This window comes from Talpa europaea (assembly GCF_964194135.1).
Source record: "Talpa europaea genome assembly, chromosome: 4".
Classification (NCBI taxonomy): Eukaryota; Metazoa; Chordata; class Mammalia; order Eulipotyphla; family Talpidae; genus Talpa; species Talpa europaea.
In genome coordinates this window covers 27,906,425-28,910,109 of record NC_140070.1, presented here as the reverse complement: position 1 = coordinate 28,910,109, position 1,003,685 = coordinate 27,906,425, and the positions used below count along the sequence as shown (strand labels likewise).

Genomic DNA, 1,003,685 nt, shown 5'->3' with positions numbered 1-1,003,685 from the left:
TATGAAATTCAGTTTTTTAAGATCTTGTTGAGGATGTTTGTATCTGTGTTCATCATGGATACTGGTTTTCTTTGTTTGACTGCCTTACCTGCTTTGGTATCAGAGTAAATATGTTTGGAAGCATTCTCTCATCTTCAATTTTTCGCAAGAATTTGAGAAGGCTAGTTCATCTTTGAAGGTTTGGTAGAACTCATTGGGCTTTCATATTTGAGAGACTTTTGATTACTGTTTCAATTTCCTTGCTTGTAAATGGTCAGTTCAGGTTTTTGTTTCTTCCTGATTCTGTCTCAATAGGTTGTATACTTCTAAGACTTTTTCTTTTCCCTAGATTATTTAAATTATGGGCGTAAAGATGTTCATAGTACTCTCTTATGATCCTCTGTATTTCTGAGGTGTCTGTTGTAACTTCTCTTTTGTTTCTGATTTTTTATATTAGAGTTTCTCCCTTTTTTATATTATTATAATAGAGTTTTCTCCCTTTTTTTCCTTAGTGAGTCTAGCTAGAGGCTTGTCTATTTTCTTAATTTTTTCAAAGAACTAGCTTTTGGTTTCACTGATTTTTGGACCATCTTTTTGATTTCTAGTTCCTTTATTTCTGCTCTAATGTTTCTTATTTCCTTCCTTTTGTTGGGTTTGGTTGTGTTCATTCTTCATTTTCTAGTTCCTAAAGATATAAGGTTAGATTATTTATTTGAAGTCTTTCTTATTTCTTATTTATGAACAACTGTTTACTTTCCTCTTGGTACTGCTTTTGCTCTGTTCTGTAGATTCTGATAGTGTGTGTCTTCATTTTCTTGGTATCCACCTTTTTAAAAATTTTGCCTTTGATTTCCTTGTTAATCCAATAATCATTTAGTAGTATGTTGTTCAGTTTCCACATATTAAACATTTTTATCACTTTCTTTTAGTGGTTGATTTCTAGTTTGATACCATTGTGATCAGAGAAGATATTTAATGTAATTTCAGTCTTCGTGAATTTACTGAACCTTGTTTTTTTGACCCAATGTGTGGTTTATCCTCAAGAATATTCCATGTGTACTTGAGAAGAATGTGTACTCAGCTTTTGGAGGGTGCAGTGCCCTATAATTATCTACTAGACCCATGTGGTTTAACTCTTCATAAGGCTATTGTTTTTTTGTTAATTTTCTGTCTGATCATCTCTCCATTGATGTAGGTAGAGTGTTGAAGTCCTCTACTACTATTGTATTGTTTTCAGTGTCTCTTTAGATTGTTAATAATTGCTTTATATAGTTTGATATTCCTTTATTGGTTTATGTATATCAATTAGAGTCATGTCTTCTTGATGATTGATCCCTCAATTACTATTTAAAGTCCATCCCTTTCTTTTGTTACCTTTTTTAGCTGGAAGTCCATTTTATCAGATTTAAGTATGGTTCTCCTTGCCTTTTTAAGGATCCATTTGCTTATGATAGTCTTCCAACCATTTATTTTGAACCTTTGTCTTGGAGCCTCCAGAATCTATGTATAAATCTATGTATAGGGCCTCCCTGGTGGCGCAGCGGTTGAGCGCTGGGTTGCTAAGCTGCTCACAGCCTCTGCAGCGCCAGTTCGATCCCCGGCTGCTCCCAGGCCACTGGAGGAGGGTTCCACATGGTGCGCAGACCTCTCCTGCCGCCCGTTGCTCCCCTCAGCAGTGTACTTCGGTCCTTCTGCCTGTTCTGCTCCCTGCTCTGCCTCTGGTGAATTCTCTCATCCTCCCGCGCTTCTGACTGTACCCAGTGCTTGTATAAATAAATAAATAAATCTTAAAAATAAATAAATAAATAAATCTATGTATAGTCTTGAAACAGAGCATTAATCTTTCAATTTCCCTCCAAATTATTAATATATAGATTTTGTATCTTCAGTGTTGAGGCACTGACTTCGGCATCATTCATTTAGTTCTCATCTGCTATTTATGAAATACAAAATATAACTTAGTTATATAAATAGATAGCTATTAATTAGGTTATAAAGTTTAATGGCTATTAGCTTTTTCTATGACTCAAAATGGAAAAAGCATTTTGTCAGACCTTTATTATTATTGTCACAATATTTTTTCCCCAAGAAAAATCCATTGCTTTCATTTTTTAATTTTTCATGCCTTCCGTAAAGCCCTTTATTCTATTGGTTTGTCACACTCTCCTCTTTTTATTAATTATTTTTTTCTTAGATTGTTGCAGTCCCCATTAGTTCTCCTGCCACCATATCACCCGTGAACCATCACCATATTCTCTTGTGTTCGTCCCTTCCCTGTTTTGACTCTCCTCCTCTTCCTCCATTTCTTAAGCCTCAGATCTATGGTCAGCTTGCTAGTTTTAACTTTTTCTTCATCTTTTTTTTGGTTTCTCTGTATTCCATATGTAAGTGAGACCACCCGATATTTATCTTTTTCCTTCTGACTTATTTCAGCTATCATAATCCCATCCCACCCCATCCATGTTGCAGCAAATGACATGAATTTCCTTTTTGATCATTGAGTAGTATTCCATTGTGTAAATATACCACATCTTTTTGATTCATTTGTCTATTTTTGGGACATTGGGGTTTTTTCCATATCTTGGCTATTGTAAATAATGCTGCAATAAACATAGGCGTGCAGGTTTCTTTTCCAACTTGTGTTTTTGTGTCCTTTGGGTAGATTTCTAAGAGTGGATTGCTGAATTATATGGTAGATCCATTGTTAGTGTTCTGAGGCCTATCCACACAGCTTTCCATGGTGGCTGGACAAATTTACATTCCCACCAGCAGTGTAAGAGGGTTCCTTTATCTCCACATTATCTCCAGCATTTGTTGTTTCCATTTTATTTTCATGTGGGCCATTATTACTGGAGTGAAGTATTTTAACAGTATTTTTAACTTATACTAACAACTCAAGGATCTAAGTATTTAGTTAAATATTGAGCAGAATAAATTCACTGTAGACTTAACAAAAATCATCAAGATGGTAGACTCACTTATATTGTTTATTCATTTGAATTTTATTTGTGACTTTAGTGAATTTTTAAATAAACATTTACCATACATTCTATAGTACTCACAAAAAAGAAATGAAACCCAGATCTCTGTTCAATAGAATACAAGTTAGTTAAACAGACTAATAAATAGTAATTGTGATTCGCTGTTAGCAGGGCTTAATAATAATGTATAAAATGTTTTAGAGCACAAGTAAGGTGTATGATAATTAGCTGGTCAGGAAAAAGTTATCATGTTTGATATGGACCTGGAAAAATAAATAGGAATTTGCAAATTAGATAAGATAGGGAGTGATGCTCTATAGTGAGTGAACAATATAAGGCCATTGGTCCCACTCTTTCACCCCAAATTTTACTGTTCATGGAGGCTAACACAAATAATGCTTATAATCTATTTTATTTCTCATTATAGGGCACTTGAATTGGCTGTAAAATACAAAACACATGTTGATACAGTTCTTGCTTACCGTCAAAAGTTTTTGGAGACATTTGGTAAACAAGAAACTAATAAACGATATTTACAGTATGCAGAAGGTGTAAGTATTATACAGTATTTTATAATAATGTATATGTTTTATAAATATAATCATCTTTTGAATTACAATTTGAATGATTCATATCATAATCTCTGAAACATTACTTTTGCATTATTTTGACTACATAATTGTATTGCTAATTTTTTTTCTGGAATCTTACAGCATATTTTTATTACATTAAGTTTGTTTTAATAATTCTCAATTTGTATTAAGGTTGGTTGCTAATTAATATTTTTAAATAAACCATATCAATGCCTGAGATAAATGCTTCTAATAACTGAATTTTGTCTTTTACCAGTGCCTCTTCTGTTTCAGGGGAAATACATAACCACAGAAGGTACTGACCAGAAAATACGTATTTTGTCACTTTGCAGAAATCTAGGAAGCTATGTTCTACCTCGTGAGATGCCCAGCCTAGTATACTTCATTGCCTAGAACTAAAGTAGACTAAACTGTTGCCTATCATTCCTACCAGAATCTCAGGTTTTATGATTCCAATTAAAAGGAAATCATTCCAGAACATATCAGCCTACAAGGAGATCCAGAATAAGGGAGGTTGGGAAATTTGCCACAGTGCCTAGAGCAGAACTGATTGTGGCCACCTGCCTAGATCCTTCCAATTCAGAGTCCAGAAATGGAGTTCATCTCTAGCCATGCAAATCTAAGAGACTTGAAATCCTAAGACAGGTTCAGTCTGCTTCCAGCTATGTGAACCAGTTGATTTCCTGGCTTTTCATTCATTCATTTATTTAAAAGGAGTGCTAGGTGATGAATCAGTTATGGCTTCTCTTCATGGAATTTATAGACTTTGTGTGAGTGTTTTTCCATGGAGTTGATTAAATGCATGTTTTGATCCATCTTAGGGGGCAGAGGAACCTTGGAAAGAAGTAGTATGGTAGGGAGGAAGCACCTACCATTCACCATATTTAGAATACTGAATTTCATGATCTGTTTTTTTTTTTTTTTGTAAGCTTAGAAAAGTTTTTTATGGTAGTGAAACCTATTGGACCATTCTTAGTGTTCTGCAATGCAACTTTTAACACCTGAATCTGGGATAGATACAAGTTGTTGGTTTCTTGGTAGAAATAGGCATATTTTATAGAAACTCAAGAAACTTTTTTGTTTTGAAATTTGTTTAGTCACTAAAATGAGTCCTCTGACAGTTTGGGCTCTGAAGGCTTTCTCTACAACTAGAATATATCAGGGCTCCTGGAGCCTCTGGGGGTCCCACTGTAATGCATGGAATATGTGCAGCCACACACTGCAGTGCCAGGGAGTTCCAAGAGTCACCTGCTCATTTGGTTATTTTTGTCACATACTTTTGCTTCATAAATGTGATGTTAAAATTGAGCACCCACTTTAATTTTACTTCATTGTACAATTTTTAAGCAGATTATTACCACTCTGCTTCCTCTTTTTTATCATTATCATCATTGGTAGTTTTTCCAGTATTTTTACATTTTGTGATTTTGATGACATAGAAAATATATTTTTATACTCATGGAAATTTTATTTTTGATAGCAAAAACTTAATAATCTTATCTTGCTCTCACAAATTTATTCAACCGACAGCAAATATAATACTTCCAATCACATGAGTAGCAGAAATGTTCAAAGTGGGATAACCAGAATGACATGGCTTTTTTTAAGGTATTTTCATTTGAATCTGAAAGTATATAGGTTACTTTAACTCCCTATGGCACCATGTTCTAGTTTCCTACTTTCCTTCTTTAAAAATATAATTTGGAAATTAACTAGAAATCATAAAGCAGTATCTTAAGAAGAAAATTACCTTTGACTTAAAAATTCCCCGCCATTTATCTTAGGCAAAATAATGATTATGTAAACCCTTTATTTCAGAACTAAAAATTGAATAGAAAAAGATAATTAAGAAACATTCATTTTATATATTTGGTGAAGTTAGGGGGCTCACAATACATAATGTGAAAGATTATAGGAGTGAAAAGCTTGATATACATTCCATGTATGAGCCCTGAAATATTACTTGGGCATTTCTAATTTAAAGTACGGAAACTTGGAACTCAAAAAGGATATGTTACCTTCTTGGAACCCCATGAGTCATTATACTTGGTCTACAATGTTGTTCAATGAGTATTTGTAAAATACTTTCTAAGTCTGGTAAATAAAATCAACTTGAGGAATATGTTCCATGTACTGAATAAATACTCTGTTCAATAAGTGAAGTAGAAGAACCAGGAACCATTTAAAACATTATGCTAGGAGAAGGAGAAACAGTGGCAAACCAACAAACACCTCATGAGCAGAATTTCAGAAAGTAGAGAATTTTGATGCCGATAGAGAAGTCAGTACTGTGGTTCAGACAAACCACTTCAGGCAAAGCTACGTAACTGGAGCTGCCTTGCTGGTTTTATTGCCTTATAATCTTGTGAGGTCCTGAGTTACAAAGCTCAGGAGGAAAAAATGTGAGAGATTGTTAACCGATAGTGCATTTGCTGGGTATTTAGTTACCTTTTATTCATGGCATATTTATAAAGCACCTCCTGCAGACAGAGTACTCTCCTTGGTACTGGGATATAATCATAAACTTGGCAGACACTGATGCTGAGCTCATGAAGTGTCTATTCAAATAGAGGCAATAGTTAGTATATAGCTAATTGTTCATTTCAATTATAACTGCTTTGAAGGTGGTGTACATGATGCTGTAAGACTTCCTTTTCAGCTGAACTGTAAAGGAAGAGTAGCAGAAGTTGACTGGGGTTTGGGCAAGAAATGACATGTTCTACGCAAAGGGAAGGCTCTGAGTAGAAAAGAATAAAGAGCAAAGGGAGATTGACTTGAGGGTTTCATAAGGCAAATTAAAGATAATGGACTTTATCTAAAGATTAATGTGAAACTATTGAAAGGAGGTAGCAGGATCACTTTTCCCTTTTAAAGTCCCAATTAAAAGTAAATGGAAATTTAGAATTGTCTACAAAATGTCAGATTTAGTCAGTCAATCAAAGAATATAAGAACAAATGTGTGGGTTGTGAAACAAGGGAAAGGAATAGGGTGACTCCTCCAGGTCCTAGGTCCTGGGTGTTTGGATTGTTGGTTGGAACCAGATATTAAAGATCTTAACATCATACTGATAGACTTTATAATGAAGGCAATGAGAAGACTTAGAAGTTTGTAATGAGTAGAATGACTTGAAAGATAACTTCTGATGTGGAAGATGAATTAGAGATAAGGGTAGTGACTAGGAGCCCAGTTAGGTGGTTACTATAATTGTCCCACAGGAGATGAAAAGAGTAAGATTAATGAAAGAAAAAAAAAAAAAACACCCTAACAGTAATATCAAGAGAATATTGTGGCTGAGAGTGGGAGGTGGTGAAGTAAGGCAAGGTATTTGAGAATGAGTTCAGTAACTCTAGCGTGGGGACCAATAGATGGGATGCCATTAATCCTGATAAGAACATGAGAATATACATGCTTTAGACTTTTAAAGTTTGAATACATGAAATACATAATTATTTAAGCTTGAATTCCCTGTGGGGTATCCAGGTGGACATATAGTAGGCAATTGGAAACATAAATGTGGTCATTGAGGGATATTGACAAAGGAAGATTTGGAGCTGGAGACATACATGGTCATGACCATCTAGGCATAGTTGAAGCGATGTGAGTTGATTTATCTTAGTGAAAGTATGGAAAAGCTGTGGTTGAAACTCTGGTGATACTCATAGCTAAGAGAAAAAGTCTTGCCTAGGGAAGGGAAATTGAAAAAAGTAAAAGCAAAAAAAAAAAAAAAAGACTGAGAAGGACATTTAGAAAGGAGAGCAGAACCCCAAGGGGATAGTATTGTGTAGTCTGATAGGAGAGATTTTTCAAAGAGCAGTGCGCAATAAGGCCCAGGGAATGCTCCTACTTGAGGATTTTTTTCTTCCCGCTGTCAGTGTGCTCTTGCCCAGATAGCTCCATGGACTCACTCACTCATCCTCTTCACTTCTTCAAACCAGCTTCTCAGGGAGCCTTCTCTGATTACTATATTTGACATATAGCACCCACCTGTACAGCTCCACCCTGGCATTTATTGCTTCCTGTCATTATTTTTAAAACCCTCACCACTTCTGATATACTGCAGATATATATATATATATAATATATTTGTCTTGTCCACTGTCATCTGTCCTTGTTTATACTGCCATGAAAATTGATTTTTTACTTTTTATTCACTGATGAATCCTTATGCTTAAAAGAATCATTGGTATATGTATACAATAAGTGCTATTTGTTGAATGAGTAACTGAATCATAAGAGAAGGTATGTAGCCTGAGGAAAGAAAACACTTGATGGTGGTCTTAGTGAGCAGTATGTTGGGAACACAGTCATACAGTCATGGTCTGGGGAGCGAATGAGGCTCAGGAATGGGAAGAATAATGAGGGTGGTAGCTTGCAGGGAGAAAGAACAGAGAAGGATGATGAGCAACCAGTGAAGAAAAGGAAATTGAATTTGTCAGTGATAATTGAAGCAAGTATCCTAGAGTTGTTGAAGAAGATGGGACCAGGGATTTTACGTGAAGAGGCTGGCCTGAGACAGAAAGGAAAGAGGTGAGATGAATGCAGATATAGGTCAGTTTGTGAGTGCAAGGAAGGAAATTAAGTAAATCCATCCCTGGTGCCACTCTATTCCCTGTAGAGTGGGAAGCTGATTTTCAGCTGAAGGTGAAGAGAGGATAGGGTAGAGGATGGAACGTCATTTTGAAATAGCTTCTGTGTGACTAAGAACTGACTAGGGACTAGAATAGAAAATGCCCAAGAATATTAACACCCCTTGTAATAGAAAAGGATGTATTTCCGTGTGGAAGTCATTTGACAGCTGTCATGAATACATTCTTGCCTAAAACCCACCGTTAAAAATCTTCTCTACCAAGGACTAAATTATCAGAGCACTGTTCTAAAACTGGATGCATGCCAAAGCGAAAGTGAACATGTATTTTCAGTGGGACAGCTATGAACTGACACCCTCATTTGTACTATAACAAGTAACTAATATAGATGTCATTCGTTTACTTGATGGACTTCTGGTGCCACAAAGAAACAGTTGTTCCATGTGCTGTCAATATATGGTTTTATTGTGATTGATTTGAGAAACATGTATAAGTCAATTTCAGACTGGAAGAAGGCCAAGGCATCCATCAATTTTGTCTTTCTCTTTGCAAATGTTTTTTAGAACTAGAACCAAGTATTTTGCCATTTAAAACAATCAAGTTCTGGCCTGATTGAAAAATGAGTCTTTTAAATAATCTAACATTTGCTGTGCCTTTCAATGAGCACCTTAACAGAGAGGTTCATTTTCTATGATTAAGGATACTTTAAAGTCATCTTTTAAAAAAAATACATATTAGCAAATACATGACATTATCTTAAAAACCTTTTTGAAAAAGCAACCAAAAATACCCACAAATTACTTCATAGATACTTAGATAAATGATATTGGACTGGAAAAGAATGAAATATTTAATTCCATCAACTTCCAGCACAAAATAAGAGTCTTAAAGTCCTGATAAGATTAAATCCATCTTTCAGTTAAGATAAATCTGCTCAGGGCTCCCCTGGTGGCACAGGCACTTGAGCACAGCACCGTGAAGCTGCCCACAGCCTCTGCAGCGCTGGTTCTATCCCTGCTGGCTGGCGAGGGTCCCACATGGCATGACCACTCCTGTCTCACCTGCTGCTCCCCTCAGCAGTGTATTTTGTCAGTCTGCCTATTCTGTTCCCCGCTCTGTCTCTGGTGAATCCTCTCACCCTCCCGTGCATCTGGCCTGTACCCCAGTTCATGTATAAATAAATAAATCTTTTTTTTTTTAAAAAAAGAGATAAATCTGCTCAAGCCGAAGCAGTAGTTCAGTGTGGTTCAATACCACTTACTCCCCTTAACTTCCCTGCTGAGGTGGGGAGGGGTGAAAGTCTAGCCATTTCTGGCTCAATCTCAGCGTTTTGGGTTTGGGTAAATCAGAGGTAGTTTAATATGGGGCCAAATTTTTCCCATGTCTTGCCTCATAGAAAGCACATGTTCCTAATTAGTGATCTCCAGACTCTTTTTTTTTTTTAAGGATTTATTTATTTATTTATTTATACAAGCACTGGGTACAGTCAGAAGCGCGGGAGGGTGAGAGAATTCACCAGAGCCAGAGGGGAGAGCAGAGCAGGCAGACTGATGAAATACACTGCTGAGGGGAGCAGTGGGCAAGACAGGAAAGATCTGTCGCGCCATGTGGGACCCTCGCCCACCGGCCGGGGATCGAACCGGCACTGCAGAGGCTGCGGGCAGCTTCGCAACCCAGCACTCAACTGCTGCGCCACCGGAGAGGCCTGATCTCCAAACTTTTTAAAGAAAGTGTAATGCTTTTTCTTAGAGAAATTGTTCATAGAACTCAGGGGCAGAGTCCATTCCTAACCCCAGTGACCTTAGTTAGAGAAGGTTCAGCTGGACTTGGAGAGGGCCACTGCATCAAGGACCAAGAGGAAGCAGACAGAGAAAATTGTTGACTTTCTTCAGGGATGCTTTTCATGTGTGTCCCACTTTCCTTTCCCCTACTTCCTCTAATATGTTTCCATTGTGGTTTTCACCACCATGTCTTTAGATTCCTCTAAGAGCTGTTGCAAATGAACCACTTTTGTAGAATATGCTCAGGGGAGGCTACTTCTGTCCCATCATCGTTCCTCCCAACTGGACTTGTAATGAAACCTCAGTGTGTAAGCAGTTAAGAGCTGACCCTTTGAAATGTGCCTGATGGCCAGAGTCTGGTCCACTTTCCCTCTTGCTTGGAGAACAGTCTCCTTCTCCCCTTCCCTGTCCCAGCATCTCTGCAGAATCCTGAAACCCCCAGGGTTTAGAAATGACTACTATTAAAAAAAAAAGAAATGCCTACTATCAATAGCTATAGTTAAATTTTGGTCTTTGCTTTTTATTGTGGCAATTTTCTCTGTTTGGCCTTATTTTAAAAGCAATTTCATTTTGGGGAAACATTTTCTTCTTATCTTTTTTCTCCATACTCTCTTTTTCTCTAATTTTTGAAGCTATTCTTTCTATTTTTGTTTACTTTTGATTTAACAAAAAAGTCTTATGCTATATGAGATGTCTCTTCTTCTATTGCAGCTGCAAATAGACTGGGAGAAAATCAAAGCCAAAATTGAGATGGAAATTACTAAAGAACGAGAGCGATCATCAAGTAGTCAATCCAGCAAGAATACTGGTCTGAAGTACTAAATGTCATACTCACATTTAGGAAGCCTTATCTTTTGAAGCTAATTCTCATAAACATGTTTTTGTTTCTAAGGAAAAAGGCAGAATCTTTAAATATAGGTACTTGCCATGTATTTAATACATTCAGAAGATTGAGCACAAAATAATTGATGTAATTTCATCTTTTGCATTTTTCTAGTCCATTAGTTTAAGTCTTCCCATATAGTTCTGATACTTCCCCATAGTTTTGCTTATATTACAGCTTTGTGTATATTATTTTACCTCTGAATATTTAGCAAAAATATTAATGCTGATAATAAAACATTGGACTCATCAAAATATAAGCTATCATTAATATCTATTTGATCTCTAAATCAAAAATAACCTGAAAGGTTTATTTAAACAATAAAGCTACATGAGAATGGGTTTATGAAAATGTGTATATCAATGCATATACCTGTACACCAATGTTTATAATAATAATCATTATTCCCATTAACAAAAAAAGGTGGACAGGGGCCTCCCTGGTGGCGCAAGGGGTTAAAATACAGTGCTGTGAAGCTCTCTGCAGCCACTGTAGCACAAGTTTGATCCCTGGCCAGGGAAGTGACCCACGTGGCGCAGCAGACTTCTCCTGCCTCTCCCGCTGCTCCCCTCAGCAGTGTATTTCAGTAGATCTGCCTGTTCTGTTCCCCACTCTGTCTCTAGGGAATCCTCTCACCCCCTGCATCTCTGGCCTGCATCCCAGCTCTTGCATGCATGCATAAATATATCTTTTAAAAAAAAAATGTGAACAAGAATCTTCATCAACAGGTGGGTAGATAAACAAAATGTGGGACATACATGCAGTAGAATATTATATCTTATGGACCTTTCAACTGGAAGATGGAGAGGAAAACAGGGAAGAATGGCAGAGACCAATGTCAACGTGGATGGCTCGGCACGCCCCTCGGTAGCCCAGCTGACTGGGAGGTTTAGGGAGCAGGCAGCTACTGCAAAGGAGACACCAGCCAGTAAACCAACAAGAAGGAAACCGCCCTGCTCTCTCCCCGTTTCCCCCCAAGATAGAGCTGGGCCAGAATGGTGAGGAGAAATCACCACCCAATGCGAGTCACCCTCCTAAAGTCAAGGTGAAGAGTTCGCCTCTGATTGAAAAGCTTCAGGCAAACTTAGTTTTCAACCCCGGGGCCCTGCTGCCCGGGGCCTCACCCAAGAGTCCTGGACTCAAGGCCGTGGTGTCCCCGTTTCACAGCCCGCCTTCCACACCCAGCAGCCCTGGAGTGCAGTCTCGGGCCAGCGAGCCAGAGGAAGTGCCCGCCAGCTTCGACCAGCCACCTGAGGGCAGCCACCTGCCCTGTTACAATAAGGTGCGGACCAGAGGCTCAATAAAAAGGCGCCCTCCCTCCAGGCGATTCCGAAGGTCTCAGTCAGACTATGGGGAGCTGGGAAATTTCACGGCCCCTGAGCCATCCCAGGAGAATGGGGCCAAGGAAGAGAATGGGGATGAAGTTTTCCTGTCCAAGAGCAAATCCCCGGGGTCCCCTCCACCCTGTGAGGGGGCGACAGAGCAGGAAGCAAGGAGGAAACTGGGGAGGACGCCCAGCAGGACGGAGAAGCCAGAAGAGAAGGTCACGGCCATGGAGAAAGCTCAGCATCCCGAGAAGGTCACGGGGGATTCCAGAGAGGAGGCCAGTCAGAGTCCAGGCGGGGAGGAGGCCTCAGAAACCCCCCAAACTTCCAGTCCAGAGGCAGAGAATGAGTGTGGATGCCCCAGAGAGGGAAACCCGGCTGGAGAACAGATGGAAAAAGCTACAGAGGGGAAGGAGGAGCGTGTGGAAAATGAAGAAGAAAAGGCACCAGCACAAAAGAACCCAGAGGAGGAAGCTGCCAGGAAGGAGGCCCCCGAGATGTCCCCTGGAGAAGTGGGAGACAACCACAACCCTGAGCAGGGGCCAGGCAAGGGAAAGCAAGAAGGGGAGGCAGCTCTGGAGCCAAGCGGCAGGTCTGGGGCCAGCCACACCCAGCCAGAGCCCAACAGCGAGGTCCCTGAGACACAGAATGATGCCCCTCCCCAGGACACTAAAATATGAAGAGTTCATTGTGCCTAATAATGAAGCTGCTAGAAGTATCTCTTTGGAAGCAGCAGCAGCAATAGTAGCAGCAGCAAATGAAACCCTGGTAGAGCAGAGTGCTTGGTGGGCCTGGAATCTGCCTCAAGACAGGTTTCCTGGCTGCAACACCATCGCAGGTGGAGATTGGATCAGAAGGCAGTGGACTTTCATCAGCTCAAGTTTGTGTCACTCGATAAACTTGGTTTAAAAAAAAAAAAAAACAACTTATTTAGAACAGTCTACTGTAATGACAACTCCCCAGGGATCCTTGTCAGCCTGTGAGTCCTGAGCACCATCCATACCACCCTGACCTTGGGAGGAACTGGACTCTGATTTACCTTGTCATATTTCATCTAACATGATAGACTTTTTACTGTGTTAAAGTTTTTATGGTTCTCAGATATAAGTAAAACTAGTTTGAAGTAGCCAGAGACAAAAGGAAATCATACTGTTGAAAATATAAATCCTCTAAATTACAAAGACCTTAAGTTATATTCAAACACCTGAGACAACCTTACAGCTTGGCTCAAAATTTCAACTGGTCAACCCATTTTAAAATATTAGCCTAGAAGCAATTAACGATTACAACATTAAAAAATATCAGATCTAGGCCCTCCCTGGTGGCGCAGGCAGTTGAGTACAGCGCTGTGAAGCTGTCTGTAGCCTCTGCAGCGTGGGTTCCATCCAGGATGGCCAGGGAGATACCCACATAGAGCGGCAGACCTCTCCTGTCTCACCTGCTGCTCCCCTCAGCAGTGTATTTCAGTCAGTCTGCCCTTTCTGTTCCCCACTCTATCTCTGGTGAATCTTTTCACCCTTCCGCACATCTGGCCTGTACCCCGGCTCTTATATGCATGAATAAATAAATCTTACAAGAAAGGAAAAAAAAAAAGAATATTATATCTTAAAAAGGAATGTAATGCTATTAGCATGGATGAACCTTGAATATGCTGAGTGAAATAATATGGATACAGTAGTTTGATATTGTATGATCCCACTTATATGAGAGCCCTAGAGTCTGCAAATTCATTGAGTCAGAAAGAGAACAGTGGTTACGAAGGGCTGCAGGGAGGTGAAAATGGGGATAGAAATTTCTGTTTGGGTTGAACAAGTTCTGGAATTTGTGATAGTTGTACAACATTGTGAATGTATTTAATGCCACTGAATTGTGCAGTTAAAATGGTAACTCTTCTAATGTATATTTTGCCATAATTTTTAAAAAGTATCTAGAATGGCCAAGAAATACTCTTCTCATTCCTCTTCTTACTTGGGAATGCCTGACTTCTCAAGGTAGTAGGTACTGGAGTCTGAATTTGTGAATATCTCCTTAAATGATCAACCTGATGACTAGCCTTAACTCAATATATCTCAAAATTATTACCACAGAGTCTATTAACACTAACACAAATACTCCTTAAAAAGTTGTCCATGAGGGCCTCCCCGGTGGCGCAGTGGTTGAGCGCTGGGTTGCGAAGCTGCCCGCAGCCTCTGCAGCGCGGGTTCGATCTCCGGCTGCTCCTCTGCCACCGGGGAGGGTCCCACATGGCGCGCAGACCTCTCCTGCCGCCCGCTGCTCCCCTCAGCAGTGTACTTCGGTCCTTCTGCCTGCTCTGCTCCCCGCTCTGGCTCTGGTGAATTCTCTCACCCTCCCGCGCTTCTGACTGTACCCAGTGCTTGTATAAATAAATAAATAAATCTTAAAGAATTGCTTGTACTCTAAAAAAAAAAAAAAAAAAAAAAGTTGTCCATGAGCCCATTTTTTAGAAATGGCAAATTAAAGTGGATGGCTACATACTTATGCATGGGAAAAGGCCTACCCTCTAAACCCCATGTTCACTAGCATATCTAGGTTTCTTTTATAAAAATGTCCCATTCTTTTCAACAGGAATGTTGGAATATTCTGTTTGTTGCAGGCCACCAGGATATGTTCAGTTTGTGAAATATGATTGAGCAATTACTTGTAAGTTGTATTTATAAGTCCATTTGTATATGTTTTCTATATTATATTTCAATAAAAAGTTTTAAAAGAATGATTAAAGTATAAAATTTATATTATTTTGCTATAATTTAAAAAGTAAAAAATTATGATATGTCTACATTCTAATAACACTCCACTGATGCCAATGAGGTGTCTTAGAATTTAATTTAAACTCGATTGATTCTATTTCAGCTGCCAGCATAAGTAGGAACCCCCGCATACCCACATTTCTAACTTTCTTGGGTTCAAATTTGGGAATTCCCACCACTCTCAGGTTTGATGATTCATTAAATAAGTAACCAAACTCACTGAAACACTTTCTATTACAGTTTTGTTATAAAGGAATAGCCAAATGGAGGAGATGCATAGAGGAAGGTCTAGGAGAAAGAAGAGATTTGGGGGAAGTGGGAACATAGAACTTCCATGGCCTTTAGACACATCATCCGCCCAGCACACTCACATGTCCACAACCAGGAAGCTCCTTTTAGCCTTGGCAGCCTGAGTTTTTTTAATCAGGGTTTCATTATGCAGGCGGGATTGGTTAAATCACAGTTGCGTAATTGAGCTCAATATCCACCCCTTCTTGTTTTAGGTGACTGAAAGGTCTAGCCCTCTGTTCACCTGGCTGGCTTTTTTGGGTAATCAGTCCCACCCTGGAGCTATCACCACCCCCAACACACATGCTTCATTAGCATAACAAACACTTCTATCAGGAAATTCCAAGGATTTTGGAAGCTTTGTGCCAGCCCCTAGCCCTCCTAGACCAGATAGGTTTTTTATTGTATCATAGGTGACCCCTAGTCTTTAACCACAGGATCTTTTATAGCAAAAGAAATATACCTAATAGAGTAAGTATAACAGATTTGGAGGAGTCAATGTGGATAAGGATAGGAAGCATAAACTCAATTTCCCAATGTACTCAGTTACCATTATCAGTATTATAATCTTTCCAATAATAATACTGTTATAGCATATTGCAGTATGATAGATATAATCTGAAAAATAAAAGATGCTGTCATACTATTGATACCGGAATTGTCAGGCCTAGTCTCCCAGCCAGGATCGGATTTCAGGCTGCAGGGCAGCGCTGAGCCCCAGCCGCTAGACCCCCACGGGTTGGTGTCTCACGAAGCCGCAGCAGGAACTTCGCAGACGCTCAGGCAAGCAAGCGAGAAGAGGCAGGTTTGTTTAGAAGAAAAAGTTTATTGAGGAGAAAAAGAGCAGAAATAAAGTGGGACTCCCAGGCCAGGGAACCAGGCCTGGGAGGGGCAAGGAAGCCAAAGTAGAGTCGTGTCTTAGGGAATATATACCTTTTTTTCCCTCATTATTCTAAAACTTCACCAGTCTCTTTGTGATTGGTTAGTTCTCGGCTGTCTTACTTAATTTGCTACTGAGTGCGGGATCTTCACATTCCTTATCTAACAGCTTTCTCTTTCCCCATTAGTTGCATCTTTAAATTTATGGCCCAGTCCTCTGGATGGGCATCCCTGCATTGAAGTTAAACAGCTGCCCTTCTAATGTGTCCATAAATTAAACCACTCTCCATTTTTCCAGTCTCCACCTCCCTTTATCACCTAAAGAAAACCAGGACCATCATTAACAGTATTAATATTATTCGTGGTCCTGGGGTGTTTGTTTTCCTAATGGAATTGGTTATATTTCTTTGGTTGTCCTTATCTCTGAAGCCTCCCTAAATTCTTCAGAGGTCCCTTCCTGCACTGTCCCTAAAAACTGCCTAATAACCCTAGCTTGCCCTGTCTCACTATTACGCTCCTATCCAGTCTCTCTCAGCCAGTCTAGTCCATCATCTTATGGTAAGACAGTGTCTATTCCTATAATATATTCAGGTAAGAGTCCTAGCCAGTTCGCATAAACCTTGTTGTATCAGTTTTTGTGCAGATTATCCCCCTTTTTCCCACCAACTCTGCATTTCTATATCTTCTCAATGTGTTCATAGTTCTAAAAACATTACCAGCAGATTTTAGTAAGACAGTGCATAGAACTTCCCTGTTAAAATGACCCAGAAACATCTCTGTCTTCTGACCTTTTTACTTACCTACGTACTTAAGAGTTTTGGTCCCCAGTGAAGGACTGAGGCAGGCCACTCTGGCCCTTTGTTTATCCTTACTGTGATTACTTACTCTCCCTGACTGCAGTTGCAGGTATTTTCAGTATGGGTTTCTCATGATCTTTGCCTTCTAGCTTTTTTAATTTCTCCAATTTTACTAACATGGACTTTTGGAAAGATTTTCAATATTAAAAGTCCAGCAGGGGGTCCTCCCAATTTTCAGGGATGCTGGTATTGAAACTTTGCTTCAACCTCATTAATGCCCATTCTATTCATCCAATAACTTAATAACTAAAGATTTCCTTCCCACTGGGGCAAGCTCATTGATACTCCATCTCTCCTCATTTTCTTGTTACTTTTAATGTTCTTGGTATCTGTAAGATCTATACGAAGAAGCTGAGGGAGCATATCAGATTAAGTCTCAGACAATTGTTCAACTTTACAATGGTAAGATCATAGGGGGTATCCATAGAAAAGGGGCCCCCTTAATCACAGTATTTACCATTACCTGGGTAAAAAGACATATTTGGTGGATGAATATCTCTATTGCCCTAAAGCTAATCCCACATCATTTGCATACAAAGCATATTAGCTGCTTGAGCTGGGGATTTCCATTTGGCATTTATAGGGTGTGTTGGAAAGTCCTTCTCAGTGTAAATACACTTCATTAGGTTGGCTGTTCCTTTGGGAATAACCCACTGTGTGTTTGCACAAAACTGGATAAAAGACTTGGCTAGAAGACCTGAAACCATACATGCATAGGAGAAAACCTAGACAAAACATCCATGACATTGGCTTCAGAGATGTTTTTGTGGATTTGTCTCCAACAGCCAAAGAAACAAAAGGTAATAACTCCACGGAGAAATGTGAATCAGCTGAACTTCTGACAACAATCATGAAATGTCTGAGAATTTCTATGGAAAGACAGAATCCAGAGAAGACCTACAGATATCAAATACAAAATTCCTCAAGAAAAGGGGAACCAAGTGGAAGATTTGACCAGTGTCAAGAATTTCATGGCCATTCCAAAGAAGAGATGTGAATTACAGGCAATCCTACTTGTCTTCTGATAACTCTTAAAGTACATCCTGTAGAGGCCCGACAGACACTCCAATACTGATGGCAACTCCAAAGCCCAAAAACTTGCTTATTGGGACCCTATATATTAGAGATATATACCAGATAGATCAGAAAAAAAAAAATAGAAAATCTATGGCTCAAAACATTTAAAATAAGAGAGGTGAAAAATACAGAAGAAAACCAAACAATAGAAAAAAATATTAGAAAACACACAGGGTACACACATGTTTTAATCAAAAGAAAGTGTTAAAGATCATAATATAAAACTTTTTTAAAACAAAAGAAAATCTTGAGTTATCAGTAAATTTATTGTAGCTGAAGAAAAAAAAAGAAAATATAGTCCAAGATTTCTTGGAATGCAAACATTTTTTGGTGAATCCAAACAGGAAACACTAAGTTTAGATGTTGACTCTATTGGATTTGAAGAAATATTTGGTTAAGTGACCCATAATCAGGATGAACCAGGAATCTCAGGAAACTCCTCTATAATCCTTATGAATATGAATCCAAAATGAAAGCCTCTGAAAATTGAAGATGTGGCCAAAGAAATGCAATACAGAGTAAGACTGAGGATAGATCTACCTTAGAAAACAAAATAGATTCCCAAGAATCTACACATTTGCCTAGTCAAACAGATGATATGCAAATAAAGGTGAACATAATAATATGAGCTTAATTTTCTTTTTTTTTTAAAGATTTATTTATGCATACAAGAACTGGGGTGCAGGCCGGATATGTGGGAGGGTGAGAGGATTCACCAGAGACAGAGTGGGGAACAGAACAGGCAGATTGACTGAAATACACTGCTAAGGGGAGCAGCAGGCGAGACAGGACAGATCTGCTTCGCCATGTGGGTATCTCCCCAGCTGGCAAGGATCGAACCTGTGCTGCAGAGGCTGCACAGCTTCACAGCACACAGCTTCACAGTGCTCAGCTGCCTGTGCCACCAGGGAGGTCCTGATCTTTATTTTCAAGAAAAGCTGAGTTGGGGAAATTTCCTACATTTCAGTAGGGACACAGATCCAGAACTGATGCAGAACTAAAGGGTCTCAGTTACTTACTTCAAGGGAAAAGAATCAAAGAAATATCAAAAAGAATATTGTGAAGAGCTTCTAGAAGAAAAACTCAGAAGATGGAGTTACAAAACAAAAGCCAGGGACTACAATATCAAGAGAAGAAAGTAAAATTTTTATAAAATCTATAGGAATCTGATGGCGTGGCTAATTTGACAGTTTATACACATGGAGAAAGGTAATGAATTAATGACGATGTTGCAAGAAAAATTTGTCTACAAATGAAGAGAAAATCATGTTCCGACCTAAGGAAAAAATCAAAATTAATTTCATCTGATAAAATCTTTGGTCAATATAGAATATTCACACAAACCAAAATGAAAACGAGTAAATCTAGAACATACCAATCCTTTGTCTGATGAAACAGCTGTAGCCAATCAAGAGGCAGAAGCTAAAACTCTTGACAGTTGCCCAGTAAAATCTAGAACAATGCAGTGGGGATTCTAGATCATTTAGAAGCAGTTGTGAAAAAATTGTAAAGTTAGAGATATCTAACTGGAAGAAAATCCACCCAATGAAAGAGCAACCATATACAGCAGTTGAAGAGGAGTCTGTGTAGAAAATTCATGAGTATGTAAACAGCACACTGTCAATGCTAAATCAAATTCTCTTTTATAAGTTCTCCCTGCTCAAATAAGGTCTTCCTCACAAAGATAGAAGGATATGGTCTTTTTTCTAGTAAGATAGAAGGTCTATGAGCAAGAACAAAGGGAAAACAAAGAAGCATTCCTCAGACAAAATGACACAGAGAGAGGAAATCACAAAGATACACCTATGAGAAAAATCCAGAAGCAGGAAGACATAGCAGTCAGTGGAAAAATATGTCTTATGGTTTGGTCTCTGTCATGACTAAAATGCAAGTTCTAATTGTTTGCCCTAATACAGCAGAGGACACATTGTTAAGGAAGAGACAGGGAGAAAAATGGTGACAGTCCTTCCAGAAAAATCCAGGTGAAGAAGCAGAAAGATAAAGAGCTAAATCAAGAGTATTGTTTTAGATCATGAAAAATCAAAATCCTTGTTACAGAGATGTGAAGATTTGATCATTTGCCCAGTATGACAGAGAAAACAAAGACAAGCTATTTATTATGGTCCTTTGGTGGGTAAAAAGGAAAAGAGATCTGGTTCAAACTGACAACCTAGAGAAGTCAGCTGAGGCAGAAAACAAAGGAAACACTTTGAAAAATCCTGTTTTACCAAAGAAACTGTACAAAAGACCCAGCCATAACCAGAGTGATATCAATCACAGTCACTCGGAATTCTAAGAGATGTGTTTCTTTGCAAACACCACCTGAAAGTCCAAAGCAGGGTAGGAACAATATACAAAGAAAGACATATAAGATAGCAAGACAATGAAGATGCTCAGCTAAGATGAGGGCACAAAGGTGAGAATATTTAGTTGATGAAATTTAGTCTATTTAGTTTAGAGGAAAGTTGATGGCAAGCGTAAGTATCCTCTGATTTTTTGCCATGAAATGAACAGTGAATTGTGTGAGTAAAAAAGTAAAGACATTGTAGGTTCTGTATGTATTTAAGTATAATCAAAGTGCTTTAACATTTGACATTTGATTATTTTGTAGACAAAATTTTAGAATTAAGACATTCTCTTCATATGGAAGAAAGGATGTCTTAATTTCTTGCACTTAACTGATTGCTAATTCATTCTATGTTGATAAAAATGCCTTCCTTTAGCCAATCAGTTTTTAGCCTTTCACCAATGGCTGGACAGGAGAGTGAATGAAATAATAAGTTATAAACTAGTGAGGTCAGATATAAACTTGGCAAATATTCTGTGATTAATTGGGTAAAAATTAAACCGGGTCCTTAAAATAAAACAACTCATTGTTTCTCTCGACACAGAATTCCAAATTAGTTTTGATTTTTGAAATTTTTACAACAGCCAATGCAGGATATTACATAAATCTGAACACTAAAGTCATGTTTTTAACTTATCAGTTTCAGCTCTAAATTGTTTCCCTTATTAATTCCACTTGAGAGAAACAGTATGAAGTACAACATTAAGGTACTTAGCATAATGCTTTTTATACTGTTGATGCCATTTCCTTAATATTCCCTTTGGCCTTTACAATTGAATCTTATTTTCCTTATATAGTACACCTCCTGCCCTTTGGCACAATTGCCAATGCCTTTTCCATGCTGGAAGCACATTTACATTTGCACAATGTGGCAATTAATGGCCTCTCAAAACTATCATTCTATCTCCAGAAGACAGTTCCCCCTTGGTTATGTTATTGAACTTCAATAACAAATTGCTTTTAAGCAACTGGTGAATATATATATGATTTAGAAAATCAATCATGTTTTTTTACATTCCAGCTGGTTTCTTATCATATTCAGGATCATTATTCATAAGAAGTCAGTGAAAGTAAAATACGCTGAAATGTTTTAGTATGTGAATTGCTTTAATAACTGAAAACCTGGAGCAAAAGTTAGCACTGGAGAGCTTGGCATTCCCAGGTGGGTTTGGTTAAGGAAAGTATATATGTAGCAGCCTTGTAAAAACTATCAGTCACGTTTCTCTCTCTCTCTGTCACCACCCCCCAAAGCTGTGTTCTATGAGTAGATATATAATATTAAAACTAAGTTACCATCACATCATGAATTATTTTAAGGTAATAGAATAACTATTTTCTACATAAATTAACTCATGTAATTGCATATAACCGTTCTATATAATATAACTTCAGGTGAAATCTTAAAACAAAACACACACTGCCCTTACTGCCCTTAGTGCTTCAAAAATGTTTCTACCCTTATTCTAGCATCATGATTATATTGGCTCTATTATTAACATGGCATATTATATGTGTGTGTTACCATGAGACATGTTCACTTACATTAATAACAATAGTTTTTAAAGATTGTTTCTACATTATGTCTGGACAAAATTATTCTTGGTAAATCAATGAATTGCAAGGAAAAAACCAAAGTAGACTAAAACTGATTTTTATTGAACTGAGGGATATGAATTAAGCATGGGTGATGTGTACCAAAAAAACTGTAAAACTTGTAATTTTAAAATCCACTAGGACCTCACTGCATGATTGATGTTACCTTATAAACATTCTGAATTTTAGGGGGAGAAATATTGATACAATAGTTAATACCGGGGGAATATACTTGATGGATATTATAAGTGTATCTTTAAAGATTTTGTTGCAAAGCTCAAGATGTAAATAGTAACAACGTATGCAATATACCTCATGTACTGGTTCTTGGAGATTTAGGTTGATGTTTCAAATATGGGTGAGTTTTATGAAGTGTTTAGAACAGTGTGCCTTCAAAGGTAAATCATTTAAAAGAATATGAGAACAATCTAGTTTGAGTGGTCAGTGCTATTGATAGTCATATGCAACTAAAATTTACAATGTTTGACTAGCACTAATATACATTCTCAATATGGTTTCAACCCCTATGCTTTTGCCAATTCACAACTTAATACTGCTTTTAAATGGCAAAGGAACACATTTCATATTTTAATATCCTACCACCTAGTCACACATCTGATACAATTTGTACAGAGAAAGATTTTCATGTTTTTCTAGGTTTTAATGCACTTCAAATGATTTTTCTTTAATGACAGGGTTGTTAGCTTTTAGTTTAGGCCAAGCCATTCTATTACAATTCAGACACTTCAAGATTCTGAGAACTGTCAGCCTTCTTCAATCAGCTTTCAAAAGTTTAAAGCCATCAAATCATTTTCTTCTAAAACAATTCAGACACTTTAAGATTTCTCAGGATTGTCACTTTTTTGATCAAAAGAATAATGCTTCCAGAGGCATGTGTGAGGTCAAAGTGTGTAATCATTCTTAATACTCATCCTTCCTCAAGCATAGAAAGCTCCTTTGCTTTCATGACAACCATAAACTGTGTTAATTATAATGGTATGTAATATGCATTTTGTACACAGAGGACGTGGCAACGTACAGTATACACAAAGCATTTTAAGATATTTCATACCACCATTCCCTTAAAAGACAATTCATAGAATGGCAGAACTGATACAATGACTTTTTTTTTTAAAGATAGGTTGACTGACTCCTGTAGTACATCAAAGCACAGTTACGGCTTTAAACAAAAGTTACAGGTCACATCAAGTTCTTATGTTTTGTATCATGTGGCGGAATGGATTCCAAAGGCATAATGAAGGGGGAAGTGCATGACATCATGCTTCATGTAGATGCATACATATATCAATCACTTTTTACATATAATATGTGATGAATGATATAATGAAGACCCAGATTACACCATGTATAGTTAATATAAAAAGTTATATATTATGCCACAGTACTAAAAATAAAATATATTCTTCTCAAATAGTGAAAATAAGATATCCTTCATGTTTTTTATGTCACATGTTTTCTCGTTTGACCATGCCTCTTTTTTCCCCCATTTTAAATAAAATAATGTCCAGCATTTCATTTAATTATAACAAGAAAGTGTAGAGGATTTCCTGGCCATTAAGACCTAAATGAAGGTGATAAGATTATCTTGTCATCAGTCGCAGAAATACTATCCTGAAGCGTTCAATGCATGGTAGAACTATAAAAATAAAAGCCAAATAAATATAAATATCTTCTCAGTTACTGAAAAATCAAAAGTTCAATTGTACCTTGTCATAAACACCGTCTTGGAGATACGTAATTGCTTATCTTGAGTAGGTACAGCAACTACAGGAAACCACGGTATCACCCACCAAGTGTGAGCCCTCAGCTGTGACTGTGCATGACTAGGTAGACAACAAAGGGTTTTGGGGCTTCCCTCAAAGAGGGGATTCGGTGCTCCCAGGCCCCGCCGCAGTCTCCAGGTGCGCTTGCCGGGTGGCTCCGCCGGCCCCCCTAACCCCTAGAAAATCCTGACTTGTCCAGGGGAGAAGTAACCGAGAGGTATAGCTTCCCGCTCCCTCCTTCCAAGCACTCAAGGCTCAAGCGTTCTGATTCGGGACGCCGGCACTTGGAGTGAGCACAATCATAGGCCAGACAGGGAGGGGGTAGGTATCCTACGGGGGTGCGCTCCGCTGGTCCGCTGCTGTCCCCACACCCACCGCGCGAGCCCAGCGTCTTCTTGAACCTAATAAAATAAGGTCAAACTTCAGATCCCGCGGAAGAGCAGGGTGGATGGAGGGTGATCCCAATCCAGGTCGCCCGCCACAGGCGATTAGGCCGGTGTGCCGGGCTGGTTCTAGGCAGTTGGTGTCCGCTGCAGGCGCCGGACTTAAGGTCTCGCCCGCAGCCCACAGCCCGCGCGGTCCTCGAACGCCCAGCAGCTCAAATGAGCGGGAATCGGCCTTCGCCGTCGGGTTCCCGGGCGCCCAGCACCGAAACGGGTAGCACGACCTCCCCGGGGCTGAGCTGCTGCAGCCTCATGGACTCCTCGTAGGTGGGCAGGTACTTCACCTCCTCGTAGCTGGGCAGCTGCAGGAACACCGGCGAGACTACTCGCAGCTCGTGTTCCGAGGCGCTGGAGGGGGCCGCGCGCGCGCCACCCCGGCCCCGGCCCCCGCTGTCCAGCAGCGAGTCCTGCGAGCCCGCGGCCCCCTCGTCCCGCAGCAGAGCCGGCGCGTCGTCGTCGTGGGGCGGCCCCGCGGCCCCCGCCTGCCCCGGGCGCGCCTGACCGCGCGGGTACCTGCGTGGGCTGGGGCAGATGATGCGCTGCAGGAAGTAGCCGATGGCGAAGAGCACCAGCAGGATAAGCAGCCCCGAGAGCTTGCGGACGAACCAGCCCACGTTGTCGAGGAAGGCGTGCAGCGGCAGCTTGCAGCAGCGCACAGCCGTGGCGTTGGCTGCGTCGCAGCAGCGCTCCCGCTCGCCGCATGCCAGCTCCGCGCAGCTCCCGCCGCCCCGCGAGGGCGCCACCAGCGCCACCAGCGCGAGCAGCAGCGCGGGTGCCACCGGCAGGCCCTCGGCCGTGACCCCCGGTCCCCACATGGCCCGCGCGCTCGCCGCTCCTTTTCCGGGCGGGGGGCTAGGGTATCCGTCCGTCCCAGGGCCCGCGCCCCTCTACCCAGGCGCTCGGCTCGGTCCCGCGCGCTTCCCGCGCCTCCACCACCTGCGACCCGAGCAGCCCCAGCTCGGCCTAGCTCCGGCGGAAGGAGGAGCCCGGGCGCGCCGAGGCAGCGGGAGGCGGCCGCCCCTCGCCGCTGCAGCGGCCACGCGAGCTGCTGAAGTCAACCCCTTGCGCCCAACCCGCCGGGCGCGGCGCGCGCCGTCCCGAGCCGCCCAGATGGCAGAAGCCGCCTGCGCGGGGCCGCAGCGGGCATTGTGGCCGTGCTGGCCGCGCTCTTCCCCCCCACCGTCACCTCTGGGGCTGGAAGGGTTAACGCTCCGCGCTCAGCCCCGGAGCCCCCTAGCCGGATGAATCCCGCGGTCCTGCTGTTCCCCGCCGGACGGGCGGGGGCTTTCTCTCGCGTGGGTGACTCAGTTTGAAGTGATTGGATTTCCCCAGGAATGTTATTTAAATTGACTTGCGACTGGGATTCGCTTACCATCCTGCTTGTGATCTTTCTGATTAAAAATGGATGATGGCCATTAATGGCTAGCACAGCCCCGCACGATCGCAGAGCTTGGGGGCGGGGACCGCGGGAAGATTCTGCTTTCAGGCAGATCCAAGGGGTGGGAGCTCCGCACTCGCGGGAGACCTCCGGAATAGAAAGAAGGCCCCGGGGAAACTCTGGTCAGGGCACCACAGGAGAGTCCCCAGAGAGGCTTGGAAAGATTCTGCCAAGGTGACCCCAGTTTAACAAGAAGACAAGAGGGGGTGCCTGGCTACCGAGCCGCTCATGCCACAAGCTTCCCAAACCCCCTGAGGCGTGAGGCAGAAATTTGGGCTTCAGGGCAGAAAGCTGCCGCTCCTCCAGCGTAAATAACACATCTGTGAAATGTCAAAGGGGAGTCGTAAGTGGTTGGCAACGTACCTGAGCATTGATCTGCGTTCTTCAAGGTTATTCTTGTTTGCAAAGTTTACCTTTAAGGGGAGTTTGTGCCCCCACTTAGCACATGGGGCAAAGTACCTTCTTTGAAGTCACCTCTTCCTGGGGAAGCCCCTGAGCCCACAGGAAGGGAAGGCAGTTTCTTGATTCTGACCCCAGGCACACATCATCTTGGTGGCCAAGTTAACAGCGTTTTAGAGCAACACCAGGGAGAAGCCAGGAGCTTGAGTTTTTTATGTAGGCACACTGAAATAAAAAATTATCTTTTTAGGATTAGGATTTATTCATTCCTTCACCCCTGAAACACAAGCATTCCTTTATAGAGAAACCAAATGCGAAATCCCACAGTCATTGCAAGAAAAAAGCAAAAACAAAGGAATCTGTAGTTGATCTACAGATTCAACTGTAGATCAGATAAAAACAAAGATTTCTTTAAAAGTAAGTCACTGGGCCTCCCCGGTGGCGCAGCGGTTGAGCGCTGGGTTGCGAAGCTGCCCGTGGCCTCTGCAGTGCCTGTTCGATCCCCGGCTGCTCCCCGGCCACCAGAGGAGGGTCCCGCATGGCGCACAGACCTCTCCTGTGCCCGCTGCTCCCCTCAGCAGTGTACTTCGGTCCTTCTGCCTGCTCTGCTCCCCGCTCTGGCTCTGGTGAATTCTCTCACCCTCCCGCGCTTCTGACTGTACCCAGTGCATGTATAAACAAAACAAAACAAAATAAATAAATAAAAACATGCCTCTATTAAAAAATAAAATAAAATAAAAGTAAGTCACACTCTTCCTTATAGATATGAGCAAGAATTTAGTGGTGGTGGTTTGATTGGGATCAATCACTGCTTCACCTGAATGAAAACATTTAAATGTTTCTGCTGCTGGGAACACTTTATTTTGCACAGACAATTGCTTCGTGTGGAAAGACTCCAAAGTGTCACTCAGACAAGATATTTTCAAGTGGTTCTTCTTCAGCAAAGGTCCTAATTTCTAAATTTCCCCAAAGTCAACATTTTTCAGGCCATGATCTCCTTCTCTTAAATCTAATTCAAACTAGTAAGACAAAGGAAAGGAAATGCTTCACTTTAAAACATGAAAACAATGAACATTGTATTACTTTTTCATTCACCCATTCTTTTGCCAAATACACTTTGAAAATTTTCTATGTGATAAGGGACTCAGCTAGATACTCATTGTTACAGAGAAAAAAATTACTCCTCCCCAGCCTGGCCTGAACCCAGGTCTGCATTCCCAGCTGCTACTAAGTGAAATAAAGGAGAGATTCCACAGAGGGCAAGAAATAGCAGTTTCCCCTCTGATCACGACTTGCTCTTCCTCGCCCAAAGGACAAATAAAATTAATGAGTTTTCAAAAATATCAAGGATGAAGGCAGTTCATAACTTGAGATGGATTTGAGTATGAAAGTGAAAAATATATGGATCTCTTTGGGTTTTTATAATCTGACCTTTTAGGATTTCTCCTCGTAGTAGGAAGAGCTATGCAAAAGTAAAAGGGTAGTTGGATGACTGATGATACACAGGAGAAAGCGCCCTGCTTATTGTTATTATGAAATTATCAAACAGCATTTAAACAGCATTTAAATTTTTAAACTTTCTGTCTGCTTTTAAGGACTTTAGAATTTGCAGACTATTAGGATATACAGGAACCACAATGATTTTACATAAAATAAAACATTGGCACATTGGCACAATTATATGAAGGCAAAGGAAAGGACATCTTAAATGTACAGAATGTATTTTTACTTGATTCTTTTCTTTCCAAATTAATAGCTTCAAAGCACTTTCCATTAAAGGCCCCATTTAAAAAAAAAAAACAGCACCTCTTTCTTCTCTGCTCTCTGTCTCACTTAATTCATTTTTACTGCAGTATAATTTATTGTGCACAACATTTTGAAGGAAGGAAAAGAAGCTGTATAGCTTTAGATGTCCCAGAGAAGACGTAATCTTCATTCCTCAGCTTCCTTATTTTTTAAAAATTTTTATTTTTCCTATATTTAGCAATAGAACTTCATTCCTTTTTTTAAAAGTTAATTTATTTATTTATTTATACAAGAACCAGGGTACAGGCCAGATGTGCGGGAGGGTGAGAGAATTCATCAGAGCCAGAGCGGGGAACAGAACAGGCAGACTGATGAAATACACTGCTGAGGGGAGCAGCGGGCTAGACAAGAGAGGTCTGTTGCGCCATTTGGGACCCTCGCCGGCAGGCCTGGATCCAACTGGCACTGCAGAGGCTGCGGACAGCTTCACAGCGCCATGCTCAACCGCCTGAGCCACCAGGGGAAGCCCAGATTCCTTATTTTTTATCACACAAAAGAATGGAGTAAACTTAGCTCCCAGAAAATCATAGATCCACATCACTTAGTGAGGAAGATTGAATTTAATTTTATGTTTCATAGAATATTTGAAAGATAAATGAAGGTCACAATGTAAAAATGAAAAAGAAACCCCATTTTGTTGGAAATTGGCACTGAACTGTGAATAAGTTCGTGCAAGAGAAGAGAGCAGATAGAAGGCAGGTGGTCTTTCTCCAGAGGCATGGCCCTTCGGAGTCTGGCTTGACAAGATGAAGAACATTAACTGCATTGTTTTGTTGAAGTGCTTGTACTTTTAAACATTTTTTTCTTCCTCATTTTTTTAAAGATGCATTTCATTTTTATGCATACAAAAACTGAGGTACAGGGCCTCCCCGGTGGCACAGCGGTTGAGCGCTGGTTTGCGAAGGTGCTCGCAGCCTCTGCAGTGCCGGTTCGATCCCTGGCCACCGGGTGAGGGTCCCACATGGCGCGCAGACCTCTCCTGTGGCCTGCTGCTCCCCTCAGCAGTGTACTTCGGTCCTTCTGCCTGCTCTGCTCCCTGCTCTGGCTCTGCTGAATTCTCTCACCCTCCCGCGCTTCTGACTGTGCCCAGTGCTTGTATAAATAAATAAATAAATCTTAAAAATAAAAAAGAAAACAACAACTGGGGTACAGGCTAGAGGTGTGGGGGTGGGGTGAGAGGATTCACCAGAGACAGAGTGGGGAACAGAACAGGCAGATTGACTGAAATATACTGAGTCAGGAGAGGTCTGCTGCTGCCATGTGGGTTACTCCCTGGCGGGGGATCGAACTCCTGCTTGTAGTGGCTGTGGTTAGCTTCATAGGTTGCATCTTAACCCCTTGCGCCACCATGGGGGCCCCATTTCTTCCTCATTTATTTGCAATCATCTGAATGAATGCCAAATCAGCCTTCTTTTCAACTTTTTAGAAGGAAGAAAGTGATCAGGATACAACAAGCTGACTTGTCCTGTTTTGGCCTGTGCTCCTGGCATCTGCCCAGGAACCTGAGAAGGACTGGGAGGCCCACCTTGTAGCTCTCTGTTCTATCACACGGTCCCTGGTCCAGAAGTTTTCTCTGAGGTCTTCTGATTGTAGGCTGTAGCCTCAAGCCTGGGAAGTGACAGCTTTGCCCTTTCCACAGCCAGTCTTCAAAACGTGTAAACATGGGCAGTCGGGACTTCATAAACCACACAGTTCGTAAGGACCCCTTGATCAGAAGGTGCAGCTATTTCCTTGTCACTAAATTGTTATTAAAATTAATGTCTTAACGTCCTCATTTTCTGGTTTCCCCTCTATTGGCAATATATCCTCCCTGAGTATCAGTAAATTAAGGGTTTTATTGTAAATAGCATAGATTTGCATAAATGTGATTATCTAAAAATGATTTGTGATCTGAAATAATCTGCTTTAAAGTTTTTGGCAGATCCTATTTCTGCCATCATTCACTTAATATTTAATCAGGGCCTCTCTGAGCCAGGCATCCTGTGCTGTGCCGGGGATACAATGAAAGCTCCTTGTCCTCAGGGAGCTTATTGGGGGGCAGAGGAAAGAGAACAGACACCAATCAAACAACCAAAAGAAAGAATCAGTCACCCCAAACAGTCATCAGTGTTTGTGAAGGAGAAGTATAGGTGCTCTGGGTTTTTACATTAGCTGTGTTCCAGAGTCGGGTGGTGGTGGAGAGGTAACCCCTGCAAAGATGTCCCTAAGAAAGGACAAGGAAAAAGGGAAGGTGTGTCCAGTCAGAGGAAACTTCTGGGGGACCAGTTCTTGACATGGGGAAGTCCTTCACATGTCATTTCTTATGTTGGGGGCAAAACCTGTGTAATTTCTGCCGCAATAGTTGAGACTCTACTTCTAGTTTAGCTTTAATTTGCATCAAGTCAGCCCCTGTTCAATTTTAAACCAAACTGGTCTCTGCAGTGTCTGTATCAGGTGAGGCGATTGCAGGACCTTTATTAGTGCTCTCAGTTTCCGATGGAGAACAGGAAAGTTCCATCAGCGTTTCCTGTTCTATCTCCACACTCCTATTTAGAGCTGAGTTTGGATTTCTTTTCAGTTTCTGGAGCTGGCGGCTGGCCAGCAGAAGGCTTCTTCAAGTCAAAAGCTGGAAGTAGGGAAAAGTCAGTGAGATGCTTTGTATCTTTTGTTCAAATTAGGTGCAAAAAGAAATGGTGCTCGTTCCCGCAAGCTTCAAGTTATAAACAAAAGACCGAATACTTTTAGACCTTTAGGAAAATAATATCATCTCCATTTGCATTTGGTCTTCCAGTTTTTTCCAAAAGCCCTTCTACAGCATTGTTTTCTTTCCTTCTTGCTGCATTCCTGTCAGATGGTGTTGAAGTTATTATTATTCCTTATTCCAAGTGGAAAGAGGCTAAAATACCCAATGACAGAGCAAATTGGTGGCAGTGCTGAAACAGGAATCCAAGCTTATGGATTCAGGTTGAACTACAGAGAGTGGGCAAAACGCCTCACTTGCTCCGTGAGTGGGGCTGGACCAGAGGGCCGTGTCCTCCCTCGGACAACCCCTGATGAGTGAAGAGGCCAATTATGAGAAAAACGGCTGATGGTTGAGCTGAACTCCCCTCTAGTCCATGAATACCAAATTCTGAGGAAACAGCTTTTATTTTTGACCGCTTTTGGTAACTCATTAATAATGGTTTAGGTAATAAAGTGTCAGGCCAGCTATTTTTGTATGCATTTCTGCTAATAAAAAAATACATTCCTCTCCTTTACATTGCTTTCTTTATATACTAAGCTGTCTAATGCTCATCCATATGCTAATGCTATGAGCTCGGGAAGTAAGGCTATATTGGGTTCTGAAACACAGAAAATGAATATATAATATTATTTATCAATGATGTAACCTCCTATATTTAAGTTTTGCTTCTTGACAATTTACTGGTTAATTTCTCATGCCAAGCTTTCTATTTATTGCAGGAGATATAGAAACCAAGCCATAAGTATGAAATAAATTTAGTGAGGCCAAGACGATCTGAAATTAGAATTCTAGTTATATCAGCAGAATGAATTTCTTTCTCGCTCATGCTTTCTAAACGGTCAGATTGTTGAAGTTAGAATATACTTGTCAGTAGGTTGATGTACAAATGCTCACATTGGCAGAAAAATCATTTAAGATGGAGTTATTTCATAACTCCATTTTTAATGCTCTGTTATCTTAATTCGAAAGTAGTAACTTACTCTTTGCCTCTCTTTCATTACAAGGAAAAATTGATTGCCAATATCTACTTCCAAATACTCTCTATAAACCCAGATGGAGCTTGAGGTGCCTGTTCCTGCTCAGTAACCTGCCCGTGACGTTGTGGTTATAGGGCAGGCCGGGTTGTGGTCCAGCTACCCAGCACCCCACTTTGTCAAATGGCATGGAACAACTGTCTTCCAAGACACTGCCCATACAAGATTGTAAACATAAGCCAAATGTCCAACGTTTCTTTTAACAATTTGCATTGTAGATTTATCCAAGTGTGAATTTTAAAAGGGTCTTTTGGGTGTAATCTTAATTTTCCTTGCTCTCTTCATTTTCCCTTTCCTTTTCTGCGCCCTTTGCATCAATAATTGACTACCTGATACACTGCTAAGCCTTCCTTTAGAGACATTGTCCCTTCCCTTTTGCTCTGTTCTCCACAAGGAGGTCGGTAGGTCAAAACCATATAAGACACAGACAGCTCCAGTGTTACCTCTTCTCCATAATCTTATATTACTCACCCCAAATCCACCTCCCCCAGCTAGAAGTCATCTCTTTCTCTCTTCATGTGTTCCCTTTACCCCATCCTCATTTGTCACAATTCTCCTTTTCCACCTCCTGCTGTGTGATTATCTTACTCTTAGAGTCTCTAGAAATAAACTCCTGCAGTAGACTTTGCTCTGTACCCTGTGGAGCTGTGGTGTTCCTTCCTTCTGTTCACTGGCACCCTTTGACTTCTTTGGGAGACTCATCTGAGTTTACCCCGGCCGCATGTTCCTCCCTATTCATTTTGTGTTGTTGGTTGACGCAGCTCCTCCCTGCCTGCCTGTGTGCTATTAGAAATTCATGAGGCAACGTTCTCAAATGTTCCTGTCAGTGCGCCATCTTTCTATAGCCTGATTCACTGTTAGGTCACTTTTCTTATCTCCTGCAGCAAGGTTTATCCTGCTGAACAAGGTCTCAGGACCTGCTCTGCTCATCCTTCCAGGCAACAAGCATCACCGACTACCTGTGATGCTCAGCTAGAACAAAACGAGCCCATGAGAATTGGGAGTGGACAGGACCACACTTTGCCATGTTGGAGCCTCTGCCTTGGCAACCTGTTCATGATAGGTACTGAAGGCATTTTTATAGAATCGATTGACACAAATTTATGAATGTGTTTATATTTTCAACATGAACTTTTGTGAATAACAATCCCACAGTTTTGCTACCTTGAGAATGAAGTATTTTACCAACAAAGTCTTTCAAGCCTAAAGAAGATTTCCCCCTTGTGAGAGTGACCAGGGATTTAGAGAACAAGCCCTTAATTACCTGCTCCAGCTACTGGAAAACAGAATTTTCACATTAATAGTGTGGTCTGGGTCAGTCTTGGGTGTTTTTGCTTTTAGATTTATTCCTCAACCTGTACAGCTCCTCCCTATATCACAGGAGGGCTGACCCCTAGGGGGTGCCTTTCATCATTATTGGGATTCTGGCAGGATTCCAGAGTGGGAGATTGCAGGGGGATAAAGCAGTGGGTTTGGAAAGCCTTCCCTGGCTCCATGGATGGTGTGCTGGGGGTAACCCCAGCCCCAAAGCTCCCAGAGAACCACTTTTCCTTCCCATTATTGTTAACCTCCTGACTGCATCACCGTCTCTAGGGGAGTGTTAGCTTTTTCTGTATAACCCCGTGTTGTTAGATTTTGATAGACACATTCCCCATGAACCACTTTCTGTAGCTCTAGGGTGCAAAGATAACCAATTGTGTGATTCTTCTGATTCTACAGATTAAAGGGAATAGTATTCTGCTCTCCATTGGCTAAGACTAGTCCCATCTTTCCCACCCATCCACTTTGGAAAGTTGGCTTCAATTGGGAGTCAATAAATAGTATTAGTATTGCTTTGTGACCTCCAGCACTAAACCTCTGGCTCTGCATGTCCTCATCTGTAAAATAAAGGGAATGTAGAGTACTTTCCTCTTGAGTTGCTGTGAGGATTAAATGACAAATAGTATAGGGTGCTTAGAACACACTTAGCAGGTATTGAGAACTATGTGTTAACCATTATTGTTTAACTAAAGAGAGTGCATTGTCTTTTCTTGCCTATTAGTTTGATTCTAAAAATGGTAAAGCACTAAGTTAATTTGTCTTAGGGTTATCATAACTTTATTAGATTGTAACTTGTTCTTTTGAAGCAGCCAAAGACAAATGGAACCCATTAACTTTGTAAAATTTAATATTTGGCCCTGAGCTTTATCATTGGCAATGCTATAAGAAATTAGACACATGAATTTCTTACTACTTTTGGAAAGTGGTTGGAAGCATTATGTCTCCTATGAAATTTTCCCTTTTGAATTATTTCCTTTAAAATTCAATCTAATAAAGAGGTTGGTTTTCCTTATGAAACTATTAAAGCATTCTTCTTTTTCATCTGGGTAATTATGTAAATAGCTATGAATCCCTTTTTGCTTTGGTTGCTGGGAAGCTCAGAATTAAATTTTAAGTTAGCATATCTGTGCTGTGTCCTTCCTTTTTCATATTTACATTTCTACTTTAATAGTCTTGATTTTCTAATTCAGTTTATCTTTTGTTTGATTTCCTTTACATGTTTTGCCATTTATACTCATGTTATAAGTTTTGGCAAATTCTTTGTGGAGTAATACAGGATATAAGTGAATAACAGTACATTTGTAGAGTCTTTTAGAGTGTACTAGTGAGTTTCCCATCAATGTATAATTCTGCATCGTTACATTCCTCTTAGAATATAATCTCAATGTAAAAAATCATACTCTTAGGAAATATAAATACTTTTCTCTGGAGATGTTCAAGTGGCTTGTCACATGCCTTAGCCATTTTTAGTTCAGAATCAATGATAATAACTTTTACCAAGGTCTCACAGAGCATGATTTCTATAGATTGTGATTGTCTGGAAAAATGGTTTTGTGGTCAAGTAAGTTTGTAAGTGCCCAGTTATAGAACATTACATGAACTTTGCTACCTCAGGATCTTTTGGCACCTTTAATTTGTGAAGGTATGTTGTGGTTCTCTAAAAGGGAACAATTTAAGGGAGCATTTTCCCAACTTACGTCACCAAGGAACTCCCTCCAGGCTCCTCTGCAGCCATTTTTTTTCTTAACTAACACTCCATTTCATATTTTAGGAACTGGGGCTCACCAGTACAGGCTATAGACTGGGTTCTATTGACTGGGTTTTGCCTATGTAATATAGGCAGGTACCACTTTTTCAATAAGTCTACAAGAAAATCTGAAAGGGTTGTTACCATCAACCAAAACCTCCTTAGAATCAGGAATCACAAAGATATGTTAATTTTAAAAATTATCTTATTGTAATAATAAAACCAGGTTTGTTGGAATAATAAAAACCAATTTTTAATGCTGAATCCATACTGCTTTTGCTTAAAGTTTCTACTAGTGTGAACAGAAATATAAAATCAATGACATATTACTAATTTAACATTTAAGCTGTTCAATGTCATGAAGCCGCAATTTAGTTTTAGAGCCAGTCAGATTACAAATGAGTCTAAGAATAGAGCTTAAGGCATCAAGCTATGAATATAAGAATTTTTTAAGTGGTGTGCTTGGGAAATAAAAGTAATTACTTCTGAGCACTTTTCCATATATAAACCTTGAATATGAGGCATGATTTTATTAAGACTGACAAGGCTAATCTATAATTAAAGCAGTTGGGAAAGACATTTAACCATGATTTACCTTTTTTTGTTTGTTTGTTTAAAGCTCAATAAAATGTATACTGTGAAGTAGAACCATCTAATAATAAACACAGCATTCTGGTTTCTGTCTGGGTTTGCTTCCAGAATTCTAGATTTCAGTTCAGTTTTCCTGGCATAACCAGAATCATAACAGCTAACATTTATTTTATGATTAACATTTAAAAAATCATTGCACATGTATCATCCTGTTTGTTATAACAACAGGATGGAACAGAAAAGTTTTAGTAGGCATAGCTATGCATGTGCTTAAGAGCTCAAGCCTTCTTGGAATCTGGCAAACCTGGGCTTAAATTTGATTCTATCACTCTTTGTATAAGCTGAGGTTGGTCTTTATCAACTTCAAGCTTCAGTTTCCTGCTCCACATAATGAAAGCAATAGTAGAATTGAATTTATAAGGCTATGTGAGGATTAAATGAGATAATTCAAAGTCCTTGGTGAATGGTAAATATTCGATAATAATTGTTTTAGATAATGTAGAATAAAATTAATTTTGAGAAGAATGATTTGCTCAACATTGCTACAAAAAAGGAAGAGCCAGGGATTGAATCTTGGTCTTGTCATTTCTAGCAGGGCTACCATAAGAACCCTCTGTGGGGGTTGTAACTGCTTACCTGCTGACTTGTGGGACCTGTCTCTAGCCATGACCTATGATGGCATCAGTAGCATGGAGTGGCCAGAAGTGCAGGGGTTGCAGAATTTGGTAAATATGTGTTCAAATCTAAATGTTGCCACTTTTTAGCTCTGCACAACAGGGAAACTGATACCTCTCTTCAGGATGGTGATGATAATTCATTGAGAGAGTATATATAAAGTAGTCAGTATGTAGCAGACTCTCAATTGATACTGGTCATTGTAGAGGACCACATGAAGTAAGGGGCCGCTGGATCAATCTGGAGAGGAAATGAAATGGTCCCAAGCCTCACCCAGTGGGGTAGAGGCTTAGACACAGTACATTTTATTCCTTCTACTGATATATAAAGGAAGAGAGAGAAAGGCTTTCTCATATCCATTATTTTTTAACAACCTTGTTTATAAACTTTATCTGCATAATCCAAAATAAAATATTAAAGCTCCTTAATAGGATCTTAGAAGTAACATTTTGGCAAGCTCTTCCGAGCATGTTTACTGAATTTTGAGCTTGTAGTTACAGTAAGTCAATATATACTTCAGATATAATTTGAAGTTTACACTTAAATATTGGACACTTAAAAGAACATCAGAGAGTGAAGTAGTCAAATAAAGTTCCACTGATGTTTGATGTTTGATATTAACGGCTGTTGATTGGGGAGTAACATAAACACGTAGGTGTTTAAAAAATAGCATTTTGAATTCTGTGAGCCTGGCAAGCAGAGCAAGATGCAGAAGCAAGAGCAGCTCCCTTGGGGATGAAGGAACAGCTCTTCCAAGAAGGGGAAATGTAAGCAGAAGCTTGAAGGAGGAATTGGGACAGGAAAAAAAGCAGTAACTGTGGGTCATTATGATATAAAGCATGGACAAAAGATCTTATAGTCTAAAGAATAAATGCAAGTGAATGGACTGAATGTTTGGTCATCCCCAAACCCATAGATTGCTGTCCTAATCTTCAAGGTGATGGCATTAGGAGATGGAGGGTCTCTGGGTGGTGGTTATGTCATCCGGGTGGAGCCCGGATCTCACAAATGGGATTATTGCCCTCATAAAAGTGACCTCAGAGAGCCTTGCTTGCCTTTTTTCTGCCAGAGGAGAATACAAGAACATGGTCCTCAGCAGAATCTTATCATGCTGGCACCCTGATCTCAGACTTTAAGCTTCCAGAATTGAGACATAACTTTCTGCTGTTTCTAAATCACTCAGTCCATTGTACTTTGTGACAACAGCCTGAACTAAGACAGCAAGGGCTTGAGAATCCTTATAAATACACGTTTATGGTTATTTATGGCAATAACCATAGTCCTGTTGCTTGCCTTCTCCTTGTCCCGCCCCTGGGTCTAAAACAAAGTATTCAAATTTCTTTAACACTGTGGCAATTTGTATTTTCCGATGATAAACATCCATATATATTCCATCTCAAAAGCTCTTACAATGTGGCATTAACATGTCTCTACGGGGAGCTGGGATGCTTGGTGTCCCCTGTTCCTATCCCTTGAACCAATAGAAGGCAGCAATGGTGACTTGGGGTGACATCCAGTGCCAGTTCATAAGAGGTATGTATCCCCAGCTAACAGTCCCACCAGCGTGGCTCCAGACAACAGCCAAGTTAACCACCAGATGTGTGAGTGAATGAGCTGTCAGAGGATTCCAGCTCCCTGCCTTCCAGTCTTCCAGCTGAGACCCCAGGCATCAAGAAGCAGAGCCAAGGCAGACTTGCTGTGCCCACTTGGATTCCTGACCATGGGGCAATAAATATACTTATGACCATAGCATATACTTATTTATGTTCTAAGTCTTTTAGTTTTGGGGTGATTTTCTACAGAACCACAGTAATCAGAGCAAATGTCTCTCTCCAGTTATTTCTGGGATTCCTGGGGGTGTTTCAAATGTGTCTCATGAACAGGCTTCTCCTGTAGTTCAGGTTTTTTTCTTGTGTGATGGTGGTCGCTCTGGAAGCCCTTGATACCATCACTGCAACTAGGGGACGCTGTGTTAAGGAAAACAGGTTAGGCCTGTTTGGGGAACTTCATTTGGAGCTGGGAATCTTGATTAGTTGTTTGGAATAAGCTGGCAAGAAGCTGAAAGACCATTACCTGAAAGAGGGCTATGAGGTGCCACGGTGTGGGCAGGGGTATGGAGTGCTTTCTGTGTCCCTTTGTGCTCCTGGTTGTGGCTGGAGGTAAGATGTGAGGTTCAGTTGCGGGGATGGAGGTTGGGGGAGGCTGTGGAGTTCCATTTAGTGGTAGGAACTATAGGCTATGTTAGCTTTTCAGCTGGTACCATTCAGTCACAAGGGCTCAGCCTGCACCTCCACAGTCACTGTTCTCAAGGAACTCTTCAGGGAAATTCTAGAGTTTGTGGTATGAGGCACAAGAGGAACAACAGAATCTAGTAGTAGGTTGGTTTACAGGAAACATTGAGAATCTTATTTGACTGCAAGTAACAAGAAACCTGTAGAAATGGGGACTTAAACAAATTAGCAGTGTCAATGCTAAGGGGTGGGGTTTTCACATGAAGGAAACCCAGCAAGAAGCAGCATAGAGCGGCCTTGAGTTTTATCATTTCATCTTGTTGCCTCATGGTTATAATATAGCAACTTCACCTCAGGCCATCACATCAGACTTCCAGGCAGGGGGGAGAAAGAAATGCTAACTGTTCAAACAATCTATCAATCATGTGGGTTTGGTATTTCTGAGTGTGGCATGTTTCTAGGACAAATTTTAGAGAGGGTATCTGGTAAAGTAGAAAAAACATCAGCTTTAGAGTCTAAAATGCCAGGTAGTATTGTGTGACATTGGGTTATATTTCCCCAACTATAACGAGTTACATTAATTTTGAAAGTACACTTCAATGTCCAGTACAGCACCTGGACATAGGACAGTTGCAGAAAAAAAAAAAAAGTTCCTCTTCCTTACACGAGTCACCAAAGGATCTTATCTAGGACCTTCAGAATTCAGACCTATTAGATTCTCCAATGGCTCCCAACTCTGCATAAGCAGGGACTAAACCTCCCAATCCAGTCTCAGCCAGAATGCGGACCCTGGGGAATCTGAACCACTCGATGCCAAGAGAGACAAACAAGTCCCACAGCAGGATTGTGGGCATTGGACTCTGACCCATGTGGAACCCCTATCCTAAAGAAGTCCAGTCGCGTGTAGGCATATAAGGGTGTGTAATGCACAGTGCTTGGTCTGAAGAGGTGCTTAACTTAGAGGGTTAGCATTCTGCCTTGTCACAGGCTGTGGGCTGCATGGAATACAGGGCAAGAGCTGTCAGTTGGGTGCAGGCTTGAGGCCTCACTTTTTGTGACAAAGGACATCATTTGCAGTATGGTATGACTGGATGGGTATTGAGGGGTGTGAAGCAGAGGGAGCCAGTCAAAAGCTGGTGTGATTTCCATAGACCGGGTACCCCCAAGCTAGAGCGGAGGCTATGGCATTATTTAGGTTTAGGTAAGGCTCAAACAGACAGACTCTCAAAAGTCTCAGTGGAATTGTGAGCACAAGTTTATTTTAGCCCTTAGAAATTTCCAAACAGGAAGTTTAGGGCAGTACCTGTTGGCTAGAAAAATGTCTATTCTTGCCTTTTGCACATTTTTCAATTGGATTTTTGAGTTGTATGAGTTCTTTACATATTTTGAATAATAACCTCTCATCATATGATTTGCAACAATTTTCTCCTATTAGAGGTTGCCTTTCCATTTTGGCAATGATTTCCTTTGCTGTGCAGAAGCTTTTTGATTTGATATACTGTCATTTGTTTACTTTTGCCTTTGTTATTTAATCCAAAAAAATCACCATCAAGACCAATATCTAGAAATGTACCCCCTATGTTTTCTCCTAGAAGTTTCATTGTTTCAGGTCTTACATTCAAGTCTTTAATCTGTTTAAGTGAACATTTGTGTAAGGTATATGGTAGTGGTGCTACTTAGGCTTTTACCTGTTTAGTCTTTTACCCACTTGTGTTATACAAGTGGTTCTGATCTCCGGACCAGCAACAGCAGGCTCAGTTGAGATTATATTAGAAATGCAAATTCTCAGACCCCCTCCCAGATCTACTGAGTGAGAATTTCCATGGTAAGCACCCAGCAATCTGTGTTTTCTCAAGCCCTTCAGTGGTTCTAATAATTGAAATTTGAGAACTACTGCTTTAGAATATGTCACTTTGCAGATTTTTAAAAGATGTTCAGCTCTTTAAGGCATCCTAGATTGTGAAGGTTTCACCCATTTCCCCTCCTATTTATTCCAATATTGTAAGAGTATTTCATAGTCAAGTTTCAATAGGATCTAAAACATAATGAAATCACCTAAAGTTATATAGACTGTGTTCTCAATAGTTTTTCAAAGTATTTGTTATTAGTATGATAGTTTGGGGATAATGAAAAAGTACATTAATTCTGAAGACCAGCACGTCATTGCACAGTTGATCCTTGATGGTGTTTTACACTTGCTATTTCATTTTGGAACTGGACTTTTTACAAGCTATGCACACAGATTCCTCACTATACCCAAAATGCTTTCAGGGATAACCAACCATTCATTGCTTTCCAGTCACTATTTGAGGACTGAAGTGTGCATTTCTACAGGGGGCTTCACTGCACATCACACCCTCCCCCAAGTTCATTGTCAGAGTAGAGGTTGAAATGCAGTGACATGAGGGAGTGCTGGACCTTCAGAAGGGATTGCCAGTGGTGAAGCTGAATTACAGGAAGTAACACCTTTTCTGAAAGGCAAAGCGGGGAGAACCTTGCTTCTCCATGCCACCTTTGCCACCACTAACTCAGACCTTGTTGGTTTCAGTTTCTGTAAAATGGAGAGATCTGGGCTTGCTCTGTGGATCTTAACTTCTTTGGATTCGTGGTCCCTCTGGGAATCTGTCCCTGAACTGTGTACAGGTACACTATGTCCCCACACCCATGGGCAAGTCCTTCATTAGATGTTGCTCTGACCCATTCTAGTCCTGTTCTTGTTGAAAGTTCTGACGCTTCTATGAAATACTTGGAAAGGAAAGTTTATTACTTCATTTCTGGAGAGGGAATTAAGAAATGCTGTGATTCTTCAACACTCGGATGTGTAAGTTGCAAACTGTAAAGAGTAACTTTATTCTAGTTTAATTAAGCTATTTAATAACATTGATTTGGTAAATCGTTGGTCTCAGGGTCGAGAGACTGGATAACTCTTAGTCTCTAGGTGGGAAAAAGGCCAAGCGGTCATATCTTATTTACAAAGTAAAAAATAAAAGATTTTTATTTTTCATTTTCAACAATGTTAGGAAGTAGTCAATCAGGACTCTGGAACAATTTGATAGTAATTATCCTTCAACTGCTAATTTCTAAGCAGGAAAAATATAATTAAAATGAGTTTCCGCACAGCTGTTGATTAGGCATAATGGCAAAGTAGTCATCATAAAGCTAATGATCAGAGCAGAGCTAAAATTTAGAAAGTTATTGTTGAGTAACCAGAGGCTCAGAAAGCCAAAACCAACATCCAACTAACTAGAAAATTACACCTCCCCACACATTTTTTTTGTCTGCAATTCAACATCAATTAAACAGAGAAAACTAAATCCAGTTAATTACATCAATTTGAGGTCAACTTCCAACAGTTCAAGCCTCCATGAGAAACAAACCACAATATTGAAAGCTTTAAAAAAATCAATAAATAAACAGCCATCCTACTAGGAAAAAGCTGCAGTGTGTTCAGCAACACATCAGTGTATTCTAAATAAGCCTTGACTTTGATTAGCTCAAACCCCCTGTTGCCTGCCCTGCCTGCTCCCATAAAGCATTCCCATTCCACTTAGGCAAGTGTGTTGTGGGCCTGGTGGTGCTGCCGTTATCACAAACGTCTGCTGAGTAGTTCTTTATAATTGTATAGCTCCCACTGGAAAACAGAGATTAATGAGCTCACGAATGGGACAGCACATAATTTCAGATCTTGGTGATGATAACAAGGAGATATTCAGGAAGCTGGATCACAGAATAACTTTCTTACCTTTATCATCCAGAGGTCTAAAGTCATTGGCATTGATGGAAAATGGGCTAATGTAGAGGTACTCCAAATAACAAGAGCCCCAAATGTGGTTCTTGGCTTGTCTTTCATTATGATCCTGATTGAACACCACCAATGGACAAGATCTATTAGGATTCTAACCACAATCCATCGGAAATCATTGGAAAGTCCAGGGTAAATATGATGAATATAACCTAGGGAGGGGTGGTTCGATGCCCAGTGGAAGAGACAATTGTGATCCCAGGGCAAACATACTTGGGATCTCAATGACCTTAGTTGCTTTCTTTCAATTTTTGCCTTCTCTTACCTTCTTTTTTCTTTTTATACATTTAAATTCTGCTACCCTGGGTAGCAGCATTGGATTTCCTCTACCAAATAAACTAGGAATTTCCATGATATCAGGTCACTCTAGGCAACTTTTCTCAACATAAACCATCTTTTTAATTTTTCTGTTAAAAAAGTGTGTACTTTCAAAAGCCAGTGAGTCCTCATGCTCTGGCTGACCACTGCTTTGAGAACATCCAGATACTGATACATGAATTTATATTTGATAGAAGAAGGATGACTTTTTATCTATCTATCTATCTATCTATCTATCTATCTATCTATCTATCTATCTATCTAATCTTTTTAATCTTTCCCATCATAAGAACACGACAACTCATTAATATTAATTCCTCAGTAAAGAGCAGGATTCAATTGTGGGTAAAATTCCATACTGGTAAAACCAGGGCTTTATAGTAATCACCACAAGACTGCTTTCTGGGCAACTCCAAATTTCCAGGGCTATAGGTGTTGGTTACTTGATGGGAGAAGAGGGATGGTTAAATATTTTTTCCCATGGGGACATTTTCTGAGAGGAATCCTGCCTGCAGTGCTGCGTAAGAGCTCATTTATTTCCTGCACCAGGGAGTCTGAAGCAGGCAGCAGGCCAGACACCTCAGGTCATGGGGACTCCAAAGAGACAGACCCCCCTCTTCTTGCTCTACAATCTTTAGGTTAGTACTTGGTTCTTGTCCACTTAATTGCCATGTGGCTGCTGTAGCTTCGGGCATGCAGAAGGAAAAAAGAAATGGCAAGCAGCTGAGGGATATGCCAGGCAAGTCAGCCTTCTTCAAAAAAGCCTTCCCAGATGTGATGTGGGGCCTCTTCCCAGAGAATTCCACGTGCATCTCATTGATCAGAAATGTGCTCTTAGCTGCGAGAGAATCTGGGGAGGAAAGCATTTTAGTTTTCTAGTCTTTTTATAAGGGACATAAAAGACAAGGGAAAATTGGGCTGTGTGTGACTTTGGATTTCTAGTAGTGTTTGCCACACAACCCATGTAGCTTTCTCCATGAAGCAAGAGTTCTCAGCCTGGAGCTCCATTAGAATCTCTGGGGAACTTTTAAAACCAAAACCCAGACTCCCTTAGAACAATTAAGTCAAGATCTCTGGAGGGACCAAACATCAGTGGCCATTAAAGCTCCCCAGGTGACTGCAGTGTGCAGCCAAGGGCTGGGTCTACCACCACAGTGCACCTCTGCTGCTCTGCAGGCTGCCCAGAGCCTTGGTTTTGACCTGGTTCTTGTAAAGCGTTAGAGATGGGTAGGGCCTTCATCATCATGGAACAGATTTGCTCAAAGCCAAAGTGATGTGGTGAGTGAAGAGTTGGGAGGAGACCCACGCCCCCAACTCCCATCGCCAGCACCACCTGTAGCCCTACTCGGGTTTCCTATTCTATCCAGTCAAATGCATTGTGTACAGTATTTCTGTTGGGAGAATTCAGCCTTTATTCAATTGCCCTGTAGGTGGAGAAGAACATGTAAGCTTAGGGCTGCACTTATCTCTCCAGTAATGATGCGCAGCCTGAAATCCAATTTGGGATGAGTGTGTAATTTAAATGTTTATTTAATCCAGAATCACTTCTCAGTATAAAGTACGCTTAGAGGCTTACATTTCTAAGGCTCTCTTACTAATCTGCTCCCAGCACTTTTCATATATGTGCAACTGCCAGAAAGCCCAGCAGGAAATACCCCTGGTTCATCTGAAGTTTCTGTCTTCTGAAGTCAAACGGTTTGTCTGAATCGCTGGTGATATGAGAAAGATGGGTTTTCCAACTATTAGCTTTGGAGGCATCCTGACAGGTCACCCAGCGGAACCACAGGCCAGAGCCAAGCTCACCCAACTTGTTAGTTGCAGTGTTGCGACAATAACACCAGTTTTTAGGTTAAATTGATTAGATGTTTTTAAACAGCAGAAATCTAAAAATGTGACCAATGAGACATTGGTGCCTAAATTATTGCCCTTCAACTTTTGATCATATATCTTTAAATAATTCAGGACCCAAAACAAATCCATCTTGCAGGAACAACTCAAATTGCAATTGGGGTATTGTAGAAGGGGGGACAAAGACATATTTCTGTGTACATTTCCTGAAATGACTTTGGCCATAAAACACTTACCAGTCCACACAGGCCTTGCAGCTGTGTGTGTTCAGACTTTCTGTGAGGTTCAACTTCCCTCTTCATGGAAACTTCCCCAGCTGCCACTGGAGAAGTCTGGTGCATGAGCTCAGTGCTCAGCAGTGCTGGAAGCCCCTCCCAACACCCAGCATGTTCTCTGGAAGCTTGTTGGTCTGAAATGGTCCCTACCCATAATTTAGGACACCTTTGCTAGACTTTATTACTAGCTATAACATTTGGAACAAAGCAACAAGAAATCAGATATCTTTGGGACTTATGTGAAAAAGACTTATGGTAGCTAGAAGTCCTACATAGAATGAGGAATGTTTTATGTAATATGCTCTCAAGTTCAATTTCTTAAGTTCTCTAGGTGACTTAAAATGATTGATTCTGAAAATGAACGCTGAAGAAATAAATTGATTCCTTTCAAGTAAGTGGGCCATTAATTCTTGACCTTAAAATCTCTAAAATGTTCTAAAAGAAGTTGACTTAGCAGTTACTGCATTTTATGGAATTAACTCTTTTGTCTTCTTTCGTTAATATATTTCTTACTGGGACTTACCACAAGCGTCACAGTTTTTAGAAAAATAGGATGGAGCATGGCATCCACCATAATGTTCTTTAATGCCTTACTTTAAACACGCATGTATTAGTCGCTGAAGGCAAAGCAGGGAGAATTATGATAAATCCATGGAGAAGTTCAAGGCTGCCTTTCTAGGCCACTTTAGGAGATGGTCATTTTGGCTACAGTTCTAATTTGATCTTTAGTGAGGCTGATTCTGTCCTCTAGCAATCCCCAAGGCAGCCTGGTAGGCCCTGTCTGGCACAAGCCCTCACTTGGGGTGCATATGTTCGGACTGAGTGTGAGGTTCAATCTTCTGCTTCATGGAAGCATCCCTGGCTGCCACGGGAGACCCCCAGTGTATGGGCTCAGACTTTTTCCTTACTCATTCACACATTTATTTCATTAATGTTTAGCGGTTGTCTGCTATGTGCTAGCAGACTTGCCTAATATTTGCTATGCTCTGGGCTAGAAAATAATTAGTTATGCATTGAAACCCATATCCATGTGTGATTTATATTTCAGTGGGGCAGTGACAGTAGCCAAGTACCGCACAAATACCTTTAAGACTCCAACAGTCATAAGTGCAAGGAAGGACAAGTGAGCCTCTGAAGGGATTTTACATGGAGTGGAGGACCAGGAAAGACACTCCACTGAGATGGAATAAAGGGTACTGGCAAAAGGTGGGAGGCCACAGAACGTATCTAAATTTTAAGTTGTAGGTCAAATTGACCAAGTGTTTAGCAATACATCTTCATAACAACCTGGAGGTCCAAGTTCAAATGTGGAGTTCTGCATTAAAACTCAGTGTCATGAAGAAAGGTCCCCCCAAGCCTCCAAGCCCTTAGCTGGGGTAGCACTCCCTTCCTCCCCATCACCTCATCTCCATCCAGGTACTGAGGCACCTCAGTTGGGTACATGGCCTCTTGGCCATCCCCAGGTCTCAGGGCCTCACAGTGGTAGTGTGACCTGCCTTCTGGAAGATGAGGCCCACTTCAGCGCTGGGAGTGGGTTTAGGACCACGTGGTGGAGCTGGAAGAGAGCCCTGCTAGTCGAGCTCAGCAGAGGCCACACCATACAGGGCCTAGAGGAGAGAGAAATAGCCTGAGGCTTGGAAAAATGGTTGAGGCTTAAGTTCTCCCTGTACTAACTGGCCATTCCTGAGCAAAGGATGTCCCTTGGCCTCAGTGGCCTCATCTGTAACTTTGAGATGTCTCAAAACCTCCTGTACCCCTTGTTCCCTGTAGGAGGACCAGATGAGATGCTGCTGCCCAGTTATTAGTGATGAGTAACTGAGCAGAGACGAGCAGACGCAAACCCCCAGAGCTGTTCCGGAAGCTGTTGCTGGGAAATGTTAGTCGTCACAGGAGTGTCTCATTGCAACTTAAATGGGGGATTATTTTTAGGGTAGACTCAAGGTCATCCATCCCCCATTTCCATTCTCAGATGGACTTTGAAGCCCATCTCATGTCCTAGGGGAGAGAAGAGGGTGTACAGCAGCCCACAGCGCCCATGTAGTCTGGACAAAGTGCCCAGTAAGTGGGGATTGAACTGTAGGTTGATCTGCCCCTAGATTTGAACCTCTTATTACATGCACTAAACTGCTGAGATGAGGGGGTCCTCATATTCCAATGCCTGGAGTCAGAAAACATGGCTGGGGGCACAAGAGTCATTTTCATCGGCTCCTTCCTGCCTGGATGTACTGTGCATGGCTCGAGCAGCTTGGGTACCCACAATGCTGTGGTCATCACCCAGACTCTTCTTATGGTGGGAGTTTTAGCAAGTGTTTGAAGGACACTTCAGTAACTGAACAATTAACAAGTGACTGAAGGACAGATGATGGGATAAGAAAGGAAAAAGCCTAGGAGCTGAACAATCCACAGATTGGATAATTAATTGACTAAGTCAGAATTGATGCTGCTTGAGACTACCTGGCTGGTCGCGTGGTTACAAAATACAGAAGTGAGAAGTGGACCCAAAAGATGAGTGGCTGATTTTTAATCAATTCTAGTCCTTGGGCAAAATCATTAAAAAAATTTTTCCAAAAGGAAAAGACAAACCTAGCACTTTTCCCAGCAAATTTGAACAATTTGGATCATATAGCTGAAGATTTTAGTCCGTTAATAATAGAAACAATACCCATATTCTATTTTACCTAAAATGGTAGCTGTTATGAGAGGCATGGACATAGTCTCGATTCACAGTTCAGATTCTGTGGATGAGATGTCCCTAGTGAGTTACGCAGTGAAACCCACATCCACGTGTGATTTATATTTCAGTGGGGCAGTGACAGTAGCCAAGTACCACACAAACACCTTTAAAACTCCAACAGTCATAAGTGCAAGGAAGGACAAGTGAGACTCTGAAGGGACCTTACATGGAGTGGAGGACCAGGAAAGACACTCCACTGAGATGGAATAAAGGGTATTGGCAAAAGGTGGGAAGAGAATGCAAACAGGCTGGGACCATGTTTGCAAGGGCCCTGAAATATGGAAGTTGGGGTTCAAAGGGCAGAGTGAAGGGAGCAAAGTGGCAAAGGACAGAAGGTGAGTGAGCGCTGTTTAGGGCAGGTGAAGTATTTTAAATCTAAGTCTAACAGTAGAGCCGCAGAGTAGGGATTCATGTCAGCAGCGAGATGCCTTTGTGTGAATCATGTGCAAAGGCAAAGAGGGTGAGGTCTGGAGAGACTGGGAGGTCTCCAGTGCTCTTGCCTTAACTCTCCCTCCTGCCAGTGTCCCAGAAGTCCATCACTAATGGCACAATTCCCTGTTAATACACAGAAAACACCCCAAGACTCCTGGGGCCAGGGAAGGCGGTCAGTGCTGAGGTGATCTAACTGTGACTGCGAGGGCCTCGAGAGCAGACCTGTGGTGCTTGGCGGAGGGAGGGTGCTTGGTCTAAGTGTGTGGGGAGCTGAACAGCTGCGTGAGGCAGGGCCCTGGGCCTATTGCATTCCCCAGGGCCGTCCTGACTGACATCTGCACTAATTGTGGATTACGCTGCTGATACATTATCCATATGGCTGAATTGATAATGTTTTGGCAGCTAAATGTTTTTATGAATAAAGACTCCCAAGGTGAAGGCAACCAATTAGGAAACATGATGGAGAATCTGTGGGAGCTTTGGCTCTCTGTGAGTAAGACTGTGGGATTGTGTGTCTGCCCAGGCCCCTGCTCTCAGCCTTGCTGAAACCCCTCCCAGGCAGCTCCCACCTTAGCTCCCACCTGCCTCCCCTCAGGGATCTTTCTGTGGAGTTTCTCTCCCAGCCTGTACCTCAACACCTCAGGTTCTGCCTTAAAAGCACTGCCAGCTCCAACTAGATGGCTTTATTTGCCTAAAACCCTTTTTTGCTAAAAATATTATATATCCTTGTGGTAGTGTCTAAAAGTCAATTGTGGCATTAGACTGTCACTTGTTTATTTTAGAAAACAGCATTCATTAAATGCCCTACTCTATCTACTAAATCTAAACAGACACATATCCCTAGACCCAATCTGAACCTCCCCTTTCTATGGGTATCACACCATTATACCTTTGTCTTCACTCCTGGGTATTTACTCAAGAGCAGTGAATACACATATTTATAAAAACACATGATAAAGATGCTTGCAGCAACTTTATTCACAATTGTCAAAAATTGGAAATAACATCAAACGATTTTCAGTGTGAACAGCGACACAAATGGTAATGGAGTCTTAACAATGGAATACTACTGAGCAATGAAAAGGAACTGGCTTCTGATCCAATCAGCAATGTGGATGAATCCCAAAGACATTCTGGTGAGCAGAATAAGCCCGACACTAAAGACTACGTACAATCTGCATCTTTATGTAAGAGATTCTGAAAAAGGTGAAACAGTCTTTGGTGTTAAATGTCAGAACACTGTTCAGCCCTGAGAATGAGCAGAGGGAAGCTTTTGGGGGTGATGTAATTTAAAAATCTTCAGGCAGGGTGTGGTTGTGTGGGTGTACACACAGGTAAACATTCATCAGGCTGCACACTTGAGAGTCATACACACAGGCTTTGGCTTGAAAAAATGTGCACTAGCAGGGAGCTGTGCCACTGAGTGGGCCCTGTGCAGACATTGCTGAGAAAAGTCAGTGTAGGTGGATGGAAGAGGATCTGGAGTGAGGGTCCTAGGGTGGCAACACTCACTCAGGGTTGAAGGGAAAGAGAAAAAGTTGAGGCAGAAGGAAGGTGCTTCTGGAGGTCACTGCTGAGGACCTGGGAGGGCAACCAGTGTATGGGAAGGAGGGTCTAGATGTGGGGGTCAGCAAAGAAAAACAGTCCAGTGGGGGAACACAGTGGGTGTTGGCAGAGGAGGAGGGCTGGGAGGGCCCCAGGAGACATAGAAGCCCTCTCCACCGGCGGTCAGGGACCTGGGAACTGGGAGGGCCATGGGCGGGTGAGGAGGCAGTGATCCAGGGAACTGGGGTGAGGGAGACCTTCTCACCAGGCACACGGCACATGCAAGAGCAAAAAGCAACTCCTTTTTATTTTTGATGTCTACAGACTTTCTCTCATAATTTGACACTCCTAACTGTGACACAGAATGCGGTAGGCTTGACATGATCCCTGAAGCTCACGGGGCTGGTGAGCACACGTAAGTGTGTGACTGGCTTGGTCACTGATTAGTCACCCTTGGGGGGGGGGATACACGGAATGACTTTCTTTTTGTGATATCTGCCCCCCTACATCTGCTCTCCTGCTGGGTTGAGAGTTCTCTTAATGTCATCTCCACCCAACTCTGTAATTCTGTGTCTTTCATTATGAAATATTGTGACCCAGTTATTAAAACTCACTCCCAAACTCATAGTTAATTAAAATCTTTTCCCCCTTTCTCAGTTCAAATGAAGCTCTTAGCTCTAGGTTAAACTCTGGAGAGTGGGAAGGGAAGCTCTGCCCCCACCCCCACCTCCTTTTCCAGTGCCATAAGTTAGAGCCAGCATTGAGGTATGACCCCCCTTTTCTAAGATTGTCACCACTCACCCACTGCCACCATCAGCAATGCCCCTGCACTGCTTCATGGCCTCGGTGGTACCTGTGAGACCTGCCACCCCTTGCTCCTCTGGGGGACACCTTTATGCCAAGCTCAGCTATCAGTTAACTCTGCAGTCCCAATCTCCTTTTCCTTCCCTAGCCTCCAATCCGGCCCAGGGTTTGGGATCTCTCTGAGACCTGGAAACATTATCCTCACCCCTCTCCCTGCTCCATCCACTGTGGCGTGTGCCACCTCTCTGGGTGCACGTGGCCTAATCACAAGTGCCCAGGCAGCCCATCAGTCTTCCCCTCTGGAATAAAACCCAACCTTTCTGGGCCTTCCCGGTGGTGGTGCAGTGGTTGAGCCCTGGGCTGCGAAGCTGCCCACAGCCTCTGCAGGGCTGACTCGATCCTGAGGGTCCCACTTGGCACGCAGACCTCTCCTGCTGTGCCGGCTGCTCCCCTCAGCAGTGTACTTCGGTCCTTCTGCCTGCTCTGCTCCCCGCTCTGGCTCTGGTGAATTCTCTCACCCTCCCGTGCTTCTGACTGTACCCAGTGCATGTATAAATAAATAAATAAATCTTTAAAAAACCAAAAACCCAACCTTTCTGAGAAACTCTTTTTGGGATTTTCTTCTTACCTTCAATGTTTAACCAGAAGTTTCTGAAGAACTGTCAAAAACCAGGCTCCCTCCCTCCTCTTCTAGGGGAAGAAATGGCTCATTCTCAGGGTTACTGCCTTTTCTTCAAAGACAGCCTCTGCCTCGAGTTGCTCCTCCGGTGTCTTCATTCTAAAGGCCCCAAGTTCATCCAACCGCAGGGTGTCTCCTGCCTATAAGGAGGCCTTCTTTGAGCTACGAATTCACTAATTTTGCTATCTGAGGGGTTATCACTGAACTATTAAGGAAATTCTCAGGGTAGGAAAGGATTTCAGTCCCAACTCACCAAATCACAGTCACATATTGGCCACTGGAAGCTCTCAATCTCGAGCCCAGGCTTGAGTGGGCTACTTCCTCTTGGGGCACTGTCCATGCTGCTTTGCTTAGGAAGGTCAACATTCCCTGAGGTTTATTGTAGCAGAAAAAATCCTTCCAAACACCCACCCCACCTTGGGCAGTGGCTGACCAAATTAATCAAGGTGTGGACAATGGCACTTGCTGTTCAGGAACTGACGCAGGGAGGGAGGACGGGAAAGGCACCATACCTGGTATAGGAATCTGCACGTTCACACAGAGCAGAGGCTGCACGTACACACTGCATGACTGATGATCTGTTTTCTTTAAAATAAAACTCTTGCTTTAAACTGAGATTCCTGCCCCAAAGATCGCAAAAGAGTTCCGGATATTGACACCATCAGATGTAGCAGGGTCAAGATAACCAGGAGGCTGATGACAAGTTCTGGGGGCTGAATGTGATGAATACTGAGAATATCAACTCTGACGGGCTGTTCTGATAAGCGAACTCAATTATGACTAACTGCTTTTGTTCAACTCGCTATAGAACAGCCAGCTAGAGATGACATGCTAGAGAATAGCCTCTTCAGGGTGATATGCCCACCATTCTCAGATTGTGGGCCAGCTCTCTAAATAAAAGCACTTAGAGATTCAATTCCTGTCTCTGTTCATTGGCTTTCTGCAGTGACAAGCACCAGGACCTGGCATTTCCAGCAAGAGAACTACAGATAGGACTTGCTGTTTTGTTACTCATTTCTTGGGACTTATGGAACAATAATTGGGGGAACTATTATTCCAAACCTAGTTGCACAAAACAATCATTTTATGTTCCCAAGTCTGTAGGCCAAGAATGTGAAACAGGCACAGTGGGGACAGATTTCTGTTTCACGTGTCTGCGTCTTCAGCTGAGAAGACAAAGGCCAGGGTGACTTGGAGCTCCCACTCACCTCTGGTGCCTGGGTGGGAGGACTTGAAGGATCTAACTACCTAGATTGCCTCGCTCTGTTGACTTTTGTGTCCTCAAAGTGAAGGACTAGATTCAGAAATCTCCATGCTTTCTCTTAGATCTAACTCCCACAGATGCTGATGAAAATAGATACAAACTTGATTTTTCCCTGTTTCAAGCTGATCCCTGGGCATCTGGCATATTTTGACATCAATAAACTCCAGTGATTATGTGTTGCAATCTACTCTGGTTTGCAAAGTACAGCTCTTTCTTCAAGCTGAGACAGTAGTTTGGGGGCAAGCAATAACCAAAGAGTCTTGAGATGAGACAATCTTTGGATCAGATGCAGGGTTCCATCTCGAAGGCTCTATTCTGACAATCCTGCTTCTGTGCTGCCTTTCCTCCTGACAGTTGGTATTTATGCTCTCACGTGACCTGGATTTGGGAACTTCTCCCACTTAAGGATTTTTGCATGATGGATTTGTTCTGCTCCTCTCCTCCCCCAACTCCTTCCCCACTTTTCTGATACCTCTCCCTTTTCTTTACACAGGCGTGGTGACAGCTGGAAGCAACGGTATCCTCCACAGATGAGCCAAAGTTGGGGATCTGCAAATGCTCCCTTAGCTTCCCCATATAGTTAGTATTAGGAGCACGGATCCTCATTTGTCAGTGAGTCAGCATCCCTGCCCTCCCCAGGTTCTCAGAGAGGGTGAGCCATCTGCAACTGATCTTTTAAGCAGCTGCCTTATAGTCATCCAGCAGCCAAGACAAGTAACTTCCAGTGGTGCTTCCTGTGGACTTTGATACTCAAGTTCCATCAGGCACATGAAAGAGTTCAGCATAGTGGTAACATTTCTACAGCAACCCCCACAGGCTCACCAAGTCAAGTAAGTACCCTGCATCTTGGCTTCAGCTTTGCGGTGTGGGGTGATGTATTTCTCCCCACTTTTTCTTTTTTACCCACATCCCTATGTTTATTGCAGCACTATCTACAATTGGTAAGATACAAAACAACCCAAATGCCCCAAAACAGATGACTGGACCAAGAAGATGTGGCCCTCTCCCCACTTCTAAACAGTTATCTGTTCCCATCATCTTTCGATCTGCCCATCTGTTACTAGTCTTGGAGGAACACTGAGCACAGGAAGTCACAGGGCAGCCATAGTGTGTAACTCAATTTATCATGTTAACAAAATTCACTTCAGTGATCATAAGTCTACACAGCTGTCAAAGGATCAGACACTTTGAGTGGGAGTTTTTCCATCTTCTTGGGGCATGTATGGGAGGCCTGGCCTCAGGATCGGGTCTCTAGTGCCTGACCTGGTCACCCAGGCTGTGGCTCATATAAACCTGCCCTGGTTTCTGGACCTTTGGTGCCTGACTCAACAGTGCCTGACTTCCCTTTAAACTATGGCCCAACTGCCTAGATTTCTGATCTCTTGTGTTATCTGGCCTTTAACACACACTTTGGTGTTTTCACTCTGACCTGTTGTATGATGAGGCTCTGATCAGTTATATTTTCATACTATTGTTAGAGGAAGAGTGAGCAGCAAACTCTGAGCCCGTGAATGAGGTCCTGAGTGAATTCCACCTCCTGACATTTTTATGGACTCCACCCCTTCTCCATGCTGAAGAGATCTCAGGTGCCTCGGATTAGAACTCACAGCGAGTCATGAACTGGACTTTCTGAGTGGGGGAGCTCCTGGGAACTAGGGGCTGAGCTGAGTGGCTAGGTGAAGCTACAGAGCATGGAAGGCAGGTGGGCTTTTGCTATTCCTGCTTTGACTTGCACGCTGGGACTTGGGGAAGAGCCATGTAGAGACACTTGGAAAAGACATGTGTGAGAGACTGCTCTGAGTCCTTGGCAGTGGCAGTGGCAGCCATTATCTTGATTTGTACTTTGATTTTGCATTTTCTTTCTCTTCTTTTGTCCCAGTTTTCTGGACTATGACTTACCCCTTTCTTGCTGCTTCCTGCCAGAAGTTACCTTAGACTTGTGGAAAGCTTTTAGAGCTCAGCAGCCCCACTTTAGGCTGATCCTGTTTGGCTAGGCACTTGCCCATGAGGAAATAGGTAATTCTGAGGCCTTTAAACTGTTATTTAAGGTTTTGGAAACTGTTATCAAGAATACCTTTTTTTTTCTCTCCTTAATGCATATTAAGTCTATTAAATAACTTTCACACTAAAAAAATTGTTTCCTTTGCCTAGGTGCAGTGGATGGAAGAATCCCTTCTGGAGTGTACACCCCTTAATTGTTTAGGGTCCTGGATGCCCCTTGGTTGTGTGCTAAGACTACCCAATGCCCAGGTTATATACATATCAATGCACATATATAAATGTGTACATGTAAATGTTCAGTAACAGGCTAACATCACAGAGATTGGTTACCATTTCAGAATACAATGTCAAACACACCCAATTAGCCTTCTTTTGACTCAGATTAACTAAATCAGTATTGAAGTATAGAAAACAAGACCAGAAGTGCATTCACACTTTATTGTGTCCACAGCATTTTCAGAACATCTGTACATAAGAGGCAGAAGTTATTTATTAATGCTGTGCATGATTATTAGAATAGCTCCTGCAGAGTCTTCAAATGGATGGTTAAGTCTTGCTAAATATATCTCATGGAAACAAGCTGGCTTTGCCTTCACATTCTAAAAAGGCACACATTCAAAGACAAGGGGATTGTCTTTCTGGCTTGGAAACCATTTTAGAAGCAAGATGACTCTGCAGGTTGGAACCAAACAAAAGGGACATGAAGCCTGCTGTGAGTGAGGATTTCTCTTCAAGCTCTGCAGCAAGGCTGGTTCACGCTCACGCAAGTTGGTGCAACTGAGACCTCCGCGGATGAGCATATTTCTTCTGTTAACAATTTAGATAATGTCCAAAGCAAACTAAATTACTTAACTTCATTAAACCTTGAAAAGCACTGACAAAATCACCTCCATGCATGGATGTTTTCAGAGCTGCCAGATTCTCCTTCTGGGCTTGCTACTTAATGTCTTTAAAATGAGTGTAGAAGAAAAATAATGATGATAATATGAAGAACAGCCAGTTCACGTTTAAAATAAACATGTCCTCACACCTGGCTGCAAAAGAAGTGAAAATCCACCTCAAACTAGAACAACACACCAAATGATATCGTGAGTGGTGCTTCCTTATACTTATGAAATCACTGAAATATGTAAAACCAATGATTACATTTGTAAGCCTGCAAAAATTCAGGACAATGAGCTGGTGTAATAATAATAAAAAGTGATTGTTTTACAATGAGCAGGTTTTCCAAACCACATTTTAACTAGTCACGTTTTCCAGGCAGCCATAATGCTATTGCCATGGATTTTCCAGAGAGCATTTCATGTCACTGATATTTATAGCTTAGCTCAGCCTCTTTTTATTATTTATATTTAAATATAGAAAGAACTCTTTCCCCATTCCTCTTTCTTTGGGTTTTCTTTTTTCAGCACCCACACAAACCATGAGTCATAAATGGGATTACGAAAGTGAAAGCTGCCGTGTCAGGGACGCCCCAGCTCTGGTGTGGGCGTCATCATCGCCAAGGTAAGTTCAAACTACAAATGAAACGTCTATGTGAATCCCATTCAGAAAATCCAGACATAATGAAGTTGCACATTGTCTATCTGAAACCACAATTTCTATAGACAAACACACCCATTTTGAGCTGTCACATACATACTGTAAAACACGTATAACTGGGTGCAATGGGTTAGTGGGAACCCTGTTGAGGTCTCAGCCCTGGGCTTCCTGAGGGGACGATTTAACTCTGACCATCTGTGAAGCAGACATAATGTCTGTCTTGCCTCCCCTACGGGGTTGGCAAAGTGATAAAATATGTAAGTGTTTTGTGAATTGTAATGTGCCATCAGAATTTTAAGATGTGTTTATTACTGTTTCTTTCGCTAAATTAATTGTACAGGCAGAAGACTGGCTAGGCAGCAGAAAGAATTGACAGGCAGATTATGAATTTGTCTGCTTCCGCAAACATATTTAATGCTAAACTTAGTCCCCAAAGATCTGATAATGAATTTGGTCCTGTAATACAAAAAGACATAACTCATCACCGTAAGTCAAGTCCAATTGACCCTGAATGATCAGATTATGAGTAAGTAGCATATGTCCACTGTACAGAGATCTATTGCTTTTGCAGCTGAACTCAGTTTACTTATATCCAAGGGTGAGCTGCTCCTGCAAAACTCCATTTCAATAATTCTGCAGCTTACAAAATCTTACCAGTATTATTCCATCAACTTGAGAAGTTGAGAAATTAGAATTTTAAATACTCTTTTTATTAAGCTATATCTTCAATTTGATCAGAGTTTTTATTATATATATCATCATTTTATTTAGAGAAAAGAATATTTGAATTACTTTTTTTTTACTTATGAACTAAGATATGTTTTACCAAATGTAAGGTTAAAGATGTAACACGAGACGTTTTCAATGGATGATGATATACACAGCAAACATTCCAAAAATATTAGAGAATATATACAGAAAGCTTAGCACTCATATTGGGACAAGCCCCCAAGTACTGTTATCTTCCCTGTAAGAATATTCTCTTAGCAAACTGATGTATCAATGCTTACATACTTAAGCATTTATATCATTTATGTTTATATTCTTTTAAATACAAAATAGAAAAGGTAGCATAATATATATGCTACCCCATATATTTTTTATTTAACAATATATCTTGGAGGTAATTCCACACTAATTCTTATTTTGCTCCATATTTTTTAATAGTTTCATAGTTATTTATTCATGTTTAGTTATATAATTATTTATTTATTTATTTATTTATTTTTAAAATTTTATTTATTTATTTTTTATAGAGGCATGTTTTATTTATTTATTTGTTTGTTTCTTTGTTTATACATGCACTGGGTACAGTCAGAAGCGTGGGAGGGTGAGAGAATTCACCAGAGCCAGAGCAGGGAGCAGAGCAGGCAGAAGGACCAAAGTACACTGCTGAGGGGAGCAGCGGGCGGCAGGAGAGGTCTGTGCGCCATGTGGTACCCTCCTCTGGTGGCCGGGGAGCAGCCGGGGATGGAACGGCGCAGCAGAGGTCGCAGGCAGCTTCGCAACCCAGCGCTCAACCGCTGCGCCACCGGGGAGGCCCTAGTTATATAATTATTTAACCAGTTTTCTATTTATGAAAATGTTTTGCTGAAACAAGAAGATTGAAATCCTTGTATATACCTCCATCTGCATAATATTTAAAAATTAAATACTAAACATTTAATATAAATATTCAAAAAACTGGTGGCCTAGGGGTTAAGTCTCAGTGCTGTAAGCGCTATGGCCTGAGTTTGATCCCTGGCCAGGGAGCTAACACATATGGAGCAGCAGACCTCTGCTCTCTCACCAGCTGCTCTCCTCAGCAGTGTATTTCAGTCAATCTGCCCATTCTGCCCCCCACTCTGTCTCTGGTGAATACTCTTAACCCCTGCCCCTCTGGTCTATCCCCCAGTTCTTCCATGCAAAAAATGAAAAAAATTTAAAATAAAATTAAAAAAGGAAAGAATGAATTGATGCTTTTAGATTTCAAGAAATAGAAAGACATTACAAAGGCAACTATAAATCAGAGACATTCTGCAGGGGAGGAGAGGGATTAAAAGAGGAGAGGGAAGAACACAAGGGACTATGGTGATTGTGCACGGGTGAATTGGTGGTGGGAATTCTATGGTGACTATATCTGAGAGGAAAAAGCAAACATTGTACAAAAATGAACAACGATGTAAAAAATATATAAATAAATAAACTATATTATACAAAAAAAATACAAGTAGAAAAAAAAGACTATCCATGATTTTTTAAGACTGGAAAAAACCTCTGAAATCCTTTTAGTGAAATGAGAAAATCAGGATTGAGTGCCATGGTTCAAATAAATCTGACCTCTACTGATTAACATTTGTAGAGCTGACCATCCAAAAGTAAATTATTCTGCCGCAGATTTCAAGTCAAACTCTAGAGTTCAGTCAATAGCAAATTTCCCATAAAAAGTAAACAAACCAAATTCACCCTCAGCAAACAGACTGGAAATATGGAACAGAGCAATAGAGAGCTTTGCTAAATGAAAAACAAAATGGAATTTTCTATTTGGACTTACTTTTGAGGGTCTTTTATGCACGTCACAGGACATAATGTAATCAAACATTAGCAGGAAAGTGAAGTAAAGTCTGGCAACCTCAGACTTGCTGGAAAATTTTGCATCAGTTAAAAAGCAACTTTATTGAGATATAACACCACAAAATTCACCCACTTCCAGTGTACATTTCAATGACTTCTAGTAAACTTAGGGGGGCATATAACCATCAACACAATGCAACTTTAGTATATTTTTGTCACCTCAGTGAGATCTCTTGTGCCAATTACGTAATGTCCACTCCACTTACATAAATCTCATTTCCTCCCCAGCCCCAGGCAGTGACTGATCTACTTCTGGCCTTTAGAGATTTGCCCATTCTAAACATTTAATATAAATTAGATCATACAGATGTGACTTTTTTGTGACCAAATTCTTTCACTTATCAATGTTTTTGAAGTTGATTTGTGTTGGAGTATTATCAGTATTTGGGTTCCTCTTTATTGCAGAATAGTATTCCATTTTATCAGCATACACGTGCACTTTTTGATCCATGGTTCTTGCCCTATTAAGGAAGGAATAGTAAATTTTACTGGGGAGGAGTCTGGTCCTAGACCATAAAGACAGCTTGATAGCATCTGTTTTCAGGCAGTCCCATTTGTTAGTGAAAAGAAAACATTAAGAAAACTCAGGTTCAGTTTGGAGAAATAGATTCAGAATAATTTTCTTTCCTATTGTCAAACTGCCTGTCCATTTTTTAAAGTCTAAATTAGGGATATTGACCAGGGAGAGGTCTTCCTCTATAAATGGCCCACCAAAGACTGAGAAAAAAAAATGTTTTTTTTTTTTAATGTATGAAAATGTTTATTATAACATTTTTTATTTTTAAATTTATTTTATTTTATATAATTCTTACATCATTTTTCATTTTTTGCACAATGTATGCATTTTCAGAAAACCTAAATAAGGGACCAGGAAAAAGACTAATTGTAATAAAGTAAAAATCAAAATCAACAAGCAACTATAGACCAGAGACACATGGGGGGAGGGGGAGGTGAAGGGGAAGGGAAGAGGGATTAGGGTCAGAATAAGGGGGGTGGGAATTGTATGGGGAATTTAACCAAAAAGAAAATATTTTTTAAAGCTAAAGTTTTGTGTTTATAATACATCAACTCTATTGGAACAGTGTTGTCTGAAAATATGACACTCGTATATTTTTGGAATCAATTTATATCATCTCTTTCTCTATTTTAGTTTATTAATCCATTATTCCCTTTCCTTTCTTTGACTTAATAGAATAATGAACTTGGCTCAATGCGAGAGTAAAAAGGAAGCAAGGGTGGTCAATTAGAGAACACTGGAAGCTTTGTGCTTGCATATAAAATGAGAATTAAAATGAAGGGTGGACTGGTCTCAAGTCCTCACTCCTTGCTCTTTTGAAGTCTGGAACTGAAGTTGGAGTGGAGAAAAGGTGGACTAAATTCTTGGTTTTTGTCACTCAGTTAATATGTGGAATTTAAATGATTTGCATCTTAATTCTTGCCTTTGTGAAACAAACTGGCTATCTCAGAGGGCTGGGGGGGGGGGGGGGTGTGACTTCTTGGCTTGCAGAGGAGGAGATTTAGTCCTTAAGTGAGGTTGCGGGGATAGGGCTGCTTTCCCACACTCTCCTTCCCTCACTACACATAGGGGCCTCTGTGGTTGGGGTACAGCTGATGGGGAGGCAGAATGGAGGGAGCAGACCCTGTGACTGTAGTGACCAATCCCCCGGCATATGGTCACCACACTTGTCATCTGGGGAAGCCAGGTTGAGCGGGCATTCCCTAATTTATGCCTTCATTCCTGGCTTCAGTTTCTGTATTTTCCCGGACAGAAATCTTTGTGTTTTCTGCATTGTCCTTTTCTGATGGATACATTGTTTATGTAGCTTTTGGTAAGAGTCATTATTCCAATTAATTACAGGAATATCCTTTGCTTGTGGGCTGTACCACAAACTTAACAATGGACTCTTCTGAAAAACCTGTTTCCTAGAGTTTTTGGAAGAGGCAGACATACAATGTGGTGGATAAGGAATGTGAAAGACTTTGAAATTTGTGGATCACTATAAAAATGTCAGCTATCTTAGTGATTATTTCTCTTTTCTCTGTTGCTTTTATGACTATGGAGGTTCTGAGGCCTGATGGGAAGAACAAATTCTCTAGAGATGAATTGCATTTAACATGTCTTTTTTCCACAGCCAAGCCAGTATAATTTCATAATGAACTTAATTCCTTTCTCTGCTTGATGGCTACATTTCCTACCATGGATAGAGACTAGGGAGAAGTATTTTTTTTTAATGGATTTTCCCCTTTGGTCATATTTCCAAGTTACAATGCCTCTTACACTTTAGTTAGAGTTCTCCCAAGGAAGATTTCTAATGTCTTTGTTTGCTAATGTCCAGTTGGCAGTGGGGAGCTCTGAGAGCCAACCAGTCATAAATCCCCTGCTAGGAGAGGAGCAAGCAGTAGCCAACTGGGGTGAACGCCCTCTTCAGGCTGTGTCTCTCTGGCTCCAATTCTGACAGGCCTTGCCTCTTTTTCTGACTAAACAACAGAGCTTTTTTTTCTTTCTGGTATCAGCAGTGAATAAGTGCTTGTAAATAATTCACGTGATCCAGAAATGTATAATTTAGGAAGTCAAAAGCCATGGTAGTCTTTCCTCACAACTACTGCTGAGGGTTTTATTGTTTCTCTAGGCTTTTTCCCCATGCATGTACTAACATGCAGCGATTTTCGAAAGTGACTCAAATTAGACACACAGTTCTGCATCTTGCCTTCTCATTTAACATTACAGATGAGATTTTTTTCCTCATCTTTAGGTCTATCTCATTTTTTGTTAAAAGCTGCATGATATTGAAGGGGTGTACCACACTTTAATTAGACTGCTACTGAAGGATATTTGGGTTGTTTCTAATATTTCAATATTATAAAAAGTATACAGCATTAATATTTTTGTTGCAAATTCTTTGCAGGCTTGTGCAAGTGTTTTGCTGTGGTAAGTTCTTAGATGCTTCTGTTTATTTAATGATGGTAGATTTGGGGCTGCAAAATATGTTGCATTTTATTATTAGGGTGATGAACAATGAGTAAAGGAAGTGGGTCAAACCAAAGAAACCATGTTAATAAAACTTGTGGATCAGTTTTCATGCCTTTTGTTGCTCCCATGTTTGTGGAGACATAACAATTCCTAACTCCCCTGTTATACTTCCTGGATTCCATGTTAATCAGGGAAATGGGTCTAAGATAACAGATCAAGCTGGTCTGGATCTGGTGGGTTCCATTCATTATTAGAGTCAGCACAACTCAGACAAGGGGCAGCCCTGCCCCGTCATCTCACATTCTAGGTTTCACTTGTTCCTTAGTGTTCTCACTCGTGCAACTAGAGGTGATGATGATGGCCTTTCTTGCGAGGTGAGCTGGAAATTCAGTAAATCAATACTCTAATAATTGAGCACTTAGAGCTGTCCTGGGCCCATAAGTATTCCATACCTACAACCATCTATATGATCGGCACCCAAATGGCTCTCCATGAGTTGAACACTTACTTTGTAACATGCTTGGAGGCGGGATGGCACACAGCTTGACTACCTTGATCCTCTTAACATTCTACACAATGGGCATTGCCATCCCTTGCAGATGAGAAAAATTAAGACTTGGAAAAGTTTAAATATCTGCTGAGTTTCTCTCCACCAGTCAGTGGAGTAGCTGGGAGATGAGAACACTCCCGGTATGTAGTGTGATCAAGAAATTCATAACTTGCACATGGGAGTAGCAAGAAGAGGATTCTTGTGAACTTCTCCAGTCTAACCAATGATGCAGTCAGAGGTAGGACAGAAACATGTTGTTAATCCGGCAACTGTTTTGTTTTTTTTTTTAAAGATGTATTTACTTATGCATATAAGAACTGGGGTACAGGCCAGACATGTGTGGGGACGGTGAAAGGATTCACCAGAGACAGAGCAGGAAACAGAAGAGGCAGATTGACTGAAATACACTGCTGAGGGGAGCAGCAGGGGAGCCAGGTCTGCTGCACCATGTGGATCACCTCCCTGGCCAGGGATGGAACTTGTGCTGCAGTAGCTGCAGATAGCTTCATAGTGCTGTGTCTTAACCCCTTGCACCACCAGGGAGGCCCAATTCAGCAACTGTTGATTAAAAGCACTATCTATAAATGCTACCCTGATGTTTGTAAGGAACCCCCACCTGTGTACTAACCTGGCAGGGGAGAGACTGTGATCAAGACAACCCTGTTTATGGGTGATGTTGATTGCAGTGAAAATAAGAATTTTATGAAATGGAAGTACAGGTCATATACTTCATCCTCCCTGCTTTTGTTCAAGTTACTTCCTCAGGCTGGAGTGATATCCTTTCTCTCCTCAGACTCTTCCCTTCACTTTCTCAGCTTTGACTCTTTTGCAGATGACACCCAGTCTGGGAAGCCTTACCACTGGGGGTGTGCTACTTTTCCCTCAAAGTTCTTATGCTTTCACATGGTGAAATATATGCAGGTGTGTTAAAAACTGTGCATTAGTCAGAAATTATCTAAAATTGTTTCATCCAGGGTATAGGAGTAAGTGAAATGGAGAGAAAGGGGCTGGGAATAAGGTGCCCCTAAGCATACTTTTTTGTTATGGTTGTAACTTGTGAATGTTAACTTCTAAATGTTTTATATAATTAAAAAATACACTTAAAGATATAATAAATCCTAAGATAAAGTAAAAACAGAAACAAACGAATCTTATTATATATCAAATCGAGAATTTGGGAAAGAAAAAATAAACTCAGTGGTCTGCATGTTCCTTGTTGGGCATATTCTCAGAACAAAAATATGGTAATGAAATTTTGGATTTTGTAGTGGTTTTATGGTTAGTAGTGGAATTGGTCATGTAAATCTGAAACAATTTTGTGCATATTATATAATAGATCAAGTTAATAAATATATTAGTGTTTTTATGAGGCAGAGTGTTCACTATGGGGAGAGAGATATAGACACAGAAAGGGGGAAGGTGTAGGGTAAATTAATTAATCAGGTTTTTGCACCACTAGCCTCTGTGGCTATCACCTGCAGCCTTGATGGTGATCAGGCATGCGCCCCACACACTCATGCTCCCAAGTGCCTTCTGCCTAAGACTACGTAAAAACAGAAGCAAATGAATCTAATTATATATCACTTGGGAAGAAGGCAGAAGGCACTTGGGAGCGTGAGTGTGGGGCGCGCATACCTGATTGCGGACACCTGGAGCATGGGTGCACAAGCATGCGTAAGTGTGCACACCTGAGCTTAGAGGGCAGGGATGTAAAGGCAGCGTCACTCAGTGACAGAGAACTGCCGCAAGAGGATGAGCTGTATGATTGCAGATGAGGCAAGATCACCAAAGAATGCCATAGAAAACCCAGATAAAGAGTGTATAGAGGGGGGCTGCCTGCCTCTCAGCTTCCCCATGTCTGTCAAGCCCCTGGCCCTCCTGCCTGCCCTGCGCCTGGTTGCCCCACTAGAGAAGGCCAGGGTGGATGCTATGCTGCTGGATTTGAACTGAAGTTATTAAATGTCTGTGTGTCTATGTGTGTGTGTCTGTCTGTCTGTCTCCAAGTATGTACATGGAAAAGGTTAAAAACCAGGGACACAGACCTATAAAAGTGAGAAGAACCAGAACCCAGATCTTGGTTTCTGAATATCAATCCCCACTAAAAAAAAGCAGGGTTCTTTTTTTTTTTAATTTTTATTTATTTATACAAGCACTGGGTACAGTCAGAAGCGCGGGAGGGTGAGAGAATTCACCAGAGCCAGAGCGGGGAGCAGAGCCGGCAGAAGGACCGAAGTACACTGCTAGGGGAGCAGCGGGCGGCAGGAGAGGTCTGCGCGCCATGCGGGACACTTGCCAGAGGGCCGGGGATCGAACCGGAGCTGCAGAGGCTGCGGGCAGCCTCGCAGCCCAGCGCTCTACCGCTGCGCCACTGGGGAGGCCCAAAAGCTGGGTTCTTTGGGGAAATGGCTGACTCCATGTCAAAGGCAGAGAAAATACTAGGTAAGCCTGGAAAACTCATTGGTGTCAGAAAGTAAGAAAATGTTCAAAGGCTAATGGGGTCATTTCTAAAAGCGCAGTTTTAAGGAGCTCTCACAGGTCAAAGCTGGACAGTATGAACATCAAAAAGGATAATGATAGCAATGGATCATAACGTGGAATAAAAAATTTATGAGATTGTATGAGAATAAATAAGAACGAGAAAGGGGAAAAAGGAGATGTTTTCTTTACAGTAGAATGTCAACTAATAAGTCAGAACCAACTGAATTAGATCATCATTTTGTAACCTCCCATTTAACTGTTTGAAAGGCTATTTGGAAGCAGACGATCCACATAGTTTCACTGTATCAACACAGATTACATTTTGATCCCAAAGGAGAAAAGTATCTTTTCAGAATGATCTGGCCCTCAGTCTCAACCAGGCACGTGAGTCCACAAGTGAGCAACCAGCAGTGTGTTATTCCTGAGCCATGCAATGACAGGCACACAATGTTACCCTATAGGAGGTTTTTTCAGACACAATGAATGTAACCAAGAGAGAAAACCAGAATAATTCACAACTTGAGACCTGCTGCAAGACCACACACATAGACCATGACATTGACTCCCAACATTGGCAACTAGGTGTACCTGAATGTTCACATTGCAGATTATGAATTTTCATAGAATTACTAAATAATATTTCATTGGCTCTTCAAGAAATTAAGTTCTATTTAATTTAATATAAAGATATTATTTAAAAATTGACATTTGTTAACTATAACTTGTGTTTGGTAGATAATTAATATCAGAATAACTTTTATAACAATATGAAATTTTTTAATTTACATTTTAATGAATATATTCAAATATTTACCATTTTGAATATAAATACATTTTATTAACCCATTAAATGATTACTGTTGATGGGATATAAGTTATATGAACTATTTAGTATAAAGACATGATTAGTGATTTTGCTAAAATGAAAGCAAAAATACAATTTGTGGGATAAACAAATAACACTTTATCAGCTGCTTAGCTCTATTTTATCCTTCCAAATATTGCTGGCACATACATAGAGCATCCACACTGATGCAATAATAACGAAATTCTGTGATCTTTGATATTTTGCCAACTTTTAGTCATATTAAAACCATAGCTCTGGGCCTCCCCCGTGGCGCAGCGGTTGAGCGCTGGGTTAGCGAAGCTGCCCGCAGCCTCTACAGCGCCGGTTCGATCCCCGGCTGCTTCCCGGCCACCGGAGGAGGGTCCCACATGGCGCGCAGACCTCTCCTGCCGCCCGCTGCTCCCCTCAGCAGTGTACTTCGGTTCTTCTGCCTGCTCTGCTCCCCTCCCTGGCTCTGGTGAATTCTCTCACCCTCCCGCGCTTCTGACTGTACCCAGTGCTTGTATAAATAAATAAATAAATCTTAAAAAAAAAAAAGAATCTTTAAAAAAAAAACAAAAAAACCCCATAGCTTTATGCATATTTAAAGTTTAGTCATTATGGCATTTCATTTGTCAAGATACGTTGATAGAAAAAAAAGATAAGTTGATAGAATATATTTTATTCTAAGGTTGCTCATAGTGAATTATAAGTTTTTTTTTAAACTTTTATGGTTTTTATCTTTTTTAGATTTATTTATTTATTGATACAAGCACTGAGTACAGTCAGAAGCGCAGGGAGGGTGAGAGGATTCACCAGAGCCAGAGCGGGGAGCAGAACAGGCAGAAGGACCAAAGTACACTGCTGAGGGGAGCAGCGGGCGGCAGGAGAGGTCTGCGCCATGTAGGATCCTGCTCCGGTGGCTGGGGAGCAGCCGGGGATCGAACCAGCGCTGCAGAGGCTGAGGGCAGCTTTGCAACCCAGCGCTCAACCGCTGCGCCACCGGGGAGGCCCTAGTGAATTATAAGTTTTGATTATTCAGACATGATATATAGACTTTCATTTGTAATATTGACCCATGCTCCATAATTTTTAGGGGCAGGCCTGAGGTGGGGAACACCTTGCATCCCTTTGACTCCAGGAGAACAAAGAATAAAGAGCATTAACCCAGTGGGGCAGTGATTTTGCTAACATGAAATCTGTGTATGTTATGTACTGTGACGAGTTAGAATTTTTGCCTGAAGTATATTCTGAGAAGGTTAAGATCTTTAAGGAATTCCATTGTTAACCGCCAAAGGTTTTTGCAAATCTCTCCACCCTCTAAACTTTAACCATGAGCTTCTGATGACCATATGCTTATAAAACATGTTTGTTATAGAAGATGGTGTTTATTAGCATGTGTTTATTATACTCCACTGTTGCTTGCCTGAGCTAGCCATGAGCTCACTACTGTGCTCTGTTACTCTGTGGTGTGTTACCTGACAGCGGGAGCATAAGAGGAGGCAGAGGCTTGTGGGTGGACAGGTGGAGAAGGCAAAGTGAATCTACATTGTGTTTTTTGAGCTTTAGGGTGTATGAAAGCACAATAGCTAGTGGCCAGTCTTGAATTTAGGAGAAGAATCTGAGCTGGATTTAGATTTAGGCTTCATTTGCATTCAAGAGGTAAAGGGAGAATTTTATGCCTGAAGAGGATATACACCCCTGAGGGAAAAGGAGAGGCTCAGTACTAGGAGGTGAGGAGTGGGAAGGAGAAAGGAACCACCAGTGAGGCCAAGAAGGAGAGAGGAACCCAGGGGAAGGGGGGCTGGCAGAGCCAGAGTGATGGTGTCATTTCAGCTGATCAGTATGCGTGCCTAGGGAGTGGGGCACGTATTTGGTGAAATGGAGGTGATACCGGAATTGTAGGTTTTCAGGCCTAGTCTCCCAGCCAGGAACAGATCCCAGGCTGCAGGAGCAGCTCTGAGCCCCAGCCACTAGACCCCCACGGGTTGGTGTCTCACGAAGCCGCAGGGAACTTCGTAGACGCTCAGGCAAGCAAGCGAGAAGAGGCAGGTTTGTTTAGAGAAAGAAAAAGTATATTGAGGAGAAAAGGAACAGAAATAAAGTGGGACTCCCAGGCCATGGAACCAGGCCAGGGAGGGGCAAGGAAGCCAAAGTGGAGTCGTACTGTTGTAGAGCAACCCCGATACAAAACAGGGTGCCTGACTGGGGGTCCTCACCCGCACGCTTAAAAGGACTTATCAATGCTCTACTGCAGGCTCACGTGAAAGGTTAATAAAAGGTTTATTTACAAGGGAGGGGGAAATGAGGAAATGTACAGCTCTGGGAGAAAAGTGGGAGACAAAGTTTTAAATGAGTCCTACCCGATCCGCCGATCAGGAATCCCAAAATGGCGCTCTGAGAGCTGGCCGCCAGCCAGGAGCCGTGAAGCTGGGAGGCGAGCGATCGAGAGCCAGAGAGCCCAAGGCCCACGTGTTTGGTTTTTTATATCCAACCTGGCTGCCCAACTCCACCCTCAGGTCCCAGCCACCCTCCCTTGGTGGTGATGGGATTTGTCTTTCCCAGAGTCTTGATGGCTTTAGTCTGGAGTGGGGGTGGAGTCCACAAAGCCTGTATGGGATTAACTCAGGACATCACTTCCCCGGAATTAACTCAGGACATCACTTCCCCCTAACAGTTTTATGAAAAATCTTTCATATTATTGGACATGCTGTTTCCTTTGCCTTTGTGTGAGCAGGAGGCCAAACCTCTCAGAGTATGAACTTTTTTTTTTTTAAGATTCATTATTTTTTAATACAAGAACTGGGGTACAGGCCAGATGTGCGGGAGGGTGAGAGAATGCACTAGAGACAGAGCAGGGAACAGAACAGGCAGACTGACAAAATACACTGCTAAGGGGAGCAGCGGGGGCAACAGGTGAGGTCTGCTGCGCCATGTGGGACCATCGCCGGCCAACTGGGATTGAACCGGCGCTGCAGAGGCTGCAGACAGCTTCACAGTGCGGCACTCAACTCCCTGCGCCACCAGGGGAGGCCCCACAGTATGAACTTTTAACAGCTTGGGGACCCTGGGTGCCCCAGTCATGTGCTAACACTGTGTAACTACTACTTCAGAGAAAGGCTGAAAGGGGTGGATATAGACAAACAAGGCTCCTTTTGTTAGTACGTAACACTAACACTTAATGGTCTGGACCAGGCTTATGACACCTGTCTCATTCTCTATCTAGGTTATTTTCATGATAGAGAGGGACCAGATAACTTATTTTAAATTGCAGTTTAAAAACCACAGATGCGTATTTTTAAACTTCTTACTCTAAAGTAAATTTAAAAACACCCAAAAAGAACCCAAAAGAATACAGTTGGCCAGAAGGAAGCATCTTACTAAAATTAAACAAATATTTACCTAAGAACTCACGGATGCCTGAGCATAACTAAGAGGAGAAAATGGAAAGAAATGTTTAGACAATATTATCATCACCCTGCATAGTCCTGATTTCTTTCACAGTTCACAGAAACCAAAATAAAATAAAATCTCCACCATCCAAGTTATACCAAAATATCAAAGAACAGTATTATGATACCCACATTACATTAAATTGTACATTTTCTTAAAAGATGATTTATTTCTCTTTCTGACTACTGATTTTTAAAAAAGCATTCAGCCACAAGCAAATCATCAAAAATGAATCTTTAAAGGTCACTAGATTTGGTGGGTCAGGGTTTTATTTTGTCCAATCAGTAAACTTAATTTTTATTGGTAGGGCAGAGGGAGGAAAAAAGTTTTTTATTGGTTAAAAGGATTTGTCACTTGTGCTTTTAAAGTGACTTTTAACACTCTAAGTCACTTTTCTTTCCCAATGATGTCATAGAATATTAGATTCACGTTTGCCTTTTTCCCCTCTAGAAAGGACTGTCACAGTATATTATATCCCCGCATATAATTTAGTGGTACCGGCATTAAGAATCCTGAAGATGAATATTTAAATACCCTGTTATCATGCTGATGTTTCCTTAATCAAACTATCCTGTTGATGAGATAGTGCTACTCAATGTGTCCGCAGTAACAGATTCTGTATCACCTGAGATCAGGTTAGAAATGCAGATTAATGGCCCCACTACATTCCACTTAATCTGACTCTCTAGCAATCCTCAGTAGTATCATAGACCCTAAGCAGATGCATGGACTAGCTCCAAACAGATGCATGGGTGGGCCCTATTCTGAAGTGTAAAAGGAGCTACTGGCCCCCACAAATCTCAGAGGCTCCATGCTGGCACATGCTTAGAGCCTCCTTAAAGTGTACAACCACTTGCCTCTGGATATAAATACCTCAAATTGTGACTTTTGTCCCAGTCCCAGCCTCTGCCAGGGATATGGAAAATCTACATGCTCACCATCAACCTGGTGTGCTATGTAGAAATGACCGGGAATGAGAATACATTGGTTAATGTTCCAGAATATCATTCCCCTTTGGGTCTGTCCCCTTCAGCTGTGGGTGTGTTGAAGGACAGGTACATACAATCAAAAACGGGGAGCTGGGGTCCGACCTCATGGGACTGAGTGGCTTGCTGCCTCATTTGTTAACAGGCAGGTACTTACAAGATATTAATTGTGAAAAAGCATTGTCTGAAGTCTCTGGAGAGATAAACATCTAAAAGACTGAATACATTACCTGTGATGGTTCCTAATGGAGCAAGGTATTCATGTGGGCCAGCCGGAGTTCTTAGAGTCAAAGGAATTTATGGCCAGACCACATGATTGGCCTTTTGCCAAATCACACCTCAGGCAGGGATTCCATATTCCAGAAGATACCACTTTGCTAAGGTCACCTGTTTCAGTAAAATGCAGGAAAAGGATGTGGCTGCAACCTGCAACAACCTCATCTTATGAAGTCAGGTTTACATCCCTGACAGGGAAAGGAAAATATTGTTCTTGCAGCTGTAGCTGATTTAAAAAAAATAAATGGAAAGGGGGTGATTGATGTCATGTTTTTATTTACCTACTGAGCTCCACTCCCTCTTCTGGGGGCACCACCTCTGTTTCCTCTCTGGACACTCGCTCTTCTGAGCATGTCTTCAGGTCCTCAGAGACACTGTCCCCCCGAGCCAGGGGTGAGGTGGGGAGCAGTGAGTCTGGTCCGCTCTCCTTTGTCCATGCTGTGGAAAAATACACTGAGAGAATGATTTAAACTAACCTCCCTGAGATTTAAAACTTGCCCGAGACCTGCTCCCCAGCCCCTAGTCTCCACATCTCTGTGCATAGCATCTCCATTCTTTCAGCTGTGTGTGGGCAAAAACAATCAAACAAAGGTGAAGAGCAAATTGGAATAACCCCTCTCATCACAACACAGCACACACCCAACACTTTCTAGGTCTCTTTTCCTCAGAAATATATTCAGAATCTGGGGCCTCCACGGTGGCGCAGCAGGTTGAGTGCAGCGCTGTGAAGCTGTCTGCAGCCTCTGCAGCACAGGTTCAATTCCTGGCGGGCCAGTGAGCTACCCACATGGCACAGCAGACCTCGCCTGTCTCGCCCACTGCTCCTCTCAGCAGTATCTTTGGTCTGTCTGCCTGTTCTGCTCCCTGCTCTGTCTCTGGTGAATCCTCTCACCCTCCCGAGCATCTGACTGTACCCCTGTTCTTATATAAATAAATCTTTAAAAATATATATATATATATATTCAGAATCAGGTCATCCTTAGTCTCTGCACAGCTCTCAGAATCCCCTCACTCCTCAAACCACCACCATCTCTTGCCTGGATTATGGAAAAGCCTCCTCAATGGCCTCCCTGGTGCTGCCCCTGCTCCTTGAAGTTGATCCTCTCACAGCGGGAGTAACTTCTTCAAACATAAGTCTGTGAGGTCACTCAACAGGAGGTGGATAGTCTCCCTCCTATCCAAGGGATAGCAAGGCCCTCTTTACCAGGTTCTACAAAACCCCAAGTGCCTGCTCACTCTGCAAGCACCTCTTTAGTCAGGCTCCCCTGGGCTCATTCCTTGGTGCCTGGTCTTTTTCTATTCTTCAGTGTGTCTGCCTGCTCATGCCTCAGGATCTTTGCACATATTGTGCCTGGCTTCTGGAATATTCTTTCCCCAGAAATCATACAATTGCTTGCTGAATTCTGTGAAGTCTTCTGTGTTTTCACCAGACTCCTTCAGCTATGCAGGCAAGGACAGAGTAGGTGTTGAGATTGACCCTGGAATTCAAACTGGGAAAGAGACATGAAGGTAAGAGAAGGCAGACGGCCAAGTAAAAGGTAACAGAGTAGTTATCAGTCTAGTTCCAGAGGTTCCAGAGGTGCTGGAAAGAGTGAGATGGAAAGTGAGGATGGTCTCAGACAGCAGTCCAGGCCGGCTATGAGTGTTGCTAATGGTGAGAGTGGAAAAGGCTCTGAGTGTGAGTAGCCAAGGCAGTGGATGACTGGACCACCGATAAGAAAGGAGCTGAGAGGGGTCTTGGGAGGACTGAATGACGGGGTGTTGGAGAGAGGAACAGTGAGCCAGGAGCTACAATCTTTAAGGCCTGTGGTTGTGTTGGAGCTGGGGATAACTATGATCAAGAGAGGTTTGGGATGTCCTGAAAGATGACCTGAGATTCCAAAATGCAGAGATGTATTGAACACAGAATGCTAATGTTCTGGAGTTTAAAAAAAAAAAAAAGAATAGGAGGCCTACCATGGGCTTTCCAAATTACAGCTGTCCAATAGGATAGTGGCTCTATCCCAGGTTCTTCTGTACTAAATGAGAATGCAGGCACAATACCAGAGTAAACCTGGAACTCAGCAGAGGTGGTCCTGTCCATGACTGACTTTACTTCCAGTTTTGTTTTTTTGATTCTTTACTGATGCATACTTGTTAACTGCATTTGTGTTGTTAAAAAAATGAACTCTTGGGGGCCTCCCTGGTGGCGCAAGGGGTTAAGATGCAACCAATGAAGCTATCTGCAGTCACTGCAGCATAAGTTCCATCCCTGGCCAGGGAGCTACCCACATGGTGCAGCAGACCTCTCCTGTCTCACCTGCTGCTCCCCTCAGCAGTGTATTTCAGTAGATCCGCTTGTTCTGCTCCCCACTCTGTCTCTGGTGAATCCTCTCACTCCCCCCACCCCCTGCACCTCTGGCCTATACCCCAGTTCTTGTATGCATAAATAAGTAGATCTTTTAAAAAAAATGAACTCTTTCCAATATTGCAAAATATAGAACAGATTTAATGTGTAACTATGCACACACCACTGGGATTAAATACATGGAAATGTTTGCCAGAATCACTTTAAACAACTTTCCTGGGTCTACAGAGGATTGGCTACAAATTATTTTGAGAAGTGGGGACTTCTCTATTCAGTTTTCTCTTATCCGGTGTCTATAGTTGCTCTAAGCTCTGTCCTGTTGCTCCTTAGCTCAGGAAAACTGTGCTTTTCTGTCAGAATTTTAGTAACCACATGCCACTGACTTCAGCCTGAATGCAGGTTAAAAGTCATAAAAACACATACTTTTTATTTCTCTTCTTTCAACTTCTAACTTTCCTCCAGAATAAAGTGCCCTCAGATCAGTGTGCGTGTGAGTTTGAGTATGTGTAGTGTGTGTACTTTGAGAATGAGTATATGAGTGTGCATGTGTGTTTTCCTCTGAGTTCATACCTGTCCAGAGTAGCCTCCCTTGCTTACTTAGGTTATCCTGGAAACAGAAGTTCCCATTCTTTTAATTTGCATTTTTAGGTTAGAATATAGTGGTGCATCTTTTTACATATTTATTTACATTTGTACTACTTTTCAGAATGAATTCTCCTTGTACATCTTTTGACATCTTTCTAATATTTTGAAATTTTTTTGCCTCTTTTGATCTGGGAGAGCTCTTATTTAATAAGAATTGTGACTATCTTTCATATACTTGCCGCCATTATTTTCCCTAGATTGTTACTTTCTTTGACTGCTTGTTTTTTCCCATGAGAAAGTGTGAACTTTGTGTGTAGTCCAATTTATCAGCCCTATTGTTTTGTGGCTTCTGAAATTTTGGGTCAAACTCAGAAATTTCTTCTTCAACAAAGAAATGTTCATAGACAAACATATTATTAACAATCAACTGTTTATAAATTATTGTAAGGATTCAGGAAATGAATGAGGTATTTTTCCAAATATGTAACCAATTGTCCCAATTTTACTTAGATTATTCATCTTTTCCGTACTAATTTTGCAATGTCAGCTAAAACATTCTTTTCTTTTCTTTTTTTTTTTTTTGGTCTTTTGAAGAGACTCCTCTGTCCAGTCCCAGAGAAATATGAAAATTAACCAAACATTATAACACGTTTGTGTGCTCTTCATACAATGACCAGACTCTTCATAACTTGGTTTCTATCATTCTGATTACTTCATTTGAGTCATCTTTTGATTTTTGGAATTCCATCGTCAAGTAGTTCTTTTCAAAGACTTCATGGGTATATTTATCTTATATATTTGAGAATGTCTCTTTTTCATTTTTTTGGCTCTTTTCTATAAATAACATGGGTTGTTTAAAATTCTTAGATCACCTTTACACTCAAAATTCTGTAAACATTCCTTCATTGTCTTCAGTTTTGCACATGGTGATACAGTGTTGAGAAGTCTGGTCAGCTTGACTTAACCTCATTTTGGATGACTTATTTTTTTCTTCCTGAATATCTGTGAGATTTTTATTTTTCTTTAATTCACATAATTTCTTGCTTATATCTCTATCATTCTCCTGTAATTTAATAATGTTCTCTTTTTAAAAACCTTTTTCTTGACTGCTTCCAGCAGTGTCTATTCTTTTTTCCTTTTGCCTTTCATTTTTAAAATGTTTACATCTTCATTTTTCTTTTCTTTCCCTAACCTTACTTTTCAACTAATTTTGTTGTCTTATCAGACCTTGTTTGCTCTCTGTATTTCTTTTTAGCTTCATTTTCCTGAGAGTCCATGTCACCTCCAATTTCTCTGAGAATGTGAAGAAGTATCTGTCAGATATTTTCTTCTGTTGCTGAAGTGATTCTTCTTCTGTGACCCCCTACCTTGTGTTTTGCTTGTCTGTTTCTTTGATGGAGAATTTTGTTATTATATTCCTTCCTCTCGCACCCACCAGATTCAGACATAGCTATTTGCCTGCGACAATGGCAGGCTCTAATAGGATAAAGAGAATATGGACTCGAGCCACAGGCTGGGGTGAGATCCCAGTGCTGACACATACCAGCCCTGCTACTTTGCACAACTAAATTGATGTGATACCTACTCATAGGGCTGCTGGTAAGATTGAAGTGCTTAAAGTGGCTGGTGCATAGTACTCAGTAAATATTAAAGAAAGACATTTTTGGTTATTACGTCAGCAAGGGAGTGGTGAGTAAGGGAGTCTTGTTTCCTTTGATGTTATTTAAGGAATATCAGGCCTCATAATACTGTTACCAAAAAAGTTCACCTAATTCATCCTAGTAAATTTGAAGACCTAATTGGCTTTATTAAGTAATTCATGAGTCACTTCACATCCCATCTAACAAATAGAAGGGAGTTTTAGGAGCAGCACAAGATGGAAGGTTTCAAAGGCAGAATGAGGAGGTTATTAACAAAAGAAAAGAAAAGGTGTTTCAGGCAAGATTACTTTATTGGTATTGATCAGGAAAACTAGACTAATGGGTTTAAAATTCTCCACCTGGAAAGCCTGAAACCACAATTAGGTTAGGTATTAAGTCTGATGGGTTGGCATAAATGACTGAAATTTAGGCCTGTTACCTCATTATCTTCCCAGGCAAGGGAGGCCCCACTAGCCCAGTGGGAGTTCATATATGAATCCACCCTGGCCTCCACTTGGGAATCAAGTAACTACAGTTCTCTTTTCCGTTAATCTTAGAAAGTTACGAAATAGGTTTTTTGTAATGTGTTTTTATCAACCAATATAGAACTATCCCCATCTGCTGGCCACACTCAGGAATTAAAAGTAAAGTGCTGTCCTGAAGACACCACAAAACTATGAGAAAAGATCTGGTGGACAGAAAGACAGTGAACTGAGAACAAGGGGCTTTGGGGTGGAGGGAGGGCAGGATGGAGGGGATAGAGAGGCATTGAGTTGTTGATGGGGAGATATGTTTGTTGAGTAAATACTACATTTTGTAGCTACTGTGGATTGAGCAATCTTTTCATCAGGGAGCGCCCCAATTTTCTCTCTTATGCAAACTATCCACTCACTGAGTGCAACTCAGTGATTGACAAGTTAATCATTGACAAGTTTATTTAGTGGAGGTAAACATTTCTTTTCAGTTTGGAATTCAGATTTCTCTTTGATGCAGCTAGACAGGTTGTCTTCTTGCTGGTTTCATTCTTTAATAGGCGCAGTCTTCCAAATCTTGAATCTTTGCCCCACACAAGACTGCACCTCATGTTTTTCTTTTTCCCTTTGTAAGCTTTCCTCCACCTCCAACCACCATCACCATCAAACAGGAAAGACAATGTCTTGAATGACCCTTGTGTTTTTTATTTGGTTGTAAGGTAAACTGGTGGAGCTGCTAGGGAGAGCTCTGGTTGAGTGCGGTTGGGAACAATAATTGCAGATAGACTCACAAAGACTGAGCTAGGTCTGGGCCTGAGTCTTGAACCTCTGACATCAGCATTTCATCAGAACCTTCCTTGGGGTACAGGGAAGTGGAAATTCAGACAAATTTAGGGAGTGTCCATTGCTTTGAGCTTCAGTACTTCAGGGCAGATGCAGGAGGCACCAGCGCTGATGCTGAGACAGGCCCATGATGCTGCGTGGCATTTCTGTACAGCTGGTGGCAGCCTGTCTGCCCCCTCAGCCTTCTTCCTGATATCATGGCAACACTGGAATGATTCTGAACCTGCTGATGGGTGACTCTCCCCTACCTTCCAGGAAACTAACACATCCCACCCCACTTTCACTGTGTGCCAGGAACTCCTTCCTGAGTCTGCAACTTGACAAAGGGGCTCTCTTGTCCTCATTCCAAGGGACAAGGACTCACTTTCACCCTCCATCCCTAATCACAGCATTCTGCTGCCTACAGACCCTCTCCAGTTTCTCCCAAATCCCTCTGCTTTCTTCCCTTGCCAACCCAAGGCCTCGCTCTCCTCTATACTGCCCTCTGTGCCCTCCAAGCCCCATTGTTCTTAGTTGACATGTCTTTCTGTCCATGGGCTCTTTTCCAAGCTTTTATAACGTCAGTAGGATGCATTTTGTCCCTTATGACACATCCTAACTTTTTATTACGTCTTCTCCCATAATACCTACTTCTATATATTCTAACATAGTCCTCATCATAACATCTGGTCATTTAATTGGATCCTTTGAGTTCAGATTGAGCCTTATAGGTGGTGAACTATCTTCCTCACTGTATCCTTGGTTCCCAGTCAAACCCCTGCCTTGAGCAGACACACTATATGTTGAATAAATATTTTTTCCTTGTTACTTCACATTTACATTTGTTGATCAAGTTTGCTCCAATGTATATGCTCCCCTGATTTCATGTTACCTAAAGAATATTTTAACCTTAATTTTGAAGATTTTTCAGACTTTAAAACAAATTCTAGAAATAATACAAAAGTTCCCGTACACCCTTCAATCATTTTCCCCAAATGCAAACATCTTATATAACTACATTATGATGATCAAAACCAGGAAATAAACATAGAAACAATGCAATTAATCTGCAGATCATATTCAAATTTTGTCAGTTGTCCCATTTGTGTCCATTTTCTTGACCAAGGTCCAAATCCAAGGTCTTATTTGATGCCAGGCAGCCCTGGTAGCCTTTAATCTGGGACAGTTCCTCAATCTTTTGTCTTTCATAACTTTGCAATTTTGAGTGGCATCAGCCAGTTTGGCAGAATGCTCTTCAGACTGGGTCTGTGTAAGGTTTCCTCCTGACTATGTTCAGGTTTCACATTTTTGCCAGCATGTCCTTTTCCGGCTTCACATGAGAGGGTCCACACTGTCTATGTTGTTGATGGCACATTGATGACCAACCTTGTTGATCGCCTGGCTAAGCAGGGCCTTCTAAGAAAATGTAAATCTGCTGGTTGTCCTCATTCTTCAGTCCACTCATTTTAGTCTCCTTTGATGATTCTGAACTACAGTGATTATTATTGTGGTATTTTCCAAGTGGTGGATTTTCTATGACCAAAGTTTTAAATGGGGCTGGGGAAACAATTTGCCCATGGTGAATCGTCTGGGACCCAACCTCAGACATGACTCTAAAGCTTTCTCTATACGAGGCTTGAGAGTTAATACAGCACTTGGGGACACAGTACTCTCTAAACATTTCAGTCCATGGTCTGCTCCCTTCTCTTTTCTCTGCCATCCCCTATATCTCCTATTTGTGGATACAAAAAGCTCTTCTGGTGGGTGGTGGTGTTCCTGATGAGACACCGAAAAGGGCTATCACAAGAAAATTGATCACAACTTAATTATTAATTCATGCCCCTAAAGTACATACTGGGGAGATTAATGCTCAAGCCAAAGATCCTTGGCTTACATTTTTAGAACTGCTGTCTTAAAGGACTGCTGTGTAGGCTCTGAGGCTCTGAACAATGTGGCACGTGATAAACTAAGACCCACCCACTCTGAGCTAGGTCATGGCATTGATCACCTGGGGATCTTTCTAAAGCATTCCAGCAGAGTTACTGAATTTAGGCTCAAGGTGGAGGGTGTGTGAAGTCAAGAAGTGCTAACACTGTGGATGTTCACAGTGTGGCTGGTAGGTGCCATTAGCCCCTGCAATAGAATGTTTAGAAGTATTTTCAGATCCATAGACAGTGTGTCTGAGAAAAGAAAGTCTTATAAAAATGTTTGCAATAGCTAGTTTTTAGTGTGATCAAATTTAGGTGGTTAGAAGCTGTGTGCTTTTGCGGGTGCTGCAGAGTAGGCCCCCCACATTCCTGACTATGCAAGGATTCCTTGGGATGAACAGGCAAGTGAGTGTTGGGATTTATAGTCAGGACGAAGATGAAGGAAAATAATGACTGTCTGGGGCCTGAGGTCCCTCTGTGGCTGAGCAGAGTGGAGGCCTCTGTTGGAGCAGGAGACATACATACGGTCATTTCTGGAGTTAGATTCAGTGTTGGAGAAGGACCTTCTCAGCTAAGCTCCGCCCTCCCCCCCCCAAGTCGGGGGATGACTCGGGGGGATAACCAGACCAAATGGGCAGAGTTTAGGTGGGACACATACAGCATGTATATTTTTTTCTGTGGAGACTCTTGGCAGCATGAGGGCAGTGTGGGTGGTAGCCCCAGGGTGACAGCAATGGAGGCAGGAAGAGTTGGGGGTCATTAGCAAATGGGGTGTGGGCTGGGAATCCCTTCCTGCTGTAATTAGAACTCAATTCTGTGATTGCTCTTCCACAAACTGGTATAGTTCAGGAAGACAAAGCTTCCATTCATGAATAGATTAAAAGCAAGAACTATATCCTTTTTGGAATTTCTTAATACTGATTATATTATCTTTTAAAATCTGTAAGAAATAATAATTGCCCCTAGGGTGGGAACAGGGAAATCTTTATATTAAAGTGGTTTTCCCAAGTGAACCCTCCAAAATGAATCCTCTAAAATTCTGCACAAAAAGCCCTTTGTTGTGAGAATCGAGTTCGACAGACACAGTGGCCTCAGGGGCACAGCGCTGAGCTCTGTCTCTGGTAGCTCACACATCTTTGGTCAGCAGCTGAAGAGGCCCTTTCTGAGGGTCGCTCTGCTAAGGCACAGTGCTATCTAAGACTTCTTTTCATTGCCCAGTAGGGCCTCTGGGACAAAGGTCTCTTTTTGCAGCTCAGAGATCCATGCTGACAGGGTCCCTAAAGACTTCACGTCACCCAGCTGGTTCCTTTGAAAATGGCCACCGGGGATGTCACTATGGGCATAGTGAACTTGAGGACCAGATGGGGCCCTCGGTGGCACATGTCATGGAGGAGAACACGTAATTCCTATCTTGCTCATCACTGACACGGTAGACTGGCATAAGTGCAGCACAAAATACATGTCTTGGTGCATTTATTGGCTGATTCTCACAGAGCTATAGGGAAATGCTCTGCTCAGGAACTTTCCATTGGAGCTGTCTGTGACCTTGGCCTCCCAGGGCGTGATTTATTTGGAAAGGCCCTTGGAGGTGACCACAGGCCTAGGGGGACCCAGTTTAGAGGGGGTTGGTCAAGGCTTGTCAATGTCATTTTTATTAGTGATAATAATGATTGATTCCTAGGTAGGAACTGTTATTTAGATAACAGTTCTGGGGTGCCCAGGAAGAAAAGATCGGGCAAAATAGACTTATCACTAAATCCATTCATTCAGTTAATTGTTCAATGACTATTTCCTGAGAATCTAGTTAGGTGGCAGGCACTTAGTTGGGTGAATAATAATGGCAGTGAACAAGAGAAGTGGGGATCCTTATACTTGGGAGCTTTTAATAAGATGCATGCTAGATATTAAGGATTACAGGGGAGATAATATAGGTTAAGGGAATAGAAATGCTGAGGGGGACTGCTTTAGCCAGGACAGGTTTCACTGATTTTTTTTTTTTTTTTTTTTTTTTTTTTTGTGGGACCCTCGCCAGCCCCCGGGGAGCGAACCGGTGCTGCAGAGGCTGTGAGCAGCCTCACAGCCCAGTGCTCAACCGCTGCGCCACCAGGGGAGGCCCAGGTTTCACTGATCTTAAACGGCAGGCTTGGGCCTGTTACATGAAGACCTGAGGAGTGAGAATTCCTGGAAGCAGAACAATGTCCTGGAAAACTCATATGGCGGGAGTGAGTATGCAGCGGTGGAGAGAAGGTTGTAGGGCAGAGCTCAGAGATCAGAGGTAGGGAGGGCTGGGAGATGGGGGTGACATGATAAATCTAAGCAAATTTGGAGGGGCAGGCCATGGGGGTCAGGGAGACCCTGCAGAGCATGCAAGAACAGTTCTGTTTTCCCATGTCACCCAGAACCATCTTTAAAAAATGCTTTCCCAAACAACTGTTTCATCCAAAGTCCAAGGGAGTCACAGGCTAGCAGGGCCTCATTTCATATCAGTGTTCTTTCCTCCCTATATCTTCCTTTACATGTGCAAATTCTGAATGTGATTTAGCCTCTTAAAGTTTTTGAAGTGGTAGAAGAAAGATGGCCAGAAATCCCTTCAGGTCCCATCAAGAAGTGGAGATTATTTAGCCTACTCTTGAAATGGAACTGGTCCTGTGAAGGTTTTAAAATAGTATGTGGCAGGGGTATTGCTGCACCCCTCTTTGAGGGTACACAGCTTCCACCTTTCCTTCATACAAAACTGCACCATCTAAGAACTTCCCTCTCTGTTGAGGAGACTGCATGCAGGAGCCCAGAGACAGGCACGAGGAGACCCTGGCACCGACAGAAGCCCTCTGTTGGACTGCTGCAGCCAGTCCCCACATTCTGAGACATGCAGACATGACACTCTGTCTCCTGCAGACAAGCTTGGAGGAGAGACCAGTACCTCCTGTCTGCCTTGTGGCTCCAGAATTGTGTTCAAAATGAACTGTGCAGATTAGAAGTCACTTGGAGGGGCCACTGCCCCTTCCCTGGTGGAGCCCGGGTGAAGTCACAGTGTAGGCAGTAGCAGGAGAGGTAGGGACCCAAACTAACTGGTGATTTTCTTATGTGTTAACATGTTAGCTGGATGCAGTATCTCACAACATTGAATTAATATTGAGAATATTTTTTCCTTTTCAATTCTCTTTCAGTCTTTCTGAGACAATCAAAATGTGTTACTATAGTTCTAACCCCTCTCTAACATTTGCTAATCTACCTCCCTTCCCTTTCATCTTACCAGAGAACTTAATGAAACACATGAAGTGTTTGGCAGGCAATAGTATTTAGATTACTGTGGTTTGATGCTATTATTTAGTTTTCATTGTATGTATTTTTATTTTTTTGCCCACTACTAGTTTCCTTTTCTGACACAAAGACTTCCTTGAAAATGAATGAAGAACAGTGAGCAGTTTAAGTGGGAAATTAGATAATAAACTACACGTGGCAGACACTGCAATGCAGATGGAAATAGTGCTTCTTGAAATGTCCCCACATTCTGTGGGCCCTACCTTGGGTTGACACAAGCAAGAAAAGCTGATAGACCCATGAGCTGATGTCTCCCTCTGTGTCAGGGAAGTCCACGCACACCACAGCTTCCTGAACCCAGAAGGATCAGCCACCTGGCTGGGGAGGCTGATAGACTGATGACTGACCTCTGACACAATTTGTTCCTGGAGTTTGATTTCTAAGTCCTTTTCAGAGTCATGCTGGCCCCTGAGCCACTGCTTCTACCCTGGGCCTCCTGTCCAGGTAGTTTTGTCTGCTCAGTTCTTGCTGACCTTCTCCTGTCTGCAACTTTGGCCGCTCTAGTGCGCTCAGCACTTTTGGCTGTTCTGTGATAGTCTCAAAGGGCATGGAGACAAGTGCTTTGCTGAAAATGTGCATCTTCTGCAGAAAAGGGCCAGGAACACTCAGAGAGGAAAAGGACAGAAAGATCAAAGTGGTTTTGGAACAGCAGAGGGAAAGAGGGACTATAAAATTTGAATGAAGGGCCCGGAACAAAGAAACAGGAGAGGGAGCTGCTCTGTTCAGTAGTTAGAGCTAAAGAGATAAGAACTAGAGCTAGAGCGGTAAGAGCAGAGTGTGAGCCTTTTAAACAAAGGGCTCTTCCGGCAAAATATTAGCATCATTCTCATCAAAGCATCGCAATGTAGGTTTCCAGCAGTGAATGTGATGTAGCATTTGTCCACAACCGGTGTTTCAATACGACAGCTCCTTGTCCTCCAAGAATCCTGGTTCATGTCATCTCCTCAGTAAACATTCCAGGATCCCTACCTAAACAATGCGCACCCCTCACCCATCCAATGCTTTTTCTCAGCACACTTTGCCACAGTACATGAAATTTTATTTGATAATTCATTGACTGCCATTCACTCTTCATTGTATGGGAACTCCATGCAGGCAGGGACATTGCTTATCACCGCCACTCCTGGCACAGAGGAGGTACCCAATGAATACATGTTGGGAGAATGGATTCAACTAATGAGGGCTTATGAAGGCCCTAATAAGTGCAAGGAATGAAAGATCAGTCAGATATGAATTCTGCCCTGGAGAAAATGTCTAGTAATTATAACAATCACTGCAAATTTTAGAGGGTTTGGTATCTCTAATGTTTACTTTAGAGGACTTGGACACACTGGGTACCTTACAAATACTGCATTGATTTATCTTTGATAAACTGAGGGGGGATATTAATGTGAACATATTTAACAATAGGTATTGCAGAAGTATCAGGATGATTTACTAGCACTCCAATATGAAATAATGCCCCCAAGATCTGAGAAAAGAAAATGGGGGAGCCACGATTTAAATTAAGGTGTGGGCCTCCCCGGTGGTGCAGCGGTTGAGCGCTGGGTTGCGAAGCTGCCCGCTGCCTCTGCAGCGCCAGTTCGATCCCTGGCTTCTCCCCGGCCACTGGAGGAGGGTCCCACATGGTGCACAGACCTCTCCTGCCGCCCGCTGCTCCCCTCAGCAGTGTACTTCGGTCTTCTGCCTGCTCTGCTCCCTGCTCTGGCTCTGGTGAATCCTCTCACCCTCCCGCGTTTCTGACTGTACCCAGTGCTTGTATAAAAAATAAATAAATAAATCTTTAAAAAAATTTATTTAAATTAAGGTGTGACTGTTCCAACATACAGCCTCCTAATTCCACCAGAGGAGCATCTATTGCCTTACTTGTAAATGTGTACAGACTGCCTGTTGTGTGTGTGGAAATGACCTATCAGAGAACTGTAGGTTTGGTGAGGGGCTGAGGAGAGAACCAGATAAGAGCATCTCATTCTGGGAAACAAATGCAATGTCATGAGCAGGAGGCCCAAAGAATTCCAAATAAAAGAATATGACACACACACACACACCCCAAGACACGTAATAAAAGTGTTGCAAGCCAATGACAAGGAAATAATACTAAAAACATAAAGAGAAATAGGGTAGCCTCTAAGGGAACAACAATTAGGCTGTCAGTAGGCTTTTCAGTAGAAACACCACAAGCAAGAAAGGAATGGCAAAGATATTTAAAGTATTTAAAGAAAAAGATTTCCAGCCTAGAGTCTTGACCCTGTGATTTTAACACTAAATACAGAAGGAAGGGTAAGGAACTTCACTGAAAAACAAAAACCACCAAAAAAAAAAAAAAAATCGTCAATTCACACATGAAGGAAATCTTAAACAATCTAATATAAAGCAACAAAACAACACATATAGAGGTAAACAGATACCTAAATTAGCTAACCTGGAGGACAGGGAGCATAACAATGTGGTCCATTAGAATGAGTTTGCGACCAGGCTTGTCAAAACAAAAACCCAGAACCAAATAGTTTCACAAATGAATTTTATCAAAACTTCAAAGGAAAACTAATGTCCAGCTTGCTCAAATTATTATTATTATTTTTTGCCTGTTCTGCTCCCCACCCTGTCTCCAGTGAATCCTCTCATCCCCCCACACCTCACCTCTGGCCTGTACCCCAATTCCTGCATGCACAAACAAATCGTTTTTTTCTTTTTTCTTTTTAAGATTTTTTTCATCATTGTTTATTTTTAAGCAGTATTTGCTTCCCCCATCCCTCAGGTGTAGTCCCCATAGTTTCCTTCCCCAGTGCTCCCGTGCACCATCACCTCAGTCCCCTGTGCTCCTCCCTGCCTCCCTCTGATCCCTCTCCTGCCTCCTCCCCTGCAGTATGTCTCTGATTTATAATTGTCCATTTTTGTTTTGTTGTGTTTTGTACTGTTATTATTTCTACACTGATGTCTTATTGGGTTTCCCTATATTCCTGCTATAAGTGAAACCATCCAATATTTTTCTTTTTCCTTCTGGCTTATTTCACTGAGCATAATTCCTTCTAGTTCCATCCATGTTGCTGTGAATGGGATGAGTTTCTCTTTTTTGATTGTTGAATAATATTCCAGTGTGTATATATGCTACCTCTTCTTGATCCAGTCATCTTATTTTTGGGCATTTGGGTTGTTTCCAGGTCTCACCTATTGTAAATAGTGCTGCAATAAACATAGGGGTACAGGTGTTCTTTTGAATCGATGTTTCGGTGTCCTTTGGGTAGATCCCTAGGAGTGGAATTGCTGGGTCGTATGGTAGCTCCATTTTTAGTAGACTGAGGAACCTCCAGACAGCTTTCCACAGTGGTTGGACCAGTTTGCACTCCCACCCAACTTGCTCAAATTATTTTTAAAAATACAAGAAGGAATATTACCTAATACACATCACAGTGTCAACATTACTCTATTACCAGAAAATTATATACCAATAACCCTGATGAAATGTGATGCAAAAATTTTCAGCAAAATATTAGCAAATCAAATTCAACAATATACACAAGATTATACATCATGATCAAATAGGATTTATACCTGGTGGAGGAGTCTGGTCTTGATTAAAGGCAGAGCAGGCCCATAGACATGAAAAGAAAGGAAACAGGAGAGGAAAGAGATAATCTTAGGAAAGTTTTCGACATGGTGAGTTGTATTTAAAAATGGAATTGATCTGGGGGCCTCTCTGGTGACCTAGGGGTTAAGTCTCAGCACTAGCACCACTACAACCTGAGTTTGATTCCCCACATATGGCACCACAGACCTCTCCTGTCTCACTGATCCCCTCAGCACTGTATTTCAGTAAATCTGCCTGTTCTGCTCCCCACTCTGTCTCTGGTGAGTTCTCTCACCCACCTCACCCATGGCCTACACCCGAGATCCTCTATGAAAAAAAAAAAAAAAGACATTGATCTGACAGCTGCTCAGAGAATATAAAGATCTAGAGGACACCCCATGGTTACTTGTTCCCTTCCTGACCAGTAGTCACCCCTCCAATAACTTCCTTCTCCTAACATTGGATGAAAAGCATGTATTTGTGTTCTATTTAGATTTGGTGGACTGAAGAATCAAAACCAGCTGTTTTCTGGCCAATTGTTCCAAATCACTTAACTCTGTTACTTCATCTGTGTTAGTCTGACTGGACCAGCAATCTGCTGGTCAGCCTCTGTGATCATGAGCTCTTAATTTATGTCCACACCACCCTACTTTTCATAAAGTCATTTTGCTCCTTTTTTTTCCCCTGGAGGATATCTTGGGGTATGTGATTTCCTTTTGGGGTCCTCAGTTAGAAGGGAGCATAGCATCTCACCTGCCTTCTGTGGGCCTGCCTATGTCGGTTTTGGTCCTAGTCACTTGTCTCAGGGAGGCAGAGCCATCAGAAGTGGCACGTGAGGATTATATCTGAGGACCCAGCCGACATAAATGGTGAAAAAACACCTCTTTGGCTATACACTAAAATATTGAGGTTGAAATGGAGAGAGGGAGACATATGAATGAAATCAGACTAACCATGACCTGGTCACTCTTGAAGCTGGGTGATGATATGTGGGTTTCATTAAACTATCATGACTACTTTTGTATACAGTTAACATTTTTCCACAACAGAGTTTAAAAAAACACACACATGCTTTTTTTGTTTGTTTGTTTCATGCTGCAGCAGCCAGTCAGCCAAACTGTGGAATATTCCAAAACAAACAGGAAAAAAACAAACACTGGAAACAGAAAAAATGGGATTGATGCACCAAAGTAGCTGAGCTGCAGGTGGGTCTCTGAGGACGCTGGCCTGGGGTGACGTTGGCAGGACCATCTCCCTTTCCTGTGAGTTGTTATTTTCCTGCCTCCTTTCTGACTCCACCTTCCACTTCTTCTTCCCCTTCCGTTTCTTTGTTTGCTAGTTAACTTCCACAAAGCAGAGAGCAGCTCTCTCAGGAATCATCAGGAAGGATGGCAGAGCCCTCTAGAGCAATGGTTTCCTGTCTTTTTTCTTTTTAAGCCACATCTCAGAGTAAGAAATAAACTTATCACACACGAACACATTTGAAGTGTAAGTTTCACAAAATCACACCCTTACGCAGCAGGCTGTGTCCTATATTCTGATATTTTCTGCCCTACTCTGTTCTAAACTAGTCTACTTGATTCCAATATTATAAAAGGCTATTGTAACCCACTAAAGTGATTTCAGGATCTCCAATGAGTTGTAGTTTTAAAAACACTTGGTTAATAAAAAGTTACACTGGGTGGGAAACTTAACATTTAAAACATCTGGCCTGGGTTAAAGTTACAGCAGCTGGATGCTGTGTGCAGCTGGATCCTGTGTGCATTTGGCAGGGAAAGTCCAGCATATTTCCTTAAGGGGGTAGAAGTCAGAGCTGTGATGCTGGCCAAGGACTGGCTGCAGCATCAATGTCAGCAACGTGTTTACTGATGTGCCGTGAATAGGGAGTGATCGCTTCAGTTTACTGGGCCGGCCACATGCCCATGTGGTTCCATGGCTTCTCACCCACTCTGCTTTTGCTCAGAGTAGACCCTGGAAATGGGGTGTGCTTTGGCACCAATCAGACCTGTATGTGGACCCCATAAACTCCTAACCATGTGAGTTTGAACAAATCATGTAATCTCTCTGATTCTCACTTTTCCTCTTCAAAAAGGGAGAATAATATTGAATTAAAGAATACTGTATTAAGTGATAAAATATAGTATGCAGTCACAGCCTGACACAAAGGCAGGCCCTTACTTCCACAGGCTGCTAACCTCTTCTCCCTGCACAGAGGCTGTGGGAAGGTCTTGTAATGCCTGCTCAACTACTGTGGCAGGTCTGTTAGCTCTGCTCTGCAGAGCTTTGCTGGAGGCAAGATAGCACAACACTAAAACAGAATAAGCATGAAGGGCTAACTTGCCTGAAGAAGCCACATTTTCAGGTTGAGGGATCATGACAAGTTCACCCACCAGCTTTGGGTCTCCAGTTCCTTCCCTGGAGTGAAGGGGAAACACTATGTTCTTCCAAAGCTTGTGTTTCTTTCTTTTTTTGGGGGGGTATGTGATTTGGAATCTACCTGGAATCTCATTATTTCTGAAGCCTGGTCTTATACAGGCAGACAGTCCAAAAGCACTGCTGAGGGGAGTAGCGGGGGAGACAGGAGAAGTCTGCTGCACCATGTGGGAATCTCCCTGGCTGGCCGGGAATTGAACCCGTGCTCCAGAAGCTGCAGACAGCTTCACAGTGCTGTGTTCAACCTCTGCTCCACTGGGGAGGCCCAGCTTGTGTTTCTTTCCTTTTTTCTTTTTTTTTTAAAGATTTATTTTTATTTTATTTATACAAGAACCAGGGACAGGCCAGATGTGCAGGAGGGTGAGAAGATTCACCAGAGACAGAGTGGAGAACAGAACAGGCAGACTGACTGAAATACATTTTTGCGAGGAGCCGCGGGTAAGACAGGAGAGGTCTGCTGTGCCATGCCATGTGGGTTGCTCTGTGGCTGGCAGGGATCGAACTGGCATTGCAGAGGCTGCAGACAGCTTCACAGATATGCGCTCAACCTGCTGTGCCACTGGGGAGGCCCCCAGCTTGTATTTCTTAAAGACACTTAGCTTCCCGGGTACCAACTCTGACCCACAGAATCATAACCATCCCAACCCATATCCAGTAATCACCAAGTCCTTTTTAAAATTTTTTTTTATTTCATATATTTTTTACATCATTTTTCATTTTTGCACAATGTATGCATTTTCATCTTGGTTATAGTCCCCGTAAAATTCCCACCACCCTTGCTTTGATCCTACTCCCTTGTCCCCCCCTGTAGTGTGTCTCTGGTTTATAGCTGCCTATTGATTTTGATTTTTACTTTATTGTAATTAATCTTTTTCCCGATCCCTTATTTGGGTTTTCTAAATTACTGAGGCAAAACATTAATTCAAAAGGATACCTGCACCCCTATGATTATAGCAACACTATTTACAATAGCTAAGCTTTGGAAACAACCCAAATGCCCAAAAATAGATGACTGGATCAAGAAGATATGGTACATATACACCATGGAATATTACTCAGCAATCAAAAAAGATAAACTCATGCCATTTGCAGCAACATGGTTGGAGCAGGAAGGGATCATGCTCAGTGAAATAAGCCAGAAAGAAAAAGAAAAATACCGGATGGTCTCACTCATAGCAGGCATTTAGAAAACCAAGTCCTTTCGAGTCTGCTTCCTGCTTACATCTTCCAGCCCTTTCATGTCACCTTCTCCCTGCCTTAGCCCTGGCCTGTGGGCACACTTCTGTCTTTCATTCTTGCTTGTTCTCCATCCATCCTTACCTCTGACACCTGAGAGAGTTTTACAACACAAAAATGACATGAGGACTGCATTGCAAAACTCCCAGTGATTTCTCTGTGCCCTTGGACAAAGTTCAGACCCCTGGTGAGTCTGTGCTAAGGTTGATCTTGACCTTTCCATCTTCTTTTATAACCACCTGCCCCATCCCCTGGATCCCAACTCAGGATAGGGAGGTGTCTCTCTTGCTTGCGATGTTGGTCAGCATCAATGTGCATGGCTTGGGCAGAGCAGGCACTACATGAAACGGTTACTGAGAGCCAATGAAACCAAGTGCCAAGTGGCCCATGTTCTGGGCATAATAACTTCCATGTCCTCTGGCAAATTGTCTCTATAAAGTCCCCATTATGTTTTCTGCTGCTTGTTTAGGAATTAAATTGTACTATAATTTCCATTATTTTATATCTTGGTAGTGGAGTATGTCAAAGAATTTTTTTGTAGTTTGCAAAACAAATATCATTTGGGTGTCTTTCTCAGACTCCTCAAACCATTCTACCTGGAATCTCATTATTTCTGAGGCCTGGTCTTATACAGAATTAATGGTTGATTTCCCTTTGAATACAAACATACAAATACAGAAATACAAAATACAGATCGTGTTTCTATTATAATCTGTATAATCTTAATTTTGCACATTATGGTTTTCACATCCTTTTAACTAGTTTAAGTATTTTAAGTGCTTTGTGCCCTGAGTAGAGGCGTCTGTATATGAAGTTCTTCTTGAAGTTGTGGGTAGTCCAATGTAATTGAATTGAATAATGTTCTATAATTAAGGCAAAACCACTTCACTTAAATAATTAGCTTGAAGTGGTTACAGCAGCAGAGTTAATAGATTTGCTTTTATTTCACGGCGTTACCGGTGTTACCTATAACAGGAGTCTGGTGGCATTTTAGGGTTTTGGCCACCCTAGTACTGCCCGTTGCCTCCTCAGAAGCACCTAAGAGGGTGAAAAATAGTAATCCCTGCATCACATTTTCCCCCATGGTTAGTTAAAAACAGACAAAGAAACAAATGAAAAAAAAAAAACACATTCAGATCAGAGGATCCTGGAGAGAATGTGAACAATATCCCCAAGTGCAGTGGCACACACTGGAAGAGGTCTCATTAACAGAATTTTCTGGAATAATGATGCCCATGTCTCACTGACTCAGGATGCTATGAAATCCCTGAGGCCTATATAGGTGAGACTCGCCAACCCAGCAATCAGTGAAGGCTAAGGAGGCGCTGGTCACCCATTTGATAAGCCGGTAATGGAAGCCAATTTGTTCAGGCAAATTTACAATGACTAAGACAAAATTTCCCCACATGATTAAATATGCAGAAGTAGGTGGTTGTCTGCATTGGTTCAGGTCAGAGATGACATGTAGGCCCCTGGCACTTTCTCTTTCCAGTGGGTTGTCAGTATAGATTGGTTTCTTCCCTTGGTCTGCTACCTCGTGATTGTAGCTGCAATTCCAATGAAGTGTCAGCATCCCAGGTTATAAAAAGAGAGAGGAGGCAGGTAAGCCACATCTGTCCCTCTTTATAAAGACTGTCCTCCCCCAGACCCCCCCCAAATTTTCTCAGCACAACTGCATAGTTCTCACTGGCTAGAATGGGTGCATGCCACCGAGAGGGCTGGGACTGTGGAGGGCAGGACTTGCATACTTGTCCCCAACTCTACTACCAGAACAAATCTCATCCTTGCTTCCATCCTTCCTAAGGAAAAAAAATTTTTGGCCAATAAATAATAAATGCTTTATATTTTTATATTAAACTGTCAATGAGGTGATGTTGGTTTACACGATGATATGATTTAGAGGCAGGGTTTGTTTTGGTTTAGTTTTTTCTGTTCCTTTGCTTTGTTTCTTTATACTCTACATGTGAGTGAAATCATCTGGTATTTGGCTTGTTTTGTTCTGTTGACCCATTTGCTTGTTTCTTTATCTTCCACATTTAAGTGAGATCATGCACTATTTGTCTTTTTCCATTTGAGTGATTTTTTTTAGCATAATCTCTTCTAGTTCCATCTATGTTGTCACAGATGGCAAGCTTTCATTTTTAAAAAATAACTGAGTAGAATTTCATTGTGGGCGTTGTCAAAATTTCTTTACTCTCTTGTCTGTCATTGGGCACTTGGTTGTTTCTATAACTTGGCTATTATATACCATCCAGCAATGAACATAGCCATGCTTAAATCCTTTTAAATTAATGTTTTTGTTTTCTTTGATTAAATACCAAGGAAAGGAATTGCTGGATTATATGGCTATTCAGTATTTAATATTTTGAAAAAAATCTAATGTTTTGAGAAACCTCCATACACTTTTTCCCCAGGGGTTGGGCCAGTCTACATTTTGCCAACAGAAGACAAGGGTTCTTAAAAAAAAATATTTTGGAATGCTCCTTGATCTTGAAAAGTTATCCATAGATCATAAAACCCATCTATAGACATAATTTCAAAATAATTCTAATATGATAAAATGTTATGCATTTTAATGCATAATTCCAAAAGAGATGATGTCATAGCCAGATGTACCTGTTGATAAGGATTAGTTTGAGAAGTAAAAGAAACAAGGAGGGAGATAGTCCACATAAGAGAAAAATAGGGCCTCCCTGGTGGCACAGCGGTTGAGCGCTCGGTTGTGAAGCTGCCCACGGCCTCTGCAGCGCTGGTTCGATCCCCAGCTGCTCCCCGGCCACTGGAGGAGGGTCCCACATGGCATGCATACTTCTCCTGCCACCCACTGCTCCCCTTAGCAGTGTACTTCGGTCCTTCTGCCTGCTCTGCTCCCTGCTCTGGCTCTGGTGAATTCTCTCACCCTCCCGCACTTCTAACTGTACCCAGTGCTTGTATAAATAAATAAAGATAAATCTTAAATAAAATAAAATAAAATAAAATAAAATAAAATAAAATAAAATAAAAAAACCTGCAGTACCATATACCTCATTAACTCAATAAAAATAATTTAAAAAAAAAAAGAGAGCGAAAAATAGCAAAGTGAAGGAACAGACTCAAGCCTGCACTTGAGAAAAAATACTTGTTTGCATATAACACAAAAGAGAGAAAAACCTCAGTCATTAAAAATTGTAGGCTGTTGAAATGAAGGCTGATGATCTCTCTAGTTAACTGAACCTAAGAGTCCAGAACACTAAGAATGTCCTTAATGGTTCTTTCTATTATGACATGAGATAGGGAACTGCAGAAAATACCATAGAAAGCCTGTCTCCTATCACCCTGTGTCAAGATAGTTAGTTTTGAGAACCTTAAAACCCTTAGAGGCCTTGTGTTCAAAAAGCAATGGAATAGCAAATGTTTGAGAAAAAAATCATAATAAACGAGGCTGTAGAGAAGGTGTTCAGTGTAATTCTGGCAAGAGAATCAAAGAAGGTTAAAAATATTGGCAACCCCCAAATAAATAAAAGTCATAATGCTCATAACAAGATTCTTAATCATTTTGCTAAACTTAATTTTTAAAATATGAATGATAAACATGAAATTATTTTGAAATGACTCAATAATAAATTTAACTCAGACTCCTGTGTTATCATGCACCTCCCCTTATTTAATAATATTTGATCTAAATCTGTTTGGGAGGGACTCAATTCCCCACAGTCGCATCACTTCAAGTAACAGCTGCGAAAGCAGACTGGAGTTGGGGTGTGGTATCGTCAACTCAAACACAAGGAGTGTCACTCCTAGTGATGTCATTTTCTGTACCAATGAACAGCTTTTAGTAAATTTCAAAATATAGCACACATATATCAAAACATAACACAGTCTCTCCTTCATTTATTTAATATCTGAACAATGAATACATAGTGTTTATATGTAAAATGGAGTCAGAAGGGCAGGTGATAGTTTTTTCATTTATGGGAATTTTCAGATGGTGTGAGAAGGATGTACAGGGCTGATCTCTGTGCACAGAACTCTCCTACACATGGTGAGCTTCCAGCATTGCCCCTCCCCCACTGTCGAGCTCCCCACAATCTCTGTGACATTTACACCCTCTTCCCCCCACCCCCATATTTCCAAAGTACCCTATGGTGTAGTTGACACCTTCCTGGAGACCCTCTAGCTTAGGTGAATCTTGGGTTGTACAAAATGGCCCAGGGAAGGAAATCAGGGAGGAAGGGGAACAGGGCAAGTGATAATGATGTCATGTGTGCTATAGGCACTGGTGGAAGGGTGCCCAAACCCGTCCCTCTAAACCCTGGAGAGGTGAGGGCAGCCTGAGCAAGTGTGAAGCTCAGCCCCAGCAGGACCAGAACCCTGCACACACAGTGCTCACTCCTCCAGCTCCCAGGGGAGGGATGGAGTCCTGTTATGAAGCAGGTTCCCAGGGAGGCCTGTGGTGGCCAAGAAGGGGAAGATGGTTGCTTGTTGGTTTTGATTTTTACTTTATTAGAATTAGGTTTTTTCCTGGTCCCTAATTTAGGTTTTCTAAATTCCTGCTATGAGTGAGACCATCCAGTATTTTTCTTTTTCTGAGCCTCAGGCCACACAGCAAACTCAGAAAAGGAACTTTTGCGCTGGCAGTCTGGCTGCAAAGTAGCTCCAATTGTTAGGCCCACCCACTTTCCACTTCTAATCTGGAAAGGCAAAACTACAGAAAACCCCAATTGTTTCCTCTCTCGGTCTGTGCGATTTAACCAGGGATCCATGTGGTTGCTGCTAGAATCTGGCTCATATCCCTGTACTGGACACATGGAGACATTCTATATGGAGAAAAGCCACCGGACATATTCAAGAGGTTTTTAAAGAAGATAAAAACAAGACTCAAAGAGCAAGAAATCAGATTTGCAGTTACCAAAGATAGAGGGTGTGGGGAGGGGATAGGAAGAAGGCAGTCAAAGGCACAAGCTTTCAGTTACAAGATAACTATTCCGGGAGTGTCATAAACAGCACGGTGACTACAGCTAACACTGCTGTGTGCATGCTGTACAGCAAAGTTGTTAAGAGAATAGATCCTAAGCATTCTTATCACGAGAAGAAATAATATACAGATAGTATCTTATGAGATGATGGATATTAATTAAAATTGTGGTCATCATTTCATGATATTTGCAAGTCAAATCATTATGCTGTGCAACCTAAACTTATACAGTGTTGTATGTCAATTACTTCACAACACTGGGAAAAAAAGATTTTTTTAAGAGAAAAGAGAGACCTAATGTAAGAAATCAGAATATAAGTGTTTTCTTCTCAAAGTACACTTCAAGCACGTTAGGAAGGCTACAACCCCCTCTAATTTGTATCTTCGGAGTCCCAGGGAAACAGTTTAAGTGGTCGAGGAGGGCAGGAAGATTATTCACAGACAAAAGGTTATTCACAGCAGTCTTCTAGTTTAGGAAGGCCATAGAGGCAGGGAACAGGCTGATGCCTAATTTGGGAAGAAGACAAGAAGGCATGTCCCCATAGTTGGATGGAAAAGAGAGAAGCTATGCTGTACAAACCCAGGGAATCCAAATGTGTGAAGTAGAGGCTTCCAGAATAAGAATGAAGAGTAGATACAGGGCCTCCCCAGTGGCGCAGCGGTTGAGTGCTGGGTTGCTAAGCTGCCCGCGGCCTCTGCAGCGCCGGTTCGATCCCCGGCTGCTCCCCGGCCACCAGAGGAGGGTCCCGCATGGCGCGCAGACCTCTCCTGCCTCCCGATGCTCCCCTCAGCAGTGTACTTCGGTCCTTCTGCCTGCTCTGCTCTCCGCTCTGGCTCTGGTGAATTCCCTCACCCTCCCCCGCTTCTGACTGTACCCAGTGCATGTATAAACAAAACAAACAAACAAACAAACAAAAAGAGTAGATACAGTGATAAGGGTATTATTATTTCTTTTCTTTTTTTTTTTAAGATTGATTTATTTATGCAAGAACTGGGGTACAGGCCAGATGCAGGGAGGGTGAGAGGATTCACTAGAGACAGAGCAGGGAAAAAAACAGGCAGACTGACTAAATACACTGCTGAGGGGAGTAGCGGGCAAGACAGGAGAGGTTTGCCTCACCATGTGGGATTCTCGCCAGCCGCTGGGGATCAAACCTGCTCGGTAGAGGCTGCGGGCAGCTTCACGGCGCTGTGCTCAACCCGCTGTGCCACCAGGGAGGCCTCAGTATGATTATTTCTTCCTCATCCTTTTTACTTTCCTTTCCTTCCATGGCACATGTTAATTATAAACTACGAAAAACATAGACTACAAAAGCACACAATTCAGACATGTAAATCTGTGTAGAGGTCCTGTTTTCATCTTTGGAAGAGAAAATCTTACAGAGCTAATGGGGAGGATCCTGGCTGAAGGCCAAAAATGCTCGAGCATGACTATAATTTTCAACCACAGGTGAGCATTTGTTTACACCTTTGTTCCAGTTCCCCTTCACTGGACTCACATAGGTCCTTTCCTGCCTCACTGGCACCCAGCCAGAGGGGATCTAACCTTGTGAAGTTTAATTTGAGAGCCTTCTTGCATAACCGTGACTGTGGTGAGGTGGGGTGAGTCAGGCCTTTCTATCCAGGAAGCTCCAGACTCTGTTCCAGGGAAGCCCTGGCTTCAGTGACTGGTCATCTGGGATCAGGTCACATCAGGGACTGGGTTCATGTGTGGTCCCTGCAACTCCCACATGCTCTGTCAATGGCATAAACTGAAGGTAGAGTCCCTGGCTGCAGGGGCTTTCTAGTAGTCCACAGTTTTCTTTCAAGAATAAATGGCTCAGGGCCTCCCCGGTGGCGCAGCGGTTGAGCGCTGGGTTGCGAAGCTGCCCGCGGCCTCTGCGGCGCCGGTTCGATCCCCGGCTGCTCCCCGGCCACCGGAGGCGGGTCCCACATGGCGCGCAGACCTCTCCTGCCGCCCGCTGCTCCCCTCAGCAGTGTATTTCGGTCCTTCTGCCTGCTCTGCTCCCCGCTCTGGCTCTGGTGAATCCTCTCACCCTCCCGCGCTTCTGACTGTACCCAGTGCATGTATAAAAAAAAAAAAACAAAAAAAAACAAATAAATAAATAAAACATGCCTCTATAAAAAAAAAAAAAAGAATAAATGGCTCAGATTATTTTCCCACATTTACCAATAAAAAACAGTATTGCACATGTAAGTGCTCCCTTGTATTCCCCATTGAGTATTTGTGGTGGGTGGCCCCTTAGAGGAAGCAGAAGCATTGGGGTTTTAATTTATTTTTTATTAATTAATTAAATTTTTCTCTTACATTGTTATAGCCCCCTCAGTTCTTCCACCCCCATATCACCCATGAACCATCACCATAGTTCCTGTTTTCTTCCCTCCTTCTGTGTTAGCCCCCTCCATGCCTTTCCTTTGCTGTATGCCTCAGGCCTATGGTCACTTGCTAGTATTGACTTTTTCTTGACCTTTTGTTTGGTTCCTCTAGCATTGATATTTTAAGGTGCGTACCATGGGCTATGTTTTCCATACTAAGATATGAAATGAATGAAACCTGTGGTTAATCAGTTCCTTCTTTTTCTTCAGCATATCTTTCCCTCCCCTCCCCCCGCCCCCACTGGTAGGGATTTATTTATTTGTTTATTTATTAAATTTTATTTTTATATTCCCCATACAATTGCAGCTCCCTTATTTTGACCCCAATCCCTCCTTTCCCCACCCCTGCTCCCCATAGAGTGTCTCTGGTTCATAGTTGTCTTGTTGATTTTGCTTTTTTCTTTCTTATACTTATTCTTTTTCCTGGTCCCTTATTTAGGTTTTCTAGATTCCTGCTATGAGTGAGACCATCCGGTATTTTTCTTTTTCTTTTTGGCTTATTTCACTGAGCATGATCCCTTCCAGCTCCATCCATGTTGCTGCAAATTGCATGTGTTTATCTTTTTTGAATGCTGAGTAATATTCCATGGTGTATATGTACCACATCTTCTCGATCCAGTCATCTATTTTTGGGCATTTGGGTTGTTTCCAAAGCTTAGCTGATGTAAATCTTTTTTTTTTTTTTTTTGAAGATTTATTTATTTATTTAAACAAGAACCGGGGTACAGGCCAAATTCGTGGGAAGGTGAGAGGATTCACCAGAGACAGAGCCGGGAACAGAACAGGCAGACTGATGAAATACACTGCTGAGGGGAGCAGTGGGTGAGACAGAAGAGGTCTGCTTTGCCATGTGGGATTCTCGCCAGCCAGCCAAGATTGAACCGGCGCGCAGAGGCTGCGGACAGCCTCACAGCGCTATGCTCAACAGCCTGCGCCATCAGGGGAGGCCCTCTTCAGCATATCTTAATGGGGTTGCAAGTTCTGCATGTTGCAAATCCTAAAGATCTTTATTCTGTCCTGAGCTCTCATGATGATTCAGCTGAGTACAGAATTCTGTTCATCACCTGAGAAATGAACTTTAAAAATGTGGTATATCTATAAAATGGAATGTGGATTAGAATGAGGAATATCCAAAATGGAATATCGTTCATCAATAAAAAGAAATAAAGTACTGATATGTGCAATACTATTGGGTCAACCTTGAAAAGATGGTAAGTGAAAGAAGCCATTCACAATCTCATTGTATGCCTACATTTGCTGGCATGTCCAGAGTAGGTAATCTAGAGAGACAGGGAAGAGGTTGGTGTTTACCTAGAGATGAGGGTGGTGGGGGGAGATTGGGAAGTGACAGCTCAGGAGTGTGAGTTATCTTCTAGGCTAAGGAAATGTTCTGAAATTGTGATGGTGCATATGCATGTGAACGCTAGAAGTTATTTTATTGAGCTGCAACCTTTAAATAGTTAGATCGTATATGAATTATACCTCAATTAAGAAGTTTATTTTATTTTTTTTAAGTCAGCTACAGATGGCTCCCTTTGCTAGGTGAGAGCTTCCATTTAGGACACTGTGTATTTCTTCTCTGGCTTTCAGGTTCCTGGCTTCATATTTCTGCTGCTGATGCCTCGCTTTTGGAAACTCCTTTTGCTTTATTCTGCTTTTCATTTGGCTCTCAGCATTGCTTGCTCTCTTAATTTTGCCGAGTTTGCCAACCTTGGGTGAGAAACCCCTTTCCTTTCTCCCAGAGCTCATCTGTGACTTGCACGATCTTGCGTGACAGATGGGAATTCCAGCAGGCAGGCATGAGATTCCTTCTAGGTGGCTTCTTCTCAACAGACAGTCGCAGGAGGTTGTTATCACTGCTGCCCCTCTGTGGGACCCTGCCCCCAACTGCTGCTTGTTCATCCTGCAGGCCTGTGAAGTAGACACTGTGAGTGTTAGTATTCTCAATTTGCAGATGAGAAAACCTGGCTCAGGGAGGTCAGCTGACTTGCTCCAGGTCACAACTGGGCCCTAAAACTTGGACCCGGTTCTCATTCCATTTTTTTTTTTTCCCACTGATTCAGGACTCCCCAGAGGAGATGCTACTTCAGGCTGAATCCTTTTACTCTAAATAAATTGGCTTCTTTGTTCTCTGCTCTGTCACTGCATTTATTGAGCAACTATCTGTGTCAGACATGACACATTTAAGAAAAGATGGGGTCTCAGACCTACTGGGGGGAGGTGTGTGCATCTACCTCCTCCCTTTTGGTCAGATGGTGTTTCTTCTGCCCCACCCCTGACACATCTTGGCAACGACTATCCAACCTGAATGCTCCCTCTTAGGATAACATCGCTTCCTGAACAAAACACTCTTTTCCTACTGTTATTTACCGGTTTAAGGGAGGCAGCCATGAGCTGAGTTCTTCTCTCCCACCACACTTAGAAAAGGGAAGATAAATTTTCCTCCAAACCCAAAAAGGCTCAGAGATGTGTAGTCACCCTACAGAGACAAAGTAGCTCCCAGGAAGCCCAATTGCTGAATACTTGACCAAATGTACTAAATTATCTAAAGATGGAAACATGGGACCTCCCCTGGTGGCACAGCAGTTGAGCGCTGGGCTGCAAAGCTGCCCGCAGCCTCTGCAGCACCGGTTCGATTCCCAGCCACCGGCAAGGGTCCCACATGGTGCACAGACCTCTCCTGTCGTGCCTGCTGCTCCCATCAGCAGTGTGCATTGTCGATCTGCCTGTTCTGTTCCCCACTCTGGCGCTGGTGAATTCTCTCACCCTCCCGTGCTTCTGACTGTACCCAGTGCTTGTATAAATAAATAAATCAATCTTAAAAAAAAAAAAAAGGAAACATGATTAATGGGAGATCCATCAGCCAGAGAGAGGACAGTGGCTGCAGTAATGCTACGGGTGTTCACTCACAGACCACCCAGCGAAGGCTGTGCCAGGCCATCACAGGAATAATGCTTGCTGAGAAGATTCAGTGGGCCACCCAAACTGACCCACAGAGCTCCAGCCTCTGGCTCTGGTGATGGCCTGGCCACACAACCACTAGCCAAAACAGTTCCCCTCACCTCTGGGGAGGATGGGCTGCTGGAGCTGGCACATGTGGGGTCCCAACAGAACTGTTTCTAAATGAGCATGTGGCTTTCCATTAGCTTCCTGTGACTGAGAGCCAGCCTTCAGCTGAATCCTGGACTCTCTGAAGGCTGAGAGTCTCACCCACTGAGGTTGAGGCCGGGACCCCAGATCACAGAAAATCACTGAGGAAAGTGGGACTGAGTGATAGACACTCAGGCCCTTTCAAACCCTGAACCTGACAGCAAATGCTCCTTGTGGAGGCAGTACCCTGGGGGGAGGAGTCAGAGAAAAATCAGGTTTTGCTCTTTCTTGCCAGAGGCTGAAGCACATCTGTTACTTTAGTTGTTGCTGCTACCATTGTCTTGGTGAAAGCAAATGGCTAAGGCTGTGACACTGGAGACTGGGAATGACAGTCATGTGAACAGACACCGTTTTCCTATTTGATGACTAATGTCTGTTCTTAGTACTTGGGATTTTCAAAATCTGGTCTTCCCAAATTCATTTTTAAACTCTAGCTACTGGAATCCCGACAATAGACCACCTGCAGAAGCGGATGACCCACAGAAGCCCCTGCTTTCCTGTCGTGTTCACCTGGGCAGGCTAGGAGAAAGCTGCTTTATTTTTCAGCAGAGGGTTTTGTGGTGATTTATCAGAATTTAATCGCTAATTTGACCTTGTATGTTTTGCAAAAGTTTATCGGAACTATGCAACCTCATGGAGGAAAAAAATTCCCTATTTTAATCTGTGGAGACTGCCATAGGTCACCTTGAACAAAATATAGACCTTCTGATAACAAGGCTCTGTGCAGATGCAGAAAGGTACACACTTGTGGGTGGGGTTAGTGATAAATAAAGAGCTGCTTACATTAAGGTTTTTCCTAGTTTAAGAAAGAATAATCAAATTTGGTAACAAAATCATATAGGGTTATCTATGTTTTCAGACAAAATTAGAAAGAACTGTGAAGATTAGAGGAAACGTTAGAATTTTCTATAATGTATAATGTGGTCTAGGAGGAAAAAATAGTATCAGGTTGAGGTAAATTAGCTTAATTCTGTTATCTAGAATGTGTTCATGGGTAGAAGCTTCCTTCCATTTGATGACTAATTGAATATAAATCCCATTAAAGGGTATTGGTGCATTTTTCATTTGAATGAAGCAGCTCAATTTCTTACCAGAACTGGCCTGCTGAGAAAACCTAACTCAGATCTAGTGCTCAAATGTGCAATTGGAACTCCAGGAGATGCCAGCTCTTAGGGCCTGGTCACAAACACACACACACACCCTTCAATTTTGAAATATTAACATTATGAAATAAATTAGTTGCTAGACCTTTGCTATTAGCTTACGGTGAATTGCAAACCCTCAAACAGGAAATTCTAACTTCAGAGCTTCCTTTTTCTTCCCAGCAAGTGGTTTAGGCTTATGAAGGAAGTGCTAAGGAAATGCACCATCTAAGATACGGTTATTAGATTTCAAATAGCTAGGGCTGTTTGGTGCAAAAAAAAAAAAAAAGAGATTAAAAAGGTATCAAAACCTAGCAACTGGAAGCGTGGGCTTTTCATTGGGCATGTATTTGAACAGGTAAAATCACAATGTAAACATTGGTAAACTTGGATTTGAGTATGAATCAAACCCTTATGGAATCACACCATCACTTGCTGCCTATGATGCTTAATGATCTATTTTTAAGTTAAGATTGATATTATAGCAAAGGGAGAAATGGGCTTGGTTCCTCCATTCTCCCATGAAAGTTAAATGGCTATCTTTTTACAAAACATCTGTCACAAAAATGTCTGAGTAGAGCACATGATTATCTGGGACTCTCCCCTGTGTGAGGTCCTGCCAGAGTTCCCTGTTGACCAAATTAAAGAGCTTCTGGTTTGCACTGCTTGGTTGGGTTCCTTTGCCACCCCACACCCGTTCTGTACTTTGCTTTTGGTTGAGTTGTTCAAGTCAGGGCGTTTGCTGTGAAGAATCTCTGTGGATCTGTACACAGCAACATGGCAGAATCGCAGAATTTAGCTTGGTCTGGATGGTTTTACCCATGTCCTGGCCCTAGTTGTTGGGAAGCTGGTCTTTTCACCTGAGGGTTGAGCAGCAGCTTCTGGTCCAAATGTCTGCCCCAGCTTGACCTTACACTCCCTCTGGCTAAGGTCTTTGCCCTCCCTGCTCCCCTTTATCTCAGCTTCACAAATGAGGTCTTGGGAGCCAGGCTGTATGTGTAAATGGGGAAGAGAGATTAGATCCCTTTGGATTCAGAAAACACTTTTTTCTCCTGTTCTTCTAGAAGAGGAGGTTTGTTAGGAGCCAGGAAATACATTGGGAAGGAATTACATTGGGAAAAGTGAAGACATTATAAAAGTGAGTGTCCTCTTTGGAAACTTGGCAAAGGATCATGGGAGATTGCTCTTCGGTGGGGAGTTTGGGGTGGCGTCTCTGACTTGTTCAGAGGCTTTACCTGTGTTACATAATAAAACAAAAAAATCCAATTGAGTTAATTTAAAAAATTGAATGGACATTATTAAATGGCTTATGAAGTGGGCAGCATCCCATGAAGCAAGTAGAAAGGCTCTGGTGCAGGGGTTAAAGTCTCAGCACTATCACCAGCCACTGTGGCATGAGTTTGATTCCCAGAGAGGGAGCTACCCACATGGCGCAGCAGACCTCTCCTGTCTTGCCTGCTGCTTCCCTCAGCAGTGTATTTCAGTCAGTCTGCCTGTTCTGTTCCCTGCTCTGTCTCCAGTGAATCCTCTCACCCCCACACCTCTGGCTTACACCCCAGTTCTTGTATGCATAAATAAATAAAATAATTTTTTTTAAAGGAAGGCTTTATAGTTAGAAAGAAAGAGGATGGCACAAGGTTATTAGCCAAAATAAATAAATAAATAAAAAGAGGAATGACTATTTGAGTCAAAGCCACCATCCCCCTCTTCCAGGGGAGGGTGGGGGTGTCTTTTCATGCAGATGACCTCACTGGTGCTGACCTGGAAACCCTTCATTGATAAAATTTCTACTTTGGGGAGAGACTGAAATTGTAGTGGGTTAGGTGTTAAGTCTTGGTGGGACCCTGCATGGACACTTCATTGTGGGCCTTCTTATTACCCCTCCTCATTACCCAGCACCCTTGGGGGCTCCCCAGCAGTGAACCGAGCCCTCCAAATCTCCGATCTGCAAGGGTCCACCTGACCCTTCACTTTCTCTGATTTATATTCTTGCTTACATGATTGCAGTAACCAGCCTAAAAGTCTGACGCTTCCTTTCATTTGGGCTTGCTGCTTTCCTCAGCCTGCTGACGCCTGGCAGCTCAGCTCTCCTGCTCAGTGGGGCCCCTCACAACTCCAGTCCATGAACAAATTCCCCCAAAACCATGGGTCATCCTTCCCTCTGATCAGTCTTCATACCCACCTGGTCCTTCTTCCTCTTACTGTGTAGTAAGACTCTGCAGGAAACCCCAGCAGCCAGGGAGCCTCTCCCCTTGCACCACTGCCTGCTCACATTTACAACTCCCTGGAGGAGTCATGTCGGCTGTATCCCCCACTGGGAAAGTGGTAAGAGTGCCGATGATGGGCCACAGCATTAGGGGGAGGACTGCGGTGCTCCCTGCCATGGCCTTCCTGCATTAGAACGCTATAGGCTAGGACTTCAGGGGATTTTCCTATTTGATTCAACATTATGTGAGGCCACTTCAGAGTAAATACCGTTGCAAGTGACTTGTCTCTGAATTATAATGCAAAGGCTATGTCTGTTTGGCTGATAAGCTGCTCAGTGACAGACATTCTGACACACTCTGACAGACACACAGAGTGTCTGTCACCTTTCTAGTCCCCGTGCCAGGTGTGACTCAGCACTGCATGCCGACTCTGTGAAGCAAGCCTGGGCACCTGAAAAACAGGACTCTGTAGAGAGGAACTTAATTTCTCCCACCACATCTCTAAGAATTTATCCGGGAGGACTACCTCTTCTCTAGCCCTTGTATAAAAAGTCTGGGGAGTCCTGTAACTTCTCTCTCCACTTCTTACATCATACACCCAGTCTCAGATTCTGTATTTAATACGTCTAGGCCCGGGCTGGGTGGAGGGAACACACAACTTCAACATGACATAGTCGGGCTGCCCCTGGGTATGGCCTCCAGGCCAGATGCAGGCAGAAGGTTTTTGGGAAGAGAAATTTCTCTTGCCCCTCCCCTACGTGCCTGCTGTGGTTTGTGGTCTCCCCAGGGACTGAGGGTCACGGGTTCTGTTTTCACTGGCTGAGGGCTTTCTGGGACTGGCAGGTGTGAAACTAGATGCTTCCTCTCATGATATTTTTGTGGTTCTTTGGAGAACTCTTCCCCCTCTATTCCAACCCCCACTCCAAAAGAAAACATAGATTATCTTACTTGTGACTCTCTTCTCTGGTGAATTCAGCTCTATTTCGCTAGCCTAGCATACCAATCCCTGGAAACCCAGCCAGACCTTCACCTCCCCTCAGCTCTGTTTGCCTGGGTAGATTTCTGGGGCAGACCTCAGGTGACATGGTGACAGCTTGTGTTGTGACTTACATTGGGTGCACAGGAAGTGCTCTTAGCTTGATAAGGTCTGTGAGTAACGTTTGGGTTCGTCCACCACGCCAACCAACAAAAACTCTAGATTAACCGCACCCCTCAACACTTAGATCACTATCCAGGACAGAGCTAACCAAAGACTACTGTGACCCCACTATAGAGACTCCACTGGGCTTTCCCGAGACTCCTAGTATCATGTTTGAGATGGGAGCAATCCTTGCCCCTTGTCTGGGATCAGACTTCTAGTGAACCAATAAGACTTGTCCAAAAATCTGCATTGCCACCTCGTTCTTGTCAATTTTATGTACCCCTGATGCAGGTGGAGAGTTCATGCATCTCTGCACACTTTCCCATAAATCCTTTGGGATGCAGTATCTATTTTGCCTCTGGAACTGGAGTAGTTATACTTACATCTAAGAAACTGGGGTGTAAATCCATTAATCTTAAGGTAAAGAATTTGCCTGCTTGATGGGATGAGAACTGATCGAGGAAGGTCACCAAACACCCCAGAGGATATTCATATGAGTTCTGACAGCTTCAGGGTGAGATGGCCCCACAAACATAAGGCCAAGCTCATTGTAGATGGACAATCAGAAGGGGCTCCTCCTAGGGGAGCTGGTAGTGGCAACCTTGTGAGAACAGCTGGCGTGATTGAGTGGCCCCACAGCCCCTTCTACATCCACAGTCACAGGGGCCTGGGGTCATTGATGGGGGGCTCCCTAAAGCCCCTGTGGCTGTAATACTCACACTGAATGAACTTTAAAAGTCCAAGAGAAACCATTCTCGGGGAGTCAGGGTGAGAGGACTTGGAGATATTGGGGCTACCTTTAGGAACATCTCACCTGAAATCAACTTCTCTCTGCCTACGCAAGATCCTTGGGGCCTTCTCCTGTGTTCACAGCAGTGCCAACTGGGATGGGACACCAACAGACACACTGACATTGTGGGCAAAGCATGGGATTGTGGGTGGTGACAGTCGCTTGGGACAATGCTGGGGAGTGTCTGCTGATGGAACTTTGTTTGGAGCACTGCTCCACTGAAAGTTGGGAAAAGCCAAAGGGGATTTAGGAACAGAATTAATAACTTTACTGCTGATGGGGTTCAGCGCGCACTACCTCAAATTATGGCACTTGGCATTTTGAGTATTTCAAACAGCAAAGGTCTGAGAAAATGACAGAAGCAGGAAGGTCACACTGACCTCCTCCTGAACCAAGTCATTCAACCCTCATATAAGAGGTGCCCTTCCTATTTCGGCAAGAAAGGATCATTTTTATCTCCACAGACCAAAGGCCATGGAGATGGTCCCTATAGACAGGTCTGCCTGGGAGGTCTCCTCCACAAGTCTCTCCGCTCTCTATGCCTCCTCCAAGTCTTCCAAGTCCTTCCATGTTCTCTCTCTAGTTTCTCAGTCTCCTTGACTCTCAGCTCCTCCCTTCCTTAGGTGGGGCTGGGAACATGGAAGTTTCCCCTTTTTATGGCGACTACACTGTTACACATAGACCACTGAGACCTGTCCCCTCTTAAAAATCAACTTGATTGAAGTATAATTTATACACAATAAACTGCATTTATTTAAATTGCACAATTGAATTTTGACAGATTACAAACCTGTGAGAGACCGGCAGTCAAGGTCACTTCCCCACCTCCCAAACCCCCCCTGAGCCCCTGTGCTGTCTGTCCTCCCTCGACTCCTGTGTCTGACAACCACTGTCTTCCTGTCACTGTATATTAGTTTGCATTGTTTAGAACTGCATATAATTAAAATTATATAGCATGTAGACCTCGGCATCTCACTTCTTTCATTCAGTCAAGTGATTTTGAGGTTCATCCTTGTAGCATCAGTAGTTCGTCCTTTTTTCCCTGAGCTGTTGGTGTGGATAAGCCACATTTTGTTTGTCCATTCACCTGCTGATGGCATTTCGGTTGCTCATAGTTTGTGGCTATTGTTAAGAACATTTGTGCATGAGTCTTTGTGTATACATTTGTTTTGTTGCTCTTGATAAAAACTTAGAAGTTGAATGACTGGGTCAGGTGGGAATGTGTTTCTTAAGAATCTGCCAAACTCTCTTCCCAAGTAGCTGTCATTTTTCATCTCTACTGATAAATCTGAGTTCTAGTTGGTGTACAATTTTGTCCGCACTTAAAATTGTCAATTTCGTCCACACTTAAAATTGTCACACTTAAAAAATTATACTAGTAATTAACAATTATTAGGACACGCAAGTAATTATACAGTTGTATCTCATTATGTTTTTTTACTTGCAGGTCCTGATGACTAATGATACTGGACATCTTTTTCCTGTGTTTTTTTGGCTTTTGGCATATCTTCTTTTCTGAAGTGTTTGCTTACCCATAATATTTTAATTTAAAAATATGCTCTGAACAGAAACCAACAACTAAAAAATCCCTTCTCCTCCAAATCACTGACGAGGCTCTCTTGTGTATGCTACTTTTATAGGCCCATTGTACAGCACCGCCAACCCTCCCTTACCTCTCCACGCTCCAGTCATTCCACTCATTAGTCAGCATGTTCCTTCCACACCTCTATGTTGAATTAACCTGCCTACTAATGAAATAGTACTTAGTCGTATTAATTTCTCAGATGGGTTGCACACCTATTTTCTTCAAATAGGGAATTAGCGCAAAGCAGAAGCTTTGGACCCTGGGTTTCAAAGACTCTGCTTAAAGTTCAGAGATATTATAACTAGATTTTCTTTTTGTCTGTAGAGAGGGAGGTTATAGATGGAATGGAAGGAATTGAGAAAGGCAGGAAATGATTACAAAAACATTTCCTTTGTTTGACATGATAGTTTTGTGCTCAGAGGTCTCCTGTTAATTCTTGGAACAGTTTTTGCTGAAGAATTGGGTGCAATTACTCATTACTATGCTCTGAAGGAAAACCAAACAGTCAAGGGGTTGAGAATAGCTACAAAAAGAGAGACACATGTTCAGGCAGATGATAGCAGCCAGGCAGGGTCCCTGAAGAATCAGGGGAGGAGCAGGAAAATTGAGGAATCATCGGGAAAACAATCAGCAAGACAGAAAAAATGGAGGGGCTTACCAAGACAAATTATCAAGAGAGAAAAGTATGAGCTATGCAAATAGCAGGAACGTGATGAATGTAACTGAAGTGGGAAGAAATTGTTCTGCTAATGATGATGTATAACCAACCAAGCCTTGGCGAGATTATGCATTCCGATTAGTTACAGATTAACATTTCAGAGGGGAAAGGAGTGTTTATCACAATTTTGTGTGCATAGACATAGGGCTGACAAAATTAAGCACCAGAAAATGTAAGAGGAATATCAGAGAAGGAAAGCACTTTCCAAATCTCTTAGGGTTTGCCCTGCCTTCCAAGGGTACAGTGGTGAAGGCTCTGGGATTCCAGTTGCAAGAACCATACAGTTTCTTGGGCCACTGGTGAAAGGGTGACTGATGGCAATTGCCCTAAGCTGCTCCTGGTGACTGAGTAGAGCTAGGGGGCATCTAGTGCTTCAGTCTGCCTGGCATCCAGGGTTTCCCTCAGTGACCCACCCCTATCCCCAAACATACAATCTGCAGCACTGTTAATCATGTCTCTGCATTACCACCAAATGGTATGTGTGTGGGGGACTTACTTCTAGATCAGTCAGACTCCTGGCCATGCTTTTTGCTGCAGAAATCATGCTTAGCACATGCTTTTTGCTGCAGAAATCATTCTTAGGGCTTCATATACATTAACACATTCAGTCTTCAGAACACCTCTATGAGGCAGGCACCTTTCACAGTTGAACAAAGGAAGGTAAACAGAGGTTAAGTGACTCCTTCAAGGTCACACAGCAGGAAAGAAGCAGAGCAGATTTTTAACCTCAGCAGTCTGGTTCCTGCTGGGAGTCAGGGAAGAGAGGGAAAGAGGTTATCTCAGCTTTTCCAGGCTCTAAATTAGAGGCTGGCAAGGAAAGCGAGTTTGGGGGCTGCTGAATGAGTCATATACAATGTCTGCCAACTCTGTCTGGTCAGTTTTCGCTTTCTCTGTTATTAGGCATTTCCTCCCCCTGCAGTGGCTCTGTACATGATTCAAACTATTCTCCAATGTCAGATTTAATACCTCACAAATCTACATCTATTACAAGACTTGCAATTTCATTTTGCAATTGATTTTACTGTGGTCTTCGTCATTGTAGATGTCATCTGACAATGGTAGATATATTGCTGTTTCTCATGGCCATGGAGAGAATGACCACAGTCTTTGGTTGACAGCTGGATACTAGTGTGCTGAGAGGGGTGATTTAAATGAGTGAGCATCCCAGGAGGGTATTTTAACATTAGAAGATACTTGCTTTCTTAGATAACCTAGTATCCCAGATTCTTGCAGAATGAGTACTTGGATCCTCAGAAAACTCCTTGAAAATAGTATAAGGTAGCCTAACCCTTGATTCCCTCCACAGCCTTTTCGTCCCACATCTCCCTTAAGGGCTATCTTAAAAAAAAAAAAAAAAAAAAAGTGAGTAACAAGGAAAATCTCTAGGTCTGAGCCCCACTGAGCTCCCAGATTCAGCCATTCCTCCCTCTGCCTCTACCCTGTCCACAGCTGGGTCTGGTGTCCATCAATGTCCTTCAGGGATAGCAGAAGACATGGCTCTCCTCTACCCACGGAGCTGTCTGGGGTTCTTCTGAGGCTACAGCTCCATTTCCCACTGATTTGTTAACAAAGAAACAGAACAAGAAATGGCAGGCTCAACATGGAGTCATTCATGCCAGACCCAACAAGACTCAACATTTAACCTAATTATGGTCTCAGCTACACCCCAAAATGGAAATTTAAATCAACCAATTGGTTTCTTAGCCAGCACTAGTGAGGTCATCTGCACAGGATGCTTTACCCTAATGGAAGCTGGCATTGTCTGTAGTCATCCTTCCTTTCTTTTGCTGAAAACTTTATCCCACCCTTTCTATGGCTATGAAACCCCTCCATTTTGTACAGCTTCTCCTTGCTAGATGGGCTGCTGCCTGATCTCTGATTCATTTAATAAAGCTAATTAGAGGTTTAAAATTAATTCCTCTGGATTTTTGTTATTTAACACTGTTGATGTTGACAAAGAGGAGTTAGTTGGGTGTTTGTCTGCTCTCTAAGTGAGGAAGAATTCCTCCACTAAAGACTCACAGCTCTCTTCAAATCCTGAAGTAATGACATTTCTCCCTTGGTCTCCTGCAGCTCTTAGAGGCTGAGACAAGTTCTCTGGGTAGATTTGGAAGAAATTTGTATGGAATCAGATAGTGTCTTCCATTTATTAAAAGGTAATTAAAATTAAATCGTGACATGTATAACTGTATATCATATTTCATTCTGCTTCTTAGTCAATGAAGGGACCAGACAGGGATTATAATTCAAAGAACAGACATATTTATAGATATAAATATTGAAAAAAATGTGTAAATGGAAGCAAACTCTTTTCCACAAGGGCTAAGGAAATCATTTGGACCTCTTCCAGACAGGACATATATCTGTCTTGTACATCTATAGAAATCATTTTCCATTATCATCAATTACTTATAATGAAACAGGTAGTAAACTAGTGCAAAGATAATGAAAGATTAGAATCAGATATCTTTACGGACTCCTTGATGGCCTTGCCCCCCAAAATGCACACACAGCCTCTGTTCCCTTAATAGCCAAGCAAGTTTGGAACCCATTCACCTTGAGGCAGCCTTAATACCAGAGTTCCTGGGGTTAACATTAACTCCAAATTTCCTTTTTCTTTGTTTTTCCCAGGGCCCCTGGAGGTCTGCCATTGTTAGCCAACATTCCAATATCAGGCAAGGAGACCCGGAACCCTCTGAGAACTTTGCTATATTGACAAATGCTTGATTTAACTTGATATACTGGGCAGGCAGAAGGGTGTTGTGGATAACTGGGAAAAGTCTCAGGGAAGGACAGGGTAGGATGAAGTTGTAAGTTTCTTCTCTGCCATACTCAGGATTTTGGCCTTGACCCCAGCGGTGGTGACAAACAACTGTCCTTACTCTTTTGAATAGGTCAGTGACATAATCAGGGATGAATTTTAATTAGAAAATAAGAAGTAGCTTGAAGGTCAAACCACAGTGGGGCAACTGAAGATGTTTCTAGGGGTGAGAGAAGGAGGTGAATTAGAGAGAAGGCAAGTCTTGGTTTGCTTAATCATCTTGAGTAAATAAAAAAAAAGTCATTTTAGATAATTTTCTGCCCATTACAAAGAGACACCTTTTACTCTTCAAAATGTCTTCAGCTTTATCCTGTCCCCCTATCCTTCTTCCTTGGGGCTTCTCTTTGCCCCACAGCCCCGAGGCTAGGAGAGCATTCGGCAGCCAACCTCTGCCTAACACTATGCTCTCTGCAAAGACACTACACAGTCTTCAGAAACCATGTGTCAAAAAGAAACTAAATAAATAAGGAAATTGATTTTATTCAGCATGTTGCAATAGGAAGAGCCCTCCCAGATGTCAAGGTAGGTGATTTCAACTTAGCCTTAAGAGGGAGAAATAGGCAAGTTATAGGTGTGGCAATCTTACAGCTGCTTGTCATCCAGGAAATCCCAGTCAGCTGAACAAGAAATATTTATCTCTGTGTCTAGTCTAGCTAATTGTTTTTATGGGACAGGGGGAGGTCAATTCAGCTAATAGTTTTTGAGAAAAAGAATAGGAATTTGTAGGTAAACAAGGGTATTTTGTGTGTTATCAAAACCCAATGGGGGAAGGGTGGGTCCTTATAGGTTTTTCAAGTGACACCAAAAAAGTGGAAGATTTCAGAAAACAAAAAGCTGGGAGGATTAATCCTCCATTTGGAGAAGTACAAGACTCAGTAAAATTCAACATTGTCAGGGATTGTGGTTGTGGATTTATAAAGAAATTGAAGTTCCACAAGAAATGATACAGTGGAGAGAAGCAGGTCTAAGATGATGGAATAGAGAAAACTTGTACTTAGTTCCTCCTGCAAGATGTAGATTACAATAAATTGGCACTTAAATGTGGACTACTCTACATTGAAGCTGACCTAGAACCTGGATAAACAGAGCTTCCCAAATAAAGGATAAAAAGGCTGCACCCAGGGCCTCCCTGGGGGCACAGGCAGTTGAGCACAGCACTGTGAAGCTGCCTGCAGCCTCTGCAGCATGGGTTTTATCCTGGGCCAGTGTGGAGATACCCACGTGGTGCAGCAGACCTCTCCTGGCTCGCCCACTGCTCCCCTCAGCAGTGTATTCCAGTCAGTTTGCCTGTTCTGTTCCCCACTCTGTCTCTAGTGAATCCTCTCACCCTCCTGCACATCTGGCCTATACCCTGGTTCTTGTATAAAAATAAATAAAATCTTTAAAAAAAAAAAAAAAGCAGCACCCAGACAGGTAGGAGAGACATAGCTATGTTCTCTCCAAGGAAGGTGTCCTATCACAGGGGAACATGCACGAAGGGGAAGATATAGCTCTATGGTGCGGAACGTTTCCCGAGGAGCTGGGCAGAGTGGGTGGGGGGACACTGCGCCTAACACTCAGCTCCTCTACCCTATGATCCATCATAGCAGAGACAAGTTCCTGGAACCTCAGCTTTGAGGGCCAGAGAGAAGTGAGCATGGGAAATCCAAGGGAAAAGCAGAGACTAAGACCCAGTCTTTAATAAGCATGACAGTAGATTCACTTGCCCTGAGTCTCAAATAACACAGGTCTGAACAGTGCACAACCTGTAGGCGAAGGAATCCCAGATACCATCTTTGCATGATTTTGTGTAAGTCCTTGCCACATTCTACTGGGAATGTTCTCTATGCTCCCTCCCTGTCCTTTCTGAGCAGGCTGCTGAGCCTGAGACAGTTTCCCAGGAGGATGTTCCAACTCACAGTCAGTCTCTTTGCCTATTCTACTTCCCCAAGAAACTCAATGCATCAGCTTTCTAGTCTACGAGCTAACCTCTAGAAAATCTGAAACCTTAGAAAGTTTTTAGAAAGCTAACCTCTAGCTAGTCTCTAGAAGTGACTAGCTCACACCTATCAAATGTGGTTTTTAAACTAACGAGGCTGGGGAAGCTTCTCCCAGGAGAACCAGAAGACAGGAAGGCTCTGACGGAGGGTAGCGATGCCACAGGGAGCGGCATTGAACACCAGCAAGTTTGAGGTAAAGGTACTATTGTACCCTCTAGAATACACATGAGGGAGCTGAATTGTAAGGAAAGTAGTTGCCACAGTAGGAACCAATGTGAAGTTCCCAGCTATAGTCCCACATACAGTTAATATTACCTCGCTTGTTTGTAGGGAAGAAAAAACTTTCCTCTATTTTCTTAGGTTCTGTAGGTAGGGCCTGTGAATTAAACTGACTAGAGACAGATTAGCAGGAGAAAAGGCAAACAGATTTTATTCATCCTTTCGTGTACATAGGGGGACTTCACAGAGGAAAAGTGAAAGCTCAAAGAAGCGACTACCATGTTAATGAAGGGGGAAAAATTGTGGAGAAGTAATTAGATAAGGAAGAGGGGTTGGGCTCCTGGAGAGTACAGAGGTAATAGTGGAGGGCGATGAGGAATGAATGGTAGATAAGGGTTGTTTTGAGATATTTATTTTATGATTCCAGGTGGCTCCCTGTGACTGAACCAGCTCCCCGCCCCTGGTATGAGGAGGGTCATACCTGTAGAAGGGAAATTCATTCTCTGTTTTCCAGCAGAAAGCAGACAGAGCTTTTCGTGTATTTGCTGTTTCTCAAGTGGCTCTAGTTCAAAGTAATAACAATAAACCTATGCCAAGTGGCATATTTGCAGTGACAGATTTGGATCCCCTTCAGTTCCTACAACACTTCAAGACAGGTCTGATTAGCTTCATATTAGAGACGAGGAAACAAAAACTAAGAGTTGCCCAAGGTTACAAGGTTAACAAAGAGAAACTGGATAATAAACCTCTCTCTGATTTCAAAGTCACTAGTATGTGTGCTACATAAACAGAATTTTATAAGTAAACTTTTAATTTTAGGGCAGTTTTAGATTTACCAAAAAATGCTGAGATGGTATGGAGAGTTCTCATACACTCTGCACTCAGCTGTCCTGTTGTGTCTTATATTAGTGTCTTTTTTTTGGTTTTGTTTTCTGGCACAGGATCCCACCTGGGATGCCACGTTATATTTAGTCATCACTTCTCCTTAGGATCCTGTGGGCTGTGACAGTTTCTCAGACTTTCCTTGTTTGTGAAAACCTGACAATTTGAGGAAGACTGTTCAGGTGTTTTGTAGATTGTCCTTTGATTGGTATTTGTCTGACTTTCTTCTTAGATTGGGGTGATGGGTTTTGGGAGGAAGGCCACAGAGGTAAAGTGTCATTCTCATCACGTGAAGGGCATGTTACTGGGCAAAGGGTCTAAAAGCTGTCACTGAATCAGAACCTCTCTCATCATTTCTGGGTCTGGCCACCACCACCACAAATGTAATCAAAAAGGTCTTTGGAGCCTCCCTGGTGGTGCAAGGGGTTAAGCACAGCACTGTGAAGCTATCTGAAGCCTCTGCAGCATGAGTTTGATCCCTGGCCGGCCAGGGAGCTACCCATATGGCGCGGCAGACCTCTTCTGTCTCTCCCGCTGTTCCCCTCAGCAGTGTATTTCATTCAGTCTGTCTGTTCTGTTCCCCACTTGTCTCTGGTGAGTCCTCTCCCCCCCGCCACCTCTGGCTTGTACCCCAGTTCTTGTATGTATAAATAAATAAATCTTTAAAAAAAAAAAAGTCTTTTGTGCAGCAACATAAACAATTTTTTTTTTTTTAACCAACAAGACGAAGGGAGAGGGAAAACTAGCAGGATAGAGGAAGAAAGTCCAGTTACCAAACAGATGGTGTGAAGTGGAGCTGCAGGTACAGGAGCTGGCAGGGTGCTGCAAAGGTCTGCTGCTGCTGAGTTTGCCCCCCCAAAATCCCTCACCTAGGGGCAAAGATCTCACAGAGCACCTGCCATCTACAGCCGCTCCAAGGACAAAGAGCATGAGCCCACATGCATGGCTCCCTTTTAAAGGCTTCCAAAATGACCACACTGCTCCATCCCCTTCCCAGCAGCCCCCTCGCTCAGAACTTCAGGGATGGAGTTCAGACCACAGCACTGTGAAGGTGTTATTAGATTTTAGGGAGCAGAGCTTGACCCCTCATCCTGGTGGGGAAAGTGGCTTTGCATGCAGCCCGGGAGGTCCACTGGCTGCCCCAAGGACCCAGGAATACAGAACTCATCTGCCTTGGGCCACTACAACAGATATATGCTGCCAGAATGACCTGTCATTGGTGTGACCTTGAGCATCTGGCTGAGGGATTGCTTGTCAGTCTTCTCCACTGTATATAAACAGAATTTTTTTGTCTGACTTTGATCTCCTTGGTAATATTTCATGCTCACATTCCTATATAACATCAGTCTCTGCTGCTGGGCTTTTATAGTAACCCACATCTTCCCATTGTGTACCATATTGTAACTGTCATTCTGCTATTTAGGTAAGGGATTAGTTCTTGTTTTTGTCCTCTATGGGTGAGGTTTTGTGTGTGCATGTGTGTGTATGTGTGTGAATGTTTGTGTATGAAAGTTGGTAGGTGACTTCTTGTGGGTTGTTAATTCTATCTAAGGATTCTGTGTGTAGGGTGCTGCAGACCAGCACTGGAGCCATAGCAGGCAGAGGTACTTGGCAGTGAGCAGACTGTTTAGAAGAAACTTCTTGGCCTCAGTTTTCCCAGTGATAAAATAATAAAGCAGAAGAGCTGGATTCCATGAATTCTAAGGTGTCTTCTCACTCTGAAACCATGGATCTGGGGCCCAAAATTTGAAAAATAAGGTTGCTCTCTTCCTGCATTAACTTTATAACTTGAGTAGTTCATTACCAGCTAAAACATTAAAAAGAACCCTGATTCTTAGTCCCAGAGGCGCATCTTTGGCTGGAGTCTCTGATTTAATGAAGATAAAAACATTTCTTGTGGGAAGATTCCAGCAAGATGCATTGCCCACACTTGTGTCAGACAAAATCTCTGTCCTGTTACTGTGTCTGTTCTTTCCACAACTCTCGCTCCTTTGCATCCAGCTGTGGTGAGAGAATTTCTAATGTTTATTGAGCATAAATCCATGTGGACACTCCCCTAGTATACAATCTCCTTTTGGGCCACAGATGTCTGATTTCTTCTTTTATTTTTTATTTTTTTAAAGATTGATTTATTTATTTATACAAGCACTGGGTACAGTCAGAAGCGCTGGAGGGTGAGAGAATTCACCAGAGCCAGAGTGGAGAGCAGAACAGGCAGACTGATGAAGTGCACCGCTGAGGGGAGTAGTGGGCTGCAGGAGAGGTCTGCGCGCCATGTGGGACCCTCCTCTGGTGGCTGGGGAGCAGCTGGGGATCGAACCGGCACTGAAGAGGCTGTGGGCAGCTTTGCAACCCAGCGCTCAATCGCTGCGCCACCGGGGAGGCCCAGCAATTTCTTCTTTTATTTTAGGGTAAAATCAGAGTCTGAACATTTTCCTTCCTGCATTGTAATCCTGAGAAAAATCATGGTTTATTTTTTGTATACTTAGTCATTTGCCACAAAATAAAACTTTGTAAAATTTGTGACTGCTGGTACTTCTACTTTTTAATTTCTTTAATTAAATCCTATGTGAAAATTCAATCCTACTAAATATGGTAGCCTGTTGCAATATTTCCTTTTTGACAAAGTGCCCTGACATGCATCCATGTAGCAATTAACTTGTGAATTAGTGGCTTGCCCTTTTGTGATAGCCACTGGATTATGCTAATGATTGCCTTCAGAAGAAAGAATCTTGAAAAATATCATGCTCCAATTTGTCTCACCCTCCTTAGAAAAGGAAAATTCAGCTTATTCTTTGTAATTTTTCCTTGTTTTTCTGTGAGTCCCACTTAAGAGAAAAAACTTTCACTTTGTGTGTTTGTCAATTCCTCTGGGTTCACTTACATCAACTTTGGCTGGGTTGATGTTTAAAACATTTTCAGAAGAGTAAATAATTTATTTGAAAGCTAGTTGAGAAAGGCACTTTTAAAAACTAAGCCAAGTGAGTGAATTTGAAAGAAAAATGTTACTGGGAACCAAAAATATGACTTGAAGAGGAGGGAGAAATCTCCACGTCAAAACAAAAGTAAATATCATTTTTTCATTAATCTTGTTGGGGTGTGTCAGTAGGATGTGACCCTACTTGAATAAGTAAATATGCTTTTAAAATATTGACTTACAGAAATTTGAGTTTGTCTTGTGGCTTGTGTAATACCACATTACGATTGTGAAAAGATTCACTAGCACTTTAAATAATTAAATATCATAAATGCCCAATTTACACGAGTTCTCTGGGATTTTGAAAACATATCCTGGACTTTTCTGACTGTTTTTATTCTAGACTCATCATAATTTACTTTATCCTGACAATATCTAGGACTGATTCTGTTATACTTAATATGGTTTTCCATTTTCTAGGAACTTTCATTCAGGGGTGTCGAGCCTTAAAATTTCTTTTGGCTTTGCCAGAAAAAATTTGAGACCTCTGTCTGGAAGGAGAGGAAATTTCCCCTACCCCTCTGGGTTCTTTTCCGGTTGGTCACACAGTGAAATATCAGCCAGATTAGAAGAGGAAAGAAGAAATTTAATTATACACTGGTCATGGAGGAGAAATGAAGGTATTCATTCTGAGTTAAGGAATGAGATGGGGGCTTGGGGTTTCCAGGAGAGAGGGGGGGACCTAACGTGACAAGGAGAGGGGCGCTTAGTGATGAAGACCAGATGCTCTGTAATTCAATGTTTGCCCTGACATATTGATAGTTTTCTCCAATAGAATGGTTTATTCTGGTAAAAATCCTAATTCTGGATATTAACCCTAATCTTCATTCCTCTAGGTAGATGCAGGTGTGGGAAAAATTTCTCATGAGACTGCAGGGCCTTGATTAACTTTATTCTTTAATATTTTTGTATGTAAAAGAGCTGGGGTATAGGCCAGAGGTATAGGGGGTGAAAGAATTCTCACCAGGGGCAGAGTGGGGTGCATAACAGGTGGATCTGCTGAAATACACTGCTAAGGGGAGCAGTGGGTGAGACAGGAGAGGTCTGCTGCGCCATGTGGGTTAGCTCTCTGGGTGGGGATTGAACTCAGGCCTTAGCAGTGATAGCACTGAGACTTAACCCCTCGGCCACAAGGGAGGCCCCCCCTTGATTGACTTTAGCTCCAAATAACCCGTATGGCAGAGTGGCATGACTTGGGAGGCCTGTTTTGATTTCTTGGAGAGGTTGTTTTGGATATCTTGGGGATGCCATCCTTTTCTCTGCATGATGTGTCCCAGTACACACACAGGAAGAGCTAGAAATCAAAACTAGGGTGCTTGTGGGGCTTATCAGAGTGACCCTCTAGTGGCCACCAGCAGGACCTCAGTATGCACAATGGCATGGGTAATACAGCAGGAGATCTGCACTTGCCCTTGGGAGCTTACAGTTTAGTGTTTTGCTTCTCATTTTAATGTCATGGTTTTTGCATATATTACTTATTTGGAAAAAAATCCCAAGACCAATCTGCAGTGGGAGAGGTGGTCTGTGGTTTTCCTTCCTATCTGTGCACCCCACAGGATGATTAAGCCCCTTCCTTCCTCTTCCCAGCGGTAGCTAAATCTGTCCTGCACCCTCAGATACTAAAGTATCAATGGCTGGAGGGGAATTGCTTGATATTTCACAGATGCAAAACGTGCGATACAGCCCTTGGGGGAGGCGTTTTAAAATGAGACTTTGACCTCTCCCCTCTAGGAGGTTCTGTGTTTGATCCCCTGGGTGGGTCCTGGAAATCCATATATGGAAAAGTCCCTTGGATGACTCTGATGCACAGCCTGGTTTAAGGAGCAGTGTTCCAAGGGACATTGCATATAGCTCTCAAAGGGATGGAGTGAAGAGCATACCTGCCATTTCCCAGGGATCCAGGAGGAGCAGGGAAGGCATCTGCAGTTCATGTAGCCGGAGTACATTTCTATGATTGCAAAGTAAGTTTTTGTAATAATAACATATCCACCTGCTTTAAAAGAAATATGGATTAAAAAATGAGAAGTAACGCAATGCCCACTGTTTCCTCCCCTCAGCCCCCATGTGGCCTTTTAGGAACTTTCTCTTCTGCACAGGACAGGGGTTCTCATTGCTGACTGCAGTCCATGGGGATCTGGAACAGTGAAGTAGAGCTACTGAATCACAGTGCCCAGGAATACTGGCAGCTGCATTTTTAAAACTCTGTAGGGGATTTTTGGCTATCTAGACTTGCGATCAATGGTTTGTATACTCCTTTGTGCTATCATTTATTTATAAGGTTATCAGCTTACTTGGGTTTTGCTGGGAGGCTTTATTTTTATCCTAAGAGCCCTCAAAATTCTGGGCTTTCATCTTGGCATCTAGGGGAATCCACACAAATCTGGGCAAGAACCTACTTGCTCCACAACTGTTTATGTACAGTGCTGGATCTCTTGGCTCTAGAGAAAGCGTCGTGCAGGAAATATTTGTGAGAATGGTTGTGAAATCATGGTAATAGTAGCAACATTAACATAAATCAGAAGAGAAGGGAAAAAAAAAACGCTTAAGTCCCCCCCACCCGTTTCAATAAATCAAACCAATTTCTGTTTTTCTCATGACTTTCCCTATCTCTGTAAGCACAGATAAATAAACAATGGAAAAGCTGATTCAGTGCTCCAGTGTATGTTTGCATCTCTCTGAGAGCAGAACAAAATAATGAGAGTTGGTATTTCCAGAAGCTTAAGTAATTACCCCAACTTATTGGCTTTGCACTTCCTAAAGGAATGAAAAAAAAAAAAACTCCAAACTTTTCAAATATCTTCCACAAAGAAGCTAAATGAGAATGTTTGATTTCAACACAGCTATTTAAAATTTCCAAAGAACGTATTTTAATGTTCTCTCAACTCATGTTTTACAAAGGTTTCAAATCCATCTTTTCTCTTTCCTTTGTCAGAAGTGGATGGGTATCTAAACAGTCAGAACATACTGGGAGCTCTGTCTGAGAGTATGCAGTTCTGGGTTTGGATTTTTTTAGACACATTTTCAAATCTGAATATTTCTTTAAGGTCAGAGCAGGCAAAAGTGACAATAAATATTTCAAAAACCCAGAATTTAATTTTTTTTAAATTGTTGGAGAGACTCAGGACTACTCTTAGTTGGATCTTGCCCAGTAGATAGTTTATGATGTTGGGACACGTGACCAAGCAACTTGACCAAACCCATGGCTTCTGTATAAGGGGTCCCTCTGCCCCCAGGTGCTTTTTGGGACCATCAATATTTCATTGTTTACTATTTGCGTCATGATTGGAAGGGCTTCCAGACTCTGCCCAGCCCAAAAAAACTCTAGTCCAAGCAACAGTTCCAGGAAAGTAGGGGGCAAGTTGGTAGAGGTATTAGAAAATGGGGGTGTGAGGGGAAGACAGGAGTCTAAACCTGTAATGGGGTGAATCTTTTTGAATCTGTGGCTATGAAAAGGAATTTGGGAGTTGGAGTTGAAACACAGGAGACCATGCATTTTATGAAAGGAATATTTTCTGGTTCACACAGAATTTCTGTTTCTCACGTAAAACTGTGACCCTCAGAAAAACCTAACTGCCCACCAATATGTTTAAGAACTTGTAGGAGTATTCTTGACACAGATGCTAAAGACAATAAGTGGGTTTAATTGCATCCTGGCTTTATAAACTTAGAGCATACGTTTCCTTGATTACTTGCCCATAGAAATGTCTTTAATTATCGGTGACTTGGATGGCTTTTGTCACTACGAGCTACACAGTGGCCTTTCTAGGGCTATCTTTCATGCCAGTAATAAGAAAACTCTCATCATCTTTTGATGAGAACTGCTCTTCATCAGAATGCTACTTTGCTAGTTAAAAAAAGTATGAAATAGTGCTTTTTGGGTGTTCAGGTGATTATGCTAAGTGAAATAAGTCATAAAGTGAAGAAAGTTATTGGATGGTTTCACTCATTTGTGGAATATAAATAACCAAGGAAAACAAACTGGCAAAGCAAAGCAAAAGTAATTCCTAGACTATGAAAAATACACTGAAGGAATGGGGGAGCTTGGGTGGATAAGAGAAGGAATCAGAGAGCATAGGAGGTTAGCACAGGTGTTTTGGTGGAAGGTAACTGAAGCACATGCAGATATGGAGGTGTGAAATTGAATCCCCCCCCAAATTATGTAATTATGCACATGACTAATGATTTAATAAAATTTGACAATCTCCCCTCAAAAAAACCCCAAAGTCCAAGCAAACTCAACTTGTCCCCTCATGCCTGCACTGGCACCTCCTCCCTGGCTCCTGTCCTGCCTGTGGGCCAGGGCTCTTGCGCCAACTACACCTGGTTTTGTTTGTGCTTCAAAGGCCCGGGTGCAATTAGGATACATTTTGTATGAAGAATGTGGGGTCCCCATGCCAGGGTGAGATAGGTGCTAGTTGCTACTAAATGTGGGTTCTTCTAGGTGTACCCTCAGACCTCCCACAGTCTTCAACCCTCAGTGTGGCTGTTTCTGGGAAATTGGATCCACCGCATGATGCCTGCTGCTTTATTCCTATCCGGAACTTGTCATCCTTCCCTTTTCCGTTCAATAGCTTTCCATCCACAAAAACAAGGGTGATGTGCATCTGTGCATTGTGGCCTGGGCAAGCTGCTGCTGTATTTAACCATTATGACGGAGACCTTCCCACGCATTCCATCACTGAGGTTTTTTGTTACACAGTAATCAGTCAGCCAGAAGCATTGCCTGATGTGGTTAAGTGGTCCAGTAGGACCAAGTTCCCGGAAATTCCGAACTTAATGATATCTTTGCAATAGATGTAACCTGAAAAATAAGAGCAGAAGATATTAGGACATTGCAAGTGTTCTTACTTAGCATCAACAATTGCAAATGTTCTTACTTAGCATTAACAGGCAGCAGTTCATCACTGTAGCTGATGACTCAATGCCTCCCAGAGCAATGTGACTCGGGTTTTCAGATTTCCACTTGACCATGTCAAGTTCCAAAAGCAGAGGTGGTCTTGGTAAACACGTGGCTGTACTTGTAGGCATCTGCTATCATTGTGCTAAGAGACAGCATCCTTCTGTTGCTCTGAGTCACGCTGAGGCACCGATGCAATGTTGCAGTTCTCTGTTACATAATCCATATTTTTTCTTTACTCCTTTTTGGCATGTGTCATTCATTTTCACCTGAACTTCTCACCATTAAAGGGCACATTAGGTTAGGCCACTATGCTGGTTCAGACTGCTGTTGTATATCTGAAACCTGTATAATGTTAAAACCAATGTTCAATTAAAACGAACAAACAAACAAAAAAAACTTTAGGTCTCACTGGCAGGACCTGGGAATTCCTCTTTGCCCGTCCAAAACCATTACAGCTTTGGCCTTGGCCACTAGCCTGAGGCTTTGCTTGGTAGAACCTTCTCTAGCTCCAGGGTAGCACCTTATGATACAAGAGGTTACACTGTGAAAGGTAGGAGTGGTCACACTGTGGATGGTGGTCCTTGAAGCACCACCAGTGGAACAGCCCCCCTCCCACCTTGGAATATATAGAACAAAGAGGCCTCCAGATACATTAATATAAAACCATCAGGTATCACACCTTGTTGCAGGTGCTCAACATGCTATTTTATTTAAAGCTCTTAAAACCCAAATATAAAGAATGGAGCAGAATTTAGAGGCAACTTGCTTGTGGGAAGCAAAAAGTGTTTGGCCATGAACCTGCATAGGGATGCGCTACAATAATTATGAATTGACCGTGGGCAAACTTTTCAGTCTCTCTGTCCCTCAGTTCCCTTAACTGTAAAATGGGAGTGGTGATAGCATGTGAAAGAGCTTAGCACTATTGTCAGTTACATTGTAAAAGTTAGCGATGATGATGATGAGAATAACTTAGTTGTATAATCAACTGTATAATGTTGAAAATATTGTCAATATGTTGATAGTACCAAAGAGGATTTGAAATAATATATTTTAAATGCTCAGCTTAAAATTCTTTGCATATAATAGGCATGTCATAATTGGCAGTTATTGGCAATACCATGAAATTCAAGTAGAAAAGGACCTCTCTCCCTATATTCACATTCATATAAGTGAATGTGAATAAAGATATTTCAGTTTAGATGAATGGTGTTGGTATTTATCATCACAGATTTGCAGAACAGGAGCTTTATAACGGGAAAAAAAGATAAATATCTTTCTCCATTGCTGAGAACTTGTTTCCTTGGCAGGCTTTGCCAAAGACATTTGACCTTGAGAACTTATCCAATTTAAAATCCTGTTGAAAAGTCATCCTGATATAACATCAATGAGAAAGATGAACCAGAGTTGGTGGAATTCATAACAGATGATAGCTACTGCTAAAATAGAGATAAGAGGAAACTATTGTGTCTTTCTATAGGAAAAAAATAAAATAGAAGGAATTCATTTTAGATAACCAAAGTAAAAATTGCCTTTGATTCTGAATTCTGGTCTTATTGCCCTGATCTATTACCTACTTTTAACCTCCTAGAACTGGACATATGACCTTGTAGTATAACTTGTAAAGTATGAGAACAAATAAGAAGCCATTTCGAAATAGTTCAAAAGAAACATTTAAGATTTTCTCAGTTACTTTCTGCCGAAGACTTAACAATGAAACAATTTTAATTTGATCATTTCCTTCCATCTGGGTTTCTGTGGTCCTCCTTTATTGCTCATTAATAAGCACCTTACCACTGATAATAACTATTAATGTTTCCTGGCAATTGGTTTACCATTCCACAAGGATGGGAAGCAGGCTTCTGATTCTGGGTTCAACATCTTGGTGAGTGACTTGATTAAGTTAGATGCATACCAGTGGGGCTTACAAGAGCATTCAGGGACTTCTTTGATTGGAATAAAAACCTTATAGCTTTCAATTTCTGTTCATATATGTTAACTCACTTCCCTGGTTCCAGGGTTCCTGCTCTCAGGCTGGACTCTGAGGCTCTTCTCCAGTCTGTAAAATGGAGATAACACTACTTTCTTTATCTCACAGGGTGTTCTACAGTTCAAATGACAACACATGCATGAGCATGCTTTGCAAACCATAAAGCTCTGTGGAAATAGAAACTGTCCTATTAAAATAACATGAAAGATGAGTTAACAGAGGCTGCGAGATATTCCTGGCCTTCTAAGGCAACCAGACAGGCAACACAGACTTGGATTCCACCATTTCTCCAAAAGAACTGGGTAAGAAATGAAGATCTGTCATTCTTTTTGGTTTCCAGCAGCTGTACTCCCTGACCTGTATTTTGAATACTCTCTCCCAAGCCAACCAACATCCACCCCTCTTGGAAGCTCTCCCCACCTCTCATTTCTTAAACTGAAAATGCTACCCCCTCTTCTGGCTTCTCCTGTGAAGAGGAGTGGGCTGTGACCTGAGCCCTAGCAGTCTTCTGCCTGGTGCCTGGGACCACAAGCCAGAGAAATGAAGAGGCTGATTGATCCAAGTGGCTGCAGGGGTGAAGTCTGCCACCCAGTGTTATGGTGTGGCACTGAGACCCTCTGTGGAGCAGTTTGGGTGTTGTTCCAGATGTCAATATCCCATCCTGGCTCTTTGAACCCCTGGGGAGTCTGTGAATCACCCAGTGCTTCTCAAGCTGCAATGCTCGTACAAATCACCAGGACATTAAATTAAATCTAGGTTGAGACTCAGTGGGTCTGAGTGGGCTGAGATCCTGATTTCTGACAAGCTCCAGGGTGATGCTGATGCTGCAGACCTATGGACCCCACTTTGTGAAGTAAGGCTTCACTCAATTTGTTTTCAGTTTAAACTAACACTCTGAATTATGTTTATGGATTTTTATCATTAAAAAAATCAGGAGATAGGCCCTGTACATAAAAATATACCAAACACACTCAAAGGAAATTTTGTAATTTTTCTGAAATTATATGTGAGTTAAACTTGTGCTGAGGGATATTTTATTGTTCTGTAACAGCTATGGAGTTAACGAAGACAGAGTTGACATATCGTGAAACTGGATTTGGAAATTCCTCTATGAGGCAGTTACAGGTGCATAGTTAGAGGGGGTGCAGAAGGGTGAAAGAGTCAGGAATAACTTCTGTCTAGATTACTCCCCTGGAGGCGTCCCTGATGGCATGAGGGGCTAAGTTTCAGCACAATGAAGCTATCTGTAGCCACTGCAGCAAAGTTTGATCCCCGGCCAGGGAGTTACCACATGGCTCAGCAGACCTCCCCTGTCTTACCCACTCCTCCCCTCAGCAGCGTATTTCAGTCAATCTGCCTGTTCTGCTCCCCACTCTGTCTTTGGTGAATCCTCTTACTCTCCCTGCACCTCTGGCCTCCACCCCAGCTCTTGTATGCATAAATAAATAAATCTTTAAAAAATAAATTACTTCCCTGGAATTTCTTCCATTTACACTCCTTGTTGCTTTAAATAATTGAAGCAAAGAGACAAAGTCTAGCTAAAGGCAGACACAGAGTGCTCCTCCCCAAACTGTGGCAATAGATGAGTGTGCTGGCTCCAGCTGCCATAGCAAAACATCACAGATCTGGGGCTTAGACACAGACATGCACTCCTCACAGTGCTGGAGGCTGGGAAGTCTGAGATCCAGCACACTCGGTCTGAATGCCAGCAGTTCTTGGTGAGGGCCTCCTCTTCCTGGCCACCTTCTTGCTCTTTCCTCACACAGTAGAAGAGGGCTCTAGTGTCTCATCCTCCTCTCAGAAGGACCCTAATCCTATTGAGGGCCCCATCACCATCACTTTACTGAAACCTCATCACTTCCTGATGGCCCCACCTCCTAACACCATCACATTGGGTTCAAGCTAAGGATTTTGGGAGGACACATACATCCAGTCCATTATGACTAGATAAATATGCTCCGAGAGGCACCCTTTAGCTTCAGTGTGGGTAGTCTGGCCAGAGTTCACTTCTGCGAGTGCTGCTAGTCACTACAAATGTGCCCACGGTGACAACTGGAAGCTGGACGATGACACACTTTGTCAGTTAGAGAAGCAGGGGCATGGCAAGCGCTACGATGCCATGGAAAGTACCTTAGACAAAAATTGGGTGCCCTCGCTCCAGAAAACAAACACAGGAAGTTCAAAGGTAGCTCATAACCCAAGAGAATAAAGCAAATGCCTTTATGGAGGACCCAAGAACCCAAGAGTGGCTTGAACACATCACTACAGATTTCCTCTGGGCGATGACGGCATCTAGAGACTTTGGTGTTGCTTTCTTGGCTGCACCTGCCTTTCCACTCAGTTCCACCCTTCCTTAGGTGGAAAGGAAGCATGGAGATTTTTATGGAGATTAATTTTCTTTTATGGAGATTACATTCCTTTTATGGAGATTACATTGTGTAACAGGACCTCTCATCTCCCAGCTGCAGGCTCCATCTGCAGTCCTCTAAATGCTGCCCCCTGGCCTCCCCCTTGGCCTGCTTGCACTCCAGAGAGAATGTTCCACCCTTGATAAGTTGGACCTGGGGAAAGGTCTGTGCATGCCCCAGAAATGGGCTCAAGGCCATGTGGAAGGAGAATTTGGGATCTCTTGGCCCTGAGTGTGGTCTAGAAGTGGGGGTTGGGTAGGCACAGTGTGGGGCAGGGGGCCTCACTGACTCTTGGTCCATGGGTGGTGTGGCTGAAGGAGGCCATGGTGGGCATTTGGGGCTGCAGGGGTCCTAGGGCTGTCTCCCCCTGTGATGGCCTAAGGCCAGTACTGTTCTTGGTTTGGGGAGTTCTGGGCTCCAGTCCTGGTGAGTTAAGGGATTTCAAGGGTCATTGTAACTACATTCCATATAGAATGCAAGTGTGGGAACAAATCTACGATTGGTCTCACTTGTCCCACTTTATACGAAAAATGGATGTTGAAAACTATGAGTAGCACAGTCCGCATCTCGACTTCCTCCTCTGTGGGAAATGCCCCAGGCAGACCCTCTACCTCACTTTATGAGGTAACCGCAGAATCACCTACCTATAAACTGCTCTCCCTTTTGCAGAGAAAGTGTGATTGAATAAACCAAAGTTAAAAGTGCGAATGTGATGCCACTGTGCTAACTGTAGGATCTTGTTTCCTGTCTGGGTCATTATCTATTGGCTACATAGCAAATTCCCTGCCAGTCCAGCAGCTTAAACACAATGACTATTTTGCAGCTGTGGGGCAGGAACCTAAAGGTGGTTCTGCTGGGCTGTTGGCTCAAATTCTCTCATGAGGCTGAGGTCAAGATGTGCACCAAGATGGCAAGTCCTCAAGAGGCTCTATAGGATGGTAGGATCCCCCCAAGTCATCCATATGTTGTCTTCAGGCCTCACTTCCCACTGGTTGTTGGATGGAGTCTTAGTTGATCATGGCCTCCATGTAGACCCCTCCATAGGGCTGTTCTTAGCAGGGGGTTACCCCAGAGTGGGTGATAGAGAGAGGAGTAGAAAGTGGTAGGAGGGAGCAGGGGAATCAAGGAAACCAGTCTAGAGGGAATTGGTCTTTTGTAGGCCAATTGTACAAGTTATAAGTTATTCCTGCTGCTGTGTTCTAGTCATTGGAAGCAACACACAAGGTCTGTGTTTATCCTTAAGTGGAGAGGATTACAAAAGGCATGAATACAAGAGACAGAGATCCCTGGGGACCATTTTTAGAGGCATGTGGAACCCACTATATTATCCCATAGAAACGAGGATTAGAGCATCTGACACCCACTCTCACAGCGTGGACTGGCTGGTGCATCCATTCGTCATCCACTCACACCTACAGAGCAAACACTGCTTGGGTATTTATGGACAGCAAGGATGCAGCTGACAGGTAAGGCGCCCTTTTGAGGATTCACACTCCAGTGGGAGACCCCTGAAAATAACATTCTTGACATCAAGGGCAATGGCAGAAGGAAGCATAACAGCCTGGGGAAAGTTTTTCAGAGGAGATGTTGTCAGAGGTGGAGAACCCCATAGAAACCTAGGGTGTGCTCTGGGCAGAGGGGAGAGCTGGACAAGGCCTGTAGACCGAGGTGTGTCCTGCACTCTGCAGAGAGGGCCTGCTGCCTGGATGGCTGGCTGAAGGGAAAGTGTGGGAGGAAGTGGGGTGGGTGTACATAGGGGTACAGTTAGGAGCTTATGCTCCGTTAGGAGATGCCAAGGCCAGGTGAGTGCCAGCAGCTCTCCCTTGGACCGGTCTAGCACAGGGTTGGTGTACTCACCCAGCCACCAGCGCTGGACCTTTGTCACAGCGAGGCAGGCTGGGGCGTTCTGGGGCTGAGACACTGGGAGGAATCTGAAGGACACCTGTCCTTTCAGGCCACACTGACCTGTCTCTTCTCAGTCCAGGCACTCCATGAGGTCATATCCCTGAAGTCAGGGGTATTCCAGCCTAAGGAAAACTTCAGATAGGCAAAGGGGGAGTCCATCCCAGCCTCTGCCCTTGCCTCCTTTCTGTGGTTAATGAGTAGTGAGTACCTAATGTGTGCCAGACCTGGGCTAGATGCTCTGGCACTCACCACCTCCTGGAAAAGCCACACAAGGGAGCAACCATGCTGACAGTGGGGTAAAAGAAATCAATGCCAAGGGTCACTGATCTGATCCCACTCCACAGATTTTTAATTTATCAAGATACCATTTGGGTTGTTGATGATTTAATGCGCAGTATTGGAAAATGTAGGCATAATCCACCACCCTTACAGTGGGGTCCCTTCCGGCACACACTTGCAGTTAGACGTGAAACCTGGCACGGAACACCAGCGAGTTTACTGATCCTAAGAAAAGAGTCAGGGGAGTGGGGGAGGTGGCTGGTGGTGCCCTGTGAAAATCCTCACATGCAAGAGTATCCGGTCCTGATCAGGTGTCATAAACTCTCCTGAGCTGTCTCCTCCAGAATGGCGCTGATCCTTCCCAGCCGCCGCGGAGCTAGTGTCACGACGCCGAGCTTCCCCGGGGAGAGGGTGCTGACCAGCAGCCACATGCAGCGGGGTGCACAAGCGAGGCGCGCGCTAGTTTGTCCCTTGGTGCGGTAGCGAGTTTGCACGCCAGAGTGCTCACGTGGGCGAGTGTGCAGCGGTGTGCACGCGCAGGGCCGCCGGTAAGCCGCGTTTCCGTTAGGGGAACCCTGGCCGCCACCCTCGCGGCTGCAGACTCGCGCCCGCGCCCCCTCCCTCCTCCGTCCCCTCCCCGGTGGCTCCGCTCGACCCCTCCCGCCCAGTCCCCTCCCCCGAGGCTCTCACTCGCCTCCTCCCTCCCTCCCGGTGCGTGGCCGCCTCCGGGAGCTCCGCGCTGCGCTCCGCGCGCGATCTCCTCCAGCGGCCGCCTCCGCGCGGGCAGAGCGCGGGGCACCCCCCAGCCCCCGGCGACGATGAGCCACTGCGCGGGGGTAGCGGAGAGCAGGTGAGCGGGGTCGGGGCTGGGGGTGGGGAGGGCGAGGGGTCGAGCTGGGCGGGCGGCCGGGCCCGACGTGGCCGCGGCGAGGAGAGGCTCTGCCCCTCCAGCACCCCCACCCCGGCTCTGCCCGTGCCCTGTCTGGGCGCGGAGGGCTTCGCCGCCGTGCGGTTCCCCTTCCAGGCCGCTCAAACAAAGCGCTTTCTGCGGCGGCGAGTGTCGGCGCGCGCTGGGCCGCCCGCGCCCCCCGCCCCCCGCGCCCCGCGGCGGCACCTGGGCGGGCGGGGCGGCGGCGCGGGGCCGCGCGCAGGTGCCCGGGCGGAGGCGGGGGCGCGCGGCTCCGAGGCCCCGCGCGCCGGCCCGGGAGGCGCGGCGGGAGGCGGCGCTGTTGCCTCGGGCTCGCGCTTCCCCGCCACTTCCGCCGCGGCCGCGCTACCCGCGCCCGCCCCGTGCCCGCGGCTCTCCCCTCGCCCGCGCTCGGGCCGGAGTCCCGGAGGCCCCGGGCCCTGCCCGGCCGGAGCGGCCCCCGCGCCTTGCCCCGTCCGCGCTCCCCGCGCCTGCAGGTGGCGGGACCGGGCCGCGTGGGCTGCGCTGGTCCCCTGGCCCGGAGCCGCGGGCGCGGAGGGGGGCGGCGCGCGCCCTGGCGTCCGGCGGCGCCTGGGGCCGCGAATACCCGCCTAGCTGTCCTCACGCGCCCGGAGCCCCCGGGTCTGAGCGCTCGGGAGCCCCCGCGCGCAGTGGACTTGCAGGGTTGCCCCTGGGGTTTGCTGGACAGGGTCTGCGATCTGTTAGGCCCGCCAGTTGGTGGTGTGTGCAGGGGAGGTGTATTTCCATTAATCACTGTCTTTGCCAACGCAAGGACCCTCCCCTCCCCCCAGAGTGGCACTGGCACAGTGCCTTAAGCAATGCAAGAGTGAAATCATCTTTGCTTGTAACCAAGGCCTCTGACATAACTGCCCATAGACCTTTAAAAGGAGCTGCCTTTTACAAGGACTGTTTATTAAGAGCGGCTTTGGGATGCTTTAACGGCCAGGTGGAATCCCTGTCAACTGCAAAAGGGGCCTGTTGGCCTCTGCGTGTGGTGTTTCATCAAAAGACCCACGGTGGAGGTTTGTGAAACTATCCTTTACCCTCTTGCAGAAAGTTAACCTAAAGTGCAGAAATGCTCAGCAGAGCCTCAGACTGCTGAGAAAGGAGTTCTGGGACAGCCACCGCTGCCAAACAGTTTTCTGCAGGAACTAGAGGGAGCTTGCCAAGGTTTCAAGCCTTCATGACTTCAGTTTTTTTGTGGATCTTTAGACATTGGGCCCAGCTTCTCTCAGGAGGGAGGGAGGATTTATTTTTTCCTGTCCATTAGGAAAACACTGTTGCAATCAGGAAGATAGCCTAGAAAAGCCTGCGCGATTTCGTGCCTTAGGAGGGTCAAGATAACCACTCCAAGTGTTATAGGACAGGGAGAGGGGCAGCCCAAACCCCCGCAAACCTGCCTATTCTAAATGGGTTCTGCCATCTGCCGCATCAACACAAAACATAGGAGACTTTAATGGGAAGGAACTTTAATAAAACTAGGAAACAATACAGGTAAGGCAAAGAGTCTAGTTTCTAAGTGAAGCACCCAAAGTTACCCGTCCCCTCGTGGGTAAAAGTCCATCCAAATGGGATTGGCCCAGAGCAAGGCTCCAAAGCCTGCCACAAGACTAAAGCATCTTCCAGTGGGGACCCACAGAAAAGGGTCACAAACAACCGGACAAGCCCGGAAGGAAAAGAGCAAAATCAACATCAAGATAAAAGCTGCCATTGTCACCTCCCCACGGGTCTCACCCACATCTGTGTCACCCAGTCCACGACCAAAAGACAAGCACAGTTTCTTCACGTGTCTCTAGGCTCCATGCGCCTCCTCCAGGTCTCCTGCCTCCATCCTGCTTCCTACCTCAGTCTCCTCTGCAGCTTCTCCTCTTCCTGCTCAGCTCCACCCTCCCTTGGGAGGGGCAGGGAACCTCCCCCTTTCCTGGGGACCACCCTGTTGCACAAGGACATAAACTGACTCCACTTCGAGTATCAAAAACCTTTCTTTAGAGGCATTCACTCAACAGCAAGACCTGTGAATGAATCATCTTATAGCTATGAGATAACCTGAATCATCTTATAGCTAAAAGTTCCCCCCCAAAAAAAACCAGAGAGGAAATGAATTGTCAATGCATCGGTGAAGTTAGGGTTTGCTTACATCAACTTTGCTAACTGAACTTCTCCACTTAGAGCCAGGACAACTGACCCTCCAGGTGTTACTAAGATGTGAGCCCTGCCCCCACCCCCACCCCCCACCCCTCCCCATCAGAATTTGCTAGTCTGCCCTCTGATCACTGGCCCATTTGAGGAGTAGTTGCTAGTGTGGCAGCTCTGGGTCAGAGAAGGTGCATTCTCAGTAACCTAAGCACCACACGTTTCCTGCTGTTGCTTGTGATTTTTAGCAGCTGCATAAGTAGGCCACCCTGATACTTAGGTAGTTTCACTTTTTTTTTTTTTTTTGCCGTTTAAACTTTATTTTTGATGCTGAGGGATAGGATCTTTACTTTCTGTGTAACTAGCATGTTTCATCAGTCATTTATGTGTCCACTGAATGTTTTTTTCCTGTGCAAACTACCAAACAATGCCTTGGATGTCGGGGATGTGGACTCCTTAGTCCCTTTCTCATACTCTCTTTTTAGTTCCCAGCGCTGCCCCGATTTGTAAGCAAAACATAGCAGAGCAGTGCAGTTAGTCCAGTTATCCAGGTGTCTGTCAGACATCGTTGGCTCAGGCTGGGAGGAGAGAAGGAATCCGTTCTACCGGGCTGAGCCATGGGAGTCTCCCTTACCCTATACATTGCCAGGCCAGAGAGCTCGCCATTTCACCCCTGCTGTCCCTTCCCTGCTGGAAATGTTCCAGCTGCCTCCCTCTTCCCTGCCAATCTAGCTCCAGCCTTCTCAGTCCTGGCCCCATCCTCTTTGGAGCCCATTACACAGAGATGTCATTGACAGTTACAAAAAGTAAGAGGAGTGAACCCAGAAACTGTCCCTCTAATTCCTGCCACCTCATAGCTGCCTTTAGGCTGCACCCTCACCATACCTCTTCACTTGCCTCCTGACACCCAGGTCATTCTCCATTCACAATGCAGCCTGCAAAGCTAAAGCTCTAATAATTTCCTTTTCCTTTCCTGTGATGCTGAAAACCCTTTGGGTGTGTGGACACAATCATATAGAAAACACAAGCATCTTCCATGTGTCCAACTTGAGAGATCATTGCAAAGTGAACACATCTCTGTGACCACCATCCTTACTATCACATCCCTCTCCCCCAGAGGAACCAGAGATTGGCTTTCCTGTTTGTAAACTTTCTAAGAGTGGACTCAAATAGCGAATGGTTTTTGTGTCTTGCTTCTCTTGTGGAATGTTATATTTGTGAGCTGGAGCCTCATGATTGTGTGCATGCGGTTCATTGGTTCTCCTTGCCACGGCACTCTGTTGTCTCTGTCTCTGACTCAGACTCATTTTATTCATCCATTTGACTTTTGATGAGTCTGGTAGTTGTTTCCAGTTTTTGCTTCTTACAAATCTGGTGCAGTGACTCTTTTGATACTTAAAGACCTACCTGTTTCACTGTTATTTTTCCTGCTATTGTAATTGACAGAAGGAGAGGCTCAGGGGTGGGTCAGCTCAGTGGATTTCCCATCTGTGACAGTGCTGAGCACCTCCAGAAGCGCTGAAGACTGTGCTTCATCCAGAGACCTGGAAGTAGAAGACAAAAGCCAGGGGATGAATTCTGTGACGGGTACACTGATTGGAAGCTGTGGTCTTTGGAGAATGTAGAAAAAAGCTATTGGGTGATGATGGGAAACCAGCCAGACTCAGGAAATGTCCCCTGGTGGGGCAGGATGCCCACTTCTCTCCCTTCACCTCTCCCCACCTTCCCCTTGAGTCCTGATCACCCAGGACCTGGTCCTAGAGGGCTGGCTGCTGTGGAGGGGTGCAGTGGCCAGCTTCCAGCTTGGTTCTGAATGAGGCAGCAGTTTCCTTGGAAGTTGCCCTAAAGTCACCGAGCCTCCAGAGGCTATTTCTCATCTAGTGCTACAACTTTTTTTTTTTTTTAAGATTTATTTATTCATTTACACAAGAACCGGGGTACACACCAGATGTGTGGAAGGGTGAGAGGATTCACCAGAGACAGAGCGGGGAACAGAACAGGCAGACTGACCAAAATACACTGCTGAGGGGAGCAGCGGGCAAGACAGGAGAGGTCTGCCGCGCCATGTGGGACCCTCATGGGATCAAACTGGCGCTGCAGAGGCTGCGGGCAGCTTCACAGCGCTGTGCTCAACGGCCTGCGCCACCAGAGGAGGCCCTAGTGCTACAACTTCTTTTTGTGTGTGGCCACAGATATATATTTTTTTTGTTGTGGGACCCTCGCTGGCAGCCGGGGAAGGAACCCGCGCTGCAGAGGCTGTGGGCAGCCTCCCAGCCCAGTGCTCAACCGCTGCGCCACCAGGGGAGGCACCACAGATTTTTTTTTTTCATTTTTCTTACATTATTCATTTTTGTTCAGTATTTGATTTCTCCCCTCATGTATAGTCCCCATAATTCCCCCACCACCCAGGCACCCATGAACTGTCACCACAGTTCCTTGTGCTCTTCCCTCCCCTGTTTTGACCCCTCTCATTCCGCCTCCCCTGCTATATGCCTCAGCTCTATGGTTTGCCTGCAAGTTTTATCTTTTTCCTGATCCTTTGTTTGGTTTCCTTATATTCTTCTTGTAAGTGAGGCCAGCCGATATTTTTCTTTTTCCTCTGACTTATTTCGCTCAGCATAATCCCTTCCAGCTCCATCCATGTTGCTGCAAATGGCATGAGTTTATCTTTTTTGATCGCTAAGCAGGATTCCATTGTCCAGCACTACAACTTCTGGAGCTTGCCACTTTGTGGCAAAGCCAGTTGCCCCATATCCCTGCCCCCCTCCTCGCCCCTGTACTACACATGCCTCCTGCCCTTCCTGGACCTTGATCACCTCCTTCCTGCTTTAGACAGAAGCAAGCCTCTCTCCGCCCCAGCTTCTTCCTCTCTTGGCCATTCCTGCTTGTTCTTTGTGGTTCAGCTTCAGTCCCACTTCCCGGGAGGCCTTCCCAATTCCTCAGTCTCAGCTCTCTTGTCTCACAGCCCTTCCTTTCCACCAAAGTTCTCGGTCTGAGAGGCACAGAAAGAAGCCTGCGGTTGCTTCCTTCTGTCAGCATGCCTAGCACGTGATGCACACGCGTCTGGTAAATGGATGAACGGAGGAGACACCTAGGGGCCTGAAACTAGCTGTAAGTTTGTGTCAGCTTTATCACTTGCTCTGTGACCTTGGGTGCTTGTTCACGGAACCGCTCCTAGAACCCCAGCTGCCCCTCTGTAAATGATGCATCTGACTCGCAGACCTTGAGGTTTCCTTTCAGTTTCAACTTTTGGAGTCTGGCGGCTAGAGATCCTGTTTGGGGGAGGGAGGCGCTTTGAAAATGCAAGATGGCTCTAGCATTGTGTTTAACCAGCCAAGTAGACTTATTGAGACAATTAAATGAGAGAATAAAGCTCTTAAACACCCCAAAGAGAAATAACAGGAGTGTTGTTTTCTTCCTGTCTTTTCATTAATTCGTCAAAGACTCTGACTCAGTGGATCAGAAAAACTGATCTTGGAGCGCACCCCATATTGTTCTAGCGGTCCCCAGACTGTCCCTTGGGACGAGCTGTGCTTAATGGGTAGTAAAGGTTTGGGTGCCAATGGGGAGGACAGTGCCATCACTCTCCGTTCTCTGCCTTGCACACCCAGTTCCAAGGGGTGCCCCAACATAATAGTACTTGTCCATGGGACACCCAGAATTGGGGTGCATAACCTGCAAGGCCACACACAGCGACCCCACGGCAACCCAGGGAGTGGGGTGTGTGCTTGATATGCAGGGTGTGCTTGGACACTGCAGATCTTTCATGCTGGGGGGGCGTGCTGGGTGGGAGGCAGCGCAGGGTCCTAAGGAAGCAGGCTTCAGACAGGAAGCAGAGAGAAGCCATGGAAGGGTCAAAATGTGGTCAGACCACACTGATAGTCACATGAGGGGGACGCAAGAGGGTGAGGCTGCAGACAAGTACAGTGACTGAGGCGGTGACAACCACCCAGCCAGGTGAGAGCTGGTAAGCACGGTTGGTGAGCATGGGGCGAAGGACAGTAGGAGTGCTTAGGAGGACTCGGATCAGCTGCTTGAAGAGGAGGAGAGAACAAGAGCTGGTGATGACCTGGGGGCTCCAGGGGAGTGACCCATGAGGGCGCCTGCCAAGGTGGGTCAGGAAGTGTAGGATGTATGAAGTGGGAGAGCTGTAATTAAGTGGAACTTGGGAAGAGCCGTGGGGAGGAGGTCAAGATGTAGGATCTGAAGACTTGACCTGGAGGCCAGCAACAGGGCCGTGGGGGGAGCGGGGAGGGTGATCCTGGTCAAGTGCCATCCAGGAGGCTGGGTATGGAGCCCTGGGAGAGAGGAGGGGTCCTTGTGTGTGTGGGGGGGGAAGGACGCCAGGAGTAGACCAGGTAAGCGGGGTACCTGGGACCTATGGGGCGTGTCACCTGCGTCATCTGGAGAGAGGGCTGAAGTGGCCACTGGGTCTGCAGGCAGGAGACTGTGGCTCCAGCTAGAGAGGTTTGGTGACAGGAGAGCAGAAGCTAAGTGGCTTTTAGTCTAGGAGAGCGTGGGGGTGGGACGGTGGGGACTAGTAGTAGAGCTGCTTGCGCCAGAAGGGCAGCGAGTTGAGGGTAGAACAGGCAGGTCCAGGGAAGCCCTGTCTATGCATTGGGGACTGGGAAGTGAGAGCTTTTCATTTCCAAGTCTGCTGCTCTCCCCCTGACATTTTAGGATGGGGTACTTTCTGGAAAAATTACCCTTTGGCGATTTTGCCTTTTTTTTTTTTAAAGGTTTATTTATTTTTATACAAGAGCTGGGGTGTAGGCCAGAGGTGTGGGGGTGGTGAGAGGATTCACCAGAGACAGAGTGGGGAGTAGAACAGGTAGACGACTGAAGTACACTGCTGAGGGGAGCAGCGGGCACGATAGGGGAGGTCTGCCGCACCTTGTGGGTATCTCTCTGGCCGGCTGGGAATCGAAACGTGCTGCAGAGGCTGTGGACAGCTTCCCAGCACTATACTCAACCTGCTGCACCACCAGGGAGGCCCCGATTTTGCCTTTGTGCCATATAGCATGTACACTGAAGCAGACCTAGCTGGTGGAGCCCGATTCTCATGCAGGCCGCACAGGGACCTCCATCACACTTGCCCTGCTGGTGACTGTAGCTGAGGGAGGAGGCCACAGGGCAGCAGTGAGAGGCGGTGGCAGGGGCTGAGGGCTTACAGGGAAGTGGCGGGGGACCTCGAAGACTGAGGCCAGTGATGCAGGTGTTGATTTGATGTGACTCAGGACTTGGCTGCCTGGGGGCTGCTGTGAGTCAGCGGTGCTCCTGGGTGTGACTAGCAAGAAGGAAACCCTATTTATCAGAGTGGTTTGGAGTCAGGCCACAGGTGGAGGGGGCCATTATGGAGGAGAAGCTTCTCTAACCTGCTGGAGAAACATAGTGTGATCATTTTTGGAGCTGTTCATAGTTTTTTGTATAAAATTAGTATCAGCTTATAAAACATTTTTTCTTTTCTTGTTCTAGCGATGATCACAATGCCTCCTCGGAAGAAAAAGGTATAGTAATACTGAGTTATTGAAAAGTTTAACCTATATATTTGCATTTTTTGAAAATGTTTTCTTCATTTATTGACTTAATAGCTTTGTCAGATTTATGCCTTTGCAGACTTACAGAAATAGAAATGTAACTAATATAACTAATCGCTAGTTTAGGATAATGAGATAGTGCAAATTTTTAAATTTTCCTTGAGATTATTTTGCAGCAGATTTTCAGAAAAGTAAATTGTAAAGAATTTGGGGCTTTGTAGCTTTTTACCGTGTGAGAGTAGAAAATAAATGCAGCTACGTCTTATTCCTTTTAAACACTAGGTCTAATCTTTTTAGTCATAGTTAAAATTCAGTACAGGCACACCTTGGAGATATTTCAGGTTTGGTCCCAGACCACCCGTGAAGCAAATATCACAATAATGTAATTCACCCCAAGTTTTTGGGTTCCCAGTGCCATGGAGAAGTTATGTCTATACAGCGCTATGTCTGTCACGTGTGCATTCGCACTATGTATGAAACAGCAATGTTCACACCTTAATTAAATGTGATGTGGACACCACCACATACCATGGAAGAACTGTGCCATCACACTTGCTCGCATAGGCTTGCCATGAACCTTCACTTTGTGAAAAATGCATTATCTTTGAAATATGAAAGAAGCGAAGCACAATAAAATTTTCCTGCAAATGTAAAGATTATAGGCGCATCCTCAACGGAGTTCTACAGACTTTGCATATGCATTAACTATTTTCTTTAATACTGAAATGTTGTCAATTTTAGATGCTTAATGAAAATAGCAACATAGCCTTTCTCCATTCCCCACTCCACACCCCCCCCACCCCCCGCCCTTGTACCCTCCAGTAACATATAATTCTATCCCTGAAACTGGGTCAAATAAAAGCTTTCATTGAAGAAATAAATCAGGTCTTGGTCAGGGGTTTGTGTGGACTGCTGAGGGTTAAATTTCCCTTTGGGACTTTGTTATTTGTTACTAATATACATATTTCCTTCTCTCTTTGTCATTCTGTGGCTGAGAGCCCCTCTGGAGGGTGGTTCTGGGGGCTACTTTCAATTTAGGTGTTAACCTTGTCACTTGGCTTAGAAAGCCCTTAGCTCATTCTTGGGCTGCTGTCTTTTGCACTCTGGGACCTTTTCATAGTTTAATTTTCCATGCAGAACAATAATCGCCCTGCAAAGGTATGATGATGAAAATCTAGTCAAGGTTTCTGTAGTTTGACTGGAGCATGGAGTTGTGGGATTTCATGTATCTGTCTAGAATCGGTGGGCTCTTCTGTTTTCACAGTGCTGAGCTGAGCCTCACTGCCAGTAAACACACTCCTTTCTTTGCTTTTGACTCTACTTCTGTCTGCCAGAAATCTGAAATGCCTCTCCCTACTGTAACCTCTGGGACTTGTTTCAGTGCTGTTCAGCTGGACTAGATGTGCTGGATCCCTCGCCTTCAGGGGGTGGTCTCAATTTCTCTCTGAGACCAGCAAAATGCAACCTTCTTTTGTATTGTCATGATTTTGTGTAATTGTTACGGGAGGGGGGCATCCCAGACCCTGCAAACCTGCCTGCTCTAAATAGGTTCTGCCATCCGCCGCATCAACACAAAACATGTAAGACTTTAATGGGAAGGAACTTTAATAAAACTAGGAAACAATACAGGTAAGGCAAAGAGTCTAGTTTCTAAATGAAGCACCCAAAGTTACCCGTCTCCTCGTGGGTAAAAGTCCATCCATATGGGATCGGCCCAGAGCAAGGCCCCAAAACCTGTCACAAGTCTAAAGCATCTTCCAGTAGGGACCCACAGAAAAGGGTCAGAAACAACCAGACAAGCCCGGAAGGAAAAGAGCAAAATCAAAATCAAGGTAAAAGCTGCCATTGTCACCTCCCCACGGGTCTCACCCACATCTGTGTCACCCAGTCCACAACCAAAAGGCAAGTGTAGTTTCTTCACGTGTCTCTCGGCTCCATGTGCCTCCTCCAGGTCTCCTTCTGGCTCTCCATCCTGCTTCCTTCCTTTTCAATCTTCTCTGCAGCTTTTTCTTCTCCCTGCTCAGCTCCACCCCACTTTGGGTGGGGCAGGGAACCTGGAACTTTCCGCTTTCCTGGGGACCATCCTGTTACATAATGATTTGTCTAATGCACAGCTACTCCCTGCTCCCCCCTCCCCCATTGCATTGACTCTTTAGCTGTTTCCTGGGGTGTGGATTTTTCTCCTAATTTCTGCGGAGTGCCCATCATAGAGTGGACACTAAGTCGGTGCTGGTTAAATTGAAGGGACAGCAGTCTCTGTCTGAGCCCAAGAGCATTAGTCAATCAGAACTTGACACTGTTGTTTACCAGCTGAGTGTGGGTTGCTGTCCCTGTACAGGCGAAATGGAAGGCCATGTCCTGCTCTCTGGGGTGTTCTGATTGAGCATGCCATTCGTACAGACGAAGGGCGTGATAGACTGGAGCAATCCTTCCCTTGTGGATGTTATTTGACATTGTTGGTAGCTCCGGTCCCTCTCCACCCTCTCCTTTATCTGTCACATCCCATCTACTGTATGTTCTTTGCCGGCCACCCACTCCACATAGACTCTCAACATGTGTATGTCTGATTGCTGCAGTAGCCTTTCGTATCACACCTTCTGCGTCTAACCCATCCTGAATGCCAGCCCCTCCGCTGTCCCCCTGAATCCTGGGGACATCAAGTCCAGTCCAGCTGGAAGCCCTCATGGAATTCTGTGACTCCCCTGTGGAAGAACCATCTGGATTCCTAATTGCCTTCCCTGGTCCCACCTTAAATGACCTTCTTCAAATCCTTATCTTCAACCCGTTGTCCTCAGTCATTCCATTGCTGCCTGAATTGCCTTTTAATTGTGGGAGAACGTTGACTCTTTGGTATAGCAACTCCATTGTCTGCCCTTCATTTGCAAAATGTAAATCCAGGTGCTTTTTCTCCTTTCTGGTGTCAAGTTACTTATTGCCAGGAATGGTTTTAGGGAACTGCTGAGCTGATCAAACAAAGAAACAATAAAGTTCCTTTGGCACAATAATGAGAGATTACCTGGGAACCAACCAAATGTAATTATACAGTTTATGGCTTTCTGTCGTCTCTCTGTGAGAATAGCTCTATGCCCCTCCCGACATGGCCTCATTTGCCACAGTAGCTGTTATGTAGCGTGAACACTCGAGGTTGTTTGGGTCTAAGGAGGGGATTTGATTTATAGAAGAGGGAACTTACGTAATTAGTGACTTTCACAAAAATCAGTACATTTTATTTTATTCTTATATTTATGCTGTTAAACTTTCTTTCTTTCTCAAAATTTAGATTGCCCTAGCCCCATCCTAGACACTTCAAAGGACTCTAAATCAGGTAAGGGTTGTGATTAATATTGATAAATGCCCAAAATAAAATTTTGATGAAATAACCAAATTATGGCAAGAGACAATCTAGTTATATTTCTGTTTAACATCAAATAGTTTGAGTGAAAGGTATGGACTTTCATCTTCTATTTGAAAGAGTCAAATACATTTCAAAGTTTTATTATTATCTTGCTTTGTGAAATCGGTAACTTTAAAGTTTGGTGATAAAACTGTACCTGGTGAAGCTGGAACAGCAATTAGGCCATTTTGTGGACTGACCGCACTGACCTGATACAGAATCCCCCTCATAGTGGTGGACTCGTGGCTGGGATAGTCATGGGAGGCTTCCTTGAGAAGTCATGGTAAATGAACTTGGAAGGATGAATTGGGGGTAACAGGGCAAAGGAGGGGAAAAGAGCAGTCCTAGTCCATGAGACTGGCAGGTGCCAGGCCCTGTGGTGGGAAAGCTTTCTTCAGAGGTGGAGCTGTTCCCACGCCTGGAGTCAGAGTGCGGGAAAAGCAGACCAGGCCCTGGTGTGTTTGTAGAGACGGACAGGGGCTGGAGTCCAGAGATGTGCAAATGGCCAATAATTGCTTCATACTCATGAGGATGGTTATAATAAAAATGAGGTTGGATATTGGTTTTGTAAGATGAAGATTAGAATGGTTGTGCAGGAACAGCCCTCCCAGCTGCCTTCCCGGCTGTCTGTGCCCTTGACACCTCAGGCAGTGTCTGAGTGGAGATGATGTAGTTTTGCAGAGTGAGTGCGGGGTTCTTGGGTTCACTCTGGGAAAAGTGTCACCAGAGCTCCCGTTTCAGTGGCGCGCGGCGAGTTCCCCAGGCACGTTTCTCCACTAGATAGAGACGTTAGTCGTATTTAAAGAGCAGGTTTATTAGGGAAAGGAAAAAGGGACAGGTTTTGCTAAGAGAGGCCTGTATGGTTGCAGGTAGGCGGCCTTGACAGGTTACTGGCAGACAGGAAGCTGCTGCCCTGCGGAGGGAGAGAGTTGGTGAAAAGAAGCACCTGCATAGTCACAGGTGGGCACAGGGAGTGCTGCCCTGAGCCTGCGCAGAGACTGCACTGATATAGTCCTTTTCTCTTTGGGAGGGGTCACTCCTCCGTGGAGTGGCCTGCTTGTTGCCTATGTTGGGTAACAGGCAAAACTAGAAAGTCACCAGAGATTCCAGGGTGGGCCCAATCTCCATATCTTTACCCTCAGGCCTGTGCTCCACTCCCTGTAGCATCTGATCCTGCTTGTGATAAGGCACTGGCGTCTGAGGGTCATGACCGCTACAGCTGGGTTAATGGTCACGTTATTCCCCTCGACCCCCACCTCCTTGTGTGAGTCAGGTTTTAGTCTTGTGAGGCCTCCTTTCCAGTTTTTCTATTCTTGTCCTCCATCATTCAGAACTCTGCCCAGCAGAGTTCTGCAAAGTGTCACTCAGATGCTCCGATGAGGTTAGGGGAGAGTGGGGTGGGGTCTGTTTGGTAGATCATGTGGGACTGGATTTGTCAAGGACTATGGGTAGATCTTGCGAACTGAGGACTGAGCTGATGTGGCAGGAGGGGTAGAGGGCAAGGCAGGGAGGCCCAGAGGAGGGTGGGAACAACCCTTGACATTAGCCTCAGGGAAGGAGAGTGCTGGGCAGGCTTGTGGCTCTGCCTGGCTGTCAGGTCTCTGTCCAGCTGTGGACACAAGGAGGAGGCTAAGGTCTGCACCCCCCTTCCCTCCCCTGCCAATCTGCTTGTGCTCAGCTCAGCCCAGCCCCGGTTGAGAGAGGTGTGGGGTCTCTCCAAGTGAGGAAGGCTGGTATGCTGTGCTCCCTCCCATTCAGCATGCTACTTTCAGATTCCCTCTCTTCCTGTCTCATCTTTGCTTTTAAAAAGTCTGCTTTGAAAAGTTTAAGCTTTTCTAGTTGAACTAAAGGGATCAAAAGAAGGAGTTAGAATTTTTGCTGGCGCCGAAGGACAGCAAGCAGGTGGGACAAGAGAAAGTCCCTCTGGGAGCTGTTTGCATGTGGCTTCCCCGGAGCAGAGGTTACGCCATCACAGGGTTCACTCACAGCGTCACAGGCAGGGTCAGTGCTTCATAAGCAGGGTTGTCCAGTGGCTGCTGGGAATTTAGGAGTGAGAGTGACCTGTTAGTAAAGACAACCACCACTTAATTAGCACCGACAGTGTGTCAGGCCCAGGGCTCCTCACAGATATCTTATTTAAATGCTTCCCAAATTTGTGCTGTGGGGCAGAAAAATGATCCCATTTAGAGGGGTTGCAGGATGGGGCAGGGGGAGAACCTGGAGTCAAGGACCAGGTAACTGTGAAGGTGAACTGAAGTGGTGGCCCCAGTCTCCCCCCTTTTCATGCTGCTGGGGTCTCCATAACAGCCTCTAAGTATAAAAACTAAAATCATTCATCAGAAAAAAAAAATCCCAGAAGTCTGAGCTGCAGATGGGACCTCAGCTGGGGTTGGTCCAGGCACGGTCACGTGCTGCAAAGGCCCCAGACTCCTAGAGGGAGCGCTCAGAGTACTGAGCGCTTCGTATATTCCTTTGTTGAGCATTGTGTGTGGGAGAATCAAGCTCACCTCATGGGCAGTTGTGAGGACTAGTGCATAAATGAGCAAATTTATGGAAAGGAGTAAATAACACAAAATAATTGCTATTAGCAGTTACTATTACTGTTCTCATTATTTGCAAATCCTTTCCTTCCTCCATGTAACTTTCGCTAATCTTTGGTTCTGGTGTGCGTAGGGGGCTTTCTTGGTCTGCTCACCCAATCCTAGTCTGAGTGGAGGGTGGGAAAATAGATTTCACAGAAAATAGAAGCAGCGGTGGCAGTGGGAGTGGAGGGACGGCCTTGGCTGGTGGAGTGTGTGTGGGGTGTTTCTGTGGTCAACCCGGGGAGGTCTGGGTGCCCCAGGAGGTGGAGTAGGATACACAGATTTGGGAGTGGGTGGAATGACCTCGTGGGGCTATCCAAGTGGAAAGAATGCAGGGAACAGAAAGTGGCATCTGGGGCATTAGTAGTGGGAGTGAGGTGAGGAGGAGGCAGGAGGCAAGTGAGGGCAAGGGAGGTAGGAGAACCAGCCAGACACCCCAAGAGAGTGGGTCGTGCAGGGAGGAGGGAGTGGCGGGGCCCTCCTTGTGGGAGATGTGGGTGCAGGCTTTAGCAGCGGGCCTTTGCAGAAGGGAAAGGGTTTCCTCACTGGCTGTGGAGTGGAGGTCGGATCACAGTAGACTGAGGTGCTGAGTTGGGGTGAGGTGGGAGGGCACGTTCTTGGGGACCACCCTTTCCAGAGTAGATGAAGAATGTGGATGTCTGTCCTGTGCATCAGAGGAATGGCATCTGCATCCAAGAATTCTGCCCTGTCGTGCCCATGAGCTCGTGCCCATGAACCTCCTGGATTCACGAGTGCAGGGGCAGGACCGGGCAGCTCTCAAAGTGGTTATGCAGCCCACGGATTTAGATGATCAGAGTGTATCACCCGTTTCCAGAGAAGAATCGGCTCCCTTTTAGGCAAATCAGACAAGCTGTGGGCTCAGTGAGAGCTGATTGAAAGAAGCTGGTAGCAGAGCTGGCTCTGTTGTACAGCATTTTGATTTCTGTTCACTTGTGTGCTTGTTCAGGAGAGGACAGTGCTTCTGAGAGCAGCTCTGAAAGCGAATCTGGTAAGTGAAGCATTTCTTTACTGGTAGAATTCCAGTTAAACACACAGAACTTTGTTTTTATTTTAAAATAATGGGCCCATCACTTACATTGCTCGAGGACATGAATTATGCTAGCATGGTTTTGTAGAGTGCTGAAAAGGTACTTACATGGTAAGTCATTTCTGGTTGGCAAGCAAAGTGGCATAACAGGATGGGTTGAAGAAGAGACAGGAAATGGTTGCCATTGGTGAAAGGCAAACATTTCACCTCTTCTGCCTGTTTCCCCTTAGTGGTCATATGAATCTGATTTAGACTCTTTTTTCTTTTCTTTTTTTTTGTAGATGATGAGGAGCCAAAACCAGAAAAAACAAGTGGGTATATCCTTCCTCTGAATTTTCCTTTTTTGTTGTTGAAAAGAAGGTGAAGGATGGCCTTTAGGATTTTTAAAGTGGCAAGATACTTATTCATTGTTGTTTCCTGTGCAAAACTGAATTAAACATTACAAAACTCCTAAGCATTTTGGGAAGCTGAGCTCAGCACACTTGGGACACGAGGGCCGTGATGCTGTGACTGCTTGTGTGGTTCTGCATGTCCAGTGCCCCGAGGACAGGAGAAGGAGAGCCGGATGGCACCTGCAGTGTGGCCGCGGCTCACAGATTATCACCACGTGATAAGCTTTTGCTGCTGAAACGTACCATTTGTGGTTTAAAGTTCCTAGCTTGCTATTTTGGCTATTTGTGAACAACTTGAGTATGAAACCAATTTAAGGACGGATTCTAAGTAGAAAATGTGGTATGTGTGTACAGTTTTGTGGGTGACTAAGCTTATATTTTAACCTATTTTATTTTAGTGTAGGATCCCCCTACACCCACTCAAACACTGTGATCTGCCCATGATCACTAATACCATAGCATGACATAAGCAGGGTCCTCTGTAATCCTTTAATGTAATCCCTACACTCACCTGTCCGTCCACATTTAATCTGATCCTCTCTGCGGTTCCCCTGTGGGAGCACATGAAGATGATTGTGAACTCCTTGAAGCATATTGTGTATGGATAAGAACCCGTGATTACCTTGCTGTCTTGGAGTTGGTGTCATTTTCTGATGCCCATAAGGAAAACATGTGTACCACCCCTCCTACTCCCAATCCTCTTGATTCATCATGGATTATGTCATCCTTGAAAATTTCCATCCAAAGTGCAGACTCCATATATTGTATGAAGAGAGAAATGAAATTAGAAAGCTGTGTATTAGCATCAGGTCTTTGTTGCTCTTGGCTAATAATGGGATAAACTCCATAGGGACACAGAGTAGAGAGTCAGCACTGGCCAGGGCCTCACCAGGGCAGGCTGTCCCAATGTACAGCGTTTGGAGTCCTCGAGGTCTCACTTGGGTAGGAGTCTGGGATCAGACAGGGCATTTGTGGGGCAGGAGGTGGCTGGTCCCAGGGCTTGGCTGAGTTAGCCATGTGTTCCTTGACAGTGGAAGTGCCCTGGTGCCTTGTGTGGGTAGGCTGAGGATGCTTGTCCTTGGATCTAGCTCCACCCTAGCAGCCTGGACTTCCCCTATGGTCATCTCTCTGTTGAAAGGCCTGGTGTCCTCCACATTTGGGGGAGACAGGAGAGGCATCCTCCTATTACCTCCACTTTAACAACAGATAGAATGACCAGGTCAGCTGCCCTGGTCATTTGTAGGCTGGCTGTCCAGCCTACATGTCTTCTACTCTGAAGTCACCTGCCTCATGTATTGAAGAGAAGTTGTGGTTTATAAATTGGGGAGCACTGCAGTACTGGGAGACCTAGAGAACTGCTGCCTGTGCTGGTCAGTTAGGATTCTGTAACCTTCTTTCCTTTTTCTGCTCCCAAGGCAAAAAGCAAGACAGAAGCAAGTCGGGTGTGGATGAAATACTATGTAGCTGTGCAGCCAGATATATTGTATCAGTTAGAATTTTATGACCCTTTATCAGACAGAGATGAGGAAACCTGATTGGAGGGATTGTATGGTGCAATACTTGGGTCAGTATTTTAGAACCTTCAGATCTATAGTATTATGAGCCCAGAACTCTCAACACTTTTAGTCTCTATTTGCCATTTCCGCTTAATGCTGTTTTTTTTTTTTTTTTTTTTTTTTTATAGAGGCATGCTTTATTTATTTGCTTTGCTGGTTTTTGTTTTGTTTGTTTTTGTTTATACATGCACTGGGTACAGTCAGAAGCGCGGGAGGGTGAGAGAATTCACCAGAGCCAGAGCGGGGAGCAGAGCAGGCAGAAGGACTGAAGTACACTGCTGAGGGGAGCAGCGGGCGGCAGGAGAGGTCTGCACGCCATGTGGGACCCTCCTCCGGTGGCCGGGGAGCAGCCGGGGATCGAACCGGCGCCGCAGAGGCCGTGCGCAGCTTCGCAACCCAGCGCTCAACCGCTGCGCCACCGGGGAGGCCCCTGTTTTTTTTTTTTTTTTTTTTTTTAAGATTTATTTATTTATGCATACAAGAACTGGGGTACAGGCCAGAGGTGTGGGGATGAGAGGATTCACCAGAGACGGAGTGGGGAGCAGAACAGGCAGACTGAGTGAAATACACTGCTGAGGGGAGCAGTGGGTGAGCAGGAGAGGTCTGTTGCGCCATGTGGGTTGCTCCCTCGTCAGCCAGAATCGAACTCGTGCTGCAGACAGCTTCATAGTTTGCATCTTAACCCCTTGTGCCACCAGGGAGGCCCTTAATGCTGTTTTTTAAAGATGGTTTTTCTCTTGCATCCCTGGGCGCTGGACACAGCCCAGGTGCCTGAGATCAGGCAGCTGTGTAGCTGGGCAGGAACACTGTCTCCAACCTGCACGTGTGGGCAGTGCCCATCTTACTCGTGGGATCACCCTCCTGGAGGTTGTTCAGCTTTTAAGATATGAGCCCAGGTATTTGGCACATTAGATCTTCCCCCAAGGGAAGGGTAGTGGTTGTCTACTTTAGAATTCTTGGATTTCTTAATGATCGCTACCATTGCCTTAGGAAAATAATGTTTACTATAACAGCTAACACAGAAGGCTTGCTGAATGAGTGCCAGGCACAACCCCTGATTTAATTTTATAACTTTGTGGGGGCAGTCTTATTCTAACCCCCATTTAACCAGCTAGGAACATGAGACAGGGACGTAATGACATCAGTAGACAGCCAGAGTCATTCAGCTGGTGACCACTGTGTAAAAGGAAAATCCATCTCTGTTCCCTTTCATAATACATTATGTACCTTGGAATTCTAGTGTTCAGAGAGTAGTCTTCCCAGGCCCGAGGGATCCAGTCCTTATGATGCTTGCTTTTGGTGGGAGAGACAGGAGCAGGCATGCTGAAGTGTGTGCTGTGCCAGGTGGGGTGGGGGCTCTGGAGGGAGAATGAGCATCCAGCGGGCCCTGCCCTAGGGGTAACAGGAAAGCCTCCCTGAAAAGGTGGCATTTGAGCAGCAACAAAGCTGTGCGGCAGCAGCAGCAGAAATACTTATGGGAGGAATGGAGAGGACAGAGGCCCCAACTGCTGTGCCCTGGTGTCAGATGGGGCATATAATGGTGTTTGGAAATGGAGGCTGGTAGGGGATAAAGGGATAGGGCTTACCTTCTAGGGCCTGGAGCCACATTTAGGGAGTTTGCATGCTAAGACAGAGCCCCTTACAGTAGTTCTAGTTTAAAGGTGCATAAAGCCAGATGTTCCTGTTTTGCTTCCAAGTTAATCTCTAACTCTGCTCACCTGGAGGGTGATCCCAGCGAGCATCATCCCGGGAAATGACTCCAGCTCGGGGTGACTGAGCTGCTTGCCGGGGTGAAGATAACTAATGACAGGGTCGTCGGTGATCGCTGGTACCCTGACTCTTCTTGTCTTCACAGATGGGGAGCTAGGAGAGTCTTCTCCGGAGGAGGCACCTACTCAGGGTAAGATTGAGGCCGTGTGCCTTGTTTTCTCTGCCATGTAAAAGATCAGATAAAGAGGGACATGCTGAATGAGTGATTTGAAACCTTAGAGTCACCTTCAGATTTAATTTTGTGCATGGTGGTGGGATTCACAGACATGAGGACGTGCCATTGAATCCACTCTGGAGATATTTAAAATATCTTTAAAGTTCCTGCTGGTTGAGAAGTGGAGGGGCTACTTAAGGTAGTGCAGAACTTGCCCTGTGGTTGACTTGTGCTAACCTGTGTGTGACTGTCTCACAGCTGACGAGTGGGCGGATGAAGAATTGCCTGCAGATCACTTAAGCTCAAGTACGAACTTACATTTCCCGAAGTATTCTTTTAAGTGTCATTATTGCTGAGGGGAATGTTCCTTTGACTTATATACCACATAAAAAATTTCATTTGAAAATGCCAATTACATTCACATAAGTAAGACTTCTTTTCTCTCATTTAGAACTTACTAAAATCCAGCCTCACTGTGAACACTGTAATGTTGATGGCGTAAGTACCTTTTAATTATAAAATGTGATTTTCTAATTTGCATTATTTAAAAAAACATTGTCCTTATACATTATTTACAGATACATATGTGCTTTTTCTCCAGAAACACAGTGAACAAGTGACCCCCAGACTCCTTTCCCGGGGGCAGTTTTTGTAAGTAATTGTGAATGTGGAAGACTCCATGTCATCAATAATTTAATTTTGCACATAAAAATTACCCCAAGTAGGAGAAACGCAGAACAGCATAACTAACTTCACACATTTTGTATAATTAACTGGGTGGTTTTCTTAGGTAATGATGTTTTCTTCAAAATGCTATGGACTTCCCTTGGTGTTTTTGAATAAAATTTAAAAAAAAAACGACCTATCTTAAAAAAAAAAAAGCCTTCTAACCAAACATTAGGACTAAACCAGTGTTCTTGTCTGACCAATGCAGACTGAAGGTGGACATGGAGGGAATTTACCAGTGCACGGAAACTGGTCTGATATTTGAGGTTAACAGAAAAGTCGACATCAAGTATTGCGTTTTGTCCTGGAGCAAATATGCAGACCTGGTTGTTAAGCCCTGGCTTGTTGGTGGGCCCCTCTTTGATGTTAAATGTGACCCCGCCTGCCTTACCTCCATTCAGTTTCCACATTCCCTCTGCTTGGGTCGTAAGTACTTGTTCACTCAATGTCTCTTTAGTGTGTGCACGTGGAGAGTGTGTGTCCCCCGCACTGATCCTCCTTCATGTTTTCACAGACCTTGGCTCCAATATGATGTTCAAGGTCTTCCATGTTAAAAGCTCTGGAGCCTCATTAGAATACACTGTGGAGCATTCTGCAACCCATGTGAAGTGGAACGTGAGCTCTCTTTCTCCCGTGGGACCCGTCATTCAAAGTGAAGAAACTGTGTACCACCACGGGGCTGTGATTCTGTACAAAGCCATTGACCATGATCGATCCTTATCCTTCCGTGTCTACGTAGCCACCAACAATGAGTCCTTCATCAAGGTAAACCCCAAAAAGATGAATAATAAATGCTGGACACTTGATAATTAAACATTATACCACACTGAGGTGGGTTCTAGCTTTGCTGAACGTGCCTCCTCAGACTGGGTCTAATTTGACTCTCACCTACAGAGGTTATAAAGTCAGCACCTAGGTAGGTGCCAGACCTTGAATCCATGAGGTGTGGTGCTTATATCTCACAGCAGACAGTGGGAGTCCGAGGGGGACAGGACCAAAGAGTGGCCTGGCCTTGGGGAGGGCCACCTGATGTACTGAAAACAGCTGATCTTGTAGTCTTGCTGCATAATGTAGTTTGAGAACGACGGAACCTGTAGCACTGGCATCAGTTGGGAGCTTGTTAATTTGCACATTCTCAAACCCCTGACCCCAGAATCGAGCCTGCAGAAGCAAGATGCTCAGCTGGCCCTTGTACATGAAGGCTGAGAAGTCCCCACTCTGGACACTGGGGCCACTTGAGGTCAGTTTAGGTTCTCCTTGGCCCCAAGCTCCTCAAATAAGATGAACCTGCCAGGTGAACTCATTGCAGAGCAATTTTTTTTTTAAAGATTTATTTATTTATGCATACCAGAGCTGGGGTACAGGCCAGAGTCAGAGTGGGGAACAGAACAGGCAGAATGACTGAAATACACTGCTGAAGGGAGCAGCGGGCGAGACAGGAGAGGTCTGCTGCACCATGTGGGTTGCACCCTGGCCAGGGATTGAACTCGTGCTGCAGAGGCTGCGGATTACTTCATAGTGCGGTGCTTAACCCCATGCGCCACCAGGGAGGCCCCTGCAGAGCAATTTTTTGGCTAAAAATTGACCTAAGGTTCTTGGCTTCAACATTCTGGTTGAGGATCCTAAAGGATCCTCAAGGATCCTTAAGGCAGCAAGGCTGAGGGGAGGGCGTTTGGATGCTTGTAGTGGAACCAGAATTCAGAATGAGGCTGTGCTTGTGGAGCCCATTTTCTGAACTCTTACGTAAGTCTGAACTTATGTAACTTATTCCAGCTAATGGAATCTCCTTTCATACCTTTTGTTGTTGTCGGTACAGGTGTAATGGGTTGAGGGAGTGAAGTACTGAAATAAACAAAGGAGACAAGTGACACCGTGACTCAAGTCAAGGCTTGACAGAGGTTACAAAATAAACATTAGCTCTATAATGAAGAATGCTAACTGATGAATTGGCTACTCCCAATATTTTTAGGCTGTGGTACTTGTAGCTTTAAAAATAAGTTATTCTGATTATACTTAACAATATATGCTAATCTTAAAAGCCTTTATCAAGTAATAGGTATTTAGTTTACTCCTAAGATAAAGTATGCTTCCTATATTCTCATTAAAGGCAATCCTTTCAATTGGGAAACTAGTCTTCAAAATGGTATAAAAAAATCCCATCTAAGGTGTATTTAGCATCGATTTGGATAAGTACTATTGTTTAATGAACATTATGTTTTTAAAAGTAAATTCACTGGGCCTCCTCTGTGGCGCAGTGGTTGAGCGCTGGGTTGCAAAGCTGCCCGCAGCCTCTGCAGCGCCGGTTCGATCCCTGGCCGCTGAGTGAGGGTCCCACATGGCGCGCAGACCTCTCCTGCCGCCCGCTGCTCCCCTCAGCAGTGTACTTCAGTCCTTCTGCCTGCTCTGCTCCCCGCTCTGGCTCTGGTGAATTCTCTCACCCTCCCGCGCTTCTGACTGTACCCAGTGCTTGTATAAATAAATAAATTAATTAAAAAAACAAAAACAATTTATTAAAAAAAAAAAGTAAATTCACTGTAAGGCTCTCTCCATAGTCCCCAGGAAGCTGGGGCACAGAGCTGACGCAGCAGCAGAGGTAGAGGAGGCGCTGCCTGAATGGCAGGAGCCGCAGGGTTAAGGCAGGATGCTCTTCCTGGCTGATGTTTTATTTTTACACCTTTCTTCTTGGGTTGATTTTTTTTCCCCCTATGTGGGATAAGATTACCATGAGTTCTTGCTTCAGGAAACTTAAATTTCTTGTCCAGCTGTGTAGCTGCTTAACCAAGTGGGTTTGGGCCCAGGGTTACATTAGCCTCTTGGGGCACTCAGACAGTCCACATAGAGTCAATGTCCCCTGTAGGGCTGTGCCAAGGGGATCCTTGTGAAATGGTTTGGAAACATGTCAAGCACAGGGGAGAAACAAGCTAAGTAAACGGTACAGTAACTGCTCTCTGTCCTCGCCAGGTGTGTGACTCACTCGGGGGCATAGCGCTAGTGCTGGTTCAGTTTTCTCAGCTGATTCAGACGTGAGCTGTTGGTGCCACACGGGGTCTGTCGTTGCTTCTGTCAGTCATACGTATGTGCAGAGGTGCTTGGAGATCAGGAGCCCGAAGTGTGCAGCCAGCCGGCTCGGACCCATGGAGTCCTGTTGGGGACACTGGGAGCCGGCCCCTGCGGGCATCCTGGGGGAGGGGAGGAGAGGAGATGCTGCAGCCTGCCACGCTCTGCTGGGACTCACCTGCTTACAGTTGTAGCTGATGAATTTCAAAACCGAAACCTGTTTCTGCCTTTAGGATATTTCCAAGTCTGTAAAGCACTCCTCTAAGAAGTTCATGAAAATCGACAAGCCTCCTGTTTGCCAGAAGTTACTGCAGAATGGGAAGAAATACAAACTGGTCAGTGTGCCGGAAGCTGAAATCACCCCTGAGGTACAGACATGTTTTGAAAACCACTCGGAGTAGCCGTGGGGATGGATATTTCTTGGTTCTCGGTTTTTTTTCTTTATCTATAAGAAAGCAATTGTTTTGCTAAGCTTGTAGCTTACTTCAAAGATGCTGTTGAATTTCAAGATTAGCCTGTGATCATTGCAAAATAATTTCCCCTTTAAAAATTTTATTTTTTTTTTTACTTTTTAATAAAATTTTTCAGTGTTAGCTTCAAAGGAATGAAAATTTTAGGTTTAACTTTGCACAGTGCTTTGAAGGTTAACACAACAGAATTGCTAATGAGGGATCTTGGGTTTTTCTTACCGGAAGGCATTTGAAAAATAGTCTTGGGAATAGCTTGTTATTAGAGTTACTCCTGTTCATTGTACATGCTTGGCATTTGTAAATGATTTTGGTTTTTCATGAATGACCAAGTTACATTTAAATTTTATTTGCTTTATGTGCTCTGACTTACCTCTAGTGGGAATTGCTCTTCTACAGCTTTTTGTTTGTATTATAGTTTATGAAAAGTTGAAAGCTTGTTTCGATTCCATTAAGTTAAAATGCAAGGCAGGAAAGAGCTGTGACTGTCCACATTGCATATTTTGTTCTGTTACTGGCATAGTACCCTGTGGAAGTGACCAGATGTCTTCTGTGACCCTGACCATTGCAGCCTTACAGCAGTGCAGCTGGAGGAGCAGGTGTGCTGAGCAGGCAGGGAGGCGTCACGCTCCCCGTGGTGGGAGAGCCGGCTCTGAGCCCATCTACTGGGCCTCCTAGAGTCCTGCTGCGGATTCAAGAAGCTGAGTCTCAGCCCTTCCGAACTGAGCAGGCCAGGCAGAGGCATGAGCCAGACAACCACACAAAGCAAATGCCACTCTATCTGGGATCTAGTTTGAAGGATTTGCTAGAACAGTGATTCTTGGCTTTTGCTACATAAAGTCATGCCCTGGGGAGCTTTACAAAATTCTGTGGTGTGGGTTCCACTTATACTATATACTGACCTAACTAGTCTGCGATGGTCTGGACACTGCTTGTTGAAGATGAGAAGGTGATTCTTATGTGCTGCCAAGATTGAGACCCACTGTGGGGAGAACAGTTTGAAGCAAGGGGGCATCTATCCTGGAGGACATGGATAGTCCCGAGTTCTTTCTGACAAGGGATGTTAGTAGTTGGAGGACTCTAAGTGGCCTGGTGCTGTCACTGATTATGTGCTTTTTTTTTTTTTTAACCAATTTCGGGGCTATAAAATGATGATTATTTCCCAGATTGCTCTAAGGATCATACACAGTGATGATTGGAGACCCTCTGGAAGTTGTAAAGCTCTGTGTAAATATAAGATGTTCCTACTAGTTTTATACCACTAATAATTTATTTAACTGACATTTATCAAAAGTGACTATTTTAAGTCAGCCTGGGGTAAGAGCTAAGAATTAACAAACAACAACAGCAATCCTTTCCCTCAGAAGATGCCAGTGTAGTGGGAGAAGTACCAGGTCATGCAAAGAAAGGATTTGAGTGTGATGTAGTGTTATCATGGAGATGGTACAAAGTAAGGTGGTTTGGGGCAGCTTCTCATGTTTGTGGGGGAGAGATGGGCTGGCAGTGCTCCCGGAGGAGGGAGCTGCAGGTGTCTAAATGTGGGGATGAGCGTGTGAATCTGGATAGCTCCAGGGGCCTGGGTGTGGAGAGCTTCGGAGCCGTGGAGGGCCTTCTGGACTTTGCAGGCCCTGATGTGCCTTTGAGGATTATGAGGATGATACTAGTGGTTTGGATGGAAGGGGAGAGGGGTAGGTTCATTAAGGTGATGCCAGCACAGTGCAGTGATTCTTAGAGAGGAGAGGTGAGGTTAGAGAGGAGAAAGGAGTTGGAAGGCAGGAGGCAGTCAGCGGTGGGCTCACGCTTTGGAGTTAGGTATGGATTCAAATTCATTTCCACTACTTCCTATGCATGAAATTGGACACATTGATTGGCTTCTCTGAGATTCTTTATCCATAAAATAGCGATAGAAGGGCCTCCCCGGTGGCGCAGCGGTTGAGCGCTGGGTTGCGAGGCTGCCTGCAGCCTCTGAGCGCCGGTTCGATCCCCGGCTGCTCCCCGGCCACCGGAGGAGGGTCCCACATGGCGCGCAGACCTCTCCTGCTGCCCGCTGCTCCCCTCAGCTGTGTGCTTCAGTCCTTCTGCCTGCTCTGCTCCCCGCTCTGGCTCTGGTGGGTTCTCTCGCCCTCCCGCGCTTCTGACTGTACCCAGTGCTTGCATAAATAAATAAATCTTAAAAAAAAAAAAAAAAAGAACAATTAAAAAAATAGCGATAGAAGGATTTTGGGGGGAAGGTGGCATTGGGTGGAGAGAATGTGGAGGAATACTCAGCATAGTTCTGTGCCTGCTGTTGAATGGATTCCAGTGATAGAATGATCTAAGTGAAAGATGCAGATGATGTTGACAAGCACTAATGGGAGGGTAGCTGAAGGGTCAGTGCACCTTCCAATTTGAGAACATGAAATTCTGAAGTCACAAAAGGACTGAAAAGTTACACATTGAAAAAACTGGGTCAAGGGACTGACAACCTCTGTGAGGGAGCAGAGCAGCTTGGCTGAGGAGGAGTTAGAATTAGGAGAGAAAGGTGCGTGGTTAAAGGTGAGATTTCCAAGATCAGAATTTCACTGAACATTCAAACAAGCAACTGCCTTTTAAGTTGTCATGGTCCTTATTTGACCTTTTGTGTTCTCAATTAATGCAAGTTTTAAATTAGAAAAATCACCTTTTTTTTTTTTAAATAGGAATTTGAATTTGTTGATGGTTCACTTTTGAAATTGAAAAGTTATATTGAAGTTTATTTGGCGCAACCAGAGGAGTTTAAATTAGTTTTGACTGAAATGGATTCCGAGGAAATTGTATGGAAAGCAAAACTGAGAGAATGTAAGTGTTTTGTAAGTTGAATGAAAACCCTGGTTTGTGGGGTAGTGGGTGGGAAAGCTAACAGCGCTTGCCCCAGCTCGGGCACCCACATCCCAACCCTGGAGTTCAGCGGTGGTGATTCAGCGAGTTGGGGAGGCTCAAACAGCGAGTTGGGGTGGACTCAGCCACTGGAGCTTAGTGTTTTCCTACTGCTGTGAGGTGTGAATTGGGGGCATCAGACACAGTCTCTTCTGTGACCCAGGCGAGTGCATTTTGGCTGATCACACGTTTGATTTGCCTGGCTCTGCCTCACGACTGTCAGCTGAGAGCTCCCGCTCTGTGATCACAACTCCACTGTCCACACCACAGCCCCGCTTAATATTTTGGGAAACCCTCTTGTAACCATCCCTTAAAAATCCTCCTCTGCCCCAGGAGGAGTCGGAGAGGGCTGCAGCCTGTGGACCGATTCTGGGAAGGAGAGATGGGGCCGGGGTGGGGGTACTCCTCCTCCTCAGGCAGGGCTGAACTTGAACTCTGTTCTATTTGGAGGAATTTTTACAATAGTTATTAGAATAATGGTTCTAACAGTGTATGGTGACTATTTTGGCGCCAAAAGAGGCAGAAGCAGTGGATTGGGAGTGAGGTATGCTTTTAATTCCAGCCCTAGAATTAGCCAGCTCTCTGTGGGCATGTGGGCATGTGGGCACCTCTGCCCGCTCGGAACTGCAGTATCCTCACCTGCAGATGGCGCCCAGGTCCCTGCAGTTGGTACCACAGGTCTGCGGTGGGATTATTTTTGCATCATTTGTGTTTTGGATTATGATACCTTAGCTTTTCCCCAGCACCATGTGCCCAGTGGGGACTACAGTGTGGTTCCGAACCCAGCCCAAGTGCCTAGTGCCGGAAGCTGGACATTGAAGCCGTTTTAACTGGCTCCTATATTCCCCTTGCTCCCCAAAACTTTATTTTGCTGCACAAATGTAGTAACGCCAAAGATCTGACAAGCATTCTGTAAACCTTTTTACTATCTGAACAGCGTTGGAATCTTTCTCAGCTCTTTTCTCTTGTATCCATTGGGTGTTGTGTGGGCAGATGGATTTGCTGGTGATGCCTCGTGCCGGTCATAAATTTTTGTCTCTCCATGACACAGATGTTATGTTCACTAGTGCCCTGGGTTTCATTTCTCGAGTATAAAGATAAGATAGGAAATACAGTCTAATCATTGTGGAATTTTCACTCATAGTTTAAAAGAAGCCTTTTTTTGCAGATATGATTGATTTTTATTCTCAGATTATACCTTAAAATAGGCCCCTTTGTCCAAGCTAAAATTAATTGCCAGAAAAGGGGCCTTCTTGGGTTTCTCAGTGTTGGGGATTATATTGTTTTCTTGGTATTCATTAATTTGTTCAAATAAAGGACCCTGAAAGATGTTTTCTTTTAATCACAAGGTAATAGAATATTTAATCATAGTAAATAGTATTTAATACTGAGTACTGGGATAGCAGGTATTCTTGGTAATTTTAAAGACATATTATAAGACCTCTTGGTATTTAACATCTTTTTTTTTTTTAAATTTTTTTTTGCCTTTTGGCAAATCGTTTTTTTTTTTTTTAAAGATTTATTTATGCATACAAGAGCTGGGGTACAGGCCAGAGGTGTGGGGGTGAGGGGTGAGAGGATTCACCAGAGACAGAGTGGGGAACAGAACAGGCAGATTGACCGAAGTACACTGCTGAGGGGAGCAGTGGGCGAGCCAGGAGAGGTCTGCTGCGCCATGTGGGTTGCTCTCTGGCCGGCCGGGATCGAACTCGTGCTGCAGAGACTGCAGATTGCTTCATAGTGCGGTACTTAACCCCTTGCGCCACCAGGGAGGCCCTCTTTAACATCTTAATAATAGGCTGCAGTGTAAGATGTTTGTAATCTCTATGGGGGTGGGGGGAGCTTAAGCTAATTAATAGTTAATTGAGGTTGGTCATCACTATTCAGGCATTTTCACTAATGGGACCTACAGAAGCCATACATGGCATCTGTTGGGGGATAAATTTAAAACAGGTGATTTCAGATCCCAACGAAGTGTCCAGGAAGAGCTCCCCGACTGCTGTGTTTACCAAAGTACAGAATGTGGACAGATGAAACAGGTTTTGGAGGAGTATATATAAATACATTTAAAATAAAAAAATGTTTATTTTTATTGCTTCCTTTTCCACATGGCAAGTCACACCAGTGTTCTCTTTGCAGTAGATATAGATATAAGATATTAAGTGAGTAGCATTTCACCTGGCACACAAGTGTGGCAGAAATCATGACAGTGGTATGTAGCTGACGTAAGAGGGGGAACATTTGCCTTGCAAGATGTGTTAGAGGGAGTACTTGTCATTTATTGCAAAAATTCAAGGCCACAGTGCATTTGTGTGCCTACCAAGTTAAATCCTAAACTTGTATTTGAACTTTAGAGAGATTAACAAAACCCTAGAACTTTATGCACTTTCTCAAATTGATTTCTTTAATTCAAACTTTACACCACTTTCCCCCAATGGTGCTTATATGTTAACAGGTGACTGGGCTCAATGTGACCAGAATCGGAACATCTCAAAAAGAAGCACAAGTGGTAAGTGCTTGTGGCTGGATGTTAAAATTTTACCTGTGATTCTATTCCTCCCATTTACTAGAATTATTTTGCCCCACAAATGTTGGAACTAAGGATCACTAAGGATCTGTTAAGTATGTGATAGCTCTTAAGCATCTGAACAGCCTTTGAATCCATATTCGTTTTGCTTCTACCTGAATGATGAATTAAAAAAAAATTGCAGATTGAAGGCAGGCATAAGATAAGAAATAAAAGGAAAGCCAATATGTTGATTTTTTTTTTTTTTAAGGTAACAGACGCCGAAAAATGAGTAGCAGCTTACCTGACGAGGAGATCTATGATAAAAGGATAAAGCAGATGGACAGTTCAGGTTTGTAAAAGTGCCATAGGTGCCTATAGATTTTCTCCAACCCCTGCCATTGACATTCATCCAACACATGTGCTGTTGGCTCAGTATTCCCAGAGCCTCATCCCAGATATATCTGCCCCATATGATGTCCCAGTCTTCCAGCTCCTCAGGCCTAGAGGGGGATGCTCCTTGGTGGGCTCGGCCTACTTTTCCACTTGACTTCCCTCCTCCCCTTCCGATAGACTGAGCAGAGTGGGTGCGGCCACTGGCCTGACCCAATGTCATCCTTACAGTCCTAACACATGGGGACACAGGCTGCCCATCTTTGCATTTCCCAGAGCCCTGAACTTGGAGTCGTTCACATAGAAGAAGTAGTGAATGAAACTGTGAATATCCTTGTGTGTTCCATTAGCTTCACAGTTACTAGTTACTTCTGGAATGGAAAGAACCACATCTCATTTTTTTTTCCCCAATAAATGGCTGAGACCAAAGCTCAATAGTTGTGAAAATGCAAGAGATTTAAAATGTTTAACATCATTCAAGGAGCCCAAAATTTAAGGCCAGCTAGGACTCACAAATAAGTTTCAAAATTCAGACTCACATTATATGAAACAAAGTCTTAAGTCTTGAGGGACCTCATGCAACTCCCCAAGTTAACCCTTTCACCAAAAATGTCCTAATGCTATGTCTCCTCCTGTTATTATGAGTTATGACGCTCTAATAGCAGATCAACTTTCTCTATAAAGTGAAATAAGATACTGTCCACTTTTTAGAGCCAGAGGTTATAAGGAGGACGTATGTATGATTTCACTAAATATCACTGGAAATATTTACTGTTATTTTGAAGTGAGCATCAAAAAAAGTGAGGTTCTAGAATTATTTTTAAAATCTAATTAAATCGGAATACATTTTTTCCAGTTTTATTGATGACTTGATATATGTCTACATTGTGAAAAATTTACCAATCCACTTAATGAACACATCCATCACCACACATAGTTACATTTTTTTTGGTTGGGGATGCTTAACATTACTCTCTATTCAAATGTTAAGTGTGTAATATAGTATTATTAATCGTAGTCACCAAACTGCTCATTAGCTCTCCAGAACTGAACCATTTTAAAATGGAGTGGGATACAATTTCATATTAAATTGGTTTATAGAATAAGTTTCCTGGCTGCATGCATTTATTTGCTTATTTACAATTGGCTCCTAGAATAAGTAACTGGACATAGAATTAAATTATCAAATACTATCTTGAAGATGAAGTATTCCTAACCTTTTTGGATTTAAAAATGTGATATCTAAATACATTAGTAAAGCTTTACTTTTGTTTAGGTATTTTTTCAACATTCTTTGAGATATGGAGTCACTAGCCTGAATTTCAGGCTCGGCATATCACTGTGCTGTTATTGAAAATCTCATTAGCGCTCAGCAGAATCACTTTGAAATTTTTCTTAAAATTTAGGTTCAGAGTCTGATGTTAGTTAGACTCTAACTATCTCAGGGGATAGTCCTGAGAACTTTACTTATTTTCATAAGTTCCCTGAGATTTACCCTGAGCAGTTGACCACACATCAGGAGGCCACTAGAGGGCGTGGGTATCCTTTAGAATTTGTGTCATAATGTAGAAGTTGGAGGGTGCTGAGGTGGGGATGGGCCAAGTGCAGATGCTAGCTGCATGTTAACGTTTGGCAGTAGGTGAGGGAGGTGTTGCATCCTGGAGGAGGGACAGGGGGTCATGTTCTCTCTCGCTCCCTGCTAATCTCACCTCCAGTATATATAATGCCTTGAGGAGTCTTTTCCCAGACTGCTACCAGTCAGCTTTACTGCATCTTAGCACCATCAGCTAAGACTTGGAAAGTAGGAATTGAGCCTAATGATAGGGCTGATGTTTTTATGGGGCAGTGGAGGCCACTGGCCAATATATACCCTTCCAAGATTATGGTGCTGTTTCCTAGAGATCAACAAATATTACAAACACTTTTCTGTGGATGTGCGTTTCCCCATCATGCCAGGAGGTGGCATAAGGGAGACCAGTTCAGATCTCTTACTGTCCTTTTAGTGACCACTAAGGTAGTTACCTGTGTGTGACACTGACATTTGGACAGAAACACAGAGGTGGGCAAGGGAAAAACTTTATATTTTTCTTTTTGAGCCACATAACATTTTTGTTGTCTTTTTTTTAATTCTGCTCTAATTTATGCTGCTTTGTAAAACAATATCTTTACCCGAATTATTGAACTGCCACTGTGAACATTATACTCCATAATTTGACATAATTCCCTTCAGTCATTATTGGAAAGCAGGAATTTAGGGGCACTTAGGTATATTTTAAAATCAGTTAAAGTTACAGATCAATGTGCCCCCTTTTTTTTAATCTAAGAATAATTTCTCACTGTGAATTGCTATAAATGATTGAAGAGTCAAGAGAAGCTAGTAAATTCTCATCTGCTTGTAGATGGAGTGAAGACCAGACCGCAGTTAACAGATGTGCAGCTGATAACCCTTGCTGGGAAGTTGGGGGAGGAGTGGGTAGAAATTGCAATTGCCAACCTGAAGCTGGAGATGAGAGATATTGATGAGATCCAGGGGAAGAAAGAAGATGTTACCATCTGTAAATTTAGGATGTTGAAGAAGTGGCAAGAAAAGGAGCAGAGCAACGCCACGGCCCAGGCCTTGTATAACTGCTTGAAGAGTGTGGTTTCTGCTGAAGCCCGGGATTTGTTGGAAGGTGAGTGGGAAGCTTCCCTCAGTGGTGGTTTCATATTTGGAAGCCACCTGTGTCTATGAACAGCACACTGCAATAGGAAGTGTTGCTTGGTTATCCATAGGTCTGGGTTCAGACAGACGTGCCTTGCAGTATGCAGGCTGCTGTCATCTCAGTAAAGGTGACTTGTGACCATGGAGTCTGAGGAAGGGTCCAGGCCTTGCTCAAGTGCTAGCTAGTTAAACCCTCTGCTCCCTCTGTCAAATGGATGCACACCACCCCCTAGCCCCGCCTCTCCCCAGGCAAGTGGGGAGTTCCAGTAAGGGGCAGAAGTGAGCATGATCATGTGCTTGAGACAGGACTGATTGTGTGGGGTCCCTAGGCCCTTGGGGTGCTGATGCAGTGCTGGGGGCACTGAGTGGCCCTGGGAGCATCCGGTGGCAAAGAGGGATGGGATGAAGCAGAGCCCACAGAGGGCAAAAGGAGTCATTCTGGGCTCTATCTAGAAAGCCACTGGCTGCTTCCTCTGTTTTTAAACACTTCTTATTTTGTACCTGGAGTTAGCATATTGTTATACCCAGGGTCAAACCAATTCAAAAGTTTATTATTATGTATGGTTACCATAGCTAAAAAATGGGGTGTTACTTCTCAGAAGCCTCAATGAGTGACAGAGGTTTTATTTGGAATTCTACTTAGATTTTTTTTTAGTCCTTTAAAGGGTGTGGAAGGGTGTAAATGCATGAAATGTAGCAGCACAGAGTGGTCTCCCGGGCACTGGCAGCAGGCTGGTGGAAAAGCTCTCCGAGTCTCACCTTGGTCTGTGTATGAGGAAGCGTCAGGCAGATAGAGTAGCTGGCTCCAGTACTGAGTTTTTCATTCATGCTCTTGGGTGTATTGAAATAATGTAAACTGCTGAGCCCGCCTGTGGGAATCTGCTATTTGACACGGGCACTTCTGCCTGTTGACAGGAGGGTAGAGGTGCTGCTGTCAGAGGAAGGCCTAGAAATCTTTCTCTCAGATGGTCCAGAGGGTCGGTTTGTTTTCTGTTTTCGTCTGCTCCTCACCTCAATGGTCACATGACTTGTTGATGCATTCAGGCTATAAAAGGGTTTGTGACAGCGTTTAGTAGGGACAGGGATTTAAAAAGCTTACTAGTTCAATTCCCTCATTAAATAGGAAAAAAAAAATCTATGAGAGAAACAACCCTCTTTACTGATATTTTATGCCCTTGTGTAGCCAAAATATCAGGCTAATTGGCTGACTTTTGTATTTTCATTAGAATTTTTTTTTTTAATTTATTTATACAAGCACTGGGTACAGTCAGAAGCATGGGAGGGTGAGAGAATTCACCAGAGCCAAAGCGGGGAACAGAACAGGTAGACTGACGAAATACACTGCTGAGGGGAGTAGCGGGTGCAGCAGGAGAGGTCTGCATGCCATGTGGGACCCTCGCCGGCGGCCGGGATCGAACCGGCGCTGCAGAGGCTGCGGGCAGCCTCGCAACCCAGTGCCCAACCACTGCACCACCGGGGAGGTCCTAGAATTTTTTAAATGTCACCACAGCCTTTAAGTTGCAGGACCTACCGGTGACTCAGGAAGCCATGGTCGCCAGTTCCTTTTTGAACCAGATGAGGATTTTCAGTGACAGCATGTCCCTGACCACCACCCCCTAACCACCCCCCTACCCTGCCGCTCACCACCTATGAATCCCTAAATTTGTTTGATTCTCTCTCTCTTTTTTTTTTTGTGGTTAGGTTTCTTACAGGAAACATGAAGCTTGAAGATGAGCGCAGAAAAGGAAACCTCGGGAAACTGGCCAGGGGCTCACATTGTCCAGAGGTGAAGGGAATGCAAAACACTTGGAAACTTTTGGAAAGAAAAAACCTCTTTATCCAGATACTTTGCACCTCCTGCTCACACCATTCCCCCCTACCTCCGGTGCACAAATCTTTTTACAGAGGTGCTTCAGATGACTCAGCTTCCTTAGGTGAGAAATGGGTCATTTTCCTTTTGGAAACTATGAAATTTGTATCAAATGCTTGAGACATTTTTAGCAGCTCGGTGGTGGTGTGCCCTGGGGAGGTGAGCTCTTCTACCTTTGTCTCGAATGAGGGAAAGTTCCTGTTTTGGTTGATCCCACAGAGATGCTACAGCTGTGGTTTCTGTGTCTCTCATGACTCATCTGTCCGGCTGGAGGACTGTGTTAGACCCTGAAAACAATCATGTTACCTGGACTGGAGTGATTAGAATGGCATGCAGCCCCATCAAAGATAGTGCACGCTTGGAGGTGGGTCCATATAGAGCCCCACCAAGTTCCATTTTGGGGGCAAAATTGTCAGCCAAGAACTACATTCTTTGACTTCTATGCTGGGATCATTTACTCTGTGGGGTGGGGGGAAGCTACCCAGAAATATGCTTAGCAGGAAGAGGAAACCTGCATCTCTTTTTGGAGAAGACTTGCCCCAGAGGATTGGGCCACATTGGCTCCTGGTAATGGGTGAATTTTTCTTTGTACTCAGATATTATCACTCTCCCAGAATCATGCTGGTATTGATTAGCCTTTTGGATATATTTTGTTAACTTATTTGAAGAATAAGTTATAAAGTATCATTAATCTTATGTAGACATTAGCTGAAGAGTAAAATAAATCTCCATGAATTAATCCAAGAAACAGATTAACTACAGCTTTGTCTGTGAAGAACAAATTCACTTTATGGGGAAGAATGTATTTTTAATTATCAGGGATCCTGTGGAATTAAGCCTGTCACTTTATGAGTTTTTTTTTTTTTAATTGTACTATATTTTAGGAAACGTGAGTTTTTAACATTTAGAGATATAAAAATAGTTAAAAGACTTGAATTTTTTTAAATGTTTATTATTTTATATACATTGTTTTCCAAAGAACAGTGCAATTTCAGAGATGCTTTGTATATAAGCTTGTTTCCTAACAATTTTCAACCTTTTTCATACTATGGATGGAGGGGAAAAAATAAATCTGCATTTGTACAGTGCTAATGTGTCTCCTTTGTATTATTTACTTACAAATGACTTTAAATCATTGTATCCCTTGATCGATGTTATCTTGGCTGTTTGGGCATTAGTTTTGTTCCTAGCTCTGGGGTTCTGGGCTGAGACTGTGGGGCATCGCTGGTAAACTAACTCACCAGGCTCAGGTGGAGACCTGCACTGCCCTAACCTTCTCACTCCAGGGGCTGAGTTTCCTCTTCCCCCACCGTGATGGGAAGGTGTGTGTTTATTTTTGTTTTATTTTATTTTTTCACGTCAGAAGGGTAATGTGCTGACGTCGTAACAAGGTTTAAGAGAGGCACATTTCACACAGCTGTGGGAATACCCAATCATCATGCTTTTGAACCGGAAAAGGATCAGGTGTATGTTTATTTTAAGCCTGGTGGAGTCTCACTATTTCCTTACCTGTGCAGCTCTCTGATACCGTTAACTTCAGGTTTTCAGGCCTAGTCTCCCAACCAGGAATGGATCCCAGGCTGCAGTGGCAGCTCTGTCCCAGCCACTAGACCACCACGGACGGGTTGGTGTCTCACGAAGCCGCAGCACTATGAAACTATCCACAGCCACTGCAGCACGAGTTCAATCCCCGGCCAGCAAGGTGACCCATATGGAGCAGCAGACCTCTCCTGACTCACCTGCTGCTCCCCTCAGCAGTGTATTTCATTACCTCTGCCTGTTCTGTTCCCCCCTCTGTCTCTGGTGAATCCTCTCATCCCCATACCTCTGGCCTGAACCCCAGTTCTTACATGCATAAATAAATAAATCTTTTAAAAAATGATAAGAATAGATTTAAGATAGAGATACCGATTGTAGCTTTAGTTTTTCTTAGGGCAGGAATTTCAACTTATTGGGTTGTAAAGGAATTTATCCCATACACCAGGGTTCTTCACAGGCTGGTGAATAACTAAACAAGCATTAGCTAGATTGATAAAGGCAAGAAAAAAATCAGAGACTTAATTCCATATACATTTTCTGTACACATGTGTGAGTCTCAGTAACTCATCCAAGTGGCTTTAGATGCCATCTTGAATATTTTGGCTAGGACAAGGGGAAGAAAGAAGTCAATTAGGGCCTTTACCTAGGGAACCAAGGTACTTCTTCAAGGGGAAGAGATAAGTGTATTAGTCTTTCTATAAAAAGTTCTTTACAGGAGAGAAATTTAGCTAAAAACATTAACAAATTCATCTTTGTTAACATAGATCAGGTTAATTACTCTTTCTTGCCAACTATCATGAGCTTCCTTTTTAAAGTAAATACATTTAAACATAAAGTATTAGTACACATCCTGTGAGAACATACTTAGAAATCAGTCAACATAGAGGCCTAGTTAGAAGATGGAGTAAAAACATACTTCCAGGTGAAAATGCAGGGGAGAATTTCTCCTCTAAAGCAATACAACAAAATAACAAAAAAATGAGTCCCAAATGTACATAAATCCCATTAGAGATGAGTCATAGGGCAAGCGGAAAGCTCCTAGGATCAGAATAGAATAGAAAAAGCCTCAGAGGAATAAGGAGGGCTCGAGAGATGAGGGTAACTTCACAGGGGGCTCATCAAACACCCCAGGATTAGGAGCCACAAGACCTTATGAAACAAGGATGATAAAGAAAAAGGACTCTAAAATAAGGGCTGGGACACAGAGATTTAATTCTGGGCACAAAAACACTAAGGCAGAGTAAGTGAGACCACTGAGAACTAACCAATCACAGAGAGACTGATGGGAATTTAGAATAATTAGGCAAAGAAGGTGTATATTCCCTTAGACACGACTGCATTTTGGCTTCCTTGCCCCTCCCTGGCCTGGTTCCACCTTCCTGGGAGTCCCACTTTATTTCTGTTCCTTGTCAAAGAAATAGATCTATTCTTAAAAATCTTTGTCACTCTGTGACTTTAGTCAACAAATTTTCCTTATTAATCTTAGTAAAACCTTAGTTTTATAAGAGATTTGGCCACCAGGAAGGCCCTTATCATTATTTAAATGGTGGCCAAATCTCGTATAAAACTAAGGTTTTACTAAGATTAATAAGGAAAATTTGTTGACTAAAGTCACTATTTAAAATTACTGAGATTTCAGGTTCACTTTTTGCTTCTTATTGTAAGGAAACTAAAATTTAATGTCATATCACCCAAAGAAAATTGAAGCATGTGTTTACATGTGAGTCATCCAGTCCAAAGGAATGACAGTGATGGGGTTCAGATGGTAGGGTTTTGTGCATGGGGTTCTTGGGTCCCTCTGAGAAAGAATCCAGCAGATGTTCCCATTCATCAACACATGGCAAGTTTATAGAGGAGAGGAGAGCAAGGAAAGAGATAGGCCTGCATACACAGAGGTGGGCAGTCTTAAAAGGCAAGAGCTGCATTTTGCCAGGGCAAGGAGTGTTCTTTTAAAATGTTCTTTGATGGAATTATTGTGGAAAGTACCCTTTTGGGGTCAGATTGAGTTGATTTTCTAAGACTGATAATCCTCTCTGCCCCTAGCTCTGGCTGACATTCTTTTCTGACCCCACCTTAGATTCCTAGAAACTTCCATAGGCAGGTTTAGTCCAAGATTCATTAATGATCTGTACCCCCATCTCTTGTATCTGTCCTTGTGAGACCGTCCGTCCTAAAATTTTCTACTCTCAGATTCCATCAGTAGCATAATAGCTATTACAATGTCTTACAATCTAGAGATTAAAAACTAGGATATAATAACTGAATACAAGTAAAGTGAGGTGTGTGTTGAAAAACAAAAATGTATTTAAAATGAATATCTTAAAAGTCTGGGAAAGAATTTAGTGTTGAAATAAAATGATTATCTTATAAAAATAGAAAAGCAAAGTATGAAAAGAGGGTATCTTAGGGAAAGAAATTTTATGTGCTTGAATGACTTGCTATAATAATATTTAAGTTTAATATCAGTAGTGCCCTTATATAAAATCAAACTAGTTATTTTTGCCTGTGAAAAATTATTTTAAAATTTCTTTCTCTAGGTTTTCATAGCAAATTGAAGACTGTTTAGGTAATCTGAAAATTTTGATGTTCTTTTACCCTTAGGTTAACTGAGAGAAATATTCTGTCAGCATTGCTGAGCCTTGTCAAAGAAATAGATCTATTCTTAAAAATCTTTGTCACTCTGGGTAATTAAGCATTTTATAAAAATCTGTATGTTTGTTAATCCTATGATAACTTCCCTGATATCACACATTCTAAAATATTAATGTATTTATCTTAAAAGGACTCCTAAAACAGTGTTTTCATTAAGTTACTCAGAGAACCCTAACGTCCTGCATTATTTCAGGCTAGATTTGCTGAGGCTATGCAAAAGTATTCTAATCTAGACCCAGAAAGTGTAGACGGACAAGCTATTCCAGTGATGTACTTCATTAGCCACTCTCGCCCTGCCATCAGGTGTAAGCTCCAGACTCTGGATCAGGGCCTCAGACTCCTTCTGTCCACACTTTTGGCTGTGGCCTTCAAGGTCTACAGTAACAGGGAAGAGAATAGCCAGTCTGGAAAAAAAAAGGGAGAGGGCCTCCCTGGTGGCGCAGCGGTTGAGCGCTGGGTTGCGAAGCTGCCCGCAGCCTGTGCGGTGCCGGTTCAATCCCCGGCTGCTCCCCGGCCACCAGAGGGTCCCACATGGCGCGCAGACCTCTCCTGCCGCCCGCTGCTCCCCTCAGCAGTGTACTTCCGTCCTCTGCCTGCTCTGCTCCCCGCTCTGGCCCTGGTGAATTCTCTCACCCTCCTGTGCTTCTGACTGTACCCAGTGCTTGTATAAATAAATAAATAAATAAATCTTTAAAAAAAAAAAAAAAAGGGAGAGGGGAGGTTAAGAGAAAGACTCATATGGCAGCTGCCACTGCCAGCGCCCTGCCACCTCAGAGTCACCCAAGACCCCGTGCACCCCCATGGCATTTGGACCTCAACCTCATAAAGGTCCACCAGCTTGCTTCCACTGCCAGCAACAGGGACACCTCAGCCTTGAGTGTTGGAAGAAGCTGCCCCCTCAGGACTATGCCCTCTGCGCCACTGGACCAGGCACTGGAAGAGGGACTGTTCCACTCTCCAAGAGAGGGAGGCAGCCAGCCCAAACCACAGGCCAAGATGACTGTCAGCTGCCTCTGACTATGAAGAATCCAGGGTAGGAAAAGAAAACCTCCTTTTCTGAAGAAGCCCAGAGGTGGAACAGGTTCCCCTATTTACCATCTCTCTGGAAAAGTCTAAGGTGATCCTAAAAGTGGCAGAGGAAGAGATCACCTTCTTGTTGATACAAGGGCCACTTACTCTGCCTTGCTCCAATTCTCCGGAATGACTTACTGGTCGAATGTCCTCCTCACTGATAAGCCAGGATGCTTTATAGCTTTGCTGTCAAGCTTACTACAAGGTCAAATGTTTACACATTTTTTTTTAATCTTGCCTTCCTGCCCCATTCATGTTAGGACAGGACACCATGACCAAACTCGAAGCCAGTTTCCAATTTGCAGACAGAAACCTTGGGATGTACTGACTTCGCCATTTTGGCCACAGTACCTCCAGGCATCTGGGACACTACAATGCCAGGCCGAGCTCTCTTTGCCACCCCTGTTACTGTGATATTAAAGGACCCTCATATCTTCCCGATGGATCCGTAATATCTCCTCAAGTCAAAAGTCTGAAGGGGATTATAACCTCTTATACAAAATTTCTTCCAGTTGGGTCTTTTAAGACCCTGCATTCATGAACTTTATGTTTAGTTTTCTTTTGTTTACAGACAGTCAAACTATAGCTTCCAGTCAGCGTAAAGGTCATGGAGTTACAAGACTTAAGACACAAACGGCTGCAGAATACAGGGACATAGACACTTGGGCAGCCCATTTTGGAAAACCAGCACCACGTGCAGCCCTTCAAAACAACATGTAACAGCTAAAATTGACCAAAATGTGGTCAAAAGTGTGGCCACTTCATTCTGTTTCACACCCTATTTACTCTGTCCTGAGACGACAGTAAGCTAGGTAGGCCAGGGCTCTGCCCCAAAATTCAGCCTGAAGAAGCTACAGAAGAAGCTAGACCTACACCCATCTCTAAAGATTTGTCATGCTCCTCTCTGGAGAGGGCAAAATATCAGGGAATCATTTCATGCGGTTATAACTAAGCCCCCACCTCTTGCCCAGCAGGAAGTTTGGGGAGGTTTGAATAGAAAAAGGGAATTGATAAGCTTCCTATGGGAACCTGATCACTTTGACCCTGAACTCAGAAGCAGGGCCAGGACACATTATATGTCCAAGGTCATCACCCAAGACCAGACATCCCACCACTAATTGGCCCAAACTGACTCCCCAGTCATGAAAAACCCATGAAAACTGGTCATGAAACGGAGCCCCAAACCCTTCACGCGCGGACCTCTCCTGTCTCGCCCGCTGCTTCTCTTAGCAGTGTATTTCAATAACCCCCCTTTTCTGTTCTCCACTCTGTCTCTGGTGAATTCTCTCACCCCTGCACCTCCGGCCTCACCCTGATCCTCTCCGCACAACCTCTTCTGGTGGGGTCCCGTAGGAAAGGGGCAGAAGGAGCCAGGCAAGTGTGGAAGGAAGGCCGCCACTGTTGGGCTCCCCACAAGTCTGTCACCCACGTCTCTTCAAGTCTCTTTCCAGGTCCTCTGAGTCCCGCTACAGCCCCAGGCTGAGAGACAGCACAGCTTCTTCACGTCTCTCTGCTCCGTGTCCTCCTGCGGGTCTGCTCCTTGTCCTCTCTCCTTTCTAAGGAGATCACAGCCCAGGACAACCTGACGAAGAAAGAAATTTCTTATCAAAGTCAGATGGCTCTTATATGGAGGAAAACATTGAAGACTAGGATATGCCACCCCAAACATGCCACTTTGGCATCAGGATTAATCTGAACTGAACATACTTGAGAAGCAGACACGACTCTCTGCCATCTCATCTAGCTTCCAACAAATATCACATCAATATAACAAATCCTTGCAGAAATTGTGAAAGAAAACGTTCAATGTAGTTTCTCGAGGATACTGCATGGGATGGGGGTGGGGTTGGGCTGGCAGGAGCCCCCGGCTGGTTCACTTCAGTTTTTTTTTTTTGAAACAAGTTTTATCTGCTGCCACCTACTGCTCACAAATCAGAAAGCAGGTAAATTATGGAACTAATTTCTAAAGGCAATGTATTGTCTCGAACGAGGGAACTTCAAATTATTTAATTATTTGTGTTTTTATTTCTTGACTAAAGTTGAATATAATAGAAGCAGGTTATCTAACTTGGAACTCAATAGAGTGAATACTCTGCTACGAATATGCAAAAGGAAGTTGACTTAATGATTTTGGCATGTTCATAAAATGAAATATTATGCAACAATAAAAATGAACTATCTGCAATCATAGGTACCTGCATAAGCCAATTTTACAAACGTATTAAAACCAAGCAAACTTGGGGGTAGGTAGAAGGCGATGAGTAATTGTTGGGTTCTCATCCTCATGCTTATAATTGCAGGATACAACTCAAAAACAGATACACAGGGAGAAGCAACAACAAGTGTTATTTATAGGGAGGCAAAAATAGGGAGAGCTGAGAGAGATAAATTTTATAGGCAGGCACGCGGCCAGTGCAGTCTGTCCTATAGCAGGTAGTGTCTGTGCTGTAGAGCCCAAGCCGAAAGCTGCATGGAAAATGGCTGCAGTTTCCTCAATGAGAGTCTGAAATGGCTGCACATGGGGAGGACAAAATTGAATCCCTCTGATCAGAAGTGGTGAGCTGGAACCTCCAGCTGCCACCGTAGTTGGATCCTGGCCCACTGCTTACCAGTGTACAAGCAGCTCCAGGCTCTCATCGAATGGACGGAGCCAGCGTACACAAGCCGTCTTTGTTTTGGACTCCTGGACACTACGGACACTATCTGGGGTGAGGCAGTCCCCACTTGTTGCCTTAGAATCTCGTTTCTTTTTCCCAGTATCCCCCTGTTAACAAACCCTGTTGTTGTTGCACCCTGAGCTTGAGTGGTCTTGCAATTATCATTGCATGGGTGACAATCCACAGTGACCGGCCCCCTACTTTGCACTATTTTAGTAGCAGTACTTGGTAAAATGTTGCCCCAGGCAGCTGCAGGTCCAGGTCCCAGATGAGGTAAGCCTTGCCAACCCCGCCAGCTCCTACAGCTTCAGCTCTACTTCACACCACCTTGGGTAACTGGACCTCCTTCTCCCGTGCTAGTTCTCCTTCTATTAGTGAAAAAAATTTTTTTTCACCAAAGTCCCTTTTGTTTGTATTTGTGGTCATGGAGGGACAGATGCAGAACTGGTGAGAAAAGTTTTGCCCCATGGCAGTTTTCAGACCCTACATGCAGTAATGTAGTTAGGAGAGGATTATGATTCAAATTGATATATCTGGGGCTACTATGATGGTGTCAGAAGTTGCGTCATTATATTGTACACGTTTTTTAACTTTATCTCTCACAATACGAGATGTTTAAAACTCAGAACAAACCACCTATTGTAAAAAAGCAGACTATATTTATTGAAGTAAAATAACCTTGCACAGACTGTATTCAAACAATCAAGTCTGAAAATAGCAGCTCTAGCTTTGCCCTGAGCCCCCAGAATGATATCAGTGGGAGCCTCTGGGAGCCAGTTCATTCCCCAGAGAAGGGATGTGAGATTGCGTGTGTGCTTTCTTTTGGTCCCAGGGGTTGGCCAGCCTCACCTGTAGACACACAACCTTCCTGCCTTAAGCCACGGCCCCAGCTTTGCCGGTACCGGAGGAGGCCTCAGTCCGTGGCAGGCATACACTAGTCGCACGACCTCCATCTTATTCTTCTGTGAGGAATCCATGAAGGTTTGCCACTCTGCCGGGTAAAAACATTTACAGATGTTGATCTTATTCTGAATTTGTTTGGGGGTATTCTCATCTTGCACTGTAGCCTTACAGACCTTCCCCGGTTCTGCACCACGTAGCAGATGTAGTCAATGAGGCCCGAGACATTTTCTTTATTTTCTTTATTTTCTGGAGACTGGCTTCTGCCTCAAGGTCATTTAGCACATACGGCTCCCATACAAGTGCCTTAGGTCCCTTCTTTAAGTCCACCACCATGGACTTCACTATTCTCTGACAGAGGGGTACCATGTTGTTGGGGTCTATGGCCAACCCCATTTCAGCCAGGTTCTGCTGCACAGATTTGACCTGGTCCCAAGCATGTAGACGTGGAACCACTTGATCCACTGTGTGGTCTTTCATTGAGCCTACCAGTTCATCTGCTTCAGGTTAACACTGTAACTGGACTCTGCCCCGGGTCTTCCCCTTGGCCTTGGGCATTGCACTGACAACAGCTCCAGGGACTCGGCCTCTCATTCATAGCACCTCCTGTTGCAGACCCCTTCTGGCCATGTGCCCGTGGCTTGCAAGGCTTTCTCTAAAGCTGACTTTTTAAAATTGCATGGCAGAATAAGATAAAGTACCTCAGTTATTGACATAAATAGTAATGGATTAAACCTCTATACTAAAAAGACTCAAGTTGCATGAAAAATAAAATTTTTAAAAAAGATTTATTTATTTATACAAGCACTGGGGTACAGGCCAGAGGCGCAGGAGGGTGAGAGAATTCACCAGAGACAGAGAAGGGAGCAGAACAGGCAGAAGGACCGAAGTACACTGCTGAGGGGAGCAGCGGTCGAGATAGGAGAGGACTGCTGCGCCATGTGGGTATCTCCCTGGCCGACCGGGAATCGAACTGGCACTGTAGAGGCTGCTGACAGCTTCACAGTGCTGTGCTCAACCAACTTCACCACCAGGGAGGCCCTGAAAAATAAAAATTCTTAAGAGACACACAAAATTAATGGAAAACATCCACCACCTATGCATTTTAAAAGTAAAGCAAGGATTACAATTAAAAACCAAAACACAGCCATACTTTGGGTGATGAGGCCTGTGTCAGGGTCCATAGGGCTGAGGAATGTGAGAAAAGGCCTATGTTGAAAAGGTCCGTGGGACAGATGCCAGGATAGCACCCACGATGGCCAGACAGCATTAGGAGCTCTGGTCCTTCTGGATGGATCCAGGCAGGGACATGGGATGGCTGAGGGCTGGGGAGCAACATGCAGCTGCTGAGTTCCTGGACACCTTCCCAGCACCGCCAGCACCCCCAGGGCAGAGAGTAGGGTTGCCATCCCACACCTCCTCCAAGGCTTGGCCTCAGCCTCCTGGCCACACAGGCCCAAATGCCTATCATGGTCATGCGATTCCTGTGGCCCTTCCGGGGCCCTCACAGCAGCTACGGTGACACCTGTGTGGCTGCAGCTGGCGATCCATCCTAGTGACTCCGGCTCCACTGCAATGCAGCTGTGCAGTGGGTGTGCTTCCAGCTCCTCTGCCTGCAGTACCCACAAACAAAGACCAAGGATGCAGGCGTCAGGACTTGGAGAGGGGAAGGGAAATACGTAGGAAAGTGGAGGGGGAGTTTTTCTTGTCTGCTTTTCCTCAGAAATCTTCAGTTCAGATTAATCCAGATACCCAAGTGGCATGCTCTGGGGTGGAATATCCTAATCTTCAATATTTTCCTCAAGATAAGAGCCATCTGACTTTGATAAGAAATTTCTTTCCTCGCCATGATGTCCCTGGGCTGGTTGACAGCTCCATCGCCATCAGTGAGTGAGACTCCTTCACCTCATTGTTCATGCTCACTCCTGAGCCCTCCCTGTGATTGCCACATTCTGACCCAGCAGGGAGAAGGAAGGCTGAAGGAAAGCGCAGCAGCTGTGTCTAAAACGTCATCAGCTGTTTCAAGGAAAACTACAGGTCTGGCACACTGGATTCCTGTTGCAAAGCGGGAGGTTTCTCACTTTCCACCTTATGTCGAATATTTTCTCTAGGGTTTCTGGGCTGCAACAGCGCTAAGCACAGGGCTACAGAGGGCTAGCGCAGGGCTGGAGCCTCCAAAGGATGGTCACCAGGGGGAGCACAGGTTACCGTCTATGAATTCTTCAACTGTATGCACAGTTGCAACACCATATAGGGAAAAACAAATATGGCTTTTCTTCTTTTTTGGTCAAATATGGCTTTTAATTAACAAACAAGGAGGGCAAAGAGTTTCTAAGGCCAGAAGGATCCAGCGATGTGATCCTAAATAATGTCCACAGTGTCTAAAAGTTCCAAACCAAAGTCCACATGTTCAAAATGGTAATATGCTATCAACCAGGACCCTGAGCACCTGACAGACTTGCAAACAGTGGGCCAGGATCCAACTTCCAACAGGTGCACAGAGATGCGAAGAGCGTGAAGGTCACGCTGGACAGCACTGACAGCTGGAACAGCACAGAGAGGTGGCGCAGAATGCACGGAGTTAACAGCTCTCTAAATGAGTCAGCTGGGCCTCCCAGTGGGTGCAGCGGTTGAGCGCTGGGTTGCGAAGCTGCCAGCAGCCTCTGCGGCGCCGGTTCAATCCCCGGCTGCTCCCTGGCCCCTGGAGGAGGGGCCCACATGACGCGCAGACCTCTCCTGCCGCCCGCTGCTCCCCTCAGCAGTGTACTTCGGTCCTTCTGCCTGTTCTGCTCCCCGCTCTGGCTCTGGTGAATTCTCTCACCCTCCCGCGCTTCTGACTGTACCCAGTGCTTGTATAAATAAATAAATAAATACATCTTAAAAAGAAAAAAAATGAGCCAGCTAAGAAGTTAAGGCTAATGGGATCTCTGCAGCCAAGGGAACACCCACACAGCCAAGCTGGGGTTCCAGAAATGGTAAGCAGCCGACCAGGATCCAACTCAAAATGGCTGCAAGTGTTCACAGGTGGGGCAGAGAGAGGAGCCCACAGCAATAGACTGAAAATCGGGCCTGACAGCACCCTATGCAGTACCACAAATGAGCAGTAGGTGGCAGCAGATACAACCCGTAAAAAGCTGAGTGAACCCGCCCCTGGGGTCCGAGTGGGGCCTCCCCCGCCGCCAGGGGGAGCCCCTACCCGGGCCCAGGCTGAGATTCACGGAGAACTAAATTGTGAGCTCCATTGGGTTCGCCCTGATGTAATCATTATACATGACGCTCAGGTAGATTTCAATTGTGAGGTCAATTGGCATTTGTCTTGGTCTCATCATTGCTCATGATCTCAAGCGAACTCAGTTGTGCGTTGAGTCAGTGTTCACTCCGATGTGATTATTACATATGGTGTGCATGTAGAACTCAATTGTGAGTTCACTTAGCTTTTGCTCTGTTGTATTCACTGAGTAAGGTCTCATGTAGAAGGCAAATTGCTCAATTTGCCTTTGCTCCCTGCCATTAATGCACTCGATGCTCACGTGTAACGCTATTGTGCGCTCATTTAACCGTCACTCTGTGATTTTTGCACATGCTCTCATGTCGAACTCAATTGTGAGCTCAAATTGTGTCCTCTTTTAATCATTGCACAAGGGGCTCATGTAGAATTCAGTTGTGAGCTCACTTAGGGTTTTCCCAATGTAATTATTACACATGGTGCTTGTGTAAAACTTAATTTTGAGTTGAATTAGTGTTTGCTCTGTTGTCATATTGCTGAAGTCTCATGCAGAACTTTTGACTCTAACTTTTAAATCAGTTTTGAAAACAACATGTGTGAGTGCTCCAGCTATATTGTTTGTTTCTCAAAATTGTTTTGCCTTCTTGGACTTCCTTGAGATTCAGTTTGAATTTTATTGGTTTTTCTACTTCGTTGAAATTAAGACCTTGATAGTCTAAATTCACAGTTGTAGGGTAAAGAAAATATCAGGCTTTTCTGCCCTTCCGCCATCAGGATAGATGATGGATCCTTGTCCTGAATGCATGCCTGATGGCGGGCACCTGGAATAGGGTGTGGGCATAGGTAGATGGGATTCACCTGGGCTAAGACTGGGCTTTTTAAGGGCGGCGTCATGGGGACGCCAGCAGCAGCAGCAGTAGAAGCCGAAGCAGAAGCCGAAAGAGAAGAAGCCCGAAGCAGAAGCAGAGAACGCCAGAGAACCCAGATAGAGTGCAGACTTGCTGGGGGCTGGGAGGCCTCCCAGCCCCCCAGCCAGCACCCCTGCCTGCCATATGCCTGGTGAACCCCAATAAAAGACCTGCAAAAACCACTGAGGACTCTGACTCCTCCTTTACCCGGTCTGCATGGGATCAGAAAACCTGCACTGTGTCCAGTCCTGCCCCTACAACAGTTCTCTGCAGAAGGATAGTACAAATTTCTTTGGAATGAATGAGAGTACATATTTCACCTCACTTTTGCCAACATTTCGCTCTCTCTTTCAAGGGTTTTGATGCAAAATTTGCACTAGAAACATACATAGAGTTTTAAAGTGTCCAGGAAACAGTTCACGACTTTAGACCCTCAAAAATAAGCAGCATTAGCTCAGAAGTACTAATGAATGAAAAATAAAAACACCCCCGTATTTTAGGAGGTAAAACGGAAAGTAAAGGAATGAAACGGGAGCAGAATAACCAGATGCTGTCCAAACACATGTTCTCTTCCGACCGCACAATGAGATTCCATTAAGTGGGCTCCATTGCATCTGGGTGCATAATGGAGTTCTAGCTTCCTGAATGGGGTCCTAAGAGAAGTGTGCTGATAAAACCTCCTTCCACATCCTGCTTTCTCCTTCCCCACCCTTTGGCAGCATGCAGAGGAGGGACACAATCACCTAATGAAGAGCCTTCCTTTGTAAATGATCACATGGAATGCCACCAGCCAGAAGGACACTGAGAGAAGGACAGATTTTATAGGATGAAACATCTGGAATTCCAGGTTTCATATGTTATAGCGGCTGGGTTCATTTACTGTAACTACTACAAGTTATTTCTTGAATAATAACTAGACACCTTGTGTTGTGTAACCATTCCTGGCCAGATAGGTCACCATCAGTTCAGGCAGCTTAAAAGAGAACCTTGGAGACCTTGGCATCATCCTCACAGGTTTTTTAATAGTAGGCAGAGGAAGCAGCCAGAAGGGAGACAACAACTTAGGCCTCCCTGCAAATCTCTATACGCTTTCTCCTCTGGCTTTCTCTGCGGTGTCTCGTGGTCTCTTCCTCTTGTAGCTGTCACTATCCTCTCCTAGCTATTCTCTGCTTCCATTCTTATATCTTTGACCTCCTCGGAGCATGTGTGCACACATACACATGCCCACACCCTATTCCAGGAGTCCACCATTAGGCATGCGTGCTCCAAGCCCACATCGCAAGCACCTCCTTCAGTAACACAGTCAGGGCCTCAGGTGATAGCCACAGAGGCCAGCAGCGTAAAATCCCGAGCATTCTTCATTTGCCCTACACCTTGTTAAATGTGTTTTCTTTGTTTATTTATTCCATACACCCATTCTTACTAATACCATCTTAGAGAAATTTGTTTGTTCAACATGTAAATTCTTCCTGAACCGAGATTACTGCGCTCTATAGAGCTAATTCTCAATAATAACTGCTGTCTGAAACTTCTTGAAGTTCTTGTGAACCTGAGAACTCTACGTGGCTCTAAACAACAACCCCAGTTTCACTGTTACCATCCTTTTTCTTAAACAAGAAGAAATGAAAACACAGGACCTAGGGCTTCTGCAGGCTGTTCTGTTTATGTTTGTCGTGCGGTGTTCTGCTTGGTGGTGAATGCATTCGTTATCTAAATGAGAAAGCAAATTATATTTGAAAAAAAAGTACCTCAATCTATTCCTTCTCAGTGTAACAGTGTGATCGCCTTTGAAAGGAGAGAGGACGAGGAGCAGACCCGCAGGACACGGAGCAGAGAGACGTGAAGAAACTGTGCTGTCTCTCAGCCTGGGGCTGTAGCAGGGACTCAGAGGACCTGGAAAGAGACTAGAAAGAGACAGAGACATGGGTGAGAGACCTGTGGGGAGCCCGACAGTGGCGGCCTTTCTTGACTTGGATTTTGCTCTTTTCCTTCCACACTTGCCTGGCTCCTTCTGCCCCTTTCCTACGGGACCCCACCAGAAGAGGTTGTGCGGAGAGGATCAGGGTGAGGCCGGAGGTGCAGGGGTGAGAGAATTCACCAGAGACAGAGTGGAGAACAGAAAAGGGGGCTTATTGAAATACACTAAGAGAAGCAGCGGGCGAAACAGGAGAGGTCTGCGTGTGAAGGATTTGGGGCTTCCTTTTATAATCTGTTTTCACGGTTTTTCATGACTGGGGAGTCAGTTTGGGCCAATTAGTGGTGGGATGTCTGGTCTTGGGTGTTGACCTTGGACACAGAATGTGTCCTGGCCCTGCTTCTGCATTCAGGGTCAAAGTGATCAGGTTCCCATAGGAAGCTTATCAACTCCCTTTTTCTATTCAAGCCTCCCCAAACTTCCTGCTGGGCAAGGGGTGGGGGCTTAGTTTTAACCTATTAAATTATTTCCCCAAAGAAGTTGCCTTAGAGTTGTGGCAAGCAATCGGGTCTCATTCACCCTGCTTGGCCAACTCTGAGTGGGCATTTTACCCTGAGAGAGGTAACTTTGGATGCTTCATATTCAATCTCTTTATTGCACATTCTATTAATTGAAGTGTGCAGTTTGTTTCTAGTCATTCGTTTAGAGGATGGATTTTGTAGAAATTTTTCGATAGCATGTTACACAAAGATATCCCACGTGAAACCACAATGGTAGGTCAGAGCTAGAATTGACCCCCAAATGGCATTTGAGTCTCACGGTGGGCTCTTGGGACCTAAGTAAGCAGTTTTACTCAAAAGATGCTGTGACTTTGGATAGAAGCAAGGAGAAGATTCTTTTTAAAATTTAACTGCTAATATTTTCATTTTACTGTTTCAGCTTCTGTACAGAATACCCCGTTATTGTTTAGAAAATGATTTTGTGCTTTCTGGTGGTGTTACAGAGCAGGGTTTGGGGCACCTGAGAACCCTCAAACCTTCCTGCTCTAAATAGGTTCTGCCACCCACTGCATCGAGACAAAACATACCCTAGTGCATAAGACCTTTATTTATTTATTTTTTAAAAATCTTTATTTAGTATGTTTATTTTATTTTTTTTAATAATAAATTTTATTTTTATATTCCCCATACAGTTGCAACCCCCCTTTCTGATCCCAATCCCTCCCTTCCCACCCCCCCCCAAAAGTGTCTCTGTTTCATAGTTTTTTGTTGATTCTGATTTTCACTTTCTTATAGTTATTCATTTTCCTGGTCCCTTATTTAAGTTTTCTAGATTCCTGCTATGAGTGAGACCATCCGGTATTTTTCTTTTTCTTTTTGGCTTATTTCGCTGAGCATGATCCCTTCCAGCGCCATCCATGTTGCTGCAAATTGCATGTGCTTATCTTTTTTGAATGCTGAGTAATATTCCATGGTGTATATATACCACATCTTCTTGATCCAGTCATCTATTTTTGGGCATTTGGGCTGTTTCTAAAGCTTAGCTATTGTAAACAGTGCTTCTATAAACATAGGGGTGCAGGTGTTCTTTGGAATTGATGTTTCTGTGTCCTTTGGGTAAATAATACCTAGGAGTGGAATTGCTGGATCATATGGAAGCTCTATGTTTAGTAGGTCCAGAAATCTCCACACAGCTCTCCATAGTGGTTGGACCAGTTTGCACTCCCACCAACAGTGCAGAAGAGTTCCTTTTTTCTCCACACCCTCGCCAACATTTGTTGTTGCAGTTTTTTTAATATGTGCCATTCTCACTGGTGTTAGATGGTATCTCATGGTAGTTTTGATTTGCATTTCCCTGATTACAAGTGATGTTGAACATTTTTTCATATGCCTGTTGGCCATTTGCATTTCCTCTTCAGAGAAGTTTCTTTTTAGCTCTTCTGCCCATTTTTTAACTGGATTATTTTCTTTGTTTTTGTTGAGTCTCATCAGCTCTTTGCAGATTTTTGTGATCAGTCCTTTATCATTAGTGTTGGGTGCAAAAATGTTCTCCCAGTTGGTGGGGTTTCTCTTTGTTTTTGTTATTGTCTCTTTTGCTGTGCAGAAGCTCTTTAATTTGATGTAGTCCCAGCTGTTGATCTTTGCCTTCACTATCACTGCTTTGGGTGATGTGTCTGTAAAGATGTCTTTGATGTGCAAATCACGTAGTGTTTTGCCTATATTTCCTTCTATATATTTTATGGTTTCAGGTCTTATGTCTAGTTCTTTAATCCATTTTGAGTTGATTTTCGTGTATGGTGTGAGGTAGTGGTCAAGCTTCATTCTTTTGCATGTAGCAACCCAATTTTCCCAGCACCATTTATTGAACAAACTTTCTTTGCTCCAATGCATAGTCTTTGCTCCTTTGTCAAAGATTAGTTGACCATAGATCTGTGGGTTTATTTCTGGATTTTCTATTCGATTCCATTGGTCTGTATGTCTGTTCTTGTTCCAATACCATGCAGTTTTGATGATTATGGCTTTGTAGTATAGTTTGAAATCTGGGAGTGTGATGCCTCCATTCCCTTCTTTTTTTTTAAGGAGAGCTTTGGCTATTCGGGGTTTTTTGTGATTCCATATGAATTTCATCAATAATTGTTCTATTTCTTTGAAGAATGACATTGAAATTTTGATTGGAATAGCATTGAATCTGTATATTGCTTTTGGTAGAATGGCCATTTTAATAATGTTTATTCTTCCAATCCATGAGCAGGGGATGTCTTTCCATTTCTTTGTGTCTTCTTCTATTTCTTTTAACAGTGTTTTATAGTTTTCTTTGTATAGGTCCTTTACCTCTTTTGTTAGATTTATTCCCAAATATTTGATTTTTTTGTTTCAATAATAAAAGGGATGGTTTTTTTGATTTCTTCTTCTTCAGATTTATTGTTTGTGTATAGGAAGGCTACTGACTTTTGCGTGTTGATTTTGTATCCTGCCACTTTACTGAACTGATTGATTAGTTGAATTAGTTTTTCTGTGGAGTTTTTGGGGTTCTCTACGTATATTATCATATCATCTGAAAATGGTGATAGTTTGACTTTTTCTTTTCCTATGTGGATTCCTTGTATGTCTTTCTCTTGTCTTATTGCTCTGGCTAGGACTTCCAGTATTATATTGAAAAGCAGTGGTGACAGTGGACATCCTTGTCTTGTTCCAGATCTTAATGGAAATGCTTTCAGCTTTTCACCATTGAGAATGATACTGGCTGTTGGCTTGTCATAGATGGCCTTTATGATGTTGAGGTATGTTCCTTGTATCCCAAGAATTTCAAGGGCTTTTATCATGAATGGGTGTTAGTGCATAAGACCTTTAACAGAAAGGAGTTTTAATGCAATAACTAGAAGAGAAGGGAAAGAATGGAGGATAGTTTTCACACAAAATACCCAAAATTACCACCCCTTGTGGGTAAATGCCTAACTAACCAGGGTTAACCCAAAGAAGGACCACTTTGCTACAAGTCTAGGGTAACTTCTGGTGGGTACCCATAGGAAAGGGACAGAAGAGGCCCAGCACATCTGGGACAGAGGGAGCAAAATCAAAATCAAGATGAGGGCCTCCCTGGTGCTAAGTCTCAGCACTATGAAGCTATCAGCAGCCACTGCAGCATGAATTTGATCACCAGCCAGGGAGCTGACTCATATGGCACAGCGGACCTCTCCTGTCTCATCCACTGCTCCCCTCAGCAGTGTATTTTAGTCAGTCTGCCTGTTGTGCTCCCCACTCTGTCTCTGGTGAATCCTCTTACCACCACCCCCAACCCCCGCCACACCTCTGGTCTAACCCCAGTTCTTATGTGCATAAATAAATAAAATAAATCTTGAAAAAAAAATCCAAAATCAAGATGAAAGCTGTCATTGTTAACCTCCCCATGGGTCTCTCACCCACATCTGTTTCAATCAGTCCAAGGCCAAGAAGCACCTGCAGCTTCTTCACATGTTTCTATGTTCCATGTTACTTCCTCTTGATCACCTCCTTGCTCTCCACCCTCTTCCCTCCTTTTCCAGGCTCCTCTCAAGCTTCTCCTCTTTCCTTCTCAGCTCCACCCTTCCTTGGGTGGGGCAGGGAACCTGGAACCTCCCCTTTTCCTGGGGATGACCCTGTTACAATTGTGTATGTGCTGTGTGCCAGGCACAATCTGAGTGCTTTGCATGAATTGTTCCATTTGGCTCTTGGTCAGATCCTTGGAGGTAGATTCTGCATTATCTTCATTTCTTTGAAGAGTAAACAGGTAGGCAACAGTTAAAACAACCTGTTCATGTTACACAACTTGCAAACTACTGACCCAAGCTTAAAAGAAAAACATGGGAAACTAACCACATAGTGAAGGATGGAATTAGTTGTGAAGATGCCTCTTGGGTCATTTGTGTTTGTAAAGTATTTGTCATGGTAATTTCTAGATGCAAAGTAACCCTGTCTTGCTCATTAAGAAACTGTCTTGGAACAGATGACTAACTTGCCTCCTTGTTTCTGGGTGCAGAGGGTGGCAGTACCGTCTCCATGTGAACAGTGGCAGCAACCAAATCCCCAGTCTCCCCATGGCCTCAAGCCCACTTCTCACAGTCAAAGCCTGCACCCCCAACCCCAACTCTCACAAGGCAAGAAACTTGCCTGTGAATTACTTACAGGTCATCCAAGCTTGCTGAGAAAGGATGGGATCCGGCTCCTGATGATTTCTATCTAAATGCATATTAAGTGGGGTGAAAATCTGAAAAAATGAGTAAGATTGCCTCACTGGTGACCTGGGGTGCACACCTCCCCTCACAGTTCACAGGCATGAGAGCTGGGGTCTGGTGGGGCAAGTCACCTGCGGGAATGGGGACACGTTACATGCTTATTCTTTTATAGCCTTTTTATCTCAAGAAGGAATATGATATCAGAGTGCTAACATTACATGGTATACTGTCAGGTGGATCTTTTAAAAATCACACGGTTTTGTGAATTAAAAAGATGTAGTTTAATATCTGGGTCACTAAGAGCATATCTCTTCAGCCAAAGCAGGGCAATTATCCATGTTGTTCAGGCAGACATTCTATCCAATTTAAAGCAAATGGAGGGTTTTTCTCATTGTAATTTAGAAACAGCTTCCCCCTGAGAGCCCAAAGGGTCACAAAATTAGAATAATTTAACTAGGAGGCCTCTTGATGATGTTTTTCACAGCTGGAGAATACTATTATACATTTGCCTAATGCACAACATGTTATGGGGTTGTGGTTAATAGGGAAACACATTTTTTTTTGTATATTAGAGTCAGATGTTGGACAAAATAATAACATATTCTCAAAAAAGGTAAGTCATTGGCCTCAGTATTAAGACTTATCTAGTTCTACTAGGGTCTCCTTAAAATATGAGATTAAAGGAACAAGGAAATGGGTAAGAACATTGTGATTTTTCCCCAAAGTATGTTTAAACTTCATCAGTTTTCCCACAATATTTTATCCTTTAAAGTATTCCAGTTACAGGGCCTCCCCGGTGGTACAGCGGTTGAGCACTGGGTTGCGAAGCTGCCCGTAGCCTCTGCAGTGCCGGTTCAATCCCCGGCCACCAGGCGAGGGTCCCACATGGCGCGCAGACCTCTCCTGCCGCCTGCTGCTCTCCTCAGCAGCATACTTTGTCAGTCTGCCTGTTCTGTTCCCCGCTCTGACTCTGGTAAATTCTTTCACCTTCCCGCACTTCTGACTGTACCCAGTGCTTGTATAAATAAATAAATCTTTAAAAAAAAAAGTATTCCAGTTACATTAGAAAAATATGAGAATTTCTTTATTTCATTTTATTTTTAGAACAAAGTATTTCTGAAATCCATTTGGTAATAAATATTTTAATAAATATAAATAAATATAGCTTAGTTCACATGCTTTCATGAACACAGACTATATAAATAAATATTTAAAAATATACTATGCCTGAGTGTTTGTTTCTACAAACACTTTGGTACAGAAATAGCTTATAAATTTTTGCTCTTCTATTAAAAAGAAAAGCATTTAGGGAGGACATTTTCCCTCTTTAGCAAATTTCTCATGAAAATCTAAAAACAATTTATCCATAGCAAATGTGAACTACATGTAATCAAAGGTATTATGTGGATATAACTGCCACACTCTTCAATTTTGGGTGGTAACAAATGTAAACAGTAGGAGAATTATTGTACTAGCTTAAGCAAGACCACTCTAGCCACCTCCTCCCCAGTTCCCAACCTATATCCTGTTACAGTTTCTTTGGTTCAAATTTTCATAAAAATGACTTTAAAGCTGGGTGTGACCTCAGCTTTTTAGGAAGACATATAGCTCATCATTCTATTAATAGTGACTGCACGGATTCTGAAAGCATGCAGAAGTATGCAGAGCTTGATTTTGGCTCTATAAAAATCTGGTTCTTCATCGGAGGGTTTTTGTTCCAGTTCAGGGGGCTCACTGCTGAAGTTCAGGGCCTAGGAAAATAAATATTGAGCATGACATATATGGTATTCCAACATTAAAATGCTCATCTGAAAAGAAGGGTAAAGCCAATCATGTCTCTGAACCCCCAACCCACTCCTTCATTATACCCCCTAAGCCCCAACCCAGATCTACTCCCCACTAGCTGGCTGTGCAGAATCTGAGAGAAGAAACACTTATTATCCAAGCACAGGCAACTTCTGTGAGCTCTGAAAAGACCCCTTAGAAAGTCATCTGTGGGAGTTGCGTGTTAGAAAGGAACAGTTCTGCAAAGATGGCATCTGCTGCTATTCCTAATTAATTTTTATGATACATTAAGAATCTCAGTCCTTTTTGGAACAGAGAGGTGATAGATTGCTACTGATCAGAACTCTATCAGAACATATTTAATAAAGTTACTGACATAATAAACCTGACAATGGATTTCCCAGCTTTAGCACTTGAATTTGAGAACACAATGCAAGTTGCATAATGATTGCAAGTTGCAATCAGTAGCAATCTACTGATTGCTAGTAGAATTGAATCTAGTGATCGTATCAACAACTCTTGGTCCTGGAAATGAAGTATCATCTACAACTTTCTAGATTTTTTGATAGTTGCATGATGTTCACCACCTTTCAAACAGGCCATATGCCACCAGAAACTAAGAGTAAAAGAATGAAATAAATAATTCCTTCCTGAACAATGGTTTGTGACATCAATTTTTACTCCAGGCCCTGCTCACCAATCATCCACCCTGCTCTCCTTACATGTGCTACCGTGATTCAGAAAATCACAGCAAGTTCCTATAAGTAACACTCGTGTTCTCAGGTGATGGGACAGCACTCATATTTTAGCCCACATGGGTCAACTACCCAGGCAGAAACCCCGCCTGTTCTTTTCAGCAATATCGGCAGGTAGGTACAGTCTGGTACAGCCTGGAGCCATTCTTCAGGGTAGAATGAGAAGGTAAGTCAGTGGCATCCCTTTGGAGGGGATTTCAGATCCTGGCCCTGCCTTATATGCTCTGTGACTCCAGACAAATGGCCAAGTTCCTAAGCTTCAGTTTTCTTCCTTTTCAAAGGCTTGTTTATTTATGCATAGAAGAACTGGGGTATAGGGAAGAGGTCGGGGGTGGGGGGGCGTGTAGGTGAGAGGATTCACCAGAGACAAACTGAGGAGCAGTTTAGGCAGATATACTGAAATACACTGCTGAGGGGAGATATACTGAAATACACTGCTGAGGGGAGATATACTGAAATACACTGCTGAGGGGAGCAGCCGGCGAGACAGGAGAGATCTGCTGCACCATATGTGGGTCAGCTCCCTGGCTGGGGATCGAACTCAGGCTGTAGTGGCGATGGTGCAGAGACTTAACCCCTTTGCCATTAGGGAGGCCCAGTTTTTCTCCTCTGTTGAACAGAAAATGTATGAACATGGCAGAGAGCCTGGGGCATGCCACATGGTCGGTAGGTGGCAGTCTGCGTTTCTTAGTGTGGTTGATGCACATCTGCTTTGTCTCTAGAGGCACACTTGAGGCTAGCTTCTCTGGGGATTTTGAAGGTTTTATGCCTACTGGCTGTCAGCCTAAGGAAGTCTTACCTGCATCATTTCCTCAATAGCTGCCAAAAGGTTTTGATCTAGAACGATCTGCCCGTTAGGATCCATCGAAAGCGTTTCATTCACAGCCTGGAACTCCATCTGGTACATTTTCAGGTCCTCATAGATACTCCTACGGCATCGGGTCTGGGATGACACAATGGGTCAGGGGCCACGGAGATGGACTGAAAAACATTTCCTCCCATTTTGTCTGAGGAGAGTTTTGTGTCTTACCATGATAAAAGAGGCGTTTCTGGAAGGCAGGCAACTCTCAATCTAGAAGGAAAAATAACCAGGCATCAGATGTGAATTCACCATATGGGCTGATTGGTTTTGTGACTTAGAGTTATGACAGTGTTCTCTCTGCTCGCCTTGCACTTCTCATTCCAGAAAAATCAGGTATCAAAAATATTAACTCTTATTATAAATTTTTCTGATTTTTTTCTTCTCAAATATTTTTTTCTTAATTGTGGTAAAAAGGCATCATACAATTGTCATCTTAACTATTTTTTAATGTACAGTTCAGTAGTAATTCATTATATTCACACTGTTGTAAAAAAGCATCTGTTTTTATAATTTTTCTTCCAAACCTAACTTCTGAAGTAGGACCTGTTAAAGTCCTATGATGACAAGAAACTTGCACATCCCTGGAAGAAGCTGAGATGTGGTGGAGAGGCCTTCACTTTATCACAAGCTTTGGAAAGAAAAGCATTTATACCGAGGTCAGCTCCGGCGGCAGGCAGGCCTCCACTGTGCCTGTTTTATCTTTTGTGATATCTACATAATCAATTTCTTCAGTGGTGCAGGAGTAATTTTCTAGGGTTTTTCTGGCCTGTAAAAGACAGGAGGAGAAAGTGGTTTATAATATTAATGAGGGACCTGGCTCCTCATGGGGCTGGCACTTTTGGCCTAGGAATGTTGGCTGCTCCCACCTCTCTGACCTGCAGGCTTTTCATAAGGCAGAGGAAATAGGTCATTTACATCCCCCATCTCCCTCTGCTGAGGATGGTTCTCTGGATGATACATTCTCCATTATGTAAACACTATAAATCATTTCAACAGCCTGTGCTAATCAGTTTCTACACCACGCTGCGACACTTGCTTCTGGTGAAACAGCTTTCTTCTTTTGCCAAAGTGCCTGCATTTTATGAATATCTACTTCAAGTATAACTTCTTAAGGGGGGGCCTGTTAAGGTCACAAATTGATGGATATAACACCCTAAAGAAAAGAGGATATTTAATCTGCATATAACACACACACACTCACACACACACACACAGAGTCATCTTACAGGCACATTGGAAAGCACAGCTAAATATAATTATAAAATGTATCCTAAAGAGTCAATCAATGGCAGTTTGGTTAAGATCACTATCCTTTTCCCATTCAACAGCCTAGGCTTGCAGGCACCATACTCTGTGTTAAGAAACATGACAGAGAAGAGGACTGTCTATGTCTCCAGGGTTCCAAGTTCAGCTGTGGAGATAGGCAGGCAAGACCTAGTGCCTAGGAGACACATCAGCAGGTGAAAGTTCTGAAAATGGAGGCTCTGGGAAGAGGGTGGGAGAAAAAGGCTTCATGGAGATAGGACAGGTAAAGAAAGAGGGAGAATTTCAGGCACAGAGAACTGCATGAGCCATGAATCAAGACTTGACAGCACAGAAGATGTTTGGGAATAATTACAAAATCCCTGCCTGAGGGAGGCAGAATAATGCCCTCTTACCTTGCCCCCGCCCCCCAAAAAAGATATATACCCCCCAATTCTTAGAACTAGTGACTATGTCTTTATTGGCAAAGGGAAATTAGGGTGTAAACAAAACAAAGGTTGACCTTAAAGTGGAGACATGAGCTTCGATTATCTAGGATTATCTAGGTTGGTCGAATGTAATCACTGAGGCCTTGTAAGTAAGTAGGGAGGGAGCAGGACAGTAGACAGACTGTTGTAGAGTGAGAAAGACTCAACCAGCCACTGCAAGTTTGAAGACTGGAAGGGGCCACAAGTCAAGGAATGTGGGTGCTTCTAGAAGCTGGAAAAGGCAAGAAAATGGATTCTCCCCTAGGGCTGGGCTCTGTTGTCACCTTGGTTTATGTCCAGGGAGAACCATCTTAGATTTCTGCCCTCCAGAAGGGGAGAAAAATACACGTTCTTTGTTGAAAGCCTCTAGCTTTGTGGTAATTTGTTACAGCAGCATAGAAAACAAATTTGCTGCTCCTCGAGATGTCCAAGCAGTCATGGCAGTCACTCTCTTGAATGTGGGCCCAGTATTGTAGTTCCTGGGGTCTTTTCAAGAGAAGCTGGAAATTTGAATTCTTAAGTGAAAGGTCCACTTTTTCAATGGCATCAAACTCAACAATCGAAATAAAATACAAATCATGGGCCAAATGCTACAAATCTGTGAGCCAGATATGGCCTGGGAATGGTGTGCCTCTGCCCCCCTGTTTCTGCAATAGCCAGTTGGTTTGATCTGGCAAGTCTGCCAATGCAATGGTAAAAAAAAAACTTGAAAAGGGAGTTCTGCAATCTTTTGACCTTTAGTGCTGCATTTGGTAGTCAGAGTCAGCTTTTTCACATAAAATATGCACTTAAATCAGAGCTCCTGAATTTTACCCATATTGAATCTTTCTTCAGGAATCCAAGCCCTTATCTCTGCTATTTTCACCTGGTGAGCCATAGTTTTAATTAAGATTGATTGAATTGTAAGGAGGAATTGGCAGCCCATTACAAAAGATTAGAAAAGAAAAAGTTCTTTAAGAAGGACTTGTGGCATTGAGTTTAAGATTTTCATAAAACAACAAGCTAGAAAACATTCAAGAAAGATTTACTAGAGATCAGGAAGGCAAAAGGACACTTTGTGAAACGTTAGTCTTTGGCTGTTGCAGCAAAAGCAATGGCTGTGGAGCACTTTTATAGGAAAAAATCTGCATTCAAATATGAAACCTTAAAAAAATGAATGAAGTTGTAAATTAAGTTTAGGTTTCAAGCATGAAACCAAAAAAAAAAAAAAAAAAAGGAATGAAGCTGTCAATAAAGTTAAATAACGCTCTCCCTAGAAAATAAAGACTGGACACGCACTCACAGGTCCCCTGAATTTGATTCCAACTGTGCACTGCAGGGAGAGGCAGGTCTAATTCTTATCTGCCCCCAGAGCAGATTCTGCACTAACTGTCTCCTGGATTGATAAGTGTGTCAGAGAAACAGTGTGGGCCTGACACCATTCCATCTCTGCTGGCAGGCTACAGGGACACTGTAAATATCCACTATCCTCTGTGTAGACACAGCCCAAACACATGCCATTATAATTTATTACCACTCTTTCTTCCTCTGGAGACACAATTTCATTGAGACAATTTAGCCAATAGTTGGGCCATTTGTAAAGTTCCTTCTCTCTCTCTTGACAGCTCCTGAGTAACCCCCACGATTTCCCTGCAGTTTCTTCAGCAGAAGCCCCTTCCCCAGAAAGGATGCAAAGTGGGAAAGACTCACCTCCCGAAGCATGTCGCTGACTGCCTGCAGCAGACTTTGGGACAGGGTGAGGCACCGGGTAGTTCCTGGTTTTGTGGTAGTGGTGGGGATGCTCCTGGCCAGACTGGCATGGACCAGGGAGCTTAGGAGGGCCACAAGGAGGAGGTCTGGAGGGGAGTGAGGGACAGTTTGAATTCCATTTGGCCTCCTTGCCTTCCATCTGTGCCCCCCACCATCGCCCCATCCACCTTTTCTGGCATCCCCCAGCCCCCCTTTTCCAGCCTCCCTGCAGCACCTAAGAGATGGATGGAGTTCTTGGAAGTCATCTTGGTTCTCTGGCTAGGTGCCAGAGGGCTTTGAGGAACCCCTAATGAGTTCAGAGCACACTCATTAAAAGCCTCCATTTTACCAGCAGGGAAACTGAGGTCAGGAGGTGAAATGGTTGACTCAGATTCACATCCCACCCTCCCGGTGTTTTGGAAACAGTGGGTGCGACAGACCCACACTCAGAAGCCGGTGGTGTCTCCCCTCGCAGCTGAAGCTCAGGGAGCCCGGGGTGGTTCTCTCTGTGAAAAGGCCTATTTCCAGATTAAGAGAAAATGTCCTATTTAGCGCAAAGCAAACTCGCGCAACAGGTCTTCCCTCCTCTGCAGGAGATTGCAGATCGCCTCCCAGCCTCCCAGGCAGCCGCCCTGCGACACCCCCCCCCCCCCCCCCGGAGATCCGGGCGCGCCACGCTACTCACTGCGCGGCGGGCACATGCTGAGCGGTCGTCGCTCGGTGGTGACAGTCCGTGGACACTGCCGGGCGCTGGGCGGCCGGGGCTGGACTCCCACCGTGCGGGGCGCGGGGCTCGGTTCACTGCTGCAGGCCCCTGCGGCTGGACCAGGACCGCAAGGCAGCAGGTGAGGGCGGTGGCTGGCCGGCCCGCTCAGAGTCACATTTTTATAACTGCCCCCGGGGGCCAGGACTTTCCCTGATGCTGGCCTCCTGCTTCTCTCTGCGCATCAGCTGTCAGGGACACGTGGGGTCTGGTCGTTGGCGCGCTTTCGGCTTCACCCAGTGCCCGCAGCAATTCCGGGACGTGACCGCCTGTTCCCCAACCCGCTCCCCCTCCCCCAGCTGCCAAAAGCGAAATTAGCTCAGAGTCTGCTCCGTGCGCGCGGGGTCCTGGGCTCGGGAACCCTGCCTGACACCTAGGCCCCCACCCCGCTGCTTCCCCAATCGCAGCTTACGTGCCCCATCTCCAGCCTCTAACCTTGGCCTCCGCCTCGACCCACCCTTGGCAGTGCCAAGCGCGTTCTTTCTACATGGTCCTGGTCGTGACCTCCTGCCTGATTGAGAGGGGATGAGCGAATCATTCATTCGCGCATCACTTACATCAGGCGGCCCACTTGCAGGAGACCCTGCAGAGAACAGGCTCCTTGGGTGCCCCAGTGGGAGTTAGTGTGTTGCTGTGTAGATCTCACACTTGAAACAGGATTAAACCAGCCTGGCTCTGCGATACCTGCTGTCTTAGAGAACCAGCGTCTCAGCATGTCCAGGAGGGAACCTTTGGAATTTAGTGGGATGGGTGCAGAGTCCCTGAAGGAGGGGGGTAGGGTTGGGATGGAGGGGGCAGGGAGAGAGGAGGGGAGAGAGAGAGAGAGAGCGCGCGCGCGAGCCCCTCAGGAGGATCAGTAGGGCCCAGGAGACCTCGGCTGAGGGCCCCAGGAACAGGATCCCGATTGCTGCATACTGAGGCATGAGAGGAGTTAGACACTCCAATGGGATGTGACATAGGCATGCAGGGAGAAGGAGAGGCAGTGGACGGGGACCTGCACTTTCTGCTCTCAAAGGTGAGGTATGTGGGCAGTGCCATGAGGACATAGATGCCAAGTTAATCAGTGTGTCTTCTGCTCTGAGGCTTATAGGCAGGAAAACATGGTTGGATTTGAAAGAGGGGAAGACCCCTTCAATAGTAGAATGAGAAACCAGGGGTCTGGAGTGGGGCAGAGGTGGCCAAGAACCTACTCAATATGGAGAAAAGAGGTGAACAGGCGGGGCCAAGACTTGGTATCTCCTAGGGCATGAGGGATGAAGACACAGACAATAGGTGAGTGGTGGTTGTTCTGGTTTCTGCACCAGGGTTACTGTAAGAAGGGAGTGAATCTGGAAGACACCGTGAGAATTTCCACTTGGATGTGCTGGGTTTGAGTTCCTGTGGGACTTTTCAGTTCAGTTATTTCTCCCACAAGTGTTAGTCACCCTGGGTGAGTGGAGGGAGGAGCCTGCTTTGTCACCCACTCAGAGCTTCCCATGGGTCTGGCTGCTCTAGGGTTTAGGACCTTCACGGAGGAGCTGCGAGGCCCACCCTTGTGCAGGTGTAGCTGTCCTGGGTGGGAAATTCTTTGGGGACACTGGAGGAGAGTGGCACTTCCTCCTTCTCTCTCTAAGTCCCCATTGAAGTCCGGATGGGTGAGGTTGCTGTTACACTCTGAACACCAGGCAGGGCTGACTTCAACTGGAGATGGGATGATGAAGCAGGGAAAACTCTGTTGGCCCCCACTGAGATTCGTGCTCGCCTGGGCTGTTGGCATCAGCTCTCCAAGGTGAATCATCTGCTCCAGGATGTAAGGCACCCACCATAAGGATTTTCAGATGTATGTAAAATGTGGATCTCTTAGGCGCCTTGCAGTGCTGTTGTCTGTGAATTCCTCTGGCAACAGAGACCCATGCATCATTAGAAACAATTGCGTTTGGCAGATTGTGAGAAGCAAAGGACAGGTGCAGGGCTGTGTGATTGCCATAGGTGTCCAGGATGGCTTTTCATGTACTTAAAGTCAGAGTGAAGTCAAATTTATCACAACAGAGCTGTCGCTCCCTTGGAAGACTGTTTCCTATGGAATAGTACTTTTTGTGACATACAGAAGCACAAGTCCTCTGGTCAGAATGGATTCTTGGCCACTAGACACAGTTTCTAACTAACACTTCTCTGATGTAAGGCACACCCTGTAGTCAAGATAAAATGAAAAGCTTCTGGGGTAATGTTACTTTTCTGTAAGATAACTTCTTTTTCCATAATCACTACTACATAGTGTCTAGCATTGCCGTGGAGGTCTTGGACAGTGCTATCAGCACAGAAAAAGAAATGAGATATTTAAAAATTGGAAAGGAAGGGCCTCCCTGGTGGCGCAGTGGTTGAGCACTGGGTTGCGAAGCTGCCCGCAGCCTCTGCAGTGCCGGTTCGATCCCTGGTTGCCGGGTGAGGGTCCCACATGGCTCGCAGACCTCTCCTGCCGCCCGCTGCTCCCCTCAGCAGTGTATTCATCAGTCTGCCTGTTCTCCCCGCTCTGGCTCTGGTGAATTCTCTCACCCTCCCACACTTCTGACTGTACCCAGTGCTTGTATGAATGAATAAAATAAATCTTTAAAAAAAAAAAACAAAAAAGAATATTTAAAAAAAATTGGAAAGGAAAAGGCAAAGTTGCTCTTATTTTTGTTATTTATTATTTATTTATTTATTTATTTTAAATAATAAATTTTATTTTTATATTCCCCCATACAATTGCAAACGCCCCATTCTGACCCCAATCCTTCCCCTCCTGCCCCCCACCCCCCAAAAAGTGTCCCTGGTTCATAGTTTTCTGTTGATTTTGATTTTCACTTTCTTATAGTTAATCATTTTCCTGGTCTCTTATTTAAGTTCTCTAGATTCCTGCTATGAGTGAGACCATCCGATATTTTTCTTTTTCTTTTTGGCTTATTTCGCTGAGCATGATCCCTTCCAGCGCCATCCATGTTGCTGCAAATTGCATGTGTTTATCTTTTTTGAATGCTGAGTAATATTCCATGGTGTATATGTACCACATCTTCTTGATCCAGTCATCTATTTTTGGGCATTTGGGTTGTTTCCAAAGCTTAGCTATTGTAAACAGTGCTGCTATAAATGCTCTTATTTTTATTTAATGTACAAGCAATAATAACAGGAACAACAGACCAAGTACCAGAAATAATAAGAGAATTCAGCAACATTACTGGATAAAAATACTGCCTGTTCTGTTCTCCACTCCATCTCTGGTGAATCCTCTCACTCCCCACGTCTCTGGCCTATACCTCAGTTCTTGTATGTGTAAATAAATAAATCTTTAAAAAAAAAAAAAAAGAGCGCAGACTACACTATTTGTATCCAGGTTCTGTTATTTTCTTGCTGTGTGTTCTTGGCTAAGTTACTTATTTCTCTGGGTTCAGTTTCCTTATCTGGAAAATGATGATAATGAAAGTACCCATAATAGGGTGGTTATGATTATTAAGCAAGCTAGTTTTTGTAAAAAAAAGTTAAAGGTCTAATCAAGAACATGGAATGACTTAATTTAAATTGAGACACATTTCATACCCTTAGGTGGAAGAACTTCATATAAAAAGAACTCAGGACTCTTCTAATCAATTCATATATTCAATGTAATCCCATTGCAAATTACAAATATTCTGAAGAATTTAATAATAAACCTACTCTAAAATGTTTATGTCAGATTTAAAGTCCATGAATATCTAAGTTACTTGTATACTAAAGTAGGGGAGTAGCCCTACTAGATATAGACATAGTTCAAAGGGATGGCAATAAAAATGGTTGGCTGGCAAAAAAAAAAAAAAAAATACCAAAAATACAACAACAACAAAAACCCAGTCAGGTAGGCCACTAAAACTCAATAGAGAAATTAGAGACAGACTTATATTAGTGGGTGTGAAAAGTAAAATCATTACAGTAGTAGAAGAAAATGTGAGACTATCTCTATCATTAAGAATGGGAAGGAATCCAGACAGACATCAAAACCTCAAGCCATAAGGTAAAAATACTGATTCATTGATTATAAAAATGAAGACTTTGGGGCCTCCCTTGGTGGAGCAGTGGTTGAGAGCTGGGCTGCGAGGCTGCCCGCGGCCTCTGCAGCACCGGCGAGGGTCCCACAAAAAAAAAAAAAAAAAAGAGTTTGTGTAGAATGAATTCCTGTTAACCATGATAAAGTTAACAGATTGCGAAAAGACATTTTGCAATGTTAAAAGCCAATAGGAGAGTATACTAGGAACTCCTGCCAGTCAACAAGACAAAGCCAGAAACCCTAATGAAAATGGGCAAAGCTCATGAATGGGCAGGTTACAGAAAAGAAGCTCCAAAGGCTAACCAGCATCATGAGATGCTCAGATATTGCAACCAGAAAAATGCAAATGAGAGCAAAAATGAGACATTACTTTATATTGGTTAGATTGGCAAAAATCAGGACTTTGCTTGCTGACAAGTGCTGGGAAATGTGACACTCCAGGATGCTTCTTACAATGGAAGTGGACTGGTTTGACTGTCATGGAGGCTTTCTGGCATTGCTTGGTCAGATTAAATATGGGCGCACCTGGTGTCCCAGGGTTCTATCTTGGGTGTGCACCCCAGAGAGTTTTTGATACTGGCCCATAAAGGGATATGTGTCAATGTTTATTAAAGTCATTGTTTGAAGCATTGGGGAGTTGGAGGCAATGTACCTGGCCCACCGCTGGGGGGCGTATGGTCAAAGTGTGCTGGCTCCACTGCGTATTCATGGCCCTTGGAAAAAATGGATTGGAAGTACATGCAGCAACATGGATAGATATTAAACATAATACTAGGTAGCAATATAACAATAAAAATTGAACAAGATTTGTATGTACTACTAGAGGTAGATAATTAAACTCCTTGGAGTCAGATTTATTTTGGAATTAAAAATATTTGCATTTTAGAAAGGAAAGAGGCAGCATACCATGATTGAACATAATATTTCTGTAGCAAAATGAAGAGATAATCACACTAAGGGGGTAAAGACTAGAAATAACCTCATGTGCTCAGAGTCAGATTTTACTACTGAGTTTAAGAAATGGCTTCTGGTATCCAGAGCTGTGTAGGTTTCTGAATTATGGATAGGGGATTGTGGACCCCTACTTACTTAAATGAGAATATACTCAAAATGGTACATGTTACACAGAGTTCTTACAAATAAAGGGATGTATGTGAATTTTATTAGGAGAGGTCCAATTGAGGAGTAAGGGGGATGAGAATGAGGGATGGGGAAAAAGAAAATATGTAAAGATGTTAAACACACCTATTAGAAAAGAAACTAATGATGTCATGGATTACACAATGTGATCAACCCAATCCTCCTCATCTGAAATCTTCCCAGACTGTAGATGAGGAAAGATACTCTTTCTAAGCAGATAACTTGAGATGACTGCAAACTTCAAGTGTAGTTTGGTACATAGAGATAGTTTCTCTGTTAATCATTCCTTTTCCATTCAATTTGAGCAAAGGGCCAATCTGGGATCTCACATAGTTGTTCCATCAATGGAAATGGAGGGTCTTTTCAAGAATTTGGCAGAATATATTACGAGTTAGAATAAATTAGGAATAAATTAGAATATATGGTTAAAATCAGTGATTTTAATTATAGGTGATCTTGCTTCCAGGAGACTTTTGGCAATATGTGGCAATACTTCTGCTTATCACTGGGGTGACAACTGGCATCTAGGGGGTAAAGGAAGGCTGCTAGGTAAATGTTTTCGAACACCCTAAGTACACAGCCACTCCACCCACCAAAGAGCCACACAATCCACAATATCAGTAGTGCTAGGTTGAAATACTGACTGATAGGAGCAGGTAGCTCAAGCAATTGTCTCCCTATTACTCTTCTTGACAAGTAGACAGTAGTATGGGTTCAGAAGAGAAGATTTTGGGATGTATCTTTGTTGCCATAATTTGGAGGGCAGTTCATCCTTGGAAGAAGTGATATCCCAAAGAGGTTTGTGATCAGCTGAGACTGTAAATCTGATTCTGAAGGTCAGTGTTAGGATGCCAGTATCCTTCATAACATAGCAAGGATTATGCTGTCAGCTTTCCTGTAATCCCATGATCACTGAGCATAAAGCAGCTGCCATCCAACAGCCTGGAATCTAATCCCAACAATCTAATCATGAAGTGACCCAACGGTGGTTTTGACCAGAGCCTTATGTTCCTACTTGTAGACCAACCCCAAGCCTGATATGCTGGTAAGGCTGGGTCCAGGGTACAATCTGCTTTGGTGATGAAGTGTTTCAGCAGTAAGGAGAGAAAGAGTGGGCACAACTGGAAAGACTAAGGTAGACTTGAAGAAACTTTGGCCTTGAGATCAGAAGATTCTTCCTGCTGCTTGATAGCTATGCGAACTTGGGCAAACCATTGCCTTTCCTCATCTCTGTATCTACAAAATGGAGATGGTAGTCCCTAGTTGTCTAGCTTTGTCATGTGGATCAGATTATGTAATGAACAGCTAAGAATTGGCTAATGGGACAGAGTTTCATAACTATGAGCAATCACTGCAATGAGAAATGGGGTTTTTGTTATTATCCTTGGATACAGACACAAACACACACACAGACACACACACACCAGTGTCCTCCACAACTGTCTCTTGAACTCTGTGGCAACTTTCCAGTGAGGTGGGGAGGGGAGCCCAAAAGAATGTGATACAGACCAAGAGTTGCAATCTTATGAATAAGATCACCTAGTGCTTAGACATTGTAAAACTAAGATTGGTAAAATCTTTTTGAACAAAAAGAACAATTCTTTTTATTCTTCAATATAAAAATTGAACATATCTACAAGAAAAAATACCATAAACAGCACTGAAAGACAAACGATAAGTTAGAAAAAAATAAACATTTGCAACAGCATATGACAAACCAAGGGCGAATGGCCTCAGTATGTACATATGGCTATCAATAAGAAAGCAGCTAATAATCCAATGCAAAAAGGCAAAAGACAATTCAAATCTCTTGAAATAAATTATGAAGATGAAAAATATTCAGCTGCAAATTAGTAAAATACAAATTAAGAACACTAGATAAGATTTTTTTACCTCTAATTTGTGAAGCTAGAGAGTTCAATGGCTTATAGACAGTGTAAGTGAATGTGGAAACAGGTTGCCATATTCTGTTGGAAAGAGTGTAATCTAGAACATTCTACTTGGACGATTAGTTGGCAATAGCTATCAAAATTAAAAATACACATGTGCTTTGGCTCTGCTCTAAGAATTTATCCTGTCAACTATTTTCATATATGTACAAAGACTGATTTCTATTAAAATCATTATTTTTAATATCAAAAGACAAGGCAAGCTAAATGTCTATTAATAGGGAACTGTTTAAACAAAACATGATTGAATATTTCAATGGGCTACTATGCAGCTCTTAAAAAGATGGAGTTAGATTTGTGTGTGATAGAAACAATCTTCATTATGTGACAAATCGTGAAAAGGGCTTCCTTTTGTGCAAGGAAAAATTATGTATATACATATATACACATACATAGAAGTGGGTATAGAATGATACGAATCTAGACTCACAAGAACATGGAAAATCAATGACTAGTCTCCGATGGAGGAGGTTGGATCTTGGAAGTAGGCAGCAATCTGCTTTTTATTGAATACTGTCTGCACTACTGCGTTATTTAACATGCAAATATATTACAGCTTTATTTATGCTTGTTTTGCTTTGTTTTATATGCACTTTAGAGCACCTAATGGCAGGTGAGTGAACTGCTAAGACAGCTGCTGTTCCAACAGCTTCTGAACAGAGAATTTCCTGCTGGATTTATCATACAAACATTGAATCTGTGAGTGGATTAACTCTGCTGCCAAAGTGGGGCTTTTGTGTCTGACTCCATCGTCCATCCATCCACACACCCACCCATCAATCGATCGATCTAGCCTCTCTCCCTCCTTTCCAATCATCAATTTTCACATTCTCTATTGAAGAATATTCTGTAGATGTGTTAGACACATTTTATCTTCTCTTTTAAACTTTGTTACGTGTGCTAATGCTATTTCACTGGCTAGAGCCTTTTCAGCTGAAGGCCTGGAAGATTGGAAATATAGACAGTCGTGGGCAGTCATGAGTTAAAATCCAGCCTCCATCACTTTGAAATCCTTGGGCAATATCCTTGACTTTTCTGCACTGTAAATAGGGAGAAAATACCTACCTTAGGAGGTTACAGGGAGGATTTCGTGGGATAATGTGTGTGGTGTGGGACGGAGGGAGGTTTGCTGTACAGCGCATCACTGTGATGAGGCAACCAGGTGCAGGGCAGGCAGGGGTCAGGGATCCAGGAAGCTGACAGCCCTGCATGCTTTTCTCTTTGGGCTCTCTCTGGTGCCCTCTTGTAATCCTGCCTCTCTGTGGTCACTCAGCCTCTTGTATCCCTGCTGTTGCCATCGCCATTCTCCTGTCTCTGAGTGACGCTGCCCTGGTAGCCTCAGCCTCTGGGCTCAAGTGCACACACATACGCATGCCCACACCATACTCAAGGTGTCCGCGCACCATTCTCAAGGTGCATGCCCTGCACCCACGCTCCCAAGTGCCTTCTGCATTCGAGGCCGCAGGTGATAGCCACGGAAGCTAACAGAGTAAAAGCCTGAGCATCGTCATTTACGCTACAATCACCCTTAGCATTTTGCTTATTTCCCTCAGTGGCACTGATCTCTTAACAGTGACTGACAAGGCTTTAAATAACTCAAGAACTAGTCACACACCCTGTTCTTCAATGAGGAGAAGGGTCAGGGTTAGTGTTAAGATGATGTGTGGCCCGCAATGTAAAGGAAAGAGAATATTCTAAATCAAAAAAATCCTTTCGTCTCTTTAAGAAACAATGACATCTTTCAACATAAGAGACCTCAAAGGCAGGCTGGCCAGCACTAGCTTTGTAAAGTCCCTAAACAGCTATTTTTATTGTTCATATATTTGAGTTTCCAGTGTTTTCCATTCTTTCCACATTTACTTGCTCTCCTATAAGAAAGATTTTTTCTTCTCAGTGCAGAACTCCTTTTAGATATTTTTGAAAAAATAACACAGCTCTGCTGTCACCAGATTTTCTCACCTTTTGTTTATGTTTGAATGTCTTTATTTTGGGTTAATTTTTGAAATCTATTTTTGCTTGGCAGTGACAGGCATATGTTGCTTAATGACTGGGTTTGTTTAGAGGAATGATGTCGTTGGGGGCTTTTGTATTGTTATTCTCCCAGCAGCATTTCTCTGGCATAGGAATTCAGGAGGGCATCTTGGCAGAGGAGCTGGGTCATCCGTGACTTCTGATTGCTTCTGAAGGACACTGGCAGTGGGTGCTGTGGTGTCACCAGGCAACAGAGATTTTGGGGCCATTGTTGTACATACGTCTGTCTTGACTAAAACATCATTATGTGTCAGGTGATTGTATTTCTTTCAGCACTTCAAAGACATCATTCCAACATCTTCTGTTTTTCACTGTTACTGTTTCTAAGTTGCTGTCTCATTACTGTTCCTTTGAAGGCATTTTATTTGGGAAGATAGCATGACTGCTTTTAGGATTTTCTTGTTCATTTGTTTCTCTTCTATATAATTTGGTTATATAAGCATTCTTAGTTATGTTTTTCCTTGTATTTATCCTGCTTGAGGTTTGTAGTACTTTTTGAATCTAAATCTTTTTTTTTTTTTTTAAGATTTATTTATTTGTTTATACAAGCACTGGGTACAGTCAGAGGCGCGGGAGGGTGACAGAATTCACCAGAGCCAGAGGGGAGAGCAGAGCAGGCAGACTGACGAAGTACACTGCTGAGGGGAGCAGTGGGCGGCAGGAGAGGTCTGCGCGCCATGTGGGAACCCTCGCCGGCGCCGGGGTTCGAACCCGCGCTGCAGAGGCTGCTGGCAGCTTCGCAACCCAGCGCTCAGTCGCTGCGCCACGGGGGAGGCCCTGAATCTAAATCTTGATCCTTTAAGTTTGTTTTGGAAAATTCTCAGTCATTATTTCTCCAAATATTACTTTCATTGTTCTCAGCTCATTCTTTTCTGGACTCCTTCTGGAACTTGAATTATACATGTTACAGCTTTTCACAATACCACATATATTTTTTTATGCTATTTTCTGTATTTTTCTTTCTTTCTTTCTTTCTTTTTTTTTCTCTGGCTGTTTCTATCTGGATATTTTTTATTAACCAATCTTCTAGACCATTAATACTTTCTTCACCAGTGTCTAAGCTATTATTAAATTCATGTATTAAACTTTTAATTTGAATTATTGTATTTTATAGTTTTAGAAGTTCACTTGGTTTTTAATTTTTCTATACATAGATTTCAGTTCTCTGATGAAATCCTTCATCTTGTCATGTATTTTATTGAACATATTAATCACACTTATTTTATATTCTATGTCTGATAATTCCAGGGTCTAGATCATTTCTGTGTCTGTTCCTATTGGATGCTTTGTTCTCTTTGTAGGCCTGGTGATTTTTGACTGGATGCCAGACATTGCATTTGAAAAGTTGTAGAGCATCTCAATGTTGTTTGTAGTGATGAGATTAAAAGCTGAACACCTTAAATCAATCAAGGAATTAGCTCAGTTGAGGCTTGATTTCAATCCTTACAAATCTGGTGTATATCTAGAAATCCTTATTTCTAGAGTTCAGTCCCATGGGATCCACCTGAAAGCTGAATGTGTTTATTAAAGCTGCCCTGTTTTGGGACTCTGAGCACTAATGTTTATTTTTCCAGCACTGTGGGACTGTCATTAGCTCTGTTTAGGTTCTTAGCAGCCACTTTTTGTTCTGTCTTTCTAACTCTTGGTCTGTTTTGCTTACAAGTTGGCAAATTTGTAGAGGCAAAAAAGCAGTTTATTCTGCTGGGATAACTTCTCTACACTCTTTCCCTCTAAGATCTTGGATCAAGTCCTGGTTGCTTTGGTGACCCTGACTCAATTTTTGTCTCACCAGTGATTCTGCCAAAACCTCTGCTCACCTTTTGCTCTACTTAACAGTCACTTTCTGCTGGGCTCCTTCCCACTAAAGTCATTGGTGTGAGTCAAGAAGAGACTCAGTTGGGATATGGAGTGCAGGCTCATCTCAGTGGAGGTTTCTTTCTTTGGCTGCCTTGGTGGCTCTTTAATGCTATCAGGCATTTTGGGGGGAGGAATTTTATTTGGATTTCCTAATTGTTCTGATGAGAGATCTCCCCACTACAAGTTAGTCTTCATGATTGGAAATCAAACAGCCATTTTATTTTTATTTATTTATTTTTTTAAAGATTTATTTATTTATGCATACCAGAACTGGGGTAAAGGCCAGAGATGTGGGGGCTGAGAGGATTCACCAGAGACAGAGTGGGGAACAGAACAGGCAGACTGACTGAAATACACTGCTGAGGGGAGCAGCGGGCGAGACAAGGGAGGTCTGCTGCGCCATGTGGGTTGCTCCCTGGCCAGCCGGGGATCGAACTCGTGCTGCAGAGGCTTCAGATTGCTTCATAGTGGGGTGCTCAACCCCTTACACTACCAGGGAGACCCCAAATAACCATTTTAAATACAGGTGTACTTCAGGTTGCAAAATTGAGGTTCAATTTCAGAGGGAGTATAAGAACTGATGGCCTCTTCCTTTTAAAAAGACTGTGTTTTCCTTGGCTCTCCAAGAGCTGTGATAGAGAGTAACATTGAGAACCTATAAGGTAGGTATTACTACATCATCTCTATTTTTAGAGATGAGTCTAAGTCAGTTACTGAAAGTCATGTACTAGTAAGTCACAGAGCTGGGGTCTAAAGCCACATGGTTTACTCTTTTTTTTTTTTTTTTTTTAGATTTATTTTTTTACGCATGCAGGAACTGGGGTGTAAGCCAGAAGTGCAAGGGTGAGAGGATTCACCAGAGACAGGGGGAGCAGAGCAGACAGATCTACTGAAATACACTGCTGAGGGGAGCTGCAAGTTTGGCAGGAGAGGTCTGATGCACCATGTGGGTTTCTCCCTGGCCCATCAGGGATCGAACTCCTGCTGCAGTGGCTGGTGATAGCTTGATAGTGCTGTCTGTAACCCCTGTGCCACCAGGGAGGCCCACACACGGTTTACTTTTGATGTCACTCTTAACAGGAAGATAGACCTTCAAACAAATTCTTGCTGTTGAAAAGCCACATGACAACTTTTCTATGCCCCTACCCCAAAATCTCAATGAGCAATATACAAAAAGGCCTTCATGCCATTGCATTCCCAGGGATGCATGGCCTCCTTGTCCACTGGTGTCCCCTGTGGGCTCCGCACAGGACTCGATGCCACAGATTTACAATAAAAACATTTTGACTCCTGGATTAGAGCTGAGGTCTCAAGTTAATTTTTCATTTGTCACTGCTGCTTTTATGGTGTTACTCTAGGAACTCAGCAACATATTTGTAAAAATCAAATTTAGGATTGCATAGTGCAATTGTGTAGGCCAAAGTCATAGTTTGGGACAAAGTCTAGCCTGAGATTTGTGCTTGTGATGCTGTGATCCCACCACAGTGTGGTGAAAGCAGTGCCTTCTTCAGGACCTGGGCAACTCTAGGTCAGAATTTTTCCCTAATCTATCTCAGGGGGAATCGCCATCATTTTTGTTTTGGTCAAAATAATTGGACAGGAAGAACTGTTTGCTATCATATACCTCTGTTTATGTGGTGACCCACCACATGAGAAATTTACAGGGTCTGATAACACTGATTGCAGGGGAAGTAGGGCAGAGTAACACTGGGCATACTTGTGCTTCAGAAAGGGAAGAGTTGAATCAGTTTTCTTTTCCCAAATGCTACCTTTGGCATCAGACCAGAGCTTTTATTTAATAGATTTCCAGAAAAGGAACTTCAGGTGAAAGTAGCAACCAGGATCTTTCTGATATCCTACAATTTCATTTCCTCTGTTGATTTTACAGCGTGAAATGCTCCACCCTGTCTCTCCTAAATAATGATACAGATTTATTCTGTGTCAAGGAACTCTAAAAAATTTAGGAGAGTGTGTTCTGTATATTTTGCCCACTGGCAATAATATCCTTCTAGACAATGGACACACAACAGCTTTGAGTGGCTTCTCTTTAGAAGCTGAACACTTATGTTCTCTGGAACTTGATGAGGCAGTGTTAACATTATCACTTCATTTAATCCTTGTAACAACCATGTGTGCCAGATACTATCACTCTCCTCATTTTATGGAGGAGGAATCTGAGCTTTAGTGAGGTTAAATAACTTTACTAGAGTCCCAACAGAGCTGGGATTTGAATTCCCCTATCTTTGTTTTGCTCTTAAAATACTGTAACAGGGTGGTCCCCAGGAAAGGGGGAGGTTCCAGGTTCCCTGCCCCACCCAAATGGAGGGTGGAGCTGAGCAGGAAGAGAAGAGGCTGCAGAGGAGACTGAGGAAGGAAGGAAGCAGGATGGAGCCAGAAGGAGACCTGGTGGAGGCACATGGAGCCTAGAGACACATGAAGAAACTGTGCTTGCCTTTTGGTCGTGGACTGGGTGACACAGATGTGGGTGAGACCCATGGGGAGGTGACAATGGCAGCTTTTATCTTGATTTTGATTTTGCTCTTTTCCTTCCGGGCTTGTCTGGTTGTTTCTGACCCTTCTCTGTGGGTCCCCACTGGAAGATGCTTTAGACTTGTGGCAGGCTTTGGGGCCTTGTTCTGGGCCAATCCCATATGGATGGACTTTTACCCACGAGGGGATGGGTAACTTTGGGTGCTTCATTTAGAAACTAGACTCTTTGCCTTACCTGTATTGTTTCCTAGTTTTATTAAAGTTCCTTCCCATTCAAGTCTCATATGTTTTGTGTTGATGCTGCGGATGGCAGAACCCATTTAGAATAGGCAGATCTGCAGGGTTTGGGCTGCCCCTCTCCCTGCCCTGTACCAATACTACGGGGGAAAAAAGGAGTGTTTAGAGATAGTAGGAGGGGAGTGTAAATTAATATGAATTTTTGGAAAGCAGTTTTGAAATACTTAACAAAAACCTCTAAAAATGGGATAATTTTTCACTAAAAATTCTACTTCCAAGGCTCTAGTTTAGGACATTGATCAGCGATGTGAACAATGGTTATGTATCAGGAAGTTCACAGCTTCACCACTTATAAGAGTTTACAATTTAAGTTGAAAACAACTAATTGTAACAGGTGCATAATATAAATTATGACAGAGACATATGTGTCTTTTGGTAATAGTAAGGTTAAAGCTCATATTTTTTGGAAAATGATAAGAATTTTTTGTGGTAGTTGTCAGACAGCAGCAGGACCGGTCCTGCCTTCCTAGAATGATATGAAGGAATAGTGGTGTGGGGGAACACATTTTGACTAAGCAATGAAAAGAATGATTGATGGTGTAAAGTGAGGAGAACCAGGAGCTATGTCAGTGCAGAGGTGAGCACCCAGACTGTGATGGGGAGAGAATAATTTGTCTTATTAAACTCCTTCCTGAATAACATATCCACGGAAGTCCATTAGAAGGAGAATTATTTTTCTGGATTGCAGTGATCCCAAGAAAGTTACACTAGAGGCCAAAGAATCAAGTCCATTTAATGGGATCTAATTACAGCTGTGTCTTGAGTGTCTGCTGCAGACAAGGTTAGGTTAGACACTGTGGGGGCTGCAGAACTTAATCAGAGATGCCTCTCATCTTGAGTAGCTCATACTTCAGTGCAGGGGAGAGCATTAGGACTGTGGCCATATGTGATTGTCCCCAGAGTGGATATGATGTGGTTTTTTGGAGTTTAGAGTGCGGGGTCCTTGGGTTCACTCTGGGAAAGGTTTTGTTACAGGGCAACCGTGATATGAAATGAGTTGCCTGACTGTGGGTCCTCACCCACAAGCTTAAAAGGGACTTACTTATTCATACTCAACTGCAGGCACACACAAAAGGTTAATAAAGGGTTTATTTACAAAAGAAAGGGAAATGAATATCTCAGGGAGAAAAAGAGGGAGATAAATTCGTGAATGTGTCCTACTAGTTCCCGATGACCTGGAATCCCAATGGCACGCTGAGAACTGGCGAAAAGCCGTGAGGCTAAGAGAGAGACCCCCCAAGGCCCACGTCTGGTTTTATACCAAACCTGGCTGCTTAACTCCACCCTCAGGTCCCAGCAGCCCTCCCTTTGGTGATGATGAGATTTGTCATTTTGTTATAGGGCAGCCCCGATACAAAACGGGGTGCCTGACTGTGGGTCCTCACCCGCGCGCTTAAAAGGACTTATCAATGCTCTACTGCAGGCACATGTGAAAGGTTAATAAAAGGTTTATTTACAAGGGAAGGGGAAATGAGGAAATGTACAGCTCAGGGAGAAAAGTGGGAGACAAAGTTTTAAATGAGTCCTACCCGATCCGCCGATCTGAAATCCCAAATGGCGCTCTGAGAGCTGCCGCCAGCCAGGAGCCGTGAAGCCAGGAGGCGAGCGACAGTGAGCCAGCCCAAGGCCCACGTGTTTGGTTTTTATATCCAACCTGGCTGCCCAACTCCACCCTCTGGTCCGAGCCACCCTCCCTTTGGTGGTGACGGGATTTGTCTTTCCCAATGTCTTGATGGCTTTAGTCTGGAGTGGGGGTGGGGTCCACAAAGCCTGTATGGGATTAGCTCAGGACATCATTTCCCCCTAACAATTTCTTGATGGCTTTGGTGGGGAGTGGGGATGGAGTCCACAAAACCTGTATGGAGTTTGCTCAGGACCATCCTTTCCCCCTAACAGTTTTACCAGAGCTCCCCTTTCAGTGTCAGGTGGCGAGTTTCCCAGGTCAGCTTCCCCTCGAGACAGAGATGTGAGTTAAATTTAAAAGGCAGGTTTTTTAGGGAAAGGGACAGAAGAATAAAAGACACTTGCATAGACACAAGCAGGCAGGAAGAGCTGCCCCGAAAGGGACAGGTTTGCTGAGAGGCCTGCATGGTTGCAGGCGGGCGGCCTTGAGGAGAGTGGTCTTCACTAAGGGAGGTCAGTGAAGAGAAGCCCGGGCATGGTGCAGGTCATGGGCAGGCAGGATGCTGCTGCCCTGCAGAGGGAGAGAGTTGGTGAAAGCACTTGCATAGTCACAGGTGGGCAGAGGGAGTGCCGCATTGAGACAGTGCAGAGGCTGCCCTCATATAGTCCTTTTCTCTTTGGGAGGGCTCACTCCTTTGTGGAGTGGCCTGTTTGTTATTGATTTTGGATAACAAGGAGAATCTGAAAGGGGCTGGAGATTCTAGGAAGGGCCCAGTCTCCATATCTTTACCCTCACTCAGGTCTGTGCTCCAAGCCTTATGGCAGTCTGATCCTTCTTGGGTCTTAGGCCTTGTGATAAGGTACTGATGCCTAAGGGTCTTGGTTTCTATAGCCCAGTTAGGGTTAATGGGATGTTAATCCCCTCTACCCCTGCCTCCTTGTGTGAGTCAAGTTCTGCTCTTGCGGGCACCTCCTTTCCAGTTATTTCACTCTTGTCCTCCATCAGATATGTCCACAAAACCCAAAGGGAAAGAAGACGAATTTTAATTGGTTAGGTCTCAGAACCTTGGGGAGAACTTGCCAGTTGACTGAGTGTTTAAATGTATGATGGGGCGGAGGGACTCTTCAGAGCTGGAGCAGAAGGTAGAAAGCGCAGTGTTGTTTAAGGACTGACTTTTTGTTAGATGTAGCTGATGAGATGATGGGGACAGAGGGGTGACTCCAGGGCCTTGCCTGATAGATTGTTCTGGAAAGGCAGGTATAGATAAGGAGATTGCAATACTAAGGACTTCCTTTTGTGGCCATCCTTTTGATTTAATTATCAGTTGATCTCTGCTTTTGAAAGGTCACTGTGGTGAGAGGGAATCTAAAGGCAAGGAAATTAGAGAGGAAGCTTTACAAACTGGCTGGACAAAGAAGATCACGGAGAGGTGAGGAGGCATCTTTAGGTTGAGCCTCCAACTGAATGCGTGCGGGGGGGTGTGTGGGAAGGAGAAGCACAGTAGTGAAACGAATTGAATGGCTGGGGTGTGAGGGAAGAGAATGACTTCAGTGGCTCTGGGAAAAAAAGGAAGGCAGCGGTGGTGTACAGAGCCTGAGTGACTACCCTTAGCTACATTGCTGCTGGTCTCTCAGCCCTGATTTTCTGAATTGTCCCAAGCTGTCCCTAACCCCTGAGGGCTGTCTCTACTGGTGGAGCCAATCAGCTTAAGGCTTTCCCGGCTGACTGTTTTGGTCCGGGGTAGGCGTGATACAGTTACAAATGACCAGTCTCTTAGGTAGACATTACCAAATTTGTCTTTTCCTTATTTCCTGACAGGTTTGTCTTTGATGGGCATTACCAAGATTAACAGTTTGTCTTTCCCCCATTTGTTGCAATTTCCCCCTTGTCTGATAGACTTGTTTTTATGACCTGGCTCCCAGATGAGCACCCCTGCATTTCAAGGAAGAGAAAGTTAAACATCAGCTATTGAAGGAAAACAAGCTGGCGCCCACCGTCTCAGTGCCGACCCCTGCCCCCACCCCTTTGCAGACCCCTGTCCATCTCCACTTTTTTCCCTTTGTATAAATACCCCTGCCCTCTGCCAAAGAGCAGGACGGTTGTCTTTCAGACGTGAGTCTGCTGCCTCCTCATTTCTCCACAAATTAAACCACTTTCCTTTCCCTCAAACTCTGTTTCCTTTTATTGGCTGAGGGAAACAGGCTGGCATTCGGTAACAGGCCCGACATGTAAACTGGTCTCTCACACTGAGTGTGTTTCCTGCTTGGGACTGCACACTCCGCACTGTGGCAGGCATGCGGCCGAGCAGGGAACAGAACATCCAGACTGGAGAGGGAAGCCCAGGAAATGAGAAGTATCAGGAGATCATGGAGAGGAGTTCAGGAAATCAACCTGGAGGCTTTATGGACTCTTGGGCCCACACTGACCTGCAAAGAATGGAGATCAGACCGGAAATAGAGTAACAAAGACCAGGAGAACTGAACTGTGGACCAGACCCCATGCCAGGCCCACACTCGTCCCTGGGGGTGGGGTGGAGGGGTGGGGTGGGTGGGTACTCACAGGTACAGATCCAAATAGCCCTATAGAAACTTCTTTGAGAACTGGATTGTCCCTAGAACTGAAACCCACAGAAGGTTGCTAGGGAAGTGTGGCCTGGACCCAACCAAGTCAATTGCCTGCTAAAACAAACATGTTAAAACTCACCACAGGATTTAAATCAGACCAGGAATCTCCTAACACAACATTCAGAATGTCGAAGGTACAATCCAGGATCAGCCATCCTGTGATGAAACAGATAAATGTCAACTCACATCAGAAAAGACAAGCAACAGGTGCCAGTGCTGAGCTGATGCCCATTTTGGAATTGTGGCTTTAAGTACCTGTTGTAGAAATGTACCAAGAAGTAAGGGAAGCAGTTTTGGAATGACTGGAAAGGCAGAAAATATCACCACAGAAATGGAACAAGTGGGAATTTTAGAACTGAGAAATACAATAAAAAGATCTCCAGGTGGCCTCCCTGGTGGCGCAAGGGGTTAAATCTCAGCGCGATGAAGCTATTGGCAGCCACTGCAGCACGAGTTCCATCCCTGGCCAGGGAGCTGACACACATGGTGCAGCAGACCTCTCCTGCCTCACCCACTGCTCCCCTCAGCAGTGTATTTCAGTGGATCTGCCTGTTCTGCTCCCCACTCTGTCTGGTGGATCCTCTTACCTCTCCCCTCCGCCCCACCTCTGGCCTACACCCCAGCTCTTGTATGCATGAATAAATAAATCTTTAAAAAAAAGATCTCCAGATGCATTGGAGAACAGACTAGAGATAAAAGAAGAGTCAGTATCCTTGAAGACAAATCAATAGAAATTATCCAGTCTGGAATAAGAAAAAATAATTTGCAGGGGTAGGAGGAACAGAGCCCTCTCCCCTGAGAAAAAAACAAAGTGAGAGTTATCAGAGTCACAGAGGAAGAGTAGAAGGATGAACTTCAGAAAAAGAAGTTGAAAAAGAAGATAAAAATGTCCCTAATTTTAAAAATGAGCGACAGAGATATAGGGTAGGTATAAGGAACAAGGCAAACCAAATGTGCTAGTAGACAACCAGAGATTAAATGCTTTTGAGGCATATGAATGCCCTAAACTGCCTCTGGCTTATGGCATCACCATGAAGGATTTTATTTACTGTTCTGAATTTCTGTTTCCTCATCTGTAATGGTGAATAAAATCTACCTAAAACCAGGTCACCATGAAGATTGAATGAAATGATCTAAATAATGCACGTGGCACAATTCCTGAATCACAAGACTGCTGAATAAAAAACAGAGTTTAAGAAACTCTATTTTAAGAAAGGAGAAGAAATGTGGCCAGCAAAGTTATCAAGTGTGGAGAGGATGGAGAAGAGACTACTTGGTGTGTTGCAGCCATGGCTGGAGCTGGGGCCACTCTGAACTGAGGAGGAAACCAGAGGAGAAGATGCAGAGGAAGTCAGCCTGAGCCTTTTTACAAAGTTGAGTGGTGAGAAGGTGAGAGAGAATATACTCGCTTGAGAATACAAACCTTATGGAACAGTCTCCCTTTTTCAAGATAGGGAAGTTTTAGAGGTTGTTTTAGAAGTTGAAGGGAAGCAGCAGAAAGGGGAAGAGATACATAGTTCAGGCATGGCTGATGGCGAGGGCCCTTGGAGAGGACTGTACGTGATCGGATCAACCCCATAGGTGTTTGTGTTTGTTTTTGTGGAAGTTCTTATGGAACAATGTCTTAAAGAAGAAATAAAAAGCCTATTTATTGAAGAGGGCACAAGGCGATCACAACTTGCAGATGATAGAATTACTGTCCTAGAATTGACTCCCAGTCCTTTTACATGATGGCACATGAAGAAAAGATAATATCTGTAAGATATATTAATGTAGATCATGGGGGATTTGAAGGCACTTTGCTGTGACTTGGTGAAAAAAATAATCATGTTTTATATTATATAATTCTGATCATAAAAGTAAAACATAAAGTATTAAAGAAGACATTAAATGTTGAATTTATATAAAACTCCCAAGTATAAAGTTTTTAAATTATTTACTTAAAAATTCAGGCTTACTTCTGTGGAAATAACTTTAAAACGAGATTATGTGCTTGAAAGAGTTATAAACATTTGGTGTTGATTTTTGGATGATCATCTCTTGCAAGTCATCATGAGTGAGAAAAATTGTTCTTATGTATAAGTTGCTAATTTAAAATATTTCATTTTTTGAGCTTTAAAATTTATAATGGGTTTTTTATAAGGGTATCTAACAATTCTTTCATTCTTTCATAGACAATGGTGATAATGAAATTTGTTGTGAAGATGCAAAGATTTTTCAAAGCAATAGAATGTCTTCATATGGTGACCAACGCAAGAAAAATTACTTTGGGCTGGTCAACCACGGGTGAAGCTTGGAAACCACATTGGGTGCGAAACTGTTATAGGGCAACCCCGATATAAAACTGGTTGCCTGGCTGTCGGTCCTCAACCGCGTGCTTAAAAGGGACTTATTAATACTCCACTGCAGGCACACACAAAAGGTTAATACAAGGTTTATTTACAAGAGAAAAGGAAATAAGGAAAATGTACAACTCAGGGAGAAAATAGGGAAATAAAGTCTTTAATGCGTCCTACCCATCCGCCGACCCGGAAACCCAAAGTCACTCTCAGAGCTGGCAAAAGGCTGCGAGCTGGCGGAGAGCCAAAAATGGGGGATCCTCCAAAGCCCACGTGTCTGCCTTTTCTATCCACCTGGCTGCTTAACCCCACCCTCAGGTCCCAGCCGCCTTCCCTTTGGTGGTGATGGGATTTGGAGTTCCCAGTGTCTTTGGCTTTGGCCTGGGGTGGGGGTGGAGTTCACAAAGCCTGTATGGAATTAGCTTTAGGACATCCTGTTCCCCCTAATAATATCACAGATTTTAGAGTAGTGAGGAAGATTTATGTGAAAAAAAAGTTATTGGAGCAATCTCCTTGCCAGTAGCTGGAATATGACTGAAAGAACACAATAGACAAAAAAGGAGTAGCAGTATCTGTTGTGAAGAAACAGTATCTGTTGTGTAGATACTACTACTATTATTATTATTATTATTATTTTCTTACATCATTGTTCATTTTTGTACAATAGTGGATTTCTCCCCTTAGGTGTAGTCCCCATAATTCTCCTGCGCCCGTGGCGCCTGTGACCATCACCATAGTCCCCTGTGCTCTTCCCTCCCTTGCTCGGGCACTGAAGGAACAATTCAACCTGTCACCTGGGGAAATGCCTGCCCAGACCCCACTCATACGTGGGCCACCACTCCAGCAGCGCCATGGTCACGACCACAGAAAGGCCTCTGCAGCTGGCACTGTGGGGACTGCTGGCTGCTGAGAGCCCAGCTGTGTTTAATGATTATCATGAAGCAGGGCTTTCGGCTGTGACTGAATGTGACATCACTGAGAGTGACCGCACTCTGTCAGTGATACTCCAATGGAGGCTTCAAGGAGCTTTGTGACTGTGGGTCACTGGTGGCCATGCCAGGCCGTCCTTGGCTTGTATGGTCAGGACCTCAGAATCCTTGCTGTGAGGACACCGGTGGATGCATATGCAAAGCCGACTGGAAAGCTCCATCTAGAAAAAGCATTGATAGTAATAAAAGATTGGAAAGAATGACTTAATAATGTATGAAAGGCACATAAAGATAAATATCTGAAAATTACTGGATCTTTTATACTCCGATTATAATCACTGAGGAAACAAAATGGAAAAAAATGTATTGCATTCCCAATAACCACAAAAGAAATGAAATACCTAGGAATAACTTAGCAAGAAATATGAAAGGTTTATGTGACTAAATGACAAGATTTTACTATAAGATATAAAAGAAAACCTCAATAAACAAGCATGCCATGCTCTTGGATGGGAGAGCTGAATATTACAAAGATGTCAATTTATACAAATTAGTTTTTAGTGATACTATAGATCCAATCAAACTCCCAACAGGGTTATTTTTGGAATATGAGAAAATCATTCTAAAGGACTTCTAAAATTTTCTCCCAATTGGTGGGGTGTCTCTTTGTTTTGGTTACTGTCTCTTTTGCTGTACAGAAGCTCTTTAATTTGATATAGTCCCAGCTGTTTATCTTTGCCTTCACTATCACTGCTTTGGGTGATGTGTCTGTAAAGATGTTTTTGAGGAGTATGTCATGTAGTGTTTCACCTATATATCCCTCTATATATTTTATGGTTTCAGGTCTTATGTCTAGTTCTTTAATCCATTTTGTGTTGATTTTTGTGTATGGTGAGAGGTAGTGGTCAAGCTTCATTCTTTTGCATGTAGCGACCCAGTTTTCCCAGCACCATTTATTGAACAAACTTTCTTTGCTCCAGTGCATATTCTTTGCTCCTTTGTCAAAGATTAGTTGACTGTAAATCTGTGGGTTTATTTCTGGATTTTCTGGAGGACAGCAGGCACTACTAGCAGGTAGCAGAAACTGTTTTTCTGAGTGTGTTTCTATGTACAGGGTCTCTAACCAGAGTCCATAAACTCTCCCTTTCTCCTTCCCAGGGCAGGAGTCGGGGACTAGCTGAGGATGAGTTTATTCATTTATTTTTTAAAATTAATTAATTTATTTTTTACATCATTGTTTATTTTTAAACAATATTTGTTTCCCCCCCCACCCCCTCAGGTGTAGTCCCCATAGAGTTTCCTTCACCAATGCACCCGTGCACCATCACCTCAGTCCCCTGTGCTCCTCCCTCCCTCCCTCTGATCCCTCTCCCTCCTCCTCCCCTGCAGGATGTCTCTGATTTATAATTGTCCGTTTTTGCTTTGTTGTGTTTTGTACTGTTATTATTTCTTTCACTGATGTCTTATTTGATTCCCCTATATTCCTGCTGTAAGTGAAACCATCTGATATTTTTCTTTTTCCTTCTGACTTATTTCACTGAGCATAATTTAAGGATGAGTTTAGAAGGAGAATCAAAGTGTATGTGGCTCAAACTTCCTGCCTGGAATCTGCCACAGACACCCACAGCGAAGTTGGAGGCTGTGGTGTGCTCTGCTCTGTAGTCCCTTCATGAGGAAGTTCTTGCTCCCACCCTTAGGGGAGTTGAAGTCCAGCAAGCCTAAGTTTGGGAGGGTGAGGCAGCTTCATCCAGGGATGAGGTGTATTAGAAGGGTTTTGACTGTTTATTTAAGTTACATATTCTAATTGGCTTTACTTAGAAATAAAGAAGCAAAATTAGCCCATATTGTGCTTTGTCTTTTAGCTGACTTCAAGCTCAGGAGGAGGAAAGGGTGGAATTGGTTGGCTCAGGTAAAACTCTAAAACTGGAATAAAATTGGTTGACTATTTAGGGGGAAATTTATGCCACTATATGAAGAATAACTTTCATGAATATCAAACTATTAAAAACAAAAACATTTCTGGATCAAGGAAGACTCTGGAAAGTTAGAAGCATGTTCAAATGTCCCAAAGGCAGGATATGTAGCTCTAGTGAGATTTTAAAAAGCAAAAATGAATGAACATGCAATTACTGAACTGAAACTTTTTTCTAGTAGGTATTATGCCTAATTACAATACTAAATTTATCAGGAACACAGCCAAAATGATCAAAAACACTCATACTCCCAATAGATGAATGGGGAAAACACTAATAGGCAACTCACAAAAAGAAAGGCACAAAGAGCTTACGAATATGTGAGAAACGATATATACATGAATGATCAAAGAGATGCAGTTATAATGGTATGCCGTTAAAGAAAATGATAACTTGAGAATACCTAGTCCTGGAGATCACTGTGACTGGTAGAACTTTTCTGGAAAAAAAATTTGGCAAAAATCTATCACAAGTCTTAAAATGCTTCTACCTTTTGACCCAACAAACCTAGGATTTTACCATAAAGAATAAGCAGAAATGCAAAAATATTTATGTTCCTAGACTTTTATAACAAAATAAGTGGGAAAATATGTTTCCAACTTTAGTAAAGACTAAGCACATTATCTTACAATGGAATAGTATGCAGTTGTTAAAATCAAACTATAAAGGACTTTCTAAAATCATCTGAGGACATTAAATCTACATGTAGGGCCTCCCCGGTGGCGCAGCGGTTGAGCGCTGGGTTTCGAAGCTGCCCGCGGCCTCCGCGACGCAGGTTCGATCCCCGGCTGCTCCCCGGCCACCAGAGGAGGGTCCCACATGGCGCGCAGACCTCTCCTGCCGCCCGCTGCTCCCCTCAGCAGTGTACTTCGGTCCTTCTGCCTGCTCTGCTCCCCACTCTGCCTCTGGTGAATTCTCTCACCCTCCCGCGCTTCTGACTGTACCCAGTGCATGTATAAACAAACAAACAAACAAATAAATAAATAAAACATGCCTCTATTTAAAAAAAAAAATCTTTAAAAAAAAATAAATAAATCTACATGTAACCCTCTCTATTCAAACAAAATTATTGAAGGCTGCTTATGAATAAATTTTAAATTCAGAAAGATGGCCTAATTTAGAGATGAGGGAAAGAGGCCAACAAGAACAGAAATAGAATAAAAGCTAGAAAGAACCAAAAAAGAACAAATTACAGAGATGAAAATAATTGCTGAATGTTGGCTAGGGGAGGGCCACAGATCTGACTTTACGTAAATTCAAAAAGGAAAGGAGTTTCCAAACAACTGTGTGGTTGTTAGGGAGGCAACATGAGATCAACAGCTTGTTAGGCCTGATTGAAGGCACATGTGAGGGTTAGCCATGTGCTTTTGCAGTGAATCCATTCAGTAGCTGAGGTTTTCTCTAGCCACTTTCAGCAGCCTGGAAATAGCAGAACCCACAGCAACAGAGACTGAGAAAAATGATTGTTGGGTATATTTAGGTTTGGAAATTGACACATGGAGGTGGGAGAAAGGGTAATAGCATCTGAATGCTTGCTTGAGCAGTTAATTATTCATTCAGTACAATGTATTATATGCCATGCACGGTGCTAAACATTCTTGGGCTGCAATAGTGAACATAACTAAGATCCTGAATTTGGGGGTTGGTTGGGGAGGAGTCACAGGAAAGATAATAAATATACAATTAAAATGTGTAATTAGGAACAAAAGACATGATCGCGCAGGGAAGGGATTGGGAACGTGGTTTGACGTGTGCGTGGGGGTGGTGACTGCACTGTAGAGTCTCAAGCAGGTAAAAGGTGGGTCAGGAAGGTTGGAGACGCAGGTCAGGGAAGCGGGATCTGGACCACCTGGATCTACAAGGGCGAAAGAAAGGTGTCAGACGGAGAGATTAGAGAGGATGTGGGTACAGTTCACAAGGGAAAGAGGAATCAGGAAGCCATTCCAAGAATGGGGAATTCCCGAGCTTGAAATCTTTGTTCCCAAATTTGGTCTAAAACTCACTCGTTTTCCTCTCAGAACCGTTATAAAATTATCCAGTCACTTATGTCTTCAGAACTGCAACCTTTTCCCTGTCTTGATTCTAAAGCAAGTGTGATGTGGGTGGAGTGAAAATTAGAATTTTAAAGGAGAGAGCTCATTGACAAAAAATGTACAAAGGATTCAGTGACTTACACTTTCAAAGATGCCTTCTTCAGAGATTTAAAAATAAAGATAGAATTGTAGGGCACATAATTGTACAAGCATGATGATCACAACTTTGTCAGATGACACCGTCTAAAATCACATGCATAGAAAAAAAAAGAAGATGGAAAAAATACCATAATATCTACTGTGACTGATTATTTTGGGTGATGGGACTAAGTGAGTTCTTTTATTTGCTTGTTTTTTCTTGTTTTACTTTTATAATAACTGGAGAATCTTTTATTTAAAATAGGTTAGGGTTTTGTCCACAGTGGCTTAAGTATAGTCCTGCTAGAAAGGATGGAAGTGCCATTGACCAAGGACACAAAAAGATAATTAACATAGAAAATAAAAATAGTAAAGATATGAAAAGACACTCTGCATCACTCTTCATCAGTAATCTAAGAAGTGAAAATTGAAATTTGAAAAAAATTACCTTTTTGCTCATCTTTTTGGCAATTAAAAAATTTTAAATGGGAAAATGCAAAAAAAAAAAAAAAACAAACACCTGGAGAGAAAGAAAAAAAAAATCAATGAAATTATTTAATGAAATGTCCTATGATGAAAGGAAAAAGAAAGGACCCATAGATCCTTACACAGATGTATACTTACGTCAAGGCTTAGTCTCATAAAATTTCACAACACAGGGACATGGATAAAATCCTACATGTTTCTAGAGAGAAACAGTTTATGTAAAAAAGGATCATGATTCAGTACAGTTCTTTTTCAATAGTGAAGTTGGAAACTGAAAGTAGAAGAATGTTCTCAAATATGTCAGAAATAAAATGTTTGTAACTAGTAATTGTATACCCACCAGATCTGTCAGTCTAATGAAGATGAGATAAAGACATGTTCAGGATCTTATAAATTTACCTCTGATTCATTTTTCCTTCAGGAAGCTGCAGGGGTGTGTGCACTACAAAAACCAAGGAATGAACCAAGCCAGAGACTACTGAGGTGATATTAAAGGATGGCAGAGCCTCTGTGAGAAAACTCTTCAGGAGTGTGATTTGATAAATATCTGATGTTGCCAAGCATCTTGACAGGAATTGAGATGATTTTTGGAGACTTTGCTGTTGGACAAACAAGTAAGTATAACTGGGTAAAAAAAATGTTAAATATAAACATTAGGAATATAAATCATGGTATAACTTTTGACTCAGTTCTGAATAATGTCTAAATGTTATCAGAATGTAAACAATAAATAGCTCTCATAAAAATTGTGAAATGACTCTATTGGGAGGCTGGGGAAAGTGGAGGGGGGTGGCTATGTAGGATAGGAGAAGAAAGCTCAACTTAGTTCTTTCATAGAACTTAAAAAATTATGCCAAGTCAGGCCCAGCTTCTCCCTTTGGATACTCAAGTCTTCAAAGGAAGTCATCGGAAAACAGATGGTCTGAGGGTGAAGTTAATGCTGAGCTGCTCAACTTGGAAAGATGGCGTCTGGTCTGTGGGGACCCAGCACTGACTCTCCAGTCCTGGGATGACTTACAAGCTACTTAGTATACAGGCCTTAGTGTGACTGATGTCCCTGGAATCCACATTCAAGTACTTTGCACAATGTCCCCATAAATTGGCATACATTCTATGTAAGGCATATAAAGCTCTAAAAGCAAAGAGAAAGTGAAGGTTAGAGACAAGATACATTGTCTTAGGTGCTGGCAATGTGCCAGACCCTCTGCCTACTTGAAAATGGAGGAGGTTCCTTTCTGACTGTGAATGATGAGGTTATGGTCTTTAATATTTGTACCTACAGAATTATTTGAAAGAAAAAAAAATGACTTCCATGAAAATAGGCCTAATGTTTAATATTAAGAAGTTTATACTTTTAAGGAATAATGGTAACTACACTTTCCCATCCTAAAGAAACATTGTTGTGTGTTAGCTACTTCAGGAATGCTAAAGAAATGAGTAAGAACATGTACATTTCTACAAGAGCGTTCAAATATATAAAATATGAAAGACTTCTTTTGTCCTTAACTTCACAGAATAAAAAAAAAAAGATAGGTGGATTTTAAAAATGTCATGAAACTCACCTTTAAAATAAACACAGGCCTCCCCAGTGGTGCAGCAGGTTGAGCGCAGCGCTGTGAAGCTGTCCGCAGCCTCTGCAGTGGTGGTTCGATTCCCGGCCAGCCAGGGAGAGTCCCACATGGCGCGGCAGATCTCTCCTGTCATGCCCACTGCTCCCCTCAGCAGTGTATTTTGGTTATCTGCCTGTTCTGTTCCCTGCTCTGTATCTGGTGAATCCTCTCACCCTCCCGTGTCTCTGGCTTGTACCCCAGTGCTTGCATAAATAAATAAATCTTTAAAAATAAATAAAATAAACACAATCACAAAGTGTTAAAATACTCTTAGCATTATGCTTACCAGTATTGGTGGAGATTCATCCTCCAAAGATATTTCATTTGCTTGCCAAGGAATCGGTATGAAATGGCTTGTGAACAATGTGCCAGCATGTTCTTGACAGACCCTGAGATGGGACTGGAATGCATGAAACAGGATTGTATTGTTAATAAATGATATGTAAGAACACTGGCATAGAGAGCTTTTATGTCTGTCTCCATTATTTAATCTCTGCTGGTTTAGACACACATCTCTCCTGCCTGGTGCTGATATACACTCATGGCTGAGAAGAAGTGGGCTGATGCTGTCTCTTGGAGGTGCCCAGGGAGTGCAGAAACTAGAAATGGGGAAATGCCATTCATCACAATAGCCATTGATTAAAACTAGACAATACCACCAGGGCTGGCGTCGTCCCATAGCCCTTCTGGTTGTTACAGTGTTTTTTTAAAATAGGTTAAATAATGTGCAAAGGCAGCAGTGCAGGCTGTCTTTGAAGATGCTCTTTGAAGCAGGATGCCCTCTAAAGCTCAATTCTCCCAAATTTCACTTTTATGAAGGTATTAGGAATATGGGTATCCCATATTGGAAGGGACCTTACGAACCATTGAGCCCATCCTTTTGTTCTATAGAAGAGGAAATAGAGCCCACAGAGAGGAGGCAGCTTGCAGAGGTCAAGATGATGGTTTAGTTGGTGCTCAGAGCAGAGCTCAGGCCTCAGTGCTCCCTGGAGTCCCTTCCACTTCATTAGTAAAACACCTTGTGATCTATTATTACTCATGGGCAAGGAACTTCTCACATGGGGCAGATGAACACCCCCTGTAGGCATGGGAACACAACCATCTCTTGGAAGACAGCGCCACCCTTTCTCTCAGGCACCAGTCTCCTTAGGTGGGCTTTGAAGTCTAGCTTTACCTTAGCCTCAGGTCAGAGTCCCTCGGTATTTATGCCCTATCTCCTGGCATTCCTGTGACAAGCTGCCTCTTCAGGAGACGGCATTCTCCTCTTACAGTATCATGTGTATTACTGAAATGAGCTCCCAGGACACCACCTTTAGGGTGTTAGGCTGTTTGCCTCACTTCACATTCTGGCCACTTCTCATGGCCTTGAATTCTCCTTCCTTGGTGCCTCACAGCTGGGATCTCGCTGTTGCCATTTCAGTTCTGGGAATGGCCTCCAGAACTATCTTCTCATCTTCAGTCTCTCCTAACTGTATTACAACCCAATGCCCAACTAATCTAGTGAAAACAACTATTTCCCTGTTCAACAACCTCCAGTGGTTGCCCAAAATTTTTATGCAATATCCCAAGACCTTTGATCTGACACTTCTAACTTAGTGTGGCATTGAATTAGGAGATAAACAGGCAGCTGTAGGAAAAAGACCCTGAGCTTGGTGGGATAAACAAGATGGAGGTTTATTTTTTCTCATGAAAAAATCTGAGTGGACAATCCAGAGCTGATAAGGTGACTTGATAGTCAGAGGGACCACAGCAGCTTGACTTCCAGAAGACACCCCTGTAGTGGCAAGTCTGTACAGGGCAGATTTTCTATCAATTTGGGCAGACAGATAAAGGAGAGTCCTGGAGCCCTCAGTGGCTTTTTCTGGCTTTAATGCTTTTTCTATGCCAATTTTTATGGGGCAAGCCCACAGGCTGGCAAACCAGGGAGGCAGGGGAGGCGGGGTAGGAGGCTGCAGGCCTCCCAGCCCCCAGACAATATCTTTACTCTTTCTCTAGGCTTTCTCCGGCAATCTCTAGTGGTCTGTCCCTCTTGTAGCCCTTGCTCATCCTCTCATAGCTGTTTCACCATAGCCATAGTCATCTTTTTCTCAGAGTGATGCTGCCCTCAGTGAGCCTCAGCCTCCAGTCTCAGGTGTGCCCACTTACACATGCCCACAACATGCTTCAAGTGTCCACGGTCAGGCATATGTGTCCCGAGCCCATGCTCCCGAGAGAGACTTCTTCATTCAAGGCCAGCTGTGTAAAAGCCTGAACATCTTCACTTACCCTACATGCCCTCCCCCCCAATTCCTGCTTCCTTGTAGTATACTCTGTGTAGTCCCCTCCCACCCTATAGCACAGAAAATACATGGCAACAGTATTTTTATTATACTGTATATATAAAAAAACTGAGACCCAAAGAAGTTAAGCGACTTGATTAACTGAGTTATGGATGGAAAAGACAAGAATCTGGGGTTACCTGACAACAAACACAAGCCGGTTCATCTCATGATTCTTTTCCTTCGAAGGAGAGGACATGGAATGTATGAAGGCAAATATTTTCCACTCATTCAAATGGTTGTTTACAGGGAAGAGCGGTGCCCAGTGGTGGACCGACACATATTTACCCTTAGGAGTTCTTTTCAAATACAGTAATAAGTGATGGGTAACATAAAGAGGGTTGTGTACACACCCCCATTTGCCTTTATCTTTCTAATTAATCAACCCCCTTTTCTGTTGACTCAGAGATGGAAAGATCTGCATAATATCCTGGTTGCCAAGGCTGATAATGTCCTCTTTGTTAGTTAACTCTTAGAGGAGGAATCGTATAAAAGTCTGTAAATGACCAGATGAATTATGCATGAGCAACTCAACTTCAGTCATGCATATAGAATGGGCATTAAGAACACAACCTGGACTCTTACTCCTTAGCAAAGAGCCCCACACAGGACTTGCTAGCCTGATCTCCAGCCATCTGGTAGCACAAAATGGAGTGTGATAGATTTATTTGAGTGACTTTACAGAATGGAGATTACTAAGAAAGAAAATCAAGTTGTGTAAACACAGTTGGTACCGGGTGAATTATAATAATATGCCTTTTCAAATTTCGGTGTCCTTTGTAGAACATGTTATAATCTTATGCACATACAGTTATAGAATCTAATCCCTTCTCCCATCTGGTTTAGACTGATGAGGGACCCGGGGAAGAGGAAGAGAGTCCTACTCAGATCCTAGCTGCTGTTCTCCAACCTTTTTTTCTATGGCGCATTTGAGGACTAAACTGAGTCATTATGGGAAACCCTACGCTGGAGGGACAGATTTAGGGGCAGTTTCCCCTGCTCTTCATTACCATGTCCAGACTCCTTTTCAACTTTCCCATCCCAGCCGTTCAAACCCATTTTCTCACTAAATCCTCAGGCTGTTAGAGCTTCAAAAACATTTCTGATGGGAGATTTTTGGTTTGTCTTTTTGTCTGAGACTGTAACTAAACCCCAATATGACCTGTTGGAAAAGAGAATCCCTACATGTTTGCTTTAATCTTACTTCTTTGTTTTTTAACTACATATTTCTTAAGAACAGCTTGCTGCTGCTTTTCCATGGTGGCATGGGGGTGGGGGGAAACCAAGGTTTGCTTGTTTGGCATGCATGCCTAGCCAAAGGCATCCTCACCTCTTCCGGATACCACCAGCGCCCTGAGGTGATCTCGCAGCCTCTCCCCTCACCCCGTACAACCCAGTGTCCATGCAGCACCTGGGTCCACTATGGCTTCTTATCACTAGGAATAAAGTCCAGGCATCTTACCTGGTCTCCCAAGCTTTCCATGACTAATTTTGTACCTCCCTTCTCTCACCCAACGCATCCCAGACCTGTTTTCTTCAGTTTGTTAAGCATCCCTTAGCGTTTGCAATCGTTCCTTTTGCTAGAATGATCCCACTACCCTGTCTTTGCCTTTCCTGCTTGTTCCTTTATGTTATTTACATTTATCATCAAATGTCACTTCCCCAGAGAATTCTTCTCTGACCACTCAGTCTAAATTAGTAATTCTAGAGTGTAACTTGGTTTTATTTTCATTTTGTGGCTGCCTGATATTTTCTTGTTTATTTAATCTGTTTTATTATCTGTCTTTTTCTAACCAAACTCTAAGTTCCAAAGGTGGGAGCTTCCATGACCTCTTCTCCCCGTCTCTCTAACACGGAGACATTGATGCCCTAACAGGTACTCGGCTTGTGGAAAGACAAATGGATGAACAAATGCCTTTGTTTCAACTTGGATCAGTCACATTAGAAAAATGTCATTCTTTTTTTTTTTTTTTTACCATTTGAATCGACTCAGTCATCTTATAAAATTGAGCCTTTACCAGGTATGCATCCAGGTTAAATGAAAATGAAGATGGGAGCCAGCCCAAGCTTCAGTGAGCTCATCGTGTGACCCTCACACCACAATTCAGATCCCCAACTCAGACCTGAAAATGCCATTCCAGTTACAAGTGCTGGTTCTTTCCCTGGGCTCCAAGGACCCAGAATCAGTGCCGTGTGCTCGCCAAGCATGCTGTGCCAGCCCTCCACAGGCCTGCTCTCCTTCCCACCCTTCTGAAGCACTTGGCAATCCACCCACCTCTCAGCCCAGAAACATTGTGTAACATCGTATCAGTTCTGGCCTGATTTTGCAGGTGGGTGACTAAATCTGCAATCTGTTGGGGATCTGATATTAGTCCCTGGCTCTGTCTTGGATACTTTTTGCAGCTTTTGTGCAATGGATATTCCAGCCCATAGATTCAACTTTGGGGACTCTTTTCCAGTTCCATTTATTTCAAAACGAGAGTCTTCGCCTACTGGCCTTGGTTTGGCCCCGGTTTGGTCTGGTGCTGATTTTGGCCAGGGTCAGCTGGGACTCTTCCCAGTAGGTGCAGGCTACTTCCCCTTTTCCTAGCCGTGAGATCACCCAGTGAAGTCATTCTTAGCCAGAAATGGGATGTAAAAAGGCAAGAACTAGATCCCTTTAGCTCCCATAATAGCTTTCCACTAAAGAGGGAGGTCCTGCCAGCTGAGATAAAGTCTAATTTTAGCTGCTGCTGCTGGATAGAACCACAACATCCCCATCTATTGCAGTAACTATCAGAATCTATTTACTAGATAAAAGATGCTTTAGCAACAGAACCCTGACACCTTCTTCCCCTTACAGGGGCTTGAGACTTGGGAGAAATCATGTCCTTTGAGTCAAAATATGATAAACATCGTACTGGTCTCAGCAGCAGACAATCTACAGCTCTCCATAGAGAACTACTTTGTGACCTTTTTGGGTAAAACAGCGTGAAGATGGGCTTCTGAGTTATGATTTTGGTCCCTCAGACTGCCCTTCTCAGGAAGGTGAATTCTGATGATTGAAAAGTTCTAGAAAATTTCCTGCCCCCAAATGTCTCCCACTGGTAAGGAGTTTCTGCTCCAGGGATCAATCCTTTTTGACTTGAAAGTCTTTCTGCCCTTTTATTAAAACATGACTATCTTAGCAGGGAGTAAATTCCCAGGCACTCATCATGTGGTGGATGGGTAATGTAACCGCCACTAATATAGAATCTACCCTGTGGCTTTTTTCATATCTGTGACCCACCACTTGGATGGGACCCCAGAGAGCAGACAATTTATGGCAAATACCTTTCCCTTCCTCTACCGCAGCCCATCAGAGGGCTGGTCCTTAAAAAATATCTCTGGATGGAGATCAGCATTGCTAGATGCTCCTAGAGCCGCTTCATGGGGACATGAGAATTCTCACCGTGTAAATGCATTGCTCTCTGTCCACTGCCAAGTCATGGCCCTCCTCTGTGACTGATGTTCCACCTCTTCACTAACTGGCAATGTGCTTTCCTTCTAGAGAATTCTAGAGAGAGAACTGGAGTTGCCCCTTCAAAGAACTGAGGGAGTGGATACAGGCTGCAGGTGACTGTACCTGTGGTGACAGAAGTTTGTTTTCTTGGCTCAGCATCCACCCCCCAACCTCCCCGGGGAAGAAGAAATTCAGTTCCTTGCCACGTGCTGGCTGGCGGCAGGGACCAGGGTCTGCAAGGCTGCAGACCAGGCTCCCACTACGTGCTGTGCTGGAGCAGGCATCCACCCTGGGGATCCTGGGGTAGGTTGTAGTCGGCAGGACCAGGGCTGGGCAAGAATCCCCAGTGGGTGGTTGGGCAGTAGGATGCATCTGCAAAAGCTTCCGGCAGACTGTGCATGTTTGTCACCGAGTTAGCAGATTGCTTTTGCGCTTTGTAGGAGGTATTCTGCCTTCTGTCCACTTTTAGTGACAACAGTTAAGGACACCTAATCCTTATTAAGCAGTTACTTTGTGCTAAGAATATTTCTAAGTGATCACATTAGTCTAACCAATCCTTATACTGGACCTTGGGACAACTACTATCACATCCCCGTTTTACATAAAGCAGCTGTGTAAACAGGCACAGTCCTCTTTCCATCTGAGATGTTTATAAAAGGCCTCCATTTTTGGGTTTCCCAGCTCTGAGGGTCTTCTGCCCAATTTTCTCTGATCTGCCTCCCTCATCTTCCTTCACCACATCGACCCTTTGTGTGTCTGGAATTGGTTCTGACCTCAGTTTGTCTGACCGCCCACACTGAAGGCTGGCCCTGCTTCACCCTGAGGCCTAGCTGGGCTTTGGATCCCCCGCCTGGGGTCAGAGGGGCCAGATGGTGGTTTCCTGAGTTATGGGGCCTGGGAGTGCAGTGTGTGGTTGGATGGAAAAACCGGGTCCACTTGAGAAAGCAGAAACTTAGTTCCAGGCAGGTCTCCATTTGTGGAGACAGGAAGTGAATTAACAGCTTTTTCTTGGGGTGTGGGGGTGGGAGGGCTCTTCATGTTCTGAAAGTTCAGAGTCTAAAATCAAGTCCATAATCGTAAAGTTTCTTCTTTGAAAATCCTCCAAAATATCACTCAGAATTCAGCATTTCTAAGACATCTTCACTTGAATTCCCCAAGATGACTCTTCTCCATCCCATTCTGTACCTTTTATCCTTTATCTTCTATTTCGCCGCCACCACTCAACCCCTTGCCTTCTCATACCCTGTCTCACCAGCCAACCCACCCCTGCCCTCAGCCACACATGTCAGCAACCCATCGCCTCCTGGGCTGGACTGCTTATCCTCCGTGTTCTCTTAAGATTCCAGAAGTTACCCACAACCTCTGTATTCCCAGGGTCCGGACCATGACTGGGCTGAGAACAGCGGCTCAGAAACACTCGTATGAGCTCTGCTGCATGGGCACCCAGGCCTCTGGTGTTGGCCCCCATTACTCAGAACCGTTGTTGCCACCATGACTGTCTGCCTCTCTCCTGTACAGTCTATAAATCTAGACTAATCTACTTCTTAGATTTTATTCTTAGAGAAGTTTTAGGTGTTTTAAGGATGTTTAAAAGAGCAACTTTAGATTTAGTGCAAAATTGAGTAGGAAGTAGAGTTCCCATATACCCCCTTTTCCCCGCACATTGCCTCCCCCACCAGTAGCAGCCTCACCAGATGGTATATTTGTTACACCTGATGGACACTGGCACATCATGATCACCCGGGGTTCAAGTCCACAGTGGACATTCAATCACTCTTGGTGGGCATTCTATATTTGCACAAATGTAGAGTGACATGTAGCCATTAACAAGGATACAGAGTATTTCCACTCCCTTAAAAATCCTCTGGGCTTCACATATTTATCTCTCACTTGTCCCCAACTCCTGGTGGTTACTGATGTTTTTGTTGTTGCTATAATTTTGCCTTTTCTAGAAGTTTGTAGAGTTGGTAACACGATATATAGACTTCTTAGTTTAACCTGCGACTATTCATCTTTCTATCACCTCCTTTGTGGACTCTACCAGCACAGGGTTTGGGTCCTGGACATCTGGGTAGTCACATAGTGAGCACAGGTTCTTGGGCGTACACACAGAGAGGAAGGCCAAGGAAGATGAGTGCACTTCTAGGGATCCCCAAGGGCCAGAAATCCCCCTCCTACTCTCTATGATGGTGGGGCTGCCCTCGGTTAAGCTGTTGAAGTTCCCAGTTCAAACAAAAGCATAATACTTGGAAGGAATGACACATAATTGAACATTAACATGCTGACTCAGACCCCATCAACAACTAAGGATAAAATGAGTCTGGGGAAGGTGCCCCCAGGTTGGATTTCTGAGAGCCCATGAGCAGAAGGAGGGGGTCCCTAGTATATTAGTTATCTATTTTTGTGTAGCAAATTACTCCCAAAATGCAGTGGTTTAAAGCAACAAATATTTATTACCTCAAGGTTTCTTTCTCAGGAATCTGAAGGCAGCTCAGCTGACCCCTGACTGGTGGTTAATCCCCTTCCTGTGGCTCACCCCCAGGCTGCTGGAGGAGTGCCCTGTCCTCCGTTGGCTCTTGGAGCGCCTCTGTTCACTCTCTAGGGCTCCAGTGCCCTCAAACATAGCAGCCTCCCCCAGGATGCAAGATCCACAAGGGCAGGAGGAGGCCATGAGGTTTCTCACGGTCATCACTGCAAGGTCATTTCCACCATATCCCATCTCCCTGAAGTGTGTCACCAGGGCTAGTTCAAGGTGAAGGGACGAGGGATGGGTTCTATGTTTTGCCATTTTTAAAGGAGGTCTTTTAAAGATTGTGTGGACATTTGGAAACCACCATACCTATGTTGTGTGTACTTGTGCAGCGTGATACAGGGAAGAGTGGAAAGAGAGTGTGGCTCGTGTGAAGAATAACCTACTTGGCATCAGAGTGCCTAGCTTGGGTGCTGTTCTTCTACCCACAGCTCCTAGAAAGTCACAAATGCTCTTAGTGTCTGTCCATTATCAGAATTATACAGACAATACACCATTTCTACAAACTGCAGGGGGCCTTCCAGAGGGCTAAAGCTGATGTTTGTCCAAGCCTGTTAGTATGTTGCAAAATGCTATGTGGGCCGCAGCTACTTTTTTATTTGGGCTGACTTTAAGTGAGGTGGAGAACCTTACCCTGTGTTGCCATTTTCCTGTGGCCAGAGCCCACACCTTCCCCCTTTCCTCACAATTACACGGTCTCAGAGCTCCACCCAGTTTTATCGCAGGACCAAGGAAGAACTCACAGGGTTAGGCCTCATTATTATAGATCCTTTCTGGAGTCCCTCTGGGAGAAACATTCTCTATAGGCTGTCACCCCATTTCCTGTAGAAACAAGTCGAAGACGTGCTAATTAAGGCCAGATAGACTCCAGTTTAGAGAGCACAGCCTGTGTTTTTGTGCCAACAGGACAGCCTTTGCTCTCTGTGGCTAAGCCATGCTTGATTTTCCATTTTGTTTACTTACTGGTGGCAAATTTTCAGATGGGACATTGAAATGATATACACACAGATCTGTGTCTTGATGATGCTGTAAATTTTCTTTAAACTCATTTCCATTGGAGATTGCATTTCAGGTCTCTTCAAAGAATTCTTTGTGATGGAGTGATCAAGGACTGAAAATGTATACCTTAGAGGCTTGTACTGAGAAGTTCAAATATGTTTGTTCCAAGGTTTCTACCTCCACCCACATAACTATTTTCCATGTTGGAAGTGATCTTAGAAATATAAAAGAGAGAGAGTCAAATGTTAGGGAGTAGCCAGTGAGATCAGTGTCTGCAGTGTAGCCGTCTGAGTATGTATTATCTGAAAAAGTCTCTAGATGTACACTTAAGAGGGAAGAGAGTACACCTTGCAAACTGGAATTGGGTTTCTGCAAAGTCATTATAACCATATTTCTCACCTCAGCCTGAACCACCAGGAGGCCTTGCATGGCTTTCTGTGGTGTGAAGCCCGAACATGACACTAGTTTTTAGGTTCTTAGTCTACCCAGCATTTCCACTTTTTTGGAGAAAGAAGGACCATACTAGATTGACCCAGATTATCTTCAGGATAAATCTCCCTTTGCAGCACAGGGAATCCTGTAGTCTCAGGGTATTCAAAACTTTTACAGAAAAATCAGTTTAAATCCACTAGAAAATATTTAATAATAGATGATAAATATTTGTTTTTTAAAGTTTGGGGGAAAGTAGAGGAAGTAAGAGAGATGAGCATGGCTCCAAACTGGAAATAATTCATTTTCTACCTCATTCCCTTTCTTTTCTGCGGCAAAGATTTTCCTTTAGCATCAGAGTGCTTCTTTTATTCTCTAGGATCTGGAGAAATAGGCTTTGTTTTTCAGCTGGACACAAGGTCACCCAGTGTCTCTGCAGCTGTGTATGTCATGACTAATATCTGGATGGTGGTATAGGAGTAGAAATAGTATCTATATCTTCTCTAATATTTCCTTGAAAGGAAGTATCTGCTCTTCTCTCTTTTTCCTTTTCCTGATGACTGGGATGCAGATGTGATGCTGGAGCTGAAGCAGCCATCTTGGGCAGGAGATGATGTGGGAGTGGAAACCACACACATAAGAGCTGCAGGGTGAAGGAGCGTGGGCCAACACCAGAGATTGTTCAGCCCCAGCCTGTTCTCAGCCTACACATTCACTGAGAGGTAGTCCAGGGCCCTCTTCTTCTACCATACTGCCTCTCAGTGTTGTGATCACAGGATCATTGTCAATTTCAAAATACAAGCTCTTAAATTCAGGTGATTTGGGGTTGAAATTCTGGCTTCACCATTTACTTACCAGCTGAAATACTGGGAAAATTGACTTCTCTGTTATGAGCACATGCTGCCATGTAATCCATCCATCTCATTTTGTATACTTGTAAATTCTAGGATCATAAGTTTAGGACAATTTGTTGCTTCTGTGCCATGATGCCTGGGCATTAGCTGGAGACTCAGAGACTGCGGGTCATTTGACAGCAGGGGCTGAAGTTGTCTGAAGACTACTCACCCACTGATGTCTCTCAGTGGGACCTGGGCTGGAACTGTGGGCCAGAGCACCCACATGTGGCCTTTTTGGCTCGGGTGTCTTCCATGTCTTGGTTATGTTCCCAAAGTGAGTGTCCTGTGAGACACCCAGGTGGAAATGGATCACTTTTGCTAAGCTGGCCCAGAAGTCACACAGCATCCCTCTTGCCATGTTCTGTTCATCAAGGCAGCTACACAGTCTCACTCCTGTTCTGAGGGAGGGGAAATGAGTACAAATATTTCTATCACTAATCTTCTGGCTCTTCATCCTCAAAAGACCGTAACCATGTTCACCCCATAAACAGGAGTAAATGTTTAGTTGTGAGTATATCATGTGTACTGGCCAGTTACCTGCATTAACACTGGAGTCCCCAGGGGAGGCAAAGCAGGTTTGGGGAGGGGTGTGCATGAGAGGAAGGGGCTGTCAGAGGAAAATGAGTGTACACTAACCAGGAGAGAGTTTGTTCACAACCTACTGGCTGAATGTCAGCTTTGCTCACAAGATCATTTGAGGACTAAGACTTTGCATACAAAGCACTTGGCACATGTTAGATGCAGAATAAACCACAGCTATTACTATTACTGTTAGAGAGTTCTTTTTGGTACTTTTCCATTCTAACTGAAGCTAGAAGTTAAAAATTAGAAAACATGGTGCCTCTAATGTTCTTTCTTTGAATGTGAGAACACCCTGTTTCTACTTCCCCACTACCTTATACACAATCTGAGCACAGTAAATACGTGGGTGACCTTTCAATGGATAGATTGTTCCAAAGAACAGGAGTCTGGGCTTTCCCTTGCAGTGGAAACCACAAGTGAATGACAGCATTGCTCTAAGTTACCTCAACAGCTGCACAAAGTCTGAAAATTTCCTAGATGTTTTGGTACATGTCAGTGAATTGATGTGCTAATGGAATGGAAGGAAGAGTATTACCGGCTGTAATTTCAGAAGGGTGGTTTCAGGTGGTTTCACAGAGAAGCGTGCTCTGTACCATGGAAACCACATCCTGAAGTCAACAATGGCTGGGAGGGGCAGTGTGCTCCCATGGTGGCTGAGAACTCTCACAGCCACCAATTATAAGATGGGAACACCAGTCTCTCTGATCCTTGACAGTAATTTGGAGACCTTCACTTGACTCTGATAATCAGAAGAAGATGAATTTTAATTGGGTTTAAAGCCAGGCAATTATTATGCCAGCGAGTCTCATTAAGCCATTGCTAACACAAGGCCTGAACCACAGTAAATGTGGTCTTCACCCGGTTGATCTCAGCGGATAGCACACTCACTCATTTGTGAAGTGCGTGCCACTCTGGGAACATTGGGTTGTGGGGACACAGTGACATAACTCACAGCTCCAGATGCCAGGGCTCACGGAGTGGTGAGGCACCAATGAAGAAACTGTGCTGAGTGTGGCAACTGGCTTCCGGGGCAGCAGGGGTTGCTCTGTCCATGTGGTGCCCTGGATGTCTATGTCCAAACTCAGTGCCAACCCAAGAAATGATGAGACATTTAAGACAGTTTGAAGTCTTAGGGGAAAAGGGCTCAGGAAGTTGTCACTGGTGTGTCTTCCCTGCCTCTGACTATCCACACTAGTGATTTAACAGAAAACTACTGACTCTAAAAAGCACAGTTCTAGATAAAACCAGAAGTCTTGATGCCAGCCACCCCTCTAAGTGGCTGAATCGCTGTCATCAGACACCACCATCTTCAGCCCATTGGTGTGGCATATGGTGTGGTTTATGCCCTGAGGTCAGACAGGCCTTGAAATAGACTGAGCCTTGGTTGGCTTATCTGTTCAAAGGAGGTCATAGCAGCCCTGCTTGCCTGGGGGTGTTTTGAGGATGGCATGGCTGTGTGTGGTCACCCCACAGAACCACTCCAGCTCAGGTTGCAGTCCTGCCCATGGCTCTGTGAGGCTCACCTGATCCTGCTTCAGTTCCTCTGGTGACTGCCCTCATTGTTGAAAGACAGGAGAGCACTTGACGAAGATGGGAAAAAAGGAAGGCTCTCTGCTTTTCAGAAGGACATGCAAACAAAGGTGCCAGGTTCAAACTTCCCATAAATATTTGTATTTGAATTTTTTCCTAATTTAGATTTCTAGCCAGTTTTGTTATAAGCATTAGGAAAATCTCAATCTTAATTTTGATCCTCTAATTGGAAATCTTAACTTTCAAGTTAAAAAAAATCCCATTTTAACTGACATTGAAAGACTTCAGGTATCCAATATCAATAACCCAGATAGAAGAGAAAAAATTATATTCAGAACAAATTATAGGCACATATATTGCAAACCAACCCATTAAGTTTCAAATTAGTTCCAAATAACCAAAATTACCCCAGAGGCTCCTAGAAGCACTTATGCCGGTTCCCATTATATTTCTGAGCTCAAAATTTCTATAGGGGCTGTCTATTGTCTAGAGGCCAGAGCAATTAGACTCAAAGGGGAAGACAGACATACAAAATAATCACATAAGTACCTGCAAAAATAGTCTGCAAAGAGACAAACAGGAAAAAATCAAATACAGGCCCATAAACTAACAAAAAGTTTACAAAAATCAACATTTTTAAAATAAAAAATTAGAAAGAAAAACCAAAATCAAAATCAAATTTTGTCTATAGAGACAAAAATCACATTCCTAGAGCTGGAGAGAAAGGTCACATGGTTCCAGATGTCATCCTACACGTCCTAGGCTTTGGAAATGGGTGGGGGTGGAATTTCAGTTAAAGAGATTATCCAGGGACACTCATGACCTTACTTACCATCTCAGGGTGTCCAGTGTTCATCTGGCCTGGGGCATACCGCAACAGAAACTAAAAGCCAAAACAAAAATCAAAGTACAAATGAACGCCCCTGGATGACAGCAGAGGAATCAAAACCTGGGATAACTGCCTCATGCCAAAATGACACAAGGTTCATAAGGATTAATGTATGCTGCTTTCTTCCACTACCACCTCTTTTACTTTCTCTCTTTAGGGGTGGCCAGAACATAGAGTTCTGGGGCCAGAAGATGCAGAGAAGCAGAAAAGTGCAGATAATGAGTTTCTCATATTCTGGGGGTGGACTTACTGCAGCTTTAAAGACAGGGGTCTGAACTTCAGAATCTCCCACCTCCTCCTACACTCACACCGGGGACACAGTGGAATCTCCACTCTTTCCCCTCACGGCTCCCCCCCACCCACTGTAATGACTTGCCTGACATTTGCATTTTGCAGCCCCTCCCAAAGAGCTCACAGCATATTATCTCCTTTGAAACAGACAGTAGTCCTGGTTCTGTGCTTTATTTTTACAGATGAGGCAAATGCAGCCCAGACCTGGCCCCTTTGCTGAACCAGCCCACCTCACTCGCCTAGGAAGCTGGTATTCTTCTCTCTAGAGCAAGACACATACGTTTGTATGTGTAGAAATGGGCCACTTTTTTAAAAAATAAACAAAACAGGCTTCGTTTTTTTCCTAGCGCCATAGAAACTAAAATGCTTGTGCTTGCCTTTATATGCAAAAATAACCACACAATAAAGAGAAATAAAGTCAATCCAAGAAACAAAGCTCCCAGGGCAGATGCCCCTCAAAATAAAATTACTGCATAAATACCATACTGCTATTAAAAACTGTGATGACTAATTTTATTTCATTATGTATTTTTGGCCAGAAAATAACAATAAATCACCAAAAACCTCACCGGTTTGGAATCTGATCAATCAGTCAAGAACTTTAATGCATGTGGCTCTTCTCAAAGACCAAAAAGTTTTTCCTGTGGTACTGTTTTGGGGAACTACACGAAAAACAGATTGCACAGGTAGCATGCTCTTTCGTGATTTTGAAAAAACATGCTTTATTAAAATTATTGTTGTTTATTATTGTTATTTTAAGTAGTTTTGCAGAAAAGATACACTGGCTGGCTAAGCATAGTGGATAAATCATGTTGGAGGGAAAAGAGAACTCCCTCTGTATTCCACATACTGAGTTCCTTGGGATGTTAGCTGGCATTTGTGAGAAATGAGATGGATTCCTTGAGCAAGTTTCAAGCAAATGATCACCCTTTTAGAGATTTGTATCACACAGCAGCATATCAAACTTTCTGAGAAGTTCTGAAGATATATATTTCATTCATGTGTTCTATCAACAAAACTTACTGTTGACTTATTACATGCCTGGTACTGTTCTAGACAGAAGGATAGAGTGATCATTTACACCAGCACCCCCACTTACCTGACCGTGGACCCTGACTTGAGTGTGACCTGACGTGGCTTGGGGGCAGTGTGCCGCCTATGAGATGCTGGTTGGATGTGAATGTTTCAGTCGCGGTTCTCATGGGCTCCTCCAGAAACAGGGGACCTTCCTCAGGGAGTTGTGTTGGAATTGATGGCTAATGTTGGATGGGATTTGCCCATAGGCTGAAAATAAGAAATTGAAGATAAGACAACAAATGAACTAGGGCTGGAAGAAAAAGCAGAACAAATGCTTCAGGACACTGGAGTTATTGATCAAAAGCTCTGTTAGGCTCCAGGTTTGGGACAACAAAGGCATCGTAGATTAGACCTTAGGGAGAGGACTTGGATCCAAGCGTGGTGTGGGAGAGGCCCAGAGTTCCTGTAACCCCTGGGGTCTGTTCATCATTTCTATAAGGTACTAGAGAACTTGGCCATAGGCAGCAAGGGGATTCTGGGGTGAAGTGATGGCTCAGAGCCTGGGTCTACTCTTTACTAATGGCCCTGTGTTCTGTTAAACAGTGGTCATAATTGATTCTCACTTATTCTGAAAAAATGGCAGATCCAGAGATAAAACCATATAACATGTTAGGAGCATCTGTGGTCTCAGAACACAAGCCCTCAAAATGACTTTTGGAGCTGATGATAGTTGAGGTGAGGGGTATGAAAAAATGGGCCATGACTGAGAGGCTCATGAAGTGCATTTTCTCATTTTCTGTGTGGGTTTGCAAAGATCTTGCTCACCCTCTTTCACATATCTTTTCATATATCTGACGAAGCTCTCCTCCCCAGAGCCCTTTAAGCTTCTGCAAGCATCTCTTTTTCGACCTATTTGTCCAGTCCAAAAAACTAACTCAATTTCTAAAACTTTCCTGCATAATGATAAACTTCCATTTGTCATTTCATTGATCACCAATGGTTTAAGGACATGTATTTTTAGAAGCCAGACGTAGGCAAAGCCATTCCAGGTGAGTCTCACAGGTATCACCAACACTGTCCTCCATTAGCCCAGAGCTCAGATTGACAGCAGCTGGGTACTTGGCCATAGTGTTAGAAGAAAGATGATTTTTATTTTTTACACATCTGTAAAATACAAGTTTCTTACTTGTCATTCAAGACATGGTTAAATATCACATTTAGTCACATTTATCAAGTTTTCATCAATCTTTCAACATGGCTTTTCAGGGGTAAAGACTACAGGGAACATCTGAGCACCAGGCCTCATCTCTCCTTGGGGCCTCTGAGGAGGACCTGACATCGGCAGATGCAGTGTGTGTGGTGAATCATTGCTTTCTGTCTTGTCTAGGGAGCTGTCTCATGAAACCCTTGTTCCTGAACAGCAGGAGGAAACTCCGTTCACACTTGTGGGATTTTCAGCTTCCCCCTTTGAGAGGGGACCTGCTTTCTTCTACCCAGCTCTGTGTTAATGCCTCCTTTTTATTTGACTTCCAGATGTGTGGGCCCTGTCCCACAGAGAGGTTTTGGATCCTGCTGAGGTAGCAGGTCTTCCTGCTCTCACTTCTCCCCAAGTCTTAAAGTCCTGTGGGGTTTTAAAACACTGGCACTGGCTATGAGGATATGGGGAGAGGGAATGGTTGCTTGTGAAAGTAATGCTGGTTCTGGTGAAAAACCTCCATGTTATGGTGTCGCTGACCTGAGATCATGAGAAATTAAAGTTCCTGTTTACTCCTTTATGTGAAAGGCCCCACTCTCTTCAAACTAGCCAGCACTAGCCTCTCTTAAGCCCCTGTGTCCAGAGAAACTGGGCAGGACTCTGCTGCTGTTCATGTGACTCACCTTTGCTTTCAAGCTATCCATTGTCCCATATTGACTAAGGGTACTATGTGCCAGGCTTGTGCTCAATGCCAGAGATTAAGTGGCAATTGAGGCAGCTATGTTTTTTTTCCTGCCCTCAAGAAACTTCTGGCCCATGAGGACACAGCCCATCACCACAAAGACTAACAAGTACAGGTCTAGGGCCAGACCTTGTGGAGCTGGTTTGCATGATAAGCCTGATGGCTTTAGTTTTCTGAGAGGTGAGCCTGAATGAGACCTGTGAATCCCTTCAGAATTCTGGTCAGCCAGATTTTAGAACTTGCCTATCACGGCTCTGGTCAACCAAAATTCCAGACTTCATTCCCCTCAGGCTTTGTCCTACTCTTGATGTAGGGAAGGCCTTTCTGAGGAGGGGACATGACTTAAAGGGTGGGTCACCTTGACTTACATAGGGGCTGTGGTGCAGTGGGGATCATCCTGACACGCTCCTGCTTACACAAAACCCAGTGTATCTCCTATCTTCATAAACCCAACTCCTGACTGACTTGGTCTTTAAGCCCTTTGTGGTCTCGCCAGGCTTTTTTTCCCACATCCCACCATCATCCTGCCCTATGTTCTTCACAACCTCGTTCTTTGAAAGCAAGGGTTTTTTTTCAAGACCTCTGCTTATATTCCTCTTGATCTTGAATACACACTTACTTCCTCTTCCTTCGTTCTGTTTGCTTAAGCTCTACTAAAAATTCTTCAGATCCCAGATTAGATGACCCTTCCTCCAGAAAGCCTTCCCTGACCACCCATGCCAAGCTAGGTTCCCTAGACCTGTACTTGTTAGTCCTTGTGGTGATGGACTGTGTCCTCACGGGCCAGAAGTTTCTTGAGGGCAGGAAAAAAAACATAGCTGCCTCAATTGCCATTTGGTCTCTGGCATTGAGCACAAGCCTGGCACATAGTACCCTCAGTCAATATGGGACAATGGATAGCTTGAAAGCAACGGTGAGTCACATGAGCAGCAGCAGAGTCTTTCCTGGCCAGTTTCTGTGGACACAGGGACATGAGAGGCTAGTACTGACGCAGGCAGGACCTGGAAACGTCAGTGCAGAGGAGACCAGAATCTGTTCTCTGGCTGCAGGAAGCAGCTGCAAAACTAAGGGGAAGAAGAGAGTGTCTCCAGCAAAATTCAGGGCTGGTGCTCAAGGCCCTGTCCAGATTCTACACTTACCTTGCCCAGGGCCAGCTGGAAAGCATTGCCTGAGAGCACCTAGAGGGACATCGACACCACATCTCATGAGCCCCTGGATCCAGTCAGCAGATCGGTCTCAACCCATCTGCAGCAGTTTCTCCACTCAAATGTCAGCCCTAATTGGAGATTGATGATTTGTTCCCTCAAGGTCAGGCAAAGGGCAAAGGAGGCCGAGCGGCTGAGCAGACTCAGCTGGAGGATGGGTTGTTTGCTTGGTTCCTCATCGTGTCTGGGGGGCTTTTCTATGTGACTGGGAGATGCTGGCAAACCAGCCTCTTAGGCTGAATAACGACTGGAAAAAAACCTGCAGACAAGAAGCTCCCATCTTGTTAGTCCATGGGAAATGTGTCCCCGCTCAGGCATGGGCCTGTCTGCCTGCCTGCTGATGACAGGGGCCCTGCAGCAATGGGGGTCTGGAGAGGGGCTAGCAGCCTGGCCCCCAGGCATCTAATCCTGCCCCTCCTTGCTAGGAGGTTGGTGTAGTGGCAGGAAGACATAGAGCAGGATCTCTATGATCTGAGCGGACAGGGTAAGGAGAAGAGAGTCCTGGAGCCCTCGGTGGCTTTTTCAGGCCTTTATTGGGATTTACCACGTATACGGCAGGCAGGCCTCCCAGCCCCTGGTGAGTCTTCACTCTTCCTGGGCTCTCTGGCATTCTCTCATGGCCTCTGCTTCTCTCTTTTGCTCTTTCACTCTGCTCTTCCGCTGGCATCCTCGTGACGCTGTCTTATAAGTCCATTCTCTCAGCCCAGGTGAATCCATCTACATACATACGCCCACATCCTACACCAGGTGCCTGCCATCAGACATGCATTCAGAACCACAGGGATCCATCAGTCCTAATGGTGGAGGGCAGAAAAGCCTGATACTTTACTTTACCCTACAGTTGGCAATGTGGGTGCTGAGGCTAGATATCAGGGTGAAGTGCAAGCAGGCACAGGGCAGGTGCTCCATAGATTTGGGCAGATGGATAAAGGAGAATCCTGGAGCCTTCAGTGGCTTTTTCAGGCTTTACTGCTCTTTATACGCCATTGTTGTGGGGCAAACCTGTGGGCTGGCAAGGCAGGGGCCAGCAGGCCTCCCAGCCCACAGCCAGTCTCTACTCTTTCTCTTTGGGCTCTCTGCACTCTCTCGTGGTCTCTTCCTCTCATAACCATCACTTGTCCTCTCGTAGCCCTTCCACCGTAACAGCCTTTCGGTCTGAGTGACGCTGCCCTTATATCCTCAGCCTCCAGGCTCCAGTGAGCCCGCTTATACATGCCCACACCATATTCCAGGTGTCTGCCATCAGGCATGCGTACTCTATGCCCACACACCCTTCAGCATTCAAGGCCACAGGTGATAGCCACAGAGGCCAGCAACGTAAAAGCCTGATCATCGCTTACCCTACACTGGGTTTGACTGTAAGCCCTGCCATTTTTGCCTGGTGCATGACCTTAGCGAGTCCCTTAAAATTAAAAAGTCCTTTGGGCCTCCCCGGTGGCGCGCAAGTTGAGTGCAGCGCTGTAAAGCTGTCCGCAGCCTCTGCAGCATGGGTTCGATTCCCGGCTGGCCATGGAGATTCCCACATGGCACTGCAGACCTCTCCTGTTGTGCCCGCTGCTCCCCTCAGCATTGTATTTTGGTTGTCTGCCTGTTCTGTTCCCTGCTCTGTTTCTGGTGAATCTTCTCACCCTCCTGTGCATCTGGCCTGTACCCCAGCTCTTGTATAAAAATAAATTAAAAAAAAATTTAAAAACTCCTTCGTCTCCATTATTTCTCTTGTGCCTATCACACATTTTAAAATCCTTAGAATGGAATGCAGCCTGGTACCTAGAAATGCTGAAGCAACATTTTTGCTTGTAAAGTGGGAGAATTGGACCCGCAAACTCTGACAATTCTTTCAATATAAAATCTGAAGTCACCTTGGTCAAGTCCCACCTCCTTTACTGACCTGCTGGGAATTCTGTTCAGGGATTGACTGTGCTGGACACACTCTGTACCCCAAGGGCCTGGAGAGTGCCTGCCACCACCCACCCTTCCATAGGAGGCGCTTAGGAAATCAGATGGTTGCTTGATGAGGATGTTGTGAGGAGGCAGGAAGGCTATCATGAAGCAGCTAACACTGCTGATGCCAGTTGTACCTAGTCCAGGTGCCACAGCCTTGAGGAAGCAGGCAAGGCCTCTTCTGCACGAACAGACAAACGTCGTCTAACTTGGTCAACTCTATACCCCCAGTGAAAGAGAGACCAGAGAGAAAGGGGGGGCAACCATGATTTAGGTGACTCAGAGTAGAGGGTTATGTGGGGGTGCCCACATACCCTGGAGCAGGGAGATCAGCTCCCAGCTGTCCAGCAGCAGGAGAATCTAGAGGACTCGGAGCCCCGAGCCCAGCCCAGCTTTTCTTTCCAGTGTGCCTTCAAGCACAGCGTATCAGATAATCACTTTTAATAAAGTAGGGGGCAGATTTTATAGGGGTGAGATTTTAAAGCACTTATAATAATTTTAAAGCACTTCTCAAAATTGAAGGAATGGATGGCTAGGAACACTGCTAAATTTAGCATTCTCTCTTCCTTTCTTAGGCTGTCAAAGATTAGGAGCTTTTCATGGAGATTTTTAATTTTCAAAATGCTTTAAACATACTTCCATACCCAGGACACCCCAGGGCAGGACTCTTCCCGATGCACATTTTAGAGATTTGGTTCAAAGAGATGCTAAGACCACGGACCTGGTCGAACCCAGATTTGCCTGCTGCTAGTCTTGCTCTTTCTCCCCTTGCTCCCTCCCAGGGTGCTGCTCAAGTCCCCGGACTAACATGAGGTCTGTCATGGTGCTGGAGAAGGGAGAAGTTTAGAGAGCCTGTGTGTGGGCAAGGCGACTGTGACTCAGACACAGAGGTGGTGCCACCACTCCTGGGTGCAGGAGACAGAAAATGGGCAATCCAGCTTCTATGGCTGAGGGCATCCAGCTTGCTCAGGGCTGAGGTGAACTGGAGGACATGGAGAACTTGGTTCCAGAGCCAAGGTAGCGGAAGCAGGAAAATTCTTCTAAAGAAGGAAAAGCACTAGTTATTTGGACCACTGCATAATCCTGATATTTAATGTGTCAATAATGAAAAAAAATAAGAAAAGATGGATTACTATATCACAAAGTTGTTTTTACAATATTCCCAAGTGTATTTTCATATAGTTCTTTGGTAATGCTATGTATTTTATTTTCTGTATTTAAAATCCTATAGCTTTGACCAGACCATGATATAGCACTAAATAGATCAAGAACCCTGGAGCTAGAGGCAGGTTTATGTGAAGCAAATAGAGTGTGAACTTGCAGGTGCCTCACTTTCACTGGGCCCTGCCACGACTCTGTTCCTGAATTTGTATTTGTTTATATCCTTTTTCTCAAAGATCCCAGCATTTGTATACATTTCACACCATAATGAAAAACTTGGAGCCATCAAAATATTTTGCTGGGCACTGGACACCTAGTAGATTTTCAATGATTTACTTTTTTTTTTCTTCAATTCTCCTGTTTTTTTTTTTTCCCTTAAGATTTATTTTTTATTTATACAAGAACTGGGGTACAGGCCAGAGGCATGGGAGGGTGAGAGGATTCACCAGAGACAGAGTGGGGAGCAGAACAGGCAGATGGACTGAAGACACTGTTGAAGGGAGCAGCAGGCGAGACAGGAGAGGTCTGCCACGCCATATGGGTAGCTCCCTGGCTGGCCGGGAATCGAACCCACACTGCAGAGACCACAGACAGCTTCACAGCACAGCGCTCAACCTGCTGTGCCACCGGGCAGGCCTCACTGATTAACTTTTGGTTGACAGGTTCTGGGAAATGTGAATGATCCTTGAAGCATTTGTGAAATCTGCAGACCACTTCTTAGCCTCCTCCCCACCTCTCTATGATGATGAGGTGAGGTCACTAAGCTAGGGAGGCAGGAAGGATGGGAGGAAGTGGGGGCAGTGCAGGAAAACAAATGCACTTGCTGGTAGCTGCCAGCAGCATTTGACAGGCATCCCTGAAGTGTCCTCTTGATTTAAATTTATTTCTATTTTTTGAGGTTATAATGTTCTCTTATAGTTTTAAGATTTTCTACTGCACTTGTGCTTATGTCTTCCCCTTCATTCCTAAGGGGAATGTACCTAATTCATGCCTTTTCTCTTTGTTCTTTGTTAATATAGCCAAGAGCTTAGAGATTGTCTATTCAAAGAACTGGATTTTAGCTTTATTGATCATCATTAATTTCTGTTTTTGTACTTATTTTTTCTTACTTTCCTTGAGTATACTTTGAGTCAAATGCTTCCTGGGTAATTTGTTTATCTTAGATTTTTTTAAAAAGATTTATTTATTTATGCATATAAGAACAGGGGTACAGGCCAGAGGTGTGGGGGGTGAGAGGAATCACCAGAGACAGAGTGGGGAACAGAAAAGGCAGATTGACAGAAATACACAACTGAGGGGAGCAGCAGGCCAGCCAGGAGAGGTCTGCTGTGCCATGTGGGTAGCTCCCTCGCCGGGGATCGAACTTGTGCTGCAGTGGCTGTGGATAGTTTCATAGGTTGCGTCTTAACCCCTTGCATCTCCAGGGAGGCCCCTTAGAATGTTTTAATATATGAGATAACCCAAGCACCCAGAAAAGCAAAACAAAACAAAAAACATATCTCTATATAAGCAACAAACACCTATGTAACTATTACCCAGTAATGGTTCTGCACCCAATTATGCTATGTGGAGGGAGGTTTTCCACACCCAGACAATTTTCCAACACCACCTTGTTGTCCTCATATTGAATGTAGTTCTGACACCACCAACCTGGAGGCAGCATCAGATCCCACATGTCCAGGGCCCAGGCCAAAAGAACTGCTATCCTCCCACCCACCCTCGCTTCACACACCAGTCGCAATTCCAGGTTGACACCCATTAGTTATAAATCAGAATTTCCCACAACCCCTTTTTGGGTTCAATTAATTTGCCAGAGCAACTCACAGATAACTCAGAGAGATATTTTACTTACTGGATTACTGGCTTATTAGAGAAGAATATAATCCAGGAATAGTTAGATGGAAGATAGCCCTATGGCAAGGTATGGGGAAAGGTAGAGCTCTCATGCCCTCCCCAAGTGCACCTCTCTTCCCCAATTCTCACGTGTTCACCAACCTGGGACCTCTCTAAATCTCCTTCTGGGTTTTCTGGAGGCTTCATTACATAACCATGGTTGGTTAAATTTTGGTGATTGATGATTGATTCAGTCTGTCTCCTCTTCCTGGAGATTGGAGATGAACTGAAAGTTCTAACTCTCCAATCCCTGGGTTGTTTCCCTTGGCAATCACCCCATCCTTGGGTTCCTAGAGTGACCTCACCAACCTAATAAAAGATACCTTAATTGCTCTCCTCACATAGGAAAGTCCAAGGGTTTTAGGAACTCCATGCCAGAAATAGAGATGAATACCAAATATATACCTGTTATAAATAACAATGCCACCACCAGATTTAAAAAATCACATTAGGGCCTCCCTGGTGGCGCAGGCAGTTGAGTGCAGCATTGTGAAGTTGTCCGCAGCCTCTGCTGTGCCGGTTTGATCCCCGCTGGTTGTGGAGCAACCCACATGGCGCAGCAGACCTCTGCTGTCTCGCCCTCTGCTCCCCTCAGCAGTGTATTTCTGTCGTTCTACCTGTTCTGTTCCCCGCTCTGTCTCTGGTGAATTCTCTCCCCATCCTCCCCCCACCTCTGGCCTGTACCCCTGTTCTTGTATGCATAAATAAATAAATCTTTCATAAAAATAAAAAATCACATTTTCAATATTTTTCATTTACTAAAGATTTATTTGCTAGTAAATGCATTTAAGATTACACCTCTCTGTATAAATAATAGATACAACATTCAATGTATCTTAGAATTCTTGATTTGCAGAGCTTCACTTGATGCCTTTAAAATGTATTTTCTGCTATCACCTCATATTGATTTCTAATTTTATTGTCCTGTGGACAGAGAATATTAAATCTATTCTTTTAGATTATTTGATACTTCTTTCATTGATTTGTAAAGATGCTCTTGACATATTGTCAGAGCATGTGTATGAGAAAATGTCAGAGAATGTGTATGATTGTTGGGAGAAAAGATGAAGGGGGATAGAGCCAAATATTTATCTGCCAAATAATTATCACCAAAATGAGAAGAGAACATAGAAGGTTTCTTCAAATTTTATTTTGATTGAGTGTTTAATAAGTTCTTCAATGACCAGGTATTCTCTTTTAAAATGAAAAATTAGTATACAATTTTTAAAAATATCTTTCCTTGTAAAAATAATCGATGCCCACTCAAAATATGTCAAACAATATACAAATAGATACTATAGAAAGTTGTTAATCAAATTCTAGACATACAAAACATACATTTATTAATTTCCAGTGGTAATTTATATAATTAGATATATAGTTATATACATATACTATATATACATCTAGTAAACATTTCTATAGCTTGCTTTTATTCCCTAAATTGTATTACACAGGCTTTTTTAAATTAATGAATGTGTTAATAATATATCTAATGTAGCAGACTTATACACCAATTGCCTTCAAATTTCATTGAAATGGCAGCACAGATATACCCTCCAAGAGACCGGATTATGAAAACAAATTCTGAAAACGTTACCAAAAATAGAATATTCAAATAAAACTTATAAAAGAGAAAATCCCTGTCAAGTCTCTGGATATGGTGGTAGGGCATAAACCTCAAGCGTTTGAGGACACTGACCTCCCATCCCTTCTTGGTCCCCATCAGGAGTTAATTCTTGTAGAAACATGGACCTTGGACCAGGGACCCTCTTGGGGGCCTGTACATTTTTGACATATTATAAGTAAAAGAAACAAGTGTGGTGGAACAACACAGCTGAGTTAATGCTGTGTATGCTAGCAAACAAAACCAAGCCTATGTATACAGGTATTAATGTGAAAGTATAGAAAAGCAATAGAATGATATACAAAACTTAAGTGACACTGAGTTCCCAAGACTTGGTGCTGGGCACTTCTCTAAATCTTCAACTCACGTGATCTTTTTTGTTTTGGGGGGGCTTAAAATGCTACCTTCATGATGAAAACTCCCAAATTTTTGTCTCCTGTGGATTCTAACTCTGGCTGAGGCTGAGCCAGGCATAGCATTTCATCCTGTGGCCTCTGTGAGTGGGGCAGGCGTATGACTCTTTAGAGCCAGAGGACTTGGGGCAGACACCGTTCCAACTGGCTTTGAACTTGCTATAGGCTCTACCAGCTCACACCACCACCAAGCTGTTACTAATCCTGGGTATTATCAGTTATGGTTATCTTTGTCAATGTGTTAGGAGTAAAGTAATTTAATTTACATTTTGCTTATTATTAGAATATTTTCATGTTATATAGCCACTTGTATTTATTTGATAATTTGTCTTTTCATTCTCATTCATAATTTATAAATTGTTCATTTGTTCCTAATTGAGTCATAAAATTAAGATATTGTAAATATTATACTTTTGTTACGTGTGTTAAAAATATATTTAGCATGCTTATTTAAATAACAATTTTCTAATTATTTTAATGATGTTGAATGTTTTCTGGGGCAATCAGTAATCTGCCGTACCTAAAATTCACATGGGAATAAAAAAGTGTAGCACTCTCTTTCTAAGTGCTTATTCTCCTAGCATCCTCGCCAATATTGCCTTAGTGTGTATGGATAAAATATGAAAATTCTCCTCCACAAGTTGTTAAAATGATAAAAACAGACTACATTCTTATTAAAAATTTCATTGAAAAGAGTGAAACATTTTGGATCAATGGGCTAGAATTGAGATCCCAGAAATACATCCACACATACAGCAACACCTAATTTATGACAAAGGAGCCATGATCAGTCATTGAAGACAGGAAAATTCTCTCAACAAATGGTGTTGGAGAAACTGGATAGGAACATGTAAAAGAATGAAACTGGATTACAGGAAATAAATACAAAAATACAGAAAAATAAATTTAGAATTGGTAAAAGAACTTGAATGTAGGACCTGAAATCAATGACATCAGTGATATTGTCTTTGGAGACATGATTCCAGTGGCAAAGGAAATGAAAGCAAAAAATAAATTAGTATTATATAAAATTTAATTTTTTTTGCAAAGTAAATGAAAATAATAGTAGACTAAATAAATGAGAGAAGATACTGGCACATCATGCATCTGATAAAGGGATATAAAGAACTCATTCAATTTAACACAACAACAAAAAAATCAACTCTATTATAAAATGGGCATAAGATCTGAATAGACAGAGGACATGCAGATGACCAACAGCAGGAGCAAAGTGACCAATGGGTCATGCTGAGTGGCTTTGGGCACAATTCTTCATCTGAATTCAGCACAATTTTTTTTTTGTGAAACTAAAGTAACATTACATTATAGTATTATATCAGCTTCAGGTGTGCATCGTTGAAGATCAACCAGTGTACATACAATGTTATGTTCACCACTAAATGCTCATACTATGCTTCACCATACAACTGACCCCTTTCACCTGATTTACTCTCTCTCCTACCCTCTGGGAACCACCAGTTGGTCATATAGTATGAAAGTTTATTTTGGTTTTATTTAGGTCATCCATTTTGTTTTTCTCTATATACCATATATGAATGAAATCATATGGCATTTGTTTTTCTCTTTCTGGCTTATTTTACCAAGTATAATATCCTGTAAGTCCATCCATGTTGTTGGAAATGGCAGGATTTCATCCTTTGTTTATAGCTGAATAGTATTCCATTGTGTGTACATATACCACATCTTCTTTATCATCAGCAGATAGGCACTTAGTTTGTTTCCTGCTCTTGGCTGTTGTAAATCTGCTGCAATAAACATGGGGAGTGTGTATAACTTTTTAAATTAGTGTTTTTGTATTTGGAGGGGTAAATAGCAAGATGTAGAATAACTAGATCATATGGAATTTCTATTTTTAATATTTTGAGGAATCTTCATATTGTTCTCCATAATGGCTACACCAATTTACATTGCCATTAACAATGTTCAAGTTTCTTCTCTCTATATCCTCTCTAACACTTATCTTTTGGAAGTAGCCATTCTTGTGATTATTTTTTTTTTTTTTTGAAGATTTATTTATTTATTTATACAAACACTGGGTACAGTCAGAAGTGCGGGAGAGTAAGAGAATTCACCAGAGCCAGAGCAGGGAGCAGAACAGGCAGAAGGACCGAGGTACACTGCTGAAGGGAGCAGCGGGTGGAGCAGGAGAGGTCTGCGCGCCATGTGGGACCCTCGCCAGGTGGCCGGGGATTGAACCGGCGCTGCAGAGGCTGCAGGGAGCTTTGCAGCCCAGACCTCAACCGCTGCGCCACTGGGGAGGCCCTCTTGTGATTCTTTAATCACAACTTCCACTCCCCTGCTCTGTCCAGGCCTGGTAAGAAGAGCTTATGATCAAAATCTTCTTATGAAGGGTATCCTGGGGAACCCTTAAATAATGATGATTGACTATCACACAATGGGTTGGCTGTCATGCTAACACGTTCCACATACACCAGTCCACTAGGTAGGTGTTATTATAGCATCTCAACCCCATTTTATAGATGTGGTGATGAGACATAGGGCCTTTGAAAATTGTCAGAGGGGTAGAGTGTTCAGGCTGATGTCATTGGCTCCCGGCACACTGATGTTATGCCTTGGTGTGTTAGTAAAGGGATGAGTCACTCCAGACACAGGAGGGGCATTGACTCTGTGGCCCTGCTTAGAACAAAATGTCCATCTCCAAACAATCATCTCTTTCAGCCCAACAGCTCTCTCCCCACTACAGCACACTCTACTGTGGTGTTGTCACTTGTCCAGAGGCCTTCACATCCAGGTTTTCTTGGGTTGGAGAAGGGTTCAGATCTCAGCTTTTAAGCCACAAGAGAAGGTATTATGTATTCTGTGGTAACCTATTACACATTTTTTTTTTTTACTCCTGCTTATCTTATTCTTTGGGTTCATTTTACCCTCCAAATTGCCCCTGCAGAAGCAAGACAAGCTATATGCTGAGAAAAGCCTGGCCACCTCCACCTAATAGGTCTGGTGAGGGAATTTGGGCCCAGCTCTCCCTCCAAGGCATCGTCACTTACAGGAAAATGAGCACATTGGAGGTCCTGGGTCAAAGGGCTGGACTCCAAGAAAGCTGGCCAAGGGGAGTGCCCATCTCAAAGCCCAAGATCCAACCAGCCAAAGGTGCAGTGAGCAAGTCAGCAGCCCATTTCCATAGAAAATTGTGAGAAAACTGGACAATGTTCATTTCAGGATGCTGGGATGTGACAGAGAAGCCTTTTTCTTTCTGATAAGCTGCTATTCTGTGAGAGAGGAGGTCTATGGCGCTCTTACCTGGACTGCTTCCATCCAGCCCTTTTGCCAGGGCTAAGTTGCCCACAGGACAGGCCGCTTTCCTGCTGGAGGGAGCTCAGCTGAGCTTGAACACAAGGTGGAAGCTCACACCCAGCTGTGATTTGTTAAATCAACAGCCTGGTGGTGGGTGGGCAGGGATGGCTGAACTCTACAGCCTGGTGTTGCCATGGGGTTGGAGAAAACAGCATGATGGCTGACAGGTCATAAATTTAATTGGGGGGGCGTTCCTAGAATGAGACAGCTGTGAGTGGGGCCTGAGAAATTGGCTGCACATGCTGGTTGCCTCTGAGCTTGTGCAGCTGGCACCAGGCAGGACCTGAGCACCACACGCCTGCTGACTGACGGGTGCTCACAGGGGCAATGTGGACACGAGTGCTGGAGTCAATGTTCTAAAACTGGATGGTGGAGAGGTTTGCACGACTCTAGAAATTCCAAATCACCGGTTTTATACTCAAAATTGATATATGAAGTTATATTCCAATAAAGCTGTTAAAAACATTTAAGTTCTAATAAATGACTCTCAAAATGTTGTTTGGAAAATATTTTTTTGGTGCGTTATGTACCCCAAATCAGCTCTGTCGGAAAATAAACTATTTTTGGTAATGCGTATTGTTCATCTTCAATGGTCCTTTATGTTCTGCGTAAGAGCTTAGAAGTCTTTACATTTCTAAGGCCAACAATAATCAGACTCACTTGAATACTACAAATTTAAAGAAAAGGATGTGCGCTCCTGGGCATCATGAATCAATAGTTTTTGAGTCAGAGGGAGGAGGGGCCGCTATGTAAATGTAACTGCCTCCGGGGGCTTACAGAGTGCAGTATTAAGCTGACTAAGAGTGACTCATCAAAGTCAGATATAATATTACTACTACTGGGGTGGAATTGGTGAAAAATGAGATGCTGCCAACCATACCTGGTATATTATAAAATATCTATTGCATTCCTTATTGTATTCATTTAGTCCTCACAGACCTTGTGGGTATTGCCAAAGGACAGGGCCACAGAGACTCAGAGCCATTCAGCTACTTGCTCAAGATCACATGCCAAAGCTGAGAATTCAATCTATCTTGCTGTTCTCAAACAAATGTTGGTGAAGGCCTGGGATCACAGATGCGTGGTTAGTAGGGGGCATAAAAGGGTACACTTTCCATGGAAGAGAGCTTTGCAATGTTTATCAAATGAAAACTGCATTTATGCTTTGTCTTAGGAACTCCACTTCTATGATGTTTATAATACAGTAGAAATGACCACAAATAAGGACTTCATGAAAGAGAGCTCTCCTGTAAAATGGGATACTGTGCAGCCACCACAGGGCCGTGGTGGAGTATATGGATGTAGTGTGGTCTGCAAGATAGATGAACTTAAAAAAAAGCTGTTCCCCACACTTTTTTATGTTGTTTTAAATGGGTTAGTCTACCTAAAGAGAGATGGAATTGTGGATATTATCGTAAAGCCAGTTACACAATTTTTAACTGAGGTCTGTGGTTAATTTTTATTTATTTATTTATTTTTTTTTTTTAAAGATTTTTTTTTTTTTTTTAAATAGAGGCATGTTTTATTTATTTATTTATTTGTTTGTTTGTTTATACAAGCACTGGGTACAGTCAGAAGCACGGGAGGGTGAGAGAATTCACCAGAGCCAGAGCGAGGAGCAGAGCAGGCAGAAGGACCGAAGTACACTGCTGAGGGGAGCAGCGGGCGGCAGGAGAGGTCTGCGCGCCATGTGGGACCCTCCTCCGGTGGCCGGGGAGCAGCCGGGGATCGAACCAGCGCTGCAGAGGCCGCGGGCAGCTTCACAACCCAGCGCTCAACCGCTGCGCCACCGGGGAGGCCCTGTGGTTAATTTTTAACTGGCGTCTGTGGTTCCCCTATTTGCTAGTAGCAAAGTAGTGAGCCATTGACTAGGATGCGGGACTGCCTGTGATACAGAAGTCAGTATACATATAGTATTAGTTAGAAGAGTTACTTCCTGATGTTTCTTGCTATATTCTGGAAACTTTCCAACTATCTAAATCTTTGGTTGCAGGGAAACTTAGATATTACAGTTCAGTATCTAGTCACAGCCTCCCAGTGAGTCCTGAAATCAAGTCTCTGGGTCACAACCAGTATTATTTCATTCATTAAAAATTTAAAAATTAAATAAGAGAGAGCATAGTCTACAAGGTATCTGCCACGTTGGGAAACTTTGTGCTTTGCAATATGATTTCTATGTACATATGTGTGTCTATGTAGTGTGTGTTTATATATGTTCCTGTACATGTGGGCGGTCTGTATGTACAAGTACTTGCTTTTGTGTATACTGTGTGTTTATGCATATTTGTTTATGTGTTGTGATTTAAATGTATTTCTTACTGCTGGTCCTCACTAACAAGTTTTAAATTCAATATTATAGCTCAGATTACCTTATTGTATGGATAGGGAAAAAGGGGGTTCATAGAGGTGAGGACTCACCCAAGCAGCAGGGCTGGAGCACCCCGACAGGGGTCCAGACTTGCAGGTCACCTTCTGTTTATTCCTGTTCCATAACTGTCACAGTGCCACTGAGGCCTCTAAGGGGTGGAAAGGGAGGTGACTGGACTTTCTTTTTTGAAGAGTACGAGGAGCAATGTGTAGGAAGGAAGGAGGGGATCTGAGCAGGGAGTCTGAGAGTTTTATATCAGCCTTGGTGAGAACTGACTGCTCCACTGAGGCATTGACCCTGGGCCTACTGAGGAAAAAAGTGGAATTTATGAAAGCAAGAGTGACAAGACCCAGTGAAGACTGAATTTGGAGTGTTTGAAGAAGGCATCAAGAAATTCCAAGTTTCAGACTTGGATACCTTGATAAACTGGCTCCTGAACAGGAGGAAAAGGAGAAGTTATGTTATGGGGTCAAAGCTAACAAGAAAAGTTTTTGGAACTTTCAAAAAGAGACTTCTAGAGAAGAGCGAAAAATCCAGCTTAGAATGCAAAAGAGAGCTCAGGGATCGAGTAGGCTCCGGTGTTGCCTGTGGGGGTTAGAAGAGAGCTGTGAATGATCTCTTCTTTTGGGTCTCCTTGGTTCCCACCCTGAGTGTGATTTCCAGGGTTTCTTATTCGAATGCCATGAGCAGAAACTTGTCACGGCACATTACTGCAACCAAATGCCACAGAAATGCAAAGTGAAACCACTGGGGACAGTCTCAGAAACCAAACCAACAAATTCTCCTCCTAGAGGCTCTTTATTTACTCGTTTGGTTTCCATTTGTACCACCGTAATTAAACAGCTCTTTCTTTTACTTGGAACCTCTTGATTTGTCCACTGGGGACTTCCCTCTGCTTGGGGCAGCGGCCCCTCCAAGGATTTACCCCAGAGATCTCAGAACAGAAGTGACTGCATTTCTACTTGAACTTATTTTTCTGTGAAGGAATTTTCCTGATCAATGATTCTGCTAACCCTTTATGGGAAATTCAGCCTCTGGGCTCCATGATGGATAGTAAATTCACAGTGAAACCGAGGAAGACTCCCATTCATTAAAAATTCCATCCATTCGCCTTAATCTGAAAGCAAGAAGTAACATTTTGGGTTGTAAATGTAGCTACTCTAAAAGACCTAAATGACCAGTTATTTATTATACATGTGCTTCCTGTGAATTCCAAGGGAATTCATGAGATAGAGGGAAAAACACTTTCTTATTTCAATTTTATACAGATGCTAAGGCTATGTGGGGAGATGAGATGGGTGTGGGGGCAGGGACATTTCTCCTTGGCAGCTTTCAAACCAGGGCTACATTGATGGACCATAGATACATAAAATGCCTGAACTGCAGTTATTTAAAAATTTCCCACTGGCCACAAACACAGGTTCTGTCACTGGCTACATTCTGGACCTTGAAAATTCATTTCAGTTTTCCAGGCTTCATTTTATTTCTTCAAGAAAGGAGAAAGGGATCAGGTGGCCACTATGTCTCTCTCTCTCTCACTCTCTCAACATTTTTTTTTTTAAAGATTTATTTATTTATACGTACAAGAGCTGGGGTACAGGCCAGAGATACGGGGGGTGAGAGGATTCACCAGAGACAGAGTAGGGAACAGAACAGGCAGATTGACTGAAATACACTGCTGAGGGGAGCAGCAGGCGAGACAGGAGAGGTCTGCCTTGCCATGTGGGTTGCTCCCTAACTCATGCTGCAGAGGCTGTGAATTGCTTCATAGTGCTGTGCTTAACCCCTTGTGCCACCAGGGAGGCCCTCTTTTAGCATTTTAAAAGGACGGATTTATTAGGAAAAGGAGAAAGAAAAAGAGAAGCACCTGCTCAGTCACAGGTGGGCAGGAGACTCAACTACATTTCTGTCTGGATGAAAAATGCAATGACTTTGTGAATGACCTTGCCATAGTCCTCATTTAAAGGGCGATTGTATCAGACACTTTGGAAAGACTTCTTTGACTTGCAACTTCACCCAATTAATTAGAAAATGTGTATGGAGATCCTATCACATGGCTGGTCCCTGCTTGGTTCTGGGGAAGCTAAGGACCAAGGTGATGGTACCTGCCCTCACAGCTAGCTGTGTTCCAGGACGAGTGAAGCCCGAGCTTCCTGTGCTGAATCTGTTCCATATTAGTTTGTTCAGTGTGGAGTCAAATCCTGATACTTTATTGTCTATCTCCCCCACTAACTTGGAGCACAGGAGTTTTGTCTCTTTTATTTGCTATTGTATATCCAGAGATTGGAGGAATGCCCAAGACCTGGCTGGAGATTCATGAACAAAGTGTAGTGACGGGGCACAAGTCTGAAGATATATTTAAAGGTAGTGGAAGAATGGGCTAATATAATGGTCTTCAAACTGCAGTTTAATTATCCCAAAAGAGTTTCCAAAGCTTTTCCAAGGGATATATGGGTATGGATTGCTTTAAGGGAATTGATTTCTAGATCCTCACCACCCATGTGAACCATTTCTCAAAGCTGATCTGCCTGAGAGCACACTGAGAGCTGTCCTGTTGGCTTCTGTCCAGGCTTCCCTTTCATAATCATTCTTCTCTTACTTCATGAATGAATGGGTTTTCTCTCCACTTACGCTGACATGCATTACCCCATGTGATAAACAGCACCTGAGGAGAAATCCTTGGAGGTTTAAGGACAGGTTTGAGATAGTAAATAGTTCTAATGACTGACTAATGAATTTTTTTTTGCAACTCAACTGGTTTTCAACTAGTTTCTGTCAACAAAATCCAACTAGAACCAAATAGTTTCATCAAAATGATTTTTATGATGGATCACAATGATTTTGGCATATGATTCAAGGGCAATCAGGGAATTGACATTTCTATGTATATAATAAGATACCTTCCATTCCCACCTAGTTACTTATGAACATATTTCTCAAGGTTTATGTCTATAACTACAAATAATGGGAAACAGAAACAATGGAAAATGCTCTCATTGTTAGTAATATTCACTGGCAGATATCTGAATGAATTGGAAAAGTATAAAACTTCTTTAAATAAAAAGGCATATTTACAATACATTTCCCTTTTTAGTCTATACAATACTCCCCCCTTCTTTACGTGATACCTTTCAAGAGCCCCCCCCCCCCCCAGTGGATGCCTGAAACCATGGGTAGTACTGTGTGGGGCAACTAGGCATGGGCAGGCAGGAGGGCTGGGAAGCCTGGAAGGCAACCAAGCCTCCCAGCCTCCTGGCGCTCTCTTCCTTGGCTCTCTCTGGCATTCTCTTGCTGTCTCAACTCTCCTGTACTCATTACTCCTGCAGCTGTCTCCTGAATGGCTCTGCCCTCGTATATCCAACCTCTGGGGTCAGACTTATGCGTGCGTGCACACCCATGCTCCAGGTGTCCACAATCAGGCACATGTGCCCTGAGCCCAAGCTCCCAAGAGCCTTCTGCATTAACATGATCAAGGCCACAGTGATAGCCAGAGGCTAATGGCATATAAATCCTGATCCATTCACTTACCCTACAAGTACCAATCCCTGTACATACTTTGTTTTTTCCTATAGTAGACAGGTAGCTTGATAAACCATAACTTAAAAATTAGGTACAAGAAGAGATTAACAAAAATAACATAATAAAATGGAACAACTATAACAGTACACTGTAATAAAAGCCATGTGACTATACTGACTTGCTCTGAAAATATGTAATTGTATATCATATTTTCAGACCAGGGCCTTGAGAAATAAATTGCAGAAATCGAAACTATGTATAAGAGGGGGACTAGTATAATTGCTCATTTTATATATAACTTATCATATATAGTTTTATATATTTTTTCTATTGTATTTAAATGGTCACATTATTGATCAAATATTTGTTGTTTCAATCAATTGATTAATGATGATATTTATAACAGTAAATCAATATAGAAAAATATTGTTCCTTAGAGTCTTATTGTCACAGGAAACTTTTAAAGATTTAAATTGATATTTACATATATATTTTTGTTTAAAGAAGTTTGATAGGGTAATCAACAAAATATTTCTAAAAATGAAATGAAATTACATTTAATTAATTAAATTCTGAGGGGGGAGAAGTGGAATGGGAATATAAGTTCAACAATAAATAAAAGATAAAATTTCTAATGGTTAATGAAAAGCATGCTTATTTATTTATTTTTAATGGATGGTGATAACCAAATTGTTTTGGTATTTAAATTCTACTGGATACATTTAAAAGATGTACTTCATTGGTTGTATCATGTTTGTTTTGACAATATTTCTATTTACAAAGTTCTGCAAATAATATTCTTTGCAATTCTTTAAAAAATTTTTGAGTTCAACTTAAAAATGCATGAGATGTATATAGTTTCAAGCATCTCTCTTGGGGGCTATACAAGAAGCAATGCTTGAAGACCACAGGGCTAATAATACACATGTGACTTTCTGACCACTGCACAACTGCCATCAAGCCTTGGGAAATGCCCTTCTTAACCTCTCTGTGTGTGTTTCTCTTTCTGCAAAATAAAAAGCATACCTGTTTGCTTTCCCTCATTTTCAAGAAAAGTCTGAGATCATATGCATAATGAAGTAATGTGGAAAGGTCGAAATTATTTCCTGGGGGTAAGTTGGCCTCCTCTGGGAAGTTTCAGTAACTTTTTCAGGCTAACAGGATACTGGTTAGTTCCCCAGAAAGTATAAATAGAAGGTATTCTTATTACTACCTCTGCTTTACTGTGACTACCCATCTCCCCAGCCTCTCAGCTGTTGGAACTTCACAAAAACAATCAAATAGTGCAGGCTTGCTTTCTGTTTTTTTTTTTTTTTTCTTGCCTTTTTTTTTTTTTTTTTTTTTTTTTTAGCATCATAGGGTGAGCAGCTAATTTCTGGGGTTAGCTTCTGGTTCCACCCTGATGTTCAGTAGGTTATATATCCACCCTACCTGATGTTCAGCGGGTATATATACAACAGGAAACCCAATAAGCCTGAGCACCCTCTGAGATGGCTGAGGAGTACTTGTGCCTGTCTAAAGAATGCTCACTGAGCTCTGGCACTGGTTTCTTTAGTACCTGCTGAGGTAACTGAGGATGTTAGTCCACACCACAGGCCCCCTCAGCTTGGTGCATCATTCAATTTCTCTTAAAAGTGCTTGTAATTTTGTAAACAATTAATGGAAGTTTAGATCCTGAGCCTCTTATCTCAGTTCATAAAACCATTGGGTTGCCTAGCAGGCCTAATGTGCTTCAAAATTGGCTTTTGCCTCAGAGATTTTTGTGAGAATATTGAATCTTAAATGAGGAGTTTTAAGACACCTGTGGTCTTGATGGGACATGGTCTTTTCAGTTGTTATGAAAATGGCGAGGAGCTGAATATGAGAAGTGAAGCTAATAAAGCAAAGGATTTTTCTGTGAACAGTATTGAACTTTCATTCACTCACTCATTCAACATGTATTTACTTAGTTCCTATTAAGTGCCACTTGTTGGGCGGGGCATGAAGACACTGATGAATATGCTCTGAGGGAACAGATGCTCTGGTTGTAGAGAGGCAAAAGCAATGACAATACTATCCAACTACTGTAATGAAGACATGTGGGAACAAAGGAAAATTAAGAACAAATTCTATCTAAGGAAGCAAAGGGAGATGGCATTTCAGATCCAAGCAGGGAGGACTTTTCAGGAATAAAGTGTGTTCTGTACAAAGGTGTGGGAGCCAGGGAGAACTTGAGATCAACAGAAGCTCACATTGGAGATGTGAGATTATTGGATGGGGAGATGAGGGGCAGATTGTAGCTGATCTTGAACATCACGTAGAGAGTTACATTTTATCCTGTGGGCAACAGATTTTTTGGACATTGAGAAACATCTCAAGATCACTTAATTGTATGGAAGGTGCATTGAGGTGCTAGGGACAAGGCCACAGGATTAGGTGGACAAGAATACAGACAGTACTCCTCCATTCTGACAGAAATTCCAAGTAAATAAATATGGAATGCAATTGGCTGCATTAACAAAACTCTCCAGGGGAAGGACTAGCTCAGACTGAATACAAGGGCAGGTGACATCAGGGCCTTTCTCTCCTCCTCACTGTCTCCCTATGGCTCTCTGACTTCTGATGAAAACTGTGCCTGTACATGGTAGATGTACAGGGGAGCTATAAACTGGGGGCTCTTTCCCCCCCAGTTTAACTATTTCTTAGCTATGTGAGGTAAGCTTCTGATTAAACCTGTTGGTGTTTAATACACCCCTCATCAAGGTGGGGATGGACATTCTGATTAACTTACCTGGGTCTCTCTTGGTAGAGGGGGCAGGGCACGAAATCTGACAGCCACAGCAGCAATACAAGATTTGGGAAAGAGATCCCAGCAGTCACCAAAAGAATGGGAATGTGCACTGGGATGTAAAGACAGTAGCTGTCTCGAATTATAATAGCAGAATGTGATACAATATGATAACGGAAATGTGGAAGAGAGGGCAGGCAAAAGCTCTGGGAATAGAGTTGATTTCAGGATTACAAATCCTGAAATCCAGGAGTTCACCCAGCACCCCTCTTTTTTATTCATTTGATCTTTTAAAATAAAATAATTTCTGCTTTTGGCAGTTACTTGAATCCAAGTAGAAGATTCCAGGCATTAATAGCCAGAGAGGGCTATTATTTAGAGATATTATTATTTAGAGATACTATATTTATTTATAGAGATAAAGATATATATATATATATATATATATAGAGAGAGAGAGAGAGAGAGAGAGAGAGACATATCTATTTACTTATGATACCCTGACACTCCCCAAAAATTTGAGACAACTTATTGGGATAGTATGTTGAATTAAGAGTCATGTTACCCAGGCTCTTACCCAATTTGTCATGGTGGGTTGCAAATTTAGTGTTTGGCTTCATGGAAGCCAATGCAAAAAAGCAATGTCAGAACATTTACAACAATCATCAGAAAAACATGGCTGCTGGTCCTGGTACCTGGAAGGGAAGTCCCTCCAGGTGCTCATGAAGCCACTCTCAGTAAACATAACAACACGTTTTGTAGCACTCTGTAATAGAAGGATGTCCAATGGTGGCTATGTCACATAACTAAAATATTTATTAATAAAAGTAATGCACTTTGCATAAGTCCAGACTTTTTTAAAGCTCATAGGGAATTGTAAATTTTTTTTGTTGCTAAGGTAACATTGGTTTCCAATACTGTATATGATACAGAAATACAGAGTGTTTTGAAATCTTGGAAAAGTCTGTCAGCCCAGCAGACAGATTAATTGTTGGTATTTGCTTGGCCAAATTCTTGACTAAAGAGTTACTATGAACCTCTTTAATCAGGGTCCGTGCCACATTATTCATTGTTGTCTGACACCCAACTTGTTTCAGTTGCTTGTATTATAAGTCTGGACCCTAAATGCATTTCTGGAAGAGCAGTACCAAATCAGAGGACCAACTCCTTCCCCTCTACATATCTTAGCTTGCATATCAATATCTCTTGGTGTCAGAATTTGTTCCCTTTCCCAGCTGCCTCTGATACCAATTTTGTCAAATGTTGCTTCCATTCTCCTCCAGCTTTCTTTGGGCAAATCTCACACTCACTCCCTTCTTTCTTGGTTCAGGACTTGGAAGGTGAGGCTGCTTTTCCTCAGCACCCAGCACCCCTCTTTTTTGTGTAGAAGAACTGGGGTGTATGTCAAAGGTGCAGGGGATAGGAGGATTCACCAGAGACAGAGTGAGAAGCAGAACAGGTAGATTTACTGAAATATACTGCTGAGGGGAGCAGCAGGTGAGACAGGAGAGGTCTGCTGCGCCATATGGGTTGGCTCTGTGGTCAGAGATCAAACTCAGGCTGCAGTGGTGATAGTGCTGAGACTCACCCTCCTAAGTCGCCAGGGAGGCGCCCCAGCTCTCCTCTTCCAGAGCGCTGAGACTGGCCCATGTTCGTGGATGGTTTGCATGACTGGCCTGGAAACTGAAGCCAAAGGAATTCCCAGCGAAAATGCTTTCATCTTGAGCCAAGAAACCTGAGTAACTTTGAGTTGAGAATGGCCATAAGTACTTGTGTTAGAAGTTTGAAGTAGCCCTTAATTTGGCTTTCATTTTCTGCTTGATGTAAAAGCAATGCTGCTCACCCAAATAACTAGTAGTAGAGGAAAATCCATGCAAGCACCTGAAATGAGAGTTGTTATGTGTGAACTTCCTGTTTTCTTTGAAATTCAAAGTTCTAAGTAGAGAGTGTTGAGCAATATAGTAGAGACTCCCCCACTCTGAAGTCAAGGCAACAGTCATGTCTTTTTTTTTTTTTTTTGAACCAGGGTATAGGCCAGATGGGCGGGAGGGTGAGAGGATTCACCAGAGACAGAGCAGGGAACAGAACAGGCAGACTGAAGAAATACACTGCTGAGGGGAGCAGTGGGCATGACAGGAGAGGTCTGCCTCGCCATGTGGGATTCTCGCTGGCTGGCCCGGATCGAACCCACACTGCAGAGGCTTCAGACAGCTTCACAGTGTGGCGCTCAACCACCTGCGCCACAAGGGAGGCCCAACAGTCATGTCTTAATAGAGCAGTTAGCTGCCTCAGATACAAACCGGCTCTTGGATGGTTTTATTGTCCAAACTTCTTTCCAGTGAGTGTAATTTAGGAAGTGATACATATTTGTGTACTTTTAAAAAGAGGAAGTGGGCATTTAGAGTTTTTATTTCGCTGGATAGGGGAGGGCACTGCTAGTACTGTATTGGCACACTATGCAAATCAGGGAATTGGGCTGATTATAAAAGAAAAAGAGAGAGAAAATAAGACTTGAAATGCACTAGATTTCCAAGCCAAGATAATTTGCTAGGACTCTTATAAAAAACAAATGGCCAACAAACTTCAAGTGCAGCCAAAGAGGTGTAATTCAAAATGGTGTTACATTTTTTATTGTTGGATTTGTCCCTTCTATCCCAATCATGTAATTTATATTTCCAGATGATTCTTGCCTAAGTTTTGGGGGTGGTATCCCCAAGATCAGCTTGGGAAGTACTCAAGGTATGTTTCACTGTTGACATATCGCCAACAGAATTCATAAAACCACATTAACTCAGCCCCTTCAAAGTTGCCTTTGACAAATCCTGCTCAGGCCCAGCCCTGGTGGTGGCCTAATATTGAACTCTGCTGGGTTCTGCTTTGGTGGCTCTGGTTTGTGGTGGTGACCCCGACGGGCCTCTGCTTGGTAGATGGACTCCGGGTCCCAAAATGCATGGGAGAAAGTGGTCGTGGCAAGGCACCAGGGCCTGCAGAACATCCTGTCCCCCACCCCAGGCCTCACCAAGCAGCACTTCCACTTGTCTCGTGCTCTGCTCTTGTTCCCACTCATGGCTTCAGGTCTGGGAAGTGAAAGCTGTGGTCTCCCAAGGACCCAGCACATTTATCTGCAAAGGGGAGACTGCCCTGGGAACTCCGAAAGTCTCTGTTCTTTTTCTTTCACACTCTGGGTTTAGTCAGAACTGCCAAATATGTGCTCACACCTATCTTTCATGCCAACCACACATCCCCACACTTAATTTCTCTTCCTGAGACTTTTATTACTTCCCTGAGAATACCACTCATGCAACTGCCTGGCGGTTGAGTCTCAGCCTGATTTGCAACTGAGACAAGACATGGTGCTTTAGGATCAGCTTGAACAGCAGGGACCGGGGTCTTCACATCACTGGAAAGAGGAAATGTTGCTTTGCGATGCCTTAATAACATCCTTTCTCCTCATTACCCATAAGAGTCAACACCTTTGACCCCCTCATCAAAATATTCCTAAGATGAGGTTTGGGATCCTGCTGTTTTTCAAATTCCATTTCTCACACACAAGGACACTCTAATACCAAAAAAGTCCCTCACAAGGTGAGATATGTCATTACAGACTGTAATTTCCACTAAGAAAGAACAGACACTTGAAAGGAAGTAACTTTATGAGGCAGAAAATTAAAGCACTCACTTCCAGCTCTGCCTATACTTTACCAGAGTCAGGGCACATGCTACTACTTCCTACAAAGCCAAAAAGCAAAGAAGGTATTGATTGACTATAAATGAAAAGAGACTGGTAGTAAATAATCCCCAAGAAAATTTGAGTGCCTCATTCGGAGGGTGAAAGTAAAATCTCTTTCCCCATAGTATCTCTTTTCAACCCTGTGCTTTTGTATAATGATGCAGGAAAGTAGATTCAATGGTTTTTTTTAAAAAAGAGTTGTGTTACAATCACGGGCAGAGCCTTGTTCTAGAACTGACATAGGCAGAGAAGTATGCTATGGGAAAGAATTTCTTAGAACCAATTAGTCCTCATGAATTGCTTTCTACCCAAGCTGCCCAATGAAAGACTTGGAGTCTCACTCAAAAATTAGAACACTTTCATTTTGCACAAACCATTAATTCATAAGTTATTTAATATAATATTAATTTATACTGACAACTGACTGTAAACCTCAATTAAAATATCCTGAAAAACTCATTAGCCATCAACCCAGCTCATAATGAATATGTCATGTCTTATTTAGAGCAAATAAATTGATGCAGTGCTGAAGGTAATTGCATTTTGAAGAATCAGGATTTAGCTAGGTGGTAATAATCAAGTGTGGTCTTAAGGACTGAGGATACCCAAGAGTCTTCCAGATGGACACCAGATAAATCTCCTGTTGTCACTTGACAAATATTTGTGTTTCTGGCATCATAATAAAATCCATATTCATGAATAGGCATGAATTAATTGCTTGTTCATGACAAGTCTCGTTTGATTCAGTTCTGATTTCTAATCAATGACTAAAGGAAAACATAAAATGAGGGGCAGGATTTAAACTGGACTCAAGAGACCGATAAACTGAGATTTTTAGAGGAAAGGCAAGACCTGCAGAAGTTATCAGCACAGTGACTAAGAATACGGGACTCTTCTGTAGAGACCTGGGTTTGTTTACTGCTTTCTTGAAGGGGTGGTTGTCCTTGTTAAGGACTTGCATTAGCTAGGGCAACACTAGCTGTTGTAACAAAGAGATCCTAGGCATTATAGTGGCTCAAACGTAATTCTAGTTTCTCACTCTTGAAACCATACGAGGCAGCTCCTACTGGAGACAGGTTCTGCTTGTGCAGTGACTCAGGGGCCCAGACTCCTTCTGTGTGTGGATCTGCCATCATGCTGGTCTGAAAGATGTAGCTGGTACAAGGAGAAAGAAAAAGCATGAAGAAGGCAGCTCTTTCAAACCCTTGGCTGGATGAGCACACTTCAAACCCACTCACATCCCACTGGTGAAATCAGTCAAGGGGGCAGTGAACAGTGTGGTCCCTGTTTAGCTGCTTCCCAGGAACAGCTCTGTGAGCAGCGAAGTGGGTATGGACTCTGGATAGATGGCCAGTTCTATCTGCCCTGCAGAGACAGCATTCTGTAGAAAGAACATCTCCAGATCATAGACCAGAAATTTGTGAAGGTGAGGACTTATGTCATGGAGGACTAAGCTTGAGAGCAATGAGATTCAGCCCTCATGAAAGCCAAGCAAGGGTCTCCCTCAGCAAAGAAGAAAGGGATTGACTTCAGGCGGAGCAGAACACCCTTGTTAATGGAAGTGTCACAGAGGCAGGTCCTAAGGATCTGAGAGCTTCTCTTCAGGAGAGGACTCTGCTTGGTTCCCTGCTGGGGTTATTACAATGGTGGCTGAGGTTTGACTCTGCCCTTCAACAGGAAAAGAGAAACATCTGTTTCAGGGGCAAGGATTCCTGGGAGGAGGGGGGAGAGGGGGAAAAGGAGAGAGAGGGAAAGAGAGAAAAAGAGAGGGAGGGAGAGAGGGAGAGAGGGAGAGAGTGAGAGAGATGGGTGGGAGTGACAACCATGCTCTTTAAAGATGAGAATGAATTGGTATTGGGGCCTCCCTGGCGGCGCAGCGGTTGAGCACTGGGCTGTGAATCTGCTCGCAGCCTCTGCAGCCGGCGAGGGTCCCACATGGCGCGACAGACCTCTCCAGCTGCGCCCGCTGCTCCCCTCAGCAGTGTGTTTCGTCAGTCTGCCTGTTCTGTTCCCCGCTCTGGCTCTGGTGAATCCTCTCACCCTCCTGTGCATCTGACTGTACCCAGTGCTTGTATAAATAAATAAATCTTAAAAAAAAAAAGAAAAAAAAAGAAAAAAAAAGAAAAAAAAAGAAAAAAAAAGAAAAAAAAAGAAAAAAAAAGAAAAAAAAAAGAAAAAAAAAGAAAAAAAAAGAATGAATTGGTATTTGTCAAACAAGAGTGGGCTGGTTCGATTTTGTTGCAAGGAATTGAACTACTCTAAGATGGCCTTGCCTGCTAGTCCTACCTTAATTAGCTCTTTGTTCTCTGAAGTATCTAAACATAATACCCAGCAATGATTAAAGGGGAAAAATGAGTCAGTCATAGAATAAAAGCACAAGATGATGTAAGTACAAGTATGGCACTAAAAGCATGCACAATGCTGCTTTTAGTGAAAGAAATCTGGAAAGATTCTTAATGTCCATCATTAAAGGAACTGGCTGAATGGAGCACACCACCATCCTCTGGTCACTATGCAGCTGTTGAAGAGATTGCCATGATCTACATGTGCTGACCTCGAGGGCACCCAAGGGTGAAGCATGTTGAAAGCATGGTGTATTACGTGATCCCACCTTGGCATAAAGACACTGAAATACAAATCTCCCAAAGCCTATGCTTCCTTAATGACTAATAAGCAAGAAAAAAAAAAAAACAAAAAACACAAGCATGGACCATCTCCGAAACTAGTAAAATATAGAGTATCTCCACCACCAACCCTGATCATTCAATTCACTTCTCCTGCCAATAATCTTATTTCAGGTGATGAAATAAGACACCAAGAGCTCTAGTGAATTGTTCAAGGAGGAACGACTAGGCGGTGGGCGCCATGCTGGTCCCTTCTGTGCTCTCCCCTGCACTGTGCTGTCTTCTTAAAATGGAGAAGTGCTGGTCCTATTTTCCCAGGTCAGTGTTCTAAATAAGTTGGGATGATGAGGAAGGGTCCTAGTGTATGTCTGGAAGCGTAACCTGGTGGAGGCAAGAATCCCGGTGGGACTAATCTCTGGACTTTCAGAAAAACCTAAGCACGAGGACTGAAACAGCCCAATCTTAAAAGAATCCCCTGGTTGTGTGGTGACAGAGTGAAAGTGGACACAGATCATGGCTCTCTCTCCTTCGAGGGTCGCGGTGATGGGAAGAACTGCTCTACTTTTTAGCTGGTTTTGACCTCAAAGGTGTTTGGGGGCCCCATCTGGGTGTAACACCACTTTCTTCCTTCTTGAGTTAGGGCACTTTACTTAGGATGACTGGCTTCAAACAACTTAAAGATTTAGAGGTCTTGGATTTCTTCAGAACCCATATTTCTAGCCAGAGAGATTGCCTTGCTTAAGATGCAGAGCAAACTCCTATCTAAATTGTTATTGGAATTGGCGATTCAAAAAATTAGTCTTTTTTGGTGGGTTTTCAGTGTTGGGACTCCAACATCCAGTGGTGGATGTCACTGTAGTAAGCTAGGTCCTGCCACATTTTACTTGGGGAGTTTTCATAGCACTTCCTAGGTTGGCTTTCCCCAACAGTTTCAAATTAATAGGGATATATTTTAATTATGAAAAATAACCTGGGTACTTGAAAAAGCTAAAAAGAATAACCACCGTCAAGGCAGTGGTTCTCAATATCAGTATCACCAAGTAACCATTAAAAAGCCCCAATAGCCAGGCCATCCCCAGGAACTGTATCAGTGGGGGTGGGACTCAAGCCCCAGAGGTTTCCAAGGTTCCCCAGTGATTCCACTGTGTGGCTGTGATGAGACCCACTGGATTATTAACCAGCCCTCCTCTTGCCAGAGGGTCAAGAGACTAGCAGCTGTGCAGGATCCTCAGGCTGGGATCCCCCAGGAGGTCACTGGGCTATTGATGAATTCTCAGGGGGGACCCCAGATCACCAGGCTGGTGTAGGACTTGGGCTAAGAGGTTTTTGGGCAGAGAGGACTTTGAGCTCCACCCTTTAACTCAATGTTCTGCAGCAAGCTCACAAAAAACAAATGTATTTAGTGGCTGCATTGTTTTTTATTCTAAATGAAAATAGCCTTACCTAGGTCCATAAGAACAATTAGTGTTAAACCATAAGATTACTTATATTGCTAAGTAGAAGACTATTTATGGTATTTGACAACTCTTTAATTAAGGTACTACCTGGGTATTTTTGAGAAGGGAAAACATAGACAGCTGCTAAACTTCTACTTCAGATTACATCACGGAACTTGCAGTGAAACCAGATAGATTGTAGGCGGTTCTGGCATGTTCTCGACTTTAGTTCATGGTTTTCCAATCCCTGCATGGACATTTACTAACTGAATTTATTTTCTGACACTCTCTACTTATTGGGGAATGACTGGTGAATGACTTTGACTTGATATTTTTATTCATGAGACAGGTTAAAAATCGAAAAATGGCAACAACCAGTCTTGGGAAAGAGTAAAGGCAGCGTCCTATTTCCATGTGGCAAAGTGGTCAATGGAGCTTTGATGCAGGAACAGGCTCCAGCAAGACCAGCAGCTGTAACACGGGAAAGTGTGACAATTCCCCAGATGCATAACTGTCAGCAATAACAGAAATGCTGGTTCTGATGTTGCCTTCTTTGGATCTCTCTCTTGCACACACCCTCTCACAGTACAGACACTTCATACACACACTCTCTCATTCACTCACACATCTGCACAATCTTCCTGGCAATTCACTGCATTGCCTGTTCTCTGCAGCACTTTGTGATGAAAGCTTCCTGGTGGTCAATTTAGTTGCAGACATGTGAGGAGGGAAGACAAATTGCCAAAATAGGACTTGCTATTGAGCAAAAGGACATATCATATGAAACAAAGTTTTAATTTTTATTTTACATATTTATACATAAAACTTTCAAGGAACCTTCTGAATCCAACAGAATGTTAATAGCACATCTAAAAATGAACTTCAGGTAGTCAACATTCACAAAATGTTGAAAACTGATTAAAATATACATGTTACCGAGAGCTACAAGTTCACTACGAGGCAGGCATGTATTTCTGACTTGGATAGCACCGTCATTTACAGTCCTTAAAACTACAGTGAAGAATGAAAGTAGTCAATGCAAAATACTGCTCCAACTTAAAATCCCTAAACAAATAAAAATAAAGTTAAAACTACCTTCTCTGATTAACCATGATTTGTGATGGTGTAAGTACTGTACATTTTTTGTAACAATATTTTATTAAAATGCCTGATATTTAGTGGCACAGTAAAAAATTAAAATAAATTAAGAAGCAAAGGCCAATCACTGGACGTTAAGCTTCAGACATCATCAATGACTAACACTGATATTTGTTTCTGCGCCACCTTTAGCAACAGCATTTTTACAGTCACAGAAGCAAAATAAATTCCAGCTCGCCCTCTGGTTGGATGGCTTCCCTTCATTTTGCAGGCATTTTCTCTGCCATGTGCTTTTGCTGGCTTTCAGCATGTCTGTAAAATGAATAATACAATATTTAGTGCAAAAAAGGTCCCAATTGCTTTCCAATCAACAGCTAAAATATCCTCCAAATGGAGATACAGAGTTATTCACAGTGAACTCAGAACATTGGGAAACAGCACTTTGTTCAAATAGATTTGCCCTCTTCAGTGATTATGTTCTATGTATGATTCTTTTGATTAATACACTATTGGGGTGACCTGAGACTTGTAGGCAACATTACCTTTAAGAAGAAAAGTGCTATGATTAAAAATGAAGAGGTAAGTGTTTGGGATAATTTATTCAACAAATATTTTATATGTGCCAGGCACTGTTCTGGGCACTGGGGCTTGGGGGTGAGAGACAATGAAGGCTTTGTTCTTGAGCATATATTCCATCAGAAACAGACAGGATGGGAATAAGTAGAAAATAAGGCGACTGAAGATGGAAAATAAGTGCTAAGGAAAAAGTCAAACTAGGCATTGTGATGGTAACAGTGTGGCTGCTTTATCTAAATACACAACGATAAATCATACATCTGACAAGTGGCTTTCCAATCAACAGCTAAGAATCTATAAAGATCACATACAATCCAACAAAAAGAAAACAAAGAACCCAATTAAAAAAATGGGTAGTAGAGCTAAGTAGACACTTCTTCATAAAAAAAACATACAGATGGTCAACAGGCACATGGAAAAGTGCACATCATCACTTATCATCAGGAAAATGCAAACGAAAACCACAATGCGATACCACTTCACGTGTGAGAGTGACTAGTGTCAAAAAACCCAGAAACAAAAAATGTTGGCAAGGATAGAGAGAGAAAAGGAATCTTCATATTCTGTTGGTGAGAATGTAGACTGGTTCAATCCCTATGGAAAACATTATGAAGATTCTTCAAAATATTAAAAACAGGTATTTCATATGCTCCAGCATTTCCACTCAAGCTCCACAAGGACTCCTTTTCATTAACAATCATTCTTGAGGACCTACTATGTGCAGGGTAGGCCCTGTCTTAGGCTCTGGGACACAGTGATGAGTGAAAATGGCATTGTCTCTGCTCTGGGGAGTGGGATGGTTACAATGGGTCTGGGGGCGACAGCAGACAAATATAACATAATGTGATTAGATTCATCTTGCCAGGAATACAGACAAGAGGGGGCATACCCCAAACTTGGGGGTGGGGTGTCAGGGAGTACTTCTCTAAGGAGGCATCATCTAAACCAGAGGTTCTTAAAATACCACTGTGCATTGGAATCACCTGGTGGGCTTTAAAAAGCCCTGATGTCCAGGCCACCCCACAGGATAATTACAACAGTGACTCGAGTGGGTCCCAGAATCAACAGTTTGTAAAGCTCCTCAGGTGGTCCTACTATGCAGGCAAAATGGGATACCACAGATTTGCACTGAGTGGGAGCTGGATAGATTAAACAGAATTTCCCAGCATTCCTTGGAGCCTGATCTCATGCTTCTGGGTTCTGGCTGCAAACCTCTGGGGCTGCTACTTTAGGTACATTTAAGTATCTTCTGATTCCCTCATCAGCAAAGTGACATTTTCCAGCTAGGAATTCATGCAGAAACTTCTCTTCACCAGATGAAAAGCTTTGCAGGCAGGCTGTGTCCCTGCTCGTGGTGGGACAGCTCCAATTTAAAGGCGTCCTCCAACATTTTTGAATTCGTGACACCTCTCCTTTTAACCTCATGGTTCTGCCTGCTTGTTTCTTATGATTACCCACTGAAAGGTACAAAAAAACTCACTGCAAGCCTGAGCAACAGACCCACACTGAGAGAGGGTCTTTGTAAGAGGTGCTAAGAGGATTTCCACTACCTTTGCAAGCTTCTGGGATGGATCTGGGTCACATGGTTAATTTCTTAGGTTATTACAACAGCAGTTTCTTTCTGTCTTCAGGGAGCCTTCTACTCGCTAAATGCCATTTCTGGGATTAATAATAAGTGTTCCCTCCTGGTTTAAAGACTTTGTATGAACTATATGAGAAAATATGCCACAGTAGGTATTAAGTGATAGGATTCACCAAATTTCATGCATCCAAGATAGCTTTTCTATAAGGAAAATTACTAAGAAGTGCAAGATCTGATCAGCATTAGCCTGTTCCCAATGCCTAAGAATGGAAACAAGCTTCTCCTCTTAATGAGAGGTGGTTGGAGTCAGGCCAAGCTAGAAAACGGGACTGAGAGCTTCCTCTGGTGAGAATAATCAGGGTGACCAAGAGTTGGGCCCCCGAACAGCCAGAGCCACTCTGTGGCTCCACCATGGGGCTGATCACATGGAAACACACCAGAAAGGAGTGGGGCTTAAAACCAACTTCCCGAGGCCAATTCTTCAGGTGACAGTCCCCATGCAGAATGACTGGGGGTCAGTACTTCTTATGCATTGATGTCCCTGATAAGGGACGATGGCTATGAAAATTTGGGAAGCAGCAGTTTGGCCACTTCCCTTCCATGTAGGCTGCTGACACTAGTAGAGACAAGGTGAGTCACTCCGGGACGGAAGGGAAGGCATTCTCCAGAGCCAGCTCCTGCCCTAGTTCTAGACCTGAGACTACGGATTTCCTTCCCTCTTGGGGAAGCGGAGCCCACTGACCTGGTCAAGTCCTCAATGTCCACCAGCATGGCATCCTGCTCTGTGTGCAGCTCGTCCCGGACGAGGAGCAGCTGCACCAGCTCCTCATTCAGGCCTGAGGAAAAGATTGGGCAGCACTTAAAGACAGGTAAGATTGCACGCCAGTAAGAATATGTAGCTTACTTATGGACTATTATATATGCAACATATATCTAAAACAAAAGTGAATTTTGCTAAAATTTAGAATTCTTATATTAGCCTCTCACAAGCTTGAGAACATGACTAGTTTGCATGACTACAGAGTGCTGGAAAAAGAGGAGTAAAGTATGCAGTATTTCCAATTACATTCATCTTAAAGTGGGAAAAGAAACTGTTGGCTGTTAGGAAAATAACTTCTTAGGAAAAGCAAGATTTTTGTCTTGAAGACATGTGAACAAAATGCCTGCAGCACAGTAAGGTTTGGCCACTCATCTTTAGGACACTCCTCCCACACTGAGGTTGGGGTCCCGACACTTGACATCACATGCCCCCTACCCCAACCCCACCCCAAATACCAGAGCTCTGGGGAAGGGGTGGCAGGTTGTTCCAGGTAAATGTGTTATCTAAAAATACTGGAAAGTCATATTTGTGAATGTAAAGACACAACCCCTGAAATCTCTGGACAATGGGTGCTGGGGAAAATGTTCCCCAGGACTTACATGGGGAATAAAATACAGAGATGGAATATTTTTAATCCTCTTCCTCCTGAAATCAAGGGCTCTGAATTAATCTGGCTTTTGCCCTTGAAAATTACCAACAAGCACAGACTCCCTTTTGCTTTTCCCCACAAAAGGATAGGATTAAAGCTTCCAGGTCTGGGCACATGGGGAAGAGCCTTCATTTAGCAAGAGTCCGGGGCCCAGGAACAAAAGAAGGGAAGGGGGTGTTCTGCTGGGACCCCTTTGGAAATACTCTTCAAATAATGCATTGAACTGCCTTTAGTTCAGACTAGTTTCCAATGTAAAAGAGAAAAAAGAATCATACAGGGAGGTCTAAAATTCCATGTACTCATGAAAAGGACCAGAGGCAATTTTATTACTTAAGCCTAAGGATGATGTTTCATTGGTAAAATATCAGAAAGTCTTTTAAAGAATAGCAATTGTAATTTACAGTGAGTTAAAATTAAAATATAGTGGTAGAATAAAAATGTCCTGTGAATGTATGGTTTCATAATTAAAATGTTAAATTTTTTTTTTTTAATTTAAAACAATACTGAACATGTTAACTTGCATCGAATACACTCAACTCTATTTTCCTACTGTCTTCTTGGGGTACCTTTTATTATTACTGTTAGCATTCAGCAGAGTGCCCACATATGTAACCCCTTAGTGCACAGGATCTTTTCTTTTTCATATGAAGTATTTGATTTTTTTTTTTTTAAAGATTTATTTATTTATTTATACAAGCACTGGGTACAGTCAGAAGCGCGGGAGGGTGAGAGAATTCACGAGAGCCAGAGCAGGGAGCAGAGCAGGCAGACTGACAAAGTACACTGCTGAGGGGAGCAGCGGGCAGCAGGAGAGGTCTGCGCACCATGTGGGACCCTCCTCCGGTGGCCGGGGAGCAGCCAGGGATTGAACCAGCACTGCAGAGAATGCGGACAGCTTCGCAACCCAGCGCTCAACTGCTGCGCCACCGGGGAGGCCCAAGTATTTGACTGTTACCAAAGCAGAGAGAATAGTCCAATCAACTAAGCCTACAGCCAACTTTACCAATAACTAGCTCATGGTTAATCCTGACTCATCTATCTTCCCGTCTCCAATTAATTATTTTAAAGTGAATTCCATCCATCATATTATTTCATCAACAAACACTTCAGTATGTATCTCTAAAAGACAGGGACTTTTTAATAAAACCATAACACTTTTATCGTAACTAAATAATTAACCATTAATAAAACATGCAGCCAGTATTTAGATTTCCCCACTTGCTTCCCACATGTGTTTTTATTGTTGGTTTGTCTGAATGCAGCTATCTGGCATGTGTCCTTGATTTTTAATCTGCAAGTCCACAGGACTTAATATAGATTCACACAGCTCTATAAACTAGCACATTCTCTTCCATGGGCTCATCAACTACCAATTCTTTGCGTGGCCAGCCACCCCAAGTGAATACCACTCACTCACCACCCCTCAGTATGCTGCGTTAGAGGTCCTCTTTATGCTGGGGAAGAAAGACCCATAGTTTGTGACCCGGTAATTTTCACTTACTAGTCACATATCTTCCCACTACCTGGAGCTCCACAAAATAAATTGAATTTAATTTGATAATGATGATACCTCAAAAAAAGTATATATAAATGAAGCTGATGGTAGATGGTATAAGAAATGACCTGTCATTACTCAGTTATATTCTAGAGATAAATATTGTGAGCCAGATCTATGTCAGGCATTGTGTGAGGAGCTGGGGATTAAAAATGAAGAGGGGCCTCCCCTGGTGGTGCAGGCAGTTGAGTGCAGTGCTGTGAGGCTGTCCGCAGCCTCTGCAGCGCCGGTTCAATCCCAGCCGGCCGGCGAGGGTCTCACATGGCGTGGCAGACCTCTCCTGTCTCGCCTGCTGCTCCCCTCAGCAGTGTATTTTGTCAGTCTGCCTGTTCTGTTCCCCACTCTGTCTCTGGTGAATCCTCTCACTCTCTTGCGCATCTGGCCTGTTCCCTGGGTCTTGCATAAATAAGTAAATAAATAAATCTTTAAAAAAAAATAAAATGAATAAAGAGGACCCATAACCTCTGTGAATCCCAGAAAACTCTTAAAGGTCTTGACATCTTACAGTAATAAAATAAAAACAAAAACAGCCTGTGTTCCTCTTCCTCTCCCTGTGAGCACATGGGAGCGAGCACATCCTATTACAGGTGACACTGACCATCCCATTTCAAGCACATTTACACTTACTTTCTATCTGGGAATGGAGGTCATTGACTATCACCTGTAGCTGCCCGATGGTCATGTCTCTCAGGTCGGCAGGCTTTAAACTCCTTTTCATCAAGCACTCACTTATATGAGGCATGTGTGGCAGCTGAAGACACAAAGGGAAGAAACAAAGGTGTCAACAGGGCAGTAAGCACTCCGAACACAAGACCAGCTTTTTCCTAACAGATCCACCCTCATTCCCCCACTCCATTCAGGTTCTGCGCTTGGAGGTTTTCCCTGTTTCACCTTATCACATGCCACATTGTCGAAGATGCTATTGACATCAAAACGTTACACTTTCAACTTAAAAGCTTTTGGGTTGGTCTTTAACCCAGGCTGTGACAGCTGTTATTTTTATGAGTAAAATGCTGGGGAGCCCAAGTAGTATCAATGACACATATAAAATTACTAATGTTGGCTATCTATTAATCCATCCCATGCTACAGGGACTTCTCTTTGTGCTTGGAATCGGCTCACCGACTTCTCATAAGTATCTCACCTGACACAGGTGGTATTATTATGCCCATGCTATTGATGGGCATAATGTAAAAAGCTGAGTAACGAGGTCAATGCAGAGTGAGACTTAAACTCCAAAGTCCAGGTCTCTCCTGACCTCTGCCATACTGTGGTCACTGCTAGCTGGGCATGAGCGCTAAAGCAGAAGTGAGTGCGGCAACTAACAGGTTCTTAAACTGAGATTGTTTTGAGGGCATCAGAACATGCCCATATAGCTAAGAAACAGTAGACAAGAATCAAGGGCAAAGTTTACTTTTGTGAAATCTATTGCTTATGTCTCTTTCCATGATACATAGGAAGGAAAGGGAAACAAAATGAAATATTTCTCAATGGCAGTACTTTTAACAAACTGCCTGGAGAAACCCCAGTTTGCATAATTGTGGGACAGGACTGGGATAAGCGTCAACCACGTGCAGCCACCACATGCTTGTTGCATTTCAGCGCCAGCTACTTACTAGATCAGCGACGGGAGACTTCTTTCTGTTCTGTTTTTCCACTTCTACTTGCATTTTGGCCATTGGCTTGGCCATGGCAAGGGCCATTTTGGCTTCAGCTTGCAATTTCTTTTGCCTTGTGAGAAAATCCATATCATCCAGGGATTCGGATTCTTCTTCAGTAGTGTCTCTATCGGAATAGGAAGAACTCTGTTTGCTCTGTGAAGGGAAAAAGAGCAGCCCTGAGCTTTCTGTCTTGGTGCCACCTTTGGAGAGGGGACATGGACTTCTGATCCCCGAAGAGTGACTGGACCGCTCCTCAGCTACTCCACTCACCACTAGGTGTGACATTAAAGAGCAGCTTATCCCTCCAGTGTCAATAATAGACTGGTTTTAGTATAAAGAGTAACATAATTAATAATAGGTAGCATGCATTTAGGACAAATTTGAGAGATTTCTTTAATTATTGGTTTCAAAACTTCCCTGAAGTGACCAGACACAGGGAAATATCTAATCCAGAGCTAAGGCAGTATTTTTCTTTTCTTTTCTTTTTTGAAGATTTATTTATTTATGCATACAAGAGCAGGGGCGCAGGCCAGAGATGAGGCGGGTGAGAGGATTCACCAGAGACAGAGCTGGGAACAGAACAGGCAGACAACCGAAATATACTGCTGAGGGGAGCAGCAGACGAGACAGGAGAGGTCTGCCTATCCTTGTGGGTTGCTCCCTGGCTGGTCGGGGATCGAACTCATGCTGCTGAGGCTGTGGATTGCCTCACAGTGCAGTGCTTTAACCCCTTGCACCACCAGGGAGGCCTCTAAGGCAGTATTTTTCTTCGTAGGTCAACAAGATCTCAGGAATCCACCCAAGCTCTGACCTTATATGATGCTCAAAGTCCATGACAATGTCCTATCTAACAGGAGAGGTGGTGGACAGACCTCACAGAAAAGAAGGGAATCTAGCCACAAGCATCCTGGAGCAGTAAGCACTTCATATTTGGCTGTTTCTCTGAGCAATGTTGGTGTGCCAGCCTCGCTACCCCGTCTTTAAAATGTGAGTCTGCTCATATTTCCAAGCCCCAGAGGAAGGACAGGCATGTAGTCACTCTTGATTCCTAACTGCTTAGGGCTAATCTGGCTTAATACAAAAGTAGCCGCTAACTTTAACAGAATGTGTTACCCTAATTATATCATAACTGATTTTCCAATCACTGCCAAACCATGTCAAGAAATGACAAGGAAGACTTCTGTCTGCAATGTTGTTCTTGACAAACAACAAAGAAGCTAGCAAACAGGAAAGCATGCACATCACCCACAGTGGCAGCGTGGACTCACCATGGGAGACAGCGGGGTGTCCAAGCTGGTTTCGGTCTTGCTGTCGTCAGCATCACTGTCCTTGTCACTGCCGCTATCATTGACGAAGCAGATCTGCAGGTTCATCCCACTCTGCAGGCTGTGAGAAAGCAAACAGGACGTCACTCCACTCGGTTCCTTGTCACCTGGCAATAGGTAGCACAACTGCCTGGTCTCAAAAGAAAGTTGTCTTATGTGTTCCTCACATGGAGAGGTTAAGATGGCGATACTACTCCCAAGTTACAGATGACAACTTTGGCTAGAGGTTAATAATCGTGACGATTTATTTATAACATACATAACAAAATGATACCTTTTACTAATCTTGTATCAGTTTTATTCCACACCAATTTCATGTTCTGTGAGAAATAATTTAAGGTCACATAATATAACATTTAGTACAATACCAAACACATTGATGGTATGTGCGTGTGCACATGTGAAAATACACACACACACACACACACAGAGTCACTGGGTTTACATTCCTGTCACTAAGGATCCCCATGTCTCTCCCATGGCAACAACCCAAAGCAGATCACTGGAGCCAGCACCCAGGCCTCAGACTCTCTGGAGAAAGACTCCTTCCCCCCAAAATAGAATAAGGTCATGTGAAAGAAAAGTTTATTTAAGGCAGTTGCTCAAAAGTTAACCAAGGCAGTTCATTTACGTCATGATAAAAAGAAAACCCCACAGGTCTACCCTAGAGAAAAGAAGCCAACTTTAGCCTCGTCAGGAAGGCTGTCCAGTCTTGCCTGCACATACGTGGAGACTCTGGCTTCTCTGGAGCTTGTCCTGACCCTGTCGAGTCCTGACACTCCAGGGGAGATGTTGCTGGGAATGTGGTCACTGGCCGTGTATCTGCTACACACTCTGTCTTTTCATTTGAAGTCAAACATATTTAATGCTATTTTGCAATAAAGTGTTAAATAAATCATTTTCTCAGCAGTCCTAGTAGCAGCTCTTTCTGCATGTAAAGTGTAAGGAGAAAGAACAGGCCAAGGTGGCTCCTGGGCAGCAGGGCTGTGGTTGGGTTTAGGGTCTTGGATGCTAAACCTGCTTTGGCATTGGCACAAAGGGACAAAGCAAAGCAACTAGTCTGCAATTTGTCATTTTTGTTTTTATTTTTTTTCCCCTAGTGGATAGGAAAGTTTGATCCAAACTATTCATATGACTCATGTAAAGTGCTTGTATGGTTAAAAAAAAAAAAATACAGACCCCAGAAAAAGAAAATCCGATGGAACTCAAGATATATGTATGTACTGCCACCTATTGTTAACTCCTATAATTACTGGAAGCCCTGCTCACTTCCCTAGGAAGGAAATGAGTGTTTCCCTCAGCTGGCCTAGCTCTGTTCCCCTCCTGCCCTGGAGATGGCAAGGAGAGAGACCCAAGGTGTGGAAGGTAAAGGTCCACTGTGGTCAGTTCAGGGGAGTTTGGCATCATCGGACCAAAGCTCTGAACCCCCCCACTTCTTTATCCAGGCACATGGCTTAACCTCAATGATCCTCAGTTTCCTCATCTGTAAAATGGGGTGAATAATACCCAACTCAGTGTTTTGAAGGAAAGATGGGAAGCTAGCTCAGAGCTGGCAAGGAGCAGGTGCTCCACACAGGCTCCTTATCCTCCTTTCTCTGGCTACTGAAAGCCTCCATGAAAGAAAACAATTTCAGACATGACGACACGTGACCTGGTCACAGATTGCCAAAGGGCAGTCAGCCCTGAGACAGCATTCTCCAGCTGTCTGTAACTATCAGGCATCCTGGGCTCTACTGAGCTGGAATTTATCTCCTCTTAATTTCCTTCCATTGGAAATGGAGTAATCTAATATGTTCAGTTTATCCTTTGATCCTACATAAGCTAAGTTTAAAATTTATTATAGAAGTTGGTTAAAAAAAACAAATCCTAATCAAACCATTTTTAACAATAAAATTCAAGATCTATGGGTTGGGAGATGGTGAAAATAAAACTTCAAATTAAAAACAGACATATTTTAAATGAACTCTAACTGGAATCCAGGCGTATGTAGCATTTTCTATTTACTGAAGGACTTAAGTCTTGATAAGAAGTGTCTGCCCACTGGAATCACAGGCTACACAAATATAAAATAACCCAATATCATTAGAAAATAAGGCTTATGATGTCCAAAGATACGCTTTATTCTGAAGACAGTCTGATCATAAATTCTGTTGTTCTGTCCCTAAACTGATCTTTGTGCTGAGGATTAACTCAGACCTAAATCAACTCTCTCATACAGTGTTTCTAACTCAGCAAAGGCAAAGAATAAAAAGGTGGTGGAGGGAGGGGGGGCGGACTTAGAGATCAGAGTGAAATGAAAAAACACCTCAGGTAGAAATTCAGAAAATCGCCTTAGTGCCACATTATCACCGTGGGAACCTGCACAGACCTTCTTACAGGGTGAGACTTCTAATTCCTTACAGTGACGATCCCCAGGAATGCTGCTCTCAGGAAAAGGAAATTATAGGACTTAACAGCTAATGGTTCAGAGGGTATTTTAGTAAAGATATCTTAAAGCGGACACGGGCTTCCAGATGGATTTGTGTGCCTTTAGCCTTTAAGCAGGTTTGAAGATGAAGCAGCTTTGGGGAGACTCAGTTGTATTCCCACGGCAGCCTGACAGTGGGGCACTCGAGGCCACCTGGGGTCACATGTATCAGAGTCACAGACTGGACCCCTGCTCCGGTTCCTTCCCACTCAAGGGTCTGGTTGCTCTGAGACTCATACAGAAACCCAGACCCCGGGTTCTGGCCCCACACTGTGAGGCGCCGGCCCCACCGACAGCCTGCTGCACACACAGTCTGCACAAGTGCCAGCTGCCAGCTGCCAGGCCTCCAGTGCCCAGACCGCTCCAGCACAGGCTGAGGTGAAAACAACCACCAGTCTCCTCTTGTTGATTAATGACATAATTGATGCTATCCAAGGTCACTCAGCATTTCGAGTGGCATTTACCAGAGTCTTGAGTGCAAGAGGCTGCTTGTGGCTGGCTGCCTGTCGGTTTCATTTGGAAAGGTCTACATGCCTGGTTGCCTGGGACGTTTCCTCTCATTGCCAGGCGGTGAGGAGAACCACACTGCTGTCCAGAGCGCCGGCAGGGGGCATGAGGGCCTGGAGGAGGGTGTCCTGGATGAAGAATGCTGGGAACGCCAGGAGATAAAGATGAGGTGTCCTCTGACTTTGGGTGTGAGCAGAAATAGCTCTGAGCATGGCAGGGATGCATTCAGAAGCTGTTCAGCACCAGCATCTGCTTGGCTTTTCGGCAGAGGAAGCTTTTTCTTAGCAAACATTCATGCTACCTTCCAACCACCATCACTAGGGGCATTATTAGAACATGCCCCCGACCTGGGATGATGGAGAGATGAAAGTTCTAAAACTGAGAGGATGGCTCAAAAACCTAGCCTGGTTTTATGATATGGTACAAAAGATACATTTTTCATCGTTCAACATAAAGGGTTAAGATCAGTTTATTCCCCAAGAGAATGGGAAGGCCCTAAAGTTCTGATGGTGGCGGGGGTGGGGGGGAGCTGCAGTCACTGTGAACCAGACCACTGACCTGAGCCTGGGGTGCAGTGACTGAATTGGACCATCTGAGTCTGATTCTGAATCCCAGACTATCTGGTGTTTCCTGATTTATTTATTTTTTTAACATTTAATTATTTGTTTGTTTATTTATTTATACAAGAACCGGGGTACAGGCTAGATGTGTGGGAGGGTAAAAGGATTCACCAGAGACAGAGCGGGGAACAGAACAGGCAGACTGACGAAATACACTGCTGAGGGGAGCAGTGGGCGTGACAGGAGAGGTCTGCCGTGCCATGTGGGACCCTCACTGACCGGCCAGGATTGAACCGGCGCTGCAGAGGCTGCGGACAGCTTCACAGCACTGTGCTCAACTGCCTGCGCCACCAGGGGAGGCCCTGTTTCCTGATTTTAGAAAAAACAGATGTCCCAGGGTAGACCACCAGCAACTACATACAAATGTTAAGATTCTTTGGGGCTTACCCCTGCACTGCCCCTTGGCTAGCACTTCAACTGATACACAGAATTTTAGTTTGAAAGTATATTCACTGCATTCTCCCCTCAGGCTGAACACCTGTGGATTACAGGTGAGACAGTCACTGAGAGAAGTCACCTGTGACAGATCCTGATTCTCCCCTTCCCCCATCTGCTCCTCTGCATGTGACTGCAGATTTTCCACCCCAAGACGAGTCAGTTTCCTCATCTTGGATGGGTGTCATGGTGTTTTGGCCAACAGAACGAAGAGGAAGTGGCTGTGGTCTAGCTCTGAGTCTCCCAATGAGCCTGCCCTGCCCTCAGCATCAGTCCAGGACAGTCTGGTGTCAGCCTGCTGGTGACTTCACAGCAACGAGCTCAACTGGCATTTGTCCCAGCTGAAGCTTCAGACACGAGAGCTCAGCCAGGAGCATGAAGGAGCCTTCTCCCATGGCCATTGTGGACCCACGTGGCCTGCCTAGTGCACAGCCCCAGAATTGCTCATCTGACCAATGGGCTCCTCAGCAGAAACTAATGCTTATCACTGTGCCCGGATGCATGTGGTATTTACTATGCATCGTCATTGTGGCAACAGGTACCTGGTTCAACATCACACCATGACACTCTAGTGGGACTTCTGGTTTTGGATCCAGTGGCCTTTCTCCCATCCTAAACTTACCCTCAGGTTTCGCCTTATTAGCTCCTGCCTGTGTCTGGAAGTACATCTTAAGTACTGTATGTGTCCTGTAGGTGCTCATAATTTCAGGGCAACTGTATGGTTTCCTTAAGAAACAGAGCAAGATGGAACTCTCCATATGTCGTATGCCTGTGATGTCAATCATGCTTTGCTCATTATGACTCTAACCGGGTGTGTGTAGGAGCCACTGCCTTCTGCACCATTTGTCACTCAATAGCCCTGACTAATTTTTGGCCAATGTTTAAATGCATTATTTCCGTTTATTTTAATGATCTTTGATGCATTATTCAAAGGTTTTATACATAATGAATAATCACTCATATTTTCAATGCCATATACTTTGCTGTTTCATGAGAATTTTAAAGGGGATAGAATATATTATGGGTTGTATTATGGGGTGACAATAAACATTTTATTTTTTTAGGGATTTGTTGTGAAGAAAGAAGGTGGGACACTTGCAGTTTGGGTTACTTGTAGATCTTCTGTGTAGTGCCTCTATAGAGAGTACAAAAGTAGATTAAAATGAGGTGCTATTGTTCCTTGGTAAATTCAACCCCCCAAGTCCTGCTCCTTCTTTTCCTTTTTCCCACTTACTGTTCCATATTGACATTTACCACAAGTTATAGCAGTTCCTATTACTATTTTTTTTTTAAAGAGGAAAGGCAAAGTTTCTGCTTCCCAGCATTCATTATGAAAATGTAATGATATTTTTTACCTTACTTTAGTGGGGCTGTATTTACTTTCTTCTGGTGAGGGGTGTGTAATGCATGGGATGATAATTTATTAAAACTTTAAAAATGGTAATAATATTGCTTGCCCAACATATGCTATCACACACACACAAAGGATTATAAACAACTTTTAAATTCATAATAGAAAAGAGATGTTTAACTGTTCACTCCATTCATTCACTCGATGAATCAGGTAAGAACATCTCTGTGAACTACATGAACTGCTGTCCTGTTAGGCAAGGGCACATACTTTCTTGTTAGCTGCAGCTACTTCCTATTGCCCTTTTATTTGGGCTACTTCACTCATTTATGCTTCTTACTAGCTGCTTCATGACCCCTGTATTAAGTGGATGCAGAGTTACTGAATCAGGAACAGAAACTAGATCTAACAGGCACTAAGTTACTTAGATCATTAAATCAAACACAAATAGAAATATGAAATAAGTAGAACTCAAAGAGACTTAGCAGACACACCTATCTAAATATGAAAAAGAGATACTTTTACTACCTGAACATCAGCAAGTAAGGTGCTAACCAAAAAGAATGAATGAGCATGAAACTGCAGAAGAAAAGAGCTCTTGGTGAAGTGGGCGGGGGTGGGGGGGGAAGGGAAGGTGGGGGATAAATGCAGGAGATGGCAGAGATATCTCTCTGGCAGTTGTGCCCAGAAAAGATAAGGGCAGTTTCAAAATATATGCTAAAGAGGGATTGGCAGGAGTGGGGAGCTCCATGTCTCCTTATGTCCTATGCTGATCTCCTATCTTGTAGGACTCAGGCATCTGGCCTTCTCTGGGTTTTCCTCTCCTAATCCTGCACATTCTCTCTTTTCTGCACCCTTTTCTAAAGCTAGTTCCACCTGTACCTGTTCACATGATGGTTGTAAAAACATGTCACAGGATCATCTCACTGCTCGGGAAGCTAACAGGAAAGGGATCCAGCATCTTTGATGATGCTCAGCCCTGTATCCTAACCTAGGATTCTCTGGAGGGACGAGGCTTCTCTAGAATTGTCTGAGTGTTGCTCAGATAGCTGTTGGTTCTCATTCCACACCCGAGTTCAGTTGCTCTACCAACAACCACTTGAATGTAACTAGATTTCAAATGATAGGATCTTAATGTTAGGAAGATGCATTTTTCACCAGAAATATTCTCTGGCATGAATTGAAGAGGGAAGGCCTCTTCTGCAACTAGACTAAAAGGGCTATTTTTCCAAGGTACCGAACATGGTCTACTTTCAACTAAAGTCAAATGACTCTCAAGCAATCTACATTTTGAAATAGTCATCATTTGTGAGCATCTACTATGCACTGCTACTGTCTCTAATCTTCAGATACACTTAGAGTAGTACAACCCTCTTTTACACAGAGAAACTAAGACTCAGAGGTTAAATTATATAAGGTCACAAAGCTGGTATTTCATTATTGTAGAGTCTGTCTTGAGTGTCTAGGGTACCTTAACAGACAGAATGAATCGTAGAAGAAAGAAAAAAAAGAAAAAAGCCAAACAATAACAAAACAAAACACTGGAACAGCTCCACTGTCTAACAAGAGATTGAGTACATGATGGCTAAATAGATGATGGCCTGTTATGTAGCTATTAAAAAATAGGATAGAAGAACAGTTACAAGTATGAGCAAATGTTCCTGAAGTATCACTAAATGAAAAAAGTGAACCAGTCTACAAAGTGTAGGGATAGTATAATTCCAACTTTGTAAATAAAAATGTGGAGACATACACAGAGAACAAAATGACATGAAATATACTTATTTTTTTTTTTTTGTGGAAGAAATTCAGTTGATTTTGAATGTTTCTCCTTTGAGCTCCTCTGAGCTGCCATGTGTGGGCATTTAGCAGGAATTAAAAAGAGGGAGAGAAGATGGGCGAGCGGCAGTGTGCCTGTTGCTGGAGAGAAGGTGAGTAGGACTAGCACCTGACACACGGAGAGCTGAGCAGGGATCCTGACTCACGTATGAGTCAGGCTTTTGTTTCTGGCGGAGGGCTGGGGTGGTGGAGAGCCTTTGGAGAGGCAGCAAGGAACATGTTTTCATGTAAGTGAACTTTTCTGTAGCTGTACTCTCTGATTCAATCGTTGGCTTCCTTTCCCAGCCCGTTCTTAATTCCTTCTCCTCCTTGGATCTGCAGTAGATTGTAGACTCTAAAGCAATTGGTATGCACTGAACATTTGTATTTGTAAGCCAACCTGCCCACTTGTTCCGCTCAGCCCAAGCAGAGTTTAAACTTGTGTCTGCCTGGCCAGCTGATACATTTCAACTGTGGAGCTGAGCGGCGCGTGTCTACCTTCTGGGGTAAAACATGGCAGTTGAAGAGTTAGGAGTATGACTGGATTATGTGAAAATCTTAGTTGCAAATTCTTTCACTCTCTTGAACAGTGAATCATTGCTTTCACCAGTTTTCATTAAAAAATATAGCTTATATTTAAAAAAAAAAACCAAACAAGCCATTTTGGCTTGGTTCCAGAGCAAGTAACTAGTGGTCATTTGAATTCTATGCAGTCATTAAAAAGAACACTACAGAGCTCCTGAACTGTACTGACTTTGTGAAGTGTAATTATTCATAGTTTGCCTTCTTTGCAGTTGAGATGTTTCACAAAATGGCCACCCAGGTAGGTGGTGGCCTGACTGCTCCCCAGAGCTGTGACCCTGCCAGCCACAAACCAGGTGAGAACCAGGGCAGCCCTGTGGCAGGCCAGCAGGCTTCTGCTAAGAAGGACAAGGTTCCAGCATTACAATTTGCAGCACAGGGGACAGCAGCTTGAAGGACGATGCACAAAAGGTAACACTGAGGGGAAAAGCAAAGATCTATGACTCCAAGGGAAAGTGGTTCAGAGGAAGGTTGGATTTCGATTGTGAAACGGATTTAGGAATGCCTCAACCAATGTAATTCACCTTTCCTCCTTCTTTCTGTATGCATAAGACGTGTGATAAAAATGTATATCTAAATAAATCTAAAAGGACTTTTTTCAATAACTAAAATAAAAACATTCCAAGTGTTAAGGAGGCATGTGTTACCGTTTGACAGTGGGTTTTTTCGAACCCTACCACAGGTTTAATTGTGTGATCATCTGAATGAGGGCAATCTGAGAGGCACAGAAAATTTTACAAGACTGGACAACAGGGCTGAGTTAAACCTCCAGGAGAAATAGCTCACCTGGCCAGTGGGGTGTTTTCTAGTAGCAGTGACTGCCTCTGCAGTCTCTCAAAGGAGCCAGTCCCCATATGAGCTGTGTGTGTCACCCACAGGTGGGGCCACTGCAAATTGCAGTAATAGAGTCATAACTTGTCAAAAGATGATGCACCAATGAAAAATCATTCCTAGAAGCTCTTTTAATTAAACATCCAGCTGTCCACTGGAGCCATTTTTAAATGTAAAATGCAGCCCTGTGGCCTTTTTCTCCCTGCCTCCCACCCTTTTGCAATAGCTCTGACAATTGAATTCTCATTGGTGATAAAAAAAAAATTCATAAGACAGGGTACAGCTGGTTATGCCTCCAGCAAGATGTCAAATTTCACTTGCACAAAATTAATTGCACCTAATTAAACTGGGGTCATTGGCATTATTGTAAAGTGAGGCTATTTATTAGACAAAGAAAATTTCACAAATACTAATTTGCTTTTCTTTCAGGTCTGTGAAAGAGAAGAATTGCTTACATAATTAAATTTGTTTTGCCATTTTAATCTCATTAGTCCTCAAAAAAATCCTTTTCAAATCTTGTTTCACTTTTAAAATTGTGTAATATTTTAGAATAGTAGAAGTAATTCTTGAAGGGGATATAAAAAACGAGAAGGTTCTGTAGATTACCCAGCGGATTTTCAGATAGTATAAAATAGGGATTTGTAAGGTCTCATTTGCCATGAATCACACCTTGGTATTACTTAATAGAAAGTATTTTTTAAAGCAAAGTATTATTACACACATGAGATTTATATGAAGTTTAAAAGATATGCTGTATGTTTTGAGTAGATTGCTATTGTATGTACCTACTACTGCAGGAAGATGCCACAGAAAGCAAATTTCACTGCACTGAAATAGGACAACCTTCCCTAACTCAAGATGAGTACAAATGATGGCTCTGCTACTTCTTCCAGGAAATTATGCAAAATTTTTATTATTAGAGACAAGAAAATGACTCATGTTTCTGGCAAAGAGATGCTGGTTCAACCTGTAATTCCTATGGTAGATGATGTACACAGATTCTCATATGCAAAGCACCTGCAAATCTGATCTCCTTTGAGACTCTTTCTGTTACTTGTCCCCTGGCTACAACTCCCTGGGCTGTGGTGCCCCCAAGCCCCCAAGTACAAAAGGAAGGTATCTGGTACTGGTTTTGACTCAGTCATTCACCAACAAACCTGTAAGAATAAGAAAGAAAGGAGCTTTGGTTTGGGAACTTGGAATGGTTGAGAAAAGTAAACAGTGATCATTATTCAAACCAGCTGCTGGAGAGGTCTCTGGGGATCCCTGTTTCTCACAATGTTCAGAGTGTTTAGAGAGGAGGCAGAGCCATCCTAGTTATAGCATTCCCAATGCACATTTTGTAAAAAAGACTGTATGAGGCTGGATTTATATTTACATATATGTAAATAAAATTGATTTTGGGATAAGGTAAGAAAAGAAGTGAGAATCAGAAAGATTTTGTGGTTACTCTGAGATAAGGAGGATGGAGCAGGGGGAGAAAGTTTTCTCCCCAAAGTCAGATGAGACCGTAATGTTTCAAAATAGAAAGATTTCCTAGATGTCTAAAAAGAGCACTCTGTCTTATATTTTCAGGATAGCTAAGCCCGTTTCATGCCTTTAATAACACTAAATGTAAACTCAGAATCTGAAATATCATACTTATTTAAAATTAATTTGGTCAATGGGAAAATGTTTTATAGGAAAGTATTTCACTAATAATAGAAGAAATACTTATTTTTCTCAAGAACTTAAGGAAATTGAATATTTCTTAGAAACATATTTCAAAAATAGGTAATTCATTTTCCTGTAAGCTTCTAAAAGCTTTAAACTGAAACATTTTTTCAATAGAAAAAAAGACAAAAAGGTCATATAGTCTCAGTTTGAAAAGGTTGACTATGTGGATTAACAGATTTTGAAGGACAAAAATGGTGCTTCCTGTATTTGCCACATATCAGTGTAAGTCACTTTAATTAGTTGAGTTATAAAGCAATATCAACAATTCTTTTGCTGTAGTATTGGGCATGAAATGTCTTCATGGGGTTATTGGAAGCCCAGGTTACATTTAACAGCTTGTCACTCTTTTAAAGAGTGCCTTAGGAGCTAGTACCAATTAGAAACAGTGGGTTTGAAGCCCAAATGTGACTAAGCAGGACTGACATTCACAGGAACAGCTTAAATACTTCCCAGAACCTCATGCTTCTTCATCATTTCTCACATAGTGAAGCTAATTTTTACAAATAAATGCACATCCTCAAAAATACACAAATAAAAGTTACTTCATCATTTTGCCAAAGATCCCACTTAGCTGGGTTAGTTCTGCCTTAAAAGCAAGCTCAGCATCTTACAGCTTAATTTTAAATCCTTAACTTCATTTAAAATTGAGTACTAAGCCCTTCATAGTAGTAAATTCATGTAAGATTGTGGTTCTGATTATGTGACTATATAACACGTGTTGCTGGTGCATTTGGAGCACATGTAAGTGACCTGAACATGCTATCATCCCAAAATTACCTTTGTAAGAGGTAAGGTGTTTTAAGTTCAATGAAGAATCCAGAGATCACAACACATCAGAAACAAGTTAATCTCCTAGGGATGGGAACTATGGGTTACACCATTGCAAATGCGGATTTTTTTCTACATTGTTGCTAACAAGGGAGAAGGACAGCAGCCTTCGCAGATTTTAAATTTACAGAGATAAAGTGACATTTCTTAGAAACATTAAGTCTCATTATTCATTATCCTAAGGGAATTCAGAAAGTCACTGTGTTCTCAAAGATGATCTCATCCCAGAATTTGAAGATGAAAGCATCAGAAAAAACAGGATATAAATACTCTTCCTTATGGTGAGCCAACAGTGGAGCTTGCTATGCTACTGTGAAATACACATGTGTTTTATAGCTATGTCTCCCAAGGGGGCAGATGACTCAGTGTTTTTCACATTTTGCTCTGTCAGAAGAGTTTCAGGTGGGCTTTGGGGGCTAGTACGGATGGGCAGAAAGGGGCACTGAAGGGAAATGATAAGCAGGCATTTTCTGGGCAGCGGTATCCCGTGTTCTCTCCTCAGTCCTGAACCACAGGACAATTGCTTTGTTTTACACACTGAGTCCTGCACAGGATTTTATTTGAAGAGATTACTTCTGCTATTAAAATTAATGTAAACCTTCCTGCAACGTCTACTTAAACATGACACGTTGAGCACAGGTACTTTTCTATGCTTTCTTCTGAAATTTTACTGAAACTAAAGGAAGACAGCAAGTATAAATAGAAAATGGAAAAGGAGAAAACAGCATTGATGCTGGTGTGAGTGTGTGTGTGCGAGGATGTGGGTAATTTAGCTCTTGAACCACCACAGGTTCTTGTCCCACGAAGCTATAAAAAGGAATTTGTAGGCATTTTAGATAAGTAAGCAGAGAGAAACAAACTTTAAGAAAGTAAAGTTTATTTAAAGGAAGAAAGTACTTGGGAGGGGCAAGGAAGCTGTTGTGGGCCTATGTTTAGGGGTATTTAAACCTTTTCCTCCCTCCATTCTAAAATCTCACCACACTATTTTTTGATTGGCTCTTCCTCCTAGTGACTATACTCCGGGCAGATGTGCCCATTTTCTTTCTTTTTTTTTGGGGGGGACCCTCACTGGTGGGTGGCTGGGGATCAAACCGGTGCTGCAGAGGCTGCGGGCAGCCTCTCAACCCAGCGCTCAACCGCTGCGCCACACCAGGGAAGATGTGCCCATTTTCCCAGCTCTTATCTTAGAGTTTCTCTTTTTTACTTTCCCTGTCCAAGATCTCCTAAAGTTTACTGTCCCAATTAACCTCAAATTTTAGCCTTAAAATTTATTGCTCTCAGGGCCTCCCCGGTGGCGCAGCGGTAGAGCGCTGGGTTGCGAAGCTGCCCGCGGCCTCTGCGGCACCGGTTCAATCCCCGGCTGCTCCCCGGCCACCAGAGGAGGGTCCCACATGGCGCGCAGACCTCTCCTGCCGCCCGCTGCTCCCCTCAGCAGTGTGCTTCGGTCCTTCTGCCTGCTCTGCTCCCCGCTCTGGCTCTGGTGAATTCTCTCACCCTCCTGCGCTTCTGACTGTACCCAGTGCATGTATAAACAAAACAAACAAATAAGGAAAAACATGCCTCTAAAAAAAAAAAAAAAAAAATTTATTGCTCTCATTAGCCCTCCTGAATTTCTCTGCCTTTATCTCAGAGGCCTCCCTTAGCTCTCTCAAAGCCCCTGCCTACACTGTCCCTGAAGGTGACTACTTAACCCTAACTTACCCTGGGACTCAGCTCCATGAGAAATTAAAAAAAAAAAAAAACTCAAGTAGCCCTTTGCTGGGTGCCCATAGGGGAGCAGGTAGATGAAGCACCTGCACATGTACAACAGACCCTGGAATTGCACAGGGAGCCACAAAGGCAGGGTTGGGTAAGTGCAGGCACAGAGCACTGACTGGTACGGGTGGAATGGTCTAGGCCTCTACCTGCTCTGCCTGCCTGTGGTCTAGCAGGACGAGGACATACTATCTTGAGATGATGAATGAGGAGCCTGTCCTGGGGAGCAGTAGGCACAGCTGAAGAGGCAATGGGTGTCCACTGAAATTAAGGGGATTCTGTGGAAGCTTAAACGCTGAAACTTCCATCATCCCCTTGCCTTAAGACAGGCTGAACCCCCCCCCCCCCCAGATGGAGTTTCAGAGTAGTTCTGTGGCAGTTTATTGTCTACGATAAAAGTGTTTTAGAGATTTTAATTGGCTGCAGCCTCATTAAACAGTTGTTTTAATCTGACTATTTTCAAGGGAAGCGCACCATTCATTGATTCAACAAATACTTACTGACAATGCATTAGGCAGTGTTTCAGGCAAGAGTTACATGGTGTTCACAACAGACTGCTCTCCGGGAGTTTATATTTTAGTGCAAGAGAAATACAAATAATGGGTTGAAAATAGGTAATACAATGCCAGGTAGTGACAAGGCCCACAAAGAAAAGTAAACCAGCTAAGAGGACAAGCAGGGTAAGAGGAAAGAGAGCGGTAGGTATGTTGGGTATTTGCTTTTTAATCAGGTGTCAGTGAAAGTATCTTTGAACTGACAGTAGATGTCAACCAGTCCCAACAGAACTTACAAGCAGCTTTTACTGTTTTACACTCAATTACTAATGGACAGATATCAAAATGAACAAAATATAAAAGAACAAAAAAAAATCATGGACAATATAGAGGTCAGAAGAAAACATTTAAAATAATTCAACTAAAATTAATATACTTAGTGAAATGGGAAAGAGTCATGCCCAATTTTTTTTTAAAACTTAAACAAAATGGACAAATTCATAGGAAAATACAATTCACTGGAACTTACTCAACTAGAAACAGAAAGCATAAAACCTTATAATCATTTAGGAAATGAAAGCAGTTAAAATAAATGTAAACACCAGACACAGATTGTTGTAAAAGTGAGAAACATCATCCCATGCAGACTTTTCTTATATAATGTGAAGAATGGCAGCTAACTGACACTTGGAGTAGCATAACCCTGGTATCAAACTAGAAAAAATTATAAGAAAAGAATACAACAGAACTATGTCACACATGAACATAAATGTAACAGTCCTAAACTATTATAAATAAAACATTATACCATAGGTATTATAAATATTTATAATTATATATTATAAACAAATCCAATAAAGAAATGTTATAAATAAGAGTAATATTATAAAGAAAATCTGATCATGTTAAAAATATATCCCTATTTACCTCTTCCCTTTACAGCTTATTGACCAATGGCAGTTCTTTTCTGTTTTAGTTAGAATAAATAAATGGATATTTAAAAAAAGTCATGTAGGTGTTTTGGCTGTACTCTAATTGGAAATGAGTCGATTTCAGTTTTTCTAGCATTGAAACATTTTCTAGGTGATGGAAAACTTAAATTATATTTGTATTGACTAGTAGCAGTACTCTTCATGAATTCTGTGCCAAGTTGAAGTATATTTTTCACAAAGATAGAGTGTGATAGCAAAACTAAACACTGTGCACAAAAGTATATGAATTATTCAGTCTTTAATGTCTTATAGATGTTTAATAAATGTGACGTGGTCTTGATAAAAATGCTACATATTTAAAAATTAAAGAACCATTTCTATTGACAAAAATTCTTCATTTAAAAATAATGTTACCATATGATATAAATGATTATTTGCATAGTTTTCCTACAATATCAGTTCAGGATATATGTCTTATTACTGAGGCAAATGTGAACATTTTATAGAAGTTTTTGTGAAATCATATCCTTTCATACCATGTTAATATTCCCTTAAAGCTAATGTATGTCATCAATTTGTCTAATAATATATGTGTTAATTTTTGTAAAAATACTTAGTCATTTTATTATATTTACATCTGCTATGATACAGATGCACTTGTATTTTAATGTGTCCACAAAAATGGTTATATTTAAATAAATGTGAATTAAAATGAAAAAAAAAATATATCCCTAACTGGGCCTCCCCTGCCTGCAGCCTCTGTAGCGCTGGTTTAATCCCCAGTCACCGGTGAGGGTCCCACATGGCGCGCAGATCTCTCCTGCCGCGCCCGCTACTCCCCTCAGCAGTGTACTTTGGTCCTTCTGCCTGTTCTGCTCCCCACTTTGGCTTTGGCGAATTCTCTCACTCTCCTGCGCTTCTAACTGTACCCAGTGCTTGTATAATAAATCTTAAAAAAATATATATATCCCTAACCAATTTTGGTTTGTATGCTAGGTATACAAGGATTACTCAATATTTTTGAAGTATTCATTCATTAATAGTTAATGGAAAAAAATCATATAATCATCTCAACAGATACAGACAAAGCATGTGATAAAGTTAAATACTCATGATAATTACTTGTAAATTATGAAAAAGGAAACACTATTAATTTCATAGAGAGAAACATTAAAGAAAACATAAAACTAACATCATCTTAAATGGGGGAAACATTAGAAGCGATCCATTTAATATAAGAAATGAGCTAAGGATTCCAAATACTACCATTTTTAATCCTAATGTGCTTGCCTACTTACCTAGTGCAATAAAATAAAGAAAGAAACCAGAAGCCCGAGGACTGGAAAGGAATAAATGAAGCTGCTGTTTTTTTATAGATGATATTTGTTTAAAAATCCCAAAGAAACTATAGACTTTATTAGAAATAAAGGAGAGATGTAGCAGAACAGTAATAACAAAGCGACTAAGTAAAGATTAATAAAGAAGGTTGTTTTTCTGTTTACAAGCAGCAAACAACAAAGCATTATCAAAGAGAATTTAAGATGACAGAATATCAAGAATAAAAAAAGACATATAATACCTCTAAATGGAAAATTACAAAATTTTATTAGGAAATATTAAATTAGAACTAAATAGAGGGGGAAAAGGCCATATTCATGCATTAAAATGAATGAATGGATGAATGGATTAACACTATGAAAATATAATTCTTCCCTAAATTAATCTGTAGATCCAAATCAATACCAGTCAAAATTCCAAGGAGGTATTTTGCTGAATTTGATGATTTAAAATGTATCTAAATGTATTTTTTAAATTATTTATCGATGAATTTAAAATATATTTAAAATGTATACAGAATAAAAAAGCCAGAACAGGCAGTGTACTTGTGAAGTGAGAACTTCCCTGGGTAGAAAGCAGGGTTTGACTTTGAAGCTTTGGTAAGTCAGACTGTTATGGTACAGGTGCAGGGATAGGAATTGAATAAATAGAAGGGAATTCACGTATAGTACATAAGAAGTGCCTGTAAGATCAGTGACCAAGAGTGGGATTGTTGAATAAATATGATGGAAAAATGGCCACGTACATGGAAAAAGATGAGATTGGCCTTCTCTATAGCAACTCCAGAAACTAACTCCAGTTGAATACAGAATTTTAAAGAAAGCCAATACTTTTTCTTATGTTTAATTCTTTTTAAAAGGATTTATTTATTTATGTGTACAAGAGCTGGGGTAAAGGCCAGAGATGCAGGGGGGTGAGGATTCACCAGAGACAGAGCGGGGAACAGAACAGGCAGACTGACTGAAATGCTCTGCTGAGGGGAGCAGTGGGCAAGAAGGGAGAGGTCTGCTGCGCCATGTGGGTTGCTCCCTGGCCAGCTGGGGATCGAACTCATGCTGCAGAGGCTGTGGATTTCTTCATGGTGCGGTGCTTAATCCCTTGTGCCACCAGTGAGGCCCCAAAAGGGCAATCCTTTCAACTCTTGCTAAGTCTGCAGATTGCCTAGGACCTCACTAATCAAAGTTATGGCCAATTGACAGGCAGCAAGGACATCAGCTGGGAGATTGTTAGAAGTGCAGAATCTTGAGGCCCACCTGGGCCTACAGAATCAGAACTAGCATTTCAACAAAATCCCCAGATGATTCATATGCACATTAAAATTTGAGAAGCTCTGGTCTATGCCCTGTTTTCTAGATAAAATTACAATTTTTCATACATTTTTATTGGAATTAGAAACTATGCAAACGACCAATTATATCCTGAAATAAATGATGATAAATGAGCAATGAGACCCTGAAATTAATTAGGATAGGGAAACAAACACCTGGAAGACAGCTTAAGCACAGTTTAATAAACACCCCTGATTAAGCAGGAATTACATTTCCCAGTTCCCCCTATTTACTGCAGTGGAATGTACCAGAGGGTGATGCTGATGCTTTTGGGGCTGCTTCAGGGGCCACCTGTGCTGTGCCACGCTACTCTAATCATCAGCCACATAGCTTAAGTATGGCCTGATCCCCCAGTCAAAAATCAGTATTGTGTCTAGCAACAAAATTCAATCTAGAAATCTGATCAAGAGGCTAGGCAAGTGAGCCAAAAAACCGAAAAACTAAAACCTGAAAAACAGACTCAATAGACAGGTGGGGAGGGATACCCAAATAAATGCAGTAGACCATGGCAAAAAATACGCAAGGATTGAAAGGCTATCTTTTATTAAACACAGATGACAAAATCCATTAGGTACATATCAGGAAATCAACTCAGAAGAGCACTCACCGAGAGGAAAGACTTGGTTTCCCGCTTTTGCTACAGCTTGTATAAATTCCTGGGCCATCATCAAAGAAGCTTCCAAGCGCCAACTTCTGTCGGATAGATTCTCTCTCATTTTTCTGTGCCTAAAATTACAAGAAAATAAAAAATGCTGATCAGCAGACAGACACCTCACCACCATAGGCAGCTTAACCACTAAGTTTCTTAGAACTATAACATTAGATTAAAAATAAACATGCCACAGCACAAGGACATCTGTATGAAGAGCAGAAGCTAAACCAGACCCTCCTGGTTCCACCTCCAAGAGCAATTTCGATTCTTCAGTGCCCTCTGTGATCACTGGGTCTAGGAAATTGCCACGGTGGAACAAAATGATTTCACCAGGAAGGACCTAGGTTATTTGGTACTGTAATCTTTTGTCTTCTTAGCTGCTAGCTATGCTAATAAAGTCCTGGAGGGCAAACACTTGGCCCTAAATTTAATTGCTTTTGTTCCAAATGTCTTTCCCTTCCTTATTTTGTCCCTTTGGCCAGCCATCTTTATGGAAAGCACATCAAAGCATTCATCCAACATGCACCAAAGCTCTGAGGTGGTAGCTCCCCCATCCCCAACCTGGGGCTACCAGAGCAGGATGGACAGACAGCCCTGACTCCCTAGGTTTACAATCTTAATGGGGTCTGCTGCTTCTCTTCAAGAGTTATCCAGATCTCACCGGGTTTAGGATGTGGGAAACCCTAACACAGGATCTGAATAGCTGGAGAATTCCAGTTGGGCCCATCTGTTTCATATATTGAAGGGAGTGAGGGTGGTGTGCCGAAAGGGATTGGTAAACAACATGACTGTGATAATTTGGATCTGTTTACAACACTTGGCTTCCCATCAAAGTCCCATAAAAACTCACTATGCTGAACCTTTAAACTCTTCAAGCAACAGGAGAGAAGATTAGACATGATTTCCTTAGTCAAAAATAACACAACTACAAACACAAACACAATGAGTTAGTTATCCCTGGGTGCAAATGCAACTTTGGTGTTCTGCTCCGTGAGATGATGAAGGCTGAGAGGTGCACCATTTTATGTTCTGAGACTCTGCTGAGAAATTACATTACAAATCCAGGACACAGGATTGAGGGGACAGCTGAAGGCATGCTGGCCCCTTCTGTCTCCCAGTGGGAGGCTGTGGGTGCTGCAGCAACACCTGGAAGTAGACATGAAAGCGGAGATTTCCGAAGAGCCTACATGTCACAGGCCTGTGGGAAGGTAAGTAGATGCAAGGCTTCCTTTCATTCCAAGTGAAGGGTGGCACCTAACAGGTTCAGCTTGCTCCATCTAACACTGCAGCCCCTTAGTCACATGTAGCTATATATGTTTAAATTTAAAAGTAATTAATAAAAATTAAAATCCAGTTCTCAGTCACACTGGCTACATTGCAAGAGCTTTGCAGCCACAGGTAGGCAGTGGATATGGCACCAGACAAAGCAGAGCAAAACATTCACAGCACAGGGCCACTAAGACAGGGCTTACAGCTGCCAGCTGAATAGGCACAGCGGAATCTGCTGTAGTCTTTAAGATAATGTTCCCATCGCTTCTTGGCCTTCTGTGTAAATCAAGTGTAAGATACACACCACCAGGATCCACCTCCACCTATTGGGTTTCAATAGGTTTGAGAGCTTCCCATTTAAGGAAGCTCATCTCTATTCTCCTTGTGTCTAAAAATTGTTAGATATAGGCATTCTCTCAACTTTGACATAATGATGCTATCAATCTGTGTACCCTCCTACCTTCCTAACTATCCATTATCCATCCAGCTATGATTCCATTCATTCATCCATCCGTCCCCCATTTTTGGCATGCACCCATGGAACTAATACACTACAAGTTATGGAGTGTGTGCTCATGTGCAATACAACCACAAAGCGAAAAACTGCTTTTATTCAGTGATAGAGGTGAAACTGATTGCATATTATTTACTGGGCTTGCATAGCACTGAATCCTGAGAAAGGAACCTTCAGGTGGTAAAGGGAAGTAAGCACTTGCAATTGTGCTGCTGGGAACTCAGATTAAAGCAGTCAACCCTTCCAAATATACAGGGTTGGGGCTTGTGATGATCCTGCCAAAATAGCACCATCTTGATATATCTTCATTTAAAACAAATTCATTTCAAAATCCCCAAATCTGCCAGGCAGATTAAGTGCATTCAGTGAATGTATTTCTCAATCCATATAACAGACAAAGGAGATTCTCACCCAATATGTCCTATAGTCACAAAACTGTTGCGTGCAACTGAACGTCCACATATAAAATCAGCAGATGTCAATGTAAGCGTTAATGACTAAAGTCCAACAACATATGGTACCCAATGGTCTGAAAAAGGATTCACTGAAGGAAAACACCCGCTCCAGGTGTGACTGTGCAAAGCCTTGAGTCCATGTCTATCTTGCCTGATTTGCTGATACACTAAAGCTGTAGATACTTGAGAAGGCCTCACAGCAATTCTATTTGCATTAATTACTATTCTTTGCACCCAAATATGTCATTGACAGTTCAGAGAAGATTGCTGTATAATGTACAAGCTTCCTCCTTCCCCCTTTTCCTCCTTCTTCCTCTGGATCCACTGAATAAATAAAAAAAGTATGGTAACTACAAACACCATCCATAATCGATCACTTAGATGTGGATCAGTGGTGATGTGTTGGTATAGTTCTTCCTAGTTTTTCATCTTATGTGTGTACTTTTTTTCTTTTTATGAAACCAAACCTCGGAATTACTTATTCCTGCCTTTTAAATTTTTTTTATGACGGTCTGTGAGTTTGAAAATTTTATATTAAGACCTTTTGAGTTTTAATATGTGTTATGTAGTTAAGTCAGTATTGCTTCATGTTACTGTTTCAAAGGCTTTGTGCTCAGAAAGCCCATGCAGTCCAGAGATAAAGGTTCATACTTGATGTTGGAGGATTAAAGAAGAACTGATGTAAATTGCTTAACAGCAGTACCTGACTGATGATGTCAATCTGCAGTCAAGGGCAGCTGTCACAGTTAACCCTCAGCAATTCCTGCCTTGACAATGCGGGTGGTCAGAGGTTGCCTTACTGTTCTGAGAGAGCCTGGAGGCCAAGCCCATTCTGTCCAGGGCCAGCTCTGTCTGCCTTCCACCTTACTCTTCCACATGGACAGTGAGGTCCAGGCAAATAATGGCAGACACCTTGTTGGGGATCCAAAACAAAATGTCGTGATCTACTTCTTTCCTGGGGTAGATGTGATAAATTCTCAGAAATGGAGAAAATACTGGGCTGCAGTAACATGGAACGCCAATACACACAAGTGTCTTCTCATAAGTGGTGTGGACAGTTCTGCTCTGGCTTCTTTTGAACAATTACGATTCCTAAAATTTCTAAAAACAATGACTGAATTGACTAACAGAAAAATGGGCTTTCTCTTAAAGTGTGACCATTGGAACCTAATTTCCTTTTCCACATGTCAAAAGTGTGTGTCATTTCAAAATTCTTCAGTTGTCTAAGGGGAACTTAGTTGGCTAAGAGAGTTGCCCACCTGTCTACCTGCAGGGGAATTGTATCCTCCAATTCTCTTAAAGTCCTGGATGCCCCAGGGCGAGGAGGGTGAAGGGACATGAGGGAGGGGATGAATGGACTCAGATCCACACTGTGCTGATGGCGGGCAGAGCCATGTCCTCTCCTGAGAAAGCCCTGGAAATGCCCTCGGAAAACAAAAGTCAAACCTCTAAAATTGACAGTGCTAGCAAAAAGCAGAAGGGCAACTAACAAACAGCAGCTCATCACCTGCTTTTTATTTACTCTAATTGCTTTCCTCTGAATTACTCCACCCTTTTTAATTTTTTTTTAATTTTTACTCCTAACTTTAAAAAATTTCTTGTGTTGGTGAATCCCCTGCTGCCACCTCCCTGTGCTGGGCAGGTGAGGGTCCATGACTTTTGAGGGGCCATGTGACCACATTCTAGAACACGGACCACCAAACACACCCTGCTCCGCCTTTCCCACCACACAACATTCTGCTCAGTTCTCAAATCTGACAAATATTCTGAGCGGGCAGAGAGTGCCCAAATCCAAATCTAGTGTATCCCCAAGTTCTTTCCAAACTTTCTTTTGGATGAGGGGTGTCCCCATCTAAGAGACCGTTCCCAGTCCTCTCCACAGGCCCTGCCTCCACCCCCGGACCCCCCTCTCCCAGCCAGCAGCATGGTGACATCTCTGGTCTCGGAAGCAGGGGCCACCTCGCCTTTCACATGCTAATCTGCACATAAATTGACTTAGCAGAAAATTGGGTATTTCTCCATTTCTAAAATGCATATAATTGACCAACTGTATTTTTGTGGGAGCAGCTGTGGGGCCACTAGAATTCTCAGGGATACACTCGGGGAAATGACATCCTAAACCAAAACTTAAAGCCAGCTGGTGCTCAGGACCCTCAAACAGCTGCTTCCCCTGACTCCTGACAGGGGGTGGAGGGAACCCAAGTAGCAGGAGAGGCCCGCTGGCAAGAGGAGGGGCTCCTTCAACTCCCAGAGGAGTCGTCTATTTAAAGAAGCACCAATTAATGAGAATGGCACGGCGGGGCAGTGGAGTAGATGCAGAGGTAAGCTTTGGAGCAGCAATAATCGGGCCTGGATGGGACTCAGTTATGCGGAAGGGGAAAGAGAAGAAAGGAAAACATTTTCTGCTACCATCTCCTCCCCCACTGATCTCCTGCTCCTCTCAGCTTTATCTGGTTCTTACTTTTACCTGTTCACCAAGGGAACTGAAATCACTCTTACTATTAAATAGGCTTGGTTTAGGGGCCTCCCCGCGGCGCAGTGGTTGAGCGCTGAGCTGCGAAGCTGCCCACAGCCCCTGCAGTGCTGGTTTGATCCCCGGCCACCTGGCGAGGGTCCCACATGGTTCACAGACCCCTGTCCCACATGGCTCACAGACCCCTCCTGCCACCCGCTGCTCCCCTCAGCAGTGTATTTCGTCGGTCTGCCAGTTCTGTTCCCCGCTCTGGCTCTGACTCTGGTGAATTCTCTCACCCTCCGTGCTTCTGACTGTACCCAGTGCTTGTATAAATAAATAAATAAATCTTAAAAAAAAATAGGCTTGGTTTAAAAGGTCCACTGCCCCAGGACTCGTCATGGGCAGTATGCTCCCAATACCCTCCTTTCTGCATTACTCAGGGCTTCACACACTCCAGGTGCATGAGAGTCACCTGTGGGTCTGGTTAACTAGCGGACTGGGATTCACAGGCAGGCTGAGGTCTCCCTAAGAGGCCCCCTGAGGCTCAAGGGGTTAGACAGCTCAAGGAGGCCCCCCTAAGTTGAAGATGCTTTGTGGGCTTAAAAGCTCTTTCTCCTTCCACATGGGGTGTGAACAGGCCTCAGGAAGTGCTTATTAAAAAGCAATGAAGCAACACTTTCCAGCCACAGGAATAGGAAAGAAGGTGCCACTGAGGAGAAATTTCCTGAGGGAGGGCGCAGGTTATTCCAGAAGCTGAAGAACACCCTGGTCCCCCTGGTCCCTGAAGGAAGGCAGGATGCCCAGAGGCTCCCATGCCCCTGTTTACTGAGAGAAGTGCACCGGCTGCCACACCCACACTGAGAGGCCCTTTCTTTAGCATATGTTTCTAAAGCCAGTAGTTCTTCAATTTGATTATGCAGGAGAATCAACTGGAGAGCTTGTGGAAAGAAGCTATTTTTCAATTCAGGAAGTCTGGGCAGGGCTGAGAAAGTGCATTTCTCGCAAGATCCCAGATGAACCAGGCTCCTGGTTCAGACACAGAACCAGGCCTTCCACAGTGGACAGATCAATCAGCTAAATGAAACAAACTTGGCTCTTTAATGGAGCACAAATCTGTTGCATGCTGCATGTCCCGGCTCTGGATCCACGTGGATTTCATTTGTACTCTCTGGCCACTGCCCAGGCCTTGCAGGAAGCCTGTTTTTAAGCAATTAGCAATCCCTTGCCTCAGTGCAGTCTATTGCCTAGTGATATCCGGCATCATCACCATTAGCAGCAACCACCAGGGAGCTGGGATGGGCTCTGGAGCTCCTGGTGGAAAGCATTCTTCCTAAGGAAAGAGGAGTCACTCTTGTTTCTCTCCCCAGCTTGTAAAAAAGGCTTTAGTCTAAGTTTTATAGGCAGTTCTCCTTGGCGGGGGCCAAGTCTTTCAAACGTGAGCAACTGGAAGTCCAGGACTTATTTATTCATTAGGCAAATTTTATTAGTTGTCACTAACACAAGCATACGGATGTGCTTTGTAATTATTTTCTCACCATAACTGCCATGGCTTTGTTATAAGATTGATATAGGAAAGCAACATTATGTAACCAGGAGGTTATTTCGTTCTTGCATCTTATTTTATCCACTTAGAAGAGTGGAAATATGAGTTAAGTTGCTAGTAGCTTGCTGTTGGTTGTTGCCCAAACACTCTTTTTAGTTTGTATTTGATGTTTTTTCCATTTCAAACATGTAACCGAAAAGGTCCAGAAAGGTGATGATGAGACACCAAATACAGATACCCTGAAATGCTGTCACATCTCTTATCTTTGCCTCCTTGCACAGATCTGCCTAAACAAATTCCCCAGATGACATGTCAGCCCAGGTCGTTGGGCAGTATTGAGGCCTGGGTCTGGCTTGACCAGTGGCAGAACTCACAGGAGAGCTGCCAAGTCCAGATGGGCCGCCAAGGAGAAGGACTCTGGGGTCCAGTGACACCTGTTTTCTTTTTACTGGAGAAATGGCCAACTTCAAAAGTGCTGGGATGCCTGTCCAGGGGGTGGGCAATGAATGCCTGAGGATGGTTGTACCCACAGACTGCATGTGCACTGTGTTACAGGGAGGGGATTTAAGCAGAAGCAGGTAGACACAGTGCTGCTGTGCACTGTCCCCAATACCCCAATTGTCAATTATCATGAAAGACTTGAGTTGTTTAACAAACGACTAGGGCTGAAGATCAGTAGTCATTTACTGGTCAAGTGGAAATCTGGGAGGTCAAGGTGGGAGCCACAGAGGTGGCCACAGCAGTAGAAACATTTCAACATTAAATCCCACAGTGGGAATGACATGTTTTTTCTTCCACATTTGTAGCACATCTCATCCAAACAAACTGCTGGGGCGTCAGGCTCTCTTAGAACTTCGCCCACAGAGCTCGACACAGGGTGGTGTTATCCAGGGATTCTATTTTTATCAGGTGCCATTTCAGGAGTCTGTGAAACCACCCCAGCTGTTCACTATCACCGTTGGAACATAGCCACCTCACACCTACTGCAGGGCTATGAAACAGCTGAACTTCAGTCAACCTCCAAGAAGCAGGGGTCCCAACCTTAAGATCTGGAAGAGCCGCCACAGGTGTGGGGCCAGAAAGATGTGCAGGGGGTTGTAACAGTGATTTGGAGTCAAGAAGACCCAAGTTATCATCCAACTATCACACTTAGTGCAAGTTACTGAAACTTCAAGCCCTACTTTCCTTTTCTGATAAAAGATAATGAAACTGATCTTTGAGGTTGTTTTAAGGATTAAATGCAATACTATATAGAAAGCACAGGCACTGGATCGGGCCCAGAATAAGTGGCAGCAGCTAATATAGAAGAAGGGATGGGTAAGTCAGTGAGAAGGATGGGGAGACAGCAGCAATGTCCAAAACGGCAAACCCATAATGGTTGCGGGGTTGTGGGGAGATTGGGAATAACTGCCAATGGAATCGGGGTTTCCTTTCGGGAGAGATGAAAATATTATGAAATTAGATGGCAGTGATTCACACAACTGAATGAGAATATTAAAAACCATCAAAGTGTATACTGTAACAGTGAATTTTGTGGTATGAGAATTATCTCAATAAAACAAAATAAAAATACAACTTATATCTGGAAAATCTACTTCCCTGAAACAGCCTGTTCCCAGACTGCTGGCTAATAAGGCAGGTCAATGGGTGAAATTATGAAAATAACCCTGAACTAGGAGCCAAGAGCTGCATATCCACAATGTCCAAGATGAACCATGCCAATTCCTCCCATGAAGGAAGGGAGACCCTGGCTGGAGGCAGGAGAGACTGTCCCTGGGTGGCTGAGGTGGGACAGGCTCCAGGGCTCAGTGATGTATCAGAGTTCTCCAGGCGCTTTAAGCCTTTACAGATGGAAGACGTGAGGTTAATGGGGGTGACCAAGGCTTTTCCTTCGTAATCGTGGGGGGCGGGCGGGCTCCTGTCTACAGTGGCAGCTGGCACTCTGTTCCTGTTTATTGCAGTTTATCGCAAGCAGTCATTTCCATTCACCTTTAAAACGCACAAGGCGCAGCTGTGGCTTCACTTTAAATATTGTTCCTTCCAGCCTTTTAATTTTTCACGGGCGCCTCCCTATCTTTCACCATAATTGGATGCACAACACTGGAGACAGCCCCTGGGGGACAAAGCAGCTCTCCCAGCATCCACTGCAGGCCTGTCGCAGCAGAAGGCACACAGCTCCCTGCCTGGGACAGCTAGGGGCTGGTCTTTGGTCTATTCTAGGCAGGATCTTCTTGGTTTCCTTGCTTCCCTATGGGTGAAGCTGATCTTCCAGGCCTGAGATGTCACAGGCTACACCCGCTGCCCAAGTTGCTCTCAGAATGTTTCTCCAGATAACAATTCCAGGCAGCTTACTTTGTGTGGCATGTGCACCTCTGTGTCAGGGGTGTAAGCTCCTTGAGGGGAAGCCAGGGCTTCTGCTGTGGTCCCGGCCAGCACACAACGCCAGGAACCAGCAGGGCACTTGGTGATCAATGGCTGAAGGAGTCAGGACAGTGGACACATGTGTGTGCCACCATGGTCCTGGGGACAGGTGAGTGTGGGTCACACTCGGAAGACTGCTCGGAGACTCGGAAGCTGCTCTGAGCAAGGCAGGCAGCAGTGGGTGAATGCACACTCCCTGGGTTCTGCCAAGCTGCAGTCCTTCCTAAGCACTAAGATCTGCTTTCTGTTGGTGAAGTTTTACATCATCCCTGAATATACCAGAGGTCCTTACAAAACATTGCTCTTACCATCAGGACCTCCCTCAGGAAAAGCAGCAGATGGCATACATGCATGCTCTTCCTTCCTCCCTGGAATCTAATTTTAGTCTCCGGGAAGTGACCTTTCCCCTGAAGGCCATTTGCCTGACTCTGAAACGACCTTGTAAAATAATCCCTAGGCACGTAGTATAGATTAGTGCAACTTGCAAGGAAATTCTATGGTACTGAGGCAGAGATATACCGATTTTCTGTTAATGACAATGAATTTCAAGGTGAAAGGAAGTGACGTAAGAAATTATTAAAACTTTTTCTTTCATTTTATTATTTACAAATATCTTTTTGCATGCATGTTTATGATAGGTAATATATTTGTCAGTATATATGTGTACAACTTATGAATCAAATATAGGCATGGGCTCGAATACATTTTACCTATACAAGGTCCAGAAAGCCTGTGAACCACTGCTTGATGTCATCGAATTAAATTATCTACTTAGCCAACCAAACAGCAACAACATTAGAGGAAAAAATACGTTAAAAAGAATATTCTAATTAGGAAAAGTGATTTTTAGGCTAGGCAGCTCTTCTTCACATTTTAAAGAAAGTATAGGTTGCCCTATCTCATTAGATGTGCTTAATAAAATCATTGTGGTGTTTTTATCGCATGAAGAAGCCTTCATAACCACCAAGACAGGCATAAATTTGAAAGCACTCTGCCTGAGAAAGGTAGTTAAAAAGCTGAAGCGACAAGAGAACGCCCCTATGTTGAGAGCCTAACGGGAGACACCGAGCATCTCACACAGGAGAAGCTTCATCTCCTGGTCTTTTGGAACAACCCTCCAGGTACTTTGTCCCTGAAGCAGCACGTGTTGTTCTGCTGCCTTAGTTGATAAGGATTATACAAGGGACTCTGTTTTGCTGGGGGTGGTGTTTGGAAGCTACTTGAGCCTGCGTGTTTGTGGCTTCACTGGGTGCTGTATCGGGTTGCGCCTACCAATGCTCACTCCTTCCTGGCATCTGCGCTCCTGCTCCGTTTCTAAGTCGGTGAAACTCCAGTGGCCATTACGTTATTGTTATTGCATTAGCAATGGAATGCACTTTTTCCCTAAGTGCAACTGAAGTACACTTTTCTATCTGAGAAACAGCTTGACAAAGAAAGCCGTGAGGGGTGGCCTGGCCCACAGCACCTGCACTTGTCTTGCAGGGCTGGGGAGGGAGCGCCTGCTTGCCAGGGAGTCCCAGCCTCTCTGGCACAGCTGTGTCCACAGGAGGGGACAGCTGAGAAGGGAGGGCTTTAGCCTCTGAGCATGTCCCACCCTGGGTGTGCGTCCCCTTCTTGGGGCGCACAAGGGACAAAGCAGTGTGGGTTATTTGAGCCTGATTTACATATTTAAGTTTTAACTTCTGGAGAAAGCACATCAACTATGGTGAACTACTCTAAGAAAGTGCATACTTAAAACATCTACACTCAGCCATGTTTTACACTATTACCCCTAAGATCCATCGTGATGGAAGCTTCTTTAACCATCTTTAACCCCAAGGTAAAGGCTGGTATCCACGTAAGAAAGTTAGGAACAGTTTGATCAACTTAAAAATTTAGCAGCAAGTTTTACTGCTGTAGGTGGTGTATTAACTTATAGTAACTATGCCTCTGAGGGAAAAGAGGTCATGCTCTCCAGGTCTGTGAAGGAAGAGCCCTTATTTTTCATGCTGTGCTGTGACCTACCCTTGACTTATGGAAAATAATAAGGGGGAAGGACACAGTGTGTGTTTAGCCTTCTGTAGACAGACAACCACACACCGTTCGTTTAGTTTTATGACCTCACCCATATAACTAAAGCCTTTTTTACTTGGGCCTGTTATTACCAGACAATTACCATACAAAAATTGCCAAAAATACATTTACTGACTTTCAAAAGAAAAAGCAAGCAAAGAAACTGCCAATGTCCTATCAATTTAAAAAGCCCCAAACTTCTTAGTGAAATTTTGTATTTTTCATCATTAAAAACGTCAAACTTAGTAAGATAGGTTAAACTTTTTTGTAATCATGCATTGTAGACAAATTGTCAACCTATCGATAATTAAAAAAAAATTACTCCTTTACATAAAAAGCCTGCCTTGCAATTTAAATGCATAGTGGCATTTTTTTTTCAACTTCAGAACAACAACATGCATATTCCCGCTACAGCTACTATATATTAATGCGAATGTAAACTGGAAAGAACAGAAAGACCTCTCCTAGCTCAATGCACTCAATTCTGTGCATTTAGCTTTCTTGAATATATTATGGCAATGGCCACTGAGTGTGGAATTTGGCCACTCCTCAAGGGTGCTCTTTCTCCCAGTTAGAAAAATGGTCTAATTGTTTACAAACAAAAGAGCTCTCCCCCCCTTACCTTTTTATAATTCCCCTCCATATCCAATGGGGATTCTTGCCTGATGATGTCATCCATTCCATCACTGTCCAAATTCATCCTTTAAGTCTTTAGAATTTCACTGAAAAATAACCTCCCATGAATTCTGAAAGGCTGATGTGCCAACTGCCCAGTGCCCTGGCTACTGCTCATGCCGGCATGAGAGGCAGGGAAGGCTGTGCCTGGCCAAGCATATCCTGGCCCCTTGTCCCGGGGACACTGCCCCGCCCAGCTGCCCTGGCTCTGGCTCGGCGGCTGCCTGTCTCTGAGGTTCATCTGCCTGACACTGCAGCCTTCCCACCCACTCCCCACTATGTCACCTCCCCCTCACAATCCTGCCTGGGTCCCGTCCACCTTTCCTGCTCTCAGTTCAAGGCTGAGTGTGGACGGGAGCTTTATGAGGCTCCAGCTCTTTCACTCCACCAGGGTGGGGTGTGGGGGGATAAAAATAGATGTAAGGACCCAGGCTGGCAGGCTGCACGAGGACTCAAAGCCCTGGTATCCCATAACAAAATGAAAACAGTATAATTTAAAGGTTGATCTGAAAGACAGAAGTTTGCTTTTTTTTTTTCCTCCCCTCTTTTTTTTCTCATACCAATCATTTCTTACAATCAGATGTGAAGTCTCAACTCCTGGTAGAAGCCCCAGCACAAGGCTGAAATTCACTCCCAGCACAGAGGAGGGCCCCTCTGCCCCCACCGGCGCTTTGTTCTATTAATATAGGCAAGAAAAAAGGACCCATCAACTTTTCTTTAAATTCAGCCAGTGGCGGACTTTTTTACAAAAGAGAACCTTCTTTTCCGCTGCTCTCTCTCCCCTTTTCCCAGGCCTTTTGGTTTTGTTGACTGCTCCCATACACAGAAGGAAAAGCCCACAGCTGGAGGATGTTTTGGTACAAGAAGCAGACAAACAGAAATAACCCACAAACACATGCTTGCTGACATCAAGTCACTACTGCTACGAACCAAAAAACATGCCCACTATTTATTAAAAATAAAATTAAAAAAAAGGTGGTGTTGGCAGGAGAAATGAGCCAGAGAAGAATTCAAAGGCCAAGTAAGTCTCCTGTAGCAGCACCATCTTATACTCTGACAAACTTGGCGAGAGAGCAGCGAATATATTAGTCAGTACATTCTCCAATACCAATTCTGGACAAACCCATGACTGCCAAGAATAGGATTCTGAAGCCAACTTGCCTCTCATTTGGGCATTTGAATCTCTGCCCACATGCTCACCTTCAGTTGTCCACTTTTTTTCTCTGTACAAGTGATTTTGAAACTTCAATTTGTGGAAGATTTGTGACCTAAATGTCTCAGTATAGTTTCCTGTGGCCCTACTTCTATAAAGCAAACACTGTCCTCTGCAACCACTGGCCCTAATCCAACCTCACTTCCACCCACTTCCCTCAGGATCATGCCTGCACTTGGACAGAGGCTCTCTCAGAGAACCCCTAGTCTCCCTCCTCACCAGGACCCTCACCCTACACACAGGCTGTATCTCATGACCACACTGAGGCAGGACACTCCCTGGAGAGACTCCTCTAGTTTCCTCCCCACCCCCCATGACACCTAAAGGAGCATCCCACTACTTATTGCAGAAGCCAGGACATCTCCGACATGCTAAGTAAGCGCTGGGGTTAAAATGAAGGCCACTGCGCATGCTAGAGAAGGGGAGTTAAAGGGAAGGATGCCTGCATGTTACAACATGGCATATATTAACATCAGAAAAACAGTTATGCTTTATCCTGGGTTGCTATGTGCCAAGCACTTCATGCTGGCCTCTTACCCATCTTTAATCCTTCACAGTAACCCTCTGGAGCAGTTACTACTATCAATTGCGCTTTAGGTTGAATGAGAGCTCCGTGAGCTTAAGTAACTGGTTGTAGCTCGTCAACAGTCAGGCAGAACTTGAACCTGGGCCCTGCTTCTGTAGCCCACACTGTAAGTGTGCATGCTCCATTGCCTCCCACTGGCCATCTTAGTAAGGAAAAACTGCACATAATAAAGTAATCAAGCATAGCTTTTAAAAATTACGGTTTAATACAGAGAGAACCCTGGAAGCACTCTTATACAATGTGCTGTAATGTTTTGTAAATGTATTGCTGCCCCACAATGAGATCTCAAGAAATGAAGTAAAAGACCCTTCTTAATGGTCAGGCTCTACCATGTTAAGTGAATTTCTCTTTCTTGTTTACCATAGGTTTTTTTTGTTTTTTGTTTTTTAGCATCAAATAGGTTTCTTTCCAACAGTTGTTATGGTTTCCAGCCTTTTCAAAGGAGGGAGGGATTTCTGCTAATTCATCTTATTTTCCCCACAGCATCTTGACACTGCCTTACACATGTTAAATGCACAGGGAGAAGCTTGAATATTCATGATGAATAAATACATGACTAGAAACGTATATGTCACTTAAATGCTATCCATGGGAGCAATCATGAAGAGTTCACTTAACACTTTTCAATGGAAAACTTCTGCAGAATCCACATGTATTCCAAAAGTAACAATAGGTCTGCTCTGGATGAAGGCAGGGGTAACCGACAATTTCATGAATTTCAGTCTCTTCCCTAGGTCAGCATCCTAGCCCGCTAGGCAATCTATGATCAAGAACTAACAGGGATGAAATTTTAAAATTTGGAGATAACAAGTATGATACATAAAAATATAAGCCTAATTACTAACATCTTTTTACTTTAATATTAACTGACTTAAATATACAGTTAAAATGACTGAAGTCTCATTATGAATGACTCATATATATAAATTCAAATGAATATATAAGATAATAATATATTGATTATACCCATACATATATATGCAGACGCACATACATTACTAACATATGATCTTCAAAATCCAAGACATTACCTTTCCAGACAAATAACAACAATAAGGATTAGAACTAAGAGAGGACAAAAGACCGCTCCCCATCTCACCCTCCTACCCCCATTCTCTTGTCATAAGGGGCTCTCTCTAATGAACACTATATAGAGACGGGTGAAAGACTCTCTTGTCACATGAATACAGCGTTCACAGGAGACCGCGGCTGGAGTTCACTTAACACTCTTCTCAGCAAGAGCTCAGCTCACAGGCTCAGGTCCAGTTGCCTCACATTGCTTTCTAGATGGACTGTCGGCTTCAAGTAGTTGATCTTTTCCTATCACATAGACAGATCTTTGATTTTTCTAGAGCTTTCCTACTCAGTGTTCTCTGACCAGAGTATCCTCACTGTCTGGGAGCTAACTGGCCCTGTATAGTCTAGGTTCTAAACCCAGACTCACTGCATCATGAAGTGCCTTTTAAAAAGAGCTTTAGGATTTTTGAATGCACCTTAAATTTCTGAAGCACAGCCCCCCCCCCCCCAGACCTTGAAAAAAATTAATTATAAGCCATTCTTCTTTTTCAGATCATATTTTCTGGCATGTTGGTAAGATCCTCACTTCAGATATTTGGGATCAAACAGTGTCATTTCATTTTCAAATGAATAGAAAAAAAGGGAAAAAAGCCCCCTCAGAAGAGGTGAGTGAGATGTTTGGAAGCAAATAAGGAGATCACAGCTGCTAGGTTATTCCTTCAGAGAATATTCTCCGGTTTCCACCCTTCTTGCTTGTTGAAGTGAATTGTGCAGGCATAATAAGGGCCTGGTACTTTTTCTCAGGAAATGACACGTGCCACTTTCAGTCCCTGAGGTTGAAAGGCCTCTCCCCATCCTCTTGCCCTGAAATTCAAGGATGTGAATGGACAGTTTCAGCCTCTGTCAAGCTGTGATCTTGAACTGCAAGCATACCAGTCACGTGAGCTAATGCTTTTAGATGATCATTATCGGCCACTACTGGAAATTATTGACTTTGAGAACACTGCCCACATTACTGGGAAATCACTTTTGCATTATCACCGATGAAAATTCAAGTTCATCCTGATTAACCCCTTCGGTCTCCACTGCCTTCCCTTCAGCCTCAACACCCCTAGTCCATGTGCTATCCAAACTGAGATCTGACTTAAGACTCTCTTCAAATAAATTTTTTTCTGTGCAAAGTTCATCTGTATTTGGTTTGCTTTTCAATGAAAATATTCTGAAAGCTAGATAAGCCATGAGAGTTTTTAGGCGCTTTTTAACGGGACTTTTCAGTGGCAATTAACAGTGTGGGATGCAGGAGGTGGAAGTGTTGAGAACAGACAGAGAACCAATTTTTTTTTGTATCCCAGAAGCCCGAGGACCACAGATGGAAACCTTTTTATCCAACTGAAAACCCAAAAACAAGAAACTAGCATGGTCACTGAAATGCCATAGCGTTATTTCAGGGCAGGGATGGGCACTAAGTAATAATAAATCCCCTTATGTTTTCTGTGTTCTCAATGCCTCTCCCCAGTTATGGTTCATCTATGCTTATAGTCACTGGGGCTTTCTGATGGTTATTTTCTGCTGAATTCAAGCAGTTTTGTCCAAGTACTTTCAGGAAGCTGATGCTTCTACAAAACATATTGGGGATATGAAATCACAGAGATTTTACTGCCCCCTGGTAGAGATGATATAAATAAATAATGAGTTATGGCTCTATTGTGACATGGCTCTATTAATGTATGGTGCTTCTTACGTGAAATTGTGATTAGTTACCTGAGACCAAGTGTGGGTGGGTGGGGGTTCTCTGCAATAATCCTTGGCTGCAGTGATAAGTATATCACCTTCCCCCATCACTACCCCCTTTCTAGAACATAAATACTAGATGTCTAGCGTAAATATGTGTTGCATATTTATTTCTTAAAAACACTTGATATTCTTGCCTCTCTGGTGGTGAAAGGGGTTAAGTCTCAGCGCTATCAAGCTATCGCCAGCCACTGCAGCGTGAGTTTGATCCCTGGCCAGGGAGCTACCCACATGGTGCAGGAGACCTCTCCTGTCTTGCCCACTGCTCCCCTCAGCAGTGTATTTCAGTAGATCCACATGTTCTGCTCCCTACTGTGTGTCTCTGGTGAATCCTCTCACCCTTTGCACCTCTGACCTACACCCCAATTCATGTATGCATAAATAAAATAAAAATAAATCTTAAAAAAAAAAACCACTGATATTCGTACCATAGTATTTGAGGCCCTCAGAACTACTTTAATAGGAATGAGGTGCTCATCCTGAATCAGGTCCATATAAAGCCCTGTTGAGATGATATTTTTTAAATCTGGGTACTTATCTCTGTAATTCAGTTTCTAGTAAAACATACACATTAGATCTTCAGATTCTTGGCTAAAAACAAGTGCAATGGATTTGCATTCAGAATTATCTTCTTAACTTTAAAGGTGATACATTGATTACCACCTCTTCAGCAAAACAAGCAAACCAGGCCAATACTCTAAGCAACTAACTCAAAACAATGAAGACAAAGAATCCTTCAGCAATATTACCTATGGGAAAATTATTTTTCCCCAATCAAAAAAAAATCCTATAGAACAAGACAAAATTGTTCATTGAACTTACATTGAAAAGCCTGTCATATAAAATATTTTGAAATTCCCTTTTCCATTAAGTTAATGTATTTTTCCCTGCTGTGGATGCAACCGGGCTGAAATTGGACAGAATCTTAAATGAACTCAAATTTGATACCTTGTTTTCTCATTCACAGGAAGGATTAGGAAATGAGCTTCTCATCTGGCATGGTGTCAACAGGGATGGGAGAGATTTCCTTTCCTTTGTTAACCATTAAGTAACCCACTAGAATCAGGACTGGCTACTGATGCCTTCTCCAGCAAGATTTTAAAGCTATCTTGATGTGCTATTTATATCATTTGAGACCACAAGAGGGTATCTTGTATTTTATGTGTTGGATAGGATACTTGAATTGGGCTGAAACATTGTTTTTTTAAAGATTTATTTATGCATACAAGAACTGGGGTACAGGCCAGAGGTGTGGGGGGCAGGTGAGAGGATTCACCAGAGACAGAGTGGGGAACAGAACAGGCAGACTGACTGAAATACACTGCTGAGGGGAGCAGTGGGTGAGCCAGGAGAGGTCTGCTGCACCATGTGGGCAGCAACCTGGCCAGGGATCGAACTCGTGCTGCAGAGGCTGCGGGTAGCTTCACTGTGCTGTGCTTAACCCCTTGTGCCACCAGGGAGGCTCTGGGCTGAAACATTTGCCCAAGAAAAGTTTGGTTTTTAGGAGGCAATAAAACTATCCCTTTGGGAAAAAGATTTGTTAAAACTTTGCAAAATTCAGTATATTAAAAGAGGTGGTTTGGGGATGAACACTTGTCTCAACTGACCACAGGTATTTTGAAAAAGTGTTAGAGGCTAGACCATGAGGTTCACCTGGAGCAAACTTCCTGGATGAGAAGTGGGTGTGGAGGTATGAATGTTCTGAAGATGTTATCATTGAAAAGGTTGGGGTATCATTCATTCTGTTCCTTGCACTGTTCCGCCATTTTGGCACACAGGATATTTGAAATGCTTTCAAGCCTGGTACACGGACTGGTGGGTCCGCTTCCCCAAGGTGCAACACAGAGACCTGAGCTGCTTTCTGGCATTATTGTTGGATTCTATGTCCGGTGACTCAGAACAGCACCAAAGTCAGAAGAAGCAATTCAGTGCGCTGAATACATGCTCGTGTGGGCAGGAAATGAAAATAAGACCCTTGTGTCAAGAAATCTGTTGTCTAATGGGGGAGATAGACATATATATATATATATATATATATATATATATATATATAACTCGCTGGGAATAGGTTTGGTAAAACCAAAGTACAAGAAGGAGAAACGTTGATGGGGGACGAGAAGGGACCTTTTCTGAAGGAAGTGGCACTGAGCCTTGAAAGCTGCATGGCTTGTCCCGGGTAGAAGCAGGGGGTGTGGGGGTGGAAGAGAAGGAACAGATGGCTGTGTGGGCAGGCATGGGGTTCAGAGGGAGGAGAGCTTCTGCTTGGTTCAGGTCACGGCCAGGGTTCTGATGCCACACAAGGACCTGGAACTTATCAGAAGGAAAACAGGGGAGCTTTCAGATTTTTATCCTTTCTTCCATCCAAGTATGTGCTTGTGTTTGTGCTCCTGAGGGAGGAAAAAGGTCAGTCATTCACACTCCATTTTCCCCTTTGCAAGTCTCCATCCCATCATAGGTAGAAGGTGAGGGAGGAGGGGCGCTCAGTTGAGGTGATGGTAAAGGAATTTGAACAATAGAAAGAAAGGGATGAAAACACATCATTGTTTTTATGTACACATTTATCCCAAAAACCAACCGCAGGGAAGGAGGAGAAAATATTTGGGAGCTTTTAAGCAAAATGGACCCTTAGACCCAAACTTGTGCTTTCAGGTTAACAGCATTTCAAAAGCTTTCTATCAGAAACCGGTTAGAATTTGACCTCTTGAAGGCTGCCAGGCCTGAAGCTGTGGCATGGTTCTTTCCTGAAGAGATTGGCTTCCTCCCAAGACTGGAAAATGGAGGTTGATAGCTCTCCTCTTAACACGGCTACAACTGGAAAGGACAGCTCTCACCTCAGTAAGCTTCACTAATGTAAATCCCAGGAGGGAGAAAAGTACTGATGTCCAAATACCTTTAAAAACAAAACCACCATGGAAATTCTGCCTGAGAATTTCTCTCTGATCATGGAGATTATGGACATCCAAACACTTCAAGCAGAGGCCTTCAAACCTCTTAGTAGTAGTGAAACCCTATTTTTCAAAACCACCACTTCTTCCTAAAAGTAATCCATGACAGCCAATTTCACCTCTATATATTAGCAACAGGTACTGGGAAATGGTTGCAGATGGCCTGCTTTACACCCTCCAGGAGCTCCCAAGTGCTCCAGAAGGAGGCTCAGTCACAGTAATGGGCATGTTTGTGTAGAAAGGAGGCCTACGGCAGGGCCTCTCTATGCTCATGCCAAGATGCTAACTAGGAACAGTCCGACTTCACAGATGTGCAAAGTGTTGAGAGAGAAAGAGTGCTCTGACTGAAAGACAATGAAAACAGTGAAGGTTAATGGTGGGGTGGGGAGATAGGAGGTAGGGCTGACAGTCATCCCAGGGGTTATCAAACAGGAGAAGCCAGGATGCTGTAGCATGTTTGCCATTCCTTTTTCCCCTTATCAATTGTATACACAGTGGGCATATCCATCCATATTAGTCAAGGGCTTTTTCTAAATGCTGGGAAAGCAGATGGGTGCAAATTAAAATTTCCTGTCCTCATGGAGCTTACATGGAGTGAGGGACAGAAAAAAGTAAAGAATTAGTCTGATAGACATGTAAGAGAAATATTGGGGTATAATTGGGGAGCTGAAAGGTGACACAGTCAGCCCAGAGAAGGCTCCCCAAGAAGGTGACAATGATCATGGACCTGATGAAAGTGGAGAGTAAGCCCTGGGGGTTATTGCAGAAAAATTACAGGACTCCCTGTTGAATTTGAATTTCAGATAAACAATGGATACTTTCAGTGTACGCATATCCCTAATGGTATAGGGGGTTCTAGGGAGACACATGCCAGGCATCAGGATGGCTAGGGCAGGGTCAGGTGTTGGGTGGGGAGTGGCTGATGTGAGGTCTGTGGGTCAGGGAGGACTAGGCTTTTACTCAGAGAATTTTGAGATGGGTTTTCAAAAGATCATTCTGAATACTATGCTGAAACTAGACCACAGAAGAGGGACAAGGGCAGGAGGAAGATGGGAGGAGGCCATTACTGCTGGAGATGGTGATGATAACAGCAGTAATAATAGTATACATCTACACATACGCCCTAAAACATGCATATTTGGGGGGGGGATGGCACCTGAAGCTTCATTCACATTAAGAAGCCTTGGTATATATTCATAAGGAAAGGAATTAGTTCTACAAATAAATTCTATTTACTCACCAAATATACTAACCCAAGGAATTTGCTTTAGCCAATGCTTTGCTTTATCATCCTTAAAAAATAAATGCCTGCCTGCATGTATGTATGTATGTGTGAAGGAAAAAACCCTTATTAAAAAGGGGGGAGGGATGTTTCTAGAAAACATCAGGTATCACCAGTGATGATGACATCAAGCCAAGGACTTAGAGAAACCACCTTTTCTGAATCTACTGTGTGTGCTACCAGCGGGGCTCTAAAATGAAGGTTTGTAAGTGGGATTAGGTCTTGGCTTCAAGATGAATGTTTTGGTTTTGTGGAGTTATGAATAAAAGGAGAGTATTTCAAAAGAACAACACAGGAAAGGAGTTCTTCTATACAACCCCATGGAGGGGTAGAATCTATTGACCATAATTATCTGCCACACACCTAATTTTATTGTGAAAATAAGAGGTAACTCCTTCAAACCTATTAGATGCAAACGACAGTATTGTATATTGTAGTTCACACAGAATAAAATCAATTTGTCTTCCTCTCTTCAGAAGGCTAATAAAATCCTTCCTCCCAGATGAAATTGCTGATATCTGACCAATTTTTGACCTATAAAAACAGTGATTTCATGTTCAACCTAATGACTAGATAGGGAATAATCTTAGAGTGGTTTGCCTTCCAAAAATTTAATTTTGCCTCTCTGCAAAGAGAAGAAAAATGGTTATAATTATTAGAGTCATTTAACCACCTGGAGCCAAGCCGAAGTAGGTTAGTTTCTCCACAGACGTTTGGTATTTTCTACTCCTGAACTCTGGGAGTGAAGTTTTATTGTTTCCTTGGCATCCTGACCCCTTTCTCATGAAAAGAATTCCTGCGGCACAAGTCTCAATATTTAGGATCCGTGAACCTAAATGTACTATACAATGAAAATGCTATAGAAGAAGCCTACAACTACAAGATTCCAATGATTCCAGAGAAAAAAGTGTGGCTATTTCATACAGGCTCACTTTACCCAGCTGAGAAGTACCCTTTTGTGCGATGGCCGCTGCTGCCTGCCTGCACTCATCACCCTGAGAAATCTGACCTCTGAGAAACAGGTGCTGTGGCAGGTAGCCTATCTCACACTGGAAAAGGCTTTGTTAAGTCAGAGAAGTGGTCACATAGAGCCTCTAAACTCCACCACTGAGTGATCCCCCCGTGTTGACACTACAGGACTTGGGTTAGTCCTGCCTGGCTGCTGCAAAGGGCAATTTCTCTGAGAATACCGTGCTGTCTGTTTACAAGGAGATACCTTCAACATTCCTCCATGTCACAGGAAGGAGTTACTAACACTTAAGCGCTGGCCTTTTGAAATTATCTGTGTGCTTAATTCAAACCCCCAGCAATTTACACATAGATGTTACATATTATTAAACATTTTCTACTCAGAGTACTGTTTTTTTAATGAATGCTAGCACTTGAATTCCTATTTACTAACCATTTTAAACAACACACTAGTAAAAATAAGTTCAGCAAGGCATGCAAGTACAACTTGAAATGTCAAGTGCATCCTGATTTTTGAAAATTTCTCAGATCAATTCCTACTTCCTACTTACATAATTTCCTTAAAGATAAACCTAAAAACTGGATGTGAAGCAACTCACATCTTATGCAATGAGCAAAAATCATATTTTTTGATCTTATCTATGGAAATTCTGGCCAGGCATTTTTCCTCTGAAGCCCATAAAATTCAATTACAGTTCAAAGCAGTTCCTCTTATTTGCACAGACACACAGAATGTGCAAAGCCCAGATCACCACAGTGGATTCCACAGACGCTTTAAAGGCCAAGGAAGCGGTGTTTTCTGCCCCATTACTCCCCAGAAAACCTAATTACAATTCAGATACTGTATGCAATGAAGGCCAGGAGTGGAGGATGACAAAATCCGTTGAAAATCCGAATGAGGCAACCTGCTGCTTTGGAAGGGGAAGGCCTCTTCTCCCGAAGGATGTCGGCCTCCCAACAGCTAAATGCTACCTGGTGAGCACCTTCACCATCAGTTTTAAATCCTACCTGGTACGAGCAGTTCTCCTGATGCACCATCTCAGAACATCCTAGGGCGGGGGCCCCCGCAGCAGGACCGCTCAGCGAGACTGCGCCGGGAGGGCGCGGAGCACCCGCGGCGGGCGCGCACTGGAGGCAGTGCCGGCGGGTGGAAATGCGCACTGAAGGCAGGGCCCGCCGGTGGGGAAGACGCACTCGAGGCAGGGCCCGCGGGTGGAAATGCGCACGGGAGGCAGGGCCGGCGGATGGAAATGGATGCTGCGCGCTTGCCGCCCTGCGCAGTGGCACCGCCTGTGCCGGGGGCGCGCAGCGAGCTGCTCCCGAACCAGGCGAGGCTCCAAACATGGAGTGGGGCCGGGCGGGGGAGGGCGCCCATCACCGGCACAATCAGCCAATTATATTGTAGCACAAAGGGAAGGCTCAGGCTGGGGCTGGTGTGACCTTCTGGTGCTTTATGAAGGCAGTTAACTGATGTGGAAACATTCTCCATCTCATTAAAGGGAAAGGCCAGGGAGGGAGCGGAGAGGGACAGTCACACATCGGCACAGCAGTTGAACATTTCTAACCTCGGTGTCCTCCTGCCTGCCCACAGATGCCAGGATGGGCTTTATAAAAGACAGGCCTGAAGGATCATTGCAGAACTTTTGACATGCCAAAGGGGCAACAATCTGTTCTGAATATTGACACCAACAGGGGGATTCTGTGTAGTTTTGGAAGTGTTTGTCATCTTTATAACTAAAAGAAGGGCCTTTGTTTTTTTTGAAGAACATTATTTTGTAATTCTTCAGATACATACTTATTTTTGGCTCAGTGGCTTTTTAAGTCAATAGAAATAAAATAATTATTCCTATAATTTTTAGGGAAAGCTTACTAAAGTACTAAAAGTAAGCATAATTCATTCATTCCATGAAAATGAAACTAAACTACAAGGTTTTTGGGAAAGTAAGGCTACTTATTGCTGTGACTTGTTAGTGTAGCAGTGTGATGACTAAAATCAGACGATTCTACCAGAAATTGTACAGGGAAGAATTCTGGGCTAGCAGATAGTAATCAAAGGAAATACAAGTTGGAGTGGGGTGGATCAATTTAGAAGGTGCTTCAGTGCTGTTCTTGGATTTGAGGATGTTTAAAAGGAACAATTAGGCCTGCAAATATTTGAAGCTAATTTAATGAAATTAAGAAAAAGTTAAGGAAAAAAACCACAGTAAAACAAAATTTCCTTATCTCTATTCCTTAATTGCCACAGGCAATTCACCTTGTTTTATAATAAAATAGCCCCAGCACATAAATGGTTCTCACTATAAATTTAAATGAATTTGAACCACCAAAAGTTTTAAAACTTCAAAAGGAATATTATTTTTAAGCTATGTTAATGTCTATCCTAATCTGCCTTAAAACTCTTACTAATAACCACACAGGCTTTATTATGTTGGGATAGAAAAAAAATAGTATTCTTTGCCTGAGGAATGAAATCAACATGTTTGACAAGTTTTCATATCAAGCTCTATCTTAAGGAATGGTGAGAGTTTGTGTTAGAATTATTTGGTAATATATTTTAAATTTTATAACAGCTTCTGTTTCTTGGAAAAAGAAAAACCTATTTTTATAAATATTCTTAATTTTTACTACTTGAGATTCAAATAGGAGGAAGGTTTAACCACCCCAGTCATCTGCACAACTCACTCCCACTTAGGGCTTCAGCCCTCCCCCTTAGGGCACAAAGGCAGCTAAGGAGACAGAACCTGCAGTCCCACAGGCTCACCTTTTGATACAGGACTCAGTGAGTGCAATGCAAAACACTCTGGAGATGTGCCCTGATGGAGCTCTACCCTGGAATGTGGAAGAGACAGCTGGACTTCCTTGCTGTTCATTGACACTAATGCTGGGTTAGTTCTGGGTTAGATATAAAAGAAAGAGGAATGAAATATTTCAGGTAAAGGAAATGATATGCAACAGTCCCCATCCTGAATGCCATCCTTCCCTGCTGCTGAGTGATCTGCACAGGACAGACACAGAGACCTTTGTGTGGAGGTCTTTGAAATATAATCACCTAAAGAAGGTTCTAGAATGCCAAGTACATGCAAGTAAAAGTAGGCCAAAGTAAAGTTCCTTTTGCAAGGTAGCAAATAAGATGAAATGGAAATTTTACACCAAATATTGCAGGCATAAGCTCAACTTGCCAAGACAGAACAACTTCAGCTGCAGACCTGTTCATTTCACTCAAGTTGCAAGTCGCTACTTGGAAGACCTATGGCCTTAAGACTCAGGAATCGCCTTTCAAGCTACACCAGGTCTAAAAAGTTGCTTCCTGGACTCTGTTCCCTTCTGAAACTGAAGGCCCCAGGATATATTACATAAGCTCCTGAAGACATTTATCATGTGTTGTTTAAAAAAAGTCTAAACATGATCCCACTCTTCACAGTTGCTGTTCCATAAATAGTGGAAATGACTCAGAGGTGGCTCTGGGGAGAACAGATTACTGACAATTGTATCCCAAAATCCTGTCAAAAATCTCCTCTCAAGTGGTACAAACCAGATGAGAGAGAGAATATATCAAGCAGGTGTCCCTTCTCAGTCATTCATTGGAGAGGACTTTGGGTTACAAATTAAACTGTGATTTGCTGGTACGAGAAGCCGTTCAACAAACTGTTTCAAGAACATATAATTTAAAATAACTTACCAAACTCCTAAAATGTGTTATTTTTGGATTTTAAAATATCGACAAACTGTTTAATTATGGTCTAGGTAGCACTGGGATTCTTTTTTCTTCTCAGGTCTTTACAACTTTTCTTTCCATAATAAATATTGGGTCTCAGATTTAGGTGGGATGTCAAGAAATGATTGAATCTAGCACTGATTTTCCAGATATGGAAACTGAGATGGAAATCATGATATAGCCAAGACCATAAATCTTACAACAACAACAAAGTAAGAAAAAAAGCTTCATGATATTCTGGGTTCATACCACGTCAGTCACCTCATGCAACACTGCTAAGTGAGTATCCACCAGATTTAGAGAAATGAATCCTTCTCACTGAGCAAATGTAGACTGGCCTACACCAACGTCTCATAAGAGTGAGGTGGTGATGAGCTCCACCTAAATCCAAATCTAAGGTATATTTTATTTATTTATTTTTTAAAGATTCATTTATTTATCCAAGCACTGGGGTACAGGCCAGAGGGGCGGGAGGGTGAGAGAATTCACCAGAGACAGAGCAGGGAGCAGAACAGGCAGAAGGACCAAAAACACTGCTGAGGGGAGCAGCAGGCAAGACAGGAGAGGTCTGTGGATATCTCCCTGGCTGGACGGGAATTGAACCCACGCTGCAGAGGCTGCAGACAGCTTCACAGCGCTGCGCTCAACCAGCTGTGCACCGGGGAGTCCCTAAGGTATGTTTTAAAGGGAGAGAAATTAGACTAGTTGGAATGAAGTTATTGTTCCTGTTTCTGCCACCAAGCAAACTATTGTCTTTAAATTCAGAAAAGTATTTTTTCATTTGTGGCCATTAAAAGCAACATAATGGACTGTAAATAGAGTGGTAAAAGGCAGTGCCTGCAGATCCTCTGAACCTAATCTCAGAATTGAATCACTGGTGTCTGAACTGGAAGGTCAAGGGAAATTTCTGGCACATGCTTTCTGGCTTGTGAAGAGTTTGGCTCACACCTTTGAACTCCCTGAATAATGCACTTAATATTTGTACATTTAATTGCATGTAAAATTTACCTCAAAAGAATTTAAAAAGAATTTAAAAAGAATTTAAAAAGCTCTAGTCAACAGCTCTCTCTAGTCAACAGCTCTCATTAATGATATATAGGCAGTTTTAGTTGTTTAGCCTATGTCTGTAATTTACTTTGAAGGGCATCTAATATATGAGATGGATAGAGGGATGGGGTTGATGAAAAACTGTGACAAAGCAAGTTTAATAAGACATTAATTGTAGGATCTGGATGGAGCATAATGAGTGGCCTAAAATTTTTCATCTTGAAAATATTTATAATGAAATCTGGAGGAAAAATGAAGTTCTTGGCATGAGGGGGGTGAGCAAGGAACTCATCCTTTTAAGCAATGACTTTTAAGCTTTTCTTTAGGAATTTGGGGAAAATGGGAAGGCATTTTACAGAGCTTTAACTTGTACTTCTTTATAGGGTTTTGTCAGAAGAAGAGGAATTGAAGAAAATTAACCCTGTCTACAAGAAGAAAATCCAGGCCACCTGTAACAACACACCTTAGAAAATGGTTGCACAGTTTACACAGTATTTTCCCCAATGTCTTCCTTGATACTTAGAACCTTATGGTTGAAACAAACTCCTGCTGTATACCATGGGAAGGAGTATTTCAACTCCTCAAGGAGTTTGGTAAGGGAAGTAAGCAACATACAAATGACTGTTTAATGATGAATGAGTTAAGGACCTCCCAAGAAATTTTGTTCTTTGCTCATTAGGAATTCCGGAGACAAGAGACTTAGCCAGGGTAATCCAGGAGACAGTAACAATCTTATTTGTTCATTCTTTTCTATTTCTAGATTCTATTTCTATTCCCTTAGAACTTAGATCTTAGTTGGTTTATTCCATGCCATTATCTCCTGCATCTGAAACAGTAACTGGCATATTGTAGACAATAAATATCATTAATGAAAGAATAAACGATTATGACTTCAGAAAGTTACCTCATTTCTCTTAGTCTCAGTTTCCTCATTTATAAGCTAAGGATGTTGATTGTTTGCTGGGCTGATGACTGGATGAGATGCAAATAACATGTCAAACAGATCTAAGGTACTCAGGAAAGGAAAAGAAAGGACTTTGCCCTTTCCTAAAGAAAAGGCAATAACACTCCAAGGAATACAGGGAGGCCTGAAGGATGGGAGTGATAATGGGGTGAGGAATGTGGCAATAACAAAGTCTGATTTTTTACCATAAGATTTTGTGTTGAAGACCACTATGGAAAGCTGTATGGAGGTTCCTCAATTTCTAAAAATGGAGCTACCACATGACCCAGCAATTCCACTCCTAGGGATCTACCCAAAGGACACAAAAACATAGACTCAAAAGAACACCTGCACCCTTATGTTTATTGTAGCACTATTTACAATAGGTAAAACCTGGAAACAACCCCAATGCCCAAAAATAGATGACTGGATCAGGAAGATGTGGTATATATACACAATGGGATATTACTCAGCAATCAAAAAAGATAAACTCATGCCATTCGCAGCAACATGGATGGAACTAGAAGGAATTATGCTCAGTGAAATAAGCCAGAAGGAAAAAGAAAAATATCGGATGGTTTCACTTATAGCAGGAATATAGGGGAACCAAATAAGATATCAGTGTAAAAATATAATAACAGTACAAAACACAACAAAGCAAAAACAGACAATTATAAATCAGAGACATCCTGCAGGGGAGGAGGGAGAGAGGGAGAAACACAGGGGACTGAGATGATGGTGCACGGGTGCATTGGTGAAGGAAACTCTATGGGGACTACACCTGAGGGAGTGGGGGAAGCAAATATTGCTTAAAAATGAACAATGATGTAAAAAATAAAAAAATTAATATTAAAAAAAGATTTTGTTTTGAAGGTCCAGGAGGCAACTGGAGCATAAGAGGGAAGTTGGGCCAACAGGTATAACATGGGGGTCTTTTGCAGGAAGAGGGTGTTGAAGTTGTGGAAATGAATTAGCTTCAAGAGAAAATGCAGAGAACGATTTAATGATTTAATGAAAAGCAAAGGCAGCACTGTACTAGGCACAATAATAACCCTCCCTCCGCATTCTGCCTCCCTCCACACACACCCCCCACCTGGAAAAGGGGAATGGAGGGTGCTGATCAGCTGCCGTTCAGATGCGGAGAGTACCCAGGTGGGCCCAGTGCAATCACAAGGGTCCTTAAGAGACAGAAGAGAAAGACCCAGAGAAATTCAGCCCAATGCTGTTGGCTTTAAAGACAAAAGAAGGCATCACAAGCCAAGGGATGTGAGAAGCCTCTAGAACATGGAAAAGTAAAGGACTACAGCCCCCAAGGATTGAAGCTCTGTTGACACCTTGGTTTTTGTCCCGTGAGACTTCTGACTGCAGAATTACAATAAATTGGTATTGACTTAAGTCACTAAGTTTGGGGTAACTGTTTATAGCAACAATAGAAAATTTCCCCTTGAGTGAAAACCCACATTTGTAGGGCAAGAGGAAGCAAAAGGGGTGTGGTTAAAAAGATGAGAGGAAAACTAATATCAATGTAATGAGAGGTCAAGGGCTCTATGGTTTCAAACACTGCTGGGCAGCAGAAAAGGCAATGGGATGAAAGTGAAGTAACCAAAAGTCCTTACTTTTGACTATTAGGAAGTCATCTGTTACCCCTGAGTGAAGAACTTCAATAGCAATGTGTTGGGGTGGATGTCAGGTTACACATACATGATTAAGAAGATGAAAGACTGAGTAGAGGACAGTTTATAAATACATTTGTTGGTAAATTACAGGATCAGGGAAGTAGCTTGGTGTATAAATAAATCAAAAGGTGGATGTTATGGCTGTTTTTAAGATGACAAGATTCAAATTAGCAGGAAGAAGCCAGTGCTAGGAAGGAGAAACTGACAATGTTGGGTGGAAGTAACTGCAGGCCAGATTGGGAGAGTCAGGTCAGGTGCACGGTAGATATTCTTTCAGCTTTGGAACTGAGCACACAGTGAATAAGTCACAATGTAGTGCTGGGTTAGGAGGAGGTCCTGGTGGGGTTGGGAAGGTCAAGGGCACCATTGGGACTGCGGTGAGTGAGACCCGGGCAGGAGGGCAGCCAGAGTGGGTCAGAGAGGCAGACTGGTGAGGAAGGAGCTTTCCAAGGGTGTTTGTAGGCCTATAGATGTATTCCTTAAGAATATTCAATTGATACTGTAGAAGATCAAGAAAAACAAATGGAATGGATGAAACGTACAAGATATGTTAAGTGAGCGTGTGGTAATTTGTCCAAGCTGAACAGTATGCGTAAGATGTGTGAGAAAGCAAGTGGAGGCAGAATCCATGAGCTGTATTCAGTACTAATAAACAAGTCAGTGGTCTGGATGTGCAAGCCCTATACTGCGGATCCCAGAAGGGGTGAAAGTACTACAGAAACACAAATAGTACTCCTGTACTGTGAGATGCAGAAATGGGAAGTGAAATAATATAGACAAAGCTTATCATTTTTTTATCCTTATAGTCAAGAAATAAGAAACCTGGGCCTCCCTGATGGTGCAGGCGGTTGAGTGCAGTGCTGTGAAGCTGTCCACAGCCTCTTCAGTGCCGGTTCTATCCCCGCAGGTCTCGGAGCAACCACATAGGGAGCAGACATCTCCAGTCTCGCCCGTTGCTCCCCTCAGCAGTGTATTTCGTCAGTCTGCCTGTTCTGGTCCCCACTCTGTCTCTGGTGAAACCTCTCACCCTCCCGCACATCTGGCCTGTACCCTGGCTCTTGTATAAATAAAATAAATCTTTAAAAAAAGAAAAAGAAATAAGAATCCTACCTGAGAGTCTCATAAGCTATATGAACTAATTTACTCTGAAGTTTTGACAATTCTAACACTTTCTCTTTTCTTCTTTTAATTACTAGAATATGCTTTAAAAATATAAACCAATATACAAAAAAGTATTTTTAAGTAATGATAAAGCTATTTGCTCATATTTGAGATTTTTATCTATTAAGCCTTCAGTGGGTAAATGAGGCTATTATGTTAAACCCAAACATCTGAAAATAGAATTTACAGATGTCAGTTGTAGTCTTATTCCAATTGCGTTTTTACATCTACTTCTATATTTTGTTTGTGCCACATTAAAAGAATCCAATTTCACAGAGATTAAATCGTTAGAAATGTTAGAGCTTTTAAATAAATGTTTCAGTCCTTTTTAATATATTATGCTGAAATCTCTAGCTATTCTTCAGTATACATGTCCAGAAGCTTGAAAGCAAAGTAACAGGATATTTATTTCAAAATTGACTTACTAACTATATAAAGCAATTATTTCTTACTATAAACAAGAGAAGACAGAGCACCCACACTCACAATTGGTTATCATCTAGAACCTTCTCCTTTGATATACTGCCATTCACTCATCAGTTTACAAACCATCTACTAGGCTAGATGAGAGAATGTGCCAAGCAGGTGTGCCTAGCCCTCACCTGGCCCTGAACCTTCCTGGGCCTCTTGGACAGCTCAGATCAAGTGCCCTGCTAGCACATGCATAGACAGGAATATTCAGAAAGGCCAGTATAGAACTACCACTTTCACAATGGCACAAGAACAAGTTCAATTTTGAGGACTACTTAACCTGGCAGGATAAATTAATATGCTGATGTCAAAAAAGGGGGTGGAAAGAAATACTTTGCATAGCTGTGAGGGCATGAATCACTACAATTTGGGTTGAAACTGTTACACTGCTCTTACAGGACAAACTTGCTCCAAAAGTCCAAAAGCCACACAATCTCATCTGTGTCTATATCTTGAATTATTTTCACATTCCAGAATTCCTTAATTTTCAATTCGATTTTTTTTGGGGGGGACTGAGGATGAGGTGTTTAGCAGTTCATATTATAGGTGCAAATGAAGCTCCAAAAATACCTCCTGCAGCCCTGCGCTTCCACAGAAATGGCTTGAAACCTAATGCATCAGGCAGAGCTATAGCAGGCAGCCTCCCTTTCCCTCTGGAAGAATGAGATGGTTTCTATTTCAATAGAATCTGCCGAAGTGCTTGTTTATTGGACATAGTCCTAGTCCTCTCCTACAGTACTTTCTGGCCAATGCTGACTGAAATTCGCACCCTGTAGAAATAGTAACTGACTCATGGATAAATTTGGGTGAAGTCTATATGGTTTCATCCCAAATTTACGTCATTGTTTAAAGACCCTTTTTTTAAAGTCTCTGTTTCTCAGCCTTTGGAGTCAGAAAAGGCAATGGTGAAAAGAGTGAAGGGTAGCGCAAACCTGACAGGGCTAGTGCAAGACTTTCCAGATAAAAATAAGTTGGTCTGTCAAAGAGACCAAGCCAGAACTAGCACCAAGTGTGAGTGTGTGTGTGAGCAGCTGAGAGAGTGTGTGTGGGAGATACACCTCCCCTTCCTCCCTCCAGGTTTTTTTTTTAGTAGACCAGATTGTCTTACCCACCAACAGAAGTGTGTTTACCTTGAGCAATATGTGCGATCCCTGATAACAAAAAGGTTGTTCACTTCTCCTGCGTGGTGGCTGGTTTAAAAACCGGCTACCAGAGTATTAGGACAGGGACTGACCCACATCTTGAAGAAAGATGACCTCTAGTGGACAACAGTGTTTTTCAACCCATTCAAGCTACGAAGAGGATTGTAAAACAAAATGTTGAAAAATGTTCCATTGTTCTATTGAGATTTCAGTGATTTTTTTTTCTTTTCTTTTTTTTTTTTTTAAAGATTTATTTATTTATTTATTTATTTATACAAGCACTGGGTACAGTCAGAAGCGCGGGAGGGTGAGAGAATTCACCAGAGCTAGAGCGGGAAACAGAACAGGTAGACTAACGAAATACACAGCTGAGGGGAGCAGCGGGCGCGGCAGGAGAGGTCTGTTGCTCCATATGGGACCCTCGCAGGTGGCCCGGGATTGAACTGGCACTGCAGAGGCTGCGGGCAGCTTTGCAGCCCTGCGCTCAACCGCTGGGCTACCAGGGGAGGTCCGGTCCGATTTCAGTGATGTTTTAAATACCAAACATAAATAGAAATACATAAGTCTTCAGTTACGTTGTAAAAGAGGATAAAGGTTACAGTAATGCCAATACATCCCACATTACCACTTAGGTCACTTTTGATTCTGGACTTGATGGAGTAGTGAACTGGGAGTTAAAGACTTGGGTTCCTAGCTCAGCTGTACCTCTTACTGGTTGTGTTCTCTGGGGCAGCTTCCAATTAGAACCTATATTTCCCAATCTATAAAATGGGTAGTCTCACAAATTCTCATTTCTCTGTGTCTCCTGCCCCCAGACCACTTCCAGGTAGTCAGATGGCTATCTTTTAAAATTAAGTTTATTTTATATCATGAGATTTCCAAATCAGTCACAACAACAAAAAATTAATACTAATTTTATAATTAATAGAAATATACTAGCATTTGGCAAATTAGCAAAAAACTCTTGGATTTCAATTCAAGGTCATCTATAAGTGTGATGAAGGTAAAGCACTGACTTTTTTTCTTTTTCTTTTGACTGGAAAACAATTTCAAAACTAAACATATATCATTGCCTTTTATCATGAAGTTTTAGTTTATTATGAAATCTAGAACTACTATTCTAGAGGTTTGTTTGATAAAATAGAGCTTCATAATGATGAAAAGAAGGGAAACAATTTACATAGTACTTCTTTTCTGAAATCTTCTCATCAGCTGATATATTTTCCTAGTTGTCACTGAATACAGAATAGTGGTATAATAACTTATGATGAACTCTATTAACATAATATCTAAGTAAGTATTAAAAATTTTAGTGGTCCTTAAATCTTTTTTTTTTAGTATCAGAATAGTGTTGAAATGCTATTAGCTATAATGGGATTTAGTCCTTAAGAACGTCCTCGATGGTCTCTAATCAGGGCCAGTTAAGCAGCGATATGAACTCGGTTTATAATCTTTCTCTCACCCCTCAAAAGAGGGGTTCAAGTCATTTTAGTTGCTAATGGGCAAGTGAACCAACAATGACCTGAAAAGTTATCTGAAATATAATAAAAGTGCCAGAATAACATTAAATGATTTCATTAACTTGCTTTATCTTGAAGCTATTGCATGAGGAAAATTTCCCATCTTTTAGAGTCAAAATCTTTCAGACTATAAAGGGACAAGTTAGGGAGTTATGCTGCTCCGAGCCGTGGACGAGGTGAGCCTCACAGAGAACAGGATTAAATGAGTCATAGATTCTTCACAAGCTGGGGTGCTAATCCCGATGCTTCTCAAACTAATTTAAACCAGCTTTCTTTTGTGAACAGCTAAGAGCCTCTTTCAGACACATAAGCTGGGCCAACAAAATGTTCACTTACTGCAAGTGCTCTATTTCTTTCATTGTTTCATTTTCTACTAAGATGCAAGATAGAAACACCCTGCTGTTCAGATACCTGTCCATCCCCATCCCATACTTCTCCCCACAGCCCCCAGTCTGAGAGACTCCAAGGGCTAGGGGAGGTAGCTTGTCGGTATTCTGACATTCCATCAAAGCAAAACAACAAACCCTAATGAAACAAAAACCTAGAAAAACAGACAAATCCAGTGTGTGCCAACCCCAGTACTTCCTCTTAGCCTCCAACTTCCGGCACAATTTTGAGAACCTTTTGAATCAATGTTTTTGTGTCCTTTGGGTAGATCCCTAGTAGTGGAATTGCCAAGTCATATGGTAGCTCAATTTTTAGCAGGTTGAGGAATCTCCACACAGCTTTCCATAGTGGTTGGACCAGTTTGCACCTAAAACATTGATTCAAAAGAACACCTGTACACCTATGTTTATTGCAGCACTATTTACAATAGGTAAAACCTGGAAACAATCCAAATGCCCAAAAATAGATGACTGGATCAAGAAGATGCAGCATATATACACAGTGGAATATTATTCAGCAATTAAAAAGATATACTCATGCCATTCGCAGCAATGTGGATAAAACTAGAAGGAATTATGCTCGGTGAAATAAGCCAGAAGGAAAAAGAAAAATATCGGATGGTTTTACTTATAGCAGGAACATAGGGGAATCCAATAAGACATCAGTGTAAAAAAATAATAACAGTACAAAACACAACAAAGCAAAAAAGGACAATCATAAATCAGAGACACACTGCAGGGGAGGAGGCAGGAGAGGGATCAGAGGGAGGGAGTGAGGAGCACAGGGGACTGAGGTGATGGTGCACGGGTGCATTGGTGAAGGAAACTCTATGGGGACTACACCTGAGGGGGTGGGGAAGCAAATATTGTTTAAAAATGAACAATGATGTAAAAAATTAAAATAATAATAATTTTGAGAAGCTGCAGTCAGTGCAAAAAGCAGTGGGCCCTTCTATGCATGCTTTAAGCTACTTGTGTTTTGAGTGTTTAAAATCAAATTCATTTCCCAAAGGACAGAATTTCTTCAGCAGAGTTGTCACTATCACTGAGATATTAGACTTTTCACCCTAATTTTCCATGACATAGATTTATAAGACAACACTTTAAAAGAAATTAAGAAATTTCGCCCCATTACTCACTCAGCTGCTCCTGAATCGTGAAGAGTGTGACGGCTACAGCACTGGCCCTGCTGAAGCTGGAAAGCCCGTGGATCTCGTTCAACACCAGTCAGCAAAATTGACTCTCTCAGATGAATCGTTGTAGGGACTTTGCTTTTCTGAGCTGGTGAGTGGGATGAGGCGGGTTTGCATCTACCCCCAAACACACGAGGGTTCCATGTGGTACCTATGCCTGCCCTGCCCTGCCCTGCCCGAGTTCTTTTCTTTCCCAGAGGCCACTGCTCAAGATGCACACACTACCAGCTGGGAACGGATGTCTCAGGTGAAGAGAACAGTCCCATATCCAGACCAGAAGTGCTCTCTGGAAGGACTGAATGCTCTGGCATGATCAACCATAATGAAGTCATGCTTCGCTTGGAGTAAAAAATAACTTTCAGCTTTTCAACTTATTAATGCCTACGTGAGTAATGACAATAAATGCCTTCTGAGAGTGATGCTCCTTCTTTGTGTTGAAAAAAAAAGATTAAACTGGGAGTTCATAAGGTGTTAGCTGCACCCAATTATTTTCTTAATTACAAATGATGTGGTTAAGGTGTTTTTCATTATTTTCAAAATGTCCTTCTTTGCGGGAATGTTGACACACAGATGGGATGATAATTCAAATGACCTGGCTCTTCCATGCTCATGTTTTACCTGTTATTGGTTTCTTTAGGGGCTGGGATAAGCACATGGTGCACTATATACTTTGGAAGGCCCTGAGCAAAATGAAAATAGGGCCCAAGAACTTCAGGACAGCAAGAGCAGGGCATTAAGCCAAATGCAGGGCTCTAAGGACCAGACCTGCCTGTGGCAAAGCCATGCACTCATGAGGCTGGTCCTGGGCAGAGATGGGGAGAAGGTAGCCAGACACATGTTTAGTATGAGATGTACGTGAGTTCTAGGGTCTGAAGGAAAGAAGTCCCTCTGGCTTCTGGCCTGCAAACACCACTGGAAAGATGTGACCCCTCTCTGTGTGAGAGGAATGAAGTTGACGGGGCTGCCGAGAGGAGGTGGATGCACTGACCGCACGTCTGTGCTGCTGTGAGGGCCTTGATGTTGTCACCACAGTTCTTCAGGTCTAGAATGAATGGGTAAGGGGAGGCAGGTGCTGCAGGACACTGGGGATATTCTGTAACTTGGGTTAGATTTTTTTCCTGACTCCTCTCTGCTTCAGAGCAGCCCCTTCATCCTGCTATCAGCCCATGGTGTCAGCGATCTGTGCTCTGGGCAGGAGCTCTCTTCAGCCTCCAGCAGCCCTCCTTCCTCTCTTTGTCCTGGAGACCACCTAGCCTTACCCCAAGGTGCTTTCCACTCCTCCTTCCTAGCTACTCTCCTCCAACTCCCAGTCACCCAGTGCACACCTGTGCCTGCCTAAGTGGCTCTGTGCATGTCTCCTGGCCCAGCCCTTCTGCCCTCCCTGTCCCCACAGCCCTCCAGGGTGCCCTCTTCTGGAACATTCCCATTGCCCTCTTCTTTAACAGGAATCTGAAGGTGCTATTTCCCCTGCAGCTCTCTCAAGTGGTAGCTGCCTTCTCCCCACCTTCCTATTACCAGCAGGTTGGATGGATGGTTGGGAGTCTTCCCTGCTCCTGCCTTACTTCCAAACAAGCCTTGCTCCTCCCTGTGCCCTGCTGCCTCCCTTCCTCAGATCCTGACACCACCAGTTAGCCTCCTCCACTGCACCTGCCTATTCCTCCCCAGGTTATTCGACCTCATACCTTGACTTGAAGAGTCGCTCTAATTTCTGGGAATTTCCATGTCTGCTACATGATCCCTCCAAAATTTTGGCCCATAGTTTCCTTGACTTCCTTCTTCCATTCTCTCTCAGTTATACCCTTTCTTGTGGTCACATCCACACCTTGCCATGACCTTCACGATTCATCTTCGAGCCTCCCATTTCCCAAGTCTCCCCTCATCACTCCAGCTGTCTGGTGCTCAATCCCAACAGTTCTTCAACTGCATTGGCTCTGCGCCCCATGCACTGCCTCCCCGTCCACCACTCCCCTCCTCTCTCCGTCTCTTAGGTTCCAAGGTCCATCATTACAGCCACCAACTCTCTCACTTCTCACTCGCTCAGCTGCATCCCAAAATGTGGCTCCATGCCACGCATGGCTGTTTCCAGACTGGTGTGTGTGTGTTTGGAGATAAATACACAAGCACTTGAACCAATGTCACTTAAAATTCATGACGACTAATCCAGAGCGTGTCCTTGGCACTGCCTGGCCTCCTCTGTGCTTCCTGACCACTCCATCCCAGAGGCTCCTAGAAACAACGGCACTCCCTAAAGAGCCTTCCAGAACTGCCATCTGCAACTTCTCTGTTACTCTCTTTGGAACACCCTCGGGTCAGGCTTCTGTTTCCACCATGGCAAGGATACGGCTCCACCGTCCCACACCCCAGGACTATCCCAACCTTCCTCAGAGATTTCCAGGAAACATTTGACACAGCGGCTTCTGAGCCAGCCCTTTCCTGGGCCCTTCCCCATAGTCATGACTGTCCTCTGCTGGTCCCTTCTCTTTTCCCACTTTTACCACTGGAGCAGCGATGGTCAATATGGTGACCACAAGTTACACGTGTCAATTTAAATTAAAATTAGGCAAAATAAAAATTCAGTTACTCAGGTGCACCAGCTGTGTGTCACATGTGTTGAGTGACCATAGCGCTGGATGCTCAGAGAGAAAGTTTCCAGTGTCATAGCGAGTTCCACTGGACAGCACTGCACCAAGCACCCTGAATTGGCCCTTTGTCTTCCTCTCTAACTCTCTCATCTCTTGGCTGGAGACTCCAAAATGTATACCTCTAGGCTTTTTCCTGAACTCTAGACGCTGACTCACCATTTCTGTTGCATCTTTAATGGGCATCTTAAACTTAGCATGCCCGAGGCTAACTCCTACTCTCTTACAGCCCCTGACTCCTGCAAACTCTTCTACCCCATCTTCCTCATTTCAGCAGATGAGAGCTTCATGCTTTCAGCTAATGAGGACTAAATCTGGGGGCATCCTGCTGCTTCCCTGCCTGTCACATCCCATAGCCCAGAGCAAATTCTCTGTGGTGGAATTTTCAAATGTACCCAGAATCTACCCACTTCCCACCACCCCCACTGCTACTATCCTGCTCAGATCTGCCATCTTTCTCCAGATTACTGCAAAAGTCTTCTATCCAGACTTCCTGCTCTGGCCTTCCAACCTCTTCCACGTCTCTAACAGAACAGAGTAATTTTTCTAAAAACTGGTCTGAGTTCATCACTTTTTAGGTCTGCTCAGAGCCCTCCAGAGAAGCAGCATAGGTACTGCTGGAAACTACAGAGACTTATATCAACATGTCCTCACCAACCTGACATTTTTTTCTTCATTCACTAAGGACCTGCCACAAAGGGACCTTAGTCAGTCTGAGACTTAAGCTAAGCATCACCCCAGGGCCTTTGCGCAGCCCATTTCTGCAGGGCATGCCATTACCCTTAGCCTGAACTTGCCCTTTCCAGACCTCTCTTCACATGATGCAGAGCAGAGACCTTCCCTGAACCCTATTGCATCTGTGATCTCTCCTCAACACCCACAAATCCCCAGGTCCACCCACCCCTGCCCCCTGCCTTCCTTTTCTCCAGAGCACCAGGGAAATCCACATACTCCATAAGTACTCACAAGTCCTTTTTATTGCTTAACTTCTGGGACCGTATCAGCTTGAGGAAGGTAGGGACATCTGTTTATTTACAGCTGCCTCTGACATGTAGAAAGCCACCTGTCATATACTGTCACCCCAAGCATTCTTGAATGATGAGTCAAAACGGTTCATATTTTCCTACTTTTCCTCAGATTTCCACCACTCCTTCCGGGTAAGATTTATTTAATTTCAGAGAGAATGAAAGCTCAAGATTTTAAAATATTCTATACTCTACTGATAAGCTCATTTGAAAATATATGCATATTTTTTTAAGAATAACTTGTCTATAATTATAATTTTTAGAAATCTGAATCATTTCCTCTCACAGAAGAAATCATAAATTCAAATGTTAGCCTTGGAGTGTGATTTATCTTTAAAGTGGCAGAAATTCCTAATACTTCTGATTAAGGTGGGTACAGGGTTGGGGGGAAGGTAGAAGCACCCTGACTACAGAACTGGTTCTGCGCTCTTACTCTGTAAAAATAACCTCAAACCTTAAACTCTAACTTTAGGTCTGTGCTCCCAGAGCCACAGAAGTCTTTCTACCAATGTCCATTTAGAGTCTGGTGGGAGCAGGAAGTGGCCAACAGTGGATTCCCCAAGTGTATAAGCCTGGAACCAGCAATATTCAAGCCTAGAAATTACTGACCGAACCCAACTAAGATGGACTGGCCAGGGAGATATGCTCAGGATCACCTGAGCCATCTGCCTTGAGGGTGAGGTGCTGGGCAGAGCTGACCCCACCCTAAGGCTCAGGTCTCCCTTAAAGAGCAGGAAAAGCACTGGGGAATAACATGTGGGGACATGCTAGGCACCATCTCCACCCACTGGCAGCCTCCCTAGGTTACTAACCTGCAGGGCAAAAGGTGGGCGCCAATCCCTGGTAGATAGTCTGGACCAAAGTCAGGGCTTGAGCAAGTGGACAAACACTATCTCCCACGTTCCTGTCCCTGCAAATTCCTTGTAAAAGCAGATATCTCTCTGTTAAGCAAATAGCCATTCCCCCAGGTGGCAGTGAAAGGATAGGGAAATACTTTCTTCACTGGAGCTACTGGTGGTCAGAATATGCAAGTGATGGTCAGACAGAGAGAGCAAAGCAATTTACCACTAGTGGTGGGCGATTTTTTTCTGTTTTTGTTTACCTTAGAGCACAGTGGTTTTAAAATACATCCACAAATCCTTGATACACTTTCCTTGAAGAGTGGAGCCTAATTCTCTTCTCCATGAATATGGGCTGGACTTTGAGACTTTTTCTATAGGAAAAAGCCATGACACACCAGATACTTTGGAGATTAGATTTGGAGATTAGATTTTTCTCCCGTCAATCATTTGCACCAGAGAAGTCAGCCACCATGTTGTAAGGACATGCAGTAGCCTATGGAAGAAACCAAGGTTCCCAACCTCCGGATCCATCTGGAGTGAGCCACGAGTGAGTCATGAGGGATGGGAGTGAGCACCTGGGATGGGAGCGAGCCATATGGGACATGAGTGAGTCAGATGGGGAATGAGTGAGCTTTCTGGGAAGAGGACACTCCTGCCCCACTCGGGCGTTCAGATGACCACAGTCCCAGTGAACAGTCTGGCCCTGAGCCAGGACCAACCAGCTGAGCAGCTCCCAGATTCCTGACCCTCAGGAACAAAGATAAGAAATGTTTGTTACTTTAAACTGTTGTTTGTGTAAACTGTTACAAAGCAATAGATAACTAAGGCAGAGAGTAAGGACCACACAAACATTGTTCATTTTTAAATTAAGATGCTGAGCATAAAATTCCACTAATGTAAACAAATCTTAAGTTGCCAGAAAGGAAAAGGCTCTCTGATGTTATCATAGACTAGGGCTGGAGATAGGCAGGCCAATCCCCTCACTGTAACCTTAGGGTGTGTGTGTGAGAGAAAGAGGAGAGAGACAGACAGACAGACAGAGACAGACAGACATGTTGCTTCCCTGAGCTTCAGTGCCTCCCTCTGTGGGTCCTGAAAGCTCACAGATCCACACTGAGGAGGCTGGTGGCAGGGCTGCCCCTTCTCCAGCTGCCCCACAAGCACACAGAAGCCCTGAAGACAGTGTTCTGCCAACACTCCACTCTGCCCCTTCTGGGGGAGACAATATGGATGTGGAGGGATTAGGAAGTCGGAGGGATAAGAAGCCAATGACCATATGCTAACCACATTGTTTACACAGTCGTCATGCTCTTTTGCACTTCAGTTTCGAATCTCAGGGTATTACCATCCCCACCTTAAAATATGCTCAGTTATTGTTACAGCTTCTCCACTGCTCATTATCCCTGGAGCTGGAGCACTGGACACAGTGGGCTCACTGGGACCGCATGGCAGGAGCGCTGGAGGCGGTGCTGGTGTGACAAAGCAACTTGTCAAAACTGAGGCTCGGGGTTGTGACTGAAGAAGCCCTGAATATAGTGAAAATACAACGACAAAGACAATGAGGAATTAACCAGAAGGGGCAGGTTACACTCAATTCCTCTCGCACTACCATAAAAAACTACTCATTGAGAAGATGCATTAGTTTACTTGGTCATTCACTGTAGGGTCACATGGGTTAACTTGCATTTGAGCTAATCAGTTAGTAAGACAGTGTTCTTTTCAGAATAATGCCAAATTGGAGGTATTTGGAAAAGTCAGCCAAGAGGGTACAAGGATGGGCAAAGACCCAGAATGGTCACCCAGAAGGGGTGGAATTATTTTCAATTTGGCTATGCTAACTGCTTCAAAAAGTGAATTTCTTTCCCTGAAAACCAGACACAACCCAGTATCCACGTTGCTCTGACAGGTAAGGTTGCAGAATCTGCTCAGAGCTGCTCCCACTCAAGGTATCTGGTACTGCTTCTCCCTTTCAGACCCACCAGCACGGAATCATTCCTGATCTGCAAAGGAAGGTCTTTATTGTGTGGCTTATACTCTTGATGCCATGGACTACTGTCCTTTTCTTCATCATAGATATTTAATTCTTTCGCCTGGTCCACACATATTTAGAGTACCTAAGATAAGGCAGGGCTGAGATGCAATGAGGCCCATCCACATTCTCGAGGTGCACATGATACATAAACAGATGATACGCAATACATTACTATTTATATTATTATATACAACATAATCTATTCAGTAGGCTATACCGAACCAAGTCTAAGGAGGAGGTGTCAGGGATGCTTTTCTGGAGTAGGTGCATTTAAGATGTTTATGTAGCAAGTAGGGTAACAGATCAAACATTTCAGGCAGAGGGTACAGTAAAAGCAAAGATGTGGAGGTTAGAAACACACAAGCCAGACCATTCAGCAGGATAGTTTTGGATAACGGAGCAGCCAAGAAATGAGGCCAGAGATTAATAGGATCTAGATAGGGGAGCCAGTGCCAACTTCAGAAGTTTAGGCTTTATCCTGAGGAAGTCACTAAAGGATTGGAGGAGACCCACCTGGACAGGTAGACAAGTAGATTGGGGGAGGGAGTAAAGTGTGCAGGATTGGGGTGAGAGTGGGTGGGAGAAGTCATAGTAGCTGAAGTGAGAGTTAAAAGCATTCGTAGAACTGAGGTGGGAGCTGGGATGGGGAGGGGGGTGGTTTAAAACACAGAAATTACAATTGGCAAGACTTGGTGACTGACTGGTTATAGGAAATGAAAAGCAGGAAGGAATCATGAGTGTGTTGGTGGTGGCTGCTGCCATTATCAGAGATGAAAGGGGAGACACAAGCTAGAGGAGAAGATGACTGACAAAACAGAATACAAGCCAATTTACAAATGACTGAAACAAAAATGACATAGGATCAACTGATTTCAATGAATAGATACCAAGTTATTGGGACGGATACTGCTCCTTGGTTGACTTTTTATACATAAGGCACTAACTTAAAGCAAAGGTTCCTTTGGGTTAGCTATACCTATTCTCTGTGCCATGCAACAGTTCAGTTTTCTCAACACTGACTCCATTCTCTCCTCTGTGAAACCTATCACCACGTACCATGTACAATGTACTGTGACATCATTTGTTTTTTCACATAAAAATATCATTTATGTACTCAGCCATAAAAAGATGAAATCTTGCCATTTATAATAAGGATAGACCTTGAGGGGATTATGCTAAGCAAAATAAGTCAGAAGAACAAAGACAAATACTGAGTCATTTCACTCATATGTGAAATGTAAAGAAAAAAGCAAGTGTACAAACAAAACAAAAACAAACTCTTAGAGCCTGACAACAGAATGGCTGTTACCAGAGGGGGAGGAAGGGGGAAGGAATAGCTTGGTGGTATGATGTATGCAGTTCTGAGGTGAGAAATGGTACACCTGAAAGCTAGACAGTGTGATAAATTAATGTTACCTCAATAAAAATAAAATTTATATCATTTATGTATACTAAATCTACTTCTATTCCTTTAATTTTCTTTTATTAGCCAATTAGAACATGTTTCAGGATTTCAGCTTACAGAAGAAAAGTTCATAAAACAGTGACTTTAACATTTAAGGACCAAAACAAGCATTAGACTTACACATTGAAAACTACAAAATACAGCTGAAAGAAATAAAAGGAATGTGAATGAATGGAGACGTATTCTTCACTCGGGAGTTGAAAGACTCGATATTATCAAGACGGTAATTTTTAAACTGATCTATAGAGTCAACCAATTCCTATTAAATTCCAACATTTTGGCAGTAATTGGTCCTAAAATCTGGGAAAAGAACAACACTGGAGAACTTAAACTCCTAATTTGGAAACTTACTATAGTGGCACATTGATTAAGATATTATGGTACTAGCATAAGGATGGGCATTTGGATAAATGGAACAGAGTTGAGAATACTGAAATCAGCTCTCACATTCGTAGTCCACTGATCTTTGACAAAGTGTGAAGGGATAATTCAACGGGGGAAAGGACAGCCTTTTAAACAAATGATGATGGGCCAACTGGATATCTACATACAAAAACTATGAATTTATATAATTATTTCGTATCACACGAAACAAACTACAATTGCTCACAGACTAACATAAGGGCTAAAACTTCTAGAAGAAAATATAGAAGACCTTTTGTGGTCTTAGATTAGATAAAGAATTCTTAAATAGAGGATCCATACAGGAGAAATTCTGAAATAATAGGCTATCAAAATCCAAATTTTTGTACCTCAAAAATACAATAATAAAATGAAAAGATAAAGCACATTCTGGAGAAAATATGTGTAAATATTATTTCTGATAAAGGACATATCCAGAATATATGAAGATCTCTTTTCAAGTCAATAATAAAACAAAAAAATTAAAAACAGGCTAATAAGCACATGAGGAGATGTTCAGCATTATTAGTCACATTAGTCGTTAGGGAAATACAAATCAAAACAACGAGACATCACTTCATGCTTACTACAATGAGTATATTCCAAAACATAAAATAATTATTGATAAGGATATGGAAAAGGTGGGACTTTCATATATTCCTGGCAGAAATGCACTTTGAAAAAGTTTGACAGTTTCTTAAAAAAATTACACACAAATATATCCTATGACCCATAATCATAACTACCCAATTTCACTTCTAAGTATCTACCAAAGAGAAATGGAAACATGCCTTAAAATGACATCTATGTGTTCATGGAAGCATTATTCACAATCTAGCAAGTGAGGACAATCTGCATGTCCATCAACTGGTAAAGGAATAAACTACACAAAACCGCCATACAGTGCACTATTCCTCAGTAGTAAGAACGAACTATACTGATACTGACTACAAAGACAAATCTCAAAGACAATAAGCCAAGTGAAAGAAGCCAGATGTAAAAGACCCCATGTTGGGCCTCCCCAGTGGCGCAGCGGTTGAACGCTGGGTTGCGAAGCTGCCCGCAGCCTCTGCAGTGCCGGTTCGATCCCCGGCTGCTCCCCGGCCACCGGAGGAGGGTCCCACATGGTGCGCAGACCTCTCCTGCGCCCGCTGCTCCCCTCAGCAGTGTACTTCGGTCCTTCTGCCTGCTCTGCTCCCTGCTCTGGCTCTGGTGAATTCTCTCACCCTCCCGCGCTTCTGACTGTACCCAGTGCATGTATAAATAAATAAATCAACAAATAAATAAATAAATAATTTAAAAAAAGACCCCATGTTGTATGCTCCCATTTATATGAAATGCCCCAAAACGGCCCGTTTATAGGAGTAGAAGGCAGATCAGGGATTGCCTAGGATTGGGAGTGGGGCCAAGAATTTTCAAGAGCCGGTCTTTTGAGAATGATGGAAGTTTTCAGAATTGGATTGTGGTGAAGTTTTGCACAGCTCTGAGAACTGATTTTTTTGTGAGTATACACTCAATTGTACCCTTAAAAGAGGGGGTTTTATGGTATGTAAATTATATCTCACTAGAGCTATTTAAAGAAACAGGGAGCATATTTTTCTCATATGATGAGGTGTCTATAGATAGGCTAGTCAAGGGTTGTCATGGATTTTTCTGTAATTACTAGAGACCCAGACTCTTCCTCTTTATGTTCTTGTCCCAGTGGTCATAAATTGACCTCCTTCTGGGCAAAATAAAAGAGAGAGAGAGAGAGAGAGAGAGAGAGAGAGAGAGAGAGAGAGAGAGAGAGAGAGAGGAGTACAAAAGGTATTAGTCTGCCAAGACAGCTACCTTTAAAGACCTTGGAAGCCCCACCCAGTGGCTCATTGACCAGAAAGGTGCCATGTGACCATCCCTAACTTCAAGGAGTCTGGGAAATGCATAAGTATTGCCACTTCCAATCAAATTATGACCCTGTTAGTAAGGGAGAAAGGAAGAGTAGAAATTGGGTAGAGTAGCTAGCAATCTCTGGGGTGGAGAATACTTTTGATGTTGATGTAAACATAATAGAACCAATGCAGCCTACAGAATAGAGTCACACTCAGTTATCAATATATAATCTAGAATATGCTTAGTAATAATGATTTCTCATCAAAATGAAAACAAAAGCAATCAAATTTTCAGTGAAAACATAAGGGCTCCAAAGAAACTGTTACTCTGTCGAGACACACTGAGCTGAACAAACATTTGTGGTTGTTCATATATATATATTTTTTTAATAGAGGCATGTTTTATTTATTTATTTATTTGTTTGTTTGTTTATACATGCACTGGGTACAGTCAGAAGCGCAGGAGGGTGAGAGAATTCACCAGAGCCAGAGCGGGGAGCAGAGCAGGCAGAAGGACCGAAGTACACTGCTGAGGGGAGCAGCGGGCGGCAGGAGAGGTCTGCACCCCATGTGGGACCCTCCTCCAGTGGCCGGGGAGCAGCCGTGGATCGAACTGGCACTGCAGAGGCTGCGGGCAGCTTCGCAACCCAGCGCTCAACCACTGCGCTGCCGGGGAGGCCCGGTTGTTCATATTTTTAAGACAAAAACTTGAGTGCTAAGCCATTTGGATGAGTGAAAAGAATAGTGTCCTTGAGTTGAGAAATGTCTGGATTCAAAAATTGGCCACACCCTAACTATGTGGCAAATTCCACAACTTATCCTCCTCTGTACAATGAGAGCAATAACCCCACATGCAGGTGTTCCTGGTTGGACTTAGTAAGAGAGCAGATGTGAAGCACTGTCCATACAGGAGCTTCCCTGCACAAATCACAGCCGTGCCTCACGCCAGCATGGAGGAACACACCTCCTTTTTATTCTCATCCAAATTAAACAATGTCTTGGATTCCCCCATTTCAGCCTGAGAACCTTTCTCAAGAGAATTCCTATATGGATATCATCTATTCAACACACATATCATACACACACAAAGAGACACACACATACACAACTTATAATGTTGGGGGGAGCAAAACAAAACAACACATTTCAGATGAAAGTAAGCCTTTGAACAAGTGCCTTTATTTTTGTACCCAATGTGTTATAACATTCCTAAAGGTTAATTTTTCTTTTACAAAATCAGGGAGCACATAGAAAAATGCATCAAACAAATGCATGTACTTGGCACATTTAAAAATTGGGGGTTTGTGTCGAGTGTGAAGGCAGGCGAGCAAGGGCTTTGGCACACACCCCAGGCCATCCAGTCCTCATCCATCGCTCACACATCAGTCTGACAAAGTCAACACAGAGCCTTTTATGGAACTTTCTCCCTGAAGCACAAATGTAGATTAAAAAAGGGAGACTGTTCAAACTGGCTGATTGGGATCAGTTTGTGTCTTTAGTAGCTTTCAAATCACTGATTTTTTTTGGTTAAACACCTACGGAACAAAAATCTGTATTTCTATAAGAACACTGTGTGTCTCAAAGAAGAAGGAAGAATTCCAAGCAGAATTGTGAAATTTGTACAGTGAACTAGAATAAATTATTTAGATCTTCGTTCTCCACAAAATACCAAATTGCATTAACAATGACAGTCTACATAATAAACAGCATCTCCTTTATTTAGAGACAAGAGCAGGCTGGCTCTAAACTGATACAACACTGATACAACACTGAGGGAAAAAATGAGTCTGGCTTTTCAAGTGTCTTTGTATCAGTGATCCAGTTCAACACCCTGACACTCACATTCCCATTTTTCTTCTTCCTTTGAAAGAGGGGGAGAGATGGATGGGACATGACCTCTCTACTAGGGATCCAATAGGCTTCAGGTAGGTCCTCAAGGGAGCCCCAAAGTTCTGTCATTGAGCAGCAGCTCATTCTGCCAAAACCTGACAGCTGTCCGGGCCTCTACAGCTGGGTCACCACATTTCTTGGAATTCTCCCCAGGCCTAAGATTGAGAAATCCCATCTGTCCTTTGGTGCCCTCCACAGCTAATGGGGTTCAGTTACCCATAGGCTTGTGCAAAATTTCTCTTATCCTGAGAGCTGACATTTACACTTCAACTAGAAGTCAATTAAAAGCAAAACAAAACCCATATTCTCCAGTTTCTTGAGAGTCATCTCATACCAGAATTACCACATGGTTTCTCTTCTTCTTCACCCACATCCCAAATCATGGGGCGTAGGAAACGTCCTGCTTCCCCAAATGCACACACCAAGGGAGGGCCGTCTAGTGTAGCTTTGCTGGCAGCTGAAAGCAGAGCTCGTAGCAGTGCTGACGGACTGGGTGATGACAGAGTCAAACACAGTCGATGCCTTCACTGCCACCTACCAGACACTATGAATTTGGGGATCTCAAAATATTTTCATATTTATTGTACATATTTCAAATGCAGCTGTTTGCTTAGTGATTTTATTGTAATATATCTATAGGCTGATGCATTTGATAATTATAAATGAAAGTAGTGGCTAGGGAAGGAGCCAAGATTGCCAAGCAACTCTAGGTACTTCGTTGACTCACACAATATTCCCTCGTGAGGTATGAAGGTGCTTGGATGGGACTTATCACCCAGCCCACCTCCCCACCAGAGAACACACCCCCAGCTGGTGTGGGGGATAAGGTGGATAAGGATTTACAGGTGGACAAGGTGACAGAGAGCAACTGAGGATGCTGGCCTGTGGGGTCAGGGAAGTGGGCATGCTGGGTCTCCATTGCTCTTTGGGAGTTCATTAAAACTCTTCTAGAAGTTTTATTTTGCTCACACCTTCACTCGGTGTGTGATTCTCATCTCACAGGCTAACCAAACTTCAAGGTTCTCTGTCCAATGCTCCACTAGAACACTAGGGGTCAGCAGCTTCCCAAAAGTTGCCAGTCAAAGAATCAATATGGGGGCTCCTGGGCGTGGCTGGAAGTAGGGCTGGCAGGGCACCGGCCCCAGGAGGTCTGATGGACAAGTGGGAGCTCTCACGCCCCAGCCCTGTCTTTCAGTGTCTGCCCTCAGCTACTCTTGCAAAGATGGGCACTGGGGAAGTTGGCTGGCAATGGGGTTTGTGGACCATCATCTTGTCCCCTGGCTCCACACTAGGCTCAGGGATAAGCATCTTGATCATGTTTGGGCCAAGAGGAGTTGAAGAGAAGTGATTTCTTTACTCTTCTGGGGGAAACTGTGCAATGACTATTTTTTTCTCTCTTCCTGGATGAGGATGAAGATGCCAGACTCTTGGACTTAAAGACAGTCATCTAGCAACCACTGGGGTGGGTGTAAGAGGGGGTGTTGTAGGATGAAAGCTGCTGAGGAAGAAAGAGCAGAGTGGGGAAGACAGGTCTCTCCGGTGGGAGGGCGGTGACAGGGCTCCCCCAGCAGCGCTTTGCTCCCATGTTCCCTGACCTGCTCTGCATCGGGACCCACACCCTCACGGCCCCAACAGTGCACATCCTACACTCAATTGTGAGGAGGATTTACCTGCAGCCCATGGCATGAAGGGGGAAGGGCACCACATGAGTTCAGGGGCCAGGAGAAGCTTGTCCCTCTCTACTTTCCTCAGACTACTGTACCAAGGAAACAGCAAAGGGTCACTGCACCCTTTTGAAATTTTTACAGATGAGAACTTGTGGTGATAGAGGGTATGAATTCTGGAGTCCATCAGGCCCAAGTCCAAATCTCAGCAACTCCTCCACTAGCTATGCGACTTTGTCTCTGGGCTTCTGTGTCTGTGAAACTAGAATGAATAAGGCCTACTTTTTAGAGTTCGTTGCCCTTAAATGTAGTAATATATGTAATGGGTTTGGCACTCAAAGAATGGTGGAGGAATTTTGGGGCACTGGTGGTGGGCAGGAAAAGCATACATTTGAACCTATTACTTCCAGGGCAGACACAACGATGTAATCCTAACTTACTTCAATAGCATAATTTGGAATGAAAAAAAACTGCAAAAGACAGTTGCCGAAAATATTTTTCCAAAACTCCTTGGGAGGAAGAAACATATGACAGAAAGGCTGCCAGCTCCCTAACATCCTTCCCCCACCTACATTTACTCTCTGCCTGTGACAAGGCTCCCCGGAAAATGCTGGGGACAGCAGGTCACAGGAAATTTGAGCTTCCCTTGTGGAGTCCACATCCATGTTGGGAGCTCAGACTTCCAAATGGGAACTCAAGTTTCTGGAAGTGAGCCCAGTTGTGGAGCTGGGATTCACTGAGGATGTCCTTCCTCAGGGAGGCCATATGCAGTGAGGCAGTGTGCAAAAGGACTACCAAAACACCAATGTTATATCATCTTTGCTTATTATTATTATTTTTTAAAGACATGAGCTAGAGATTTCCCTCACTCACTCCAAAGGGGGGTTCTTAAGTAGAAGTCTAGGACCCACACCTGCCTGCCAGTTCCAGGATTCCTGTTCTCAGCAAAGGACTGCCAAGGTTTCCTAGAGCAAGCCCCGAGGGGGCAACCCTTCTGTTGTCTCCTTCCACTCTCCCTGGCAGACTTGACCCAGATCCATCTCTCCCTCCCCCTGCCTTACTGATAGCCTACCAGGAAGGTCTGCTGGAGTAAGAGGGCTTCCCTGCCTCCCATCCCCCAGGAGTGTGTCTTCACAGCCATGGCTGACTGGGTCTGAGCAAAAGGTGCCACATGTGACTTCCTGAAGGTAAGGGAGACCTGCTCTTCCTTTCTTCTCCTGACTGGGCTACAGCGTGACCGTAGGTGCCTGAGCAGCCAGCTTGGGCCGTGAGGCAGAGAGCCACATATGAGGATTGGGGAGCTGCAAAGTAGAAAAATCAAATCTTCAGTCATCTGGAAACCGCCCGAGACTCCTGAGCCTCCACACCTCTATTACATGCACGAGAAATAAAATTTTGTCTTGTCTGAGGCAGTGGCATTTTGGCATGTTGTGTCACTCCCAACTAAACCTAATCCGACTGATACTTGCCTGTATCCATCCTTTGTTTTCTCTACACATATGTGATACCAGAACTGCACTGTTTTGAACGTGACAAGCCGCTTACAAATGGGGTATGGATTCATCAGTCATTCCCCTCAGACTCCCCAAATCCCACTCACATCCTGCAGAATGAATTCTACCCACGGTGTAACCTCAGAAAGGTCACCTCCCAGACATGGAAGAAATAGATTTTTTTTTTAAACCAAGAACAAAACCTTTTTGTTTTTCTCCTACATTAACGGGCAACTTGATGAAACAAAAATCATTTTCACTGTGATACAAACCTCTCAGCCGTTTACAGTTAAAATAAAACGCTGGTTACTCCCAAGCATGAACTGCATACAATGTATAGGGAAAGGTGTGCACTGGTGTGTGTGTGTGTGTGTGTGTGTGTGTGTAGGAGCACTAGGAACACTATTTGGCTTAGTCACTTATTTGCAATTAATAGCAAGTAATTGAACTCCTTATTTGTCCATGTTTCTTCAGCTATAAAACGAAGCTTCATCCAGTACTTGCACAAAAACTAAATGCATTAATATGTGTGATGCCTCAGCACATAAGCAGGTGCTCTAGCAACAAAAGTTTCTTCATTTTGTGTTCTTGTTTATATTGTTATAAATGAAAAACTAGAGAGTTTAGGTCAGTAGAACTGTATCTTAATAAGTTCTAGTCTCTGAAACTTACCAGTTTCACAACCACAATGGATTTAAGTTATTTAAGATTCAGATTTGTCAACTGTCAATCAAATCTAAACAACAACAGAGATAATCTTAATATATAATAACAAATATATATGACTTATATGTAAGTATTTCATGTAAACCTATTTTTTTCTACCTCGTGTTTTTAAGGATGTAAATAAAAATGACAAAGTGTTTATAAGTCAAATAAAGAAAACTGTATTAAGGAAATTAGAAAGGCGTACAAACATAGTAGTCCTATTGATAAAACAGATTATTTATTTTAGAAGAAAAATTTTTAGAGAGCAAAAGATTTCAATTTTTAGAAAGCAAGAGATTTCAATCATAAAAGGAATTATAAAATTTTATTCTTCCCTACAATTTCTTTCCCTAAAGCTACATGATATTAAATAGAGGCACATGTTTACAGAATTGCTTATCATACAAGTGACAATGAAATATGCACGCTGACTATACTGATTTTTTTTTATCTTTTTTACTTTAAATAGTTCTTATCACTTAGAGTAGGTAAAACATCAAACAATACCTAAGGAAAAAATAGGATGTACGCATATATTCTCTGGGTAAATGTATACTTAATATATCTGCATGTACTTTCTTTTTTTTTTATAGAGGCATGTTTTATTTATTTGTTTGTTTGTTTGTTTTTGTTTATACATGCACTGGGTACTGTCAGAAGCGCGGGAGGGTGAGAGAATTCACCAGAGCCAGAGCCGGGAGCAGAGCAGGCAGAAGGACTGAAGTACACTGCTGAGGGGAGCAGCGGGCGGCAGGAGAGGTCTGCGCGCCATGTGGGATCCTCCTCCGGTGGCCGGGGAGCAGCCGGGGATCGAAATGGCGCCGCAGAGGCCGCGGGCAGCTTCGCAACCCAGCGCTCAACTGCTGCGCCACCGGGGAGGCCCTGCATGTACTTTCTATTACTTATAAATAAATGTTCCATAACATGTTTATAAGTTGAGTAGAATTCAGAAATTTCCCCCCTTAGAGAAGCAACATCTCCAATAGCATTAACTTATAGTTATCGAAAACACCTCTTCATACAAAATCTTTGCATAGATAAACTTACTTTTGTATATGACTTTTCTAGAGACACAAGAGCATTTTGGTCAATTTGAGTCATTCCTATTGAACATAGTGAGGAATTAAAGGATTCAGTGTGAAAAGGGGGAAAAAGTAGGTGCCAGAAGTAGAAGTTTTTGCTGGGTAGCCTTAGAAAAGATGAAGAATCCAGCCCACAGGTGATTAAAAATGTATGTTTTTTAAAAATGGAGATTTGCATATAAAAATTCCATGTCCTGCATTTCAACACAGCCACAAGCAGCTGGTTATGCCTGGGTTGTCTAGATCCCTCTCTGTCTCCACTTGGGGGGACTCCCCTCATTTAGAGATCTACTGGCCTGTATTTAAGGCAGATGAATTTGCATAGATGAATTAAGACAGCTGAGTTTGCACACAAACCTCTCCCTATGTGAAAACGAGAGACCATGCAGCCACAGGTTACAGGCTGACAAGAAAGAGCTGCTGTGGTTTGGCTCTCCTTCTGTCACTGGGACCCAGCTCACCAGCAGCGCAGACCACCTATGGAGACCCACCTCCACACAGCCACGGAGCAGCACTTACCACCAAGGGTGGGTTTCCTCGGACCCAAAGGTCTCGTTGCAAAGTTCACTTTCCAGCACCAGATACCACCTGTGCAGCAGAACACTGAGCATGACATTCTACTAGACGGTGTTTGAGTTTGTGACCTTCGCTTTGAATTGACCCTTTTCCTGTAACTGCTAATGGGGGAGGGGCAGCTGCAAGAGGGGCTTCTGGAACAGATCAGAGCTGGCCCTCGGGACTCAAGCATATTAAGGACAGGGGTAGAGGACCTGAGCACTGGCCTGAGAAACACCTGCTCAACTGCATTCCACCTCCTACAGATGGGGTCAGGGAGGTGGGCACCCAACTGGTCATAAAATTGGAGTGTTTCATGTGTTTATTTACATGTGTTGCACGTGTCATTTGTGCTCTATCTGAATGTAGCACTCTGAGGCAGGGACTCTGTTCACCTTGGCAGTTACAGCAGTGCACCGCCATTACTCAAACAGTAGATGCCCAACTAATGTGTGTGCAATAAGTGACTGGATGAAGCACCTCTCTCTTTTGCTGGAAGCCTTCTTTTTCCACAGCCAGGCTTCCAGCATCTCCCACATGGAAGATTTCAGCTCCCAGCTTCCCAACTGAACCCCAAGCCTCAGTGTATTCCACACACCCTCCCCCTATTCCAGTCCCTCCATTGAGTTGCCTTTCTAGAATCCATTCGATCATCTCTTCTCTTAAAATCCCATTACATTAAAGCACTATTTTTAGGATAAAATCCAGATTTTTAAATGAGGCCCCAACCTGCCCCTTCCACCCAGGTGAGCCCTGCTGGACCTCACCATGCGCCTGTCCTCCCCGTTTCATCACCCACCAGCCCGGGAGGCAAACGCCTAAACTCCATTGCTCCTGCCTTCCATCCCATCAGGCCTCAGCCTAAGTCTCCATGCATTCCTACCTGCCCTCTGCTCCCGCATCATGGTGCTTGCCGTTCTTCCCCTTCTACTGCCTGTGCACCCTTTGCCTCTGGCCAGTTAACACTCATGCTTGTTTGTCTTGTGACTTTGGTCCCCTGGGTCCCAGCCCCTGACTCACTGGGCCTTGGTATAAAGGAGGCAGCAGGGGAATTTTTACAGGATAAATATGTCACATGTTGTGCCAGTTCACTGCCATACTCCTTGCAATCCTCCCTTTTATCACCTATATGAGAAAACGGAGGCTCAGAGGGGTTAAGCAATTTGTCTGGGGTTGGTGGGGTGGAGGGTCATGATTCAATTTTTAGTCCTGGACTCCAGAGCCTGCTGTCTCCCCATCGTACCCTGAGGTAGCACTTGGCCTTCCTTCCCTGAGAGCAGCCACCTGTGTCTGAGCACCCCACAGCGCTGCCATATATTACCTCAGAAAGAAAGAATGCCTAGGGATGGAATTCTGGGTGGTTACACAAGACGGCACACACAAATATGAGCAGGGCCTCTTGAGCACCAGAGTAAAGGAATGTAGGTCAAATAATTGCCCTGCCCAGTGTATCCCCCCATTACCCAACTTTCCTTATTTGTACATGTGAGGCCACAGTGGAAGATAAATAGATGGAAAATTCTAGAGACTTTGTATTTACCATTCAAAACAATAAATCAAGGAAAGAATTTTAAAGTCACTTTCTGTTTTTACACTTTCTCTTTCAGTTCATGATCATTCTAATTCAAAAGTTCAGATCATTAATTTTTTAACAGCCAACCAGGTATCGAAAATGGCAGGTCTTTGTATAAACAACCCTTGTTCAACTTTTAGGAAAATGGAGTAAATGACAGTGAGGGTCATAATGCTAAAAAAAATTAATTAATTATGGTCCAAGTATACTCAATCCTCCCAAAGAACAACTCTGTGAAATCAGGTACTGTTAAATTCCTATTTTACAGATGTAGAAATCAAGGCACAGCGAGGTTAAAGAATTTTCTCAAGATGACACAGCTGAGACATAAAGGATTAAAACCCAGCCCACCTGGCTCCAAAACCTGCTCTTATTCATTATGCAACACCAACTTTCTAAGAAATATGTGGTACAGAATTTAGTTAACATTTCAATACTAATTTGGATCTTACAAATGCATTGTCTGCAATAAGAAACGTCACAAAAGTTGATATTATGCTAAATGCCTTTTAAAGTTACAATGGTGGGGGGCCTCCCCGGTGGCGCAGCGGTTGAATGCTGGGTTGCAAAGCTGCCCGCGGCCTCTACAGCGCTGGTTCGATCCCCAGCTACTCCCTGGCCACCGGAGAAGGGTCCCACATGGCGCGCAGACCTCTCCTGCCGCCCGCTGCTCCCCTCAGCAGTGTACTTCAGTCCTTCTGCCTGCTCTGCTCCCTGCTCTGGTTCTGGTGAATTCTCTCACCCTCCCGCGCTTCTGACTGTACCCAGTGCTTGTATAAATAAATAAATAAATCTTTAAAAAAAAAAATAAAGTTACAATGGTGGGAAGAACACAAGGGACCATGGTGATGGTTCAGGGGTGAATTGGTGGTGGGAATTTTATGGGGACTACACCTGAGAGCCGAAAGCATACAAGCATGTGTTGTACAAGAATGAACAATGATGTAAAAAAATATATGTATATGAATAAAAAATTAAAATAATAAAATAAAGTAACAATGGAAAAGAAAAAGGAGGGAAAAAAAATCCCTCAGAGGATGAAGAAGCTGAAGGAAAGACTCAGGACATAAGTTGCCACAGAAGTTGCACATTTTAACATAATTGATTTTTAAGGACAGCTAATAAAATTAAATCATATAAATTACTGACTGACTGGAAACTGTTACCAAAGGGAAAAAGCAGGTATTCAGGTTCAAAAGCAAACAGGTCTGTCCAACGTGTCCACATCACACTGCAGAAATGGGTGGTGCCCCGCACCCAGCAACTAAGGAAACAGCTCTTCATGTTAATGATTTTGAAGGAGCTGAATAGACGTGGGTCTCCTGAGCAACACAAAGCCAAGATCAAACACAATAGGAAAAGCCATGGAGAGGCCAGTTAGTCATGGAAAATGGATAATTCATTAGCTGGTCAGTAAAGTCCTTCTTAACTGGATGACATCATCTGGAAGAAAACTCTGCTTGCCCAGAAAGTTCCAGTGGCTTGCGTCCCTGATTCCCTCGTGCATGGTGGTAGCTCTGCTCTCCCTTTCATGATGGCATGGCCTGGGCGCACTCTGAGGGGCAATTACTTCATTTTTTCCATGGCCAATGTGAGGCTTCTTTGTCACCCAAGTATTTTCAGGGATCAGAGTTTGCTGAGAGCAATGACTCTCACTCTCCATTGCAACTACGTTTCCAATTCCAACTACACACATCCATTTAATATTGTTATCATCAGCCAAGGAGTCCCAGAAGAGGGTCCCAGCACTGCAGATGCTTTCTCCCTGTTACCTGCAGATGTCTGTTGTCCCAGCCTCTGGGGATGGGAGGATGGCACAGGGCCACTGCTCCTGGCAGGTCTTCTTTGCCGGTGGTGTCAGACTCACCGACCCCAAGCAACCACTCTGCTGACCCAACCACCACACTCCCCTTGTCTCCTGTTCCTCATGCCCCTCACAGACACTCTCCAGTTCCTATGATTCATCATGCTTTGCGTGGCTTCTGCTTCTGCCTCTCTCTCTTCTACTGCCATCCTCGGTCATAGTTCAGGGCCATATCCAGGAGGACCATTGCATCCCTGAGAAGGGCCACTTACCATCACATCACTCACCCTGCCTACCTGCTCCAGAATGACCTTTCTGAAAATCCAAATCTCACCTGCAGTGGCTCTTCACAAGTCCAAACACCTCAGCCAACACACAAGACCTTCTATGACCTACCCTTCACCTTCATTCACTAAACACCAGTGTTCACACATTCATCGGCTTTGCTCACGCAGGTCACCAGGCTCTGGCCTCAGCAGTCTTGATTCACTACACCTAGGAAGGCCTGAACTGCACCCCAAGTGCTGCTAACATCTATCTGATGCAGCACAAGACAAGAAATGTGGAGCCACGGGCTCCCTCTCACTGCTGACTTTCCTCAGCATGACCAACACTACAGTCACACGTCCCCAGAGCAGTCTCTCTCCATGTCCCCATAATTTCACACATGCTGTTCCCTCGGTCTGGAATGCTTTCTTTGAGGGCAAATTCAGGGGGATGAACTGCTTTTCAAGACCCTGCTCAGAATTCTTTTCCTCTGACCCTTTTGAAGGAAGCGAACCCTCCTTGGCTTTCACTGTGCAGTGCATACTTTATCACACTCATTCCCCAACATTGAGATCATCTGTGTGCCAGGCACCCCTGTTTGGTAATCAAAACACAGTTCCCAATCCCAAGCCTGGCCCCTTTCCAGCTGTCTTAGTCTGTTCCGGTTGCTACAACAAATGTCCACAGCCTGGTGGATTTAAACACCAGACATTTAATTCCCACACTCTGGAGGCTGGAAGGTTGGCTAGAGGTGCCAGCACACTTGGTTTCTAGTGAGGCCTCTTCCTGGCATGTAGATGGCTGCCTTATTGCTGTGTCCTCGTGGTGTCAAGGGGACTGCTGGTGTCTACTCTTCATACAAGGCATTTGACCTCATCTAAACCTAATCACCTCCCAAAGGCTGCACTTCCTGAAGCCATCATAAGAGGCCAGGCTTCAACATATGAATTTGGAGAATACAAATGCTGCCGTCCATATTACCAGCCATGGGAGCTTGGCCAAATCTAAGTGTCATCTGTAAATGGAGCAAATAAAAGTATCTGCCCTATTCGGCTGTTGAGACTACCCTAGGAAGCACTATTATTAGTGAAGAAACTGAGAAGTGAGTGCATTGCCAAAGACCAACCAACCAGTCAGCAGAAGAACAATATTAGCCCGTAGGCGGTGCCCTTGAGTGCACATTCCCAGCTGCAGGAATCCCGCTTCTCTTTGAGGAAATAAGCTGGCTAAGAAAGGAGCACAAGTCTGCAGAACTGTCAAGTGTCTACATTTGGTTTTAGCCTGCTGAAAGGTTCAAAAGTCACAGATGGTGTTGGCAGAAGAATTGGGGTGGGCGTGGAAGGAGCTAATGGACAACTGCCTTGTGTCCCAGCTGCATGGAACTGTTGTGTTTCTCTCCTGAGCCCTTGACTTCTTCACGCTTTCCTAGGCCTTCCCTTCTCCTTCAGTTCTACAGACCAAACTCCATTCCACTTCAGTAACAAATGTCACTGCCAGAACAGTCAGATCAGCATCCCTGAAAAAAAGGAATTCTTGTACACTGCTGATGGGGAGTGTGGAATGCTCCAGTCTCTATGGGAATCAATTCAAAGATTTCTCAAAATATTGAGACATATTTACCATTGACCCAGCAATTCATCTCCTAGGTATCTATCTGAAGAAAACAAAAACACTAATTTGAAGAGATACATGCACTCCTATGTTCACTGCAGCACTATTTCAATAGCCAAGGTATGGAAACAACCTAAGTGCCCATGGACAAATGACTGGATCAAGAAGATGTGGTGTATAGACACAGTGGACTACTACTCAGCTGTTAAAAAAAAAAGGTGAAATCTTGCCATTTGCGACAACATGATGGAACTAGAGGGAATTATGCTACATGAAATAAAGTCAGGGACTTACCAGATGACTTAACTCATGTGGAGTATAAAGAAACAAAACAAAGGATCAGACAAAATCAACCATAGCAAACTCTTGGATTCTAACTGCAGAACTGAGATTGCCAGAGGAGAAGAGGGTGGGAGCAAAGGGAGGAGGGGGCCAGTGGACTATGATAGAAGGTTGGTGGTACTTCGATGGTGAGTGTGGTGTGGTAACATCATATGAAGAGGTGTGGTGTGTACCTGTAGCCCTAAACACACACAGTGTTGTAAGCCAGCATTACCTCAATACATATTTTTTTTTTTTCAAAAAAATCAGCTTCTTTGGGAGTAAGTCCTGGACATGAATCCCTTTCTGTCCATCATCCCACTTAGCACTACAGCTGAAAACCACTGTCAGAAGCCAGCCTCCTGGGGGCAGCCTCCTGCACCCCTCCATCACCTTCCTGTGGAGACCTGCTATTCTATAGAATTCCTCTCTCAGGAGTTCTTAATCTTTATGGCACTCTGGTAAAACCTGCAGACTCCTTCTCAGAACAATGCTTTTACATGAGCATAGTCAAAAATACAGGATTACAGGTCATCAGTTACACTGAAACACAAACTTAATAACTCTGAGGGGGAAGCCTTTGACTCTGACCTGATGGTCATGAATCCACTCAGCTTGTTCCTAGTGCTGAACGCACTTGGTATTCAATAAATGCTTGTTGGATCTAGAAATAAATTCATGAATAAGTCACACCCTGTTGAAAATCACTGTTTTAGTGGCAGAAAAACCCTACCTGAGGGCAACTTTAGCAATGCACCATTTCAGAGCTGATGAGATTCACAGTAATGCAATCTAGTTCTGCAACAGGTTCCTAAGGCCTCTAAAAATCTAAGAATTAGCAGCCTTTCAAAAAATAATAAGGCTCTGAGGTTAAGAGGGAAGTGGGAGGAACAGAGACAAGGGACACAAAGGATAGTGGTGGTGGCAGTTGGGAAAGCATTTCCAGCAAAAATGTGGAGAGGAGGAAGCAAGTGTAAAACTAAAAAAAAAAAAAAAAAGATTTCCAATGCAGCTAATCAAAGGTTGTCAGCTACATAATTCTTATATTCACCCCCATTTTATGTCAAAGATATCTCATGCCTCGATGTTTCACCTTCCATCTACATCTCATATGCACAGTAATTTATAGTATTTGAAGGCGAGTCTTGTAGGCTAGAGTATTTGTGGCTGACAATTTTTATCTGTAAATATTTTGATCATAACATTCTCTCCTTGTCCATAGAGTTTTTTCAGAGAAGTCCAATGTATGCCTGACTGAGATTCCTTTATATGTTATCTGTCTCTTTCTGCCTTACCACCTTCAATATTCTTTCCCTGTCTTGTATACTTGGTATTTTTACTACCAGTACCACTGCTATCACTACTACCACTTCTATTTCATGCCAGAAGTTAGCAGCTCTTGACTGAATTTCCACAATTAGGGTCTTATTACCTTAAAATATCTTAGTCAGGGAAGGGGGCGGAGCAACATGGCAGCGAGGAGACGCTGCGAGTAAGATCTCCCATTAAAAAAAGTTAATAGGGAGGAAAAGCGGCAGGTCCCAGTGAGAACTGGGACACGGAAGATAAACGGGTGACTCCAGCAAACTACCCGAAGAAGAAAGTTGCCATAAAAGAGGACGAGAAGGGAGGGAAGCGCAGAACCCTGCTCCCCTCCCCCGCCCACAGAGGCGGCACTCTCCGACCGGCAGAGAGGAGGGAAACAACAAACCAAAACGGCCAACAAGAAAAACGGACGCAGCAAGCGGGACAGGGAGTGGAAAGGAACTATTGCAGCCACCACACCCCGTGAACGGGAGCTGAGGCGAACCCTGCAGGATTAGCCGCGGTGAGCGAAGGGCGCCATTAGAGAAGAACAAAGACCCCGGGAGACGCGCACACAGCCCGGGCTGCCGGTAAGCTTGCGCGGAAAAGTGGCGCGCTCGGCGCGCTTGAAAAGCAAGTGCAGACCAGGATCGCGGCTGCCCAGGTCCAAGCGTCTGCGACCTAGGCTTGGGAGACGACCTAGGCTTGCGGGGAGACGCGTGGAGGTCCTCACTGAGGTGAAGGTCCCTCCCTGAGTAAGCAGGAACCAGGCGCCCAGGCACGGGAGCGGTGCAAAAGGCGCCATTCCCGCGCCACTGAACTGGGCTACAGCCCGCGTCCTGGAACTGAGGGCTTTGGAACTGAGACCCGGGGCACAAAATTAGGGGCGTGGGTTCCCCACGACTGTGGGGCACAAGGCAGACACAGCACCCCAAAGCCGTTGAGGTGTACCCTACCATCCCCGCTCTGCTCCCTGTCCCACGGGGTGGAAAATCAGCTCCCCAAGGGCTCTAGGAGAGATCTCTGGCGCCACCTAGCGACTTGAAGCCAGCACAGGCTCCTGAAGGAGCTAGAGGCCAGCTGGGGAGTTAGCCCACACCTGGCCCCTTCCGAACAAGTAGTCTGAGCCCACAGGGAGAGCGAGCACCCACAGCCAGGGCAGACCAGGCACGCAGAAGAGTGTGCCTGACACCGGACACGCAGGGAGTGTGTCCCACATCACCATTTTAGAACAGGGACATTTCTTCAGTAAAGACTACCTGCAGAAGGCTTCCTCAGGAGCCAGAGGTGAGCGGGGGAAGTTCGCCCACGCCAGACCCCCTCTGGCCTGCAGTCCAAGCCCAGAGGGGGAGCAGGAACCCACCGCCGGGGCAGACCAGGCGCACAGGGGAGTGTGTCCCCACATCGACATTTTAGGACAGGGACCTTTCTCCAGTAAAGACTGCTTGAAACTGACAGATGACTCCTGGAGGAACCAGAGGGGAGCAGAGAAGCTCACCCAAGATGCCGGCCAGTCCCAACTACACAGTGTCCCAACGCATACGGCAAATTAGAAAACAGACAGTAGAGAGGAGAAGAACCACACGCAATCTAGCAACTCTCCAGAGAAAAAGCACACCACAAAAAGAAAACCAGCCCCCAGATTGCAAAGACAGTAACTTGGAAGACCTTCTGAGCCTTCCAGAAAGAGAATTTAAAATTGCCGTGATTAAAAAACTGACAGAAGTCATAAAGGAAAACAATGATAAGGGAAAAATAATCAACGATCAGAAGAATGAAATTGAGTCCCTAAAGAGGGAAGTAAAAGAAATGCAGGAGATCAAAGAATTAGTGGAAGAACTAAAGAATTCTGGGAAAAGCAATGAAAGCAGAATTGATGAAATGGAAGAACGAATAAGTGCTCTTGAAGACACAGAAATAAAAAGAACCAAAACAGAAAAGGAAAGAGAAGTACGAAGGAAAAAGAATGAAGAAAGACTTCGGGAACTATCTGACTCCATGAGGAAAGGAAATATAAGAGTTATAGGAATACCAGAAGGAGAGGAGAGAGAAGTAGGAACAGAGAAAATATTCAAAGAGATAATTGAAGAGAACTTCCCAAATGTGAAGAAGGAGCTGAAAATTGATATACAAGAAGCAAGAAGAACACCAAACTTCCACGACGAAAGAAAAAATACAGCAAGACACATAATAGTAAAGCTCCCAAGAATCCAGGACAAGGAAAAAATAATGAAGCTGGCAAGAGGGAAGAAACAGATAACATTCAAAGGAAAGCCAATCAGGCTGACATCAGACTTCTCCGAAGAAACACTACGGGCAAGGAGAGAGTGGAGGGACATAGTCAACAGACTCCAAGAAAACAGATGCCAACCAAGAATACTCTATCCCGCAAAGCTCTCCTTCCTCTTTGAAGAAAGAATATGGACCTTCCCAGACAAACAGAAACTCCGGAATTTCATTGCAACTAAACCCCCACTCCAAAAAATACTACAAGGAGTCCTAAAGCCAGAACCTCAGAGGGACGAATAACAATGAAAGAAGGCCAAAAAAAAAAAGTTATTAAAAGAATAAATAAATAAAATCAAAGGAAAGACAAACACAATGGCAAATACAGATGTTAACATATCAATATTAACTCTAAATGTAAATGGACTAAACTCTTCAATAAAAAGACACAGAGTTGCAGCCTGGATTAAGAAACAAAACCCAACCTTTTGCTGTCTCCAGGAAACACATTTAGCTACAAAAGATAAAAATAGGCTCAAAGTTAAAGGATGGAAAACAATCCTACAAGCAAATGGACCAAAAAAGAAAGCAGGAACAGCTATACTTATATCAGATAAAACAGATTTCAAACTCAAAAAGATAAAAAGAGACCCCAATGGTCACTACATTATGATCAAGGGGACAATACTTCAAGAAGAAATAACACTCATTAACATATACTCACCAAACGAAGGAGCACCAAAATATATCAGACAACTGTTGTCCTCTCTGAAAACAGACATCAGAGAAAACACATACGTAGTGGGAGACTTCAACACACCACTATCAACAATGGATAGATCAACAAGACAAAAAATAAGTAAAGAAACCAAAGCTCTAAATAAGGACCTAGAGCAATTGGGCTTAACAGACATCTATAGAACACTAAACCCCAAAAAAACGGAGTACACATTTTTCTCAAGCGCACACGGATCATTCTCCAGGATCGATCACATACTGGGGCACAAGACAAACATCAACAGATACACCAAGATTGAAATCATATCAACCATCTTTTCTGACCATGAAGGCATCAAACTAGAAATAAACCATAAAAAGAAGGCAAGGAACTTTCCTACCTCATGGAGATTAAAAACCACACTACTGGAAGACCACTGGACTAATGAGGAGATCAAAGAAGAAATTAAAAAATTCTTTGAATTGAACGACAAGGAGGACACCAATATCCTAAATGTATGGGATGCAGCAAAAGCAGTAATAAGAGGAAAATATATAGCAATAGAAGCTCACATCAAGAAACAAGAAAGAACGCAAAGAAACAACCTAATCTCGAAGCTCAAAGATCTAGAAAAAGAACAACAAAAAAACCCCAAAACCAGTAGAAGAAAAGAAATAATAAAAACCAAAGCAGAAATAAATGAAATTGAAACTAAAAAAACAATCCAAAAGATCAATGAAACCAAGAGCTGGTTCTTTGAAAAAATCAATAAAATAGACAAACCCCTAGCCAGGCTCACAAAGGAAAAAAGGGAGAAAGCACAAATAAACAGGATCATCAATGAAAGAGGAGAAATCACAACGGACACAGCAGAAATCAAAAGAATAATCAGTAACTACTATGAACAGTTATATGGAAACAAGTTTAATAATCTAGAGGAGATGGACAAATTCCTACAACTCTACAATCACCCAAAGCTAGATAAAGAAGAAATAGAACACCTAAACAGACCAATTACAATTAGCGAAATTGAAATGGTAATCAAAAACCTCCCCAAAAACAAAAGCCCAGGACCTGATGGATTTACAAATGAATTCTACCAAACATTCAGAGACGAATTAGTGCCTATCCTTCACAAACTCTTCCAAAAAATTGAGAAGGAAGGGACAATACCAAACACGTTCTATGAAGCCAACATTACACTAATACCAAAACCGAACAAGGACAACACAAAAAAGGAAAACTACAGGCCAATCTCCCTAATGAACACTGATGCAAAAATCCTCAATAAAATTTTAGCCATCAGAATCCAACAATGTATCCATAAGATAATACACCACGACCAAGTAGGATTCATTCCAGGGGCACAAGGATGGTTTAACATCCGAAAATCAATCAACGTTATCCAACACATCAACAAAAAGAAATATAAAAACCATATGATAATATCAATAGATGCTGAGAAAGCTTTCGACAAAGTGCAACACCCATTCATGATAAAAGCCCTTGAAATTCTTGGGATACAAGGAACGTACCTCAACATCATAAAGGCCATCTATGACAAGCCAACAGCCAGTATCATTCTCAATGGTGAAAAGCTGAAAGCAATTCCATTAAGATCTGGAACAAGACAAGGATGTCCACTCTCACCACTGCTTTTCAATATAATACTGGAAGTCCTAGCCAGGGCAATAAGACAAGAGAAAGACATCCAAGGAATCCAAATAGGAAAAGAAGAAGTCAAACTATCACTATTTGCAGACGATATGATATTATACATAGAGAACCCCAAAAACTCCACAGAAAAGCTAATTCAACTCATCAATCAGTTCAGTAAAGTGGCAGGATACAAAATCAACACGCAAAAGTCAGTAGCCTTCCTATACACAAACAATAAATCTGAAGAAGAAGAAATCAAAAAAACCATCCCTTTTGTTATTGAAACAAAAAAAATCAAATATTTGGGAATAAATCTAACAAAAGAGGTAAAGGACCTATACAAAGAAAACTATAAAACACTGTTAAAAGAAATAGAAGAGGACACAAAGAAATGGAGAGACATCCCCTGCTCGTGGATTGGAAGAATAAACATTATTAAAATGGCCATCCTTCCAAAAGCAATATACAGATTCAATGCTATTCCAATCAAAATTTCAATGTCATTCTTCAAAGAAATAGAACAATTATTGATGAAATTCATATGGAATCACAAAAAACCCCGAATAGCCAAAGCTCTCCTGAAAAAAAAAGAAGGGAATGGAGGCATTACACTCCCAGACTTCAAACTATACTACAAAGCCATAATCATCAAAACTGCATGGTATTGGAACAAGAACAGACATACAGACCAATGGAATCGAATAGAAAACCCAGAAATAAACCCACAGATTTATGGTCAACTAATCTTTGACAAAGGAGCAAAGACTATGCATTGGAGCAAAGAAAGTTTGTTCAATAAATGGTGCTGGGAAAACTGGGTCGCTACATGCAAAAGAATGAAGCTCGACCACTACCTCACACCATACACAAAAATCAACTCAAAATGGATTAAAGAACTAGACATAAGACCTGAAACCATAAAATATATAGAAGGAAATATAGGCGAAACACTACGTGATCTGCACATCAAAGACATCTTTACAAACACATCACCCAAAGCAGTGATAGTGAAGGCAAAGATAAACAGCTGGGACTACATCAAATTAAAGAGCTTCTGCACAGCAAAAGAGACAATAACAAAAACAAAGAGAAACCCCACCAACTGGGAGAACATTTTTGCACCCAACACTAATGATAAAGGACTGATCACAAAAATCTGCAAAGAGCTAATGAGACTCAACAACAACAAAGAAAATAATCCAGTCAAAAAATGGGCAGAAGAGCTAAAAAGAAACTTCTCTGAAGAGGAAATGCAAATGGCCAACAGGCATATGAAAAAATGTTCAACATCACTTGCCATCAGGGAAATGCAAATCAAAACTACCATGAGATACCATCTTACACCAGTGAGAATGGCACATATTAAAAAAACTAGCAACAACAAATGCTGGCGAGGGTGTGGAGAAAAAGGAACTCTTCTGCACTGTTGGTGGGAGTGCAAACTGGTCCAACCACTGTGGAAAGCTGTGTGGAGATTTCTGGACCTACTAAACATAGAGCTTCCATATGATCCAGCAATTCCACTCCTAGGTATTTACCCAAAGGACACAGAAACATCAATTCCAAAGAACACCTGCACCCCTATGTTTATAGCAGCACTGTTTACAATAGCTGAGCTTTGGAAACAACCCAAATGCCCAAAAATAGATGACTGGATCAAGAAGATGTGGTACATATATACCATGGAATATTACTCAGCATTCAAAAAAGATAAACACATGCAATTTGCAGCAACATGGATGGCGCTGGAAGGGATCATGCTCAGCGAAATAAGCCAAAAAGAAAAAGAAAAATACCGGATGGTCTCACTCATAGCAGGAATCTAGAAAACTTAAATAAGGGACCAGGAAAATGAATAACTATAAGAAAGTGAAAATCAAAATCAACAAAAACTATGAACCAGAGACACTTTTAGGGGGGCGGGGGCGGAAGGGGAGGGATTGGGGTCAGAATGGGGGGGCTGCAATTGTATGGGGAATATAACAATAAAATTTATTATAAAAAAAAAAATATCTTAGTCAGGGCTCCCCAAAAAGTAGACCCTGAGACAGAGTACGTGTGAGTACTCTTCATGAGAGTGAGCTCCCAGGGAATGGAACAAGGTGCAGGAGGAAGAAAGCATGAAAAGAAGAGTGGTCACAGGATGATATGTTATTGAGTTGGTCATTCATTCATGTGATTCATTCAAAAAAGAAAAACATCAATAGGGCCTCCCCTGGTGGCGCAGCAGTTGAGCGCTGGGCTGCGAAGCTGCCTGCAGCCTCTGCAGCACCAGTTCGATCCCTGGTGTCCGGCGAGGGTCCCACATGGCGGGCAGAACTCTCCTGCGGTGCCCGCTGCTCCCCTTAGCAGTGCATTTCGACGGTCTGCCTATTCTGTTCCCTGCTCTGGCTCTGGTGAATTCTCTCACCCTCCCACACTTCTGACTGTACCCAGTGCTTGTATAAATAAATAAATATATCTTAAAGAAATACAATGACAATTATCTTTAAAAAAAAAAAAGAAAAACATAAATAAAGTTTCTGAACATGCTATTATCACTTCTAGCCTTTATGAAATGTTCCTCTCTTGCCTGTTAGAAGCCACAGAGAAGGGGAAGCAGTGGCTAAGTCAGAGGTTCTAGACCTAGATGAGAGAAATGGGAGGGGTTGGGATTTTTTTCTCTGCTGTGGAGGGCAGAACAAGTTAAAGTTTCCCAGGTAAATTCAAGTCCTGATCCCCAGAGCTTGTGGTTATATTTCCTCATGTGGCAAAAGGGACTGTGTAGATGTGATTCAATTAGGGATCTGGGTTGGGGAGATAACCCTGCATTGTACAAGTGGATTCAGTGTGATTACAAGATCCTTCTAACATGGAGGCAGGTAGAGTCAGAGGAGGCATGATGAAAGCAGCAAAGGTGGGACAGGGGGCCGCCACCCAGAGAACATGGGCGGACTGAAATGATAGACAAGGTAAGGAAATAGATCCTCTTCTAGCATCTCCAGAAGGAATCAGTCCTGCCAACAAACTGATTTTAACTCTAAAAGACCTTTTCAGATTTCTGGACTTCAGAAATGTAAGATAATAGACATCTGTTTTCTAAGTCACTAAGTGTGTGGTCACTTGTAGTAACAACAAATGTAGGAAATGAACATGTCTGTCCATATCCAGTAAGCAATGAAATGACCATATAAGAGATGGAAACAAACACACAGGTTGGCTTTATTCTTTTCTACCCTGGATACATGTTAGAACTAGCCAGGATCTCAGATAGGTGATAGGCAGACAGACATAGATATAATCTTGCTTCCCATACACATCACACTAATGCTAGGGTCCCAACTGAATCATAATCTTGAGGTGGGAAAGTGATGCTTTGCATCTGAACAACTTAAAGGCTTATGATAAACTGGGGTAGCTAAGAACCCTGCCTCATATGAACAAAAATAGGACATACAAAAATTGTACATGGTCCATTCTATCCAAGGTATATGTGCTATTGATAAACATTCTTATTAGTTCTTATAAGGCTACTGTGAGTTGAGGAGATGGAAAATACAAAGTAAAAAGCAGAGAGAATAAAATAGCTTGTCTATAGTTAGGGGCAAATCTCCGACATGGTTAAAAATAGAAAACAAGTCCTTTTTAAAATTTTCAATTCAGTTCTCTGGTCACTAGACCTGAATACATATCCCACTCAAGCCCACATCAAATCTCCATTCTGATGAACAAACTGTCAATGTGGAAGTAAATGGTTCAAGTACTTGAGTTATTTATTTTTAATTATCTTATTTCAACCTTATAACTGGCAAGTCAGTCATCTCAAATCATTCTGGAGGTAGGTAAGGGACTTGCATACATCCTAACCAAATTAATAATTTAAAAAAAAATTCCCTGCTAGAATAATTTCTCAATGGAAACTAAAATACTGATGAATTGGTCAAATAAAACACAAATATCTAAGCAAATGAAAAAATTACTGTTAAGGGCCTCCCTGGTGGCGCAGCGGTTGAGCGCTGGGTTGCGAAGCTGCCCGCAGCCTCTGCAGCGCCGGTTCGATCCCCGGCTGCTCCCCGGCCACCGAGGAGGGTCCCACGTGGCGCGCAGACCTCTCCTGCCGCCCGCTGCTCCCCTCAGCAGTGTACTTCGGTTCTGCTGCCTGCTCTGCTCCCCGCTCTGGCTCTGGTGAGTTCTCTCACCCTCCCGCGCTTCTGACTGTACCCAGTGCTTGTATAAATAAATAAATAAATCTTTAAAAAAAAATTACTGTTAAATTTGATAGTGTATTAAAAGCCTACCAAAGCTATGATGATTAGCAAAATAACAGTAACAGCTATGTCCCAGACAGGATGTCAAAAGCTTTACACATACAATCCTCTAACAAACCTACAACACCAATGTCTATCCTCACATTTCAGAAAAGATCCTGAGCCCAGTGGAGTTAGAACCCAAAGCCAGGTTTGTGCTGTGTCAAAGGCAGACTCTTTCTCACCTCCATCAACCCTGCTCCAGAATCTTCCTTACCTCGCTCTCCCCTGCTCCAGGCTCTTCCCCACCTCCCTCTCCCCTGCTCCAGGTCTTTGGGCATAGTCCGCCATTTGACAGGCTCTTAGTAGAAGCTTGTTGAACAGAGCTGAATAGATACAAGGCGGCACCAATATCACCAACTCCATCATCTCTAGAAATGAACAAAGAAACTATAGCCAAAAGACATGCCCATGGAATTCTAATCTTTAGGAGAAAATAAGTCCTATTTTTCTAGACACAAGATGGACATGTACAGATAAGAATGGCTATTATGAGGACATACTTTTACAACCAAATGTGAACATGACTTCATATAATACCTTGAAGTGAAATGAGACTACCACATAGCATCTTATGCTCTGGGAAATTAGAATGTGATATTAAACTTAAGCTGAAAGTTCTGTTTCCTTCATAAATATGAAACTATTTCCCAGTAACAACTGGAGAACAATCTGTAGGATAATCTTAATAGATTCAAAGATTCTTTCCCTCCTTCTTTATGAACAAGAGATCCTTTATCACTAACACTGCCTTCACTGGAGACACTCAGGTTTTTATGGAAATAAGTGAATATAATTGAGAGTAAAAGCCAACACAGGGAGGAAGGGAAATAACACAAGCCACAGGCTCAGCTCTAGATCTGAGGCTGGGACCCTGCAAATCACCGCTAGGTTCCTTGGCCACCTTCTAGGTCCTGCCCAGGGCAGGTGCCCACAGGAGGTAGCCAGTGGGAGGGGAGGAAGGATGCATTGGTGAAGTTTGGCTCCTGTGGATTCTCTGCAGAGACGTAGAGGATGCCAGTCCTGGGGACCCTCCTGTGACAGGACTGCAGTTGTTAGATGCCCTCCTGAGATGACCCCCAAACACAGCTCTGCCGCTGCTACCCAGTGGTGCTTGGCCCTGGAGGCTCCTCCACAAAAATTCCAGTCATATCACTTCCCTTTTGTTGCATCTTCTTAGGGTGGCAGCTGCTTCTCACAGTTCCCAGTCTCTGGGTACCTCGGTACCACCTTTCTCTCTTTCAGCTTTCCTCCACTCATGTATCAATTCCCTGCATTAAACCTGCTACCTGGAAGCTGTGGAAGGGCCTCTGTTTGCTGCTTGGACCCTGGACTGATGGCAATTGAACTGGAGATTAAACATAGAAACAACCGGCCTTGTGTATTTTGCTGACATTAATGGGGACCTACTTCTGCCCACAGATAGCTCCAGGGCCATCTCTAACCCTATGTCAAGGCCATTTATTCAACTGTCCTTCATGGGAAATTCAGGTGTGTGTGTGGGGCTTCTCAGCGCAGAGAGCCCACACTGATTTCTCAGAACCAGCCTTCAGAGTTTCTCTTCTTTTCAAAAGACCAAACTCTTTATGGTGAGAAAGGCAATTGCAGGATACTTAAAAGGACGACTAAAACAAATAATGCCAACATATTTTTTTTTGCACCATAAATGGTTTCAAAGGTATTTATTGAGAAAGGAATCCCATTCTTAATGTACAATCTAAAAATAGCTTGATGGAGGCAGAAAGTCAAAGCTCAGGGGAAAGTGGCTTCTAAATGGATGTGGAACGTTTTGAAAATATGGAATACATAATTTTTTTTTACCGAGTTACATGCCCTTAATGTCCAAAGAAAGATGGAAATCATTTTTTAAGAGGAGATGGTAACTTCACTCAAATTACAGCTAAGAAAGGAAATTCAGCATGTGAAGGGCACACATTAACAATTCTAATGCTGCCCAAGTTCCTCCTTCGCAAAAACAGTGTAAGTTACATCTAATGAAAAGTTAGTATGAAAATTAGATTTTTAATGATTCACTGAAAGTATTTCCAACCTCTGTGGACTTTGAGCCCCACTGCTGAGTAGAATAAGTAGTGCAGCTCTGGAGAAGCTTTCTTCCAGACCAGTAAAAATGGATATCTTCTGCCTAAAGCTTCCCAAACAATGGCCTGTCTTAATCCACATACAAAGCCTAAGGAGAGAAGGCCTGGGTCAGTGGGCCTGAGAACATGACTGGCCTGTGTGTGAAGGGTTGGGGGATAAATCACCTCTGTTCTCTGGCTCTGACCCCTGCTCCTTAGGATTATTGCTCAGCACCCATGGAGCTGCCCCAGGAGGGATCATCCCTCCCAAGCTGATTCTGCTTATGGTGAGGTTTTTATTTTTTATTGTTTATATATGTTTTATATCATTGTTCATTTTTGCACAATGTTTGATTTCTCCTCTCAGGTATAATCCCCATAAAATTACCACCACCAAGACACCTGTGAACAGTCGTAATGGTGTGGCTTTAACTCTTATTATCAATCAGTAAATTTGCACTGGTATTTTACATATCCACTTTGTAATATTGGTTTATTTGGACCAATCCCTGAAAAATAAAACAAGCTTCCTATGGTCACAGAATCCATTTCTGAGCCTAGACTACAAAGACCAGTGGTTCTCAAAGGGTGGTCCCTGGATCCACAGCAACAGCACCATATGGGACTTGTTAGAAGTGCAAATTCTTAGGCCCAACATCAGACACCCTGGATCAAGGAGGTGGAGGCCAATTTTCTGTTTTAGCCAGTATGCAAGTTTGAGAGCCATTAAATTGAAATGATATGGTTATTTGGGGGTAGGGTGGGGTGTTGATGATGTTTTGTGTTAACTTGGCTGGCTAGGCCAAAAGGTGCAGTTCTTTGGTCAATGCCAGCCTAGATGTTGCTGTGAATGTATTTTTTTTAGATGTGATTAACTCTTAAATCAATAGAATTTGAGTAAAACAGATTACCCTCCACACTATGGGTGGGCCTCATCTAATCAGTTGAAGGCCTCAAGAGAAGAGACCGAGGTCCCCCAAAGAGGAAGGAACTCTACTTCCAAACAGCCTTTAGACTCAAGACTGAAGCATCATCTCCTGCTAGAATTTCTAGCCTGTTCACCTGTCCTTTAGATTCAGACTTGCCAGGCTATGTATACACACACACACACACACACACACACACACACACCCCACCCCCCCACACACACATACCCTCTATTGGGAACCCTTACTAATACAAGGGGTTCATAAGTTTAATGCATGTGCCATAGTAGGGCTAGGATTCTGTCTATACTTCCATTACTGTCTACTCCATGTCTCTCAATATTCTTTTATGTTTTTGATGAATATATGGACTGTGTAAACTCACTGAGAAAGGAAGTGGATCATTTGGCCTGTATGGGAGAAGGGGATATGGCTCCTGGAAAACAGTTTACCCTGAGGACACCTCCACTAAATTCTGTGAGCAATAAACTTCTCCTCAGTAATCTTCTATAGTCCATTGATAAAGCAACAGGAAATCACATCTAGATATTGTGATTAGTTTTCTGAGTTTAATTTTTACAAGTGAAAGAAGATTTGGCACCCAGCAGGCCACACTTAATATGGTGTTTTCTCTGCAGGACCTACTGCCTTAAGCATGGTGGGCACAGCGACTGTATCTGTCATGTTACACCTCATCTCAGAGCGTGCTCTAGCGAAGATTCTTATCAGTACATTATTTTTCTGTTAAGAGGGGAATTAAAACTTTAGTCTCAAATATTATTTTTGTCTGCCCAGTCCATGAATCACTAAAGGTAATGCTTTTCTAAGGGACAGAAACAGAACCCAGGGACAAGGACATCAGTCTCCACTCCCACATCAGGTACTCGGCAGTGCCAGCTAAGAACAAAGGCAGGGCTTAGCCTCCAGTCCGAGGGGATTGCTCTGAAAGTGGGTCATAAGTGATGTCCAATAGACTATTTTGAAGCCTCTGGAATGGTTATTCTGCCTGTCACTTGTAATTGGAAAATTTACACCTTCCTCAGAAGCTTCTGCCTTTTCCCCTTCCTTCACCAGCGAGGAGTTTCGTGGAAAGAATGCCAGATTCTCAGATGGCCACCCAGTCAGGCTGCATGGAGGGGAGCAGTCGGAAGGCAGGAGGTGGGCAAGTGGGGCAAAAGGAGGGCTTGAATTGAAAGTGGTCTCTGCACAAGAGTCAGGCCTTAGGCTGAATATTTGAAAGCCATGGTAAAATGCAAAGATATTCTCTTGCAGGAAAAACACACTATGAGTGAGTTTATTGGATTTGCTCTCCATTTCCCTCAAAAAGTCAGAATTTGGGAAGAGGAATTCATCCTTTTACTCAACCTGTTAGTCCTCCTAGCAGGGAGGCCCAGGTCAGGTCCTCAGCTGCATAACTTCCAGAGTCTACACAGGTCCCAGACAAGTGTATGTGAATGTGAGAAATAAAGAGGCCATGGAAAATTAGAGGATGGTGACTTCTAGTATTTAAAGATACTTCAAACCCAAACCAAAAGTGTTGAGGCCAGGTAGAGCCTCCTACCGTACATTCAACCCAGGCATAAGCTACTTTGAGACAGAACTTAAATTAAATCATGTTGGAGTTGGCTAACTCAATGAGTAGCTATGTAGAAGTCTAATTTTTGTGGCTTTTATTTGTTTTTTACTATCATCTTTTTATTAAATATGGGTGCAGTTTGTTGAGATTAAAATGAGATTACATATCATGCTGATGACCAGTCAACCTGCCTTAAGTGCCCTCTCTGGCAAACAGCACCAAAGCTCATGTCATTTACCCACCCGCTCCCTCTTCTACACTGACCTTCTATTGATTCTTTTTGTTTTTGAAGCTGTCCTCAATGTTCACGTTTATCTAACTCTTACAAAAACTGGGGGCTTTTGTAAGAGGGGAGGGTCTACATTCTACGGTGGTCTAGTTGTGGGGCTTCATTTCTATTAACTCACCATCAACAGCATCACCTCATCACCACCATCATCACTATCACCATCATCACCACCATCACCACCAGCATCACCACCACTATTATCATCATCACCATCACCACTATCATCACCACTATCACCCCATCATCATCATCATCATCACACATGCTCAAGTCAATTCTGTGCTTCTGTCTATATATCAGGCACTAAACCATGACTTATGACCATCTCTTTTCATTCACAGTTCAGCAATACCAAATCCATTTCTCAGTGCCTTTCAAAGGAGAGAAAAATCATAGATCTTTACGAAAAATCATCTTTGAGTAGATATACACCAATACTTCTATTGAGGATTAGTAATCACTCATTCATCTTGCCAATCTGAATCATTTGAGAAGTACAATAATATCTTAAAAAGTACCTTTAATTTCACTACTATCTTGAAGATAGTAAAATTAGTGTTCAGATAACACAATAAGGGTTTTCTAGACAATTTGTAAGTTTACAAAATGTCTATAAAAGCATGCTGGAATAAAAGTAAACTTTTAAGATTAGTATACTTGCTGAAAAAGAGACTGATAAGGAATAAACAGGTCTTAGTTCACTGTAACTACAAACACACAGGCAGTCACTGAGTGAATCTTCCAGGTATTGCTGCACGGTTTACGTGTCCTGAAAGAAAAATGGATTCCTAACGAACCGTGTTCATAGGAAACAATGGAATGAAAAATATTTTCTTTCAGAAACTAATCAAAATATTTCATGTTCCCATCACAAAGGGAAAGAAAGTACTACTTGTGTGTATTTGTGTAACGTTTAAAAAAAATACACACACGGGCCTCCCCGGTGGTGCAGCAGTTGAACGCTGGGTTGCAAAGCTGCTCGCAGCCTCTGCAGCACCGCCAGTTCGATTCCCGGCCACCGGGTGAGGGTCCCACATGGCGCGCAGACCTGTCCTGTCGCCCGCTGCTCCCCTCAGCAGTGTACTTCGTCAGTCTACCTGCTCTGCTCTCTGCTCTGACTCTGGTGAATTCTCTCACCCTCCTGCGCTTCTGACTGTACCCAGTGCTTGTACAAATAAATAAATAAATCTTTAAAAAAAAATACACACACAACAAAAATATAGAAGATGCATTCAAATATCCTCATCAAGTGGGTATTACAGAAATAAATCTGCTGATTTCAACCAGTTTGTTTCATTAAACCAAGGACTCATTGTCTGAAAGGACAGACAGCTCCAGTCTGTGCAGGCTACAGGCTTTAGTAGGTGCACTGGGAGTTCTGTTCAAACTTCTAACATCCTTTTTATTATTCAGATTGATTAGGAAAATATATTTTTCCTTTCACAGAGTTCGGTTGCTTTTAAAGGAATTACTTGTTTCAAATTACATCTTTCTATGGCAGCCCTAAAATTTAACATGTCGGGCATAACTTGCAACATGCCTGCTCCCCACTTCCCAACACAAGCAAGGGCCCTGCGGGGACAGCTCTGTATTTACACTCAGCCTCACACAGCCGCATTTATGGGGTGAGGCCTCTGCCTGTCAGCTCCTGGCTCTTAGTCAATATTTAATCACTGTGCAGTTACGGAGGGAGCAGGAAGCATTCCATCTCCCAATAACATGCTTTTCATAGGAAAAAGCTTGCATTACATTTATGGAAACCTGGTTATGCTTTTTAGAAAAGCTATCAATTTGAGAAGTTGTACAGCTGTTCTGATGTGGCATTTTAAGTGCACTGCCATTGGTAGGTGTATAAAATGAATAATATATAATTGTGATTTTTAAGATATATTACATACCTTTGGGTTTACCCAAAAACTTAATTTTTTTAAATGGGTGTTTGGAGAAAAGCCATGCAAAACTAGTGTATAACCCTCATCTAGTTCAGTCTCCAGACTACAAAGCAAAGCAACAATCCTAAGGAGAAAATTCGGACTGGTTTGACCAAGGGGTACCCTAGACCCCAATAACTGTATGCCATAAAGGGGTCTGGGCTACAGCATACTCTTAGTGCAAAAATCTTTAATAGGATTAGTGTGCATAGACAAGAAAGGATAATAGTTCCCTAATAAAATACCCATCCCCCATGGATAAACAACCAGTTAAACAGGGTTGGCCTGAGTGGGGCTGCTGAGGCCTAAAAGGTTGCCACAAGTCTAAGGCACCTTCTGGCAGGGAACCATAGGAAAGGGGCAGGAGAGGCCAGGGAAGTCTGGGACAAAAGTAGCAAAATTAAAGTACAAATCAAGATAAAGCCTGCCATTGTCAGCCTCCCCCAGGTCTCTCAGGATCGTGTCTCTTCCCAGAGTCTCTACATGGCTTTCCTCCACACGTCTCCTCCAAGTCCCCCAGTGCCTGGTGCAAGCCCAAAGCTGAAAAGGAAGTAAGTAAGTCCCTCTTCCCCACGTGTCTCTCCAAAGCCCACCTGCCTTCTGGGCTATAAGCGCCACCTGGCTGCTCAGCTCTGCCCCTAGTTCCCAGCAGCCCAAGGGGGCTGCAGGAACGCGGTACCTACCCTTTCAGTTTTTGGCTTTTAGTTAATATTAAAGCCCTCACCATTTTGTTTTTCATAGAGACTTTAAATCATATTTTCAAACCCAGCTGATATTATAAAGCCATTTACTTTTCCATTGACTGTGGGAAGTAAAAAACAGACACCCTCGGTTAAAGGAATGCAGTAATGGAAACGGATGGGTGATCCCCACCTCCAGGGTGTCCTTAGACTCGGGCTAACTTCAGCTGAGAAGAGCCAGTCCCTCTTCTAAGGAGCTGGTCCCCTGGGCCTAGACGACACTTTTGCCACTTGAAAGAGAGCTGCCCCGTGTCGAGGGAAGGCGTGTGATTGCCCCAGAGTCAGGATGAAGGGACACGGAGTGGAGGTGAGGCTGGGGATGAGGCTAGGCCAGGAGTAGTTAATGTGGCTCAGCTCCAAGGCGCACAGTTGCTCTCCTCCCTCCTACAACCTCCGACCAGTTGGGCAGGTGTGGACTTGCTCAACGGGGAGGACATGTGGCAGGAAACATTTTCACTTCAAAGTTGCAAACCTTATTTGACATTCAACAGCTTTTCCTTGGGGGTGGAAGGAGAGAGAATGAAGCTCTATCCAGCTCCTACAACTCAGACACACTAACCACGCTCAGCTCCTCACCAGGACATCCGTCACCACAGGGCAGAGGAATGGGGGAGGGCCTCCCTGGGCCTCCAGCAAAGTGGTGGGGTGCAGGAAGCAAGTCCTATGGCGGCAGGCCGATGAGGCTGGTTTAGAATTCTCCGCTCCCTACTCCCCATCTGAAGTGCACCTAGCACTTCAACATCTCCGTTCAAAGTGTGTTCAAAGTTTCAGCTAATTCACAAATAACTCGCCAGGGAAAAGGCTGGGACCTCCAGCAGACCAATCAGAGAAACCCACCACTATGCCCACTCCTTTAAGACAAATACTGAAGACATTCCTGGAGCCTAAGAAGCTTGGCATGAATACACCACTGACTTCAAATAACTTCTTTCCACCAAATCCCTAAAAGGCTCTGTTCCTCACGGCACCCCCATCTGCTGGATACAAGGAAAAGGGCACTTCAAGCATTGTGCCTATCACTAAACTCTTTAGAGCATAATTTTTAAAAATTAACTACAGGAAAAATGCTGGCTAATTCAATTGTGTAAAAGATGGCTTTTAGGCGTGGCAGTGGAGTTCTACAAATGAGGTACAGACTTAGATGCCTGGGGTGTGTTTGCAGGAGGAGTGATTTTGGTAGGCTCTGATGGATTTCCACACTTTTCTTTAGTCCCCCCTGCGGTGTGACCCCTACGCTGAGGCTCTAGCCACCCAACCTGGAAGGCAACAGCTCCCCATGTTCCTGCCCTCCCTCAGTTGCCTCTGCTGGGTCAGGGGCCAAGCCCCCAGGACCTCCCCTCATAACACTTAGGTCAGATACTAAATAAGAAACCAGGGGAGTTGCTTGATGTCTATCTCTCTCCCCAAAATGAAGATGCCACTTGGACAGGGACCATGTTCTCTATTCTCCCTAGAGTCTGTCTCAGCGCAGCTTCTGAGGAAATGACTACGAAGTGAGTAAGTACAAGAGTGGGCAAAAAAAGTCATAGTCGGGTAAAGGACTTCGCTGCAGCTTAAGCCCCCTCATTTCACCTCCCTGACCTTGTCTCCCTTCCAGGTCCTTTCAGTGAAGGCTCTTCTCCCAGACATCTTGATACAGATGAAATCACCACTGAATGTGGTCCCAAGCTGGCAGGGGAATCTCTCTGGGTGTGCGGCCCACCAGAGGGCAAGAGCTTGAGAGGTGTGTGCACCCGTGCAGAGCTGCCTAGAACCTTAGCTTGGGTGCAGGAGATGGGCGCTAACCACTTTCCTCTCTGAGCCTCCACATCCCTGATCACCCCTAGCCCAGCCACAGGGGCCTATATGGGGTGTCTTGAACCCTAAAGAACTGGATGGATCTGATCATTACAAGTAGGTACTGGGTATTGGTGCAACCTTCAAAACAGAGAAGTATAAAGCCACGCATTCAGATGAATTTTTAAAGCTGATTTAAGATAAGTTTCTATTTATGAAAAACTTACCAACAGAAGCATGTGGCTGTAAGTGGAGGTTAGGTATCAAGAGCTCACAGATACTCAGGTGTGGCCAGAACTACCAGCAAAGTTGAGCAGTTACTGTGTGGTCCAGGTCAGGGAGGCTAAATTCCCATGTTGGGGTAGTTGCTTCTAGCTGCAATGGGAAGCACATGGCCCCCACAGATGGCACCATCTCTGTGATCCTCTCACAAGCTTTTGTTTCCTTGAGGGTAAAATGGGAGCGGCGGCATCCTTGCCTGCTGTGGGTACAGGCACAGCGAGAAAACAGCGGCCAGTTCAGGGCTCAGTGAGCAACAGCAGCAGTTGTCACTGTCACTCAAGCGGGCCTAGTGCTGTCTCCCTGTCCTGCGGCGGCTCCTGCCAAATCTGTGTGCTTTCGTGACACATGTCAGTCTCCCCAGCCCTGGGACATGACAGCTCCTGGGGAGCCACTTACCTGTACTCCATACCTGACATAAAGTAGGCATCCAACATATACTTAGTGACTGAACAAAGCCAAGAAGAAAAAATAATGACAGACATTAAGGAGATTCTTGGCTGACATCTTTGAGATCTCAATACTCCATACTTTACTGAGAAGTTTCACATAAGCCATTTTAAAATATAGCTCTTGCTCCAAAATGAATTCAGAAAGTTTATCCTTTCAAAGTGACTTTCAATGACTCATTACATTTAGACTACATAAAAGTACAATTTCTTCTAAATAGTGGTGAGAAGGTGATCCTTAATCACTGTAAAAATAGGAGATTTATACCATAATGCTAGCTGTTTCTATCCAATAATCACAGGGCAGCTCTGACTACCATTCTGGGGCAGGTCTGTGGATTCCAGAGGCTGCTGACACCAAGTCTCAGCTGCACCTCAAAGACACCTCTAGCTTCAGAGGGCCCTGGGGATAGGTGTTATTATAACAGGCATCTCAATAAAAAAGGGAGGTCCCATGCTCCCTGCCCCACCTGCACAAAGCAGAGAGGGGTGCCTGAGACACAGAAGAGATATGTAGACACACTTGGAGAGAGACAGAGAGATGTGAAGCAGCGAGACATGAGAAGAAAAAGGACCCACTTGCTTCTTGGCTTTGCACTTGTACCAAGGACTTAGGGGACTTGCAGGATTTAAGAAACACTTGGAAGAAACACATGAGTAAGAGACACGTGGGGAAGTTGACAATGGCAGCTGTATTTTTATTTGGACTTGTATTTTAATTTTGTGCCTTTCATCCTAGACTGGCCTGGCCCCATCTGTCCCTTTCCTGTGGTTCCCTGCCAGAAGGTACCTTAGACTTGTGGGAAGCTTTTGGGCCTCAGCGGCCCCACTTCAGTCCACCTGTATTTGGTTGGCTGGACATTTATGCACAAGGGAGTGGGTAACTTTGGGTGTTTCATTGGGAAACTGTGGGTTCCTATGAGCTGGCCACTCATGAGCAACTGTGACCTATTTGCTATCTACAAATCACAGCAGAACATTCCTTGACTGCTACGGAGTACAGCTTGTGTTGCGAGGCAGGCCCGGGGATGCCTAGCCAGCTGTTGACCTGATTACGTACATGACTATCTTCATGGCGGTCTCAGGATAACTGCCTGTGATACCATCATGCTTTGCTGATGCAAATGTCTCTTGACATATGGTCACCACGTCCCCTTCCCTGTCCCTTGTAAAATTTTGTCCCCCCCCCATTTCTATCCTACCCTCCAGACCCTATTCCTCATACCATTGTCCCATGATCAGCTTTTACTAGCCTGTATGATTTCAATAAATGGCACAAGAACTTCTGCTCAAGTAGCAGAGACTCACCTTGCAAACTTGCTCCACAACTGTGTGTCCCTCATTGGCAACAAAGTTCCTGTCGCAACAAGAAACTATATTCTTTCTCTCCTTTCCTCTCTATTCACAATCACTGTATTAAAGATCTTTCCCAGTAAGACTATGTTTGTTTTTAGGTAGCAGATGGCTGAATCCCTTTACAGCATGGAAGCTTGGGGGCCCCGGGATGCCCTTCAGTCTGCCCACTAACATTACTAAAGCTAAAGCTGAGGTTTGGGTTCTATGTTTGGATCTTGGCATTACTACCACCAGCAGAGGCTGAACCTCTATGTGGTCCAGTTAGCTTGTTCCTTTCCACAGCTACTCATGCAAACTCAGTTCTCCCTGGGCACCCTATAAATGGGTGTCATGGGTCACAGGGCCAGGGGGAAAGGAAAGGGGAGTATGGACAGGATGCCCTGTGCCCACGAGGCATGAGGTCTCTGCATAGGTTGTCAATGTTTTGTTTATGATGCCATCAAAGTCTCTTGCACTCTGTCTGGTTATTGCCGCACCGTAAAATGAAGGCAGTAAGTCCAGTCCACCTTCAGTATTCAATGATTCTGTGTGATAGGTTCAAAGAATCTTAGATTTCTACTTGTTGATATGTGACCCATCACTGTCATGTTTAGACGTGAAGCGTGTCAAGACATGGCCTGCTGTTATCAGTTAGGGCTCCTGATTTGAAAGCAATAAAACCGACACTTGCTGACAAACTCAGACCCAAGAGGAGCTGGGCACTGGGCAGCAAATGGAAACCTGGAGGAGCCAAGGAGCGCAGGGGAGGTCGGGAAGCAGAAGCCAGGCCCTTTGTGGGAATGGCTCTGTGGCTGTCACCACTTCAAGGGTTTCCTAGGACCTTGCAGCCAGGGCTCCAGACTCAAATTCTCAGGCAGAGCCAGCGGAGGGAGAAACTTGAGCTCAGGTTTCCAGAACTGGAGTGTGTCACTATTAATTCCCATCCCAGCAAGATCACACACACAGCAGGGAGCCAACTCCTTAAGAGGAAACTGTAGCTACGAGAAGGGTAACTCACACTGGGCCAAAACCCAGGACCATCTATATAGGAACAGAGTCTGGGATACAGAGGTTGGGAGGTCATAGGTCCAGTCCCCGCCACGGCACCTAGTGCACATCGAGCAGGGCAGAGTCTGAAGCAAGATTCAAAACATTTTGGTCTACAAAACACACAGTTTTCATATGACTACCCAACCACCCACCCTGGTTCATTGGAACTTTGAATGTGGAGCCCTCAGATGGAGAAATATCTGCATATTAGTAGACCTGCACATTTTAAACTTGTGCTGTTCAAGAGTCAACTGTATATGGGTTTCATCAAAAGAAATGTTTAGTTAATAGTATCACAATGCACAATACATTGGACTTGTAAGCAGTAGTATAATTCTGGGAATCTGAACATGCCCTCAGAGGGAATCACTGACCCTGTTACCCAAAGCGCCAAGAATGAGTGACCTGAACCCCCTTTATGAGAATTCACAGGCTCATGGGGCATCATCCATGCCGACAAAACTGTGGCTGGTGACCGCCAGCTGGGATTTCAAAATTCCCATCATTCAATCAGTCAGCAAATACTGGCTTTCCCACTCTGAATTTCCTTTCCTTTTCCATCCCTGGAGGGGTCTCAGATCCCCTTCCTCACCAATCCTTATCTGGGAGATCTCCCAAATAGTTTGTCCTGACAGCCTTGCTTTATACCCAGAGTGCCATCTATCCCAACTCTGCAGTCAGCTCTAACCTGCTCCTCCGCAGGAGTTACACACACACACACACACACACACACACACACACACACACGGAACCTGTGCAACTCCACCAGAAACGTGACTAAAAAAAGTGAATTCACCAAGCAGAAAAGCTGCTCCCTAGTTAAAACTAGCAAACAGGGCCTTCCTGGTGGTGCAAGGGGTTAAGCACAGCACTATGAAGCTGTCCACAGCCTCTGCAGCATGAGTTTGATCCCCGGCCGGCCAGGCAGCAACTCACATGACACAGCAGACCTCTCCTGTCTTGCCCGCTGCTCCCCTCAGCAGTGTATTTCAGTCAGTCTGCCTGTTCTGTTCCCCACTCTGTCTCTGGTGGTCCTCTCACCTCCCACACCTCTGGCCTGTACCCCAGCTCTTGTGTGCACAAATAAATCTTAAAAAAAAAAAAAAAACCAGCAAACAAAGGACAAGTTTGGGTGTATAAGTTTGGGTGTCGGCAAGCCTATTAACACTCTAAAGAACGGTGATGGCCGTGGCCACCGCAGCCCCAGAAGAGCAGACGTGGTGACTACGTAGTTCATCTCTACCCCTGGGGGCTCACAACAAGGTCTTGCTCAGACTTCTAGATTCTCAAAAAATGCCTCTGCAGACAAATCTGCATGCTCTCTCCACCTGCCCCCTTCTGCCCCTTCCCTGCCTACTCAGGGAAGCCACAGGGTTGGGAGGGCTCTAGGGCTCATCTTCAAAATGCATTCATAAAACAAAAACACTAGTGGAAAATCAGCTTGGATTTGGTGTTCTCTGTGATAACTCTGTAGGCAGGTGAGGGAGAATATACAAGGACCTAACTCTCCTCTCTTCCTAAATCACAGTTTATTAGGATATGTGATTTATTACCTTTGTTGAATAGTTTTAATACTTTTTTTTTAATTTTAAAAGCTAATAAAAATCCAAATAAAGCCTGTAGTTTAGTTAATAGAGTTGCCAAATTTCTCTTAGTTAGACAAATGTGCCACAGTTATATAAGTTAACATTATAGGAGCCAGGCCTCCCTGGTCAGGCAGGGGTTAAAGACAGCGCCATCAAGCTATCACCAGCCACTGCAGCATGAGTTCAATCCCCAGCTGGCCAGGGAGCAACCGACATGGAGTAGCAGACCTCTCCTGCCTCGCCTGCCGCTCCCCTCAGCAGTGTATTTCAGTATATCCACCTGTTCTGCTCCCTACTCTGTCTTTGGTGAATCCTCTCCCCATCCACCCCCCACACCCCTGGCTTACACCCCAGTTCTTAAAAAAAATTATAGGAGCCTAGTGAAGGATATCCGGGAACTTTCTGTGCTGTCTTTGTACCTTCCTGTAAATCTAAAGTTATTCCAAAATAAAGATTTTTTTAAGTTAAGTCCACAAAGTTTTTCTATTTTTCTAAAAGAAAGTGAATAAATACTCCAAACTTGTTAGTTCGAAATCTGTGTTGACTTTGTACTCAGAGCCAGTAGTTCTAAGAGGGAAAAAAAATAATTTCCCAACCTCTATACTTTGGGTCTTCCCTCACATAATGTGTAAGGGCTGCAATTAAATAAATCCAATATAATTTGGCAATATTGGAGTTCCAATCGATCCCACATAACATCTAATAAAAACTCACCCCTGCCATTGTCCCTTAGAATTAAATGATCTCGTGTGTGTTTCCAGCAGATAAAAGAACTAAAGTCCACATCCTGCAGTTGCATATGTGAGTATGTGAGTGTATGCAAGTGTGTGTACGTTTAAGATAACCTGTTCTTAAAGAGCTCTTCCCTTTTCATTGTTCGCAAATGGTGAAAAAATAAACCATGATACATTTCCCTGAGCCCAAATGACAAATCAATTTTTGAAGTGCTTTGAAGATGAAAGAGAAAAGTAAATTCTAAGTAGTGGGATGCATATAAAAATCAAGTGCAATAGAGTAAGGCGTATAGGTATTATATTTTTTTCTTCAAGATACTGTTTTAAGCACTGACTGAAAAAAGCTACTCTGGGATCAGTAAATAAGAACAACACTCTTCATGAATTTTCTTTCTAGAATCCCATGGACCTTCCAGCAAGCCACCCACTTCATTTGAAGTCAGCTATGTCATCCTACCTCCTTGGGTCTCATTCCCTATTCTGTAAAAGGAGGAGGTTGGGTTAGGTGTGGAGAGGGAAATTGGGAGCCCATTCTTTTTTTTTTTTTTTAAATAATTAAGTACCATCGTTTTACAGCCTTCTATTTTTCTAAAAGAAAGTGAATAAATACTCCAAACTTGTTAGTTCAAAATCTGTGTTGACTTTATACAGTATAGGATTTCTCCCCTCAGGTGTGGTCACTGTTTCTCTCCCACCAACAAAGCTCTCACGGTCCTCCATCACATTGTGCTCTCTCTCTTACCCTTGCACCCCTGACTTCTCCCACCCTCTGGATGCTTCAGATCTATGTCAGCTTTCAAGAGTAGTTTTAAATGTTTGTCTTTAACTGATCCTTTCCAGAGTCTATTTTTAACTGCAAATCTGCTTGATAGTCCAACAAAATTATGTGTTTACTTAAAGTTACTTGCTGACATTTAATATTCAAGATATTTTTCATAAAAACTTGGGTCATGGTTCTCCCCTGACATATAAGAATGCTGAGGCTATATGTGGAATGGCAACAAGTAACCACGGCTATGAACAAACAGCTGCCCAGGATCCTGGTCAGCTCTCTCCAACAGCCACCCCATGGCTCTCAGCAGCTACCTGTGCTGCAGTGTCTTCCTGCTTGAATATTCGGAGTCTCAGTGTGATTGCTTAATAATAAGAGACTTTTAATTCAGCTTCCCATGCACTGGAATTTCTGTAGGGGTTCTACTCAGGTTAGTACAAGCACAAGCATACATTTGCTTTGGTGAGTTTCTGTATAAAACATAAGAAAAATAAATCTAGTATTTAAATCATCTACCATAGTTGAGCAAATATTCAAAACGTTTAAAATTCTGATTGCCCAAAGTTTTCCAGAATGAGATCTCATCTTAAAGGCCATTTGATTCAGAATATGGGGTCCTTGTAGGCTGGATAACACCTCTAACAGGAGACCATTGCTTATATAAGTATTCAAAAGTAAAGCCTTCTTGCTTACTCCTCCCAGAACCAATTTTAGAGTTGAAATAAAAGGGACAGAACACTTGAGATGCAGCTATTCAAAATGAAATGTTAGACCAGGTCAAAAGTGGGCCAAAAATTACATAATATTGTACAAAGAAAAAAAGCTGTCTGCAATTTTCATAAGTGCCATAATTTTTAGCTGCTGGTGCCATAAGAAGAAAAACAGAAGGCTCTATTGGGTTTGAAATGATCTGAAAACATGTTACTTTTATAGCAGTGGAGATTAGCTTTTAAGTTCTCCCCTAAGAAGATACTGTGCCAGGTTCTCTGAGGACTGGGCTCTTCTTATTTTGGAAATAAGTTTAATACTACATTTTCTTTGGGTGGAAAAGGGAGTATAAGCAGTTAAGCTGCTGGACTTGACATTAAAATTGTCCCAGTCTTTCATAACATGGCAGATTTTCTGTTCTTGCTTTTATTTTTTTTTAAAGCTCTGACCTCAAATCTAGATTTTGTATTATTGCTGGAGATCTTAGAAATGATCTTAGGAATCTTAGAAAATTATCTCATTCCCTGTTAATTTTTAAGACTGAGGAATACTTTCCACATATGGCAAACCAAGAAGGAAGCAGAATCCAGTCACCTTGGTTTGCAACTGCCACCACCTACCTGTGGCTTTGTTCCAGGCTGCCTGCTACCTGCTCTGACAGGCAGTGCTGGTCACAGCTCACTGGCCAGCTAGCGCAAGCACTGGTCTGTAGGTCCCTACCATCAAGAACCCAGGTAGGGTCAGCACGAGGTCCTGGTCGGAGGGTTTTAGAGCATCTATCTACTTTCTAATGGACTTGAACTTGTTCTCTACACACACACACACACACACACACACACACACACACACACACAGAGGTAAATAGCACAGGAGTAAAAGTGGAAACAGAGGCAGGCGGAGGACCACAGTGGAAGGTCTTAAAGGGTGAAGCAATGGGAACTGACTCCACACCAAGAAGGCTGGGTGTGGAAAGGTTAGTGTGTCTCCTGGGAAGTTGGTGTGTGCAAAGGGAGGTTAGTGTATGTTCTGAGAGGCCGGGGTGTGCCTAGGAGGTGCCAAGAGTGATCCCCTAACCAAATCTCGGTTGTTAGGCTGTAGAGTTGGAGTTTCATTCTCCACCTTTCTTCAACACCCTGAAAACAAGTCCATCCACCTGGGCAATGAGAGTATCCCCTTTCCTGTATTGGAAAAGCCTTACACTTTGATAGAAACTTTCTGTAATATTTTGTAAAAACCAACTCCATGAGTAAGTAGGACATTTATTTCTACAAGGAAGAGCTTTGAAGGATCAATCATATCTATTAGGACATGGGCAATAAAACTCTCTTGAACTGATGAATTTGCAGAAATCAGCTGTTGACTAATGCACTACTTCTTGTAATCCATCAAAATTGAAACTTTTTTTTCAGTATGCTATGGTAATATCCCAAGGAAGGAAGATTCACAGTCACTTTGCTGAACTATAAATACTAAATACTATGAGAAATGGAAGGAAAAAAGAAGAAAGAAAAGTGAATATGATATTGCCTATAATGGATATAACAAAAGATCATTCAGTTACACATGATTATATTTGGATGGAGATGCACAGGGATCAGTAAAATGTACAGATATATGTGACAATTGTTACAGAAGCTGGAAACCAAAGCTAGGAAGAACACTAACAACTCTTTTACTTCCAGTAAATTTGTATTAACACAACTTCATGTAGGTTAAACATAACTAAAAATATATTTACAGGTACTTACAAAGCCCCTCAACCTGGGGCTGAGTAAACAAACACTGGCCAAGTTCCCATTTTAGGACAGACCTACAATGATACAAATACTGAAGAATAAGTCAGAGAGAATAAAATTAAGAATATGCATGAATGAAAATAAAGATAAGTGACAGCGATTGGTGTAATTACTTAACAAATATATGAGGAAAATTATAGAATTGTTCACAAAAATGAAGCCACAGTCAAAAACAAAACAAAGCAAAGCAAACAAACGAAGAGCATCTGAAACAATGAGGGGCCTTGCAGACTTCGAACTGAACAAGAATAATGATTACAACTGTCCTGGACCCCATGAGGAGATTTAGTGACAACTCTGCCTGACAGATTTGACTGGGAAACTCGGAAACAACTGACAAAGGATGCACGCCCTTTCCGACACCCACTTTCCTATTCCCTGTTCTCCCCTCACCAAGAGATGTCCCAACAGAGACCACTGTGCAGGCTGCTTCTCAGCAACATGCATACCTTTCTTGGCTTTATTTTTCCCTTTTTTTTTTTGAGTTAATACTAAAATATCCTCTTAAAACCCTGCCTAGATGGAACAAAATCTGTTTCCATTTGGGGGTGAGCCACAGAGAGCTTCACTCCTCCTGCAGGGAGGGAGCACACTTCTGGGGCCAGGTGGGCACAGGTGGGCTTTGTGAATGGCAGCGTGTGCCGGAAGTGCCTGAACCCCATGGTCGCTGGCTCTGCCTCTCAGAAATCAGGGTCCTCCTTGCGATGTTCTCAGTGCCTGTCATCCCGGGGCCCCAGGGAGGAGAGGACTGTGTGCTGCCCATTCTGGGAAGGAGGACAACAGTGGCGAAAGGTGTTTGCAGGTGAGAAAGGAGGAAAAAGGTGCATGGCTGTCAGGAAAGCACTAGTCCAGTGGCAGAAATACGCACAGAGAGGGGGACAGGTCTGAACAGAAGAAAGGGATTTTAAAATTGCCAGACAACAGGGGTTGAAGAAAAAAAAAGAAAAAGAGAAATAAAGAAATAAAACCTTTTCTATTGGGTGATAAAAATTAGAATCTACTTCCAGTTGTGAATCTCATAAAGGAGAAAGGATCTGTCCTCTAAATCAAGTTTTGAGAACAATTCAGAAGGAAGGTAACATCAGCTGAGGGCATGTGAATCTGGGGATGAGGCTGGGTCAGGCCTGGGTGAGGATGAGGGTGAAGATGTTTCATCTCCAGAGAACCCAGTCCTCTTTTGAAAAGGGAGAGGGTTGGAGGACATGACCTCTTGGGTCCTTTCTATCTTTAAAATCTTCCTGCTTTTCAATTGAAAATGGTCAATTTTATCACCAGGACCAGAATTTCTACAAAAGCTGGGTATCAAAATAATACCCAATCTCTGGCTGCATCCTAAAGGTTCAGGGAGCATAAAATGAATGAAAAGCAAGTGTGACAGCCCTCTCTGTGACAACACTCAGGATGGATTTTAAAAAGTAAGAAAACAAAAACCATTCATGTCTTGGGGCAGAGGTCCAGGAGTAAAAACCTATTTATATTTTAAAGTGCATATGTAACGTCATTTAGATGAGCATTTCAGAAAGGACCTGGAAATACTATTATTTGCACTAATAAGGTTCACAGTGTAGTAGCTTTTGAATAAACTAAAAACCAGCTAGGAAAGTTGGTAGGAAATACATGAACCAGCCAGGTAACAAGCCTTCATCCAACATCCATTCCACAGAAATCGCCTGAGCCTGTGTTATGTGTGTGTCTGAAGGGAGGCAGGTTTAAAATAGCTGGGTAGATAAGGGACATACCACAGAAAGATAACAGAGAATACAGGACGATACTGCTGGTGTCAAACATGGGCATGGACAAATCTGGGCTGGCTTGTCAGGTGCGAGACTACTAGGCAATTCCCTTACCTTACTGAGCCTCAGTCTTGTCATCAGTAAAATGGGGATAACCCCTGCCTTATCCAATTTTTTGTTGTGCTTTGAGGCTCAAATGTGATAAAGGGCGTGAAAATACTCACATCTAGAAAGTCTTTCAAATCTGAACGTGAGGAAGTGGTGAGAAGTGTAATAAGATATTCCATAAGAGAGGCTACTCCAAGCTATGATGGTCAGGCAAAGCTTCCCTAAAGGTGGCCATGAGTCAGAGGGACGTTGGGAAGCCAGTGCTGGGTGGTATGGTGGACTGCGGCATTTGGACCTTTCTGAGTGGTAAATAGAATGCATTCTAGGCAATGACCTGGCGCTGGAATCTTGGGCAGGAAGGGCTGAAGGGTGACATGAGGCTAGTGGAGAGCTGTCCAATGAGCTCAGTAAAAAGTGTGATGAAAATATCTGCATCTGTTTTTCAGACGTGCACCCTGAACAATCTTCTTAGGTTTCAAAGACCCAGAATGCACAAATCAACGGGTAGAGAAAGATCTCCTTTAATCCAACAATAACATTTCAAAAAGCTGTTCTACAATACGATAAGCCACCTGATGGCACCTGAGACACACACACAGCCCCAGAACTGTTGGCTTACCTGCAACTTTTTTTTTTTTTTGAACCAACCATGTTTTTTTGAGTTCTGATTCTGAGTACATGCCAATGGACAAAGCAGGTTTTGCAGCTCTTAAACAAAAAGCAACCCAAGTTAGAAAAAATGCAAAGATGGCACTAAACATTTCAAGGTCAAAGAATACTTTGAGCTCAGGTAATTTCTGGTTACGGTGAAAACCAGAAATGATGTTAGGACTTTCTGTAATTCTCTCAATAGCAGAAAGAGGTGACAACCTCTCACTAAAGATAGTATGTGCAGTGCTGACCAGTCACTTAGCTTATGAAACTTATAAACTTTCCTATAGTTTGTAGGAGTAATAAAAACTTCTTAATTCAGTCTATAAAAACATAATTTAAACACAGCCCCAGTAACTGAGGAAACAAACACTCAGACATTCAAGCTATGTTAGTGGTGCTGTTGACAGGGAAAGGGAAACTGGGCTATAATTCTTAAGGAAAAACACTTTGAAAATAACCTGTAATTAGTACCATTTTAGGAAGACATGTAGGTAATTTAAAATTTGCTCCTACTTAATAGCACAAACAAATACAGAGACAAATTATTTTCAAGTACTTTGGAAATAACTTCATCAGGAGAATTTGCTTTCAATTAACACGTCAATTAAAATTATTCTTATGTTCTCATTAAAAAAGGAAAATGCACCTGTCACAGGCACTAAAAAATAATAAAACTGCAATTTAAACACGCCTGTCTGGAACTAGACCTATAATTTAAAAACACTGCTTTCCTTTTTTGAATGATGGTGTGAAGACTTTGGTTGGATGTATGGTGTGATCCAAGCAACAGTGCTTTCATGCTGCTTTTTCTCAAGGAGGGGGGCACAGTCACCCACCACCTGAAGAGAGATGAGCTGGAATCCCCGAGGATGCAGGTGGAATAGAGTAATGGGTGGGAGAAGAAACCAGGTTTCAGCTAGACCACAAAGAATCACTCTATAGCAATGTGAAATAGTACCACATTCTCAGAGAACAGGCCACTCTGAACTGGGTAAACGCCACCTATCAGCTGCCCCAGCTTCCACTGTGAGCTATTCACCCAAATGGAAGGCAGTATCCCCACCATGACTTGCATGTGATGTTCATAGAATTTTCATGTGTCATAGAACCAACCGAATGTCCATCCACTGGGGGATGTTGTACATCCATAGAATGGAATACTTCCCAGCAAAAAAGAGAGGGCCACTCATATATACAATAACTCAAATGAATCACAAAATTGCTACAGGTGAAAGAGGCCAGATATGCTTAGCAAAGGTGGTTCAGGTGCATTTTCAGGTGGTTCAGGTGGTTCAGGTGTGACAGGTGCATTTTCCTTTTTTAATGAGAACATAAGAATAATTTTAATTGACGTGTTAATTGAAAGCAAATTCTCCTGATGAAGTTATTTCCAAAGTACTGGAAAATAAAGGCCAGCCCTTGGTTTTAAATCCCACCTGAATTAGGGATAAATGACCGTCAACAGATTCTTGAGGCCTAGGTCCTTCTTTGACAGCTTGGCTGCCCGAAACGGGAGAGACACTGGACAGGGAGGGGAGCCTGAGCTGTCACCAGGCTGCTGTGCAGAATTCAGCTAAGTTATTCCATCCAGACCAAAGCAAACCAGATCCTGTCTAAGAGACTCGAGTAATGGGGAGAAATCACAGTAGTGGTTGTTGAGAGGTAGGTTACAGGGAGATTACCAAGGGTACCAGGATACTTTTGGGGGTGAGAGATGTCCAGTTCTTTGACTTAGTTCCAGACTGGCGTGATGATTTCACAGGTGTATGCATATGTCCAAACTCTGACTGTATATTTGTTTGTTTGTTTATTTATGGTTATCCAAAAGAGCAGGTGTATTGTGAAAAGGGAGAGAAGGCAAAAGGATACGTGTATAGACACGAGTGAGCAGAAACCACTGCCCCGACTGTATTCTTTAAAGATATGCAGTTGACAGTATGTCAATTATACTCAATAGAGCCCCCCTTTTTTTAAAGAATGAAAAGGAGGGAGACGTGGGGAACAAAAGGGAGGGGGTGAGTTTCCTGAGGCAGAACAGATTAAACATAGAGGATCACAGATGCCAAGGAGAGAAAGTCTCATAGGAAGACCACTGGAAGAAAAAAGGTAGAACTATAACCCACTTAGGAAGAGGAGAACACTGAGGACCCCCTTGAGGTGAGCTGAGAACCTGTTTGAGTATACAGAATAGTGACACTGCCAAAGCCAGGCCCTGGAGAAGCAGGACAAAGACAAAGTGAGCTGCTTGGGCCTATACTGGAAAGCCTGAAGTAAAGCTCCAGGTTTCCCTAGGAAAAGCTCCAGGCTTCCCTGGGGACTTTCCAGAGGGGGAAGAGAGAGAGGAATACCAAAATATGGGAGTAGGAATCCCTTAACCTGCCACCCTATTCTAAATCTGACATCAAAAGTACCACTGCCCAGTATTGTTCCTTATCCCTTAATTGTGTGGCTCTTGAGTTTATAAGTGTGCTCTCACCTTGGGGCAGGCCGGCTAGGGCAGAATCCCTGGGGGATGCAAGCCAGGGCAGGAATCCTGGGGGATGCAGGCCAGGGCAGGATCCATGGCGGATAGATGTCAGGGCAAGACATATGAGCAGGGGCTGGGCAACTGTTAGGGGTACTACCCGGAATAGTTCCATTGTTGGGCTGACCTCTTCCCTTCCCTACCTGTGGCAGCACAGCAGGAACTACCTGGGAAAAGACCCTGGGATATAAGTCAGGCAGCATCTCCATAGGCTGGGCTTGCAGGATACAGGTCTGTGGTGAGCAGCCCACCTGGAGGAGAGGCAGGAAGCCTGGTCTCAGGAGGATTTCCCTCAGGACTGCTCAGCACCCCATGCTGACACCACAGATAGTTCCAGTCAGCATGGAGCCCAACCCCTAAAAGCATGAGAGAGATTAGCTACTTAAACCCTTCACAAAGTAAAGACCAGCCCTTGGTTTTAAATCCCACCTGAATTAGGGATAAATGACCGTCAACAGATTCTTGAGGCCTAGGTCCTTCTTTGACAGCTTGGCTGCCCGAAACGGGAGAGACACTGGACAGGGAGGGGAGCCTGAGCTGTCACCAGGCTGCTGTGTAGAATTCAGCTAAGTTATTCCATCCAGACCAAAGCAAACCAGATCCTGTCTGAGAAGAGACTCGAGTAATGGGGATTTTGATTATTTCCCAGTTTACTTCTGCCCTTCATACTTAGCAAGTGCAAGAGGAGACCCACCTTCAGGAAGTGCTTTAAGTTCTCCCAGGGGAGTAGAAGCTCCTTGGGCCTATTTCAAATTATTTTAAACATTAAAAGGAAAAGCAAAGTAGTCTGGTATCAGAAAAAAGGACAAAACCCCTCTCGTAGGTTTCTCAGTGGGGTCTTAGGGAAATCATTCATCTCTTGGACCTCAACTTTCTCAGTTATAAAATAAAAAGGCTGCCTTTCATCTGGGGCATGTTTGTCTATAAACACTTCATTCATTCACTTCATACTTGAGAAATTATGCAGCCCGGACAGTGCTGAGAAGCTAGGTTACAACAATTTAGAGACAGACATGAGGGAAAACTAAACAAGATCATGTTAGGTACTAAGAGCACTGAGCAAATACAAAGGAGGGCCTGGAGGGGTGGAAGGCGATGGGGTCAGCTTCTGAGCAGAGGTGAGGGTTAAGGGGAGTCTGGAATCAGCCCCTTGATTCTGGCAGAGGAAACAGCTCAGAAGTCCTGAGTTATGGGACTCTCTTCACAGGTGAAGGAGACACTAACACCTCCAACCCGCTTCTCCTGTCAGGATATATTAATTCCATTTACTTGTACTTAGACACAACTTTTTGAAAAGTAGCAAAAAAAACACAAAGTTTGGTTTGGCCAACTCCTTCAAGACAGGCTTTCTTTCCTCCACTACTATTCTACTTTGTTAGTCCTGGTTTCTGTCCTCACAGCTAAAAATTCTCCTACTTCTTCTGCATAGAAGTAAACAGGACTTAAATCAGTATTTTTCAAACTTTTATGACAGTGTCCCATAGTGACAAATACATGATGACCCAGTATAGACATGAAGCTGAAACAGTTTTTTAAAAACCAAGCCAGTACCTGCCGTGCCCCCTGCTTATTCTGCTGTAATTCATTTTCCAAAATGCTAAGGTAATTTCATTGGTACTTACAGATTGAAAACCACTACATTAGTAATTCCACTCAACGATAAACCAAAACCTGGAAAATGCAATTATTAAACAACCTCAAAGGCTTTCTCTCCTCTCGTTTTTTTCTATACATACTTGTTCTAAAGCAATGGAACCCAGTTTTCTGTGTGACTGTGGAAGAAATGCGCAGAGGGTCGAGGGGAGAGGAACCCTAATATGCAAACTGTTCTCTAGGTGACAGGAAACTTTTAGTTTCAAAGATTGACCGACAAGGAAAGCTTTACAAAGTCTTCATAATAACCTGGTGCTTGCGTGCGTGCGTGCGTGCACGTGTGTGTGTATTGGGAGATGGGGGTACAATAGTAAACCATTAAACCTGCATCCCCACCTCCCTTCACCATAATCCCTTCGCCAGACCCACATGGACAGATACGTGACTGCAGCACTGAGAATCAAACCTAGACCTTAGCATATACTGCAAGGGTGCTCAAGAAAATTTTAATAACATTTTAATAATGGAGTTCATTTGTCACCATCAACTCTTAACTTGCACATATACCCAATTATTACAATTTCCTGGAAATACACTACTAAATTAAACATGTTTATCTTCAAGTCATTATTTAGATCCAGGGAACTTAATCAGATATTTTCCTCAAGCACATGTTTTCTGTTGGAAGATACAGGGATGGCACTGGCTGTAATGGGAAGGGTCTATATCTGTTAGTGGCATGGTAAACAGCCAGGATTAAAACGAGTGTATTAATTTAATAGGTAGTTTCTCAAGGGACACTAACCAGTGGGTTCTGTCGGCAGAGGGCTCTCTCTGATGGAAACCCTGCCAATTCCTCTGTGACACGTGGTTACCATCCTCACCCTGAAGTCAGAGTGCATGCACCCAATTTCCAGTAGCCCTGGGGCCCTGCAGCTGAAAAATTACACCTGTGAGCAGGCATTTTCCCACATTGCCACACAGCTGCCACACACAGAACGCAGCTCATTTAAACTGTGCCCTTCAGACCCATTTAGGGACATCGGTAATGATTTGAAATTACAACTGTTGCTTTATCTCAAAACAGTGATAAATAGGGAACTACATTCAGGATGCTTTTCTTTCAAGTCATTTATCTGCTTTCCTCTCAGGAGCAAAAAAGATGAGACAAGTGGGAACATGCCCGGCTTATTATAGCTGCAGCCCTCTCCACCTATGCCCGTCCAGTGCCCCTCCCTCTCTGGGTTGCCTGACTCCAGGCGGCGGGCAGTAGCAAGGAACTGCAAGCGGCTCCTCACCAAAGCTAGGAGGGATTCCCCGAGAGTGAGTCAGGGGCAGACAAGGACCCTCGCGCCCACCCCAGCGATCAGTTCACAGGTTCCCCCCACTCGCCCCCACCTCCCAGGTCTACCACGGGTTCAGAAAGGAGGTCTGTCTTAGTGGACGGCGGTTCACCTAGCCACACACAGGAGCGGGCACCTAAACGCGCGGCGGAGGTGCGTCCGGCGAGGGTGCACGCCACGGGGGTAGCCCATTTGTGCACAAGGCGACAGCAGCAAAGAAGGGAGACCCGCCACGGGGGACAATGCCGCAAGTCCTATGAGTTGAAATATCACCCGTAGGCACTGGTTTCGGTGCCCAAATCTCCCTGCATTTATTTTCAGGCAAGTGACTCACTACCTCGTCTTCATAAGTAATTCCATTAAAATGAGTCGGCGGTTCCATCACCCGACTTTCCGCTGCCCTCTGGCTGGCTCCCCCTCCTCCCGCCCATTCTGCAAACCCAGACGCTCACGCCCTGCAACCGCACCCGGCGGGCGGGGGGTCGGCTCCCCGCCCGGCCCCCACCTCCGGGCAGGATGAATGGGCCTCAGGCTGCGAGCGCGCGGCCGTGCGCGGGGTGTGGACGCGAGTGTGCGCGCCCGGGCACGCACCCGGGCCAACTTACGGAGGTGGAGTTGGTCCTCGCCTGGCCTTGGTTCCGCACCTCCTGCTCCCGGAACTGCAGTCCAGCCAGATGCTTCTCCAGAGCCTCCCAGTCCATGGGGGGCGCCGGGGGCTCCTCGGGGACGCACGTCCCGCAGTCAGTGGGCTGCAGGCAAAGGCCTCCCGCCGCCGGCCGGCCGCCGCGCCGCCCCCCCGCGGGGTGAGGCTTCTGGAGCGCCCGGCGGGGCCCCCGGGATCCGTTGGGGCGCCCGACCACCACCACATTGCCATTGTGCCCGAGGTCTTGGGGGTCGTGCGGATGGAGGTTGCCATTGGGCATCGGGGGCGGCATGGCGCTGGCGGCGCCCCGGCCCCCGCCGCCGCTGCGTGTCCTGGCGCTCACGTCCCCCCGCGCCTCGGCGGGACAGCGGTCATCCCGGTACCCGCGCACGTCCTCCGCCTCTTCCTCCTCCTCGCAGTCCTCCCCCGGAGCCCACTCATCAATCACCTTCTTCTGGTAGACCGGGAAGGGCTCCTCATAGTCCTCCAGCGCAGACACCAAGTCCAGGCTGCCCCCCGGGGACGACGAGGACTTGCACTCCGAGCAAGGGGTCACTTTGGTGGAGTTGGACTGCGAGCTGGCGCGGCTGCTGCTGCTGCTGCTGCTGCCGGCGTCACTGCCTAGATCCATCCCATCCTCTCGGTAATCCTGGGCGGGGGAGAAGCAGAGCGTGAGCCGCCGGCCGACCAGCCCCGCGCCGCCCCGCGGGCCCCGCGCCCCCGGCTCGCCGAGCGCCCGCGGAGGCCTGGGGCGGGAGGGGCGCCTCGGGAGGCATCCCCGGGCCCGCCCCACCCCCGCCCCCACGCGCAGCCCGACTTCCTCCCGGGAACTAACCCTCAATTTAGCAAAGGGGGTGCCCAGCCACCGGCGCGCACTTTCCGTCCAAGGGGCCCCGGGTCGTTCGTGGACTTTGTTTCAACCATTTTGCGCCGGGCGCGCCCCTACAGCCCGCCCCGAGGAGTCTCCGAGACCCAGACACTTGCCCAGATAATAATTCCTTGGGGGCGGGCACCAGAAAGAGGGTGGGCGGCTACTAATTTCGCACCTCGCCGGGGACGCCGAGACCACCCCTCGGCCGCCAGCCCCGCCCCGCCCCGCCCGGCCGCGCGCCTGGCCCCGCCCGCCGGGCCCGCCCGCCCCCGGCGCGCCACTTTCCCGGGAGCCGCGGGCAGCGCGGAGCCGCACGCCCGCCTCGCGCCCCGCCGCCCGTCGTTGGCTCGCCACGAGGTTCGGGATGGGGGCGCTCTAGGCCAGCGCAGGGCAGCTGTGTGCCAGCCGCCCCCAGGGCGCGCGGCCCCGGGCGCGGGGCTGGCCACGCCAGGGCGCGGGGTGGGGAGGATGGGGGGAGCGCGCGGCGCACTGGCGCGGGGCCTGCGGCGGGAGGAAACCCGGGGCGCGGGGGTCTCCGCAGGCGCCTCGCGGGGCGGACGCCCCCCCGGGGCGGGTCCCTCCCCGGAGCGGGTCCCTCCCCGGAGCATGCCCAGAGGCGCCCGGCGCAGCGTGGTCCACTCTCCTGGTTTTCGCGGCTGCTGGCAGGGTGGGAGGCCGGGGGCGGCTGGGGCTGGAGAGTCCGGGCAAAGGCCGGGGAGGGGGCGCCGGGCGTTGGGGCGCAGACTCGGGGGATCAGCAGGGGCGGCGCCTTGGGGAGGTCCGCGTTGATCCCCCGAGCACACTTGTGTTTCCGGGCCCGCCGCGAGCCGTCATCGCGGGGCTCGGTACCTGCTGAGACCCCGGGCACCCCACCGGCAACCAGGAGCCCCCCGACCCCGCGCGAGTCCGCAGGTGACCTCGTGAAGAACCCCTCGCCCCGCGCGTACAGGGCCTGCGTGGGCGCCGAGTGACGCGGTCCCGGCGGCCGTGCACCATCATCCTGCCACCTCCCTCCTCGCCGCTTCTCCGCCGCCCGCCTGGGAGCCGGCGACTCCCTCCAAGTTCAGGCGGCGGGTGGAACCTGTTGCTTTAGCTCAGGTCTCCTCCCCTCCCGGCTGCAGGCGGGGGTGACCTCAGAGCGGGGTGCGGGGTGTTGGGGGATGAGGCGTGAGTAAGATGGACTCCTGTTCATGGAGGGAATCTGTCCTAAAGGTTGGGGCGTTCAGCAGCCCCCCTCCCTCCTGCCCCAGGCACCTCCAGTCCTGGGGACGTAAAAGGAGGGGGAAGTGAATGGCTGATGAGGTGCCAGCGACGATCACTGGCTTTGCTGCCTTAAATTCTTGAGGAAATGAATTCAAAGAAACCTCTGCCGGGCAGTTTCCGAGAGCAGGCCAGCGCCAGTGTGGCAGCTCGCGCTTTAGGAACAGGCCCCCAGAATAGGACGTCCCCTACACCCGGAAAATTTACAAGGTCACAGCACCTTTTTAGGATCAAGAATTTCCTGGGAACCCACCATTCTGACCTGAAAGAAATGGGGCAGCAGGAGATGCCCTCTCTTCTGGTGATTATGAAAAACAGTGCTTAGAACTTAAATGTTCTCCACAACAACAAAAAGACAAATATGTGATGGCTGTGTTAATTAACTACCTGGGGTGAGCCTTTCACAAATCTCCAAGATACACACTTTAAACATCTTATGATTCTGTGTCCATTATGCCTCCATAAAGCTGGGGGGAAAAAAGGTTGAAAAGGAAAAAAAAAAAGCACCTAATTTTACAACAGATTGGGAAAAACCAGTTCCCCTGAACCTCCAGATCTGGGCCTGTTACTAATTATTCCCAGTCAGTTCTAGCCTGGACCAGGCCCCCACCCCAGCTGGGCACCCTCTGAAGGGAGGAACAAGGGAATACTTGGGATTCTTTAGTAAGGAGTGGCTGTCACCCTGCATTTCTTGTAGGTCTTAATGGGGACTTGGGGCAGAGACCCTTTGTTAAGTGATTTCAATGAAACTACTTTTCTAGGTAGGCCTGAGCCAGAGAAGATAATCTTTGAATTTGTCTGGAAGCAGCAATCCTATGAATAACAGGAAAGGGGCCTTCTGCTCTGGCCCCTTTATAGCTCTTCTGTAAAACAGAACTTAGAAGGTCTTTTACGGTAACATCTGTAAACAGCCAGCTTAGGGCTCCTAATATGGTTTGATTCTGAGGTTGCTGCAGAGCCAGTGTCAGCTGGCAGCCCCAGTGGGACAGAGGTAGCCTGTGAGTGTTCAGAGAGGTGGGTGGAAAGCATAATGCTGGAAACTGGATAGCTGCTTTTCAGGTCACCGTGTGACTGGCAGGACTGGGTCAGAAATAACCCCCTGCTCTGGCAGGACACGGGTAGACAAAGAAGTGTTGATTTGCTGGGGTGATAAGGGGAGTTGTGATCTCAGTACAGTTGTTAAGCAATGGGACTTCAACCATCACCAGACTCCCTCCTGGGCTCAGTTCATCCCCTGCTGCCCAGATGGTCTGTGTTCAGGGAATGCAAGAGAAAAAAAAGGTTTAGAAAAACATTTGGCAAGGTGAATCCACTGCCAAAAAATGCCTGGCATTTCAAAGCCAAATAGAAACATCTTTGAATTATCTGTTCTTTTAAATTATTTTCTGGTTGGATATTCTGGATCAGTTGGGAAAGTACCAGGCTTCCTTTTTTTTTTTCCCCTTTCTTCATGCAAGGTGCCTCACTAGCCCAGCTTTTCATTCTGTTTCCAGCCTTGCATCTCCTGCCAAGAACCTTCCCACTTTGGAACAGGAAGCCCTGTCAGCTTCTAGGCCGGCAACAGTCTACAGATAGGTCCAACAGGATGGAGCAATGATTTGCAAAGTGATTGAAAGATCCTGTCTTCCTGTTTATAGGAACATTTCTTCAAGTCAGGGATTTGGAGCTTAGAATTGGGTTTGACCCTGCAACCTTTTTAAATTAGACCTCAGAGATGCGAGTCCAGCGGAAGTCAACCTAGACCAGCTCTAAGTCCTGTCCTCTCAACTACCCTTTGCCCCCACCCCAGTCTAGACCACAGATTTCTGAAATATCGAGACAGCCTCCCTACTACCTTAGACCTTTCTCTTCATGCAGGGAGAGTGAGCCCTGGGTCTCCTCAGTTCCCGTAGAAGAACCATTTCCCTGATTTCCTCTACTGCCTACACTTACCCTCATGTGACTTGCATGTACCACCCCCTTTGCCAGCTATTTCTTTATTACTCCAAATGCCAGAAAACCACTCCCAGAAAACCACTTATCAGGCACACTGTATCCAAGCTGCTGTTTGATTGTTTCTCTTTACTAGGATCAACAAATCCATTTTATGCCAAAATCCAGGCCACATATACATATAAAAACAAATCTAACTTGAAAAAGTTTCATAAAACTCATTTTGTAGAATCATGGCCTAATTCGTTTATAACAAAATCTGGTTACATTGACCTAAGTGGATCAGGGCTCATGTTGTAAAAACATGTGCTAAATTCCATGTTGGGAGAAACCATTTCTGTCTTTCAGTGTAGTTGGGATGCAATAAGAGCTCCAACTGTGTTTGCTATTGGAGTTAATAATAATGTTTAATTCATTTAATCCTCAAAAACTCTATGAAGAAACTCATATTCCTATTTATAGGTGAGGAAACTGAAGAGATAAGGTATGTAACTTGTCTGAAGTTAAAAAGCTGGAAGTCTGGGTGGCAGAGCTGAACTTGAACCTGGCTTCTTTGTCACTGAGCTAAAAGCTTAGTACCTCTGATCAATGCCAAAGGTTTTCTTTGCAGTAGGGTAAAGTAATGCCATTCCCTCTCCTGCAGAGGGATGGTGGTCAGTGTGTTCAGTTCCTCCCCTGCCCAGGACACCCCCAACCTCTAGCACAGCAACAGTAAGTTGGATGAGTTAATTGTATAAAGGAAGAGTATAGACATATCAGAAATGAAATTTCACATTGCTATGAACTACATGCTTCAAATTCCCTCAGAAACAAGTCCTTTAATTTTTTATATTTAATTGATTTATTTATATATATATATTTTTTTTATTTATACAAGAGCTGGGGTGCAGTCTAGAGACACGGGAGGGTGAGAGGATTCACCAGAGACAGAGTGGGGAGCAGAGCAGGCAGGAGGGCCGAAAGCACTGCTGAAGGGAGCAGCAGGTGAGGCAGGAGAGGTCTGCTGCGCCATGTGGGAATCTCCCTGGCCCCCAGGGAATCGAACAGGCACTGCAGAAGCTGCGGACAGCTTCAGAGTGCTGCACCCAACCCACTGCGCCACTGGGGAGGCCCTATTTGTATATATTTTACATCAGTTTTTTTTAACAGTTTGCTTTCTTTTCTCAGGTGTAGCCCCCTTAGAATTTCTACAACCAGTTCACCTGCACACCATCACCATAGTCCCTTGTGCTCTTCCCACCCTCATGAAACAAGTCCTTTAAGAAGGTAGCTGCCAGGAAATTTGGGGTGTTGGATTTCTGGTTTGTGGGTATGAAACTGGACTAATAAATACTCAATGATCCTCTGAGATCTGTGCTATTTATAGGACTTAATCTGAAAAAGGCAACCTTTGAGGAAAGACATGATTGAAATGTTTAAATCATAAGGAGTATGAATAGGTGCAAAGATTTAGTCAGAATTCCCAAGCTAATTCTGAAATTATTAGCCCTAATGCTGGGTCTTCTGTAAGTTGTGGCATTTGGAGTAATAAAGAAATAGCTGGCAAAGGGGGTTGTATCTCATCTTTATTACATGAATTACATGCAAGTCACATGCAGTACACAGCTGCTCTCCTATTTCATCACCTGAATGCAAGTATGTTCAAATAGTTAACAGCACTGTGGGGGGAAGTGTCCTGGATATATAACATCTGGGCTTTGCTTCCAGTGTCTTCTCTAACTAAGGGCGTGACCTCAAGTCTCATGAAGGAACTGAACTGCATGATCACAGTGGTAAGTAAAGAATGAATGAGTGAGCTAAAGGTTTCTTCCAGCCTAAGGATCCTCTGGATTTCATCTTAAAATCTATGAGAAATAGAGTATTAAAATGTCTTTGAATGATTCCATTATTGGAAGACACCAAGTTTGTTCCTTCATTAATTCAAAACCAAAGTCTGTCTTTATTAGGCAGACTGGATATATGGTGTTTCTCCTTTATCTTTGTAGAATCAATCTGTTGGTCTTAAATTTGTGTGTGTGTGTGTGTGTGTGTGTGTGTGTGTGAATAATGAACCTGATACATACCTAAAATAACTTTTTTTCATTCACAGAGCTATACTTTCATACATATTCCTTGAAAAATCTTAAATGTTTTGATTTTCTAGCAGACCATGAGATTGCATTTATTTTCTGTGTTTTCCTTAGTAAAAATGAAATGGCAAAATCTAGGCACATTTCAGCATTTAAAAGGTAGCTCCAATGACCTATTTTCTAAACCTGAAACCAGGACACTTGGCTCGTCAGATACTACAGTGCTTACAGAAATGAGGTGAAGCTATGTTTGAAATGAAGATTATCCTAAAAAGTCTGTAGGCATTGGCAAATGAAACAGCTCTGGTTATGCAAAGGGACAAAACTATTAGACAATAGTAGGTGCTAAACGTGCAAGTTAGGGGCTCAGCAGGTAGCCCAAACTGCTTCATACAGTGTCAGTAGCATTGTACAAAGGACCACAGACCCCTGCCAGTAGGGATCATTAGCACCGCTCCCATAGGTGGCAATGTAAGTGGCACCCCTGGAATTGTGCAGTACACAATATACAACAGTAGACAGAGGCTTTACTAGGAACTTCATTGGTAGGGAATTTGGTTTCTGTTGACATAACTGGAAAACTTACCCTTTTCCTAATAACGTTATAGCTCGGATCGGATGGCATTGACAAAAAGTCAACTTACCTAAGCTCTCCTAGTTTTTCTTTTTCCACAAGTTTTCTGTTGCGCTCTACTTAAGTTCCTAGCAGTTCTGGAAAATGCAAATTTGTAAGCAACTCTGAATTTATTTTTTGAGCTTCAGTGAAGGTATAAATGACATAAAAGGACATTAGGTAAAAGATGGACATTTGTAGACGCCTGCATGAATGTGATAGGCGTTGAAACCCATGTGCATGTAAACCCAATATTAGATGAACTGCATTTGAAATTATGTGTCATGTCCTTTGATGTGTTATGCTTGTCAAAACAGAACATCCTTGCAGGACTCTAGGAAGTTAAAACTGTTCTGGTCACTTCCTGACATAAGTTTGGAAGCTTTCTAAAATCTGAAAATAGCTGTTGGCATTGTCAGTGCAATGTAAGCAGAGGAATGTGTTTCAGAGTGGAGAGGGAGGCGCCTGGTGGAACAGGAGAGAGCTTTTCCAGGAGACTTGGCTCTGCCTCAGATAAGCTCTGCAGAGTGGGTAAGCAGTCCCATAGTTCTCTGGCCACTGGCCTCAGCACGAAAAGAGTTGCATGACATTGTTAATGCCTCTGAGGGGCATCAGGTAAAGTGAGTGGGGGAAGTGGGCAGCAGAGGTAGCAGGTGAGGCACCCCTATTAAAATTTAGAACAGGGCCTCCCTGGTGGCGCAAGGGGTTAAGAGGCAACCTATGAAGCTCTCCACAGCCTTTGCAGCACAAGTTTGATCCCCGGCCAGGGAGCTACCCACATGGTGCAGCAGACCTATCCTGACTGGCCTGATGCTTCCCTCAGCAGAGTATTTCAATCTGCCTGTTCTGTTCCCCACTCTCTCTGGTGAATCCTCTCACCCCTCGCACCTCTGGCCTGTATCCCAGTTCTTGTATGCATAAATAAAATAAATCTTTAAAAACAATAAAATTTAGAACAAAAGCAGGTTTATTTTTAGTTTATCCCTGGATGACCACTTGGACCTATGCTCTTAGCTGCGTGAAAGAGTTGTGGAGACTATAGACCACGGCTTGTACAGGTGTTCCTGCTTGCTTTATACCCTTAGTCTTAGTCTTTATGCCCCTAATTATTAATAGAGCCCTTCTTCAATCACAGAAGTGTCCCACTTTACACAAATTATATGATCGCCCAAGGTAAGGGGGAATCATCAGAAACATGAACCTTTGGGAACAATATTCCCCAAATTTTCACATGAAGTTAAGTAAGTTTGCTGGTGGTGTTTTTATAAGGAGACAACCTAAGTAGATTTCCAAAATAGCCCAACAAAAAGGATTCAATAAAAGCAATGCGTCATGAATTTAAAATTTACAGGAAACATAGGAGAGGCTATCTATGTGAAAACTGTTCAATTTCATCTGTATTTTATGAAATGCAACTTTAATAGTAAGGAGATAACATTTTGCCTGTAAAAGCACTTAAAATTGTTTTAAACTATAATTTCATATAATTTTTGGTGCTAAGATGGATGTGAGCAAAGGAATAATCATTACTGCTGGTGGGTTTACAAGATGGTTGATACAAACTTTCTGGAATACTATGTGATAGTTGGTTTTAAATGTCTACATAAAGTTTATACCCTATGACATGAATTCAACAAATAATTTCTTGAGCATCTACTACTACATGGCAGGCACTGAGAGAATAAGAGGGGAAAGATGCAAACATTTGCTTAAAATGGAACTTCAGTTTAGTGGAGAAACAGATGTTTCTGTGGGGGATGCACAACAATTTATAGTTTATAAGCTACTGAACAATGATGCGAAGAGCCAGGGAAGGAGGGAGAATGCCAGGACAGGGGTCAGACCTTGGGGAAAATGGCAAGGTGAGGGTTGAAAAGTGAACAGAGTTGCATTAAGATCTTTATCCCAACAGCTGTGTAATCACTTAAAATTATTTTGCACTATCATTTTCAATGTTAGGATGGTTGTGAAGGCTGAGCGACATCTTTAGAAACTATCTTGATGGTGGGGAATTGTGAAAATGATAGGAGGTTAGAACAGAGCAAGAATGATGTGATGAGACCAGTTAGAAAGCAAATACAGAAGTCCAGGAGAGATGAATGTGACTTAATGGGAGTTGGGTAGATAGAAATAGAATTATTTCAGAAGTTTTGACATGGTAGAATCAACAGGAATGGCTGAATAGAGGGGGTGATGAGGCAGAGAAGTGTGATGAGTTCCAGGTTCATGGGAAATGATGTCTTTTTACTGAAATAGACAATAAGGAAGAGAGGGTTTGGGTAAGGAACTGAAAGAGGGGAAATACTGAATCCTTTTGGGGCATTTTCTGTTTGAGATGGTAAAACACAAGTGGAGATAACAAATAGGTGTTTGGATAAGTAGCTTTGGAGTTCAGAGAGAGACCAGGGCCTGGAACTGTAACTAGGAAGTCAGTGCCCATGAGAAAAAAGGCCAAACCACCATGTCATGTGTAGATCTCAGAGAAGGAAAAAGAGGTTGTAAGGAAGACGAGGAACGCAAGGGGGAGGGGGGAGAAGCTAATACTAGTTATCTAAAAATCTAGCCTGAGGAAACAAATGAAGATCTAGATGTATGCATAAAGATGCTCATTGTGGCATTTACAATAGTGAAAAATTAGTTTCAGCTTAAATGTCAAAAAAATAGGAAGATGTTTAAGTGAATTGTGACATATTCATTCTGTCGAGTAAGTGCAGTCAAATAAGATGGTTTTTGAAAATTATAACATTAACTGACTAAAAGGGCATCCTATTCATACAATGTGATCTACGATTTAAAAAATGAGATATTTGTCTAAAAAAAGGTATGTTAGCAGTGGTTTAGTGTAGATGGTAAGATTGCAGGTGAGTTTTTAACCCTTGTATCTATTTGAATTTTTCCATTTCTTTACAATAATCATAAGATATGTGGTAATATTTTTATAAAACAGTTAATTATGGATATTTTACTTAAAATGAATGATACTGAATTTTTTGAAGACTCCATTTGAAATAATTGTTCAGTTAGCTAGAATTTATATAATATCTGATGAGTCTTTTTATAAAATGATTTTATGAATAAATTTGTCTTAGAAATCATTTACCAGCTTGAAGTTTTTGAATAGCAGATTATCTCTCGAAATATGGATTGAGTTGTCACACTTCTGAAGAAAAGTCTGAGGTTATAATGGACTATAGCAGGGACTGGAAAACGTTTTCTGTAAAGACTGAATTGCAAATGTTTTCAGCTTTGTGGTCAGACTGTCACTGGTGCACAGTCTTTTTTTTAAAAAAAAAATATTTATTTATGCATACAAGAGTGGGGTACAGGCCAGAGGTATGGGGGGGTGAGAGGATTCACCAGAGACAGAGTGGGAAGCAGAACAGGCAGATTGACTGAAACACACGCTGAGGGGAGCAGTGGGCAAGTCAAGAGAGGTTTGCCTCACCATATGGGTTGCTCCCTGGGCAGCAGGGGATTGAACTTGTGCTGCAGAGGCTGCGAATTGCTTCATAGTGCGGTGCTTAAACCCCTTGCGCCAGCAGGGAGGCCCCACAGTCTTTTTTTTTTTTAAAGCAACTCTTCAAAAAGTCAAAACTCTTAGTTCTCAGGCTATACAAGAAAAGGTTGTAGGCTGGATTTGGCTTACAATCCATAATTAGCTGACCCCTGAACTAAAGTGAGATGCACAAGAACAAGGCATAACTACCTTCATTGAAAGCTAACATAATATTGGGGTTTTCCTTAGGTGAATCTTCAATTTTTAGAGCACCCAAACCATTCGGATCTGTTTTTCATAGCAAGAAGAATAAATGGAAAAAATCTAAAAGCAACATTTAATATATATAAATATTTAATATATATTTAATATATATAAAATATAATATATATTTTTTAATGGAAAAACAATCCTATGCTAATTATATCAAGAAGCTTGTTATTTTTTAATCTAGAAAGTAAAATCTAAAAGACTTGGTAAAAATGAAGAGTCTTGTCATTTTTTTCTATAATCTTAGATTTTGGCACATGTGTTACATACAAAAACCTACTCACTTGTTGATGCCACAAACCTGGGAGCCATCTTTGTCCCCCTTCCCTTCTACCCTCCTCTGCCTCATCACCAAATGTACTTAGTGCTACTAGTGCTCCAAGCAGATGCCTGTTCCTGGCCACTACACCCACCCCCCAGCTGCTGTGAGTATCGTCTCTGAAGGTTCAGAGCCATCATCCATGGTGCAGTTTATCCCTGACTTTATGGGACTGAAGACAGACCATCTAATCTCCATCCTATTTGTCAATTCCTCCCTTCCTCTTCCTGCTTCTCTCCTTACAGCTTTATCCCTTTGTAAACTACCTGCACCCAAATCCTTGTCTCAGGCTCTGAGACCTAAGACACCAAGTCCCAATGAGGCTGCTTCCTAAATATATTTGGCTTTCCGAACACTGTATCTGCATAGAGAAAGGGTATTTGAGTCTAAGGTTATTTTTTATAATTTTATTCTAATCTATGAATGAATTTCAAGATGTAGTGAGGGTTGTCAATAAATTTTATGAAGACTAGAAAATAGTTTTTATAAAGTTATACAGCAATGATCTAATAAAAACATAGTCCAAAGGATAAAAAAAAAAAGAACCTGGAAGAGGTTTAGCTTTAAATTGGCATAACTACATAGAATTATTGCTAGTATTATTAGTACTTGCGAGTGGAAACAGCTGTAGCTCCAATATTATCAGTTTTGGTAATTGTTACTTGATTATATTTTTAAATTATACTAATAACTAATACCCTATAAATAATCTTCTATTATAAGGCCTTTCCATTTTATTATACTGTAATAAGCGCATTCATGCTTAATATGATGTGAATACTTGCTGACTCTGAGGAAGACCTTTATTAGGACATGCATATGTGTTCAATTTATCTTCTCAATTACACCTACATTAAAACCTGCAAAATTAAGTTTGCAAAAACAGGCTCTGTGCAAGCAGTGAAGCCTATATGACGTGTGACCTCCTGCTCATTGCATTCTGGCTAATGATTCCCAATAACCTTCAAGACAAGCACTGAGTAAATTAAGGATTATGCAAGGTGCTCCCGGGAAATACAGCACAAAGTACCCATCAGTCCAAGGACTGAAACCAGTGCAGGGTGGGACCTGGAAGAATCATGAATGAATCCCTGGCAGGGAACAGACAGATGGTGGACAAAACCCAGCATCTTCCTGTTGGAAACTTAATAGTTTCTTCCAACTCCATCTAAAATGATTTTCTTTTCACTTTCCTATCCTGGAAATAGGATATTAGTCACGTATTGTGCTTTCCCAATGAAATACATTTTGCTTCAAGTTACTTATAATTACTTATCAGTATTGTCAACTGGTAAATGAAAAACAAAGTAGACTGTTCTTTGCCTTGATAACCACCGAAACTGAGTGACTAGAGATTTGTTAGCTTATTAGTAAATAAATTACCCAGCAACTGAGATGAAAGTGCTCTTTTTTCCTTCTTCACTTCTTGGAAAATAAGTTCAAAAAAAAAAAGAGATCCCTCTGAGCATGCTGCTATTTAAGTATCAGCGAATCTAGATTACTCCAATAACTTTAATAAGTCTATTCCCTAGGAATTTCTTTTCACTCTTATAAAATGGCTTCAGTGAGTTATAGCCACATTTCTCATCCTGAGCAGAAGCATAACTACTCAGGTCTCTCCCAGCCTCGGTGAAGCCAGGCTCTGCATTTGTGGGATAGGAGTACAGTATAAGAGGTGTTGGGGAAGGTGAACCAGTGTGAGGTCAGCATGGATAAGGTATCACCTCCATTCAGTTGCTGAACTATATTGCATCTCTACTTCTGCTTATATCATGTTTTTCTTTAAATCAACTCTCAAAAATTAAATGCATTCAAAAAGAGAAGTTATATCACTATAAGACATAGACTATAAGTATTATCTGCTAAAATAAAAGTGATTTGTACATGTATTGCATTTCATCGATTTTAAGACACTATAAAAATAATTTTAACACCTCTGAAATTGGGATGTGTCTTGGGATCAATGGCATCTTGCAAGTATAGTTGGCAATATCTCTGATGTTCTGAGTAGCACATAAATTAACAATGTGTTTTATGTGTCAATAGTATATTAGATTTAGTGAATTATAGTAAATTCTATAAAAACTGTTATTAAGCTATTAAAAATGAAAAGTAAAAACACTAAACAAAAAATAGGGTAAACCAAATTGATTTATAAAATGTATAACTGATTATATGTTTCTTATAGAGATGGATGGAACTTATTTTTAAAACAAAAATAGCTGGATATCCTAATCAATAGTTTCAAGTAAAGATGAGGACCCACATCAATAAGACAGATCTGTCAGCTTTTATACTAATCCAAATTAAAATCTAAACTCACATGAGCATGTGGCCAGACATTTCAAAATATATTTAACTATTCTATCAATTATATTTAAGTATATACACTCTGTAACGTGAGGAAGTGACACGTCAATGCATCATTGAGTAAAAACACAGAGATGCCATGGGCTTCACTGAGTGAGATTCCTTCCCCTAATCCCTATCCATTAGTAGTCTTTGCTTCCCCTGGGCTTGACTGAGTATTCTGATATTGAGGGCTTGGACATTTACTATAGTAACTGAGCCCCTTGCCCCTGATTTATGAGGTCTAGGACGGTTGATTCCCATGGCACAACCTATGTTTGCTGCATCCTAAGCAATATTCTCTGTGAAATCACAGGTTTTATGTGCTATTTTCCTCTTGAATATATATGAATGTAAATACAAGTCAAGCGACATTTGTCTGAGTTTCATCTAAAAATTATTGTGTACCACACTCATTTGGATGAAGCACCAAATAGGAAAGACTCAGTCGAGATGGGGCAGTTGGGTTATAGCTGAGGCCAGATGGATCAGGGAAGTCAAAGAGGGCAATTAGCAGGCAAAGTCTAGATAATTCATTTATCCATTCCTCTGTCCATCCAATTATTTATTCAAATGCCTACTATGTAGTAGGAACTGGGTTGGGTGTTGGAGAGAAAATGTGGAAAGCAGTCAAAGAGTTGATAACTAGAAAGGGAACAAAATGTACCAGCAGTTCAACATATCAACCCAGTTGGGTTTCAGGCATTAGAGTGGGTAGAGTCAGAGCACTATGGGAAAAGGCAATGGAGGGGATGTTCCACTCAATGTGGAAGCTCAGGGAAGACTTCCAAAAGAAGTCATGCTTGTACTGGGTTTTAAGGTAGAAACAAAAGTTGTTCAAATCTCTGGAGGATTCAGTCTAGAGGATGGTATGGTCAACAGTTTGGAGGTGTAAGAAAACATAGTCATCCATAGATGATAGAAGTTTGGTGTAGCTGGAGAAGAGAGTGAGTATTGGAGGATGGAAGGGAAAGAAATTGGAAATAGTAGGAAAGCAAGACCTGGCTGGGTAGTACATGAACCTGAAATGGAGACAGACTTGAAGAAGCCACAAAAGCTGGCTCATACATATTTTATATGTTGACTGATGTTGAGAAAATTTTGTATCAAAACATAACCTGGAGGCCTTAACCAGAGTGCCAGGGAGGCAGCATAGAGATGTCCACATCATAAAATAAGATTTGAAATATAATGAAGGGATGGCAGGCTGCTGAAGGAGTGAAATGCAGACACCCAGCTTTGCAGACATGAGGCATCAGGCCCGCGCCGGCAAAGCAAAATGTGCAGATGAGAGTGTGCAAGGAAAAGGCGAGGAGGGGACGAGCTAAAGGTCTCAATGAGTGCAGGGGTTCACTGTGTCCCCAGTAAATGGCAAGGACAGTGGTGGGATGATGGAGGAGTTTCCTTTCTCCAAGTCCTAAGATAATTCACAGGATCAGTTTTATATTACATTTCTATATATTGGGTTGTTGGGAAAGTTCAAGGAAAAAATATGTAATGACTTTTCTGACAACCTAATATTTTTGGCCTTACAAAAATCTTCATTATGGAAACATTTCATTTACATAGTTGAACAGTGCACTGAACCCCCATGTACCACAACTCAACTCAGGCAACATTCAATCTGTGGCAATCTCCTTTCACTTATAACCCTGCTACTCCCCCCATCCCACTATTTTATTTTGAAGCAAATCTCAGACATCCTACCACTTTAAGACAATATCTTTATTCTTTTCAAGCCAAACCTGTGTCAGAGAATGATTATGGAGAATCATGCTAATTATGGATAATAGAAAAACACTGAAAATTAACAAACTCAGAAGCAATGTCTACTCTTTATTAAAAAGAAATTAAAAATGAGACAATACAAATATGCTCATCAGTTATTCGGAGAAAGGCAAAATAGAATATTTTATAAATACTGCTAATCTGGTAAATAAGGTTACTAGCCAAATCCTATGACAAGAATTAAACTAATGGGGTTAACTATATGAAAAGGAAGCAAAAGGAAATTTAAATTTGAAACATGAAAACTAAAGGATCAAAGGAATAAACTGTGAAATAACCTATTAGGTTGAAAAGAAAAGCCTGAATGCAAAAGGATACCCAGGTGAGGGCAGGCGGGGAAAGCACTTTACCTTCAAGTTTGCTTATAATCCAGGCGGTTTAAAAGAGGGCACTATTAATTCCTGCATTTGAGCAGTTACTGAGCACCTGCCCCTGATGGGCATGGTTTGCTGGCTGTAAGTCCTCTGCCCTCTGAAAACCATCTTTGCTGTTACAAGTGACCTGGGTGCCAACAGCTGGTCTACCTGATTCTACCTGAACTTCATCCAGACTGTACTAAACACCCAGCAACATGAGAGATGCAGGCAACTGGAAGGGGTTCAAAGAAGTGGAACAGGAAATAATTAGAGGAATGGTTGATTTTAACAATACCATCAAAGGAATCAAATACAGAGGACTTAGCCAAGTGAAGACTCAGGGAAAAATGAGCACGTAAAGAATGAAACCAAATAGAAATGATCGAGCTGGAGCACAGAGCACATTAGAGGGTCTGCGTGGACAGACCCTCCCCAGACCCTCCCCCAGCACAGGAGCACAGAACCCCACCCAAAACGTAACCATGACAGGAGGGCTTCCTTCTGTGTCTACCTCGTCTACCTCGTGTCAGAACTCCAGCTGCCAGAGAGGAGGCGTTATTTGAACCTTTTAACTTTGGGGAAGAAGTGTATTAAATCAGTCCTACCCTGGCTGGCTAGCAGGATGGCGGTTATACTCTCAAATTCATAGATAAGCTCTAGTGCTTCTGACTCTCATAAAGTGTTTTCCTGTCAGCAAAATTTTTACCACTGAAGGCACAAAGACAGAAAGATGGTGGGAAGGGGGGGAGGTCTGCAGATCTGTACTGACTCTATGGCTTATATTTTACATTTTCACTTCAGGTCTTCTATCAACACTACGGGTGTTTGATCCCCGGCCAGGGAGTTGACACACACATGGCGCAACAGACCTCTCCTGTCTCGCCCGCTGCTCCCCTCAGCAGTGTGTATCAGTAGATCTGCCTGTTCTGCTCTCCACTCTTTCTCTGGTGAATCCTTTCACCTCCTGTGCTTCTGTCCTATACCTCAGTTTTTCTACGCAAAATTTTTTTTAAAAATTAAAAAAAAAACTTACCGGTTTTATTTTGGCAACTTTTTTTTTTTTTTAAAGATTTATTTACACAAGAGCCGGGGTACAGTCCAGATGCACCGGAGGGTGAGAGGATTCACCAGAGACAGAGCAGGGAACAGAACAGGCAGACCGACGAAATACACTGCTGAGGGGAGCAGCGGGTGCTACAGGAGAGGTCTGCTGCGCCATGTGGGCTGATCCGAGGCCGGCGGGGATTGAACCGGCACTACAGAGGCTATAGACAGTGCTGCGCTCAACCACCTGCACCACCAGGGAGGCCTCACAGTGCTGCGCTCAACCACCTGCACCACCAGGGAGGCCCCATTTTGGCAACATTTTTAAGATCTAGATCAGTTCCTTTCAGGCCCTGGGTCTTTATTTTTTGGAGGGAGTTAAATCTATCATTTTATTTTAAGATGTATCAGACATACAGGAGAAGCAGGGTATAAAAGCTATACACACTGTTTAAAGAATAATGGTAAAGTGAACACCAGCCCTTCCCACCTCTCCCTTTTAAGTCAGATTATTTGGGTACTTTGAAGCCTTCAGGGTGTCCCATGCTCCTCACGTTTCCCTCTTGGCCTGTCCCTCCAATCTCTAACACTATCTTAATATTTAACAAGACCTCTTGTCTTTCCTTATAGTTTTCTTACTGTGGGGCATTGTGCTAAGCTATGAGGAGTTGAGCTAAACTGTCCCATGGTCTCACTGCCTTGGCATCCATTCTGTTTAGCCAAGAAGACTGTGGTGCCTTCCAGTGAGACTCGCCCTTCACACAAAGGCACACCTTCGAAATAACCTTAAAGCAAATGTAAAATTGATAGGACTCCCCAACAGCAATAAAGAGTCCCTTCTCCACCACCTTCCAGGGCCTTCCCTTTGTGCCCCCCAGATTAGACCCTTGTGGAGTTTACCAAACCTCCTGCTCCTGGTGGTTTGAGTTATTATCATTAAGCCTATAGTGGTAGCAGGTCTTGCAGTGGCTTCTCCCCACCTCCAGGACAGCACTAATAAGCCTCAATAGTACTTACTTCTTGGCACAGTGGATGGGAGAAATAAAAATGATGGCACTTAGAAACAGGTCTCTCAAGTTGCAAATTAGGCTAACAAAATGGATGATGACCCACACAATCCAGCAACAAAGAGCTGGAGATGCTCACACTGCTTGTTGACTGTGGGCAATATTTTAGAAAAAACAGGGCCTCCCCTGGTGGTGCCGGTGGTTGCCACAGTGCTGTGAAGCTGTCTGCAGGCAGCCTCTGCAGCGGCGGGCTAGATTCCAGCCCGCCAGATAGAATCCTACATGGCACAGCAGACCTCTCCTGTCTCGCCCGCTGCTCCCCTCAGCTGTGTATTTCAGTCAATCTCCCTGTTCTGATCCCCACTCTGTCTCTGGTGCATCCTCTCATCCTCCCATGCATCTGGCCTGTACCCCAGTTCTTATATGCATGAATAAATAAATCTTTAAAAAAAGAAAAAAACACTTATTCCATTTTCCTTGCGGACACCATAGAGAGTCCACACTTGCGGGTGTGCCTTCCTGCCCAGCCTTGCAGCAGCAACTGCTCAGCTGAGGGAGGACAGCAGGGAGGAAGGGCACAATCAACTGCCTTTCCCTTTCCTGTCAACCCTTTCCTGAGGCTGGGCTCACTTGTATGAAGTCCTCCCTGATTGACCGAAAGCTCATCGAATATTTGGCCACTGCCCAGAAGTTTTGACAATGCACTGGATCTCAGCCCCACAAACCCAAGCAACTGGAACTGGCCCAGGCTGGCTTTGCCACATTCCAAGTCATCTCTGCTGTCAGAGTCTAATCCCTCCTTCCCCAGCTCCACACCAGCAAGGTTTTGTTATTTCTGGTCATTTGGCCAGGCAGGCCAGGGGTTGAATCCCACGTGAACTACCCATGTTCTTTAGCAATTCTAATTATGAGGTCAGGGTGGTTTCGAATTTTAAATAAGTGAAAGGATCAAGGCTTATGAAGACAAGATGTGACCTGTTTTAAATTCTCTGATTTGGGTTTTTGTTTTTTTTTTCCCCTTCTGGGAACAGCTTAAACAGGAATGAAGTCATGGAGGAAGGGATTTGGAATTTCTAGTCATCAATTTTGTACTAGCTATTTACAAATATAAGCCATTCCATAAAGGCTAAATAAAACCTAGTATTTCTAAAATCCGGTGAAACTGGTATATCTCAATGGAGACATAGGGTATTAAAAACTGTGATGTCTGAAAATTACTGCTATAATAGCTAAAATTCCTCTCTTTAATTCTAAGAAGTTCGGGATCTTACAGGCAGAATATATGACTTTCAGCAAGCTGGATCTTGAGTTTTGATTTGACTTAGGCTTATTTCTATTTTTATATCTTCCCTACCCATTCATTCAATAGCAGGCATTTATTGAATATCTAATATGTGTCAGGTATAGCTGTAAAAACTGGAGTTTCAAAGAAAAAAATGATAACATTAGTTTTTCCCTTTAGGGGAACTTAAGAGTTGGTGGAGGGAGAAAGAGATGCAAAGAAAGAAAGAAAAGCAGCGGTGTGCTTTTCTTTGGTGTGCCAATGGTGTTTTCAGGAGCCAGTGGGGACACATCAGGTGAAGTTATTAATTAATTGCAAGAGAAATAGGAGTGAAATAGGAGCTGGGTGATGGGATGCTTTCTTGAGTGTAGGGGAGCAGTAAAGATCTTGAACTGAGTTAGGAATCATTGTCTAAGAATAATCAGGATCTGAAAGAACTTTTGATCACCAATATTTCTGGAGCCCAAGAAGGTAACCTTGTCCAAATTAGCATGGTTAGCTGGCAGTTGATCAGATGACTGGCTAAAGAAGTTGTCATATGCCTGGAAAACTGACTGCAGAATTGAGGCTACCAGAGGAGAGGTGGGGTAGGAAACAAAGAAGGAAGTGGCCCAGTGGAAAATGGTGGAGAATTACATGTGCTTCGATGGTGAGTTTGGTGTGGCAACACACATCTGAAGAGGTATGGAACTATACCCCTAAATCATATACAGTGTTATAAAACAACATAACCTCAATAAAAATAATATATTAAAAAAATGTTGTGGTATATTCACTCAATGGGAGAGTATTTTTTGATGCAGACCATTGCTTTTTTTTTCTGATAATGACTGTGGCTTCTGCCCTTAATGGTGGGTGAGGAAGCATCCCTTCTCATGGGCCCTGTGGCCAGTGTCCCTGATCTCTTCCCCGGTCTTCGTAGTTAAATGAGAACACTTGCTTTTTTAATTCCTGGAAGTTTGGTTTATGCAGGTTGGGTGATGATTTAAAGATTTGTCTTTTAGTGGGGGGACAGGCCTCCCCACTTTCTGTTTCTTCCAAGGCAGAATGAAAGTGGGTGAGTGTTGCTGCACCAGCTCTCTAGGCCTGTGGTATGGTGTCCTGCCCAACCAACACCAGTCCCCTCCGCTCCCTCCATGGCTGGGACCCTTCTGAGGAGATTCTGTGGGAGGACCCACTTCCTTACTTCCATAGGTCGTCACCTCTGAGGGGACGACCTGCTGCAACTGCCTCTCTTGGTCATCCCTTCAGCTCAGCAGGGGTCCTAGAGGCTCCCCTCCCCCATGTAAGCAGCAGGCTCTTCTCCACATGAGGGAGGGGTGCATGTGCACGGTGAGTTGAGGTTAGAAGAGATGGCCATGAGGAGAGAAAAGATAGCACTGAGGGGGAGTCTGCAGTTTGGAAAGCTGAATTGCCTGTGAGGGAGAAGCAGATGCACCTGAGAACTATTTGCAAGAATTTAATGCTCATGTAAAATTAGTACTGAAATGCCTGTAATCCCATCAAGAGAGTCTGATGCTCACTTAATGTACCTTTTTCAGCAGAACAAATGTGGACTTGGCCATGTTATTCATGGAATTAGGCACCAGTTTTATAAAATGACATATGAGGGCTAATTCATATTGACCTTTCAGAGAAAGAAATCACATATTGTTATTCAAGAAGCATGTGTAATTTTATCTCTTTTTACAAGCCCCAATCAAACAGATTACCTTCCTGAGCCACGGAACAACTTGAAATGCACATGGGGATGCAGGTTAAAGAGCAGGAGGATAAGGACTTGCATTTGAACGAGCAAGGTCTTTGTTATTTGGTGCTGCAAAAATTCTCCTAAATGAATATACAGGAAACCAGAGATTTTGAAATTGGAAAATCTCTTGAAAAACAAAGATAACATAGGGGTGTGTAGGAAACAGTATTTAATATTTATTTAGCAGTTTTCTTCTTGAAGGTGAAAATACTTCCTGAAACTTTCAGAATCTTGCCCTTCCCAGGCCACCAACATCTCTACTCTGAACTAAGGAGGTAGCACCTGTTGACTTCCTGAGTTCACCTTTGTCTTTTCACAACTCACTCTCCACTCAGTAGCCAGAGTCATCTTTCAAAGATCATCCTTTAAAGCTTACAACTCTCCTGTCACTTTTACTGTACTGAGGATAAAATCCAGAACCATGGCCAGCCTTAGAAGCTCTTCAGGATTCTCAGTAGACACACCATTTGTAGGAAGGGTCTCCTGCTGTGAGTCCACGCAGGTCAGTGTCTGGTGTTTAGTGCCCCAGATCCCAGCCCACAAGTCAAGAGTGCTCTGTCCTCACCCCAGAGGACATCTGTACATCTTCTAACACCCTCTGGGCAGAGGTGGGGGGTCACATCACTCCAGCTGAAAACCCACTCGCCCACTGAACCCAGCTGTGCCTATTTCGCCACCTCTGCCCCAGGGTCTGGCCCTGGCTGCATCTTTGTGTTGGCTGCTCCCTTCCAGGTTACCTGCGTTTGGCTCTTTTCTCACATTCAAGTTTTAGCTTCAATCCTCAGACAGGCCTTAGCTGACCATCCCATCTAAGACGGCGCGTGCACATAGTCAAGTGCTGTTGTTCATCACACTTTTCTCCTCTGTTTACTTGTTTACTGTTTCTCCTCTCTAGAACAGACATTCCATGAGAGCTATCTGTTTGCTGATATTTTCCCCTGAGCCTGGGGATACATTTTTTTTTTTTAAGATTTATTTATTTATACAAGCACTGGGTACAGTCAGAAGTGCGGGAGGGTGAGGGAATTCACCAGAGCCAGAGCAGGGAACAGAACAGGAAGACTGACGAAATACACTGCTGAGGGGAGCAGCAGGCGCAGCAGGAGAGGTCTGCTGCACCACGTGGGACCCTCGCTGGTGGCTGGGGATTGAACTGGTGCTGCAGAGGCTGCGGGCAGCTTTGCAGCCCAGTGCTCAACCGCTGCGCCACCAGGGGAGGCCCGGGATACATTTTTATAAATATTGTTGATCAAATAAAATATATACCATCAAGTTATATGTCCTTTAATCACATACAGAATAAATGTTAGGAAGAAGCAGAAAAGCATTATCATACTCATTTTGTGGACACAGCACTGAGACATCAAAAATAACAAATCACACACAAACATAGAAATGTCATTATCTCCTATGAAGTCACGGCAGATAACTTCTGTGTTAGCAATCCACTGGTGAGGTCACACTGAAAGGCACACAGCAAGTGAAGACTACAATTACTATGGTTCTCCTGCCCCCCCCCATCTGGAGGTCGGAGGTGGTCTCATCTACCCATATACCAGTTACATTTCCATTTACTTTACAGGTGTTGTACCTCCTAAAATCTAGGTTCAAAAGCTTAGATTCAACCTTCATATATATAGAGGGAAAAGCAAAAGCATTTGATTGTGCCTGGTGGGAACAATTATCAGGATATTTGAATACCCAACCTTTGACTTATTCTGGTAGCTAACAAAATTGACCCCGGCATGAGGCAGAGCCCACAGTGAGGAGGCCAGCACGTGGCCCAGCCTCTCTGCATGACCTGAAGACACACTGCAGGGCTCTAGTCCCTGGGGATCCTCAACCCAGTACTCCAGGCAGCCACTACCATGGTTGGAGTTGGGGTGCAATCAAAAATCTATCTGCCAACCATGGAGTTGTGGAAAGAACAGCTCTTCCCAGATAAAGCTGGGTTTGGGCACCACATCCGCTCTTCACTTGTGAGATCTCGCTCACTCTGTTGTGTGACACCAAACTTGTATGGCTGTTGGGAAAATGACAAATAATATATTATACATAATGTGGTTAGCCCCATGCTTGTTACAATTAGAATTCAATAAATGGCAACATGTAACAGCAGTGAGGAGAACCTCTCTCTCACACCCATGAATGGAGGAGGTATTCATGGGAAGGTGGGAAGATCAGATGAGTTACTAGTGGGAAGAGTAGTTCTCAAAATGTAGCTCTCAGCCACCTGGAGACTTGTTATAAATTGCAAGCCTCAGACCCTAGGCAATACCTACACAATGGTCCAGTGTTCTGCAGTTAACAAAATTTCCAGAAATTCTCATGCATTGCCTCTCTAGTTTGGGGAGCCTGTGACAGAATAGAAGTGGTGCGGTCAGGGCAGAAGAATGCCAGCTCTCCTGAAGACTCATCAGAAAGGCAAAGACCTGGTGACCCCAAAGTTAATGCCCCATCAGCACCCCCACCCTCACCCATGGGTGGTCCTCCCATAGACAGCCATTTGCCACAACATAAAGGATAGAAGAATAACAAAGAGGACAAGTAGTCAATAGCAAGAAAATAAAAGGAATCCAGATTGGAAAGAAGAAGTAAAACTATCATTATTTGCAGATGATACGATAATATGTACATATAGAAAACACTAAAGACTCCACAAAAAAAAAAAAAAAAAAAAAAAAAACAACTATTAGGCAGCTCTTGAGCTCTTGTCTCAAAACTACCTACCTGTGACTAAGAAGAAAAAGAAATTAAGAAAGCAATCCCATTTACAATCCCATCGAAAGGAATTAAATACCTAAGAATAAATTTAACAAAAGAGGTGAAGACCTATATGACAAAAACTGTAAGACACTGGTACAAGATACACAACAAGACACAAAGAAATGGAAAAATATTCCATGTTCATGGACGAGAGGAATCAATATAGTCAAAATGACCATCTTAGAAAAGCAAAATACAGATTCAAAGCAATCCCTATTGAAATCCTATGATTTTTTTTTAAGGAAATGGAACAAAAATACTAAAATTTATATATAGCCACCGAGACCCAATATAGTTAAAATAACCTTAAGGAAAAAAGAAGAAACATGGAGATATCTTGTTAGCAGATTTCAAACTATATTGAAACTGACAAACTATATTGTCAAACTGACAATAATTAAAACAGCATGATAATTGAAAAAAACAGAAACAATGCTCAACTTACTAGAATGGGGACACCAGAACTAAACCCACACATATATCAATATTTAAATGATGACAAAGGAGCCATGACCATACAATAGAGAAAGGAGAATTACTTCAGCAAGTGGTGTTCCAGAAACGGGACAGCCACATGCAAAAGAATGAAAATGGAGGGCCTCCCCTGGTGGCGCAGGCAGTTGAGCGCAGGCTGTGAAGCTGTCGGTAGTCTCTGCAGAGCGGGTCGATCCTGGCTGGCCAGAGAGGATCCCACATGGCGCAGCAGACCTCTCCTGTCTCTCCTGCTGCTCCCCTCAGCAATGTATTTCATCAGTCTGCCTGTTCTGTTCCCCGCTCTGTCTCGTGAATCCTCTCACCCTCCCGCACATCTGCCTGTACTCCGGTTCTTTTACAAATAAATAAATCTTTAAAAAAAAGACTTTAAAAAAAAACAATGAAAATGGATCACTCTCTAACCGAAATGGTGAGGGAAAGAAATACAAAATAAATAATTGGGACTGTGTTAAAAAAAAAACTGCAAGGCAAAAGAAAATATCAGTAAACTACAAAGATAGCCCATAGAATGGATAAGACATTTATATGTCTTATCTCTGGTAAGGAGCTAATATCCAACGTATATAAAGAATTCATGTAACTCGAGAACAAAAAAACAAACAAACAAAAAAAAAACAACCCAACTAAAAATTAGCAGGTGATCTGAGTAGACACTTTTCCAAAGAGGACATTCAGATGGCCAATGGACACGTGAAAAAAATGCTCACCATTACTTCTTACAGGGAAACACAAATCAAAACAACAATGAGTCATCTCACATCTTCTAGAACGGCTTACATAAAAAATACCGTTAACAGTAGGTGATGGCAAAGGTGTGCAGAAAAAGAAATCCTTGTACAATGTTGGTGGGAATGTAAATTGGTACAACCGTTTGGAAAACAGTGTGAACCTTCCTCCAAAAACAATCCTACTTCCAGGTATCTATCTAAAATATGCAATTATCAACTTGAATTATATTCACAACAATGTTTATTGCAACAATATTCACAATAACTAAGATATGGAAACAATTTATCAGTGCTCACTGATAGATGACTGGATAAAGAAGATATACATAGTGGAATACTATATAACTATAAGGAAAGATGAAATTTTGCCATGTGCAGCAAAATGGAAGAAATATGAGGGAATTATGCAAGACAGATATAGTTAAGGAGAAGAAAAATATTAGGTGATTTTTGTCTATAGCAGCACATACAAGGAAACAAAGCAGGTGAACGGCAAAACAAGATAAAAATAAGCCAGTGGATGTGGACAAAAGAACTGGAATTGCCAGAGGGGAAGAGTGTGTTGGAGCAAGGATAGAGGGATTCTAGTGGGTGGTGGGGGATGAAAAACAATACAATAAATTAGTAGAAATTACAAATTCCTTTAAAACTTACTTTTGGAATAGACCACCTTCATTGAGATTCTAAGCTGGTTTATTCCTGTTCTTCAAGCATATAAAATACTTTATATCAAAGGAAAACAGCCAACAATTCTTCATATCTCTGAACACAAAATTAGTGGAAGTGGATTTGTTTTAAAACTTCTGAACAATGAGCCTGGTTAATAATTAGGAATGTGTTTCCAGAGAGTTGGGCATTCTATTTTGAAGGATGTTGAGGAGAGGCAGTTGGGGGTAAACTAACTCTGATTGTAAAGTTGTGCTAAGGAGCTGGCTTCCACTCTCAAAACTCATTTCCTGCCCCAAAGAACAATATAGTTCTATATGTGGAATATAGAGAAACCAAACAAAGGGTCAGGAAAAAGACAAAACTTGCTGGCTGACCACAGATCTGAGGCATCCAAGAGGGGAGCTGGGTTGGGGTAGGGGTAGGGATCAAATGGGGAAGGGAAGAGCACAAGGGACTGTCGAGGGAGAGCTGCAGGGACTGCACCTGAGGGAAGAAATCAAATACTGTCCAAAAATTTCACAACAGTTTAAGAAAAAAAAAAATGACAGAGTTATTAAAAATACGCTATTCATTTTTTTTGTTAAGAAAAAGAAAAATAGCATTTATAGGGTGTCTAACTGGGTTCTAGTTTCCACTAATATTATTACATGGTTAATTACTATTTGTTCTCTTTACAAATAAGGAAACTGAGGTTCAGATGGGGTGAATATCTTGGGTAAGATTGCAGAGTGAATGGCAGGACTGGAAATCCAACCTCAATCTGCTCAATTTCAGATCCAATTCATCTTTCCTCTTCATTGGAAAGTCCCTCCCAACAATGCGTTTTTATTGCACTGTTTTGACACAGATCTTTCATAGGAAACTGAGGCACAGATAAAACAAATCACTTACTGTATAGTCTAAATCTGACTGAGGGTCACTGTGTAAAATATTCAGGGAGCCACTTTTTTCTTCTTTTAAATACCTTGATTCAACTAATAAAAGATCACAGTATGTTACTTTTAGAGACTTTCCAGCTTTGGGAATGGGATTTTGTTTTCTTTGGCAGCACTTCTAGTTGAAAGCAGTATATTTGACACTGGTTTCTAGAGTTAGCTGAAACCAATGAAGCAAAATTATACCCACTCATTCTGCTCCCTTCCAAATTACGAAGGCACAAGTTTCCTTTCTGCTCAGGACATCAGCATTTCTGAATGAGAAAGGCCCAAGTAAAATTTTTTTTGTGATTTTGAGTCAACAACAGATCTTTCTGTTTCATAAGCAATAATCACCCCCGTGCCCACCCACTGGAAGTGAGAAAAGGAACCCTTGCACTAAAAATCCCTGTGGATAGAACAAAACCTTTCATCATGAGCCTCTGTCTTTAGAAAGCAAGTGGATTGAACACTTGCTAGTTAATAATAAAACGAATTCTTCAGTGACTACTCAGATGAATGAACATTTTTTAAAGGCAAGGAGTATGTAAGGAATTTTAATCCAGCTTCTGCACTTGCTCTCCCCACTCCCTCCTCCCTCACACAACTGTGGAGAAACCCCTCCCTTTGAATGATGAAAGATCCATTCTCAACAAGGAGGAAGATACCCCAAATCCTATAATTTGGCTCTCTTTTTAAATTCTTGTGTAGATTTATTTTTTGGCTGAAACTAATAAGTGAACTAATTAAAGTGCTTTGGGTACTTTCTCGAATGGCCATCAAATGCTTCTTGTCCTATGCCATGCTCAAATCTTCTTATCCTACCCATAAAATCCCAGTCCTGACTATGCTCAGCCTTCAACAGATGTGCTCTTCTGAAAGCACATCGTTAGCTGTTAGAAAGTTCTAAGCATTAATTTCAAATGAATATTTTACAAAGCTCCAGGCCATGGGTGAAAAGCAACAAGGAAACTGAATTAGTAAATGACAGCAGTAGCCAGCTAAAGAGACTTAATCTAGTCTTTTGCTTGTGCATGACATATGAATTCTGACCTTAGGAAAATCTCGCTTCTCTGCAGGAGGTATTGTGGGGACACCACAATCACAGTTTTATTCACTGGATCTGCTCCTTCAATAATCCTACAGTTGCCCCCACCCACCCTCATGCTCCCTGCAGTCAAACCCTACCTGCTAACCAGCCATCTTGCACGAAGGGTTAAGTCTGCAGCTTCCATGCGTTGCAAATGTTCCATGTACTTCCATCTGCAGTCAGCCCTGGAGCTCCAGCTCCCGCAAAGCCTTCAGCACTGACAGAAGAATTATTTTCTCCCAGCTGTTTGGTTTAAACTTGCAGTTGCCCAGGTTCTACAACTCAGAAGACTAAACTTAGCTCTGCAGGGTCTTCCCTAGAAAGTGCCCCTTTTGCCCAGCTGAATTTGCTTCCTCTGCCCTGTCCGGGAATACTCAGGGCCTCCTGTAACCTTGATGCCTTCCTTCTCCCCAATGGAAGTTAGAAGCATCCTCCCAGGCTGCATTCCTGCACATTTCCCTTCTAACCTTGTTTTTTCCTTCAGCTAAACTTCTCCAAACAATAACATCTCCGCTGACCCTGGAATTCTCTAGGTCTCTCTAAGGGCATCTGCAGCCTCCATGCCACCAGGGTGATGCTAGAGGGCAAATGGGGGAGAGAAAGCTTGGAAACTCACCTGCACAGATGCAAGGACCAGACACAGGATGGGGCTGGCTGCAAACTTCCTAGGGACTGTCTGCAGCCCAGTCTCTTGGCCTTAAAGGGACAGGGAGCTTTTCCCCATATAAGGAAGACAGTTTCATTAGTCTGCATTGGAACCTGATTGGGCAAAGCAGCTTCTTCTACAGACTTTATGGAAATTTAAGCCTTCTTGTGGGAATCTGGAGCCTATCAATTTGAAAAGATCTGTACACAATAGGCAGCTTATTAACTTCTGAGTAAGGCTAAGAATGGTGTTGAGTAGACCATCTTCAAAAGCCAGAAAACCGTTTCTATGGGATTTTATCAAAAAGGGCCTCAGGTAACTGGGAAGACTTCCCCAGTTACAAGGTTTGACTTCCTGGCAACCACTAATCCTACTTATCCCAAAGAGGAGAGGTGGCCCCTTCCTCCAGATACTGAGGCAAAAGAGAAGAGGGAAGAGCCTTGAAGCTTATGGCAAGATTTTGATCATTTAAGACAATGATTGGTGTCTGAACATGAATTCAGTGGAGATATTGTTATTTCAGCTGGCAGAGACCCCACCCCTCCTAAACTGCTAAACACACTGTTCTCCACCAAAGCCATGTCCATTCCTGAGCTACAGGCCACAGCTGACGCTGCAGGGCTGCTTCTATCTTCCAATCTGCAGGGATGAGAATATGTTTTAGCAAAAGTGAATGTTTTCATGTTCAAATACAAGTCTGGCCTGTTGATTTGGAGTGGATTAAAAGCAATTATAAAATGGTAGATTCTAAGGGAAAAAATAGAGTTTAATTCAGTTATCACTTGGGTGGTAACTTTTTTCTTCATTGCCAGTTGGATATTGTCATGTAAAAAATGGATTTTTTACTAAGTAGTTGTTGTCAAATGAATCCATGGTTTCTTTGTTTTATCATCTCATTTATATCAATTAGTATTCCTTCCTGTAACATCAAATTTTCTTCAAGGGCAGAGGTTAAAGACATTTTCTTACAATGTAAATCATGTGATAAAGTCTTTGACCCAATAATCTGATCCCAAGGATTTAATCTAAGGAAATAATTAAGTAGAGTATTTTACAGATAGAGATGTCATTGTGTAATAGCAAAGGCAAGAAATGACGTAAAGCCTCCAAAATGTGAGAGTGGAATTGTCATCATCCCCATTTTATGGACTAGAAAACTAAGGCATGAAGGTTAAGAACTTGTATTTGAATTGAGGTATCCTGGCCCAGTACTTAAAATCTTAGCATCCTTGTAGGTTCTCAGCATTGAGACTGAGCATTGTCACAGGCAGTGAGGATAGACAGATTGATACAATTAATAAAAAGGCCTTCATGCAGCCATGAAAAATAATAATTAAAAAAGCTATGTACAAACATGGAAATATGCTTGTGATAGAAAGTTAACCGAGGGAAACAATATAAAATATGATTGCAACTAAATATTAACTATAAGAAATGGAAGCAATATGCAAAACTGAAAATAGCTGTAATGTTGGCCAAACTATAATACAATTTTCTCCAAATTACCTTAAATGTTATGTACTGTTTTATTTAAAAATAGAAATTAATCCTTGCTATACAAACTCCACCTTGGCATTCTGATTATTCTTATCATGTCTATCTCATGCAGTCCCCACACTAGATTCACAGGTGACAGGAGATTATCTTGATAGTGTCGTCATCCTGGGAGTGCTCCCTGATCCCTGAGTGAGTACCTATTACTGGGGTGGGTGCGCTCTTCTTCGTTTCCCTGACTTGATCCTTTGACATCTAGGGGATATCATGCAGTGTCCATTTTTGCCTAACATCGCATCATTTGTGGGCCTGGCAAGGATAAAGAATTGTTGATAGTGCAGTTCAGGGAAGGTGTAATCTCCCCAATTTTTCCTTATGTAGAAAGTCTTCTAACATGGGATTCTAAATCTTATATTGTGGGAAGGTTTCTAGCAGGGATTTTAAATCTGGAAATATTTATCAGTAAGAAAACAGATACATCTCAGAAGATGAGCTTATTCTATTAATACATGGGGAAACTAGTATAAATTAACTAGCAGTTAAAAATTAAATGGAGGGGCCTCTCTGGTGGTGCAAAGGGTTAAGCACCACACTATGAAGCAATCTGCAGCCTCTGCAGCATGAGTTTGATCCCTGGCTGGCCATGAGCAACCCTAATGGGGCAGCAGACCTCTCCTGACTCGCCCGCTGCTCCCCTCAGCAGTGTACTACAGTCAATCTGCCTGTTCTGTTCTCCACTCTCTCTGGTGAATCCTCTCACCCCCCCACATCTCTGACCTGTACCCTGGCTCTTGTATGCATAAATAAATAAATCTTTAAAAAAAATTAAATGGCATACTTAAGCTATTGAGGGTTAAATTAGAATAGTGCAGTTGTACCTTCTAAGGTGTTGCAAAAAACGAGGATCAAGAGGAATTAATATTCTTGTAGTCTTTGACCCAATAATCATATTTTCTTCCTAAAACTATTTTAGAGATTTTTTTTTGTCATGTTGATTTGCTGGCTATCATAGTCTCTGCTCTAACCCTCCTTCTCCTGGCAAGTGATAAATGTGGAACCAAACCTGCCACTGTGGGCCCCAAAGTGTATGGTGCCCTCCTGCCCAGCCTAGCTCAGGAGAGCAGAGCCCACCCTACCTACTTCCTCTGGGAAACTCAGCTCTTTCCATAAGATTCTGCAATTCCAGTTTGCAGCAACATGGATGGAGCTGAAAGGGATCATGCTCAGTGAAATTAGTCAGAAAGAAAAAGAAAAATACTGGATGGTCTCACTCATAGCAGGAATTTAGAAAACCTAAATAAGGGACCAGGAAAAAGACTAATTAATACAAAGTAAAAATCAAAATCAACAAGCAACTATGGGTCAGAGATGCATTGCGGCTGGGGGGTGGGGTGGTAGAGGGGGTAGAGGAAGGATTAGGGTCAAAATAAGGGGGGGGGTGCAATTGTATGGGGAATATAACCAAAATGAAAATGCATACATTGTGCAAAAATGAAAAATGATTTAAGAATTATATAAAATAAAATATTTTAAAAAATTCTGCAATTCTCCACGAACTTTATTACATTATTTGAGCTCCTTTTTATTGCATAAATACATGGATGAACATTATTGATATTGTAAGGTTTGTTTTCTGCCTCTTGTGTGTCCATGCTCCTGCTGATGGTGGTAGCTTCTTTATTACTCAGCAGCATTTCTTGAAAATCTACAACATGCTGGGCCCTGTCCAGAGCCCTAGGAATATGGCTTTGGGTGAAATGGGCCACGTGCCAATGTTCATGGAGCTTATAATCTTGTGGGAAGATGGACCAATAAAGAAATAAAGAACCTGTGAGCTAATGATTAATTTCATGATGAAGATAAGAGAATAAGGGGAGAACTGGATGTTGGCTTGGAAATGACTGAATTTTTGTCTTTTAAACCCATCACATCTTTCCTCTTAGTTTCTGTAGCACTTCACCTTGTAAAAGGTAAAATAAGTATCAGACAATTTAGTTATTTTTTGAAACCTGACAAAATTTTCTTTGTGATGGCTTTTAATGTCAGAGAGTAGTTTCCTTTTTAATCTCCAATCAGATGTCATTTCCATGGTCTTTTCATGAAAGCTCCACTCTGTGCTTCTAGTTATATGGCCAGTTGTCACTTATACCAGTTACCAAAGAGCAAATATAAAAATAAAGTGATCTCAAATTCTGGTCAAGAAACATCTGCTAAACAGTCAGCATTATCCTTAGACAATCTCCTCTTCAAGCAATTTTGTAAGCTCCCGCACTGTACTTCTATACAGGTTTGCAACTGGGAGATGGCATGGAGGCTTTTTATGAGGAATGCTATTACAAGAGCTCCTTCTGAGAACTGAGAGGCCAAAGGTAGCTCTGTTTATGGTGCAGCTAGGTTAGTCATTTACTGTTCCCATAAGCTGTCTCACTTGCAATAAAGGTCAATGGCCCTTTTTAGGAAGGAGGGCTAGATCTCTGTCTAAAACTGCCATCTTCGACAGTCAAAAAGACAGGCTGCTTTAGAGTCTTCTGGAAAGTGGCAGGGTGTTTATTTTGCTGGGAGACTGGGTCAATATGACCAGTTGATGAGCAAGACAGGAATTCATTGACTTCAGGGTAGAAGTTAAATCCTAGGGTAGCTTGACCCCAATGCCAAGGGCAGAGGACTTGTGACTTGTCACACCTTGAGCTGTGAACTCTGCCAAGAATTACAATGTTTCTGTGCTGGAGGATGGAAGTTGGTGTCTTAAGTCCATGCCAATTGCAAATCCACAACAGTGAAAGCAGCCCCAATAGGAATATATTTTTCTCCTTTTCTTGTTAATTTTTACTAATGAATTAAAATTGGGTGGATGTTGTCCAAAAGACAGCATAAGGCAATGGGCTTCAACATTTTTTTCAGTATCTTCTATTGGAATCTTGAGAAACAATATATTGACCTTCATTTTTATATTGTTAAAAAAAGTCATCCAAAGCTTCAAGAGTAGCAAAGCATATAATTTATAGTCTGTTGTAAATATTGGCTTTCGAAAGTGATACTGTTACCCAACTAGTTATAACACATACAGTGGAATGTAAATACTAGCAACTGAAGTTGACATTACCACTTAATAAGTCACTGATTTTATAGCTTTTTGTTTTCCCTTGACATTTTATTTATAGCCCTTCTCAGAATTTTATCTTAGTAAAAAACATTTTTGTGCTTAAGTGTACTTATTTACTTTTTTATACGTCTCTATAAAAGTTAAATGAATTAATTTCTTTCTTTCCTGTGGCTTTAAATGTTAAAAAATATTCACCTGGATTGAGTTGTCATCGCAGTTATTATTGGGAGTGGATGGGGCAGAGACAGTGCTGTGTTCACCACATCCTTTTCTGTTTTTGGAGGTACAGAAATTTATATGTCTTGGCTTCCTATTGGGAGTGTGAGCTGAAATGATGTATTGTTTCCTGTCCTAAGAACAGGAAGCATGGCTTGAATCTTCTTTCTTTCTCTCTCTCTCTCTCTCTCTCTCTCTCTCTCTCCTCTTCTTTCCCCTCCCTCTCCCTCCTTCCCTCTCTCTCTTTTTTTTAAAGAGAACTGGGGTACAGGTTAGAGGTGGGGAGGGTGAGAGGATTCACCAGAGAGAGCGAGGAGCAGAGCAGGCAGATCTACTGAAATAAACTGCTGAGGGAATAGCGAGAGAATCAGGAGAGGTCTGTTGCCCCATGTGGGTATTTCCCTGGCCAGGGATCGAACTTGTGCTGCAGAAGCTGTGGACAGCTTCATAGGTTGCACCTTAACCCCTTGCGCCACCAGGGAGTTCTCTCTCTCTCTCTCTCCTCCCTCCTTTCCTATCCCTCCCCCCCAATTGGACATTACAAATCTAAGATGGCAGAGATGAAAGATGGAAGCAGTTATCTACTTTCTGGGGGTGCAGAGTCCTCAAGGAGAACCTTCTCATCTGCACAGACAATGATATGTTTGTGTGTGTGTTAAAACCATTGAAGTTTTAGGCTTATTAGTTACTGTAAGTAGCTTACACTATCGTGATTTATAGATTGCATAACTGGTCAAAGCAACATGGTATTATAACTTTGATAGGTCATTGTTAGGAAAGACATTTGTTAACTTTTGAAAATGAATCTCTTAATAAAAACATGGAGAAGTCTTGTTTATGTGGATGGAAATGAAGGCAGTCATAACAGTGTCTCTCAGTTCCCAATGAGTTACATGCATGCCTAAGTGTAAATCACCATAGCAAGGTTTTGTAAAATGGGAGAAAGATTATTGGAAAGGGAGGTAGAAAAGGATTTCTCAGGCAGTCAATTTTAGGAACAAGTAATAGATCTGGAAACAAATTTCCTCAAAAAAAATCTATGTTTAAATATCCTTTTGTAAGTCTTTATGAATACCCAGCAACCTTAACATCCCACATTCAAGACAAGTCTAGGTAAGAGGAAGGAGTCAGGAGATGGAGTGTGCACTTCCCTAGTCCTCTTATCTTTATCCAGCCCCTTGGCCCATTTTCTCTTGCCCTTCCTTCTAACTCCCATTAGCTCACAATAAAAAGTTCCTTATCAAGATAAAGGTCTGTAAGATATAAAGAGTTGTTATAAATCAATGAGAAAAACATAATTACTTCAATAGAATGAAAAACAGGAAAATGGTAAAAAGAGACAATTCACAAAAGAAGAAATTCAGATGACTAATGCCCAAAGAAAATGTTAAAGTTCACCTGAAAATCATAGATGTGCAACTTAAACCACTAAAATTTCATTTTGGAAATCAAAATGGAAAAGTAAATTATCCTTCATTGGTAGTTGGGAAGAGGAAAAACTAGTTTGATATTTCTAGAGAGCAATTTGACATCAAAAGTCTTAAAAATGTATAAAGTTGAGCTAACAATTTCACTTCTAAGAGTTACTTTACTGACATCTCTGAATAGGTTTAAAAAATGAATCTGCTTCACACTTTACCACTGTGTTTTAGTCAAGGTTCTTTGGTTGTAAGGCAGCTTTCATTTAAAATAGCACCTCTCTTGCAATTTCTAGGCTCTTAGTTTAAATTCTTGATTGATTTAGACTGATTGCTTGCTTAGCACTAATAGATAGTCCTCATCCAATCAACGGTTGTTTGTCTGGGAGGAGATGAGTAGATATCCTTCTTGCGGGAGTCTATGCAGGGTTAAGGTTAGGTGCACCATGTCCCACAGAAACAGGAAATAAAAAGAGCATCACATATCTATAGTGATGATGAATGGAAATTACCTCAAGGCCCAACCCTGGGTGTGAACTAAACTCTGACACCATACAATTCAAGTCATTAAAAATGTTCTTATAGAAGACTATTTAATGATGTGGAAATATACTTGTGATCTCTTTCTAGAGGAAAAACACATGCTGCAAAGGAATAAACTAAAGAATATCACTGTGAATGCTTACATTTATAAAGAAAGTGCTATGGACTGAATGTTTTATAATTTGTGTCTTCTTCCCTTTCCCCCTCCCCCATTCAACTGTTGAAACCCTAATCCCTCAGAGTGCTGGTATTTGGAGGTAGAACTTTGGGAGGTGATGAGGTTTAGATGAAGTCATGAGGGTGGCACCCCCCCCCCAGATGGGATCAATGCCCTTGTAAGAGGAAGAAACCAGAGTCCTCTGCAAAGAAGCTAGTAAGGAAACAGCTAAAAAGGGGACATTTGCAAAACAGGAAGAGAGCCCTCATACTGAATCTGCTCATACCTTGATCTTGAACTTGCCAGACTCCAAATATGAGAAATAAATGTTCATTGTTTAAGTCCCTCAATCTGTGGTATTTTTTTACAGCAACTTGGATTGACTAAGAAAGAAAGGATATACAGTGAGGCTACAAATGAGGATATATAATTCCTCACTTAATGTCATTGGTAATTTCTTGAAAAGTACAAGTTTAAACAAATTAATACATAAGAAACTAATTTGATGACAGACTAGTTGATGTAAACAAGAATTAAGTTCCTACAGAATAATTCTGGTCATGAAAACATTACCAAACTTCTAAATAAAGAGCCCAAGTACTTCTAATACTCAACAGTCATGTACCTTCATTCATTCAGTTATTTTTTAACTACTTATTCCAGTTTAGGGTCAAAGGGGGTGGTGGAACCTATTTTGGCTGCTCAGACTATAGGCCCAGAACCAATTCTGGACAGAACTTCTATTGCAGTACACACACATACGCACCCACAGACATATGCACATACATACTTACTCCCACTGGGAGATCATTGTCAGTTGACACTTGTCAATGAATCTCACATGCACATCTTTGGAATATGGGAGGAAATAGAATTCCCAGAGAAGACCCAAACATCCATAGGGAGAGTTTGCATACTCCACAGGTAGTGGCTCCAGCCAGGAATCAGTTATTTTTGTTCACATCAACATTATTTTAAGCTATACAAAACAATGTTAAAAGAAATGATGTTACAACTGGAAGACCCTCCACATCAAAACTTAGTGGTGGGGGCTTCCCTGGTGGCGCAGTGGTTGAGCGCTGGGTTGCAAAGCTGCCTGCAGCACTGGTTCAATTCCTGGCCACCTGGCGAGGGTCCCACATGGCGTGCAGACCTCTCCTGCCACCCGCTGCTCCCTTCAGCAGTGTGTTTCGTCGGTCTGCCTGTTCTGCTCCTGCTCTGGCTCTGGTAAATTCTCTCACTCTCCCCTGCTCTGACTGCACCCAGTGCTTGTATAAATAAATAAATAAATCTTTTTAAAAAAAACAACAATAAAACTTAGTGGTAGAAATATATGCACGATGGGATTAATAGTCATTTATAATTTCTTATCTTTATGAAACCACTTTTTTTCTAAATTAGTTAACATATAAAAGTATTTAAATAAGAAAAACAGCATTAATTTTCATGGGTAGTCTAAGAGGACCGAAAAGAAGCAAATTAGATCCTAAATATTGGATGAAATAACAGTCAAGTACTCAGACAAGAAGTTGCAAAGATCTACACAGAGCTTTGCTCTGAGCACCAGCGGATTCTCATTGCAGATGTGGGAGAGGCAGTGATGGCTCTAAGAAGATGCACATCAGCTTCCCTCCCTGTTTCCACTTTCCACTAGGAATGTAGAAGCCTGGTTTCGGTGAGTCTCCAACAGGCTAGTCCATGAACAATAGACTCCAGGTAGCCACCCTCAGTGACTCCCAAATACAGGCTATTTGTCAATGCTTCAGTTATATCTTACAGTTTCTATATCAAGACTTAGTTTAGGGAAAAGAGCTGGACTCAGAAACAGAGGATGCAAATCTGCTCTGATGATTCACTGGTTGGGTTATCTTGCTGAAACTATTAAACCTCTTTAAACCTCCTTAGAGATGATGGGTAACAACCTGCTTTCCTCATGTGGTTGTAATTGAATGAGGTAATATGTGAAAGCAAAAAAATACTATACTTATATATTCTCTTTTTCTCCAGCCACACATACACGCATGTTAACACATATAACAAATATCTCAAATGAATATATCAAATAGTTGTGGAAATAAAAATGAGAAGCCTAAATCTCTGGTTTGACCTTGGCTAAATGTAAATGAATTATAGATCACTGTGGATTTGATGAGGTGCCTTGAGAAGATGTCTTGTTGACCCAAGTACCCTGAAAAGTGCTGATTATTACTCTTCTCCATGAGATAAGAAAGAGAAGGTTAGAGAATATTTATTTTCTGGTGAAAACAGGAGCACAATAAACAAGGAACATTGTTGAAAGACAAGCTAGGGGAACAAAGGTCTTATTTACATTTAAATATTTGCCTGCAGTGTTTTAGAATACAATAAATTATAACTCCTTTCTTTAAATATTTACTGAGGAGAGGGAGACACTCTAAGATATTCAAATATTAGTAATAAATATGACCATTAACCATAAAGTCTGAGATTACCACCAAGCTTGTAAAACATGTCTGATGTAGAAAATTGTATTTATTTGCTTGACGATAAAACATGTTATAGGAAATTATGTTTTCCCCAGGCTGAACAGGAACTCCCTGGTTTGGAGTGTTAGCTTGTTCAGTCTGTAGAATCACCATTCCAATTAGCTTCCCCCCAACATCAGCCATCAGTTAGGTTTTTGCAGGCGGTCAAACACTTTAAATACACTGACACTAACTTTCTTTTGGTAGACCAGCTGAAACAAAGTTGCTTCTAGAAGATTAGCTTTCAAGCACAGTGAAGTCTGATTTATTTCACAGTGATATTCAAGGTCACATTTGGGGAGAGAGAGGGAGATGAGAGAGGAGAAAAATGAACTTTTACAATAGAAATTCATGCGTTGTTGGCATATTAGTTGATCAAGTATTTATTACCTTTGCAATAATAAACACAGTTTAAGTGTTTTCAATACAGCACAGAGCTATATTCATTGTTCGTCATATACGGGCCTATGAGAGGGGGAAATAGATCAAAACTACCTTCCAGCGATTTCCACGAAGCTGAATCACAGACACATTTTGTCAACACCCAAAATATTGGCCTGTCCATTACATTAAAAAAAGATTAAAAAATTATTACTAGTATTTAAAAGCTCAGGTGCTTTTTGCATAAATACATAATAAAGTAGATTGTTATACTACATACATTTTACCTCTCCTGTCCTCATGCCCCCCCCAGAGATTGGGACTTGGAAAGGACTTAGCTGTGTTCTGATGGATCAGAATCACTCCAGTGAGATTTCAAGAGCAGGTCCCAGCAGCCCAGGGCAGCAGCACCATCAAGAATTCTTTGGGCTCTCCTATAGCAGCATTCCTGTTCAGGAGAGGGGGTGTCAGCAGAAGGGGGTGACAGTAGCATCACTTAGCTGGTGTTGTTAATGATGAAGATGATGTTGCTAGTGTTTATCTAACAGGTGATGTGTGGCTCTGGGCCAACAGTGAAAACATCAATAGCTTCTTAACCTCTAAATTATTCCCAGGACTAATAATTCTGGAGAAATATCCTGATTTCCCAACTTTCCAACTGAAGTGGAGTAGACTACTTCCTGGAGAAGCTTTTCACTGTCCTGCTATGGGTCCTGAAGGCCCAGCCTCCACGCATGTGAGCAGCTGACCCCCTGTTTGGAGTGCTTTGCCTCTGTGCTTAGCAGGTAATGTGGGTCTGTTGTCTATAGTTGGCTCTGATGAATACAAGGAGAAATGAGGGATCTGGCATTAGCCAGTCTGGTTTCGGTGAGGCCCCCACAGGCCAGTCCATGAACAACAGACTTCAGGTTGCCACCCTCAGTGACTCCCAAATGGAGGCTGTTTGTCAAACACTATTCTTCATTTTGTTTGTAGGTTTTTTCTTTTTTTGACATCTTACTATTTTTAGCTATTTTAACTTCATGCTCTCTATAGCAAATTGCCACACTGATAATACTTATCTAAAGCTTGGCTGGAAAACATTTCTTATTTCCTAAAGGATATAATTTTTCCATTTTGAATATACTACAAAATGCCCCCAAATAAAAGCAGAGAGTTGTACACTGGAACTATACCATTTAGGTCTCTAATGGAAATGTTTTTCAGAATTATGAAACTAGTTGTTTTATTAACTGTAAGGATGTTTTTGAGTAAACTGTAATAACACCTCTGTGAGGACACAGCAAAGAGGTTTTTTTTTTACCAAGTCGGGTTTTATATGATAATCATGTATTAGATCATGTTTGCCTTTTGTTTTGGCTGTTAGCAGGTCGTTGATGCCTCGTAGGGCATGTGGCTTCATGCTGGGACATTGTGACTGATCCTGCTCCTGTCTCCTTGTCACCTTCCTGGTTTTCTCTTCACCTAGGTTTTTCCACATATTAAAAAATGTAGCCTGTGAAAACCCATTTTAGGTATATTGTATGATCCAGCAGTCCTCTGACATTTATTCAAAGAATGCAAAAATACTAATGCAAAGGGATACATGCATCCCTATGTTTACTGCAACCCTATTCACAATAGCCAAGGTATAGAAACAACCTAAGTTCCCAATGACAGAGCAGTGGGTTAAGAGGCTGCCGTATATATACAGATGGACTACTACTCTATGTTTGACAAGGTGGATCTTTGAGCATTACATCACACAGGCTGCTAATGGGAGGCACTGGTAGAAGACAGAGATAGAGAGAGAAGAGATCTAAAGTATTTATCCCCCGTGTAACTCTCTGCCCTCAATCTTCATGGAGAAGGAGAAGAGGAAGAAACATATAAAGGAGGGGAATGACTACCATTAAAAGGGAGAGTGCCCCAGATGAGGAAATGCACAGAGACTTTGACTAGCTGAGTTGCATGCCTTCAAGGATGAAGCTATTTTGGAGAATGAATTAATTTCTAATGACTCTGGTGGACTGAAGATTAGGGAGACTGAAGGAATCCAATAGTAATTGAAATTGAATTCCTTGGTCTAGCACAATTCTTTGATCTAGCAAAAATTTTTTTGATAAGGTTAGAGTATGATTTAATTATATTTGAAGGAAAATGAAGAATCATGGGTTTTTTTCATAACTTTTTTTCATGGTTCACACTGCCTGTGAGGATTTTGTGGCTCTCAATCTTAGTGTGTGGATGCTCAGTGTTCCAGAATCTATTAGGTTGTTGTTTAAAAGGTTATTGTTCTGCCTTCAGTGAATAAATATTCATTGTCATGCTATGTGTATTAATAAGCACTACAAATTAGTCTTGGGTTTAACATTTTACAATCATCATTTCATTTATCGTAGCCCTGTGAGAAAGGTATTTTTTCTAATTTCGTAAGTAAGAACCCTTGGGTTCAGAGTACTTATATAACATGCCCAGGGACACACAATCCGTAAGTGTAAGATATGTAATTCAAGTCTATTGTAAAGATTAGGCCATACTGTCTCTCAATGAGGCATATTATTTTCCACCTGGAGATGGAAGGGGAGTGCTGCTCCTTCCAATGACTTGAGCCAAGAACAGGATTCAAAACACTTTAAATGGAGAGTTTTTTGGTGGGACCCTCGCCAGTGGCCGGGGAACAAACCAGCGCTGCAGAGGCTGCGGGCAGCCTTGCAGCCCAGTGTTCAACCGCTGTGCCACCAGGAGAGGCCCTGAGAGTTTTTTTGTATTGAAGAAAGATACAGTTTCTGTGGAGGAAATTCACATTTCCTATATTTCAAATTCCAATTTTTATTTCCCTCAAAGGAGTTAGTAGAAATCACAGGAATCAATAAATACACTGGTTGATGGTAAACAAGGCCACTCTGCTCTAGTCAGGTAAGATCCTAGTGAAGTTTACTTTCCTTCATCAGCTATTCTTCTCAACAGGTCTGAGCCCAGGTCTATTTATGGCAGAAAATTCAGGAAAGGCAAGGCACCTGTATTCACTGTGCAGTGGATACTTAGATAAGACAAAACAACTTTACATATATTGAATGCCATTTGATGCAGATAAAGATAGTCTGCGGAGAGCGAATCAGGGGGATGTTCCAGAGGAAATGAGGCTTGGGTTTTCCTCATAGGGATGAGTGGGAGGCAAAACGGGTTGGACTCTGTGCAAACAGAAGCAAGAACAGCAAGCATATGTTTGGAGAACGACAGACTGCACTGGTTTCAGGCCAAGCTGAAAGACTTTTGTCCAAACACAGTTCAACACACAGTTCAGGTTCTCTGAATTCCAATGTTCCTTCTTCTTGAAGAACAAAACACAAGAGTGTAAGTGGATGCCTGACTTAGGTGCTTGTTAGTCTTGGTGAGCTGCATTCTGCTGAGAAAAGCTGATGCCCTACAAGTGTGTCACATACAAAGCAGGTAAGTGTCAGGGTTTGGCTCCATGGTATGATTGTGTAGGGATCCAATTTTTCTAAAATATTGTGGTAGGTCCCGCTGTGGGGCCTCTAGTTCAGTCCTGCAATTGTTTGTGACATACTTTACCCATAACTTCGTGGTAGGTTAGCTTCAAATCTTGGATGAACTCCATCCCAGGCTATTGGCAAATATCACTTACTGTAAAACTTTAACTTTCCCTTTTCCATGTGTTCTTAGGTTAAAATAGTGGCAACGATTTTGCAAAGAGTACATACATGGAAGAAAATTTTGCAAAACAATTTCCTTCAAAGAAAATAATTAATGGAATAAAGTTTATATTCATTGAATCTCTGAGTACCCTGGAACTCTGCTTGATACTACAGCTCAGTTTCCTGAATCATTTGATTCCTTATGGCCAATCCTCTCTCTTGCCCCAGTTCAAGCAGAAAATATTACGTTGGTTTCTAATCACTTAGCTGAATTTAGATCTGAGCTATGAGTTCAGCTCAAGCGCCCAAATAATAGCCTTCTGCTTTCCACCTCAGTACTCAGAGAATGGCAAACAGATACAGAATAAATGTATCTACTTTGTCAATTATACTGACAATTATTTAAGGAAGAAATGCCATTTCCATAAATGGAAATGCAAGACAAATTTTGTCACTGACTGTTTCTAACTGATAAATTTACTTGTTTCAGAAGGTCAACAGAAACTCTTGTTATACTTGCTTTGAAAATAATCCTCTCGTTGACTTGGAAAATATTCTTTTAAAGTTTTGAAATGTATAAACCACGTATAATAAAGTTTGTATAGTTGAATCTGTGAAAATTAAAAGCAGGAATGCAATTGCACTTTCCATTTTAAATGCTATATTCAATTTCTGAAAATTACAATCAGAAACTAACACCAGGTTCTAAATTCATTTGCTATGAGGAATCTGGGCAATTTATTTTCAGAGTACATTTTTCCTTCCAGAACACAAGCTTCTTGTTCTTGGTGGGTGATTTTTTTTTTCAGATACAGAGAGTTTTGTATCCATATTTGAAGCTAGGATATGCCTGTTGGGCAATTACTTTACAGATATTCTTTGCTTAAGCAAATCTTTCTTCCCTTAACCATGTATAACACTTACGGGTTATTTGCTGAAATGATCTCAAAAACACTGTGAATGTGTAGGTTTGCCATCATGAACAAGCATCAGTTCAGGAACTGCTCTTTTATACAGTGACCTGGTCCATTTCATGGCAGGTAATTACATATATATGGTACCTCTTCTTTAACCAAAGAAATCTAAGATCATTCCTTGCTGCCCCAGGGTTTCCTGCCACCTTATTAGTGAGGCCAAATGAGGTTTTGTACTTACTAAAATCATTTTGTTTAGAATCTTGTCTTTACATACAAAGAAGAATCTAAAGACAAGCTTGTTAATTATGAGAAGGTGATAACTGGTTATTCAGAAAATCACTTTGTTGGTGGTTATTTGGACAGGACAAGGGTCACATACTTTGATACCATAGCTACCAGGTAGAAAAACTGAGTATGAGCAGCCTGGGTGTGACTAGGGAAACCTACAGGGCCATGTCCCTTCTAAAGAGAGCAGGGCTTCCTAATTCTATGTGACTGTAGCCATACTGGAAAGTGAATTCAAAATGCTATACTTTCTGTATTTGATGACTTGTCCAGAGAACTCCAAAACTCATATTTCTGTTTGAAACCTCTGCATTAAAAACAAAAGTGCCCATAGGCTGAATGTCTATAGGCTACTCATTTTCAACCTCTTGTATAAACCTGCACTAAATTATTGGTTTGCTTGATCACTGTGGATCACATCTTACCAATGTTGATTTTCCCAAAGCCTAGACCGGTGCCTGGAACATAGCAGACCTATAAATATTTGTTATTAAGCTGAATCAAGGTCTGGGTAAATGAGAGTCAGAGAAGGTTTTTTTTTTTTTTTTTTGTGTGGGAACCCCGCCGGTGGCTGGGGATCGAACTGGTGCTGCAGAGGCTGCGCCACCAGGGGAGGCCCAGAGAAGGTTGTTTTTGAAGCTGGACAAACCTACTTAATTTTGTGAACACTGGGAAGTTAAAACTTCACAACTACTGTAAACCAGCCCCTCTCAGGCAAGAATAGAAAACTATTCCTTTTAGTTATCTGCAGGCTCTGAAATTCACCTCTTTGGTGGTATTTGGTAGGGGGAAGATTAAATTTGACTTTATGTATTTTCATAGAAAAAGAGATGGACAGAGGGCCTTAAATAATTGATGTAAGAAAATGAAAGGAACAGAGAAGTGAATCCCCATTATTATTTTGACTATTATTAGATTGGGATATTAGAAATTTCATAACTGAATTAACAAATTTCTTTGGCTTAGTCAGGATTTATTTTCCCAGGTGAGAATTGAGGAGAGACTTTCTTTTCCTTGGGACTCTATAATGAAATGAAGAACTCAGGATTCTCCTTTCCTCCCTGCTCCTGCAGAGCCCTAGAAAACTAAATTGATATCCCAAGGAGTCCCACAATTACCAACTGGGGATTTCAGTTTAGCCAGGAAAATATTTATATATGTAATTTTCACTACCAGTAGGTAAACTCTCTCACTCCATGTACTCTCCAAAGTCCACATTGATCCCTATCCCAGTTAGGATTTTTAGGAAATTTTTCAGGATTCTGTAAAGCCCCGATCATTATTATCACTAAGGTGTGGGTTTGGATTGGGGTAGCTACTATTATTGTCATCATGCACATTTTACAAATGAGTAAAGTCAGGTTTAGATGTGATGTACTTCAGAGTCTGGACTTCAGTCTGCTTTCTCCCACACTGCTAGAAGTCTTCTTCCTACTGTTTCTTTCCTGGCTACCTTATATAAATAGCCCTCCTAAGAAAACAGAACTGAAGCAAAAGTGATCAATAAGAATTAAGAGAATCTAATTCTACATAACCTGCATAACCCTGAGAAAACAAGAAAAATGATAAGAAAAATGTGTAAATCTATAATGGTGATCAGAGATTTTAAAATGTATATCAAAAATGATAGATGTGGAAAATATATCATACCTCACATATAGAAAATATGTCTTCTTTGAAAGTATTTACCATATATTAGATTACATAGGAAAATGGAAGTTTGAATATAAATTCTAATGTACATATATTTATATATCCAAGATCATAGAAACCATTTTCTCTGATTGTTAGCAGGCAGAATGAGGGGCACCCAGGGCCCACAAACCTGCCTGCTGTGAATGAGTTCTGCCATCATATGCATAAAGACAAATATACGCTTAGTGCATAAGACCTTCAATAGAAAAGAACTTTAATGCAATTAGTGTGCAAAAGAGAAAGAGAAGAGAAAGAATATAGTTAAAATACTTTCCCTATGAAACCCAGAGTTACTCATCTCCTCATGTGTAAATGCCCTGCCAAACAGGGCTGGCCCAAGTGGGGACATGAAAGCCCAAAATTTGCCATAAGTCTAAGGCATCTTCTGAGGAGACCCAGAGAAATGGGTAAGATGGCGCCAGGAAAGTCTGGAAGGTGAAGAGCAAAATCAAAATACAAGTCAAACCAAAGTCTGCCTCCCTGTGGGTCTTTCACCCGCATCTCTTCTAAGTGTCTCCTTCCAAGTCTCCCAAGTCTCTGGTACAAGTCAAGGCCGAGAAGCAATGTAATTGGCACGTTCGCTCCACCTCTCTCCTTTCCTTTGTTTAGAAAACTCCTAACATGCCTTCCAGGGGCCACGGACTGAAACTCCAGCACAAATGGTGTCCATCTGCTTTCTGAGGTCCATTCCCATTGTCTGATAGACATTTTCACTCTATTTCCTTACATTACTACCAGGCTCCTCTTAAAGAGCATTTCCACACACTTCTCTTGTTCTTTTTTTTTTTTTTTTTTTTTTTTTTTTAAGATTTTTCCATTTATTTATACAAGATCCAGGGCACAGACCAGATGTGTGGGAGAGCAAGAGGACTCATCAGAGACAGAGCAGGGAACAGAACAGGCAGACTGACAAAACACACTGCTGAGGGGAGCAGCCGGCAGGACAGGAGAGGTCTGCTGCGCCACGTGGGACCCTTGCTGGCCAGCAGGGACCCAACCAGCACGGCAGAGGTCGTGGACAGCCTCACAGTGCTGTGCTCCACCACCTGCGCCACCAGGGGAGGCCCTCTCTTGTTCTTTTAATGATGAAACTTGGAAGGGATTCTGCAGGCTGCAGGTGCCACTCTGCTTTGCCCTGTGCATCCTATCTGTTCCCTTGGATGTGATACTTCCTACAGCCCCGAGAGCACCGTTGAAGCTGCCTTCCAGCACAATTTTGGCTCTCCCTTCCTTTCTCTACTATTAGGTCTTTAATTTTGTGGATAAATCCCCCTGATGGCTCCATTTTACTTTCATTGCTGAGTGCTAACTGCTTCTGCTGAGTTCACTCTAGCTCTCAGATTGGGGCTCCACCAGATCCAGACATAACATGGAGGCACTATGGTTAAGAGCCCAGACTTGGGAGGTGGGCAGACCTGGGGTTGAGATCAAGCCATTGTGCTTGTGATGTCATTTTCAAGAGGTGTGGGTTTGGGAAGTGTGGTCTTTGGGTTACCTCTGAGAAAAGTTCCACCAGAATTCCCCTTTCAGCAGCACATGATAAATTTCCCCTGAGGCAAAGACTTTTGGTTATATCCAAAAGGCTGGGCTTATTATATAACAAAAAAACAAAAAAGATGCTTGCACAGTAGCAGGAAGAGCTGCATCTTGCTAGTGTAGAAATTGCATTGATACAGTGTTTTGGGGGGAGGGCTCATTCCTTTGTGGAATTGTTATCTATTGTTAAACTAATTACTTCTAGGCTGTGACTAGGTGTCTTTGTAAAGACCAGTGATTCCCTACAATGACCCTCAATCTCTGTAGCACACCTGCAAATACTCTCTATAGCAGTCTGATACTTGCTACAGCAGTTGGCACCTATGGATTCTTCATTTCTGCAGCTGGTTTAACAACTGTGTTAAATCGTTTTGACCCCCACCTCCAGTTTCTGGTCTTGTGATGCTCCATCCTAAATTTTGTGCTCTTAGCCTCTATCACTTGCTTACCATCAAGTTACCCATATGAAAGTGTAAGTTTCATCTATAGTAAATACCTCTCTTTACTATGTAGGGTTGTTGTGAAGGTTGTTATGAGATAGAGCAGAAGTCCAGACCAAACCCTGGTCCATGCTAAGAGTCCAAAGAATGAAGCGTGACTGTTGCTATTGTTTCCCAAGCCATGCTGTCTCTAATTCTTCAGTTTCCACTGGGCATGGAGTCATAGTCTATAAAAAATTGATATTTAATAGAGAACAGATATAATAAAATAATGAAGCAAAGTCAAGTTCAATAAAGCCTACATCACTCACAGTAATAAAATGTTCCTGAGGGTAGAATAATAAAATACAACTAGTAAGGGTCTTAGTTGTAACTAAATCCAATTGCTCACTTTACAGATGGGATGACAGAGACCCAGACAGGTTGAAGATCCATCTAAGTTCCTCCATCCACAGGAGAGGGAATTCACAGTGTGAAGCTGGGTTGACTGGCCAGGCTTCCCTCACAACACACTCATCTGCTAAAGACTCACTGGGTATTTATCTTTTGGACTTGGATGAATAACAAGGATTGTGACAGTGCAATCCCCACAGAAAGCAGAGGTTTCAGATTCCCTGCCCCTCCTATTGAAGGGTGGAGCTGACTGACTTGAGGGGAAGCTAAAAAGAATTTGAGAAGAGGATGAAGGAGAAGACCAGAAGGAAGGAGACCTAGAGGAGACATGTGGAACAAATATATGAAGAAGAAGCCACACTTGCTTCTTGGCTTTGGGCTTGTACCAGGGACTATGGGAGACCTGGAGGAGACATTTGAACGAGACAGAGACTTGGGTGAGAGACCTGTGGGGAGGCTGACAGTGGCAGCCTTTGTGGTGACTTGGGTTTTAATTGCTCCTTACTCTGCTTGCTAACAAAATTATGATACCAAAATTGAAAAAACAAAACCAACAACCCAAAACTCTATGTTTTCTGACAAGAAAAAAGGAATCAAGAGACAAATAGAAATGTGCTTGTGCTTAAAAAGTACTAGGTTGTATTCTCTGAGAAGTGGAGCCAATATCCATTACCATCAATGGCAGACAATGTTTGGTTCCCAGAATGTATGCCTACGTTTTAATGTTATTTTCAGTAAGAGAACACAAAGATTCAAGGAGTTCCTTCTGAAAATGACAAAATTACCATGATAATACACAAGAGGAGTTTTGTCATCTTGCCACATTTAAGCTGTATGGGGGGAGCAAGTGGAAAATGGAAAGCAAGCAGCCATGACAGGCTTTGCTGAAAGCAGCGTGTGTGCAGCCAAATGCGTGGTTTAAAGTTGCTCATTTTTTGTTTCTCTTTAACTATCCCTTTAATCTCTTTGTCTCTTGCTAATTATTATGCACAGACAAATATGATTATCAAATTTTAATTGCACCATCATAAACACTGATAAATGATGATAATAAAATAGCATTTGCAATCTGCTTTGGTAATTTTTGGACTGTAACTGTTCCTTAATTTGTACAAATGAAATGCTTTTCATTTGTCTTCAAAAGTAGTTTTTATCCTATCCAACTTTATTTTTTTAGATTATGCGTTCATTCCAGTACTACTCTTCTAAGACCTTGGTTCATGCATAGCAATACTATAACAAGTTTTACATTTCAGCTTCCTGACCAGAGGCCCATGCAAGTGTCCTCTCATTTCTAGGCCTTCAGTGGGCCTCTCTCGTTCTGGGAATATGCCTCAGCCTCACTGAATTTTTGCTTCCTGGGAAAACCTCTCATGACATCCCTCCTGGTAGTGCCAAGAGCATCAGATCTCACCTATCTTCTAATTCCTCTCCTCTGATCCCAAGAGTTTCTTGTTATTTTTCAGTTCTTCCTTGCCGGATTGTAAGAACCACAGCATAGAAAACTTAACCTAAGTTGTTGACTGTTGTATGACACATAGTAAATAAATATTGGTTAAGTTACTGAAAGCAGCTTAGAAAGTAAACATGTTTTCCTATGACAGATGCTCTGATAGAGGTATTTACAGAATGCTCTGGAACTCTAAGAAGGGGCATTTAAATTGGAGTTGGGGTTCAAGGAACATATACTGCTTTGGTCCACCTGTCTTTGAACACTTCAAAGAGGAGAGACAGAGGGAAAAAGGAATGAAAGTTGGTATAGTATTTCTAGGAGAAGAAGCTGGAAGGCAAGACTGAAGTGAGAGTGGGGGTCAAGTGGTCATTTATTTGGTAACAGGAAGGGGCAGGAGAAGAGGGAGTCTGAGGAGTTGCAGGAAGGGTCAGGAGTAGGGAAGGAAGGCCCCTAACAGAAGAGGAAGACATGACATTTGCCCTTTAAAGCCATTTTAAGGATTTGTTAACTGAGAATGGTCTGAGTGGGTCATTATAGAGCCCGCTCAAGGCGCTCATGGCAGGCATGCCGTTAATATTTGTTGGTTGTGTTATTAATGAACCCCAAAGGGGCACAAAGTGGCTTCCTTTAGGAGGGAATCTTGTCATGGAAAACACTGGAAGAAGCTTCAGAGTAGGTGGGAATCAGCCTGTCTTCATGGTGGGAACCAGTATTCTAAATAGCTTGATGGTGTGTTAATTGCACTGCACAGCAATTAGTCAAGCACTGGAAACTGGTATGATAGACTCTGCCCCCCATCAACTGGTCTAGTGAGAATCTCAATACATTTGAGAAGCTCAGTGAGAAGAAACAGACATGGTGCTGCGTGAACCCCAAACATCCCAGGCAAATTCAGTTGAAATATCAGGCAAATTCAGTTGAAATATCCCCCTATTCTAGCTGCCTGATTTCTTGAATTAGCTGTAGGTTCAAGAGAAGATATTTCTCTCTTGAATCAGTGATAGGGCTGTTGCTCAGTCATTTCAAGCTAGGAGATCTGGATTATTCCAACATGTGATCATTTGCTTTTTATGCAGTTGGGCATAATTTTCATAAAAAAATGTTTTAGTTCAATGCCTGGGAATCAAAAGCTTTTCAAAGTTTCCATTGATTCTAAGTTTAAAAGTCAATTATCATGACATGGTAAAAAGGGAAATCTAGTTGATAAGGAAAGACCCTATTCACATTGCACACAGGTGTGCATGATTGTTTGTAGCACCCTATACTCACTCTGGACCAGGACTTACTAGCACAGGATGAATAAAGCACCAAGTAAGGACTGGAGTACTCTGTAGTTGCTGTGGAAACCACAGCCCAGATCTTCATGACACACGGGTACCCTGAGTTTGTGTAACGTTCCATACGTGACAGTGATGGGTGGGTTCACTTTTTTGGAAATAATTTCTGAAATGTATTAACTGAAATCCTAAAAAATGGGATGTTTCATCATTTGAGTCTGTAAATTTCAGCTGTAGGTGATTTTTCGCACATAGCTCCAAAAACTCTTTGAAATTGGAGAGTTGTTGTCATCTTTTGCCTTACATTTGAATGTACAGAATACCAGATGCTGATCTCATAAGCCTGATGTGGGCTCCAAGTATAGTCACATTCAGGAATAGACAAACAAAATTAGGGGTATCTCAGTGTATTCTCAATACTTTTCCAATTGGTCTTTGGAGGCAATTCTAGATGAAACAGACAGTATGATCTCTAGCCTGAAACACTAATAGCCAGCAGACCAAGGTGGTGGCTCAATCACATATGGGTTGGAACCCAATTAATCCTTTGTGATAACTTTATCCACTTGGTCTATACCCAAGACTGCTGGCAGGGAAACCATCTCTGAATTTCTTTCCAAATATAAAGTTGGCAGATTTCATCTACTTTCTCTTTACTTATGTATATTTTTATCCTCAAAGGAAAGAAAGATCTTAGAACTTATATTCTTAGGTATGAAAAGAAACTTCCATGAAACTCAAATTTTAATAATGTTAATATTACAATGTTTTTAGATGATATGTAGAGTCATTTTTGAACTGCCAATTTAAGGCATTAACTTTCACAAAAAATCCTTTTCTATTGATATTAGGTATGGTATTCATGGTAACAGGATAATACTTTTAATTTCAAGTTTAAAAGAAAATTGATTCTATCTTTATGGCTACCAGCCAGAGTAAATATAAATCTTTGTTCCAAATCCTCAATGATCTTGGTAACACTGTTTTCTGATCTATCTATGAGAACTGTGTGGCGAGTTAATACAACTTGCCAGTAGCCTGCTCTTAAAATCTATGGGCCAATCAAATCTTTGCGAAATAAGTCATTTTTGCCACAGGAAAACTTTGTTATGCTAAGTTCATTCTTAAGTATGTTTTATTTTTGAGGAGACTGACTAAGAAAGGTTGTTGATTCAGCAGAATAGTATTTTGGAATATTTCTGGATGTGTTTTTCCTTCTGAGGAACTTCCCTTTACTTTCAGCCTGAGAGAAATACACAACTTCAAGGGAGAACACTAAGGAGCTGATGAGAACAGAATCTGAGCTCTGAGTTTTCAAGAGGATCTTCAAGACCAGAGCTTTCAATTTGGAGAGCAAGATACTTGATAAGGAAACAAGTTTTTTGATTTTTTTTTTAATTCTAAAAGCTTGACTATCATCGAAGCATAGACGTCCTGAAGATAGAATCAATACAATAAACCTAAAACAGGAAGACTTCTTCAATATACACAGAGTAATTTCCCTCAAATGAGAGAGGAGACAGAAGCATTTCTGGGGTGCAAGAGAAGCTTGGCAGAGAGAGAGAGAAAGGCAGTCCTTGTTTTACTGAGTCCAGATCAGGTTGGTGAAAGACACAACACCCAGGGGAGTTTGCAGATCTGATGATAGGGGATTCCCTGTCTGGGAAACTAAAGCTTCCCAGGGCAGGTTTAGCAGCAAGGACTTGTGGAGATTGCCTGGCCCCGCGGTGGCCCAAGTTAGGAATTTTCCACATATTCTAGCGCACAGGTAGAGACTGGGTGCAGATCAGAGGTCCTAAGGAAGCCTGAGAGATATAATGGACAAGTTATCTGAGTGATGAGATGTGAGCATGGGTGCTTATACAGTGGACTCAGCAAGGAGAGAGGTCAGTGGGTGCTAGGACTTGGAGACAGGATGAGTGTCTGGAAGAGGACAGAGGACCTCACAGACTAACCATCCTCCGGTGATGTGTGAAGCCCTGCACTTTCGCTAATTCTGTGGTACTGAGTACTGATTACTGAGGATTTTCCCAAAAAGATGAAGTGTAACCTCACAGTATAATCAGTACCATGAGCAGAAATCAGGGCTCAGGAGCTAAGTTCAATGACAGAAATAAATACTTTTATTTTTTTATATTGATTATTGTACTTTTAATTTCTAGAGATCCTATTTGATCCTCTTCTTAGCAATTACTTTGACAATTTCTATAGATCACCCCTTTCAGTATTTAAGTGTAATAAGCTTTTTCTTTTAATAATCTGAGTGTGATGAATCCAATATCTGAAATTCCTGTGTGTCGGATTCTGCTCTGTTCTTCCTGTTGGTGACTTGCTTCTTTGTGTGCTTAGTGCTTTGATTCTGAGTTGCTCATACCATCTGAAAAAGGATATGGGAACATTCCAGAAGCCTAGTAGGAAGTTCCCACCCTCCATGTGCTACCTCTGGGGGCTTGTGTAGAACATCAGCCTGGTTCCTCTCTAAACTGGATTTCTGGCAGTGATATGAACTGGGGGCTGCATACTTGGGCTTCAAGTGTCAAATGTATGGTTCTAGCTTCTTAGGACCATGTTTCCCTTTTCTTTTCCTCAAGCCCTGCTCTGTCCTGGACTAAAGCAACTCTTTCCAAGGCCCTTAGAAAGAGCCAGGGTATGGGCCTACCTCTGGAACAGCGCTGTGTGTTAATATGGGGTTCTCTACTATACATTCTGCATTTGGTGGGCCTTGGGGTCTGATTTTCATCCTCTCAGTCCAGCAATGCACTGCTACCATGGCTCACTTTTATAGTCCAAATAGGCAAATAAATTTCTTTGGAACAAAAGCAGCTGCTGGTGTTTGACCTACTTCTTTGTGGTCTCATTTATTCTAGGTTTTGGCCTGGTAATGCCTTACTACGTTTTGGCTTATTGATGTTCTTAATAAAGATGAAAGCATATTTTATTCCATATTTTTAGTAACTTTCAGTGGGAGGATTGGTCTGAATAAATTAGCGCAGCCTCACTGGGCAGTGGACATCTACCTGAGCATATGCATGTAAAATTCATCTCCCTGTATCTATAGTCAGAGGAGAAAAAAGTGTTCAGAACCCCAGATGGAATAAAGAGGGTAGAGTACTACTTTTCTTAAGTCCTGGTATTTTTTGCAAGTAAAGCAAATCAGTTGGATAAGTTTGGAAATTAACAGCAGCTCTATTTCATAAGGGTAGTGGAAATATTTAAGGAGAAAGTGTGAGAAAACTTAATAACATCACATTGATTATAGAATTGGAGAGTTGGAAATTGTTATTGATCCCCCCCCCCTTCAAGTTTTGGATTTTTGATGCTAAACAGAATCTGAAACATAGGTAGGAAGCAGATTAAAAATGATCATTCATAATTATTTTTTAAATAGTTAAGAAAGATCCCTTTAGGTTTGACACTGAGACATGAAATAGCTTTGTCATGAATTTTGTTCATGTTTCCTATAACGGATTTAATTGTTTGGATTTTAATTACTTTTAGTAATTATTTTTGCTAATTTAATTTTTATTTTATTAAGGACGCAAAACTAGTAGGAGACCAAGTTCCTATTGTGGAGCCTCTTTGGAAAGGACATGCACACAGTGCGCCAGCTCCCCAGGGGCCGGGACTTTTGTCTATTTTGTCCACTATATTTCTAGGCTCTTCATGGAGACCGTACCAGCATTTGTTGAATGTAGAAAATGGCTGAAACAGGTATAATTTAACCAAGTGGGAAGGAACATGACTGTAGTTGCCCTGAATTTACATGAATTTGATGAAATGAACAGCTCTGAGTTGATAGGTTGAGGGGGGTCTCAGCAGCATATTGATTTTGAAATTTGATGGTTCGATCAGGGACTATTGACAAGGGACCAACCAAGTGGGCAAGAGGGGGAGGTCTCACACAAGAGATAAAGCATTTGTAAATAGGAAGGGAGTTAACCAATTGTACCTAGGACAAGGTGGGGTTTTTTTGATTTGGTTTATTCCTCAACATCTTCAAATGATTTGTCTGAGGACGCAAAGTGGAGCTCTGGTGGGAATGACATGGAGAGCCCTCCAGCCAGTCTTCCACTTGCCTCCTGCCATAGTAGCCCCTGTGGTCTCTACAGAACCTACCCCCACCACCAAGCACAGATGGCAGGCAGCTTATGTTGGCCCAAGTGGACAACTAGGTAGGGTGGAATCGGGATAACGTCAGGGAGAGTCATTGGGAAGGCAGAGGGAAGGCCTCTCATCATTAGGAACATAGGTCTAAATAAAACAGTGAAGGAAAGGAATCATGCTGGCTTCTCTCTAAAGAGATGCCGTGACACCCCTAGAATCTTAAGCAGGGCTATTCCAAAGTCAATGGAAGGACAAGGTTAGGACACCAGCAAAAAAGATGTGAGTGTGACCCCAGCATGAACTGTGAGGGGCTGAACTTGAATGAATGTTCATGTGAACTGTCTAGGTAGCTTATGAAGGATGCAGATTCCTAAAGCCCACTGCACGAATCAGTTGGTTTAAGATAGGACTCAGGAATCTGAATTTTAACACACATCCTTGATAATTCTGATGCAGAATCCATCTTAGAGAAATAGCATTATAAGCAAACATCTATCACTTTTGCTTTCCTCTTCCGTCATTTTATAGATAAAAATATATCAGGTAAGGAGAAAAGGAATAAAAGAACACCATATTAAATTGAGGGCATTGGTAATATACAAATGAAACAGGTTTGAATGCCAGTTGTGAAATGTGAAGGCCATTTTACGCATGTGTGTTGATTGCTCAGGTACTAGGTCAAGTGCATCACAGTCAGACACCACGACGAATCTTTGTCCTAGGCCACCAGATGTTGGTCTGCTCCAGCTGTGTTTCTACTACCATGTGCTCAGGGCATGTCGAGAGGACTAGCTAGTTATTCTCTAAAATCTAGATTTTCAGGGCCTCCCCGGTGGCGCAGCGGTTGAGCGCTGGGTTGCGAAGCTGCCCGCGGCCTCTGCAGCGCCGGTTCTATCCCCGGCTGCTCCCCGGCCACCGGAGGAGGGTCCCATATGGCGCGCAGACCTCTCCTGCCGCCCGCTGCGCCCCTCAGCAGTGTACTTCGGTCCTTCTGCCTGCTCTGCTCCCCGCTCTGGCTCTGGTGAATTCTCTCACCCTCCGGCACTTCTGACTGTACCCAGTGCATGTATAAACAAAAACAAACAAACCAGCAAACAAATAAATAAAGCATGCCTCTATAAAAAAAAAAAATAAAATCTAGATTTTCAAAGATCCAACACATACTTCAATCATCCTCTGTTTTGAATTTATTCTTCACAAGTTCATTTAAACTCTTCATTTTTTTAATGGTCATTGCCACCACTGTAACCTGCACACAAATGACCATGAAGTAACCACGCAGCTGCCTGAGGTGTCCGCCACATTCTCACGCTGCTGAGCCAGAGCTGAGATCTTCCCCTAAGAGCCAATTGTTGCTCAGCTGGCTTTTCTGACAGTGATTATTGGACCTTGAGCATTATTTTCTTTAGACGCTTGGTATTCACTGGACATGGGAAAAGAAAAGGAAGGAGCAAACTGATATTGATTGAGTGCTTACTAAGTGCTAAGTCTTTTAAACACATTATTTCTTTGAGAGGCTGGGTACTTTTTATCTTAAAGTTGAAGAAACTGAGGTTCAGAAAGGATAACTAACTGATGTTTAGAGAAGTGAAGTGAGTAGCTTAAGATCCTTGCAGAAGACACAGGAAATGAAATAGGAAAGGAAATGAAAAGAGAGTATTTTCATTCTTGGTTCGTGAGCTACGGGCCCTGGCTATCAGTCTCAGTGCTATCACTGTTACTGCGTGAGCTGGATCCCCGCCAGGGAGCAACCCACATGGCACAGCAGACCTCTCCTGCCTCACCTGCTGCTCCCCTTAGCAGTGTTTCAGTAAATCCGCCTGTTCTGTTTCCCACTTTGTCTCTGGTGAATCCTCTCACCTACCCTCCGACCCCCCGTACCTCTGGCCTACACCATAGTTCTTTTATGCATAAACAAATAAATATTTTTTTAAAAAAGAGAGAATAAGGTGTGTGCTGTTGAGGGTCTGGTTTTGGCCACAGTGTCTCTGTGTAAACTCCTGCAGCCCCCTTCTTGGAGAGTCAGGGGCTCTAGGACATTCAGAGGAAATGGCCTCAGGCTGCTCCCATCTCCTCACCATATCCCTGCACTTAGCAAATTGCAGGGCTGGCTCTGAATTCCTTTTGGAAGCAATCTAGTACAGAAGCTCACTACACAGAGAGAGCAGAAAGCTAGTAACATGGTTAGGAGCAGAAATCACTCCTCTCAACTCGGAACACCTGCCCCATCATCCACCTCTAGGAAACAGCCAGGACAATGAGGGCTCCCAGTTGCTTCCTTGGGAGTTGAGCTATGAAATCAAAGAGGGGGTCTAGAGATGTTCATGGGCAGCAAAGAAAGGTGAGAAAAGGGTTCCTGGACTAATGAGACCCCATGAGAGCAGTGCTTCTCCCCCAGGAAGGGTACCCACATATTCTCTCATGATCACTGAGCTTTTAAGGAGAGTTTTGTGGGAACAAAATTTCAGAAAGCTGAATGAGAGTTAAGGGCCTTTTCTGAAAGACCTCTCAGAGGCTTTAATCTAGACTGCAGTGCTTAAACTCCAAGCTGTGCCAATTAACCACGGAGCTTCCCAAACACACTTGCAGATGGCAGCTCCCCCAGCACAGAGCACCTGTAACAGCTTGTGGGAAGGTCTGTGCACATGGTTTGGGTAACGCCAAGTTGTGCCAACTAGGAAATGAATTGGAAGATTTTTTTTTTTTTAAGGACCAATGGATGACAGGCCTGGTGAAAAAAGAAATGAGGGATAGGAGAGAAATACCCCTGAACAAGTAACTGTGGTACATTAGCGATGGAATGGAATCTTCTTCTGGCACAGAAATAGGATAATTTTGAAAATGTTAAATAATGTGGATAATGTTTATAGATATCAGTAAGCAGGAAAATAACCCCTGCAAATACAAAGTTTGCCTATGCTATGATTGCAACTTTATGAAAAATTACACGGACAGGTGAGCAGGAATGGAGGGAAACATGCAATCAAATCTTTGCTGGAGCAGCAGAATCACCAAAGATGTTAAACATTCTATTATTTGTGATGACATTAGTTTTACAATAAAGAATAACATAGAGAATCACCACCTGGGAATGAAATGTCCCTGTTTTTCATTAGTTTTCCTTTTCCTCTTCCTCCTCTAAGAATGCAAACCTGCAGGGTGCTTTACAAGTTTGGGGAAATGCTGTGATGCTTGTTTCCCTCATCAAAGAGGAAAGAAAAATGAAGAAGCAATTTCTGATGAAGTTGGACGGCTCGCACTGAATGCTGGGAGAAGCACCTGTGACCCAACCACACGTGTGTGTGATGAACTTGACACACAGCACTCTGCTGCTTCTGGCAGAGGAAAGAGACAAGTGAGCCACAATTCTGAAAGCTGATATTTGGCACTGATGCTTTAGGTGGAATAAAAAATAAGGTTACAAATACATATTTTTAGATTGAACATACGGAAGACCAGGAATATCATTCCTCCTAGGTCCAATGCTTTTCATGTCATTCTGTGTAAACTCCCAAAGAATGTTCATCATTGTAATAAATAACTCTAATAATATGCGATGAGGCAAAGCATCTACTGTACTTTAACATCTTTATTCAAAGCCATTTATTGCATGCCTACTATGTGCCAGGTGCTGAGGATATAGGTGAAGAATCTCGTTCCTCATGGGATTTATATTTTGAGGGAAGCAGACAATAGAGAAGGTAGGTGAATGTGTAGTGTGTTCCATAGTCACAGGGCTAAGGAGAAAAATAAAGGACAGAAGGGAACAGGTTTTGTGGGGGGTGAAGGGGTTACCTCATGGGTTAGGTGGCATGAGAAAAATGTCTGAAGGAGGGTGGCTGGTGGGGAGTGCACCTGGGGTGGAGCACCCCAGCCAGAAGGGCCAGCAAATACAGAAGCCCTGTGGTGAGGGTGTCTGTGGACTAGAGGAAGAGCATGGCGGGGAGCAGTGGGGGGCATGCTGTTGCTCTCAGGGGTTGGGGAAAGTCTAACATAAACACACTTACACACACGAGTGAACAATGTTGAACTTCCCCTGAGCCCTCTGCTCCAGGAAATAGTGAGAGTGCAGAAATCTCTCACCCCTTCTGCGTCCCTGGAAATGGTTAATTTAAGGCCCACCCTTCCGCCATATGACTTAGGGCCACAGATGATTCCTTGCTGATGGAGAGCAGACCCTCCACATTACCACAGTGTCTCATAAACGATTTCCTGAACTGTCCCCCAAGACTTGCCTGACACATTCATGTTCCTGCCTGACCTAGATGCCCACTGTGACAGACATCATCCCAATGGGACAATCACCACCCCAGAACTGTTGGTTCCTTCCTTTGGAGACTAGTGCTGATTTCCTTCCTTGTTCATTTTTGTCTTTGATAGGGCATTAGGTATATTATAAACCTGTTTGTGGATTTTTTTCTCTTTCATAACACATATTTGCCAACAAGCCCTCTCTAAATTTAAAAGTAATTCTCTAGGGTTGAAGTCACTTTCATGCAGGCTTGGAGAGCAGAGACAGTCATGATTCAAATTTAATTACTAAATGCTAAAGTTATACTCTGTGAGAATTAAACTGGGAGTTAGAGGAAATAGCTCATCAATAGACTCCTTTGGGCAATGTTCACTACTGAGAAAATAAGTTTTTCCTTTACTTTGCCAGACAGTGTCATTGATCCAATAAACAACCAATTAGGTTTAATTAGTTTATTTTCTTTTATTGGGACATTTATAATGTGGGGTATTTTACTATATTGGTCTTAAGTATAAATAAATAAACTATAAAATAAAAAATCTTTTATCAATTTTGCTGGTAAAATTGTTTTTACCAATAAAAACAAAAAAACTTTACCAACTTTTTTCTAAACTATGTCTACAACAATGTATTATGTAGTTATTGGAAATAGTACTTGAAACGGTAAGAAACAGACTATCAGTCATTCACACAACAGTATGAATTAGTACCTGTTGACTGACTGATTTTACTTGTATGAAATCATTATCAGCAAGGAAACAGGATTTTGAAACAGAGTTGTGTGTAAAGGGGAGAGCAGGACAAGTTAAGAGAGTGTAAGTTTGGGTGAGGATGCTGAAATATAACTGAGATTTGGGTAGTGAGAGACTAGCACAAAAGCTACAGGTTCAAAACAGAAGATGAGTTGGACACAAAAGACAGATAAGAATTATTTGGTTTCATTCCTGTCTCAATTCCTAGAACTTTCATAGGTTTGTGAAATAGTTAGAGTTATAGAAATACATCTGATAAGGGTCCTTCTTTCAAAGATGGACTTTGCACAACTGTAGAAGCTCCCGTTGAGAACTCTCTTTGTTCAGCATAACTCATGGACTGTGGAGTGACCAGGAAATTTAATGAGTAGATTGTGTGGACCCAGGTGATGCTATAAAAAAAGAGGATCTCCACCAGCACTGGAGACTTTCCCAGCCACCCCCACATGCTAATATTGGTGGAATCCAGGACAGGATTCCAGATGGAAGCCCACACAGCATATGCTAAAATATTTAGGAGTTGTCAATAGGCTGGCATACTGTTAAATAAATATGTTCTGTCCTCCTATTCTAACAAATACACCTTCATAACCACCTGGAAGATTAGGTTTAATTTTGGAATCTGACAACACAAGAAGAGGAAGTCCCTGGTCATCAGCCCATAGTCAAATTCCATTCTCTATCCACCCTGCACCAGGCTGATGTGTGATGAGAGTGCACCTCCATGTTATATGTCTGCATTTTGTTCACATCCCATGTCCACAGCCCCTCTCCACCAGCCCCTCTTTTGCTTCTTTGCTCACACAGTGGTGCAGTCTTTCTTCAGAAATCCCTCACCTGCTTTGTGTCCCTGGAAATGGCTAATGCATGGACCACCCTTCCTCACGTGACTTGGGTAGGGCGCGCAGGCTATGAGGGTGGAGAAAGGATATCGGGTAGAAGCTGTGGCATCAGGAATGTGGGTTTGAGGTCATGTGGGCCGAGAACTCAAGGATCCTCGGCATCTCGATCATCGCCTAGAGGGGTGACCCTTGGGTCTCTTGAACTCTTCACTATAGCAGGTAGGGAATGGAGCTCAGAATATGGCCAAGGTAGCCAGAATATGGCCAAGGCCCCTAAAGCTCATGGCCCCACTTTCCAGGGTCTAAGGGCAGCACTGTCAGCAGGTTTGATTCCACACACATCTCTACTGTAATTGCGGTATGTTTGCTTTATATTAAGAGTTGTTTAATAAGTGGATCTTATACCATGTGTGGATATAGTTCTTGAGGAATGCTCAGTCTAGATTCTGTAATATCATGAGTGAGAAGAAGGAGGCTGGAGGCTCTCTCTGGTAGAGCCTCGGCTGCTGCTGGTAGAGCAGGGAGCTGCTCTTTTGTCCGCCCTCAGCTGGGGTTCCCTTTCTGTAAGTGCCCCACTGAGCTCTTTTTTTTAAAAGATTTATTGATTGATTGATACATACATACATACAAGCACTGGGTACAGTCAGAAGCATGGGAGGGTGAGAGAATTCACCAGAGCCAGAGCAGAGCAGGCAGAAGGACCGAAGTACACTGCTGAGGGGAGCAGCGGGCGGCAGGAGAGGTCTGCGCGCCATGTGGGACCCTCCTCAGGTGGCCGGGGAGCAGCCGGGGATTGAACCGGCGCTGCAGAGGCTGCGGGCAGCTTTGCAACCCAGCGCTCAACCGCTGCGCCACCGGGGAGGCCCCACTCCCACTGAGCTCTTGACACTCTGTTTTTGAGGGTCTGTCTACCCAGAGCGAGAGATGCTACTACAAGGTATTTTTGTTTTACCATGGGAACTCCCGTGTCAAGGGAAGGTCAACTTCAAAAATGTTTTCATTGTTTGTTTCAAGAGATGTGAAAAGAAAAAAAAAAACACCTTTGTCTTGGATTTAGGACAACTGGATAGCATGTTAAGTAATGAAAAAAGAAAGCTGCTCACCATGGATCCCTAAAGCAATCATTCTGCAGCAAAATAGACATTTCTGAAGTACTCAATGAGTTTAATTTGCTAAATAGCAATTATCTATGATTTAAATAGAAGATCATTTGAAGAACTGAACAGAATAACACTGTTTATCTTCAGCATAATCTGAGTAATTGACTACTCTCAAACTTTGACGCAGAAAGAAGAAGCAACCATCTGTTTCATAGGAAGATAATTTGGGGGAGGAAGAACGGCTAAGGATAAATCCTCCAGAGCCTGCGGCCCTTCCACAACCACAGAAACATGTAGGGTCCATATGCAGATACTAACTTATACTCTAAACCTCTATCTCTCTCCAAGTTTCCCTCATGGGTTAGAGAGAGTGGCAACCACTTCTCTTTACATTTAATTTTTAAGTTGGAAGAACTTCTGCTTTTTCTCAGGTGTGCTGAAGAGGATTTTTGTGAAAGTTTAAGTAGCAATAGTAAGTGAAATTGTCTGGAGCTGTCAGTGTCCTTAAGCCAGAGCTGCCCAAACACACGGTTTTCTTCAAACCACGTTGTAGACAAGTCCATACAGGTCCAAGGCTGGTTTCCTGGTCTTTTGGTGGGATGGTCCCCAAAGATTTCATGGTAATGCACATAGTGTCTCCTCTATTTAGGGTAGCTATGTTTAGAGTCACTGTGCAGCTGGGAGTGGGTTTCCCTTTGCTACGTTCATATGTGAGTTTCAGAGAAGCACTGGGACAGATCTGTAGCTTTTCTTTTTTTTTTTAAAGATTTATTTATTTAGGGCCTCCCCGGTGGCGCAGCGGTTGAGCACTGGGTTGCAAAGCTGCCCGCAGCCTCTGCAGCGCCGGTTCGATCCCTGGCTGCTCCCCGGCCACCAGAGGAGGGTCCCACATGGCGCGCAGACCTCTCCTGCCGCCCGCTGCTCCCCTCAGCAGTGTACTTTGGTCCCTCTGCCTGCTCTGCTCCCCACTCTGGCTCTGGTGAATTCTCTCACCCTCCCGCGCTTCTGACGGTACCCAGTGCTTGTATAAATAAATAAAATAAAAATAAATCTTTAAAAAATAAATAAATAAATATAATGAAGGAAAAACCTTAAAATTATTTAAAAAAAGATTTATTTATTTATATAAGCACTGGGTATAGTCAGAAGCACAGGAGGGTGAGAGAATTCACCAGAGACAGAACAGGCAGAACTGATGAAATACGCTGCTGAGGGCAGCAGTGGGCGGCAGGAGAGGTCTGTTGCACCATGTGGGACCCTCGCTGGTGGCCGGGGATTGAACCAGTGCTGCAGAAGCTGCGGGCAGCTTCGCAGCCCAGCGCTCAACTGCTGCGCCACCAGGGGAGGCCCCTGTAGCTGTGTTTTTAACATATGCAATTTAATATGTGCCTGTCTTGAGCCTCCCTGGTGATGCAAGGGGTTAAGCACCGCACTTGAAGCAATTTGCAGCCTCTGCAGCACGAGTTTGATCCCTGGCCGGCCATGGAGCAACCCAGATGGCACAGCAGACCTCTCCTGTCTTGCCTGCGGCTCCCCTCAGCAGTGTATTTTGGTCAGTCTGCCTCTCTGTTCCCCTCTCTGTCTCTGGTGAATCCTCTCACCTTCCCCCCCATATCTCTGGCCTGTACCCTGGCTCTTGTATGCATAAATAAATAAATCTTTTAAAAAATAATATGTGCCAGTTCCCTCCTTATCACCATCATCAGCCGCAACAAACTTGGGGTTTGCAGAGCATGAGTATGCCTTTGGTCTGAATTGTCTTTCCTTATCAGACAGGACGTACACATGCATGTCAAAGCCACAATCTCAACATTCTTGCCACTGTGCGTATAAAGTCTTACAAGTCAGATGTCTCTACTCTTTTTTCCATCCTGACTTCTTCCCTTGTTAAGTCCTAAGGTCAACAACCCAACTACCTAAAGCACAGACCCATTTCTGTGGCCATGTCTCTGATCTGAGTCCATTTGGCCCAATATCAGGTGTGTCTTTTTTTTTTAAGATTTATTATTTTTCATTTATTTATGCATACAAGAACTGGGGTGTAGGCCAGAGGTGCGGGAGGGGTGTATGTGTGTGTGTGTGTGTGTGTGTGTGTGTGTGTGTGAGAGAGAGAGAGAGAGAGAGAGAGAGAGAGAGAGAGAGAGAAAGAGAGAGAGAGAGAGGATTCACCAGAGAGAGAGCGAGAGAGCGGGAGCAGAATGGGCGGATCTACTGAAATACACTGCTGAGGGGAGCAGTGGGTGAGACAGGAGAGGTCTGCTGTGCCATGTGGCTCAGCTCCCTGGCTGGGGACTGAACTCAAGTCACAGTAGTTGGTGATAGCCTGATAGTGCTGAGACTTTAGCCCTTGCACCACCAGGGAGGCCCCTTCTTTCCTGTCTTTTTGGAACAAAGGTGACGGGTCCTGAACTTGACCTCTGTAGACCCTGCTGCATCTGCCAGTCTCTTTACTGTCTGTACAGATTTCAGCCTCACCTCAGCCCTACCTCGTGTGCTCTCTATGCCAATGAAACTAGGGTGTGTTTCCCTACATCTGAGCACCTCTGTCACCCCCTAATTGGAAACTGCCCAGACTTTGAGATTGGAATATTTTCTCCTCTGTTCTTACTGATGAGTGGTCTTGCTTAAACATGAAATTCCCCTTCCTCTCAACTAAAATCTATTTTGGGGAGGGGGGCTTTGCAAAGACACTTTTTAAAAACAAAACAAACACCCACCACCATTCATTATATCCACTAGACCATATATCCTGCCCTCAACCCTCTTCACTCCTGGTAATTTCATGTTGGTTTACAATGTCCACTAGTTTATTTTTTATTATATGTTATCCATTTATTCCCTCAGATTCCTTATATTGCACATATATGTGAAACCACCCAATATCTGTCTTTATTTTTCTAATTAATTTTGCTTTTCATAATCCACTCAATTTCCATCTATTTTGCTGCAAATACCAAAATTTCATCTTTCTTTACAGCTGAGTAGTATTTCATTGTGTATATACACCACATCTTCTTTATCCAATCATTTATAGCAGGCATTTATGATTTTTCACATCTTAGCTGTTGTAAATAATGCTGCCTTGTGGTGCCTATAACTCTTTGGGGTGATGATTTCATATTCCTTAGTAGATAGCCAGTGTGGGATTGCTGGATCACATGGTAGTGCTATTTCTAGTTACTTAGGGAAGGTCCAATTCACATTCCCACCTCCCAGATAGCAGAGTGTCCTGACCTAGCACTAATGAAGTTGTGAGGTAAGGGGCCATCCTGGGCATTGTGGGTTCTTTAGAAACATCCCAGGTCTCTCTGTGAAAGGCCAGTAGTACCTCGCAGGGCCGTGGCAACCAAATATGCCTCCAAACTTTGCAAAGTGTCTCCTGGAGGTTAACTTGCCCCTCATGAAGAGATGCTATTCTTAGTGTAAGTGGAGGTAATTCTACCCCACTGTCTTCAGCACCGACTCTTTCCTCTACTAGGAATGAAATTTCCACATCAGCATCAGTGCTCATTGAAAAGACGCCTCTCCTGGCAGCAGGAGACCCTGTGTTCTGGTCTCATGGCGGTGGGTGTCTCTTCAGAATAAAGGAGAATATAACAATAGCTAACATTTATTGAGTGCTTACTATGTTCCAAGAAGCATTCCCAGCGTGTTAACACATTTGCCCATTTAATCACCTCCACAGTCTCGTGAGAGTGCTATGCCTGCAGACTCAGCGTAAAATAAAGTAGATTCAGAAAAGGAAATTTCGCCACTGCAGCAGCATGAGACCCTTCTGCAGTGACTAATCATTTTTCCAAGTTCAACTCTGGAGTCCTTGTAACATACTAGATTGCAGTGACATCTGCGATTCCAATTATCCTCAACTCTGGAATGTACCTGGTCAAGCTTGAGCTGCCCAAAAAGGATTCTTTTGAACAATTTTCATGGAGTCAACCAATTAGCTGATAGGATCACACATCCCACATGCTCCTGCTGTGGAACTACATGTCACCCCCTCCTGGGAGTGCATGGAGCCTGCCGGGAAAATGTAGTTCAAAATCCACAGCTTAGACTCTTGGTTCAAAATCCACTACTTAGACTGGTGGTTCCTTAGCACTCTCTCTCCTCAAAAGCCATCAGTTTTGAAAGTGTTTTGTAAATCAAAGTCACAGTCTCAGAAAAAAACAATATGATAGTGAGCTCATTAATTTGAGTTAAGTCAATGACTTAAGGAATATGTACTCATTTCAGGAGGAGAGATTAGAGTTCAGTGCTCACTGAAGAAAGCTTTGGCATCAGCCCCTGCATTCAAATCAATGAAGGCTGGCTTGGAATCTGGTCTAAAAACTCCATAACACTCTGCACTGCATATAGTTCACAGAGAGAAGAATTCTGACCTTCAGATCAATTACTCAAGCCGAGTATTTTTAGAGGGTACAGTTAGGGGTTTATGGAACAAAATGATTTGAACATGGGGTGGGACAAAAGAAGACTCTGGGAGACTGGGGACTGTTAACTCTAAAATAGAAGATATTTGATGGGTAAGACGGAATAAAAAGGGGAAAGAAAGGGGGATCAATGAGGAGAGGCATGACTTGGTGGGGCTCAGCGGAAGGGTCTGTGACTGGATCTGCACACAGAGGACTCCTGGGTGTCACCTGCTCTCCTCAAGGCAGATGGGGCTACCTGGGCATGTGTACAATTAACAGATTGTGCAAAAATTAGGCAGGATGTAGCTGTGAGATAAGATAGGGAAAGCTAGAGAAGTCCACCGACTCCTAATATAAGAGAGGACTTATGTAAGTTTGAAGTTCAGCACACCAGCTTCTTTGGCCCAAACAGTGACTTTAAGATGTGTAAACTGTGAAACTGCATAGGCCCCTATACTCCCAAAGGCCACGCTTGGTGCAATGTCTGCGGTCACTCCACTGAAATCTTTCATAATTTTTGAATGCGGGTCCCCATATTTTCATTTTGTACTTGTGATCCACAAGTGATCTAGCTGGTCCTGGCAGCAATCCCGACACCCCTTGTGATACCCCATTTTGTTCTGCTCACTCCAGGACCCTGGGAGGATAGGACTATTAGGGGGGCTGGGCTTGGAAATTACTCAGGGTTGTGCACAAGACATTATAAGGGAAGTTCTTAGAGGAAAATTAAGTATTCTTTAATTCTAAGATCACATCAAACATGACACTCCATTGGCTTAGAGAAAAGGATACACACGAGCTATACATCTACATTATCTGACCTATACCTATTTAAGAAACATATTGTGAAACAAAAAGAGAACACCATTTCTTAGAACAGCAGACACATACTTCATGAGTCCCATCAGCGCTCCAATTCTGGAACGAAAAGCAAGCTTTTGCCGACCCTGGTTGGTTGCTCTCCATTGCAGAGAATTTTCTGGGCTGTTTAAATCCAACTAGATCCCAGTATATTTTCTACAAGAGCAATGAACATGCTCTTTTACGTGTGATTAGTTGACAAATGAAAAACAACTAGGCACCCAGGCTGTGAGATCTAACTTGATGATGTTGAAAGTCAGCAAGAAGCCATTTGGGGGCCTCCCCTGGTGGTACAGGCGGTTGAGCACAGCGCTGTGAAGCTTTCTGTAGCCTCTGCAGCACTGGTTCGATCCTGGCCGGCTGGCAAGGGTCCCACGTGGCGCAACAGACCTCTCCTGTCATGCCCTCTGCTCCCCTCAGCAGTGTATTTTGTCGGTCTGCCTGTTCTGTTCCCTGCTCTGTCTCTGGTGAATCCTCTCACCCTCCCATGCATCTGGTCTGTACCCCAGTTTTTTTATAAATAAATAAATAAATAAATAAATAAATGAATAAATCTTTAAAAAAAAAAAAAAGAAGCCATTTGGTCTTCTCCCTGTCAGGGATTTGTTTGTTCTGTTCTTATTATGCAGACCAAATAACTTTAATACCTCGAACCTTAAATCCAGCGGAAAAGCAGACAGATGCATCTACATAACCAAGCAGAACATGGAGCTCCTTTTCCAGATGCAAACTTTCCTTGCATTTGGCCATTTTCCTAGAGTTTTGTTCAATTTCATCCCTCAAGCTAGATGCATCTTTTACTGTTTGGGATTCATGCCCTGAAAGTTCATGGCCTGACCAGAAAGGGCCCTTTCCAGGGAGTCAGCTGTTCCCGCAGGCTCTCACTCACAGGCTCAACAGTCTCCTCCCTGATGCCTCTGACCAACACTGACCTGGGAAATCTCACCTCCTGATTCCTCCAGGCTCCAAAACAGACAATGGTGAGTTACCTCTGAAAAGTGCCTCAGCAATTGCTCTTACCCTTCATCACCAGGAATGGGTGGGGACATAATGCAGCATCACAGCTGGTCTGATACTGTCCTCATTCTATCGATACAACAACCTTTGCTGAGACCTGCTTTGTGCACGGAGCAGAGCAATGGGAAGATGTGGGGGAGAGACCTGAAGACAGATAGCCTGGAGTGGGTGAGGAGAGTAAAAAACCTATACCAGTGAGACCAGCTGCTTCGATACTCCTCCCTGGAACCTGTTCATTTCAACTTGTCACTGGCACGACACCGTGTCATGTAGCCATCCACTTACTACACTTTCCTGCTGGATACACACTGACTCTACCTCTATCCAGGCGATGGGAGCTATTAAATTCCTAACAGTGTGAGGTAGTAATGATCCACTTCCTACTTGGTCAAAGTGAGCCTCACTTTCTTGGGTCTGTCTAAGAAGAAACTCTTAAATATAATGAAGGCAACAACAACAACAATAACAAAACTATTGCTGTGACTGTGACTGCAACTACTTTTCAGCATCCCCATGTGGCTTACACATGTTTTACATCCAGTTTCTTACCTTCATAGCATCACTGCTGGATATTTATCATTACCCTAGTTTTCCAGAAGAAATGGAACATCAGCAAGTTCAGTTGCGTGCCGGGGGTGGAGCTGAGGCAGCACCGCTTGCCGCAGCCCTTCCTACCATAAGAACACCTGGCTCTTGCAGCCCTCCTCCCGGGGGGGGCACCCAGGAGGAAAGCTCAGGGCCTCTGGGGCCATTGAGGTAATGGGTCCTAGAACCAGGATGGTGTTGTTGAAATGGAAATTGCAAAAGCTGGGGCAGAAACCATGTCTCAAAATGCTGTGTTCTCTGAGGTAAGCATTAGATTCTGGTACAGCCAGAGCACCTGCTGGTTTGTGAAAAAGCATGGTGACTGTTTTAATTGAAAAAGTCTATAGGTACAAAGGCAGGAGAAGGAGGCAAGATGTTCCCTGCTGTAGGAGGAAGGAAAGAAGGAGTTGGGGGAAAGGCATTTCTACAAAATTCGTTTGGAAGCCTCAAAGAATTTAGTTACTCAGCTCTTACAGTTGATGGGCCGGCAGGACTCTGAATGGTCTAGGACCTCTCCAGAGGCCAGAGCTCTGGCTCTACTGCAATGTGCAGACTCAACACCTTGGCTAGCAAGACCCCTTTGAAGTCTAGGCAGGAAGGACACGTTACAGGAAGAAAAGGGGACAGGCCACCTCCAGTGCCCAGGTGCTCCAAGTCTTAGCCAGCTGTCAAGTCTGGTCATTACAAGGGCTGCATACTTGCAGCAGCTAATTTGTTTGGCCAATTCAAGTTTGGTTAAAAGAATTTTTTTGCATGCCTACTATTTATAAAGACGGGATTCAAAGGAAATCCAACCTAGTGGAGTCTCCCTGACTTAACCCCCCCTTACCTAACACTGTGTAAGGTCCTTTGCCCTCAGTAAGTGTCTATTCTGAGGAGTTTTTCTCCCTCTCCTGGCCCCAAAGACCCCACAAGGGGGGGGAATGCCATCTTTTTCCTTAAAGTAGTGTTTTGAAATTGTGAAATAAAGCAGGGAAATAGAAAGGAAATGATAACGTGACGGGAAGCTGCGCCTTCTGGAGTCCTCCAGTCTCTTCTAGTCAGACCATTACAGACCTTTCGTTTTGGAGGTCACTGTGGGCATGGACCAGTGACTCAGCACTTCAAATTCCCCTTTCTTCCACAAGCCAACTGCTCCTGTTGAGAACTTTGGTTCTGCCTTCCCCTGCCCACTCCCTGTCCACCCACACCTCACCAAGATTTGTGGCCTGAGGCTCCAGCCTGGCCAGAAAGTTGGGTCTGATCACTCATGAAGGAATCACTGAAGAACCATTCTGTTTATGGGTCCCTTTTGCATCTTCGGTAAAACTATGTCAGCTGTGCTTGCAGGATGCTTTAAAGAAGCAAAGGCTTGCCTGAGGAGTGAACCTGGGCCTTGGGAAGGGTCACGGGCTGGACATCGTTCAGGATTTCTCCAGAATCTCCTCAGCCTGGCTTCCTTCACATTTCCTCAGACATCTTTGGCATTTCAGTGTGTGACTCTGTATTTGGTCCTAGCCACAAGCTCTGACTTCCCTCTGGGCTTCAGTAATGAGAACTAATACTTCCCGAGGACTCACTGGGAACCAGATGCTGAGCCCCACGCTACCGTCAATACCCCACACACTCACACAGCTAGATCTGGGGGAGGAAATTTTACCCCCTGAAAGACAAGGAAATTGAAGCCATGCAGGCTGACCCAGGGTCAGTGAGGATTTGAATCTGGCCATCTGGCCTAAGTGCCTCAAGCTTGACCACTGTGTCATGTAGTTTTGTTTGTACATAACTAGAAAAGTCCAGTCCTCCTACCCCAGTCTCACCATTGCTGCCTGGTCAAGATAGAAAAGTATGAGTTTCATGAGGGTATAATTCTTTAAGGATTGAGATTCAGAAGAAGAGGTTTTCCTCCTAAAGTTTTGGTTGGGTGTGCATACAACACACACACACACACATACATATATATTTGGCATATATGTGTATATATATATATATATATATACACCAAAGTAATGCATTTTTGAAAAAAAATTATTTATGTATACAAGAGCTGGGGTATAAGCCAGAGGTGTAGGGCATAAGAGGATTCACCAGAGACAGTGGAGAACAGAATAGATCTACTGAAATACACTGCTGAGGGGAGCAACAGGAGAGACAGGAGAGGTCTGCTGTGCCAGGGTTAGCTCCCTGGCCAGGCATTGAACTAATGCCATAGTGCTGGCAATAGCTTGATAGTGCTGAGACTTGAACCCCTGTGCCTCCAGGGAGGCCCAAATTTTGGTATTTTTTATTCATCAGCTAAGAATAATATTAATATGATGTTTCCCTATTTTGCCTTGGATTCTAGGGTGCTCACAATTATATTTCAATATAATGTTTATATTAAGTGCTAATTATGGTTGGCATAATTACTTTTTCACTGCTTTGATCTTTCACTTCTATTTATGTGAATATATGTACACATATAAGCCACCTCAACTTTGTGATTAGGAAGGAAAGAAGCAAATAGCATTCTATTCTTTCAGAAAGAAAAACCACATAATTTTCATGAGCATTTGAATTACTTAAAAGAAGCCTTGATAATACATGATGGAAATTATGTCTTGTAGGGTCTTCTACTCCTGATTTCCTTGGACAAAATGGATACGCAATATTGTTCTTTGCTATTTGTCTTGGCAATGCCTCCCAGACAGTTGGCAGGGCTGCCACCCATGGATGCCAGTCATACTGCAATCTATGGAGTGGCTCAGTGTGCAAACTGCACATCTGTGTGCAGCAGCTCAAAGACTTCAGTGGGTTCATACCACCTGTACTTTGCACCAGCGAACTACCGACTAGCACTGGAGTTGTCTGTGGAGCAGAGAGGTATGCTGTTGCTTCTGCTTCATTTCCCAGGCAAGGCTATTACTCACTACTCTGGATTGAAGTCCCAGGTGGTAAGGAGCTTCCCCTCCCTCTGTTCAGTAGCAGGAGGCAGGAAGGCAGGGGGAGGAGGGAACGGGCACAGGGAGATTCTAAACTAAGCAGGCAATCAATCATCTAGGAACCTCTCCAGAGTTTCTTCTGGCTTTATTTGGGCACTAATTGGAAACACTTGCCCCTTCAGAGAGTCTGCTTTCTGCTCAAAAGGAAAGATGGTTCAGCTGAGCTTGGGCCTGTTGAGAAGGAATGTGATGTCTTCTCATACCATTGACCTCTGAGTGTCTCCTGCCCTCAGGTCTCACTTTGGGGGCTGATATGTGTGGCCCATCATTTTCTGGAGATCCCCAGGCAAGGCATGGATATGATTTCACAAGTGTGTTTTGAATGTGTGGCTTTTTTTTATTTATTCTATTTTTCCAGCTTTATTGAAGTATAACTGACACAATTGTAAAATATTTAAAGTATGTCTGTTGGTGGTGTGATACATGTATGTATAATGAAAGGACTCCTATCTACTTTACACATCCATCCCCTGACTCATTTTTTTTTTTTTTATTGGTGAGAACATTTAAGTGCCACTCAGCAAATTTCAATTATACAGAACAGAGTCATCAAGTAGTCACCATATTTTACATTAGGTCCTCAGACCTTATTCATCTTATAACTGAAAGTTTGTACCCTTTCACCAGCCCCCGATATTTCCCCCATCCGGCAGCCCTGGCAATCACTTTTATACTCTGCTTTTATGAGCGATCCCCAGGCAGGGGGTGGATATGTTTGGTTTGACATGTAAGTAATACCACGAAGTATTAGTCTTTCTCTATCTGGTTTATCTCACTTAGCATAATGGCCTCAAATTTCACTTATGTCACAAATGCAAGAACAGAACAGAGCACCTTCTTTCTCATGGTTGAATAATATCCCATTGTATATATTTATATATTTATGTCTACATGTCTGTATCTTTCTGTCTGTCTATCTATGCTATGTATCTTCTTTATCTCTCATCCACGGATGGAGACTTAGATTTCTTCCATATCATCACTTTGTGAATAATGCTACAGTGAACAAAGAAATGTTTGATATCCTGATTTCATTTTCTTTGGATAAATATCCAGAAATGAGATTGCTGGGTCATATGGTAGTTTTATTTTTAATTTGTTGAGGCCTCTCCATATTGTGTCCCATGGTAGCTTTGCCGATCTACATTTGGTGTAAATTTGGTGAGGTAAGGTGATAATTCCTCACCTCATATAAATACAGTTGACCATAAGCAACAAAGGGGTTAAGGATGGTTACTCCTGTGTGGTAGAGAATCCCTGTATAACTTTTTTTTTTTAAAGATTTTATTTGTTTATTTATGCAAGCACTGGTACAGTCAGAAGTGCGGGAGGAGGGTGAGAGGATTCACCAGAGTCAGAGTGGGGAACAGAACAGGCAGACAGACAAAATACACTGCTGAGGGGAGCAGCGGACGTGGCAGGAGAGGTCTGCGTGCCATGTGAGACCCTCGCCAGCAGCCGGGGATCGAACTGGCACTGCAGAGGCTGTGGGCAGCTTCGTAGCCCAGCACTCAACCGCTGCGCCACCACAGGAGGCCCCCCTGTATAACTTTTGACTCCCCCAAAACATAACTACCAGTCATCCCTTCATATGCTGCGGGGATTAGTTTCAGGGCCCTACTCCACATCAAAATCCAAGGATGTTCAAATCTCATATTATCAGTCATCCATGTCTGCTAGTTCTGACATTGGTGGTTGGTTGAATCTGTGAATGCTGAAATGGGGATAAGGAAGGCCAACTGTATTTACTGAAAAAAATTCATGTGTATGTGAACCTGCGAAGTTCAAACTCAGTGGTTCAATTGTCAACTGCATAAGTACACTCATACATACATATAGATTTCACTACATATATATGAAATAATAAAAATACACACACATACACACAATTTGGCCTCTATGAAATGGAAACATAGACTACTGGGAAAGGGTGGGGCATTGACTGAGACGGAAGAGACTGATTTCTATCTTGCTCCCATAGCACCAGCCTCAACAGTCTTGCTGGGGTCATAATTAATTGCATAGCAAAGATTTGTTACTGGAAAGGATATGAAGATAAAAAGGCCCAAGCAAAGAAAAATTATTTTAAATTGACTCTGGTTTATAGAAGCAGGGGCCTGAGTCCTGCCATTTGTCACAGACACTGAATCCTAATTTGGGTTCCAGTACCTGAGCTTGGGCAATGTGCTCAGCTTTTCCAAATCTCAGTATCTTCATCTGTAAAGCAGGAAACTAGAGATGCTAATAATCAGTATGTGCATCATGTGATTGTCATGGAGATTTGCAGAGATAATGTATGTAAAACACCAAAACAAATCAAGTTGAGAGAGAGAGAGAGAAAGAGAGAGAGAGAAACTACTTTTCCCTTTTCCCTTTGTTCTAATCCCTTTTGATCAACTTTTAACAGACAACCTGCAGCAGATAATTTATGGATTGATTCAAGTACTCATTGATTATCTTCTCTACTGAACCTCTCTGAAAGACGTTCTTTAAATTCATCATCTTCCTGGGGGTCAATCTTGCCTTAATCACTAAAGTCCTCATTCTTCATTAATTTGAGCCTCTGGTACACTTAGCAATTTTATTTTAAAATATTTTTTCCTGCTCTGTTAAAGTATATCCATTCTATGCGTGTTTATACATGTGGAACCCATATCCTATAGATGTCATAGAAATACAATCTGATATATATTAAATCATAACAATCTAACTACAACTGAGATAGACTTTGCTCTTTGTCAGCACACTAGAACTGTGTTTTCAAACATAGCTTAAAGAAAAGGACAATGGAGAAAAGGTACACAAGCAACAGGCAGCTATGTGGACTTTTGTTTCTGGCCTACTCAGTCATCATCATCCCCATGGCTCTTTCATCTTTTATCCCCATTGTGTGTGTGTGTGTGTGTGTGTGTTTTGGAGACAGGAGAGGGGCACTCACCCAACTGTTTCCAGAGCTATTATTCCCTTTTCCCTTCTTCTCTGCTCAATGACTATTCCTTCAGGATTTGGAGATTTGAGTTCAAAAATAGACTTGAACTCACTGGGCATCAAACATTGTCTTAACTCTCCCCACAGTGGCCAGAGTCAGAGGACCTCAATGTGGTGTCACGGATGTTTGGTATAATTCCCACAAAATGACTAGGTGGTGTCCTCTGTTGCATGAACCTGCATGAACCCTTCCATGCAGGGAGAAGGTCACACAGCAAAGTCTATGGTCCTGTCTTTCTAGAGTCTCCTCCCCCATTTTCATGTTTCAACCTTTTGCAAAAAGGAAAAAAATGGTGTCTTATTTAAATTATCCATGCCCTTTCTGTTCTGCCTATTCCAGCACGCATTTGAATCATTAATATGTCATGACTTTCCTTCATCTAGCTTTCTCAGATTTTTTTTAAAATTGTGAAGCACCACAAAAAGGCATCATGATTCATTAACAAGGATATTATTTTTTTATTTTTAGTTCCCTATTTCAGTCATCTTAGCACAATTTTAGAAACACTGCATGTTCAATGAGGTAGGTATTGAAAATTGGGCCTGTTCAGGGGATGGTTGTGAAGAGCCTTCTAGGCACGTGAAGGTTCTTGGGAATGAGGCCACAGGGTTTGACAGTGCCAGAGCAGTGCCACACCATGAACATCTCACCCACTTTCCACAATCTCCTAACCATCAAGATAAAGATGCACCATTTGATGCAGCCCGGCCTTGTTCCAAGCACCTGTCACCCATTCATCAGCTATCTCCCTTTGCTGTTACTTTTCTTCCATGTGGTTCTGCCCAGCAGGAAGCAGGGCAGGTCAGATCTGACCTCATGGGACATTTTACTGGTACCAGCTGAATCACTACAACAGAGTCCTAAACCAAGTCCACAGACATGAAGTAGTGGTGACATTGCAACCAAAATGTGGGAATTGTTGAGTGGACGAACAAGACTGTAGGAAGAATAAGATGTAGGGGAAAGATTGATATTCAGGTAAACATTTTTTGGAAGCCTCAAGTAAGTAGCTGGATATATGAACTGGGGGTATAGGTGGGGTATCTGGGGGCTACAGCTGCCTATTTGGAAGAGTCAGCACATAGATGGATTTGATGCTATGAGACAGGATTAGCTCTTCAACAGGGTGCATGTGAACAGATAAGAGCAGAGGTTCTAGGACTTCACTGGGGCAAAGAGAAAAAGCCAATCAGAACCATGAAGAGTGGGGTGTCCTGGAAGTAAGTGAAGAAGATAGAGCATCATTTTCTCATTTGACCCACTTCAGGCATTCTCTAACTTTAATATGCATAGAACAACTGAACAGAATATATAGATTCACTGCATTGGATCTGTAATTTTAATTGTGTAATTGAAGAGATTTTCAACAGTTATTTTTAATCTTGGTTTTTTTTTTTCTGATTTTCTTTCTGATTTGTGAATCTGGTCCCTACTCAACCTCTGATTTGGAAGTGAGACCATGATATTTTCATCTGGACATTCTAAGAGGACTGTAAAAAAAAAAAAAAAAACAAAAAAAACAACAAAAAAAACAGTATCATGCTTTTTCTAGGCATGAGAAAGAACGTCAATATTAGAAGCTTTGGTTTTATGAAACAATTCACACACCTCCCGTCCCAAGGGCAGACCTCCCAGTCACCTCTTCTCCATGCTGACAGGCAGTTTGTCGCCCTATCTGGGTGCCTGATTGTGGGAAAAGTGGGCAGTACCAGTCCAGGAACAGTGAGTGGTCAGACTTGGGTGGCAATGGCCCAGCAGCTGCCGGCAGCAAGAGCCTTAGATGGGACCTGAAAGCTGTGGAGCTGCCCACAGAGTGAAGGGTTTTGTGTGGACAAGGACATCCTGATTCCATGCATCTTCCCTGGCCCCAGCTTCTGTTTCGGGAGAACAAACCCATTACCATGGTAACTGCATCCACATAGGTGCTGCTGAGTGCCCTGAACAACTCCAGCCTTGTCTCCCCCACAGCCAGCACTATTAATTTAAAGTCAGATCTCACAATTAACTCATCTTCAGGAGGCTAATATCTCTTTTAATCCCCACTGTGGCACTTATGACTGGAAGGTTCCAGGCCCTCAGCCCTGTTTCCTAAAGATTTAAATGACATTCAAGCAGTAGGAAACTTCTGCCAATAAAATCAAAATTTAAGCCGGTTGCCTTTTATTATCACCTAAATTATTCTCTCCACTTGACATGGATTTATTGGTCAGTTTAGACTCTGTGACAGATTTGGTTGTAACCACACAGAGCGTGACTAACAGCCTCACTACAGCCTGTGAATGGAGTGTGATGGGTGTGGACATTATCACCATCTAATAATATCTGTGGGTTAATTACATGAAGGCTCATGTAAATGTACACCACGGTGACGGCCATGCACAAGTGCCGAGGGCCATAAACGTGCCCTGCACCTTCCTGGTCCTTGCTGGGTGGCACGGGGTGCGGCCAGAGCCCCGGGGGCCTTGGGTCTGTGTCCACAACTTATTAAGACGCTGCATCTCTTCCTTTAAGTTAATTTTGGCCAAAATGACTGATGCATTATTTCTGCCCTTTAAATATGCAGTGATCTGCAGGGGAATGCCATGCGCCGAGGGCTGGAGGCGGCTCCGGAAAGCAGAAGACCCTCTTGCGCTCCTGACCCTGAAAGCTGTGTACAAAGTAGTGTACAAACTTTCCTGAGCTTCAGTCTCTTCGTCTGTAAATGGAGACGGTGCCTTGTATTTGAGACTTGAATGACAAAGAAAATAGTTTTATGCTGGGTGTTTTATGCTTGATTTTCATGCAAATCAGAAATAATTATTGTTCCCACCTCATGGATGAAGAAGCTGAGGTTCAGAGAATTGACAGGCTTTCTCAAGGTCACACAGCAGATGGGTGGTAGAGTCAGGTTTGGAACCAGAGTATCCTGACTCCTGGATGGCACTGCCCTGAATGGGGGCCGCGGGTGACCACTGGACAGCCTTGAGACCCCTGGCTGCACAGTTACTGGGTGCTGAGCAGGCACCAGGGAGACAGAAGGGTGAGGGCTGGTCAGGGATCACACTCTGGTCAGCACTGTCACTGTCACTGATGGGTAACAAATCATGTGTCACTTTGAATGCATGCAGGCTGTCTTTGCATGATTTATGAGGATATTTGTTACTTAAAATAAAGTCACAGACCAAGCTATAAAGCAGTTTCATTTTTCAAGGAGACAGTAATTAAAACGGAAGGGTCCTGTCACTCCATCCATGGTTATTCCTGATCCACATGAGCCCTCACTTCCTTCTCTTCCATCCTGAAAACCACCACCACCTGGCCCCACCTGTCACCTGTTCCTCCCCCCCTCCCCCCCAGACCTGCACAGTTACTGAGAGTCAGGATACTCTGGTTCCAAACCTGACTCTACCACCCATCTGCTGTGTGACCTTGAGCAAGCCAGTCAATTCTCTGACCTCAGACTCTGGGCACAGACACATACAGGTCTCTGCACCCAGAGGAGGGTGTGAAGACATGATGATCATCCAGTGGGATTTGTAGATGGAGAATTGTAGCCCATGAACTGATAGAATTGAAAACGACTTTGGAGATAATTGGGCCACCCACCTAACACTGATGAAGAAACTGGGGTCCAGGGTGACCCAGCAGGTTCAGTGGGTCTCAGAGGCAAATGGGAAATGAAGAGGGTGCCAGATGACTCTGGGTAGGAGAAATGAATTGAGAACAAGAGGAGAGAGAGGTGGGGTAGGGGGAGAGCACAGGCCAGGGGAGAAAGGAAGTTCATTCCTTACTAATGTTAGAATCCCCTAACTCAGATGGTACCTTGGCAGCTGGATGGGGATTTCTCTGACATCTTTATGTAATCTGCATGTGATTATCTTCCTAACTATTATGGCAGCAATTTATGGAGCAAAATTCTATAATTTAAGAAAGACTAAAGCAGAAAATAGTGACTGACACCGAGTATTAAAAAAAACCCAACAATTGCCCAAGGACATACAATAGTGTATTTGAGAGTTTGTTAGCAAAATCAGAGATGTGATTCTTGAATTGATCCACATTGATAGAGGTGGGAATTAATGATAATTAGAAATTAACCCTAAGCTGCTCATTTTAAAGATTCCCTAGCCCTTGCTTCTACTGAAACTACCATCTCATCCCTCTGTAGAGCCTCATTCTTATACTTCAGGTCCCATCTTAGATACCATGTCCTTAAAGGCCTCTAGCAGTCAGAGTACTCACCCGGGTGCCCCCACCCTTCCTTTCTGTCCCTTCCCTCCATGGTACCCTTGGAGTGTCCTTCACGGACTCACCGTTTCCACTGCAGTGGTCTGATTTGTGTATATGCCTTCTCTCTCTCTGACCCCCCCAGCCCCATGTGGATGAACTCCCCTGGCCCAGGAACCCCTAGCTTAACCTGGCAGAGCAACACCCAGTGAAAACAGTAGATTTACCACTGACTTAGGAAAAGCTAATTTAAAAAGCCTGATCATCATTAGTCACAGTATTAGTTTTATTTCTTTTCACATCTGCATATTTAACAGGGTGATTGCTACATTAAAGGTGTTAAAGGTCACTAATAAATGCCTTAGCAAAAAATAATAAATGCAAATATAAGTTTTCCTCGAATATTGCTCAAAAATGTCTTGAGGATCTTAAGCCATTTTAATGAAGATGGCAGCCTGGATAATGAATCAGGTGCTTATATTAAGTAAATATGGGCCCAAATACACACAAAAGTTGCAAAAGTAACTTTTACCTAGTCTTTTCAAGTTAAATTGTCTAATGCTTTCATAATCATGCAAGATGTCTTTTATCTTGCAATTGCTCTTTACAGAGGTCCTAATGGAAATTTTTGTTAAAACTTTAGTGCACTTATGAAAACAAAACTACATTTTGCTGTGGTTAAGGAAAGAACCAAACAATTATACTGTTAGTGATGATGGGAGGCTGCTAGAATGTTTGTCTTACAAATGGGGAGGTGATGGCCGTAGTCTTTGTTATAAAGGCTTCTGGGAGTTTAACTGTATTGTTCACCTATGGGAGATTCAAATTGAGCTGACATTTCTAGATTTACTTGATATACGCTACTAAAACATTCTTCCTATTGTTTCTTTTAAGAAGTTTAAGTCATCTGCATTGCGAAAGAGAGAACACATTTGTCGCAACAACTCAAACAAAAGTGAAGTATCTACATAAAATTCATTGTCTTTTTTTTTTTCCTGCTCTAATTATATTCTTCACATCATCAATGCTAAATATCAGGTTACAATTTCCACATTTTCTCCTTTGTTAACTATATTATATCAACAATCACCTATCACCTATACATGTTAATATTAAATATAATAGTAATAGCAAATAATACTCTTGTGGTGCTTAGGCTATAGATATTTTTAAGGATTCAACATGTGTTATAACCCTATGTGATATGCAAGCACTGGCACCTTTTTAAGATTAAGAAGGTCAGGCACAGAGAGTCACACAGCCAGCATGTGGCAGACATAACATTCAAATGCATATTGTCTTGATTTCTAAGTTTTTCACACTTAGCTTTTCTGACTGGTTTGTGTAAAGGGAATTATACTTCATGTTTCCTATATCTGTTTTTGCATTCCTTACATTATGTCATTGATCTCTTTCCAGTGCAATGAACGTGGAGTTAAGACATTCTCATTGACAGTGATACTGCTTTCCATCATATGGATCTATTATAGTTTGCTCAATTACTCCCGTGATGAGCATGATGACAGTTTCTATATTCTTGCCATTACAAACAATAAATAGTCTTGCACATAATGCACTAGCACTTTAATTTTTCTCAGAATTGGGCTTTTGGGTGGGATGTCAAAGAATATGCACATTTTAAATCCACATAAATACTACCTGTTTTCCTTTCCTGAAGTTGTGAAGATTTATAATGCACCAAGAGTGAATCAGGGTAATTGTTCCCTATACTCACTTCAGGTTTTTCTCCCTACCTAATACTTTGAATAAAAGTAATTGTGTGAATATGTAACTTTTATAACACATCTTTCACTTTAGGGTTTTTGATATCATATCTATTCTTGAGAAAACATTTGTGAATGACTCATAAAAATATTATATAAGCATAGGTAAAATAATTAAATGGTGAAATGATGAATGACATTGCAATTTCCTGCTTTTTCCTGATTTCAAATGTAAAGTTTTTGCTTTTCTTGACTATAGTGTTCATTTCTTATTATTCACTCTCTTTCTTTTAGATCACTCTCCAGGGAGGACCGTGCAGGGATAGACCACCATCTGTGCTGGATAGTTCATACCAGATGATCTCTCAAAGTCCCTTCCAGCTCAAGAATTCTTTAAGAACAAGATATTTTTATGAAATTGAGCTACAAATTCCAGGATACCGGCTTGTGGTTTTATAGGACTTATGCGTGATTCTATAAAAAAATACGTAGCCATGCTACTAAAACAAGTAGAGTATACCCATGTCTTGGGAAAATAAAATTTCTGGAAATCTGGCAGCAGTCAGAACTATCTGGAGGTTGTATATTCAGGGTTGTTTTAAGTGACAAAGGATGTTTGGACTTTCTCCTCTTTGGTTCTACTATTTTAACTTGAAGGACACATTAAATACAAATATTTTAATCAGGACTCTGATAACATTGGTGAATTCTCACTGAGGAAACTATTCCTGAAATAGACCAATGGACATCCTTTGATCAACTTCCCATATGATATAGTCACATCATATCTATTTTGTTCAATTAAAATTTTTATTTTACTAAAATTGTTTATATTGGATTTAGTTCTTTTTCATTTAAATTGAACATATATGATTCATCAATTAGTTTTATATGTAAAATTCTATCATCTTTTTTGTTTTTGTTTTTGTTTTTGGATGGCTATTACTACTGCTAAGTCATGTTTTGAGTCTACAGGTCTAAACTTTGTAATGAAGGTTTGCTTTTTATATCATTTTGATTTTACATTAATTTTCCACTGTCAGTTTTGTGGTGAATCTTCAACCATCAGCATTCATCATTTATTTGAATAAAAGACTGGTGATGTGAATTACCTCCTGAGCCAGTTTCTATAGTAATGCCATTAGCTATGGCTGATCAAGCAGTTTTTATGTGCCCAGTGCTGTGCTAACCATGTTCCAGATCATATCCCAATCATCTTGTGAGCTAGTGTAAGTATCTTCATTTTAAGAAATCAAAAACTGAGGAGGGGGCCTCCCTGGTGATGCAAGGGGTTAAGCACCACACTATGAAGAAATCCGCAGACTCTGAAGCACAAGTTCAATCCCCGGCTGGCCAGGGAGCAAGCCACATGGCGCGGCAGACCTCTCCTGTCTAGCCCGCTGCTCCCCTCAACAGTGTATTTCAGTCAGTCTGCCTGTTCTGTTCCCCGCTCTGTCTCTGGTGAATCCTCTCACCCTCCTCATCTCTGGCCCATACCCCAGCTCTTGTATGCATAAATAAATAAATAAATAAATACTAAGGAGGAAAGATGTAAAGACTTGCTGAAATGTATGAGCAAGTGGCAGAGACCGGCTCTATGAGGCTTGCCTGGCCCCAGGCCCCAGGTCCTGCTCTTAGCAGAGTTCTAGCTGGGCAGCCTTCGGGTTGGAGGCCAGAGCTGCCCCCCTCTACCTTCTTGTCTGCTTGGCCAACATTCTGCCCTCCCGCTTTTATCAGAGAAGGAAATTTGTGGGTGGGGGTGGGGGGTGCTGCTTGGGCAAGAGGAATGTACAGGGATCAGTAATAATTCAATCTCCACCTCCCATGTCTGTTCCCTTCAGGAAGTTCTTGCAGCTGCCTCTCTCAGTGTTGGCAGGGTTACCGCTTTCTGAAAAACCAGCACTATGGGCAGGTAGGTCCCTCTCACTGGTCTGGTGGGATTTAGAGAAAGAAGAAACCTACCTCTTACCCTTCTCAGGAACTTATGATAAACTTGCCTAATCACTGGGTGGGGGGGGGGGTGGGGAGGCGGTGAGAGGAGAGCTTCTAGAAGAAAGGAAATATATTTAATTTTTTTTAAAAAAATATTTTTTTATTTTTGCATTGAAGAACTGGGGTGTACACCAGGGGTGCGGGGGGTGAGAGGATTCACCAGAGACAGAGTGGGGAGCAGAATAGGCAGAACTACTGAAATGCACTGCTGAGGGGGAGATAGCCGGTGAGACAGGAGAGGTCTGCTGCACCATATGTGGGTCAGCTCCCTAACTGGGACTGAACTTAGACCATAGCGGTGACAGCACTGAAACTCAACCCCCAGGCCACCAGGGAGGTCCAGGAAATATATTTAAAGGTAAAAGCTTTCCTGCTCACCAAAGACACCCAATTGGAAGAAATCCTGGTTTAGTTCTAGTGGTTTTCCATATTTGTTTCCATCAGCGTTACAAGCAGTTGAGCGGTAGACAGGATGCAGGAAAATGCACAGTGCTGTCCAGTTGTTACCATGGGGTAAGGGTAGAGAAAGACTAGAACCTTAGCTCTGATGGCTTTCCAGGTGGAGTGCAGTGGCTGCAAGGACACACACTGAGCAATTATTTTTTTCTGGGACAAGTTGGCCAGCACTCTGGGCAGGGACAGAGCTAGCATGGAATTGCTGTGTCATGTGATGTTCACCGCAATCCTTGGACATTCTTACAACACATGCACCACCAAGAGACTGACACCTCCCTTCCATTCCCACAGCCCTCCCTTGCTCTTCAGTTCATTGACACACCTCCTGAGAGAGCCCCAGACACTCAGGTCTCATTCTTCCCATTGACTCACTCTCAACTCCTGGCAGTTCATCCTCCCACCCTCTCCACTTAATTCACATCACTCCTTGGCTTCACCTCAGAAGCACTTGCCATCATCCTCTATTCCCTTGTTTCTGGATTTCTCTTTTCATTTATCATTTTTTGACACCACCCTTTTCTGGTCATCCTTTCCCCTTTTCACTAAATTTTCTGTCTGCCCCTTACACACTCATTCATTTCTGGTTCTTCTTTGGTTGTCATCTCTCTTCCCTTACCACTCACTCTACATTCAGTCTTGTTGACCTTATCTTCTAGTTTTCACCCAATAGCTATCACACACCAAGAGCTTCTAGTCTCTGTCCCAGATCTCTTCCCTGTGTTCCAGACCATAAGGACAACCAGCTTCCTTATGGGTTGTGGCAGACAATGCAGATGCTCTGTCCAGACTCCTAATGGCTCCCTTGTACTATTTCTTTGTCCCAGCACCCCATCTCTCACAAGTCTGACCTTACAGCCCTTTTTCAGAGAATGAATGGGGAACTATAGCTTCCTGGAGTTCATGGACCACCGTCTGCCCCATTGCCAATTCTTAGCCAATGATATTGGATACAGAGTAAGAAGTAAGCTCCCTTGTATTGAGTTGTGTGTTGGTTCTGCCAGAAAGTAGATGCCAGGGTGGAGTTAGAAATGCAAGCAATAACTGAAGGATAATAATTACAAAAGGTAAAAGAGAGTGCAAGAGAGTGCTAGAGACAGCGAGTGTAAGGAGAGAAAGACTTTAGGCCTTGACATGGGTCTGATACCTGTGAAAGGAGACAAGAAGAAAGGATGATTGGGTAGAGTGAACTTCAGACTGCAACTTGGTGCTCAGAAAGTCACAGTTAATCCAATGAAGTGCTCCAGGGCAAAGACTGTATGTAGAAGAGTTCCAGAAAAGGTGAGTCATTACAGTTATTCCTCTAGTTGCTGACTAAAGGCTGCCTAGAAGGCATCAGGTCACATATGATAAGCAGAGGCTGAAAGCACCAATAGCCAACTGCTAACACTAACTGCACTCCTGGTGGGAGGTTTTCTCTGGAAAAGAGCTCTGACTTGCTTACTTGCCTCCATAGCTACTGCAGGTGGGACATCATGGGGGTATATGCCCATTAAAATTCCTTGTGCATCAAGGTGACATCACATTCTAGTTTGGCTCCCCACTTGTCTGTCCTGTTTCCTACACTCCCTTTCTAATCTCCTCTGGGAGCACCTCTTTTATAAATCACTTTCACATGAATTCTTGACTCATAATCTGTTTGGGAGAACAAACTAATCAATTTTGATATTCTAGAATGTCTCTAAATATGACCTTATCAAAAATGAACACATGGTCTTTTATTTAGACTTACTCTTCTCCATGGCAAGTGGTACCTCCACCCACCCCATCACCCAAACTTGAAATCTCGTCATCATCTTTGATTCCATATTATCTTCATATTTCCTCTCCAATTCTACTGGCATGGGGACTCCATTAGTATATTTTTGTTAGATTATAGCAAGGGCTCCCTTACAGATCTTGCCTCCAGATGCCACACTCTAATCCATGCTCCCCATAGGGTCTGCTTCAGTTTTTATTCTCGCAATTCCCAACATATGGGAAGTGTTCAAAATTTGTGTCTGATTGATAATCTGACTCTTACTACCCCCATATTTCAGAATGATTACATTTCAAAGGCCACAAGATAAGCACCAGGCTTGAAAGAGTAAGGAAAACAGATTTTGTTTTCCTTTTTATTGAGTTAACACTAGTTTACAACACTGTGCAAATCTCAAGTGTACAGTAGTAAAGTTAATAAATAAAATTCACTTTTGATTTGAATTGGCTGGGCATTATTCAATCCACAGAATTTTGTTTTCTAGTTTGTTTACTTTTGGAATAGTAAGTACATTTACTACCGTGTTTATTGATCTGAGTAAGATGAGCACTTTAGTTAATCTTGTTCAATCCTTCTGTGGTCACAAGTACAAAAAAAAAGTTTCCTACAAAGGTCCAACTGGTTAAAGAGAAAAAGGTCAAGAAAGAATCACACTAGCAATGCAGATAACCTAGCCAAGCTAGAGAAAAATAACCATTTGCAGAAATTCAATCTATAATGTGTACCCAAATACTTTCACAGTTTTGATCAGTGACAAGCCAATTTTAACATGTTTGTGGACAATAATGATAGGCAATGAAGGCAAAATGAAATTTGATGGAAACAAATGAAAAATACCTCTCAAAACCCAGGGAAATATAGTTCAACTTAAAATTACAAATGAAGAGATTTAGTTTATTTGAAGCTCAAGATGCATCCACAATACAATTTTGCTGCAAGAAAGCAAATTCTGTCTTAGGTGCATTACTCAAAGTCAATGGCTGAGAAAAAAAAGTGGACAGGTTGTAGATTCTGTGTCTATCAAACCATACCTGCAATATTGTGTTTACTTATTTTTTTAAGATTTATTTTATTTATTTATGCATACAAGTACTGGGGTATAGGCCAGGGGTAGGGGCATGTGTGTGTGAGAGAATTCATCATAGGCAGAGTGGGAGCATAACAGGTGGATCTACTGAAATACATTGCGAAGGGGAGAAGCTGGTGAGACAGTGCCATATGTTGGTTAGCTCCCTGGCCAGGGATTGAACTCATGCTACAGTGGCTGGTGAAGGCTTGATAGCACTGAGACTTTAATCCCTGCACCACCAGGGAGGCCCCTACAAAACTGTATTTAAATCCAGGTGTGACTTTTTAAGATTCACATCAGCAATCTAGAAATGTTACTATGTTGAATGGAGAAAGCAAAGAGTGTATTCAAATTCACTGAAGCTGCTAGCAGAAGATGGGGACTTAGGGAAGTTTACCCCCACCTTGTTCATCCAAGTCTACCCCTAGGCAAGTAAGGAAATAAGAGAGATCTTTTGGAGTCAAACCATAACGTTAACATATTGGCTGATAAGACAGAAATCCTAGATCTCTAAGAAAAAGTATATAAAGGGCTACTTTTATGTTTTACTACACATTAAGCAAATGTAAAGAAAAAAGCATCAACTAGAGGGAGGAATGATGGGAAAAATGAGTCACAGACAAAATCATCAGTCATAGTCTCACCCAACCCAGTTCAGACAGAAGGGTCGGAAGTTACGGAGTTGTGCAGATAGTCAAGAGCATTTTTATTACGATTGAAGAATACAACTTGCTCTTGCAGTCTAATTCCATTAAATGTTCAAATCATCTATTTCCTGGTGCCATGATTCTGTGCTCACCATACTATCTTTTGATTATAAATCAACTTCCACGTAGACTTGCCTCCAGGGGGAGAGTATGCCCAGCGTTGAGTATTCGGGGAGTGGGGGTGTGTGACAATAACAACTCCCACTGTGAATGAGCTGCTGGCACTCTATCTCCCAGGCTTGGCTGATGCAAGTCAGCCCCCAGGGTCAGAGGCACTTTAATGTGCTCAGAGAATCCAGCTTTACAATTGCAAAGTTGAGCCACAAACTCTGGATCACAGCTTACTTTCCAAGGTAACAAATTCTGCTTCATTAGAGAGTTCTTGGGGAACAAGAAATTCTTCTGGGAATCAGAAAAACCTCCCATAACCACAGGTAGCAGGTATTGTCATTTGAGTCTTTGCTGTTGCTCTATTGAATCTTGACTTCTCTTCTGAAAGGGCTGAATTTGATTCACTTTGGAATTACAATATATACACATAGGGGCCTCCCTGATGGCACAAGGGGTTAAGATGCAACTTATGAAGCAATCCGCAGCCACTGTAGCACGAGTTCGATCCTCAGCCAGGGAACAACCCACATGGCGCAGCAGACCTCTCCTGTCTCGCCCATTGCTCCCCTCAGCAGTGTATTCCAGTCAAACTGCCTGTTCTGTTCCCCGCTCTGTCTCTGGTGAATCTTCTCACCCCCCATGCCTCTGGCCTGTACCCCAGTTCTTGTTTGCATAAATAATTAAATCTTTAAAAAAAACCCAAAACAATATATACACATATACAAGTTTCACCAGACAATGAATAGCCCATGTCTGAACACCCTAGACCTAACTACCTTTCTCCTTCAAGGTCAGGCCTTATTCATCTTTATATCCCTCCACCTCACAAGCAGGTAAGGCCCATCTTTAGCAAGCTCCCTACCATACCTGAACACAGCTGTTCTGGTGAGAATGGCAGTCCCCCTCCCTCCTGCCTCTTCTCACCACCTACTCACCCTCCCCACTGCTTCTGCTCCCGAGTCCTTGTGGTCAGTCTCTCCCATCTGCCAAGCATCCTTGGCTGCTGATGTCCACAAGGTGGTCCAAGAGACCATCTCTCATCAGCTCCATAATCTCAAGCCCAGGGCAAGTACTACTTTGTCCCTGTGTCCAACTCTGTATTTTATGTTCTCAGAGAATCCACTTGCTTCTTATTTCCAGTCATACATGAAACTTCTGAACCTCTGCTTTTCTGGGGTGGGGCAGTGCTGTCCACAGAGTCTTGCCCATAGTCACTTCTTCTAATGCTTGTTCTTGACTGCCTAAATTAACCGTATCATTTGAGAATTCTGTAAATTTTCAGAAAAAGTTCAAAAGACATGATAAGCTTTAGGGAAATGTAGTTGATGTCTCCCATGTTGTGTGAATGAGGAATTATAATTGTCATTCATTGACAATTGACAAGAGGTATAGATGGTGTTTCATGAAGACAGAAATGTGTTGATGTATAGGGGTGCAGGCTTAGACTAAGCATCTGACCATATTTCCTAAGACCATGACAATACAAACACCTTGCTATCAGTATTGTTATCACTAAGCATCCCATATTACTGCACAGGTATTACAATTTCTTTAGTGCTTTGCTACTTTATTCCCGAGAAACAGAAGCTCTGAGGAGTTAAAAGTCACCCATCACAGAGTCAGTAAATGGAGTTCAAAGATGGGATTCAGAACCAGAGTCTGTGGATCTAAATTTCTTTCCCGCTTTTCCCCTCAGCTATGCTGCTTACACAATAAAGACCCTCTGTTGGGAGACCCAGCTCAAGTTGAGACCATAAGCAATAAAAATCATTTAATGTAAAATTGTAACAAAATCATTTCCTTCTTCTGCTTTAATGTGGGCTTCCTTTGTGTGACAATAAAATGTCCATAAAGAATTTAGCACCAATATTTTCTTTTCTTAGAGTCTGCCATTTGTTTTTCTTCCTTGGCAGGCCATCCACTGTGGAGAGTGGGCCTTTGAGTATTTCCCAGGGAGCTGCAAATGGCTCGCATGCCACCCATTTGAGTGAATTACACTCACTTAGGAGCCAAGGCAAATGTCAGACACTCATTCCGTAATCTACGCCTGCAATTTTTCTGAATTTTCTTTGAACACTGCCCTATTTGGATGTCATTTCTGAGATAGGTTATGGGATATGGTTGCCATTTTCAAATGAAGATTTGAAAATAAAAAGCTCTATTCGTACCCAGCCTCAGAAAACCACTTAAACTCATCTCCATGAAATGGATGTTAAAATTTAAGAGCATAACTGTACTAACTCTTGAACAAATGAGAAAATTGACAGAAAAGCTTCTGCAGAGCATAGCTCTATGCAAATCTGAGGGGATATTTTAATGATTAAAACAAACACAGAGGTGAATCTTCAAATCTATCTTTATTTGCAGTATTTATTTATCTGCAGTAAAATTTATCTGCAGTAAATTTATTTTATCTGCAGTAAAAATCATTGATGCTAATTGTTAACCATCCCAAAGGACACATATCCAAATCAATGATAAATGCTTCTAAAAGCAAAACTTAAATTTCTGTCAAAATTCCAGGCTGGAGGAATGAAATAGCTATAAAATATAAACTCAAACAGGAAACTTCCTTGCACTATTTGATGCAGATTCAGCTATACCTGCTGAATGGCTCCTAAGTGCCAAGTGCTGTCCAGGTATCTTTGCATTTATTCTCTCAACCATTTCTTCTAATAAACATATGAGGTAGGTGTTATTCCTCCGTTTTACATGTAAGAAAGTTGGAGCTAATATTTTGGGCATCTTATTTTGGGATTTTGGGAATCTGATGCTAAGCCCAATGTCTGTACACTGCGAGGTACCTCTCTCCAAACCCAGTATGCAGATTCAGCCATTGTTTTCCTAAGTTGGCAAGAATGAACTCACCTTCTCCCCCAAAGAACTGATCTTTTTCACACCTTTATCAGTCCCCACAACTGCAGAGTGTGGGTCTTCCTGGCCCTTCAAAGTGATGAAATCAACAGTCAGTTTGCGCTACTCTTGGGGACACAGTTTCTCTGCTTTTTTTTTTTTTTTTAGACAATAGATCACAGGTTTTTTAAAAAAATTCTTAATGACACAAGCAAGGAAACATCCTACATTCACACTAAAAATGTGTCTTCCCTTTATTTTTTGAGGAAACTGCTTTCTTGTGATTGGTTAAAATTTAAAATTCAAGTCCCAGTTTCTCATAAATTTAGGCAGAGTATGTAAAAGAATCAGCCGACTATCTTTTCTTTAATGTACACAATGCTGTTGCAGAATCTAATCCAGCCATATATGGACAGAAAAATGAATGCTCCCTGCTTCCTACTCAGAAATAAGATAAGGTTTATCCTTTAAGATGGAGACCAGAGGATTACCCAAATCACCAAATGGAGAAGATTAGCACTGGACCTCCTAACCCCAGAAGAGAGACCTGTATTGTGGGATTGACCTTGTGAAAGGATTTGCAGATCTATGGCACAGTTACTGTACAATCGGGATTAGCACCTCAATTTCTCATTTGTACCTGGGAGCTCAGATAACTTCAGACCCTGGGAATCGATGTTTCATATGCTGGAAAAGAAGACTTTGTGTTGCTATTGTTATATTTTTGTCAAACCATTTTATCTTTAATCTCCAAAATATAGGAAACATCAGATCATTGTTTAGTTCTGTGGAGTTAAATAAAATGATGAAATTGTATGAGATTACCTGTGTTAGTCAATGGAAAAGACTGAACATTAATTTCAGAGAAGATACTACGTGAGGAACTAAATGGGAAAAAAAGAGAGAAATACAAGCCATAATCTCTAAGGATTTAAAAGAATAGCAAAAATATCCCTCATTGAGTGGGTGTCTGCTATGCCCTGGGCATTGTACTAAGGGCATTACAAACACTCCATCTCCACAACAGGTTAGAGGCAGATAATGGCCTGTTTTGTAGAAGGTTACGAAAGTTAGTTTTTCAAGGTCACACAGTTAATGAGGGAGGGTGGTGACTGGACACCAAAGGCTCTGTCCACCACAAGACGCTCATTTCAGCAGGTGGAAAGACCAACATCTAACTGGAGGGTCTAGGAGGAAATAAAATAGATTTTTAAAGCCAACAGGCTCCTATGGTTTCCTTTAATATGTAAATATGTAAATTGTGCACTGATGATAAAGATGTTGTCAACTCTCTTTGGATTTATTGTCAGAATTCTGGGGCATATGGTTTTAAGTAGCCTCAGGGAGGGTATTGTCTGCTATGTTAAGTTTAGATATGAAACTCACCTTTTAGATGGGTCTGATTTTGGGAAATAGTCAAAAGTTTTTAATGGCCCAACCCCGTGGCTGAATTGAATAGTTAAAATGGTGATAGAATTAAAAAGAAAAAAAAAGTTAAGTGTTATCACGAAATAATGAGAATGCAATTATATACTTCTGGGAATGCTTCTGAACCAGCATCACTCTTATTGTCATTTCTCATATTCATGAGATAAAGGGTCTTGCACTATGAAGGAGACCCACATTTAAGACCTAATAAATGGTACAGAAAAATGAGAATGAGGGCAACATCTTAGAAGGCTGGGATACATCAAGAATCTTATTGATAACAACATCACTTGCCAGGTAAAATTGAGCCTCAGTAAATTCTTTTGTTTACTGAAAAAAGCCAAACAGACTGCTTTGCACGAAATTATCAAAATCGAGCATTTTTAAAAATAATTACAAATATTTAGTGATTTTATATAAGAAATTATTAAGAATTACAAAAGATTCAGATGACCATTCAGAAGAACTGGAACTTTAAATCCTTGGTCTCAAAGTAGGGCACTCAAAATAATCCACAAGGGCTCTGGAAGACTATTATAACTTCACTTCTATCTATTATTTAAAAAAAAACTCACACTTTCAAAGTTTCTTTTTTCATATGTATCTTATAATCTATATAACCTTTAATTCAATAGTACATGAATCTAACTCATCAATAAATAGGCAATACAATAAAATGCAATGTATCTATATACTCATTGATGTTGGTGGCTTATAATCAAGAACTTTTGGGGCCCTTACTCTAGACCCATTTTAGGAAGGACTGAGTGGGAATGGTTCAATACACATAAAAATGCTGTCTTGTGACAGATACAGCACCCCCTCTAGGTGATTATTTTTTTCTGCAAAGGGGCCATAGAAGGTTGTCCAGAGAAAGATTTTCAATGTTGATTGTTTTCCATCTAGAACCTCTGATATTCTGTCTGCTCTATGACTTGGTATTAGACTGATGCAGCAGAACAAGCTGCTCTTACTGGGTAAAGGTAAAAGCTAATAATAATAATAAAAAAAATAGCCAGTCTAACACACTGCCCCTGGGGGTAGAGAAAGATGATTGTGACCCAAGTGACATGGAGAAGGTGGCCATAATTAACAAGATCTCGACCCCTGTAATTGAGACTCTGCTGCACAAATGGCTCTACTGACGTGCTGGGGAAGTCATTAAGATGCCATGTTTGGGATGCCAGATGTGGAAAAAAGCTTGTAAAAGGACTTAAATAGGAGCTGAAAGACAGGAGAGGTCAGCTGGTCCACGCTCTCATTTTACAGTGAGGAAACTGAGGCCCACATAGAGACAGATCATTAAAATAATGTTTCCTGAGACTCTGTGTCATTAAAGCAGGAGACAATTGCCTTCCCGTGTTTCCTGGGCCAGTCCAGTTTTTTTAAAAATAAATTTATTTTTTAAAGATTTATTTATTTATGCATACAAGAGCTGGGGTACAGGCAAGAGGTGTTGGGGGTGAGAGGATTCACCAGAGACAGAGTGGGGAACAGAACAGGCAGATTGACTGAAGCACACTGCTGAAGGGAGCAGTGGGTAAGACAGGAGAGGTCTGCTGCGCCATGTGGGTGGCTCCATGGCTGGCCAAGGATTGAACTCCTGCTACAGAGGCTGTGGACAACTTTATAGGATGTATCTTAACCCCTTGCACCACTAGGGAGGCCCAGTCCAGTTTTTTGCTGTGTTGAGAAGGAGGACTTGGTACTTGAGCACAGAGAAGCGTTTTCCTCTATAAAGAATGCAAATATCACATGTTTCATTAGGATATTTTTTTCCACTTGTATAAGGAAACTTTGATATATGGAGACATTTTTGAGGTCTCCACATTGTGACATATAGATTGACTACATGTAATTATTCAAATGATATTCAACCATAGCAAATCTGGATGGTATTCTGTGGGTAAAAACTGTTTAGTGTTTTATTTACCCTCCTAGGGACAGAAATATTAAATACACTAGGAATGCTTATAATAGCTAATGTTGGAATTTTCCCAAGCATTTTTATGGCTAAATCTTGGGACGCTTATATATATATATATATATATATATATATATATATATATATATATATATATATGTATGTATGTGTGTATTTTTTTAATTGAAAGTAACTGAGAACATAATGCAATGATAACTCTCAATAGGAAAATGTTAATTATTTTACTCTGTATGACTTTCCTGTAAGGAGTTTTTAGCTTGTGAGTCACATTAATTTAAGCATTAGCTTTTCTCAAAGGATTTCCAGTCTGAGTGTGTGTGCTCCTGCACACGTATTTCCTGTACTTCTATCCCCCTGTCCAACCTTTCCTTCCTGCGTGACTGACGTCTCCATTTCCTTACAGACCCAGTTCACGGGTTGGTTAAGATACTTCCATGCTTTCTCCTATGACAAAAAGAAGAAGCCTTTTTTGGAAGAGGCTACTTCTTGGAGGGAGAGGAAGCTACTTTTATTATGAAGTGTCTCAGGTTCTGTTGGAATTATCTATGGATTGTCTATTCTTGCACTAAGTCCTGAGTCCAGGTTAACAGTGATTACCTCTTTACTTTTATTCACACTTCCAGTGGCCAGTCACAGGCTAACACATGGTAGTTCTTGAAACATGTTATTAGAGAAACACCAATTATTTTCAAAGTCTTAATAAAGAATAACTAAAAATATCCCAACATCTGATTATAGTAGACTGATTATATATGAACTAGGTAGGGTAATTTACTATTTACTTTAAATGATCAACAGCTCTTGCATTAAATAAACCACCCCATGATTCTGAAAGAAACGCTCTGTATGTGACTCATATAAATTGTCTGAGAGCAATAAGTCACCTGCTCAGAGGCTTCAGATGGAGCAGAGCGAATTCCATGTAATTATTTTGCCAGCATATCAGTTGCTAAAACTATAACTAATCAAGTCTCGGAGAGGCAAGATGATGTTCTGGCCTCAGTCTCTTTGAAAATTGTTTATTTCAGTCTGTTTCTATCATCTTACATTAATGCCTATAGTTCAAAAGGAATTATTACTTTAATATACTAGAATTCTCTTTTTGTCCTAGGCAGTCTGGCAAAGCGTGCTTTAACAATATAGTCCCTTGATAAATTTATTTCATGCCAATTTCTCTTTTGTTGAGAAGTAAATGTTTTAACCTTTGATTCCATGTTTCTGGTCCTGCTGCGTGGGCAGATTATAGATGCCTATCACTTCTACATTAAATTAAGGGAGGAAAACAGTTTTTGACCTGGACAAAAACCGTATTCCTTTACAATCACTTCTAGCTTGATAACTTCTTAGATTCCTAGAATTGAGCTAAAAAATATCAATTTTATAGAAATTATTTTCTTCCTTACTGTTTATGAATTTGTATCTCTTTCCATTCTTCAATATCTTTAGCAGAGAAAACAGACTTGCCAGTGTGATCTTATGGTTCGATTTTTTGGTATTAATTTAAACCTAAACTACTGCAAAATTAAAACAATGTCAAAGAAGTCCCCATTTTTGTCCAAAAGAAAAACATTTATTGGGCCTCCCTGGTGGCACAAAGGGTTAAGCACAGCACTATGAAGCAACCTGCAGCCTCTGCAGCAAGAGTTCAATCCCCAGCCGGCCAGGGTGCAAACCACATGGTGCAGCAGACCTCTCCTGACTCACCTGCTGCTCCCCTCAGCAGTGAGTTTCAGTAGATCCGCCTGTTCTGTATCCCACTCTGTCTCTGGTGAATCCTCTCATCCCCCACGCCTCTGGCCTGTACCCCAGTTCTTGTATGCATAAATAAAAAAATCTTTTTTTAAAAAAGAGAAAAATGTTTATCATGAAACCTTTCCCACTGCACTCCCCATCCATCTATAAAATTAACAAACTATAACAGAAACAATACTTTCATCTTTCTCCAAACATCCATTATAACAATAATAAAAAAAGAATATATATTCATTAATAAAGAAAAAAGACAGTCTGGCCTCTCCATGTTTATTTCGAAACCTCATTTTCCACCCAAAGAACTAGAGTTGTGCTTACTAAATTGCTCTCTACCTAAGTTTTGGCATGTTTAATTTAAATCAAATGTACCTAAGCCAGACTTAGAAGGGAGAAACAATAATTGTCATTGATTTATTCCTTCATCCATTCATCCAGAGGAAGCACTGTGTCAGACACAGAGGAATCTCCTGTCAAGGAGTTTATCGGACAGCAGGGAAGGGGTGGCGTGCACTTAAGTAACTGTGGGATGGACAGGAAGTGAGTCATGCAGGGGTCATATGTCAGTACTTACAGATACAGGTGGCTCTATTAGTTGTTCAAACATTAAAAACTCTCATTCTAATCAGCCAGAGTGACTTCCTAGGCCACCCCAAGTATCCTCTACTCCTCAGCCCTTGTCCAAAGGCCCTCTTCCTGTCACAGCTCTCCTGTCTATGGTTGAAGTTCCCAAACCTGTGGACACAGCTCTTCCCTGCTCTGACTGCTGGTACCTAGGCAGTTGCACTTGTGACATTTGGTTGGTTATCTGTGGAGAAAGGATACAAATATTCACTGGAAATAGAATCCAACGGCCTATTAGAATGTGCTGTGTGCAGGAAGATGAAATAACAAAGACTATTCTCGAGCCCAGGTTTGGGGAATGTCTTCCAAAATTCTGGTTCTTCTGCTATCAAAGCCAATGTCGTGTGCTGGGCTTGCTACTAAAACACGTGCTTATATAGCTCAGGTGGAGTCCCTTAGAATAAGTGAGGAAGTTTAGCTTCTTTGTTTGCCACTCATAATTTTCTGCTTGTGTTGTCAAATTTGCATTTGAAGCCACTATTAAACCACAGCATCAAAATAATGATGCCAGTTGCTGCAAAATATAAGAAATCAAAAGAAAAGGAAAAAAAACAATCTTGGAAGGAAAGAATGGCTCCAAATGTGGTAATTATGCAGAACTGTGAAGAGCCTCATTCACATATAATGTATACTTGACGTGAGGGAGGAAGTGCTGTACAAACAAATCTGAGCAGAACCCACAATTCCCATCCACAAATGCTACGCAGGGGCCGCTCCTGCGATCTAGACAGGAGTGACTCAGAAAAATAAGTGATTTGTAGTGGAGCACAGCCAGTCAGGGAAAATCTGTCAAAATCAGCGTGGAAGTCTTAACAAAGGGAAGATAAAATTGAGTTTGTTTATCTTTGTTAAACCAACAACTAAACAGAGGGAAGTGGTTTTCTGTTTCTAATTCTTCAGCATTTCCTTTTTGTTTATTCTGGCTGGAAAAATTTTGATTGTTACAGATTTTGATGAAATCTGATATACTAAAATAAATATTTTTAAACTAAAGTAATACATTACACAGCACTCATGCTCTCTCTCTCTCTCTCTCTCTCTCTCTCATTTTGCTATAACAAACAGTACAAAAAGTAAAGCTATCCTCTTTCCATTCCTTAAGGAACAACCCATTTCGATTCTTTTTGCCACCTTTTCCTCTGGAATATATTGCCTCTTGACATTTCTGACTATTATGTTAATAATGCTGTTGTCTCCTTGGCTGGCCAATTTTAGAAATTATCTCTTTACTTTCTGTTATTAAGCAACCTAACTTATTCTTAGCCCCTTAACTTATTCTTAGCCCAAACCTCCCAAGCCTGCTTATATCCTCTTCTCTTCACATGCACAATATTTGGTTAAATCTAGTCAATATTCACATTTGTGTGTGTGTGTGTATGCACGTGTGAGTAAATATTACCCACCAACGAGTTTTCTCAGGTTACAAATATTTTGGAGTTGCCTCCTTCCCCTCCGCTCAGATGTATTACTATTCTTCCCATTCCAAAATTTCAAAAGATCTGTCAAACTGCCTATCAGTAATATTTCTCAAAGATTCAGTCACATCACAAAATCTAGTTGTTGGAGAATATCGGAGAACAGCTTGGTTTTAATAGTACTGCTATGGATTGAGAGAATAGCACAACATGATGATGAGGCTAAGCACCCCCTGCACCTCAGAGACCAACACAGACTGCACTGTAGTGAACACAGGATGTCCATACACAGTGTGATGGGAGGTGGTGGAGAGAAACCAGTGGTGGTGGCACTGGGGCTTCTTTGCCCAGTGTGGGGCCCTGGAGAAAGGAGAGTGAAGATGGCATGGAAGCACATGCCTATGGCACAGATAAAGCCCAAAGTGGAGAAGCTGGAGTGGTCCACATGAGCCAGAACCCTAGCAAGGAGACAACAGAGAAAGCACCCTAAACGCCATGCCTTCTCCTCTGTCCCTCAAGAAATGTAGTGGCACCAAGAAGTGCACTGACAGCTGATAGAATGCTGCATCTCAGATCTGGGATCCCAGAGAGCAGGGATGTCAGCAGCACAAAGAACACAGCAAGTCCTCTCTGCCCCCATGTGACCATGAAAGTAATTTGTCCCTCCCCCATCTTACAGACACAACTGCTAAAGGAAGCCAGCACGCACCAGTAAAATAAAATGCAATAAAATGCACAGTGTTACCCACTGGAAAAGTGGAAAATAAGCAGCTCAACTCTAATTTTTTGATGCAGATTAAGGGGAATAAAAGGCCAGGAAAATTTAAAGTTGCAAAATGAGGAGACAAAAAATACATAGACATCAAGATAATTTGACATCATGAATAGAGAATGAGACCTCCCAGAAACCAGAGTCAAAGACATGGATGAACATCTCTCTCCAGCAAATGGATTTCAAAATAGCTGTCATGAAAAATCTTAAAGAGATAAAAGAACACTCAGAAAAACAATTCGATACATTCAAGAGAAATGAACAAATCATTCTATGGAAAAAATTACACATTCTTTTCAAGTGTTCATGGGACATTCTCAAGGATAGACTTGTGTTAGGGTACAAAACAAGGCTCAATAAATTTATGAGTTCATCATATTGAAATAATGTCAAGCATCCTTTCAGATCACAATGGTAGGAAATCACTCAAAAGAAGAAAGGGAAAATCCACAAATTTGTGGATAATAAACAAATATTGGGTAAATTAGGAAATCAAAAGTAAAATAAAATATACAAAATATACTTGGAGATAATAAAAAGGAAAACATGACTTAATATATAAGATGCAGCAAAAATAATACTAAGAAGGAAATTTATAGTAATACGGACCTGCTTCAGGAAACAAGAAGTATCACAGTAAAAATTTCCACCAATAGATGAATTAAAAAAAGAAAATGGAAAACAAATGTTGGTAGAAAGAAGTACTGAAAATTAGAGTGAACATAAATGTAGTACTCCCAGATGCTGATTTTTAAAGAAACTTATATAATGTCATAATGCTGCGTAACATCAATTAAAAAAAAATCTAATGTTTCTAATTTTTCCTTTTTGATGGAAACTTTTCTGCGATAGTCATCTATTTTGCCCTTCCAACCATGGCTGTTTCTCCATAAGCCTGGCCTGTGCTGATGTCTGGTGCTCACCTCATCTTTCCTTTCATTTTTAAATTTTTTTAAAATAATTTAAAATTTTTTTTTACATCATTGTTCATTTTAAACAATATTTTCTTCCCACCACCCCCTCAGGTGTAGTCCCCATAGAGTTTCCTTCACCAAGGCACCCGTGCACCATCACCTCAGTCCCCTGTGCTCCTCACTCCCTCCTTCTGATCCCTCTCCCGCCTCCTCCCCTGCATCACTATTTACAATAGGCAAAACCTGGAAACAGCCCAAATGCCCCAAAATAGATGACTGGATCAGGAAGATGTGGTATATATACACCATGGAATATTATTCAGCAATAAAAAAGATAAAATCATGCCATTTGCAGCAACATGGATGGAGTTAGAAGGAATTATGCTCTGTGAAATAAGCCAGAAGGAACAAGAAAAATATTGGATGGTTTAACTTATAGCAGGAATATAGGGAAACCAAATAAGACAGCAGTGTAAAAAAATAGTAACAGTACAAAATCTTTCCTTTGATTTAGAGCTCCATTTTTTGTTCCAGTGTCCTCCTCTATTTTGGTTTGCTCCTTTATATTACCAAGAATGAATTCTCAATATTCTCCTGATCAAGAATGCCCGGGAAGGAAAGTTTTTGACCTTTGCCTATGGAAAAATGTCTTTTCTTGTCCTGTCCCCTGGTTTTGGTGCACTTGGTCTGAAGCACCACTTTAGCAACTCTCCCCTCGGGATTCTGGAGACATTGCTACATTCTCCTCCAGCTTCCAGTGCTGCCATTGAAAAGTTTAATGACATTTTTGGTTTTCGGCCCTTTGGAGCTGGTCTATTTTTCTCTCTGAAAACTATCAGGACTTTCCTTTGCTCAAGTGTTCTGGAATTTCACGGTGACCTGTGTATGGATGGGGTTCATTCTGTCTCTTCCATGTATTGAGCTGGCCTAGGGGCACCTTTCTGTCGAAGTCTTGTGCTGTCCAGCTCTGGGAAATTTCCAGGGGTTAATAGATTCCCCCTTTGTTTCTGTCCTCTCTCTTTTGGCTACATTTATTAGTCAGATGTTGACCTCATGAATTGGTCTAGCTTTCTTATTTAATCCTTTCTCTTATTTCTAATTTCTTTTTGCTTTTGTTGTTGTTTTCTGGGAAATTTCCTCAGATGTAATTTCTAGCTCTTTCATAATTCTTTTACTTTCACCTTTAAAATTTCAGGCTCTTTCATCCTCCGTAGTTCCTTTGCATAGTAGTTATGGCAGCCATTCCCTACTGTGACCCCACGGAGTCTCACTCTATGTAATTTCTCCCTCTTGAATTAGGACAGACCCTGGGGCTTGGTTCCAGCCAACAGACCATAGCAAAGGCCATGGGGAAGCCACTCTCTTGATTAGGTGATGCCACACTGTGAAGGTAAGAATTAAACTCCCAGAACTGTGTTGTTCTATAAGACTCTATCTTGGCAGAGGGGTGTGAGAGATTCTCTTGCAGTCTTTGAAGGAAGCTGCTGTTCCACAGGGTCTAGGAGAGCCCACCTGGCTGGAACCCAGGTTGGGAGTCGAGCACAGTTCCCGGTTGACAGCCAGCAAGAGCACATGCACCTGCAATTTCTTACACCACAGGAACCTGAGTCCTGCCAACAACCACATCAGCTTGGAAGAGGACCCCAAGCTTCTGAAAGGAACACAGCTTGGCTGACACCTTGACTGCAACCTCCTGGGACCTTGAGCTGGGGACACAGCCAGGCAGAACTTGGACTCCTGACCCACAGAAACTGGGAAACAGTAACAGATGTTCTAGGCTAGATGTGTGGTTACTTGTTATGCAGTAATAGCTACATTCAGCCATTCTATTTATGGATTGCCATACTGTCTCTGAGCTTTGCCTTCCTAATTACTCATTTCCTGTATTAAAGAAAAACCTGATTTTATTGCTTTCATGTATGGATTTATGCACAAATTTCTGATAAAAATAGGGTTAAAGTTCATAATTAAAGTAAGGAACTAAAAAGCTACTTGAAAGTCCTGTGGGACTTATTGACCATGAAGGATACATCAGCTGGCCTGTTTGTTCGTTAAGGGAACTCAGCTCATAATAACAGTGGGCCTTTGTCTCTGGGGGCAGTTTAGTTGTCCAGAGGTGGCCTTCTAGTCCCTGCCTGGTGGTGAATGTCCAGTGGCTGCTTTCAAGAAACGGGAAGAGACTGGCTTGAGCATTAATCTGCTGAGTCTGACTTTCTGGTTTTTAGTTCTGAACTTGGTCCTCACAAACAAGCAAACAAATAAACAAACAAGAAACAGCCTGATTGGTAATCTTTGCCAAGTTCTTTGTCCAAGCATGCAGTGAGATGTGGATGTGTGACCAGGGCTGGGGAGAGATGTGTACAAAGGCTCTCAAAACCCACTCTGCTGCCTCTAGCACCCCACTGGACCCCGGAGTCTAGAATCTCTGTTTGTGTTTCCCTAGAGGATAAGCTTCTTCATGTATTTGTGCAGATCTCTGCAATAGAGTTAGATCAGACAAAGGAGAAAAATAATGGAACTTGATGGTTTAGTGTTGAAATGTTCTATGTCCTGACTCTGAGTTCAATTCAGAAATCACAAGACCTCAGTATGAAAGTAGCAAATGAAATTCCAGAATGTAACCAAGAATTTTCTCAGAAACAGAGTTATCTCTGGGATCATGGCCCCTGAATGGCCTAAACCTAGATTGAACTTTCTGGGTGCAATCTCAGGAGAAAGGCAACTTCCATTGCCTTTGTCACTGCACTTATCAATAGAAGCCCCTGAACCACTGTCATGGTAAGGGCCACACCGGTCTGATCTGTGGTGAAGCCCACCTTCCTGTGACATGTTCTGGGCGTCATCAGCATAAGGGACGGGTTTATTGGGGCTTGGAAACCTCATTTCTCCCCTACCCATTCAGTAGACCCGGAGGTCCAACCTGGTGAGGACAAAACCCTGTGCAAACCAGCAGTGCCCAGGCCCTGTCCGATGACCTGTTGAACAGAGGGCTCAGGCTCAAACCTTTGTTCCCAGCTTACGGGACTTGGTTATAATAACAGTTACTATTTTTTCTCCTACCAAGGGAAGGGCACAGGGCCAGAAGTCAGTTCACTAAGCCCTCAAGTTCCATTATTTTTCTCCTTTGCATGATCTAACTCTATTGCAGAGATCTGCACAAATACATGAAGAAGTTTATCCTGTAGGGAAACACAAACAGAGATTCTAGACTCTGCTTTCCCTTAACCCTTCTCTCCCTTGCAGGGAGGTGTTTGGCATCCCCCCCAACTCCCCTAGGGGACGGAGCCTGGGGCTTCCATCATCCTTTTCCTCATGGCGGGCTGCCATAGGACTGTCTAATCTCTGCAGAGTCTGCCACTGCAAAAGGATGAGAACAATTGGAATCCAGGCCATGTCCCTTCCAGGGGAGGTTTCCTTGGGTGAGATGACGCACAGCCACATTTTATGAGCCCTCCAAAAAAGCTGGTTCCAGATCATTGCCAGGACTATAAAATCCAGATGGTGCCCTCTGCATTCCCAGAGCATTTTGTATGCCGGTACAGCACAGACCTGCTCTGTTACCATTTTGATTTTGTCTGCTCCTCTAAAAAGTAAAATTTAGAGTTTTAAAAAATATACAAAATAGAATATATAATATGTCTGCAAGGAAAATGTAGAGAATGCAAATAGAGAGGCATGTCACCCAGAAAAAATAAAGATTTGGAGATATTTTCTCAATGACTTAAAAAATCTTTTTACTGCGCTTTAGACCATTTACATGTAATTTGAAACTTAAATCTTAACATGTCATATTGTCACTTACTTTTGTTTATTTTGTGGTATGTTTATTTTTATATCTAGAATTTGAAAATGTTTTACTTTCTTAATTATAAATCTAATTTACTAGAGCTTCTAAAATTCAAAATAAATAGAATTTAATATACTAAATTAGCTTATGCACACACCTTTAAGTGTTATTTGCCAAGTATTTAACTTGAAATTTGAAAGTGAGCATTATTATTATTTACATTTTATCACATTTTAGTTATTCATTGGTTGATGGACCTTTGCATTGTTTCCACATTTTTATGAATAATAAGACTAGGAATATTTGTGTATAAATTTTATGTAAACATGCTTCCAATTCTCTCAGGTGTTATATCTAGGAGTAGAAATGTTGGCTCATACTGTATGTAACTCCTTTCTCATAACTTTGCAATGTCTCATAACTTTGCAATGTCTACTCACTTTTTTTTCACCACTTAATCTTAAAAAGATTATTTTTTTATTGTGGTAAAATATGCATAAAGTTACACTTACCATTACAACTATGTTTAAGTGTAGGGGCCTTCAATACATTCACACTGTGGTATATCCCACTCTGTATTTCTAGACCTTTTTTTGTCATCCCAAATGGAAACTCTAATCATTAAGCAATAATTCCCTATCCCTATGCCCCAGACCCTGGTAAACTTTACCTTATCTTGTATCTCTGCCCCATTATGCTAGTTGTAGTCCATGCAAGTTGATGCAGTGGCTGATTCCTTTCTCCTCATCTGCCTGGAAACCTCCTTTATCTTATGTCCTGAGGTTTTGGGGAGACTCCCTATCAGTGATGGGATGACACCACATCAACCACTATCCTCCTTGCTTCACGGGACCCAAACACAATGAGACCAGGTGACTCCGTGGGGAGGTCAGAAAGCTCATTTGTTTACTTAAAGAACATATTAAGGTGTGGGGCCTCCCTGGTGGTGTAAGGGGTTAAGTCTTAGCACTATGAAGCTATTTGCAGCCACTACAGCATGAGTTCGATCTCTGGCCAGGTACCTACCCCAAATGGCGCAGCAGACCTCTCATGTCTCACTACTTGCTCCCCTCAGTAGTGTATTTCAGTGGATCCACTTGTTCTGCTCCCAAATCTGTCTCTGGTGAATCCTCTCACCTCCTGCACCTCTAGCCTAGACCCCAGTTTTTGTATGCATAAACAAAATAAATCTTTTTTAAAAAGAACATATTAAGGTATGATAGATTTTATGTGCTTAACATATTTATGCAAATAGCAGAAAACACAAGCTTAGAGGTATAATCGGATTGCCAGGCTATTCCACGCTTAAGTAGTTTATAGGATGCCTTGATAAGGAGTTTAAATAAAACAAGCCTGAAGCTTCAACCAAGGAAAGGAGAAGGCTTTGCTCCTGGTGCTGTCCCTCTCCTGATGTGGCCAGCACTTCCACACCCAGCAAGTCACGCACAGGTAGCCAGCATTACCCAGACATGAGACAGCTTGAGGGGGGCATGGGGGCAGGGCCAACCCTGCCTCTAGTGGGCCCCCTCATAATACCCCACAAAGTGAATTAATTCTCCGGGGTATTACAGGTGGTCCCCATGGAGGACCCCAGACATGAAAGGGAAGAAGGGACGAGGCTGCCAAGTCACGTTTGCTGCCCATCGTTCCAGTTACCACCCAGCTCTGTGAAGGCCCTTGTCTCTGTCCTCCCCAGGGGGACTGGCTTTTGCAGGTCACAGTCTCCAAATGAATTAACACTTCAAAGGAACACGCTTTGTCAGAGAAGCGAGTGGGACCTGTCTTTGTAGCTCTAAGTGACATCTTTTTCATTCTCTCTGTTGCTCAATCCCTATTTTGGACTAAAACAAAAGCTCTGATAAATATGGAACATTCAGTGGTCTCAGGGATGCATTGTAATAGCAGAAAAATTAGCAGGGTATGATCACAAATTTTGTCTATAGTGGCTTTCACATTCAGTATTATGCTTCAACATGATTTACAACAGCCAAGAGCTGGAAGCAACCTCAGTGCCATTGAAAGGTGAGTGGATAAGGGAGATGTGGTCGTAAACAATGGAATACTACCCAGCTATTCCAAAAATTGAAATCCTGCCATTTGCAACCATGTTGCTGATGAGAAAGACAAACATGATATGAATTAAATAAAACACCATGTGAACGAAATACCACAAAAATAACATTAATGTAAGACCAAATGAGTGGTACCAGAAGAAAGAGGGGTAAAGGGTGGGTAAATTGGGTAAAAGAGGTCAATTTTATGGTGAAGGATGGAATTGAACTTTCAGTGCTAAAGTTAATGTAGGGTATACAGTTGGCGATTTTTAATGATGCACTCCTGAATCTTTTTAAAAAAAGATTTATTTATTTATGCACACAAGAACTGGGGTGTAAGCCAGAGGTGTGTGTGTGGGGGGGGTGAGAGGATTCACCAGAGAGAGTGGGGAGCAGAACAGGCAGATCTACTGAAACACACTGCTGAGGGGAGCAGCAGGCAAGACAGGAGAGGTCTGCTGCGCCATGTGGGTAGCTCCTTGGCTGGCCAGGGATCAAACTCATGCTGCAGTGGCTGGCAATTAGCTTGATAGTGCTGTCTTTAAACCCTGCACCACCAGGGAGGCCCACACACCTGAAACTCTTACACTGTTATAATGCACTATTACTTCAATAAGACAAAGAAAGTATTATGTTTCAAAATTAAATTAATCTCCAACATCCTACAAATCAGGAGCAAGTCTGGAGGACAGAGGCAGGAATTTGATCCTCTCCAGCTGATGTGACCCCAGGCATGGATGGGTCCCGACCCAGTCAGTGCACCCTTCTGAAAATGGAAAAATAAAGAAAAAATACCTTCCATTTACTTAGACACAGTGTGGTTACAAAGACAAATTTGATTTTATTAATGCTTTTGCTAGTTGGCAAAGAATTGCTGGATACATCATGTACTTAGTGGTTTATAGTGCCCTTTTAAAAATTTTATTTTGAATAAAGTAAAAATAAAAATGTATTTATCACCCTAAGGCAAATACCAAATATAGCAATCTCTAATATACAATGCTTCACAAAACACTGCCATTTGTTTGCTTATTCCAGGCCAAATAAAGCTAGAAAGCAGAGCACAGCGGTTCACTCAGGCTGCAAACTTTTGGACTGCAGCCTAGATTAAAAACAACAATAACAACAAACAAAAGGGGTATAGTTTCCACAGAAATTTGTTTTATGGGTTCCAATAAATTCTTGGCAAATAAAAAGTATAAAGCAATCTGCAGTCTTCGGCAGAGGCCAGAGGTTACCCATTAATGGAAATGGAAGACAGTTTTCCTAGAAAGAGAATGGAGAGATGGGTGTGGAGGATGGCGCAAGGCAGGAAGGAGCCTGGACCCAGCGCCAGGGCCCCAAAACTGGCTGCTCAGCAGGGTTTCTGTCACAGGGTTCTAGTCCCTTAGTTTTCCTAAGCAAGGGGTAGGGCCCAGTGGCTGTACTCACAATTTGAGGGAGCCCTGGAGGCTGTCAGGATACAAGGCTGTGGCGCAGGTCTGGGGAGAGCAATGGTGTGGACACTGAGGATTTCTCTTTATTTCCAGGAATTACAAGAAGGTTTAAAACTAGGTTATTGAGGGCCTCTGTACTGGCGCAGGGGTTAGTCTCAGTGCTATCAAGCTATTGCCAGTCACTGTGGCCTGAGTTCAGTTCCCAGCCAGGAAGGTGACCCACATGGTGCAGTAGACCTCTCCTGTCTCGCCCTCAGCAGTGTGTTTCAGTAGATCTGCCTGTTCTGTTCTCCACTCTGTCTCTGGTGAATGCTCTTACCCCCTGTACCTCTGGCTGATACATGCCCCAATTCTTGTGTGCATAACTAAATAAGTCTTTAAAAAAATAAAATAAAACTAGGCTATTGACATGCCTCGTCAGAGGCTCTTCATGGGCTCATTTTTTTCTTTCCCATTCAAAAAGAAGAGAGAAGAAATGCACTCACATTTTGAAAAAGGAAAAAGAATTAAAAAAAAGGAAAAAGCTCAAATGATGTTTCAGCCAAAGATAAATGCTGATGGAATCTTTACTTTCTCTATTTTTTTTTCTTATTTTTTTAATTGAAGGGCTTTCCATAGTTGACCTGGTATAAATTTATAACTCAGCCTACCAGCCCTGAAGTAAATCTGCATACATATTTTATTGGAAGTCACCTTTAAAACTGCTGAAATGGCGCTGTTTACCCTGCTAAGGAATGCTGCAGTGGGAGAGATGATGTGATTTATTTGACTAGTAAGATGAGTGGATGCCTTGGCATGCAGCTTTTGGGAGGCCACCACTAGGCCACCAGCTGCCCTGCGCTCCTGTCCTGACAGGGCTCAGAGTGTAGGGTCAAAGTTCAGAGGGTTTAATGGCTAGCGTCTGGAGGTGTGGCTGCCTCTGGAGTCAGAGTTTTTGCTAACTCTGCAAGAATAATGACATTTCTGCTCTGGTGCTAAGTAAATGCCAGGAACTGTGGACTGCCATTTTGGCCTGTATGAAGATGGAACACTGGCACAAGAACTTTAAGAAAACTGAAGTAGAACAAGAAGCACAAGCAGAGTAATAGTCTCAACGTGACTTCATATGTGAACACTTCTTAGATTTCAGGGTTTCTAAGTTTATTTGCACACAGATTGATTTCATTAATACATATATGCACATGCATACTTTTCCAAGCAGATAAATGTATGAAACAGTCAATTAGACATGTGTGCTCATGCAATTCATACCCATAAATGCTTTTCATTGAAAAGATTTGTAACTAATCCAAACTATCTAACTGCCTTCTTTCTTTTTTCATTGAGTTAACATTTCCTTAGGGTTTCTATTTAGAAGCAGAAGTCGGAGTTTGAGTGATAGTATGGAGTTGAGGGTAAAATGAAACACCTGGGGGCCTCCCCGGTGGCGCAGCGGTTGAGCGCTGGGTTGCGAAGCTGCCCGCAGCCTCTGCAGCGCTGGTTCGATCCCCGGCTGCTCCCCGGCCACCGGAGGAGGGTCCCACATGGCGCGCAGACCTCTCCTGCTGCCCGCTGCTCCCCTCAGCAGTGTACTTCGGTCCTTCTGCCTGCTCTGCTCCCCGCTCTGGCTCTGGTGAATTCTCTCACCCTCCCGCGCTTCTGACTATACCCAGTGCATGTATAAACAAAACAAACAAATAAATAAACAAATAAATAAAATATGTGCCTCTTAAAAAAAATTAAAAAAAAAAATAAAAAAAAAAATAAAAAAAAAAATAAAATAAAATGAAACACCTGGAAAACAGAAAACTCCATCTGTATATAAAGCAGCTCTGGTATTTGAGGTCAGGTAGTCCTCGGTTGGTAAGTTACTTCACTCTCTCAGCTTTAGTTTCCTCATTTTTAAAGTGGGATTATCATAAACATTCACAGGATCATACTGAAGATTAATAAAGTGCATATCCTAGAAGAATAATTCATGATCCGTTGATGCTACAATGTGATTCATGTAATTTAATTCTGAACTTCCTTGTCACACCCTGCTCTGATTATCAGATTTCATAATGCAAGTGTCTCCTTCCTTGTTCATATCTGGGATGATCATGCAGGGGGAAGGGTGGGTTCTCCTAAAGTCAGGAGGGTGTGGTTGGTAATCTGTTCACTAAACATTTCTGACTCCTTTTTTGTGGTCACATGGAAGAATTACACTGTTTGGACTCTAGTGGTTGGATGGAGACCACATGACATTTCATTATTGGTGTCATAGCCCCAACACTCTGGCTCAGCATGTCAGTAGAACTTTCCAGACATATGTCCCTAAGCGTACATAGGCTACGTGAGAGACAACACTCTTAGCGATAGTTCTAAACTGTCAGGTTCAGGGCTTGTTGCCACAGCTTGGCTTAGCTCATCCTGGTGATGGGCCATCCCAAGGAAGATGCCGTTCCTTTCACTGGAGTCCCAGATTGAACATTAACATGTGTTTCCTGGGCCCTAGGCCTCTGTATGGCACTGGTCTTGTCCTGGAGCTCCTGAGAGGAATCATCCATGACCTCAGCCTCACAGGGCTGATCACCTTCTAGGTAATTTCAGTTGTGGTTTATTATCCTGTCAGAAGATGAATGGGCCCTCTGCTTGGATACAAGAGAAAGCATCAGAAATATTCCCTTGTCCCAGAAGAGGCCAGAATCTGCTCATATTAGTCTAGGTTAGTTCTCAGGACGGGGGATGTACAGTTGACTCTAGGAGAGGACTTGTCCTATGTGGCCACATTCCTACCACTTCACAGGAAAAAGAGAAATAACTGCAGGTTTGATGGAGTGGTGCATGGGATACAGACCTCAGATGCAGGCTGTCTGGGACTAATCAGCAGCTGTAGGCATGAAGGAATCGCCATCCTCTCCATCTATCATCAAGAGGTCTCTCTGCCCCTCTCCTACACAATTGTTTTGATTCTCCAGTACGTGTACATAGAAAGTGTTAATTCTGATGATGTTTTCTGTACTTCTCAGTCTATTTTTAATTACTAAATTTTCTTTCTTGGTAGCTGTTACCATCACTCACATATTCACCCAAATTAGAAATCTGGGCATCATCCTAGACTCTTTTCCTCTTCTCCCACATTCTTTCTAATTCTATCATGCTCACCCCTTCCTCTTCATCTTTGCACATTTCCAACCCTGCTGCCTGTGCTGAGTGTCTGGGCACAGAGGGCATGATGCCTGGCTGAGGCACATCTGCTCCCCTGCCAGTTCACAGACTGGGGAAGGAGATGCTTTTTTCAATGGTGTCCAGAAAGGGTCCTTTTCTAAAAATCCCATAAAGCTGCCAGGAAGACCAACTGTAGCTCTTTCAGTTGCCTTAGCTGACATTTCATTTCAACACCTTTCATTCAGAGTAGTGGAGCAGACCCCTAACTTCCCTCCCTGCTCTTAATCTCCCTCTTCGGGCTCTGCTGCAGGCAGAGAAACTGTGGTGGTGGTTCATGACTGATGTGGTGGTGGGAGTTTTATGGGAATTACATCTGAGGGGAGAAATCAAATATTGTACAAAAATGAACAATGATGTAAGAAAGAAAATAAAACCACAATGCTAAATAAATAAATAAATAAACAAATAAATAACCTTTTCTTTATGAAAACTTTTCTATTGTTCTTGTGCCACTGGAAAATTTAACCACTCTGTTTATCTTCTCTTGGGATTTGTGTATAACTTCAGTATAGAAATTCAATTGTTTATGGTTTTATCTCTACAGATAATAAGCACTTCAAGAGCAGGGTTTTAGTCTATACTTATTTTGAATCCTTACAACGTAGTGTTTGCCTGCTTATCTATAGTCTAGACTTGATAAATAAATGTAGTTTAAAGAGAAGCAGAACAGTCAAGCCATTGATTCCACATTAACTGCTTCAAAGGTTCAGATGACCACTAGATTACCCATCATTGGCAGTAAATGGACACAGTAAGTACAAGGAAGAAGACCAAAGGAGAAAGAAAATTGAAGTAATTCATGTACTTGTTTGGAATATCAGTTATCTTCTGCTCACAGAGCCTTGGGCAATCCAGAGTTAATTTCTTAATTTGCTGAGGGGGAAACTGAGATCCAGATAGGTAAGAATCTATCCAGGGTCTTCCAGATTTTCACAGCAGAGTCAGTTTTGCTGCGGTCTCTGCACTTTGTAGAACTACTTTTGTTATATTACATTGCTTTTTTAAAAAAATATGCTATTGCAAGTACCAAATACTTAGCAGGCTATTCGTGGGGTTAAGTGGGTTTGTTTTACAGCATTTTGAAAACTCAAAATAATCTAAAATTCAAACAGAATCAGACATACCACTGCTTAAAAGGGAGGATAAGAGGCAACAGTGTATTCGGACAGTAAATGCTAACTGCTTTTGTTCAAGTATTCTATCAGTTTTGTAACTTAGAAAAAAGTAAAATATAATTTGATTTTTATTACCATAATTCCATTTATATATTTTGAAAGCTAATTTCTGGAAAATATAAATTTAAAGTGATGTGCTTATAAAAGGCAGCATATCAGCAGTGGAAGCAGCATAAAATTTTCAGTTCACGATTTTAGATCACTTCAGTTCACTAAGGGTGGCAAATCGAATCACTCAATTCTCATTAGCCAATAGCAGATCCTTATTTGTGACTTTCTAAAATTTAGCGTTTAACCAAAATACCTAGTATTATCAGTCCATCTTGCTAAATTTAAATAGCATTGGCATGAGCCTCCATCCAACTTTCTGGGGGCAGTTCAGTTTCAACAAGAGTCCTGTGAAAGAGACCAAGACGGTAGTGGAGCACATTTCTTATTTTGCTCAGAAGAGGAACAACTATCAATTACCTAGGAATGGGACACAACTGAGAGAGTATCACTTACAATGGAATGGCACTAATAACCCTATCTCTCAGAGACCAACACAGAGGGAATTAGAAGGGACATTGAGGATCCATTTATACCTTTAATAGAAGGTAGGTGGTAAGTGATATGCATAGGTAGTGGTCTGAAGGTAACAGAAATGGCCAGACTACCAGCCCAGGCAGGAGTCCCAGAAGCGGAACGCAGAGACACTTTAGAGACAGACATCTTTGGTCCAGGTAAAATCCAAAGCAGAGGTACTGAGGTAATCCACTCAGGCTGGGATGCCAGCAAAGATGATGACAGAAAAAGATCTGTAGAACACACTTTCCTTTCCACACCCCTCTAGATCTATACTGCTGATGCCATGAAGTCTACCAACAGCTGATAGACTGCCAAATCTCACATCTGAGATCCTGGAGAGAAATGTTAACAGGAACATCACACACACAAACTAGCCACCACTCCCCAGAATGTCCATGTCAGTGGTTGGCATCCTTCATGTTCCACCTGAATTCTACTGACACAGCAGTAGCGATTCACTGGGCCAAACACCTAAGGCAGGCAGCATTCACCAAAATAAAATAATATAGAGTCATAGTACCACCTGCTGGAAAAGTAAACAATAAGCAGCTCAGTTCTAAGTTGCTGATCCAGATTTCAAATGAACAGACAGAGAAGTAGAACTCCAGGTCACCTGAGATCTCAAGGTAATATGATATCATAAGGAGAAAGTTACAACTCTCCAGAAACTAGCCTTAAAGACATAGAGGATTATGTATTTCTAATGGATACACATGTCAAAATAACTGTCATGAAGAAACTCAAAGAGACACGAGAAATTAAGAGAAACAATTCAATGAATTCAGGTAGAAATTGGGGTTTAAATAAGAAACAAACAGAGACTCAAGATGTGAAGAATGCAGTGAATGTGGTCAAGAGTGCTAGAGAAAGCTCTGGAAGCAGAATAGACCTATGGAGTGAACTTGAAGATAGAAACATAAAAATAATCCAAATAGAAAAAGAGAAAACATAAAACATAATGGAGAAACACTACAGGAATCCAACATAAAGGCAACATAAAGATATGGGTATCCCAGAAGGTGAAGAGAGAAAGAAATACAGAACTAATGCAAATAATTAATATTTTAAAACTTCCCAAACTTGGGTAAGGAACTGGATATATAAGTCCATGAAACTAAGCTCACACTAGGTTATTTAAATGCAAAGAGAACCATTACAACACAGATTATAGCAAATTGATTAAGAGTTCAAGGCAAAAAAATATATATATTAAATGAATAAAGAGGTAAACAAGAAGGTAATTATAGGTACTGCCATCAGGCTATTATCAAACTTTTCAGCAGAAACTCTATAAGATTGGAGAACATGAAATGACATATTCAAAATGCTCAAATGTAATAACTGCCATATTACCAAAAGAATATTCTATCTAGCAAAATTTTGTCAAGTATAAAGGAGAAATAAAGACTTTCCCAGATAAACAAAAACTGTAGGCATTTACCTCCATTGGACCTTACTTATAAGAAATGTTGCAAGGAACTCTTTTATGTAAATTGAAAAATAGAAAGTTCATAAAAAATTGAATAATATAATAAATAGATAGTACTGGAAAATGGACTGAACACATCAATCAAAAGTCAGAGAGAAACTGAATGGACTAAAACACACATACAAGTATATGCCGTCCAAAAGAAACATTCTTAAGTTATAATGAAAAACACAGACTTAGAATAAACTTATAGAAAATGGTACCCTAAGCCAACGGAAAATTTGAAAATACTATATTTAACAATTAAGTAAATTTTAATTTAAATGAATTAAAATAAAAAAATTTAAACTGCTATGTTTATTTCAGATAAGTCTGAGATTCATTGGGGGTTACGAAAGACCCTGCACGGCAAAAAGAAAACCTTGAAGAAAAAAAGAACAAAAATATCAGGTTACCTGATTTCAAGCTAATCGCAAAGTAATGATACTGAAAACAGCAGTGCATTGGAATAAAAACAGACATGAGATCAATGGAACAGAATTGAGAGCCCAAAAATAAAACCACAAGTATATGGACAACTAATTTACAACAAAAGAGTCAAGAACAAACAATGGAGCAAGGTAAGTATGTTCAATAAATGGTGTTGAGAAAACTGGAAACCACACGCATAAGAATAAAAATAGACTACTATTAACACCATACATGAAGATTTATTTAATTCAAATTAAAGGCTTGCATTTATTTAATTCAAATTAAAGGCTGAAACATAAAATATATAGAAGAAAATCTTTGTGGATTTGTCTCCAACCACGAAAGAAACGAAAGATAATATAAACTAATGGAACTACATCAAATTAAAAATCTTCTGCACACAGTGAAAGAAATTTATATCAAAATAAAAAGACATCTCACTGAATGGAGAAGAGATCTGGACATCGTATGTTCAACAAGGAGTTAGTATACAAAATATATTGTATTCAAAACTCATACAACTTAATAAAAAACCTAGCAACATGTGAGAATGGCACATATTAAAAAAGCTAGCAACAACAAATGTTGGCGAGGGTGTGGAGAAAAAGGAACTCTTCTGCACTGTTGGTGGGAGTGCAAACTGGTCCAACCACTGTGGAAAGCTATGTGGAGATTTCTGGACCTACTAAACATAGAGCTTCCATATGATCCAGCAATTCCACTCCTAGGTATTTACCCAAAGGACACAGAAACATCAATTCCAAAGAACACCTGCACCCCTATGTTTATAGCAGCACTGTTTACAATAGCTAAGCTTTGGAAACAACCCAAATGCCCAAAAATAGATGACTGGATCAAGAAGATGTGGTACATATATACCATGGAATATTACTCAGCATTCAAAAAAGATAAACACATGCAATTTGCAGCAACATGGATGGCGCTGGAAGGGATCATGCTCAGCGAAATAAGCCAAAAAGAAAAAGAAAAATACCGGATGGTCTCACTCATAGCAGGAATCTAGAAAACTTAAATAAGGGACCAGGAAAATGAATAACTATAAGAAAGTGAAAATCAAAATCAACAAAAAACTATGAACCAGAGACACTTTTAGGGGGGCGGGGGTGGGAGGGGAGGGATTGGGGTCAGAATGGGGGGGCTGCAATTGTATGGGGAATATAACAATAAAATTTATAAAAAAAAAATAAAACAATCCCATTTAAAAAAAAAAACATTAAAAAAAAAAAAAACACAAAACCTAGCAACATGATTTAAAAAATGGGCATAGGATCTGAATAGGTACTTCTCCAAAGAAGACATACAAATGGTCAACATGAAATGATGCTCATCATCTTTTATTACTAGGGAAATGCAAATCAAAACAACTATTAAATATGACCTCAGTCCTGTGAAAATGGCCATTATCCAAGAAATAACAAGTGTTGGAGAGGAGATGGAGAGACGGGAACTCTTATATACTGTTAGTGGGAATAGAAATCGGTGCAGCTATTATGGAAAACACAATGGAGATGTCTAAAAAAATTTAAACAGAAATTCCATATGATCAGTTATGGCACTTCCAGATATTCAGTTGAAGATTACATAAACCACTAGTTCAAAGATATGTGTACCCCTATGTTCATTGCAGCATTATTTACAAAAACCAAGAGATGGAAACAATCTAGTGCACATTTATGGATGAATGCATAAAGGAGATGTGGTACATGTATACAGTGGACTACAAATACACAAATACCCCACTTGTGGTTCATAAAGAAACAAACAAACATACTAAATCAAACAAACAAAAATCTTTTAGACTATGAGACCAGACTAGTGGTTACCAGAAGGGGAGGAGGTGAAAGCAGTCAATTGTGTAAGGGATGGAATTGAAAGTAAACTTATTATATACGCAAATGATGATTGTTCATAATGCACACCTGGAACATATAATGTTATCATTCAATAAGATTTTATTTTTTTAAAGATTTATTTATTTATACAAGAACCAGGGTACAGGCCAGATGTGTGGGAGGGTGAGAGGATTCACCAGAGACAGAGTGGAGAACAGAATAGGCAGACTGACTGAAATACACCGCTGAGGGGAGCAGCAGGTGAGACAGGAGAGGTCTGGTGCACCATGTGGGTATCTCCCCGGCCAGCCGGGATCAAACTTGTGCTGCAGAAGCTGCGGACAGCTTTACAGAGCTGTGCTCAACTGCCTGTGACACTAAGGAGGCCCCAATAAGATTTTTAAGAAAATTAAAAAAACAAAAGAAAATATTCTTATGCCTGTTCGATTGAGTTTTAAGTTTCTAACAACAAAGGTGGTTCACAAGTCGAATGATCACCTACTGTGATTCTGAAATGACTTGCTTTGTCTTGACTCTTCTCCATCTCTCCCCTCTCCTACCACCAGATAGGAATAATAATAATAATAATAATAATAATAATAATAATAATAATGTTTTATTTTGGGCCCAGAGGATGACCTTGACAATAGCACCACCTGGATTTTCTGCTTCCTGACTTCCACATGGTTTAGACCAGTGTCTGGAGGACAGGAAGGAGATGAAGCCAACACATCTGCGTAGCCCTTTCTGCACTCCGGGAGGACTTTCTGGAAGAGGCTGTGTGACTGCAGGGCTATCGTTTCTGCCTTATTCTCATTGAGGCCTCCAGCTCTCCTGGTTTTCACTGGTCCAGTATGAAATTTGAAAGAGGAGATCAATACAAATTTTCATAAAGTTGAACTTGTTCAACTTAGAATGCTTTATTTTTTTCATTGTACCTCTCCCTCCTACTTTCTGGAGGTTAACAATGATTTTTTTTCTTTGCATGATATGATTGTATGTCTTTACAACATTCTTACTTGGCAAAGCAGAAAGTTACCAGAGTACCTTGAATTTATTTGAAAAAGTATTTGTCCATAAAATCCAAAAGTCGAGAGACCACTGGACTCCATGACATCATAATTTTTATGACTCAAATCCCCCAGGAAGACATTTACAGAAACTGCCGATTCTGCAGCATTTCATGAGCAGAATTATTGCATGAAGACAGTGTGAGGATGCACTGCAGGCTGTCACAATTCCATCGCTGCCCTGGAATAGAAGGAGCTAAACTATTGTTCAGGGTTTTCCTGGCAAAGACTGGGTGTAAGATTTGGGATTCCCAGGGAAGAACTCTGGATGGTAAGGCTTGCATTGCCTCTCAGTACCCCCCAAACCTGGGGAAGGGACAGGGGGCAGAATCAGGCTTGTCATTTTTTCCTGGAGAGTGAGTCTCCAATGCTTGAGGAAGCAGGTGGTTCTCAGAGACCCTGTGGGGCACTGAGGCACCCACCCACTCATCTGAATGTCTTCATTTGCTCAGAGTTGACAAGAATGGTTTTCTCAGTTAAGAGAATCATTATATTAATCAGTTTGATTTAAGTCAGTTTCTTCTAACTTGAACATAGCTGTTTTCTTCTATTATTATGTTTGCATTATTGGATTGGCAATCATTTCAACTTTTCCAAGCTTGTATACTGACCCTCAAAAAGAGACTGTTTCCTGACCTGCCACCACCATGAACTCTCTGGTGACCTTGGCCATACCTTTTAACCCCTCAGATACCCAGTTTCCTTACTGTGATCTTAACCTCAATTATTTCTCAGTGCTGAGTGCATTCACAAATTGAAAACCCAGTTCAAACCCATAAATTACTGAGATTTTAACTCATTTTTGACAACATCTAAATGCTTGTTCATGTGTCACTAGGAAATTTAATTTGCAGACTAGTAACATATCTGGTTAAAATATCCTTGATTAAAATCTTATTCAAAAGGAAAGCCTGTGTTCATTGTTTTCCAGTCTATGCTCTTAATTCTTTACCCTTTGAAGTCTTGTCTCTGACTGTGGAATTAAGGTTGATCCTCGCCTGACTTTCGACTCTTCCCTTTTCAGGCCCCTGCTAGTCCTTGTGATGCAGCACCGTTGGGTGTGGGTTTTGTTCTCCCCATGTCCCTTGATTGTTTTACTCTGGTAGAAAATTTAAGTCAGTGGCCCTGTCACCAAATGTCACTGGAAATTTCTTGGGTTAAGTAGTATTTTGTTCTTATTTCACAATTTGATTATTTTAATGGTTTGAGGTTATTGTTCATCATCTTTGGGAAATTAACTTTCTGGGCTTGTGTCAATACCGTGTTCCAATATGAAACATTTTAATGTCAAAACTCTGCTGAGTGGATCAGGATCCACATCATGCCAATTAATTGGATGATGAGAAACATCTGGATTGTCAATAGCATGTGGGCAAAATGTGCCAACAAGGTCTAAAATTTTTACCTTTAAATTATATTCAGGTCCTGGAGCAATTACAAATGTAGATCAAATTCACATGCCTGTTTTCATTCCTGTGGTGAAAAGACTATCATGGACCTCATTGCTGGTTACCTGAACAACTCCCCCGCTTGGCTAGGAGGGTGTTTTCTGGCACTGTCACCTGCCATCACCTTTCTGGGGGAACCACACTCTGGCACAAAGTAGGCACTCAGCAGCGCTGGTTGCCTGGTGGTGCCTGCATCACGCTCGGGACTTGGGACTACGTTCAGCATGAGAGGGAGGTGTTAGCCCAGTTCATAGAAATGATTTCCTTGGGGCCCCAGACTATACTCGCTGAAAAGAAAACGATACACTCACTATCAAGAAAGATGACTGGAATCTCAGTCTGGCTAGCTCCTCAGTAGGAACTTGGGACAGGGAAAGTCATGGGCAGAGAAAGTCACTCAGATATAGCAGGGAAGTGGCCAAGAGTGAGTCACAGTTGTATTTACATTTTGCTTTTTCAACCCTGTGCTAAATAAATAGCTTGTGGGGCTTTAAGTATTGGGTGGGGTTGAAAATGATTCAATAATCAAATAATCAGGAAATTTCTTAAAATGTGATAGAGACTTCTCCCAACATAGTTCCTGGTTTTGCTTTGGGTTTTTTTTTTTTTTTGAAAATTTAAATAAGGTCTGTGTAATATGAAGACAGCTTGTATTTTACACTTCTTAGAGTTTATGACTGTACCTTATTCCACTTGATTGTCATAAAAGCTTTATAGCATGCACTGGGCTGGTGATGTTGCCCCCTTTTGTAGAGTCGGAGACAATGATAGTGGGAGGTTGTTGAGCTTGGTTAGGAAACAACTCATCAGATTTCCACCCAGGGTCCTCGATCCAGTTTCCACCCTACACAGAGCCCAGCTGGGTGTCTGATCCTGTGCTGGGTTGGTTTGTTCCGAGGACAACACAGTATCAGACACTTCACATAAGACACTGACTTTCTACTCGCATGCACAGCAATGCTCCTTTCTAGGCTAAAAACAAAGTAGTTTATTTTCTCACATCTAACCTCCCGTTTTCTTTTTTCAAATTGTAGTAATTTGAAGAAATGTCCCCTAATAATGTCACTCATTATTAGAGGATGGATACCCAGGCTTAAGCATCTAAAATTCCATCTTAAGGGCACTATTGGTTATGGGGGACAGGGATGGCTGTGTGGTGCCTTGGGCCCTGGGTTTGCATGACTTTTGAAGGATGGGGGTTTCTTTAGGAGGAAGTGTTGGAAGCCAAGGATCTTGTCTTCCTATCTCTCTTCTCTGTCATCCTCCCTTTCTGTCACTCCTGCTCCTGCCAGTTCATCATTTCTCAGCACCTGCTTGTGTCCCCAGCAGGCCCTAGGGGTTTTAGTGTGAACTTATGTCTGTGCCTCAGAATGTGTGCCTTTCACTCAGTAGGGTCCTCGGCTGTGAGTTTGAATCCTGGTGGTTGACTGTGGCCTTGGTGCTCTCTGAACCTCAAGCCTACCTCTGTGAAATGAGTAACGATGACCCTCTGGGGCAGACAGCCCTCTGTGCGTTCCTCATCTCACTGCTCTCTTCTCTAGCCGCTGTCTCTCACTCTGGTTGGATTTGAGCAAAGGAGAGCACCCGGGACATTTGGAGGATGGGCAGAGAGAGGTGGGTACTTCCTGCCCGGCTCCCACTGTAGGTCACTCCTCTCCTGGTCAGACACCTCCCCCTACCCTAGGTGGCACCTGTTGGAGGCAGCTCCTCTGAGTGTCCACTCTCTTGATGACCATTCTGAACATTTGCCTGTGCAGCCAAGCACTGAACGCGCCTCTCATTCTTGCTCGCCCAGGATATGCCCTCTTTAGTTTTCATAAACCGCCAAATCTATTTGTAAATCATGTCTCTTCATTACTAGGTTAAGCCAGCCACAGTGAAAAGTGCAATGGTGATAAATAAATGAGGATATGTTGTTAGAGCCACACAAACTGCTTTGGGTACATTCAATACACGCCATTGACCTCTCTCTGAGTCATTCCCCTTGTGAAATAATCGTGTCCTTGGTTATGAACTAAAGACTTTGGTCTCATGAAACTTCAGGTATTACTGGAAAAAGTGGTTGGTTTCCTTTAGCTGAAAACCTTAAACACGGTCCTGAAGTCACTCATGCAGGGCTGTCTGTTGTTTTATTTTTATTTTATTTTATTTTTATTTATTTATGTATACAAGAGCTGGGGTGTAGGCCAGTGTTGCAGGAGAGTGAGAGGATTCACTAGAGACAGAGTGGGGAGCAGAACAGGCAGGTCTACTGAGATACATTGCTGAGGGGAGCAATGGGCAAGTCAAGAGAGGTCTGCTGCGCCATGTGGGTCACCTCCCTGGCCAGGGATCGAACCCATGTACAGTAGCTGCTGATAGTTTCATAGTGCTGATGGCTTAAGCCCTTGAACCACCAGGGAGATCCCCTGTCTGTTGTTTTACCATCAAGGAAGGAATAACAGATCATTGAAAGATCTTCCCTTATATTTAATATAGCTGTCTCTGGAAATCCTCCGTTTTGGTGCCATAGACACCTGCTCCTTCATTTTGAAGATCTGAATGAGCAGGAGGTCAGGGGTCCAAGGATTGCTCCGTTCTGCCAGCAGGGCCTTTCTCCCAGGCCAGCTTTACTACACACATGAATGCATTTCTCAGCATGGCACATGATGGCCCAGCCAGTTACTAGTTACATCTCATTGCTGACTGAATGGTTGTGGTACTTGAATTTATGATAGATGCTTGCCAAAGAGCCTTTCAGAAATTGGGACATTTGGGCATTTTAAGAGAATCAGGCCCTGGAAGTTCTCAGTAGATACATGGTTGAAAATCTGGCAGCCTTCCAATTTTTCAGCCAACAACAACAGCCAATTAAATGAACACCAAGCTTCGTGCTTTATCAGCCACTGCTCCCGTCACTGAGGGACTGAGCAGACTGAACAATTTGCGTATTTGGGGTAAACATATTTCAGAAATGAATGCACTCAGCCATCTGAGTTTATATTGGGAAATAAAATTATGGTTAAATATAGAAACAATTGGCTTCCCACTAAGCTGAAGACACTGGTAATGAATTTTCTGGAGATGAGCATTATGGCTTTCTCTACTCGAGATGCTCTGGACTCGTGGTTTGTATGTTCTTGTATCGCTTGCGATGTGCACAGAAGCCTGGGTGACTTATGGCGGGCTTCTTGGAAGCCAGGCTCTTAGAAACATTATGCACAAGTGTAGGAGCACTTTGGTTACAATTCCAAGTGTCATATTTCACCTGGAGTGGACCGAGTCCAATATTTTCATTACTAACTTCTTTCAATTAACTTTGCTTTATCTTAGCAGGCAAACAAGTCGTGTTGTCACTCAGTGTCAGAAGGCAATTAACCCATTGACATAACATGAGAAAATAGTGTTCAAAGACAAAGCAAACATGCCTGGAAAAATTACTTGATGATTTTCCCTTCATTTATTTCACAGCCATCAAAGACTACCTCCAGCTTTTATTATTATTATAATTATTATTACTACTTTGGGCCACTTTCTAGTTTTACAGAGTTGCCATTTCTTCAGCCCTGGAGATCCAAGAAATTGGTGAATTAATTTAACCTACACTTTGACAAAGAAAGGGAGGCAGCTGCATGGGGCTTCCATTGTTTTCTGGAAATATGTCAGGTTTCTTTCCCCACACAGAGAACCACCAGGGTTCAGCGGAGGGCATTTCTGTGCACCTCAGGGTGAGAGTGCACAGAATCTGAGAGTGCCCTTGGAGTTCTCTATGTCATACAGGCATGGGATGGACCCTACATTGCAACTGGTCTTGCTCAAAACTGGTTCTTGCAGAGAAGGTGCACCTTCTCCCGAGTGGCCCTATTCTTTACCTTAGTATCTTCTCGTCCAAAGAGGGAGGTGGGAAGAGTGAGGGCTGACTGTCCTAGAGTCCTCTTGTCTTTGGTTGGCAGCGGGCCCCTGACTAGGAGGACACTCCTCTGGGACTTCTTGTTTCACTGTCTGTCTTGGGAGGGACATTGGACAGAGCCCTGGAAGCTTTCCCTGGTTCAGAGGTGAGTGACGCTTTGGTTTCCTCCAGGTTTCCTACTCTTGTACAGGGTTTAGTCTGAACTGGAGCAGCAGATCCCTAGGGAATGGGGTGTGAGTCAGATTAGTTCTCTAGGCATGCTGGAGAGGGGAGACACCCCTAAAGAGAACATCCCTACAGAAGGCAGCCTGCTTGGACACATGGAGGGATCCTCTTTTAAGTACCATCTTCTTTGGCATGTGGTCCTTTAACTCCAAAACCAGGCTAAGTGCTCTCTGGAGTCTATTTCTGGTCCCACCACAGTATACTTCATATGTCTGTCTGTCTTCTCCAACTGATGTATTTTCATGGCTAATTTGTAATATTTACTATGGCCAGAATTCTTCTAGATGGTCTCAAACACCTTTTCCTTTGATTTTCACACCAATCCTATGGGCAGATTTCTGTTTCTATTCTCATTCTACAGATGAAGACAAGGGGCTTATACAAGTTATGAATCTTCCTGGAGGTAAGAATCTTTGCACATAGTCATAAGTGACAGGGCTTGGACCTCTCAGGATTGTCACTCTGGAGGAGCAGGGTGACCAGTAAAGGTGACTTTTATTATTAAGGTGAGCACAAGCACTATCCGCTGGTAATTACTCTGCCTACTTAGTCGATTGTGCACTTAACATGACACAAGGACTAAGGCTGTGACTTGCATTATGAGGGGTGACCTGTACAGAGTGATAAAGGCATGAGAATCCACAAACTGTCCAGGGAGCAAGAGAGATTTCACAGAGAAATAACCTTGAACTTGGCCCTAGAGGATGTGTATGAGTCTTCCCGGTGCAGAGGGCATAGCACTGGAGGAGGAAGGTACAGGCTGATGCATCACAGAAAGGAGGGGTTTGGTGCTGCTGTAGGGCAGGGGATGTGTGGAGGAGATTTTGAGGACAAGGAGGGGAAGGAAGGGAAAAGTTCATTTGTAAAAGAACCTCAGACTATGTTCAGAAGTTTGGAAGACCTATGCAAATTACATTTTATATAACAGGATAGAATATTCACTATTTGAGGGCCTCCCCGGTGGTGCAGTGGTTGAGCGCTGGGTTGCGAAGCTGCCCGCAGCCTCGGCAGTGCCGGTTCGATCCCTGGCTGCTCCCCAGCCACCAGAGGAGGGTCCTGCATGGTGCGCAGACCTCTCCTGCCGCCCGCTGCTCCCCTCAGCAGTGTACTTCGGTCCTTCTGCCTGCTCTGCTCCCCACTCTGGCTCTGGTAGGTTCTCTCACCCTCCCGTGCTTCTGACTGTACCCAGTGCTTGTATAAAAAATAAATAAATAAATCTTTTTTTTTTTTTTAAAGAATATTCACTATTTGAAAAGTTAAAAAAAAATAAAACACCAAAAATTTTATCAAGAGGGTATTTGGATCTGGCACAAAATCATTGAAATCAAGATACCCTCACATTGCAACTAGAATTCTAGGATTCTCTTCTGAGTCTTTTTCTATTATACTCTAGGGTGTTTAGTGCATTAGGGTTAGGTAGTTTAAAGATCTGAATACTATCCATCAGAATGTGTTCTGTGCCAAGCACCTTTGTCTCTATTATTTTCTCTGACTGTATCTCCCTATCAGGTCAAGTATGCTTTTGTTGTCCCTGTCACAATTGGAGACATATCTTTATATGAATTTGACTACATTCATATGAAATAAGCTAAAATATTCACAGAGTTCTACTTGGAATCTGGTTAGATTGATCAAAAATGACCACACAGACAGGAAAGTCATAAAAAGATGGAAACTAATACCATCATCAAAAATCAGGGCTAATTAAATAACCAGAATGCAACCACACCACCCAAATTCAACTCATGTCTCAATCATAACTTATTCATTTGAAAGCCTGTGGGAAACCTCTTCAATTCTCTAGCATGCTGGGTCTTCTGTTTTTGATATGAAAGATCTATGCCAGTGACCATATCGATAACTGGGTAGCTGTCTGTTATATCTGGGTCGCAGAACTACTGGCCTAGAATCTCCATGGGAAGAGCATGGAACAGAGAATAGGGGGTTAGGAAAAGATTGTGGCTAACGTGAAAAAAAGCCTGTTAGGAGATATGGCCCCACATGAAGGGTGTTACTCACACAGGGTATGGGGGATTACAGATGAGTTGCTTCTCTCTAGTGAGTAAAGAATAGGAATCAGAGGGATAGGCAGGTCCCATTTCGGTCCCACAAAACCCACACAAGGGCCTCCCCGGTGGCGCAGCGGTTGAGCGCTGGGTTGCGAAGCTCCCCGGCCTCTGCGGCGCCGGTTCGATCCCCGGCTGCTCCCCGGCCACCGGAGGAGGGTCCCACATGGCGCGCAGACCTCTCCTGCCGCCCGCTGCTCCCCTCAGCAGTGTACTTCAGTCCTTCTGCCTGCTCTGCTCCCTGCTCTGGCTCTGGTGAATTCTCTCACCCTCCCGCGCTTCTGACTGTACCCAGTGCATGTATAAACAAAAAGAAACAAACAGACCAGCAAACAAATAAATAAAGCATGCCTCTATACAAAAAAAAAAAAAACCCACACAAGAGAGGAGCACTATCTACTTCAGCTGCAGGTGAGGAAGGGATCTGACCTGACCACTCACACAGGAAGCTGGGCCCAGGATATTCCATTCTTGGTTTCTTTGGCAAATACTTGGGTGGGGTCCAGGAACCAGAAGAAAGTTTTTGAATATCACTGAGGTGTTTAGTAGGCTGTGAAAAGACAAAGCCTCTAAGAAACAAGAGAAGAATCTATAGGAGAGGTAAGAGAAAATAGGATGAGATAAAAAGAGCAAGTAGGCCCAGCTTGCAAGAGCATGAAGAAAGCAATGACAAGACAAAACCCTCACTGGAGACTGTGAAATCAGACTTGAAAAGACAGACTTGATTAAATGCTGGATAAACAAGCCAGAGGAAAGAAAAAAGAGATGGAAATGATGAAAGAAAATGATAAATGTGAAGGACAGTGACTGGTGCTCTTCCCTTAAGTTTATAAGCTGTCTTGAGAAAGAGACCAAAAGAATTAGAATTAAAGGAAAAATCCAAGTCGTTGTTTTTTTTTTTTTTTTTTTTAATTTTCTAGAGGCATGTCTTATTTATTTATTTATTTATTATTTGTTTGTTTGTTTGGTTTATACAAGCACTGGGTACAGTCAGAAGCGCGGGAGGGTGAGAGAATTCACCGGAGCCAGAGCGGGGAGCAGAGCAGGCAGAAGGACCGAAGTACACTGCTGAGGGGAGCAGCGGGCAGCAGGAGAGGTCTGCACACCATGTGGGACCCTCCTCCGGTGGCCGGGATGCAGCCGGGGATCGAACCGGGGCCGCAGAGGCCGCAGGTAGCTTCGCAACCCAGCGCTCAACCGCTGCGCCACCAGGGAGGCCCCCAAGTCGTTGTTAAAGGAAACTTCTGGAGTAACAATTATTCTGCATGGAAGGGAGGGCTGGGAGCTGGAGATTTAACACCATAAAGAGAGAGCATGAGCACAGGGCAGAACCCAGCTGCTTTAAATGTGAGATGGTTTGGTATGTTCTGGTGGTTTGTGCCTATGCACTGAACTGGACCCACAAGATGTGTAGGTGTTTTGGGGTTTGACTTCTCAATATACCAGATTCTGAGACACATCAGAGCCTGTCTTTGCCCTTGAACTTGGAGGCTCACTCTATATCTCTCCACCTCTGTCTCTACCCTTGTCAGCTCTGGGCCTCTCTCTCTCTCCTTTTTTTTTTTTTTTTTGCATAGAAGAACTGGGGTGTAGGCCAGAGGTGGGGGAGGGAGTGAGAGGGTTCACTAGAGACAGAGTGGGGAGCAGAACAGGCATAATTACTGAAATACACTGCTAAGGGTAGCAGCAGGCAAGACAGGAGAGGTCTGCTGTGCCATGTGGGTCAGGTATTGAACTCAGCCTGGGACCCTTTTTCTAGGATTGCTAGATTTAGCAAATAAAAATACAAGGTGCGGGTCTCCCTGGTGATGCAGCGGGTTGAGCGCAGCACTGTGAAGTTGTCCACAGCCTTTGCAGCACTGGTCGATTCCCACCTGCCAGGGAGCTACCCACATGGCGTGGCAGACCTCTCCTGTCTCGCCTGCTGCTCCCCTCAGCAATGTTTTCAGTCTATCTTCCTGTTCTGCTCCCTGCTCTGTCTCTGGTGAATACTCTTACCCTCCCACATCTCTGGCCTGTATCCCAGTTCTTGTATAAATAAATAAATCTTTAAAAAAATACAAGGTGCCATATTGAACTTGAAATTCAGATAAAGAGGGGCCTCCCTGGTGGTGCAAGGGGTTAAGACCCAGCACCATGAAGTTTTCCACAGCTACTGCAGCATCAGTTTGATCCCGGCCATGGAACTGACCCACATGGCTCAGCAGACCTCTCCTGTATCTTCCACTGCTCCCCTCAGCAGTGTATTTCAGTCAATCCACCTGCTCTGTTCCCCACTCTGTCTCTGGTAAACCCTCTCATCCCTCACACCCTTGGCCTATACCCCAGGTCCTGTATTCATAAATAAATAAATCTTAAAAAAATAGATAAATTGGGGTGATATTTAGTTTCTTATTTATGATTTTTCTAGATTTTTTAAATTTTTACATAGGAAAGTAACATTTCGTAATAACATGAAGGTAATTTCATTTAAAAATGTCAATTATATTTTAAGATGACACATGCCCCACAAGTTTTGCTAGTACTGCTAAACTTAGTTGTGAGTGAGGGTCACCTGAGTAGCTCCGAGAATGCAGATGACTCCCCGGGTTTCACCTCTGACCGAATGAATCAGACTTTCTGGGTCTGGATTCAAGAATCTATAACTGAAAAACTCCCTAAGAGGTTCTGAGTGGCATTTTCCTTTAGACTGACATTTGGAAGGCTGCCACTTAGTCTGAACATGTGCAGGCTCAGATTCCCCAGGTGTGGAGAGAGGCTTCTCTCTCCACTGACATGCATGCGATAATTCTAATGAGGATAAATAGCCATCTTTCTAAAGTTATCTGCTGCCAAGTAAATTTCCTAAGTGCCAGCACCTTCAGTTGTGCTGCTCTGCTTCTTTTAAGAAGAGTTACTGATGTCTTTTAAAGAGGATATTTAGAAAGTGTGGTGGGAGGACTCTAAGCCCCAGATCCCAGTCTGGAGCACAGCATGGAAATGGGATCAGTCCTGGTTGCTTTCAAACCTGGAGCAGAGCTAAGAGATGAGCCCAGCAAGCTGGAGCTGATCATTGGCCTGATCAATGGCCTCCTCCAGGTTGATCACTGGCCTTCTCTGGGCTCTGCTGAGAAGCCAGCCATTTATAAGAACTAAGGGTTAAATGTTCACAAACATCTCCTCAGTATTTTATACACTGAGGCAGAGGCAGGAAGGAAGACGAGGGTGAACGACTCACGAGGACAGCAAGGCAGCCATAGCAATTTACATTCCTCCGTATTCTTTTAATTCTAGGCATAGCTTTTTAAATTTACTTTTATCACTGGCACCTGATTATATATGGAAATTAGGGTCCAGTCCTTGCAGCTAAGCTGGCTCATCCTTTCCCTTACATGGTAGAAAAGGGCAAAGCCCAGCAACCTTTACCTCCCTGCTGTTGCAGTTTATCTTGTGGAAAAGGAGCTAGTGTTGGGGGAATAGATATTCTGTGGCCGCAAGTACCTGGAGAGGAATGTTCTTATCATTCAGTTTCCCTTATCTGATCCCCTACACATTTTTTCAATTATAAAACCTCAGGCTTATTTGACAGATTTAAGTTGAGGAAAAACCAAAGCTGATTAATTCATTTCTGGAGTTTCAAGGGAATGTTTATCTCAGAGTTGAATGGAGCAGCCAGTCTGAAACTTATATCCATGTGCATTAGCCTGCCCATCCATCCATCCGTCCATCCATCCATCCATCCATCCATCCATCCATCCATCCACCCGGCCACCCATCCATCCAATTAGCAGATTATCCTAGGCACCAGGTAAGTAGAAATGATGAATATAAATGGTGCCCTTTCCAGTTTTTGTTCCAGCTCAGCAGGGAAGAGAAATAGAACTATAAACATTATAATAAAACATTCTAAATGCTAATACATATGTGCAACTCATTAGCTTGGGTAAGGGTAGGCTGATATAGTACGCTGTAAGAGCTAGACTACCGAGCCTTCTGCTAGATTCAAATTCTGTCTTTTTCATGTATCTTTTGGCTGAACTGCAAAATATTAACCTTCTATTTCCCAGTTTCTCATTTACAAGAGGAGTATAAGAGATGTACCTATCTCTTAAGCTTTTTAGGAAAATGAGGTAATATGTATTTATTTAAAAAATTAAAAATCTCCAAGGCAAAAAAAAAAAAAAAAGTACATGGACTTTGTTAAAATATTTCTAACTTTGTCCAATGTCATTTTAAGTCTTTTCTACAACCTTTAGCTCTCGGCCTCCCAGATTCATGTGAAGCACAAGTTGGGGGTAAGCTCATGGTTATAAGAAAGGGTTCCCATCCACGTGAGAGAAGATTACCAAGTTGCCTCTGCAACAGTGTTCTCCCTTTTTTATGGCAATGGGTTCTTTTCAGAATTCATCCATTGATTTAATAATACCTAGTGAGAACCTACTATGTACTAGACATTATTCTAGGTATTTAGGAAACAGCAAAGTTTGCTGCCCTTGGGAGCTTATATATTTTGCAGGTAAGGGCATAGACAATGAGCGGGAGGCAAGATACTCAATGGTCTGATAAGCAAGAAGTGATACATACTTTGGAAAATTAAAAAGAGTAGGAGAAATGTATTAGGAGTGGGGGGCAGTTGGGTTGAACAAAATATAAATTTAAAATGGGGGGATTAGTGTAGTCTTCACTGAGTTGGTAAAATTTGAACAAGGATATGATGAAGTAAGGGAGTGGGCTGCACAGACATGTGAGGAAACAATGTCAGAAGCAGGGAACAGCTAGTGCCAAGGTCCCGGTGAAGCATGCGTTGGGGGTTGCAAGGTGGTCAGTGTGGAGCTGAACAGGGCAGGCTGTGACTGGAGATAAGACAGGGGGCCAAGGAAAGCGCCCCACCCTTTCCTGGAGTAGTGATGCCCAAACGTTAGCTAGAAAACAGGCTTGTGGAAACACAACCCCAGAGTTTGCAACATTTCAACCAAATTCCCAAGTAAGGTTGATGCTGCTGGTTTGGAGGTCACATTTTGAACCCCTATCATCTAGAACATAGTGATCCTATTTTACATATGTTTTAAAGTTGTTCCTGGACTTCTAAAGTCAGCCTGGGGCCACAGTGCAGGAAGTCTGACTAGGACACATGGACTGTATAAACACCCGTCACGGAGGAATATCGTCCACTTGAAGGCTCTCCATTGACCACATCTTCCTCAGATTTAACTAGGGAAACTTCTGGTAACATCTCTAATTTCTCAGCCAGTATAGTGCCTCTTCAGTCCTGCTAGAATCACATTTTATTCTACTCACTAAGTAAGAATTTGTGGGAGGACTTTGTTACAAACATGAACTTGGGCCTCATAAAGATAATGTTTTAGAAGCACTAAAAGCTTTTCTATGGAGACAAAATTGGCTTGACTTACCTTTGAAACAGCACATGGTTCTTTTCATATTTCAAGAGAGGACAATTAATGACCCTGATTGCCCTAGGGGATCCTCACCAGGATAATACAGAAGTTAAGGAAAAGGAGGCAGCCAATCCCTTAGACTTCTAAAGACTGAAGGATTTTGGTGGCTGTTAAAGAGAAGCTAAAGTTGCCCTCAAAACACCAAAATGATCAGGCAAATATTCTTCGTGAGGACAGAGTGGGGAGAATATTAAGTAGAAAACAGGACAATGTGGGAACTAGCATCAGACAACTTTATCATCCTAAGATGAGGTCTGAGTTATGTGCAACCTACTTAGTATTTACCTGGTTTTGCAAATTACATTGGAGTTTGATCTGTAGGTGAGCCAGGGCAATTATACATTACCGGGGCAGCTTAGAGCAGAGGTGCTTAGAGAGAAAAAAAAGAGGCAATCGGCATGATAAAAATGCAAATAATGAGGAGACAGGCATGCTCTAGTGGATTGCGCCAGGCAATGATTAAATACGTATACAAGCTGATGTGATCACTTCCAATGACAAACAGTTCATATCAGGGAGAAGCCCAAGCAACCCAAAACTTCCATTGACTCAGAGATACTGACATCTGAGGATGAATGATTAAGGAATAGCAGGCATTAGGGAGATTTAAATTAAAAAGCCATCTCTCATATTTTGGAACAATTACCAAGTCATTTTCAGATACATGTTCCCTCTTCATTTTTCCCTGCTTCGTTATGATTTGGGTTTGGTGAGAGTTTCCCTTTCCAGAAAAAGCAACCATATATACAAATGAATATATATAATATATAATGAATATATATTCATTTCAGGATATATCCCATTTAGGCTAAGCTCTCATCCCACATTATAATGCACATAGTATCCAGTGGATATTGTACTCATCAAAAGCAGGAGTAGAGCCCTGTTTTAAAATTATAATTATTCATCTTTTTTGTGAAGGTATTTTCATAGGAGTGTCAATTCCTAATGAAAGCATTCTTCAGTGAGTTGGACTGCTTTGTGGATTTGAAATATTCACCTACAGGAAGTCAGTTTTGTGACTGGGAAAGGCTGCTCCACCAGGGGCCATGACAGTCGGTTGTTGCTGATTTCCTTGAGTTACCACATTCCCTGAGAAATCTACATGGTGATTGCAGATAAGGAAAGACTGGAAGGTCAAATGTGATCGCTTATGTAAATGTGCTTTTAAACTCTAAAGTGATGCATAAATGTTTTATATTGGGATTATTTACATATGAGGATCAAAATTTACAGTTTTGCAGAAGTTATTGGAGGATGCAGAACTTTTAAATAAATGGACTGCTTACATATCAGTGAACTATCACATTAATAGTGAAAATGCAGGTAACCATTTGGATGGTGTGCTTACTGATTAAAACTGAATACAGGGTCCTGAATCAGAAAAAACAATTGCCAACTATATAAATTAATGCTCATTTGCATTTGTGAGCTGTCCTAAATTACAATTTGTTACCATGAATTAAGAATAGTGGCTGTGAATTTTGAGTGTTGTTTTCTTTATATATATATATATTATATAAAATTTATATGTTATATAAAATATATAATACTATTGTATCTATTAAATATATATATTTTGACATTTCAATCTTGTTATTTTTCAACATAGGTAGTTAAGACTCAGGGTCTCACTTAAGCTACCATGGGATTAATTTTCAGAGTACTGATTATATTGTATAACTATCTGGATAATCTAGTCATTTATTAAAGCTACCTAATTGGCTGAATTTTACTTGTGCATCTGGATTTTGATTTCACAAATCATACTCAAAATATCTTAAAATATGAGGAAAACAAAGTGGTATGTAAATATGACCCACAATTCAATTTCAATTTATATACTAAAAAAAGTGATTTCTTCAATATGTGAAGATTTTGTATAAGGAGAAAACACTCAATTCCTCTGCAATATTTTCCATAGACACAAGTTCATAAAAAGAAAAAAAAAGCAGTCCCATATGAATAAGTTGGTTATAGCACAAATGATTAAAAAGGAGTTAAACCTTTCAATTTGAGGTAGTTATAGATTCACATTCATTGATCTATGTGTCTCTCCCTCTGCCAACATCACAAAGCCTTATTACTGTAGTTAGAAAATAAATCTTGAAGTTGGGTAGGCTATTGCCTCCCACTTTTTTTTTTCAAAATTGTTTTGATATTCAAGTTCCTTTCCCTTTCCACATTCATTTTAAAATGATTTTCTTGGTGGGCACAGAAGTCCTGGCTGCCCTTGTGAGTCCTCTTGGATTCCAGGGGATATGAGGGAGCACTATCCCACGGAAAGAAAGTCCATACCTTAGGCAGCGTGACAATTGCCCTATGGTCAATAGGTGAGCTCCAGTACAAGCCAACGTGGGAGGCCCTGTGTCTGTGTCTGTTCTGGAAATGTTTGGCATTTACAGATGCTTAATTAATAACCATAACAAAATGGGACCTTGGATTTCTAGACTGGTCCCCATAGGTTCTTCAAATTGGAATCCTGGTAGAGCCCTCAGGATAAAGTTGCTATTTAATAGATGGATGGATGAACACATAGATAGGATGATAATGTGATCTATGTATAATTTATGAATATGGAAATTTGCTGCCAGACTGGTATATTTAGACCACAGCAGAATCTTAAATGTTTTGAAATGTACAGTAAGTTAGACTATGTGTCTTCAGTATCTTGAAAATTGGTCAGTTTCTGTTATTTTGACAGGCTAGTTTATGGCTGTATTCCTCAAATCTAAGCACAAGCTATTTAGTATGTAGACAGGAAACATGTGGGGGAAAGACAGCAAAAATTTCCATTTCTGCATTTTTTTTTTCTTGCCCTCATTTTCTGTGTCCTTCACTTCCTCCATTGATCTAACCTCCAAGGTTAATGTTTAAGAAATGAAAAAAAAAAAAAAAAGGGAAATTCAATGCTTCAACCCCAGCATTTAAAAATGTGCCTCTTAAATAAAACAGAAGAGTCATGAAATTATTTGGAATCAATGCTTAAGGTTTCCAGAGTCATTTCCATTTTTAAGGACCCAGGTCATATTTTGCTTCTTCCAAGGACTTTTTCATACTCCAGTCATTTGTTTCTTTTGAATTCTAATTATCAGTACCACCTAGGTGAGCGTTACCATACCTCCCATTTGGAATGTCTGTCATTGGTGTCCATGTCTTATTTCCCTGCTGGATTGTGAGTTACTAGAGTCCAGACACATTTCACTCCTCCCATTAATATCTTGCAAATAACAGTGCCCCTAAAATATTTGTTGAATCAATTTATGAATAATTTATAGGGCTAATCACTCCCCCAAGATACTCTAAGTCTTTCAGACTTATTATGCTACTACTGGGTTTTAATATGTCTACCAGACTTTATAGTTTATATTCCTGAATCCTTTATATTCATTACTCCTTGTGGCTGCCGATTAAGAAGGGGAATTAACTGAGGCCAAGAAAAATCTGAAATTAGAAGGAGAATCCAGGAGTCTGGTTTCCTTACCAATACTTACAAACTCAAAACCTAGTTTTCCTATGTTGAATCCATGCTGAAATTGGTAGCATATCACTCAAAAATGAATTTATATTTATTAAACTGTTTTATATTCATGACTCCACCTGTATAGTGATTAAGGTATACAACTGGCTATCATTTAATGCAAAACTAATAAATTATCCAGACCAGTGCTGTCCAGTGGACAAATGTCCAGTAGACCAAGTGATGTGCCCCCTCCCCAGATAACTACACCCTAGTCACTACAACCTGTGAATATGTTAAATAGAAAAGGGAACTTTGAAGAATTGGAGTTAGGTTTTTGAAATGTGAAATTATTCTGGATTTTCCAGGAGAGTCCAATGTTATCACAGCAGTCTTTATAAGAGAGAGGCATAAGGGTCAGTGAGAGAAGGAGATAGGTTGACAGAAGCATAATGTGTGTGTTGTGTGTGGGTATGCAAAACATGTGTGTGCTTTTGTGCATAGTTTATGTATGTGTGAGTGTTGTATAGTGTACATATGTGTGTGTGGTATATGTGAGTGGGTGTGTAGTATATGTGTGAGTATTTTATTTGTTTAGTTCATGAGTATGTGGTACATGCGAGAAGGTACATGTGTGTGTAGTGTATATCTGTGTGTGTACACATGGGATAAGAAGGGATTAGGAGGTGTGAGAGAGAAACAGACTTGAGATGCTATCCCACTGGCTTTGAAGATGGAGGTGTTGCTAAGCCAAGGAACACATGTGCCTCTAGAAGCTGGAAAAGGTAAGAAAGCAAAGTCTTCTTCAGATCCCTAAAAACACCTTGATTTTAGGACTTCTGACCTCCAGTATTATAAGATGGAAATTTTGTTTTGTTTTAAGCCACTGATTTATGATGACTTGTTACGGCAGCAATAGGACACTAATTCAGAATCGTTGTGAGCCACAAATACGAGCCAACTGTGTGATTATAAATTTTATACCAGCTGTATCAAACAAAGCAAATAATAGATAAGATTACTGTTAAGATTATATTTTACTTCATTGAATATATCCAAAATATTATTTCAACATGTAATCAAAATAAAAAGTTAATGATTTTATTTTCTGTACTATTATCTTGCTAAGTTATTAAATTCAGTGTATATTTATAGTTATAACACATCTCAGTTTGGATTAGGCAATCTCAAGGGCTCTCCCTGCCTTCCAGATACAATAGCAGATGAGGCTATTCAAAGAGAAGACCTATCACCAAGAGTGAGATCAAATCATCACACTGTCTTCCCTGGGGGTGTGATGGGTGACCCATCAGGAACCTATGGTACAGATGCATTATTCCAACCATACTGCTCATTCACACACAATAAAAATGGGTTGTCAGCAATGTGAAGGCTTGACAACTGTACCTATTCTAAGTACTTCCTAGAAATCATCATCTTTTTTTCTGAAATTTTATTATATTCACACTTTGAAATGGGTAATTCATTGGCAAATTGAGCCCCATACATTTGTGTGCTCAGAAATCCTAATGGAATTATTTGTCAAGATGAATGCAACTTAGAATTCTGGGTGAACTTTAGGAACTGGACAAGAGAGGAACTCAGTGTAACCCTCCAGGGCTCATACTTCACCCTTGCTTGGTAATTTGTCCGTTTTTGTACTTTGGTTGAGGGGAGAAATTGGGAAATGAATCCTTAGCTGACAGTAGGGAAGAAGAAGTTATATGACATTTTCTAATACTGAAAAATGCTCTGGGATAACGACAATTTCATTATTTAATCAGGCCACAAGACAATAGAAAACGTTGGGAAATTTTTAAATTGGAACTTAAACACTAGAGTTGTTTTTGACAACATTGCAGCCTAGCTTTTATATCTGCACCTTTCAATCACAAAGCATTTAGACATAATCCTGAATAAAATGAAGAAATACTTTCTCAAATGTGGATGTGAGGTCTTAGGAATGTCAGAGAAACCAGAAGCAAAAAGAGAAACAAATGGCAAGTGGTCAGAGGAAGCTGTGACTTCTCTGGTGGGGGTTGGGGGGTGTGCTTATATTCCTCACTAAGTGTGTGTTTCACAGCGGTGTGCAGAAGGTGGGGGGAGCTAGGAGAAGAAAGCCAAGCCTTGGGCCCCTCCCTAAATGAGGATATAAAACTGAGAGCCTCTCATAAAGGATTACAAAAGGGTCATGCTAAAACAAAGGTAGAATGAAAAATTTCTGTCTACAGAGATGACATTCTCTACTGGACCACCAAATGAAGAAGATAAAATGAATGGGGGAGAATTCATAGTCACAAAAATATTGATGGACAATTTTGCAGACATCATAAACAAATTGGACCCTCAGAATCAGGAAACACAACAAGTCCCAAGCAGATAAGAAATAATGAATCTACATAAAAACACATTAAGGTGTAATTGTAGAACACAACAGATAAAAGAAAGAACAAAAGCAGCAAGGAGAAGATGTAGAGTATTTGGAAGGAATAGCAACTAATTTGATTGCAGGATTTTCTGCAATAAACATCAGTGCCAGGAAACCATGCTCAGGATTCAAAGAGAAAATGTCTTTTCTCTTATGGCAAAAAAATCTAAGTTTATCATCCATAGACAATCACTAACTATACCCAAAGAACATTCTCTCGGAAAAAAATAAAGATACTAAAGAGTATATTGGGTAAATTCTAATGAAAAAAGATGCTTTTGCTGTTGAATTAATGACAAAATTGTTTTTAAGGCAAAAACATTATCAGTACTAAAGAGATCTGTAACAATGATAAAATGCTTTCTTCCTTAGAAAGACACATTTCTATTTCACATATGTCTAATAACAAAATATTCAAAGGTAAAATTTACATACCTACAAGGAGAATGACAAATCCACAATTGTTGAAGGAAATCTGAATGTATTACTCTCAGTAATTGGAAGATGACGCAGACAGAAAGTTGGCAAGGGTATAGAAAATTCACAACAGAATCACAGACACACACACACACACACACACACACACGCACGTGCACGCACACACACACACAAATGTACACCCACAAATTAGAAGACACCTTTTTCCCCTCAAACAACATGGAGTATTAAAAAGAAAACTCACCACAAAGTATTACATTAATTCTAGCAATCTTTTAGAAAGTGCATTATGACAAATAAAAAATTCTTCAGCAAAAATGATCTTACCAAATTTGGAAGTAAAACCATATACACATCTCAATAAAAGCAAAAAAAAAAAAAGATAAAATTTAATTATCTATTCATGATCAAAATTCTTAGTGAACTAAGAACAGAACAGAATTTCATTAAGTTTATGAAAAATATCAGTAGAAAGCCTTCACAGTAAGTACATAATGGTGAAATGTTAGACTCATTTCTTTTAAAATTAAGAATGAAGCAAAAATGCCCATCTCTATTTCAAGATTGTTTTAGGAGCCTAACTGATGGATTAGAATGAGAGAAAGAAATAAAATACATATAAATCACAAAGGAATAAGGAAAATTCTTATTCTTAGGTGATCTGATTTTCTACCTAGAAAACCAAGGTGCATCTGTGGTAACATTACTAGAATTAATAAGAGAGTTCAGCAGACTTACTAGATATTAGAATAACATAAAAAAAGCACTTTCCTTATTTTCCAGGAATAAACAGCAACAAATTATAAAAATACAAGAAAGAGTTATCATTCATATTCCAGTAAAAACAATTCCTAACAATCACACAAATGATGTGCATAAATTATAGGGTGTAAACTATAAAACTTTAACAATTGACATTAAAAATACCTAAACAAATGAACAGATATGACAAAATTTAAAAAGTAGGCTCAATATCATAAAGACATGAATAATTTAAATTCAGTACAACTATAACAAAAATTCCAAGGAACTTGACAAAATACCTTTAAAATTTTTCATGGGGGAGCAAAAGAGAAAGAATAGCAAAATCACTGTGAATAACAAGATGGGGGCGGTTGCCCACTTGCCCATACAAATATATGTCAAGGTTTATTAAAAAGTGGGAGCAACTAAGATAATGAAGTACTATTGTAGGGAAAGAAAATTGGGGAGGTTAAAGAATCCAGAAAAGTACTCACACATGTAAGGAAAGTTAATTGTTTTTCACCTTACACTTATCACTAACATAATAGATATTTTATTTATTTACTAATTTATGGATGTAAATTCACAAAGGCCAGATTTTGGTTTGTTCTAGTGTCCTTAGTACCTAGATCAACATCTGATTCACAGTAGGCGCTCAACAGATATTTCCTTTTTTTTTTTTTTTTTAAATAGAGGCATGTTTTTATTTATTTATTTGTTTGTTTGTTTTTGTTTATACATGCACTGGGTACAGTCAGAAGCACGGGAGGGTGAGTGAATTCACCAGAGCCAGAGCGGGGAGCAGAGCAGGCAGAAGGACCGAAGTACACTGCTGAGGGGAGCAGCGGACGGCAGGAGAAGTCTGCGCGCCATGTGGGACCCGCCTCCGGAGGCCGGGGAGCAGCCGGGGATCCAACCGGAGTGCAGAGGCCGCGGGCAGCTTCGCAACCCAGTGCTCAACCGCTGCGCCACCAGGGAGGCCCTCAACAAATATTTCTTATGTGAGTAAATGTGCATAAAAATGTCTATAACATCAGTGTTTGTAAGCTTTCCAATATGCTGTAAAGTAGAGTAGGTTAAATAACATTCTCATCTGTGCAATGAAAAAGAATCAAAGGGGTAAAGACATAAGACAAGTGTCCTGTGGAGTGTTGGGTGCAGAAGGCTGCCGTATCTCCAACCTGAAAAATCCCATATTTCAGTGTGTTCTAGCAAGAAAATATTAGAATGGCAAATCAGTTTATTCCCTTAAATACTGTGTAATCTCTAGAAAATAAATTACTTTGGAGAGACTCTTCCTATTTATTTCCTAAATAAGACTTACTTCAAGTAGAACAGAAAGCAAAGCCTCTCAGTCATGCTGGCTGTGATGGATATAAGGGAAGTAGTTATCCCACAGTGGATTTACTAGTGAGAACTCTAACCATAAGATGCTCATTCTATGAGGCATGTGAAGAATGTCGGGAATATAAATGCTGTACATTATATGCATTTACTGCAACCACTTGCTATGGTATCATTTCATCAAACAATTTTCTACTCCACTTTGTTTAAAGCTTAAAATGAAGGAAATGAATCATTTTAAGAAAGAAAAAAAATCATTTTAAAGAGGATATAATTTAGCTTTCCATATAAAACACAGAGGCCTGCATACTCCATAAAAACACCTAATGGCTATTAGTACCAATAGAACGTATGAACCCAAATAAAGATCAAGAAACCCCGTCAGTGGAAAAACATTTTACTAGTGCCGTCTATCTATATATGTACTTGCTCTCTATACTTGAGAAGAAAGACAGATGGACATATTGCTCCAGTGGCTGCTAAAATGGTAGGTGCCACACCTGGGCCTGAGGCAGGACCTGCTAGTCAGGTGTGTTAATATCATATTATAAATTCCTAAAGCTGCATTTGTCAAGGGAGGTGGAAGTGGATGGATGAGATGAGGAGAAATTTTAAAAAGGTAGTGTAAAATTCTCACTCTCAAGGAGTGCATGACTCGTATCAGTGCATCCCATGGACAAATAAAACAACTGGCCTTGCTTAGCTGGGCTTGGGGAGGTCAGGTCAGTTACACTAGACTCAGGATGTGGGTGGGCTGGCCACCTGCCCACGGGCTGAGCCCTGGGAGTCCAGGTGACATGGCTGCCCACCCGGCTGGTCATCCACACTGGCTAATCCTGACTGACCAGCAGGGAGCTTCAGCTCCATTTATAATATGATATTAACACATACATTACTCTTTACATTAAACTATTATAGAATGTAAACAGATATAACTATTTACATTAAAGAGCAATGTAACATATTTGGAAAATTATGTGGACTTCTAGTAAAGCTTAGTATATGTACATATTAGATACAATTTCACTCCCAAACATACCTAAGAGAAAAATGTTCTCATGTTCTCCAAAAAACATGAAAGTGTTCACAACAGCATATTCATAAGAACCCTCAACCAGAAATAATCCCGAAGTCAATCAAACAATAGGTAGGAATTGTTGTCCAGGGAAATATTATAGAGCAATGTGATCAAAGTATCATCATATGGAATAAGGATTTATCTAAAAATCCTTGGATGAGAGAAGCCAGACAATCAAGAGTGTACACTGTATATGTGAAAACATCCCATTGTATTTTTTTACAAGATTTATTTATTTTTATACAAGAGCTGGGGTGCAGGCCAGAGGTGCAGGAGGGTGAGAGGATTTATCAGAGATAGAGCAGGGACCAGAACAGGCAGACAACCCAAATACACTGCTGAGGGGAGCCGCTGGCGCAACAGGAGAGGTCTGCTGCGCCATGTGGAAATCTCCCTGGCCATCTAACCCATGCTGCAGAGGCTGCAGACAGCTACACAGCTCTGCGCTCAAACCCTGTGCCACTAGGGAGGCCCAACATCCCATTGTATTAAAATTCAAGATCTAGGTGCAGTCAGCCTGTTGGTGGAAGTGGAAGGGAAGTCATGAGATTGGGTACAAGAAGAGTTTTTGTTTATTGATGTGGATTGCACTTTGTCAAATGCATCTAGCTATGTAAAGAACTGATGCACTTGTCTGTGTTCTTGCTGTTAATCTTTATATCAAGAAAGGAAGTAACAGGTAAGTATATGTGAGTGCAGAGTACAGATATTCGGCAAAGTGGATTTGGGGATGAATTGATAAAGGAAGATTGATTGAATTCTGATTTTTGGCTAGAAATGTGCGTGGCTTAAAGGGGAGAGGAATAAATATGCTATATGCTAGGGATGGGGGAAGATGGGACAAAGGGTAAAGTGTTGTGATAAGACAGAAATCCAATATGAACACATAAAGAGAGCATTTGTGATGAGATACCATGAGGAGGGAATTTGGATGTAGAGGATTTTGATATGCAATAGGCAACTATTTTCTTCCTTTTGTAATTTTTAATTAAAAAAGGTAGCATATGCTACCTATGTTTGTATATAAATATAAATATTTACATATCAGTATAGGCAAATACAGCTATAATTACATATATCCTTATATATTAACATATGTGGCTATATATAAAAATTTGCAGAAAAATTTTAAGATAGAGTATAAAGAAAAAATTGCTTATAACTCCATCCCCTGATATAACATTGCAGTAACCTCCAAGTTTCTATAGTGAAAATTGTATTGATATAATTTGAGGATTAATATTAATTATATGGAAGTTTAATATCAAAGGAATTTAAGCAATAGGCTCAGATGGGAGGAAAGACCTTTAAATTTTGTATACACAACAACTCCAACTTGCTGCCACAGAGCTGATGTTGTCTTGAGCATAGCATGTGCAGGGCACAATGGTTTTTCTCTTTCTGCTCCCAACTAGCTGAGTTATAATAACTCTATTAAACAAACAAGTCTAAAGATTTTTAACTCAGTTACAAACCACACTCCTTCAGAATAAAGACAGTCATGGGATAAGTGTGAAGAATGTTTGCTTTTCCTATACATTTTATCAAACCTGGAATTTATGACTTTAGAGGTATGGCATAGGAAGTGATCTGGGCCACAGTCCAGGTAAAATATAAAAGGTTGGCTTGAGGTCACAGACAAGACAAGGGTAAGAGACTGCCTAGCAGAAAGGTAAAATTTGCAGTAATTGTAGCACCAGGTCATTAATTTTATAACTCTTATTATTATTTCACTATTTTCTCATATGTGTTTGCATTTTTTTTAATATTCTTTGTGTGTGTGTGTGTGTGTGTGTGTAGAAGAACTGGGGTGTAGACCGGAGGTGTGGGAGTGAGAGTATTCACCAGAGACAGCGTGGGAAGCAGAACAGGCAGATTTACTGAAATACACTGCTGAGGGGAGCAGTGGGAGAGACAGGAGAGGTCTGCTGTGCCATATGTGGGTAAGTTCTCGGATCGGGGTTCAAACTCAGGCTGTAGCTATGATAGTGCTGAGACTTAACCCATAGGCCACCAGGGAAGCACACCATGTGATTGCACTTGTGTGGAGAGATTGGAAACAAATTTGTGAAGTTCCTTCAAGTTGGGTTGAGCGCAGTGCTGTAAAGCTGTCCTCAGCCTCTGCAGTGCGGGTTCAATTCCTGGCCAGCCAGGGAGATTCCCACATGGCACAGCAGACCTCTCCTGCCTCGCCTGCTGCTCCCCTCAGCAGTGTATTTCCGTCAATCCGCCTATTCTGCTCCCCGCTCTGTCTCTGGTGAATCCTCTCCCTCTCCAGTGCCTCTGGCCTGTACCCAAGTTCTTGTATAAATAAAATCTTTAAAAAAAAAAAAAAAGAAAATTCTTCAATGAAAGTGAACTATGGCATAAACTGATGAAAACAGAGAGGGAGCAAATTCTCCAAGGGCATGGTAATTGTTTCATCCATGAACTGAAAACAGGAGAAAAAGATTGAAGGAACTTAGAGTCTATTCCAAGGTTGTAAATTAGAAAATGCAAAGTTGGCTTAAGGAGCATTCAGAGACTAGAGGTAACATTTTGATCCCCATCTCAGTAAATGCGGGAAAGCGCTTGTATACCCTTGTTTTCTTAGTTCAAGGGTACCTGATGCTCATGTGGTTTGTTAGAGAAGAATTCCTGGTGCTTTTTACAAATACAAAGCTCAAGTTTACTCTGAGGAAACAATTACTGGGAAAGGCAAAACCAAGGTGGGACAGGAGGAAGGAACTCCTACTCCCACATCAACTCATGTGAAGAATAGTGGAAGACTTTTATTGTTCCAGAGGGACTAATTTGTCCCTTTGTTTCACTGAGCAGTTGCAGGGATCCCCTGGATGGTTCAGAAAAATGTGCCTCATACCATCCACTTAAGTTCATTAAAATGACTATGTCCTTCATTTCACACAGACTCATTGTTAGGGGGAAAAGGATGTCCCAAAGCAAATTCCATATAGGCTTTGTGGACTCCACCCCCACCCCAGGTCAAAGCCAAAGACACTGGGAACTCCAAATCCCATCACCACCAAAGGGAAGGTGGCTGGGACTTGAGGGTGGGGTTAAGCAGCCAGGTGGATACAAAAGGCAGACACGTGGGCTTTGGGGGGCTCTCCATTTTTGGCTCTCCGCCAGCTTGCAGCATCCGGCCAGCTCTGACAGTGACTTTGGGTTTCCAGGTCGTCGGATTGGGTAGGACGCATTAAAGACTTTATTTCCCTATTTTCTCCCTGAGTTGTATATTTTCCTTATTTCTTTTTCTCTTGTAAATAAACCTTTTATTAACCCTTTTGCGTGTGTCTGTAGTAGAGTATTCATAAGTCCCTTTGTAACAGGGTGGTCCCCAGGAAAGGGGGAGGTTCCCTGCCCCACCCAAGGGAGGGTGGAGCTGAGCAGGAAGAGGAGAAGCTGAAGAAGAGACTGAGGAAGGAAGCAGGATGGAGCCAGGAGACCTGGAGGAGGCGCATGGAGCCTAGAGACACGTGAAGAAACTGTGCTTGTCTTTTGGTCGTGGACTGGGTGACACAGATGTGGGTGAGACCCGTGGGGAGGTGACAATGGCAGCTTTTATCTTGATGTTGATTTTGCTCTTTTCCTTCCGGGCTTGTCTGGTTGTTTGTGACCCTTTTCTGTGGGTCCCCACTGGAAGATGCTTTAGACTTGTGGCAGGCTTTGGGGCCTTGTTCTGGGCCGATCCCATTTGGATGGAGTTTTACCCACGAGGGGACGGGTAAATTTGGGTGCTTCATTTAGAAACTAGACTCTTTGCCTTACCTGTATTGTTTCCTAGTTTTATTAAAGTTCCTTCCCATTAAAGTCTCCTATGTTTTGTGTTGATGCGGCGGATGGCAGAACCCATTTAGAATAGGCAGGTTTGCGGGGTTTGGGCTGCCCCTCTCCCTGTCCTATAACACCTTTAAAGCGCGCGGGTGAGGACCCACAGTCAGGAACCCGTTTAATATCGGGGTTGCTCTATAACATCATGACTCATGTCCTAAATTTACAAATAAAGTCTGTATTATTTGCATCATAGAAGAACTCTTTACACAAAGATATACATCAAGATTTATTTAAATTTTTTTAAAGATTTATTTATTTTATCTATTTATTTATACAAGCACTGGGTACAGTCAGAAGCGTGGGAGGGTGAGAGAATTCACCAGAGCCAGAGCGGGGAGCAGAGCAGGCAGAAGGACCGAAGTACACTGCTGCTGAGGGGAGCAGCGGGCGGCAGGAGAGGTCTGCGCGCCATGTGGGACCCTCCTCCTGTGGCCGGGGAGCAGCCGGGGATCGAATCGGTGCTGCAGAGGCTGCGGGCAGCTTCGCAACCCAGCGCTCAACCCAGCGCCCCTGGGGAGGGCCTACATCAAGATTTCTTTAAAAAGCAGATTACTCTGGTGTATTCTACAACATGGTTTCGTGTCGTCATTTGATCGATGAATGATTTTTCTAGGAGCACATCCTTGAGATGCCTCTATGTTCATGATGGCCGTTGATGTGGCTAAATGCCCTCGAATACAATGTATTGGTGTCTGAAGAACTGTTGTAGTAACTTGCTTTACCACTGCCTGGTGTCTACGAAAGATCCCAGTCTCATCGAAACCAAACTGCTGACCCAGGGGAGTAAGACTCAGTGATAAGGGAGCAAGGCAAGTCTTGCATTAGCTGTACTGAGAGATCTTCTGTTGCCTTCCCTCCTTTCTGACTTAGGCTAATTGTTGAGGCTCCCCTCACTGTGATGCTGGAGGACTTTTTGCTGTAGTTGTTTTTAATATTTGTGCTTTTATTTTATTTTATTTTGTGTGTGCAAAAGAACTGGGTGGGGCATTTACTGAAATTAACTGCTAAGGGGAGCAGTGGGCAAGACAGGAGAGGTCTACTGTGCCATATGTGGGTTAGCTCCCTGGCCAGGATCAAACTTAGGTGTTAGCAATGATAGCGCTGAGGTGACAGCCTCCCTAGCCTACCAGGGAAGACCCAGAGGCTTTTTGATATAAAGTGTGAGTCGCAGGAAATCACAGCTAGACTCAAAGGATGTGCATGAGGATGCCTTTACAAAGGAGAGTGCTATACAAATATCCAGGATTATTATTATTCCAACCTCCCTGTGTTAATTGTAACAAAAAGACTTGATTGTGCAAGTGAATAAAAACGGTTTAGTTTCTGTTTCCAAAAGATAACATTGAAAATGAAGCTTCCAGTAGAAAAATATTTTCCAAAATATCAAGCTCTGACTTTAAAAAAAAGAAAGAAAGTGGGAAGCATATAGGTTCATTAACCAAAAGCCAACGGAAGCCTGCAGGATTCACACATCGCTGCGGAGCTGCCCGGGATGAGCAGGGCTGGAGCCCTACTTCCATCTGCTCTGGAGCAGAAGCCCAAATGAGCTGCAGCCCCGGGGCCTCTCAGTATTTGAGCACAGCTTATCAGCAGGAAAAGTCATTAAGCAGCAGGAAGGAGAAACAAAGAGCATTGTAAGTGAAGAGGAGACTGGAGAGTAATGGAGAGGATGGGAGGGTGGGAATTTACATGAAGCAGCAGCTAGTTCAATGGTGGGGATAAAATGAGCAATGATGTGAGGGAAAAGAAGCTGGGGCGGGAGTTGGACAGTGTGTGGAGGAAGCTGGTTCAATGGAATGAAGAGAAAGACGCATTCTATAAAGAAAACAAAACCTAAGAACACCAGAGAAAGACTTGTAACAGATGTAGAGAAGACACAGGGGCCAGAGTCTTACCATTTAATCTGCACTACAGTGGGCTGGGAAGCCACCTGGAATAGGTCACTGTGCCCAGGAGAGGGGGATCAATCTAAGCTGTTAAGGGCCATCATGGGCACTGTAGTAACTCTTGCCCACCCTGGAAGTTTGAGATGGGCCTTTTGGGGTTCTGCATTTCATCAGGAGAGGCTCATCTTGTGTCAAGATGTAGCTCAAGTTTCACATTTTTTTCAAGGACACCATAACATTATTCGTGAGTGAATGGTGGGGTCCCCAAAATGCTTATTGGTAGTATGGAATCTGTTCTTTTTTATTCAGCATTCCAAGACCAGGAATCATGAGGGCACTATATTCAGAGATTGAAGAACTTCTTCCTCCACCCTCCATATGAGATGGATAAAATCACTGATTTATCAAGCAGGGACAGTCTGCATCTTAAATTCTTATCCAGGCTATTAGAGATGAATGGGCAATAGAATGATTGACTTTCCTTTTACTCATTCATCCGCAGTGATTGGTCGCTTAGAAATATTAATTTTTTTTTTGTGTTGAAGTCAAAAATGCCTAAAATTTGACCACAAAGTTTCATCATAATACTGTAATTCACATGACTCTCTGCTAAGGGTGAAAAGTGCTCTCATTTATAAAAAAAACAAATTAGAAGAGTTGAAGACTGGCAGAGATTGGAGGGTGGGGATTGACGGGGAAGGGCATGAGGGAAGTCTCAGGGATGATAGTGATGGAGGATAAGAATAGAAAAGTTGGAAAGTAGGCTCCGCAAGACCAGAAAGCTGGCTCACCACCGGCCAGGAGCTGGAGCTGGGGGAAAGAAGGAATTAACATAACCATTAAGCCAGTTCTAGGAACTAAAAGTCCTTTGGTGCCAGTGTCTAGATGACAAGGCACAAGATCCAAGTAGGTGCCAGACTGCTGTAAAATGTCAGCAGCTCAGACCAGAGGTAAAGGTATGGAGACTGAGAGCCACTGGAGACTCTCCCATCCCTTTCAAATTCTACATAGTTTATCAAAATCAACAACAAATAAACCACAATGGAGCGAGCCTCCCAAAGAGAAGACTATCAGTGCAATCTCTGCACTGGCCCAGGGCAGCAGTCCTGTCCACCTGTGACTATGCAGGTGCTGCTTTTCACCAATCTTTTACCTTTGTAGAGCAGGCGCGGTGGCCCTTCCACCTGCCTGTGCCTCTACAGGAGCTCCTAGCCGCCAGCTCTCTCCCTTTATGGGGTAGCAGCCCTACTGCCTACTAGTGACCTGTGACCATGACGGGGCTTCTCTTCACTGACCTCCCTCTGCAGAGGCAGCTCCTCCCAAGGCTGCCCACCTGTGACTATGCAGGTCTTTCTTTAAGCAAACCTGTCCCTTTTGGGGGTAGTTCTTTCTGCCCACTTGTGTCTATGCTGGTGTCCTTTCTTCCTTCTCTCTCTTTCTCTCTCTTTTTTATAATAAACCTGCCCTTTTGGATCTAACTAACTTCTCTGTCTCATATAGAAACTCGCCTGGGAAACCCGCCAGTGTGGCTAAAAGGAGAGCTCTGGCGAAACCTTTTCCAGAGTGAACCCAAGTACCCCATTCTTGGAACCCAGAACCCAGCATCTCAAAAACAACTTCAATATTGGGCCTCCCCTGGTGGCGCAGCGGTTGAGAGCTGGGCTGCAAAGCTGCCCGCAGCCTCTGCAGCGCCGGTTCGATCCCCGGAGGGTCCCACCTGGTGCACAGACCTCTCCTGCCACCCGCTGCTCCCCTCAGCAGTGTACTTCGTCACTCTGTTCTGCTCCCTGCTCTGGCTCTGGTGAATTCTCTCACCCTCCCGCGCTCCTGACTGTACCCAGTGCTTGTATAAATAAATAAATAAATCTTTAAAAAAAAAAAAAGACTTCAATAGTCAATTAATATGATAAAGAATGCCATATCTCAATAAGGTTAGGATCACACAGATATATGTTTACATCAAAACTCAGAAGATTAAAATAACTCAGCAGATGCACAGGATTTGTATATTTTATATTTAAGTTTTCATTCAGATCTGTGACAATATTAAATTTTAGCTAATGATGCACATACAAAATATTTAGGGGGCATGGGTTTTTTTCATTTTAATGGCCCTATTAAAATGTATATTTATGCAGTGATTTATTTAATCCCTCATGGATGGGGATTCCCTTGCTTCCAACTTTTCAGCATCAGTAGCACTTTGACAAGTATCTTTGTAAATTATTTCTCTGGAAGTAAAGTTGCTGGGTCTACAAAGTTTTGAAATCCCTTACCAAATTCCTCACCTCTAATCAATACTGTGTATAGGCAATCTTAACATTTTTTAAAAATTTAAGTAGCAATGTTTTACCACATTAAATAGCTTTCCTGTATGTAACATTATAGATCAATAACTGTTTACTACATTATATCCACCACCAAAAATCTAATTTCTATTCTCTACATAATTGACCCTTTTCACCTCATTTACCTATCTCTGTTCTTTTTTTTTAAAAGATTTATTTATTTATACAAGAACCAGGGTACAGGCCAGATGTGCGGGAGGGTGTGAGGTTTCACCAGAGATAGAGCAGGGAACAGAACAGGCAGACTGACTGAAATACACTGCTGAGGGAAGCAGTGGGCAAGACAGGAGAAGTCTCCTGCACCATGGGGGTAGCTCCCTGGCAGTCAGATCAAACCTGCACTGCAGAGGCAGAAGACCTGAGTTTATTGATGGCTAGGAGGAGGCAAGATGGATAGTCATGTGACAAAGTAAGCCCTGGGATATACCCATGCACAGTCCAGGTGGTGAGCACTGGGTGTTCATTCTAAAATGTTTGTTTTTTGCATGTCTGAAAATATATAATGAAATGTTGGTATAAAGAAAGAAACCTCTCTCCTTGCAAATGACTCAAGACTGAGGAAAACTTCAAGCTCCCATGGGACAGAATTTTGAACTGAGCTGGGTTTCAAGTGCAAATCAGAGACCCAAGCGGCTCTTATCTGAGCTGAGTTGGGTTTCTGTATTTGGGGAACTTTCAGTTCTGAGAGATTGAGATTCCTTTTTAAAAAATGAACTGAGAACTTGCTATGCCAGTTTATCTTGTCCACATTCCAGTCTTTTGTCCTTTGGGAACACGCCTTTGTTCATCACTTTGGGAATGGCATTTTGCTAGAAGGGCGGTGTGAGGAGTCTCTGTGCTTGGCTGAGGAGCAGCATGTGGGCGCAGCTCATGGACCTCACAGTTTTGGAAAGGAAAGGAGTGGGGCAGTTTCTGCTCTCTGTGGGATTGTAAGGGAGAAGCAGAGCTGCATTAGAAATTAAGACTGAAAGCCCTACTACCTAAATCTCTGATAGAAAACATTTTCCTTGTATGGTCGGGCTGGCACTGTTGCTTTTGTGGCTTGGAAAGTGAGCTCTCTTACTGATGAGACCCCATGGAAGAAGGGGCTCCCACCTCCCAATTTAACTCCATCACCCCTTCCCTTCCCACATCCTCAGCCAGCAAGTCCCCTTATTTCTAGCTTTCCTCTGTCTCCAAGGATTTATGTCTTTTTCCTCTCTTATCCTCACAATTCTCTCTCTTGGAGTTGGGATATCAAGTTAGATATAGTCTTTCCACATTCTTATTATCCTAGAAACAAGAAGCAGGCTTATTCCTTTACAGGGTTTGCTCTTGTTCATTATCTGGAAAGCAGATTAACACCTAACAGACATTGAAAAACTACAAATATTTAAGAAGTCATACAACTTCTCAAGGTCAAATTTCCTGATGTGTATTTTTTTGGTTTCTTTCTGGCTAGTATTAATAAAGTATGGAGAACTGCCTTCATGTTCTATTCTTAAAAGAGCTCATCAAGACTTCTTCAGCTTTTGAGGTTTTTCTTTTATCCCTGACAGCTGGGTCCACAAGCTGCTTCTTACATGAACACCCCAGATGAAGGGACAGAGGGAGCTCATGCAGCTCACCTGTGTAAGCTCACACTGATCTCTCATGACTAGTTAAATACTGGGGGACCCCTGGCCAGTGAGTCTTCTCACCAACCCTCCTATCCTATCCAGGAATTGCCTCCTTCTACCTATACTCATTTGGAAATGCTGTTTGCATAAAGATGTGACTTGGCTGGTCCTTACTTTTTTTACTAGACCAATTTTAATCTGGTTTGGGGAAGGGTTAGTTTGTATCTCTTCCACAGGGGGATGTCTATATACTCTAACTTCTTTTTCAAATTTTTAAATCTTGAAGCATATTACTATAGTCCAGATCAAGGTGGGTATCTTAAGGCATCCAAACCCCAGCTTCCCATTTAATTAGATGTGAATTTCGATTTTAAATGCCTTTAGCCCAAGGAGTTTCATTGTTTTCTGGATGACCCGGTGACCATTCTATCTTGCCTAGTCTTTCTACAGATCACGCAGGGCCACCAAATAGAATCATTCCTTGGAAGGAATGTGAGTCAATGCCATGGGCTTTCTAGACTAATTCTTATTTACCAACATTCTATTCTTTTTTTAAACTTGTGAAATGTACATAAGAGATGATTAAATTTTTATGCCCTTCAAAGAATGACTATATAAATAAATAAGATTTAAGAACAGTTTGAAGGGAAGTTTTTGGTCATCACACATGTCCTGGATTTTGGGAAACATGGTCACTGCAGAGAGAGAAACTTGAGAGCCAAATTACAAGTTCTTAATTTGCTAATTTGAATGACAATAATTATGTCTATTTATAAGAATGGTTATGAATTTGGGGCCAAAGCATGCCCTTCAACAGAGAATGAAAGTCTAGCTTAATATACCAGCCCCAACTCCTACTCCCAACACATACACACATGTGCACGCATGTGCACACACACAACTTACTCATAAGAGCAGTTAGATCGGCTATAAATTACCCAGGATAATTTGTGCCAGATGACATTTAACTTTGTGAGTTCCCACTCCCCACATACCATGACCATTAGAAAACCACTCAGTAGTTTTAAGAAGTAGCTGCTTTCAGCTCTGAACCCTGTATAACAAAAGCCAAAAGTAAGAAGAAAAGGCATCGAGTGCCAAGCAGCAAAGAGTATAATGACCACAAACACCATTCAAAATGGGCAAACAAAATTAGCTCTCAGTGGGAGCTTCAGCTCCTCACACACATGTTCTTGGCTTCATTAACTCCCTCCTACAGGCAGGGCCAGAGTTTCTATCAATACTGGATCTTCCTTGTGTCTCCTGGTAATCAGAGAGAGGAATGAACTCTACCCAGAGACCTTGATGGAAAAATGGTGATAAAGTATAATGCTGAATCCATCTCTCTGAGATTCTGGCTTAAAAGAAAATAGAGGTCAGGTAGGACCAGTTATGAAAAGAATTTGAAGTGCCAGATTTTTGAGAGAGAGAGAGAGAGAGAGAGAGAGAGAGAGAGAGAGAGAGAGAGAGAGAGAGAGAGAGAGGGAGAGAGAGAGAATACTGACAAATATCAGTGTTAATTTTATTCTCCTTTTCCTTAAAACTTTAATGCATGCATATCAATTTGGGCCCTTTCTTTTCCTCCCTCTCCTTGGATTGCAAGCTCTTTTTGATTCGATAAGCAAACTAGTGGTTAGAATATTTAGAGAGAAGCAGGTCTAGTATTTCTGTAACAGCAAGTTGGGAAATAAGTGAAGATGCCCTCTTACAAAGGTGTTAGAAGGACTGAAAGCAAGCAGGGGGATATGAGACAGCCCAGAGGCACACAGCTGCAGGGGGCCATGGCCACTCCTGGTGCAGACAGACAGGAAGAAGTAGTGAGTAAGAGCCTGGAGAAGCACCTCAGTAGATCTGCCTAGAGGAAGCTGGAGCCATGGAGCAGACCAGCTGCTGTGAGCAGTGCCAAAGCACAAGGAGAGGAGAAACACTTGGCCACTTACTTTTTTCACATGCTTCCTTCTTCCATTGCTATCCATTGGCTAAACCGAGGCAAACCAGTTAATAAAAGGGTCCCATTGACAGACTATGACCTCCCTGCAATACAAGGCAAAGCTGGGACTGTATTTAAGACAAAGGTGGACACAAAAGCTCACCTGTGTAGCCTTTCTCTTTTCACTGCTCTCCTTGGAAGCCCCAGGTTATGCAAAAGTTCTTCCATGATTGACAGGTCAGGAGAGAATTAATACATGTGGGCAGAACTGATGATTGTCAACATGTTCAGTGTATGATCTACATTCCTATTTGAAATACATGAAATTCCATGGCTAACTCTCTTCTTTGGTTTGATGACATCTAGTTTTCATCAGAATAGCAAGATGAGGATACAGCTGACACTGAATTCTAAGGACACAAATTGCTTTAAAAATATAATTACTGTCACATAAAGTTGAGAGCAAAAGGAGGGGTTAAAAAAACAAAAAATAAATATTATTAAGCAAAATAAAGTTGTGTTTATCAAAATTTCTATTTCATTTTCCTAGAAAGAATAACTGAGTAATGACCACATTCAAATTATCAACTGAGGTCATACATTGAACATCTAGATAATCATCAGGTCTTGCCAAGAAGAAACACAAGAGTTATCACTAAATCTGTACTCAAGTTTTTTGTGGAAGATTGAAATCAGAGAAGTAATCTTCTCTCCTCCTGCATAAAATAAAAGGGTCAATTTCCTTCTTTTCCATGTCTTTCTATTATTTTCTCCATTTGAACAAGTACACTCACATAAATATCAGTTTATTTGCTCACATTAACCTAGCTGTAGCTTCAAAATTTGGATAAAGCACAAATCCAAATTATTTCTAAAAAGTATGTGTAATTAGAAATTTTGGTTTATGAGAAAGGAAAATTATTTTCCTTGCCCACATATAATAGGTATTGTCAGCCACACACTGTCTTTCAGTTTTCTAATTTGTAATGTGATATGATGGCACTTTTTGACAGTAACTGAAATGATCTATGGCCATAAAGATATAGTCTCATGGTTATAAGGAAGATTTATGATTCTAGTTATGAAAGATATTTTACTCCTCAGCAACATTACAGACATGGCTGAAAGCCCAACAAAATCGAAATAAATGTACAGAATGAGCAAGCTTGTCAGGTAATAAAGGAAGTTCTTCAAATCAATGGTAAGGTTACATAAGGGGTTGAGGTTTGATTACAGGAATAATTTCAATGCTGTTTCATAATTTTATTTCAAATACTTTAAGACATACATCTTTTATACTAAAAAATTAATTTTCTTGAAAAAATTACTGAAAGACCAGAAGGGTGAATCAAGCACTTAAAAAAAAAATACTAATCTCATAATCCTATGCCCTAATGTGTGTTTTCAGGGATATGTTGACTATATGTAAAAACTGTTTCCAGAAATTGCTTCAGTTCAGTCAGAGTTATTCTGCAGAAGGGTCTTTTTAAATGGAATGGTCTACAATTAGACATGGAATAAATGCCACATTTAGATCCAGACTTGGAAACGAAAACTACTCCCTTTTGTTGATTCATTACCATGGAGTGATGATTGAAAGACTCAAGGTCAGCCGAGTTATTCTATGGTTATTCCAAAAATGAGGGATTCTAATTAAAATGCAGTGTGGCAGCCTAAAGGAATATCTATTCATGTGAATTAAAAATTAGAAGCAATGGAAAATTGGATATTTTCACATTTCTCTTTTTATAAGTATCACAAAAAGTCTAGCCAACAGCTAATTTTGTAAATAATTTAATGCCATATTATAATGATATCAGCTGGGGATAAGTTCCCTCCAATCTGAATCTGGTGCCCCTAGTGTGGCTCATATACCAACACAATGCAAATCAGTCTGACTTCATGATTACTTTTTAGCCAATTTTATTCCAATTTGTTAAATATTCTTTTTAATGGAAAAGAATTAGAAAACAACAGATAACATTTTTTAACAGCATAATGATAAAATCTCAGTGGTGGTAACATTTAACAAATACTATGTTTGAAAAAAACAAACTTTAAGCAGTTCTGTTGAGCAACTTACAAACTTTAAAATGAAATTATTCTACATGTTATTATTATTTTAAAAATAAGTAGTGATAAAACAATTTTTATAGCTATTGATTTTACTGCAAAGAGTCTGTTTCTTTAATATTAATAGTAGCCCAATCTTGACTTATTTCCAGCAAATTGAAATTGGTAATACAAGACAGAAAAGGGAACTAAGTTTATAAAAACTAGTACAACAGTAGAATATATGAGGCAGTTTGACATAACAGTTGAGATGAGATTTAGTATTATGATATTAACATATTCCATTGTTAAGTTTGGCATAACCTAAAAAGTAAACCTTGTCAAGACAGGATTCTGTAAAGAATATGTTTTCCCTGGTTCACTCACTGTTGACACCTGAATTCAGATTCTGATCGAATACCAGTGGTTTTTAAACATTTTTTGGTTGTGGACTCTTTCAAGAAACAGAACAGCTTTAAACTTTCTCCTGAGAAAAATACCCAGTCTCATAAACACAAAATTTGGTGTAAATTCTGCTGCCTATTGTTGGTAAAGGGGTCAGAGTAGATGTCCTATTGACATCACTGAGGCATTAGATAACTTGATAACTTGGGTAATTATATAACTTGAGAACTTGAGACTTTTCAAACAATAGAAATATCTCATTGAAAATAAATAACTTAAGGAATAAAGGAACATAATAGACCTAGTTCCCAACACTTTAATACTAATGTACAATAAGAAGAAATATTTTGTGGTGGCAGTGATATTAATTTCTAATGATTTATTGGTCTTTATAAAAGTTTTTATAAATTTTTTGGGACAGATTTTTATAGTTCACCCTATATACAGAATTGGATTCTATGCTTCACTTTGCTAACGGATAACATGGTCAACTAACTTTGATGTTTTTTGACTTTTTTTCTCATGAAAGCATGACTGTCTACTTGGTTTGGGCCTCTCCTTGCTTTGGGTTCATAAGTCACCACTACTTAGGCAACCCCGAGGCTTTGCCTATACAGAGATGAGAGGTGGTTTTCTGATTAGGTTTTTTGGCAGCTGGTCTTAGCTGACACTGATCTACCCAAAAGAGGGAAAGTGGGCTCCATTATACTTCCCTTCTGCAACAGCCATTTTACTGTTAAAACCATAAGGAATTTGCAGTTGATTCATTTAAATATCTTAACTGTATGAAAGCAAGGAACCTATCTACATGCTACTGTGTCCATCTCTAGAGGAGCACTTGTCATAGACTAACCACTAAACTAATTGCTAAAATTTTTTTAAAAATAAAGTATGTCATTGTTTTAAATTTTCTTTCTTTAACTTATATTTAAACAAATTGGGCCAAAATACATAGAAAGAGGTTCTTTAGCAAATCAAAATACAATTGTTAGTTTGTGGGTCAGGTCAGCTTGATAAAATTGCTTAATGTTTGCAAAATGCTTCTTTATTTAAATATGTTGGACACTTCTGGTTTTGGGTGGGCTAATCTCGATTAGTAAGTCCTACCACTGAGATATAGTAGGAAAGTTGAAGGAAAAATAAAGATTGGAAAATTGATTTGAAAATAAAATTTGAGCAATAATAATTTTTAAAATTCAATCATGGGGCCTCCCCTGGTTGTACAGCAGTTGAGAGCTGGGCTGCGAAGCTGCCTGCAGCCTCTGCAGCGCCAGTTCGATCCCGGGCCGCAGGGTGAGGGTCCCACATGGCGCACAGACCTCTCCTGCCGCGCCTGCTGCTCCCCTCAGCAGTGTATTTCATCACTCTGCCTGTTTTGCTCCCCGCTCTGGCTCTGGTGAATTCTCTCACCCTCCCGCACTTCTGACTGTACCCAGTGCTTGTATAAATAAATAAATAAATCTTTAAAAAAAATTAAATTATGTATATACCTTAATTAACAGCAAAAAGTGTTAGTGAGCTTAAAATGATCGCTAAAAATAATCCAATATGAATCTAGAAAGAAAAGAGAAAAATATAAACAGACTCAGAGACCTGTGCGAGAATATCAAAAGATCTAAGCTATATGTCATTGGGAGTAGCAAAAGGAGATAAGAGAGAAAAATGGGACTGAAAAATATTTTATCTCTGGTAGTGGTGGTGGGTTGGGGGTAGGAGGGATGGGGGAGGAGAGAGAGAGAGAGAGAGTTCTTCATTCTTAAAGAAGAATGAGCAGATGTTATAAGCAACTTCATAATAATTTTGAGAATTTAAATGAAATAGGTAAATTATTTTATTTGCATATATATTGTATATCATTGTTGATTTTTGTACAATGCATGCTTATATGCTTCTCCTTTCAGGTGGATTCCCCATACAGTTCCCACCACCAATGTACCCATGAACATCAGCATAATCCCTGTGGTCTTCTCTCCCCTGTTTTGATTTCTCTACCTCCCCTTGCAGAATGTCTCCAATTTATAGTTGCTTGCTGGTTTTGTCTTTTTTTTTTTTTCCTTTTCCTATATTGCTTTACCTATATTGCTCCTATAAGTGAAGTCACCAAATATTTTCTTTTTTCTTCTGGCTTGAAATAGGAAAATTATTTTAAAAAGTTTTGAAAATTAATCCAAGAGGGTGGTAGAATGAGGCAAGAAAAAAAAATAAATGTATAAGATTTGGAAAGGAAGTAATAAAACCTGCCATTATTCATAGATAAGTTTGTATGTAGAAAATACAAATGACTCAGATTTAAATGGCTAGAATTAAAATGTTATTTTGTCAAGGTTGGCATGTATGTCTCTATATAAGTAACAAACATAATCAAAAATAGCTTTCACAATAGCATCAGAAACCTAAAATACCTACAAATAAACCTTATTAAAAACCTCTATAAAAATTTACAAAATATTTTTGAGAAAAATAAAAACACCTAAAGAAGTGAATGGGATTTACTCATTTGATGTGTTGAAAGTTTCAATATTATAAAGATGTTAATTGCTTCCAAACTGATATATAAAGATACATTTAAAGCATTTCTAATATCCCAACAGATCTAAACATATATGGACATTATGACAAAGGTGGCACTCCCTAGTCGTATGTCAAAGACAACTCTTTTTGACACATAGTATGTGGCTAATTGAATAGCCACAGGAGAAAAAAATATCTCTTAATCATCCAATTCCAGTGAATCCAATTCCAGTTGGAGTACACATTTAATGTGGAAGTAAAATGATAAAGATTCCAGGATATAACAGGAGAGTACTTTTATGATCTTGGGGAGACAAAGATCTGGATATAAAAGACAACTATATATGAAAGATCGACTACATTAAAATTAAAAACTTCTCTTCATCAAACACATTTAAAAAGTGAAAAGGCAATCCACATAATGGGAGAAGGTATTTATAATACAAATAACTAACAGAAGGCACATATATAGAATATATAATGAATCCCCACACATCACTAAGAAAAAGACAATGCAATTTTAAAAATTGGCAAGGAAATGAAATAGGGACTACATAAGAGAATATTAAATTGCCAGCAAACATATGAAATGAAATGCTCAACTGCATCAATCTTGAGGGAAAATAAATCAACGAGATTCAGCATACATCCACCAGAATGGTTAGAAATTGAGCAAGCTGACCATACAGCAATCTGATCATGCACTATTGGAATTCCAATAGTTATGGTGGCACTTGAGTTTGTAAAACATGCCCTGAGGAACTGACATTATCCACTAATACTGAGCATCTCATCACTCAGCAATTCCACCCCTAGCTAAATGTCCAAATGTATAACAAAGCTCTTGAAGCATTATTCATAATACCAAAAACTGGTAACGGTGTTTAAGATATTCTTAAATATTATGGTAGAATAGATACATAGCAATGGAAATGAAAAGTTATTATATGGAAAAGTCTCATAAATATAATGAGGGGTGAAAGAACTTATATATATATGATAGATAGATAGACAAGCACACAATATCTTGTCTGGTGGTGATTACATAGAGCTCAAAATCAAAACTAACCTATTGTGACAGAGGTCAGATTAGGGGTTACCTTGGAAGATAAAATGGGTCATGATCCCGTAGGGTTTCTGGAGTGCAGATACTGTCCTGTCTTTAGATCTAATTGGTGGTTGCTTGGTTGTGCTTATTTTATTCATCAAGTTGTTCACTTACGATTTTTCTGAATATAGAGCTCTGAATTAATTTTTATTAGGCCATTTTTTAGTATTTTATTTTCCAGTGCGAAAAAAATGCACTCAAATCAACAATTTGGAAATGGTCCAAATATACCTGGGTCAGTGGCTTTTGTAAATTTTGCACCAGAAACAAATGTGCTTGGAATTTTTACCTTTCATGTTCATATCTTTACTTTCATTTTAGTACTGGAAGTCCCAATAGATCACTTCTGGGAGGCAGAACATCATTTTTTTTTTAATTTTTTTTTAGAACATCATTTTTTGATTATGGGAATCATAACTTAACAGCATGCCTCTCAAATGTTGAAGATGTAGCTTATCAACAGGCATCCCATCATGCCTCACACTACACAGACCTGTGGATGGTGGAGTCCTGCTTCCCTAGCCTAGCTCTAGATTCTTCTCCGTATTGCCCAGCATCTCCTGGATAGCACTTTGACAGGCTGTATAAATTACCTAGATTGTCCATTTAGGATTTTTGCATTTCATTGCCAAGCTCAAGGATTCAATCACTTATACAATATTATATGACAGAACTTGGAAACACTTAGAAGGAAAAATAGGAGGAAAGGGGAATTAAGGGAGAAGAAGAAAACAAATCCCAAGTATCCTACCAGCAGTACCAACATTTCCTGGAGGCTATGTCCATGCTGTAATGACATAAGGCTCTGAACTTCATCCATAAATTGTAACAGGACAAAGTTTTAGCCTTGAAAATGTATACTTTACTTATTTCAAAATGATTTTTCAGCTTCTTTTCACTTTATTATTTCTGATTTATTTCTCTCTGAATAAATCCTGAATTTATCAGTTTGGGGGAAAAAATGTTTACCCACATAGAAGGCAAGTGCATGGCATTTCAACATTTGAAGAAGTTTCATTTCCACTTTACTTCTAAGATATTTGCCTTCCAAAATTTATTAACAATGTGGTGAAGTGGGAAACAGACTAGCCTCATTTAATTTGGTTCAATTAAGGAATGATACCAGTCTCATCTACGCATCTATTCCCACCCAGCTCCCCTTAAGTTTACACCGCCCCCACCAGTTTTCCAAGACCAGGTTTAATGTGGAGAAATATCCATAAGTTTATCAGTCACAGGAGAGAAATATATCTTCTTTTGACAGGATTTGCTATAGTGGACCTCTGAGAGCCTATTTAAATAAGTTCTCTCTGATAGGCAACTTAATCAGACCAAAAAAAAAAAAAAACCACAACAGAAGAGCTAGCTATAATTCTCCCATTTTTTAATCCATTCCAAGATCCACTGCACATCTTCCATAAAAAGCTCCTTGAAAAAAGAACCGTCTTAGATCGTTTATGCCCCTGCAGCCATCTGCTCCCGCATTCTTTGTATCATTTTAGTTTATGATCTCCAAACTATATACTCCCTGCTTTCCAAATGGCTTGCTGATATTCTTTGCTGTCAATTCCATCTTACTCCCAAGTCCACCGTGTTTGTGATTCACAAGAGCAATGGAGGTGCTCGTCATTTGGAACTGCACTGGCAGTTCAATCCTTAGGCTTAACCTTCTGTTGAGCTTCTTTATTACTTGGCTCCTCAAGAATTGGGCTGAGGAGTAGGTATGCCAGTTCATCTGCAGCCTGTTACACTAATGAGTTTCCAGGCAGTATTTTATCAAAGCAATGTGTCAGAGCCTTTCTGTTATTGCTTCTTGTTTTGATGGGTTAGTGTTCGTTATTAGAGAACACACATTTTTTTCTTCTCCTTGACAGGCAAGTTGAGGGCGCTCAGTAATAGGTGCCAGAAAAGGAACATCTGGTGTACATTTAACGATGCATTGTTGCATTGTTAACTTAAAGCTGTTACACGCCTTGATAAACACATAATGGGCCTCAAGAAATTAAGAGAAAATTAAAATGTAAATGTTTACCCAGACCGTATTTACCCCCTTTTTTTTTCATTGAGTCATCTACACCTGTACCTCACATGTAACTAAAAGAATAGGTTAGTTCAAGAGTTCTCTTCTGAACCTTTGTGGGTCAGGTTGCCAGACCTTTCTCAAGAGGAGACAGAGCTGATGCCAAAATGGTGCCATGTGGTCTGGCTGAGTAACTTAAGTGAATCTGTGTTCTCTGAAAATAAGCTAAGTTATTTAGAAATCTGCCTCCCTTTTTGACAAAAGACCCATATGGGGTTAAGTACACTGTAAATATGATGGAAGTAATTTTATCTATAACTAGTTTTCAGCTCCAAGTTTTGCTCATTGATACAGGTGATGGTTAAATACATTGGCCTCTTTTTAGCTACTTTACTAGAAAAGTACCTCATATTACAGCCATTCCTACAGTGAAAATTCACAGGTGCCAGGAGAGAAAGTACACTTCCTAAACCATCACCAATGATTGAGTTCTTTTTCTTAAAACATTGTGTCCATGCATTTTATGAAAGGTGGACCTTGTCCCCTCTCTGGAGAAGGTGGATGGATCTCAGCAAGTGTTGGGATGGTACAGGGAGGAAAGGTAGAGGGATGCAGGGAACTGGGAGGAGCAGAGATGTAAAGAAAGAGGAAGAAAAGGACAAAAATCTTTTTAAAAAGCTAGAATTTGTAGCAGATTTTACAAAATGAATCACTACTACAGTGATCTTAAAACCTTTAAGAAAGTTTGTAGATTTTTTGAATGAAAACTATACCCCCTCTGAAATGATAAGTTTGTCAACTGAATTGAACTTTGATTCATAGTTTTTAATTTTATGTAAACTACTTATGACTATTCTTATATTTCTGTATCTTTTAATGCATTTCATATCTGCAGAAATATTTTGATAAGGTAGTTTTTTCCCCACTTTTTAATTCACTGCTTAAAGTTACTATTTTTTAATCTATTAGTACATTTTAATCTATGAGTACATTTTGAAGAAGCTCAGTAGCTGGAGATATGAGTAGATGCCTTTATATGACAGGTGCTACCATGAATAGTGCAAAGCAGACAAGTTTAGAAAGGATTTTAAGTTTATTTTCTTAAGAATAGCCCTATTGTCTGAGATAAAACAATGAACTAGCTGCAGGCATGTACACAACTAGAATCACTTATAGGGTTATGGAAAATTTGCCTCAGGATAGATGATAGATAAAAAAATAAAATAAAACAAAACCCAAAACCTAACTTTTCTAGTTGAGTTTAGGGAATATATTCAACCAACACCAGAAAATGGCTAAAATGACTTACTGAATTACTTCATTTTGCTTCTGTCAGTTCTAAAAAATGCTCATGCATCTTCCAGTCATAAACAAATAAACAAAAAACCTGGATATTCAAGCCGTTTACATCCAGGCAATGCAGCAAAAACCATTTTATATTCCTGGTTTCTTCCCTCATTCCTTCCTTCACAGAAAAGCTATCTCTTCTGCTTGCATTTAAAGTTCTCCTTGGTCAAGACAATACTGATTTTTCCCCTGGAAAAGTTTCTGAAAATGGAATTCTGACCACTTCCCCTGGATATAATTTTAAGAGTGGCCCAGGACCTTGGGCACTTCATTGAAATGACTCAAGATAGCAGCCTGGAGGGGGGCAGACAGAAGAAAGACTACATTCGGTAACTGAGTATGAAACCAATTTTTAGGGAATTAAAAAATAACTCTTTGGGATGCTCCTAGGAGAGCCTGACCCTTAATTACCTTATTTCAGACAGCAGGTAGGAAATTCCTGCGGGAAGTAACTCTTCTTATGCAATCCTGAGCTGATGGGAAGGAAAATGGTCAAGGCACTGGCAATTCTTGAAGAGAAATCTATTATTCTGTGCTGCTTTGAAAATTACCTTGTTTAATCATGCAGACAATATTAACATTCAGGAAATGGAAACACCAGAGGTGACTTTAGGAAAGGCCATGAATATGTGGCCAGTCAGAATTCCTTCTGTGAGATAATATTGATTTCTATGCTTCAAAAATCCTGATATAGAAAGGAGAAAAGAGAAATAAAAAATATGTAGTTGTGTGTGTGTGAAATTATAGATTTGTTTTAATTAGACTTTTGACTTATAGGAGGGAGAGTGGAGCTCTGCATGTCTTTCCTGAAGAAATCTTCTCTCTTGAGGGCAATGTGAAATGATGGTGTCTGCTGGAGGGAGCCAGGTCTTCAGTCTCTATAACTCTCACAGTAAGATTGAGAGCAAGCATATTGTTTTGCTTCCTATATGGTATAGGGCATAAGCTCTGATCATAAAGTATTTTTTTTTTCTCTTTTATTATCTGGGGCACATAGAGATGATTAAGTTAACTGAGAGAAAACAACCGGAGGAGAAAGAGTATGTGAAAGAAACAGAAGCAGTGAAAATGGAAAGTGAAATGCTGTTGTGTCATTAGAGACATTCTCACAGGTCCCAATACAGTAGACATTCCACGGAGACCTAATGACTGGGTATCTAGCCTCAAGGCTCTCCCTTTGTCAAGAAGATTTATGAGGGAGGAAGGAGCAGAAAAATGTCTTTCAAAATATACTCACCACATTTTGCACAAACACTCAGTGGCTCATTACCCTGCCTTCTTTAACTTCATATCAAGTGCATTTCAGATCATTAAACCCTAATGATCTAAATTACTACTAAATTAGTTATGACATGCCATTTTCCCTTACCTTCGTTGCCACCTTTTCCTTATTTGTTACCTTGACTATTTCTCTAAAATTATTGTTGCTTTATATATACCTTTGCTTACATTCTAAATCCAGTTTTTAAAAAATGGTAAGATAAAAAAAGAATAACAACACTAAGTTAATTACTGGTTTTTGAAAATTGATTAGTGGCTATTGACTATCAAATTAAGAAACATTTTTAGAGTGTACATAGACTCACATAAATCTTAATTTCTCATCATACTGCATTTTCTTATATATCATTTTTATGGATCAATATTGCATTATAGGGCAGTGCTTTTCATCCTGAAACTTAAACTCAAGGTTATTCTTGGTCTCAGGTATTTGTAGGTATATATACAGTTTGGAGTGAATATAGATGCCCAGGTATAAACATATACAGAAGAAGAAGAAAAGATGTCACTTAATATGCCAGACTGAAGGCAGAAGGAGGCCTTTTCATGAAGCCACTTGTTTGGATAATGCATATTCTTACTGGAGCATTGAGAGCATATGAGCCAGGGATCCTTTTAAAATTAGGACAAATATACTATGAAGCATCAAATAGTTGTTCACCAGAAGCTATTCCAATCTAGGTAAAGGAAATTCAATAAGAATAAAAATAATGTTGACTTTTTATTTAACAATCTATCAATGAATACAATTGTAAGTAGTTATACATAATGGTCACTTTCAATGTCACAGCTAAAGTCAATATTTAAAGACCACAGCATGGCTTGGTAAATGCAGAGATGCAAAGCCAATGCTTTCTCAAATTTAAATACCTAAGGGCTATCGCAGCACTCCTTTTATCTTTTATGACTGTGCTTTCGCCACATCAAGGTTGAAGCTATGAAATATTTCTTCAGCTTCTTGGCTAATGTGAGGTATTAAGTACAGTAAATTATTCCTACTGTCACATAAGAGGAGGTGTGAAGGATTGAAAAACACAAAGTATCCCTTAAAGGTTCCCAAACCCAGTTCTAGAAAAGGAATTTGAAAGCAGGCATGTAAACATTTTGTTCAGCCATTTTTTAATTTTAGAAGAAATTTCTAAGTAAAGAAAATAATAAGGAGGATAAAAGTCCATTCTTTTAATCACCAGTGGGGAAAATTATGACACTTTGAGTCCAATGTTACCTGATCATCCATAACTGTGATTGCATTGTTTTGAATTATTTGCTGCACTTGAGTATTTTATGACTGTATGCTAAAATTTCCTTCCTCTTTCTCAACAATGTTGGCTAGTGCTTAGATGATCTTGTTAAACACAATGATGTCGTATATTATATGGTTTTCCTTCCTGAGTCCAAGAGCTCTCATTGTAATCATTATAATCACACATAAGTGGTGTGCTCTGCCTTCATGATTTCCTTCAGAATGAGAATCAAATCCACACTCCAGCACATGGCTACTCTCCCTTGATCCACAACAATGTACATGTTCGTTCACAAAAATAGGAGGATGCTTAATATTTGTGTCAAGATTTAAATGAACTTGCTCCTGTTGGCTTCTGTATTAAGCATCACTTTCATTTAATCTTCTATGTATTGCTTTTAATACAACACATACATTCATTTCTGCTGTTTATAACTATACTAGGATTAGGTTGTTTAAGACTTATAACAGTTAATTTCTCTTGAAATTAACTCGAAAATGCCATTCCATTTTTATAAAAACACTTTTCGCAAAGTTAAATGTGGCCATAAAAGTTAATCTTGTGCTAAGATGCCATTCAGAGTTTCATATTCAGATCCACCATCTCCTGCCTTCCATTGAAGCCATGTTTAAGCCTTAATAGCTGTGCCATGTGATAGAAAGAAATTTGGAAAGGACCTCATTGGATGATGAGGATCAGGGAAGGTGAAGGTCGGAGGACGAGGGTTGTGACAAGGTGTCTACTTAGCTAGGAACAGCAGGGCTTCATAGTCAGGAAGACCTGAAGGCTGGGATTAATGCAAAGTTGGAAATCCAGGAGGGAAGCAGACATTCTCAGCTGGACTGGCACAGGCTCCTTAAGCTTCAAGGACTATGTGATGGTGGGCATGGGATCAGGGCAAGTCTTTATGGCAGTAATTGGCAGAAGTCCCAAAGCCAGGTGTTTGGCATTCAGAAAACGTAGAGACAGGCATCTGGGATGGGGAACACTGAGGCAAGCAGATCAGGGTGTGGGGGAGTTTCTTGGGAGGAGGCGCTCCTCACAATTGACAGAGGTCTAATGGGCAGTCAGAAGTCTACAATTCATAGAAATTTCATACCCCCATGGTCTGAATTCCTTCCCTCAGTGGTATTTTACCGCTCTCTATATTTTGACACCACAGGATACAGTTTGGTAATTGTGTAACAACTGACTTCTTTGGGATTTAAAAAAAAATAAAACCCTGGTTGTAGTATTTGACTTCTGTGATCTAAATATCCCCACCATTGACAATTTCAAATCACTGACATGATGTAATTGTAGAGCTGGACAGAGCTGCATAGCACAATTATTCTATGATGTTTCATCATACATCACAGATAGAGGCATAGATACCCCCAAGAGCACAGATGAGAGTAAAATGTGGAATAGTAACTAGGAAGAGATAAGCATGTGTTTATTACCTGAATTTTTAATGTAACCTACTTAACTGCAGGTTTGTCTAATTTGTTTTTAAGTAACAACAGGTTCATAGAGTTCCAGACAATTTACCAGTGGTTCTCAGGAACTGGCAGGAGTTGACCCCACTCACCTTAAATTGTCCCCTGCAGGTTGTCTGCATTCCCTCTCCCTTGCTCCCTAGGTGGTGCCTTTTGGAAGCAACAGCACTTCCCCTTGTCCTTAGCACTTTGGTGTCTCTTTCATGATGGGGTTGTCAGGTAGATATTCAGAGCTGGGGTCCCTCCCTTTCCCTCTCTCAGCTGCGGGAACCCTGCATACTTTCGTGCTTGTCTTACAGACTAATGCTAGAAGTTGGGAGGAGTGTACATAGCACCAAGGACAGGCTCTGATCTGCAAGGGAGGTTTCAAAGGCTGATTGACTAATTTCTATCAGGAGTTCAGATCATTAAAAACAACAAGCTTGCTGCGTCAAGTATGGTGACAGTCCCCATACTTGTTAGGAATCACAAAGATCATTATAGGGATGGGAATGTGGGGTGAATGTGAAGAAATGGAAATGGAAGAAATGTGAAGAAGGGATTGCAATGTGGAGAGGAGATTAGTCTACATGAAATACTATAAAAGCCCCCTAGTTTGAGCCAGGCTCTAGAAGAGTGCTACCCAGAATTTTCTGTGATGATAAAAGTGTTCTGTGTCTTCATTGCTCAACATGGTAGCCAACAGCAACCTGTGGCTTTAAAGTACTTGAAACCTGACTATTTAGCAGTACAACTAGTAGAATTTTATGTTGGCAGAATTCACATATGGCCAGCAGCCACCATACTGGACAGTGCAGCTCCAGATCAGGGGTCACAAATAATGGGCTTCAAGTCCAGTCCAGCCTGTCACCTATTTTTGTATGATCATGTGTGTGGACTAAGAATATTTTATACTTTTAAGTGGTTGAAGAAAACTGAACAAACAAACAAACCTGAAAGCCTAAATACTTACTTTGTGACTCTTTATGGAAAATGCTCACAGACCCTTCCAGACACTGCAAGTAATGACTGTAATGACAGTGCTTGTGACGGGGTCAGTGAATACCTGATGATTCCACAGTCCAGGTTAGTCTCTGTCTTTGCTGTGTTATCCCAAGTTCCCCGAGAAAGCCGAAGCTAACACAGGCTGGTACTGATAATGCAAAACTGGCACCAAGCAGGAGGAAGCTGTGCACAGGACAGGAGCTCTTTCTGTGGAGACCCAAGGACCAGTTAGAGCAGAAGCAAGAGCCAGAGGGACCTGAGACCAGACCACTGCTCGCCAAGGGTAGGTTCAGGTCGGAACGGTACAAGGCTGAGCCCCCAGGCATGAGCTAAATTGGCCCTGCTTCCAGGGTTAGAAAGGGAGCCAGAGAATTTTTTCTGAAAGTAAAGGATGCTCCTCCATGGCCGTAGATGCCTTGGAAGGAATGATGCACTGGTGAATGAGCTGAAAATCAAAGAGCTAAAATTGGGGAAATTGCCAAAAATTGTTGTGTATCATAATGTGTGCTAAGCAGTGTCCTCAATATACTTGCATTAAGTATATTGTGCTATTTTGTGTGCCCCATATCTTAACACTATTGTCATTATCTTTTTTAGAATAAGGTGCCTGCTTTAACTTAGTCATGGTATTTAAGATGTGCTCAATAAATATTAAATTAAATATTACACACATTTTATATGGAATCAGTTGGGAGCAGAATGATGATGAGCAGTTGGGTTTGTTTTTGTCTTTATTTGGGAGGATGTGTTGTTAATAGCTTCTTGTGGGGAAGCGGAAATTGGGAGAAATGTGAACTACTCTTAAGATTTAAGGATGGATGAGTAGAGGCACTACTATATATATATAAAACTGCTTTTAATATCATGGCATAGATTTGATTTTCTTCATATCCCAAATGGTAAGACTAAATAGAAATTTCAGAAAGGAAAGAAAAGTCACCTAAGTCCTTCATGTTCCCCAAATGTGTTGCCCTTTGCTCTGGGGCACACAGCTGGACCATACATCCTATTCTCTCCAAAGTCAGTGTGGCTAGTGTCTCAGTTCCATTCAATGGAATGTGGCAGAAAGTCAGGTGCAGGATTCCCAGTCGGGCCCCAGAAATCCCCCATGATTTCTCACTTTCTGTCTTCCCATCTGCTGGTTGTTTGCTAACTCCCAGGCCAACTTGAGAAACTCACACTGAAGATGGCAGAGCCTCTGGGGTTTCTGAATAATGCAGAAAACACAGCCCACCCCATGCCTCTGCTGGGATTTTGAGAGGCAGAAATTATCTTCAATGGAATCAAAACACGGAGATTTCAGACATTCTCTGTTACAGCAGTTAATTCACTTTAACAGATCCACCCCTCCACCCTTGCTTCCACCCATTTTGCTTTACCACAAACACACAGTTTGCTTAGTCCATCTATTATTAACTTACTGGCATTAACATATTGGCATAACCAAAAATGACTTTCATTTCAGATAAAGTTTAAAAGAAGGATAAGGGCATTTTCCCTGGAAAGAAGTGGACATTTGATTGAATCTTGTAAAAGTACAGAGACCTCTGGTAAGGGGAAACTATTAAAAAGTCAGTATTTTTGAATGAAATAAACAAATGGGCACAAATATTTTAGAAGACCAAATCACTTGCCTCCATAAGGTGGGACTTTCCACATCTAGTTTAGCAAAATGACTGATGACAGGTTTTGTACCAAAGTGATCCAATCTACTTTCTCTGACCAATCTTTTTTTTTTTTTTAACTTTTATTGAGGTATAACTGACAAAATTAAGATATTTAAAGTACATATTATACTGATTTGCTAGATATGTGTCTCTGGCCAAATCTTGATGACATTAGATGCCAAACACTACAAGTTGCCTCCTTTCTTCTGCTTAGCTAGCAAACTCCAGAATTAGGGGTATATTTTAAGTTGCTTCAGTTCTACCCACTGAAACTATAAGATTAAAATTACAATGGACTAAAGTGATGGGCCACTGGTGCTTTGATGGTGGGTGTGATGCAGTTACAAGTGACTGGTCTCTCAGATAAGCATTAATAAGTTTGTCTTGCCCCATCCCTTGCAATTTTCTCCCTTGTTTGACAGGTCTGTCTTCTTGCATTCTAAGGAAAAGGGAGTTAAATAGCATTTGTTGAAAAAGCAAGCAGGCGCCCACCCCTGTCCGGGCTGACCCTTCTCCCCTCCCCTTTGCAGACACTTGCCCCTCTCTCTTTTTTTTTTCCCTTTGTATAAATAACCCTGCACCCTGCCGAAGAGCAGGAGGTGGTCTTTCAGACACGAGTCTGCTGCCCTCATTTGTTGGCACATTAAACCACTTTCCTTTACCTCAAACTATTTTTCTTTTTATTGGCTGAGGGAAACTGAGGCCGGCATTCGGTATCAGGTGCATTATGGCAACACTTGAAGGTGGGAGGGGGAGAAGGGACCCCATACTCCCCAAATACAAAGAATGATATAAACTAACATATCTGAATACTTTTTTTAAAATCAGTGGAAAAAAAATCCTACAACTGCACTGTTAACCCATCACTAGTCTGAAAAGGTTCTCTGTCACGTTTCCTTGGAAGTATGACCAAATAGTTTCTCACTGGTCTTCAGTGTTCAGGGTGGAGAGCAAATGTGGGCCGACATATCAATCTGAAGCTTGAAGTCAGGTGGGTTGAGGTGTGAATTATTCCACTGCCACATTTTATTATGAAAACCAGGCAAGGTATGCAGCCTGATACCTCAACACCCCAAATTGGAAAAATGTCTGCCTCTTTGGTTGTTGTAAGAAGACAAAATGATATATTATTAATGCAATGTCCAATCTTCAGGGAGCCTGTGATTTCCCTTGGCATGACTTTTCTTGTGTGAGGTTTACCAATCCTTTGTTCATTATGAGGACATGTCCATTTTGCTCACTGGACTCAGAATCCATTAGCAGCGGGAAAGCTACTGCTACTTAACTACTAAACTAACTAATCAAATAAATAATTTGTGGATCATTTTTTAAACATACATTTTGCATCTTTTTTTTCAAATAAACTTCATACCATTGATTATAGTTGGTAGTTAAAAAAACATGCAAAGTACATTTTGAAATTTGGAGTTTATTCTGGGGCTTGGAGCTCAGTATACAATCCTGTTTCATCTTTCTTTTCTTTTCTTTTCTTTAAACCCAGCTTCATCTTCATTAGAAATGGAACCACGTGGCAGCTGCTCACAGGCTGCTTACTAACAGTCTAGTGATGTGATAAAGAGTCTGTGGTCTGCTCAGCCCACGGGAGGCATTTCCTGCAGGCATAGAGACTGGAATAATTACCCTAGCTGGAATATGGTCATTTCATGGAGACAATACCTCGCCCCAAGAAAGTATAAAGAATCATTTTCTAAGGCAACAATTGTCTTGATTTTTAGATATCTTTGCTTTTGAAACTCCATTCCATTGGCTTTGTTTCTGTATTTCTTCTCATGACTGAACAAAGAAAAATTAAGGGCAACAAAAAAAATTCAAATACTAAATATATGTATAGTGCTGAAATCATGACAAAGCTGGGATAATTTACTACTTTGCATTTGCAATGTGCACATGAGTGAGCCAAATGATGTTTATGTTTTTCTTGGTTCTTTCTCAATAATGGGTCAGATAAATCACTGCCTGATTCATATTCCGTTCTTGATATTGCATCGGGAATGACTGGCAGTAAAAGCCCCAATTCAGATTCACTTGTGTGCAAACAATAAACATTGTTTACCATTTTTATATTTATGCCAATGATTATAAAAGAATCAACAGCTAAAAGATGCTTAGAAAAACCAGCATCTTGCCTACAGAAAGAATCTTTGACAAAAATTTTCTTGTTTCCACTTGATTATGCTCCTCCACAGCAAGGCATTAATGTGCAATGCAACAATCCCCAAAGCCATTTATAGCTTTGCTATCAATTACAAAATAATAAACTAGAGCGCACACACAGGCTGAATATTAAAGAAAAAACAATACCTTTGTTTGGTTCAAATATCATATTTCTAAGAGCATTTTTAGAATCTCTAAATTGACGTAGCTTAGGGCACAAATTTCCCTGTGCCCAACTTCCTCCTTCATTTAAATAATGCTGGTGATCACTAACATTCACATCACTCATGAGGCCTTTCCTCATTCACCCTCTCATTTGATTTAGTCTTGTGCTTAAAAAAATAGATGAGGAAAAAGATTTCCAAGACATGTAAAATGACTTGTCTAATGTTCAGTTAAATGGCCAAACCCAGCTGGAACCCCTATCTCATTACTTCAAATCTGAATCTATACTTTTAGGCAAGGGTAATACTGTGGTAAACCTATGCTTCAGTGTGTGACTTTCTGGATCAGGTTTCCGAATTTACCTATTTGTGCACTGATTGATGAAGTAAATTGGTCTCCTTGGTCATTCAGGCATTGGCCCTTTAGTTTTTGTAGGTATCTTGTGCTCTGTAGAGTATTTGTTCTTTTGTATGCAAATGCTTTACTAAGCTCTAAGAAAACAAAGAAAGACACATAATAACTTTAACTCCCCCAAAACTTAATTACAAAGCAGCCTCTATGCAGGAATGTGTCAGTGGGCAGGGAAGAGAAGGCTTCTTAGAAAAGGGAGACTTAAACTGGACCTTGAAAAGAATGATGGACTGACATCATCAGGAAGAAGCAGAAGGGCGTCCCAGGCGAGGGAATCTGCAGGACACAGCTCTAGGAAACATTATAATAGCCATGGTGAGTAATTACCAGGGTATTCCCTGGCATGTCTGCACACTTTGCAATTTCAATGCTAATTTATCATTATAAATAGTGTCTGATTCTCATGAGCATTCACTAAAAATTATTCCATAAAGGTTTTATTAATTAAAGATTATCCCCTTTCATTATAACATAATCTTGAAATCTTTTAGGGTCTTTTGGGGTAGATCCCAGCTCTATACACCACAAACCAACATATGGGTTCAATTTTGGTGAGATTCTGATTGAGGTTAATGAACTGTCAGCAGAAGCTTTTACTTCTGGGGATTTTTAGAGGCAGAAATGTGACTGTTGTTGCCATGTTAAAAATGACTGCTCCGTGGATGACACTGGAGGATCACACAGCCCTCTGCATGTGGATTTCAATTCTTGGTCTTTTGTGAGCAGAATTTGATAATGCTCTGGGCAGGCAGTGACACTGGGGACAAGGACAGGCAGGCAGTGTCCCTCAGGGGGCACAAAAGGAAGGCACTGTGAGGTCTGACCTCATGCTGGCTGTATGTATTTGAGAAAGCTGGAAATGGGTTTCTAATAATGCCTGCTGTCCATTCATCACTCTTACTCACTGGTGGGCTTCCTACAGCACTCCAAGGACAGAAAGCAGAGAAAAGTTGAAAGTGAAGGTCAAGTAGAGCCTATTCAGGGTCCAGCATGGGGAAGAGGCAGCCTGGACTGGCATGGGGCATATCTATCCCAGTCGGAAGGAGGGTTGCTGGTTGGAAAGATGGTAGGGGAGAGGAGCCCATGTGATGGGGTGGGGGAAGAGAGAAGACCTGACTCCCACTCAAACCAGGGTGGGATGGGCAGAAGGTGCCAGTGGTGCCAGGGCTAGATAGGGGTCAGGCCCTTTAGCTGCTTCTTTAGCTGCACAGGTCCTTTAGCTGTTCTTTCAGGACTGGTCTTGAGGCTTCCAAACACCACCATGTAGGAGAGAGAGAGCCAGGGGGAGGCAACGTTGCTGCCCCTTCAGATGACTTGGGAGTGGCTGCCAGCTGTGGAGAACAGGCGAGTAGGTGGGAGCCAGCTAAGGTGGATGGCTCTTCTGTGGCTTAGATGTCACACTGTCACTTCCAGCCTAGTTTCCAACTTAGCCTTGGGGCTCCACCTGAATTGTGCTTTGGACTTCCTTCAACCTAGTATTTATTCAAGATGTGTTTAGGTAGGAGAGGAGGAAGTGATTTTAAAAAGTAGAGTGTATGTAATGAGGTTACCCTCTTATCCTCCCACTAGCTGTCCCACCACTAGCTTTCCCACCGTACATACCTGGGCAGTTTAGCAGCCTCGCCTTATAACAGCAGCAAAAATGTACACAGAGATGGGTGCTGAGCCTCATTGCCAGTGAGTGGCAGTGAGTGGTCAGTTCCTGGATTTTAATTGATTCTGTAGGTCAGAGGCTGTGGGTGGCTGGTCTCAAGTTGGTGATCCAGTCTGAACATAGAAATTGTGATGTGCACATAGGAAAAATGCTTAACAGAATTTGGTATGCTCTGGTAAGGGTTTTTATCTCCATTTCCATTTTTCATTTGAGGATTCTATTTTCTTCACCAGGAGCAGGACCAAACGATACCTTGCAGGTTGGGGTCATATGTGAAAATGTGTCAGTTTTAACCCTCTTGGGAATCCATGTGTTTTCTGTTATTAGCTGTAGCTCCAGGTACCAGAGCATCCTGGGGCTCCTGTAACCATGAACCTCACTGGTCCCTAAATATTGGAGGAGATGGACTTTGGGATGAGATTGAGATTGAGATTGAGAGAGAGAGAGAGAGAGAGAGAGAGAGAGAGCTCATGTGTGAGTGAAACATATAAATTGGGGAGGACCTTTAAGATAGGAATTGGCAAAAAGAAAGCAACAGAAAGAGACAGAGTAAAAGCAAAGCTCGTGTTGCCAAGTTTCTTCTCTGTCTGTGTCACCAAGAGGGAGATGCCTCTGGGCCCTTGTTACTTCCAGTAGGGGAATGGTGACCTCATCACTCTCCTTACCCCTTAATACAGGCCATGGGGTTGGAGCATCTCTCATCTAGATTTCTCTATCAACAATGCTATTTTACCACTGCTGATCTGCCTAAGAATGTAAATGAGTCCATTTAAATATCATGTTCTCAACAATTTTATGTTTTGTTCTAAGCTCAAAATAAAGCTACCCAGGTGTTCTTTTATAAATAGGCCTGCATGAATTTAAACAAACCTTTGCATTATTCATTACAACAAAGAAATAGGAGTTCCTTCTCTAGCTATAACTATTCTTAACACTTTTTAAAAGGAATAAATGACTGAAGGTAATTAGCACATCACCAAGCATTTTCTTTAACAGACATATCAAATTTGACTTGGAAACCATTTTGTTGGACAAGCAATTATTCTGAAACCCACTAAAAGTTATCTGTCATCTCTTTTTTTGGCAGTGATGACTTTATATTATCATAAATTGTTTTTAATTCAAGCCTTTGGCAAACAATTTAAATGAGATTTGCAATGTAACAGTGCTAATCTCACGGTTGAAATATTAAAACTTCATGCATGAAAGATTTATTCTTTTAATAAGATCGATCACACTGGACATCACTCACTCTTCCCAATTAAAACCCACTTAATTTGCAAATAGTTTTTAAAAGACCTGCCTACTCCAAATGCACATTAGTACACTAGATTTTCTGCTCCATTTAAGACTAATAACAACTGGTATGGTACCTAAATTCAAGTTATTCTTGCCCTGTCAAAAATCTTATTAATAGTTGGTACTTTATGTTCAAAACAAAGTTTTGAACAGTTTTATAAAATAGGTGTACCAAAGAGGATGCAATCATGGACAGTTTAATCTAGTGGGAATGTCCAACATTCAATCCATAAATGCTCACAGTTGAAAGAGTTTGTTTGGTCATCTGATCATTGGTTTATTAATATCACCTTGGGACCCTGGACATATACAGTCAGTGATATTGATCTGGGAGACTGTACCTGGACACTTGTGGCTGACAGAAGCCCTGTTGTCCCACCCATTTTGATTGTGAAGATTAAAGTTAGTGAGGAAGGGGCAGTGGAAAATCTGCATGGGGGTCAAAGTTTCTCCTTGGAGGAGAGTGTTTAGGATTTTCATTCTTCTGTTCTGAGGATCAGTGTCTCTTTTGCAAGGAAGTGGCCCTGGTAGAGGTCAAATGCAAAGAGAAGATCTCAGAAAGTTGTGAAAGGAAAGTTACCCTAAGGAGGGGAGGGCATCTTAGTACATTTTCTATTGAGCTGGAAACTTAATGCTGGGAATATGATTGTATATGGTGGGGGTTAGATGGCGTGGACGTTAACTGAGGGGCCAGAAAGGAGCAGACTTTTACACTGGAAGTGTATACCTCTCTCCTGTATCCTGAGAACCACAGACAGGGATGGTCTCTGGCTGTTCATGATGCCAGCTGGCATGGCATGGCAGTGGACATGGAGTGGCAGTGGGGAAAGAATGTCCAGTTTCCTCTATGAGGTGACTGGCCTTAGAGTGAGCAAGCTCAGGTTTCCACAGCTATACCTTACAAAGCCAGTCAGATGTCAACTGGGTTCAGCCACATTAGGAAAACTGTTCTCTTCAAAAACAAAAGAAGACACTCCTCTCTGTATAACCTATGTCTGCTATCATAGCAGAATCACAGACCTGCAGCCAACATACCACAGCCAGCCAGCTGACAGTCCTCTACTCAGAAGTCACCGAAACGGGAAAACCAGTGAAGCACACATTGGTCATTTCCTGGGAAACAAGTGATTTATTTCATTCAGTCATCTTCAAATCTGTTAACGTATCTCCCAAGTTGTCATATTTGAAAAAAGCATATAATAGAGAGAAAAGCAGGAGATATTTTACCAACATGAAGTCTTGAAGAAAAGATAATTTAAAATATTTTGAGCATACCCATGCAAATGAAGCTTATTTTCAATGGGTGTGGTGACTAACAGGATCTAGTTGTGAGTGAAGAAAAAGCTGTGATCTGAAGTAATTCCAGATTGTTAAAATATGGTGGTATATGAAGGAATCAAATAAATATCACACATTGAATGTGAACAAAAAGTTTGCAATTTATATTAACAGAAAACATTTCCATATGCCCATTAAATGAAAGTTGAATAATTATGTGAAAAATAACTATTGAAAGGGACATCAGTTCACCTGCCCTTCGACACTGCCCATCATCTCAGTCCACACTGGGCACGGCCAGTGGGAAACGTCCTGCCACATGATGGTGCTGGGTGGTCCAGGGAAGACACCATGTTTATTTTTATTATTTTTTAAAATATAATTTAATTATATATATTTTATATCATTGTTGATTTTTGTACAATGTTTGCTTTCTCATCTCAGGTGTAGTCCCCATAGAATTCCCACCACCAATTCGCCCATGCACCATCACCATAGTTCCATATTTATTTTAAACCAAAGAAAATTATGGCCTGCTCCCAAGTCTCCTTCCTCTCCGATGTCTCCTCTGTATTATCTGTACCTGAATTTTAGCTACTGCTGTTTCAATTTACCAAGCATCATTCTACATGCTAAATGTTCCCATTTGCATTCATAACTATATAAGAAATATTTTTGCTATCACTATTAAAAATATCATTGTGTGTTTCAATCGTAAGAATTATTCTCATCACACAAAGGACTCTAATTTTTTTGGGAAAGGGAGCTGTTCATCTGTCCATCCATCCATCCATCCATCCATCCATCCATCCATCCATCCAATGTTTACCAAGTACCTCCTCCATGACAGCTACTGTTTTAGTCACCAGGAAGAAAGCAGTGAACAAAAAGACAAAATTCTTGTCCTCAAAGAACTTATGTTTTAGTGAGGAGAAGGGAGACCATAAACAAATAAACAAGGAAAAATACAGTACATTAGAAAGTAAGAAATTAGCTAAGAAAATTACATAGGGAGAGCTGGATATTAGTGTGCTATACTTTTAAGAAGAGGGTCAGGGAAGGCTTTACTTACAAAGTGACATTTGAACAAGTATTTGAAGGGGATGAGAGTGAATGCTAAGGAAACCTAGGGGAAGAAAGACATCTGAAAACTAATTTAAAAAATGAGTAACAAAAAATTATGACAACTGTGAGACAATTAGAAATTTGAGCACTAACAGGGTATTTGATTATATTGAGGAGTTCTTTTTTTCCCCCAGGACTGATAATGGCAGTGCAGTTATTTTTTTAAAAAGCATCCTTATCTTTTAGAAATGTATACTGAAATACTTACAAATGAAATGTTATACTCTCTGGGATCTGGGGTTCAGGCTGGGACACAGCAGGATTGCTACGGTCTGCTAGTTACTGAGGTGGGGAATGAGCATATGCAGGTTCCTTATGCTACTTATTTTTTGCATATATTTGAAATTTTCCTTGATAAACAATTAAGAAATAAAAAATATAAAGCTGATATTAAAATCTAGAAAACTGATATTGCAGACACTATGGTGCTTAAAGCTACCCACATTAGGCACAATCTAAACTCTTCGTTCATCTAATCTATTGCTACCATATACACATACTCAAGGACAATAAGCTGCCTTGGTGCAGAAGGCATTTATTTTTATCTAAAAGTCACTGAAATAAAACAAACCTTTAAAACATTCTCTTTCTTACTTGTCATATGAATCACTTTATACAGAACATCTTAAGACCCTTGCCTTGTGCTTTTAGAAGAATTCTATATTACTTGCAGACCTTAGTGTAAATCCTCTTGATATGTTTAACTAAGATTTACTAAAATGAAACTTCAGGCTCATTTCTTTTCACAAAGGTATGTGCTTACACTCCTCTCATTTGTTCAGCTTCCCCCTGAGGGTCTTGCCATCTTTACTCTGCATGATTGTATTTATGTTGCCATTGAAAAGACTTCAGAACACCTATTTCATCGACTTCAATTCCCAAATGGTCTTGCATAACTAACTGCCTGCAGAATTCTGACACCTTGCACAGATATATGTCCAATTACACTTTTGAACTTAATGAAAGGAGTATAATTCTGTCTTCAGATCATGGGCTAGATATTTAAAATTTTTAATTGGCTATTATTTTTCCAAGTAAGCTTATTGCAGTTTGAGTTTGAATTAAATTGCAAAGTACATGTGAACCAAATTCTGGTATTTCTTGTTGGAAGTTTATTGTTGCATATATTTCTAATAATAAATTATCAATTACATTTGTGGTTATGCACATTTCATACATGAATTATGTATATACTTATGTAAACATATTATAGCAAATCTCTTTATAATGTATTACTAGACATTACTGGACTTTGAGTCGGATGCACCGACTCAAAGCCAACAGTTACTTATATATGTCGGAGGTCATGGTTTAATCTTAGGAATATCTAAATCTGTGTTTTAATTCTGTTCCCACAGAATTCTACTATTATTCCAGTGAAGAAACAGTATTTAGGGTGGGGTTTCCAGTTAACTGCAGATGGTGCCAGGCAGGTAATGTAGGTGAGTGAAGCCAGGTAGGAGGAATATGTACGTATTCACCTGGAGGAAACTGCCCTATCACCTGGGTAGCACTTCTTAGTTCCAGTTGCTTGTGCCTTGGAGGAAGCATTTCCACATGTCCCAGTTTTTTCTAGAGTTGCAATAAATCTAGGTTTTTTTATGTTAAATCCCCCTATATTAACAGGTAGCTCAAAGAGTCATACCTGCTGTTTGTACAACGCAAACACTAATGTAGAATGATTTTACCTCTGATTGCTTCTACTCTAGTATTTCCACAATTGACTTAACTTCTTGGTATAGGATTGTATGTCTTCTGAGCAGGATAAAAATATCTGCCATCTAATCAGCTTGCAGGACTTTCTGTATGCTGACTGTACATGAAGACATGGGACCACCTTGTAGATTCAGCCTAGCAGTGTGGCTGAAATTAACCAGGAAGATGAGATACAGGCATATCCCTCATGGGGGTAGGAGGGTCAATTGGAACTACTTTTACGGAGAACAATTTGGCAATAAGTCAAAAATAAGTTTAATGTACACTTTTCATTTGCTCAACAATTACATTTCTATAAATGTGATCTCTGGAGAAAATCACAGATGTGAAATGATATAGATTTAAAATCACAGGGACTCATATAGGGTTATTCATCTCATATTATTTATGGTAATAAATATGAAAATATCAACATGTCTAATGATAGCAAATTGGTTAGGTAAATCATGATGCACTAGCTTCTGTAATTGGAAAAACACAAATGTATATTATTTTAAAAGAAAGAAAATGACTTGTATGCTGATAGCATGTTTTAGAAGGACATTAGATATTTAGGTGTAACTCACAGGGACAGAGTTGAAAGTTGTTAAAGGTTCATGATTCAAGGGAGCACCAGTGAATCAAGAAATAGAAAATAATCCGCAGGACTAGTCATTAGTAACAAGAGTGGTCAATAGGGCTAGTAGTAATCAGCAGAGCCAGTGATTAGCAGGAATAGTAGTAATCAGGAAGACTAGTAATCAGCATGATTAGTAGTAATCAATAGATAAGTCACCAGCAAGTCCAGCAGTAATCACTAGGACTAGTAATCAATAGGACTAGCAATCATCAGGACTATTAATCAATAGGACTAGTTATAAGCAGAACTAGTAATCAGCAGGACTAGTGACCTGTAGGACTAAATATCTGTGGGACTTCATAATCAACAAGACTAGTAGTACTAGTAGTAGTACTACTAGTAGTACTACTATTAGTACTAGAAGGTCTGGTGGAATGTGTACTAGAAGACAAAATGGTCCTGAGTAGAAAGCCAGAGTGTAGATGAGTTTAAGGACTGAGATGGAAGACAGTGCTTGTTGACTGGGGCTCTTCCAAATCTGCTGGTCACTCTTCAGACACAGGTCGGATCTGGCTTTTGTTCAGCCAGGTCATCACTGTCCTCTGATTCACCCTGTAGAATCATATGAACCCCAACTACTTAACTACTTGCAGTTCCACAGACACACTAGACTGTTTCTGTCTCTGGGCAGGCGTGGTCCTCCTTATGTCCTTAGCTGGGTTAGGTTCTTGTCTGTGTCTTTGTACTCACACCTTCTTTGCTATCTGTTCCTGCTTCTGTTGTTGACTATCTTCTTTACCGAGCTGGGAGTTTTATGAGGGGGATTATGTCTTCCTCTTATTTACACCCAGCACAGTACACAGGTACCTACAGAAGCAATCACCTTCATTTTCATGGCCCACGAAATCTGTGCCACCAGTCACGTGCCAGGTTCCAGCTGCATGAGAGTATGTGGTGGCCCTGGACTCCAGTGGCTTTGAATTTCATGTATCAATTTGTCTTTTTCACTTGACCTAAAATGCCTTGTGGGATTGCTCTCTGTCTTTACAGAGAATAAATATCCATTACCCTCTCTCTAACCCCCAAAGCTCAGTGCCCAAGATATTGTTTTGTACAACCTCAAGGCATATAGCTTTGTTTTTCCGGTGACCATACAATTTTATTATATAAACTCAAATTTCTTTAAAGCTGGGGCACTAAAGGTCTACAATACTTTTACTTTAAAAAAATGAAAAAGAGAGTCATTAATGGAAATATATTGTTAATTATTTTCCAACAAAAAGTTTTTCTAAAAAAAAGTAAAAAAATATTTATGAAAGTGACTTCTATAATCTTGTTTTCTAAATAATTTGGAGATGAATTCAGCAATTTCTAAAATGCCAGTGAGTTTTTGTTGGAATTTTTCTTATGTTGGGATCTTTTAGACATTTAGGGCAAACTGACATTAAAAAATCAGATTCTAATATATAATAATGAAGTCAAGTTTTTTTCACTTGCTCTTAGGATTGTGATTTTACAAGTGAAAAAGTGATGCTAAACAAATTTGTAATGATTAGTACAAGTCATGCATATAGTTGGATACTTCTAGCCACAAATCCTCTCCTCTTTACACCATACCTGAAAGTTTACTTCTCCAAAGGGATTACTATGGTTCTTTCAGTAGACTTTGAAACTATGTCTTCTTCATTTTTTCATATCATTTGAGGTGAGAGAGTCAATCTTGTGCTTTTAATGTTGGCCTGTATCTTCTAGATTGATAATGATTTGTTTTATTAATATAGTTTTTATAATATATTTGTTTTATAATATAGTTTTTTTGTGTGTGTTCTGAAACATAGGTAAATAGTATTGTAGAGTTTGGTTTCGTAGCTGGAAGTCATCTATTAAATTAATTTAAAACAGGTATTTCTCCAAGTTAAATAGAAATCTTTCATTATCTTGGCTTAGAAATGTAGATTTTCTACCAAATTTTTACTCGGATCTCTTGTAAAATCTAATCTGAAATTGATATTGACATGATTTAATGAAAATGGATTATTTTATAATTACTAATTCATTTTTTTTCTTATAGATATGGAAGTCATGGTGTGAGAAATTGTTGGAGGAATAGAAAGATGCTTCAAGTCCAAATAGAAAACACTGACCCACTTCTACCAACCCCTATATTTTATCTGCTTTTAGTACTTGTGAGATTATACCCTTCTAGGTTTATCTAGCTGTCTGGTATTTTATATTGAACCTCAATGGATATAAAAAACATGACAATGCATGCTTCAAAAAATTCACAGCAGACTTTCTAAATTTAATGGGCATCTCAGAATATTTTTACCATGGATATGCCTACAGGCTTGTAATTGTTGTAATTTCCTCAGAGGAGTTTTAAAAGAAAATAATTTTTAAAAGCAAAAAACATTTTTCACTGCAAACTATTTCAGGTGTACATAAAAGCACAGAGAACAATAGAAGGAAAACCTATGTATCGCCACCTTGCATGAGTAATCAAACATGAAAATAATCATCAATGTCCTTCCAGTGCCTTTCCATATCCCATTCCCCCTCCAGAATCAGCTATTAGCAGGATTTGGTATCTCACTTCTGTGTGCAGGTGCTTTTATTTTATTATATATGGCCGTATCTAAAACAACAAAATCAATATTTGAGATCATCTTGTATGTTCTTAAATGACACACAAATGATCTCAACATTTCTATGACCTTCTGCAACTTGCTTCCTGTTTTTGTTCAAAAAATGTTTCTGAAATCAATCCATATTATTATATATTGTATAGTTCTCTTTCCCTCATTTTTGCAGTTGTATGGAACTACATTGTCTGAATAGGCCACCATTTATTTGTCCATTTCCATAGTGATGTACATTTAGCTTAACTCATCTTTTTTTGCAATTACTAACAATGCCCCATTGAACATTTGCTCAAAGATTTATTACTCCAAATGGAAAAGTACATTGACAGCTGCACTTACTCTTTTTCAATCCCTCCTACCACTTATGCTAAAGTTTCCTGCTTTGTTTTTTTCAAAAATTGGCTGCTTTCTCTGAACATGTACCTTCATTGAATGTCAAATTGTTTGGGTACTGTGTACTGGTGAGATGGAGGTGGAGAGCAATTGGGTCAGATTGTGGTGTATGTTCACTGCCAGGATTAGGGATTACATCAAAGACAAAAAGAGAACATCTTGAGACAAATGACAGACACAATCAAAACTCCACTTGGAAGAAGTTCATTTGATGATAAAGTGGTAGGTAGGTTGGGGAGGTGTGGAGACAGAAATTTTCAGCAGGGAATTTCATGTTGAGCTAGTAGACATGAAGATAATGGATGGGAGGATCAAGGATCATTATGAAATAGACTGCAGACTACATGGCTAATTCTCCAAGGCTGTTGAAGCAGAGCAGTATTGAGTCCATTGAAGTGTCCTTTCAGAGGCAGTGGCAGGAGGGCTGGGGCAAAGAGAAGGCAGGGGTGAGTCACAGCAGTTAGGGACTTTGGGCATCCACATGGGGATGTCAAGAACAAAATCAAACAGACAATTACAAACCAGAGTCATCCTACAGGGGAGAGGGAGGGAGGGAGGAACACAGAGGACTGAGGTGATGGTGTACGGGTGAACTGGTGGAGGATATTCTATGGGGACTACACCTGAGGGGCAGGAGAGCAAACATTGTTTAAAAAGGAACAGTGATATAAAATATATAGAAATAAATAAATTAAAATTTAAAAAAAGAATGAAGGCATGGGAGTCTGCCCTGGTCATGTGAAGATTTAGAAGCCAATTTCTGGGAGAAAATAAATGATGCCATCCACAAGTATCTTGAATTCAGAGAATTGGAGAAGAAGAGGCTGTGGGCAGAGCCTGGGGGCTGGCAATATTTGAACTTTCAGAAGAGGGAGGGACACTGCCAACGAGACCAGGAATGGCTGAGAGCTACTTGTGGCCATCTCTGACTCTCCTGTCCAAAATTTCACCCAATTCTTCATTCCCCTCCTTGTCTGCTTTATATTTTTCACTGGACATTAACCTACAAATATTGTATATTGTTTTCACTTTTCTTATTTTCTGCTTCTCTGAACTAGCTTTTAAGTTTTAGGAGAGCAGAAATGGTGTCTGTTTTGTTCAATACCATATCTCTGATGCTAAGAACAGCATCTGGCAGAAAGATTTGCCAATGAGTGAATAAAGGAAAAAGTAGAGTGTCCACAGATACCAAGAGGTTTTATGAGAGGCAAAATGTTTAGTGTTCACTGCTGTTATTTAAAATTTTTCAAATAGTTTTTGTTCTACATAAGCCTCAAAACTATATTATGATAAACAAATATCTCCATTAAAGACAAGGAAATGAAAATAAAAAACAGATGCCTTGTAATGATCACAAAATATATGGCAGGTGGTTTATATAATTTGTTTTATTTCATCATCATTGTATGTGTTATTTCCATTTTCTAGATAAGAATATTAAAAAGTGAAGAAATTTGGCCAAGTACACATTAAGTAGCTGAGCTGGATTTTACCCCTGGACTTGCGCTCTTCCCATAGGACCATGCTGACACTGAGACTCAGAAATTTATGGGTTTACTCAAGGAGGCCAGTGAGTGGGAGAGTCAAAGTAAATGAGGCAGGTTGGTGAGAGGGGCCCAGATGGGCTACAGTGCTAAAATACAGAAAACTATGAAAGGGTCTTGAGCAAAGGGGTTCCATGATCTTAGTTGTTTATAGAAACACTTGGCTATGCTGAGAATAAAATCAAGAGGAGCCAGGATAGAATGGGGGCAGGAGCTTGGAGACTATTAGTATAATCCCAGTGAGAGATGGTTTCAAGCAGTGTCATCTATCAGGAGGGGCTGATATGTGGGATTCTTGATATATTTTGAAGACAGACAATGAGAGATTTTCTGAAATATTGACTGTAGGGATATGTGGATGTGATGTGAGACCAGGAAGGATCCCAGGAGGGTAAACTACAGGAGTGAGTTGAACCATGAGAAGAAAGGAGTTGTCATTGACTAAGATGGGCAAGAGCTAAAGAGGCAGTTTTGGGGTAGGAGTGAGAATTGTTTTGGATGTGGGAGGCAGTTGGACACCCAAGTCTGGAGTTCAGGGGAGCGTATAGCATATTACTTGTAGTGGGTTGAAATTCCAGTTGTCTTTAGAAATAATGAACAAATTGTTTTCACTATAAATATAACAGCATTTAACACCACATATACTGATTACTCTCATTCTCTTCATAATAGGAGGTCAGAACTACAGGAACTCAGAGAAATCAAATGAGAAAAACGGGCCTCGGCTTCACTGTGCTCCTTCCTCAGCAGCATGGAGGTGAATGTGTTCACTGGAGGTGGTGGAACTGGCAGGTCAGCCCCACTGATTCTGCTTAGTGAAGGGCCATCTTGATTTGCTAATAAGCTGCGCATGCACTGAACTGAAGCCTTGTTAATAATTCATTATAAATTACTTTATTATGTGTGATTCCTTTCAGGAGTTCATTTGAACTCCCGGAATGCGTTACAGTGACTGATTCCACTAGCTTGATAGTTATGAAAATGTGTCAGCAAACAGGAATTTCAATGGATCTTCTCTGATACATCTTTTGCAATTTTCTTTGCTAAGCAAAACTGGAAAGGCCTTTCTGATGCACATTTGTGGTTTTCTCTGATGGTGGTGGTTTTCTACACTGGACCTGTTTGTGGAGAAGTCATTTGTCTATAAAAGGTGGCTGGATTAGGAAAAGGCCTCTTCACATGTCTGTAAATTAATTACCCTTTGACACTATGTATTATATTTCTGGCTACCGCAGGTTCATTTCACATATTGCTCCTAAATTACTACTGAGCTCACCACATTTGTTTATATGGGATACTGTTGTCAAATGATATTTTACACCTAAAGACCAATCTTTAATTGTGCTTTGAGTGGGGATTTGAAACATCCCAATGCTAGTGACAAGGACAATAGTGATTAGGGCCTTGAACTGTGGGATGAGGATCTGCAGTCATGCTTCCCCACCCTGTCCATGCATTTCACTGCTCCTGGCAGTGACCCTCAGCATCTGCCATGGAAACACATTCTCTACTTAGCTCTGTCTGGGAGTGCTATCTGGAGCAATTTAGGCTCCTTTCTCCCTCAGTCCAGCCCTTTCAACATCTCCATGGCAGCGATCTCTTTCTGACATGCATGGCAGCTGGGTTAGTGGCAGCCACAGTGAGGAAGAGACAGCTGGTTCTAGTCCTGGTTCTGTCATTCAGTTAGTTCGCCCAGGAGAGTCACTTAATCTAAGTTTTTGCTTCATCCTCCTTCTGGAATGATGTTTCTAGGAAGGTAAATCAAAATAAGAAAAGTGAGGATCCATCTTGGTAAAATGTGAGTAAAAGTGTTTAAGCAACCTGTGATTCATACAGAAGAATATCTGGATGGAGCCTATCCATTTAAAGGAATAAAGAAATATTTAAGAAACATAAAAAGATATTAAGAATGGTAAGGCAAACATTCTCAGAACCCTTAATCACTACTTGGAAAATGAAGCAATAAACACACAGTAGAAGCTACTGATATACTCTTCCAGATCAAATTCTCCTTTTCTCCCTGCTGAAGAGTCACTATCATTGTGAACTGACAGTTTATCTATTAAAGGCATATTTAAAAAAATACAATTACAGGGGCCTCCCCTGGTGGTGCAGGCAGTTGAGCGCTGTGCTGTGAAACTGTCCGCAGCCTCTGTAGCGCCAGTTCAATCCTGGCCAGCCGGCGAGGGTCCCACATTGTGCGGCAGACCTCTTCTGTCTCACCTGCTGCTCCCCTCAGCAGTGTATTTCGTCAGTCTGCCTGTTCTGTTCCCAGCTCTGTCTCTGGTAAATCCTCCTACCCTCCCACGCATCTGGCCTGTACCCTGGTTCTTGCATAAATAAATAAATAAATCTTTTAAAAAAAGTACAATTATATTTATACTATCTCTAAATAAAATGTACTGTCTTTGCATATCTTAAATATATGATTCATGTATGACTCTGCAATTTACTTTTTGTAATGATATATTTTTGAATTATCTAATTTGACATATGCAAGTATTTCATCAGCTTAACTCTATAATCCACTGAATGACTAAACCTCAATTTTCATATTCTATTTCTTATTTTCATTTCATCCATGCCACTTGTGGGTGTTGAGGGAAGTTCTCTGAGGCCTTCGGGTGGTGGCTGAATTGTGCAGGGCTGGGTCATGGGCTGTGTTCATTTGAGAATGCTTTTTATTACCAAATTGTTCTCCAAAATGGTTGCAATAATTTACAGCAACTGTAGCAATGTTTAGATGCCCCCACATTTTCATCAGCACTTGGTATTGTCAGAATTTTAAATGGTTGCTAGCCTAATAGGTATGAAATACTATCTAGGTACTCTTTTAACCAGTATATCCCAGATTAATGAGGTTAAAGTCATTTTATGTTTATTTACTTTACATGCTCACTTCTGGTTATTTTCCATGTCCTTTTCTTTCCATTTCTCCCTCCCTTATTTCTTCCTTTCTCTCTCTGTTTCTTATTTCCCCCTATGTATTTGGTTTATGCTAATTTGTAGGAGTTGTTTCTGTTTTCTGGATACTACTACTTTGTCAGTTATATCGTGGCTTCTGTTTTCACTTTTTAAGTAAAAGGCAAAAGATTTATGTGATATGAAGAGAAACCAGAAAATGTAGTTTTCACTTTTTATTTATTTTTTACTTTTTATTTTTTTAAAGATTTATTTATTTATTTGTTTGTACAAGCACTGGGTTCAGTCAGAAGCGCGGGAGGTTGAGAGAATTCACCAGAGCCAGAGCGGGGAACAGAACAGCCAGATTGACGAAATACACTGCTGAGGGGAGCAGAGGGCGGCAGGAGAGGTCTGCGCGCCATGTGGGACCCTCGCCAGCTGCCAGGGATCGAACCGGTGCTGCAGAGGCTGCAGGCAGTTTCACAACCCAGCGCTCAACTGCTGCACCAGCGGGGAGGCCCAGTTTTCACTTTTTAAATGGTGCCTTTTACTCATAGTTTTAAAATTTAACAGTCAAGTTTAACAAATTTTCCTTTGTCGTTCAAGCTTTTTGTGTGCATTTTAACAAATGCTTCTTCATAAATATATTCAACCACATTTTTTTACTGAACAGCTGAGGTTTTACTTACTTTTACCCAATACTATCTCATATTCTCTTTTGCTTTCTCCCTTTCCACCTCTCTCACCCTCAGAGCCCTCACAGTTGTTTACTGATGTCTACTAGTTTTTGTAAATATTTCACTTTGTCCAATCAGCCACTGCACTAGTGGCCAGTATTTTTCTTTATTGTTCTGACTTGCTTATATAACTCTCTTCATTTTGCTGTAAATGGCTGCTTTTCATCTTTCCTTATGGCCGAATAATAGTTCATAGTGTGGATATACCACATCTTCTTGATCTAATCATCTATTGATGCACTTTTAAACTGCTTCCTTGTCCTAGCTATTGTAAATAATGCTGCAATAAACATTGTGGAACATATAATTTTTTGCATTGGTGGTTTTATGTTCTTTGGATAGATGCCCAAGAGTGGGATTTCTGGGGTGTACGGTATTTCCAATTTTAGTTTTTTGAGATAAATGCAGCTGGTTTCCATAATGGCCATACCAGTTACATTCTCACCAGCAGTATAATAGGGTGCCTATTTTTCTACATCTTCTCCATTATATGTTGTTAGGGGTCTTTTTAATATATGATATTCTCACAAGTGTGAGATGTTATCTCTTTATGGTTTTAACCACATCTCTCTTATTAGAAGCAATGATGAATATTTGTCTGTCTATTTGGCCTTCTGGATATTCTCTAGAAGCAGATCCTTGAGACATGCAGTTTGGGAGGTTACAAACATTAAACAACCCCGAGGGAGGGAGCTTATAGTCTTTTGGATGAATGAATCTTATATGTTTAAATTATAATGCAAAGGAAATCTAAGAATTATTGGAGGAAAGATATATAGGGTGCTAATGTGTTAAGTTGGCTTCTCAGACTGAATAGAATTTTTAATTGAGTGCATCATATAGTTATAATTCCTGGTTTTAAAGTTATTATAAATGAAGTTATACTTTAAAATTCCATTGATATTTTCAGCACTCACCATGACCTATTAAAATTATAGAAAACTAATTCTATGGCAGGCAGGATTTGATTCTGTCTTTGGATGTGAGGAATGTCTGGGGAAAGAATTTGGGCAAAATAATTTCTGGGAGAGACCACTGTTACCTTACCTTGTTTCTTCATGACTCTTCTAATATTTAGTACAAAATCTCATACTTTCTAAACATGATATAAGAACAATGCAGGTGGCATTTTTCACCTTTTAATTGCCTGAGTTTGGGTCCTTATCCCTTTTCTCCCTGATTGTGACTGTGCTGCACCTTTCTCTCTTCTGTCGATTGCCGTTCATGACCCTAAACATGACCCTAAAAATGGGTTCCCAAACACAGGAGCCCAAAACACAGTGGCTCCTTTACTTGACTGCCTGTGACAAAGGCTGGTCCTGAAGGGACAACCTCCAGTTCAGCACAGAAGGCTTGGATCTTCTTGTACCAACTTATCCCTCCTTCCTTCCCTACAACTTAGCATCATGATTCTTTGCTTTCACATTTCTTTGCCTACCTTGGTCTGTCTATAATGCCTGCCAAAGAGAGCTACTGAGTAAATGTTAGGTAATTACTGTTTTGTAGCTGGCAGAGGCTGCATCCTGAAAGATTGTTGGTGACATCAAGTTTTCAGAATGTCCTATTTCTTAATTGAATGCTGAAAAGGTATAATTGATGTTATTTGGTCAAAAGGAAGGCCATTTAGTAAAATTCTCAAGTATCATTTTTACTCGAGAGCTGTGCCATTAGCAGCCACTCACAAGGCCAACATGGAATATTGTAATGGAGCCAGAAGGACTGAGGCCAGGGCACCACACTCAGATTCCTAATGTGATAGTAGTGATGCCTGAAATGTTATTATATCGCCATAAGAATATGTAAAAGCACTGAAAAAAACAACATCTGTAGATGTCAATGCAATATGTCTGACATCTATATGGTTATGTCATTAAGTCTTTACTATCATTTGCCGTGTATACTAAGGGTAATGAAAGGAAAATGGAAATGGTCCCATGGAAGCAAAGTTGGGACAGACCACTGTTTCAAATTGCCTCATCTACTGGGACTTAGCCAAAGAGAGAAGGGAATGGCAAATAAAATGCCATTGAACTGACAAAATGAGCATGTCACCAGGCCTCCCAAGCAAAGAGCAGCATCTCCAAAGAGCAACAGACCAGAGTAGAACAAGTCTGTGAGGGATACTGCTTACCTGCCCCAAATCTTGACTAACGTCAGGTAAAGATATTTGACCTGGTGCATTCCCCCCCATTTCCATGGAGTGATGGAATTTTCCACTCCTCTGAAGGAAAAGGACTCTTTCAATGTCTCCCCAGAAGAGCCAGTATAACTTATCTGATGGATGAGAACAGAGGAATCTGACGTCAAGTAAGCTCCTTCTGGAGTGTTTTTCTTACACTCAGTCTGTCTGCTTATGTTTCCTGCCCTTTAATTTATAGACATGCAGGGGAGCATGGGGTGTACACATATACCTGTACCTGCTGGTCAATCTGTCTAATCAATATGTAAATGTTAGAAAGGCCACTGTGTTCATACATTCAAGTGCATTCACCTACCAGACTTCCTCAATAATGAAGGTGACTTTGATCACTGTAAGTCTGTCCTCAATAAATCAGTTGGCTAGAAATTTGGGAGTAGGATAAAGAACTACAAATGACAGTTATGTCTCAAAGACATAAAGTGCTACATTGATGTGGCTTTTTTTTTTCAAACAAACTGCCATATCAACTGAGGAATAAAGAAAGCAGGTAGTTATTCAATTCTTGTTATGTGATCATTAATTTCTGAGAATTGTTGTATATGAAATTAAGTAACTAGCATAATACAGGTTATAAATGGAACAATTACTTGGTTACACCATATGGTTTACTCATAGAAACATCTAAGACCTGGTCAGAAATGTGTGATGTTTGTACGCAGTCATGAGAACACTATGGATGTAATGGAATAAATGCATGTCTACAGCCCTGTGCCATATTTCTAATATGGCTCTGTTTATCCAGTTGTCCTGCTCAAGTAGTCCTGAGGTAAGTCTCTACTTTGTTCTTTATTGGGAACAAAGTGTGCTTTTTCAGGAAAATGATAGGATTTGGGATGACAGGACTATCAATTTTTTAAGTGAATCTGCCTAAAATTAAAGGAGCTACAGAATTCCTTCAGTTTTTAAACTTTAATATCAGGCAATTGTTTATTATTCTTTTCAATAGATGAGGAAATAAAAGTTCCCAACTGGGGACCACTAGCTGAGAAGTTGCAGTGAAGATGAGAACTCAGTCAGAAATCTACATCACAATGCATGTGTGCCTGGTCTGGTCTGAAACTGAACCAATAGCACAGTTTCCTCCCACTGAAAATACAAAATACCACTTTGTCCTGGCTCCAGATTGCTGAGATTTTCCAGGGAAGCCTTGAAATTACATACTCTGTTTTTCCGTAAAATTCCAAACTTAAAACAAGATAACTTCTCGGTGCCTCCCCGGTGGCGCAGCGGTTGAGCGCTGGTTTGCAAAGCTGCCCGCAGCCTCCACAGTGGCCAGTTCCATCCCTGGCTGGTCCCACATGGCACGCAGACCTCTCCTGCTGCCCACTGCTCCCCTCAGCAGTGTACTTCGGTCCTTCTGCCTGCTCTGCTCCCCGCTCTGGCTCTGGTGAATTCTCTCGCCCTCCCAAGCTTCTGACTGTACCCAGTGCTTGTATAAATAAATAAATAAATCTTTAAAAAAAATAAAAAAAAAAAAAACCAAGATAACTTCTCTATCAAGGGCATCACTAATAATTTGTTGTCTAAAACAAAGCTTCTCAAAAAAAATTGAAGGTCTAATTTGTGATTGGGATCTAGACTATATGAGTACCAAGTTTTTAATTTGTAAGTAAGCAATTCAATAAATGAACATGTGATAAAATTATGATAATTAGGGTTTGAGGAGAAACCCCAAATAGCATTTTCATTTTAATTTTTAGGTGAGCATTATGCTACTAAAATGTTGCCAACCATTTACAACATATTACTGGAGTCAGTAACATTTTTGTTGTTTTTCCCTTTAGGGTATGGAATAATATATTTTTAATGAAACAAGAATGCTCTGATATAGCCTAGGAACTAAATACTTAAGGAAAGCCAGAAATATATATCTTGATAATAGTGGACTCCAGAAAAATCTGTTTGAAACACTGCTGAGGGTCATGTTTCATGTACATCCACTTATCACTTTAAAATCAGAGCATCCAAACAGAATGCAATGTGGTAGGATGGAAATAGTTCCAGAATTCAAGCTTCAGGAACTCAGTTCTATTCTAGGCTCTTCATTGACAAATTGACTCTTGGCAAGTCACTTTCCTGTGAGAATCACTTTTTAAAGCTATAAAATGAGGAAATCAACCAAACTGATAAACATGTGATTGAGCAAGAGATTGAAAATGTAACTTTATCATTATGATGTTTTAAAACAAGATGTTTTGCATACAAAACAAACCTAAGCCTCTTAGCTTCCCTGAGCCTCTGTTTCTATATTTATAAAATAAACACAGGGCTACATCATGGATTATCATGGTGGCTAGGTATGTTAGGTGTGCATGATGCCTTTCACATGCTACTGTGAAAGGTAAGTGTTAGAAAGGCCACCATGTCCACACATTTAAGACACACACACCTACTCAGATTTTCGCAGGAATAAAGTTCTTTGATCACTGTAAGTCTGCCATCAATGAATCAGTTGGTTAGAAATTTGGGGGGAAAACAGAGGAATGTCATTTATAGTTCTTTACCCACCCCACTCCCAACACTACAACCTTACATTCACCCATTAGACCTATGTGTGTGTAAACTGGTATTTAGAAATTGGTAGCTGTATTCATTATTATGTGCTAGATGTTCTGAATGTGTTCTCCTAATATATCACAAACTTGAGAATCCATCAGTTACTTGGAGGTAGAGGAGAGAATTTGCATTTTTAACACATTCCCAAGTGATGCTGATGCTACTGCTCCACGCTCTGAGAACCCTGTTTCATTTCATTTTCTCTTCACCAAAACCCTCTGTTAAGGTAATGTTTATTTGGGGGTCTTTCTGGTGGCCTAGGGGTTGTCTCAGTGCTATCACCACCATGGCTTATCTCAGTGCCTTGAGTTTGATCCCCGGCCGGGGAGCTACCCACATATGGCACAGCAGACCTCTCCTGTCATGCCCACTGCTCCCTTAGCAGTGTATTTCAGTCAATCTGCCTGTTCTGCTTCCCACTCTGTCTCTGGTGAATCCTCTAACCTCCCACATCTTTGGCCTACACCCCAGTTCTTCTATGCAAAAATAAATAAAATCTTTTTAAAAATTTTTAAAAAAGATTATTCAACAGAAAGGTTAAGTGACTCATCCCTGATCCAACAGCTAGTACTTTCACTTGTGATTGAAAATTCATTAAATACAATTTTTTAAATGACTGACTGAGAGTCTATTACTGATTCCTTTTAGTTTCTAAGAATTGTTTTTTTTTAAATTTTAATGCTTGAAGTTAGAACATGCAACTGACCAATATGAAAGGAGAATGCCCTTTGCTGGGCAGAAGAGGACATTGTAACATAGTTGTCATTACTGAGACTGCGTCTTCACCTAAAAGTATAAGCATCTGGCTCATTTAAGTGGCACCTCAGTCAACTTGGCACTAGCAAATGAATTCTAGTTTTAACTTAAATATGGATTCCTAATGATTTCTTAACATCTTCAAAGATATTCACAACATGCTGTGGCTTTGGAAGAAAAAGTAATTTTCATGCAAAGGAGAGCTTGCCATAGCTGAAGAAATGGAATTAAATACAGTAGAAATGGCCAAAGTCTTTACAGTAGATTCTAGTATTTTTTTAAAGGTTTATTTATTTATGCATACAAGAACTGGGGTACAGGCCAGAGGTGCAGGGGTAGGGGGTAGTGAGAGGATTCACCAGAGACAGAGAGGGGAGCAGAACAGGCAGATCGACTGAAATACACTGCTGAGGGGAGCAGTGGGCGCAACAGGAGAAGTCTGCTATGCCATGTGGATCACCTCCCTGGCTGGGGATGGAACTCATGCTGCAGTAGCTGCAGAGAGCTTCACAGCGTTGACGCTCAACCCCTCGTGCCACCAGGGGAGGCCCCAATCATAGTATTTACAATGCTGGGAGAATAAATGGGTTTGATTCATGCATTGTTATGGTCTATCTCTCAGCTATGGGACATCTCTGTCAAAACTTCCAAATTGCTTCGAAGAGAAACTATTTAATATATGGTGTGAGTAATGCAGGGAACAAAAGAAGAACTGTTGATTTAACTAAAGAGGAAATACATACAGAACTCAGATCCTTTTTCATTTGCCTGGAAACTAAGTGTCCAATCACAAAGATGTTGCTGGGGAGGATGTGGGATCCAGGCAACACAAGCTACCCAGGGCCTCAGTATGCAGCTGAAACTTATCCTAGAAGAGTAGACAAAGAAAACTCCAACCTCAATTGTAAGAAGGTGCAATTGTGCAGGTAAACTGCAATGTTAGGTAATTAAACTTATCTTGTGATTATGTAATACACTGTCTTTTCCACCCAAGAAAGTCTGTAAAAGAGATCGCACATTGTAATGGGTGGCATTTAATGATTAAATAAGGCATATACTTGCACATGGTTTATTTTGCTATTCTCTTATTGTATTTAGTAATTTCTAATTGTTATCATAAACAGGACAGCTAAGAGCATTTGGTACCTGAATAATTTTCTGTTACAGATTATTTCTATAGGTAAAATGAGACTTAGTCAGAGAAAAGAGGATTTGAAGGTATGTCTCTTCTACCCAGTACTGAAGGGTGGGCAATCTTGAATTTCCATATAAAGAATCCATCACAAAGCAAACTTCCACCAACTAGCTGTGTGGATTATTGTTTTAGGAAGTAGAAACCAGAAACCAGTTCTGTTTCCTTTCCCACTGACATTTATCTGAGTAAAATGATTAGATTTATTTTTAGTTAATCTTCCTAACCTTTTTCTTTCTTTGCAACCTGAAGCAATGTTGTTTTATAAAGAAGTATTGGTTATTCTTCCTTTGCATCTTTTTCATATTCATGGATAGAACTGCTGCCCTTTGAACAAGACAATTATTCCCTAAAAGACAGAAATGAGTTTCCTTCCCCTATGGTTCTGAAGTAATTATATAAACAAAATTTTAGAATGCAAGTGAGAATAACAAAATAGAAAGAGCTGTTGGCAGAGATAATTGGCTGATCTTCTTATATAGATCTAATTTGGGATGTCAATTGAATTTTTGGAAATCATTGCTTATTTCCTTTGAGAATTATTTATTACTCTGTGTAATTTGAATGTAGAATACACAGTTTGTTCACTTCTGCTATAGAGCTTGATTGAAAAAAAATATTTTTATCAGGAAGAGATAAAAAATATTTTTGCATCAGTTTTCTACCCTTGAAATATTGGTTTAGAGAAAATATACAGATATAAAATGAAAACATAATGAATTGTTAGGTTTATCATGGTTTCATTATTTCTTGACATTGTAGAGTCAGTAGCTTAGAGGGAAGAGTACTTTGGGGGATATGAGTTTTGCTCTGGGTTTTGCCACTTGCTGGTTGAGACCTCTCTACTCCTCAACCTTAAACATGTAGAAACAACAAATTTATAATAGTCTCTGTCTCTCTGGCTCTTCCTTTCTCTCCCACTCCCCTTGCTCTCTCAATCTCTCCCTCTGCACCTCTCCTTTCTTCTTGGTCTTTATCTTCTTCTTTTAGGAAAAAGCATGTTGACTTCAAAATTAGATAAAATTTTAGCATTTTATTTCTATTCTTCTGTGATAATACTTGGAGCTTGTCTTAGTGTAAGAAAAAATAGTAATAATACACATTGCAGGGTGATTTTGAAGATTAAATGAGACAGTTTATATAAGCAGCTGGCATGACATAGTGACATATTACTTGGTAACTATTATGCCATAATTTGGCTGTGTAGAACATGTGCTAGAATATTTACAAAAGCTCTTTGTCCATGTAAAGAGTGGTATGACTTGGAAGTTGACTGGAGTGAATTCCCAGCTCAAGCTAATGAGCCTGACTGTTGCATTTGGGGTAGCCGGGGCTGAGCCTGGACTCTGTACTTTCTTCTTAGAACTTGCAGAATGTTGACTTCCAAACTACTACTGATTTTAATAAAGTTATAAACTAGTAAGTCAAGCAGGATGTCTTTTTATTAATGACTCATTTAAAATTTAATTTCCAGTCCGAATCTCCTTGGTAAAGATGAGAAATATCTTATGGACTAGCTCTAAACTTCTTAGTGTAGAACCAGCGTCACTTACTGAACCAGTTCTTCTCTCCTTGGCATCTCTCAGTATAGCTAATAACTTTGCCAGTTATCTTAGAGAAGAAAACTTGAAGATGAATACCTCCAGTTCCATCCTATGATGCTCAAGCCTTTCTCTTATGGAGTTTACAATGTATTCTTAGGAAAAAATAAATTCTTCCCCATACACAAGAACTCTCTTCTACACCCACAGCTCTGGAAACGTTAATAGACAGATATCAGTTCATTTTTAGATTTAGTATTTCCCCAGTGTTCATTATTTTTGTGTATTTCATATATTTGTGTGTGCTTGTGCATTTTTCTTGGCATACAATAAATACCAGTCAGTACGTGACTGAATGAAGTTAAATGAAGTGTGTGTGTGTGTGTGTGTGTGCATGGTTTGGTAACATATCTAATTATAAGAACACACTTAAATTACTCTTTTCCTTTCCTACTAGTTCTTTGCACATCAACTCATGCTACTCAAAGATACTGGCTATTACTTCAAAGCAAAAAAATTTTAACTGTTCTATTTTTAAATCTGAAGAAGTTTCAGAATTAAGCTGTTTATAAAAATCACTGAGCAAATATATAAAAGATTCAAATCATGTAAATTATTCAAATCATGTAAAAGATTCAAATCATGTAAAATTATCTTAGCCAAATACTGATCCTCTTTGTGTTCACCTCCTATGCTCACAGAAGTAACCAGTGTTTGATATTCTGGTGTGCATATTTCCAATCTCCTTTCTAGAAAGTTAGAAAAATATATAAACATTTACAATATATTTTTCATGTAACAGAGACCACACATTGTTTTCTGCCAACTTATTTATCAATGTCTTGGCTTTCCGCTCTCCTGTACATATTGCTCATCTTTTATATTATTATTTTTTTTTTGTGCCCCAGCCCTAATCTGTCCTAGCCCATCCCCATGCCCACTTTGCTGGCAGAGGACACGGCATACAAGGCTCTGTGTAGGAGTCTTCTGCTCATCTTTTTAAAATGGATATAAAGTAATCTGAAGTGTGGCTGTGTTATAGCTTATCTGATCACCTCCCTCAGACAAATATTTTATCTGATCACCTCCCTCAAACAAATATTTAAAATTTCCCCCAATTTTTGGCTGTTCCAAGTCACCCAACAGTGTTGACTACTCCTTGTACCTATAAGCAAGCATTCAGCAGGATGGAGTCCTAGCCATGCATGCCGGTCAAAGAGTACATGGACTTAAGATGCTGATACATGGCACCATGTAACTTTCCCTAGAAGTTTGGTCAATTATTACCTTGCCAATAATTTACCAGAGAATCCCAAAAGGCATTTGTACTCTAAAGAGGAATATGGTTAGCAAACCCCTCATCACATATCATTACCAGAAAAATTCAGTGATGGTATAGGTGTGTGTAACGCAGTAAGTTACCAAAGGGGTTTGGTTCTTTGATACTGGGTTGCTATAAAAAGCCTACTTAAATAAAAAAATATTTCTGACTCAATGGTCTTATTTAGTAGCAACATACATTTCTATAGCTGTGGGGAGTGGACAAGGGCAGAGCAAATATTTGACTCTTCATCCAGATATGAGTAGCAATATATCATTAAAAAATCAAATTTTAAAAGAATATCTTCCAAAAGTATTATATGGTTAAAATAAAGATGGAAAGGACTTTTATATCTTTTAATCAAAATGTAAAATTAATCAGTGTTACAGCTTGCATTGTATCACTGCATACAGAGGAGAAGGAGCAATTAAAACATTACATTAGGTTCAACACTTATGAATTTGGGCAATAAGCATGTAGTAAAAAAGGGCCCTAGAGAAACATGGAGGCTTAAAATTATCTGTCTATTCAACATGTGCTCTATTATCTTGGGAACTCCAAACTCAGTGACAAAACTCTCACAGCTAGGCTAATTACTTTAATAAGACCTGCTTTATTTAAAAATAAATCCATAGCAGATGCCAGAACTGGAGCTGGTGACAAACACCTCTCCAAAGCAGCTGTCCTGTGGCATCACGGAGTGGGGGGGTCCTGATCTCCACTTGGATGGCACTGAGGGGCAGTGGAATTCTTGCCAAATGCCTGCGGTAGGATGACAACTTTTCATGGGGGAAGTTCTGGCTTCTTCCTGTGTCCTTTCTCCCCAGATTCGAGTTTCCTCAGAGCTGCCAGAGCAGCCTCAGAGAGCCATCTGCCTCATTAGCTCTGCTGTCCTCAGGCCTCTCCTCTTTTATCCCAAGCCCCATCCCCCTGGCATTCAGTCCTGTGCTGAACTGCCCACATCACGTCCCTGGATGGAGGAGGGAAGCCCATTCCTGCTACCAGGAAAGCTTCAACTCAGGAACTTTCTAGAGTTATTTTGATTAACTTATTGAAGATCCAGCACCAGGGAAGACAAAGTCTAACCAATGCATCCCCTAAGCTATATAGCATTCCTAAATTCTCAGGGACCATCAAAGACTCCATCACATAAAACCAGCCCCTGATGGAGGCCTGGAGCACATCTTTATCTTCCCTTGTGTTGAAGCCACTTTCATAGCAGGGAGATGACTTCTCCTCCCTTGGGATCCCCTTTAGTAAACAAGGATAGACATTTTTCTTGGGTGGGTTTATATCATGAAAGCCTGTTCTGGATGTTACCATTTATTTTTTGTATTTATGGCACCAATCTTGATTTTATGTGTTTGATTTATCTTCCCTTCTCAGACAGAGAAGACACAGCAATACCCAAGGCCTATGTGGAGTCAGGCTGAACTTATTTGAATAGGATTTATATTTTAGCCAAGTGCTATGTTCTTTACATTCTCAAAAGCAGCCAGTGTGGAAGGCAGGTCTGCTACTGCTTGCACTGTCTGCTGAATTCCACAAGAGCAGTGGGAGACCTCGGGGGTCCAGACTGCTGTGGGGCTGCCCACAAGTTACTGGGAAGACACCCCCAAGTCATGAGTTAGGGGTAGAGGCCTGGAGCTAGAGAAGTATGTCAGCTAGACTCTCAGAAAAACAAAATGATTAAATCAAACCAAATGGTCACCATAGACATGAACTGCTTCTCTGAAGACTCACTTTCCTATTTCCAGTAAAGCAAGAAAAGCAAATAGCAGCTTACTCTTCATGTAACAACAACATCCTGCACACTTACAGACCTCATGTTATCTCTTCACATCACTCACAAAATGGAAACTGGCTGAATCTTAGAATTAATAGAATTTTTGATGCAAACTCATCCTGTGAAGCAACCTGCACAAATCTCAGCTCTGCTAGAGGTGCCGCCCTGGCTCCCTTGCTTCTCCATCAGTAATCTTGCTACTGTATCAGCCGCCAGACATTACCCGCTCTCATTTTTTCTCTGCTCCTAGAACCCTAGTGTCATGTGGGGCACCCATGCATCCAATTATAATCCTTTCCAGACTGCCTTGCAGAGAGGGTGACTTTGAACCCTAGTCTGGCTCATAAGACGCAAGTCTAAGCTGCTACTGTGTCCACCTTCTCCCTGCCTGGGATGTGTATGCATCACAGCTATGAAGACACTAGCTATACACTGAGGAAGGAGCAGGTGGAGAGAAGGAACTCATGCCTTGGATGGTGGTGTTGATCGTGAGCCAGCCTCGGCCGGCCTCCCCTGGGGCTCCTCAAACATGACATAAATAACCCTACAGTGCCATGGGAACTGAGAACAGCTCCCAAAACAACTCAGCTGCCATTTATCAAGTCCCTACTAGACATTAGGAACCTCATAGAAATTAACTCTAAAATCACATGGCAACTCAACCATGGAGGTGTTATGGTGCCTGTTTTATAATAAGGAAACACAAAGAACAACTTGCTCAAGATCACAGAGCTAATACATGAAGGAGGTGGGGCTCAGACCATCCAACGGATATCAAAGCCTGTGCTCTCTCAGCTGTGCTTCCTATGAGTATGTATATGTATTTTTGTGTGTATATATACTGTATATTACTGTATTTTTCTTTCATTGAGTGCATAAGGTACTTATATTCACCATTTTTACTAGCATAAAGTAAGTGCTTAGAGATGTTCAGTTACTGGCCCAATATGTCACAACCAATCACTTTAGGGTCAAAAACACCATTCTTTCAACTCCACCAAAAATATAGCCCTGCAGAGATTTCCAGGAAACCCCCCTCTCTCCCACAAATACTGTTTACTAGGTGCCTGTTTCTATGTGTGTTATTTTACAGATGAGGAAAGTGACCCTCAGAGATGAAGCGATCATTTTTTTTTAAATAATAAATTTTATTTTTATATTCCCCCATACAATTGCAAATGCCCCATTCTGACCCCAATCCTTCCCCTCCCTCCCCCCACCCCCCAAAAAGTGTCTCTGGTTCATAGTTTTCTGTTGATTTTGATTTTCACTTTCTTATATTCATTTTCCTGGTCCCTTATTTAAGTTCTCTAGATTCCTGCTATGAGTGAGACCATCCGGTATTTTTCTTTTTCTTTTTGGCTTATTTCGCTGAGCATGATCCCTTCCAGCGCCATCCATGTTGCTGCAAATTGCATGTGTTTATCTTTTTTGAATGCTGAGTAATATTCCATGGTATATATGTACCACAACTTCTTGATCCAGTCATCTATTTTTGGGCATTTGGGTTGTTTCCAAAGCTTAGCTATTGTAAACAGTGCTGCTATAAACATAGGGGTGCAGGTGCTCTTTGGAATTGATGTTTCTGTGTCCTTTGGGTAAATACCTAGGAGTGGAATTGCTGGATCATATGGAAGCTCTATATTTAGTAGGTCCAGAAATCTCCACACAGCTCTCCATAGTGGTTGAACCAGTTTGCACTCCCACCAACAGTGCAGAAGAGTTCCTTTTTCTCCACACCCTCGCCAACATTTGTTGTTGCTAGTTTTTTTAATATGTGCCATTCTCACTGGTGTAAGATGGTATCTCATGGTAGTTTTGATTTGCATTTCCCTGATGACAAGTGATGTTGAACATTTTTTCATATGCCTGTTGGCCATTTGCATTTCCTCTTCAGAGAAGTTTCTTTTTAGCTCTTCTGCCCATTTTTTGACTGGATTATTTTCTTTGTTGTTGCTGAGTCTCATCAGCTCTTTGCAGATTTTTGTGATCAGTCCTTTATCATTAGTGTTGGGTGCAAAAATGTTCTCCCAGTTGGTGGGGTTTCTCTTTGTTTTTGTTATTGTCTCTTTTGCTGTGCAGAAGCTCTTTAATTTGATGTAGTCCCAGCTGTTTAACTTTGTCTTCACTATCACTGCTTTGGGTGATGTGTCTGTAAAGATGTCTTTGATGTGCAAATCCCATATTGTTTCGCCTATATTTCCTTCTATGTATTTTATGGTTTCAGGTCTTATGTCTAGTTCCTTAATCCATTTTGAGTTGATTTTTGTGTATGGTGTGAGGTAGTGGTCAAGCTTCATTCTTTTGCATGTAGCGACCCAGTTTTCCCAGCACCATTTATTGAACAAACTTTCTTTGCTCCAATGCATAGTCTTTGCTCCTTTGTCAAAGATTAGTTGACCATAAATCTGTGGGTTTATTTCTGGATTTTCTATTCGATTCCATTGGTCTGTATGTCTGTTCTTGTTCCAATACCATGCAGTTTTGATGATTATGGCTTTGTAGTATAGTTTGAAGTCTGGGAGTCTGATGCCTCCATTTCCTTCTTTTTTTTTTTTTTCAGTAGAGCTTTGGCTATTCGGGGTTTTTTGTGATTCCATATGAATTTCATCAATAATTGTTCTATTTCTTTGAAGAATGCCATTGAGATTTTGATTGGAATAGCATTGAATCTGTATATTGCTTTTGGTAGGATGGCCATTTTAATAATGTTTATTCTTCCAATCCATGAGCAGGGGATGTCTTTCCATTTCTTTGTGTCTTCTTCTATTTCTTTTAACAGTGTTTTATAGTTTTCTTTGTATAGGTCCTTTACCTCTTTTGTTAGATTTATTCCCAAATATTTGATTTTTTTTTGTTTCGATAATAAAAGGGGTGTTTTTTTTGATTTCTTCTTCTTCAGATTTATTGTTTGTGTATAGGAAGGCTACTGACTTTTGCGTGTTGATTTTGTATCCTGCCACTTTACTGAATTGATTGATGAGTTGAATTAGTTTTTCTGTGGAGATTTTGGGGTTCTCTATGTATATTATCATATCATCTGCAAATAGTGATAGTTTGACTTCTTCTTTTCCTATTTGGATTCCTTGGATGTCTTTCTCTTGTCTTATTGCTCTGGCTAGGACTTCCAGTATTATATTGAAAAGCAGTGGTGAGAGTGGACATCCTTGTCTTGTTCCAGATCTTAATGGAATTGCTTTCAGCTTTTCACCATTGAGAATGATACTGGCTGTTGGCTTGTCATAGATGGCCTTTATGATGTTGAAGTATGTTCCTTGTATCCCAAGAATTTCAGGGGCTTTTATCATGAATGGGTGTTGCACTTTGTCGAAAGCTTTCTCAGCATCTATTGATATTATCATATGGTTTTTATATTTCTTTTTGTTGATGTGTTGGATAACGTTGATTGATTTTCGGATGTTAAACCATCCTTGTGCCCCTGGAATGAATCCAACTTGGTCGTGGTGAATTATCTTATGGATACATTGTTGGATTCTGATAGCTAAAATTTTATTGAGGATTTTTGCATCAGTGTTCATTAGGGAGATTGGCCTATAGTTTTCCTTTTTTGTGTTGTCCTTATTCGGTTTTGGTATTAGTGTAATATTGGCTTCATAGAACGTGTTTGGTATTGTCCCTTCCTTCTCAATTTTTTGGAAGAGTTTGTGATGGATAGGCACTAATTCGTCTCTGAATGTTTGGTAGAATTCATTTGTAAATCCATCAGGTCCTGGGCTTTTGTTTTTGGGGAGGTTTTTGATTACCATTTCAATTTTGCTAATTGTAATTGGTCTGTTTAGGTGTTCTATTTCTTCTTTATCTAGCTTTGGGTGATTGTAGAGTTGTAGGAATTTGTCCATATCCTCTAGATTGTTGAACTTGTTTCCATATAACTGTTCATAGTAGTTACTGATTATTCTTTTGATTTCTGCTGTGTCCGTTGTGATTTCTCCTCTTTCATTTATGATCCTGTGTATTTGTGCTTTCTCCCTTTTTTCCTTTGTGAGCCTGGCTAGGGGTTTGTCTATTTTATTTATTTTTTCAAAGAACCAGCTCTTGGTTTCATTGATCTTTTGGATTGTTTTTTTAGTTTCAATTTCATTTATTTCTGCTTTGGTTTTTATTATTTCTTTTCTTCTACTGGTTTTGGGGTTTTTTTGTTGTTCTTTTTCTAGATCTTTGAGCTTCGAGATTAGGTTGTTTCTTTGAGTTCTTTCTTGTTTTTTGATGTGAGCTTCTATTGCTATATATTTTCCTCTTATTATTGCTTTTGCTGCATCCCATACATTTAGGATATTGGTGTCCTCCTTGTCATTCAATTCAAAGAATTTTTTAATTTCTTCTTTGATCTCCTCGTTAGCCCAGTGGTCTTCCGGTAGTGTGGCTTTTAATCTCCATGAGGTAGGATAGTTCCTTGCCTTCTTTTTATGATTTATTTCTAGTTTGATGCCTTCGTGGTCAGAAAAGATGGTTGGTATGATTTCAATCTTGGTGTGTCTGTTGATGTTTGTCTTGTGCCCCAGTATGTGATCGATCCTGGAGAATGATCCGTGTGCGCTTGAGAAAAATGTGTACTCCGTTTTTTTTGGGTTTAGTTTTCTATAGATGTCTGTTAAGCCCAAATGCTCTAGGTCCTTATTTAGAGCTTTAGTTTCTTTACTTATTTTTTGTCTTGTTGATCTATCCATTGTTGATAGTGGTGTGTTGAAGTCTCCCACTACGTATGTGTTTTCTCTGATGTCTGTTTTCAGAGAGGACAACAGTTGTCTGATATATTTTGGTGCTCTTTTGTTTGGTGAGTATATGTTAATGAGTGTTATTTCTTCTTGAAGTATTGTCCCCTTAATCATAATGTAGTGACCATTGTGGTCTCTTTTTATTTTTTTGAGTTTGAAGTCTGTTTTATCTGATATAAGTATAGCTGTTCCTGCTTTCATTTAAAGCCAAGGTCAACGGAAGATGGAATCTGAACCCATATGGGCTGATTCTGAGCCTGGTTCTGTCCTCTTGTCTCCTTTCCCCCCTGTCACTTGACATTATAATACTGCTTGCCCAGAAAGTGTCAGGGAGCAAGGAAAGAATTTCCTTGGAATCCAAGGTTGATTTTGAAAACTCTGTTTCTGCATGGCCAAGAGGGAGTGTTGGGGCTTTCCCTCAAGGTCAAATACATAAGGAAGTAAAGACAGAGCTGTGAATTACTATCCACATCCTGGATGTTAAATGTCCATTTACTCTTTAAAAATCAAAAGAGAGAGGAGAACCCAACACATTGAAAAACTAAACATTATCATCCTTAATAACCCAACTTGGAAATTAATGAGCTGTAGGAATTGAAAGAGTCATTTTGCTTTGGCTCAGGCAGAAAACACTGATAGAATTCTGTGCTGATGCATTGTAGAGCTTTGTAATTGCTCCCCTAAATGGTCAATAGTTTTAATTTGTATATAATACGTGATTGCAATCAGCCCAGGCAACTGTTTGTGCAGATTTAAATTTTTTTTCCACAGAAGCTGCAACAGCGCAATATTTAAGTAGAACCTCTCATCTGATTTTTTCAAGGAAGCTGAATGTCTATATTTTAAAAAAGCAGAAACCTTTGCCATGGTGGGACAAATTACACCTATTGCCTCTTGAAAAGCATTTCCACATTTTAGCCAGTTTTAATGATGTCATATTAATAGAGCCTAAGGGGCAACTGAATATAATTTTAATGAAATTATAGCAAAGTTTTCATTAGTATTAAATGTTTGCAAAATGGGGTAACTGGTTAAATTATCTGGTTTACTGACTAACATACAACATGACTTTCAGTAACTTTCAGTCAGTCAAAATACAGTGCAAACCCTAGGACTCTGCCTGCTCCCATGTGATTGGATTAATGACAGACTCCACTCTCTTCCCCACCCACACTTCTAAATTCAGGAAAGTGATGCCCCTTTGGAACTGTCTTAGTTCACAGTATGGTCTGTAGGTAAAATAGAAGCTTTATTCTTTATTTTGTGGGTTTTGGGGGACATTACAGACCAGCTGCAAATGCTATTTTTCTTTAATTTACTGCACAACAAAGTGACTCCCACATTTGGAGTTTGTGGCTCCAATATCTCTCATAATGGGTTTTGCTATTCTCAGTAACGATAATGTTGACTATTTATTGAGCAACTATAATGTGCCAGGCCATTCCAAAATACATTATTTCTAATATATGCATTTACTTGTATATGTTTGTATATATATTTTACATATACAAATCCATCAGTCATGCATATATATTTTGTCAATACTGTCATTGACACAGAAGAAAACCACTACATATTTTATCATAAATTTAATTTCCAATTAATCCCAAATCTGTATCCCTATTTAGGAGAAGTAGAATGCAAGAAGTTAAAAAAATAAGTTATAATTCAAAAACTTTCTGGAAACTTTGAGTTCATGGGATCTCACCAATCAAAAGTCTCTTCATGAAACTTAGAACTGACATACATACCTACATATTTTATCCAGAGGCCTCCTCACATGTTCTAGCACCTGGCTTAATAACTCTCCTAATAAATAGGTGTTAAACAACTAAATGTGGAAATCTGTGTGGTAATGTGCGAACATGCAAATATTTGGCAGGTGGAGATGCCTGCCCTTTCCCCACAGCTTCCCACAGGGTAAATGGAATCACATCAGACCCAACTAAGACAATAAATTCAATGTGTCCAGCAAGACTTTGTCCTTCAGTTAGAAATCACACAACAGCATCTTTGACATAGGAGAAATAACCAGAGTGATGTGAGTATCCATAAAAGCAATTCCTAAATTTGAATTAGTTTAGGGGAAAATGTCATCCCAAATAGCTGCTTGGTTAATGTGTAAAAGAGTAGGAGATATATCAGCCATCCCCAAATTGCAGCTAAACTAATTGCATGGGAGGCTGCTTTGAAGACAGATAAAGTGTAATTGTTAAATTTTATACAAACTTACAGAAACCCTGACCTGGTCAGGCCACGGACACCCCTTACTCTACTCCCACTGCCCCTGATCCCACAGCCTGGGGATCCTAAATCTGGCCTTTGCTCACTTGTCATTCAACAAAAATATGTATTCACCACTGAGCACTGCTGAGCGTGATCCTGGCCCCTTTCCACCGTGTCTCTTCCACCTGTTCTGATCAGGGCATTAGAGGGACGAAGAGGCCATTTTATCCAGGCATAATCAGCCCCCACCTTAAATTCTCTTGCATTTCTGAGGTAGGGGATAGCATGGACATTTGGCTGTTTGTCTCTTAATCCTTAGAAGTGAAATCATAATCCTTAGCAGTGAAATCATACATGTACTAGAAAAGCAAATGTAAAACAATAACTTATTTCTATTAGTGGCTCAGAAGTACCTATTTATACAAACAAGCTTACAAGTGCTTTATAACTAGCTCCTGTAAGACAGAGTGTCCAACAGTACGAGACACATTTGACTGAGTCTGTCTGGGCACCTGCAGCAGGAAATCCGAGGCCTCAGTGTTTTGTTAGAGGATTCCCTCTCTGAGCCCCCTCAGAATCTAATTCTCAACTCATGACTGTTTAGGGTGGATTTTCTTTTTTTCTTTCTTATGATTTTCTCTTTTCAAAGGGCATTCTTGTCTCCTTCTTGAAGGGAGGGCTTGAGCAGTAGATGTTTCTTTACCCAAGCAGCAAGGCAGAGGCTCTGGCCTCATGAAGAAGCTCTGGTGGCCTGGGGAGGGGGTATGTAGACAGTGCTAAACGTGCTGAGCTTCCTTGTCTCCAACATTTTTTTCCTCTAAGAATGGTTTTGTGAAAACAAGATGAAGTGTAATTTGTGCAAAAACTAGTGTACAATATCTGACACCAGCAGGAGCCCAGTCAGAACCATTCAATCTTTTATGGATCCTTCCCCCATTCTAAGCAGGCACTCTGTGTACTTACAAATCATCCTCCCAACTTCCACCTTATTTTGTCTCACTCTGTATGATTTTCTAAAACTCCCTGCAGGGACTAATAGGGAGGGCACCCTGTGTTTTCCTAATAGGCTATTAGGTTAAAAGGGGGAAAAGTCATTATCTTTTTCTCTGATACAAAATAAACAAGTAATGTTAAGTGTCGTAATTACTGTTTGCCCAAATCACAGCACCAGCGAAGCGAGTGCTGACGAAAGGCATAGGCGTGAATCACGTGGCACATTTTCCCAGCTTGACCTGCTGCAGAATCAAAAGAGAGACATCCGGTGCCCCCAGACTGGTGGTTGCCCCTACCCCAGATCACTGAATTGGTTGGTCATAGGATTCTAGATTTAGCAATAAAAATACAAATATTTATGGGAGATATATCTATCTATATATATAGATAGATATATCTCAAAAATATTTATCTGAAATTCAGCTTCAACTGGGCATTTTGTATTTTATCTGCTGACGTTAGTTATTGAATATGCAATTAATTTGTTCACTTTGTCTTAGTGATATTCACAGAGTTATGGTCTGTATTACCTGAAAACAATTTTTTTAAAGAAAATCATTTTATATGGAGGTGGCCTTCATATTTAGCGCGCACAGGAATGTACACAGAATTTTTGATGCAACAAGTCTGGGTGGGCTTGAGAATTTGCATTTCTATTGAGATCCTGGTACTGCTGGTCATAATAGATGTGGAGGTGAACTTTGCTTGCCCATGTAATCACAAGTCAGTCGCATATGAAGGAGCTTGGTTTAGTCAAACAGGAAGATGGGAGGAAGAAGAGGGAGCTGTTTGAGGCAGATCTCATCTAATGAGAGAGAAGGTGGTGTTCTTTTTTTCTGGGAGGCCAGGGTATGGTATTTTATGCAAGATTAAATTCTCCCATCTATTTTAGACCCTCTGAACAAGGCATGATATCAAGTGAAATCAGTATAGAAATAGCAACAAAACTACACTTGCCTCACTATGCTTTGCTACTGAATGAACTTATAGAACAATGACTGCATAAACTTTTAGGCTGAAATACTAACAATGGCCTCTTTTTGTGGAGAAAAGTGGGGCAAGAGAGAATTATGCACACAGATGCATGGTAAGGTGCCACATAGGATATACTTGCATTCTTGTTTCTTTCAAGATGGAGTGTCGTTTATTTCTAACCTCAAAGAAAAAAATTAATTTCAGCACAATCCACCTAAGCAGATATAAATGGAGCAGGTGGCAGAATGCGCCACACCCAAGGGTGCTGGTCATGGAAGACCATCAATGAGCTTGGCCAAAGGTAGTGTATTTCTCCCTGTTCAGGGGCTGGGCTCCAGGGACACATGTCCACCACCGGGATTCAAGTTGGCTAGTCATTACCTGGGTGATCTTGAGAAATCTTGTAACCTATCTGAGTCTAATAAACTTGCCCAATTCCAAAGTACAGGTAGAATTAGCACCTTGTGCACAGCATGGCTGTGAGGTTCCAGGACATTGCATAGGGAGTGGAGCCTTGGAGATCACCCGGTCCTTCACAGAGATTCTGTAAACACTAGTCCCCGGGGACAGAACTTCATCTGTTGGGATACTTGAACCTGAATCATGGATGATGGGGATCATTTTCATATTCTACACACATATTCTCACAGTTGCTGAGTTTTTCCTTCCTAACTTCTCTGACCAAAAGTACATGCCTTTTTCCGGGTAGTCTTTTTTTTTTTTCCCTCCAATTACCAGAAAGTGTTATTTTTAGCAATTTGCAAAGAACACAAAAGCTAACTTTTTTTTTTGTTTGTTTGTTTGTTTGTTTTTTTGTGGGACCCTCACTGGAGGCCGGGAACGAACTGGCGCTGCAGAGGCTGCGGGCAGCCTCGCAGCCCAGTGCTCAACCGCTGCACGACCATGGGAGGCCCTACAAAAGCTAACTTTTAAATTATGTTAATCATTTTTTTTAATCTGTCATCTTCTTTGGCAAATCAGAAAAATAGGCCTTCATTCTCCCACTAATCAGACTTTTGCCCTAGAGCCAGTTACCTAAATTCCTTAGGTCTCAGTTTTCTCATCTGTAAAACTAGCAGGAGAGTTTAGCTCACTTTTAAGGAAATCTTTCTTTTAAGGTTTCACTGGTAAATATCCAGGTAGTAGGCAGCTGAATTAAATTAAAACAAAATGGTTAGCTAGTTGCCTACTACTAGGAAAAAGAAATGAGTTGATCATTTAAAAACAGAACAACTATGTAACCATCTACAGACTCAGTATAACTGTATATGGAGTAAAAGAGGGCAGCTTTCCTAGAATATTGCAGAAGTTAGGACAGGGTTATTCATGCCCTGAACACAGAATACTGCTTCATAGCCTTCTTGTACATGCCCCACCACTATATCAGTAGTACCCGAAGATTTAGCATTCCCAGATCCGGCTTGGAGACTACTTGAACTTTCTTTTTGTCAAACATGGTTGTTACTTTTTTCTAAGTTAAAAAGTAATACATGAGAAACCTGGAAAATTCAGACACAAATAAAAGGAAAATGATAACCATTAGTAATCCCCCTCTCTAGAGCTAGTCACTACTAACACTTTAACATTAAATCCTTGTTTCTATTAATGTTTTCTGATATCATAGCGTAATATGTGAAATTTTACCATCTTTTTTCTGGCTTAATATTATCTTAATGTGTGTGGAATTCCTCATGTTTTTAAAATATTTATAAACATTATTTTTAAAATTGCTGTACAAGTCCATTATAAATATTTACCATAATTTATGACAATTAATTTATGTTGGGGCTTTAGGAAATATTCTTGTCTTTATAAATAGGACTAGTGTTTGTTTTGCTTTGTTTGTTTTTGGTGTAGTCGATGCATAATAGTGAAAACTGATAGTTTAAAGAAAAACTAAACGCATTAAATCTGCTTTTGTTAAACCTTCTGTACCTAGCTTTTTAGAACCTCTATCAACCAAAGAAAGACGTTCCCTGCCCAAGCACAAATTAAAAGCCCTTTGTGAGGGAATCTTCAATGGAGGAATTTAAGGAAAAAAGAGGATTGGGGGATAGAAATTGGAGGAATTAAAAATACTGAGGAAAATAAAGTCAAGTCACTATTCCTTAAGATCGCATCTGCTGTGTGTTGTACATTGTAAATTAATGTGGTGAGTACAATACAACCAGCTTTTATTTTACTATTCCTTAACTGCCTTGAAACATCTTTGCTTCCCCCTTGAAGTCTCATTAAAATGCCTGCAAAGTCATTTTGAATTGTCACAGATGAACTGCCCATTGAAAGAGAGCTGTTCTCTTACTGATCGTTCAACCCAAGACAACTGAGTTTTCCCAGCACCAAGCGAACCAATTCCAGAGACAACTATGTCCTTCCCAGACCCAGACAAGCAGCTTCCAGACCCAGCCTCTCCATCCCTGACTCACTATCCAACTTATTCATTCACAGCTTCCTTTATTTCTCCCAAGACCTCACTACATAAGTTCCAACTGTTATCATTTTGTCTTATTTCTTGTTTCTAAAGAAACAGTCTTCAGATTCTTTATTTCCTAATTACTTCTAGTTAGAATGACTCCCAGATAATGGAGCATTTTTGAAGTTTCCAAAAAGAATTGCAAAAGTGAGACCACATCTATGAAAAAGAACCAGAAACTCAAAGGTGGGTTTGAGGAGGGCCATGAAAGACTTGTTAGCATGAAGTTTAAGGGATAGTAAAACCTTGGGCCTCCCCTGGTGGCATAGGAGGTTGAGCACTGCGCTGTGAAGCTGTCTGCAGCCTCTGTAGTGCCAGTTTGATCCCGGCCAGCCGGCGAGGGTCCCACATTGTGCCGCAGACCTCTCCTGTCTCGCCCACTGCTCCCGTCAGCAGTGTACTTCAGTCAGTCTGCCTGTTCTGTTCCCCACTCTGTCTCTGGTGAATCCTCACCCACCCGTGCCTCTGGCCTGTACACAGGTTCTTGTGTAAATGAATAAATAAATCTTAAAAAAATATATTTAAGAGAAAGTAAAACCAGTAACAAACTCATATCAAGTTTAGCTACTTTCATTGAGATGCATTTGAAATACTGTAAACTTCACTCTCTTACAGTGTACAATTCAGCAGTGTCTAGTTTCATCACAGAGATATGCAGCCATCACTACTCTCTATTTTTGAAACATTTCTCCTCTTCCCTCAAACACCCTGTAGCCATTCATGATCATTTCCCATACCCTAGTTTGCCCAGCCCTTGATAAGCACCGATCTGCTTTCTATGTCTATGGATTTGATTGTCATAGAGATTTCATGTAAATGGACTCATACACAAGTGCGTGGCATCTGTGCCTGGTTTCTTTCACTCAGCACAATGTTTTCAAGGTTTACTCACATTGTAGCATGTGTTAGTACTTCATTCCTGTTTTATGAAAATAATATTTTATAATATAATAAAGCACATTTTGTTTATCCAAGCCTCAGTTCATGGCCATTTGGGTTGTTGTACATTTTATCCATGGATAAAGGTGCCAGAACATTAGTGTACAAGATTTTGTAGGTATATGCTTAGGAGCAACGTGACTGGTCATAGGGTAACTCTATGTTTAAATTTGTGAGGAACTGCCAAAGTGTCTTTCCAAAGTAGCCATATCATTTTATTTTTCCATCAGCAGATTAGGAGGGTTCCAGATTTTCTGCATTTTATCAATACTATTACCCATCTACTGCACATGCTAATGGATATGATCTGGTATCTCACTGGGTCAAGAGTTAATTTTATTTATTTTTATTTTTTTATATATTTTTTTATTTTTATATTCCCCATACAATTGTGACCCCCTTATTTTGACCCCAATCCCTCCCCTCCCCGCACCCCCCCCCCCATAGAGTGTCTCTGGTTCATAGTTGTTTGTTGATTTTGATTTTTACTTTCTTATAGTTATGCCGGATGGTCTCACTCATAGCAGGAATCTAGAAAACTTAAATAAGGGACCAGGAAAAAGAATAACTATAAGAAAGAGTTAATTTTAAAAGTAATAGTCAAAAGATAACTCAGGGTGGGTACAGAACACTTTCAATTTAACTAACTGCACTGCAGGTCTCTGACTAGTGTCCCCCAGGAGCACATCTGGCCAGTGGGTAGGCTCTATTTGGCCATCTGGTGCGCAAGACTTCTCTGGCTCTTTGTGTGCCTTATTGGCTCACACTTTATCTAACATCTGGCTTGATTCAGCCCTTCTACCTGCCTGTGTCCTGTGGACCTGACTTTGTGAACCCATCTTCACCTTCTGTTCCTGTATCTGGACACCTTTATTCTACGGCAGTGAAAAACAATGAATCTGGATACAGTTTAGAAAGATTTTCAAATAATGAGTATTGGGGATTAAGCTTTCTGAAATGTAAAATTTAACGAATACACTTAATTCATAGAATATTATATTGAATTGGTGTCCTAAAATTGTTTCTACCATTGTAGCATATTTTGATATATCATTCTAGCATGGTGAAGGCAGGTCTGCAGATCAAAGACCACCAGGTCATATCTTGCAGACACATACCATTTTCCCTTCCAGAAATCTTGAGGCTTGCTAAGAGACTCTATGGTCTGACAGTTTCTATAAAACAGTCCAAAGCAAGGCAAAGCTGAAATCACAATTGTATATCCAAATCACCAAGACATTAGAAACCCTTTATGATCTAGGATATTTTGATTTTGCATCCATAATAACCAAACTCTAGGACATCAAACAGATAGTGGAGAGTAATGATTACTGAAAAATGTTCCAAAGGAGATCAATACAATTAGCAAGACAGAAGATATAGACTCATTTTAGATGAATCAGTTCCCATCAGAAGCCAGACACTTTATATTTAGAGACTATTTTAACCTATATTTTGGAGTAAGAGGTTCTTTGTACTGAAGCTTGAAAGACAAGATGGGTGGGAGAGGAGGTAATGAAATTGTTCACAAAGTGTATCATCTTTTTGAGATGTTATGAATGACTTAACACTTGAAATATTATCCATACCAGTTTCTTCTTGATGTCAGTGGTTCTCAATCAAAATTCAGTATGTGGCTAAAAGAAAGTAAAGTAAAATGCCTGGAGATCTGTATGCTTGTGCTATTCAATGTTTATGAACTTTCATGTTTTTTTCTGGTTTTTGTCTGCGTGTTTAGAATCTTGTAGTCACCTTTCCTATAGGCTAGATTTCAGGGCATTAGAAACCTCTGTTTCCCAAATTCAATAAAAATAGGTTTTCAGCATCAGACACACTGAAACAATTGTACAGGGTAAAGCAAAATTTGCTTTTAAGAATTAATAGGATTTCCCAAAGGATATATTTTCTTGTCAAACCTAATCCACATGATCAACAACTATAGCTCCAAGTAATTCTTTATGATTTCTTCTATTCATGTTTTTCTAAGCTTATTCTTACACATTCTCCAGGGTAACTTGTATTACAGAAATTTCTGACTTTTCTGCCAAAAAAAGGAAACTATAGTTAGTTGACAAAGTGAGAGAGTCAGTTTTTTTTTAATAGTGGTATTTTGAAAATACATGGGCAATTTTCGTAATTCTGATTTATTTTTTACCAATTGCAACCAAAAGCACTGACAGCAAATTGTTATCCTTTCCAATAACTGGTGATAAATTACACAATTTTAGTCAGTACTATTCTGATTAACTTTAGTAATTTAGCCATAGCTATACATACAATTGATAACAGTGTTCTAAATGGTCTGGGGCAATGATTTTTTTATTGAGTTCATTGAGAAAACTGAACCACATCCAGAATCCTTCCTATTTTTCCATAGGATACAAAATAATAACCCTGCATTGGAACTAGCAATTCAGAGTTCTTGCTACCTGTCATGTTGATGTAGGTAAGTTCAGGTGAATCAGAGAGGACCAAATATTTGATTCAATTGCATGACAACCTGCTATGTGATTCCACAGGATACACTAGTTCTTCCACTGAGGCTTAAATGACACCAGAGGGAGACCCCATTAAGAAACAGGAGAGCCTCCCACACATTAGCACAGGTACACTGGCTTCCCATTGTCCAGGTTGGAAGAAGTGGTGGGTGTCCCACAGCTTTGAAGTCTGTGGGTAGTTTCCTTTGTATAGGTGGAGGTTAAGATTTCTCCACTCTTTCACACACTCCATCCCTTTCCCTGAAATCTTCAAAAGCTGCCTGCTCAAGCAGCTAATTAAGAATATTACAAAAAGACTAGAAAGAAAAAGTTATAGGTAATGTTAACACAACTCCATTCACTTCTGCTTCAGGGAGTATAGCATATTGAAGAAATATAGGGTAGTTGTTAAAAGACTGCTGGCATTCAAATACCTACATTTGGATTTAATAGCTGTGTGACCTTGGGCAAGTTACTTAGCCTCTCTGTAGCACAAATCCCCAATTGACAAAATGGCAGTATGGAATAAAAAGAATATAATTACAGGCCTCCCTGGTGGTGCAAGGGGTTAAATCTCAGCACTATGAAGCTATTGGTGGCCAGGGAGCTGACCCACATGGTGCACTGCTCCCACATCACCCACTGCTCCCCTCGGCAGTGTATTTCAGTAGATCTGCCTGTTCTGCTTCCCGCTCTATCTCTTGTGAATGCTCTCACCAACCCCTGCACTTCTGGCCTACACCCTAGTTCTTGTATGCATAAATAAGTAAAAATCAATTGTTAAAAAAAAAGAATTCAGTCACTTAATACACCTAAGATTTTAGAACACTGTCCAATCCAGTATAAGCTGTATAGACACTTGTTGGTCCTTAGCCATGTTTTCCTTTTCCCCTACTATATGACTCTTTAAAAATATAGTTGAGTAGATAGTATGTATAAAGTGTTGTACTATATTTGTTTCCTTTAAGATCATAAACAATTGCTTCCCATGCTGTGTTATAGTTTGCCTAATTAAAATTGTAATGACTGCATACTATACTAGGGCAAGAGTTAACATTCACATTGATGTCACTTTCTCATTGCTATAAATAATGCTACAATAAATACATTTGTGTAAATGTTGTTTTTCTTTTATTTGAACTATCACTAAAGGTAATAAAGAACAGAAGAGGGAATATTTTTATGTTTCAGGAATGTCTTTCAGGATATATAAATATTTAATATTAGAAGAAAAAAAGAAATAATAAATACTAGAAGAAAAGAATTCCCTATGTTTGATTTGCTATTTAGATTTATTTTTTGTGGCTGTTATGGTTAAGTATTTTGCTCAGTTATCTAATGCAGAGTTTTAATATATCTTATTAATTGTATTGTAGGATAGCAAGCATATAACATTTTTTGCTGTGTTTTACTGGGAATGGCTTCGACTTAATTCATTTTTAAAAAAAAATATTTATAGCTGAGCAGTATTCCATTGTGTTTGTGTGTGAGTGTGTGTGTGTGTAGCACACATGTTCTTAATCCACTCATCTGTCATTGGGCACTTAGGTTGTTTCATAACATGGTTATTGTAAATAGTGCTGCCATGAACACAGGCATGCATATATTCCTTAGAATTAGCATTTTTGTATTATTTGGGTTGATACCTAGAAGTGGAATTTCTGGATCATATGGTGAATCCTTTTTAACATTTTGAGAAATATCCATGCTGTTTTCCATAGGGGAAATAACTCTTGCCATTTGTGATAACGTGGATGAAACTGGAAGGGGTTATACTAAGTGAAATAAGTCAGAAAGAGAAAGACTGGATAGTGCCATTTAAATGTGGAATATAGGACCTCCCCTGGTGGTGCAGGCGGTTGAGTACAGCACTGTGAAGCTGTCCGCAGGCTCTGCAGCATGGGTTTGATCCTGGCCCAGCTGGCGAGAATCCCACATGGTGGGGACAGACCTCTCCTGTCTCGCCTGCTGCTCCCTTCAGCAGTGTATTTCAATAGATGCCTGTTCTGCTCCCTACTCTGGTTCTAGTGAATCCTCTCACCCTCCCACACATCTGGCCTGTACCCCAGTTCTTGTATGCATGAATAAAATAACTTAAAAACTATGGAATATAAGAAACAAAACAATGCATCAGATAAAGTCAAAGCAATAACAAATCCCAGAAATCTAACTGTAGAACTGAGGCTACTGGTGGGGGAAGAGGAGAGGAGAGAACAAAAAGGGAAGGAGCTCAGTGGGCTATAGTGGAGGATTATGGGTGTGGTGTGGTAACAATACCTGAAGGAGGAGCTCTTATACCTCTAAATCATATACAGTGCTGTAAACAAACGTTATCTAGTTAAAGAAAAATTAATTTTATTTATATGGAAATATTTGTTTTAGACAACTGAATCTATTTTTGACATTCATTATCATAAATTGTCATTAATATTCCGATAGAGTCCATTCTACTTTAAGACACCACCAAAGAATGCAAAATCACTAATTTGATGACATACATGCATTTCTATATTCACTGCCATGAATTAGTCAAGTTATGGGAACTGTGGAATCCCTAGCTCACCTTACTCTTGGGGATGTCATCTTGGTGCCCAGAGTTGCTGCTTGTCAGCAGATGTAGGGTCATGTAGGGGGCCTCTCACCAAGGGCAAAGTCCTGGTATGAGGAACATACTGGGAAACAAGCATCTGCTGAAAACAGCAGGCAAATATTAGAATAGAGATAATATGATTTGGCTATTGGGAATAGTAGAGTCCCCCAGGCAATAGCTCCTGATCACTCCACCCTAGCTTACATCCCTAAACCCATCACGCATGCATGTACACTCTCTCTGTACTTGCTCCACCTGGGGTACTCACATTACTGGAAATAATGTGCAGCCCCTCTAGGGCTTCTCATTGCTCCACAAGAACTTTGAGTAATCTTTCCCTCATCACACACCACTCCCAACACTGCCACCCTGTGAGGTAACAGGAAACAACCTAAGTCCAATAACATGAGTGGATTGAGAAGATATGGTATATCTACACAATGGACTGCTACTCAGTTATTTATTTAAAAAGATGAACTTTTATAACATGAATGGAGCTGGAGGGGATTAGGCTAAGGGAAATAAGTTGAAAAAGGACAAATACCCTATGACTCACTCATGTGAATATAAACAAATGAAATCTATAGACAAAACTAAATCAAAATAAACTCTAGCAATCTGACTATAAAAGTGAGGCTACAAAATTGAGGCTGGGTATAGGGAGGAAAGGAAGGAGGGAGATCAATGGAATAAGTAGGACTATGTGTGTCTTGGTGGTGGGTTTAGTGTTGCAGCATACATTTGAAGAGATGTGAACCTATACTTCTGAATTACACATAACCTTGTAAACCAATGTTACCTCAATGCCAGAATAAGATAATAAATATAAATTTAAGAGTGGCAATAAGCATTTATTTCTCAATAATAACCTTAAAAGTACATAGCTTAAACTCATCAGTTAAAATTTATAGCATAAATGAGTGGATTTCTAAACAAAATCCAATCTCCTGCTGTTTTCAAGAAATTCATTTTACCACCAAAGATAAACACAGAGATTTAAGGCTAAAGGACCATCCTACTAGCAAATAGCAATAAAATATTCAGGAACAGCTATATTTATATCAGATAAAATTCCAATTGAAAAGGTAATAAGAGATAAAGATGGATATTACATCATGATTTATAGCACTAATTTCTTTTAATGTCTATATATCAAATGATGGAGCACCTACATACAAAAGACACTTATTAATAGAACTAAAGAGATATTGACAATAACACAGTTATACTAGGTGATTTTAATACTCCACTTACACCTATGAACAGATCTATGAGACAGACTAAACAATGAATCAACTGCCATAAATAAAGATCTAGGCCAAACTGAGTTAACAGACATTCACGTAATACTGGACCCCAAAAATGTCTGCATATGCCTTTTCAAATGCACAGGGAAAATTTTCAACAATAGACCATATCTTGGGAAACAAGTCAATTGTAAATAAAATTATGAATACTGAAATCATACTAAATACTTTTTTCACCATGATGCTATAAAACTAGACATCAACTAATTTAAAAACCTGGAAAAACTTAAATACATGGATCTTAAACAAGATGCTGTTTAGTAGCTATTGGATTAAAGAGGAAATTAAAGTAGGAATCAAAAAATACCAGGAGACTAATGAAAGTAAGAATAAACTCTATCAGAATTTATGGGACAGCAAAAGTGGTCTTCAGAGGGAAGAGAAATGCAATATAAGTCCACATTATGAAGCAAGAAAATTCCCAATTAGATAACTTAATATTACACCTAAGCCACATACAAATGAGGAACAAATAAGACTGCAAGCCAGTGGAAGCAACATAGTAAAAATAAAAGCAGAAATAAGTGAAATAGAGATCAAAAAGTCTACACAAAAATATTCTTCAAGAAGATAAACAAAATGTACAAAACTTTAAGTAGACTAATGAAGGAGAGAGAAACACTTATAAACTAAATGAAAGAGGAGAAATTACTGCAGATACCATAATAATACAAAGGATCACATGTGATTATAATCATCAATAATATGGCAATAAATTGTACAACCTTAAAGAAATGGGCAGACTTCAAGAACATTATAGTTTACGAAAGCTAAACCAGGAAAACAGAAGAGTTGAGTAACAGATCACAACTAAGGAAATTAAAACAGCAACTGAAAAAAATCTCCCCAAAACAAAAACCTAAAGCCAGGAGTTGTTTTTTTTTTTTGTTTTTTTTTAAAGATTTATTTATTTATTTATACAAGAACCAGGGTACAGGCCAGATGCTCGGAAGGGTGAGAGGGTTCACTAGGGAAAGAGTGGGGAACAGAACAGGCAGACTGAAGAAATACACTGCTGAGGGGAGTAGCGGGAGAGACAGGAGAGGTCTGCCGCTCCATGTGGGACCTTCTCCAGCTGGCAGGGAATGAACTGGTGCTGCAGAGGCTGCAGACAGCTTCATAGCGTGGTGCTCAACTGCCTGTGCCAGCAGGGGAGGCCCAGGCCAGGTTTTTTACAAATGAATTCTATCAAAACTTTGAAGAACTTAAACCCATCTTTTGCTCACATTATTTCTAAAAATCCAAGTGAAATGATCTCTAACAGGTTTTATAATGCCAACCTAATTAAAAACAAAACAAAACAAAAAAGCAAACTGCACAAGAAAAGAAAAGCACACCAATATCCCTGATGAATATTGATATGAAAATCTTCAAGAAAATACTAGTGAGTTGAATTTAACAACATATTACAAGGGTTAAACATTATGAACACATGGGATTTAACCCAGGGATTCAAGGATGGCTTAATCTACATTAATCAATCAATGTATTACACTTCATCAACAAAAAATAAAAATCACATGAAAATATCAATATATGTAGAAAAAGCATTGAAGATTCAGTAACAATTTATAATTAAAAACTTAACAAGTTGGGGATACAAGGAGCCTACCTCAACATAATAAAGATATATCACAAACCTACAGTCAATGTAAAACTAAAGCTTCCCCTTTTAAATCATTAACAAGATAAGGATACCCATTGTCACTACTTTTTTTTAATTCAGTACTGGAGGTTTTAGCTAGAGCAATGAGACAAGATGAAAGGAATTCAGTTGGAACAGAATAAGTGCAAGTGTCATTATTTGCAAATGACATGGTACTCTCTCTCTCTCTCTCTTTCTCTCTCTCTCTCTCTCTCTATATATATATATATAAACATTGAAGACTCCACCAAAAACTATTAGAAATGATAAATACAAAGTCACAGATTACAAAATCAATATTAGGTATATTTTCATATTCTAACAACAAGCAAAAGGAAATTAAGAAAATAATTCCATTTATAATCATTCTAAAAAGAATCAAATACCTATAACTTGCCCTAAGTAGGTGAAGGACCTATACAATGGAACCACAAGATGTTATTAAAAGATTTGGATTATGACATAAGGAGAAAGAAAAACATCCCATGCCCATGGATGGGAAGAATCAATACTCAAAATAACTATTCTACTAAAAGTGATACATACATTTAACATAATTCCCATCAAAATACCAAGGCTATTCTTTTAAGAACATGAACAGAAATACTAAAATTTATACAAAACCATATAAGGCTTTGAATAGAAAAGTAATCTGAAAAGGAAGGAGAGAAAGTAATCTCTCCCCCCAAATATGGCACAACAATAGACATTTTAAGGATAAGGATGGAACACAATAATAAAGAAAAACCAAAGAGATGTGGAATAGATTTGAAAGAGTTTGAAATCCATATAGGAGGGATGTGGCCTTTTTACCTTGCACCTAGAATACACAATTGAGGTCCCTTTGGCTCCTGTGGGACACATGGGAACTGTGGAAGGACTGAATATTTTCAGGATGTAAAACAGGCCTAGAGTTTTCTCTGCCTTAATTACGTAAGAGAGTTTTATTTTAAATCTGGCCTAGGAAAACCTAGTCATGAAAATATTTTTATCTGATGAAATGCTCATTTTCACAGGAAAGAGGCAGACTTGTGCACAGTTAATGAGCCAACACTGAGTGGTTTTACATGAGCAGCTTATTCCTTTACCAAGAAATAAGCATGGAATAATTTTCCAAATTATTGTGACATCAAGGTCATAGATCAAATCCATGAACTTCTTGCAAATCTTGGGAATTCGTGTTACAAAATACATGGCATAGCTATGAAATTCTATAGACATTCTCTATATAGTCATACAGTCTAAACTGTTCAACTGTATAACACAATGAAAAAACATTTACTGTGATCCTGTGAGGTGACTCTTACTATCCCATTTTTGTAGAGTAGGAAGCAAAGTCTCAGAAAATCTTTTCAGAGGTTACAGTGCTAGAGTGGGATTCAAACTCATTCAAGATTCCTAATCTCATATCCTTAACATCTTTATAATACTGTGTATGTATGTATCTGCTGTTCTTCCCCAATTAGATGTTATAATCTTTTTTTAAAGATTTATTTATGATTATAAGAACTAGGGTACAGGCCAGAGGTGTGGGAGGTGAGAGGATTCACTAGAGACAGAGCAGGGAACAGAACAGGCAGACTGAAATACACTGCTGAGGGGAGCAGCGGGAGAGAAAGGAGAGGTCTGCTGTGCCATGTGGGTAGTTCCATGGCTGGGGATTGAACTCGCACTGCAGAGGCTGTGGACAGCTTCACAGTGCTGCGCTCAACCCCTTGCACCACAAGGGAGGCCCAGAAGTTATCATCTTTTTGAGAATCTTTATCTGCATTGTTTCTTGTCCCTAACCAAAGGACAGCCACATTTTTTTTACTATGATATAGTCATTTTTGAAAGAAAAGTATTTTTTCTGAAAAATAATGTTTCTTAAAATTTTCTCTCAAAATTTGCATTAAACTGAATATAGTATGGAAATGCATGGGGGAAATAATTAGCTGAATTGTTCATATTATCATACTTACATTTTTGTTAAAGGTGATTGTTTAAGTTAATAATAACCTTACTAATAATAAGTAACAAGCTTTTCATGAATGAATTTTATTTATTCTCTATTTCACAATGAGGAATCAGGCTTAGCCAACCTTTGTGCTATCAGATCATGCTGAAACCAAGCGTGTTTACCTGCCTGGTAAACACTTTTATGCCTTAAGCATAAAAGAAAGATGTCTTAGAATTAGCCCATAATTTTATTTTCTGTCATGAATTTGGATAATATTTAATCATTAGCTATAACATAAAATCTTATTTCAGTGTATATATTTATTGCAATGCAGAAGGAATATTGATCTTGGTTTTGTCTTAGCCACTATTTATTCCCCAGGTAAATAAATTTCAGTATTTACCTGAGCAGAAGTCAAAATGTATTTAGTTTAAGTTCAGGACATTTCATTTAATCCTACACATTATCCAATGAATAACATAACAACTCAATCAAAATTGTTAAAATGCTTTCCACTTCCAAAATACTAAGGATCCAAATGAGTTCTCTCTCTTCCCCTTCCTTCTTGCTCCCCTCTCTTTCACTCACATACACATAATCAAACACAGCATGGTAGGCGCATACATTAAAATGTACATTGAAATGCTTGTTCCTCTACTTCTCATTTCCTTTCATCCAAATTTCAGTTTGATTTCTGGCCAGGAATGAGATGTGCTCCTTTGCAGAGCATGAGCAGAACGAGCAGCTTCCTGACAGTGAGGAAAGCTCTACACTTAGAAGAGTCGCTGCCTGACAATGTCCCTCTCCTTGTTTGGGAGGAGGAGGGTAGGGTTCCTGCATTGGGGTTTTCTAGGAGCCTGGAGCATAAAGGGGGTTCTGCCTTTAAGCAGGGAGAGAAATTGCTGTATCTTGCCCTAGGCAGTGCTCTTTCTGACATGCTAAAGAGATTCAGGCTCCTTTATCATTCAGAAAACTATTTCCAGTGAAGATTATGCAATCCTTATGCCAGCGTTGCTGTTTGCATTTTCTAGTAATAAATGCTTAAGGGAAAAAAGCAATGCCATGGAGAGTTTAGCTGTGTCCTGTTCTCATGTATGAGCATGCAGCAAAGCAAACAGATGAGTTTGGGTAAATGAAAATCAATACACTCGAAAAGGCCTCTTTCATTCAATTGATTGAAGCTCAGTGGGTAATAGCACAGCAGAATGTGAAATGGTGTTAACGTGGCCCTGGCATAAATCCCACTTACAGGAAATACAGTAACTAAAGTGGATAAAAGCATGAAGGGATTTAATGAACCACAATGAACTCTTTACCATGTACTTTTATAAATGTTTTTAATATGGTCTTATCACCATGCCATCTGAACTTTCAATGAGGCAAGAAAACCCTTTATGATATACATATTATTTTTCAAAATCCAAGAAGTCAGAACTAGAAAGGTTATTCTTGTCTTTAGAGTTAAGGAACACTGAATAGTAGTGCTGGAAGGGTCTTATCTATAAAAAGAGATAAGGAATTCACCAGAGGTTCATTTATTGCTCAGGATCCATGGCAGCTTGGTGGCCAGAGGTCACCAGAACTCAGGCAATTAGCAGTGCTGTGCGTTTCCCTCCACCAGTCAATTTGGAGATGCTGGATGACAAGTGTGTTGACACTGGCAATGCCTAGGGAGGTTGTGAGCAGGAAATGAGCGCACAAAAGAGGCCAACCAGCTGGTTCCTTGATCAGATTCTCCCACTACAGGTAAAACTTTTCAAAATTTGGACACAGGAAAACACCAAATATATAGTTTTATATATTTTGACCCACCAAGTCCAATTCTTGGAATCCATCCTGCAAAGAGTCTCATTTGTGTGCTGACATAGCTTTAAATGAGGATGCTCATTCTTTTATTGTTCACAATAGCAAAATGTAAAAACAATAAAGGTGACTGACCATAGGACACCAGTTAAATGACTACAGTACATCCACACACTGGATGACAATGAAACTATTAAATAAATCAAGGATGACTGATATGTACAAATATGGAAAAATGTGTAAACAACCAAATACAGTCATAGAATATACATAATGATGCTATTTATATTACAAAAAAGAAAGCCTTTCTATGTGTTTCTGATATCTTGCTCATCTACCACAAGGGGCAAATAAAGGCTTGGGGGAGTAGAACAATTGAGTGTGACCTTGAGTAGGGTCTGGTAAGATGGGGAGAACCTACTTTAGTAGCTTTATTTTTTTTTGCAAATGTAATACTTCTTTATTATGCGATACATGCCCATAAATACGGTCTTTGGAGTCAGAGAGGCAGCAGATCAATCCTATCTCTACATGGCATTAAAGGCTTGACCACAGGAGATCCCTTCTCTCCCCTGACCTTCAGTTTAATTTTCTATAATATGAGTGATGATCACCATCCTCAAAGTTTTTTTTTTTTTTTTTTTTTTTTTTGTGGGACCCTCGCCGGCAGCTGGGGAGCGAACCGGCGCTGCAGAGGCTGCGGGCAGCCTTGCAGCCCAGCGCTCAACCACTGCGCCACCAGGGGAGGCCCACCATCCTCAAAGTTTTTATATAATGCTAAATGAAGTATTACCTGAAAAACACTAGTGACAGTATTTGGCAAATATCCCTCTATAGTTGATCACTTCTATAATGGTGGTCTTTGAAAAACTCAAACAGAAAAGTTACAAACTGAAAGCAAACCTAACTCAACCACCTAGAGTTTTACCTCCATTTTAATTGGATTATACCCTCCCAGAAATCTCTACAAATATGTTTGTATTTTAAAAGTATCTTTATGAACTATTATATATCTCACTCTTTTAACAGGCACTATTCTGTAGACCTTTCCTCATGTCCAGATAACAGGTGATACTGATGTCACTTTAACAGCTGAACTGTACTGCATTGGACATCTGCATGGACCATAATTTATTCAATCTGTCCTTATTTAATTTTCTCCCACTACAGACTTGACTACAAGGAGTATCTTTGTATGAAACATTTTCTCCCACTTGTGCAAGTATCTGGAGGAGGGGAAATTAAATGGATAGAAATGTCTGAGAGATGTTATTTCTCTTAGAGAAAACAATATGGACTGGAATTGAGGGAGGATGTTCCCCAGGGAACAATGACAAGTTTCGTTGCAGTTGAGAACACGGAATGTGACTTTTATTTTATAGGTGATGGGGAGTCACTGAAAGTTTTTGAAAAAGGCAATTCCATGATCAGAGCTGGGCTTTAGGATGATGAATTTGAAGGCTTTGGGCAGACTGGATGCAAGGAGGGAGAGAGGAAGGCATGTGAGCTAGTTAGGAGGCAGTTGTGTGGGATGAGGGGAGTTAATGAAGCCTCAGCAAAGATGACCACAGTGGAAATGGAGAGCAACAAGTGCCAGAGAACCTGAGGATGCAGAAGTGATCGGGGGGTTGTGCTGCCTGCTGTGGACTAGGGCAAGGGGAGCAGGAGGCAGGCAGGGCAAGTCCCTAGCTGCATCTCTATACTGACATCAGTACAGGGTCCAGGACTTGGCGGGCTGCTCCCAGGACAGCTAATAGTGGTGCCTTGCATGAAGGGATTTCAGATGGTTTCCATGTTGCTCTTTTAAATTATCTTTAATTGAAATTTTCTACACGTGTATTATCTTTATTTAGAAAATAGCTATATGTACTTATTCTATAAACATTTAAACAAGAGAGATAATATAAAGTAAAAGGATCTCTTTCTCCATTTCCCACCAGAAACCCTCCAGACAATAACTGTTAAGAGTCTTGCATATATGTATACATCTGGATACTATTCTTATATATTTTCATTATAAATGTGATTTTTATGAATACAGGATCATCCTAAATATCCACTGTTTGCAATTCTGTTTTCCTAGTTAGGGGCAACTATTTTTCTTTTCAGTGGGTGCAATGTATTTCAGTGTGGAAGGAGAGCAGTTAGTGGGAGATATAGTGAGTTTGAAGACCCAAGTAGGCAACTGGAAATGAAGACATGATGAAGTTGAAGAAAAGAAGAATGAGAACTATAGTTTTAAGAGACAGGTATACAGATATGGTAGTTGAAGAAGAGGGAATTCCAATTACAAAGAGAAGTCTGTTAACAAGAATCACATAGTATTTATGGAGCCGTGTGATGTACTAAGTAGATCCCAGGCAACAGTGGAGCCTCGTGATGTACCAAGTAGATCCCAAATGCAATGAACTGTAAGATCCATAAATTTCCTGAAACGGGTCAACTATCCATGGAATTCATAGCTTGAACAGAATCCCTCTACTCTCTGTGGAATGATGTCCTCCATGGGCTATGACAGAGGAATACAACAGTTTTTCTCTCTAGTCTAAACTCATGTGCATGAAAGGCCTTTCTTGATTAATCCCAACTAATCCTTCTCATTTTACCTCCAGTCACTTTGCCCCATAACCTTGCTCATACCTCCCCTCAGAGTAGCCAAACATCTCAGCTTGTCTAACAGTGAGGGGTCCTGGGACTTTCTGAGACTAAAGGGACTCCCAGGATGGAGTACGTTAGTGCTAAAAGCTGAAAGTCCCAGCAAAAGGGGGAAAGTTGATCACCCACCAAATACAGCCGACCTTTCATGGCTTCTGTGCCCTCGTCTGGGTTGTTTCCTGGACTGGACAGTCCATGGAATCCTTGTCTAAGAGGTGAATGATTACTCAACTCTCCAAGACCTACCCTGAGCCCCTCAGGTTACTTTACTCAGTTTTACAGATGGATTTATTTGCCTTTCCTTGGTTCTTCATAACACACCTTCATCTTCCTTTGGCTTGGATGGAAATGACCCTACCCACCTTCAGGGTGGGTACTGGTTGGCATAAACCAATCCATGAATTCCATGTCCCAAGCACAGCAACTTCCAGGTAAAGGTATAGGTAAGAGTAAGAATCCTAAAACTTGTGGAGCTACTAGAAGCTTTCTCTTGTTGCACTTGGATGATATCATGAGAAGCTGTAAAGTCTGGAACTGCCACAGGTACTTCATAGCCCAGGGTAGTGCCAAGATTGATGATGGAGTGGAGATGGTACCTTGTGCCAATTTGGTAGGGCTGCCTTAACAAAGTACTTTGGTCTGGGTGGCATAAGCAATCTGTGTGATACGTCATAACAAACTAGAGGCTAGAAGTCTGAGATCAAGGACAGGAAGACTGGTTTCACCTGAGGCCAGTTAGGGGGAGAACAAGTTAAGGGGTGAACCCTTAGCTTGCCAGTAGCATCTTCTCCCTGTCTCCTTACATGGTCCCCTCTCTGTATGTCTGAGTCTTAGTCGTAACTCTTCTATAAAGATACCAGTCACTTTGGATTAGGACCCACCCATATGACCTCATTTTAGTTCAATCTCTTCTTCAAAGAACCTATCTTCAAATATAGTCACATTCTAGGTACCAGACCTACTAAACATAGAGCTTCCATATGATCCAGCAATTCCACTCCTAGGTATTTACCCAAAGGACACAGATACATCAATTCCAAAGAACACCTGCACCCCTATGTTTATAGCAGCACTGTTTACAATAGCTAATCTTTGGAAACAACCCAAATGCCCAAAAATAGATGACTGGATCAAGAAGATGTGGTACATATATACCATGGAATATTACTCAGCATTCAAAAAAGATAAACACATGCAATTTGCAGCAACATGGATGACGCTGGAAGGGATCATGCTCAGTGAAATAAGCCAAAAAGAAAAAGAAAAATACCGGATGGTCTCACTCATAGCAGGGATCTAGAAAACTTAAATAAGGGACCAGGAAAATGAATAACTATAAGAAAGTGAAAATCAAAATCAACAAAAACTATGAACCAGAGACACTTTTAGGGGGGCGGGGGCGGGAGGGGAGGGATTGGGGTCAGAATGGGGGGGCTGCAATTGTATGGGGAATATAACAATAAAATTTATTATAAAAAAAATAAATAAATCTTTAAAAAATATATTCCTATTTGATAAAGCTCATCACATTGCTTTGTTAGAGAGCCGCTTTCATGTTGTACTACAATAGCTTGCTGAGATGTCACTCTATTGCACTCGGCTGCATGTAGTGAAGGCACATTTGTGATTTCTGCAAACAGAAATCCTGCGTGTATCCTTCTTAGATAAGGACTGTGTTATCCACATCTCTGCATCTCTAGTCCCTAAGACAGATTCTGCCCATAGCAGATGTTGGTGATGTTTGAAATAAATAAAATAATGCTAAGGAGGATTTTGAGCAAGAAACCTGGAAGAACAAGACTAAAAAGTACTCCTCTCAACCTTCATTTTATTCATTTTATTAACTTTTTGATTAGTATTTTCTGGGCCATAACCTTAAAATGGCTGCAATTAAATCACTGAGCTTTGATCCCAGCATTATAAATCCACCACTGGGCCCTGGAGACAGGTACCTGGGACAGCGGCAATTAGAAACACTGACACTTTTAAGGTGGTGGAAGAAAGTGCAGGAACAGAAATCACAGGTGAGAAGTATGTTTGCAGAAATCACAAATGTGCCTTCACTACATTTCGCATAATAAAAAGAGAAGAAAAGAGAAACTTACAATTATCCTTTTTGAATTGTCAAATATATGTATAATTTTAGATGTCAACGTTTAGAACAATGATGAATAATATACTTACAGAAATAGCATAAAAGTGTTCAGTGAAAACACAGACGTGTACATGAAGATGTATGGTGAAGTACATTTTTAAAAGGCTCTTTTTCATCAGAGTGCAATCTTAGGGAAGCACCTGCACTTTCCTGGGAAAATGTAGCTCCCCCAGGATTTTGTTTTTTCATTCTAAAGGCAGATAAAAGAAGTTTTACTTTTCTCTCCTGACTTTCTAGCTAATATGAGCCAAAGATTAATTCCCAAATGGCATTTCACCATCATTTATCGTGTTGAAATGTCGTGAACTATTCTTCAGTGTACAAGTTCTCTGAGTAATTACCTTCATGTGCTTTTCCACTGAAGGTAAGTTTGGCTTCAATCCACAAAACCCTTTTACTACCTATTACAAGGAGCTATTACAACCATCCCAACCCATTAACTTTTTTCTTTTTAAATCAGTTCATCTGTTATGAGGCTTCTGAACTGCATGTGTAACTTTTGACAATCACCCCCACTGGGAGTAACTCCTTATTCTTTGCTTCATCAGCCAGAGAAAAAAGAAGCCTGTGGCCTCTCCTGTGCCCTGATATGTGCTGGTCCTGGCATGCCCTCTGTGATTGCCTCTGGGGTCAGAAGCAGGTCCTGGGAAGGGGGCATTCCTCAGAAGTGCAATGTATGTGAGACTGTCCTGGGGAACGACCTCCAGTGGGGAGGACAAGACAGGGGTCACTACTTCAGTGCCAGAGTCACACAGATAGGCACATTTGCATAAAAATGACACAGGAAGATTTTATATTATTTTATCTGCAAAGGGTATTGTTAATCACTAAGTCAATTTTGAGGTCTAATATATTTTTGTTAGCATTCTTTAAAAATAGATTAATGATATATATGATATATAAGATAAAATATGTTAATGATATAATTCTAATGAATCAACACCTGATCCACAGTATTTGAAATCAGATATTAATAAAAGTAAACATTCTATTTATACTCTCTTCCTTTCCTGTCATCAGAGGCTCTTTCATCAAAATCTTTATTATCCAATCAACTCATACATGCTTATTGATTAATTCTTCCAAAGCACAGCGTCAATTTTGTAACTTCTGCACCTCCCAATGATATATAGGTGCAAAAAATGGAAAACATATAATATAAAACAACAATTTCTGAGAATGTGAAAGACATATTTACCATATGTCTACACCAGGATATCACTTCATATATTTAACATGCATCATTAGCATGACTCACAAATACATTCTAATTTGTTTATAATGATCTTCAATTAGATAAGCTATTATTCTCGGTAATCTCCTACTTTTTAAAAGCAGCATTCCCTAATGAGAAAGTTGAGCTAATTACAGGCATATTTGTCAGCACTCCTGTCCAGAATTTCTTATTATCTCTCATTCTAAAAATATCATGTATAAGCGAATATATTTATTTTTTATATAGAAGAAAGAAATAGTGATGTTTACAAGCTTCTTTAATTTGGGGCCGAAATTATTATTTTAAATGTCCCAAGCCATAATTATATTGAGGATTTTAATTTGCCACTTTCATGCTATAAATTTAGGTCGATAAATACATACAGTGTGAAGACATTGTTATTTAACAGCCCTTCCGGCATTGTTGTGGGCTTCTATAAAGACTTTCATTAAAAAATCATCATCTTTAAAATTTTCTACTTATTTTGATGAGTATACACACTTAAAATGATTACATGAGACTTTCTTACTCCTTGACAGTTTAATATTTACAAGACCAGGTCAGGATGACTATCATATGTTATGTAAAAAAAATGCCCATCAAGATTTTAATGAATTATTTTATGAGATGGAAGTCTTTTACCCTATTAAACTCTAACACGAATATAAACTGTAATATGAACACATGTTAGTAAGTCCCCCAAACACACATTTTCATGAGTTCTTCGATCCTCTGCTCCCTCCCCGATGACCCAGACAGTTAATGCATGTGTCAAATTGTTCCGTGCCTGCTGTATGTGAGAAATGGAATATTTGAAGTTTTCTATTCTCTTTTATAACAGGTTCTTCTCAATGTGAAATTTTGAAGTTGGGAGGTATGCATGCTGTTCACAGGGAAGGCTTGATCACCAGATAGAGAATGTGTTGGACAAGCAATGGATTGGAAAAGGGAGAGGAACAGAAACATGATTGGAAAAGGGAGAGGAACAGAAACATGGAATAGGAGGCTAGTGAAACAATACAGCACGCGCGAACTGCAGTGTAACAGTGTAAAGCTAGCTTCTGTGGACTATTACTGGGCTGGTTCCTCTCACTTTACATAAAGAACTGATTTAATCCTCTCAACCATGCTATGAGGTAATTCCCACCTTACAGATGAGACTGAGGTAGAGCGGGGCTGGGCAGTGTGCCCACAGGAGCATAGTGTGTGAGCCAATGAATTAGAACCCGATCATTTGGGCATTGTTTAGTCTGCACTGAAGAAATGTTCTGTTTTCACACACACAGGGGTTATTTTTCTCTGTTAGGGCCTTTGTATTAATTGACGTGTAAATATATCACTTTAACTGAGAAAAGAGAATGAAATCTTTGTAGGATGGCATGGGGTTTAAATTTCTTCTAAGATCACTTTTCCACAGTGGAGGTATTTCTGGGACTCATCTTTCCAATTCAAAGTATGAAAGCACCCAGTACTCAGACAAATGAAAAGATCAATTTATCTGATTTTCTCTAAAATGAAGTCCATTATTCTGTCTTACCATTCTCTTAACATAGGGAAAAGCCAGAAATACTTTTATTCTTTACCTTAAACAATTTATGTAAGGCCCACAACATTCATCTGACTTAAACTGAGACACAACCACAAGGCAGCCCCACTCAGCCCCTCCACCAGCCCATCTGACAAGTCCGGTGAAGGGTGGACTGCGATCAGTCATCCTAAACTGGCTGAAACCATCTGATCAGAGCGAGAAATTCCATTAAGCTATTTTATTAGGTTGAAGCTATGTCTGTGCGGTCATTTCAGACCTCGTTGGGCTTGATGCCCCGCAGTGCAGGCCCAGACTGGGTGTAGACAAGCCAAACACACTCATACCTAATGGTGTGTTTGCCTTCATTAGGCCCAGCAGCAGCCCTGATCTTCCCCCTGCCTCCACCTACTGCCCAGATGGGCTCTACCCAGCCTGTGTCTGGGGCCTGCCAACCTGCTTCTCAGTGCAATTCTAGCCAAATCTGGCCTCCTGATGGTCAACCCTGCCTATCTTTTTTATGCCATGAGGTCTCTGAGTTGTGACAGTGAAACCAGAACCTTAGTTATGATCACAAGCAACACTCTCATGTCACCCTGATGGTTTCCATGATCTTCAAGAACTTGGTTTGGACTCTTAACAATGGGTATCTCCAAATCATAAGTGTCTTTGTCTTTTCTCGTTACAATCATTTGAGTTGTTTCTATCTTGTGACCTTTGTTTGACTTGTACACTTTTCTAAGATGTGGCTATGATGAGGCCTGATGGTGTTTTATACACCATAAATATGATGCCTTGCATTGTTTTCATTGCCTGGTCTGTCTTGTTGAGTCAAAGTCCACTGGGGGAATGGGTCATCTGGGGGTGCAACGCTGAGCTGGCACTCACCTGTGTGGAAACAATGTACACTTGCTGAGATTATTCTCTGATACAGGGTGAGTCTTTAGAATAATATCATGATACTTGGTAAAAAATGCATACCGGCCACCAATTGCCCTCTCCCAGAAACCATAGAGCAAAACTATTTAAAACACATCAATTTCTCGCTTATTAACTAAAAATTGAAAATCTAAGAAAAGTTCAGATACATTTTCTCTTTTATTCCCCCTATAAGTAGCAAGTACCTGACTCTCACCTGTTGGGCCCCAGGTAAAATATCTTGCTCTAAGGTACCAAAATATGGGAATTTAAAATGTATTTACATCATCAGAAGTTTTCTGAACAATGTAATTTCCACAGAAATCTTAAGCTTATGTTTAAAAACGTCATACCCCAGGCAGTTCTGTATCAGTTATGGGATGATGAGAGCTCTGCATTCTACCCTTACCTCTGCCTCCAACTTGCTATATGATTTTGGACCTAACTCTTGTCCTCTTTGCAAAGTGAGAAAATTGTGCAAAGTGCCCTTACCTCTGCCTCCCTTACCTCTGCCTCCAACTTGCTATATGATTTTGGACCTAACTCTTGTCCTCTTTGCAAAGTGAGAAAATTGTGCAAAGTGCACCCTTTCACATGTAATGATTTTGTTCCAACAGAGGGCTCAAAATTTTGATTGAGGATGGATTTGGGAGAACCTCTCTGATTAAAGGGGAGAAAGATTTAAAGTTGCATTTGCACAGCAATCACCATGCTTCTGCTTTGATTATATGTCTGTTTCTGGAGACTCTGGAGCAGAGGATCAAGATTATGAGTGGACTTTCACCATCATGGTATCCAAAGCTCATGCTATGGAAAAGATGTGTTATCAAAACATGTTCCTCCTCTCAAATCTGATTTGATTCCCCAGTGACCACGAGTAATATTAAAATTACTAGTTAGTTATAACTGGTGCCACTATTGGTTGGCAATGTGCATTTTGTAGCATATAAGTGAAATTTTCTAACCCATCACAAGTGACTCCAAAGGCATGCTGGAGTTAGAGACAATTTGTTGATACTTAGATGAGGGCAATAGAATTCACTGATGAAATGCTGCTAATTTCATATGCCTCATAGAGTCACTTAATTATGAATTTATGGTATGAATCCCTTACTGTCAATCAAAAACATGGTCATGTAGAACGTTACTGAATGTGGGATAATATTTTAACATAGGAAGGGTGAAAATGCTTTTAAATGAAGGAGACCAATTCACTCAACTTGAAACCTTGAAATCTGTTAATTAAAAATGAGTCTGATCTTGCCAATAAGAAAGGTGTAAAAGCTTCCTACTAAGAGATTTGGATTCCTTCAGATGACTAGAACTATACTCTCCCTTCTTGCTCTTCCTTTTCCCTCTCTTTCCTCCTTTTATTCTTCCTTCATGCTTCAAGCTCACCGTCTCCAGTCCACTGATAATTTATTTGCCAGACTAGGAAAGTGGATTTCACCCTCTTTCTGAAAGATAAGCCTGAGAATTTCATTTCTAGTTTGAAATTAGTAATTAAAATGGCAATGGACAAATCACTTTGAATCAAAGGCACTTTGAAATATACCCACAGATTTTAGATTCCATATAATAAATAAAATATTTTGTTATTAAGTTTCATTTAGTGTCCATGCATTTATTTCTTATTATATGATATTAAAAAAAATACACGAGGGCCTTTTTCCTCCAAATAATGAAAATATCCTGTGAACTATTATGATAGATGACTGAAGAGAATTCCTACTCATGTTATTAGGGTATTTTTCTTCATTATTGCTAATGTCTTTGGGCCTATTGGAATCCTGAGTTTCATTTGCAACAGGGCACAATTAAATCACTATTGACTCCATTTTCCATATCTCTAATAAAAAGCAGGGAGGGTAAGGAAATACATTGGTCCCTGCCAAGGAAACCTCCCCTTTTCTGCTGCATGCATTACCTTGTCTCCCTTTGAGTTTACTGTCTTACAAATGGCTCCTATTCAGCTTACAGACTTGTGTTCTTATCCAAGATCTACACATCATTTACAAATGGAATTGAGAGGGATACATTAGATTAAATATTGATTTAAGTGTAAATTCATCCCTTCTAGCATTTGGACAAAACAGAGGGCATTGGGTTAGCTGCAGGTAAGGCCATGTCTGCAGAGCTGATTAAAGAAGGGCACCACTAGGCAAGCTGAGGGTAGTCAAAGTCTGGGAGTGGCAGCTCTCCAGTCCTCAGCTGAAGATGTGGGAGGGAGTGGCCATATTTTCATTTCTTTTTCTTTTCCATTCCCAACACCCTTTTGGAATGTGAGCTGCACAGTACTTTTAGACAAGGACAGATAGGCACACTGATGGGGTTAGAGAGGGAGTCAGAAAACCCAGATCCAATTCCTGCCTCTATTGCTGACCAGGCAGGTAAAACTCCTCCTCTGAGTCCTGGTTTCCTTGGCTCTCAGGAAGCATAATCATCCCACTCTAGATTCCCTTTTGATGTGGGGAGGGCCACATGGGTTCATGAGTGTGTAAGGGGCAACCTTAGGATGCTAGAGACTGGAGGAGAGAAAGTTTTATTGTCTGTAGCACACGATGACATCCTCAATCTGCAAAATAATGGTTTCATTTATTTGCTTTATTTCTGTATAAAGCCTATTGTCACCAAACTTGGTTTTCAGCAAAGTTCTCCTGGTTTCCTTGACACCACTTAAAACAGCATATTTTATGATAAATTATAAAATCATGCAACATAATGAGCATACATCAGCCCCATCAGACATGTATGCTTACCCTTCCACCCAACTCCTGAACTTCCCTTGGATTGATGCATAAAAGTAGACAGAAGAGGGCCTCCCTGGTGGTGCAGGTGGTGGAGCGCAGTGCTGTGAAGCTGTCCACAGCCTCTGCAGTGCTGGTTTGATCCCGGCTGGCTGCAGAGCAACCCACATGGTGCAGCAGACCTCTCCTGTCTCTCCTGCTGCTCCCCTCAGCAGTGTATTTCATCAGTCTACTTGTTCTGTTCCCCGCTCTGTCCCTGGTGAATCCTCTCACCCTCCCGCATATCTGGCCTGTACCCCAGTTCTTGTATAAATAAATAAATCTTTAAAAAAAAAAGCAGACAGAAGAATAAGTCCCTAGACCCTTACACACTCATGACTGCATCTGTGCTGCACAGTAACATCATAAGGAGATGATTTCCTGCACTGGGAGTTCTGAGTGGGACGCTCACTGGTTAAGTTACTCATGCCAGTCAGAAATGGAGCTGGGAATTGTTTTTCTAACTTCTTAGATAACTCTAGTTATTTCCCTGTGTGATCCTGTCTGTGTCCCTATACTTTTTAGCTCCACAGGACATCATGAATCTTTGATTGTCTTAAGGGGGTGGGTAACCTTAGAGCCTCAAAGCCCTAGTACTGCAGATTTGATACATGCTTGAAAATGAATGTAAAAGAATAAAGTTTGCATGTGGAAGACTGGGAGACAGAAGAAAGGAATACCAAGAACTTGCAACCTTAAACAATAAATACCGCACTGCTCACTCATAAATTAATGTATTTTTACAATATATTCAATACAGACTTGTAAGGATCATACTGAGACTGGGGAACAGGATGGGAGAAGATCAATATAGAAGTAGCAGTCATGACATGATGTTAGGATGCATTCTGAGGGCTCCTCTAGGCTCAGTGAGAAATAGTGATTGGGTTATAGCATTTGGTAATCATGTGGCGAAGCAGTGGGCAGCTCAGATAATGGTATGGGTCTAAAACAGGGACTACAATCTAAAGTCTGATTGATGGAATTTGGCCAGGAGACACATTTTCTTTGGAGAGTCCAGTGTTTAAAATGGTTTTGAATGTGAAGATCTTAATTTTCTTCTGATCTCCACTACCCAGTTTCTTACCCTTGACCACCTTGAGGATTGTTTACCTGCTCCTAATAGCATTTTTGATTTGTGATCTTGACCTAGAGGCCAGATTACTTGGTTTGGCAGCAGAATTCTCCAGAAACCTGAATTCCACTACTCTGATAGGTTTATTGTCTATTAATCCCTAATACAATCCTTATCTCTAATTTGACTTCCTTATCGCCCTGTTTATTCATACCAGAAGCAGAGCTCCTGTTCTTCCTAAATGACGATGTATTAGCCTGTCTTCAAAGCTGAGTTAAGCCTGATGTCTTCCACAAAACTTTCCTAACCATTTCAACTCAGACTAATTTTCAGTTATAATATTCATTATCACCCAGTTCATCGATGTTCTTAATCTGTACAATCTGGTAGCATGACGTAGCTTTTGAAAGCTTATATGTGTGATATATGAGTAGTATTTTTTGTATCTGCATGTGTGTATATATATATATAGTTTGTCTTTACATATAGACTGTAAGAAACTTAAAGGAGTTTTACACTTCTCAGTGTCTCTTTCACACCTATGATTGATTGTATATGTTCCAAAAGTGGTTGTAGAATGATGATGAAATACACATATGCGTAAATGTGTGAGAAACACACTGTATTCTGGTGAGGAAAGTGAAGCTCAGCACAGCATGGTAGTTCTCCTAAGTTTTACTTTCACTTATGCCCCTTAAGAATTTACATGGATATAGTTCCACTGTCCTTAAGAATTGTACCCTTAGGTAGCAGACACAAATTGCAGTGTGCTAGGAGCTCTCTTTACAAGGAAGATCAGAATTAGTGAAGGGATGTTTTGAGTCACCTAGAATTCCTAGGAGATTTGCCTTGAATGGATTTTAAGATCCATTCAGGATGCCACCCCATGAGAATATATCTACTATGTGTCATTTATTAAACTTCTACTAAAAACCAAGAATTTTAATAAATTATATCATTCAATCCTTACAATTACTCTGTAAGGTAGTTCTCTCCACTTTACAGATAAGCAAGCTGAAGCCTGGATGGGTAACTTCAAGGTCTCAGATTAGTATCTTTTTGAGCCAGCACTTCCAAGGGGTCCTTGCGTATAGTAAGGGTGCAATACATGATTGATCTTCTCCCGTCCTCGTCCCTAATCTCAGTATGACTCTTATGAGTCTGCATTACACATATTGATGAATGTTGGTGTGAGTCTGGATTCTTTCTTCTTGGGACCCTTACGTGTATAACGGTCCAATCCATGACTGCGGAAGGCATATTGATAAGTCCATTTATTGTAATTCTGATGTATGTAGCAATAAAGCAAACTGGAATGGCTATTCTGGGAACATAGATGAAATTCTTTTTGATATCAGTATAGAGGAATGAATCTAGACTCTTACATGCACATTCATCAACATGTGTGCACAGAAAGCCTCTCACTCGTGGAGAGCTATGCAGAATCATGCATTGTCCTGCCTTTAACACCAGAGCTTACGACACACATGTGACTCTATAAAACCTTGAAATGGTTCTCCATTGCCTTGATAGTTATCGACCCCTTTTGACTTCTTGGCATACTTCTAAATACAAAAAATGGGGATGGGGCAGGTGCCCAGATAAAAGAGTGTGAATTGCATCACTTGTCATTAATTATATACTTTGTTGCCTTTGCATTTGGACTGGTATCTCAGGCTGCACAAGGCAGGCCTGTGCTTATTTACATGAACATTCTCACATGTTATAAATACGTCTTGTCATTCTGTTCCATCTCTCTCTGCTTATCCCCTTTAAGTTGTACACTGCCCTATATATTATTACACATGATCTATTAGGCTTACCTGAAAGAGATCATCACAGTTGTGTGTTAATTTTTTTTGTGTGTGTGTCTGGCTGCAGCCAAAATATTTTTATCTTAACAGTTTTGTGAGTTGCAGCCTGTTTAAAAAAAAGTGGGGGCCTCCCTGGTGGCGCAGCGGTTGAGTGCTGGGTTGCGAAGCTGCCCGTAGCCTCTGCAGCGCCAGTTCGATCCCCAGCCGCCGGGCGAGGGTCCCACATGGAGCGCAAACCTCTCCTGCCGCCCGCTGCTACCCTCAGCAGTGTATTTCGTTGGTCTGCCTGTTCTGCACCCTGCTCTGGTGAATTCTCTCACTCTCCTGCGCTTCTGACTATACCCCAGTGCTTGTATAAATAAATAAATAAATCTTAAAAAAAAAAAAGTGGTGACATACCCCTCAGGGTTGCTGGCACTGTGCCTTGCCCACTTGTTGCAAAAGCAAAGGACAACATCCTGACTGTGTTAACATTCTTCACAATTTAGACCCAAAGAAAATTTAGACCCAACCTTCCACTGCTCACCTTCACTCCTCTAGGATCAGGCTAGGTTGGCCCACAAATATTAAAATTATCCCATCTTCTGACTCTGTGATGATTCTGTTTCATCTGCATGACATGTCTACCCTCCTCACCTCTGAGGGTGAGAGCCATGTGCTGCCTTCTCCAACAGCTGTTCTGGAGTCTTCTCCTTCCTGTACACCATCCCCCTACATCCCCCTGCATCTGACTTGTTAGACTCCTTCTCAGTATCTCTTGTATTAGACCTACTTATAGGTGCATCCTGTCTCTTTTATTAAAGTTTGAGTGTTTTAAAGTATGTTCCCTGGTTGTGTACCTACTCAGAGAAATCAGTCCACTTCATTTAACATAATGGGAATTCTTTGAGGACAATCAGTGCTATGTTTGTTTATTTTTTTAAAAAAGCATAGGAATTAATTTTTCCAGTTCATTTTGTTTCAACTCCTGTATGTCCTACCTATATCCTCAGGGCCCAGCCAAATGTTGCCTGCAGATGGTTCTGGGGCAGACCTGTAGCTTCTCCTGGTATGCTCCATGCAGGGGGAGGTATGAGCTGCATCAGGATCAGCCCAGTCCAGCTACTACAGGTTTAGCCCAGGAGTTACCTGTAGCAAGTAAAGTGGTGGATAAATGTTCAGCTTCCTTCCCCTTAGCTGGACATTCTGAGTGTCCAGAGTCCCCGCCGTCTCCCTGAGGATTCAGCCCCTGTCCACTGCAGGGCTACCTGTTAACACACCCTTCATGACTATCATCTATTCTCACTCATCACCTTGCTTGGCACTATCCAAATAAATTACTTACTCCCACTTTTTATATCAGAGTGCGCAGTTGGAGGACGCAAACTAGGATGGTTTCTTCATCTCCCTAAAGCCCTCTGGAAGTAAGTCTGGGTGAAATCTATGGAAGCAGAGAGCTGAATAGCTAACCAGAAACTGACCTCATTACCTTCCCCAGACCTGACAAGGGTTTGGGCAGAGGAAGCCCAAGTAAAGGAAGTTCCTGCAGCCATCAGAGCAGCAGGGGTGTGGCCAGAGGGACCGTGACTCTGAAACTACTGCAATTTCAGTGTTGAGAAAAGCGATTGGCTACAGTGAATGGCTGGGAAAACATACCTATTAATGTTTGGCTAATACAATAAAACCAGTTTTCATATATTTAGGAGTTCTCAAGTATGCTTGCCTACAATATTGAGGATTATACAGAATTTCAGCTCAAAATCTAACTCCTGATCAGAAAGATTAATGTCCTTCACAGTAACAACATTTCTACCATTACAAAAAGAGCAATTTACTTCTCCAACTTCCTCTTCTTCCTATCCGAGCCTGTCAGAGAAAATCACAATCTCACACATGGTGTATTTTCAAATAAGAGGTGGCAGGTTTATGGAAAATTACTCTGAGTGTATTTGGGCTCAGACCAGCTCTATATTATTCATGATATAAGCATGACTTCCAAACCTTGGCTTTGTCAAATTTTCCTATTAATTGTTAATGTAACAGCTAAGTCTCCCTGGAGTGTGTGTTATTTTCTCATTTATAAAATCAAAAGCCTTGGGATAATCCCTCAGCAGATCAATAATATTCTAATGCAAGGAATGTAGCACTGCCCCCACCTGAAGGGCGAGGGCGCTTATAGTTGACACAGGCAGGGGAGTGGGGAACCCCACCCCTGACCTGTGGGTCTGTCAATCTGCACTGGTGCTAAAGGCTTACTGGTTCCAGCTGGAGCAGAGTGGCAGCCCCTTGCAGACCACAGTCTCTCCCCTCACTTCTCTCAAATACCCCAACATGGCCATGGGGTACCCAGCTCAAGACTGACTGTGTGATGGCCTGCTCTGAAAGCAAACATAGTTTCAATAGGGGAATTGAAAAAATCTGTCAGGGTTCACTCTCCTTCTCTCCCTTGTGTTTGGGTGATTACTCTTCTTTTTGGTGTGAGAAGCTGGAAGGACTTGTGCAAGCTGAAGCCATAGCCCTTTTCCTCAGGTCAAAGAGGATGGGGACCAAAGTTGACTGGTTGAGTTGATCTTTGCAGAGGCTGGCCCTTGACTTGAGAAGGAGAGCGGAAACAAGCTGGGGCTCTCCTATTCCTCCCCGACTCTTCATGGGGAGACTATTCTCCTTCCTGGGTCTCTGGAGTTGCTGTTCCCTAACAATTCCTGTCCCTCCTCAAGGCCAGTTCTCCTACATTCCTGTAAACCACATAAGTTCCTGCCAACTTACTTAAGCTCAACAGGAAAACAGTTTCTGTTGCTTATGAGCAAGGAGTCATGACAGATACATGGGACAAAGATCCATAGGCATTCTTGCCTTTTCTCACATCTTTACTCAACACCATGGCCACACCAGCCTAATCATTTAACACAAAATCATACAGCTGTCCCTGTTATTTCCATTGGCCTATCCTTCTCCCCTGAGAATCTGCACCTAGATCCAGGACAAGAACCAAGTCCTCTTCTCTGAGGCTCCCGGACCCTGTGCCTGGCCCTCCTTCCAAGCAGTCACCATGCTGCCCCTGCCCAGGAACTGAGATTACGTTTCCCTTGTACTCATCACCCTTTATAGACATGTATGAGAGGCTCCTGAAGCTGTGCCTGTCACTCAGTGTCTTCAATCTTCATCACTTTCTATAAATACTATTGGGTGGAGGCACCCACTGGTGGATCAGCAAGCTGTGCTGGTCTCTCAATAGCTGGGTTCAAATCCCAGTTCTTCCCCCTACCAGCTCCTTGAATTTGTTATTTGCTCTTTCTAAGTTGATGTGCCTGTAAGATGAGAACAGAGTGTTGGCTTAGAGGATGACTGTCAAGGTAAAGTGGAGCCTGCAGACAGTGGTGAGCACTCAGCACTCAATGTCTGCTAAAGAATAACTGGACAGGTTTATACCTCCACTAGCATCCTAATGCAAACAAACAATACACAAATGAAATCTGCAGAGCATTTAAGAGTAATGAGAAGTACATATTCCAAAGCGTTACACATGTGTGTATGTGCATGTACACAGAGTGTGTACTGTTGGAGGCCTCCATTGGTCAGAGTCTTGCAAAACAAGCTAATGGGAAGATGGGTTTCCTTGGCCTGTCCACAGGATCACCCATGTAGCAGGGAAAGTACACCCATGATGACTATGGCTCACTCTTTGGACTCAGGCAAAGGGAACCCTTCTGTCTCTTGAGAAGATTAGCTAACCAGCTCTCTAGGGCTACTGGTCAGAGGTCTGTCCTCCAGGAAAGAAAATTATATTCTTTTCTCCCTCAAAGTGGACTTGAGTTATGAATAAAGTAGTCTTTGAGTTAGTGAGGATGAGCATGGGAGGCTACTGGTAGTGTTGGTTTGGTGTGTCCATGTATCTAATTCATATAAGATAAAGTTCACAATTTAATCATACAATGTAGAGGTGTTCAGTATGGCCATCATCTGTTTGGGGACAATGTGAATGTTCAAATGATAGCACATTAGGAATGAAACTATGTTGGTGATGAATTAAGGACTTGGAAATTCTTAAGAGATTGGCCAAAAAAGGAAAGAGGAAATTCCAGTTCTAATTTTACCACATAGGGAAGGGTGAACTACACAGTAAAATCACATTCTCATTTGTTGCCCTCCTTTCCTCAGACTTTAGGATGATTTAAATCTTGGAATCTGCAGAAGCATACTCTTCCACTGGGCAGGAGATGTGGTGAAGCCACACCACTGGCAAAGTCTTTGAGGGGTCACCCAGAAGTGACTGCAGAAGGAGTGACTCCTGCTTTTGTCCTAATTCTGAGTCCTTAGTGTGTGGGGGGGGATGTCACCAAGCAAAGGGGAGATTCTGGGGCTGAAGATGAGGTGATCTGGGCCCCAAGGGTGTTCCTCTGACAGTGGGGTAGACTTTGGGCAATTCAGGACAAGACTGGGTCTCAATCCTCCTTCTAGAAAATATGGAGCTTGGGGATGTGATCAGAGCTCCTCAGAGAGGCCCCATTAGCCCTGTGGTTTCCAGAGAACCCCTCAGGTATAGCAGGAAGGAGTTCTGAGTGACACCCGAGCCCCCTCCCCATCTCAGCAAGATAGCTCTGCATGTATGTGTTTTGTACATGGGTTTCCACGTGAGGTTGTGCAAACTAAAGACGACCGCTAAATAGGAAAGTCCTGGTCTAGGCAATTGTGAATGAAGTAAAAACACAGTGATCACACATGCCAGGCTCTTTTCTAAGCATTTTACATCCACCTAATTATTTTGGTGCAAGAAGACAGTCAAACTACCCTAGAGATAGTCAGCCTATAAGGGAGACTTCCAGAACACCAGGCAGTAAGCAGACATCCAGGACCAAATTATTTGATTCTCACAATAGCCCCTAGGTAGTAACTTTTTTTGTCCCTGTTTTATAGGTAGAGAAACTGGGCTACTAAGCAATTTGCCCAAGTTCATGAAATGTATAAGTGGCAGATCTTGGATTTGAACCAAAGCAGTCTGACACCAGGTTTGGGATTCTTAATGCCCATGCTATGTTGCTCCTGACTGATATCTTTCTTTCTCTCAGAGTTCATGATTCCAATTTCAGAAACTTTTTCTCATCTTTAAACTTAAACCTTATAACACTAACTTTTTGTATCCAAAATATTCTTCACTAGAGGCTTTCTTTGAACAATAATTCAGGTTTATTTCCCTTTAGCTGAGGTTGGTCAAGAGAATGGTTTTGGATTTCCTTCACAGGTAGTCTACTTTTGAAAAACAAATAGGGATTAATTTTATTTCTTCACTCTTTCACATTTACTGACGATCTGCCATAGGCCAGAACTAAGCTAAGGAGTAAAGATAAGGGAATTGAAGTCACAACTCTGACATGAAGGACCGGAGCGTCCAGAGTGAAATGAAAATCTATAATTCACAGAATAAGGCCTGAGGCAACCACAGACCTGGATGGCACCTCAATAAAGAGAGGAAAGAATCCTAGAGGAGAGACCTTTACATACACAAGGATGATCACAGGAGGATTTAGCCAGCAGACAAAGCAGGAAAGGCCAACTCTGGCTAAAGATAGCACATTTTCAAAGGCAGCAGATGAGATAGTACAGCCTTCTTAGGCTTCTTCAAATAACTGATATGAATAGAAATGTGTAACTATCAATGAAGATGGACCAACAGAAGGGCAAGGGCTGCTTAAGGGAAAACCTCTTAGGAAAGGAACTTGGATTATGTCCATAAGACAAGAGGGAGTGCCATAAATTACACCACGGACCTAACTAAGGGCCTTAGGAGACAGGAGTGGAAAGAATCAATAGTGTTCCTTATGAATCAGTCAGTAGCAACTGGGCATCCTTAACTCAAGATGAGAACTGAGTTGGTCATGCTCAATATGGCTCATTTCATATGAAAGCTCCTAGACATGCCAGAGGACAGTCAAAACACCCTATAGATAGTTGGCCCATAAAGGGGAGACTTCTAGCACCCCAGGGAGTCAGCGGATATCCAGGCCCAGGACACTGCTCTTCATTGTACCTGACAGGTGGGCCTGACTGCATACCTGGTGAATTGCCTTGTGCCCTCTCAGTGTTTAATTCCTCTTGCAATGCCTCTCAGCCAACCTTGGATCCTTTATCTTCTATCAAGTATTTGAAATAGAATCTAGTCTCCAAGTTTAAGGCCCAATAAAGTAACTGGAGTGCTCTTTAGCTTTGTCCAAGATTAATTCTTTTACCATTAGTATTTAGGAAAAGAAAGGGCAGACAGGCCTGGAAAGGTACAAAGCAGCTCTGGTCCTGGTGAAAAGTGAAAGGAAGGAAGGGAACATTCTCCATCCTTTACTATGGAGACCGATTCTCTCCAGGGGCCCCATAATTCTCAACTCTATCTGGTCAGACTCCTCAATTGACAGCTGAGAATACTGAGGCACCAAGAAGTAAATATTGCTCAAGTAGGAGGTGCTGAAGGAAGTGAAAAACCTGTGCTACACCCCTCCACATGCCCCACTTAGCTGCAAAGCTTGGGAAAAGTGAAAGCAATTATGTGTGACAATGTGTATGGAAATATGGGTAATTTCAGCACAATTAATCAAATACCAGAGCTAATTAAACCATTCAGAATATTTTGGGGTTACTCCAAATGACCACACCTGTAGATAATTTGTAGCAGTTTTGCTTTTTTATCACTTTCCAGCTAAAGCTTCCAGGTGGGCTGTCAGTCCGCATCAGGCAAGATACACTTAGGAGGCTCTGATCTTGCAAACAGGACTAACCTGCTCTGCCTTTTCTGCCTGGTTTCTGAATCTCCCACTGGGTGATATATTCAATAAGCTGGGTGCTTACAGAGATTGAGTTAGATTTTCAGAAATTATTACACTCCTACCTTCGAATATCAAGCATTTGAAACTGTAATAGGAGAGACATATCACTTAGTGCAAGAAGGGTATTTGATCGGGCCAGGACGAGGACACAGTGCGAAGTTTGGCATTTCCTTGAGCATAGCTGAGTGAGAATATGGCCTTCCTATTAGCATGTTTCAAATATTTAGCAAGATCAAGTCTATATTTACATGTATAATGTGTGAAATAATGTTCCTTCTGTTATGAATGAACCTTGAAATTGTGAGGCCCCTGAGGCAAGGTTCTCCACCTGCCCTTCTCACTTCACATTTAATCATCTTGAAGATTCCAGAAGGGCAGGGGGACATGCTAAAACAAGAGCTCCCTACTAGCTTGTCTCTAGAAGTCCGATACTAGGATGCAATTGAAGTGAGGGCTAGTGGTTGTCACTGAGGTTGCAGGGGAGCATTTGAGGCTCATGTAAGTGTTTTGTGACTTTAAAATGATTTTTTTGATAGCAGAGTTGTGTAAAGCGTCAGTGGACACTTGGGTTATTTCCATGTCTTGGCTATTATGAAAAGCACAGCAATGAATACGGGGATGTGATAGCCCTTCATGATCCTGACTTCAATTCCTTTGGTTATATACCCAGAAGTGGCATTGCTGGATCATAGAGTAGGTCTACTATTTTTCTTTTAATGTTTTAAGGTATCTCCATCCTATTTTCCATAATGGTTGAACCAATTTCCATTTTCACCAGCAGTTTACTAGGGTTCCCTCCCCCCCCACAACTTTGTAACCCCTTTTTTATTTTTAAAGACTAGCCATCCGACAGGTGTGAAATAATTACCTGTCATTTTTTTTTTAAAGATTTATTTATTTATTTAAGCACTGGGTACAGTCAGAAGCGCGGGAGGGTGAGAGAATTCACCAGAGCCACAGCGGGGAGCAGAGCAGGCAGAAGGACCGAAGCACACCGCTGAGGGGAGCAGCGGGCGGCAGGGGAGGTCTGCGCGCCATGTGGGACCCTCCTCCGGTGGCCGGGGAACAGCCGGGGATCGAACCGGCGCTGCAGAGGCTGCGGGCAAGCCTCGCAACCCAGCGCTCAACTGCTGTGCCACCAGGGAGGCCCAATTGCCTGTCATTTTGATTTACATTTCCCTGATAATGACAAATGATGTCTTGTCATGTTTTCATATATTTGTTGACCATTTACATGTTTGTTAAAGTCCTTTGCCCAGTTTTTAATTAGGTCTTTTTTTTGTTTTGTTTTGCTATTCGTAGTAGTTGTCCCATCATCAAATGAATAAAGAAAATGTGGTAGATACATGCAACATCATATTTTTTAGCCTTCAAAGAGAAGGAATCTTATGATTTGTGAAAATGTACATGCTCTAGAAGAAGCAAGGCAATCACAGAAGGACAAACACTGCATGATTATGCAGTATCTAAATGAAGTATTTAAAATACTTAAATACATAGAGACAGAGAGTAGATTGTGGTAGCCAGGGGCTGGGGGTTGGGGGATTGGACAATGGAGAATTGCCATTCAACTGGTATAAAGGTTTAGATACGCTGAATGAGTAAGTCTAGAATTCTGCTATGCAACGCTGCCTGCAGCTAGCAATACTGAACTGTGCAATCAAACATTTGTTAAGAGGCTAGGTCTCTGTTAATTGTTCTTACCAGGGAAACTCTGGGAGGTGTTAAATTTGTGTGTTATCTTGATTGTGATGACGGTATCACAGGTGTCAAATTGTTCTAATTATGTACAGTTCTTTGTTCAATCATACCTTAATAAAACAGTTTCTATAAAAAAAGAAGTAACAATTACAGCTTATAAAGAACATCCATTTCAAACTCCCTGCAAGTTTGCAGACCATGAAGACGTGAATTGAAAATTATATTGGATATCTCATTTCATCCTCAAAACGAACTTGCCAGAGCATAATTACCTCTATTGAAATGATGAGAACCCTGACTCTGGGAGAAGGTATGTGACTTGCCAAACCCTGAGGTGATGACTAGATTTCATACCTCTTGACTCCACTTAATCTGTTCCCACACAGATTAAGTGGGCACAGGGCCTGACACACAGTGGTCACACAGAGTGCTCACCATTATGCCCTCCATGTCATGGATTAAGTGATTTTAGAAAGCAAAGCTGGATGAGCCCTAAAGGGCCATACACTCTGTCTCCTCATTTTACAGGTGTTGAACAGGCTGGGGGTTGGTTACAAAGAGTCAAACAATCCCTATTCACACTCTCATGTGCTCAAGGTCATGGAGAAGAGAAGAGTAGAAATAGGCAGATAATGGCAGACACTGTTGATTGGCCACTGTTGATTGGCCATTCCTACCCTCCTTGTCCCCTGCCACTTCTCATAGAAGCTTCACAAACCAGCAACTCTGGAAATTAGAGAAACCATGTGAACTTGTCTTGAACTATGATATGTAAGGGAAGAGCTGATAGAGAAGTTTGGAGAAAGTTAAAGGGAGCCAGGCATACAGAAACCTCTCAAGCTTCTTGCTTTTGGAAATGATGATGTGAGGACATGATGGCTGGAGATGTGGTAGCCATCTTGCCACTTTGAGGGGAAGGCCAATGCAATTGCTGGTTCACCAATTAACCACCCTGGTCTCAGGCGGTTGCTCCATTGCATGGAAGACTTATTCCCTATTCTCCAATCACATAAGAAAGAAGGAAACAATAGCTTTAAAAAAAAAAAAAAAAGATTTATTTATTTATTTATTTATTTATACAAGAACCGGGGTACAGGCCAGAGGTGTGAGAGGGTGAGAGGATTCACCAGAGACAGAGTGGGAAACAGAACAGGCAGACAGACTGAAGACACTGCTGAGGGGAGCAGCGGGCGCGACTGAAGAGGTCTGCCTTGCCATTTGGGATTCTCACCAGCCGGAGGGGATCAAACCCATGCTGCAGAGGCTGTGGACAGCTTCACAGCACGGTGCTCAACCCCCTGTGCCACCAGGGGAGGCCTGGGAAAGGATAGCTTTCATCACTGCCCTGGCTCCTGCATTTGGTCTGGACACACATCTTGCTGGATTTTAATTCCATTCCACCAACAACGAGCTGTGTTCTCCCCTCCTCCCACAGCCACCTCTCTCTGCCAGAGCCTACAAATAACCTAAGCCATGACTACACTGATTTCTACCTCATATTAAATGTGGTCAACAAATGGCCAAGCTAGGGGCAGGCTGAGAAAAGTCTCCTCTGTCTGTTGAAAATGATTTTAAAGACACCTTCCACTAACGATATCTTTCCTTACAAAATTCAAGATATGTGAAGTCTAATTACTTAGCTGTGCCAGATAGGCTTTTTCAGCTTCTGCTAGACTTAGCTCCACAGACTGTGCTGGCCCATGCATGCACAATGAGCCTCATTAATTCCTCTTCTTCCCAAGCTCACTGGAGAAAATGGAAACAAAACTGGGGGCAAATTCTTCTCTTGTTTAATGTGTCCCTGTAGAAGCCTCAGTTCAATTGTGGTCATTTCCACCCAGAGGAGGGTGGCCCTGCTCTTACCATGTGGACAAGTAAGATCAGAATTTACAGGGTGTTTGATGAAAAGCAGTTTCTCCTGTGAAATACTTCACAAAAGCCACACTGAGATGTGCAGGGAAATGAAATCACAACAGAGCTGAGGACGTACTCGCCTCCTCCTGCCTTCCTTTCCACCTTCCACGTGAGCACTGTTCTGGGTCCATAGAGTTGACAGTCTAGTGATAACCGCTCAGTACCACAGCCACCTTCTCAGGCATGTATAGCTGAACAATACAACGTGGCATATACACGCTTCAGTATTTCACGCTCATTGAACCTCAGTCATCTAAGTATATTAATCATCTCCAACGTAAGAGTCCCAATGTTCTTAATTACATCCACCTCAAGAACTAGCTGCAGTGGTAGTGTAAATGGAGTTCTACAAATTATCTGACGCTCTTCCCCTGAAAGGTGGAAATCCAATTCCCTGCCCCCAGAGTGTGCACTCAATTCAGAGACTCATTTCCAAGGAACAACATGTGGTAGACATGAAGGTGGGTCATTTCCAGCTCTAGAACTTCCAGCTCTGTGACTTCCTCCTTGTTCTCTCTCTCTCCTGGATCACCTGCTCTGGTGAGCCAGCTGCCACAGGTGAGGGCAGTCAATGGCCTGTTAAAGGCCCAAATGGAGTTCTTCTAGCTCCCACCAACAGCCAGGGCAAACCCACCAGGCAGAAGTGAGCCCTTGGAGGGGAGCCCAGCTCCAGGGCATGTTCAGTCCCAGCCTCTGTACTGCCCTAACCACGCCTCCTGGAGTCCCTGAGTCAGAACCACTCAGGCAAGCTATTCCTAGGTTCCTGATCAACAGAAACACGTGAGGTAGCAAATGTTTGTTTTAAGCTATAATCTTACAGAATTTGTTTTGCAAAATAGATAATTAACATACCGCCAGAATAAAAACGTTGCTTACATACAAAGGAGAGAACGCAGACTCATGGTGGATATGCCTTCATCAGTAGCACCGCCCAAAGACAATAAAGTATCTTGAAATGCTGGAGAAAAAACATCTTTGCTGCTACCTACCCTTCCCATTATTAACTCCTCCACCTACATTTATTTTATTTTTATAATATAATTTATTTACATATGTTACATTATTGTTCTTTTTTTTTTTTTTACAGTGTTTGCTTTCCTTTTTCAGGTGTAGTCCCCATAGAATTCCCACCACCAATTCACCAGTGCACCATCACCATAGTCCCTTGTGTTCTTCCTTCCCTTGATTTGATCCCTCACCCTCCTGCTCCCCTGCAGGATAGCTCTGATTTATAGTTATCTGTTTATTTTTAGTTTATTGTGCTTTTCATTTTTTATTTTTTCTCCCAATCCCTTACTTGGTTCCTCTATATTTGTCCTATAAGTGAAACCATCTGGTATTTTTCTTTTTCCTTCTGACTTAATCCAACTTGCCCACCTCTCGGTTTTTGCTCATCTATCATTGCCATTTGTATTTCAATCTCTCAGTATGACTTTTGATCTACAATCATGTAAAGATCTCCTTGATCCTAAAATAACAAAGCCACCATCAATCAATGACTTGATTTTTCTATCTGTCCCCCCACTCCTCAGCTACCTCAACTCCCTCACCATCCCCCCAATACTGAAACCATTCTTCCAAGCATCTAGAAGAACTTCTCCTTTGTCAAATCTGATTACACCTCTGACTTCATAGTTGTAGGGTAAAGAAAATGTCAGGCTTTTCTGCCCTTCCGCCATCAGGATAGATGATGGATCCTTGTCCTGAATGCATGCCTGATGGTGGGCACCTGGAATAGGATGTGGGCATAGGTAGATGGGATTCAGCTGAGCTAAGACTGTGCTTTTAAGGGCGGCATCACGGGGACGCCAGGAGCAGCAGTAGAAGCCGAAGCAGAAGCCGAAAGAGAAGCCGAGAAGCAGCAGAACAAACGCCAGAGAGCCCAGATAGAGTGAAGACTTGCTGGGGGCCTGGGAGGCCTGCCAGCCTCCCAGTCCCCCAGCCAGCACCCCTGCCTGCCAAATGCCTGGTGAAACCCAATAAAAAACCTGCAAAACCACTGAGGACTCTGACTCCTCCTTTACCCGGTCTGCATGGGATCAGAAGAGCTGCTCAGTGGTCTTTCCTGCCCTTTACAATAGTCCATCAGTCAAAACTGGAAAACTGCCCCTTGTTCCAGGTGGTTCTGGGCTGTGGTGTCATGCTCATACTTTTAACATCTGGGTGCTCCTCTAACTCCCAGCTCTCTCATCTACTTTAGTGATTCTTCCTTTTGTTTGTTTTGTTTCCCCACTTGAATTAAATGTTCTACTCCTCAAACTCTCCTTAACAACATAAGAGCCTTTTTTCAGAAGATATGCTCAAACCTATACTTCAAATTTAGTGTTCAAAGACCTCACCTGAGGTCGGTTTCACTCCTTGGACTTTGGATTTCAACTTCCGCTTACTCCAGCTTTGAGGTCCCCTTCATTTCTAGACTGTCCCCAAAACCCTGCTTGCTTGGAGCGCTGTGATCTGTCTTCTATTGGATGTATTATTATTTAGGGACCTTCATATATTTTCAGAGGGTTGTAAAAAGACTTCAATCTAAAATAGAACTAGAGGATATGAAATGAAGAATCTCACACCTAAGCCCTCAGGACTTTAAAACTGAGAGACCGATTTCCTCTAAATACTTGACTTCCAGAAGACTAAGACTTATTGTCTGACTAATGAACATCCAAGATTCTCTGCCCACCCTCCAGTCATGCACTCACTGCTTGGACTATGGCTGGATTCCCCCTCTTTGCTCTCTTAACCATAAATACAGCCTGTAGGATAAGGAAAAATGTCAGGCTTTTCTGCCCTCCCGCCATCAGGATAGATGATGGATCCTTGCGGTCCTGAATGCATGCCTGATGGCGGGCACCTGGAATAGGGTGTGGGCATAGGTAGATGGGATTCACCTGGGCTGAGACTGGGCTTTTAAGGGCGGCGTCACGGGGACGCCAGCAGAAGCCAAGAACGAACGGCAGCCGAAAGAAGAGAAGCAAAGAGAACGCCAGAGAGCCCAGATAGAGTGAGGATTTGCTGGGGGCTGGGAGGCCTGCCAGCCTCCCAGCCCCCCAGCACCCCCGCCTGCCATGTACCTGCTAAATCCTAATAAAAGACCTGCAAAAAACACTGAGGACTCTGACTCCTCCTTTACCCGGTCTGCTGGATCCTAGAAAACCTGCCCTGTGTTCTTCCTGCCCTTACACAGCCTCAAACCCTCTATCAACTCCCGGTAGCTTTCTTCAGCATATTTCCCCAAATTTCATTTCTTCTGTTATTCCTAAATAAACTCAATTTCTGGTCATTCAAGCTTGCCTCAGTTTACCTTTCCATTTAGGATGACAGGGGACAGGGTGGGGGGCCCTCCCGAGTGACTGTTCACTCTGTTGCAGGGGACTATGTGTCAGCTGTCTGGTAACTGAAGTGTATTCACTCCTGTGCTGTGGACACTTCCTGCAGGTATGGTTCTCTGAGCTCCTCTCCAGAAGTGTCTGAGATGGGCTTTTACCCCAGCACTGCTTAGATGGATAGAAAAAACAAAATCTTTATTTCTCTTTTGAACAAACTTATCAAACCTAATAACTGCTTACTTCCCCTTATTTTTTTTTGTCCCATACCCCAAGGAAATCACAGTGCCCTCAATAAGGACAAGAACACCCCAGGAAGCCAGTGCCAGGCACACGCAGAACCGGAGCAGCGTGTCGCCTCAGGAAGAATTCTCTTTTGTCTGGTCTAATCACTAGTTCTCATTACTTTCCTGACTCCTGGTTTTACAAATGTAGGTTGTATCTAAAATTAAAGTAGATTGCCCCATTTTTTTTTTATAAATTGTAAATACAAAATGATGGAACATACCCATAGACCTAGACTTTTCTCCACTATGAAATAATAAATTGAACCGAACTTGATTAGTGGTTAATACCCGGAGAGACAAACAATTAAAACTTACATCAAATATTATCCTTTAAAAATACTGAAAAAATCATTTCTAATCAAACACATGAAGGAATAGATGTTACTTTGTTTTCTCTATATCTACAAATTGTGTTATTTCACCCATGATCTCTTATCAGACCAATTTTCCAAATTTTCTCTTTAGATTGGAAGGAGGAAAAAACCAGAGTTGCCACCTTAATAGCCTTCATTTGATCCCATGATAGAAAATATTTTGTGATGTTTTTCCTGCTGAGGGTCTCACACAGCTTTTCCAGGAGCTATTGCCTCATTGATATTCATGAGCAACCACTGTGACAGTTTAGTAAACAAACCCGAGGATGAATCCATCTTTCCTGTCATATGTGGCAAAAATTCTTCAGAGCCCTTATTTATGCAATTTAGATCTCCAGGCTTAAAGTATGTGGTAATTTTATTTCACAAAGGCCCCAGGCAGCAAAGTATTTATTTTACACTCCTGGACCTCATCAAGGAAACGGCATAACCTGTGCCTGTGTTTATCTTTCTGCAAATGAGCGACATAATGTAGAGACACCACCTGGTTCGTGATGAGGGTGGGGAAGGGGGCACAGGAGGGGAGAGGTAGAGGGCTAATTAGTTAATAACTAGGAAGTGCTTTGCAGATGGAGAGTGATATGCAAGTGTGAATTTTAATTATGGTTCCCATCTTTGGCTGATACAAATAGGATAATTTCTTGGAATGAAAAGCAATGGTCTAACTTATTTGGATGCTTTGATTTTGGAGAGCGAAATTCTTGGTGGGGTTTTGTGAGGAAAGGACACTTATAACTCACCTGCCCTCTGTGGGAGAGATGAGGACAGTGTTGAGGAAGTAGGACTGCATTCTTCAAGGCACCAGCAATGGGGGGCCCTAGAGGGAGATTTTCTGTTGTCCTCTTGTGACATCATCAAGAGTTGAAGGCTATCACTGGCTTCTATTGCCCTGACATGCTCTTTTCTCTTTGATGGATATGTATGTTTTCTTTTCTTGGAGCATGAACAGCTGATTTGTCAAAGTATTAGAGCCTCAACTTCTACTCTTAGGTATTTAACTAACAGAAATGCCTACAGATTTCCACCCTAGGCTAGAATGGTTATGTATTCATGCAGCATTAGCAGCAATCGTTTCACACTGTAGTGTTCAAACACCTATCAAGAGTTGAAATGCTATAAATTGTGGTATCTTCACACAGAGGATTTGCCATACAGCAATGATAATGAATGATCTAAACTGAAGTCCAGTGAAAAACATGTATCTGACTAACATAATAAAAATGGATAGAAACAACACGAAGGAATAACACTGTGTAATTCCATTCATACAAAGAAGCAACAAAACAAGGAAAACTAATCCAGACTATTACTAGTTAGAATGGTTATTAAATTTTGGGACAGGAGTGAAAGGAAGGGGGAGGGTGGGAGGTAGAGCCGTCTTCACAGCATAGTATCAGAATTTCTAGCAGAGTTCTGTTTCTGAACTTGAGTATAGTTATACTAGTGTGTTCAGGCTGTGACTATTCACTGACCTAGAAGCTTTGACATCTTTTAAACAAATTTCAAGTAGAGATTTTTATTTTTTTGTTTTATTTTTATTTATTTATTTTTATTAATTCCCATTGTTTTATATCCTTGTTGATTTTTAAAAAATTTTATTTATTTATTTTATTTTATTCAAAAAATTTTTAAAAATTTAAAAAATCAACTAGAGATTTTTAAAAGAATAATACCAATTCATCCACAGTATTAGTTTAATTGGATTACAAGGTGCCAGGCACCCCTTGTCTGAGTCTATCGCTTGCTTAGCATGCAAAAGTTACATTTGCTAGATTTGGAAAAAATGATATAAACTGAAAAATTTTTATTCTGTGAAATTAAAGGAGTTTTTTTTTTTTTTTTAAAGCCATTACCTGGATAAGGATCCAATCCTTCCAAAATACAAATGTATTTACATTGTTCCAAAACAATACTGTAAATATAATTTAAATAAGTGAATTAATAAACAAAACATGTATGAACAAAGCAATGGTGTATTCTATAGCATGGATGAAACCCGAAAAGTGATGTGTCTGAGGCTTGCTTTGGAGGTAATAAAATGGGTATGGGGTTTGGGGAATGATAAAATGTTCTGGAATTAGATACTAAGAAACATTAAACCGTACACTTCAGAAGAGTAAAATTTATGTTATGTGAACTATATCTTGATTAAAAAAAAAGAAATCAATAACCTTTGTTTATACACACATAACACAAAAGACAAAAAAAAAAAAAAACTTGAGAGGATAAGTAGGTAACATGTTCCTGCTCTCTCCACTCCCTATAGAATCCTACCATGCAACAGAACACAGCACCCTGAGGTTTCTCCTTGTATCTCTGTTTACACATGTATGTCAAGAGCACCACAAGAGAAAAGGTCTGCAGAATGCTTTTCCTTTATGGAGAAGAGGCTGAATACCAAAATATAAATATATGATTTTTACTCTCATAGACACCTAGCATTGACAAATTTTATCTTCATTTAACTTACTTTCCATCACTAGGATCTCTTTGAGAGGCTGATAAAACGCAACATGATCAACTAGTGCCTTTAAAGGGCTTGCAAGAAACAGGTAGGGGCCTGCATGTAAAGTTAACTAAAGGGAGTGGGTGGTGATGAGTTAGGAATTCCTAGTGAAAATGGAAGTGGTGTAAGTGATCTGGTATAACTCATTTGGTTATTTTGCCAGTATATGCAATCTCAATACCATATGCCAGCGGTTAAGAAATAGGCAGGGTCAGTTTTTGTAAATGAGCGATACCAGAGTATTCTTTTATCTTCTTCTGTCAGCTTTTCTACCCCAAAACTAAATCTTGGCTATTTATCCAGTGAAAAGACCTGCTGTAATATCATTAAGCTTGTCAGATGACATATTGTTATGCATATGTCACATCTCAGTCAACATTAAAGAATTTTTAAAATTTGAGTGGTTCTCCTTATTTGTAGCATAAAATCATAGATCCAAGAATAAAGAAGCAGGAAGACACAGAATCAGATATGGAACTGATGCCTGGGGTATGTGACAGTCCCCTTCACAAAACTCCAGGCCACTCACTCAGTAACAGTTTTTCAAAGACTTGAAGTTTTCAGACTACAGGCACTTTGTAGACTCCAGGATACAGAAATAAACAGGACATACTAAAATCCTTGTCCTTCTGAGGCATGTGTAGCTTACCTGGTAAGATGTGCTGTGAACTATACATCTAATAACTAAGTCTGTAGTATGTTAGGTGACAGGTACTATAGGAAGAAACTGGCAGAGAAGGGGTCTAGCATGTAGGTCATAATGGTTTTCAGTGGGTTGGTCCAGATCACAGGTCTCTTTGAAGAGGTGAGGCTCACCTGAATGGATGTTATGGGGCCTGTATAGGTGGGATTCGGACTAGGTTGATGGATGCCCCCTTGGCATCAGATAGGCTTGTCTTAAGAAATGACCTGGATCTACTGCATATACAAGTAACTGCTTAGAACTTATAAGTTGCACTTCATCTTCTCAGGACAATACAGGCTCATATGAGCTTCAAAGTAGCTGTCACCAACTGCCCACACGGCCACAGAAATGTCCGAGTAAAGCTTTGCAAATGGATTTGTTTCCCAGGGTTATCCAATTGAACCAATTACATTTAAAGGACATCTGCCAAAAATAACGATCTCCATTTTGGAGTGGTTGATAATTATGCCATTGTTTCTAGTAATCGTCTGATAGCAGAGCAAATTGTCTTTTGAGACCTCTGCTAGTTCTGAACAATCAGATCAAATCATCCATGAAGAAGAAATTTCCCTCCTATTCTCAGTGGCCTAGATGGCAATCATCCATGAGCATTCATGTCATTAACTTATGAAGTAAAAACAAGAAGGGACATTCAACGTGACATTAAGGTCACAATTAGCCTGCACCTCACTCTTTATTCTCACTAATTTCCTTCCTTGTACCCAATGCCGATGCTTCAACCTGAAGAGACTACCTCACATTGTTCATACCTTTTGGGCTTTTTCCTCTGCTCCTTTGTCCAACCATCTCCCATGCCAGAAAGACCCCCCCGCCACTTCCCTCCAATTCTTAATCTTTTTTTTTAAAGACTCAAGCTGATTTTCCTCTTTGTGAGGCTGTCTCGGAACCCCTCACACTTCCAGGCATTTCTCTTTCCTTTCCTCCTGAACATTTATAGTGTGTCTGAACCAGATTCAGACTGCCTTGTACAGTTAATTATGTTTTCTGTCTGTGGTCTATTTCCCTGGTGATATTGTGAGATGCTCAGGGCTTTACATTTCTGGGTCTTAGCCCAGATTCCTTCATCTGTTAGGTGCTTTATAAATGCTGGGTGTAACTAATGATGATGATAATGGTTTAAGTAGAAATAACCAGTTTTCAGACCTTTTTTTAAATGGTCCTTAAATGGTCTATGAATTGAGATAGTGAGATGTTCTGATTGTCCAGTCCTGTCACCACTGCCCATGTGCACAGACAATGACAATTAGATCAGATGTAGAGAAAACAGTGAGGGAAAGGAACAACCACACATTTAGGGGGCACGAAAGTCACACAGATTAAAGAAATAAATACTACTATGAAGTGCCTACTGTGTGACAAGCTCTATGCTAATGTTCTCCCCTACATTACCTCTAACCCTTACACCACCCCAGGGAGGTAGCGTCACCATTCCACATATAACAGCAAACAACTCAAGATCATTCAGCCATAGGAGGAGGCATGTCGGGCCCCTCCTCCGGTTGGTGGGCTCTCCAGTTCCTGTGTCCTCCCCCCTCTCAGGTGGGTGGCCCCACGACTGCCTCTTGCTTTTGCTTGTTCCCAAGCAGCAACAGATATGAGAAGTTGATGAGAATTCACAAAATGATGAATATATGTGTGCCCATCTCCTCAATAATGGTTCCTTGGTGAGGAAACTGAGACCCTCAGGTATAAATAACCAACCCCAATTCACAGTAGGTAAAGGCAAAATCCCAGTTCAAACTGAGTGTGAGTGAACGCCAAAGCCCTCACTGAAGAGGTGAAAGTTGTACAGAGAGTTGCAATGTTGGTAACCACTGAGCTCTGCCAGACTTCGTCTCAGCCTTTGTGATATCACCACATCTCAGAACCGAAGCAATGTGGGCTCCTGTCCTTTATGGGAATTTGTCAGATATTCTTAACAGGGCAAGTCTGACTTGTAATATATAACTTCTTGAATTTAAAAATGAAAAGAAAAAACTCTACTGTGAAATAATAATAATGATAGCCAGTCAATATTTTATATAATTTGAAGGCAAATAAACAAGATAAAGTTAAAATTTAGAAATCAAAAAAAAAAAAGATTCCTATAACATTCTTTCCAAAAGACACATTACTCTAGAAAAGGCTTTAAGATTTTCTTATCCTTAAAATAAAATCAAGATCTGGCACAGATATTTTGGAAAAAAGGTTTTATGACAATAGTTAACAAAATTTGAAATGTACTTGTTCTTTGAAATAGTAATTCTTGTAGGAAGTTACCTTTTGAATTCCTGTGCCAAGTATGCAAAGATATCTGTCTTTGTGATTTATTTAGTGTTGTTTGGCTGACAAAATTCCAGAAACAACATCAATGGGTATCGATAATGAATTTACAAAATTAGGTTGCTTACACACAATAGGATGTTTTTGCAGTAGTTAAAACAGAAGTAGGTTTTTATGTACCAATATGAAAATAGCTGTAAGACATGTACCAATTACCTTTGTCACTGGTATTGCTTAACAAATAATCACCATCCACCATACAACAGGGTTTATTCCCTAAGTATTGGGGTCATAGAGGGAAGGGAGCTAGAAGTTTCTGCTGATCATGGTCAGACCAACTCATGTATCTGAGAATTGCTGTACAGGCTGGTCTGGAGTGAACAGGACACCCCAGTGCTACTCGTACCCCTCAAGCCCCAGTGGGCTATCCTAAGCATTTTCAAGAGAGTAAGACCCAATATACATTCCAACTTGGAACCTCTCCTCTTTCAAATCTGCTTCTATCCCATTAACCAAAGCATGGGATGCAACTTAGTCTGATGTCAAGGATGTCAAGAGAGAGGACAAGTAAACTCCCTAGCAGAAGAGTACCACAAGTTACAGAAGAGTGAGGAATTAGGGCATCATTCCATACTATATGATTTGAGGACTCATATTCTTTGACTGATGGCACCAACATTCAACTATCTATTTATATGCACTAGCATGGATAGACATATGTTTATTACATACCTAGAAGCTATATGGAAGGGTGTTAAGGAAATTTAAAATAGTTATTATCTCTTGAGAATGTAAGTTTGTGAAGGTGGGTGGGATAGATTTTAAATCTATTTCCCAACATCCAAGACTGTATAATTTGCAAGCATATCACAAACAAATATTAAAGAATTTAAATAATATTTTATTGAATTATAGTTTATGTGATTCAGAGTGATTTTATGACTCCTCACAGTTGGGTGTCATTGAAGCCCATTCTTTTGTCAGTTTGGTCTCTGAATGGTCTTTCAGACCCTCTCACCGATGCCTTAGGCTCCAACTTGGGAGGAGCTGGAGGAAGAGCTCATCCATGCACAGGATGAGGGATCCCAGACTTATCTTGATCAAATCCTGCCAAACATGACACATGAAATAGCCAGTGCTGGGGACGCTCTCCTCACCTGACAGCAAATATGTAACATTTATTTATTTTCAGCCACATTACAGGTTGAAGCTGGCCAGAATATATACAGACTTCATATTTCCTAATGTGTTCATCCCTTCAGGTATGCACACTGGCCTTTTGTAAAGCTAAAGATGGTTTTCCCTTGAGGGAGCAAAGGCACTAACCATACATGAATAGTCATCCCATCTGATGCAAAATAGCAGTTTGTTAGTATTCCGTGATTCCTACTGATTTAATACCCTGCCTGGGAGCCTCATGTAGCCATTCCATACGCATGTGTCAGAAGCTGAGAAGTTGGATAATTAATGGCTTCCTAGTTTCATTGGATTCTTCTGCAATAAACATACTAAATAAAGATTTTAAAGGTGAAAATCAATCCAAATGTAAATTTACTCAGGTATGTTGATGAATTATTGAATGTTTGGAGGACCAGAAATTGAAAAAATTCCAATTAAATGAACAGATAATATTTATGGATTTCCTTTTAGTAGAAGAAAACAATTCAAGAAATTACAGGCAATGAAATGAAAGTTTGCTTATTTGTTCATTGAACAAGCATTTAAAAGCCTGTTTTGTGACAGACTAAGTTGCAGGCTCTGGAATACCACAGTAAGAATAAAAAGATGCTTTCATCATTGAACCACCATTTTCCTAGGTGAAAATAGATAATAAGAAACCAAATAAAATGATAGCTAAAATAATTCCAGATACTGACACATGAATATGTCATTGAATAAAATTAGTCAAGGTAAAAGGGTGGTAAGTAAGGGGTGCAGGTGAGGCCTGATCTGAGATGGGTTGGTGGAAGGAGGTCTCTCTGGGGAGACCACTTTTGCTCTGCAATCCAAATCAAAAGAAAGTACCAACCATGTGAAGATTTGGGGAAAAAGAGAACAGCTGGTAGGTACAAAGGCACTGGGATTGGAGAATTTGGGGAAATAGTAAAAAGGACTAACACCAGTGAATGAAGGGTTGGTGGTATGAAATAAGATTAAAGAGACAGGTGGGTCTAGATTATATAAAATCTAGGAGGCCCTTACTTGACTTTACCATTGGAAGGGTTTTAGCCCTTTGTAACCACCCTTGCCCCCAACTACCAGCATCTTTCTCTAGTGAGAATATGGCTGGAAAGCAAAGTAAAATAAAACAAAAGCAGATTTTTGGTATGTACACTGGAAATATCACTGATGTTCCTTCTTTTTAATAACTTTATTACCAAAGGACATGATTTCTTAAATTAATAACTGAAATATTAATTGAGTACTAGTGATATGCTAGGTACTATACTAGGCTTTATGTATTTTAATTTCAAATTTTTGTGTCAAAAGTACTCTGCAGTGTATTATTTATCTTTACTTATGGACAATGAAACAGAAACTCAGAGCTGGGGTACCTCATCCAAAGTCACATTGCTCCTAGTGCCTGGTTATTATTCAGGACAGACTCCTCATCCTTTACTATGCTGGTGCCAATTCAACTCATTAGTTGCTGGCCTGATATTAAAGCAAATCAATACTCAATCATACAATTTATCCCAGTAGGTAGACACAGCTATGACCATTTAAGGAGAACAACTGGCAGATCCAGCCTCTATCTGCACTGTGTTGTTTTTTGCCTCCATTTTCATAACTGGCTTCCATGTGCGGGAAGGTCAAAACACAGAAGTGCCCTTGAGGCCGTGACCCACACAAGACTGGTGGGTGCTTGGGACCAGAACCCAGTAGGCCCAGGTACCTGCTAAATTAGGGTGCTTACAAAACACCAACATTTTCCATAGGATTCAACAAAACTCAGTCTCAAAACTTGAAGTTCAAAATATTCAGGACATAATGTAAAATTACTCAACAGTTGATTTATGTGTTTAACCTTTCATTTTGCATTCAGGAAAAATGCCAGATGTGTTGCTTTGACATGGATTTAAATTTTTAATATTGACAATAGAAAAGATGACTCAGGGAAGGTAATGCCCCTCTCACAAGCCTGCTGAGAGTGACAGCAGGGTTAGAATTTCAGAGCTTGGAGAGGCCTGGGACACATCTGACTCAGCACCCTCACCAGCACTCATCTGCCCTGAGGACAGGAAGGGGATATCATTTTCATGATTGTTTACACACAGTCCCCAAAGGATTGTTTATATAAATCCCCCTTTCAAAGCACCATTTTCCATGAATGCATTTAGATATGCTCAAGAATTGAGGTCAGAGAATGTGTCCTGTTCCCCATTACAAAGTCAGCTGCTGGCAGGCTTCCTGCAGTGCTGAACGGCTTTCAAAAAATATCTGTTGGGCATCACTGCTGGTGCAAGGGGTTAAGCACTGCACTATGAAGCAATCCGCAGCCTCTGCAGCATGAGTTCGATCCCTGGCCGGCCAGAGAGAAACCCACATGGCACAGCAGTCCTCTCCTGACTTGCCTGCTGCTCCCCTCAGCAGTGTTTTTCAGTCAGTCTGCCTGTTCTGTTCCCCACTCTGTTTCTGGTGAATCCTCTCACCCCCCTCATCTCTGGCCTGTACTCCAGCTCTTGCATGTATAAATAAATAAATCTTTAAAAAAAAAAAAAAGAAGGGCCTCCCCAGTGGTGCAGTGGTTGAGCACTGGGCTGCGAAGCTGCCCACAGCCTCTGCAGCACAGGTTTGATCCCCGGCCGCTGGCGAGGGTCCCATATGGCGCGCAGACCTCTCCTGCCACGCCCGCTGCTCCCCTCAGCAGTGTGCTTCATCTGCCTGCATGTTCTGCTCCCCGCTCTGGCTCTGGTGAATTCTCTCACCCTCCTGGACTTCTGACTGTACCCAGTGCTTGCATAAATAAATAAATCTTTAAAAAAAAAAATCTGTTGAGTGAAAGTAGGGATCTTTAGCTCCCGGACTTAAGTGTTGTATACTTCGTGATGGTTTATAAGAATATTTGACTAGAAGAATATTTGTCTTAAAGTTCCTTTTCAATTCATAAAGTGAAAAATTCCCATAAAAATTTCAATTATCCAGAAGGAATCTGCATAACTATCTGTGGGTTGTCTCAATGTAGTTCATTTTCTGGGCCCACCAGCCCCCAAACATGCCTCTACCCTCCTTGCCTTTTTTCCTGCTCTGACATCCCTGCCTAGCCTGGACCCAGGCTACAGATCTGGATGCCATAGCCATACTTGACCTGTTTGGCATAATTGCCGTCCAGCCGGGCTGGGGTACTAGAACCAGTGCGGTAAGCAGGTCTCAGCCTTTCATCATGGAGGTAAAGTTTCTTGTCTCTGTGAAATTTCCTAGTGCAAACTTGTTCCACACAGCCCCAAAGCACCATTTTAGACCCATACAATTGATTTGTCCCTTTCAAGGAAAGAAAATAGATTTTTTCCAAGTGCACTGGAGGACTGTTAACACACAACTATATATCAAATGGCTTCCCTGGAGGTGTTTGTGGTATACCATCTAAGTGTGTACTCTCAACTACAATCACATGCTGGAGTTAGAATCCTTGCTACATACTCTGTCAAGATGTGTTTTGGAAAGTTTATTTTTTTTTTAAAGATTTATTTATTTATGCATACATGAACTAGGGTACAGGCCAGAGGTGTGGGGGTGAGAGGATTCACCAGAGACGGAGTGGGGAACAGAGCAGGCAGATTGACTGAAACACACTGTTGAGGGGAGCAGCGGGTGAGTCAGGAGAGGTCTGCTGCACCATGTGGGTATCTCCCTGGCTGGGGATCGAACTCATGCTGCAGAAGCTGTGGATATCTTCGTAGTGCTGTGCTTAACCCCTTGCGCCACCAGGGGGCCCATGGTTTGGAAATTTTAATAGGCAGCACTTGTTTGCCTGGGACAGCCTGGTACAGGCCCAACATAAAAGGAGTTTCCCCTTTTACTGTCAAAACTTTGTTTGATTGATAACTCCTATGTCAAAAGCTGTTGTCTGGTTTCTTAGAATATAGTGGTTAAGAACATAAAATCTGGCCTGAGCACTGAGCTGAGTGACCTTGAGAAAGTTGCTTGGCCTTTCTCTGCCTAGGTTCCTCAGCCTTAAACTATGGATTAACATTAACTGCATATTGGTTTGCTTTTAGGTTTAAACTTAATAATATCTGCAGAGAGCTCATCTTGGTACATAATGAGCACTTGATAACTGAAGGTTGACAGTGATAGTGGTATTAAGTGAAAAGTAGTCTCATTTCTTGTCCTGATTTTGAGAGCTAGTTTCATTTCAATTCTAGACTTTTCTCTATCACTACACTCCATTTTCCCTATAATAAAATGTTTCAGTCTTGGTCTTCATGCCTCATGAATGGTGTTCAGTTCAAGAACCTGAGCTTTACAAAATGACTTTGGGTCTGATGAATACAGACCTCAATTCTAATTGTTATTACAAGGTCACATGAGAGTGATTCTCCATGCATGGTCTGCGGTCTTTGCTGGGACAGGAGGGTTCAGATCATGGTCAGAAAACTGGTTCAAACATACAGATGTTTCATCTCATTATTATGGGAAAATGACATAGGACTTCATTTAAATAGAATTAAAGGTCTTTTAGTAGCAGTTCTTAAAGCTATTATTTATTTTGTTTTGGGTTATTTAATTAATTATTCAGTCTATATTGTGCATTAACATAATTTTTGACCACCTTGAGGAGGTTAAGTCACAGGACAAGAGTCAGAGCTAACGGAGGATAGAAAGACCTGGATTTTCAGAGTCTGCTTAAATCTGAGCCCAAGATATGCATACTATGTCCCTAAGTCCTACACACAAATAAAAGGGGGGTTAAGCATGCAGCAGAGGTATGATACTATGATGATTTATAATAAGAAATACAGATGTTGTCATTGTCCTTGTTCCTGGAACAGAATGTCTAAAATCCTTGGCATTTCCTAAGTGATTAAGAGTGGTGGAAGCATCTTTTGCTATATTTTATATTTTTGTATATTTTGCTATATTTTGTTCCTGAGATAACTTCAGAAAGGTGAAAGGAGTGTTTTTGTTATTCATAACTAGACTTTTCAACCATACCTGAGTGCATACTAATGAGGTAATTTTGGAAAACCAGATAGCACAGTGGGGATGGCTTGCCAGGGGAATCAGTTCTCACATCAGAAGGTTGGAATATTCAGTCCCTATCCTATATCAGACTTCCAGGGAGGGGAGAAGGGATGGGAGTTAACTTAATTGGGAATGGCCAATGATTTTATAACCATGCCCATGTAATGAAGCCTCCATAACTACCCCCTGGTGAGGGGACACTGAGGAGAAACTTGAGCAAATCCTTCAAGGAATTCATCATGCAGAACTGGGGAGAATAGACTACAAAGATATTCAGGAGTTTGTCAGCTATGTTGGGACCACAGCGATGAAGCTGGAGAGGGGCTCAGGAGGGGTGGGCACTAGGATGAAGCAGAAAACAGGTTCTCTAAGTAGTGCTGTAGCCCAAGACTGTTGTCCACACTAATTTGAATAATCCCTACATATCAAAGTTCCAGGTCATATAATATCTATGGGACATTTATACCTGTGTGCCTTAAGGTATTCAAGTTCAACATGAACAAAAATTCCACATATTTCTCTTTGAACAAAATCTAGAATTTATCTTTGAGTCTTCTGGTTCCTCACTTCAAATTCAGTTATTAAGTGCTGACAATCCTCCTCACAAAGACTTCCCAAATCCACTAGCTTCTTTGCATGTCTACTACTGAATTGGACTCACTCACAGACTCCATCAGGATGACAGCTGCTGTCCCAATTGGTCTTCCTGCATCCAGTCTTGCTGTCATGCCACAACTTACTCCTCATTACTCTTCCAAAGTTCTCTTTCCAAAAGAACCAGTCAGATGTTTCACCAATTTAAGCTCCTCTTTGATGACCCCTGACCTACTGGAACATTCATCATGGCCCCTGAAGCTCTCACTAACTTGTTTTAATAGTGGAGATTGTTGGTAAGAGTTCTGGAAAACTGCCTTAAATTTCAATCATGTTTGCTTATCTCTGTTGGAACAACACTTGGGACACTGAGCTGACTGAAGTGCCACCCGTTCTGCTTTGTGGAGGACTCAAATGCTTTTTTGCTATGAACTAAACCCAGTCAGAACTCCTGAAGCTTGGCTGAGAAGGTATGTACCAGCTCAGAGGTGCTTCTGAAGTTTTGAGAGGATCCAAAACAAAAATTTAAAAATTCACAAAATAAAAAAAGAGAAGAGCAAAAGATCTCTAATCCTCAAAAGAAGGAAAAGCCAAAATCCCTGGCCAGGTGACCAGCCTTGCAGGTTACACCAGAAATATGGGAGCCATCTGCAGCCATCTGACACCTGGCTGCCATGCCGTCAGCTTGCTTTGGAGCTGTGTGTAAGTCACACCAAACCCTCAACCTCAGTTTCTCCATCTGTAAAAAGTAAAAATTGGCTTTAGCAGCTCTTAAGGTCCAGTTTGGTTATTCTGTAAATCTATGATTCTAGAATCAGTAGAAAAAGAAAGACAAAAGGAAAAGAAAAGGACAATGTTCTCTTTGTTCTCCCTTTGAAGGAGTAGAGTAATGGATGATGTTTTCTATTTGTTCATTAGTTCAGTAAATATTTATCATGTGTCTATGAGCAAGGTCAAAGGTTAGAACCTTGACCTAAGGCCTGAACTGACATGCACGTGCTGCAGACACAGCTCTTACACAGACACACACTGCCCGACTTAATTGCTTTTAGGCGAATGCCCCACTGAGCCTAGAAATCTAAAGGTTTTCCTCAGAGAATATATCATATTTTTAAACTCTGAATGTCTTCAGTATTATGCACTAAAGCCCTGTAGTAAAAGAAAAAGAGGCCCCAAACTGCCACCTTGAAATCTAACATTTGGATGAAATAATTTTAATTCATGAATTCATCAGGATTGCTATCAAAGTGATTGAAAGCGGCAAAAAAATTCTAGGAGAACTGGACCTTTAAGAATTGGCTTTTTGTTGGCAGAGGAAACATGTCCACTGTAATGGGACAATTTAAATGCATAACTGTTAAAACAAACTCTTTAAACTATTCCCTGCATGTCCCAACATTCATCATGTTGACTAGCAAGACATCAATTTTTCATAAAATACTGTATAACTGGAAAGGAGACATTTAAAGGAGAGAAAAAAAATTGAATTCGCTGTTTCAGCTCAGGCTCTGATGATTTCGGCATTTTATAAGGTGATTAACTGATTGTACAAAAGGAAGGAACAAGTGGTACTTCACAGAGCTCTCCTCAGATTGAGTTCTTTCTTTGGTTTTATTTTCCTTTCTTCAGCACCGATTTTCCCTCTCCCTGAGGCATTACATAGCAAAAAGAATGAGTTGGCTGCATGACAAAGTATATACTATTGTCCTCACTTCTACCTTAACTGACACCAGTGTTGGCAGCCCACATGTGACAAAATGGGTTAGAACAGGACACAGCTCTATTTCGTTGAAATTTAATACCTATGGTACATTTTACCTTGGCTAAGGGAAACAAGGCTAGGATGAAAATTTTTTTATAATCTTTCAAGGACTACTCCTAATGTTTTAATTATCATGGGAACTGTCTTTTTTGGGGAAAAAAACAATAACCAAGTTTGCTCTAACATCTCTTTTTTTGGTCCCCTCCGCCTTTAGCATAAATTTCATGTGAAGTCTGTGTTGACGGACCTCTGGATAAGACAATATAGAACCTCTAGCACATGTTCTTGGGATTACCCTGTTTTTGCACACAACAGATAAGTCTTGCTCACTGTTCCAGCAGAGTTCAACAGTATCACCAAATAAAATCCTATTTTTGTCCAGGGTATAGTAAAATTTATTTTCACTTTGAATTAGAACAGATGGTTAAAGTCAGAGCAAAGACCATGCAATAAAAAACTTCTTGTCTCATAAAAAGCAACTACTTTAATATTATGCTGACATACAATTTTCAAAAGTTACAATCCTGACTCATGTGTAAATGTAAAATGACCACAAGTCAAAGATTATTTTCAACTCATAAATTAAGGGAATCAGTAACATGTTAAGACCAATTCCAGGGAGGCTTAAAGGACAAGCAACATAGATAGGTTTGTCTTCTCTCTCTCTCTCTCTCTCTCTCTCTCTCTCTCTCTCTCTCTCTCTCTGCAATCAGGCATAGTAAAAGGAATGTGCACATAGATGCAAAACTGACTAGTATTTTACAAGGTGATAGATGTAATGTTTGAAGTTACCCTTTTTTATCGGGTGGAAATCAATTGTATTTTTCTGTCACATAATTCATCTACATTGCTACGGACAAAAATAATTTGCATTAATGTTCATTTTCTACAAGTGAACTTCAATTTTTTCAGAATTATAAAATAGCCTAATCAATTAAAGGCTCACCTACCCACTGGATCAGATAATCCTTGGAGAGAACACTAGATAATATCCTTGAAAGAACACCTAACAATCTCTTTTGCCCATTTCTAACTCTTGAACAATTTTTCAAACATTTTAAGGCAAGTGTCATCACATTACCTGCCTTACCCTTGGCCTATCAGAGTAACCCCTAGTAACATTTACACTGCTCCAACTTTTTCCCTTTAGAAATAATACATTACTGATTATCTTCATTTTTTAAATATTTTATTTTATATAATTCTTACATCATTTTTCATTACTGATTATCTTTATGCATATATTTTCATACATATTTGCTACTGATTGTGTGCAAGAGAGTTTCCTGTAAATGAAAGTACTGGGTCAAAAGCATGACTGTTTCTTCTAAGATCAAGAAAAAGAAAAGGATGTCCACTAACACCACTATTATTTAACATAGTATTGGAAGTCCTAGCCAAATAAATTAGGCAGGAAAATTAAATAAAATTATTGCAAATTAGAAAAGTAGTCAAACTATTATTATTTGCAGATGATATAATGTATATATGGAAAACCCTAAAGACTGCACTAAAAAACTATTAGAAACAATAAATTGATAAAGTGGCAGGTTACAAAATCAATTCATAAAAATTTGTTGTATTTCTATATGCAAACAATGAATTAGAAGAAAAAGAAATAAAGAAAACAAGTCCATTCACAACTGTATCAAAAGAAATTAAATACCCAGGAATAAGGATAACAAAGAAGATGAAGGACCTGTACAATGAAAACTATAAGACATTGTTAAAAAAAAGAAAAAGACACAAAGAAATGGAAAGATAGTCTGTGCTGATGGATTGGAAGAATTAACTTTGTTAATTTGCCATCTTACCTAAAGCAATATACAGACTCAATGTAATTCCTATCAAACTTCCAATGGCATTTTAAAAGAAATAGTATACACAAATCTAAAATTTGTATGGGAGCACAGAAGATCCCAAATAGCCAAAGGATTTCTAAAAAAAAAGAAAAATGGAGGTGTCATGTTTCCCAACTTCAATCTATGCTATAAATTGATAGTAATCAATTTTGATTGCTGAATAATATTTCATTGTATATATATATATATATATATATATATATATGCCACATATTCTTGATCCAGTCATCTATTTTTGGCATTTGGGTTGTTTCCAGGTTTTACCAATTGTAAATAGTGCTGCAATAAATGTAGGTGTAAAGGTGTTCTTTTGAATCAATGTTTCTGTGTCCTTTGGGTAGATCCCTAATAGTGGAATTGCCAGGTCATATGGTAGTTCCATTTTTAGTAGACCAAGAAACCTCCAGACAGCTTTCCATAGTGGCTGGACCAGTTGCACTCCTACCACAATGCAGGAGAGTTTCTTTTTCACCACATCCTCGCCAACATTTGTTGTTGCTTGTTATTTTGACATGTGCCATTCTTATTGGTGTAAGGTGGTATCTCAATGTGGTTTTAATTTACATTTCCCTGATTATAAGGGATGTTGAACATTTTTTCATATGCCTGTTGGCCATTAGCAATCAAAAAAGATAAACTCATGCCATTCTCAGCAACGCGGATGGAACTAGAAGGAATTATGCTCAGTGAAATAAGCCAGAAGGAAAATCAGAGATATACTGCAGGCTAGTAGGAAGGAGAGGAATCAGAGGGAGGGAGGGAGGAGCACAGGGGACTGAGGTGATGGTGCACGGGTGCATTGGTGACGGAAACTCTATGGGGACTACACCTGAGGTGGTGGGGGGAAGCAAATATTATTTAAAAATGAACAATGATGTAAAAAATTTAAAAATATAAAAAATAAATTGATAGTAATCAAACCAGTATGGTTTTGAAACAAAAACAAGTTGATTTACTTCTGAGAGCCCAGAAATAAACTCACACATATATGGACAGTTAATTTATGACAAAGGAGCCAAGAACATATAATGGAGAAAGGAATCTCCAACAAATGCTATTGGGAAAACTGGATAGACAAATGAAAGGAATGAAACTAGATCAGTATCTACCACCATATAGAAAAATTATTTAAAATGAATTAAAGAATTGGCTACAAGACCTGATACCATAAAATTCATAGAAGAAAAGAAGGTGATAGGCTCTAGGATATCACCTTTAGTGATGTGTTTGGGGGTAAAACTCCAACAGCAAGAGAAATAAAAGCAAAAATAAATAAATGGGACTACATCAAACTAGAAAGTTTCTGAATAGTGAACTGAACCGTCATCAAAGCCAAAAGAGGAGATATTTGTACATCATACACCAGACAACGGCTTAATATCCAAGTCCTATAAAGAAGTCTACAACTCAACATCAAAAACAAAACAAAACATGAAGAACAAAATAAAAAAGTGGTCTGAAGATATAGTTACTTCTCCAAAGAAGATATTCAGATGGCCAACAGGCAAATGAAAAAAAATGCCCCTCATTACTTGTTATTAAGAAAATGCAAGTCAAACCTACAATGAGACATCACATCACACCTATGAGAATGGTCTATATTAGAAAGACAAGTAACAACATATTAAATGTTAGTGAGGGTGCAGAGAAAAAGGAGCCTCTGCACATTGTTGATGGGAATATAAATCAGTATAGCCTCTATGGAAAATGATATGGAGACTCCACCAAAAATTAAAAAGGTAAGTACTATGTGCTGCAGCAATTCCACTTTTAAGTATCTATCTGAAGGATATGAAAACACTAATTTGAAAAAATATGTACCTCATCTTCATTGTACTATTTTACAATCACCAAGATGCAAACAACCCAAGTGCTCTCCACTGGATGACTGGATGAGGAAGAGAGATTACTGGAATACTACTCAGCTATAAAGAAGTTGAAATCTTGTCATTTCAAAAATGTGGACGGGATTTGAGGGGTTATGCTCAGTGAAATAAGTCAGAAGGAGAAAGACAAATCCCAGATGATTTGACTCATGTGGAGTATAAAGAAAAAAAAAACAAAGGAAGAGACAAAACAAACCCTAAAAACATAACTGTAGCATTGAGACTACCAGAGTGGGAGGAGGGGATGGGAAGTAGGAAAAAGGAAGGGACCTAATGTTCTATGGAAGAAGATTAGGGGTACCTTGGTTGCAGGTAACATATATCTGAAGAGTTGTGAACCTATCTCCCGAATCAGATACAGTGTTGAAAAATAATGTCATCTAAGTTAAAGGGGGGAAAAAAGCATGATCATTGTAAAAAGCGGCCAAAGAGTCAAATTTTTCTCCAAAAATGCAATGTTAACTCCCAAAAATGTTTAAGTGGGTGACACATTTTCAAACCTTGCTAGCACTTAATATTAGTGAAATTATTTTTTCAGCACAACAGAGGGAAATTAAGATGCCCTTCCATAATAGCTGGCAATGTAGGAAAAAGTATATATCACAGGATTGGTATAAGGATTAATGCATAAGCATTCAACACCGTTCCTGTTATTGAGCAAAATATTCAAATATGCAGACTTTTATTTTTATTTTAAATTTAAAAATCATTTTAAAAATGTTTAATTTTAGGTGCTTTGTCTACATTGGGGATATTAAGACTTTTTCAGGTACACAGTCTGAGATATTTGACAAAGATCATGAGGTTCATACAATCATCCAGGTCAAATATGTCAGTATTTTCCATCTTGGATCTAGAGTTTTATGATTTGATAAGTATTTCCCAATTAAAGTTTGTAAATTTTTTTTTAAATGCCTTCATAAGTTTTAGTATTTTTAGGTTCTTATTCCATCTGGAATTTATTTCATATGTGATAAGAATGTAAATTTATGTCTTTACTTTCAGATAGAGAAACAGTCTCAAGATATTTTATTGAATAGTTTATCTGTGTCTCACCAATGTGAAGCACTGCATTTATTACAAATTTGTTTTTATGGAAATATTCCTTTGAAGTCTATATTCTGTATCACTGATTTATTATTTATTTATGAAACTGCATCACTGTTTTAATCACCGTTGCTTTATGGGAGTGCTGATTTTTGGAAGGGAAGTTTCTTTCAGTAACCTTTTTCACACATTGCTTAGTTCTGCCTTCACATTTAATCTTCCCAGTGAATTTTAAAATCACCTTGTCCAGTTCCACAAAAGTCCTATAGGACTTTAAAAAAAAAAGATTTATTTATACAAGCACTGGGTACAGTCAGAAGCGTGGGAGGGTGAGAGGATTCACCAGAGCCAGAGCGGGGAGCAGAACAGGCAGACTGACCAAATACACTGCTGAGGAGAGCAGCAGGTGGCAGGAGAGGTCTGTGCACCATGTGGGACCCTCGCAGGTGGCTAGGGATCGAACTGGCGCTGCAGAGCCTGTGGGCAGCTTTGCAGCCCAGCGCTCAACCAATGTGCCACCAGGGAGGCCCCCATAGGACTTTTTGAGTGGGCTGATATTGAATATACAACTACACTTGGGGAAAACTGAGAATTTTAATTACCAAGTTTTCCATGCAGAAATTCAACCACCATTTCATTTATTTGGGTATTATTTTATGTATTTTAGTAAAGTTTTATAGTTCTGTCTTTCAGGTTTCACACATTTCTTGTTAAGTTTGTTCTTTGGCATTTTTAGTTTCTGACCTATAGTGAATGAAATCTTTACCTTTCCATTTTCTAATTGATATTGCTGGTATACAGCAAAGCAATTGATGTTGTAAATATTTACTTTGATTGGTTTTCTAATTCTCTGAGTTTTTCAGTTGATTATCTTCATTATTTGCATCACTTACAAATAATTACAGTTTGGTCTCATTCTTTCCAAAATCTGTATCTTTTCTTTGGCTTTCTTATTCTACTGGGAAAACATCATTGGATAATGAAGGTGATGCCAGGCATTCTTATATTCTTTATTTCAATGATAGTGGAAATGATTCTAATATTTTTCCATTAGTTCATTTATTTCTAATATGCTTCTAATAGTTCTTCTTCAAGAATGGATCTATTAGGGGGAAACTGGCAACTAATTGACATTCCTGTCCACTCCCTTTACTATCTGTGCCTATATCCTCAGTATTAGAGTAAGTACTACTTACTCTAATGATGGTGTATTACAGGGATTTGCAAACTATAGCTCAGCCTGTGGGTCAATTCCAGCTCAACATCTGTTTTGTAAATAGTTTTATGGGAACATGTCCTGTATATCAATATGCTGCATTTCATTGTTTTATACCAAGATGGCATAGTCATAACCAAGAAAGCTATGGATCAGGTCTAAAAGATGGTAGAAGATGTTAGCCTGGGTCTGAAATGATCAATATGCAAAAGAGGCCACTCTTAAGTCATATTGGTTACATAACATAAACAAGAAATAAGTTTATATTGTATTATGTCATTGAGATTTGGAGATTATCGATCACTGCAACATAACCTAGCATATCCTAACTGATACCTAGAAGTTAAGTTGTTTGAAATACTGTTTTAAAGTGTTCATACATCTATTTCCCATTGTTTAACTTTATGCTTTTTAAAAGTTCAATTACTTATACTTTACTTAATTTTTAAATCATAATCCTCTAGTCTTTGCTATTTCTTGTCCTTCATTTTTTCCTTTTTTTTTTAATTTGCTGAATCAAGGCCTTTGGAAGTATTGTTGTTTGTTTTTAATCTCTTTAGGAAGTGGGTAGAGTATAAGCAGTATGATCACACATTTCTGAACATTAGGTCAATTTTGCCAAATTCTCAATTTGTTAAAATACAAAGACAAAAATAAATCTAAAATGCATACTAGGGTTTGTTGGTGCTGCTCTTTGCTTTTATTGTTTTTTTTTTAATTGAGGTAACATTGGTTTGTAACATTGCATAGATTTCACATGTACAGCTTTGTATTTTGACTGCAGTATATACTACATATGATCCCATCTAAAGTCTAGTTTCCATCCATTACCGTACAATTAACTCTTTTCACTTGTTTACCTACCCCACCCTGCTTTCCTAACCATTTTGTTGTCAGGATCTAAGGGCTTGTTTTTATCTGCTTTTGTCTTTTCAAAATTAGTTAGCTATAGATGGTGACCCTATTCTTACTGGGTTTTTATTGATGACCTTGTAGTATAGATCTGTGATTAAATTTTTTTGTTGCTTTCTCTTTACCTCTATGTAGGGCCCAATTCCTATTTCTTTGTTAGGAAGTACTAAATATCTGCTTATATTGGTATTATTCATTTCATGCTACTATTGCTTTGAAGAGCTGCTGTGAACAGAGAGAGTTAGAAGTGGGAGCTAACATAAAAGTCTCTATGTCATTTAGTCTTCAGGTAGCAGGATGCCCTCCTGGTGCAGCACCAGTTCAGTCCTCTGCATTCTAGAAGATTCCAAGGTCTATTATGGTCTTGAATGGTCACTTATGTCAGATTAGCAAGTATCACTTTAGCCCATCTTTCTCTAGTATGAATCTACCCACTTGCATAAACATATATTATGTTTGCAAAATGTCTGTCAAATGTTGAGACATGAAGTAGAACCATTATTTTTTCTCCTTATGCTGGAATTCTAGTTTTGGTTATTCAACACTGCAAGCATTTATTGAACACCTACCATGTGCACTTTTCTAGGTCTTTGAGGTGGATCAGTGACTGAAACAAAGGTCGCTGGTCTCACATGACATGGATCCTTGACTTAGCAGGGAAAGTCAGACATAGAAGTGGTATATAAGGTGATGAGCACCATGTAAAAAGAAGTGATAGATCAGAACTAAGGGACAGATTGCAACATTAATTAAGATGGAAGGTTAGCCTTACTGACCATGCAAGAGGGGAGTGATCAACAAGGCAGGTACTTGGGGAAGAATCTTTCAGGAAAACCAAACAACCAGTGCAAAGGCAGACTGGAGGCGGAGTGGCCTTTGGTGTTCAAAGACAGCAAGAGGCTTTGGGGCTGAGTGGAGGCCAGTGCATGGTAGGAAAGGAGGATAGAGAGGCAATGAGAAAAGACCCTCTAGAGCATGAGGGCTTTTGTGCTGAGAGAGATAGGGTACCAATAGAGGTGCATTCTGACCTCCATGTTGAAAACAGAGCATGAGGACAGGGGTGAAACAAGGGGACCAGTGAAAAGAACAATACAGAAATTCAGGCAAGATATGAAGGTGGCTCAGATCAGGGCCTAACTGCAGAGGGGTAAGAAACATTCTTGATATCTCTTTAAGATGAGCGTCAGGGTTTCTGAGGCAGGTATGACATATACAACAAAGGGGTGAAGGATGACTCCATTTTTTTGTCCTAAATATAATAACATGTGGTAAAAAGAAAAAACAAAACAGAAATCGAGCAAACAGAGTAAAGAAGATTCACTTTGATGTTCTAAAAAACCACATGCATCAAGTTGGTCTTGTGAAACTCAAGCCCATGATATCTGGTTCAGAGTTACAGGCAGGAATTGGGGCTCTTGAAGCTCAAAAGTCAGCTGTCATCACACATAAGCCACTGTGTCCCCTTGTGCTGGCTGTGTTTGCCTGAAATTCTTCTGTTTGCATTTTATTAATCGATGCCTGTGTAACTGTGGATATAAACTGCCCTAAATGATCCCTCTTGAGCAAGGGCTCTCATAAACAACCTGTAGTAAATTAAGCATCTCCTTGTAAATGTAGTTCATGAGGGAATTAAAATTTGCCCACATGAAAGTGACACTTATTTGGTACATTTATAGCATTAACAAGACTAAAATAACAACCATCATAAGCTCCGTGGTAAACTGTTGTTGACAATGTTTCTCCACACACAACACACACATCTTTTGCTAGATTATGATCCCCTGTCCAAGAGAGAGATGCAAGAGGAGATGATGAAGCTGCTTAGGCTCTGGAAGGAGAACAGACAGTATTTGAATCCTAACTTTGATTATTACTAGATATGTGATACTGAAAAGCTGGCTAAACTTCTCAAGGTCTTACTCACTTTCCTTATCTACAGCCTCAGGAGAACTTCTCTCTTGTTTGGGTGTTGTGAGGATTTAAAATAATGTATATAATGTATATAGAGATAATATAAGATATACAAGCATTGCTAGTAAACCTATTAAATATGTTTAAAGTTATATTTTAATATTAGCATTAATATATTAACTTCCCAGTACTAATATAATGGCAATTTTTTTTGAAGATTGATTTATTTATTTATACAAGCACTGGGTACAGCCAGTAGCACAGGAAGGTGACAGAATTCACCAGAGCCAGAGCGGGAACAGAACAGGCAGACCGATGAAATACACTGCTGAGGGGAGCAGTGGGTGCGGCAAGAGAGGTCTGTCATGCCATGTGGGATCCTCACCAACATCTGGGGATCGAACTGGCGCTGCAGAGGCTGCAGGCAGCTTTGCAGCCCAGCACTCAACCACTGCACCACCAGGGGAGGCCCATAATGGCAATTTTTTTTTAAATGACATCTAAAGCAGATTCAAAACAGAATTAATTGTATATATTTTACAAGAAGAAATAAGAACATTCTCTCTGACCATGCCATGTCTAGAGTTTGGGTGGCCAATATACTGCTAGTTGCTTAGATGAAGAAGAGCTATGCACTTTCAAAATGTGTCAGCCTTAAATACATGAACTAATGCTAAACAAATGGGTTTCCTAACGTGTTGGAAAGACTGTACCAGCTGTAAGAGAGATTGTATCAGCCAAAGCCACGACCAAGGGGGTCGAGCCATCCACCAGTCTCTGGATTTAGGACTACCTGTCTCTAGCTGCCCACTAGATGAAGCTGAAAATAACATTTCCAAAAAGAACTGCAGATATTTCCAGAAATCTCTGACACTCAAGGAAATTTGACTCAGCATTTCAAATTGAAGATGCCTGGTTTAAAATTTTCCCCTTTCTGCAATAGTTTTTTCTAGCATTGATTGGTTAGATTGGGATTTGAGTTCACATGATATGTTCCACATTTTTGGCATCAAAGAAGGGTTCTGAAAGCAGAACTTCACTTGTGATTTCCTACTAGAAAACAAAAAGCTGCTATTTGGGGGCATTAAGTGGGTCCCAGTGTTCATGATTTTCCATGCAGTTCTTTTAGAAGAAATAAAGGGAAATCAGAGCACTAGCATAAGCTGCACAGCATGAGCAAGTAAGGGAGCCAGGATGTCCCGAGACCTTCTACTGAATAGCACGTGGCCTGTGGGAATCACCTTGGTGGTCTTTGGGCAAGCAGATGCCATGGCTCCCATTTTACAGATGAGGAAACTGAGGTTGGCAGGGAGTAGGTGATGTGCTCAAGTCCACACCTGGTAGGTTAGACAGCTAGGATGAGAACACAGACTCTTCCCACTTTCCATGATATTCTCACTTATTTAATTTTTTTCCATTCTGTCTTTTCCCCAGGAGACAGGGACTTTTGGGGGGTCATCTGTTTGGGCTCGACACCAACAATATGATGACTGTGGATGGGAGGGAAAACCCCCAGGAAAGCATGGAGGACAAAGCCTGTGGAAGATACCTGCACAGACAGTGGGTGGTGTCTCCTAATAGGGGACTATAATTGCACTATTTCAAAGCCCACTTGAATCTTCCAAATCATATGAAAGCCCTAAATATCCATTGGGGAATTAAAACTAGTTATTTCCAGTAATTACAAATTATATCACTCTATTTTACGCATGGATAGTTAAAAAGCCACCACAGGCTATAAAATCATTGGCTAATGAAAAGAACATCCTAAGGTTTTGATTTATTGTTCCTACTATCAGGGACAACACAGCCACCGTTACAAATGTGTAAACAATCTCAATGAAGGTTTAATGTGCTTTTATCAGAAGCCTCCATTGTCTGCTGCCTGCAAGATGAAGCTTTGTGCTCCTGAGCTTTGTGTAATTAAAATCCTTTCACTCAAAAGAGAAACAGAGACAGTTATCAACTAATTTATGAAAGAAACAGGAAGAATCTTATATTACCCCTAGAGCAGTGGCAGGAATTTTGATTTAGGTATGGACATTATTATTTGCACTGAGCATTTACAGGCAGAGTTCTCGGACACAAAGCCCTCACTGGAGGTTGTGTTGAGTTGGTGATAATGTGACAGTGATCGGATTCAGTTCCCAGGCTGCTTTTGTGACCACAGGGCTGCCTGGGAGCAGAGATCCCTGAGAGTGGAAACCCCTAAGAGTAAAAAGACTCTGAGAGCAAAGACTCCTACAAATCCCTTGACCTGACATGGGTGGGGCAAACACACAATAGAAAGATGCAAATTCACTACTTAGGTCTCCTTCAGGAAACTGAGTGTTTGTTTATGGGATGTGTCAGAGGCTAGTCAGATGTAACAGTTTCTAAGTATTTTCAAAGCCCCAAAATAGATGACTGGATCAAGACGATGTGGTACATATACACAGTGGAATATTACTTAGCAATTAAAAAAGATAAATTCATGCAATTTGCAACAACATGGATGGCGCTGGAAGGGATCATACTCAGCAAAATAAGCTAGAAAGAAAAAGAAAAATACCGGATGGTCTCACTCATAGCAGGAATTGAGAAAACCTAAATAAGGGACCAGGAAAAAGACTAATTATAATAAAGAAAAAATCAAAATCAACAAGCAACTATAAATCAGAGACACACTACGGAGGGGGGAGAAGGGACTAGGATCAAAACAATGGGGTAGGGGAATCATATGGGACTATAACCAAGATGAAAATGCATACATTGTGCAAAAATGAAAAATGATGTAAAAATATACATAAAATTAAAAAAAAACAATGAAAGAAAAAGGAAAAAAAGTTAAAAGCAAACATCAAAAGCATCTCCCCTGCCCTAGAGTCAATGATCTGTTTGACATTATAATTCTGGAAAAGATTTCTAGAAAATCAACAACACTATCCCAGAAAGAGTTCTTCCTTTCATCCAGATATCTCTACCAGCTAATTTTTGTAGAACCCCAGTTCTACAGAGTGAATGGCTAATGATATACAAATGCTGAGATTCATCTTAAAAAATGATTTCAGGTTGCTCCCTATTACAAATTAGGTGACAAAAATGTAGACATGCAGGGCTATGGAAGGCATTTTTGAGCCTGAATTTAAGGAAATACTTTCACCTTTGATGAGTTTTCATTGTTAAGGATGGATCCTGTTTTTTAAAGGGAGACCGGCACAGTCACTGATTCAGCCTTCTAAACTTTCATCACTCTTAAAACCCATACCTTCTCTGGGACAACATACTCCACTCCAGTCAACAGGCCTTACAGCAAATCACAGGAAGGCAGCACTGAATAAGAGGAACAGAAGGTGCAGGACATGTCCCTGTTCCTGAGGCTGGATGCCAGGCTACTCCGCACTCCTGTCCTCCACTGTCTGTGTGGTTCTACAGCCCTTCTGTGGGTTTATAAATTCTATATCAGTTGCATTTCTTCTAGGAAGTAGACTTAAGAGTAATACACATTTTACCTGTTTTAAGTTTGCATAGTGTAGTTTTAGATGAAAAAAGTAAATCTCTCCAAAGATCATAACCCTTTCTCCCCAGGAAAATTCCTTAAAAACCAGTCACCTCCTCCATTTATCAGCATCTCAAATGACCCCCAAAACTATATATCAAGACACCTAATAGTCTATCTGAGCAAAGTCAGAGACTCCCAATTGCCTGTGCTTCCTATTGAACTTCCCTTTCCTTATTTTATGGGACATAGGTTATGTCTGCAGGCTCTAGCAGATCCTATGCAAAAGAAGGTAAGCAGCCCTGTCCTTGACTGAGGTAAACTGTGAAGTCCAGGTTGTGACCAAGTCAAAAGCACTTGGAAGGAATCCCTCCAGCCATGCTGCTCTCTGGGGAATGAAGATCAGGGCTGGACACGGGATTCTTGGTTACAGAGTAAAACTATCTAGCTACTCTTGATTGGAAGCCAGCAAGTTAGCAGGGGTGTATAGAAAACAGGCTATTATGTCAATGAGAGAGCCTGGCTTTCAGAACTATTCATTCTACCTTGTATAATCCAGCTAAACAGTAAATTTACCTCTAACCCTGAGCTATCGAGACTACTTTTTGGTTCAAAAGAATTAAGGAATTGAAAAAGGAGAAAGAGAAAATTGAAGTTTGGTCTGTTTCGAAGATTCAGCTTTGGTATGACAGTGGAGTAGTAATCCCATGAAGGAAAGTCCAAGTTCATAAAATTAATCAGCTATAACATCGAACAGCTAATGATAAGTATCAAAACTGACCTTTGCAAAGGAATCCTTGTGCTTTTCTGACTTCTTGAACTGTATGAACATTTTCAGGATGGTGTCTTAAATTGATGCAGAGATAGAGCTACTGATGCAGAGATAGAAGATGTGCAGGTGCATTCACTAGGGTGCACTAGCCCAGCAGGGGAACCAGAACTGGGAATCATGACATGTTCACTGAGGAACGCACAGAGGGCAGATTGCTGCAGTGGGACAGGCATGGACAGGGAGTGTCCAGCCAAGAATCTGAAGCAAGTTTCTCAGATAAGATAAAGAGAATGGAAGGTGTCCATTCAGGAGATGCTGAGTGTAAAGTAACTTTCGGAAAGCTGTGTGGAGGTTCTTCAAACTACTAAAAATAGAGTTACCATTTGACCTAGCAATTCCACTCCTAGGAATCTACCCAAGACAAAAACATTAATTCCAAAGGATAACTGCACCCCTGTGTTTATTGCAGCACTATTTATAATAAGTAAAACTTGGAAACAATCCAAATGTCCAAAAATAGATGACTGGACCAAGAAGATGTGGTATATATACACAATGGAATACTACTCAGCAATAAAAAAAAGATAAACTCATGACATTTGCAGGAACATAGATGGCACTAGAAGGAATTATCCTCAGTGAAATAAGTCAGAAGGAAAGAGAAAAATATCAGATGGTTTCACTTATAGCAGGAATATAGGGGAACTAAATAAGGGATCAGGGGAAAAAATAACAAAAAAATTAACAGGCAACTAAAAATCAGATACATTCTGCAGGGGAGGGGGAGAGAGAGAGAGAGGAAGGAAGAGCACAAGGGAACATGGTGATGGTGCACAGGTGAATTGGTGGTGGCAATTCTATGGGAACTACACCTGAGAGGAGAAAGCAAACATTGTAAAAAAAAATGAACAATGGTGTAAAATATATATAAATAAATTATATGTTAAAAAAAAATCCTAGCTCAGTCATTTAAAAAAAATAAAGCAACTTTCCAAAATCTTTTTTTAAAAACCTGGTTACCAGACCTGGGGTCCAAAGTCAGAACACAAATGAAGTCATATTTATAAACATAATATGCTAAATTAGGGAGGAATTCTTTCAAGTATTTCTCACTCAGGAATCAACTGATTTCAGGATGAAGTATAGAGGTGAAGCTTTGTTTGGGAGTTAGGTGGCCACAGCTGTTGGCAGAAGAGGATGGTAGGCAAGAGCCAACCGGTGGTAATGCCAAGATGAATGGCTGCCAGTGCAGAACTGGCTCTCAAACACATTGTCCTTACAAAGTCCTTGATGCGATGGTCATTTGTCTCTTTCTCATAGAGGCTCCATAAAGCATCTAAATCTGCTGTTTCCTAGAGTACAATAGGGCTTGCTTTTTGCATAAAGTGAATTGCGACTGAACAAAGTAGCCTTTGTCTAAGTGATTTTTGCAGCCTCCAAAAAACCATAATCTCTGTTACCTAACAGGACTACTTGGTTTTTCAGCATTATTTATATTTTATGCAGTACCCAAAAATACATTGGATATTTCTCTTGTGGTTGATTAGCCATGGTTAGTTGAATGCAGGCTCAGATGCATAGCAATGATTAATATCATTTCTAGAATTCCTAGTAGGTTCTTTTAGAAACAGTTTATTCCAAAGTTTATAAGTGCTTTTCAACATTATTGGAAGATGGCATGTATTTAGAAATGAGACCAGGTCCCCTGTTAAATTTTACTTTCCTAAATGCCTGAATTTCAAAGTCCTACATCGGTAGCCCCTGCTACCCTCTAGATTTTCTTCTCCCATTCCCAAAAACCCACCGTAGGTTTAAATATACCAAACTTCTAATAGTTTCCCAAATCTAAGAAGCTATTTCAAATGGGTGCGCTTTGCACAAGCTTTATTCTCTACCTGGGATGTTCTCCTTGATGGAAGTTTCTCTCCTGTAGATCCTGCAAGTCTCAGGACAGCAGTCACCCGCTGCAGATTCCCTGACTCTTCTGCTCACCTGGCATCATGCCTAGATGCTGCCAAAGAATCTTCATGTATAATTATAATCTTCCATTGTGTGTTTACTTATTGTTCTGCTTAATAAGTGAGCTCCTTCAATTTAAAAAGTAAAGTAAGCTCCCTCAAGGTCCTATCTTTCTTTCTGCTCTTCCTCCTCTTCTTCAATTAACTTTTCAGCTATTTACATATCTATACTGCTTTGGGGTGACATTTTACTCCTTCATATGTACACAGCTCCAACTGTCTTTCTTCTTTTCTTTTTATATATTAAAATTTATAAAATACATAATTTTAAATTTTCTAATAGCCACGTTATGTCAGGTAAAAGAAACAAGTCAAATTAACTTTAATAGAATTTTATATAACCTAATATATCTAAAATACTGCATTTTCAACATGCAACCCATATTAAACCTATGAGTGAAAATAAATTATTCCACAGTTAATCTTCCAAATTCAATGTGAATTTGGATCAGTCACAACAAAGGCTCAACGAGGAGTATGTGCTAGAGGTCACCACACTGGACTATCCAGTTCTATACATTGCTCCTAGTGCAGCATCTGAGCCCAAAAGGGACTCAGCTAATGTTGCTGACAAATGAGTCTCATGCACAAGCGATGCTAAGTGCTCATTTCTAATGCCGCCTATTGAAAGTTCCATCTAAGGTCACTGTGACACATTTGAAATGTAATCTTTTATAACCTCTGGATTCTTAACTCATTGGGGCATGGATTGATTCTGTTAGTCTTGTCTCCTCATGAGTAGCAGTATGACTAATCTCTCTGCACTCCAGTCCACTCCTTGATCATGTGCAGAGTTAAGGAAAGAAAGATTTTGCAAGGGCTAATCTACTTCTCCAGGCCCGCATGCTCCACAGGGCCACAGATGTGTGTGCATCTTTGACTCATTTTTTAAAAGCACCTTCTGTCAAATCTGTCGATGATAACCCTCACCCCCTCCCATACTTCCTGCATTTGCTTCCTTCCTCAGCAACCCCAACATTGCAGAGCTTGGGTGGGAATACAACTGGAGCCTACCTGCCCTATGTGTAAAGACCTGAAGTTATGAATTAAGACAACAAACGGTTCAATAAATATGTCCACTCCTCCCCTATTGACAAACACACATTGGAAATACCAATATTTAAAAGATATGTGTCAAGCTATGGTTGATATATTTTCTATTAGTGAGCCAGTGATATTTAGAAAGCTAATAAAATTTAAAAAGCTGTGATTGGGAAATTGTTATTTGAAATATAAGTGATTTTTTTTTCTTGCAGATATACTGTGCCATTATACTGAAGGTTTCACATAATTTGTGTTTTATTGACAGCAATGATTGCAGGCAGCAGTAGTAAACTTTCTGTAAAAGACAAACAGTAAATAGTGTCAGCACCACTGGTCCTGGGCTTTGTGGCCACTACTCAGCTGTTACTCTAATGAGGGAGTAGCTGCAAGCAACCTATAAAGTAGTCTGTGGGCCATGTTCCTATAAAACTTTACTTATGGCTCTCAAAATCAGAATGTCATATGTTGGGTTGTTGGAAAAGTCATGAAGCATTTTTTTTTTAAAGATTATTTATACAAGCACTGGGTACAGTCAGAAGCGCGGAAAGGTGAGAGAATTCACCAGAGCCAGAGCAGGGAGCAGAGCAGGCAGAAGGACCAAAGTACACTGCTGAGGGGAGCAGTGGGCGGCAGGAGAGGTCTGTGCGCCATGTGGGATCCTCCCCCCATGGCCGGGGATTGAACTGGCGCTGTAGAGGCTGCAGGCAGCTTCACAACCCAGTGCTCAACCGCTGCGCCACCGGGGAGGCCCCATGATAAATTTTTGCATAGAAAACATAGAAAATATATGTCATGACTTTTCCAACAATCCAATAATTATTACAATCACCAATACTGTTATTCCTTTGATTTTTTCCCCCCAACTACTTGAAAATGTAAAAACCCTTAGCACGAACACTCTGCAAAAAAAAAAAAAAATGTGCAAATTTGGTTTGCAGTGCATAAATCTTATAACCCTGGATGTAAATGATTGAAAAATAAATGCAATTGTTTTAAAAGTCTAATGGTTGAGTTATATTATGAAAAGTGTAAGTTAAAGTAAATGTAAAATACAGAAAAATCCCTCAATGTTTTCAAAAAAGTTATTATTCTAAAATATTTAAATTTACCTGCTAAAATAAAAAACATTTCAATCAATAAATACAAAAATTTTTAATGAAAATAATTTAAATATTCCACAAATTTTCAAATTCCATTTCAGTCCCCATAATTCATAACTCCTTTTTAATGCCAGTTCTGAGCATGGTCCACTTTCAGTTTTAATTTGAAATTGGAGGTCTTTATTTTAAGCCCCTTCTGTTCACTTCCCGATTCTAATTAACAATTTGTACACTTGAGAAATATAGCATGGCTTATTTTAAGACTAATTTTTTTCAGAGTGTCCTACTTAATTTGTACTCAGCCTGAGAAATTAGAGATAACAGCTTTTAATTACTGAAAAACAGGTTTTAAAAATGCTTGCGCCTGCTAAACATTTTATATATTCTTTGATATATATTTTTGACCACTATGAATATCTCCATTTTCATTATCTATTCCAGTGAAATTCAAATATGTGACTGTCCTTTGCTACAAAGTTGTAACATAGAATATTCTGTGCGATGATGTCAATAGAGAAGAGATTAACAGAGGTAAATAATGATAATGCATATACTCTATTATTGCATTAGTTTTCAAGACATTTCCTAGGTAATGCTTCTTTGATATTTTTGTTAACTCTGTGAGGTAAGAAATGGCCTTATACATAATCTTTTTTCTCTTCTTAGTATTTCTGGCTTCAACCAATACATCTCAGCTTAAGCATCCCTTCCTCCATGAAATGTCCCCATCCCCATCTCTGTAAGAGTTCAATTCTCCAGCAGCCCTGGAGTGGGCCAGCACTCCTTGCAGTTATTTATCTGATTAAACTCATCCAGCTGTTTGCCAAGAGTTGGCTCACATCCACAGGCTGTGGCCTCTCCACGGGTTAGGATTGCAGTTTTATTCACCATTCCATCGTCTGTAGTCAGCATGATGATTTATTCATTTAACAAACACCTATGAACTGCCTTTTATGTCCAGGTATGATTCAGTGGGGGAGATGCAACGGTGAACAAAACAGACAGAAGCCCCTGCCGTTGTGGTGCTTTCATTCTATGAGGGACACAGATGATGAACAAACTGGTCAAGTTTACAGTATGTTTGGTGACTGTCAGTGCCCCAGGAGAGAAAATGACCAGGACAAGCCAGGACCAGGACAAGCATGAGGAGAGTTGAGACAGGACAGTCTCAGTGCGCATGTAGCATTTAAGTAAAGACTTGGGAGGAAGTACAGGAACCACCTTGATAACTGGGGAAAGGAAGAGCCAGCATTGCTGGATGGAGCAGGCAGCGAGAGGCTGTCAGTCAGAAGGAGACGGGAGTTATGTCTGCACCTCAAAAGTTATTGAAAGACTCTGGTCTTGACTCTAATTGACTCTATGGAGGTTTGTAAGCAGAGTTGTGACATATTCAATTTAGGTTTTGCCAATATCGCGTTCATTAAAAGAATGCACAGGAGGAGAAATTGATGCATAAAGAGAAAGTTATCTTGCCTGGAGTCACTGGGTTAGTGCTTGGAAAAATATGGGGCTAGAGTTCAAATTTCCTAGCCTGTCTGATCCTTTTACCAACATTGTTCACCCAGATGTGGTTCTAGCAATGTGAATAGGGTCAAAAAGAATGAACTTGTTAACCCTGCAAATTGCTCATTGATTATGTTTAGGGCCAGTTGATTACTCCTAAGAAAAGTAGAAAAAAATCAGTCAATCCTGATATTTTAACTGGATAACCCCAACTTTCAACTTATGCTGAATGTTTAAAATGTGTGTGTTTTTGCCATTGTTAGACAATACATTCTGATATGAGAATGAATTGTTCATTTTTCATTTGGCTGCCCAAGTGTTATTTATGGACCAAATTGGTCTCTTCAATTTTATTTATATTCATGACAAGTATCACTTGGGGGAAGTTATCCATAAATCTGAAAACTAGACGGCACTTTTCTTTTTTAAAAAAAATCTACATATATTTGTATATAAATATAAAATTTACTTTATCCTGCTACTCCCCAACACTGGGCTCCTTGGTTACAGATGATCAGCCTGATGTTTCGCTTATATAAACTAATATTGATTACTTATTTCCCTCAAATACTATCTCTTCTCTTGATATGAGAAAGAATATTCATTTTTACAACTGACAACCAATACAAAACATGTATTATAATACTACTAAATTACCATTATTGAAATAAAATTCCTGAACAGCACATTTATATGATTTATTATTTTACTGGCAAAAAAAAGTCATGAATGATGGCTCAATAAGTTATTGATAAAATAAGAGTGATGCCAGATGAGGGATTTTAACAGAAGAGCTGCAAATACTTAACAGGATTTCACTGAAGAAAAAGCACCACAAAACCTAAAACTGTCATCAATATCAACTTTTTCAATTTCAGTTTTCTTGCCATAAAAAATAGTAAGATATTTAAAGTGCACATTTTGGTAGTGTAATGTACATACGCATAGCAAAAGGATTTTCCCCATCTAATTATTTTATAATCCATCACCTCACATTTTATTTTATTTTATTGTACTTTATTTTTGGTGAGAACATTTAAATTCTACTCTCTTATTCATTATAGAACACAGTGTTATGAACCCTAGTCACTATATTTTACATTAGATCATCAGACCTTATTTACCTGACAGCAGAAAGTTTGCAGACTTTTACTAACCTCTCCTTATCATCTCCACATGTAAGTGTCATTTCACTTAGCATAACTGCCCTCAAGTTCCATCCATGTTGCAAATGTCAGGATTTCCTTTTTTCTCATGGCTAAATCATTTTCAGTGTGTGTGTGTATCACATAGTCACATATTCTTTTTTTATTTTTGCCTCACATATTCTTTATCCATTTGTTTATTGACCAATACTTAGGGTGTTTCCATATCTTTATTATTCATCCTCTTCTATTGCTTGCCCAAAAGTACCAAGCATTTGATTGAAACATTAGAATTAATCATGGAAACATTAGAATGTAATCAGCAGTAGAACAGTAGTGAAAGGGCTTGTTTGCATAAAGTTTAGAAATTACAAGTGCAGACTCATACATCATCTCACTTGTTGAAGCATCAATTTGGTTAAATTTGGAAGAATCACTGTGAGAGGCAGCCAAAGCTCAGGAGCTATTGCTTTGGGCCAAACTTAGGCTTTGGGCCAAACTGAGGTCACTAAAGGTGGGGAAGGTGAGTTATTATGAAGTTGTTTGGCCAAAAGCCCTCTGGGAAAGAAGACAGGGTGACCGATTCAACCCAGTCTCACCATTAGATTCCAAGGGTTGGCTCCAGCTCAGAGCAACAATCTGCACTATTTAAAGCAGGGCATATATATAAAAAAAAATTCAAGTCAAGAGACCCATGCTCAGGACTATCAGAGCTTATTGTTTAATAATTCAAAAAATGTTTTACATGCTTGTCATATGCTGGGCACTGTTCTATATATCAGGGTACAGCAGGGAACAGGCAGACTCACTGCCCACAAGGACTTGCATTCTAGTATGGGGGAGGTATGGGGGAGGGACAGTACACTGCGTGTGTATGTGTGTGTATGTGTGTGTGTATGTGATGAAAAAGTGATCAAGACAAAGGGACAGAGTAAGAGGGGATGCATTTTAGACACTTAGAGCCAATACAGCATGTGCCCCAGCTCTCACTTCCCATCTCAACAAAGTTAGCTCATCTCGAAATATCACCCCTAACAGAGAAACATCATGTTGCTGTGACACACAGTTTCTGTTACAGAATATTCTAAAAGTAGAATATCTATCTATGGAGCAATATCAATAGAGACAGACCAATATGATTAAACTTTATATCAGAAGACAGCCCTGTCAAACCTGCCATCTCTCGGGTACTCACCTGATCCTCTCTCCTCAGGGTGTGGACATGGTAATGAATTCAGGATGATATCAGCTCCCTGGCATTACTGTCAGATTCAATTCTTGCCGTGAGACTTAGACCAGAATGAAGAGCCAGTCTGTGGAGGATGTCTTAACTCTGAGCCTATTAGGTGCTTCATTTTGCACTAAAACGGCTATGAAATATTATCAACAAACCGGGAACATACAAGGGAAGGAACGGACACCCCTTCCATGCTGCAAATTATCTAATGACCATGGATTTGATAAGCATTATCTCAATTCTAACCTGGAGGAAAAGGACCACACAAATGCCCTGCACACAAATGCCCTTAGTCAAGTAGAGAATTTATGGTAAGCTTTGAACTCATGAGTCATTTTACAACTCTCTCCCCAGCTCTTTGCGCTAGTTGTATCCTTCAGTTCTGCTGCTCAAATTGATTTTCAATTTCTTTCCAACCAAAACCACCAAGAACTTTTAAATGCCTGGCAGTACAGTTGAGAAAATAACACCTCTGGGAAAGCCACAGGGCAAACATTTTTACAATAGATTCATTCAAGAAATGTTCATGAAACACCTACTATGAGCTACACATGGAGTCCTAAAGACAAACTTTTTTGCACTACCAGGAACAGAGACAAAGATCTTTTCTCTGCAAGTCCTGATTTTATTGCCATTGATCATTTATATGCTGTTTTAATTCCCATCCCAATAGTTCCAGGAAATCCATATCTTTAAAGCTACAGAATCCTTCATAATAAATCAGAATGTATTTTTATTGACTATCCACTATGTGCTCAATGTCAAAAGTAACATTCTCATAGATTATATCTTATTGACCATATCAAACTTCAAGTCAGCTTTGCTAATTTGGAAAATAGACAGAGTAATGAAAGCAAGATATGCAATTAACAGAAAACAGTAAAATGAGCTCTTCTTTGGAGAAATTCTCAAATTCTGTACTAAACAGCTATTGGAGACAGCAACATGCAAAATAGGTAATGCAGCAGTGTGAGAAAAATAAAGAGGTAAAATGGGCTACTTTAAAATTAACTTGTCTAAAGAAATTCATAGTTATCATTAAGCAAAAGATAAAGCTTTTCTATCAATTTACCTATTTGGATTCAAATATGTCCTGATTTCATTTTTTATTCCTCCCCAAGCTTCTAGCAAAGATAGCATTCATTATCAATGTCAACAACTTTACCTATATTTTTCTAGCAGAACAGGGTTAATTAACACCAAACTTCAACAAGATAAAGTCAATTTGTAAGCCTAAACACCACCTGGAAGAAGTTAACAGTTGCCTGGCCAGATGACAGGTCTACGAAGAAGAGATGCAAGGCAACTGTCCTGTTTTTAGATGAAATGTTTGGGGTGACTGGGCTGGTAGTGGGTGTTTTGTTGGGGGTCTCACAGAAACCCAGATAATGAGGCATGACGATTCTGTCTACAAAAGTCTGCCAGATGGCTACTGCACAGATGTGTATTTGGTAGGGAGACTCAATCACTGTTGCATTTACTCAGTATTTCATTATTCGACAACCTGTGAGGGTCCACCCTCCTTTAGGGTCATTACCATCATATTTCTAATTTTCAAGCCAACAGTGCAGGTGCCATTTCATTTATCATTTTTCTACCCTTATTTCACTCTGTTCCTCATCAAAGAGGAAATTTTGCTAGCTATCTAAATACAAAGCCCTTGAAGGCTTTTTATTTTCTTACATGCCACATCAAAACAACATTTATTAAGTTGATTTGCTTACTTATTAGCCCAATTTTCTGCTTTTAAAAATCTCTGTATATAACGCCCTTCCCTTTTTAATCAACATAATTCTATGGTGGCTCTTTATTTTTCTTGTTAACCTTCTCCACCCAGACATTGGTGATCACCCACTACACATGCTCACATGGGAGAGTAAGACAAGCAAGTGTAAGTCGATTTTCAAAAGGGCTGTAATTGGGAATCTCTGGAAGTGGAAAGCTAAGATACAATTAAGCAGGGAGTGAAGGGGGTGAGTAGTGGGCATTAGAGAGGTTCTTTGAATTATGCTTCCCTTTGTGCCATTTTCCCCTTTGGGATCCAGTCACCTGGGACAGGAGGTGAGTGACATCACCATTGGTGGAGGAGGCGGAAGTAGAAGGACTGGGGAGAGTTCAACTAGAGCTGTCAGCCCCTGAGAGAGCCAGCTGGAGAGGGGCAATGGATGCATGGGACAGAAGCAAAAGCAGAAGGGTCAAGGTTCCCCTGATGGATGTATATCTTGGCATTAGGAGTTACTGGTTCAGCCAGATACTACTCTGAGAGGGGAGCTGCTCCTGGGTCTGCCTGGCTTTCCTGTGGGCAGCTGAGATGAGGTAGAGAGGGAATAGTTACTACAAAATGGTGACCAAAGGAACAACTTGCATCCCATTCCCAGCTCATCTTTGAGGTTGGTTTTGGTTTCAGGACAGCAAAAAGTTCTCAGGAAAGCATAACTATTCATATATCACAGTACGAAAGAGCTGCCTTATTCCTGATCTTGATCCTACTGGGAAACTTTAACAGTCCAAATACTTGCGAATTGGGAAGTAAAAAGAAGATAAGCAGCGGTCTCTGCAGGCTGCAGACAGACATCTTTAGTAAAATTCACTATCTTCTCAAAGCAAAGGCAGAAAATTCGTCATTCTCTTCGATAAAATTTGAACGTGTGGAAAACACCTTAGAAGAATGAACAAAACTGTCCATTTTGTCTCCCAGCTCTTCAGACATGCAATTAAAAATTATCTTCATTAATCCTCCTATATAGTTAATGACTGACAAATGTGTCATTGTGAAAATAGGAAAGATGGAATTATATGAGCAAAATCAACAATATACAAAAATCTCTTCCCCTTTTCTCCTTCCCTTTCTCTTTTCCTATAACTTTGCTCTCCTTTGACTGGAAGAAAATGGTGTTGATGGATTAGAAGGCACAGTGGGAGGAAGAAAAAAAAGAAAAGAGGGACGGAGAGAAGGAGGCATGGAGGGAGGATCACTGTCCAGGAGACGTTTCATATCAGAGAATACTACTTCCCTCGCTTCAGATTTCCAGTTTAGTTTAGCTATGAGACCCAACAGGAAGATGATCTGATGCCTTCCTTGTGAAATCTATTCTGATCACTTTAAATACCTTCTACATTTCAAGAACTCGCAAATGTACATCTCTATCTCATCCCTTTCTCCCACTCTTCAGATATAACCCAAATCTGCACAAATATCTAATATCTCTCGTACATTCAACACGTGCCGATCTTCTCTCTTGAAATCTATTGTATTCAAACTCCCTCCTCCCGACTTATTTGATGGGAATCTAACCATTCAGTTTCTCGGGCCAAAAATTCAATGAATTCATTTTAAACACTCTTTTTTGTTGTTATTAAATGACAACCCCATCCAAACTCTTAGAAAATCTATTGGATCAAGCTGAAAAATGTACAGAAACAAATTTTCACTCCTCCACTGTGAATCCAGTGGCCTTCATCACCATCGTCTCTCTTCTGGATTACTACCAGAGATTTCATGCATTCCCATTGCTTCCTACAATGTATTCTTTAACACTTGCCAGAAAGATCCTTTTTTAAAAAAAAAGATTATTTATACAAGCACTGGGGTACAGGCCAGAGGCACAGGAGGGTGAGAGAATTCACCTGAGACAGAGTAGGGAGCAGAACAGGAAGAAGGACCAAAACACACTGCTGAGGGGAGCAGTGGGATCTGCTGCACCATGTGGGAATCTCCCTGGCCAGCCAGGAATCAAACAGGCACTGCAGAGGCTGAGTACAGCTTCACAGCACAGCGCTCAACCGGCTGCACCACTGGGGAGACCCCCAAAAAACCCTTTTAAAATGAAATGCAGGTCAAGTGATCCCTCTTTTTAAAGCCTGCAATGGTTCCCATCTTCCTTGGAGCAAAACCCAGATTCTTTATAATGGTCTACAGGTCCTATGTGAGCCCATGTCCCATCCCCCCATTCCAGCTGATTTCATCCCTGTTCCCTTGCTCTCTCTGCTCCAGCCAATCTGTCCTTGCTCTTCCCGCAATACTTTGGGCATGTTCCTACCTCAGGCCCTTTGCACGGTCTGTGTCCTCTTCCTGGAAAGCCAGCCCTTTCCCCATGTAAGTTCATGATGACTCTCTCACCTGTATCAAGTAGATGTCACCTTTTCTAAAAATATATGCTGCCAATCATTTAAAATAGCAACTACACTCCCTGTGAGCACTCCCTTATTTTACTTGCCTTTTTCTCTTTTCTGTATCATCTTTCTCTTTCTAACATACCATGTAATTAATTTATTTATTGTATTTGTGATTTGTCTCCACCACCTGGACTGTAAATTCTGTGGGAACAGGAAGTTTTGTTTTCTTCACTGTTTTATTCCAAGTGTCAAGAATGGTGCCTGGCAGGTAGAACAGCCTCAAATGTTGAATAAATAAATGTGAAAATAAACCAGATGTCATCTGAGATGTGAGAATCCCACACAGACACCTGGCACAAGGGAGCAGCTGACAGAGAACTTCCTTCTTCTTTAATAGAGGAGGCCACACCTCTTGCCTCTGAATGCCTAGCCCCTCACACCCCATCCTGATTTAGGAACAAATGGTTGGTAAAAGATTGTGGATGGAGCTTGGCTCTGTCGGTGATAGAAAGCTTTGATGCCTTTGAGAAGAGGGGCCTGTGTGAGCAGCAAGTGCCTGTCAGAGTGCAGGGAAGTACATGACTCACTACAATGGATCCCGTCGACAACAGAGGCCGAGCATAGCTTCCTTTGATGCCTTGTCTAGGTGTACTTTCATAATAACTTGTCATAGCTCAAAACCTAAACCAGCACCCCCCACCCTGCATCCTGAATAATTCCATATAGACCACATCCTAGAGAGACCACTGTAGAGGAACCGGGTGCAGATAGGTGCTTGCCAGGAGGTAGGGATGGAGAAAGGATCTCCTGCCAGAGCCTGCTGGAATGAGTCTATTTTCTCTTGGTAGTGGTCACAAGATCTCTGCATTTGTTAAAGCTCATGGAAGTATCCAGAGGAACGGTGAATGGTACACTATGGAAATTTGTTTTAAATGACAGTCCCCATTTACAGGATACTGCTGATGCTCTGCTAAAATCTAAGCTGTGTGGCTACATGCTCATAAATTTGAGAGAAAGTGGAAGCTTAATGGTCCCTGGGCTCCTTCTGATGTTTATGTTGAGCATCTTTGGATGACCAGGGGGGGCCATTTACATCCGTCCCGTCATGCACTATTTGGCTGTGAAAGTTCTAGTGTGCGTTTGCTCTAAGGTGCCATTTATTAAACCCACCCTGGCATGTCACCTCTGAGTTTGTGCTGTCAGCGAACAAACAAGAGAGCTACAAAGTCACACTGGTGGGTCTTTGTTTCCACCACAGGCTGCTATTCAGCATGACCCGACCTGCTCCCTGCTCAGGACTTGACTCCTCATGCACTCCAGGGCTCATGTTCTCTGGCAGGAGGACATCTTCTTAAGGAGCCTTCATTCCTTTGGTGATTGTCTAAAGAGGAAACACTTTTCTCCCTATCCTGGTCCCAGCCTTACATTTTGTTCCACTCTAATTTCTGTTCATGTGATGTATTATTCATGCTGGTTGGGGGGTGTGCTAACATGCGCCCGAAGAAGTGTGAACCTGTACCCCTGACTCACATCAGTGTTGTAAACCAATGTACCTCAATAAGTAAAAAATAATAATAAAGTCCACATGAAATATTTTGATAATGCCTTATCTTTAATATGTATCTTACAGTTTACTACACCCTTTTATCCATGTGGGATCTTTTAATTTTCATAGTAATCAATTAAGTGGATGGGCTGGCAGTATCATTTCCATCTTAAAAACAAAAACACAGAAATTAAAGTGGCTAAGTAGCTTTCTCAAGGTTACATGGCCCATCAGAGGCAGGGTAAGGACAAGGTTTCCCTTAAATGCAAGGCAATAATATTTCTCACTTTTCTTAGGAAAAATGAATTCTCACACCATTTTATGTGACTCTAAAACCTATCAGCATATAGTCATGTTCTTTTTTCACCTTGTCCTTTAAAAGATTGACGAGCACTATGTTATATAGATGTTTGACTCAAATACCCTATGAAATTCTGTGTGCCCTTCAATTCACAAAACCAGGCTTGAGTTTTTTCTTTAACACCCAAGGACCCTCTCCAAAGTGCACCTGCTCTCTCCTCATCACCTATATTTCACCTCTTCTCTGGTGCCTTATGACTTTTTGCATACTGAATAATTTTAAACCTACATGACAGACCAACTATAGCTTCCTCCAGGATTTAGACACCTGTTTTTGGCACATGTTTTGACACTTTAAGAGTTTACCTGGAAAACCTAAAAACCAACAAAATTATCAGTGAAACTGCTTCATCAATGACACGGAAGGGTCTTTTGGGGCAGTGCAGGCTGTGCCGAGACCTTGGGCCTCCCTCCAGCCCTTGCAGCACTTGCCTGCAGGAAAGGCAGCTCCTGTCACGGGCAAGTCTTCCAACAAGTGGACATGGCCCTAAGCCACCTTCCCCTCTGTGTTGTTTCCTGGTTCCCCTGACATTTTTCCTTTACTTAGGTTGTTCCCTCTGCCTGGATTGTTTTTCCCTCACAATGAACTGTGGACATGTCAGCACCCCCATCCACTTTTAGGGAGACCAGAGTTGGGTACTACTGCACTAGGTTCTGGTTGTAATAAAAGACAATGGAACAGTCAGGAAAATCCCCGGAAATTTCTAATCGTCTGCCCCTTTTTTCCTTACGCACTGAGTTGGCCTCTCTCCAGCCATTGCCAGCTTCCAGTTTCATACTAAATCAAGACCCTTCTAACACTGCTTTTGGCTGATTTTCATGCATCAAAATTCCCCAAATACCAAGTTTCATCCTTCAAAGTTTGGGTCAAATGTCTCCATCCCCTCCTCCACCCCTGTTGAGGCATTCCTTTCTCCCCACCCCAGGGACAAAAGCCAATTCCCATGCCACCTCCTGGGCTGTCTGGCACTAGCCCCCCAGTGCTCTCACATGCATCATTTACTTAAAATGATGATTAAAATATTGACTCCAAAATCAGGATGAATGAAGCTTTTGTTTCCGAAAATCCCCAACAGAATTCATTCATAACCTTTGGCTAGGTGTTGACTCCTCTTGGTCTAGATAGTAAATTTCATTTCCAATAATCTGTTCCAAAGAGCAATAGCTCCCGTTCCTGTCTTTGATAAACTCTCCTGAGTCTGTCTTGACTGGTTGTCCAGTTAGTTTTTGTTTTGGGTGTTGGGGGGAGGATATTTGTATGTATGTGTGTTTTTTTTAATATATGTGTATGTTTTGTGGTGTGTGTAAATGTGTGCACTGTGTACATTGTGTGTGTTGCATGGCATAGGTGTATGTGTGTTGTGCTTGTCATAGGTGTGTTTTGCGAAGGTGTGGGTGTATGCATATGGCATATGTGTGATGTTTATGTATGTGTGGTATGTGTGGTGTGAGTGTAAAGTGATGTATTTGAAGATTTTGTGCCAAACCTATTATTTGAAAAACATGTCTCTCTAGAATTTCAATTATCAGCGATCTTGAAACAAGAAAATAGGGTTTGCATCCTTAATTTATCCTGTGTTTTCACATGTAGACAGACATCTGAAAATGTTTAATAGGTTCTATGGGGCCTATCCTCATTTTAGATTTTCTTAGTTTTATTTTATCCAAGAAAATCACCATTGCTAGACACTGAAACATTATGAATACAAGTGATATTCAATTATAGGAAAGCTATCTCTCCATCTTTCAGCAAGTCTCTCTCCTTTAAAAGCTCATTCTACAAATTTGTGTTAAGGTGTTTTATCTTAAATTTGATCTAACTCAATTCAAATAATGGGAATGCAGTGAAATTATGGGAAAAGAGCACATAAAACTAGGTTGGTTGTTCGAATTTACTTTCCTTTAGATATTCAATTTAGTTTTAAAGAATTGAATTCATTTGCCATGTTCTTTTAAGGAAGCATTGAGAGAAGTATCATTTAAAGCCACTCTCTCTTTTGCATGGCCTCTGCAAGATGTAAGGGGCTCACGATGCTTATTTCCACCATAATGAAGGTTCTATCTGTCGGCCTCTGTGTGAATTGTTCCTTCAGACAGAAAGTTAAAAACTATAATGAGTCAAAATTCTCCAAGGGCCTGAACTACTCCTAGGGAGAAAATTAGGCATCTTTAGATACTTAACTCTTTCGGTCCTAGTGACACACTTTCTAAAAAGTTGTCAGTGGTTCAAAAAACTTGATTCTATTGTCAAAGTTGTCTAATTAGTTGATAAGTGGTGGTTAAGCTCAGGATCTCCACAGTCTAATTTTTTCCCCATATTAAAATGCCTAATTCAAACCCTAGCAACAATGCAAAGTTTTGTGTTTTTTTTTTTTTAAATCAGGTTTCTCTGTCTACTACTCTCAAGATAGCAGTAGCATCAGGAACTTGCTAAATAAATGATGGCTACCCTCCAAGATAAGATGAAAAAAATCTCAGCTGAACCTGAATATTGGTCTGCCTTGCTGTGGAAATTAACTACAGCTTCATTACAGAGAAAAGGCAGACTGGCATGGCCAAGAAGACACATGGCATAGTGGGTTTACTGAGATTTCTTATTCCTACAAAGCATACTACAGGTATATTATGGGACTAAGTAATAAAAATTCAACCCTATGAGGACTTTAAAAATTCAACTACTTCCCATTTCATGAGAAGAAGTTAAAAAAAAAAAAGTAAATCCTAATGTAACAGGATTTGTAATCTCCCTCAAGAAATTCTAGTTTAAATTTACCCTCATTAGAAAAAATATAGTAAGGTAGAAAATGACAGAGATTTGATAATGGGGTGGGTATGTGTGGGTGAGGAGCTGGGATTGGGGAGGAGTAGTAGAGAGAAAGATGACTAAGGATTATCAAGAGAGGGGAATGGAGAAATTCAAGGAATAGAATGTAATTTTGAGACCAGGATAAATATGAAGGACCAAAAATGCAATAGATGCTTATCAAGTTTCCATTTCATGCATCTAAGGAAATTGATTTTCCAGATTTCTGAGAACAGAGGTATCTGATCTTACATTATGTCATCTTCCTATACACTATGATTAAGAAAATGTTCTCAGCCTGGCCTGGGTGTTTTGATCCAGTCATATCCTCGTTTTTGCTCTGGTGTGGAGACACCAGTTGGGATGAGTGTCATTGACTCATGCCCTTGGACAGACTTGCAGGAGGGACATTATTAGGTCCCTTCTCATCTTTTCAGAAGATTTGTTCAGTTTCTTTAAATTCTTCCCAAGTTACATGTGTGTGCATATGCATGTAATTGTGAGGATACGTGTGTGCAAGTGCATCTATGTGTATGCAAATTTGGGGTATATGAGTGTGCATGTATGTCTGTGTGTTATACAATTGGGGTGTATGGTTGTACATGTATGCATGTGTATAAAAACTTTGTGCGTATAAGTGTGCTCGTGTGCCTGTGTATATGTAAAATTGGGTGTATGGTTGTGCATGTATTCATGTGTATATGGAGTGTGCTATTGTTCCTGTGTGTATGTGAAATTGGGGTGTATGAGTGTGCATGTGAGCCTGTGTGCACATATAGAAGCATCTAGAACATACTGCTCAGACTCATTGTAATGTCTTCAATATAGGACTCTAGGGAGTTGTTGCTGTGACCCAAAGCCTCTGTCTTATAAGCTGGACACAAATGTGGCAGATTGAGGGGACTTGGCAAATGTTTTGTCAATAAACAAAGCCAAAATGTCAATCCATCCTTAACAGGCAATGGAATCAACCTTGCTGATCCATTCACATTTAACATGTTAACAGGACAGAAAATGCAAGAAATTCTTTCAATGGAACCCATTTCTTTCTGTGGTTCCTTTCTTTTAATATTATCACAAAGAATGAAAATAGATTCTTATGTGCATTTCCTATCTAGTAGCTCTAGTACTATATATGGAATAAAGGCTACAGGTTTGTTTATTAATGAATGTTGCATTTATCATGCACTAAAAAAAAAAGCTAGCCCTACAGATTGTCTTTGTATCACTTTCCCATGGAACCCCAACTCCCAGATTTCAAAATGAGCATTACCCAGGCACCAATAGTCCTACCATTTAAGTCTAAATCACCATTAAGTATTTCACACTTTTCCTCAGGACAACATTCACTTTATATTCTTCAACATTCCAATAAAAACAATGTTATAGAAGTCTCATTTATAAAATTTAGAGCTTGAAATGAAGCTTTCTTCTTTCCTAAATTAGCCATTGAGACACTCTAGACACATCTGAAAGAGAACATACACCACCTCTATAATATTCAGGGAAATTCCTATGAATTAATGCAGTGATAAATATTACAGATCTAGCCTCTAGATATATAGTAACATGATGTTTCTAATTAAGATTCAGCAAGATTCTCAAACACAAAATTATTTTATATTAAGAGCCAGAATTAGACTAGCTTGTGTTAAAGATTACACTAAATGTAGCACCAACCCATTTCCATTGTGTATTTACAGTAAAAGCTGACTAAATTTATTTTTTAGAAAGTAATAAAATTATAGAGTAAATCTAGTTGCAATAACAGATTTGTTTTTAGTGTTGAAAGTCAGTGAGTAACAGACATTTTCATTCAAATTTGTTGTTGTTTAGAAGTTCATGAGAAGTAAAAACACAACTGAAAATTTAAAATAATTCTAGTGGTAACAGTTTTCATAAAACGCAAATTTACTAGGAAATGAAAAAGACTAACATTTAGATTTACATTTAACTTAGTAAAATGTTATCCTAAATTAAATCAACAAAATAGTCAAAATATTTACTAAACGATTACCTGGTATACTACAGGGGATTAGGTGATATACAATAGAATTGATGTTTCATTTATTCTGGCACAAAATGTACTTCAGATTCCCTATACCAGGTAGATTCCCTTATCAGGTAGAAGATAAATAAATACAATTAAGGTGGAGAATCTATTCTTACTACTACGTGGCTGTCATGATGAAGAAAATGTTGAAATATCTGTACTCAAACTCTCTTTTTTAACTGTATTTTCTTTATTATCACACCAACAGGAAGAAACAAGCAATGATAATGTCTTAGAGTGTCATACTTTTAGTCTCTTTTTTTTTGTAGATGAAGATATAACTAAGTTTTATAAACCTATGCATATTCTTCTTCTGAGCCTTTATGGGATAAGTTAGAATCTGCTTAGGCACATGAATTTCTCCATAGTTTCCCCCTTTGATTCCTTGAGAAGTGAGCATGAGATGTAAGTGGGAAAACAAACTATGTCTAACAAAACACAAAAAGTTTAGACTAACTCTCACCTGGTAATTTCTATTCTATTAACAGAGACTTGGTCAGGGTATATTTTGACTTTTTTGTACTTAATCACTTGTGACTAACAAATGGATGGAGGGATAACTAGTTGAACGTGCATGTGAGTCCTGAAGACTGGACTGGAAGTGTTGGCTTGGAATATCCAGCCCACATTTAGGGGAAACTTTTGGAATTAAGATGAGATTAACAAATGTTCTTCCCCAAACCTCCACAATTTTTGCCATAGCTTTGTACAACCAAATTTTTGTCTACCCATTGTTTCTTTAAATTGGTGGAGGGAGGGGAGGGATTGGGGTCAAAATGGGGGGGTTGAAATTGTATGGGCATATAAAAATAAAATTTATTATAAAAATAAATAAATAAATAAATAAATAAAATAAATTGATGCCTTTACAAAACTGAAATACCAAAGTTACCTTCAATCTAATCAACATGTCTGAAATCATAGTATTGATTGTGTTCATTTTTCCAATATATGTTAAAGTTAGAGCACTACTATTAAAAATGCTCATCTCCTAACAAATTCTAGAGTCAGGAAACAGATTCACGATGGCCAGGGCTTATGGAAGGAGGGAGGAGGGAAGAGGGAGACGGAAGGATGTGGCTATTACCAAAAAGGATTCAACATGAGGGAACCTCCAGACAGAACTAGTATGATCTTGATTATGGTGGTTGAACAAATCTATGTGCAATAAAACTTCATAGATGAGACACACACTGTATTTATAAAATTGATAATATCTGAATAAAGCTGGTGGCTTACGTTATTGTCAGTTTTTTCTGATTGCATTATTGAACTTTAGCTATATGAAATAGCACTGGGGAATCTGGATGAAGGTTTTTCAGGATCTCTCTGCATTATTTCTCACAATGGCCTGTGAATCCTCAATTGTATAGAACAAAAAGTTTTACTAAAATACAAAATGCCTGGTTTCAGATAAGCAATGGGTAGTTCTTCAGTATAAATTGTCTATGCAGGGCCTCCCTGGTGGCGCAAGGGGTTAAGCACCACACTATGAAGCAATCCACAGCCTCTGCGGCATGAATTCGGTCCCCAGCTGGCCAGGGAGCTACCCATGTGGCGCAGCAGACCTCTCCTGTCTCGCCCGCTGCTCCCCTCAGCAGTGTATTTCAGTCAGTCTGCCTGTTCTGTTCCCCACTCTGTCCCTGGTGGGTCCACTCACCTCCCTCCTCTCTGGCCTGTGCCCCAGCTCTTTTATGCATACATAAATAAAATCTTTAAAAAAATAAATTGTCTACGCAATGTTGAGGTATATTTATTATAATGGATATTTATAATTTACCTGATATTCAAGTTTGCTGAGAAGCCTACATTTTTTTCTAGCAACCCTACATTTAACCTAAAACTTAAAGAGGGAGGGCCTCCTACAGTGCTGTGAAGCTGTCCGCAGCCTCTGCAGTGCAGTTTCAATTCCTGGCTGGCCAGGGAAATGACCCACATGGCGCAGCAGACCACTCCTGTTGCGCCCGCTATTCCCCTCAGCAGTCTGTCTGGTTTGTTCCCCACTCTGTCTCTGGTGAATCCTCTCACCCTCCCACACCTCTGGCCTGTACCCCAGCTATTGTATAAATAAAAAGTAAATCTTTAAAAAAAAAACTTAAAGGGGGAGAAGAATCTGGCTATTCAAACAGAAGGCAGAAGAACATAACAGGAGGGAGACTCACATGTGCAAAAGATCTGGGGTAAGAGTACTAGGTGTATTTATGTAAGGAATGTAACCTTGGGAGCAAGGTAAGAAATACAACAAGATGAGAAGCTGCAAGAATTGGGAGGGCTCCTGTGGCCTATCCTCAAACATGGTCATGTCCATGACAGCTCTAAGTCTGTCAATGACCTCATGAAATATGGGCCTGCTCAGACCCACCTGAGGCAGAGTTTGACCAACCACTGGCCCCTTATTCATCCATACCTTTTTTTTAACAGTGAAAACAAACAAACAAACAAAAAAACACCAAATAAATATATAAATAAATCAAAATATTATCTCAGTAGCACCCAACTTATCCAATGTGCTGGTAGAGGTCTGTACCCATCACCCTGATAGAGACAATGAAGTAGTTCTTGCTTCTTTTTGCCCTGGACAAGGTAATCTATATGCTCTTCCTTCATGCCTATAGCCTCAGTTTCCCTTTGGGATAGCAAGAGATTTGACAAACTCTTGAGGTTCCTTTTAGATGCTATGGTCTATGACTTCTCTACCTATCTTGCTGTGCATGTCATGCATCATAAACCAGACCAAACCAGTAGGCAGTGTTAGAGTATAATCAATGCAAGAAGTTACCTTTTAATTGCATTCCTTTTCTTTAATGTATATATCATGGAATGCATCAATTCCTGCAGCAGTAACATTAAAAATTATTTAAATCCTGTGCTTGCTCTCTGTGGTAAACAGGTATCAAGGGCATACAATATTGGCCTTTTTTTCTCAATTCTTTGAAAACACAGAAACATAAACAATTATGTGGTGGATTACAGTAAGGATAAGTGGTATGTGTTAGGTGGACCAGAGTTGGATGCAGAAGATCTGGGCTTGACATGGCTCAGCTTTGCCCTGAGCCAGCCAAGAGAATTTAGTCACATCACTTTACCTCTCCAAATACTGGCTTCTCATCTGTAAAATGGGCTTTGTTCACACCTGCACAGTGACTCCCTGGGAAATAACAGACAAATGGAAAGCATAACATCACACACCTATACATCCTTAGCTCTGCAGAGCTGTCATGTAGGAAGGAACAGAAAAGTAAGCACGCCTTTTCCTCTATTGATTATCTAAGAATCCGTAGCTGCAGGGACATACATAAGCACCGGGAACCCTGCATCAGGAGCTTCATGATGCGGCTATAGAGAAGCAGGTCGTGGAGTTGAGAGGCAGGACTCAGAAATTTCCCATATTTGTCTGGATGCCATCCTTACTAGTAAACACTGTGGACGAGTTAATTTGGCCTTCAGAACTTCCACTTGCTTTTGTTGCAAAGTGGACTAATAGTGCTTGCAGAGTTTTGAAAATTGCTTAGTCATAAGAGCATATAGAGCAATTGCCTCCAAGCTTTACACAGTGTGACCACTCTACTGCTGATGGGCAATTGGGTTGTTTACACTTTGAGCCTATTACAAAAGTGTGCCTACATCCTCATGTATGCCTTTTACTGCACAGATGTGTGCCTTCTATTCAGTTTATATCTACTGGGAGGATGTCTGGGTTGCAGGCTGCTATTCCCATGATGGCAACATAGTAGGTGTGCATGTGATACTACATCTTTTACTATCAACCTAAAATGATACATGAATACATCAATCAATGAATAGATAAAAATTATTACATACAATGCATGTATTATGTATAAAATATATATACTTTTTAATACATATATAATGCTAATACCGTATGTAATAATGTTAATAATATAGAGATTTTTCTCACCCTGACACACAGAAATATCCTTTGGGAACATAAGAGCTTTGGACCATTGTGAACTCTTCAGTGGTTAATATGATCTGCAGGTATGTGCTGGCTTAGGAAGTGGATGCTACTTGTAAGTATTATACCAAATTCACCTTCAGGAAATTAGCTTTCTCTTGGTGTCTGTGATTTCCAAACAACACATAAAAAAGGAAAATTACTTGGGCAAACTAGCTGGTCAACACATTTGTACAGATTCTATTGTTCTGCTGATTCACTTTAAAGAACAAAATAGCTTGGTAAAACCAGTACTGTATCTAGCCTATCTAGAATTGGTGTGCTTTTGACGATCTGAAAACTTCCTTTCTTTGAGAGCTCAGTGCTATTCCATAGAATCATTTACACCCCCAAAAGAAGTGGACCCAGGGCTTCAAGGGGAAGAGGGAATTTGACACACCACAAGTCAAACTTCCAACGGCCCTGCTGAGTTCTGGGAGAATTCTCTTCTAGAAAGTTAGAATTAGAGGTGAACTTGCCCACCCTATTTATATCTAACTGTGATCTTTCACAGAATCAATAAGAGACAGACCCAGAGATATCCAGTTCTGTCTGACTCCACTGAAGGACCCTTAGTCACCATCTAATGTATAATAATACTTACAGAGTGAGATAATTACATATATCCACATATAAAATACCTTTCCTTCTCCATCCTCACTTACTCCTTATATAGGACTATCCCTTCTCAATATGAATGGAAACAGAAGCTATCTGTTACCACTGGTAAAAAATAGATGAGCTCCTGGAAATTTGGTTAGCATACCAATCATCACCAACCTTGGAAAATGTAGCTTTGAGGATGAAAGTTATCTTTGCAGTAAAAAAGATGGCATTTTTAAAAATAAAATAGGAGGTTCTTGCTCTATAATATCCCAATTCCACGAGAGTCACCTGTCATTAACTCTGCACGTAACTCTTTCATTTGGATTGAATAACGCTCTGCAAAAGGCAGCTAGACTACTTAAACATTCATACCTATATAGGGTAGGAATTCATTTTTTAACCACTGAACATCCACTCCTTATGGACAGGAAAGGTGAGATATGAGTGAAAAATGTATTGAGGAAGGAACTATTTCCCCAGGACAATTCAAAATAGGTGGAAAGCACTATAGTAATTTCCTTGCAATAGCATAGTTTCTTTGCTTATTAAATTTTGAAGAGGTTATCAATTTGGAATATAACCTAAAGAGTTTATGTTTCATAATTTTACTTTATTGCTGAAATATTTATGCAAATATGCAGTGTAGGAAGATGCTGCCAGATGGAAATGCAATAGTTGTGGAATTCTTCCTGGCATTTTCGACAGAATATATAATACTGAATCGCCTTATGCTAATGCTTTGCAATGGAATACATATTTTATAGCTACTTTGAAATGCAAATTTAAAAGATCTGAACACTTTAGAAATCATGCCAATGTAAAGTAAACTAATATAAAAAGTAGGGGTTCAATAGATAAATTACAGCTCTGTCATATCAACTGTATTTTGGAAAAAGTAATGAAGCATGTCTTTATAGCTTTTGTGTAAATACTCTTTAATATTTAGAGATGTAACTGTGTTTTGGCAAAACTACTGTTAACTAAGCTGGAGATGTATGTGACACCTGTCAAATATCTGAGGTACACTCAAGGATACTTAACTTCCTACTCTACTTTTTTCTTTCTCACCCTAATTTTCAATACTGATACATTTTATGTAGGTATGTGGCATCTTCGCTGCATCTAGATTGGTAAATTTGAGGCATGTGTCACAACTGAGCATGAGATACAAAGGAATTAAAGTTTTATCATCATCAAAAATTGTCAAGTCTGAAATTTAAATTTCTATAACTTGTATGTCAATTTTAACTCGTTACATTATAATAACTTGTGAGAATCAACACAGTATTCCAAACCACTCATTTATTAAAATTGTGGTCAGGAACTTGGTGTTTAAACACTAAAACAGTCTTTAAGAAACTCTAGAAAGCACAATTTTCTAACTGAATCCATCAAATAATTTCTTCTTTTCAAACTGTCATATATTTCATTTCAGGATTTTTAATAAAATGGCATTTTGTTTTGAAAAGCATGGTTGTTTTGGACAATGCCTTCGATTTATATTCTCATTTTTAGAGCTATTTTTACATCAATAATAACTCAGGGATTGAATGTGGGCAAGAAAAAAGAAACCAGGAGTTTCCTATGAATAATTAAAATTATAAACCTCAGAGCTTAATTAAAAATAACCATTTTGTTTCATTTACAATCCAAAAATACCTAGAGCATTTTCTTTTATGTTTCATTCCTCCTTAGTCTCCGAGAGGATATTAAAAACAACATAAATGCGTTTTATAGACAATAGAACTTTCAAGTTCAAGAAAAACAACGTTGCTGAATTCATTTGTTTAATAAAGAATATTATACTCCTTGACCATTAAAAAATGTCTTAAAGTCATTATCCCATTTATTCCTTTCACTTACAGAGCAGGCAGGTGTTACTCCATGTTTTCTTAGCTGGGGATATGGAGTTATAAAGTCCAAGTAGCTGTGCAGGGCCCCTATCCAGGGGCCACAACCGTGGGCTTCTTCTGATGCTTAACTTTGATGGTTTAGGTTTGGCTTTACTACAGCTCTAACTTTTTTATTTTTAAGATCTATCTATCCATACAAGAACTGGGGTATAGACCAGAAGAGCGGGAGGGTGAGAGGATTCACCAGAGACAGAGAGGGGAGCATAACAGGCAGACTGACTGAAATACACTGCTGAGCGGAGCAGCAGGTGAGACAGGAGAGGTCTGCCGTGCCATGTGGGTATCTCCCTGGCTGGCTGGGAATCAAACCCACATTGCTGAGGCTGCAGAGAGCCTCACAGAGCTGCACTCAACCCACTGTGCCACCAGGGAGGCCCTAAGTTTTTTTTTTTAATATTTTTTATCAAGTTAGTATTGAGATTGTTGCTTGCATGATAGGAGTGCAGGATCCCCTTTTCAGGTGTGGTTGCCTAGTGCACCCACCACCAAAGCACCCATTATCCTCCACCACCAACCCTTGTGCTCCTTTCTTCAACCTTGTCCCTTCCTTTCTCCCTCTCTCCCCCCTCCCTTGCCCCCATTCCACAGCTGTAATCGTGACTTAGAGCTGCTGTGTTACTTTCACTCTGCCTCTGCTAATCAGGGAGAGATTCCTTAGAACAATTACCACTGTTTAATTCACCTAGTTTTCTCTCATTATAATCTAGAGTGTAGAACTGTACTTTGTACAGCTCAGGACACAGGATATGGCACATGGTATACCACACAGAGTGCTATCCTGTGTGACTTCCCACTCTTACTGTGGTGTATGGATGTGGAGCTGCGTACAGAGTACACAGAGCACAGTGTGTGCTCACTGTAGCCTAGAGATGTGGAATTTGTGAGGTGGAAAGTGGGCTGTTGGAGAACAGTTTGTGAAGTGATCTGGTCTGGTCATGTAGTCAGTGAGGGGTGAAGATACAGGAAAAAGTAAGGGAGGAACAACACAATCGCTCCCACCTGCTTCACTGGAAGCCCTGCCCACTTCTACCACTGTAAGGAGACCCCTGTCCAGCAATTTTCTTGACTCTCAGGTCTGACACGCAAATGTGACCCTGCATTTGTAAACCTGAATCAGATATCACAGGGGGATTTTATTTATGAAAATGTGATAGCACAGCCATTCAAGTCTTTCACAAAATCCTGATTCATGCCATCAGAATTCCTGAGTGAATGTCTGTAAGACACACCTACTTATGCTGAGACCACTCCCACATACACCTACTTAGCTCACTTAGAAGGGTGCTCTGTGTGGTTATTTTTCATAATAAAATTACTATTCTCTACAATGCACACACACAAGCTAATCAAAAATGAATCATGTGGCTCCCAACACATTTGAGGTAAATTAGGAATCACCATCTGGCAGAGAGCTTCTCTTTTTAAAATTGCTCTCTTTTTTTAATTAAAATGTGTTTTAATTAAAAATAGACATGTCAAGAAGCACTGTATATCAATTACATGACTGACAATATGCTTTCATTTCCCCCCCCTAAAACATATGAACCAGAAACAGGATGTCACGGGTTCTCTCCAGAGAAACAGCAAAATGTAGAACAGAGGGGGGACAGCACTGCTCCTGGAACCCATTTCAGCTTTATCAAACTCCAACCAATTTTTTTCTTTACTGTTTTATTGCTTAAAAAAAAGTGGAAAGTGTGTTTACTCCTCATTGTTTTCATGTAACAAATGGAGTATTTCATTCATTCCATACATCAGTGGTTTTGAAGACATTTCAAAGGATCTCAGCCAGCCTCCTGTTAATGGCCCCAGAGCTTCCAAGACCCATCTTTCCTTACAGCCATCCATTAGCCCTTTCCCATCCACCCTCCGTTTCTGAGAAAGGAGTGGGTTTCTTTGTGTGGTCAGAAGGGTCAAGTATGGCTTGAGGGGGCCCAAAAGTAGCAGGAGGAAAGAATAAGAAACCAGAGCAAGGTGGATGGTACCTCACATACCGTGGTGTGTGCGCGTGTATGTGTGTGTGTCTGTGTGTGTGTGTATGTGTGTGAGAGAGAGAGAAAGAGAGAGACCACAATTATGATTCTATAACTTTCACATGGAAAGAGAGCTAGATAGGGAAAGAGCATGATTCTGTGACACTCACACAGACATTCCTGGCACTATCTTAGATGGTCAGTTCCTTCAGGACACCCAGTATGAGATTTTAAAGGTCAAATATTCATGATCATAATGAGATCTACTTAGTAATAGTCAAAGAGTTTTTAGCTTTGGTTGGTTTTCTCAGCTGCCATAATTCCTTGGTGTCACTGCAATTTTTTCTTTAAAATATTCCATAGTGTTTGGTTTGTCTTTTACATTATTTTAATTATTTTTCTTTAATGCCACAGCAATTTTATATTTTCTAAATAATTTTTTTATGTTACAATAGTTTTATATTTATAAAAATCATCATCAGGGTTCCCACATACCCCACACTCAGATCCCTCAATGTTAACATCTGACATTAGTATGGTACATAACCAGTATGGACACATTATTATTCGCTGCCATCTATATTTCTTTCTGACTTTCTTCATTTTTACCTAATGTGTTTTGTTTTTGTTTTTGTTTTTGTGGTTTTTTGCCCCAGGATGCCGTGCTATATTGAATCATCTTTTTAGGCCCTCTTGGCTATGACAGGTTCTCACACTCACTTAATTTTGATGATATTGACAGTTTTTAAAAGTAGAGGTATTTTTTCAAATATTTCCCAATTTGGATTTTTCCACCATTTATCTGAGGCTGGGTGTTTTGGGAGGAAATCCTAAAGTTCTGCTTCATCACATCACATCAATAGCCCATGCTACTGACCTGACCATCATGGCACACGCTCAGGTCCACCTCCCAGCTGCGGGAGAGTTTAGCAGGTTTTTCACCATAAAGACATGCTTTACTCCTTTTTCAAGATTTGTACTTTTATTGGAGGATGATATCTGAAGCCAAGATTCAATTTAATTTTACTTATGCATATGTATGTTTTAAAATAACTCAAAAATTTATATCTTATTATTTTTCCAAATGGCAGATGTTATAAAAAAGTAAAGAATTAATGTAAGCGTGTATGTTTTATCCATAAAAGTAAAAGCCCCACTTGATAATTTATAATTTTGCTTCTGTTACTCATCTGTGTAGGGTCTGTGCTCTACACACACCCTGCACAAGGATTGATGATACATCGCAAAAGCACTATGTGGATTTGTGTTGGAAATATTCTCTCCATTGGGTGAGTAATTGCAATCCCAAGGGTTAGAGTCCACTTTCCTGGCCCACTAACTTAGGATTTAATTCTGAAATTTCCTGTGACTGATGGACTATGAGCAGAAGTGAACAAGCAGAAGTTCTGAACGTGTTTGTGTGGTTAGGATTGTGCCATTGCTCACCTACGACTCTTACAAAAAGACCACATCTTTGGGATCTGCAGGTCCAAGAAGAAAATAGGCACACAGGGAAGAGGCCTGGACAGATCGGCAATCTAATCCTTGCGACGCTGCTCATATTGCTTATGTCCTAAACACATTTTCTGACTCCACTAAGTATAGCTTCCTCATTTCCAGAAAGGAGGCAACAATAATTCTGATTTCACAGGGTGTGATGAGGGTCAAAGAGATCATAGTGTGTGATGAGGGTCAAAGGACCTGGCACAGGGCTCAGCATAGAATAACCATTTACCAAATGCTAGTTGTTAGTTATAGAAGACTTTAAGAATAGTCTTGACGTCTTCTATTTATCACTCACCTGCTGTGTTCTTTGAGGATGAAATCATGAACACTTGATAAATCATGAATTTTATTTCAGTTTCATAGAAAGAAGCAGTGGTATACATGTGCATTCATATACACGTGTATATACATGCATGTGTGCACATTTACACGTGTTTTAAGTGGTGTATGCATGTGAGTGAGTGTGTGTGTGTAGAACTGATAAGAACTGGACATTACTGAACATAATATTACTGAAGAATAAGGTTTTATTAAGCAGTTATCTTATAATAATATTAATGATAACTGTAACAAATATTGACTGTTTGCCACATTCCATGTATGGAGTTAAATATCTGACATTCATTTTCTGTCCATAGCCACACCACCCTGAAAATGCTGAGCCCCTCTCACATTTATTCTGTTATTTATTTCTCTAAATTCTCACACATGATTGAATTTTCCACGTCTTTTATCTATATCAGGGACCTGATAACCCCAGGCCTAAGTGGAATAAACAACTTTGGATTTATAGGTAATTTAAGAAATTTTATAAGTAAGTTTGTATATTTTAAAAAATTCACCACATAAAAATACTGCTGTGAGGTTGACCTAATTTAACCTTAGGAGATTATTCCTTTATCATTCCCAAGGTACATTGTTTATTCAAAAGTAGCATTCTTTTGGCACCATCCCTTTGTTTTTCTAAATCCCAAGACTACTCCATTTCCAACATACACTGGACTGATGCTGACTGCCAGGCATAAGAAGCTCTTCCAAGAACATGGACACATAAATCGTGCTGTGAAACCCAGAAACACATCCATTTAACTGCTTTGTAATGCATGGATAATCATTTCACTTCTGCAATCAGCGATGTAAGAAAATTTACTGCTTATACCTCCAAACTCACCCTGCCTACCCCCAGTCTCATGTCTATCATCCTGAGCCAGACAGATGATGCTCACACAGATTCCACAGGCCCAGACACATCACAACCTGATCCTGGATCCCATTTCCATGACATAGCTGCCCCCCCACATACACACATGCATACATACATACATACATACACACACACATACACACACACACACACACACAGATAACACCAGAAAAGGAAATGTAGCCCCCTGAAGGAAGGCAGAAGAGGGGAACCATGGATACATAAAGGAAAAAAGGAAAACTCAAGCACAGTGCATGGAACAAAGTAGACTTAACACGTACAAGTTCCTTCTAACAGTAATTTGTGCAGAATTCTCAAAGTTGTCTGGAAATACTGGACTAATTACTTTATCATTATGTAATCAATTTAATTTATAGTTCTTCTGCTGTACCTTGAAAATTGAGTATTTACTGGTTCTTTATGAGCTGTAACATTTTATGACCTGTCAGGGCATTGATTGATACGCTGCACTGAAAAATAATCATATAAGATTACCTGAAAGTATGTATCAGTATCTGTCATTTTGACAGTGGAATTGCAATACTATAAATCTACAAAGATTAAAAATTTTAAGTGGAATGTTCTAAGTTGAATATTTATTAAAATGCTTCAACTGCACCAAAAAAAAAAAAAAGAAACAGAAACAAATTACTAATTTGACTTGAAGAAGATTTAGCTGTAGATTTCCTGGGCTCCTGAAGTCTCATGTGTTTTATGGAGCTGAGCGTTAGCTGCCATTTTCACCACATTTCTCATGAAGTGGCTTCCAGACTAGTATGGCAGCTTTTGGGGCCATCTCTCTAATTCTAAACAACACAGAAATTTTAAAAGGCATGCCTGACTTATGCATACTTTGATAACAGTCTACCCCAAACATCAGGAGTAAATGTATAACACTGCGATTGAGTTTTCATGATCTTGAAGAAAAGATGAGACTGGTGTGAACTTTCTGTCCTGCACCACTCCCGATGTCCTTTAAAATTCCTCCATGGGTCAGGTATTTTGAAAGATAATATTATCAAATTGCACCTATTGACAATAATTTTCCAATGTTTTATTATTCAGGGATAAACAAATGTACTCAGAGCTTTTGATCAACAGGACACAGACATCACCCTTATTTGGTGGATGTGTAACCAAAGGTCTGTGTTTTATTTTGCTTTGTTTTTCCTATTAAGGATGCTTTTACTTCCAACAGCAGTAGGAATTGAGGGTCTTCAACTGGGAAACATTGCTACAAGTTTAAAACTGAACTCGGTCACCATTGCGCTATCTAAATGTGATTTTTAATTGTAAGAAGAAAGGAAATGTCAGAAAGAGGAAGAGGAAATGCTGGAAAGAAAAATGGAAGGAAGATGCTGACCATAGAAAAGAAACAGGATTTGGGGTAAAATCTGAAAACAGGTTTTTGTATGAATGCCTGGAAAATCCAATTAAATCCGCTGCCGGTGCTATATGCCCCAGACTTGTTTTGTTTTTGCATTTTAAAAGTACAGGTTTAAAAATGAAAGAAGAGAAAAAAAAAGAGGCACCTGTATAGACACAGGGGGACAGAAAGCTGTTGCTGCTGGTTTTGAAAGGAGGTTTGTTGCTAGAGATGACTGCATCACCCCAGACTTGCACCTGGTGCACAGCCACTCCCCACTGTGCCTTCCTTCCCCACTGTGCCTCCAGCTGAGGAGGCTCCAGGACAGCTTCTGGGGGAGGAAAAGTTCAGGAGGGGTATGTGTAGTCTTCAACTTTTTGTACCCAATGATTGTAGAGGGGTGGGGGGAGATACACCTTGATTTTCTTCTCTATGGAAACATTATTTGCTCCTTGGTTATATCAAGTCTATACTTGTAAGCATGTCTATATCCTTATTGAAAACCAATCCCCATCAAATTTCCCTTCCATAGGTAACTTGATGCCGGTGAGTCCCAGGGCAAGTTAGGGTTAATTAGGCAACTTCAAGGACAGTGCAGGCAGGGACTTTGGAGTGTTTAAAAAGCTTTTGAGATAAGGACAGAGAAATCCAGGAGGCCTAAGGAGGGTGGTATCACCAGTACCACCTATTGACTTAGATTATATTCTTGGGTAGGAGAGAGTCTATGTGTGTTTTGTGCTGTGTGTGTGCATTTGTAATGATGGTGTGGTGTGCCTGTGTGTGGTATGTGTGTCTGTGTGTACATAATTACTTGTATCCTTATCCTAGTCATTCAGACTCAATGTTAAGCTCTCTGAGGGCTCACACAGGCCTCACTCATTTTGTTTCCATTGCAACAGTAAGACCAAAAAAAGGATCTAAGATTTGCTGGACAGTTACTATGAACTGGGGACCATGCTGGCTGCTTTATCCACATTCCATTGTTTTATCTTATCCTTATCATATCCTCCCTCTGAGCAGAGGTAAGTCTCATTTTACAGGAGGAAAGTGAGATTCAGATTAAGTAAATAACTTGATCAAAGATAGTGAAATGAGCAGCATTCAAAACATCATCCTATTGACAGTAAGCTCTAACTTTTCTATTCTAATTCTGTGACTCTGACTTCACTGACTATAAATTCACTCTTCTGTTTAGAACCCATGTCTTTCTCCACAGTGCTTAGAAGACCAAAGCCTGACCCTTGGTGGTGCCCAAACCCTTCCAGTCGACCCCTTTCTTAGGGCTTAGCTCTGGCACACACTCCAGCCAACTAGAACTAGCAGCATTCTCCTTAATGCCCACCCCCCTCAGTGGTGCCATCCTTCCTGGATTTGTTCTTCTACTCTTTCTGCATCCTTTCTTTCCTCACCCTGTCTACCTAGGGAAACCCACTCACCTTGAAGATGCAGGTAATTTCTCCTTTCCATGAAGCCTTTTCTGAATAGCCTTTCCATCTTGCTGTATTCCTAGTGTCATCTTTTTAAAGCCTCCTTACCCATCCTCAACCCTCAGGACAATATATGACTCACTTCCATCACAGTCCAGCAATCAACTTTGCTCATCCATCTTCCAAGACTTAAGCTCTTAAGGGCAGCCATCCCTGCACCTCTGGGCAACACGGCCCCAGTAGAATGTTCTGTGATCATTGGCATGCCCTTCTATGCTGTGTGATGCAGTAGTCACTCTCACATGCTTTGTGGCTTGAGAACTTGAGATGTGGTTTGTACAACTGAAGAGCTGAAATTTTAAACATAATTTATTGCAAGTAATTTAATTTCAAAAGGCACATGTGACTAGTGGCTGCCACGGTGGGTAGTACAGCTCTAGAATGTAAAAAGGGTCTGGATACAGTCATTCCCAGCAAATACCTGCTCAATTATCTGTCCACTTAGCTCATATTACTTATATTCCCACCCAACCAGGCCCAAGAACCTTTCTTATATTTTTAATTTTGCTCAACCTCTTAATTTGTGGAATATTTCTGGACCATGCTCCTTCTTCCTTGTATATTTTTCAGGTCTGACTGGAGAAGAACCCATCTCTTTCTTGAAACTTTTCTGACCACTAATTTGCTTCCTTTGCTATTTTTTTTCTCTACCTCTCATTTCTACCAAGGCTATAAAATAGGATTGTATTTCCACTAGAGTCTCATTCCACAACATGTAACCATAAAACATAGAAGCAGAGTTATTAAAGCCTCGAGGGAAAATGTATGAACAAAATATCAGCCTGATTCATTATGAACAGTTATTATAAACAGTGGGCTTGCTAGTAAATGACAGGAAAACTAATTTGCATTTGCATGAAAATTACACCACACACATCCGCAATGGCTCTTCTCCCCACAGTATTTCTAGAACTCTTTAATTAAAGAAATCCTGTCAACTTGGAAATTCTTAGTCTGTGACTTGTGTCCATTAGGACTGGACTTGAAATGTGTATTCATAGTTTCAGTATTGCTTAGATTTCCAGGTAGATAGAAAGTCCCCTAGATATCAAAGAGGAATATCTGAGCCAATAATTATCGGGCACTTATAACATTTTAGGCACTGCCCTAAATATCCCCCTACCCACACACACAAAACTTTTGAGTAGGCATAATGGTTCTACTGCCCCACTGAGGAAGAATAAGATGATAAAGGTTATTAGTATTCCCAAAGTCATGACTGGTTGAGCTGGGAATAGAGTCTTGATGGCCCTACCTCAAAACCCATGTCCTTGGAAGCAAGCATCTAAGTGTCCACTGATGAATGAAAGGAGAAAGAAAATGTGGGAGATTTTAGATAGCTAGCTAACTAGCTATCCAGACACACAGATGGTAAGTGTGACAGAATTTCATTTTTGTTTATACACACACACACACACAAAAAAAAAAAAAACATATATACACATGTCCATATATATCTCCAGGAAATTCTTCCACTTGAGATGTATAATTGGACCTTGAGGGTATTATGCTAAGTAAGGTAAATCATACAAAGAAAGACAAACACTGTATGATGTCACTCACATGTGTTATCTAAGAATATCAAACTTATAGAAACAGAGTAGATTGTCAGTTGTCTGTGGTTAGGAAGTGGGGGAAATGAGGAGAGGTTGCTCACAGTGAACAAACTTACAATTATAAAATGTATAAGTTCTGGGGATATACTATACAGCATGGATAATAACAACAGTATATTATATATTTGAAATTTGCTAAGAGAACAGATCTCGAATGTTTACATCACATACACAAAAATAGCAACTATGTGAGACAATGGGGTGTAAGTTAACCTTATTGTGGAATACACCTCATAGTGTCCTTGTAGATCAAGTTGAAAACACAAAACTGCAGCAGTACCAAGAACATGCTTGTCCTTCCTACTTTACCTCTCCACACCACAAAGATTCAAGCCTTTCTTCGGAGCAGCCTACAGCTAACACCTATAGAGCAGGGAAATTTCTTTAACTAAGATACTTTTTTTTTTTTAACCTATCAGACAGGCCAAGATGAGAAAGTTTGACAATACAGCCTGTTCTACCCCACAAGGGGGTAAGAACTATAGCTACATCAAACTTAATCAAAAGAAATCTGGCAAAATAAATACAAATGAAATGGCATATACCTTTGACTCAGCAATTCCATTTTCAGGAATTTACCTGAAAGATACATACACACATGTTGAGAGTCTAGATATACAGATGGACAATGGTTACACCATACCTAAAAACAGAACTCTGACTCACAGCCTGCAGGAACCTACAGAGGAAACCACCTCTTATCCACAACAAACAGCTAGGAAAACAGATTTGCAAGAGGTCAGACTGCCATCTTTAGCAACAATCCAAAGAACTAAACAACTTTTGTAACAGTTTTCATAATTAATCAGTTGTCTAGGACTTGATTAATAACTGAGAGTTCTTTAATTTTTGATACCACTTCCAATGTAGGGCTCGCCCGAAAAAAATCAAATATGCTCCAATAACCAAACACATAGGAGCCTGCTTCCAGTCAGCCACCCTGGCCTTCAGTTTCCTTCTGCCCAGAGTTTCCAATCAAAGCAGACCTTAGCCTTCATTTTTGCCACATTCCCCTCCTCCGCCTGCCTCTGAGTCTCTGTTAAAGTGCAAGTGAGAAGGGCTCTCAATAAACACCTATTGTTTTCCCCTTTTGATTGGTCTTTGTTTGCACAGTGTGCAAAGATATATGTAGAATCATATTTATTCTAACATTGTTTTAAGTAGCAGAGATTGAAGACAACTCGAATGTCCATCAATGGAAGACAGACAAAGCAAATAATGATTCATAGTAGGCATACTAAGGGACTGACAAGAAACAGTCACATACGCAGGTGTGTATGTGAACCAGTGACCAAGGTACATCATTTAAAAAATGAATAATTTAAAAACCAAGATGCAAGCAATATGTATAGTATTCAATCACAAATGCTTACTTAATATATTAAGCAATATAATATAAGTGATAATAAAATATCTTTTAATTCACAAGAAACAGCAAAGAATAGTTGTTCAAGGGAAATGACTAAAACACTACTTACAAAAAAGTAACTCACTAAGTAATACATTTCCCTAGAGTCAAAAGAGTAAGTAGGAGCCTTCCTGGTGGCCTATGGGTTAAGTCTCGGTGCTAGCACTAAGGCCTGATTTATGCTTAAGTTTAATGCCCCGCCAGGGAGCTAACCCACACATGCCTCAGCTTCAGGAGCCCTCTCCTGTCTCATCTGCTGCTCCCCTTAATGGTGTATTTCAGAAAATCTTCCTGATCTGCTCCTCACTCTGTCTCTGGTGAATCCTCTCACCGCCCTCCCCCACCCTCCCATACCTCTGGCTTACACACCAGTTCTTCTGCACAAAAAATAAAAAAAAAAACAACAGTAAGTATGTCAAATTCATACCACTTTATGTTGAAAGGGTAATTAAAAGAAATTCTAAAATCTTCTAATTTAATAAGAATGTTTAAGATGCATATCATTGTCTAGAAGCTGCAAAAAGATGTTCTTTTCATTATATTTAAGTAGAAGATGACTTTGTCCAAATAGCACAACTTTTTTTAAAAAAGTATTTTATTTATGAATTTATTGTAAGCATCAGCTTTTTATTTCTAATATTTAAATGATCTCAAAGAGTAAACATAGTGTATTAGAAATTTAAATAGAAAATTTAAATTTAAATAGTGTAATAGAATTTTAAATTTAAATTTAAATAGAAATTTAAATTTAAATAGAACGAATAAATAACTGATATAATTTTGTAATACTTAAGTAATTGTCTTAACAGACTGCTTCATAAAAGAAGCAAGACATCACTTTTGTTAAAGGGATAAGGAAAGCAAATTTGAATTGACCCTTTAAATTCACAGAATCTTTTAAATTAAAGTTCACTAGAATAAATTGATAGGGGCAACAGCATGTGCACTTGTTATTGAGGAGGCACATCATAAAATGTACGTTCGGTATCAAGTAGTATGAATATGGTTTATAACATGTAATGTTAGAATCATTTAGATTTTTTTATTGGCTTGTATACAAATAAAAAGTTCCTCCCTATAAAAAAAAAAAGAAAAATATATCTATATGTGGCCATCTCTAGAATAACACTAGTCTGTATTTTTCAGATTCCCAAATGTTTATCCAAGTGAAATGAAGATTTTCATGTTGCTGCAGAGATGAGGACAGAGGACTTGCATGAGGAAGAGGGGTGGCTCCTGTAATTAAAATAACCACGGAGTGTTGAGTGCTCACTTTGCGCCAGATGCTTTACATTTATCATATGTTAAATCTGTGAAAACCTCCTGGGTGGTTACTATTGTGTTTCTTTTTCATATGGCAGAAAGAGATTAAATGAATTTCCAAAGCCACCTGGTTGGTAAGTAAGGGAACTGGCATGGCAAGTATACCCAAAGTACTCCTGTGCACACTGTTTCCATGCTGTCCTCGGCTCATTTTTGAAAATTACAGAAATTAAGAAAATAGCCTATTAACAAAAATGCAATTCACAAATGGAATGACCACAATTCAAACCAGCTCAGATTATACTATTTCTAGAGAAAACCAGCACTCGTGACCAAATGTCTAAAATAAATGACCTTGAGTACAAAATGCTAAGAGGTTCTGAGCTAGCATGAGGTTGGTGGTCAGAGGTGAGCCATAGAATCAGGTTCCCAGGACCCACATCTTATTATCTGTGCCACCAGGGGAGCTATGTGAGAGTAACAGAGGAAACCTGTGACATGCCAACACCGTAAGTGCAACATTAAGCACCGCCTGACAGATTCACATGAAAAGTAAACCATGACTATCAAAGAGCAGGGAATGCTTTTATCATTAATTACACTTGAAAACTAGATAGCAGCATGTGGCTGGATTTTTCAAGAAAGGAGCAACAAATTTCAAAGCAAATGGAACATGAGCCATTAATGCAGAGAAGATAGCTGCTTATACAAACAGACTGTAAATAATAACATCACCGCTTAAGAAGTTGTCCCCACTGACATTTTAATAGAATGTTCAATAGGCACTGGACAGCTGATCTGGACTAGCTGTCAGCCACAATCTGTGCTCTTAATAGCACGCCCTAAATAAACACACAGACTCACAATAGGTATTTCATTTACCTACATGCAGATATACTCTTGTTAATTTTGAGGCCCTAATGGTTGTCTGTGTTAAGATTATCATCTCCCCCTCAAAACCAACAATTAGGAATTTTTATGTTCCAGCCTTTAGAATGCTGACCTTTACCACTGCTCACAAGTGTGGGTTCCAGCATCAGGAGCAATGAATCTTTTTCTCCAGGAAGTGTTCACATCACCCACATTCAGAGGTAAAGCAGAGATCCTTCCATCATAGTACCTGTTCCCCAGGGGCCACAGGCAGTGATTTGAGCCTCAGGGACTCCCTCATGACTCTACACGTGGTCTTAGGGTTTTGTGTTCATTATAGCTAATATCTGAATTAAAGACATGTAAAATTGATTCCTGAGAAGAAAATGAGCAATCATAGAAGGTTGGGGGAGTGAAATTGAAAATCATCTCACTCCATTCTTCTCTTTACAGGTGAGTTCAAAAAAAATAAGTGACTGGATGAAGACCCATATTTCTGTCCCGCCTTTGCTCTCCCATTGATGTGTTTCACTTCCCACATGTTAGAAGCTAAAGAATTTCCTGCCTTTTTGTTTTATCTTGCTATTCTACTTTAAAAACAATACTATCCTAGAAACGGTCTGGAGCTTAACCATTAGACAGGAAACACTTCAACTTAACATCTTTCCCTTTCACCACAGTATTGCAAGTGCAATATGAAGATCTTCATTATGCGTGAATATTAACTATCTTTTGGAGATTTCGCAATAATATACACTCGGGCTTTCATTCTAAGATGACAAATATATAGAGAATGGATATGAATATAAACATTAATAATAAAAATATAATTAGTTATAATGCAATACACATGCTTCATGATTACATGAAGACTGATAATACCAAGTGTTTGTAAAGATATAGACCAACTGTAACTCTCACATATTTCTAGTGAAAGGGTAGGTCGGTATAACACCTATTTGGTAGTATCTCTTAAAACTGAGCATGCATATAGTTTATAACTGAGCAATTTCATCCTTAGGTATACACACAAAAGCATTGTGGACATAGTCACCAAAAGACATGTACTAGTATTTATATAGCGGTACTGTTCCTAAAAGGTAAAAACTGAAAATCACTGAATGGCCTGAATTGAACTGTAGACTGGATAGTGTTCAAAAACCTTATTTGTCTTAAGCTGGGGATAGCAGTTATAAGTTACTGGATCCAACTAATTTAAAACCAAGAGTCAAACCACCCTCTTGCTTTCACATTGGACTCAAGAGGGTGGTCATTGTTTAAAAGAATATATCCACAAATAGCTATTTCCGGGGGTAGGAGAAGGTGAGGTTTTTTTTTTTTTACTTAATTCCTTTTATTAGGATAAAAGAATTTTTCCTTTGGAAGAGCATAGTACATTTTCTCTTCTATATCATTGGCCAAATGTGATCACATCCTATTCAAAACCAGCTTAACAGGACAAATGGGTTGACAACATTTGACTAATACTGGTCTTCTGGAATGGAATAGCTTTTGGTGTATCAATCATGAAACAACTAAGAGCAACAGTTAGATTAAAGAATGCTAACTTAACCTCAAACACTGAATTTTCAGTTTCCACCAAGAGATGGAAACAGTGCTGCCATCAAATTTACAACAAAAATGCAGAACAGCAAGTAAAATAAAATTGTCTCTTACCCATCAGACTCTGACAGTTTCAGGGTAGCTGTATGCCAGAATCTAGAGGAAATGGGTACCTGCAGTGAGAGATGAGACACAAGCAGTAACCCTGAGTGTCTCCTCCAGTGTGCGTATTAGTCATAGAGGAAAATGGTACCTGTTCAGTGGAGAATGCCAACTACCTGAGTGACCGGAGATAACAGCACTAATGTAAGTCAGATTGAGATCAGGTATTTTCCTATATGATACCATGAGGCAGGCATTTTATTTCTGTGACTTTATTCCCCAAATTCTACAACCTTAGTCTGAGAAAACGAGAATTTTGAGATTTTCTACAAAGCACCTGATGATATACTTCCAAAGAGTGAAGGTGACAGAAGACAAGGAAATAATGACAACAAACACAAATGGGAGGAGACTAAGGAGACATGGAAACAAAATGCAACATGGGCTCCTGAGTTAGATGCTGGAGCAGAAAAAGGACATTAGTGAAAAAAGAGCTGAGACCCAAATAAAGTCTGTGGCCTGATTAACAGTGTTATACTAAATTAGTTCCTCACTTTTGAAATGTGTACCACGGTTATGTTAGATGTTGCTATTAAGAGAAACTAGGTAAGGCTAAACAGGAACTCTACTCTATGGTTGCAATTCCTCTGTAAGTCTGTAATTATTTTAAAATAAAGAATTAAAGAAAAATGCTTATTTGCTCTTCTTGTGTTTTTACTTCAGGGTTTGAAATCTTTAATAAATATTGTCAGGTTTTCACACATTTTTCCCAGTTTTCTACTGCAGTGGTCTTTGTGCCAACAAAATGAAGTGATAACCATTAGAGCTCCTAGGCATTAAACACAAAACTCAGTGAATTAAGAGTACTCATGTTTAGGGAGACAGAAAGATATAAGCTGGTTAATAATAATTTGAATGTCAAGAAACCAAATAACTTTGTTCATATACTATTTCCTCCTTTCCTGAAGAGCTAGGTTCAGAAGTAATTTTCTCAAGTCCTTTAGAGCTCATAAATCTTCCATAATCCTTATAATCACTGATAAAGAAGCTCTTTCTCTTGTTAACTCCATTATATGCTTTAAATAATGAGGGCTGTAGAGGGTCTTACTAAGTAGCTGCATAGTTGTTAATCTGAACAACAAGAGAGCAAACAGATTTAATGTGCTTTTAATATGATACAAATGCGTTGGTAATCTCTCAAGAGAAATAAGAGCGAAAAGGAAAAGACAACATTTGTGATTGAAGCTGAAGAATAACACAAGGTCCTGTGAATGCAAAGGTAAGAAAAATGCTTTCTAGCTGATTATTGGCTATCTGCTTTCCCTACAGCAAATGTTGCGCAGGTGTTTATCACTGCTCCACATGGTTTACTGAATACGAGGAGAAGGAAATGGGAATTGATAATTGACTTTCTAACACATAGGTCAGCATATAAGGAGTCATGTTTGAAGCTGATAAGGACTGGGTACTGCAAAGAGATTATAGAGTCTGACCTCTTCCTAGAAACTATATGAGATGTACTTTTCTTTGTGTAGAAGAGTGGAATGAGTACGTGGTAACCACAGTGGTGGAAGACACAGAGATTGCTGTATATTCACCAAACTCCATTTTCACTAGCTCCTGGCAGGACAGCCAGACCATGTTCTCCAGTCACCTTGAGTTAAGTGGACTCATGCTGCTGTGTTTTGGCCAGGGAATGTGAGAGGAAGAGATGCATGTCACGGCAAGACCTCCATGTGCCATCTCCATGACCTCTATCGTCTCCATTTTTTTTCCCAAATTATGTTTATTGCAATAACTCAGGCTTACATCTCTGGGGGTTACAGGTTGAAACCTCTACAAATTTATACTTTCATATCCCGCCCTCCACCAGAACCCCAACAATCCTTTGCCTTGTTCCATTGTGCCCCCTCCCTCCCCCTCTCACATCCTTCTACCCTCACCCCACTGGTTGACTCAGTTTTGGAGTTAGATGCTAAGAGTTTGTTATTGGTTTGATTGTGTGCTTACACCAACAGCTACTTTGTTTGACCCAAGTTCAAGAGAAGGAGACTGTCTCCCTTGATTGCTAAGCCATGATCTGCCAATCACCATTTCCTCACCGTCTATAGTGACTTATGACATGAGTGAAAAATAAACATGTATGGTCTTATGTCACTGCAATTTTGGATTTATTATAGCAGTTGCCCTAGCCTGACTGATATAGTATTTGTTGTCTTTTGGGAAATAGTGATGTAGGAGATTCAGACATTCAACCTTGGTTGAGGTAGTGTCTAGATAGGTCCAAGTCAGCGAGGCATTCCTGAATAGTTTTTCACCACTTCATCCTTCTTATTCCTCCTTTTTCCTTGTATCTTATGTGACCTAGGCTATGGTTTTGCTGTGTTTGAATTTTTGGTAAATGGAATAACTTAGTATTCCAGTTTTCTTAGAATAGTGCTAGTGTCTGCCTGTTGTTCCATATAATAACTAAACTAATCATTTCACTCTCAAAAGTTTGGAAGGTAAATTCCATGGTCACAATAATAATAAGCCACCTATTTCCTTCTTGGGAGTGGATGAGATATAAATAAGAGTGAATAAAATAAATTTATCATAAAAACTATTCATGAGTATTCATAATTGCACTTTCCCCCTATTATTTTTTAGGTAAACTAAAATTAATGTGTGATCATAATAGTTTTAAACAGAATGTATAAACACACTTGGACTTTTATTAGAAAAAAATCTTGATCCCATGCCACATTGGTGTAGCAGAGAATTTAAGTTTGCACTAAAGGCTATACATAAAAATTAAATCTATGTGAATTTTTTCCATTAAAAAGAATTGCAAACTGTTAAAAAAAATATTCCTCATTGGCAAACTGGGGGCAATTCTTGATTTTCTGGATCATTAACTGCAAATGGACATTTCTTCACATTCCTTAGATGTAGTCTTAAGAAACTACATTCTTTGTACAATAGGTTTAAAAATGAACAAAATGGACTCTGTAACAATCATGGCTATGTTAGGGTTAATTATAAATTAACCTTCAGATAGCTCCTTTTTAAAAAAAAATTACAGTGAAGGACCTCCCCTTTCAGGAAGAGAGTGTAGAAATGAGCTTTTGTGTATTTGGTATTTGTGAAATCATAAAAACTATCGTGTGACATGGAAAGGCCTATGAATGGGTAAGGAGAAGATTCACCTCTGCTATCCTTCTGCAGTAGCCCAAACCCTCACCATTTGGGAGATCGATCACATCTCTATTTTAATTCTGGCATGCAAATCTTATTGATTTCATTCATGTCACCCCCTGAACCTATGTTACGGATGTCTCCCTCACTTAGCTCTAATTTATTGTAAAAAATGTCATTAACCTTTCATGAGAATTAATCACAAAGGATGCTGAAATTTTGTGTGATAGCCTGTACCTGCAAACCTATTTGAAACGTGCTCGACCACATTGAGTTTCTGTCTGAAATGGCTGATTTAAGCCTTTGATATAGTAGAGCTGGTACCCCATTCATTGTGTTATCATTTTATACAGTCTGTCCATAAAAACCCCAAGAGAAGAATGCACTGTCTGTCCATGAAAAATAACCCACTGTCTGTGGCTTATGGAAACAACCATAGAATTTTAAATACCCTGGAAAATCCAGGCATGGCCATTTACATGATTTTTGCCAGCACTCCGCTGGTTGAATGGCAACATTCAAATATAATGAAGAGAGAAACACAATTAAATGTGCACTCTAATGAGGAACAGAGAACTGAGATTTTTGTCATTTTTCAAAAACAAAACCTTCCCAAATTTGAAATAATGAAGTCACATGGCTGCTGGAGAAAAGTAAGGGATGCATTATTAGACACGGCAGTAAATGTCAAATATAATATACTGCAGCAATATTCTTCAGTTTGACTATGGCTCTTTTATTTCTTGTCCCCATGTATCTCCTGCTGTTAACTGTTCATCTTCCATCAATTTTATTCTCATCAGTAGTTGCCCTGGTCAGACAGAATGGCTGTCTTGGTTTAATTAAATGCCCCCAGTAATGAGAGAAGCTCAGCCTTCTTGGGCGTGCCTAGTGGGCTGCTCCTGCTTTTGAGCGGGTGACACCAGCTCAGCGCTCATGCTGAACTCCGGGTTTGGTGTTTGCATGAGTCAAAGGCTCAGGAGAATATTCTAAAAGTTCTTTTTCTGAGTCTTGAGGCCCTAAAGAATGAAAGTAATTAATAACAAGATATCTATTGTTGATTCTTGCTACCTGGAACTCCCGGTGACTTCACCTATATTGCACTCAGTTATTTTACTTTGAGTATAATTGTGACTAAAAGTATTGCACTGTGGCTCCAGTAAGATGTTCATCTGAATTACGATTTATTGGGACTAAAGCTTATGCACTGAAAATTCCCAAGTTGTTTAAGGTCTAGGGATAATGCAGGCACCTTTAATTCATCTTTACCAATTTCAGTCTGATAAGTGCAAGATGAACAAGGAGGAAGAAGAGAAGCAGTGGTGTGTGATCCGATAACCCAGAAGGTTATAAGATACCTTCCCCATGTGAGTAGGAATCCGAAGGACCAAGCCACACCATCGCCATTATCAGATGAACATAACATCATGTGCAGCATGAAAATGAGTCTCATTCCACACAGGTTTGGTGGAACTTGGGTGAACCAGGAGATGGAGTTCAGAAACAACAGAAAAGGCAGAAGTCTCAATCCTGCTCTGCTCATAAGCCCAGAGAACCATATATTGGGTGGCCTCATTTGTCTGAACTGAAAGGAGTCTTAATTAGAGATAAATCTAACCTGTAAGATATTTTAGAAGTGGTTTTCTTTCCCCATTAGTTATTTTTTTTATTTAATTTTTTTTTCTTTTATAGAGGCATGTTTTATTTATTTATTTGTTTGTTCGTTTGTTTTGTTTATACATGCACTGGGTACAGTCAGAAGCGCGGGAAGGTGAGAGAATTTGCCAGAGCCAGAGCAGGGAGCAGAGCAGGCAGAAGGACCGAAGTACACTGCTGAGGGGAGCAGCGGGCGGCAGGAGAGGTCTGCGCTCCATGTGGGACCCTCCTCCGGTGGCCGGGGAGCAGCCGGGAATCGAACCGGCGCCGCAGAGGCCGTGGGCAGCCTCGCAACCCAGCGCTCAACCGCTGCGCCACCGGGGAGGCCCTTTCCCCATTAGTTATTTATGGTACCTGTCATATAATAAAAATAAAATAGTTCATAATCCTCTGACTCCTAAGCATCGATTGCTTTTCCTAGTCCACACTCCCTGCAGTTCTTGTTCATAAGCATATATATAACAGCTCCACGTGTCTGGTGTGTCCAGAGCATGTCTATACTTGCTCAGATAATCCTCACAATGCTTGAGAGCTTCCTCTCCACTGTTTAGGGGAGACTAAGACTTCAAAAAGTTAAGCAACTTGTGCTAGGCTATGTGGCAAGTTCAGAGCTGGTGGAATTGAGTTCTGGTGTGTCCAAAGTCAAAGTCTGTACTCCTATCCACTCTCTATCACTTTTGTAATCTGCCTTATTTTTCCCATTTTGCTAAACTAACTTTCTCTAATCATTTTTATTGGCTGCTCAAATTTAATTTCAAGAAATGTATTGTAATTTAACTGTTTCACTTTTCTTGGATATTTGTGCGGATCTCATTTCCCTGCTTATGCAGCTCACACTGAGATGAACATTTTCTTGCCTACTGCTTTTTTTCTTACTTCTTTTGAATTAGTTCCTAAGGGTGAATTTCCAAGATTAGTGTTATTTTGCCAAGGGATATGAACATAAAATATTTAATTATTTTAAATGCATTTACATACGTTACAGAGGGTTTAGAGAACTTTTAATAAAGGACTAAAAAATATTCTATTACATTTATTCAACATTCATTATGAGTTTTTGCTACATGCTGGGCACTGAGCTAAACATTAGGCACACAAAACACCAGAAGAGCAGATTCCTGCCTTCCTGGTACTTCATAGCAATAAGGCAGAAAAATTTACATATTTATTTTCAATATGCATTTTCTTCAAATATGTTTTATGTTGACAAAATTCAAACTATATCCATTCTATGCATGTGGAATCTGAGAGATTAAGTTGCCCAAAGACTTGCCATAAAAGTGGGAGCCAGGATTGTACTGGACACTTCTAAACTATTATAAAAGCCAAAATAGTAAGAAATTTTTTTTTTTTTTCCCTCATAAAGGAAGATAGCATTTTTAGATGTTCAGTACAAACCCAGCTTCTGCGCTATGGCATGTCCTCGGGCAATTAACTTAATCTCTCAGTTTCCACATATGTTGAATAGACATGGTATGTTGTAGAAATAATTAGGTGGAAGATCTGGGCTTCTGGTATGGTCACAGCACTTAGAGTCCAATAACTGTCAACTGATTCAATGGTGAGCTAGAGCCGACACACAGGCTGTGACTGCTACTTTTTTCTTTTTTGCAAGGCGTTCAACAAGACCTTCATTAAATACTCCTCACGGTGGGAGTATTTACACCATAGAAATTAGCAAACACTACTAATCAAGCATTTTTATTCAAAAAGCAGCTGTTCAGTATTCACCAGTGCACCACTAACCACATTGTTCATGTTTGTATTTTCCTTTCCTGGAAAAGATTGCTGCAGATTATAACTAGTACCCACAAGTTAGATGGGTAGTTAAAGAAACAAGGGGTCACAGGGCTTTCTTTCTGTATAGCAAAATAGTAAAGTGCGTGTTAGGTCAGGTAAGGAACATGTGATTACATATTCAGTGTGTAGACACATTAAATAATTTCCATACAGACAACTCACTAGTAAACCAGGCTGAGGTCAAATTTAAGTGAGCAATTTTGTGATTAAAATCTTTCTCTCACACTTAGATGGCAAAGTCTTAAAAGTCTATCTCCGTGTTGAAAGAAGGTGCCAGGGGATGAAGAGGAGCTAACTACTAATAGATATGATCCCTGAAGAATTTGGATGGTATTTGTGTAAGGTGGAAGGATTAGCTTTGGACAGAAAGGGGAAAATATTTCATCTGAGAAAGGAAAGAAGAAAGTAGGCAGGATTGAAATGAGACAAATCTGCATTGTGAAGGTGTGATGTAGGGAAGGTCAAGATTTGATATCTAGCAGCCTCTGTTTTCTCTGTGATGTTAAATAATCACTGTTGTGAAAGAGCTAGGAGCTGTAGGAGGGAAGACTAAGGAGAACTATCAAGGGAGGGTTGCTGAACAGCTTTTTTTTTTTTTTTTTATAGAGGCATGCTTTATTTATTTATTTATTTATTTATTTTGTTTTGTTTATACATGCACTGGGTACAGTCAGAAGCGTGGGAGGGTGAGAGAATTCACCAGAGCCAGAGCGGGGAGCAGAGCAGGCAGAAGGACCGAAGTACACTGCTGAGGGGAGCAGCGGGCGGCAGGAGAGGTCTGCGCGCCATGTGGGACCCTCCTCAGGTGGCCGGGGAGCAGCCGGGGATCGAACCGGTACCGCAGAGGTTGCGGGCAGCTTCACAACCGAGCGCTCAACCGCTGCGCCACCGGGGAGGCCCTGCTTAAACGCTTTGAGCATGCAGCTTGGGCAGGAGACCACATCCATGAGTTTTCCCTCTATTGGCCAACCCAGCAAGGCTCTGGGCAGATGTGGGAGTGGAGAAGGCTCCCAGCTGGACAGACCCGTGGTCCAGAGTAAGTAGGGCAGGTGCAACAGAAAGATGAGGCAGAAAAGGAGGCTACTTCAAGAGAAAAGAAGAGATGAGTGCAAGAGAGAGATTTTGAAGTCAAGGATTGATGCAAGTCTTGAGGAAATGGGAGGAGTCAAGGATGGGGACATCAATAAGACTGCTCTGGAGGACGGTACAGGAGAGATACCCAGGGTGGCTGCTGTCAGAAACTGGGGGGTGACAGGCAGGACTTTTGGGGTGAACTCATATGTGTAATAAATAACAGGGTCTGGGTCCAGTCCAGTGTTATTCAGAGTCAAGTTCTGTAAAACTGGTCATCTTGTGCCTAATAAATAAACTTCAGAAAACACAAATGAGACTAATTTTTCTGGGTGACTCAAACTATATGTGAAGGAGTTACAAAGAAGGAAACAAACCCAAAAGTTCAAAGTAACCAGCAAATTATTAAATACTTCTCCAAGGAAATACTTTTTGCTGTTTTAAAGGTGAAGATAACACACACACATGCATTTGTGTGAAAAATGAATCTTATTGCTTTGTAGCCACATGGCAGCTAAGAAAAGACAAGCTATAAAACCCACATCAGAAGGAAAAATACTGGGTGATTTCCCTTACATTTCCCTTACATCACTGGGTGATTTCCCTTACATGTGATTTCCCTTACATGTGGGTATAGAGAAAACAAAGGGTTAGACAGAACCAAACCAATACCAAGCCCTAGAAATCTAGAATTGAGGCTACCAGAAGGGGAAGGGGGGAAGCAAATTGGGGAGGACACAAAATGGACAGTGGGTGCCTTGGTGGTGGGTGTGGTGTGGCAACATACACCCGAAGGGGGTGTTCCTGTAACTCTAAGTCATATACAATGCTGTAAACCAATGTTATGTTACCTCAGTTAACTTTTTAAACCTATGCAAGAACTAGTTAGAATATTCTATAAGATTGCATCTGCTTCATGAATTCTAGTTTCATGAATTAAAGGCAAACTTGAATATCAATAAAGTATAATGGTGAGGGGAATAGTGAAATACACCCAGGATGGAGTATTATCTGGTTGCTAAAATATGGTTATAAGGACCACACAATAACATGGGAAATCCTTATGGTAATAAAGTTAAAATCAAATGCAGGATTCATACACACAAGTACACCATGATTCTAAGTATGTAAGAAATAAACATGAGATGAAGCCCTAAAATTATAGTGGATTTTATGATGGATTTCTCTTTTTTTCTGTTTTCCAGAATGTTTTGCAATATTGCTATGTTAGACATTAACAATTATTACTATCCAATTTCAACTCCTTCCTGCTGCTCTGGAATCTTCTTGTTAGATGCCTGTGGGTTTCCTGAAACAGCTCAAGAGGAGAAGAGTGCATAAGCCTCGTTTCTTCTTCCAGTTCTTCACTCTACTGCCTCCTTTTTGACCAGAGAGATTAACTCTTTCTAGGGAAAGCTGCCTTCTTTCTGTCATTCTCTCTTTGCCTTTGCATTTGATGGTCTATTCTCTTCCCCAAGACTCACTCCTTTCCTTCCCAACTTAGGCCAACTGTGTGATTTCCTCTTTTTTTCATGGTGTCCACCTCTCTTCTACTTAACTCTTAATCCTGCTCACTTTTTAGAGCCAAGGTGAGTCCTCCAGCCTCTGCAGTGTTTTCCCCACTGAGATTTTCAGTGCTAAACCTGGGAATGCCCCTGGCAAACTGGAACAGTTGGTCCCCCTACCTTCCTGCCTAAGACAGTATTTCACATGCTTAGGAAATCCTTATTGAATAAATTTGTATGTAAGATATAAGTAAAATCATGCATAATATTTCCTGTTTACATGCGAATCTACAAACATGCATTTACAATGGGACAATCCTCAAATAGTGAAGTTTCTTTGTTGATGTGACAACCAATATGTTTAAGCAATCTTTTTTTTTTTTTTTTTTGGAAAGATAACATATCCTGAGAATAAAAGTAGCTTTTCATTTTACAATACTGATGTTAGACTTCAGTAATGGTTCAGCCATCCTTTGGGAAGATGTAAACTGTTAAAAAAATCTTGCCCAAATTCTTAATCTGTATGAACTTTCAGATTTTCTTCCACTTACAACACTAAATTATAATTAATTCTCTGTCATTTGTTATTTCTACAAGTTGAAACCCAGTGCCTTTTTAATTACTTGCTGTTGAAGATTTCTTGTCCCAGAGAAATCCTAGCCAATAGAATGAGGGGTTGAAATAACTTGTCATCTTGACATCACAAGCGTCATTCTCCTCTCTACCCCTAGCAACCAACACGCAAGCATAGCAACAGCAGCTGGTGCACCGGAACAGCATTGTTTAAAATAAACACTCTTCCCAGTTGGTATTTGCAAGTGATCTTTTTCTTTCCATCATTTGAAATATGTGTGAACATATCATAAGAAAATGCAAAACAAATGAAAATGAAAGCTGTTTAGAAAGGTAAGGAGGAAGAGAAAAAACATGGGAAAATAATAACTGCCAAAAAAGGATTTCTGCCTACCCTTGACCACCACTGGAATCCCACCACTTGGATATATTGGAAGTTTTTCCCTAAAGGTTCCCAAAATTTAGAATGCAAAGACCTCCTAAAAAAGTCATCCCTATGTAATTCCATTCTTCAGGTGTTTGGAGAGTGCCTACCACATGTAAGAGATAGGGTGATGAAAAGATGGAAGAAAAAGGTCATTTTTTAAAAGTACACAAATAACAGCCAAAATATAAGGTGCTGTAGAGTGATGGCTAGGACATGGTCTCTGAGCAGATTGATGAGGACTTAAATGTGGCTTGGCCACAACCAGTGGCTTAGCCTTTCTGTTTCATTTCTCATCTGTAAAATATAATAGTATAGCACCTACATCCAAATTTGACATTGAGACTCAAAAGTTAATTCACATTAAGTGCTTGGTATAGAGCCTGACACCTAGCATGAGCTGTAATGTATATCCTATCACTAATTTTAAGGCAGGTTTTAACAAGTGACATAGTCAGATTAAGAAGAGGTACAACAGACATTTAAGACAGAGTCTATGTTGGGAGAAGAGGGTAAGCTTTAAGGAGGCACTGAGTTGGGTTTTCAGTTGTGTGACAATAAACAAAGTACAGAAAGAACCCAGCAGAGGGGGCAGGGAGGGCTGTGAAGTGTCACCCAAAGAAGTTAAACAACTCAATCAGTAAAACTCCATTGAATGAAAATCCAAAATGATGGGATTTCCACATTCTTCTTCCCAAAGACTCTTCTCAACAGAAGCTGATGTTGAAGAAATTAGTAGTCGGTCAAGCTGGGTCTGGGGCCACCTCTCACCCTCCTCAACTTCCACCCCATGTGGAAGGTGAGGTGTGTTTTCCTGCCTTTGCACTATTTGGGAGACATTCTAAAGTTGTGGAAAAACATTGTCCTCATCTTGGCACTCAAATATAAGCACGCATGATATAAAACAATATATTTTTAAAACACATACTTCATATTGCAGGCTACTAATCAAAAAATATATATATATTCATAAAAATGGGAAATACTTAAGATAATTAAGTGAAGAAGGCTGGTTATAGAGCTATATATGGCCCTTTTAGGAATTTTTTTAAAACTGCATACTTTTTATGGAGACACACATATGCACGTGTACATGGACACATGTACACATGCGGATGCAGCACATCACACACTAATATCAACATTATTACTTCCATGGAGATGGGCAGAGATACCTTATTTCTAGCTATAGTATCTGGTAGATGCTGGGGGTGCATTTCCTGACATGCAATGTGGACTAGGGTAGCTGAACTGTGATAAATACAAAAATATCTCTAAAAATCAACTCTAAACAAAATGTCAACAAGCTTAATTCCAGGAAAAATTGGCACTGCAAACCAGGTTCATTTTAAAAGATACAATTTTATTTTTTAGATACTATGTCCTATACTTTTACTTTTTTATTTTTTTTAAAGATTTATTTATTTATTATTTATACAAGCACTGGGTACAGTCAGAAGCGTGGGAGGGTGAGAGAATTCACCAGAGCCAGAGCGGGGAGCAGAGCAGGCAGAAGGACCGAAGACACTGCTGAGGGGAGCAGCGGGCGGCAGGAGAGGTCTGCTCGCCATGTGGGGCCCTTCTCTGGTGGCCAGAAAGCAGCTGGGGATCGAATTGGCACTGCAGAGGCTGCAGCAGCTTCTCAACCCAGTGCTCAACCGCTGCGCCACCGGGGGGGCCCTATGTCCTATACTTTTAGAGCCCTTCACCATTTCTGAAGCTTGCCTTTCAATGCTATGGATTCTTTACAAACGTCTCTATTATTCTCCATGGCAGTTTCTGCAACCTTGAATGTCATGTGTTTGAGTGATTTCTGTGCAGAATTGGTCTATAGGACAAAGACCGCCAGCAGTGCCAGACTACATAATTACTTTATTACTCTACTGCATCTGACTTAAAGGGTGCTTAGTAATGCTCCCAGTAAAAGCAAAGGGATAGTAGGGTTATGCAATAGGAAGAAATATAGGACTAAAATTTTGTTTCGAATCTCTAAATTGTGTGCTGAGTTGAGTACAGTAATGTTATCAAGATGCTGAGGAGCACATAGGTGACATAGATGATTTGCTGCAAGAAATTCTGCAATGCATAGTAATGCCTCTAGGTCTCTGTGGGTGAATTGTGATAAAAGTTGCCCATGGCAAAAAGAAAGAGAAGTAGTAGTTTGAGAAGTGGCAAGGTGAGCAGAGTCAGGGACTTTCTGGACTACAGGAAAATAAATTGGGGCAAAAAAGAGCCCCAATTTTCCAATCATAGAGGAACCGTCACTAGTAGTGTCATTAGCAGTGTGGACTGTAAATCAGCTCAATGAGTTACAGAATCATCTCTCACTCAAGAAATATGCTGGGGGAGCCAGCTGGCCTGTGCCTGTGTCAGTGACCTCCTGAAGGCTGGGGCACTGTGGTGAACAGACTGGAAGGAAGCCCTGCCCTCATGTAGCCTACACTCCACGGAACAGAAAACAGGATAAACAAGGTTACACACACATCATAATGTGTCAGATGGGGATGGATGCTGAGGAAAGATACAGCTGACAGGAGGGGGGCTCCGTGGACGGGGATGGAGTTGCTAGCTTACTGGGTGTCTCCTGGAGCAGACATTGAGCTGAGTCCTGGGGGAGTGCATGGGTTAGGGTCCAATAAATTGGAGAAAGAATTCCAGGTCTGGAAAAGGTGGGGGACCTTAGGATAAGAATAAGTTGATTGGAACAGACAACTCTGGCACCCTCTTAGAATTTATAGTAGGTCTGTGACCTCTGGAACATGAAAGCAAATTTAGAAAGCTGGTTTTCTTTGATAGAAGTGTGTCTGCACATTTTCCCTTTCCTGATTAACATTTACAGTCACTGCTGTTCAGGAAGTGAGTGCAGTGAGTTAGGCAAGCACGGAACAGATTCTGGTTCCAGCCCTTGGCTGCTGGCTGGCAACAGACTTCACCTCCCAAAAATAGTGGTAGTTTCCTCCTTTCTTCCTCCCTCAGGAAATTCACCTTTTATTATTGGACAGTGAGGTAGGGGGCAATGAAATGTAACTGTGCAACCTTGTACAAAAAGCACACATTGAAAAATCCCTGAAGTTTCTACTCTTATTGTCTCCATGTTTACATGTAACTCTACTTTTACTTAAATTTTACTTTCCCCCCATCATTGACATGGGAAGGCATCATATGAACTGCATATTAATAAAAAAATACTAGTGAACGAATTCAAACAGTTTTATAGGGTATCTTTATGCAAAAATATCTTGAGAAAAATACAAAGGTCAAAACTAACCACAACTGCCATCTAGAAGGAAAATGTCAGGATGTATAGTTCTAACAGGGCAGTGGCAGCATGCAGTCAGTAGATCCTTAGGGTAAATACCACAGGGCTATTTCCCAGACTGAGGGGTGAGACACAAAAATGACTCTGGGCTTGGAAGAGGGGTTCTCCAGTGGTAAGTCAGCAAGGATGAGAGATCTGCACTGGAGGCAGAAGAAAATAGGGAGAGTTGAAGGAAGTACATGGGGAGAGGGTGTCAGGAGAGTAGAGGCTGGGGCACTGTGGTGCTGAAAATTTTATTTTTAAATAGGAAGAGCTTCTTAGTTATTCTGAAATCAAGAACAAAATTGACAAGAGAACAATTCTGGGCAGCTATAAACTTTCTTATCACACTCTTCCTTTTTGCGGGGTCACTTCAACCTTGAATGACAGAGTCATAGAGTCTAGCTAGAGGACAGCTGCCACTTCCATCTCTGAAGCCTGATTTAGGTTGGCCAGCAAAAGAATAGTCAAGTACAAAGAGGAGGAGAAAGCTGATCTTTTTTCCTCCAGGAATTATCTGGTTTAGTTCCCTTCTTGGAAGCTTAGCAAGAATATTCCCGATTCTTGTGCACCAGAAGGACAAAGGTGTGAAATGGCCATGGAGACCGGACAGGTCAGCCTACTAAATGGAAATTTAGTGCTATCCTAGATTTGATTGTAGCTGAATACTCTAATCTACTTCAGGTTCCTCTAGTTAAAGACAAAAGCTCTCTCTCTCTTTCTTTTTATTTTCCTCTGAAAACTCTAATCTTGATTTTATATGAACTTTAAAATGTTTTGAAGGTAGGAATCTCAATAACAGAAAAGTAACTATAAATATATTTTGGCAGGACCTGAATAGCTTTTCAACTTTCTGCAGCATATGCAGACAATAACCAAACACAATTATAAATTGTGGTGTGCCACTTGAGAGTTTTGTTGAAAGAAAAATGTCATCTCAAATCTCAGCTAAAAGGTGGGCTATAAATAAATATATATTCTCAAGTTATGATTCCTGAAGTTGGTTAGCTGTACACAGGGGGATATTTTAAAAGCATCTCATTAGCAATTCCACCTTATAAAGCTCAATGAAAACTCCAAATCAAATTGATATCAGTAGTTGCCATTTATTCTTGATGCAGACATGGCACTACATAGGAATATAACAGTAGTTCACATTTAGCTTATGCTGATAAAATGGGTGTGGGTTTTGGAAGCAGGCTACTTGGCCTAGAACATAAACCTACCAGAGTAGAATATCCCAAAGATCCTAATGAGTAGCCAATCCACCCTTCTCATTGTATTAATGTAGAGACTAAACCTTATTGTGATTAAGGTGCCCACTTTGTCCCACACCAACTGTGCCATTCAAGACATGGTCACACAGCTCCAAAGACAAGCACCTGCAGAGCTCTGTCTTTGGAGCTAGGATGCACCTAAGATCATCTTGCCCTGTAGATTCTGGCCTTGATTTCTAAGTCTGAATCTAGCTCTAATCTTTGTGTCTCTTCATCCTTGGAAGTCCCCTGTGTTACTTTAATTTTCCTCTAAAAATAATCATCTGACAGAAATTTCATTTTCAATTTCCTTCCCACTTTTCACCCTTTGAGAGCGGGAGGGGATTATTTTCATTCTTTAATTATTGAGTCAATTTGTCTGGATGGCATCCTGAAAATAGCTGGCTTTTAGGAAAGCTCATCAGCTAACATTATACCCAAGACAACTAGCAGAGGGAAAGAGGTACAGAGGGAGGAAAGGTATATATTCTATTTGTCTGTCATCCCTTTTGCATGAACCACCTGCTCGTCTCCTTTATAAACTTCCAGGCAGGTTGTTGGCATTAGCAACAGAGACCTATAAGAATCCCACTCTAGTTTCAGACCACAGGTTGGAACAAGTGAAGGCCAGAGCAAGAAACAAAATTGTAATTTCCATGTCACCTTCTCACCCCATGTCACTTTTTTGGCCCTGTACAAATATCGGCATCCATCTTAGTGAACGAGTGTCACAGATTTAGCAGTTCAGGTCAATTCACGGGAACCTCAGGACTCTCTGGTGTGGGCTGACCACTCTTAAGACCAGATGTTTTCTTTTCTGATCTGGGAAGAGGCTGAGCAATGGAGCTAATGTCACTACTTCCATGAAAGAGGCCACAGCAAATGGTCAAACATGGAAGGAATTCAAAGGTAATGAATTTATTGTACCTTATCTAAAAAATGAGGCCATTTTCAGTAGTCATATCTACAAATATTAAAACTAGTCATAGTAAAAATAATTGTAATTATTGGTTATTATCTAACCTATTTGGCTCCTCCAAATTATAGTTCCTGTAGGAAAAAAAACAAACAAAAGTTCATATTGGTTGTCTATTTTAGGAGTAATCAGTTGTTGCTCTAGTTATTATAGTAGTATCCAGTAATTTCTCTTCCAATAATTTTAGTAAACCAGGTTTTATGTTTTTATTCTGTTGCCAACAATTATATTAGCCATATCTTCTGTGCCCAAATTGCCTCATCTTTGGTTAGTAGGATGCCCCTCTCCTTTAACAACTCTGGGGGTCCTTGGAATCTTCAGTTTTGTAGATTTACTCCCTCAGACCTGGAATCAGTCATCTCCTAGGTCCCCTGGTTTCTGTTGGGTTATTATTGCTTCTATGCCTTTTCACTGGACAGAAATAGGAAGTATACAATTTTTAAAGAAAAATAAATTTTAAGTTTACATTGCCATATCCAATTTACATTTAATAATGCAGGGTCTTAATTTATTTGGCTTTACACTGAATTTCATTTCTCATATCTACAAATCTTGATTGCTTCTAATAGCAAAAATCATTACCTGCCTTTTGTAGTAAATGTAACTTTCAAAGCAATAAAGTTGTTCCAATATAATAATACCATGTCACTAATGAGTGAGGTTTAAGATTTCTTTGCAACTTTATAAACCCTCACAAAATATTCCTTTAACAAAAGTTAAAATACTATGTCTTGAAGTCTTGAAATAATCCTTTACTCTTTGTAGTTATGGCACATTTAATTTGTTTCATTTAGTCCATTAATTTTCAGTTTTTAGACATTGCTTTATTTTCTATTTATTTCGTGTTATTATCTGAATAAATATACATCAACTCAAGTTCAAAGCTTTAAAGCAAGGTATACTCAAAGTGGTTTTATTTTCATCACTGATCCCTCCTGTATGCTTCCTTTATCCACATAGGTAGTAATTTCTTTTTTTATTATTATTATTTAAATTTTATTTTTATAGTCCCCATACAATTACAACCCCCTTATTTTGACTCCAATCTCTCCTTTCCCCATCCTCCACCCCCTATAGAGTGTCTCTGGTTCATAGTTTGTTGATTTTGATATTTTCTTTCTTATAGTTATTCTTTTTCCTAGTCCCTTATTTAGGTTTTCTAGATTCCTGCTATGAGTGAGACCATCCGGTATTTTTCTTTTTCTTTCTGGCTTATTTCGCTGAGCATCCCTTCCAGCTCCATCCATGTTGCTGCAAATTGCATGTGTTTATCTTTTATGAATGCTGAGTAATATTCCATGGTGTATATGTACCACATCTTCTTGATCCAGTCATCTATTTTTGGGCATTTGGGCTGTTTCCAAAGCTTAGCTATTGTTAATAGTGCTGCTATAGGGCCGCCCCGGTGGCGCAGTGGTTGAGTGCTGGGTTGCGAAGCTGCCCGCAGCCTCCGCGGCGCCAGTTCAATCCCCGGCTGCTCCCCGGCCACCGGAGGAGGGTCCCACATGGCGCGCAGACCTCCTCTGCAGCCCGCTGCTCCCCTCAGCAGTGTACTTCGGTCCTTCTGCCTGCTCTGCTCCCTGCTCTGGCTCTAGTGAATTCTCTCACCCTCCCGCACTTCTGACTGTACCCAGTGCATGTATAAACAAAACAAACAAATAAACAAATAAATAAATAACATGCCTCTATTAAAAAAAAGATTAAAAAAATGAAAAAAAAATGAATAGTGCTGCTATAAACATAGGGGTGCAGGTGCTCTTTGGGATTGATGTTTCTGTGTCCTTTGGGTAAATACTTAGGAGTGGAATTGCTGGATCATATGGAAGCTCTATGTTTAGTAGGTCCAGAAATCTCCACACGGCTCTCCACAGTGGTTGGACCAGTTTGCACTCCCACCAACAGTGCAGAAGAGTTCCTTTTTCTCCACACCCTCACCAATATTTGTTGTTGCTAGTTTTTTTAATATGTGCCATTCTCACTGGTATAAGATAGTATCTCATGGTAGTTTTGATTTGCATTTCCCTGATTACAAGTGATGTTGAACATTTTTTCATATGCCTGTTGGCCATTTGCATTTCCTCTTCAGAGAAGTTTCTTTTTAGCTCTTCTGCCCATTTTTTCACTGGATTATTTTCTTTGTTGTTGTTGGGTCTCATCAGCTCTTTGTAGATGATCTTTTGTGGTCAGTCCTTTCTCATTAGTGTTGTGTGCAAAAATGTTCTCCCAGTTGGTGGGGTTTCTCTTTGTTTTGGTTATTGTCTCTTTTGCTGTGCAGAGCTCTTTAATTTGATGTAGTCCCAGCTGTTTATTTTTGCCTTCACTATCACTGCTTTGGGTGATGTGTCTGTAAAGATGTCTTTGATGTGCATATCATGTAGTGTTTCGCCTATATTTCCTTCTATGTATTTTATGGTTTCAGGTCTTATGTCTAGTTCTTTAATCCATTTTGAGTTGGTTTGTGTGCATGGTGTTAGGTAGTAGTCAAGCTTCATTCTTTTGCATGTAGTGACCCAGTTTTCCAAGCACCATTTATTGAACAAACTTTCTTTGCTCCAGTGCATATTCTTTGCTCCTTTGTCAAAGATTAGTTGACCATAGATCTGTGGGCTTATTTCTGGATTTTCTATTTGATTCCATTGGTCTGTGTGTCTGTTCTTATTCCAATACCATGCAGTTTTGATGATTATGGCTTTGTAGTATAGTTTGAAGTCTGGGAGTGTGATGCCTCCATTCCCTTCTTTTTTTTTCAGGAGAGCTTTGGCTATTCAGGGTTTTTTGTGATTCCATATGAATTTCATCAATAATTGTTCTATTTCTTTGAAGAATGACATTGAAATTTTGATTGGAATAGCATTGAATCTGTATATTGCTTTTGGTAGGATGGCCATTTTAATAATGTTTATTCTTCCAATCCATGAACAGGGGATGTCTTTCCATTTCTTTGTGTCTTCTTCTATTTCTTTTAACAGTGTTTTATAGTTTTCTTTGTATAGGTCCTTTACCTCTTTTTAGATTTATTCCCAAGTATTTGATTTTTTTTGTTTTGATAATAAAAGAGGTGGTTTTTTTGATTTCTTCTTCTTCAGATTTATTGTTTGTGTATAGGAAGGCTACTGATTTTTGCGTGTTGATTTTGTATCCTGCCACTTTACTGAACTGATTGATGAGTTGAATTAGTTTTTCTGTGGAGTTTTTGGGGTTCTCTATGTATATTATCATATCATCTGCAAATAGTGATAGTTTGACTTCTTTTCCTATTTGGTTTCCTTGTATGTCTTTCTCTTGTCTTATTGCTCTGGCTAGGACTTCCAGTATTATATTGAAAAGCAGTGGTGAGAGTGGACATCCTTGTCTTGTTCCAGGTCTCAATGGGAATGCTTTCAGCTTTTTGCCATTGAGAATGATACTGGCTGTTGGCTTGTCATATATGGCCTTTATGATGTTGAGGTATGTTCCTTGTATCCCAAGAATTTCAAGGGTTTTTATCATGAATGGGTATTGCTCTTTGTCGAAAGCTTTCTCGACATCTATTGGTAGTAATTTCTATAGTTTTATTAGCTTGTTGAGTTTGCCTTCTTTTCTTTTAGCAAATACAAACATACAATACAGATATTAGTTCAGTGTCACCTGCCTCCCGCTATTCTAACAAAATAGTGTGCTCTCTCTCTATATAAATATATATATACCCTATACATAGTGTGTATATATGTATATACATATACACACTATATATATAAAAGAATATATATATATATATATATATATATGGGTCTTTCTTTTGTTTTCTCAACAAAATATCCCAAAGATATTTCATATCAGTAAATTAACACATTCCACATTCCCTCTTCTATGGCTGCATAGTTTTGTATTATGTGTCACGCACATTTTTCATTGTATTTAGTGGGGAGATTATTCCAAATTATCTTGTTCCTTACTGCCAAAGTCAAACATCTTCCTCTTTGGTCTCTAGGTATACAGCTCCAGGCCCATGTTTGGTGATTGGAAGCACCTGTTCCGTGTGGCTTCATTGGGTGGTGCTAGGATCTAATCTTATGGCTAATGCCTGGCCCTCTGGTACTTTCCAATGAATTATTAAAAAGACCAGAGTTCTCATGTGAGTGTTATCAAAAAAACACTCCTGTTCTTTAACCCTTTACTGGTGGGAAATGTCTCCAAATTGGACTAGACCACCCCCACATACTTCCTTCTCCTGTTACTTTGTGAGAATTGCAGAAATTCCTATTTGTAAAAGGAATAATCTTAATAAGTAGAAAAAGTACATATTGAAATTTTAAATCTATCCTGTATCTATCTACATATATTATATTTCTAGTTTGGAAGAACAAATTTATACAGATAACAACTCATATTAATTTATGAATTGGTACAATTCCAATTAAAGTCACCAAGGATTTCTTTTGGAACTTAACCAGATAATTTCAAAGTTAATCTGGAAAGAGTATGATTAACCAAGAACATGAAAAGAAAGGAAATGAAGACTTATCTACCATATATTGAAATTTATAATAAAAATATAATATTTAAGACATTTTAATTCAAGGGTAGAATTAACAGATGAAACCAGGAAATTAATTCAGAAAGAGATTCTAAAAAAATAGATTTTTAACATATGATGAAGACCATGTCACCAGCCAGTAGAGAACAAATGATTGGTGGGTAAATGTTGTGAAGGTAAATAGGTTTACTACTTGAAATAAGTCTATTGTTTCTCTTCCTATCATATGCTAAAATTTCAAAAGAAAAATGTTTAAAAAACTAGAAAATATGTATAGATAAAAAGATATTAGATTTTTTATCAATATGATTTAAAATTCTATAGCTTTAAATAGCAAAATAGAAAAATTCATAGATTCAAACAACAGATATAAATAAGCAAACATTTTTAGAAGTACTTCCCACAAATATGAAGGCAAAAAATAGAGATATATTTAAGGAACTTTTACAAATAATTGAATAAAACTCAATTAAACAATGGGCAGAAATATAGCCAGAAATATCACAAAATAAAATGGTCACAAAACATGAAAATATTAAACCTCAATAATTAAAAAGAAATTTGGTTTAAAACACATGCACTTTTCAACCTACTTTTAGCACTTGACATTAACATTGAATGATTCTTTTAATACTTTTGACCTGAATATATGAATGACATGTTATTATTTTTAAAATATACATAAATATGTATTTCAGGCACATCCGTGGGAGCCTATGCATTTGAAAATGATTCTTGTCCAAACAAAGGGAGACCATTTAGAACCTTCCTGTGTAATTATAATCTCACTGCTTGAACCTCAATCACATGAATAAATGCTTCCCTAGATTCCAGCAAGTTATCCTGCCTTTCTCTTCCCTCCAAAATCATTAAAGTGAAGTTTCAAAAGTTGTACTTCCCCGCTGTATCTTCTAATTTAGCCCTCTTTTTGATTTTAGTTAGCAAATGTGTGTCTCAAAGTAGACTGTGAGGTGGGTGATTTTTGAAGGTCTGCAGAAGGTTCTGTGACCTACAGTAGGTCCACCCTTCTGATTCCCCAAATAGAAGCTGCTTGGCCTAGAGATGCTACTAGTGTGGGATGTGGGTTCATGCAGCAGTTTACACAGTGCATGCTGCTTTTTGTTTCTGTTGGTGGAATGCTGGAAAATGGGCCTGGCACAGTGTGTCCTTTACAATTACTTAACGCCATCTCAGGGACAGGAGTACCACAAGCCTATAAAACGCAGCTTTTAGCTGCTTGGTACTGAAACTTTCAGGCAACATTCCAAAGCCCTCAAAGCTAATGCTTAATTGACAAAATGCCAAAAACCTCTCTGGCATTAAATTCCCACTCTTTCTTCTCCCCTTCAGGTGAACAGCTTGTGAAAATAATGTGATAATGCCATCCTGTGTTCCAAATATCTTGAAGCACCATCTTGTCAAGCCTCTCAATGCCCCTTTGAGACTAATGGGAATTGAGTGACTTGTTCATTTTACAGATGAGAAGCCCCCCAGGAGGTGGGTCAAGTGTCTGGGCAATGACCATACACATTTATCACATAGATCTCACATCTGAATCTGGTTCTCAAAAGAATGCCAAGTGTTGTAGGAAAGGACCTGGAAAACTCAACTAGTATCAAAAAGGCCAGAATAAGTCTCACAAAAGATGCTAGATGTGAGGTAGATCACGGCAATAAAATAGGGAAAGTGATTAAAATGCATCCTGGAAGGGACAATGACACAGTCTAGGAGGGCAGCCAATTGGAATCAGTGAAAACTGGCAGGGGTCACAGTAGATCTAATGTGGCATCAGGGGCATCTTACAGCAGCAGGCACAGTGGATTTCTGTTTCTTGGGTTTGGTGGTTTTTTTTTTTTTTTTTAGTGCTTTTGAGCTCCTGTCCCCTAACTGCCAAATCGATAGCTATGGAAGTTACAAGGAACAGGAAATAAGTTTCTCCTGAATCCTAGCCCTCCAGCTTTGAACACCTGCTCTAAACAAATCCACGGGACAGCCCTGTTCAGGACTCTTCATCTGCAGGAAGTGTCTCAGAAAAGCAAAGGGCATTTTATTTATTTTTGTTTGTTTTTTTTTCTTTTCTTTTATATATTTTTACATCATTTTTCATTTTTGCACAATGTATGTATTTTCATCTTCTTTATAGTCCCCTCACAATTCCCACCCCCACTTGTTTTGATCCTACTCCCTTCTCTCCTCCCTGCTCCCCACCCCCGTAGTGTGTCTCTGGTTTATAGTTGCTTGTTGATTTTGATTTTTACTTCATTATAATTTTAGCCTTTTCCCTGGTCCCTTATTTAAGTTTTCTAGATTCCTGCTATGAGTGAGACCATCTGGTATTTTTCTTTTTCTTTCTGGCTTATTTCGCTGAGCATGATCCCTTCCAGTGCCATCCATGTTGCTGCAAACTGCATGAGTTTATCTTTTTTGAATGCTGAGTAATATTCCATGGTGTATATGTACCACATCTTCTTGATCCAGTCATCTATTTTTGGGCATTTGGATTGTTACCATAGCTTACCTATTATAAATAGTGGTGCTATAAACAGAGGGGTGCATGTGCTCTTTTGAGTTAATGTTTCTGTGCCCTTTGGGTAAATACCCAGAAGTAGAATTGCTGGATTATATAGAAGCTCCATCTTTAGCAGATTGAGGAATCTCCACATAGCTCTCCATGGTGGCTGGACCAGTTTGCACTCCCACCAGCAGTGCAGGAGAGTTCCTTTTTTCCACATCCTCATTTTTGTTGTTGCTAGTTTTTTTAAATATGTGCCCTTCTCACTGGTGTAAGATGGTATCTCATGGTAGCTTTGATTTGCATTTCCCTGATTACAAGTAATGTTGAACAATTTTTCATATGCCTGTTGGCCATTTGCATTTCCTCTTTGGAGAAGTTTCTTTTTAGCTCTTCCACCCATTTTTTGACTGGATTATTTTCTTTGTTTTTGTTGAGTCTCTTCAGCTCTTTGCAGATTTTTGTGATGAATCCTTTATCATTAGTGTTGTGTGCAAAAATTTTCTCCCAATCGGTGGCATGCCTCTTTGTTTTGGTTACTGTCTCTTGTGCTGTACAGAAGCTCTTTAAGTTGATGTGGTGACAACTGTTTATCTTTCCCTTCACTATCACTGCTTTGGGTGATGTGTCTTTAAAGATGTTACTGAGGTATATGTCATGTAGTGTTTCACCTAATCCTAAATGGATTAGTTCTTTAATTCATTTTGAGTTGGTTTTTGTGCATGATGTGAGGTAGTGGTCAAGCTTCATTCTTTTGCATGTAGCGACCCAGTTTTCCCAGCACCATTTATTGAACAAACTTTCTTATCAAAGGACATTTTAGAACTCCTTCTGACCACTACATCCAATGTCCAGTGAGGCCAGCACCCTCTGAAAATGTCATCCTTAAGCTGTGCCTTTGCAAGAAGTTCTGGGTAACCAATTTCCCTCTGTGTCTCCTTATTGTCAGACTGATTCTTCAATCTTGTCAGTTCAGTGAGATAGCTGATATCTTTTCCAATAAATTAGTTTTTAATTGATACTAACTAGATAGGATTCTACAGTTTGCAACTTGAAAGGCTGAAATGGCAGTGGCCATGGCTGGGAGGCATTAACATTAAGCAGACCTAGTGGCAGATGTCAAGTTTGTAACAGCAGGAACCACAGATTTGGAGGAAGATTCCTCCTGGGTGGAATAGGAACCCAGATATGACAGAAAGCGCTAAGTCACTTGAAATCCATTTTCTTGCTTTATTTCATGTACCCTGAGGGACTGTATTTTCCATCTCCCTGTAGTTAGGTATTACTTGTGATGGAGTTCAGTAAAACGAAGGCAAATAAGTGATGTGTCCCTTTCAGGCCTGGCCCATCAACATCTTCTATGTGAGCTGCTCCATTTCCTTTACCCCTTCTGTTTTGCTGGGATGTGGGAACCCATAGGGTGGAAGTCACGTGTTGAAACTGGCTGAGCCCCCATGACTCTGGGTTCTCTGAGTGACTGTATGAAAGAGGGTCACCCCACTGACCTGCTCACTGGCCCAGTTCTAACACATAATCAAAAAGTAAACTTCTGCTGTGTTTGAACTGTTATCCTTTGGGGGATCTACTTGTTACAGCCTAGCCTAAATGCACCATGTATGGTCAAGATCAGTTAATAAAGGAGAGATTCAAATCTAGAGCAGGGCCAAGAGCAAGGCTGACTTGGTGTTGAGCCCTTGTATTGATCATCAACAGCTTGGGAATTTCTTCCATTTAAGAAGAGGACAGACAACTGAGATAGATTATGCTGCATACAAGTTGAAAGAATGTAGGCAAAAGAGTTCACTAACTATTTGACAATCCTAAATAGATTTGTGGACCTTATCACAGATCAATAAATTCTAAACTTTTGTTTCTTTTTAATGCATTGCAGTATCTCCATGCTAGAGATAATGTAGAGATCACTTGTTACTCTGATTCTTCTCTTTCCCCTTTTACCTAGTTTTCCCTTCTCAAACAGACTCTAGTGAAGCACCTTACTCTTCTTCCCAGATATTTCTTGATTTTATTTATTTTAACTCATTTCTCATCTCCTCCCTTCTTAATCCTTATCATGTGAATGGTTTCTCAAGGAATTCAGGCAGATTTGGTTAATAAAACAGTTCTTAACATCCCACAGTCCTTCAGTATGAACTTAATAAATAAATGTTTGTTGAATGAAAAAATATTCTTATTTTCTCTTTTAATGATACATTGCCCTGATGTTCTAGCTCCACGTTCAAGTTGAAAGACAATCCCACAGCTATAGCATCTCTGATGTGGGTTGTCTAATCTGCACCTGCATACTTCTGGTGGTGAGAAATTCACCTTTAGTAGAAAGCCCATACCATGAAAGCACAGCTCCAAAGTGTAAAAAATGGCACTAACTTCAAAGTAAAAAATTTCTCCATAAAACTCCACTCATGGGCCTCCAGTGGCACAGCGGTTGAGCGCTGGGTTGCGAAGCTGCCCGCAGCCTCTGCAGTGCCGGTTCGATCCCGGCCGCCTGGCGAGGGTCCCACATGGCGCGCAGACCTCTCCTGCCACCCGCTGCTCCCCTTAGCAATGTACTTGGTCAGTCTGCCTGTTCTGTTCTCCACTCTGGCTCTGGTGAATTCTCTCACCCTCCCGTGCTTCTGACTGTACTCAGTGCTTGTATAAATAAATAAATAAATCTTTTTTTTAAAAAAAAAAAAACAACTCCACTCATCACTCAGCACTGGGGCTCCTTCATAATCATATATCCTGAGAGAAATTCCCTTCCCTTCATAGCAGTTAGGAAACCTGATATCTAGCTCCACTTTTGTAGCTGACCAACCTCCTGACTTTAGGCAAGTTGTTTTTCCTCACTCAGCTGAAATTTCCTCAACTTCAAAATGAGAGGCAAGAAAAAGATTATCTTAAGATGATTAAAAAAGTGACATATGTTCACTACAACACTGTTTTCAATAGCCAAGTTATGGAAACTACCTACATGCTCCAAAACTGATGAGTAGATCAGGAATATGCAGTCTTATACAAAATGGAATACTGTTCAGCTATTAAACAAGGCAAACCATTTGTAACAACATGGATGGAGCTGGAGGAGATTATGTTAAGAGAAATAAACCAGCAGGAGAAAGACAAATGTTGGATGGAATCATGTATATGTGAACTATAGAGAACAAAACAAAGTGGTCAGGTAAAGCCAAATTAATAACAAACTCTGGAAATCTAATGGTAGAACTGAGGCCACCAGAGGAGGGCTGTGGGAGGGTGAGAGCAAAGTGGGGAGAAAGTACAATGACTACGGTGGAAGATAGCGACAGTGGGTGCTTTGGTGGTGGGTGCAGTGTGGGAAAAACACCTGAAAGGGGAGGTCCTTTACCTCTAAAACACAAACATTGAAAAGCAATGTTACATCCATATAAAAAAAGGTGATGTAACAGGAACCTATTACATAAGCACTGAAGACTGACCTCCAGCCTAGCTCTGATCCATTACTTAACAGTATTCTGGTAAGGCTATTTAACCAATCAAAAATGTACCCATTTGTAGTATTATATCATCTATAGTTCTTTATGTTCTCTGCTGAGATAGCAGGAAAAAACGTTCAGTATAATATTAAAGTCCAGATACATTGCTGTATTTATACTCCTAGTAACCTCCAAATTAAATATGGGTGAATTTGTATGTCTTGCTCTAGGCATTGAAACTTGACATTCTTTTCAAAATGCCACAAGTCATTAGGCAGAAACCTGTCTTTGATCAGTTCTGAAAATATACAGACATTTAATAGTCATGAGACATCAACAGAATACTCCCTATACCAGCACCATGATCTGCCCAGTACAGTCCATCATTTCCCATGCACCCAAAACAAAAGCCCAGACAGATGCTTCCTTCCTATCATTGTGGTGCATGGGGTCGGAGGTCAAGCACTGAAAGCACAAGCTGGTGGGGCCACTACAGAATGCTGAATGCAGCATGGGCTTCCATCAAGCTCATGAAGCCAGGCACCAGTATCAACTGCAGAAGTACGTATAGATGGTGACAGAGATTTGATTAAGAAGACATTACTCAACAATGGAAATGGCTTGAACTCATACCACAGACTAGACGCCAGTTTGCTCTTGTGTTTTACATGCTTTCACTTGAGTTTACTTATGGGAAGGAATCAGAGTTATTTAGAGGAACAAGGATTTGAAAGACTAGTTAAAATGAAAAATGCATGGTATCTTAACTCCTTTCTCTTTAGAGGTGTACTTCTGGATTTTCAGCTATATGGATATCTTCCTTGGAAGGTCTGTAAACTCTTTCAGTTCTCTGAAACAGATCAAGTTACATCACCTAGTTGTTATTAATTTTTCTAGTTATTAGCAATGTAAATATCAAATCAGTGAATTCATATCTACACAGGGTCAACATCTACTATGATGCAGGAATGAATCTTGTGAGTACAATTTGGAGAGGGAAGGAAGAACTTACAGTAAAATAAGATAACCGAGAACAAAAAAATCACTCTATGCAGATGCGTCAACCTAGAGCAACTTTCTGGGAAACTGAAGAACTTCCCACCTAATATTATCTGAATCCTATCTATGATGTTGGAAACAAGCTTGGAACTCACTTGGACACAATTATCCCACAAAGTTCCATTACTCTCTACAAAGTTACCCTTTGGGAACTTTCTACGACACATCCCACATTCAGGCTCTCCCCTATTGAACTTGCACTGCTGGGACTGTGGCTAGAAGAGTGCTTCTGGTAGGAAGCTATGATGGAGACTGATGTGAAAATGAGTCTGTGAATACCCTGATATAAGATCTAACTTTTAAAGGAATGCATCTCTCAGTGCCAAAAAAAAGGTTGCAATCAGCAGTAAGAACCACACCTGTCAATCATCTCCCTCTATATTCGGCTAGCCTGCAAGGGCATCCTAATTAGGCTAGCTTTCATTAAGTAAATATGCCTCTCAATTCTTTGTAGCCAAAGGTTACAAAGCCTTTGCAAGAGTGGGTGGACCACAGAAAAGATGCTTGAGCATATTTTTACATTGGCAAAAAAAGCAAAAATGTCACTCAACTAAATTTAAAATTGTTCACACACATCTGCTACCACAGAATGTTATAAAAAAAAAAGGAAGAAAGAGAAATATGAATAGCTCACAGTCTAAATAGCTTTGGATATTTTTCTATTGTTCAGGTGAATTTTGCTGTTTCAACAATGATTGAAAGGCTATCAAAGCAGAAGCCAAAATATGTTTGGGGTTTGTCATATAGCAACAATTTTTGGTTAAATAATTACACAGACAACCACATTTCAACTACAAAATGTACATGCTAGATAACTATTGTAATAAATACATCACTGAAATGTGTACAGAAAGCAACAAATATAAAATGTTATACTACTGACAATGTCATAAATGACTCACATCCTTGAGAGATATAGAGAGAGACAAAGAAGGCTAGTGAACAAGTTTTGAATCAAGTGCTTTCCCTCCATTTCAGAATATAAAACAGATGCATCTTATGACATGAGCCTCAAATCCTGTGAATTAGAATGTTACAATCTAGTCAACCAGAATGATTTTCCCTAGTCCACCACCAGCAGGAAATGAATGCAGTTTATCATAAAGGGAGAATCAAAGTTTTAAAATACAGGAGTGTACTCAACAGCGTGTTTAAAGGCACTATGTGCTCATCTGTAAAAATCAAGCAGAATTATAAAATCTAGGGGAGTGACATTAAAAGAACTAGAATTAAAAAACCTACTGTCTACTCTTTTCAATAAATGAGTTCTTTTAAATATTGATGCCACTTAAAGAAATCATCAGTGAATCTATCAAGCAGCATTGGCAAAAATGTATAACAAGATCTCCTTCATATAAAATTATCACATCCTCCAAAATTTCATACTCTATACTTTGTCAAAACTTAAGGGCCAATTATGCAAAAATCAAATGCCAAATTACTGAAGACTTCCGACAGCATAGCCAATTCATTCAGAAATCAACTACAAGAGAAAGAATTCATCATATTTTAATTAGGGAGTAGCTAAGTAGTAACACTACTGTTTTCTACATATGAGGGAACTATTATGAGAAATAAATTTCATACTAAAAACTAGTTTTATTAGACTGTAAAATGAATGATATGGCATAAATATTCCAAACTACATTTAATTGACCTGAGAAAAGACAATTATTTGTTAAATTACTTTTTTATGATACTATATTCTGAGATAAATTTGAATAGTCAATCAAAACACCTATTGGGGTCATTCTTGGTAGTAATTCAAAGTATCATTTCTTCTTTGTGTCATATCATAATATTATAGAACTACAACTTTAACAGTTTTGATGAGGGTGTTAAAAGGTGCTTTTCAATAAAACAACTTTTAAATTTCTGGCTTGAACAGTTAGACTATTTTAAAACTGATTAAATGTTTCCAGTGATGCCAAAAAGGTGTCTCTTTAGTGACCCTTATCTAATTATACTATAGAAGGATTTGTTCTTTCCGTTTACATAGGTTTTTACTACATACCTTTTACATTAGTGAATGTCAAATTATAAGCCCCCTATATTCTCCATGTGCCCCAAATTAAGAATACGTAAATGTATGCTCTTTTTATAAATGAAATTATGATCTGCAATTAGAAAGTTTAAAACAATTCTCCCAAACAAATATATATCAGAAACTACTTTCCCAAGAGACCCTTTATAAAGGGCAACACCCTACACATTGGAAGCTACTTAAATATTTATAAAAGTGCAATTTCCAAAGCAACTGTTTTGTCCAACTGTAGTACAATTTATAGTGAGTGAAAACAAAAACTCAAATTCTCAAAATTCAAACGACTAACATTTGCATAACAACTGATGCAGTAAGAAAGTATTTTTTCAAATTAACATATTAACACTTTCTAATATCAATTTAAAATGGTTAATATGAATTTGAAATGAAGGTAACCACTTTTCACAGCTTAAATTTAATGTGACTTGATTAGACGTTTGAGTTTTCTCTCACCATATATAAAAATATGATACATCTAACACAGATGACAGGCATTTGAAAAACTTACACTGTCAGACTGCTTGCCCTGGTCCCATGTAGGTGCATGCTGTTGCCCGGGCCTCTCCATGGTGCTGAAAAGTTACTCTTGCCCATTTGAAAGGAAAGAGTTATTTATTCGAATCAGCCTCGAATGAAATCCATAAAGCATTGCCTATGTTAGCAAGCAAAGTTATATGCTGGATTTCTGTAAGACATACTACAAAGGATATGTTTTGCCCTTCAGTTACCAACCACAATGCTTGGGCAGCTCAAAGATGACTTTGGAGCAAAAATCTTCAAGTATTGACAAAAATAAAAGGAGAGTTCTTTGGGAGATGAAGTTTGCTGATTCTCATCAGTGTTCTTCAAATCAAAAGGGAAAAAATCACAAACAGAATATAAGGCTGTGCAGAGATTCCAGCAAAGTTCTTGATCTTAAGGCAGAAAATGATCTCCCATTAGTCCAAAGCAGTGAATTCACTTATCCTATCACTGCATCTACTTCTTGATAAAGAATAGAATGAAATAAAGCACAGAATTCTACAAGACACTGCACATACCATGTGAACAGGTCTGCCTCCCTTCAGCCCCAGCCTTTGTGTGCTGAAGATTATCACAGCAGAATCAGGCTCTTGTGGCTTTCAGATTATCTCTTTCCGAGGCTGAAACGTATAAAGAGCCACATGACATCCAATGATGTCATCGCTAAAGCAGGTCACAGTTACTGCTATGTGTAGATAAAGTCCTTCCAGTGAAGTGTTTATTTACAACTGTGATTTTCTTGAAAATCTACTTGCATTAAACAGCATGGTCTTCTATCAATATACTTAACCCTATCAATACAGCACCATGAGAAGAAAATCAATTTGCTGCTCAGAAATGAGCAGGGTCTCTTTAAGTTAGGATCAGCTTTGGGTTGCTTTAGGAAATAACGACTATGATGAGCTCATGGTAAATGCAGAGTTGGTGTGGCAATAAGAGGAGCTATCAAGACATATCATCTACTTCTAAAACATCTTTCAGGGCCTCCCTCTTGGCCTAGGGGTTAAGTCTCAGCGCTATCACCCCTACAGCCTGAGATCGATTCCCGGCCAGGTAGCTAACCCACATATGGCATAGCAGACCTCTCCTGTCTCACCCGCTGCTCCCCTTAGCAGTGTATTTCAGTCAATCTGCCTGTTCTGCTCCCCATTATCTAAGGTGAATCCTCTTAGCCCCTTGTACCTCTGGCCTACACCCCAGTTCTTCAATGCATAAATAAATCTTTAAAAATAAATAAAACATCTGTCAGAAATCTTAATAAAAATCCATTAAAAAATTAATCCATAAAAATTGGAAAATAAAAATTAAGGCAGATATATTCAATACCTAACAATACTTTATTTAATGGAAAATCATTTTATAGACAAAAAAAATCCCCAACATTAACTCTGAAAGGATTTGAGTATGTTTTCAAATGTTGGTAGGAAATTTTCTTTAACCCTTTATTTTCATGTTTTTCAGGTCTGAAAAAAACCACAATGAAAAATTTTGCTACATTATAACTGACATGTACATGTAACTGATCATAATATACACTGATATTAAAGAACGTGCAATAATTAGAAATGCCCCATTCCCTTTCTGTGTAATGTGTATTTTTCTCTTTCTCATCTATGTAGTCAGACAGCATAATTTAGGATTTTCAGTCATAGTTGGCATTCCTGTCAGCTAACTGCTAAAACAACCAATCCCCTTCCACGTCAAATAGATGATTCTCATAGTCACAGTGAAAACTAACTTGAGGCTTATCTAATCATTGTTTATTGACTGTATCTCCTTTTAATAAACCATAATGATCAAATAATAGAAACCTTCTCTGAAAGAATAGTATTCTATCATTTTTGAGAAGGAACCGTGAATCTGAGGAAGAGAAAACAGAATTTTCTACATGACCAGTGTCACGAGAAAGCGCTACTCAAACAATAGTGATTGTTTAGCTATCAGACTAGGAAAAATTTGGTTCAGCACCTGTTAAATGTATATTCATACAAATGCTAAAATATCAAAATAAAAATTGGAAATATATTATTATCCAAGCTTTGTGGCAATATGTTTACTAAATTTTTTTTTGCAAATTTCATAACTATGTTTTGTGTACTTTATAATGAAGAGTCCCTGGGAATTTAAAAAAAATCATGGAATCCTAGGCCTGTTCTCAGATATTGTCATACATAAGATCTTCTGTGGTTCTGAAAGATCCCAAAGTAATTCTTACTTGGACCACACTATAGTAATTAGTATAATGTATGCAATCACATAAAATTCAAAGTGAGTAAAACATATTTATGATATTTATCATGATAAACAACCAAACTGTTAAATTGTTACTACATGAAATGCCCCATGTTGGTGGCTTTCTTCTTCCCCTCTTCCCCAGGGAAGCATCTTCCTAATTAAGCCCTGTCTTTGATCTCCATCCTTTTATCCTCTCCATGTAGGTGGAAGGCAAAGGAACAGGGCAACCCAGGCTCTTTGTCCCTCCAAGTTTCCATAGGACCCACTCCCAGCACAATATCATTGTGTCTTGTGTTATAGGTGAGGGTGGCAACTTTTGCCACTTTCTATGGTTGGTAAGTTTTCCTAAATCCAAATTTAGTAGTGGGAAGCCCAATGGAGTCACAATTCAGAGTTATATCCTCAGAGCCAGCTCGGTAGGAAATGAAGCTGAGATTTTGCCATTCTTCTGCTTAAACTTCTTGTCTCTCAAATTAAGTTTCTAAATCAAGAAGGTAATGGAGTTACTTACTGATTTCCTAAAACCCCATCTTCCACTGACTATATTTGATCTTTTCATTTAAACCCTACTGGCCAGTAAATGTAACAGATTTTATACGAGAATTCACTTAATAGGCTCTACAAGAGGCCTATAAAAGCAGTGTGATGTATAAGTTTCATTGGAAGTTTTCAAAATGTATTGTTCAACTCAAATTTAGTATTGGATACTTACAGAAAAATCCCAGCTCTTAAAATTTTTCTTCTACAACTATGAGCTCGGGAATAATATTTCCCAATGTGTCCCGTGGACCAATAATTCTATAAAATGTGACTCATTGGGTTTCATGGTCAAAGAAACTTGGAAAATATAAAAACACTAGTCCTTCCTACAGATTTAAAATATGGATTAACTCAGATGGCTCCAAGAAGTTCTGAAGTAAATAAATTGGTGTATTTTACCCTTTCTCTGGTTAGCATCCATTAATACCTTGTAAGGCTACTATTTCAGGTACCACATACTAGGAAATTCTAATCTTAAAGGTGTGTTAACTGTAAGACTTTTGTTAACATTAACACTGAAACTTTCTACACAATTTATCAATGACTGTTATTGAGTGGCACCTATAAGTTACCGTACATCTGTTGCAATAACTGCCTGTCATGACTGGGTAATTATGCCCACAAGAACAGAGGTATATATTTTGTTGATCAGTAATTATATCTCCAGCAGACATTAGGCACTAAGATATTTGTAAACTGAGTGGATGAATGATATAGACCTAATTCAGGGATACAAATAACTCCCCTCTCCCAAAAACATCTCCCACTCCCAAAAAAATAAAAATCCAGAAGAGCTTTCCAGGGAAAAAAAGATGGATGAGGTACAATAGTAGACCTCACTCAGTTTCATCACATTCACTTCTCCTTGGGTCTTACACCATCTTTCATACTTATCCAACCAGTGAAAAGCTGGTTTGTAACAGTGAAACTGGATTTTGTAGCAGAATGTGTACTCTGGCTCTAAATGAGGATTGCAACCAACTTTGTCTCACCTTAGCTGTAAAATAAAGTCAAGATCTATGTAAAGATAAATGCCAAGACTGAACATTTCAGGTTAGCTGCAAAAGAATACAAGCCCTTTCTCAACTATTATCATAAGTGAGGTGCTTAGGCTTAGGTTTTTGCATCTACAATCATAGGTCAACAGCTTTGAAACTGCTAAGGATTCAGTATATAAATTATATACTATATTTTTTCATATCATTCTGAACTCAGAAAATGCTTAATGTTAGAAGTTCTTAAAAAAATCTTTGTCCAAACAGAAACAGCATATGCATTTTTAAACCTATCTAGAAAAAGTCTCAAATCATTCATTTAAAAGGATAATTTGAATAAGTGAATCTATATTATCAACCACTATTCATAAACATAAAAGGGAGAGTGTGTTTGTGGTGTAAAGATAACATTTTTATATAAAAACACACTTATTTAAATAGACATACATGGTGGTATGTTATATAATTTCAAAACTTTGGAAAAGAAAATGCTTGTTTTAGTATTAAGACTCAGGCTTGATAAAAGAAATGTATCAGTTTCCATATAAATAAAATCTCATTACTATATTCTCTGAATCAAAACTGGGGACAAACAGACTCATAGAATTGGTGCTACATGGGGGCCTGAGGGCTAGACAGAAGATTGAGTTTGGGTGCTGAAACATAAAACCCATGGTACTGGAATTTATAACAGCAGTTGGCATAATGCTGTAACTTTTCTCTGATCTGGAAAATCTAGGTTATCAAATTATTAAGTAGAACAGAGCTAACATTCTCTATTATTTCACAGCTTTCAAGATTGTACTGGAAGACCTCAGTAAATCCTCTTTCAGAGCTTGAGTTTCCCCGCCAAAAACAAAACAAAAAAAAACAACAAAAAAAAACTAAGTGTGACTTTGAAACAAAACTTTCTTACTTTAGTCACCAGATTCTCCCTGATGTATTTAAAGTCTGGAGATTATAAACCTTGAAAAAGGCAATCAAGTTTGAGGCTAAGGAAGCAGCTGAGTCAGTGCACATGCCGTGTGTGACTGGCAGGAGCATCACTGGCATTTGGTCTTGTTCTGGGGAAGGTGTGGTAAGTCACCTGGTCACTCACTGTTGACCACCCAGCTGCTCTTCCTAAAAGCCAGGACCATGCAAGCAGCCACACACCAAGACCTGGAGGGGCTTCCCTCCGGGACCACAGAAGTAACAGGGCCTTTAGGTGGCGCAATCTCTTGAATGGGGTCAGTACTGTCATTCACCCTCACGAATTGCAGTGCAGCACAACCTCAGGGCTGGGGTGCGCTGATGCAGGACCATGCTATCTGCTCTGACCTCCCTGAGAGGGGAGGCCACTAGTCCCTTCCTCCCCAATGTGCTCCCCAAGTCTATTTCTTTTTCCTCAGGTCTGGAAAGGAGGAAAATGATCCAGACTTGTTTTTCTCTCTCTAAACAGTCCTATGCATTTAGAGGCAAAATGACTTACACCTGGATTTATCCTTCAAATTAGTCTTCAATCAGAGCAATACTAAAATAAATGCTTCCTTTTTCACTTTAGTAATGTACAGCTCTAATTTTAGAATACACGCCTACATGGATATACAGCCATACATCTAGATAGATGATATATACATACATAGAGTGACAGGACATACATGACACAATTGATTCTAATGTGTTCTTTCAGCAGATGAAAAGCAGACCTTGGGCTCCTAAGGAATCAAGGTAAAAGTTCCATCCCTCCTCTTCACAACTTATTCCCACAAGTGTTTTGGGTACATGAGTGTTTTTCATATTAGATTCTGAGTTGATTGACATTTATCCCAAGTCTTTAGGGCCCAGCCTCTGGGCAGTGTTTTACATGCTATATCACTGAATCTTCACAGCTAGCCAAGTCTATCTCTGAGGAGGGTGCTATTTCCAGTCTGCAGGTGAAAAGATATGTTCTAGACTCACAGAAATGGTGGCAGAACTGCTAATGTAAGCAGACCTTCTGACCAAATCTGGCCTCATCCCATGAGCCACACTGCCACGAGAGGAGAGGCCACAGTGACAGGGAACCCTGGGGAAAACAGGCTTGGTAGAAGGGCGGTGCAGGTCAGGGAAACAGTCTGAGTCAGAAGGAGTAGTAGTGTCTCCCAATATCAATGTCGCTAATGATTTGTGAAAAGCATACCAATCCAGTCATTTAGAAGATACCATTCTACAGTTTCTTTGTGTGATATCTTATTAGACAAATTATAGATTTCTCAGATCTGGGAACTAAAGGAGTATTAAATCATATGAAACTGATTAATAAAAATACACAAAATACTTTCACTGTAGTCCTTCGTGTGATAACTATTATTTTTATGGTAAAAACTAGGTTAAGCTTTTTTCTCACATTGATATCCACAAGCTCCACGTCCCAGTCACAATTTCTATTCAAATTGTTAATTCCAAACAAAAATTTTCTGTTACCACATAGTTCATTGCAGTATAAAGGCACTTGATACACAAATTGCTAATAACAACATTATCCTCCATCCTGTAGCTCTTTAATTTGGCATCAAGCAGCTAAAGTTGAGGTCTTAATCAAAGAGCATTGAATGAGGCAATTTATAAAATCAAATGAGAATTATTTTCAATTATTTCATTCACTGTTTATACCTTCTAAATTATAAAATAGCCCAGAAATACATTAACTGGTTGTCTCATCGGCTGCTTGACCATGTCTAATGCAGATTCTTTAAGTGTACGATATCACAGAATAGTGAAGCATGCAGTCTCCAGCCCAACTGCAACCAGGCAACATAGTTATTTCTTCTTCATCATATGTAAATTGGAAATAATAGTATCTCCTCCATGGACGTGCTGAGATGATCCATGGAAAGCATGTCTGGTTGAGTCTGGTACATAATAAACCTCAACTTTTTTTAAATGATGGCTTTGAGAGCTCATACTGAAATCACTATACTGAGCCAAAACAATCAGAGTAGAAGCATGTAAAATCTTCATTGTCAGCTCAGCACAGTGCCACACCCAAACCAGGGGCCTGGCTTCCCAGGAAGCACATGCCCCAGCAAACAGCTAGGATCAGCAGTCGGCTGCAGTTAGTGTAGGCAGTGGGGGACATGGAGCAGCTCGAGGCCCAGACATTACCCAGGGTCAGAGAGCCCTCCTGTTGATATTGTATTAGTAATAAGGGGAAGGCAGGCACTGGGGACAAAACAGGTAATTGAAGATTCAAGAAGACATCATTTTCTGGCAGTGAGAGTGGTAAGCGAAGCCCAGAGAAAAAGGGCTGAAGTGCAACACACTGGCAGGGATCTAGCAGGAGTCAAGGCTCAAAACATCCTCCATGGCCATCACTCTTTGACAGCATTTGACTTGCAGAAAAGGCTGTAGACCTTCATATTCAAAATGGACTGTTTGTGGGTATTCATTATGGTAAGTTTAGCCAAAGCAGATCGGGGGTCACCCTTATTTCCACCATAAACTAAAGGTCTACTTATCAGCTGGTGTAAGACCACATCTCCTATCTGGGACTCTCTGAGAGTGTGAATCCCTTGGGTCTGGCAGACAGGTCAGGATGCAGAAGAGTCACTTTCCTCTCATGTATTCGTGATCACTGACAGATTAAGACTGAGTTTTCTGAAGGAGACCCTAACAGAGCAATGCTCACGCCAGAGAGTGCAACCTTGGCTCATCATAACAGCTCCGAACACTACTTAAAGTTTTTTAAATTACAATTTGAATATTCTATCTGCCTGACAAACAAGAGACTTGGAAGGTCTCAACATCTTATATTTTCATATTTTATTTTGTACCTTCAGTATCACAACACTGCCATCAACAATTCCAAAGTCGTTACTATAATCAATAACTTTTTTATAATTTTGGGCAGAGTCTACTTGCTTTCTGAAGCTAATTCCAATAATGATTTTTGAAAACTGGCTTTGATTCTCACTGTGTATACATAGTCAGGGATACCACACTTCTCCACACAGAGACAGTCTTGTCCTGGGAGCACAGAAACAACTTCTGATAATGTAAAGTTTCACTGGGTCTCAGCAACATAATATACTATTTGGGGGTGCTGATGACACAAAGTATCTTGGGAGACTGTTGCCAGAATGTGTGTCTGGGGGCTTAACTGAAACAATGCATCCTGGGGTGTGGCAGGATGTCACTCCCAATTCCTTTTGACACAATGAAACCAAAGTACGAGGGATATTTGAGGAAGGAAATCTCCTCTACTAAGAAATACTGGGGACCTCGAGGTTAGGCTAAATTAGGCAAGACAGAACTGATAACTAAGCTGTATAGATATAAGTAAATATGAAGATGGATGCCCAAGAAGAACAGGTATTTATGCACAAAATACTTGAGATACTAGCATCGAGGTGACATAATGAACAAATATAAAGCAAAGATATATTCTTCCAAAATTTGCAATAAAATCCAAAGGTTGACCATCCTAAAGTCAACACTAAACCATTAGATTCTGAGAGATTCAGAGACAGGTGATATTGTCCAAAATTGGACAGTAAATCCAAACCTTTGCTGCCTGGACAGAGTGATACTTGATAGAAGGAGTGATATTTGAAATTTAGCTTCCATGGTACAAATCCAATCTTTAGTGTCATTTAATCTGCACCTTCTGCTGGCATTCACAGCCAACACATCCTAAACTCAATTTTCACATTAATTTTCACTCACAAATCCTGAGTCAAACACAAAAACTCACAAAATTCAGACATGGTTCATGAGCGCCCTCTAGTGACAGTAAGCCAAGTAAGATCATTCTTTACTATCCATTTGCTCTCGGCAAAATTGTCTTTATTTTTTTATTTTATTTTATTTTTTGCTTTATAAATACTTTATTATGGAAATAATATCCAAGATACATCACTACATTGATCTAAGATATTCTTCTATCTCTAAATACTTTTATCAGTACCACTAAATATTCTGTTAAACCTAATATATACAAAATACTTGCAGAGTAAGGAAACAAGTTTCAGAAGTAAGAATGTTCAAATCTGCTGAGTGACCAATAGAATCTGCAAGCAAGTTACCTTCAGATTGTCAAAATTTAAAAATACTAAAATTTCATTGATTCATAACATTGTTTAGTTTTCTGAAGTGTACAAAACACAGATTCACTAAGTATTCTTTTTCTGCTATTAGCTAAAAACAGATCTTGTGACACTTTTAGTTGTTGAGCTATAAACACAATTTGTGTTCTCTAAGTCCATAACTAGGTGCACTTGTTTATTAAGGAATATGCAACACAATCAACTTAAAACACTTCAAAGCAACCCTTGCGTCATCCAAAGGTGGACGCATTATTTCGGCAACTGAAAATCCTTTCACAACTGAGGAAACAGCATTACAAAGTAGTCAAGGAAGATATTTTTGAAAATGATACACATAGTGGCTTCATTCTCTCCCTCACTTAGTATCCCAAGGGCTATGGTAAACGACAATAATGGTTAAATGATGATCATAAAACCCTGCATTTCAATAGCCTGATTGCTTATTTCCCACCATGGTTGGCGTGTCTGTTTTTAAATAAAGACTTTCAACAGATTAATACCATCACCCTGAACCTGGTGTTCTTAGGCTCATGGCCCCAAGAATAATGGGGTCTGCAAGCATGGTCTACCTGCATTTTAAATTTTCTTACTGGTTGCCAGTAAGAAATGGATTTCTCGCATCTCCTGAAGAAAGAAAATCACATTTGGAAATGTGTATCCTGTCTATTCCACATAGCAACAACTTTCAGGAGCCCAGTGGGCTGCCCTGCATGCGAGGCAGCCTTCTATGGCCATTCTGGGCCATGGGTCCACATAATAATGGGGCCACTCGCCCAGTCCCTGGCAGAGGCATTTGAGTTGCACCACCTGAATTGACCCCTTTCAAGTCTTCCTGTAAAAGTCCTCTTTATTTATAATCCTTATGACCAAGCTAATTTTCTATTATGTTAGTATCAAAAAACACCACCAGTGGCACTGCCTAAAAGGAACAGGCTGATATAAAGGAGAAATTTCTCCACAATAAGAGAACACAAATTAGTTTAGATTGGTTTCAAGCCATCAATTCCCTCACACAAGATAAAGTTCATGTGGTGTTTATGAACTGTGCTTGGTTTTCAAATGACAGGACCCTCTTCCCACCGCTCACTGAGAGCAAACAAGCAGCACAGATTTTCTTTACAAGCCACCTGCTCACACCCAAGACTTACCTTGAGCAGGCAAAGCCCTGGTGACCTGTGATTGGCAGGCAGAGCAGAGGGAGGGGCACTCACCGGCGTGCTGCTGTCTGAGAAGGTGTTCATGCTGACTGAGCTGCTCAGCTTGTCTGAGGACACCGAGGGTGGAGACGGGCTGCGCTTCTCCAGGGGGTCTTGTCGCTGCAGGTACTCGCGCCATGCTCGCTGAATGCTGCAAAGAGCCGGCAGATACACCGTCACTCCAAGTCCCCTGCACGGGCTCAGAAAGTATGTGAGGAGTCTGAAGTGAAGGGCTTTGGAGCCAGGGAGACTGTGGCACCAGACTGAGGGGTGGGGAGACAGACGGGCTGGAGGTCTCTCTGTGTGCTGGGTGGACTTTCACAGACTTCGTGGAACTAAGTCAGTCTACAAGTCAACTTAATCAGAAAAAGTTATCAAAGTGAAACTGGTTTTCACATGTCAATGCACTTTGATTTATGGGACACACAGTCTTTCAGTTTCTCATCCTATATTTCCAATGAAAATAATTAATAGTCTGACATTGCTGATTCATTCACTTAGTACATCATTGATGCAAGGTCAATCTAGACAGACTAAAAGCAGCTCTAGGGGGCACCATTCACATGGACTTCGAAGTTCTCCCCATGATGATCCACAGGAGAAGCAGCAGTGAGCCTGCTCTGGGACAAGACAGGCAATACCCTGCAGTCACTGATTTTACACATTCAGGAAGGAGACAAATAATGGAAAGAAAGGAAGAAATGGACAGAGAGGACAAGCTATCTGAAGGTGTTGTATATGTTCAGAAAATGAAAGCTACATGTGTTGTGATCAGGTGACTAGATATATATTATATAGCACATGTACAATATATAATAAAAATAGGGAGGTTTTTATTCTTGTTATTGGTATCAGAAAAAGTCACTTTCTGCCTTAGATAACAGCAACTTCTTTGTCAAAGCTAAGTAATTGTTTCCCTAGTTAGACTGACTTCTAATCTTTGTGATTAACATCTAAGTTTTCTCAGGGGACCAGTATACACAATTTGTCCTTTCCTGGAGGTTACTAGAAATGAAGACCAATTGTCAGGATTTAGTCTTTTAAAACAGTTAAAAATACATGGATTCCATCACTATCACTTCTAGGTCCATGGAAGCATTTGATCTTCTGTAACACTTTCACACACAACTGAAGTCAGTTGTTTCTGTATAAACAGTTGTTTCTGTATAAACCAATTGATTCAGTTTCATTTAATTAAAATGGTTCAAAAATCATTAATTCTCAACAGACAATATAAAGAACACAAAAATGTTGCCACATTACTAAATACACATTTCCTAATTGAATAAGCCTCTGTGAATTATAACACTCAAGGAAAAGTTCATAAGCTTCAGTGAACCAATACTTTTAGATCAGAGTCCAATTTCCCTGAAGCTCTGAAATTGAAGTTCCAGGAGCCCCTCCTTAGATAGAGCCAAGAACTTCTTCAAAGATCCTGCAAGGGATTCCTCATAGTTTGTATGAAATTGCAAAAGTAGACATTTTGTTGGATGTTTAAAGCTTCCTCCAAATTATATAAACCCTTCAGGTCCCATTAAAGCAGGATATGATTCAGTTTGGGGCAATATGTCACTGTTTTGTTTTGTAGTACTTATTCAAAATGCATACTTATTTCCTTTTCTTTGGTTTAAAGATCTTAAACTAAACTTAAACTTCTCAAAGAACTTACTGCAAGATGATGTACCTGAGTTTGGGAGGGAAGCCCCTGCTTCTTTCAGGACCCATTTTATGTAAGGAGTAGCTAACTCTTGGAAGTTGATTTCTCTATCACCAGATGCACTTGAAGCCTAAGTGTTTCCCAGAGCCATGCTAACAAATTCTGCCACTTGGGGGCACCAAAAGTCTGTAATCCTGTCCATCAGGAACTTACTACAGGACATTTTATCACATAATATTCTGATTTTAAATCTGTAAGGAAATGCACAAGATAATACTAGTATTTTATTTAAGTAAGGGTCATCATTTTATGTTTTATTTTTTAGGCTTTCAGTGATGCTATTTTTTTAATAGAAGACATTCCACTTAGTTTCTTTAAATAGGCTTTGATTAAAAGTTTAAATGTGTCTTTAATAAAAATATACATTATAAAGAAACATGAAAAAAAAACAAGCACTTTAAAAATCAGGAAATACTGATGATTTGTAGAATATCCACATGTTATAAGACTTCCAGGCATTCTATGCTCTTTCTTTTTCTAAATTCCCTTGATTATTCAGAAAAATATAAAAAGAAAATCTGGTGGCTACTTGAGACACAGGTTTCCACTGCTTCAGAAAGTCGAATGTTACTGTGAAACATTTCTAAGCCAAAATGATGTTAAGCAAAGAAGCAATTACTTTTCATTTAGTAGAAAAAATTTAGATTTCTAATACCCCCCCAAAAAACCTACCAAGCCATATCAAATAATACATTAAGCCTAAAGTAACACTAGAATATAGTGAAAGAAGTAATGCTATGGGGCCTCCCCGGTGGTGCATTGGTTGAGCGCTGGGCTGCGAAGCTGCCCGCAGCCTCTGCAGTGCCGGTTCGATCCCCGGCTGCTCCCCGGCCACCAGAGGAGGGTCCCACACGGCCCGCAGACCTCTCCTGCCGCCCGCTGCTCCCCTCAGCAGTGTACTTTGGTCCTTCTGCCTGCTCTGCTCCCCGCTCTGGCTCTGGTGAATTCTCTCACCCTCCCGCACTTCTGACTGTACCCAGTGCTTGCATAAATAAATAAATAAATCTTAAAAAAAAAAAAAAAAAAAGTAATGCTCTGATAAATCCACAGCCTGTTGACAGTAGTTCCAGGGAAGGGCCCTGGCAGGGTCATTCTTGTTCTCTGGGTGCTGCGGCAAAACAATGCTATTTTGTTTTTTGCCTTTTGTTATAAAAGTGGAAATCCTTTTCCAATTACTTTCCATTAGCAAAACCAGATACTAATGTAGGACTTTGGTAAAAGCAAAGTGGTGCAAGGGGAAAATTTGGAAAAAGGTATCTCTTGGGGGCTGGGCGGTGGGGGGAGGGTTTAGGGGGGTAGGGAGGTGTATCTGGCATTGCATTTTAGTTCACTGTACACCAGGGGGCAATGTGGCACTTTTAAAGCAGCAAGCAAAGCTGGACATAAACCGAGTGGGACAGGGACAGATGGCTTTGCATGAGGTCATCTACACCATAAGCGCTCAGAGTTGACATTTCCTTCTTATAATTCAAGTGCCTGAACCAAGTTTGATGTGGAGGCATCCATATCATAGGGTACCCACTTCAAAGAGGGCTAACTCAAACACAAGAGCCAGCCATCCTCACTGGTTCCTTTTGTTTTATAGATCCTGGTGGTCACTTAGGACTCTTGTCACTCGGGACTGACACACTGACCTTTTTATTTTACAGAGGAAAGTGGCTGGGGCTCAAGCCCACACAATGGGTAAGGAGCAGAGGTGGGGTTTGAACCAAAGTCTGTGTTCTCAAACACTCTTTTCTTTCAACTTCTTTCAACTCTTGAGTGATGTTGGCAGGCAACTCAAATGCAACTTGACAAGGTTGTATTGTAAAACATCTTTGACATTCTTTGGGGGATTGTCTTCATTCTCAAGATTTTCTCTGTCTCTCTTTCCTTTATAGAATCTAAATGTTGCATCATCAGAAAATCAAATATATTAATACAAAATAAGGAAAGAAATTGAATATATTTAATGAGTAGACCTTTAAAAGGATGGTTTCTGTTCTATGGATCTATGTTTTTCCCTAACAAAACAAACATATTGTTGTTGTTTTAATATGGAATGCTTCACAAATTTGCATGTCATCTGGCACGGGAGCATGCTAATCTTCTCTGTAGCCTTCCAATTTTAGTATACATGCTGCCAGTGTGAGCACTAAGATAAACATCATTAAAACATAGGACCGAGATTACCACAGTTCAGGGACAACCTGTAAGTGATGGGGAAGTGTTTCACTTCTCAGTACGACACACAAGGTGCCACTCCCATGTGGCAGTGGCTAGATGGGTTTGCAGAGCACATGTCCTTCCTTGCATGCAGCCTGTGTTCCTTCAATGTGAACCTTTATCCTGAGTCTCGTTCCAGTCCTGGCTTCTTAATGGCAAAATCTGTTCGCTTTGGGTTGGGCCGAGAGCCTGCTTTGTTGGGCTTCCAGGATCCCCTTCACTGTCACTTAGCTTTCTGACTCGGGCAGCTTGCCTTTGCTTGAGCTGCAGGAAGCCTGCCTCCCACCTTCCCCAAATGACTTTTTATTAACAGCTGTGCAACCTTGATTGCTTTTGCGTTTTTGACACAGTCCTTTGTAGCCCCAAGTTGAAAACTCAGAATTACCTCCTAGAGGTAGCATTCACAAGCCAGGTAACACACCTTCCTGACATTACTCTAAATTCTATGCTTCCACCCCCCTCTCCCCACCCAACACATATGTTCTTCCCCTACAGGCTTCTGCATCTACCCATGGACACTTCACACTGTCACATATGGGTTTCAGCCTTCTTATCAAAATTATGGTATTCTGAGTGTGGGGAAATACCCTTCCCTATCCCCAGCCACACTTGGGTTCCCACAGTGCAGTTACATCTTGCAGAGCCCACTCCTGGGATCAGGCCACATCTGGCCTTGTCTTTTATAGCAGAGACTGCCTGGCAAGGCACAACCCTCTGCAGGGCTGTAGGGGCTGGACTGTCCAGTAAACCTGCATCAGACCCTCTCATTCCCTCATGGGGGAGAGTGTTGCCAGGAAGCAGATTTTACAGTATAGGAACCCCCACTTCTCTCTCTCGGTGGAGCCCTGTGAAGTGCCATTGAACCCAGCAACAGAGGTCAGTAGATACTCAGACAAAGCCAGTGAAGTCTGAGGGTGGCCCTGGAACCTGAGGCAAGGCCCCATTGAGAAGTGTGGATGTGGGCATCCCAAGGTCCTCCCTGTGAGGATACTGAGGTCAGCCTGGGAAGACAGTGAGGGGTGCAGCCTACCCCACTGATTGGGGCTCAGGGGACACCCAATGATGCTTTCCATGGGTCCCAGTTCTTAGAGTTCTTTTCAAGGAAACAACTCTGGGAGCAAGTGTTCACTTCCATTGGATCCCAGGCCAGCCTTGGTGTCTGGCACCTGGCAGTAGGGCAGAGAGAAGGGAGGAGAGAAAGGTGGGAAAATGAGAGGGCAGGAGGGGACAGGCTCACAACGGTGGGAAAGGTCTGAGGTGTGGAAGATGCTCACCCAGTCATGAGAGTTCAGAACTTAATAACCAGATGAAGCAAAAGGCACTGAACTAACTAAACTCTCTGATGGGACTCAAATTCCATTATTGGGCAAGATTAAGTTTTCTCCTTCTCACTGCCCCCCACCACATGAGTGGAAATGGGGTTCAGTGTTATTAGAAAAGATAAGACCATTCTGTTTATACCTCACTGAGCTGTGACTTGTCTATAAAACCAACTGCACAGAAAATGCCAGACTCTGTTGCTGGAACCTCCACAGAGATGTTTGCTTTGCCTGGTGCTATTGCTGGCACCCTCCCTCTACCCCTATTATTGGAGATGGAGTGTTCCTACTTCATTCAGCATTCAAAGTAAGCTCTCTAATTTTTCACACAACCAACTCTCCTTTCCAGCACTTTTTCATTTAAGAGGACACTATATTAATGAGAAAATGCCTAAGGATAAATCAACCTATGCTTAGAAACTAACATCTTGTGTAGTGAAGCCGAACACTGCTTACATGAAATGATTTGGTAGCCTGGTTCATTATTCACTTAGTAAGTGTGATACAGAGCTTCCTGGCAGGGACCTAACAAGGTCAGAAGCCAAGTTTGACTTGACCTTCAGAGACAGTCCTGTGTGCTCCCTCAGAGGCAAGCTGCCCACTGATAACCAAGATTAGCATTGATCTGCAGGCTGTGTGTTAATATTTGCTTTTATCCATCGGGATATGACTATACACCTGCCTCAGATCTGCTTCAAATCCTAAATCCAGCAAGACTCATTCTTCAATTCTGCACTCCTCAAGTCTCCCTTCTTCAGGGTATCTGCTTTTCTGAAAGATTCCTCTTTGATTCTTTTTGAAAATGATCAGTGATCCTGGTCCAGCTCAGACATGGTCTTGACATGAGCATGTGCATGTGCTTCTCAGATTGTTCAGTGTGTGTATGTGTGTGTGCATGTGTGTGAAATGATACACACCCTCAATGCCTGTTATGTGCAAACCTGAAGGAAAATTGGAATGAGAAAGGATCAGAGAGCAGGCATAGACAGTTTAAAAGTGCTTCAATAGTGATTATAATAGACCCTTTATTGGCTTAAAAATGGTTCTAGAAGGTTGCTATTTTGTTCTAGAATATGGTCCATATCGCTTTGGATCTTATTAGTTTCATTTTTGTTAATATTAAGATGAAGCTAGCACTGTTTTATGTTGATAGTTGATTGTGGGGGGAGACTTTTTTAAGACAATAAGAAAAGGCCTAAAATGAGAAAGGAAGAGAAGACTTTTTTTTTCCAGCAATAATTGGACCAGAGCTGGAATGGAAAAAGGAAGAAAGGCTTGAAAGGATGTTTATTTGTGTAAGATGAAGAGATGTGTGTGTGCATGTGGAATTAATAAATATCCTGGACTAAGGTAAAATAACTAAGAAACTGAAACAGTGAGAAATGCTAGAGGAAGTTGAAAGCCTTTCTCTGACTGAAAGTGAAAAATCAAGCAGTTGGAAGAGATGGTAAGCCAAAATTCCCCATAGTGTCCAGCAGAGGGTGCTGTGTGACCAAAGTAGTTGTGTTGCCACTTAAAATTGGAGGGGGGGGGTGTTGGGGGGGCACAGGGTTGCTGTGTGATGTGTAAAGGTGAAATAAGCAAATGTGTCATTTTGTGCCCCAAATTTAAAACTAATGCTTTAATATAAACTTTAAAGTACTTACATTTTCACCTTTGATTCCAAGGGCTGTAGATTGAGGCGATATTTTTCAATATTATTCTCCATATCCATGGCCAGCTGGTGGCTACAAAAGTGGAGACAATGTCTCAATGTAGCTGATTCCATAAAATTAACATTTACAGCAGTAATACTGCTAATTGATGCTTATTTGAAAAGCAGATTATATATATATGCATATATACAGTCATAAAAGTCCCTATTAATAGATGACAATTAAAAAACTTTACCATACCAAAAAAATGCTTTGCATTTAACATTTTCTGCTCTTTTGCTTTCTACCATTCAGCTCAATAGTCATAGCTAAGGCATGAAAATCATTTCATTTAAGCAAAGAGGAAAGAATATTAGACAATGTCAGGGGAGAAGAAACATAGGTGAGTGCTATAAATCCCACAGCATTTTTCAAATAGCAAGTTGTAGAGAGGACTCATTCATCCCCAGTGGTGCCACTGATTTTGAACCCTTTTTTCCATCTATAAATTCCCACAATGAACATGGCATTAATCTCTAACCCAAGAAAAGCACAGGACTAAAGATATATGGTCTCTGCTCCTAAAAGAGCTTATAAGATAATGACTGGGAGCTGCAATGTCATGGAGAAGACAGAAGTTGGGCAGGGCTTTGAAGAATGGTCAGGAATTAGGTAAGTTGAGATTTAAAAGGTGATATAAATAAGAAGATAAAACAAAAGAGTAGAGGTGAAAAAAGTCAATGTATTTTTAGACAATAGAGAACAATTTGGTGGAAATGGAAGATAAAAGTTGGAGCAAGAAAGGAAATAAATATGCATAAGTAGAAAAAAATTACTGGTCATGTAACCATGTCAGCAATATACAAAACATGTATATAATCCTCACGTAGCCTGTATCAATTACTTTCCCTCTTGTACAGTTGAGAAAGCTGAAGCTCAGAGAGATTATGTTCAATTCACTGTACAGCAGACACCACATTAAACTCAGGTATCACCACTACTGTTCAGAGGATTTTAATACCAGATGTATACTTAATCCTGCTGATGGCAGTTCTCCTAGGTAATATATTTAACACCCCAGTCCAATACACACATTGTGTGTGGTGTGTGTTTGTATGCTTTAGACTGAAACAAATGTTTCGAGAAACATTTTCTCAACTGTGTGTGGTATACTCTGACATTTTTACTATACTTAGATTGTTTTAAAGGCTCATGGTGACTCGTCAGAGACCTGCAGTGTGAGAAATGTCACTATGGGAAACATAAGACAGTTGGAGCAGGGAACTGATGTGTAACCCAGCTCCAGGTGGCTTGTGGTGGGAGTGAGGAAATTTTTTTAGGAGGGGTTCAAATTCAGATAATGATAGTAAAAAAAAGAAAAACATGTGCTGGAGGCATCATTAAGATAATGTAAGTATTTTATGCTCTTTAGAAAGGAATAACCAGGTTGTCACTATGGAAAGCTGTGTGGAGATTCCTCAACCTACTAAAGATAGAGCTTCCATGTGATCCAGCAATTCCACTCCTAGGTATTTACTCAAAGGACACAGAAACATTAATTCCAACGAGCACCTGCACCCCTATGTTTATAGCAGCACTGTTTACAACAGCTAAGCTTTGGAAACAACCCAAATGCCCCAAAATAGATGACTGGATCAAGAAGATGTGGTACATATATACCATGGAATATTACTCAGCATTCAAAAAAGATAAACACATGCAATTTGCAGCAACATGGATGGCGCTGGAAGGGATCATGCTCAGCAAAATAAGCCAAAAAGAAAAAGAAAAATACCGGATGGTCTCACTCATAGCAGGAATCTAGAAAACTTAAATAAGGGACCAGAAAAAAGAATAACTATAAGAAAGTGAAAATCAAAATCAACAAAAAACTATGAACCAGAGACACTTTTAGGGGGGCGGGGGTGGGAGGGGAGGGATTGGGGTCAAAATGGGGGGGCTGCAATTGTATGGGGAATATAAAAATAAAAAAATAAATTTAAAAAAATAAAAAGAATACTGTATCATGTATGTGAAAGTTGCTAAGACCTTAACAAGAAAGATTTTGACAAGAAAATTTTATAATATGTAAGGTGATGGATGTTAACTATATTTACATGATCATTTTGTGATGTACAAACATGTATCAAATCATCATGTTTCACATCTAAAGCTAATCGTTATTATATGTCAGATACATCTCAATAAACTCGGAGAACAAAAAAAAAAAAAGGAATAACCAGGTTGGGGGTACAAACTGGTCCAACCACTATGGAGAGCTGTATGGAGATTCCTCAACCTACTAAAGATAGAGCTTCCATGTGATCCAGCAATTCCACTCCTAGGTATTTACCCAAAAGACACAGAAACATCAATTCCAAAGAGCACCTGCACCCCTATGTTTATAGCAGCACTGTTTACAACAGCTAAGCTTTGGAAACAACCCAAATGCCCCAAAATAGATGACTGGATCAAGAAGATGTGGTACATATACACCATGGAATATTACTCAGCATTCAAAAAAGATAAACATGCAATTTGCAGCAACATGGATGGAGCTGGAAGGGATCATGCTCAGCGAAATAAGCCAGAAAGAAAAAGAAAAATACCGGATGGTCTTACTCATAGCAGGAATCTAGAAAACCTAAATAAGGGACCAGGAAAAAGAATAATTATAAGAAAGAAAAAAATCAAAATCAACAAACCACTATGAACCAAAGACACAATTGGGGGGGCTGGGAAAGGAGGAATTGGGGTCAAAATCAGGGGGTTACAATTGTATGGGGAATATAAAAATAAAATTTTTTAAAAAAGAAAGAAATAACCAGGTGGTGGGAATAATCAAGTGATGGAGGAGACCTGGCAGATGAGATCATTACTACCCCACAGCTAGGTGGTGCCCAAGAAAGCCTTGTGGCTGCCCAGCAGGGATGTTGAGGTAAGTGGAAAACATTGTGTCACAGGTTTTGAGTCTTTCATTAAAGACCTATTCCCTCATTGGAAAGCATATTGAGTGTCTTCTACATACCAGGAATGATGCAAAGTGCAGGGATACAATAGTGAAGATACTAGACATGGTTCCTGTTCATATGGTCTTACAGTCTAGGAAGGTAGAAATTCAACAATTACATTTATGATTGGAATTATTGAAAAGGAAACAGAGGGAACTGCTCCAGGGTCCGTGGGCATGCAAAGATTCATTTTAATGTTCTACAGTCTTACAGGAACCACCACCTGATGACAAGGATATTTTAAGGTTCTGTTAACTAAACCCTTTAGTAACAAGATAGTAAATGGGGCAATAGAGAAATGCAGCAACCAAGATAAAGCTCAAGTTTTCATAGAGGGAAAAACATGTATAGTAACAAAATTACTAATTTGGGGGTAGTATTTATATACTGCAAATAATGAATACCTGTAGGTTTAAATGAGATACCTTTTGTTCATTGTAGCAATAATTGCCTGTGGTCAGGCTAGTGTGGTTTGCAACACCCACACTTCTTACAAGAGACTCTGTTGATTCATTATTTACACACAACAGAGTCAGTCTAAGGCCTTACCTGAGTGTTTTGCAACCATCCCAGGCTGGGCAGGTTTACTGTGGGTTCAGGCAGTTTAAAAGAGAGCTGTGGCAGGAGTGCCAGGCAGCATACAGGCTGTGTTAGGCCACCCCTTGATTTTCATCTTCTCAGTGTGCAAATGATCTCATCTACCCCAGGTCCCGTAGACATAACATCAACCTGCCAAAGTTCCCCTGCCTTCTGGTGGAACTGTTTGTCCAAGTGCATCAGTTTTTAACTTCATCACCACCAGGCAAGCGCTGAATGATGGCTGGGGGTCCGCTTTCTTCCTGGATGAATCTGCTGTCCCAGGGACAGTGGGCTGGTCCCCACAGGCGATCATCTCCTCCTCCACACAAGGTCTGGGCCCACAGCTCCCAGCCCTTGTCCACCTCCTGTGCTCCTGCAGTGCCTTTAGGTTTTCCTGTAACTCCTAGACTAGCCACCACCTATGCTGCTATGGCGCCTCCATCATTGCCCTTGACCCCATTTGCAGACCTGTGAGGGACACTCATCCCCTAGCCCTGCCTCCAAGAAGGCACCATGTCTGTCCAATGCCTTCCCCATTGTGTGCAGAGTCCTCTCCACATGCCACAGGGACTCAGGAGGCTCCAGAGAGGCCGGCTATGGAGCACTACATGCTCATGGCCCACCACCGCTCAGTCCCTCCAGAGGTCTTCAGAGGACTCCATACCCATCTGCGTTGAACAGTCCTGATGTCTATGCCATTTGCAGTGGGGCAACTAGGCTCAGGGCAGGCAAGGTGGTTGGGGGGCTTACCAGCCCCCCCAAATCTTTACTCTTTCCCTTTGGGCTCCACAGTGTTTCCTTCTGGTCTCATCCGCTTGTAGCCATTCCTCCATAACTGTTTGCTGTGTGACGCTGCCCTTATAGCCTCAGCCTCCAGGCTCAGGTGTGCACACTTGAGCATGCCCACAGCACACTCCAGGTATCCACCATCAGGCATGCATGCCCCACACCCACGGTCCCAGCCCCCTCTGCATTCAAGGCCACAGGTGATAGCCACAGAGGCTAACTAAGTAAAAGCCTGACCATCTTCACTTACCCTATACTGAGTTAACCAATGATTTTCAAAAATAACAGGTGTAAGCATCCTCTTAATCAACGGCCTATTAATTGCTCTTCTGTTTATGGGCACATGCCAAGCTTCATTGTGTGTGTGTGTTTGTGTTCATGTTACATGTAGGTGTTTGCACATGTATTCAGGTGTGTAGTGTGTATGGGTGTGTAGGTGTGTACATGCACAAATGCACTCAATTGGCCTTTGTAGGGTAAGGTAAAAAGTATCAGGCTTTTCTGCCCTCCCGCCATCAGGATAGATGATGGATCCTTGTGGTCCTGAATGCATGCCTGATGGCGGGCACCTGGAGTAGGGTGTGGGCTAATACTGGGCATATAAGGGCATATAAGGACATATACTGAGTATGCCTGGGCTAATACTGGGCATATAAGGGCGATGTCACAGAGATGCCAGCAGAAGCAGAACAACGAGGAGAAGAATGAATGGAAGAGCAAAGAAGCAGAGAACCACAAGAGCAGCAGAGAATGCCGGAGAGCCCAGATAGATTGAAGACTTGCTGGGGGCTGGGAGACCTGCCAGCCTCCTGGCCCTCCAGCACCACTGCTTGCTATGTACCTGGTAAATCCCAATAAAAGCCTGAAAAGCCACTGAGCACTCCAGGACTCCTCCTTTATCCAGTCTGCTGGATTAGAGATCCTGCACTGTGCCCATTCCTGCCACTACAGCCTTGCACTCCATGATTGTAAGGGCAGGACTTGGACACGGTGCAGGTTCTCTGATCCCATGCAGACCGGGTAAAGGAGGAGTCAGAGTCCTCAGGGGTTTTTGCAGTCTTTTATTGGGGTTCACCAGGCATATGGCAGGCAGGGGTGCTGGCAAGTCTTCACTCTATCTGGGCTCTCTGGCATTCGTTCTGCTGCTTCTCGGCTTCTGCTTCGGCTTCTGCTGCTGCTACTGGTGCTGCTGGCGTCCCCCCGTGACACCACCCTTAAAAGCACAGTCTTAGCTCAGCTGAATCCCATCTACCTATGCCACACCCTACTCCAAGTGCCCGCCATCAGGCATGCATTCAGGACAAGGATCCATCATCTATCCTGATGGCGGAAGGGCAGAAAAGACTGATATTTTCTTTACCCTACAATGATCTCATGCAGACCAGAGTTGCAGCTTCCCTCTGTTCACATGGACTATCTACCACAAAACCCTGTTGAGCATTCAGAATAAATGTAATGTTCCAAGGGGGAATAACCGATCAACTGCTATGACACCACTATCACTTAACTTATGGTCATTTCAAGTAGCTGAGATGATTTACATCAGCACCGAAGGCAGCTACAGCTATAATGAAATGCCTAATCAGCTCACTCAAAGTACACCAATTTTTCAATCAAATTTGACAGCTTTCAAGGACAAGCCCTGCCCTGAAGCAGACAAGGAAAATTTCTAGAATTCCAGGCAGATGGGTAGAGTTTGTCAGACTGGCAGCCTGTTCACTTCTCTCTGATCTGCACTGGCATGAAAATGAATCTCACCTATGTCCTTGAGGGGAGATTTTAATTCCCATCCTTGGAATTCCTCAATCATGATTGAGAAAAATAAGAACACAAAGCAGATTGGCCATTGCTAGCAGCTTTTAGCTGCCTCAGTTTCTTGATAATGAGGAGAGAAAGGAGAGGGAAGGAGAAGGAAGCCACGTGCACGCCATTAATCTTCACGTATCTTCCTGAGAGCACATCACTGAGAAGATACATGTTGGTGTTAGTGAGAGTTTAATATAGAATTGTGGTCAATTAGCAGGAAAAAAATCTTATGGAGTTCACTTCTTACATTAAAATCAATAATGAAAAACCAGCACACCAGATTTAATAAATAAATGGGCTGAACATCACAAAGAGAGTATGTCCTCAGAGAATTAAGCTACATGAGATTATTGAATAACCAAAAAGAATCTAAAATACATCTAGACCACTGGTTCTTGACACTACCCCCCCCCCATTTCTCATTAGGATCACATGAAGGTAGCTTTTAAGAAATGCTGATTCCAGGACCTCACTCCCAGAGTTTTAGATTCAATTTGTCTAGGACAGGGTTTATATCAGACTTTTTTGCTAAGCTTCCTGGTGACTCTAAGAGCAGTCAGGGTAAAGAACCACTGATCCAACATCATTACAACATTACTTCCATACAAGAAAAATTTGCTTTCTAGTTTCAGTCAAACCTCTTTAGTTATGGGCCTCTCCTGGTGGTGCAGGCAGTTGAGCGCCGCGCTGTGAAGCTGTCCTCAGCCTCTGCAGTGCTGGTTCGATCCCGGCCGGCCAGCGAGGGTCCCACATGGCGCGGCAGACCTCTCCTGTCACACCCGCTGCTCCCCTCAGCAGTGTATTTCATCAGTCTGCCTGTTCTGCTCCCCACTCTGTCTCTGGTGAATCCTCTCACCCCCTGCACCTCTAGCCTGTACCCCAGCTCTTGTATAAATAAATAAATAAATAAATCTTTAAAAAAAACCTCTTTAGTTATCATTGCTTACGTATAGACAGTGATGGTATTGGTAAGGGTGAAGGGAAGAAAATTAAACCATTTTCTTCTTATTTATTCATATGAATGAGAAAAGATGTAGCAAGGCCAAGTTAAATCCATAGATAATGCAGAAAGTTCATTTGATCAAGGGAATGAAGCAGTTCTTCAAAGGATTGTTGGGGGAACAGTATGTCCTGAATGAACTCCACCCACTGATGTTTTCTGGTCTCTACTCCCACCTCCATGCCAAAGAGATTCCAGGCCCTGAGGGCTACAATGCCCATCATGACATGGATCTGCCATGATTCTTGACTTCTTGAAGGAGGAGTTGCTGGGAACTAAGGGTGGAGTAAAACAATCATGCCTGGTATAAAACCAAATGTGTGGGCCTGCAGGGGCTTGGTGTTGCCTGCCTTCAGCCTGCACCCAAGGTTCCAGCTCCGACGGCATTACTAGGAAGACATGTTGACTGATAAATTTCTCTCTCTCACTCTCTTTCTCCCTCCTCTCTTCCTCTTTTCATTTCCCTTGTAAATAGACCTTTTATTAACCTTTATATGTGTGCCAGCCCTATGGGTCTTGGGTCTTGTTCTAAGGTTTTTTTTTAAGTACACAGGTGAGGACTTGTGCCCAGACCACCCTTTGGGGTTGCCCTGTAACAGGATGACATGGCAAATTCTCAGAATCATGGTGATACACTGAACTTGAGAGGCTGTCTAGACCAAAGAGCTGCCCAAATGGAAGGGAAGGCGGTGACATTAAAGTGCTATCATGGTGCTATCATGGTGGCTATCTCAATCGAAAGATCTCAGTAACTGTCAAGCCAGTATTGTTATTGCCATTTTTAAAATTGGGTAGTTAGGTAATTTGTCCAAATTCACAAAGCTAGGAAAAAGCAGAAAGCAGGATCGTCCCTAGGTTTTCCGATTTTATGAATATTCTCCTTGGTAGCTTAGATGAATGGCCATGAATTCTTCTTGGGCACTTCCGGTACCTACCAGCTCACTCCTTAACAAAGGAGCCTCTCTGTTGGGCAGGCTGGCTTTCTAACACATTTATCCTTTTCTTAGTCACAAAACTGTTTCTCCATAAATTCTGCTCATTGATCCTTGCTCTGCTTCCTAGAGCAAAAAGAGCAACTTAGGCCCTCTTTGAAAGGAAAATCTCTTCAAATGTTTAAGGTTAGCTGTTCTGTCCCCCCTGAGACTTCTCTTCTCCAGGCTATACATCCTCAGCTCTTTGTAGTTATTTCACATAGTTGCAGAGCCCTTAAAATGCTAATGATTTCTGGGGCCCTTGGGGATGTCAACATGATTTTAAAGGTGGTCCCCAGAGCTAAGCCTGACCTTGGGACTTGACTTTGGGGTTGGTGAATGGTTGAAGCAGGAGCTTTGGTGGCATCCAAAAATGGACTTAACTCCTACCCTCTCCACTCTCAGCTGATTATACTCAGACCAATGTGAAACTTCTCTGAGCCTCTTCCTCATCTGTAAGATTAAAATAATAATGCTAAATAACTAATCAGAATTTGATGAGGAGACAGCTGTAATATTCACTAACACAGAGTACAATGTAAATAATTGGTGACTTCTTTTTCTCTTTATCTTGACAATGTATGCCTATTAATCAGTCTAATATTATGCTAATATTTTTAGAAGTCATATAAAATCATGATCTCCTGTTAACATCAAATAAAACCTCTTAGTATATATCCACAAGCTGAAATCAGAATACATCTCTCATGTGCTCAATTGTGCATTTTTAAAAAACCTAAATGGTGGAGTTTACTTTTATCTCTGTTCAATTTCATCTCTTTTTTGCCTTTTTTAAAATTCAGTTTTCTTCCATCTACAGAGGTTTTTTTAAACATTTTTTTTTTCTATTAGTCAATGTTATCCTTGTGTTTTTCACAGATTTTATTACCACTTTCTCTACCTGTCACTGATTGTGGCTGAGTTTCAAGCCTTCAGACTCAGCCAGCAAGATGGTAGCAGAGTGAAGATGCAGGGCTCCCCCATCCCCCAAATACTCACAACTAAACTGCTATAAGACAAAGTCAAAATATCCCGAGGGAAAACCAGACCAGCACAGCACACACTAGGAGCACTGGTCTGATGGAAAGGGATAGGCAACACTTGAACTGAACTTTGTTTAGAGTGACAATGGAGCAGCACAGCCCTAAGAGGGGAGTGGCTACAGCTGAAGCTCTGAGCACCCTACAGTTACTGACTGGGCCACATGATGGAGGCTGAGCTAGAAAATTTAGGATGCAAGTGTCACATGACCAGAAACTGGAGATGGGGGTAGAAATGATGAACAGAGTTTTTAAACCAGTTATAGAAATGGAAAGTCCTCGGGCACCAACTGCTGTAGTGAGTATCAGACTGTTACAGAAGGCATCCAGAGGCGCAGCCCAGAGCTGGGGATATGGAGCTTGAGGGCCATTGTAGAGACTCACCTGTTCCTTACAAATCAACCTAGTCACACCCTAGACATAAATAATTTAACAGCAGATAATAATTCCACAAAGGAATGAAGCTCTCCTGAAAAGAACACTGTATCAGTGCAATTTCTGCACTGGCAAGGCAAATCTCCCGCCCACTTGTGACTATGCTGGCACCTCTCCTTTTCTTTCTTCTTTTTCTAATAAATTTATCCTTTTAAAATGTAACCTTGGGCCTCCCTGGTGGTGCAGGTGGTTGAGCGCAGCACTGTGAAGCTGTCTGCAGCCTCTGCAGCGCAGGTTCAATCCCAGCCAGCTAAGGAGATTCCCACATGGCGCAGCAGACCTCTCCTGTCTCACCCACTGCTCCCCTCAGGAGTATATTTCAGTCAGTCTGCCTGTTCTGTTCCCCACTCTGTCTCTGGTGAATCCTCTCACCCTCCCGCGCATCTGGCTTGTACCCTGGTTCTTGTATAAATAAAATAAATCTTTAAAAAAATAAATAAAATGTAACCTTTGTCTGCCTATATCTGTGCAAATGTCTTAGTTTTCTAACTAAACTTACCCTGTGTTACTGAAAGGGGAACTCGGCTGAAACTTTTCTCAGAGGTAACCCAAGGACCCTGCTCACTGAACCCCACCTCTTCAAACGACATCACACACCACACCAGAGCTCCTGTGACCCAGGATGACGTGTGCATTGCCAGAGGACTGCAGAGGTGGGGGCACAGCCTGAGGGTCTGACTACAGAAGAGCTGGATGGTCACAGCTCCAGGTTCTCCTTATGGAAGAGGTTACTACTAGATACCCAGGCTGAGCTATTCAAATCACCTGCCACCCCCTGTCCCATGGATAAAACCAAAACAAAGAAACTTTTGAATAAAGTAGAGCTTAAGCACTACCAACAACAGCAGCAAACACCCTAGGATAAGAGTGCTGAAAAGAAAAGAGAGTAACTCCTGGTCTGGGACCCCAGCTGTGCCCAGTGCTGCATCTAGTTCTTAAAAAAATCCCAGAGTGGAAGTGACCCAGGCCCTCAGACTCAGCACTAGGGAGTAGGTACCCACTACTCAGCTAATCAGGCAGCTTGTATCATAGCTCAACTGACCTTGAATCTGTCCAGCTGTATCTCAAACGAGCCACATTCTGGGTCCTGACCACAATGATATCATAAGGAACTGTCAGATTTACTTATTCATTTTTGCCTTGCCAGATAGGCTTTTTTCATGCAAGTTTTTTAACCTCACACATAATTTAATTTCCTTTTTATTTTTTACTTACTTTTCAAGTAAATATTTTCCATCATTAACTTGTTCTAAAGGATTCCGCAATCTTTTCAGCTCTTCCTGCGAAAAAGAAGAGAAATATCTTACAAACTGATGCCATGGATTTATAGGTAATCATTTTTGAGGACAATTGTTTGCAAAATTGACATAACGCACTGTGGAGTGTTCAGACTTTGCAGTGGATAAGTGCTTAAACACACAATACAATTTGATCCTTGATCAAATTAGGATACAATACTGCCATTCAGATCATGTGCTGTTTTCATCACTCATGATAAGGCTTCCTGTTATTTTTCCAGCTTGGTGCTGTGCTAATATGGATCCATCCACACTCATCCCAAATTTACAGTCAACTGTCTTGTGATTGCTGCTTGCTGGGTTCAGCCCCTCAGCAACCATCATCTGTGTCTCTTGGTAACTCTCCTAACATCTTCCCTGAACCCACTGCTCAGACACATACACCACACAACACACAGACTGCATGCATAAGCACACAAACACACATACACACTACACAACACCTGCCCTGGATCTCAGGCATCCCCAGTTTCTGGAATCCCATTCTCCAGGCTCAGGCAGGATCCACCCAGAGTTCAGGGATGTTGTTACAGGGCAAACCTCGATATAAAATGGGTTGCCTGAATGTGGGTCCTCACCCGCGCACTTAAAGGGACTTATTAATGCTAAACTGCAGACACACACACAAGTTTAATAAAAGATTGATTTACAAGGGAAGGAGAAATGGGAAATGAATAACTCAGGAAGAAAAAGAGGGAGATAAGTTCGTAAGTGGGTCTTACCCATTCCGCTGACCTGGAATCCTAATGACCCGCTGAGGTGGCAAAAACCTAGCACGCCTCTTGGCCAAGCCAGTGACCCCGGCCACATGGCCCATTAAAATACCCAAACTGAGAGCCTAGTTGCTTAACTCCACCCTCAGGTCCTCGCAACCTTCCCTTTGGTGATCATGGGATTTGTAGTTCCCAGTGTCATGGGGGTGGAGTCCACAAAGACTGTAGGGAGTCTGGACATCCTTTCCCCCTATCAATTCGATGGAGCCAATCCGGATTCCTGGGGCCACTGCCTGTCCCAATGTTGTTATGAGGCTTAGTGGGATTTAAGGGCAGCCATGAGGACTTGACCTGGGCAGACCACCTTTCATGAGGTCACACTACTTGCCCTGTAATCAACACTGTGGAAGTGCTGAGATGAAGTTCTAATTAGCACTAATTACTCCTGTGCCCCTAAAAGGCCATCAAGACTGTCCCAATAGTTTGAGACAGTTTTGTTCTAAGTTCTTTGCTACAAACATACTGCTGAATAACTAAGTGTATAACTAAAATTAACAGGGTAATTTTGACATATGAGATGAAAATACCTGGCTGAGAGTTGGGTTTCAAGTTTTGGTTTCAGTGACACTTTACCCCCATTTTTTATATGATATAAATTCTAGCCCTATAATGGTCCATACAGTGATGAGCAGACATGGCAGATAGTAGATAACAACCATGTATACTGACCTGATAGAAAATAGGGCAGTAAAACTTACTGGAAGTGTAAGGCATGAGAGTGTGAAGTCAGATTGTTAAAATTACTTATCAGTTTGCAAATCTTTTGGTGACCAGTCAGCCCTCCCCCCTGTCAAAACCAGTTCACCAACTATGTCAAATATAAAAGAGATGGTTAGTCATTCCCCAAAGTCTTCAAGAGCATCAAAGATAAATTCCTTAGCTAGTGTAGATACACCGCTTGTTCGCTCATGCCATCAACACCAAAGTTAGCACAGTATTAGAAGTTGAAGACAAAAGAAGAATCAAGTTCTTCCCGTTCCCCCAAGAGAAATGGTTACAAGATTCGTGATGAGCTTAAATTTCTTGAAAATGTTTTGCTATTTGATAATGGGGAATTAATTTTTCATGTTTCCTATATCCCTTAATGTCTTTTAATTCTTGTGATTTTTATCTTACAGTCAACTAGTTATGGAGTGAATGTTAGTGAGAAAAATGTTTGTAGTGAAAGTGCTTATGGGAAAAATCACAGTGAATCCACCAGACATGGGTCTCAAGCTGCTTCTAACCCACACAAGGACATCTTCTAGGCCACCCTCCATAACCCAGTGTCACACTGTCCTGTGCATCGCAGAATTTGACCCAATCACTCACCTCTCCCCAATCTCTTCAACCAATCCACTGAGCACTTTGGAACTGTAACATCTGCAAACCCTCTCTCTCCTCAACTTCTTTCCCTTAATTATCTTGTTCTAACCTAAATATTCCCTTAATTATCTTGTTCTAACCAAACCCTGCCTTGCTGTTCTGAGGAGAGCTAAGTTTCTACTAGAGCAAGAAGATTGAAAAATTGTTTATTTTAGGATATAGAAGATTCTGCTGGTGACACACTTGACTGAGAATGTATGCAGCTTCTCCCCTGCAATCCACACAAGAGGTGGCCTTCTTTTCTTCCCTACATGCTCTACCACATGGGCTGGAGGAAGGAAGGGGTGCCCATGCTCCTCATCACTCCTTGCAGACCATCCTCCTTCAATGAAATTTCAGCTTCTCTGGAGAGGTGCTTGCACCTGTGCTAGGTTTCTGTCCTTCTTGCCCCTGTACTCACTCATGGGGAGTCTTATGCCTTTAAATTCACATGTGCCCCTGATCTCTAAATCCCACTCTCCTATATCTGCCTAGTTAAGTGCTCCATGCGTATGTGACAGGTATTTCAGTTCAGAACCAAAGTCTTGATTTCCCCGCCTATAACTTCCACCCCAACCCCCTGCCCCACTTTATCTTGATTTGAATAAGTGCCATCATTATTCACTAGGTACACCGAGGTGAACCATGGGAATCAGCTCTGCTGCTTGCTTTATCCAGCAGTCTGTAGTCAATCAATCAGTTCACCTTGCCCCAACTCAGGGGACATGCACAATCTGACCACTACCTGTCAGTCTGGTCCAATCAACATGGGAGTCTCCTGTCTCCCTCCCTCCCTCCCAGGTCTGCCCATGTCAGTCACTCCTTACATCAACCAGCAACATATTCCATACCTGGGCTTTCATTTTAAGTCTGTAAAATGTATGTATCATATGTGTTCAGTCTGGTGACTTCTGGAACAAATATATTTCTTGGCAGAACCACCACTCAAAACTAAATATAGAACTGTTCTCTCACTCCAAAAAGTCCTACAGCACTCCTATATAATCAATTCTCTCTCTTCACAATGCCCTGATTTCTTTTTTCTGTAAATTTATTTTTTAATGAAGTACTACTTTTTTCTTACATCATTGTTAATTTTTTTCATTGTTAGTTTTATTTATTTATTTATTTATTTATTTTTACATCATTGTTCATTTTTAAACAATATTTGCTTCCCCCCCCAATATTTGCTTCCTCAGGTGTAGGCCCTGTAGAGTTTCCTTCACCAATGCACCCGTGCACCATCACCTCAGTCCCCTGTGCTCCTCCCTCCCTCCCTCTAACCCCTCTCCCTCCTCCTCCCCTGCAGTTTGTCTCTGATTTATAATTGTCTGTTTTTGCTTTGTTGTGTTTTGTACTATTATTATTTTTTTACACTGATGTCTTATTGGTTCCCCTATATTCCTGCTATAAGTGAAACCATCCGATTTTTTTCTTTTTCCTTCTGGCTTATTTCACTGAGCATAATTCCTTCTAGCTCCATCCATGTTGTTGCAAATGGCATGAGTTTATCTTTTTGATTGCTGAATAATATTCCATTGTGTATATGTGACACATCTTCTTGATCCAGTCATCTGTTTTTGGGCATTTGGGTTATTTCCAGGTTTTACCTACTGTAAATAGTGCTGCAATAAACATAGGGGTACAGGTGTTTTTTGAATCAATGTTTTTGTGTCCTTTGGGTAGATTCCTAGTAGTGGAATTGCCGGGCCATATGGTAGCTCCATTTTTAGCAGGTTGAGGAATCTCCAGACAGCTTTCCATAGTGGTTGGACCAGTTTGCACTTACATCAGCAATGTAGGAGAGTTCCTGTTTCACCACATCCTCGCCAACATTTGTTGTTGTTGTTAGCGCCATTTGTTGAATGTGCCATTCTTACTGATGTAAGGTGGTATCTCAATGTGGTTTTAATTCTCATTTCCCTAATTATCAGGAATGTTGAACATTTTTTCATATGCCTGTTGGCCATTTGCATTTCCTCCTCGGAGAAATGTCTTTTTTAAGTTCTTCTACCCATTTCTTGACTGGACTGTTTATTTTGTTTTTGTTGAGTCATGTGAGTTCTTTGTATATCTTTGTGATCAGTCCCTTATCAGTTGACTGGAGTGCAAAGATTTTTCCCAATCAGTATCTCTCTGTTTACAATGCCCTGATTTCTATCATCACAAATCAACCTTGCCTATTCTACAATTTCATATTGTATGTTGACTCTTTTGTGTGTGACTTAATTCACTCAATAAATCCAGTACTTAACATAGTTTCCAGCACACAGTAGTTGCTCAACAAATGTTAAGTGTTTAAGCTTCACTTCAGAATTTGGAGAAAGTTCTTTTTTTCTTCCTCTGGATTTTAGAGGCTGAGAGACTCCTGGGACTGTGATAGAGGTCCAGAGAGAGGTACTACCTAGAGAAAAAGACAGCCCAGTGCGGGGGTGGGGGAGTGGAGGGATGGGGGGGAGAGCAGAAAGACAAACAAATTGCAGAGCTGTGGGGACATTTGAATTTCTGGTCCAATTAGAGTTTGGAATTATTAGTTTCATGAGTCAGTACATTCTCTATTCTGCGGAAGGCGCTTTCAGTTGAGATCTGGTTTTTACAATTGAAAGAATCCTAATTCAAAAGTGACCATGTAAGCCATAACATAGGACGCTTGAGTATAAACCTGGCTGGATGAACCATAGAACCACGAATGCTCAGAACTGGACAGTGTGGTTGCAATTTATTTTTGTTTAGTTTTGGCCCTAGTTTTTTTTTTTTTTTAATAATATCTTATTCAAAGGGCTGATGGGTGATCATGGTCTGCATGCTTTTTATGAAAAGCTGCTGCTTTTATGTCAACATAAAATGTATAACAAGCCTCATGTGAAAAACATTTCTGCATGTCGTGCAACATTACTGTAGAAGACACTATTCTTTTGCTCTTTTATGAATGAATGAAAATTTAGGATTAGATTAGAAAATATTCCCCTTTTGATATAAAAGCACAATTCTTTTCATCAACAACAGCAGCTCATAGGTTTTACAGAGATTATTTGTTTTGCCTTGAGTGCCAGAAGCTTAATCTAAATTATTCAATTGCCATAACTATTCTTACCAGATGGTTGGCACAATCATTCCCCCCTCACTATATGATGTATGAATATTTTTATTTTTATTTGCACTCTCATATATATGCTTTTCCACAAGTGGAAGCAAATACTATCTAGACAGAGGATATATGATAAATGGGTAGAAAGAGATGACAGATAGATAGAAAGATAAGAGATAGTAGATGAGAGAGCGCACACATACCCTATTCAATCTTATACAAGGCAACATGGCATTTCATTTTCAAGGCAAAACTTACTCTTAAGTCCTTTAGATCTTGGTTCCTTATCTAAGAGCAAGACTTCACATCTCTTCTCTATTTCCCCCCAACCCAGGCCTCCATCTAATCCTTGATCATATCCTATCCTACCTCCTGTGACATAACTACTAAATCCAGGTCATATAAAAGGTCAGGCTTGAAACTACTTTTATAGAGAAAGGAAAATTGTTAGATAAGAATTTGTAGTTATACTTGAAAAGCTGGAGGTGAATGTTTAAGTGATAAATTTTCCTTCTTACCCTGCATTATGATTAGGAAGGAAACTGAGCTGGTGGTGGTCCCTGCACACTGACAAGTGCTGTGTTTTTTCCCTGGGACACAGGAGGGAAGGACAGGCTTTGCACTCTGCCAGCCACTGTCTGTTCCTAGGTTCTTGCATTGTAGGGAGCTTGCAGGGCAGGGAGGGTTTTGATGTGGTACTTTATTCAATCTGACTATCTGCGTTCTAGGAAATCATATTAAACATAAGGTCAATGACTAACAAGAGCTTTCTGAACAGCTGCTCTGCTGACAATTTGGAGGATTGATTTCATCATTTGGTTATTTAAGCTAACTATACAAAAACACTTCAATTCAATTGGCCTAGAAGTTCCAAACTGAGTCCTCATTTTCTTGGAGATGAATAAGGAAGACGGCTTGATCAACGGATCTTGGCTCTAAATTTCCCTCTTTGAGAAAGTTTTGTTTTAATTTGCCATTGAAAACATATACAAATCGGTATTTCCCACCATTGGTTTCTCCCACTAGTCCTCTTTGTCTCTGATTTCATATCTGGCAATGGCATTTCCCTGCCAGAAACTAGCAGCCCCCTGGTGCTTTCAGGATGGATTCCAAAGTCAGTAGCAAAGGTGAAATGCAGGGGCCCCTCTTGCTTCCCTGCTTCTCTTCAGGTGCATTGCCCCCCCTCCCCCATCCAGTTCTGGGCATGGGAAACTTTGCAGTCCCCAAACTCACATTCTCTTATTGGATATTGAAGAGAACACTGTACCCAAAATCTTCTACTGGGCCACCGCATTCTCGCTTCAGGACCCCCAACTCCCCCCCCCCCATAGAGGCTTCTGAATTCAATTAAGAGGGCAGAAAACCCCACCCTGCTTCTTTACAGACTGTGGGGATTCCCCACTTCTGCATCACCTTTCTACCAGCCCCCCAACTCCCACTCCTTGAGGTCAACATGGTGACATTGAGGTGCCTGTTCCCTAAATGAGGTACTTAGGAGGTGCTCAATAAATATCTGTTGAGTAGATGAACTGAGCATTGTTCCAACTGAGATGAAAAGAAACCTCAGTAACTTTAATGACCCCAAATCCTAAGAAACTGTATGTCCCCTGCAGTCTTCTTACCCCTCCAGATATACTCTTCAAAGAATCATTCTATAGTTTTCACAGTATATTTTCCAGCTTTACTGAGTTATAATTGATAATTTATTTTTTTGCATGGAAGAACTGGAGTTTAGGCCAGAGGTGTGGGGGGGTGAGAGGATTCATAAGAGACAGAGTGGGGAGCAGAACAGACAGATTTACTGAAATACACTGCTGAGGGAACAGCAGGAGAGACAGGAGAGGTCTGCTGTGCCATATTTGGGTTAGTTCCCTGACTGGGTATCAAACTCAGGCCATAGCAGTGATAGCACTGACTTAACCCCTGGGCCACCTAATTGACAATGTTAAATTATACTTATTAAGGTATACAATGTGAGGATTTGATGCATATACACATGATGTAAAACTTCTCACAATCAAGCTCGTTGACATATCTACCACTTCACAAAGTTACCATTTTCCTTTTTGTGTAGTGAGAACACCTGAACTCTATCCTTTTTGGTAAATCTCAACTAAACACTTCAGTGTCATTAACTCTAGCACATGATACTCCATTTCTCTCTCCTCTCCTTTGTGCCTTGGGAAGCTCCTAGCTGTGGATTCTATCAAATAGGCCTCCTGGCTCTGTGGTGGTGGGTGGGGATTGACAGGGGATGGCACTGGCATCAGCTCAGAGAAGAACAGAAGAGAGAAGTGTTTGTTCTATGTGCTCCCCTCTGACTGGAGCACAGGCTGGTGTCGGGAAGCCACAGCTGCCCTAAGTGGCCTCCCCACGAGCCAGTCCTGCCATATTCATATAACTCCTTCTTTTTCTTACCTGTTCATCACCTTTCCAACCCCTCCTTCCCTTCCCTTCCCTTCCGACCTCTCCACCCTCTTATTCCCCCCTTTTCGCCCCTCCCTTCTCTTCCCTTCCTTTCCCCTCTGTCACCCCTACCAAGTCCTGTGAGCCCCTCTGCATCACTATGCCTTGTGGTTTTCTGGGTGCCCTGCTCATTCATTGCTGTGTAGTTACTTCAGTAAGTCTTTGAACAACCACCATTTTTAAGTGATTCTCCCTGGACACTGGATGACATGCCTCTTAATCCAATAAATTCAATGAATAAAATTAGTCAGTCAGGGCCTCCTCTGGTGGCGCAGCAGTTGAGCACTGGGCTGCAAAACTGCCTGCAGCCTCTGCAGCGCCGGTTCGATCCCCGGCCACCAGCGAGGGTCCCACATGGCGCGCAGACCTTTCCTGCAGCCCGCTGCTCCCCTCAGCAGTGTATTTCATCACTTGCCTTTCTTGTCCCCACTCTGGTGAATTTCTCTCTCCCTCCCACAGTTCTGACTGTACCCAGTGCTTGTATAAACAAATAAATAAATCTTTAAAAAAATTAGTCATATTCATTCATAGCACAGCATGTCTGCTTGATAACTGATTCCTTCAGGAAATGTGTTGTCCTAACTCAAGGGCTTAACCCCAATTTTGTGGCTCACTTTATTTTTTTTTATTTTTTTTATTTATTTATTTGTTTGTTTTGTTTTTATACATGCACTGGGTACAGTCAGAAGCGCGGGAGGGTGAGAGAATTCACCAGAGCCAGAGCGGGGAGCAGAGCAGGCAGAAGGACCGAAGTACACTGCTGAGGGGAGCAGCGGGCGGCAGGAGAGGTCTGCGCGCCATGTGGGACCCTCCTCTGGTGGCCGGGGAGCAGCCGGGGATCGAACCGGCGCCCCAGAGGCCGCGGGCAGCTTCGCAACCCAGCGCTCAACCGCTGCGCCACCAGGGAGGCCCCAGTTGTGGCTCACTTTAACTCACCAGATAAGGGGACAATTTCCACCAAGCTGTATTTAATGTATGACTTTTTGAAATTTGGGCTAAGCCTCTCTGCACAGAACAAGTTGAATCATTCAAGTACAATCCAGACATAAAGCACTCCCTATTCCTTTACCTCATGTCTGCCAGTGAAATCTGCATTACGAGTGGCAAGGGTGTAGACTGTACTGGTAGGGGCACACAATCTGCTGACTACTTACAAAACCCCACAGAGAGTTGTTCTGAAGTGACTCCGGACTGCTACACCGGATGGTGTCCAGCGTTTTGTATTTTGTGTCTGGCCTCACCCTCCCATTCGAATGCTGAGGGTCTTTCTCTGGTCACAGGCAGTGGAATATACCGAAAGGTTAGCAGGCTCAGCTCTGTGGCCATTTAGCCGCCTAAGTAACCTGCCCAATAACACAACACTGCTCTTGTTTTTTTCTGTCCCTGCCATTTCCACTGTCTAAACAAGAAGGGCATGTTCCTTGGACAAGTTTAAAGTCAGAAATCCACTCAAAATTGCTTTTCCTCTAAAGTGCACTTGTGTCTAAACGCCAACCTTTTAACTTGTCTGACGTACACCATGGCCATGTTATTCCCAGTCTACAGAGCATTTAGGTAACTTAAATGTGGAACCAATCTGCAATTTGCTTCACCATGTAGCTGTGGGTGACAAAACCCATGCACTGACATACATCATTTTTTATGTTGGAATAATTTTATATTAACCTAAGGGTAACCATTTAACAAAAGTTAAAAGCCAAATTTACTTCTGACACTTTTGACTATTCAATTATTCAATTAAATATTACCAGACTTCCTCAGTGCCCCCCCTACTATTGACCCCCCTTTTTTTGATGGAATTGTAATAGGACACTAAAAAAGGGGTTACTAATGTTTGCATAATTTGGAAAAGTTAGAAGACATAAAATCTATACTAATTTTAGCTTTGCATCATTAAACATGAAATATTGATTATTGCTCTTTGCAACAGAATTTATGAAGCTAGCTAGGCTGCAGTGTCCACATAAAGTGATTCTGATGCTTTGCCCTCGGACCTCAGTGGCTGTAAATGATGCTCCTGGTGACAGCTGGGAGGCTGCATTCTGATCCCCAGCCTGAAGAGATACATTTCCCAGATTAGACCAGGAATGACCAGCTGCTCAGCCAACTTCAGAAAATTAAATTGGAGGGTGTCCAAACCTCTGTTGAAATAACTGTGTGAATTACAATGCTTCCATGGGCCTTGTTATAATGTAAATGTGCTTTACAATTTACTGCCATTTCCCTTCTCTCCTGCTGTGAATATGAGCATTAATAGTCATCTCATATATTTAAAGGCAAAAAGGCATCAAAAATAAAAATGCAAGATTCATGTTTTCTCCCTTTAGAAAGCAAAGACTAACTCCTTTCTTTTTTCTTATGTCATCTTTTGCAAAAGAGCGTATGTTTTGTTTATGTATTATGCATTAATGTTTTTTATGGTTGACAGACCTGTAAATTTCACACAGGGAAGTTATCTTGTAGCTGAACATGAATTTCTATGGAGGAAAAAAATAGCTAATAGGATATCAACAGCTCATTTAAAGGATTCATGCAGGTAGTTACAGCGTACAAGGCATATATGAGGTCACAATCTTAAGAGATTCACCTATGTCTAATACTTTAAGGACATTTGGAGTGTCCACTAGGCACAGACAGTAAGGCTGTGTGAGTTCTCAATGGAGTGTATTTGCTGTCTCCAAATTAGTGAATCTTTCAACTTAAAAACATAAGATATGATGATGGGAGTTGTGAAAGCTCATTCTTTCTGCTTGTTTGGTCCGCCAGGTAATTGTTCCAAGGCAGGAGGACATAAAAGCCTTGGGGTCAACTCTGAGAATGTCAACACCTCAGTGTGTTTGAATAGATGCCAAATAAAAACTTATTAAGTAAAATAAAAATATGTTGAATGAAAGCCACTCAATTTTCAGTGAATGCCTGATTTTAAACTTGCCCTTTAACAGTTACAACTATATAAATCATTTTTCTTGGTGAACTTGGAGTGAGGTGATTTCTGTCCTTTCTGTTTTCAGGTTCTATCCAAGAGAAGGTAGAGTCCATCAGAAGGGTCCACCTAACCCAGATCACCCAAGCTAGCCCCTTACCTCACTGAATAAGGATCTACAATCTTCATCTAGTTGCATAGACACCCAGTATCCAGGACTGTCAGGCAGGGTGAGCAGCCCAAAGAGATGTTGAAAAATACCCTTTATGCTTAAATATCCCTCTTGCCTTTTCCCTAAGATTGTGCATGATCTTAAGAACTTTTGCTAGTTTTAGATCAGAGGCATTCAATACAAAAATCCTAAGCACTCCCATTAAGGCAGGATATGCGAAATTAAAACACTATTGGAATAATTTTACAGTAATCACTTTACTCAAAGTTAATTCAGCTTAACAGCAAGACAAACTGAAAATCCAAATGAAACTGAAATACTAGGTATAATCACTACAGTGTAGGTGCTTTCAAATCTTAGAGTTCTTCCTTCTAAAAATAAAAATCCCAGATACCAGGTTTCAAATACAAAAGAGCACAGAATCCAGCAATTAAACACTAGAAAATGAAGACAGAACAACAAAGATGGATGACTGAGTCCACATACCAACTAGAGGCTTCCTGTGGCTAAGGACAATAACAAAATTCGGGCAGTCAGAACAGGTTACTCCCAAATTGGTTACACCCACTCTACAATGCATTTCACTGCAGCATACCAGTGCTGTCCAGATTCGATTTTTTTTGCTTAGTCTGTTGGAAATGAATTTGCATTTCTTATCTTCTTACAGGGTAATGCTGTGGGGAAGCCACCCAAATGCATGCTGGGAAGGATCTTCCCAGCCAACTCAGGAGTCCCTTAGACCCTCCGTCTCTCCCTTTCAATTACCCCACACCGCTGAGTTCAGGACCTGTTGATTCTCAGCAGGACTCTTCCATTTAGTTCCCTAATTGCTTTTCTATAAGTACATTTCCAATTTAACACGCCTACTCAAAAAGCTACTGCCAGCCTAAACAAAAATATTCTTAGGGATTAAAAATATTCACAAATCCAGTATTGCTCCTTTCATACCTTTGGAAATCCTTTAAGGTTCTACCTCCAATGTGATTTTATATAGTTCAATATTTTCTTCTGCAGCTAATTGAGTGTCATTTCTCTGAACAACTGATATCACTGCTAATGTTCATTGGATTTTCCCAGGTGCCAGGCAGCTTGCATAAATTATCTCTGTAAAATTATCACTACAGCCCCTAAAAATAACAAAAGATCCAATAATTATTCCCATCCATTACCTTTGTTAGTGGACAGATTGAGGAGCACCCCAAGACCCCCAAACTTGCCTGCTCTAAAAAGAGTCTGCCATATGCCACATGTAGGGTAAGGAAAAAGTATCAGGCTTTTCTGCCCTCCCGCCATTAGGATAGATGAGGGAACCCTGTGGTCCTGAATGCATGCCTGATGGCGGGCACCTGGAGTTGGGGACACCTGGGCTGAGAGACTGAGTTTATAAGGGCGGCGTCACGGGGACGCCAGCAGAAGCCAAGAACGAACAGAAGCCGAGAGAAGAACAGAAGCAGAGAGAACGCCAGAGAGCCCAAATAGAGTGAGGATTTGCTGGGGGCTGGGAGGACTGCCAGCCTCCCGGCCCCCCAGCACCCCTGCCTGCCATGTGCCTGGTAAATCTAAATAAAAGACCTGCAAAAGCCCCTGAGGACTCTGACTCCTCCTTGACCTGGTCTGCTGCATCAGAAAACCTGCCCTGTGTCATTCCTGCCCCTACACCACATCAAGACAAAAAATACTCTAGTGCATAAGCTCTTCAATAGAAAATAACTTTAATACAATTAGTGTGCAATAAAAAGAGAAAGAATAAAGTTAAAAACTTTTCAGATTAAATAGCCAAACTTACCCATCCCTTCGTGGGAATGCCCGGCCAAAGAGAGTTGGCCCAAACCAGGGCCACTGAGGCCTGAAAGTCTGTCACAAGTCTTAAGGTACCTTCTGGTGGGGAACCGCAGAGAAGGGGCAGAAGGGACCAGAAAAGGTTGGGATGAAAGGAACAAAATCAAAATATAAATCAAGGTAAAGGCTGCCATTGTCAACCTCCCTGTGGGCCTCCCAACTTCCTTCTCCCTATCTTCTTGAGCTTATATTCCCTGCCCATTTCCATCCTTCCTTGGGGCAGGGAAGCTGGAACCTCCCTTTTCCCTGGGATTACCCTGTTGCACCTTGACATGGAAACAAACTCAAAGAGATGAAGAACTTGACCAAGATGTTGTAGGAAAAACAAGAGGACATCTACATGTCATGATTTTAATGATTGCCCAAACACCTTCATGACAAGTAGGTGAACAACCTTGATAAGAAGTATGTTATTCTATGGGCCTCCCTGGTGGCGCAAGGGATTAAGATGCAAACTATGAAACTGTCCACAGCCACTGCAGCATGAGTTCAATCCCTGGCTGGCCAGGGAGCATTCCAGCAGACCTCTCCTGTCTCACCCGCTGCTCCCCTCAGCAGTGTATTTCAGTCAGTTTGCCTGTTCTGTTCCCCACTCTGTCTCTGGTGAGTCCTCTCACCCCCCCACACCTCTGGCCTGTACCCCAGTTCTTGTATGCATAAACAGATAAAATCTTTTTTAAAAAAAGTATTTTATTCTAAATCTATGTCCGAAGGTACAAAAAAAATACCAAAGTACAAAAGAGAAAATCAGACTGCAATTAAGTTCTGTTATTAAAACTATTGCATTTTTTAGATGTGACCTCTATGTACTCAAGATAAAGTGATATATTATCTAATTGTTCTCTAAAAGTAGAGGATGAGAAAAAAAAAACTGGAAAGACAATCAGACATTATTGGAACAAGACAAGGGATGGCATCTCTACTATTCAAGGTTGCCTAAGTTCCTCAGTGGTTTATCCTCCACCCCCACCCCTGCCCCCACACCCCCACCCCTCCACCCTCCCATTCCAGCTGACTGAAGCTCCCATGCTGCCCAGGCTGGTGACTAGACGACTCCTCTCTAACTCCTGATCATGTTAAACTGCTTACTGACTGTCACCCCTCTCTGTTAATATGAGATTGTCACTCTCAATACCTATAAAATCTTCAATTGGAGGATCCTGAATTCTCTAGTGGCTGTGTTCTTAGACCCCTTATCTGCTCTGTGACCACCTTATTCTCCCAGTTTTCACCTATTGTAAAGCTCTTCAGAAAATTCATTCCTTCTTTGATAAACACTGACACCATACTCTGGGTAAACGATTCTCCTTTGCCATGTAGAAATCTGCAGAATCCCCTTGAAGGAATGCTCGCAGCCAAAACTTTCCAGAGAAACCTAATGCATGCAATGGCTCCATCCAGCTAGTATTTGTTTACCATTCACTCTGGGCCTAGCCATCTTTTGCCATCAGCGACTTTCAAGTGTTAAAGTAGAAAGGCGGCCATTAAATCCATAATGTCACCTTTAAAGGCCATCATAATATATTCTAGCATCCACCCAAATGCAAGTTAAGTGAGGCCAAATGCATTCTGGGACATTCCCTGAAGGGAAAGAATCCTGATATTTCAACCCCACCCCTGCCATCCCACACACAAAATAATAAAGATGCTCATTCTGTGTAAGAGGGTCTTGACAATATCAATATAAGTGGCTATAAGCTTTAATAGACCTTGGAATCCAATTAGGTCCAATTTTGTGGTGGCTTAATAATTTATGATAATTGCAAATTCATTAGATTATAATTCACCACAGCCAAACCTATGGATTTCGTGATATCTTTAAAAACATGTATCCTCAAGGTGAAGCATGGCATTGTCTATGTTCATTGCTACCAAATAGTCTAATTTTAGCAATTCAGAATGCATCCCATTACTTAAACCTGGATCATCTGGAGGTTTTCCCTGTTAATGCAAAGACATAAAGCTAAGAGCTTGCACCATCTCATTAAGCCTCCCGATTTCAGCAGCTGTCTGGAATAAGCTGCAAGCAATCTAATGTGCACGCTGAATGGCCTCTTTCCTCTCTCCACAAACAAAGCAAATCCAGAGACTGTACACACAGGTACCTGCACACCACACACATGACACACAACATGTTCACAAAAAAAAATCCACTTTGGTGAATTATTAAAGGTAAACTACTATAAGCATCACCGAAGTCAAGAAAGAGAACTTTGTCAAACATTTCAGAAGCCCTTTCCAGCTCCCTCCCTCCTTCCAAAACTGACCACTATTCAAGTTGCAGAGTAACCCCTTCCTTATATTTCCCTCTTGCTTTCTCACTCCATTGTGCATCCTTAACTACTATTGTTTAATCTTGCCCATTTTTAAAGCATTCTTATTTTAAAATAATGCTTCACATTAAAGTTGCAAGACTGTAGAGGGTAGTCCCATGTACCTACCACCATTTATCCTCCAATATTAGCATCTCACATATTATATACCATGAAAACATGAAATTTTAATTGTGCAATCCACAGAGGTGATTTAATTTCACTGTGGAACCAAACTTAGCCGAGGTTTCGCCATTTTGTATATCCTCCATCTTGATATGTTAGTCCTTGTACACCCACATTCTGGAGATAGTTTCAACAGTCACAACCCTCACTCCACTTGGTGACGAAAAAGCAGACCACCCCAGCTGCCAATGAGGGCAGTCTTATCCATAAATGGGACAGCGTCCCCAGCTGTCCAATCAGTTTGAAACTATCATTGTGTACGCCAAAATGCTTTGTAGTAGCCAATGAGTAATTGCCAGCTTTTTTCAAAATTCGAGCCTGCTTGTGACCCTATAAGAGACTCTTGCTTCCTCTGTTCAGGGCTCTCGATCTCCGCCGCTGCATCGGTGCATGTCGTGAGCCCAGACTCAAGCCCAAATTAAACTCCTTTGTGTTCTTGCATCGGTTGTCTGTGTGTCCTTGGGGCTTGTAGGGTAAGGAAAAAACAATCCCGCCAGAAGACGGAGGACCTTGGCAGGTTATTTTTTGGGGGAATCTGGGGGTGGCCGGTGGGCCTAAATGGCCAAAAGCAGCCTGTGTATGCCCAACAGCCAGGCAGAGGAGAAAAGCCAACTGAGAAGGCAAAAGCTGGTGCTGATGCTAAGTTGAGAAGCCCTGAGAGGCTGTTAAGCAGCCTGAGCATGCTGAAGACCAGTGAGTCTCGTAAAATCACCTACGGGTGATGCCCTGCTCATTGTTGAGTGAGGGTGAGTTGCTGAGGAACCTGTCCTTGGGGGATGGGTGGGGAACGTGGCTTGGGGTGGAGCCCAAGCCTAATGTAGAGTTTGGATCTCCGACCCATGTACTTGTGCAGTGGGTTGGCCTGAGTGCAGGGATCTACGAGTCGCATTGGTGGCTATGAAGGCTGAGTGTTGGAGCGACTGCAGACAGAAACCCTGAGGGTTGGCAATTACCCTGAACAGAATAGAATCGCCAATCCCAGAGTGAGTGCATCCTAGGGGTGGATGCTGTGTGTGGCTTGTATCCAAGACTACAGCCAGAGAAGGTCAGGAAGCCTGACAGCTCCTGGTATGTTACAGTAGATGCTGAGAGTGGTTCCCCTCCCTCGTATGAGCAGTGCCTTCAGCAGCAGATTTGGTGGTTCATCTACTGGTACCAATAATTGTCTTTTGCCACTAGATTGGGGCCCTGCCTGGATTTATTTGTGTTCTGTTGTATTTTGTTGTTATATTGTGATGCATTTGCTTTTGTGGGCCATGGCTGCATTGTTTATGTTTGATAAGAAAATTGTATATATACAGACTGTATGGCAGAAAACCCTGAGGGGGTGGACTGTAGGGTAAGGAAAAATGTCAGGCTTTTCTGCCCTTCCGCCATCAGGATAGATGATGGATCCTTGCAGTCCTGAATGCATGCCTGGTGGTGGGCACCTGGAGTAGGGTGTGGACATGAGTGGATGGGATTCGTCTGTGCTGAGACTGTGCATTTGGGGGTGGCATCGCGGGGATGCCAGCAGAGGCCGAGCAGAAGCCAAGAAGCCGAGAATGAAGGGAAGCCGAGAGAGAAGCAGAGAACTCAGAGAGCCCAGATAGAGAGAGGACTTGCTGGGGGTTGGGAGGCCTGCCAGCCTCCCGGCCCCCCAGCACCCCTGCCTGCCGTGTACCTGGTAATCCCAATAAAAGACCTGCAAAAAACCACCGAGGACTCTGACTCCTCCTTTACCCGGTCTGCTGGATCCTAGAAAACCTGCACCATGTCTATTCCTGCCTCCTATAGGGCTGCACCCGTCAACGCTGGGCACAACATCACCAACTGTATTTTCATTCATTTGTGTGTGTATTTAAGTTGTTACACAATTTTATCACATATGAAGCTTTGTATAACCATCACCACAATCAAAATACACAACTGTTTCATCGTAAGTCTCCCTTATGCTGCTCCTTTACAGACATGACCACTTTCTCCTGTCCAAATTCCTAATTCCTGGCAACAATTCACATGTTTTCCATTTCTATGATTTCTTTCAAGAATATCCCAAACAGATCCATACATCATCTATCTTTTGGAAAGTATTTTTCAGGTAATACAGTTTCCTTGACGTCCTTTTACATTGTTGTTTGTGTGTGAAGGGTATCTCTCTACAGTATGAATGTATCAGTTTGGTTAACCATTCATCTACTGAAGGACATTAAAGTTGTCTTTGACTCCTGCCTATTATGAATAAAGCTGCTGTGAGCCATCTGAATATTTCTGTATGGACAGTTCTTGTCAACAGAACTTTTTTATTTCTCTAGGACAAATAAATGAATTGTATCAAAGATTGCAATTTCTGGGTTCTATGGTAAGTGCATTTTTACCTTTAGAAGAAATTGTTAAACTATTTTCTAAAGCAACTGTACAATTCTGCATCCCCACCAGCAATGCATGAGTTATCCTGTTTCTCTGCCTCCTTGTCAGCACTTTGTGCTTTCCATTCAAAAAACTTGATATGTACTTAAACTTCATTTCACATGCAGATTCCCTCTCCATCTCTTTCTTTTCCTTAGAATATGCTTATTGAAAACCTCAGGCAAGTGGAAGTGTTGAGTTCCCAATCTGGGCTTTAATAATGATGCTAGTAGGGAAGTTTGTGCTTACGGTGGCATACAGAGGCGTGATAAGATTTTTGTTTGATCCCTTTGGCAAAGCTTGAGGCCGCAGAGTGTTCTTTTAACAAGTATGTTCTCCCGATCTGGTGGTCTCTCTGTCTCCAAGGAAAAGAGACATTGAGGCTCAGAGTCCATAGCCATCAATCTGGGTGGGGGAGGGAGTGTAAATATATATAATAATATATATTATATATAATGGCATATAATAATTGGTTAATTGTACTTATTACATGGAATGATTTTATAAAGAAATATTTCTTTATCTACATTGGCTTAGCCAGAAGACATGACTTTGTTAAATATAATCAGGATAAATCTGGATATTTTCTTTTACCAGCTTTTTTTTAAAAGATTTACTTATGCATACAAGAATTGGGGTGTAAGCCAGAGGTGTGGCGAGAGGGGGTGAGAGGATTCACCAGAGACAGAGTGGAGAACAGAACAGACAGATCTACTGAAATACACTGCTGAGGGGAGCAGCGGGCGAGGCAGTAGAGGTCTGCTGTGCCATGTGGGTCAGCTCCCTGGCAGGCCTGGAATTGAACTAGTGCTCTAGTGGCTGGCAGTAGCTTGATAGCGCTGCCTTTAACCCCTGTGCCACCAGCGAGGCCCTTTTACCAGCTTTTAAGATGAAGTAGTTCTCTCTCATCCTGCAAAGGTGGAAATTATTTTTTAAAGTATCACTAGGAGCTCCTGAATGAAAACACATATGATAGATTTTTTTCGTATTATTAAATACAAGGAATTTCTAATGATTATTCTTTCATCTTTAAAACTCAAATTGTTCCATTTAGGACAGTGAGAGTCTGTTTAAGTTGATGTCTGAGTCCTTTTCAAACAGCCCTGAATAGTTTCCTGGCTATTTGTTCTCACAAAATAGTACAGGCTTGTCCCTCTTCTGCTACAAGCCAGGTATGTGCCGTTTCTTAAAGAAGTCCTGGCTTCTGGGCCTCCCCTAGAGGCGTAGTGGGGTGAGCACTGGGTTGCAAAGCTGCCCGCAGCCTTTGCAGTGCTGGTTCTATCACCAGCCGCTGGCTAGAGTCCCACATGGCACGCAGACCTTTCCTGCTGTACCTGCTGCTCCCCTCAGCAGTGTATTTCGTCAGTCTGCCTGTTCTGTTCCCCACTCTGGCTCTGGTAAATTCTCTCACCCTCCTGCACTTCTGACTGTAGCCAGTGCTTGTATAAATAAATAAATAAATCTTTTTTTTAAAAAAAAAAATAAGAAGTCCTGGTTTATTTTAGTGGGAAATGGTATTTAAATCATAATCTGGACTGTAGAAATATTCATTGTTACTACATTGGTCATTATCTCTAGGACTTCTCCATAGTACAAAGATATAAAATAAAATACCTCATGGTTTCACAGTGCTATATCCAATTCAATTCCAGAACCGCAGAGTTTTGACTTAACTTCTTTTACAATATAACTATATAATCTCCATCATCTACACCAAAGTCCTGGTTCTTGGGACATAGGAGGTAATAGAATTAGACTATGATATACTCATCCCATAGTTACATTATACACATATCAAACATTGCTGATACCACAGCCACTCATGATGATGAGTAAACCAGTTAAATAGTTCACATATTCAGCCTCCTTTTCATCCCTCACTCCTCAAATAGAAGCCATTATATACTACTGTACAGTAAGTGATTATCAGGCTTTTCTGCCCTCCTGCCATTGGCGTTAATGATGGATACCTGGGGTCCTAGGTGCATGCCTGATGGCAGATGCCTGGAGTAGGGTGTAGGCATGCATAGGTGGGTGCACCTGGGCTGAGACTGGGTTTATAAGGGTGGCATCACGGGGACACCAGAAGAGAACAAGCAGAGAAGAGAGCAGAGAATAAGAAAAAGCAACAGAATGGGAGAATGCCAGAGAGCCCAGAAAGAGTGAAGAGTTGCTGCCTGCTGTGTACCTGGCAAACTCAAAAAAAGCCTAGAAAAGTTACTGAGGGCCCCAGGACTCACCTTTACCCGTCTGCTCGGATCATAGAGATCCTGCTCTGTGCCTTCCTGGCACTACAACTACATTCTCTCTTTGACCCTTATTTCATCTCAGGTTTCCATGAGTGTATGTGTAATTAAGGCACAACTTTAGGCCATCAGTTCATGTCTTTCTAGTCATTTTGTCTGAAGCTTTCTCTAAGCAAGATTCTTTGGAAACAAAGTTCCCTAAGTTTTATAAGAGTTTGTGCCGAAGGAGTTCAGGGCATGCCACCCCAAAATATGCTTGTTGTTTTGATTCTTTTGAACTAAAGGAACTTGAGAAATAGCACATGCAGGGAGAGGCTTCTCTGAGCTCCCTTTAAATGCTGAAGTAGATGCTTCAAATGCAACCACATGGTGCTCACTCCCTCCTGGGAGCGTCATTAGCCAGGGAGTGTGGACTCCTAACACAGGAGAGGGGGCTAGAAGTACATGTCACACCCAGAAGAACTTCATGACAAATAATCACAGCTTCTTCTGGGCCTCCCTGGTGGCGCAAGGAATTAAGCACTGCACTGTGAAGCAATCTGCAGCCTCTGTAGCATGAGTTCGATCCCCAGCCAGCCAGGGAGAGACCCACATGGTGCAGTAGACATTTCCTGTCTAGCCCACTGCTCCCCTCAGCAGTGTATTTCAGTCAGTCTGCCTGTTCTGTTCCCCACTCTGTCCCTGGTGAATCCTCTCACCCCCTGCATCTCTGGTCTGTACCCCAGCTCTTGTATACATAATTAAATAAATTGTTAAAAATAATAATCACAGCTTCTATGTTCCCATGTGTAGTGTCAGGAAGGCACAGAGCAGGATCTCTATGATCCAAGGAGACAGGTAAAGGAGAGTCCTGGAGTCCCCAGTGGCTTTTTCAGGCTTTTATTGAGCTTCTACTAGGTACACAGCAGGCAGGGGTGCTGGGGCTCCAGGAGGCTGGCAGGTCTCCCAGCCCCCAGCGAGTCTTCACTCTTTCTGGGCTCTCTGGCCTTCTCATTCTTTCTCTGCTGGTTCTGCTCTCCTTTCTGTGATGCCGCCCTTATAAGCCCAGTCTCAGCCCAGGTGTACCCACTTATGCACGCCCACACCCTACTTCAGGTGTCCACCATCAGGCATGCATGTAGGACGGCATGAGGTCCATCATTAATGCTAATGGCGGGAGGGCAGAAAAGCCTGTTAATTTTTCACTTACCCTACACCATGTATTCTTCTAAGCACTGTTCATTTTTCCTAAAAATCACCCTTTCCACCCACAAGTTGCCTATATTCCACCTCCTCCCTTTTCCCTATTAAGATGGTCTTAAGTCTCTTGCTTATTTCAATATTCTCATTTTTGCCCTGTGATGTTCCTGCATATATTAACAACATATTTTTATTTATGACATTAATCTTTTCCTGATAATCTGTCTATTGTCAGTATTTCACAGACCCAGATACAGAACCTCAGAGGGTAAAAGAAAGTCTTTCCACCCTGAGAGTGGTCTTTATAGGCAGAAGCTTTTCTTGCAAGAATATAAAATCTTCAGCATATATTTGCCTTCCTTGAGTATCCTGAACATGTCATTCCCATTTTCTTCAGACCCAATGAAAAATCTAATGATAATCTAAATTTTTTCTTTTATAAGTCATGTTTTTCTTCCCAGTTCTCCAATGTTTTTCTTTCTCCTTTTAGTTGAAAAATTTAGTAGAGCATGACTTGGCACATGTCATTCTGGCTGAATATTCTAAAATACATAGGATCCTCTTTCAAGATATACTTTCAAGTCATTATTTCAGGAAAGAGTTCTTGAATTATAACCTTATTATTTGGCTCCTGTGCTTTGATTTCTTTTTCTTTAGAGAATGAGTATGTTGGATCTTCCTTGCATGTATTCTATATTTGTCATATTCTCTCAAGTTTCTTATTTCTCCTCATTTCTTTTGATTTTAAGTGTTTTCTTCCTTTTCTCTGTTAAGGCACTATCTGTATGCTTATTCACTTTTATGTGTCTTCCAGTTTAGGAATTTAATTCCTAAATTATTCCTTTCTTCCATTTTTAATTTTTTCTTGGGTCCTGTCATCTCTCTGACAGACAGACTGGCTCTAGAATAAACCCACCAGATTGATAGAGTGGATGGATTTGAAACTTCTTTTAAGCTCAGTCTGGCTTAAGGAACTGAGACAGCAGGGGATTTTGGCACTTAGGAGAATTTAGACTGGGGAAAGAAGTAGAAAACTTATAGGTGTTCCCATTCAAATCTCTATGAAATCTTTAAGATGTTGAACAGGACATTAGTGGTCCTTTAAAGACCTAGTGTTTGCCTCTACTTAAAGAAAATTTTTCTAAGTTATAATGACTTCATTCTCGGCAGGAAAACACCAGGGACAATCACCTTCAGGTCCTTTCCTTAAGAATTCTAGGGCTGCAGGGCCTCCCTGGTAGCCTAGGGGTTATGTCTCAGCACTATCACCACCATGGCCTGAGTTGGATGCCCGGTCAGGGAGGTGACACACATGGCACAGCAAACCTCTCCTGTCTCACCCACTGCTCCCCTCTGCAGTGTATCTCAGTAGATCCGCCCATTCTGCTCCCTACTCTTTCCCTGGTAAATTCTCTCACCACCAGCATCTCTGACCTACACCCAGTTCTTCTAAGCAAAAATAAATACAAATTTAAAAAAAAGTATCCTAGGACTGCAGCTGAGACCATTTTAAGAGTAACTTTTCAGGAACGCATTGCTTACCCCTGAAGGCTCCTGTGAAGCATCTCCAGTGTTAGGGAAAGGGGCCTGGAAATTATGGAACATTAACTCCATGTACATTTATTAGACAACTAAAATGCCCCATAAGCCTATGAAGCTCTTTCAATCTTTGCCATCTTAAAGAGGGAGAATTTAAAGCCCGGAGAGGTTAAGTCCTTATCTAGTATCACACAGAAGATTGAGCACTTGGACCCAAGCCTGTTTTAGCTCTGTGGCCCTAAGTAACATTGCTTTCTGTTAGAAATTTGAAAAAACAAAAACCAGGTTGTTGGTTCCTCATGTACCTGCTCTATGCTATTTTATTCTAAGTTACCTTTCAAATGCTGGCCAATCTGACTGTTATTCCCTCCATACCTGATTTTTCTTTTGTGTCATGAGACTTCTTCTCTGAACTCAAATTTGGAAATATCTTGAAGGGCAGCAGAATATGCACCTTCAAATATGCTACTTTGGCGTATTGATTACAATCACGCATTGCATAATGTTGGGGTTGTCTTCTGAAAAATGAGTCACTGGGCAATTTTGTCATTGTGCAGATGTCATGAGGTCATGTCCTTACACAAATCTTACCAGTCTACCGCACCCCCAAGCTGTGCAGGACAGCCAAAGGCACCGTTCAGAGACCTCCACTGCTGACCGAAACGCAACATGACTGTGTTTTGAGTTGAAGGAAGTTGAGAAGAAGCAGATAGAAGAATTTGCTGCCCTCACTATTTGCGTAAACAGGGCATAAGATTATAAAAATTTTTCTACCTCTGAGCAATAATTAATCCTCAGAGAAATTCTAGACCCTATCAGCCTAGACACAACCAGAAGACTACCCATAACACTGAAACTAGTTTTTATCTACCATTAATTTACCTATATATTTGCTTCCCTACTATTGCCACCCTAGAAACTCATTTTCTTTGGTTTTTGTTGCATCTCTGAAAATTTAATACTTTGTTAGGATACTGCAGAAGCTCGAGTTCTAACCAACCCTTTGAGTTACTCATCCCTGAGTGCTCCAGTGCATATGTTTGTTAATTTGCAAGGTACATGTCAATCATTTTCTGTATGTTTTTCTCTTGCTAATCTGTCTCTTGTTGGTCTAATTTATAGGGCACTAGCTGGAGAATGAAAGATGTACAAACCTACAAATCAGATATGTAAAGGGAAGCTGTGTGGTACAGTAACACAAACGTCAGTCCAGGGGACCGGAGAATTTAGGTAAGTCACCTGAACTATCAGTTTTGATTTATAATTATTTTTAAAGATTTATTTATTTATACAAGAACTGGGGTACAGGTAAGAGGCTCAGGAGGGTGAGAGAATTCACCAGAGAGAGCAGGGAGCAGAACAGGCAGACGAACCGAAGACACTGCTGAGGAGAGCAGAGGGTGAGGCAGGAGAGGTCTGCCACGCCATGTAGGTTTCTCCCTTGCCGGGAATCGAACCCGCGCTGCAGAGGCTGTGGACAGCTTCACAGTGCAGTGCTCAACCCACTGCACCACTGGGGAGGCCCTTGATTTCTAATTTTTAAGATGAATATAACAACAACCACATTCAGCAGCTAGGATACGCAGCCTCAGAGTTTGTGTTGTAAAACCACAAAGTTAATGTTTGCTTAAGTCCCAAATTCATCACAGACTTGTCAAACTTCTCTATTTGTTGTGTTCATGTTGGGACCCAGGGCATTTGGGGATTGCATTTGTTTGCTAAGGTTGCCATAACATAACGCCACAGATTGGATGACTGCAGGCTTCATTCTACTGAAGCCTCTCTCCTTGCCTTGCAAACAGCCACCTGCTCTCTGTGTCCTCATATGGCTCTTCCTCTGTGCACACATGTCCCAGTGTCTCTTCCTCTTTTAATAAGGACATTAGTCCTATTGAATTAGGGCCAACTTTATGACCATAATTACCTCTTCAAGAGCTCTATCTCCATACACAGTCACACTGGAGGTCAGGGCTTCAACATATGAATGATGTGGTGTGGGGGGCACATTTCAGTCTGTAACAAAGACCATGAAGAACTATGCTTTGGCATCTACCCCATAGTTTGACTCCCATTTTTAATCTGCTGCAGAGCTTCCTTTTTAAAATCTGACAAGGTGAGAACGAAAAAGGAATTCTCAGAGAGCACATGTCATGGAAATCTGAGATATAGAAAGAAAGCACATGGTTATAGACTCACCCCTTGCCCATTAGGTTTTGTTCATGCTTCACCAGAGAAAAATTTTAAAAACATAAAGGGCAAAGAGGAACCTGTCAAACTTCTCCAGAGACACTAGTTAGTGCAAAGGAAAGCAACCCATTTAAGGAGACTTCCTCCTTCCCTCACACAGAGCTTTTCCCACAGGACTGACACCAGGAGAATCATGCAGACTTGACTAGGAAGTGGGAGTTATGAGGAGTCTTTTTAGACTGGACCAGAAGTCATTTCTCAAATGTAGAAACATGAGCCATCTTTATGCCTCCTATGGGGACCAGCCTTCCAGTTAAGAGGAAAACATTAAAATCCCCAGCAAAGGAAAGATCTTTAATGTTTTACATTTACACAAAAACATTAATCCAAAAGAAACCTGCCCTTCTATGTTCATTACAGCACCTAATTATAATAGCTAAAGATATGGAAATAAACTAAATGCCCCCAAACAGATGAATGGATCAAGAAGATGTGGTGTATATATTCACAATGGAATTCTACTCAGCAATTAAAAAAGATAAACTCATGCCATTCACAGCAATGTTGATGGAGCTGGAAGGGATTATGCTTAGTGAAATAAGTCAGAAGGAAAAAGAAAAATATCGGATGGTTTCACGTACAGGAGGTATATAGGGAAACTGAACAAAGGGTCAGAGAAAAGACAAAACTAGCAGGCAACTTATAGATCTGAGGTATACAGCAAGGCAGCAAGAAGGGGGGTCAAAACAGGGGAGGGAAGAGCACAAGGGACTATGATGACGGTTCATGAGTGAGGTGGTGATGGGAGATTTATGGGAACTACACCTAAGGGGAGAAATCAAATATTATACAAAAATGAAAAATGATGTAACAAAACAAACAAACAAAAAACCATAGTGGTCCTTTGGAAAGATCTAGAATTGACTCTCTTGTCAAATAACCTTTTTGAACTTTGCAAATTTACTATAAAATTTACTTTCACCTCTTCAGCTCAGTATCAGATCGCATTGATAATATTCCCTCTGACCATAACTCACTGCTGGCAGGGTCCTATACTCAGAGGGGTCCTACCCTCAGGTGGATTCTATGCTCTAAGGGGGTGCTATGCATTTCTCATGCCCAGCGAATGTCAGTGATTTTGATACTTGGGGAATGAGGATGTGGTAACCCCACATTTCTGACTTAGGAAGTCTCCCTCCATTCTTCTTACAAAGAGCAATATCCTTTTAAATCCTAAGGTTGAAAATATTCTGAGTCTGTGGTTTTACTTTCTACAGTATCTTCACAGGGTAAGGGGGTATCCTTTGACAAGACATGTTTTCTTAGAAATCAGTGATGGTGGGCCTCCCTGGTGGTACAAGGGGTTAAGTTGCAGTGCTATGAAACTATCCACAATCACTGCAGCAGCATGAGTCAATCCCCAGCCAGGGAGATACCCACATGGCACAGCAGACCTCTCCTGTCTCCCCCGCTGCTCCCCTTAGGAGTGTATTTCATTCAGTCTGCCTGTTCTGTTCCCCATGCTGTCTCTGGTGAATCCTCTCACCACCACCACTGCCCTCCCTCCCCCTGCACCTCTGGCCTGTAACCCAGTTCTTGTATGCATAAATAAATCAATCTCTAAAAAAAAAGAAAGAAATCAGTGATGCTTGTAGTAGACAGAAGAATGCCCCTATCCTCAAAATTGTTGCCAGCCTGTGAAGACACTAGTCTACATAATCAAAGGACTTTGCAGAAGTAATTGAGTTAAAGAGCTTGAGAGGCGGCCATTATTTTAGAATGTCCAGGTCAGACTAATATTATCATAAGGGCTCCTGTAATATGGAAACAGGACAATTACGAAAAGGGAGAGACTGGAAGATACTAACTGCTGGCTTTGAAGAGAGCAGAAGAGGCCATGAGCCATGAAATGAACACAACCCTAGAAGGTAGAAAAGGCAAGGGAACAGGTTGTGCTTTTGCATCTCTGGAAGGAATCAGTATTCCACACATGTGAATCTAACCCAGCAAAACCCACTTCAGGCTTCTGACAACCAGAGCTATCAGATAATAAATTTGTGCTGTTTTAAGCTACTAAGTTTATAATAACTCATTACAGCAGCGAGAGAAAACAAATAGAAAGGCTCAATTCATACAACCCCAAAGGGTCTGAAATAGAGAATTTTGCCTGCTCACTCATAAGTGATTCTGAGACTTACTACTTCTCAAATCCTTTCCCCATTTACCAGGTCACACAGCGGGTTTCAAATGGTTTAAATGAGCTACAAGTGGATGTTATACTACTTCTTTACCTTTTTTACTTCTCATAAACAAACTAGTTCAAAAACCTCATGTGACTTATTTTTACTTTTTACTTTTTTGACTTGACTTTTTTGTTTTACTTTTCTGACTTGACCTCCAGGTCCATTCCAAACATGTTGTCATGTCATTGTCAAAATTTTGCATCTTCTTGTGTTTTTCAACTTCTGGCAATGTGTTCTCTCTCTGTGTATTTCTCTGTCTTTCTATCTCTCCCTCCCTACACATTTTTCTTTATGTCTTCCAGGAAAAGGTGCCATTGATGTTCCATAATTTCAGCATCATCCTGAGAAACACTTTTAGTGGGAACCCCAGACCTCCCTGGTGGCCTAGAGGTTAAGTCTTAGCATTATCACCACTACCACCCCTATGGCCTGAGTTGGATCCCCAGCCAGGGAGCTAACCCTCCTATGGGACAGCAGACCTCTTCTGTCTCGCCCGCTGCTCCTCTTACTAGTGTATTTCAGGAGATCCACCTGTTCTCTGTTCTGCTCCCCACTGTCTCTGGTGAATCCTCTCACCCCTGTCCCCCCTACACACCTCTGGCCTACATCCCCAGTTCTTCTACACAAAAAAAGTAGGAACACCTCCCTGTGACTATGCACTCACACAGATGTGTTCATTCAAGATATTTATGAAGAACTTGTGGACTATGAAGTCAAACTACCTGGGCTCAAATGCCAGAAGCTCCTCTTATTAGCTGAGTGCCCTTGAATAGTCAAGTTTTTAACTTTTATTGCCCTCTCCCATTATGCTGAAAATTGGAACCATAACAAAAGCTACCACATGGGGCTGTTTATAAGACTTATTTGAATAGACCACATAAAGTACTTAGAATGGCAGCTGCCCTCAGTGCTGCAGTGACTAGAAGAACTTAGTGCCTGCCTGCAGGGGCTTCTGCTGTGGGAAAATGATGTAAGAGGTCAGGCTGCCTCCATGGACAGGCCCCTGGGTATCTGGGCTGTGTGAGAAAAGGCAACTTTGACCTAGAAAAGGAAGCGTTGGCGAGGGAAATGGAGGAACTGAGGGAAGAGGCCGTGACATGGGACAGGCATAAAGGAAAAAGGACAAGAATATTCCTGGTAGAATTTCAGCAAGATGGAGAGAGAGTGAAGAGGCCGGCTGCCCTCCTCCAAATACACATAGCAAACCTGATACAATGCAAAAATCCCCAGTGGGACAAACTACCACCTTACATGGTAGGAGTACTAGCTGGAGGGCAGGGGAGGAAGAGATATCTCTGAAGTTTATGTCATGGAGAGGTTGCATAATAATAATACTTCAATAAAAATAATAATTAAAGGGGTAGGAAAAACTCTGGAGTGACAACAGGACAGTACAACCCACAAGAGGGGGTGGCTCTGGGACAGACCTACTGACTTGGGCGCATGCCAACACTGGGACTCCCAAGACCCTGAACTGCACTGGATAACGGGGTGCATGAGCAGGCACCCAGCATGGAGGGTGCAATGCACAAGAGCTCACTGGAGTTGGATAGCATGACAGAGGGGAATTCAAGGCACAAATCCTGGCTAAGCTGATGGAAATTAAAAAAAAAAAACCAATGGGGGGTGCAAAACAATAGAATAAAGATAATGAAAATATGATGCAGCTACATTCAGAAATAATGGGATTAAGAAACACTACAGCTGATTTAAAACATACAGTTGAGGACTTCAATAGCAGAGTATTCCTGGCATGGGAATTACTGCAAGGGTGTTCCTCCAGGAGGGATGGAGGCAAGGAGAATATTGCATAGAGAAGAAACTCTCCAGTGTTACTCTCTTTAGAACCTGCAAATTGAATCAGGGTGTTTTAGTGCAATATGCAAATTCAAGATCATTGCGCTTAAGTGACAACAGTCAAGTGGGAATCCATGCTCAGACTCTTGCTTGACAGAAAAGATACATCTCACAAACTCTTAGGCCACCACGATTAAGGCCAGCCAAGCATGTCATAAATGCTCAGCACACACAAAAGATATCATTCTAGTTTTCTGAAGAAAAAAATCTCTTGAAGGACTACCTTGAAATCTGGATGACAACTCAGTCATCCAATAATAAGAAAAACACAATTTAATGTTATTTGTAAGAGTTCTGCAGAGCAGAATTTCTAAAGGTTTTCAGCCATGGTTGGACATTAGGATTACCTTGGGAGCTTTTGAAAATTACCTATTCCCAGGCCTCATCTCAAACCAATTAAAACAGACTAGGTAGGGATGGGGCCAGTTTATGGGGATGTTCTCACATGTTCCTCGGTGCTAGTAATGGGCAGCCAGGGGTGAAAGTCACTGACTTAGTAATATCTGTAAGATTTTAAAGCATTTCGAAATATTCCAAACCTTATTAAGTGATCTATTCCAATTTAGACAACTGCTTCGACAAATTTATTGAGCAAAAAAGGGAGAGATAATCAAGCTCTTAAATTGGTGAAATGGGAGCCATTACTTCAATGATTACATTGATTTTGTGGTTTGGATTGCTTTTCTACCTTCACACATGTATACTCACAGTAAAGTTATTGTCTTCTATTATTTCAAGTTACTTTATTTTGTTTTTAAAGATAACTTTAGAGGTTGTTGTGATACTACACCCCTGACATTTTATTGTATTGCCAAATGAACACAGCATTAGTGGGAAATACTGTGCTTTTACACACTCATTTATTTTGAAGGGAAAAAAACACATGGATGTCAGTCAAGAAACAAGTCATAAGCTGCAGAAAAATGTCCTACTGAACAGAAAATCAGGCAGTGGCCAGGAAACAAAGGCACCATAATGGAAATCTTTCAAGCTTGAAGTAGGTTACTGACTAATGAGGATACTGCAGGGAACCGTGATAAGGGGGCTGGATGTTTATTAAAGAACTATTCATGCACATTACCTGATGGACGGGGTTGCTGGCAAGGCCCCTAGGATCCCCCTGATAAGGCTGGACCTCAGGCCCAGCAGCCATTAAGCAATTTAGATGCAGAAGCTTCTTTAAAGAAAGTAATTAAGAATTTTCTTTGCATGTATTCCAGGAGGAGAACTAGAATTATTTATCAAAAGAAAGATACTTCAGCAAACATGCCTTAAGAAATTAGACCTGGCTGACAGACAATTTAAAAGGAAGGATCTTTGCTTGGTGCTCATTTGTAGTGGAGAGACACCTGATATGTGATGGCACTAAGCAGTAGCAAGCCCATGAGTGGAATTAAGGGTCGGCTATCTGTTCACAGATGAGAAGGAGGTACAGAGCTTGACATGCCTAAGATCACATGCCAAAAAGTGATAATGTTGGGATTTGTACCCAGGCACTCTGTACCCAGAGTTAGCACTGAAAATCCCCCTTCCACACTGCCTTTTAAAAGACAGTGTAGGGCCTCCCAGGTGGCACAGCAGGTTGAGCGCAGTGCTGTAAAGCTGTCTACAGCCTCTGCAGTGCGGGTTCGGTTCCCGCCAGGCCAGGGAGATTCCCACATGGAGTGGAAGACCTTTCCTGTCACGCCCACTGCTCCCCTCAGCAGTGTCTTTGGTCCATCTGCCTGTCTTGCTCCCCTCTGTCTCTGGTGAATTATCTCACCCTCCCATGCCTCTGGCCTGTACCAGAGCTCTTGTATAAAAATAAATAAATCTAAAAAAAAAAAGTTTAGAAAAAATAAATAAAAGACAGTGGACAGTGTAGAATTCCTTCAGGGGATGAGAGGAAAACAGTCATTTCTTCCTTTTTTTTAAGATTTATTTATGCATACAAGAACTGGAGTGCAGGCCAGAGGTACAGGGGGTGAGAGGATTCACCAGAAACAGAATGGGAAACAGAACAGGTGGTTTGACTGAAATACACTGCTGAGGGGACCAGCAGAAGGTCTGCTATGCCATGTGGGTCACTGCCCTGGCTGGGGATAGAACTTGTAGTAGCTGCGGATTGCTTCATAGTGCTGATGCTTAACCCCTTGCACCATCAGGGAGGCCTGGGAACAGTCATTTCTAATCCAAGAAAGGACACGCACTACAGGGAGGAAAGATTTCCAATCACACTGGGAAAAATTTTTTCTTGGCTGTGTGGACTCTGTCTTGTCTGCCATCTAGTTCAGATTTTGCTTTTTTTGCTTTAAACTCAGCTTGTAAATTTTCTTTCTCAAGAGTCAGGCCTACTGTACTCCAGCTCTCTTCACCACACCCTCCACCATGCAAATGTTTTTGCCTCCTCCAGCAGCTTCTATTGTCCTCCTTTCATTTCTCCTGGTTCCACTCCAGCTCTGACAATTTTCAGGTTCCATTCCAAACCTCTCTTCTCTCAGATTGTGTGTCACAAGTGCCTGTTTTCCAAAACTGTTAAGCAAAGAAATAGAAACTTGATGATCCACACCAGTGCTTTCACCCGCCAGTCCAACAAATGAAAAGAGTTGCAATTTATTGTCACAGACTGATAATCTTCCTTGATTATTCACTGGTTATTAAATATCTGTAACTCACAATGGATAATAAAGATGTCAATTAACATTCTTATTCATTGGGGATCCTTAATTACCATTATTTAGAACTATAAACAATATTTCATATTCTAAATTTTGCGCTGTATGAGTACAACTAGCCCCTCCTCTAAACCAATGGGGATTCTGGAAAGAGTAGAAGGGACTTTATTAACTATGATGCTGGACAACAGGCTAAAATTGGAGCTGTCCTGTGCAAACAAGAATGCATGGTCACCCTAATTAGCTACGTAACTCTCTGTGGCCTGTAAACTTTTTGTTAAAATAATGTTCAAATTGGCCAGGATTATTTTCAGCAACAGACATAAATTTGGAAGGGTGAACATAAATTTGGAAGGGTCACCATTTCTCAATTCAGTTTTGGTCCTTTTTCATCACACAACAGCATCCTTCATATATTTGACATCTAGAGGGGATCTTTATTTTTTAGCACCTGACCCAATACAATAAAATTTTATCTTAATAAATGAACATTTGATAGGCAATAATAATCTTGATATGCTGAATTTTAAAACAATAATTATCAAGAAATTTATTTCTATTTTAAAGTTTTTTTAATTTAGTGGAATATTTCATGTCGGAAATAAAATTTGCACTTAAAAAACAAAAATTTTACTTCATTTAATCGGCAAACTGATTCACTGTATTAAAACTTAATCACAAATAAAAACTCAAAGTTGTTGCATAGTGACAGGATTGAATTAACTCAAGTTGTTTCTTGTATTAAATGCCATGTGCTATCATTGTGTATTATAATTCCACTATTTGCACATAGGATATGTAATAGCAGATGTTGGAGACATTAATTCTCCCCAAGTGACCTCAAACAACCTCTCAGCTCAGGTCCTGTCTCCAAAACCAGCAAGCATTGTTGATTCTGCAAGTCAGGGGTCAACTTATAGCTTAAATTAACTTCTACATAGATTGCAATGTTGATTAAAGTAAGTTATAAGAATGTGTTCATTTGGAACACCCACATATAGTATTCAGATTCAACAGTATTGCAGCGATTTTGTTTAAAACTTGTACCAATGAAAGATGTGTCTCACTGACATGGTTTCTAATTTTTGCTGCTCAGTGATAATAAAAAGGAAACTTCCTTAATTGGTTTACTACTTTTTAAATTCCCTGCAGACTTTGCACACCCCTTGCCTGCACAGGGAAACACCCCCACTCTGGTTGGAGCACTGCTCCACTGGGTTATGGTAGCCCCACCCCCTCCAGCCTACCCAGGGTCTCCCTCCTCAATGCATAGTCTCCCCTTTCCTTAGCTTGTCAGTTTACTTGGTGCTGTGTGGCTGTCTTAACAGTTAAAATAATTTACAATATAATCACATGATATTAAAAAATATTTAGGCCTGTGCTGACAATTAGAATGTAAAGTAATATAAACTCCCCAAGGGGGAGCCAGATTCACTCTGTTCACCCTCAGGGTGGAATTCACTAGTTGACAATTTTTTGGTCTCTTTTATGATTGTGGCCAAGACCCACTCCCAGCTCTGAAAGAACAAATCCAAGTAGTGAGAGCTATGTCTTCCAAGCCCGTCCCTGGCTGAAGCAAAGACAATACATTAGTTTCCTAGGGCTGCCATAATGAAGTGTCACATGCTTAGTAACTCAGTACAACAGAAACTTATTTTCTCACAGTTTTGGAGGTCAGAAGTCCAAAGGGCCACAGTCCCTCCAAATGCTCTTGAAAGGAATCCTTCCTTGCCTCTTTAGCTTCTGACAACTCGAGGTGTTCCTTGACTTCTCTCTGCATAACTCTTTTTCTGTAAAAAAGTGATCTCTCTGTTTCTACTCCTCATGTCTGTTTCTTTTCTTATAAGAACCTCTGTCACTAGACGTAGGGCCCTCCATAATCCAGAAAGGTCTCATCTCAAAAGCTCTCCATATCCATAATTACATCTGATATTACATTTTTTCCAAGTCAGGTGACATTCACCATTTCCCAGGGTTAGGACATAGACACAGACAAATCTTGGGGTAGAGGCGTGGGAGGGCATCATTCAATCCACTACAGATAGTGACAATGTTGGGTTAATCTAACAATGTCCCACAAGTAAGACTTTGGAGAAAAGAGAAATCCCTTTTGTAAAATGAATATTTTTAGTAGTTAAAGTCAATTCCAGATCATTGGCCAATAATTCTTCTCTAGGGACAAGTGCCTTGGAAGGAAGCTGAAAAATGCCAGGAACTGAAGAAGCCAAGAAAAAAGAGGCTGGGGTTTGAGCCTCCCCAACACAGGTCAGCATTTGGGCCCCAAGTACAGCAGAAATGCTGTCATGAGTGAGTATGGACAAGACAATCTTGAGCCCTCCAGGATATGAGATGGGACTGGTGATGCTGACCTGGTCTGACTCATCAGAGGGAAGAGGATAAAGCAACTTGGAAACCTGAGATGTTCAGTGGGTGGGCCAAGGCAGGGGGCAAAGGCTGAGGAAGGCCCGGTTGTTCTCAGAATGGCTTTCCTTGAAGAATAGTCTTCAGCCCTTTTCCATCATCTGTCAACAGAGCCCCAGATACCCTTACAAAGGGTTCTTTCACACTGAAAGGTCTCTGGACTTGATGGTCTATGAAGACTCAATGAGCTCATTTTTCCTTCCTCCTCAGTTGCTCCACTCCCACATTAGCAAAAGCACATGCATTATCTTGTCACAACTGTGCTAAAGGGTAAATTTTAAAATAATGGTGCTCTGCACCATGGCTCTAATTGCCTCCAAACTTCAGCATGTTTGCTTTCCTAGCATGTGTACAAATGAAATCGAGAGACTTGGCTGCATTTGTTTTTCAGCTTGTTCAGCTGGGGAAGCACACTGGAAAAATCAGTGCAATTTCCAAGTGCCCAAAGGTTTGGGATGAAGTTAGTTATGACCCCTCCCAAAACCAACCAGATGGAGCTAGATTTGTAATAACTACCACAAATTTTCCCAAGAAGATAGATCTTTTAAAAAACAACTTCCTAGCTTTGTTTGCTATATTCCCCAAGCACTGAACTTCCCTTCTTATCAGCTTTTGACGAATGATCAGAAATCTTATTTACAACTTCTGTGAGTGAGAATACGACTCCTTTAGGCCAGCTGTCCCCCTGACACCAAGCAGCTATAGTTCTGAAACCCATCAACACAACAGTCAAGTGATTTTCAAAGTCATCTCTTTATTTATTTATTTTTTCAAAATAGTATAGTGGACATTTATTTTTCTCTTTGATCATTTTATGGTATCTCGAGTTTCCCCATAGCTCTTCATTTTGAAATGCCATAGCTTTTAACTTTCATATTTTATTAATAAGAAAAAAAGTTGATGGAAAATAAAACAATAAAGCATTTGTCTATGGTTTTTCACGATGGCACACAGTGGAAAGCTCTAACCACGAGGGTTTTGAAGTCAGGTTCTAAACAAGAAGAAAATCATAGAATATTAACTATGAAATTAGCTGTTTAGGTCAATGACATGAAAGCAAAAGTGAGTTCCAAGATAGCACATGTAAATAGACCCTGCGTAAATATTCCTTGTTGCAGTATTGCATGTGGACCTCCCGCTGATGGGCTTTGAGAGGTAATTCTAGGGTTTAGTAGAAGTCCATTATGCTTCTGACCATTGAGTAATGATACCTTGGGAATGCAGAGAAAAGCAAGATATAGAAACCGAACTATTAGGGTTGAAGTATTGTGAGGAAAGTAGACTGTGGGTAGCAAACACAGATGTCTCAAGAAATTTGAAAGGGATAGTCATGTGGTACATAAGCTTTCTCAATTTAAATACTTAAACAAGCTAAACTAGAAAAATTCATTCAGTGAATATTAATTTCGCTCACCCCCTATACTCCATAAATTAATGGGGTTCAAATCAAGGGCACCATCCAGATTCTTTGGATGCTCACTGCAGAAAATGAGGCTAACTTAGGGAAAAGAATTTCTCAAAAGGATACAGGTATCAATTCCTCAAAAGAAGTGCTGAAGAACTAGGTCTTGGGAATGGACATGAACCAAGTCAAGGTTAGGGGGTGTGGGAGGGAGAATCAAGCAGGTGTCCAATATCACTGGCACAAGGATGAGGGGTGAATGCATACTAACTAACCACCTCCAGCCTGCTTGCCCAGCTAGGGTGTCTGCTTCAGAGAAAGTGTCCCTGCCTGCCTGCCAGGGCCACACAGTAACCCTGACAAGACAGGCTGACTGGCTATCCCAGCAGATCATTAGAGCAAATGGAGAAGATATTGCTCAACAAAACTGTCATGTTGTCACCCAAAGAAAGGGAAACAGACACTAGGTACACAGGAACAGAGCATCCAGAGCATGCAGAGACACAGAGTGATGACAGGTGCCATCACTCAGAGCAGAGAATCAGAACAAAAGGAAAAGTAGGAAATGGCTTCATTGAAAACAAAGGCACCAAATACAGAAAATGGTGATGAGAAGGTGGGTTGAGCACATTCGGTTGAAGACGGAGACTCTGGACACAGGGATAACAGGATCATGGGTCTAGAGTTGGTAGGGGGTGAACCTCAAGGTTGGAGGGGCTATCCTGGGAAATTCTCCCACCTCTGGATCAGGAAGGAGGGAAGAGAAAAGATGAAGGAAATTCTTTTGCCCAGAGAAGTTGCAGTCCTATCCATGCCACTCATTTTCTTAACATTTTTAATAAATGGGAAGTGGAGCCCAGAAGACTGTAGTGGGGGTTGTGTGTAGGTTGGGGACTGCAGAGAATGGTAGAAATAAAGAAGATAACCTGACACATTTTTCAATTTAGAAGCAGAAATATTAAAGTCACCAGAATTCCCATACTACAAAAAAAAACATGTCATCCTAATTCTTGGCTCTCACTCAGAGTCCTCTATGATGTGTTCTCCAAACTTCAGCATGTTTGCTTTCCTAGCATGTGTACAAATGAAATTGGGAGACTTGGCTGCATTTGTTTACTTCAACTAGGACCAAAGCATCCAGAGCATGCAGAGACACAGAAGTGACAGGTGCCATCACTCAGTATTCTGTGGATGGAAAACAATGACAACGCTGCTGGCTGCCTTCTCTACCTGAGATTGTACCATAAAGAATTTATGCAATTTGCAGCAACATGGATGGAGCTGGAAGGGATCATGCTCAGCGAAGTAAGCCAGAAAGAAGAAAAATACTAGATGGTCTCACTCATAGCAGGAGTCTAGAAAACCTAAATAAGGGGGCAGGAAAAAGAATTACAAGAAAGAAAAAATTTAAGTCAACAAGCAACTATAAACCAAAAACACACTATGGGGAGGGGGGGGGCAGGCAGAGGAGGGATTGGGGTCAAAATAAGGAGGGATAGGGGTCAAATAAGTGCAATTGTAAGGGGAATATAACCAAGATGAAAATGCATACATTGCGCAAAAATGAAAAATGATATAAGATATATATAAAAAAAAATAAAGTAAGTGAAAGGAAAAAAAAAAAAGAATTTAATCTCACCAGAAAAGAGGTCTGCCTTTGCCCTCAGCTGTGAAGTTCTCTTTGGTTACAATCCTTGAGCTGGTCAAATTATTGACAACATGATTAGGGGGAGGAGCTGGGCACTCCAAAAAGAGCATCAATTTGTCACCCAAGGAAATCATAGGTGACAATGCGATCTGTAATGTACAAATAGAACATAGCACGAGAGACCTCCCTGCTCCATCGGACTGTCCTATGTTAGCATACCCACACTGGCTCTATCTCTGTAGACATCCCCACAGAACTTCCCTCCTTCTCATACACATAGAGCCTGCCTGAGGCTCTCAACCCGAGGATCCTCACAACCCGAGGATCTGATATTGCTATGAACACAGAGGCCTACCCATCATCAGAGCAGATTAAAGATGACCACACATTCCTCCCAACAAACCAAGGATGTTCCTTGAACCTAAGCTATTTCTGTGACTGCTTCTACCAGTAGAACATGGCTGATGTGGTGCTGAACTGTTTTTTGTGTTCAGGCTTGAGGGACACAGTGTCAACATCCATGTCTTTCAAGTGCTATCTCTGGGGGAAGCTACCCGATAAGACTCTCAAACCAGTCCTCAACTACTCAGCCCAAGGACCAAACCTCAGAAATGCAGTCTCAAGAAGCAAGGGACAGCCACCTGAGAGGGCGGACATGGCTCCATCAAGCCCACCTGTCTGTTCCCTCATCTGGGCCATCCCAGCTTAGCCCACCAGAGACATAGTAGAATGTCCACTGTTTAATCACACTGTGTTCTAAGAAGTTTGTTGTACAGGCGTAGACAACCATGACACTCCCTCATGACAGGGCCAGTCTTTTACACATGAGACTTGTCCTTGCACACCCATGGTCTCTACTATCACATGCCCTGACAGCCACAGAGAACCAAGCACAAGAACTCAATCTTTTCCTCCTGTGGAGACGTAGGGACATAATCTTAATACACAGGGCCATAATCTTCTTATTCCCAAGAGAATTGTCTGAGAGAGAGAGAGAGAGAGAGAGAGAGAGAGAGAGAGAGAGAGAGAGAGAGAGAGAGAGAGAGAATAACTGAATCCTCTCCTGTTGGGGACTGGGTTCTTATACACCTCCTTTGCCCACCTGGAGAGAGTGCTCAAGTTGTTAAACTGCCCTCCCAGGTCAGATATCTCTCTCTCTTTCACACACACACACACACACACAGAGAGAGAGAGAAAGAGAGAGAGAGAGAGAGAGAGAGAGAGAGAGAGAGATCCAGCAGGTGTTCACATACCTTTCTTTCCCCTCACCAACAATTTACAGCTAACAGTGGTGGCCTTGTAGAGATCCTGATGCTAACTTTGGAGTCAGATCTATACATTACTTCTAAAGATAGAAACTTCAGACCTCTTAGAAGGGGAAAGGGTGTAGGATAGACCCCAGAGGAAATGATAGGGGGTCAGAATGATGTCTGAGGCCATGTTGTGACAGTGGACATATACCAAACTAGAAAACCCAATACCTAGAAGGTTCATGCCTCATCCTCCACTGTGAGCTTGAAAAATGCCTTTACCTCAGAACTGCAGTTTCTTTATCATCAAGCAGACACAATTGCCCCACAGACTACACCATCCAAATTAAGGCTAACACACTCACACTAGTGCTGGAGTCACTTTCATAAACAGCCCCACAAGAGATGACAGTGAAAGAGAACAGAAGCCACCCCAAATTCATTCAGTGATGCTGGGGCTTGCTCTTGAACAAAGGAAGACTAGTAGTCCCAAGCTGTCAGAAGTTATTTGATTTCTGGGTTAGAAAAAACAACCAGCAGAAAGGGATTTAGTTAACAACATATTTCCTAGAATGTAGATACACTTAAAGCTATGAGGTACGGGTCAAAAAGCAGTTAGAAATGGAAGAGTCAATTAAAAACCCATTGTACCTTATCAAAAAGAATCTGTGTTACTTGTCTGTGGGCTCAGCTGTGATCATCGAGCTAAAAAGAAAGCTGACGGAAGCAGCTCCCTCCTTTTCCAAATGGCACATGCAGCAATCTGCACAATTATGTGCTACTGCCACGTAGACAGCCCCAAACAAGCGTAGTGATTGGGCATTTACAACTTGCTTAGCTTGCCACCACAGCGCCTCCTCTGGGGTGCATACTGGGGACAGACAACAGGATCAAGAGCAGCCATGAAGGAACATCCACCATCTTACTCTTATCAGCTCCAAGAAAGAACCAAGTTGAATCCTGTCAGAAAGACTGAGGTATATCTAGGAGGCAACTGGGAAGCAGAAATAAGTGTATGGAACCTCTCCCAGGAATAGAAACTGAAGCACCTGCTGTCAAGTCACATCTTCATATTTTGATTTGCTTCTGTTTTGATATACCACCTTGGCCACCAAATGATTTCACCTTCCCTTCTAGCTCTCAGAATGGCAGCTTCTATTATTTTGGAGTATTCTAAATGGAAAACTAGGATTTAGAGATAAGAATAGTTTTAATCACTAGAATCTCAGTGAATTCCACCAGAATTCCACTGGATCTTTGAGAGGCTAATGAATATATTGTGGACATTCTCCTCCAGAAAATATGAACTTACACACAAATTTTACATGGAATTTATGAGTCAAAGGATCTTCAAGCTGAAGCAACTTGCCCAAGTCACACACTAAGTAGAGGGGAGGGGGTAGAATCCCCATTTCCTAGCTTCCAGTAAAGTCTATCCTGTGCACCCACATTCTATGTATTGGAGAAATTCTATGTATTGGAGAAACAGAATCCCTAAGTGAGTCAATCACATTAAAGCCACACAAGAGCAGGGCTCATGGTGATTCTGCTTTGCACCCAGATCGTAACTGACTCATTCACTCACTGATGGAGAGAAGAGTGGGAAAAAGTCAGACTAAAAACCACTGTTAACAGTTTTACTTTTAATAGTGACATTCTATCCTGCCAATTCTTTGCTGACTTGTTCATCTTGTTCCCAAGCAAATGATTACACACACACACACACACACACAGAGAGAGAGAGAGAGAGAGAGAGAGAGAGAGAGAGAGAGAGAGGGATGGAGAGAGACAGACAGACAGACAGAGACACAGAGAGAGAGAGAGAAAGAGAAGGAGGGAAAGACCCAGTGATTCTTACATAAATGTACTGGCATTAAATACATTATAGAATCATATTTTGTAAGGCAGGGACCCTGAAGAGGCTATAAGGCAGGGCAGGAGCCAGATTGATTCATTCAGGAGACAGCTTCAGAAGAGGATTCATAAAATGGCTTCAGGAGAGAAGCATTGGCTAATGACTGTAGACTCTTTGCAGACAGATTTATTGGGACTTCCAGACCACTGTGAAATTCAAGACCTCCAAAGATCTTTACAGTCTTTCAGACCTTCGCAGGCTTCAGACCACCACAGGCTTCCAGACCTCCATAGATCTTGGCAGAGGCTTGGACTTTGCCTCTGGCTCTGCCTCTGACACCACTTGAAAAGACCATTGTCAGCCTGGCCCTAGTGTCTTAAAAAAGAGTTGTTTGCTGTTGGCTTATGTCAATAGCTCACACACACAAAAAAAACAACTGTATCAATGGTTTGTCTCGCACTGCCTCATCGTAACCGGTGCTGACCAGCATTACTGACCAGTGACCAACGTTGCTGACCTGTGCTGGGTCACCTCTGAGAGCTGTCCACTGCTTCCGACCAACTGGCAGTGCCTTCTGGTGCTACTGTGTCCAGCAATGTCCAGTCCAGTGCAGAACAGCCTGGACTTCACACTGGCGCTGTGCGCTGCTGCAGGGTCACTGCAGCAGTCCCACCTGTGATAACCTCCAGCTGCCACTGTGAATTGGATCCTGGCCCACTGCTTATTGATGCTCTACCAGTTCCAGGCTCTTGTTAAAGAGACAGCACCATCTTGCATGAGCAGTCTTTGTTTTGGTCACTGTGGACACTATCTGGGGTGCAACAAATGGCCACTTGTGGTCTTAGAATCCCCTTTTTTCCCAATCTCCATTTTATTAATAAACCCCCTTGCTGTTGCATTTTGAGCCTGAGTGATGCCTTGCAGTTGTGAGTGTGTGGGTGAGAACCCATTGTCGCCTACCCCCACCTTGGTGCTGTTTTACCTTCTCTCAGTTGGACCACACTGAGGATGTGTAGTCTCTGCCCAGAGGAGACAGACACTCTAGCTGTAGGCTCTATGACTATGCCATGGACCCAGGACAGCTCCACAGGGCTTTCTGAAACTTTAACCTTCTCTGAAAGACTCCAGGTCCTCCTGCCAGCTCCCAGTGGTGTGCCTACGTGAGGCTCTCAGGGACGATTTGATCAAGACAGAAAATAGCCATCTTCTGACCACACCTGTGATCGTCACCATCTCATCTGTATGTGTTCCTGTTTACTCTATAACAATTGCCACACATGCAGAGGTTTAAAGCAACACAAATTACTATCTTACAGTCTGGAGGTCAGAAGTATGAAGTGGGTTTTTCTTGGCCAAAGTCAAGAAGCTCCAGAGTTGCATTCCTTCTGGAGTCTCTAGGGGAGAACCCTGCTTTTTCTAGCTTGTAGAGGTGCCTGCTTTCCTTGGCACCTGTCTCCTTCCCACATTCAAGTCAGCGGTGTACCATTACATCCTTCTCTGACTCTAACACTGCATTGAGAGTCACACCCCTGACTCTTTTAAGAACACTTGTTATATTTAAGGCCCTCCCAATCATGCCCCATCTCACGGGCCCTGACATAATTGTATCCACAAAGACACTTTTGGCAAATTAGGTGACTAACAGTTTCCAGAATGGAGATGCGGAAACCTTTGTCAGAATACACAACCCTGACACCTACCACTACAAGGGAAAACACTTTAGCTACCTTAGACCGGAAATAATGAGGGGAACCCCATATTTCTTAGACTACTCTAAATGAATGTTTTTTTTTTAAAAAAAGATTTTATTTTATTTACTTATACAAGCACTGGGTACAGTCAGAAGTGTGGGAGGGCAAGAGAATTCACCAGAGGCAGAGCAGAGAGCATAGCAGAGCAGGCAGACTGACAAAGTACACTGCTGAGAGGAGCAGCGGGTGGCAGGAGAGGTCTGCGCGCCATGTGGGACCCTCGCCCAGTGGCCGGGGATCGAACCGGCGCTGCAGAAGCTGCGGGCAGCTTCACAACCCAGCGCTCAACCGCTGCGCCACTGGGGAGGCCCTAAAGGAATGCTTTTTAAAGGATCTAATCTGTCCTTGGACCAAGTGAGAAAAATGGAGGCAGAGGGGCTAATCCCAAGTTGGGACTCCCTCTGATTAGCTGCAAAGACTGTATGAGCTTTCATTGTTCAATGCATTCATCAGCTCATCTTTTATTCTTTAAATTCAGAAGCTGTTAGTTTTTCAAGCCCAGTGAAGCCCCAAATTTCTGGATTCTCTTTATTTCCTTCCATTTTTTAATCTCAAAGCAGCCAGTTTTTGCTGGAATATCTTGTCTAATGAACCAAGAAAAGCCATTACTAAATGTTCTGCCACTGGGTTTCCAACTTTGTAGCCTGAAATATCTATTTCCTTACTGCCTGACTGCAAATTTAGAATCACATATTTTAGGGTTTTATTATGGCAGTACTCACTTCATGGTAGCAATTTCTATATTAAGGTGATATCAGTTGTTATAACAAATAGATCTCACAGGGGAATAAGGTCTCCTACACAATTGAAGTTTATTTCTCACTGACATAGACCAATGAGTGTCCTGGATTGCTGAGTGCTTTCCTTCGCAAGGTAACTGATGGTCTGTGTTCTTTTCATCTGTGGCTCTGCCATTGGCTCCCAAATCCTAGCTCCTATCACTGGCATGTAGCTCACATAAAGGGGTAAAGAACATGTAAAAATCACAGCCACACTTTTATGCTTTTTGATCCTGAAATAGCACAATTTTCTTCAGCTCAAATCCTACCAATTTCAGTCATATTGCCACACTGATCTGTGAGTTGGCCAGGGAGGTCAGCTACTTCTGTTTCCAGAGAGGTGGAGAATATAGATTGTGGTTGCCTTGTCTGCTCACCAAAGTGAGAATTCTGGGGTGATAACTCCATTCACTCTACCCTGTAGTAGAAGTTTGCAGAAGACAATTGTGAGTTATGCCTCTCTTCCTAGATTTCAGGATCTCATGACTTTCCATTGATGATGTTCTTCAGAATACAGAATACTGATTTCAGAATACAATCACCCAAATGCCTTTTGAATTAAAAAGTGCAGAAATGGTGGAGTGCAATAGGAAGGACACGGGTGTCAGCATTAAAGAGAGTTGTGTTTGAATGCAGGGCTTGCTCCTTAATAGCAATTTCATTTTTGATGAGTTACATTTTTTCCCCTTGAACTTCCTCTTTTTAAAAAAAATGACAAAACTTTAAGAAGAAACAACCTTTCCATGTATTTCACAGTCTAACCACTGATATCTGAAGAGCAAATACCCTTTTCTCATTGTTTTAACATCATCACATCAACCTCTGACTTTCTGGAGTATGTGTCAAGGGGAAGTAAGTGCTCACACAGCTCTTTCTAAGGCTACAGGGGGAACTAAGTCAATATTTATTATACTTATCTGCATGCTTTGCATATACTAGGTGCTCAGTAATGCTACACCATTACTTTCTCTTTTCCTCTTATCCTCTTACAGTTGTTTGGAATTAGACAAACTCGTCTCCTTGAGGACACACTGGTGCAGTGTGGTGTACTTGCTTTTCTACTTGATTCAGATTTCATAGTCCATCTAGTTACCCTACAACCATCCAAGAAATGTCTCCACATGTTCTTTGTTTAATAGGCTAAAGCTCATTTCAGAGTTTGCTGGGGAGCACTTTTCATTAGGATTTATAGGACCTACTTTTACAATTCAAGGCTTTAGGGTATTTACAATTCAGCCAGAGAGTCAGAGAAGGGAGAAGAAACAAGTTTCCTGAGACCAGGATTTTCCAATTAGAGGCTGCAGCCCATGGATATGGTTTGTCTGTACTATGCTAGTAAAAATTTTGATTTGGTTTCCAACATTTAAAAGTCAGGAGATACGACATTTAATTTGAATTTCTGACTTCTGGAAAGAAATGGAATAAGCTGACCCCAGTGGGCCCCAGAAACGGTGGGTAACTATGTGCTCAGTTGAGAGTAGCTGCCTCTGCCTTTCCCCTTCCCTTCCCATGTACCTGGAATTCCCTGCCAGGCCCTGTCAACACTGAATTTGTACCTGGTGTGGAGCAACCAGATGCAGGATGAGCAGGGGGTGCCAAGGCCAGGAGGCTGGTAGCAACCAATCCCCCAGGCCCCGCGAACCTTAACTCTTTTTTTCTGGGCTTCTCTGGCATTCTCTCTCCTGCATCATCTCGTGGTCTCACCTCTTCAGTAGTCACGCTGTGTCCTCTCATAGCCATCCCATGTCTGAGTGACACTGCCCTTATAGCGCTGGCCTCTAGGCTCAGGTGTACACACTTACCCATGCCCACGCCAAACTCCAGGTGTCCACAATCAGGCATGCATGCCCCGCACCTGTGCACCCATGCCCACCCTCCCAACTGCCTTCTTGGGAAGTATTAACAAGATCAAGGCTGCAGGCGATAGCGGCAGAGCTAGTGGCACAAAAACCCTGATTAATTCACTTACCCTACAATACCTTTCTTTGGATCCACTGGCTCATAAGATATCACTAGGTATTTCACTATGAGTTCTTTTCCTTCAGGTGAAAATCTGTTGGTTTATAGCACCACTTTCTAGAATTTCTAACAGTTATAAAAACCATCTCACATCTGAGAATGTACCTCTCAGCAGATGATCCAGGGTAAGTTCAGATGCCTTGACAAGACCTGAATTTCAGTGATCTCCCCCCCACCACATTGGTGTGGTGGGGAGGGCTGGGGGGATAGGGCAGTTAGAAAACAAGGGCAATAGTTTGGAAGAGCAGGAATGATGTTTGAACTAGAACAAGTGTAGCAGCAAGGCAGAAATGCCAGCTGTGGGAGATTTTGAGGAGGCAGGATCAATAGGAGCCAAGAGTAGTTCGGTTTTATTATTTCCTCACCTTCAGCTCCTCCCTGGGTCTCACCAGACTTTGCATCCCCACACCTTACCCCAGTCATGCTCTATGCTCACCTTCTTATTTCTGCCTCTTATTCTAGCAGGGTGCTCACAATCAAGTGCCAAAGGAAATGGAATCATCAAAGATGAATTTTAAATTTAAGTGTCTTTAATAAAGACAAAGAATGCAAAAGAATGGGCAATATTTGTTTTCTTTTTCAGAGAGTGGGCGTAGTGGCGGGATGGGCCGGAGCAGGATCGCTGTGACCCAAGCAGATGGGCGAAGGAGTCCTGGAGCTCTCGGTAGTTTTTGCAGGCTTTTATTGGGATTTACCAGGTACACAGCAGGCAGGGGTGCTGGGAGGGCAGGAGGCTGGCAGGTCACCCAGCCCCCGGCGAGACTTCACACTTTCTGGGCAATCTCTCGTGGCCTGTGCTTCTTTCTTTCACTTTTCTGTTCTGCTCTCTCTGCTTCTCTGGCGTCCCATGACACGGCCCTCATCACCCAGTCTTAGCCCAGGTGTATCATATGCCCACACCCTACTCCAGGTGTCCGCCATCAGCCATGCATTCAGGACCGCAGATCCATCATCAATCCTAATGGCGGGTGGGCAGAAAAGCCTGATACTTTTTTACCTCACCCTACAGTGGGGCATGGGAGACATTAAAGAGTATTTGTTTGGCAACTAAGGCTCAAGCAATGGATGGGAGTGTCCTGTAAGCAGTGGTTTCAATCCCATGAATTCTAGAATCAGAATGCCTGGATTTCCATCTATTAATAGTTCCACTACTTCCAAGCTCTGTGATTGACATTAGGGAAGTTAATTCCTCTGAGCTTTGATTTCCTTTGAAAAATGGGAGTTAATCATTGTGCGCACTGCATAGGTAGTGCAGGAGCGTGTGTGAGACCTTAGAAAGAGCCATCAAAGGCAAGGGCAAAGTATGTGCTCACTGGAGAAGACACCGGAGAGGGAAGAAAGCCAAGCCCAGAACCCTGCTGGGAGCAGAGAGGCAGATGGAACCCCAGGGCAGGAGTTCCCAAATACGGTTGCTTATTGTAATCACCTGGAGAGGTTCCAGAAGCTACTGATGTCTGGCCTCAACCCCAGAGACGCTGATTGAATTGTTCTGCCATGTGGCTGGACTGCTGGGAGCTTTAAAAGTTACCCAGGTGATTCTAATATATAGTCAATTTTGAGAGCAACATTCCTGAAAGAAGAAAAAAGATGTAGGACTTCTCATTTTAAAATGGGCTCCATCCAGGGCCTTCCCTGGTGGTGCAGGCAGTTGAGTGCAGCGCTGTGAGGCTGTTGGCAGCCTCTGCAGCGCCGGTTCGATCCCAGCTGGCCGGCGAGGGTCCCACATGGTGTGGCAGACCTCTCCTATCGCATCCTCCACTCCCCTCAGCAGTGTATTTCGTCAGTCTGCCTGTTCTGTTCCCTGCTCTGTCTCTGGTGAGTCCTCTCACCCTCCCACGCATCTGGCCTGTACCCCAGTTCTTGTATAAATAAATAAATATTTTTAAAAAAATGGGTTCCATCCATAGAATGCAGATTTGGATGTAAATTCCAATAATTTCTTTCATATAACATTACTTGTAAGATAATAGCCACCATTTATAGGCAATTAGAGTAAACTAATGTATTAGTTATAAGCATGAGCTCTGCATTTAGGCCTGTGTTTGAATCTCGGTTCTAACAGTGTGAGTTTGAAAAAGTTACTTATCTCTCTGTGCTTTATTTCCACATTTGTAAAATATGTATTTAAAAAACAGAGTTATTTGTAGGGCACATAGATTATTACATGTGGAAAACTTAGAACAGAGCATGGCAGAAAGTAAGCACCCCTAAAAAGAAGACAATAGGCCCCATATGGAAGAACTTGTGCAAAATCCACCAAGATTTCATACTGAGTTAACTGCAGTTTCACTCTCCCCCAGGAATGTGGTCCTAACTGGTCAGTATGGGATTTTCTGGTGAACACTAATGAAATAATCTTTTCCATTTCCCAAAAGAAGATAAAATAATCTGCCTTAAGACCTTTTGCATTCTCCATTGGTAAGCTACCTAAGCCTGAAATTATTACCTTTTCACTTATTCTACCCTCCTTCTACATGAAAAGTCTTTCATTTTGTACAGCTTTTTGGAACTCTCTTCTACTTGCTAGCTATGATGCTGCCCAATTCATAAATCTTTTAATAAAACCACTTAGGTCTTTAAAGATAACTTGGCTAGAGTTTCATTATTTAAATAGCACTAGTAAAGGTTTGCTATTATTAGCCATATACTAATTATTGAGCATTGATCTTCAACCAGGAACTACTTTATAAACTACAGGGTGACTCACTGAAATATTGGTTGGTATCTCATGTTTATGCTACTGATGACCCATCAGCTACAATAAAGATAATTTTCTCTTTTCTTACTGAGCAATGATCTACAGACCTTTTGGTTATGAGTCTTGTGCTCATTTGCATGGTGGGTAAGAGCGTTTTTGTGCCTAGGGCTTTACTAGGAGGACAAGTTGCTCTACACCAGGAGTGCTCCATGCTGTAGCTCACATCCAGGACAAGGACACTAACTTCCCTGATGCCCGGGGTGCTAGTGCCTGATGGCTCATGGTTAGAATTTTCCTTGGGAAACAACTGCTTTTATCAAAATCACAAGGACATGAGGTCCTTCCACATTCAGTGACTGGTCAGTCTAAGGGGCAAAGAGCTGGCCCATTGCTTTAGTGAAAGATATCGCCAGGGCATGCAGAGGTCACAGCTGAAGACTCTGTCCATTCTGTCACTGCTACAACCTCTCCCTTCTGCAGTCCTGCTGCCATGGGTACTGCAGGGACCTGGCCCCTGAAGATGCCCAGACACATTTTCGGCACAAGAATTTTCATCTTGGAGTTATTTCCAGGGCATTTGAGTATAGACACTTGGTGCAAGAATGACCCAACCAAAGGGACAGAATGGATAATCTTTGGCAAGTTTCAGCAACAAAATTGCTAAAAAGTGAACTACAAAGAGACCCCTGAGGAAAGGGAGAGGCAATAAATCAGGGAAAGTAATCATTAGTCAGAATAATTGGGTGGTTCTTGCTGAATATGATCAATTGGAGATCAATTGGGTGGCTCTTGCTGAAAATGATCAATGTTGCTATATAATAGAGGTTCGATGCTGATCAATGAACAATGAAAGACTGAAGGTGACTAACTAGTAATTTAAGGAGAAATGTAAAAGTCAGGGGGCCTCCCTAACAGAATATAAAAGATTCTCCTCTCCAGAATGGTCAGGATGAGGAATGAGAAGGGAGGTCTGAATAATTTGAGGATCAGAACGAGATCTTAATAATAAGGGTATTAGAGTTAGCGAGAAGCTGAATCCACTACCCTGGCATTTAGCTGTGAAAGATTAGGTCTTTGGGGAGGAAGGAATGGGATCCTAAGGCTTGGGGTAGGGACATATGGTTTCACATACTTGAAAATCTTAAACCCCAATCTCATTGAACCACTGGGCTCAAAGAAGAAGCCCACTCTTCCCTGTTGAAAGTTACCACTCCTGCATTGCCTGCCAATAATACTACAGAGAACCTTGACTTGAAAGACATATGCTTTCTCAGGGCTGCACTTGGCCACCAGACCAGTGACATTCTCACTTCTACGAATGTACCTCTCAGCAATAAGCCAGGGGACGTTCAGATGCCATGACAAGACCTGAGCTTCAGTCTTCTTAATCTGGGTCAAAGACGGATTGGGGGTGGGGGGTATGGAGGACAGTTAGAAAACAGCAAACATACCTGGTAAAATTTCCTCAGTCCTTCCCCAAAGGGATCTATGACCATTTTTTCAGGTACATGGAAGAAGGAGAAATATGAAGGCATTCTGAAAATTTTAGACAAAGACCAATGCTCTTGATGACAGCCAGCCTCTGTCACTGGCCATATCAGTGTTTGCAGATGAACAAAGTAGACAGGGTGGCATGGATGGAAGATACAGATGGGCCTACCAGCATTGGGTGCTCACACACTAAACTTTACCTAGCACAATGTTGACAATATTGAAAATGCCAGTTAGAAAGACCAATGATTCCCCATTTGGCAACATCCCTTGAGACCAAACATCCACTTAGTGACAAATTAGTTACAGTGAACCTCTTCTCTTAAAAGGGATAGATCTTGACTAAAATTCACAGGTATGGACTTGCTTTCTCTTCTATAGCATCACAGTCTACACTATGGTCGAAGGTTCACAGAATGTTTGATCAACCAGCAGATAGCACCACATTGAACCAAGAGCTCACTTAGAGCAAAGACAATACAGCAGTAGGGATTCGAGCATGGAACCCTGGTCCCCTATCACAACTATTCTCCCCAGCAGCTGACAGACTCAGCTGAATTTTGGGAAACTTACTGAGGGGTACCACCTTGGACACCGGTTAAGGGTAGTATGCCATTTAGAATATTCAGGTCTGGAACCTGGGTGGAACAGCAGGACTGACACTTACCACTGTTAGTGAGCTCCTTGGGGAGGCTGAGTGTTCCATTTTACTTTCCATCTTTGTACTTCTCAAGCCCACAGTCCTGGCTTGTGAAATACTTCTCTCTCACCAAGTATCTTTGGAAGTACCTATTGCTACTTGCCTAACCATTTTTAAGGCCAAATGTGGTAGTCACAGACCAAGATGGTCATGGTGATCAGGGGTTATTATTATGGGTGATGCAAGAGAGCACTCCTTCAATGTCTTGTGCACAAATATTCATCTCAGAGTCTGAGGGAGTAGATTTGCAGGACCAGAATAAAAGTTGTACACTGAAAGGATAAAAGAGAAACTGTCCCCACCCCATGCTTACCCTTGATGAGAGAGTTGATGCCTGGATTCTAAAGGCAATTATCTGTCTCCAAAGCATGTAATTATGACCATCAAAAAATTAAAAAGAGAAAGAGAGATGTCAGGGAGAATATGCCTAAAGTTCTGATTTTCCCCAACAAGATCATCTACAAAGATATTTTGGATGAGTAACTCCCCCTGATGCTATCAGCCTATGTGTGAGCTGAGTTAAGAGCGAGGATTTCCTCTCCCCTCTGCACTTATAGGGCAGTGACACTTCTCTGGGGAAGAAAAGTCAGTTCCTAAGGGGAATCATTTCCTACTAAAATGTCTGACAGGGTTTCAGTGGTCTCCTGTGCAGAGAAATGTACCAGAGAGTTGAGCAAGAAAATCATCATAATGATAAAATGTAGACCTGGACATAGTCCCTAATGGGAGAAGAGAAAACAGAGCTTGTGTCCAATCTCCTGTTTCTTGAATAGAATTTTTAACCTTGGCCAGGCTGTTTTCAAAATGGCTTTATAGCAACTTGTAACAGAGATAAAATCTCCCTGTTAAAATAGCTATAATATTAGTCACCCTGGGGGATGCTGGCAGGCTTTGTAAAGTGCTTTGTAGCTCCTCAGATAAAAGCAGAGATAAAGCTGCAGCATTATTATTTTTCAACTCAGAGGGCTATTTGGCTAACCCTCTGCATGAACTCACGCTAATAAACCAACTCAGAAGCTTTATATAAGCTATAAATCCCATTGCCCACTTCATTTTGGCAACGACAAGGAAAACAAGATGACCACTTGCTCCCTGGGCCTCAAGAAGTTTCCAGCCTGGAGAACATGGGAAACTGTGCAATGAACTTTAGATGGTGCCTACTGTCTGGAACTGGTGATCATTGCCACACTCCAAAGCCTTACACATTAAGGCCAAGTCTAGACCCTCAATTTGGAACCAAGATGTACTGTGATCATGTTAGGGGGAAAGGATGTCCTGAGTAAACTCCATACAGGCTTTGTGGACCCCCTCCCCCCACGCCATCAAGACACTGGGAACTACAAATCCCATGATCATCAAAGGGAGGGTTGTGAGGACCTGAGGGGGAGTTAAGCAGCCATTTTTTCTGTTTGTGAATATAACCAGCCGTGTAAGTAGGGGTGGCTCTTGGGCACGCAGCATGTTCAGCTTTTTGCCAGCTCGGAGGGTCATTGGGATTCAAGATCAGCAGAACGGGTAGGATGCATTTACGAAATTATCTCCCTCTTTTTCTCCCTGAGTTATTTATTTCCCATTTCCCCTTCCCTTGTAAATAAACCTTTTATCAACCTTTTGTGTGTGTCTGCAGTTTAGCATTAATAAGTCCCCTTTAAGTGCACAGGTGAGGACCCACAGTAAGGCAACCCGTTTTATATCAGGGTTGCTCTGTAACAATCAGACCCAACTATCTTCTTGAAGAACAGAGGCAGAAGCTAACTGCACCAGATATACCGCCCCCCCCATAGAGTTGTGGCTCGAAAAGAGCTGCCAGTGGGGGAATGGGGGGCTATTCTCACTCAGCAACATGGATGGAGAAAGCCAAATACTGTGCCATCTTATGCACAGAAGATAAAAGAAACACAACAAATGAACAAATAAAACAAAACAAACCCAAAGATAATAATAATAGAAAGGAAGTTACTAGAGGTGAGAAGGGTAGGGGGAGGGCATAAAACAAGTAAAGGGATTTAATTATATGGTCTTGGTGACTAGTCTTTCAGTGGAGATAGTGGTGTAGCACATAAAGGCATTAAAATACAAAGCTGCACGTGTGAAACTTAAAAAAAAAAAAGAAAGAAAACAAATGAAACAGAGACCAACTATAAGATCATAAAAACAAAATGGTGACTACCAGAAAGAAAGACAGATTGAGGGGTGGGAGAATGTGGTAAAGGGGATCAATTGCATGGTGTTGGGTAGAAACTAGACTTAGGGGAATCATAATGCAGCATATGCAGATGCCAAATTATCATGCGTATACCTGAAACCTACATAATGTTATCAACCAATGTTATCTCAGTAAAAAATGAGTAAAAAGCTGGATCTTAATGGGCTTGTAGTCAGTTCTACCTTTCTCCCTGTATGTCCAGAACTTAGTCATCAGGAAGTGTCTCGTAAGAGTTCAATAAATATATGCGGAATAAGGTAAATTGCCAAATAAAGTAACTGCAGAATAAATTCATTAGATTGCCAAAACAAATTATGTTATACTAGCATGTCTAATTCAGTGTCTTCCAATGAGAAACAGTGTAGAAAGTCCCAGAGTGGACACCCAATACTGACATTTTAAGAGGAGGCTCACTGAATTTCTCAGGACTCTTGCTGCCCTGAGGCTTGTTTTTTACTCTTCAGAAAACTAGCTGTGTGATTCAAGAAAGCCTTTCAAAGATGACCAAATGGGTACTCCATTTCCTTTAACCAAAAGCATGTTCAAAAGAGCTGTGCTGGTGCGGATCGCTAGTTCAGAGTGACGTGAGAAATGTGCTGCTCTGTCATTATTGCATCTCGCTAGACAGGAAGTAACTTCAAAAATAGCAAGCGATTCAGGCTGGTGAATAAAGAAAGACAGAACAGTAGCTGTCACCTTTCCTCCCTGTGGATGTGCGGAGCTGAGAGCTTGGATCCATTCTCTGCTGCTCAAAAGCCATGGTCATCTCCTCGTGGTGTCCAGAGCACAGCGACCAATGACCTGTTCCTGGCTGTAGCTTCTGTCTGCTGCTGGCCTAGTCACCAACCTGGCCTTCCACAACATTTGGGTTTGATGAATAGTTGTGAAACAGGCTTTTACAGTAACGAAAGCAACTCAGCAAGTGCAAGCAGACCAGCCTTTTAATCACCATATTTGAAGGATTCACGTAATTGTGTTTGGGATCCCAAAAGTTTTGATTTATTCACTAAGCCATCATCACCTAATCAATCATTCTTACCTTTCTTTACTCTTTCAACATCCCTGTTATCTACCAGGTAGCATAGTGTTTATACTACTGCTGGGGACAGACAATTATGTAGACTGACCTATAGACCTACCTTAGTCCCTATAGTTCAACCCTCCCTGAATCACTGTAACATTATTTCCAACATGACTAGCCCTCTACCCAATCAACCCTTGATGGATAGAGGTAAGTATGGAAGTTTTAAAATATTCCACAAATTCTTTTCTTCTATTCAAAAGGTGCAAACTAATTCTCCTGCCATTGCGAATGGACCAGATTTAGTAACTTGCTCCTAACAAATAGAATACGACAAAAGGGACTGGTGTGGCTTGCAAAGCCAGATCTTAAAATGCTGTAGCCTCCCTTCATCTTCTCTCTTGGATACCTGCTCTGGGGGATGCCAGCAAGCACATTATGAAGACAATCAAGCAACTTAACATACGGTCCACATGGCAAAGAACAGGGTCTCCTGGTAATAGTCAGCAAGAAATAGAGGGTCCCACAAACCAACCACCTAAATGGTCATCTTGGAAGTATGTTCTCCAGCCCTGGTCAAGCCTTTGGATGATGCAGTCCAATTAACATCTTGTCAGGCCACTGGCTCCATCATTCCTGAATCCTGAACTGAGAAATTGAGACAATAAATATTTGTTGTTTCAGTTGCTAAGTTTGGGGATAATTCATTTGCAGCAAGCAGTAACTAATCAGTGATTGTATGACAACCATAGACTTTGTGGATACAGTGAGTTATCACTCAAGATCCTTTCCAGCCTTTATCCAGGGTGTTCCTATATCATAGAGGTTCAATGCTGAAAATAATATTTCTAAAATTCCCTTGCAGCTAGTTGTCCAGATGTGACTTAGATTGCACCAATCAAAAGCACATCTGTGAGGTATGGAAGGACAGGCAGGGAGAAACTGGTTTCTGTGGCTTCCACTGGCAAGCACAGCTATGAGGGACTTGGGTTTAGAGCTCTAGCAGAGTGTCTAGTACACAGTAACTAGTCTTCTATGCCAAGAGTCAAGGTTCATAGCAACCATTTCTCTGTTGACTTTGGAGCTGACAGCAGTAGGGACAAAAGGAAATTTACTAATCTTGACTCTCTCTTACTTGTGACTATGGGGCCATGATTTTACAACTGAGGTGGAAGCTTCAAAATTTGACAAGTAACTTCTTGTCATACAAAAAGGAGTGGTTCCTCTCATGGCATGATTCCACAATAGGACTTTTTAGAGATATTCTTACAAATTCATCCCAGAGTCTGTTTCTTCTGTCCTCTGGCATTTAGAAAACTTTAATGACCCTTTATTAAGCTCCCTTGTGTTTAGGTTAGTGAAAGTGGCTTTTGTTCTTTGCAACAGGACTTGGACTAGTATACCAGATCAGTCTTAAAATTCTTTTTAAAAAATGCAGTTCTTGTATGCATAAAGAAATAAATCTTTTAAAAAAATAAAATAGGTGTACCTTAATTAAAAAAGGAAATAAACTGATGGATTCAGTCCTCGAGAACCATGGGGTATAATAAAAGTAGATGTAAAAAAGTATGCAAAAATAATTATAGATATTATTAATTCACTCAATGGATATTCAATGACTATGTCTGGCATTACTCTAGGTTAGGGGAATATAGTAGGTAAAAAGTAAGCAAACAAATAATGTATTAATTAAGTGTTTTTCTTTACAGAATGTTTTATAAGTCGTAGTTATTTTTATAGCAATTATCAGTCTCTCTTCATAGAAGTATACAATTAATATTTGCCTAATTAATTCCAACCCATGATTAGCTGATACCAGACTAATAGAATTCAATTCCAGAAGAAAAAAATATGAGAGTCTTAAGAAAAGGGATAGATCTGGCTCTGGCCAACATTTCCCTCAAATAACTGCACCACAGTAACTATTCTTACATTCATAAGATCACTATAGCTCAAGTCCGCCTAGAAGAGTCAGGGTGGGTGTCAAACGTCCAGGGTCATCCCTGCTGGAAACAGATGCCCTATGGAAAGTCTGACCACATAAACCCAGGCCAAAACAAGGCCTCCAGGGCATCCTTTTAAATGCTAAAAACCAGGCAATGCCACCTGCTGCCAATGGCTCCATGTCTCATTCCATCTGAACTGCAATTAACAAAGTACCACAAAGGCAATTGACCTGTAGCATCAGGAACAAAGAAGAAAGGTGACATAATTCCTTCATTTAACACGTTTTTGTGTGATTCACATTCATGGAATTGGTGCAGATATTATTGCCACTGTGAAATCTGTCTCCTGTCCTGCAGAGGAGATATGTCACTATCAGAGCCTCTTAAGCCAAAGCCAGCACCACTAGTGATGTGGCCTCACAAAAGAGAAGAAAATGCAATGTGCTGAGCTAGGTGTCAGATGACCCAAGCTTGAGAGCTGATTGCATCCCTTCTTGGGCCATTTGGACAACTTGCATTCCATCTAAAAGCTTCTTCCCATAACTGAGATAATAATCCTGCCTGTATCTACTGAACAGAGCCCTTCTGAGGATAAAAGTGCTCAATAGGCATTAAGTACTATGCAGACATAGGAGCTATTATTTACCTAGTGTCTAAGAGCCTGCCCCCTTCCATGAGAGCAAAACACAGTGAAAAGATGAGATGGCAAACAACAAAGGGTGTAGCCAAAGGAGGGGCAGATAAAAAACAACAATGTTGGTATAAAGCACTGTGTGTGACATTGACCCACACAGAAGGTGTTGCACGAGATAATGCTGGTTTTCTCTCTGCATATTTGCTTGTGCAGGGACTCCCACTGCATTCCCACTGGGAACAACCCTCCTGACTGATTGCAGGACTGCAATGGCTTCGATCCTCAGCATGAGTGGTTTCATTCCTAGGTAGCTAATTTACCTAAGAGTAAGTGAATACAAGTCACATGGAATTTTGCATGGAACCTCCAGCCTGGGAGATGTGTGATATATCCCAGCACATCCTTGGCCTGTGATGCTCCTTTTCTAACTATTATTGCAGGGACAAGATGCTCTTTTCCTACATGTCACCACCGTCCAGTGAATTCACTCTGAAGGTACTGATGTCCCGATTGTGAAGGGGGACAGAAAGGTGGGAAATCTTCAAAAATTGCTACTGGCTGTTGTCACTTTTGAACAGTTTCCTTGGGTTTACTTTAAAGTGTCAAGGATGCTTAGGACTGTACTTGCTTCACTTTGGAGAGAAGCAGATTATAAAAGTGTTCGCTATCTATTTGCATGTGTCTCACAAAAAGTACATTGATCCTTGAAGTCAGCCACTCTGTTCCTACCCTCTCCTGGAACCAAAACACAGTGGTAACTGTGTAGGCACTCCACGCAACTTACAGCTTCCCTCACTTTGGAAAGTAGAGTGTTTAGCAAGACACTTTCAGTTAATATAATATGGTATAAAGCAAAGAAGCAATTACCATTCGTTTACATAGGAAAAATTTTAAACATTTCCAGACCCAAAAATAACCTATCAAATCATCCCAGATAACACATAAAACCTGAAATGGCACTCACAGAGTGAAAGCAGCCAGGCCATCATAATGCCACACTCCGTAGGAAGCAGTTCTGAACAGAGTTCTTGGAAGAAGCTGCTGGGGCTCTCAAGGAACCTGGGCTTCTAGAACTGCGGATGCAAACCCACGCCCACAACCAGCCCACACCCTGTCACTTTTTCTCTTTATCTTAAATGTGGAAATGCCATTTGTGTTTCTTTCCATTCCCAAAAACAGGAACTAAGGTAGGTGTTTCATAAAAGCGAAGTGGCAATACATAGACAAATTTTTGAAATGCAGAAAACACTTGTTTTGAGTTCAATTTAATGGAAGCAGTATAGGATTCCAGACCAAACCCCATGATTTACATAAACTGGTATCCTCTTTTTACTTTCTTACCTTTGCTCCTCTTTTGGTTGGTCCTAGCAGTTAATAGTTTCCAAAATATATTTTTACTGACATCTATATTAAATTTGCTCTTTTTTTGGCTGCAGCTCTTTGAGTTTGGCAAATGCCAGCAATATTGTTGCAATGCAGTGTAATGAAGATAAACATGAGTACTATCACGTGGGCTCTAGCAGCAGCCCTGCTGGTCCTTGATTTGGAGGAACTTCAGTTTAATTACTTGGCAAATTGATCATATAGTTGATGTGTGTTCAACTTGAGCTATATAAGAATCTGCTTCAAGTGGTCCAGTGTGTGAACCTTCCATAGGCTAGTCTTTGGTGGTGTGGAAAGTTCCAGGTGCCCAAGTCCTAGCCAGCAGTTGGTATTGTCAGTTGTCCCCCAGGAGTTTGAATAGGCATGCAAGAGGCAGTAGATTGTTGTGTGTTGATTGTTGAACAAAAGAGGAAAGAATACGACTACCCAAATTCTTGTTTAGTGTGGGAATTTTGTGATAATTAAAGCAAAGAAGACAATTCAGTGGGATTCCCACTGATAAGGGTCATTGAGCAGTAACATTGTCAAACTAGCAACGCTTTGTCTCATCCGCCTCCTTTTCTGAAAATGGTAAAGGCATTTCTGTCACTAACAGGATTTTTTTAGACCTATATCAACTTTCCAGGATATAACAAACAAACAGCGCTCTAATGAACCATCAGTATTTCCAGGAATCCTTCAAAGCTGAAATTACTTTTTGATGTTTTGTTGGCTGCACAGTTGAATCTCATATATTTCATCAACACTTCGTACAGTATTTTGTGTAGGAGAGTATTCAATTGAAATAAATTTTGCCTTCCCTCTAGAATTGCACTGGGTAACATGGTGTTTCCCCAGCCCTCATGGAGCCATCGAGTGCTGGAGATGCAGCTAGTGGCACATTTCAAAATTTTAAATGGAAGGAATCGGTGTCTAAAAGAAAGAATGTTAAATATGTTGTTAATTTTTATGTTGATTACATGTAATGATAACATTGTGGATATATTTGGGTTGAATAAAATATATTACTAAAATTTATTTTACCTCTTTTGTAATTTTCAATGTAGTTACTAGGAAATTTTTAATTATATATGTAATTACATGTGTAACTTGCATTACATTTCTATTAGGCAATATAACTCTATAGTACTACTATTGCTAAAAAAAGAGTTAGATTTTAGTTACCAAGATCTATGAGGCATTCAAATCTAGTGTTACTTTAAAACAAATATACATATATATATATATATACACCATTGTTAAATGTAGTAATAACAGGATATGGTGGGATATTTGCTAGTAAATATTGAAGTTTTCAAAACTTAGTCTACACCGTACTCTTCTGAAGTGATTATCAATTTTTATGGGAAACTATTTTTATAAGGCTAAATGGACCATAAAAATAAAAAAAAAATTATAAATAGAAAATGAAAAAATAAAAAAATAAAGACAACTTTTGGTCTTAAAAAAGCACAGCAAAGCAATAAAAAGGTAATCTAGAGACAGATAGAAAATATTTGCAAAATATATCTTATTGAAGATTTTTATTCAGGATGTATAAGAATTCTTACAAATGAATATTAAAGTCAAGTGATCTGGTAAAAAAAAAAAAATGGGCAAAACTGTGAACATAAACTTCACCAGGGAGTTAACATGAGTAGCAAATGAGCATGTGAAAAGATGCTTAACATCTTTAGTCATCAGGGAAATATGCACAGCCACTTCACCAACTAAAATTAAGAAGACTGACAGTCTTGGCAAAGACATAGAGTAAGTGGAAATGTTATGTGTTAATGTAAGAATGTAAAATGGTATAGTCACTTTGGAAAAATAGTTTACAGTTATATAATTTTATATGTACTTATCATACATCTCAGAAATTCAACCCTTATTCACACAAAAATTCATAAGTGAATAGTAGCTATACTCAGAAGAGCCCCAAACTGAAACCAAGCAGATTTTCATCAATGTTCTATCAATATGTAGAATATCTATGCAACACTACTCAATAATAAAAAGAAAGAAACTGCAATAACCTGGATGAATCACAAAAACATTTTGCTAAGCAAAATTCTAGAAAGGAAAACTTTCAGAGCTATCTTTTACCATACAACTTTGGTTAAAAACTGAAAGCAAAGGAGACTTTACACTCAAGGAAAAGATAACTATTTAACAATCAAAAATTTTGTTTAAAATATTTTAAAAGATCACGGACAAGATAACACCCATTAAACAGGAATAGTAACTTATAAAACAACAACAACAACAAATTAAATATATACATATATAACTAGAACTGGAGGACACAAGCAATTAAAAAGTATATAAATAAAAAAAAATGGCCATTGAAATTTTTTGAAGTATCAGTAGATGAGTAGATTCAAAAAGTAATGCAATGAAAGAATTCATGAATTAGAAGTTAGAACTGAGGAAATCTCAGATAATGCAGCAGAGAAATAAAAAACAATGAGAAGGAATTAAGCTATATGGAGGATTTGTTGAGAAGTTTCAAGATATGTCTGATAGAACTTGCAGGAGATAATTGCTAAGAATTTACCAGAATTAGAAAAAAACATGGGCAACAGGTTGAAAAGAACACCTGATACAGAAGCACAATAAATACAATTAACTTTGCATCCTTCCTGACTGTAGTTACATTGCAGAATAGCAAGGGAGAGGCTATGGAAGGAGAGGAAATGTTACCCAGAAGAAATGACAATCAAGTTGGTAGCAAACAGCAATGAGATTATAAAAGACAATAGAGAATGTCTCCAAAGAAAAGTGGAAAAATCTAGAATTATTTACTCTAATAAATTACAGATGGTGGAATATGATATTTTCAGTTGCCTAAGCAAGAATTATTGCCTATAGATCTCTGAATGTAATAAGGTAGGTATTTCGGCAAGAAGAGAAATTATTCTGAAAGGTAAGAGTAAAAAGAACATCAGTCAGCAAAGAAATTAATAAATTTTGTTTACAGATATAAATATTTTTATTATAAATATTAGTATTAATGGAAAATATGTCCTCCAAAAATACTGGAAATACTTGGGTTAAAGATATAAAAATTAGAATCAAGTTCCAAGGAGTGGAGAATCAAAAAGAACATGTCTCTTTTCTAAATATTGTGTTAGTGGTAATGGTTCAGAAAAGAAACTACAAAAACAATTTTAAAAAAAGAACTTAGCATTAAGGAATGCTTAACAACCAAAGATGGAATATATACATTTTTGCCGATTTAAGCTATCCTAAGGGCTACCTGTAGCCTGGCCCTAAGGACTGCACATTCAAAGCTGGAAAGGGTGTTTATGACAGGTAATCTAGCCTTAATAAGATCTGTAAAGCAAGCTTGCCTTGGGCCCTGTAAGTCCTAGATCTATTTTAATTGTAGTAAGCAATCTCCTGAAATAATATTCCCAGTTATGGGATTTGATCTGTTATATATTGTCTTACAAGGTGACTTAGAAAAATAACTCAACGACGCTGGTGAATCAGAACAAAAACAGAGTATCACTGGAATTTTTCACAAATCCTTTAGGACATTGCAGACATAGTGAATGGAGATGAGTTTCATGTGAATATCTTATCATTCATCATAAAAGGAAACATAACCTGCTGCCACCTCCTCCTTTGGCAGTTCTCTGCCTAAAAGGAAGCTCTTCTTATGTCACCTCTGAGGTAATTAACATCACTCAGAAGATCTGAACAGAGATGCAGGAGAGAGCACACATGTTGTTACCCTGGAAAAGTTGCTATTAGGATCTGCAAGCAAACCCCGGATTCTTAGAAATTTTACTTCAAACCTATATAAAGCCACATTATCATGAAAAGAAGTGGTAATGAGCAATTTGATGTTTTCTCTCTCTCTCTCTCTCTCTCTCCATATATATATATATATATATATATATATATATATATATAATAAGTAAGTGTGGTTATAATTACAGTCATAAAGTTGTTAAACAGAATATTTAGAAATGGGAAAAAAATAATCCCATTACCTTGACATGACATTTATTTTCTTCCTATATGTACTTTTTCATGATTGTAATCAACACTTATACATTTTTATGTGGATTTAAATCACAGCAATTTCCCATATTGCCAACATTCACAGCTTTCTTTTTAATGACTATTCCATTATAGGGATGTACCATGATTTATTAAACCAATCACCCACTCTGGGACATTTTTAGTTATATAATATTTTGACCGTTAAAAAAAATGAACTCTGTGGCCATCAACCTTATAGCTGTTTTTCCCATATCTAGTCAATTTTCATAGGATAGTCCTCAAAACAAATTACCAGTTTAACAGGAATGAAGGTGTTTATACTTATATATATTGCTGCTATATTTTCTTTTTTTTTTTTTTTGCAGCCCCCCCATTCTGACCCCAATCCCTCCCCTCCCGCCCCCACCCCCCTAAAAGTGTCTCTGGTTCATAGTTTTTTGTTGATTTTGATTTTCACTTTCTTATAGTTATTCATTTTCCTGGTCCTTTATTTAAGTTTTCTAGATTCCTGCTATGAGTGAGACCATCCGGTATTTTTCTTTTTCTTTCTGGCTTATTTCGCTGAGCATGATCCCTTCTAGCGCCATCCATGTTGCTGCAAATTGCATGTGTTTATCTTTTTTGAATGCTGAGTAATATTCCATGGTATATATGTACCACATCTTCTTGATCCAGTCATCTATTTTTGGGCATTTGGGTTGTTTCCAAAGCTTAGCTATTGTAAACAGTGCTGCTATAAACATAGGGGTGCAGGTGTTCTTTGGAATTGATGTTTCTGTGTCCTTTGGGTAAATACCTAGGAGTGGAATTGCTGGATCATATGGAAGCTCTATGTTTAGTAGGTCCAGAAATCTCCACACAGCTTTCCACAGTGGTTGGACCAGTTTGCACTCCCACCAACAGTGCAGAAGAGTTCCTTTTTCTCCACACCCTCGCCAACATTTGTTGTTGCTAGTTTTTTTAATATGTGCCATTCTCACTGGTGTAAGATGGTATCTCATGGTAGTTTTGATTTGCATTTCCCTGATGACAAGTGATGTTGAACATTTTTTCATATGCCTGTTGGCCATTTGCATTTCCTCTTCAGAGAAGTTTCTTTTAAGCTCTTCTGCCCATTTTTTGACCGGATTATTTTCTTTGTTGTTGTTGAGTCTCATCAGCTCTTTGCAGATTTTTGTGATCAGTCCTTTATCATTAGTGTTGGGTGCAAAAATGTTTTCCCAGTTGGTGGGGTTTCTCTTTGTTTTTGTTATTGTCTCTTTTGCTGTGCAAAAGCTCTTTAATTTGATGTAGTCCCAGCTGTTTATCTTTGCCTTCACTATCACTGCTTTGGGTGATGTGTCTGTAAAGATGTCTTTGATGTGCAAATCACGTAGTGTTTCGCCTATATTTCCTTCTATATATTTTATGGTTTCAGGTCTTATGTCTAGTTCTTTAATCCATTTTGAGTTGATTTTTGTGTATGGGGTGAGGTGGTGGTCAAGCTTCATTCTTTTGCATGTAGCGACCCAGTTTTCCCAGCACCATTTATTGAACAAACTTTCTTTGCTCCAATGCATATTCTTTGCTCCTTTGTCAAAGATTAGTTGACCATAAATCTGTGGGTTTATTTCTGGATTTTCTATTCGATTCCATTGGTCTGTATGTCTGTTCTTGTTCCAATACCATGCAGTTTTGATGATTATGGCTTTGTAGTATAGTTTAAAGTCTGGGAGTGTGATGCCTCCATTCCCTTCTTTTTTTTTCAGGAGAGCTTTGGCTATTCGGGGTTTTTTGTGATTCCATATGAATTTCATCAATAATTGTTCTATTTCTTTGAAGAATGACATTGAAATTTTGATTGGAATAGCATTGAATCTGTATATTGCTTTTGGAAGGATGGCCATTTTAATAATGTTTATTCTTCCAATCCAGGAGCAGGGGATGTCTCTCCATTTCTTTGTGTCTTCTTCTATTTCTTTTAATAGTGTTTTATAGTTTTCTTTGTATAGGTCCTTTACCTCTTTTGTTAGATTTATTCCCAAATATTTGATTTTTTTTGTTTCAATAACAAAAGGGATGGTCTTTTTGATTTCTTCTTCCTCAGATTTATTGTTTGTGTATAGGAAGGCTACTGACTTTTGCGTGTTGATTTTGTATCCTGCCACTTTACTGAACTGATTGATGAGTTGAATTAGCTTTTCTGTGGAGTTTTTGGGGTTCTCTATGTATAATATCATATCGTCTGCAAATAGTGATAGTTTGACTTCTTCTTTTCCTATTTGGATTCCTTGGATGTCTTTCTCTTGTCTTATTGCCCTGGCTAGGACTTCCAGTATTATATTGAAAAGCAATGGTGAGAGTGGACATCCTTGTCTTGTTCCAGATCTTAATGGAATTGCTTTCAGCTTTTCACCATTGAGAATGATACTGGCTGTTGGCTTGTCATAGATGGCCTTTATGATGTTGAGGTATGTTCCTTGTATCCCAAGAATTTCAAGGGCTTTTATCATGAATGGGTGTTGCACTTTGTCGAAAGCTTTCTCATATTGCTGCTATATTTTCAAAAAATGCTGTAATTTCAGTGACACCAGTGGATGTGTCATCAGCACAGATTATGAGTCAAATTTCAAAGCAATAATGCTTAGTGGATGGTCCCCAGGGACTAGCAACATCAGTGCCATCTAGAAAAGATTTACAAAAGCACTTTCTCTGGCCAGTCACAGACCTACCAAACCACAGTCTAAAGGCAATAGTCCCCAACTTTAAGAATCACCTGTGGAGCTTCTAAACCTACAGAGACCAGGACACTATCCCAAAAGTCCTGGTTAAGTCCTGTCTTCAGTAGTACAAAAGCGTCTGTGTCTTTTCAAAGGTCCTTCAAGTGAGCTAATATGCAACCAGGACTGAGAAAGAAGAGCTGAGTGACCTGTGATTCTAGAATCTGGAGCATTAGATTGCTTGGGAGAGAGTTAGATGTACAAATCCTCAAGCTCCGCCCTAGGATCCTTGGGGTGGGGTCCAGGAAGCTGTGATGATGCTGGTAGATGCTGTAGTTTGGGGACAATTTATCTGATGGTCTGTTTGAATAAGGATGTAACCCGGTATCTCTGCTGCCTCTACAGCCATATATTCACATATTCATATCAGGAATCATGCCATTCTTACACTTTTATTTGTATTTACAACCTGACACCTTCTATAGCTGTCATTTATAATGACTTCTATTGTGGGAGGTACTGATTTTTTTTAAAGATTTATTTATTTATTTATTTATTTGTTTGTTTGCTTATTTATTTATACAACAATCAGGGTACAGGCCAGATGCGCGGGAGGGTGAGAGGACTCACCAGAGACAGAGCCGAGAACAGAACAGGCAGGTTGATGAAATACACTGCTGAGGGGAGTAGCGGGCATGACAGGAGAGGTCTGCTGCGCCATGTGGGACCCTCGCTGGCAGGCCAGGATCGAACCCGCACAGCAGAGGCTGTAGACAGCTTCACAGCGTGGCGCTCAACCACCTGTGCCACCAAGGGAGGCCAGGGATGTACTGATTTATTAAACACTTACCTACTCTTAGACATACACCCATACACATGTGTGTATAAACAAACTGAAAAGTACATAGATATGTGGATATAGAGGGGTAGATATTGATTTAGATAAGAGCTGATCTGTGATTTCATGGTGGACATAGTTGAATGGAATCTTATTGCTGGTTTTACCATATGCCTTTAATCACTAGTGAGACTCATTTGTCCCTATTTGTTCACCTTCTGACTTCCAAGATGACCATTTTTATTTTATTCATTTTTTTTAAAGAGAGTGATTGCCTTTATTTTTTTTAAAGATTTATTTATTTATTTATACAAGCAGTGGGCACAGTCAGAAGCGCAGGAGAGTGAGAGAATTCACCAGAGCCAGAGGGGAGAGCACAGCAGGTAGACTGACGAAGTACACTGATGAGGGGAGCAGCGGGCGGCAGGAGAGGTCTGCGCGCCATGTGGGACCCTCACCTAGTGGCCGGGGATGGAACCTGCGCTGCAGAGGCTGGGAAAGATGACCATTTTTAAACATAGAAATTGGATGCTTTGATCTATAGAATCTTTTTTAAAAATTTGCTGATTACTAAACAACTTAACTTAGAAAAGGGAGGCAAAAACTTTCCAGAAGCATAAGGAGAGAACAGGAAAGTTATTTAAATACAATCATGCCTAGGCGAATGACTAAGGAAAGCATTGCACCTTAATTAACTGGGAATGGAAAGCTAATATTAGATGATACTAAAATGACAGATGACTTCATTTTCACTGCTCTTTTTAGCTGGGGCTTTGAGAGAAGGCTGAAGAGGAATTTAAGGCTGAGGCTTTGGGGCCAGGCTGGCACTGGGAGCCGTGTTCACCTCCTGGTGGTGGAAAGAACAGCTCAACTCCAGCCCCCAGCAACTCCCCACACCCACCTCCCATCTGTGATCTCTGACCCAGACCTCAGTGCTACCAACACAGGAAAGGATAGCACCAGGGCTGGGAGTCAGGAGGAACGCCTGGATTTTCCTCTCCTGAAGATCTTGTTACTCAATTTTTGTTTAATTCATTAAAAAGTATAAAAGAAATGCTTATTAAGAGTCCATAGGCTGCAACCTCATTTTAAATTTGTGAACAAGCCAAAACTGAATGTTTGTGTCCCTCCTAGTCATTAGAACTGCCCCAATTAGATAAGTCTCCACACGTTGTTCACATAAATATCTTTCTAGTTGGATAAAAAGAGGATGCTCATATTGTTTGGTTCCTCATGAGTTCCTTCCCTCCCTCTCTCCCTCCCTCCCTTCCTTCCTCATTGCTTTCCACCTTCCTACCTTCTTTCATTTCTAACTTACTTTGTAATCTTGAAAAAAGTGTTCAAGAAAACCATTCATCTAAGGCACTGAGCATACCCAAGGATTTCTTCCTGATTTGGGTTCCTTAGGCCCTCAGTAGAGCTTGGGTGGGCATAGAGGTCTGTCTCTGCACACCCTAACATTGTAAATAGTGGGTTGTCAGCAGGTGTGCCATGCTCACACTATCAGATAATCACAGGTGTCTGCCACCAAGCAAGGAAACTGAGCACTTAGAGAACAACTTTCTACCAGGATTGAGTCTCCAGAGGACATTCAGGGGGTCAGTTCTAGAAACAGGTGGAAAACAATCTATTTGTAAGCATTGAACTAGAATGGTGTGCTGCTGTAGTGGAGGTGAGGCCTGAGGATGGCTACAAACAGGTCATGCCTGTCTCCAGGAAGGATCTATAGAGATGGCTAAATTCCTCACTGTTGTTCCCTCCTTCTCTCACTGCTACCTCCACATACCCCAGAATAGGACCCCCAAATAATCCTCAAGTGGAAAGAGTGCAACAGTTCTAAGCCCTTTAAACTGGAGTCAGGAACCCTGAAGGGACATGAGGCAGCAAGCAAGGCCCCCAAACACTTCTCTTGACCCTTCTCTTTATTCTGATAACCTGCTGAGTCATGGTGTGAGCGCTGAGAGCATGAGCTTTGGGCCATTTAGGTTCACCATAACATTTGTTTCCAAAGTCTATGCCCTTAGGCCAGTTTGGGCAAGTGACTTAGTCATCTGAGCCCTAGTTTCCTCAACAACATAGAAGGAATACAAATTTCGCCCTTACACCATAAAAATGGAGACTCGATGTACTTGACGTTGACATGAGAGCTTGATAAAATAAATGGCTGATGTTATACCATCACCATTGGGATCTTTGTGGGCTTTGCCTTTGGGACTGTTACAAGAATTCCCAGCAGTTTGGACCCATTGACTCTGTTAAACTACATTGGGGTGGGGGCAGGGGGGTGGAAGTGTTGTTGTTGGTATTGTTGTTAACCTATGATTTCAAAATATTTTGTTTAGAGTAGTTAGCAATGGGAATAAAATGGAATAAATGTGGAATATTCCATGAAAACAAATCAAACTATTAGACCAGAATCCATCGCCAGTGTTGAAAATAAACTCCTTCATGCAACAGGAGGGGTAGATATGCAGAGTGCTCCATTACTAATCTCACGGATGAGATAACAAATACACTTGGAGGCAGGGAAAAGTCATTACTTATCTGTCTGCTCAAAATATGATGATTTTGTAAAACCAGTGTCGAATCAGCTATGCCCAATGATATCATTTCTAACCTTACTTCACAGTGGGGCTGTGGCAAGGGGAACTGCAATCAGTTCACTGAATTTTTTATGTAAAGATTTGCATTGTAACAGACAAAGGTTTTAAAACTATCAATCATTAGTAATTTTTCAAATCACTTGCAAGATTAACACAGAATATAGATCCTAAAGAGACTACACAGTGGACATCTGCTTTCCGAGGAGCCTTCAAGTTCATTTTCACTCCAGTCTCTGTCTCTGGGGTGTCCCACTCAAGCTCACAGCACACAGTGAGAGGAAAGAGGTCAAGCAGGGATTCCCAAAGAGTAGACTATGTTTACAGCTGGGTTTCGAACAGGACAGGTTGGCCTCACAGCCAGTTCCTCCAACAACACAATTCACCCCTCCTCTAGGAGGCCACGCACATTCCCAGGATGAAAAATAAAATAGAAGGTCAGGATTTCTCTGTGGGTCCTCTGCTAGTGTCCCTCTGCCCAAGGTCTTTACTGTTGGTCTCCTTAACTCTTCCTCACCCTTCTCGCTGCTCTGTGCCCTGCAGGTAACACAAAACTCTGAGAGAGCAATGACTCCAAAACAGCTTGGAATCCTGCAAATAAAGTTTTAACTCTAGTCTTTTCCCCTCTACTCCCTCTGTCCTGACCAGGATCCAATACTCTTGCCCAGGCCTTCAAATCAGAGACAGCTTTAGAAATAGACAGAATACAATGATTTTGTGAATACAGGTGAACTGCCTGGGATGCAAGTCCCATGAAAGCAATGTCTTGTCTGATTTGTCTCCTATTGTGATGCCAGGACCTTCACATGGTAAAAATGCAATTAATATTGACTTACTAACTAATTAATTCAAGAACTCTGGTTGTAAATACCATCTTTCATCTTCTAAACAATTCATGACACTGGAAATGCCCACCTTATTGGCTTTTTTAAAAGTATGGCGTTGTATTTCAAGATTGAGTTTCAAATGTTACTCTTAAGGACAACTCTGTAGGCTAAGGGGCCCTATGAGAAGTTAGCTCGATTTATTTTAATATATCAATTAATCAATCCCTTAGCAGAGTCCCTGAAAAGAGACTCAAGACAGAGACATTGTGAATGGCAACCTTTGTGGCAAGGGCCTTAATTGAGAAGCAGGAAGTTCTGGGTTCCAATTCCAGCTCCTTGAAGTAGGGACCTGTTATCTTATTGGGACAATGCCTTGCCCTGTTGCCAGAGTTACTGTGGGAAGCAAAGGAGACAAAGAAATGTGCAAGTCACAAAGAGCTATAGAAATACAAGAATTCCTCACTAACTGAATCTAATGGATTCCTTTGTTTACAAGGCAAGAGACACTGTGCGAGGAGTTTGAGGCAACTAGAATGTCTGGGAAGGTACTGGGGATGGAAACACCAAAGAGGAAATAAAGGTTCATGGGCAAACTCTTTCATTTCCTAGTTTTGTCACCAGTCTGGTGACCATAAATCCCTTGTCCTTGTCCTGACCGTCCTTGCTCTGCTCCTGTTTTTCTTTTCTTTTGCAGACAAGACTACAAAAATCCACAGGCCAGATCAGACCAAAAGGGAGGTAGAAGACAAGGGTTAAATCACAGCCTCGTTGTCATAGTAAAAGACACAACCACCAGCACCATGACAGATCCTATCAAGACCAAATGTGGAAGAAAAAGAGGGCATGAATGTATTTCCTGGAAAAACCTGCCTGTTCCTCTGAACTCCTGCTGATGCAGACCATTTAGCCTCATCCCTTCCTTGGTACTGCCCCACACAAGTTACTGCTTCTCTACATTTCAGGGAGATGGCCTTTGAGACAGTAGTTCTCCCTTTCCTCAGGATGCTGGTTCCTAATTAAATCTGATTTCCTTCTACCAACTCTTGTCTCTTGAGTTTTGATTTATGAGCAGTGAGTAGCCAGACCCAAAACTTCACTAACAGTTTGATCAAAGGCAACTGAACTGTGCAAGGTCAACCAGACTAGGAAATACTGAGGCCATCTCCTTTGGCATTTAAATTCTGGTATGATTAGTCATCAGTGTCCATCAGCTTTAGCATTTCACATGTGTTAGAAACAAGCTTCTCAGAACTGGGATCTGGCCCCATTGGCCAGGGGTCACTCCCAGGGACCTCTAGGAAGCCACACCAGGGAGCACATCTTAGACACCATTTTTCTCTTCCTTCTTTCCTCCAGGAAGAATGTGAGCCTCTGTGGGTCTCAAACAACTATAGACTAGTGAGATGGGGTCACTAAGCTCTCCCTTTGCATAAAGTATCCATGTGATCCTAGGAAATCATCCCCAGCCTCACACAGCAGCAGATATAATTATATATAAATGCCCCCAGTTATGTTGTTGCACTTAGTGCTGTGAAGGGTAGATTCACATTCCTGAATCAATTCTCTCACATTGGATCACTGACTTATTTTGGTCAATGAGGGAGCTAATGTTAAAGTTTAATTACAAGCCAATTTCTGAGAAGAATTCACTTTTCTGAAGCACCCAAAACTGTATACAGACATAATTTTTACTCAAAGGCCATAAAAAAATGTATTGCAAGAATCCTGGTGTCAATAGATGCTAGACAGACAAAGCCCTAATTGAGAGTGACGCAGGAATTCCAAATGCATTTGCCATGTTGCTGAGTTCACTTGACCCAGGTCTAAAACTGCATCTTTGAAGACTGTGATATTGTTGATGAAAGTTATAAGAGCAGAAAACAAACAAAAAAAAAAGAGGATGATGTCATTTTTTTATAGTTGTGTGAGTTCATTTAAAGTTGGATGGAGAATTACCTAATTTTTCACACACTGCAGATATTTTAAAAAGAAGATTTGTTTGGATTTTTTAACACTAAAAATGGTTGCTTAGCAACTCCTTGCATTGCATGATGCCGTTATGATTTCTACCTGCTGGAGAAAAACATCAATAAAATTATTTCTTTGCAAATCAGAAAAGTAGGAAAATGAGCCAGTGACTCCAGTGAATGCATGATACACTTTCAAGGTTCCAAGGACTTCCAAAGACATATATGCATTTATTTTATATATAAGAAAAGATGTTATATTTTTATAAAATGTACTTTAACAAAATTTAACAATAGCCCAGGCTTGTTTCATTATAAAGTCTGCTGTAACTGAAAATACACAGATAGCTTTGTACTCACAGGGAGTATGCAGCTCCCTAAGTGAAACTGAGGGCTAACCAACAAGCCCTGACATTCTCCAGATCTCCCACTGACCAGGGACAAGCAGTACCCAGTCCCCTCGGTGTAGTCTCTGAGTTTATATTCAGAAGACCCCGTTAGCATGATGCACCATCTGGGAGGGCTAACACCTTAACACCTTGTGATGTGTGCTAACATCACACTATATATTTGGGCTTATAGATATCATGTCCAAGAGGTATATTTGCCTCAAAAGCCAATTGAGTTTAGGGTAAGTTGCCCTAGGGGTACTTCAATCATAATTAAGGTGTGCAAACCGTACATGTGGCAAAGGTGACAACTGATGCCAACATCTTCTCCATCCCCCCCCTTAGCAATAACATCCTTGATTTTCAGTTTAGCACATGTCAGAGTTTCCCTTGCTTAGATGGGAGGTAAAAATTATGCCTAATTTTGCTCAATAAGATGTAATGACAAGTATTGTGTGGCAATAGATTTCATTTAAAACACTGCTGGCAGACATTCTTTGCTCTTTTTTCCATCTAGCTCCCTGGAATAAAGATACAATTGCTAGATTTCTAGCAACTACATAGACCATGAGGTCAAGGACCAAATATAAAGGTAGGGGAACCAAGATCTGAAAGACACCCAATCAAAGCATGCCTTACAAAATCTTTCTAGAGTGACTAGAAAAAAGTAAGCCTCAGTTGTATTTAATGCACAATTATTTGGGGTTTTCTGTCTCCGATAGGTAGGTGCATCTAAGCCTCATTATAGTAGGCTTATATTCTAAGACACGGCTTGACTAAGAAGCATAGCATAATTTCCCTTCCACTTTAAAAACAATCACATAAAGCAATATACCTGAGAGCTTCATAGCAAAGAAAATATGGCTGCTCCCTGCTTTTTGAACATTTGATTTATATCAATACAAAGCCAGTACTGTAAAAGGCCAGTCAGAGGGGCAAGAAGTTTAACGTGAGGCCAAGGTATCTTTCTTATTGTAGCAAGAGGCCAGTAGAAAACATGGCTCTAACAGAGCAACCAGGGGCAAGCCTTTGATATAACTCAGTGACATTGGATTTGATGGGTTCTTATAAGTTATGCGGATGAAGCTTTAGAGATTTCCACTGGCTAAATTTAACTTGCCAATTAATTGATTATTGGCTTAAAAATAGCTTAATCACATCTAAATTCATTTTCACGTTTTTTTTCCCCTAAATCATTCTAAATACTTATCATAGGATTAGAGCCTTCTAGACCCAATAAGCCAGTACTTCCAGATTTGGCCTCAGAATGACTTCCAGGTTTTTGCAAGTTTAGTTAATCACTGTGAAGTCTCAGCAAGAGAAAACACCCTCTCTTTGGCACACATATTCAGAGTGGGGCCTCTAATCAGATACTGATCTCCAGGGTAGTGTGTGAATGCTCAGGATGTGGCACCTGGACCCAGAGTCCAAGTTCTTGTGGCTCTGCCAATTGTGTGACCTTGGGGAGGATATAAGCGCTCATGCCTCAGTTTCCTCAGCCATCAAAGGAGGATCATAATCACATCTACTCGATAGCGGTGTTATAAGCATCTGATGAGACGGTACATAAAAAAATGCGAAAAAAATGTTTCTGGCGTGTGGTGAGAGCGCAATAAATCACAGCCACCAAGGCTATCTCCTCCCATCAGCACAGGCTCAGGCTGGCAGGTCAAGGTGTGGGTATTGAACGTGGAGCCAGGGAAGAATCACTTGCTCTGGTCCTAAATTTGGCTGAACTTAAGTCCACAAGAAAGAAAAATAGAAAATGCAGAAGAATAAAGCAAGAAACTGAGTCTCCCCAATGAGCACAAGGTCTTCGAGCTGCAGACCACATGGCTGTCCAGGAATTATCACGGCCTCCTCAGGGCTCTTATTCTATGTTGATAAAATTAGAAAATAACGTGCACAGCTTACATAAGAAGCTGATAATGTTGGAATGTAGTTACTAAAGTATTTTTAAAAGAACAGCTATAATTATTAGTACCTGGGCTTCTATATAAACACATGAGATCATAAATATCTAGCTACATTGACTATATTTTATTTTCTCTATTTTTCATGCACTGACATCTGGAGCCTTAATCCTGGAGACTTACTTTTGGACAGCCATTTCTATATCTGTGTGTCTTATGTAATTCATAAAAACAAATGAATTTTTAAAAAGATACAAGTTTTAGACACTAGTGGAGAGTTTAATAATGTCATCATTTTTGATATAACAGTGAATTTAAGCAATGTTTTGCAATATTTGCAATGACTCTTTAATATAGGTGTATCTGATTTCTTTCAGTGAAAAAAGTCACAGTTACTGACAATTGCACTGTGGTTTTACATACAGTCAAAATGAAAGAAAATGTTTCATTTCAGACAAAGATTTTTTTTCCATCTAAGTTCACAGGTCCCTAAGTGCATAGGTCACTGTGGCTCCTACTGTAAGCATCATTAAGAAAGAGCTAAACAAATTTTGTATCATTGCCAAGATACCAGATCTTCAAAACAGATCAGATTTGGAATCTAAGAGTTCCTAAAACTTCCCTTCTAGTCAACCACCAAGGAAGGAAGGCTGATGATACCACTAAGAAGTTTCACTACCCTGGACGCTCAGAGTTCTTGTGAGTGGGTGTTTAGAATCTAAAGGACATATAAGAGGGCCTCCCTGGTGGCACAGCAGTTTGAGCTCAGCACTGTGAAGCTATCAGCAGCCTCTGCAGTGCGGGTTCAATTCCCAGCTGGCCAGAGAGATTCCGACATGGTGTGGCAGACCTCTCCTGTGTTGCCCGCTGCTCCCCCTCAGCAGTGTCTTCAGTCTGTCTGCCTGTTCTGCTCCCTGCTCTGTCTCTGGTGAATCCTCTCACACTCCCACACATCTGGCCTGTAATCCGGTTCTTGTATAAATAAATAAATCTTAAAAAAAAAAAAAAGGACACATAAGAACCTAGTATATATAATAGTGGCTGTTTGTCTATGGAGCCATTTACATTCACCAGGTAAATCAGATGTCAGACAAGGGAGACAGGGAAATTGTCCTCTTTTACCTTCATCTATAGAAATCTTTTTGACCTAAGACCATGTGAATGTAAATTTTAGTGAAAAAGTTTGTCAGCGAGGAGCTCCGTGACTGTACCTCACACCTACTCATAGGGTAGAAGGAACTCATTACCCACATTGTAGAAACAAATGTTTGCACCCTCAACGATATTGCTTAAGGCTTTTTTGACCAGAAGCATTATCAAATGTTCATTTTTACTGATGAAAACAATCACCAGAAATAAGCATATGCGTGGAGGCAAGAGACCTGCACCATATTCTCGTAAATTCTTAAGGGAGCCACGTATAGGTGGGTGTATTTTGAGCAGACCACCGCAGCTTGTAAAAGACTCTGGTCATTTGCCCATCGCGCAGTTGATTGTAATTACCTGTGAGGGGATTATCCACAGAGCAAACGGTGTGTGACAATTCCAAACCCTGCTCAGCCTCTCCAGTCAACATCTCTTCTCCCGTCATGTTCTCCTCCATTTCCCTTCCCCCACTGCCCCCCCCAACTGTCTTGCTGTGTGCTTGGGGAATGCAAATCAAATTCAACATTGGACTAAGCAAAACACAATTAGGAAGGTAAATCTGCTGCTGAAAAGATCAGACAGCACAGTACAAAGACAAATAAGATTGACTTGGGATTTATCTGCTGCTCTGAAAGGCCGATTTCATTGGTAAAAACAGTCAAGTGTAGGTTGTCAAGACTTGAAAGAATGGAAATAGCCAGCAACCGCCTTCCCCTGGTAGCTGGGTTGGGAGGTGAGTCTGTGAGTTACTAGTTCACAAAGGGGTCACTGCAGGTGGGCTCTGGTTTTTGCACTAGTATCAGTTCTAGAAGCTACCTTATAAACCCAGCAGGCCCCACCATCCATGCCACACTCTTGTCTCCTGCATCCTCACACTCACAAGACACTTGAACAGGTGGTTTCCTTCATCCCTGATGAACACATTCAATCTTCCCAATAAAGCTAGAAACTCCTTAAGAACACGATTCAGTATTATCTTAAATTTTTCTCATCTCCATGATCCAGCACCCAAGAGCTTAAAAAGTATTTGATGAAAACATGTAGGGAATTAGGTAATTCAGGGAGGCTATTAAACTGCAGAGTATTAAATGAGTGTATATTTAGAAATGCAACAGTGTTTGTCCATCTCTGGCTCTGTCTTTCCTCTCAGGTGTATGTTGTAGCTAGAGTTCAATATTCAAAGTGACTTGGGTCATCTTAACACTAACCAGAGAAGCCAAATTTCATGATGTCAGCGATGATCTACAATCGCAGTGAACATTCCTGGTGTCCGTACTCTTATTAGTTTGTTTTAATGGGGAATAAATAGAGCTGCAAGTTAATGACCTTTCCATTTTGCCTAAAATGTAGCTGTTGACCCAAATGCCCAGAAATAGATGACTGGATCAAGAAGATGTGGTACATATACACCATGGAATATTACTTAGCATTCAAAAAAAGATAAACACATGCAATTTGCAGCAACATGGATGGAGCTGGAAGGGATCATGCTCAGCGAAATAAGCCAGAAAGAAAAAGAAAAATACTGGATGGTCCCACTCCTAGCAGGAATCTAGAAAACCTAAATAAGGGACCAGGAAAAAGAGTAACTAAAAGAAAGAAAAAAATCAAAATCAACAAACAACTATGAACCAGAGACACACTTTGGGGGAGGGGGTGGGGAAAGGAGAGATTGGGGTCAAAATCAGGGGGTTGCAATTACATGGGGAATATAAAAATAAAAAATAAATTTAAGAAATGTAGCTGTTGTCTAGAATTTCAATGATTTGTGTATTTTCAGAGACTGTACAGTGTTAATATCTTTGCACCAGTACTTGCCTTCTGCGAGGTTTGGGGGTTGAAGTGGTGGGGCCTATGTTACCCAAGACTTTGACAAGAAGAAATAATGAGCTGGTGGCTGCCCCTCATTGAAATCCAGCCAGAACCATCATCAAGCAAAGATCACGGCAGAAACTGCACTCTTGTGCTTGGGCAGGGAGGCTCTGCTCCATTTCTTACCAGGGTCTCAGTGGCCTAAAAGAGGGAAGCATGGAAATGGGAGAGGGGAAGGGCTGGAGAAGCTGAAAGCATGGGGGTATGGAGTGAGGAGCTGGGGAATAGGAAAAGGAAAGTAAAATGGAAGAGAGGGAGAAAGGAAATAAGAAATCTGCATATGAATTAGAAGACAACTAGTGCTGAGGACCCACTGGCTTCAGCTAGACCATCAGACAAGCTGACTGCAATGGAAACCACAACCTGGCTAGAGACAACCTGAGTTCACAAAAACTTCAGAGAGAGTTCAATGAAAGCCACTTTGTTTGGAGACACCTGAAAATGGAAACTGAAAGGACATCTTTGAGTTTAAAAAGTTTTTGCCTGCAGTGATAGATAGGCTAAGCCCCAAGATGTGCCTGTAGGAAGGAGGCTCCTGCCTGGTGACACCATCCAAGCCTCAGCTGCCTCAAATGTGTGCAAGTCTCTTCACCTGACCAAAGACAGGACAGACACAGGATTTAAGTTGACAGTCATAAAAGTGATCCACAAATAATTTAAATATTTTCTTTTGAATAAAATCCTATTAATGGGGTTTTATCTTTCATCTCTGATGATGTCTCAAGGCCTTTCTCTGAACTCAAATCCCGACTGAGTCCTACCCAGAGACTTGCACCCCCACACTGCCACAGAGCTGACTTTCATTCAGTTGAGGTCCCTTCAAAGTAGAACCAAAACTAATTTTAAAAAATGGCGAAGCAGACCTCCCCTGGTGGTGCAGGTGGTTGAGCGCCACACCGTGAAGCTGTCCACAGCCTCTGCAGCACCCATTCGATCCCAGCAGGTGGTGAGGGTCCCACGTGGTGCAGCAGACCTCTCCTGTGTCACCTGCTGCTCCCCTCAGCAGTGTATTTCGTCAGTCTGCCTGTTCTGTTCCCTGCTCTGTCTCTGGTGAATCCTCTCATGTTCCCGTGCATCTGGAATGTACCCCAGTTCTTGTATAAATAAATAAATAAATCTTTTTTAAAAATGGTACATTTAACTATTCTGATGATTTTTATTGTCCCAATGATGTGAAAATTTGTTCTGCCCACAATTTAACAGTGTGTGTGTGTGTGTGTGTGTTTTGGATACTTACTTCTATAAAATCTTTCCAAAGGATTCTCAGTGATTGGGATTCTTTACTGAAAACAAAAGGATTCATTATGACTGGTTCATTAGGAAATATTAGGTTATTAGGAAATATTTGGAGAAATATTTGGTTATTAGGAAATATTTTGAGACTTTCAGAATTTAGGGAAGAAAGAGATGGAAACAGAGTCTCAAACTAAACTCTAAGGAATTACATTGTCTTCCAGGCTCAGTCAGTGGTGGGAGGGACAAGAACACACAGGACACTTCACTTCATTGTGCTTCACAGACATTGTGTTTTGCAAAGTTGAAGGCTGCGGCAGCGCTGCGTGGAGCACATCTATCAGCATCATTTTTAGCAGCTTGTGTTCCTTTCATCTGTGTCACATTTTGGTCATTCTCACACTATTTCAAACTTTCTAATTATTATCTCTCTTATGGAGCTCTGTGATCAGTGACCTTTGATGTTACTATTATATTGTTTGGGGTGCCACAAAGCACATTCATAGAAGATGGCAAACTAATAAATGTTGTTTATGTTCTCACAGCTCTGCTGGTCAAGTATTCTCTCCTCCCTCTGCCTCCCCAGTGGCCTTGGGCCTCTCTATTCCCTGAGACACAGCAATATTGAAATTAGGCCATTTAATAACCCTCCAATAGCCTCTAAATGTTCAAGTGAAAGGGGAAATTGCACATTTCTCGCTTTAAATCAGAAGGTAAAAATGATTGTGCTTGGTGAGGAAGGCATGCCTAAAAGCTAGAGCCTCTTGCGCCACATGGTTTGCCAAGCTGTGAATGCAAAGGAGAAATTTTCTTTTTTTTTTTTTTAAGATTTATTTATTTATGCAAACAAGAACTGGGTACAGGCCAGAAGTGTAGGGTAGGGGGGTGAGAGGATTTGCCAGAGACAGAGTGGGGAACAGAACAGGCAGACCAACTGAAATACACTGCTGAGGGGAGCAGCAGGCGAGTCAGGAGAGGTCTGCTGCACCATCTGGGTCAACCCCCTGGCCAAGGATTGAACTCATGCTACAGTGGCTGCGGATAGCTTCGTAGGTTGCGTCTTAATCCCTTGCGCCACCAGGGAGGCCCCAAATTTTCTTTTTAATTAAATTATTTTTATTGGGGTGACTTTGGTTTACAACACTGTATATATTTTAGGGGTATAGGTTCACATGTCTTCAAATGTATATTATCACATCACTCCAGTGAGCACATTAATGCAAAGAAAGCAAAAACAGCCTTATTGCTGATGTGGAGAAAGGGTGAGTGGTCTGGATAGGAGATTGTTAATGACATTTGTTTAAGCCAAAACCTAATCCAGCACATGACTCTAGCGCTCTTCAATTCTATGAAGGCTAAGAGAGGCAAAGAAGTTTCAGAAGAAAAGTTTGAAGTTAGCAGAGGGCGGTTCATAAAGTTTTAGGGGAGAAGACATCTCCATAACATAAAAGTGCAAGGAAAAGCAGCAAGGGCTGATGGAGAAGCTCAGCAAGTAATCCAGAAGATCGAGCTAAGATAAAAAGATAGTGGCTATATTAAACAGCACTATCAAGCTATCGCCAGCCACTGCAGCATGAGTTCGATCTCTGGCAGGCCAGGGAGCTACCCACATGGCGCAGCAGACCTCCTCTTCTGCCTCACTCACTGTTTGCCTCAGCAGTGTATTTCAGTAGATCTGCCTGCTCTGCTCCCCACTTTCTGGTGAATCCTCTCACCCACACACCTCTGGTTTACACCCCAGTTTTTGTACATATAATTAAATATTTTTGAAAAAACAACAGATGTTCATGTGGACACAATAGCCAGATTTTGGAAGAAGGCACCATCTAGGACTTTCATCGATAAAGAGAAGTCAATGCCTCGTTTCAAAGTTTCAAAGGACAAGCTAATTCTGCTTATGCAGCTGGTGACTTAAAGCCAGTGCTTGTACTGTTTTGAAAATCTTAGGACATTTAAAAATAATGCTAAATTGACTCTGCTTGTACTCTATAAATGGAACAACAAAGCCTATAGGGAAGCACATCTGATTACAACATGGCTCGCTGAATATTTTAAGCCCACTGTTGAGACCTACTGCTCAGAAAAAAAAAAAATCCTTTCAAAATATTAGAACTACTGATAATGCACCTGGTCAGCCAAAGGCTCTGATGGAAATGTACAAGGAGGTGGATGTTATTTACATGCCTGTTCACATGACAGCCATTCTGTAGCCCATGAATAAGATTCATTCTATTTTCAAGTCTTATTATTTAAGAAAATCATTCTCTCAGGCTATAGTTACCATAGATATTCCTCTGATGAATCTGGGCTAAGTCAATGGGATGCCTTCAGGAAAGGATTCGCCTATATAGATTCCATTCAGAATATCTGTGATTTATGGAAAGAGATCAAAATATCAGCATTAACAGGAGTTAGGAAAAAGTTGGTTTCCACTTTCCTGGATGACCTTCAAGTCAGTAACTGCAGATACGACAGAAATAGCAAAAGAACTAGAATTAGAAGTGGAGCTTGGACCTCCATGGTAGCCCAAGGGGTTAAGCACCGCACTGTGAAGCAATCTGCAGCCTCTGCAGCACGAGTTCGATCTCCGGCTGGCCAGAGAGCACCCCACATGGCTCAGCAGACCTCTCCTGACTTGCCCGCTGCTCTTCTCAGCAGTGTATTTCCATCAATCTGCCTGTTCTGTTCCCCACTCTGTCTCTGGTGAAACCTCTCATCTACTGCATCTCTGGCCTGTACCCCAGCTCTTGTGTGCATAAATAAATAAATCTTCAAAAAAAAAGGAAGAAAGAAGTGGAGCCTGAAGATGTGAGCGGAGGGTGGCCATCTCAAGACAAGACTTGAACAAGATAAGGAGTTGCTCCTTCTGGATGAACAAACAAAGTAACTCCTTGAGATAGAATCTGTTCCTGGTGAAGATGCCATGAATATTGTTGACATGACAACAAAGGTTAGGACATCACATCACTACTGTGATAGTCATTTGAGAAAAGAGTGGCAGAATTTGAGAGAACTGACTTTATTTTGAAAGTTGTACAGCAGGTAAAGTGTTATCAAACAGCCCTGCAGGCTACAGAGAAATCTTTCATGAAAGGGTCAATCAGTGTGGCCAACGTCATTGTTGTCTTAGCTTAAGAAATTGCCACAGCAATCCCAAATTTCAGCAGCCATCAACATCAAGGCAAGATCCTTGCCAGCAAAGAATATGACTTGCTGAAGGCTCAGGCTATGGTTCATATTTTAGTAATAAAGTATTTTTAATTAGGGTATTTATTAGACATGATGCTATTGTATACATCACAGACTATAGTGTAGGGTAAGCATAACTTTTATATATACTGGGAAACCAAAACAATTGAGTGACTTGCTTTATTGTGACAGTCACTTCATTGCAGTCACCTCATTACTGGTTCAGTGTCACCCAGGTAGGCCTGTACTTGAGCTCGCTTCTCCCTCTGTGGCCCTTCTCTACTCTGGCTTCCATTGAGCAGGATCCAGCCTCAGTTGCTCACAATAAACTGCTGACAGTGCACCTTTCATTGGCCCATTTTCAATTTCCTCCCTCCCATAGCCACCCTTTTATCTACTGATATTTCCTGGAATCCCTTCCCCAAAATCTACATGTACTCAAATCCATAGCAAGGGGTTAGTTTCTGGGCAAAGTCTTTATCCAAGGCAATCCCAGTCTCTCTGGAGAAGGGAAGAGCTTTCATCTAAGTCTAAAGGACAAGGAAACAACCAGCAGCAGGAAGAATGAAGAGTAGGTGTGATGTGCTGATGTCTAGGCATAGGTGCCAGGTGCCAGGAAAGGGACAGACAGACCACACCTCTCTGCCTTGTAAAGCTCCCTAAAGAGTCTCTTGTTTCTTTTCTGGAGGCAGAAAACACAGACTCAAAGCTTGGTGTCAAGTGGGGCATAGGGACAATAGGATCAGCTGTGTAAATCCCTTCAATCCAATTTACTCCAGTTAAGATTGCAATGAATGCGAATAAATATTAACTCTGGTTTCCCTAACAATGCTGAAACCAGGAGATGGTGCTAAGGTTTTCAGAAGCGGACTCAAAAAACGAACACTTTCCCAGGAATGTTATACTTACTCCTTTTATAGTTGTCCAGTGTTTCTCTTTTATCTGGAGAATTCTTAGCATTAGGTCTCAATCAATCTTTTAATGCTTAATGTTTTGCTATCCCCACCTGAAAGCACCCTAAAACTATCTAGAATAGGAAAAAAAAGTTCTATTTTTAAAACACAAGGGGAAAAAAAAGGATGCGGCTGTGAACCTGTATGATAGAAGCTGTTCATATCCAATATATGAAAGAAGTACTGTTGGTATGAATAATTCAAAAACAGCTCCAGACAAATGATCTTGGGATTATATGGAAATAGAAAAAACCTCCGGAGTCTGCGCTCCTTTTATTAAAGCCTGGTTCACATTGAACACTGTTTTCTCTGGGGTTATTTCTACTACAAATGAACAGTCAATAAGGCAGAATCTCTCCACATCATGCCAATGTGGGAGCCGGAAGAGAAGTCATTTTGATCTTCTATTCATTTTTACTTTGTAAATTATTAACTCTTGTGGATTGGGTAAAAATTAAAAGTAAGCAAATTAGTCTCCATTTGTTTATTTTAATTATTTAGTGGGCTCACAAGCTTCATTACAAGACATAGAGGAGGATAAATCTTCCCCTAAATGTTTGTGTTTGCTGCAGAGATCTGATACAATTAAGAGCTGCTAGAGGTGGCATTGCAGAGTTAAATAAAACCAGGCTTTGGAGGCCCAGATTCCATGACCTACATCAGACTACACCCTGACCTTGCAAATCATGGCCTCCCTGCCAAATGTGTCCCTGTCACCCAAAGGAGTAGGTGTAGTGTTTAAATTTCCCCCAAAACTGACATTTTACAAAACCTTTGACTTTACCTGAAATAAAAGCACTTGTAAGAAATATCCTTCTTTTACAATCTCATTTGGCTCTCAATGTGTTCATAAAGCCATTAGGAGGAGATAATTTTAGGATGTCAAATGAGTGACTGACGGCAAGGGAATCTTTAATGAAAAATTTCACTACCATTAAGAAAAGACAGTGCTTCTAAGAAGTGGGACTTCTCAGTTCCTATGATTTTATAAGTTATGAATCACCTTGTACTAGAAAGCCTCCAGTAATGGAGAGCTAGCAGGTAAACTGAACCTGGACATTTCAGTGTGTCTTACAGAATCTCTCAAGATACCCCAAATGACATTTTCACTGTGTACATAAGATAAATTGAGACCAATGCCAGGAAATCATGTAGGGATTTTCATTAGTACTTATACCAATACACAATTTTATTTATTTAATACATCATTTTTCAAAATATTCAACATGTTAACAGAACTGTTTGGGGGAATGGGTCAAAGGGCAAATTAGGGCCTCCCCAGTGGCGCAGCAGTTTCGTGCTGGGTTGCGAAGTTGCCCGCAGCCTCTGCAGCGCCGGTTTGATCCCAGCCACCGGGCAAGGGTCCCACATGACGCGCAGACCTCTCCTGCCGCCCTGCTGCTCCCCTCAGCAATGTACCTCATCAGTCTGCCTGTTCTGTTCTCTGCTCTGGCTCGGGTGAATTCTCTCACCCTCCCGCACTTCTGACTGTATCCAGTGCTTGTATAAATAAATAAATAAATAAATAAATAAATCTTTAAAGGGCAAATTAGAGTGGAAAATAAAAAGAGTGGAAGATCTTGTTTGTATGAGGGCTCAAATTTAGCTGTAAGCTTTCTTGCAGCCAAAAGTGATAGGAAGGGCCTCCCCTGGTGGTGCAGCGGTTGAGCGCTGGGCTGTGAAGCTGCCCACAGCCTCTGCAGCACAGGTTCATCCCCGGCCACGGGTGAGGGTCCCACATAGTGCGCAGACATCTCTTGCCACGCCCGCTGCTCCCCTCAGCAGTGTACTTCGTCAGTCTGCCTGTTCTGTTCCCCGCTCTGGCTCTGGTGAAATCTCTCACCCTCACGCGCTTCTGACCGTACCCAGTGCTAAATAAATAAATAAAATCTTAAAAAAAGAAGTGATAGGAAAATATTAGTTTTAAGATTAGCTATAAGATTTTCAGAACCTATCAGAAACAAGAACAGCAAGTGAAGCTTAAAGTAAATACAACAGTGTAACCAGGTAATCTAACCCTCCAATTGATGTTATTCAATGTTAGCTCCACAAAATGAACATCTCGGATGGGAAATGCTGTGAATCAGTGGTTTTCAAGTGGCAGCTAGTATGTATCTGAATCACCCGTAAGGTGTGATTGTAGAAAAAGTTTGCAGGATCCCATCTCCTGAGATGCTGGTTAAGCAGGGTTGGAGTGAGACCCCAGGAATCAACATTTTGAGCAAGTTCCAGGGTTGCAGTTGATGCTATTGGCTTGGGGACCATATTTTGAGCACCATGGGTATAAATGGATGTCACAGTTCTATAGTTTTCTCACTATGATTATCATCCTCAGAAACTTGATGTCATGCTCCCCATTTGTAAATTTCAGGGAGAGTCAGCTATCAAAGTTATGTAGGTAAGACACTCTAGAATTCATGTCTTGGAATAAACAAACACACCTGATTTTTGAAAAATTCAGTAACACTAATTATTTTGTGATGTTAATTATCATGTTACTTCCCTCTCATTAACCCCGGTCTCCCCAAAATAAAGAGAACTTGCTGAAAGTTTCACTGAGACTTGCCCAAGTTCACAAGACTTACAAGATGTTTCAGCATCTAGGTCAAACTCAATTCGCAAAGAAAAGTATAAAATTCTGAGAAAGTGCACAGGTTTGTCGGCAAAATTGATACTTGTTCTTCAAAGGCATTATATTTTCTGCCCTAATGTGAGAACATAACCTGTTATCCCATCTCAAGACAGCACAATGAAGAGAAAGGAAAGACAGTAATTGAAAAGAACAGCGCTCAGTTCCAGCCAATCACACCTTTTACAGTCTACTGCAGATGACAGTCTTTATGCCTTAATGAATATTATGCTCAGTTCAAATTCCAGGAGCAAAATAAGTAAATCATGTTCTTTTCCACTAAACAAGCACTTATACCCATTCTCCCAATCTTAGAGGAGATCAAATGGAATCTTGTTTTGCCATGAATTCTTGATTCCAGCAAAAAGTTGCATAAATCCTGCATTGATGTATTAAAGGAAAATTACACAAACTTGAAAAATGAATAGGTTTTTCTCAAGGCTAAATCCTGGCATTGAATGAGGAGTGTTATTTAATTCATAGATGCTGTGAGAAACAGGGATACAGTCTTTATTCATTTATTTTAATATCTGACATTGATTTTAATTATTTATGATAATTCTTCAAAATCTATTTTTAATAGAAATGGAATCTCAGGAACTTGAGCCCCTCTGACAACCTTTGACGACTTAATCTTGGCTAAAAAATGTGATCGAATCACAAAGTTCTTAGTGAGAATTAGATAGCTTATGAATACATATAATGAATATATATGAAACTTTATGAACTAATGAAGTGAGATTAACACATCCCTTTATGTCTGAGGCTTTTATTTATATATTTCAAACCATGATAGCCCTGGGCAATTCTAAAAACATATTTTCCTGGGGTATTTTGGTTTACAGTTTGCTTTGTCCTAACAGGTGAGAAATTTAAAGTATCCAAATGTGAGGTGACTTGGCAAGGCAGGGCACAGAGTAACTGTCAAAACTAGCCTGAAAACAGGCCCATGCTCCTGAGTCTTGCTCCCTCACTGTCTATGACACCCATCCTGTGTGGGAGCAGGTTGGGGGGTGCCATATGATGAAGGGAGCACTCAATGACCTCCTAATTTTTTTGATGACTGACATCTGAAGTAAGCTTCAAGGCTCACAGTAGGGAAGAAGGCTTGGAAAATCAGCATAAGAGGTGGCGAAAGGGGAGACCACATCTTCCAGAGTTCCTACTCCATCATCCTACTTTAATGACTCCTTTATTCCATGCTCTGATTTTGAGCAGCTCTAAATGTTTATTTCTAGTCTTCCCCACCTCACCTCTACCCAAACCAATGGCATCCACTTGTTATGCCTTTAAACTAGAGCTAATGCCATGTCAAGTTGAGACTCTGTCTTCCAAAGGTCAATAATGTAAGTCAATGGTTTCTACACATGTCCTCGGTCTCCAAGGCATGAAGGGGCCAATAGAACCTACCCTGTCTCGTCAAAAATATGCACATCTTCCTCAGGGTCATCTTCCCTCCATCCTACCTCAAGGCAACCATCAACATCCCGCTTGCCCTTAGTTTTCTCCAAAATGTAGCCTTTCCCGAGGCAGAGTAGCTACCCAATAGCTTGATGATTGTATCTTGTGTTTTGGTAGTATAAGTCTAAACTTTTCACCCTAATCCAGATTATGATCATTTTGATCATAGGTTATGATCTACTCACTTGTGCATCCCACACTGACCTATTGGTTGTCTTGCAGGTGGTTTAGGCCCAATAAATATCTGCTAAGTTTATTAATATTTTAAAAATTATCAATATTTATCTACAGCCTGGCATAAAGGAGCAAGAAATGTTCATCGAATGAAAGAATGGATGGAAAGTTAGAGAAATGAATGATTGCATAAACACATTAAAATGGACCTACTTTTTCTCTAGGTAAGTCTTTCTTCTGTAATTTCAAAAAAACCATACTCAATAAAGTATAACCCAGGAGAGAAATTTTGAGAATCAAAATGTTTCTTGTCACAAATATTCCTTTTATAATTATTATTCACTATTTCTGTTCCTGGAGAAAAAAATATTTGGGAACTTTTAAGGCCTCTTTGCCACCTATGCAATAAAAACACTTTCTCAAAGGTAAGATAGTGTTTGTGGTCAGTATGGAAGAGTGAATGGTAAATTTGGAGAAGACACAGCTCTCTCTACCTGTGAGTAGGGGGATCGATCACAAATGCCCTCCACACACAGCCCAACAAGCATTGCCTTCATCTGACTAGCTTCTCCACTATTCTCTCAAAATACTCTTTTATTTCTTCATTTTTTTGTCTATCCTGCGAGGGAATCACCATAGCAACAATCTGAAAAAAAATCAATTCAGCTACTATTTTCTGGATGTTACAGCCTTGTTCCGAGGTCAGATTTCAAAGGAAGCAAAAGACGGAAGCTCCTGACAGATGAAGGAGGCAGAATTTTCTGCTAACCTGTATAACACCAATGAAAGGAACTGAAGGTGATCTCATCGCTTCTAGCTCAGAGTGAGACAGCTGAAAAAAACAGGGGAAAAAAGGAAAAGAAGAATATAATCACTTAGATTTCCTGTAGAGACTTTTTAACCATCTGTGAGCAATGCTGAAAGAAAAGGTGAAAACTATTTAAGAATTTAATTATTAATAGAAGATTAATAGAAGATGAACACTTGCCTTATTTGAATGAGGTCATTCATTTATTCATATCTAGTTCTTTAAGGATAAAGACATTTCCTTTAATGATAAATGATTAATTTAGTTCCTCCTATAGGTAGTGAGGTTGTCTTTTCTACCCAGAAAAAATTACAAGATCTTGTGATGTTTCTCCCACTGTGCACTCTGATTTGAAATACAATAGTTCTGGGCATGCATATGTGTGTGCGTGTGCATGTGTGTGTGCGTGTGTGTGTGTGTGTGCCTACATGCATGGAATGTAGCAGAAGGGCTAGAAAATAGACCAGAAGTCAAGAGCTCTGGGAATTAGTTAGGACTCAATCACTTAGCCAGCAATGTGGAGTGACAGGTCACACAGCTTTTCAGATTTTCACCTTTGTCAGCTGTGAAGCAGGCTAATGTGTCAGTTAGTTTACCTTTCAGAGTCATTGTGATGATGCCTTGCATGAAAGGGTTTGTCCACTATAACACTGTTCTACTCATGGCCAGTATCAGAGATTTGTATGATTCCTAAATCCTAGAAACACTTCACTAGCTAGTCTATATTTGTGTTCTCAAAACCTTCAAGTCTAAAATGCTTGTGTATCACTAAATACTCCTCAGACATTCATTTTGCATAATGATAGTAAGAGCATAGGGCCAGGAGATAAGAGTTTTAGTCCTGGATCCGCAGGTAAGTAGATATGCAAGCCTGCATAGGTCACCTGACCTGTTCGAGCCTTAATGTCCTCCTTGGTGTCTATTGCCCATGTAGTTCCAGTATTCCTTCAGAGCACAGTAAGAATAGATTTGTTAGATTCTTGCGATAAACACTTGGTTCTACTCATTTCGGACACAATAATATAGATACGTTGGTGCACAACATTTTCCTTCTCCCCCAACCTGTAAAGATCACATAGGTATCTATTGTTCTGTTTCTCCTCCCTAATAACTCCCTAACTGAGAACAATAACCAGTATAATTGGGGTATTTGTGGTAAGGAGAGACCATCATATGTTATGAGGTACCATGCATGGAAATGTAATGAAGGTGAGGGGAATGATCAAGACAAAGGTAGCAAGGATAGGAAATGAGGTTCTTCTGCAATAGAAGATCAGAAGCTATGAGCAGGTTCAGACTACCAAATAGAAAGAACCCTAGGAATTTCTGGGGACAGCACTTGTATTTTTTGAATGGAGAAATATACAGATATTTAGGCCTTATTTAGGCCCTGAATCTTTATTTGGGCCTTGATCATTTATGTATGTATACATACATACATGTATATGTGTGTGTATATATACAAATATATCTATATCTATATAGTTTTTCTAGATGTTTAATGAGAAAAGGGTTCATGATCAAAAATGTTTGGCTATGTGCTGGGTTAGACAGGGCTGGGCCTTAATTCTTTAAATGTAGCTCTGCTCGGGATCACGTGAGCCATGGGTTCATCAGCATTGCACACCAGTCTGAGTGAGTTCTTCACACCTCACACTGGTTATGTGATACTGAGATAGTGACTTCAGTGTTAGTTCCAAAAATATGGTTTCTTTTTCTTAAGAGCTAATGTATGGGTATGGTGTACATGTCTGATATTTAATAAGTGCAATACCATAGATAAAACAGCTAGTCAGTGACTAACTTGTATTTTTACAGAAATCATTCTGGGTACCATGATGACAAGCACATGGTCACTTTAACTGCCAAAACCTAATATGTATCAATTATAGAAGTACATATCAAAGACATATAGAATTATAGACCCTCTCATGTTGTATGTCCATGACTTAAAAAAAAAAACTGTTGCAATGATCAAATTATTAAGACAATATAAGACACAGTGAATGTGAGAAAGCCAATATTACAGATTTAGACCATCCTTTGACACTACTTTCCAATAATACCTGCCCTTCAGTGAATGGTCTCCAGGGGACAAGCAGTCCCTGCCATACTTGCCATTATCAATGTCCAAGCAATACCTCATCTCACTGACAGCCCATGAGTCTTGGAAACCTGCTATAATGATCCCATGATTCCAGGCTCTCTTGAGACGAATGACAAGCAGTTCTGACCTTTGAGCAATTGTTGGGAGCCTTCAGGAAATAGATTGAGCATATTCAGTTCAAGTGTGGGCCACAAGTTTTTGACTATGACCGCAACCTAAACCAAAATTGAGTCAAATATTTATATATACTCCATGTAAAAACGGTGATCAATAAGCTGTTCAAATGGAGGAAGCCAAACAATGACACTGACACACTAAAGAACAGGACTGGGAAGGACTCTTCACAATGTAGGTACGTGGTGATCACTCCCTACCTAAATGACTTGACCAACAAAGATAAGACGAGACTACTAGAAGACACTAAGCCTTTATTTTTATTTTCTTTAGCAACAACTAAAAGATACATCTGGAGTTGAGTAAAGTATGTACACTAAAAGTAAAGGGACATGTTCTATTGTGATATCAGAAGCAATTTGCTCCATAAAGGTAGGTAAATTCACAGCTGACTGTATAACTACAGTCCAAGTGTATGGGGCGTCTTTAATTCTAACAAAGAATGTCACAGTGCTTTGCAGATGGTAAGGTACTCAGTTGATTTGGAAGAAAAACATGAGTTTTGTTATTAATTTATTAATCAAAATGATATATCTAACTTGTAAAGGGAATTCATTCAAATATCAATTCTCAATTTTAATGACCTGAAAAGATTTACCATGTTTCACACTATTTGGAGAGAATTGCTTCTAGTATCTTAACTAACCAGGAAATTTTCAAAGCAAACACAAGCTCTATTGCAAATGATGCAAACCATTTCATTGCCTTAGTTGTTGTCATGAGAACAGATGGAAAATTCTCCTTGATTGTCAGAATTCTAAAGAGTTATATTATTCTAATGAACAGCTCCATCTCTATTGCTTAATACCATTCAATGGTTTCCCATTACTCTTGGTGTACAGACCACAATTTTTCATAGGGCCTACAGTAATTCTTGTGGGATCTGTTCTATCCATCTCCCAACCTCATGTGCAGTCCAGCTCCCTGTCCAGTGCCCTTGGCATGCTGGTCCTCCAGGTCTCCAGCTTGACTTTGCTCATGTCAGCCTCTCCCCGAGAAAGCGTCTCTCCCACATCCGCTATTCCTGGTTAGCCCCTGATAATTTTTTAAATTTCTATCTTAAATATAATTTCCTTGAAAAATCCTTCCTAGAAGCTCCAGAAGAGATCCTTCCCTGTTGGAAGGCAGTTCGTCCCATGACTCTTATGTTCCTACATGTTGTGCCAATGGGTCAAGAACTAGGGTGCTCGGTCTCCCTAGTTGCACAGGAGTTAAAGACACAGCTCTGTCAAGCTATCGCCAGCCACTGCAGCATGGGTTTGATCCCCAGCCAGCAAGGGAGCAGCCCACATGGTGCAGTAGATCTCTTCTATCTTGCCCGCTGCTCCCCTCAGCAGTGTATTTCAGTAGATCTGCCTGTTCTGCTCCCCACACTATCTATGGTGAATCCTCTCACTCCTGTACCTCTGGTCTATACCCCAGTTCTTGTATGCATAAATAAAATAGATCTTAAAAAAAAAGATTTGCAGGTGCTGCCCATTCTTTCATTTCTCAAAATTGTTTATGTGCCTGGCAACCTTGAGAGTAACTTCATTCTCATTTTACAGATGAAAAACCTGCACACCTAATGTTTCAAGTGAGTATGTGAAAAAGTCAAGAGACACTCACACTCACTCATTTCAAGGTCTGTGCTCAGACCCTTGTACAAACTGCCTGGGGATGAACTCTGCCTCACTCTATGCTTTTTCTCAGGTGTCGCTATGGAAACCCCCCATCAATTAGGACTATGAAGAGGTACCCAAATTTAAAAAGGGTGATCATATCTCACATGTAGTACTGCTCAAAAACTAGAAGATACCAGAGATTCGTCACAAGCCCAGTGTGGCCACCACCCTTACACTCGCCTCCAGAACCACTCACCTCTATACCACCTTTCTACTCCCAAGGTCATGGATACAGCTGTCATCAGCTGTCTGACTGTAGACTTACTTACAGTCAGAAGAATACTTGCTTTTACTATTTCTTAAAAATAGAGTGAAACTCGGGCCTCCCCTGGTGATGCAGGCAGTTGAGCACAGCACTGTGAAACTGTCTGCAGCCTCTGCAGTGCCAGTTCGATCCCATCCAGCAAGGGTCCCACATGGTGCAGTAGACCTCTCCTGTCAAGCCAGCTGCTCCCCTCAGCAATGTATTTCATCAGTCTGCCTGTTCTGTTCCCCACTCTGTCTCTGGTGACTCCTCTCACTCTCCCACACATCTGGCCTGTATCCCAGTTCTTGTATGAATAAATAAATTTAAAAAAAATAGAGTGAAACTCTTCTGTATGGTACTATAATGGTGGAGGCCTGTATTATACATTTGTCAGAACCCACAGAATGTTCACCAAGAGTGAAGTTACTGTAAGCTATGGGCTCTGGGTGATCATGATGTGTCAGTGCAGGGGAACCAGTTGTAACAAATGCACCATTTAGTAGGATGTTGATGAGGCAGGATTGGGGGAACCAGGATAGGAGAAATTGTACTTTCCCTTCAATTTTGCTATGAACCTAAAACTGTTCTAAAAAATACAGTCAATTTAAAATGTTTAACTTATAGCCTATCATTCAAAAAATTATTTTAGGTTGCTCAGTCAGACCTGAATTTGGAAACTGTACATGTTCATTACTGGAGAAGGAACTTGAGGTGACATCTTTGAGGTGATGTGATGTGATATGACATATCATGATGTAATGAGACATGGAGACATGAGATGATAGGGCGTGACATCATGTGATGCGATATTTTCATTAGTAAGATGGGCCTAACACCATGCCCTGTGTGTCCACTTCTCACAGTCTGTAACGCAGCTATTAGGAAGGCACTGAACACAGGACCTAGCAGAGACCACAAGTTCTCTGTAAACATTTGCCTCACAGGTGGTTGCTCCAAATGAGGGTGGGAGTAGGAGGAAGATTTTACATTGAGCTGTCCCCAGCAGGGTCCCAGCCCATTGCTGGCCTTGAAGCGATTGCCCCAGCAGTTGGCAACTGTCACCCTGGCTGCTGAACAGGGCCAGCCAGCAAAGCAGGCCTGACAAGTGGGTTTCAGCAGGGGGATGAGCAGAGCAGTGAGCCAGGTGTCCTGAGACGGGTTACTGAGCAGCTCTATCGGAGAGAGAATCTGTCCAGGGCACAGGAGTGAGAAGTTGGGGCACAGCCAAGTGACATCGTCACAGGGAAAGGACCAAAGATACTCTATCAAAAAATAGAGTACTTTTCTACAAAAAAACATATTTTTTCAAGTAAAGCTGATTTGAAATATAGTTCTATTTAAAAAAGAAATAAGAAAATAGCTAATTCATCTACTTTTAAATTTTGCTAATTCACAACCATATTGTGGCAAAACTTATATGATTCACTTTTTCACCAATACATCAGTGAACATAAATGTAAATAAGGGGCATAAATAAAAATCCAACATCCTTACTTAAACAGAACTTAAGGAATCTTGATTTCACATCCATTCCTCACCTAGGAAAATCCACTTCCCATGAAGGCGAATGTGTAGTGACCATGTGTAGGTCTTGTCTTCAGGAGCTCATTGTTGGAAGAAACAACTGTTTTCATATAAAAATCAACCACAATTTGATAAGGAAATCCCCTAATTACTTCCTAATTATATGAACATAATCAACTATATATAATTTATAGTAATAAAAATACATATTTATCCTACTAAATTTATTTGCAAAATCAAATTTGTAGTATCAGGTGAAGACTATTAATCTCAAATCTAGAAGGGAACTGCCTCATCTGAAAAGCCTGCATTGCCTTCCTCTAGTGTCATTATCTCTTTACATTGGGACAACTTAGACCTAGAAGCCCTTTTAGTCAAGAATTTATACTGTTAATGTCAGTGACTGAGTGATCTTACCCATATAAACTAAATTCAAACTAATGTTTATTAGAGCAGTTCTCAGAGTAAAATCTGTTGGACTGCTTCCAGGGTTTAAAGCCTCCTTTTGATTATCTAATAAACTCTTTATCTAGCTATTATTGAGACTTTATTTCCAGTTAACATCGTTTATAAAACAGGAACTAATAAATTCACAGCTTAATCCAAAGAGACTGGCTATACAGTCCTGGAACATAATTTAAAGTCAATACAATGAACTGAATGTTAGCATCCCCCCAAAACCATAAATTGAAATCATAAAATGAGTCTTGCCTCAAATGAAGTATTCTTATTTTTCTCTAGCAAAACCCCAAATGCTCACTAAGGGGATAACATTGAAAACTCCACCAACAACAACCAGACTTGGCCAGGAGAAATGTCAAATTCAGTTCAAAGTGGAACTCCGCCCCAGGTCGGACAAATTACTGTTCTGGTTGTGTGAATTGGGGGGGGTCCATCAACTCTGTGGGCTGCACTTCCTAATCAATAAAAGGGGACTAATACTGCCTTTCCTCATAGGGTTGCACTAAGATACCCAGCTCCTTATCAAGAAAGATAAGGCGGCGGCGTTGGAGGCCTCTCTGCAGCCATCCTGGGTGCACATCCTCACTCTGCCACTCACTGTGCTACTACCCAAAAATCTACTTAACTCTTCTGTGCCTTCATTTCCCCACCTGTAAACAAGAACAATAACAGTACTTACTCCACAGGGTGCTGAAAAATTGAGCTATTATTTGAAAAGCACCGAACTGAGCTATTATTTGAAAAGTTCTGCATAAATATCTAAATAATCATTGCTCGTTATCCTTTGCTTAAAGGTGTAGTCTAGTACGTTTTCCCCACACGCATGGAGGCAGTTTCATGATTGCCAAAACATTTCATGTCACGGAACCTGCTAGTTAATTTCCCTTCTTGCTGGCCATGCAGACAATTCTCAGGTTCCCTTGCATGTGGGTGTGTCCAGTGAGACTGGGCAGTGATGGGCATTACTTTAAGCTTAACCCCTAAAAGTTTCCATGCACATCTTCCATGATCTATCCCTTTCCATGTTGATGCAGATAAGCGTGTGTTTAGAGATGGCAGGCAGAAGGCACCAGGGTCCTGGCATCTCTGGCAGAGCTGCTGACTAGGAACCTGTCTCATCTGGTTGTCAGTACAAAATGTGCTCCTATTTTGTGACGATTCTAAACTTTTTTGCCAGCAGCTAGCAATGATGTCTTGACCACACAGTCCAACATTTCCTGCTGCAATTTCGGGCTACATATTGGGGTGAAGCGATACAACCTTCAGAGACTAGAAGAGACCAGGAGGGCCTGGTGAAGACACAGCAAACCTTATCCAGAAAGAAAAGCAGAGGCATGGAGAGTCCAGAGATGCACACCAAGTCAACTTTGTAGGAAATGTCAAATCCAAAGGGTGAGCCCCCAAACCTAGGAGAAAATACGAGCTGAAAGATGACCAGACTCAGTAAAACTGCCAAAGGCATAATAACAAGCACTGTCCCACTGGCCTGAGGTGATTCCCAGAAAACAGAGTTCTATTTCATGGGCACAAGCCACCTGTCCGAGAAGCATGATTTTTCGACCTGCATTTGGCATAATGAGCTCAGACACCTTCCCTGGTGTATGTGCCTCTGCGACTAAAATCCCTGTAATTCTCACAACCCCAGGCTGAGACACTGTTCGCCCTGCTGAGCATGAAAGAGCAAAAGACAGGTGACAAATCTGTCTTATCAGCTCTGAATTCCTGAGTTTGTGTTGCTACATTTCCCAACTGCTTATAAGGACTTTAGTGAATGGAACGAGGCGTGGGTAACCTGGTGATGGGAGGGCGCTCCATCTGCTATGGAGAAAGGCAGGTTTGGCTACACCAATTTTTTGGGTGCGGCATAAAGCAGTTGCCAGGCATCTGCTGAGGGCTCCAGGAAGGACATAAGAGCCCCCAAAGTGGGGATGTGTGCACTTACTATAGACATGATGCTCTGGTCACTCTCCTGTTTGTTCACGACTCTGCACTGCAGAACTATTCCGAATGCCTAGTGAAAAAGCTGACTCAATTCATGCAAATGGATAAATTGTTAGCCTTCTCTGTGTTGGACAGATGCTAAGGTGGCTTCTTTGTGATCCTCACCTCCCGATGTTCAGTTCTATGCCAGCATCTTCCCTGGAGTGTGGAATGGATTTTTAACTTGCTTCCAATTTACAGAATGTGGCCGAGCTAATGGGATGGCATCCCGATGATTACATTACAGTGTGTAAGACCCTGCCTTGTACGCTGGAGACCCTCCTTGCTGGCTTGAAGTAAGCAGGTGTGCTGGGAATGCCAGTGTGGCAAGGACCTGCAGGAATGGTATGCAGCCTCTGAGAGCCAAGGGCAGAAGGTCATGCCCTGAGTCCCATTCCACAATCACAGAAAAGGAATCGTTCCAATAAGTGAGTGAACTCAGAAGGAGACTTTTCCTGTGGAACTCCAGATGAGAATGCGTTGACTACAGCCTATGAGACCTAAGCAGAGGACCATTTAAGGTGCCTTGACACAAAAACTGGGTGATAAAAGATGAATTGCTTTTTTTTTTGCTGAGCATGTGGTGGTTTGCTTCACAGTGACAGGTAACTTATATACTCTGTTAACAGAAAGGTGACCACAGCTCCCTCCCACTTGGGCAACGTTATTTTTGTAACATTAATGGGGTGCTGGTGGAGAACTCCATCCCAGCAACACTGAAATTCTTCGCCCATTCCCTCTCAGACCCTGGACAGGTTTTAAGTTCCTCGAGTTCCCATATATTTTGACACTTCAGGAAGACTTAGTCAACATTACATATTAATTTTCTCTGCAGGAAAATGATCATGATAATACACATGAAATTTTTTAATTTCTAATTTTACTTTGAAAATTATATGACTCAAAAACTCACTTCATTGATTTCTTGGCAATTATCATGTGTACTTGGGAACTTGTGAGAGGAAATGTTCTCTCTTTCAGATATTCCCAGTATAATGAAATCCTTTCACAGACTAAACACTTAATGAACTTGACATAATGCTATTCTTAGGCGATGTTTCATTAAATACTTGCTAATTTCCAGGTTCTCTAAGGTTTGTGGAGTGATGGCTCCTTCTCCAGGTTCCAATCTGTTTTGTTTCCCTGAGAACCCCATGTCCCGAGTCTTTTGTCAGTATTACCTGATGACTACAAGGACTCCACTTTTCCTGCCTACTTCTCTCTTTTTTTTTTCCCATTAAACTTGTGATTTTCACACAAGCCATTGAGATACTTCCACACAAGTATAGATGCATCAAAGATAGCACTATTAAAGGAAAAGAATAAAAAAATACACACATATGTAAGGAAAACTGAAATAAAACATTGTAGTTTCAAGAGCTTATAAGCAAAAATCAAAAGTAAGAAAATGTGTGTACTCACCTACATATACACAACACACACATACATGCACACCGACGCATACAAACACAGGACATGGATGTACATCTCACATACACACATGTGCACGTATACATACACATAATACCTAGAGACATATACAAACACCACCCACATCATACACAGATATCACACCACACATAAAGATGTGCTTCTTAAGTGTAAGCTGGGGGAGATATGGATCAGCATTCTCAAAATTCTGTTTCATTTTCCAGAAAAGTCTGTGGAAGCAAGAACATTTCTACTCAAGTTCCTGAGGTCAGTGGCAACACTGAGAATATGTTTTGAATTCATTTTCACTAAAAACTAGAAATTACATCTTCCAAATGAGCAAGTCAGGGCCTAACTTTGGGCCTCAGTTGCCTGATTGGTCAGCAGGAGGAGTTAAATGTTGGTCATTAAGGCTTCTTCCACCTCCAAAATCCCAAGAGTCAGCATCCAAAGAGAGAAAAGACTTGAATTATACTTTGATATTGACAATCCCATTATTTACCTCTGGTCATGCAACTTTATTGCATTCCTATTTTTCTCCTCCTGGAAATTATATAATATAAAAAAAATTGGGATTACCAAAAGAGATTCAGAAAAATAATTGTGATCATTCAATCTCATAGGGGGAGAAGAACAATCTAACCAGAAAGGTCTTCAAATGGTAGCATCTTAATTATGTCTGGATATCATGGGGGCCTGGGATGGGTTTCTCTTTCTCTAAATCATATTTCCTATGACCCCCATCTGCATGAGTGCTGTTGAGACTGTGTACAGAGGGAAGCCCACAAGAGAACCTCCAGGTTCTGATCTTAAATCTTAAAGCAATGACAACAAAATTTCCCTAACCAAAAAGCAGCCTGCAACAACTCCAGGAGAAGCTAAAATAACCAGCACATGATCTTCAGCAGCTAGTACAGAAATATAGTTTACTTGCCAAGGTATAGGGTGAGGGTCCATGGGATGGTTGAGAGGGTTGGCAGAGAAAAATCTATGATAACATAGTCTTTGTGTGGGATCAGACTTACAGTGATTTAGAGGGACCTAGTGTAAAATACTGGATTTGATATAAGCCAGGAGGAATAAAAGGACATTACTTGCTTAAAACTGAAGCATAACAGTCTAGTCAAATGAGATCCTGAGGACCCCAGTTTATTATTATGTGCCAGATCCAAGATTGAATAATGTTCATTTATGTTTCAATTGAACTCCTTCCCACCTGTATCAATTGGGGTCTCAGCAGGAATAATTATCAGCACAGCTGGTTGAGAAAAGCAAGCCTTAGAGAAGGTCTCAGAGATGCAGACTCATAGTGGGGACCAAAAAGAGATGCTGAGACTCCCAGACCAACAACCAGAGGGGCCATCACCACTCACCAGTAAACTGTTCTTGGAGCTCAGAGAGCTCTGGAACATTGAGGAGCGACTCCCTTGGCAGCTGAGTTCAAGGAGGGACAGAATCCCTGTGGAGACCATGCACTGAGGCAGAGGAGAGCACAGAAGCCCCCAGTCCCTCTTCTAACTCCTCTTCGTTGCAGAACCTTCCAGTAACCACCTCAGCTGGTAGCCAACTGGGAGCCTGGAGCCAACTGGGGCTTTCACAGGAACCAAAGTCAGGACAGAGAAATGCAGGGAAAGGTATGGGAGAGAGGGGCAAGGAGAGTAACTGGAACATAGCTTAAGGGTCCCATACTTGCAGAGGCATTCCTGTTTGACATGTCAGGAAACTGGCTGTGGGTGGTTCTACATGGGCACAACGAGGATGAGTCAGGATTTGAACCAAGTATGTGCTCACTTCTCTGTGTTACTCTCGCAATTCCTCTCATTAGTAAGCCCTTCGCTATTTACCAATTCTTTCACACACTTTTCTACATCTGTTCCCTGAAACAACCCTGAGGAGTAAAAACGTCAGGTTTCACTTCTATTTTACAGATGAAGGATAGAAGGATCAAAGAAGCAATTAACACTTCTCTTCTAAAAGGTAGGAGATAATTAATGGCTTTGATCAAACAGAAGAAGGGAACAAGCAAAAGAGGGAGAGGGATGCCTGGTACATAAGTTAGCAAAATAGCAAAGATTAAGCACTGACTGATAATATGCAAAACTTGAAATGAGAAGGATACTAGCCAGTATTTATTATGATAAAACTTACTAAATTTGCATATGTCTTTCTTCATTAGTATAAATTTTATTATTCCCTAAGAATTTATAAACTAAGAATTTACAACTAGTTGAGTATTGCTTTTGAATGGCAGATCTACTAAAAAGATCACCCAGTAGACTGTAGAGTACATGATTTTAAAGATATGATGCAAAACGATTTCCTGTTCTCTAGCACCTTAGGAGCAAAGGGTTAAAATCTTTGTTAATTAACAACATGGAAGGGATTGCTAAATGGTAGCAAAGGAGCAACATTTTTAATTTATTTTTTTTAAAAAGACCTTAACCAGAAGTATGATTTTACTAAATATCTCTACTTCTATAGAAAAGTAGACCAGACTAGGCTTGCTGTACTGCTGCTTCCATCTGATATCTGAAAACACAGCCCACTTAACAGAAAGTGGGTATCACAGAGGTCAACCTCACGGAGCTCACCAAATATCTCCTTGCATTTCCTGCCATGCAACAGATGCTCTGTGAGATAAATTCACATCTGAGGAGACAGGTTTCAAATTCTGTGCCAGAAATGGTATATATAATGTATCCATTTCATCCTCATCTCAGCCCTGTGTGCTTGACATTATCACCCCATTTTACACATGAGGAAGGTGAGTTTACACAGTCAGCAAGCGGTATGTCCAGGACACACTCCAAGTCAAATACTGTCTAAAGTAATGTCACCTGTGCCCCTCTCATCCCTCTGCCAGGCACAACAGGCTCAGAGATTCACCAAGTCTGTGGTCTTTGAAAGCCCAAGCGCTCCCTAAAACCTCTGCCAGTTCCTAAGAACAGGTGAGCCATCACATGCTGTCTGCAGTCTTCCATGTGAAGGTGTCAGGGCCTATCTTGAAGGGGCCGTGAAGAAGATGGAAGAGGTGCTGATATCACAAAATTCCCAGCTAACAACCAGAAAATTCCTTTGAAATGTTGTTGTTTATTATATGATTCCATTTACATAACATTCTTGAAATGGGAAATTTATAGAGCAGGTGGTTCGCAGAAGTTAAGGACTAGTGGTTCCCATAAGTTAAGGAGTCAGGGGAGAGAAGGCTGTGAGGTCCTGTGACACTGCTGCCCTATATCATGTGGTGAGGGACATGCCATCCATACACACAGTGACATTGCATAGAGTTAAATGTACACACATGCACAAACATGAGCACACACACATACACACACACACAAATGAGTGTACACTGGTGATACCCTAATAAGGTCAGTGGGTTGACCTTGTAAGTTTCCTGTTGTAACTACAGTTGTGCAAAAAAGCTTCCAGCTTTTTTGAAGGGTGAAGGGTATGTGAATCTTTTGGATTATTTTTTAGAACTGCATGAGAATCTACAGGTATTTCAAAATTTTAAATGAAAATATCAATGATTACCTCTTAAACTTGTAATCTTTTTCTTGTCTATTTTTCAAACAATGGGTACTATTGTGTGGTGATTTTCTACTTTCAGTCGAGGAAGGTATTGTTCTTGTTCCAATTGTGATGGGTTGGCATTCATGGCTGTTTTTACCAGTGGAAGGATCTCAGCAGAGGGAGACAAGGCAAGAGAGAAGGTGCCCTAGCAGAGGGGTGGGCAGGATCAGGCACAGAGGCAGGAAGCAAAGGACACAGGTGAGCTCAGTCTGACCAGAATGGGGAGGCATACGTGAGATTTGTGCTAGGGAGATGGAAAAGCTGAGTTGGCTGCACCACACAGAGAAAGAAGTCTGCTCTGAAGGTGCAGAGGGGAGAAAATATCCATGTATTCTGGGGGAGGGGATGATGAGTTAGGGGCAGAACTATGGGGCAGCTGACCTGACCACACCAACAAGCAATAGGCAGGAATGTCTGTGGCCTGTAACGTAGGGACAGCAGTGAGAAGCCTCTCCAGCCAGGGTCCAGGCAGAAACAGGAAGGAGATCTAGAAATGAGGGACCACTGTGTCAGTGCTGCAAGGAATGTGGAATTTATGGGTGAAACTGGTCCTTGAGAAGGGAGATTCCAACAGACAATACTAGGAAAATAAGTATGAACTCGGCTTCTATATTCCCAGATAACAAGAGAGAAATAAACATACTTCTATTCCACTATCAGATGAATAAGAATATCGTTGTTTGTGCTTGGTGAAAGGACACAGGCAGTCAGATGGATTCTTGATGTCTGGTTTCCTTCCATTCCCCTGGCCCTTATATACATATATACACAACCAGTTCTAATCTCAATCATTACTAACTTTCATTTTAGGATGTAATTCAAATTCATCGGCTCCAAAATTTCTTCTATGAATGCATTCTCTGGTAACCTTATTTAATTGTCCCATGAATTTTAATATGTACTTTGCTGATAATAACACAGCACCATCTCACCAGACTGTAGTTTATTCAGCCAAAATGAAATTAAAAAAAAATTGAGTTGCTTTACAGGTTTATGAAGGTGGTAACCAGGAAACAATGATTTCCAATATTTCCCTCTATAGACTTTCAAATACACTATAATAAAAGTGACCAACATCTCTTTTTAAATAGACAGCAGTAATAACTTATGAGAGATCAATGATAACCATTTATCACATAAATAAACACTGTGGAGTTACAGAGCTCAAGATTAAATGAGAAGCATTTATTACACTTCTGCATTGCAGCAAAATCTTTGGTACATGTTGTACAGAAAACCCAAAGGCAGCCCCCCACTGGTTTTTAATTAAGTGTCATTCCCACAGAGTTAATAAGCATGCTATCAATAATGTGACTTTCCTTTAAAGTTTTGATAATAGTAGTTCAAGACATATTTTGTAATTACTGATAAGAGATTTGATAAAATTCTCTAATTGCCACCCTTTTCTCATCCAGCATCACTGAATGAATTATGCTGGTGTGTCCAAGAACAGTCTTTCCATTCCTAGAGCCATAATAAACACAAATCCTGTGAAATTGATGTATACCCTAAGAATAACATACAACTGGGAAATTCAATTTTGAAACACAAACAGATTGTTTTATGCTTAAAGGAATAAGTACTGCCAAGATTAAGCATAACTATCATTTTCTGTGCACTTCTTTTGTACCAGGCACTGTGCTAGGAGCCTTTAGAAGCATTTTGCAAGTGCTGTTTGCAAAGAAGAACCAGTGTGATATGCAGAGGCATAAACCAGGACCCAGCGAGATTAGCTACCTGCTCCAAGATTCCACAGATGTTCAGCGGTGCAGAATCCCAAAGCCCTCTCCACAACCCACCAGCTCCCTGGGTAGGGTGGAAACTTTGTCCTCTCACCAGATAAATGAAGAAGGCAGCAATTGTCTCCACATGAACTATGGCTTGCATAATATGTATGATGATGATACTCTGCCAACAACAGGTACTCAACACATGCATGGAATTCCTTGCTACCAAATTAACAGAAGTGTGTCATTTCATGTCATTTGCCTCACCTCTGTGCCCATATAGGGGCCAAAAGCTTAGCGTCAGTGCCCAGTGTGGCTAGTAGCCAAGCAAACTTGCCCAGGGCTTCCAGCAAGGGGCCATCAGTCCCTGGCAGGCCAACCTATGTTAACCATCAGTCTTTGGCTTGCTCTGGTTCTCTCCTCCAAGCAAGAATGCCCCAGGATGAAACAAGTACATTTGGGAGCAGTGAGCTTCTGTTAATTTGGAGGCATTTCATTAAGAGGCCATGATCAGAGTCTTTTATTAGCCAAAGAAAACAAATGTTGGTGTGTTGGTTAATATAACCTCTACCTGGGTTGAAAGAAAGACTTTCAATAGCCCCCAAAGATCATCAAGTGAGCTTATATCTCATTTCCTAATAGTAAGCACCACTTGAAAAGCACCCAGCCTTTTCAAGTCAGTTTAATTCAATTCAATTCAGTTCAGTTAAATGATCATTTGTCCAGAAGCTTCCCTGCTCTATTTCAGGCTCTGGAAATACAAAGATGAATTAAACATGATTCCCCCCTTTGAGAAGTGTGCGGTCTTGTGGGGACATACTCCTATAATTATCACTAACAGGGGAGATTGAAACCAGTGCTTCATAATGACATGAGAAATGTGTTCTGACCCCATAAGGAAGAAAATGGGAAGGAGACAAAGGAATTAACTCTTTCTTAGCATTTGTTACAAGCCACACACTGAATGAGGTGCTTTGTATTTATCTTTTGCTTTCATTCTTTGCAACAACCCTAAGAGGTAAGGATTTCTATCCCTGCTTTCTACAGGAACAAGTTGAGCCCCTAAGATATCTGGCCTGGGGGTGTCACGTGACCATGACCAGCAGAGCTAGGATGCCTACTCATCCATTCTAAAGCCCATACTCTTCCAACACTAACTTCACACTCCCAGGATTAGTTTTCTTTGGGGAGATGAGAATAACTTTGTGGACAACAGGAGTAGTAGAGGTCATAGGTGGGATTTCAATAGGAGGCTGAGGAAAGGGCATTCAGATATCAGCAGTTACCCGATGCTTCTCTCAACAGAAGTTGGGGACACTCTCCTGCCTGCAGACTCTGAGCAGCCCAGGTCTTGAGCATACCCACTCTTTATTGGCTGTTGCCTACAGCCCTGTCCACCCTGGTGACAGTATTGTTCTGACAGCACCCAGTGATCTGCTACTACTACAGATCACCTGGATTGGTCCCTGGTAGGTTCTCAACACCTCCATGAATCAGGCCCACATTTGGACCAACTTGGCCAAATTTGCACCCTGGAATCTGGAATGTTCCAAGTGCAACATTGGAATACCTCACATGGGATATCTCACAAGGTTGTGCAGAGGTTAGGAGCAGAGAGCATGGTCAAACAGCAGGAGACTAAACCTTGGTTACATCCATTACCAGCTCTATGACCTAGCCTTTAAAAAAGAACTTTAGTTTTTATAACAGGTTTAGGTCTACAGATAAAAATACAAACATATAATGGGCTTTTCCCTTATACCCCACACCTAAGTTTCCCCTGTTATTAGCATCTTACATTAGTGTGTTTCATTTGTTACAACTAATCAACCAATATTGATTCATTCTTTTTAACCAAAGCCCATATTTATTCAGACCATCTTAGTTGTTGTCTAATGTCCTGCTTCTGCATCAGGATCCCATTCAGGACGCTATAGTACTTTCAGCCTTTATGTCCACTTAGGCTTCTCTTGGCTGTGACAGTTTTTCAGACTTACTTTGTTGTTAATGACTTTGACAGTTTTGAGGAGAATCAATCAGGATTTTGTAGAATGTCACTTGTTGGGATGTGTCTGATGTTTTCCTCATGACTTGCCTCATCTTTGGGGAGGAAAACCGCAGAGCTGAGGGCCATTCTCCTCACATCATATCAAGTTGCGTACTGTCAATGTGACTTACCCTGCTGGTGTGGCCTTGGTCACCTGGCTGAAATGTGTTGTCAGGTTTCTCCATGGTAAAGATACTCATTGTTTGTTTTTTTAAAGATTTATTTATTTATGCAAGAGCTGGGGTACAGGCCAGAGATGTGGGGGGTGAGAGAATTCACCAGAGACAGAGCAGGGAGCAGAACAGGCATATTGACCAAAGACATTGCAGAGGGGAGTAGTGGATGAGTCAGGAGAGGTCTGCAGCACCATGTGGGTTTCTCCCTGGCCAACTGGGAATTGAATCCACACTGCAGAGCTATGGACAGCTTCACAGTGTGGCACTCAACCCGCTGTGCCATCGGGGAGGCCCTCATTGTTTTTTTTATTCGAGTAGGGAGCCAAGCTGCTAGAGTAATCCCTGTGGAAATAATGGAAACTTGCCCCATATAGGTGGCCAAGGAGAAATTGAGGGTGGAAATCCTCAGAGAACCTAGTGGCAGACTGGAAATACCAGGTGGAAGGCCAGAAGAATGAGGGCTCCTTTCTGTCTGGGGGAGTTGACAGAAAGTGAGACACTGAATAAGACAGGCTTGAATCTGTAGTACAAGATTCTAAAAGAGATGGGGTAATTGGGGGGGCAGGTGGTATAGGTGAAGACCACCTGAAGGAATTTGCACTGCATATAGAACATAGTGAGGAGAGGATATGTTAGTCAGTACTGCCCCAACAGTCTCACATCCCAGAGCAAGAGTCTAGCTGGAGTTCCTAAAGCCACGGCTTGAAGCTTTTCCTCAGCCACTGAATCACAGACATGCAACTCTGCCCTCAAGGGGCCCCCAAATTCTCATCCATATTAGCACTGGCCTTTTAGGCTTCTTAGACTCTCAAATTTGGACATCGAATTAGAGATGTGGGGACAGTGAGTCCTAGCCTCTGGCCCCTAGTCCCTTGCCTATCTGGCCCTTTTGTTCCCATTCCCCTTACTAAGAGGGGCCTCAAGTGCAAGACCATGGACAGGCGGACTCAAGCTCCAAACCACCCATCACCACCGCAGGAAAGACAGCTCTCCCTCGGTCAGCCACATAGACCCTGGTAAGCCAATTGGGTAGGGATGTCCAGGGTTCTGGATCTCTGTAGTGAATTGTTAAAAGGACAACTCATTATGTATACATGGGAGGTGATAACCAGAGCAGGGTCGGAACAGGGGCCCAGCAGGAACACCAACCCAGGTCTGAGAGCAGAATTAACTTGATGTCTTATTTTAAGTAGAGATAAGCGTCACTGGTATTTTGACTAACAAATCATTCAGCTTTAGAGCAGAAGAAAAATTTTACCTAGTTACAAAGGTGTACTGCTTGGTGCGTCCTTTATTTCAGTTGCATTTCCCATTAACACCATTGTTGTATTACCTTGAGCGCAACTTATTTATTGCCTGTCATGTTTAAAATTTACTATTTTGAAAGAAGAAGGAAAATTTAGTGCTCCTACCTTTCCCAATTGGATGACTGACTAAGATAAATGCTGCTTCCCTTTGAAAGTTCAAATAAAAGAAAAACCATCATCATAATAAACATCATCACCATTCATCTTGGTGGTAATTACCCATTCATATGCCAACCCCCCTCAAGATTTAAGATCTCGTTAAAATGCAGAAAGATGAACAGATTGAAGAATGTAGCTTATTTATTTACTTTCAAATTGAAAGTGCCATTTTGCAATCCTAAGCCTTTGAGACAAATCTGACAGCCTAAATTGGTCCTTACCAGAGGAAGTAGTTTCAAAAAAATAGATATTAATAACCAACCTGGATTTTCTTTATTTTTATTTTAAATTTTTGTCATTTCTAGTCTATATTTCGAAAGGCAGCTTATAATAAAAACCCACATACAACAGCAGATAGTTAAAAGGGAAGTTAAGAAAAAGATATCAGAAGCCCTTAAGAGAAAAACAAGCAACTAATTTTATCCAGAATCTGAAATAAGGTATTATTCCTATGAGCTCTAAATTGACTTTGAGTTTCCCAGCAGCCAAGGCAATATTAAAAAAAAAAAATTAAAAGGAGCATTAACACAATTCAGTCTATTCTTCTCCGTTCTTTAAAAGACACACCTTTCCCATTTCTCCAATGTCAGATCAAACAGCACCTTGAAGTAATAATATCATGTGTTGCAAAATCTCCTCATTTTATTATTAATCCTGCATACAATCTAAATATGTAACATGTGGGAAATAAGTGAAAGTCAAGCATATGCTTCCTGAAAACTGGATTGTTGGGAGGTCAGTCCCACAGACCTCAGAATACAGATTGCTGGTGGTCCAAATGTCTGTTACCCTGGGAGCATTTGTTAACCAACCCAACCCTCAGCTTTACATGTCTGAACTCATGATTACTTAAAAAATGTGTTTCAAAGGCATGCAGCATAGTTAACTCAGAGGAAATGCACAAGAATATCAACCTTGAAAAAAAAAGACTTAATTTATAATGCCAGTTATAAGAGATCTCAGCAACCAACTTGAGCTCACATAAAAAGTTGAAAGATAAAATTAATGCCTTGGTATGTACTCAGCTTGGTAGCATACCAGTCTCCTTTCACCAATTGCACTTCTGCAGAGACTAAGATGTCTGAATTATAAAATGGCTACAGATAGTAATTTTCCTCTTCATTCTAAGTAATAGAAACATAATATGCTCAAATTGGCAAGATAATCAATTGGCTTAAAATAATCAATTCCCAGACCCCCTCGCAGCACTGGCTAGATGCCTTGGGAGTGCTGTGCTTTGGACTTATCTATGGCCAAAGAGATATAAGCATAAGTCTACCAAAAGGGTCTCCAGGGGACTGGCTAAATGGGGCAGACTCAACTGACATTTGCATATTGTTTTTTGCTCTCAATCCTTCATTTTGTTTGCTTGGAGAAAGACCAACCATCTGGGGACCTTGAGTACAAAAGCCAGAGATGACCCTGAAAAGGCAGCTGCAGCACTGGGGTGCACACCTCCCTCCAGCAGCTCTGGACTCCTGCCGCGCACCTCCTAGGACATTAGAAAGCAAAATCATTTCTAGTTATCCAGCCAGATGTGTTTGTTACAATCAGCAGAACATAATCCATAACTGAAAGTCTTTCTAAATGCTGCTTGCTACAAACTGAAAGTGGAAACGAGGCTGCATGTGCAGAAAGACCCTCCCGTCTGGTCAGCATACACTCTGCTGGCAGTCACCATGTAGATGGTCACCGAACCCTGGTTTGCTCCTCACTCAAGCTGGCCACGTTACACAGCTTCACAGATAAGGACACACGACTGAGTTCGCAATGAAACGGGGAAGGAAGTGAGGAGTGCTCTTTGCAGATGCTGGGCGTATCCTACCCCCATTCACAAGATTTTTCCCAGCCTCCAGCTTAATGTGAAGGAGAATGTGCTCTTACAACAGGGAGGAGTCATACAAAGGATGGGGACTGGGTTCCTGAATTAGAGGACAGAGATCTGCACCACTGAAGCCGGGCAAGGACACTACAAGGAGAAATGGTTATTATGTTAAGTTGCCAGGGTCTGAGGTTGCTGTTCCAGTAGTCAGCGTACTCTGAATATTACTCTAGGAATGGTTTCCAATGTGGACAGCGCACAAGATGACCTCCTGGAGGGCAGGAGGAAAATATTACTGCTTCTGATTAACCACATTCTAATTAATGTAAGCTTAGCCACTCTAAAATTGCATGATATGCTGATAAACTGCTCTATGTTCAAATAAATATACCTATGTTGAAATTACGCTTAAAAGCAATTTTAAACTAATGTATAGCAAAATTCTAAAAACTCACAGCTATTATAACAGTTCTAGAGAAGTGATTTTTGATCCTTTTTATCTCTTTTTTTAAATATTTTATTTATTTATGCATACAGGAACTGGGGCACAGGCCAGAGGTGTGGGGGGTGAGAGGATTCACCAGAGAGAGTAGGGAACAGAACAGGCAGTTCTAGTGAAATACACTGCTGAGGGGAGCAGCGGGCGAGTCAGGAGAGGTCTGCTGTGCCATGCGGGTTGCTCCCTGGCTGGGGATCGAACTCATGCTGCAGTGGCTGCAGACAGCTTCATAGGTTGTGTCTTAATCCCCTGCACCATGAGGGAGGCCTGATTTTTGATCCTTTTTAAGTCACAAATTCATTCTCCAAATGGGAACCTCCCTGTGAGGCCAATGCAGTAACAGGGGATAGCATCTGATTAATAAAGGTGGGAACCTGAAACCCCACCCCCAAAGGAATAGGGGAGGGAGGAAAAGTATCCATAGTGAGGTTTTGAGTAAAAGTTTGATTAGAAATAGGATCTGGGGCCTCCCCGGTAGCGCAGCGATTAAGCACTGAGTTGTGAAGCTGCCCGCAGCCTCTGCAGAGCCGGTTCGATCCCCAGCTGCTCCCCTGCCACTGGAGGAGGGTCCCACATGGCCATGGAGTGCAGACCTCTCCTGTGCCACCCGCTGCTCCCCTCAGCAGTGTCCTTCGGTCCTTCTGCCTGCTCTGCTCCCCGCTCTGGCTCTGGTGAATTCTCTCACCAGAGAGAGAATTCCCGCACTCTGACTGTACCCAGTGCTTGTATAAATAAATAAATAAATAAATAAATAAATAATAAAAGATTTGTTCAAAAAAAAAAAAGAAAGAAAGAAAGAAAGAGGATCTGATTGGGCCTCCCCAGTGGCACAGCAGTTGAGCGCAGGGCTGCGAATCTGCCCACAGCCCCTGCAGTGCCGGTTCGATCCCAGCCGCCTGTGAGGGTCCCACATGACACACAGACTTCTGCCACTCCTGCTGCTCCCCTCAGCAGTGTATTTCATCACTCTGCCTGTTCTACTCCCTACTCTGGCTCTGGTGGGTCCTCTCATCCTCCCGCGCTTCTGACTGTACCCAGTGCTTGTATAAATAAATATATCTTTAAAAAAAGAAAAGAAATAGAATCTGATTGCTTAATTTTTTTTAAAAAATTCATGCTCTACAGAACCTTTGGAGCAAAGCAATGTTAATCGCATTCTAATATCCTATCATTGATTTAGCTCTAGTCTCCTTTTTCCTTGGTTGAATTGGTCTCTCAGTGACTTGGTCACTTGACTTGAATTGGCTACTCTATACTACTCTTTCTGTGGGCAAAAGTGGCTAGAAGATCTGATCACCTGGCTTTGCTTGATCTACTGCCAGATCTTTGTCACCATTTATGCTTCAGGATTGGGGCAGGAAGGGGAGAAAAAAGAGAGAAGAAATGGGAAAACTAAGAAAAAGGCATAATGTTTCCTGGGCAGCTGGGGAGACCAGGAGCAACTGTAGAGTTGGGCTTCTCCATCTAGATACACAGAGGCTGGGCAGAGGCTGGGGTTTCATCAGAGAGATGCCTGCTCCTCTCTCATTAGGCAGAGGGTGCAAGGGCATAGAGAATTTAGCCCAAAGAAACTACTTAAAACCATTTAGAAACAAGAAGTCTTGCGTGAAATTAAACCTATGTTGCTGATAAGTGTGAAATATAAAAGAATTATTCACACACTAAAGAACCCCAGAAAATACAGCATCTTCTTTCTATGGAAAGCCTCCTCAGGAACCCAATGCATTTGAGGCACATGGGGTCGGCCCCATTTGGCCTTTCATCTCATAAAAGTGAGGTCAGCAAATTAATAAGTGTCAACTTTAAGTACACAGCCCTCTACTAATTTCTTCCCTTTCTTCAGGAAGGAGAGGAGATAGAAATAATAACAGAATTACCCTTGGCAGGCGAATGCAGAGCTGAAAGGAATAACCCACCAGAAGTGTTATTTAACTTTCCATTGTTTCTAGCAAGCATATACTGTCAAATATTTACATCTATTCTAAAACTATCACTGCCTCTTAATTTTTCAATGTATAAAAATAAATTTTTTTCGACTTTTCCTCCTATTACGGATCCATCTGTCTTATATACTCCTTCAGGCTCCATCAAGTCGGTACGATTTATATCGTCGGAGACCATTGAGGAAGCAGTAGTTAATTAGAGTGGTGAGTCTTCCCTCCACAAGTGCTCTCCCCACTAGGGCCCTGCACTCACCCCCCCAACAGGTACCGATGATGTCATCACTGTATCAGCCCCTCCTGACAGCATGCCCAGATCACTTCATACCGTGAGTGTTGTAAGAGCAGAGCTATCTTTGACCTCTCAGTTGCTTATTAAATGAGCATAAAGCAACTCCAAGGACAATAAAAAACAATTCTTTAAATGGAATGTCCCTCTAAGAATATTCATTTGCTTCTCTGTGACAGATGCTGTCACAAAGCTTATGTGCAACTTCTCTTATTTTGCCTCCCCCTGAATATGTTCGCTGTCCTGATGATAAATCTACAGTCTACACTAAGCAGAAGAAAAATAGCGGGGGCTTTTCTGTATGCCAAGGCTGCCAGCCACATCTATCATCTCCCGCTTCTGTTTTCCTTTTAATTATCTTGCTTTAGTCAGAAACTTGACTTCAAATCACAAGCCTAAGGAGAAAGTAGATTTTAATTCACAGAAGTGCAGCTAAATATTTTTGTTCTAGGACTATTTTTCATAATAAAGATGGGAGCCCCAGGGCTCTTTAAACCAAACGGCAACTATAAACATTTTTCTTTGTGGCATGATTTTTTGCTTCAAATCAAACCTGAGTTCACCTACAGCCCATCAACCAAAAAGTTATTATAAGATGACATTCCCCTCTTCCAATCTGCCACCCAGCACACAATGACCTGAATTAATCACACATTAGAGAGGAATTTTCTTAAATGGGCCATTTCTTCCAGAACTTCTGGCCGTTGATTTAGGCCTCTGGTTGGGGCCAGTTGAGTACTTAGAAGGTGGCAGACCCTGCACCTTCAGGCAAGCACTCCTCTCTCTCTTTCTTATTTTCCCTCCTGTTCTTCAATCCCACCAAGACACTAAGACGCTAATATTTTGGTCTGTGTGGAGATTACTCAAATAAGCTCACCTTCATAAGCACAAGGTCTGCCCTGAAGCACTACTCACTGCCTGTGTTTCTCATGGCTGAGTCATTCCAGCTACCCCCAAACCCCAAAACCAAGGGTATTCAGGCAGCATTCAGGTTCCAGATCTGTCTTAGAGCTGGAGATACTTCACACTAACTAGAACTTGGCCCAGGATGAGAGGGAGAGGACAACTAGCATTCCCCAGCATTAACTGCAGTCACCTTTGCAGATATTAAAGTCCTTTTAAAGGGGATAGATTAGTTCCATATGCCCAAAGGTCTAGGTTAAGTGCTTTCATTTTATATTTCTTTTCTTCCAAGGAAGGAAAAATAGACTTTACAACTTTCAATAAGAAAGGTGAGTATGTTTCAAGCAAACATTGAATGAACTCATACATAGCCATATTGTCAGCAATGTCGAAGAAGTTGAAAAAGAAATATAATTTAATGGGTCAGGTTGGGCAATGTGGTGGAAATCTGTGCGGTTTGTAGATTCAAATTTTAGAGATGGAAGGAGCTAAGGAGAACCTTAAGTCCAAGTACTAATTCAATTAGGTAGGGAAACCAAGTCGGAGATGTAGTCACAGGTGCCCCACAAGTGGGTGACAGAATGAGGGCAGAAGCCAGACTCCTCAAGTCCTAGGGTTTGTTGGGCACCTCTGGTAGGCAGCATGCCACACAAACTGACAAACTCTTCCAGAAAAAGCAACCTCATAAGTAGGACCCATCACAGTATTTCTCAAAGTGGACTAAGGGTATGGTTTGCTTTTAAAGATCTGGAAGGAAAAAAAAAACAAAACCTCAAGACATAATATCACATTACATTAAAAAATTATGTTCTTTAAATATGTATATAAATTATGTTCTTTAAATAATGTTCTTTAAATATGTATAAATGTAAAACAAAAACCCTTATGCTTATTATATTTTTAAGCAACTATCAAACCAGGACAGATTATTTGAATTAAATGCAATTAAAACTACAAAGCCAATAAAATCCAATTAGTTGCTTTACTTTAACATGACAAATGTATGTGCTTTTGCTGAAACCGAATCACCTTTGGGAATGTGGTGGGTACTGACTGCCAAGGCAAAGGACCTGGGCTGAGTCTCTGTGGGGGCAGGATAGGGCACTGAGCAGGTTATCTATGTTCCGGCAGACAGGTATAAAGGAGTCCTGGAGCCCTTGGTGGCTTTCTCAGGCTTTTATTAAGCTTTACACGTAGTGTGACAGACAGGTACACAGCAGGCAGGGATGCCAGGGGGCCAGGGGCCTCCAGGCCCCCAGCAAGTCTTCACTCTGGGCTTCTCAGGCCTTCTTTCTCCCCATCACTCTCCTGCCTCTCTCCTGCTTCTGCTTCTCTTGGGGACTATCTCAATACTCCTCCCATGGCCCACAGAAGTAAACAAGTCAGCTTACAACAATGTAACAAGTACAGGTGCCCCATCAGGCAGGCCAGTCCTAATGGTAGGAGGGCAGAAAAGCCTGAAAAACCATTTACCCTACGGTCACCCATTCTGCTTCTTCGGGGATGTCATTTGGCCAGCTCTGTTCTCCCCTCAGCCCAAAAAAAATGTAGGGGGCTCTTCGGTACCAACAAGAACAGGAATGCAAACCAATGTTCAGTTATAGGATGTCCAGAAGAGGTTTGGATTAATTTTCAAACTATCATCAGCAGAAAAGCTCTAATTTTTCAGAATCCCATAAAACACACATTGTAGGCTCAAGCATATAGCCCCAGATCAGTCTGAGACGTGCTGGTCAATTTATTACTTAAAGCTAACTTTTCGTTGTTTTCCACTCAAAATCATCTAATCAAAGAACAGAGGGTTGGCTCAAAGATAAATATTTTCAATATAATATGATAAAGACAAAAGAGTTCAGTTGACGAATTTCGTATCATTTCAAGATGAGCATCATTTCAGTACTTGCACTCCATTTGCTGGTAAGAGATTAGGGGGACTCTTTGTAGTCATACATGCTTGTTCTGGAAATTACTTGGACTATAAAAAGCATAAATATAAATCAAAGCTATGTGGTGGTTACATCAAAGTCCCAGGTGAGGGCTAAATTGCAGAGGGGAGTACCAGTGTGGTGTGGAGACACAGGACGGACATTCCAGACTCTAGCTGCAAACCCACATGAATGAGGTTTCCTGTGAGCCTCTTCTGGATCATAGACATCCCATCATCTTTATGCAGGTCATTTTCTTAAGTTCCACTGTGTATCATGTGGCTCTAAAATCCCCTTAATCACAAATTCAGATGGATGGTTTTTTGAGTGTGGACACAGATATCACCCCAATACAGGAGGTCGAAAGAAGGACATGTTTATGGTTAATCATCCTCGATTTGCAGTTTCCCCAGTGCAGCCCAGCCTGTGTCTGCTAGAAATCCAGTGGGGTAATCATCCTTGGTGCACTCACTGTCTGCCAGGCACTCTGCTGGGTGCTAGGGACACAAGGATGAATAGAAAAGGATGTTCCATGGTGACCACTGTCCCCATGGGGAGTGGCAGTTGCTCAATAAGCAGCCCCTCCTCACACATGACTGAATTAATCTAAGGGAAGAAGGAAACAGAGGAGGAAAAAGGGTCTTGTCTGGGCTGGAGATGGGGAAATACTTCCTAGAAGGGACATGTCAGCAGAGCTTCAGAAAATGAAAATGCCTTCACTAAAGGGAAGCCCAAGTGGGAGTCCATAGGGGGGAAACACATGCAAAGGAGCACAGGCTGGAACTTCCAACGCAGTGATTGATGGAGGACAGAGCTACATTCCTGACTTGGTCTGTGCACCAGGCACCATTCTGAACACCAGTTGCACAATTTCAGTTATTCTTTGCAGCAGTTTTATCTCATTTTTTGGATGATAAATCTGAGCATTAGGAAGAATCATCTACCCAAGATTCTAGAGTTAACAAATGGCAGAGCGCAGGTCAAAGCTGGAAGGTCTTGTTGCCCTCATTTCCACCTATGCACCCTACTGCTGAAAAGTTGTGAATAGTCCACTATTGCTAACGCGTGCTATGTGTAGCGTCAGAAAGGATAAACACATGCACCACTAGAATGCCACATTTCTGTCAGCGCCTACAGGCATAATATGAGGCATGGAGAAGCCCTCTCAAATTTTGTCACACAAGATGGGATTGAAATGCTGTGTACAAGCCATGTATTAATATTTCTGAGTATTACAGGACTTTGTTATACCAATCTCCGATTTCATTCTTCTCAGGAAAGGTGAGATTTTTGTTTACTTATGATTTTAAGTACTATAGTGGATATGATGAGTATCTTCATAAGATATTCACATGAAAACCAATTCATGAAATAGACAGAATCCCATTAGTCCGGGTGTCCTGATGCCCATGTCCAGAAATCTGGAAATACATACACACACACACACACAGCTTCATCAAACAGACTATTCAGGCTGTGTCTCCAAAACAGTAGAGTAGCAGAATATGATTATCTCTTGCTGGACAAGCACTGTTTTAATTGGCAAACAACACAAAATGACAACAACATTGGGCATGATTTGGGGTTAATACCACTACAAATAGTCTTTGGCATAATGTGTTTTCTTAGCCTTGAGAAATTCACCGTTTGATAAATTGGGCTATTTGAGATAGGGTGTGGTTGCCTCCCTGTTGGAGAGAAATGAATGTCATTAAATTAAGACTCCTCAGCAAACAGAGAGTTAACTCTTATAGGTTTTGTGATCATTTCCTTATAAATGTCTGCTCTCCTCAGGTGAGCCTGACAGGAAGGGTAAATTTACATATTCAATTGCTGCAGTTGGAAAAAGGCCTTGTAGGGGAGCTAATCCCTTCCATCCTTCAAGTGGGGGAATCATAACAAAAGCAGCAGGCCTGGAAATAACTTTCTATCAACCTGCTCAGAAAGACCAGGTGCAAGATTCATTCTGACTTCCTGTCAGTTCAAGGCTGCCATAGACTTGAGATGGGCAGAGGTGCCCAAATCTGTCTGGTCAGTGGAGCTCAGCTGGCAAATCAAGAGCCTCACCTGCTCCTCACAGGGTAGTTAGGCAGAGTCCATTAGCTGTTGTGTGTAAAGCGGCCAGCACAATCTGGACCCACTAGTCCCTGTCTCCTTTCCTGCACCACCCCTTCTATCATCTGGTCTAGACTGTCAAAAATGAAATTTTTCATTAAAGTAATTTCTTATAAATCTGAAGACAAAAATAAAAAAACAATAAAACACAAGGAGTTGATATTTATCGCACAATTGTTTGATGTTTTCATGACTTCAAAGGGTTGCTTTTGTGACTAAGTGATAGGTGTGTGAGGGCACTAGGGTGACAGGGATTTACTGCTCAGCTCCAACTTGGGGCATGAAATCCACCAATGAATTATCGCCACAGTTTCATAGCTAACACAGTTATGTAAATCACTGTTGGAAAGCTTTTTTTTTTTTTTTTAAGAAAGACTGCATATAAGTAAACAAATAGAATATAAGGTATTTTTATAAATAAACCACAAAAAACCTTCACCAACTATTTTATGTAGGAAGATGTTACCCTTTTTTAACCCCAAAATTAAACACCTAGGAGGCCAAACCATTGTCTTCACTTTTAAGTAAGCAACACTATTATAAAACTTAAGACTATCTCTTCTAGTCCTCTTGTCATCTTTAAAATTTCATATTTTAGCCTACTAGATGAGAAAGTATTCAGGTTTGTATGGAATGCGTAATTAACGAAGCCCATGTAAGTCAAGTCATTAACTTTAACCAGGTCTTCAGTGTCCTTGCTGACAGAAGAAAAGAGTTGATAAACTTCATCTCAATTTGTCAATATTTACAATCTGAATAAAACAGCAGTCACAACAGCAGCTCCGAGGTGTTCCTGGCAGACCACCCATGTTATGCAAGTTCTCATTTCATCAAGTTGAACCAGAGATTAAGGTCCTTCTCTGCCAATCCCAGATTTACATTCTTTCATATCCATCAGCTAATTCCAAAACTTTTTTGGAAAACCACAGATACAACCTACATAACTCAATGCATACAGCTGTGCTGAGACAGCCTGGTGAGATGTTGTTGAGAAGATAGTGAATTCTTAGGTACTGAAACCCACTGTCCCTGTCTGTCCCCAGTACCCAGGGCCTGCAGAGGCTCCAGCAGGAAGTGAATGAATGAGCCAATCTATCTGAGTGGTTAGAAAACATAGGCCCTTATGAGATGTCTGATCCTTACTCTCTCTGTACCTCAGTCTCCTCATCCAAAATGTGGCATAATAATGGTACTTAGTGATAGGTTGTTAGGAGGATTAAGAGAGAATATAAACGTGAAGCATCCAGAACAATGCCTGGCACATGGCAGACCGATAATAAATTATTATTACTATTTATCAGTCAGTAATATTACAGTTTGACTCAGTGGCACTGTCCTTAAAAAACTGAGCGGAAGAAGTCAACCCACTTGGCCTCTTCCTTTCTCTCACCTCCCCCCCCCCCACCCTGCTCCTCTGTGCACATTCACTGCTGCTAGCGCATCTCATTTGTCCTAGTTTAAAATACACTTCAGATCTGACCACTTCTCACTATTCCTATAGCACCACCTTAGGCTATAGCAATAGGCTCCTATCTCTCCTCTCCACCTCTCCCCTGCCCCATTATAATTCAGAGTGATCTTTTTAAAACATACCAGGTCTTTTATTGCCACTGAGACCTCTAATAGCATCCTACTCACAAAATCCTCCCCAAGGCCTATAAGGCCCAGTGTGATAACTTACCTGCCTATTAGCTATTGTTTGAGTAATTATGCCCCCCTATTCATATGTATAAATCTTCACCCCCAAGTTGATGGCATAAGGAAGTGAGGCCTTTGGGAGTTATTGGAAGTGTCATGCATGGGATTCATGAAAAAGGCCTTCCTTTTGTCCTAGGAGGATATGAGAAGTTAGCATCTTCCACCTGGAAGAAGGTCCTCACCAGAACAACTTGCAGCCTCTGGAACTGTGAGCAATATATTTTTTCTTTTCATAAGCCACCCAGTGTCTGCTATTTTGTTTTAGCAGCCTGAGGACTGAGGCACCATCTACCATATTTCTCCCACTCCCTGACTTGTAACCCCAAGCTTTACCAAGCCACCAAGCTTGATCCCCCCTCCCAGCCTCACACTGACTTTCTTCTGCCTGCAACAGTCTTGCCCTAGATTTTCTGTGACTGACTTTTCTTTCTTTTCTGTTCAAATGTCCCAACAAACCAATCTAAATTATGCATTTCTACCACAAGGTAGCTCTCCAGGCCCTCATCTGAAACTGTACATTTACCTATCAGTTGACTTCCCTGTTACCTCTACTGCTTGTTCTCAGCTCCTAAGATACTGATCAAATGTAGAGGAACAGAGTAGAGAGGTCCTGATAAATCAGTCATGGGTCTTCCCCTTCAGCCTATGGTTCCAGAAGAAGTAGGCTAGGAATAAGGAGTTAGGAGTACTGATTATAGTAAAATCATCAGTGAGAAAATCGTGGACTAATCCCAAAAAGTGTCTGGATCTAAAATACCACCATACACAGTCAAAGACAGTTATGCTAGAATCCCATGCCCATGACGCACCTGCATGTAACCCTAACAATTGATTTCATCTTTCTGAGCTTCAGTTCTCAATAAAATGGAGATGCTGTTACTAATCAGCTATGTCACTGCGAATACTAAGAGCTTCTTGGACTCACCGGATATGTTTTGATTTCCTCTACACATACGTTCATTCCATCAGCAACATTTTTATAGAGTATTTCCTCTGTTCTAGACTCTATCTGGACTATTTACAAGAAGCTAGCCACTCAACAGTGAACAATGCAGAAAAGACCCAAGGCCCTGAGGGCTTAATTGGTACAATATGATAAAATGGGATCTTGATTCAACAAAGAATTTACAGGACACAAGAGCACAGACAGGAGCTGAAGAGGAATTTCTTGAACTAAATTATGTTTAAGAAGACATAGAAAGGATGTATGATAACAGCTGCTATCTAGGGAGCAGGCATAGGGACAAAAAGGAGTCACAAAGACCATCTATTACTTAGAAGGAATGTGAAGAAGTTGCTGCAATTGAAACACAGGGTGTAAGGAATAGTAAGAGGCATGGGGAGAGGAAACCCCAAAGAATAGGTGAGTCAGGTAGATTTACATGGTGAAACTGTCAAATGAAATGCAATGAACTAGCTATATATACATAGGTAGGTATTTACAATGTAGAGAGAGGAAAGGTAAAAAAGAGAGTTGTTATGCAGCAACAATTATACACTTTATTTTTTTAACATTTATTTATTCATGCATATAAGAACTGGGGTACAGGCCAGAGGTGTGGGAGGTGAGAGGATTCACCAGAGACAGAGTGGGGAGCAGAACAGGCAGATCTACTGAAATACACTGCTGAGGGGAGCAGCAGGCACGAAAGGAGAGGTGTACTGTGCCATGAGGGTCATCTCCTTGGGCAGTCAGGGAATCAAACTTGTGCTGCAGTGGCTGGCGATAGCTTGACAGTGCTATCTTTAACCCCTGTGCTACCAGGGAGGCCCCAATTATACACTTTAAACACACACAGTGTCTGCATATAAGGAATCATTCCTCATCATACTCATATGCAATGTATTTGATGAATGTCTTGGGAAGGGGGAATGAGTATGGTGTTAGTGACTAAGAGGAAAATTAATTTACAAAACAAGGTGGGACTGCTGACGAGAGTGTCCCATAAACTGAGGAGTAGGACTAGCCCTGTTCTTTATCCAAACATAAAGGGAAGAAACAAAACGAGGGTTGGAGTGATGAAGGCCAGAAACTGGATCACCAGAAGGACAAGGAGAGGATAAAAGCACCCTGGGGTCAGCATATGTCTGTCTACGTGACTTGTGCCCTTGGAAGTCACAGGTTGCTTCTGCTTTTCTCATTTCTCAAATGTTGACTCCCAACCAACCAACCCTGCTGATGTTTACATTGTGGGCCAAGAAAGAGACTGGGCCAGGTTCTCTCTGGCTCATTAAGTTGAGCTTAGAAGAAAACAAAGAGGAACTATGCAGATTGTGCAGTTTTAGTATACATTAAGTTAAGTCTCTAAGGATTTCCATTTCAAAAATGGAGAAGTAAAACTTCCCAGCATTATGCCCTCCAAAATAAAAAAAAGAGAATTTCATATTTAAGCCTGGGCAGTTAACTAAGAATCTAAGGTGCCCTGTGTGACATCAAGAGGAAGAAGAGCTCATCTATTCTAGAAAACTAATATGTTAGGTATAAAACCATACATATAAGTGAGTAGTAGTTCGATGTCAACACTGAGAAGCTCCTTCTCTGTCTTCTATAAGAAACACCAGCATTTTTGTGTTGTATTCTTTGCTCAGAAAAAGAAAAATACAAAATTTGATTTGTAAGTATTTTATTTAAAACTGATGAGCTTTCATTTAGACTTTTTGCTTTAAAATGCCCCATAAAATCTATGTATTCTTTTTTTTTTAATAAAAAGTTTTTTATTTATGCAAGAACCAGGGTACAGGCCAGATGCGCAGGAGAGTGAGAGGATTCACTAGAGACAGAATGGGGAACAGAACAGGCAAACTGATGAAATATACTGCTGAGGGGAGCAGCAGGCGCGGCACGAGAGGTCTGTGTGCCATGTGGGTTGCTCCGAGGTTGGCGGGGATGGAACCAGCACTGCAGAGGCTGTGGACAGCTTCACAGCACTGCACTCAACTCACTGCACCAACAGGGAGGTCCCTAAAATCTATGTATTCTTTAGTTGAGAATGTAGATATTAAAACACCAGTAAGTCAAGTCATAAACTACTCCAATTCAATTTGTGTTCAATTTAGTCACCAAATACCCTCAGATTGGAATATGACACATGTCAGGAAACTTTATAAAAGTCTATCTATCGTGGCCTCCCCGGTGGCGCAGCAGTTGAGCGCTGGGCTAGGAAGCTGCCCGCAGCCTCTGCAGCCCCAGTTTGATCGCTGGCCACCGGCGAGGGTCCCACATGGCACACAGACCTCTTCTGCTGCCCGCTGCTCCCCTCAGCAGTGTGCTTCGTCAGTCTGCCTGCTCTGCTCCCCGCTCTGGCTCTGGTGAATTCTCTCACCCTCCCGCGCTTCTGACTGTACCCAGCGCTTGTATAAATAAATAAATAAATCTTAAAAAAAAAACAAAGTCTATCTATCATACATCAATGTTTATGAGTGGAAAGTAACAGTCGATTCAATTTACCTACAAAAAAGGTAACTATGCAGGCTTTGGAAATATAAACTGGACACTACATAGATTTTCTGCCAATATACAATTATGTACATGTTTAGCAATTGAGAGAACATTTACTAATATTAAACATGAAATTTATACTAACTTAAAAGTAACTTTCAGGTGAAAACCTTGTGAAAAATAATATATATTTTCTCATTGATATGAACCACAGACATACCTAAGGTATACCATTAATACATGAGAGCTGCACTCTAGTATAAAAATAAATAAAAGAGGGCCTCTCCAGTGGCGCAGTGGCGAAGCTGCCCGCAGCCTCTGCAGTGCCGGTTCGATCCTCGGCTGCTCCGCAGCCACCAGAGGAGGGTCCCGCATGGCATGCAGACCTCTCCTGCCGCCCGCTGCTTCCCTTCTGACTGTACCCAGTGCTTGTATGTATAAATAAATAAATAAATAAATAAATAAATAAATAAATAAATAAATAGATGGATGAATGAATGAATCTTTAAAAAATAAATAAAGACCTAGTGCCAGAGGTGAGATACTGAAATGTTTGAAAATGCACTGATTTGAAACAAAGAATTTACAGGAAATTCTGAAGAAACAGAAACTCATTTTACAAAGCTTTTATATAAATTAAGTTGGATCAATACAGGATGGTCATATCAGGAACTGAGAACTGAATTTTACTGGTACTGGTTATAGTGTGTGTGTGTGTGTGTGTCTGTGTGTGTGTCTGTGTGTGTGTGAGAGAGAGAGAGAGAGATACCCCCTGACTCTCACTCAAGTCAAAAATATCAAAGTCATCAGGAATTTTAATTACCCCACACAAAATGAAGAGAAGAAAGCACAACATCTATGACACTAGAAAACTAAGCACCAGCGAATGCTCTCAGCATCATTAATTATGACTCTGTTTGCACATCTTCTGTCAAATTTAATTATTTGTTTAATTTTAAATTAGTGTTAGCTACTTCAAAGCCTTTAATACCAATAGAGGACAACATATTAAAAATTCCACAGGTGAGGTTTAGTAACTATTTCACTGCTCAGGAAATTCCATGTATAACAGAGTAATCTAAAGGGGAGATTCTGTGCTCCCTGCCCCATCTATTGAAGGGTGAGCAACTTGCAGGGAAGCTAAAAAGAACTGGGGGAGAGGAGACTTAGAAGATTGCAGGAGCAGGTGGAGCAGAGACATGTGAAGAAAAAAACCCTGCTTGCCTCTCAGCCTGGGACTTCTACCAGAGACTTGGGAACATAGAAGGAGACACTTAAAAGAGATGTGGGTGAGAGGCCGATAGGGAGGATGACAATGACAGACTTAATCGTGATTTGCATTTTAATTTTGCTCCTTTTGTTGCAGAATTGCCAGGCTCCTTCTGCCTCTTTCCTATGGTTCCACATCATAAGGTGCCTTAGACTTGTGGCAAGCTCTTGGGTCTCAGTGGTTCTGTTAGGGGGAAAAGGATGTCCTAAAGCTAATTCCATACAGGCTTTGTGGACTCCACACCCCATCCCAGACCAAAGCCAAAAGACACTGGGAACTCCAAATCCCATCACCACCAAAGGGAAGGTGGCTGGGACCTGAGGGTGGGGGTAAGTAGCCAGGTTGGTATAAAGCCAGACACGTAGGCTTTGGAGGGGTTCCCCCATTTTGGCTCTCCGCCAGCTCGCAGCATCCGGCCAGTTCTGAGAGTGCCTTTGGGTTTCCAGGTCGGCGGATCGGGTAGGACGCATTAAAGACTTTATTTCCCTATTTTCTCCCTGAGTTGTACATTTTCCTTCTTTCCTTTTCCCTTGTAAATAAACCTTTTATTAACCTTTTGTGTGTGTCTGTAGTAGAGTGTTCATAAGTCCCTTGTAAGCGCGCGGGTGAGGACCCACAGCCAGGCAACCCGTTCAGTATCGGGGCTGCCTTATAACAGTTCCACTTTGAGCCAACCCCTTTGGCGGGGCATTGACCCATGAGGGGATGGGTGAGTTTGGGTGTTTCATTGAAAAACTATTACCCTTCTCTTCTCTCTCTCCATTGCACACTAATTCTATCAAAGTTCTTTTCTACAAAAGGTTTTACAAACTAAGAGCATGTTTTGTCTTTATGTGACGGATGGCAGAACCTATTTAGAGCAGGCAAGTTTGCATGTCCTGAGGTACCCCTCATTCTGCCTTCTAACATGTTTAGCCAACATTTGCCTGTGTGGATACATGTGATCATTAGAGGGGCATTTCAATTAGAAAAATTATTATTTTTCCAATCAGATGCTAAATTTTTTTCATGCTATAACTCTTAGTTGCTATTCATTTCTAAGCTCTTAATATACCTGCTCTCTCCGCTACTGCTTTGTCCTGAAATTTTGAATAGATTCGTCTTTTATCATTCTTCTTCCTGGGTGCTTAGAAGGATAAATAGTATTATCAAGGTGTACTGCAAAAGTGAATATTTTAATAGGATTACGATAACAGAATCTTTATCCAGTGACTGTTGCAAAGAGACGAGAAAAGGAGACTTCTGTTTTAAGATTATAGTCTTTGAAATGAAAAGAGGATAATCTTATTAGCTTGGCAACTGATGTACAGCACTCAGAGTCATGTTTCTTGTTTGTTAAAAGACCCATTTCTGTTGAGTATGCTGTTGACTGGCTACTGGTATAACATTCATCACAGCAAAAGAACAAGAGAAAATAGAGTCCATGAGCCATCCTGCACATCTTAGACCAGCTGTGGTTCCTTTTTTTCTGAATCTCAAAGGCAATCTGACACCTTAGTAGCTAAAATTGTCCAGCTGCTATGTGTAAATAGCAGATGAATGAGGCCATGTACAGAAACGTATTCTCACAGAGACTCTGATAGAAATATTTCCACTTGAACTACAAAATAATTTGATGAGTTTAGGCTTTCCTACACTTAAGGAAAAAAAACATGTAAAACTGAACACAAATCACAGGATTAAAAAGGGATACTGGCATTCAGAAAGTATTCATCCTAGAAAGATTTGGGACTGTCTCTGGTGAAACCAGGAGACAAAGAGAGTCTAGTCTGAAAGACATTGAGTTTGAGCCATGGTCTAAGAGAGCTCTAAGGGAGACAGTTAAGACCAGTGCCTGGGAAGTTACTACAAGGAGTCACGAGAAGGTGGTAGGGACCTCCCTGATGGCGCAAGGGGTTAGAATGCAGCACTGTGTAGCTATCCACAGCCACCACCACACGAGTTTGATCCCTGGCCAGGGGGGTGACCCCTGCATGGCTCAGCAGACTTCTGTCTGGCCTGCTGCTCCCCTCAGCAGTGTATTTCAGTACATCCCCACTCTGTCTCTGGTGAATCCTCTCAATCCCCGCATCTCTGGCCTATACCCCAGCTCTTGTATGCATAAATAAATAAATCTTGTTTTATTTTTATTTTTTTAAAAAGAGAAGGTGGTAACTGAGAAGCTTGCCTTTATAACAAAGCTCACTGGAATGACAACTGATGAACAGCTCTGCCCTCTGTGTGGAATAGCCTCATTCTCTACTAGCTGGTCTACCAACAAGCCCAGAACACCTCAGAGTACAATGCTACACTGGGTTATGTTCGATTCAATCTTGGCTTTTCTCTTCACTAGTGGCATTTATACCTCAAAGGAAGCAGCTTCTCTAGCATTCAAAAATAAGAACACTACCTATACATACTGACTTTTGCTATTTTAACCAGTAAAATATTAAGACTATGAGTTTTCTCTTGATACCATGATTTTGAACTAGTTTTAATGGTCAGTTCACCAAGTTCTAAGGTATGAGGCTATTGTAGAAGAAGAATTGTATACTGATTAGCACAAAAAAAGGAATTATAATACTAACCAGGAAAAGAAGATATCACCAGTTTCCTTGCTGTCAAGCATTAATCTTTAATTGCTGGATTTTGGAAATGAGGATCTTGGACTCTGTCCTGGAAAAGATGGCAAGAGAGTGAAGGTGAGGGCTCTCCTGGAGCTGTTATTACCAAGCGATAGAGAAGTGCTTCAACATGTAACAACTGGTTCTGCTGTACGTGTTTGATAATACCAAGGTGCATGCTAGATAAATACCAATCTGGTTCTATAGAAAATGAATTTGTGTCAACCAACAATTGATAATAAAGATGCCTTTAAAATATCACTTATGATTTGGCCTATCCATGATCAAATCCTGTCTCCCAAAACACATTTCCCTGAACTTGAAACCTGACAGAGATCAGCTATCTTTTAGCAGGTTTAACCTGATCTTTCTATTCTAAGGGTTTCGTTATCACTCTGCTATTCTGGGACTCCATCCACTGGTGATGCATTTAGTTCTGTTTTGTAGATGTGAAAGTGAAGGAGAGGGACATGTTCTTTCCTCATGTCTCCCAAATCAAAGGGATCATCAGCAAAGTATGTTTTATCCATGATTTCTAATAAGTACAAACAACCCCTGGTCAAAAAAATAGGAGGTTCTCTCTAGAAATCTCCAGAAAATTACAAAGACTTTGGAGAACACAGAGTTACCTCTGTGCAATGTCTCCATCCTTCTTTTCTGTGATAGCAAATCTCTAATGCATAATGCAATATCTAACTTCTATAACATATTAAATATCTAGTGTCTACTTCTTTTTGTCATGCAATGATCCTGTCCAGGCTAGAGATCACAAAGTATTTGTCTTCAGTGTCCAGGTTTGGCCTGGTCCCATAACGGGTTCTCAGTGAATGGTTGAGACTGAAGGCAAGGCCATTGCAGGAAGGGCTAGGAGCACAGGCTTGGGACACTGTCACAAAGAAACCTATAAGGGAGGAAAGGCCCCAGTCCAAGAAGCAGGATTCCTGACCCTGGTACTCTCAGGCACCCATGAATTGCAGGTGGCACAGCTCCTCTACAGCCTCCAGCAACCTGTCACGAAGAGAAGGTGGTCCCTGTCTTGCCAACCTCCCCAGGTTCGGTGAGGTCCACTTGCTAGACTACACAGTCAAATCCATCTGTGTAGAGAAGAGGCGTTTTATGGAAAATGGTGGAATCTTGATGAAAACATCATATATGTCATCAATTATCAAAGAAGTAGTTAGCAAGAGGGTTTGGAAGTAGTAATATAAAAATCCCTGACTTATCTCTTTTCTAAATGATTATTCTCTAGGAAATTAATGAACCAGATTCATTTTCAGACAAAGGCTAGCTAGAAACAAGGAAAAGACCTAAATGTCTCTTGCAAAAATTGTCAGGAAAATCTAATAAAATGGTAAGGATCATTCAAGCTTACATGCTAACCTATACCTGTTGACTGAGATGCAGAGAGGATTCTGAAGGACACAGGATTAATACAAATCCAGGCATGTTTCATCAGTGCTGAGAGGGCATTAAGGTGAAAAAGAAACCAAAGAGCTGGTAAAATGGGAGACAAAAGTTTGAATTACCACAGCAAGGCTTAAAATGAATTGTCATTGATTTGAGAAATAAGATATGTCCAAATTAATAACCAATAAATTGAAGGTCTAAACAAATTGTATCAACACAAGTTCATAGAAAATTTGGTTATTTGAAAGTACATTGTAGATCTCATGCCACCCTTAAATACTTCAGCACATAGGGTACCCTACTACATGACCATAATATACTACCCCAGTGAAGAAAAACTCACATTAATTCAATAATATTATTTCATATAAAGTCCATATTTAAGTTTCTCCTGTTGTCTTTAAAATATTTTATATAGTTTTTGCATGTCGTTGGAGGATAAGGGTCCAAATCAGGGCTTAAAGTTCACATAATGTATTTGGATTCTGTGTTTCTCTTTAGTCCTTTTATAACTAGAACTGTCTTTCATTTGTCTATTTGTTTTTCATGACATTTACTTTCACTAAGAAAGCCACCTGTCTTATAAAATGGATTCTGGATTTGTTGGATTGTTGCCTGATGATTACATTCTGATCTGACATTTTTGTCAAGAGTACCATGTAGGCAATTCTTCTCACATGTCAGGGAGCAGGTAATAATGTCAGCTGTCCCACCATCCATGATGCTAAGTTAGGTAAGGCAGAGTCCTCCAGATCTTTCCATTATAAAGGTATATTGCCCATGTATTAATAATATAAGTTATCTGAGGGGTGATAATAGGATTATGAAATTGTCTTAAATCTCCAAAATGATTTTAGCATCCACTGGTAATATGTATTAGATTATTCTTGGCATTAGAATTTCAACAGTGTTTATCTAATTCCTTCATTCCTTCTATTTGTTAGATTTGTTAACTAACATTCTCCTACAAGGAATAGCTTTCCTCAACTCCTTTTCCTTCCTTTTCTTTCTAGTATCATAATGAACCCACAGATTTTTTAAGATTTACACTTATTGAGTTATAATCCTTTAGTGTTATTATTATATTTATGCTCAGAATGTCCCAAATTCTGCCAAGGTGCCCGTTCAGTTTGTCTCGTGTAAGGGTGTGAATGTGCTTCATGATTTCTTTAGGTTTTGACAAGAGCCTTAATTCTTTTTTCCCAGGCTTATTGAGGTGTAATTAAAAATTAGATTGTAATATATTTAAAGTGTACAACATGATGATTTGATATATGGCTACGTTGTAAAATGATTCCCACAAACATGTTAATTAACACATCTATCACCTCAGTTACTTTTTTGTGTGTGAGAACACTTAAGATCTATTCGCTTAGCGAATTTCAAGTATACAATACAGTATTGTTAAATGTAGTTATCGTGCTGTAATTAAATCCTCAGAATTAATTCATCTTCTTAACTGAAAGTTTGTATCCTTTGACCAGATTCTCCCCCTTTTTGGTCCCTCTGCCCCATAACCATAATTCTACTGTTTCTATGAATTTGATCTTTACTTCTTCCTCGTTCGTTTTTAGTTTCACATATAAGCAGTACCATACTTCATTGATCTTTCTCTGGCTTGTTCACTTAGCATAATGCCTTTTCACCCTTGTTATTGCAAATGGCAGAATTTCCTTCTCTTTTAAAGTTTAACATATTCTATTATATGTAGATATACGCATCTATGTATATAACATTTTCTCTCACCTTTCATCTGTTGATAGACACTGAGGTTGTTCTATATGTTAGCTACTATAAACAATGATGTAATGAAGATGGAGTATAGATATGTCTTCAAGATAGTGATTTTTTTTAAAAAAAAAGATTTATTTATTTATTTATACAAGCACTGGGTACAGTTAGAAACGTGGGAGGGTGAGAGAATTCAACAGAGCCAGAGCAGGGAACAGAATAGGCAGACTGACAAAGTACACTGCTGTGGGGAGCAGCGGGCAGCAGGAGAGGTCTGCCGTGCCATGTGGGACCCTCGCCTGGTGACCGGGGATCAAACAGGTGCTGCAGAGACTGTGGGCAGCTTCGCAACCCAGCGCTCAACCGTTGCGCCACCAGAGATGCCCATAAGATAGTAATTTTTCTGTTCTTTGGATATGTATCTAGAAGATATGTATCTAGAAGATATGTATCTAGAAGAAGAACTGCTCAATCATATGGCGGTTCTAATTTTAATTTGGGGGTGGGTATTTTCCACACTGTTTTCCATAGGGGTCGTCACAATCTATATTCCCACCATCAGTACATGAGTGTTCCCTTTTCTCTGCATCCTCACCAGCATTTGTAATTTCTTGTTATTTTGGTGATAGTCATCCTCACTGATGTAAGGTGATATGTAGTTATGGTTTTGTTTTGTTTTGTTTTAAAGATTTATTTATGCATATGAGAACTGGGGTACAGGCCAGAGGTGTGGGGGGTGAGTGGATTCACCAGAGACAGAATGGGGAGCAGAACAGGCAGATCTACTGAAATACACTGCTGAGGAGAGCAGCGGGCAAGACAGGAGAGGTCTGCTGCACTGTGGGTTAGCTCCCTGGCTGGGGATTGAACCCATGCTGTAGTGGCTGTGGATAGCGTCATAGTGCTGCGTCTTAATCCTTTGCACCACCAGGGCGGCCCTAGTTATGGTTTTTATTTGTATTTCCCTAATGGTTAGTGATGTTGTGTAGCTTTTCTTAGTCTATCAGCCATTTGAAAGTTGTCTTTGAAAAAAATATTTATTCAGCTCCTTTCCCTTTTTAAAATAAGGTTACTTAAACTTTTGCTACTGAGCCACATTAGTTCCTTATTTACTTTGGATAGTAGCCCCAAATGGAGAGAGATATATATATAGTTTGCAAATATTTTGTTTCTATTTATAGATTGCTTTTTCATTTTGTTAACTAGTTCCTTTGCTGTGCAGAATTTTTTTCTCCCAATTGATGTAGCTACTATACTTTTTAATTTTGTTTCTGTTATCTTTGCTTTTGTGGTGTCAAATCCAAAATATCATTGCCAGGACCAATGTCAAGGAGTTTTCTTCTTATATTTTCTTCTAGAAGTTTTGTGGTTTCAGGTCTTATGTTCAAATCTTTAATCCATTTTGAGTTGATTTTTGTGCATGATGTAAGATTATTGATACCTTCCATCATGGATCTCCAGTTTTCCAAACACCACTTATTAAGAACTGCCCTTTTCCTATTGTGTAGTTTTAGCACCTTTGTTGAAAATTAGTTGACCTAATAAGTGTGGGTTTATTTCAGACTCTCCTTTACTGTTTTTATGCCAGTACCATATTGTTGTAATTACTGTAGCTTTGTAATGTAGTTTGAAATCAGGAAGGGAACTGCCTTGATTTCTGGCACTATAGACTCACCTTGTATTTTCCCTGCCCTGCACCAGTATCATTCATTTACCCCAGGAGCATTCTATTTATTCAGTGATATTGTAACACAAACTGAAGAATGTATCAACTGTAAAAATGACTGAAGAATTCAGAAACACACTGTGAAAAACCCAAATTAATGTGTTCTAGGTCGACATTAATTAGTAACATAATTTTAAAAGTTCCTCAATTGATGTTTTTCAGCAAACATTAGGGATTTAATTTTTGAATGACATCTGTAGGAATTATGATAGAAATCAACAGAGGAAATCAGAATACTCAAGAAAAAAAAAATGTATCCCTTTTTCCTAAAAGCCTGGTGAAGCCTCTGTTATATCCAAATGAACCCAGACAACTGATCGATTTGATTGATTCCTTCCAATTGGTTAGTTTAGTGGGGAAAAAAAGTGAGAAGTCTGAGACTAAGTCAGACAAATGAGCTATGTTGGTCTCAGCTCTGTCTCAGAGGGAGAGGTCCTGGCTGTCCTGGATTTCATGAAAAGGAAGGTCACCGCAGGCTCTCTGCAGCCCTGGACCTAGCTCCAGAACCACTTCATTTCTCCCTCTCACACTTCAGCTTCGTCACAGCTGACCTTTGCCTCTCTCCATCCCATTGTAACACACCCACTGTAACACAATCCATACCATTGTAACACACCCATTGTATTTTCAGCCCTGGTCTAGTCTCCTGATCACTGGTCTTACTTGCCTCACTTGGTCCTTGGCCACTGAATCCAGGAATAGATGCAGGACTGGCCCCACTCACCAGCCCTGTGGGTCACATATAAGCACCACCCATGCACCCAACAGCATCTTCCACAGAGTCTATCCATTCCACATTGGCAACTGTTACTTGGATGCATCTGAAAGTTGAGGGGAAGGACTAGAAAAAATCCCATACAAAACCTGATCTAAATGGAGCCATGACCTCTGTTACTTCCACAAATATTTCTTTTTCTGGGAAGACTTGCAATGATCATGTTCCTGGTGCTTATACCCTACATTCTTTTCTACTACTGGAGACAGGGTAACCTCTGGAGTCACACAGACTAGTTCCCTTGGTTAGTAGCTATGTGACCCTGGCAAATTTGCTTAACCATTTCAGGCCTTAGTTTCCTCAGCTGTAAAATTACCATAATAATAGTAAGTACATTATATGATTGTTGTGAAGATTAAAGCAGTAATGCTTCTCAAGGAGTTGTACAATGTCTGGCACTTAACTGGTCAAATATATGAGTTGTTGTTGTTGTTGTTGTTGTTGTTGTTGTTGTTGTTGTTGTTACATCTATTCTCGCTCCCAGGCAAGTTCACCAAACACTTCCCTAACCACTTACATAAGAAGAACCCTCAGATTTACTAACACCTCATCCTTAATATCTATCCTTAAACTCTAGAACTGTCCTATGAATATTCTACTAAGATTCTTCAGCTTCTCAAACTCAGCATGTCCAAATCATTGGAAATTTCTCTGCTTCATTATTTTTTTTATTTTGTTTTTAGATAATTATAGATTTGCATGCAGTTGTAATAAAGAACACAAAGAAAACCTGTATACTCTTCACTTTGTTTTTCCTAATGATGACATATTGCATAAATATAATAAGATATCAAGGCCAGGAAATTGACATTGATACATCCCACCTTCCTAAATTATACTTTGTTTTTATGAGCACTCTGTGTTCGTTTAGTGCCATGTAATCTCTGTAATCTCTCACATGTGTATGTTTGAGTGATCCTCTCCACAGCCAAAAATACAGAACAGTTCCAACATAAGGCTCCCCTATGCTACCCTTTTATATACTAAGCTTCCCCCTTCCCTTCCTAATTAGTGGAAATTACTAATCTTTTCTCCATCTCTGTAAATTGTCATTTCCAAAATGTTATGTAAATTGAATCACACAGCATATGAATTTTGATATTAGCTTTTTTTGGCTCCTCATAATTGCCCAGAGATCACACAAGTTGATGTGTTCATCGATAGCTCTTTTCTTTATACTACCAAGTAGTATTCCATGCTATGATGTAATACAGTTCAATAAATCATCACACTTGAAGTACATTTGGATTGCTTCTAGTTTTTGATTGTTACAGATGAAGCTGCTTAGAACATGTGTCCATAGATTTTAGTGTGAACACTGTTCTCATTTTCAGAGATAAATGCTCTACCATACAATTGCACGATTATACTAAACACAGGTTTAGTTTTGTAAGAAATTGCCATATTTTACTCCATTAACTATATGATATCACAATATCACCAGAAGTGTATGAGTAATGTAGTTTCTGCAACTCCATCAGCATTTGTTGACACTATTTTTTATTTCAGTCATCTGATAGGTATGTAGTGATAACTCATTGTCAGTTTAATTTTTTTTACAGTTCGATTCTTTTGTTCTTTAAACACAGGATTTATGACACAGAGAAGGAAATAACCCATGATAATACATAATTTCCAATTACACCATTTTTATATCCTTTATGTAAATTAATATTCATGCATATATTTATTTATTATGTATTATATTAAGGTATGGTTGTCTCTAAAGAACTCATCAGCACAGACGTTGGTTAGTACGCAGGCTTTAGTGAGTCTATTTCACCTCATGGCTGAATTAATTTGTATTTTACTAATGACTAATGATATTGAGTGTCTTTTTTGTCATGTGTATATTCAAGGAAATGTTTGTTTATGTGTTTTATTCATTTCCAGTTGGATTGTTTGCTTTATTCATTGAATTTTGGATTTTAAGAGTTTTTTAAATATGTTTTAGACAAATTCTTTGTCAGATATGTGGTTTGCAAGTATTCACTCCCAGTCTTACCTTGTCTTTTTATTCTCTTGAAAAAGAGATGCTTTGATCAAAACCCAAGGTTTTTAATTTTGGTGAGGTCCAATTTGTTATTTGTTTTCTTATAGGAATCATGCATTCAGCATGGAGCCTAAGAACCCCTCACCTAATCCTAACTCTCAAGGATTTTCTGGGTTTTTTTAATTACAATTTTTAAATTACATTCAAGATACACTAAAAGATAAATTTTGTATAAGGTAAGAAGCAAATTTTGAATGAGGTTTTGGTCAAGGTTGATGTTTTTGTTTAGGAATATCCTGTTTCTCTCACATTTTGATAAACGGCATCACTGTTCACTGAGAACTGACCAAGCCTTGTGTGTTTCCCTCTTCTTTATTATCTCCCCTTCTGCCTCCCCCTCCCCAGGTCCAGGGCTCACTGTTTTTCTCCTGCATTATTTTAATAATCTCAGGCACTTCCCTTCTCTCCAGCCTCTTGCATCTCAATCTGTTTTTCTCCATTCTCTCCCAGAGTCATCTTCATAAAGCCACCTTTTATCACATCACTATGCTCCTTAAACACCTTACATATTATTGACCAGTGACAGAAAAAGCCCCAGCTCCTAGTTTGGCACACAACTCAGCCACAGCTTTATCTCTTCACCTCCACCTCACAGTGCCCCTATCACACCAAACACACTAAGTTCTTCCACGGATGCTTTTTGTAAATGCCATTTTTCCCCTCAGCTAAGTCTTTATTTCTGGGCCTCCTCAACTATAAATGAATGTCACATTTTCTCGATTCTTTTTCCTCAAACACATGTTCCCTATCTCCCCAAGCAGAATCTATCTTTCTTCCTTCCTTCCTTCCTTCCTTCTTTCTTTTTTCTTTTTCTTTCTTTCTTTCTTCATTTTTAAAAAAATTATATATATTTTTATATAAATAAATTAAATATAAATAAATTCTATATATTTTATATATTTTACATCATTGTTTCTCTCAGGTGTAATCCCCATAGAATTCCCACCTCCAAGTCACCCATGAACACTCACCATAGTCTCTTGTGCTCTTCCCTGCCCAGTTCTGATCCCTCTCCCCCCCCCAACTCCCTGCTGAATGTCTTTGATTTATCTTTTGTCCCAGATAGAATTAATTGCTGTCCATGAGACTTTCCTCATCCCTGTTACTTCTGTTCTTTCATCTGTAAAGTGGGGCTAATCAAAAAACTTACCTTGTAAGGCTGTTTTGAGGATTAGATGAGCTAACACATATATATATATATATATATATATATATATATAAAGCATAATAAAAGAATATTCTAGACCTTAGTAAGTGTGCAATGCATTAGCTACTGTTGCTGTTATCATTATAATTATTATAGTGTTACTGTATCTTGTATAATGGTTTATCACAGATGCTTTTTCTGTATTGGTTATTCATTATTTTCCAACAGATTGTAAAATTTTCATTGGCATCTCTTACTTTTTCTACTGTGTTAGTACCTTGTAGTTTCTTTATAAATGTTTGTTGAACTTAACTGATTGTTCCAATTTAATTAAGAAAACTATTCAATGAAAAAAAATTAACTGATTTTCCTTGAATCAACACATTTTCTATTGAACTCATTACTTTGGCATCTGATGGACATCTTTTCACTTCAGTTTTTCTTTTAATTGTGTTAATACAAGCATGAAGGTTAAATGACTTGCTGAAACAAAAGAGTATTTATTCATGATAGAAAATAAAGGTTTCTTCTTCTTAGTGTTCCCCAATAAGACACTTTTTTTTAAAAGAGGTTATTTTTTTTAAAGATTTGTTTATTTATTTATTTATGCATACATACATATAAGCACCGGGTACAGTCAGAAGCGCGGGAGGGTGAGAGAATTCACCAGAGCCAGAGCGGGGAGCAGAGCAGGCAGAAGGACCGAGGTACACTGCTGAGGGGAGCAGCGGGCAACAGGAGAGGTCTGAGCGCCATGTGGGACCCTCCTCTGGTGGCCGGGGAGCAGCTGGGTATCGAACCGGCGCCACAGAGGCTGCGGGCAGCTTCGCAACCCAGTGCTCAACTGCTGCGCCACCGGGGAGGCCCAAGACAACACTTTTTTAAGCAAAGTAATTGGACTAGCTCTAGTCAACAGGGGCTATTGGAACTATCTTCACTTTCCATTAATATCTTACTTGCCCCTTATTACTAGAAGAACTTGTGACCAGAAGGGTGCATACAAAAGAGTTGGCATAGTTGAACATTTGAATAAAGAATAAAGAATTCTATTAGAAAAAGGCAGATGGGTATGGAATAGAGTTAGTGGAGCACACTGAAAAAATGATGCTCATTTGTTATTGGTGATATAAAACAAAACTTTCCAGAAAAGCAACAGTAGGCTTTTCTCCCATTTAAGAATCTCAGTTTATATATACAGCTACTTACAAAAAGAAATCTCAAAACCTTGTAAAAGCAGTGATATCATTTTCTGTTGCTCCTCCTTCCACAGAGCCTGACCTTGACTTCAGGTCAAGGGGCCTCTGACACTGTTCTGGGTTCTAAGGCACAAAAGAATATCAGATGGGAAGTCTGCCTTACTTTCTTTAAAAAAGGGGGGGCCTCCCCGATGGTGCAGAGGGTTGAGCGCAGTGCTGTGAAGCTGTCCACAGCCTTTGCAGCACCGGTTCGATTCCCGGCTGGGCAGGGAGATTCCCATATGGCTTTGCAGACCCCTCCTGTCGTGCCCCCTGCTCCCCTCAGCAGTGTATTTTGGTCCTCTGCCTTTTCTGCTCCCTTCCCTGTCTCTGGTGAATCCTCTCACCCTCCCGCGCCTCTGGCCTGTACCCCAGCTCTTGTATTAAATAAATTAAAAAAAAAGTGTGAGAGAAGCAGCTATTCTGTTTTCCTGTCTCTGGTCTGGATAGTGTTTTCTGAAGATGTACTTGGAGCTTCTGAAGTCACCACACACCAAGCAGGACAATACAGGCAGCACTGAGCATGACAGAACAGCAAGATGGAAAGAATCTGGGTCCCTCATGAAATCTCAGAGTCTCCAAAAAACCCAAATTTCTCTGTCTCAGGATATCATATCACAAGAAATAGTGGATTTTCTGCCTCTAGTATATGAAAGTATCTCAACTGCATAGCTTTTATAGGTAGATGTCCCTACGTCATCCTGACACACTGATTTTTAAAAGGGAAGCTGCAGTTTGATTGGCTAAAAGGGTATTCATATTTGCAAGGACTTTTCTAGAAGAGAAGCTGTCAGAATTGCTATATGGCTGTGAGAAGGAACCAAATGTAGAGCACAGGCTCCAGAAGCAGGGAACCCAGGTTGAGATCCCTCCTTTGACGCTCACCAGCTGTGTGGTCTCAGGCAAGTCACCAACTTTGACTGAACTTCATTGTAAAATCTCCAACAGAATAGCCACCTCCAAGGTTTATAGGGAGTACTCAATGGAATAATACAATAATAAAAGGCCTGTCAAGTAAGAAGCCAAATAAATGTTAGTTTCTCTTCCCCTAATTAATCCTTTGCCAAGATGAAACACTAACTCAGTTTATTAGACCATTAATTCAGATGCTTTCTTTCCAGCAGAAATTACTCTGACAGCAGAACTGGTGCCATTAAGAGTAATTTCTGTTGAAAAGGTTCCATTCTTGACATTTCTCCTGTGAAGACTAGCATAAGGCAGGAGGGATCAAGAGGGTTACTTGCAAGCCTAGAGAAAACTGATGTGGCGATAGTCACAGTGTAAGGGTTTATACTCCCTTAATTGTTTCATTCTCACACCTTATAAAAGTCATGTAGGTGCCATTAATGGGCCCTAGTGGAAGTGTGCTTGTAATAAGTTTTCATCCAAATTATTTCCATATTTTCTGACATCCCATCAAAAGCTAATCCTATTACACTGATATCATTATCAACCTCCCAAAACAATGAACACACTATCTGATGGGTATAGAAACAAAAATAGAAGATTGGCAAAGAATACACGCTCTTGGAAAGGTATCCCCCTTATAATAAATGAACAGCAGTCATGTTAACTTGAAGTCATTGATCTAGTTGGGCTTCTGTACTAGTAGTTACAACAGATGTGGTAAAATTTCACTGGAATACAATTTGAAATCAAAAGCCTTTAAAATGCATTTGCACTGTAATCTAGAAATTTCAATTCTAGGCATTTCTTTTATTTTTTTTTAAGATTTATTTATTTATACAAGCACTGGGGTACAGGCCAGAGGCTTGGAAGGGTGAGAGAATCCACCAGAGACAGAGCAGGGAGCAAAACATGCAGAAGGACCAAAATACACTGCTGAGGGGAACAGCAGGCGAGACAGGAGAGGTATGTTGCGCCATGTGGGAATCTCCCTGGGCTGGGCGGGAATCGAACCAGTGCACAGAGGCTGCAGACAGCTTCACAGAGTTGCACCCAACCCGCTGCGCCACCAGGGAGGCCTAGGAATTTCTTTTAAAGAAGGAATGAAGGATCTATACAATGGTTTTTCCAGAAGTTTTCTTGCAGTAAGAAACCAATTCAACTTTAGAAGAATATTTAAATTATGAGCTGTCCATCCAGAGGAATACTATGCAAGCATTGAAAATGAAGAAAGATGTCCATGATATAGCACCTTGAAAAATCATCAGTTGTATGTTCAGTGTTTTACAGGATTTATAAAAACAAGTATTTATTTATATATATGAACAATGCTTCCATTAAAGAATTTTATAATTTCTTATGTGCATAAATTAATTGTGTATTAAAGAAAAGTAACTTTTAAAAACTCAGAAGAAGAATTAGTAAAGTATGTTTTTTAAAAAATTTATTTATTTATTGTGTAGAAGAACTGGGGTGTAGGCCAGAGATATGGGGTGGTGAGAAGATTCACCAGAGACAGAGAGGGGAACGGAACAGGCAGATTTACTGAAATACACTGCTGAGGAGAGCAATGGGCAAGACAGGAGAGAGCTATGATGCCATATGTGGGTTAGCTCCCTGGCTGGGGATTGAACTCAGGTTGTAGCGGTGATAGAGCTAAGACTTAATCCCTAGGCCACCAGGGAGACACATTATTAAAGTATGTTTAAGTGAAATAGAAAATAGATCCTTTTATCATCCCTTCTATGGATTCTGAGCTCTGACTTTTGAAATTCTCCCAGAATTGAATTTATGAAGTTGAAAATTAAAAGACTGAAGACAAACTCCCAGGGTAAGAAGATCTTATGATTGCTGTCTTGCTTTAAAGCCCTGGGTGATTTGGTTCTTCTTATGAGCTCATCATTGTCAAGCAGAAGCTGAAAGACTGGTGGGCTCTCTTGCTAGCTGGAGATGATGCCCAGCTAGAGGTGCCAGAGCTGCCCAAGTCCCTGGATTGAGACGCAGCGAAATTTTACACAATTTTTCTGCCTGTGCTTAGTAGTTCTTTGGGGTTCCAGGGAAGTTCCCTTCAAAAGGAAAGAAATTGGCTGGTGTCCACACTGGGACATCCAGTTATCACCTCCACATGAGCAAAAACTCTGGTCTGTATCAGAGTCAGTTCCACTGCACAGCCTGGACTTATAACATTATTATTATTGTAGGTGGTGTTTACTGATCATTTCTATGTTCCATGGACTCTACCAAGTACTTTTCATGCATTATTTTATTTAAACTATGGAAAATGAATGCTATCATTATCCTCACTTTATGGATGAGGAAATAATTTGTCCAGGATTACATAGCTAATACAGGGTAGAGTAGAATCAAAATGAGAACCCAGATTTATTTGGATTTTATTGGATTCCCTTAAGTAACTAAATGAGCATGTTTATAATTCACCTTGGGGAGAGAGTTTAATTGGCCATTCCTGGGTCTCTCTAAACCAGAAAAATAGTGGTCCCAAGAAAATACTAAACCAACTGGACAAGCACAGCAGTGATTCTGCTTCACAGCTGTGTCCTTGACCGCTGGTGGCAGGGACAACCAAGACATACCAAGGCTCCTTGTGTTCAGCTTCACATCGACATGCTTAAGCTTGTACTTAACCTCTCCAAACCTCAGATCCTTATATAGAAAATGAGCTTTATAATACTTACCCTAAACACCTCACTGGTGAGTAGCAAAGGAGACAATGTATGTGTAAGCACTTCTAAAAGCACAAAGGGTAAGGAATCTTGATTAACCCTGCATGCAAATTATTTTTGCCCACCCAACCCCAAAATCAACTTTTATATAGCATTTTGCAAAAAAAAAAAAAAAAAAATACAAAACTGAGCAAAGGACTTTAGAAATACAGGGAAACTGTAATGTAAAAAATTCCCATGTGTAATGCCTCCCTGTATTTAGCATTCAATTTAATAAGTCCCGAGGAAAGTCGTTGACTCAACGCTCCCTTCTCCCGTCTAATGCTCTTTGATTTAATGTTTCCTCTCTGAGTGAGTGAACGTTTGAACAACAGGAATTTTTGCCACAGGACTTAAGACTCTCCTGTGACTTGCCATTAGCAAATCTCCTTAGTCATTTTGGTTTCTGCTCCCTGGGAGCAAAGTGGAGCTTTGTGATGAGTTGATACACATTCTGTTTTAACTGAGAATGATACTTGGCTCAATGATTCAAAAATATTATACCAAGGCTTAGGCTTATACTTGCATGAAAAACTAATCTTTTAAAAAATGAATTTCTGGGGGTAGAGAAGAAAGGGGTTTTTCTTGACCATATTTTAAATTGTGAAAGCAAAACATGTATATGTTAGAAATTCAAACAGTATGAGGTAAAAGTGTCCACTCAATGCACAGAGCCTTCCCGTGGGTAAAAACCTGACATAGAATTCTTCTGTGATTAAACAAGCAAATGGATGTAAAAATATATCTATTTTTTAACACACAGTATCAGCCATACTACAGAGATTATTCTGAAAATGTGTTTTTTTCTCCTAAAAGTATGCTTATACAGTTTTTCATATCTGCTTGTAGAGCTCTGTTTAAAAATCTCTGCAGCATTCCATTGCATGGATATACCAATTATTTAAATATTTTTCTCCAGCTATGTATTTGGTTGTCTATCGATTTTTAAGGTCCTAAACAATGCCGCAATCTGCACCTTCACACATGTCCTTGCTCAATGATGTCAGTACCCAGAGAGGAAGTCTTAAAAGTAAAATTGATAGGTCAAAGAGATTGCATTTAAAATATTGATAGATGTTGCAAATGACTATCTAAAAGTGGCTTTGCTAATTTACTCTTACCCCATAAATGATATACAAAAGCTTGACCTTTACCAGCAAAGGTTATGACTGTACAAGAAACTATCAATAATCCATGGAGGTGTCTGGCATCAATGGCCCAGTGGACTCTGAATTTAAATAAATATTTTTGGAACTTAGATCTGAAGAAGCTGGAAATATCTGCCTTGAAGTTTGCTGTGAATGGCCAGGGCCCTTACTCTGTAGAAGCAAGATTGGAATGAACTGAATCTCATGATAAGGGCATCTGTGCAGTTAACACTCATGCCCACTCCCCATGCCCTGCTAACTAGGTCAAGCCCTGTTCTAAGTCATATATTCTTCCTACCAACACTATGAGGAAGGAATCTATAATTCCCACTTTACAGAGACAAAAACTAAGGCACAGAGAAGTCAAGTAAATTTCCTAAGGTCACTCCACTGGTAAGTGATGGAGCTTGGATTTTAACCTAAGAAATGAGTCCAGAGTGAGGTGGTTGTAACCATGTATGCCTCTGCCTCTGTGTTCTTATTGATAAGCTAAACATATTTATTAAATACCTATTTTCTGTCAGGAATGATATATATCATCTTATCCTAATTCCTCAAAATTACTGCCAAAATGATAGAGGGGAATTTTGTCCCCAGGGGTCTCTGATTCCCCTACACCATGCTGTTTTATAGTAGCTGGTTGTCATAATCTCCAAGTTACAGTTGAGGGACATGTCTTCAGAATGAAATGTGCAAGCAGACTAAATGGGGTCATCCCTACCTGGGGCTATCACACCTGATTCTCCTTCTTCAGAGTACCATACAGTTAGAAAGTTCCTGCAATTTTAATCACCTGCCTGTGGTTGTATGGAAGCATATAGTGGCAATTTGCTATCTTCCATAAAGCTTAAGCTCAAATTGTCCACTGTGAAATTGAAGCAGAATTAGTCTCTCAATTCCAAATATCAACAAAGTCCATTCAAGAAGAGTTACAGAGTTAGATGATGGAGTAGAAAAGCAGCCAATCAGCACCACCACCCCGGGTTCAAATCCACTCAGCTATATGCCCACTGTATGATCTTGGAAAAGTTACTAAACCTCTCTGGCCACAATATCCTCATCTGGGAGATGATTACTAATCAGCAACACCAACCTCATTATTGTGTCATGAAGGTTAAACAATACCCAGCACAGATGGCTGAGGTTGAGGGTAAAGCACAGAATCGCATGGTTCACACCCAGTCAGTCCCTCTCTATCATGATGAGGGTCTGTTTTGTTTTGTTTTTAAAGATTTATTTCTTTATTTATACAAGCCCTGGGTACAGTCAGAAGTGCGGGAGGTTGAGAGAATTCACCAGAGCCAGAGCGGGGAACAGAACAGGCAGACTGAGGAAGTACATTGCTGAGGGGAGCAGCGGGCGTGGCAGGAGAGGTCTGCGCACCATGTGGGACCCTCCCCGGCGTCTGGGGATTGAACAGGTGCTGCAGAGGCTGCAGGCAGTTTTGTAGCCCAGCACTCAACAGCTGCACCACCAGGGGAGGCCCAGATGAAGGTCTGTTTTAATGCAATCAGAGAAAGATAATATTCTATCGCTAAGTCTGGAGCCCAAAAGATTCCTCATTTTCTTGTGATACCCTCATGTGTTAGAGGTCAAAAGATACAAATCCCTTATTTCTGAGTCTGCAAATCCAGTTATGAACAGAGTCAGAACTAAGTTACAATGTCACAAACCAACTCACATACCAGTTTCCTGCTGATTACCAGGTTGGTAGTAGACTTTGGAGGTAAACTTGGTCAACTCATAAAAGTTTACATTTTTGCATACTATGGATGCAAATGTAATATACTACAAATGTTTTCTTGCATTCCACAGTAAAACAAGTCAACCTGGGTGAATATGCAAATTTTACCATTACGTTGTTCAATTTTAAGGGCAATTAAATATTTGCTTTGAGTTCCTCACATGGCAATGCAAATCCATAAAAAGCTTATTATTTATTTCTGCACCTAAAGCTTATTTAGCATTAAATCTTTGCAGTTAATTCCCTTTCACTGACAATTGGGTTTTCAACCTAACACCACAACCTTATATGAATGTATATTTGCAAAGAAATTGTCTTTTTTCTGTTTATGTTAAATCAGCCACCTTTGCCCCTTTATCAGTTAGACAGAGGGAGGCAGCAGTTGGGGTTTTCTCTGTGAGAAGGTCTCTGGCTTGGCCATCTGTCCCACGAACACGGATGAGATGGGCCAGTCCCCCCAGCCTCTCTGGCCAGGATAGCACCCATGTGAAGCCAAGACAATATAATTCACTCAAACGGACTGTTAGAAATTGTGTGGATCTACAAAGGGTCACCTTACAGTTAAATTTAGAAAAAGAAACCTAAATTCTGTCACAGTGGTTAGTGTCTACAGACAAAAATGTTTCATGACTTCTTTTGCTCAAGAGATTATGACTATGGGGAGTGGGGAGGGAAGTTAATCAAAGCAAGGACTTGAACAAGCCATGCTGAGGTCAGAGAAAAATGAAAGATTTGTATGTTGTTCATGTGAGGTAATGTTCATCTGCAGATACCTCTTGGTATCGTCTCTCAACAAGAGCCCCCCCCTTCCCTTTGGGTTTTCATACACCAGCCACCTGTTTTAGGTCTTCCTTCATCCCTTCCTTTAATTGGTCTTGACTCCTATCCACTCTTCCTTTATATATTTGCCTATCTTTTCATTCTTTTTTCATTTTTTTTAATTTTTTTAAAGATTTATTTATTAATGCATACAAGAACCAGGGCACAGGCCAGATGTGCAGGAGGGTGAAAGGATTCACCAGAGACAGAGCTGGGACCAGAACAGGCAGACTGACTGAAATACACTGCTGAGGGAAGCAGCAGGTGAGTCAGTAGAGGTCTGCTGCCCCATGTGGGTTAGCTCCCTGGCTGGGGATCAAACTCATGCTGCAGTGGCTGCTGATTGCTTCATAGTGCTGCGACTTAACTCCTTGCGCTACCAGGGAGGCCCTCTTTTTCATTCTTTACACACCTAGTTCAAGACCTGGTTTCCCCCGCCTGTAACAGCAAACAGCCACCTAACAAAGCTCCCTCAATCCCAACAGCCCCACACCATGGCCACATTCACCTCACACAGGATGGTTTCACCATGTCACTTCTCTGCTCCAAAACCTCCAGGGGGAAACACACTTCATTTTACCGTTCTTTGATCAATTCTGATTTACTTTTCCAGGAATATTCCCCATTAATCGCTTAGATATTTTCCAAGTTCCAGCCAAGCTGCACATTCCCTAATCACCCCCAAATCACCTCTTCTATTTCCTTCACATAGAACAAAGCTTTAAGTCTAGAAACTCCTACCCATCCTCCAAACCCAAAATTAAATAGAACCTATGCATATATATGTGTATGTGTGTATATTTATACTCCAGCCCTGAGTCCAAGTAGTTCATACAATACAGGATATTTATACATAGAAGAAGAAGCTAGGAGTTTATTCTCTGGTATAGGGAACCAATGAAGAGTACTAAACTTTGGAATTAAAAGCCAGGATTGCACTTCCCTCAGATGCTGCTGTGGAAGTGGGAAGACTGAATTAGATGGGCTCAAGAGACCAGAGGTAGATGGCACCATCTCTGTTACGGACCTGCCTAAGACAGAAGACTGAAAGAAAGGGGAGAGGAGCAGGGAGATGAAGAGCAAAGTTCTAAATATGTTGAATTTAAGGTGATGAGGACTGGGGTGAGGAAGGCCAAACAACTAAGGTACAAAATTAAATTTCTCACCCTCAGTGTCTACCTGCCTCACCCTGAGTTCCTGGGTTGTATTTGTAGAGCCCTGCCCTTGGCAGCCAGAAGATTCAGCACGCAAAGATTCCTTCTAGAAAAAACCAGCTGTTCAACTTCAAGAAGTGAAGTTCTGTTTCCAACAACAGAACATTCAGGGTGTGCCTCAACATTCAAGTCACAGCCATGCCTCAGTGAACAAGTATGTCATGGGCACTGCAGGCCTGGTGGCTACTCCTGTAGGGCTCCTGTAACAGGCCACCCTCCTGCTTGAGGCTGCCACTGACTGACTGAGGGATTGTCAGAGATGCCTCATGCTCAGAAGGCTTTCCCTGAACAGGCTCTGCTCCTTCCCCCTTGTCTTCACCCTCCAATGAGCTACTTGCTCGGTAATCCTGTCTCAGTATCTGTTCCCAGATGACCTAAGTGATACATCTAGTCAGCAATTGGCCAGCCAGTGTGGAGCCAGAGATGAAGTGACAGCTGGAGTGACCTTGTCATGAAGAGGTTGGGAGGCTGGCTCCAGAAACTGGGCTCATCCCAGCTCCCCCACTTCTGATGTTGCACAATCTGAGATGAGTGATATGACTTCTCAATACCTCAGTTTCTTCATCTGTAGAATGAGTATTTTATTTAATTATAAGTGAGGACTATATGAATTAATACATTTAAAATATTTAGCACAGTGCCTGGCCCATGGTAACTATTCAAGAAATATTAATACTATTGTATTGACTTTTACAGAGGTTTATAGAGGATGTTTACAGAGCTTTATAGAGGTTGATGGGTATAATAAAATAGCAGAAATGACCATTTTCTCAAAGAATTTTCCATAGGATATAATAAGGCTAATGAATATTAATTAAAACATATTTCAAACCCAACCCTATAGATTTTTTTCAGCTTCACTTTTTGTTACTCCTAATGTGATTCTTCTTCTCCAAACGGTGTCATCATCTTATTGCCTCCTGACTTGATTTTCTTCCCATCTTTCTTTTCCATTCTCTAAAATGCCTATTCCTCTGCTAATAATACCCTTCAAAACTTGGTTGAAAACTTCTTCAGTTTCCTTACCAGCCTGTCCTACCTGGGCTCCTCAACTGTGATCTCATTCCTCCCTACTGGCAACTGTAAGAATGGCACCATTTTGAAATTAAATAGAACCCAAAAAAATGTCAGTCTCATACCATGTGAAGATGTCTGAGCTTCCATGAATAATTGTTAATGATGAAATAGCAGAAACTGCATCTCTTATTTCTTGAGATAAGACCTCTCTCCCCTACCCAGCCTCTGCCCAAGATCAGGAGAGGCCATGGCAAAGCCAAGCTCACTGCTTACTTAAAGAATGAATGTGTTCAGCTGTGGACACATGTTCAGTCTATAAATTATATTTTTATATCCTCTTTCTAGATGTGAGTCTCAAAAATGTTTCATAAGACAGTCTCAGTCAGATAATGGGGATATTACATGGGGCAAGAGCTTTACAATCTCCTTAGGTATTGTAGGTAATATAAAACTGTTTTATCAAATAAAGGCCTGGTCTATTGTACATCTAAAAGCCACTAGGAAATCATAATTAGAGACAGATGGCAAGCAAGGCGTTCCTTCCTCTTGCCATTTAGTACATGTGATACTCCCAACAAAAGGGCACCGCATGTTTTCCTGCTACTACAGAGTGCCACATAAGCTCAGAAAAATAAAAACTACTTCTACACCTGTAAAAATGACTTTTTACAAAATAACCAACTTCAAAAGTAAGGCAAAAGTATTTTGTTATGTGGCTGAATGCAAGGGACATTTTTACATAGCTTATATATATGTATATACATGCAAATTGCAATACATAAAAAGGTGCTACTAAATCTTCAGCCACCCTATATATTCAATCTGAAACCCTCCTCAAGATACGCACATTCAAATACAAGATTCTATATCAAACAGATCATACCAGGTGTTTTTAATATAGGAAATAAATAGTACTATAGCAAAAATCAGCCATAGAGCAATTCTTGACTATAACATTAATAGCCACAAGTTTTTAGTGTAGATGCCATTTCAAGTAACCACCATGCATTTTAAAATACATTTTTACTGTCATGTTTTGAGTAATTATGAATTGAACATGGTTGATAAAACCAGAATTATAAATTATGTAATTTGAATATTTATAATCCCCTTTAAGCACACAGCTCTATAAGTGATAAAATACTAGATTTCAAACTCTAAAAAGTAAAAGTAGTTTTCACTCTGACTTTCAAGAATATATATTTTATTATTACAATTCAATAAACTATTTTATCAAAGTTTACATTCATCTCCAAAGCAAATCAAAAATCAATTGTTTCTTTTATAATCAATATCATGAAGCAAGTAATTATAGCTGATATAAAATAGTTAACCTACTTACTACCTCATTTTAAATACAGAAGGCATACATGTTATTATTAAATTTCTTTTTGTTTTTTTCTCTTTGTCAAAACTATATATACACACACACACACACACACACACACATAGATATGAACTACTATAACAAGATATTACTACTATCCTAATCTGGTCCACTAAACTAGTTTATATCTCAGATGTTTTCATTTTGAAATATCAATGCCCACTGAACATTTTAAAAACCCACATGTGAAATCTATAAATTTCTCAGAAAACTGCTAGTTTAACCTATTTTCCTTTGTGAATTCTCACTTGCAACATTATTTTCTCATCTTATAATTAGCAATTATTGATCTCTCAAAAAGCAAGGACATAAAGTGAAAGAATTATTATAACAGGAAGATAAGAAAGCAAAGTCCTATTTTCCAAGTGAGCAATACCCAAGACAAGTTTTTTATCTTAAACACATAGCACATTTTAATCATAACCAGCTTGCCACCATAGTTAGAATTAATCATACACATCTTCCAAAATAAGTATTTTAAATAAAGTATTGCAAACAGCTTTTTAGCTTCAGAATTCTAATAGCAATTAAATCTGATCTTCCATCATTCATCTCTGTAACTAGAAGACAAGCCCCAAAGATGTAAATCTCACCCAATGAGACAAGGATGCTGAATGTATTGTTAATTGTTATGTCATTTCTTAATTTTAGGACCTAGCACCAAACACAGCCAAATAAACAAAGTGATTTATGAGCCCATACTTTCATGCTGCCTTACTAGAGTTCAAGAAACACATGTACATCCTAAATGTGCAGTAGAAACGGATTTCTACAAGCCAGGAAACGTAGCAGGACACAGAGACAGCAAATCTGCCCCATCTACTTATTATTCAAACACTAGTATTTAGAATACCTAAAACGCCTGTGAGACTGCGGCTCAGCATCCCCTTGGGGTTACTCCGAGGCAGAACCACATTTCCCTCTCATGATTACTGACTTTTTAGAAGGCAGGTAACATGGGGTAGAAATCTCGTGCAGCAATAAGATAACTCTTTTCTCTGAATTTTCAGAACCAGCATCCCCACCCCACATACACACGCATACATCTCTCTTTTTTTTTTTTTTAAGAAAGAAAGGAGGGTTTTTCAAATAGGTGTCTAAAACATGCCGTTTTACACTGGAATGAAACATGTATTTTTCTCTACTTGCTGCTTTGCAAGATCTGTTTACAGATCTGATTAGAAAACCTGGATGTACATAAAAAGTAGTGCTATCAATACGATTCCTTTAGTGAAATCTGCCTGCACAGACATATGTGTACATAAATAATACATTTTTATGCAAACATGCCTACATTAACAAGGACACACACACACACCCCGAGACCAGTAATTAAGCTCACAGTGTCTACAAGCCCCCTTGACATTTTAGCATGCACGGTATTCAGAAGACAGATTTTTAAAAAATAATAAGCAGCTGCATATAATGCATGCCAAAGTGGCATGTTTAGAGGAGCAAATACATTACCAGACGCATTTTGAAGTTTCTGGAACACCTGCAGGTAAAAGGAGACAGCGAGGTGGATGCTGGCACTCAGTATTCCTCAGAATTACAGAGCTCGGTGTGACTGTGGGGGAATGCGAGGCGAGCGAGGCTGGAAACCTTTGAGTTGAGCTCACTCTAGGCATCAGAAAGCCTCCAAGAGGGGAAAGAAAAAGGCAGCCCACAGACAGCGAGATGAGAAACTTCTGGCACCTCTCCAGCTCAGGAATGAATTCTCTGTAATTTGGAGACGTATAGTGATGGAAATGAAGAGAAACTTGGATTTACGGTGCATTTGCTCAGCCATGCAGAAATGGGCAGGTAACAGTCTCTCGGCTCAGTTTAAAACAGTCATTCAGGAACAAGACTGAATCAAAAAATTAACAGAGATCCTCTTTTGAAAAAATAAAAAGGCTACTCCAACCAGCTTCCCAAGATACCTTTACAAACTTCAAATGGATCATTCCATCAGCTATTTGTTGCACATTTTATTAATCCCAGTGCAGAGGTAAACTGGAAAATCTAATTCCTTTTATGTAGAAAACTGGATTTATTGCTTCTTTTTATAAAGCACTTTAGTCATATAAATACATAGATTTACTTACAGAGTTCTCATTTCTTGTGTAAAACCACCAGTTTGGTCCAGATAAATGCTAAAAGGCTTGTTCGAAGCTTTTCAAGGAAGTAGAGAGAAATGTTTTAATACTCAGAAGCTGAGCTGAGGACAGATATTTAAATGTAGCGTTTGAAGCAAAGAGTATAAAGGAAAAGCCTTGAGCCATTAAGCAGCACAGAAGAGATGAGGTTGTGTAGAGCACTGAGCAGGCAGGTGGCTCAAGTCTATAAATATATACATAATTAAGGAGAGGAAGAAAAGAGCCTGGGCAAATTAAGTTCTTAGAGACAATAGCTGTGATTTTGTTTAGGCTTATGAATGGGCTGATAATTTTGGAGGGCAACATGGACTTCACCTTGTCTGAAGAACCCCTAAGCTCACGATGGAGAGGAGCTTGGAAGGCAGGCACACTGGCCATCTATATTCAAATGTGATGAGGAGAAGGGTGCTATTACCAAGACGAATGTTGTCATAGGACATTGTGCCTGTGTGGCTTAACTACTCAGCCAACCTTGCACGCGGCCATTTGCCTCAACGCAATACAAATGTGCATTGATGGGTGGGTGGAGGTAGGAGGCCAATTTATTTGTTTTACTCTGTATGCACCTTTGGGAGGCTCAGGGATTAAATGCCTGGGCTGAAAGTGGGAAGGGATTCTTGTCAAGGCCACATTTATCTATAATAAATTCAAAGTGGAATTAATGATGACCAATTAAGCTATTTATTATTTTAACTCTTGAGGTCAAGGGCAGAATAGTGTTTCTGTTTATTGATAGAGGGTCGATGGCAGAACTGCTGGTGAGGGCTGGGCTCCCCGTGCAGCAGCTCAATAAACACGCATTGACCGGTGGACTCTAGGTTTCCTGCACGCCTGGACCCTCTCTTTTTTGTCTTGGAGATGATTTTCATACCTCTCCAATGCCATCTGTCTCGTCCATTCATTGAACAAATATCTAGTAAGTTGGCTCCTTTCCCAGGGCTGTGGAGAACAAAGATGATGAAAAGGAGACCCTTCCTCAAGGAACTTGCCCTAGTTAGGCCAACCACACTGGGGGACAGCATATCAGAGGAGATAAGCCTCTCATGCCCACACTCACTGCCACCCCTTCTTCCGTTTTGTGGAGGTAAGCAGAGTCTGCACATGTGTTTTCAAAAATCTCAGGTAATTCTAATGGAGTCCCCTCCTCCACCCCAGAGGAATAACTGTAATTCAAGGGAAGTAGTACAGGTCCTCCAGTCCTTGAGGGGTGACTCCAGTAACTCAGCCACACCTGCTGGCCTGCACTGTGTCTGTCACTCACTTCACATGGGGAAGGCCACTCTTAATTGGCGTGACCCACAGTTAGGCCCTACAGGTTGTGAATGGATGTGAAAGCCAAAAGAAAGCCCAAATCTCCTCCTTCATTCAGATAAACCCATCTGGCCTCTGTTTCCTTCTCTGCAGAATGAGAGGAAGGGCAGGCTGCAGGCTTCATTTCTCTGCCAAATGCCTGATGCCCTCTCTGAGGAAACAAGTTCCACACAATGTTGGCCCATGTGCATGGGTGGGTCTGAGGTCAGAACTCCAAAATTCTGCTGTCCTGAATCTTAACAGCACCTTGTCAGCAAGTCACAGCTCAGGAAGGTGAGCTTGCAAACTGGGCATCCAGAGATGGAAGCTTCTCTTCCACCATGGGGGAGAATTCCATTGATGAATTCAAGGAATGAAAAAAAAAAGCACACTGCTTTCAAATCCTTCCATCTTTTGGTTCAGCAACTGCCTCAGGTATAGTCCAGGAGGATTTTCAGTGATTGAAAGCTCCTGGAACTTTCCAGTAAAGGGGTCCACAACCTGAAACCAAGGTGCCACCTGGCCCCTTCCTTCATGGCCAGTCCTTCAAATGAGTGTGAAGACCTCAGAAGGTGGGTTTGGGACTTAATAGACAGACCCACCAGACCCACCATAATCTCTATGGTGGAAAAATATCCCACACCACTCTCAGAGTCCCAAGGGGATAATATGACTACACAGTCCTCATACGGCCCCTCTCTCTGCCCACCCCAACACCACCCCTGACCATCAATCTATGACCTATCAGCCCACCCATCATGATAATAGGAAAGGTTGAGAGCAGAGGACTCCCCTTTCCTCCACAGAGTGCTCCATACTCAGCACACCCTTCACTCAGAAAAAAGCCAAACTTGGCAGGTATTTTAAAGACAATATTCATGTGACCATCCAAAATATAATCCTCTCCATCTAATAACTCATCTGAAAAAAAAAAAGTTTTCTGCCTCCTCTAATTCTCAGTTAGGAAAATCAGAAAAGATTGACCTTGAAGCACAAAGGGAAGGAAAAGCACAAATGTTCAAAGGCAGCAGCGCTGCACATAGTGGAAGAGAGACCAGCGTTTGAAGACAGGCCACGTGTCTTTGAGTAAACCATTTCAATACCCCATACTGCTTTTTCCTCGGAAAAAGAAAAATATCAGCCTTATCAAGTCATTGTGAGAGTTAAAATCTGAAAAGCACCCAGCACTTCACAAGTTGGTCAGGAAACAATGCTTGTCTTAACAATAATAAAAATGTAGGATTATATCTATCCCATTAGCCTGTGAGGTCACAACTATTCCAGGGCTTCCTGTCCCTCCTCTGCAGTGTGCATGGGTCTCCACACCCATGCCTCTAGATTTATAATTTATTTTTATTGCGATATACCAACATTTAACATTGTATTAGTTTCATGTATATAATGATTTGATGTTTGTACATATTGCAATAAGTCTAGTTAACATCCCTCACCATACATAGTTGTAAACAATTATTTTTTTGTGATGAGAACTTTTAAAATCTACTCTTCTAGCAACTTTCAAATATATAATACAGTACTACTAATGGCAGTCATCTTGCTATACATCATGTCTCACGACTTATTTATTTTATAAGCAATAGTTTATACCTTTCAACCCCCTTTATCCATTTCACCCTCCCCCAATCCTACTTCTGGCAATCAACAATTGGTGTTCTGTATCTATGAATTTTGTGGGTTTTGTTCTTGTTTTAGATTCCACATATAAGTGAGATCATACAATATTGGTCTTTTTTCTCTCTGACTTATTTCACTTAGAATAAATTTCCTTAAGGTCTATTCAAGTTGTTCTAAATGGCAGGGTATCTTCTTTTTTTATGGATTAGTAATAGTCCATAATAGATAGATAGATAGATAGATAGATAGATAGATAGATAGATAGATAATCACGATTTCTTTATCCACTCATCCATTGATGGACACTTAGGTTGCCTCCATACAATGGTTATTGTAAATAATACTTCAGTGAAGGGCCACCTTAGTGACCTAGGGGTTAAGTCTCAACACTATTACCACTATGACCTGAGTTCGATACCTGGCCAGGGAGCTAACCTACATAGGGTGCAGCAGACCTCTCCAGTCTCACTGGCTATTTCTCTTGGTATTTTATTTCAGTAAAATCCCACTCTGTCTCTAGTAAATGCCCTCACTCCCCGCACCTCTGGTCTACACCCCAGTTCTTCTACTACACAATAAATAAATATTAAAAAAAAATACTGAGTAAATATAGGTTCATGTATCTTTTCAAATTAGTGCTTTCTTTTTCTTCAAATAAATACCCAAAAGTGAATTGCTAAATTATATAGTTGTTCCATTTTCAATTTTTTGATGAATGTCCATACCGTTTCCATAATGCTTTCATCAATTTATATTCCCACCAACAGTGCACAAAGGTTCCCTTTTCTCCACATCCTTGTCAACACTTACTATCTTTTGGGTTTTTTCTTTTTCTTTATAATAACTGTCCTAACAGGTAGGTTCACTATTCTAGTCTATTGTTCTATGTATTTATTTTATGCCAATACCATACTGTTTTGATGGCTATGGCTTTGTAATATAGCTTGAGACCAGGCATCACTATACCTCCAGCTTTGCTCTGTTTTCTTGATATTGCTTTGTCTATGCAGGATCTTTTGTGGCTCCCCACAAATTTTAGGATTCTATTTCTGTGGGAAAAGTCACCCGGAAATTTTGATGGAGATTGCATTGAATCTATAGATCATTGTGAGTGATCTAGAAATTCTGAAATTAATTCTTCTAATCCATGAGCACCAATTCTTTCCATTTATTTGTGTTTTCAGTTTCATTGATAACTTGTAGTGTTCAGTTTATAGTTCTTTTCACCTTCTTAGTTAAATTTAATCCTAGGAATTTCATTCTTTTTATGTAGCTATAAATGGGACTGTTTTCTTAATTTCTCTTTCTGATAGTTCATCACCAGTGTATAGAAACACAAGAAATTTTGTATATTGATTTTATATCTTACAACTTCACTGAATTTGTTTATAAGTACTAATAGCTTTGTGAAGGAATCTTTAGAGTTTTTGATATACAATATCATGTTCCACAAGCTTTAATTAGGCATCCACCATCCTCACATTCCCAGCAAGGTGCCAAGGACAGGGGAGTGAACAAGACAGCTGATGTCCTCATATGGTTCACAGTCCAATGAGGGAAATAAAGTTAAATAAGTACCCTGAAAAACTAAAAGACATGTCTTAGTTCAGGCTGCCATAACAAAATACCATAAAGTGAGAAGCTTAAACAAACAGGTACTTCTCACCGTTCTGGAGGCTCAAAGTCTGAGATCAAGGTGCTGGCAGATTCTGTTCCTGTTCAGCCCTTCTTCCTGGTTAGCAGATGCCACTTTTTCACTATATCCTTTGGCTTCCCTTTTTCTTAGAAGGATTCTAATCCCATCATGGGGTCTCCACACTCAAGGCTTCATCTAAGCCTAATCACTTCCCAAGGACCCCACCTCCAAATACCATCACAATGGAGAGTAGGGCTTCAAGACATGAAATTTAAATGGACATAGTCCATAACAATATATAAATTCATTAAAAATTAACTAATGATAATCTTTATAGTTTTGTTTGATTTTTGTTTATAACAGACCTTGACAAAGTCAAGGGCAGAAGTGGGAGAAAATTTGTGACTGTTTCTATAATTAATTACCTTCAAACATCAGATTTGGGCTGATGGACTGGTCCTCATTAAGGGGCAGGTTTCATCTCCTTAGACCAGTGAGGCCCAGGCAGCCCTTTGATCTGTGCTCATGGTCCCTTCCATCCCACCAGCAAAATGCTGTGGTTCCTGGCCTCACTATTTTACATCCAAGCTGTCTGAAATGCAGTAACGTTTCTTTAAAGAGCAACCAGGATTTTAATTAAAGTTCCAGGGATTCAGCCAAGGATATTTTTCTGAAAGAGAAGCAATATCTGTTTTTGGAGACAGAACATTTTGTAACAGAGATCTCCTACATTGGGCTGAATGATAAAAAGCGACATGGCTATGCCCTCACAGAAAACTGAATGTGATATGCATGTGTGTGCAAGTACATATGTGTACAGATGTATGTGCATGCAAGCATGTGTAGGCTTAATGCTCGCCCAGACTAGTGAGGACAGAGTGAGCAAGACAAATGCACTCCAGTTACTTAAACTGCTCAGATATTTAAGGCAGACAGTTAATGGAACAACATAAGGCCAGGAAATTACCTTTTGTTCTCCCTGATGATTTCTTTTGATTTAAAAGTCTTTGGCTACAAAACTCCCTGCAAACAGCATTAGATAAGAATTCGCCTTCTGCAATATTGGTCAGCAGATGTGGGTAGATGTCAGGTAGACAGCATACACCTCATCCAGGCAGGGACCGTGGGGAATACTGCACTTCCACACCACTAGCATTTAGTGGTAAAGGAATTTAAAATAAAATGAGACTCCAATATCATACTGGCAGTTTGGTGAAACTATTTCACCAGTGAGTTTCATTTTTTGTAAATTCTTGCTTGCTGCTGGAAGAACTCTGATGATCCCCTCATCAAACCAGTCAAACCAGAGTAAGTGATCTCCATGTCCAGTTTCCCCTACAAACCTGAAGAGCTACACTATATCAGGTGAGAAGGAGCACCCCTCTATCCATTGCAGTCCACCTGGGTTACTGTGAAAGGAGGTATTAGTGGAAGACCTGGTGTCAGTTGGCAGGCCACTTCCAGCAAAGGAACCAGAGGCTTGAAAGCTTCTGGTGTCTACCCATCCCTAGAGGCCATGGCATCTGCTGTGGGGCCAGCAGCTCCAGATGTTTCTCTACACAAATAGCCAAGAGCAGACGGCCGTGGGCATGTCAAGGAGCCTCAACCAAGGGTCTGGCTGGACACACACTGTCTTGTGCACACAGAACAGGAAGCTGGATCAATGATATGAGCTCCAGTTCCCTGACATTGTGGATGCAACTTCTCTGGATCCAACAGGCAAAGGATAAAGAGGTGATTTTAGGAGAAGGTGAGAGATAAACATCTCAAGCATAAACACTTAATCACTTAAGGAAAATTTATACAATTTCCCCATCTCAGAAAACTATCTTATGATTAGGCTAAGTGACCCCTAACCCAGTTTTTTATATTGTGTGTGGAAGATTAAGTCAAATGAAAGAGAGAGGCAAGAACATCAAACTCCCCACCCCCATCCCCACGCCTAACAATCCAGCCTGGTCAGGGGTAGTGCACTTCAATTAAGTGCCAGACTTCCAGAAAGCCTTGTAGATTGACTATCAAAGTTCTTGCTCAACTGAACTGAAACCTTGCAAAGTGGCCACCACTAAGATTCACCAAGAAATGCCTCATATAAACAGTAGTTGATGTCAATTAACCTTTGTGAACATGAAAAATAAATGGAAAGGTCGAGGAATTAACAAGAAGACAAACACAGATGCCAGACACAAGCATGATGTTACTGTAAATGCTACTATCACATGGTGGTTAATTTTAGTACGCTAGGAATGGCTCTCAAGATGAAAGATCTTTTCTAAAAGTGGAAGTGCATTAAAAATAGGAACTGGCTCTAATCTATATTTTCCCCTATAGCACTATGATTAGTCCCACATCTGCACTGGAAATGCAAATATTTATTGAAAATGCCATACTGGTGCTTTCTGAAATGTTTGAGGAATCAGTAGATATATTGGATTCAGCTGTGTATCATTCAACTTCCTTAATTGAAGATTCAAGCAAAATTAATTAAATTCATAAGTTATGAAAACATCTTTTCTCCTCAGGGGCAAAAAGGATTCACAAATATAGAGTGACAACATCACTTGAGTCTGATTCCAACCCCAGTGCCATAATTGGAACCCGCCATTCAGAGTCCCTTGATCTAGCCCCTTCTCCTTACATCCCCTCCTTCCACCCAGCATGAAGTTGGGCCTCACAGGCACATGTGTGGAAGATTAAGAAGTGCAAGTGCAAGTGCAAGATTAAGAAGTGCAAGTGCAAGTCTATTCAGACCACTCCCACCCCATGGTCTCAACACTGCCACTGAACACCCCTGGGGTTTAGATCTGTGCACACTAGTTATACAGCCTTGCACTTAAGATTTGAGACCAGAGGAAGAGGTCTTCATGGGTGTTGAAAATGACCTCTGTGTCATTTAGGTAGGTATCTCGAGTCTAGTTTATGGGAATTCACTCTATAAAAGGGACTTGAGATTCCAGGTGGACATGTCCCCGTGACTCCTTGGTCCTTCACCTAGTAGCTTGGGCAGGTACAACCAGAGAAGGACAGAGGCAGACCTGGGAGATGCAGGGAGCAGGGAAGGGACCCTGGCCACCCAGGCAGAGGAGGTTACTTTTGAACCCATCACCTTCCAGCAAAATGCTGCTGTCTCTGATTCCTTATTAACCTTGTAAACTTGATGAACAAGTGATTTGTGTTTATGGTTCATTTCTTCATCAGCTTCTTCTTTGTAAATTAAATTGTCCCTGGCCAAGATTTTTTCCACCTGCTTTTACCTGTTAATTTCATTCTTCACCTAGACCCTCTGTAGACTTGTTCTGCCCTTGTGCTCCTTAAAGCTACTTTCGTCTGTTTCCTGTGCCACTGCTTTTATTTCATTCCCTTACATCCTGTCACTGGAGGTAAATGCTGCTCTGGGTCCAAGTATCTTTCCAACTTTACACACAAATGTTCATCTATTCCCATAGCTAGTCAGTCCCAAATGTACTTTTTCCATTTTCCTTGACCCAGAATGTGCCCCTCCTTTTCAGTAAACAAAATCCTTTTTCTTAAACACTTACAGTCCACCATTTCTGTGGAAAAGTTTCACATTAACTCTATTCGGACATAGTCATTCTAGAAAATATAGAATATTTTTGGACCAGGTTTGGATCCTCGTTCTCTATTAGTATGGAGGAGAACACAGAGATAGTAAGGGGGTTCCTCTTATTCAGGAGTCTCCTTAATGGATAGTGTCTATATTTCTAGAATACTGTGTCTCACAATTTCATGTGCATAAGAAACATCTAGATGTAGTGTTAATATGCAGATTCTGATACCACAAGTAGATCTAGGTAGGGACTAAGAATTTGCATTTCTAACAAACTCTCAGGTGATGTTGATGTATTGGTCACTGGGTCACAACTTGAATACCAATTGCCTAAAGGATTCAATTTCAAAATTTTCTAGGTATGAGTTTGAATTTAGCAGGAGACAGCGACATGATGATTACTAATGTCTGCCAAAGGCAGAGGGGAGAGAATGGTGTCAGGCACTATGGACAGAATAGAAACACAGAGGTCACAATATGCATTGAGCTTACATTATAGTAGGATAGGCAGACAATCAAAAAGCAAACAAGAATTTTCTATAGTGGTGGTTAGTGTTATGAAGGTGATGAAGGCAACAAGAAGGTTGGGGGTTACCTTGAAGGATAGTGGGGAGCTAATGGCCAAGGAAAGCCTCTGCACTGAGATGATGAAGTGGAATCAATCGGACATGTCATTACCAAGGAAAGAATTCCCTCATCAGAGGGGACAGAAAAGGCACCGACCTAGAGTCAGGAAGGAGGCCCGAATGCCACTTACCTGCCATCCTAAGTGAGAAAAGCACCACTTTGTTTTCAGGTCAATGTGTGTCTAATTCTAGCTGTCCCACCATGAACAAGTTATTTAACCCACTTCATATTTTTTAAAAAGTATTTCTTGCTTTCTGTCAGAGGTTTTGCTGGATGCCAAAGATGCAGTGGTGAGTAACACACATGGATGGGATCCTACTCTCATGAAGCCCCCATTCTAGGAGGCTCCCAGGCCTCTTAACCTGTTTTCCCATCTGTAAAATGGGTGAAATAATACTGACTTTGTAGAATCAGCCAATTAAATACTGTTTTGAAAGTTTTTAGTAAATGATAATAAGTCCTCAACAACTGTTAGGGTCTCCATCTTCTGTATATATTTGGCTAACATAATATTAACAAAATTTATATGACTATTGTGTATTTAAAATTGATTTTTTTAAAGTTTTTTCTTCCACTTTAGATTATAAATTCTCATATTGCAGGAACATAATCTTTTGTAGCTGTTTGGGCCCTTGGAGAGCATGTCAGTCATACAATTCTTCAACAAACGTATATCCAAGTGACCAATAATAAATTTATCAATAGATAGATTTATCAATCGTATGAGGGAAAACAAGTGATGGTGAAGGGAAGCATTATTATAATGAAGATGACCACTCACCTGTCCCATTGGCTCACAAGATCTAACAGCAAGTAGACAAGTAGTTGCTCTATGTTGTTCCACTCCAGTATCTTGTATCAGCAAGATTGTGAGGATTCTATGGAGATCACATCTGCAAAAATAAAAGTGAGGCATCATTGCTGTTATAAAATACAGTTAGAAATAATGGAAAGACATTATCAGTATTAGGGAGGGAGTCAATTAGAGTCATACAGTGGAATTGGATGACTCTACAGAAAGACATTTTTGATAGCAAAAAACAGTTGAATTAAAAAATGAACTCTTGCCATTTGGGACTACATGGATGGAACTGGAGGGGATTATGCTAAGCAAAATAAGTCAGAAGGAGAAAGACAAATACCAGATGGTTTTGCTCATAGGTGGGATCCAGAGGAACGAAACAGTCAGGCGACACCAAACCAAAAAACAAACACTAGAAATCTGACTTTAAAACAGTGGGGGCAGGGATGGGTGGGAACCAAAAATGGAATGGAGCCCAATGGACCACGATAGAAAACTATGGATGCCTTGGTGGTGGGTATGGTGTGGCGACATACATCTGAAGAGGTGGGAACCTAATTTCTGAATTTTATATATATATATATATATATATATATATATATGCATGTGTGTATGTATATAGGTAGGTAGGTAGATAGATAGATAGATAGATAGATAGATAGATAGATAGATAGATAGATAGTTCGTGCACACACAAGAACAATATATTGGTCCTGTAAACCAATGTTACCTAATTTTTTTTTAAAAAAAAAAAAGGAAGACTATAACAAACATTAAAAAAAAAAAAACTTTCAAAAGTAATTTACAACTGAGCCACCCTGGTAGCACAAGGGTTAAGCTCAGCACTGTGAAGCTATCCACAGCCTCTGCAGCATGAGTTCAATCCCCGGTAGGCCAGGGAGCTACACATGGTGCAGCAGATGCCCACTTCTCCCCTCAGCAGTGTATTTCAGTAAATCTGCTTGTTCTGCTCACCACTCTGTCTCTGGTGAATCCTCTCACCCCCCCCCAGTTCTTGTATTCATAAATAAATCTTTTTTTAATAAAAAAAGTAATTTACAGCCAAGAAAACATGTTTACCAGAGATTAGATCAGATTATAAATAAATAATCAGTAATGAACAAAGTCTATGGTTTGAAGCTCCTACCATTTTGTTTTGCACTAAGACAAAAATGTCTTTTTTAAAAAAGCAGACTTAATTTTGCTTGTTTTTTAGGACACAGTTAAGATTATGTGATTAAAGTCAAGTGAGCCCTCCCCTTATAGGCATCTATGACAATATCAGTATCATGGATAAATATAAATCAAGATTTGGGATAATGAAAGTGGCCCAAGTATTCCTGTGACAGAAAATTTATTTTAAAAGGGCTATCAAGCTAGGACTTATTTAATAATTAGTAATGTCAGAAAACATTATGTAAGTTAAATTTACATTGATCTTCCATTGAGTAGTAGGATTACTTGAAAATCTCCAAAAAATAAGTGAAAAATTAAAATTAGAGCAAACATTTATAAAGTGTCTATAAATCTGGAAAAAATGAGTTGGGTCAGTATCATTTCAAGACATATTTGCTGAATACTCATATTGAGCAGATTGTGCTGACCATCTCCTGCAGATGACCTCATTAATCCCACAAATCTGGTCATAAGTTTTATGATCTTACTTGCACCTGGTACCAAAGTTCTCCAAGGACAGGTTAATAATGGTGTGGAGAATGCCATGGCTGTGGGGGCATGCTTGATGGAGTTAAATAGTCATGGGTCATACACAGGCATGAGGCACATGCAATTCAGAGTTCTCTTCCTTGGAACTCATTCTACTTATTTCCTGTTCCTCTGAGTTCCACTTAATAATTTATCATATGCTGCTCATGACAGTTCCTGTCTTGTTAATCTGTATTAATACATTATTTTTATATTGATTTAATTTCTTCATCTTTCCTTTCTAACACTGAGATCAGAAACCCATATATAACTTGTTTTGACTTCTTTGAAAGAGGTTTTGCATCCAGTAGGTAGCAAATTGCATTATTTGCTGATGTAAAGCAAGAATTCAGAATTTGTGACTCTTACTGGTTTAAGCCTCAATAAATTTAAAGTAAATCCAAAGCAGAATGTGTTCTTCTCTCTGAACACACTGATCCTCCACATAACTGAGATGTGAGGTTCTTCATAGAGATGTTGAAGTTGATTTTCATCAGTAACTATAGGAAGTTTTGAGTAGAAGGAAATATGAGGAGAATGTGGAGAATATGGACTGGGGGACAGAGGAAAGACCAGTGGACTAAAAAGCTCATCACACTTGGAATTCATAAAATCCACCTAACAAAGGCTATCGTCTTTGTAAATTTCACATCCAAAACCCAAAAATATATGGAAGATTAAGATTGAATGGTCAGTAGGAAAGGCTTTTAATGATACCATCCCACTAGTGGAAAATCAAAGATTTCATGATTAATTAAACACTTGAAATATAAACATACTGTATCTGGAAAATGTTAATTTTTGTACTTTTTAAGTTTAGAGAGATAAAGAGAGAATTTTGAAGTTAAGACTATTGTAGGCAGAATAATGGTCCTCAAAAATGTCCACTTCCTTTAAATGCTAGCTATATTAGATAGCAAAGAAGAATTAAGATTACAGATGCAATTAAATTCAATTAAATTTAATAATTCAATAATTGACTGACCTTAAGCTAGGGAGTGTTTCCTTGATTGTTCAAGTGGACCCAATGTAATCACAAGGCTGCTTGAAAATGGAAGAAGGAAATAGACTTTTTTTGGGTCCGTGATGCAATGTGAGAAAGATTCAAAGGCAATTGCCAACTTTGAAGATGGAGGAAGGATAGAGTCCATGAGTACAGACATGGAAGAAGCTGGAAAAAAGCCAGAGGATGGGTTCTCCCATCCAGCTTCAAAGAAAAGCACAGCTCTGTGACCTCTTGATTTTAGCCAGTGATACTTGTGTCAGGCTTTTCCAACTTCCAGAAATGTAAGAGAATAAATTTGTGTTGTTGTAACACACTGTTTGTGCTAAAATTTTTGTACCAGCTATTTAAAACTAATATGAAAGCCAAACATTTAACTCCTCAGACAACTGTTCAACATGGTTCTCAAATTCTCTTTTAAAAAAAGTAAAAGAGGGCCTCCCCGGTGGCGCAGCGGTTGAGCACTGGGTTGCGAAGCTGCCCTCAGCCTCTGCAGCGCAGGTTCCATCCCAAGCCACCGGCAAGGGTCCCACATGGCGCGCAGACCTCTCCTGCTGCCCGCTGCTTCCCTCAGCAGTGTTCTTCAGTCCTTCTGCCTGTTCTGCTCCTCGCTCTGGCTCTGGTGAATTCTCTCACCCTCCCGCGCTTCTGACTGTACCCAGTGCTTGTATAAATAAATAAAATCTTTTAAAAAAAAGAAAAAAAAAGTAAAAGAAAGGAAATAAAATGTAGGCTGTTAAAAATTAGTTTGCAGCATCAATAAAACAAGTGAGCCAAAAACATGAACACTAGAAGTATAAGAACAAGAAGAGCCAAATAGAATAATATTTATTTCCAGAAAAAAATCCTTAAAACTCAAAAGCATTTATGTGGTTTTAAATCTGCCCTTTTTGGGCTGCTGCTGTGAAGCTCTTTTGTTTTTCACAGAGGTGTGAAGTATAAAATACCTTAAGAAAAATGTGATAACGTGTGTCTCTGGAATAATGTGCCCTAGATGCAGCCCCCTCCCTGAGTACTGCTGTGGTGTAGTCCAAAACCCTAATGTAGCTTTAATTTTAAAGCACATACTTTAATATTTGTTTCAAGTTCTCTGATGAGAAGAGGCACTGTAGTAGGAATAGCAAGCAGGTATAGTGTGACAAAGTTGGAATAAGTTGTTCCCAGGGTAATAACCAAACCCCAGCTGTTCACCACTGGCTTCATCACAGGCAGGGTAGGAGTGCAGGGTAGGAGTGCAGGGGGGAGAGGATTATACTTATTGTTCTTGCTGATTTGCAGACGTTGAGTTGAATTCAGTCTCTTAATTTCCAGAGACTCAAATTCAAATTCCACATCTACTGTGTTTAAATACAAATAAGCAAGAAGATAGGTAAAGGGAAAAGTAAATCCACTAAAAGAAAGCAAGACAGCAGTGATTACCTTTGTCACCAAGGCATTACCCATAACTAATTATAAACTGTTTCAGATGGGTCATGCCCTAGTTGACAGCTACATCCCACTTGTGTTGTTTTAATTGAGGGGGTGAATGCAGGGGAGAGTTTGGGGAGCATGAGATTCAAATTCCAAAGCTGGTAAATACCTATACTGAATCTCAAAGTAAGAAAGTTATTTCCTTTTTTAAAAAGATCTCAAAGGAGGGCCCCAGTGGTGCAGCAGTTGAGCGCTGGGTTGCGAAGCTGCCCGCAGACCCTGCAGCATCTGATCAACCCCCGGCCGCCCAGGTGAGGGTCCCACATGGAGCACAGACCTCTCCTGCCACGCCTGCTGCTCCCCTCAGCAGTGTATTTTGTCAGTCTGCCTGTTCTGTTCCCCACTCTGGTGAATTCTCTCACCCTCCCACATTTCTGACTGTACCCAGTGCTTGTATAAATAAATAAATAAATCTTAAAAAAAAAAAAAAAAAGATCTCAAAAGGAGGTCAAGGAGAAAGTCTCAGCTTGGTGCTGATACAGGTTTGCTCCTCCCTAACACCAGCAAATCTCCTTTCCCAAACATGAGAGGGCAGGCCTTCAATTCAAAATCTTCCAAAGGCAATCTCTAGCAAAGCTAGCATTAAAAGACTATTTTATCTTTGTAGCATTTAATTTTATATTTATTTTCTATTTTGGCATATTAAACTGGTCTCTTTTCATTTATGGTACAATGTAATTTATTTTTTCCCACCCCTAATTTATTTAAATAAAACAGGAAGTTGATATGAAGGAAAACATTTGCTAAATCATACAGTGTTAATTACACACTATTTTTCAAAAAACCTTGAAAAGTGGGTATCCAATTGGCTAGAAGTTTGAGAAACAGTGAACTTTTCCATGCTAACGCTCTACAAGCCAATGATCAGAAACCTTGTCTCTACTATCAAGGCAACTTTTGGGAACACTATTTCATTTAGATACTAAGGTAACTCCTAGAATTGTTCTACTGCTGAGTAAGTAGCACAGCATCCCAAGTCAGGAAAAAGCAACATGTGTGTCTCATTAATGTATACGGAATGTATAAATGGTTCCGGTTTCTCTTACCTCTGGATGTTTATAAGTCTTAAAAAGAACCCTAGATTTAAAGCCACACCTATGTCAGCATAGCCCATATTATTTCTTTTTTTTTAATATTTTATTTTACATAATTCTTACATCATTTTTAATCTTTATACAATGTATGCATTTTCATTTTGGTTATATTCCCCATACAATTGCACCCCCCCCTTATTTTGACTCTAGTTCTTCCTCTCCCCGACTCTCCCTAATCCCCTCCCAGCCCCCCATAGTGTGTCTCTGGTTTATAGTTGCTTGTTGATTTTGATTATTACTTTGCATTGATTAGTCTTTTTCCTGGTCTCTTATTTAGGTTTTCTAAATTCCTGCTACGAGTGAGACCATCCGGTATTTTTCTTTTTCTTTCTGACTTATTTTGTCATGTTGCTGCATGTTGCTGCAAACTGCATATGTTTATCTTTTTCGATTGCTAAGTAATATTCCATTGTGTATATGTACCACATCCTCTTGATCCTGTCATCTATTTTTGGGCATTTGGGTTGTTTCCAAAGCTTAGCTATTGTAAATAGTGCTGCTATAAACATAGGCATGAAGGTGCCCTTTGGAATTACTGTTTTCTGTGTCATTTGGGTAAATACCTAGGAGTGGAATTGCTGGATCATATGGAAGCTCTATGTTTAGTAGGTCCAGAAATCTCCACATAGCTCTCCATAGTGGTTGGACCAGTTTGCACTCCCACCAACAGTGCAGAAGAGTTCCTTTTTCTCCACACCCTCACCAACATTTGTTGTTGCTAGTTTTTTTAATATGTGCCATTCTCACTGGTGTAAGATGGTATCTCATGGTAGTTTTGATTTGCATTTCCCTGATTACAAGTGATGTTGAACATTTTTTCATATGCCTGCTGGCCATTTGCATTTCCTCTTCAGAGAAGTTTCTTTTTAGCTCTTCTGCCCATTTTTTGACTGGATTATTTTCTTTGTTGTTGTTGAGATCATCAGCTCTTTGCAGATTTTTGTGATCAGTCCTTTCTCATTAGTGTTGTGTGCAAAAATGTTCTCCCAGTCGGTGGGGTTTCTCTGTTTTTGTTATTGTCTCTTTTGCTGTGCAAAAGCTCTTTAATTTGATGTAGTCCCAGCTGTTGATCTTTGCCTTCACTATCACTGCTTTGGGTGATGTGTCTGTAAAGATGTCTTTGATGTGCAAATCACGTAGTATTTCGCCTATATTTCCTTCTATATATTTTATGGTTTTAGGTCTTATGTCTAGTTCTTTAATCCATTTTGAGTTGATTTTTGTGTATGGTGTGAGGTAGTGGTCAAGCTTCATTCTTTTGCATGTAGCGACCCAGTTTACCCAACACCATTTATTGAACAAACTTTCTTTGCTCCAATGCATATTCTTTGCTCCTTTGTCAAAGATTAGTTGACCATAAATCTGTGGGTTTATTTCTGGATTTTCTATTCGATTCCATTGGTCTGTATGTCTGTTCTTGTTCCAATACCATGCAGTTTTGATGATTATGGCTTTGTAGTATAGTTTGAAGTCTGGGAGTGTGATGCCTCCATTCCCTTTTTTTTTTTCAGGAGAGCTTTGGCTATTCGGGGTTTTTTGTGATTCCATATGAATTTCATCAATAATTGTTCTATTTCTTTGAAGAATGACATTGAAATTTTGATTGGAATAGCATTGAATCTGTATATTGCTTTTGGAAGGATGGCCATTTTAATAATGTTTATTCTTCCAATCCATGAGCAGGGGATGTCTCTCCATTTCTTTGTGTCTTCTTCTATTTCTTTTAACAGTGTTTTATAGTTTTCTTTGTATAGGTCCTTTACCTCTTTTGTTAGATTTATTCCCAAATATTTGATTTTTTTTGTTTCAATAACAAAAGGGATGGTTTTTTTGATTTCTTCTTCTTCAGATTTATTGTTTGTGTATAGGAAGGCTACTGACTTTTGCGTGTTGATTTTGTATCCTGCCACTTTACTGAACTGATTGATGAGTTGAATTAGCTTTTCTGTGGAGTTTTTGGGGTTCTCTATGTATAATATCATATCGTCTGCAAATAGTGATAGTTTGACTTCTTCTTTTCCTATTTGGATTCCTTGGATGTCTTTCTCTTGTCTTATTGCCCTGGCTAGGACTTCCAGTATTATATTGAAAAGCAGTGGTGACAGTGGACATCCTTGTCTTGTTCCAGATCTTAATGGAATTGCTTTCAGCTTTTCACCATTGAGAATGATACTGGCTGTTGGCTTGTCATAGATGGCCTTTATGATGTTGAGGTATGTTCCTTGTATCCCAAGAATTTCAAGGGCTTTTATCATGAATGGGTGTTGCACTTTGTCGAAAGCTTTCTCAGCATCTATTGATATTATCATATGGTTTTTATATTTCTTTTTGTTGATGTGTTGGATAACGTTGATTGATTTTCGGATGTTAAACCATCCTTGTGTCCCTGGAATGAATCCTACTTGGTCGTGGTGAATTATCTTATGGATACATTGTTGGATTCTGATAGCTAAAATTTTATTGAGGATTTTTGCATCAGTGTTCATTAGGGAGATTGGCCTGTAGTTTTCCTTTTTTGTGTTGTCCTTATTCGGTTTTGGTATTAGTGTAATGTTGGCTTCATAAAACGTGGTTGGTATTGTCCCTTCCTTCTCAATTTTTTGGAAGAGTTTGTGAAGGATAGGCACTAATTCGTCTCTGAATGTTTGGTAGAATTCATTTGTAAATCCATCAGGTCCTGGGCTTTTGTTTTTGGGGAGGTTTTTGATTACCATTTCAATTTCGCTAATTGTAATTGGTCTGTTTAGGTGTTCTATTTCTTCTTTATTTAGCTTTGGGTGATTGTAGAGTTGTAGGAATTTGTCCATCTCCTCTAGATTGTTAAACTTGTTTCCATATAACTGTTCATAGTAGTTACTGATTATTCTTTTGATTTCTGCTGTGTCCGTTGTGATTTCTCCTCTTTCATTGATGATCCTGTTTATTTGTGCTTTCTCCCTTTTTTCCTTTGTGAGCCTGGCTAGGGGTTTGTCTATTTTATTGATTTTTTCAAAGAACCAGCTCTTGGTTTCATTGATCTTTTGGATTGTTTTTTTAGTTTCAATTTCATTTATTTCTGCTTTGGTTTTTATTATTTCTTTTCTTCTACTGGTTTTGGGGTTTTTTGTTGTTCTTTTTCTAGATCTTTGAGCTTCGAGATTAGGTTGTTTCTTTGCGTTCTTTCTTGTTTCTTGATGTGAGCTTCTATTGCTATATATTTTCCTCTTATTACTGCTTTTGCTGCATCCCATACATTTAGGATATTGGTGTCCTCCTTGTCGTTCAATTCAAAAATTTTTTTAATTTCTTCTTTGATCTCCTCATTAGTCCAATGGTCTTCCAGTAGTGTGGTTTTTAATCTCCATGAGGTAGGAAAGTTCCTTGCCTTCTTTTTATGGTTTATTTCTAGTTTGATGCCTTCGTGGTCAGAAAAGATGGTTGATATGATTTCAATCTTGGTGTATCTGTTGATGTTTGTCTTGTGCCCCAGTATGTGATCGATCCTGGAGAATGATCCGTGTGCGCTTGAGAAAAATGTGTACTCCGTTTTTTTGGGGTTTAGTGTTCTATAGATGTCTGTTAAGCCCAATTGCTCTAGGTCCTTATTTAGAGCTTTGGTTTCTTTACTTATTTTTTGTCTTGTTGATCTATCCATTGTTGATAGTGGTGTGTTGAAGTCTCCCACTACGTATGTGTTTTCTCTGATGTCTGTTTTCAGAGAGGACAATAGTTGTCTGATATATTTTGGTGCTCCTTCGTTTGGTGAGTATATGTTAATGAGTGTTATTTCTTCTTGAAGTATTGTCCCCTTGATCATAATGTAGTGACCATTGGGGTCTCTTTTTATCTTTTTGAGTTTGAAATCTGTTTTATCTGATATAAGTATAGCTGTTCCTGCTTTCTTTTTTGGTCCATTTGCTTGTAGGATTGTTTTCCATCCTTTAACTTTGAGCCTATTTTTATCTTTTGTAGCTAAATGTGTTTCCTGGAGACAGCAAAAGGTTGGGTTTTGTTTCTTAATCCAGGCTGCAACTCTGTGTCTTTTTATTGAAGAGTTTAGTCCATTTACATTTAGAGTTAATATTGATATGTTAACATCTGTATTTGCCATTGTGTTTGTCTTTCCTTTGATTTTATTTATTTATTCTTTTAATAACTTTTTTTTTTGGCCTTCTTTCATTGTTATTCGTCCCTCTGAGGTTCTGACTTTAGGACTCCTTGTAGTATTTTTTGGAGTGGGGGTTTAGTTGCAATGAAATTCTGGAGTTTTTGTTTGTCTGGGAAGGTCCATATTCTTTCTTCAAAGAGGAAGGAGAGCTTTGCGGGATAGAGTATTCTTGGTTGGCATCTGTTTTCTTTGAGTCTGTTGACTATGTCCCTCCACTCTCTCCTTGCCCGTAGTGTTTCTTCGGAGAAGTCTGATGTCAGCCTGATTGGTTTTCCTTTGAATCTTATCTGTTTCTTCCCTCTTGCCAGCTTCATTATTTTTTCCTTGTCCTGGATTCTTGGGAGCTTTACTATTATGTGTCTTGCTGTATTTTTCCTTTTGTCGTGGAAGTTTGGTGTTCTTCTTGCTTCTTGTATATCAATTTTCAGCTCCTTCTTCACATTTGGGAAGTTCTCTTCAATTATCTCTTTGAATATTTTCTCTGTTCCTACATCTCTCTCCTCTCCTTCTGGTATTCCTATAACTCTTATATTTCCTTTCCTCATGGAGTCAGATAGCTCCCGAAGTCTTTCCTCGTTCTTTTTCCTTCGTACTTCTCTTTCCTTTTCTGTTTTGGTTCTTTTTATTTCTGTGTTTTCAAGATTACTTATTCGTTCTTCCATTTCATCTATTCTGCTTTCATTGCTTTTCCCAGAATTCTTTAGTTCTTCCATTAATTCTTTGATCTCCTGCATTTCTTTTACTTCCCTCTTTAGGGACTCAATTTCTTTCTTCTGACCATTGTTTTCCCTCTCTAGGGACTCAATTGCATTCTTCTGATCGTTGATTATTTTTCCCTTATCATTGTTTTCCTTTATGACTTCTGTCAGTTTTTTAATCACGGCAATTTTAAATTCTCTTTCTGGAAGGCTCAGAAGTTCTTCCAAGTTACTGTCGTTGCAATCTGGGGGCTGGTTTTCTTTTTGTGGTGTGCTTTTTCTCTAGAGAGTTGCTAGGTTGCGTGTGGTTCTTCTCCTCCCTACTGTCTGTTTTCTAATTTGCCGTATGCGTTGGGACACTGTGTTGTTGGGACTGGCTGGCATCTTGGGTGGGCTTCTCTTTTCCCCTCTGGTTCCTCCAGGAGTCATCTGTCAGTTTCAAGCAGTCTTTACTGGAGAAAGTTCCCTGTTCTAAAATGCCGATGTGGGGACACACTCCCCTGTGCGCCTAGTCTGCCCCGGTGGTGGGTTCCTGCTCCCCCTCTGGGCTTGGACTGCAGGCCAGAGGGGGTCTGGCGTAGGCCAACTTCCCCCACTCACCTCTGGCTCCTGAGGAAGCCTTCTGCAGGTAGTCTTTACTGAAGAAATGTCCCTGTTCTAAAATGGTGATGTGGGACACACTCCCTGCACGTCTGGTCTCAGGCACACTCTTCTGCGCTCCTGGTCTGCCCCTGCTGTGGGTGCTCGCTCTCCCTGTGGGCTCAGACTACTTGTTCGGAAGGGGCCCGGTGTGGGCTAACTCCCCAGCTGGCCACTAGCTCCTTCAGGAGCCTCTGCTGGATTCAAGTCGCTAGGTGGCGCCAGAGATCTCTCCTAGAGCCCTTGGGGAGCTGATTTTCCACCCCATGGGACAGGGAGCAGAGCGGGGATGGTGGGGTACACCTCAACGGCTTTGGGGTGCTGTGTCTGCCTTGTACCCCACCGTCGTGAGGAACCCACGCCCCTAATTTCGTGCCCCGGGTCTCAGTTCCAAAGCCCTCAGTTCCAGGACGCGGGCTGTAGCCCAGATCAGTGGCGCGGGAATGGCGCCTTTTGAATCCCGCTCCCGTGCCTGGGCGCCTTGTTCCTGCTCACTCAGGGAGGGCCTCCCGTCTCCCCGCAAGCCTAGATCGCAGGCACGGGGACCTGGGCAGCTGCGATCTGATCCGGATCCGCGTCTGCTTTTTCAGCGCGCCGCTTTCTGCGCAAGCTTACCGGGAGGCCGGGGCTGTGTGCTGGTGCTGGTCTCCTCCTGGGGGGCGGGGCTCTCTTTAATGGCGCCTGGAGCTCACCTCCGCGGCGGATCCTGCAGGGTTCTCCATAGCTCCCGTTCACGGGGTGTGGTGGCTGAAATAGTTCCTTTCCACTCACATTCCCACTTGCTGCGTCCGTTGTTCTTGTTGGCCGTTTTGGTTTGTTGTTTCCCTCCTCTCTGCCGGTCGGAGAGTGCCGACTTTGTGGGCGGGGGAGGGGAGCAGGGTTCTGCGCTTCCCTCCCTTCTGGTCCTCTTTTATGGCAACTTTCTTCTTCGGGCAGTTTGCTGGAGTCATCCGTTTATCTTCCGTGTCCCAGTTCTCACTGGGACCTGCCGCTTTTCCTCCCTATTAACTTTTTTTAATAGGAGATCTTACTCGCAGCGTCTCCTCGCTGCCATGTTGCTCCGCCCCTCTCTCCAAGCTTCATTCTTTTGCATGTAGCGACCCAGATTTCCAAGCACCATTTATTGAACAAACTTTCTTTGCTCCAGTGCGTATTCTTGCTCCTTTGTCAAAGATTAGTTGACCATAAATCTGTGGGCTTATTTCTGGATTTTCTATTCGATTCCATTGGTCTGAATGTCTGTTCTTGTTCCAATACCAGGCAGTTTTGATAATTATGGCTTTATAGTATTGTTTGAAGTCTGGGAGTGTGATGCCTCCATTCCCTTCTTTTTCATTCAGGAGAGCTTTGGCTATTAGGGGTTTTTGGTGATTCCATATGAATTTCATCAATAATTGTTCTATTTCCTTGAAGAATGTCTTTGAAATTTTTATTGGAATAGCATTGAATCTATATATTGCTTTTGGGAGGATGGCCATTTTAATAATGTTTATTCTTCCAATACATTAGCAGGGTATATCTTTCCATTTCTTAGTGTCTTCTTCTATTTCTTTTAACAGTGTTTTATAGTTTTCTTTGTATAGATCCTTTCTTTACCTCTTTTGCTAGATTTATTCCCAAGTATTTGATTTTTTTTTGTTTCAGTAATAAAGGGATGTTTTTTTTTAATTCTTCAGATTTATTGTTTGTGTATAGGAAGGCTACTGACTTTTGCATGTTGATTTTGTATCCTGCCACTTTACTAAACTGATTGATTAGTTGAATTAGTTTTTCTGTGGAGTTTTTGGGGTTCTCTATGTATATTATCATGTCATCTGCAAATAGTGATAGTTTGACTTCTTCTTTTCCTATTTGGATTCCTTGTATCTCTCTCTCTTGTCTTATTGCTATGGCTAGGACTTCCAGTATTATATTGAAAAGCAGTGGTGTCAGTGGACATCCTTGTCTTGTTCCAGATCTTAATGGAAATGCTTTCAGCTTTTTGCCATTGAGAATGATACTGGCTGTTGGCCTGTCATAAATGGCCTTTATGATGTTGAGGTATGTTCCTTGTATCCCAAGAATTTCAAGGGTTTTTATCATGAATGGGTATTGCACTTTGTGGAAAGCTTTCTTGGCATCTATTGATATTATTGTATGGTTTTTATATTTCTTTTTGTTGATGTGTTGGATAACATTGATTGATTTTTGGATGTTGAACCATCCTTGTGTCACTGGAATGAATCCTCCTTGGTCATGGTGAATTATCTTATGGATACATTGTTGGATTCTGGTAGCTAAAATTTTATTGAGCATTTTTGCATCAGTGTTCATTAGGGAGATTGGCCTGTAGTTTTCCTTTTTTGTGTTGTCCTTGTTCGGTTTTGGTATTAGTGTAATGTTGGCTTCATAGTGTTTGGTATTATCCCTTCCTTCTCAATTTTTGGAAGAGTTTGTGAAGGATAGGCACTAATTCATTTCTGAATGTTTGGTAGAATTCATTTGTAAATCCAGCAGGTCCTGTAGCCCATATTATTTCCCTGTTATAGTTTATATACCCTGGGGATTTAAGAAAGCTAACTCTCTTCAGTCGTTGTCTTAGAGCTCAAGTTCCTCCAAAACCATGCATTCTAATGCTGTTTGAAAATTCAAGCTTATAATTCAGAGAGATATTTTATTACTGGCATTCACTGTCAACATTTCCCCAACAGGAAGCAGGGTTTCCATATTTACAATCTGCCAGACTAGTTCCTGTGGTTAAAAAAAAAAAGTATCAGGAGGAAGAAAAAAGGATGGGACAAACCAAAAACCAAGCTGGACAGCGGAAGTTGTGAAAGTTCTGCCTACTTACCTTGCAAAATGTAGGCTTGCTCTGTGTGCTAGGGTGAGGCCTGTATATTATGAGGTTCCAAGTGGGAGCCAGATGCAGAGGCACTGTACTCCTGAGCAGAAATAAGTAATTCATGAGCTGGGCTGCCAGGGTCTTTGCTGATTGACTTTGGACTAATTGTTTAACTCCCTTGGTTTCAGTTTCCTCCACCATTAAATGGGGTAATAACAGTCTCTATCCCATTGATTCTCTGGGGATTATATTAACACCATCAGTCCTGACAGTAGTCCCTCAGCGTAGTCCAAGTCCTATGTTGTCCATCCTGCAATGCATTGTCTATATGATCTATGGGTCTTTCCCTGCCCCACTGTTCCCTTAAAAAGTAAGAGCTGTGTTTATTCACTCTTCTTTCCAGGACCTTGAACGATCCCTAGCACATAGCAGGACATCAATGCAATTTTCTTAAATGAATTCATTAACAATTCAGTTCTACTACAATATTCTAATCAACACACACCCAACTTCTCTAAGAGGATACACTACACTATCTAGCCATTAACATCAAAAGAACTGAAAAGGCTTAACTTATCCCAATAGGGTATGAAGGAAACTTAAAAACATGTACTGTGAATCAAGACAAAGTGATATAATGAAGAAAGAGTGCCGATTGCACAGAGCATTATCACCTTGTGCCAAGAATTCTAAAGCCCAATCTGGTCTTTCGTACACACACTGCAAAAGATAAATAATCTCTTCAGTAGTCCTTCCTTTTTACCAATATTACTAATTAGCTGGCTCATACAGTACAGAGTTTGGACAAGGACTTGATGAGGGCATTGTTCTCCAACAGCCGGCTGAGAGGCGCCAGTCAACGCATCTAATCACCCCTTTAGACTTCATGTCACTTCAGAATTACCCAGCTTATTTCCCAAAACAAGGTGCTGCTTGGACTTACTCAAAAGTATTTTGAATGGCATGCCGGACTTATTTTTTAATATATTATTTAACTTTATGAGTCTAAAAAGGAGACGATTCTAAGGAGATGATGTAACAAACACAATGTTTATAAAGTACATTTTGTAGTGCCTCCCTGGTGGCACAGGTGGTTGAGCGCAGCACTGTGAAGCTGTCAGCCATCTCTCCATTGCTGGTTTGAACCCCACTGGCTGCAGAGCAACCCACATGGCACGGAGGACCTCTCCTGCCTAGCCTGCTGCTCCCCTCGCAGTGTATTTCAATCAGTCTGCCTGTTCTGCTCCCCGCTCCATCTCTGGTGAATCCTCTCACTCTCCCACACATCTGGCCTGTACCCCAGTTCTTGTATAAATAAATTTTAAAAATCTTTAAAAAACAAGTACATTTTGTAAACCAAAATTAGTTTATATCCTTTGTAATATATTCCCTCCTCAGGGAAGGGGCTGTGTTTAAAGAATACTTTTTTGAATACCCTATCTTTGCTGGTTTGCTGGTTTCCAGCTAAACCTAGAAGAACAACAAAAACTCTTTCACCTCCTGGAAACTAATTAATGGAGAGCTTGTATGTAAAAAAGTAATCTCCAAATGCCATATTTACTTCATTTAAAATTTAATTTACCTCTTATACTTGAATTACCAGTTGTAAAAATATGCCAATATGTGAATGTTGGAAACTAGGATGGCTTAATATTTTCTGAACTTGAATTTGAACCTTCAAATCCAGTTTGCAGAAACTACAGCCCCTTGTTAATGTGACAGCAATTTTCTGTTTTCTTTTTGCTTGCTACTATTTTCTCCTAAAAAACAAGAATGAAAAGACTTTAAAACAGTAAACAGATCTACTGTCATTTGGAACATGTCATCTCTTTATATTTTTTCTGCTTTATCAATTAATTAGCCTCTATATTAAACATTACTAGTAAACTAACAAAGGAGTGATGAAGTATGTGAACGTCAGCTTTGATCCATTAAAACAGCCTTGCCAGAGATTCTATACAACCTTGTTGGTAGTCTTTTTAGTAAATTTGACTTGATCTTTAAAGTGTGGCAACATTGAAGGTAGCAATCTTAAGTAAACTGCAAGTAGCTCAAGTCTATTAATACAAAATAAAGTGATTGTAATATTATGTAATTTGCTAATAAGATTAACAATTGAGTTTGGTTGATTCCCCAGAAATTCCTGGCTTCCCTTCAAAGTGTGAAGTTTCAGACATAAATAGCCCCATGGGAAAAACATTTGATGAGCGTGATTAATTCAGTTCTAAGCACCTAGGTATCAAAAAATAAGAGCATTTGCTGACTCCCAAAGTTCAGTGAATTGTTATATTAGTTTGCACAAATCTTAAAACATTTTTCATAAAACCTAGATATTTCTAAAATTATTCATTCCTATAAAATGAATAACATGGCACAATGACAAATATAATTTGAAGAGAGAAGCACTTTTATTTTTCCAATTAACTTCATAACCAAGACTGATGTCTTTCCCTAGGATATTTTACTCCCATTGTTTTGCTTCTAATATCTATTCCTTCAAAGATGTAACTCCTTCGCCTAGCAGGGGATGATTCCAATTGCATTTCAAAATATGAATTCCCTCACTCAGGTTCTAAACCCTGAAGCATTTCTGATTTCTGCATTTTTCAAAGGGAACATTTGGGCAATTCCAAAATACCTCCCTGTATGTCGAATCTCACAGTTTCATATATTTGCTAGGAAGATGGCTGGAAATAATTGAGATCCTCAAAACCATTTTTGCTGGGTACTCTGAGTTCTGCCACTCAAACTTTTAATTATAAACTGACACCTAATAAAGCAGAATGTCAGAGAGCTGCTGGAACTGCACTCGCCTTGCGTTTTACCGTGGACCTTGCTTTATCAAAAGCCTGCCTTGCCGATCATTTTTAATTAAATAAAAGGCAAGCCCTCCCAGAGCAAGAATTACAATGAAAGTCGGCTTTTCAGAGGAGCAGCTGTGTAAACGGGTTCTAAAATTAGTCTAGTCATTTCCAAGCTGTGTTTTTACAGCTTCAATGTGTCTTCTGCAGCCCATGTCAGGAGGAGAAAATGAATTTTCTCAGCAACATCCCAGCCATTTTGGGTGCAGTCCATTTTAATGGTGTCATAGCTAACTCAAATCTCTCAGTCCTAAGTGGTCTGGGCGTAAAGAGATGTGATCAAAAAGTGCCATTCAAGAAGAGTGTTTGCTTTAATTTAGATGGTGTTGACAGAGCGATGGGTACTGTAATAAAACCACCCAGCCTCCTGCCCAAGGGATGTGTAATCTAAACAAGACAAACAAGAATATAATGAACAACTTGGACTGACGGGCAACAGCCAACTTCAAATTTCAGGCGCCCAGGCCCTGTCCTTTATTAGGACAGAAGGAGGAACTTTTTCGATTCCTATTCCTAATGTTTATTTTTACAGGGAAGTCAGTGGGGATGACCATAGGGGAAAAAATCATTCAAGACTAGGTGGTCACTACCCTTTCCTTCACCACCAAAATTGGAAGGGAAAGGAGGGAGGGAGAGTGAGAAAGACAGAGGGAGAGAATGACGAGGGTCTAATTAACCTGAAATCCCTTCCCAACTGCAACCCTTGCACTGGTTGACTTAAAGGATTATGGGGTAGTGGGTAGAGGGGAAGAGGAAGGGAATGAGGCTGGGAATGGACTTGGCACCAAATGGGAGAACAATAAGTTTATGTCTCCGAGAGTGTTCACATCCATACAGAACCACAGAGAGATGATCGTTCTTCAGTGAACACTTGCCTTTGTTATCCTTTACTAGTGACAATCCAGTGTTGCTCATGCATATGGCAGCAGAGATTCCTAGACATGAGGGGCCAGATCTTGCAGAATCACAAAAATTTTCTTTAATAAACAGATGTTCTAAGATTGGGAACCAAAGATTATAAAGCCATTTCTGACCTGACAGAAAAAGTTAAAGAGCTCAATGAGAAGAGGGAGAAAGAGTAAAGAAATAACAGACTGCCCAATACAAAACCAGACCATACACTAATAGCCAGAGCTATAAGAGCCCCACCTGGTTGGGCAGAATGTTCTTGCAGGCATCAGAAGGTCTGTGGTGTCTTGTGGGGTTTAGGAGCTGGAAGTGGCCACTTCACCATCTGTGGGTGGTCTATTGACACATGCTTTGAAATGTTGTTTTATCGTATGAAGTAGGAAGTATCACAGACACTCAACTTACTCTCTAAGTGGCCTAGAGATAGAAAGCAGAGGTAGATCTGCCATGAACTGATGAAGCAGGAGCTTCAGGGCCCCAATTTTTACCAGTTCTCCAAAATCTAGAAGTGATAGAATATTCCAGGTGGGAAAGGAAGCCACGTTGCAAGTGTTTCTGGTAATTTCTCAAATGGATCTCAAAAGAAAGGGCCCTGAAACCCTATAGCTGTCATTTCTTTCTCATTAAAAAAAATTTACCTTGATAGCTAATATACTCACAGCTTCATGTTGTTATTGAAAGAGTGCCTTAAAATTGTATAACATTCAGGCTCCAGAAAACATGGATCTGCCCTCACGGTGACATTGATACCTTTTCATAGTAACATGTCCTCAGACTCTCACTTGAGAAGAGGTGCTGGGTTTTTTGTCCAGGAGTAATTATAATAATGATAATGATTGTTATTATTATTCAAAGTATATTGGTTTGAATGACAAATTGTGTGGTCACTCTATGTTAATAGATAAAAGTACAAATTATGAATCAAAGTATTGGGTTTAGAATCTATCACTGCCATTTACTAGCTATGTGGACAAAATATGGAAAAGTTATTTCACTTTGTTGTGCCTCCAGTCTTCTCATATGTAAAATGGGGATATCATACACATCTCATAGGTAGTTGTAAGAATTAAATGAGTCCTCCTATGTTAAACACTTACAACAGTGCCTGACATGGAGAAAACACTATGTGCTAGATGTAGTGTTGCTGTTACCATCACTAATATTGATGATGACTTCTAACTTTTTTCATGAATCAACTAAGTATTTTTTCATGAGAAGTCATAGAAAACAACCTACTGGTGGTTTTGTATGTTGTGAGCACTGATTTAACAATTTCTTCATTGGCTTCTGTTCATTTTTCCCAGCTTCACTGAGATACAGTTGCCTTAAGACATTGTCTTAGTCCAAAGTGTACATCAAAATGGTTTGCTATAAGTTTATATTGTGAAATTATTGCTATAGTAGGATTGATTAACTTCTTTCATCTCAAACATTTTTTTCCTTGTAATGAGAACCTCTAAGATCTACTTTCTTAGCAAATTTTAAATACATAATAGGGTATCATTAACTAGTCACCATGATGTACATCACATCCTCAGGACTTACAAGGAAATATGTATCTTTTGACCACTTTCACCCATTCCCTCACCCTGCCCTGACCTTAGGCAACCACCAATACGTTCTCTTTCTCTATGAGTTCAGTTATTTTAGATTCCACATGTAAGTGAACTTAGATAGTATTTGTAATTTTCTGACTCATTTCATTTAACATTATACCCTCAAGTTCCATCCATGTAGTCACAAATGACAGCATTTTCTTCTTTTTATGGCTTTCTCCATTCATCAGTTAATGGACATTTAGGCTGCTTCCATGTTTTGACCATTGTAAATAATATTACAATGAACATGGAGACACAGGTATATCTTGGAGATAGTGATTTCATTTCCTTTGGATAAATACCTATAAGTGGGATTGCTGAATCATACAGTAGTTCTATTTTTAATTTTTAAGGTCCTCCACACTGTTTCCCATAGTGACTGCACAATTTACATTTCCAACAGTGCACAAGGGTTCTCTTTTCTTCACATTCTCATCAACATATTTTATCTTTTGCCTTTTCAATGATAGCCATTCTAACAAGTATGAAGTGACATCTCATTGTTATTTGATCTGCATTTTCCTGATAATTATGATGTTTACCATCTTTTTATGAATCTGTTAGTCCTTTTGATTGATGTTTTCTTTAGGAAAATATCTATTCTATTTTTCTGTCCAATTTTTAATTAGTTTCATTCTTACAATTGAGTAGTATGAGTTCTTTATATATTTTGGGTATTAGCTCTTTATCAGTCACATGATTTATAAATATTTTTCCCATTCTGTAGGTTGACTTTTTGTTTTGTTGATGGTTTCCTTTGTTGTATAAAGGTAATTAGCTTGATGTGCTTCCAATCTTTGTTTGGTTTTAGATTTTGTTTTGTTGGGGTTTCTTTTTTTTGGTTATTTTTTGTTTGTTTTGTTGTCTTTCCTTTGGTGTAAAATCCAGAAACATCATTTTACCTTATGTGCAATTTATTTTTTAATCATTACAAAGAATAGCAAGCAGGCCTGTAGAATACTCTTTTATAAAAAGTCACTTTGGAAATTACTTAATTCCATCTAATTATTTCAGGAAAGTAAATTAAAATGAGGGGCTAATTTAGCAGTAGAATTGAACTCAGTAAGAGTTTTCCCAAAATGAACACTTTGCAATTATAGTAATACAAGACTGTTTTGTGAGATAGTGAGCTCCCAAACACTGAAGGTATTCAAGAAGTGATGGCTGACCCTCCACCTGGAAATGTGGTACCTGAATTCTGCACGAGGTCACTGGGTTCACTTGATTTCCAAGATCATGTCCAAAACTAATAATCTGTGTTTCTGCACTTTGGACATCTTACATAGGACAATTTCATCCCTGTGGCCACATGGTCAGCCACTCTCACAGCTATATTTAGCTTGATGGCTTTAATACTCTACCCTATGAGTGTTAACCCAAGAGGGAGCTTGTCCTATTATTTTATGCCTGTTCTTGTGGATAAAGTTTCACAAGTAGATTCAAACTTGACAATAAAAACATTGAAATATAACAAGATTCTTCAAGCTTACCAATAGCAGAGAAAAGTAGAACTGTTCAAGCAGTTCAAAAACTTTGCAGTAAGGAAAAGTTTTAAATATTTAATGTGCCTGGCAAGGTCTTTTTGAGAGAGATTAATATTCAAATGCAGTTTGTTTATATTAAAGTATTTAAATGCTATGCATTTAATATAAAATACATATTCTCACTTCTTCCTTGATGCAAAATCACATTGGGAATTATGTGATCTTCTGTAATTTGTTAAATGCAAATCACATTTTAAATATTTATATACTATATTTGCATTCTTTTTTTTTTTAATCAGAATTTTCAAAGGGGAAGGGGTAAGAGGATGAACAAAATCTAAAATACATTCTACTGAGGATACCAAAAAAAAGAAAGAAAGAAAGAAAATAATATGTATGGAAGGCAGACATATCCCTACAGCTATTGACAAGACAACAACAGAAATCTGCATAGATTTGAATGTGAGTTCCGGATCCAGGGATGAATCAGAACCTTGAAGCCAAATGGGTTCTTGAGGGCAGCTTTCTCCCATTCATTTCATGAATGAGGAAATAAGGTTGAAAGGAGAGATGTGACCCATACTTTAGTAAACCAAGAGGAAAATGGTACCGGTTTATTCTGTGATGGATGACCAAACAATTGGGGTGCCCTCTGTCATTTTAAATGACTCAGCCTAGCCTTTTTCAAAGATTCATTAAGTGAACCCAGTGAAATCCAACAGTTGAAAATTAAAAATCAGTAAGAACACTAATTGCCTAATAGATGAATGATAATACCCAGTGCTGGTCTGGTCATCCCAAAATAGATACTTACATTGGTGGCACATTGTATAGCCTTTTGGAAAGCAATCTGGCAATCTTCAAGGGTCTTGAGTGTACTAATGTCTTTCTTGCCAGTAATTCCAAATTTAAGAATCTAAGTGCAAAGAAATAATGTTTTTTTAAAAAGACTATGCACACTAAAGTTTATTGCAGTATTATATTTTATAGCCAGAATCTATAAATGGCTTAATGTACACAATGAGAAAATTATGATTTACCCCTCTCATTAGAATATCATATTATAACTAAAAATGACAGTAATTTGAAGATTCTATGGACTGAAAACACTCAACAACGTATCAAATGATGCTTTTAGGGACAACTGAATCCACTCTCTGGAAATGAGAACTTCATAATATCTACCCCATGTTAACCTGAGCAAAGATCACTAAAACAACCAAAAGTGCTTGGGTACTAATATCAACACTAGTTTCTTTTCTTTGCTTAGAAAGGAAACCACTTAGGCCAGCAGTTCTAAAATCTCATTGTGAGTAAATTATTACCCAGAAGTTTGCCAAAATCCAGAATCTGGTTGGTGGTTCTGGGATAAGTTTCAGAAATCGACATTCCTAAATAGACATTTCTTGGTCCCGGTAGGTCAAGGATTGCTTCTGGATTTTTCTTCTGCCAGGCATCATGGATTTGTCATGTGCTGTCTCAGGAGATTGTCTGCGATTAGGGGAATTCTTGTACTAGGGCTTGTATTCCTTGTCTACCTGCATGTAAAGATGTCTCAGCTCAGAGTGAAGGAGGCAGAGTTACAGGTGATTTCCTCCAAATTTCTTGTCATGGCTTATTGTTTTAATGGATTTTACAATCTATTTTTTGAAAATAAATTAGAAAACAGATGCTTTTATAGCACCATGCCCAAAAGTAATGGCAATTTTTTTTTTTTTTGCTTAATAAGTAAACTACACTGGAACTATAGTTTGTTTTTTTAAGATTTATTTATTTATGCATATAAGAAATGGGGTGCAGGCCAGAGGTGTTGGGGGTGAGAGGATTCACCAGAGACAGAGTGAGGATTAGAACAGGCAGACTGACTGAAATACACTGCTGAAGGGAGCAGCGGGCAAGACAGGAGAGGTCTGCTGTGCCATGTGGGTTGCTCCCTGGCCGGCAGGGGATCGAAAGTGCTGCAGTGGCTGGCAATATCTGGCAACACTTTATAGTGCTGTCTTTAACCCCTGCGCCACCAGGGAGGCCCTGGAGTTTAAGTTAGTTTAAGTTTAAGTTAGTTTAAGTTAACTCCCTGGAGAAATGTTAGAAGAGAGGAACAAGTAAAAGAACATTATGAGCTGGGTTTTGGTTTTTTTTTTTGGTAGACTTCTTTTAAGACCCAACCATTAAGGTCTTTATTTATTAATGGAAAAGATTATGTCTTTGCCCTCTGATTGTTAAATATTGCAAGTACTATAAACAGAAAATCTATTTTCTTTGGAGAAAACTGAGTGATCCTGATATGCACTACCAGCAGTATGATAAACCAGAACTACACATTCTGAAGAAATATAGCAAAATCATAGATTAACCTAAAGAAACATTTTATAAAGCATTTCGAGGCTCAGCAGAGATCCTTAAGAAGAAAGAAAGAGGGAGAGAAGAGGAGAGGAAAGGATAAAAGAGAAAAGAAGAGAGGGAGGAAGAGACGGAGGGACGGTTGGATACACATGGTATCAGTCAGCAAACACAGATGAGGAAGCAAACTCAGAGGACCTCCCTGGAGCCAATACTGGACTCTTGCCTATAACAAGATGAAGGCACTAAAGCTGATACGCCCACTTAAACAATGACTCTTAAAATGGGCTAAAGCATTCCAAGATTGGCAGCAAATATATTGCAACAGAGGTAAGTCTAACCCTCCTAAATCTGCAGAAAAACAACTAAAGTTTAGACCCTTAGAATTTCCATAGGATTACTTCAGCCACATATGAACTCACAATCAAAACCCACCAAACAAAGAAATAGGTCTTAGGTCTTTAAATGAAAACCGACAGATTGAAAGGAAAATAAACAACAAAACAGATCGCCAAGAACTTCTGAAGTTGGAACTAGCACAAACCAACTAATTTGGTATTTAGGCTACAATGCCTTAAAATTTAGAATAAAAAGAGACTACCAAAATGACCAAGGAAATCTAAAGAGAAGAAAACTTTGAGATAAATATTTCAAATTAAACATTTAATTAGGTGAGTAATATAGTAGATACAGTACAACTGGAGAAAGAATTATAATTGGTCAATAGTATAGAATACAGCTTCAATATAAATTGATCAAAAATATGAAGCAAACCGATTATATAGGATTATATAAAATATGCTTAGAGTCCCAAAGAAAGGAGATAGAGAATATAGAAAAATTCTTTAAAGAAATAATGGTTGAGAATTTTCCTTAACTAATAAAAATGTTGGATAATTTCTTTATTGCTATATATTCAAATGATCTGAGAAGGAAAGTCAAAAGTGCAAGAAAGAACGGTGAGTAAAGCAAATAGAAGCATACACATAAATCTAAACAGATACAATAGTAACAAAGACATCATAAAAGGTCCAGTCCAATTGTAATAGCAAATATAAAGGAATAAAAAATGGGCAAAGTGAACATATCAGTTAATCCCTGATTTTGAGGGATCTCACATTAAGTGACGTGAACCTGTGCTTTGACTTGGGGAGGTAGCTGGACAATCCTAATCAATTTTTGACTTTGTTGGATTGTTAATATACCTGGTAAATTTTCAACAAAAAAAACACTAACTAGTAAAATGAAGGCTATATATTCAAACACAGGGAGGCAGGAGAATTACAAAATGAAACAAATTAATCAAACACAAAGAGAGGTGGGGGGGTGGTAGGGAGGGGACAGCAAGGCAAAATGGAAACTGAGCACTAAGTTTAAACACTTCGAAATAATATCAGCAATAAAATTATATAAATAATTTGTCAGTTAGAAACAGAAGTTTTATGATTGCAAAAGAAAAATTAAACTATGTACAAGATGCACACCTAAAAGTGGATGCTACAGAAAAGGCTGAAATAAAAGTATGGAATAAGATGAATCAAGTAAGTACTAACCAAGAGGAAGTTAGAATAACTATACTAACATTGGTTTTAAAAGACAGGGAGAGTTTAAGATAAAAGGTATGATATGACAAATTATTTGATAAAAAGACAGTCTCACCCAAGAAAAATTACTGGAAGTAAAAAGAAAAGCAAGGCGAGCAAGCAGAACCAAAGTCTCACCCCCAGAGAGTGAGAAAGAGAGCAGAAGCAGCACACCCAAGAAGGAGTGTAAGAGCAAAGCTACTACTTTTCAAGGTGGAGTATTTCTTTTGCAGACAAGGTCTTTAAAGACACAGGAAAAACAAAATTGGTGGCAGAAAACATTTTTGAACCAGATTTTGTTCTGGGAAACAGGGAAATAGCTGAAAGAAAAGCTAGATGCTAAGTACCCTATGGTACCAAACCAGAAAGGGAGGGAGGAGCACAGGGGACTGAAGTGATGCTGCACAGGTGCATTGGGGAAGGAAATTCTATGGGGACTACACCTGAGGGTGTGGGCGGAAACAAATATTGTTTAAAAATGAACAGTGATGTAAAAAATAAGTAAATAAAAAGAAAATTTTTAAAAAAGAGAGTGCCTTTGAGCTTGAAGCTGTGGTAGCTGCTTTGGGCAACCCCACATCCTTATCAGAAATCTCATAGCCCAAGAGAACCCATCTCAATAACTATGAAAGAAGACACTCTGTAATTTCATACCAAACGATTGTGGTACACACTACTCAGCTATTAGAATTTAAAAAAAGATGAACTCTTGACATTTGCAAGCATGTGGATGGAGCTGGAGAGGATAGTGCTAAGTGTGGTGGTAAGTCTGAAGGAGAAAGACAAGTACCAATGGTCTCACTTACATGTGGACTATAGAGAAATGAAACAAAATGCCAGACAACACCAAACCAGTAATAAACCCTTGATATCCGATCGCAAAACAGATGCAACCAAAAGGGGAAGGGGATGAAGAGAGATAGGGAGGGGGCCCAATAGAACATGGTGAAGGATTATTGGGGCACTGGTAGTGGGCATGGTATAAAAACATACATTTGCAGAGGTTTGGACCCATAACCCCCAAAGCAGATACAACAACGTAAATGTACCTCAATAAATAAAATTAGAGGAAAAAATGACATCAGACTTCTCAACAGCAACATTTTATGTTGAAAATATTAAAACATTTTAAAAGCTATTCCAAGAAAGAAGAGATAAGCCAAGTAGTTTTTATCTATCTTTCCAGAATAAATGGCTCAACTAAACAATTATGAATATGCAATAATTCAAGTATATTGGCTCCATGAACCTTTCCTGAGTATTCCACTGGGAAGTAAGATATAAGAAATTATTGAGGAAACTTCATAAATGGACTAAGCATTGAATATACTTAACTATAGAACTAAAATTAAAAGATGAGCATAGAGCAAAATCAAGTTGTACTAAAGCGTTACATGCCTTAACAATGCAAAAATAATACAGCAAGCAAAAACAGAGGAAAGGGAAAAGACTAAGTGAAAACTTCAGGAAATTCCAATAACATTGTAAAAGTTCTCCTTAAGCAGGAAATTGGTTCATGGATGTTCATTATTATTATACTTTACAATGACCATAATGTGATACATATACTTTTTAATTTTAAAAGTTTTTGAGGTTAAAATATCATCTCAACCCAGCTTTCTATAAATAAATAATGCAATATCCAGCAAAATTTATAAAATGGGATCAATGATCTGCCTTTGCAAATGGGTCACTGATATTAATTGGGGGGCCTCTATTACCCATGTAAATACTAGCAGATTCAAAAAAAAAAAAGCCAGCACTGATTAAAAACAATTTATTGGTGAACAGCCACTTCTTAAGATAGTACATATACAGGTAAGTCAAGGATAAGGGAATTGAGTTCCTAGAGAAATGGAGAATTTTAATCTCTTGTGGAATAAGAATTCCTTTTTTAGAATTAAAATGGATCTGATGTTTGGGAAACCAAGTGAATTGCTTAAGCATTTCATTTTAAGCCATGCCTCAAATGTTGTGGAAATGGAAGAAAGCCTGAAGCAATGGAAGTTCTCTCTTGTGGTTAAGACAAGTACCAGTGCTCTCCAAATATGTCTTAGTAATTAGTGGCTGGCATGGCTTCCCTCAAATCTGTTGCTTACCATCTGTGAAGTCTTTTGTTAGCCAATCTCTCCTTATTAAGCAAGATAACTATTCAACTAAATGATATTTTGAGCTATTGATTACTGAGTCAATCACCAGTGCACAAAATGGGTACATATTTCTTGATGCGTGGCTTCCGTGAAGAAAGGGCATAGAGAGGTGTATGAAAGATGGTCCACCTGGTACTGAACAAATACAGGTGGATCTCATCTTTCATATATCTGACTTCCGCAAAAGAAAATGCTATTTGCAGATAATGCATAGACTACACACACACACACACACAAAAAAAAAAAAACTGCCTTCATATGCATATTTTCATACCTTGGTTGACTAATAAGCATTTAAATCCATCACATGAAGGCATTGCCTCCTTGCAAGTAGTTTTGGCAGTCACCAACTTGGTATGGCAATTTGTGTAATGTGAATACTTTATTTCATTTTGTTCTTATTTGTTTATAAAATGAGTAGAAAATGTAAAAATGAAAGTGCTGATACTAGTGATAAGAAGTAAAATTCTCATAAAGTTTAATATAATTGGTACAAATTTGGAAATCACTAGGTATGCTGAAAACAGCAAATCTTTAGGCTCAATTTGAAACTCATTGGACTCCAGCCAGTTGCTGTGTCTTCAACTGTGAAGGCAAATAAGAAATTAAAGAACATGCATGCAATGCTGGCACTATGAAACCAAAGATAATGTCTATAAGAAAAGCTAAAATTAGAGACGTCATATATTTTAGCTCTTTTATAAAGCAGTGGCATCTCAGTGGTTATAATTGGACCACCATTGCTACATGCCAAGCTCCAGGTAAGGTGCTTTCCTTACTCTGGTTGAGTACTCTCAGTTTTCTTTCCTTCTGTTTGATCTCTAATTGCTAGAATTCAGATATCAGCTCTTTTTCTTCTCCCTCCACCCTCACTCCCTGCAAGACCATATCCATTTCTGAAGCTTCAAATGCCCTTTACTTACCAAAGGCTCCCACATGTCTATCAAGTCCTGAAATCTTCACTGAGCTCCCAGTCCTAGAGCCAACTGACTGCATGACATTTCCACACAGATATTTGGTGTCTAGGAGATTCTCTAATGTAGCGTTCAAAGAGAACTTGACTTCCTTACACTGTACTTATGGTCTCCTCTCTCAGACATGCCTGTCTTCTCCATCTAATCAGAAACAACCCAGCTACTACTCAAGCTAAGAGTTTGGAGTTGTCTCCCTTTCTACCTCCTCCCACACTCACCCCATGAGCAGACTTGTATAATCCACATCCAGAATATATCCAAGTCTTTGCACTTACCTCCACTCCACCACAGATACTCTGGCCCAGGACACCCTCCCTTTTACTTACTTTTAACTATTCCCCTACTTCTAATTTTATTCTTTCCTAATTCATTTATCATACAGTAACCAGAGTGATCTTCTAAAAACCCAAATCAAATTATGTCTGTTCCCTACTTAAAACTCTACAGGGATTTTCCATTGCATCTACATTAAGCTACAATCCCTAACCCTGCCTAGAGACATTCACAACTGTCTCCACTTACTTCTCCAGCCCATTCACTGTGGTCCCACATCATTTGGATTTTCTGTTCTTTTTCAAATACTGCATGCTTAGGTACAACCTCTGCTCTCATTGTGTCATTCCTGAGGGATGTGCTTTTCCCATAGCCACTCAGAGCTGCCTCTTGCATTATTCACATCTCAGCTTTCTGAGGAGACCCTACCCCCTTGAAACTAGGCATTTGACTCCACAGTGCATGTTGCATCCCCTTCCTAATCTGCCTTTACAGAATAGAACCAATATTTCTACTATTCATATCGTCATATGCAACTCTGAGATGTCAAGAGCAAGAAAACACACACATACACACAACTTGACCATAAAGAACAAAACCCACAATGCTCAGATTCAGATTCAAATCCAGAGGGTTTCGGGAGCCTGAAGGCCACTTCCTTTTCTCTCTCATGCAGAGACTAGACTGCTTGATTCCTTTTAAAGCGTGCCTTTTCCTTTTCCATGTTACCTTTGGTTTTTAATTTAACAGGATTTCCCCAAAAAATAAAAAAGTGAAAGGAATGTGTCTGGATGTTCCTGAGCTTCCTGTCAGTCCAGGACAGCCAGAACCACAGTCAGCTGCCCTGGAAATGCCCAGGCTGGAGACCAGAGAATAGTCTTATCCCCCTAGGTTTTATAAAGCAAAACTCAGGTTAGAAATTGGGATTCTTTCACTATTTATCAGAGGAGAATGTTGAAGCTATAGAAAAATTACTGGTGTGAAAATAAATCCAGTGATATTCTTACTCAAAAAAAAAAAAAAAAGAAAATTTATCTTAAAAAAATTAGCCTTAAAAAAAAATAGTGCACAGATCCCTGCAGCTGAAGAGTGAGGAAGGCATCTCCAGGCACCGTCAATCTGTGGCAGAGACAGCCCAACCTTCTCCCTGCCCCAATGGTTCTGACAGATGTTATGGATAAAAGTCACATCACCCATGCTTCATGGACACAGTAGGCAATGCTGAGTCATTATCAGCCCTAGTAACTGCGCACAGGGACCATGGAGAGCCCCCAACACCATTTTAAAATAAAAGAACAGGGAAACTTGGTGCCTCAGGAAAGACAGAGAGGAAAGATGAGAAGGAGATGATTGGCAGCAGCAGCATCAGTGTTGGGATGAGAATGGCAGCTACTCAGGTGTATGCATATAGATAACTGGTCAGGTGAACATGTACGATTTGTGTGTTTGCTATTTCTAAGTTATATAAATTTTAAAATAATTTTTTAAAATCTTGAACAAATATTAACCAACAAAGCTCATCATTGCATACAAAAGACTACTCTGCTGTTGCTGCTTTGCTGCGGCAGGAAACAATAAATGAAGCACAGCAGTCGTGGAGCAGGTTTGCAAGGCAAGACTGCTGCTTGAGCAGAAGTTCTTCTGTCATTTATTGAAAGCACACAGGCTAGTAAAAGCTGATCATGCAACAATGGTATGAGGAATAAGGTTCGGAGGATGGGACTGGAATAAGAGACAAAGTTTTGAGAGGAACAGAGAAGGGGACATTGTGACCATACATCAAGAGACATTTGTGGGCCTCCCCGGTGGCGCAGCGGTTGAGCGCTGGGTTGCGAAGCTGCCCGCGGCCTCTGCGACCCAGGTTCCATCCCCGGCTGCTCCCCGGCCACCAGAGGAGGGTCCCACATGGCGCACAGACCTCTCCTGCCGCCCGCTGCTCCCCTCAGCAGTGTACTTCGGTCCTTCTGCCTGCTCTGCTCCCCGCTCTGGCTCTGGTGAATTCTCTCACCCTCCCGCGCTTCTGACTGTACCCAGTGCATGTATAAACAAACAAACAAACAAACAAATAAATAAATAAATGAAACATGCCTCTATTTAAAAAAAAAAAAAAAAAAAAGAGACATTTGTGTCAGCAAAATATTTGATGTTATCACAGGCAGAGTTGTTCCAAGACCACCATGCAGTTAGTCACATAATCAGGTCAAAGGCGGTCTCAGCATCCCCCAGCATGCCTCATGATACGGGTTATTGTCTGCAGGTAGGCAAGGAATGCTCTGCCGTGGTTTGCAGACAGCAAATAGGCCATAGTTGCCCATGAGTGGCTAGCTCATAGGAACCCGCACTCTGTGGACAAATTGTATGTTAAGCATCGAACGTCATAAGAAAGCAGTCAAAATCTTGGGCTTAGCAAACAAAGATTAGCATGTCCTACTAAGGCTAAACATAACTGCTAGGAAATGGCTAAAAGTGTTTTAGAAACTGTAGGTGTGAAGACTTAGGCTGAAAATAAGAGTATCATAATTTGAATAAAGGTAAGTTGTTTTCATTTAATTTTAAAAAGTAAATTGAATGAGGTGCTAAGCAGATGCCTTTAAAAGACCGCCAGATGTGTTTAACAGATGGGTTTCAGGAACATGAATCAGACTTTCAACCTCTCCTCACTGTAAATTCTATGGCTTAGAGGGAAAGGTTTGACCACTTCCACAGACTTTTTTTTTTTTTTTAAAGATTTATTTATTTATTTATTTATGCAAGCACTGAGTACAGTCAGAAGCGCCAGAGGGTGAGAGAATTCACCAGAGCCAGAGCTGGGAGCAGAGCAGGCAGAAGGACCGAAGTACACTGCTGAGGGGAGCAGCGGGCGGCAGGAGAGGTCTGCGCGCCATGTGGGACCCTCCTCTGGTGGCCTGGGAGCAGCCGGGGATGGAACCGGCGCTGCAGAGGCTGCGGGCAGCTTCGCAACCCAGCGCTCAACCGCTGCGCCACCGGGGAGGCCCCACTTCCACAGACTTTAATGTCATTGCCAGGATCTGCATAAGCAACTCCTGGGGTGAAACAATGTTACACAACAGTGCTGCCTCACAGCACCATTCTTTCAGAAGACATTTTAATGCGAAACTAAAGACAGGAATGGAGTCAAAATTCAGTAGAGTGCAGTGCTACTAGACACCAACAATCAGTTCTGGAGGTGATAGTTATTGGAGTGATAATTGGAAGAACAGCTCCACCCAGCCCTGTTCACAGAATCCTGAAGCCCTGGCCAGTCCAGCTGCTCTCTCCTCCACTGGCCACTGGAGGAGTCCTTGAGAGTCATTGTAAGGCATCTTCTGAAATGCTGTGTTGGAAAGGAAACAGAAGCCACATATCTTAGAGTGGAAGAGCCATTCTAAGATGTAATGTAGAGGATCACCCCAACTATCTCCATTTCCTTTCTTGCTTTCATCCTGAACATACGCCAATCAATCCTCTGCCCATCAGACCACTGACCTGTACTCAGCAATGAGCCCCATGGAGCTCAAGGAATGAAAGCAGTTCTAAGCTTATACAGGTTGTCTGCTCAGTGGCCCTTGACCTGGGTTGATCCCTTGCCAGTATTGGATTCTCCTGGTTTCCATGGCCCTCCTGGTGTGCCTCCTATTTTCTCAATTTCCTTTGGTGGTTTCTTCCCCTCTAATGGCTACCTTAGCTGCCAGAGCTTTAAAGGGGTCTCACTCTTTAATTTCCAATCTCGTTCACATTCTTGGGTATCTCACCCTGCTTCCATGGAGAAGTCTAAGAATCTACTTGTCATGTAATGACAGAGAAACCCAGGTATTTTGATATTTCTATAATCTATTACAAAATGTCCTTTCTTTAGAAAAGGAAAACAGCAATGCTATAGCTCTTAAGCCCCCAGCCTTCCTTTCCCGTTCCTGCACTCCCCACTGCCCACCAACCCCACTCCCATCACTTTTGTCAAAAGGACAAGAACTGGCCATTCTTTTTCTTTAGAAGTTGAGCCACTCACTTGGAGATTAGATGTGGATTTCAGCACAGAAGATAGAAGGAAGGCAACTGATGTGAAAAGGAGAGGGGAAAGGAGAGGTTTAGGTTGAGCAGACAAAAAAAGATTGAACATGATTGATGAAAACAAGATGATGAATTTGAGGGAGAAAGGAAATGCCTGCCTACTTGGAACCACAGAGCTGAGTCACCCCACACCATATCAAATCTTTTCCCAGGAACTAGTCTAGTCCCATTACTAAGATGAATAGGGCATGAAGTGAGGCCCAGAAGATGCCATTTGATACAGTGGAGTAAGCTCATAAGTAAAGACTACTGAGTATTCTAAATAGTGCCCTAATGACATAGGAATTAATTAACATCCAGATGGTGAGCACTTTACTTCTTGTTCAGCAACAGGATTAGGTCCACTACCCTTAATATTAAGAAATGGTATTTGTCTACCTGTAATTTAACAAGTTCATACAACTTAAATTCTTCCACCTAATTCCTTTTTGGTGGAGATCCTCTTAGAGGAATGAAGAATAAGATGGAAATGATCCATATTAATTGTGTGCTTTTGTTTAAAGAACCTATTCCAACGCAGAATGATGAGCTATTAATTCTTTACTATTGCTTTTTTTTTTTTAAGTGCTAATGTTGCTCACATTACTGAGCAAGGCTCAATAGTCAAGGCCAGAATGCCTTAATCTTCTAGAAAGAAGACTAGGAAATAACAGCTTGAAAGTGCTATATTCTATAACAATTCAGGTTATTGTGGAGGCTGCTGACCTAATGGATCCTTCTGGGTTCTTCCCAAATGCTACATCATCGTAAATTCTAGTACAAATTCTGCCTGATTGGGGATAAAGGAAACAGGCCCTTCTTTGCTACATATAATAACTGTTCTCAAAGATGACCAAGATCAGGAGACAACAATGGGGAGATGGGGGCACTGACGTCCAGGGTACAGCAACAGATTGAGGCCAGTAAACTCCAAAGAGCCCATATACATCCTAAACCTAATTGTCATATTTGTTTCTTCCACATTAGAGGTGGTTAAACTACAAATTATCTTTCAGATGAAATCTCCTATGGAGTTGTCTGACAACATACACTGGGGCCCCTTACACTATCCCCCTGTGAAGGAGGCCTGGCACCTCTCCCTTGCAGCACCCAGTTCAGCAGGAAGTAGTCAGATTGATGACCCTTTGTCCCCAACAGATATCAAGGTCTCTACTCCAGAGGTGGAAGTAAGGGACTAGCCTTTTCCAGGAAGATAGGGACTTGCACCCCAGGAGACATAACAGGAGGGCTGGGACTAAGGTCCAGACAAACATAACAGGAGGGAAAAAGTCAATAATAAGCCAAACACTATCACCAGTTAATCTATGTCAGGACATCAGCCAAGATTGACCAATCAAGAAACTGCATGATCACCACCGCTCATCCTCTAGACCCAAAACATGAGAAAAACCACAAAAACGCTCAAGTTGTCTTCACCAGTGACTGGCAACCCATTCCTGCCATGCACAGGGTGAGGGGGGAGGGTGCTATTTTACTTCTTATCTGTCCTTGCATAAATTTTCTCAGGCCTGCTTACAGCTGGCAGGAGCTAGCTAGTTTCTTTAACCCTTGTGGCTTGATTTCCCAGAGCTGGCCTGTGTCTTTAAATAAAACTTCCTTTGGCTAGCTTACTGTTGTGTGCATGCAGTGTTTCAATTCTTTGTTACACTAGTGGCAGTTCCCAACTTATCACCATGAGTCACAAAAGAGTAGGAGACTATCGTTTGATAGCCAAGTGTACTGATTTACATATGCTCCAGAAATAAAGAAAAATGTGCAGGAGCCAAGAAACAACCTGATGATCAGTCATTTATATTCAAATCTTGGCCCAGACACTACCCATCACACCGCAAGAACATCCACAGGCCACTGCAGTCTCAAGAGCAGATGCAACCTGACTGTCCACAATTAACCTCCCCCTTTCATTCAGCCTCCAGTGGGTAACCACAAACAATGGCCAGGCTTGGAACCAGCAAAACGCATGGCCACCAGAGCCTTCACTCTGCTATGTACTTTCATAAAAACCCAATTTTTGTGGGGCTGGCAGGCAATTAACAACAGGAGTAACCCCTCTCACAAAAGCATGTACCACATTTAGTCTAAATCTGAGATTCAGAAAAAAGTGTGGGCCACTTTTTACTGTTACATAAAGGAGCCTAATATGGCCTCTGTGTACTGGCCCCTAGGTTGTCCATTTCTTCCCTGCAGCTGAGAACCATCAGCTCCAAATCCCAGCAGGGCCAAATTCAAATTTTAGAAATTCCAATTGTTTAACAAATAACCCAACAAGCAGATTTTTATCCACTTAGTCTGTTTTGCTTACCCCACAAAAATTCACCCAACAGATGGCCATGCACCACTGCTACTCTTCAAACTCTCTGACCCAAACTCCCCACTAGGCAGCTGAGGGATTGCATGCAGACACAGCCCTGTTCCTGATCTCCCTCTCCCCTGCAATCCACTTGCTCTCTTCCCCTCTGGATGGTGGGTCTTTCGCCATAAGCTTCTGGATGGCCCCATGCTGCAAGGACTCCACACGACTGCAGCCCTGTCCAAGCACTGCCCGTAAAGCTAGCCTAGTATCATCCCCTCCATGGTTGTATCTTTTTCCTAGATCAGCACCCCAAGTCCCTCAAGCTCCTTCATACTATTATTTCATTTCATGGGTTAATTAAGTAGCCAGATGGCCACTAAGATCTGCCTATTTGTAAGTAGCATGTTGGACAAGGTATACAGTGAGGTTCCCGTCTCCAAACTTTATATTTTCTAGTTGGGGGAATCGAGAACAAAAAAATATGAGAAGAAAAAAATATGCAAAAATTTAAAAATTTGACTTTTGAAAACCAACAGTTCCACTCTTTATTAAATTATTAAAATTATTTATTATTTAGAATCGTCTAGCAATAACCAGAATTATTATCTCATGACTTTGTCAAAGCCCTGGCTACTCCTCTGAAAAATGAGGGTAACATTACCTCATGCATAAGGCTATTGTCAGGATGAAATTAGATAAGCACATTCATATTCTTTATAAATAATCCCTCTCTCCCTGAAGATAGTATCGAAGTGCCATATGAGTCTGACCCTCCTCCAGAATTTATGACAATAACAGGCATAGCATGGGCATAAAATGGTTTATGAAAGACTGGGACATGACTCGATATTCTTAAGAATGGTAAGGAATTAGCTCCATGAAGGAGAGGTAGGTGGGAGATGACACAGTATGGGCAAAGGCAGGAAGGTGGGACTAACCCACTGTCTGAGTCTGACAGCCTGGTTCTGAAAATGCTTCCAGTGGGAATAATTAACACTAAGGTTGGGAAAGAAGGTTAGGACTAAAGCTTAACAGCTATTTTAAAAAGATCTTTTAGCAATGTGGGAAGTGAATTCCAGTCAAACTCATGGAAACCCTCAGATTTGAAATCATACCTCCCAAGCCTCAGCCAAGATTCATATCACAGTACAATATATTAATTGCATTAATTGAACACCCAAGATGGAATTAATCCTAATAACTGAATGCCTTAATGGCATTTTCTGAACAGATATAGTCTACCTTCAGAGCTTTAAAACTTACTGTGGCTGCAGAGCCAACTCCTAATAACAAAGGGGCGAGCATCAAATACCTTTCTGTGCCTCTAGGCTAATTACAAAGATGTTTATTCCCCAAATTAGATGCCATCTGAAGTCATAAAAGGAGCAGTTAGCCTAAAATGTAAAGTACCCAAGTCTCCTCTGAGATTTAATGATCTGCTACCCTGTTAAACAGTAACCTAATCACTAATTCTCCCCAACCACAGCCTGAAATAGGCCCTAAACTCTGCAGGTGGCCCCAACTCCAATACCCAGCACCTTTTCTTTTCAGAGAGAAAGAATCTTCCCCCAGTTTTGTTTGCATTCTTGATGTTTAGGTTAATGGTTCTTGCTGATGGCTGCTTTGAAAAGTAGTAAGGACATTTTAATAATACATTTTTAGGGAAAATCCTACTAGGTCAGGAATTCTAGATTTGCATCATTAGCTTAATTGATGCTCAAGGACATTTCAAAGTAATCATGTTTGAGGAAACAATGATAGAGAGAGAAAGCAAAGGGGACTGAGGTCTGAGTTTTCTGAGATGCCCATTGCATGGAAGCCAAAAGGGTTGTCTCACTTTCCGTGTGTGACTTCCACCCGGGCTCTGTGTCACCTCATGGAACTTTAGGGACAGGGAAGCTGACATACAGGGAGCTCATGCTTCTTGCTGCACCATAATTAACAAAGTCCTTTGTCTATGATCCGGGCATCTTGTATATTCTGGCAGCATCTGTGCAACTGCAGCAAGCTAACTATTTAGCCTGCAAGAAACCAAATCTCTGACCCTATGAGTCTTTGACCAATGGTGAGTGAGAGGGTAAGAGTTACAGACCCTGTAGTATGCGTCTCCTGCCTCCTCCAACCAGAGCACTTTTGTGTTTGAGCCTTTGTGGAAATGTCCCCATCCTGCTCAGTGACTCCTGATCATGCATAACAGGATTTTCTGTTTTTCTTTTAACTAAAGTCTCCACTGAGGCACTGTCTGCAAGATATTACTCTCTTTTTGGACGCTCTCTAGGGCTCCCAAGTGCCATTTCAATTTATCACAGATCAGCCACTTGGGGAGCTGGTGGCCCAGGAAAGCACCCGGCCACATTCTTCTCTCTGAAAATGGGATTTGTATTATGGGCAGAAGGTAAAGTTTATTTATTAAGCAACTAATAAAGGATATGTATTTTTTTTTAAGAACCAGGGTACAGGCCAGATGTGTGGGAGGATGAAAAATTCACCAGAGACAGAGTGGGGAACAGAACAGGCAGACCGACCGAAACACACTGCTGAGGGGAGCAGCAGGGAGACAGGAGAGGTCTGCCGTGCCATGTGGGTTGCTCTGTGGTGCATAGGGATGGAACCGGCACTGCAAAGACTGCTGACAGCTTCACAGTGCTGTGCTCAACCGCCTGCACCACCAGGGAGGCCCCAGGATATGTATTTTTAATTGAGTACCTATTGCTAACTAATCAGAGCATCTCCTTTCTGTGTTAAAAAAAATTAATAAAAGGTTATACCCCCAAATTTACCAGTAGTAATCCTGGATGGTAGGATTATGAATGATCTTTTTTCCTTATTTTTTTTTGTATTATCTGTTTTCTAGTGTGAATATGAATTCTATCATCTAATGGTTAAAATCAACCATAACTTTTCAGCTGGCAGGAAAATACTTCATTCATGGCCTCCCTCCCTGCAGCTTTTCTCCCCCATGCCAACATATAAATAGCCCTGGGGACTCTTGCCTCACCCACCCCTGCTCTCCTTATTGAGGGTTAGGAAAAGGCAAATAACTAAGTATTAAAGTAATATTTGGTTATTCAAATTAGCTCCACCAACATAACCTTTGCAGGACTTGCTAAAACGTACACAGAATTTTATCAATTCTGAACACAAATACAAGATCCAATTTAAAACATCTTGTGTTTTAGCGGAAGCCAAAGCAATGACAAGCCCTGTAAATTCCCTAAGGTAAGACCAGAAATGCACAAAGTGATATATAATAGCTATCTCCCAAGAAAAGAATAAAGAGCCATTTTTGAAATCTTACCATGTAGGAAGACTAATGTGTCTATTAAAAGCAAAAAATGTGAACTCCAGGTCCTCTCATCAGGGACAGATTTAAATGCAGTTTTGCTAAATTAGCTATAGAAGAATCTGAAGGAGAAGTCTAACAATAAAGTCATATAAAACAGCACATTCTTGGTAGGAATAATTTATATGGTATGATTCCAATACAGAGCCAGTGAATAAGTGGTAATAAGTAACAATAATTTTTTAAGGTGCCACTGTATTGTGTACAGAAACAAAGCCTTTTTCATACAATCCACATCATTAATGAGAAGTTGTTTTCTGTATCACTTAATTGTTTAGAAGAATAATCCATTTTAAGGAAGTCAAGCATTCATGAAAATTAACTGCATCTTATGGGTAGAACATTTTCTAAACTAAAGCTAGTTTTTAACCCCAGAAAGCCAATATCAGTCCAACATAATAAGAAAGGCAGTCAGTGAGTGACTTCTAATTCTATCACATTTATTACAGACAGACATTCATAACAGGAGTATCTTCTCTTCCGTAGTCTGTTCTCTCTTTTTTCCCCAATGTCCAGGACTTTTTTATCCTGCTTCTAGGGAGCAGTGTGTGTCAATCACTCAGTCACTTTGGGTTAAATTCAAATGTCTTTCTGTCTGCTACACAGAGAACCATGAGAATTTATTAAAAGCATGAAAAAATGTATTTACAATATCTTTAGAATTAGAAAGTCTTTCCCTTAGAAGTAATTTCAAATGTTCTACTGTCCTGTCCCATCCCCACTCTCCCCTCCACACACACACCTTTGGCTTTAACACATAATTAAGCAAGGAAGATATTTAGCAGTATGACAATGTTCTTTATAGAATAAGAAGACATTCATTTGCCTCCATATAGCAAAACAAAACATCTGTTAATCCAGTTCCTCTCTTTGACTTTTACAATAAGAAAGCACAGAGCTTCTGTAGATAACAACAAAAAACACGTGTGCCCAAAGGCACAGAAGAAGGAGAAAAGCAATCACCAGACAAGCAGCAGCAACAGCAGGCAGGAAGGTACCCTGGGTACCCTGCTTGGAGCTGCGAGGAGCCTTGAGTGCTTCGCAAGACGTAGGGCTTAACTAGAGCAGATGTTTCCTGTCACCAGAGAGCAGGCAGCGCGCATGCCCGCCGCCCCGCAAAGGAAGCGCCCTCGGATCCAGGAGTCAGTACACTCAGTTCAAGCCTCTAGTTCTCTTTCTCCTCAGAGCTCTGGAAACTAAAAATAAAGGCAAAGCGAGCCAAGCAAATGAAGGAGAACAGTCTGAATTGACTGCCAGTCAAGAATGTGGCTTCCCCTCTGGACCTTGTAGGGGAAACAGCACAAATGCAAGTGGAATCTGCCTTTGGGAACAGGGAGACAGGAGGAGCTGATGGCAGCCTGGCACAGTGCAAGGAAGATGTCAGTCCATGCCATTTGAATATGCAACAAACAATGTCATTCTTTGTTCTCACCCAGCAGAGGTAAAGAGCCTAGTGGTTAGGCTAACACAGGCTTGCATCTGGTGAAGAAGGTTCCTACCCTCATAAAGCTTACATTCCAGTAGACGGGACAAACAATAAAGCTAGGAATAAATAAATCCAGATAATGTACCATCTGGGCAATGAAATGAGGCAGGAGAAAAGAATGGAGAAAGTCCAAGGACAGAAGGATGAGGGAGAGAGAGGTAAGTGGCTATTTTATACTGGGGGGGGGGGGGGGAGGCACAGGCAGAGGACAGGATGGAACCAGCATCCAGCACAGTCCACATTTAAGCTGCTTGTTAACTGTGATTTAAGCGTGCTGCCTGAGGACCTGTTTTTTTTTTTTTTTTTTTTTTTCCTCGTTCCCACTAATACCTGCAGGGTCCTGCTGTGCGCAGGCCCTAGAGTGCACTGGACCCCATGCTGGGCAAGTCAAAGAGACAAGCTTTTCTGCAGGCTTGAGGCCAGGAAGGAGGGGGCATTCATCAAGCATGTGGCCACAGAAACAGAGGTTCACAATGGGAAGGTTGGGCACTGTGTCTTGAAGTGCCAGGAAGAAAGGTGAAATCGGTAAGTCAGCCCCACTCAGATGCTTACTGGTTCCTCAGCGAATTAGGGTCAGGTGGGAAGGGGCAGGGAGTGCAGGCAGGAAAGCTGAAGCAGCAAGAAGGCCAGGGACCTGGGTAGGCACTGAGCCTCAGGTTACTGAATGTCTGGAAAGGAGAAAAGGTGCCTCAGGGGGAAGGAGAACAGGAAGGGGAGTCTTGTATGCATGGTCTAGGCTGGAGGCCTCTGGGAAGTGACTCACCAAAGCCATACCTATTCCTCAGGTGACACAGCTGACACCCACAGAGATCAAGTGGCTTGCCCAAAGTCACTCAAATGGAAAATGTGCAAACAGGATCTCAGTCTACTTGTCCATGAAGATTTACCTTAAAACTTTAAACTCAGGGTGGCAAAAGGGGGAATGTGCTTTCTTCTTTAATTTCTAGACTTTGATTAAAAGTAAGGAAAAGAAAGAAGGCATTAGGAGTCAGTATTCACCACCAGACTCAGGAATACCACACACACATCAGAAATATCTCCAAGTCCTCTTTAAAATAAATCAGAATTTTATTTAAAAACAAAATCAGCCTCAAGACACAGTAAACATGAAATTCTCCTGCTAAGAAAGGAATTTACTGGGACTCATTAATTCCAAGCCTGGATTGTTTTCTGCTCAACTTTCTTCCATGTGTATTCTCATTTTTCCTGCCCATACTTTTTGGGCGCTGAGCCCAGCAATCCAAGGCTCCCCGGGTACAGGCATTTGGAGAGCAGCTGCTGTCGGGGCTCGTCCGGTGCCATTGCACAGCAGAAGAAAAATGAAGATAAACTGCCACTTATTTCTAAGTGTAAACCTTTTAGTTACTTAGAACAGCACTGCCCTAAATAGCTGGAAGTTCTGCAGTGACTTATCTTCATTCCCCTGACAAAGAGAACGTCAAAGCTGCTGGTGGGGTAGGGAGGAGCTGGTCAAGGTCAGGAGTCCTCAGGACAAACTGAAGTGGAGAGAAGGGCTAACAGGAGGTATTGAATTCAGTCCTGCACACAATCACTGCCACCCCCAAACTGTTACAGGACAGGGAGAAGGACACCCCAGATTCCATAAACCTGTCTGCTTTAAATAGGTTCTGCCATCCGCCGCATCAACACAAAACATATAAGACTTTAATGGGAAGGAACTTTAATACAATTAAGAAACAATACAGGAAAGGCAAAGTATATAGCTTCTAAATGAAGCACCCAAAGTTACCCGTGCCCTCGTGGGTAAAAGTCCACGCAAGCAGGATTGACCCAGAGCAAGGCCCCAAAGCCTGCCACAAGTCTGAAGTTTCTTCCAGTGGGGACCCACAGAAAAGGATCAGAAACAACCAGACACGTCTGGGAAGAAAAGAGCAAAATCAAGACAAAAACTGCCATTGTCACCTCCCCACCGGTCTCTCACCCACATCTGTTTTACCCTGTCACAAAACGACGAAACTACTTTATCTGGGTCTCTTTGATAATCCTTTCATGTGAAAGGAAGGAATTTTAGCAGTCACTCTTAAGGATTAGGTAGTTTGCTGCTTCTGAAATCTCATAGCAGTGGTCGGTTGCCCACACTCATTCTCATTGACCACGGGGCACAATGCTTTCAGAGAAGAAAGGTAGCACTGAGCTGTTTTCACTAAGGGACTCTTAGGGTAGAAGGAGAAAGAACTTCCAGTTCTTGCCCTATTTGCTGGATCCATAGAATATGAAGATGTTGTCAAAGTATGTGGTTCAGGTGCTACAACTTGGCCTGCAGGATTCTTCCTAGGTTCTACTGTAACAGGGTGGTCCCCAGGAAAGGGGGAGGTTCCAGGTTTCCTGCCCCACACAAAAGGAGGGTGGAGCTGAGCAGGGAGACAAGAAGCTGCAGAGGAGACTGAGGAAGGAAGGAAGCAGGATGGAGAGCCAGAAGGAGACCTGGAGGAGCACATAATGCTGAGAGACACGTGAAGAAACTGCGCTTGCCTTTTGGTCGTGGACTGGTTGACACAGATGTGGCTGAGAGACCAGTCGGGAGGTGACGATGGCGGTTTTTGTCTTGATTTTGATTTTGCTCTTTTCCTCTGAGACTTGTCTGGTGGTTTCTGATTCTTTTCTGTGGGCCCCCACTGGAAGATGCTTTAGACTTGCGGCAGGCTTTTGGGCCTTGCTCTGGGCCAATCCTGCTTGGGTGGACTTTTACCCATGAGGGGACAGGTAACTTTGGGTGCTTGATTTAGAAACTATACTCTTTGCCTTTCCTGTTTTGTTTACGAATTGTATTAAAGTTCCTTTTCATTAAAGTCTCATATGTTTTGTGTTGATGCGGCGGATGGCAGAACCTATTTAGAGCAGGCAGGTTTGCGGGGTCTGGGGTGCCCCTCTGCCTGCCCTGTAACACCACCTGGGAGGAGAAGCAGAGTACCCCCTTCCTCCACGTGACCCTCTCTGACCTAGCATTGTCCTCCCTCTTGCAAACAACTAAGGGGACACAGCAACACCGATATTTTATTCACTGACTTCCTGTCTCACTTCCCCATGTCTCCCAGGGGAGAAAAGGGTCAGGTTTCCCTCTGAGTTCTCTGCCTTTAGAGGCCTCTTCCACTGTGAAAGATGGAAGAACACTCATGGTTTTGCCTTCTGAAGTAGGAATGTCACCTCTGGTTCCTTCCTACACTGAGGGAGGAAACAGTAACATTCTCACAATCCTCTCTGCAGAAAACAGCCTGACCTTCCAGGGGGCACCTGGCTGCATGACCCTACATCACAGGATAGAGATTGATTAAGCCCCCCTCCCAGGCAGATGGGCTGGTCAGACTAACTGGAGACTCAAACTCAGAAAGGAAAGAACAAAAGCACAGAGAAAAATATCCACGTTACCCCTTGTACTTATACATGCCAGCTGGATGGGTATTTGCAGGTTTCTTTCTATCTATTACAGATAATGCTTCCAAGATGGGCGACATGTTGGCCTGCACAAGTGAGTGCCCAAACAGATGAGTGAATCAAGAGGATGTGCTATAAAGACACAATGAAATACTACTCAGTGATCAAAAAAGATAAACTCATGCCATTTGCAGCAACATGGGTGGAACTGGAAAGGATTATGCTAAGCAGAAATAAGGAAGCTATAAAGTTGTAATAACTTTGTAAGTTAAAGGGAAAAAGACAAACATTGTATAGTGTCACTTATATGTGGAATATAGAGAAACCAGACAAAGGGTCAGAAAAGGACAAGCTGAAAAACTAGTCCATGAAAGCAGACTATAGAACTGAGACATTCAGAGGGAGGGGGGGAGGGCAGACAGAAAGTGGGGAGGAGCACAGTGGACTAGGGTGGGGGACTAGGGGTGCTTTGGTAGTGGAAGCACTATGGTAACATCACTGCAAGGGGTGCGGGCATCCTATACTTTCAAAATACAAAGAACGATATAAACTGTTACCACACGCAATAAAAACAGTTTTAAGAAAATCCCAGAAAAGAAATTGCTTAAAACTTCATATTTATGGATAAGGTTTGCAAAACTTAAAACTCAAAATGGAAGGGTAGCGGAGGAGGAGTGAGAAGTAAAATTCTTTGAAATTGTTAGAGAACAGAACTCAGAAACATTACCAAAACAATTTATCCAGGCACCAGTCACATTCCTCATGCCAAATGTGAAACTCTTGGAGAAAAACATATGAGGTACCCGCTTTTTCATTTCAACAGGTCAGATTTCTCATTTGGTTTCCTATTCAGTTCATAGTTCCAGGCTATTCAGGATCGTGTTCATTCACCCTTCAGATTTTCTTTCTTTAAGATGCCTGAAAAAATTGCTAATGGGATACAGTGGCTTCAGACTCTAGGTCACTGGTTTTCATAACAACCAGGCCTGTAGCAGTGTTTCCAGTAGAAAATAAATTAATAACCAGGCTGTCACTGTAGGGACTTAGTCTCTCTAGTCAATTTCCTCCCCAAGATCATTCTTTTGTCTTTCCTTTCTGTTCAGTTAGTGTTTTTAATTACAAACATTGAATTGAAATTTTCATTATAATTGTAGGGTATTTTCCCTTATTTGGGGGGCTCAAGCTTCTCATACCAATCTCTCCTTGTTTCCTTACTCATCTCCTATCCACCCAACATCTGCATGTGGGTCTGTCCACCATGATTCATTCTGTCACCTCAAGATATATATCCGTTTCCCCTTTTCAGTCACAATTCATTAAATGCTTGAAATGTGACCTCCCCTTACATTCTGCTACCCTTTTCATCTTACTACACCCATGCATGTGTGTGTGTGTGTGTGTGTGTGTGTGTGTGTGACAGAGAGAGAGAGAGAGAGAGAGAGAGAGAGAGAGATTATTTTCACCTATGGTTACTACTATGTAGCCGTTTTCATTTCTGCTGTGTGCATTCCTTACAAAAAATTTTATAGGATTACAGTTAGAGAAAAGAAAGCAAACAAGACTCACCTTAGCTCTACTTAAGAAATTAAAGCAGAAAATACTATATTCAATTTTTTTGTGAACATCCTTTAACAGGGTTATATTGCTCTAGTCCTTTAATCAAAAATAAAGGTTGAATAGAAATATTTTCAGAAATTGTGAGATGACTCAGTTAGCTAAGGAGGATATCACTGCTGATGTACAGATAATATGATTATCTCGAGACAAGGACATAAACCCCTGAACCAGATGGCCACAAAATTGAATTTCTCAAGGAATTCGGAAACTTATTACAGGAACCACCCAGCACTCCCAGTTAGAGACTATACTTTTTTTTTTTTTATCCAGAGCATAATACCTCAGAAATGTCTAAGTGATTGAGTTTTCAGCAAATCAAATCACTATAGACTAAGGTCTCTGCGCCCCCAATTCTTAAGAAAAAAATGCAAAGCCTAGAAGAAAGAGATGAGAACTAAGTGTCTGTTAGCAGGTCAGATCTATCCTGTTTCCAGGCACAGCCTGAAAGCGAGCACACAGTATATTGGAGGGTGCAGGATCAGGTGGCAAGGGAGCCCTCAGGAAGCAAGAAGGATTAATGAAAAAAATCCTCCCCAGATCAGGGGACTGAAACTAGACTGACTTCAAACAATTCTTGCCTTTCTCTCTCACCTCCTCTTTTCAGTATCACTTATTCCAGACACAGACCCCATTCCAATCCCATGCTCACTCTCATGAGGTTGTGTGGATGTGCTTGTTTTGTTTTTATAGGAACCTGTCTTGTCTGGTTCCCCAGCCTGGCCATCTTTATGTTGAAGGTCAACAGTAACAGAGAAAGAAGAGCCATATGTTGAACCCCATGGCATTGGCAGCCAGAAATGAAGGCCAAAATGGTTAATCATCTCCATGCTCAAATAACCCCAATACACAGTTGGTCTCGGAGTATCATTCACACAGCAGAGAGCACACTCCACCCAGCAGGGCGTGAGTTCCAACTTTATTTATTACTTAAATAGCAAATCAAATCACTAGAGTAGATATACACAGCTTGAGTGTGGTGAAGAATTTAGATATACTATGTGTCTTTAAGAAATTTTGCTGATCCTTGGGGTATTCTGCTTTCACTTGAGCCAGAATGGGGTCATCCCAGGACAAAGAACCCCCCAGGACTCCTCACTGGCAGGGCAGCAGCTTTGATACCAGCCCACCTCCTGGGAATTTGGTCTGGGTCTGAGACCCCTTCCCCCGACCCCATGGTGACACTTCTCACTGTCCTACTTCCTCTGTCACCTCTGGAAATGGGTCTTGAGCCAGAAACTTGACTTTTCTCACAGCCAGTCAACAAGCCACTCAGCCACACTGGCATCACATTTGTGTTTCCCCATCATCTGGCTGATCTGAAGCCCTCATTAACTGTCTTAAGGGGAATAAATTATCCAAATAAGCAAATACAAAAGAAAACATTTCAGACACTCTTGTGAAAATTGAAAAAATGAGGTTCTCGTGCCGAACTACCTACCATGAGGACAGACCAGATAAAGGATAATATTTTAATAATATTAGCTACAGGATTATGAATACTAATCAATATGCACTATTTACATGACTAATGTTAATTCATGTCAACAAAACAATATGCATTTTAAGAAGATACACAAACAAAAGGTACACGTTGAACAATTTGAAATGGTTATCTGTAAGTAAGGAGGAGAAAGAGGGGACAAGGAGGGCATAGGAATAGGAGGAAATTGTTCCTAAGTAACTTAATAAATAAATAATAATTAATATTTAAGTAACAAATAAATTAATCATTTGAAGGAATCAAATATGAAAATCAATCCCTGGACTGGAGAATAGAACATAGTCTTGGAGAAGATGGAGGGCCAGTGGAGAGTGTTCCTGGGAAGGAGTCCTGCACACTGTCCACCCCAGGCAGGGTCTGTGGAGGGGATGGGGGAAAAGAATAGGCAAGGCAATGCCCTTTTCAGGTGTACTTTTGGGGGGGGTGGGAGAGAGGATGGAGGATTGGGTGGAGCCCCTTACCTTGTAGGGCTGCTGAACCATGCACAGAGTGTATACAGAGAGCTCACCAGGGCTTTATCTCTGAACAAGAAATAGGGAGCAGGAGACCCTCCATCCCTGTGACCAAGAACCAGGAAGACTTGGCACAAAGGTAAGCAGTCCTGAGCAGCCTTGTGGGAAGAGTAAGAGCTCACAGCAGATGCCAAGGCAGCTGATTAGGCCAGCGGGCATGCAGACGTGTCAGCAGATGCTGGCAGGGAGAGATGACGCCCAGGGACCAGATGGGACAGACAGTACATGGCTCGGCAGATGGCAGCCCGGACAAATGAAACCTACAGATCTAATGTTCTCCCACCTGCCCCAGATGCCCCGTCTCTGCAAGACTCTGAGAATTTAGAAGCAGCCTGTGTGTGAAGGATGGCGGTGGAAGAAAACTTTCTGACCAAGGAAACAAAAGAATAAATGTGTCCTGATTGGGCTTTTCCCATTAGCAGCAATGGGCAACATGAGACCAAGAACCAGAAATCAGGTAATTCAGTTGGTGGATTCAGAATTCATTCCTTCTACAATAGTAACCAAATTTCCCCTGTGAATGACATGGGTCAACTTCTTCCTGTGAAACACCTTTGAAGGCTATCACAAGTGATTTTTTTCAGGTCAGCTGTGACTCCTGGGAAATTTTAAAGAAAAGCAAGTTCCAGTAATGGCAGAGAGAGGAGATGTGATAGCTGATGAAGGAGCACACAATTGCTAGTCAGCAAGCTGGGCTTGGATCTAGTCCTTGCCCAGTGACCTTGGACAAGTCATTTACACTTTCCCTGCCTTTATTTCCTCCCTTATTAAGTAGAAATGATGACAATATGCCTATTCCACAATGCCTCTGTGCGGATAAATGAGAGAGTATATGCAGAAGTGCTTTGTAAACTATAAAAAACACATAACTGTTAGTCATCATCATTTTTATCATCATCTATGAATATTAAGTGGCTATATAGGAAGCATTTGTATAGATTCTGAACCTCTAATATATTCATAGGAAAGCTCTTATGCTCTGGAAGAATCTGACTTATCTGCTCTGTTTTGGTCTCCTTGGAAGAGTAATGCTATCTAAAATCAATTATTAAATGGAAGAGCAAAATGAATGTTCAATGACCAAAATAAATTAAGGATAAGATTAAAAATTTAAGTCTAACTTTAGAATCATAGAGTTACATATATTGTTTTCCTTGTGATCAACAGCTCTTGCCAGATTTTAAAATAGTTAAATGTTTACTCTATCAAAACCTTTCTAGAATATTAAAAAGAATCACTTGAAGTCATAGAAAATTTATACTAACCTTGTGGAAATTCTAAATATCATGTATAAATAATGTTTTACATTTAATCAAACTTTAAAAAAATAAGTCAATGACAAAGTCAGTTGAAAACATAATACAGGTACAAAAATGACCTTGAAAGTCAAAGTACAGTGATCTTTTTAAGGAAATAAATTTAATTAGTATTGGATGAAGAATTCTGTATGTGCATAGAATTCATACATTTTATTTTTAAATATGTAAATTGACCAGAACAAGATTTTCACATATCTGCAGTATATCCAGAAGAATTTTCTCAGTCTAGAAGTAGGAATTCAGAAAACTGAAACAATGAATAAATCAATCATAATCATGGAACTTGAAATAACAATAAGAAATCTCCAAAAAATCAAAAGCCCACTTTACTTCAATAAAAAATATATATTTTAAAAAACAATTAGAACTACTTATTCTTTCCTATTCATTGGAAACCTTATTCTCCTTTAGTGCAATTTATTGTCCTTAGTCTCTTCAAAGATATTTATTTCTCTGTATACTGAGAACGTTCTCTTTAACAAATGGTACTGGGAAAACTGGCTGGCCACACTTGAAAGAATGAAGTTGAATCACTCTCTAACATTATGTACAAAAATAAATTGCAAATGGATTGGAGATTTACATATAAGAGCCGTAACTACAATATATAGAGAAGGAAACAATGGCAGTACATTCCTTGACATCAATGATAAAGATATTTTTATAGATTCAACTCCTACAGCAAGGGAAATAAAAGCAAAAATAAATAATTGGATTACCTCAAATTAAAATGCCTTTACACAGCAAAAGAAAATATAAGTTGATTATAAATACATCCCACTGAATTGGAGAAAACAATTACACATGATATACCTGCAAGGGATTAATATCCAAGATATATAAAAATATATACAATTCAACAACAACAACAAAATATCAACAACCCAATTAATAAGTGGGAAGCAGAGCTAAACAGATCATTCATCAAAGAGGATGTCCAGAAGGCCAATAAATACATGGAAAACATTCACCATCATTTTTTTTAAAGATTTATTTTATTTTATTTATTTATTTATTTATACAAGCACTGGGTACAGTCAGAAGCATGGGAGGGTGAGAGAATTCACCAGAGCCAGAGCGGGGAGCAGATCAGGCAGAAGGACCGAAGTACACTGCTGAGGGGAGCAGCGGGCAGCAGGAGAGGTCTGTGCGCCATGTGGGACCCTCCTCCAGTGGCCGGGGAGCAGCCAGGGATCAAACCGGTGCAGCACAGGCTGCGGGCAGCTTCGCAACCCAGCGCTCAACCGCTGCACCACCGGGGAGGCCCTTCACCATCATTTTAAACAAGGGAGATGCAGACCAAAACCACAAAACCACATATTAAAAAGACCACCAACAACAAATGCTGAAGAGGATGCAGAAAAAGAAGAACCGTATTACACTGTTGGTGGCAACATTTTGTCTTTCCTCATGGCTATATAGTGTTCCATTGTGTGGATATATCACATCTTCTTGATTGAATCCCCTATCAGTGGGCACTTAGGTTATTTCCATGTCCTAACTATTTTACATAATTCTGCAATAAATTTTGTAGAAAATTTAATTTTTGAGTTGATGGTTTCCTGTTCTCCAGATGGAAGCCTAGGAGTGTGATTGCTGTGCCATATACATGGTAATTCCATTTTCAGTGTTTCAAAGTAAATATAGATCACTTTCAAAATGGCGGCACCACTTCCCAAAGGCCCCACCTGCCGACACCTTCAAACTGGAGGTCTCAACATATGAATGGAGGAGAGGGAGTCAGTATAGACAACATTTAGTTTTTAGCACTAGGGTAGTCTAATTCATGGAGACAGAAAGTAGAATGGTGGTTGCCAGGGGCTGGGAAATGAGGAGGTTTTGCTGTATGGAGTTTGTTTGGAAAGATGAAAATGTTCTGGAGATACACAATCATGTGAGTATACTTAATGCCACTAAACTATACTTAAAAATAATAATTTTGTAGTATAGTTTGAAGTCTTGGAGTGTAATACCTCAATTCTTCCCTGCAGGAGAGCTTTGGCTATTTGAGTTTTTTTGTGATTCCATTTGAATTGCATCAATATTTGTTCTATTTCTTTGCAGAATGCCATTGAGGTTTGCATTAGAATTGCACTGAATCTTTAGCAGATTGAGGAATCTCCACACAGCACTCTACAGTGGTTGGACCAGTTTGCACTCCCATCAACAGTGCAGGAGAGTTCCTTTTTCTCCATATCCTCACCAACATTTGTTGTTGCTAGTTTGTTTAATATGTGTCATTCTCACTGGTGTAAGATGGTATCTCACTGTAGTTTTGATTTGTATTTCCCTGATTACAAGTGATGTTGAACTTTTTTTCATATGCCTGTTGGCCATTTGTATTTCCTCTTTAGAGAAGTTTCTTTTTATGTCTTCCGCCACACTGGGGTGGGTGGGAGAGAAGGAGTAGGATCAAAACAAGGGTGGGTGGGAATTGTATGGGGACTATAACCAAGATGAAAATGCATACATTGTGCAAATATGAAAAATGATGTAAAAAAATACATAAAATAACATAAAAGAATTTAAAAAAAAAAAAGAATTGCACTGAATCTATAAATTACTTTTGGCAGGATGGCCATTTTGATAATGTTAATGTTGATCCATGAGCAGGGAATGTGTTTCCATTTCTTTGTGTCTTCTTCTATTTCTTTTATCAATGTTTTGTACTTTTCTTTGTATAGGTCTTTCACCTTCTTTGTGAGGTTTATTCCTGAGTTTTTTTTTTTTGTACAAAAATGAAAATGCAAAAAAAAATTAATAAAAGGAAAAAATAGAAAAAAAGTGAGATTAAAAAACAGTAATTTTTTAAATATATTTTAACCAGTTTTTTTAAATTTATTTTTGTGAGATAGTCTTATTTTACATTCTTGAATATTTTTTCACAGTATAGAATTTCTCCCCTCAGATGTGGTCAGCTTAGTTCTCCCATCACCAAATTACCCATAAACTCCACCATAGTCCTTTGTTCTCCTTCCCACCCTTTTCTACACCTTCCCCCTCCCTCCCCTCCTAGATGCTTTAAATTTATGGTCTGCTTTCTGGGATCAGTGTTATAGTTTATCTTTGTCTGATCCTTTGTTTAATTTCTCCATATTCCACACATAAATGAAACCATCCGGTATTTATCTTTCTCTTTCTAGCTTATTTCACTTAGCATAATCCCTTCCAGTTCCATCCATGTTGCCTCAAATGGCATGAGTTTAACTACAATTTTTTAAAATGATATGCAATGATGCTTGAAAATGCCTTTAGTAGCTTTAAAGATTCACTCACCATTGTGTGAATAGGCTAATTTTTCTCACCTAACCTTTTCTTCATAGTTTAAGCAAAGGTAAAAGTCTAAACAACCTCCTCAAGGCAATTCCCCCAGACTGCCTGCAGCTTAAAGTGCTTTAGAGCTCAGAAGGAAGCTACTCCACTAGGAAAACCTCCCTCTTGGAAAGAAGACTTGCTTCAAATTGACTTTTGTCCCAAATATTTTACCTTTAAAAATCACAACTTAGTGGGCTATGCACATGGTCGTCACACAGTGAATACTTAACAAAGAGTCAACCAATTACAGGATGTTAATCCCTCCTAGTTTTCCTGCTCTTTCAACAGCTAGCACATAGTTGGCTCTCAATAAATAACTATAAAATTAATAAATTATATCAACTAATCAATTCAGTGCTAAATCACTGTATGCTAAATAAATGGCCTATAAAAGAAGACACGCTCCCCTCTCCATCATTACAGTCACCCAGGTCTTTGCTGGACTAGGGTAGTATTTCCAAGTGCCCCTGGACATTTCAAAGCAGATCTTCTATAGGGAGACAGAAGGAAGAGGAAAAACCGTTAAATTAGGAAAGGGTAAAATAGGTCGTAGAATAAAGTAGCTTGTGCTGGGTCCCTGGGTTCACAAATATCAAGTTACTGTGAATTAGTCTATGCCTTTGTGTCCTTCAGAAAACCATATATAAAGCACTCAAGATTTTTCTCTTAAATAAAGAAGAAAAGCTGTCTATGAACAGATAAAAATGCCAACATGGATGACTTAGTAGAATAGTAGGATTAATGAAGATATTTCCATTTATTTTTTTTTAAATAGTATACATTAAAATTTCTTTCTTGGTCCACAGGAATGTCTATATTATCATCCTTTGTTCTTAATAAGGTCTCTCTCATGACTTGATTGCTTTTTCCTCTTTGATTCCTCTTCCTTTGCATAGAAACCATGGTACTGCACAGTAAAATCTGGATTGTTGTTTTGATATAAGTATTTTTAATTATGTAAATGGCATTGTGCTATTTCTGTCATTTCATTTTTACTTTTTTTCATTCAGAACTATATGAAGATCTATTGTTGATACTATAGGCAAATCGTATCTGTTGCTTCTAACAGCTTCATTGTGTTTCACATTTATCACTTAAATAATTTTTAAATTACTTTAAAATGACTTTCTTTTTAAAGCCAATTTGGGGACATCAGGTAAAATAAGTAAGGAACAGATGACAACTGAAGCCCATCATATTAGATCGTCCTTTACATTTTGTCCTACACTCTGAACAACTCTTCTATATAGGAAATAGAAATCCATTTTCAACAGGAAATAGAAATCCATTGATAATTGTGTTTTATTTGAACAGTTTCTTTTGGTTGTGCTCTGTCTTTATACCGAACTTGCAGTAACCTGGTCACTGGTGCCAAGATATCAAATGTTCCTCCCGGAGAAATTCCACAAATTTTAAGCATAAAGGCTGGGAGGAAAAAAGATAGGAGCAAACATCACATGGGCCAATTTAGTTCAACTCTCAGTCCAAGTGATATTTTGATTAAACTAACCAACTGAAGGATGGTCCTATTATGTGTGATGCTATGTTGATATCGGATGAATTTTTAAACCGTAATACTTTCATTGGTCTATTGGTCGCACAAGATTATGTCCTAATGGAAATATCAGGTCTACCATTCTCTTGGATTGAGAGCTCAATTTAGTTAAACAACTAGAGTAGGGATTTTTTCCTCCTCTCTGAACTGGTCAAATGTGCTCCATGGGGCTAGGTTCTCGCTGGAAACCCTCCCATGGGGTGCAGGCTGCTGTGTTATGTCAGTCTTCAGATTCAAAAGCAGTTCAGGCTCATGAAACTAGGAAAGGGAAATATTAAGTCAAGTCAGATCACGAAGCTGGGGTCAGAAAGTCCAGTGAGGAGAGTGAAAGAAGAAATGCCCAGTGAAATAAGTCAGAAGGAAGATAAATACTGGATGGTGTCTATAATATGTGAAATACAGAGAAACCAAATAAGAGTCAGATAAAGACACACTGAAAAACTAGCCCTTGGGAGGAGGCGGGAGAGGGATCAGAGGGAGGGAGGGAGGAGCACAGGGGACTGAGGTGATGGTGCACAGGTGCACTGGGGAAGGAAACTCTATGGGGACACTACACCTGAGGGGGTGGGGGGAAGCAAATATTGCTTAAAAATGAACGATGTAAAAAATTAAAAAATAACAATAAAATATAATTAAAAAAAAAGAAATACTAACCCTTGAAATCTGACTATAGAACTGAAGCATCCAGAGAGAGGAAGGGGGGGAGGGGCAGGAAGGAAGACAGAAGGACACGCAATGTACTGTGGTGGGGACTGCGGGTCATTTAGTGGTAGGTGCACTGCACTGGCAATACCTGATGGGAGTATCCTGACATTACCTCGAAGACAGACAGACCGACAGACAGACAGAAAATGCAATTGGAGATTTAACCAGGCCCTAAACTGGCATCCGAGTCACTCTCTTCCTCTCTTCTCTCTCCACCTTGAGATGTAAAATTATTTCTATGAGAAGCTTCCAATGTGCGCTTGTGAGTGTTTTGTGTCTTAAAAATGTGTATTCCTCCAGCAGCTTCCATGTTAAATGCCTAAGCTTTTTTCTTTTTTTCAATTATAATTAAAATTGGTTTTTATTTTTATAATCACTTAATTTTTTTTTCCCATTTAGAAGCTGGAATTTGTTTCACTCACAACTTCATCCCCATATGGAATGTTTTTATCAAGAGTCGGGTAAGAAATGCTTTGGCTGTGAATCCCAAACCGCCAGCCCCCTCAGTCACCCTGCACGGAAGACTGTCAAAGAAGCGAGCGAAGGGAATTACCCATTCACATCATCTCCTCCTGACAGTCAGTTAGCAGCTACTGAAGCCCAAGGATGGGCTTCACACCCTTCTAAGATCTTCCCTGTGTCCACTTACCCAATGGCCACAAAACCCTATAAAGGAGTTTCTCTCATTGTCCCATTTTACAGATAAGGCTAAGAAACTTGCCAAGGTCACCCAGGGGGTGATAGGCTTGAAAAGACCCCACTTCTTAACCCTACACTTAAGAATGTAAAATATTCTGCCACAGAATAATTCAGTGGAGTCTTTGCTTCCAGGGAAATTTCCTCAATATCCCAGTGAATTCTGTTTCACATCTTTAAGAACTAGTGACTTTCATTATAAAAAAAAATCAGTAGAGTCTTATACCAAATATTAAAGAACGAAATACCTTATGAATTGTGTATGTGACGATATACCTCTTATTGTCAAAGATGACAAGTTTGGCTATTGGAGTAAATGGAAGTTTATAATAGAAACCCTGAAGAGCTTTAAATTACGTGTCACTAATAACAAGCAACATTAATCCTATTACTCATATTCTCTCTTGACTAAAACAAGTCAAATAATGGATATTACTCCTGAGAACTGGATGTTTTCATCTTGCATACTGACTAGTTCATAAAGTGAATGATAAAGAAGTCAATCTTCACCTTCTCTTGATTGTTTATTTGAACCTAAAAGCTTCAAACCTCACTATTACCAGGAGACATCAATTTGTCTATGGACTTCTGCTATGGACAGTTTTGAGCTTGTGCTTCTAGCAGATATTCCTCCCTTTTGGTGAGAATATTTTGATTTTCATTTCACATAATCCAGGCAGCCTCACCCTACCTGCACTGTCCAGTAGTGGCTCCTACCAAAGCCTGGCCATTGACTGTCACCTGAAGCTTCACAGTGACCAGTTCAGGATGGGATGTGTCTCATGAGAGCACAACCCAGCCCTAGAGCCTGGGTTGGGGTTCCAGAGAGACACTGATTTTGCTGATCTACAAGAATGCGGGTTAAGCGAATATCTGTCATCTCTTAAAGAGCCTCTGAGGATAAAAACAACACAGAAGAGAGCAGGGCTGAGGACAGCAGATTCCTGGCAACATCATTTGAATACTTGGGTTCAGTGATAGCTGAATTCAAATCCCTCTGAATTCTCAGGTATGTGACTCATTCATGCACATATGACACCTATATGCACTTACAGAGACATGCATACACATGCCACATCTACAAACATGCATACATATCTGCATGCACTTAAATGTGGGCACACGGAATACCTGTGTGCACTCACAGTTACTTTGCTTTCTGCATGTTTGTCAATTTGACTCTGGCAACAAAAATTTCCACTCTAAATTATGAGTTAAAAAATCATGACAATTTTGGCATAAGAAATAGGACATGTGTGGGCCTCCCCGGTGGCACAGTGGTTGGGCGCCTGGTTGCGAAGCTGCCCACAGCCTCTGCAGCTCCAGTTCGATCCCCGGCTGCTCCCAGGCCACCAGAGGAGAGTCGCACATGGCGCGCAGACCACTCCTGCCGCCCGCTGCTCCCCTCAGCAGTGTACTTCGGTCCTTCTGCCTGCTCTTCTCCCCGCTTTGGCTCTGGTGAATTCTCTCACCCTCCAGCACTTCTGACTGTACCCATTGCTTGTATAAATAAATAAATAAAAATAAATCTTTAAAAAAAAAAGAAAGAAATAGGACATGTGAATGTATTGTAGCAGAGAAAAAGAATATTTCCTATACCCATCTTAGATCCTCCAGCTGGGCTCCTATAAATGAGACTGAAAAAAGACACAGTAACAAGAAGAAAAAGAAGTAGAAATTGATAAACACAAGCACTGTACATACATTCAGTGATGAGGAACTCAACAGGGTTGCTAGAACTTGGATTTATATAACTTCTTAGTAAAGAATGATGATTTTTAGAGAAGTGACAAAGAGAACTTTGAGCCTCTGAGGCAGCAAATTGTGGAAACTGATGGCTGATACAGGATAGTTACTCAGGTTTGCTGGTGAAAGGTTTGTCCTGATCTCCAGTGATAAGGCAGATGTCCTCCTAGTCAGGAGATCAGGGAAAGGCACCTTCTCAAGGGGAATTTGTGTTTCGCATTCAGACAAGGGGGAGGGCAAAGAGCTTCTATTTGTTTTTCCTCAATCACCTTCAGTTCAGAATAATCCTATGCCAGAGAAGCACATGTTGAGGTGGCACACTCTGAGCCCCTTCAGAGTTGAGATGGGGTACAGGTGAAGAAAGTAGGCCAGCATTCAGTGTGGAATCCCTGTGAATCACACTGCCCACTGCTTCTGCTCCCTCATCCTCTACTGTGGGCCTGACAAGGCCTGTCTCTTCCATGAGTAGTAGGTACTTCTCTAGAGGAGGGTCTCTTTGTACTGCATTTTGAAGAAACATGGTTGAATCCTAACGACACACTTGGGGATGTTTATTATTTCATTTTTACCTGACAAACTGGTAAAAATATATTTGTGTATACAATATGGACCCAACCTGGTTCCATTAAGATACCCCACAATTGGGGCCTCCCTGGTGGCGCAAGGGGTTAAGATGTAAGCTATGAAGCTATCCGCAGCCACTGCAGCACAAGTTCGATGCCTAGCCAGGGAGCTACCCACATGGCGCAGCAGACCTCTCCTGACTCTCCTGCTGCTCCCCTCGGCAGTGTATTTCAGTCAATCTGCCTGTTCTGTTCCCCACTCTGTCTCTGGTAAATCCTGTTACCTCCACACCTCTGGCTTGTACCCCAGTTCTTGTATGCATAAATAAATAATTTAAAACAAAAAAGATACCCCAAATTAACCAGGGGTCACATGAACTTCTAAACATCTCCTCAGATGTTTATACAATTTCAGTTGTTTACAAGGAGCACAAAGTGGAGCCCACATGCTGTGCCTGGAGACGGCAGGGGTGGGCTGCTGAGTGTAGGAGTCCATGATTGCAGGACTCCTTAAAAATCAGCTGCCAAGTCATCTCTATTTTTGGGAAGCTATCTCCTTAGTTTTATACCCCAGGAGATATTGCCTGCTTTTCTCTACTCTAGCCCTAATAAACCCTTTCTGTCCCTCATATGTGTGGTTGGTGCTTCTCTAGACACACTTTTTTTTTTTTTTGAAGTAAATAGGCCCACAGATCTGAATGGACTTCATAGCCTGGACATGGTATGATGCTCTCCCCTCCCCCACCTCAGCTGTTGCTTTTGCACTTGTAAGGAGCTGCCCACCACCCATGATGAGAAAGTATCTCTAGCAATCCTATTCCACCAGAAGCAGAACTACTAACTGCTCATGTCTACAGACAGCCTCTCTCATAGCTATGAGACTCATAGATAGCCTGCTAGGGCAGATTCAAGGAACAAAATCATTATCTTTCAAAAAATTCTTGTACTCTGTAAGTCAGAAGGAAAAAGATAAATATCATATGGTTTTGCTTACATATAGGGGAAATGAACAAAAGGTCAAGAAAAAGACAAAATGTGTAAGCTGACCATAGATCTGAGGCCTACAACAAAGGAGGGGGAGGGACAGGGGTCCAAACAAGGCCGGAAGAGCACAAAGGACTGTGGTGAGGGATCACGGGTGCTGTGGTGGTGAGAGGATACGGGGACTACACCTGAGGCAGAAATCAAATACTGTCAAAAAATGAACAGTGATGTAAGAAAATAAATTTTAAAACTTTTCTTTCAAAGTTGAGAGTAGCAAAGTCCTTCCGTAAGCTCAGCAGAAGCCCCCTCCGGAGATCCAAACAACACATCCTTTGGATGCTTAGAAAACTTTATTAAGATGCTGACTCAACCAGAGTTCTGGATGGGGCTAAGCCGACAGTGTAGCCAAACATGGTTCCTCCTCCCAATCCTTCCCAGGAGCCTCTTGAACCCCCGCGCTCCTATTCTCCACCTCCCTCAAACACAACAGAGTTTGTCTTAACCTTTCCTGCTTTCATTTCTTCAAGTCCCTTTCTTACTTGATATTTCTTAATTTTGACTTGTTTTCCAGGTCATCACTTCAATTTCCAAATAATTTACACTCTTTAGAATTCTCATTTACAAAGTGGCTGGTCTATTAATCACCACTCTGGTCTTTACTGTGTCTCTGCTTCATGAAACAAAAGCGGTGAACTTGAGACTCATCACACCTACTCCTGCCCTAAATGCTTTTAACCTTCTACTAATAGCCGAACACGTCTGACTAAAAGAACTTGAGAAAGAGTAGCCGGAGTCTCTATAGCATGACAGAGTTACAGTCTGACCCTCCCGAGTCAGAATTATGTAAAGCCCCCATTCAAAAAAAAAAAAGAAAAAGAAAAGCAGATTCTGGGAGAGAAACACAGGAATTAAAAAATTGGACCTGTAGGATAAGCTCCTAAAGCACTCACTCTAAAGCAGGGAGCCAGAGGCCTATGTTGAAAATGGATAAAAACCCATGAAATAAGCCTCCGTAAAACCTAAGAATCAGTAACCATGTATGAATCAACAGAAACTGGTTATGCTGTGGTGAGAACCAGCCTTTAGACCCCAGGACCTAAAGCAAAACAAACTCTCTGTTCACACTCTACATCCAGTGTGTGCTGGCTGGTATGCAGGGGAGGCTGAAGAGGGGGCTTTTCTCCAGACCCCCTCCCCAGTACTCAGGCTGATGGGGATGCTGCCATCTGGAACATTCCAGGTAGCAGTGGCTTGGGAAAGACATCCCTGGAGGGTTCCTCTAGCAATGAGATTCTCTGGCTGAGAAAATGACAATCACTTCTGCCCCAGAGCCTGCCACACAGCAAAATGGGAGGTCAAATTTCTCTCATCCCCAAAAGGTGAAAAGAACCACTGGGGTAAGTTGGGTAAGTTGAACATCAGCAATTTCTCCTACAGGGAAGCACCCCATTTCTGGAAGGTGAAAGATGAGGGATAGAGAAGTTCACTTTCCCTACTGAAGTCAGCATTCCCTCCTGTCCAGGTTCTCTCCTTCAGCCTCAGGGAGGCAGCTACCCCTCATTCCTTCCTTAGGACAGGAATACTTAGGACAGTCAGTATTGGAATTTAGATGTCATCATTTTCTGTCTGAAGCAGACTGCCAAGTGTGTAAACAAAGAAAAGAAACTACTCTGCAGGCTTTTCTCTGAATTAATCATCTGAGAAACACAGTACATTGATGGTCCTTCTCAGCAGTACTGAGACTTCAATGGAACACAAGCACCTACTATGTGCCCACAAGGGTGCTAGGCACCTTCTAGTTGCAGCAACACAAATCCTTCTGCCCCATTGCTGAATTCACCCTGGCTTCTGCTTCTGTTGTCATTCATGTCCCCTTGCCCTTTGAATGGGCACCAGGCTGGATGCAGGAGGGCACATTCCTGCCATCTCACACATAACCACTGGCCACTGGACAGCTCCCCAAAGTCATTGGTCAGGCCACAGATCTCCAGTTAAAAAAAAATTTTCTGGAGCCCAAATTGGGAACACACTTGCTCAGCACCAAAAAAAAAAAAAAAAAAAAAAAAGAATCCATTTGTACCCGTTGCTGTGTTAGGACTTTTCCATACTTGGGATGATGAGAGACTCAGGTTCTGATGATAAAACACACTGCAAGTGGGTAACATCTACTTCCATATGGGAGCAAGTCGAGAGACAATTACTATAGGTTACAAATGGCAACAAACTAGATTCACTTCTTCACGTGTGCAAATTTTTTGAAAGAGATTTCCAGATGAAAAATATTAATCACTTTTCCAGTGATTACCACAAGCTCTTAACATACCTGATGATAGCTATTATCCTTTTCCTTTGATCACAAACACATCCCACTGTCAGAAGCACTTTGCTTTTCTCTGATCTCGTTTCTCACCCTGCAAGACCCCCTGTTTTCCATTATGGTATCAGTGGCTTTTGATGGGAAGTTGACGTTAAGCATCACTCTAGCAGTGTCAGTGGTATCAAAATTACCAGTTTCATTTCATGTCAGTAAACAATTCTATCTATAAATTCTGAAGCTGCTCTGCTGGCAGTCACCTCTATGTGTAAAATGTTAGCATTATTCCATTATCTTTGTCATTGCAATATCATTTCTTGCTATCAACATAAGTTTCAGAGATTTGGATTCTAACCTATTTTCACACCAAAGTCAAGCCTTGATGTTGAACTGTCCTTGAGCACCCACGGCAAGTGACAGTGCTTTATGGTGCTGGTTTCAAGATCTCCCCCCAAGCCCTCCTCCAAGAAGGTCCTTATATGCAAATCCTCATGTCTCTCTACCAAAGCTCTGGGAAATGTAAATGAGCAGCATGCAGTGCAAACCACACTTCCTATTATTTCTGAGACCATTTGTCTGATTTCCTTTCTAATGTGCTTTGCACCTGCTTTTCATTGCGTTAGAGACTAGTACTTAAGTGAAAATGGAGAAAAACTAAACCAAAGCATTTGTATTGATTTCTTTTGATCTGTGTCTTCAATCAAACTGCAGGTCTAACACAAGCCTTTTCAATATGCTTTTTAGCCCTTGCTTTTTCTCTTCTACCCCTGTTGCATGAACGTGGGTTCCTCACTTTCCTCTTCCATTAAAAGGTTATTACCTATTCTGTGTATTTCTGTAAACTGAGGAGTCAGCTAAATCTCTTAACATAGTTTCATTTACCCTTCAATTAAATTTAGACATGAGATAAACCCTATTATGACTTTGACCTCAAACTACCACGGGACCCGGGAACAAATTTTTAAATTTTTATATGCTCTGATACCTACATTGTTTCCAAAAACAATTTCTAAAAAAGCTAAATTTAATTTCCCTAAGAAAACAACAATTTTTTTCCACCAAGTTTTATTCTTTAAAGTCCTTAAAAGTTTTAAGTAGATTTATATGCTAGGGTAGGGTAGGGAATTACCAAAAACAGCAGAACAATAAATGCTTTTCTGGAAATCCACCTATCTTCTATTAAAACAGACATTTAAGAGATTTGAAAAATATATATACATAAACCAAAGTCACTCAATTTTTGTTTTGAAAAATGTAATGTTTGGTTAAAATGTGTCAAAAAGTAATTATTAGTGTTAAGTGGACTCATTCATATTTTGATTTCTAACATGGTAAATATGAATAGATACAATGCATGAACAAAAGTTTTCCCAGGTCTTCAATAACTTTAAGAGTAGAAATATGTTGGGCCTCTCCGGTGGCGCAGAGGGTTGGGTGCAGCGCCATGAAGATGTCCTCAGCCTCTGCAGCACCAGTACAATCCCCGACCAGGGAGCTACCCACATGGCGCAGCAAATCTCTCCTGCTGTGAAGCTGTCTGCAGCCTCTGCAGCACAAGTTCAATCCCCGGCCAGGGAGATACCCGCATGGTGCAGCAAACCTCTCCTGACTCGACCACTGCTCCCTTCAGCAGTGTATTTCAGTCAATCTGCCTTTTCTGTTTCCCACTCTGTCTCCGGTGAATCCTCTCACCACCACCCCCCCACACACACCTCTGGCCTATACCCCAACTCTTATATGCATAAATAAATCTTAAAAAAAAGAAATGAAGAAATTACCTTTCTAATATTGGCATAGAGTGCCTAGCCTAATTCATCCCCTCTCACCACGCACCCCTATACAAACAGTACACATTCATATATCACCTACCCAAAATGAGAGACATTCCTGCACCCCTGACTTCTGGTTTTCATAAGTCAGAGGGATGCAGCTGAGGAGCGTGCCCTTCTAGTTCTGTGCACGGAGCTAGTTCTGCATCAAGGACAAGAATCATGTTCTCTGATACAGACCAGAACACATACAAACAGCACCTGAGGCTCCTTTCTACAACTCAAAGAAAAGAATCAGAATTAGTCAATCGGTTCCTACACACATTAGATTTGGGTCTCTTACACTCTTATGTCTACTTGACGGTCCCATTTGCATATATCGTCATTTTGGGGGTAGGTCACCAATTCTGTAATCCCTTCTCCAAAATTATTTTTCTAGTTCCTTTTACAATGCACCACTTCCCTCTCTATCAAAATAATTGTGGGCAGGTATCTGCAGAAGGTGTCAATAAATAGAAGCAACATTGAGTGATTGCTGTGTACCAAACCTTATGCTCACTGCTTAACATGAATTATCACATTTACTCAGACCAATCCTCCAAAGTAGCTGTGCTATTATTCCCATTTTACACTTGGGGAACTGAGACATAGAGAATGAAGTCACTTGTTCAAGTTCAGCCAGGTAGCTAGTGATATAGCTAGGACTATAACTCATGAATGAACAAGCACCCACAAAAAGCAGTGATTCTAACGCATGTCCTAGAGAGGGACCAATGCGAGGAGAGAATTAAGATGGCAACAACCTTGAAAAGCAACTCTATTGACTGATGGCCATGATTCCTGGAAACTTTGCAAGAAGCATCACTGATAAATCTCTGATTACGTTTTTGCTTTAGTGGATTTTTGTGTATTTCTGTCCATTTTTCACTAACACTGCTACATATTTCTTGATTAGAACAGCACCAGATACTGTAATATCACTTTAAGTTTCACTCAATGCTCCCTCCTTGGCCTTAATTCAACAGAAGAATGATTTACTAGCACTCGAAGCATGTGCTCCTGTATATCAATGCCACCCTCAGTCGCTCCCAGAAAGATTTAGTAGACACTATATATGAGAATAGCAATTATCACATAATGTCAGAACATTAAGCATTTTACATTTTCCAAATGATACATGAATAATTTGAGCCCTGTATGTACACAGCCTTTATAAATCAAACATTTAATTTTCAAACACTTTTGAAAGCTATAAAGGCATCTCTTCTTAACTGGAAAACAGCCCATGGATTTTCCTTCCATGCTTTGATTTATCCCTCCATGGATGCACTGCTAAATTCCTGATTCACAAACACTGTGTAAGTACCCTAAATTTTTGACATACTAGATTTTTTAAACCACACCCTACAATCAAGACACCAGACATTATTAAAGCACTAAAATTATTTATTAATACTATAAATGAATCAGCTCTCCAGGCTAACACAAGAGATGCTGAGATGGTTATATCACCAACTACACAAAACTATGTCCAATTTAAGAAACAGATGATTACATTTGTGCTTTTTAATACCAAGGAAGCCATGTGGGTTAGAGTTTTTAATTTTGTCTGTTTATTCCAATACTCAGCATAGAAGCGCCTTGTCATGTGACTGGACTTGCAATTAGCATTGATGTTACCGCAGGCATTACTCCTTCCCCAAATGGCAGGCCTATCTAGACAGGAACCATTAATAAGAGAGAAATGAGAAAGGTTCATTCCGATGGCTTCTCCTTCGTGACCAAATGTCATAGATTAATCAACACACTTGCCTGACCAAAAAGAAAGCCAAGATGATGCATTGCTAGCAGTTGAATTTCCCAAAGATGCTGCAACATTTCCCACCCACAAGCTCCTATGCAATGGGACATCAACACATCATCACTTAAGTGGAATCTATTCTCCACCCCCTGGAATATGGGTGTTTTGCTGACTACTTTCACCAACACATCATGGCAGCAGTGATGCTGTGCCAGTTCCAAGTTCCTTAAGTGGCCTGGCAGCTTCTGCTGCCTATCTATTGGAAGCCACCCACCACGTATGACTGGTGGTCACCACCCTGAAGCCCTAGCTATGTTGGGGATAGTCTGGGGATTAGAAGTCATGGACAAAGAAAAAGGCTTGCAAGAATGGAGCCCAGACACATGGGTGAAGAAACCGTCCAGGAGGCAGATCTTTCCCAGCCATGCCATGCAAGAGTAGACCTTTCCCAGCCAAAGTGAGTCTTTCCAAATACCCGACGCCAAAAAAACACAAACAAAACAAAATGAAGCTCTAAGCCCCTCAGCTCTCAGGTTGTTTCACAACAATAGTACATTGAACAATGACTGTTCCGTGGTGGAAATGATGATTACTTTTCCTATCTGCAACACATGAGCACTAATTTGTAAGAAAAATAGCAAAAAGATCGGATTCCCCTTTTCAAAAGCAGTCTTTATCCAAACTAAAGTATCACATCCAAGGTTGCAAGGGTTGACAAAGAATTATTCAGTTTAAATATGGAAATGATATAACTCTAAGGTCAAAGGGAGAGGGAGACACCAAGGCAACTGTGCAGTTTTCTTCCCCTTCCAGCTTGAGCCTATCGTGCTGGAAACACGGGGAGCCAAGGAGAAGCCAGTGGGGAGCCAGAGGACAGAACTGGCAGACACGTGTGGTGCTTTCCCTTTGTCCCATCGGTCTAAGCCTAGAGGGGGCTGTCTGCACCACTTACATTGATCACATAGGAGGGCTGGCTGGGCATGCCCTTCGGAAGGATGGCAGCAAGCTGGCTGAAGTCCTGGCTCAGACAGCTAGCCCCAAAGGAGGCCAACTCTGAGAAAAGAATCAGCAGAAACTGAAAAAACATCTTCTATTCCTGCCTCAGAGTTCCTTATATTAATTGGAACTTGATGACAATTAAGGATAAATAAATTGCCCGATCCCATCTAGATATTACTAAAATCTACTCTAAATTACAGCTCCTCAGAAGACAGCAGACATTTGATTTAGACCACCATTCTAGAGCCAATGGCCTAGACTTGAATTCCAGGTCTGCACCTGCTAACTTGGGACTTGGGGCTCATGAGCCATCTTTGCTCTAGTATTCAAGGGTCAGTGTGGTGGCCACAGCCACGTGCACCTGCTGAGCACAACCCACATGGTGCTGTGCGTGGAGGTGCTATATCTGTGAGCTTTGTACTAGGTTTCAAAGGCAACACAAAAAGTGTACAATATCTTATCAATGTTTCATATTCATCCCATGTTAAAATGATGTTTTAGATACAAGTTCAGCAAAATAAACTATAAAATTAATCTTGCAGTTTCCTTTTACATTTTTGTTAATGTGCTAACATAAACTTTGAAATCCCATGTATGTCTCAGGTTGCATTTCCGTCGCACAGAGGGGCAGCAAAAACTAAGCTTGGGTTGCAATAAGGATTAACTGAAATTATTCGAGTTAAGCAACCAGAACAGAATTTGGCATGTAGAAACATCTCCATTCCTTCGTCAATCCATTCATTCACCCATCCATGTTTCCAACAAACATTTATTAAACAACTACTTTGTGTCAGACACTTTTATACTACATTTTGGTTTACAGCATTGAGAATAGACCAAAGGAAGAAAAAGTCTTTATCTCAATGGTAGTGCTTATTATATAAACCCAGTGATTATTCATATAAGCTAATGTATGTCTAGTGATTCTAACAAAAGTCACTCTAACACCTACTGTTCTCTTGGTGCACACGGATGCTGCTGTCCCTTGCTGCTGGCTTTCTCCGTGAAGAGCCCAGCTGTTGGAAACAGGAGGTCATAAGAAGGTGTATTCACCCGAGGACAGCAGGGGGACAAACCAAAATAAAGACTCAGGCCCTGACCTTGCAAAGTCCAAACTAGAAATAGATTACACAGTCCTGTAGGAGTTCAGAGAAGGAGAGATCAAAGGGGCAGAGTGCTAAGAAAAGGAATCCAGGAAGAGAAGGGCCCTAAAGTTAGGTTCTTCAAGGATGCTGGGGGCTCAGATAGCTTGAGGGGGCAGCCATACCTCAGGCAGCCTGCAATTCAGAACAGAGCAGCAGCAGGGCAGGCTGGGGTTTCCATGTTCTGTCACTGGGTCATATACGTATATGCTGGGAAATTGATTTTTCCTGTCAGATGCTGGCTGGCAACTGGAAGGCTGCCTGCAGCATGACTGGCAAGACAAATACCCCAGCCTTACAAAGGTGAGTTAGCCAGTACAGTCCTCACCTAGTGAAATGGGCTTTCCCAGCTGCTCATCTGAGTCTTGTGCTGCCCTCCAGGTCCCTATGCCCCTTGCCTTTTGTATCCCACACCACAGTCACAATAACAGAAATCTAGCCATGTTAGCCTGACTGTGATCTTTTAATGACTTCCTTTTGCTCTCAAAATAAAGACCCAAATTCTTGAGGCTCATTTTGTTTGCCCACCTGTTGTTCTCTCCTTGCTCCAGCCACCCTGACATTTCAGTTTCTTGACCCCATGGCCTCTCCCAGCGCCAGAACACTGGCTCAAGTTCTTCTGTCTGGTGTCTTACCTCTCCACGCCCATCAGGCATTCAGTTCACCTCTCTGTTCAGTTGTTACTTTTCCAGAACAGCGGCCCCTTCTAGCACACATTGTGTGGCACTGGGTTCACTCCTCCATGGCATCTTCTCTCAGTGTCATTCACATTCTTTGTGGGACTGGTTGAGTGATGTCATTTCCCACTCCCTTGGAGTTGCATCCTTGGAGGAAGAGACTGTCCACTAGGCTCCTCATGTGGCCCAGCAGGAGCCAGTACAGAACCTGCACAAGGTCAGTGCCCGGCAAGTTTGCTATTCATTTCATTTATTTCACAAACATTCTATGCAGAGATTAAATGTATTAACAGATTATGATTTAGATCTTTAGATAGAGTGCATATGTAGATACTGTGATTATAATTTAATTGATATTATATTTAGGTAAACAGACATAGCATATACATCTATCATATAGCTTGTAGCGTTACAGAGCCTGGTAAGTGCTTTGTAAGTGATTGTTCTTAATATAGGAGAGAGCTGTGCTAAGTAGTGCTTTCTCATCCAAAGCTATGATTTTGTTTTACTTAAACCTTGAGGTTTCTTGTTGTGACACTCCAGTTATGGCCTGTACCACAGAGAATCTGAGTTTATACACCATGCCCTCAGTGAGCCCTCTGGGTGGCCCTCATTATGCTATCATCAGTGCTGCAGGTGGGGAGGGTCAATATCCAATATCAGGATGGTAGCTGGCAGGGACTGAAAATTTTATTCACTAGGATTTATCACCAAACATAGTTTAATGTTAAATACTAGTGATCATTTTTATAATTATAGTTGTGGTATAATGGGGGAAAAAACTACAGAATTTCAGAACAAAAGAGATGAAGGCAATTCAAAGATATTGTGAATGATAATAATAATTAGAATCATTAATTGACAGCTGGACACAAACTAAACAGAAGTTAGATGTTTATTTATGCCTTCTCATTTAATCCTACTAATAGCTAGGCATTACCACCTCATTTTAGATGAAGCTTACTGAAAATGCAATGCTAAAAATACAAGAAGCATGGACATTTCTTTAAGGAACATCTACAAGTAGCCAATAAGCACATGAAAAAAATGCTCAACTTTGTTAGTAATCAGGAAATGCTAAAGATACAAGAAGCATGGACATTTTTTTAAGGAGCATCTACAAGTAGCCAATAAGCACATGAAAAAAATGTTCAACTTTGTTAGAAATCAGGAAATGCAAAGCAAACCAAAAAGAGATATCACTTCATATCTACTTGGGTGGCTATAATTTAAAAAATGTAATGGAATAGAAGCTTTGGCAAGGATGTTGGAGAAATCAGAATCATACACACTGGTAGTGATGTATAATGGTGTAGTCATTCTGGAAACCAGTCTGGAGGGTCCTCAAAAGGTTAAGCATAGAGTTACTATGTGACCCAGTAATTCCACCTCTTGTTATACATCAAGAGAAATGAAAACAAACATTCACACAAAAACCTATACAAGAAGGTTTATAGCAATATTATTCATACTTGCCAAAGATAGAAACAACCTAAATATCCATCTACTAATGAATGGAAAAACAAATGTGTCATATAAATTTGTTGTAGTGGATTATTATATAGTCATGAAAAGGAATAAAGTACAGATACATGCTATAATACAGATAAATCATGAAAACATTATACTGAGTAAGGTAAGTCACACAAAAAACCATGTGTTGTATGATTTCCATCACAGAAATGTCCAAAACAGGACATTTGTCTCTATAGACTTTCTGTCTATAGAGACAGAAAGTAAATTAGTACTTGCTGAGAGCTAGGGAAGGGATGGGAGATAAGGGAGTAATAACTGCACAGCTTCTCTCTTAGATGATTAAAATGTTCTAAAATTGATTTTATTTATAGTTGCACATACCTGTAAATATATCAAAACCCAGTGAATACTTTAAATGAATGAATTGTATAGTATATGAATTATACCTCAATAGAATTACTTAAAAAAAATTTTTGTAAGTGAAAGGACCAAAAAGTCTAGAATGTCCCATTATTTGTTAGACTTTTTTAGAAACAAAAAGTAAACCTTGTTATTAAGTTAATTAAGTTGATAAACTAAGTTTTAGTAGTATTTTATGGTAATTTCATTAATGTTAATCAAGCCCCTCATTTGGCTATCAGTGATGCTTCAATACTCTGAAAACAAACAAAAGTTATTGTTCATAATCTTGTAGGTCATTATAGGTCATCTCGTTTCAATTTTGTCCATTTTGTTTTTTCTATATAATCTGGATTATTGTCTCAATAACCAATTAAAAGGACTTTTAAAAAAGAGTTTTCCAAACCAATGCTCACCTGAGCACAACAGGCATGCACACAGAAACCATGCCATAGAAGGCTCCTGGATAATGCCTATGTCAGCTCTGGGTTGGGTGAGGAAGATGCAGAGGAGTGAAACAAGTTTCCTGTGGGTAAGGATCCATCATCACAACTCCCTCCTCTAGCCAAAGGCAGATGTGCAAGATCAACCTTCCCATCTGGGAGACAGAATGTGATTCCCTCTGCAAGCACAGCAGCATTTTGCTCAGTGGCCTAGAGTGAACGGATACTTCTGCAGTTGTCTCGAATAGAGTGACAAAGAATCTCATCCAACAGATTCTCGTGAGAATTTCTGCAATTAGGAAAGGTTGCTGTCTGCCTGAGATGATTAAGTGAAGTTCTAGTGGCAGGAGGAAGAATTAAGTGACCTTGAATTTTTTTTAAATTCCACTTGCAAAATCTATAGCACTACTTTTCTGAAGGTTCAGGAAGGAAACTAAGATTCTACAATGTCCATTAATTTTATAATCCCTGAACTCACGCTTAATCACTTCTTACAATATAACTGCTGTTCATTACCTTGATAAGATTAAACCTCACATTGGTTTTCTTTGGTTTAATATCTCATAGTCCCTCTGAGAAAAATTAACTTATTAAATAGAATTTGGAATGTTTACACACTCCACACATCCAACATGTTGAAAGAATGTGTATGCAAAGTAAGAGAACCCACCTTTCCCATGGCTTTCTCCTCCCCACAGGAGTTGGCCAGAGTCTGGAGAAGGGTGGAGAATGGCCCTCCCTGTATAGGTGCCAGGTAAGGACTTCACTGCCTATTACGCTGGCATCTTGTATCTGATACAAGTATCTTCATTTGCCTCAGCCTTCAGGTATGTGGGTAACCTACCAATGAGATTTGGTGGAGTTATCCATTTCAGAGCCTGAGAGAGGGGTTGGCTACAGTAGGAATAAACAATGTGCTTTAGGGTCGGAGTGTGTGTCCATCAGCCTCCAGAGGGACTGGACTTGGTGTCTTCAATCAGCCCGTGAGCAGTAAATCCTGTTTACAGGATGAACCCTGATCAAAGTTGTTGACTCTAAGACTCAGGTGCTCTTCCAACACTGTGTCACACATGATGCCAGAGGATAATGTTAATTTGATGTTATGAGGAAAGTGAGTAAAGTCAAAGGTCAAAGATGAACATGTTTGGTTCTTTTCCTGGACTTGGTCCCGTGCATCCTTTTCCTTGCTGATTTTAACTTTAGTCTTCAGTTTTCAACATCAGTGTCATTTCAGTGAGTCTCTCTAGAAGATCAGTCATAAAGGTGGTCTTAACTCCCACCACAGTTGCCTTTGATTACATGAGAGTGGCCTCAGATTGAGTTGTCTCCTCTAAATTTGCAGCAGGTCTGGGCACAGTCAGGGCTGGGAATTGCCTTGACCTAGGTGGACCTGACTGCAAGTCACTGCCTTTCTCAGCACCCAGAGTCTCTTTCCTCTCCCCGCTCCTACCTCCTATCTCAATTGCTCCCTATTAACTCTTCCACTTCCAGCCTCACTGCTATATTTCTTCTTCCCACTTACCAAAACCTACTCTGAAAAAGACAAAGGGATTCCCTTTATATGAAAAAGTGTGGAAATTGATACCAGCTTAAGGAACAGAGATGAACCAACTCATCAGGCAGGTGATATGATATTCATCTTTATCCCTGAGACTCTGCATTTTAATTGGCATGCAGTAAACAGCACCAAAGTGTCTGGCAGTGACTACTGTTTCATCAGCTACTAGCTGTGCTAGTTAACACCTCCAGGACTTAGTTTCCTTGTTCTTAGATGGGAAACTTTAATAGTATCCACCTTGTAGAACTGTTGTTAGAATTAAGTAATTTAATACCTTAAATATTGAAAATAGCACCTGATACATAATAAGCACTGAATAGAGTAGCTATTGCCACCATTTTAAACCAAAATCTCATTTTAGGCAGCTTCTCATACTATCATTCATGGAACTTCTGATTAGAATCACCTGGAATTCTATCCACTGATCAATCTTAGCATCACTAAAAACGGAGTAACAGGATACTGCCACCCATGATGGCAATGTGTGTCTTCACCCCAACTTCATCCCACACTGACAACACCAGGTTCCCCCTTTTTAGAAGAGAAATGAGAAGGTAGAGTTCTACTCGAAAGTATAGGAGTTACCACAATGGGAGCAGATGGATTTCTGATATTCAACGTAGAGCCCAGAGGTATCTCTCACCTTGGCCAGAGTCAAACATCCAGGTAGATTTTCTAAATGAAATTTCAAGCAGAATTCTAAATGCAATTCCAACAAATGATTTGCAACTTTAATGTGTTGCCTACTGCCTTTATAATTAGCAGAGACGTCCTCTTTGAAACAGTTACACACACTTGCCATTTTAGAGATGCCCTCAGGTACCTTTTAACATTTGTGTCCTTCCAGTACAAGGCTCATTTTCACTCTCACATTCATAATAACTCACTGGGCCAGGCTGGGTGCACCATCAGTGGAGAGATTTACAGGAACTCCTGCACAGTAAATATACCAGGTCAGCCCGGCCAGGCTCCAGGACAGAGTAAAGAAGAAAATTGTGTAGATAAAGTGAGACCGGAAAGAATAAACATCCCCCCAGGTGATATCTGCAAAGGGTAAGACTTGAAAGTTTCTCAGTCTCTCCTGGTAAATTTTAACCTTTTTGGCTTTACTTTGAAATGGATGACTTAAATCTTAAACCCATTTTTGGATACAAGAGAAAAAATTATAATTATGTATGATTATGTATGTTAACTAAACTTACTGTGATGATCATTTCTTAGTCTATACAAATATTGAATCAATATGTTATATACCTAAAACTAATATATGTCAATTATATCTAAAAAAAAAAAATAAAAAAAAAAAATAAAATAAAATTAATTCCTAAAACTAAAAAAAAAAAATAAAATAAACTTACTCTTTTGACCAACACAGCATGACATGTGATAAGGCTTTAATCCATTTTATAAATGAATTTTTTATTATTTGACAGCCAGAGGAAAACAAAGGAAAAGGGAAGCCAATTCTTCATTTTCTAAGAAAGGGGGTGGACCTGCATGGCCACAGTTCCTCATGCTGAGAGCTTCAGCCTTGTCACCTGTGTCCCCAAGTCCATTTTCATTCCTCACCGGAGCCCAAGCCAAGAGATAAGAAATGCCGATTAGAACTTGCTTTTCCCTGTAAGGCCTCCATGAATCTGAAGGCTCCATCTTACTCAACAACGATAATTTATCTCTCTTTCTTTTTTTTTTCAATTCTCTGTTGATATACAAGTATTGATTAACTGGACAGGCTGGGAGGAATGAGAGGCCGCACAGCCTTCTTGCTGGAAATGTGGTTCATTTCCTAGATGACAGCTGCTCACTAGATCCTGGGGTGAGCCCAACTTGGCAGGACAACCCCATATTTATTGTGAGACTGAGGAATGCTATTAACATCTTGACTGATTTAGAGAGCAGGCAGGAGAGGTACCCCTGTGAGTTTTAGGTAATAGTTCCCCGTTGCCTGAAGGTCAAGACCCAATTGCTGGCCTATCTTCCACCACTAGTCACAGTCTGGCTCCCTTCAACACCCACAGCAGTACCCACCATTCCCCCCTGGACCTGCCCCACCTGCCTCAAACTCTTAGCCCGTGGCTCCACACATTCCTTTTCTCCACTTAGAATTCTCTCTCAGGGAGCCATTTATCAGTGGTGGGGGAAGCTCACATCCTTCCCAGGGTTAGCTCCTGCCTCATTTCCTGGGTGGGGACCATGGATACCTCGGCTCCTCCTCCTTGCTCATAGACTTGTCTGCAGGCCCACTAGTAGCCCCTGATGCAGGGCTTCTTACCATAAACATGTGCGTGCTCACGTGCACACGTGCATATGTGTGTGTGTGTGTATCAATGTATTAACCTCCTACAATATAAAAATGCTAATATTGTGTTTTGCTCCCCTCTTTTACTGAAAATAAGATTGAAAGGAACTATATCCCCTCTCTATCTGGGGTAATTTGCAGATTGTATTCCGAACCTCCAGAAACATTGGGAAAAAAATCATATAGTACAGGAAATCTTGCCAACAAGTTCTGTTATTAAAAAAAAAATAATAGGATTTATTTGTTAGAATATAAAAGATAATAGAATGTATTTGGTAGACTACTGAGAATAAGGGGGGGATGGGTAGGGAGAAGGAGGTGAGAAACGATGGCCCCAGAGGGCTGAGAACTGACAGCAGCCATCCTGGAACTGAGTCCTTGCCCAAGGAGAATGTCCTGTTTCCAGGACTCAGGCCTTGCCAGCTGATCCTTCTCCCCTCCCTCTTTCCCCTCCTCCACCCACCACTGGAGGACACGCACCCTTGGCTGTACCAGACATTACTTGGTTCTCATTTCATCAAACCTCCCCCATTCCAGGATATCCATCAGGCCATGGGCAGGGAGTTCTGAAGGGTGGTGATAGGGAAGCTCCCCCTTACTGGAGGGAGTAGGAGAGTGCATAACTGAACAAGCTGGAGGCCAATAGTAGGACTGCAGTTGGTGGCAGGCTTGTACTTAGGTCCTTCTCAAGAATTTGACTGTTGGGGCCTTCCTGGTGGCACAAGGGGTTAAGCACTGCACTATGAAGCAATAGCAGCCTCTGCAGCACAAGTTTGATCCCCAGCCAGCCAGAGAGCACCCCACATGGTGAAGCAGACCTCTCCTGTCTCGCCCCCTGCTCCCCTCAGCAGTGTATTTCAGTCTGTCTGCCTGTTCTTTTCCCCACTCTGTCTCTGGTGAATCCTCTCACTGCCCGCCCACACCCCTGCATCTCTGGCCTGAACCACAGATCTTGTATGCATAAATAAATAAATCTTTTTAAAAAATAGAATTTGATTGTGACCTCAAAGACCATGTCCCATTCATCATTACTTCCCTAAGAAGATATCTGGAATGGGCCTCCCTGGTGGCGCAGCAGTTGAGCGCTGGGTTGCGAAGCTGCCCATAGCCTCTGAAGCGCTGGTTCAATCCCAGGCTGCTCCCCGGCCACCGGAGGAGGGTCCCACATGGCGCGCAGACCTCTCCTGCCGCCCGCTGCTCCCCTCAGCAGTGTTCTTCAGTCCTTCTGCCTGTTCTGCTCCCCACTCTGGCTCTGGTGAATTCTCTCACCCTCCCGCACTTCTGACTGTACCCAGTGCTTGTATAAATAATAAATAAATAAATCTTTAAAAAAAAAAATCTCTGGAATGTATTAAGTTCATAATACACATTAGTTGAATGAATACTTCATAGTAAATTGTCTGTTCTTCCCCTAAAAATATGCATTTCTGTAGTAGATGAAAATTTGGGAAACTTTTCTCTGTTACCAACATTTTTTTTCACTAAACATTGATTTATCAGCCATCACCGTGGGCAAGGTACTGACAGGTAGAGAGGAGGGAAGGGATGCTATGGGAAAGAATAGAAAAATAGAAAAATTGTTTTGAGGAAAAAAAGCTGGGATACTAGGAATGTTCAAGTAGATCATATATACAGGTAAGTAATGAAACTTCTGCTGAAATTTAATACCAGCATTCAGAGACTCAGACAGTTGGAGGTCTTGAGTTTATCTCAGTGAGGCTACGCAGGCTGACATGGGAGGCTCCATCTCTTTCTTGATTTCTCCCATCTATTTGTCTCCCCCTCTTTCCTGCTCTCTACCATGATTATTTCTATCCTCACCTCTTATTCTCCTTGATTGCAAGACACAAGCTGGGAACTAACTCATGTTCCAGGAAGAGGCAGCACCCACTCCTGCATATATAGGCAAATTTGATTTATGCCAAACACTCACTTTATCCTTGATTTGGTGCTGGCAGTTGATGAATCTGTATACACTTTTTCTTCCCCAGTCAGCTCCCACATCAGTCCCCAGAGATGCACAGGCTCCTCCCCAAGGTGGCCTCCTCCAGGATTTGAAAAAGGCTTCATTAAAGGACAATTAGATATCTCTCAGTCTACCTGTTCTCCTGGAAATGACTTCTTAAACAACTGTAAAGGCACAATGGGCTTGGATAACAAATATCTTTGAAGAAGGTTAAAGCTTAGCTTGTAGACACAAGAACCAGCCAATTCACACAAGGAAATTCAGTTATGCAAGTGAATACATCAGTTGATCTGTTGGATTGATGCCAACTCTACAAAATACCTGACTGAGGCTTAAACACTTTCACTTTCCAACTAGGAACTTTGCAGAAGCAGTCATCTCAATAATTACTCAGTCAAGTTGTTGAAAGGCATACCAGACAGGCTGTGATATAAAACATTTAAACTGAAAAAAAAAAATCTATCATGTGGTAACTAGAGTAAAATAGAATTATACTTCTGTCTATAATAGTTGAAGCCCCGCCTCAAAATCAATAATCATGACATAAAACAAAGTAAACACAAGTCATTGTGTAAAAGACTTTGTACCAGATGCCGGCACTGTTAAAAGTGCGAAAGCTTATAAAAGAGCTCATTCAAATATGTTGCAGCACTGAAGTGTTAGTCAAAGAAACCTTGTCAGAATTCAGGGTCACCATGCAAACTCTGTTGTGGGTCATCCACTTTCTTCTATAAAAGTCTTGTACTAAATTGGAATCTCTAATTCCCCTTTGACCAACGTTGGGCAAGAAAAGACACTTATTTTGTGCTTCATTTCTTTTCTTTAGAAGAATTATTTCTAATTCTACACAAGGATTATCTGAAGCAATATTAATATTAAGATTTGGATTCAGTAAGTTGGAAATGAGGGTAAAGGTATTTCTTTTATTTTTTTACTGTTTATTTAGAAATAATTTTAGACCTACAGAAAAGTTGTAGAAACAATATACTCAGCTTCCCTAATTATAATTAGGATTATAATTGTATTGTAATCCTAATACAATTATCAAAATCAAAAAAATAGCACATATAATTAATTATGGTGGATTGGGTTGTGATCTTAAAAAGAGTTTTCCAAGTCTGATCCACCAGTGCCCATCAATATGACCCTATTTGGGAAAATGATCTCTGCAGGTGTAATTAAGAGAAGGATCTCAAGATGAGATCATGTTGGAATAATCAAATAGACTCTAACTTCAATGGCAAATGTTCTATAAGCAAAAAGAACACAGACAGAAGAGAAACACAGGACAGGAGCTGTGCACAGACAGAGGCAGGAACTAAAGTTTTGATGCCACAAACCAAAGAACACAAGGAATCACCCGAAAGGGAAGAGGCAAGGAAGTTTCCTTCTCTTGAGTGTTCAAGAAGGAACAAGCCCTCCAACACTTGGATTTAGGACTCTTGGCTTCCAGAATTATGAGAGGAAAAATTTCTGTTGATTTAAGCCACCCAGTGTGTAGCACTTTGCTACAACATCCCTTACAAACTAACACATCCAGATAACAATAATAAAGTAACTACTGTCTACCATTTTCAAGTACAATCACATCCACTTACTCTCAATAAGGGACTTTTTAACTTGTCTCATATCCTACAGTTATAGTCTCTTCCCTACTATCCTAACCTTACAATTTCTTTTCTTTTTTTTTTTTTTAAAGATTTATTTATACAAGCACTGGGTACAGTCAGAAGCGCCGGAGGGTGAGAGAATTCACCAGAGCGGGGAGCAGAACAGGCAGTTGGACCAAAATACACTGCTGAGGGGAGCAGTGGGCGGCAGGAGAGGTCTGTGCACCAAGTGGGACCCTCACTGGTGGCTGGGGATCGAACCGGCGCTGCAGAGGCTGCGGGCAGCTTAGCAGCCCAGCGCTCAACTGCTGCGCCACCAGGGGAGGCCCACCTTACAATTTCTTAATTGGCCTTTAAGAACTGTGAAATTTATAAATTCCATGGAGAAGAGTCTCAAGGATAATTAATTGATCAGGAAGGACTTTGTTTTCTTTGTAAGTAAATTTATTGAGTATATGCACCATATTTGTGACTTGAAGACTTGACATGAAAAATGAAGCTTAATTGCTACTGCCAAGGAACTAGGAAAAACTTTTTTACATAAAAAGTAACACAGATGGATTTTCATATGTTAAATAATTTAAGAAATTTTAAATGTGCACAGCATTCTCAACATCTTGCTACTGGATATGAAATTAATGTAACGTATCTAACAGCAATTCAATGTTTGCATTGCATAAATAATAAGTGAAGAGTAGATATTAAATTTGGTGTTTTTGAACTATGTATAATCCATAAACAGGCAACTTGGGGTATACTTGTTAAATGATCCAAAATATGTATATATTGGAATTTTGGTAATTAGTATCCAATTTTGATATTCAGTGTAAGAATAGGAATGTTTTCTGATGTCATTTGATACAGATTATCAATTAGGGAAAATATAGGAAAGAAAATGATACTCTTTAAGATATCCTTTGAATCTATTATTCTGCACTCAACTATGATCATATTATGGGTATGTTAAGTAAAATATTTTTAAATCTATGAAACAAAAATATGTATTTATCCTTATCAAGTAAATAAGCATTGATTCATAGGTATAAGAATAAAACCATTCTTTGTTAATGTAAACATTTTAATAAAAGTGGAATAAGTACCATATTGCTTATATGAATGGAGTCTATTAGCATCTGCCAATGCTATAGAAAGATTCTGGTAAAATTTCAACAGAGACCTAAAAAAACAAAAAAAAAAGCACTAACAGCTTTGAACATTTAGTCTCTCGTCAACCTTTCCTCCCACTATGAAAAATTTTCTTATATGATTGACTCTTAGTGATTTTCCTTATACTTTGGGAGGGTAAATAGAAATTTCTGCTTTAATTATTCTTTATATCCTAAACTAAGAAATTTAACCAACTTCTCTCCTGTATAATGTCAAGTAGTCTTGCTTTCATTATGAAGTACAACTGATTTCCCACACTGCTCTTGACACAGCTCAACTGAATTAATGTGTGCAATAGTGAATATATTCCTGTCCCATGATCTGTATCAGAGCTGCTAAAAAACATAACACAACGAATGACAGGTTTGTTTTTGAAAATCAAAACATAAAGATTACAAATGTAAATGCCATTTTCCCTCTCCATAAATATATTCTGCAGCTGGTTAGAAAACATGAAAGTTGAATCTGAAAAAAAAGTCCAGGAATGTTTCTAAATGTTGAAGAAAGGATATCCTTCCATGCTCATAGATAAGACTCAATATTGTCAAGACGTCAGTTCTTCCCAACTTGATCTATAGATTCAATGCAATTCCAGTTACAATTACAGCAAGTCATTCTGTGGACATGGAAAAATTGATTCTAAAGTTCATAAGGAAAGGCAAGAGAACCAATGTATACAACACTATCTTAAGAAGAACAAATTTGAAGGACTGACACTATCAACTTTAAGACTTATTACATAACCGGGCCTCCCCTGGTGGTGCAGAGGTTGAGCGCTTGGTTGCAAGGCTGCCCACAGCCTCTGCAGCGCCGATTCTATCCCCGGCCACCGGCAAGGGTCCCCCCCCCACCACACACACACAAAAAGGGCCTCCCCGGTGGCGCAGCGGTTGAGCGCTGGGTTGCGAAGCTGCCCGCGGCCTCTGCAGCGCTGGTTCCATCCCCGGCTGCTCCCCGGCCACCGGAGGAGGGTCCCACATGGCGCGCAGACCTCTCCTGCCGCCCGCTGCTCCCCTCAGCAGTGTACTTCGGTCCTTCTGCCTGCTCTGCTCCCCGCTCTGGCTCTGGTGAATTCTCTCACCCTCCCGTGCTTCTGACTGTACCCAATGCATGTATAAACAAATAAATAAATAAACATGCCTCTATTAAAAAAAAAAAAGTTAAAAAAAAGACTTACTACAAAACTACAGTAATTAAGGCAGTGCAATGCTGATGGAAGACTAGACAAATCAATGGCACAGAATATGAAGCCCAGAAATAGACAGTCAACTGATCTTTGCCAGAAAAGAAAAGGAAATACAGGCACAGATAGTCTTTTCAACAAATGGTGCTGAACCCACTGGACATCTCTCTGCAAACAGTGACTCTAGATACATATCTTATACCTTGCACAGAAATTAACACAAAATGAATCACAGATCCAAATGTAAAATATAAAACTGGAAGGGAAATATAAAATATAGTAGAGAAAAATAGGGACCTCCCTGATGGTGCAGGCAGTTGAGCGCAGCGCTGTGAGGTTGTCCGCAGCCTCTGCTGCACAAGTTCAATCCCTGCTGGCCAGTGAGATACCCACATGGCGCAACAGACCTCTCCTGTCTCACCCGCTGCTCCCCTCAGCAGTGTATTTTGTCAGTCTGCCTGTTCTGTTCCCTGCTCTGTCTCTAGTGAATCCTCTTACCCTCCCATACATCTGTCCTGTATCCCGGTTCTTGTATGCATGAATAAATAAATCTTTTTAAAATATATATATATATGTATATATATATAGTAAGGAAGAATAGAAGAGAATATACAAAATATAAAACTCCTAGAAGAAAACATAGGAAAATGTTTCTTGATCTGGAGTATGACCATGATTTTTTAGATAACACCACCACAGGCACTGTCCATGAAATCAGTAAGAATCTGGGCTTCATTAAAATTAAAAAACTGCTGTTCTGTAAAGAACAATGTCAAGAGGAAAAGACAAAGCACAATCTGGAAGAAAATATTTGTAAATCACATATTTGATATGTGATTTTAGACAGTTAACCAAAATATACAAAGAAATCAAAGAACTTTGGGCTTCCCCTGTGGTGCAGAGGGTTGAGCACAGTGCTATGAAGCTGTCCACAGCCTCTGCAGTGCAGGTTTGATTCCCAGCTGGCCAGGGAGATACCCACATGGCACGGCAGACCTCTCCTGTTGTGCCCCTTGCTCCCCTCAGCAGTGTATTTCAGTCTGTCTGCCTGTTCTTTTCCCCACTCTGTCTCTGGTGAATCCTCTCACTCTCCCACACCTCTGGGCTGTACCCCAGCTCTTATATAAAAATAAGTAAATCTTTAAAAAAAGATCAAAGACCTTAACAAACACCTCACTAAAGAGTATACAGATGGTGAATAAACATAGGAAAATATGTTCCACATCATATGTCATCAGGAAAATGCAAATTAAAATGACAGGTAAATGAATAAGGAGAATAATTGATAGAGAGGAAAAGGGAGAGAGAAGGAGGGCAGGAGGGAGGGAAAGTTATCCAGATATAAAACAGAAGGAAACCTTTTCTATTTCTACTTGTAAAAATATGGGTGAATCTTGAGGGCATTATGCTAAGTGAAATAAGTCAGACAGAGAAGGACAAATACTGCATAGATTCACCTTTATGTGGAATCTAAACTAGTCAAACATACAGATAGAAGACAGAATGGGGTTTCCAGGGACTGCAAGGTGGGAAGAAGGAGGTGGGAGATTTTGGTCAAAGAGCACAAGATTCCAGACATAAGACAAGTTCTGGGATCTAACATACAGCAGGGTGATGATAGTTAACAATACAATTACTGTATACTTAAAAGTTGTGTCAAGAGTAGATCTTAATTGTCCTCATCACCAAAAATGGTAATTATGTAAGATGATAGATGTGTTAACTAGCCTTTTTATAGTAATCATTTCAAAGGATACACATGTATCTAATAATCACATGGTCATCTTAACTTTATACAATGTGATATGTCAATTATATGTCAATAAAGCTAGGTAAAATATAAAAAAAAAGAAGAAAAAACCTTTAACTCCTCATTTTGCTTACAAAGTTCTACACCACTTGGTCCTGATTACCTCACCAGACTTCCTTCTGCCACCAGTCACCTCTGTTTATGTTGCAGGATACTTGGCAACCTCCAGGGCTCTAAAGTTGCCTCTGTTTGGAGTATCTTTTTCCTCCTTCTCTCTTGGCTACACCTACTGGGCTTCTAGGTCTCACGGTTTATCCAGTCTCTCATTAGAAGTCCTCTCTGTCCCAGTCTAAATCTTTGCCAACAGTATAATTTCTCATTGCACTGTTTTTCATTTCCTGCATAGTATATATTATATGTAACATAATATTTATAGTGTATATATTATATACATAAAATTTATATGCACACACCTATAGGTGCAAATATCTATCTGACACTTATCCTCCCACTAGACTCTGCTCTCTGAAGACAAACAGTTCTATAAGGTCACCATTCTCCCCCCAGCACCTGGCACAGTGCCTTTCATAAAAGGATTCAGTAAATGTTTCTTAATAGATAAAACAGTAAGATCTCCACCTTCATATCAATAAGAAATATTGCCACTTCCTTACTTCCTTTATCATCCAAAAGTTTAAGTTGCATATCCTAAAAGTTACTTGGTATTCCAAATACCTTCTGAACCTAACCTCAGGGAAATTTCATCAACCTGATAACTTTTGCTTACTTAATAGCAAACTCCAGAAACAGTGTGATCAGAGAGGGAAGAAGGCACAAATTCATCAGCATCTATATTATGACAAGCACCTACTAAAATATGGGAGGAAGATATAGAATCTCTTAACTTCTGTTTAAGTATCTAGATTCTACTACTTTCTTTTAACATTTTGCTTATAAAGTTTTAATATTCTGATTTATGTTAAAAGAAAAAAGTAATATTATTATTGTAGACATAAACTATCATTTAGCAAAGCAAGCATCAAATCAAAATATTAAACAAGTAATTTCACAAACTAAACACCTACATCTCTCATTGTGAGCTCTGTACATTCTAATACTAAGAATTAGATGTGCAGAGAGAAGTGAAAACCCCATCTGTCCATTCATTTTCATCCAACAATCACATACCAACATTCACCATGTACTTAACATTCACCATGCTGAAGACACAAGAATCAATATAATCCAAAGTGCCCCAGAACAGATGAATGGCTCAACAAGACGTGGTATGCACCCCATGGAATATAACTCAGCAATAAAAAAGGTAAAATCATGCCACTTGTGGCAGCATTAATGGAACTTGAAAGGATTGTGCTAAGCAAAATAAGTCAGAAGGAGAAAGATAAATACTGGATGGTGTCAGTAATATGTGTAATATAAAGTAAAAAAATTAATACTCAGGTAAAAACAAGCTAATCCTTGGTAGCTGACTACAGACCTGAAGCAACAAGGGAAAAAGGGATAAAAACAAAGAAGGAAGGAAACACAACGGTCTCTGGTGGTAGAATATGGGTGGGTTGGTGGTGGGCGGACTATGGTGGTAATGGATAGGGGTAACCCAATATTACCTCAATTTACAATATATATATATATATATATATAAATAAAAGGGGAAAAAGAATCAATATGATGAGGAGCCCACCCTCTCAACCTCATTCCAAGCCATGCAGCCACATGGCCACACCCACTTTACCAGTGAGGACACAGGAGAGGCCAAGCCTCAGCGGCTGCTTGGTCTAATTCCGCATCAGGGGTCCCTGACCAATACTCTATGTGGTCTAATTGTTCTGGGGGTCCAAACTTCATCCTGCAGTTATTGGGGTATTTACTCTAGGAAGGCACCCCCTCAGTGAACCAAGCAACTGACAAGACGCAAATTCTAATCTTGGTAATTTAATGGGGTGAAAAAAAAAAGATCAATTTTCCTTTGTGTGATGAGGGGATAGCAAAGAGCACTCTCCACACAGGGAGCAGATGCCGACATGGAATAAACATGGCATGGAAGGCAAATGCAACCCAGCGTGGGCCGGCTCTGTGTCCACCTTACCAGCCCAGGAATGACAAGCTATAAGAGGGAAAACTGTTTTTTTTCATGCCCAAATAACTAAGTCTCCCGGAAGCTGCAAGTGGTTTTCACTAAAGCTGTGTCTTTGAAGTTGTTTTAGCTGATGCTAATGAAACCCCTTTCTGACAAATAGGCCATCTGCTCAGTTCCACCTCCCTGAGAGGGAACACACACATCCTCCCTGAAATCTCTACCAGCTCCAAGGAGACCATAACTCTTCAGAGCTGACAGTTTCAGCACAGCCCCTGGCTCTGAGAATTTTCTGTTTGTCTCTTAGAGACACACAGGGTGGTGTGGATGGTGGGTGAGAGGTCACTGTGCCACCCAGGGAGGTTGCTTGGGGCCCAGGGAGCTGTCAGGGAATCAGGGCTCTCCCCAAAGTTAGGGGCCAACTTGTGTAGCCTGCTCCTCTGAGCACAGCAGGTGGGAGGTGGTGAGGCACCAGATCCTGGAACAGGGGTGTAGGGGGTGGTGGTCATTTACAGAGGGGAGAGCAACAAAAAGTCAGGAAACTCAGCTTTAGCAAAGGACTAGAGCACAGCTGGTTCCACTCTGTTATGCTTTCCAGACTAAGTTCCATGGAAATGTATACTTAAAACAACAGCAGTTACACCAACAGTTGTCACAGGAGAAAGAGATGGAGGGAGGGAAAAAAAATAAGGTGGGAGGGAAGTCTTCATGGCTAAGATATCCAGGAAGCACTAAGATGAATAGAACTTCTTGGGTCTTCAAGGTGCTTTTACGCACTACGGTGCTTTAAGAGAAATGATAATATTCACCATTTCCCTGGCCTATTTAGCTACTTTTTGCAGAACATCTGTAAAAGTTAGCATGCTGCTGGCTGAGAGAGACAATACCAGCCCACACTGTATTTACAATAGACACAAACTTGCCTGCAAAGGAAGGCTTTCTGATTGAAGCAGGGAGGGGAGGGGTGGGACAGGGAGGTCACAGGATGGGCATGAAGCCCTGTGATTCTGGGGCCCTTCCCTCATGGTGAAGGAAAAGCCATAAGGGCATCAGCAGTCTCACACAGAAACGGCCACATTCCCAGCAGAAAGTCCCTCCTGCTGGCCTCTCGCCTCTCACCTGGATAGAAAATCTCCAGGGAAGTTGACTAACCCTCTCCTTACATCTCATTATCCTGAACAAGGCCACAGGGACACCCCTAACCACAAGGGAAGCTCAGACTGGTCTAAGTCTGGTTTTCCCAGGCTCTGTAGTGAGAAACAGTCATGGAAATGAGGGGTTGCAAGCACCTGCAGTGCGTGCCCCTGAAGTCGCAGCCCCTCGGTTCCGTCCATCTTTCTAGAGCTTCTCTAAAGGACCGACCACCCAGACTCTTGCAGCCGTGTTCACACGGGCCCTTTGTCCCTCTCCCTCCACTCTCTCGCAGGACCTGGTCTTGCATGGACCCAGGCCTGGAAGCACATTCATCTGCTCCGCCTGAGACACGCACTGTCTGCTTGAACCCAGGCCGCTGGAGCTCCTGTTTCCATTTCTTCTCCAGGGCACTAAGACGTTAAATTCCCTGCATAGGGGTCCCCAGAGCTTCAAAGAGCCCCTCATTCTGGTTGTCACTGGGGAGCTGTGTACCAAGAGAGATCTGGCCAGAGAGAATTTCTTTGATGAGCTAGCTAAGGCTGGCCCCTGGGCAGGGCTGACATGCTGATTTAGGGCAACTGTCCCTCAAATTGGACTGGCCTGCTTCACTCCATGGGACCAGGATGTCACCTCCAGTCTAGAGCCCCAAGGATGGTGGGGTAATGGCAGTGAAGTTCTATCCTGTGTGGGGAGCAGAGTGGCTACTCTCCCTCCCTGGCCCGTCCCCGCAGCCCCCCGCACACCCTGCCAGGCAGGCCTTCCCACGTGGCTACATCCATCTCAAAGACCCAACACAAGTACTCTGCAAGGTCAACAGGCCATCAGATCTATATCCTCACTTGACCCCACTGACACAGTGCCCCATGCCAAGCTGTGCATGTCAGGTAAGAAGTATACATTCCTTGCTCAGGTGGCCCCACTTTTCACACCTCTGCCCATAGTACCCTCTCTGGTCTTTCCACAGACAATGGCTTCAGACAGATTGCAAAGAGCAAGGCAGGGTGAGCTATGACAGTTTGCTGCCTTATCCTGAGGGTGGGAAGTACATGGAACAGTAAAGAACACTGGTGTCTGGATGTGAACTGGGGGAGATGAAGCCTGACACACCACAGGTCTGCAGCAGCCTCAGGACAATGAGCCAACACTTCATCCCATACTGCCTCTACTGAGTCTTCATTGACTAGTCCTTTATCTCACACGCCCCAGGATGATTGTTGAACAGTTTAAATAGAATTGCTTATAGTTAGTGGCACTGCAAAATACATCTGTCAGGGCTACACACACCCGTAGATGGCCCTGATCCCCTACAGACAACTTGTCAAAGGGGCAGTTCTGCCATCTCTAGGCATTGGGAGCCCAGAAAGCCCCACCATTCCAAATAAATCCACTCACCAAGCCCCAAAATATTCATCCGAATCTCCAGCTCTGCTGTCCTGCTGCCCTTGATATCTCTGACAGGTGCGGGGACGGGAGGAATTTCCGTGATCACTTCACTACCTATATCTTGACCCAGCCTGCTATTCAAGTCTTTCCAAAAAAATTTGTGCTAAAATCAAATTTATGATTCATTGTAGGTCACGTCACAAAAGATTAGAAAATGCTGAACCCAGCCAAAGGCAGGGTTATATAAGCTTATAGACGCTGGATGATAACGCAGACAAAGTTATGTCACTTATACTGTATTTTCCTACAGAATCATAAATGTTTTTTCGTTAGACAAAAAATAACCTCTCTCATTTTATTGTCAAAATGTCCCTTTATGTTATGGCTAATGATTTAAGAAGTAATTTGCAGTGAAACATGTCAGTGCATTTTATGACTATCAAAGAAGCACAAAGACGCCACTTTCAGGTGCTGATGTTACTATACTGGGGTTGCCTTCCTTGTGGACAATATAGGTGCAAGTAATTAAGGGCCCCTTTTCCTGCTGATATTGCTGCCAAGTTCTCAGCATCCAGGCATCAGATCTGAGTTTCTGGCCTTTAATGAGAGAACCTGCTACAAGGAACCACAACAAGGGAAGGTGACTCCACTGGACACTTAATAATGGAGCTTTAAGCTTTGTACTCTCTTAACACTTTTAACTCTCTAACAGAAAACTCAATACCCAGCCGCAAGAAGGGCAACCAAACTGAGCTCATGTTTATTAATTTGCTCATTTTACTTGTTAAGCAGGAAATAAGTTTATAAAGGAAAACATTGAGCCCCTTTACAGTCCAGAATTAACCTTTCTGGAAGTCAATTTTTATGGAGATCAGGCAAACAGTATTTCTATCCAGCTACCAGAACTATGAAGGTATTCTGTGAATCCAACTGTGACAGGAACTCAAAGATCAGGAATACAAACACTATTCATCTCTTTCTAAGTTGCACACAGCATCTCCACTGAATCTGAGATGTTTCCAGGCCAAGCGCAGAGATGACTGGCACAGCTGCCCAAACCACAGCAGAACCAGAACCCCGCCTCTATACACACTGCCTTGTTCAAGCATCTTGTTTGCCTGAAGCTTGAGAGGCTCCTATCACAATTCTCAGACAGTCTCCCATGGGCCAAATTACCCAGGACTTCTTTACCTGCACACAGGTTTGAAAGTAAATAGAAGAACTTGAGTTATTGCTCCCCTGCCCCAGCCATCCTCTATATGTATAAACCCTTGCACATATAAAGCCAACCCAAGTTAAGGGCCAAGGGTAGCATGGCTAAGTGGGGTCAAAGTCCAGGCATCAGATCTGGGCTTCTGGCCTTTAATGAGCGAACCTGCTACAAGGAACCACAACAAGGGAAGGTGACTCCACTAGACACTTAGGGTGTCCAGTGTCCAGTGTCCTAATGGAGCTAGGGTTGCACAACCTCCCGGTGTGATGGGAACAAAAATATCTTCCTTACAGGACCGTCATGAGGAGTGAATGTCTTATCTGTATGTGCAGCAATGCATAAAAGTTGGTAGGCATTTAATAAATAGAAAGTGCCCTTGTGAAGCAAACTCTTTTGTCTGTGTCTGTTTCTCATCAGAAGATAGTAGGAATGGAGTTGTCTTGTGCAGCCTTGAATTTGGCAGCCCTGAGATTTACAGCCTCTATGGAAGCAATAAACCACCCACTCCAAGGTGGACCCAGTTTTAAGAGGATCTGTTCGTCCCCCACTTAGAACTTGGGCTTTCTCCATAGTAACACCATATGAAGTGTTTTTATGTGCTGAGTACTGGGAGGTGTGTAATTTAGTAAGTATCATATTATATTATCATTATAATGAATGCACTTTATTTAGTGCTTACTATGTGCCAAGCAAATCTTTGTTTTTATTGCCTCCTTTATGATGATGATAATAATGGGATAACAATAGCTCTATGCAGTTACCATTCTTATTCCAGGTTTTACAGGTAAGAAGACAGATGCTCAGAAAGGACAGCTAATGGTAACATTTTTAGAAAAGGCTCCAAGCTTCTCAGCTGTGTGCTATTTTGGCCTCCAAAGAAGTTACTGCACCATTAATGACAAGGTAGCCAACTCTTTAATAAGCAGAGCATGTAAATTAAACCTATTTAATTATTAATTCATTAAAACAACTATGATTCTCATTTCATACATATTAGACAGCAACAATTTAAAACCTGGGTAATGCAAGAATTGGCAGGGGTGTGGGGTATTGAAGGTATGGACATGCTGGCCTGCTTCTCAGACTCTGTCTGAAATACTCCCACCTGTCTATATGCACTTTCCCAACCCGACACTATTGATATCTGGAAGCAGATAATTCTCTGTTGGGTGTGTCCTGGGCACTGTGGGCCAGTCAGCAGCCCCTGCTTGCCAGATGCCAGTAGTGTCTTCCCCCTATTGTGACACCCAATCTCCAGACACTGCCCAGTGTTCCTGGTGGGGCAAAGCCACCTCCTGTCAGGAGCCACAGCCACAGGGGATGGGCTTGGGGGTACTCATTACAGCATCGTTTGTGAAGTGAGGTTGAACCCACCACAGCATATGTTGTCCAAAAAATGCAGGGGTAAAAGTCCAGGGCTGGCAAGCAGGAGAATACACAGCCTGCAGACACAGCAACAGTGTTAAAGAAAAGGAAAGGAATTCAGACTAGAACACAGACCTCAGAACCACGTATGCAAATTAAAAATATATTTGCAGGGGCCTCCCCGGTGGCTCAGCGGTTGAGCGCTGGGTTGCGAAGCTGCCCGGGCCTCTGCGGCTGCTCCCCGGCCACCAGAGGAGGGTCCCACATGGCGCGCAGACCTCTCCTGCGGCCGCTGCTCCCCTCAGCAGTGTACTTCGGTCCTTCTGCCTGCTCTGCTCCCCGCTCTGGCTCTGGTGAATTCTCTCACCCTCCCGCGCTTCTGACTGTACCCAGTGCATGTATAAACAAAACAAACAAATAAAAATAAATAAATAAAGCATGCCTCTATTAAAATATATATATATAAAAAATTTTTAAAAAAATAAATAAAAATATATTTGCAGACACTTTTCAAGAACACATCTGAACAAAAGTATACACATCAAAAACTGGAATGGCCACTGGAAGAGTTGGAACAAGGCAGAGAGGCAGAAGAATAAAAAGAATGTCTCATTGGACCAATGGGGAGTACAAGAAACAATGTCTGCTCTTGTGGACAAGATGCCAGGGAAACAGCTATGATGGAGACAGACATAGGGCCATCTTCATGCAGGTTGCCACTGAGTACTAAAAGGAGATGCTCACCTAGAAATTTTTAGTGTGAAGTGTTGGTGAACTATAAAAAGGGGAGTAAGGCAGCTCATCCAGCCTGGGGGCTTGAGGAAATTATATTCTGCTCAGTCCTGCGAGAGGAGGGAATCAGACTCGGACACAGGGAGAGTAAGATAAGAGCATTTGAGAGAAGGCACCGAAAGATTGAAGCACAGAAGTCAACAAGATAGGGCCTCCCCAGTGGTGCAGCTGGTTGAATGCAGTGCTGTGGAGCTGTTCGATTCCTGGCTGGCATGGGTTCGATTCCTGGCTGGCCAGGGAGATTCCCACATGGCATGGCAGACCTCTCCTGTCACACCTGCTGCTCCCCTCCGCAGTGTATTTCGGTCATCTGCCTGTTCTGCTCCCCGCTCTGTCTCTGGTGAATCCTCTTACCTCCCACGCCTCTGGCCTGTACCCCAGCTCTTATATAAATCAATCAATCAATCTTTAAAAAAAAAAAAAGTCAAGAAGACAGAGTAAGATCCCATGCAGATGGGCAGTGAGCTGAAACAAAAGCCTCAACAAGCCAAACACAGGCTTCCTTAGAGGTCACTGGGCCCGCACTTGGGCAGCTCTGGACAGGGTTAGCCCTGCAAATCTCCCTTGCACTGACTCCAGCAGCTCCACCTGACCATTGCTGATTTTATCTCCAATGCCCCTGGCGCTCTTTTTGGCATGGCCTTAGGGAGCTTAGCAAATAAAGCATGTGCTAAGATGTTTTGACTGAAAAGACACTGTCAAACAAAAGAATAAAAAAAAAAAAAAAAAAACCTGTCACAAGAGCAGTTTTAGCTTCACCAAGCGAATGGCAGCCCCGGGAAAGGCAATTTCTCCATGGTCAGGAGAGGGCAACAGAGACTTCAGGGATTTCTCCACATGTCTCTCAAAGTTCTCAGCCCCCGAACCTTGGACCTGCTCACACAGATGGTTTCCTGCAAGGGAGATACAAGTGGCCTCTCGAGTGTGACAGAAGAAGCAATTACATTTTCTGGTCAAGCTGGGTGAAGAAATTCTATGACTGTCACTGCTCAGACTTCATATTCCTCAAAAACATTTTTTTCTTTTCCTCTCCAAACTCTGTGGAACTTTTATCCATCAACAGACAAACACTATAAAAATGTTTGATGAGCAAATCCAAACTACTAGCAGAGGTTACCTGGGATGGGAGAAGGGAAGGTGAAGGGAAAAGGAAGTTTTATTTTTTATTTTATAGACTGTCATTCACATTTTATTAAAGTACTATGTTCTATAGTTAGGTTTTTTATTTTTTTTAAAGATTTATTTATACAAGAACTGGGGTACAGTCAGATGCACAGGAGACTGAGAGAATTCACCAGAGACAGAGTGGGGAGCAGAACAGGCAGAAGGACCAAAGACACAGCTGAGGGGAGCAGCGGGCAAGGCAGGAGAGGTCTGCGTGCCATGTGGGTTTCTCCCTGTCCGGCCGGGAATCGAACCTGTGCTGCAGAGGCTGCGGACAGCTTCACAGTGCGGCGCTCAACCTGCTGCGCCACCAGGGAAGCCCTAGGTTTTCTTAAATTGGAAAAAAATGCAACCATCTTCACTAAAACTCAACCTAGTCAATGTGAACAATTCAAAATTGTTTAATATCTGTTCTAAGATATCAAGACATGTGTGAGTAGCTTCACTCTGCACACCCCCTGTCAGGATGAACCTAGTCCCCAAAGCTTTGAAGATGAGGGGAATTCTGAAAGGTGGATGGAAGCAGAGTGGGGTGGAGAGGACACTCATGACTCAGAATGACTCCACCACCCTCTCTGTCATCTCTCTCCCCAGAAGTCCCAGTTCAAAGCAGCTCCAGCTCTTCCTTCCTTTCAAGTGTCTAGTCTGCTCGACTCATGCCTTCCTTCTTCACTCCCTGCTCCCTTCTTCCAGGGTGCTGGTTGTTTCCTTTCGCCCCAAGGAGTGGACACTGACCCCTGTGTCACTTTCTGCCCCTCCTCCCATCACCACCTCCACAGTGTAAGGCGAGGACCCAGCAGCAGACAAATATAAATATATAAGAGGGATTTTGGTGTGGGTCTGGGTGTGGGTCAGCCCCTTGGATGTTTAATGGACGTCAGGAGGCCCCTGCCCAGAAAAATGAGCACACAGGCCAACAAAAGTGAGTTTGTCATTCTGGCATGCAAACCCAGTATCCTATCTGTTGACTTCCCAGGAGTCCATGAGCTCCCAGACAAAGCACAGGTTTTGGTTTCAGACATAAATCTGAATCCTGGCTCTGTTACCTTCAGAGAGGAACTTTGGACTTCACCTCTGATTCTGGGAACTCTCTTCTATAAATTCAAGATAGAGGGAGACCCCACTATTATTATAAGGACTAAGTAAAAGATAAAACTAATACGAAGTATTGACACATCTAGGAATCAGTAAGTATTGACACACAAGGAATCAGTACATGTGAGTTCCTATGTAATGGCGATTTCATCAAGAAATGTGTTCTGGGATTTCAAGCAACTGACTTAAAAATCTCATTTATAAATTATAAAAAAAAAATCTCAATTCTACTAGGGCTAAGAAGTTTTAAACTCCTATATTAAATGCACATACCACTTGAATCATGGGCAAAGAACAAAGTAAACCCAGTATAAAGGGAGGCATTTTATGTAGGATAAATCACTGAAGACTTCACACAAATCTAAAGTTGCATAATTCACAGCTAATTTTCCCATTGGAATAAATACAAAGTTTGAAGAGGTTGGCACATAAATCTGCAACCATTGTATCATATTCTACTTTAATGCAGTCTTTCATTTCCTCAGCAGTATCTATAACATTTCATCAAGTGCTCTTTCTGAAATTAATAGCAGATGTTTGTCTCAATAGTGTTTTTATCACACCTACCTTCCTTTTCAGTTATTGCTTTTCAAGCATATTTTTAGAACAATTCCAGCACCAGTGCCACTGTCAATGAACACATGTACATTATTTTGTGATTATTCTTTCAAAAAAGAATAATCTCTACCAGCAGTGAACATTCAGTTAAGGCATGACAGTAACCAACATCGTGGGTATGTGTTCCTGTTCTGACACGCATGGTGGGTTTGTCCATCTACAGGGCTAAAGTGGGACCCCCCACCTCCATGAAGCAAAAGGTCAACACAGTCACCATTTTAAGCAAGCTGCCACATTAGCTTGAAAATTACACAATTCTTGGTATTTTGGGAGAAATATTTGCATTATTTCATTTGTGCATACAGTGAAATTTCATTAATATTTCATGGACATGATTTCATATGTACATAAAATATGACTACATGAATCTGAAATAAGGACAAAGGAAATAACCTTACAGCTGGACTCACGGCTTTAATGAGTACATCTGATCAGCAGCAAACCACAGCTATCCTGTCTGCAGCTCTAATACCCTGGGCATTATCTGCATTCACACTAAAGAGTGAAACAAACAGATGGCTACAGCTTCATGCAAAAGAAACTGTCTCCAACCTTACTTCACAGGGACTCTGGAGAACATTAGCGAGTGGAGTCTAGAACTCACGCACCTGTGCAGGCAACTGGACTACAGCCCCGAAGACAGGCTAACCAGCAGACAGAATTCAACTGAGGAAGGGGGAGAGCAGAGGAAGGCCCTTGACAGAGAAGGAAACTTGATTGAAAAAGCAAACCTAGACAAAATAGGGAGTGTAAAACATTATCTGGCCAAGGCAAAGTAAAAAAACTGAAACAGGCATTCAAGTGTAGATTCAATATCAGTGTGCAGGTTATGGCATTGTTTGATGGTATGAGATGTGTTAGCTCACCTTTTGGGGACACAGGGTGAAGAACATGAGGGACCTCTGTACTGTCTTTACAACTGCATGTAAATCTGCATTATCTTATTTTAAAAAAAAGAGTAAAACATGGTATTGAAGTAGAGAGGTTAACCAGTTATTTGGTCAAGTATTTGGCAACAAGGATGTTTACGACAATGCTATTCATATCAACAAAATATTGCACAAACTACGTAAATGTCCAGTTCAAGGAATTCATTCATCACAAAACTGTGGTGTATATACAAAAATACTATACAACCATTAAACTGATTTTATAGGAAAGCAAATACAATTTCAAAAAATGCTTACAATCTAGTTTCACCAAAGCAGATTATAAAACTGTATGACCTTGACTTTGTAAGTTATAAATCTACATTATCATTTAACATACAGAAAAGACAAAAAAATCAAATCCATAATGTTTGTAATATGTGAGTGGGTCAGGGATGATTTTTCTTTTTCTGATTTGTATTCCTAGAATGTCTTCCATGCACACTCACTCAACCATGTACAGACACTTATTAAGCTCCTACGTTATGCAGGCACAGTGGATCTCCTATGCCCCTGACTTCCAGGAGCTCCGGGCTAAGAGTACATAATATTATGCTCAGTGAAATAAATCAGAAGGAAAGAGAAAAATATCAGATGATTTCACTTAACAGGAGAAACATAGGGAAACCAAACAAGGATCAGGAAAAAAATACTAGCAGTCAAACTATAAATCAGAGATATTCAGCTGGGGAGGGGAGGGAGATGGATCAAACGGGGGAGGGATGAGCACAAGGGACTGTGGTGACAGTTCATGGGTATCTTGGTGGTAATTTTATGAACAACGATGTAAAAAGGACGAAAGGAAAGAAAGAAAGAGTACTTAACAACCAAGCTGGCAATCCCAGAAGCTGGTAAAAGCTTAGCATGCCTACGGAGGTCCTCAGCTCCCCACCATGGGCCCAATCTCTCTCAGAACCAGTTCTCAGCCCACACAGCGCAGGCTCTCCAGGACCAAACTGTGATCCTGATGACTCAGCTCTGAGGTTCCAGCCTACAGTAATTGTTTCCAGTCAGCTGCCAGGCCTGTTCTTAGAAATGGAGCTGGGGGACCTCCCCTGGTGGCTCAGTGGTTGAGCACTGGGCTGCGAGGCTGCCCGCAGCCTCTACAGCACCGGTTCGATCCCCGGCCACCAGGAGAGGGTCCCACATGGCGTGCAGACCTCTCCTGCTGCCCGCTGCTCCCCTCAGCAGTGTACTTCAGTGCTTGTATCAATCAATAAATAAATCTTTAAAAAAAAAAAAAAGAAAGAAAAAGAAATGGAGCTGGGACTTTTACGTAACATCTGCCACATGCCAGGCCCAGCCATGGGCACTGCTTACACAGTCTCATGGAGCACTATCACAGTGGCAGAAAGCAAGAATTTTGTCAGCATTTTGCAGAAAATCAAAACAGAAGCACAGAGTGCGGAATGGTTTGCTCAGGGACACACAGCTGACTGCAGAACGGCAGTCCAAAATAAGTCTGCCTCCCTTCAGAAGTTCTATGCCCAGGCCAGCGCCCTGGCCCCCACTCACCCACCAGAGCCTCTCCCATCAGAGCTGCCTCTGGATTTAGATTTCCAGCTACTGCCCTCTCCCCTTTGACCACATTTAGGCCCTCTGGGTCCTCAGACACCAGACCTAAAGTTTCAGACTCTGCAAGAATTGCTGAGGTTGGAGATGGAACCCATTTAAACTGACTGGCGGCCAGGCCAGGTCAGGAAGCAGCAGTCCCCCAGCCCCTACCAGCTGCTTCCAAGGTGACCAAACGGCACCCCCAACAGTCACTGAGCCCCTTCTCTGCTCAGGAAAGCCGCAGCAGATGCTCTGCTTCCCTGACACTATTCATCTTTCTACCTCATAGATGTCAAAAGGCCTTTGCCAGAGTGTACTTTGCAATCTTGTCTGGGGAGAACTGAGCTTGCCTGTCCCGATCATTTGCTCTCCTATACTCACTACCAGTCTTGGGAATAAAAAACCACAGCAAACCCCTCCCCCCATATGGAAGTCCAGAAGCTAGTAAATCAAACTACATTGAACCCATGAAAATTAAATCAGTGGATAAAAAAGTAAATTGAGCAGTATATCCAGTATAACCCTATAGGTAGTTGAAAATACAGAATTTTGCTTATCCATAAACATAGTTTTGTCTTTCAAACATTATGAAAAGTTTCAATGCAAAAATAGAATAACATAGCGAACCCTCCACACCTATATTGTCTGACCCTGAGGGGTGCTGTGATGGACAGAGGTGTCAACAGGCCCCTGAGGGATGCTGTGATGGTTCAGGGGTGTCAACAGGCCCATCGCCAGGAAGGCTCCATCTGAACTTGGTGGTTTTTCCTTCTGCTGATAAACATGACCTGGGTCCATTTATTCATGCTTGTATAATCCCGCTTCCATTTTAGTTGAAATTCTTCTAGTTGAAGTTAACATTTGGTTAACTTCAAATACAATGTATATAAGTAGGCAAAATAAATGCTGATTCTTTTTCTTTATTTACCATTTTATTGTTTTCAGAAAAATTAGCATGCTAAAACCTGCAAAGGTGGGTCTCCCTGGTGGCGCAGCAGTTGAGCGCCTGGTTGCGAAGCTGCCCGCAGCCTCTGCAGCACCAGTTCGATCCCCGGCTGCTCACCGGCCACCAGAGGAGGGTCCCACATGGCGCGCAGACCTCTCCTGCCGCCCGCTGCTCCCCTCAGCAGTGTACTTCGGTCCTTCTGCCTGCTCTGCTCCCTGCTCTGGCTCTGGTGAATTCTCTCACCCTCCCGTGCTTCTGACTGTACCCAGTGCTTGTACAAATAAATAAAAACAAATCTTTAAAAAAAAAAAAAAGACAACATTAAAAGTAAATAAATAAAACCTACAAAGGTAACAAATAAGTTATTTTTTTATTTTATATTTATCATTATGTACCCATGGATTTGTTTTTATTTTATGTATTTACTCAACTGCAGTCTTACATCATTCTTTCTAAGATAGAGAGGTGGCTGGAAGGCTGGATAGATTGAAGATAGATAAATAGGTAGGTAAGTAGGTAGGTAGATGCAAAATATAGAAATGATTGGGAAAAAAACTTACACCCTAAGCCCTCTGCCCAGAAGTGACCCTATGAAATGCTCAGCAAGAAAATCTCTTCACTAGGGTAACAGGAGTGAGTCTGTGTCTTGCAAATTAGGAACCTAGGTAGGACCACTATTTACAAAAAGCAATGATTTAAGGTGAAAATATTCTACTTCCTAGGAAGCATGGAATTAGAAAAAATGAAGATGAATTATTTAATTAAGACACAAAGAAAAGACCAAATTAGGGGTTAAAAAAATCATCAGCATTTAAAGAAAATAGGACAAGGGCCTCCCCGGTGGCGCAGCGGTTGAGCGCTGGGTTGTGAAGCTGCCCGCAGCCTGTGCAGCGCCGGTTCGATCCCCGGCTGCTCCCCGGCTACCAGAGGAGGGTCCCACATGGCGCGCAGACCTCTCCTGCCGCCCACTGTTCCCCTCAGCAGTGTACTTCGGTCCTTCTGCCTGTTCTGTTCCCTGCTCTGGCTCTGGTGAATTCTCTCACCCTCCCATGCTTCTGACTGTACCCAGTGCATGTATAAACAAAAACAAACAAACAAATAAATAAATAAATAAACATGCCTCTATAAAAAAAAAATAAAGAAAATAGTACAAGGTTTTTATTTTTTAAATAAATTTTATTTTTATATTCCCCATACAATTGCAACCCCCTTATTTTGACCCCAATCCCTCCCCGCCCCGCCCCCCACTCCCCATAGAGTGTCTCTGGTTCATAGTTGTTTGTTGATTTTGATTTTCACTTTCTTATAGTTATTCATTTTCCTGGTCCCTTATTTAAGTTTTCTAGATTCCTGCTATGAGTGAGACCATCCGGTATTTTTCTTTTTCTTTCTGGCTTATTTCGCTGAGCAGGATCCCTTCCAGCGCCATCCATGTTGCTGCAAATTGCATGTGTTTATCTTTTTTGAATGCTGAGTAATATTCCATGGTATATATGTACCACATCTTCTTGATCCAGTCATCTATTTTTGGGCATTTGGGTTGTTTCCAAAGCTTAGCTATTGTAAACAGTGCTGCTATAAACATAGGGGTGCAGGTGTTCTTTGGAATTGATGTTTCTGTGTCCTTTTGGGTAAATACCTAGGAGTGGAATTGCTGGATCATATGGAAGCTCTATGTTTAGTAGGTCCAGAAATCTCCACACAGCTCTCCATAGTGGTTGGACCAGTTTGCACTCCCACCAACAGTGCAGGAGAATTCCTTTAAGAAAAAGGGTTTTATTTTTAAGGAATAAAAGTCAGGAAATAAAAATGTGGAGAATCTTTATTTTTTCCCACAAGATTATCAGCACAGACTGCTGTTTGCCTGAAGTAGTAAGGTGACAAAAAACAGTAAGACTTTGGAATCAGCAACTGTGCAGTAGTGATTTCAGCAATGGAACCAGGGCTATAAACTGCTCTATACACATTCACGACTTCTGAGCAGTGTCTTTCTCCCGGGTTGGGGCATCCAGTTAGCTGCCACTCCACCACTCTAGTCGTGCAGGTTGGAAGCCTGCTTCATCTCAGCCTCTTCTCTTTCCAGACACACCCTGTATGCAGCAGATCTTGCTGCTGTACTTCTGCCATTATTGGGAATCTAACTCCTCCCCCAACTCTGTTTCTCCACCCTAGTCCAAGCCATTTCTATCACTCATCTGGAATACTGCAACAGCTTCCTCAGGTTATTTCTGCCTCACTTA

The 1,003,685-nt window shown here is 41.4% G+C and overlaps 5 protein-coding genes across 17 annotated transcripts in view; 2 read left to right on the top strand and 3 right to left on the bottom strand.

The window, feature by feature from the left end:
* The window catches only part of IFT80 (intraflagellar transport 80), a gene marked incomplete at both ends in the record, with an annotated part of 87,442 nt that extends 76,699 nt beyond the window's left edge, over positions 1–10,743 (top strand). Inside the window, 2 exons of the mRNA XM_084232583.1 lie at positions 3,388–3,511; positions 10,633–10,743. Coding sequence (XP_084088709.1) covers positions 3,388–3,511; positions 10,633–10,743 — 235 coding nt within the window. The remainder of the gene's footprint in view (positions 1–3,387; positions 3,512–10,632) is intronic.
* An 883-nt stretch (positions 10,744–11,626) lies between these two features.
* RCSD1 (RCSD domain containing 1) lies at positions 11,627–12,809 on the top strand (the record flags this gene model as incomplete). Its single annotated transcript, XM_084232582.1, is given in 2 exon segments — positions 11,627–11,769; positions 11,771–12,809. Coding segments are annotated over 2 exon segments (1,182 nt in total).
* Positions 12,810–24,320: 11,511 nt separating this feature from the next.
* Positions 24,321–24,980, bottom strand: LOC311169556 (putative membrane protein C3orf80 homolog; the record flags this gene model as incomplete). The annotated part of the gene is made up of 1 exon (XM_084231613.1): positions 24,321–24,980. One exon carries the CDS (start codon positions 24,978–24,980, stop codon positions 24,321–24,323), a length of 660 nt encoding a protein of 219 aa, XP_084087739.1.
* A 156,598-nt stretch (positions 24,981–181,578) lies between these two features.
* On the bottom strand, positions 181,579–187,022 carry IL12A (interleukin 12A; the record flags this gene model as incomplete). The annotated part of the gene is made up of 5 exons (XM_084232581.1): positions 181,579–181,737; positions 183,326–183,469; positions 184,041–184,154; positions 186,808–186,910; positions 187,000–187,022. The coding sequence occupies 5 exons, from the start codon at positions 187,020–187,022 to the stop codon at positions 181,579–181,581; spliced, it is 543 nt and encodes a 180-aa protein (XP_084088707.1).
* Positions 187,023–261,442: 74,420 nt separating this feature from the next.
* LOC311170438 (schwannomin-interacting protein 1) lies at positions 261,443–752,633 on the bottom strand (the record flags this gene model as incomplete). 13 transcript variants are annotated; one of them, XM_084232819.1, is made up of 9 exons in its annotated part: positions 261,443–261,494; positions 264,083–264,176; positions 266,992–267,115; positions 267,981–268,178; positions 269,294–269,411; positions 286,960–287,078; positions 381,466–382,152; positions 734,872–735,007; positions 752,575–752,633. In XM_084232819.1, 8 exons carry the CDS (start codon positions 734,899–734,901, stop codon positions 261,443–261,445), a joined length of 1,422 nt encoding a protein of 473 aa, XP_084088945.1. The 13 variants fall into 13 exon arrangements, with proteins under 13 accessions (XP_084088945.1, XP_084088938.1, XP_084088943.1 ...); XM_084232812.1 differs by lacking the exons at positions 734,872–735,007; positions 752,575–752,633 and adding an exon at positions 724,811–724,870; XM_084232817.1 differs by lacking the exons at positions 734,872–735,007; positions 752,575–752,633 and adding an exon at positions 724,811–724,870 and having other exon boundaries at positions 381,505–382,152.
* Positions 752,634–1,003,685: the final 251,052 nt, after the last annotated feature.